The following is a 973535-nucleotide window of genomic DNA, read 5'->3' as shown; positions in this document are numbered from 1 at the left end:
GGGGGAGTCGTTCCTGTGTGATGCTAACAGGCTGTACAGTAAAATCCTAATAAAATTGATTACCCACACAAGTCTGCAAGTTACAACCACCCCCTCCTCTTTCACATGCTGAAAAGAGAGTATGTGCATTGCTGAGCGGAAGCAAATCGATGTTTCCTAGTCCTGGGCCAGACCCAGGAGATGCCGCCGCGGTGCTCCCTGAGGACTTGGGTGCTGGGCCTGGCCGCCCGTGCGTTACGCTGGTGGTGCAATTCCTGACTCACACCTGTACAAATGGACTGTGGTGAATGAAGCTTAGTCACGTACTTCCGCCAGAGAAAAATGCCTAATCGCTCTGAGAAAAGCAAAACCTTGGTGTCACAGGTCTGAATTAATGCAGTTCTGTGCAGTGGAAAAATATTACTAACTCCTCTAGCAGTCAATCAGAGAATTTAATAAGCCCAAATAGATTATTTTAAATTAAAGAAAAGCAAACCCAAAACAAAGGGACAGTGGAACTGAAACACAACCTTCAGGTTTATTAACTCACAATATTTTGTCTGGGGCAAATTACAGATCTCTGAAGGTCAGTGGATAAAATGAAGAAGTCCTGAACTCAGTGACTCCCAGAATAATTTTAGCAAGTTTTTCCTTTAATACAGTAAGATTTTGCAACTGAAGCAAAAAAACAGAATATCTAAGGTATAGTATCCTTTTTATTGAATGAGTGCTTGGTGTCTTTTTAATGTCAGTCCCCCAAAGCATTACTAAATAGTACTAAAATGAAGACATACGTTGGGTTTTGTGGTTTTAAAATTTTCATTAAATTTGTTTTCCGGTGAGCTTAAGCATTTAAACATGATTTGCACTAGAGTGAAAATCGTGTTTCTCTTGGTTTATTTTTAAGAAGAGAAACTAAGATACAGAGCATTGACAGCTGTTTGTCGCCATGTGGTTTTTAAAAAGCTTTTTTACTTCATAGTCGTCGTATACCAAATCTGACAATGCCAAATACAGCTTTGGTGCCAGGGGTTTACTATTTCTCATTTAGCATGTAAATGATTGGTTAGTATTTATAAAACTAGCAATAACATCTGCAAAGTGTTAAAAGAGTTTTCCCAACACCCATTGATACAGCCCCTGCCTGAGGAATTCTCTCAGACAGCAAGCAGCAGAAAAAAGATAGAGGGATAAAGTTATATATACAGAGAGGGAGCATACAGACGTGAACATGCAGAAAATATCTGTTGACCTGACACTAGTCAACTGTGCCAGATAATTACAGTTTCTTACTGATTTCTTATTCCAAGAGGAATGTCTGGGAAGGGGATCTGGATTTTATGGAAAGTTTCTTGCTGAAAGGCTGATGACAAATCAGTAGCTGGTATACCTGGCAGGGCAGAGAAGATGGGATGTGACTTGATCATGTCATCTGCCTTCCTTGCCTCACTGTCTCTTCTAGGGTTTTACTAGGCCTTACCTTTGCTATTTTTATCTTCCCATATAAATAGATGACAGGGCCTCCAACAGGGTATAGCAGCTCAGCGACCATTTGGGGAAGTCCCGTTTAATGGGACAGAATAAACTAATGCTGAAGAGACTATCAGAACTGACTGTACCTTGAAGCAGGAAAATTTTGGTTCTAGGGCATTTCAGTTCTCCTCTGTCAGAGAGAAGGATCTTCAGCCTGGAATAGAAGGGGTGAAAGTAACTATTGTTCATTATGAAAATGCAATGAATGGGAGTTAGTAAAAATACATCATTTCAGTCAGAGGTTTTCAGCTGACAGTTGAAAGAGGAACAAATCTATCAGAAGAATAATTAGCTTTTCATTTTGAACCTTTTTGAAGAAGTGGTATATAAAGGTTGTACCACCTTCACATCAAACATTCATAAACTAAAGAAATTCCACTCTGAAGCAAAAGCCTTACAACAGATTGTATAGAAAGTAGCCCCTGTAGACAGATTGCAAAGCAATTTCAGATACTGCACTTTGTGCTGAACAAAGTGCTTTTCAAAAATACCTCTATAGACATTCAAAGGAAAAGCAGTATTGAAAGCAGTTAATATTCCTTCCTGTTCAGGAGGTGGCAGTGGAGACCCAGCAGTGGAGAGATGTCAGCTGGAATTTAAGTGGTGTCTCAGAGAAGGATAAAAATTCAGGAGATATTCAATGGCCATGACCAGCTTGTGTAGTGCAAACAAAGCAACAGCCCCTCTAGAAATGGCCATTTTTAAGGTGGGAATAATCTAACGGAGAAGAATCAAATTAGAGAAATTTAGTCTTTAGAAAACTGGGAGGGAAACTCATTTGAGTGTAGTTACAGCTACTTCTGCTGTCATCCCTTATGATATTTACTGTTGTTTATATGAGGTATTTCCTTGTTTAATTAGACTTTACAACACCAAATGTATGCACAACTTGAGGAGGGAGTAACACACAATGCAGCCATGTTTTAGATTGCTTTGCATAGCAGAATACATTACAATTCAGTGTAATTATCCTGGTGGGACACATTTGTGCATGTATGAAAAACTACATTCCAAACACTTGCTTCAAAATGCAATTTTGTATAGTCCCTCTTTCAAATGCTTTACAACAGTAGGTGATCCATCCTCACAGCAGCTATTCAGGAGATGTAAATCTCATTTAGTTTCCTCATTGTTCGGGTACAAAATTTAAAGTAGGGGTTGCCCAAAGCCTCAGAAAGACTCAGCAGCAGAGCCAAAAATTTCTACCTTTCAGTACTTCCAGTACTGTGCTTGCTTTCTCTTAATTAAAGATGTATTTGGTTTGTTTTTCCTCCCTCTAGTTAGCATCAGAGGGTGATTGAATAGTAGTTGTGCTTTGCCTTTAGTTGTTTATGGATTAGTTTGGTTTTTATACTGATGCAGAGAATTCCGTACATTCCCTCGATTGGGTTGTACCAGCTGTAGCTTTCTTGGGAGCTCAGGGACAGGGTAATGACAATACTGTCTGTTTGTAAGGGACTGAACTGAACGGGCATGGAAAAAACACCAGGAGCATTTCTAAGATATATCAGGGAAAATAAATTATTAATTTCACAAATCACTATAACTACTGATCAAGGGAGCCAATGTCCTAGATTGTTGTGGCATAAGTAAATTCAAAGAGATATTAGGAACTTGGATGGGTGGATCAGCAGGAAGGCAAAGCAAGAACCCACTGACAGTAGTATTTCTACCCCATTAGAGTTTATTTTTGAAAAGGATAATTTTAAAATAGATTTTTTTTTTCTAGATTGTGCAGTAGAATAGGAAAATACAAATATTCAGTCAGGTCAAAAAGAACAAGATACAGTTATGGCTCAGGGACACATTTTCCTTGTTAATGAGTTGTTAGAATTTTTCTTAGAAAAGCAGTGACCCAGAAACTTTCTGTGAGCATGGACACTTGTGTTCATTCACATGTGCATTGGTGAAAAGACGTGGCCAAATAATACGATGGTTCTCTGAGCTGTGACCGGTGGCAGATTGGAACAGCCTACACTGCCCTCAGCATGTTCATACATTGTATTAAGGTGTTAAGGGTAATTGAAACACCATGCCTTAAATGGCTGGCAGATTGCCATTCAGGCAAGATGTTTTCTCTCCAGTACTTAGACTGGTTTTTACTTTGGTAATGTACGGTGTGATTATCCAGCTGTAAGAACGCTGTGCTGAGAAAGGCGGTTCTAGATCACACTTCTGCAAGCTCTGGAGTCAGGGACGCTGCTTAGATCAAGCAGAAGTCCTCACTTGGTAACAGCAGGCAGAACCAGGCTGTGCTGAATAGAAGTAACACAGAAGCAATGTGGTGCAGATGCCTGATGTTACATCAAGGAAACTCCACCACTTACACCTACGAGTTTCACCTCTAAGCCTCTTTATTTAAAAGAATTTTGAGCTACTTGAAGCAGGGATGTCTTTTCTGCATATGATTACTGAAATGGCTCCCTCATCTCAGTAGAAGCTCTCAGTTTACTACAATACAAATAATAGAACCCCACATTTAAACATCAGTTGTACCACAGAATTTTATAGGAACAGACTAAAAATACTCGGGCCCAGTCCCAACTTTTTCCTCTCATTGTGATGAATTTTTGAGTCTATGACTCCTATTTGGGAAAATATTATAGGAACTAAGAGATTTTGTCTCTTTTTCCTTGCAGTGTACCATGCAGTGCAATGTTTGAATGTGTGAGGATGAAGAGAGAAGCAATAAACTGGAAACAAGAGGAAGAGCAGAAACCACAGGTACTTTTGTGCCTACAGGCATATTCATGAATTGCCGTGCAGTCAGAGATATCTTTGTATTTTTGGGGTTTCAAAGCATCCCAAATTTCTCTACAACCTATTCTGTACATTTGTTGTTGCTGAAATCTCTACTACAAATAAAGCTGAAGAACAAAATCCACACAGCTGAGCCTTTTTTTTTAATTATTATTCTTATTTGACACTCACATTACAAAATTTAGAAACCATAGACAGTTCAGGCAAACTGTTAAAACACAGTATAAATTAGGGGGGTTTAATATATAAATTCTATACATAGGTAAGTTAGCTCGAACATGACTGACAAAAGGATTTCATAACAATCTTACCACAACTGTATAAAAAGGCATGGGAATAGGATGGGCACTATAATCATGAATGCAGGTTAAGACATTTTCCACAACAGCTATAAAGCGTAACAATGACCATGCTATTCTTGCAGTGTTTGTGTGGGGTACGGTATGCATATTACCATTAACATTTTGCAAGATCTATGTACAGTCACAAAATCATAACAGCCACTTTCAAGTAACTTTACTGTTTCCTGCCTGTGCAATTAATAAAGTGTCGATATTTGTTCTGAGGACTTCTAACAAAGCTACATGGTTTGAGTATTATGGATGGTAGACAGATTTCAATTTGACCTGAAAATGCTAATTATAACAAGAAATTATTCAATTTAAATAAAAAGTTACAGAAAAAGCACAGCTCCTCATTACTATCACTCACATGATCAGTATATACCAGTCATTTAATCCATATTTATTTCCTAGCTTGATTCTTTTTAAAAGCTAAAATGAAAATTTACTTCCCATTTTTCAAAGCACAGTTGTAAAAAGGAGTTACACCAGAAGAAATGTAAAACTAAAATTTGGATATCTTTATGGGGTAATTTTTTTGAAAAGACGTGCTTCCCAGGCAACCCTGGACGTGTCATTCAACCTTTGAATTTCTCAATCTCAAAATAAGGACTGTTCTGCTTACACGGTTTAACTCTGGGCTTTTAGGTCTGTGACTAAATGTTGTACGATAGTATGTTCTTGAAGTTTAGGTTTAAGACAGCTGGTACCGTCACTGTGACTAAAAGTGAAAAAATCTTAAAATCTGATTTCTCACCTTTGTAAGCTGATGAACACTTGCTAAGCGTTCCGAAACCCAGAAGATAATTTATTTTCCATCTGTGTTGTGTACTAGCAATGGTCTTTTTACAGACAGACTCCTAAGGGAAGTACTTGTACATTTGTAAGAATCCTATCTTGAAACACTTGAATTTAATAGCTCTATGTGTGCATCTTTCACTAAGTTTTAGTAGTTAGGAGGATTCTATTGGAACAATTTCTTCTAGTTCAAGACGAGGATAGACTGTTAATGATAACCCAGCTTGGGCCGTTACGGAAATACATACGATGTCAACCGTCAAGACTACAGCCCCCGTTTTCTCAACTGTTTACGCACGGGCCAAACATCAAGAAACCGTATGTTTAGTTGTTTCAAAAAGACTGGGATTTTAGAACCACAATGAAAGCAGTGATGTAGTACTGACCAGTAAGTTCACCGAGGAAGTCACATTTCTCTGAAAGGTAGCTGGACTATGGAATTTTCTGGTCAAAAGTCCATTAAATGGGCTTTGCACATTTTAGAAGGAAGCTTCCTGTACAGGTATTTAACTTACAGGACTCATGAGGTCTGAACTCTAAGTCTTCTGCATTCAAGAAGGCTTGGGAACATTGCTGTACTGCAGTATTAGTCTGGGTTGGCAGTTTTAGGGCCACAGGGATGAAGGGAGAAGGACTCCTATTCTATTATGGCAGTTCTAGAGTATCCCTTGTATGGCAGACAACTAGAAAAATGTTCCTATGGCATTTTGCAAGAGCTGTTTATGGAGCAAAATACCGCTTTTGTGGAGGGAAAGGCATCAAGGGAAGAGCTAGCAGTATGAGCCACTCTGAATTTACAGTGTTGCAGTCTGCATCTGACCACAATGCAAGGCAGGGGGGGTCTGGAGAGGAGTCACTCATACTTAGCTTTTTGCTGTAGCTGAGGTTATAGCCCGAGTTTCAGTGTCTTGCACCCATGCACAGTGTAGGAAATACCACCCATACAAGCTATTAGCTTCGTATCTACATCTTGCGTTATGTAAAAATGCAGGATGTTATGCCTTGTATGAGGATTAGCTTAATGTATTTAGCATTTTTTGCCTATCTCAAAATATGCAAAAAGAATTGTAAAAGAAATTAATACAAAAGAGATTAGCCTCCAGATCTGTTCCATGAAAACAGCAATTTGTTTGGTGCCTCCTCTGCTCAGCTCAGAGTTCAGCAGCTCCACAGAGCAGCTAATAGTGGTTGCAGGGAAAGCGATATGCTCTAAGGCAGTGTGCTTTCTTTCTGACATACTCAACATTAAAACAAAAGTATTGGTACAGCTTTCTGCATCAGTATTTCACTCTATTCTCTCCTGCCCTAGCCTGCCCAACTGCCATAGATATTAATAGGAAGATATGCACAGATACCTTGTTTTACTCTGCTGCCATGCTGTGAAATATGAAAGTTAACAACCATCAAGGTACTTCTCATAATTCTGAAAAGTATTTATTTTTCCACGTTGCTTAGATCTTAAAGTCTCTGCCAACTAGGTAACAAATTCTTCACTGTTTTAAGTCCTCTAGAGGAACCTCTTTTAGTTCAAAGAATTTTCTTGTGATCATTCTGTTGGATGGATAAGGAAATAGGCTTTGCCTCAGATGAACTTCCAAGAATTTCTTACCTGTCAAAAGGAATATGTCCCAGCATCAGAAACCTAAGAGTGCAGGCTCAGATATGAATTTGCATGTCAGCTTTATACAGGATCATCTAATCACCTCTGCATCCCACTGTTAGCATATGTGCTGCCATACGGACACCAGACAGGTGTGTGCTGTTCCCCAGCCACAGTTCAATAATGCCCTGCACCAACTACTGAGGTAATTTCACTCAACAGATAATGTTAAAAAGGACAAAAGAAAAGAAAGTCTTTGGCCCACAGTTGAGCCTCTGAGCAGTGACAAAGCTTTTCCTTGTTTCCTTGTCACTCCCTAATCCCATTCTGCAATTACAACAATGTAAATAATCTGTTCACAATAAAAGGGGTTTTTATTTCCAATGAGAGAGACACCTGAGACAGTAAGGCTAATTTCTACCAGTCTAAAAAGAAAAAAGGGTTCTTCAAGCCAGAAAGTCAAATTTTGCTCTCAGACGTGAATGAATTCATTGGATCAGATTAGTCCTTGAATTTGCTGCTGAAACTTCAATGTCAAAGAAAACTTTTGCTGAGGCTGGATTTTCACCCTATTAGGTGCAACCTGCCCATCTGAGAGTTGCACCTGGCTCAAAAGAAAGGCCAGGGACTATGCCAGTTGTCAGTGTAATTTAATCCCTATGAGTAACTTAAAACTGTATTATAGTTAATAATGGCAGGACTGCTCCAAAGCCCATCAAAATCAATTGGAATTTTTCCTCTGGCACGTCATTCTGCTTGGGATCAGTCTCATTCCACGGAACACAGTCATTGTTAGGCCAGATACTGTTAACTGTGTAACATTTTTACACTGATATGCCTAACAATATCTTTTCTACTAACATGTCTTCTTTTTGATAACTCCAATTACATATTCAGTAATCTGAGCTCTGTTCTAAGCTGGATTTACAGTCATGTGCAAACCAGTGCTCATGTGCTTTAATAAAAGGTGCATAAACTATTGCAATAAAACGACGAAGTAACCAAGGTATCAGTAAGGGACTGGCTTGATTTTAAGTGAGTGATTATCTTATCACCACTGACCACATCATAAAATATTATCAAGATAAGAAAAATATCTCTACACTTGTTTCTTTTTTTGAAGTGCTTTAGCAGCTGTGTCCACACTGTGTTGAAGTGCCATCTCAGCAGTGGCTGGGATCACAATTTGCATATCTGCATGTCCCCTATCCACAAGGGGAGGTTCCAGCCAGCTGTATGACAGGATTGTGTTAACTGCCTGACAGAGGAAATGACAATATGTTAAACACAGTGTACTCTGGTGCACAGGGTTCTTGTGTGCTAGACTCATTTCAAGAGGTTTTTGCCCTCAAAATTCAGTCATGCCCAGCAGACCTACATCCATCCAACCTTTATTTAGGTAATGTGATTGATGCTGATGTGAAATTGAGGGCAAGATTGCACGATTAAGTGTCTTTTGAAAGGCATTGAGCAAGCTTATCTACTGACTTCAACGCAAGCTGAAGGCACACAATTCCCTCATTGTTTTTCACTGGACTTTTTATCTAGCTCCGCATTGCTGAATGGCACTCTCAAGAAATGAAAAAATAGAACTTTTGCTACCACTCTGATTACACTAGAAGAGGTGCAGAAGTGATTTAATGCATTTGGGTCTTTTAAAATATTGCTGTATACGCAGAAGTTAAGTTAATGCTTCTGAAAGACTGTATCATATATTCACATCTCACTAGCTTAGGGTTTTGATACTAACACTACAGACCTATCGCTCTAGTTTTGCTCTGTTCTCTGTGTAGCATTAGTTCAAGCACCTGTCAGGGAGGCTAATCCACTGAAAAAAGTAGAATTAGAAAGCCATAACATTACTACTAGTAACTTGTCTAGATATTAGTCTAATGACTACATGCCGTATAGGGGCTTAGTGCTTGCTGTTAAGTGATACCACTTTCTTTTCAACATGGTAGGAGTTCTTTACACGTTTACAGCAAGAAAACATTAATTATTGGAGGTGTTTTTTCTCATTTTCATGTAATGTTAATTTTTGGAAGAAATCTATTCCCCAAATTATTTTCAATTGTACTCGTGCTTTGTAAAACCTGTTGGCGCAGCAAGGCTCTCACCACTCTCCTGTATGGAGTTGTACACACTAGTTAGGCCAAATATGAATTACAAATGCAACTGACAGCTGTAGCTTAAGGCTTTACATTGTTTCTATTTAAATCAATAGGATTTTAGCCACGAAATTATGTGAAGACAAGCTAGGATTCCTAAAGCCTGTTTTTTAAAAGTGCTGTCTTCTCATTTTAAGTTGCCGTGTACTCCCATCTCCAAGTCGTTTCGCAAAGAGGCCAGCGTCTCTGGAGATCAAATACTATGGATCAATACGCCATGCACCTCTATAAAGCAATTATTGTCTCAGTGCTCACACAGAGATAAGAATGTTTAGCACCTCTGAAAAGACCTTTTAAATGTGTGACTACATAAAGGCTTAAAGATAATTTGATGCTTCTGAAAGTCCCACTAAGCCCTTAATACCTACCTAAATCTGACCTTTATGCATCCATTTTAAGCACTGAGGTTTGAAAGTTTTGAACTATGAAAGTGGTTTAGTTTGCAACAGTGATACACTTTATGAGATCTAATTTAACTCATACTTACAAAATTGCCTGAATTCATGGAAGGTGCCCAAGAATATAAAGTATTATCATGAGAAATCACATTTTGATTCATCGTCAGGGTGTTACAATCTCAGCTGTACCAGCCTCTATTGGCTCATTAGAAAGGGAGTGAGGATTTGCATTTTAAAAAGCAGGTTTAAAGAAAGGGCCCGTACACCTACATTGCGTTGCAGATAAATAAAACGTTTCCGCTATGAAGTCACACTGTGCCTGTTAAAAAGATGCAGACATTAAGAAAAAAAGACCATTTAGCAAACACACTTAAGCATTAGCATTGTTGTAGATATGTTTATGGTTATTGCTCTGGATTTGGTTGGATTGTAACAGGCTTTTAATGGCATCATTTTGGAAATGGTTCTGCTTGTGTACGTTTCTCTGTATAGCTCTCAGCTCATGTACAAAAATTAACAAACAGCATATTAACAGCATCACCACAATAGTGATCATTCCCTGGCTGGAATGATGTTGTACCATCCTTACACTTGGTTCTTCCATACAAAGCTTGGGTAAACACATGACGTTTTTATGTTCCTCCTGCTTGAATTCATGCGCTGATAGACCTATACAAAAAGAACTGAAGTTCTGCCTCAAGCCCCTATGTATGCAAATCTAGAAGAAGCTGTTCTGCTCATCTCAGCAACTGCAAGAGCAGTGGAGTCCAGGTGGCCATGATCCAGACTGCACAGGTTTTCACAGATCATAACCCAATGTAAGAACTGCACTGCAGACCCTACAAAGCTTTAGTATATCATATAGAGCATGTCTCAGACTGCCGTCCTCCTGATCATCTTAATTGTCAGAGCTGCCCTCAAACACTAGCTCAACCAAAGCCTCACATTTCAACAGCTCACTGAGGCATGGATAGCTTTTGAGGCCTGGCAGAGGGCAGGAACAGTTCCAGTCTTCTGGCTAAATGCATAGGCCAGCACAGCCAGGTTCTGTGATTAGGCTAATTTTCCAAAACACTACAGCCACTTGGAATCACTCTGTATCAAAATAAAACCATTACTATCTCAAAGAAAGGGTTACATCCTTCTGTTTTAGACAGAGAAAGACTGGAACATCTGAAAAGGCCAGTATCAAGTCAGTAATAAAATGCAAAGTTCAATATCATATGGCATTTAGGTATCATTTAAGTTTTTTGAGGCCTTTTGTGGGGCAGGTAGGAACATTCCTTCCACATACAAACAATTAATCTACTGTTAGGGCTTAGTTTTGAATCTAATATCCATATAATTCATTATCATTTAATATATGTGTTACAGTAGCACCATGATTATTATACAGCTTTAAACACAACACATAGCCCCTACTTCATATTATCTGTAAGGAAATGGTGAACATGGTTTAGATCCTAAAAATAAAGAGAAAAATGGTTATCTGCTCATGAGTTCTTCAGTGCATTCATTCTAGCCTGAAACCCTTTCTTTTTAAAGCATACCATTTAGTTCCCAAATTCAGAGCAATTACTCACCCCCCCATCCTCTTAGTATCATGTTGCAAAATAAACAGTAGTATTAATTGGAACCTGATAGATTTTTTTCAAACGGTAATACAGTATCTTTTTTCTTTAAGTGTGATAAAACCCTCTAAAAGATGCAACTCAGCATCAACAAAATTAGGGAATACACTACATACATTAAACAGAGGTAAGTTGAGTCCAGAATCATTTGCTGCTTCAGTTCAACTTTAGATGTGGTGGTGGTGGGGTCTTTAAGCAATACCATCTAACTCTGTGCCCTCCTCAGATCTGCCAAGATTCACAGTAAGAAAAGCAACAACAGCGGTGGGAAGAATAACTAAGCAATAGTCATACTTCAGATTGTTCTCTGTAAAAATTCATGGGGTTTGTAGGACTGTCCCATGCTGATGTGGTCTATATGTGACATACATGTATACATATGAGTGAGCGATGTCGGTTTTCATCTGCTGGAAGCTTATACCTGTAGCAGTCAGTGCTTTGTTCAACAAGGCTGGGGGACTGCTCACGTAAGATTAAGTTCTTCTTTCTTCATTCAGCAATTAACCAGATTGCTGCCGTGTCTGATTTAATTTTACAATCCTCAGAGGGTTTAAAGAGCTGCTGAAGCACCTGCTTCTGAAATAATCCTGTGTATTTTTTGCTTTCCTTTTCTTATACTTTTCCATTCTCCTTTGCAGTACCACGGTTCTCCATGCTTGTGATTTTCTTATGTTTTCCTTCAGAGGCAACAGCTACAGCGATCCTGACACAGTTTGGGCACAGCCACAAATAGTCTGTTTGCCCTTCCCCTCTCTGTCTCATAGTTAGAAAAGCATCATTGTGCACACAGTTCTGTTGATTTCAGTGGATGAATCCAGTTCATCCGTCATGTTAGGCAGTCAAAAAACCCAACAAAAAAACTCAAACAAAAGAAATTGTCTAAATCCCAAACAGGCATCTTTGGAATCAGTAGTGCAAAATGTTTGCGGATTTCTTTTCCTTGACCTACTGCAATAATCTCTTAATCTTCAAGTCTTTCCTAGAATAGTGGATCTGTAAATTTAAAACATAAGAACAATGAAAAAAAGCAAATATAAAGGTGTGGGGTTTGGGTTTTTTTTTTTTTTTTAAATCAGTCTCTTCAGATTCTCACACCAAACCATTATACATCTCAAGACGGATGTAAACTGTAGGAAGAACCAGTTAACGTAGGACATTTTTCATCTCACCAGGCCTCTTTTGCATGGGTACAGCACTGTATAAATTTATAAGTGGAGAGTATTCTTTAAATGTTGGATACTTTGAGATTACAATTAGCTTTTATCAGTGCAGCCTAAGCTCTGTAGATTAGTCTTAAATGGAAAAGACCTCCATCAGAGGCCACATTTTAAATGCCAGCACTTTATCAGCTGACTATCAGTGACTATCAGTGCAACACTTTGGAGGTACTTTAGAAATGAGCTGATAAAATGAGTGGTTACCTCAAGGATTTCCACCTGTCTTTTTCTGTCTGGTTTTCTGGACTTTCACTCTCATAGGAAGCCAGATACAAACCTGGAAAAGGTAAATATGTGTTATTTCAACAGCATCAGTAACCCCCTATCTCTCTGCATTCTTGTATGTCCTATATTGTACCGCACAACAAGAGAAACTTTTTAAAACTTCATGGTCCATCAGGTGGCTGGTAGGACACTGATGCTCAGCTCACATGTCTACCTTTGGAAAGCTGTTAGGTTAATTTTGATGGAACAGTAAAGGAGCCCAGAGTTAAAATATGTTATCATGACTTTCTTGTAACAATATTAAACAGTTAAATGTTTTCCATATAGAGATCTGGGCCTATTTACTCCAGCACAGCACTGCTACCAAAGTGTTATATGAACATTAAAAAAGAGAGACAGCGAGAGGTAACAGCTATACAAATACACTTTTTAAAATCAAGACTATTCCCATCACTTAACACAACTTTATCTTCCTCAATCTTTTTAAAGCTTATGGGGACATGGTATCTTAAATGAATACAAAACACCTTCAAGGTAAGAATGAGTTATAGAAGAAGGAACACAGTAGAAGAAAATAAACAAGTCTTTTTTCTGCAAAACTTTGCATCATAGGATGCATTTACCAAAATGTGTCTAGGCTGTTGAGTCTCCTCTGCAAAAGCTGGTGGTGCATTAATATCTCACTGTCGTGTCAGAATTTAAGTAGGCTGTGACTTGTGTTCACACACATTTCCTCATTTGACTGTTCAGCAATGCTTTGTTCTTTAATGCTGGCACTATCTCAGTATTCAAGTCTGTGCTACAATTCAGTTGCATCTGAATGTTCAAGCGTTTCCTCCACACTGTGACAAGCAGCATACAGTTGCATTCCACATACCACCGCTACATCTCTCCAATATATTCTCCCACCTTTTACTCAGGGCAGGTCTTTCGGCTCTGCGCTTCCCCTGGGTAACAGAAGAGACCTGCCATGGCTTCTGCAAAGGGCATCTCATGCAAGCAGTATGGATATAGGGGAGGGCACGAGAGAGAGAATCTGCAATTAGTAAGTTGAGGTTGCCCTTTTTTGGTCCATCAGCCTGAAAACTGTACTTTTAAATGTCACTTCTGAGATACCCCTGACTTTCACTTTCTGTCCCTTTAGAGCCTGAAAAACAGACCAAATGTCTCCATCCTATCTCCTTGCAAAACGCATCACATTAATTATTCTATTTTGGCATTGATTCTTCTTAGGATTTAGGCAGGATTTTTGAAGCCGGATTTTGCGTTCTGAAGTAGTCTGTGAAATAAAAACTGTCTGGTCTGATTAACTTGGATTAGTACAGAAAACTGCCTATAGAATCAAGAAAAAAAATAAACCCAACACCAGTCAGTATAGGTTATGGGAACATAGCTATAGACAATTCTGTGCGTGACAACGTACAAAGAGACAATTGACACAAATGAATATGAAATGACACAGTCTGACATGCTGGATACCAAATTGAAGAGGACAGATAAGTATAAAAAGACAATCAGAGAAATAATTTTAGAACAGGGCTTTCACAGCTACAGCTTAAATTAATTACTAGAAAAGATTTTTCCTAAAAATTTTTTTCTGTAGATATGTATTTCTTTGCTGCAGTGGAGGAGGTCAGCTGGACTACCATCGCCCTGGGCTGTGTTCACTGAAGAGATCACAGTGTTGGTTTGCAGAAGAGATTAGTTCTGGCTCCATCATTCACGGAATGAGTGGCTAAGGGACAGCTGACATTCATCGCAGTCCACAACACAGTTGTGTGGCCTCTTTTCTCGGTTACAAAAATAGGGCCACACTGGCAACTTCCTAGACAGTGAAGTCTAGACTTTCTTCTCTTCCTTACAGAGAAGCTATGGACAAAAGAAAAGCCATCAGGCAGCAGCTTCATGAGCTAGGTTATATTTGCAAAAACATGTTGATAGACTGGGGATAAACAAGCTGCATGACAGGAAAGCTAGGAAAGAACCAAGATTGGTCAGTGAGAGAGATCACCTAAGTATGGATCAGGGTGTTAATTAGTACTGATGAAGAGACACATTTTCAGTGATTAGAGATTGTACAGAGTCTTACCGTCTTCAGTAAAAATGGGAGCAGTATGCAAGTAGTGGATGATGTTAGGATCTTGTTCAAAGGGACATTCCACCTGCTTCCATGTTATAAATTCTCCTACTTGCTTAGCCAGTTCCAGAAATTTCTGTAAACATAAAACCATTCCACTAAGATACGGCAAGATTATCTCACGAAAACAACCACATCCAAGCAGAAGACTGGGATCCAGGATCCCTTGTGCCAACCACAAGGATATTGGGAGAAAAGAGCCTTGTCTGTTTTAGATGGGTACATCTTCAGAGTTCGTTTACAGGGGGAAGGGAGAGGAAAGGGTGCACTATGTTCCTTCTTACAAGCTGACTCAGTTTGTACTTAAATGAAAAGGTATCCATGAACAAAGTTATGGGTTACATATATGTACTTAAGAATAGAGGACAAACTTTGGTGGAACAGGAGAGAGCAGAATTAGATATAAATTACATAAAGTGGAGTGACTCTAACGCCTCACAACTCTGTAGACCTTGTAACAGTTCTGATATAATTTAAGGCAATGCCAGGCTCGGTATTTTATGCATTAGTCACCATCTCACAACGCCAATAACTGAAGGAGAAATTTAATCCAACCAAAGCGATGCTGAAGTGATTTGCAAAGAATTTGAGAGCTCCAGAACTATTTTCTCATCAACACTGGGCAGTTCTTTCGGAAGCACCCCACCTCTGCCCTCCACCAGCATACAAGAACGCAGCCATCGCAACATGCAGCCCAGTGCAGAACACCCGAGTGCCTGCACACTGCCATGAGCAACAAGTTGTACTAGTGTAAAACCATCTGCTCCAGCGCAGAACTGGGATTGCTCAGGACATGTGACTAACACTACCTAGTGCCTACGAATAGAAATCCTTCTACTGCATATAATAGAAAGTTTTCTGTGTAAAACCTACAGGCAGGAGATAACACATTCAAGTCCTTATATCAGTGGCATGACAGGTACTTCATGGACACAGTGACTCTGTATGTAATTCTGCTTGTATTCTAATTTTTCTCTAATGACCACAAGTAATTTATGTCTGTCTTTGCCAAACTTCTTTATTAAAAATGAGAAAGGGCTAAAAAGGCAGATAAAATAAAATATAAAGCATTTTATACTGGCTTGTTTCTCTGTGCGTGTGTGTACAGGAAAAGTAGTTTTCCATGTTTTCTGAGAAAGTAATCTTCCCCTCCAAGCCAAAAGTATAATCATTTATACTACTGACACTATATTTCTAGCAGCCAACCAACATCAAGCAAGTTAGGATGATCTGCTTGTAATGTTTATATAAAATATACATATTGATTCTTTTAAAAAACATCCTGGGATTGGTTTAACCTTCACACAGTCACTTGAGATCATCCCTTTTGGCATATTCAGTCTTTATTGGTCTGCACTGAAATTGCAGGCAAACAGTCTCGGATAGTGCTATCAGAACGGGATGGATAAACACATTTTTCAGATCTTACTTCAAAGTTGACATGTCCATTTGGAAGGCGATTAGCACATCCTTCATTCAAAAAATAAATGTCTTTGATCAATAGGCTGAAGAAGGGGATCACAATCTGTGAAGAGAAATGACACAACTATTATCTTTCCAGTTCAGTATTTTCTCTGCATAAAATAAGAACTCAATCAGGAGAGAGGAGAAAAAAGAAATATTAACTTTTCAGTGAGCTGTGTACTTAAAAAGCAGTACAGCGACAGGCAAGTATGAGGGCAGTAGGGTATAGATACACCTTCAGCCATCAGGAGGATGTGTGCTGAAAGGAGTATCAACTGATCACAATGTTCACTGAGCAGAATAACATGACTAAGAAATGCTAATAACTCAGTTTATTATCAACAGCATCACCGTTTGACAACAAGATCAGACAGCAAAGAGCAAAATAAAATTGCAGAACTCCTCCCTGTTGGGTCTTTATAAGCAAAGAGGTTGAATACACAAATTGAGCAATTTAAAGACAGCTGCAAACCAAAGAACCAGTATTGTGCCTGAACAAGGAAAGACAGAATAAAATTTGATGACCAAGGACTTGTCTACAAACAGTTAATCAGGAGCTGTTTCATTTACAACAGCTCCATGCATAGCTGCCTCTAGAGGCATGTAATTTCCTTCCTGGTGCCTGATTAGTACAACCTGCTTCTCCAAATTAACCTGCAGACAGTAGGATTGAAAATATTAAGTCAGTTGACAGAAAACTGCCAACAGTAGCCAGAGAGATCATGGTAGCACTGAAAATAAGCCCATGGCATCATCCAGGGCAAAGTGGCATATAGCAGTGATCCAACTTCTCTCTAACCCATCAGAGTCAGGTCATCATTTGCTATAGAAAAAGTCTACTTCTAGGTAAGACTCTTGAAATTAACGGAATTACAGCAGGGATAAATTTGATGCCAGATGTTCTACAGCAGAAAGCAGCACCAGTGCTCCTGAAGTGCATCCCCAGCACTTCCACAGCAGAATTCCTCTGGGTGCTCTGGTGTCAAAACTCAAAAAAAAGGAAAAGGAAGATAACACAAAGGACAGTCCATGACAAAGCTGACCCCCAGGGCTCTGGGATTTGATTTCAAATCTGAGTCCACCCACCTCTCCACTGCGTTAGAGAAAGGCCACTTGGAGGGTTTGAGCTATAAGGTCAGAAGCCACCTCTGTGAGAATTTTCCTGTGCCAGCAACATCTGTCTTTTAAGCCACTAAGTATAAACTTAATCACCAAGAACTTAAAGGAAAGCACATCGCATGGTAGAGTGTCCAACTGTTTCCACTGTTCTATTTGTAAATTAACTGAACTGTGGCTTAAGTGTACACCAAAGTTAAAGTGCCTTCACGGCACGCAAGACCAGCCAAGGGAGCAATCCTTTAGTGAAGTATTTAATGTTGTACTGTTATTCCATCTCATGCTGTACGTCAGCTGTAACGGGATACGAAACGGACCTAGAACAGGATTGGCAGCTGTTATTTTCCAGTCTACAGCCTTTACAATGCAACAGTGAGTGCGAGCAAGTCATAGATGCAAAAACACTGAGGCAAGGAGTCTACAAGTCACTACCAACTCTTGCTGTGAAAATGGAAGCCAATTTCTGTTTCAGCTAAAATACCACACTGCATCTCTGCTGGCTTTTTTATTTGACAGCCATAGATAAACTCTGTAATGTCAATGCAATAGCCATAAAAAAGCCTGGACTGACACTCCAAGAGCCACTGGCATTATGCTGATACATCCCACTGATATAATACAGGAATGAAAACAAACCACAGCCTAACCCCCCCAAAATCCTGAGCCCTCCTATCAGGGTGAGGTAGAGCAACTTCTAGTCAAACTGAGCTATGTGTGTTTCAGGATTCATTTTGATATCATCCAAACTAGGTCAATCAACCTGAAGTAAAAAATACAATTCATTCTATGATGTGGTTTGTTTGCTACCAAAAATGATGATAACTCTGTAACCAGTGTGGTCTTATAAAGTGGAAAGATACAGAGAGCTGGAGCCAGACACTGATCCCCAGCTAGAAATTACTGCCAGGTTCTGTCCACATATTTTTTGCCGGCAGATGCGAGCTTGTTCTGCTATGTTCCACACTGCCTGGGAGCTAGGTCACCATCATTAGTGGTGCTAAACATAAGCGAAAAGCCTTGCTGAGACGGAAGGTATACAAATGTGGGCTCAATGCCATGCTAACCCAGCTACGAAGCCACCAGTCAGCTCCAAGCATGGGTAGAGCTTGTTCTCATCTGCATCCAAAAGGCATCAAAGACATACCCTAGGATACCAGTTCTCTACACATTTTCAGGGGATTTCTGTCTTTAGGTCACCATTCACTTCCCCAGTAAAAATGTTACCCTGTATGTTTTGTTTTCCAAATTTCTGTCCGAAAAACAACAAAAGTGGATATAGTTACACTCTAATGTTGGCTTCAATCCAGGCCCTTTGCTAGCATAAAATCTGGGTTAGTGCCAGAAACTCGTATTTCGGTCCCTTTTGATCCCCCCCTGTGCCATCCAACCCAGCCACATGCTGAAGGACAATTGCCTCCTGCAGAAAGAGGACAGCTAATGAGATCAGGCATGTTCGTCCTCCCTTGTATCAAGCGGCAACAACACACAGTACCGCACTGTACACACTCCCAACGTTTCAAAGGCAGAGAAATGTCATTAGCACAATGCAGGGTTCCCCAGTGGAATGACTTAATTTTGGAGATGGTGTAGGTCAGCTGACTGCATAGATAAAACCAGACTTAGTTCCTAACAAGTGTACCCCTCTGAATCCTGCATGAAACATCAGCTCTTCATTTACAGCTCTCTCACCCAGCACTTTGGCAGGTTTATTTCTGCCGCTGTATTGCACCTCTCAACTTTGAGAGCTGCCTTGCCATGCCTTTTTACAGCCTGCTCCTGAACAAGTAACGAGTAGTTACAACTATGCCGTTATACACCAAGAGCCAGGCTGGGTTAGAACAGCGAGGACTGAGGGCGAGGTGCGCACAGAGTAGGAGAAGGGAGGGTGTCCCAGGTCACTGGCTCACCCTGTCTCCCTCTCAGGATATAATTTAGCCCTTGAGCTGTGCTTCTGTTCAAGTGCTGTGCAAAACTCAGCAGCCAAGGCACCAGCACTGAGGAGAGAAGACAGTAACATTTCTGGTGAGTCCACCAGTTAAATATTAGCTCCTCTGAGCCTACAGGCAGTTTTTCTTCCTGCGAGGCATAACCCACTGCTTAGTGTGTTGGTCTGCGACAGCAGTGCTCCCTGCAGAGCACCTTCCTTCTCAAGCAGGTGGATGGAGGCCTGAAGCCTCATCTGTGCATCTGGGGTGGCCGCTTGTCGAGAAGAGGGGTGGAGGAGATTGGGATCTCAAAATCTTGTAAGCACGATTCAATTTGAAGATAAAAACTGCCTTCAAAGTGAGTTTTGCTACGAGTTTGCCAAGAAACAACATAACATTTTCTATCAAAAAAGAGATGGTGTTCTTTCAATTTTATGCAAACTCATTTAAATAAATAATAAATGATAATCTTGCTTATAAAAAGAAACAAAATTCCTTCATTCCTACAGCAAGACTTACACGACCTGCTGTATCTGACACTGTAAAATACCCAGTGTGAGTAGCTACCAAATCCCATGCTTGAGCCTTTTCTTGAACTGATGTATCTACACAAGGGAAACAGAATATGGGCTTTTTCTTACGTAAAATAGATTCCTTTCCATCTAATAACCTCTCTGCCCTCAGTCTTAACCAGCTGGGGGTAGAGATATGATGGAGATCGCTAACCTCCCAGAAAATTAAGTCAAATAATAAAGCAACTGGTTTGAATATATATGATGGTTGCAGAAGAACTGAACTGCAAAAGCATCTCAGACAGGTCCTTGCTGTGTGAGAGTTAAAAGAATTTCTCTGCCAGTCACACACATCCAAAGCCATTGTCTCTTCTCTGCACACAGAAGTGCTTCTCAGAACAACTCGGTGTACTCCCATTGCAGCTGAGTCAGCCTGCGACCAGATGCTGATCTCATTTCACTGTAAATGCTGTGAGATTCCATTAGCTTCAGCAGATTTACAGGGATGCGAGATTAGCATCTGGCCTGGCTCCTGTAGTGAATGAATACTAAATTCCATATTATGCTTGTTCACGCAGTATCTACTTTACCTTGGCCATGCCCTGTGCAGAGATTACCCATTTATGACTATGTGCAATTGCAATGTTAAAAACAAACCCCTCTTTCGTAAAACAAAAAAAGAGAGAATTGAATGGAGAAATAAGAATATTAACAAGAAACACACTAGGACACAAAACAGGAGGATCCTGCACTAAGATCTCGTCAATCTGATTTTTGCAGCATCAGTGACATCCGAGAGAGCTACGTATCTGCCACAAACACTGATAAAACACTTCAATTCTTGCTCACTGAGATGGCAGCAACAACCAAATGAAATGAAAATTCATGGGGACAGAATTTCACCCCAAATTTGCTGCAATGGATTCAGACCAGACTTCTTTGCAGGACTTGTGGTAAGTCATCTTTCCCTAATGTAAATGGAGAACGATTTCATCTCTGAGTGCTGTGCCCTGTGCTCGCTATCTTGAATCACACACACTACACAACAGGGGCTTCTCTGCGCAGAGGCCTGGCTGGACAACTCTAACAAGAGCTGGAATCAGGTTTATCAATCCAGACAATGTGAATTGTCCAGGGACATAGAGATGCTTGCAACAAAGTCCTCCATGTTGTGTGTCCTGCCCTCTCTAACTCCCCCATGTCTGAGAGCAAGTCCACAAAAGCCCTGAGATCCGTTTCAGACTCCTTTCCACAGACTTACATTCCAATCGCACTTAGTGGCACACGAGCCTTGCGCTGGTGCCCTGCGGAAGGGAGGAGAGCACTTGCATCAAGTCTTTGAGCCACTGACTCTGCAGCAAAGCACACCATCCCTTTGGAGATAAATGGGATGTGGTCACACCTACCTTCTCCCTGTTGCTGTGTGCAGTGAGTGATCTGTGAGCAGCCCCCCGCAATGCTGTTCGGTAGTTATAGAAGTTCCCAGTAGGGTCCATCTGGTGCTAGATACACAAAAGACAACACACTGGTGAGAAAGCGACCTGATTCTTCTGAAGACAACTTTACCCTCACTTGCAGCAAACGCTCAACAGAGCCTAGCCTACATCTTAAAAAAGATGTAAAAACATTTACTTCTTAAAAATCCACATACCCGCAAAACCCCATGAACCAAAGATACAATAAGAGATGTACAGGTCATGGCTGTTTGTACCTTTGATTCTTCTAGTAACAGCTTACTGAGCTTTTATGTGAAAAATAAGGACTGCACATTTTATATATGCCAAATCCTGGTTTTCTCAATACAAAAACCAACTTTGAGCCTTGTTCACTTGACATCCAATGTATAGCTTGGGAGCTTTACACTCAGCATTGTGTCTGTGGCCAAACAAGACTGGCATCAGTGGAAGCACTATGGCTTGCATATAGGCTCATATTTTGTTTTTTTCTTTTTCCTCCTCTTATTTGAGTGCTCTGATTCACCTCTACATATCAGCAGCTTCCCACCTTCCTCACTACACCTGGGAAACTTCAGCAGAATCTGGCTCTCTGCCTGTGAAACATGTCTACAAATATCTCATACCTGGATAAAAATGTGAAAATTCACAACAAAAAAATCCAGAATATAATTCCAGCAGTGTATAGGCACTCTTTTTTTTTTTTTTTTTTTTTTTTTACATCAAGAATGAAAAATTTGGCTGTTTTCACTTTTGACCAAGTCTTTTTTAGCCTGGAAACTGGACTCATGTTCATTCCAGCTATAAGAGAGAAAGAAGAAAAGAAAGCCATGGATGAGAGTCAGGTTTTCTCATTTCATCCGTGACAGCTGATGGAGAGACCTGCTTAGAAGCTATACTTACAAATGATTGCCATCAGCGAATTAAAATTCCCTATGTTAAAGCACTCTCGGGCAACGTCAATGAAGAATTCGATGACTTGCGCTCGCTGTTTCTTTTTTGCAGGCTGCAAATTAAAATAAACGGGTATCTGTAAATAAGCACATGCAGAATTGGAGGGCGTCTTATGTATTTGTTACATACATAGCGGGGCTCCATGCACAGCTTGGGTCACCTGCTGTCAGTCACTGTTCCAGCAATCCAGTGGATGCTGGTGACTGGCAGTCTCTAAAATCAAAGCTTTCATTGCAGTGACACAGAAGAAATTCACGGCAATTCCCAGGCTTGCCACAGTTAATGCCTTAGTGCTGGAACAGGCAGCCCAACGGCCTGAACAGTACCTCAGCTCCCTGCTGGCCTCCCTCCAGTCAGTGGGCACATCAGCATCTTTGTCCCCAAAAGGTTTTGTTTCGCTGTATTAATCCCTTTCCCCTCTTCTGGCCCTTTTGGCAATATGGCCAGGGGAAAGGGCAGCTTGCATTTTAAATACACATTTTAACTGGATGGGAATCACCCCACCTTTTCCAAAGATGATCTTCAAATGGTAATGCTTTTGAGCATTCCTCCTTCCCATATCCTTTTCAAAGGAGAAAACATTCATTTTTATTTTTATTTTGACAGGGCCAAGTTAAACAAAATAAAACCACCACCAAGTTAAAAAACCACTAGTCATGGCTACAGTAATGGGCAGCGGGACAAAGTGCCACGCAATGGGAATTCACAAGCCCAATAGAGCTTTAGGATGACAGATAACAAGTATTGTTCCACTAGAATCTTTTCCAGCAGAAATCTCACAGGATAATTCAAGGCATATTTTCCTCTCTTTTTCCCTGCAGGGTTCATTATTCCACACTGTGCTCCTACTACATCAAGAGAACAGCGTATCCCCCGTGTGTCGCCAGCACTGGTTTGCAATATGTTCGTCATTTATCAGGTCACTTCTGCGAGTGCAATATTACTAAAACTTACCGTCAGATGCTTAGCTAGGTCGTAAGAAATAAATCCCCAGGTTTGCTTATTAATGTACAGTCTCAAGCTGGCACTTCACACTTTTCTCTTACCATGCAAATTTCTGTTGCTACAAGATAGCAGAGTCGATTGAACCATTTCACATAGGCCTCAAGGTTACTCGTCTTCTTCTGTTCACTGAAACAAGTCTGGGGAGAAAAAAGCACAGGAAGACAGGTAATTGTGTTTCAGCTAGCAGCCCAAGTGCTAAGATAAATACCACACAAAGGTAATTATTGGCCACATCTCTCTCATGCACATGGAAGACCGTGCATCAAGGGCCCCTTCCAAAAAGTCAGTGGGTAGGTGGGTGGCTGGCAGATGCACAGTGTCTAGCTGACTGCGTCACTGCACAATTCACACCAGCGTATAGAAAATAGCCCCATTTTGCCTGAGCAGGTGTTCACTGACACAGTTTGCACTGACCCTTGTTCACTGGGATATTACCGCTGGGGCATTGCAGGATTCAGCCAGCAACACCGATACACAGAAAAAGTAAGACAAGCACAGTCTTCCAGAGCACACACAGTTTGTGCCTTTGATTCCAGAAATTCCTTCACTTCAGTAAATGCAATCACCCACAGCCCTTTTCTGGAGAGGATAAACCATAATTTAGTGAAGTGAACAACAGATAAGCAAGAGAAAACACAGTTCAGTTACCTCTTTATGGAAAAAAATATTTCCTTTATTGAGTTAATTGAGCCTATTGATAATAGGCTCTCTAGTGACCAGCTCTGTCTTGATGGCTGCTCTTGAACAGGTCTCTTACATGCCAGAGATACTTCATTGATAAGAGCCATTACAGGAAGCACATTTTTCACTTTTTTTTTATATGAAACTTAACATAAATTCCCATAGCTGATACAGGCTGTGGGAGTAGATACTTGGCTGAACTCTTCCAGTTCCTTTGACATCAACAGACAATTTGACTTCAGTGGAGTGCTAGGGCAAGTTCACACAGCCTGAAGATGTTGCTTTGGATTATAAGAACTTAAGTCCTTTTCCCAGCCCTAAACTCTTAGGCTGTCCATCTAGGACACACTGCTCTCTAGAGTTCACGTGATTTATTTGAACATTCATTAACATCCACTAGAGGGTATCAGAGAATACCGATTTTTTTGTTTATTAAGATGATCACTTCCCAGACGTACCATAAATACATGCCACTAAGAAGAAAATCACAATGCATAAACACAGATCCATTAATGTCAATGGGATTACCCATATTACGTGAGTTAAACAAGTGACTAAAACACCTTAAGAAACAGGGCTTAGCAAGATTCCCAAGCTAATTCAAAGTAAGAAAATATTCACCTGTGATTCGGTATACAGGTGTGTTTAGTAACAGAAATCACAGTACCATGCTGTGGAACAAATCTTAACAAGCCTGAAATTCCTAGTCACTTTATGAGTAGACCACACATGTGATAAAAAAATGTATTTTAAAAGCATCGCTAAATTCAATGTCAGCAAGGAGCCTGTAAATATCAAAACAAAGGAAATCCAAAGTAGCCCCAGTCTATCCATAGCAGCTGCTTTTCATGCACTCTGTGGTATTTCTTGTTCCCTGTTACAGCAAAAAGTACACAAAACCTAGGTTTTGTTCTGCATATGGTATTTCCATCTCAACACTGTTGTCCTGTGCCAGGGCATAAGAACCACAGCTAGTACCACAAAACTTGTGAAAAACGTGCAACAGTTAAAGTTGAAACAGACTGCTTTTTAAAGGTTAAGCTTTATAAATGGCAACAATATTTAGCACCTCCTTAGCATCTTCCATCTGCAACTCAAAGTGCTTGATAAACATTCCTAAGTGAAGCCTTCTGAAGCCCTCATGCAAGAAAGATGTTCAATATGATCTCCAGCTGGAGGGAATTCAGACCAGAACCAATTCCCTGTGGTTAACAGGGGTGGTCTCCACAGGTCGGGGAGCAATATGTCGCTCACATAAGGTTTGTGTTGCTATGTACAGTATTCTGCCACGACCCCTCGTCTATACCTTACCCTGGTGTGGAGGCTCTTCTAAATCCTCGTTGGCACTTTTGGTCAGCTCAGGGAAACAGTGGAGAAAAGTTGCAGACTACCTCTACTTTCATCAGCCTTGTGAACATGAAGCCCAATAATTGTGAGAAAATGTTACGGCAGTTTTGCTTTAACTAAGTAGATCCTCCTGGGGGAAGGCATTGCCTTGAACTCTAAAGGCAATGCAGTGGCACATCCTTGCTTTGTGCCTGTTACTCTCTCTGTTATTATGCACTTTAGTGAAGTCACAGAACTGTTACTGGGCAGCACCTCAGCGTTCAGATTAGCATTTGAATAACATGGGTAACTGTCAAATAGCTTGTAATAGTCTGTAAAGATGATTTGCTCAGATTTCCCATCCCACCATTATTTTCAGGCTATACACCTCTCATTCTAATCCTTCTCATCCACCTTAGCTGATGTTTCCTTACATTTACCTTGTAACCACAATTTCTCTTCACATCTTGGTGGTATTCTGTGCTGGCCCTGCATTTGAAATTTCAGATACAGCTACAGCCGTTATGTGTACATTAGTTGATTACTTCTTCCTCTTAGCATCCCTTCCCCTGTACGGCTTTATGTAATTTGATTTCACTCACTGCTGCCTCCCTCCCATTCTTCCAAAATTCACTCAAATTTAATGCCCTCATTTGATCTCTTTCATTTTACTTCACAACAGATACGACCACTGTTCATTTTCAGTTTTGTCTCTCGTGTTTGCAACAGTTCGCTGAAATCTCACTGTGGCTGGTTTCGTATTTCATGTTTCTGATATATCTTTGCTAGCTTGGGGTTCCTTCCCAAAGGATGCGATCGATGCTCAGAATATTTGAAACGCCATCTCTGCCCACTCCCCTCTCCCTGAAACCAACTGCAGAATCTCCGTAACTCCAACAAAAGGAGGAAAGAGCCCAGAGTTGCACTTTTCATCCATCCATCCACCCACCCACCCATCTTTTCACCATTAGAAGCTGTTCTGGTGCTCTTTGGGCAGCACTATAAACAGAGGTCTTCCTGTTATGTTCAGCATCCAATGATGAAATTCTGCCATTGATGTATGATCTCAGTAGGAGCCCATATGCAGTTCTGGGGAAGAATTTTCCACCCTCCTCCTTTTCTGGCATTATGTGAAATCTCCAACTCTCTCTCTCCAGCCAGGAAGTCTCTTTCCTTATCGAGGCACTCACTGAAATGCTGCTTCAAACCCCAGTGGAATCAGTGGAAAGACTCCAACTGGCTTCCACAGACTTTGGATGAAGCCCTGATCAAGAACTCCATTCCCTGCGGTGCCTTGGGTTATAAACTATTGTGCAGAGAGAGAAGAGTATGTTGATTCATGACGCACTGACTCATTACTGTGGTGTCTGGGCACACACTATGGGCATTACATCACGTCCAGAGTCTTTACGCCTTCAACGCTGGGAACAGACATTCCCTGGTTGCATACAGCTGCAAACCATCTGCCCTGGTCAAAGCAGGTTAGGAGGAGCAAGCCAGAAAGCAGAACATCAGTGTGCTGGCCAATCTTGGGCTTGGACATACTCTCACCAGGAAGGAATGGCAATGACCAGCCAGTATGAGCTCTACCAAAAGGTCTCATTCTCGTCGTGAGAACACAGGTCATCAGTTGGCCTGGCCATGGTCAGCACACGCTCCAGTCCCTGCTCTTATAGATCTCATCACATCAGTTCATCTAGAACAAACAGTGATCGCAGCAGACACATTGCATGCGGACAAATCATACCTTGGTGCCATCCAGGGGGTCTTTATGTACAAATGCCTGCACAAATTCCTCAGGTCCAATGTGACTTAGCCTTTCCTATGAGAGGGGGGAAAAAGACAGAGGAGAAGAAATAAGAAAGCACCCCAGAATCTCTTCTGTTTCTCCTGGTAAGAGATCCCCATTATCTGCCAGCTCTGAATGGTGTTACTGAACTGGTAGACAGCCAACTAGCACCAGACATGAAAATTCATAAGAACAATTCGAGTTATTTCAGCAGAAAGAAGAAAATGAGAATAAATGTGTTTCATTACTGACAAGCCACAGTAAGAGCCCTCTCCACTGTGCAGAGTGAAAGGTGCTGGATGTACAAGGCCCGGTCTGGGAGCCAGCAGACCTCAGTTCTGTGCCTGGTGTTGTCACAGAGCTGCTGTGGTCCAGCATTACTCAATAGCCTTGTTTCCCAACTGCTGAAATGGTGATGCTGTGATCTGGTAACCATAGCAATCCACTGCTCATCTGCACACCCAGTGCTCTGACCCTACCTCCCCACCCAGTGAAGCTCAGGTGATGCCCCAGGGTGGTGGCTCTGTGCCACTGGGGAAGGAAGGCATTGAAGATGCTTGTGCTTACATTAAAGGCATTGCTTATGCCGCAGAATGTTACAGGTATTAACCAAAACAAGAGTAAATAAAACATCCAGATCTCTGTTAGTAAAAGACAGGCCATCTCCACCAGCCCCTGAACAAACCTGGCAGTTCCAGCCACACCACTGACCTTCTTAATAGGCTTTTCAATTCCCTTAAACACGTTTATCAGAAAAAAATATTTTCAGTAGGTTGTAGGTCACAAAGGTGTTTCAGAGAAGGTATTTTGGTACCCCTACAGTCCACCCTACAGACACTCAAGCAACAATAAAATCAACAGTAGTTTTGCTTAAGTGAAAGTTTTATGGCTACTCCCATACTATTTCTCTTGGCTTCTCACCTTGCCTCTGATAACTGTACAGGACTCTTACTAACAAATATCTGTTATTAAATAATAAGTAAATAATTCTTACTAACAAATATGCATAGAACAGTTTTAGTGCGGAGTGGTTGGTGTACCAGATGCAGTCAGTGAAAGAGACCACTGATTACAGTGAAGTGGAATAAAAAACCTTGGGCTGCATCAGTCTTATAAGTGCAGTAGTGCCCTGGTTACAGGGAATCTCCCCTTGGAAGAAAAGCAAGAGAAACACTCCAGGCAAAAGGACTTCTGTTCTCTGGCTTAAGCTATAAAAAGCAAAAAGAGCCAAAGCTGCACATTCTGAAAACCAACCAAGGTGAGATGATGATCCTAAATTTGGTGTTTCTGAACTATTCACTTCTTGACAAATAGAACGTTAACTACCTTCAGAATTCCCAAGGCTAATTCCATGATATTCACTCCAATCCACAGTCCATTTCATGGTTTGTTTTTCCAGCCTTCCTCTCAAGGATGAACACTGACTACAGGAGGACAGGCAGCAGGGAGTCATTACAGCACCAAGAGATCTGCAGATGGCAGCAATGTTTTATGTTCTTCTGTGAACATCCAGGAGGTCTCCACGGAGGACCTGAACTGGGAGAGGGGTGTGCAACACAACAGTCTGTCCAATATCTTGGTACTGCAATTGGAGCAATTACCATCAAAAGCCTGTTTGAGAGTGGACTGCAGGACTTCGTGTGGATGGTTTTTGGACACTCTGGTATGTCCATGCACAAAGTCCCAAAAGGAAGAATGAAAAACACATCAGACAACTCAGATGCTTTGTGTATCTGTTGGAAGGGATTTGAACTGTTCAAATTTCTTCCAAATTAATAAAAGGGCTAATGACCAGCCATTTTGATAGCACCTTCCGGTTGCGGGGCTCACAGCACTTTACAGAGTGATAACCCCTTGGCCTTCCTGGGACTATGACTTGCATTTCACAAATAAGCAAGCTGAAAAGGTAAAGTGACCCACCCCAAGATCCGCAGGAACACTCTGATATATAGCTTGCTTCCCAAGCATCTCTCAACCTGTCAAACCCTGCCTCCTGCTGCAGTGCTGATAGAGCGCGGGATGTGCTGCAGCAGTGCAGACATTTTTTGGTTATGTCTGGAATACTTAGCAGCTGATGCCTTAAAAGAATATCTCTGATTGCAGAAGTTGGGAACCATTCCCACTCACCAGCTCCACATGTGTCAGCTGCTGAGCCAGAGTGTAAGGGTCACTGCAGACACTCAAGATTTCTCTCTGAATTGATGGAGGTTTACTTTTAAAGGCAACCAGCTTATCAGAGACAGCAGCACTGATCTTGACGATCCCTTCTTGCCCATGGCTGAGGGTTGCAAGCTTCTGATTCAGGGTTTGCAAAAGCTGATTCATCTTTTTCCAGTAGGCCTGGAGAGACAGGGAGAGAAAGAAACATAAACCACCCACAGAACTTGACAGAGGAGGGGTTTTATGCTGAATTTTCCCTTCTGCAAAATACTCCTAAGCCAGCAACAGGTTACCATTTTATTTTCAACAAGCCTATTTCAGAATAACCAGTTCACTTAATTACAGTTCTGTGCTCTGGACCACAGAAACAAACTGCAGTCAAGAGAAGAGGCAGGCAGGACTGGTGGGTTGGGCTGGCACTGATACTCACATATTCCTGCCAACATCAGGATCAGAGGAGAGGTAATGCTACAACATGAGTTAGTGCAGCTTTCTGGAACACAGCATTCAGTACCAACCCTTTATGTCAGCTACGTGTTGGCTGAGAACGCTACCTGTTAGCAGTGCCTGGTCAAATCTTATTTATTAGGAATAAGAAACGTTTCTAATGCTATTCTCTCCATCCTTTTGAGCTGAGAGCAGCAGAAGCTGCTACCCAGTTGGAGTGGTCTGAGCATCATGTAGCTTCGAGTACTTAATATCCAAAATGTTAACTGCTACTGAAGGAAGCTCGTATTGTATTCCAAGCACAGCCATGTGCTCAGCACGATGATCATTACTAAGTTGCTCAGATTATTCTCAGAGCTGGAGCAACTCTTTACAGACAATGAGTGGAGCTGCTGGCCACGGAGGATTGGCAGAATGAAATGCCTTCAACTCTTCATGACTGACAGATGCAGACATCATAAAACTGAGATAACTGAGACGACTGGTGGATGGGCTCTGAAGACAAGGATTAATTGGAAGTGTCCTTGGGCAAAAGGCTCACGTGGAACATGGGGTGTACCCAGCTGAGGAACACAGCCTCATGGGCTTTCCCAGCCAGAAAAAGGAACATCAGGGATGGGTGCAATGGGTGCTTGCTCAATGTCGAAGAGCACAGTCACTTGGGAAGTTTACAGGCTGGTCTACTACCAGCTCCTCTTCCAGCACAAAGACACACAGTGGAGAGATCCTCTGGCTGCTCACAAGTGGAATAATGCCTCACTCCCCATCCAAACAGAATTTAGTAACATCAAGTTGCCAGTAACATCAGTTTGTAATCTGTCAGTGTGAACCAGAGCTGGCACAAAGCCTTCTTCTGTTACATCTGTACTGTGCAGCAGATGTACACCCTGGCACCCTCCACGCAGTCCTCATCATCACAACAGGGACTTGGCTGGAGCGTGCCTTCCATGAAGGCCAACACACACCAGTGGTTTTAGCTGTTCCTGATGTATACTAGCTCCAAGAAAGAGACTACTGGCCTTCTTCATGTAAAACCTCATTCAAACAGGTAGTCACACAACTAAGACTTTACAAAGACTGTCCTGGACCCAAACCACTGAACACCATCTAAATATTTCTCTGCTTTACATCCAGATGTGTTTGTAAATCTCAGCACAGCTTATCAAGCTCTATGAACAGAATGTTATATTTTAGTGGAAACTCAAATAGTGATGTATTTGGTATTTTGTGAACATATTTTGCAAACAGGGGAAATAATTCCAGGGTGGGGGGCAGGCACGGCACTGAAATCCATGTCTTCTACAGAAGATAAAACATTTGGCAAAAAATGTAAAAAACTTCTAGCTGAAAACAGTTCTCTTTCAAAAAGGAGTTTGGATGAGAAATCTTGAACCAGCTATATCTGTGCAGTATCAAATGCTTCACTGTTTGGATGAAAAGCCAAAAAGCAGCATAATATTGCTTGAAAGACATGCATATTAGCCAGTCTTTCAATAAATCCTTATCAAGAGATCTAGTTTCACCTAGTTTTGTAGGGAATAGGGCATAATAATATAGAAATAGACAACAGTAAACTAAGATTCAGGTAAGCCAACCACCTAGTAAAGAATGAAATAAGAGAGACAATGGACACAAAAAAGATTACTCAGAAATCAGAGCTCTTTAAGAGACTCATTGAAAATCAGTTGGGTACACCCTTGCCTAGAAAGCTTTTGTGTGCATGTTGGGGGAGAAACTAGGAAAAAAACCTGGCTTTGCCCTTTTAAAAGCATTTCCTGCCTTCTTTAAACTATGTTCACTAAGTGAAAACAACATTGTTCATTATCTTCAACATGCTGGTAATTACCTTGCCACAAAGTGACCCCCCATTGTACAGGGGCTGCATGCTGGACTCTATCAACCGATTTCACTTCATTGCCACATTAACAGTCAAAAGAAGCATACTACTGTTTAATATTTAAAGAAAATGTTTCGTTCTTAACTGGGAAAGTTCCTCTGAAGACAGCATGCCTCAGCAGGTGGCTTAGGAGCTCAAATTTTAATTAAAATTTCTAGCTCTAAATGCAAATCACAGCACTTACTAAGAAATGCTTCTCAGCATGGACACCTTTATAAGCACATCACAGAGCCTTTAGAAAGTGGACTCTACAAAGGACAGGAGCATACACTGCAGGGGAAAATCCTGCGTTAACCTACACGGACTAGATGACCTCACGAATCTTTCAATCTTTAATTTCTATGATCCACAACTGGAACAACTTTCTTCCAAGTAACTAATAGGCACCATCACTCTTTTGTGCTGTCCCTTAAAAAAAGGAAATTTGCATTTGCAGGATATGAGCTGTTTCTTAAATTAATTATTGATTTTGCTCAGACATAATCGCTTGCAATTGTAGTGCCTAGTAATATTTGAAAAACAATTATTTGCCCCCCGCCCCGGGCACCCACAAGCACTGGTACACAGCTATGCCCACTCAAGAGTGAAGGTGTGCAGCACTTGCTCCGATTAGGCAAATAAACTATTGCTTTGTATGCAAAAAGTTGATTTTTAGCATTTATGGCTCTTCACCGGGGCTGCTTTTAAAAAGCACCCATTAAAGAGCCCTGTTCTCCACCCTTTTGGCTGGTTCTTTCTTTCCAGTGGACATGGTTTTGGTGAGTCTGTATAGGTTTCTCTCACCTTATATGCTGAAGGGCTGCAAGGCACCTTTCTTGGTGGCTGGCAGGAACAAGTTCATTGCCTCTTCCACTTGAGGAAGAAGTTTTACTGCTCTGGTCAATGGAACTGAGGCCACTTTGGCTCCTTCTGAAAGTCCTTTATGTTCCCTTCACCTCCATCGAAGCATCATGCAGCTTCCCCTTCCCACCTCTTCACTCCCACGGGCTGGCCAGCCCAGCCAGCCAAACCATGCCAGCCTACAGCCACCCAAAAGTGCCAGCTGCAATGCCAGCCCAGCCCAAGAGCAGCTGTTTCCATTTCTCTCATGATTTGTGTGGGTAGGAGGGTCCAATTTCATTTCCATTGTGCTGCAACCCTGCTAATTCCTTCTCTCATCTCTCCACCCCTCTCTTTCTTGGACTCATGGGTATGCACTTTTTGTTCTACTCAATTGCACCCATCTGTGACCTGAAGCCAGGCCTTGATGTAGCCAATGGAACTGAATTCTTCCACATCCCATGGTTAACCTAGAAGTAATTAGAGACTGTCTATGTACTGTTTGTTCTTATCCTTATTATTTTCATGGATTTTGTGGTATTTTTAATGTTTCTGAATTAATTTATGGGATTCACCCACCTGAATTTGCAAGCAGGTCTCCCAGAGACTCTATTCACTGTGTCCTACTCTGCAACACACGTGGCTCGCATTTGAACACCAAGACCATACAGCCATCTAGACTGAGTTTTGCCCAGCAGGCCACACACAGCTGTCTTCTGCCACTTTCATGCTCCTAGAGAAGCTACATGTCCATAAACATTTGTATTTTCTTTACATGTAAGGACTGTCCCTTGCTATCTCACCATATCAGCCAAACAGGCTGGATTCAACAGGAGCTACCTCTTGGCCCATAGATCCTGTGAACTTTGATGGGGATTCCAGTGGCATCAGTCAAACTGTGATCAGAGTCTGCCGCTCTGTGCCCGCTCGCCTCCTGCCTCAGTCCCTGCTTTACAATATCAACCAGCCTGTGAAGTCTTACACAGGACAGGAAGGTGTAAGCCAAACCCTTGTTAGATTCACTAATGAAAAAGATGACAAAATGCTAAGATTGTTTTAAAAAAAGTTACCGGACTGAAGACATGTAAAGGAATGCAAAATTAGATTTCAGCACAGGTGATCAAGGGCATAAGCAAATGGACAAGGTGAGACAAAAAGGACCATAAGTGCCCTTTGGTGGTTACTCTTTTGCAACACTCATTTTCTTAAAGAAAGGAACCCTTCATCAGGTCCCTTCAGGCAACTGATGATCTTTTTTAGCTCCCCAATGCAATCACTTGATTACTAGCTGCTTGCTTCACTCCTCATTCACTAAACTAAACATCCTGGAGCGCTCCCTGAGCCACTGCTTGGCCAGGATGGTTGGTCTCAGGTCGCAATACTTCACTCCTCTGCTAGACTGTAAGTCAGGAGATCACAGCTCTGTTGCTATCTGAATTGTGACCACTACATTTAGTCTATGCTATGCCTCAGATCTTCCATCTGTAAAATGGGAATGTTATTCTCCTACAATTCAATGTGCAGTAGCTAAATTCCACTGATTACTCCAATGTGTCCCCATGTCTCTGCCACAGGGGTACCTAAACTGAGCGATGTGGCTTTCAGGGAAGCTACTACAGGTTTTAACCGTTAGACGAGAACAAAACTGTGAGAGTTCCCAGGAAGAGGCAAAAGGAGGAATGGAACAGAATGTGGCAAAAGGAGGAAAAGGAGGAACTAAGTGAAAAAATGAACATAACATCTCCACATAACGTCCCAGGTCAGACATCCTCACCTCATCACATGGAGCTATCCTGTGAATCATGTCTTTCAGATGGCCAATCATCCGCTCTTCCTGAAAGTCATACGGGAATGTCTCCGTCCACTCTGTCAGCAACTGTAAGATTTTGGGTCCAAATTTTCTGATCCGTGCCTGAAATAGAAACCAGAATGGAAAACCAGGATTGAAAATGTGTTTGCTCATTAAAGTCTCCCAGCAAATATGTATGTCACTGAAGTGGGGCCAGACTTTCAAAGAAGGAACTGACGGTTGCACCTGCAAATTCTGCACACATGCAAACAGTGTGGTGCACAAATTATATATTTTGGCATGCAAAATATACCAGTACTTAGATGCATGCACAACTATCTGGTTTACATGCAGATTTAAATATTCTGCACATGCAATTGGCCAGTTTATGGCTGGATGGACATTTTGTTGGTGCAACCTTTATACCTTTTTTAAAAACATCTGGCCTTTTTGCTCATTTGAACCACACGTCCTTTGCTTTTGTACTTACAACCCTCATACGTTTTCATCCTTTCCTGAAAAATTGATTGCAATGTATTTCTTGACCAACAGAGAGGTGAGTTTTGCTTTCTGGTCATATGAAAAAACTGCTTAGTGATCACTGGCAGATGTAACATGAGGAAGAAAAGTTGGACAAAACACCAGCGCTTTAGTAACTTTACCTGGGCAACTGATAATGTTGCTCTCTTCCCACATGAGCTCAAGGTCGTGATAAGACAAGGACACCCACTCCCTAACACACAGCTGATGCACACTTTACTTTTGGTATAGATTTATCTGAGGATGCAGCAGTGGGGACACTCAGGAAGATATGAGGCAAGGAGGGAAATGTGGGGAACAGCAGAATTGGTGCATTAGTGTTATCTCACAAGATGGCCAGTGTGGCTACTTCCAAAGCTTCCAGCCTCCGTTATCCAAGGACACGCGAAAAGGAAATTACATTAAACAACAAACTGCATTTTTATTTACAGAAAACACAGACTAAACCAAACAGCCGCCTTCTGCATCCTACGTACTGTATCTAAAGTGTACCCTGTAATCAGGAAAAATTATACTCTTGAGCTCCAGAGCTCTCTACTTTTCAACCAAGGTGGTTAAAATGCGTATTTCAGCTTTCCACCAACAACAGGTTTCAATGAACCACATCTCTAAAAATAACTGCTGTCAGCTAGCATTAAGCTCATGCTCAAAGACCAGCAGGTGGCTGCTAAAGGGAAAGCTTCATTGGAAACTGCAGAGGTCTGGGGAGACATTTGCTCCAGCTGTGTAAACTGCTATTAGGAATTGAAGGAGAAGACTTAGTGCAAGTCACAGGACACAGGGGATGGGAGGTCGCTTGTGTGCAAAGTTCTAAAGTCAGCCTCACTCTAAGGAACACAAAATCAGCTGTGTTCTACCAACTCTGCATTACTACAGGCGAGTTCAAAATGCAGACTCGCCTCAGGCAGATTAGGAGATTTTCATAATAAGATAATGTTTCTCATTTCTTGCAAAGTTTAATGAGCAGCAAAACTTTGCAGTGCTCACATTTTTATCCTCCTTAATTTGCATCTGCCATAGCATTGGAGAACAGAACCCATCACACCTCAGAAAAATTGTTTTGGATGCTGCACCTCGTACAGATATTTCTGTTAACATGGACCGTATGGGCAACCCAAGTATCAGATTTCTACGTAGCCTGGCTGATTGCTCTCCATAGTGAGGGCAGAGCTCCTGTTACTCATGCAACCAGTTGCCTGGGCAAAAACAAGCACACATGTTCACATGTTGGTGATTCAGTATTTGATGCCAAAAATACTGTTTCAAAGCTGGAAAGGCTAATCTTGTGAATCATTTCAGAATTCTGGGGGTTTTGGAAAGTTGCAACTAATGCACGTTCTTCTTCCCTCCACTGCACTGAAGAGGTATCTCCTACTCCAGGTAATGTACTGGATAAGTCTTCCTCAATGCACCAAGGAGGGCTTGGGTACAATCCAGTAGGATCCATCTCCACCGTAGCGTCTGTGGGACTGCCAGGGGATGCACGTGTGTTGTTACACACTGTATCAGTCTGCACAGTCCCTAGGGCAAAACAGGAGGAGTGACGACGCAGCAAGCTCAGATTTTCTCATTCTGTTAGCTTGTCACAGCCTCACTGCTGCTTCAACTCGTTCCTGGTGTGCCAGACAGCGCCGCTCTGCAGCACGGCTGTGCGGACAATCTGTCAGTGCCAGCAACAGGAGGTTAGTGGGTAGCTGCATGCTGTTACATAGCGTTCAAAGTGACAGGTAAGGCCAAGAGGAAATACTACTGTACCAGAAGCAAGAAAGCAAAAGGGCAGACGCATTAAGTAAAAATGGGAAAGAGTGGTATGTCAACATCTGCAATTGACAGTGTGTGAGGTTTACATCCTACCTCCTTGCATCCCGCAGGCTTCATCAGAGCCTTAAAGAAGTTAAGAAGAAAAGTCACCTGGGGAGACTGAGACAGGGGGAAAGGGAAAATTAGAAGAAGATTTGAAGTGACTAGTGCCTGGAGCTCTGCTCTTGGACATGGATACTAGGATGTCTCAACGTCAGGATCTCAGCGGCAACCGTCATCCTTTATGTGAAAGTTTCATTCAGTCCAAAGGGAGGCAAAGTACATGCACCAGAGCCCCAGAATTCTCTGCCCATTGAAAATAGCTGACATTTTTCTGCTGTAAAGATAAACTAACCTTGTCCAGCACGGGGTCGTCCAGCCGCTGCTGCTCAATGCACTTGTGACAAACTCGGGACAAAAGCTCATGGGGTTCAATGAAGAGTCTGGAACTTAGCAGGAATGTAAAGATATAGGCTTTCTGTGGGAGAAAGAAAAGCAGACCTGCTGTAAACAGCTGCACAGTGGGCACTATTAGCCATAAAAGCCCTGAACTCCATAGTTTTTGCATTTCCACTGGGACAGACCTTCGTGTCTAAAAGACATAAGGATTCCTGACCCTGAAAATGGAACTGGTTACAGTGGGCGCAGGAGGCAGTGGCATCTCCTTCCTCCACAGCATCCACTTCCAGCCTTCGGTTGCCCAAACCCTGTCAAACATCCAGCGAAGACAGCACGTGGGTCACTGCACAGGAGCGAGCCCAGGTATAAGAGACAGCACAGCCAGGGATGCATGGAGTGAAAGCTAAATGTGTAGACACTCAGGCACTCTGTGCGGTACTGTTGTGAGCTGCGGACACCCCCAGATTAGTCACATCTTGCTATTGCCCTGCAGGTCTCACCCAGCCTGCTTTAAGGAAAATTTCATTTATTCTACTAACTCCCCAAAATTAATTTCTACCAGCCAAGCCATATCATATGCTGTCCCAGATCTGTGAAGCTGTGGGAAGCAGGCCTGTTGGATAAATCGTTGGATTATTTAAAGTATTCCAGCAGTGAATTTAAAATATATGCATGAATCCTCAGTTGTTTGCATCCTGACCCCTCCCAGCGCCTGAATTATCTTCTTTCCCCCAGACTTAGCCATGCTCCTGAGGAGCAGGTATAACATTACATATCACACATTGCTTAATGAAAATCTCAAGCCTAATCTGTCCATTACCTATTTTTATTGCCTGTTTTTTTTTTTAATTGATATGCTTCTTTATTACTTATTTTTAACTGGTTGGAAACTGAGCTGTGGGTAATTTAAAACATGCAGTCTGCTCTGCATTGATAATTTTTGTGGTCTTTGAAACTGCCCAGAAGTCAATGCTGCTCTATGCTTTGAAATACAAGCCTTTCCACAGAGATATATTAGCACTTAAAAGTCTTCCAGTCAAACTCCATCCTGAATTCTACTGAGAATGTGCAAAATCCAGTGAAGTCAATGGCTTGCAAGACCATAAACCTGCTTCCAGTTTAGATGCTCACACTGTTGGTGAAAAAACACTGATTATTCACTGATGGAGCAAGGATTAGGATCTGGACTGTGCTGTCCAGTGACTACAAAGTTGGCGTGAATATAACCTGAGGTAAATTACGAACCCAGCAGAAGGAGCGTCTCTGTTGTCACTGAGACAATGCTTTGTACATACAAACAAACCTGGATGATTTCAGCCGCTACTGAAATTCAGCTAATTTAATGCCAGTTTAGACTTGAAGCTTTTTGCTTTGGTTTTCATCTAAACATCTCTGGGATGCACTGCTATTTTTTCAGTGCTCCAACTGCTATATCACTAATTCATCACCACCACAGCTTACTCCCCTCCCCTCCCATTCTCTTATTTAAAGGCAGTATCAACTTTGGGATCTGCTTTTTCATGGGAACAATTACAGAGCAGTGAAACAGCATTTAAAGCAATGCATCAATTTATGACGCCTTAATTGTATGCATCTTTTAAATTAGCCCTCTTAATTCAAAATTTAACACATTTGCACTTTTGCATAAAATGCTGCCCCAATTCATCAAAATTAAACTGTTTATTATACTGTGAAGTGCTTACTTCAGGGTAGTAATCAGTGGTAGGTATCAGATGCTGGATTAGAGCATCTAGAGATGCTGAGGTAAGGTTTCCATCCTGGAAGATCAGTCCTCCTTGTTCATCTTCCTTCGAAGTATGTAGATGAGGGCTGAAGCCACATGGAGTAAACATACTGGTAGAACTCAGTGTTTGGGGCATGCCTTCCTACAACAGACAGAAACTCACGTCAGGGACAAGATCCATCAGATTCACAGCCACATCTGTCTTCTGGTTGATTTGAAAAACACAAGCCACTAATGAGAGTTTCCTGTTCGCAAAATTAACATCATCCCTTCATTATAACCTCTTTTACTGTTGTCGTTGGCAGATCATGCCTGCAATGGGAAATACACAGGAAAATGGGACATTTTGATTTATGCTTTTGGGCCAGAAAGGGACAGCAGCTGCTTTGGGCTCCCACTCCAATTGAGAGCACTTTGGTGATCCCCTTTTGGTGACCAGCCCTGGTCAGTCCCATGTAGGAGAGGTGAGATGCTCGGGACTTCAATTTAGCAGGTTCCTGAGCAGAACAGAGCTGTTTGTTTAAACCTCTGTCCCCCTGACAACAAGGCAGGGAGAATTTAGGGTGAGAGAAGGAGAGAAAAGGGGTGCCACCTAAGATTTGCTCAGGATGGACCTTGAGACATGCTCTGTGGCTCCCATGGCACAGGAGAGGCGTCGGAGCGAGCAAGGAGTCAACTGGAGGAGGAGGATGAAAAAGTGAAAGGAGTTGGAGGGAACGGAGAACGTGGGAGCTGAAGAGATTAAAGAGCAAGGAAGAGAGAAATGAGGAAGAGGGAGAGCGCAGACACCTGCACTATTTTTGGAGCCTGAAGTTAGTCAGTCCTAGATCTATACTTAGGCACTAAATAAATGTTTCAAAAAGATCTTCAGCACTCATTGACTTTGCTAGAGATGCAGAGTCCTCAGCACCTTTGAAAAGGAGGACAGGCAAACTCGGAGTGTGTAGCCCAGTTTCAAGCTCCCTGTATTTCAGTTCTCTGGGCTCTCCAGGTTGCATTCTAGGCTCCATCTCAATTTTGTGGCTTACAATCACCTTTTAGTGTTTCTTCTGCTGAGCAAAGTTGTTTCATTCCTGAATTGGTGCAGGGGGATGACAGATTTTGCCGTGAGAGTTTTAAAGCATCTCCATCTCCGAAATCCCCCCCTAGAAGCTGCTCCGCTCTCAAGAGGTGGCATTATAGGATGTACACTGGGAAAAGGATAGTGTATACTCACTCCCCGGACAGCCAATACATCATCCAGAGCAAGGGACCCCTCTGTGACCTGACAATTTGCTTCTAAATTTGATTTTACTTGGTGCAAGGGGGGATGGGGAAGAGATGAAGGATGGGAAGAGTCCCAGAGCTAGCCTCTACTCCCTTGAGCAGCTACAAAACATCTCCCAGGACTCCAGCTCTCCCTCCTGAACACAACCTCTGTCTGCTGGAAGAGCAAGATCTGCACCCTGCGGCCTGCTGAGCCAGCACCAGCCTCCCACGTAGGAAGGCACAGGGCTGACAGTGCCTCAGCCTGCTGGTGCTCAGTCACAGGCAGTCAGCAGGTATACCTTATTTTTCCATATATTTCTCTGCCCTTTTCTGTATCCTGCTCTGCTTTTCTGCCTCTTTGCCATCCCATACAACTTCAAAAGCTGCCTCATGGATTTGGCTTAAAAATTTGAGTTTTGCGTTTCTCCCTCACATAGATTGGTAGATGTGCTGTGACCCAGACAGCTCAGCTTTAGTTACACGTACAGTGTGTTGTATTTACTCCTGCAAAAGCATCTCTCTGCCTGGCACAACCCATCTACTCCCCCAAGCTCAGGCTGCTGCAACTTGCCAACTCAGAGCAACCTTGGGCCATGGAGGATGAGAAGGGCAGCGTGCCTGGAAGCCAGGCAGGGTGTGAAGCCCTGGGAGAGGCTGGGAGCTGGGTCCCAGCTCTGTGGGAGATCAGGCTTTACGAGCAAAACTTGGGTGACTTCATCCTTCAAAGGAGGGACCGTTCCCCGGGAGTCAGCGGTTCGGTTACTGCGTCTTATCTCCTTCTGGGAGGCTCACGTGGGCTGGGAGCACGGGCTGCCTCTGGGATTTGCAATCAAACATTTGCAAATGTCAAACCCAACAAATTCCTGCCTTGACTGAAAAACAAAATAGATGTCAGGGATTTTAGTTTAATTTAAAGACCAGAATATCTGAATGTCATCCCAGCCAGAATGGAAGTTGAAGTATCCAGCTTTAATGAATGTGCAGATGTGCCTGTTAATAAGGCTCCGAGAGTAAGTAATTGCTGCTTTTTGTACACAGCTCAGACACTGTGTAGTAAATGGGAAAGACTGCCAAATCCCATTTGTAACTTCTAACATGCTCTATGTTACATCTTGTTTCTATGGCAATAATCCCAAGAAGGACCGCATGTCCATATAGATCAAGAAATAGATCTTATGGACATACAGCTGTCTAGATGAGAAAAAGAAAAAGTTCAAACAGCTGTGAACTTACAGGACACATCCTGGCTTCAGTGTAAAACAGAACTCAAAAGTATAATTTATTCAGTGCAATCCCTCACTGCCAATGCCAATTTTATTATCAAATAGAAAAGTATCTAAACAGGATATTGCCTCAACTTCTGCAAATCATTACATGAGAAATCTTGCCGAAATACATAGTAGTGCTTCTTAAGAAAAAGTTACTTTTTAAGAAAAAAAACCTGAATAAACCCAGCTGTACAACTGTCACTGAGACACCCGTCTTGGGTATTGTTAAGAAATTAAATTTGACTTTTTATTATGAAGTTCCTGGTCTGATCTCAAATTTTCAGGCAAGGCCTGTGTCATATCTGTGCTGGTGCCTGGTTGCCACCTTACTTGCCACTGAAGATGACCTGAAGTTTTTAATTTTATGCCTTTTTGCTCACTGTTGACTGATACTGTTATGTTCACAGCAGGATGAACACCAACTGTACATAGACTAAAAACCTCTTGCACTACTAACCTTGATAATAACTAATGTTAGTATTTGGCAGGCAGGAATTTAGGACAGGGAATTCTCTGCTCACACCACCTCATTTCTTTTTGTGTTCATGCAGTTTCCAAAGTACTCTTTTCAAAGGCACTAAATAGAAACAAGATCTTGCTTTGAAAGAGCCCAAATATGTGATTGCCTGCAGTAGGCAGAAGATGAGGTTATGCTGTCAATCACTCGCAGGATACACAAACAACAAGGGAAGCACTGAGAGAGGAAAACAACCAACCTCAGGGAGATTTGTCTTACTGTACTGATGGTGGTTTGGATGATGGAAAAGGTAGGTGGTGTAGACAGAGCCAGACACTTCTCAGAAGAGCACAGCGACACAATGAGAGGCAACACCCCCAGACTGCAGAAGGGAAATTCCAGTGGAACAGAAGAGGAAATCCTCCCCTGAGCACCACACGAAATTGGAAGAGGGACCTGGAAAGAAAGTTCAATCTCCATCCTGGGAGATTTTCAAAACTCAACTAGACAAGGCCCTGAGCAACCCGAGCAAACCTTGACATCAGACCTGCTTCAAACAGGAGGTTGGACCAACAACCACGAGATGCCCCTTCTGATTAACTTTTCTGTGATTCTAATACATGTTTTTCTTAAACTGTTGCACAGTGTTACCCCATTTCTGGGTTTTTTAATATTAACTATGGCAAGTAAAAAAACAAGTCCAGATCATTAGATATTTATAAAGAAGTCCACGTTGGGTGTAAAAACTTTTTCCACTTTTCCTGGAAACAACAGCCAGCAGATGGTAAAAATGACCCAAAACTTCACTTGAAGACCACTTGGACTTAAACTGAAGTCAATGAGATTTAAGCATGTGAAAATTCAGCAGGTAAGTGCTTCCCTGAACTTTAGTCCAATTCAACACACGTTTTGCTGTTCCTCTCATTTCAGAAGGAAATCAGATGCCAATTTCAGCCAAAATTTGCAGGATGATACAGAGATCTCAAAAGCATCTGAGTTCCTCCATGTGCCATAAAGCTGAGCAGCTGGGTAGAGGAGAAAGACCCAAATTAGTGATCTTCTGGGCAGAATGCAGCAATGTGAGCTGATCTGTTGCTGGACTCAAGACGACCTGTATGGAGGTGAGACACCTTATGAACACACCAGCTGAAGGACCAGCACCCACCAACCTTGCTAAGAACAGGGAAATGCAAGAAAAAGCCAAACCCTCAAGTTTCACAAGTTTTGCTGCTCTTATCTGTACTTATTAAGACCTGGAAATTTCCAGCAGTAGATGTACTGGAGGACTGGCGCCCTGACTTTGGAAAGATATACTGCTATACCCTGGTCCTGGCCCCAGACTTAATGCTTGTGGGTTCAGAAGGAGCAGAGATGCTTTGCTAACAGCACACAGGCTCTGGTGGAAGTGACAAGGGTAAAGGACAAAGTGTGCCTTGAAGGACTGCTTTGATAAATGGTGCTCTTGAGGGAGTGCTGCTGGTGGGGGGATCTTGGAGAAGGGCAGACTTCCCCACCCTGCCACCCAAAATGACTGATGATACAGGTGGCTACACACATACAGCATTTAAAATATCCGTGTGCTCTAAGGTATTGAGACCTGGAGATGTGAAAATATCTATGAATTGGTTTTAAAAGAAAAAAAAAAAAAAGAAAATGCAAGGGATGGGAGACTGTTGTAGGGACTGGTCTCCATTACACAGGACCTCCCACGTGGGAGAAGGCAGGACAGGTAGCTCCTTTTTTGCCTACAGAAAACCAAGGTTATAAAGTGGAGAAAAGCAGGTTGGACTCTGCACCGACATCTGCACAAAGGCTACTGAGCCGGTACGGTAGCATTTTGCATTAATTTTACCCAAATGTTATGACCACCGGTAGTGGCAATAACCAGTAATCCCAGGTCTATGCAGGTGCTGAGCAGGGCGGCACAAGAAGGGTTCCTCCTCACTTGTTGGGGCATGTTGCAATAAGGTGTGCCGGCGACCCTCTGTCCCCAGGTACAAGGAGGACAATGGCATCACAGTGGATCACAGTGGGCTCCTCAATGTTCTCCCTGATGTTGGGGTTTTGTGTTCAGCCAAAGATTATCTGATAGGGAAATGCAACAGCTCAGGTAACAGCTTGTTCAACTGTGGCTTTTTTAGATGATAAAGTGAGGTTTGCTGGAAGTGAGCCCATTGCCACTGGAGAGGAAATGCACTTCTGGAGTGTTACGGTAATAACCGGAACAGGGAACCTTCTCCTGTATTTATTTCTACCACTACTCTTGTTTTGCTGTTCTTCTGTTTCATCATTCTTGGCTTTTACTGGCTATTACAAAGTGCCTTTTCTTTACATTCTTTTAATATATTTCATATGTTAAGATTAGAAATTAAAAAATAATGGCAATATACTGCTTTTTAATCTTTCTCCACTGGCTAGGACAGCTCAGTATTCCAACACAGTGATGAAAAATAAACAATCCATAGACACTTCTCACTACAAATTATGCTGCTTACACAAAAAATATTTAAGAACTTGATTCACTGAGCCAAAGCACAAAACCAAACGATTGGGAGAAAAGCCACCCACAGACTCTGCACCTCTCTACATCTGCAAGTGCCTTAAAACCTCTGGAAAACCAGTGCGCAAACCTGGAAAATTGAGCAGGGCATGACTTAAGGAAAGGACTGCCTAACGATGAACACAACACGTGCCCACCAATCTGCAGCAAGAGAAGTTCAATGTGCTAGAGGACGGCTAAGAGGCTGCCAGCTCTGCCCTCCTGGTGCAGCCAGGTTACCTGTGGCAGAGCCACAAGGGTAAATGCCCCACCAGCATGCCCCAACTCCACCACCTGCTGTTACAAATGTCCCCATGGGAAGTACAGTTAATGCTTACGTGGACACAAAACATTCAGGAAACATTTAATGTGTTTTTCAGCAGCTTTGATGTGATAAGTGTTTTATCCTTTTATCAAAAACTTAATCACACTGTTTACTTTTGATCTTCATTTCATCTCTGCCTTCCATCTGCTCTGCCTCTCTCAAGGGGAAACAAGAGCTGGTACCATGTGACAAATGGAGCGGGGCTGCAGACTTATCTTCCCACCCACTTAACTTCCAGATTAACAAAATAAATAAAACCCTTCCCACTTCAGAGATGAAAGGCACAAGCTTTTGACAATCTCCCACCAGAATTACAGGAGCTAGAGAGGATGGTAAGGGAAGGTGTGGAGGCTTGGGTGTCCATCTGTGCCATGAGGGAGGCTCCAGTTTCGTTCGCGATCCTGACTATGATGGTGGGCTCCTCCTTGCAAGAACTCAGGACATGCAAGTCAGTGTTCAGCGAGCACGAGCAGGGGATAAATCAAGGGCATGGGAGACAAAGTCAAGCATAATTTGGCAAGGCAGAGACTTTAACAAATAACCCTAATCTAGAATGAGTTGGACTGGTTCTTACTCCCATCTGGGAACAGAGGTGAGAGATGTCTCTCACCCCATCCCGTCTCAGTCCTGCAATAGTCTTTATTGATCAAACTTTCACCAAAATCAGAGAGTTCAAAGAAATGAAGAAGGTTAACACTAAAACATTTTGGAAAAACATAATCTTGGAGAATCCTTTACCAGTTTTAGTAACCAAACTTATTATCCAACCATCGCTAATCTCTCTAATGTAACATTGGAAGACCTTTGCTGAAGGATTTGCTCTGCTCCAAAAGCATCAGGAACTAAGGGATAGAATAGCAGGAAAAGAGAATCACAAACAACCAACATCTTCTCTAGACGGATGTTGGCTCAAACGATCTAACAGACTGCACAGGCCTGCAATGCAGAGCAGACATACAGATCTCTTCTCCTTCAACGTTTAGTTGCAATACCACCAACACCAAGGCCTTGTTTGTTCTAATTCACATACAGGTGAATCCTGCCCCAAACAAAAGTGATGGACAAACAATAGGATAGGAAACTGGTTCGAGTTTCGAACCCTCCCCACCTACAACTTCACAGACAGAACACACAAACCAGAGCCAGAAGGATTTAGCTGTTGGTAGATACGTTATTTGGCATGAAGACACTTTCATCAGTGATGCTTCTCATCTCTGCCACACGGTCCCTGCAGGTTAGGACATGGTGTGTGTCCTTCAGCTGTTCCCCATAAAGCACTCTCTCTCTGTCCCACCCCCGCAATACAAACCCTGCTCCACATTCTCAGCCAGGACAGCATAGGACACAGCCAGGTCTCATCCGCCTCGGTACCTGCCCACCAATGTCATATGAGCCCTAAATACCAGCGGGCTCAGCAGAAACCTCCATAACAGATGTTAATTTTTCTTTACATTACTTTCAATAATTTTCCAGCTATTCATCTTTGCAGACAAAAAAAAAAACTTCAGAAGATAATCATAATGAGTTAAAATTCAGATTTTTTTCTCTACTTCTTTTGAATAGCAGAGGAGAGGAAGAATTCTAATGTTTTGGAAAACAAAAGGAAAACCACTGCAAAGTTATTGCTTCCAGTTATCAAGGCCATGGTTATAAACGGTTTTTTAAGCAAAAGTACCTGGCATTAACAAACTCATAATGTATTTGATGCTGATGTAATTAGGAAACTGGTAGCAGATGTAACTTTCTTTTCACTTTTTCAACAGGCCATAAAACATTCAATTTACAGTCCGTGAAGTTGTAAGATTGCAGAAAACTCAACCTGTCAATCCCAATACTGTTGGAAATGGTTAAATGAGCAATATAATGAAGCTATACAACTTAGAAACACAAAAGAATCACAGGGGAAAAGAACCACGGGACGGGAAAGGTGGGGAAAATCACTTAACTGTAATATTCTCCAACTCAATAACAATGATTACATCTTGACGTGGGCTGGCTCCCTCCCCTTTCCTACCCATTCCTTGCAGCAGCTGAGGCACTTTACTGAGATTCACACAAATAAAGATTGCAAGAGTAGCAACTGAATTTAAGGGGTTTGGGTATCTAATCAGAATTAGATGACAATTCCATTTCCTTTGATCCCACCTAGTTCTCATGTCTTGCTCATGCCTCCTCCCAAATCACTTCTCTGAAGAATTCTCCCCCACAGTCCTCTCGTGCAGAGCCTCCTTTGGGTGTTGCAGATCAGAAGGGGGAGGAAAACTCCTGCTGGACCTAAACCAGCAACCATAAAAAGCAACCTTGGGTAAAGTAAGGGAAAGGAGATCAGAGCAGTGGAGAGCGAGACTACAGCTCTACAATGTGTTGTGGCACACAATGCCCCAGAGCAGCGGAGGGATGCGGACCAGGAGCTTCAGGGTGCCTGGAAAACTTTTTCTTGTGTAAAATTTATTTTGAGGGTGTTGAAATTCCATTATACACCTAGTCTGGCCCAAACTGAAGTGCTTCAAACTGTTCCAGGAGTTGCTGGAGCCTGAAGTTCAGGTGAGTTCTGCTGCCTATCCCCATTCCTGGGGAGGGGGGACAGGGCATGGTGAAGCCTCAGCACAAGGTGGGGAAGGGGATGTGCTGGGGAGCTCTGACCAGGGGAGAGCAGACTGCAAGGGCAACCGAGCTGCAGTTCCCATGGGGAACTGGGGAAGCACCTAAAGCACAGACCCTCTTCATCCAGTTTTTCAAGGAAACACCCAAACCAAAGTGACCCTTGCTGTAAAAAGCAACTACAAACTCCCACCCTAAGCAATTCTTGGTGGGCTTCCAACTTCCCCATGAAAATGCATTCTAATCCAAAAGAGTAACTGCAAAGATTCAGACCACAAACTAGACCCAGCACCTCCAAACCAGCATTTATATTGCCCCAGAACGTGCAGAGAAGCCATCAGGTCTCCATCCTCTCCCTCCTAGCACTTGGGCAAGTCACAGAGCAAAGGCTGAGCTTCACAGCAGGCACAAAAAGGAACCTGGCTTTTTCCTTTGCGGCAAACCTCCAAACCAGAATGGCCTGGCACAAGCGGCACCTGCAGCATAACTTCGTTACCCTGTAGACATTGCGATGTGACAGGAAAAAGAGTCGACTCACCCCACAGAAATTACTGGGCTCTGCATCTCACATATTTACTCCGGGCTAGAACAAGAGCTTTTATTCTCCGAGATATGCACATAGCTGCATTCAAAGCCAGCCAACGGGAGAGGCATGCGTACATCTACCAGCTGAATTTTTTCCATCGTGTCAGTGAGAATGATCACAGCTACTCTTGTACTAGAGATTTATGAGAAATATCTTGCAGTCAAAATACTACAGTGAAAAAACAACTACGCCAACCGATTACCTTGAAATCTGATGGACATGCCTCAGAAAGAGGCCCAATTTATAGGTAAGGAGGCATTAAATCAATTACCAGCACGGTGCAAGCAAGAACAAGGTCACCTTGCTGAAGGAATATTTCTGTTTATGTTCATGTTGGAGTATTTTGTTCGATAGAGAAAAATGAAAACCTGATTATCATGAATTTGGTAGACTGGTCTGAAGTAGAATGTAAATCAGAAACGAGAAGATTTATGGCCAATTAAATTGAACTCCAATCAAAATCCCATTCACGCAGCCGTTCCCTGGGGGCTTCAATTTGTTAGTGCCACATTTTTTTAATAACTTTCTTTTTCATGTAACATCAGCAATAATAAAAGCCCTTCAATAACAAGCAGAGCCGTGAACACGTTATTTATCTTAGAATGCCATCATTGCCTGGAATCAGAAAGCATTGAAAGGACGCACCATAATCGCTCAGGAACAACCCCCCATAAAACTACGATGAGTGTAAAGCTTTTCTTAGTCTCACAACAATTTCTCTTTTCATTAATCTGGTTCAAGTCTGAAGTATTTCTCCTGAGTGAGTTGGCATTGACCCTGGCATGAGACTGAAGGCAGCCTTTGATGTCTCAAGACACTTTCCCAATATTGTGCGTGCATCTGAAGGACAAGGCTGGTGGCATATCTGTGCCTCATCATTATCAGATTTTTAGTATTATTAAAAGGAGAATGCCTACCAATATATTCCAGATGCCCTTGACAGTATTCAAATGTATGCTAAAGGCAGCAGTCTGGATTTCTCTCACTTTAGGCTAGGAAATCTATTTTCTGCTCTAATGTGCCTCTCTCCCCTTACGCCTCCCCCTTCCTACCGAGTTCCTGGTAAAACCCTTAGATGATATAAAAACTACCCTGGTGTATAAAATTTTTTATTTGATTCTTTTTCTAATAAGAAAATTATCCTTTTTCTTTCGTCAAGAAAAAGGATAAATAGAAAGTAAACAGAACAAGGAAATTGTGGGAATTAATTACTGCACCTTTTGTTAAACACAGAATTGCAAAATTTGCCCCGAGTGAAGTCAGAGTTCAACCAGGCATGGACAGAGAGGGAAATCCCGGAACAAAACCATGCAGGCAGCGTTCCCAGAAACCACTGACATCAACAGGAGCCTTTTGGCTCAGTTCAGTCGCTGACGGGCCACCACTGTGACTGCCTGGAAATCAGTCAACACTTGGATTTTCTTGCTTCGACAGTAGTGAGGAGAGGAAGTTATATAAGGATAACTAACAGTTGTCAATCTGAAGGGCTGTGCAGTTTTGTAGGGCAGTCTGGACTGCAGCACCATCCACTCACACTTATAAAAGAGAAAGCTGCTGTCAGAATTCTATTAAATATCTAAACACACAGGCATGACATCACGACCACCTTCGGACCTCAGCAGCTGCCTCCTCTCAAAGAACAGCTTCTTCCAGGCCGAACCTGGAAGAATCGGAGCAGCTTAAAAGCAGCATGGCAGAATCTGGTCCCTGCAACACCGACAGCTTTGCATGAGCAAGGACGCCTCTCCCCATCTAAATGAATGCCGTCTCCACCGCGTGCTGTCAGAATTACAATGGAAAGCCCGTAAATAAAACAAAAATGCAGACCTCAGTCCTCCTCTCATGACATCTTGGTGAGAACAAGCCCTGACAGGAATAAAAAAACCTCCCACACTAAGCAAAGCAATTCTGCTATTTATGCAGAAGGAAGAAGGAAAGCTGTATATCAAACAAATAATTACAAGAGCAGCTTTATCAGTCCTTGCTGATTACTCTCAGCTCGGTTTGATGATTCTGCCAGCTCTCCGCAGGTTGTTCAGAGAGGTGCATGTCACAACATTTCACTCGCAGTTCTTTCATTTATTAGCACCTACTGCTACCTGTCTCTTAGTCAAAAATCTTGGCATACATTTAGAAATTGGTTTCCTGAAGTCTGTCAGGGAGGTTTAAAAACCTATAAATCATATTTTTATATATACACATACATCCTCAGACAGACTCACACACGAATATGAATGCATAATGACGTATTTTGGGCATTTTATATATATATCTGCAATTATACAGAGGCACACACATTTTTATATAAGTGCACCCCCCTACCCAATACGTAAATACAGCCATTCAAGTAACTTGCCTATCACTGCTCCAGTTTGGGCGGGATAATGTTTCATTGGACTTTTTTTTCTTCCCACATTTGCTAAAATATTAAATGGAAGAGAGTCTACTCTATCTCAGAAAACATCAATGCCTTCTGAAGAGCAACATAAGCTCTGTCACCAATGCCAATTTGTCATCCCTGTTAATTACACTGTACTTCAGCAATGCTCAGTTACCAGATTAGCGCAAATGTCTCAGATTTTTGCTCAATTGCCATGGTCCGCAGGCATCCCTGAGATTTATGCCCCACTGCAAGGCATCCTTTGTGACGAGCACCTCTGCACTTCAGTGTGGAGCGCCCAGCCGAAGGGATGGACAACTGAGCACCTGATTTATGGTGCTCACATCCCCTATCCTTGACACATCTTCGAGAGCTGTGCACAGGACTGTGGAAAACTGAGCGGTCAGAGCTGAGCCTGTCAGTGACAGGTCCGGCCATGCTGGCTCCCAAGCTAACTCCTCCCAAATATCCCCTCAGCCCTGGGCTGGAGAGGCATTGATGATCACACTCAAACACTGGACTTCACTCCCTACCAGGGAAGATGGACAGAGCACAGGGGCTGCATCAGTGCAGCCAGCATCAGGCTCCGGTCTTCGCTATAGATTTGGGTTATCTCATCCTAGCACCCCCAGAAAGCTTCAGACTGACAAGCAGGCTCTTGTGCTCTATGGATGGCATATGGACGTGTCTCCCTAAAAGAAACGAGCTCATGAGCTTCTGGATTTCCCCTTCTGGAGCACCATCTGCGCCTGCTCCCAGTCCCACCACCCGCTACCACAGCATGACCTGAGGCAGCCGGGTACGCGCTGGCACTGGGGCGCTCGCCAGCCCCGCGCTTCTCGCACGAGGCAAGAAAGCGGCAACATCATCTGTAGCTACCCCCAAATTTAAACACATTCATGCTGGAATATGTTCAGCCCACGCAAGTTCAACCTTTGTTTGGGCAGGCAAGGAGTCTTCTGCTGGCAGATTTTTCTTTGGCTGCATTAAGTATTTTGGGAAAAAAAAAAAAGAAAAAAGAAAAAAAGAAAAAAAGAAGAGACTCTGCTGACATTTAGGATCACAGCAAGTCTGTAGCTAGAAAATAAATCCCTCAACTTCAGAAAGAAGAAATTTCAGCTGCAGCCCAAGTTGTGCTGCTGCCTCTTCTCCAAGGCACCGTGGGTGAGGGTGCTGCACCCATGAGGGTCCTGCCGGGGCTCCTGCACCCCAGGGAAGCGCCATGCTCAGCCCTGACCACCTCTTCCCCAGCGGGCAAAGGGCAGGGGGAGTCACTGCCAAGCTGACTAGCTGCTCATTAGCCAAAATTAACTCTGCGAGACACTTCTGTGATCACTGTCAAAAGTCTGTCATTAAAAGGGACTGCAGACATTAGTTCTTCGCTTTCTATCCAAGCACCAGTTAGGTGATGCTCTGGCTTTGGGATCAGCAATCTGCTCTCGGAGAAACACGGGAATCACCTGTGCCGAGCTGCCTGCGGTCCATCCGGCTCACCCGCCTGCCTCTCACGCTGCCCACCATCGGATACATCGCAGAAAGGGGTGAGAGTGCTGGGGGGGGGGGGGGGGGGGGGGGGGGGGGGTAGAAACGCAATGGTTTGCTCGCTACAGCAGCCTCTTTCTGCTCTCGAGTACTTAGAGACTAGTTCATACCCTGAAGCACAGGATTTAATATCTATCCAAAACCTGCTATTGTTAGTTATTCTCAGTGCCCATATAAATTATAAGCTTCAGGAACCAGCAAGCAGAAGCCTTCCCAGAGTTACAGTAGGGAGCTCAGTGAAATACACATGTGCTTGAGAATCTGACTTTAAATATCAGGGCATGAATTTTTTTCTTGGCATCATTCCAGTGATTTTTGTGGTATAAAAACCAGGGGTGAATATGGTCCAAGATATACACAAAATGAGCTAAATTCTGAACTGCACTTGCTGACCTCATAACTCTTCAGCAGTTGAAATGTGGGTTACAAAGCCAATTTCCATAAAGGACATGTTCAGTTAACAGTGGGAGACTGTGCTTACTCGAGTTGTGTGAGCACACTACTGAGATATTTCCCACATAATCTACATTCATTCCATACTTTTTGGAAGTGCTCCTCAAAAGATGGTGTCAAGGGTGCAAATCCTATAGATCAGAAAGATATGTGACCCGTCAGAAAGCACTGAGCTTTTAAACTCATTATTCTGGTGCTCCAAGAAGCCACAACCAACCAACACGCGTGGATTTTCTTCCCCCGACGCCCCGAGGCTGCAGGGTAGCAGTTTGCTTAGCGTATAGGCAGCCCAGATGGGGACGTACGCACAGCCCTCCGTAGTGTTTAAAGCAGAACATGCTATACAGGGACATAGGGAAAATCCCAAGTTTCTGGGATACAGCCCAGCATAAAAAGCTATATTCGTTTGTTCATTTTGTATATTGCTCGAGCAACAGCAAGGTTTTTAAAGCAGCAACTACCATTGTTGTTGCTTTACGAAATCGTTGTATTATTAAAATAGTACAATTTCGTAATGTACAAACTACCTGATACGAAATTTGAATGTACACCAGAGTTGTTACCCTGGGGCTAAATGTCTCACCCTTACTTAATCTTCTGAGGCTCCAGACCGGCACAGAGACATACACAACAGGACTTTAAACACTGTAGGGGAATTTCTGGTAAAATTATTTATGTACAGATATGCAAATATGTAGGATTTGCAAAAGGAAGAGTCTAATGTCACCTGTAATCTCTCAAGCCCATAGATTTATACACGCAATTGAAGAAAACCTTGACTTTCCACTCCGCATGGGAAATTGGATGAATCACATGCTCACATTAGGTCTGGCATCGCCACATAGCTGGGGCCATATTCTAACCATCTTATTTCTGTTCAGTGGCCACAAATTCAACAAGCTCTTGAAATCCGTGTGACTATTCAAAAAAGTATGCTTCTGCTTCATGCGGATAAGGGGAGTCACCTCTGCTCCCCAGATACAACTGATTGCTCAGGTAAATATTTACAGCAACAAGGTTAGATATCACATTTAAAAATTCAGTCTCTGGTACTTGCAAGTTTTCCAGGAGTGCTAATACCAAAACCAGAAACATGCAACTTGTCTTGAAAGTTATAGTCAGCTAAATAATCATTTCAGTTTGAATAATTCTAAAGGAGCTGAGCCAGCAACCTGTTTCAAACAAAGAACATTGACGGGAACAAGCAAACGCCAGTTTATGCTCAATTTAAGGCAATAACTAGAAGAAACATACAGCCCATTGTCAGCTGAATATAAAACAAGTAGGAATACGTGATGGGAGACAGAAGCCTCAAAGGCTATTTTAGTACTATTTAGAATTTAAATAATAATAGAGATTAGTGGTCAAGACATCAGCAGTATGTTCAAAGCTTGCACGGATGGGTTCCCAGTGCAAAATGCCCTGCACAGACCCAGTCTTTGGGAATAGGACTTGGGTTGTACTCACACAAACATTTATTGTCGGAGGAGTTTGCAGAAGGATGGACACAGGACAGATGAAGATTTCATTGCCAAATGCTTTGCCAGGATGTCCCCAGCCCAGGGTACGAGAAGCTTGTTAAGAAACAATCTGAACTCCATAAAGGAAAAACTGTGGAAATGAGGACCATAATGAAGTGCGCAGCATTCAATGCAAGCAAAACATGGGTTTGAACGTTGGTTTGTAAACAATACTAATTAGACCAGAAAAATATAAGAATGGCAGAGAATATACACAAGCCTTCGTCAAAGTTTTCAGTGGTACAGCCGAGCAGTCAAAATGCCATATACAAACAGTGATGCCCCTTCTCCTGGTGCACTACGACACTCCACTTTAGACATGGCGTATGGTTATTCAGGTCTTTGGGATAGTGCTTTAAGATCCAGGATGCTTTCCTTGCATTTCAAATTTTCAAATCCCCATTTCATCAGTCCCTGCTGTACTTTTAGATGGTGCTGAAATTTCACAGTATTTCCTTAGTGACACGCATAAGTACTGAGAGAATCCATTTAGGAGGGAACCAGGGAGGTAACCAGCTGGAAACCCATGATGAAGGAAAGACTACTTGTTACCACCCCGAGGGAGACAGGGGAGAGTAAAAGTTAATGGAAGGATAATCAGGAACTCTTCAGGGATATCAGTTTATAGGCCAGGAGCATATATAACTGAGACTTGTTTGCATATCAAGAGACTACAGGAGAAGGTGTGACAGCCAAATGCAGCTTATGAAAATATGGCTATCTGTAAAGCCGATAGCTGCTTCGCATGTGAAAACACAATCCTAGCGCTCAACTTGGCAAGCGAAGGCTAAATAACATCAATGTGTCTGTTTTGGGCAGCCTGTACAGTGAGATTTACAGTGTTTTCAGCAGACATGCCTGGGACTCGGAGAAACAAGCTGGGGGGGGGGGGGGGTAGGGATTTCAAGGATCCCTGCTTAAAATATCTACAAAAATGAAAAACTCAAGCTTTAAAACAACATAGTGGAATAGGGTGCTTTTTAATGGTCAGTGAAGAAAAAAACCAACTGGGAGATTGCTCAAACACACCAGGTAATGCTACAAGAACAGGACGAGATATAATTCAGCTTTAGGCAGAGCTCCAAGTATTTAAGTTCTTCAAAGAGTTTTAGCAGATTAAACTGCAGAGAAGCTGCAGTGTCCAAAAGCACAGCTGGAACAGCCATTTACATACTCTGCAAACTCCAAAAGCAATGTGTGTCTACAGCCACATCACTCACCTGGAGACCTCCCTGGACCTCAGCAGGGCCGAGGGTCCCTGTCAATACCAGCATGGGAGCCCTTTTGGGAAATATGAGGAGTTGGTCCATATCCAAATTCCTCCTGTACTGTAATAAGCGTTTTGTTCAAGTATTATCTTGAAGATCCCCCCCTCACACCAATACTCCCATTCATTTCCATTCTGCACATTTAATAATCACCCCAGCTGGTCCCTGCAAGTGCCACCACGCTTCGGCCAGATCCGTGCCCCAACCTTCTTGCCAAGGCCAGCACAAAACTCTCCTTCCCTTCCTGCTCTGGACTGGTTGGCAATATTGCTACAGCCTATTAAACTGTATGAAAAGGAAAGATTACTAAAAGCCTTTCATTGGGTTAAGCAATCAAAAGCAGGATTTTATTATTAGAATCTGTTTTGTCAAAAAGGAGGCTATTGGCCAAGATTATCTCAGTCTGTTTTGTGATCATTTCAGTGAAATCTTTCATGTTGGCCAAATCCAGAATGTGTGGGAAATTAAGTTATTTAGCCCATTATGTCTCTTTTACCATACTAATGACCAATATTCGTCTTTATTGTCCAGGGCATTTTTAAGTGTGTACCTGTCTTTCATAAATATGTAATTGCTTTCCTGTTTATAATTTTTATTAACATAGTGAATATTTAGATGGGAGAAAAAAATTCTATCTTATATATGGTACAAATCACCAACATTTTCCAGGACTGTAGTCCATTTTACTAGCCAAGTCATTTCTCAGTGGGAACTTAATTCTGAAATTCCCAAATCCTTCACTTTTAAAACATCCCTTTTCACGTTACATCAGCTCTTCATTCTGCTCCACTGCCACACCACACAGCACATGAAGCCAGAGTTAAGAGGTTATCCTGGAGCTCGGTCCATTGTTATTCAATGCCCATTTCTACAAAAGCCTCCAGGAGTTTCCAATTTTCAAATGACCCTCCCACAAGGAAAAGTTTTGTTCCAGCACCATGTCTCCATCCTCTCTAGCATCCTATGATTTTTTTTTTCCTCTCTCTCTCACATCTGCAAATCTTGGGTCATTTTCACCTTCTCTAGGCAGTCCAGTGACACTTTTGATTTGCAAGTGAGTTCAGGCAGGAATTTTACTGGGTGAGTAGCTTCGCTATCTGCATGCACTTCACTATCACGTCAATACTGGCTTTCTTCCAACCAGGAGACTTAGAAGAATCCTGAAGAGGTCTTTGTATTCAGACCAAGCCTTCTGTTGAGCTGTGGGCACTATCTGTAAAGTGACTCTATGAAAATGACATCATTGTGGGGCAAATGTGTTCTTCCTACAGTAAATTTGGTTGGCATGCGAAGTCAAAACCAAGCTTTTTCAAACCGTCAGCATCTTGAGCTCAGTCTTGCAGCTAAATACCACATTGTGTTCCTTCTATTTCATGTCTCGCACATCAGCAACAACACAAACTCGGCAATCCAACCTGAGCTGGTGTTTTTTGTGATGACTCACGGAGCTGATTAAAATACAATTGCTCTCCCAGATCTGGGTTGGCTCAAAACAGCAGCAAACGTATCAAAGAGGTGTCTCTTAATTCCCCACCCTTTGTTCAGAAAATTAAACACACACACAGAAGAGACAGATGCAGTAATGGAGTGTGCATTTTACCCTCATTTGTAACCGGTCCAACTCTTAACTAATGGGGCTTAATGTCATCGTACATTATGATTTCAGATGGGTGTTTTTACTCACGCTGAGTTATGCGCTCCACGAGTAGCAGTAACAAAACCGCGCACTCACCAACTGAAATACTGAGAAACAAGGCTAGAGACTCTAAGTTAAAATGACATTTAGTAGCATAACAGCCACATAACCTGGAGATAGAGGCTCTTAACCCATAGCAGGCTTATTTCTAATGCTGCGTTTGTCACAGGTGACATGAAGTTACGTGCTCCCCAGACAGCAGTGACACACAATAGAGAATCCTTCAGTCTCTCTGAAGACAAAAATATTTGTCCTTGTCACCCAGCAAGAGATGGCAACGCCAGCCCAGTGCATGCTGTAATCACACCAGCACAGCAAGCCCAGGGGGAGGAAAATTAAAGCAGCAAAGAGGTAGTGCCTACCTTTTGAATCAATTTATCTTAGGGCATGCCTGTAGCCCTCCTCTGTGAGACACTGCTGCTGTGCGCTGGCAACATCTCTAAAGTAGTCAACAAATATCGACCTCTAAAACGCCAGCCAGGCTTTTCTGTATGAACCTTGGATGTGACTCAGCGTGGGAATACATCTTCAAAAGCAAGAGTTTCAGACAGCATTCTCTTAAAAAAACCTCCCAAACAAACAGCTCATTTCAAATTGCTCTTCCTTCTTCCTCTTGTTTTTGTTTTTAATTGCACCAAGAATGAGCTTTTTTGGGCTACTATTTTAAAAGTCCAGGCCTAGGAGAAGTTCTGCCAAGTCCCAGCAAAACACAATGTAATTTTAAAATTACAGTCTCAAACTGCTGCTTTGAGAGAATGATCATCTTCCAAATGACTGGGCAGGCTGTCTCAAATCGCTGCTTTACATGAGCTAGAGAAGGGGCCGCAAGAACACGCAGCGGTCACTGCTCTAACTCCGTGCAGGCCCCAGACTTCAAAGGCATCTGAACATCACCGCGTTGCTAATGAAAATCCCAGGGAATTGCTCTGCACCATCCTTTCTTGGCCTGAATTTGCTTACTGTGCTGAAACGTCAGGATGGTACAAAGGCAAGTCTGTTCCTGTCTTGTTACAATTTCAGATTTGATACCACACAGGTCCATCAAATAACAATAAATCATATGTCTCAGATACGAATAAATCCCTTTGTGTTATTTAAGTCTGAGCTGGACTGAGCACTAAAGAATACTACACAGAGACTGGGCACGCAGGGAACAGCAGCGATCACCTGAATGAACCTGATGCTCTAGACAACACTCCAGATTCAAGCTGGAGGTGGGACTGAAAAAAGCAGTGATGGATGATCTCTGGGTCTCACCAGAGATAAGAGAATCATCTATTTTCATTCCTCCAAACCCCTCTGCAGCTTTCAGACCTGCTCCCAGCAGGAGCAAAGTAGTCCAGGATAACCTTGCAACATAGCTCTTCCCAATAAATTGGAGCAACGGGCAATGGCACCTCCACTATCAAGCCCTCCTCTGGAATCCCACTGACCACCTGTGGGACTCCAACATGCAGAGAGGATTCGAGAAGCTATCAAAGGGCAGAGAAGACACAGTGCTGCCTGCCCTTTCCTCTACACAGCCATATTGCAGGTACCAAGATGATGCATTGCACAGGACAGGACGCTAAAGGGCCAGGAAGCAGCTGGCTGAAACTGAACCCAAACTTCAGAGACATGATGCTACTCAGCAAAGTGGTTTGGAGACAATTCCAGCCACAATGCTGTCTTTTAGCCCAAAATGAGCCTGTGCCCTGCAGTCATCCATCTGGGGTCCAGGCTGAGGGACAGCGTGTGACATGCTAGCCACACTGCTGGCAGCCTCGCTGGCAGGCAATGAACAGCTTTTTGTTGCTGGATGTGAACCCACGTCCTTCATCTGACTTCCCAGAGGCCATCAGACCTTGAACCTGCATTACCATGTTCCTACGGCCAAGGCCAGTGCAAACCACCCACAGTGCCACCTCCCAAGGTGCAGGGTCTCCGAGAGCCAACGCCAGCAGCACAACCTGGGGCCACCAGCACCACAGCTGCTGCCTCCAAACAAGCAGGGTGAGAGGGCGAAAGCAAGAAGAATAGGAGTTGTCTGGTGATCTTCAATCATGGCACAAGCTGATTTATCCAGCGTGGAATTCACCCCTGAATTTGCCCTTCCCCCTAGAGCAAATTCACTTTTAATAGTTTATATACTTGAAAAAAATCAGAGTAAGACACTGCAGCCCAAAGCAGGCACATGACCCCCGTCTTCCAGCTTTAGCAATCTACAGCGCGCTACTTGCTGCTGGCTGTAACCTAAAGCATTAACACTGTACAAGATTTATGTTTAAAGCATATTAGTAACACTTTTTAATGATGGAGGCATTTTAGCTAACAGTAAATTCTGCAGAAGCTGTGTTTGGCAGAGTTATCAATAATCCTATTAATGACAAGGTGCAATTTACAGCAAACTGGCAGTGGAAAGGAGATACAGGACTTATGTGAAACAAAAAGATAATACAATATTATTCCATTGACTGTGCTTTCTCTTAATTGCCTTGTTATGTACGCTCCGGGCACACAATCTATCACGGATGAAGTTGTTTGTTCATAAAGCAGCACGCAAGAGGTTTTTAATCCAAGATCCCTCTAGCTGCATTTCAGGATTTATTTCAAAGTTGTCTTCAATTTTTCTATTTTGTGTAAGTTTATCCTAATATTAGCAAGCACTCCTCTGAAAAGAAACTGCTGTGCTCAATTGTGCTACTTGTACTGGATTACGTGACTGCTTACTAAGGCTTTACTCAGACTGCACAAAAAGGCATGATTTGCAAAACAGACTGCAGATCTCACGTCATTCTTCCCTGTCCTCAGGTTTGCAGAAGGGCTGCTGGCCCTCAGGACAGAATCCAAGCAATATTCATTTGTGCATGTCCAAGTGACCCACGTTCAACATGCCAGGTTCAATGCACGTGTTATAATCAAGACATCAAGACTACCCTTTGCACAATTATGAAGCAACTCTACCAAACTCAATGTCATAATTTCAACATAACAAGAAACTTGACCCCTAAGAATGTATCTATCCTATTAACACATGAAAAAACACACTGGAAACTTTCAAGATTGCAGAAAGATGCATTTGAGCCTTGAAAAATATTTAAATGATTTGTTTTCTTTTCAGCATTAACTCATCTTCAGGTGTCTGTGTGGGAGGGCAGACAGATGGTTACTCAGCAGAGGAACTTGAGGCTGTTCTGTCTTTGTAAAATGGTAACAACAAGCAGTTTGGAAAGAAGATGAGCTTCAGACCGGGCCAAAGTCCAAATACAGGAGAAGAGACTGTGCAAATATGATTTAAGGGAACTGCTCAGATCTAGCTTTTGTGTGGTTTTGCTTCAGCTTCGATTCCCAAGGCTCTTACAGATGGATTTGGTCATTACACCATGAAAAGCTAAAAAGCCCAAGGTGCACATTTTTATACCATATATAGTGCTCAGAACATATGCTACGCTGCAAATGATGATGATGAATTAATTTATTTTATTTGTAGTTTTAATTATCAGATAAATTCCATTTACCACCTAGAACGTGAATGTGTTTTATTACAATAATATTCCTCCGGCATGAAGCCAAGACAGAGCTTCCAACCAAGGGGGTGGGGGCATTAAATTGTGCTGGCTGGTGTTGAAAGCACTTGACATTTCTCCATTTCATTTCCTAGGTGCCACATCATAAATAAGCTCAGTAAACTGTTGCTTACAGCCCTAGCCAATGTGAAACCCTACCTGATAGATTTATTTCAAGTATACCCTGTCCTCCAAAGCTGCTGGGAAACAACAACTTATCACTGCCAACCTGTTATTTCTAGATCCGACATTGTCTGTAGCATCAGCAAAGCCATTTCCAGTGCTTTTTTGCCAAGCTGCTGAAAGTGACTGGAAGCTGATGGTTGCCTGCACTCATTGCTGAAGACACAGGAGATAAGCCGAGTGGCATGTAGCTGTTCTACTTCACTGACACTGCCAAAAACAGAGACCACAAAAATGCAGAAATAGATTTAGATTTTTTTAATTCATATTCCACAGCTTAGGAGAACTAGAGAATTATTCCTTCCTTAAGATTATAACATTGCTCAATCTTTTTCTATAGCTCTACTCGCACAGCAACCAAGTTGGCTTGCACCAAAATAATTCAAAGTTTCTCAGAACTGTCTCCTATAAAAGCCATCAGTTTGGCATTACCCACCTCTGGCAAACACACGGCCAATGTCAGCTGAGGGTGTTTCCCCAGGTGTGCACTTGTTAAAATACGTGCATGTGGCTGGCATCCTCTATGCAGATGACTGATGTTAAGAGGACTGGGACTTGGACTTTCCAATTTGTGGAGAGCTTTACCTTAAAACAAACTGCAAGTGAGAGAGTCATGGTCTGCTCTATTAGTTCAGGTACATGGTGAAATTAGTGAAACCAGTTGAATTCTGGGATTTGACGTCTTAGTGACAAGCAGTGCAATTGCTTTGTACAGCTGATGCGAGCTGGGAGCTCACACCACAAGAAGCATTTGCAATGCACACCTATCTTTCTAGTCAGAGAACCGAAAGCTATTTCATACTCACGCTGTTATGCTGCTCTAGCTGATATTTCAGCTTGCAAATCAAACCCTACCCTGTTCATCCCTTGACAAGGCCATTTGCCACTCACCACCCCCTGCCTGCCCAGAGCCCTACAGCAGCATTTCCCCCTCACACATTCAATGCAGCAGTTTGGTCTCTGATACCAGCTGGAGCTGCCAGGCAGAGGGAGACAGTCCAAGAGATTTCCACATTATCATGGCTCTCCATGAATGACTTCAAAGGAACGCACAGATCCTATCTTCAGGAGATTAGCTGGAAGTGTACTGCCTGCATAGGCAAGCTTGTTCCAGTCTTTTATCCTGTAACTTGCAGGATCTCCATACAGCAGAGACAATTCAAGACCAGATTTGCCAAAGCCTCCCACACTGAGTCTGCACGATGGTCATTTCCAGCTGCCAGAGCTATAAGAGAGGACGGGACAACACTTACAGCCTCTCCCATAGGACAGAGAGGTGTTTATTTCCAAGGTACACAGCAACTACCATTGTTTTGGTTAATAAGTATTCAAATCTTGTCCTGTTTTGACTTCCAGAATTACTTTTACTAGCTAGTTTACACAACACACATAATTACATTTCCATGAATACAGACCCCATTTCCTGTCTTGCCTTTACATTCAAATAAACAGCTCAGCGATACATAAATGCATGTCTGAAGTATAGCAAATCCCTGGGAGCTTTGAGTGGGGAACAGAGTGGGGAACAGGAGCTGCACCTGCCATGAACAGTAACCAGCGCTATCTTGAAAAAGTATGTGTGGGTTCCTGTGTGCAGCTGCGAAGCCCAAGGGGAAGCTCCATATGCTGTTAAGATTTCTACTTAGCGCTGTCAGACAGAAGCTGCTTGGGCTCTGCACAAGCTGCCGTGGATGGGGCCAGGACAATCCCTGCTCACAGCTCTGAGGGAACACAAGTGCTCTGCCACAAGGCAGATCTCCAGCAGCATTATGGCTGCAGTAACCACCAGGTAATGCTACCCACACCACTGCTCTCAGATGCACTTGTGAATTTTCGCAAGTGTCTCCATGTTTGACAGATTCTCTGGATTCCCAGACATTCTACCAGGACAGCACTGGAGAACCAGGGACAGAGAAAAGGCACTTTCTCCATGGCTGAAATGTATCAGAGATATATCAGTGAAGCAAACATAAGGTGAGCTTTACCTCCATGTCCTGCTCATGCCAGCTGGAAGAGGAAGGATAGGGCAGAGAGAGAACAAAATCACATGGTTGTGGCTTCTCCCAAGAGTTTCACCTCAGTGTACTGGCAGACTCCATGCCGGGGTGCTGACTGGCACCCCAGCTCCAAGAGCCAAACCCCTTTGCTCGTCCCAGCCCCTGCACGCTCTGGGCACCTGGCAAGGCCTGCCTGCAGGGTGTTTATCTTTCCTCATTGCAAACCGAAATGCAAATGAACCTCAAAGTTACAGGGCAGCAAAGATAAAGATGGTGCAAGTTTCCCTGCCCTGGATGAAACCTTGGGTCGTGCCAACCAGTGCTGCATTATGCACATCTCATACCGCTTCAGCTCCACATTAGCATTCTGGAGCACAGCTTTATCCTCCTGCCTCAGAGACCAGCCCCTGCTTTACATAAATCTTTAATGAAATGCTCTGCCTCAAGCACCGATGCCTACGCACAAAAGGCAGAGTTGAAGGAAAACATGGTTTTACCTCCAAAAAACAGAGCAGTCCTACAGATAGCACATGGAAATTATGCTTGCTACACCTCTCTAAGATCCCTGGAGCACCACTAAAGAGAGGGTAGAGCATCAAGACAAGTGAGAAGCTGGGAACAATTGTTAAGTAGTTTCCAGAAAGGCAGGGAGGAGAGTCATTCAACAGTGGTACACGTTAAACCACAGCAGGACAGATCCAGTCTCCCGACATGCCTGTCTGGTTGATGCACATGCAGGAGGTCGTAAGGCTGCGTGTGCTGGGTCGCCAGCATCAAATGCTCCACAGCAACGAAACTGGCTTCCCACCGACAGGGAGACTGATGTTAAAACCTCGAGATTTAAAAACACATGCACAAGTCTATCAACTTTATATTCCCTCTGGGATTCCAAGCGCTTATGGTTAATGCTGTCAAGTGTTTCAAGTACTTCTTTCATGAATTTAAAGGCTGTAAATGTCCACTTCTCCCTGCAACACGTGCTAAGTAGAAATAAGAATAGAAACTGAGACTGTGCTGTTGTGAATCAGGATTAGGAACTGTGATTTTAAGATAAAACTAAATACCATGAAACTAAAGATAAAATTGCAGGGACCGGCAGCCCAGTGCAACAAGGACGGTTACAGTCTTGATGGAAAACAGTGACCAGGAGATGTTACAAGATCTGCAGAGCTGAGACCGCAGACTGCGATGCAAAGACAAGGAGCATTTAGGACTTCATACGATAACATTTGATGTTTTTCAAAGCAGTTTTCCATTAATCTTAGTGGAAAATGCTTGTTTAATCCCAAAGATTGCCTTGAAAAAGAAGTAGTATTTCAGCTTCACAATCTGGATTGGATGCGTAAATTTTCATTTTTAATATTCACATCTGCATGTAGGCCCCAGGTCAGTAAATCATTTAAACCTGTGTTGCAACATGCAACAGCCAATAAGGCTACTCATGTGCTTAAAATTAAGTAAACATATAAACATCCCATCCAGCAGAGACGGGGTTGCTCACATGGTTTTCTGTGTTTTGCTGAACTGCTGCCTAAAGCCTGGAGTGTGGTTGCCATAAGGAAGTTACTATTTTGCCAACAAATACTACACTGTTACCACGCTTATTCTTATAAATGAAGACAAAAGGCAATGTCAGAGACATGCTCCAAGACAGACTGCTGTCTTGGAGACATTGGTTACTTGTTCATCTTGGCCTTCTCATACATATTTTGGGCTACCAAATCAGAGATCTGAACAAAGTTGAAAAACTGGACCCAACTGAACATTTTTCAAATAGGCCTTTAGTTTTTCTGAGCAGCAAGAGTCCTGGACTAGATTTTCTGTATCACATAAGCAGCTATTGTCAGGATTAAAAATAAAGCAAGAAAACTCTCCAAACAGTAACATGGAGTAGAACAAACCCTCCTCCCCACCTAGATTTCAAATATACAAAATACAGAGGGCTTTGGCAATTCAAAACACCTTCAGCTTTGGCTCTCCTTACCTCTGCAGGACAGCACAGGATGCACTGAGACAGGAACTAAACTCAAGAACTTGAGCAGAGTGCCCAAAGGCAGGGGGTTGTTATGCCCTTTGGAATGAGGCATTTTGGGAAGGATCACCATGAACATTTGGACCTAATTTCCGACTTGGTAACCGAGGTCTCTGAAAGCGTGGAAGTATTTGGATCTCATCATCTGATTCTTGCTTACCCCAATCAACATAAGAGTCTGACAATAAATTAATGACTTAACACATGCAACATTTTAGCTTTTTAAAGCCAAACAGCTATTTCTGGTTGCATTTTGAAACTCAGAACCCAACAATAATCATATAAAAGCTCAGCAGTTTCCATTTGCAGGCACAAGGTAAGCAGTAAGACAGCAGTTGGATGTTAAACTTAACCTGGTGCAACCATGCGCAGCATGAAGGAGAGATCCTGCTCTCCCACCACTGCCTGTTGCTTCCCTTGCAACAGAGGCAGCAACTGGCAGACAAGCAGGGTGAGTCTGTTCAATCTGCTGATCTAGCAGAAAACTAACACACCAAGAAGTAAAAAAAAAAACCCTCCAGGGACTGCTCTGCCCCTTATCAACACTGAAAATTGCCCACAGGATGAGCCCGGGGAGTCCGCTCCTGTCAGCCACACGACCTGCAAACCTGAGGCAAGGGAGAGGGAGGAGATGCCCAACTGCAAAAGAGGAAAGAGACTGTCCCTTTTGGCATAAGTTCATGGGCAGGGTAAAACCTTCAAGCCGTGCTCTTGGTGAGCATGTGGCATCCAGCACACACGGGGGAGGAGACAAAGTTGTGGGTTTTTGGGGCTAGCCAGCAGACAGAGGCAGGTTTGCAGAATAATAGATGATCAGCGCAGAGACACGCACATAAAAAAATCACAGCACGCGGCTGGCAATCTGCACAACACTTTCCCACAGCTGTGCCGAGAGGCACACTCAAATGGAGGGCACACATTTGGCCTCCCCTCCATACAGCTGTAAGCCTGGATGAAGTCCTGCCAAGCACAGAGGAGTGCCATTTTTCATACCAAATCCCTCCTCCCTCCCTGAAATCCTCTATGCATTTTTGTTATTTGGAAGGAAGAGCACATGTGAGAGAGGCAAGAGGACTTGCCTACCCAACACACGTTCACATTTAGGTGCTGAAGGTATGCAGACCATTTGCACGGGGGCAGCAAGCTCATGCCAGCAGGTACCAGCCACAGCAGCTCACTGCTGGACAACTGCACAAGCTTCCACTGCCTTCCTCAGGTGGCTATCACAGTCTAAGCTGTGCCCACGTTGTCCTAGACAGACACTCAGCTAAACCCAACTGAAACAATCTTTTACTCATTGCACTGGTACTGCCAGCAGGGAGAAAGCTAGCTGCAGTGCTTCCTGCAGCCCTTTATTCATATTCTCTCTGGGAAGGTTATTACCCTGGCTCTTCTGCAGGCCAACCCCTTTGGGACCCGCATCTTCCCAAACATACACAGACCCCTACCCCTACATTACAGCAAGACAAGGACTTATGCGAACAGGTACTCGGAGTCACAGCATATCCAACATAAAGAATGGGGTTTCCTTGAACTCATTTCTGTGTGAATGACAGCATCATTTTCAGAAAAAGCAGCTCATTTTGATCCTTCTGAGTAATTCCACTGATTGGAGCCACCGGTAGATTGCTCTGTGGCTCATTGATTACGCTCAATGTGCATAATTGCATTACTAAAATAGACTGGCTCAGGCACCACTGAAGACAAGTCAGAGCAGCCAGGGATGGCAGAAGCAGTGCACCCCCCTCTACAGGGGCCACCCAAGCACCCTGACTCCAGGAGGACAGTCGGAGCTGCTTGTGTGGCTGCAGAGAACTGACCTCTAGAAGGTCTGCAGCTCGTCTGTTCTTCCCTATGGCTGCATCTTGCTCCCATGTGGACAGGCCGCTTCACGCCGTGGTCCCAGACGTGCATTTAGTATGCATGACGGTGTTCCTGAGGGCAGCGCCTACATGAAGCAATGCTAAACATGCTGACAAAGGCAAGGGAAGTGACCTGGAAATGACAAAGTGAAGCAAGGCAAGGAGCAAAGATGAGGTGGCCAAGGAGAAATATTTGCACAGTTCTATTGATAAAGCCCACCAAGGAAAGGCGATGAGTTTTGTTTGATACAGTTGGTGCAGTGCAGGCGTTGCTAGGTGTCTGTGGTTTGGGCAAAAGCTCTGTAGATTGGCAGCCAGAAGATTAATCTTGCACCGCCCAGAAGTGGTGGGGGCTACACACAGAAGAAGAAAAAAAAAAAAGCTACTTTATTTTTTCATCACGTAGAATATTACATCAAACAGCAGAGACGCACTGTCCTGAGCACAGTAACAGCTTCCTGGCAGCAAGCAGAGAGCTGCCACACTATTCTGAGCAGCTTAAACTGTAATTCTCAAAGCTGAGGTCCCTTTTTCATAACAAGATGTAGCAGAAAAAATTACTTTTAATATGCAGACGGTGGAATCACTTCTAAAATCAAAGATCAATTCTTAAAACCTGAAGAGCTACTTTTCATTACAGATGATGTTTTAAACACCACAAGAGAGAAGAAACTTCCCTTAAATAGGTTAATTAATGAGATTTGGTAAATGAGTGTATTTCCTGCGCAACAAACTACAGACTTCCAAAGTACATTATGTTAAATTGGACAAAGACCCATTATTCTGGAATAAAAGATTGCCCACTGGAGGGTTCGTACTAAAATAAGTGTTCCAGGAATATCTTCATCCAGGAATACAACCAGTGTATTTGCAAGTGGAGTCCAAGCAACCCTTACGTATACTATCTCCTAAAGGAATTAGTACAATCAAAGATCAAGCTTCTAGTAGCCAAAGAACACACAGTAGCTGGGCCTATTGGTTTATACAAAAGCTCAGGAGACAGAGGGATGAGCTGCCTCTTGTGAATATAAGACCCTTGGGGCACATGTATGCTCTGTAGTATAAAGTCATGAACTGACTCTGTACCCTGCTCTAAACCACGCAGACATCACGTCTCAGCCTGTCTCAGTGCCCAGGAACCACAGTGTACTAAACAGTGAACTACAGCATGAGCTGGTTTGTCTGGAGTTAGCTTAACCATTCGGGCATCGTGCTGCACTGCAGGGTATGGACAGGACAGGGTGAGCATCCTTAACACTATGCAGAAGTCCATGGTGGAGTTGGGCATTATCATCAAGTGGGTGACTGCAGGGCTTGAGTGCAAGATAGTGGTGGAGACCACAAATGGGATACATGCTTCCCCTTCACACTGAGGGACACAGACACAGCAGCTTTCCATCGCAGTCCCCAGTGTCCAACACCCTACACCCACTGAGAGCCAGCAAGGGTGCCACTAACAAAGTTGACAGAAGAGAGATCAGTCAGAAGATCAGTGTGGTTTATCAGGACTCTCCCCAGCTCAACCTGTAGCACTCCCAAAGCCACCTCTTCCAAATTCCTCGCCTACATAAAAGCTTTACACCAGCACAGCTCTCAGCCCAGATGAAGGGATGCTCACCAGTGATGCAGACAGTCAGCTCCTACGCAGGTGAGTCATTTGGGATAGACATCATCTTGATCACACACACCGGGTGTCCGTTCCCTGGGTCAGAGGTTGATAATCCTTAGCAGACTATGTGCTACTGATACAGAAAGACTAGTTATTCTCTGGAATAATAAGCATCAACCTTACCTCCTCAGGAACATCTCTGAGCTCTCACTGTGAACAGCCAAAGTCAACTCACCAGGATGCCAAACTCTTGACTTTCATTATGGTAAATTACTCACAGCAGAAGTGTCACTTTAACAGTGTAAAATTCCTTGCCATTATAAATATTTTCAAATCGCTTATACGTGTGGAGTCTTAGACCACACTGGTTTCTTCACCTTTAAATTGTGCATAGCTGTTCCCACACAGAAGACAGTCCACAACTTACTGGAACACAGAGAAAAACTCACAAGGACCCTCTCTAGACCTTCAGAAAGAAGCATTAACATTAATTTCTTACAGCACTTTCCGTGATTTTTCCCATTTTCCAAAAAAAAAATTTCCCCTTCCTATCAAAGGCCCAACTATGCACACACTCTACCTTCAGTATAATCAATATATTGATACAGAAGTGAATGCCTTGCAGTACATCTTTTTACTGCTTTAATATCCTGACTATTCCCTATGGCTGTTTGAACTAAATCCATCCTAAATCTTAACTGTATTTCTGCACCAATCATTTCCAATTCAAAGGCTTTGCATTGCCAGTTATACACATGCACACACGTACCTACGTGTGCATCTTCTGTTAATACTTTAAGCTGTACTTGAATCCTTTAAGATTCTCTTCAAGGCCTTTTACTATTTTCCCACAATGCTATCTAGACCACTGATTAAGCCCCCAAAACATCACTGCTGCCCAATGCTCTTACAACAGTGGTCAGAGACAGGACCATGTCACAGAACCATACAGTCATCTTCTATCCAGATATGAAGACCTGGTTTGCCTATAACCATGTTTTTGCTAACTTACCTAGGGATGAAAACACTTAGTATTAGTTCCCAACTCCATTTATCCATGTCTGTTTTGGTAGTTCAGAGCAGGAGTGCTGAGCCATGCTATGAGAGTCATCACCTTTTCTCCAGTGATCTGTTTGGCAAGGCCAGTGCTATCAGCTAACACAGATTTTGCAGGCTAACAGAATGACTAGCACTACAGCAGCAGGAGAGCAGACAGAGGTGCTATAGCAGCTGGGACACATCATGCCCCTGATCTCCTACAACACACCACCCCCGAAATGGTAGCAGGAAGGAGCTCTACTTTGCATTTCCAGGCCTGGTTTTATGCTGTCAGCCACCTTGCGGTGCAGACATGGGCAGCAGATTAACCTGTTACAGACAGGATATGGCTGCAAGTCTACAAAAAGCTTATCCTTCCCGCAGCTCGTGCCAAAATAGCTGGGGAACCAAGTGGAGACCCAAGGTCTGGGTGCTCCCTGGAACCTGAATTTAGTCAACCTTCCAAGAAGTTACTTAGATATCTATGAAATCTTCAGGCCCATACTGGTCCTTACCTGTAGGTGGAAAAAAGGAAAATAAGAGCAGAAGTAGTCCCTTCCACAAGCCCTGGTGCCCATGTATCATGCTAGTAGCAAATGTATGATTTCTCAGTGTGGATGGTTTTTAAATTGAAATCACCTGCAGTATCCTGTTTGGGAAAGCATTTCCTAACACACTTTTGTCCATTGATATAAATGCATATTTCTGTGCTCTGGTTAAAAATTGAAACTTTTTCCTGATCAAAGGAACTGGAACTTCTATGTTGCATAAAACACTACAGAAATGAAAATACACTTTTCCTATTATGTGCATGAAAAAAGAAAAAGACCTTCCTACAGAAGCATGACAGAAAAGACACTCAAGCTGCATACTAAGCATTTTACAGTGGTTTGGGAAAGAAAAATACAAAATTTGAAGTTAATATTCCTCATGCAATGAGATTAGAGATATTTATTTTACGCCCTACTTGAACCATCATAGTAATTTTCATCTGCACTAATAAAAATAAATCAGAAGCTGATCTTCCATGCATTAAAATTACCATCTCATGCAACAGTCACAATGTTTCTGAGACGTATGTGCCCTTTGGAACTCCTGCCACAAACAGAGCTGAATTTAGGGACTGCTGCGTGCACAAATTTATTACATCGATTCTCTCCAAAGGAGGATATTGTCACGTACAAAATGCAGTGTAGGCAGCTAGACAAAAGCATCCAGCACCAAGTAAAGACTCTTAGCTTTCAAAAGAAAAATAATTAGAACCTAACAACTCAAAAAAAAAAAATTATCATCTTGCATGACACCAACTGTTGGGTGACCAGCAGAGCCCTGTTCAGAGCACGCTCATCACCCAGACATGAATTAATGACGTCGCAAGCAGTCCTCCTCTCTGCAGCTCAGCCTCTCACAAAGATGCTCATTTATAGAGCAGGATACAACTTGCTGTTAGACAGGAGAAGTTCAATATTCATTAGCCAAAAGACCCCCCACTTTGCGCTGCTGCCTGCAGCACAAATCATCTGCCCATGGGTTTTGTCAAGCCCATCACCGGCTGTTTCATGAATGCTGTACCTGAAGATACCGTGCAATGCATCACTCTCAGCCCTGAGCCGGGGCTTTTTCATAGCCAGAGTCCAAAGCTGGGAAACCACAACCGTTTTTTGAGCGATGCAAATAGAAAACACTGGAAAGACAAAAGGTTTCATCTCAGATTTGCATACAGCAACTTTGTCTCGCAACAGAAAAAACAGCTACATGAAAAGGAAGAATTGAACTGGGCAGTTGCATGTTGGGAGATGTTTTCCAAATCCACCCAGGGAGCCTGTGGCAGGCTTGCAAGTGCATGCTTTTCTTCTGCAACTCAGGACAGTAATACATTCAACTGTTCTAAAGCAAAATTGTCAGGCACACAGATTTAAGGAGATAATACAGTGAAGGCTCAGGGACTAGATATAATCATAAAAAGATGCAGGCAGAAGCTGCTGCTTCCTTGCTCTCTATTGTCAGTTGTCCCCATTGTTGTATTGGATGGGGAAGGCATAGCATAGCTGCTTCAGAGGAAAGGGTGGTTGGGGTAATCTCGTCCTCAGCCACTCACTGCATAGTCCCACAACCCAAACCAGCTTGCCTCTGATCACCCTTGCTCTTTTGACTCAGAAAAACCCAGCTCTGGTCACCAATGCCAATGCTGCATTCAGGTGTGTGAGGCACCAGGTGTACAAGGGTTCGATCTGATCACACTGTCAGGTGAAAACTTAAGTTGCTTAAGAGATCAAAGACAACCTTTCTTAGATTTTTCTGTGTCTACATTTCTACTCCTGAGCTCCACAATAAGTCTTGGCAACAGACAGATAATCAGAGAAGCTCAGTAAAGCCATGGATGGGAAGTACCTAGGTATGGTAGAGACCCAATACTACAAGCTGTCAAAAAACTTGCTTTCAAATCTCTGGAAGCCATGCAGAAAAGATCTTCATAGCCATCTGCTTGGCCTCTGTATGCATTCGGTCCCAGCAGAGGCACAGGTCATGCTGGAAAACAAATCCAGCAAACTGGAAAGCCCCACAGCCATCTTCTTAGTAGCACATGGGCTGAAGTCTGCTACCCCAGTGCTGGAGACGCTTGGTCACGCACGTTTTTCTCTCTCCACTGTATGCTTGAAAATGCTCTGTTTAAGACACAGCTATGTCAAATAGTCTTGTCACCATCTTCCAAATAACTCATATGAATGCCTCGCATTTTTCAAGTGGTGTCATAAAACGTGGGGCTGCACATGCCAAACACTGACATATTTCACTAATACAACCCAGTAGCAGCATATGGAGAATATTTATACAGCTCTTCATTATTTTTTATGAAAGGTAAACGACCCTTTTGGTGAAACTGTGACTTGTGCTGACAGCATCTTTGTTTTTATGAAAAAAATACCAATGGCAAGAGGGTCAGAGGGTTTGCCAATCTAACTCATGGGCACCAATTCCTCGTCCCGTTGTACGAAAAAAAACCCACCAAACATTCTTCTCTTCCCTTTTAAGCTAGTCTTGCTAGACTAGTTACTTGACACAGTAATAAGATACATATAAATAAAATCCAGATATCGATTGAGTCTTGAAACACAAGCTTCCATGATTTAAAAAAATCACCTCCTTAATATACTGTCATATCTTAAGGTCAAGTACTTTTAAATGAGGGAACAAGGGATTCTGCTCATCAGTGCAAGGCTAACTAAGCAAAGTTAGCTCCATGTGCTGGTCTGCTACAGCATTCCCAGACCCAGGAAGCAGTAAGATTTCAGATGCTTGAGTCTAATTAAGTCTTCTTAATTGTTGTTTTACTAATTGGGGTGGAGCAGTTATGATTTTAGTTGTTGACAAATTCCTTCTTGCTTTACTGAGGAAAGCCAACACACGTTCAAATTCAAGTGAGAAAAACCAAAACAATGAGAGCAATGCGATATTAGCACATGTTGTCTCACCAGGTGGAAAGCCAAGAAACCAGCACCAGCTCCCTGCAGTGCCAACAGCAAGGACCACCACAGCACTCCCAGCCCAAGCTGGTAAGATACCAAAACCTCAAGTCTTTGCACTTGTGCTTTGCCCCAACAGCAATAATGCCCTTTGAAGACCATTCCAAGGTGACTCTTTGTCAAATTACTTTTTTTTTTTCCTCCTCCTTTTCTTATATTTTCCAATATTCTCCCTTTGCTTTATAATATTCTAGACTAAAGACTGTTTGCATTCCTAATGATATTTCATATTAGCTCATATCTCTTCCATTTCTAGTAATGAACCTAGCAGCCTTCTACTCTACTAGGAAAATACTTTTCAATATTTTAAGCACTCAGAATGCAGAAGGACCTACAGATAGTCTCTTGTGAATCAAATAGTGCGCATTCACAGCGGGGAGATAAGCCATTGTAAAAGCTGATGGGTTTTGGTTTTTTTTTTTTAAAGCTGGCCTATTGATAAAGGAAGACCTCGGCCTCACCCCCTGCTGTCACAAACCCATATGGGGAACTGTGGGATGAGCCATGCCTTGGACCCACAGCATTCATTTTGCTGGCACAGAAAGGGAACGGGCCATCTGTGGTTTCATCACATGGGCAGGACCATTCTCCAGCCCATGTCAGCCCAGCTCTGCTTTGGGACTTTGGCCCCAGGTGTGAGCAGGAGGTGTTTTCCCATTGAATTGGCCAGGCAGGTGCAGCATCTGCATTCAGGGCTCCGGTGCTGTGGAAACTGGGAACTATCTGTAGTAATCGGGAAAGAAATTGGGCAAACCCATTCCCCTTCTCGGCTCCAAGACACAGTGGGGACTTCAGCCAAAGCCATGTGAACGACCCAAGTGAAACACCTTTCCCCTGGGAGGCAGTTTAAGAACAAGACCTGCTAATTTGAAACAGTCAGTTTTCACTACTTTCCCTACAATTTGTTTTGGTTCCCCTTTCCATCCCTCTAGGACACTCCTGCCTTCAGTCCAGATGCGTTTTTCCAAGTGACATCAGTGCAAGCTTGTGCAAGGTGACATGTGAACTGCACCTAGACAGAAATGAACACCAGGATCCTAACTGCGCTCTTTATTCAGACACTGGAAAACCATTCGCACACATATGCTCGTTGGCTTTCTCAAGCCTTTGCAACAGAGGACTGAGATTTGTCTTCAAGCTCCACAGGAAGGCCTGCACTGGGGGAGAGTTTCTGCAGTCACCATGATGGAAGATGGGGAGCAGATCTCTTCTTCCCTTTGCAACTGAATGGCATCTGCTCCCCAGATCACAAAGCACCCCAGGGTGCCAATGGGACAGGTCAGCACCCTCCCTTCCCTGCCTTTGGAGCCTGGTGCAGGGAACACTGCCAGACTCGTGCGGTAAGTGTTTGCCCTCCCAAGGAAGGGAAAAGGCACAATATAGCCCACAGGAAGAGCAATGCAAGACTCAGGGGACCAGTTCAGCTTTTAGGGTGCCAGCACTTAACTCTTGTGCTCTGCTACATCACACAGCAGCCTCTAGACAAGTCCCATAATCTCACTGTCCCTCTGTTTCCGTCTATCAAAAGTGGATAACAGCCTGTCTCTAACATGGAAGGGCGCCTTGATAAATGCACTAATTATCACCAGACACCCCACCCAGCAAGTGAGAAAATAAAGGCCATTTATTCACCTAAAAATCTTCTTGTTATAAAACCACTACCAGAAAACTACAAATCAAGACCCTGGAACCTGATTTAATCAAATCAATGAGAATTATATCATTAATTTATAAGAAAGCTCAAACCTAACAGGAAATTGTTTATATTGACCAGCATACAAAATCCTTTCATCTGCTGCGAGCAAATGTGTTTTTATTATTCTTAGCACTGCAGAAGACTCATCGAGCTGCTCAGTGGTACCTCTGCTATCAAAGAGCCCATGCAGCCCAGCTGCACCTCCGCTGCTCCATTTGTCATCTCAATGCACCATTTGTTCCTCAGAACACAGATTGTCTTACACAAAGCAGTTGTCGTGCGTCTTCCCAGTCCCTACCATCTCAAGCACTTTACACATTCCTCTCCACACATGCTCATAAAAATCACTTGCCGTAAGAGTTTTTTAAATGGGGCTTGTCAAAACCTCGAGATAGAAGGTGTGCACGACAGAACCTCAGATTTCTTATACTACTTACTGAAACACCCACACACACAGCCTTGTGCAATAGGCTTTGCTTTCCACAACATACCACTGAGGTATTTGTGAAGGAGAACCACCCTGTCAGGAGGGGAGGCAAGAGAGACACAACAATCTTAAAAGGAAACTTCACGTATATAAAAGCCTACGAAAAGTAAAACCTGATTATCTGTAACAGAAACAATTAGGAAGTGATTTAAAGTAGCATGCAAACAGTTTCAGTGGTTGGTTGAACACCTCCTTTAAAATACAAACATTTGGCAGGCTATTTATAGCCCGTGGGGAAAAAGCTCCTGACATCCCCTTCGGAAGCACAGCAGGCCATAGCCTATTTGCAGTGAAGAACCTAAATTTTGAGCAACTCCAATGGACATGAACAAGTCACTGGATTTATCTCAATTTAACTGGTTTCAGAAAACTTAAAGAAGCGATACTGAAGACAAGCGCTCTCAAAGCCACTCAAACCCTTACTAGACTGGCTATCGTGTAGATAGCAATTGCCAATTTATTGACTGAAAAACGCTGTGGATCAAGCCTTAGTATTTCCTAATATCTCTGCTGAAATTGGCCTTTAATGGTCCAATCCAAGTCCCATTAATGAGAAAGGAACAACATCTATTTCCTTTAATGGAGCTGAATGAAGTGGTAGCGGTTAGCATCTGATCAGGAAAAAGAAAACATTTGGACCAATTAGTCTTACTGGCTGCATTTCAGCCAATATGAAAACTACAAATCTAGGACTACAACAGAGAATTCCAATTCTATTGCTGATTCCAAACTAAAAAAGAAAAAAGAAAGGGGGTGGGGGTGTGTGTTTGTGAAATGAAAACCCACCTCTCATTCACCTGGGTGTAATTCAGAAGTAACCTTGGCAAAGCCAGGGCAGCTCCAGGAACGTAAATACGAAGTGACAGGGAAATCCAGCCTACTATTCACATCACACATTTCATGCTTCTTTCTATTTCACAGTAATACACCAAGTTAAGCCGCTTATTAGATGGGCACATTCTCCTAACCACAGCCAGACTTGTATTTTATGTTGGGCTCACCATCAGTACTGACTGCCCTTTAATCATAATTCTGCTGTCATTTGTGGTTCCACTTCGGAAGATACTTGCTCTAATACACAAACTGGATAGCTGTTAGCACTGCTGTACCCCAGAAGAGAGAGGCATATGTGTAATGCCAAGAGAGGGACTTCCCTATTTATACAAACCTCTTGCACATTTTCCTAACAATCTATACTCTTAAATACTTCTCTTGGCCTACATGACATTGTGGCACATGCTTCCAAGCCCCACAGCACACCAATTTGCAAATAATGACCTTCCTGAAATGACCTAATAACAGCTAGTAACTGTACCATAAAGAACAAAAATCCTGTTGCACAGAAAGTCTTTCACGGAATGAAAAAAACCACGAAGCTTTTATTAGCGGAATCACTAATGGCCACATGGTCCTCAAGTGATCCATTTATTTTTAAGAAATGCCTATTTTCAGTTAATGAAATTATCCTAGAAAACAAAAACAAACCCCAAACAGCAATTTTAAAACACACACTGCAGTCTGGCAGCTTATGAATGAAATGCTCCGTAGGTGTTTGTGTACATTTATAATTTACCACACCACATTAAGAAATGAGACAACTGCAAATGACAAGCTGATGCTTTCCCAGCTGTGTACACTGTGTAATGATAACTTCCATCAGGGCTTAGCCAGCCTCCTGACCAACTTCTCACTTGGGAGACAGACAGAAGGATCCAAAGGATCCAAATCATCTCCAACAACTGAGTTACAAACAGCAGTAACTCTTTTTATAAAGTCTGTATTGTGGGTGTTTTAAAGCAATACACACTGAACATCTGAAATGCTGTTTAACATACGCACACACCAGGAACAAGAGCACAAATCCTGTCCCTGACACACAGAATGAGTGTACAAGGTTTGCGCTAGCAGTCTCCACAGAGGCAGAGAGGGTCAGAAGTCTCTCCTCCAGGTCTTGGCAAAGCAGCAGCCATGAGAGAGGCTCCTAACCTTGTCCTCCAGCAGCACTCGGGGAGCACTCATTGCACCTCTCACTCCATCTCCTCTCCTTGGAGCAGGACAGAAAGATGCTAGGGGACACTGCTCCTTAGCAGGACAATACCATGGCCTATTGCTTGGTTCTCACCTCTTGCATGTTGCATGCACGAGGCATGAGTGGTACACTTACGCCTAAGCTCTCCCCCGTGTCCTGAAAGAGAAGGGTCCCATCTCACCTTGCTCTACTCCAGACCTTGCTTTCAAGCTGTGTCCCAAATGTGTATAAAATCACTGCTAATCTCACAAAGAGGCAGACATCCATATCTGACACCTCATGTAGGACCAAAGAGCCAAGTACCTGACATGGCAGTAAGAAAAGGTCTCTTCCCTAAACAGCCAACAGCCCGTGGCCGTCACCTGCAAATGTCCAGGCTCAGATACTGTCCCTACTGACTTCTGAAGAACTGCTCACACACCCCAAATTGTTCAACTATTTAAAATGTCTGCAAGATTACAGGTTTAATATACATGTCAATTTGTCATGGCAATGTATTTAAAAGAGACCAAAGTGAAGAGTGTTCAAGCCCTGATCTTCCAAACCTTGCTTGTTTCCCGACTTGTGTTGGATGTGATTGATGCAGTAACTATTATTAAAATAACAAACAGATTTAAAAAAAAAACAACCAACCAACCAAATCCAAAACAACCTCAAACAAAAACAAACCCTACTTCAGCACAGAACTACTTGATTCTGTCAGATCAGGCCTCTGACCCAGTGCCATGACCCAAAATAAGCCAAATTAACTCCTCCACCTGCCTTTCACTTTGCTTCCCCCTCCTGCCCCTTTTTTCTGCTAATAGGTATTGTACCTTACCCCGACCTTTGAGAAAAACACACAAGATCTCACTATGTCTGTGACTGGGTGACAGCTGGGGTCATGTTAGAGACCTCCAAACATCTCCAACTATTAAAAGCACTGGACTTGCAGCAGCTCCAGCTGTTAGATAGCATGAAGGGAAACAGGAACAAGCCACAAAAGTAAAAAGCACAACCAGCCTGTAAGCACATAGTCAACACAAAGATTTTAAGGCTTCGTACCCCAAACCTGCTTGGGTGCTGTTTTCTGAAGAGGTGAAAGCTGGAACCACAGACATCGGGACTGCAGGGTCAGCCCCACTGGAACACGGCACCAGACTCAGCCAGCCACGTACTCAGTTTTAAACATGCTCCTAGCCCAGGAAGGAGCCTCTAGATGCAGTTTTAAGCACGTAACTAATCCTATGAAACTTAGCAAGTTCTTTACGTCCTCACCAGAAGTAGACTCAATTTAACTGTGCACAGAAGTACCTCACTGATTCAGGCGTCACACAGTGACAGGATAATTTATACAACTTTCACATGTTTCTTGATCTTTCAAACTGAATTTCTCTGTTGCATCCACTGTTTGCAGTTGCACCTGTAACCTCAGTGAATTATTTCATACTGTGTCATCCTAATGGCCGAATCATAAGTGACCCACATAATTGTAATCCCAAGCTCCTTTCTGTGCACGTGGATGGATAAGGAAGCTCTGCAGAGTTTCAGTTCCATGAACAAGATGACAGATTTGAATGAAGTGATGAAAAAACCCCCGATCTCAACAGCCATCTTTGTTCTCCTCAGACCCATCGAGTGCACGTAGCATCTTGCCTGTGTTCCTGCTTCAGTACAGCTAAAGTCCTTGGCAACAATGCTGGGATGGCCACTGAGCCCTGGTGCTTTCAGTGGGCACCTTCTCCAGTCCACAGGGCAGAGCAAGGGGTTGTGTGAAGATGTTCTTTGCCTGAAGGCTGCTCTCTTGCCCACCTTCTATACCTCTGCATGATCCTCCTTCCCACACACTCTCCTGAGCTCCCGCCCTGCAGAAAGCATCAGGCATTTACCAGCGCCAGTGTGGAACATTGCAGCTTCTTGCACTTGTAGCTTTCTCTTCCATCTGCTTTGATTTGTGGAAATTAAAGTCTCTGAAACGTAAGCCCCAAGCCCGGGTGACTGGGCCGTACATGGTATATGGTGTTTATACACAAGCATTGGAACAGACTATACATACACATTCAAAATAGCTGTAATCAGGAAATGAGCCATGAAATGTGTAAGCAACGGCACATTAATAATCTGTTTTATAGCTTAAATGAGAATCTTCGGAATTTCACAGCCAGAGACTTTTAAATAGGTCAAAAAATGTGGTAATCACACTTAATGATCGCACTATGATGTACACTGCATCACAGCTAGGAGTGAGGAAACCTGAGCAGAATGGATATGAACTACTGGCACATGCAAAAAAGCATTTAACAAATCTCAAGTAATTTTTATACCAAGAGCAAAACACATAGCCCAAGCCAGAAGGGTTTTTTTTTGCTTCTGGTTCTGCTCTTCAGAAATGAGCTGCGACATTGCATATGGTCACAGAGATCAAATGCTGTGCCTCTATATCTTCCTTTTAGTTGGCACTGCAGATTAGCAAATCTCCAGATTTGACCACCTGTAAGTGGTGAGCATTTAGTGGTGAAAAGAGAGCCTTCCCCAACTGAGGAACATGTTTATTTAATGTACTTGCCCATGCACATTTCACCCCAGGTAGGCAGAGTTAAAACACATTCCTGGGTATCAGCATTTTGAGTTCTTTTAAAGAAAAGAGTAAGAATCCACAGACCAATTGCAGTAATCTTCTAGGCTGCCAATCAGGGAAACCCTTCACAATTTTTCTAAGTTTAGACACGTGCTTATGTTCTCTTTACACCAACCTGACTTTAGGTACAACAAACCTGATGGAAAAATTGTGGAAAGAATGAGAATTTCAGCAAAATAGACAGTCACTGCTAATTAATCCTGTCCTGCCAAGCTGCTGAGGCATAACCAGAAAGGTAAACCAAGAGAAAAATAAACCAGCTATATTCTGTGGAAACAAAGTCAATGTTTGTATACTGTGAAAGTACAAAGTCAGCAGGGGAGATTGCTTGGAAGCTTATAAGAAAGCAGGAGAGAAATGTTTTTTTGTTTTCTTTTTTCCTCCAGTCAAACTTGGCTTCTTCTAAAAAACAAAGCAAGGCAAAAGATGAAAGGCCTTCTTTTCTGAAGCCAAAGATGAAGAATACAAAGAATATTAATGACTAACAAGTCTGTCTGTAAATGCCATGAGCTTAGCTGTAGTAGGGACAAAAAGGAAGAACAGCACTGCTATTAACTAATGAAGTTTCTGATCTAACAAGCAGTGATGAAGGCTGATTGGGTCATTTATGGCAGGGAGCGTTAGTTCGAAAGAACAGAGGTTTCATATGGAGGATAAAAGGAAGGAGGGAAAGATGCTGTTATATACATGCAAAAGCTCAGGATGGTTGTGGTTCCTTCACAAAGCACATAAAGGTAGTAAATTCCCACTTAGGGCTTGTCTGTCCCTTACGCATGTTTCTACGCGCATTACACCAGACGGCCAATCTGCAGGAAACCCGAGAATTGTTGCAAATTTGTCACTTGCCTTATATCACACAACATTGTATTTTGATGAATCACATTGCCTAAAGCAAAACTTCAAAACACGTGGAAGCTTGCCTTTGTCACCGTCATTTGATCTGGCATAAGCGTGCCCGGCCACTGCAGCTTCCCAGGACCCCCGCACGCCCCCAGCAGTCCAGGAGGGTCTTACTGGGAGGGAGGCACCAGCCTCTCGCCTCCGCACTGCCCTGCACGAGCGCAGCCACGCAAAACCAGTGCAAAACACATTCCTCCGTGTTTGAAGTTTGTCCGTTCTCTTTTGAGAGATTCTTCTAACTTAAGGAAATGAAGCCCAATAAAACCAAGAGGAAAAAAACAACCCCAAACCAAAAACCCAAGTCAGAGTCAAAGGTGACATGACGCAAACTTCAGATTTGGAAACTGATTCATCTGCCAGCTCATAGGCATACACACCTAGCGTGTCTATATTTATATGCGTGGACTCAGGCTCTTTGCTGTGTAGATGCATTCTGAGTATTTTTAAATCATCAAGAAATCAAGAATCACTGCACTTACAGGAGAGAAGATTGAAAAATCCCCTTTCTGTAAGCTGAGACCATTCAGGTTAGAGGACTCTTGACACAGCAGCTCTCCTTGCACCACCCAGCAAGACTGAGAGCCAGGACACGTATGAAATTCTCTGAGATTCTTGACACACCGCTGCTCACTCCTGCAGACAGATTGTATTTTCAATTGGAGTTTGATCCAGTAGATGATATGAGAAGCCTTTGTGTTGGGATGGAAATCTGCAGAGCGTTCTGATCCTCTGAAAGATGGCAATGTTTAACCAAATACTGCCGGAGAGCTATGCTGCTGCCCCTGCCTTACCGGCCTGAGAATTAAAGGCTGCTAGTTCAATGCCCAGCTTTGTCCATAACCCACAGTGGTCCCAGAAGATCACCAAACTCTCTCAGCATCTCCTTCTGGAAAATGGGGATAACAACACGTCTCAGCAGCATCACTAAGGTTTGTTAATGCTCGTAAGCACTTTGTAGATAAGGAACATCAAGACAGCAGTTAGCAGAGGGATTTGCGGCACAGACAGACATAAATCCAAAGTACTCATATCATATACTCTTTTCAGACAAGCTTAGCAGCACATCTCCCTGCATTTAGCGGTTGTGGGCTCCATCCTCTCAACATACTGAGCACTCTGCCTTTGATCCAAAAAATGAGTCCGGGGAGAATATTCACATGTTTAATGTTAATCATATGCTTAAATCCTCTGAATCTATAAAGAGAGTAAAAGAGAAAAATGTTCCCCAGCTCCAAAACAAACACAAAGTCCCAGAAGTTATATTTAGGACATGAGCAAACATTTGACCAGCAGAGGAAAGGCCTTTGCTACACACCTGATAAGCTTCTGCATCCCTGAAGAAACCTGCAGGTGGGAAAAGTATCTGGAGTGAGTTTGCTTAGACCAAACATTTCTAACATAACCAATGTGATGCTATCAGAAAGAAGAACCCCAGAGTATTTGAACTACCATTCCAAAGGGAGACCAGATCTTGAGCAAGGAAATGAGAAAAAAGAATAAAGTTTACTCATCACACATTTGAACTCATGATTATGAATTCATTTGCTACTATTAATTCCTTCATTTATAAAAACTTTCTACTGTGAGGGAACAGGTCTTCCTCAGCAGACAGGCACTGCCACTCAGACTGCACAAACACCCTGTGCCTTGCAGCAGCACCTAGAAAGCATCTTCTCCTAACTATCTGCATCAGAAAGCAACTTAAACACCAACCAAAACACTTTAAACTCCGCCCTTAAAGCCTTGTTCATATTAAGCACACATTGCGCGCTCTCATTTTTGTTACCCAAAACATCTTATTTTTTACATCCTGCTGAACTCCTGGCCTAGCTGATAGCTTGGGGTGACAAGTCTCCTACGCTCACTGGCTGGAGTGTCCAGAAGTCTCTGCTCTTGCACGAACCCCACCTTGACTCGTTTCCTGCAAGCCCATCAGGTCAGCAGAGCGAGGACACAGTGCTCCTTTTGCACAGGTGAGCTGAGCACGGCAAGAGCAGGTACCTGCAGCATTAGGGTGCACTGAGCTCCACGTGGTTACAGACACGGTCCTGCAGAGCGGAGCACTACATCCATGGACATAACCCCAACCAGATCAGCATCTGCAGCATAACTGGCTTCCAGAGATGATTGTCAAAACCCTGTTAAACCATCATGTATAGCAAGAAAAGCCTCAGGCAATTAAAGGACCACTATCCAGAGCTTGATTGCTTTAGCAGATCCGTAAACATTATCCAGCTTACAGCAACATCACGCTTCGCCAGTGATGTGAAAAGGACAAATCACTCTCACCAGTGTAAATCACCCAAGATGTTAAATAAGGCTGCTAATTATTTCAAAGGATTTTAAAAGAATCCTTTAAGATTACTGTCCCCAAATTTGACTAAATAACACTTCAAATCCTTTCAACTGAACATCATTAGGTGAAGTTGACTTGATGGTATAATAGAAACGTTCTCTCCTCAACTAATGGCTTTTTAAGAAGTGTGCTGTATTTTAACAGTACACACCACTTCTAACTTAGTAAACCAGAGGGAGCTGTATCAGTCACACCTTACAAAGTGCTAACAAGGTTATTATCTTCCTTGGTTGGCTATACAAAATGCCGTGCCTCAGAAGAGGCAGATGCATATTCCTACCTTTACCCGCCGTAAACCAAGAACCACGAGGGGATAGAATTACGCTGGGTGAGGCTGTAAGCAGTCCAAGGGAAGTTAACATAGCAGTACAAGCGCTGGTCTTCTCAACCTCCTTTGCAAAACACTTTGTTGTCCCAACATTTGTAGGTACTACAGAGCACCACAAAGTTCACTGCTATTGCAGCTCATTAGCATGAGCTGCCAGACCCTGCCCCTGGGGAAACCCTCCGGAGAGGGCTGAATGCCCCAGGTGGGACCACTGAGACTTTCTCATCATTTTCCTGGAGGACGAAGCACTGTCTCTCATGATGGGGTAAACTACAAGGCATAACTGCAAGCCTGTGCAGCCTCTGACACTAAGATAAGACCTCTTAGAGAGGTCTTAGTTAATGCTTTGTTCTGTGCCTCCACTAATATCACCCAGGAGGGCAGCTCTAACAGACCTCATTGCCAGGCACTTTCCCCTAGCTAGAGCCTTGACTCCTCCTTTGCTCTATCATTTCTTTGTCGTAATCTATAAAGAGCCGGAGAGAAACAAATGAACGCGCTCCCCATCCTCACCCCTTTACCCAGCCATCCTTCCCCATCCTACACATGCAGTTCACTCCTCCTCCCATCCCTAAAACAGTAAGCGAGATTTAAAGAGTCCTGGAAAGCAGAACACCAGCAAAGTGCATCTTTCAACACCGAGGAGGGCAGAGACACCTCCAGGCAGGTGCCATGGGCTGCACCACAGAGCACAGGTATTCCACAGCAGGAGCTGAACCTGGGTAAGGACTGCTGGAATACACCTTTTGTGCTATATTGGCTTGAGAGCGATAATTAAATTCCAGTCTAATTTCCTTTTGATCTACAGCTCTAACTCCTGAATGACTCCCGTTAAGTCAATTACCAATGCGGTATCACGCTGGATTTTTGCCTTAAATAAGGAACCCATGAAGATACCAAAACAATGACAATCTTTTTCTCTATGAAATACCTGCCCAGGAAATTTATTCTGTGGAATATAAGTGTCACTATTGTAGGTTTCAGCAACAACACAAGATGTGCCACCAGCACCCTACTTGGAAAACACAGGGGCAGGGAACTGTATTAAAGGACCATCAAGTCTAGAAAATACAATCTGAGCAAAAGTGGTTCCTCCTCTGCCCTTCTCTTCTCTCTCATCTCCCAGTGCTTCATGCTGTGCCAGAGCATCGCTGAGGGACCAGTGCCCAGTGTGGGTCCTCACACAAGCCACCAAAACACCCCCCAAGCCATACGGTGTCACCCAGGAATACCCTGGGTATTAAAGCCATCACTGACGGGGTCTGTGCAGCTGCTCCTACGTCCTGTTAATTAGGTACTATGGACATGCTCATGCTGTAAGCGCATCTTTGACATAACGTAGCATGACAATTTCTTCAGAGTCACAGAAATGCAGAGCATACAAATAAACCTGAATGCTGAAACCATTTCATTGTTCACAAAAATATGCACGTTGCACCTGTTACAACCAAGGGCACTGCCTGTGCCTTGGAGCTGATTATTTCAGCCTCTAACAAGCCTGTCTGTCTTGGAGGACTGTTAAATTCCAGGAGTAAATAAAGCACAACAGAATTATCTTACAAAAAGAAATCATTACCAAATATACAGAGAAAGATCTTTAAACCCAAGGGAAGGAAAACAATCCTCAAACTGACATTTTTCCCCTGAGCTTCTTTCAACCGCTGAGTCAGTTTAAATTAAATTTAGCCAAAAGAAAATAACTCCAGGATTGATATTGCTAAAGTCCGACCCCGAAACAAATGTTTGGGAGTCCAACTGCAACCCGCCCTGCCCAGGGCTCCTAACGAGAGGCAGGCAAGACGCTCGTCGCGGCACGACCAGGGAGCGCTCTCCCAAACCCCATCCCGCAGGAGGGGCCAGCCCGCAGAGCCGACGCTCCCGCAGCCCCTGATGGGAGCCGGAGCCACGCCGCAGGGAGCAGGTGGCAGAACCGGGCGGCGAGCCGGTCCCTGCAGCCCAGCCCCGGCGCCGCCAGCCAGCCGGGCCCCCGCCGCCAACACGCGTGGGGCGCCGGGGAAGGGGAGTGATTTTTACGCGGAGAGAGGGAAACGGAGGAGCGCGGGAGAAGGAGGCAGCATCCCCGGCTGCGGCAGCGCGATGCGGGCTGCCGGTGGGCAGGGTGCTGGGGGAGGGAACGGGAACGGGACCGGGACCGGTCGCGGCGGGACTCACCGAGCTACGCGCGCCTGCTGCCCCCGCTGCCGTCCATGGGGGCGGCGGGGGAACGGGAGCCCGCTGCGGGCGAGAGCCGCCCCAGGATCCGCCGCATCTGCCCGTCCGCCGCCGCGGAGGAGGAGGAGGAAGAGGAGATCGCGCCGCACCGCCCCGGAGCCCCAGCGCAGCCCGGCCGCAGAGCGCCGCCTGCCCGCCGTGCCCGGGATGGGACCGGCTGCGGCGGGAGGGGCGGCCCGGCCGCGGGGGCAGGTGCAGCCACCCGGGCGGGGGGTGGTGGGAGAGAAGCGGCGCGACAGGGCCGGGAGCCGGGCGCGGCCCCAGGGCGGCGCAGCTGCCGGAGCGGGACCGGCTGCGCCCGGGGCGGTGGCGCCGGCGGCCGTGCGCGGTAAAGGGGGGCAAGGAGCGGCTGGAAGCGCCTGTGCATAACGTGGTCGGGCGTGAATCCGCCCCGCGAGGGCTTTTAATGAAGTACAGATGTTCCCTAATATAATTATATCGTCCTCTTCCTGATAATTGGCTTTGGCAGTCGTGCTGATCGAAATCCCCCCGCGCGGCTGCCGTGCGGCCCCTCCCTCCCTCCCGCTCGCTCCGCGGCAGCGGGGAGCTGGGCCCCCCCCCCGCAACCCACAGCCTGTCGGAGAGACCCCCACCTCCCCAGGTCCCTCGCTCCTGTGAACCCCACGTTTAGAGACCTGTCATTTCAATGGAAGCTTTTGGCTCACAGCGGGAGAAAATAAGGGGCAACGTTTATTTACTTATTTCTTAAAGTGCGTGTCTTTAGAAAGCAAAATGATTGGGCCACTTGTAGGGACAGAGCACAAAACATGTCCATTTTTCAAGTAAAAGGTTACAGCAAATGTTGGGGAAGGGCCATCTTATTGAACAGGAGCACAGCACCACTTTAGGCTGGCACCAGAGGATGTCCTGGCTGGATGAGCAGGACCAGCACCCCCCTCTGCTGCTCCTTTGCTCTACCTGTGCTCTCAATAGGCCAGGTGAGCCGCAGCTGGTTAAAACACTCCAGTTCTCCCCAGCTCGGTTCATCTTTAGAGAAACTGCCCCATGAGGACACGCTAATACAAGCCAGATGCGTGGGCGTTTTATGCATCTATGTGGGGAAAATGGATCAAACCCACAAATTCATCTTGCAGAGGACAAGCAGCCAACTCAAGGTAATGATTTCTAGTCGCTACAGGCCCCAGACCAGACTTCTTTCACCCAATGACTCAAAGCGGAAACATGGCCGTGCCATGCCTGCTGACACTTGGTCACTATGAGGAGTGTAAATACTTCAGATAAGCAGGACTAGGGAATTCTCCTAGTCCAGGGTTGCAGAGGGGAGCAGCAGACAGCTGGCGCATCTGTACCTCTCTCCATACATCAGCCCAGGCAGTGTCTAAGGGGTTAGGCATTCCTGGGTGTTAACACAAAATGCAGGTTGCTCTCCCAAAAGAGAATACATCCTGCCCCCTCCTCTTGTGCAGTCCAGGTTCTCGGTCGTCACCTTCTATCAGCTTCTTTCTGTTTTAAGAGAAGGCAAGTGACTACTTCCAAGCAAAGGCCAACTTCTCAGCCCAAGCACACAGTAAGTCACGCTCCCATTTTATATCTACCACTGGGTACCAAGGTGACCCCTGTGGACTAAGGATCATTTTGCACCTATGCAGAGGGGTAAAATGGTAGCTCTACCCAGGGACTGGGGCTACATCAGCATTAATTCTGGCCTCAAGCCCATGCTCCCAGCTCCCAGAAGCTTGAACCAGAGGACAGGCAGCCTGACAGTCTGACTCTGCAATTTCTCTCTGAAGGTCTTTTCTCCAAATGTTAAGTATTTTATTTTAAAGACCCATCATAATTACTGGCTCTCACTCAGACTTCCCAATCTTCCTCTAAAACCAACATAGAAAGAACTTCAGAGAATTACCTAATTTAGTTTTCCCTCAAAGACAGATGCAGGAGAACATTCACCCTAAAATGGGGGAGGTCCTCCAGTTTGTGAGTTCTTGAGTGAAGACACAAGGAGGCTCACACATTTACCTTATTGACAACATCCTTGTTTTCCTTATGCTTCAGAGACCTTTCAGCAGGAGTCCTCTCCACAGATCAGTAGTTTTCAGCTGTCTCTCATTGACTCAGTTTTTCTACCATCTTTCCAGGTGTTAAACTGCTAAGTGTGATTTCCGAGGATCAGCTTTGTCAAAAAGAGGAAGAACAGTATACTTACTCTTCTCTGATCTCTGTTATATTTCCTGTCCTCCAACTGTTATTAAAGGTAGATCGTTCAGAGCTGGCTTCAACTTGTTTCTTAGATACTCCAGAGTAATCTTCTTCAGGCTTTGCCCATTTCGGTTTACCTTTTGTTTCTGTGCCCCTCTGCAAGTGGGTACATGTTGTTTCCTGAAGCTGTTCTGCAAGCAGAAAACAGGGAGGCTTACTGTAGGATTCAACTAATAACAGGCCAATCATTTATTTTGTTCATTATTTGATTCCATTTTAAGAATAAATGCTTTCTTAAAAAATCAAGGTAATGTAACTGATCCTGAACAAATAAGAACAATGTCTTTTTTCCCCCTGGTATAAGGCACCTGTCCAACATTGTATTAACTTTGCTAATTGCATTAAGCATCCTGCAGTGCTGAACAATCCTGAGCTGCTAATTCCCAGATAACTATAGTTTAGTTGACTGTTAAATGAGAAAAATTCATAGCAGGGAAAGAAAAAAAAAAAAAAAAAAGACATTTTAGACCCACATTGGCAACCAAGTGATCATACAGTTCTGAATTCTGATCAGCTCCTAGCAGTGATCATGTTTTATGAAATACTAGAAGATGATGTTAGGAGTCACACAATAAATATGACACACTTCTGAGCTGTATGGGTACAAGTGAGATTGATTGATAGATCTTACATGTTCAGGCATTTATACAAACAAGAAAAATTAGGTTTCCATATGTGAATATTTTATGCAGATTTTTATGCAGATAATTTGTATCTGCTCTTTCATTTTGTTACCTGCAGTATTACATGTGAACATAATAATAATCTGAATTTACATACACAAATTACTGGAAGATCTGGATCTGGCACATTGGGGAGTAATTTCTGGATGGAAACATTAGCAGTGTGATAACTATTTAGACAACTATATGAAATAAGCACTTGTCAAAGGAAAAATGCATTGTTATGAAAACTGGAATTGGTATAGTCGCAAATAAAAATGTAGCCTGTGAAAAAGAGTTAATCAGAAATTCTCTCCCGCCACTCTCCTGCCTTACTGCTGTTCCTGTTTCTTTCGCCCTTTTCCTGGGGTAAAATCCCACCACCCAGAAGCAGAGAGCTGAGGAGGCAGAAGCAGCTGTACCATGCTGCACACATGGAAAAGCAGTAAATCGCCACTCGAAGCAGAGGGGTGGCAGGCTCCCTGCAGTCCAGGCTGGTGGCTCTGCCTGCAGGGATCAGACGTGCATCTGCCCAAGAGGGACCCCGTCCGGGATGTGGGTGCACCACACGCAGGGACTGGTTTGGGTTTGACATGGGAAATGTTGGGACTTCATAATTTTGGTCCTGACAGTAGTCAAGACATGAATTGTGCTCGAGAAGTACCAGGTGAAGCCGCAAGGTTAAAGAGAACGTATGGAAGAAGCTGCAACTGTCCTGCAACCCCTGTCAGGCAGGCAGTGGTTTCCAGATGACATGTATCCACACTTTCCATTTTCAAGAAGCACCAGGACCTTTTGACTGTGCTTTTCTGAAAGGAATATTATTTCTGCCTTTTCTTATTTGATCACCAGGGAACCCATTCTACAGCCAACCAGAAGAAAACTATATGGAAAGAAGGAGGAAAAAAAAAAATTAAAGAAAAAAAAAAGCCAGTCAAGCTACTGCTAATCATATTAATTTATATATGTTGTTTATAATTAGCCTGTTTAAACATTAATTTCCTTTCTTCGATAAAGACCATATCTCTCTAGGACCCTTACCATGTCCATTGTCTTTGTGACAGACAGTAGAGATAGGTACCAATTACTCAGCTGTTATTTACAAAGTACCCTGAAGTGCTTTGATGAAGCAGCATTGCAAATTCTTAGTAAATTCATTTTTAATGAAACACCTGGGAGAATGAAGAAACATCACAAAACCACAAAAACCCAAGAATATTTTTGAGTTGGTCTCCCAGTCCCTCCTCACTTCTGCCTTCCTGACAAAGGACTTTTTGGTATTTGCACACCAAGGTGCAGACCCAGATGTATGACAGCATCGTTCTCTGCCACATCATAACCCATCTCCCACAGGCAAGGGAAAACAATGGTAGAATCTATAAAACACCATGGAAGGAATCCAGAGAGAAGAGGCCTCTGGTCCTTGGACATTCCACATCTCCATCACTTCTGTCTCTCTAGGCAGCCAAGCCACATTTCCTATGTTGCCAGCATACTGTAGCAGAAAGGATAGGGTTGTCACTCCTCATCATTTGACATGTAGATGTGATTCTCAGATATGAAGAAAAAAGGTTGGCAAAGGAGTGTATTTTCTTCATCAGTCACTGATTCACTCCATATTTTTTGGTGAAAGTAAGGAAAGGTGTCCTCTGACAGTCACCAGCTTGGTTTCCTTAGTTAAGATAGATATGCAGCATCTTGATTCTCACTCACGCTGCTTAGTATTATACTCTGTGCTAACTTCGACATACACGTTTTATTGGCTCAACAGGGAGGTTAATTCCAGTAAGACAGAACTGGCCAAATCTCTATCAGCAGTTTGGCTTCAGGGAGTCATTGACACAGCATCCCGTCGGTCTGTGCTGCTGTAATGGCTGGAGAAGAAAGGAGCATGGTCCAAGGCAGCCGTTAACCAAGTCACACAAGGAGCTCATAGATCAAACCCAGCACTGCTAATTGCACCCAGGAGAAAGAGCACTAGACATTGAGGAATAGATGTGGTATGTTCTCAGTCTAATTAGGAAGGTACCTATGGTGACACATTGCCTATGTTTTCACTGAGGGATTTATCAAAAATTGAAAGGCACACCCAGTAAGCCCTGTGATTTCACTGAAATATTTCCCTCTTAATTTTGGTAAATATCTATGCTCTTTTGTTAGCATTGTGATAATTGTTATCAGGTGAGGCCTGTCAAGAGTCATAGGGCAGGTGCAGCTGGTCCACAGCCACCACAGGAATTATCATCCCAGGAGCAGCATCCTCAACTCGCCCTCAGGGACAATAGCTGGAGCCCTCAAGGTGGGGCTAAGCCCCATCCTTGCCCCTCATTTTATGTGGCAATCTCTGTCTTTAGCTCTAGCATCTTAATGAGAATCTGACAAGTAGTCAGGTCTATAGGAAGACCCACAAGTTTCAGTAGTAGCTTGAAAGTAGCTGTAGATGCTGTCTTACACAGAGCTATGGCTGTGTACTCACAGCTCACAGATGTGCACCTCCGGTTAGTGCTGGCCTGCCCAGATGCCCTAGGCTGCAGTCACTAACTGGTTTCAGCTGGGGAGAACTCAGGTCCAAGCTCAGTATCTTTGATGCCTAACAGTGTAATACATTTAATACCATTAGTATGCCAACAGACTGGCTGGTGCTTTTGTATGTATTTTAGCTGCTTAATTCAGAAAGGAGCTTTGCACATTTGGAGTACTGAGACAAGGGGCTTGTTGATTCCAGCAGAAGAGCTCTTGAGCCTGTGGTGCGGCCATGGTAGAGTACCTAGCACAAACACTCAAGAGTTTTATCCTGCTCAGTTGCAAAACTCCCCTTCAATTTTGCTGCTTCTGGGAAATGCCTAAGCATGAGGTGAGCTGGCTCCTTCCACAGAAAGCTGCAAAACTGCTGAATTTGTTTGAAGCAAGGGGCTGAAGGTCATGTTGCAACCATAGGGTCAAGGGGGGCGTCACTTTTGGGAAATGAGCATTGATGTATTGAATCTACTATTACAGGAAAAAAAACCCTAAAATCCCACAGCATTTAAGAGTCTTTTGTTGATGTAGATGATTTTGACAAGACCTCCAGGAAACTTCCTTTCTCACTGCAACCCCATTTTCACGCTATTTTTGCCCTTACTGTATTTTGTCTCTTTTTCTAAGATGAATTTTTTTCACCACAGATGAGATCCCAATTTCTTTCCAGACTTGGACAATGGTGCAGTTGAGGAGGGTGACAACAACAAGCTTCTTCTCAAGCTACTGCACAAAAGACTTCAGTCAGGATATTTACAATAAATACAGACACCAAGTATGAGGGCTCCCATTTCCTGGCAGCGTTGCTTTACGCAGTGTTTTCTCTGGAAGGAATCTATTACATCAGTGGCCTCGGGAATGTATATTGAGATGGTTTAATCAGAGTCAAAAATCACAGTACAGAAAGGGGCTTCAGTTCTTCTGGCTGGACACAACGTACCCAATTTGGGAGCCACTGAGGAATTTCACTGATATCAGACACATTCTTTAGCTCATCTCCGTCCAGTGCTAATGAGGCTGGTGGCAGCATTATGGCCCTGATTCAGCAAAGCACTGTAGCACATGCTAAACTTTAATTTCTTCAATTAGACTTAAATATGTGCTTTGGGCTGAGGATATGCCACAATACCCGCAGAAATCACAGTGCTGTTCAACAGGTAATTTGTTTTGGCCGGTGAATCCCTCTGTAGAAAAAGGTTTTGTCAAGTTTCCCCTACTCCTGTCTCTTGCTTGGATCTTCCTGTTGACTTTATTCTTACATTGCTAGGCAGTCTTTCAGGACACACCACTTCCTCCTCATTATATATTTGTACAACAAGAAGTACAAATAAGGATGTTGTTTCTATAGCTCTCGTAACACCAATAATTACAACAGGAATGGATTTAAACACAGGCTTTATTGTCCTCCTAAATGGAGGCTTATATTTAGAGTCCTTATCTCTCTTGTGTTTTCCTCCATGTGTGAAATGGGTCTTTACTCAGCCCAGCTTGCTTTAGCTCCTCATGGGGCAAATTGTCCATGGGTGAAATGACATCTGTTTGAAGGGAACAATATTAAGTGAGGAGTAAAGAGACTGGAAAACTTCTAAGACTTCAGCTGACATGTTGAGTAATGCCAAGGTTGCAGTGCAAGATGACAGAAGCCATGTTCCTCTGTGGCTTGGAAGCTATGGAAATACAGAATGTTTCTGCACTAAGTTAATCTGCTGATAAGAACTTAAAGCAGCAGTTAATTAGAGAGCAGGTTCAAGGGGAAACTCAGCTGAGCCTACAAAGTTATTGCATCAATGATACAGCAGGAGGCTTGAAAGGAAGTACGGTACGTAGGCAGGTAACCTGCAAGAATGGGCCCAAGCCCCCTCTGCTCCACCAGTGTAAAAGTGATTGTCAGCAGGAGCAGATACAGGCTGATAATTGTCAGTACGTTTCAGTGAACGCTGGAATCAGCTGCTTTATTGCGTGAGAGTTGCAAGAGAATGATAAAGGTGGATCTCACTCATTATCCAGGGGCAAGTTCTAACACTGCTGGACAAACATTTTGCTGAAGGGTCTTTCTTAGGTATTAGGTTTTTATCTGAATTCTATCAACTGCATTCCTAGGAGAAGGAAAAAAGCCTGCAAGAGCAAACCCTCCCCAAGAGAAAAATAGTATGTGTTTGATTGACAGTCATGTACTCTTTGTTTTAAATTAGATTTTTCAAAGGGGTACAGTCACAGACTTTCTATTGCAGAAGATCAAAGGTCACATCCTTTGCTCGTCTAAAACAACTTGGCTTCATTGACTCCTCTGTTGATTTGTTGCAGCTGAGTGTCTCTACCAAAAATACAGACCAGACACAGAATCAGCAGCACACCCATGCCTGCTCTCCAGTCATGAAATAAAGCATGATTCATACCCCAGGCACAAGAGAAGTGGAATGCAAAAAGCAAACAGAAGACAAGGTGAAAAGTAATTACATTCCCTTAATTGCAGATTAAAAGAAAGAGTGTAACACCAAAAATTGTTCATTAGATTCTTTGTCTTTAAAAACCTGTAAAACACGAAGGCAGGCTCTTTATTGAATCCCATTTTTTGGCAGAAAAATAAATATTGTTGTAGGAATTATTGGAACATACATCCAATTAATATCTTCAAACAGAAATACACTATTAATGTAAGAGCTATTAAGCTGGGCTGAAATATATAGATCATATTTAAACTGAAAGGAGGTAAATAATTCATTGCTCTTCTGTGATTGCCATTGGCAGAAAAGGAAATAACGTGGAATTACGATAAATGGTGCAGCCAATAATGGAAGCTGTGGCTAGCGTCCCCTAAGGAGACACCACCCAGAGGTGGTGAGTAACGAAAGTAGTAAAGTAAATGAATTAGTGGCAAAACTGAAAGTACAGAATCGATTTCATAAACCACAGGTTTGAATGTGGAGGCAGTTCTGTTCTGATGTCTGAAATTGTAGCATGTAGGAGCACCGGGATAGCAAAGCTTTGGCTAACTGGACATTGTGATTTGTTGCCATTTAATCCTGCTGTGTGAAAGGCAGGTGGGTGTATGTGTGTATGTATTGGGGCATGGACTGTTCTCCATTTCAGCCCAACCTGGAAGGTGATGCTTTACTTTAATTAGTTTTAACTGGTTCAAATTATGTAAACATTAATTTCACACTTACAGGCTGAGATAATAGATACTGTCAAAAGAAAAATTAAAAGAAAAACGTGTGCACAAGAGTAGGAAGGGCTCAGCAGCACAGAGGAGAAGAAAACTCTCTGCAGAGCTCTATAAGATGAACAGAGCAGCCACCTTGACCAGGTATTACCCTGTAGGAGCAAAATATTTTCTTAGCAAGAACAGAAAGTGATTTTTATTTTTGCCACAGAAGACATTTAGGTTCACTGTCTGTGATGGAGTCTGTGTGACTTGAGAACCAGGAGAGCAATACTGTGTGTGTCCAATATCATGTTGCAAAACACAATTTATTTGCCTTTTCCATCAGAACACATTCTGTTCCTAGAGGGACATAATTTTAAATTCCAAATCTCATGCTGGCTCTGAAAGCTTCTATTAAGACAGAAATCTCCCAGATAATAGAAAACTGTCTTAGGCCCATTCTCTTGCATCTCAGGCTCTGTCTGTCCATTCAGGAGTTTATAGCTAGCTCATCTTTGCAATAATAGAGAGGATTTAGAGGAGGTCTTAAAAGGCCAACAATTTCTAACACTATCCCTGTCTCCCTCCACTGTTGTCTCTTTTTTCTCCCTCACTTGTTATAGTCAGTCATCACTGCAGGTCAGCTCTGGCAAAGAGAGAGATCTCGCACTGAGTGTAGAAGGTGTCAGGATTTGATATAATTTTGACCTCTTGTGGCAACATGTCCTGCAGCCAGAGAGTCCCTGCCTGGCAAACTCTATTCTGAATTGGCATCCCACTGACACAGTCTGTAACACCACGTAGGTTAGTGGTAACGGTTGGTCTTGAATGTAAAGTTAGTTCCTGAGACACCTCCCCAGAACACTGCATCACCACACCAGGACTCCCTGCAAGAGCAGCCGCTGCGATTCCCGTCTCTCAGCCGGGTGGCCGTGCTGTGCCTGCTGCAGGCTGTCCTGCCGGGGCCTGCAGCCGCTTCTGGCTGCACAACGGGGAACCCAACGCAGCAGACCTGAGCTGCTCGTAACAACCTCTTTGCTGTTTCACGCCCCCATTATGAGCCCACTTTGGGTAACATTTTTACCTAAAATGACATTCCAGAGATTCAGACAACAGTGAAGAGGCTAAACTAGGTGTCCTGAACCAAACCTACTCCACCACTGAAGCTGAAATCCCCTGGCAGCAGTGGTCTGTGCCCCCACATTTCCCCAGCTGCAGCAGGGCAGCCAGGCTTTCCCCAGAGGGGAACCTACTCCTGCTTTTCCCATAGGGAGGGATCCCAGACCCTAGGCTCTTTTACAGGAAGATGAATAAATAAAGGACAAAAGAGAAATACAGCAGGCAGCTGCATTTCATTACTTTCTGATTTAGTCATCCACAGAGTTATACTTACAGAGTCATAGTAAACATTGTTATCTCCATGTACTAGGTGGGTGTGAAATACAACTTGAAGGACACACTAAGCTATTATTGGCTTCCTTTACGCTGTAGACTTTTCTAATAGAGCTGAATTAACTTCTCTGTACTGTATCACAGAAGGAGATGGGGTTTATTAAATATCCAAAGATGCTGGCCCAGACAGGTGGCAACACAGCCCTCCATCAGCAGATGGAGAGGAAAAATACAGCCCAGTTCTTTAATATATTTGTTTCAACATTTTTCATTCCCAGAATTCAATTAGTCAGCAAGGTTAATCTTTAGCTAGAGCTCATGGAAAGGACTGTGTTTCTTTCCTCCTTCCTGCTGGAGTTCCCTGTGCGTGGAGCCTCAAGTTTGAACATCCACAAAGGTGGGGACTGACCTGGGGAAAATGCAAAATTGTCCCTTTGTTCCCCAAATTCTACCCGGCTGAGCAGGCAACATGAAACTACATTAGTACATCCCCTCTCTTGCTGTGTTTCCCACTGACCTAAGCCCAGTCCAAAACAACAACAGCCCCAGCCAAACCACCAAGGATGTTGTATTTGCTCTCAAATGTCAAGCTGAGGAATTCGCTCCAGTCATGTCACTTCCTGTGCCGAAATCCTATTTCAGCGGCCGCATTGTCCGCACCAGTCAGGACTAGCTCTCCTTGCATTTCTGAGCAGGTTTATTGCAGCTCAAAGCTGTTGGGAGAAGCAGAGCAGAGACGCTTCAGGGAAAAAAAAATAAAAATAAACAGCAGTCATACTTCACACATGAACTCATTTTTTCTGAAGAAGAAAAAATTGTTAGACCTCAGAAGAAAAACTCCAGATTGTGAACTTTAAATCTCTTTCCAGCAGCGTACCCTTATCTTGTCCCAGACAAATGCAGGCGTGAGAGCACAGGACAGCTGAGATGTAATCACTCCTTTTCCTTTTGTTATGCGGAAGTTATGGGAAGACCAAGCCAGGACAGATGATTTGTCTGTGCATTAGTCAGCCAAAGAACTTGTACTCTTGCAAAACAAAACCACTACCAACAATAATTCAGGATCTCCAAGGAACACGTCAGGGAACATAAAAACTGGAGACCGAAAGACAAGTCGGAAGGAGGGGGAATACTTGCCTCCCTTTGACACAAGCGAAATATTCGTGTCAGTCATACCCAATGGCACGCCACATCGAGGTCCACGAGCGAGCTCTGAGCAAGTCCATGCTGAGCACAGCCCCGGCTGGATGGCAGGCAAAAGCACCTCTTGTTTGTGGAGCTACCTCAACCAAAATTAGGTGAGATAACATCACACTCGATAGCACAGTGTAGACTCACACCTTTGTATCTCAGAAATACATTTGGGGATTTATCTTCCTTCAGAAAAATAAGCTCTGCAAGGCATTGTTAGTTACATACAAATGCAAAACCTCAAGCAATGGGAGAGGATTTTAAAAGAGCTTTTTACAAGAATTTGTTATAGGCCCTCTAAGCAAGGAGAATAACTGGACTATGAAGTGACTGGTCAATACAAAAGGATACAGAGAGGCCAAAATCCTAATAAGAGATTTTATCTGTCCAGACAAACTAAAAAACACCATCAGGGAAAATTAGATTGGAAATCTGTTTAGTTTTGGTGCCGGATTGTGTTTTTAGAGCTGAAGTGCATCTGACAGGGAATGAAGTTGTACAAAATTGACTAAGCAATGAAGGGGCTAGTCTGAAGTTGGGCAGAAGGGGCAGAACAAAGCGCAGGCTAGAGAGATTTTAAAGACGAAGTGCACCATCGGAGAGAACCAAACCTCTCTGAATGGCAGGCAAGATAATTTTCCAGAGTACATTATTCTGATTAGATGATAAGTCTAGGCATTATGTTATTTATTCCTGACAACATCCAAAACTTTTGTCTATGTTATTTACAAAGTCCACAGCTATTTGGCAAACAGGACAGAAGAAGCGTCAGCTGTAAGGGTCTCCTGCTTTGAAGACAAATAGACAAGCAGACAAAGAGTCAAGGAAAGGCTCTAGTGTTTCAGCTGCGTGGCCGAGAGCCACTTCTTTGTAGCATATGGCATACACTAACAGGTTTATTTTCCATGAGGAGGATGTATAAACTGTCTGCAACTGCTCTTCACACTTGTCACTCTAAGTCAGAAAATTTTTCCAAGGCATCCTGCAAAAACAGCCCCCCATTTGAAACCGAACAAAGAATTTGTAGGTGCCTTGCAGGTCGCTTGGGGAGTGAAGGGCTAGTTTGCACAACCAGAGCATGGTAAAGCACACAGGGAAGCACGTCAGAGAAGCTGACAAAGGCGGATGGACGCAATATGAAATTAGAGCAATTAAATGAGGAGGGGCAGGGCTTGAGGGGGGCACTGCTGGGAGATGGAGTTAAATTCAGGTCAGGAAGAGAATCAGCAAGTGCTGGCGCGTCTCTGCAGCTGTCCCGGCCGTGCCCAGCGAGGTCTCATCTGCGCCAGCGGCCCTCGGGCTCTCCCCCCGCACCAGGCAGTGCCCAGTGGGTGCGAAGGCTGGCCGGCCCCTGCTGCTGGCCCCACCAAGCTGCAACCTGCCCCAAGGCCCGTTAGACACCGTGATTAATATGCAGAGACCAAAGTGACTGGCAAAGATAATTACACAGCGAGTCAATTGGCTGGCAAAGTTAATTATGCAGGGAGTCAAATGAGTGGCAAACCAAGTGACTGAGGCAGAATAAAGAAACATTTGGCAGTGACAAATGGCAAAACAAGTTACTCAGATGGGGGTCAAGCGGGCTGGACACTGGATGCATTTTCCGGCAGCAGAATGCTGGCACGGTGTCAGTGAGAGCTCCCTGCCTGGCGGCACTGCTCCCGGCATCGCTCCCTGGGCAGGGCAGGAGCACTCGTGGGGCAGCCCTGGCTCCAGTGCACCTCAATCTGCCTTTGCTTCAATTACTCCATAACCTCAAGTCATTTAACTTCCCTCCGCCTCCAGACTGCTCGCTGTCCCCATTGCACCACATGAGGAAGTATTTTGCATTCTCTTCAGCCGAATATAAAGGAGACATATCGATCTGAAAGAGGAAAATATTAACTAACCCAGAAGTGAATTGTGTGTGTGCCCTTGCATGCATTCTCAGTGCCACCATCAGCAATTACCTCCCAGCACACTCGGGAACTAAAAGGAAAGTAACCGGTTTTCTTCTGCCACTAGCAGTCCAAAGGGGAAAAAAACGCACAGGCTCAGACAGAGGTTTTTACCAACACGTACTAACAGGCCACATCTTAACTGGAAACCAGCTAGATTTATTTGTCCTGACTATGAGCAATGGCACTTTTTTCAAGGACTTAGTGAAAGAAGACAGCACAGAGCTGTAAGATCCTTTTGGGAAGGTTTACATATTTTATTTCCATATATATCATCATAGAAATAATAAGAGCCCTAAAATGACCTGCAGAGGATTAAAGAGAAGTAACTGTGACCTTTTTGTGCTTTACAAGGTACAACCAAACCCAGAAGTGTTGAGATTCTCAAGTGTTTGGTTTTGTTTCTTGCTTGGTTCTATATTCGATATCTCACATAATGTCAGAGCTAGAGTCCCTCAAAACTTGTTATGCCTAGAAATTACAGAAACAAAATTGAGCAATCGAAAAAAGAATGTTTAATCCTGCTATCTGCAGTAGTTTTGAGTTTGTTAGTATTTACCTAATTCTGCTGGCCAGTTGGCATGGTTGGACAGTGAGACCACATTTGATGAGAAAGCTCAGGTATCTACAACACAAATGGGCACACAAGTTCTCCAGGAAAATAAAAGAAATGAAAGTCAACTTTTCTTAATTGCCTACAAAGATATTTTTTCCAAACTATACCTGGCATTTGCCAGATCAACTCCATTCTTTACATGCAACATTTTTATATCTTACTTGAACATTTTATTTGAAAGCAACATATTTTTTGGGGGGTGAATTATGCTACTATGGTCATGAGATTTAAAAAAAAGGAGGAAAGAAAAAGAAGGAAAGGCAACCACACAACACTAGACAGTTTAAAACAAAGAAGAACAAATAACAATAGCAGAGAATCAATGTGGTACACGAAAAATAAATCCTTTCTAGGTCACGCTTAAATTTGCATTAATGGCCTTCTTGTCAAATTATCTCAGGGGAACTTCAGGATTAGCATGCAAAAGAAGCATGATACAAACTAGAGCAGTAATACTTATTTTATTTACTAGACCATTTTCTCCAAAGGAACTAAATATGAGAATTTTGAGGGATCTGACTTTCATCTTTTATAAAGAAAGCACAGTCAGGAAGAACTCACTGTAATTAGCAGCTAGTCAAATAACATCTAATTCCTCCCTATGTTTACTCAGCAGTGTGTACTTTAATCATGGAAAGCATTAAACTGACCCTAGCCATCTCCTATAGACCAGATCAGGAGCTCATTTGTGCAGTTCTTGGATCAGCTCTTGAGAAAACAAATCTTACCAAGCATGCTTAAAAGTAAACACAGGGTATTCCCAAATCTGCATCTGAAAACATGTTGTGTAAGAGAGATGAGGTCACCTAAGGTTTGTTACTGCTGTTTTGGAGTAGCAGGGTGGTGTATTGACAAGATTTGGGAATTAATAGAGATCCTGGGTTTTATTGTCAGCTGGAGTCCGAGTGCGTGGTGAGGAACTGGGTGTTCCTGCTGCTTCAGCAGATCGTGTGGGATACCCACCACATTGGGGTTTTGATCTACACACTCTAATCAGCATGAAATGAGACCTCTAATCCTCATCTTTTCTTCTTAGCACACAGCTGCACAGAAAGCATTTATTGAGGATGCTCCACTTTTCAGGTGTTGTTAGTAGGTGGACTCTGGAGGTGGTTTTACACTGCTGCTTCTCACCTGGCAGATCATGGTACAACCCGTCAACTACATTTTTATTTAGCAAATCTGTTAAGGTTTACTACATAACCAACCTACTGCTCGCACAAAGAGAACCTGGGAGGTAACAAATGGACTTCTGCACCCAACTCTGAAGGGCGTGTGAGCACACAGATATAAAGGCTAACCTACAAAGGGAGTATCATTTGTGCCATCAAGTCTGTGCCATCAGAGCAGGGAACTACACCAGGAAGACTTTTCTCAAATGCTAAAATCTCACCACTGTCCCAGCAACATACCAGATACAAGAACACTGCCATTATTATTACTTCAGGCTGAGAAAATTGAAACAAATCCTTTGAATTAACAGTCATCTTTAAAAACAGTTGAGAGCTGCTGAGTTCTTGGACTTTCTTGAAACTCTTCTGAATTTTAAAGCTAGTTAAGACTTTGCAGCTGGAGCGGGAGTAGATAATCCAGCCCAGACACTGCTATGGGAAAGGGACCCAACAGGGCAAGAAAACAGACAAAAAACACCGTGGCTGGTGGAAACTATGTAAACCTGCTTTATGGAGTCACCAGTTTTTACAGGTACTCCTGTAACAGGGACAGGCGACAACAGGCAGTGGAAAAATCATGCCCAGAGAAAATTTAAGGCAGCCAGGGCAGGATACAAGAAAGCTGCTAAAAACTTGTTTTTAAAGGTTTGGCACCTACAGTGAATACACAGTTACCTGTTTTCATCCTGGTATTCAAATGCTGATTTTCAGAAATGTAATTCCCATATATTAACGTGGTTTGATCAGCAGTTTTACACTGCTCAGCCATGGCTGCTTTCATTATCTGCCACCCATCTGTACTGTTGGTGTGCTTGGCTCTTTTACAGTGTTGATCATGTCTAATTTAACATGCCAGGTTACATTAACAGCTCTGAAACCCAAATGGCCACACAAGTCCTGAAAAAGCAGTTGGGCTGCTTTGCTGTTGTTACACATTATATTCCCCTCCTCATTGTCACTAAATCCAACCCGAGAAACACTTGTAGGGGGAGACCATTAGCCACCACACACCCCAGGGCATCACAGCAGCCCATAAAGCTGATACTTTCTGCCAGCCGACCAGCAGCTCTAAAATGCACAGAGCTTGTAAGGTTTCTGGGCACTCCTCCTCCCCCCAATTAGTCATATCAGTGACTTCTCGGTACGAGGAATTAGGAAGAGGAAAAAATTAGCTTTTCCTCTGGCTTCCTATTTAATGAAAGGCTTTAAAGTTCAGTGAATTCAGAGAATGTAACCTTTGGGGCTCTCATGAAGAACAATGAAAATAATAAGAAAATCTAATGTTTCTCATAGACGTATATCCCTTAAAACTGTTAGAAATCTTAACTTTTTTTGGGAGAAACTTAAACCAGAAGCAGCTCAGAGTCTTGTCAGACTGCTATAAGATTAAATAGTCTATTAATCAGAAATCAGATTAACAAGACTTTGTTAAAGCTAATTACGTGAGGAAAGCCAGCCTCTTGTTGCGTTGCCAAAATATTGGATATAATTTTTTTTTTTCCTTCTTATTCATTGCACTATTTTAGACCAAATGTTTTGGCAGCTTAATTAGAGGCAGGTGGTGCCGTTGCCATAATTACATAGAAGTCCTCATATTTTGTCATCATGCTTAATTAGAGCCGTTGATTCAGCATGAAAGGGAAGCATCGTGGCCAACCAAATATTGAGCAGTCTTTATGGGAATCGCAATGCACCTTTAGATGAGAGCTGCCTGATTTAGAAAATATCAAATATTTATTTCAGGTTTGGGACAGTATTGTTTTCTCTAGTAGGAAATAGTTAAATTAAACTGAAAGCTCTCAACCGCAAACACAACTCAAAGCCACTGCAGTCAATGGCAACATTCCCATTGACTTCATTGGGACCAAAACCTAGCTGGCTTTCCTGAGCAGGGTAGGACTGATTTATTTAGGACAAATATGGGACAACTCCACAAATATAACTGAGATCAGAATTTGGCTCATTAATCTCACAGGAGTTGGGCTAGCTGTGGCCAGGGAAAGCAGAGCTGGATTTGGCTTGCATGACACCTCAGGATCACAACCCTCAGCTTGCTCTGCTCCAAAAGGGGATAACACTTTTCTCATCAGGTCCCGTTAAGACTTACGCTGAGGCAGTAAAGAGAGAGAGTGGTCATCTTCAGTTCAAGGTCATAAACAGAGCCTATAATTCATTTACCTAGAAGTCTGAAAAAAATGATAAAGCTTCAACTGCTATTGCCACCTTCACAGATCTCTCCAGTTAAAACAGTCCTGAAACTTGCATCACACCAGCTGGTACAAATGGGAAATTCATGTCTCATGCCAGCCAAGCGGCTGATTTTTTAGAGTAACAGAGCAAGTGTAGATGGCAAAGTTACAGTCTGTACACCCCTAGGAATCAAATAACCTCTCGGCTTCAGATGGTCCTTCTGGGCTAGGGAAATTGTGCCATGGCATGCAAAGGAGTGGCTCAATCTGCATCATGTCACAGTCACAATTTTCAGCACCCAAGGCTCAACTCCCCATTCAGACGTACCAGGGTAACAACCCAGAATAGCACCTCTGAACACACAGCACGCACCATGGCTGATCCTAACTGAAACAGATTTAATAGACAGTAGATACTTGCATTTTTACACCTTTGCCCTCTTTCCCATTTCTGCCATTGCATTTTTTTCACAACCACACGAATCATGGTTGCCAACGCTCCACAGACTGAGCTCTGGGGGCCCTGTATAACTCCAGTGCGTGGCACTCCCCCTCATCTAGATATGGTGCTTCTAGCATTAGAGCGCTATTAATCAAAATCAGTGCTACAGAATGTAAGTAATAAAGTCCTTTAAGCACCACATTTCCCTTAAGCCTTTGTATTTATCCCCAAGATCTTACACTGCCTGTTCAAAGTTTGTGACATGACTCAGTTTCCCATCTGTGCTTGCTAATTTCTTGCTGATCTTAGAGGTTTTAGACCATTCAATCCAGATAGCTCACCTATGAGGAACGGGGCCAAGCTTACACATCTCAAAGAGCAGACCAGGAAAATCACTGGGGAAAAATTTCCAAACCCCCATAACTCCTTGGTCATTTGGGAAACAGTTTGTGGAAATTAGTGCTAAACTTCCCTCTGCTTCTTAGAATTTGGAGCCCATCTCCCACTTAGACAAGAGAGGCAGATTGGCTATCAACCTAAGTGATATTTTGATCTCCCTGTTTTGGGCCACATCTGTGAGTCTGGTTCTGTTGGTGCAAAACCGATGGGAGCTCAGCTTCTTATCAGCAAAGAGATCAGGGTTTTACCAGTTCCTCTGGGCACAGTGCTCGCTCTTAAAGAACAGTGTATCAATTCCAGCATAATCAATGATACATTTTATCCCATTTCTAATGTATGCAACAATTTTAATTCCTTGTGGCTACTATTATATTTAAAGCCAATAGCTTAACAATAATCTTATTATAGTTGTAGCTTCAATGAAGTGCTTAAGATGTAGGATGTCACAAAGCCTTGTAAAGTGCAATTAACTCAACAGCCTGAATAAAGATATTGCAGATTATCAGATTTTCAGGCTGTTTTCCATATACACAGCTAATAAATCCTGAAAGGTATTAAAAAAGCACAACAACAAATAAAGATTATAAAGCTATAAAAGACAATACTTAAGATATTTTTGTACCTAAAAAACCCCAACAAGCAACCTGGCCCTTTGTGTAAACTCTGAAGCCTGCAGTAAAAAAAAAACCTGGACTTTTGAGTTTTCAATAAATAGAACAAGCTTGTCTGACAGCATCTACCTGAAACGAGTGCTCAGCCATAAAGAAAAGCAAGACCAAAGGCTTAAGATCAAAACTTGCCTTGTTTTTTGTACAGGGAAAAGGGACAGGAGGACAGAATTGAGCGGTTGTCAGAATCACAGCTTGATCTGTATTTGTGCATTTCTGTTTTGGACAAACTCCAAGCTCCAAATGAAAATGCTCTGCCCTATACTACAAATGAGTTTTAATCCACCCCAAATTTAGCAGCAGCAGCATCCCTTCCCCCATGGCAGTGAGAATTTAACAGAGCACTACTGCAGTCATTTCCCTCTTTTCCAAATCCACTGCTACAGAGAAAATCTCCATGTTTCATTTTTATTATTTTCCAAATGAAATGGCAGAGAAGTTTCCCCAAGGGAAAACACACTGCTCAGTCCTACAAGCTGGCTGGTTCAGCATGCAGCTGAGTAGCAGCAAAAACCCAGTGAAGACTCCAGGAGGAATAGCAATGCCTTTGGAAGGCTCAACCTGTGCTCCCAGACACACTGGCACAAATCCACTCGGTCGGGTATTGTGCTGAGGCCAGGCTAGTTCAGGTGCTGTTGTCCATGAATACATCCCAGACAGCCAAACGCTTCCCGCTATACACACATACAGCTGAACGCCTGCAGCCAGTAGCAGTAATGGTGGTAAATGGGTAAAGCGAGCTTTGGGAACCCTAACTGAGTTGAAACTCCTTTAATTTCTTCGGAGCAGAAAAAGGAAACGTTGGTACTTTGCACAATCACAGCCGGATGGCGTGTTCCTCACTACAGTATTTTGCTTGCTTTAATTACCCAGACTTTTTCTATTTAAATTAACGGTGTTTCCTGGAAATGGAGGAACTGCAGACATAACACAAGATTTGTCTGTAGATTTTAAGATGATACTTATGACAGTCATAGCCAACCTAGTGTAACAGGTTAGAGACACTCCACATAAACCTCTCAGCTTGTTTGGACAACTGTACATTTGTGATATTGTAGATCTATCTGTAACTGATGGAGAATCCAGCCTCTCCAGAGTCTCTGATCAGCCTATCTGGAAGAGCATATCTCTACATTCTCACATGAGAAACTTCCCAGATAAGTAACTTTTGCTCAACAGGCACATGGAAGCTCAGCCAGCAATAGGGCTGATTTTCTTCATGGAAGAGTCAGAAGCAAAAGCAAACACTGCTTAGCTCCATGAAGCACCCAAGTGGAGCAGTATGCTCATTATACCTCTGTCCATTGAAGTTTGGAATATGGTACTTCCTGAAAAGCCCTAATTCACATCTCAGCAAAAGTTACTGATTCTAAATCCATTAATTACTTGAAATGAGAAGATGCCAATAAAGAATAATTTTGGATGAAAACCAATTATCTTTGGTTTGGGTTTTCATGGTTTAAGCAAATCAAAATCAGTTTCAATTTTAGCACCTCCTGCAATGGTCTACAAAATGTATGCTTTTCCCTGGCCATTATAATACCTATGCTATGTAAGGTTTGGTGGAAAGTGGTTTTATCTGAAAACCACTCAAAGTGCTCCCTATCAGTTTTATTTACTCCATGTTTTATAGGAAGAGAGAGTACAAAGTGTGCATTGTGTTGGCAATTCTTATTTCTCCCTTGCTAGCTTGAAGAAAATTGATCGTTGCCACTACACAGACATAATGTGGGTAGGGCATGATTAGAATACCTTTGCTGGTATAGAAGAGATATCCCATGACTTAATATTCTTATCATTAGTATTCACCCTTTGATCATGCACTATTAGCTTTTACACTGGTTGATTCATGCCCTGAAGAAGTAACAATAAAGAGGGCTTAGTTCAGCACATGCGTTTCTTTTATGAAGGCTTTGCAGCAATGGTGGCTATTTGATCATTGTTACCCAATGCTGGTGTCACTAGAAACTTTTGGGAGGATGTAGCAGCTGTCTCCCTTTCTGTTGCAACACGTTGTCTCCAAGAAAGGCCAGGTGAAGTTGTTGCACAGTGCACAGTTCTGATTCCCAATGAAAGGTATTTCTGACCACACTGCTATGTGGTGCTTGAAACAGGCACGAAGGGGCTAAGATCTCCCCAGCACACTTAGTCCTGGTGTTTCCCTGCGCTGCTCAAATGAAAATGAGTTAGGGCTATGCTTGATGGTCCATGGGGTTTTTGTCTAACAATTTCCAGTGCTGCTATCCTGGTCCAATGTTCCTTGACACAGGTAATAAAAATTCACAGGACAAAAAAGCCCATGGAACAGGAGGGGCTTAGAGGTGTCTGCTTGTCAGATAACTATCACAGACCTGACCATGTCAGCACAAGCACCTTTCCACAACAAGCTGGTGTGGGGAGATGGGAAAGCTCCAGAGCTTTCTGAGTTTTCTGAACAAGGCTGTTACTCAGCAGCCCCATCAAATTTCAGCTATGGACACCAGTCCCGCAGTCACAAGCTTGAGGAAGTGTGGGATCACTTTTGACAGGGACTGCAGTCCTGAACGTGAGAAACTGGGTGTCCCATTACCAGTCCCCCAAGCCCTGTCTCTGCCTTTTTTTATACTTTGATGCTTTCTGCTGTACTTCAAAGTCTTTGACCCCACCTTAATCAAGGAAATCAAAAGGAATTTCAGTAGATTAAATCAAAAGCAGATTTACAAGATTAAAGACTGTAGACTCAGGAATTCAGGTTGAAAAGGAGAAACTCTGAAGTGCTCAGTGTAAAGAAATATAGTTTTCCTTATGTGTCTGGGATGGGGATTTCCAAGTAGGTGTGATGCAGGAAGGCACCCAGATCCCACTGAAATTCCTGGGAGCCTGGCACCTAATTGCATTAGGGCACTTTAAAAATCTCAGTCATGCTTATTAATTGTCTGTGATAAATTTTAAGTGATGTATTTGCCCTTCTGTTTTACAAGGCAATAACCCAATTAATGTGTGGATAAACTAGGAGGCCAAAGGGAATTGGATTATGTCTGAGGAAAACAGAGGAGCAATTAAAGTATCGCTATTATAGGAGAGATTGAATTAACATAGTAATGAAAACATTCCTCCCTCTTTGGGAAATGGGGGCTAGGTCTCCAGTTTGTGTCCGAGGATTATGAGCAGCGAGAGCACCTTGTAATACTCTATCAGTTGACATCAGAGCCATCATTTCATTGCACATGAGGTGGCTGTACAGGGAGACTGAAAAAGTAGGGATTAAAAGAGTAAAGGTTCATGCACCTTTTTCTGCCCCAAAGCTCCACTTTCCTGCCAACTTCAGCCTCCCTCTCGCTTCCACACCAAGGAGCTGCTGCTCTCCTGCTTCCAAACCGTACTTTAAGTTTGAGTCCAAACGAATGTTTTAATTAACAGAGAGCAACTTCTACCTGGAGCAATCTCATTAAACAGACAAATCCAACATTGGTCATGATTTGCCCTTAAAATTAAAAGGGTGCCTCTAGGAAAGTATAAGACTGTCTTACAAACCCACAGAAAACTATAACCATAAACCTAAATGCCTTAGAGTAACAGAACAGCCACAACCTTATTTTGCCCAGACTGCCAAGCCTAGGGCAGGATGGTAATTCTAGTAAAGCTAAACAGGCCCCTGGACTAAGTATAATAGTCATGAGTGGTGAAAAAAGTGTACACAATGGTTATTGCTAGTTTATGGCTTTTCTCCCCCTGTTGTGGAAAAGCCAGGGTCTAGCTTATAGCTCAGACAGTAATATCGGTGTGCACAATGGTGGAAAATGAATTATTACGTGGTGTAACAGAATGGCTTCTGAAATCATAACGGTAATGCTTAATCACGTACTTTGCAGACTATATTCCCCAGAGTCATAAGCATGCAAAACAGTGCTGGAAAGACATTAGCAAGAGAAAGGAGGACTTCCACCTCTTATGGCTTTGTTAAAACCCTGCATTTTGTATTGTCCTTTCTGGGGATGTGAGTTTAGTCCTGGGAATATTTAACAAACTGACAAGCTAATGAGTTTTACCAATGAATAGGCTTTCAAATTTAAGGCTAGGGTTTTAACTGTGGAGTACTGCATCCAGCTCTGGGGTCCCCTGTACAAGACAGACATGGACCTGTTGGAACAAGTCCAAAGGAGGGCCATGAAGATGATTAGAGGGCTGGAGCACCTCTCCTATGAAGACAGGCTGAGAGAGTTGGGGTTCTTCAGCCTGGAGAAGACAAGGCTCTGGGGAGACCTTAGAGCAGCCTTCTAGTACCTAAAAGGGCCTGCAGTACAGCTAGAGAGGGACTGGTGACAAGGGCGTGGAGTGATAGGACAAGGGGGAATGGCTTTAACCTGAAAGAGGGGAGATTTAGATTAGATATTAGGAAGAAATTCTTCCCTGTGAGGGTGGTGAGGCACTGGAACAGACTGCCCAGAGAAGTTGTGGATGCCCCATCCCTGGAAGTGTTTAAGGCCAGGTTGGATGGGGCTTTGGGCAACCTGGGCTAGTGGAGGGAGTCCCTGCCTATGGCAGGACCTAGATGATCTTTAAGGTCCCATCCAACCCAAACCATTCCATGATAACTGAGAATTTTGATAAAGCCATTTTCAGTTGTGTGCTAAAAAGTACTTGCTCACATATCAACATGGATTATTTTAATACTCAACCAGAAAAGTAGTAGTAGCAGGAAATTACTGCTCCTAATCCACATGCTTGTGTTAGTAACGCTATAGCAACTGCATCGAGACTAGCTGAGATTATGTGTAAACAAGCTAGCAATATGGTTGGTTGTGGTTTGTTGTTTGTTTGAGAACACATTGTAGTCAAGTTTCAAGCCAGGACACCTATATGCCCTACTTGGGCAATCCAACTTCTCAGTTTCCAGGCTAAATTTAGCACATTAGGCTGAACATCAAAGACAATTTTATGGAAGAGATTATTCAAACTTGCCAATGTGATTTAGAGGCATCAGTGCCATTACACACACTTTTAAGACTAAGGACAATTTGCAGGTGAACAGCCCGTTTGGGGGATGTGACAGATTGGTCCTTTTATCTAAAAGATATATTTTATCTCAATTAAGATGTAAGGCAGGAAAACTCTATAATGTTATACAAGTAGGGCTGGATGATTTAAATTGTTTAATTCACTCCTTAAAATATACAGCTATGGTTTTCAAAATTAGCAACACTAATCCATACCAGGCTATTGTTTAATTCCCTGGATTTCTGGAAATCTGCCTACCAAGGTGCACATCAACCAAGCAGTGAGGGTTTTGCAGAGTTTTGTTAAGAGTTCAGGGTATCTTCATTTGAGGGCCTGGAATCAAAGCCATTACCAAAATGTCTCCTTTGACTAGCTAAGCAGGGTCACAGCAGTGGGCCACCTCAGCACAGTTCGGTGCATCCATATGGGGTATGTTTGCACTGGATGGGACGGGAGCTCAGCTCAGTCCCTGTCCTGCTGCATCCCTATATCCTGTGCCGGACTTCAGTGGCATTAGCTCAATTTGTATTAGCACTCGTACAAGTAAACCTGGAATTTCAAACAAGAATAGAATTGAGGCAAATTTCTTGCTTAAAATCCAAGCTAAACCAGAACTATATCTGAATAATACTGAAAGTCCAAGGCAAACATTCCCACTAAGTCCCTTCCACAGAATATGACACATCTGTAAACAGACCTTCCCCATCTGTATGCTGTTGTGAAATGAAACATGGGCTTTTCAGGATCCCAAAGGCTTATAGCTGAATGGACAGCTAAGTCTATACTTTACAAATATTTTTAAGCCCCCTTCAGTGTTAAACTCTTAAACCTATCCTCCTAATCCACACTGATTACCAGCAAAAAGTGTCTTTAATCACATGTAATCTAATTGAATGCTTTCAATATCCATGTCTGTAAATTATGAAACAAACTAACATTGCACATACATTAATCCAGTTTTTCAAAAATAAGAGGTATATTACCACGCTTCCAGGAGTCAGGATAGAGCTGCTCACAGTGCAGGATATCTGCTCCACAGATTGTCCCGTTAACCTGTAATAAACTCACAAAACCTAAGATACTTCACAGTAACTGAATCTTCTTTGTCAACTCTACTTCCCAGAGCAGGCAACAACTGCTACAGGTGGAGTTACACAGCACAGCAAGATGCCAGCACCAAAGTCAGAAGTCCTGTTCTCCGCCTTGCTTCAGCTCTGACATTCATTGGAGCCAAGTCAGTGTGTCAATTCAGCAAAAGTAGTCATTTTGGATTTGGGATGTCAATCTTCTGCTGGATTAATAAATGGTCTCAGCTCCATGAAGGGCCCAAGAAGCATCAGATCCAATGTAACATGGGTAGAGAGAGCAGAAGGGAATAGGGGAGAGGCCAAGCAGCCCTTTCCTATTTGGCACCAGTGGGTTGGACCCATGCAGAACATACCCCAATCCTTTCATACGTGACAAACGCACACAGAGACATTGTAGTCACTTGCCCTTGTGTTAGTCTTGGTAGACAAACATAAACTGCTTCTCATTTGAGATGACCAGCAGTGAAGGCCTGCAGCTGATGTCTGTCCTCACCCCTACAGTTACTGTGATGTGCCAACTGCAGGCTTCGTTTCTGTGCTCTGCTTCACCCTGGGGCTGTGCCCTGCAGAGCGTGGCTGTGTGCTCCTAGACATAGGTGTGGTATTAACTCACCCCCTACCCAAGCCAGCAAGCACCATGGCAAAGATACTGCTCTTGCTTTAGAGCTGACTTTGCCCTTCTTATTTAAAGTCGATTTGATCCCATAGGTTACAGCATTTGAGAAGACTGCAGAGGATACATGGTATTAAAAAACAGAAGCACTAGGAAAAGCCAGCCCTGAAGATACCTAACTGGAGCTGAGCAATGACTGTTGAACAATAAATAGAGAAGTTGATGAATTACTGAGGAAAGAGAAGCCTTTTTCATGTAAAATGTCCTTATCAAAATTGGATGAATCACCAACTGCAAACTAGATATTTGAACACTTTATCCTGGTTTTAGCCAATCCCAGTCCCTATAAGTGCATCCATTATTCCTAAATATCTATCAAATTTTGGATCCAGTTGCTGCAGTGGGACCATTACCAGTGCAATTAGCCTGGGCACATGCACACCAGGTCCAATGTCTTGATGCAGACATAAAAGACCAATGCTCATAGAAGCAGCCAAACAAATTTTCTGGCTCATTTGATTTTAAAGTGTCTAACAGGAAGATCTGAAAAGACAGTTATTTTTCCTCAAATTGAAATGCTTTTAATCTTCCTTGGAAAGGAAGTTTCTTCAGATTCCTTCCTTACTTTCTTCTTTGCCTCTCCTCAAACAGCAGCCCCTCTGCTATTTTAACAAGCTCTCAGTCTCTTAACACTTCATTGCATTCAAACATTTCTTTACAAGTGCCTAGAGAGGGAACAGGAAGAAGGAAAATTATTATTTTCAATCCATTCCCTAGTCAAAGTCTTACATTTTAACTGCACTTAAGCTGAAATTCATTAGCAAATTATAGGTAAAGGATTCAGAGTAAGAGTCAAAGCAGCTTTCTCAGAGATGATTCCCTGTAGTCTGGTTATTGAATGGCTAGGGGAAAAAAAATCCACATGAATATAAACATTTGTCCTTTGAAAACACTTTTAAAAAAGCTCTTCTTCTAAAATAGTCACATTTTTCTTTAAATGGTTAATAATTCACTAGTACTGAAGCAATTCCAGCATTTTGTTTCATTTTTTGAGCTAGAGCTTTGCTTTTATTGTCAGAGGTTTAAGTCAGCTAGCATATAAGTAAGATTATGTTAACATAACAAGACAAAGATGATTCTGTGGTTAAGACCCTACTAATATTCAGGAGCTGCAAGTTCAATTCATCTTTTGCTCTGGAGTACGTGTGGGACCCCAGGGAAGTCATTTAGTCAGTTTGCTCTCAAAGGTGTATTTCCTCCATCTTTTCTATTAGACAATAAATGGAGCTTTATAATAAACCAGACTTTGATTTCAGAAAAAAAAAAAAAAGGCAAATTTTTCAGGATAATTTTTGGTCAAGACATGCAGCCTTTTCATGGAATTGAAACCCTATACTGTTTATTCAATTCACATGGGATTTTGGAAAGGCTGGGGCTTCTAGGTAAGTAGGAGATAGTGGCCATTCAGACATGCATATGCTCTGACAGAACTCTGGGAAGTCAGCTCATTTCCACAAAACCACTCAGATTTGACAACTGGAAAATTCCCATTCAAGAAGTTTCCTATAAGTCTTGTGTACAAACTCCAAGTGTAAGTTCTTCAGGATAGAGATAAGCTCTAATTACCCAAACATATAGATATTAGCAACAGAGGATACCTGCCATTGATTGATACCTCCATGTGCTAAATTATAGCGTGTGCCTAACAAGGGACAACTTCTTTAATATGCAAGATTTGCATTATGAAAGTAGGAGGAGCCTTTTGACAACAGCCATTTTCAAATGTCTCATTTACACTGTAAAATCTGCTGCTTCCTGTAATAATTGGGAGGGAGAGGAGGCGAACCACAGGTAAGCTGATCTGCTCCCCCAGGTGCCTGTGCTCACAGCTCCTGCCAGATCAAAGCGGAGCCGCGCACCGAGGGCGAGGGGAGAACTTGGCCCCTGGCACTTTACAGAGAAATACGCCGGAACATGCCTTGCATGTAGTCAGGACCCGGCATGTATCTTTGATGTGTGATAACACCGAGGCAGGTAAAGGCATAAGGGGAGGCCTAACAAGTTACAGCTTAGGTGGGAAATGCAGTTACAAGCCCAGGGTAAGTTGAATGAAATAATGTGTGCTTTTCTAGGATAGCCAGGACATCTCTCTCAGCCATCAAATGATCCAGACAAAGGCAGAAAAGCAAAAGATCCAGAAACCTGCGGACAGTTAATAAACTTAGAGGTAAGATGAATGACCTGAGAACTGATACACCTGCAATTGGTATGGGGGATCAGGAAGAGGTGGTTGAACTGCAGGTGAAAAAACACCCCACGTTTCACTTAGATTTTTTGAGGCAGTTTCTTTTTGGAAACAGCCACAGAAACCACACAGGTTGAACCTAACCATCATCAACATTGCAGATCATGTCTGAACTTTGGAGATTTCAGGCAGTCCTGTGTAGCCCATCTTTTCTCTCTCCTTAATTTCACGTATCTTTGTCCTACTCAGGAATTAACAAAGACAAGAAACAATTCCTGCTACCAAAGTTATAAGATATCATTTAAATAATCTTTATTAATCTTGGAGGAAGGGAACCTTTCTACCTGGTTAACCATATTTGAAGTCTGGGGTGCTTCAATGTGTAACGTTCATACATGTTTTCCACTTGCAGGTCTACAGCACAAAGATTTCAGAAAGAAATGGTCACTGGATAAGTTAAGTCAGTTTTCTGCTCTCCATTTCACATTGATTGTTCTTTAAAGAAAAAACCCTCATTGAATTTTTAAACAAGGCTTAAATAAGTACAGTTAAGATTGTGCAGGGAAGTCATGTTTGTGCATGCTTCACATGTTTGAATAGCAAAAATAATCTACTATGTAGAAATAATGACGTTGTTACACACCTAACAGAAAGCAAAAAAACCAAGTTGGCCTGATTTGACTGGTTTTACTTTTGTAAGATGCCTTCAGCAAGCTTTTGTTCACCTTTGACTTTATATGGAAACAAGTGCAAAAAGACTGGAAGATGTTCCTTTGAAGCTTTCCTGTGTAAGGGAAAGAGAGACTTTAAATTCCCTAAAAAGTTTAGGCTGTTTGTGAAGATTCTTATTTCCTAGATGAATTATTTTCTTCTCCTCTTAAAGATGCAATTGATTTGATAGTCAAAGAATATGACTAATGAATGCACTTGCTAACAGCTAAGAATCATCAGCCTTCAGTGAGTGACCAAATGTAGGTTTCACCTTCTTAATCCTATGAACCCCACCAGCAGGTCTCATGATTTTGGCCATCTGCATCACCCCCAAGAGAAGAGGGAGGAAGAACTCTTGACAAGGTGGATGGTAAATAGTGGCACCAGATCATCTCTGCCTTAGATACCAGCAACCCCTGGTACAACTGAAATTGCCATTTAGAGTGGATGGCAATTTTTTTTTTTTTTTTCCAATTGTGATATTCTGACAAATTTCAATTTCAGGCTCAGAGTTCTTTTACAGAATAGTTCTAGAAGATTATTCTGCATAAGTATAAATCTAATTGTATCCTTGGCCTTGTCCAATTAGCTTTTAAACCACAGAATAAATTTGTTTGAAAGGAAAAGGATTTTTTTAAATAACAAGATGTCTATCATACAGTTTTAACAAACTTCACACAAGAGCATGCCAACAATTTTCTGAGCCATATGTGGATTTCTGTTGTCAGTTAAAAATCTTGAATACCCCATGCAGGAACTACTGAATAAAGCTGTTTATATTATAGAAGTAAACAGAAAAAAAATGGATTATTCTTTGTATTACCAACTTAAGGCACTTTCAAACACATTAAAGTTTGTATTGTTCAAAAACCATCAAGTTTTAAGAACAGAAACAGACATTGCATTTAATATGAGCCAGAACAGCTGTAGCTGACTACAGAGCCAATGCTCTTCAAGCCAAGAGCCATCTTTTTGCATTGTGATTATGCAGTGCCTCACATCAGAAGTTTACCCTTAAACCAGTAACTTCTTTGGTAAAGGTTTACCCTTTAGGATCAACCTGACACAGGACTGAGCAGCCCCATTTTCCACTGAAGCAAGTTCTTGTGACTTGTCCCCTAGGAAAACCAAGGATTCAAAACTACACAAAAAGCTACCACAGAAAAATCCAGGAAGTGAGAAACTCCAGGGTGTCTGTTCCCTGTTCTATCTCCATCATCATAAAAACACAAGAGCAAGGGCCAACACCACAGCTCGCTCACACTGAGAGCTGAAAGCCACGATCCAGCTGCTTTGGCTGGTGCAGCCCTTTAATATCTCTGGAATTCCCCAGGCACTGCTCACTTTGCAGCAGGATGAGCCTGAGCAGCTTGTTTGTACGCAGCATAACGCTCAGCACACAGCGTCCTCAGCATGGATAGAGCCATCTCAGCTGTGATTAAAATCCATCAAGAATGGCAAACTGAAGAAATACTCCCCCTCCCCCCCTTCAGTTCATCATCTGCGCTTCTCTGTTTTCCTGGGACTGTTCAGCTAATCTATAGGAGGCCACTGCGGGTACACCCAGAGCACTAGCGCAGATGGCACTGTTAGCTACAACGATGGCACGTTAAGTCAAAATTCTGGCAGCATTAGGAACAACTGCCCCTACACTGATGAACTTTCCAAACATGAGAGGTTTTAGAGCTAGTGTGAGGTTTTTAGCAGAAGCCACTCCTTTGAGTCAGTGCTCACCTCAGCTGTGGGGGCACAGTTCTGCTTGAGCAGACAAGTCTGAGGTTAAGCAGAGTTGTTAAAGATCTCAGCTCATATTTGTAAAATGAGAATACTGGGATTAGCATCCTGGTTTATACCTGGCTCTGCCACCAGTGGTTTTTCCTCTTACCTGTTCTAACTATGCCCTGTGGTTTCTGGGGATGTGAATGGGTCTTTCCTGTGGTAGGTAGTGGTTATCTCAGCTCTGGTCCAAGCTACAGAAAGGACTGCTCCTGGTTACCTTCTTGGGCTGGGTCTAATGTTCTGAGATGCAGCTGAAATGCAGATACTCTCAAAAGAGGAGCACCCAAGCAGCCACTTCCAGGTCTCCCACTGATATTTGTTGATGTTCTGGGTCACATAGCCTTCTCCCTCTGCCACAGACCTCCTCTTCCTCCAGGGCCCAGCTCAATGCTTTGCCACAAGACTACGCTCCCTTGCCTCCCCAGCACGCCTTCTCCTCCATCCTCAGAAACATGGCTACTATGAATTTCCATCTCTGTGTGGACTGTATGCATCCCTAAGCATCTTTTAAATGCTAGCAATATACCAAGGGTTTTGCACTATACAGTGGATGCTGCAGCAGAAAGTTACACGTCACTGTTTCAAATTCGTCTCTTGAACTATTAAAATCAGTCTGGATTTTTCTTTTTTAAAGAATTTGCACTGACAACAGCCTCCCCCATTTAAAAAAGAATATAAAATTTAATCAAAACCTACTAAAATGCAGATCATTGAATCTTTGCTATTTTGGAGAATGATAGTTATGAGTTGACAAACAGTCTACTCACCATCTGAGAGAGCTTGTCACAACACACATAAATTAACCCTCCCCCACACACAAAGTACGGTAATCTAAAAAAATGGCTTTTTCTTTTCTTTTACCACAGCCCACGGAGAATTATCTTCTTTGCAGAGCTTCTTGTGATGTATTGCTGCTCAATCATGCATGCACCTTTGAAACAGCATCACAAGTTCTTCCTGACAGAAAGGAATGTGTTCCTACTCCAAGGTTACCTTTGTTCAAAATATACAATAGAAACTAGATGCTAATGAGAAAATAAATGCACAGCGCAGTCTTTGGAAAAGGCACTGCTGAAGCTATCACCTTGCCTGAAGCAATAAATTCCAGGCGAGCACAGACTGTATTTTTAAAATTTATCACCTCACAGACTAACAAGCATTGATTATATGTTTTTCTTTGAGTAATTGCCAATATCATTAATATGTTCAAAATTATACTTAAGAAGAAAACAGATTCTGTACTCTTCTACAAAGGAGAATATGTATGAAGAACAAAGACTAAAATTCTCTGCCAGAGGAGAATCCTGACAAGCCCCCAACTTCGGTTAACTGAGACAAGCTCAGTAAGGAGGTAAGATAGTCCTGGAGATTAAGAGCAGCAAGAGATCGGGGAGAAGTCCTTAGCTGCCCACAGCTGGGCCACCCATCACCCTCACTGGGACCCAAGCCCCCCTCAGTGGTCCCAGACAGCAGCCCCTGTTCAGGGCCTCATGAAGAAACAGAATTCAGAAGCTTTGCAAGTATTTCCAAAGCAGGAGATGGTCTAGCTCCCACTGTTCCTTCACCTCCAAGTTGAAGAAAGTTGTGTTTTTCTATGGCAATTTAATTTACATCCAGTTAGCTTAACCAAAAGTTATTTTGGGGGCTTCCTTCCCCTTCATTTGGTACAGAAAAGGCAGAGTAAAACCCTCTGTCAGAATTGTTCCTACATGTTAATAGCAATCCTTGACCATGAGCATTTAAGCACTTGTGTCAGCACAGTCTTCCATTGAAAGCCAAGCCAAGGGCAGAGCATAGCAGTGGCGCAGTTCCCAGGTGCTACCAGGAACACCAGAGAAAAAGAGAGTAAAGAGAGGAAAGCATCTTATTTTCTCACTGCATTTCAGTGACGTTCCCTGGACTCTGCTACACCAAGGCATATCTGTACGTGACAACCATGTGCCTCATTCTGGCTGTCAAAAAACTGGCTCTTAAATACTACAGAAAGTACTAGTTAAAATACTGTATTGAAGCAGGCTCCTCTGGGAGAATTGAATTAACAGTATTTCCCAGATGAAGGGCTTGTCCTACCCTCTTTAGGAAGTTCTGGTAGTACCGTTGGGTTGGTGAGACAGATGCAGAAGCAGAGAGGAAGCCTATGTGGAAGCCCAACTCTATAGCTCTGCTCTTCCATGCGGTAAACTGAAGGGCTCTCTCACAGTCCTTCACATCCCCTGCCCTCTCACCAGGGCTTTCAAAATCAAAATGAGACCTGGATTAGCATGTGTTACACCTATCTATGTCATATTTCTCGCATTGCCACTGCATGTTTCAGCCAAGATGCTGAAATCCTATCTCAAAGAGGCAGCAGGAAAAGCAAAGCTCTGGATAAGGAATGATACATTTTTCCCTAAACAACATTATAGATAAGAAATAAGCTGCTCATTTATCAGTTGTCACCATTCTAACAATGCTAAAAACTCTTTTATTTCTGAATATCATCCTTAAACGCATCCTGAACAATTAACTAGTGTAAAAAGAACAAAATAACCAGAGCCTAGTCCAGATAAGAGAAATATCTTTGTGGAAGAGAAGCCTTAAGAAATCTAGCGAACATTAGATATATATCACACACATTCTAAATTTAAGATCAAGGGTAATTATTTTAATGTGGAACTTTCAATCACTGCTCACCCTACAGAGCTTCCCCATGGATCTGAATTTGAGTAATGTAGTAATGACAACATTACCACTTGTAATAGAAAGAATCATTACAGCATCATTATCAAGGAATTACTTTTGCAATTAGTAATAATTCCCACATTCACAGTCAAATAAGTAACATTTTCCCCATTAATTTCATTTTCTCTGTAAGGCTAGGGTAAGCAACTATTCTTATCGCTGTGTTTCAATACACCTGTCTGCCTTTGTCTAAATAGTTCCTATTCCTCTGCTTTTGAAGAGCACTGTGTCTAGTCAGATAATTTCGCAAGGATCAAACTAGATGATCTGTCAGGTTACCAGGCAGGTAAAAAATGAATTCCTCATGTTTGACCTGTTTTACAATGTACTCTAAATGGAAATCACGCCCTTCAGATGCATTTACAACAAGAGAAGAACGATATCTGAGGACAGTGTGAAACATTATCCCGTGTTATCCAGTTGTTTGCAATGGCTCCCTAACTACTACTGGTAAGCAGTAGCTCACAAGATTATTGCTGTGTAATTACTGGGAATACATGCCCATGGGTTGATCCAAAGCCCATTCAAGCTATCAAAGAGAGCAGACCAAGTTCAGAGTTCGGGCCCACGCAATACGTTTGCTGGTTCTGAGTACACATGCTCCTCCAGGGAGGCTCAGGTAGTGAGGTCTTCCATCCTTCATTAGCTTCTATTTTATCAGCCTTTTTATCACAGCCTGCCCCTTCAGATGGGATTTCAGGGAAGAATTTAGATCTGCAATTTTATAATGTGTGCATGAAGTATTATTGTGTCACCATGAACCATATATATTGAGGCTCTGGAGGATTTCCTTTCTTAAGGCAAGAAATCTCCCTCTTACCCATACAGAGCAAGGATGAAATGCAGTGCAGAGAAAGGATGAGGATTTTTCCTGGTACTTCCAGTGATGCTACTGGGAGAGGTTAACTTAGAGAAATATTCTAGTGTTCTCTGGTTATTTATCCTGGGCAAAAGTTTGGCAATTCACTCAAACTTTTTTTCGTGCTAAATTGTCCTGCATCATGCCATCCCACATCCAGTCCTATTGAAGAAACTGCTGCAGAATTCAAAACACTCCACTCCGTGTACTGTAACTCCCCAAAATGCCTGCAGCCAGTCACCCTCCCACTGCAGGCATCGGGGAGCTAGGAACGCATCAGCACTCATCTGCACTCCGTTCCTCTTGGCTGACTGTGACAAATGGCTTTTCTCCGTGGCAGACCTAAGGAGGAACTGCCGAGCACAGTGCTCCATTTGAGACCCTGGCTCCTTTTGTAAAGTGCTTAAGTGAGAGCCAAAATCTTACCCTAGGCTTGGACACTGAACTTCTGAAATCCTTTTGTAAGTTCTAAGCATGCAGAGAGAGAGAACAAAACTAAGAACCTTATGACACAGCCTACGTAGTACATTAGATGGATGTGCCAATCTTATGTATAATTCTGTTACATTCTCCTTCATCCCCCAACTTAACTCTTCACAGAAGCCCTCCTCAGTGAGATCTTACAGCTGCTTTATATGAAAGCTGATGAATACATTCATTGTTCTAACACAACTCCAAGGCATATAGTTTCTTAGTAAATCAGACATTCAATACACAGATGAAAACACTGTAAAATAGTACAAGATACAGTAAGCTTTACTTGGATTCCTATCAATAATTAAATAGAAATCATTGGATAGTAAATCTGCTGATGTTCCTCATGCAGATTTTTCCCACTTTGCTGATGTTACACAGTCTCTTTAATTCAGCTCACGTTCCCTTAGGACTGCAGAGAATCTCTTAAGCCATCACAACAATTCTGCTATCACGTGCCCCCATGTCATGCAATCCTTCAGATACTAATCAAATGCCAATTTATGGCTACTTCAGGTGCCTCGCCTACATTGTATTTACTGTGAACCTTTTCTAGATCCCTGCAGCTCTCATACTTGGAAACCTCCTCACACTCAAACTAAGTTTATTCTCAACTACAGTCTAAGTGTTCCACTCTAGCAGCAAGCATAGAAGTACCATAACTGTTATGGTCTAAGACTAGAAGAAAAGCAAAGTCTACAGGGAGAGGCAACATCTTTCATTACATCAATTTATACAGTGGGAAAGCACTGGGCAAATTTACAGATGCACAGGCCAACTACCGAGCTCTTCTTCCTGCTGTCTACTCCTCTTGTATTTATAGTCAGCAATCACATTCTCTCCTTAGTTTTCATTTCATGAGGCAGTAGAAGCCAGGCTGTTTCTCCTATGAGAGCCTCAACCTACTGTCTTAAGATCAGACATTCCTTGTTCTTCATAGCAAGACCATCAGCCATCATATACTCCTCCCAGCCTGGGATGGCAGTCTGCCACCCCACCCTTTCAACCAGTGGCCTGGGGCCCGCCAGAAGAATTCTGCCTGGAGGAACCAGAATTTCAAGCATCCTCTGAAATTATTTTTTTTTCTTTTTATTTGCACAGTCTTATCAGAAAGGAAAACCATGACATGTTTACATTAACAATTCTAATATCAGTAACAGATGCGTGTTGTCTGAGCCTGATGATGATTTCCATTGTTTGATACTTAAACCAACCCTGGGTGCTTTGCTTCTGCTCCCTAACAGTATGCATAATTAGAGAACCAATTCTTGTCTCTCTCATTGTGAAAAACCATGTTTCCCAGCTTTAGCATTGATGGGAAGTATTAGTGAAGGGCCTATCACAGAAATGATTAATGCTAGAAGTAGGAATTCTGTCCCCACATCACTTGTACAAATCAATATGTAGTTTGCTTCATAGGAAGGTCTCGTTCTTGGATGATTGTGACTCATTGTGCTTTGTAAAGCCCTGAGGTCAGATAAGTTTTTTGCTAGAGTGAATGAAAAAAACTTGGCATTCCTCCAATCATAGTAAAATGAAAAACACCGAGATCTCTCAGAGCAATTTGTTCTAGTAGAGTGCTCAGGCTATGGGACTTGAGCATGATCCTGCAAGTCAAAGCTCTACAAACAAAGCCCTGTATTTATAGCAGATCTCCTCCTCCTAATGTTGGGATTTCAGCTTGAAAGTGCCATACGAGGACCCGACTCAGCTCTGAGATACCCCTGTTTTCTATTCCCGCGCAGGGCAGTAGTGTTCAGGGCAACGCTCTACCCAGAATCCTGGAGCCCAGGTGGAAGGAAGACGATGGAAACTGCACTTTGGATCAGGTTTCTCTCCTTAAAAAAAAAAAAAAAAAAAAAAAGGAAAGTAATTCCACCCAAGGGAGTGTGAAACAGTGGCCTCTATGGCCTTTGATTTTGGCTCCAGAACAAGAAGTTGAACTTGCCTGACCCTAAACCCAAGCTAATAAATCCTATTAGAAAGCAGCTATATTGTTTGCAACCATAAGAAACCATCACTTCTCTGCTCTGACTGCTGTGTACAGCACCTAGCACAATGGGGGGTGGAAGGGGTAAGAAGGGTTGGAGACAGTTTGTCGTCTTATTTGTGTTGCAAGTATTTTGTTTACAGAGGCAATCACTATGCTTAGCAGACTGAGTGCTGCATAAAGATCATAAAAAGAATTTGCCATGAATTAAAAATGAACAATACTTAAAATTCCCATTTTCCTATTCTCTCAGCAGCATGCAGCACAGCAAGGTAACTTTTCAAAGAAAGCCTCATTAGTTCTGACACTTTATAAAATGCAGAGCCTGACCTGTTCAGCATTTACATACTTCACTGATCAATTAGGATGCAGCACTAAACACCAGTGCTCAGGACACAGATATTTCTCCACCTTGGCCCTCTTTGACCTCCCCACATAGTAATGAATTTTTTTCCTGCTTGCCCTGCAGAATGGATCAACCTTAATTATCCCACAAAAGACCAGGGTTGACCCAAATTTATTAGAAAATTGAGGCACCATCGTATTAAACTAAAAGTCTGATGTCACATCAAAGTTAACTCAGCACCATTATATAGCTCTGCAGCCAGGACTGCAGCACAAGTCAACAACAGTACCAGCCTGCAAGTTAGCGCTCTCACACTGAAATGCATGGCAACCTCACAGGGAATCAACAGTCCACAGTTGGACAGTCAGCATTTTCCATTCTCCTCTGCTGCGGTGTCATAGCATCCTCCAAAGTCAAGTCAGATCTGAGGTCTCACTAGAGTTGCCAAGTGTCACGAAGCTGGAAAACAGCAGCCACAAAGCCAACCTGCCTGGGCAACAGGATGTATCCACAGGCACGGTGCACCCAGCCCAGGAAGACAGGAGTCTGAGGACCACAGCACTGATTTGGTATTGGGAGATCAGGGCTCAGAAGAGACCCTGAACAAGCCATTCACCTCCTTTGTAACACAAAAGCTGAGATCTTCCTCACTAACTGCACTGTTAGAGGATCTAACCCTTTATTAATTAAAGCTTATGCCTACAAGGTATTTCCATGCACAACTTCCCCCAGAGTGAATGTGTTAGGCCTAGATTGTAAGGATCTATTAAGTATATAGGCAGGCTCCAGAAAAGAGAAGTTAATTAAAACCCAATCATAAATCATTGTAACTAGAAATAAAATAAATGTGAGAAGTAGCCATAACAGGAGAGCTCTTCATGAATACAGGAGAGACAAATCATGCAATCGGGTGCCAGTGCAGAAAGATCGCACACTACCCTATGAAGCACATTTCCCAATACCTAAGTTACAGTTGAGGTATTTGCAAGCAGAAAAGCTTCTCTGACAGTTCCTTTCATTTTTTCGGTGCCATGTCTGTCCTCGTACATGCCCAGAGCAATGGCACCTTATAAATATAATTGGTATGGATTGATGTACATACAACTGTTCTATTTTAAGTATTACATTTTCTGAGGCACTTGCTGGGACTGAGAGCTGAGCTGGAGGACAGAGGCAGCTGCACAGTAGATCTATAGTAAGCCAGAACTTCTTGCTGGGAAAATCCTTGGTTTTTTAAATATGAAAATGAGACTACAGCTGGAATATCAACTACACACAATAAACCCAGCTTACTGACCAAGGGAAGTACCATTGCTTCAGCACTGTTCTCCCATGCGAGTAGAGGTGCCTTCACTGAGCAGCGTTTTTTCTGGGAATTGATGGGAAATCATGCTGTTCAATGCATGAAAGAATCTTTGCATAGAGGGTCATTCAAGTCAAAGGTGCCAATTTTATCCAAATTACAAACAGTAATTACAAATCCTGTCTGCCAGACATTTTTATTTTTCCTTCAGGGAACAAACACTCTGCATATTGAACCACAAGCATTAATGAGTCTGACAGTGAATGAGGTCCTGAGCTACCCCAAACCTCTTCTCCTGCTGAACCCAAGAAGCAGCTCAGACTCCAGCAGGTTACATTTCAAATGACACCCAAGCACCCAACGAGGTCACACAACCCAATACAGCTTTAGAGCTGGGGGAAGTCCAGGCCAGAATAATTACAACTTAACACCGCTGAATGCCCAGCTCTATGAGCCAAACACCCGTCCTATGAAACAGTCAACAGGAAATCCCTTGCCCCAGAGAATTAGCACAGTAGGACTCAGACTGTACTGCACAATCTCCTAAATGGCTTTTAAACAGCAACATTTGGAAGATTTATTATTTATACTGTGGCAGTACCCAAAGACTTCAGTTAGGAGTGGAATCCTACAGTGGTAGATACTGTATAAACACACAAAAAAATTATTCTCCTCTTCCCCAAGGACTTGCAGTTTTACTGGAGATGAAGCTTGGAAAATACTAGCAACTGCCCTAATGGGAACTCATAGACAGAATGCAGCAATGCAGATGTATAGCCCAACAGCTCTGAAATGCTGACAGTTTTAAAGCAACTATATAGTATGTATCAGCAATCCCTGCAGATCTATGAACTATCAGACAAGGAACCAGTTTGACTCAAACTGCATAAAATTCAAAGGCATTTTATTCAAACTCTAATTCATAGTCTTCATTAGTAGTTGTTTTACAGTGGAAGTAATGGAGCAGGAAAATGATGTACTTAATATACCAAGTAGCTAACTTAAAGCAGCTATTTAAATTAATGTACTGCTCAGCTTCAACTCCAATGGAAGTTGCTTTTTCTATTTTTCTCAGCTTCTTTGCTGGTGTGTAACGTCCAGGGAGTGATACCCACTTCCATGAGATAAGAACATTTCGTGATATTATCTGCCTGTCCAGAGAAGCTGGCTAAAAATCTGACTCCCATGGGTCATTCCAGTCTGGAAAAATAATTAATGGTGGAGTTTGATATCTTTGACATAATCCTGTTTGCTTTCAAATTATGTACAAAGCCTTGTTTCCCCTCACACACCAGGAACGAAGCAGCAGGAGAGAGCTCCAAGTCCCTTTTTAGCCAGCAAAAAGCTGCACTCAGCATTTTCTCAAGATTGTGCTGCCAGCACTTTCTCTTCTCTGGCTGCTTACGCAGATGATCTGATGCCGTTCTCCCAGGGCCACAGAACAGCACCTTGTGACGCCTTTACAATTCCTCTGACTGGTGACTTCAGTTTGTGTTGTTGGTGGATGCTTTGACATACAGAGGGGGAGATCAGCTAGCTGCTGTATTTTTCCAAAATGAAGAGGCAGCCATTAACACAAAGGTTTACTGTGACTAAGCAGTTACCAGATTTCATGCAACTCAGTGATACAAATTCTACTTTCTATATAGCCAAAGAACATGCAGAGTTACAATCCTGGGTGGCTTTCTGGTCACTGAAGTGCTTTGGGATGTGGGCAAGTATGAAGCATGTTGGTCTAATACTAAGATGAGGCCTGTCTCTGCAGCCCAGATCTGATCCCAGCTACTTCTGCAGCTTCTCCTTTTGCCTGGGTCTGACCCTGGACTAGGGAGTTTCACTGCAGCCCTTTTAGCTAAAAAGCCAATATTTTGGCTGACTGAGGCTACACACACACAGACTCAAGGCACCCAGCTGCCTGGCACCAATATACAGGCAACTCAAAAGCACAGCATGGCATGTACTACTACTTTGTGTTCTGCTCTGCTCTCAAAGTGGAATTCTTCAAGGTTGAAACCTTGTCGCTAGCTTTATTTTTATATTTTTTTATCATCATGTATTGTCACTATGTCACCATCCTAGTTCCATTTTAACCCACATGCTGAGGCAGCATCCTACTGTTTTGCTGCTTGTTCCCAGACTGTGGACTGCATCTCTAAACCACACGCATGCAGTAGCACAAAAGCCAGCCCTGCACGAGTCTGCGCTGCCCCTTGCAAGTTTGTTCAGTACCATATATATATTCCCCACCACCACACACAACTGTATTTGCACATGAGAGACATTTGCATTCAGACAAGTCTTTAAAAGCCTTTTTGCATTTGTTACAGAAGCCATCATCAGAAGGGTGGTGTAAATCAATGTACTAAGGGTGAGAAATATTGATTTCCCTCTGAGGTTTATTTGCAGTATGGCTGAAAGACTTAATATTAAGAGACAACAAATCGAGCCACCTCGCTACTCATGGGTAGTTTGGAGAAGGTTATGTGGGTGCAGGGGAAGCACAACAAAACAGGCATAGCATTACCTGTGGCCAGGGCGTGAGAGAAACACCCCCAAAATATGGGCAGTGCCAGAGGCAGGAACACCTCCACACAGCAATTCAGAGCCTACCTGCCATGTCTGATGCTCTTCTCATACATAAAGGGTGGCCACGGGTGATTTCTCAGCACCTTGAGCTCCGGGTGTTCTCCAGCAGCCATCTGACAGCCTCTTCTCTCCCGGCACCCTACAAGGGGCTGCTGTGGAGAGCTGGGCTCACCCTCTTGTCCCTACTAGGAGCCAGGGCCTGGGCACAGGAGTACATGCATGGACTAAACACCCTGAGGAAACAATGTGTTTGTTTGTTTGTTTTTTTAAATACAAGGTTTTCCTTGTTATGTTTGCATCATGGAGAAGAGCTTCTTCATAGCTACTCCAGCTGCCCTGCTGCTGCTGGCCCTGCTCACAGCTCCCAGGCCCATGGCACATCCCCATGCAGGGAGCAGCAAAGAGGACGGGTGCAGCTCTGCTCAGCGTTCACAGCCTGAGAGCAAGAGGGTTCTGGAAGCATGGCAGGGACTGAGGGCAGGACATGGCACCTAACCCTGCCAAAGCGGTCCTGCCATGCAAAGGGCACATCTCCTCCTGGTCCCCAGGTAGGGGGGAAGCCATTTTGAGGGAGGCAGGTGAGGACAGCCATTGTCTAGTCCCCCAGAGGCAGCTCCCCATGCAGGAAAAAACACCTTTTCCCCATTTCTTGGGCCCTTTTTCCTTTTCTCAGGAGTAAGCTGGTGCCTTCCTCCTGAGGGCAGCAGATAACAAGACTGACCAGAAACAGCAATATGGGAGTTACCTCAGGTAAAGCCAGTGGCGCCTTATCTCTGAGGACACACAGAGCTCTCCTCCCTCTTGGAGGGCTGTTCCTCCCTCACAGGTTCAGCCACATCAGCCTCCTTAGCTCTGAGGATGTCTCCCGCCAATTCAGGGACCCTTTCCAAGCATAGCAGCCCAATCTGCACACACGAGGGAAGAACGTCCACCAGTAGAGACATACCAGAAGCTCCAGCACAGGCCAGTAGCAGGACTAGGGGCACACCCATCTCCTAGTCCTTTTGACAGGGCAGTCCTGTTTCTTGTACAGCCCTGCTTTTTAAAGGGGATATGGGATATAGCTTTATTTGCTTACCTCTGGAGGAAGGGCTCACAGGGACATCTCAGTGCTAAGATGGATGTGCCATGCCCTTTCAGTGAGCCACAAAAGCAAAGAGCACTGGCTCTGAGATCGGCACAGGAGGAACACTTCAGCTGCTTGCAGCCCATGAAGGGGGCAGAAACACTGCCAGGCTGAAATGTATTAAGCGTGCAAGCACAGGTTTTAGTCTGTTACTTTGGGAAATTAATTTCTGCCAAGTTTTGCAGTTTCCCCTCCTGCTCCATGGGCCCTGTGATGGTCATTTGTCACTGCTGCTCAGAAGAAAGGCAATTTTCAGGAAGGCAATGAGGCATTCGACAAGCTTTCCAGTTAAGTGTGGAAACATCATGCACTGTCATATAATAGCATTGTAAGCAGCGACGCCTCTCAGACCAGTTGTATGGTTACCTCTCTAGGTAGTGATGAAAGCTCCTTTTGTTAGGTTAAAGAAAAAGCTCAGGGAGGATATGCTCCAGAGCAGGGAAAAGTATGAATAAGCAGGAGATGATTAGATGCTCAGTCGCACAGACATCATGCAAATAAATTGGTATGGAAATCAGAAACCCCTTAATAGAGTGAGTCAAATTTTGCAGTCCTCACTCAGCCCAGCCTCCCTGCAATGGTTCAGCCTTAGCTCACTTGCTAGTAATATTATTACTTTGCTAGTTTGATAAGCCTCCTCCACACATATTCTGATTTACATAAGCATATAGACAAACCCTACCAATGACAGTTGCTACAAAATTTCCCAAAAGCTATTGAATTAGCTTTTCTCCCCAGGCAGTCCAGGCCCCTCTGTTGAAATCCTGCAGCTTTCCTCACAGAGCAGCCGAGTCCTGGATGACATAACCTGCACGTGTTTATTTAGTGCAAGAAATAGGCTGCAATGGAAACGGCACCCTTTTGACCTTGTTGAGTACAGGGATTGCAGAGACTTTCTAAGTACTCTTTATTTCAGGGGCCATTAATTGAATAGTGAGCAGTGTCCTTGCCAGTTAAAAAGAATAAGACTTTTTCTCTCAGCAGCACAGGAACATGCCTACCTTGTCCTGTCAACCTCATGACCTTCTGAAGTCTGCTGCTCTCCCATTTTCCCAGCTAAATTCCTCCATCACAAACAAGATTGAATTCATAGTCTGGATACCAGGCAGAGGTCAGTGGGAAGATACAAAGCAGGATATGTTACAGTAGGAATGAATAAGTTTAACACCTTGGCTTCCAGAGTGAAACGTAAAAGGATGTGCAGCCTACTCAGTCAACACTTGTCACCACTTCTTGTCTTTCTAGATACATCCTGCTCTTCACACAGAAAATACTCTTGCTCAAGTAGAGTGAGCCAGCTCTGTGGTTATGCGTGAGTAATTATAATATATGTGGGTGTCCACCAAACGACAACAAAACTGGTTTAACTAGCATACTAGGGGTCTGAAAGAAGGTGCCAGTGACACTAGTTTTGGCTTAGTTCTGAAGTTAAAGTTGTGTCATTTCCATCACAGTTTACTAAGAGATATGTATGTTTTTACTCTAGCTAGCCAACTCTCCAGTTCTGATTCTGAATGGATAAAATATAGGGCTTATTTCCATGTTGCCTTGTGCAGGTCAAGATCCCATTTTACAGAGCTCACAAGTTACAGCCATTTTCCTTTCACGTTTACCTTGCTCTCACATCTGCATCACACTGGTAAAAGGCTAAAGTCCAAGGCAAAGTTTGAAGTTTGTGATAAACAGTGAGACACTGACCTTGGACGTCAGAATTGTTTTCTCCAGTAGCTAAAGACCATCACAAACCTCCCTATCTCCTAACCAAATTACCAGCTGTGTGTTTCTTCAGGTTGACTTCAGGAGCATCCAAAGCAAATCCTGTTTGTAGCACAGATGAGAAGAGATGCAGGGAGACACAATGAGTCTCTCATGCCAGCCGGTAGATTATTTGTTTAATGGTTACAGGAAGACGCTTTGATACTCTGTTAATAGTGGTTTTGTAAGAGCCTACACAGATGAACATAGGAAGAGGGAGATTCAGTGCTCATAACAATGTGATTACTTTTTCCCTGTTTAATTTGGCACATATATTAATTGTTTTTTGCAGTAAATTTTGGACATTCTATATATTGGAGTGTAAAAGCCACCTGAGGGCAGCCAGTATTTTACAGGGCTGCTCCTGATTCTGGTTGTCTCTACAAGGGTCCTGCAGTACATAAAAGTATTGTGCATTGGGGGGTTCAGCCTTTATTCTGGATCCTTACAACAAATGAGAACCTGACAAAATGAAAGGCAGGAACAGAACTTGTTAGGCTTGCTCCTATTCATAGCAATTTGGTTTAGCTCCATTCATTTTGGCAAAAGCTGGATAAGGTTCAGAAGCACCAGTTCAAACTGGGGCAGTGCTTATGCATGTACCAGCTTCATTGGAGTTGATACAGCGGAAAGCATCAGACTTGCAGCTGAACACATCCTTAAGTGTGACTGCAAGGTGAATAGCATTATAGAAATCAATGAGAAGGGAATCCATTCCTCTAATCTCAGGCATCTGCAGAAGTGCCACCATTTTTGCCCAGGGCAATATTATGGGTTGTCTCAATTTTATCTGTTTGCACTCTAAGTGAGGTTTGTCACATTTCCAGCTGTTTAGAACGTCATGTCTCACACTGAAATAGCCATGAAACAAGACAGCGTTTGTAATAATATAAAGCAGTCACTTACCCCTAAGCAAGTCATTTATCTCAGACAAGAACACCAGAGTAATAACTAGGATTAAAGATAGAGCAGTCAAGACAAAAAAAAGGTAAATCAATCACTACATTAGGATATTTGAAGAATCATTTGCATGTACTCAGAAAGTATGATACTTGCTATTAAGCCCAGCTGTAGCAGAGTCCCAAATTCATAAATATTCATCAAATAACCTTTTAGCAAAACTCAGTGACTATGATGGTGGCCAGCTACTGAATTCCATCTAATTGAAAACCTGAGAAATAATGAAATGATTGCATGTCTGTCTCTTCATTAAATCAGTGTGCAAATTTGCATAGATTAATTTGCGTCAAATTAATAGCTCCACTCTTGGCTTACAGCCAAGAGGACTTATGATCAATCTATAGTTTTAATTCAATTCTGCACTCCCAAAATGTTGTGTGTTTTTTTGCTATTTTAGAGACAGAAAATCAGACCTGAATATGATTTTCACCACTTCTGTCATTTTTCCCCATTTCTTATGTTATGATGATTAATTATAATAAAACATGCACATGATTAAAAAGCAAAAAAGAATCAGAATGGAGAACTGAGGTCTGGTTTCCTTCTCTGGAAATCAAGTCACATTGGAAGGCTTGAATCCTCAGCTACATTGAATCGAACCCAGGGTGGGGTATGTCTGGGGTTGGACAATTTGTAGGGCTGTTCCATGGCCCATAGCAGTTCCCTGGACTGGTGGGGCCCCGGCTATTTTAGGACAAGTTTGCTTGTGATTCATCTGGTTCCCAGCCCATCATGCTCAGCCTTTCCAGAGGATGCAGAATTTGCTGTACCTATGCAACTGCTTGATCCCCGCAACATCTAAAATAGTATTTAAACCCTCTAATGTTTGATGTGCAGAGCTCTGTCAGGAAAACAGTGATCCCTTCGGCCATTTGAAGTTAACAATAGGGATAGACAGTGCACTCATTTACATTGTCAGCTTGCTTTTGTTTTTTAACCTACTTTTTTTTAAAAAAAACAATCAGGCTTTAATTCAGGACATTTGATTAATCAAACTCAGACCATCTGCTGCAGTCCTGTCTCCTGCTGATCTGCATTGCCTGAAGTCAGTGACATGTTTCAGGGCTGCAGTCTCACACTGTCTCTTCCTCTGTCAGCTGTTTCACTGCAAATCTGCTCCTTTCACCCAACATACAGTGACTGGCCTTTGTTTACTGTGATGACCATTTACAATTGCATTGGCATTACAATGGCATTACAATTGCTAGACAATTCGTTTCAAAATACAGGACATATGCAAAAGCCAGTTATATGGCAAACATATCAGTGTGAAAATACCGTGAACCAAAGAAATCACGGCAGTCCTAAGAAACTCTTCACTAAAAAGAACTCCTCACAATTCAAATACTTCTAGTAGCAACAAGCGATTTTACCTTTCTCATAGGTTACACTTTCTAGCAATAATGGGTATTCTGCCTCTGAGTGCTCCCCACCCCCCACCCCCCCCCATGTTCAGAAATGTACTCAAACTCAGAGCGAAGAACCAGCCACAGAAGAACTTGCACAGCTTGGGGATTTTCATGGGATTAAACCAGTTTTAGTCTAGCAGAGCATGCCCTAGTACTGCCATGTAGCATGGCTAAGAGCTGCTACTGCCTCATGTGTTTGTGGGTGTAAACGCTGCACTGGCCAGATACATTTGGAAGGAGAGAGGAAATATGGCCCTTCAACATCTCTACCATCCGGCAGATCCATAGCAGCTTTCAGGGTCATGTGGTGATAAGTAGTATGGTTAGATGGCAGTAAGGGACAGGGTAAGGTTCAGTCACAATACAAGGCCTAGTTTTTGGTGATGTACAGGCCTTCTACAGATGGATGAATATACTCTCTGTTGACATCAGATACTGGAGTCCATCTCAAGTCAAGTAGGAACAGCACCTTGAGAGAATCAGCCCTCACTTAGTCATCAAAACCAGCAGGCAGATTGTCAGAAGACATCAGTACCTTAGATATTGAAAATGTGATTATCTAGGTTCCGGTGGTAATTGCTGAATGACAAAGCATCAAAACATTAGTTTCCAAAAAGCCAACCTAGTTTTTGTTCTTGTCTTGCTGGTTACCTCTGAGATATTTGAATCTGCTGCGTTCCTGAATGTCTGAAGATGGGACTCAGCACACATAATTGTCAGGACAGGAAACTCTCCAAGAGATTTATTGCTGCATTACCAAAGGATCAGGGCTCTGCTGTGCTGAACACAGCATGGAAGAACAGAGCCATGCCTTGCTCTAAGAGCATATAGGCTAAATACGTTGAGGGAGGAGAACAGGAGCCCAGACAGGTGAAGGCTACAAGGGGAGTGATAGCATTCATGTCTTCTAAGGCAGGAATTGGTGTCTCAACACATTACACCCAGTTGTTTCCTTAGAAGCTCTTTTACCAACAGCATCTGCCGTAAGGAAAAGGACAGAAGTCTACATCACACAGACTAAATAAGGAAAGCATGAGAAGGGTTTGTCACCCTGAGTAGTGAAAAAAAAAAAGTTTAAAAAATGCAACGCTATTTGCCATGATACTCATCGGCACAGAATATGGATCTCTCTGTACCTCCATAGCATTTTGCCAGCCAGAAGGCACAAGAGGCAAGCAAAGTGCATGATTTCCAAACTGGGTTTTGGTCTCAGACAAAACCATCCAGATAAACTAACTTCTACCAGCGGTCAGTTATGACCATAGGTGGGGCACAGCTCTGCACATCCCTGGGTTTGAGCCAGCCCTTGCTGGTCTCTGTAAAGCCCCTTAAGGAACTGAACACACTGTGGTCTTTGCGGGAACGGGACAATAGCTATGTGAGTGCCTTCGATAACAAGCATCCTCCAGCTACTGAGGCTAATGCAATAAAGTGAATTTCATTTTGGCATAAGAAAAAACCAAAGGAACAACATGATGTATTGGCAAAATTTTAATTATGTGAGGCCAAAGAGGTGGCTTAAAAGAGTTGGGCCTTTATTAATCAGGTAACAGTGATGCTGCATTTCAAAACAGGCTTAACACCTCCTAATTTCATTTCAGTGCTGGTGAAGCTGAGTCAGTTAACAAAGCCTCTTCTGGCTCAGGCACGTTCAGAGCAAAGATATTCCTTGCCTTCATGAAAATGTTTTCCTCCCTTTAGTAAGGGCACTAAGGGGGAAAGGGGGAGAACGGACAACCCCTTCTCTCCTTTAAGCCTGCCAATACCCTGTACAGCTAGAGCTAAGGGTAAAGAGGATAAGAAGCATCATAGTATTCAAGGGAATCCCTTAGATAAGGGCTACTGTATTTGCAACACTGGTGGAGGCAAAGGAGTATTTCCCTTCCCCTTATAAATGGAGATTTGAAACAGAGCAAGCTTCCCAGAGTCAGAGTAGGTCAGTGTGACTAGGAATGGACCTAGTCGCTGGTCCTTGCCATTGCAGCAGACCACAGACTCATCCTCCCATTACCCTGTACCCCCTGCTAACTGATCATCTCCTCCTTGTTTCTCCAAGTACCTTTGCCCTGCCCTTTACTTTAGGGAGGACAGAAATGATCTCTGGATTGCTGCAGTGAAAGCAAGCTCCTGCTACCAAGGCAACTGCCCTAGAAACAGAGTGAAAACTGGCATGTAAACTAAGCAGTGCCAAAGAGTCCCAACCACTTCTTCCACATCCCAAAATCAGCTCAGGAAGGCAGTCATTCCAGTCAGACTGGGCAGCCCTGGGCAACAAAGACGGTTCCTTTCTTTCTCGTGAATGAACCAGTGAACGTGAACTGAAAGTTCCATTCATCGTAAGCTCTGATTTTACTGGAAACCCAAGTAGCCCAGCACCCAAGAAAGTTCATCCGGGCAAAAGTTTGTTTTCCTATCCATTTTGCACATACCTACTTCTCAATCACATTTCTTCCATGTTCTTCACACAGCATGTGCTACTGTACATGCACACCATACAACACTATCAACACTATTATCCTGGGGTGCATTATGTGACCTGAGGAATAACCATGGCCCAGATGCAGAGCCAGCCTGGACCTGCCTGGGCTCATTAGCAGATGTGCAGTATTGCTGGAACGTGACTATATTGTTGGCTTCACAAGACCATCCTGGCTCTGAAAGCAGCTCAATAACTTCTGCTTCCTACTGAGAAGCCGTTCTGTATTAGTTCTGCTACTTGCAGAGTATCTTGTTTCAGTTGCCCATGTTTATGAAAAGTTAAGGTTTCAGTAACTTGACAGAGGACTTGAGGCAGATTCTACAATAAACGGACTGTGGTAGGCCAAGTTCTTTATTTTTATACTGCTTTCATTCTGTTTGGAGACAATTTTAGCCCCAAGGCTAATGATGAGAACAGAGTCAGATTTTTATAGTAGAAGTAATTCTGCATCCTCAACTACAACATTTTCTATCCATGCAAACTATAATGCTAAACCTATGTAATAGCTCCATAGTTGATAATAGAGCATACACCTCATTTTCCATGACAAAAAGGTATAGTGATAGCAAGAAGCACTGCAAACCAACCGTAATATACTGAAACAGGACTCACTTTACCAGGATTGACACTTAGTACAGGCTTATATGGTTCATTCGCACGGTACAAAAGATAATTGTGAAATGACTGGAAATGTAATATGGAAGAACATAATTGGGCTTGCTGGAGATAGGCGGTCATTTATGAAAAGTAACCAACAGAAACAAAGGTTGGATTGTCTTCTTGGTTTCACCAAGGTAAAGCAGCATGATTATGAGAGCAAAGAAATCACCAGGTATTTACTGTCCAAAGGTCTCAGGCTGATTTAAAGCAAGTGCTTCAAGAGGTAGCTTTTTTTTGGATCCTGCCACAGTCCTTGCTGGTCAGCTGGAATTTTAATATTCTCGTGTCTAACTGAGGTCCAGAATTTTCAGAAAGTAACTGATCCTGATGAATTACTTGTGTTTTTCCAGCCAATAATTTTGGTAATTATCACACATTACTTTGTTCTTCAAAAACAGATTTCTGCTGTCCTAAATAGAGAAACTGACTGAACTTGTCATATCAGGTCCATTTCTAGCATCAAAATAAGAAACTTTAAGGGTCTAGGCAGACATCTCAATTTTTTTTTCTTTCTGATGCCATTTTATTAAAATAAATTAAGTGACAATCCTCCACCCTTGCAAGAATCCCCAGCTTACACCTCTGTAAGGCACAGAGCCCAAGGCAGTCTACCTGGCTGCCATATGCCTGGAATATGCAGATAAGACACACTGGGGAAAAAAAGTAATTTCTTTGTAACAAGACACTGAGTCCTTTGTTATGGGGCTTGCAGATGCTCTGCTATCAACCAGAGGTCCTAAGCTAGGAAAGAATAGTTACAGCAGATATATTAGGTCACCTAAAACACAGTAGCTGCTATAGACCAAGCAACACTTCACTGCCAATTCTGCCTCCCCTCACCCCCAAGAGAGTCTTACACAGTCAAAACAAATCTGGGAAAAAGTTTACTACTTCTCCCCAGTCTTTTTTCCTCCCTGAAGTCCTGGTTCTATATGTTATCTGTTCTTTTACCAGCATAAACCACCACAAACTACTGTGAACTCCACCAAGAGAAGACTGTCATAAATAAAAGGAAGACCTGAATAGCTTAGAAGTCCAGACTATTGGGAAAGAAGCCGCAAGAAACCCCTTTCTTATTCCAGGTGTGAAACAGGTCCTTCATAAACGTGTTGTGTTGCCCACTGCAGTGAGAGCCAGCTTACTGTGACAGGAGGATGCAGCAGACATGAGAGGTCAAACACTTTCCATACCTCAGGATCAAACATCTTTCATCCTCTGTTCAACATTTTACATTTGCAGAGCTCACAGTACAATAGGTGTTGAACTCTTCTGAACCACTAGGTACCTGTCCACCAAGAGCTGCTAAGTACTTTTCTAAGTTCACCTGCTTCCAGAGCAATCAGTATTTCATAAACAGTGTATCGAAGTTCAAGTATAAAAATTGTGGGCAAAAAGCCAGTAGAAGCATAACAAAAAAATTCCAGTAATACATGCATTAACTTGACCATATATCACTAAACTTCTTTATATGTCCTAACAACCCACAAACTAACTGTGGTTAGTTTTACAGAGAATGATATGCAATCATAACAAAGAAGAAGCATACAAGTCTCATATTTTTAGCAATTCATGAAGAACAGGAGAACCTCAGCCCACCTTTACCTTTCCTGGGAAACAGACCTCCTTCCCTGGCAGAGTATCCCAGGGCACTCACATAAGCCTAGAAGCAAAGTGTGAGAAAACAACCCACTTGATCTCATCCACTTCAAAATCCACAGACATGAAACACTTCTTCAAGTGAAAACACTCAGCACCAAATTAGCCCAGGGACTGCTGCTTACCTGTGACTGAAGAACCACTCATGTTGCGAGAGAGCATCAAAAAATGCATAGTACAGTAATAAGGGGGGGAAAAATCCCCCTCAAACACACCATAGAGTAGCTACACCCCCTTAACTGAGTGTTCATTAGAGCATGGCTATAAAACATCTGGGAGGAGTGGTTGCAGGATGGAGGGGGCAGTGCACAGCTGTCAGTGATTCTGGGCTCTTCATCAGCTAAAAGGATGGTCCCCCTCCACCAACAGCTGCTGGGGAAAGATGGAGTGAGCCATGTGAGGAGCTGTTTGCACCTGGAATAACTGACCAAATGAATAGCTCTAAGCAGCAAAATAGAACCCCTCTTTAGATCTAGCAATATGGGGGGTTGGGGGGGGTGTCTTGGGGTGTGTCTTTCACTGTGATATAGAGTAATTAGAACAGCTAAAACTGAGACACAATTGCTGACCTTATTTCCAATACTAGCTTGATCTTTGGTATTTTATTACCAGCAGTGCGCCAGCCTGAGCTGCAGGACAGCACAGATGAGGTGCAGAAATAAAACACAAGTGCTATAGCAGCCACATACATTCCTTTGGGAGATTTTCCTTCAGTCTCTGTAAGAACAGATGAGATGTGAACATGAACGAGTCTCCCTTCAATATGGCAGATCTGCCTGGGAGCAGAGAATTCCTGGAAGAAGAAAGCTGATCTCTCTAGGGGAAGATTTCTTTTTTCAAATGACATTTAAAGACCACATGGCCCCTTTCTATTTTAGATACAATAGCTAAGCAATAATATTAATGCTTTGAATTTGCACTTCCCACCAGCAGTCCTAGCATGCCTGACAAACATTTAAAGTGGGCTTTTCCAGAGCATCTGTAGGAATTAGAAGTGTAAATCACAGAATCTGTAATGCTTTAAAAGAAATTGCACTCTTAATGTTAACTTCCTCCTTGTGGTGCTTCTGTGCCTTTGATGTCATCAGGGCCAGGGTTCTCAATGTTGTAAAAATGTGTGCCTAAAATTGGGAACCAGATTTAGGCACCTAAATAAATACCTAATTCAATAAAAGTAACCTGTTTTTTTGAGGACTTTTTTCATGCTGTTGTTGTGTCCCAAGGAGAAATCCCTCTCTTTACAAGGTGACTTAAAGTCTGCATCTTTTCAAGCCTCAGGGTGAACTTTATCCATCAGCTGTATGAACATCCCTAAATAAATTTGCTTTTTTATTTTCAGAGTTATTCAAGGACATTTCATGCCTCGACCAGCCTGTTCGCACTAACCGTCACAGCTCTAAAATTAAAAGCACGAGTGGGGAGGTGAAGCTGGGTGCAGAAACCTGGAGCAAACCCAGCTGGGGCAGCAGCGTACAATGCAGCAGGTTGCATTTTAACCAGGTGGCTGTGCATTGAAAACTAAATCTAAGAAAAGGTGACAGGTTGAGCCCTGAGTCTTGCAGGCTGCCATTTGGGAAAGCGCTAAGCAAGCACTAAAAATGCCTTAGCTTGCACCAGGTTGTCTCCCTTACCCACTGGGTCTAGGACACTGAATGCCTCCGTAAGAGAAGAGTGCTGGTACAGGGGCATGGAGACGTTCCTTCCTCAGTGTTCCTTCCTAGAAAGTGCTGTCTTTCTCTGCCATTGCCCTGAGGGGTGACTCTGCTCCTTCGCTTCCCACTGACCGAATAGCTAAGACCACCGTGGGGATTTCTCAGCCACCACTGTAGCAGCCAGGCACAGAGCAATGCTAATTTATCACTGAAGGTAGAGGCAGTGAGCTGCTGGCTTCCCTGCAGTCCTCATTGTGATGACCACAGGTACAATCTTTGCTAGAAAAATGATGATTCACCATGTATCAGAGGCAGTGGCTTCGTCTGCTCTGCTGGATCAGAGCTCTGCGCTAAGCTGGGAGCTCTGGTGGGACCCAGACCTTTGCCAGGCTAATTTATATATTTTGTCAGCATGCTGGAAAGGAGCCTTTGGATATATTTTCAGCTCATGTCAAAACACCACACACGTTATTCTGATCCCAGCACTTACATTCTAAAATGCTTTAAATCTGCTTTCATATTTGATATTTTTAAATAAAGAGTGTTTACATATACAGTACCATGGCAACAGGAAAATAAAAATAAAGACAAGAGAAAAAATCCACTAGTACATCAAACTCTATTTAGAATACATACATCATTAACATATCTAAATTAATCAGTAGGGTCCGGATGTCTTGTGACTACCATTTCAATCAATAACAGAATAGGTATGATGATAAATTCCCATTACAAATACCTTATAGATTTTAAGGTCTCTGCCCAGTTCATCAACATCTGCCATATAATTAACCCCAGAGAATGTGAATCAATCTCTTCTTCCGGCACCATCCAACATCATCCCACCGGGATGAGCCCCCACTCTCTGACCACGGCTGTTATGACGCAAACTAGAGCCCACATGAGGTGATGATGCTTTCTCATGACTTGCTGTTGAGACCATTGAGGCATCCTGACCTGCCGGCTGGCCCCACTTTGCTGGCTGTTGCCGTTACCGTCTTTGTTGACGTCTCTCAGACCTCAGGCAGGAGTAGGCTCAGGTCCAGATAAACCACTGCAGCAACCCTGGTCCCCTTTCTTGAAGAACTCTTGACCATGCTTTCACGCGAGTGGAGCTCTTGGTACTCTAGTAACACAAACAACACAAGTACATGCATTTTATAATATGAACATTCGCAAAACATAAATAAATATCCTTAAGAATTTCCCAGCATTGAAGCAAAAACTTACTTTCAGGAGAGTTCTATTTTAAAAGATGAGAAACCCAGGGAAAAAAAATAATTTAAAAAAAGCACTGCTCCATGAAGACATTTTTTACTGAGCTCTGAAAGCAAATTGACTGCACCTGCAGACAATACTTATTAAAGTCTGGTAACAGGATCGAGAACGCAACACTCATCTTCCTCCCACTGCCATTTATTATGGGGTTGCAAACTACAGTTCTACTACTCAGATCTTAGCTATTGAAGTCAGAACCCCTGAGGGCTGTAAAAAGTTGCCGCTGTCATATATAAATCAGTCTTCATAAAAATGACATGGTTTGACATGTAGGGATAATATTATAAGGTAACTACCATGGAGGTTTCATGCTTGGATATGTTCAAAAAGATGTTTCTCTTTATCCCTGGCCACAAATAGTTGTTGATGGTTTCTTGTCAGCTGTTTGAAAGCCTTAAAGAACTGCTATCTCTGCTGGGGTCTGCTCCTTGGCTGAACTTTTCATTAACCTTTGATCGTTCTCTGGAGCATTTTTTTACTGAGCAACTGAAGAAGTTCAAGTGCTACAATGCATTCGTATGTGGGGGGGGGGGGGGGGGGAGAAGAAGAGGAGGTGAAGATTTTTATAGACGTACATCTTGTACAAATATACACCCAAGTCCTTAACTCTGAACAGGGCTAGAGAAAACACAAATGGGATCTTCTATTTTTAAGATTTTTGCAAAATCAGATATGAGAATAAAGAGGATTTATTGTCCCCAGTTAACTTACCTCTCATCCAGCCTCTTCACCCCAGGGAAAGGAACAGGAATGGTTTAAAAGGACTTGACATCCCTATACTCAGGGCAGCGTGGAGGTCTCCTGTGCAGGCACCCTGGAGACAGCCCGGCTTCCCCACAGAGGTGCACACTGGGGTTTGGACAGAGCCTGGTACAGGAAGGTGGAGGTGCTGGAAGATTTCAAGCACTGCTGCAGTCTTTGGGAGCATTGGGGGTCCACCAGTCCACAGATCAGTTCAAAAGGGCATGGAGATTCCAAAATCCAGCATGCTCCCCTGCCCCCTTTGGTTCCAAGGTATGGTGTGGTTTCTCCCCCCCCTCACCATGGCAAGGTGGTTTTAATCCATGTCTTGTCTCAGGCTGCATGCCTGCCTCACCTCCAGCAAAAGCCTGTCCTGTCCTTGCTGGGCTAAGCAGACAGAGAAGCTCAGGAAACACGGTGGGTTTGATGCTGCTGCTCTCCAGCCCTAGCTGAACTTTGCAGATGCAACTGGTAATGCAAATATTAATTATTTAACCCAGGCCCTTGTTCTCTGCTGAGGTGATAAGCACCAGCAAGTCTTTGTCTCCACAAAATCTCAGGTTTGCAAAAAGCTAAAGTTTCATACACACATAAATAGCAACCATCTACAGCAGACAGTTTGGAAATGATGGGCGAGATGCCTGCTCCCCTCCTGGGACACTCGCTGTGCCCCGTGGTGGCAGCTGGTTGGCAAGATTGGCCATGAGTTTGCCAGCAACGCTGCCTGAAGGCAGCGGGACAAAACCCCTATGGAGGGGTCTGCACATGTGTCACAGAGCTGCAGCTTTTTGGCATTATCCCCAAAACACTGGACACGTGTTCATTCATTAGGTGGAACAGCTCATTAGAGTGCTGTGGATGCAAATACCCATTGTGATACATTTCATCTTTTGTTCTGCTCCTTTGCAAGTTTAACTTACAGGATTTTCTACAAAGCAAGCACACTCAACTGGCATTTGTTCACAGAGGTGCTTTTTTGCATTTAATTCTGTTCCTGTGATATCACAGTATTCACCAAGCTCTCCACAAGTCATTTTTAGCATCCCTTTTCCTCCCAACAACCATGCCAAACAGCTTGCAAATTCTCACTAGTTTGAAGTGCGGGGTAAACTTGCAAGCTGGCAGCTACACCAAATTTTCAAGAATATGGAGCAGCTATGACCATGATTCTTCCCGCTCGCTCCTGTTTTGCCAAAGCAGGTTAATTGCTTCTTCATGCAAGCTGTCACCCTGGTGCCAGAAATGCCATGGGGTTCGGTGCATGCTGGGAGCTGTAGTCTTTTGGGAGATTTCTGTTTGCAAGGAGGACATGAGACTGCAGTTCAGCTTTGAAGGCTCACCCTGATTTGTATTTTAGATGCTTGTGTTTTGTTTCAGTAAATGGGTTTCTCTGTACCAAGGATATAAATCTCCATATGTATCTGTGAGTACAGGAGTGTAATGAATTTGAAATACGTGAAAATAAACATGGCTCTTCTGTGCAGAGCAGCTCTGCTGTTTCCAAAGAGGATTAAATAAATAGCAGCATGTTACTTAATCATAGCAAAATGTAGAAGCTGAATTGATTTGGGGATTTAAGGGTGTTAATTTTGTTGGGGGAAATGCCTAAAGAGAGTGCCCTTAAAGATAAATAAATGGTTCTGGTCTCTAGCTGGCTGCTTGAGAAATATATAAAGGTTTCAGGTCAGGTTTTTCACTGCTCACAGTCGTTGCTTTGGGCAGTACCCATGAGCAGCAGCAATGGCCATCAGCGGCGTCTGAAGACGTGGTTACAAGGGTGCGTTCCCCATCTCCGTGCCGGAGGCATGTGTTTTTAGAGCCCTGGTTTTAATCCCCATGGATCGAATTCATGGGGCAGCCCCACACACAGGCACACGTGAGGGGATGGAAACTGTATGTGTGGGCAGAAACAGGTCAGGAAGGTGGGAATGTCTTAGATTGGCTTGGCTGCTAGAGAAAATGCTTGAGTAACTGCACCCACAGCTTATTTCTGAGGGGGAGAAAGGATCTATTTTAATGATGTATTTGATATGAAAGGGCATGGTGCTTCAGTGCGTAGCTTGCAATAAGAGGAAAGCAGATATGACAGCTGAGGCTTCGCAATGTTAGAAATAGGCCTTTCAGACTCTAAGACAAGAAAAACAAACACTGGAGGACAAATTTATGGCTAGAATAAATAGGTTTGGGGGGACATGCTTGAAACAAGCTTCCCTTGACAGCTTCTATATTTGTCTTGCGCTGCCTAACTTCCATGCAGCGTCCCCACCCCCACAAACTCCTCAGCTCTAGGTAGAGCTGGAGGTTTAACTAGTTCCTCAAAGCGCAGCTAAACTGTCTCGGGAATTATCATCGCAAGTGCATACGCCATGCTGCAGAGCATGAGACAACCACTTCAATACAACTTGGGTTTGCTGTGGTATGGAGAAGGGCTTGTGGGATGCTTGGGATGTTATCGGTTAAGGACCAGAACTAAAATACACAGAAAATCATTCAAACAAGGTAGCAAAGTATTTATTTGGTCACTGACAAAAAAAGTCAGCTTGTATTCAGGGAGTCATGGAAATGGGAAACCAGTTTCAGGACCTGAGCTGGGTATATCAGGACACTGTTACCTATATTTATATATGGGAGCGAGAGGGAGAGATATTATATATATATGTATGTATATTTGGAGTTGCTTGGTTACTCAGGCAGTTTGACAGTCAGGCACAGCTTGGCATTTTGTGCCTTTGGGAGCTGGGTAGGACGTGGGAAGCTGAACAAGTGTTTGGTGGCAACGGGAGAGGAGGATTTCATCCCCACTGCCCTTCCCTGTCAGGAGCTCTTCTCTTCCACTGGTTCCCCCCAAACACATGTTGTGTTGCTCTGCGTTACCATTAACCCCAGAAATTAATTGATGGTAGCTCTTTCTAGTACATTCAATATTCTATTTTCTTTGGTTATGTTTCTCTCTTCGTTTTATCCCATCGAACTCTGGGGACATAGTGCTCAAAGTTACTTAACCTTCCCTGTCTTAAACATGACCTATCTCTATCTGAACACTCTCTTTTACACACACTGGCCAGTCTTGCACTTTTAACCGCCTTCTAAAACACATTAGAAGAAATTACACCAGTATGGATTTCTTGCACTAAGCTTTTGGTTTCTTCCCAAATTATTTTCTCTCCAAGAATTGTATATCTGCCTTTACTTGCCAAACCCTTAGTTTCAGGTTACTGGCTTTCTAGGCACATCTCTTGATGAAATAAAATTGATTTAGTTTCTGCTAAATGTTCTAGTATTAAATAGAATATCATTCCAATTTTAAACATTCCAACAAATTCCTTGCATGTTGTGGCCTTTTTAAGTAACAAACAGTTGTATTTCCGTATTACCATGCCATGCTTTGTAAAGAAACTGTTTCATTTTCTACAATTTCACAAAGTTGAAGGGGTAGAAAAACTACCAGGATGACTGCTGAATAAATGATGGTACAAATAAAACAGCTCAAGCATACCACACACTCAACTTTCATATTCTCCTGGTATTTGATAGACAGATTTCCATTTATATTTCTTTAGTATCTGGACCCACCATAAAATTTTCTGTTACCCTTGCTCAGTTTTTGGTTGTTTCTACAAAAGAGGGGCACAAGATTTTCAGAGAATGTTACCATATTTCTTCTCCTGCAAAGACTCACACATGTATTTAATCCAGATACTGTGAGACCTCTAACTGGTTCTCATTTTCAGGATTGGGGCCTAAGTATTTCAGGCTGTTTCTTTTGTCTAACAGATAGATCAGAATACAACAGAACTCCTCCAAAAATGAAAAAATCCTCCATCATAGCTGGAATTACTGAAGGTTTGCTTTCATTTCCTAGACTTCTTGGGGATCCAAAGCCAGCGAGTCCACTGTTCTTCCAGTTTTCCCCCTTGCCGTTATAACTGGTTTTCAGTAATAAGCGCACTGTTTCTAACAAAAGGGTTTACTGCAGTAGTGGCTATTTACAGCCAGGGGAATATATTTGGCTGCTCTTTCTTCTACCCTCTCTGGCTTCCTGCGACTCCAAAGAGACTGTCCATATCGTGTTGTCAAAGCAGAAACAGTGTTTGTGCACAGGCAGTCAAACTACTTCAGGTTCATTTTAGTCTTCCCGGTTTCTAGGATTACCTGTACGCTCGTGATGAGTTTCTCTGTTGGACAAACCTGAACATGATGCTGCAGACTGTGGCAGGAGGGAGAAGCCCAGAAACTGCCCGAGACACCGGTGCCCTTTACCGACAGCACACCTAGCAGGGAGCTGGGCCCCCTGCGTTACTTTCCCAAGCAAAGAACCGTATGTACGAGAGGCCACTTTGCTTTGGCAGTATTTAATTTGGGGTTTCACTCCTACTGTGTACGCTGCTCCGTTTTCACGTTAGAAATGAGTTAGTGCAATGGGCTCTGCTTCCAGAGCTGAGCCAAGGAGATCTAAGCTGATGCCCCCATTCCAGGGGGGCACAACCAGCCCCTGGGGATATCTCACCCATGTGGTGGGAAGTCTGACTGTGCCTGAGGACAGGTGGTGTCAGCTGTAATCTTTACAGCAGAGTTTTCAGTCATATCTTCCTTAAAACCAGCCTAGGATGTAAGCTTTTTAAGATGAGGTTTAGATAAGAGACCAATACATTAAAGGCTTGACGATGCAGGACTATTTCAGTATACTTTCATGTCAGGAAACCCTGAAAATATCTTGTCTTTTTTTATAAAAACCTCTGTCTTACATAACTCCCTCTCCAAAAATATACTTAAGCCTTTCAGTAACAGCAACCAAAAGCTAATAGAAAGTGAGTGCATCAGCTAATCTACTGTTGTGTTAGGTAATTTTATATATTGGCTTGCTAAATAATAAAGTAAAATAAATAATTTCCTATCAAATGTTTCCTGAATGCATTTCAGCCAGAGTTTATTGTTATTTATTCATCTGTTGGATTGCATCTGTAAAAGCCAAAGCTGTTTCGAGAGCGTATGTGACTGGAATAGTCTAAATGGAGAAACCGTGAGTTGGGAACGAAGCCAGCAAGTCATTAATTAAGGAGCTGAACAGTTTGCAGTCAGACTTGTGTATCATGAAAACCGCCTAAAATCAGTTACTGTCTTCTTCCCGTTGCAGAGGTGTCACCGTTTGCATGTCACCAGATTAGCGCAGCACTCGGAGCAGAGGATCGTCGACCACGGTGCTTTGGGCAGGCAACCGCTGCGGTGGACGTGCAGCTCTTTGTGCTCGAGGTGTAGGAGTCAGAACACCACCACGGCCGCTGAGCAACACGGTGTGTGTGCAGAAATGCCGTGACACAGAAGTGTCGTGTTCAGGACTGCCTGCAGGATTTGATCTCACGTGTGGTCTCAACTTCTCCCATCCCATCTCACGAGGCTGTGCAGGGCTCAGAGGACAGCTGCAGTGCAAAGTATCAGGTTTCTGCTTCTTGCCTGATGTGGCTTTATCTCTCTATAAGGTATACAGTGTTCTTTGCATCCTATCCACGGTGCCAAGTCTGCATTTCTAGCCACATCTAATGGCCCCCATTGCAGAAATAGCTGAGGTGGAGAAGGGAAAGCGAATGGCGTAGCAGCTGTACTTTAAAACTACAACCATTTCAGGTCCTCCAGGTTACTTTTCTGGCCTCTCTCAAAGAGCCTTGTGTAATGCAGTCAAGAGAAATGTGCCTGGCTAGCACAACTGGCTTTTTCTGTGTCACTACACTTGTAACCCTTTTGACTGCACTATCAAAGTGTGGCTCATACCATTTCAACAGCAATAGAATTATGTATTTAAATTATACTTTACCTTTAATTATCATTTGAAATACGTACAGTTACTTAGCCAATTTGCATTTGAAAATGATGAAGTGGAAGATTCACTGGAGAACAACAGCTGCTCAAAAAGAATGAAAAGCATTTTCTTCTTTTATTTACCCTGGAACAATAAGTGTGGATATAGCATCTGGTCCTCCACAAGGTCTTTGCTTCTTACCCAACTTCCAGCTGGAATGACTGAGAATCAATGGGATCTGCTGACCTTCCTCAAGGTCTCCAGTGATGCCACCCAAAGCAGAACAAAGCATCCTAGCTGGATGCCTTTTATGCTAATCCCTGAATCGATACATTTCCAAGATCATTATTGGGCTTTCATGCGCTGCCAAAAGATTGTGTTCCAGCGATTCTCTCATTCCCTGTGTTGGATATCCTTTGGAGCGTTCTATGTTATAAATCATTTTAACTTTCATTGTATATCATGCTCCTCCTGTGTAATAATCAGGAATGTGGGAAACCATTTCTTCATATCTTCCCAAACAAAGACTGGAAAGCTCTAAGATAAAGAAAGATGGAAGATGAAGTTGCAGCTAAAGTCCTTTTGAGGCCTCGAAGTGAAGGCAGTGTGTTTGAAGGATGCTACCGTGGCCTTAGCTCCTGCAGCATTCCTGTCTGGAAAAGCAAGGTTTCTTTGGTTGCCTGACATAAAGGCACCTGAATGACAACTTCCCATGGCTATTTATTTTGTGTTAAAAAAACCGAATGACATGCTAAGACTTCAGCGTCTTGCAGGAAAGGAGCACGTTGCAAATCTTCATCTGTTCACAGAATGGACAAATCCTCCACCGACAGCTCTGAACCTGCACCCTCGAGGCGCTGGCTCCTGGCAAAAGACCCGTGGGAGGTACAATCCCATCATCTCCTGGGACATCGTGGAAAACAAACTGCCTGTTATTGTGAGCGAGAACAAAGTATGGGAGAGCAGCAGGCACCTTTGTCTTCTAATTAGCACCAATGGCTAAAGCTCTTTAGAGAAGGGACTTTCCCACTGTGTGTTTGCACAGAGTGAGTTGATCCGATGAGGGCAGCTGAATGCTGCGGTATAAATAATGAACTACACAATAAACACTATGAGACTGGTTCAGTTGAGGGAGAAAAATAAACACAGCAAACAAAGAAACATCATGTTAGTTAGAAATCCCATGTCAAGACCCAGCAGAGATTCTTACCAACTTCCTCAAAGAGTCCAGACGGCAAACATTATTCCATAAGTATAAAAAAATACTTTGCAAACCAAACTTTGCAATGTCTAACATCTGCCCAAAGGGCAGAATGAGTGCAGATTTCCTTTTCTATCTGTATTCACAGTGTCTAATGTAAGCCTGACCTTTTGAAGAACCGGCTTTGCATATTCTTTCCCAGTGGCAGTGAAGAGTTACTGCTCAATCTCTCCTCTAGCAAGAAAAAATTAACAAAATATTTATTTCTGCAATGGTTGTATATTAGCCAACCAGGGAACCTGGTTGTGCAGGGAAAATATTTGTGTAATAAACCATGATAAGGGCTGTGAATACTGCCAGTGCTGCAGTGCTCTGGGCTCAGAGCCACTCTCCTGACTTTGGATGTTGCTATCGATCTAATCTGTAGTGAGATGATCACAGGAGACGCTCCTTACGTTATTTAGCTTGGAGTTGGGGTTGGATGGGGATTTTTATTTTTTTTTTAGCTTTCTTCTTTATTCTTCATTTCTGTTATTATTAATACACATGCTGTTAACAAATTTCACAGGCAAATGGCTCGCCTCTCGTGACACATTATTAATCAAGAGCGATGAAGATGCTGCATTCCTCATACGCTCAAGCTACATGACCAAACTCAAGTTTGCAAACTACCTGCAGTGTAATGCAGAGATTAACCACAGCAGCTCACAGGCGACGAGGGCACGCAGGAACATTTTGCGGGGCAGGCAGCAGTGCAAGCAGGGTCCCCCGATTCCTACATAGCTCTGAGCTGAGCAGGAGCCAGCGGGTCTACTTTATGCAGACATATAGAGAAGCTAGCGCCAGGGAGGATACAAGAGATGCCAGCCTTTCAAGAGATTGATATCTGACAGGGGGGAAAAAAAAAACCCCAACACCCAGCAGAAAAAGATCTGGCATTATGATGCCCTGGTTTGCACAGAAAAGTGATACTGGCTGGCTGTTCATCTGCACATGGGTGCTTACCAGTTCTGAACTGGTGAGTCTTGGCATGCTGAACCCATTTGGGTCTGGCATTCCTGCCTCTGCTGCCCTCCAGCCCAATTCACTCAGTTTAGGCATCTCAAGCAAGATTTTGATGACAGTTGCAATTGTAGCATCAGAGATGTAGGGAATAAACAGACCAACTCTCAATGGCTATACCAGGGGTTTTTTGTATTTTCCAAACAAGCATTTTTCACTGGGACTCATCCTGGAAGCAAGAAAATCCACAAGGAGATTTTCAGGAGCAAAGGATGAAGTTCAGGCTCCAAGGAGGTCCCTCCTGACTGGGTTGCTGAGCCAGCAGGCAGCCCACAGCCCAGGTCCGTGGAGATGGCAGGCTTCGTTTTCCCATCTGCTCCTAGGTAAAAGCGGGTGTTGAGCAAGAATAAGATGCACAACTGAGTTATCACAGTTTAATGACCTCTCACACTTCATCTGTTGGCTTTTTGGAGGAGTTTCATGTCATTAGGGGCATACAGCATCTAGCTTAATAGGACTCTGGACATAGCAGTTAATCTGCGATACCAGCTGTATGGAGGGCACACGGGGCACCCCACCTTCAGTGCTTTCTCCTTTTGTGCTTATTTCCCCCTTTATCCAAACTAAAAGTTGTTCCAAATGAAAATACCTATTTGTTCTTTGTCTATGGAAGGCCCCAACAGATACCTGTGCTGCCATGTGACCTCCCCTGCACACACACATCCAAAATGTCAAACTCATCTCCCGAGGCTGTCAGAAATAGTTATCATTGTAGCCTGAGCTTTTGAGATTGCTGAACCATCCAAACAGGAGATGTCATCCTGTCACTGTGAATGACAGACGATTATGGCTCTTTCTAGATGCCTGTAATTAATGTTGCTTTTTAACTTTGACGTGAACATCCAGAAGCCCAGTAAATGGGGAAATCCTTCGGAAGCTTTGGCTTTCTTTTCTTCTCCCTGCTTCGTTACCCTACAGGTCTTTAAATAAATGAAAGAAATCACCAGCTGTTCCCCATAAAACATTCCAGAAGGGAAGCTGAAATGCAGAGCCCCAGATAAATACACGGATAAACATCACAGCTAAGGCTGAAGTCAGGCATCAAGCACACACCAGCCTTCCCTGTCAATGTTCAAACATGAACAACATGGAGAGTGGTGCCTCAGAGTGATGTCGTTATCTTGAAAATCAGGATTGACTGCCACCCATCTCTCTCTTTGCCCTGTGCCTCCTAATTTCCTCTGCCATTTCTGTCTTTTATCACCTTTTTGCATCTATTTGTTAACATTTTTGCTCCCAACCTGTGGTGGTAGGTTTTCTTAGGGCAATACAATTTAGTATGTGGTGGATGTACTATGTCAGCAGTGGGCTCAGGTACCTGAAGAGCGTGGTTAAGAATAATAACTCCGTGCTGCATATCCTGTATTGCTGTTTAGCTACGTGACGCCGAACATCAATCAAAGAAGTATTAGACTCTCCTGCTAATAGATAAACAGCAAAGTGAACAAGATCATCTAAGCTCTTCAAACAAAATGATGTATTTTTAGTCTATGGAAATTCAGACCAAGACTCAGCCAGAGAACAGGAAAAAGCAAAACAAAGATTATTGAAAGCTTATGTTTAAACAGTTTCAGCCCAAATATTTACTGATGACACAAAAAAGAAATGATCCTATGTTTTGCAATGAAGAGCTAGACCCTTTAATTGCATAGGAAGCCAGGCTTGAAGAATCAAAAGAGAAAATAAACATGCCCCCTGTAGAATTCACTGTAGAACCTTTACATTTATTTACATTCTCATTTCTCTTTAACCTACATTCCCCCTGACAGAGGGGTTGTTTTGGGTAATAATCCTTTTCATGTGGGCCAAGTCTACAAGAAACTATTTGCAATTCATTTAAAATATGGATTTTGGAATCTACTGTAAATCTCTTTTGCTAAGATAAAAAAGCACAGAAAAGAAATAACATGCTGTTTAATCTTTGGGCTCATCAAGTCCTGGAAGATTATTTTGACAGTTAATTTGATGTATTTAACTAAGCTTCCAGTCTACACTGCTTGAAGAAAGCCATCATTTATGACTTGCTGTTGTGTAGGAGCATCCCAGATAGCTGCAGTGTCTTTTGAAGAAATATTTACAAGGGGAAAGAGCATATATTAATGTTTCCTTGCTGTTCAAGCTCAGTCCTTCCAAAATCCTCGGTACATCCCGTGTGCCTTTTCCCTGGCTCGTAACAGCTGTGTCTGCCCCGGGGGAATGGCAGCCCGGGGCTGTAGGTGGGCGGCCAGCCTGGGGTACAGCCCGCAGAAGTGGTGGCAGAGCAGCTTCTGCACTGCCTTTCACCCCTTGTTTCTTTAACCGAAACATTGCCACATAAAGTGATGCTGCTTCGGGCCTGAGAGAAGTCCCCTGCCCTGCAGTGGTTTAACTGTCCTCGTCCTTACAGACAGGTAGAGGCTGCGGGTGCACAAAGTACGATTTTGCAGAATTTCTTGCTGCAGGTTTGCTCATTCAGGCTTTAGGAGTGGAAAGGCAGCAGCCCTCATGCCCTGACAGCTCTGACCACAGGAGGAACGGAACGGCTCTGAGCTCGGGTGCAAGGAGGGGAAGGTCGGAGCAGCAAGACTGGGGACACATCCTGGTCACCCCAAAAACTGCCTTCCTTCCCTGGGGAGCAGCTTTTCTAAGGTGAAGCTCATTGCTGTGTGAGATCCCAGGACTCTTTCCTGGAGCCCACGAAGGCTCCCGGGCACTGAGCACTCCTGCAAGCTCACTGCAGGTCAGAAAACAAGGGAGACTTTTGTGTTACAAATAACAAGAAGTAGGTCAGATCCCACAAATGCAGACAGGGAGGAAGGCGCTTGTGGTTCATTTACACTCATCTTTGGGAACAGCTTCGTTAAGAAGGACCAAAAGCCCTCGAAGGACTGTGCCGAAGCGTGATTAGCTGGTCCCTGCTGGAGTGCTCGCAGCCAGACATCGCTTGCAACCAGCACGGTCTCCTTGCACGTACAGACTGCTCCAGAGCAGGAAGCCCACTGCCACACTTGTGTGATAAACTCCAAAAATAAACCGCATTGGACTGCAGGAGCTGAGGTCAGACCCTTCGCTTGGTTTAACAGAGCTCCCTGCTCACAGGTGATGCTCTGTGGACCAGCCCGTTGAACACCCTCACTGAGAGAAACATTTCTAGGCATACAGAAACAGGCCAGGGTCAATTTGTGGCTCATTAGTATTTTTAAAATCCAGCCAATGAAGCCTTGTTATTCCCTTTATCTCCTTGGTCTTGAGGCCTGAGGAAAGCAGGGGATTGCCCTGCGATTTAACTAACGCCGTTTGGGTTGTGCCTGGCACGGCTGTGGGGAGGGGACACGATTGCACCGGCCCAGGCCGGTGACTGGAAGCGACCATGTCCCCCTGCTCCCTGCAGGCTCAGACTCGTTCATTTGCCATTTATACCCCTATAACACCCGTTTCAGACAAACTCATCCCATAGTCTCAAGGTGCAGGCAGTGCTGCCCCGGGAAGCGAGGATCCACAGGGGAGGAAGGCAATATCGGCTGCCTTCTGCAGCTCTGCACTTTGCAAACCAGCCTTCATTCATTTTCTCTCTTCACGGACAGAGAAAAGGGGATGCAGAGAGCAGGGGAGACTTGGGCAAATGCCCAGCAGCAGAACGGAGGTGGTTCTCCTAAAACCCAGTCAAATGCTTTATCCCCTGACTGCATTTTTGGGTATTTTTGGCCAGCAACCCAAATTTTTATCTGTGCATGCTCTTGTCCTTCCCTTTCTAATGTATGATTTAGAGTAAATAAGCCAACAATTTTCCTAGGCAAGGTTAAAACTGTAACACCATTTAATTAAGCTGTTATTTTAAATATGCTCTGGTGTTTTACCAGCCTGTTGAAGACCTCAGAGCTGATAAATACTTGTCCGCAACCTCTTTCTATATCACAAGAGCACGCTTTAATTACCCTCTATCCCATTTGCAGCCAGACAGTTTACAAGCTTTCTGCAGTGATGCAGATGAACAACAGTACTTTTTACCCTCCAGATGATGCCAGGCACTCGCCCAGGACGCGGGCTGAACAAAGGCAGCTCCTGGAGAGAAATAATTGGGGGCACGAAACAATTTATAGGACAGCATCCCACAGCTTGTCTGTTCACGACAGAATAAACCCATAAATGGGCCAGTTCTTCCTATACAGGGAACTAGCTTGGTTGTATTGAGCTACGATAATAAATAGGAGACAAGTAACTGTGTGTTAATCGCATCCCCAAGATTCTTCTGTCTCAAAAGCTCGGGGTCAAATGGTTTTGCTGCCAGACTTTGACCTCCTGTCCCCAAATCACAGCAAAGCTTGAAGCACAATCAGCTGCAAGTTGCAGAAACAAACCTGGAGGCTCCCAGGAGCGTACCTCATATGTGCACGTTTTTCCTCCAAGCGCCGGAGTGTCAAACAGCTAAAGAGCTGGCACTAGGTACTGCAGTACGTGAACAAGTTGTACAGCAGCTATTCAGCCTGGCTACAGCTTTCCTCAATAGGAATATCCCCATTCCTCAAGCCTGGTTACAAATCAGTAACTGCAGAGAGAAGCTGAAATTTCCAAGGCAGCAAGGCAGCTTTCTCCAGAGCCTGGCTGGGATCAGTGAGGTTTGGCATGTTCAACCCTCAGCACTTGCCTCCAGTTTGCACCTGCACGAACAGGAAGGGCTGACACCCGCTCACCCCGCGGCATGGAGGTTTACGGGCTTTTTGGGTCCACTCGAATCCACAGCACTCTGCAAAAGGGGTAAGATCCTGAGTCTGGGAATGGCAGTACAATTACGCTCGCTTTTTACTAGCCTGAGATCAGAGTAAGGCTTTTGATTTACTGGTTGACTGAGGACTAGCTAACATACCATGGCACTGAGAGGCAACCAAGAAACTTTCATTTGCCAGCTGATCCAGGCTGGGTTTGGGTTTGCATCTCCAGACTGTAAGCAGGGCTGTGAATCCAGGGAGGGACAGGTAATCTGCTGTAAATGATCTCCTCTTCCCCACCAGCATCAGCTGAGTGACCCACGGTATTCCCAATCAGAGAGTTACCAAATTCTTACCATAACAGAAGTGTGTAGTATTAAAAAATAATTGGATTTTTCTCATTATTCTTTATGACTTAACAACTACTTGTCTGCAGCTTGACTATTATAAAACTACATTAGTGAATGGGAGCTCATTTGCTGCAGTTAACTCCTTTTGTGCCTGATCTAAGCCCACTAAAACATCTTTCTGCCATCTTGAGAATATTTTGGACCCAGCTCTGCTGGTACCAAGCACATTTGAAGCGAGGCAGTGTTGCCTGGCTGAAGAAAATCCCTTCCTAGTGAGTATGCAAAGGACAAAATCATGCTTGACACAATTCTACCAGTGTTCAAAGGATAATGCCAGGAAAGGATTGGGCCTCTTCAGTTTAACCTTCACTGTGCACGTCCTTGGAAAGTACCAAATTGGTTAATCACAGAAGCAGCAAGGAAAAAAAATATCTCATTATAAATATTCACAAGATCACATACAATCCAGCAAATCCTGTCTAAATGAAGGAAAATAAATTAGGAGAGTATACTGGCCTGCTGATTAAAACTTAACCCACACTCCCCATGATGGGCTGACATTTGCCTGCTCTTCAGATACTGCAATCACACAGACAGCCCCTCTGGCTGCCAGTGACATTAAAGGATGCAGCTGCCTTGATTTTAGGAGGAACAGGTATGATGGGACTGATGCTCCCTGGTGTTTAGCTCCATGTAAGGGAGAAGCCTTTGCCGTGCAGCGACTACCCAGCGCCCCTTGCCCCCCTCCTCGTCCCTGGGGACAAGCTCTGCTGGCACCCTTGCCACGGAGGGATGTAGTTATAGGAGCACAAAGCACCTCACTCCCGTTTCAAACCAGGGGAGAGTCTCAATTCACTTTGCCTTTTTTTAAGCTTCCTCCGTGCACGCTGCTGAGCCCTGCCTAGGAAGGGTGGAAAGCCCAAATCCTGCCTGCTCTGCCTGTACCAGGGCAGAGCACCAGGGCAAGGGAAAACCTGCAGGCATGGGCATGGCCGTAGGCACCGGCAGGGCAGGCAACAGCTCAGGGTTGCTTTGCTGAAACCAGAGCCCCAGAGACCTGCGCCGTCCAGTTAGTGGACTTGCTCCTGACATTCGTACCTGGGAAATCTCTTTACATATCAATGATTCCTGGGCTTTAAAAACCTGATTCCCCTTGAAATCGCCCAGCCCCTTTGGTATATGCCGATAGCTTTTTCTTATTGTTAATAAAAGCAAACCTGTTGACAATTGCATCACTAGACCCAAATTTGCTTCAAAGATAATAAAATAGGAGGAAAAGGAGTACCCCTTGCACTCCTTACCAAGCCCTGATTAATTTTTCATTTACAATTATTTTCTGTGCAGCACTTGAGAGTTCAGGTAGTAACATTAAAAATTCCCTGTGCCCTCAGCTTTCCCTAATTAAAATTGACAACCCTCATTTTGAACCACAAACATAATTACCCAGTCCTCCTCACTGACTTGATAGCTGAGGTTGTTTGTTGATAATTTATGAGCACCGGGGAAGATGAATAACAAAGCCAAGGCTCTGAGAAACCTCTCAGTTCTTGCCTTTGAAGTCATGAACACGCCAGACGAGGCTGCTCGGAGGAGGCTGTGCGTATTGTCCCTTCCTGAGGCTGTGCTGTGCCTCTTGCCCATGACAGTGACATCCATGGGACTCGTGGTTGCACTCCACGTGTTGGCAGCAATCGGTCTGAATTGCTTTTCCGAAGGGTTTACAGAAACATTAGGGCAAATCCTCAACCCCACCTGCTTTGGGGCATGAAAACTGACCCAGAGGATGGTTCTGGACATCCTGGGAGAAGGAGACATCACTTCTGTGGGTACTTCAGTGTTTCCCTGTGCCTATTTGAGAAGCCCCTTGCCATCACCCCAAGCCAGAAGCCCAGCTGAGCCTGGCTTGCTTTAACAGCCCCATGCAACACACACCAAGCAACTCTTCCCAAGAACAGCGTGAAAAATTGTTTCCCCACACTAGAACATAATAAAACCCATTTTTTCCTCAGTTCTCCAACATTTCCTTACCACCTACAAAACCTCCATGTCTTGGCCCTTGTACAAAATCCTGGCTATAATAAATAATTTTCTGCACTTAGCATTGCGTATCCAAAGACCTCTGCGCACACTAGAGGCTCTCACCAGTGCCCACAGCAGCGTGAAGCCTGTTTGCAGCCAGGAGATGGGAGCACAACGCAGGCAAGGAGCTGCCTCCAGCCAGGAAGGACAACAGTGAGGGGGACAAACATCACACACAAGTGACATTAACACCTGGGCTGAGCAGCCACAGGGCCAAGCACAGTGCCCCAAACACTGGATATTAAGAGCATCTCTGCTTAGGTGCATTAATCTTGAATACAGACACTGAAATCAGTCGTTTCTTCTTCCCGTAGGAACAGACTATGTTGAAGACCTCTTGCCCCCACACCAAGGTAGGAGGACAGCAGGGACATGCTGGGGAAATCTCTTGCCCGTGCCCGAGCAGCTCTTTGTCCACGGGCTGCACTCCCTCCGGCAGCCCTGGCTTCAACCAGCTGACAGAGCTCCAGCTAGTGAGCAGCAGCCGTGCTGTGATGGACATCACTTAATCACACCTCATTAAGCAGCAATGTGCATCAAATCTCCCCCATGTCTGCCTGATTGCCTGTACCTGCCTCACCGAGGTCTGGGATGGGACATCAGGGAAGGATCCCACGCCTGTGGACTTGCTCGGTCCAACTCCAGCAGCACCAAATTTGCTTTGTTAATAGGACAAAGCAAACATTGGGGTGAATCTTTTGATGACAGCATGCAACAGATGCTAGCGAGCACACACTAGCTGTGGTAGCTTCAGGGAAGCTGATAGCTGCAAGGGGCCCTGTAAAACCAGCCCCATGCAACCCATTCATCCCTCATAGTCTGGATTTTGGGGAGTCTGAGTTTCCCCCTGCCCAGGGACACAGGTATGCCCAGGGCACAGCGATGCCACTGTCGTTCCTGGAGCTGCAGGCAGAAAATAGGGGTAATGAGTCCAGCGGGTGCGAGGAGTGTTAATCACACATGTGATGTAGGTGGCTGGCACCAGGTGTCGGCCAAATTACTATTTACATCAGAGGTGAGGGGAAGGGAAGCAGTGAAAAGAAGAGCGATGTATTTCAATGACTATTTGCTGTTGGGGCTATTTAAAGAAAGCTTTTCCCAGCCTTATCTTAGGGAGAAGGGTAGAATCTAATTTTTGGGATGTGAAACTCAAATGCTACTTAGAGCAGAGTGGTAAATCCTTTTCTCCAAGAAAATCCTCTATCTTTCCTGTGTTTAAAGATGGTGAGAACATGGGGTTGTTTTGTCTATCAGCTCTTGGACAGCCCGACCTACTGCAACTGCCAGGAATGCGGCGACTGGGGGGAAAAAAGAGAAAAACAGAGAAGAGACTGAAGCACAGAGAGAGGATTATTAGAAATGCATGTATAAATGAAATAGCGTGCTGAGAGCTAGGCAACGTCACTGAGCAATGCAAAGTGCAAACAGACAGAGCAAAGCTATACTATTCCCTTTAAGGTCAAAGCTTTCTATACATTCACAGCAAAAGCAATTCAAGTGCACTCTGTTCTCCCCTGGACTTTCCCAAGACCAAAGGCTGTTGTATATCTGCATCTTTAAAGAAGCTGCAACTCTGTCTGTAAAGGGCAAAAGAATCCAACATGATTTATTTGGTTCTTTCTGCTGCTTATAGGAAATTTTAATACATTTCATTGAATACGTGTACTTGCTCATTGCTCCTCTCTGAACTGCGTATAGCATGCAGAGTGCCACTGCTATAAAAAAAGAGCATCGCCTCTTTACTGGTTATTCTCCCTGCTAAATTACAGGAGTTAATAAATGGACACCTACCCAGGTAATTTAGACTCCCCTCCCCAGAGCTGGCCCAAGATGATCATAACGATGTTTGGTGGGATTCAGCACAGACCAAAGTATCATCATTTTTCATCTAAGCTCTGTCCACGCTCAAGGGTCCGTTGGGTTCAACATCAATAAATTCGCTATTGCTACTGCAACAGAGGACTTGTCCCCAGCAGGGAAAATAATTGCATGATTATTATAATTCACTTGCAATCCCCAAAAAGAAAGCAAATGTGCTGAAAGAAAAAGGCAGAAGAGAAGTTGCAAAACTTTCAGGAATCAAACACAACAGTCCTCTCTGTTTAGGCTAAAAGTATTTTGCTCTGCTCTCAATTTGGGGTTTTATGAGGTTTGGGTTTTTTCCCCAAAAATTCTTGAGTTTCAAAATGAAAGAAATGTAAAGTGAGAGATTTGAAGAAGAAAAAAAAAAAATCAAAAAGTGGCTCATTTTGGAAGTGTTAAAATAATGTTTTGACTATCAGAAGAAATTTTTATATGAGCAGCTTGGTGAGGCCAAGAAGAATTCCTGAAACATTTGGATATTGGCAAATCTACTGGAAAAATTTCAGCTTAAAATGCAGCCTATTTCTGCCTCCAGCCAATATGAGGGTTTTCCTCTGACTTCAGGTTTTTCCTGACCTCTGTTTCTCTTCTGCTGTTTTCTCTCAGGTTACTGCTATTTCATCAATAACCTACATGAAAAATGACAAACTGCTGGAGAGCAATTAATATCTATCCATTTCCTTCTGCATTAACAAAATGCTCCATTTACAAAGCAGCTCTGCATGCTAAAATCTAGACACGTGCCATGATTGCGCCCATTTGTCACCAACCCAACCCAATGCCTGCTCAGAGAGGGAGCGGGGATGGTGCCAAGCCCCAGGGGCCTAATCCTGAACCAGAATGGGAAGCTCAGCCCCCAGAAAAGCCCATGGAAAGAAATAACAGTAAGATTAGGGGAGATCAGCATCACCCCAAATGTGGTCTGGATAAATCGGGATTGGTATTTTCTCTGGAGGCTTGTGAAGAGCGTAGGTTTGTGCAAGCATCAGGGTATAGCTCAATGCCCGACTTATCCACGTATTGATCCTGTGCAGGAGAAACTACCGAAATCTGTGTGTATCAGAGCTGCAGAGGAGAGATTTTCCTTCTCAGGCAAAAATTAGGACAGGTAGAAGGTCAACAGAGATGCTTTGCTTTTCCCACCAGAGCAGGAGAGGTACAATGGGAGTTGCAGAGGTCTACAAGGTGGGCACAGACGGGTCCTGAGAGAGTTTTGGGAAAGTGGGCTTTTCTTTGTGATCACACGCCTGCATTGAACTGAAAAGCACACAAGTCACTGTGTGTGCAGCTGCTGGCACCAGCACTTATCACGGGTTTGCCATCAGCACAAACCTCAGCTTTTAAGAACCTCTCATTAAGAACAACATGGGCCAGGATTTCCCCAGTCCACACTAACAAGTGATACATCTCAGCTCCTACCGTGCGTATGAACAAAAGAGCTCCTTTCTGGGATTGCGCTGCTACTCAAATGTATATTAATATAGTTTTTTTTAAAAATAAAACCCCTGAACTTAGAGCACAGTGAGGGCAGTAGACAGCTGGGCTGCAGAAATTCCCACCAAGATGTTCCCTCATTCACGCTGTGGTCCAGGCAGCTCCTGCCGTTCTGGGGACCAAGCCACACGCTGCCAGTCCTATCATTTCGTCACACAGAACTCGAAATAATTAGTCAAAGTTTTATCACTTGTACAGTTGTCAGAAATTTCTTTTATTTTTAATTTGCCCTGTACAGCATCTTAATTGTGCAAGCTCCAAGCTACTGCTGTCACCAGTCCTCAGGGGATTTGGTGAGGAGGTCTCAAGGAGAACGAGGCCGCTGCCACTGAGGCAGAAGTGAAACCTCAGTATCTGTTGCTTACGGATGGAAATAAGTGGGTTTGTGCTAATTAAATATATGTATTTTATTTTGTTGCAGAAGCTTAGCTGTTAGTGATTTTAGACTATGTTCCCTAGTCAGCTGAAGTTTACTTTATGCTAGTGAGATGGGAGAAAATGCACTTGTTAGTTTTGATGTAGTATTTACACTGCTCTTACTGTTTAAGCGGAGCGCCTTACAGTTACCAATTATTTCTGTCTTTCCAGCCTCAGCACGAAGTAGGAAATCCCTGTCTCCGATGAAGGGTGGTGAACTGAAGCAGTGGACAAACTCAGCAGTTTGCAGAGCTAGGGGACTGCGGGCAGTGCTGCGGGGGGGGAGCCAGGACCAGAACCAAAACCCATGAGTTTTGGTGGTGTGGTGACCCCTTCATTCCTGCCTGGCACCATTCCTGAGCCTCCCGTGCCACTGACAGCATAAGCCCTTGTGAAGTAGCTCCTGAATCACAGTTTATAGCCCATTATTTATGAAATAAACTGGCAGCAATTTTGCATTTGCAGGGGCGTGAACCGCATTTTCATTACACAAGACTTGAGTGACTGGTGAGTCGGTGAAATGGTCGCAAACACCCCTCAGCCCTTCTCAGGGCTGCAGATGAGCAAGATGTGGAGAATTTGGGGCAGATCCATCTCTTGCTCTGCCCCTTCCCAGCTGGGACTTTTTTGGTGCTCCTTCCTGGACAAACCTGTTTGAGCAACACGTTCCCCCGAGGGCACGTTGGGCAACCTCCTCCTGACTCACAGTGTGTAGGAGTGCCCCCAACAGCAATCACTCCTGTCCAAGTGAAACACTTCAGTGACACATCTGGAAAATTCACCTACCACCAAGGAGCTCCCCAGTCCTTCTCCTGAGCTGGGAAGACCAGAACAGGTTCTCCCAACCACAGACCACATCATGGTGTTTGCACAGCAGCCGCAGATACAGAGCTGAGTGTTTTAACCCAGCTTGGTTTCATCACTAATTGGTGATGATGAACCGATCTTTCCATTTCTAATGGTCCTATTCCTGTCCCTCCTGGGGAACCAAGCCTGGGGCCAGCAACCCTGCTCAGACCTCAGCTTGAGAAACCATCAGTGAACCAGACCTTGCTGCCCAAAGCAAAGCAACTCAACCCTCAGAAGTTTGCTTAGAGCCCCAAGTTCATTCAATTTGCATCTCCCAAGGATGCCAACCTCAGTGAAAGACTCCCACATTGCTCCTCGCACCCTTGCAGTCTCCATGGGCTTTGTGTTGGGGGAGGAAAGCCCCGCAGCACATTGGTGCTCATGCTCCACCAAGGGACAAGTGGAACAAGCCAACACATGGGGCTTTTGGAGAGCAAATGGCTGTTGTAAATAGCTGGCATGAAGTTTAAGGGAAGGAAAAAAAAAAAGAAAAAAGAAAACAAAGAGCCCTAAAGCCACCCATCCCATCCCCACTAGGACCCCTTACCATGGGCCAGCTGATCAGCCAAAGCCCGTACATCAACACATCCCAAGCTGGGGATTTTATAAGTCAGGAGAAAAATGGAAGTTGCTAAAACTTTTATAATCCCATTTTACAACACCTAGGACTGACATGGGTGGTTTTCACTGAAGGGTAAGTGACCTCCCAACTCCTGCCCAGGGCAGGGGGACATCTCATGTCTCCCTCCAGTGGGGGACATGTCACAGCCAGCCCAGTGCTGGGGACTGGCGAGTGTGGTGGTGAGGAGATTAGAGCAATTTGGACCTGTCACTTTGATGCACAGAGTTTTGCTTTGTGGTCACAGGCCTGTCTTTCAGTAAATAAATAAAATCGGAGATGGTTTCCTTTACCCAATGGGATTTCTTGGGCTACAATTAGCAGCAGAGAAGATTTTAAAATGCTGGAGTATAAATTTATAGACATAGCTGTCAGAAAGGGAAAAAACCCCCTCAGCCCTTAAATTACCAGCATCTTTGGCTGTTCAGTGCTGATACGAAACCACAGAAGACACCACACTGACAGTGCTGTTGTCTGTGTCCTCATAACAACTAAAATAGGATAATATACGTAATACAAATAAAACTGAACATAATGTAATCTTCACAGTTGTAATTTCCTTTAAGATCTACACAGGTTAGACTTTCTATATAATTAAATCTATAGATTGCCTTTGAATGCTTAGCTTGCAATTCCTTGAGCTCTGATGAAAAGTATGCTGTTCGCAATGACAAGATTTATTGCATCTAGCACTCTATATTATGGCTGCTCTGCTAACCACAATAAACAAGATATGAAAAGCAATCATACAGATAATGCCATGGAGGAACAAGCACCAGCTTTGTCTTTAACCCTTTCACCTGCCTTCACACTGGAAATGCCGGTCCACGTTGCTGCAGCATCATCCAACGCCAGTGGATTAAGGATTTTGTTTCTATAGTAATAGACTCGGGGCTTGGGTTTCTCTTCCCCCATTTCTAAAGCTCCAGCATTGTTGGGAGAGCCGAGTTTATCTCTGTTGCTATCAAAAGGTACAGCCCATGGCTGGAGGAAAAGCAAATAAGGAGAGTCAGGCCAGCTGCCGCGGTGGGTGCTAGTTAGCAGGAGTGACGGGGCAGGGCCGTGGCTGTCCCCATGGGAATTAAGCTTTGCAGTGCTTCAACCCACGCTTAAAACCTGATCATTTCTGGATTTAAACCCTCTTCCCAAAGGCTGGAGGTGGGTCCCAAGCAGGGCTGGGACATCCCGTTGCTGCTCTGGGCTCAGCCTCGCTGCCCAGCAAGGTGTTGTCAGCTCAGGACACAGTAATTTCATTAGTAATGTTTTGCATCACAGAAGCCTGGATTTGACCCTAGAGACTTAGAAACGTTATTTAAAGGGCAGATTTCCACATGAAGGTCAAGTGGAGTTGTATGAGCTTAATCAAGTCACAGCTCACAAATGGAATAGGTCCCTCCCTGCCTACACGCCTGAGTTATTTCCTCAAGCACCCCTCCTTCCCCTTCCGCTTTAAATCTTCACCAGATCCAGAAAGAAACATTCCAGAGGCCAGAGTAGCAACCAAAGACAAGCATAGCAATGACAAAAATCTATTTCTTGCCATTCCCGTTCATGCAATGTCAACAATGAGCACATATTCCTCGCACCTAATCAAATAAATAAAGCCTGGCTAAATATTAGCACACAGGGGGACGAGGAAGCAAGCAGTCACTTGTTTTCTGCCTTACACATGGGAACCATTGGCCATTTCAACCCAGAGGGATGAGAAATGCTCCACAGGCAAGAATTCTCAGCTCTATTACAATATTTTCTGCCCCAAAACTCAGTTAACCATTTACAAACAGGATAGAGACTACAGAGGTGCTTTATTACTCCTTTGTGTAGGGACAGCTGATTTCCTTTCTTTCCTGCCCACTTTTTTTCCAGTTTCAAGTCTGTCTCCAGCCAGCCAGAAGCTAGCACAGTCCTTGTCCACACAGAAGTACCCCAGGATAATAAAGTCCTTGTAAGCGATGCCGAAATCGGGCAACAGCAGGAGAGGGGGCAGCAAGGTCTTGGGTTTAAGAACAGACCAAATTGTTCTATCCAGGGTAGAAAAATTAAAATATGCTGGAAATAAATGTAAAAATAGACTGGGGTCTGCAGTCCAAACAGAGCATATATTTAGTAGTTGTGAATGGGAAAGAGAACATTCCTGGAAAATATTCAAAAAAACATCCAAGGAAGATTAAAAGATTTTCAAAATGATTTGTTTTAAGGCAGGTTGCTATGGATGCTGGGAAGGGTGTTAATCTCTGACCCTCATAACAAACTATGTTCCCCAACAGCCATTTTTTCCAGAAACTGTAAGGAGGACTTTAGTTCTGGAAACCTCCAAGAAACAAGTAGTTTGGTACACAGCACCCTGACATAACACAGAACCTTCAGCATGGTGACAGATAACCCTGGGAAGGGCCAGGAGAAGTGACCTAACCCTTTCCTCGGCCTGTCAGTCAGGGAAAACACATTGACAATCCTTATCCAGGCTGTTCTTTTCTCAAGATGGGGACTGTCCCATCTGCATCCCCAAAGCAATCCAGTCCCTGGCCACACGTCTTCTAATGCCCAAGATGTGCCCTGCTTGCTGCAGCTTGACTCTACTGTTCCCTGCCCCATCCACCAGATAGGAAAAAAAACCCCCAACATCCATATAAGTATATCAAAGAAACTTTTTCAGGATTGGGTCTTTCAGTGCGATACAGAGACAGCAGGAGACTATAATCTTCTATGAAAATGACACTAATAAGGATCATCATTTCCTTGCAAATTTTTCCCATGTTGTGTCTCTCAAGAAAATAAACCTTTGTGGCATCTGCTGCTTTTATAGCTCATCAGCATGGTACATCTGCTAGAGACAGGACATGTAAGAGAAGGTGAAAGGCATAGCAGGTCTCCAAGCCCATCAAAAGCTGTCGGTGCCCAAACTTTTGCATTTACAGACACAATTCCCCATGATATAAATTAGTCCTGTTGATTTTTGCCCCAGCTGAGAAGCAGCCCAAGATCTGCATGCAAAAATTCAATATTCTGATATTAAAAGAGGAATGACGAAGAGTTGATTGCAGGCCATGTGTGGCTTTGGGCTGCTCAGGGACAATAAATGCATAGTACGTCTGATGTTTCATCTCAATGATATCACGTGCTGCAGAGGTGTTTGAGCTGTTCACCCATCCCTACCCTGTCGTGGCAGAAGACTCCAAGCTTGGATCTGAGATAAAACTTGTGTGATAAGAAAAAGCCTATGCTGCAGCCAAGGAAAGTCAGAGACTCAGGACATCCCGCTTGGGGAGGGACCCTGAATTTATCTGCAGGAAGGTGACCCTCTGTGGTAAATATTTGCTTGAATGGGTTTACCAAAGTTACTCTAAATACTCCAGAAAGCAGCTGATTTCTCAGAATAGGCAGAAGCAAAATAAAGTTTTGTTCTTATAGCCCAAGGAATGAAAAAAAATCAGCCACTGCAGGAAACAGCAGTGAAGCCAATATTTGCAGAAGAAGTGCACGTGCCTTTTTAACCAAAGTGCTCCCACAAGCATCTATCCGGGACACAAAAGTAACAATCACTGTCACCAGGTATAGGGTTTTAGTCTATTTGTAATTTAATAGAAGAATTTCACAGAGATTTCTGCCTTATTGATTTTGCCTAATGGAACAAGCTCATTTCCTAGGGGCACTATGTACTGCAGTCTGTGCAACACGTAGAAAGGGCAGGAGAGATCCTCCGCTCCTATTGCGGTACACTGTCAGCATTTAATTAATCCGGGAGCTGCAGGGCAGATTCTTAGTGCAACCAAAAAAAGCTAAAGACAAAACATCAATTTATGCTCTGAATGCCCCAGTGCATTATCATCGTACTCTTAGAGTGTATGAACTGGAGGCTACGAGGCTGGACTGCTAGTAGCGGTTGAACGCCTGTCAGATTTTCCCCCTTTAAGGCCCCTGCCAGATACTCTTTATTCTTTATAACATCAAATGCTTTCAGTAGGAGGTTCTCTTTGATGCTGATTTTCTCTTTGATTCTCCAGGCATCGATAAATGAAGATTTCCTTTATATTTGGAAGTGTAATGAAACTACATGGCATTTCATTATCTGCAATCACGCACAGCACAACGGAGCTGGGCAGGTTCTTTGGGAGCATCCCATCGCACACCAGTGGATCGTTCCTGGTTGTTACCAGCTTCTCTGTCATTCCTGAATGCCACCACCAGGTGTACAATACCTGTGTCATCCCTGAGCCCCAGTAAAGCCTACATGGGTGATGGGGTGCAGAATAGCATGAAGCCTTTTTGTTTTTTTTTTTGGCTCCACACACATTTTTTCACTGCCTTTGACATTGCAGACCATTACATTCCCCACCTTCTTTTAGCAACTTTAGAGCTAAATTTAGAATGCTAACCTTTAAAAAAAATTACTTTTGTTTTGGTTATAGGTTTCGCTCCCTGTCAAGCTACACACTGTCAACTGCTTTGCCACTGCAGTCTCTCAGCTTCTCTTCCCACCTCTGTAAATACATCCTGTCCACATGGATGTTGCCACTAAACATCAACTGGTTTGGTTCACTGCAGGTCAACCAGCTAAAACTCAATATTTTAAAGAAAATATATTATAAGTTGTAACAGCTTATGCATGCCAGAACAAAGCTAACACCTCCATATGCCATCAGGGAACCAGGCAGAAGATCAGGTCAATATTCTGAGAACGATCCAGTAATTCAAAGTCCCCGGGAACTCCCTTCCCGGATGCACAGGGCTCTTAGCAAGCAGCATTGGCCAACAGAAGTGGAAGCAAAAACCTTGACAGGGCCACTGTGTCACCCAAATCTCCTGTTTCTCTGTCGGTCTGAGCACAGCGTATATGGAAAATAGTACCTTTGAAGAGGAATTAACCAAAAGAGGAGAAAAGCCTGATCAGAGTACAACTTTGGTTTGAGTGTCCCAGACTTGACAGGGAATATATAATTTAGGGCCATGTCCAGGAAACAAATGATTTTGCAGCCTGACATGGCATGCTCCCCATTTAAGTGACAACAACCCTTTTTTCTGGCACAAGATGCAGACCAGAATTTGACACTAGTAGTTGATTTGCTGTGAAAAATGAGTGTTGATTGACTTGGCTTCTTCCAAACACATTGCTACCCAGAGATTAAAGACCACATGGTGAGGATGTACGAAACTGCTGAATTTTACGGAAGCATCTCTCAGCTGCCAAGCAACAAAGAAAGTCAGTCACTGCCTTCAGTGTTTTCAGACTTGTTTGCCCCTTTCTAGGTTTGCAGAATTGTGAGGTTGGGAGGGATTTTCTTCTTTTTTGACCTTTTTAAAAGTGTAATAGCACAACCTATCCCTACACTGCTGAAGGGAGCTCAGAAGAGGATTGTTTTGGTATCTGCAGTTCTCCCTTGTCTGGGGCTTTGTCATCACTACATGCTCCCCAACAGAGAGTCTTCACCCTTCCTTGGTATCGGGAGAAATGGGGCAGAATAAGGGACCCGCATACAGGAAAAAGCAGAAAAACAGCACACAATTACAGTCTGTGTCATCAAGAGAGTTCTTTGGTTCAAGACTAGGGTTTGCTTTCCTTCCCATTTCAGGAGAAGCTTGATGGGAGCGTAAGGGTCCTACTTGTGCTAAAAAATTAGCCTAAATGGTGATTTATGTACAGTAAGGGAAACCATGCTAAGGCTACCAATTGTACATAAGAGTTCCTCCATTGGGGTTCAAGGAGGGTTGAACAACTCCTTCAATAGCTCATTCAAGTTGTACTTTCTTGAATGCTTTTGGAGACAAAACAACCTGTAGCTGCACCTAAGAGCTCTTGGCCAAGAAGCGGCACACATCTTGGGCATCATGGGAGCATGAGCCTTAAGCAACCAGATCTTTGTCTCCAGGCCGTTGGCTTGGGACAAGCCACTTTGTTTTATGCTCTGTAAGATGAAGACAGCAAGCACCAAGATGCTTCAGAGAAGCAGGCAAGCAACTGAGACCTCTGTCAGAACAGACATGATGCCCAAAAGGGCTGCCACCATCCCAGCTAAAATATCATGAAACAACAAGGAGTTCCTGGTACATTAAAAAAATAACTCCTGCTGTCCACCACCAGTACTGGTGGAATGAATAATGGTTAAAACAGAGTATTGGGTAAAGATCTTTAGTTCTTACACTAAGAGCAGATGCAGCAACTGGGGAAGTGCGTAGGAAGGTGCCCTACCCCTTAGCAAATTCTTGCCATCCATCTGCCTTCCCACGTGCTAAATGCTGGAGACACCACTGGCGTGCAGATAACTGGATATTGGATTGCAGCCAGCCCTGCACAAGTAAAGGCACATTCAGGCCCAAGATGTTTTCTGGCATCAGTATCAAGCTTCCTTTCTAGCAACTAAAGAGGCTTAAAGGGTATTATAATAGCTGCTTGAATATCAGAGACACTCCCATTACTGTTTGATTTCTTCGTGCAATAACGCATGGTCAGATTCACACAAGGTTTGCAAAGGATCAAATCTGTTCTTTTCAGAGACAGCTGGGAATACCCCTGGAAAAATGTGAAAAACAGCATGTGTTGGGACCGGTGCCTCTCCCTCATTATTCCATGTAAATACAAGCAATCTGACCCCTCCAAAGAGACTTTGCATTTCTCAGAAAATGACCATCTGTCAGGCAACAAGGGGCGCTCATTATTTAAATTAAGAATCTATTCCCTGCTGCCATTTTCGCTCACGTCTCGTTATAGCAGAGTCTCTCAAACACCCCATTCCCTTAGCACGATGAGCTGAGATCACAACTCACCCCTCACCTTTCCCAGCATCTCTCACCCATAAACACCCAACTAAAGGATGCCACAATTTGTGGGCCAAGAGAGCTCCAGACTTGCGATCCAGGGGAGTCACGCAAATCAGAAGATATACATAAATGGCCCCATAAATTGTTGGCTGTGTAATAGTGACTTTTAAGCATCTTACTATGAAATCTAAGTTTTTTTGAGGAGCATAGATATGAGTGGTGGGGCCACACAGTGGTCCAGCTACAGGCTGGGGCTGGCAGGCGCTGCTCTTGCACGCTCTGCTGGCTGCTTCTCTACATTTCCAAATAACCTGCACTGTGCTGGGGGAAAGGGGGTGAGACCACCCAGATATTGCAAGTCATCATCTGTGAATCACAGCAACACCTTATATGCAGTTGCAGAAACATAGGGGTGGAGGAAACTCAGCAGAGCCTCAACTTCCTCATGCAGCTCTATTGCTTTTGCAAGTATTTGCTGCTAAAGAAGAGAGATCTGGGATAGTTTTCCTTGCTAGTTCTTCTTCTTAATCAAGAGTCTTCCCCCCCCTCCCCATCAGGCCAAAAGAATCATAACAAATCCTCAGCTTGATGTGATTTGCTAAATATCACTTGTCACAGGGCTGCACAGCTCAGGGAAATGTGAGCGAGAAACCAGAGCAGGGACCGGGCCATGATGCTAGCAGACCTCCATGGCTTTGTGGCTCTGCCCCCAGCTCTCTACAGGCAGCCCACCCCCCCACCCCCCCATCTCCAGGGCTCAATTCCCAGCTAGACAAGAGGCAATATGGAAAAAACCCTATATTTCTCATGGTCTGGGGGGAGGTAAGTAAATTAAAGGTCCTAACATACCCTTCAGTGTGTAAACACACACCACTTCAGTGGTGTAAATAAGTGAGGCTGGTCTTAGAAATACCCGGTTTCTGCTTAGCTGGTGGAGTAGGTCCAGCTTTTAACAGGCTGCTGTCTCTATCACAAAACACCCAGAGATTTAGCAGGTATGAAAACGTCTGACTTCCCTGCGGCTTGAAAGACAGCAGGGGAAAGCTCGTGCCAACCGCGATTAGAAAGCGCTGGGGTTTGGGTTGACAATTGCACATCGTCTAGAGGCACTATGCGAGTTAAGAACTCTCTTTGCTAGAGGCAAGTTGCATGGCCAGACACCGGAAAGGATTGTGAAGTATTCATATTCCCTGCTGGAAAGAGCCTTGGGAGTGCAAACTATTTATTAAACAACAAAAAACCCCCTCAAACTCCTTTTAATATTTTATGTGAGGGGAAATACATTGATTTCTATTATTTTTAATAAGGCAAGTTTTAAACATCTTTGAAGGAACAGGAAAGGGATCTATTCAACGTAAGCATAGATTCTCCACAAGCAATCCCAGGCTGTGTTTATTATGGATATTGTCACATTGCAAGATGCAAAAATAAGAATCACAAAGCACAGCCTGTTGTGTTGAATTGCCTTCTACTCTAAAAAAAGCCAAAAGGGAGGGGGAGCTTTAGGAATGCTGAAATGACATCAGCTCTTCTCTTGATCAAAATCAGGACTGAACAAATAGAAAGAAGTACGTGATCTTGGCCAAGTGCCGAATGCCAAGTGACCCCATACCAGGGAATTCTGAGAGCTGCATTATAGATCGAGCCTGACATTTATTACGGAGAAGCAAAGAAACATATAGTGAATGTATGGGGGTTGGCTGGAGCTGGCAAAAGGTGACTGTGAAGATTGGTCAAACGCTAGCATAGCTGTGCGGCTCAAGAACATGAGAAGAAATCTCATTAAATGTGACTAATCAAAGATTTGGAGGTGAATGGTCTAATAATGCCTGCTGTTTGCCTCTGTGGCATGGCTTTTTCATGCTGCTGAATATTTTTTTGAAGCTCTGCATCCTGGTCATTTGTATGTTTGGTGTCTGGCCACAAAAGCACCCTCTGCTTGAGCTTGTTCCTGCTGCTGCCAGCTACGTTCTGGGGGAAAACAAGCAAGCAAACAGAAAAATCTCTGGTGCAAATTTAGGAAAGCTGGACAAAATAAATCAGAGCTCATCTCTGAGCACTCTTCAAAAGAAATTAGTTGAAAGTAAATCAAAGGCTGTCATCCAAGAACAGCAATGGAAAAATATCGTAGAGACACCAGTTCAAGCAGTCACTTCAAGAGATGGGCAAGCATTGATAGGAGAATATGGCACTTTGTGCCTTCCCTCTGGAAGTCTTTATTTCTATCACAAGATGCTTTGCCCCAGGCCCTGCCTCTAGGAACAGGCTGTGCAGGGCACCAAAACGCCCCAGAGCTGCAGATGCAAACAGGGAATTAGTTGCTTCTCGATGGCCCAGATTGCCCGCACAAGCAAAAATCACAGGATGAAGCCCTGCTGAAAATCAGTGCTTTCTATTGCACAAACAGGAACATAACCCTAGAAAAAGGGATCTTCCCTCTCTGTTTTGCACTGGAAGAGCCCCACCTTAATTACTGTGTCGAGCTGGGCGTTGCACAGCAAAGCCAACCGCAACAGGTCCATAGGAAAACAAAATCAGCCTGGGAAACTGGTGCAAAGAGACTGAACTGGGACTATTTAGCTGGAAAAAAAGAGAAAGACAGGAATGCGATGAGCTCAAATGCATAGAGGGCTTCCCTACTAAGATGGAAGATGGGACCTGATTGCCATGCTTCTGATGGATCAGGTGGGAATAAATGAGCTTCACCCAGAGCAAAGAGGATACAGAGTGGATATCAGGGGAGAAGGTCTTCCTGCAGCTAAGGAGAGCAAAGCATGGATTAGCTTAGAAGATTGTGAGGTGGTGGTGTGGTTCAAGCCCAGCCAGCAACTAAGCTCCACACAGATGCTTGCTCATTTCCCCCAGTTGGGATAGGGGAGAGAATTGGAAGGGTAAGAGTGATAAAACTCATGGGTTGAGATAAAGACAGTTAATTAGGTAAAGCAAGAGACACGCACACGAGCAAAGCAAAACAAGGACTTTTCAGTCTCCTGTACTGCGCCACCAGCAAGGAGTACCCACCCCTCAGTACCAGCATCGCTCTTAACAGCCCAGCTCTGCAAATAGGAACAAGTGAGCATTGACATCTCACAGCACGAGAGCCGCATCCACACATCTCACAGCCACCGCCTGCTGGGTACGGCTCCCATGTTTCCATGGGACTGGAGGGTCAATCCATACCTGACTCGCAGCTCTGTGAGTCTCTTCTGCTTTGGGTTCACATTTAGAGAGGCAACATTTTACATCTCCCAGCCAGCACAGCGACTTTATTACCAAATTGCTGGTTAAATGAGAATTCAAAGGAACATTTAGAAATTTCATCAATGCCACTTGGACATATGCCTTTGGGCTGTTTATCTTTAAATGAGATGTCACATGTAATTTAGTGGCTATATTAAGTATTGTTTTTCACTTTTGGCTGCATTGCTGTGGGCAGCCCTGTATCAGTGCACACCTTCATTCTTCATTAGGAGAGATAAATGAAAATGGCACCATTTTTCTGAATTAAAGTCCAAATATCTGACATGTCAATACCACCTAATGGAACAAAGCACTACAGATTCCTAGAGCAGGTGTTTAATTTGCATGTTATTACTGACAAGCAAGATTAATGCTTTGCTAAATACTTATATTGCAATAACGAGAAAAGCAGAGGGGGGTTATTCTTAAAATGGCAAACAAGGACAAAATATTTTAAGTTCCTTTTGCTCCTCAAGTGGCTCTGTCTTTAACAGAACTAAAATTTTATAGTTTTGGTATTTCTTTTTACATTGGCTTTTTTTTTTCCCCTTTGAAAAGGCAGCCTGTGGTATAAGGTCCTCAGATTGGAGAAATTTATATTTTAATAGTAACAAGGAGGTGATGTACTAGGTACACTCTGCCCTGATTCTTAGGGGGTGCAGTGGCTCTCCCTATGTCTGCTGCCAAACAAGCTTGGAGAAAGATTTCTCCTCTGTGCCTCAGCTTTTCTAGCTGTAAACTGGGAGCAGTGATGCCAACCTTCTTTTCTAAAGCCCTTTAAAATACAATGTGAAAGTGCTACATACAAATCAAGAGTTTTCCCATAGATTTTCATAACAGGACATTGCTTCTTTTTTATTGCAAACTGCTGGGAAATTTTTGCTTTCAGATTTCACAGGCAGTTGGACTTCTCCCTCAGAAAGCACCAAGTTGAACAGCAGAAGAGGTAAACCAGAGAGCCCTGAGCAGCAGGGAGCTTTGGGAAGGCTGAACCCCGCATTGCCCAGCCAGGCACCAGAACTGGGGAGCCCCAGCAGCACAAGCCGCTCCAACCCCAGCTCATGGGCTGCCAGCACAGTGCAGAGCCCCGAAACCAGCCCAACATTACATCCACCGCTGGTGCTTAGGGCCTCAACAGCATGAAATAAAAATGTACATCATCTTTCCCATCACCTGCTCCTATGCTGCAAAGATACAAGCCTCAGAAAAGCCCTCTTCATCATCTGCAACACCTTAAACACACCAGACAGGCCCATCACCATTTAGGGTAGCCACACTGATGTTTTGTGCCTCAGTTTCCCTATTTCATGGCAATGCAAACATCCTCCTCTCTCCAGCAGAGCAGCGAGCCAGCAGTGCAGCCATCTCTGGCAGCCCCCGCACAGCTGAACGTCCCTCAGTTTTCTCCAGCTTGCAACTACCCTGCACTATCTGCAGGAAGAAGAATATCTGAATTTCCTGAAATTTGTTTTCATTAACAAGGATGCTTCTGTGGCTGGTCTTCACCAGGGGTCGATAGCACTTAGGCCATTTACTGTTTAAGGTCTATTATGGGAGAGATGTAAAAGTTAATTAGACAAGGAATTTCTCAGTCATTAGGACGGGTTTCTTTGCAATGCAGAGGGCTGTCAGAGAGGGCAGGACGACAGCAGAGATGGTATCCTAAACACACGGGATGGGTCTGCAGCCACCCAGGGCAGCTGGCTGCTCCAGGCCCCTCACCAGCATGGGCAGCGGGGGGGATACTGCTCCCAGCCCTTCCCCAGACCCCTCCCGGGGGCAGCTCAGGGTAGCACTGCTGGCATGGCCACCAGGGAGAGCAGGGGGCTCTGGGGGGGTTAAAAAGCAGTGGGTATGGAAAGGTCTTGTTTCCACCCCCATGCTGCATCTTGCACACTTCGGGGTCATGCCACCCTGAAATCCCACAAATTGTCCCTAAAGCCAAAGCTGCGGGGCAGCAGCGATGCTCTGGGTGGGAGCAGGGATGGTACCTGCTGCTCCACGGCCTCAGCCCTTCCTTCAGTGGGGAGGAAACAAGGTTTAAACCTCATCCCCGAGGCATTCTGCCCCTCAGGAAGTTTCTTTCTACATCATAAGCTGTCTCTCACCAGATGGTTTCTTACCTATACATGTAACAGCAGAATATCACGGGAATCCAAACTGCTTCTGGAATAATAATAAAAAACAGAAAGGCAATTAAATTACAGCTCAGGGGCCTTTGGTTTACAGGAACTCTTTGCTCTGCAAAGACTTGCTGGAAAAATTCAGCAAGATCATCCTGTTCTCAGCACCACCACGTGAACTCGGAGCGTCCATCCCAGCTTCAGGAGAGCTCCTCTGGATTTGTCCAAGCACCATCATTTTGACAAGCTCAGTGGGAAACACACTTGTTTTCAATTCGCACAGCTGTATGAATTTGTACACATTGGGTATCCAGCTCCTGTTCTCCACCACTGACCAGGCTAGAAGACTTGTGTGTCATCAGATGTAGGGAAAGCTATAGGACAGTGCTTGTGTAGAAAATCTGCCATTTTAAAGCGAACGCATTTGTCAACCAAACCACGCGAAGCCCCCCAGCAAGTCACTCCCCCTTTCTTTGCATACGTGCTCATAAGCACCGACCCAGCTGCATCCTACCCCAGAGCAAACCAAAATCAGTAGGTCAGACCTTGCCTTGGCACAGACCAGCAAAGCTCCGTTGTATTTGAGCTAGCTAAGGACAACAAAGCCGGGAACAGATCTGGCCCGAGGAGCTGCACAGGGGTAAAACCAGGAGCCACAAGGGCAGGCTGCCAGCGGGGTACACGTTGTAACAGTTCTGGTTTATCACAAACGCGCAGCACCTTTATAGATCAAAGCTTAGGTGCAAACCAGCCTGGAGAAAGGCAAGCATCATTTCAGGGCAGCTCACCGGCCACACCTGGACACTTCTGGCAGCAGCACGGGCGAGCGGAGCACTCCTGCTCCGTGGGACACGTTTGCTGGGACGAGGCGCTGCCCCGTGCAAACGGCTCCTCTGCCCTTCTGCTGAGGCACCCGCGCTGCCACGGCCGTGTTTCCCCTTCGCCCACAGCCCTGTTCCTCTGTGGCTCACCCCATCACTCGTTCAATGTGCTGTGGTTGCCTGTTGTTCAGTTGCCCTTGAACTATGGTTTTAATAATTCGGGCTTTTGTTTTTTCCCTGGTACCTGTGTGGATAACATCAGAGTGATGTGATCAAGAGGGGGATGGGGGCTTTTCAGTGCCTTTAAGATTTTCATAACCTGATCATCCATTCATTTTCCACAGAAGGACTTTTATTGTTTTGGAGACAACAAAATAAAGGCTACTATTCACTGGCTGTCAGGTTAATGATTCAGAACGTGCCTGCGTGCATTGAGGAAAACAAGAGTTCAAGGAGGAAAACCAGCATTAATTGCTAATAAAAAGTGAGAGTGATGTTCCCATTCATTAGCTGTCCTGTCCACAGTGCAGTGATGCTTCAGCATAGCGGGGAACCGTCACCTCTGCCAAGCCAGCACCCTCAAACCAAGCGAGTCCAGCCCAGCAGGTTGGCAGGCAGCACATCTGTGTGGTTGGGGCTCCCAGAGGGACAGAGCCCAAACCCCAGCTCATAAACCAGATGCAAGGGAACAAAGCTGCAGGGACTGACAAACCTCAGGACAGAGGGGGAGGCTCAGAGTCACCACCTGCAAAGTCCCTCCAAGGCTTTTGAAAGTCTCTGGCTCTCCATTTGGGAGCAACAGCATCATTTGGCCATTCCCACCCTTTCCCATGCCAAATGCTTCCAAAAAAACCCAACCCCTCAGCTCCATGGTGTTTAAAGACAGTTTTAGGGAGGGTTCCTCACTTGCAGGAGATGCTCACGATGGCACCTGCAGCCAGCACCTTCCCCACCCCTGAAGCCAGTCCCACCAGAGCAGACACTTGTGGCCTTTTTGCAGAGTAAACCATCCATAATTAACCCTCCAACAGCTCTCCTTGAAGGCACAGGATGACAAGGTGTCCATCAGGGATGGCTATTGCTGCTCAGGGACACTGGTGCAGGGAAGAGGAGCAGCCAAGGACATCACTCCTTACAGCAGTGCTAAGGGACGTACCCTGAGATCACACACAGCAGGGTCTGCACACCCCCACGCCAATCACTTCCCATGTGGCCACCAAACCAGGGAGACATCCTGCCTCCACCACCCACCTGGGTCACCAGTCACACAAGGCAGATGCTCACCCCACACACCACCCATTATAAGTCCAGCACCAGATTTCCAAGTGCCTGGTGAGGCATTTAAACACACCAAGCTCTCCTGTAGTTCCTTACATTGAAAAACTTGGTTTTTAAGAAACACTTCTCACCTGGTATCTCTTTTGGTCAGCTGAAGGGTACAACTCTGCAGCTCCACAGCCACTTCTGCCCTTCAAAACTTGCAATCCAGACAAAAAAACCTTTAAGATAATCCCCCAGCACAGACTCAGCCTGCCTCCAACCTCAGCCACCCTGGGTAACCCTGATTTTGGGGACTGCCCCTCATTTATACCTGCCCCAGGACCGTTAGGTGGAGGGTCAATCTCTGCAAGGCGTCCATCCCTCCTGGGCAGCTAACGGCAAATTGGGCACCAGCTTTGGGGGATTATTGGCCCTGCAGTGATCAATGCAGCTGGGGGCCCCCCAGGCCAGGGCTGTGGGGAGGATCTACTCCACAACAAGCCTTTCCCTCCCCGAGATGTCTCAGGAAAGGTTCCTCCAGGGCAGCTGGGCCTGATTAGCAGCACCTTACCCCATCGTTAACATTTGCTTTACGAAAAGCCAGCCTCATATTCCTGGGGAGGAAACTCGGTTAATAAACAGCTCCTTCCACTGCTCCTCTGCGACAGCCGGTGCATTGCAGCCCCCCGCCTGGCAGGGAACTGTTGCGTTCAGAGTCATTAAATAAAAACCTGTGTTGTTGGGCTCCTGCTGCATTGCCTGTCATAGAAAAAATGAAGAAAAAACCCCCCATTAATTACTATTGATTTAAATAAATGTGTTCATGTTATCAGATGGCAGCAAGAAATGGCCAGCAAGGGGGAAGCCACTTCTCAGACACTGCACGAGCAGCTGGCTACGAGCGGGGCTTTACTGGAGGCTCAGCGGAAACGCGGAGACAAATGGGGACGTTTCAGTCTCTTAGTCCTAATGAAAACAGAGCTCGTTAATGTGATGAAAAGCTTCAGTGTCTCCAACCTGTTTCCATCTTGAATGTGTGCTTTCAGCAATTGCTTTAATGTTTGGGAAGGTAAAAATTATTTTACCAAAAGCCCTCCTGAGCTGCAGCGCTGATCGGAGCCTCTTCACCATCTCCCATCCAGCCCCGAGCCACACGCAGTGCACAAATCCTGCTGCACCAGGGAAGTCACATTCATCCCCAGGTCCACCTCGTCCTCCCGAGCCGGGAGGTGGCCAGAAGTCACGAATCTAAATGCCCCGTTGCCAAATGTGGCCAATTTGTCTGGAGCTAATTGGGTTCCTTCCCATCTGGAGCTTGCTGTTGCTGCCGTGTTTTGAAATCCTGACGCTAAAGGAGCCCTTTTGGGGGATGAGGCTCCTGGCATCCCTGCAGGGGTGGTGGGTGGCAATTTGTCATCTCCAGGTGGGGGAAAGGACAGACCCACCACATATTCCTGCGAGCAAATGGGCTGATCTCCACTGATGATGGACAAGATGAAGCTCAAGGCGCTGAGATAGGCTTTGCTCTGCTGGTGAGCCACAGAAATTGGAGAAATTACCCAGCGTGATGAATTGCACCATAATGTTGTGGCCACAAGTACCACAAATGTGCTAGTCTGAGAGATGTGCCACCTTCACACTCCAACCCTCAGCCAACCCAGTTGTGCTTGGGTCAGGTTGGCTACAGATCCTCAACTCTGGTACAGATTTGCCAAAAGATAAAAAAAAAAAAAGAAAAAAAAAAAAGGCTATTTTGAGGCATCTCCTTCAGGAACCACACACAGCGGGGAAAATTTTACAGGCCCAGGGGTGTCTGGGTCAATGGTTGGGATGTTTTCAGCAGAACACCTGGCAATGATGGTCAGTGGTTTGTACACAGCAAGACTCTTGAACACGGGGTCAGATTTTTGTAAGTGTCTTCCTCTTAAACTGGCAACGTGGAACCAGGCTTTGGCTCTACTATGCCTCTTCCCTCCCAGCAGTAACTTACTACCATGGAAATCCTGAAATATCCACAGCAGCTTTAGAAAGTATTTGTAAATACCATGGCCGCAGTCAACACTTGTGTTTTCAACAGACTTTAACTCCTGGCCAAGTTTGATATGTGGCTGCCTTGGGTCCTTCTTTCAGCACTGTTACAGAAATATGAGCCACGCATCTTTAAATAGCCTGATAAGAGCCTGATCCAGGCACAATTTATGTTGCCCAAACGCTGGAGTTCCTTCCAGATAACGTGTGGTTTCTCCTCTGAGCGCAAGCCGATCGCTCCCGGCACGGTGATTTACACCGCCGGGTTTCTCCCCGGAGCTCTGATGTCAGGGCGCTGGTGGCTGCAGGAGGCGCTTCAGTTGCCATCAGTCATTTGCACTATTTTATTATCCTGGAGGAGCAAAAATAGCACGGTAATTAATTCCGCAGCTTCGGTTGTGGTTTTACTTTTATTTTATTTATTAGTAAATATGGACTGAGAAAAATGAAAGATAGTGCGTGGGCCCTATCTAAATAACTCCTCTGCCCACCACTGCACCCGTGCTATAATCTGCAGGGCTGTCTGCACTCTCAGAGTAAACTCTTTAAAGATTTAATCAAACAAATTAATCCCTTAACTCGCCTGTTCCCTCATAGCTGTCATTCAGGAAGCATCATATTTTCTGATTTCTAAGAAGAGCCTGATTTCTGCCGAGTGCAATTTTAAATAAAACAGTCCTTAAAAACCGCCCAGATAAAAGATTTGCTCCAACTCCCCCAGTTTATATCCCAGTGTTTGCTGTGTATGAAATTGAGATCCATTTAAATTCAACACCACGCCATCGAGCTCTGCTTGAAGGCAGGGGCTGCTCGGAGCTGTTAGAGGAAGCGATGGGATTTGGCAGGACGGGACTCTCCTCCCAGCCCCACCGCTGCCTGCTCTGACCTTGGCCAAGCCATTTAAACACTCTACGCTGTTTAGTCATCTGTAAAATTAGTATATTACTATTTACCTACCTTCAAGAGATATAGCGAAGGTCACCATTTGCGAAATACTTGGAGACCTTCGGGAGGAACCGACCTTACGTCATGTCCGCTGGTTTCCAAACAGCACCCTGAGCCGGACCCAGCAAATCCCTGTCTTAAACTGAGCCTGGAGGAAGAGACCTCGGTGCCACGGGCTGAGCTGCTTCCGGACCAGGGCTAGCAGCTGAGATGGGTATTTTTCAGGTCTAGTAACAAACTACTGTATCTTGGAAACTAAGCTGAATCACCTCTGCAAACAGTTCTGTGGTTTAAATTGCAATTTAACCTAATTTTTCACGTGAAATAACAAAATAAATAGCCTGGTGACTGCCAAAACTCTCCGCCATGTTCATCTTTTAAATGCGAATGAAACTGAAAAACCTTTAATTGGTCCTGCCAGCCATGTCCCCTGGAAACACGCGCTGTCCTACAGACTGCACGAGCTCTGCTTGAATCGCTGATGAAAACGCCCTTGCAATCTGATGTATACACAGCTATTGAGCCATGTCATAGCTCTTACTTTTTACCCAGATGTTTAGGCTCTCCTCTGCTAAGAGATGCTAATACCTGCTAGTAGGCAGAAGTGACTAAAAAAAGAAAAACATGAAATTTAAATTATTGTGCTTCAGGACCTTTCAGCCTGTTCATTACAGCTGCACCAGAAAGTGATGCCGAAAGAGATAACCGGAGGCAGATGCCTCAGGTCTAACGCTGTGCCCAGTTCAGCCCTCTCACCCAGCCTTTTGCCAGCACCAAAGCAGTCGAGGGACCCGGTGCACCGTAAGCAAAGGCTCGTCTGGGTCAGATTTAGGGGCTGAAGCAACTAAAACACCTTAATGCTGCAAAGATGGGGAGTGCTCGGCACTGCGCTGAGCCCAGCCTGCTGAGCGCTCTCATTTGTCTCCAGCGTGCTTGCATAGAACACAGGCTGCTGGAGAAGCGAGTTAATAGAGCCACTGCTATACTCTCGTTTATCGCCCCTTCTCCTATGCGTTAAAGGCAGTTGTCACCATTCTGAAATCCTGAGGGTTACTGCTGGGAGAGCGTTACACCAATACAGTGTGTTTTCCACCCAGCTTCTCCAGAGTGTGGGCAAGAATGAGAAGACTTTCTAAGTGCACAAGTCCTGAGAAAATGGTTAAAACCAAGTACAGCGACACCGGCACGCGCCCACACACGCCTCTCCATCACCTGGAGAAGGACCGGTACACTTTGGTGTACCAAAACCCCTCAGCCCAAAGAACCGTGATGCATTTAAGACCTAACCCCACAAACAGCAAAGCAGTGCCAATACAAGCAGGGCTAAAGCTACTGCCCGAAACCTCAGGGTCCTGTGACGGGGTGAAGGGGGGACCAAGGCACAGGGGAGACCCTCAGCCCCCCCTGCCCCCCCCCCGCCCTGCCCGCCACCCACTGTGCTGGGTCTGCAAGGGGGGGCTGCTGGGTGGGTGCTGGCAGCATCACCAGGTCCCAGCGTGGGCACCCCCCTAGTCCCACACTCCCCCCAGGACCGTGTCCAGCTCCGTGGGGCTGTTTGCAGGAGCTGCTTTATCGGCGGCACTGAGCTTCCCGCAGAAATCACTGTATCATTAACCTGAGCTTGGCTTTGAACCAGGGCTTTAAGAGTTTATACAAGTAGTAGCTAAAAGGCATTTAATAGCACAGTGTAGCCAATAAGCAATGAATTATTTAGAATATTTTACTAAGAATAATTGCTGGTTTTAAAGAGATCCTCCCTGGGGCCTGTAAATGATTGCACGGTAGTAATAGCAAGTAAGAAAAAAAACCCCAAAATACAAAGCCACCTCATAGCGGCTGCTTGGGATCAGCTAAATCATGATGCAGAGGAGAAACAGTATCTCAAATGTGGTTTCAGCGTATGTTTATTAATTGAAGTAAATACACAACCGCAGACAATAAAGCAAATGCACCGTCAAGAGCCAGGTTCACAGCCCAGCTAGTCCAGGCAGGACCGTGCATGCTCTCACACTTTTTAGATTTATTGTAACTGCTCCAAAATGCTAAAACCCGCTGTTGCTTCGGGCCCTGACCCCACGCCTGAGACCACCGCGTGCTGCCCGACACGATGCCGTGCGCAGGGCCACCACGGCACAGCCCCTGCCCGGCCCCGGCCGCAACGCCAGCAGAGCTGCGGCACACAGCTGTCCCTAAAAACATCTCACTGCATTTGTCTTCCTTTTGGCTCATGGAACTGTCACAAAAATAAGCAAAAGCATTATTTTTTTGCAATTATTTGCATACCTTTTTTTCCTCCCCCTGCTGTATAACTGATGTTTGCGGGTGGGTGGGCTGGAAGCTCTGGCTGAATTTCGGCACAGAGCCATTTCCCAGTGGTCGGGGATGAGCAGCCAAAGGCCACGGCACAAACCCTCCCCTTCCACGGTGCCACGAGCTGGGGGTGGCGGGATGCCATGGCCCGGGCACAGCTGAGGGGCAGCCAGGCTTTTTCCCTGAGGTTGGATGCGAGTCACTCGATTTGGATAACAGTGAAGGGTGATGTTCAACCCACCCAGTCCCAGTCCTGGTCCTGGTCCTGGTCCCGGTCCTGGTCCCGCTCAGGCCAGGGCTGAGGCTTCCAGCAGCATTCAGAGGATGCTCTGCCTGCCGAGAGCCCCCTCTCCTGGAAATGTGGCAGCTGCTGTTTGCAAAAACAGGAAAATATGTTTCTTATTTATGTGCTATTTCAGGCTGTGAGCACTGCTGGGGGGGACGGGTATGAGGGAGGAGGGATCAGAGATTTACTGCCCAAAGATTTAAGAGCGGGGTTAAACTCGAGCAGGGCTGCCCCTGGCTATTGCTCACAAGTTTTGAAAATTCATCCTTTCCCAAAATCCCACGTGAGAAACCTCCCCTTCTCTTCAAAACACAGGTGTGAAGGAGATGCTTCACTCGGGACACAGAGGAGTCTGGAAGAGTAAGGGAAAATAAACCCACCTCCAAAAATTCTGCTAAAAAAAGAAAGTATTTTCCAGCTGCCAGTCACTTCCCCTGGATTGCAAATGTTTCCTCTAATTAATAGTACTCTGCTCCTTGAGTGTCTACTAATGATATGCTCTGGGCAAAAGATCTAGAGCAGGGAGCTCTCTATTGATTCCTGTATTGATTTTTTATCTTTTGCCCTGTTGTTATTGCACATGCAAATGGCTGGTAATGACTCAACATTACAACCACTCTCTTCGAGTGACATTTAGGAAAAAGTGATTTACTCGGAGGTCCTAACATGGCTGTTTTCCCTCTCAAGTCCCCCGTGCTCGGCTGGGGTGACCCCATGGCGCTGGCCTTGCCTGAGCCCCCTCCTCCCCGGGAGCATCCGAATGGGACAGGGTTCACACCGTTTCACTTATTATCCCCCAAATCCTGCCTGAGTGTGGGCTGAACCGGGTACCCCGGGGGGGTCTGTGCATGTCCCCACGTAATGCATAAACCCCTAAAGCTGTCGCTTCATTTTTAATATGCATTTTTCTAATCAGTCTGAATAAGAACATGGATTTATTCCTTCCACTGAGTTTACTGCTATCAGCTTGATTCACCTAGATAAAATAACTTGTTAAGTGACATCTCCTTTCCTCCCTCTTTCTTTAGTATTTTTGCTTGGGACTGGTGAATTTTGTGCTGTATTTGCCCAAAATACTAGCAGAGGAGTGCTACTTTTGCACAAGCCTCGCCATTTTCTCACTGCTTTCCCCTCGCAACACACAAACAACGCAGCCACGTACCAGCCCAACGCACTCCCCAACACGATTGTGTCAATGCAAACCCAGAAGCATCGAGTAAATTTTTTTTGAATGTGGTTTTAAAAAAAAAAACCAAAGAAAAAAAAAGAGCCCTGTAAGAAATGAGCAGTCTCAGTGATGGAGGAGGGGGAGAGGCAGGACACCCACGAGCGCTGGTGCTCCTCCATCCCAGCCAATTCCGGACAGTTCAGCTGGAAAATCAAAACCTACAGATTTTATTAGGAAATTCCTGACATTATCTCCTTCTGGATGGGCCAGAAGACATCATGAGAGCAATCTTTCCCCTGGTGTTTTGGTATTTCTTTTCTGGGAACCTCCTCCGTGCAGGCAGGCAGAGCCAAGGCTTCCCCATGGCATCACGCACGGCTCAGCCGGCCACGAGGGATGACACGAAACCCGCTTCAATCCCCAGCTTTGCAAACCAAGCAAGTAACGTAACTTGCTAAATAGCAAGGATTGGGGTTTTGGGGGTTTTTTTGCCATTTTTTTTAACGTTTTACAAATTGACTCCTGCAGCTGGGAGATTTTTTTTTATCTTGCCCGGCCCAAGAGGCGATGGCTACGCTCCACCCAGAGAGAAATGGTCCCCGGCCGAACGAGCTGCTGCATCTCAGGGTGCCCCGGTACAGCCGCTAACGGAGCGGATGGGAGGGTGGCTGGGGGAAGCGTTCGGTCAGATGTGAAGCGGGATCAGACCTCAGTGCCGTCCCATCTCCACCCCCCCGAGAAGAGGCCAGGGAAGGGGACAGTGAAGCCATCCAGCCTCCCGTTAGAGCCCATCCAAGCTCCCACAGCCTCAGCCCGTCTCACAGCCACAGGCACTGCCACCTTGCAACCGGGCTGGATGCTTGGCCAAAATGAAGCAACCACATCCCTGCCCCAGAGAGCGTGCAAAAAAGCTGCGGGGTTTCTGAGCAAAGGGGCGGGTGAGGTTCCTGACAGTAAACGGGGGTCATCGGCGCGTGCTTTAAGTTGTGATTCATAGAAAAGGTGACCCGTGATACGTACGCCCACATTTGAGAGGAGGAAAAGAAATAAATAACAAGTAGGACAAAGAAGGAGCCCTGGAGGAAAGTTCACTTTCCCCTGCTCTCCTTAAGAAATGTAGAGCTGTAAACGCCAAACGTACATCACATTAATCTGATGACTCTCCTAGATGTCTAGACAATTGTTGGAGCTGATAGGAAGCTGGCATCATCCGAGCCCTTTGAGCCTTTCTTGCCTTTTTTTTTTTTTAATGGGTAATAAGATTCTTTTCACATTATGCACTGCTGGAAAGTCCCGTTTGCATGCAGACAGCTGCCCTGTTTACAGACACCATCCAAAATGCAGCTAAATACGACAGCTCGCTTTAAGCAGAGCAGCAGACATTTGTTAAAATGATCATTTCCAGAGGGATTGCAGGAGCTCTCAACTGGTTTTTTGCTATTTTAAAGTCAAAGCCTTGTCCTTATGCAAAGACCAAAGTCCCATATGGAAACACACCTTGGGAAGACCCTGAAAGAAAAAAAAAAAAAGAAATCCTTAAAACTGATTGACAGCCTGAAAAATCAGCAGCTCTCATTAATGTTAACCAGAAATACAAATGCTGAACTAAAGAGGCCATTCCCTGTGAGTGGTTGAGGATCATTTTAAAAGGCTGAGAAAGCCACCGTGCCTGCAGCACTGAACAAACCGAATCCTTGAAATCCTGCCTTTGCAGATCTGCAGAGTTAAAATAAAAATGAAGTAGGGAACTGCATCAAAACTGCCTCCAATTAAAAACAAAGTCAATGAGAAAGGTAGTTTGGGAGGGTTCCTTCTAAGCAGTTTTCCCCCATTATATCATGGCAGAGTTATTGTACAGAAGAAAATGGATGAAAAAGTTTATTTGAATATGCGTTTTAAATAAAACACCATTCGCCCCCCAGATGGAAATCCTACACTTACAGCAAACAGGTAAACTACGTTTAAGACACAAAATACAGCTGGCAAGGGAGAAAAAATTGGTTTAGATTAAAGCTATCTGCGTGTATTTAGTGAAGATGCTTTTGTTGAAGAGCGGTGCAGATGCTGCCCATGCTGCGGCCCCAGTTCGTCCCTCCCTGCGCTTGCTCTGCCTTCGCCCCAGCCCTTTCCATCCCCCTACGACCCAGCACATTGTACAAAACAACATTTTCCATTCAAACCCAGCGTGCTGTGGGAAGAGGAGCAGGGAGCAGCTCCGAGCTCACAAGCTCTTTCCTCGGGAGCTTTTTTCCACGGCACGGGGTTGGTATCACACCGCAGGGGCAGCGGGGTGGCCGCTCTGCACGGCCTCCCACCTAAAATAAACTCATCCCAAATGCACAGTCCCTTGGATATAGCAAAGTACACAGTGCCCTCTCCTGCCAGGAGCCTGTTTGGTTGGGGTTTTTTTAAATATTTCCCCTCGTTGGTCTTCTTGCTGTTGTTGAAGTAATGAAAATTAATTTACGGCTTGCTTTTATAAGATGTCGGTCACAAATTGCCAATGAGCTTGAGAAAATTGTGCGATTTTTCCTGGCCAGGCGTTTGGGCTCAGACTGCGCCAGCCCCAGCAGCACAAATCCAGACCCAACCGTGACATCTAGTGGGTAAGCGGCTGAATGCTTGTCATCTCCTCTGGGGGGAAAAGAAAAAAGGTCATTTTTCCCTTCCCACCCGTTCCTGCGCTCTGGCAGCAGCAGCCCCTCACATTTGACAGCATCTCCCATGGGGAAGGACTCCAAAGCCCGGAGCGTTACAGCTGGGCAGCGGCTGTTTGCAGAGACATAACCCAGCTCCGGCGGGGAAGAGGGCAATACCGCAGTCAGCTGAGCCCTGCGATGAGCAAAAAAAAAAACCAAAAAACCAAAAACAACAACAAAAAAACCTAAAAAAATGCTGCCAGCTCTGTGCTGGGGTCATGGTAAGGAGACTCCAGCTCTATTTTTCAAGCTGCCCAAAGGTGAGCACCATCCTTTTCTGTGATGCTATCTGGCTGCAGACCTCTGTGTTTATGCACAAAAACATTAGGGGCAACGTGCAATATTCCTGACAAGCTCCGAAGCCTGAAAAGCTCAGATTCTTACAGCATCGAGCTGTATGTGCCTCTTCCTCCTCTACTGGGATGTGGCAACACCTTTGTAGAAGAACAAGCGTCGTAAGAAGGCAAACAACAATTAAACATTTAATTAGCTTTCAAAATCAAGTTATGAAAGTTTGCTTTTTATTATATTGTTTCTACTTCTCTTCGCAAACAGATGGCTATCAAACAGTACAGGACTGCTGCCAGAAGTTTCAAAGAGCTCAGGCTCCTGAAGTTGGTGAGCACCTGGAACCAGAGTCTGTCCCAGCCGAGAGGGATTTGTCCTGAGCCTCCTTCTGCAGGTGCAGAGAGAACATTTTCTTTGTTTCCATTTATTGACCACATTTAGCCCATTAAGTAGTTCATTCAGAGCTTAAAAAGACCAAAGAAGATTTGGGGGGGGGAAGCACAGGAAACTGATTTTATTTTTAATTCAACTGCAAGAGGAAAACAAGAGATGAGACTATGGGAGTGACTGTTCTAACATCATGGAAGTCCAGGCTGAAAAAAAAACAGCAAGAACAAAACTTCCAATTCATTAACGGCAAACCAAGACAGAATTAAAGTCAATTTTAGATACAAATTATGTTGACTACAGGTAGTTTCATTTAATACAAAAATCAGTTAATGAGGCTTTTTTGGGTTCTAGTTTCCAAACATAGCTCAAGACAAATCATTCTGTAAAGAGTCAGTCCACGAGAACTGTTTCTTTCCTTACAACACAGAGAGGGAGCGGACGTTCAGTCTGAATAAATGTGCGCAAGTAAACAACTCAAATGTATGGGTCTAACCCAGCTCCAAACTGTAAAACATATCAAGTTTAGCCGAAATGCTTCAGGGCGAGTGTGTGATTGTTACCAAAGAGAATTATTTTCCCAAAGAATGTCTGAAATTACTGAACTTCAGACCCATCCATCCTGGCGTCACACAGCCAGCTCCGACTGCATCCGCTGAAGAGGGCAGTGCCCTCCCGGCGATGCTTCCCCAGAGCAGGACACCTTCTCCAGCCCGACGGCACGAGGGGCCCATCGACAGCGGGGTGACTCAGGAGCACAGTGCCGGATTTTAGGCATCACCTTGCCCAACCATTCTGGTCTACGCCTGGTAGCACGTTTTGAGAAGCACTGGGCTGCCTGCACGCACTTTAACACTCTGAAACGGTTGAGGCTGGCATAAGGAGATGCTCCACAAGCTGCGTGCAGGTGAGTCTGGTTTCTCCCTCCTAGCAACTGAGCTCATCTCTACCACCAGGTTGAAGAGGAGAAAGTGCTGATAAACCTGGCTTACAAACACCGAGTCCAGTCATCATCAGCTTTTGTGTAAAAGAAGTTTTGCGCTTTTATCTTTGCAGTAACCTCAAACACGCACGGCCCCGGGCAAGCTGACATCCTTTTTGGAACAGCCGCATCTCAGCTGTCCACAGTGGGAACGATACCCTACAAAAGGCGAAACGAGAGTACTCCGGCCTCTCTTGTAGAGCTCAGAGGCGATGCAGGGGAACAGGCAGCTGGCACAGGACCAGAACTGAGGGAGGCTGAATCCCACAGCTCGCCTGGAGGAACTATTTCAAGCATGTTAAATTTTAACCACACATGGCAGCATCTCTGCGCTCCAGGGAGAGGTCAGCGCAGAGAATCACAAGCTCCATCCCGAGTCAGTCCAAAATAAGAAACAATTTTTCAAAACATCCCAGCGCCCTGCAAGCTGAAAGTCTGGAACAGAGCTCTTCCCTTGCCCCTGGGCAAAAAAAAAAAAAATAAAAAAAAATACACAGCTCTCTTCATTGCTGACCTTTAAATTGTCAGGAAAGTAATAGAAGCAATCTTCCCTGAGAAGCCATGGGGAAGGTGAAAGGAGAATGTGGCATATGAATAAATGTAAATCCAGAGGGGTGTGTAGGGGGAAATCAATGTTACGTGGTGCTATGCCTGATCAAGGCTATAATTAGGAGAGGAAGCACAGAGTAGATGAGATTCCAGGTGTCATACCCCGTCGATGTTGCTGTGATGCACTGCGAGTTCCTAACCCGGAGCCTGGCAGCCGCCCTGCCATAGAGGTGTCACGGGACTGTCTAAGAATCACAGGGATGCCATTTCTGAGAAATAGTCGTGGTCAGTACCGGCACACGGCACAGAAAGCAGAGATGCACAAACCCTTCCGTACCCTGGGTCTGTCACCTGACTGCAGGACACGCAGCAGAGTCTCCTGCTTGAGGAAACCGCGGTGCGTGGCAGGACCCTCTGCATCGCTCCCTCACCTTCATCCCACCCTCGAAGCTGGTCCCCGCGCAGCAACCTTCACTGCAACATTTCCTTCACTCCTCTTCCTCTTTCCCCTCTGACGCTGCCAGCTCAGCTCATGCATGAACAACTCGTCACGGAGGAGCTGTCAGCGGTTCCTGCTACAAAGCCCCGCTGCCAGCACTGACCTCCAGGAGAAAGCGGAGAAGCCGCACGCTTCCCAGCCCCCGTTCGTTATTGCATCACTGCTGACGTGTTTCACGTTGCTCTGAAGCTGCACCGGCACTAGAAGTGTGCATGTGTGAGGGGCAGCTGGGAAGGGGACTCCGTTCATCTATCCTTGCCTTTTCTTTGCACATCAGCTCCAAGATAACGTCGAGGTGAGTAATTACCAAAATCCCCAAATAAAGAGCTCTCCAGAGGGGTATGAGCTAACGCAGGTGCCCCAGTCAGTGCTAAGCGGTGTGAGGAAGGCAAAGCGGAGGAGCACTGCACGCTACCCCTTCACGTGGTTTTCCCAGTCCCCTTATCACACGGTTGGCTCCACATCTGAGTGGTGGGTTTACACTTTCCTTGAGCGGCCAAGTGGCAAGAGAAGGGACTGGTCGCTGTCTCAGTGCCAACACACGGCTCTGGCGTTAGAGGCACGGGACTACGGGTGCCTGCCCCATGTGCTGCTGCCTCCAAAGGGTCTCCCACGTGAGCCACTCAAACCAGTTCCAGCTCTACACTGGCTTGGTGACCATGACCAGAGGTGACATACCTTAAGCACAACTCTCCAAATTTCCTCTATCCCGTTGACCTCCTTAATTTCACCCACATCCTGTTGGCACAGCACTGCAACCGCAAAGGGGACCATGAAGGTCGGATTCCTCCCAGTCCATCCGCTGTCAAACAGGGACCCCTTGGCTGTCCCACTTCTCCATCCTGACTTAGCAGAGAAGACGGACCGGCTCCCCACCAGCATCCCAACGGGCAGCAATGCCGGGATCGCTTCCTCGCCGGGCGAGCGGAGGTGCCTGCGGAAATCAGGTTTGTGCAATAGCAGCTGCTGGTCGGCACAGCTGCTGCCTCTCTCCTTTGGGGTGGGGAGAAAGCAGATTAATCAATGAAACCAAATCCAATTCATCAGAAACTACAACCACCTGTTAGCTTATTAATAGACACAGAACTCATGTAAAGTGCTGGCATTAATACTCCAGGAATATCTTTTTCTGGAGGAAAAGTTTAGGTTAGCAGCAACTGCAGCGTTGGGTGGGGAGAGGGGGTGCTGATGGTGGTGTTCAAATCAGTTTATTATTGTACTTCTGCAAAGTCAAATTAGTGGATTTCTCCCCACCTTCCTCCAGTACAGCATCTCACCCTCAGAAAGCTAAAGCCTTACTTGCTTTGCGTGTGTGTGTGTGTATATATATATATATAAAATCCTCACTCCAGGCCTTCTTTAGATTCCTAAAACATTCGCCTACCTGCCTGCTCATTTCCAAGGACTCTTCAACTCTTCCTACTGAAGGGAATGCAGGTTAAAGTGGGAAAGTGTCTCAATAACCTCCCAACTTCTGCAAGGAACACGTCACAGCCTTGTCAGGTGCGCGGAGTGAAAGCCAGGAGTGGTTTTCACATTGAAGACCAGTAAAACACTTACAGAAATACAACAGCACTTAAACCAGCTCATTTTCACTTCTTGCACCACAAGACTGAACAGGTGGGGGTCAGGGAGAGGAAACAACTCTCCAGGTTATTTTAAACCATCTCTGTTATTTTTAAGATATGAATTTAAACTACATCCATAGTTTGCTCTTCCTTTAGTTATAGTCAAGTTATTTCTGTGCTTGATTCTCTTGTGAGAACAGGCAGCTAAAATAAACACCCTATTTATTCACATCAAATAGTTTTTCCAAGAAGAACTGAAAAATAACCGATGTGGCCTATTTTTCCTTAACCTCCGACTTCTTGTCCTTGGAACATCATGACCGGAGGAACCAGCCTCCCTGCTCGCACCACTGATTTGCTCTCTCCGAAGCGGACACAGCAGATGCACCAGGGACGAGGCGGCACAGCGAGCCACTTTACATCCCTGCAATTTTTCTCACGCCTGACCAGGTAGATACAGCGCAGCCAAAACAGATGTAACACATCTCTTTCCTAACGCGTGCAGAGGGGCAGACATGGAGCCCCGTCCTTGCTGCCTGCAAAGCGGGGACCCTGCTCCCCCTGCGCGGGACCGGGCTGGTGCTGCAGAATTCACCTCCCCACCCCAGGAGGGAAACCAGTCAAGGGTGGGCAGCTATCAAATGGGCCACCTACAGATGTCAGACAAACTACACCCAACAGATCGAGGGTAGAGAAGCAGTAGTTCCTGGAGATGAGAATAAACCAGCCGTGACAATAAAGGTGAGCGGGCAGCAGTCGGGCGCAGCAGCTCAAGACCTCAACCCATTGCGTACAAAAAGCAAAGCTGGAGCCTGAAATAAGATCCAGGCTCCAGCAAAATGGACTATTTCCAAGTATTTGAAAAGCTTCAAACAGCTGTGGGGAAGAAGAAAACTCTCACAGCCTGTGACAAGGCAGAGCGAGACAGACGGGAAAACAAGGTCTCCGTTAACACAGAAGAGGCATTGAGTCTTTGACAGCGCCCAGAGGGCACGGGTGGTGCTGGCCGGGCACGCTCGGCAGGCGCCCGCTGGCCAGCCATGTTTGAGGAAAATCCTCCTTCAAGATATTTCACAAGACTTGCTCACCCAGAAGACTCCCAAGAAACCAGCACAGCTGTAAGTCATGTTTTGCAGGATCAGGAAAACACAGGACACGTCCCAGCGGACAACAGCGGCAGCCTTGCTTCCTCCGGTGACTTGCCAGCAAACCCAACCTCCCCGCAGAACCACCTGGCGAATCTGAAGCTGCTGATGGCCAGGCAGAAGGCAGAGTACGAATCTAAAATCGCAAGGTAAAGGATTTTAAAAACCATGAGGCTTCAGGGAAGGCATCTCTTCCTGCTGCATGAACTATTGCAGGGTCCTCATCTGCGAGTAGGGTCTATGGATGCTGCTGCACGTACCACTGTGTCACCCAGGAGCCAGCATGACAGGATTAGGTTAGCAATTATTGAGAGTTATTTGAATTCATTTTCACATGAGGTGCTTGAGAAACTCCAGAGCATCTCTAAGATTTTTTTTTCTCCAGGGCTGTGCAGAGCTCTTGAAAAGCCTCCAGTCTCTTGTGTATTTTTCTCTTCTGCCTTAATCCAATATTAAGTTTTTCTCTAGGGAAAAACGTGCAGGCTTCTCAGCAGTTTTAGCAGTAAGTCATTCTTTACAAATTGGAAGTCATGAATTTTAACAACTCAGAGGAAACTGTTCATAAGCATTTTCCCAATTTCTAATCTTTGAAATTGAATAGAGACTTAGCCATAGCTTGTTATCAAGGAGGGGCGGGGGGCAACCAACACGGAAACACTTCCAGGCTCTACTTTCCAAATAGTACTGCTTTTCTATTGTGTAGTTAAAGGGAATGAACATTTAAAATACAACATTACTCATTAGTTATGTTACAGGTATGTTTTGCAAATTGACTTTGATTAACTCATAAAATACCTCAACATGCATCATTGCAACAGCCAGCCAGTGGGTAATGTTGAATTATACTTTGCCTTGAACATTGTGTAGAGAAAAAAAAATCCATTTAATCTTTAATTTCTTGAAATTTCTTAGTAAAAGGAGCTATTCCTTTTTGGCAACTTTTTTGGAAAAAAAAAAAATCTCTTTGCTGTATTCTGCTTATGTTTTCCCTTCAAGTTCAAGGGAACTGCAATATAAACAGAATCCTCAGGGTTTCCTATAATATGTTGCATTGCCATTTGTGGTCAGTCCACTGTAGTACTCCATTACAAAACACCAAAACTGACTCCTTTGGCTATATAGTTATTTATACTTATTGTAAATGAGGATAAGTAAAAACTGCAGCTTTTATTTTAATATATAACACCACAAATTGGAAAAGTATTGGGGATGCTAACACTTGTATTTATGGGAACATAAGTTAAAAAGGCTAGCTTTTACAAAAGCCTCTAGCTTTATTAAGAAAGGGGGGGGGGGGGGGGAATATCTGTAATTTACAGCGTCTGTGTCTCCAACAGCCTGGAGCAGCAGAACAGAGAGCTGCAGTCCGAGATTAAGGGCATGCATTCGAAACTGGGACAGCAACGTAAGTGGTACAGTCTGGTGGAGATGAAAATGCGAAATGCAGAGAGAGCAAAGGAAGATGCAGAGAAAAGAAATGAAATGCTCCAAAAAGAAATGGAAGAGTTTTTTGAAACCTTCAGGGGAATTAACAGATGGAAATAAACAGGAGCTTGCTCAGTTTGAAATTGATCTAAACTGTAGGAGAGAGAAAGGCCACATCCCGATTTCAGCACCTACTCCTATTTTAGAGGTGAAATAGGAAACTCATCGGTAAAACCTAGGCTGTCGATTGTAACGGGAGCAGTTGATACAAACTCGTTGGGATCCCTGAACTCCAGGAGCTCTGCACCACCCTCTAATGCCAGGGATGCTTCCTCCTTCCACTGCACAGATCTTCCAGACGCTTTGCATACCGAGTGCCGAGCCAATCCACGCAGCGTGCCGGCAAAGTGCTGGTGCGTTCTGGCTAGCCGCGAGTCTTGCACGGATGCACTAAATGCCTAAGTGGCTGCACGGTTTTAATCAAGGGATGTCATGCTTGCTGGAGTGCGTTTTACCAGCTACCCCAGAAGTCACGTAGGTATGACGTGGTTTTAGAGAGTGCTGAGCTCATACCTGCATCCCAAAGTCAGCTGTTTCCGAGACCAAAACAGAGAAACGAACACAACACACTTGCATCATCCCGAGTTCCCCACCAGCAGTCACACAGCCCTGTGCCTGGGCAATTCCTGCCCTCCCACTGAAGGGATATTCCTTCACGGAGGTGGAGGAGGTCTCTTACAAAGCCATTTGCTCCGCTGGGTTATAATTAGCCTCCCTACAGCACTCCTGTAAGAACACATTAGTCTCGAGACCATCACTGGTAGACTCCCTCACTCACATCTCTTCAGAATTACCTCTCTCCACACGAGAAATGCGTTAACTATTTTGATACCAGCATTAATGACACATATATTGTTAAATATCAAGAAAGTAACTGTTCTTTTAACCCACTGCAGAACTTTAACATGAACAATGGCATCTGTATACTTAAAACTTGTACTGAATTTAAAATTACACTTTATATGAGAAGAACATGTGGCTCATTATTTGCTCTGCACCAGGATTAACTGTAAGAGTGACCACCTACTTGGTAACTCGGCATCTCACTAAAGCAGCTCACGATGTGTAAGCAGAAACTTGCACAGATGGTTTTCTTCTTCCCCAGAGAAGAGCAGGCTGCTTGGTTTAAGATCACATACGAGTGAACCAGAAAACCAGAGCGCCCTCCCCGAGGTTCGAGGGGAGCAGCCCTGCCCTATTCCCCCCCAGGGCAATGCCATGGCCCTTTATTCCCAAGCGCAGCCTGGCCAACCCCTTCGCCCGTTGCCTGGTCCCCTTTAGCGCGTCATTGACCATAACTTGTTTCCTTGCCACCTTACCTTCACACCAAGTAATCATGAACTGAGCGGTTTAATTTGAATTTCACACACATTCTTCTTGTTTCTTTTTTCCACTTTTTTTTTTTTTAATCTCTTGAGACCTCATTACTATAAAAACCCCCGACTTCTGAAGTCCCACTTTCCTCCAAAATTATTTGGGTCTTGTTTAATCAGTTCCCTCGTTCCTTCCCTTTCTAGAACTGTCTTGCCAACTTCAAGAACTTTCAGGAAACACAAAGAAAAGGTATGGCATAAGGCAAGGCACATACTTGGGGAATGCTTTGTAAAGCACTTCCCTGCACGCACGTCATCATCCTGCTTAGGTTTTTTGTTTGTTCTCTATTTAATGAATTAGTTCTTCCTCTGTAGCTGAAGAAGAAACCTGAAAAATATCCTGTCATCAAACACAGGGGAGCCTGGGGATCTACTGAGCATCCCTGCTTTACCCAGATACTCTGTGGCAATGCCCTGTAGAGAACAGAGAAAACTTCAAGTTCTCCATGCAAGAAATAGCAATGTTGCTGTAAAAATAATTTCAGCCTGTCACAGGTGAAGCTTTTACAATGCCAAAGTCTGGCTGAGCGCCCCAGCCACATATCTAGGAAGGCAGCTCTGTTAACCCTTTGGGTAATATTAGAAAACCTTCAGGAAAAGCAAGTAGATCAAAGCAGCAGTTAAGTTTTACGCTTCACCTTCCTCAGAGTTAGAGCAGACGACTTTGCAAAGGGCCTGGAAACCTCATCACTGTCTTTGCAAGAATACTTACCTCTTCCTCAAAATAAATACAACGGAGCTATTTTTTCAGGCTAGCTGTACCTCCATCTTGTTCAGTGAGAACAAGACGAAACATTGTTTGAGCACAAGGTGAGGAAACTCTTCCAAAGTCCTTTTACATATGTACATATATACACACACAGAACTTGCAAGTAAGTCTGATAATCTGATTACAATACTGTTTAAGCAAATGGATGGGAATACAGATCTGTCAGTATTACCAGGCAAGCTTCTCCAATAAAAACAAACCAAAAAAACCACCCCACACAACAAAATTTCAAAATAGACTTGGCAGTAAAAGCAAGTGCTGTTAACGTGTCCAAATGTTCCAGTTGATGAGGAGAAAGCAGCTCCAGCCAATCTCTTAAAGCTGTTCTTTATTCATTTTTCATACCAACACTTACTTGTTGGTTAACTGGAAACTAAAGTGGAAACCGAAACTTTATGTTTTAAGATAGCTAAGAGCATGCATCATTTGGTTACATAAAACATTCCACTTCAACGCAGGAATAATTAAGAAAAAGAAAACATTGCTATAGTAAATAAGACAGACTGCTCAAATATTTTAAGTATACATATTTATTTGTAATTTTACAGTGGCTTTAGTACTGTTTTATGATAAAGTTTTTGGAGAGAAAAAACCCAAAAAGCTTCAGAACGAGGCTTTAACTAGCAGTTCAGAACTAGTTATTGACAGTTTTCCTTATGAAATTCTAGTTTCCTTAAAGAAAATCAATCCAAAAAACAAGGAAGCATGACTGCTGTCCATAAAAAACCCAACTTTCTATTCATCCTGAAAACAAAGTCCAGCATCAGACAAAATAGCCACTGCATCGAAAGGAACATGTTCCTATTGCACAAGCATCAAGAATGAGATATGACAATCAAAGCCTAATTTCATAGGCAGAAGAGGCCACATGTATCTGTATAATTAGACTTCAAAGCACATCTTTCTTCTGAAATTATATACCATACTGAAATGAATATTAAGGCCATAAAATCAGAACACTAACAAGTGATGGGGCTTGATGCTACTTTTTGTGACATTCGGTAAACAGAAGGTAGGAAAGAGGGCCAAAACAAGCCACACAAAGCATTCTGAAGAGAGTCAGAACTTGAAGGCATTTCAAAAGAAATTCTCAAAGAACTAATTTTTTGGAGGAGGTTTCTTTTGAGTCATTAGATAAAAGTGGATGTCATAAATCACTCAAGGAGCCTATTATACTCTTTAATAGCATGTGTTCTGGAGTACACTATAGAATATATTCTCTGGCATTAACATTTGAATTTGTATGAAAACTGTTAATTATTTCTATTTGTTATTCCCTCTTTAAAATAGATGAAGATTTGTATAATCTTTATAAATTATCTTAACAACCAGGTAAGGCTTCACTGTACTGAGTTAACTGCACACAGGTATCTGATTTGCTCTTAATTAGGTATCTTGGTTACACTAAACTGCTAAAACCACCTGGGGAACCCAACATGTCATGTAATTTAAAGAAAGGGATAGTAATGTATTGCTATCTTTTCTAATTGTGTTCATTTTATTAATTAGTGTATAAAACACCGTAAAGTAATAGCTCCAAAGAAGCCGTAACTACCATTGAAGTTTAAACATTTCACTTTAGGAAAATCTGGGAATCTGATGAAGCTGAAAATGCACATTATAAAGTTTGGCTTGCCACCATTTAAGAAAATATAGGTATCAAAAACAGACAAATACACTGCTAACCATCTGTTACATTTTCTTTTAAAAAATTAGCACCAATTTAAGCATCTGAATTCATAGAAAAGCTAGTGACACACTTGGTTTTTCAAAAAAGTTTTCCCCCATTAGAAGACAATACAATAGCATACGCTCATGGGTATTAAATTACCTTTGTTATCAGTAACAAATATGACTACTGTTTCAGGTAGTGAACATAAAATGTCATTCTTACCCAATTCCTCTCTCCTCTGCATTTGTTATCCTAAGAAACTAGGGAGCGCTGAACTACAGACCCAGCCTGGGAAACACACACATGTGTATTTGGTTAAATACACATGGAAGTCTCAGGGTTTCGGACCGGTATTTTAGAGCAGGGACAGTGTCTTGCTGGGGTATTCATAGAGCATCTACTGCACCGGAGTCCCAATAAGCAGATGTTCTCGCCTTACCATAACATACACAACTACCTTATGACACGTAGCCAAGAGTTAATAAAAAGGTTTTTTGTTTAAGAAAAAGGATGGTAGTGCTCATAGCTAGCTGATCTTGCTATAGGAACAAACATCGTTGTATCTTTGTTGTTATCTTTATATAATAGATGGCTAGGTAGTCACATTGCTATCCAAGTCAGCCTACAGGCATTTGAGTACAAGATGTTTCTCAAATGATCTCTTACTATGTGTTAAATTTCAGCCCATAAAAACATTTCTAATTTAAAAATCTCTGAAAACAGGTTTATATTTAAAGGAACATGCTGATCAAATCTATCAGAATAGCAAAGGTTGCAACCAAAATTTAAACACGTTAAACATTTTTTTATGTCATTCTTTTTTACACCATCTACCGGTTGTATTTAGAAGAATCCTAAAGTGCTTCAAACCCAGCAATTAATAAAGTTGATTTCTTCTGTGCAAAACTGCAAGCACCTTTTAAAAAAATAAGCAGCAGCATCAAAGAATAAAAACTTAAATAGTTAAATGTATTTTCTCTATTTTGTTTTGAATTCTTGGACCAAAATAATTTGCCATGTTTTCAATAACAAATTGCAGAAGAGTGCATTTTATTAGTTTAATTTTATACTGGACTTGTTATACATACTGTTTGAAATAGCGGACCCAGGTAAATTTATATCCACAAAGCAACACTGTGGGATTGAAATCCAACAACTAAAATTTTAGCTACAAAAATAGTTATTTTATAGAACACAAACAGAAATGATGGTTATCTCTCCACTTTCCTCCAACACTAATATGAGAAAAGATGGTTTACCTAAAACATTAGTTTAGCTCCAGACATTTTTAGCATGCAGAGCAGGCAAAAAATAAAACTGATTTGATAAGCTGTGTAATAAGCTTTTAGAACATCACTATCACTCATGTAATAGACAATCTAAAATATATATATGTAAAATAATGAGCCAGAATACATTTTCTCTGTCATATTTCAACATGTTAAAAAAAAATAATCAAAGACACTCTGGAAAAGCAAAGAAGATACTAGATTCATCTATAGGAACTCAAGTTCGAATTCTGCATCTGGGTGCAGGTGTTCCTGGATCAAAACCAGTTTTGAGCAGGAATTACACAATACACATCCCAGGAAAGAATTTTGGTTCCCAATATATGGTATCACTAAGTTTAGCATCAAGCCCTGATAGAATCCATATGGCATATAGAATATACAGACAAAGGCTGTTCAGCATTTACCCCCCACCGTGCTTAAAGTACTTCCACTTCAAGGGTCACAATTCAAATGAAACACTCCACACAAACTGTATTGCTGCAAGACTGAACCCGTACTCCAAAATGGCATTACGGTCAGTAAAGATTTGTCTGCACTTTAACATCTGAATTTCCAGCACACACCAAACTACAGGACTGCGCTTCTGCCAAAAGAAGGGTCATCCACTCAGTTCTTGGAGACTTGAGATGTCTGCTGTATTTTGAATGTCTAAATCCTACTTCATTCATAAAATTACAATTTTAAGCCAAATACAATCAGATCTAAAAAGGAAACTGATTTCCTTCCTTTAGGAAAGAAAAATTAAACATATGGAATAACTTTTTTTTTTAATTAACTTTGAACAAACACATATGCTCTGTTCAGACTTTAAAAAGACACAAAAAACCTCAAGAGCCCTCTGGTTCCTAACAGTTTTTGAAACTTCCCAACCAACTAGTTAATTTCTAGTTAAGGTCGAGTTTCATTTTCATTATTTTGACAAAAAAAATGTAAACCCTTACTGGAAACGTTACAAAGCTTCAAAGGCTGCTTGCAAACACTAGTTTCCAGTCATTAGCCTAGTTTATTTTGTATGATCCATGCAGACAAAGCCTTAATTTTGACATTCATTTCTCATCTTTTTCAATAAAAAAACCTAGACTTGTCATATCACAATATTTCCTCAAAGCGCACTTACAGGCTTGCTTATCCAGATTTCCAAAGGCCAAGCTTCTCTAAGTTATTTGTTGTTTGGTTTTGGGGTGGTTTTTTGAGGAAAAATGATATGAGCGCAGATGAAATGAACTGTTTAAAACATACTCCATTTCTGCAATGCCATTCAGCTACTCAGTGTTCATATATTTAACATAATGTTTCTGGTAAATAATCTGATTGATAGCCATAGATCCCTCTTTTTTTCAGGTGAGCAGTTAAGATTACAGATTGTATCTATGTTGACCACCACTTATTTTTAGTTGTATTTCATATATTGTTTATGTATACTGCAGTAGTGTTAACACTATACAAAGTCTCTCAAAGAAAAATAACATTCACGTTTACAAAACTGAGCAGGTTTCTTAATATATATATGTATACACAACCCCACTTATTCTTAATCTTTAAATACATATAAATATTTATAAATGCCAAAGTGCAAAAAAAAAATGGTCAACTGCATCACTTTACATACATGATTTTAGTATTAGGAATAAAAGTGATTATATTGCACACCAAACTCTCTCAACTTTTAAACCCCTGTCAAGTTACATGTGCATTTTGTTTTCCATCAGTGATGAGGTTCTCACAGCATTGACAACCATTTCACAAATGTGGCGCTGAACTTAATCATCAGTCAGGAATATAACTATATGTATATAACCTGCATGCAGCACATTTATAGTCTATATGCACACACTGAAATAGCATGGGAACTTTAGCATGCGTCTATTCAGCATGCGTTTTTCTGAATGTAAGCTGCGTATGTGTCTTCTTGAGATCATTCAGGTTATTAGCAATTTGGTTTTGAATTGTACTGGAATCAAAATCCGCAATATTCACAGACATTTCATACATGCTCCGAAGGCAGCAACATTTCTGTAAAATTTTGAAGCTTCAGTGTATGTCGTAATAAGAAGACATTAAAGAAAATAAGGTATGAGACAACTTTTCCTACAACAGTTAGTTTCAGGGTTTTTTTTGCTCTAAGAGTACATATTCAAGTTAGCAGTATATACTAGGAGAAGGTCAGATATCAGTTCAAATCATGGAGATAGGGCAGTTGTGCTAAGAGACATTAAAAGACAAATTTGAATCATAGAATAATTTAGGTTGGAAGAGACCTGGAGTTCATCTGGTCCAACCCCCTGTGTTCTGAGCAGCCCAAGTCCAATAGGAAAAAATTCAGCTGTGAATATCCAAAACACATTAAAAAAAGAAACCCTTTGTTGTGTTAAGTCTTCTAAAGCAGTATCTGTTAAAATGAAAATAGCACAGTGCAACTCCAGTTGAATAAGATAAAAATGTTGAAAAATGAAATCCAGTAGATTCCATAGTGAATCACTAATGTTCATTTTGATTAGGTGTCTTTAGTAACTTTAACTTACACAAATAACAAGGATTAATAAAATGCCAAAGAACAGCAACCTGTACTGTTCTACTACACAGTAAATAGGTATTTTTAAATGTTTTTTCCAGTGGCAAAAATGCACTAAAAATATTTCACATATACTGTCAGTATCCAAAGATAAACTAAGGTATCCGTAGGTTTAAAACCAAATGACAAGAAAAAACCCAAAGCCCCAATATCCTGCAATTCAGTTGAACAGAATTTTAAAAAGCCAAGGTTCCAGATGACAATTCTGAAGTTAACATTAAGTACTTTTTTTTTTTTTTAAACCTTCTGGGACAGTAAAACTCTCATATTTTTGCTACAACAAATTAAGCAATTAAAAAGGGGTATAATTTTAATATAAAATCAATGTTTACATAAAGAGAAATTGCTGCTTTTCAAATCGTAAGGTCAGAAACAATAAACAATTGTCTTTTACAAGAGAAATATGTCAGTAATGCAGTGGCTGGCTGGGCCAGTATATTTTATAAGTTCTATTTATATATTCAAGTCAAGAGTATCTGCATCAACAGCTAAATATAGTGCCTTTAAGGAAGTGGTGTTTCACCTCATCTTGTACATCTGTTACTCTTATAGTTATACAGTTTAATCTCACACGCATGCACACACAAGATCCTTTAGCAAAATTTCACACCTGTGCACTCCAAAGTGAACGTGCACAAATTCACAAGTGTGTAGTATAAAGCAATTTAAGCCCTACTCTACTGAAAAGGCATTTTCTAATTCAACATTTTGTGCAATGTATTATCTGATTCTGAAAACTGTATTGATAAGCCTGTATTGAAACAGCAAATAATCGCCTCCTCCTTTCTGACACTGTATTTAGAAAATATGTATTAAATAGGTCTTCCTCCCCAGCACAAGTAGAGAGGTTTTCCTAAGGCAGGAATAGAGCTAAGCTCTGTTGACTAAATACTTAATTTACAAGTGACTCAAACCTACTGTATTTTTATTTAATTACTTGCTAGATAGAATGGACCCATTAAAAAATGGAAAACATTTCTGCAACTCTCCCCAATTTATCTGTCCTTTTATCAGAGTTTACAGTGAATAAAGAGCATCACACACAATTTCCTTTTCTGTTTGTTTTTGTTAAAGGACCAATATCACAAGCTAGAAAATACAGAACATTTTAGCACTCTCTCCTCTTCTAAACAGGCACTGCTTCACAGATAAATCACTCATCCTTCCTTAAGATTTAATTAAGCCACTGTATCTTCCATCCACATTTAAAAAAACTGAAAAATTAGAGACACATACTCATAGGTGAAATATGAAGTAACGGCTCTATTCTTTAAACTTCATGTTTATCTCTTCTACAAGATAGAATTGTTGGAAAGTGAAGATAGAAAGGGCTCAATTAAAAAAAGTGCTATGTGGAAGAATAACTGCCCTTTAAACATAGTACTGAGAGCGTTTAATATGTGAGTTCACATTTACGTACAACACTCCAGTCGTTAAATAAAGCAAACTGCCACAGTCACACGTTAAAACGAACTTCATAGAGACTATACATTCAAAAAACCTACTAATGAGCAATACTGTACTAAAATGTAAACAACCATTGTGTCACAGAAGCCTGCCAGTTGGGACTGAAGATTCATGAACCCACTTAAGAGGAGTTATTGGCTAAAAGTCTATTATAACTGCTCACCTGAAATAGGCCGAAACAAAGAAAAGCCTATAACAGTGTCTAAATTTAATTTTTTTTTTCTTTAGACATTGATTTGCTTTCATTCTACAACATTAAGCAGGCAATTTCATAACAACTGAGTAAAAAAAAACAGGCATTACTTTAGCAGAACATGCAGAACATGGAGTTTTTCTACTTGGTTCCATTAACTTACAAGCAATTCAGGCCCAATGGAAGCAAGAGCTCTTTTCCAAAGTCACGTCTGCAATCCTGGCTGATCATCGACATCCTTCAAGGGGTCCTGTCAAGGCATCGAGGCTGCTGTCTGTATCTGAGGCCAATGTTTGCTCTGTTGACATGGATGAAATGTCATTGATAGATGATGACTGGGAAGGACTGGTGTTGCTATTCACTGCTGCATCTGTGCTAAGTAAACCAAACATAATAAAATCTGAGGCGAGACAATATTGCAAGTACAAATAACCACACTTCTAGGTTCTGAGCATCGCTTTCCCCACAGAAATCTTTAGAAAATAAATAAATTAATAAATACTAGAAAAGCAAGCACTAAGTTCCTTAGCACTCAAATCCTGAGGTGAGCATTAAGAGATTTTTTTCTTCCCTCTCCGGAGAGGAACAAAGTAGAATAAAAATGTATAATGTGAATAGTGACCCAAGTATCAGGAGATCTAATAGATATAGTTAATGAAAGACAGCACAATATTCCAATTACTGAACCAAGAGAACAGTAGCAAACATCAAGGATTCAATCATGGGCATAAATACTTTGCACTATTAACTATTTTAAAACAAGACACCCTAACAATGTTGAACCCTGCATGAAAGGAACTCATTCATACAGAGCCCCAGAATAAGCATTCAGCATAAAAGATATCTAAGCAACAGCTGATATAACATGGTATCAATTATTTCATTTGATGACTGAGCCCTTTGGGTAGAAGGCAGCTCAGGGTGTTGGACACACAAGACTTCTTAAGTTTTCCTGCAACTTACTTCATAACAATGTAAAACTACTGTGCATGGATCTCCAAAGGCTGACCAGAATCAGGAGTCTTGAACAACAAAACTTTTGCCTACCTGGATTATTAAGCAGGATTTCCTCATTCACTAGTGCAACAGATCAGCACTATGCATCATAGAGAACTACTGAAACAATGACTAACCTGAGGGCTGATCTTTTACCACACCATTCTTGCTCCTTTCTTCCCAATCCATTACTTCTTTGTATATTAATTCTTCATAGAGAAGAGTAGGAGGAATGAGAGAAGAGACAGAAAAAACCCATTAAGATGACAGAGGATTTGTATACAATTTCCACATGCATAAAGGTACAATGAAATTGTTAAAGGTCAGTCTGGAAGCACAACTATACAGGGGTTTTAGGAGGAGTTTTGGGGGTTTGGCTGGTTTGGGTTTTTTTGGGGGTTTGGGGGGTTTTTTTAAGGCCTATGACAATGATTACAGATGTACTGGATTTGTGTGGCAAGGTTTTGGTGGCAGGGGGTGCTACAGGAGTGGCTTCTGCGAGAAGCTGCTAGAAGCTTCCCCCCATGTCTGACAGAGCCAATGCCAGCTGGCTCCAAGACAGACCTGCTGCTGGCCAAGGCTGAGCCCATCAGTGACGGTGGTAGCATCTCTGGGATAACAGACTTAACAAGGGGAAAAAAAACCATGCGCAACACCAAGAGCAATTGCAGCCAGAGAGAGGAGTGAGAATATGTGAGAGGAACAACTCTGCAGACACCCAGGTCAGAGGAGGGGTGGGGGGAGGCGCTCCAGGTGCTGGAGCAGAGATTCCCCTGCAGCCCATGGAAACCACAGTGAGGCAGGCGGTCCTCCTGCAGCCCATGGAGGACCTCACACGAGAGCACGTAGATGCCCAAAATAGGCTGTGGTCCTGTGGGAAGCCAGCCCTGGAGCAGGCTCCTGGTAGGACCTGTGGCCCCATGGAGAGAAGAGCCTACAGTGGAACAGGTTTGCTGGCAGGACTTGTGACCCTGTGGGGGACCCATGCTGGAGCAGTCTGGTCCTGAAGGAATACTCAGGAAAACCAATGAAAACCATGGCATTTTGTTGAACAGACTTTAGAATGTTACATATATATATATATATATATGTACTTATATGGATGTGTGTGTATATATGTTTACATATTCACTCCAAACAGAACTTTTTTCCATTATTGATTTCTTTTCATATTGCCACAAGCAGTACTGCATAACCACAATAGGGGGTTCTGGTCAGTTACACAATCCAGCACACATGGACTGCAAGTCACACAATACTAATAAAAGTTATTACTATAAATGTCATTTGTCATGCTCAGTTTTTACCTTTCCATTCTTCAATTGCATGTTCTCTTTCTTCCAATTGTGCATCATAGATCTGAGGTGGAGGCTACAAAAAAAAAGAAAGTCTATAGCGTATCTACTACATCAGGTTAACATAAGCAATCACAACTAAAAAAAGCCTAAAAATGACTTTTTTTTTTTAGCATTTTGTTACCTTTATCTTTGGCATTCTAGTCCCTATACCTCAAAATTACATTCATTTCACAACTCTAGAATCTGCTTTTAAGTCTTATGTCCCACTGAAAGGCTGTTTAAAAGCGTCAACTAAAATTAAACTCATCCTAAGGCTTTATGGGGCCTTAGAGAAGTCCCCTTTTCAAAAAGCCCTAGATTACCATCGCACAGGCAACTTTCCATAAAGGGAACTATCAACAACTACATTGAAAATTGTATCACTTCCACTCCAGCAGCTGTTCTTCAGGCAATTTTGCCCCTAATGTTGATCTGAAGGCTTTATCTGTGACTTTTGCTAACCAAACAATGAATTCAAAGCATGCTCTTGACTAAAACAAAGTTATTAAACTGGTATCTTAAAATTTATTTTAAAGGCAAACTTACAGCTTCTGCTTCAGCTGGATCATACCAGACAGTAATATAAGGATGACGTAAGGCTTCATCTACAGAAATTCTCTTGTCTGGATCTACTACAAGCATTTTTGATAATAAATCTCTAGCTTGACTGGCTAGAAAGTAAAAATGAAAAGAACATGTAAAAGAGCTGTAGAATTTCATGTCTGACACACTGCAACAGATTTCTTAAGCATCTATGCTTTTCAACAAGTTTTACTGGTGACACAAGAATACTTAACTTTTAATCCTATACGGTTAGATAAATCTCACTATGTACCGATTTAAAATAAACTGTAGTACCAGATCTCCACATCTTGCCATATACACAGAGGCATTCGCATGCACTGTCAGAACAGGCCCAGAGATGCAAGCTTTCCTAGGCTGTTACTTTTTTTTTTTTTAAAGTGAGGTCACAAATCCTTCACTGTAAATGTTATTTACTCTTATCCAAAACATAAACCTTGCAGCTGACACCAATCGACCTCAATTTTGAACAGTTACATTGTCACACAGGACACAGTTTATTCAACACTAACTATTGAACACAGAACACACCAAACATTTATAATAAACTTTAAAAAAATACATCTGGTACAGTAATGATCTAATTTCTCTAATATCAAATTAGTTTTTCTTTTAAAGGTGTTACTGCACAGTAACTGGCTGCTCATTGTTGCAGTGGCACTTTACTGACATTTTTTTGTCTGAACAATCATTGTAATAATAAAATGCTCAAATTTATTAATTTGTTACATGAATTAACTTGTTATAGCCTATCTAGAGAACATAATAAGGGTTGGGTTTTTGTTTTTTTTTTTTCATTTTATCGGTAATTATCTAAAGTCAAAGTATAGCCAAAATGAATTGTATGCACACATCAACTAGAAAAAGATAATTGCAAAAACCCTCCATAACAAGTATTACTTTCAGAGAACATTCAAGAGAGACACATTATTCAATGGGTTAGTATTCAGAGAATTAAACAGAATACTAGGAACAAGGAATAGTTCTGTATTTAATGACAACTACTACTAAGATTTCAGGACATATCAAATGAAAGACACAGTACGCAACTTCTAATGTTGACACCTATTGCAATAAACATTTTATATTAGGGTTTTTTAATTAAGTGTATTGCAGACATTTTAAATTAACATCTTTAAAAAGAAGAAAAAAAACCCCTTGCCTTACTTTTTAACTTGTCACGATCAGATTCTGATGGAAATATCCAGTCTGGGAAGAGCTCTTCAAATTTAATACCAGGGTATTTTGGCCTGTTTTCTACATAATTCCTCACTGTAGGCTGTAGTTTCTTCATGAAGTCTGCTGATGGTGTTCCTAATTGTTCAATAACTTTATTCCATTGATCAATATCTGCACCATATCTTTAGGAAAATCAGCTGAAGAATTTGAAGTCTGCACTATACAAAAATATCACTTACAGAAATCTGAAAAGTTAATGAAAACTTGAACAAAGGACATAAATACGAACTTAATTCTACCATCAACAGTATCCTGAGCTACCATGCAAAAAGCTAGATCAACATAAAAATAAGATTCAGATTTTGTAATCTTAAGGACAGGCTAGAAGTGCTGCACAATGCATTATTCTTAAATATCTTTTGTTAATTATCTTCTCTTGGCTAGTATTGAAAGCAATACTTTTTTGGAGTTCAAAAGAAGCTTTATTTGGCAATAGTATCCATAGCAAAACAACTGTAAGGACAGAAGAGAAAAGCTGCTGTTGAATCTTCTGAAGTACAACATAATACCATCTATACTGAAGATTCTTGAAGGTAGGGGAAAAACACATGAAAAAACCTAAAGCACAATTACATCCTGTTCAAAGTAAGGAATTTTGTACCTGTCTCCTAAGGAAATCAGGCTTTGGGCTGTAGGGGTTTTTTTTCTGTGGGGGGTGGTGGTCAACTGAATGGTTGGGCTTTTGGGGGTTTTTTTGTTTGTTTTTTTTTTTAAATTTTCAACTTCAGAAAAGGCTCAAAGGAGTTTGGAACAATGAATCCAGATTCCTGTAGGTTTTCAGCAGGCTCTTTAAGTGTATCAACCGTGGTAATGCTCAAAAACTGCTCTGTTCTTAAATTCAGAATTTAAATATTTTAGAGGAATTGCATTTATAAGCCACAAGTCGAAATTGTGCCTCGTGTTTCTTCTGGACCGTCCCATCTCCCTGTTTCAAGTGAAGGCATTTCCCCTAGACATGGTGACACTTGTTAAGAGTTACCAGAGTCTGCTCCAAATGAGCCTGGTCAGGCTAACAAAGCTCATTTATCACACTGAGAAGACACTCCATTAGTATTCCTGATATTTAAGTTTGCTCAGATTTACACTTTACAGTTTTTCCAATAAAAAGAATGTGCAATTCCAGCAGAGTCTAACCATCTAAATTCATAACCTACCACTTCAACCTATCCATTCTGATAGACAGATTTTGTAACAAAACAAATTTGCTGCACTTTGAATTAAGATGTATTTAAAAAGCACTGGGATGCTTTTATTCCAGTTAGTGTGCCAGGAATACAACTAGAAATATATGCATAGTCACTGCTTCATGCTAAGATTTTAGACTTCTGACACAAAGATTGAAAATTGTATTTGCTTATTGAATATATTCCAATGGAAAAACTATATTAAAACCAAAATTAAGAAGTCAATATTGTTAACTGTCATGCTAAAACAAAGCACATACAAAGAAAATTTTAACAACCATGAGGAAATTTTGTTCCTAGCTGGAAAACTGATTTCTGTGATATCTCCACCAATCTAGATTCAAGATGCTGATTTTTCTTTGAGTAACAGCAGTCTGGTTAGTCAACTAATCAAATTAGAGTCTAGTCTATTGTGGTCTCAGAGCACTGGGAGGAAGGCAGAAAAACTTAATGACCTATCCCACTTTAGTAATAAAAACTGAAAAAAAAAAAAGTCTCAGTTGGATGGCTTCAAAGTGCTTTACAGATACTGAAAGTTGGAGAAAAAAAAATTTCCCAATACAGGGTTGGACCTGAAATAGAAACTAAGCCTTTTGTCAGAAACTCAAAAGGGAGAAAACCTTAATTTCAACGTAAAGCACGCAGGGCATGCTATGCGAATAACCCTGCAATCTGCAGACAAAACTGTCCTTCCTGTTCTAGTGACCTCAAGGTCAAAAGTAACCAGAAGTTTAGCCCATGCCAAGTATATCTGCCTACTTTCTGGGACTCTGGAAGAAGAGAAGTTGAAAAGAGAGTCCTTATTACAATCACAATAAAGCATGCTTTTTCCCAAGAAAGCATGAATAACCCCTGATGCTTTCTGCATCAGTCAGGCAATTATTTTCCTTCACCTGGGCAGAAAGAGCATTAAAAATACACTGGTGCTGCTACTAAGCTTTCCATTATTTCATCTCTAGGTACCTATGTTGCCTGTTTTTTCTACATTTCTCATTGCCATTGCAACAGCAACTGCCAGTAACTCAGGCCAGTAACTGGAAGATCCTGTTCATCCTCCATAGCACCAGTCAGGAGCAGGCTCAGTGCATCCACCGCCCTGGCAACGCAGAGCATCTCAGTCCACCTAAAGCACGGCTGCAAGGCACCGGGCAATCCCCGTCAACCATACGGGAAAATACAAACTACTGAGTCTAAGAGTAGGTTTTCTGGAAGATAGTCAAGGGTATATCATTAGGAAACATGCTGAACTTGGTTCCCTGTTCTAAATCCCCAAATACTAAGATATTTTAAAATGTAGGTAATTAAAAAAAACAACCCACAAAAAAAACAGAAAGCTTCATGGCCATGCACACCAGCATCCCCCATAAACCACTCTCAAAACAATCCTGCAGCTGAAGGTAAAAGAAAACAACAATCTGACAGAAGCAATTATCAGTCAGGAAAAGTTTCAACACTACAAACAGTTATCAGTATTACACATTAAAGAGAACTGCCAGTCTTGGCAAGAGGGGAAAAAAAACAACCCTATAAGCATAGCTGTGCGCTCTGATAAAATACTGGGGGAGGAGACTCCTTGAAACATAGACTGGTGGAGCTTCAGTGACCTCCAGAGAACAAGTGATAACTTGCATATTCAACAAGTATGGACAAAATTTCCTTCATTTATTCATGAATAAAATAAAATAGCCCATGCTAACATGCAGGTGAAAGACATGTAACATACATGAAGAATTGTGTTAGGTTGGTCTGAAGGCTTCAAAAGGTAAAACAATAAGTATAGAAAGGAAGAAAGGTGGAAAACAAAAAGACTTATTTAACAATTAATCATTTGCAGTACTAAATAATGCACGATCAACTGCTCAAGATTAGTGTCATGAAATTTAGCATTAAAATTGAAAGTCCCCTTCTATAAGATATATAGGTATCGGTGAACGTGTACTTGATACTTTTAGTGGTAGACTCAACTCTTCCTTGGTGACAAGCAAAAATAATATGCTTTCTTCAAAATCTTGGACCACAAATAGCTATAGCTTCTTATGACATACAGCCATACCTGGTTTAATTACGTCATCTGGATTCTACTTATTTACTGATCAATTCTGAATGTCTAGTCCTACAACACTACTACTTTGTAAGATGTTATTTATAAAGGATGAAATCGGTTTCGCTCCATTTTTTTTTATAATTGGAACTTGGTAATGAGTGAAGTGGTTTTTAAATTTTGTTTATAGGGAAAGATTTTGAAATACATCAAAGTCTTCAAAGAACACTTACTTTATTGAATGATCACTTCTGTTCACTTAATACAGTGTAAGGACTTGTTTGTGATCCAGTGATGTATTACTGAGATTTCCAATCTCTAAGGCATGAAAACATATAGATGAGGGGTTTGTTTGTTTTAATACAGTAAAATTTCCTACAATTAATATCGTACAAGAAAGCAGAATTTTATAAAGACAAATCTGGGTCAAAAATACTGGAGGGAGGAATGGAGGAATAACAATCATATAGAAAAAGTAAGCCCAAAATAAAATTTTCATAGAATGAAAAAAACTCCAAAAAGAAAATGTTTTTTCTTTTTATAATAAATAATAATAATAAAAAAATATTTCTCATGCAGTGTGTTTGCAATTAGGACACTGCTGTCCAGCAAGTGCTAATAAGCAAGAAAAAAATCTGATTGAAACTCAAAAAATTGTACAATAAAAAGAGTCTACTGTTCAAACAAATAGTAAGCAAAATCCATGCATAATAAAAAGTAACTTTGTAGGCTTTTGCTTATAACACTTATCTACAAAGAACAAGAGTATGAAAATATACTTACTGCTTTTTATTTTTTAAACCTAACAGTACCCTTTTTTAAGCTACAAAAGCTGAAGCTCTTCATATAAATTCCATGAATTCAACCAGTACATGTTACATTAAATATAGTCTACTAAGAAAATAAAATGGAAAGCTCAACAATTTGGTTAATGACACTAATTTCAAATAGTTCAGTAGATCTATTAAAACATCTTATTGAAAATATTGCTTATGCTTTTATACTTATACAGATCAAAATAATTGTGTTTCTGTTGGAAGTGGAATGGGATTCAAGGATGACTAGGGAAGGATACGATCAGTGCCTTGGAATATCACACAACCTTTCACCAATTCTCCCATGATGCACCCAACTGACCAGATATCAACTGAAAGTAAAAATGAAATGATCAAATTATGAAGTATCATGAACAAAAGTGAGGAAAACAAACAAAAACATCTAGCATCTACAATAAAACACAACAATGTGGAAAACCAAACTGCTAACATGAATTTTCAATCATATCAACACCAACTGACTGTTGCTAAATTTTGTTATTAGCATTTTGTAAAATATAATTAGTGTTTGCATTTCTGAAACAACCGTGAAGAAGGATACAATCTCTTCCTGGGAACAGGACTTTATGGAGGACCATTTCTGCCATAATGCACCCAACAGACCAGATATCCACTATCATATGTTAGGTGCAACAAGGACAAAAGATTAAAGAGGTTTTTTAAATACCATAATTATATATTTGTACACTCACACTGTATTCCTACAGTCCTTCAGATAATTTACTTTTTGTCTCATCCATAACAGCCTCTACTCAAGTTCTGATCCACATCAGCACTTGCTGTATGACAAGCTGCTCGCGCATTAATGAAAGGTTTTTTTCATTATCAGTGGCAGAGCAAGGCCCTGTGAGTCCCTTGTTTTACAAAGTTACATGTATACAAAAAGCATGGTATCCCCAAGCCTCTGTGATAAAGCAAAAAGATGTACTAGCATAGAAGTCCAGAGAAGGCAGCACATTACTCCACAGCTAATAAAAATCAGCAGGTAAATCCCCCCAATAATGCAAGTCAAGGACAACTTCCTTGCCAGCCATTTTGTTGGCTGAACGTTCAACGTATTATAGCTGTGTTGTTTTTAATAATATAACACCCAGCATCTCTGAGTGCTATGCAGATTTAAGAAAGTGTAAGACATGGTTTATCATAGGGATCTGAAACCAATTTTAATAATCGGAGATGCAAAAGACAATGCTTCAGAATAAAAATCACACTAATAAAAGGGTTTATTATTTATAGATTGATGATTGTTAATTTATTTTTTTTAACATCATCCAGCGTAAGCGTCTCAGGTTTTTTTGCAGGATAAAAAAAATGGCAACAACACAACAGGACAACACATGAAAAAAATAACAATAGCAGGGGAGAGGGAGCTGTATACGTTAAATGGAGATAGGCACGCAGAGCAGAAAACTATTACATTCTCCAAAATTATTAAGTGTAATTTTGTTATTTCCAATCCTATGATTAACATACTTTAACAACAGACATGACAGGGGGAAAACAGCCCTCCCCCCCATCTTTTAAAGCTGTTATGTTCTGAGGTAGATATGCTTTAGACAAAAGATTTAAAAGCATTGCTCCAGCAACTTACCATTCTCTTTATATCCCATTCCAAGGATAACCTCTGGTGCTCTGTAATACCGCGTTACTACATATGGAGTCATCATAAAGTTAGTACATGCTGTTCTTGCCAGTCCAAAATCAAGAATTTTGAGCGTACAATCTGATTTTACTACTATGTTGCTGGGTTTCAGATCCTAACAAGAAATAACTTCAGTTAAGGAAGGATCAACATACATAATAATATACATCCCTTCTTCACAGTCAATATATGCCACCAGTTCACATTAACAACTGCATATTCCTGCTCCGACGTATCTGCTTATTTATACACAGATTAGAGATAAGTTAAATGCTGCACAGCTAAGTACTCAAAAAATTCCAGGAAAATGAGAATCAAATTTGTCTGCAGTGTCTTAATTTACCCAGTTGTGCACTCACAGTACACTCAGTTACATAATGGTCTGTATATATGCACAATGTGTACCTGTATCTGCTTCCTTTAGCACATTAAGTGCACTTATTTTGGATATGAATAGTGATATGATTCATATTTGGATATGAATGCATGGTGAAGGAGACTGTTCCAAACACTGTCATCACTAGGACACAGATCCTAAAGACAACATCACAAATTACGAAAGCATCTGTACGAAAAGGAGTGTCCCAACACACAAAGAATTAATTTGTTAATGACAGATAAACAACCTGCGTTATAGCGATTAGTAAATTTCACAGCATTAGGATGTAGTGAAAACACCAAGTTACCAAATGAGTGAGGAGAAGAATAAAATACTTTAGGCAATACGCCTCATGGGAACAGTGATTACTGCACCAAAAGAATACACACTTAGGGAAAACTAGAATAATTGGGTTTTATTCACAAAGTATCAGAAGTAAACGAATTACACATGTACTAGTACATTTAATTCTGCTAGCGTTTGACTTAGTTTCAACCACACAAACCATGTTCTCAGGTACAGAACTTCCTTTTCTTAAAGGAGATGGGGACATGCAAATAGTTCATGTGTGTTTGATGCAGAACGCTATTGAATTTACTCTGTTTCGTCACAGACTCTGACTGATTTCTAGATATAATTCCTACTATTCTATTCCTTCTGAACTATGCCAGCTCTGTTCCTTTCCTAGCCTCGTTTCTTTTCAAAACCAAATCTCTCAATCTGTTGAGAGCTTCCACTCCAGAAAGGTCATTTTGGTTTGGTCCCAAACTAACCCAAACTAATGCTCACCACTTTAGCTTCTCCACTCAAATAAACTTCACACCTCTGTTTAGCTATTCACAGTGCAGTTCCTCTTATTGCCCATTTTCTTGTTCAACCAGTATCAGTTCTGTCTGATCACTGTTCTCCTATGAGCTCAAATTTCTCAGCAAATATTGTGTCTCCCCTTTAAGCTCCAAATCACAGCCAACACATCAGGTGGAGTTCAGCTGGAGTTCCAGCCCTCCTCACTTCAGTCTCTTACACACCTCACTCCATAATTTTAGGAAAGTCCAGTTCCAAGACTATCCGGACACAGACTTAACTATACATAACTTCCTTGCTAATACCATAGGATTTTAATGGTAGATTTTTTTTCAGCAAAGGATGGAAATCTGTTGTAATTCATACAGCTTCTCAATTATGTTTATGGATTGAACACATTAAACTAGAACTAGATAGAGTTTTCAGCCACCAGGCCAAAAAAAAAAAAATAAAAAGCAAGTCTGTCTAGGAAGTAGGGGAAGAAAAGGAACAGAAAACAAGTAGATCTGTCAAACAGACTAGTCATGAAATAAAAAAATAAAAAAATTTAAAAAGAGCAGCAGCAGAACAACAGAAGCAGAGAGATATATGAAGTCTGCACAGGACTCTGAAACTCTGATAATTTACAAACTTTACTTTTCAGAGTCACAGAATGGTTGAGGTTGGAAAGGACATTTGCAGGTCATCTGCTTCAAGCAGGGCCATCTACAGCCAGTTGCCCAGGACCATGTCCAGATGGCTTTTGAATATCTCCAAGGATAGAGATATTTAAGAGGTAAATATTACATTTTAAAGACTAATTTTTTAGTAATTTGAAAGGTTTGAATACTCATGTTTTAATCTGTTCAGCATTACTTAAATCCACAGAACTAAACCAAATTAAGATCTATTTACAATATAGTCTTTATCTCTGAACTAGAAACAATCTTCAGGTTTAATAATATTCTTATGAATGAAATACAAACTTATGAAATAACAACCCTCTGCCTTCCCCCTCCGTTTCATAAGAACATCTGTGTTGATAAAAAGTATTGTTAATGATCTAATACTACCTACTCTGTGGATGATACCAGCTGAGTGGAGATGTTTGATACCGCATAGCATTTGGTAAAGAAGATAAGACATTCTTTCATGATCCAATTCCATATGAATAACCTGGCACAAATTTGCATCCATCAGCTCCATAACCAAATATCTAAAGCACAAAAAAGAAAGCATTAAGAAAACTCGAGTCTTACTTTACCTATCAGGTTTAAGCTTAGCATAAGAGATATTTAATAAAAGTCAACTACTTTGCTAACATAAGTGTCAAAAACCTTATGATTAAAAAAAAAGACCAGTGTCAAAATTAAATTATCTATTCAAATAGTCTTACTATTAAAACTTAAGTGTTCAATAGTCCAGAGATTAGAATTCCACTAGTTTTATGAACAGTAAGAGGAATAATTCTGAATTTATGCAGCGTGAAAAACTAAGACTGGCTGAAGCTGATGCAGATATTGCAATGTATCAAAAAAATGATGCTTCCTTTCACTCTATTTTAATGTTAGAAAAATTAAGAATATTAAGAGGACTACAGTAAGAACCAAGAAGGAATGATTAATTTTCAAGTTACAATATCTTACCCCCTCCAGACACACACACTCCCCCATTTACCCAAGAAGCCCATTAACAAACCACAACAGATATTCACTGGAACCTAAGAATACTGCACCAATTACATCACCATGAATCCTTTCTAGACCAACTGATGTAGCAGGCATAAAAAAGAAATATATTCAGTTCTTAATTGAGGCCAAAAATACTGTTGTGCTGATGTGACTGCTATGGCAAGAAAATGGTATCAGGTTATCCAGACCAAGTTATTATTCTGAGGTGACCCATTTAGCTAAGGGTCATTGCACGCAAACCAGATGTATATGCAAGCAGGAAAGCATGACAGACAGATGAATAAAAAGTAAATAACCTTTTTTTTTTATTTCCCACTTCCATCATACACATGTAGTGAAACAACATTACTGCTCCTTCTTAAAGAAACCTAGATACAAAGACTAATCAAAGGCTAAATTCAGCCCTTAGGTACACTCTGTTTTCAAAGTGCAAAGCCTGTAAGTTACAGGAAATACAGCTCCAGGGCTTAGGCTAGTATTTGTCAGGAAGACTAAAACAAAAATCTAATACTTACACATCTTGAAATTCTTCTAGTGACTTCTGTGGTGTAAATACATTTAATAAACTAATTATCTATAAAATAAAAATAAACATTAGAAGAAACTTCAACTTTAATTCACATACATATCCACTATTGCAGAAGTTACTATTCAAAGTCAAATGCACGCTATTACTATACACAATTTGAATGTTACTTGGCTTCACTTAATCCATATGCACTGAAAAACTGCCGATTCAGAAATAGTTCAAATCTGCAGCATGTATGCCAAAGGAACTAAGGCAGGACAAAGCTCTTCTTTTTAAAGTTATACGACACCTTCTATCTCCCCACCCAGTGTCTGAAATACATCCCATTTTTTCCCATAAATAGTCAATGTGGTTTAAAATAAGAGACCATTAAAGAACTTTAACCAGGGGTGTCCAACAACACAGGTGTGAGGTACCTCACACTATCCCAATAAACTTAAGATTATGATGCACCATTTCTAGAAGAACTGCTAAAATTACTGTACTGCCATCGTTAATAACCACCTTGCTTTTGCTCTGCTACTTCTGGACTTCACCAAAAGCTTACTTCAAAAAAACCCCCAAAAAACAAAAAACAAAACAAAACCAATTCTAAAAGGTTAATCAACTCCAGGAAGTTTAAGACCCAAGTGCAGAACTTCAATAATCAGTAACGTTTCTAGTTCATGTTACTATCGGAACATAACAGTCACATAAACCTTATATTCTTGTACTTGAACAATGAAATATTAACATTAAGGTTTGTTATTTTAGAAGGTTCAAAGATTTTAAAATGTCTTGCCCATAGTATTTAACTTCTGCTTACCAATAACGCACTAGACAGTGGTACACCCCTGCAAACCCCACCAGTTAAACACTGTATTTAATAAAAACGTTGCCTAAGCTCAGAAGATTTAACTACAATGCAGTTACAACAGCCAAACTCACAAACAAACCCACTGCCAAACAGGCTTTGCTGCAGTATGACTTAAAAGGGCAAATGCAATACAAGGCCAGCTCTATAAAGCTGACACTAACGGTAAACCTATACCAACAACATTGCAAAAACCTCCTCCTTTTGGCACTTCATACTCCGAACAGTTCATGCAAGAATGTAACTACACATTGTGAAGAACTGCATCACCCTTAGCAAATCTTTCCAGTCTTTCACTATTTCTTCTATTACTTTGGTTACATACAGCAAGTAAGAGAGAAAATCCTGAGGTTTTTTTAGACAACTTACAGTAATGAGGGAGAAAAACATAAAGCCAAACTTACATTTTTGTGATTGACACATTTTAAAAGAACAAGCTCTCTGTAAGCTCTTTTTGCGTGGGTTTGATTCTGAAAAGGGCGACTCAGCTTCTTTACAGCAACATTTATTCCAAGGACTGTATCAAACGCAGCACTAAAAGTTTTCAAAGACAAACAACTTAAGTTGAAGTCTGTTTGACGGGAAGGAGGGAGCAAAAGGGAGATAGGAGTAAGGAAAGAAATCAAGACTTGAGACAAAGCAGATCCACTGCGCTGTTTATACTAAACTTCAAGTAATTTTCATTCAGAAAACATCCTTTAAAATCTACGCATCATTTAATAAATACAAATAGGTTGAAAAGAAGCCACTGACACTCATCAGAAGTCTTCCTGCCTTCCTTTCTGTCTTAAGACCAAATCTGCTAACTCAAGACTCATATTTAAAACTGCAAGATCTAAAAATATTTTAAGCTTATTTGAAATCAAGAAGCATTTCAGTTGTCTAATCTGTATATCTGGAGTATTATTTTTTTTGGACACTCTTGCTGACTGACAATCATTTAATATTTGCAATAGAAATTTTTCTTTCCTAAAGGAGAGTCACAGCCATGTCTCTGATCTGTTCTGCAGGCATCAATACTCTTCTATACGTGGACAGTTGACAATTATAAAAATTTTAGTGCCTAGCAGAAAATTACACTCATCATCTAGTTTTGGGAAAAAAAAGAATCCATAGAATTGAGTAATATGGAAAACTCAGACTTGCAGGGAGCAAGACAAGAATTTAAAAGCAAACACGACCATTAATTTTATCTTCTTTTTCAGCTGTGCTTGTTCCTGCCTTCTGCAGTTTGAGGTACAGGTGTAAGCTTGCTTTAATAGCTGTAAATCTAAAGCTAAATTATCTGTATATTCAGAACAAGACTGAAGTAGAAATATTCTTCATTATTAACACGCAGACTATTCGGCAAAATACACATAAATTCATACCACAAACTCCTCAAGAGTTCCAATCTTTAAATAGTTCCAGTTTTGAATAAGGATTCCCACATTACTCTATTTCCATTTAATGTTACTTTCATAGGGTAGGAAAGAATTCTCATTCACATATATTTTCCAAGCACAATTAAGCTCTTTGTGAGTAACTTTCCTATCTCATCAAGATATGTACAATACCAGGCTTAAAAGGACCATCACATTATAGTACTCTTACAAAAAGTACAGCTCCTCTGTGATAACAATACTCAAATGATATGAGGTTTACCAGCACCAAGTCACTGCTTTCCCTGCCAGAAAAAACAATACTACCACAAACCAGGGCTCATCCATGAGATGATGTGTTTTCTTGGAATCACATTCCAAATTACATGTCCCACATTCTATGTCCCAAATTTAATCAATGAGCCATTTGCACTAAAGGCTTGCTAGCATTTATTTCAACTAACTTCTGTGAAATACCTAAGCCATTATTCAATGGCACAATCACTTTCAGATTTAAAGCCTCTACGTCTATGCAAAACAAAACACTAAATGGGAGGAAGGCAACTGCCCAGACAACTGGAGAAGTTATTTTCCTCCCAAATATGAAAGCACTGATGTTTCAGTATTCACTTCACCTAGAAGACATTATACAAAAAGCAAAAGGTTTTGCCTGTGTTAATGACTTTAACCACACCTGGGAATTAGTATAAAATCAGTAACCAACAGGGTCTGCATGAATTAGCTGTTCTCAAGTTAATCACAGGTCAGCAGTGGACAAAGGAGCAATTTTAGAGGAAGTGTCCCTTTGTGATCTGACAAATCAGATATATGTCAAGGCTCAGCCTGCGCACATATGAAGAACTCCACCTGAATCTTTGCTCATCTACATGGGAGTGACTGACATTGCATCTCAAAAAAAAAAAAAAAAAAAAAAAAGCTGCCTGCTACCTACACCATCCAAAGGGAAGAATTAAAAACAGACTCGTAGAAGAAAAAAAAATGGTCAAAAATTGTGTGAGCATGTATTTCTTTAATTTACCAAGACAAGAGACAGAATATAACCCCTACTACCACCAAGACCACACTTGTAGATATCATGTAATTTTACATAAAAAAAACCCCCATGGACATAATTGGTATTAAATTTCTTTCCTCATCCCTGCTCATTTGAATTCAAAAGATACTTTTTCATCATGGCAACTGTTTCAGACACAGATTTGAAAAAAGTGGATTTGCCAGAGGCTACCCAGTTATCACCTTGGCTACTAACAGAAGGTCTATGAATTACTTCATTTACCATCACGGAAGAATCTCAATGTCTATCCCCCCATACAACAGATTCCAATTTGATGATGAGTTGTAGTAGGGCCTTCACTGCATTTGTGATAGTTTTGCATTTTAAGCATTTAAGAGTAGTGAAGCCACATACACAATGAAATCATTAATAAAACATTATGACCTCAATTATAGAAGGAAATCGCACCACTTCTGTAGGCCAATGACCTTTGCTTTGAACTGTAGTATGCTACTACTACAGATTCTTCCTCTGCCTGTTCCATGTCACTCTTTCTCTACTGTCTAAATTGGAGTTTGCAAATAATAATAAACTTATCCTGACTGTTTCTTCATTTGCAACTGTAAGTAAAATTATCACCACGGTCAAGGCTGTGCTATTTATAAAATCATGGTTTTGCTGCATTGCAGGACAAAAGAAATTCGCTAGGTCAGAAAACTCAGATTCACTAGAAAATTTAGGAAATCAGGGGCAAGAAAGGGAAAAAGATGTCAGGAAGTCAAAGACAAAAATTATTTCAAAAGAATGATTTTGTGCAAGTGATTACTCAGTCCTAAATAGATTATAACACTTCAAATGTATTAATACTTAGGAACAAAAAAGTGTGGAAAGTCACGTATAGAAGTGTACTTTGTATATAAAATACAAAAGGTATGTCCAATTTCTCTCCTAGTCTGTTTGTGGTGTGAGCTAGAAATACCCTCTATATGACCCCTGAGATCCTTTTTCATCTTCCTCGAGCTCTCATTTATCACTTTTCCTAAGTATGTATTTTTAAAACTACTTCTTTTCCTAAATTTTAATATCAAAGGGAAAAAAAAAAAAAGCAGAAGCAATACCAATGGAGTTTCACATTAATATTTTGAGGGGAAAAAAACCAGCAAAATTCAGGACCTCTCCCAGCTGAAGTGACACACATGGTATTAAAAAAATTTGAATAAAATCCACACACAAAACTGCAGAAATACTTTTCCTAATTTTTATGTTAAACATTGGATGATAAAAAAAAAAGCATCACATCTGTGTATCACACTACTGACTTGACAATTTTTCCAGCCAAACATGACGGGACAGCACTCATTTTACCCTGAGTTTTTTTTACATTCCAGTATTTTGTATCCTTCCTTTGTGTCCTGTGAGGAATTTTAGGAGAAGTTAAGATTCTGCAGCTTCTTCACCTTGGACACAGTTTTCAGATGTTTCACATGAAGGTGAAAATTTATGCAATGTTTCACTCTGTTGTTCCATAAATCAAGCATTCTCAAAACAAGTCAATAAATCAGATCGTTCCTCCTTCTTCCCAAAATGTTGACCTTAACACTAACTTCATTTTGAAGCAGACATCTAGTTTAAGTGACAGAGTTTAGAAATGCACTACTTCTTGCACTAAGGAGGAACGCTTAAAACCACCCTAAATTCCTGCATGCCATCTAGAAGAAGCATAACTTTAAGAATATTTCTAGCTGGAAAATGTTAGCACTATACTAAATCTTACCCAAGCACTAATAATCAAGATCTAATATGCCTATCCTCTCATCACTCAACTCACTAAAGAATCAAATCTGGTGTTCTCATTTTACTTATTTTTCACCTAGGACAATAGGGGTATCTAAATAATTTATAAATAAAGGCATGTTCTCACAAAAATGCACTTTTTTCCTACATATATAACTCATTACAGTTATGAAAAGGTCAAAAAGACATGGGCAGGTGCTGCATAAGGAGTTGCTCACAATATATGACTCATCACACTTATTCTGCAGAATTTACAGATGAAGAGAAACAGCAGACTGCATTTGAAGCATGAACAGCCCACCATGTGTTGTGATTAAATCTAATATTAGAGAGTTCCTGAGCATATCTGTTTGCTCCCCTGTGTACTGAATTGTAAAATCGCATCAATAAACATTTCTGTTGTTACCAAGTAAGTTTCGCCCAACAAAATATGGGCTGGCACTAAGTCCTGTAGAACGGATTGCTGCAGTCTAAAAAACATTTGAAAGTGTTTACCTTTAGCTGGCCCAGAGGTGTGGTGCCATACAAGAGACTAAGGTTCAGGATCAGACTAACGACTCTCACGTCCTGGGCCAGTGGAGGCTGGACACATAGCTGAGGTGACACACCAAGGAAGAGCCGGCCAGCCCAACCCCTCACACAGCATCCCTTTCTGGTTAATCCATGGAGTGACAATGACACTGATTTGCCTCATCCTGCCAGTTAATGGCAAGGCACTGCATTGATGGCTCCTAGAAATGGACAGGAGTGATCGGGAATAAAAGGGGGGGAAGAAAGGGGGCCATGATGAAGAAACGAGTAAAACCCAGAATCTCTCACCATTGCATTGTCATACCTTACACTGCAATAGCATAACTACACAGGGAATGTGAGAACTAGAAACAGAAATAAAGTGGTTAGTGAGAAGGAAATTTGTTGACCATTTTATTTTATGCTGTTATCCAAGTATTAATTTTCCCCTAAAAACAAAATAAAGAGTTTTGCACATGAACTAAAGAAAGCAGGTGGTTTAGAATTTATTTAGCCCATAACCCTGTAGCAAGAGATAGAAATTATCATCAGTATTTGACATCCTGGCATCCCTATCAGGAATACATTAAAATTTTGTTTTATATTTATAGCTTTTGATATTTAAATAAAGTGTTTATTACTCACCAAACAATGCCCTGCGCCCCTGATCCTATGGGCTTCAGTTGCTGGTAACGTTTTAGTACAGTGAACGTTGAATCTGCAACTTGAACACTGTAAAACTGACTATCACATTTACTGTCACTCATGGTGTAGTGTCATGTAGTTTTCTCTCTCAAGGACCTGGTACAGTTTTTGAGATCTTCAAGAAAAAGAAAGAAAACAAACGTTCAATCTCTTATTAATTCCAGGCAGACAAGTTGGAAAATATATTTTATATATTTAAATACATATGAATTTTTCAATAACATACCATTAAATAAGCATTCTTTCAACTCTGTGTATTACCACTGCTAATGAAAAATGCTTGCAGACAGACAGCAAATAATTATAACCTTCACAGCTTTAAGTTAACACATGTTTCTATTCCAATCCCTAAAACAAAAAGCAGCTAAGTAAACAACTGTAAAAATAAACAAAAACACTTAAATCCAACAACTCTCTACTCCTTGAAGGATACTCCCTAACTTAGAATTACTACTGTGTGCTAGGACTGTATTACAGGGGAGAAAAAAAGAAGTCATAAACAATGTGTTTCAAACACTGATAATGCAAATAAAAGCAACAGCATAAACACATGGAGTCAACATACATAGAAATAAACAGGGTCTTAATACAAGACCTTATTACAACTGCAAAAGAGGTTTGAAACAACTGTCCCCAAAATCCCCATGGCTGCTGCAGTTTCTCCAACAGTCCCTCTCAACCTAGTTCAGTAGGAAATCTCAAGCAGGGCTGTCTCCTCCTGCCAGGCAACCCTTCCCTGATCCATATCTATCACAACCCACTCTCCCTCCCATTTTAAACACACCATTACATCCTATGCTATCAGTTAGTGTACTTATAGTCCTACAAGAATTAGAGTTTTGTGCGATAGTTTGAAAGAGACTTTCATGCCATAATAGAGAATAAGTTATGTCCATCTGTCAAGAATGAATTAGAGGTAGATAATTACATCAAAGAGCAAGGTAATGGACTAAACCTCTTTAGCTCTGAAGTGCTACAGTAACCAGAGTACAGATCTCCAGTTCTCCTGGTCCTCCATCCCTCTTCCAAACCTTACAAGAGAATTACCTCAGTAATTACTGAAGAGGTCTCTAATAAATTCTCCCATTTTTAATTTCACATCCACTATGACAGATAGCGTCATTATAGCCCAGAGTAAGTTGCACAGTCAAATGTTCCTTGAAACAGGAAATGAAAGCAGATCACCTTCCCCTGGAGCAGCTGTCCTAACCACAGGCCTGTACAACGTCTGTTTTAGCTAAAGAAAGAGCAGCTAGTCTGTCTGTCTCTCTCTTCGTTGGCCTACAGAATATTTGTGAGCCAATGCAAAGCAGAAAAGCCTCAAGAGCAACCCAGAAGCCCATCCTAGAAGGGCATACTGCCACACAAATGGCTTTAGGCTGCTTCAGGAATTAGAATTTGGACCTCTCTCTTCATAGGTGCACGTAGGAGGGAAAAGCATCTTTTCCATGGCTTAAGCCAGCAGATGAACTCCAAGAAATCTGCAAGTACAACAGGCAGAAGACCTACAAATCCCAATAAAACTGAGTTTAAACTGAACTGGTAACGGCTAGTGTTAAGGGATTCTCAAGAAGTGTCTAGAGTGTCTTTTACCTTCTAGTTTCTCAAAATTTAAGCAGCATTTTAAGAAGTAGCTATTCAACTTGGTCATCTCTGGCAGCAATTTAGACAGTAAGTTTACTTACTTCCTCTTAGAAGCTTAAAGAAAAAGCACAGGAGAAAGGATCAGCAAAGGGAAAATGTGAGCTACCAACTTTCTGCCTCTGCCACAGCAGTAATGGGAGAATTACATCTCCTATACAACAGTTTTAGGGGCAGTCAGATGCAGTTCCACAATCAGGTCACACTAATGTTAGACCAAAATGGTGCCTTAACAGGCACGCTCAACATTTCCTACTACATCCCTGGCACAACGCCAAAGCTGGACTCTGGGGTACCAAATTTTTTGATTGACAGTCCCTGAGCAGTCATAGTATTTTCAGTGAATCTTCATACAGTGGAAGAAAGGTACGGCTGGAAGGTCAAGATCCTATCTCTGAAAAGGACTTACAAAACAAAAACAGTATAGATTTTGCATAAGCTAGGTATCAAGTTAAAGACCTGTTAGTTACACAAGAACTATGCTGTACCTCTTCACGGGTTAATGAAACACTTTTCTGTAACAGAGATGAAGAAGTAGGGGAAAAGGAAGTTATCCTAAACCAGAGAAACCCTCCCTTTAAGGAACCTTGTATGCACAAAAGCCATAGAGATCAGGATAAGCTCTTTAGACAAGACCCAAAGAGGGAATTAGGCATCACAATACACAAGTTTTATGTATTCTGACATCCTTTGCAATTCGCTATGCTAAGTACCCAGTCTCTCCATAACCTGAACCCTAATTTTTACTTGGGCTGCAAGCTGCTTGGGTACATCAGGACATACACTATTTCAGACGTACACATTAATTTAAAATTAGGTGCCTAGGGATTTTAGCTGTTCACAGGACTTCAGACAGACAATCTATTTGGGGGGCAACATCCCTCAAATTAAAAGATTTCCCACTGCTCAAGAGAAAAGCATTTCTGGCAAATAAGTGTCTTAATCTTGAGCTGTCACTCTCATACCTGAAATAATTTGATTCATCACTCCAGCCAAGATACTCCACACTTAAATAATGCTTACTTCCAAAAAACTCCTGTATAGAAATTTCTGAAATAGAAGTTTTCATTTATGGCTTCCTAGCTGCAGCTGCACCAAAGACAACCAGCAGCAATTTGTTTTATTTAATATGACTTGCTTGTACAATTGGGGAAATTTAAGAATCACATAACTAGAAAAATAACCAACACATCAAATCTACCACCAGTAGGCTCATGAGTTGTTAATATGGAATCCCACTCAGAAATTTTTAGAAGATGAAAGCAACTGCACTATAGCATACATCCTGTATTAAACAGTCACTTCCCCAAAAGACATTTATTAAAATGGCAACTTATTATTAACCAGATCTGTCCTCTGGATATCTTCAAGTCAAAAGCTTCTGCAACAAACAGATTGTAGCAGTTGGCAATGCATTCCCAGGGTTGTTTTGGTTACAGAAATGTTATTACTGACAATGAAGCATAAGAACATCAAGAAATTTAGCTTGATTTTTAAACCTCAAACTAAAATTCTACTACTGACAGAGTAAATTGACAATAAGCATATATATATTTTTAAGAAAATATATGGAAAGTCTGTGTAGACAATCTCCTCCCACTGTCTTATTCACTTCAAATTCTGGTGTGCCCTTTTAAGGACTATTATCCAACAACACTGGAGGGTTTTTTTTAATCTTTACAGCAATATATAACAACAGGTATGAGTCCAACTACAAAATCACAGTTGAGTTACTTCCTACCCCTCTACTCACAACCGCTGAACAGTCTGTTACAAAAAGCAAGCGTAGCAAAGCAGCAGCTGAGCAAAGTCCATTGGTTACAACAGAGTTTAGAGGTAGTCTGTACCTGTTTAGCTCTTTGAGAGGTCAACCTTTTTCTTTAAGCAACCTAAACTAAACTATTACTGACCAAAGATTTTACCAACTACCTGTTACAGTATCATTCAACTGTTAAACATATATCCAGTGTTTGTCTGCAGCGCATCTTTCTAGGGCAAGTTGATGGAAAGAGGGAAAAAGTTTAAACGTGCATCTGCTGTAACCAATTACGCTGTTGTAGAATTACGTAACAGCCATATAACTGAACAAGAGCATTTCTTACATCTCTTCTAAAACTTTTCCTGAGAAATTCCTTCGGCTCAAGAGAAAGCTCAGGTTGGGTCTCGTTGCAGCGAGAGGGACGCGCAGCACGGGCCTTTCCCTCGGCTCGCCCGCACTCCCTTCGCCCCGCTCGGGACGGAGGGGCTTCCAGGGGACGCCAGGGCTTCCAGGGGACGCCGAGCGCCGTCCCGGCCGCACACCCCGGCACCAGCGGGGCACAGCGACGCGGCACCCAGCCGCTCGGCGACTCGGAGCGCTGCCCTGGCCGGCGGGCGCGGGGCAGGGGGCGATCCCGCCCCGGGCCGGACACGAAGCTAGAGGGGAGAAGGCAGAGGACAGGCAGCGCCCCGCCGCAGCGGAGCGGGCGCGGCTCCCGCCGGGAGCGGAGCGGTACGGGGCCGGTGGCGGCACTGCGGCACGGGGAAGGGCGGGGGGCTCGGCCAGGGCAGCTCTGCAGGAGAGGCGCGGAGGGGGACGGAAAGGGGCCCCAACCTTGCTGCGTCGCCCTCCCCGCCTCTCTCCCGCTCCCGGGCCCGGGGCAGCGGCACGCGGGGAACACCGGCTCTGCCCGCGCCTCGGCGGGCGGGGCCCTCGGGAGAAGCCGGGGACTCCGGTCACCACAGGGCCGGCTCCGCGGCCGAGAGTTCGCCCCGCTCCAGCTCCGGCCCCGCCGCCCACAGGGCCCCCCTCGCGGCAGCCTCCCTCACCGTCTCCTCCCTCGGTCGGGCTTCAGCGGGACGGGGCGCGGCGCTCGCGGGCCGCTGCCACCTCCTCCTCCGACGCGCAGAGCTACCCCAACCACAATGGCCTCCCGGTGCTCCACACAGGCCGCGCCAGGCCTGCGCCCGCTGACAGCCAGCCATTCAGCCCAATCGTAGCCCTCTGCCGGCGCCACTCGGCCAATCGAGCTCCAGAGGCGGGACCTATTAGCCGCTATATAAGGGAGGGCGGTGAAGGACTGCAGTGGAGACAGGGATGTTTAGGCCAATGTGGGTGCAGCCCCCGCCCCTTGCTGTGATGCCATCATCGTACGTCAATCTGTCACCATATTTATGATGTCACCTCGCAGCAGTGACTAGTCATGAGTTGCAGCGGCACCCTCGTGGGTGGTGCTGTCGGTTCCTCACTGCCCCTCTGCTCTATCAAGCAGGACAGGTGCTGTGAGGTAAACACCTCCCACATATAGGAACCCCTCACAGTGCCACACCAAAATGACATCACACATCAGCAGCCAGTCACAGTGCCACAACATGGTGTGGTCACCTCACATCCATGCTTTGGGATGACAACAGAGTGCCCGGTCCCACAGTGCAGGATCATGCAGCTGCAAGCCCTGACCTGCTGGGTCTGCGATGGCCCTGAGCAAGGGAGCATGATGTCCACACGGCTTTTCCAGGGAGGATGGTTCAGAAGGGAAGGGGTTTATTCCCTCCCCAGGTAGCCCAGTTATTTTTGACCCCACTCAAAATCATAAGCCTTCTCTATGTTAACATACCATCTGCCTTGACGTTAGGACTGCTTGTTCTTTAAAACAGGTGCTGACTAAAAATAAAGTCAATATATTTTTCCACCTCTCCTAGGACTAACGAGCTTTCTTATCTGTGATTTCTATTCTTACAGAAGATTTTAGAAAAACACACCTGTAATTTTTTTTCATAAATCAATTTAATGTATCATATAGACTAGATGACCTCAGTTCCCTTTAATAGTTCCACTTTTTAATTTGAAGAGGATACTAATTCTAGATAAACAGTAAAAGGAGCCTTTGCATCATTTACCAAAACATGTTGGATACCAAGTTACGTATTCTTGGCATCTAGGTCAGATTATTGCTATGGTTTTTGTCATGATTTGGGTTCTTTTATGTGGTTATAAAAAGTACTAGAGTAGCTTCCAGTAAGAAGCTACTGTAACACTTCAAAGCTATTAACCTACATAAGCATTCAGCCATCTCCATTTAGAAGCAACCCTGCAGAGGAATAGCATAAAGAAAGCTTTACTAGTTAAGGCTTTAGTTACTAAAATACAGAAATTAAATATTATGATTTCTGACTGTTCCAAAATAACAAATAAGCAGAGGACTTCATGTGTTTATCCGCTATCTATAAACCTCAAAGAAATCGGGTGAAGTGTCCTTTTACAAGTACATACACTGATAAAACAGGGCTTTAGTCCTAGCTTTCAGATGTACTTAATATTCTCTTATTTGCTGGTATAAGGTGTAGGGGTTTTTTATATATATACATTCCAGTATCTGTGGTTTAGATACTATATTAAATGCAAGTTTATGGCAATTTTTTTCTTAGCCAAGGAGACAACTTTGTGGCCATAAACAGCACATGTAAAAATACAGACACAGCTGCTATTTTCACCTGCAGGAAATTTCTTCCCACATTCACCTACCTCAGCAGAAGGTAAAATACAAAGGTTTAATCAATAGTTGGTGTGAACTACAGTAGGAGCTACAATCAGAGATTACGCTGCTGTATCAGTTCGTGTCTGGCAAAACATTGTGATGAACAGTCACCAAATTCAATTATCCTGTACTCATGTGCGTCAGAACGATAGTGATATGGAGCAAACTACTCAAACCTGACACATTATTTTGAAACACAGCTGCTGGATAAGTACAGATGTGCCTATCTGGGAGACCTGTGTGACACAAAGAACTAACCCAAGGAACAGACGAAAGAACTCTGATACCAGGATTTAGGCAAGACAGAAGACACTATCTCTTCTACTTCTATCAGAGTACTGCAGTGTTGTACTTGTGTTCACCCTGGGATAAGAGTCTCGAGTTAAAAAACAACCAACCAAAACAAACCACAAAATAAAAAGAATTATATAATCTTTTAATTGCATTGTAATTTCATTGTACACTCTTCGAACAGAAATATCACTTGAAAGACATCCAGTTCCCTTATTTTGTTGCACTGTACATGTTATGCAAATAAGAGATGTGGTGGCATTCAAAACAAAAAAGTTGCTCTGACTTTTCAAATAATTAGTTGAAAGAAACAAATTTAAAACATAGCTGGAAATTTACAGCAACAGAAGAGCTTTGCAAAAGACTGGTTAAATACAAAACACAGATGCAAAGAGGGGAGGGGAAGCTGGGGAGGAAGAGGGAAAAGAGATTCCCAGTTTGAGGCTGAAGTAGGAAAAAAAAAAACCCTAACAACTGTACACAAGTATCAACATGCTCAGTATTTACACTCTGAGCATTAACAATGCTACAAATAAGCAATGTACTAAAAAATAACTTAAAAAAGCTATACAATTGTAGTTATAAATACTATATCTTTAAAACTAGTTAAGTAGTGTAGGCTAAAAAAATGTTCACAGTTACTCTGAAGAGAGCTGTATATATATATTGCACAGTAGAAAAGTTCATTCAGTATACCATGTGTAAACAATTTTCATCTTCTTTGACAATTTCAGGACTTAAGAGGAATATTTGCTGTGAGCAAAAGCACTTGGGTACAAGGCACATCAAAAGCTTTTAAAGCTGCAAGATAAATCCTTCTGACACTTTCCAGTTAGCACTGTCATTCTCTTTAGAAAAATGTGTACCTACCAATTCAGAACAACACATTTCTACAAGTGTAACTCAGAGGTCTGGTGACAAAAGCATTGGCTGTTCTTGGCTGTTATTCTACAGTAACAGATTTGGCCAAATTTCTTGGAAAGTCCACCTAGAATGAAGAGACAGACTTTCAGTATGACAGAGTAATACTGACATTCTGCATTTGACAGTTCATTTAGTGTGCTTTTTTTAGGCTTCCTAATGAGTTCTGCTTTATTCTAGACACATTAACACACACAAGAGACCATAGATCTGTAGATAATCATTCACTGTTGAATTCATCCTTGCTTCCAAAACCCTCCTAACAAATACATATTTGTTTTGCCCAGGGTACCTTTCCAAAGCAGTCATCATTATCAAACTGACACACCTAGCATCAATAAGCTAAGTTGTACAAAGCAGTGAACTATTTTAGGTTAAAATGCAATATCACATTTTAAGATTTAGTTCTCTGAAAAAGTCCTATCTGCACTTTAACTAATCAAACTAGGCAAATTTTTTTTTTTTTGGAAGGATACCAATTAAAAATATAAAGCTGAAGAATTGGCACTGAAATGCCACCTCTACTACCACAGTCACTATAAGCTCCACTAACTATTATCATAGTTCTTTGTTAGATATGCCACATAACACTGGTAGGAGGAAGTTCAAAACTGTACTAACTGGAGTGCTAAATATGTAAAGCACTTACATCATATCCTCTGAGAACAGCCAGGTGGAATGAAAGCAACTGGAGAGGAATAACACTCAAGACTCCTTGAAGGCAGTCAACTGTATGAGGCAGCTCAATGGTTTTGTAGGCAAATTTTGAGCTTTCTGTGTCTTCTTTAGAACACAGAATGATTGGACGACCCTGAAAATAAAATTTTGCAGTGTTACGTTAAGAGCTGGCTTAGAACTGCTTTGAAGTATTGGTTCACAGCATGCCTGTAGTATGCTTGAAGATGCTCAGGTAGCTAACAAAGACACTGCCAGTCTTGCTTAAGACTTTTGTCGTTCACTGTTTTGTGAGACTTGAATGCTTTCACCCTGTGGAGTTGTAACTTTATTCTATTTGCATCAAAACAAACAAACAAAAAATCCAAACAACCCACATGCAGTAAGTTTTCACTACTGGTGTTAACCTGTAATGAGAACCTACAATGCACATATAGCATCTTATTTATAACTTAATAATTAGGAAAAAACCCCAAACAACCAAAACCAACAAACCACCCTTCACCAATACATCCTTTTTTCTGAGGCACAGTCAGCAGCAATACAACATGCACAATCTCTTTCCCTATGACATCGTACTAGTTAAACAGCTTACCTGTCGAGCAGTGACCTGTTGCAGAGCATTCTGGCACTTGGTGAAACAAGGATCCTTCATTATCACCATGATAACGGGCATTTGTTTATCTACTAGGGCTAGCGGTCCGTGTTTCAGTTCACCAGCCAGGATGCCTTCAGAGTGCATATAGGTGATTTCTTTTATTTTCTAAAAAAAGCAAATGCCATCAAGTTACTAGTAAATCAGATGAGAAATAAAAGCCACAAGAAGCAGAACACCAAGGCTGTACATCTGCCACTTAAATAGAGACATATGGCATCAAATTGGTATTTTCAAAGATCAGTTAATCGTAAAAACAGATGAGCTTGTCTGCTGGGATTTCTAGCAGGCTGCTGCTGGAAGCAGCAAATGCCCATGCATTTGCAGACAGAGAAATGGAGTAATCAACAGGAACCTTAAGAAATGAACTCCCAGCATAACTGTGGTTAATGCAGTTTATGTTTAACACTTCAAACCTCTGTGAGAAATGGATATGTGTCTACTAGGACGTTCATAACATAATTTATGCGTTTCCTACACAGACATCTCATCTGAATATCAGCACACTGTGTTTTTCTGATGTTATTTTCAAGTGGGTCAGCATTTTAAGTTGTTTGGGCTTTTTTAAAATACTCATTAAACACTGCGTTTACTATGCAAAAGAAACAACAAATTGATATCATATCCAGATTCACCTTATGTGTGTGTTCAATTCAACAGTACTAAGTGTTCTCCCTTACACGTAGCAGTTTTACTGCAGCAGAATTAAGTTGTAATGAAATATTAGAAATAAACTATATTGCAGATGCCACAAAAGTTCATTTTAAATAACATCCAACAATATTGAGAGGTTCCTACCAGAGCTCCTTCCAGACAAGTGGCATAATTATATCCACGACCCATAACCAGCAGTGATCTTTGTTTGTACAGTTCAAGAGCCAAATCATGTATCTTCTCATCCAAAGACAAGACTTCTTTAATCATCTCTATCGGGGCACAAAAAAAAAAAAAGCATGTATAATTTTTTTTTTTAATTGGAAAAAAGTTTGCTTGTAGTAGGATGTTCTAATGATCTATTACAACAAATAGGCTTCACATAATTCAACTGTTAACTTTGCATCTTTGCAACTTTGACTACAGTTTAAGGATGTTTTCTCCAGCCTTATTTACAGTAACAATTTTAAGCAACTATTGGTTTAAGCACCATTCATACACCTCATTTGTATTTCTAAAGGAAGTTGTGAACATCCGTTTTAAAGTCACCTTGAATTAGTTCCTTTTCTCTATCCTGTTTTAAAGGGAAAGGCTTTAAAAATTTCAAGTCATCATTTTAGGAGATCAAGTAATATTTCTCATACAAAACTACCTTACTGTAATTAGAAAACCCAACCCATGAAAATTCTGATCTTCCTGCCAAGTTGCTTGAAAGGGTACTTGCAAAATTGGCAATTATTGTAGAAACGAATAGTCCACTTTTCTCATATTGTCTACCTTTCAGGAGGAGGGGAGGGAGTGAAACTTAAATAAGGAAGAAACATCCTCGAGTAGTATTTTATATTGCCCATTAAACCACATCCTCTATCCCTCCTCAAACCCAAAATGTCAATATACCTGGCAATGATTTTAGTCCACTAATGATTTCCTGTCTCCTTTTCTGCAAGGAAATTCTGTCTTCAGACATCATTAGGCCAAACATTACAAGAGACACAAACTGGCTGGTATAAGCCTGCAGACAAAACAAAATATTTAGCATCTAAGTCTGCAGAGAGTTAGTATGATCTCAGCTTGAAGTGCTACAATTAAAATTTTAATTGGATTCCACAGGGGTGAAGTATGAAAAGTCAAACACTGAAGAGCAATTACCTTTGTGCTTGCCACACCTATCTCAGGTCCTGCATTGATGTGTACACCACAATCAGTCTCCCTGGATATCGAGCTTCCAACTGTGTTTGTGATGCCAACTGTTAGAGCACGACGTTCTTTACAATACCTCAAGGCCATAAGCGTATCTGCAGTTTCACCTGGAAAACATTTACATCTTGACTTCAGGTTGACAGAGGATAGTAATGATTCCTGAAAAGCATAAAATTCTACACAAGTGTGTTCTAAATAATTGCATCCACACCTACACAATGCAAAATGCAACTGAAAACAATCTTTCAGCACTCATTGTCTATATATTTGAAGCGAGTCTGAAAGAAACTCTCATTCAAGACAAATCTGGCCCAACAGCCATCCTCCTCCTCCTCTACAACATGCACAAAGTAGTAAATCATTGGCTTTTAAAAAGTTTTCTAGTTTTCACTCAACTGAAGACAAACAGTAAATCAGTAAATACATCTCACCTGACTGACTTATAAAAAAGCACACGTCATCTCTGAATACAGGTGTGTTTCTATCCAGGAAGTCACTAGCAAGTTCCACCATCACTGGTAGTTCAGTTAATTCTTCCAATACTTGTCGAGTCTATAATCAAGCAGCACACAATATTTGTTAATATTTCCACCCATAAAAGTATTTACAGCTTAGGAGTCAGATATAATCTAAACGGATTCTTGTCACAAACTTTGATAATTACAGCTCACAAGAGCTTCAAAAGCCAAGGTGAAAAAAGTTAATTTCTGGCATGGTAGGTAACAGCAGTAAAGTATTAATAAAGAATGCAGCACAAAGGAAAACTAAATAAAAGGGTGAGACCCCTCATGAAAAGCAAAGTTTGAGGTATAGAAGGAAAAGCAGATGAAGAGTTGTTATCTAAAAATCCAGCAACTAGGAGCTATATATGCATTTCAGCTAAGGCCGAACATACAGCTACTGCGGCATGATAACTGGTCCCACAGCCAATAATGATCAGTCTTCGGCATCTTCTGATTTCCTTCAAGTGATCCTTCAAGCCCCCCAGCAGAACTGTAAACAAACAATCAGGCATATATCAATGGTGTATTTTATTTTCTAGTTAACATGTTCAAAATTTGCATGCTTAGTGCAGCTTGCACGCCTGTTCTGAATTACCTGTGCTGCTCTCAAAATTCACCCTGCCTCTCATCGTATTGACAACTGATTCCGGTTGTTCAAAAATTTCCTTTTGCATGAATGCACTGAAGTTACCTGTTTAGAAAAACATTACACGGTAATGCTTAGGTTTGTTATTTGAAGTCTGTTACAGTTACAAAGAGATGACTTTTAAGACGACCTGTGGTAGCAAGCTAATTTGACTGTGTTAGCTTAAACAAAAGCTTAGGAAGAAAGGAGGGATTGGTAGCTCGCTCTATTAGGTTGGCTTCGTTTCCCAACACTGACAAGGTAACCAAATTCCTTTTTAAGGAAACTTCTGTATTCCATTTCAGTTCTTAGCTCACAGTCACGAGAAGTTTGCCAACAGCTACAACAACATGTTAACATTAATTATATATTCACTCAATACTGAGATGAATAGAAGTATCTAGGACTTTTCCAAGGCTTTAAGACCTTCCCTTGGTCTTTAAGCTTGGAATTGTCAGCTCCCAGTATAAACAGCCTAAATATCAGGTCATTTTCACAACAAATTAGCAGTTTCCTGCCTTAGTTACTGACTGTGTAGTAGATATCCATCTTTGATGATACTCAATTACAGATGTTTCAACCCACCCTTCATGATTTGCTGCAATTCCATCTGCAAGGTTTGGATGGCCCGGGAAGGATCATCACTAGCTGAACGCTCGAGACGGTGAATTGAAAGCTTTCCATCAGTTACTGCTGCAATGTCATCATCTTCTAAGAAAATTACTCTGTTGGTGTGCTCAATGATAGCACTACAGAAAAAAGAAAAGAAAGACAAACCTGACATGTCAGTAAAAGTTGGAGCAGCACTCCTCAAAACAATTAAATACGCCACACTGCACTTCTAGCCTCACTTCTATTTTCCTTTTAGATATAACTACAGACAGAGCCATCTTAAAGGAAATGGCTCCATCTGCTGCTCCTCCTGCACTTTAACAGGAACTCGGAGCAGAAGGCTCAGGAACCACAGCACCTCGCATCAGCAAGTTTCTGCTGATCTGACCTTGCCTTCCAGGGTCTCTGATGGACCCCTAAGGTCAGGATCTTGCTTCTCAGAGAGACAAATGCGTACCTGATGTCCAGGTTCCTGCTAAGTTTGGAACACGACCACTATTTCCTCCTCTGATAGCTAGATTAAAATGCCAGAACACAGACTAACCTATAGTCTGTCTGCTCCAATACTTGGTTATTTGTACCAAACTTCCCCTCCTATACAGGATTTATTTTACATAGAGCGTGGTAATTGGCAGATATTTACAGTTCAAGCCTCCATTTTTTTCCAAGTACCTCAGCCTGTGGGCTTTATGAAGCTACCTGGATTAGAAACTATCCCATCAGAAAACAATGGTAGAGCAGCAAGATAGCATAAGATTTCCAGAACTATCTCACTTCTAAACAAAAACAGTATTTTGAGAAGCGTTAAGTACTTTTACTACCTTGCATCTGAAGCAAAGAAAAATTCTACTGCCTTATCCCCAACAGCATGAAGGCAGGTAGAGCTGTCCAGTCTTTTCATCCGTGAACTGTGTATTTTCTTCACGTTCTCAATGTTGCCTATTAAAGAAATGCAACACTTTATAAATGCAAAACCAGATCTGTTCAAGTTAGAGATTACAGACTATACAGGTTCAAGGTATCACAGTTACACAAATATTTTAGGGTCATGGAACTTTTATACAAACTACGCATTGAGTAGTATAAAAATAGAATATACTCAGCTAAGAAGCTATTTGAGGCAGCAGCTGGTAGTTTTATAGTACAAAGACCAATTAACCTAATTTCTATTCATAAAGTAACAATAATTTTAGCTCTTAAAAATAATGTAATTGGATTTATCAACTCACATGTTCTATATAGAACAGGAATTTGTTCAGTGGAGAGCTTGTACTTGCTTCTAACCCCAATGAGCAAAGGACTCCCTCTCCTACAAAGGAAAAACACACAAGTTTATAAAGAAAAAGGTGCATACAAAGAAGTCAAAGGAGATCCGTGCAGTTGAAAGACAACATCCCTTCTAGCTTCCTCAGTAGGAACATCCTCTTCAACCTTGATCCTAAAGCCATTACATGGCAGGAGTTATACAAACTTTGTTTGTTTCTGTAAGATTTGTTAAATATCATTATATGAATAAGCACCATACGCCTTGGTGATTCTTTCCCCATGAACTACACCCAGGTAGAGGAAAATATATATGAACTAGTTGTTTTCCTTCCAGTAATCACAAAACAGCTTAGCACAGGCACCAGTTTGAATATTGTTCTTAAACAAAACTTACTTTGCCTCTGAAGTGAGCCAGCAATAAGCTTTAGCTCTCTTTACTATTGAAATACTGTTCCACCCTTTAGCCTTTTAAACTCAGAAGTGTCAACTGCACCTCTGAAACTATAGAATATTAAGATCATTTTTTAATTATATGGGTCACAGGCCATCATATTGAAGAGTTTATTAATACATCTCTCTCTCACACAGGAATAAGAGAGTAGTTTACCCCCCCAACACCTCAGATTACAAGTTTAGCTTCTCTTAATCCCCTCACTCCTAAAAACCCAAACCTGAACCACATATAGAATAGTTCATTTCAGCAGATGTTCTCCAGTTACAGTTGACGTTTTCACAATTTTAACATAGTCCCATTTCAGACCACAGAAGCAATGGGCTTTTTGGTTGTAGTATAAAACGGTCTTTATTCCCACTGCTACTTCACTTGCTACTTTAATATCTATTTCCTGAAAGTTGTTTTCCGAGTCATAAATAAATGTAGAACTTATACAGAAAAAAACCTTCATAAATGCTATGACAGCTATAGAAGACTATTTGTATAACCTATTAGTATGATGGCATTTTAGCCAACCTGAACATATTTCTCTCAGTCTTTATTCAATGTGAAGTAAAATTGAACCATACCCTTTCCTCCCCTTTTCGATACAGGAGAAATGTTAGCACACTCTTAATACAACTTTAGAAACAGAAGATGCACAGAGATTCTTTATTGACACACTGTAACAGAGAAAAGGACAGACTAGGGGGATGAGTTTGTCCGTGGGTACATTCTCCTGAGTGTGTCATTTAGACAATCTCCAACCAAAAGCGTATTTGCATGAAGCAAGAAAACATCATCTGATTACTCTTCACTACTGTCTTTGCATCTTCAAAAAGTAGTCACAGCTGATTTATTAAATAAAAATCAGGATTATAGAGAATCAACACAAGTCTCTGGAAATTCTGTGACCTGCAGTCAGTACAGCTCAAATTAAGTTACATTTAATAGTCAGTTGAAGAGATGTTCAGCAGAGTTTTGCTGCACTTCACAAGGATTTCACTAGTGCAGCTATCTACTTTCTGAGTTTTGGTTAATTAAGCACTATAAACATCAGTATTCTAGTAGCCTTTTTTAAAAGGGATGTTGGCATTTATTTTAACCTAAAAAAGCATGAATTATGTATAAAATGGACTTTTACTAACCTGGTAGCAACAGCTTCACCTGGGTAATGGATGCTCTTAAAAACCAATGCAAAAGCACCTTCCTGGAAACCATGCAAACAGAAGAGGAAAAAAAAAATCCTAAACAACTTATCTCAATTAGATGCACCTCATTAAACTGAGGCCCCTCTTCCTGAGGAGGCTGTGAAGGGAAGCTCTTTACTATTATCAGGAATCCCCTCCTGGAGGGCAGACTGCACCTTTAAAGGAATTGGTCAGGAGCAGAACAAGCTAACATGGTCATGGAGCAGAACAAGCTAACAGGCACGTAACAGTGCAACAGCTGAAGGATCAGGAAGTGAGCACTTAGCCTCTCTTTATAAAGGCTCTTCTAATGCAAGGGTTAAGAACATCTCTGAGATGTTACTCGTAATCAACATGAAAACCGTTAGACATTTACTTTAGAAGACTTTTAATAAGAATGTGCATGTAGCTCCGTTTTATCACACATTTTCAGTTAAAATTTTGGAGTTACAGCTTCTAGTTTTAGCAGCAAATTCTCACTCATGTATTTTAAAAGAAAAACACCTTCCACCAAAAAAAAGCCCCAAACAACAAAACAAAAAACCCCACAACACAAGAACAAAACCAAGAACACACAATCCACCACTCTATACTATTAGCGCAGCTTGCAAACTTGAGGAGTATTCTAAAAGCAGGAGCAAAAGGCCCCCCGCTTTGCAAACAGAAGAGAGATGGTCACATTCCCTACTCTCACAGGAACTCTGCTGAGACTGCTCCACTCTTGTTCTCTGGTGGGGTGAAATCACCCTTGCCCTCAACAAGGTGGCTGCACCACTATTCCCTCTTGACCCATACAGGCCATTAATTTGTGTGTATTCCAGCCCTGCTCTAGGGAAATCCCACAGAGCTGCTTTAGAGAGAACAGGGAGGTGAAAAAAGTGTAAGAAATTGCAGGAAGAGGAGGGAAAACATCTGCCCGGAGACTGGGGGAGGAAACAAAGCAAGCTTTCTCCAAGTTTGAAATGCATCTGTCGAAGTTTTTATGCATTCACATACTAAGTAACAGTAGATCCCCACTTCACAGTTTAGGATACGTCATGAACCAGTACACCTTGTTAGATCTATTTCCAAATACGGGAGCCAAGGCATACTATTAGACAAACTTGAATCACAGCAGTGTTTTAACATGATCAGAATAGCCTTTGAGAACACACTGCCCTTTGAGAGATTTCAACCCCCAGAGTCCTACAATTTATTTTTTTTAATTAAGCTGCTTCACAAAAAAAAAACCAAACCCCACCCTGTGATAACCTCTTCCTTTAATAAAAAGAAAAAAAAAAAAAAAAAAGAATCCAAACTCCAGTGCTAATGCAATTTAAAGATTTACTTTTGAAAAGACTTTGAAGTTTCCAAACTTTTAATCTAATTTCTTGGTCTATTAAGCATTGTTTAGAGGCCAAAAAGTGTTATTTGCAGCACATTTTAAAGACTCCTACAGAGGATCTAAATGCATAAATGCAGACTACTAAGGAACCTCACAAATAACTTATACCGTAGGACAGGAAAAAAGGAACTTCCCACTTACCAACTGTTGAATAACTCTTTCCACCAAGGCTGAAAAACTGGTGTCCTCACTCTCTCTGTTGTCATACATGTATTTGATCAATTTGGGGATTGTTTCTGTATCTGTTTCAGATTCAAATTCATAGCCTTTGCTCTCCTGAAATATCATATAGAAGAGTAGAAAGTTTTCATCCTCAGGCAAGAAACTGCAAAGAGCCTTTAAGCTGTCTCCCACCAGAAACTGCACAGTAAGACAGACTGCTTGGAGTCTTACACCAGACTAGTGCATATATATCACTATATAAGGACTCAGCCTCTCATAGCTTACTCTTCCAGAAATACTGTAATAAGACATGTAGTAAGACATGCTTAGCATCTGTCAAACAACAAGAGACAGGATGGAGCCCACTCCATGCACCCTCTCAACAATTTCAGCACAAATTGCTACTCTACTCATAAGTACTTTGCATTTAGGATTACAAGAACATACTGCTCTTCACCGGCTCCCACATGTCTTTATTAGGCAGACTCCTTCATACTACTATTTTATAGATGATATCAAGAAACTTGAATTCAGATTCCAACATAGTCATGAAAGACCTGACAGTAGTCGGTGGGGTCATTTACTTTCTCGTTTTAGAATCAAGTTGCCACAGACTCACCAGAAATTTTCTCAGGTCCTTATAATTTGTGATGATTCCATTATGGATAACAACGAATTCTAAAACGGAAAAAAAAAAAATCCATCAGTAATGGAAAATTAAGATATTTAACTCAGAATACAAAATTAGAAGGAAAAGTTTAGAAGTACACTAGAAACTACCTACTATAGCTTTCAGACTTACAGTTTATCACAACACAGACAACAGAAAGCAGAATCTTGCAAATTCTGAAGGCGCGCGAAGGTTGTTCCAAATCGTCAAGACAATTTTAATAGTACCAAGCCATCTCAAGTGAAAAACCATATGAAATCTCCCTTTTCCAGTCCAGATAATATTAATGCACTTACATTTTAAAACAAGAATGCTGTCCTTTGACTAACTTCCATCAATTTTCGGAAAACAGATCTCATTAATCTTTTACAGTGGCTATTTATCTAACCTAGATAGACTGGCAACAGCTTAGCCCTAATACAAAATAGATACCATAACACTAGTAAGAGAGTACGTATGTACTATGTGGGTTCAACCATTTCAGACTCATACAAGTTCCAGAGTGCTGTAGAGATTACGTACCATTCCTTTTATCCGACCTCTGAGGGTGACTGTTTATTGCACTTGGTACTCCATGGGTCGCCCAGCGAGTATGAGCAATTCCAAAATGCGTTTCAAAATCTGCTTTTGAATCCAGGTCATCTTGTTCTATACACAAAAAATTCAATTTACTGAATATTTAAAGTTGAGTCTCTCTCTCACACATACACCACTAGTAAAACACTAAGAGAATTCCTACAGGCAAAAATCTAAGTTATATTCTCACTTTCTTTTAAGCCATTTGCTTTCTTGGCATTATACTTTAGATAGTTCAAACTACTGTGATTAAAACTTTGTTTGCCAAGACTCGAGCATTTTCGGCCAATACTAACATCTAGACTAAAAGACCACATAACTACAAATTATAACGTAAATGTATTAAAACACTACTTCAGTTCTTCACAGATGGAAGCACTGCATAAAAGCAGATTGTGATGACAGCCAGATGCTTAAATGCTTGTAAATTCTGTCAGAGTCCATGTTCTGATGTTTCAGCTCCCAAGCACAGAAATCATCCGAGTAAAGCACCAAGGGACCCCAGGTCTTCAACAAAGAAGCAATTAAAAGAGGGGAGAGTAGACTGATAATTTCACAGCACTATACCTAAAGATCAGCTTACTTTTCAAGTGCAGATTTGGGGGGCACAAACAATTTAAATGCTGTTGGATTACACAATGCAGTTTTTTGTGGTACAAAATCATAACTGTAATCTCATGGTCTGACTTTCTGCTGAGATGCAGATATTATCTGACTGGGAGGCCAAAGTGAAGGGGTAATTTTTACGACACTTACTGTACAACTCTTCTTCCAGGGCCTTTACTTTTCCTCTTTTCTTAACTAGTTTGATGAACCTTTCTTTATCTTCATTATTATTTCCATCAATTGCCACTCCTATAGTACAGGACAGAGTCACAAGTGTTATTTAAAGCATGAAATACACTGGATAAAAAAAGGCTAAGAAAATATAGACAATCACACACTAGTGAAACAATTATTTTTAAATGATCCTTCAAAGTGATATACTTGAAGTCTGTCGCTAGAGCTGTGTATGTTCAAAGCAAACTAGATTAAGTCTCTATCTACTGCACAGATGAAAATATACATGAGCCATCTCAAATTTTGCTTGAGGACAGCCTGATATATTTTGCTCAATTAAATTAGTCAACTCACATTTAAAGACAAGTTTAATCTTCCTCATCCTTTCACCAGGACTCACATGCACAAAGAAGGTTAAGGCACAAGCTACATGACTGTCTGGAGGTTGTCTTCCTCACACCTTGCTTGCTTTTCTTATGTGTACTAAACCTCAACCACCATCTGATTACAGAGCTAAACACCCAATTTAAAGCCCTGAGAAAAGTTGAAGAAACTCTTATAATCAAGGTAATTAGTTCTGATCTTTCAATCTGCAGGATTAAAAAAAAAAAAAGAAAAATCCAACACAGAGAAGTTGAAAGCACCCAAAAAGTCACATAGGTAGCTACTGGTAGCTGAAATTAATTTGGTGAGTTAGTTTACATACCTGCAGAGTCATATCCTCTGTATTCCAGTCTCTGTAATCCTTTTATCAGCGTTTCAAATATTTCCTTTCGAGTCCGAGGCACTCTGTAGTTTAGATAAGCAAAAATTCCTGTTTAAAGAGAAAAGGGGAAGGGTGAAAACAAGAAGCAAAGATTTTTTATTTTTTTTAGAGTTTGCATCCCTTCACACTCAGTTTAAAACCAGTATCACAGAGAGGTCCTAGGGAGACCCAACCTCCCATTTAGTACAATTCTGGGTTTTTAGATGGAAAGAGTTCAAATGCAATAAAGGAATCAGGACCCTCATTTTCAGCACACAACACACATGATTTCCTGGACAGTTTTGCTCTCCTCATATTACCCACCAAGAGTTAAACAGTTGAGAGAGCTTAAAAAAATTCTACTTTTCATGAAAACCACAGCTGAAAATGGGAACATTGTGATCTATTTCATATCCACGTCTAAAACTAGACATTCAAAGAAGGAATATATTCACCAGTACTAACACAAGGAGACTTTTGTAATCAAAGTCATGGCCTTAAATACCCACGGGTAGGTACTAGGCACAACATCTACTTCTGAAAGGCTCTAGCTTAATCCCGTATACAACAGTCACTTCAGCAGGAAGAGAACAGAGAAGAACACACAAAGAAAGGGCAGAAGTCAAAAGGATAGGACAACAAAGGAAAGAAACAGAAGATACAAAAACAGGGTCACCCAAAAAACAAGCATTCACCCTTTGCGCTGCCTCCACACAATGCTGCCTGCCAAACCCAACTCAACAGAGACATAAGATCCGTTTGCTTGCCCCGTGTTACTCAGGTCAACTGTTACAGAGAGATCATAGGAAAGACATGAACTCACTCCTTGCCTACTCGGCAAACAGAGCCTGGAAGAGTCTGCAAGTCTGATTCCTCTTCTCTTGAATAGGGCAGTCATCAACCAAGAAGCAGCTTTTGGGGGTTCTGGGTTGACAAACCCTTCTTTTTTTTTTTTTTTTTTTTTTTTTTTTTTTTTTGAATGCAAGATTACACAAGCATTTTTTCATTAAAAGGAGTTTGGGGGATGTTACTTTCTCTTTCGAAAATGTATAATAGAAGGGTCATCTGCAAAGGAAAACACAACCATTCTTTTTGTCTGCCTACTGCTCTTCCTGGGACTTCTGCATTTATAAGGTTAGGTTAGGCCCTTTTATTAAGTCTCCCAAATCTGTTCCCCAACAAAACATTAACGCCTAATTTCATTGCTTCAACAGTTCCTCCATGCAACAAGTCAGGACTGGAGACTACAGTTAGCAAAACCCAGACTTTTAAGAGCTCACAGATAAGCAGTTCAGACAAGCAAGTGTTTTAAATAGAGAAAGCCTTTGTTTGAAATTTAACACCCTCTTCCCCCTTCAATTAAGGCTTTTGAACTGTAAATGGCTGTAGTGAAGAAGCTGTTATAATGATACACCAATAAATCTCCCTTATAAATATTGTTGTGAATTCGGTTATTCCATTGGTTTTAAGCCATTAATACTGTTGATTTGACAGGGAGACTAAAAGACTATTACATTGGTCTCTAAATTTAGATTGGAAGGATTAAAGCGTGAAAAATGCTTTTCTGCTACCAAAGTGAGATGTATGAGGAGTCCAGGCTAATTATTTCTAGAGTGTCCAACATCAGTGGAGGTATTAAGACAATAGTTGCATTTCAAGAAGTATTCTGGAATTTGAACAGCTAAATACTGTTTTTCATGGACTCTTTGAAAAATAATGCCTCTGGTTATATACAGTCACCTTAGACTGAGAGCTTGTTGCTCATTTTTCCAGACAGATATTTACCGTTCTCTGGCTCTATCTACAAACCTCAAGAGCAGCATTCTTCAATTTCTTCAACACAAATTTCTCAACATCATTCCGAAACATTGCTACACACCTCGTTTCAGATTCAGCTCTACTTTCTAGGCCAGATTTCACAATATATAAGACACATCAGCCTTGTATGTTCCATGTGGCATCTTTGACTACAGAGAGCTCCAAGAAAAACCTTCCTTCGGGACCATCCCTACAATGCTACCAGTGTGCTGCAATTGTTAAAAAGATCCTTGTTTCCAGGGAACTGTAGCTGTGCTTCCACACACGTGGATTAGAAGATGCAGAAGTCACCAGAGGCCATTTATGATGAAAGCAATAGCTGCAGCCTGACTTCTCAAAGAATATATTATAAACTTTTTCAGTTAAAAGAAATAAATCTTACTCTCAGCACTGTTTCTCTAGTACTCTTCTATTTCATCATTTACCCACTTGCATATTTTCTTCCCTATTCAGTCATCATTTTGGCTAGATTTAAAGCACATTGCTCAACTCATGTAGAAAATTTTTGATAAAGACTTCTTGTAGCTTAATTCCTTCTGGAAGCAAACCAATAGGACTGAATCTTTGTTGAATCATACTCATGATAAGAGAGTTTTGTGATGCTCGCAAGTTACTTTATAATGGCCTCCCCAAGCTATTAGATGCCATTTCCAGAGCTTGCATCTCTCCTCCCCAAGAAAGACTCGAGTACTCTTTAAGCCAATGCAATACTGAAGTGATATGTACCAAGTAAGGTAATATTTATTTGACAGCACAACATAAGCAATGAAATACTTTCTTAAGTCATACATACATTGCTCTCTTGACTTGAATGCTAAACCTAGTCTGTAACTTTCCATAATTACAGAGTTTGAATAGAAGAATGAACTTGGTCAATCATGTATGGCTTACCTTTAGAACCAGGTACTCAGAAACAGAAGGTTGTTACAACATTACTAAAACCAGCTTCAATCAAGCACAGACACTGAAAGCAAGGCTCTTCCTTCACATGCATATCGAGACTTTAGCCCCTTTCAGGATCGCAAGCAGAGTATCAAGAAGAGGAAAAATTCACTGAGTATTTTTTGGTAGGAAAAACCCACAAGAACTCTTGCCATTGCAAGAATTCACCAAAAATCTTCTTACATGTGAGTGTGGTAACATCTTAACTTTGTTTCCTAAAGAGCATGTTTATGGCAGTATTTAATGACCTATGTATTTTCAAAACAGAAAACAATGGGTTTAAATCTTCATGTACTACTTGAAGCCAGAGAAAACACAACAGGACATATTTTCAACACTTAAACCTGGAAAGATATGCAAAAATAAAAACAACAACAAAAGTAATTTAGAAACTGTTAGTTGCAGCCTAAAGCAATCCTGCATTTCCTACAGAAGATCAGCATAGCAAGGAAGATATGGGACATCTTTCATAACAAATGTCACATCTCCAAATGTCGATGGGAAGAAAACTAGCACTACTTTCACTGCACTTCATGAATTGCTGCTCTTTGCCATTTCATACTGAGTCAGTTACTCCACCCCAAGCCAGATGTTTTACCAAACTCAGTTAACACTGTTAACACCCTCATTTCCCAATCAATATACAGCCCAGATATGCTAAGTTTTTGATATTACCATGACAAGTCTCACTGCTTAGTGCTTGCCACCAACACCTTTGGTTTGCTTAGGCACTGAGGCAAGTCTCTCACCTGACAGGGTTTTGTTTAGAAGACACTGAGTTTGTCTCATTGATAGCAACCTGAGAGTCACGTAGGAGCTCAAACAATATCACCTCCTGTTTCCGTTCAAGTGGAAGAGGCTTACTGGACTCCTTGCTCTTTCTGAGATTACAATTAAAGAGGATGTGGAGGCAGGGAAAAGATATCTAGCTCAGAAAGTACATTTTGGGGAGCAGTAACTCAACTCGCTTTCAGTCTGTGCCTCACAAAAGAGGTTTTGTTCATGATGGCTAAGAAATACAAGCACGATTTTTCCTGCTTTCAACAGAAGTATCCTTCCAGACCTGAGAGGAGGTTTCAGTGAAGGGATAGGTAAAGTTTCAGTAAAATTTCCTCCATACATTGCATTAGCAGCTTCTGAACCTTTTAAAAGCACTTTGCTTTTAATCAGATCCAAAGCGTATCTAAACAATTGTACACACGATGTAGGCATTATCTTCACCATCTCATCTTTATTAGATAAAGAAGGTGAATAAACTCACATCGGCTAAGAATTAAGCTCCTTCACAGCCTTTGTTTGAAACCCACAAACTCTTCCTATCGCCACGGTTGGCAAGCGAGTCACAACTAAACCCTAGTCCTGGATTAGGAAAGACCGAGCCAAGCGCATCAAGAAGCCTGTGCATCAGCCAAGGCAGCGATGCACTGAGGCATCTGGACCAGGAGGAGCAAAGGTTAACAACGCCGCCGGGACACCCCCAGAGCAGCCGGGCGGTGGGAACGGGACGGTTTTCGATCCCAAGACCTAGGGACAAGCCGCCGGACACGGAGAACAGAGAGAGGCGAGGCGGCGGGGAACACAAAGGCCATCTCCTTTTCCTTGGAAGGAGGGGAAAGACGGAGGAACTTCACCTTTACCTGCTATCACCGCAAGAACCGGTCATTCCCCCTTCCCACCCCACAAAATGGATGCAGCGGAGACAGTCCCGAACGACCCCGCCGCGGGGGGCAGCGACGGCGGGTTTCTGCACCCCGGGACCCGCTGGAACAGCGGGGCAGCCCCACACCCTCACTCGGGGGACAAAGCAATCCTTGTCCCGCACCCCGGCAGAAGAGGCGGCCGGACGCGGGCACAGCCCGCTTTGTCCGCGGGCACCTCTCTCCCACCAGCGACCCCCGCCGAGGCCGGCGGAAGCCCCCAGCTCCGTCCCGCCCGGAGGGCGAAGGGCTGCGGCGGGCTCGGGCTGCCCCCGGGCCCTGACGGCCGGCGAGGGGCGGCAGCCGCGGCCCCGTCACTCACCGCACATGGTGGCAACCACACGGTCCTTCCCGCTGACAAGAAACGCGACACACGCCCGACGGTCTCGCTCGGGGGACGGCCCGGCTCTTATAAGTGCGGCCGGCTCTGCCCCTACCTCCCTGCTCATTGGCCGCGGAGCGGGCGCTAGGGCCGCTCCGCCCGGGGCTCCGAGCGGCTCCTGAGCCGCGCCGCGGAGGCGGCCGGGGGGCGGGGGGGCCGCGGCAGTTCGCGCCCTGCCCTCGGCCCAGCCCAGACCCGGGAGCCGCCCACGTCTGCCCGCTTCGATTCTTCCAGGGGCCGCGGAGGGCTGTGGTGAGTGGGGGGGTTTCTAGGGCTCCACACATGGAGAAGCCCGGAGGGGAGGCGAAGCAGTCCGTCCTGTCAGGGAAACATGGCCGGGCTTGAGGCGGAGGGGCCGAACTTGGCAAGGGAAGGTGCCCCCGGTTTTCCAGCCTTTTCGGCCACAAGCATTTAGAAACAGACACTCAGCAGCTGACTTCCTCTGCACAGGCAGGACAGAGAGCACCTGCGTTCGTGCTCAGCTGAACGAGGGCCAAAAGCAAGGGCCACCGGCCGCTGCCTGAGGGAGAGCCTTTCCCTGCAGTAGCAGGCTAAACTCCTGGTCACTCTGTGTGGTCTGTTCCATTTACTTGGCAAGAAAGAAACTGCAGATCGGCTCCAGGAGCCTCCTCCAGCCTCTTCTTCCCGGGCTGGGCTCTCTTCTGGGGGCAGAGGCTGTGAGGGTGAGGAAGGCCACAGGCCCTGGCCTGGCAGCATCACCTGCAGGACGCACCTCAGTGCCAGTTCAGTCCTGCAGACGTGACCCATGCAGCAGGCTCGAGCTTTATCTTCTAAAGAAACTTGTGATCTCTTATCTCAGGGAGCCTCCTCTGAGCAAAGGGAACGGTCACTTTTAAAGTCTAGGACTGCAGGGGCTCACAGAAGTAGCTCAAGCCACTATTTGAACAAACAGTTTTTAAAAATACATAGTTTCATGATGATTCAGCCTTCTTATAGTTTCTTCTTCCTTATTAACAAGTACAAAAATATTTCATAGAGATGATCCTAATTAGCTCATACGTAGAGTTATTGAAACTCAAGCGCAAGGCATCTTATTTAAGCTGAAACTTAAAGGCTCATTTTCTCTTGCATTTCTTTTTGTAGTTCATTTTTTACATAAAGTAGTGGTTCCTTCAAACTTTGTGACTTCCTCTCTTGATGGAGAGGTTGAATGAAGGATAAAGATTGGAACATCAATATTTCAACTAAAAATAAATTTTTTTTAAGTTTGTGCCGCTTTGAGAAAGGGAAATTATGTCTCAATTTTAAGGCAAAACCCTAGATTTAGAGTCTTTTCAAGTCATAAAATTAAAGAAAATAGTGTTAGAAATTCTGCTTTAGTTTATAAGAAGGGATAAATGAAGTGTATTTTTTACTGCCAGTGTGAAACAGCTATGCAACCATGCTCACTAAAAAACGCTTTTGTTTTCTTCTCCCCCATCCCCCAGAAGACGACCAAACAGGCCCATGATTTGTCACCATTGTAGTCCCAGTTCTGTCACTGACCTGCCATGTGACATCAGACAAGTCATTTTGACACTCCATTCCTGTTTGTCTTGTCTGTTTAGGTTACTTTGCTCTTCCTCTGAAGCAACCTCTGATGTTGTTTCCCCCAGTCCAGCCCAAACGAAAGAGAAGATTCCTAATCGCAGGTATACAAGTTGAGTAGCATTGCTATTTATGTTAAGTGATATGCAATAAAGATAAATTTTTTTGCTCTCTGTGCAACATGTATTTTAACTAATGAGTGGTGCAGACAGTAGGAAAGAAATTTTTTTTAATTTATTTTAACATCACTGCCATACTAATTACCAGAAATCACAAGTCAGACCCCAAAATTTCACTCATGCAAGACATTTAATGTTTCCATGTGACATTCCCAGGGAGAAAACTAAGCAAAAATGAGACTCAACTGCAAGTATGAACTGCATTAATTAGTGGTTAACGTGTCACTTTGATAACTTATCAGTCAACACTTCCCAGACTCATCTGTCTGATCCCTTTTGGCTTTTTGCTGACTTTTTGGAAGTGCATGAGAGAATACACTAATTATATTTACTGGTGGATTTGTTTGGCTTGAAGGGACAGATCTTACAGCACTCACATAAGATGATCAAACTGATCCCACCTCACCTTAAAACTTTTTAAAGTCTAAAAGCCAAAATACATGAAAGTTCTGGAAAAGTGTTCTTCTCAGGCGACCATTAAAAAAAAAAAAGTTTGTAAATTGAAGGTTGCCATTTTCATGCTATAAGAGACAGACATCTGAGAAGCAACAAGGAGGTCAACTGATGCAACTTCCCATGAAAGCCTGAACATAAATCTGGAGGTTTTGCCCAGCTGCGTCTTTCTTTTTTCTGTCTTCGCACAAGTGATCAAAAATAGAAGTAGGCAATAGTAGGGTACAGTGTGGAGAATATTGTATCGCTGTTTTAGGGTCAGGTAACAAGGAAGTTGCCTGGGGCACCATTAGGCAGAGGCAAGGAGCAATGAAAATCATTCAGGATGTGGTTGGAAAGAAGAGGGATTTATGCTTAGCCTCTCTCTCAGAGAGAGTTCTTACAGCATTTATGCCCTGAAAAGCAACCAGCAGCATTTTAAGGACAGACATTTCAAACCCTATTTGCATATTCAAGAGATTGAGATACCTATCTAAAGACCTTGTTCTATTCCATCCTAGACACCAAAGGGGACTGAATTTCCTACTGAGAGGTTTCAGTAAATTCACTTGTCCCAGGGAGTAAAAGGACAAAAACACTCTCATTAGTAAACAGGGGCAGGAAAAATAGTAGTGGATGTGAACTGCAAAAAGGAAGAACTGTGATAAATATCAGGAAAAAGGAGGAGCAGGTGGCAGAGGCTGGTTTATGGCCCTTTCCCTGGTGACGCTGCTGGAGCAGACCCTGTCCTATGAGGCAGCACTAAAGTGAGTGATCTGTGTACAATGTGAAGGATGGTGGGTGACCAAATGGAGGTCCCTCCAGCACTTCTGTGATTATAGCTGGCTTATAAAACTCCTTTTAAATTACCCTTTTTGGACTGCTGAAGGAGTGGCTACTACATTTTCTGAGAACTAATAGCCTGTTACTAGATTCATGCTAGAATACACAGCACAAGTTCTTATCTTAACAATGACAACTCATTATTTTAGTTTTATATGTGTATAAAAGAAAGAAATAACAAACTGGAGAAAAGGAACACTAGGAAGGATTCCCTTGAAGAGTTTTTCTTGCTTCAAAATGTGGCAGTTGAGACACTGAAATCAGCCATTGTACATTACAGATCATCATCCTCCTCAACTAGACTCCTGCACTTCTGCAATTTTTATGTATTCCTCCCAATAAAAATCTTTAAAACACTGAGAAAAGCTGAGCACTCCCACCACCATCACTTAAATTTTAGCAAAATGGGACAGTGTTATTCCCTACCAAGGCTCTCTATTTGGGCTGCCAGCTTGATCTGGATTTCTCTCTGATACTGGTGACTGCTGTTAACCAGGAGTCACTCCAGCAAAGCTGAATTTCACGTGTAGATAAAACAAATGTAAGGGGCTGACCTTGCCGGCATTCGAAGGAGGTCAGGCTGTGCAGGGCATAGTGCCTGTGTGCTTCAGGACAGGACACAGCTACGTAGCAAAAGCCGGCCACCCTCTGCATCCATCTCAGCTCCACAGCAAGGCTCGAAGATAGTGGGCAAGTGCCTTGGAAGTGAAGACAGCACCACCTTTCTTCTGCTGAGAAGTTCAAAGGAGAGGAAAAGATGTTTGTTTTATTGATGGTTCTCTTAGTGGAGGTGTCAACTAGCTGTTCACCTATGATCTGTCTGGGGCTAAGGAGTTGGTATTTTCAATTTAAAAGCTCATAATAGTAATTAACAGCTTTTCATTTGAGAAGAGGGGAGAGTTAATCATCATTCATTACTGTCAGACAGCTGTCTTTGAAATGCTAAAAGTTATGTGTGTTAGGAGGAGTTAATGTGAATATATGGTCATACCTATGATTGAGAACTAAGTAACCATGATTTAATTCAATGATGGCTTTTCAGCAGGATTGTTGCGATGAGCATGTGTGATGTAAAACCAACCTGGCTAATTAATCATATTTTTAAATACTTTAAAAACACGAAGGTACATTTAGTAATAATTCATCTAAAGCATTATGTTTTAAACAGCATTAAGTGGTTTCCTGAGTTTTTGATGTAAATTCCTCATAACAGGAGCTGCAAATAAGTTAATGGCAAGCGTCAAGGAGAAAAAGAAACATTTGGAAAAGTCTGTGGATTTTTCAAGCAAGCTAGCTTTTGGTGCTGGATTAATTTTCTCAGCCTGTTGTATGGTCCTTCAGGTCAAGAGTGAGAAATGCTAACAGAGCAATACAGATATGTGTATACTTGCCCTCCCCCGCCCCATTTCTGGAGATCAGGACCATCCACGCAGTATTTTTTGTAAATACAGGATTCTCACAGATTACGTGGGGTTGGAGGAAGCAAAGCAAGCTGCTTACAATAGCTGGGGAAGGCAAGCCCATGTAAGAAGTCAAAAAGCTTAAATTCCAAAGATAAAGCATTAAAAGAAATCCTTAATTCTTTCCACTATACACCAAATCATGGCTTCACTGAAAGTGTTTGAACAAGGAGCTCACTGTAAAATCCAAAAGGTACCGCAGCTACTCCATATGGCTCACGCAGCTAAATCATACCACGGGACCAGCTGCAGCATCACCTCTTGCTTCTCCACTCAAGGCAAGCCTTGCACTCCCTCCCCAGTTCCTGTAGATCCCTCCTGGCAGCAACCACCCTCCAAGTGCAATAAATAATTCTGCACTTCCCAAGCTGCGCTGGCTCACTTAACACCACGGAGCAGGGTGAATTGCAACTTCTACTCTGCTCTGGTGCATTTTATTTCTAAGCATATGAACCTGGCTTGCTATTTTAGTAAGAACAATTTCATTCCATTCTTCTCTTGATTTGTTTTCACAGCTTTAATACTTCAAGGATTTAAACTGGCCTTTCAAAGGAACACCTTTGAAGCTAGAAAATAGTTTTGCTGCTGGCTGCCCTCCGGTTTGCCCTTTAGACAGTTCTCTGGCAAAAAGCTTCTGATTTTGCAAATCAAAACCTGCTGTTTTCCAGAACACATACCTTGCACAAAGCAAGGCAAGGGGATGCTAAAGAACAGTCCACTTTCCTCCACCCTGTCACCTCCAACATTGCTTCTGCCACTGCTGCCCAGCAAGAAGTTGCTACAGCAGCAACTAGAAGGAGCAGGAGGGAAGCAAGGTGCTGGGAGTGCAAGTTACTTCCATACAGCTCCAGTTATCAGCAGTTCTAGACTAAAAGAAAACAAATCCAATTTTCTAAAAGCAGCCTGTATAATGAGATGCATCTGGCTTTACCTCACACATTCAAATCTGCTGTCCCTATCACTTCCTTCTACAATCAAGATAGGCATCAAAAGATTACATACAGGGAACTTAAACACTACCCCTCTTGCCCTTTTTCTTCTATTTGTGATTAAAATAAATAAATGGGGGGGAGCCAGATTCCAGGCACAGCAGTAATTTTTAGGACTGTTCTATTTAACATTGCAGCTGCTGTGTTATTTAAAAAGAGGCTGAAAGTAAAGTCCCTTATGCCCAAATACGACTAAATGCCCACAGATGACCAGAGATTCCCCACCTTTAATAAATATGTTAACAGTTATGATAGATATGTGATGCCATTGTTTAGCAACTAATTAAGGATTGAAGAAAACTCATCTCACAGGTGGGTTATTTTCAGTCTTGGAGTCACAGCTATTGCACTACTATCTGTTGTTGCCTACAGTTTCTCTATTTTTCCTTTTTGAATGCTTGACACAAATCACAGCTACAGCATCTCTAAGTTGTTTTTGTAACAGCTTATGATTTTGTTCTTTTGGCAGCTTATTCAAAGAAAAATGGCATAAACTACGATGAAATAGAAGCATTCATTTTCGTACACTGCCAATTAATGACCCCTCTATATCTCTGTTTCTAGAGTTTTGGGGTTATTAACTCTGCCATAATCTACCACTTGTCAAAATCAGCTTTGGGTACATTTGCAGTGGTAGAAATAAATGCATTGCACACAGGGGATTTCAAAATAAGCTCTTCCATCACCAGCCATACACAAAACCAGCTCAGTTCTTGTGCAGTTCCTCTGTACTAGGGATTAGGAAGCACCTAAGAAATAATGCAGGGCATCAATTTGTTCACTACATACATAGCATTGTTATAGGATGGGGTAATAGAGACTGCTGAGTTACACGTTAATAAATTAACAGAAGCAGTGCTGTACAACCTATGTCAAGTGTGCAGGATGTTATTGTAAAGATAGCAGGAAATGGAGGAAAAGTTGTACAGCGATATTGCAGCCCCCCCACCGCGTCATGCAGAGTGCGTGTCCCACACCAGCCCACCTCTGCCGCTACCACCCCTCGGTCAGGCTCACGTCCAACCGTAAATCTGTCCCCTGACAACTTCTGCAAACTACACGGTTAAACAACTGCTACAACCAAGCTGTGAATTGCACTGTTTTATTGACAGTAAAAATTCCTTGTATTTTTCCTTAATTTGTTTTTTGTTTTTGTTTTTTTTTTTAAATATTGTGTTCCCTCCTATTCAGCATAAGATTTTTATGTTACAGTAAAATTAAAAATTTCTTTTTGGGTTCTCACATGGACTCTAGCTACTCCTAATAGCTCCAACTACTAACTGGATTTAGAGCCTCATGTTTAGAGTATCCCATGAGATGCATGAAAGAATGACATCCCTGTGGGGATGTTTATGCTGTTGCACTGTAAAGTTGCCTTTGGCACCCAAAGTTGCCTGTGGTGGTGTCATTTAGGCTATGATTATTTTGGTGTGAGCACACCAGATGAGGTAAGCTGTAGGTTGACTGAAAGCAGGAAATTCAGTTTTGAAACAAAACATTGTCCCCAGCTTGCCCCATCATTGTATCTAGGCAGGTGTGAGACAAGATGATGGTCACTATAACCTGGATAAAATTTAGGGAAAAATTTGGGGGGCTGAGGGGAGGACAGACTTGCCAGAAAAACCAAAGAGGAATACATATTTATGTTTTCTGTGTTTTAGTTACATTTTAAAATGAAGTGGTTTTACCCTTAAAAGAAAATTGTCCTCCAATCATAACATTTCATTTCAAATCAGATCCAAAACCTTTTATTTCAGCTGTACATTTTGACAGCAAACACAGGCGGTTTTCAATTCAGTTAACCAAAACTGGCTGGCAAAGTTGAAACCAAAACAGCTAAATCCTTTATTTGCACAGCTGCTTGCACCAGACTCTCCTCCACCCCCCATAAATGATTGTGCTGCAGGACATCAACTCTATGTCAAGGCAGCTAGCGCCAGGTCCTGCAGCAGGCAGGATGATCACAAGTCTCTTTTATAAAATAGAATGATTCTATATTTTCTGAGTTCATTTACAACAAGCAGCACTGAAAGGAGGCAGAAGGAACAGCCTCGCAGTCTGTCTTGCATCTGCCGCTGGAGCTGGAACAGGAATTTCCATGCTGGGAACCAAAGGCAACGCTCTTTAGGGAAGACTGTCAGTTCATCAAGCAAGCACCAGCACCCTTGGCACTAAGGACCAGCAATTTGCTACTTTAGCTTTGCAGTGATTTCTATGAAGTGTCATTTGTTTTTTGAACTGGGTCATGCTAAGGAAATCCCAGCTAAGAGTCTTTGCCTTTTCCAAGAAGTGAAGGATTATTGTCTGCTACAATTACACATTCCAGTTTACAGAAAAAAAAATCCCAATTTCATTTTCTCTTAGTCACATTGTTTACTGGTTGCCTTAGAGCAAGGAGCACAGATGTCAAGTAACATGGCACAGCACCCTCTCTACACTATAGGTCAGAGATGAGGGCTGCTGAGGGGTTAACTTGTCCTTAGCTCCGCCTGCCAAGATGACTCATGCTGTCCAGACATGGGCAAAGCTTCCCTATGACTTCTGCTTCAAGGCCTCTGTGACACATTGAATCTGCTCCCGTCATGTCTCCGTAGGAGGATAAAACCTAACTCGGAAATCCATGAGGACTACGAATGAGAAGCAGAAACAGGGATTTTTTTTTTTTTTCTTCCAAGGAATCGAGTCTCCCAATCCCAAAGAAGTTTACCTAACACTTTTAAAGTCCCAGGCAAAGTAGTTTTGTTAGGATGTATTTACATAAGGCTTAAAAGATTTCCCAGACTGTAGGTGTGTGTAAACCACCCTGGCACTCACAAGCAATACACCTTCCAGAAGCTCACGTTGAAGTATCCTTTGTGGCAGATCAACAACATGTGCTGAAATATTTCAGCAGGAGAGGTTTCACATGCGTGTTTTATGCATGTTTTCTCCCTCCACCACCCCTTCACTTATTGAAAAGGCGGGTCTCCAAAGTGTCACTTGTCAGAAAGCCCTTGGCCCCGGACCAGAGCCCAGCCTCTCCTGCAGCTCAGCATCAGAGGAGTGTAGCAAGTTAGGAAATACTTGTTGTCATAAGGATACTGGGATGTAACGTGGCAGGGAAGGGTGGCTCCTGGGGTAGGCTTGGGGCACAGGACCTCAAGGAAAATGCTCTAGAAATGAGTTACCAGGGGCTGGGACAATGCCCATTGCCCCCCCAGATAGGGGGAGCCTGGACCAACCAAGCTAAATGGTGGGAACAGATGAAAATCCTACAAAGTGGAAGAAACAGATATGAGACTCTGAGGAGGGAGAGCTCAAAGCAGAACCTGGCTAAGAGCTCTGTGCCAGGGCAGCAGCAGGACTGGTGCTCAGCTCAGGAGGGCTGCAGCACTCCTGTACTTATACAAAGAATTTTTCATTCCCCCCAAAATAATTCCACCTCCAGCTTCTTCCAGGCAGTCACATTACTGAAATGCTGCAGTCTGCTCTTGTTAAGTGCCTCAAGCTCACCCAATAAAAAGTGCAAGCACAAAACTCCACCTTTCCAAGATACAGCACCACATTATCAAAGAGCTGTACTCCTGTCTCGAGTCAGGATGTCACAGGTTAACATTCACTGTGCAGTTTTTATTTCTGTGCAGGGTTCCTGTGTAGGAAAAAGTGCATGGTTTGAACTCTACAGTGAATAAATTAACATAACTTCTCCCATCTCCTCCCCTTCCCTTTACAAGGTTAGCACAACTGCAGTCTTTAGTAGCAAGTATCAGTTGGTGTTCTCCAAATAAACCTGAATTCCAGAGCAGCCCTTAAGAGCTGCTCTTCTCAGAAAAGGTTTGCTCTCACAGATAAAGCAAACCAGAAAAAAGAAATAAGTGTTTGATTTTTCTGACCAGTCATTTCTTTGGTGAAGACAGCACACCCCTCACTATGAATTTTCAGCTCTGTTTGCTTTGACTTCTTGTAGCTAAGCCAAGGAATTAAAAAAAAACCCAACCAAAAACCCAAAACCAAACAACCCACGTCTGAAAATTTCCACTAATGAATTCCAGACTTCTGGACTGCAAAACCATCTGCTTTCTCCCAAGTCATGTTGTCAACAACTGAGCACAGCTGTATGAAGAGCAACAAAATATTATACAGTTACTTGTGTTTCTTCACTCCCAAATTTGCAGGCTTATTGAAGTACATTAAAGAAACCCACTAGGTACAATGCAAGGTTTTATTGCTACCTTTACCTGTGCAATATTATCCTGATCACACTGGGCAAACAGGTAACAGAGGTGGCCCATCTTCATTGTTTTTGCAAAATCTTATAATGAGGAGCCAGTGGACGGGCAAAGTGCACTACCAGAGCTTTTATCACCCGACCTAGGAGGCAGGAGTTGGGATGCTGCACATTAATGATGTTAGTTAAATAGCTCAGGGTCTCCCCTGTTGTACCAGGCAGCCCAGCGACTCTCAAGGAGGCAGTATGCATGTAAACAAGAAGGTCCATTGAACTTATGGTGTTTCTCAAACCAAATGATTGCATTAACATCACAAACAACCAGACAAATTCTTTTGTCCAGCTCTGAGGCTATCAGAGACATCCATCTACAAATCTGCTAATGACTGCCTGCAGGGTAATGGCAATAGCTTGGTTTACTACCTCAATGTGCTGCTGATACCATGGAGCAAGAACAGCAACCATCATCCCCCATCAGACTCATTTGGTGGAAAGAACCCGATTAAAGCACCAGCAGTACTTTTCTCTATTTGAAAATTAGTACAGGATCTTCAGTGACTGAGAGAATCAGGACCACCTTTCTATGCCCTACCTGCAGACACCAGCTCCAGCAGCACAGGGCTTCTGGTCGCATGCTGGGCGTTGTTTCAAGGCAAGGGCATCACCGCTGAGACTCGACAGCGAAGGCACCACGCTGAGCCAGTCTGCTGTCAGTAACACACCGCTTCCCACGACAAATCACACCAGGCAGCCTGACACTCTTGTTGAATGGGGCAGAGCTTTTATCTTTTACCTCTGGAAGGTGGTTTCTAAGTAAACTTTCTTTAGACACATACAGTTGAAGTGATTTCTTCTTACCTTTAGCCCAGTAAACACATCCCCATCCACTGCAGAGAGTCAGACACACAATGAGAGAGCTTCATCCCGAGGCAAATAAAGTTTTCACTAAGTTTAATTCTGGTATCTTTGAGAGGTCTCTCCCTAAGTGCAACTTCTTCCTTAAAAAGTCCTAGATGCATTTCCAATTTATAAAGAAATACAAACTAATTAATCAATAGAATTAACACAGCAGTTTCAATGCACTAAGACAGCAAGGAAAGCTGATACTATAGAAGGCTTCCTACATGCTGCTCTGTTCTCTGGGCAAACCCCTAGAATGTTTTTAACTTTCAGGGTTCCTCATTTCCTTTCTTACAGCCTTTCTTTTAATAAGGTGCAGGGGAAAGAGGCTTTCAGATAGACATTTAGAAACTAAACCCACATACTTAACATAGAGCCTGTCAAATATTTCAAGTCAGAAATACCCAGCAGCACATAAATAGCTTGTGCTTCAATTCTTACAGCTTACCTGAATATACATTTTCCAGATAGGCTAGGAAAAAGCACAACTTGGAGCTCATTTTTCCTTCCAGGGACAGAGCTCCTATAAACTTCCATGAACAGACATAAATGCTATTTCAGCATTACAAGATCCAAATCCCAATCCCCCTCTCCCTACTCTGTTAATGGTGCAAACCACAGCTTATTCATTGCTTTGAGCCTCGTAGATCCCCATTTAGCTGCTAATACCGAACCAACTTAAGCTTCCTCCTTCTGCTTTAAATTGATAGACCTAAACATACCAAAAAATAAAATAAAAATAACTTTTCCTTCATAGACATAACCCATCAGATACAATTTGGGGGAGAGGAGAGGCAAAGACCACAGCCATTAAATATAGCCAGGCGTCACCCACGAGTAAAAGAAGTTCAGCTACACAACAGTTTCATTTACCTGATTGTCACCAGTAGAGAGCAGATGCATTAATTCACAGATGGAGAGTATAAGCTTTTCAAGGCAAAAACCCAAACACCCAGCTGCTTTGGGAACCTTAATTCCATTTCCCATACAGATGGCTTAAGGAGCTAGGATGGGATCTAAGCTTTTTGGAAGCATGAGTTACATTTGTGAATGTTGCATCAAAATCTGTTCTTCTGTAAACTGGCTCAAAATTGAGCAGCTCCCACAGAAATGCTCAAGACAAGCAGTGGCCTATGTTGCACGCTGCCGCACCAGCCACCTGGTTTTGCCTTGCAGCCAGTGGAACCTTGTCCCCAGGGTTATCTTGTGTCTCATTTCGTGAGTTAAAATAGGCGAGAATGAAGCTGGAGGCTGTTTCTTCCTTTCTTGTTTAGACTGGTGGTTTTTTGGGTATTGTTGCTTCTTACCAGCTCCTGGCCAGGTGATCACTTATATTCCCAAGGCTAACTGTTGGCCTCAGGGAGTCCCTTCGTGATGATGTGCATCCAGTCCCTGTGTGTCTGCTTACGCTCATGTCTGTCCACTTTCCTTAGATGGGCAATCAGCTCCTAGGAAAATTCCTAAGAAAGCATGTCTTTATGGCTAGATGTTTCAAAGCACAGAAGTATAATGCTGGGGGCAGTATGTACATTTTGTACGGTGTGGCAAGGGCTGTCTTTTATAGGCTGTGGTCTCAGATTTGTGCACCTGGCTTTTAATGAGCACAGATAGATGTAGGAGGGGTTATTCACAGCACCTACATTTCAACATTTGTATTTGGTTTTAACAGAGCAAATCTGCAGAGGAGATAAATAAAGTGATAAATATTCTTATTCCTGCTGATGGAGTAAAGGACTAAGGGCCCCAAAAAATGCCAGAGGCAGTGCGTGATGCTGAGCTTGGAGCCCTTGTAGTGTCTCTGTCCCAACAACAAGCCCATCTCTCACTTCTCAGCTCACACCTGAAAACAAAACGTGATGAAATATTTCACTTTTTCATACAAGAGGTCTCCCAGATGATCCAGACAGGTAGTACCTGCCCTTTACAAATTTAGCTTCTGAAGATTCTCAACTCTTCTTACTTTGCAATTCTTACTCTACTGTTGTGTTACTCGGCACTTGAGAAAACAAGTATCCCAGAGGAGATTGAATGCTTTTTTTGCAGCCAACAAAAATAAAGGACCAATTCCAGTACCCTTCTCCTCTTTACTTCTTCTTACCCCTGTGATATATATGGCTAGTGAAACAATACCAAAATGGAATACAAACTTTTCCTTCTTTGGTAACCTCTTGGCAAAAGAATGAACTAAGAAGTATCCCGTGAATGAGCTACATCCAGTTCTCGTTTCCCTTTTATTAAAGGATCACCTCTAATAAATAGCTTTTGTTTCTCACTTCAGTGACAACTTTGAGGAGGTTTCAGTAATTGACTGTCTTATAACGGATCTGAGCTCAGTTCACAGGGCAGAAAATTAAAAGGCATGCCTGCAAAATTAACGGGAAATACATAATTTTCTGGCATGCAAAAATACAATTCCTTTCTACCAAATTTGGCTTAGATTTAACAAAACATGTTACACAGATGGAGATTCTTTCAAAACCAAATTAGCTGTCCTAAGCTAACCAAGCTTTAATGGTGCCGATAAGACAGTGAGATGATACAAAATAAACTGTCCAGCAATATTAGTTATATTTTCCCAACCAGGACACTGTTGATGTGTTGCTTGGCAGTTGATTGTGTTTAGTGTGGACATAATTGTTAGAGTAATAAGTTCAGCCTATGAGTTTCTGAAAATTTTCATTTCCACTATTTGCAGTACAATATTTGGGGCAAATGGCTTCTATGCTATGCTTTTTGAATAAATTTCAAAGTGTTAGAATACAGAAACAGTGAATTAGAATATGCTTTTTGCCTATGGGAATTTTCTGATGAAATATTGTTTCTAACTCTTTGAGGAATCATAAACTTTTTCCAGAAATCAATGCTCAGCCATTCCAGTATTCAGCTGATTTATGTTCTTAGTCATGCTAATAGCAACCGAGTGAATTAATCTTTTCTGTTTGATAAGATTTTGTTATGTTAATTCAGCTCTAGCCTTATGGGTATGGAAATAGTTAGGTTCCTCTGCTTTCCTTATTTTGATTCAGGAAAAGAAAGAAGCTGGTCTTTTGATCCTGTACTGCTCAAAATGGAACTAAACCCACAGAACATTTTGCCAGATCTTTTGTGGTAAAGCAGTATCCTAACTGTTTGCAACAAGCCTTTCTGCTTCCTTCCACAAAGTGAGACATCGGAAGAATGCCGTTGGAAAAGGAAGGTAACAAAAGGAAGGCATCTTCAGTGAAAATTATTTCCTTTTTCAGACTGTATTTAGATATCTAAAAAGTTTCTGAGAAAATGGCTTAGCACATGCATTATATTCCCCAGCACCCCTGCTGGTAGCAGCTGGATGCAGTGTTTCAGCAGTTGCTCTTGTAGGAAATATAACAGCAATTTGCAATAATAGACAATAAATATCCATGGATGTAGACTGGGAGCCTAATTTTGCAATATAGCCCCCCACATACATGAATTCCCTTTGAAGCACAATCCCACTAGTCTGCAGAGTGTTCAGAACAGGCTGTGAGCAGCTGATTTCCTGACCCTCAGAAAGTGCTATGAAAGCAGAATGTACCCCTTAAGGGACATGACATACCTATCAAGTCTGCTTTCTACTTAGAGGTGTCTCCAAGGTGAACCCTAGAACTAAGCTTGTGGCATTTTCCTTTAGCTCTAAAGCACCAGTGAGACCAGGGGAAGATGGTTTAGGGGTTAAATGGGCTTTAGCAGGTCCTATTTCAATCCCACGCTCCACCACTGTTTTGGAGGGGTTTTTATATAAATGTAGGTACGACACTTAAATCTGGACCATTAAAAATACCTGGGTGCTGCTTTGCTTGGTATCATAATGCCTTGTGCCTGGGCAACTTGGGAATTTAAGTCCTGAGCCTCTAAAAGCTATTCAGTAGCACTTCCAGCCCTCAGCAGCCATGCTTTCAAATTACGCATGGGAAAAGAACAGGTAAGGAGGGAAGGATGTCCTTGGGGAACTGAGAAATAAACCCCACTGAAACATCAAAGCTACCCGCGAATGACCTCATATCAAAGATGTTCAGGTGATAAAGCAGCTGCCCGATACATCTGTCTGACCTGATGTGTGTATCTGACAGAAGGAAGAGCCAGTTCCCTTTGCCAGAATAGCTGTGAACCCTCTCCTGGCCGCCTGCGTGTACGTACCATAACCCATCCCCAACCAGGCAAACCCATCTTGTGTTTATGCCCCGCCGTAGTGCCCCCAGGGTGCCTCCAGCTCTTCCTTGTGTGAGTGCTCTGTGTTACCCCTTCTCAATGTAGAAGAACAGATTCAACTTTCTGATCCCCGCCAGTGACTATTTCCCTGACACACTCTGCACGAGCCATGAGAGTTCAGATAATGAGGATCCATCTGTACAAAATGTGTTGGGCTTTATTCTACTCTCGCTGGAGTTTCTTCAGCTCTAAAGCAAGGCTGAATTAACCTGTTCCTCACAAAATCATCTAAATATTAAGTTTATGTCCCTAACTTTTTTTGAAGTCTTTTGATGAAATCTAGTCTGGAAAACACTTCACATGACTATGCCAATAACGTCTCTAAACTTTCTCTCTAGTGAAAGGACTAACAGAAAAAATCTAATTCCTTCCTAACTACTCACTCGGCTGTCTGCCTTTCCCCTTGTGCGTAGAAACACAGTCAAGTGATGGGATCATGTCCGCCTTAGTGACACATACAACTGAGCTAATGCAGGAAGAGGTTGTATTCAAGATGGAAATGACCCATTGAAGTTGTAGCGTCAGGTCTTGCACTGTTGGGAATTACATCTCATAGTCTTCTACAATAAATATAAGCTCAAGAGTGAAGTTAGCTAAGCAAGAGGTAGGGAAAAAATGGCCTATAGAAAGTCCAAACCATCTTCTAGCTAACTAATTTACATTTGAAGAGAAAGACAGAAATACAAGTATGTAGCTACCAAAGACCTGTAACAGAACCACAGAAATATGCAGTCTCTTCTGTGTGTTTGCTGGAAAGTTAGTTGTAGCTGTGTTGCTGAATTGCCTATAGATCCTTAGGGTAGAATCCAGCTGATTACACACAGAGGATGAGCTATCTGGTGGCATCTTCCTGACTTCTAGTGGCCACGACTTTGTGCTGTCTACAACCATACTTTGGATAACCTGGCTCATATTCTGAGTCCTCCTTTTACTGGGCTATAAACCTGTCTAAACAGACAAACTATAGATGTAGCTGGGCTAGACTAGCAGCATAGATTCAGCTTTGTATTTAAAGGAAGGGCCTGCAAGGAAAAGCATTGAGTAGCACAGTTTGGGAAAGAGCTAAAGCTGAACATTGTGGTTTGTTCTTTGTGTTCCCAATGAAGAGCAATAGTAGAAGAGTTATAATTGTTTGTACCATCTCTGTAGGGAATGATGGGCAGTTTTAGGATTCTGCAGCAGAAATGGATCCTAGAGCATAGCTGGAGAGGTGATTTCAAGTATCATCATTTTTAGATACTCAGTTTGAATCACTATCCAGAGGAAAACACCTCTGTAACTTCTGGTGTTTAGTTGTAACACCAGCTCTCTAAGATCATCACTGCCTTTGCAGAAAAAGGTCTTTAAGATAACAGTGAGGATCAACTTTTTAAACAAGATAGCAGACAATAGCACTACATCTGAAAAGCTTCTCATACAGACACCAGGTTTACAGCAGGGCGAGCCATCTTACTAGACACTAATTGTGGCAGATAATGACTTCTTCAGTGACATACAGAGCTAGATTTTGGGGGCTGTATTCTGACAGCTCAATTGCCTTAATTTGCAATGCAAAATCTATCAGAATTGGTTTTTTATTCTGTCACTGCAGATTACACAGCAGTTTTGACCCTCATAAAAAAGGATTTCTTCTTGATCTTCACCATTCAACTGAGCCAGTCTTAAACTTTCCCAGCAGGGCACACTGATGGAAACAGGATACGATAGTAGGTTCTGCTTTCTGTACAAATCCAGACTTGCACATTAGCTAAACCATGTTTGCTGCAGGGGAAGAATTGTTGATTTTTTTTTTTCTTCTTTCCCATCTGTTTTTTCTTTTCTCTGGGGCATCCATTCTACTATCTAATCCTAATACTCTGAGCAACAACATCAGTGCGTGCATGATGCCAGTAGTGAGGTAGGATACTTATCAGGAACATCAGCAGCAGCCAGAACTTCAGCCTCTGAGCAAAGTTACTCAGTGGCTATCTGAACATTTACACTGAATATTTTCTTTTTTGACTTCCACCAAAGGGTGTTTGTTTTTATCCGCTCCTTTTACGTCCTCAGTAGCAGCAGAGACGTTTTGAATAAAGCAAGGGGGATACTTCTGATTGTTTGGATTCTGTTCAAGAAGGACAGATTTATATGTTTACCCTGGAAATGACTTACTGAATCATACTTGTGAGCAGAGCCAGGGAGCCCCCGTGCCTCCACCTCCCCCAGCCAGTCCTCAGGGCTCTGCCACAATGTGGTTTTCATTATAAGCAGGAGCTGCTGCAGCATTTTCTTCCTTACTACAGTATTTTTCGTTATGCAGGCAGCAGAACAACTAGAAAAATCAACCTCTGTTAAGGAAAGAATTGATTAAATCTATTGGGGGACAAAAGTGCTTTTAGACTCATATGTGTGTAGTTATGTTAAAGATGTGATGATGGAGGGCGAGTGGAGCCTTACTCTGTGTGTATAGTGCAGCGACATGATAGAATAAGGATTCATTGACAACAGACCTCAAGGCTCAGTTTGGGTCTTTGGTGTGCCCCAGGTTATTGCCAGCAGTTCAGGCATATTTATTTGATTTGGTTATTCTGGTGGTGATCCTACCAAGGAACGCTTCTGTTTGCCAGCTCACCACCTCTGAGCAAAAACAATAAACTGCTTCTAGAAAGATTAAGATGTTGAAGAAATTCCTCTTCAGTTTCAGCTTTCCTCGGGCTTTATTTTTTCATGCCTTTAGTACATAAGGGTTAATAAAATCCAAGATGTCTCTCTTGTTTCTGTCATGCCATTATAATGCACTTTGGAGGAATACCAGAACATAAACGTTCACTCTGTTGCCTGGAAGACAGAGATCCCATGCATGAAGAAATAATTGCCACTTTTTGGTGACAAAAAATATTAATCCCAGTAACAGGCGGAGTGACTGTGCTTTTGCAAGGCTTTTTTGCCAGCTTCATTCATGTCACATTTGCTCTGCCATGAGGGATTGCAGCTCAACTGCTTCTTCAGCAAATCATTCCTTTAGTCACATTATCTATAAAAAGAGCCGTGACACCAACAGAGAGATCAGTCTTGTGGATGTCAGCCCTGTTCACCCCAGGTCCCATCCGTGCTTGGCACAACATTGGCCAGGCAAAGGAGACTGCTTGCTGCAGACCTCGGGGGTCTGTGGGTTGCTGTGAGCATTTCAGCACTGTCTTTTGCCCCATGGAATTGTCCTAATAAAGCCCCAAAATAGTATCAAAGCTTGGAGGGATTTCTACCTCCACAGCCCCTTGATATATTTCAGTTTGAGAGGCTGATATATATTGAATTACTGACGTTAGCATCATGGTAGAAGAGAAATTTCACTAGGTGACAGAAACATCTCCTGTTACCCTCTTAAGGGGAGAAAAAGTGAAGGGCTGTAGGGCAGAACTGCTCTTTGACATGTCAAGTTACAGCCACAAGAGGTTATCTAAAACATCTGCTGTTGATTTGCATGACCCTGGAAGTGGACACATTTCACAAGCAGCTTTGCATCTACCTTTCTTCAGCTTTCTCCTTTTCTTTTTCATCTCTCACTCCTTCAGTATGAGTTAATTTAGAGGAAGCTTTACTGAGCGATATCCTGTTTTATATGATATTTTTACTTTAATGAGGATGAGAGACGATGAAGCTGAGCAGTGAACAAGTCTAGCTGAACTTTTGAAGTTTCCATGGGAATTCCCAGTCCAGGGTTCACAGACCCTTCCCACAGCAGTCAGTCATGAGACATGAGATAGTCTTTGATGCATGAGACATGACAGAGTCACCTTTCCACAAAAAGAGACATTCCCAAATTCATATATTTCCTCTTCTGATATTTCCTTTTCAGCTGTGGTTTTGCATGAGATAACCCAGTCCTGTTTGTTTTTAAAGAAAACACAAAAACTAGCAGATACATAATGACTTGGGATATTGAGCAAGGAACCATTTACCCAATTGTAACCACTTGAATCATTCTCCAGATGTACCTATAGCATCCCTATCACGTTATATGAAAATTCTGGGGCAGAGGAGACCAGAAGCTCTTCTAGAGACACATTTTCAGTCTAATAGCAAAGCTTGGAGCAGCGTGACATTTCTTGCATTGGGTGGGACGAATGATATTTCATTAATCACTGCTTGTTTTGGAGTTACATCACTGTCTATGAAATGGAAAAACAGTATGTTGTGTAGTTTCAATAGGTTTGACCATCAAATTACGCAAGTCATCAGTATTAAGGGAGTGGAACAGGCCACTTTCATGGGTTATAATGCCCAGTGTGTTATAAAAAGCAAATTGCATTATAAAACATAACGTCCTTTATAACATAACACAATTATGTTGTCCAGTGCAACATAACCTAATGTCTTTTTCATCTGAAAGTGGCCACGTCTAAGTCACACCAAAAATGACACAACTGAAAAATTGTGTCATCAACTTCAGCTTTACCAATGATGATGTTGAATATGCAGTCTGTCCCAGCAAAAAGACTTCTATTTCTCATGTGTTAAAAATTAGACATAGAACTGGTAGAGTGGGGCCTGTTAAAATTTGTCAGTGATATTTTCAGTAACTGACATTAGGGATTTTTGAAACTTGCTGTATTTGTGAATGGGAAATACATAACCCACACCATGCAAATTGCCATCACCTTTCAGTGTTACAAGGCAAGACGGGCCATTTTCAATTCTGATGTTTGCCCACACTTGTATATTGCTCAAGTACAGTAAAATTAAAACAAAAAAATGGATGAATTCTTTGAGGGATCCAAGCTATGCACTGCCGGGTACCCAGATCCAGCCGGCTGCCCTTGGCAGCAGGGGTTCGTGGTAGATGTGGGTATTGTGGAAGGAGCAATTCTGTAGACGCAGCAGAAGAGAGGATCCTGCAGCAAATGCTGGAAGTTTCTTGCCAACCCTTAGCCTGGAGAGGCTGGCTGAGCACTTGGAGATTTGGCCAGTTCTTGTTCCTGTTAAAGTTAATAGATTTTGGCATCATTCTCGATTGGCAGCGTAATCAATCTTCCAGGGGGTTTTCTCCCACATGTGTGATTAAGTCTGTGTACAAGCTCCTGACTCAGTATTTCATCGGTCATTCCTTTAATTGAGTTTGTACTTTTCAGACATACAAAATAAACATTGATTTCCTTTGTTAAATGGAGAGCATTAAACTGGGGTTGCATACTTTTATTATCAGGAAATAGTATAATTCTCAAAAGTCAAAAGCATGCAGTTTAGTATGCTGTACATCTAACCCTGGGATGAAAACATCCCATTATTGATATCAGAAAAAGACTTTGCACAATAGTATTCATTTACATATGTATTTACATTCATACATGAAGCAAGATGTGGCTAGCCCATAAAAATGCAGAGAATGATAGAGCAAGAGAAACAATATATAAAATGATAATCTTCTCCATCTACAATGTTCAGCTACATCTGTGTTGGATCAGAGTTTGGCTGCTGAGAATGAACTTTCAGAATATGTTGTTCCCATTTTTGGTTCTTTGGGGAATTGTGGAGCTTTTCCTCTGCATTTTCATGAGTTCTTCATTTTATATTACAGAGCTGAGCAATTACAGAGTTATAATGCGGTAGATATTTAGGCAGAAGAAAATGCTATATAGCATTTTCTTTTTCACATATTTGTAAACTTCATGTGCCCACAGAGACTTGGGCAGAAAGCTCCTCAGCACATAACCATTAGATGGCTGGGAGGCAGATTCCCTCCCATCTCTAAAGTGGAAGAAGTCAAGAGTTAGAGCCCGGTATGTCATTGCAGTGGCCAAAATCATCATTAATGAATAGTTCCAACCCTGAGACTCCAGTATCCAAACATAGACAGTCGGGAGACTTTACTGTCACGCCAGGAATGGAGCTGGGCAGTGCCTCTACTAGCTTTCAGCAGCAACGTCTATCAAGAGGCAAGGGTTGAAGTAATTATAGAAAATATAAAAAGCGAAGAGTACAAAGAGATGGCTACATTTTGAGATTTTAAGACCCAAGACTCAGAATACGTTGTTGTATAATGCTTCATAATGAATTTCTGTATAGTCCAGTTCTTACCCCGCTTCGAAGAGCAATCATTTACCAGGTACAGTGTCAAAGAGCTCATTCACTGGCATTTGTTTTCCATTGACACGACTTCATGGCCAAAAGCCGACCACGTCCACTCAAGCCTTTCAAAGAACGATCCTGTAATTGAGAGATGGCCAATTTCTGTGTGCTCGAGGGCCCGCTTCATTTCTAATCACATATTCACATGGCAGTTCGTGTAACCCAGTAACCCCTGCCCAAATCTGCAGCAGGCTATGTTCCCAGTGGCCAAAATAAAAGCCATGGGGTTTTTAATTCCAGATCTAGCTCCTTCTCCTAAACCATAACTATATGGTTGATTAGAAACATGGATTTTTGTAATTGAGGTGGTGCACTGCAGACCATATCTAGCAGACCTCACTTCGTATGGTGTAATCAGCCTGCAGCAAGCACAAGTTCACAGTAGAGATGCTGGAAGTATCTGCAGTGCCACTAGTGACGGTGTCAGAGTGGAAGTGTAATCAGTAAATGTTTTCATCGTAACTCCGTGGGATTCTAGATCTGCAGCCCAGGTAGTGCTGTCTGCCCTGTCCTTTCCTCCCCCTATGATTTTTAATTCTTTTGCTCCTGTGGGAGGTCTTGCTGCGAGGTTCCTGATTTGGAGATTGGTGCCGTGCATCATTTCCCTTCTACACCAGATTTGCTCTCTCTGTTGTGGTAAGCAGTGAGACATTTCAGTACTTCATATTTGTTTAGGTTTGTGGATTTTTTTTTTGATGGTAACTACTTACACATCCCCTTTTTGTAGCAGATGTTTTTCTGTAACTTGCATCTGTGGCATGTTTTTGAGGCCAGGAGATAACAGATTTGTTGCTGAATGTAGACATAATGTATGTTGTCAAGACTCATACGCAGTGAAAATCTGCACCCCTTCAGAATGCACCAGGGTTTATTTGTTTTCTCAGTTTAAACATCCCTCACTGATCACTTGCTGGCTGGAGTTTGGCCCAAGTTCTGTGGCAGGATCAAGGGAGCTGATAGCTCAGGAATATCTGAATCACTAAGTCGGTTTTGGGGTTCGGCAAGGGCATTTTACTCCTACAACTTGTGCTTTTTTAAGGCAGTAAAGTAAAAAATTGTAATGGGCTGCTATTCAGTTTCTTATGGCACTTAAATCTATCCTGGTAAACTGCAGCACAGTTCTACCCATGAACCAGGGGTCAGGATATACTCATACGGCAAAGCCAGAGGACAAGCAGCCAGATTCAGACCTCACTTCAGAACTGCCTTCCCTGCATCTCTGAAAGAGTGACATTCAGCCCTGCCACCCTGTCCCTGCTCTTCATTAGTCACAGGAGGAGAGCAGTATGCAAGGGGACGCGCGAGCTGAGCAGACCTTGGTTTGTATCTACAGAGAAAGCTGTTTGGGTTTCCTGTGCCAGTCACCTTCCGTGGGGCCGGCACACTGTGCTCCAGGTTGCTTGCTTTAGAGATGTCCAAAGTGGCGGGCACAGAAAGCAGCATGCAAGAGAAAGAGAATTTATAATATTTGACCTACTATGAGCTTAGACATCCACATTGGCAAAACTGTGCTGAGCTCTTGAAGTCCCACATCGAACCCAACGTGGTTCCTGGAGGCTTGGATCTGAATCTCTCCCGTCTCTTTGGCACAAGGTGGCTCCGATCAGGGATGGGCAGATCAAGTCCCTTGCACCCCCAAAAGGCTCATCATACATGAGCAGAGCCTCCTGCTGCTTATTTTAGTGTTTTGAAATAAGAGCATTCATGTTTTTCATTGCAGAAGTCTTCCTTGCTATCCACCAGCTGCCAAACCCTCCAGCTTGGCAGCTTACAAGAGAGGGGGAGGAGAGTTGACCAGAAAGTATGAGATAATGAAATAATGTATTTTAGGGGAGGGTCTCCTTCACTAGATCTACAGTTTCATCTATCCTGTCAAGACCCAGAGTCTTCCAAGTGTCATGCATCAAAAGGAAACCTACAAGGAGAAACACTGATTTTTTTTTTTTTTGTTTGGGATGGAGGATTTTCTTAAATTTAACAACGTGCAGCATTTTGATTTTGCTTCAAACCTAATTTCCTGATGTTTTATCTCTCTTCTGGAAGGTGATCGTATCTGTTTCCTTCAAATCTCTCCTTTAACTTTAATCACTGCATTTCATACATGAAATAACCATTATGCCACCTGAAGTCTCATTCCATATTCAGATGTAGAAAAACAGGATAAACCCATATTGCAAGTTATCAAAGGTAACACTGGTTACACAAAAAGAATCTTTCATTGATATGTGATGTTCTAAACAACAGGAATGTGATAGATCTCAGCCACCAGGACTTCAGTAAAGCCTTTGGTTAGGTATCACCAGGAAAATCAAATAAATTGGAGGAAATGGGTATTAATAAGTAACTGTTGATTAAGTAATTTCCCCAGCTAAAGAGAAAACACTGATTTTGCATTGAAAAGGGAAATACCAAACCAGCAGCAGCAAAAGGAACTACTGACTGCCCACGTCACATGGGGAGTTCCTCAAAGACAGATTTTGAGAAATTACATCTTCAGTCTACACGAGTGAGAATGGACACTGATTGCTTTCTATAAATACTTGGAAAGATAATGCCTGTGAGAGGGAAGAGCTATTTAAGAGCAATTTTGGCAGGGGAACAGATGAGGTTAACTGACCACAGACCAGTTCAGGCCAGGAATCAGGGGCTTTCTCACCATCTGAGCAGTGCAGTTCTGGAATAGCCTCTAACAGGCGAAAACCCCAACTAACCGCACCACATATTGTGGCATTACCCAGGAGAGGGCTGGCCATAGGGTGAATTATTTATTTCCAGATTTGTGCCACTGTAAATGCTTGCAGCATACGCCGCAAAGGTGGCAGCTGTTCTTTAGCCCTACAAGTATCACAGACTGAGCCATAGCAGGGTGATGCTCCAGCTCCTCTCCCAGTGCCCCGTTGTGTGCACCATCCTCCAGGCACAGCCGCTAAATCCACCCTCTGGCTCCTTCCTCCTGCAGCACAGACACATCATGTTGCAGCCTCTAAAAACCTCAGAGAGAAACTTCTCTCTAAAATAGAGCAAAACTGAGCTCAGCAATGCTAAAGGGCTAAAAATCCTTGTGTGCTGCTGGCATTCTGGAGGCAGCCGAGGGTTTGCATGGTCCCCAGTGTAACCAAGAGCAGTCCCACGCCTGCTTCCTGAGGATCTGCATGACAGCAGCCCACCATCCACCCTTTCTACCTTCTTCCTCCCTCTGCTCTCCATCATTCTTCCCGGTGGGTATTCACCCAAGGGGACAAGGAGACAGACAGCACAAGGGTGATGCCTGTCATGGAGACAGATGTGGGATTCTGGAGGGGCTGTTTTCAGCCTCCTTTGTGGTCTTTTCACCGCTATGTGAGTGGTGCAAAGAGGTGAAATGCAGCTCCACATCCTTCCCTGACAGCGTGGAGGTAGGGCCAGCATCTCCCAGGCCGGCTTTTTGTGGGTACTCTGTGCCTGGGAATGGCGGGTGCTTTTTGAAAGGGCAGGAGGAGGGAGCTTTCCCCGGCTCCTGTGCAAGGGTCACAATTTGACCCTTAAAACCGAAGAATGTATAGTCAACTTGTGAGGATTAGAGATGTTGGGAGTTGGATTTTTTTGAGTTTGCTTTGCGCTTTAAAAATCCCGCAAGCATGGAGGAAAAAAAAAATGCATCCATGCAGTGTGAAGCTCTTTTGGCTTCCAGCTCAGCTCAGGACGACTGTGGCACAATCGATTCCAGATGCTGAATTTCCGGCAGTGGCTGACGCACACATGCACACACACACACACATACACACAATTCCTCAGCTCCGCAGGCTCAGACATAATCCCAGACAACTACAGACGGCAGAGACTGGCAGGGTGAGAGAGACATTACCAACTCCCAAACTCATTCCCCCTGGACCTGACTAGCTCACAGACGAGTGAATATTTTGGGTATTTTTATGAGCACATTAGAGGGATGATGTCCCCTGCCTGTGGTAGCCGTGAAGGAGCCCAGCACATTGCGCCAGGAGCACCAGTTCACAGAGTTTGGAGCAATGTCATTTCTAGCCCCATGGGATTGCAAACAGGATCAGGATCAGGCCCCCAGAGGTGTAGTTCAGTGATAAAAGTGGCTGGTTAACCTGTTGCTGGTTGGAGGCAGATAATTAATGATCTGATTCCGATTCTAAATATTCCAGAGAGGGCTAATGATGATTAATCCGTTGTTACAGAGTTGGTTTTTTATGACTTGTTATTTATTGCTCATATGACTGTCCTCACTCGTGACACCTGTTCCTGATGGAAACATCTATCACCTATTAAATCTTTATAAGTAATTTAGTAGGCTAACCATCATGTATAAATAATACTTATGTCACTTTTTAATATGATGAATGACACTAAAGATCAATTGACAATGCATAACCAGAATTTACTGGATCAAAAACCCCAGATACATTTTACATGTTGCATTTTGTAAGGCTGCTGCCCAGTATCAGTAACAAGAAGCAAGTAAACCATAGCGTGTCTCTGGCATGTTGAGGGAGACCGTCTCCACTCCTCCCGTGCCACACAAATCAGAGCCTCTGCTGCAGACAATAGACTCCAGGAATACCCACAGGCAAGGGCTCGAGCTGGGACTCAGCACAAGGTCAGACGAAAGCTAATTTTATGAAGAATTTTTACTATGAAGATATAAACATGCAATAAAATGTTGGCAACTGCTTTAGGCTAGGATTTTTCAGAAACCGAAGGGGCAATAGGTCCCCAAATCCCACCAACCTGGTACCCAGTTCTTACAAGCTTCTCTGAACAGTGCAACCTTCACTCTGACTCATTACCCATTCCACTGCCATTATGTCTTCATAAGCTTTTGTTTAAGTTATTGTGCTCTTAATTTCCTGTTTCACAATCCTTTAGTGATGCCAGCAAAATATATTAATTCAGATTTCTGGATTTGCATTTGAACATTTAAAGGATTAAAATTAATCACAGCTTCTCATTGGCTCAAGGCGATCAAAGGTTTAGTATACGCATTTCAGATTAATATTTCTCCTGACTGTCATTTGCCAAACCCCAAGTGAAAAAAAAAAAAAAAAGCAACTGGATCTTTACCAGGCACGTAAATACTGGGGCAAATCCAAGTCTAGCGCAAACAGGTGAACCTCCATTAACTGCAGTGAAGATACGCCAGTTGCATGGTTGTTCAGCTTGATCCTAAGCAAGGAAGTGTACCAACAAAAGTGAGGCTGAACTCATCATGAGTAATGAGCTCCCGCAGCTCAGGTTTCTGACTAAGGGCTGCTTCACCGGCACTGTCATTATTTCATCATCTATGAACTCTTTTTTTCAGCAAGAAACCATTTCTCCCAATAGATGTATAAAAGCAGTTTAAGTGGGCGTAAAACTGGGCACAAGTGAAAGATCTATCAGCAGAAGTATCAGGTTTGTGGGAAAGGCTTGGAGACACTCTGACATCAGGATTTACTTCTGACTTGACTGTGCCTCCAGAGTCTCTGTTATCCAAGATTTCTCTATGGAGTGCCCAGGAGTGTGAAGGGAAAAAACCAAACCCAATAGCTGTGAAGCATCTGGACTGCCAGGAACATCTAATTGCACTAATTCAGGTGCCTCCGATGAGCCACACAGAACAAAGGTGACTTGCCCAGATCACCCAGTGGGCCCATGGCCAAACTAGAGCGAGGATCGAGCCTCCTGAGCCCCAGCCAGCTGAGTGTATCTCCAGCTGAAAGATTGCTGTGGCAAGATGGATTTACCTAGAGCTCTTCAAACAGATTTTTGCCCCTGATTTATGCACAGCCCGCCCTCACCAGTTTAGCAAAGGATTCTGGCCCTTTCAGTCTCATTTCCATTGCAGATTAGCAAACATCTTAGAAAAGAGTCTGGTGTCAAGATGTTTGTTGGGGTTGGTGGTTTGGTCAGATGGGAATAAGGGAAGTTAATTCTCACGAGGGGGATGTGTGTAGTCCTAATTCTTTCTTCTAACCATGTGTCCGGCCAGACAAATCCACAAATATGCAAGATGGTAACAACTGCAGCCAAAAGAATTTTTCTAATTATTTTTCTGTGCACAAGATCTAGTGGTTTTGTACCCCAGATTCCATCCCAAGTGTGTTTAAGTTGATTCAAAGACTCCCGTTGGCTGCAGCAGGGTCTGGGTCAGGGCCCTGGGGCAAGAGGCAGAGCAGTGGCTCCATTTACTTCAGAAATTCCACCCTGAGTGCAATGCTTGTTGGAGGAGTCCCGTTCCCGCAACGTGAAACAGCTCTCAGTGCTCTGTTCTGTTGTTCCAGTCAGTGCTCCAGCCAGTGACATTTTGGGTACATAAATAATCACCCTTTAGGCTTTGGAGGCATTGCTGTACCTGCCAGCCATCTCCTGCCCCCTTCCCTCGTGTCTAGCACCGGTCTCTAGACCTTGTGTGAGCCTCAGGTGTGAAAACAGGCCAGTTCCAAGGCCTGAAGTGGAAACTGGAAAACAAACCAAGCTAGATTAAACACCCAAGCCAGGCATTTTGTGTGTATGTAACAGCATATGCTGTTATCCAGAAAGTATGAAGTCTCTCCTAGACACTAGGCGATAAGCGTCTTTACTGATCATGGGAGTCACTCGAGTCGTTTTCTGTTGCTGTACCCAGCACTGAAGAACAGGGATCAAACGCAAAAGAACCACTTGTTTTCCAACCCTGACAATATTTATAACCTCTGTTTTCTTATTGATCGTGCATGTCTTTTTCTCCACTTTAGGTCATTCCCTGGAAGGTGGTGACTGTTGAGTTCCAGAAGAGGGGAAAGAGCTCTTTCTAACTACTGCAGTTTGATAAAACCGGCATCACTGGAAGCTATGAGTAAGTCCAAGATGGATAGTTAATATCTATCAAGCTTATACTGGGCAGCATCCACTATAGATAGTCCAGGCAGCTCGGGATGAGTCAGCTCTTGTACTGGAACCAGTCAGCTGTAGGGGAGAAGGATGGGATGGAGGAACCGAGGCAGGGAGAGGGGGAGGCCGTGCCACTGCCAAGGGATGGGGGAACACATCCTGCACCAGCTGATGCTGTAGTACAGCTTAAGTCCTCCTGCCCACCTCCATAAATTGGTGGGTGTGATACTGCCAAGCTGCAGGCAGCCTAATTTATATTGCTTAGACACTAAAATGGTGATGCTGATCTCTGCACGGTGCAGATGTAGCCTCAGACCCGAGACCTGCCTGCATTTAATCTGGCTGCAGCCCAGGCAGGTGGCCTGGAGACTGCTTTGGTTTGTGCTTGCCTTCCAGCAAAGCAACAGTGGGTGGTGTTGGTGCAGGTTTGGGGAGGCTGAAAAACCTGTGGATGGAAAGGAAGGGATGGCCTGGCCAGCCTGGTTTGGGTCCAGGTGGCAGCAGGGGACAGATATCATCCCCATGTCAGGGAAAGAAATGATAGCTGGAAGTATACAGAAGGGAAAAGCTGACTCCAGCAAAACTTCCAGAGACCGCACTGCATTTCATAAAAATTTCACTGCATTTCATAAAGATTTCTCTTCCTTGGCTTACATCCATGGTTATTAAAAGCCAGGTGTACTGCTCATTTTGAATAAAATGTGGTGGATATTTAAATTGATACAATTTGTTGCATTTATAGTATTAATAAAGCTAAAGCCTATAAAAAAGAGGCATTTTGGGGAAATAAAATCCTTCTGAAAATTTAGTTAACACAGGACAGATGTTTCTTCTCCTACTGACAGTCAGCAGTTCATAATAAAGGAATTTGCCCCTTTTTTAATTAGAAAGGCTAGTGTTCATTGAAAGGTGAGTAAGAATAGATGTTTGGCAAAGGACTTAAAGTATATTTTGAAAGAGGTCTGTTTCATTTCCACTCTCACAGCTGCTCATAAGTCTAAATCTCTGAACTGACTCAGCTGCTTTCGTAATTAAATACGATATATCCCCTTATCTTCTCACTCTGGAAATCGCTCGGTGTTGAACGCTCCATTATGCAACTTCATCTGCTCACGGATGGGTGAATATGGGTAACACGGGCTGGTTTGGGTCGGATTCATATCACTTGCTGGAAAGCAACTGGAAACAATTTTCTATTAGAGTGCTACGCTTTGTCATTTGACATCAGGCAGAACCATACGACTTTCTCTTCAAAACGTCATACAGCACATGAGACCGATGCTTTCTGGCTTCAGACTGAAAGAGTCTATTCAGTGCCTCCTTCCCTGGCAAATCTGCCTCCTCTGGAAGGAGTCAAGGCTGTTCCTCAATGTGTGGTCACCTTTCTCATGCGCTGGAGCAGAAGGAGCATCTCAGAAGTTTGGGGGGAAAAAAAAAAGGCATGGAGAGACTTGGCCATTAACTGCTCAGAAAACCAAGGAGGAACCAGTCGCTTGACATAGACCACAGGAGCTGAAGGGTTTGCTGAAGGGACAGGCACTTGGCCAGGGACTGAAAGTCTGAATTATTGGTTGGATAAAGGGAAGAGATCCAGGGCTGACAGGCCTCCCATCAAGTTTTCCTGGAGAGGAAAAAAATCCCTCCAGAAATCCTGCCCTAACCTTTCCCCATGCTGCTGCGCCTGCCTGGAGCACACTGGTCTCTTACCCAGGTCAGGAAGGATTTTCCTTGGCACCCAGGATTAAATCACATTAGGTTTTGGGTTTGGGGGGCTTTTTTAGATTTAGGGTTGGCTAGAAGAAAGCATTGTGTTTAATAAAAAATGGAGTTTTCAAATTTATTTTCTTTCAGCTTAGAAATGAAATTGAAACCATTCAAGAAAATTAGCTCCCCCCCAAATCACCCTGATAAATCTTCCAGCCAACTGGAGCCGAGGGGTTTTGTTTGCTTGCTTGCTTTTGGTTTTGTTTGGTTTTTTTAGCAAAAAGCATAATCACAAAAATCCCAATCTTCTTTCTTTTATGGGGGTAGAGGGGAAAAGAGACTGAATGGGTGTTTTCAAACTTTTTAAACCACCTCTAAAGAATTCAGAGGTCTGGAAGTTAACACATTTCCTTGGTGAGGGTCAGCTTTCACCCCAGCCGGAACCAGCTGTGACTGCAGTTAGAGGCAACAGATTGTGATAGAAATGCCCGTGACAGATGGCCCATATAAATATATATATATATATACACACACACATATGTATGTATGTATACATACCAACTCTTACATTCATCCACCTTTGCAAAATGTTTTGTGACCTTCAGATGACCGCTGATGTTTTAAGAGCAAAACATTATTATTGCTTCATTGTGGCAGGAAAACAGCTTTCCATCTTGAGAGCTTTATTAGCTAATGTGGAACAAAAATAATTTAACTGCTTGCTAGAAATACAGAAATTAATGACATTCGATTTCATCGAATTCCTAGGGAAAAAAATATTTCGGTATTTTAACAGCTTTTAAATAAATGGACTGCCAACTGCAAACAGCTGAGCTCTGGAACACAGGGCTTGGCTCGCAGTGGGAATCAGCCCAGGGCTAACTGCTAACGTGGCTTTTATTCACTGCTTTTTTCCAGGTATGGCTGTCATCCAGGAAGATGATAAACTCCAACACCTTATAATTATTTCAGCAAAAACAACTTGGAACAATGCATCTGAAATTAAAGGGTACCGAAAAAATGGAAAGTGTGGTGAATGCACTTTCAATACTTCTTTCTGTTGTTCTTTGAGGATAAAATTCTCTCTTCTCTACAGTTTATATGAAGAGAGAGCAAATCTGACAACTCTCACCACTACCGGATGCCCCATGTGTCAGCAGTCACTTTGGCTGGGATGTGCAGAACAGACTCTGAACCATTCCTCCCCCAGACTTATTGCTGGAGCAGGGCAAGCTCTCCAAAAAATATTCTATTTACACTTCAATCCTCAACTGCACATCAGAGAGCCTCTCACAAGGTCTGGGGTGTTCCAGCAACTGCGGTCCATCAAATGCATTTAAGAATGTAAAAAAAAGATAAGGAAAGCTGTGGATGAGATGCTGGGCTGGGAGTCGGGAGGCTTTGGTGCTGCTCCAGCGCAGGCAGAGACCTGCCAGGCGGGGTGGGGAAGCTCTCGTTCCCACTGCCCCACACTGCCCTTCCACTCTTTGCTTCATCTGTGTAAAAGCTTGAAACCTTTTGGGAAAGCTGTGTGTCTGCGAGGCGGTACGCAGTACGGAGCACTAAGCAGCTACACTCTCATACTGAGCTTTTAGGCACCACTGAAATATCAACAAGAATAAATTGGCTTAGACAGCAACCCTCCCTTCCTCTTCATCGCCGCTAGCCATGTAGCAAATGCAACCTAAAATCTCTGCAGCACCTTCCCAGACCCAAAAGTCCCCCTGAGCTGCCCTGAGCCCCACGGGAGCTGGCTGGGGCAGAAGGGCTCTGCAGCTGCGCTGGGAAGGTCAACAAATTCTGACAACAAATTTGTTCAAATAAAGGCTCAAATTAATTTGACTGCTGTTGTCTCTTATGGCTTCCTGAAATTGGGGTGGGGGGGGGGGGTGGGGGGTGTACGTCTATGTGCGCGCGTGTGTGTCCGTGAAAACACACCGGTAGAAGGCCATATAGCATGCTTGCGTTGGGCAGCAGGGGTATTTAGCATAAGTATTCTTCCTCGAGGGGCTGCAGCCTGCGGAGAGCAAGGGATTGAGACAGAGGAATTTAAGAGATACCTCTATTCATTTCTGAAAGAGGAAAGGAACTAGGATACAAAATGAAAGCTGAAGACAGGATTACAGCAGATGGAAATAAAGGGCAGGCATGTTGAGTCAAGTGCCTTATTCCTAAAATCTTCTCCAATATTTTTAAAACAAAGTTAATGAAAATTTTTGCAGCCATAATTCTCTTCAGATCCATATTTACTTCTCGCATGAGTTGTGGCGTGTCTCATGGCAGACCTTGTTATTTTTGAGAAATGTGAAGGCAAAGGGATATATGTGCATTAGGAGCACTAAACCTCAAACCTTTACAGGCCTTTTCTTGTAGAACCTCAGAACATCTGTTTATTTTATCACATGCAATTGCCATGGAGATGTGAACACCCTGTGTTATTCACAGGAAGATGACATAGCTATTCTTCTGCAAAACAGAAATTGCTTTTTAAGTATTTCCAATCATAAATCAGGAAAACACCCAAAAATCCACATTCCACCCATGGCCCAAAATACAACACCCTATTCTGTCAATTTAAAATAAATGCCTGTGATAAACTTAAGCTCGATTTGGACATGTCCTGCACTGAGAACATCGGCAGGGCAGCTTGCCCTCAGAGCTCCGTTGCTGCCACAACCTTTCTCTGATTAATGAAAGGATTTGCATGGGCAGCCGGGCTGCGGAGGCAACGCTCATCCTGGCAGGACGCATTTCTCCGCCTGAATTTCAGCTATCAACTGTTCGCAGTGAATACGCCAGAGTGGCCCACCAGACCGTGACTCTTCTTGGACAACCTGTCTGGGAGACAATTCATGGGTTTTAAGGAAGATGATGATTATGATTGCTCTCCAAGCAGAAAGCTGCTAATGGAACAAAATATATGCCTTTATATGAGCCACTCTCTAGGCTCTACCCTGCATTAAATCTTTCAAGTCTGTCACCGACTGATTATTTTAGCCATATGTCATGTTAAATACCAGATGCCCTGAGATTTTAGCCCTGCAGTGCAGTCAATGAGCAACCCCAGCGCAGACCTGCCCGTGTGCTGCCGTCCTGCGGTTTCCCTTTCCTTTTCCATCTACTTACCAGCAACCCTTCTCTGCATTTTCACTCCGCCTTGCTGGCAGGAATATGAGTTCCTCTGACACCTCTGTGTGTGCATCGAACACCAATAAGCCAGACAACCTGCTCACAGGTGTGCTCTGCCTTCTGCCCTGGACTGCTACTCACAGGAGCAAGAGAGGTGAAAGAAAGAAAACTGAAACACCATCAGCAAGTGACAGATAAACCCTCAGATCATCAACTATCATCTTCGTTCTTTTGGGAATGTGCGTCCTTCAAAATACACGGAAAATTGTCTAGAGATTTCAAGCTCCTCTGCGGAAACCTCTTTTTTTTGTCTCCTTTTGTAGCCCACTCTCCATTATCTCAGCATGAGTTATGTTTTCCTACTTGCATTATCAAATTAATGGATCTCCCATTTTTATTTAAAAGCAACAAAACCAAGGGGCACTTAGTATGCCATTGAGGTATGAGATTATGTCGACTGAGGTACCACCAGTGGTGGCTGCACACACAACGGCCTCTCCGGGAACGCCGAGGTACTGCTTTGAAGTGGCTGTGCGAGCTTTAGTGCGGGATGTGTCGCTGCTGGGTCCCCCGATCTATTTGGATAATTAGAACTCAGCTGTATTGGGAATTAATTCAACGCCTCTGGCTCTTGCAACATTACAAGGACAGTTGCCAGGCACAAGGTTTTCCTTTATAAAACATAGCTTTAGTGTCATAATCCCAGCCTGATATTTCACCCTCCAACTATTTCCCACATTTTATGATTAAAGTAGGCTTTCAATTAACTTGTTTTATGGATCAGATGCCACCTGCAGATACAAATACAAACATAAAAAATGAAAAGTTGCTCACAAGCTGGAGAAAAATCCTGCACTTTATCACTTGTTTAAATCCAGCCACCTTGATAGAGAATGGAGGCTGTCGCTGAAGGCTCTGGAGGTGATGTGTAGTTCTCTGTGCATCCACCATTTAGCACATCTTCCATAAGCACCGGCACTGCTGAGTTCTATAGCACTATGGGACACAAAACGGGTCATCCTATAGACAAGTGACTTGTTTAATGGAAGAAGACTATGAGGATGTATGATTATTCCTTCTAAAAGTATTTTAATAAATAACTTCAAATCTCTTTCGGGTTACTCTTCTGCAGGATCTTTGCAAGCATGGACCTTCTTGTGCTGTGCTCCCTTCTCGTACACGTTGATGAGTGAGAGGGAACTCCACTCTCCTGCACCTTCACACCATTGGGAAAGCAACCGTGAAAATCTAAAATCAAACCACGCGTTGCAGGAATTCCAGCTGATATGAAATGAAGCTGATTTATCTCACTGCAATTTCCACTGGGGGAACCGCAGTGAGATGCAGTGGGGTTTGCACAGCATTAGCTCTTCCTCTGGCAGACTCGGCCGGGGGCATTGCCAGCTGAGCTCCTTGGGGTCCTTAGCGGCGATGCAGAAGAAGAATTGCATAAGTCTATGAGATAACTTGTCTGTTCTTCTGGGATGGAGAGCAGGAAGGTTTTAGAGGACTTCCAACATGTAATGTAATATTTTCTAGTGGAGTTCAATCAGTGGCTTACAAATAATGTTATATAGACTATTAAGTGGTCTAGAACACATAGTTTTAAATGTCTGTGTTCTCTTTTGCAATCTACGTATGCAAAATTTGTCTAATTTGTATTTCCACTAGAAAAATTTTAGGGACTCACTAAGTTAAAAAGGGTTGAAACCCATCCATCCGTGCCTTAACTGCAGGTTACCACCGCGATGTAAAGGAGCACAGGGATTTTAGCCCCTGTCTGCAGCTGTGCCGAGTAACCTGCCATGCAAAAACGACTTCAGTCAAATGAGGTACCTGCGCATGAGGGAGTGTTAAGGTGAATCCCAACAGGATTCTTAAAGTAGAGAAATACCCTAATTACCCCAGAACAACCTTCACACGCAAGGTTTAGAGGTATTTATAACAGAGTTGAGCCTTTTTTCCTGTAATGTTCTGGCAGAGGCTGCAGGAGAGCATCAAGTAATTTGCCTTTAAGACAAATGTGTGGACGATTTTCGTGCCTTTGCTTTGCTTGCCAAGACTCCCAAGAAGCAGCAAAAAGAGAAGACGGGTGATGTGAAGGGGCAGCTCAGCCTTGCCGAGCCCTGCACCGCTCCGGCCAGGCTGCTGTTGGCACAGGAACTGGCCACCCTGGGACATCTCCAGGGCCACCTGAGGAACCTTCACCTGCTCGTGTCCACAGGGACCCGGGTGAGGCTTTGCCTGATACAAAAATGGATTTGCAGGTGACAGGACTGCCTGCCAGCCTCTAGTGGCACCGCTGGGTCCCTGCAGAGCTTTGCTTGGCTTAGTCACGAGTTTAACCCAGCAAAATTTGGCCTTCTCAGCTCTCAAAGTTTTGCAGCGAAGCAGGTTTAGTGCCTGTGCGTCCCTGCCCTCCCTTCGCAGGTAAATCAGGGTCTCGCACAACGTGGGACGGGGAGGTGACGGCTGCCAGATAATCCGGTTACTCCTCTTAGGCTCACTTACACTTGCTGCTGCGTGCACGTGCAGAGTTTGTTTATAAACAGCGTATTCAGGCCCAGCAGTCACAATTAGGATGAAATCAGGATCCCGCTGTGCTAAGGAGTGTATTTGTCTGGAGAGCTCTAAATTTATAAATGATGAGAGCCAGGAGGATGGACAGCCTACAACATAACAACATTTTTCAAACATCCAGCATTTATGGGGTGGGTTTTTTCCCAAATTAATACTAGCTCTCCTTCTTTGGCTTTTTGCTAGACAACCATTATCTAGTCAGTTAAGTGACATCACAGCGAAAATAAAAATCAAAGTGGGACCTGAGGGTAAGGAGTCCTGGTCTGCTGAGTGAAGTCGGGGCAGGGGATCGACATACAAGGTCGGGAGAGAGGCAGGGAAGGAGCTGCCACATCGATTTCCCTGTATCGCTTTGGGAGCAGGCACGGTGCAGGGCAGGAGGAGGTACAAGAGGACGGCGACAGAAGAAGGAGATGCTGGGTTACAAAAACTCTGGCAGGTGGGTTTGCACGTGCATGAATCAAAACACCTCCAAGGATTTATTAAGAATCCAAGGAAAGACTGTAGGTTGAAAAGTAGGTATTTATCCCCAAATCATCTTACTTCAAATGAGATGGAAACAAAAGAAGAATGACTATTAAGCAATAAAATGCTTGGGTCGTAAAGAGGGTCATAAAATCCACGCAGTTTGCCTACCAAGGCAGCTGTGATAACAGAGCTGCTTTTTCTTTCTATTTCTTAGAAGCGACTGAACGACTGTAGGAAACCGAGTGCTCTGTGTAACGCTCCGCTTCATGGTTGGCACAGTTGAGCTGAACTTTTTAAGGAGCCTAATGTCATCTGTGGGGAAGCTCTGCAATGCCTCGCTGCGAGTAGAGCCAAACCGCAGGGCACGCCGGCCTGCCTCCTTCCTGCTGGCGATGGTTATTGGAAATGAGCACCAATATCTTCAGGATACTGCACGAAATATCACTCCGGGCGTCTATCCTGTGCCACTTCGCAAAAGGCGCAGGCAACCTGGTCTCTAAAATGTAAACAGTGCAAATAGTTTTATACCATTTCTTTTTAAATTGCTTGTTCTCCGATTCAGCTTCTCTGCTGTCTTCCAGAGATGAGTGTCGGGGATACTTTCTTGTAGATGCTTGGAAGTGAGGAGTAGTCCCTTGGAATTACTCTAGCTATCTCGGGGAGTGCTGCCAAAGAGAGACAGCACATTACAGAGCCCTTCCTGATATTGTTAAGTGCACAAGGACCACCTGTGACAGGGTTATCACCGGTTCAATCAATTGAAATGATGCTATAAAGGCAGCTATCGATTAGAGGGAAGAAACAGGCTTAAATGAGCAAAGGCAAAACCAGTGACGACTTTGAGCTGGCATCCAGTGCGGGTCTTTGTTCAAGCTAGACCACTACCCCTCCTGGGAGCAGCCAACCCTCCTATTTTCTGGGTGCACTTATCCCTTCTGAAGCTCACATATCTCTACCCCACAGCTGGGAGCTGGACTAGAGCATCTGGGCTGCTGCAGAATTCTCTTGCTGAATTCTGTGGTTTGAGTTACAAAGCAGGCAAAAATGACAATTGCTTAGTTCCCTGTAACATTTTCAAATCAACTTTCTATATATTATTAAGCCACATATGAGGCAACCAATCAGTTCTGACTGGGAAAGGCTGGGATTTGTGTGTTCAGCTGTTACTGGTGATGTAGGAAGGAAAACATCTGCATCGATTCAGTCACGTCCGTGAGCAACAGCGTAGATCGGACACTACGGAGCGGGCAGAACTTTTATTAAAGATCTGAGGATTAGGTCATATCTTATACAATCTTTTAAATCTTTTAGTAGATTTAAAAATATGAAGCAATCCTTTTAATCATTAATCTTCCAGAAATAAACAAACAAAAGCAAGTCTTTCATATCTGCCTATACTTGTAATCAGTTAGACCTAAAACCAGAAATGCGTTGGTTTTTTTCTTCCAACTTGGTTATATGGAACATAAATGGAACATCACTTTTCCTGTGCATAGCAGTACAGCAATTGAAAAAGAAAGGTCTTTTATGGATAAGCTACAGACCCTTCAAAATACTGTCAAACATTTCTCCTGCCAAATGAGAACAATTTTACATCGTATAATATAGTGCAATACACCCAACACACCCTATGACACATCAAGTAATACTGCGTCACTAACAAAGTTACTGGAAGCGATGCTTAAAGAAGTAATTTCTTTTAAAAATATGCTCTTTTACCCTGCATTATCTGCTTTTTTTATCTGGCCTGAAGAGGTGGCCTGATAAGTCTCATTTGAATTCAGCCAGGCCAGCACGAAGGAGGAGTTTCTTTTTTAGAAGCACTTGAATGTTTCCATTAAATCATTTTTTTCTTTCCTAGAGGCCTTTGTAACCACGCAAAGCACTCCAACACCTAATTGTAAATACACCAGCAATTTCAATGAGATCAATGAACTTATTCACATTGCATAAGCACTGAAATGCTTTGTAGGGCCACGATGAGCAGCTACAAAGTAAGTATGAACCAGATCCTTTGATCTGAACCTACACATCCTCACACTTGAAGAAAGCAGGATTGAAGCTGCAGTCTGGTTTTCAGCGATAACTGACAGAATTCCTGAAATCTCCCATCAAAAAAAAAAAGAAGGGTATTTTTGCAGCTTGACTTTATTACTGCTGGGATCTGGAGCAGATCTGCCCTCTGCATTCCTGCATGCTAATCGCCTCCGCTCCCCCCTAATGCTGCAGCCCGGGCTGCTCCTCCTTCGCTTCCAACTCTTTCGAGGTGTTGAGCCCGGAGGTTACTTCACCTGCTGCATTGTATTACCATTTTCTTTGTTCAGTTCTGCAGTGGTGAGATACAGTTTGCAGCAGGGCCAGTTGTCTTCCTTAGTGGCTGTACAAGCCTACAGGGATGTACACTAGAAAAATGCACAGAATAAAATCCCCTGAACCATTCTGACCTCCACAAGCATCACCTAAGCACCACAAACACTTAAATGAAAGCTATTTAATATGAGAAAAACACAGACATGGCCTGAATCTCTTCTCTGGCTGAGAAGCTTTTTTCTGACAAAGCAAGACTTACGGATTTGGCCCCTTGGGGTAACCAGCAACAGAATCCTCTCGTAGAAAGGAAAGCCTTTTCCTTCTGGCTGGACCATACTAACCCCACAAATCTATAGCAAAAGCTTTAAATATATTTTCAGCTTGCCCTCCTTCAGATCCACTTGGGAACACAGCAGATTTACCGTTTCCTTAGGTTAAACATTTTTCAGCTGAAACCTGCAGGCATCAAATGATGATGGATTGTTATCAGGTTTACAGTTTTCCATGGGAATTTCCCAGCAGGGTACTGTATCTCCACCATATAGGGTGGAGTTGCTCTGATTACTAATGTTCTCCTTAGCCCCCATCTATATCTAATAGCAGGACACCGTATGTGAGATGTCGGCTGCCTTGGCCAACAGCCAGAGAACTGAACCCGTGACATCCCCAGCAAAAAGCTGGAGCCAGTGGAGCCAGAGCTGACGTTCAGCTTTGCTAAGCTAGCGAAGGAGACAGTCTTTAACCTGCTCACCCATCAGTAATGATATGAGCACCATGTTCTTTGCCAAAATGAATTGAAGCATCCCTTTAGTCTCCAGGCATGCACAGTTCTTCACTTTGGCAAGAAAACAACATCAAACGTTGTGTCAAGGGACACGATGAAGTATTGCACCGTGTGAACCATCACCAAGGGCGTTCAAACGGTGGAGCTTCCCAAATCAGAGAAAAACAGGTATGAGCTCCATCAGACTTTCAGACCGAAGTGCCTCTGTTCCTGCTTGAGGCCCTGTGACTTGTCTCTGAGCAATTCTACTCTTCTTTTTTTTAAAAAAAACCCCATAGCTTAGAAACAAAGTTAAAATCATTTACAGCCTAACACAAAACCAGAAAGATTGTCCCAGTCCCACCTGCATGCTAGTGTTTATTCACAACTCAAGTCCTTCTTTTGCAAGCCTTAAAAGACACCCCGCAAGGGAAGGAATCTGTTTGGAAGACCCTGGTCCAGCCCCCAGTGCCATCAGCCCCAGGTATGAGAAGATGGAGGGGAGATTCAGGTTTTAGGTCCTGTTTGCAGAGCTGGACACCATCCTGCACATCCACTTTCCATTTACGATTAATAGCATATTCCTTCTTGTACCGAAATTAAGTAAGAAAGAGCTCACCAGCCTGTCAGGGACATCTCTAATAGCGTGAGCCATCTGCACTCCTACGACGGGTGGTTCCTCCCACGTCACCGCAGTGAAGGATACTGGCAGGACACACAGTTTACGTTAGGACTTGTTCCCAGAGCTTTCCTATCATCCTGTCCTGAAGGGAATTTTACTTAGAAGCATTGATATTTCTGCAAGCACCACCCTTCAGAAGCAGCATGCTGCAATCACAGGTCAGAATCTGGCTAAGCTATCAGTTGCTACTTCTACATACACTAAGTCATCACTAGCAATCCCCCTTCTCCTCCACTTAAATCTTGTCTTTCATAGGATAGTTTACTAGCTAGTCTTTTTTTTTTTTTTTCTGTAAACTTTATAAAAAAACTTAGAAACATGCAACCTCACTGAGGAACCATTCCTGCTATTAACATTTACCATGTGATTTACCAGCTGACTGGGACACAAAATTAATATCCACTCTTTTGGAAAAGCTGGGGTTTAGCTCGACTCTTACTCTGGGAAACAGGAGAACTGCAGTGAGAATTCATCTTCTAGATTACTCAGATGAGAATTAATGAGGTTTTACTGGTAAAAGTTTAATGAAAGAAAAGGTAATATTGCCACGTATGGTAATAAGCACCTGCCTGAGACAGGTCTGCACCAAAAAACAGATGACACAGTGACTACAGTGTATCGAGAACCAATTTAAACTACACAGAACAAACCTCTGGAAGATTTGGAAGTCTGGCCAGTTCCTTGGAGAACTGTTATTTTTCCTACCTTTAAGTTGTTTTACTTTTTCTACATGTAAGTTGGGAACGGGATCGTAGTCTGCTGCTGAAGAACAGAAGTTCTGGCTTGTCAGAAACGAGACATAAAACCTCAAACACAATTTAATTACAGTAGGCTTATAGTTCAGTCCTGAAAAAACCCAAACGGTTCAGAATAAGCAGAGCCAAGTTGGATCAACATATTCTTGTGACAGCATCCATTTCCTCTAGCATAAAATGCTGGCATTTGTGCTCTCACAACTATAAATAGATACAGACAAATATCAGAGATTAGATGTATAGTATTTTTTACACGACCAGCTACACCTGAAAATACATGCCATGTCGGAGGGTGAAGTCTCCTGGTACACATCAGCTGTGCTCCGGCCCAGGTCTGACAAGGCAAGAACTCAGTTGTTATCCCAGTGGCCAAACTGCAGATGTTGCTGTCCAGATGTGGGCGCTTTTAAGGGCAGTCTGAAAGCAATTATAAACCCAGTCAAATGAGAAACCTGAGGTTAGATCGCTTTAATTTCATTTAAGAATATTTCATTGAAGCTCTGCTTTTCAGGCCAGAGCAGACTGTCACAACACGTAAGTTAATTATGGAAGTCCACTTATTAAAAAAAAAAAAGTGTGCAGCTTTATGGGAGCTGAAATATTTCCAAAGTGAGCAGTAAACAAAGTATCTGTACTAAATAAATCAGGGCATGAATACGTTATTGACATATGGATTAACTGGGCTGGATGCTTCGAAACCACATCTGCATCTTTCTCTAGTCCTGTACAGACGTTCGCACCAGGCCAACACAAAGCACCATCTCATCACAAAACTTCCAGCAATATTTGTCCAAAATAATTTACATTGCTCCTGTCGATGTACAGCTCGTAGGGAAGAGAGCTCTGTACGTTTTATCTGCCAGCTGGAAGGCAGACTCCACCAAATGGCTATCGTCACAACTCTCGTGAGCACTTTGGGCTAGAAGGGACTCTTTACTTTCAGCAGCACTGCTAGCTGATGCAATTGGCAATTTTAATTTGGCGTTCCTGTGCAGGTACACACAGTCTGTCTGAGCTCGCTGCTTTTCCCAGCCCCAGTGCTCTGCTTGCTCAGCACTACTTGCGTGCTTCTGCAGCAAAATTATCCCGCACGGTATTAGAGTCAAGCCAAGACAAGCTCTTTGGGTTACACGGCGAAGGAGCTCACGGAGGAAAAGCGTCTCTAGAAATGTCAGAGTAGAAGGGAAGGGCTTTAGTTTCGTGGAAAAACAGAACAACTTGGAAGGAAGCCCCTTACCCTTTTCTGTAAAGTAAGACGAAGCTTTGCAAAGCCTAATTCTTTACCAAAAAAAAAAAAAAAAAAAAAAAAAAAAAAGGAATGAACGTGTGCTACCACCTGCTGTCCGTTGTTTGCAAGAGCAGCCTCCCCAGCGCAGCCTGGCACCGGGGGGTCGCAGCCTGGTGTCCCACTCCAGCCCCATCAGGGGCAGCTTCAGTCTGTGTGGGGACAGCCTCGGGGCCAGGGTTTGAGATTTTGTTGAATTATGTTCAATAAAGAGCAGCATCGAGAACAGAATTAGGAGACGAGGTCAAAGGGAAGGTCAGAAGGGTGTCCAGGCTGGAGCAGTTTGATGAGAACGTCAGATCCATGGACGAACATGGAGGTACCGAGATGGAGAAAACGGCAACGGTGGCTCCACACCCCCATGTCCTGGGCGCTCTCCTGGGGCCTGTCATCACCCGCTGGCACATCACACAAACAGCCATTATGGTAAACAACAGCAAAAGATTGACCGAATAAACACGAATTTAAATAAACGACTTGCTGTACGGGTCACTTCACTTCCACACATCCCCACGTGGCCATCGACTTTGAACTAGCAACGCAGATCTGAAGCAACAGAACACCTAAGGCTGGCAAGAATAACAGCCCACAGCTCACAAATACAAAGAATGTATTTAATCTTTTTCTGTTGCTGTGGTGAGCAGAGCATGCCTGGCACATTAGGCAGCAAAGGTCCAGGCTCTTCTTGCGTTAATGTATTATCCACAATTATTTGTAAAATAAAATGGAGACCAGTGGAGTCAGTCTCATTTTTTTTATTTTTTGTTTTCTCTTTGGCTTTGCTTTTTTCTTCTCTTTACAGACAAAAATTTTATCAGATAGAGTTTTTTGGATTTTATAGAACAGTTTGGGTTGGAAGGGACCTTAAAGATTGTGTAGTTCCAACCACCCTCTTCCAGCTTAAGACCATCACGCCTTGTCCTGTCACTCCACGCCCTTGTCACCAGTCCCTCTCCAGCTGTACTGCAGGCCCCTTCAGGGACTGGAAGGTGCTATAAGGTCTCCCTGGAGCCTTCTCTTCTCCAGGCTGAACAACCCCAACTCTCTCAGCCTGTCTTCATAGGAGAGGTGCTCCAGCCCTCAGATCATCTTTGTGGCCTCCTCTGGACTCACTCCAATAGATCCATGTACTTCTTGTCCTGGGGACCCCAGAGCTGGAGCAGTACTGCAGGGGGGGTCTCACAAAAGGGGGTGTAGAGGGGGAGAATCCCCTCCCTCGACCTGCTGGTCACGCTGCTTTGGATTTCGCCCAGGATACAGTTGGCTTTCTGGGCTGCAAGCGCACAGTTCTGGGTCATGTTGAGCTTCTCAACATGTCTAGGTACTTACCGTTCACTGCAACCAAAGGACTCCCAAGAGTTGTTATCCTCCCAAATTCTTGATGAATATGGAATTAAAGGAGAAAAAAAGATCTGGCTCCAACTATTGTAACCAGAGCCACATATGTCCTGAACCCATAGTTACATGTGAGATCTTACAGGAGAAAAAGAATGGAAAAAACTTCTGGACATGTCAAATATCCACCTTTATCTTTCTCAGCCTATGCAGAGGCTTTTGTGTTTGCAAGGGCCGCGGGAATCAAAGTTAGACATCTCAAAGTTCTTACGTCTGCTTCTTTTGCAACATGTCACTGGTGCCACTGGTCCATGGTGGCTCTCATCCAACACCCACAAAACACATCTACAACTAATTAATCACGCACACTGTTTTACAAAGTAAAACACATACAAGATTATATAGCTGAGCAGCAAACTTCTAACACCAGCTCAGTGCAGAACAGGTTACGGATTTGTCTCAAACAGCCGATGCGCTCAGCTGTGCTGGCAGAGATCATGCATTGAATGTTTATGATCAAGAAATTGGGAATGATGTTACCTCTTCCAAACACATGCATGAAAATCAAGCGTAGCTAAATTTAATTAATAAATTACTCAGATATAATATTTTGATCAACTGCAACAGAAGGTTTGACTGCAGCAGAGATTTCTTCAGTAACCTCCCCAGCCTTCCCAAGCCTGTTGCAGTTTGCTCTGAAGGCAAACCTCTACTAGAGTGGTTTGGAAGTGACCATTTCTATACGCACGTTTACCCCAGTTCTATCTGAAACCGTTTTGGTTCAGCCAACGTGCTGGAGCTGTAACTACCAAGGAATAAAAAGGCCAATCCAGCATCGGTGTAAAGTAGAAAGGCAAAAGGTGTTCAGAGAAAAGGCAAAAAAGGGGAATAAGTTAATGGTAATTCAGGCTTTACAAGTATGTTCCAAGGGCTCTTCTCTTACTTTCCATCGGCCATAAAGACAAGAAAGAAACAATTTACGGTGAAATAAAAATGAGCAAAGGAAGAAAATAACATGTGTTCTAACCCCCTTTTTTTTCCCCGAAACCTCGATGGCATTTCTCTCCCGCAGCACTCCACATCTATCCGTAGGCTTGAGCCAGCGAGCGGATGCTGGGTTACTTCACTCTCATAGCATGAACTCGTACTCCTTGCTATTCTCAATCTGTCACATTCAACAATCACATGCGAAAATGACTCAGGCTGCCGGTTGTCTCCGTGTTGTGCTCGTTGAGCATTTGCCAGTTCCTCAGGAGTAGGCTTTCGATTGAAAGCCACACTTTTGGAAATGTGATTTAGCCTGAGGCTGCTGCATTAGGCTCATACATTTTGATTTTTGTCCTACATCTTTTTATCCTTTTTTTTAATCTCAGCCCAACAATTCTGGACACAGAGGAAACAACGGCAGGTCGGATGGGTGGCTCGTTCAACCTGGCATTTCGCCCCACCTGAAGGCATTTATTCAAAGCGCCTAACATTTTGGAAGGAGCGGAGAAACCCTTAATGTACCACACCAATCACCAGCTGTAAACGTTGGACAAATTTTCTGTTTGTCACCTGCAATGATCACCTGAGAAGCAGGCAATGATTTTTTCCTGAGCAAAAGCCATTTCGTGGTGCAGCCTTTTAGCCAGCATGGCTATAGACACGGAGACAACCCCCCGTCTTTGCAGCAGTGAATAAATACCCTGCGTTCGCCCAGCTAACCAAGGTCTCCCAGTGCTTGGAAACAAACCTCTTCCAGTTTCATAATCTCAGCTCCAATGCCTGCCTTCAAAGCCTTCAAAAAGAAATGTCAGCCCCAAGGATGCATCCTGTAGCCTCCACTGGCTATAGGGGCAGCCTACAGCCAGCAGCTCACAGACACGTGCAATATATGTCCCTGTGTATTTAGGTGAATCCTACCCCGGGGTGTCACAGAGCAGCGGACGCGGCTCTGCAGCAGGGAAACAATCTAACGAGTAGCTTCAGGAAAGCTGCCATGTTTTAGTATTTAATTATTTTGGCTGTGTTGTTGTTTCACCCAATATTATGTTGTCCTCCCCCTCTACAAACCCAGTGTCCTAAGGAAAGTACTTTGTCAATGCAGATAATATAGAAATATCCACATTTAATACTAGCTAAATTTATTCAGTCATTTTGTATTTTTTAGTCACTACCAATGGAAAAAAAAAAAAAAAGAATATTAGTGCCTGTCATAGCCTCATGATTAAAATGTTCTTTATAAATTCAGTGGAGGTTTTTTGTCCCCGCTAGAGACTGTCCTTAGCCAAAACTCTTCAGATAAATAATGATCTCCTTCACAAAACATTCAGCAATGAGGACATTTAACATCTTGGAAATGTGTAACAGGTAGCAAAAGGAAGACCATGTATAACTGTAATTGGCAATTGTATGAAGTCATTTACTGTTATGTAAGTACAATTTGTGCCTAAGGTTTGATGCAAGAAATAAGAAAATTATAGAGATTGATTCTAAAAGCTTCATGCAACCATTTTCTTGTTATTCAAAGTAATTAAACTGAATTACTAATTTACAAAAAGTAAACAATAAATCACTCATTCTGTCTCACAAATATCAAAAGTATAGTCATGGGAATGATAAACGAAGTTTGCAACGTCTTCTAATAATGTAGCAAATGGACTTTATATTCAAGAAGCCTCCATAACTTCCCCCGATTACATACATAGCTGTCTGAAACCATACGGTTTGTGTAAAGACTGCATGTACCATATGCACACATCGCTTCACTTGCCACTGAAACAGTTGTGTCATGGGTGGAATGTGGCAACTCTACCCACACACAGTAATGTGATACAACAGATGAAGATAGTGGAAAGCCGTGAAACTGCATGGAGAAATTTAAGTAGATTGAGTCCATCTCTACTTCAATGGGAATTAGATCAGGCCCCAAATGAGAATTTATGCATGACAGCTGGATTAACATATATATTTCCTCAAAGATAGCACCTTTATAAGCTGAAGAGTTCCATAGTGTCACACTGGAGCATTGGTTCTATTTTTATTAGGAGAGAAACCATCATTTTGTAATTCATGGTAATTTCCTCCAGGACATAGGTCTCCTTAGTTACCTCTTCTGAGTCCTGATCCTACTTAATGTGTAAGCTATGAGACTGCAACAGGGACAGCTTAGTGTATATTTGAGTTATAGTCCCCATATATTCTGGTTCATGAGCAGAAAACCGTGCAAGTGTAAGAGATCCAATTAAGTTCAGCAATCTTCCATTTCAGTGAACTATCAGGTGTCAAATGATTATACTATTATTGCATTTTCTTACATAAAAAAACCTGCACACTCTTTTTTTAAAAAAAAAAAAAACACAACCATGCCCAAGCAGCAGTTTCCTGCCTTTCTGATCGGTGGTGTGAATTCCTGGCACTCCCAAAGGTTGGAGCTTCCTCGCAGTCGTACGAAAACTAAATCAGACGTGCAGTGCCACGGCAGGGGGAAGCTTTACAACGCAGGAGCACAGATGGGATCAGCTTGCAAGTAAATATGTTTCTGTTGCTAGAGAAAAGCGTAGAAAGCAACAATGAATAAAGATGAAAAATAAGATGCTGACAGAAGAAGGGAAAAAACCCGCCAAAAGGGGTACAAAGAGAAGACGATATGGTAGAAAGGACCAAAAAGCTGGATGGGTAGTTTGAGCAGCTGGCTTTCACTAATGAGAATCCTTCCATCTTACATCAATAATGCCATTATTTGGCATTTAACCTCCCAGTTGTGACTCCATAACTGGGCATTCCAGTATTTCAGAGCAATTTTCACTATTCGCTCACGTACATGAAAGCTCTTCCCGTGAAAGCCAAAGCCTTGTGCTCCTTTTGTGGTGCTTTGAATGCAACCAGGAGCTCTGCCCGCATAATGAATGCGTGCAGGTCACACCTTTTACTTTTTCTTTTATATCATCATCTTAGTTTTAATATGAAAACATGGTCATTGTCTTGCAGAAAAGTAACAAAGAGTTGGAGAAGCGATTCTAGAGACAAACAATTGTAAGAATCAGCATGTACCTAAAACATGACAATGAGGAAAACAACATCATGGTTCATAATTCCATCTTCTTAACTTTAATATTTGATTAGGACAAGTAAGAATTATGGTAGTCTTAGATCTGTTATTTTACTACTACAGTACAGCACAAATGCACACGCTAGAAAATACTAATGACTAAATGCTCCATAGACCTGCGAGCTTGAGGGAGAGAACAAGATTTAATACACATTTTAAACTGTTACAATCCTGATGACAGATCAAATATCTAAATACTGATAATAGCCATCTAAACATGGCAGACAAGCATCTCAGGCAGTGGCACAGTTAAGTAGTAGTATCCATAACTGGCAAAAAGGAGTTAGAATTTCTTATCTCGCTGTGGAAGTCTTCATACTAAATGCAGGTAGTTCCAGAAAGAAATATTTGAAAGCTTTTAATCATATTTCACTTATTTTTTAAGTACTTAGACCATTTTTGCATAAAAAATGCATATTGCAGTAATGCTAAGGCTGCAAAGCCCTTACCTACAAATTGTGCCATTCCGGGATTAAAATTCCTTAATTCAGCTCCGTTGTGGATATGCATAAGGGGAGTTTTCAATAATCTTTTTACATACAAGTCTTCTGGAAACCACTGAACTGCATTCCATGCAGAAGAAAGCAGGAATATTAATTGCCTCAATGCTTTTTGTATGGGGCTTTCACTGTAGTTTTAATGCTCAATAAACATCAAAGATTTATCTTTACTATCCAACTGTGACAGAAGATGTTCTTACATTCACTCGATAGATGGAGAACAGGCCATAAAACTAAGGCTGAAATCATTAAGCATGCAATGATTTTAGATGTACTATATGAGTGCTCCAAGTCCTCATTTTTCAGAGTACCTGTCATTTTAGGAACGTCCCGTGTTCAGAGCAGTGTCCCCACTGATCTCAATAGCCACAGAAGCTATCCTGCAGTGCAGATCCCTGTCTCTACGAAAATGTAGAGCATGAGCTCTGCCCTCCTATTTGGGATCCCTCTCCTCCTCCCAGTTACTCCCTTCTTTCCTCCTCATTATCTCCCCTGCTTCGCCGTAACTCTGCTCTCCTCCTCTGCTTCATTTCTTGCTTCCAGTTACACTGTTTTTTTCACATTTCCTGGGCACAGAAAGTGGGCGAGCGGTGAGCACTGAGGTTTTCCTTGTTCACCTCTTCCGTAACCCCAGACACGAGAGCTTTCACAAGCCATGACAGCTCTGTACTGGCTCTCTCTCAGGATGGGGTGATGTCTCTTCTGCTCACCCATCACGTATGGATGCAGGATGAAGGATGTATCTTTTACTACAAAAAATTTAGAAGTCAAACAAGTCTCGACTGTTCAACCGTACACAGGTATTTCAAAAGAGCATAGCTTCACCAAATTTGGTGATTTAAACAAAGCAACAAGCACAATACCTCAGCCATCAAGACAACTCTCTGCCACAAGTTTCACATCCCCCTGTCAGTGCACGGAGACAACAGGACCTCGAACCAGCTGTAAATGTTGGTAAGATGGGCCAAGTAGCACTCCCCGAGTCCTCCCAGGCACACTCCCAGCTCCTGCCTTGGATGCGTGCATGAAGAGGGGAGAAGACGGGGGTGCTAAGAGTTTTTAAACTACTCACAGCAAATATTTCTGGCTCCGGGTATAAGGTCAGAAAGGTTGTAGGACATTCACCTTCGTTTTGTGGGACACGTCATTGTGTGTCACAAACAAGACTTGGCCCAACTGAATGAAGCCTTACTTCACAGCGCAAAAAGGTATTTTTGTTTTAGGGCTAATGAATGAAAGTTTAAGCTCAGAGTACGGTAAATTTAACATTGTGTATTAAAAAGTGACTAATTTCTGCTCTAATCAGATTATCTTTAACAGCAGTACTATCCCAAACTTGGGACAACTGCACTCCACGTGACACGGCAGCTCCTGAGACGTATGGAAACTGTCACGGGCAGGTAAAAGATTAATGGGAAGGGCTCTCTTTTGATTGATGAATCTGTGACCTTGAGCAACAAGAGCACTTGCACGAAGTATATCTGCCATACGAGACAGACAAAATGAAAGAAGCTCGTATTACACTCTCAGATCTCATTAAGCACCCAAACCAGAAACACCGATACCGGCACTGGCCATCTGCTCCAGTGTTTGCCTGGTTACAGGTCTGATAACACTTACAAGAGCAAAAGTTAATCATACGTATAGATGAGCAACAGCACTTCTGCACAGGAAATTCAGTGGAGCGTAACGGTTTCTAAAAAAACCCCAAACAAACCAACAAACCCACGTACCTGTTTTTACTTCGTTCTGTTGTTTCAAACCACCCAGGCAAGCTGGCAGTTCAAAGAACAATTATTGACATAAAAGGCCATAACTTTAGACCCTTCAAATATTGCTGGGTTATATTATAAATAACCTGTAAAATTATCAGAAAGTTAATTAACGTGGAATTTGCCAAATTGCTGCGATCTCCTGTTATATAATGGCCAATGATACAGAATTATTTTGTAATTGCTTTTAAATTATTTCCTCTAATACTCTTTTTTGCTTATCTCAATTATTTGAGAATTATTAGTATTTTCTGCCACTTGCGGCGATGAAGGCCCTCACCAGCCGACCTTTCCAAAACTACTGTAATATTACCCCAGCACCCATCCCCGAGGAATGAAGTTTCCCTGCAAGCATTTTTCAAGAGACTTATGATCAGCTGAATTTTCTTTGCTGAGCAGCAATTCCTGGAAAATCCTGCAACGTATTCAAAGACTTTCGTACTGCTTTTGGAGAATTAGCTCTGGGCAAAATGATATAGTCTATTGAGGCCATATCTGACCTAGAAAGTATTAACTGAAGAATGTGCGAGACAGCTGGTTATCAGAAAGAAAAGACACGTAGTGCAGGAGAATGACATGTAGAGCTACTCGAGTTAGTTCTGAATGACTGTCAGCTCTCCAGAGCCAGCCAAGCCCGGGAAGCAGATACGGCACTTCTGCCAGAGCCCGTGCCGCATCCCGTAACAGAGCTAGCTCAGATATCTCCAGCACAGGACTGCGCCATGCAACAAGGAGATAGTTTATCATCCGAGAGCATGTCAGATAAGTAATATGATAAGGCTGAACAGAAATCTGAAGTATAGCAGGATTATTTCCCAATGAAGTACCAAAGGGCTCAGCCTTTCAATGGAGGACGTTCTGCGACCGGGTTTGGTATGCAGTGTGCCAGGGTCATGTTTTTCAGAGCACTGCTCTCAACGGTTGTTGGTGGTGTTCCTCAGAAGCATGACTAGGTACTGTCCTCCCTTAATCATGCTACAAGAGAATGCCTTGCTGCACAACGGTGTGAGTGCCATTTATTTCCAGCTACATATCCAGTTATACCTAAACAGATGAGGCTTCAACTGTTATTTAGCCTTTCCAGTTCAGACGCAGGGTTGTCTATCTGGGATAATGTTTCTTTACCATTCCTTTTGATCAGGTGGTTCATACCAAGTGCACGTTTGCTGCCACATCACCAATGCTTGAACATTTCAACTCTCTGAAAATCAGAGGAAATCTTTCATTTGCAAGTCAAGAAAGCTGGAGAGGAACTGTTTGCAAGGCCATGGAGTGACAGGACAAGGGGGAATGGCTTTAAGCTGAAGGAGGGGAGATTTACATTAGATATTAGGAAGAAATTCTTCCCTGTGAGGGTGGTGAGGCCCTGGAACAGACTGCCCAGAGAAGCTGTGGATGCCCCATCTCTGGAAGTGTTCAAGGCCAGGTTGGATGGGGGTTTGGGCAACCTGGGCTAGTGGAGGGTGTCCCTGCCCACGGCAGGGGGGTTGGAACAGGATGGTCTTTAAGATCCCTTCCAACCCAAACCATTCTGTGATTCCATGATTACTTACAATTTTGGCCAGTACTACACCATGGATGGCGCTTCCCCACCATCACTTTACCTAGCATCTCTCATCTTACTGCAAAGTCCTGTTGCACAGGGGCAATAATAACAACACTTAACCAGAATGTCTTTTATTTTTTCAAATATCTTGGTATGCATTCATTAATCATTCAAAGGAGAAAATGACGTGAACCATAACCTGAGTTTCACAAAGGTGCTGATGGCAATTCTGGTGGCCATTTCGCAGTAGACGCTGTTTGTGCAAATGTCACAGCCAAGGATCTGGGGGGTATTTTGCTTTTAAAGACACAAACATATAAAAGATACCCTCTTTCCTAACAAGCGTTCAGCACACCATCCATGTTTTGCTTGAGTGCATCGACTGCAAGTTTGAGTTCCTGATTTGGACTTTTGCAGGAGAACGTAAAGTTCTTTTTCAAACAAGTGGCTATTTTAATTAGGCTTCCTGGACTCCTGCTAGAAACTGTTTCCCTGCGATATACCATTTGTATATCACTGGTTTCCTGTTTTAAGCTACAGCTGACACCTTACTTTCACCCACTTTTCTGCCTCCCCCTTCCCTCCTCGGCCGCATCCCCCCGATTCCTACGGCGGTACCCCAAAACACCCCTCCAAACGCCTTCCCCCACCGTATCGCCCCCACGGCCCCCCCACCCCTTCCCCAGCTCCGCCGCAGCCCCCCCGGTCCTCCCACCCGCGGGTACCCCCGAGCTCGCCCCGGCCTCCTGCCCCCCCCCCCCCCGTACCCCTCCGCGGCCGCGGAGCGTGCGCGGAGTGCGGGCGGCCTGGGCAGGCGGGGCGGAGGGAAAGGAGGAGGAGGGAGAGGGAGGAGGAGGAGGGCCGGCCCGCCCGCAGCAGCCGCCGCCGCCGCCAGCGCCGCCATGATGCTTGTTTGCTTTCAATGAGTGTAAGGAGGAGGCGGGGGGGAGCTGCTCTCCCGTCCGGCCCGCGGCAGGAAACAAAGAGCCAGGCAGGCGGCGGAGCGAGGGCGGCGGGGGGACGGGGATGCTGCAGCCACAGGTAGGGGCTGCCCCCCGCCGCGGGGGGTGTCCGCGGCGCCTGGCCTGGAGGGGGGGGCTCCCGCCCGGGGGGGCAATAGTTGGGGGGGGGGGGTACTGCTTCGGGGGAGGGGAGCAGCGTTATTACGGGGGGGGGGGGGACGACGGGGACCTCCCGCAGAGTTTGGCTGGAGGGGGCTCCCCCCGCGCTGTGTCGTTTGGGGGTGTCATGGGGGGGCGAGGCCCCTCTGGGCGTGAGGGGGCTCTGGGGAGTGGAGGGGGGGGGGTGGCGGCGCTGCAGGAAGCGCTGGGCCCCGGGCGGTTGTTGCTGCGGGGACGCCCGGGGGAGGCTCTGCGGCCCGGGGAGCGGGGGGGGGAATGTCTGGTCTCAAAGCGGGGAGCGGCGGGGAAGGGGGGCTCCGCCGCCGGGAACTTGCCCGGCCGCGCACCCCCGGCCGGAGACCAGTAAACACCCGCCCGGCGAGCGGGAGGGAGCCGGGTCGGGCGGCGCCTCGCAGGGAGCCCGGGTTTATTTGCATCGGGAAGGCAATTAAGAGAAATTAGTATAATGGCATCTGGAAGCCTGAAGTTTTTTTGTTGTTGTTGTTGGTTTTTTGTTGTTTTTTTTCCTCACTGTGCAATTGAGTTTAAAATAATTAAACAAAGGCAGAGGGAAATGACATCAATCTGGTAATTGCCCGTTCACCCTCAGCGCACGGCTTCCCCGTGCCTCTGCCTCCCCGGAGGCCGCTTTGCCTCACTGAGCGCACACCGAGGACTGTCAGCCGAGCGCCTCTCCTGCTCCGGAAGGAGCTGCCGGCAGCTGCCCGCCCCGCCAGCAGCGGGAGCCGAGGCCTCGCTGGCGCCGGGGCCCGGAGCGGCCCTTGCTCGTTCCGGCGGAGGGAAACGGCGAGGCAGGCGCGGGGCGTGATTGTCAGCCCCGACGGCCAATGGGAGAGCGCGGGAGGCGGGCCGAGCGCTGGCACGTGAGGCCGCGGGACAGACGCATGCAGGGATAAACAGAGGGGAATTGGGGCGGGGGGGGGGGGGGGGCTGCGTGGGGCGATGGCACCCGTGGCCGTGGGGGCGGAGAGACTCGGCGGGGCCGGACCTCTGAACGGCAATTGCTTTTGAATTGAGCTGATTAGGAGGCGATTTTTTTTTTAAATTTTTTTTTTTTTAATTGCGTTCGTTCGACTGTGGGACAGGGACGGAACGCCTGACCTGGGTGTGAAACTCCCGCGTCGTGGTCACCCGTCAGGCGTGGAGCAGTGGGGGAGCAGCTCCTGGACCCCGCGATCTGCGTCACGCTTAACAGGGCAGCTTTGCTCATTTGTCATTTTATAGAGGATTTTAAGCCTGGGATCAGACAAGGCTTTAAAAGACTACATCTCTATACACCTGTCTCTATCTTTACATATATATATATATAGTGAACACATGTTTTATCAGCTATCTTCCCACAAACGTTAAAAATTCATATGAAACCTACTTTGCTTTGTGTAATATAAGAAATATATTCAGAACAAAACCAGTAAAACAGGGGGTTTGGTGTGGCTTTTGGTTTTAATACAGATATCTGTATTTCCACAAATGCACAGAAAATTGTATTACTGAAAATATGACTCCACAGACTTTGCTTTGTAACTAGAGTTGCAGGTCTTCAGGTTTTTTGTTTGATTTCTGGGAGTTATTTTCTTAATCTAGATTTCACCACAATGGCTAACTAATTCAAAATCCAAGGGATTAAAAAATACCTGTGGTATTTGTCTGGCTTAAATACAAAGATGTGCAAGCGTTGACTGGTAATTGTATTGTATCTTGCTTTTTTTTTTTTTTTTTTCCCATTCTAGAGCAGGTCTCGTAATGGGGAATTTATCAACATTTCCACTGGGGTAATTTTACAGGATTATCCGTCCTCTGTTCTTCCTGCTGGTTCATCTGGACTCTGTGGAGTTTGCTGCTAGCAATGAAGCCTTCTGTTGGGGTTTATTCATGCTATTACTGAAATGGAGCCCTTCGCATTTGGATTAACTCTTTATTTACTTTTCACCTGAATCGCTCGGATCAGTCCATTTATAAAAAGGATACTACCATGCATCTCTTTTCTGTTTGCATTTTGAAGTTGAACTCTGAATACAGTCTTGATGTGTTCAGGCTGTTTGCTTTGCTTGAATTTTAGAGGAAGAACTGAAATATAAAGATAGATGAGACTATAATACTGCATGGGCAGGTAAATACTTTTGACATTTTATATATGAAGACTTGAAAACTTGTCACAAAGGGTCACACATTGAATGAGGTAAAATCAAGGTAAAAATCATTAAGATCAGGCTCTACTAGATATTAGGAAGATGTTCTTCTAAGCAAATGCAATGTTTGTGATAGAAACCAGTCTTTAAAATGAGGTTGAATGCTCCCAAGATTGAGCAAACAAAATTATTTCCCAACTGAAGAACAAAAGTATTTATTTTTTTTAAAAGCATGGCAGTGTAAATAAAAATGGTCCTGTTAATTGACCACCAAAAAGCTAAGTATTTTTATTTGTAGTGCAGTGTGTCTTATTTTTTGGATTACCACTGTGCCTAGGAGACCGAGTGGTGAACCAGAATTCTTCCTTCCAGTTGTGCAGCACCTGCTACAACAGGCAGTCCCTTCTGCAGAGGCCCCAGTTCTGTTTGCTAACAGAATATTGAGGTTTAAAATGATTTTCTGGTTTTGTCATCTAATTTTGTCTGTACACATGTGTATGTGCAGAGTGTAACATTACATCCCTGACCCAAATGGGACTGCATTAAGTGGAAGATTATATGCAGACCATATTCTTATGCATGAAGATGCCTTTCAATCTTCAGAATTGCAAGAATATACAGGAATTGTCACTTATTCCTATAGGGTTTTTTGCTAGGAAAAATGTGTAGTATTCAAAGGTTTCAGTTGTGTATGAGCAGCTTGAAAAACTACCACTGACCTTAAACCCCCCCCCCAAGAATAATCTCCACAGACCCTACAGCTAGATTTTAGACCTAGTTGCATGAAACAGGTTAACCCCTTGCCCCATTGCATACAGTGTACCTGGGTTGTCTTTTTTCTGTCTGTATATTGAGATTTTCCACTGCTTTTGGTGTCAAAATACTGATATTATGAATCCAGTCTAAATTTAGACTACTTCATGGTGTAATTTTGAAAGCTTTATACATAAATTGCTCAAACTGAGTCACTGCAGGGTTTCATCTGTTTTGTATTCCCTCTTCAGTGTTGGTGCTTCACTTGGAAGTGTGATTATTGTACAATATCCTGCAAGATTATTAGCATTGTATTAAGTAACATAATTTATGCTCCTACACTGAAATTGGGTTGTAGAAGTCCACTCAACAGGGAGGCTTGGCATAAGCTTGGGGACCTGCGCTCGCAATTTCTGCATTGAGCAATTTCTGCAGTTCAACTCTTGGAAGAGTTTACAAATGCTTAGGCAGGTCCCATAGAAAAAGCTGTTTAAATGCTTAACGTGTACTTTTGAGCTACTAATTACACTTCCAAGATGGTGCTTACTTAAAAAAAAAATTGGCAACAAGTCAATTTTCTCTTTTGTAAGACTGCAACATGAATCCTTTTGTTAATGCCTCAGAGGGCTTTTTTTAAGTGAAGGAATCAAGGAGGGACTAGGAGCAGAAAATACATACATAGTTGTTTACTTTAGAACTAAAATACTTGCTGTTAGTATTCCAATTTATGCTATAATGGACCTCTGCAGGAAGACATTTATTTATTTTTTTAGACTGGGAAAGCCGTTAGCAGTGTTATGGAGGCTGCCAGCCAGACATGATCACAGCCTGGATATTGCGATGGCTCTTTTTTGTGTCCGAGTTCATTTTCCTGATACGCAACCTTTACTTCGCAAGTTAAGCAGCTTCCTACCTTAAGCCTCTCCTAAAGATGTTGTACCATTTTATAATACCAGAATCTCCAAGGCTTCCTTCAGCTCTTTGAGCTTCCCACTTTCCTCGCAAGGCAGTAGTTTCAGTCTGAAAACTGGAGATTTCTCGAACATGCTGAAGCAATCTGAGTGATAGTTCGTGTCATTAGGGTACAGCATCTTGCCATAGTTAGGAGACCATGAAGTGCACCATAAGTTAGTATATGCGTATTGCAAATAATCTGTGCAGCTTTACTGGTTGAGCTGTTTTGGAGTATATTGGTGAGTGAGGTGTGGCTCCTCCAAGTTGATCAGACTTAAATGGCATTCCACAAAAGTATCTCTCTGCGTAGATCTGTTTGCAGAATCAGGGATCAGGAAAAAAAAAAAGAAACTTTTAAGCACTAGCTGTGATTCACAGACACATCCTTTCATGTGCTTTTTGGAAGAAAAAGAACACATTGAACTGACACCTACAAAGACAGGAAGGCTTGAAACTAAAACACAGCTAGGTTTGAGCATGCACAGTCTGATGTGTATCACCTGTCAGCACAAGGAGACAGCATTGTAATGGCTAAATAATGACACATATTAAGATGTTTTATGCCAAACTGACAATTAACACTTTTTAATATTCTTTTAAAGAAGTTTTAATGGTTGTCCACCCAACAGAAGAGCTTCACCTGACAAAGCAAAGGTCCTGTGGACTCAGAGCTGAGTTTAGCGCTGCCTTAATCACAATTTGTCTGTAAATAGATGAATACTTTCAGGGACAAGTTTTTAGGAACAAGTGATCTGTGTGAAGAATAATTAAAACCAGAAAGGAATCATTGCGTTGCTGAGGAATGTGAAAGATCCACCTCCGGAGGCTTGAGAACCAATTTTACAATAATTGTGGGTCATGGCATAGGTGCTTTCTGCATGGGGAGCAATGGGCTAGATCACCCCATGGTTTCTTCTGGTGTGGTACATCAGGACTTTTCTGCAGTGGCAGAACTTGGAAAGCTGCTATGTTGGTTGCTCATTAACTTAACTCCACATAATCTACGTCAGTACAACCGTTATTGGAGTAATACTGAAAACCAATCAGTGACATGGCTGGAGCGGTACTTTTTTTTTAAAAAAAAAAACCCCAACCCCAATAAACCCACGTTCTAGCAGGGTATCATTGTTGGTTTTCGGCATTGTCTCACAAACAGCTGCACCAACACAACAGAGGGGGGTGATGAGGCAGAACACGGGGACAGGAAAGAAATCTTGAGTTGGCTTTACTGCGTAAAATGTTCTCAGGCTCGTTGGTTTAATTTGAAGTAAAAACAATCTATGAATAGTCTGGTTGCTTTATCAGGATGTGGCTAAGATGCGTATGAACTGCATGAACGAGTTCTGTAATATCCTGAACTTCAGTTAGTTTAGCAGCTCTAATATTAACAAGCATTTAAATATCTAGACACTGTTTTTTAGGAAGGCAAAGATTTTTGGATCTAGATAACAGTATCTCTTGTCAAGCTCTCGTTCAGATCTATAGCGGGAATGCTGAAAGTGAGCTCACGTCCAAACTTCATTTAAAATAGCTAGGTTGTCTCTTCTCCTAAGTTCTATTGCAAGGCTAAGAAAGAGAATAATGTTTTGGGCAGTGACTTCATGTTTTCACCCACAAAACAACAGAAGCGTGGTAATTATTCTGCAGATACATAAAGGAAAATGTGGTAAGGTACATTGCGGTATACGTGCCAGTATTTAGAATAGCTTACTGAGTTGGACAGAGATAAGAAATTGTGCAGTAGCTACTGGAAACAAGAATTAATGTTCCATGTATTGCAAAGAATCATGATTAATTGTCAAATGTAATTGTCTGGATACAGCCAGGGGAGTAAGAGTTGGTATTGTATTAATGTGTTGGAGTGTAAGACCACTCTTATTAGCTTTCTGAAGATACTTTCAAGTGAAGCCTTCATCTTGCTGTATTTGCATTTTTAAAACTTGCAGCTAAATGTTTTAAGACAGAGCTCTTCCTTTTAAAGTTGATCTTAAGTTCTACTCTATTCATACAGGATATGATTATATAATGCAAGTAAATTCTTAATTAGTGAACCTGACTGATCTTTTAATGTATTGGCAGAATACACTAAAGTAGAAAATACAAAAATCTGACTGTTGTCTAGTACACATTAGATAGCCAAAGTGTTTCTAGGAATTCCAGTTAAAGATCAGCCTTTCCTTTGCAATTTGGTTTTGTGTTCATGTTTGTATACAGCAGCCTTTTACTGTAGGCATAATTACATACCATTGCTAATAATTAAGAACTATTCTAATCATCTGGACTATGTCTATACTATACTGAGAACACTTGGACATAGTATTTCTAATCATTAGATGTCGTGTGGCATAAGAGGTGGGAATTTGAGTTCTTTATCACGAGTCAGATAAAATAGATCTGTCTTGTAGGTCTGTCTGGAAGATGGAGCAGTCAGGATCCTCTGTGCTGAATTGTGCCTTTTGTATTCTGACCATTTTAGAATTCTCTTTTGAACCCAAACTGATCTTTATAGCAACTGAACATGGAAGTGAAAATTGCTTCTTTGCACTAGTGAAACTATGCTAAATAAGTTTTTCACGCCTTCCAAGGTTTAGGGGGTTACATGTACACCATTAAAATATTGGGCTGCAGGTTGCTCATCTTATAGGAAATGGTGATTGCAAGTGGAGGGAGGGGCAGGAGAGGTAGAGGGTTGGAAAATGGCAACCTCCTACTCCTGCCACGTACCCTGTAACCAGACAGGTTGCATTTTTATAAACAATTAGTTAAGGATAAAGAAACTTTTAAATTTAAAATACCTGGAGGTCAAAACTTAGTAGGGTGGTCTTAAAAATATGAGTTGACTGATTCTTGGACTTGAAATTTAAAGCCTGATCTAGTCAGTGCTACATAGCTCTATAGTCTAATCAAGTCTTCCTGATTTGAAAACAGCAAATATATCCTTTGACCTTTGTGGCCCAGTTGATCTGAACTGGGATGCTTTGCTTTTCTTAAGTTTCAGGATGTTTCATTTTTGTCGGCTTCAGTTAGATAAAGAGTTTTGCAGAACTCTTACAGCTTTATAGACATTTTTGAAACATTATTAAAATTTTGTCAGCTTCCAAGTTTTCTGTAGTAGAACTTACATATGCAAAAATCAAATAACTCATCTGATTAGTCATATTCCAGATACTCACATGAACTAATGTGTATATTGACTTAATCAGTATCTCATATTTATTATTATATAGTTATAATGCATGTTCACATCCTACTGCATTATCTACGTCTCAAAAAGAGGAAGGGTTACTTGTGGTTTTGTATTGGCAGTCATGTAAAATTCTAGTTTTAGAAGTCCTCAAAATATGAAGCAGCAGCATGACTTCCCTGATGAAGTCATTAAATCTTAATATGCTAACAGCCCCTAAAATGTGATCCTACCAAGTAAAAAAGCTCTTGGAATGAATCAATTGACTTTGTGTCGGGTACTCAACAGCATTTTTTTTTTTTTTAATTTAAATTATTCCAACATTAAGCTACAAATTGGGTTAAAGGGATCTTGACACTTTCCTGCGTGTTACAGTTGAGTCTCTTGGGGGTGGGGAGCATTTCAGGAGTCATTCTTGGGCTGCTCCAGTTCTGCCTGTGCACACAGCTGTTATGCGCCATCCCTCCCCGCACTGGGTAAAAGGAAATTTTTAATTCACAGCATGTATTCTGAAAGATTCAGGCATTACCCTTTAGCCAATTCCCAGTCTGATTTTTCCTAGTCTTATTCTTTTTCAATAAGATATACTTACTGTAAAAAAAAAAAAAAAAAGAATTACTTGAACAGCCTGTTTAAAATAAAAGGCCAAGAGTGTTTGCACTAGTCAACAAATAATAGGTGTTTACACAGCAGACTTGATATTTACCTAAAAGTAGCATACTAGTAGGAAAAAAAATAATCTGTTTTCTTGCAACACTGATGTTTTCATTGTGTATATTCAATAGAGCAATCTTGTTCACTCCTACAAAGTTAAATGTAAGGTGGTATTTCAGTAGATAGGCAAGTCCTCAAATTTCTGCTTATTCAGCATCACAATATTTGTAATTTTAGTTCTAATGTGCTTTAGTATGGATTCTTCTAAATTGAGGAAGCTTTAATTCTTTCTTTTTTTTTTTTTTTTCTTCTAGGTGGTAGCTTACACCTACATTTCTGAACTTTGGTTTATCTACTTGCTTAGTTGTGTATCATAGCAAAATAGAACCAGAAGCTATATTTCATAGCAGGATGCAAGTATTCTTCCATACTATAACGTATAGCTGCTAGTAGTTGGGAAATCCAAAACTGGAGGTATATGTTAAGATTTATTTTTTTTAAAAAAAGTTTCAGTTTAGTATGATCTGAACAAGATATTGACAGAAGCAAGACTGATGCAAAGTTTAGGAAGCTTTGTAGGAACAGTATCAGGCATACAGAAAAAGCATTTAATTTTCTAGTTTTAAGTTTTATGTCTCAGGGGTGGGTGGGTTGTCCCCAAATAATTTTAAATAAGAGTCTAGCTGAAGTATATCAAATTTACTTCACATGACACTTGAAGTTTAGCTGGGATGCATGGTTACTTGCTGTCTTCCTTTCCTCATTGTAGTATCTTGTTTACAAATATTTTTTCCATCATTTTTCACTATTAAGATCACTATCTAGCTTGTTGCCCATGCATGGTGTAGACCAAGGATCAATACAGTCATTGACTCAGCTCACCAATCCAAGTGTGTAAATTCTGTAGGGACTGACCTTTATTGTAAGCCCGTTCAAGCTCCTGTTGTTTTTCTGTGAGCAGACAGACGTTGCACCTTGTCATCCCAGGAAGGGACAGCATCTGTTTCCCAGGGTTGTTGCTTCATTTGCCTGTACTTTAAGCTGAAATGTAATTAAGTTCCTGTAGAAATTTGTAACTTGCTGAGTAAAGTGCCTCCTGTGACAGGAAGGGGAAACCAGTAAGCTTGATCCATTTTGGAAGAGCACTTGTTTAAAGAATGGGTAGTGGGTCTTTGAGTGGAAACGAGCAAATCTTAAGTTTTATGGTAAAAACTGAAATACAACACTATGAAATGACCTTAAAGGTTTTTTTTCCAAAGCATATTAGTTATATTTTAGATGTACTTCCCCTCCCTTTGAAGAGGGTCACTGTTTGGAATTTAAAGCAGTAATTTCTGTTCATTCTAATAAAGCCCAACAGTAGAGATTAATCCTTTAAGTACAGGTTAACATTTCTGATTAGCCTATACATTGCTAGAACTGCTACAACTTTATAAAGTTATCTAAAAAGCAGTGTACTTTGCCTTCAGTTAGGATTTCAGACTTTGTTCAGTGTTACTATTTAACTGATGCTGGGGTGAGGGTAGTTGGAACAAGATTTTGCTTCCTGCTGTGTGCAAAGAGATTTCAGGTGGCCAGAAAGACAATTATATTGTTGTCCTGGTTTCAATCCTGCAAACAGCTGTGCTACAAATCCACACATACATTACTGCTATACAGGAATAATAATACAGAAAGCTAGGGTCCCTCAAATTTTTTTTTCCTTCTCCCTCTTAGCTTTTGGGCAGTTTAATTCTCTTAACCAGCTCCTTTTGTTATCAGACAAAAGTCAATGCTGATGCAAGAGTGAAGTGGAAATACACAGTCCCAGGGAGGAAGGAACTGCAGCAGGACCAGCTTAGTTCTGCTTCAGTTGTTGTAAAACCACAGTGCATATGGCTAGTTTGGAGAGGTAGGGAGGATCCTAAATTAACTTTGAATGCAAGACATATCAGTCAATTTAAGAAACATATTTATGGGGAAGTCATTGCAACCCATTTTCAAATAAAGCTTTGGATTGCATGGAAGGGAGTTTCAAGGTTACAAATGAACTATCTGGGATGAACTTCCAGTGTTAGGGTTTGGAGAAAGAAAGAAAGATATCTCCCATCACTTTTTTTACAAAATCTTTGAGCAACTTAATGGTTTATAATTAATAGGAAGTACTATAGATTGCATTCTATCCTGCTGTTTTTCAGCAGTGCTAAAGTCATTTATTTGGTAATCAATACTGTCCTGCATTGATAAATGGAAAACTACTTAAATTATCTTGTTACTTCCAAGTTTGTTAGATCTAGATTTGTACAGTTTATTCACTGCTTTTAATTAAAGTAGCAAGAATTTTGAGTAATTCTGCATTTGATCAAGTGTGGTGCTGCTTTGTTTACTCCCTCTTCCTGGCTGTCTTCTGATCTACATCAGCATATTAGTGATAAGTAATATCAAGTAAGGGGGGGAGGAAGTCAAGAGAAGGCATTAACATGTGTCAAGAAATTTCAGAAGCAGAGTTGTAATGCTTCAGCATAGTGATCTTCAGGTATTTCTGATAGTGCTTAGTAAATATTGAAATAGTTATTTCAGAATAGTTGATCAGATACAACTTTTTCTGAACATTAATCCAAGCTGCTCTCACTTGTTCTGTGTTCTCTATGAAGTTTTAGAAGTCAGGTTTTTCTTTGCCTAATTTAAGTTTTGATGTGGACGAAGCTGATGTTTCTAGGAGAGTTTTTGAGGCAAACCTGGTATCTACACTTACAGTAAAGCTAAAATTATAAAGGTACTTAGCCTACAGGAGTTATCTAATGCATTCAGTTTTGAAATAGAGTTGGTATATCTGTGGTATTATAGAAAACATTTCAGGAAATGAACAACTGCTGTAGTATTTTCTGTTGTGGCTTTTTAAAAAGAGTTACTGCTTACTCAGAAAACCTGCTCACCTACTTGTTTTGATTAAATCCTTCTCCCCACTATCTTCTCATTTCACCAAAGTGACAAAAGGGAAGGATGGGGGGAAAAAAGTCACCATCTTTCCTACCCTGTCACTCAAAGCAGTTTCCCCAGACTATCATCTCTCCGTTAACTACCTCATAGCCCAGATTCTACATGCCTGTAGCTTAGGAGACTTACCACTTCAGAAGCTTTGTCAGGCAATGGTCTGAACTCTTCTCATTCTTCTACAGCTAGCAGTGTAGCTACAACAGCTTGGCCCTCAGGTAACTCCTCCTTTTCTAGGCCACCAACTCCTGACACTATACCCTTGATGGTGCTGGTGCTGCAGCTGTAGGAGCTCCTCAGGAGCCGAGCAGCAGCTGTTTCGTGGCCCAGCACACCCACTTGCGTGGCTGCTGGCAATCACGCCATGGTTTGCCTAGGACAGTTCTCTGAAACAAGGCAGACCTGGCTGTTCACCTGACTGCACTCATGGCTTTAATTTGGGGAGACAGGCAGCAGTCGGTACAGGTGCACCTCAACCTATGAACGTTTGGGCTGTTCCTGAGCAAAGCCAGAGCGTGTGCTCCATCATCTACCTGCTGTACTGGGCAACTTTTCTTCTAACAGCTTGCCCTCCCTTGACTTAGCAATGTTCAGGTTTTTTTCTTCTTCCCCCTCTGATCCTCATCATCCTCTCCCTGCACCTTTCCCTGAAGGGTCTTGTCTGCCACTGCTCTCCCTTGCCCTGTCCTCCTGCCTTTCTCTCAGTACCCCTATGCAAACGAGGGCTTAAAACTCCATCTACGCTGAAGACTTGAGGTCTGATTCCCTGTGTCAGACCCTTTGCACTGTTGACCTCATAGGCCTCATTTAGCACAGTTTCTTTGGAGTAGGGGGTTGTTAGTTCTGTGTTGGGACTGAGTAACTCGGAGTTGGAAGGGGCAGCCGTGCTCCTCTTGAAGTCTCCAACTCTTCTGTTTTTACAACTATTTAAATAACAATTTTAATAACCTGGTACAAGATAGAAAACATACTTCATTTGCATTCAAACATATTTAAATATACTCTTCATTAAATTTATATAATCTGGGGTGTGTTCTGGGCATCCACATCATATCTTTGGTTGGTAAAGAATTTCTCCTTTACGAACTAACTTGCCATATGTGGTAACAGCCTGAAGTTCGGTGGTGCTTTCAGTGGTGCTTTCCACCATCTGTGTTGGTGCAACTGAAAATTACAGGTGGTGTAAGCGCAAGCTTTTGAAAGTGATCGTCTTGGTGGTATAAAGCTGCAGTTATCAACAGCTCTGAGGTTGTTCAGCACCATTTTATGGGTCTTACTAAAAATTGCTTTAGTCTGACAAAGCTGTACAATTTAATTTGATGATTACCTCGGCTTGTATGTTTAACTGTAGCAGCTCAGCAGGCTCTCAGTTTGGATTTGGGGAGGTGGAGAAATGATAAGAGACAGTGGTTTGTAAAAGAGACTGATTTTCTTGAACTACTCCATGCTGTGAAGTTTTGAAATACAATTCAAGGTATTGCTCTCGTGTTTTACGATGTCCTGTGAAATACGACCCAAATTTAGCCTTGCTGTCAAGTCCTGAGAAATCTTGAACTCTACATGATGGATAAAGATGTGCTAATGCTTGGTGTGACAGTATCCTTGGTGTTCTGGTGTGGCCCATGTCAGTGATGCTGTCGGTCGACAGCAGCTCTTTCAGCTAAGAGGCTCTTGAGCATTTGCTGCTTTTTCTGCTCCTGGTGACCCTAAACAGCAGAGGATCATCCACCGTGAAATGCAGCAGTGAGAATGGGAAAACCATCAAGAGCAGGAACTTTAATGAGAGGGAAAGTAGTGCCATGGATAGACCGGGAGCGCGGGATCACCAGGATCTAGTGTTAAAACCTCAAATTCTCAAATCTCTAATTGTTTTAGCACACATTAACAAAACCCACTGAAAAAGTATGTCATCTTCTTCTGGTAGTGAGGAGCGATATGCTGCTGGTACCAAAAAGGCTGTTAATTAGTGCGTGTGATTGAACGTGCTCTGGGGAATGTTCATGTTTCTGTGCTGAATGAGATTTCTGTCTCTACTACACCTGCTTCATTTCTTGAAGAATTGGAACATATTTATTAATTCAGGGAGCTGCAGGAAGAGAAAGCGTCAAATGACCAAGGAAGGTAAATGTTTCCTGACAAACTGGAGCATTCCTACATGGCTTCGGTCTTTATGAATTATATAGAATTACATATAGTGATTTCAGAAGAGATGTACTGTACATTACTTTGCCATATATTATTGTGCTAGTTGTATAGTTATTGCAGGGAGAAGTTATGCTTTTACATTTCCACTGGTTACAATCCAGTCTTATCTCCTTTAATTAGCTTAGTTTGAAGAAGTGTTACACTTGGTGATTCCAGTACCCTGGGTACTCAAGTGTCTTCATTCTTTAAGGAGCTCCACCCAGCTGCTATTTATAATCTCATCCTTTTACCCACAATTCACTTTTTAAAGGGGAATTTCTTTTCACTACAGAAATCTGGTTTTGACCAGTAGTGGGAGTGGGAAAGACAAGGAGGAGTGGGAATTAGTGAAAGAGCTGTTGTATTAAAGTAAGCGTGTGGTGCCTAAAAGCTTTATTTTAATTAAGATGTATAATTAGTTGAAAGTTTGGGGGGGTGGGGGTGTTCTGCTTGGTTGGGGTTTTTTTAACATGTGTAGTAAACGTTTTCTAGTCAATTCAATAAATAGATAAGAAGTCTGGCTCATAGTTTAGTCTGTTGCGAGTTATTCCTTCTTTATTCACTATATAATTACAAAGCTTTTCTGATGTATTCGCGTTGTCTGGGATATGAAAAAAATTAGATAAACCTTAAAAGACTTAGTAGGTAGATAGGTGTGCTTATGATTTTGACCAGTATAGTTTCTTCTTTATTGAGCGGTTTTGGGTAGTATTATAATATTGCTGTAATGCATTTTGCTTAATAATCACATAATACTGCTTGTAATGGGTTTGTAAATGTAATTTGAGCCAGTATTGTTTAATTTCTCTATTTCATATAAATAATGTTATAGCTTGTTGCTTTTACCTTTCTGTATGTATTTTGGATGTGGAAGCTTAAGATGGTGAAATCTTTGCTGTAAAAGCTCTTAGGTATATGTAGGGCCGTGCAAAAGCATTACTCTTATTTGTGATAAATGTGATTTATATCAGAAGTCCTATGTAACTTGAAAACCTGGAGCTAATTTGTAAATTAATATAGTATTGATCTACTTATTTAAAATATATGTAAGCTGTTTTTTCTCGTAAAGAACTAAAACCTAGACGTATTTCTCTTGGGGGAGAGGAGAGCTAGCTAATGGTAGGTACAGTGAGGGTTATGGTACTGGGCTTTAGTATGGAGCCAGGAATACCTTGGGGTTTTTTTTTTTTTCCTTCCTCCTCTTTGCAGTGAAACAGCACAAGTTTGTAGAGGTACAGGAAAGCTGGAAAGAGGGGGGTTTTTTTGGAGAGGAATTTTTGCCACTTCTCTTTCATGGTCCATGATTGGGTATGGTAAAAAGAGATAAGAAATTAAAAAACATTTCTGGTGAAGTTATTAGGAATGATGTGAAAGAAAGAAATGGAGTTACAATTGTGTTAAACACCTGGCTGAAGAAAGTGATAGAAATGTCTACCTTGGGTACAACATTTACAGATTGAAAAGAGTAGGATAAGGGTTGAATTAAAAGCTAACGTTTTCCAAACTTAAAGAATTGAGGATCTTTTTGAAACCTTAATTCTTTTCTTAAATGCTGAATTGTGTGAAGAGTTGAGAATTGCCATAAACCTGGAACTGATAGATAGTCAAGGTTATTAGCAAATGTTTTCTTTATAATTTGTATGAGGGAGAATCTGGTGGTGGTGATCATCACTCTTTGAAGTTTCATTGTTGAAGAACCAAGAGGATGCATTGATTTTGAAGGACACAGGGATGTACCCATGAAAGGTGCCAGGACACGGTGTTTATGTTCGTTTGCAGATTTTGTTAAATTATTTGGATGGGGGGTTAGGCTGTCGTCTGCCATTCCAGGAGTATCGGGAATCTGCAGTCTTTCCCACTCAGTGAAGTTTGTAAATGGGCACAGGTTATCTTTATCTGAAGTTTTGAAAAGTATTTGGAGTGAACATCCATAGGAAATTTAACTGAAGTGGAAGTTACCTTTTAAAGAATTCTCAGTATACAATGTCTTAATTAATTGTCTTTTTGTCTTGACAGGAATGCCCAAGGAAAAGTACGATCCACCTGATCCACGGAGGATGTACACAATTATGTCCTCAGAGGAAGCAGCCAACGGAAAGAAATCACACTGGGCAGAGTTGGAAATAAGTGGTAAGAAACTGAGGAGTGGTCCTGAGTTATGAACTTCTTGCAAGTTAAGAGTAGCCTATGTAGTCTGGGCTTGGACAAGAAGTCTGGAGTGGAGTTACCTACCATGAAGTGAGCCAGCACACCAACATAGCAGCTGCCAACCTTTGGGTGCCTCAAGGGAAGAGGTTGGGTTGGGATAATGTAGGGAGCTGTAGGAGAGGTAAGTTGAGGCAGATGGGGAATCGTAATGTGTAGGAAAGTTGGGCATATGAGGGATGTGAGCTCTTTGTGTTCTAAGAAGATGGGATGGGTGTAAGATCTAATTTGTCAGAGAAGAGGGTGAAGTTGGGGATGACATGTAGACATGTGCTGTTACTGTAAGCGATGTAACCGCAATGTTGTATTAATCCATGACAGCATAGTTTCTATCGAAGCGGAAGTTTTCAGTTTAAAAGCAGTTGCAAATCTTTGTTCTGTTCTTGAGATAAAAAAAAAAAAAAAGATGAAAGAGATCCTCCAAGAGCTGTGCTAGCTTTGAGATACTGTTTGACTTTTTGATCTTTCTTGAAAATAAGATAATGCTCAGAATTCATAAACATGAATTCCAACTGGCATGAGACACCAATCTCTTGATTTGTTGAGTAAATTCTGATTTTGCTACGTAGTATGTTTACAAGGAAATTCAAGCAAGTATTTTAAGAATTTAAAAATTATCTTGTGATGTAAACTTAAGCTAAAATTTTGCTTAAATATGGAGGCTCTTTTAAGAGACTGCAAAGATTGTCACGTGGCATTTCTAAATGACTGCCCAATAGAGCAATTCCTGGAAGGAGGGATACAAACAGTGTTCTTTGAATTGTGAAGAGTCTTTCCACCCAGATCATTGAATCTGTGTCTTGCTTCAAGTGCCGTGTGCCTTAACATGTGAATAACACTTTTTACTTGAAGGTTACAGATGCAGAAACCTAGTTAAATGCTGCTTCAGGAATCAGCATTACATATCGGCATTAGGCTTGGATATCCACTTGCACATCTGCTGCCTCTGCATGGGAAATGCATTAAGTGATGGCTCTTTCCTTTCATGCCTGGCAATCTCACTGTAGGCTGATTCCAGCTAAGAGAGGAGTAGGGAGCAGAGAGTGTGGATCAGTGGTGTTGATTGGAAATCCTTCCCACTACAAGGGTTTCTTTGATCACAGTCACCCATTTGCATTGTGGAGGGGTGAAGAGGTGTTAATTAAATTTTAAAAATACAAAGAATTACTGATTTGTATTTGAAAAAACCTTTAAAAATATTTCTTAATGAGCATTACAGTAGCATGAATCCTTTGAGAACTGTATTCCTTTGCCTTGCAAAATAAAATGTGACAATGTTTTTGCTTTATAAACGTTTGCGTTAATAAAGTGTTAGGTATTTTCCTTGCAAAATACTTTATTATCTAATACAGAAAGCCACAAATGTTTTAACTGCTCTCACTTAAATTGCTGAGCTTTTTCACTGCAGGCTTTATTTATGCCACTTGCTTTCTTACAGCTCACTGGAAATGATACCTGTATTAAACCTTTTGTTACCAGGGACCGAGTCCCAGATACACGTGTATCAGTGTAGCTTTCCCCAGGCACTAAATGTGACTTCTTTTATTTTGAAGAAAATCATTTAAGGAAAGGAATTTTAATGTGTGCATGTTGGTATAATATTAACCTTACTGCTCTTAATATTGGTGAGTCATGGTGTAGTTTTTAAAGGCTGTCGCAGGTAACTTTTTGCCTTGGAGAAACTGGTGTTGGTACTCTTCTTCTAATGCTTTCAGTACAGTGATATGACTTCTGTAAATGAAAAGGATCCACTCTGGTGTGGGGGTAGTGGCAGAAATCTTGAAGAGAAGAAATGTTTTGAGACCTTCTGATGATATCTCACATTCCTTGCATGCGGCAGTGTAAAAATCTTGATTCTGTCACACAAATCCATGTTTCCACCCTTCAGTTTATATAAAAATCATACCATTTTTTTAAATATCTGGCAATAGTCTATGCAGCTTTTAGTTGAATGCCAGTTGGAAATCCATGTTCTCAACTAAGCATTTTAGTCAACCTAAATATAGTGCTTCTATCTGTTCTTGGTTGGATTAATGCCATAGAATATAGATTTTTGGTTTTGGAGATGTTGCACAGAAGTAAGAGGCAAATAAGAAAGCGTCTTTCATCCCAAATATAAACTGTAATTGAAAAAAAAATCTATTTCTTACACCTACGTTAATTATTGAATTCATGGTCAGTTAGTAAGTATGTCTTGGTTTTTATGGAACTTGAGAAAGATGTTTAAACCTGAAGTATGGATTGGAGAAAAACAACCTAAGCATCCCCGGTAACACCTTACATTATCTTATGCATTGCCAATTTTTTTTTTTTATCTATAGAATCAGCAATTAATAGAATTTTCATTGAATAAAACAATAATATTAACTCCTCCCCTCTCACTGCCCCATACATACTTGCAAAGTGTGCAATTATTGCTAAACCTATATATTTTAAATGTTCTGTTTTCTTTTGTATCTTCCTCCCACAGGGAAAGTGAGAAGCTTAAGTTCATCATTGTGGACACTGACCCATTTGACAGCTTTGCATCTCAGTGACAATTCCTTATCCCGTATTCCTTCAGACATTGCCAAGCTTCACAATCTGGTATATCTGGACCTGTCCTCTAATAAAATTCGCAGTTTACCAGCAGAGCTCGGAAACATGGTGTCACTCAGGTATGTAAGCTTTAACAGGAGTTAAGATTGTTCTCTTATTTTTGTAGCAGCAGTTTAAATTTCAGCATAGTTTTTATGTTCTAGTAAATGAAAAGCATAAATGAATTCCTCCTTCCTCACTTCTTTGTCTCTGTGTGCCTGAATACTTGGTATGGTCTGTGCAACTGTAGCAATGCTGGCTTTTCTGTGATCTGTTCCGATGTATGACAGTACGGAATGAGCTTCAGAAGTGCTCAGTTTGATAGCAATCACCCATTTTATATTTTTCCACATCAGGTTTCCTCTCTCATGCATCTCTTTGCAGACTCTTACAAATCTTGATGTGGCATTTTTCTCTAAGAAACACTGATGCACAAAAAATTTGCTTTTAACTCATAATAAGGTAGGAAAAAGGTCAGATTAAACATTCATAATGATGCTAACTGCATTTTTTTTCTCTTTATTCATCTTTAGTAATTATTCTTAACAGTAGTTCTTACTCTGTTTATTTTATAACAACTACAACTTGTCTAATAGCATCTCCTTTCCACCTTTGGTATCTTGTAACTGCATTCCTGTGCAAACTGGGGAGGAGACAAAAGTGTTCCAAGCACACCTTTCTTCCACACATCCCCCCAACCCCGCAATTTTACAGTGCCAAGATGTGTAAAGTTTGCATGGAATTATACCTCCTTTCGGAAATGAAACATGAATAGTGATGCCTTTTTAGATTATAATTAAGGCTGCAGCATTTCACTTTGTAAAAACACTGTTATGTAAATATATAAATGATTTATATAAGAGTAAATATGTACAGGCAACATTCTTTTGCCCTTGACCCAAAGGAAGAGCCTTATCTTAGGTTTATTAGACAGTCACCAGGAATCGCCTTCGTTGCTTTTAATTTTGAAGACATTTATGGGCAGCTTTCTCTAATCCAGAAAACACTGAGTCTAAAAGTAATGAGAATGTTATTAGAAGTAAAGAAGACAATAGAGAAATGGACTGCCAGCACAGCTTTAATGAAACTGGAAGCAAAGCTAGTTTTCACATAGAAATATCAGTCATTGCATTTCCTTCTGCTTCAGAAAAGTCCACACTGTTGGGGAGGATTAAACTAGCTGATTAAATTGGTACTAAAAGCTTGAATTCCAAAGCAGTTAAAGTCTCAACCTTGGAGGCTGAGCAAAGTGACGTTGGTTTTTAGAGCATAATTGGCAGCTCTGTTTCGTAGTGTGTTATACAGTTGTTTTCAGCTTTGAAGCAGTCTGTTCCAAAGAAAGCTTTGTGTTACTATTTCAGTTAAAAACAGTTATTAGTAACAGGTTTCTTCCCTCCTTTATCCATTTCTACTGGAATATTCTCAAATTCATCTTTTTACTTCATTAGCATCCTTTTATTTTCATCAGTCTTTTTCCTTTTAAAATATTGCTGTGAACATAATACTCAGGATATGGAGTTAGCTTAGCACTGTGTAGTCATCAGTACTGTCAAAAGATATTACGCCTTCTTCCTAACACTTTTGCCAATTTATTCTGGCTGATTCTATGAAGCTTCAGCTCTTGCAAGTCCTAAGTCTCTTCAGAGTAGAGAAGGCTAAATCTTGTGAATGTGAAATGGTCTAGGATCACACTAGTTTTCTATTTCTGACCTAAACACAGTGCTTGAATCCAGATCTCCAGACGTGAAAAGCTAGTGCATGAATCCACTGTGTGCTCTCTGTCCTCGGCAATTGCAGCCAATCCATGAGGTGAAAGTGAAGAAAAAGCCGTATCGTCCTATGTGATAGCACTCTGTAGGTCTCAGCTGTGCTGGAGGTTTAGGTTTCAGGCTGGCTCTTACTGCAGACACTTTCCGTAGCTTTTGGGAAGTTGTTCAAGCTGCCAGTAATTCAACACTGGGCAATATCCTGAGCCACAGAAATCGTTTGTGCTCTCACACTTGAGAATTGATAACAGGTCTTCCAGCTCCCACATCTGGAGCTCTGGGTTTGGTCTGTACTGCAAAGCTCGCCTAAGGCTCCTCACATCTCCCTTTTTACTGCAGGTACTTGAAGAAAGAGGTGTCAGAGCAGTAAGATTTCTGATCTTTGTGGAAAGAGGAGAAAAAATAAACACTATAAGATGTTATCTTGGAAAGCTTGGCTGTAAAACAGATTCCTTTGATATGCTTGAAAGAACTAGTGGGATTTGCTGTGATCCCCTTTGCTGTGTAGAGGGGGCGGGTTCTGCGGAGGCAAGGATCATTAGAGAAAATATTTCTTTCATCCAAGAGAGAAAGTGTAATGATACCTACTACTGAGCCATTCTTCCAGCTCAGTGTTTTTTCCTCCAGAAAAATTTAGTACCTTTATTTTTGTAATTTATACATAACTTCTTTTAGACTTCAGCAGTGCTTTGAAAAACTCTTAGAGGAAAATGTAGCTTTCTAAAGAATAAACTAGTAGCTTTACAATTTCATATAGAATATCATCCCTAAAAATAATAGGCATTTAAATCTCAAGTGTCTATGGAAGTGCTGAGGAACTAGTGGAGACGCTGAATTTTTTAAACTCCCCGTCCTCTTTTCTACCTGCTGTGTGCCTCATTCGTACTTAGAAACCGGAGAAGACACTGTGGCCTTCTGAGTTTCTCTCTAAAATACGTGCTTTTGTCTATGGGATTTCCTATTGGGGAAAAAGGCAAACAACCCCTGTTGGCTAGGTGTGTTGTAGTCTACCAATCAGCTGAGCAATGACTTGGCATTTCTAGATAACCCAGTGAAATAAAAAGAAAGTCCCCTCCTGTATCTTCTTTCAGTATTACACACCCCAGAGTGTCTCTAAAACAAGCCACTTTACTTTTACCCAGGTTTCTAAATACATGGTGAAACGGAGAGAATTTCTCAGGAAGCCCTTGTTAGGGAAGGACCGGGCAGAGTTTACTTTTGAAATGCGAGGCTAGAAGAGTTGTGTCTCTTTGCTTCAAATGCTGTCTTGTAGCAATCTAAAAGAGCTAAGGTAACTCTTGGCATCCAGGTTCCCTTTTTTCTTTTTCTTTTTTTTTTATTTTTCCCTTTTTTGTTGCCCAAAAGTATTTTTCAAGTCTCTAGGCACCAAGTTGTAAACACTTTGAAGTAGCAACTTGATATCAAATATGGTGAGGAAAGTCTTCACTGCTTAGATGGGAATGTGTTTAAGAAAGTAAAAAGCTCCTAACAAGTCCATTTTCTCTGTCCAGTTTGTTGGGATGTCAGAATTCAGGACATGAATTCTGTTCCTGTATGCATATTGGGTTTTGTAAGTCAAAAAGCATGTATTTTGTCTTAACACTAAAATTATGAAAACAAACAATAGAAAATGACTATTGTAAATGACTATTACATGGTAATGTGATAGCTCTAATTGTAGTACCATGATTGTGGAATTTTTATTTGTTTTCTGGGATATAATTTCCTTTTTTTTGGCCTTTAATCAGAGCCAAACTGTTTCATGATCTGGTTTGTCAGAACTGTTACTGCTTCATCACTTGTAGTTATTAAAGTACCTAATTGTTGCTAATGTTTACAAAAATTCTGACTTTTAAAGACGAACGTGCCAAACAGCTGCTTTCCTCTGTACTTCAACATAATACCTATTTTGTCTATGTGTGTGTGTTTGAGTACAGCAGGATTTCCCTACCTATTGCTGTTTAGTCTTTGAGTTTTTCAGTACTGTGGTTTGCTAGTATATTGTTTCTCTTTTAGTTAAACTTCTTGTACTACACTGCTGAAGACTGGTTTGTTTTCAGCCCTATGATTCTTGCTCTGTCTACAGGGAACTACATTTAAATAACAACCTGTTACGAGTTTTACCTTTTGAGCTGGGAAAACTGTTCCAGTTACAGACTTTGGGTCTGAAAGGTATTACTGCTTTTTCTTGGTATCGGTGCTTTGTTTAATGAGATCGCTTCTGAGATATGATAGCTGTAAGACTGCTAGTTCATAAAATGTTACTGAGCAGCAATTGCAGATGTAGCTACTTACTCCACATTTATAAATACTGTTATTTAGGGATTATTTACAAAAAGAAAAAGAACTAGTTTGGTGAAGCACTCCACGTATGAAGAGGTTTGCTTCTCTTTCTGCAAAGCGAGCAGAAGCTTTCCGTTGCTTGCAGAGGGGTTGGATACAGTGCTGCTTTAACTAAGAAATGCTCTGCAGTTAACTGTAGTTATTCAACTCCATCCAAGAAGGGAATGTGCTTTGTACTGCTCTAGGGTACTGTGCTGTTTATGCAAGCAGCAATTTAAATCTTTTTTTTTTTCTTTTTTCTCTGAACCATATGGATTCTAGCTTTAAAATTTCTGGCCTCAGGGGAACTTGTATCACAATCAGGAGCACTGAGTGATGCAAGATCTCTAAACACTGTTAAGTCTCAAAAGTCTGTTTTTTCTCCCCCTTAAAACTGGATAATTGCAATGTGCGTTGTCCATGAAAACTCTTAAAATCCACTTACGCATTTGGGAGATGGTAGACTCTCTACTCAGATATGACTGGCAAATAAACCGATGGTGGATGTCTCTCTTGCGTTGAGCAAAGTGAGCAGAGGTGGCTGTGTGTTGTACTATGCCAGTTCTTCACTGTTATCCAACGACCGCCTTTGGGGTGGTCGATCAGAAGACAGACGCAGGAGGGAATGCAGTTAACTTCACTAGGGCTGTTAGCACAGCTACTGTTTGTGGGATTGAAGATCTGAGATTTGAAAGCTCATAGTTCATAGTATTCTCAGAGATGCCAGCTTTAAACACTGATACATAAGTTAATAATGGTTCTGTTTATTCAGTATTTCTGTAAATGTGTTTGCAGGAAATCCACTTACACAGGATATTCTGAACCTTTATCAGGAACCAGATGGGACACGAAGGCTACTGAACTATTTGCTTGATAATTTGGCAGGTACTGCAAAAAGAAGTAAGTGATCATTCTTAAAACATTTATTTCTGCTGTGTAAAATAAATGTGATTATCACTTGTATCTCTAAAATGTTCCCATAGTTTCAACAGAACAACCACCTCCAAGATCTTGGATTATGTTGCAAGAACCAGACCGTACAAGACCAACAGGTGATGTAGTGCTTTTTTTTCTTTTTTCCCTGTTATAAAAGCTGTGCATCTTTACTGTCTGTTAAAAATTTTTGACGCTTAAATTAACCAGTCATCTGTGCAGTGCTAACCAGTCAGCTGAAGTAGTTCTATCTCAATTGGAACACCTGTTCCGGATTTATCTGTCTTCTACTGTAAAGTAATTTCTTTTTAATTAATGTCCTTCTCACAGGAGTTGAAACTGTTGTCCACAATTAGTTAAATAGATGAATTATAACAGGCTTAATAGAACATTTGTTGAAGAATTAAAAAAATGGAAGAACATGAGCATAACTTCCAAAAAATGTAAATTTTTTTTTCTTTTAAATAACCAGTGTATCATCTTTGTCTCAGCACTTTTCTTGCTGTTGGGATTCAGGTCGTAGTTTAATTGTTTACTCTTTTTTGGTGCATGAATTGTCTAAAATATAGCCTTTTCTACTTACCTGAACACCAAAAATCTTACTGTATTTCTCAATTACTGCAGTCTCCTCTTTTAGGACTGATGTGCATTACTTTCCCCTATTGATTTTATTAAAGCGGTTGCTTCAAAGGTCATGATGTTAATGCAGCTTGTCTCTTGCTGTCACCTATTTATTTTCAAAATGCTGGGCTTTGACCCTTAATCAGCCCGAGATTGTTGCCTCAGTTTTCTAAATCTTCAAACAGCTGTCTTGTTTCTTTTTCCCGAGTTGTTTGCAGTTTTGAGAGGAGCTCCCTATATGCTTCCAAGTATCTCATTATTGTCCTGCAGATTCCTTAGTGCTTTATAAAATCAAAGAAGAAACTCCAACAAAACAAAACCAGAAATCCATGCTGCTGGATTGCCTGTCAAATTTCCCCAAACTATCATCATTCCTGTTCGAAATGAATACAAAGTAGATGTGTTTTGCCTTTACACCTGAATTGTGAGCTTTTTGAGGTTGGAAACAATTGGGGGTTTATTTTGCCTGTACTTTTTCATTGTGCAAAGGGATCCTTACCCTGCCTATGGATCTGTACAGTTCATGGTGGTAATAATTAAGGTAGACTTTAAATAATCTATTTGAAGAGCTTGCAAACCTTGGTATAGTAGCAGTGTAAGTGTTCAGATGCACTTACCTTGGTTTAGGCTTTTCACAGTAGACCACCCCTTGGCATACGGAACATTTGTCTGAGGTTTGGGTTTTGTTTTCTAATTAGATGCTAGAAGACAGCTGACATAAGTCCAAACTTGTAATTTATCTTCTTAGGACTAACAATTTATTATTTTCTTTTTAGTATATATACACAAGCTGTGTTTTGATAGAAGCAAATGAAGCATGAATTGATAAATTTGCAGGAGACAAAAGTGAAGAACATAATTGTATATAAATTTTTTTGTTGTTAAATATATCATTGTATAAGTAAAATTATTGTTCTGCAGCCTTGTTTTCTGTCATGTGTTACAACGTACTCTGTGATAAATATGCTACCCGGCAGCTGTATGGCTATTGTCCATCTTGGGCATTGAACTGGGAATACAGAAAAAAAGCCATTATGCAGGAAATCCTGAGCTGCAATGCTGACATCATAAGTCTTCAGGTAAAAGATACACTATTACTTCTTTTCCTTTTCTATTCCCGTGTGCTGGTTTCTCTATATTAAATGTATTTACAGTAAATGGTCTGTTTTCAAAACCTTCTGAAAACAAAAGAAAAAAGAAGTGGTGTTTAGAACATTATTTGTTGCTTGACATCAAAAGAATGCTTTTCAGCCCACACAGTTGGAATGTGAACCAGCAGCTGCTGATCAAAGAAATGTATGTGGGGGTGTCTTTGTGCCTGCATGTGTATGTATTTTCAAATAAAAGGCTGAGATAATCATAACTCTGGGGATTGCAGAAATTCATTTATATTTTCTTAAAATAGAGATACTGCTCTCAAATTTGCATTCTCTGATGTACTTAATTCTTAACCATTTTTTTTCTCTTAAATCTAATTTGAAAGTGATTTACACTTCTGAAGAGTCTAAATAATGTCAGTCTTCTGTATTTTGCTAATAGTACATTCATGCTGTGCTGTCTTACAACTTTATAGGAGGTTGAAACAGAACAGTACTACAGTTTTTTCCTGGTAGAATTGAAAGAACGTGGCTACAATGGATTCTTCAGTCCAAAATCTAGAGCTAGGACAATGTCAGAACAGGAAAGAAAACACGTCGATGGTTGTGCAATATTTTTCAAAACAGAAAAGTAAGTGATGTGTTTCGTGAAGCCTTCTATTGTGTCTTGCTTTCTTTCACATAATTTCTCAGGTCAGTCTGTAGCTCAAAAGTTGCCCTTTTTATAGCCGTTCAGTGTTTCTTATCGAGCATTCCTATCGTTAGAAAGAGTGGCCTGTAGGAGAGAAAACTTCAGGGTGAAATTTTTCTATTGCTAGTTACACACAGAATGATTTCAGTTGAAATTTCATTGTGTTAGAGCAAGGCGTTAGGAGTTCACTAAACTATACTTCAGTTGTTGAGTGTGTGTGTGTCCCAAACATTAGGTGTCAATAATGAAAAACAAAGGAAATGTCTTATTTTCTTGCTTTTTTTGAGTAAAGGAATTGATAATCCCCAGAATTGCTGAAATAAGACCTCAGGTGATGTTGACTTTTTGATACATTAGCCTTCTGATAAAGCAAAAGACAAGGCACTTAATATCACTGCTCGCTTCTGGAAAAAAGCTATTATTGAAGAGCTGCAGCACTTACTGATTGTGTCATATTGTACTTGTACAACTGTTTCGATATGAGGGTAATAACTTCCCTTCCTTTGTGTCCACAAGTAAATGTAGGTGCCAGGTTTGATATCATACAGGTTGGAAAAAATATTTAGTCCCTCTATTAAACCTGTATCTTGGAACTAGAGACTGGTGCAGAATTTGAAACAAGCACTCCTTTTCTGTAGAGTCTGTCTGTCTCTCTAATCTTTTAATTGAAACTAAGTATAAAATACGTAAAAATTGGTAGGAAAACTGTCCTTTGAGTTCAGCTTATGATTTTATGAAATTACGTGATTGAGACTTTCACGTCATAAATGTGTTCTGAGCTTTAATTAAAAGGAGAATTATCTATAACATTTCCTTTTGTATCTGGCTGTTGAAAAAAACCCCAACCATACCATGTTTCACTTTCAGATTTACTTTGGTTCAAAAACACACTGTTGAATTCAATCAGCTAGCTATGGCAAACTCAGAAGGTTCAGAAGCTATGCTGAACAGAGTTATGACAAAAGATAACATTGGAGTTGCTGTATTGTTAGAGCTGCGAAAGGAATTGATAGAAATGTCATGTAAGTCCTATTTAGTTTATTTGTTTAATAGATTGTATTTTGTAAGTGAAAAAAAAATTGACTTTTGTTATAGTGAACCAGAGAAACTAGCTTCTACAGATGAGCAAAACTTTGCCTATTGTATGTTCAGACAAATTTAGTTCCAAAGAGGATTTGGGGAAAAGTCATATTGCTTAAATGATGAAGATTTTTTTTTCCCCTTTCTGCTTAAAAAATACAAAGACTTGAGTGATTTTTTTTTTTTTTTTTTCTTGGAGTTATGTACAGGTATCAAAGAGTTGGCGTTAGTCACGTGTTTCTGGGTCGTACATCTGCATCATTTTAGCTTGTTATTTTCTTCACTGTCATGCTAACACAACCTTGTTCTGCCCTGTCATTCTTAATTTAGGAAATGTAAATTTGCTTTATAAGTATCACAGTGGGTACCTACTCAGCCTGTGTTATGTTTATCCAAATGATATTTTATTAATTCAGATTCTAACAAACAAGCCTTTTAAGAAGCACTTCTAGCAAGAGAGGTAACTTATAATGTGGATAGCTTAAACTTCAGAGCTCATTGCCTAATAAGATGTGAGTAGTGCTTATCATCACAACCTGAAGAAAACTGTTCTAATTTAAATTTAGAACTATGCTATTTGCCTGTCATTAGTATTATCTGTTATTTATGGTAATTCACAGTATTCTTAAATATGTAAGCATTAACTGTAACAGGATAGTCTGTCTGTTAGTGGTTTTAGATGTGAAACACAATTATTCCTAATGCTTTATATCAACTAAAATACTTTAGCAGGTGTAAGAGGTGTTGTATGACCCCTTTAAACTAAATGGTGTTAACCCCCTTCAAGTTATACTGGTATCTTATTTTATTTTTTCCTCCCCTCAAACATCTTGTTTAGAAATCAATAATAATGGTTTTTGTTGCTGACCATGTAAGATAAAGAATTGATTTTAAATTTTAGCTGGAAAGCCACATCTTGGGATGGAAAAGCAGCTGGTTCTTGTAGCTAATGCACATATGCATTGGGACCCAGATTATTCTGATGTGAAGCTGGTTCAGACTATGATGTTCCTGTCCGAGGTAAAGAACATTATTGATAAAGCTTCTCGTAGTCTCAAACCTGGTGTTTCGGGAGAACTTGGAACCATTCCACTTGTACTGTGTGCAGATCTCAATTCTCTACCAGACTCTGGTAAGAGTTCTATTTTTTTTATTTTTTTATTTTTTTTTAGACTGTTTCAAGTGTGTAACAATTTAAATTGTTAAGGTCTCACTTTTTTAAAGGAGTTTTCAACTTAGGGAAGACATTGCTTGATATTAAAAGCCCTAAAGGTACTAAGAAAATGGAAGAGAGAAAAGATAGAACTGTTTCTTTTGTGAGTGACCCTATTGCCTATGCAGTAATAGAGCTATGCTGGTCTTTCAGAAGCGTTTTCATTGTTACCTTACAATACAGGAATGGAAAAGAAGATAGTGTCTTTCAGAAATAAATAGAAACATGAGTATGTTGCTGATAATCGTTTTTTCTTAATTTTAAGTGTGAGAAGATAAGTCCTCTTTATAGTTGCCGCCATACAGTCATTTTCTGCAGCTCAAGTGTTTTAGGACTTCTAAAATTCAATACATCCCCTACCAGAAAGGGATTCTTCAGAGCTCTTCACAAACATGCAACTTTTTTTTACTTGGTCCACTTTATAAATTGCAAGAAAAGAACAGATTCAGTGACTCCCCCCTTGGCTTTCTCAGGTAGCCAGCTGAAGTACTGAACTCAAGAGCCATCTTTCCTTCTTGTTGCTAGTTAGTCAGTCTAATAACCTACATTCCTGGTCCCTCTTCCTTCTGGCCTCTGCTTGGAAACTCCTAAAAAATGTTAGGACTGATAGGAGCAGTTACTGCTCAGCAGTACTGGAAATGTGATTCTTTATGATCCCAGGAAGGCAAGTATCGGTAGTGGCTGTTGCAGTAGCCAGTTCATGTGTCCAGTTGTGTCTTCAGAACAACTAATCATTTCTTTTACCTTCCAGAACCTCAACACAGCTGTTCTGAAATAGAGGCAAGATTATACTTTTCCAAGACACAAATCGTATCAATTTGGCTTTGCAGCCTCTTTAAAGTTAATTTTATCTGAAGCAGTGTTAGAAAAGCTGGGTTTTTTCCAGCATTTTCGCTGAAGAACACTGAAAGCTGAGACTTGAGCATAGAGATGAGGAGAGGAGGAAGCTGCCTACCTAGCACCTATAGTGTTTCACTTTTCTTTTTTTCATCTTTCTCCCAGTCTGTGCCTTATTAACCTTCTCATTTTTTCTAATCAAAGCATATCTCTTTGTTCTAGATGACATTTGCTCTTGACATACATGTACATTGTCTTGCAGTATAAGAACTACTGCTGATTGCATTGTATATGTGTTAAGGTTTTGCTTATATAAAGCATAAAGTTGCATGTATGCCTTGAAGTACCTACACACTCTTACTTGCTGAATGCTTGTTAATACGTTCTTGTGGGTATTTGTCTCTCCTAATAGGTGTTGTTGAGTACTTGAGCACTGGTGGAGTGGAAACAAACCACAAAGATTTTAAGGAACTGAGATACAATGAAAGTCTTACTAACTTCAGCTGTAATGGAAAAAATGGGACAACAAATGGAAGAATTACACATGGTTTCAAGTTAAAGAGTGCCTATGAGAATGGTCTAATGCCTTATACAAATTACACATTTGACTTCAAGGTAAAGACTTTGCTGATATTTTGGAAACATTTTCAGTTTTGAAGCTTAACTAATGTGATTTGCTGTATGAAACTGTTAAATTAATCTGTTTGGGTAGCTAACAGTAAATTCGCCAAGCTTATATTGAAAACATAGCAAACTAGAGTGCGTAACACTTCAGGCTCCTAGAAACCAAATTTTTGTTTTTCTTATTAGTAACTTGTAATAGATTTGCAAGAGTTGGGATGCTGTTAGCCTTCCCCGTAAATAGGAAGATTTTGTATTTTAAAACTCCAAGCTAAACGAAATAGTACAACAGGGGCACTTAAGCTGTCAACTACAAGGAAATAATCTGCGTTGCTATTGGCAAACTCTGAGTGCTCCTTTGCCCTGGGGAAGCAAAGATGGTTCTTTTTCCCTTCAAAATCAGAGGAATGTGATTTTGAGCTTTGTAGGAGGTTGGAAATTACAACCCATAAAAGCAGAGCAGAAATGATACTTTTTCTTTTGTTTTCCTAATCTATATTGAGCAACCCATGGGATATAGGAAGCAGAAGTCTCCTAAGTTGATGATGTGCTGTGGAGAAGGAATGGCAGCATTTCAGTTACTTGTAATACTGAGCTCATCTTTTGTTTGGAACAGTAACTTGAGTCAAGAATACGTACTAATAATAGATTTTCTTTCTCTTCTTGTTTTAGGGTATTATTGACTACATCTTCTACTCTAAACCTCAGCTAAACATACTTGGCATTCTTGGACCTTTGGATCATCATTGGTTAATAGAGAACAATATAAGTGGCTGTCCACATCCACTCATCCCTTCTGACCACTTCTCACTTTTTGCACAACTGGAGCTTTTGCTGCCTTTCCTGCCTCCTGTAAATGGAATCCATCTCCCTGGCAGGAGGTAGTTAAGTACATTTTAGAGGGCAACCTCAATCTAACTTGTACAATTGTAAAATCTGAATATAGAGGAGTGAGGTATGGCCAACAGGGATTTTTTTTCTTAATAATCTTAATCTTAAATCTAATTATTTGCTAAAGACATAGTAAAAGCCAGGTGCTATCAACAGACACAATTCTGAGCCCAATATACTTTGTATACTGTTCGACAGCGATTGGTGCGTTTGCACCTTTCTTTAATACGTTACAATTAACCTTCCTGTTTCTTTTATCCAACGTGACATTTTCATGCCTTGAAATAGGGAATTGTTATACAGTATATTCTCTTTGCACAGTTATCTGTAGCACTACTTTTTTGAGGCCAGTAGGAACATCTACAGAACATTCTTCCGTACTTCACTCCCTCCTTTTTCAGACTTGTTTGTAAAATATAGAATTTGAATTTAGCCTTTATTGATTGTATATGAACAACAGAAAACCTGATTTATGAGATTTTGTACTTTAAAAAAAGAAAAATCAGATTTGGAAAATGATTGTATTGTAAACTAAGGCTAAATTTTTATCTGTTTTCATGTGTTATAAAGGCCAGCTTGTAAAAGAGGTTGTCACAGGTTTTCTCTGCTAATGATTTGCACTGTTAGGGTTTTGTTAGCCCTTTTGTACTACTTTTTATGTTCAATTGAGAACGTTGCTTTTTAAATCCAAACCTATAAAATCGTAATATCTTCCAGAGATAACTAAATACATTCTGTTTATTTCTGATTTAAAATAAAAAAAAAAAAAAAAGAGAAAAGCACGGAGTTCTCACAGAACAGGTAAGCTAAGCAGTGAATATAAGTAGACCTGTATGGATTGAAAGTTATTGCTGAAGTGTATACACTCAGATATTTTTCTCATCTCTAACTTTGGAAGTAAAATTTAGGGATACTTGTGTACAGCTTCTTCATTTCTGTTTTAAATACTTGTCCTATCTCCACTGTGCCTGCTTAAATTTGTTCTCAACTAGCACTGCCTGTGCATGCAGAGAGATCCTGTGCATCCTCTTTTATTTTTTTTAAATAATGTTAACACTTGTGAAAATTTTATGAAGATACTTTTGTATAAGCTGTGGTATCTTTTTTTCCTTTGTGAAGCATTGAATATCACACTTCTTGAACATGTTCAGGTTATGGGTACACAGTTTCTAGCTTCTAATACCCATGCACTGCTTCTTTCAGTGTCATTGCACAGTGCCGTTTTTCCCACTAAGAATTACTATCATGTGAATTCTCTTTCGTTTTAGTGTGTTCCTCAGTTTCAGAAAGTATAATTCCTTGAAGAAAAAAAAATATCCAACCCTACATCTTCTATTGATGAAGCAGTGTAAAATAAATGCATTTTCAATACAGGTCCCAAAGACAATTCTTCAGATCATTTTTTTAAAGTGACCAAGTCTTATTTTAAAGTGTCAAGCAAGACTAAAGTTATAGTGTACCCTCAGTGCCATTTGTGTCATGAAGCCAAGTATATAACAGCTTACAAATTTAACTTGTCTATTTGTATTCTAAAAGGGAGAATTTATCATCTCCTTAAACTAATACAACTTGAATAATCAATGTAAAGAAAAAAAAATGGAGATAGAGAGCTTGGTCTTAAACAGCTTTTGTTTCAGCTGCGGGCAGGGAAGCAAAAGGACACTGAGCATTAAGAGAAAACTTTCTAAATATTTTGAATTTTTATATATAAGAGAGTGGATTGGTAATAATGATTCAAAATTTTATTGAAAAGTAGTCAGCACGTAAGTGTGCTCAAACCATTCTGTTTTAAGCTGAAAGTAAAAATTGCAAACAGTTTGGATATGTAAAATGTACATTTTTAGAATTTCAATAGGAGAAATTTTGATCTTGAATCCTTGTCTGGGACCTGATCTCTTGGGGTTATTTTGTTTCGGTTTTAGTTGTGAAAACACCAAACATGTCCAGTTTATAATCAGTACATTGAAATGCTGGTAGTATTGCTGTAGTAGACTTAATGCGTAGTGTTATTTTTTTCTGTTTGTTTTTTTGGGTTTTTTTGTAAAGTGTGAATAAAAGGTGTTTTACTCATGTTTCCTTAATGATGTCTTGGTAATGTACATCATGACAATTTCCAGTGATGATGAGGCAATTTAGCTTGTCAAACTGAGCAAACTATTTTTCTTTTCTGATTATCTGGATTGTGTAATGAGTCCAGAAAGCTTTACAGAAGGGGAAGGGAAGCACTTACTCATTTTGTATTTCTTAGAGGGGGATAATTTACTTTAATAGATGCTGGAGCTTGAGTGCACTTGTTAGATTCTAAAGGTTTGAGCTTTATCCAATATGTGTTCTCCTGTATTGCTTAGTCTTAAAAAAATATTTGAATTTATGACAGCATGTTAAAATATGGCCCCTTGTGCTTTTGGAGACACAACTGTTCCTGCTTAGTCACCTTACAGTCTAAGGGTCCATGTAAGTAACCGTTTCCTCCAGCTTTTATGCTAGTCCATCAGGTCCCAATCGAAAACCCACTGAATATACCTTGAAGACACTCCTTTGACTTCACTGGGTTTTAACTGGACTGCAGCTGTGACTCGGGGGTTGAAGAAGTAGAAATATTTTGAACATAGGGAAAGACCAGATGGGACCAAAACAGGGCTGGGATAAACTTTGTCAAACAATCTTTCAAAGAAAATAGATTCCGGTGTCAAATCTAACTCAAAAGTCTCAATTTCCAGCTATAACATAGAATAAGGCAATAAACTGCGTCTTCACAAAATCAAAATGTTTGCTTCATAGTTTTTAACATAAAATGGTTATTTTTATTCAAGGTGGTTTTGGGTGTTGCCATAACGTACCTTCAGTGTTCTCGTTGTAAAAGCACATACAGCAAAAGTCACAGAACATCCTTGGGGTTGAAAGGATTTATTTAGGTTAGACCAGGCTTTTTTCCACTTCAAGTACAGTCAGCCATATCTTGTCTAGTTTCATTTACATTTACCAAGAATTCTGGGTGTCAAAGTGTAAATTGAAATATACCTTTAACTAAAAGAATTTATTAGAGTACAAAACTAATACCATGAGTTCCTGCTTTTAACATAACACGAGTTGGGGGGGGGGGGAGAGCATATAAGTCAGTGCGTGTTGTAATTATTTTGTCCTTTTAGCAGCTTTAAAAAAAAAATACTGAATTTGGCTAGCATTTGACAAACCTGCCTTTAGGAACATTGTATGTACGCATCTTTGATGTAACTTTAGCAAATCTCTCAAGTCTTTTTTAGAGCAGACTTAGAAAATAGTGTACGGTTTGCTTTTTCAACCACACAAAACCTGTATGAAAGACAAAATAATTACAATACCATTGGAGGGGGAAAAAAACCCAACTATTATTTACACTGTAAAACTTTTTTAAAATTCAGTTAACCGCTTAAGTAGCAAGCCTTTTTCATCCAGCCGGACACAGTATTTTTTTAGTATGTTAACTGCTATTCTTTTCTTTTTGGTTGCATAAATTTGTAACACTTAAGTGTCTTGGTATGTTTAAGTAGTGTCTAAAATAGAGTATCTTAGTCTTTATTCACAGTACTTCTGTATAATGTGTAATGCACTGGACTAACTCTTGTTTACCATTCATGTAACAAAAACCAGCACATTATCTGCACTAAGCTCAAAGAATGTTGCATTTGTCTATAGGCAGCTCTTCAATAAGATAAATGGGAAATTGAATATGGTCTGATGGTAAACAAGGGCTTTTACTGTTCTCTTCAGTGGAACTTTCTTCTTGGTCAAATTTTAACTAGTTAGTATTATATTTATATACAGGGTCTTCTTTTTCTTTACCAATGTATTTTCCTACTCATAGCTGACCAATAAATCCAATATCTGTTTCAAACCTTCTTGACGTCTAATTCATATTTTAACTTAATTCCTAAAGCTTTTCCTGAGGAGTTGCACATACAGCCAGAGTGACTGAAGTGCGTTAAAGCGTGAAACGGAAGCACGTTAAGAAACTTGATAACCCCAGAAAGGCTTTCCTGTACTCTCTGTAACTTTATAGACCTGCAGACCAGAAAGCTGTTTGAATCAGTTGGGTTTGGATTGCAAAGTGAAGACCTGGTTAGGAATGCCTCCAGAGTTTGTGGAAAACCTGGGTCCAAACCTACTCAGATCTCAACCCCATGTCTTCATATCTGTCATCTTCTGACCTTCCCACGTCAGCCAGTAAGGTCAGTTCTGCAGTGTAGGGTCCGCAGGTTTTGTCTGTGTCCAGTAGACCCTGCTCTTTCCTTCCTCTTCCCTCCTCACCCCAGAGACCCTAAAGTAGACTTGGAATCTGGCAGTGGGATGGGATGCAAAGATTCCATTAATTCACCATGGGGAACAAAGTGAAGATTACTTGCTTTTTTTTTTTTGCCCTTTTTTTTTTTAAATTTCCCCCCCTCAGGGAAGAGATTCAACTAAGTCTTGTCCTTAGTTTATTTTAATATCATGTTCTTTCTGTTTTGTTTTTTTTTTCCCTTGGGTTTTTTTCTTTCACATCAGAGTGTGTGCATAACACTGCAGACTATTATGTTTTATATGATGTTTCCATCACTAGTAGCTGAAAACATAAAATATCTGAGCAGACGTGCTGTCTTGCGTGCTTCAGTGCTTCACGCATCTCACTGGCACCCCTGCGTCTCTTCAGAACTCACATTCAGTGTGTTGGCACTGCTTGGTTTGCAATAAATGATCTAGTCCAGTGTTTCCATGAATACCACACGCCCAGAGTGCTCAGCTTGTTAGTAGTTTTAAAATTTGCTGTCTTGAAGCAGCTCTAAGTCCCTAACCGAGTGAGGAGTACATTCCAGACATCAACAATGATTTGCTTCTGTCTCATGGGTGAGAGATGAACTCCCACCATCGCATTTGCAGTCTGGCCACTAGATGGTGTGTGTAGCACAGGCTTCGTGTGCACAGATAAGTGTGAACATGTTTCAGAGTGCCACCCAGAACAGCAGGCCTTGTAGAATTATTCTTAAGAGTATTTGTAGGAATTCAGGCCCAGGAAAGAACCTTTTCTGTTGGTGGCAGCTGGCTTGGTAACATCCATGTCAATTAAATATTGGCTTTATAAATTCAGCTGTCAGAATGGGAATGAAAATTATCTTCTTGGTCCTCTGGTAAAATCATTTTAAGGCCTTCACTTGCTGCGTTTAGTCTATTTAATGTTATGTTTTCAGATGAGTACAGTTGTTATGTGGTTCTAAACTGGAGGTTTTGAGCTGTTAAAATAACATCCGCTAACCTGGCATGTAAGCACTGGGATATTAATCTGTGGGGAAACTGCCAAAATTCATGGAGAGCCTGGCGAGAGAGAGCATACGGACAACAGCATCTCTCACTCCAAGACAAAGATGTGAGTTGAGCTTGTGTCCTGTGGTCCTAAGCCAGGTAAGATAAAATCTGTCTTTCCTTAACTTGCAGTAAAATAACTCCAGCTGTTTTAATATAATTGAATACGAAATCTCTCTGGCCAGTGTTCCTTCATACCCCGGCGTCCGCTGGCTCCTCAGTGGCAGAGCAGAGTTGGCTTTGTGCCTCAGAGGGTGGGAATGTCCCAAACTGGTGCAGGTGACTGCATGGCATTTCTTCTCTGCTGACACAGGTAGAGCAGAGGAGCACTAACACAACCGGAATTGAATCCGGAGAGAGAGAGAGGGAAGGAGGAGAAACTGAGGAAGAGGTAAGCGGAAAGGGCAAGAATATGCAAGGTACATCAGGTGATGTTTTGGGAGAAGCTGTACCTCATTAAAGGTGAGTGTCCTCGTTACTTTCTTGCTTTTCATCTTCCCCTCCTAACCTAGAGGCACTAATTGTTTGTTCTATAAATGTTCGCTTATTCTGTTTGCATGGAAAACAATAAAGCTAATTAAGCTATAGGGACCTTAGGGACCTTTGGAGCATTTGAATCTTTTCTTATTCCAAAATAAGCCTGCTATTCTCACAGATTATCAATTTTTAAAAGATGGGAAGGTATGTTCTGATTAAATCTTCATGGTGTGTGAGTAGACAGTATTAATTTATTTTAAAAACGCTAAAGGTTTATTGTAAAAAATACTCATTACAGAAAACAAAACCATAGATACACTTCTGCTAGATTTTAACGGCCACAAAGATTTAAGCTTCAGCTAGTTGTTCATAGCACACTTTTTTTTCTAGTTAGCTAATTCAGTTTAGTTTTTCCTGGGTTTATTTTCTAGGCTTGGTTGGGGTTTTTTTCTAGCACAAACTGCTCCCTTCAGGTATCAATAGTGAATTAGTGGCAGTTTCTCCACTGTGGCTAACAGTATTGATAGCTCTTCAGAGGATGGATTTATTGATTTTATTTCCCTTCTTCCTTTTCAAAAACCAGCATATCAGTTAATAGTCTGCTTTTTGGCCAAGAGGGCCAAGACCTGTTTTATCTGAAGACCTGAACTACGCCGTGTGCTGGTTTTGCTGACCCTGGCAGCAAGACACCACCAAGGAAAAGCCTGGAGATGCACAAGGATTTCTTTTAACCATCTCCTCCCTTCTCACCTCTCCCAGATAAACCAGTGGGAGAGGAGAACATTAGGAATCGCATACGGGTTGCATGGGGCGAAGTGAAGCATCCTCCCTGATGTCCTGTCTGGCAATGTGGTATCTCCTGGGACACGGCTGCTGCTTCTAACGCATCAGTCACTTGATGAGGCTACACCTTTTGTTGTTGTTGTTGATGTCTATTTGTTCTCTGTGGTTGTCTGGGTTCTGTGGGGACATGAGCCAGGCTCCAGGGGCACGCGAGAGTGCTTCACCAGTCAACGTGGTTGTGTGGTGTTGGGATGCTACCAACCCGGTTCTTGTTAGTGGGACCCGTGGACTCGTGCAGGTCGTGGGGCATATGCTGCCATCTGTGGAAGAGCTGCTGCTGAAATCTCAGAAACAGGAATGACAGGTTACCATGCAAAGGAAGCGAGCAGAGATACTTAATATCTGTCTTGGTTAACATCTCTGAAGATTGAGCTTCCTTTGTCTTGGTGTGGTTGTGAATTTTCCAGTAAATAAGAGCAACTATATTCAGTAAAAAGTCTAGGTGCATTGCCCTGAGACAAAGCAGCAAGCCAAACATGCTTATCGTTCAAATTGCATTTTCATTTTCTCCGTTCATGAGTTTATGTATTTTCATTTGTTTTGCAATGTTTTAAGACTGTGTGTGAAAGCTGAAGGTTTATACTTCCTCAGCTGCTCTCAGAGAGGCTGTACCCCTGTGTTAGTGTGGGCTATTCCTGCAAACACTTGCACATATTAAACTAGAAGTATTTCTGGTGTAAGTTTAGTTAATAGACTACAATAAGGTCTGGGATTACTCTGGGTAACATTTTCTCCCTTAGGTGGAATCCTTCATCCAGGGATCAGTGAGGGAGGAGGGAGAAGGGAGATGAACAAAAGGTAGAAATGTGGGTCTTGGCCCAAGATGGCCAATGGGAAATTTTCCATTAACTCAGCTGGGCTTCCACTGGGAAAACATATTCCAGGAATACGAAAACTGAAGTTACCACCTGTGCACGTAGAACAGACTGTCTTCCCTGACATCTGCCCTAAGCCACAGAAATGCCGCAGGCGGGGAGGGCGAGTGGCTGACCTGCAGCACAAACACAGGAATTCACGTTCCGCTCAACTGGGTTTACATTGCTGGGTCTGGTCCTGACTCTTTGGTATGGCTGTACAATTTAATTAAGCTTTCACATTTGATGGTGTGAAAACTACGGTTTCATCTAGTTACATCATCTTCAGTAAACAGCCAGCCTTGTCGTTACGTTTGTCTTTGTATTACTCATGTCCTATAGGAACTATTGAAATGAATAAAGAACCCACCCAGCACTGCAGCACGTGCTCCTCTCTTACCACTGCGATTCTTTGCTGGCTATGAAAAATCTGTGTCTATATAATTATTTTTTCTTATAGGTTTGGCTGATCTTACAAATCCTCCTTCTTCCCCTGAGTAAGAATTACTCCTGTTCTACAGGAAGCAAAAGTAACTCTGCAAAAAGTCATTCTGCACCTGGGAAGGGGCAACCCTGGCTATACATACAGACTGGGCGATGAGATGCTGGAGACCAGCCATGCTGAAAGGGACTTGGGGGTCTTGCTCGACAGCAAGTGGAACATGAGTCAACAGTGTGCCCAGGCTGCCAGGAAGGCCAACCGTACCCTGGGGTGCATCAAGCACGGCATTGCTAGTCGGCCTAGGGAAGGGATTGTCCCACTCTACACTGCACTGGTGCGGCCTCACCTCGAGTACTGCGGGCAGTTTTGGGCACCACAGTATAAAAAGGACATAAAACTATTGGAGAGTGTCCAGAGGAGGGTAACAAAGATGGTGAAGGGTCTAGAGGGGAAGACGTATGAGGAGAGGCTGAAGTCCCTTGGTTTGTTCAGCCTCGAGAAGAGGAGACTGAGGGGAGGCCTCATCACGGCCTACAGCTTCCTCACGACGGGGAGTGAAGGGGCTGGCGCTGATCTCCTCCCTCTGGTGAGCAGTGATAGAACCCGAGGGAACGGCATGAAACTGCAACAGGGGAGGTTTAGGTCGGATATCAGGAAAAGGTTCTTCACTGAGAGGGTGGTCAGGCACTGGAACAGGCTCCCCGGGGAAGTGGTCACAGCACCGAGCTTGACTGAGTTCAAGAAGCATCTGGACAACGCTCTCAGTCATATGCTCTGATTCGGCTGGTCCTGTGTGGACCCAGGAGTTGGACTCGATGATCCTTATGGGTCCCTTCCAACTCAGGATATTCTATGATTCTATTATAACTCAGAAGGCCAGCAGTGTGCTGAAGGTCCTGGATGTCAGGTCTGCGGAGCAGATCATGCCTGCGGTTCCCAGCTTAGACTCCTTGGTCATTTCTGCTCCATCGTGCCCTGCTGGTGAGCATCAGCTCCCGTGAGCTGAAGAGCACAGAGGGAACATCACGAGGGTGCCATTGCCCTGCATCGATCAAAGGGTATGGGAAGAGTACAGAGCCGTGGCCATGTCATGCCCGGAGTACCTCTCCACAGCAGGTTGAGCAATGTGCCTTCAGTCTGTCAGACAGGTTCATTCCCTCCTCTGTCCCCGGTGGGAGAAATATGTGCAGTGCAGCATTTCATTTTCATAGTGATTTTAAAAATAAATGGAATATGGAACACTCTGTGCAAGGCACTCATAGCAGTGGCTCCTTAAATATGTCTGCCAAGGCCCCGATCCATAAATATGTCTGCGTGGTCAGTTGAAGTACGATGGATCAGAGTAACTTAGGAGCTAGTGTGGGTCAGGATGTGAGGGCTTGTACCAGGAGCAGTAAAATCTTACAGACCAACTGTTTTATTATGAGCCAAGCAAAAAATACTTCTCCAGGGGAAAAAAAAAAAAAAGATATGTGGGACAAACTGCCGTGTAAATGCAGCCCTTGATACTGTTAACGAGAAAGGAAAGAATTCTAATAAATCCTAATTAGAGCGCTGTCTGATAGCTGGGTCCTCGCGGCCCCGCCATGTCTCAGAGTCTGACAAAGCTGTCACGGATCATATTAAGCGTTGCTATTCCCGGAAGAGCAGGCAGTAAGGAAAATGGAAAACACAATACAATTTTGCAAAACAGTTTGAACTTCATTTTGAAATGGAATTGCTAGAATTGACTAAATGGCATAGGATGCAACAGAATTTGGTGGGGAGGTTTGGGGAGGATTTGTTTCCTTGGCAATTTTGGCAGCAGTTGTTTTCATCCTTATTTTCAAATACCAAAACTTTGAAGGCAATGGGCATCCCAAATTTCTGCCAAGCCCAATGGGATGATATTTCAATGTTGACATGTTTTTCCTTCTCTCCTGTATCGTTCGCAATGGACGGTAGAAAGAAGGTTTTGTCTTTGGGCACAGAATCCAAAGATTTTCACTGCTGGACTGAGATTACCAGGTAATTTTCTTTTGCCAGTATTAGGCTTAGTGAGACATCTCTCTCAGACTCCTTTTGTTGCAGACAGTGAAATTTAATGAAGTGAATTGATGAGCTTAGAGCGGGGTGTACTACCCTTGCTGTCACACACAATACGCTGTGCCTGCTGGCAAATTCTGCCAGGAGCATTTTTACGGTGTCAGAAAAATGTGCAAAGACTATAGATTTTTGTCAGGATATTTCTAATGAAAACGAAAATTTTGGAAAAGATTATACTAGGCGCTCCAGCTGCCAGCTACTACCTCCGTGGAGCAGCTAGTGTGTATTTGCCCACCTGAAGAGTGAAGTCTGTGTTTCACTGGGGCTTTTACTTCTTTGCTTAACTGCAGCAAGAGCCAATTTCTTCTCCTCTCTTTGGTGGTGGAAACCATCACTCCCATTAGCACCCTGACACTTCCCTACGATGCTGCTGGTGTTGGCTTTTGGATTCAGCTCTTACCCCTGCATGTTTCTCTGGTTGATGCCATCATATAGTTAAATAATTTGGTTAATTATGCTTAGAAAAGGGTTTCAGGGTGGAGACCCAACTGGCTCATCCACATCTGGTTTATGGTGCAGCTCATTCTCCTCTTGATAAATTATTTGATCTGAAGGATAGAGGCAGCAGAGAAGGTAAAACTTCCATTTCCTGCCATTAAAATTACAAGGGGAGGGTTTCACCACACGCTGTAGCATGGGCCAGGCGTCACTGTGGTTCTTGGGGACTTCCTAGAGCAGGCGATGCTTTATTATTCTAAGGAAAAAGAGACTTTGCACTAAATCCTGCTATTTGCTTGTTGCTATAAAAAGCTTGGGAAGGGGAGGTGGGGAGAAATGTGTTTTAAATCCAGCTGGTACCAGCTCAGCCCTTCAGGGAAGCACAACACAATTTCTCTTGTATTTCTTTGACCCAGTTAGCATTGCACCAATGTTCCTGATCACAGGACTGTCTAATCCTCTCTTGAATCCTGCTAAATTTTATCTCGTTGATACTCTGCAGCAATTAATTCCAGGAGCTGACCCTGCACAGCAAGAAGCCCTGATGCTTTCTCTCTGAATCATCTATTTTCCATTTTCCCTCCATGTACCCTTGTTCCAACAAACCGCTTTTGAGCAGAGGAAGCGTTGAGCGCGTACGCAGCACCCAGCGTCCCAGCCCGGAGAGGCAGGTCGTGCGGCCATCCCTCCAGGGCTGGGGGTGCCTCGCACCCAGCTGCACGGGGAGGAAAACTGCAGCTTTCTGAGCAGCTTCGAACAGCTCGGTGCCTTGGCCGTGCTGCGTGTCACCTCGTAGCACCTGGCAGAAGTGGCGCTGCGGACGGTTCAGGGAGTGCTGGGGCTGGGCCAGCCTGGGAACAGCAACAGAGATGCTGCAGCTTCTCCAGCTCATTTGTACCCGCTCTTCCTGGGCAGGAGCACGATCTTGTTTTGCCATCGCTACCGAACTGCTGCTAACTGCAGTGTCAGCTGCTCAGACACCCACCTGTCCTTAAACTGGGGTCCTGAGCAGGACCTGGATGTTTCTGGATTCAAAACTGGGCATGACCGAGCCTGTGCTTATATTTGCTTGTCCTAAAGACTGGGAATATTTCTGACTGACAGCACTGGCTCTGCTGTGAGCAAGGGCTGTGCACAGGTTCCTTTGCTCTTCGTGCAAATCAGCCTTAATCTGAAGCCCCCAGCTAATCTCACTAATGAGGTTTGAGTGGCTCATAGGCTCAGCAAGTCTCGCCATGCATTCGTACAGCACCCAGCAGAACAGGACCTGGTGGGTAGTTGGCAATACGAACCCACGAAAGCCATCTGTGAGCAAACGTCGCTATTTTTTCTGTGCAGTTTGATGCCTCTATAGCATGAGCTGAGGGGGAACGTGAAGAGCATCTCGAGGAAAGTTGGTATTTCTCATGTAACTGCTTTGGAATCTGGACACTTGGGATGTGGCATCTCCCTTTTCTGAAGCTGAGCCACAAGCCAGGAAAGCTCCATCGAGGGAGCTGGAAAGATATGAAACTTGCACTGCTGGTATAAACTAGAAGCCATTTTCTCTCCTATATACTTGTGACCAAGGGAAAAATAACAAAACATTCAGCTAAACTCAACTGACTTGTCATATTCCACCATCAGATGAGATGTGGCAGTCTCCCTGCTGGCTAGTTCTGCTTTCACCGTGCGTGACGACCCCACTTTGGAGACCAGAGACTTGCTGATCACAGAGGGGAAAAGTCACTGCAAGTCATGTGAAGTGCGGGCAGATAAAACATTGTGGATAACACACAGTTTTTGCTAAGCTCACAGCAGGCTGATGGGCTTTCAGCTAGATTAATTTAAAAGCAAAGACAAGAAATGGTTGACAAAAAGCTCATACATGCAAATAAATAAACTAATAATTTGATTTCCCTCATCAGCTGCTATTAGAAGTCTGTGCTTTAAATGCAGCAGAAAATTATTCCCATTACAAGTCCATTCCAAAGCACTTAGGGGCTCCCTTTGATTTTAAATGGCATTTGGTCAAACATTATGTAGCAACTAGATGGTATTCCAGAAATGCCCAGTTTTTCTACAGCTCCTCGCAACAGTCCTCGGAAGCGTTGCCTCCAGGCGCATTAATTCCAGGAAGGCTGCGATTGCCAGGAACATTATATCTGTATTTACACAACATGTATTTTGCATCAGTTCTAGCTCGTGCCAGGCAAATTAAGTTATACTTGAGAATCCCCGAGCATGGGAAAAGGCCACGACCCCAAGATGTGGTGCTTCAGGAGTCATCGCTGCTGTCAACTGTGGCCCACATAAGTGGCGCCAGCCACAAAAACACACGTGGGCTCTGGTGAGCAAGGCAGAGAGCTGTGCTTGACTGATCTGACTCTTCAAATACAAGCAGAAAAGCTTTCAGCCATCATTTTGGATCTCTCTTCTGCCTGTGGTTACAGCTGCAAATGCAAAACACTTTGCCATTAATCATGTTGCTGATGGGACAGATGAGGTTTTCATTCAAAGCTAAGGGATTCCTGCTCAGTCACTAAATGCAGTTTAACTTCATTGTACATCATTTATCATTACTCTCCACCTAGGAAGGCTCAAAGTTAATTAAAATATGCCCTCAATGAGCAATTAAGCCCAATTGCAGGCACTTTAGGGCATGGGGAAATCCTGATGCGCTATCAGCAAAGCCTCTGCTTTAAGCAGAGGGACCCTGTGTTCTGCCTTGGGCTTGGCTCTGATCCCCGTAAATTACGGACCGTGTTTTCTCTTGGAGCTTTAAGAATTGGATTTTTTTTTCCTTAACACAAAAATAACTGCTTTTGTCCTAACTTGAGAGCTTACATTTAAAGACCTTTTCAGAAACTGGTTTTTCTAATCTCACTCACACACCTCCTGCATCTCCCTGTTTGCGCGCAGCCCTTAAATCTGCTCCGGCTTGTCTCTGGTCATTCTGTTCCCTCATTGAGAGAGACCCGTTCGTGACCTACCCCTGTCTGTAATCACATTGCAGTGGCCCATATTCTCTTTTCTGATCAACGTCTGTCTGCCTGGCTGTCTGTGTTGGCACAGAAAGGCTCCTCCTGGGCTGGGTGAGGGTCTCTGCGTGCTGTGGCTGCTGTAGGAGTTTCTGAGCTGCTTCTGCGTTGTCCAGGTCTGGTCACCAGATCCCACTAGCCAGGCTCACCAGCTGCCATTGCTTCCTCACCTTTGGTTTGAGCTGATCAGTACCTTTCTTTGTCATTTAAAAGACAAGGATTTGAGGAAAGAATGCAACAGTGTTTCTGCCTCGCCATCTCTGGTTTGTAAGTTCCGGTCATGATTTTCTGTGTCCAAATGCATTTACTGGTTGCAGCAGTAAAAGGCTGCGTGATCATGCAAACAAAATTGCATGTTAGCCTGTAGATTGCATGTGAACTGGTTGTGAAGGCTGAGACCGAAAACTGCCGGTGGGATTTGGATACCAATTCCCCATTCAAATTAATCCAAATCCCTTTGGCAGTTCTGATGATCTCAATAAATGAGATTTTTCTGCCGGTGACTTCAAATGCAGAGGCTGCCATGAGATTGGCCATGGAAGCAGCACGGCTTTTATCTCACTTCATGACCTAAATTCCTAGATAAGGTTTTCTTTCTTGTCTGGCAGTACTTCTGAACAGGCTGCGACTTGTACAGGTTTATCCCGACTGGTGATTCCTCAGCCGCTCTTTTGTATAGAGGAAAGGAGGGAGAGCATTTCCCAATGGCCCAGGGGTGCGTCCGTGGGGCCGTACAGTCACCGAAGGGGGCAACAGGGAGACAAAGGCTGTATAGCCACATGCCGTGTCATCCCACCCACGTGCATCCCATTTATTTTCCTCTGGCAGGACCGCAGGTTCCCTCAGCAGCTCTCAGTCACCTTCTGGGGAGCCCTGGGTGGCCGGGGAGCTGCAGGGCCGTTACAGCAGCCGACACCGGCAGCGGTGGGGTGAAGGGGCTGCCCCACACCCCGGCTCCTCGCTGAGCCAGCCTGGCGCGTGTCCGTGGGAGGTGGGTGATGTTGTACGGCTGCAAAACTGCCTTATCCAGGGAACTGTTGTGGTATTTAATTGCCCGGTGATTTCACAGGGGACAATGTGCTCATTTCCAACAGTGGTGATGAAGAAGGTGAGGGCTGTGCTTTTCAAAACAGGATTTACCTGGACCTGAAGGGTGGCCGAAGCTAATAGAAACAACTCACCCTATCTGCTCTCTCTGTCCTATGTAAACCAGGTTTGCCTTTCTCACCTCTGTCACAGCCTTTACTGCACAGCTGGAATCACCCCAGCCCGGGGTCCCCGGCCCCCCCAGCATCCCCCTCCCGCTGGGAGCTGCCCCACTCGCAGGCACCACCGGCCTCGCGTTTTCTTCCTCTCACCCTGCTGCCTTGTCACTCCTGTGACTAATTTGCCTGTGCCTCTCTGCGTCTCCCTCTTTGCTGCATCTCAGCAGCTTTGGCTCCTCTTGCAGAACCTGGCTGCTTGAGATGAACCACAATTTTTTTTCCCTAAAAACATCTATGATCCAGAAAAAAACAATTCACTCCAAAGCTTCATTTCTCCAAGCCTTGCTGCACCTAACACCAAACACCTAGGGTTCAACGGGCACGTAGCAGCCTGCTGCTGAGCAAACCTGGACCCCGCACCGTGTTTACAAATGCCCCCCAGTGCCAAGCCCAGCCCTGCTGCTCACCGCAGCCCCGCAGCCCTCGACATTGCTCCCTGTCCTGTGTAAGAGGAGCTGGGGGCTTTTCCCAGGGCGTCCTGAGTTGCAGCTCTACCCCGCTCCTGCACCTCTTTGCTCTGGGTATTGAAATATTTGCAGAGCCAGGGGCAGGAGGAGTGGGTGAGTTGTGAGCCCCATGGCTGGGCTCTCCTCCGGACACGGCACGTTGGTGCTCTGGTCCCTGCTCGCAGGTTTTAGGTCTCTAGGGAGCTCTGCCGGAACAGTTGATGGGTTTCAGGGTTTTAGAGACTCGTGGGATTATGTGGCAGCTGAGAAGGAATCACAATGTTGGGCATCGGCTGCCAAAGGGGTGAGGTGCGAAGGCCCTTGCGTGTCTCTGCCATGAGGATGAATATTTTAGCTACAGTGCTTGTCCCAGAGGAACCTGCTGGTGCACAGCTTGCCTGGTTTTAAGAGAAGATATTGCCTGAGTCCTGGGCACAGAAGACTTGACCCTGACAAGGCAGAAAAGCTTTGCAAGGCATTGAATGTGTGGGGAAAGAGCCCGGGAGCTGGTTCTGTCAGAGACGTGGTGGGGGAAGAGGGAGTATGGGTGGCAACTCATAAGCTCATGAGCTGTGGACCGGCCCTGTGCTGAAAGTAATCACCCGTGGTTCTGCAGTAATGGAAACAGCAGTTCGATGTAACGGTTTTATTTGTTTTCTCTGTCAAAAGCAGTGATACATGCAATTGGCACAAGACTTGCTAGGTAGTAGTGTCATAAATATTCACATGGAGAGAAATTAAAATGTCAGCAGGGCAATGAGGACAAGCATCACTTAAATCCCAGCGTTAACCTGAGAAGGAAGGGAAAGATGTGGAGGAGGTGGAGGGGGCTGGCACCTTCTTTGATTCAATTCTCTCCATCAGCTCTAATAAATGCTGGAGCCGCCTTCACTTTTGTTCTCGCTGTGCGGTTAGTTCAAAAACGAAGATGAGAAGCACTTCAGCTCCATAGTGCTAATGAGTTTCAACAGAAGAAAAAATATTTGAGGTAAGACATGTGAGAATGAGAAGCTCAAATATGCTCACCTTTTGATCCTTGAGCATATTTACACTTATGTTGGTGCTAAGTAGAAGTTGCCTTCTGATTTAATCTGTTCAAGGGTGGTTTAGAAATCACTTGTGAGCATTCTTATAATTGCAGCTTTCCAAAGGTATGTCCCATCTTAGCTGCAGTCGAACAAACAGCTTGGTCCCTCTGCTCTCCTCTGTGCCACCAAAAGATTTATTCCTAGTAGTAATAATAATTATGCTAGTATTGCTTTGCAGTTTTCTCACCTACTTCTCTCAGCTGGCTACAGAGACTGCTGTACCAAATGCAGGTACGTGGGATTGCTCTGACTGCAGGAGAAAGCCCTGATGAGAGACGGTTTCTCTGGCCGGAGATGTCTCCGTGCAGCAGCGAGGGATGACCTGGGCGCGTGCTCACCACACCACGCCGGGATCTCACAGCGAGGCAGGAACGCTTCTCTTCCTACAGACACCCCATGCAGCACTAACATCAACTGGATTGTTTTATGTACGTTATGTGCTGGATGGTCATACTATGCTCTTATGCTGCGGGTTTTTTTCATGTTTTGGTCTCACAGCACCAGGCGCAGGACGCTCAGCATCGTTAGTGTGGTCAGGTAGGTGAGAGCACAGAAGCACAGATATGAAAGGAAACCCAGAAATTATTATTTTACATTCAGGTCCCATGAACGCCAGCCCAGCAGCCCCAGGCTGTCCCTCAGCCAAAACTACTGCTCTTGTCGTGCCGCTGAGCCCGCAGAGCTGCGTGGGAGCTCGCGGGGCTCCTGCACCGGAGCAGCAAACCCTGCGGGTGCCTGTGGTGTGCAGCCTGGCTGGCGGGGGTGTGACAGTGCAGGGCCCGCCGTGATACCTGGGGTTTTCCAGCTGGCATCACGGGCTGTCACAGCTCCAGCACAGCCGCAGCACTGGCACGGCAATGCCCGCCCTGGGCTCCTCCTGCCAAGGGTAAATCAAGGAGTAAAGGTAACAGAGTTGTGCCAGGGTAAGCAAGAGAAAAATCCCCACCCAGAGGAGTTCTAATAGTCTCCATGTTGCCCTCTAGCAAATCCTCATAAAAGACTTCTTATAATTTTTAAAAAATATATCTTTATGGTACTGCACTACCAGGTGACCTATCCTGTGGTATTCTGGTGCTGATGCAGTGATCGATAATGGGTTTCCTGTGAAGTGTATATGTGAGAGAGAGCACATTTAGTGCTGTCCAAGCATCGGTCAAAACGTTCCTTTCAGAATAACTGTACCTGGGTGGGAGCAACATCTGGCTGTTTGGCATTTGCTGGAAAACACCAGTAATTTGATGTTGCGGCAGATCTCTCCTCCTCCAGAACAGATGAGGTTGGTATTCTCTCCAGTTTTTCTCCGTGCTCGGGGCAGTCTGAGGCAATAGGTGGGGGGAGATGCTTTATGAACTGTTGCCTTTCCAAAATGAGAATTAGTTGCTGTTTCCTTAGTGGATGAGACTGAATTGTCCCATTGCCCACTGAGGAGGGATATGATAGATGACAAAGGTCTGCCTGACTTGCATGCACATTCAAGCCGTGTTTTCTGTGTAAGGATTCCAGGGAGAGCTTCTAGAGCACAGGGTGGTTATTTCTTGTGAATAAAATTATTCTGAGCAGCTACTTCTTCACACTTCAGCAATGGCTGGGAGCAAACAAGCTTTTACCTTTGCTTCTTTCCAGATGCATCTGTGCTCCGAAATCCAGTTATGGATCATGGCTTTTTTAGGTACCTGGAAACACTCGGAGTATCTCTGCTTAGTGGGGACATCACCCCTTATATTTTTGTCGCAGTGAGAAGTTTCTTTCCCTTTTTTTTCATCGGGGTGCGCTGTATTGAGCAAACAACTCTGCCTTCTTACAGAGCAGCACAATTCCGGGTTTCCCAGCAGCTTCCGTCTGGCTGAGCATGGCAATAGCTCTTCACCAGTAACAAACACGGGGCTGTTTTCTTTCTGACTGTGGTTACTCCCTAAAACTGCTCCCTCATCTCTTCTGACATCCTTCAGCTCTGAGCAGACCACTTCTTTCTGCACCGGTCTTGGGGAGGGAAGCCTTGGAAAACTGAATACTCGCGGCAGATTTGGTTTCCCTGTGGCTTTTTCTTTCGTGGTTGGGGGATGAAGGTCACCGTTTGGGAGGGAAGAGTTGCACTGTGAGTAACCAGTGCTGGAGCTTTTGCCGTAGGAAGAGGCCTTGGAGGAGCAGAGCTTTCCTGTGTGGGTGTAAATCTGTGCCAGGGGGTCCTCTCTGGACCAGAAGTCAACTTCTGCAGGCGTGACTTTTCCCAATGGCACCACATTTGAGATTAAATGGGTCAATTTACATTTTGATGTTTCCTGCCGTGCCCCCCCAAGGGACGGGGGCCATGACATGTCTTCAAGGGTCTTCAGGGTCTTTCTGTCCTGAACCTTACGGCTGCTTTCAGGAAGGCCCGGGAAAGTGGGTCTGGCGAGGTGACAGATGGATTGAATGTAATCGTCGCTGGAGTACGAGTCTGGGCTGGCTGCAGTGCTTCCAGTGCGCTTCGAGTTGCTGGTTGAATCTTCCATCGCTTCCTCGTGGGTTTCGCATATGGTTGGGAGAGGCTTTGAAAGACTCAGTCTTATCCGGGGTGCCATGGCTGCAAAGAACAGACCAGACATGATCAGTATGTGAAAGCCAGGTAAAGAAATTCTGGGCTCGTTCCTGTAAAGTTCATGCTACCTGAGCCACCTTGCGTTTTCTTGTGGCAAACAGTGTTGTTTTTTAAAAGTTTGCTGGCAGTACTTCTATATCCATGGCTTCGTAAAGAGCCCATATCTACAAAAGAAGCCAAATGGTACGTGCAGTAGAAAATAAAAGGTTCATTAAAGATATTGGTACTGGTGGTCCCTTCTGAAGCAACGCGAGGGGTGGGCAGCTGGAGCAGTGTGGTGCAGGTGCACTACCTCCGCTCACTGTCCGCGTGGCAGCAGCAAGGGACAAACTGCTCTCATTTAATCCTCCGCTGGTCTGTTCACTGGAACGGGGCTCTGACTTCACCTTGCATCCAAAGAGCTGATCTCAACAGGAGAGGAGCTGACCTACCCCCATGGGGAGCCACAGGGAAATGAAGTGACATTAAAGCTGTTCTCTTCTAGAAGCCATAGGTGATAATGTGCAAACATGTTCATGGTCGTCTCTGCCAGCAGTTCATAAATGTAGTTATGGAGTGGTAGATCCTTCCCTGAATGCTTATGTAGAGTCAAAGGGATTTAATTCATGATCTTTATACTCAGTCACCCTCAACTCTTTTTAGGATGGATTTTCATCAAACTGCTCCCACTAGTCACGTAAACGTTTTTTACAAATGTTTCATATTGCAGTGTTTGTAACTGTACTGATTTTAAATTTTTTTTTTTCCCCCTCAGAATGCTCTCCTCTGTGCTTTGCTTATCTCCCCTTCTGGCAGAAATGACCACATAGCCCAGACCCTTTTTTCTTTTTTTTTTTTTTTTAACTATTCCCCCACTGGAATTTGTATGTGAATAGTCTGCCGACACAATATAGCTCTGTTGTGTGATCAAGCACAAAAGTGCTTTGCTGGCTATTTTAATGCCTTGCTTGTCATTGCTGGAAATAAATCTGGCTTTGTTGAACCTCTCTGCAAAGCTGCAGATCACATACAGAGTGCAAGTGAGCAGCTTATGCCGAGCCCAGCGTAGAGCTCGTGGGGTGTCCATCCCTCCCCCGGCTACTGCTGGCTTTTACTGGTTTTCATCTCAGGTGCTACTGGTAAAGTCAGCCAAGGTGGGATTTGCTGAACTAAGAGCAGGAGATACTTGTCTTAAACCTTACGGCCTTTTTACTTCCCTTTCTTTATTCTATCTGCTCCTTTCTTCTCATTTCTTTCAGCATTAAGAAGGCGGCTTGCTCCTCCGCCTTTGCTCCCATCCCCTCGCCCGAGCTCAGCAGCGTTGGGATCCAGGCCTGCTCTGACCCCGGCGTCGAGGAGGGCAGCAGATGCTCCAGATAATGGGCATGGGCATGAGTTAACTTATGATAGCGCTAATCGTTAACTAAGTCCTGTTAACATGCCCTTCCTCCGGACGGAAATTAAATTACCTATTTACAGTAAAACCCTTCCAATGGGGTGGATCGGTTCCAGCACGGATGTGATCCCCTTCATCCCGGGCACCGCACCAGCATGGCCCCCCTCCATGCCAAGGTCACCTTCCCGCCCACCCACCAGCACCCAGTAGCCCCTGGAGAGCCTGAACCCCCCCTTCCCTGCGAATCCCCCTCCCAGCCACGCCTGGAGCATCACCGGCTGCGGCCACCCCGGGTCCTTCCCAGCAACACCAGGACCCAGCCCGCATCCGCACCCCAGCTTTCCCGACGCCCTCCCCTTACCTGCACCGCTGCCTGGTGCGGAGCGACGGGCGGCTTTCAGCTCCCTGGCTCCCACGTCTCTCCCTCCTTGTTTTCAGTACGGAATATGTACTGTCTAAAACTAACCCGTGCATCAGGCTCCCTGCCTCCAGTCAGCTGATTCGGCTGCCTGTTTTGTTGCTGTTGCTAAATATAGCCCGCTGGCTGCCTGCCCTGCCTGAGAGCCCGCGTCTGACAAACGTCGTGTGGCATCGGGGCAGCAAATGGGCACCAGGGAGGCAGGGCCATCCTGTCCCCAACGGAACAGTCCGCGACAAATCCCTGCTGCTCCGCTGCCTGATTATATTTCCCCGTGTGCAATGTGAGCGCGGTGCCGTGGTCGTGCTGCAGGAGGGGCTGCCTGTGCTCTGAGTTGGGGGGGTGTGAAAAGAGGAGCCGTAGTACCATCATATTTCATTGCTGAACGGTGAATCCTTAGATTTTGAGCTGCTTTTGCTCCTTGTCTGCCTTATTTCACCAGCAAATTCATGCCACTTGGCCAGGTTTGCCCAGGAGAGCTGGGGGGGGGTGTGTGCTTGCAGCATCATGATCGCTGCTCTCCTCCCTCCCAGGTTTGTGCTAAGCCGTGCATCCACTGTGGAGGCACAGCAGCAGCCGGCCCCGCCGCGGCACTGGCGGCCGTGTCCCTCCCCAGGCTCCCCTCCTCTAACCCCCCTCTCCCCGCTGCCCCCAGCATCGCCCCCGTTTGTGGTTTGTGTTTCGCTGAGCTGGCGCCCGCCAGACCACACAAGTGCATTACGGCAAATTGCTTTGCCGGGAGGAGCGGCCGCGTCCAGCCTTGCGGCTGTCTGGGCAGCAGGGATTTGTCTTTGTTTTCTGGCTTATTAACGTGCTGCAAACTGATTGCAATTCTAGTATAACTCCAGTGTCCCTCTCATCGCCTCTCTTGCAGCATCACGTTGGGTGGGGAGGTGAATAGTTATTTTGCAGCAGAATCTTCCTTCTGCTTTTATTTCCCAATAGTGTCCTCAGAGGGAGCCTCGATAGCTGCTGTCCGTTACCAGGCAATAGCCACGCTGCACAGCATCCCTCTGTGAGCAAGGCCAGAGAGCGTGACTGCAGTTCTGAACCTATACCACCTGTCCTGAGCTGCTGGGAGGGATGGAGAGAAAAGCAGAAATCCTAGATTAAAAATCACTACTTTAGTTTTAATGCAAATATTCGCAGTGTTACCAGCATTCAGGCTGGAATTGGCTTTGACTGCTGATTTGGTCGCCCAAGCCCACGCTCATCATCCAGGTTCTTTATCTCCAGTGGAAAGAAATAAGCTGCTCAAAAGGCTTGTGCATCCCTCAGGATATCGTTCAAAGCAGAGATTATTTGCTTTCTGGAAATAGCCATTGCTTAGCATTTAAATATGGAAGGTGTGCAAGCTTAAGCTGTTTGTCTGGACCTCTGATGCCAAACAGCTGAAGTTAGCTGAAATGACCCTCAACCTTCATGCATTAAGTTTGCTAACAACAATGATCAGCTGGGATCATGCTCTAGTAATGATTTACAGCTTTGCTCCTTCTTGCTTGCAGGCACCATAATTGCCATGAAATGGAAAAAGCCCTCAGGCCCCAGCTAGTCTAAGCCGCTGCAGGGTAAAGCTTGGGAAAGCCATTTCACGAGGAAAAGCACTGAGCTGGGGAAAAAATTCCGTATGTACAGATGCGCATGGATACATTCTCTTTATAAAACTCTTCAAGAGCATTCCCCTCCCCTGGAAAGTCCCTTCTCCTGGCTGGGGGTGTCTCCTTCTCAAAGGCTGCGTGGTTTGATGGAGCGAGTAGAACCGGGGCTGTGCAAGGTGCCAGGCTGGCCGTGGCCACCCCACCTGCGATGGCAGCCGCTCCAAGAGCAGCTGAATTAGGAAAACATCATCTCCAGGGGAATTTCAGGCTCAGGGCTGGGTTATCAGATGTCTAACAAGGCCAAGGCCCCTCCTAAAGCTTTTCCATACCATCAGCCCAGTGTGTGGTTTTGGTGGCATCTGGCCGGAAGCAGCAGCCTCCCCTGGGATGACAGGACAGGGCTGCAGACACATCGTGCCCGGCGCCAAGAAGCTGCCCAAGAGCCTCTAAAGTGATCAGGGTCCTCACCAAATGTGGTTAGGTAAGATGTTTCTTTATGAAACTACACTAAAAATATGGGTTTGCACTAAAAATCCCTTCTATCTATTGAAATTACTTCCTTCCAGGCATCTGGTGTTACAAAAATCACATTTAATCAAATCACTGTTACTGGAATTACTCAGATAACCCCAGTATAAATGATTTGTTCTCTATCATATTTTTAATATTCTTGATGATATGAAGATTAAAATATAAATTTAAAAATACCAGATACAGCTTAAAAGTAGCTATCATTAACCAATTATAATTTACAGCAATGCCTCTCTTTTTTTTGTTACCTCAAAGCAAGCCGGTCGGTTTTCTCTTTCATCTAGTAGTTGCTCAAAAAAATGTTAATTAAAAAAGAAAAGATGCACCTTTGAACGCTTGTTTGTCTCCTTGCAAAACTGCCGTAGGTTTCTTCCAAGCACTTCTGAGGATTTCTCTGCTTAAACCAACCCGGTCTCCTGTACTTATCCTCCCCTGAGAGAGCACGGTGAATCAGCATTCCTGAGTGCACAAAAACCGTAACCAAATGGGATTAATCACAAAAAAAACCCCAAACCCCAGCAACAGCAGTGGTGCCCAAGCTTCTGAGGAAAACATGAGTTATTAGTTCTGCAAGGCTTGGTTGAATGTCTGAGATCTAAATGCTGTAGGGTTATTTTTTGTTTGATTTTTCTCTTTGGTAGATTTTTTTTTATATTTTTGAATGCTTCCAGGTTGGGGGGAAGCCTTGCATTCAAACAGTTCAGCAGTCACACAAGTGTAACAGGCAGCTCTCCTTTGGGCATTTTTTGAAGCTTGCTGATGTTCGGATAAACAAACCAATTAATCTTTGGGAGCTCTAAATGGATACCAAAGTCAATTCCCATTTTGGGTATTCTCAGAAAAAACACTCTTGATGCCAAACGGGGGCTCTGGGACGGTGCCAATGCTGCTGGCAAAAGCCACCGTCAACCCGATGGGGCACCAGCGCTGCCAAGGCTGCTTTGTAACTAACTTTTGCTTTGGAATATTGCAAAGAATATTTCCTAGGGGGATGGGGGGAAATCACCTTATGTTTTCCCAAGTAATCCATCCATCCAGAAAAGGTAAAAGAGGAAACACGCCTCCAGCCCGGTCTGGCAAACCGATACCCCCGCGGGAGCCAGGGACCCGCGTTGACCTGACCGGCTGGCTGAGGTCAGCCCCGGTGGCACCGATATCCCGGCTCAGCGATGGCACGTTGCTGCTCTGCAGCCTGCGGTGACACAGCGGAGCCCTGGGCGTTGGGATGCAGGCATCACTGCCCCGGGCTGCAGTAGCAAAATCCCAGTTGGAAAGAAATCCCAGTTGGAAAGAAATCCCACTTTTCGAGGTTCCACGGCGTGAGGCTGCGCCTGCTGCCAAAACCGGGTCAAAAAGCCCACTAAACTGGAGGTCCATTCCCTTCACTGTCTGACTTCAAGGTCTCCAAAGGGACATTCAGGGTGCCAGTTTCAAGCTTTCCCAGTAACCGCGAGAACTGTAAATTCACTTTGTCATTTTTTTTTTCTTTTTATTAAGCAGTTTTTACCCTACTTGGCGTCTCTCTGCCTCTGCTCATCTCTGCCCTCTCTTCCTCCCAGAGCAGCCGCAGCACCCAAAGGCACCGGCATCGCAAAGGGACGGCCATCAGCCCGCGCACGCGGTCCTGCCGCCCTCCCGCCTGCAGAAACGAGGCTTTGGGGTAAACTGGCAAATATTGTGACTGGTGCATGATTGGAAAATGCTGCCACGTTGCTCCTGTGCTGCAAGACAGCATCTAAAAACGTGTCAGAGAGTGTGAGGAAGGGAGCGGCGTTAATGCCGGGCTTGCTGTAGCGTTAGCACTTGCCAGGGACTGGGTACGAGGTTAGCGTGACCCTGAGCGTCTCCAGCCTCGGTGCAGCAAGCTGCTTCTCTCTTGCGTGTTTGTCATTAAAAGTTCAGGAAAGGAAAATGGTTTGACCCAATTTGTGCCGGATTCCAGATGATCTGTGTTCTCTAATTATATCCCCCAGCCCGTTAACCTCCCGTGCGTTACAGCAAGCAGCCGCTACGGTACGCAGCGAAGATATTCCCATGAAACATTAATGAGCTCGTTTCGTATTAACTAGACGGAGCTGGGTTAGAAATGTCGCACCCACAGCTGTTGCCTTGACTGCAGCTCACGTGGTAACTGGTGGTGGCTACTTGCACAAACATTATGACTGATGCACAGAGATTTTCTGGAAATTACCAGGTATTTCTTGCTCTTTTGGAAGTGAGGACCCGGTTGCTGCGAGGGCTGGGTCGCTGCAGCCCATCGCCATTTAGCCCACGGCTGGTTTGCAGGAGCTGAGCTCTCCGGCCAGCTGGGAGCACAGGTGGAATTCTTTTGGGAGGCTTTGAAAAGGCTCGGAATGATTTAGGCGCTCAGTTTCCTTCGGATTTCAATTAAGCTCGGAAAATGACTCCGAGGAGCCTTCGCTAGGCTGTGCCGGTGTCACGGCTTCGCCCGCCCGGCTCTCGGCGGTGCTGGCAGGGAGCTCGGGGCCGGCGCAGACTGGTTTTAAAGTACTTTGAAGTTTTGGAAAGTGCAAACTGTGGTGGCTGCTTGCTGGCAACTTCTCCTGGGAATCCAGCCCAGGATGTTTATTTGAAATAATAGAAATATTTTTTTATTTATATTATTACTGGGCTGCATAAGGTTACGTTGTATCTTTGTAGGCATGCATTTTTCCATACATCATTTTCGATTACGGAAACGCAGATCTAGGCTCCAACAGAATACCTGACCACCCCACTGAACACTGATGCAGATTTGTCCCTTTTCGGACGTGTCCCACGAGGAGACTGGAAGTCTGAGCTCTGTGGGTCGTGGCAGGGCTCGGTGAGGACGCTGCTGCCGTCACTTCCCAGCTCGCTTCTGCCCGCTGGCCCGTGAAACCCCTGTGCCGCCAGCACCCCGGGGTGCCGAGTCGCTCGCAGCGGCTGCCTGAAGCTGAAACCCGGCGGGATGGCCCAGGGACGCCAGAGGTGGCTGGAAAATCTGAGAAATCTGTACCAAGGGAAGCAGCGAGCCGTGCAAACACCATAACTTTTTACAAGCAACAAGCTGTTTCCTGCTGGTCAGGCCCTGCATAGCTCCTGCATAGCTCCTGTCCAAACCCCCTCTGGCAGTGCTGGCAGGGAAAAGGGGTCTAAACGTGCCATGCTACTGATTCTCATCTCCTCGTGCTAAAAATAAACCCGGCTGGACCACGGTTAGAGTACCAACGCACGGGGCAGAAGAGTGGGTGGCTGCTCAGCCCCCGGGAAAGCCGCGTGTGCTTCCCTCTGCTCTGAAGACCTCAACTGCACAGGAGTCTGGCTTGCATGTTTCAGGTGCTGGGATCTCCATCCTTTAAATATGGAGATTAATTTTATTTTGGAAGCTGGCCCCGTCAGTCCTGCAGACCCCCCAGCACAGCTCACAAAGGACCCACACAATCCAGGGGAACCTGCTGTAAACCACTTTTGTGGCGTGAGAGATTCTTCAATCACAAACAACTGCAGGAACATCCCGGTCACAAACAGAAACAGATCCCTTTTCACCATATAAATGATTTGTTACAAGCTGGTCAGCACTTGGCTGTTAATCCAAGCTTCTGGCTCACCCAAGACAGCTTCATCTTCCCATAGCTGTTGCATTTCTTTAATAAAAGAGCTTTGCCTGATTAAAAAAATTGCTAGACCAGTTAATGTTAACCATCGGTGGAAAACCCTGCTATGTTACTATCCTCTAAACTTTCTGTCATCAGCTGGAGCTGGGCTGTGTTTAGATGCCCAGAGAAATAGCACTCCCTGAAAAATAACTCCTGAACTGTTTTCTGTGATTTGGGTGGCAGGGCTGATCACAGCTCTGGTTCTCCACTGCGGCTGCTCTCTGTGTTTCTTTCCCTCAGGCTTCTCACTTGCTCTTCAGCCCCCAGCTGCTGGTAAGGCATGGACAGCACTATGACAGCATCTTCCAGTCCATCCACGCCGCGGTGGGGACTGAGCTGAGCAGGTTTTACTCTGTCTGGCCCTTCCTGCAACGCCAGGGTGCAAAGAGCTGTTCTCAACCGATCTAGAGGTTTTTCACCCCGTACCAAAGGCCAGCGGCTGTTTCATAACCCTACTTCTTGTGCCGTGCCACCATCTAGTGGTAACTCAACTAGAAACTGCATCAGGAGAAGCAAAGCTGCGTGTGCTGGTCCTCCGTCGCCGGCCTGCCGGGAACCCAAGCTCTGCTCGGGGCAGCACGGATGCAAAGTGCAATTTCATCGTGTCAGGCTGGTGGGAGCACTCTGCTGATGAAGCATAAAAACCAGCAGATTAACTACGATGAGGTTTCTCCCACACGTGTCATCCTGCTCTGCTCCTCGCTGTAATGAGGTTTTAGACGTTCGCTTGCACTTGATGTGGTTCCGTGGCTCCGTCGCTTCGGTCCTGCTCGGCTCTGGAGAGCTGCTAATGAAGGAGGGGTGGTGGGAGGGGTGCAGGGGGAGAGAGCACAGGAGAGCCATGCAAACACAACACATCCACACGCGCACACACGTGCAGCTCCTGTTTCCAGGCATTCAGCCCCAGAAAGGCTCTGCATTGCTTTTTAAGCCCCTAAGAACAAAGCAACCCGTGGGTGGGTGGCTGGAAATCATGCTGTGCCCCCCCGTGCTGTGTGATGAGACAGTCAAATTTGCACTTTGAAGGCGCTACGTTCTGCCTGGTGTAATTGAGAATAACCTGAATAACTGCTTTCCTGGCCTGGAATTGCTCCTTGAACTGCCTTTTTGTTTTGTTTTGTTTTGTTTCAGAGACTGCCCAGCAGAGCCAGCCGTGGGATTCCCCGACTCTGTTTGCCCATTTCTGCACCACCAAGCTGTAAGTCCTTCTTCCAAGACATGAATATTTGCTCAGGGAGGCTCTAGTTTACCACTACAGGCTCCTTGCTCTGCCCAAGTTACCTCTCACTGGTGTTAGTGGGATTGCAAGTGGATTTGGAGGATCTGTGCTGGGAAACTTGCTTTTGTGAGGTGCACGCAGCCAGGTATTGCTTTGTGCTCAGTATTTGGTGTTTGTGGATGCTGCGGGAGCAGGATACTGTATGGACATCATCTGTGTGAACAAGATAGGCCATTCCTCCCTGCAGCTTCTCTCTTTTAGGATAATGTTTCCTTTCCTTCCACTGCCAGAGACCTTCTGCTTGAAGGCACACGCTGCATCGAGGTGGGTAAACGAATCCCAGCTAGCGATGCTCTCAGTGGTGTTCAACCCGCTGTGACCCTGCACTCCCTGCAGCACCAGGCTTCCTGAAGGATGTTGTTATCATCTGCAACGAGACCCGAGCTGGGCCGCTCAGTGTTGGGGGCATGAGCATAACACCTTCAACTGGATGATGCTCCCAGAGCAAACCCTCACGGTGCCGTTCCCAAAGCAAGGCTTCCCAGGCTCATCCAGCCCCACGGCAGGTACCTGCTTCCATCTTCAAAGATGCTTGGACAAAGAGGTGTTAAGCTGCCATGGGCTTTCCGAAGCAGTGACAGTGCCCCAGCAGGGCCCAGGGGACACCCACAATATTTCCCCTTAGAGATGAGGTAGATTTTTAAGTTAAAAAAATTCTGTCGCTTCCCTTTGTGTTTGGCATGGAGCCCACGGCCGGGCAATGATGCTCAGGAGCTCTGGCTCCTGGAGGGGGCAGAGCCGCCCCCACGGGGCCGTGTGTACGTGTGTGTATGTGCGTACATGTGTGTACGTCTGCCCGAGCTCCCACAGGGCACCAGGAGTTGCCCAAGTCTGAAGAATAGATGCAAAGGGGCTAAAAAGCTGATGTAGGCCAGGAGAGGAAGAGATGGCCTCCTCTAATTGTCATCTATAGGCATTTCAGATGTAGCAAGGAAGACCGGGTGGGAAAAGGGATGTTGGATGTGTTTGACCCCCACCATGGGTGTTTCTCATGTCTGAGGTATGGACGTGAGACCCTTTCCCATGGCCACTCTAAAAAATCTCAGAATCTTTAGACTGGGAAAGCAAAAGCCAATATAACCCTTGTCCCAGCTGTAAATTAGATACTCTGTGAATTGTCACAGTAAATGAAACCCAGGTTTTGGCTGGGCTGCTGTTTTTTCAGTGCATTTAAGTAAGTAAATGTCTTTTCTGTATTGAAAATGCTGAGGTGGTTCATTACATGATTAAAGAATATGTTGGACTTGAATGCACTGCGTGGTGCTAACTGAATAATCAAGGCAAGCGGGGATCTTTCAAATCCTCAAGCAGCAAGCTTCAATGACACGGGAGAGATGCAATTATGCTTTAAAAGGAACCTGGCTATGAGCATGCAGGATATGGCAGGAAACTTTATGCAAAAGAATTTCATGGAAAGGAGCAATTATTTTATCAATAGGACATGTGAAGTGAAATTTGCTCATCAGTCCTGATTTGAAGCCCAAATAACTGAGGCTCTTAAGGAGATGATACCCGGACCAGGATGGATTTCAGCCAACTGTAAGGGCTGAGAGCCTCGAGCGGGTTTAAGTGAGTTTGATTGATTTCTGTGCAGTTATCAACTGAGGTTTCAGTCCAGTGACTTCATGATATTTGGCCTTGGATAATGGATGTTGTAACAAGGATGTACGATTTTGGTGGCAAGTGTACCCCAGTCCCACTTCATCAAGGTAAAGTTTCAGAAATTGAATTGGTTTGGAGTCTGAAGACGCTGGGTCTTCCTCCCCCAGCATCTCTGCATCATGTTACTTCAATGAAAAAAGCACAGGGAAAAGTCAAACACTTTGCAAAAGAACACAGACATTTGAATTTAATAAATTATAAAATTAAAGATTCTAATTTGTATATACATTTTTAATATACAAGAAATGGCTATTTCTTGCAATTTCTGTTAAGGCATATGTAAGTGAATGGAAGTTGCATATAGATATTCAGATGATCATAGCTAATATTGTGCATTGTAGGTGAGTAAATAAGATATTAAATGCATTACGTAATAAAATAAAACATAAAACCCTTTGAGTACTGGTAAAGCACCATTTCTAGAATTCTCAAAATATCTGAAAGCATTCTATGGAGATGTTGTGAGACTCTAAATATTGAATGGATATATGAATATAAAAAGTGATGCATTCATAACAGATTACAAAATTTTTTAAAGGAATGTTGATGAAAAAAATGGCAATAGATTGGAGCCAAAGGAACCAGAACTGGTTTGGGATCTTGGTTTTTGTTTTTTTTTTTTTCATGAGAGGCTGTCACTTGGATTTTAAGTTTAGACCAAGAGAAAAATGACAATTCAGAAAGCTGTGTACTTGCATGGTTAGGTCACAAAATGCACTGCTGAACGGGAGCACATTGCTGAGCTCGCAGATCTCTGAGATGGTCTCTGCAGGAATATACTTACTTATAAATCTGCTTTAGTTTCTGGGGATTAGGTTACATTAAAATGCCATTCCCTGCTCATCATGTCTCGAAATGCAGTACCTGGGCAACAACAAAACGGTTACAGAAGACACACTATGATGATGCTCTTGCCCAATTACAGCATTGTAGAAAAGAGGAAACCATTGTCCTAGTTCAACCAACACAAAAATGACCCAAGTTTCCACTGGAATCCTGACATGCAATGAAGATCAGCTGAGAGCAAAACCCTACTTATTGACTTCAGCTGCTTTTTCTTTATGAATAGAGCTCTGCTTTGTGTTTTCCAGTAGAAGTGAGGTACATGTTCTTAGGAAATGACCATCAGGGGGAACTGCTGAAAAAACCACCTTCTGAAAAACTCATGCCAGCTGGAAAAGAAGGCATCTTTCCTGGTCTGAAAAGACTTTTTTCTGCCCCTCATACAGCAAGACTGTAAAAAGAAGGCAGCTGGTGGCTCTGCTCCATAAGGAGATTGATCAGTCTGTGTCCATCAGCATCTCACTGTCTTGAGCAATCTAGGCTGAAGCTAATCCTTCAAATATAATTTCAGCATTCTCCAAATAACAGCTAGAGAAATCTTCAGTAGAATTAAAACCAGTGAGAAATAAATCAAATTAAATCTCCCAAAAGGTGAGACTGAGAAGGGAGCAAGCCCTTCCCAAAGGCAGATGCTGCTAGGCATTGCATCAGGTCCCTCATGAACACCAGACCTAGTGTAGCACCACACCTCTTCTGGAGGCTGCTCCGGCTCCAAGATGCAGCAGAAATTTCCACCTTACCTGGAAAAATGCTTTTGGTCTTTTTTTGATTGTGAACTGACTTACTCTGGAGAAAGAACAAAGCAGTCAAGCTTCTGAACTTTGAACCAGCGTTGGCAGTTCAGCCAGGGTGTCCATGCTGCGTGTGAGCGAACCCTTGCCAATCGACCTTGCCCAGGCTGGAGCAGTCCTGGCTGCAGGGAGACACAGCTGGAAACGCTCAGCACGGAACCGCCGAGACCTTTTTAAACGTCGGGCCTCCGCACTGGACCGGGCCTTTCCTCGTGCTGCTTGCAGAAAGGTCACTTGAAGTTGCACCAAATCGACTCCTGCCCCACTTGCTATTGGGACACAACTTAGAAGCCCTTTGGACCAAAGAGGCTATTTGTAAGACAGCATTTGAGCTGCAGCACTTCCTCCTGTGGCATTTCTTCACACTGCCTGGTTGACTAAACCTATTCCTGATGCTAAGGAAGAACTGAAGCTATTAGACGGGTTATCTCAGGCTTCTGGAGGTCAGAGAAATCAGTCTCCACAAAGTCCCACGGAGTAAAACTGGTACTAACCAGGCAGCAAACTTCTACCTCCCCACCTGCGTAATGTCCAGCCCCAACCCCTCTCTGCCCTCGGGTTTGTGAGGGTTTTTCCTAAGTTCATCATATGCTTGGATGTGATTCTAGGCTATGAAAAAGCTGGGGATTGTGGTTTATTTTTATTGTCCACAGAGCTAAAAGCAGGATAATAACTTGAAGGGGAAAAGATGAGTTTCACACTGACCACATCTGTGGAAAGGAAATGTGGAAGGGAAGAAATACTCACTGTGTCTACAGGCTGGGAGCCCAGCTACAGCTTGTGTCTCCCATGGCACACCAGCTGGGATGATGTCAATTTAGACACGTCCTCCTTGCTTATAAATAGCATGGTGGGGGTTTTTTCCCTTCAGTACTCATTACTACATTGCTCTGTTTTGCACAGATGTGACCCGACCCCAGGCTGTTAATAAAACTTGTCCTCTCCGTAGGCAGCCACAAATCCCATGGCACAGGGCTCCTGGGGCCAGTGCCGGGCTTGCCCGTGCATCGTGGCTCTGTAACGGCAGGCAGGCCACGAGCGGGGCCGGGGTGAGCAAAGGCGACCATGTGGGCAACTGAAAATAAGTCACCTTCGACTGCAGGAAAATGCTCCGCGTGTCGTGAGTTAAAGCGTGAAGTGAGACTGCTGCCCCTGCCCCGCCGCTGCTCGGTGCTGCCAAACTGCGGAGCTTTAGTTCTGCTTTTCAAAACCAGAACAGATGACTGCGTTGCTTGCGCTGGCTGCTGCTTTCACATCTGCAGCCACGTCTGTTTGGCCCAGATGTTCCCCAGTGCTCTGGACTTTTACCAGGTTCGTTATGCTTCCCGGTCTTCATGGTCTTCAGTGTAACTCCCACCCCTCTACCAGCTGAGCTGCTCCTAAACACTCACTCCAGTGTATCACCCTGGTCCTCTGTACGAAGGGACGCTTGATGCCATCACACCAGCTGAAAACATTCTGCTTTGGCTAGTCTCTCTGTAAAGTATTTTTCTTAAATCAGCTCTTGTCCTTCAACGACTTCTGGCCACAGTTCAGGCCAGAACAGTTCAACATCTGAGTGTCGCAAAGACTGCTGTTCCTGCCGGCTCTCGCCGCCTTCCCAGCAGGACTGGCTTGTTCTGAAGAGCAGACTGGGCAGCTCATGGTGGTTGCGGGCAGAAGGCAAGGTCGCAGGAAGCCACATGTGGTTCACCTTGCAATACTCCTGAAGCTCTTTACCAGCCGCTGGGCCACAGAAGAGCTTACACGTTGCTGGAAACTCAGCACATTTCCAATAATTCTGTGACTATATACAGGCTTATTACTGGCTCTGCTTCAAACTAAGACCAGCTCAGGCTGGAGGATGAGATCTTACTCTCAGACTGGAAAATATGAACTAGGAGCCATCAGACCTACCTAGTGGTACAAGGAGGATTTCAGGGAAGCCCTGGGCTCTGCAGGAGGTTTACCAGCAAAGAGGAAACAAATGGAAGAGTCCAAGCCAGAACACAGGAGAAAAACTGCTCAGATGCCACCCATGGCAGGAACCAGTCCACGCTTGTGGATTCTGCGGTGTTAGAGCCAGGCTGAATTCATCTTCTGATCTCCAACGAGGAATTCAAAATGACCTATGAAAACCATGATGACCCTGAGGGGAAAATGAGTACTCAAAGGGTTGTCAGGTTACACATCTTAAAGTTTCTAGCAGACCTGGTACTGTGAGTGTGTGTGTGTGTGTGTGGATGTACGTGTGTATGTCAGGGCACAGCAAACAGTTGTTCACTTCTGCACCAATAAAGCTGTCCTAAGGAAAGGAAGGTAATACAAAATTATTTCCTCCAAAATAACCTCATGCTATGGGAGGAAAAAAAAATGTTTTCTTAACAAAGCACCAAAGAAAAGGCAACAAGAATCCAGTCATCTTTAAGTTAAACAGCATGTGGGTAGAAAACAAATCAGACCAATAAAAAAAGCACCAACCAACAAAGATCACTGAGGCTGTTGCATTACAGGAACTTAAAGGCTATCAAAAATATGGATAATTGTAAACAGAAGGATCAGGATGTTGTCAGTCCAAGTTTGCTGGATCTACCCTACTAAATGTCTTGCATGTATTCAAAAGTTTAGGAGAATTCTTTGAAATTTTTTATGGAAATATGTAAACTACTGTTTGCCAGTTTTTAATTTACACATAAATATATGGCTACAGAATTTTCTATATATTTTCTTACACAGTCTCGGTTAAGAAAGATGTTTAAGCACATGCCTAGCTGTAACCACACGAGCAGCTCTACCAAAGTCAGCTAAACTTAGTCTGGCATGTCCTTAAGCACCTTCCTGAACCAGGGGCTGAGTTAGTGCCCGGTTTATGCAATGCACAGAAGCATCACAGGATTGCTGACCACCTGCTTGTCAGTCTTAAAGGGATTTAGTATGTCTTGGGACTGTTTTCCTCCATCCTAAGTGTAACTCCCATTACTATTCCCAAGCAGTTTTACACTGGCATAGAAGACTTAAAAGAGCCCATAGACAAGAAACCTGCTAACCTGGCCTAGGTAGTACGGTTTGTTTGGATTCAGTGAGACGCTGTAACGATATTGCACTAATACTCTACCGTACCCTGTAGACCTAGCCATCAAAGTGTTCAGATTAGCACTTATGAAACAATCTGTCATTTCCATTTATAGTAGGCGTTAGAATTTGGCATCTCTGCCATAGCACCGCTTTGATTTTTCCCCATTTTTAGTCTCTACAACATGGGCAATACTATGCTGTTGGTAACATCTCTATAAGAGAAAAATGTTGTTTGTGCCGTATTTCCATTTTAGTTTATTTTCCTAAGAGTCTCTTTCTTCCTTTTCTCAGCAATCAGCTCCTGAATTCTTTGATTCCTTGTCCTTTCGTAAGGTATCCTCCTCCGTGTAATGATGTTGTGCTGTGACACTTCGTTATCCAACCCATCGATTTTATAGGGAACATCCACCGCGTTGATTTCTGGGTGCTCCTCAGTTGCATTGGAAGGAGATGCACGCGTTTTGGAAACAAGAGGAGGGCTGGTGGCAGACTGTGTGGTGGACACTCCTGTGGGAGGGCTGAGGGTGGTCAGGAGCTCCTCCTCAATGACATTATTCTTATTTATGTTAGAATCAGTTACATTGCCGTCCTCTGTTATATTGCTGTACATATTACAGGACTTGCAACACAGCTTATTGTAACCGGGAATCGAGCAGTAACGAGAGAGAACCTCCATGCGACAAAACATTGACTTGTCTCCTTGACAATGATCTTCTGAAAGAGAAAAAGGGAACAGATAAATAAAGAGCATCTTCACATTAATCAGAAAAAGAAACACAGCTGAAGCTTTGGCAGTGGGCAGAGGGTTTGGTATTTAAAGTGGGATGGGAAACTGGCAAATGAGCCTTCTACAAGCAGAAGCAGGCTTAATATTAAACCTGAACCTCAACTCACTTCAAGGGATGCAAAAGCTGCTCTGAACTCTTCGTGCCAGCCCCATCCATGCTGTAGACCATAACACTGATTTTTGGTTTCACATTCTGCAAGCGCTACCCTGAAGACCGTGCAGCCATGCTGATGTGCGTTCCCGCCTGGGCTGAATGTTCCAAACACACCAATAGTGCTGTGTTGTGCTAATGCTACGTTAAACCCCGGAAGGTCATCAAGGTTTACACTGAGAAATCTTCCCCCCCCTTCACTCCTTTTAACGCTTTTCTGCAATCTAACAGGGACTAACCACAGTCAGGGGGAATTTATATTTATCTATATCTGGACCGTCTCAAGAAAGTCAAGTCTTGTTTCTATGCATACCGTGTAACTCTCAGAATTAATCCATCTCCCATTGGAGTGGTTTTTTTTCGCTAGGTACCTCTGTTCTGAAAACAGCAGCATTGCCTGAGCATGTCCCTTGCTCGAGAGAAAAGTGGTGCATTTAGCATAAGACTTTTCTCCTCCTCCTAGAAGGGAGCTGATATTTTCAGAACAACAAACTCCAGTGGGGATGGAGCCAAGTGAGTCCATTAATGACTGGCAGACCCAGTAACAAGTCCTGATTTTTGTGTCACTGATTGGAAAACTGTAATAAAAGAGACAGAACGATAATTGATAGGTTTTAAGCTGTTGATAGCTGTTATGACAATCTGCACTAGGATACAGGTGTTACGGCAGATCCTGATCTTGCTGAAATACAGGTGGCAAAATGTAGGCTAAGGCGTTAAAGGGGCACTGCTCAAACTATTTTACTGTCTGAGAAACACTAACAGACTGCTCAGAGATTACTCAAGCCCTTGTGATTTCTGCTCAGAGGAGGCAGAGGACCATACGACTTGGCAGCAGATGGATGGTGAGGGGTTAGCAGGCTCCTTGGAGAGAAAGCTACCTGTCCTCCGTCCTACATACATGCTCTACAGCTCCTGTGCCTCCGGGCTGAAGTGATGGAGCCAGGAACTACCCGGAACTGCAGTGAAGGAAAAATCCCAACATGCAGCCCATGCTGAAAGAAAGAAGAGTCAGAGGCCTTGCAGGAGAGGAGAGGGTTGAGGAGAAAGGCAGACTGACCTACGCTTGGCATAAGCAGTAACAAAATATTTTCTCTGTGACCAGAGTGCTGAGACAGAGATGAAATCACTTCTGCCACTCTCCCTGCTCTTACTACATCTCCACCTACTCTTACAGTAAAGGATGAGTAACTCCAATTACTCGCCTTTATTTAGAGCGTACCCGAGGGCAGACAGCGTGCTCAAGTCAGCGTGTAACTGGCGCTCGTATTTCACCACCCTGTACGAACACTGACTTACCCTGTCAGCAACCTTACAGCAAAGTAGAGAACCAGAGCAGATTCAGAGATACCAAGTGAACTCAGAAAGCGTAGGTGTCGCCTCTTCACTCATCCTCAGTTAACAAAATAGGGCATTATAGGTGTTTAATTGGCAAACATAGCAGTCTAAAATAAACTAATAACTGTTGCTGCTGCCTTAAAGAGCTAGAGCTGGCTGAGGAAGGTGGAAACACCTTCCTTGCGGTGTACTTATGCCCCCATCGTTGCATTTGTTGCAGAAAAGCAAAATTCTGGTTCCTATTTTCAACTGTGTCAGTTCATTTCCATATTTTTCAAATGCTAAACTGAGACGCTGCTGGAAACAAAGAACAACTCCTTCCCTAGAAACCTAAGAATAGTACCTTGGGTTTGGAGACATTTCAAACCAGTCTAAGAGCTGGAACTGTTCATATCTGCATGCACGACTCTATACAAAGAGCTGCATGTGCCTATACAGCTTTATATATTTTTTACATCCCACGTAGAGTCCCCTTTGGACATTTTGCCCTGTGTTGCATGACCTCAATGCAAGCTTCTCGAAATGGCTTGCAAAATAAAAGCCAACATATAGATGTAGCTTCAACACGGCAGATCTGTTCTTGGCTACAAGAACAAGAATCACTACAAGCACCTTTAGAAAAATGCCTTTTTTTCCTATCAAAAATATGTAATGTCGAGCTTAAAAATACATGAAAATAAAAGTGCATTATGTAATATATTTAGTGACATCTGATAAGCTATATAAATAAACTCTGTAACTTATGAATGTCAGAATGAATTTTTTATCCTCTATCCAAACCAAAATATCCAGATTTGCTGAACTTTTATTTATTTTTACTTGCAGTATGCATGACAGACTGGAAGTATATCTTCAAAACATCAGTAAGAAAAAAATAAATCAGTTTCACAGTCACTTTGGTACACATTAGTCTCATAAAAAAATATTGAAAAGCAAACTGAATTGGCACATCTTTAATATTATGTTAAATACATACAAAACACTAATAAAATATCCCTGATAAACCAAAGTGCATATAGACATAGTGCACAATGCCCAGATACCTTATTGCACCATTCTCTATAGCCACCCATCTCTTGAAACATCACTAAACATCGTCTATTTAAAGGTAACAGTCATGAATATATTTATACAGTTAAACACCAATTATTTTACATAACAGTATTCAGTGCCAGATACGTGTCTTTGCTTTTTCACCTTGTCATGTAAATTGTTAACATGTTTCAGGAAATTATCATATTAACAGCAAAATTTAAATATGTGATCACATGATAATGACAAGTTTGAAGTGCTACACTGTTGAAGACCCAAAGATTCAAAAATGCCACTTTTCCAAAGAATATGATCAATGCAATAAGGTAGTAATTTGCTCCAAGACTGCGGTTTTAAAGTTGATACACTTCTACTATTGGTACTGACTGTCACAAACAGGTTTATGACTTTTGAATTCCAAATCTTCAACACAAACACGGAAGGTGAAGCAAGAATGCCAGTTAATTTTCAGTAAGTCAGGTCACAATCCTGTCTTGATGAAGATATGGATATGCACTGTGCAAATTAACCTCGGATTAAATTTACTGCCTTCTAATAGTTATCATTCAAGTAAAAACACTCCTTATGAAGATTAACTCAAGGTACCAGTGTACTGTTTATAGTTAAAGCTGGATCTGGTAAATCAATGCCATTTACATTTCAACATTAAGGCATTTTTCTAAAATTCTTCTTCTAAGCAAAAAAAAGCAATAAAAATTGAGGTAATTCTGTAGTAGTTCACACTGTTATGTTTGCCAGTTGACACATCTATAGAGCATACACACACACGCACACGTACAACCGTACCAGTCAAGTCAGACATGCACATGGTGAAAAAAGACCAAAGATGTAATGAGTATAAACAGCTCCGTGCTGAGCAGCTGGAGACATCGTAGTCGATGAAAACATCATATTGCCTCCGCCAGGTTAAGAAAAACACCACCACGCAACCTTCAACATGGCCCATGCCTGTTCTGCTTCGGGTTTGTTTCTAAAGTGAAAATACGCAAAGCTGGCAAAAACTGTGCGATGGGAAAAATGAATGCAGCTTTTCTCAGGGAAAAATACTTCAATCCACCACCAGGAGTTTGGTGAGAGCGGACGGCATCGTAGCAGCACGGAAAGTACCGACAGAAACTGAGCTTCTGCTTCCCGGTGAGCCCTCCGCGGGTTCCAAAAGCAAATGTGAGGGTCAGGAATAAAACATAAGCAGCAAGGGTGAATAAAGCAATGGCACCGCAAGGGAAAATGGAATGAAAAAATTCTTTCACTCATCAGACTACCCTGTCAGCGAACTGAAACTAGAGAGTTATGAGATTTAGGGTTTCTAGATAAAGGAGAACTTTAGCACTACAAGGTGTCATTATTGTGATGTGATCACATTCACAATAAGTCCTCAGTTTTGCTATCAAACTGAACATCATGAACCATTAAGAGCCTTTTTTCACCATCACCAAGCAACAAGCAAACCGATCCCAGCTCCCTTTCAGAGGACTGCAACATACTGTGGAGATCCAACTTCACACATCCAACACTTCAAGACCTCCACCACTTGTGCTACGCAAGCTCCAGAGAAGAAAGACACCGAGCACCAAGTGCCTGGTGTGAAAAAAAGATTCAGCCCAAGATTTAAACTTGGCAGAGTCAAGGGAACTTTCCGCATAGAGAGAAGAAGAGAGCAAAAGGCAAAGTCCACATTCGATGTGGCATGCATTTAAGGGCAAAGGCAGAGTTATAAATGGGTCTTTTACTTGAAGAGATTTTCTGGATGGGATAGTCTGGATCAGGTCTTGACAGCCATTGTATCATGTAGGTTTTCTTTGAAGGATCAGAAACATTTCCTTGAATAAAGGAGAAAAAAAAAAAGATGTAACACAAGATATATTAGTATTAAGCAGCTGACCTGTCGTTAGTGGATGAGCTAAGAGACTGAGTGGGCTCCGATGGTGAAGGAGCCCAAGGAAGGATTGCGACCAGGCTGTGTAGCGTTGGGCAGAGGGTGCTGTTTTGCCAGTTTGCTACAACTTGTGCCCAGCACTTGACAGCCAAACTGAAGACAGCCTGAAGGCCAATTTTCCAGCAGTACTCTCACAGCAGCAGTCCTACAATACATCCAGTCTCGTTTAGTTACACTGTCTTTTTTAAATTGTTGTATTGGAGACCGTAATTGACAGCTGGTTCTAATTAATTAGGAATCAAAAGTTACCCTGAGAAATACATCAGGAATAAAAGAAAAATATGAATTACTTAATAATAGGAATACGTGAAATGATCTCGCAAGTATCATTTCCAAACAGCTGAAAAGCTAACAATGATAAAGGCATTACTGTCCTGGATTCGGTAGAAACAAATTTATTATAGCTTAAAACAACTAAGTTAGATAAGCCCTGAAGACTACTTGCTCTTGACAATGGAAACGAAGCCTGGGATTGTCAGTGGAGGTGGAGAAAGCAAAGAGACATCTTTATAGACGATGCCTTCAATTAGCCACAACCCACCAGCCTCTTGCCAAGCCCAGCACGTCTCGGGGGCGCAGGGCTGGATTCAGGCAACGTTTCTCACCCAGGGGAGCTGTCATCTGCTGGCTGGTTCCAGCCACCACCGCTGTGCTGAGGTCTGCCCCAGCCTCTCATGCCATCCTGGGGCAAGCAGTGAGAACAACCACGTGCCCAAGGCGGCCAGCGGCCACACAACAGCTCTGCATTTGGAAAGTCTGCTCAAAACCAGGGCTATGGAGAACTGCCAGCCCAGGTAGACATAGCACACAAGTACAAATTCGATGAAGGCATTTCAAATAAATGCAATCAATGTAATTTTTTTCAGCAAGTAATATACGCTAGAGAAGACAAGCACTTACTTGGACACGGAGGTAGTCTGCAAACCCTTACAGTCTCTGGTTTATTTTCCTTACAGAGGCCAATAGCATTGTCCCTGGTCCGGCACAGGACCGGGCGATCCTGTGTGCCGTTGCCGCAGCTGACAGAGCACTGAAAGGAGATGCACCAGTTAAACCCCCAGTCACCCTTTGGAAACAACAGATTAGAAATTATTTTTTACATTTTAAACCACTGCCCTTGATTTGAGCCAACATGGTACATGATTTGAACCACCACAGCACCTACAGAAAACTAAATGAGCACCACTGCTTTCTGTGATATATCAATGATTGTGAATCATTCCAAGAAAGAGTTTATTGCAAACGGGAGGCATTTATTCACAGGGTGCACCAGGGATGGCATCGCTTGTGATACCTATTCAACCCAGTGAGGATCAAAATTGTTTGTGCTTATTTGCACGGCACAGTTCCAAAATTAAATGTATCTCCAAAGGCAGCCATGGTTTTTAAACAATTTAACGGAGAAATGCTGTGATGAACTGCAAGGATCCTACGTATCAAAACTGTAAGAACAATTCAATGTTGCAATATGCTACTCACATTTTTTGCCTTTTTATGACTGCAAAGGCTTGCAAATATGAATGCAGGGAGCTGCTTAGTGCTCTAGTAAATACTTTAGCAAGAAACAGTCAGTGCAGAGTGACATTACATTTCTTGCTCACACAGTGAGTAGCCAAAGAGCCAGGGATGGAAAGCACAAACTGCCCAGCTCCTGACTGTTGTTATGGGAGTGACTGAATCCTGTTTTGCCCACAGCAATGGCAAACAAAAAAGGTTTCCACAGTAAACTAGGCAAAAAACTCTGTCCTTTCACTTATGGACAGAACCTTTTGAGACTGAGCAGCTAAACCAGCTGAAGGGCTTTACATCAAAGATACTCGCACCTTTGGATCTCCACGAGTGTTGGTGCCTAACTTCCTTAGGTGCCCTTAATCACCGTGTCTGAAGACTTTAAAGTCTTCTTTACTTGAAAGAAAACAGTGATCAAAGAATTAATTGCCCTTCTCTCAGCTTAAGTCAACAGGTAATTGACTGTGAGCACAATAAAGAGCAGGTAGAAGTCAGCTTTCCTGATGCCGACATCTTAGAGGGGTGGCTCACGAGGTCTGGCTCACCCAGCACCACCACGGGATGGCTTTATGGGCTGTTTCACTGCCACCACCTCTTCATCGGACTCACTTTCTGTGGCGTTAGCAGCAGTGGAAGCAACACGTCCTCTGTGTAGGTATTAGTTTATTGTGTCAATGCATTTGAACAGAAAGCACAGAACAAACTCCAAGATTTTCTCCCCTGCATTGTAAGAAATTAGTTGCTTAAGACCTCCAGAAAGAGACTGACCTGTGACCAGGGTCCTATTCTCCACTGCGCTGGGCAAAGCTCCCGGTTGCAAGGCCTCCTGCCTTCTGGACGGTCGTTGTTGCAGTACTTGGTATGAACAGACCGATTTGTATTATCGTGTAGGGGTTGGATACATCGGACAGATCGCACTTGATATCCTGTTTTCCCACAACTTTTGCTGCAAGGCTCCCATTCTCCTGTAACCCAGCTGGGTTAGTGAAAAGAGAATAAGGTGAGTAAAATTCTCTCTCCCCTGAATCAGGTGAGTTCAAACTGTCTGTTGAACTGTAACTCTTAAACATAGGTTTAACAGGATGTTAATATTGCTTCTGATATGGAAAAAGAAGATATGAAAAACCATAAGCAGTTATGGCGAGGGTTATTTGACCATATCCCTGAAAAATCAGTAATAAGACCCAGATCCTTAGAGTGACTCTTTCTCATTATCCCCGAGATAAGCATTATTCTTACTTTGCTCCGTTTGCTTTGATATTAAGCTAGCCCTTCCAAGACTGCACATAAAAATCTGGTAGTTTTTATGTCAAAAGCAGCCACCCAAGGGTGCTGCTGAGCTTCCCACGTCTTGGTGCATGAGCTGTGCCTTGTCTCATAATGTAGGCAGACCTCAGCATGCAGCAGCCATCCCCACAGCTGGTTCCCACTGGAGTGAATCCAAAACATCTGGGCTAGAAATGTTGCTCCAGCCTGGCCCATATCTGGATACTCCATGGACCACATCCCTGGTCATGCTAGACACCATCTGCTGAAGCACCAGGAAACCCAGCTACAGCGTCAGTGCTGAGCGTGCGTGCTGAGCTCGGGCAAATCGGGGTCCTCAGCATCATAAATGTCTGATTTGGGGGGAAGGCAACACTCTGCTGAAAATCAGAAGGTCTTAGTTCGTAAATCGATTTGGCCAGTGAAAAACGTCACCTACGGTTTGTAATGTGGCACAGCTGAAAACTTTGCTGATGATTCAAACTGGTTCAAGAATTACAGCTACAAATGGTAAGGGACTTAGAGAAGAGCAACAAGGACAGACAAGACCAGAGGAAATTTATGTAGACTACTGAAAGCTTGGTTATAATCAAGTAAGTGAAGTCTATAAATATTTAGAGAATGCAGAGATCTGCAAGAAGGAAATATTGTTCAATGTAAACAGTAGTCATGAGATAAACTTAACCAAAAAATATATAGTCTGAAGAAATATCCTGAGTTTGAAGCAACTGTCCTAAAGTATGCATAAAATCCTTGTTTTAGAAATAATCAAGAAATAGCAAGGGCACAAGGCGATGCACTAAATGCCCGAGTTACACAAAAAGTAAAGTGGCAATTTCACCCAACTTTGTCTTTGCAGCCTATTGAAATTACACAGCTGTGGAGGAAGGCGAGTGCTGTGCAGCACAAAGCCATGAATCCTAAGGTGATTTCTGAGACCAAGATGATTTTTTCCCAGCCCTGAAGAAGCAGCATATCAGTGTAGTGGGTATCACAGAGCTTCATAAAGTCTCTGAAATCATTGCCTCTCCTATGCAGAAGTGCAAAATGCTCTGATGTCATTCTGTGGAAACAGAGGTGACCGAAACATTCCGGAATCCAAGTGCAATTTTGGATCCTATTGAGTCTTTGTGGTACCTGGGTCCAATTATATTTGCAGCTGAAAGAAGAATACAGTCCTTTCCAGAGAGCCTGAGATACAGTTAGGTAATTACTTCAGTTCCAATAAATAAATGTTAAACCCTGACCCATGCTGAGTTTATGGGGAACAGTTTCTTGACTTTTCTCTCTTTCAAATCCTTTTTGAAAGGAAGTTAGGAAATATTGTGTGGTATGTTCTACTTATTCGCTGTGCTTCCTGGAATCTAGACTTGGTCCCCAGAGATCAGAGCTGGGATCAACATACTCCTTTCTTGTTGCAGTAGCAACATGAGGAATATATGAGTCCCACATGTGGCACGACTAACCTGCTGCCAGTCAAAAAAAGAGTCTGTAAAATGTGAATTAAAATATTTACAACACTTTACTATATATAGCAAAGATGAAGATACAATAGGCACACCATGCTGTACGAGGGCAGCCAGAAAAATCTCACAGGTTGTCCTGGTTTCAGCAGGGATAGAGTTAATTTTCTTCCTAGCAGCTGGTATAGTGCTGTGTTTTGGAGTTAGGATGAGAATAATGTTGATAACACACTAATATTTTAGTTGTTGCCAAGCAGTCAAGGAATTGCCCTGCCAACAAGAAGGCGGGGGGTGCACAAGAAGCTGGGAGGGGCCGCAGCTGGGACTGCTGACCCAAACTGACCAAAGGGATATTCCATACCGTATGACATCACGCTCAGTGTATAACTGGCGGTTGGCCAGGAGGCACGCGGCTCAGGAACTAGCTGAGCATTAGCTTCAGGTGGTGAGCAACTGTGCTGTGCATCACTTGTTTTGTATATTCTATTATTATTATTATTACTACTACTATTATTATTATCATCATCATTATGATCATCATCATCACCATCATCATCTTCCTTTTCTGTCCCATTAAACCGTCGTTATCTCAACCACAAGTTTTAACGTTTTCTTTTCAATTCTCTCGCCCATCCCACTGGGGACAGGGAGTAAGCAAATGCTGTTTTAGCTGCCTGCCGGGTTAAACCACAACACAGGTCAAATATTTTTCCCTGTGTTTGAATGCCCAAAAATATGCTGTGAACATCAGGAAGATTTGGATTTGAGAGGCTGTATGACATTGGTTTTCTTATGTAGCACTCTAAATTTCTTCTTACATAGTTAATTCACAATGTGTAAAATCAACTGGTATAAATTGAATTTATGTCTATTTTTTATTACCTCAAGATTGTCTGAACACAAGTGTCTGGATCAAGACAGGACTTCTTTTCTAATCCAACTTATTTCAGAAGGAATGGGAACCAGCAGTCCCAGAAATAGTTTTTCTACAAGCAGAATATAGCATCACATCCTCACAGTCCTGGGTCTCTGTAATGAGGTGAAGCTTAAGTCACCTTCTTTGAGGTGACGAGTGCTAGCTGGGCATAATGCCACCGAGCAGTGCTGGTGGGCAGTGATGCTTACATGGGCTGGGAGCACTCCTGGAGGTTGCACACCCTGCGAATGGGCTTAGGCTTTTGGATCAACTCGCAGTAACTCCGATGAACCATCTTGTGGTCTGTCTTCCTCCGGCAGCCGTATTTTGTGAATTGGTAGCCTGAAGAAAGACACTCCTCTTATTTTCAGCACTGGTAGATCTTACATAGGACTCAGGTTTCAAACAAACTGCACATACACTGTCAGAGGTTGCAGCTGGAACAGGTGAACATGCTACAAAAGGAACTGTAAATCACACTGAATAAACACTTACTCATGTAGATTTAGCACCTAGAATTGCTCATCGCCTTTATTTTTGACTACAGGCTATAATGAGAAAAACAACATCTAGCATTTCAAAAATGTTCTGCAAACCTCCACAGCCACGTTCAGGGGCTGAAACCTGCCCATCAGCCTGGTGAACAGCATCAGGGTCTACATCTGGCCCAAGCAGGAGTCTTCCCATTGCAAGGTCCACATCACAGGATGCAGATTTATTAAGGGGTGCCCCGTGGCACCTTGAGGTTTGGCACCCTCACAGCTTGGAGACCCTCATCCAAATCTTGCATATTTGTACAACTTTTCAGTTTCATAAACATAAATCAGAAATGAGCCACCCCAGATCTGCACTTAAAACCATTTAAGTCAGATTTTTAACTCCATTTTCTATTTATTTATCTATTTCTTAACTTAAATAAAACCCTCCCATACTCCTGGTCTCCCTAATGTCTTGTGGCAATGAATTCCACACATGGTGTTCGTTCTTTCAGTTTTCTCTTAATCAGTGCTGAATGCTTTGGGGTTTTGTTTTTACCTCCTCCACAAGGTCTTGAACATTGGGACCATTTCTTCAAAGCCCATTCATATGACACCGAGTCCTCTTCCAAAACATTATTGTTATCTACGTTCAAGGAATCTTCATGGATCATGTACTTGTAAGTCAAAGATATCTTGGCACCACCGTGAGGAATCACCTAGTAAGCAAAACAGATGTAGGGAAAAAAGATTTGAAAGACTGATATCAGAAGCTATGCGAGATGATGTAAAATAGCAATCATCGTGGCTCAGATATAAAAACACTCCCGGAGGGATTTAAACCTTTTAGCTGCACTCAACACTTTTTTTTTTTTTTTTTTTCCTGATGAAAAAATATCTCTATCCTTATGACACAGAGTTTCTAAACTGCATATTAAGAAAGCCTGTTGTTGATTTAGACTGATTTTTCTTGCCAGCATTGGACTGACTTCATGATACTAAATTTTTTCCATATCCCATAATAAAGGAAGGAAATGTTGTACTAAAATGACACTAAAAGACAAGGCAATTCAAATGCACAGATAACCGACAGCAGTGAAGAAAATTGCTTATATTTCTGATAAAACACAACTATTCTAATGATAATCCAGGGAATTCTGTGAAGCCTGTTACTTAATCCTGACAGAAATATAAACTATTCAGAGTTTTCACTATCACACTGCACTGAGACAAATGCAAGAAAACAGAACTCAATGTGAATAAAGTGCAAAATATTGGTCCTTTGAAAACAGAGTATTTATTCCTCCTCTGACATTCAGCTGGTGTAGACCAACACACTACAGCTGCCTGCAGAAGGATTCTGAATCAACCTACCCCTACTCATTGTAGTCTGTTGTTTGCTGCTTTGCAATGAAAAAAGAATATAGTCGGGTGGGTTTGGGAGCTGCAGATCTGGCTGTGCCCCGACAAAGCGAGCCTGAGAGCACAAGAATCCTGCATCTGCCTTTGCAGGATACATTTTCAAAACATGGACGGGAGGAGGAGCTATTAGATCTCTTTGGTACAAACCATTTTGACCTTTTTTTTAACTAGTGCTGACATGTCAGATACGATACGTAAGCTGGAGAGTCTTTACGCAGTGGCCACTCGCTAGGCTCTCCACAGGTAATAATCAGGAGAGTTGGTTGCTCAACATATAAGCCTGAGTTATAACAACTCTTGTACGGAGCAATGAATTAGCAAAAAAGAATTAAAATACATCTTCTATTGTCTTCTAATTGAAGCAGATGTCTTCTTGTAACTCACAAGAGGGATCTAAAATATATTATAGCATGTTATGGCTCTGTAACCCTGACATTGTGTTCCGTGGAAGATGGTTTTCATTTGACTTACCAGAATAACTATTCCATTACGCAGCGGCCCCATGGTCTGCACGGTTTCTCTATCATCGTCATTCCGATATTCCCACTCCACACCCATGTCAATAAATACTTTAGAGTCTGGCACATAGTTGTCTTCGCTTAGAATGAATTTCCCTGTTTCACGATTTTTAATTGCTAGGAACAACACAAGAAAAGTGAATATGAGAGGTTCACCTCTGCATTTTGTTCTGCTCTTGTCCCAGTGGCAGAAGCAGAAAAGGCCAGTGTGCATTTCCCCTCTGTTCCCTCACAGGTTTGGAAAGACTTTTTCAGGTGCTTCACTCAACTGCCAACTCTTTCCTGCTCAGCTCCAGAAACATTAATCGTCCTTTTATTTTCTTTTTCATAGCCTGCCTTGCCAGAGAAATGAGGCCAACGCGACTGCACTGCGTGCGTCCGTCTGCCTGCTCCTGACTAACAACTTCTGAATCCACTGGCCAAATCCAAGCCAATTTGACAGCCGGTGGGGGTCCCAGGGCTTCTCGGCTCTTTGACACGTTGTAAGGCAGCTCAGGGGGCTATTACTGCTCCATGAGAGAAAGGCTACTGGGCTAACCCCCAGCGGGTCCCCACAGCGAGAGAGAGACGCTAGAAACTGTATTCCTTCTCCTGCTCAGATCCAGCCCTGTCACCGACACAGCCCTGCTTAAGCTCCTGCTGCTTTGCAGGCGCCTGCCACTGCGCACAGCGCCTGGTTCCTCTGGTGCAGCTGCAGTCAGTGCCCCATCCCTCACCCGGAGAGACTTCAGCCACCTTTGTATTAGGACCGTTGGTTTTCTCCCAAGAAAAAAAAAAAACACATTGGTTTTTCTCTCCTCTTTAGAAGAAGCAGGGACTATTTGTTATTTACCACCAAATTTTAACTCCCTTCTCTCTCTAGTAGCTACCTGAGCATCCTGCTCCCTCAGCGCTGGCCTCGGCAGAGACCAAGCTGTTCGTGTCCCCTGTGTATCGCTTACCCCCCACCGAAAGAAGAACCTCGTCTGAGTCAGCGAGCGATCGCTCTCCTGGTCCACGGGGCAAGGCTGCACTGAGCAGCCAGGGAAGCGTTTGCTGGTGAGAAGTTGGGATGACTCACGATACAATTAACAGGCCATTCGCTGTGAATCTACTTCCAATTAATAACAGCCTACTAGACACTGCTTCGCATTGATTACTGGGCACCGCGAGGAGCGGATTTCAATTACTCTCCAAGCTGCGTGATTGATTGGGCAGCCTTGCGTCAATACTGTTAGCAACGGGGCAGAACCTGAAACGGATTTGGATGTAGCTGGGAAATGACCGAGGATGGGAAGCATGTTACGAAAGATGCACACGAAGATAATGCATCGCATCCCATAATGTAATTCAGGTCCTCTCTCAGCAGCTTTCACACACGCACATGCCAATGCAGGGATCTTTTGGCTAGGACACGAGGGAACACGGCACGGGGAAATCAAATTGCCAACAAAGTTTCCTAATTTCACGTACTTAACAGAGGTATGTGGTGTGGGAGGATAATGGGTAAACAAACGCATAAACACACTGTCAGGCTCCAGAGACAAAAATAAACAGCAGAAAAGAATATTCTGACTGAAAATTTTCCTACTTGTTACATACTTACCAAGATTATGACTGGTGGCGTCTGTTTCCTGTATAAGTAAATGTCTCGCACCAACAGGAATTTCAAACATCTTAATGTGCCCTTTATTGTAGTATTTGAAGAGATAGTAACTGGTTAGTAGGCCACAAACAGGAAGAGTCTGTCTTAGTTTTTAAAATAAATCTTATTTTCTAAAAGCAGTGTGTATTACAGCAATCTGAACCTAATCCAGTATCATTCCCATCCCTATTTCTGTGCGAGGTGATGGAACACAACAGGGACAAAGGGCTTTGGGTCAGAAGAAAAATGCCTTAAGTACCATCAACAGACTTTGCTTCAGAATAAAATGGGCTTTGAGTGCCATACACACCCACAGAGAGAGACCATCCAAGCTCCCGTCTGACGGTGAGTGATGATGACTTATTATTGCAGGACTCCAGTGACTCTGAGTGACATCAGCAGCACAAATCAGCCCAGAGCTCTTCAACAAGGAGCACTGAAGGCCTCCTCTAGGCATGCACAAGCTCTGATATCAGCAGTATTAACTGACCGCTGGACAAAAGTCTTATTTTCAAATTCTAGACACATCTCATGTGAAGTCCAGAGAGTTTACTGGAATTAGTGATGCTGTAAATGATTTGTGATTGCTCTAGTACTTTCCATGAAACAGAAGAGGTCAAACAAAAATACCCTGAATTCCCCAGGATAAAACACACTGACCTTGTTTCTTTGGTACTCTTGAAAATGTTCCTTTCACCACTTTGCAGTGGGAATTATCTCCTCCACAAACACCACACTTATCTTCCTGCTTCGTGGAACCTATGACCCTGTCGCACCCAACTTTCTGTGCACAAAAGAGAAACACAGTCATCCTTATTTATCCACGCTTCAATTCAAATGAGCCTTCACTTCAGATATCAAAACCAGAATTGTGCTTCAGCAAAGAAGTACAGATTATAATATTTTCTGGAAGATCAACATCTAAACAGATTTTAATACTTCCAGTCCCTGTAACAGCCGTCAATCTGGTGATTATATTTTTATATTATGCTTCACAGTGGTCCTCTTACTGAAGGAAAGCAGCACGGTTAAAGAAAAGCTCTTAAACCTCAGCTTATCTTAAAGCAGGTGCTTAAATTCCAGGAGAATCAAGGCATCTATGTGAGGATAAGCACCTCCACCAGTGCTTTGCTAAGTCAGAGCCTCTAATTCTGTCGAAAGATGACCCGTGGCAGATCCCAACTTACAGGAACTGTCATTGATTTTTTAAAAATAGCATGATCAAATACAGAGAGAATGCACATCAGCCGTATCTTAACACCACTTTCCTTGAAAGCTGCTGCATGTTCCTATTTCATTGTACATTCCACCCCCACTAAACCTCAGCAGGAAAAGCTTTCGTTGAAAGCTAATTGTAATAGTTCATCTTAAAATACTGCATTAAATATTACTTGTGTAGGTAGGCGCTGTTGGAATTGAGTCACATGCAATGTGAAGGCAACTGTGAATATCACACATAATATTGTGACAATAATCCTAATGAAATCTCCTTATTGCCCAAAGTGTTATTATACTTACTGAAACAGTCATTCTTGGAGAGAAAAGCAAGCTACCATTTTAATTGTTTTCACAACACTAAGCTCTGGAACGAGCCTTCACAAGCTTACCAAGCATTCTCCCCGCACGCAGATGCTGTAAGCGTCTTTGTAGGAGCAGCGGGTCCCATCATGTACCATCCTTTTCATGTACACCACATCCCCTGTTTCCTTTGATTCGCAATACAGGTGGCACCTTTCCTTAGCTGGAAAATAAAATGACCCAAATTGTGCGTGTTCAGCTCTAACAGTTTAGTTGCTGACTTTGTGAATAGCACTTTCAATCGCGTTAGCAATCCCTTCACCCTTGCATACATCACGGAACACAATATGGTACCCATAAATCATTGGTGCTTATCCCCTTTCAAAGGCTGTGTGATCATTTGGGAACTGCTGAATCATAAAGCACCCATGTGTCATCATTAGGAGACAGTCTTAAAAATAACAGATCATTTACTTTGATGGGGGGCACCTATTTAATCCTTTGTCGGATGATGCAATCTGGCAGAGGTTTCTGCAGTCTGCTACAGGACTACCTGTGAGAGATGCAGGTTTCTGCATCGGTTTCTCCTGCACTGCACTTAAATCTGAAAAAAGGAAAAGTCACTTTGTCATTAAAAGCAGCTGGAGCGAATCTGGCGTCCAAAATGCCTTCAGAGACAGCTGGGCCATACTGTTTCCTCCTAAACATAAAGTTAATTCTCCTTCATTGTTGTATTTATGATAGTTTAAACCATTAAACAAGATGAGATGTCAAAGGGATTCAGAAAAAAACATTTTTTACTGCTAGCACATGCACAAACAGCCAGACAAGCGTACCTCTTTCTCCTAATCTGTTCCAATGAGCTAAGAACAAAAAATAAAGCTGAAATGACTAGACAGTGGCTGAATAAAGTTGTATTCCACCAATGTATTTCATTTTGCCCATATCTCTTGCTGTCCCCAGCCCTATAATAGGGGCTATGCTTTCCTTGGCAGTGAAGAGCAGATGGCCTTTCTGTTAGATGAAACAAATAAAGATTCTGCTATTTCAACATGATTAAAAGCCGGGACTCTTTTCCCACCATTTAAACCAAAAACGACCTTTCCGTTATAGCAGTTCAATTAAAATAAATCTTCACAGGCCCTTTGCGTTCTTCCCCTGTACAGTTCCATGGCCTCTGCCCTCTTTTAATAAAGTCCTTGTTATTGCTATTGATGTCCTCATGGCCTCATTGGGTACTGGTACATCAGAGACCTTTGTTACTGCTCCTGAACAATGCAGACATCTCATGCTAGAAATGTGGGGTCTAGACTATTAAAACAGGTACTTTACTTTCTTATGCAGATTCTTAATAGGGGACTATTAAGATCATCATAATCATGGACCTAATGGATTTGCATGTAGTAGAAACATTAAACTAAGCACAAGACATAGGTGTGTACATGCACATGCCTGGCATGTACCCACACCCACCCCACGCATACCATACATTCACTGCACGCGATTAAATGAAAATATCAGGTCTGACTGGCTGCCAACAACTCCATACAAGGGCTTTAATTTAGACAGTGTTCTCTTCCCATTGCTCCATGGGAACAGTAAATTTGCAAGTGCCATTAAATTGGACCCTGTTAATTGCAAAGAATTATTTTCTTTCTATTCACTGGTGTTGGGAATAGTAGAGGTGCAGGAGCATGGACCATGTGCCTGTTCGTTCCCTACTCCCCATGTGTTTCCTTCTCATTTAACTGGCGCCAGGAGCTAATAGCCAATGTCACTCTACACCGCCCTGGTAGATGCAGGACACAGGGGTGGCTGGGAGACGGGGGGCTCAGGGGACTCGGGGCTGGAGAGAGGTCATGGCACGGTGCAGCACTGGGGTGCTCAAGCTTGTGTACCCCAGCTTGATGGCTTTTCTCTGGCCATGGGATGAGATGTTCCTCTCTGTCCCCATCACATACACAATGTGCCAGACACGTCCAGCTGAGCTGCGTGTGAAGTGTATGGATTTATGTCGCTTTTGAGCCATGACTGCATTATCTGCACAAAGTATGCCACTGATATGCCTCATCTTTACAAAAGGGAGTTTAAAATCTATTAGAGTTCAAGCATAAGCCACCCTCTGGCCTTGTTTTCACACAAAAGCTGTTCCCTCTAATAACCCTGCACAGGTAAATGTAACATTAAAGGTGGCTGCAGTTATGCCATAGTTATACAGGAAACCAGCGGTGCCCAGCGATCAGTGCTCAGACATCAGTGAGCTGGTTTTTGACCCAGAAGCCATTGAATTTAATAGAAAAACATCTGATTGGTTTCAGTCGTCTTTGCAGCAGAGTGCTCCAAGGGCTAAAGCAGAAGCAAAGGTCTGCGGGCCACAGTGTTCGCCCCCTCTCTCTGTGCCAGCAAAGCTATTTCACAAAATTAAGCTGTGAGGCTGTGTCTGCGCCTCTGAAAATCCCAGATTGCACAAGATGGCATGAAAAGAATGAGGGAACTCTGAGAACTGTTTGGGAAGAAATTCAGGCAAATTAATTACAAGGAATTTGCTATTAACTTCTGGCAGTGTATCCTCTCACTGGAATGCAAAATGATTCACCCAAAGTGACCCTTCTCCTCCCAGAGATGGGTGCCTGGCTGAGGACAACTCGGGTGCCCGGTACCTGCCCCCTGCCATGCCAACCCTGCCCTGGAGCACCCACCATTCAAATGAAGTCACCAGGTTTAAACACAGCGAGCCGCCTGCTCTCCTCGCCCAACAAATTGAGAATTATTGCCGCTCGCTTTTTGGTTTGGTAAAACCTCTTCTCGGCATGTTTTCAACACAACATGGCAACAGCACGGCAACAGCCTTCGTGGCCCAAATCAACCAGCTGCACTTTCGTTGACAGTTAAGCAGAGGCGTTTACAGGAAAATGAACATTTTTGTTCTGGGAGGTGATCTCTGCTGAGATGCCAGAACATCAGACTGACCGTGCCGGTTCAGACCCAGCACCCGTCCAACCCAACACCTACCAGCAGTGTTTGCAGGAAGATGTAAGAACCTGATACTTTTTTCAGAATATTCTCCGAGTTCCTTGTAAACTGCAGCTTGGGGACTTCCTAAGTCATGGCTGGAACTTGGTGTTTAATAGCTCTTAATGGATTATAGAACTTTCAGGAATTTCTCTACATCACTTTGAAAACTTTCTGGCATCTGCAACTTCCCATGGCAATAAATTCCAGTTTAATTATATGCCGCGTGGAAAAGTACTTCCTTTTATTTGTTTTAAATCTGGCACCTGGTAATTTTATTTGATGTTCCCAGGCTTGTGTTATGAGAAACGGTGAATAATCATTGCATGTTCAGTCTCTTCATGCCACTCACAATTCTGTAACTCTGTCTTTTTATTCTAAATCATCACTTTTTCAGGGTGAAAAGTCCTAGTTTATCTAAACTCTCCTTATTCAGAAGTCACTGCTTGTGTTTGCTTTATTTGGGCCTTTCTGAGTTCAGCTGTGGGTTTTTTAGCAATGGGGGCAGCAGCGAGATGGGCACAACCTGAGCTATATTGCCCGAGTGTTTAAAATGCAGACATGGCACGCAGGTATTCCGAGGCGGATCAGTGCTCTCCATCCCTCTCTAGACAGTCCCTGAACTGCTATTTTTCTAAAGTTATCCCCAGCTCCCACACCTTTCTCTTCAAAGCCCACCTTGTGTACAGACCCATACACATATACACATTTACCATTTTTTATCCCCATATCCATTATTGGCATTTCTCAATGCCAAACTTCTTGTGCCACATTCAGTCACTCGGTGTCACAAGGTCCTTCCGCAGCTCTCGCTGTGGGCCTTCTTATTTTAATTGGTCTGAGTAATTTTGTACCCTGAGCAGATTCTGTCACCTTGTTTACTCCCTCTCCCAGCACCCTGCCACATGTCCTCAGCACCCATCCTTGTGAGACACACAGCCCCATGCAAGACCGGTCCCCTTTATCTCACGATAACGCAGATTAAGAGCAGTTATTGGGGAACAGGGTCCAAAGTTTTTTGGAAATCCAAGTACATTATATGAATTGGATCACTCATATACAGATACTCACCGATCCCTCCCAAAAACTCGTAACAGATTTGTCAGGCATGACTTCCCTAGAAGAAGCTTTACCCCTCCTTATATAATTTTTACTTTTCACAGGAAAAAAGGACCGCTTACCATCGACATGTTCATAGGGCAGCCAGTGGTGTTTCGCGTTCTGGTACTCGAAGTAAGGATCCCACTGCTGGCACTGCTCCTCTCTGAAATCTTCAAAGTCCTTAGGACAGTCCTGAGTGTTGCACAGCTGGAACTCGTAGCTCGGCCCCACGCACGTGCGGCCTCCGTTGGCAGGACTGCGGGGAGGACAGAAAGCCATGGTTAGTTTTGCCACTAATGCACGAATCAAGCGCCTATCAAATCCTTTGAGGAGTAATTTAGTTCCCAGTCGTGTCAGTACGCACTTGATGAAGCCACCGATGTATTTCTGGTGTGGAAAATATGTATATTTCCTTTAAAAACCCGCTGTCACTATTCAGCTCTTAACAAGCAATTTCTGCAAGAAAAGCCTCAAACCACTTGACAAAGGCAAGAAAAGCCATTTTCTTGGTACAGCCCAGGAAAGCAAAGCACGAGCAGATGAAGCGACTCTTTCACATTCACCCCTAAGGCAGCAGCAGATCCAGAAACAGCCCAGCTGAGTGCTGCATCCCCCAGGCAGACCTGCATCGGGCCACCGCTGGATCTGGCAACGCAGAGCTCAGGAGGTGTAGCGGGGTTTACACCCTCTTCCAGGAAACACAGAAAACATTTGAAATAATAGTGCATTAGGCTTTTCCTACATGAAAACAGATTTTACAACTAAAACTGCGGCCACAATCAAAAAGGTCACTTTCGTGTTGCCAATGTAATAAAGGCTGAAATGAGAACTGGTAAATTTTTTCTTAGCAGAACAATTTCCATCAGAAAATGCTGTTTCATAAGACTTGCGGGTTTTTTTTAATCAATGACAACTAGTCAAGTTCAATCACTTTATCAGCACAAACTGAGAAAGTCAATGTTAAAAATATTCTGTCTGGTAAAATAATTTAATTCTGACTATTGTTTCAGTTCTTGCTGTTCAGATCTTGACATTTTATGACATTGCAATACGATAGCAATAATTATACATTTCATATCACTTGTACATACCAATATATATTAAATATATTATACTTCCAGTGTTACTGAAATTAAGTCATTCTACATTATCTAGTGAGCCATGTATGCTGTCAAAGCAAAACAATTCAATATTACTAAAATTAACTTGGGGAAGGTTCTGATCTCTGGAGCTTTGTTCCAGCTTGGAATGAAACCAGTTTGAATAGTTCTTGTTGAACTATCCAAAAAAGATGGATTAAAAAAAATAATTATAAAGGTATATGAATTTAAAAAAAAATCTAGGAAAACATTGCCTGTATTTCATACTCACATACTAAAATAAGACATAAATAGGGCCCTAAACCTTTATTTATGCCTTATGCAATAATGTAATTGCACTTGCAATATCCTTGTAACTGTATAACCAGCTTAATGGATGGATAAACTGAGAAATAAAGATTCATCACTTGCTAAGGGCCAAAAGTAGAATTTCTGACAACATATACTATAGGCCAGATTTAACAATTGCCACTCAACACCCTTTACTGCATTACTGCACTAGTAATTTAGCAAGGATTCTCACCATTCGTTCCCTCCACATCAGAAAACCATACAGATGGATGTATACTTACTGTGGATTGTCACACTGCCGTGTCCTGTACTTCACCCCGGTGCCACAGGTGCGAGAACAAGAGCCAAACTTACTCCATGCCCCCCAGTGTCCATCCTGCTTCAGGATGTCTGGTGTTAGCCAGATGCAGTGACCTTTAAAGCAATGCTAAAAGACAAAATTAGATGTCAAAACGATGAGATGATTAAATAATATCACATGAGGAGGAGCGGTACAACAGATTTCATTTTAGGCACAAATTCTGGATTTTTTTTTTCATCTCTCCAATAGTGATGCATGTTCAGAGCATGCCCATGACCCCAAACTCACTCAGATTTTATGAACTTACACGTTAAATACACGCGTATATGCCGGATTCAAGCCTACCAAGTATGTTAAACTGCTCTCAGCATTACATGCCTTCACCACGTGTCTGCAGCGGTGATTTCAACATAACTAACACAGATTCACTTGAGGGAAAAGGACAGAGTACCAAATCCTGGAGGCTAAAGGTAAAATTCTGCCTCTGCCATTGCAGGCAGCCGCTGCAGGCAGCGGTGGTGAGAGCTTCCATCGCAGCAGCATCCTCCCCAGCAGCTCCTAACGCGGCACACATATTCCTGCAACAAATGCGATCAGCGAAGTGGCATGAAATTAAAGCCAACTCATATTTGAGACATTATTGCTATTAAATAAAGAACTCTTGCAGTCTCCCTGGAGATCTGGTACTAAACGTGACCCAAACACCAGGAAGCATTCATCAGGCAGCAGCCCTGGACAGTCCCGCTCTGCGCAATGAATCATGCCCTACTAGGCTTTCTCTTTTCTTTTACCTGATTTTTAATACAGTCATTCTACAGAGGCTGAAACACACAATTTGCCACATTCTCCAAACCTATAAGGTATTTACACATTTTTTAAAGAGTCTTCATAGCTTCACCTCTGATACTCTCTACTGTCTACTCTCATTAAAGAAACCTGCCAATGCCTTTCCACCAATTCCTTCAGTCCCTAATCAAGGAATTTTTTCTTAGCTGAAGTCAGTATGAATTCTTCTCAAGGCTCACAGATTCAGGCCCTTCCTGGTACTATTTCTGCTTTTATAAAATTCTACCGATGAAGCGCGGGTGCTGGAAAATATTTCCAGCCCAACAAATGACTTTGCATTAGACTGTCGCAGTTTGCCTTAACGGTTACTGTCGGGATAAGAGCTCTGGCTCAGGCGCACAGATGGCTGTAACAACAAGTGCAATCAGTCACTTACTTTCCTTAACATTCAAGTCAACAACAACATTTTACACAGCTTAACAAGCCCTGGAACGCAGGAATTTGGCAGGCAGCACAAGCTGAGCATATGGCTAAATGCATGCTGCCAGCAAAAACAAAATCAGAAGATATATAACAGGAGAGCGTTCTTAAGCATAGAGCGATTAGTGATCTGGAAGAAATATTTAAAAGTGATGGATAATCATTAATAATGCTGAATTTAAAGAGAGAATCATTAGTAAAATGGTGACAAGACACAGTTTACTGACTGGCTAATCTGTTCAATGACTGGCTCTTTATTCATGTAATTTATTTTGGTGCTGATTTGGTTGGACAAGGAGTAGAAAAGACAGTAGAAATTAGGTTTCAAGTATTCATTCTTTCTCATGACTTCAAATATTCAAAGTCAAAATCTATGAAATAGATGAGTTACCACAAAGCCAATTATACCAATCCTGCTCCGGAGCTGTAATGGGCAGATTTTTCTTAGCTGTTTGACAGATCAAGGGATAATTCAGCAAGGCATGAAAGAAATGCAAAATGCTAATATGTCCTTTGCCTTCTTCAGTTTTGAAGCTCAGCGCTGTACCCTTCAGGGACTGTTTACTGATGGCTTTAGAGAGGTTTGTTTGAACGAACAGTTTGAGTCGTCAGGCCCCGTGTGGCAATGGGACCGCTCAGAGAGACGCAGGGGAAGCTGGCAATGCATCAGCTTGTCAATACAAATTTCAGCTGGGCTTGGAAGCAGATGAGATGTGACAGCTCCTGATCTGTTCTTGCTTAAACATCCTTTTATCAGGTTTCTGCATCCCTCAGGTGTAAGTTCCACAGCAATCACTGAATTTGTTTCAAGAGCCACATAGCGTATGTTCATTATGCGATGATCCAGGATCCAGTGCTTGGACTCCGCAGAGGAGAGAGACATGTGATGTTGTGTTTTCCAATCTCTTTTCCCCCAATTCTCTTTAGCCAGGAATAGGGGGATGTGGGTTTGTAACAACCACTAATAAACCACCTATTTGACACTAGGACTGGTCAAAGTTTACTTTCCTAAACTGGAAAGTAAACATGGAAAAGTGTTATTGACTTTGCTGTGTAAAGGAAAGAGCAGCACTGATTTTTACTGGAGAAGCTGGTCATACGCCGATTGTCGGGAAGCTGAGGCAGAGCTACTAGGAGACAGGCATTTGTGTAACATGAGTCATCCCCAGCTCTGCCTTTTTGGTTGCGGATTAAAAGACAGGAGCCTACATAAAACAAAATTATTGAAAATGGAGTCTTCTCTGTGCAGACCCATGCAAGAAAATGTGTGAGGAGGAAAAACCAGAGATGGAGCAATCTCCAGTGTAATAAAGGAAGCTAGAGCCAACCCTCCCTATTGCTACTACATTAACTACATAATGAGGTGGAAAAGAGCCAATTTCAACCACTATTCCCTTTATAAACAGGGGGTTTCATTTAAAGAGTGAAGCATATTAAAGCAATATTTTATATTTTTTGTAATGAGGAAAAAAAAAAAAAAGCCCTGGGTAAATGCAAATTGTTTTCTTAGTGGAAGACAAGATGACTTCTTGCAGTCTCGCCTATTTTTCTGGCAAACAGGACAGTCCAAAACAAGTGCAATTTCCAGGAGAGGAAGCTTAAATCTCTTGCAGTAAAACATTCCACTGCTGTTTTCAGCAGTTCTTTGAAACAACTGCTGCAGACGCCAAAAAAAGAGCCAGTGTGTTCCTGTGGGCTTAATGCATCTGCAAGTTAATTCTTCAAGAAAAGACTTGCAGATCTTCTGTGGGTATCATCTCTACCTATTTTATATCCGACAGGAACTGGCACCTCCCCTATCTCCTCGCTTGACATTCCAGGTATCTGCCAGCTAGCCCCTCGTGCTGCATCACGGCTGGTGGTCTCAGCCCTCCCCCCTGCTCTGAGATCGTATCAGGAGAGGGTTACTTATTTATTTGTATTTCCCATCACACACAGGCTGGCCCACTCTGCTCCATCTGTTTGAGAATAATTAGTTGTAAGGGATAAACTGAAAGCTCTAACACTAAAGTGTAGCCTGAGCCAGTAAAAGTTTCTTCAGTGGAGAATCAAGTATTCTCACTGTTTCTGTAGTGACTAACACAGCACACACTTCCCCATCTGTCTCCTGTCTCTGAGAGAAGCTGAGGTCAGCTTTCTCAGTGGGAAATTATCTGGATTGCTTTGAGTACACATTAGTGTTTTCAGAAACCTTTTTTCTTGGTCCATTTTTCTTCTCAATAATATCTATTTGTGTCAATATTTAATCATTCCCTTCCTTTCCTGACAGACTAAAAAACCATTCCAAGTTTGACTCAGATCGTCTCATTAGCATGGTGCAAGCAAAGAGGAGACCTGCTTGGTTTGTGCTGGATCCTTGGTACACAAGCCAAATCCAAGAGCAACATCGGCTCGGCTGGCAGGGGCAGGTACCAGGCTCTGACCTCTCTCCAGGAAACAAAACACGAGAGACTCAGGTGGTGCAAACCTTGTGGTACTCACTGCAGCAAGCAGATGGACTCGAGCATGCGATCTCCTTGCATGAATGACTTTGGGGTTCATTTCCGTCCTGTGGAGAGCAGTTAGCTACTTCAGCTGATATAAATGTCTCCCCAGAAGAGTAATAGTTGAAAAAAACGGAACAACAAAAAACCCGATGATCTATTTCTGAAGGTTGCCTGGCTTCAGAAGCCTGAGGCTAACGGTGGAGCTGACAGAATTGTATACAAGTAAATAAATTATCAGCTGAAAGCATACGTTTCTTTTAATCCACAGAATGCTATGCAGAGTTAGGCTTTGCACAGTTCTGCCTCATCTGCGTAGTTTACTGTAGCGATTTATGGAGTGTCTTTGACTTCAAATTAAGGCTCTGACCCTCCACGTGCTTAACTTTACACACTGGAGTTATTGCATGGAAGTTAATGTGACCATTCTGACACAGAAGTAATTGCAAGTTGCTGCATCATCAAAGCTTCGCAAAACTGACAGAATCTTCCCTCTTGCTATTGAAAACTCCATCTAGTTTTAAAAAAATAAGGCTGGGAGCAATATAAAATATTCTATTTCCTTTAGGATTCTGCCAAAATAGTATTTTTCTTCTCTGGCTGGGATGCTCCAAGAGAATATTTTATTTTTCTATCCCCAAATGCAGCAAATGATTAGTTTGCTGCCAATTAACATAATGGTTGTTCAATGTCTCCATTTGCACAAGGAGACTTATTAAAAAGTTTTTGAAATTGCAGAATCTCGCTCTCTTGGCAGCTTATTTCAAATAACCACACGCACAGAAGAACTTACATATATTTACATATATTTACTTAAATATACATCTATATGTATGCATACATCCGTTAGGAAGTGTAACCTTCCTTTCATTTCTACGGGTCAGTGCCTAGGTCCGAGACAGAGCCTGGGTGTGCAGAGACACGGCCCTTATCAGCGTGTTTGCTGAAAACGTGCTAAAATGTGCTACGGATCTCACGTCTCCCATAGGTGTTCTCGCCCCTTGATCGTCAGTTAGGAAGGAGGCAGCTGGACTGGATTCTCCGCAATAGCGTCTGCTAAGTTTGGGAACGCAGAGAGACCAGTTATCAGTTATCTGAACAGCACGCTTAGGTGAGAACATCCACACACCATACGCCGTGTTAGCCTCCCGAACATCGCTTTCATTTCTGGCTTTCGGTCCGCTCAGCTGCTGCAAAGCCAGGATGTTTCTTTGACACATCAGCAGTGTTGTGATTGGTTTGAGCTTAAAATAGGCCCTGGGAATTAGCGGGATGAAATCATGAAAACTGCGAGTCTCTAAAGTGGGAAACAAATGGATCTTTTTGAATCAACATTTTAATTGCTTATGTTTCTGTTCTTTGCTTTTCTGGCATTATTCCAAAGAAAATAGTAGATCAAGTTTGAAGTTATTTTCCTCTTCGTCATATGCTGATGAAGCACCATGGGAGATGTATCTTAAAGGAGGCTGCCACACTGCAACCGAGTCCCAGCTTTGGGCGATGTATGCATTTAACAGTCCTCATCCTTCAGGGAAGTGTCTCTGGTATTGTCCAAATCGACGAAGAGAGTGAACAGGGAAAGGCCAAATCAAAGGCAGGGATGAAAAGGAAAGGAACAGATGGAAAAGGACTGATCTGATGTGCCTATATTAAAACCACCAACAACTAATAAATACACTGGTCAAATGCTGAGCTCAGATATACAAAGTCAGTAGTACAACCTTCATAACTCATGCTATTTAAAAAAAAAATGTTTAGCTCAGACTGCTGAGCCTTATCTAACAAAATGGTTTTCATTTTATATCATTTTCTCAGGTTCTCCTGGAAGGCTGCAATAAGTTTATTTATCAAAAAACTGGGACAGCTCCTCTGGGAATAAAACAGTCATAGTCCTATCATCTACTGAAACTTCAGAATGTGCACATACTCTCTTGCATCTCCCCTGAAGTAAAAAGCCTGGCTGTCTGCTCAGTTTGCTGAAGCCTTAGATCCCAAGTTCCAGTCCAGAGAAAATTTTTACAGCTGAGTTGCATAATATCCTGACAAACTGTTTATAATGGAAGCAGTGACAGATCCTTAACTGTATGGTTACAAGTTCTTTTTTTCTTCTCGTTTCTGTTCAAATACCAATATGAATGAATGGCTTGGGGAAGAGGGTGATGCAACAAAATAGAATATAACTGTATTTTTCTGGGAGTTTCATGAATATTTGTAATGCAAAAATCAAGATATAGAAAAGTGAATCTAAAGAAATGGTTTAAGATTTTGGACTGTAATTTAAAAAAAAAAAATCTTTTTTTTTTTAAACAAGAAACAAAGCTGTTAGAACAGGAATAATCTAAAGATGAGAAAATCAGAAGGGAAGGGTTTATATAGAGCATGACTTGCTAGGGTATTAATTTAGCATTACGTTTTCATAAAAAAGACATTTCAAACCATAACAGCAGCTGCTAATACAGTTCATTTATCACATAAATGATGTCGTCCATTGGGTTTTACAAAACAACTTTCCAAGTAGCGACATCTTCCTCTCCCTCTCAGTCACTGCATCCAAAGCCCAGAGAAGCCAGACTTTTTCAGCAGACTTCAAAGGACTTGGAGTTCAGATCCGCTATGAGCACAGCGTGACCTCCATAGAAGGGTAACTGAGACCTGGAGCAGGTCCAGCATGGTGGCTGAGGGGTCGGAGCTGTCTGAGCCCTTGCCATCTCACACCTTCCCTCCACTGTTCCTTATGTCTCCCTTGACTCTCATCAAGCCAGCAAATCCACCCCTGCAAATCTGCCCTTCTCTTTTCATAGTCCCTCTCTGCCGTCATGTTGGCTCTCTCTAGCTGGCACTCAACTCCCACATCCATCCTGTCCCTCGGGGCAGCCACAGCGGCCTCAGCTTGGCTGTCTTCTCCAGGACCTCACTGCTGTCTGCACCCCCAGCCCCAGGGAAGCCAGTCAGCATCACTACAACATCACCGATACAAACACAACCCCCCCGACCTCACACAAGCTGTGGGCAAGGGGAAATTTCCCCATTTTTGGCTCTGCCGCAAAGACTTTCCAAGAAGTACAGGGCAACCTGCAGACACTTCCGTGACTTGCGTCAGGACAGGGTTCGACGGTCACAGAGCTGCCAGGTAGGACACACCAGTCCTGGCCCCTGCCTCCTCGCCTCATCCTGCTCAACAGCCTTACTTGCACTCATGTGTTTGCCCCACATCTTAGTGGACTTCAAGTCCTCAAGATAGGTTCTTCTCTTGTTCCTCTTGATTTTAAGGAGAACATCCCCAGCTGCACACAAACACACATGAACGCATGTGACCGTGCAGGTACACACAGCACCCGCTCTCACCTTTCCTGGTGCACACATGGTCCCGTCCAGCGGAGGCCCTTTCTTTGTCTTGCAGAAGTAGGGGTTCTCGGGGTGGCTACACCACAGCTGCTTGCAGGGGTCAAATGTACGGAACTGAAACACAAGAAAAATCAGAGTGGACAACGTTTCGAGAGAGTTCCCACTGGAAACTGCAATAGAAGCTGCAGCATTGTGGGGTTTTTCCTTTCTTAGCTGAAAGGAAACCACCAGCTGTTATCACCGATTCCTGAGGAACACGGTGTCTGTGGACTGAGGATCTCTGCACTTCTGTGCAAAATCATCAGCAACTCTGAAGTGAGATCCCACTCACTTCTGATGGAATAAGGTCGGGCAAAAATACTTTTACACTAGTGACCAAAGGCAGACTGGGCAAGGGGGAACCGTGTTCCTCCAGACAGTAAGACACACGCTGCCTTTTCTTACAGTTCCTCCAAATGGAGCAGCTTCATTTGGCAGACAAAAAAATCCTCGAGTACTCATGGGAGAGGGAAACAAGCTGCTCAGACTGTAGCTCAGCTGTTGCAATCACCTTCTTAGGAGGATGGAAATCTGAGCTCAGGACCCCGATCCAATTAATAAATCAGCATTTTACCTAAAATGCAAGAGCTTGTATAGGAAAGGATGAGAACCACCCACCACATAATATACTAAAACGTGATGTCTGGACATGCTTTTGGTTATTCTGAACAAAGAAGAATAGAAAGTCCCTGTCTCCCAGGCTCTGGAGAATGGCTGTAAGAAAAGACTCTCTTTGGCTGGGACATTCTCCCAAGGCAGCATCAGTGGGAACTGTGCCAAGACACAATAAATACTACAGCTGATGCTTTAAAGGTTCTCATCCATTATCTAGAGACACCACTCAGCACACATATTCCTGCAGATGGGAATCAAAGCAGAAATGTTATCTGCTAACAGCTGCCACACCAGCTGAAAACATCTCTTTCCATTTAATATTTTGTCCCACTTGAGGAGCTGGAGGTGGGAGGCACAGCCCTGCTGCAGAAGACTCTGCTTTCTGAGGCCAATCCACTGAGAATTGCACTAATCTTGCCTTGCTTTAAATTTAAACTTTGCCTCTTGTTTTCCTGGTACAAGAGATCCAACCATGTCATTAAGAGTCCTTGCAAGTTGCTCTACTCACTGTAACACTTATTTTCTGATGCTAGGCATCAAAATGCATCACGCTTTCCATAAAATTGGATCATGAAAGCATACTGCCCTGTGTCATTACTGCAAGATGTGCCACCAAATCTCTCTCCTTCGTATCTCGGTAGGAGTTTTGTAGCAAAATAACTAGCTGCCAACAATAGGAGGCTCAATAATGCAGCAAGCTTGTTTGCTTGAAGTCTACAGCTATTTATGAAACTACAGAATAATTATTTCTGTAACTCCAATTCAAAAAAGAAAGACAGAGATACTTAAAATAACATATTTGTCAACATTCAGTTGTTATTCCTTGCTCCTAGCTAAATGGGCACAGCATCTTTCCTTGTGGGTTTCACTACACTGTCCCTATTAAAGATATTTCAGAGACACTTACAACACTCCTGGATGAGAAATAGCAGAAGCCAAACTTAAGTACTCACAGCTGTGCACATCATGTAGCCCAAACCAAAATCAAAACGGCACTGCTCATTCATGGAGTAGTGAATTCCTGGCAGCTGTGGAAGGGAAGGCCAGTCATGTTCGAAGGGATCATCACGCAGACAATCATAGGAACTGCAACAGGCAAAAATTACAGTAACAGATGGGGCTGTGAGTCTTTCACAGTGTTTGTGGTTTCATTGCCTTTTTATTCCAAACAAAACAGAGCCTACGATTTCTCAGGCGCTGGTCATGAAGAGCAGCTAATATTGCAATTATGCTCACATTAACTTTATCATGTTGTATCCACCTTTAATGGATTATATATATATCTATATTTTTTATTTTTTTTCTAAAGTCCTTCCATTATAATTTCTATTTAGCTTCCAGGTAAATTCCTATCAGTCTCCAGGCTCCCTATGTGAAAGGAATCAAAGGAAGAATCCACATGAGACCAAGAAGAAATGAAAGTTTAATTAATTTTCCATTTGTGGAATTTCTTGCTGCGTGCAACTGTCACTCAAGTGAAGTTTAGAAGCAGAAGCCAGGGTAACCATCCGAGATTACCACTTCCCGTGTCCTTGCTGAGAAGCAGCAACTCATTTACAAGCATTCGTACTTTTCTGCCTGCACTAAATGCTCAGGTTTGTTCCCTCTCTGATTGTGCTGATAGCTCTCAGCTCCATCCATAATTTGTACAAAGTTTCCTTTCTGTGTGATGAACTCGGGAGTTTCTCCTCTTGTCCTAAATCGTGAGGACATCCTGTAATGCACTAGAATCATGTTTGATTTTGACTTTTGTACTAGAATCAGGTTTGAATCAAGTCATGTGGAGAATAGGGGACTGATGCTAGTATTTACTGAATGGTTAACATGGTATAATCACTGGTTAATTCACAAGACCAACATCATCAACAGTATCTCTGAAATGTCTCCGAGTTATTCAACGGACATGAGGACACCATACACGAGTCTATTCTGGCAATCATTCAGGTTGCCTTGAAGATACCAAGAGTTGAAAGCATAATTTTGATGTTAGATTTACTTCAAAGCAAACCATCATTCCACTTTGTTATAAGATATTTTAAAATAGCTGTATTTAAAAGAATGTAAAACAGCCCTCCAGGCCAGATGATTTTTATTTAATGGTTAATGCTCTTAAGGATCTTGCTAAGTGAAACTATCACACTTCTCTCACAATATTTTTATTCCTTATTGCCATACCTAAGATATCTAAGATAATAAAAATATTGACAAAAAAGACTGACTCATGTTTACTTCATGTATTTTGCTGCATTTTTTCCTACTCATTTTCAGTTTTTGCTAGGTATCCTAGTAGTTTCCCCATATTTTTCCATACAACTTGCACATAACAACAAGGGGAAGAGCAAAACCATGGTCATAAACTCCAGTTTGTCAGGGGACCCCAGCGCAGGTCTAGTGCCCGAAGTGTCAGGTTCAAAGGGAAGGCAAGGGACATGGATGGAGCTGTTTAAACAGCTTTTGCAGGAAGTAACAAAGGAAAACTAACAACTGAAGAACTAATTCTAGAGCCATGCTCTTTCTTTAGATATCTGTTAAAGTAAAAAAAAGCCCTGAGCACTTCCAGGGCAGAATTTCCTCTTTAGGCAGCACCATCTTATCACTGACAAGTATCATAAGCAACAAATGGCCCTTGAAAATTTGGTGTCTGTGAGATAGACACCACGCTGCTGGGTAGCATAGGCACTCCTCCAGCTAGCGGTTACATTAGGGAGGGAGGAAAGGTAGCAACGAGATTAGTAATAGTGTCTTCTCATAACCCCCCAGAGGACAGCGTATATACTATCAATGTCCAGAAAATGAATAGATGTAAATGAAATGAGAACAATTTAAAATGGACTGAAATCAAACTAATTGAGAACTTGCATTATTATTTGCAACTGATGGGAAAGTATCTTGTTCCATGGTGGGGAGGGGTTGTTTCTTTGTTTTACTGAACCTCATTTGAGTACCTAACAAAAGGATAAGGCAAATATGCTAAACGCAGAATTGTTCTTACATGCTTCCCAATCAAAGGAGAGAGGCTGCTTAACAGCTACTCACTGGAGGTATCGATTCAGCTCTTGCTGACTGCAACGAGACCAGTGGAAGCGATGAAACGCGGCTTGCACGAGTGGGGCCATGATGCTCCCCAGGCGGACTTCGTCCCCACATCTGTTCCCTTGGCCATCGTGCTCCATGCCTAAACTGCCGTGCAGAGGAGAGAGCCAGCACAGTCACGTTGCAGGTGAAGTCTGAGTGCCCAAGTGTTTCCACATCCCAAATGTCACCAGTGGCTGACTGTAACAAGGTTAAGTCCTATGGCCCTTGTCTACATGAGCAAAGTCGTGAGAAATAAGACAGGGTGATACTGAAGCTATAGAACTAGTCTGTAGTAGCTCCCACATAGAAGCATTGAACCTGGAGAGTACTTTCGTATGATTAGCTTAATCCACCTTCAAAATAGATTAAAAGTGCCTTCTTTGGGCTTCTGTGCACATCCACATTTGTGAGCAACTACAGCTAAATGAATCCATTTCTGGATTAAGGATCTAGTCCACCCTCCAGAAGTATTAACAGAAATTTATCATACTCCAATCTGGAGCTATTCAGGAGTTTACCTAACTTTTAAATATCACACCTTGGCTTGATTTGAAGTAATTTGCAATTGTAGACAAGTCCTTTGCATGGAAAAAAAAAAAAAAGACACCAAACTGAAAGCTAGTTTAGAGTAGCTGCTGCTATTGCCCAGTAGCAATTCCACACTGTTTAAATGTGAAACAGCCTGGAAAGTGTTGGGCGCTTTCTAGAAACTTACCCCAAGTTACAGATATTTTAAATTTTCTTTTTGGCTTTATTATGCATATATTTTCTCCTTCCCTTTGTTAGGCTCTTATATTGCATTTTTTCTATGAGCACTGTTTGACTAACATGGGCAATTATCTGTCCATAACTTAAACCAAATTAACAGATTGGGGCTGAATGTGATTTGAGGGATTACAAACATTCGTCAGTGATATCTCTTTTAAAGCTCACCGTGTATTCTTTTAATTCCTAATTCAAAAATCCTGGAATCAAATACCATCTGGGTATCAATTCTATATCCCTGTCTAATTAAGATATGTTTACAGTGAGATTCAATAAAGTTTGGCAATTTTTTGTTGAAAGCCCTTAATAATTCTGAGGCAACAAAGAGAAAACGCCCTGCAGGTTTTCTTAGGGAAAACAGAATAGATTGAAACTGTTCAGAAAAGGCCTTCTGGGAACTGTTGTCCTACCAAAGAGAAAATGGGAAATCAGTGGGTGTTCTCTCCAAACACAGAAACTAAAATGCTCTGGGAGAAACCAGAGCTCTCACAACTGCTGCCCAGTCATTGGTTGTAATCACATCAATAAGTGACGGCATTTTTTACATGAAATACATAGAACAGTTGTAACCTTGGTGCTTGGCATCTTGTTTCGATACACTATCGTATCCTTCACCAGCAGTAACATATAGACATGATGTGCTTATTTAATATGGATTGTTTTCAAGAATTTTGTATTCCACCGACTCAATTAATTCATATTTCATCATTATGAGAACTTTACATTTCCACCAGGAGACTATCATACATCATTCAATCTACTCTCACAGCATCCCTGGAATGTATTTTGGTATTAGTTCCTTTTTCCATTTGAAAGTACCAAAATATAAAGCTTACTCAAGATCATAAAGAAAGCCTTGAGAGAGCTGACACCTGAAGCCAGCGCTAACCCTGAATATTGTTTCTTAACATAAACTGCATCTTTCCGATGTCATCGGTATTTGTCAGTACCAAAGACATTTTAAGGTAGGACACCGGATGTCCACACTTCTACTTACACATGTCCAGTTTCATGAGCCACCACAAATGCAGATGAAAAACCATCTTCATGGTTGAGAGTGCAGCTTCGAACAGGATGACACATTCCAGTGACTGGAGCGTAGCCTGTGAGAAATACCAAGTATTCCAGAAAATGAACAAGTATGGAAAGACAATGTGGTGAGAAGCTCTAGGACAAACATGTGTCTTCTGTTGTGACACAAATATAGCTGAAACAGTCCTCTCAAGAGACCTCTGCCCTCAAACATTTAATAATGTGCTCCCTCATCTACGAAACAGATGAAACCAGCCTGTTGAACAAACTAAAACTATACTCCTGGCTCACCAAGAAAACTGTTGTGACCAGTCTCTAGGACCATCCTGCAATTGCCTTCCCCAAGTGCATGAGGCAACAGGGGAAAAGGACACCACATGCTGCTGCGTTACAGCTCACGAGGAACCTGAAGCAGTTCCAGCCCTCGGGGAACGTGTGAGCAAAACCCCAAAGCTCTGTGCTGAGAGCAGATCTGGCCAACCCAAAAGGAATGGGAAAGCTCTGAGATTTATCCCCTCCAGGGAACAAACCTGTTCTCACAGGAGGCAGAGCCCTGAATAAAGGAAAAAGTAGACAGCACTTGGCCCTACTGTTCCACACCTCTCTGTAACAATATTTCTTGGGAATCCTGCCAGAACACACCAACAGCTTTGGAGAATTTTTAAACATAAATTCTTTAATCTTTGGGCATTTTCAGGACTTTTACATAGGGATCCCATTTGCTCAGCTTCAGCAAGAGCAAAGAAATGATCCAATAAATAATCCCACCAGTGAGAAAAGATAAAATAACAAATGAAACAGTTTTAACTGAAAATGGCCCTATGCAGAGCTCTTGGGGAAAGAAAACGTTGACCAAAACTAAGCAAAAGATACACAATTAAACTTTGCATGACTGGTCTTGCTAAGTGATAAACACAAATGCAAAACAAAACCTGATGTACATCTTACCTTGCATGCCAGAGGGACCAAAATCCTGCCTTGTGAGAAAGATAGCATGGTCGTGATATTCTGCGTGCCCAGTGTCAGGTTTCTGTTGCAAGTAGGCCCAGCGACACACATTTTCCAGACTTTGTGAAGGGTTCCCAATCTCTATCAGACTCATAGACTGTACATGCATGGGAAAAAAAAGACGCCAAGAGTTATTTATTAAAAGCTTGGGCAATTTTTTTGCCAACTTGTTCAGGCACTTGACTAAACATCCCATTTCCCTTAAAAGTCTGTTCTTATTAAAGAGACAATTACACTTCAGAAACAAATTTTACTGGATCAAGAAAGTAAGAAAACAGCTAAAGTTCATGGTTAGATTAAATGCGATTTCTGCATTTAATGAGGTCTAAGATACACCAAAAGAAAAATAAAAAGATACAACAGAAGAAAATTTCTAATTAGAAAACCGATATTGTATTGTGCACTGTGCATTATTATTTCTATGCCACCCTGGCACCAGCTTGCAGCACCATTCCAGCCTGGATATAGAGTTTCCGATGGAGCCCCTTTCCCTGCTGGGACTGCAGGGGCTGTTGGCCAGGGGGGACAAGGTGACGCCGCATGGCCAAGGGAAGCAAACGGCAGCAAGGGCAGACGGCCAGCACCCTGCCCCGGTTCATCAGCTGCTTTTGTCGTGAAACCAAGCCGTTAGGGCTGTTTTGTCAGACCTTTGAACACTCCTGGATATTCTATTAACCATAAAAACTAAGTGTACATTTTTCAGCTGTGTACTTTCAGAAACTGACTTTCCCATTGACTGTCTTTTAAAGTGAATGTTTATTAACCCATTCCATATCTGAAGATCCTTCCGAAGGTAGCACGTGTGGTACCCCATTTTCCCTACAAACGGTGCATTACAGGGCTGGTGCGCTGACACAGCTTAGCCGACTCGAATGAGCTAACGTGTTAGGTGCCGTGCAAAGGACAATTCTCTTGAACAAGAAGGAGAAAGGTATTTTAAAATCCACTACTACATTTGCCTTTTTACAAAATAGTACTCTCTTAAGAATTCCCAGCTAATTCTACTTAATACTGTGCATCACTAAGACTTAAGAAAGCTTATTGTATGTGGGATGCTATAAAATGTATGACTAATTGACCCATACTAGGCCTTCCAGGATTTGTAAGAACTACATATGTGAACCCTGGCTTCTCATTTGCAAAAATTGTATTACCATGACAACGCTGTAATCATAACACACAAACCACTACAATTTAGATGCTATACTGTACTGTAAGCATTTGTCATTCCAAAATACTTAATGTAAAGCAAAACCTAGTCTGGACCAAAAATAAGAGAGAAGTAATATAGTTCGTGTTTAAATACAGATGTATTTGACGTGTCCTTTAATTGACTGCATGATGGAGTACACAGAGTATTGACTACACGAAGAAGAAAATCCTCAAAGGGTTGTGGAAGAACAACTGGAATTGATAAAAGAAAAGTCTGCCAAACTGAGGTCTGATTTTGGCAAAACTGGGATATTACAATTCTGCAAATGTTCAGAAAAACAAATTAATAAACCAAATAGAGGCACAGTTTGGATTCTGATACCATTGTGGAATGAAACAGTTTTAATATAATCCCACACTGGATCATACTGCTTCCAGCCATAATTCCCTTGGAAATTGAACTAATAACAGTATTAAAATGGTGGGACAGTTGTGGTGCCGTTATTGCATCTTCGTATATTTATAAGAACAAACTTAAACAAACTTTGAGTGACTATTACAGGGTAAAATCCTGGCTCTTCAAGCAAAAGTCCTCTTCAGTTTAACAAGGTTTGACTGTTGTTGAAGTCTTTAATAACATCCATCAGTGGTAAAATAAAAATAATCAAACAAACAAACAATCTACTTAATTCCCACCTTCTCATTTCTCCAATGCTTCACAAGAGAAATCAATCCCTTCAAGGAGCTCAGTGAGAAATCTTACTGCCAGATTGAAAAAGCGAAGAATGTTGTAAAATGAAGTTGAAAAATCTCAAGTCATTTGTATAGTTTACTAATATTTCTTTGTCTCATAATGACCTCCTTCTGTACATTCTATCAAATGAAAATCATCACATTTTATAAGATGCATCAATCAGAAAACAAACAAAAAACTCGCACTATCAACATGTGCTTTAAGGGTATCCAAATATTTGCAAAAAAAAAAATCTCTGCATGATGAGCAAACAAACACAGAATATAAAAAACCCCCAATAAATTCTAAATAATCACTGTTTTATAGCTTTCCTCTGTCATATGTCACATCTTCCCTATGGGGTCCACCTTTGCAACGGACTCCGGCACAAAAGCAAAAGACTAGTCTCTGGACAAACTGATACAGCAGCTTGCAGCACTGTTCTGATGAACGTTGAGTCTGTCAGAGTCCAGATCAATCTGCCGCAGCGTACCCAGCAGTTCCCACAGTTTGGGCACTGCGTTGGCATCTGGCGTGAGTCGAGAACTGTTTTAATTGTACACTGAAGTCCACTTGAGCAAAACTACTGGTTCAGTCCAAGAGCATCTCAATGCCTATGTATCAAAACAGTGATTTCAGAGCTTGTCTTCAAGCAAACAAAAGGAAAACCAACTCCTTAATATGGAGCGTTGGCAAGGGTGGGGGTGATGCATCCAACATACTGGGGAAAATTAAGAAAATCCCTTTGGCGTAAGAAGGGAAACTGAGAACACACAAGTCTATAAAACATGTTTCAGCTGATGGCCCAACTTCTTTGCCAATGATACAATTTTACATCAGAAATGTGACACATGCACAATTGAGCCTTACTGCTCTTTAAATTGGGAAACGAGGCATCCAGTAGGAAGTCAATTATTTTAAGCGTCCATGTGCTATAGGTATAAATAGCAAGTCGAGGTTCTGTGTCAATGAGGAGGACTTCCAAAGAGTAAGAGGGAAAACTCACTCTACCTGCTGAGTACTCAAAGCCCACCAAGCAGTCAAAACATCTGGCCGCTAATCCCTTGTCTGTCTTCACTGCAATGTAGCAGCCTGCAAAGAGAAACCCCCTTGATTCCTAGCAGATTTTCACCCAAACTCCCACTTTCTGCAATTTGTCAAGGACTTGCAAATCAGAAAGGCTCCAACAGTACCGACAGAGAATACTGCGTGGCCAGGGAACTGCCGACCTGGGGTCCGAATCAACCCCGCTATGCTATGCAATTGGACTGGGTCAGACCAAGGGACCACGTAAGCCACGGTCATCTCCTGATAGTAGGCAATGGGATGCCCAGGGAAGGGAATTAGAAGAGTGCAAGTATAGTGTAGTATTTGCCTCCAATAACCTCCAAGGCTCCAGTTGTCTTTGGATCAAAGATGTCCTGAGCCAGACATGTCTTTATATTGCATTTTTATTCACTTTTTCAGCTGCCTCACCTTTAAAGATAAATGCTGTTGTCCTGCACAAAAGGAACTTAGGAAATCATGGGACCAGGCACAGCTTGTTACTAGACAGGGCAGATGTCATGTTTTGGAGGGATGTTGACCAAAAATTTACTCTTGTAGAGATATCAGATAACACTTCATAATATTTTCTGTTGGAAGTCAACAGGGAGCTTTCATCAGACTCAGAAAAGCCCAGGCCCTTATTAAATGGACAAAGTGAAAGAAGAAAGAGGAAAAGAGATGAGCCGTGCACGGTAATAAAGACTGGAAGTAAAGGTAAAATCCCTCTTTGTCAGACTGCAGAGAAAGTTTGGTGGCTAGCAGGCTGCATATGGAGAAGAGGTATAGGTGTTACTGTTGGCCAGCAAAGGGCCCACACTGCCAGGAACATGCAGGTCCTGCAGCTGGCTGGGAGCTCAGACCTGGCTGGGAAGGACCTCTTTCCAAACAAGACAGCAGGCCTGTGGAGAGCATTACTCAGCTGATCAGCAGGAAAATTGCCAATGGAAAGAGAAACTTTCCTTCTCACAGCAAGAAAAGCAAAAAATCTGTGGGCATTTCAGAGAACTGCTGATGGAAACAGATGGAGATGTTGGCCAAGAAGTGAAAAGGCCTCAGCTGGGAGAACATCCCCCATGCGAGGAGACATCACAGAGAGTTATGAGGACAGTCTGCCCTAGGGAACCAGCCGAGATCCTTGCTCTGGGAAACTCAACATCTACTAATGCCTTCCATTTTTCTTCTTTTTTGATTCTGCCTTCATTTCTTCTCTACTCCCTTCCTTCTTAGGAAAAAATAATTTAAAAAAAAAAAAAAAAGATGACAACTGAGTTGCAACTACCATTCATACAAAGAGGCAAAGCAGGGCAATAAGAAATGGTTGAAAGTTGTTACTACATAGATCCAGAAGCCTTTGAGCCTTCTTTGCTACCTGTCTTGGTGTTTGGGAAGTTATCATTATGATGATCAGTTCTCTTACAAAGACACTCAAGAACAAGTAATTTATGAAGCTGACTGGAAGGTCCTTCAAATACTTGCGTAAATTGTTGGGAAGGTAAGAAACATGTCAAATTTTTTCTCATTAACAATTTCAAATACAAAGTTATCTTAGAAGAACAACTGCAAAGTCTACCCAAACTTTTAAAGAAAGTGCAAGTTGCCAGCACTGGTATCACACATAGAATGGCAGCTTTCCTTAACCAACTGTTTTCTTTATCTGCCATTTAGCATAACTGGGTACAATTTTACAATGGTGTGGATGAGCAGAACACAAGAAATTTAGGCTGGTCAGAAGTTTGCCGGAAAAGGACCTTTCCTAACTCATCCATTAGGTGGTGCTCCAAGAGTACCAACCGAGAAGGCTTTGCGGCTCTTCAGTAGCTCCAGAAGGAGCAGAAACACACTTAACTTGATAGGCTTCAAACTATGGTAGCAAAAGTTGGACCACAGCGTTGCACACATTAGGGAAACAATTTAAGGTACGACTCCCTCCTTGAATGTGTAAAGTCTCTGCAAAACACACTGTTTACATTGCTTCTACTTGGCACTTCTATTGTTCATTGTATATTGGATTAGATCTTCTATATTCTTTTCTCATCCTGAACAAGACAAGCAATAAATAAATACATACAATTATCTAGTGTCCATGGTAACCAAACTAACAAAAATAGCTCATTCAGCAAATTGTCATTTTGCATTCAAAGGATTTGTAAAGCTTTCTTATGGCAGCAGTTTGTAAACATTTTTCAGTCTCTAATTCTGTATAAATGTAAGCAGATCAGGACTGTTTATGCTATCAGCCAGCTCTACACTTTTCAAGGTCCCAACAAAACACACTGGGAAATTACAAGCTATGAGTCTAATACATAAATAAGGCAATTCAACTATTTACCCAGATAAAAAAATAAGAGGGACAATATCTCCTCTTCTCTTTACCCCCACCCTAAACATACAAACACAATGCAAAAATATGAACGGCAGCCAAAATCCTAAATAATATGTAGGTTCTGGCCTTGCAACTCAGCCTGTGCAGAACTGGTTACTGGAGATGCCAAAGGCTGGGATCAGGAACTCCATCTTCAGACATGTTTGTGTAGCACGTTGCAAGATCAGGGCTTGATTCCTGGTGATACTTTTGGGTCTTCTGCATCTACCAATGTCACTGGAAAACTAAGACACTCAACTCACATTAGTGACCTTCTAGTACAAGGAGAGGCTGGAGAAGAGGAGGCTCGGGGGGATGTCGTCAATGTATGTAAATACCTATTGGGAGGGGAGTAAAGACGACTGAGCCAGATTCTTCTCTGTGGTATTCAGAGAAAGAACAAAAGGCACAAACTGAAATATAAGAAATTCCATTTAAGTGCAAGAAAAAACCTGGAAGAGTGTTACTGTAGTTTTACCATTAGAGTGATCAAGGATTGGGAAAGGTTGCCCAGAGAGGTTGTGGAGTCTCTGTCTTTGGAGATACTCAAAACCCAGCTGGACAAGGTCCCGAGCACCCTGCTCTAGGTGACCCTGCTTTGAGCAGGGGGTTGGACTAGATGATGTCCAGAGGTCCCTTCCAAGCACAGCTGTTCTGGGACCCTAATGTACAGCTAACAACCCTCTTGCCTTGCCAGGCACAACTGATCTCAGCCAGAGTCTTCGCCTCTTCCCAGGACAAGCAGAAATGAGGGGAGCACTCACCCCTTTCCCTCCGACCAGGGTCAACAGCAAAATGGTAAGGATGAACACTTGATTTAGAGGATAAACGTGGCTTGTCCTTGCATCTCAGCTATGTCACCTGTGCCACCCTCTGGGAAACAGAGAGAAGAACCTAGCTCAGAATGAACCACCGCTTTCCATCCTGGCTGCACCGAGAACATCTTCCCTGCTTGCATCAAGCTTAGACATGAAAAGGTCAGATGGCAGAAATAGGGAGCACCATTTTATGAAAAGATCGAAGGTAAAAATCTTGTCCCAAATGAAGGCAGCAGGAGCTCTGCTAACATCTCAGACATACACAATTGAAAAATCCTTCTCAGTTGAACAGTCCTGTCCTCTGATATTGTTGGCATCCACTACCTTCTTCCTGAACTGCCATCTCAAAGCCATTTGGGTTTTCTCCGCTCCCTTAGTCTTTTTGAAAGGCTGTCTGCCTTGGTGGTCAGGTTCCTCTTTCAATTTGACCAAGTTAACACATGGCCAGAGCACAACCCAACATTGGTTTATAGCTAACATGGGTTTTCTCTCCCTACTGATTGCCATCCCAGATGTGTCCAGAGCAGACACAGCATCCCTCAGCCTATCCCACCCTGTTCCAGTCTGAATACGGGTGACTCAAGCTGTGCACGTTGCTCCAAAGGAGAGTTCAGGGGTGTCCTGCACTGCCACGTTCACATTTCCCCAGAAATAACCCTCATAAATCCTCAGGTGGCTGCATTTATTGAAACACTTGCAGTTCCTGCAGAACTCTTTCTGACTTTTTTTTCCATTAATAACTGTCTTAATTACACCCATCCCAGCTAATGTGTGTGCTTTCCTCTGCCGCTGTGCAGGGGCAGCTCATCTGCACACAAAGTCACCATTGTCGAAGGACAGAGCGTGGGGCTGGAGCCAGGAATTTATGAGGTCTTAGCCCCAGCCTGCCAGTGGCCTTCCGTGTGGCCTTGGAAAATAACACTTAACATCTTTGGTTTTTTAGCTGTAAAATGGGAATAATAATCTTTATTCATTCACCTCAAAGAGGCGATGAGAGGATTTTATGCAGTGCTTAGGATTTAAATGTTTCCAAACAAATTTTATAATAACTAGTCAGGGTTTTTAAATCCATTCTCAGCTCATCTCTTGCCACCTCCTCTGCACTTGGTGATAGTGGTTGTTTTGCTTATTCCCCTGAGTATTCTAGAGCTAACTGGATTACAGGGCCGTTACAACCAAAATAGGTCTAAATGGAATAATTTGCCCAAACGTTGAATTCTATTCATCTCAAATGTATCCACAGTTTCCAAAATTTGGAACCAATCTTCCTACTACCGAAGTCAAGAAGGCAGAAGTGAGCCAGCTCATCTTTTTCCCATTTGAAGAAAAATGCACCACACATACCCTGTTTACTTCTTTGCAGCATTCCACCACATCAAAAAAGCCTGTGACTTTGGGAGTCACAGTAAAGAAAATGCAGAGAAACATGTTAATTCAGTAAAACAGTGTCAGATCTTCTGAATTTGCCCCTGAAGTAATTTCAACATGTGATCACCAAGGAACATCTTCCATTTTCTCATCTTACCAGGGCAACTAATGCAATTACTGAAATTATTGAAACTTTTCAATGTACAGTTGCCTATGTTTGAAAATATTAAAAAATAAGTACATTTCAAGGAATGGAGTACCTTCAAGCAAGAACCACTGAAAAGCTGGTTGCTATGCAACTCAAGTATTGTCCATATTATTCTTATCAACAAATGACATATTGTATAAAATAATATAATCCTCTTTAAAAAAAACCAACACACAATACAGTAAAAGGCTGTTCAGGGGTGGAGAACTGGCAATAGCTCAGAGGGCTGTCATAAACCTGACTCTGATGGTACATACTTCATCAATTACAGAGCCATAATGTAATTATTATGATTATTTAAATGGCACCCTTGATAATATAATAAATTGCCTACAATGAAGCAAATGAATCTGAAGATATCAGCTACATGCTTTCAGAAGAAATGCTTACTCAAACAAGACTGGGACAATATTTTCATGTTGTGAACTCAACCCAGTTGCTTCATTCATGCACTGCCTTGACTTGTACACGTGCCCTTCCTTTTATGATGTACTTTGAATGTATCTTCCTAAAAATTGTTAGTGCTGATGTGTTTTAGTGGGATAGTAACATATCGAAGGCTTTGTTCTAATTCCTCAGAACAGGTTCAGAAAGTAAGAACTATACACCTTTCCTCTCAGCATTTCCACAGCTAAATAATCCCAACCCTTCGAAGAGAAACCTCCTCACCTTCTACTCCCTGGTACTAGTCATCCGATCAGAAGCTTTAAAAATATGAACATAAAAAATTGTATTCTCAAAAAGCCAGGGCATGCAGGCCCCCACACCATCAGGTGGACGAGCTCTGAAATGACTGATACCTTTCACATTCACTTTTTTCAGAAAGCCATAAATTGTCTTTCATGTATATAAGGATCAGATACAGAAATGTAAGAAAAATTATCTTCATGGTTATTTAGGGCAAGCTTGTGATTTTAGAATTATTCCATTTTATGCCCTGCTGAAAGCAGCAGGATAACTCAGGAACTACAACATCGTCCACTGCAGATTATGGATCTAGAATCCAGCAGTAGACTATCCACAAGCAGATGACATAGTGCTACCTGCACAGCTATTTTTGTGATGTGGCCAAAGACCCACCAAGAAGTGAAGGTTTTTGCACTCCACCCCACTCTTCTCTCTAAAGAAGATTAATATGAAACTGATAACTTTCAAATTATCAATAGACAATGCTTTATTCTTCACAAGGAAATAAAGATTCTTAAGGTGAAATGAGGTCTGCTGTATGTATTGTCTGATGGCACATCAGAAAAAGAGCAGAAGTTATCAGAGTTCAGACTACTGGTGCAGATCTATAGAGCTAAAGATGGACAAGAATAACAATTATGAAATACTTATGAAGAAAGGACAGCTAAGAAGTGACTAGCCCATGTGCTAATTCTGTTGGCTTCTACCACTACTGCAATATCAGAATTTTTTGAGAATTATTAGTCAATCTGCAATCCCTCAAATTGCTGTCATTACAGCAATCACAAGGATATTTCATTTATTTTGTAACTTAATGTTAACTATATACACCATGAACTTTCGATCACAAAATGGCAAATGTGACCTTTTTAACCTTTTATTTTAGGACATGCATCTGATTAAGCTTATCCAAAACACTTAACTACATCATCATCTACCTCACTGCAGGAAAAGCAGAGACGGATCGGTGTGTTTAGTTCAGATGGGGAAGCTCAAACAGAACAATTTATCCCAAATTCAGGTAACTGGTCTCCAGCAGAGTCCAGACTAAAACTCAGAGCTCCCTCACTTGTACAAGGGAGGAAAATTCTTAGGTGGTGTCGAGCCAGGTAAACTGGTGAATGTCAGTGGAGCTTCACCGCTGGCACCGTCTGCGCTGGCTCTTCACTGACATTTCACTGCATTTCAGCAGCTTGCATACAGCTTGCATGCACGGAGCCTTCCAGAACCCAGGTTTATTACGTGGACATGCAAATGCCAGCAACTCTGGTCACAGAAATGTATATTAGATTTCAACGCTCTGCTCTGAGCAGCTGGGCATGCTCAAAGAGAGCACTAAAATCGCATGTCATTAACCAAAGCATTCATCAACATACTTGAAACGCCCTGTTCCTGTTTCCATGGAATTTGATGTTGATTTGGCAAAAATAGGACACAGGTACTGAACAGTTCAATACTTTTGAAAACCATTTACCATTTAATTCCTCTTTACTGGAGTTTTGCCTGTAGAGTAACCCCTTCCATAGAAACAGCAAGAGAGAAAGAACACTTGGTATTCTTAATTACAGATTTGATCTGCAGAGCTCTTGTCTTCTGGCCCCTGTCCCACAGAACTCGCACTTAACTTTAAGCACATGTGTAGTCCCACTAATGTTAAGCACAAGTTTAAATGAGTTCTTGGAATGAGGCCGTAGCCCTGAGCATCTTGCAGAACTGATCTTGTGTTTATTGTTACTTACATACAGCTCTATCACAACACCTCGTGTTTTCTTTAGGAACTAAAATGTTCACTACCTTTCATGGATTATTTCAAACACATCTGAAAAGATAGACTGCCAGAGCTAAGCAGCAACTTAAAATAACACAGGGAAAACCTGGAAGAAATTGAAATTATTTCAAATGTGAAGTTCAAGTGATAAATAAATATATATAAACATAAAAGTTGTTTATATTCATAGACTGGTAAGGACAATGTCTGAATTAAAATACAAAACCGATACATGTCACGAGTAACTACATTGTTCATAAAAGAATGAAGTTCAGAGATATTGATATCCTCCACTTAAATTAACCTTTACTTACCTTGCCGTAGCTGAGCAGGATTATCCTCACCAAGACAACGTTAATGTGAGCACCCAGAGACTCATCATGATAAATTTCGTTAACCTGCAAAAGAGTTCAGCACTTTAACCACGGTATTGGCAACAAGTAACTATGAAAGCAGTGATACAGCAGTACCTTTTATGCACTGTCATTAAGCCAAAGATCACTTTGTGATCATATATAATAGGGGGAAAATTCCACCAATGCAAAAGGGAATGTTTTCATTCTAAACTCTGTTGTAGCCTCCCAACAGGCCATAATTCAGGAAATCATTTAAAATCAACACATCCTCAGAGACTTCATATTAACAGGTACTTAAGTGCCAGCCTAAATGGGCTTACACGTATCATGGTGTACCTCCGTGGTGCAGCTGAGCTCATCTAACAGCTACTGTTGCTAAGAAGAAAGATTCCCTGCGCCTCCCTACCTCATCCCAGCTGTGTGTGCCTGCTCTAATCCAAGCAAAATCCTGAATAGCTCTCTGCCGGGCAAGTGGGGAAGGGGACGAGTGAGCAGAAGGACAGGACACCTCTCTCCTGCGAGCCATTTGCTGGACCGGCTCAGCTGCACCCCGTAACTCTTCCATCTGGGACCCATCACATCACACTCTGACAGGAGGATATACCTCCCTCAAAAAGCATGGTCGGCCACACGGGCTGGCTTTATTGTGTGTCAGAACTAATCAATGTTAAACTTTGCAAGCAGAACAAAAGCTACAAAACGCCAGCAAATTAAAAACCGTCTTTTTTAATACTAGAGCTACATAACTGAACGTGCTTACAGGGAAATCACCCTAGGAACACTGAAAAATGAACTGTAAATATTTAGAGTGGAGAATTAAATGTGGATGTGTAAAGATTACTTAGGAAACACTGCTACAAGCAAGCTACGCAAACATTAACTGTTAAGGAGGCTGATTTAGGTATTCTGTGATGAAGACTACATAAGACTCAGCCAAATGGCAAGGGTTTAGCTTTACAAATTAGAAAAGGCAGATGAGATTCCCCGCAAGGCGAGTGTCTTTCCTAACGCCTCCTTCCCTTGGTAAAGGTTGCACCAAACTGGACTGCTTTGCTGGCTGACTGGACTGCTTTGCTGGCTGGACCTAAATTTCATTTATTCCTTCAAAATAGATTAATTACTACAAGCTAATAAGTAACTTTCAGAAAACCTTTCATTAGAAACATAGTAAATAACGTCCTGTTTCTTCAATCAGCCCTAGTTTTAATGGCCCATCTTTTATCTCTGTAAAAATCATTAAAACTAAATACATCAGCATAGATTTTGCTAAGCAATCCCCACTGACATTTTAAAGTGAATTTTAATTCATTTTATCAGTATTTTTTGATATAAGAGCCTAATTTTATGCCTGGTAAAAGTCCAAGTTTTCAAAAGTCCTGAGCATCCTGTGCTGATGGTTGGGAGACGGTGTGGCTGAACCGCGGCTCCAGAGCAAACTCAGACCCCGCAGGGCGTCTGCCCAGGCACCTGGGGAATGTCCCCTGGGATGCTCGGGATCCAGGCTCTCTGATCTTTCGCTGGAAGATGGTGGGTGAGCAGCCACGAGCTTTATTACAGTGTAAAGTAGATCTGTTCAGATCTGCTTGGTAAACAATACCTCTGGAAATTAGATCGTTTATTTACACGTCTAAATAAGATTTTAGAAAACTAACTTTATGTTCCTGCATTTAAAAAAATCTTTTACTTCTGCTTTGAGGACCATTACTGAACACAGATTATAAAGAGGTAAGATATAAACACACATTTTGCTTTACAAAAATTCTTTCACCCAGGAAAAAGACCCTTGCATGTTGTCAAGGGAGGCAGGGATATTAATTTGCCTCACTCTTTGTGCAGTGGGAAGAGGATGCATCGAGGATAGGAGGCTGAAATAAGCTGTAAATTACCTATACGTGAAATGAGTACTGAACAAAACCTCCTGCGTATAGAGGACAGTAAACACAGCATATAAATAAGTATTTAATTAGTTCATAAAGCATAATCCAAATTGCTGCACACCGCTCTCTCATTAACTTCCAGAATTTAACCTAAGCCTCTTTTTACAATAGTTGAGTAACAGAACAACCCTATCACTGTTGCGTGCCAAAATGAAACTTGGCTCGAAAACGTTGATGGAACAGAATGGAAACACTGTTTGACTGTTCATGCAAATGACATCTAACAAACAAACTGTGAATGAACAGAAAGCATGAGCACTGTAAAAAGCTGCTCGGTTCTCTTGGGATACTGGATTTTCTGCAAGACAGTGGGTCAATTCAAAGCTCTGGGTCTTGGTTTCATTAATAAGGATGAGTCCAACCCCTCTTCACACAGCAGCTGAACTGAACCCTCTGCACCTTTCTCTAAGCTAAACTGTGCCTTTACTAGTAGTGTCTCACTGCACATAGATAATACGCTGAAAGAGATGCTCTTCTTTTTTTCAGCATGGCCTAAATTGCACCTGTTTGTTTCAGGAAGTTATTAAAGATACGAGATTCAAGTGACTGAATGTCCTGCTCTCAAACGTTCAGGAAAAGTGCACACACCGAAAGGGCCTCCACAATCCCTAGCTCAGGTTCTCCAAATTTCCACCTGCCATTTCAACAGGAAAGCAGAATTAAGCTACTGCAGTTTGATGTATAGGGCATATACATGTATGTTCAGAAGTCTGTAATAAATACACACGGGCGTGAACATGATTTCATAGTACTTTCACAGCACTGCATCTCCAGGTACTTCAAGTAGGACATCCTGGTTCGTATCAACACAAGAAAAATCAGAGTCCATCTCCTGCTGTTCTTAGATCAGTAAGTCTAAAATTATGTTGCTGTGTAGAAAAAGGAAGTACACAGAGACCATCCCAAAATGACAGCTCCGGAACTGAAGGCAGTGAATGCATTAAATCTTCTTAGATGTCCTGCAGTGATTCAGCATTTATAGACGGTGATGAAGAAGGCTGGGTAAATCTAAGGAATTCAAAGCATGGCGGAATACTATAAAGAGACTTTCATCAAGCTATTGTAGGTCACAAACTATTTTGGGATAACTTTGGTTTATTTTTCAGGGATATTTCAATCAAAGCAAAATATGCATTTCTGTTTAAAGTTTCTGTTTAGAAATCAGGCTGGCACAGATTGGTTCTACATAAGAAAAATAAAGACTTTTTTTTTTTTTTTCTGTCCCCTCTCTGCTTATTTTCTAATTCTTCTGCCCTGAACGAGTTTCAAGCCAGCACAGTAAGCACGTAGAATACATCAAAAAACCCAACTAAAGACAAGCTAAGCATCTGTGAGATGCATCATGCCTTGTAAAAGAAGCACTACAAAGTTTTTATCATTGAGCAAAGCAGGGCCCAATCCTAAAAGGGAATTTTGACAACTGCTGTAACACAAATAGTAATAACAGCCTGCAGTTTTGCTAGTCTTGGTGCAGAGCAGCTTACCTGCTGATCTGGCTGGCAGGATTTATAGGGAAAGTCAGGTGGTTCCCTGAAGCTCTAATTAAACCAATGCGCAATAGGAGAAAGAATGATCTGCATATTTTGGCAAACCATGGGCAATCTCGGTCATGCAGTTTGAAGGAGTTCCCAGCCTTGCAAAGTTTGTTAGTATCTGCTCTGCAAATGACAGCCCACTTCATCACATCACGGGTCCATCCCGCTGAACCAGAAATCATCGTGGCTGAGTTCATCCCGAGGCGCACCCTCTGCGGCTCCACGCGCTGCACCATACGGTTGGGTAAGCACCACTTCCTCAGGCTCCCGGAGCACACACCCCTGATGGACATCTAATAGCTTCAACCTCTGGCTACCATCAACCTCAAACAGATCTGACCCAGCTACAGCGGCCATCAGAGGGACATATCTAACCCTTTGGAGAGGGCACAATACAAGATGCAGTTTATGCATCTGGCTTTTCAGCCACCACAAATTGCTTATCCATCCAACCCCATTAGGCTGCTCTTTGATCACCCAACATCCTTATGTAACTACTGTTGCACAAACTACCGATGGGTACGTGCTCTCGGGCAGAGCGGGGACCACGTGTGGATCTCTGCCAGAGTGATACGGAGGAGCTGGAGAGCATCAGCGCTTTCCCCGTGGGATGGCAGAGCTCCTGGCAAGCCATTGTTTCAGCCCAGGCCGAGATGCAGCTCATTCATCAGATCATAATTATCTGCAGCAAAGCTTTGGTGCCTGGTGGGCATCCAGTGATTGTCTATTTCTGTAAGGAGTGGCTGGTTTGAATTACAGAATAGGAACCAGAAATGTCATGGTGGATACTGAGCACAAACTTTTGTAATCTGACCCTCCCAAAAGCGTTCCCCTCTCACTTTATTTTTCTGTGTTCCCACTTCAAACACCACTATTCTCTTCTATTTTCATCACCTCCTTTATGCTTTTGAAGATCCCAAACTAACATTTCTAGCATTCCCAAAGCTCCATCTTAATCCCACAGGAATAACATTACATCAATTCCTCGGGTGGATAAACTATGGTCACATAGAAAGTCATCAGGCAAAATCCAGGGCTCCCAGTCTCCCTTTCTAGTCCTTACAAGGTATTTCCTCATTTCCTCAGAGAGGAACTCTTTTTTTCTGAAATCTTGGTGGAGCATCACAAGATAAAAAGAATAAAGAAAGCACACAACACACATGAAACTTAAAGGTCAAACTGTGATCTCAGATTTGGAAAACATCTATCATTCTGCTCAAAACCACAGTCAACAGGCAGTTTTAGAAGAGCTTGGCAATGTCCATTTCGAAACAGAGATAAGAATCTGGCATTTTGTATGCAAATACGAGCCTGAGTCCTGATTTACCTTCCCTGGTGTGAGAATCAGTAGATGTTACCAAATCCAAGTTAGCTGCTTCTGATCAAAATGAAAAACATTCCTCAGAGCAGATGTGTTGGCAAGGCACTAGGTAGCTTCATGTTACGGGTCTCTATCTCATCTTCAACTGTAACATTGGCTTTACAAAGGTCATAGACTTTGTTTTCTGACTTCATGACTAATTTATTTTCCTTAGTTCCTCCCTCAGGCTCTTGGAACTCCTCATTCTTGCCCACAAACCACTGCTCTGAGAAGTTTCTCTAAACACTATAAATTACCTTTGCCCCGAAAGACTTAGTATTTGCTGAATTAATGTCTCAAGATCACTTTAATAAAATCAACGATAGTATCATAAAATAATTAAGCAGATTCATTTATTCTGTTAATACAAGAGACAGGGGTGTGGTGTCAATGCGATAAATACGGTGACCTCTTCAAATCTAAGTGGTTTGGTTAAGAAAAGCATCCAACATTTGAAAGCTGATACTAATTATCCATACTCCATCACACAAACCACACTGTCACAACTCAAAAAGTCCCTGACGGCAACATCTATGGCTAAAGTTCATGTTGGTATCTGGAGTAAAGGAAAAATCTTTCATTTATTTGTAATTACCCTCTACCTCAAGGATAGTACCAAAACCAGTGTGATGCTCTGTGCTACGTCCAACGGGGCAGCAAGGCACGTTCCAGTTAATAATAACGAGCAATGCTCCCCCAATTGACACCGGCAATAATACTCCGGTGAAAATGAATAAAACCTGTAAGAGTTCAGAGACGGTATTTCCTGCGGGATCTCCTGAATGCCCAATCACAAGTATAACTTCCACTGTAGTGTGACAATCAAGATAATGAACAAAAATAATCTCCTGAGGCCTCGTCAGAAACTGTTCTTCTCACTAGTCACAGCTACTGGTTTATAATGAACAGTCTAAACGTGGAGTTAACTCACATACATACATTTAAATTTTCAAACAAGCTGTAATTCAACTACTGACAGCTGAAGTCCCTCAGATGAATAGAGCTGGACTTGCATTTCTTAGTTGTGGAACTTCTTAGAGTTAGTTCAGATCTGAAGTGTACATATTGAAATAAACTGATTTGAAATAATGAGTATTGGTGCTTATGAATTATTTAATTTTAAAAAATCCAGTCAATTCTATACTACGGAAATATCCTTCCCATCTAAAAAAAAAAAGTGCTTTTTAGTTTAAAAAGCACAATTCTGAATACAGGGTGCCCCATTATTTCAAAGTATTCAATCATCACTTTCTTTTTAACAGCTTGAATTAGACATGCTTTCAGGTTTTCATCCAACTGCCAGTTAGAAACCGAAGGCATTTCTGCCCTTTCCTCTCATTAAGGACTTGCTGTTCTGTACCCGCAAATCTTCATCCCTCATCAGCCAGAGATATGAAAGCAGAAATCTCAGCTATAAGAGTAGTATCATGTACATCCTATTAAAGAGGACGGATAACACATTCAAAAGTGCCTCAGGGCCACAATTTCAGAGACGTGTAGTGTTGAAAGATGAAGGTGAAAGACTTTGGGGACTTTCCAAAGCCCCCCAGCTGCAAAACTCTCATTGATTTCAGCTATTTAAATGAAAAGTTGTTTAATGTATTTGTTCTGGAGCTGAAGTTTCACTTAAAGTCTGGGAGAGACATAATCCCATGGGCTAATTTTAAAAACTGATTCTCACTGATTTCAAAGGCAGGTAAATACTTGGATAAATCTAGCCCAGAGTGAGGGATAAATCCTATTTAGGGTCTATTTCTCTTTGAAATAATGGCAGTTAGGCACCCACCTACTTTGAGAAGATGGGTTTTAGTATCGCAAGCATTTTGGCCATACATCCATTACAAAGATGTAACAAAGGCTAATCCCTAAATATTGCAGTATCACATCTTTTACATAAAGGATTGGAAATTAAAGAGTTTTGCCCCGAAAAATTGTCCAAAATCAAAAAATGTACATACTTTGTAGGCAAATTCTTCCAAAAATATAAAAGGATGACAACTGTCAGCATTAGAAAATGAGGTAGTTGAGAAATTGAAGAACATTGTGGAGGAAGAAGGACAAAGGATACAAGAAAAAGCTAAAAGAGGGCCTTGCTGGGAAAAAACCCACAATTTGAAGAGGGGCATGAAAGTTGAAGACTTAAAGTCAAGACAGATGGAACCAATACATTCAAAACCATTTGCAACTGAGCTTATTTCATGAGACTTTGCTATTTGGAATGGCCGAAATATTGTAAGATCACATATTCTACCTCTGCCTGTTTAGGAAGTCTGTTTTGGAGATATCCGTCCTGGATGTGGCTAAAAACACAGGACTGTAGAGGCTGAAATATTCATTCTAGTCAATACTGCAGGCCCAGCCAGGTAAATGTACTGGTGAGTCCCAGGTCTGCTGCTCTTCCATAGCAGGCAGCAAATGTCCCACTTAATCCCAAAAACTATTTTAAAGAGGGTTATGAAACCATCAGAGGATTTCAGCCCCAGGGCTGGCTGCCACCAATACCCACTTTAGCTCCCTAACGCCCGTTCAGCACTCTGCTCCTCCTCCCAAAGCATCCTGCAGTGAAATCCTTTTGTTTCCCAAGGAACAAGATAATTGTCCAACACCGCTTCTACCCTTGTGCTTTTCTAATATTTCCCAAACACTTGTACGAGCAGATAAAATCCCTGGGATTTTTAGCCGCCTTCTTGCTGAAATTAAATTACCTTCCACGTTCTTGAGTAAACTGCAAGATACCGCCCAAATATCTCTCCACTGTTGCAATGCTCCTGCATGCTATAAATACAAAGTTAATTTGTGCAATGTGTGGGCTCACGCTTGGAAATGCAGAGGACTGTGCAAGCTAATATCCTTCCCAGGAAAAAACACAGCATGATGTACGAAAGAAAATGGTGCAAGCAAGAAGCAGCCAAGGGTCTCTAAAGAGAAAACAATGGTATATTTTCCAAAGATGGACTGAATGTCCCGATGGTGCTGAGCAGAGAAAAGAGGGGATGTCAAGGGAAACCAGAGTTTTTGTATGAGGAAATGACTGGAGGATGAAAAGGAGGTGGCAAGAGGCCGAGCTCACTGCAGTGAAATGGCTGGCGTACAGTCAGGCGATACGTGGCTGCAGCCCAAAGCGTTAAAAATCCTCTGGCGTCTATCACCATTTGTTTGGGACTGACTTCACTTCCAAACTTTGGGATAAATATTAGCACAACTATTGAAGATAGCCAGGACGCCCGGCCCCTGTTTCTTCTCACTGTATGGCTTTTAGGTGTGGACTCTAACACAGCACTTAAGCAGCACAAAACAGATTTACTAAGTCATTGCACTGGGCTTGAAAAAAATACATTGTTTTGATTGGGTTGATGGTAGGGTTCCACCCAAGATGCCTGGGAAAAGTTAATTAAGGACAACTGCTCATGTCATCACACACAGTGAAATCAAGCAAAGTGGGGAGAAACAGCCATGCTGGGAGTTGCTTCTGGAAAAGTGATGTCACACCTCCAGGAGCTTGGGCATAAGGGAGGATTCACCTGGGATTTATTTCATTCTTGGAACACAGAAATTCAACTATTTGATCACTCTCTTACCTCCAGTAAATACTTCCACTATCATTTTATTTACTTACTATGCATTCTTTGATTTTATCCTTATTACCTTGTTACCCTATGAAGATAATTGATTTTATGCTTAATGCCTTGTTACTGTATGAAGCTAATTGATTACATCCATAAAACCAGCAGGGTACGCACAATCTGATGGTTATGGTAGGATCTTCCACCAGATTTAAAAAGACAGCTGGAATTTTTTGTAGCTGTCTCTTCTTTTTCAGCTACCCTTGGACCTACGCATCTCGATAGAAACATACTGCATACGTGTAACCCCTAACAGCAAGAAACCTTGAGGCTTTTTATATTGGGACCATTTTCTACCAAAAAAACCCCCACCCCAACAACCAGCTACTCAAGGAGGTAGAAGAGAGGACATCGGGGGAGTCGCTGTGTGAATTTCAGCAAAGGAGACCAAAGCAATGGTCTCCACAGACATATGGCTTGCATCCATCTAGTGATGAGGGCAAGAGCTGGAGGAGCTGCCAGCTGGAGTTACACCACCAAGGGGAAGGAGAAGTTCTGCGTTGTGATGTCTCTCAGTACACTGCGGGTCCCCAGCACCTCCTGGTATCTGCAGTAATAAACCCCTCTCACCTCTGGGACAACTCTTGGATGGCTGGAGAAAGAACTGGTTCCCATCACCCATCCCTCTGCTAAAATACAGACTCCAGAAACCAGCTGAGTTTTGAAGAAGGAAAGAACAGGACAACACTGATGACTGCCAAAGACTATCCAGAGCCTCCTCGAGTGGCTTTGTGGACTTCAAACAGCTCCTCGTATTTGGACACAAGGCAAAGGACACATCCTCAGTCCCCAAAAGACATGTTTCCACCTCAGATCTGCCAACAGAACAACTACTGCCTATGCCAGGAGCTGCTACAGCCCTGTGGGTATGGTTACACAGGCTGCACTTTCTAAACCACTTGCAGAGACAGCAAGCTTAAGAGTTGTTATTTCTTACAATTTGTGTGTTGGATGGTTTGCTAAAATTAGGAAAAAGTATATTCCAGAGCTGGAACATTTATGGCTTCTTTACCATTACTGTATATTTTAATTCTTAAAAATAGATTTAAGTGACATGATCAGTAAAGAGTCCTGTTTAATCTGTCTCAGCCTGTTTGCCACACTCTTGGTTTGTCCTGTTTGGCTTGTTAATTTAGAGATGTATAAAACCATCTGTTTCACTGTAGACTTTGTTTTAAGCCTCAGAGGAAACAAACCACACAAATAAATGAAATTCACTATGTCATTTCTGTTAGAATATATGTATTTACAGCCATCAGAGCAGACACTAAGTACCCTGTAACTCTAATGTTAGTGCAGATTTTTAATTGTTTACAATACAGTTATAGAAAGTCAGTGCAACTGAATTTATATCGCACAAGGGATTTTCTTAAATTGTATTCTGCCTCTCATTTAAAGTGAAAAACAGTGACATTCTACACATGGTTAAAAGAATGTAATAAAGAAAGAGAAAAACAAGCTTTGTAGTTAAAAAAATGTATCTTGGAAGAAATACATCCCAGGGAAATGTACCTAACACCCTGGATTGATGTCCATATATCTGCCTCTATGGTGTGTTATGCCAAGAAGTCACCTACAGACACTCATCCTCTCGACATGACTGTAAACTTCAGCAGTCACACTCTTTATGTCAAAACCAGAGCAGACCTACCATGTTTTACTCAACAATATTTCCCTAAGAACACACAATCACTGAACCTAAAGATTTTACAGAAGTATGTTTTATCGAGAAGAGACTCCTGTTCCAGATGAGAATGAGAAGGAAGAAAGTCATCCCCAGATGAGTTGCCTGTGAGGGGGGTTGCCACTCACTTCCATTTTTTGGCCAGAAGAATAAAATGTATTTTGATTTTGAACTATAATAGAGATGATTTTTCAAAACTTGATCCTTTTCCCACAAAATAGAGTCCTTGCTTACTGACTGGGGTACTAGAGGGCTGCTGTGTCTGCTGCACTGCTATTTAGAAAGAAAAAATGGTTCTTTCAAATCTAATATTCTCTAGCATTTCCTTTCATCACTACTACATTATATAGTCTGTTGCACAGACAATGGTTCTGAAGATTAAATATTTGACTAAGGAAACCTAAAGATGTCAGTCATGGAGTAAATACTAAATCAATTTAGGAAAGTTCAGCGATATACTGCATAACATTTTACTAGGGGTGAACAAGGAGTAGGTAGGTGGCCTGGGACCTAAAGTGGTTGTCGAGGAATCAAAGAGTTTAACTGAGTAGTTTTAAAAATGTATAAGCCAATCGAAGTTTCTAATAGAACCTTATTTGAAGACAGCTCTCCAAACCACGTTTTTCAGCAGGGAGCTTAGGTTAAGGGAATGTACATCTAAAACGTAATGACTTCCAAGAACCTAGCCCCTGACCCTGTGCCCCCAGCCACGGAAGCACATAAGCAGGACTTTGAACATTTTAACAGCCCCACAGTCAGCTTCTTCCTTGGCCCTTTTTTCTTCTTTTCCTTCTCTCCTTTTGGTTTTTCTGAAAGTGGCCTGGATTTTCCTCCTAGAATTATTTTATCTCCTGCCATATGAAACATCTGTTATGTCTTATTCCAAAGGCTACACCAACCCACATTCACTGTCCTTTCAGTGCCTTCCTGCAGCGCAGTTACCGGGGTTGTACTCACAATGTTCATCAGGGTCAGCAAGTACTTCTGAACATGTTCTTTTCCATGGAACTGAACAACTGAATCATCAACCCCCAGAAGGACTTCAATGTTGTAATCATCGTCCGTCGCATGCCTCCGATAGCGCTGCGTCGATCTATGCACCCGGTCTTCAATAAAGCTCAATGCGCCGTCGAGACTATCCAAATTCGTGAGGTTAGCCACTGAAATCAGAGAGACAAATGAGTTATCAACCAAGAGAGGTTCAGGCTCAGGTCTCGGCTAAGCTGGTATAAATTTGAAGTAGCAGTGTTTGTTATGTTCTGTGTGTTATATAACAGCTTTAGTTTCACTTAATGTCAATTAAAAATGACCTAAATGAGAGAGAAATCTGACCCAAAAGATTTTTACTTTGCAAAGTAAAAGCCATATTTTCTACGGTTAATATTACTTTCTACAAGTAATATTGTGTAATAGACACAAGGCCAAAAGGAGAGCATGTCATATTGATGTCTTGATGAGAAGAATGGAGCTGTTTGCAGTAAAATACTTGTTGCTTAAAAGTCCTTGTAACAAAAATACACTGTTCAGGGGTCTTGTACTACCAAGGATATCCTCCATTTCAGAACCAAAATTAAAGACAGACACCACACTTCAAAATCTGATCTTACTCTCCACAGAATCCTATTTCAAGGCAAGTGCAGTTGCCAGTATAGACTTCTTATATCCAGGGAGGTAGTAACAAACCGATCCCTCCCGCTTCAACACATTAGCCCCTTTCCTAGATACACACATGTAATTCAATAGTAGTGACATGGATCTTCTTTATCGCTACAACTCAGGAACACATTTTAGATATGAAATTAATTAATTTATAGCTACATTCACAATTTTTTTAACAGTTTTTCATCCTTCATTCCCAGTTTGCCATGTCACTTTGCATTATTGTATGTCAAAGACCAGTCCATCCGGCACAACAGTAGCCAACTTTGTTACTAACGATTTGTAATAGTCCCTGTGATACGCAAAGCACGTTCTCTGACAGGATGGGATACAGCTAATGTAGCACCTACATACTAAAAATTAACATGAAGACATGGAATCTTGACATTTCACCCTATAGAACAATGATTAGCATTAATATCACTATTATAATTTGCATTACAAGAGCCCTGGAAGCCTCAGTGAGAACCTCTTGATTTCAGAGAATGTCAGGAAAAGACTTCCTCGGAGACGTGCAGAAAGGCGGCGAGAGCGCTGCAGATTGATTAAAGGCTCCCAGTGCTTAGTTCAGAGAAATATAATAGGAAGCAAAGGGAGGAAGCTAAAGCCATCACTTTCAAAGCAGAAATAAGAAACAAGTCTTGGAAATGTTACAAAAGTGGATTCTCCATCTTCATTTATTGAAGTTTTCACATCAAAACTGGCTGCTTGGGAAGGGACAAATGAGTCATCAGATCACTGGGCTCATTACAAGAACATCTGTGCTCTTACCTTAAGACCACTGCCTTGGGCTGCCGTTTCAGCAGGTCCTGGGCAATGTGCAGCCTGAGCAGAGCCCCCCGCAGCTCCCCGCCACGGTGACAACAACGTACTGACCACTACAGCCTCCGGCTGCCAAAAGAGACGCACACCCGGCCTCCCCGGCCCCCACCACAGCACCCCTCACTGCCCCGTGTTTCAGGCTGTGCCTTGTGCGTGCAAGGCCCCGGTGGTGAGATGCCTGTCTCTGAGCCTCCTAGAAGAGACCTCCAGTCAAAGCACAGTCCCTGAAAGACACATTTGCCTGGGCAGCTTTTTAACATTTCTCCACCAAGCTCCAAGGCCACGCTTGTCACAAGACCCAGAGCTGCAGGCCACTGCACTGCGCTGGCAGAGCTCCCCTCACTCACTGGACAGACAGAAGGTCCCACACGGTGGTCCTACGTTCCCATGGAACCACAACATCCATCTCCCGGGAGGGCAGCGTTTAATGCAACTAATAAGCACAACCACCACGCTCACGTTGCCAGCCTCAAGGTTCCCAGCAGCTTCTGCTCCTGGGGCTGCAAGTTTTTAAAATTAGTCTGGTCAGAATCCATGATTCAGCATGAAAATTCACTCTTCACGCAGAGCCCAGCTGTCACTCCCAGGTTTACTGTGGAGGGGGAACAGGTCTGGCCTTGCAGTGATGGAGACAGCTCTTTATCAGGGCTCCAAACCTGCCAAGCAGCCAGCTCCAGCCCTACCTCATGGTTTGCTCCACTGGGAAAACTTCAGTGTTAATCCTCGTTAGTGCCCAGAAGTAACGACCCAACTATCACAGCAGTCTCGGGGGATTCACTGTGGGACCGTGAGGCAATCACAAGTTCATGATCTATAAGGCAAATCACAATTACTGTAAAATTTGACCATAAATCTTAAAAGCTCTCTGGAAAAGTAAGACCAGGCTGGCAGGGGCTGCAGGTCACGTCCTCTCACTGCTGCTCACAAACCCCACAGTAATCAGCAGCAAGGCCAAAGCTATCAGACCTGCTACCGCAGAGCTGCGGCCGCAGACGGGCGGCTCTGCTGGCTGGGGGTGCTGTTATTTTGGTGGAGGGTTGGCTGTCAAGGTATCTAGAGCTTTTGTGCTTTCATTTCTTTCCCTTATGTGTCAAAGTCAAACTAACTCCTAGTGCAGTATCTTTATTCCTGCTGTGAATAAATCAGCCAGAGGCAAAAGGTGATGCTACCATTCTGCGTTTACCATCCTGCAGTGAAAACTGCCTGTCCTCCATCTCTGCTTCTCACTTCATCACTGTCACACTACAGCCCTCACAGTCCTGCCAGCTCCTGAGAAAACTTATCAGGAGGTTCCCTGGGAGTCATCTCGCTGCCAGTGGGTGCCAACCAACTACTGTAAATTTTGTTTGGAGCATAAAAATTCCCCGCACCCACATTTACCTTCACCCCTCAGGTGTCACCCCCTTGAGACAACATGCCCAGTGGGCACCAGTACCTCTGAGGCACCGACCCGATGTGCTTCCCAGCAGAGAGCGAGCCACATCAGCTCCAGCTGGTGCTGGAATCATCCCAAGACCAGCAGCAGAGCTCAAAACATTTACAACAGGAGCTGCAAGACTTTTGATTCATATCCCGACTTCCCGCCAAGTGTCCTTTCCCAGGAGGCTCTCCTGGGACCAGCAGGGATGCCTCCACACACGGCCTGACCACACATCGCACGGACTCCGCTGCCGGCGCTGCTCTGCCTCTCCGTCTCTTGGGCGATGACTTGCTGGGTTTGCTGGCCCATGCTGTGTTAAACCCCTGCTGGGTTTGCTCCTAACTGACAGCTACATCCAAATGAAATTAATACCTGGATCTTACCAAAGAGGAAGCCAAACAAAGTTGCATCTGTAGTAAATGAGAAATTTGTCATGTTTTGGCATCTCAACTTCCCTTAGTTAACATCAGTAACTTTGTTGTATCATCGTACTGCTAACAATATGCTAGAAAAGCTCGAGAGAAAAACTCCAAGAACTAAATAAAACACTAATCTCCTCCTTCACATTTTCCACGTTACATTCCTTCTGATCACCCCTGCACTTTGCACAATAACATCCCAAAAGTCATCTCAAACTGCACTGTGTTTTACTAAATCATCCCAAGACCTCTCCATCAGATGTTCACTTTTCAGCAACTTTTGTCAAATCAGTGCATCAGCCACTAATTGTTGGTGCCAACTTTGTTCTCCATCTCCCAAGAGCAGACATTTGGCATTTGCAGGAACTAACAATAGCCTGTGTTGAAACCTTCTTCCTCCCGCTAGGAAAAATTCACATTTGTGAAAATTAACCACTGAGAGACAAGGTTGTATTTTTCTCTTGTGCTGCTCATCCAAAATAAATCAAAAGGACAGGAGCACTGTAACAGTTCACCCAAAAATCCCTCAAGAAACCCTCTTTTTTTCTAAAGCCAGCTAGAAACTCATTGATATTTCACTGATTTTCTCCTAACACTGCAGACCGTCTTCCCATGAAGGAATAAAAAGTGCCCGAGTTGCTGATGGAAGGGAAACCTGTGCTTCTGGCTTAAGCATGAAATCAGGAGCCAGGCAGCCTGGCTTGTGCTCCTGCCTCTGACACAGACTTTCCCCGCCGTGCTGGGAAATGCAGAAGGCAGCCGAGGGCTGGGCAGCAAAACCGCCGAGGGAAAAGCGTGTGCACAGTCCCGCTCGATGCTGCAGCCTGGGTGGGTTTTTTGGGGTGTCCTCCATTTTTGCTTGCAGTTAACTCAGGCAAGTGATCCTAACTGCTCCTAGGCAGCAAAGTCCTAGTCGTTTGCTGATTCAAGAACCAGACAATGTCCCCAGCTGTGACAGTCCCAATGATGCATCAATATATGCAGAGTACATCGTAACCGAGAGAGGAAAGGTCTTTACACCGTGCAGGTGCAAACTGCTTACAGCATTATACATCATACAACATCCCTCTGCTCCCTTCTCCTGAGCAATGTGCAATATCCCAACCTTTTCTCTAAGCTGTTCCACTCTTCAATCTGGTATTTTACTTCCTGGTTTTGGGCTCTACCCGAGCTCCCCAGCTTCACTGGGACTGGAGGTCTGCACACCCCGCACCACGGCAGCATTATGCAGCCTGGCTCCGATCCCCATCTCTGACAGGGAAAATCCACGTTGACACAAACATCAGTTTTGCCTTTGCAGGTCTTCAGAAGAATTCTCCATCTGTGACAGTTTGGGATGTCTGACAACACCTTCTTTTCTGGTAATTTTTGCCTTGCTCATTAATCTTTGATACAATGTGCTTTACAGAAACCTAATTACATGACACCTCCTGATTCTGCCTTACCCATCGTGGCAGGCAAAGCTCAAACAGATGCTGTGAGTTGCTGAAGCATGAACACGCTGCCTGCCACGAAAACCGCCTCTCCCTGTGTTTTCTGTCACTCCCTTTAGGACATCCACCAAAAGCACAGTTGCTGGCTTGTGATCTTGTTTTGTTTTTTCATGACCCCTTTCAAAAAGGCTTAGGGAAATACTGCTGCACCTACAGTTCTTAAAGAGTCCCTTATGAAGTTACGCACTTTAATAGTACCAGCTTTAGGGTTCCCCAATCTCACTGCAGCAATATTGTCCTAATAAAGCAGTTTCTTATTTTTAATCTCCTCTTTCTGCAAGCCCAGAGCAGAGACCAGGACAGGCAGCTGGGAGACTGAACTGCATGTCATGTTCACAGCCATCATCTGTGGCTTGTCAGCACAGCAACTCACTGGAATTTCTTTTCAAATATGAGTGTGCAGCATTCAGACCGGGCAGCCACCATCTCAAATGCAGCTTGTTTGCTTTTGCAGACACTTCATCTGTCACGGCAGGAGCAGACAAACACCTGAGCTGACTACTGAGCACCTTCTCCGCAGCCTCCCAAGGATGAGCGCTTTCTGACTAGCTGGTTTGTTGCTGATCTCCATTCTTGGGACCCACTCCTGAACGGCTTCCCATCCCTTCATGTAGCTTGCTACAAACCAACAGCTTTTTTGTTGTTTGGGGTTGGTTTTTTCTTTCTGTTTAACCCCAGTGACTACGACTGAACGCCAGTGAAGTACAGCTGGAGCCCGTTCTCTTGCGGTGGCAAGCATATCCTCGCGTGCAGCGCTGCGACGGCGCAGAAGCACGGGGCACCCATCCCTGCTCAGCTGCAGTGCAGCTGGTGGCAATGCCACTCCGAGCCTGGGACTTGCGATCACAGCGTAGGCGTGAGGCCATCCATCACTTGGTGCCGCAAACGCAGGAGGAACAGGCTGTGTGGTAGGGAAGCAGAAGGAAGCAGGGTGGACTTGCTTTAGCTCTCAGCTTCCCACTGCTTCAGTACATCTGCACCTCTGGAAAAGTACCAAACGCCCTCGACAGCTTGACAAAGAACTGCTCTTTTGGGAATTGCAGTTTAAATCACAAGTCATCTTTCTGCAATGCTCCGTGCCACTCGTATGCTGTACTCTTCTGTCGTGTCTGTCCTCTGTGATCAGCTGACTCCCCAATTAGCCCCCAATTAGCCTGTTTGTGTATTCTACCAAAATCCTCATTTGTCTTCCATGGTAAATTGAAGCCAAATCCATGAAGGTCAGAGGCAACAATGAACAGTCAACAAATCTTGCTCTTTATCCCCTGGCAATTTTTTCTCCCATTTTTAAGTTTCCCAGTTTGGAGTTTTGTTATTCACTCCAGTTGCACACAATCGTGATGTATTTTGTCCATTTGCTAATCAATAGTTTCTCTGATTTTTTTAGTTTTTTAAAAAACTTATTTCTGCCAGTTTTATAGCCCTGCTCACCTTCCTCTTTGCTTTCTGTTTTGTTTTCCAAATGCCCTCTATTCGCCTTTCTTCTCTCCCTTAACCATCCTGCTCAGCTACATTGGTCTTTCATAATTTATAAATCCCTTTCCCATATTACGGTCTGCATTTGGACCCTTCTGTTATAGATCATTCATAAGAAAACTAGGTAAATCCAGCAAGGTGAATTAAAACGGAAGAGAGCTCCTGTGAGGTGAAAGCAAATTGAAAATGGTCTAAACAAGAGAAGCAAATCACACACAGTGCATTGGGTGCATGATACGAAGTTAGCCCTGTTTAAAAAGCAACCCCAGGAGGACACTGTCTCAACACACTTTTAGCCTGGAGCTCGGTTTTCATAGGATCCTTGTGATTTCTGGGATCACAGGTTAACACGGCGGCTGCTAGTTGATAAATCCTTAACTAAGAGCAATTAGTGCAGCAGAAATCTCTTTGGGTGTGTGTTCAATGTTCAAATTCCTTCTCTTCCACTTTTTTTATATAAACCAAAAGCAAGACCACACTAGTAGTCTAAAGACCAGCCATGCACCCGGCATCCTCACTGAGGTTATGAATCCTCGTCCTGCCCTTATCTGCAAAGAAGCGGTAATTTAAAAGGAAACTTTTGGGCTGCATGCCTTGCTAACCGTATGATCTCATTACGAGCTCCCTGCCTCTTGATTTACGGTAATGTCGTTTCTAGCCAAATCACATTTTAACACAGAGCCTGCTCCACCTTTCATCTGTCCGGGGGGAAGTTTGCCATGGGTGTCGGAGTGAGCTGGGTTGGGCTCTCAAAAATCGGTCTCCAACTCCAGCTGTGAGGCGGCCAGCAGATACGGCAGCTGAACTCCTGCTGGAACGATCTGGTCGTGGCATTTGAGATCAGGAGGAGTTCAAAGTATTTAACAGTATTTCAAATAGTGTATATTTGGGCCTTTATAGAGCAATTCTTGTAAACTTCTTGGGGCAGGACGATTGCCCCATATTTGTAGAATGACTGCACATTCTCGCAAACCCCCAGGCACAATCACCGTTCCTTTCTTGTCACCTATGCAACAGCACAGTGACTTTAAATCTCAGGACAGGCTCAAGTGCCTGCCTGAATCAGACTTATAAAGAATAACGAAGCTGAAACCTACCGAAGTGGCAAAATAGAGGAGAACTTTCGAAACTGGAAAAAAAAAAAAAAAATTGTCTTTTCCGAAGGATAAACCAATTAGCGCCGTGACAATGGCCAGGTGGACACTGTGGCAAACGGCCAGGCGAGAGGCACTAAAATAACCACGGCTAGATGTTGCCAAGGAGATATTTTCTGGCATGTCACAACAAAGAGAAAAGGTATTACAATACTAAAAAGAAAAGTTGAAAACTAAATTGATCTCATCAGGGCCACAGTCACACGATGAATAACATAAAGATGAGAGATAATTGCACTGTTAAAAAGATTAAGTGAGAGCAAGGTAATAGAATACCCCAGGCTAAAACTTTTTTTTTTTTTCCCCAAAATGGTGAAACATATTGTGTTACAATTTTAACTTTCATATTACAACATAATAGTCAAAAAAGGGAAATGAAAGGAATGGCAAACCAGCCAGGCAAACCAATCTGGTGATCTGGTTGAAATGGAGCTCTTTGAGAATTGAACAGAAAGTTTTTCCAACAGCAAAACTTATCCTTTGGAGAACTGTCAGCTATCAACCTTACTAATGCAAACACAGGTTCCACAATTCGGCGCCAAATAACGAATGAGCAAGATGTTTCTAACTCAGTGCCTAAAAGTAAACTCAAAAAGGGGCAAAAAAAGCTATTCTGTAGAAAATTAATTTATGGGCCAACTTCTAAGTTTCACTGACTTGACTGCATCTGGGAAATGCCTATCTTGCAAGTATTTTGGCAAGTCATTGTAAACTGGCCTGTATTGCAGAGCCTGTGACTTGCAAAACACACTGCCGGATTTACCACATCCTACCCGTTCGGAGAGCCCAGAGCTGCCCCAGGAACAGGGCTCCATCCCTCGCAAGCCCTCAAGCGCACGTGCGCGCCTGTGCAAAGCGAACTTTGTTTTACATGTCTCACGTAGAGCTACAAAGGGAGCTCGATGCTCTCCATCTCATTTGTAGTTAATGCATAATTCATTAAACCGCAGAGTTCGGCCACGTCTCCACACAGGCGCTCGGCGTAGAGCCCCAGAGATCCCGCCTGAAGTCCCAAACGCGGAGCCTTCTTGCTTCCCTTTGAGCAAAGGATCAGGATCTAACCCACAACTTATTTTTCCCCCACCGGGCTTTAACAAAGCGTTTATGGGCTGTTTGAGTCCAAGTTTGTCACTGAGATACTCGAACGTTCAATCCATATGCCAAGCATGATTAAATTACAGCAAATTAGCACAGTAAGTAAGCTGCCTAGCTGACCCCCTGGCTTTGTAGGTGACATGTCTAACAATCCCACTTGCATTTTTAACAGAACGAAATGCCAAACCATGGTACAGGACCCGAATAACAACAGGTTACAGGGGGTGGCAGTTGTCTTTCCATAAGCCAACTACTCTGCAAGAAAGGGAAGTCAAGTTTAATTACAGTTTAACAAACAAACATTAAAAACCACGCAGGTTAAAAAAAAAAAAAGGCAAATTCCTAGCCACGACAGGAGGGTGAAAAGAGGGAGAAAAGACAAAGAAATACATAAAATAACTATACATCATTGCAAATACGACGAAAATAACAGCTGAAACAAATATGCATCTTTCCAATGCTTTTTAGCCATAACTGCAGAACAACAAATCTTGCCTTTTGGTAACATTTCAAAGCCGAATTATACAATCTTTTTCAAAGGGGAGCTCTTTTGTCAGACATAAAGTCCAACGAAGTTGTAAATGATCCAATTAAATGTTTTCAATGTCAAGTATAACGAACATAGTATAAAACTCATCAGTGTAAATAATGTATCACACAAATGACAATGCAAACAGCTCCTGTTCTTCTATGTAATCATAATGATCTTTTAATTAGACAAAGTAAACAGTCTGCTTGGTTCACCTTGTAAAGAAAAGCACAGGAAGAACGTTTTCCAAATTCTAAAGTGAAAAATATGTGCAACTTGAACTACCTTTAAGTTCAACCAACTTCTTTTACATCTCAGCATATTACGCCAGAAACCAGCAGCCAGTCAGGGAAAAAAAAAAAAAAAAAAAAAAGGTTAATTTGAGTTTCACAAGAAGAAAACATCATCCGGGTAGCCTGAGCAAAGGCAATGCGATGTATGATGCCTTGGCTACTTACACTGGCAGGATTTGAATCAGAGCAAGAAGGAGGTGTAATTTTACCTATGTTTTGAAAATATCCTTGTTGCTAAATCTGCTTGGACTTTCTGCAATAACAAACCAGCTGCAACTGATTAGAGACTGTAAGAAAGACAAAGCTAATTTGGAGGATGCAGGAATTTCTTAAACTTCAAAATGACAGTAAAAAACCCTGAAAGAGAGAACCAGTCTCCGCTCGTGAAAGTGCACGGGTTTGTTCCCAAGGCATTTCAAAAATCAAGGGCAAAGGCTTCTTTTGTCATTTGTACAAGAGTTCTGAACCTGTCAGGCCCTACAGAAGGCAAACTGCTAACCACCACCCTTCCTGCTCCAGCGTGCGGCTGGGAGACGGGGTCCCAACGACAACGGCTGAGAAGAGACGCTTCCGAAATCAGCACTCTTCATGAACATGTACCAGGGATGGAGAGAGGGGGAAGGAAGGAAGGGAGGAAGGAAAGAAGCTGGATGGATGCACAGATACCAAAACCCTTTGGGAAGAAGGCAAATCAAGAGGCAGAAGTTGGAACAACACAAATGCAAAAGAGGAAAGTGAAAAGAAATCACGGCTGGTCTTCCTGCTGCAGTTCCCCACCGCCCCTAGCAAGGCAAAGCCAGGGCTTGCTCCTACCTCCCGCTCCCCAGCCCTGAGAGCTGCGGCCTTGGACAGCTTTCGAGCTTCAGGGAGCGCAGGGATGAGAGCCGAGGTTTGCAGGGCAATCCATCTCCCCAGCGCACGTGGGCAGGGCTTCAGTGTTTCATTTTCAAGATAAATTTAGCACCATTATCTGTGGGCTTTAGAGGGATTAAAGGCAGGTCATCATGTAGTTGTTTAGTTTTCTGGCAGGTCCAAGATATTTTTAATTTCTTTTGGGTCAAATGGACTTGACTACTGAAAATTTTTTAAAGTGAAGAAACAAACAAATCATTTCAGTTCATCTGAAATCATGTTTTACTCAGCTGATATGAAATCAAGCACTTCAAGTCTCCATTTAGAGACTCATTTAAAAATATAAGACATTTCAGGTGAAAGAAGGGAAATAGTTTGTTTCAAACCCACTGCCATGAAATCCTTCAACATTTTCAGGCTTTTTCTTTATCTATGTGAAGTTCAGTGAAAATTCAGTATCTTTTATCACCAATACAAATTCACCCAACTCAGCTGGAAGCGCCAGGCTGCTTGCCTCTTTCTACCACCTACCCCCTTCCCGCAGAGGAACGATCATCGTTTCAGGACCTCTGTATTTCTGTCGGGTTATTCACGTATTAGTGATACGCAAGCTGTACTCAGTGCTGTCTGACTTGTCCTTCAGATTGGCTTCCAGCCTAATCAAACTGAGGTTGTTTGTCTATTAAATGAGATGTCGCTCGTAGGATGTGATGCTCCTTGGCAGGCGTTAGAGAACTCTCCTATAGGGACAGATCAGACCCACCGCATCTCAAAATAAAAGCCTTTCAAGAATTATGTAGCAAGGAATTTATCTCCTGAATTAAAGACAGTATCATCTTTGTGTAAATAAGGCTTAAAGTGCTCAGAAATTGCATTTGTATTAACTTCGCAGAGTGTTACAAAATTGCTTTAGTATTAATGACTTACTCCACTTTTACTACAGAGAATGAAATCAGACTTTGGAAAGCAAATGTGCAATGTCCATTAAGAAGGGCTGGGAAGCTTCTTACATATATATATATGTAAACACACATATAGGTACACACACATAATAATAAAATGAAAGAACTCTGTATTCTAACAAGGTATAATGGTCGGAGGGTTGGAGGACAACTCACTTGTTAGCTAACATTTCTATTAGAAATGTTTTTAAAAGGAGTCAAACACATTGGAAAACTATAAGGAGAACAGCAAATTGAGATATTCAATTTTTAAAAATTCATTTGAATTCTCTTTAAATGGTGTTAACCCAAACTGATGGTAAAAAGGCTAGACAAGTCAATGGCTGTTAGAGAAACAGTAGTAGCTGTTAAGGGTAAAACCAGACAGTTCCTCCAAAGCTTTGAGTAGTTTCTGCCTCTTGAACTGGAACAGTGTATAAAGACCATTTAGCCTCTAACCTGTTACTTCTGCAGAGTAAACGGGAAATGTCAAAGCCAACACCAAAAATCCTTTCAAAGTGCCTTACAAAGCAGTTGCTAGAGTAATCAAGAAGTTAACCAAGAGCTCTGCTGACATAAGTAGTAAAGGCTACCAGTAATTAACACAGTCTGTCTAAAACTGGTGAAAACAAAGTCACTCAACATCTGAGTTTCTGCAATGAGTTACGGGCTTTATCCAGATACTGGACTTGGATTAGTTGAATTGCACCATCTGTTTCTACCTAGTTAAGAATTAGCTAACCAAGCTGCTCATAGTTTACTTGATTCTACAAAAGCCTGTTAAACAATGACCATAGGAAGAGATGGAACAAATACCAAAATGTGCAAATCATCGGCTAAAACACCATAGTTTATGTTTCATTTTAAGAACCAAAAGATAAAAAGCTATCCATGAGTATATCCATCTTCTTTGTTCTCCCAAAAACCTAAATGTTTAGATAAAAATACTGATGATACAAACACTGAAAATACTAATTATTAATGAATAATGTGCTAACAGAAGTAGTAACATGGTCCTCTCATCTGAAGTCAGAACAGACTCTATCCTCTTTCAGTTCTTGCTGAGCGAGAGAATATTATTCTTTCAGTTGTTCAACAGAAAAATTCTTTGTGTTTTCCCATTACCCCAAAAAGAAAAGTCTACAAAGCTAAACAGCAAAGCTCAACACTAACTGGACTAACTTTAAAGAAATTAAGTGACATTTTATAGCATGGGGGCAGCAAGGCTCGAGGGAAAAGTAGTATCTTTTGGTAGCTGAAGAAGGCACACTTTGGTTGTCAGGGTCTCTTCAACAGATTATTGTATAGCTTCCTACCTGTCTCCTCAGCAACACGAGTACCACAAACACTGTCTCCTTCAGTCCACCTAGAGGATCTGTTCACGCAGATCTGAGACCATAAATCAGTGCTGAAAATTAATGTTTTTGAAAGTCAGACAAAACAGTATTTTCTTGGTCAACAACAGTTCTACTGAATTATGAAATAAAAAAAGGCATGGAAGTACCACAGGCAATAAAGACTCCGCTTGGCTTTGGTGCCCTGGAAGCCCCCACAAGTCCCAAACAATTATTTTAGACTTGCAGGACTCTGCATGACCTTCTGCAGTGTGGGAGCTGGACATATATTTATTGAAGCAGACACTAATCCATACCCATCACTTTCTTACTGGCTTCAACTTTATTAGAAAAATGATACCAACAGCTGCTACTGTCTGACTGAGCTTCAAAAGAAAGCTGGTGGTGGTATCTAGGTGTTCTCACTGCTTGGTTCTCCAGCTTATCTTCACCCGAGCTCCAGGCTGCATTCAGTGCAAAGTTTTCCATTTGACCTTTCCTATACTTCTCTTGGGATCGGAGAATTTTAATTTATTACTTTTTCACTCTTTCCAATCCATTTCTGGCTAATCTTCTCCAAAATTTCTGAAGCATTCAGAAAGGTTTCTTACATTCTGGTTTCAGTCCAAGGTGCCTTAGTCTGAACTACTGCAGTGCAGCTGGGCAACTCTGACAGTTGCTGAGTAACTGGTTCACCAAACCCAAGTTTTGATTGTTTTGAAATGATTTTCAGATTGAAGCGCAGGCTTTTTGAGGGGTAAAAAAAAATAAATCCAAAACCCAACAAAAAACAGAGCAAGGACTCATGTTTCATTTCAGTGAACATATACTTCACAATACAAAAGTGCCCAACCATCTCATGCTACAGCAAAGAGGAGAGGAGGACGTGCAACCATGCAAGCACCTGGGGGTGTTCATCTTCAGGTGACAGAAGCCAGCTCTAGCTTTCTGCAGCGACTGTCTAGCTTTAAGCTATTACCTACTTCTTGACCCAAAAAGCCATTTGAATGGGAGATTGTTATCCAAGTCTTTAGCAACATTTCTCAGCCTTGCTAAAAATCGAGAAATACTGATTCTGAGCAGCCAGCTGTACTGGGGGGGGGACCCCACACCAAAAAATCCCCACCACAATGGGGAAAAAAAAAAAATCACAATATGAGAAGAAGGGAAGCAAAGCAGTTGGCAAAGGGAAAAACCTTTTAAAGGTGAAACCACAAAGCTGAAGTGTCAAACTGCGGTATGAAATCAGTGCAGCAACCATTACACATCGCCGACCCAGCCACAGCTGTGGGCACCAACTGGGGTTTCTGTATTTGGGGGTGCTAAATATTTGCAGAAAAAATTCCACTAAATTGTGTTTAAAAAGCTTGTCTAGAAATCCAAGTAATGCTCTGGGAGACAAAAGAGAACACCAGTATTTGGATCACCTAAAGTAGGAGGAAAGTCAGTGAAGAACAGAATGTCTGAAGCATTAAACTGCCAGGATTATTTCTTAACGTCACAAATTTCAGGTCCATTTGAAGTCTCACAACAGAGAAACTAAGGCAACCGATTGAACTTCCTTGTGAAAAGATTAAAAAGAATCCTATAGAGTACAGCATGTGGTCTTGCAGATATGTCCTGAATTCACCCAGGGAGACTGACGCCAGTTGCAGAAACCCTCTGTCACCATTAGCCAAGGCAAAGAGAGGGTAAAAATGTACTTTCTGGTCCAGCTGTAAATGCAACTCTTCTCTGTTTCCCAGTCTTCCAGGCCTGGATCTAGCTTAATCCAGACATTAGCTACAGCTACTTCAACGAGGCCAAAAACATGTCCGGCAGCATGGGAGCAATACCCTGCCCCACTAGTATCAGCGGCTTAACTTCAACAGAGCCACCCTTCCACCTTCTCCTTGCGACTCGGAATAATCTCCAGAAAACCAACACCCCTCCCCAAAGACAAGTGATGGAAAAACCCCAGCGGGTTCTGTAGCAAGGAAAGGGTTCATGCCAAAATGCATGTGTGAGGGGGAAGAGGGTTGTTTGGGTTTGGGGAGAAGAGCTGTTCCATTTGGCAGTTACACGTAGAATATGATGATGGGCTTTGGCAAGAGACATTCGATGTGCTTCTAAGTGCTGGACTATGGATGGAAACGCTGGTGAAGAACTGCAAGAACTCCTGCACACGCAGCTCATCTTTTGCAGGCTCTGGGTAAAGCTCTGTTCAAACCTACTGAACATCTGCAAGGGATGAAAATTTCCTCTAGGAAAACTAAGCAGTGAGTGGATTGGCAGGTAACTGTAAAGGAAGGAGCAGCATTAAACCTTGGAGTTTAACACTGAGTAACCAGGAGGTGCTTCCAGTCCTGGCTGGCCTTTAGGTATAATCGGCATGCAAGCAGCTGATAGCAACGAGCCTTTCTTCCTCTAGAGCCAACCATTTCCTCAAACTTCTGCAAATCTCTGCCTCCTAACATGAAGTTAGCACGGCTCTGTAATTATGGATGTAGCATAAGGAGCAGACAAGCTGAATTAGGCTTCCGATTGCATGTCTAATTTATGTACAACTGCAGCAATTACAGATGCAAATTAAATAACTGTGCAGAAAATGGGTTTTATTAGCCATAACTAAAACCCAATAAAACTCAGTAGCTCATGCACATCTCTGCACTGAATGTGCCTCTTTAGAATGTCAATTAGAAATGTGAGAAACGACCGGCATTTTCTAATCTGAAAAAAAAAAAAAAAAAAGGATAAGCTGTCAGAGCACATGTCTTCCACAACAAAACAAACAGGAACTCTAATTGGCAATTTCAGAGCAACACATTGTTTTACAGACAGTAGTTATATGCAGCTTTTAAACACATTATACTCAGTCTTTCATGCCTGACATGGCTGAGGAAAGTCTCATCTAATAAAACCATATGCTAAATGTAATTCAGCTTCAGAAAAGGCCCACTCTGACTTCCTGGCAGGTTGGGATTTAAAAGTTTAAACTCAAAGCTGAGGAACACTGTGCTTAACTTCACAGCCCTTCTGAGATCTGGGAAGTTGGGGGCTTCTTAGCATCATGTCAACTGAGTCCAGGGCTGTGAAAAGCCTCTCTGGATGTTTTAACGCTGAAACCACTCAAATCTTCTGTCATTCAGACTTAGCATGACTGCTGCCATGTCTAAGGAGCCAGCGCTAACCTGTCAATTTGTTTAAAAGCAATAAAAAAATTGTTCCCATTAAATCAAGGTTAATCCTCCTGCATAGTTCTTATACAATTCCCTGCTACGTGTGATTAAACCTACTCCAAATATATGTAGCACAAACACCTGGATAAAAAGTTTATATATACCCCGGTGTGACTACACTGTCCATTTGCTTCCTTCCTTGTTTTGCAAGGGAGAGGGGATTCTCCTGGCTGGCTGCATTACACACGCGTGAGTTAATCACTCTGGCGTGTTCCTGTACAGCCACCTATCCGCAGCAGGGCAGACATACCACCGATGCACAGCACAGAGACAAGCCAGGATTTCCACCTATGCTATAGAGAATTCCCACTATACATCACACATCCTTCCTTCCCCACCCAGCAGCAGGCAGAGGCACAGGAGTTCCTCCCCGGCCAACTGCTCCAGGCAGGGTGGGACTGCCCAGGTCCCTTCCCCGGGGGCTCTGGCAGCCGTGGAGCAGGGCCAGCCCCTGGGCACCAGGATGAGACAGAAACACTCAGCTTCTCACGTGGGGCAGGCAGCAGATGCCAGAAAGGGAGCAGGCAGCATGCCATGGTTAGCAGGTCCCCATGTCTCCAGGCTTCCTTGAACGCGCCTTCCGCTGGTGCCTTTTTCTCCCACTGACGTCCATGGATGCTCTCCGCTTCCTCAGCTGCCCCACTTCATGATGCATTACTTCCAATAGAGCACCTTCCCCAATGCACGCAGCAATACAGGTGGGACTTAGCACATAAGACTAGTGGGATCATGGCTCTTCGCATGCCGCTGCGCAGTGGCCCTGGTGCTGCATGTGATGCGCTCCCTGCCGCTGCCCTGCGCTTCTCCTGCCAGGCCACAGCATGGACACGCGTTCTGGATGGATGCAGAAACTTCCTTCAAAATTTAACTATACCACATCCACCGAGTTCCCCTTACCTCTTGTGGCAGTTATATCATCAAACAACTCCAGCAAATTACTTAAGCATGACCTCCTTGCCTGAATGTCTGCCAGGTAGTCTTAATTAAACTGTGCGTTCCCACATACACTCTCCACAACACCCTGAGGAGAGGTTTCCAAGATTTCCTCATTTTGTGTATTCCCTTGGATCATCTATCATTAAACGGCAATAATGATAAGCAAAATGAAAAAGACAAGAATAGTTTTGTATCTGCAGAAAGACAGCACGCAAAAAATAAATCAGTTATTAGACCAGCCATCGCGCCTCTCCCCAAACAGAGATCCTGAGATGTTGAGCACTTCACTACAGCTGCTGAAGTAGATGATTTTCAAACACTGTGGTGATGAACATCTGAGTAAAATCTAAAGATGTGTTCAGAACAGGTCCATCATAGGAAGGATTATTTAAATTGCTAAAAGGGAAGGTGGCCCAGAAATACTAATTCTGCTTACGACTGAAATAATAGGAGCATGTATATGGAATCATTTCCAGATTTCATAACTAAGGGACTCATATCAAAGGTATTATAATTTGATTTTTTTTTTTTTATGCTGCAGTTCTAGATTCAATGTTCCAGATTCCATATAAAGCTTTAAAAAAACCCCAATGCTCAATGAGCCCACTCCCCTCCCCAAACTGGTCCCCTCCTCTTAAATCAATGTTAGATCTACCGCCAGTCTGAGCGGGTGGAGGAGCATCCTGCAGCCACCAATTGCACCCAGCTCCGCAAAGGCAGAGGGGCAGGCAGAGCTCAGCAGAGACTGCCTCAGCATTTGAAGGAAACACCTTCTCTCAGAGGTGAACTGCTCTGGAAATGGTGATTTTGTAACACTGGGAATAGTCAAAGGACAGGGACTGAACCACACTCCTCAAACCTCCAGCCGACAGTCACATCCCGGGGCTGTAACACAACAGCAGCAGTATCCTTGGCCCCAGGAGCCTGCCACAGAGCATGTAACATCCAGAGAAGGTGAGCAAGATAATGTAAAGCACACATTTATTAATCCTTTCAAAAAAAAAAATTAATTAAGGAGATTTAGGATTTACACTTATCCTGTGCCTGATTTAAAAAGACATTTTAAGTCATGCCTTTGTTTCTAGTTGCATTCTGTAGTTAACTTATTTCTGTTCATAATTAACACTGGGGCTTTGTTTTACTCCAGGATCAAAATAGCTACAGAAAATGATCTGGGTTGTATTTGGATGGATGCAACAAGGTTGTTAGCTAAATTCTGAGGACAAGACTCTCTTGTTGCTGATGAGTGAGCAGGAGAGAAATCAACTTGATTTTGTGATCCGAGCTCAACTTTGCATAGCTCAGCACTCAAAAAATGTTCTATTTCTACCAGCGCAATGAAATCTGGCAGCATTTCCACAGCAATGCATATGGAAGTCCACAACGTCATCTCTGCAAAGTCATTTTTCACAGAAGTACACCCACAACTGAACTACGCCATCAAAAAATTCCTTCACTGCAACCTAGCCCAGGGAATGTCAGGCAAATAAAAACCCAGCAGGTCACACCACAGCTATCCCATTTGTGTGACACAGGAGTAGCTGAAGAGAAAAAAAATTGCTTTTAATTAAAACTAATGTATTAATAATTCAATAAACTACTTGCACACTACTATCTGCTCTTAACGCCTGCTGTTGGTGTTTGGTTGCCTAAGGACACCAATGTGGGGCAGAGGGTTAGGACGCTAGGGGAGGAGAGGAGAGAGAAATGATGGGAAAATGGGATGAGGAGAGATATACACTTTGCCTCCTTAAAATAGATTAAAAAAAATCAGGGGATAATATTTTATGGAGCAATAGATCTAATAAGAGGACAGTTATAGTCATTCACGGTGGTCTAGAGAACAGGAAACTCTATGTGAGATAAATGAATTACACCACAGTAAATGCACGGGTACATCCATTTTGGATTTGGACCTTGTACGTGCAACTGGTGTGAAACCACAGACAAGGCTTGGTATTGACATCTGTGGTTTGTGGGCAGCACTTCCATTACACAGGCAGGATACAGACTCCCTGCAGCCAGAAGACCTATTGAGATCGTCTAGCTAGAAGACATCGTTTTCTTACAGTGCATACAGTGCATCTATGTTAAAAATTAATGAAGACTCGGGTACAGATATCAATAAAGATGGACAAAAGTGACTACTATGTGCAAGAGGTTTCTGTGCACCGGAGGAAAAGAATCACTTTCAGTGTTCCAAGCGGAATACCACACACGGTTACTTTGCTAGTGCTGCATCCCCAAAAGTCAGCGCATCACCAGATGCCACCGATCCGTGCCAGGTTATGCAAGGTCCAGAGCACACTTCCTACAGAAACTCATCAAAACAGAAATCCTTTTAGTACTTAACTTGAGATTTTGTTAAGATTCACTTAATCTGACTTCTTAAAGTACATTTTCAAAAGCAAAAATGATCAATAACTCCACCATTAAATTGCATTACTTTGCATAAGTAATTTGGGACAATACATTAAATAAATGAATGAATAATCCTTGAAATCTACATACAGTAGGACAACAGCAAACCTCTGCTGGAAGGAAAACCAGCAATTCAGATGCCTCATTCGATCTGTGAGGCAACTTATGAAAACCAGAAAACAATTGGTTTCATACTGGAAGCAAGTGGATTAACTTTAAAAGACACCCATGTAGCAATTTATAGCTATTACAATGTTTTTGACAACATAAATTTCCAATTTCAGCAGCCAGAGTAGGTGAAGCTTTAAGCACAAAGAGCTCATTGATTCAATATGTCTGTACAGTTTAATTCTGAAAAATCGATCACTGTGCATTTCCTCCAACACTTTTTTTGTAGCCTCCTCCTCTACAATTTATTATTATTGCTTATTGCTAAAATAGAAACGGTGATTCCACCACTCTCAGCCCCACTAAATCAGTATTTAATGCTGCATGGCTGCCCTCCTTGTATAAAGAGATAGCTTTATTATGAAGAACATTATTATTAAACATTTCTTGGTTATTTTTATAGTTGGTGGCTATTATTTGAAGAATTCTCTGTTTTCTTTAAGTAATTTCCCTTGCCCCACTTACGTCGTGCCGAGCTCTTGGAATCACCTCTAAGGGAAAGGGTCACTTTTGGCTTATGAAGCATCCCCAGGCAAAAGCCAGAAGCTATAAACATGAATTTTTCATTATATTAATTGTCCTAGTTTAACTATGCAACATGACTCTTCAGGATAACTGATACAGAATTTTAATTGTGTGTGAAATACTCAGTCCTTATAAGCCCCCTTCCTAACCTTTTTTATACTGGAGGGAGCTTCTGCCAACAAACACTGCCTCTTAGCTAATGTTCAACTTTCTCTGTAATTCACTTTCCTGACCTTTTATTTTGACATTTTCACCTCATATATTAATTTCTGCCTGCACTGAATACTGCAACATTATAATTACTTACATATAAACCTTTCATCACATCTTTCTTTGGACTTAGTTAGAAGATGCTGTATATCAAATAACAGCAAATTTCACATTAATCAGCTGGCCTTTCAGAGGAACAGGCTGCCAGCAGCCGGGAGATGATCACACCTAGAGCCTCTGTGCTGCCGAGAACGGGTCAGGGGAGCCTTCTGCTTGAGAAAGCAGCACGGGGCACCCCAAAGAGAGAAACCAGCCTTCCCAGACCTCCCACAGCACTTGTGGATGTGTCCCCAGCCTTGTCCTCGCCCAGCTTCGGGGCAACAATAAATTAAGCAGGACACCGAGCACCCTCCCTGCACATCCCAGGAGCCCCGCCACCCCAACAAGCCTTCAGACAGGCTTGAGCCTTACCTTTCTCATCCTGCTTTCTGCATTAATGGATATTACGGGTAATTCAAACCACTTTTTCCAGTGAATTTATTACCCATATCAAGAAAAAACCCACATAAATCATGCAGGTTTTATTGTATATTTTTATCACGCACAAGCTATTGTGTGGGTAAGATGCAGTGACGCACTGAAGCAGTCACATTCAATACATGTTTTTCTCATCTGGTTTCCACACTAGAAACAAGGAATGAAAACTGCACAAGGTTTAATTCAGGTGATCAGCTCTAGTAAGGTGGTGTCCGTTGGACCTGACACCTCCTAAAACCAGCCCAGCGATCCACCTGAGGACCTGCCACAGTAGGGCGGCATACATACACACACAAGCAAATGGTGCTTAGTGCATCGCTGTATGCACCAAATCGCCACGCCAGAGTCTGACCTGCCTCAGCAGACGGCAAGGAGACCTGTCCAGTTGGTAACAAGCACCCAGTTCAGCAGCTGTTCTTCATGGTGTTTCTGCTTCTTTGGGATAGAGATGAAAGTCTCCAAACTGCCCAAGTGAGTGCAATACCCCGCGGTGACTTCCATACGCCAGCGTGGACTGCAGCCCTCCTCTGCCTTGCTGGCTCCTCTTCCCACAGCACAGCAGTGTTTAAAGCAGCATCTTTCCAGGGACAGGCAGGTGTTGGGATGACAACCCATGGCAAGCAAGCGAGAGATTTAACGTCTCTAAATCCCAGCCTAACTTCTTTCTAGTCCTGTTCCATCAGATATCATAAAAAGCACTTAAATTTTTTCCACAGCAGCCGCCTTCAGAAAGTCTCTTGGATGTGATTTCTCTAAATACAATTCCAGCCTTTTTGGGGTTTTAATCTTTTAGTTGCACTGAAGGAATTGTAGGACCTTCACAGCTGTCACAAATTTTTGATACCTAGACAGAAGAGACTTTCAAATGTGTGCAAGCAGCACAGATGTTTTTGCATTGTTCTTCCAGCTCCCATTTGGCCAAGACCCTTAGTTCTGTTATTTACCATGGAGACCAGCAAAAAACTAATCCAAATATGTGGGTGAATTGAAGTAACCTTGTCAATAGTTCTGAGAAGTGGGTATGTGCTCAGTGGAGCAAGAGAGACAGAAAAACACACCAAAGCTATTTCAAACGTCATACAGTGTGAGCTGCAGTCACACTGAAACTATGTGTCAGTGGAAAATATCCACAATTCTGTTATCCATCCTTTTATGTTACTAGCTAATAAAGATATAACTCAATTGTCTGCAGGCAGACACAGCTGAGTATTCTTCATGTAGTGATCTAAGTCACCATCTAGTATCCTGAACATTAAACAGACCGAGATTCTGGAGCGATGCTTGGCATGCAGGATAAAATTGCACAAGAGAGAAAAAGTTGCAACAGCTGATTATGTACATGCTGCCATATATCAAATACATTTTCTGCAGTAGAAAAGTATATACAGACAACATCACAGAGATGTTCATGGGTTGCTCAGCCTTTCCAGTTCCCATAAGGCATTTCACATTTCTCTTCCTTCCTCTTGACAAGGTCCTGTCTTGCCAGTCCTTAAACAAAATCTCCGCTCCAAAATTTACAAGCACATTTTCAACTCCTGACACTAACAAGAGATTTTCCCACTAACTTAGAAAGCCACAGTTTCATCTTAATCTTTGCAAAATAACTGAAATGCAACTAAGAGCATAAGCATTACTAAGCAGACATCATCTGTGCCAGAGATAATCCTGTCGCTGAGAGGGCTGCGAGGTATTTATCCCGTATTTTTGCTTTCCAAGACCACTAGAATAGTGTTTTGTTAGTACACTTAGAGATATCATTAGCTGAACCGACATGCTATTTTATTGGTCTCAAATTCAAAAGACAAGTCAGCTCAAAACTCCAACCAATATCTACTTCTAACTTGCTAAGAAGCAGCAGAGAGCTGACAATCAATGTCCCACTATTTTTTAAACACCATTTCAAATCTCTCTGAGCAGATTATTCAAAGCTTGATTCCAGCTCACCGCAGAGTGATGCTCTTGTGGAAGTCCCGGTAATGGGAAAAGAGCAAGCAACACAATGGCTATTTATCAGAGCACATTGTAGGAGAGAACTTTGTGCCCATAAAAGAACAGCCAGGCCCCTTGGGTCTGTCCAGACACCAGCACTGCTATTTAACCGCTGGAAGCTGGAGGAACATTCAGAATCCTGGAATGCAAGTCAGTAAATTAAACGAGTGAAGCTTCTCTCTTCTTTAACCGTTACGAGGAATTTTCAGCAAAATTCTGAAACCCAGGCAATATGGATGCTTTATTCCCAGCACAAGAAAATGGTAAGAAACTTTCCCAGGCTTGGCAAAGGGCGAGTGAATTAATCATTTTGGGGTTTGCTATGTGCGTTCAGTGCATACCTGCACAGTCTGGGGGACGTTTCACAAGTCACAGCTGCGATTCCACACATTAGGCTGAGCCAAGTCTGGAATTCGGAGCGAAGCTCCAGCCATCTTCGTATGAAGGATATAGTATGTCATGCCCAAAGTTACAGAACTTCATCTCTAAGAATAGCACCCTGCCCTGAGAATGTAGAAGCAAATCTACTTTTTAACTTACAACTTTAAATTAATCAAAAATTTGCCCTCTCAGATCCTTGGCACCATGTACGGCACCAGATATTTGTTCTTTCTCACTAAACAATTGAGCTGGTCTCTTCAGCCTTCCCACTTACACAGAGCTTGCATCTTATGCCATTTTTTATTACTTTGTTTAATGAATACAAAGGGACATTGGCCTCTGTTATTCTTCACAGACAGAAGTCTCCTCGCAGAAGAACTAAAGCGAACACTTCTAATCACACCGACCTCCTTTATATGGCAGTTCAACACAGACTGATGTGCAGCACTGCGGGTATCATCGCTGCTGCTGCAGGCAATTCCAAGGCAAACCCACATCCTCAGGAAAGGCTGTGTTCCCCTATGGCTGTATGGGGCAGGTGGCGCCTCGCAACAGAAATCTCGGCTGTCTTGTCCAAGTACTGTTCCAAGGGAAAAGACATGTTTTATGCTTCCTTTTCTGTGTCGTCTTGCTTGGATTTCTTTGAGTTTAATCTCTTTATCAGATATACCTCACTTTTGTTACTCCTAATATAGGGGTAATTGCACCACCTCTAAGCTATATTATCTTTTTAGATGACTCCCAATTGTAATTTCAATATACATAGTCATTTTTGGCAACATGTTATTGCCAATCAAAAATTACTCTGATTTTTTTTCTACCAGAGTTGATAGTAACTGAAGTCAGTTAAACTGGTGCTAGGGAAAACCAAGGTTAAACTTATCTAAGCTGAAACGCAGAAAGATGCTGTCTGCGTGGCTAATGAGACACTATTTAAATCCAGGAATATATCCTGTGCTATCCCAACCCCACATATTAACTAAAAGTTGGCTCAGTAATAGCGTAAGCATTTTGTTTTGTTTAGTGTAGGAATGGTCTACAGTTAAGTGCAGTAACAGGGATTGTATTCTGCACAGAGGGTAACGAGCCCTGGGAGAGGCATACACACAGCCATCGCCATAAAGCAGAACTGTCTGCACGAAAGTTTGTTAATCTCTGCTATGAGACATTTCCATTAAAACATGTTTCATAAAGCCACAGGTTCATTCTGCCAAAACCAGGCAGCTAGACCGTCAGCAAGCAAAGCCGTGGAAGACCTCAGTCTCTGTTTAATGACCATTTCAACAAAAACCTGCATTTACCCAAAGACCAACAGCAAATCCTGTTCTGCGCCGTTCCCCAAGCTAGATCCCTGAATCTGAACCTATGTGCCCATAGACTTTTCTCTATTTTGCTATGGAAGCAGGGGATAAATTCTTCTAAGACCTGAACACTCGTGTATCAGTTAGAAAGAGCACTCCAAAAGCAACTGACTTTTATATTCATCATAATGTTCAACAAGATCCTTAACACTGACTTTACAGTAGGACATAGTATAAATTTAAGAGATTGAATTAAGATAAGGAATAAATAAGACAGAAGAGAAGGCTAAAGCCATTTATTACAAATACACAAAAGAAATATTACTACAACTTCTAGAAATGATAGATTACTTTTTTTTTCAACAGGCCCCGAAGGTGAGTCAATTTGAATGACTTTGGAAAAAGGGAACACGTTAAGTCTGAAGCTGAAAATGCACCGCAGAGAACGTCTAGACAGCGAGTCTTAAATCTCACTCCTAAATCAACTGAGTTGCAGCTCAGCCGTCCCTGCCATGTCGTCATGCTGGGTGAGAGACAAGTCTCGGCGAGGAGGAGTCCCCAAACATCGCCGCAAAGATGAGCTCTGAGCACCTGGGGTGACAGCCTGTCCCACCCTGCAGCAGAGATGCCCTGTATAAATGGTACTGTGTCAGGTTTTTTTCCCAAAGAGCCAGTAATGTTCTGCCTGAGCTTCCAGGTGGATTTAACAAGCACATCTGCTGCAGCAGCGAAAGCAGAAGCAGCAGCCAACCTTTTAATCTACAGATCTCAAAATACTTACAAAAGAGACTTTTATCATTACACCACGGTACAGAGAGAGAAAATGGGGCCCTGGGAGGGAAGGTGACCGAATGGAGAGCAGGCATCCCAGCCCAGTGCCACAACATCCCCACCTCCACCACTGCATGTTCTCTGAAGGTGCCAACTAGCTATTCTCCTCCTTTAATAACAGCAGATCTTCCAGGTGTCATTTGTTTCAGGTGTAGTCTGAACACAGGCATAAGAAAACTCAACATCATCAAACGTGTAGTGTCTTTTTTTCCCCACACAGAAAGGAATATAAAACTCCTTTTACCAATTTCTGATTCTGCTGGCTTCCCAGACCTCCTTCACAGCCTCGGATACAAAGTCATGTTGTATTTTGTACACCAGAGGGTAAAAGCTGTAAATTGTATCACTTTGGGTGCTGTCTTCTTCAACTGTGATTTATCAGACCCAGCTCACCGTGAGGAGTATTATGCAGGGGAAGAAGAGTGATAAATGCCATTAATGACTGGCCTGAGACCACGCAGGACAAAACAGCAGGATAATGAATAGTGTGGGACTCCTACCTCCTGGTCATGGCTGTAGACCATTAGACAAAGATATTGGTTTATGCTTACAACAAGTTCAGACACACTTCATTCTTTTGTTTAATCCATGAAAAATAGATTTAGCGGAGAAATAGACATGCCGTAACTCAAAAATAACAGAAAAGCTTTTCCTTTTCCCTCCTTTTTCTTTTTTTTTTTTTTTGTTTTTCAATTTCTCCCTTTCATCCATCCCTTTACTTGTTCTTCCCCCTCTCCCCGCCAAACACATCCTTTTGGTGTTGGGTTTTTTCCCCCCAGAAAAAGACAGGAAGAAATCATACCGTTATTACTGAACCTTAATCTTTGCCAGTCCTTGGTTTGACTCTCTCTAATTTCAGAAAAGATCCCGAAGCTAATAAACAATTAAACCACAGAGGAAAGCCACCTGGAAGATGTATTGCAGACAGAATTAAACAGCGATTTACTTTTTTTTTTGGCTAAGCAGCCAGAAAATGCAAAAATATTCTGAGCAAGCTGACGGCTTTGGGATTCATGGGGTGAGATTCATGAATTTGGTAGTAACTGTATGCAAATATCAATAATTTCACATAGCTGTTCCAGTGAGTAGAAAAATATATAAATAATAATAAAAACACCTTAAAGAATAAATGGGGAGAGAAAGAAACTAAGGGGTGGTGCAGAAATCGAAATGTCAGAGAATGTCGCAGGCAGAGGGTAGGTATGGGAATAACAGATCCAGAGCAAATCTGCTGGAGATGTTAAGCGCTGGCAAAAGATCAAAGCGATAAGAAGCAGGAATGGAAATAACCTTTAATTCTGTGCCTATAAGAGGACGTGAAAAAAACGCTGCAAAGGCCAGCCAAGGTAACATGGAAAGGGGCCTAGTCATGCGCTGGGAGCTCTCCTCATCTCAATCCAAACCTAAGGCTTTTGTCCTACTTTAAAGAGCACTCTGCTAAAAACATAGCACAGAAAAGCTCTGAAACAAAGCTGGAATACTTTGGGGTTTTTTTTAGTAAGCCAAGGCCTTAATTGCAGTTTTCTAACTCTTCAGACATCCCAGCCTCTGTGAAGATGTGTTTTCACTCCTCTTCTAGATATGGAGGCAAGCCTGCTCACACTGTCCGTAAGAAATGCTATTTATGGCACCGTGTTTAATTAGATGACACAGTAGAGACAAATGACCAAACCCTGCCACTCCTCCCAGCACCCTGTTCCACCACTGAAGACATTCAGAAAGCAGTTATCAGATGCCCAATACCCACTGTTACTGAGAAGTTCTACACAGCCCTGACTAACCACTATTTGCTTACTAAGATGACAAGCAACAAGTAGATTGTCTTTTCATTTGAAATCTAGTCATTATTGCTTTGCTACAGAGCAGGTATCAAGCTGCCCAGGTGCTCCACCAGTGCAGGTCCTCCAGCCCAAGTCCTCTTCTTGGAGTGCACACAAGCTCAGCCAAACCCTTATCGACTTGTCTTCAAAGCAGAGGAATGCAGCTTTGCTGGAGCACGGGCAAACGGTGATCTTCTCTAAACTTGAGCTAGGGTTTGCCTGAATTCAGAAGAGTGTACGGAGCTGTTAAAGAATATAATCTCTGATCCAAACATGTTTCTGTTTCTACCTTCCTCATCCCCATCCCAAAGTGCCAAAACACTGCTAGGGAATGGTTGAGGATTTTACAGCTTGGTCCCAATCTAGAAATCCCAGAAAAACCTTAACTTTACTAGAGTAACAAATCCAGTTTTGCAAAACTTAAGATGCTTCCATAAACTTGGCTAAAACCTGGAGAATTGCTGAGCTTTTGAGCAGTATCCGAACTGAACCACAGGGAAAAACTGAGGTTCGTTCATCACTAATTAAGGGCTTAACTGACATTACCAATGCTTAGCATATGTTCTTCCCTATTAGCTTCCAAGAACAACAACAGTCCCACAAGATTATTTTGAGCATGAGTTGAAATAAGGTGAACCATACCTTAGGCCAACAAAGTTTTCCAGAAGGAACAAACACTTTGTTTACTCTGAAGTCAATGCTAAGGCACAAAGTGTTTACCCAACTCCAGCACACACAGCCACTGAGCAGCCACATTTCCAGCAAACTGAGTTCAGCTTTATTCCTACTTCTTCACTTCAGAAATTTCAATTTGCTCATATAAATCTGAACTGTGATACAAGATATTACAATAACGTCCATTCCAGTTTTTCCACAAGATAGTTGTACAGTACTCTGCTGGTTACAATAGGGCTGATAACCTGTGTACCTGCACAATGTTTTCTCTAATGCACATAGATGCGATATACAATATCCAATACAATATATGCAATATATATCTGTGATGGGAACTACCTACACCAAGCCCTATCAAAGACCTCAAAAAGGCTAAAATGAGCTTCTGTGGAGCACAGAACTTGCTCCACAGGAAAAAGTTAATCCTAAAGTGGATTTCTTGCCACATTATGGTCTAAAACTACACAGTGCTTACTAACGTCCTTATCTGTAGGCACATATGGAGTTCCAGAGAACTTGCTATGATGCTTTTATACTTAAAGGTTTATACGGTCAGAGGCTTAGATGTCATTATTCATGAGCAAATAAAATTTAAGAACTGCAAGGCACTATGGAAAATGTCAAATGCAGTTCATCTCATTTTCACATAAGTTTTTATCATCATCATTTCATCAACACCATTTAATGTTATTCTTTGTTGTACAGGAAAAAATATAACTCCTGTTTTTTTAAAATGGAACACTCAGTTAATAAAGCAGGATATTTATTTATGAAGTTTTAAAAATCAATCTGGTTCCTACTAAAGCCAACAGAAAATTTCATTGATTCCACTGGGAAATAGGTCGAGTCTTCAAATATAGGCCAAGAAAGTAAGGTTTCCTACAAATGTAGCATAGGTATACTGCTGAAAGGCCCAAAGCCACCAAGTGCCAGCTCTCCTGCAGATACTGGGTGGTGGGACGGGAGGTCTCTCCTGTCTGGTTCAGGATCACCCAACTCCAGTGCAAGGGGAAGGGCTCAGCCACTTCTGTAACGCAGCCAGGATTTGGTACATGCACCTGAACTGAAAGTAAGCAAAAATCTTGTAATTTTCCTCAGGGACCAAAAATTTCATCACTGAAAGGTGCTGCCATTTATTTTGTAATGTCCTGCCACATCCCAGGTTAATATGCTTATGGCTGAAATCCTGCCAGCCCTTCCTACCACCGTCTTTTGCTAGAAAACCAGTATGGCTGGCACAAATAAATAGTTGGCACCAGGCAGATCTCCATCCACTGTGAAAAGGTCAGACACATCCCAGACTATTTCTAGTACATATTTAGGGCCCATTCAGGCTTGATTTATACCTCCTTTTAATTCAGAGAGTTAAGAATAGCATAAAGTTACAGTACTTTAAAACTCATTTAGAAAACATCTAAATGGAAAACCTAATGACCTTCCAGTGACCCAAGACAGATTAGTAAGTGTGATTAGTAACAGAAATGAAAATTCATTTTCTTGTGATAAAGGACAGTCAGCTTCATAATGATGATGTTATAATTTAGTCTTAAACCAACTATATTTATAGCCTTGCTGGTGTCTTGAGCCATGTCTGGTGAAATAGTTTTTTCTATCAAAATCCAAACACAGCCTCAGTAGCTAGGATCTTCTCAGGCAGTAAGTGCTTTTTGGTGCCTGAAATCTCTTCAGTAAGCCTGACTTCTCAAGCAAGTATGGCTCAGCAGTTTTTGAAAATGAGGCCTTTGCAAAAGTATTAAAAATTCTAACTTACAAGCTACCTTCAAAAATGTAGGCCACCTGTTACATTCAGTGGAAAAATAATCAGGATGCTTGTTCTCGAATCTTCAAGCAAGCCAAACTGGCTACGAAATATGATTTCCCTTCCACAGACTGCCAAAGTCAACTGTCTGGTGTAAGATATGCTCGGTTTGGAAGTTGCTTCCTTGAGGGAAGATTATGTGCTAAGAACAGCTTGAGGGGACTCAACCACAAGTACATCCCAGGACGCAATCCTTCGCGAGGGAGAAAGACGCGCTGCCATGTTGCTTTGCCTGAATTCAGATTTGAAGAGGCATTCAGCATTATTTCAGGGGTTGAAGGGAGAAAGAGGGGAAAAAGGTTCGTTAAGTGATGCGGTTTGGCATTTTGTGGTGACAGGTGAAATAGAAAATGCAGGATCTCAATAAAGCTTTGAGATACTGTAATTAAATCCTGCACACATAATCCAAAATCTTGGTTGTCTACCCCAGTGTTAGCAGTCTGAGACAGACTTCAGGAGCCCTGTACTCTGGGGCTGTTCCATAGCAGCACAGGGGAACCCTAGTTGGACTCGACGGTCTTAAAGGTCTTTTCCAACCTAAATGATTCTATGGCTATCCTACAGTGTTTGCAGCTTGGCTCATGTTTTATGTATAGGAGACGTAGGCTGTCAAGCTGAAGAGCGGTGTACACAGCCAAAAACGTCCTGCAGCTCATCAGTGCCTGAAAGATCAACTACAGAACCTCTTCTTCTATCGAGGCATAAGAAAGTTGCCATTCCCATCAAACATATTTCAAAGTGATTCTAATGTAGAACAGGAAAAAAATCTCAGTAGTCGTACTCTGCAGTGGGAAAAGTGGGGAAAGATTAGAAGAATCCAGGTTTAGTCCTTGAATCTTGGAACTATCACACTGAAAAGTTAGCACTCACAAGTGGCCATAATAAAGGGAGCCAATGCAGTTATTTACCTCTTCTCCTGGTAGTCAATTTGTGCATTTACTTCTCTCTGAAGAGGTTATCTTTATTTTTTATATATATGAATATATATATATAATATATATATATGTCCAGGGAAGTGTCTTTCACCTATCCAGAGCAACAAATGCCAAAAACCTAAAAATCTGCCACGGGAGACTTTACCTGTCTCCCAGAAACTGTAATTGCCTTCTTGGTATCGCTAATGAACTGAAACTCTGTAACCTACATTCAAGCTGTCAAATCTTGCGGCATACTAATATTCACAAACCCAAACATATCTCTTTTCTCTCCATACAACATACACTATTTTCACTAATTAAACTATAGAAAATAGAGGCATTTTAACTGTCTTTTCATTTCTTAGACACATGTTGCTTTACTTGAAGAAAATATTTTTTATCTGCAAAACCAAGATTAACTTCAAGAAAATGACTGCGGAAAGCAGGTTGGCAAATTTATATGATGGAATACAGACAAGACATTTATTAAAAATGGCATTTCTAGCCATGAACCCCCAAAATGTTTAATATTAAATTTTGTTCTCACATATCCACAGGAAATATAGCTGTACTGCCATCCCACACTCCCAAACATCCTCCTGCTACTTGCAACATGTGAGTCAAAATACTTCACTGAAATTCATGGCAAAACAAGCAAGCAGAACACTACTGCCCATTTGGACACCTGAATGGACAGGTTATTGGTTCACCAAGTTCTCACACACACACAGAAGGATTCTGGTGATCTAACAATGTGCACTCCACTTTCCAAACTAGTGGCCTGATGGGCTCAGAAATCCCCTGCATCTCCCAAAGCAGAGGTTAAGTAGAGAGAAAAATAAAGCCAAAGAAACGGATTTCTGGCAAAATGAAATGGAAGGCAAAGGCTTAGCTGGCTCTGCTCTTTGTCAACTGGTTGTTTCACTAGACGCACGCAAGAGAACAGATCTGTAAAATTAATTGGCTGGCATTGCAGGTGAGCTATGCGTTGTGTAGGTCTTTAAAAGCAACCTAGAGCCTCCTCTCTTCCTCTTCCCTTCAACTCACGGTTGCACATTGCATAACTAGATAGACAATAGATACTCGCCAATTAGCATTTTAATAGCTCTTTACAGGTAACTATGACAAGCATTTCGGAAGCTACCTTCTTGGCTATGTAAGCTTTCATAATTCAGCAATATTACCTGTGCGGAATATGAAAGAGAAGCTGCAGGTTTTTAACTCAGAAAATGAGATGGGGTGGTTTGCCTTTATTCCTTTCTGGAGACTAGTCATTTCTGCCTGATTTCTCTGTCTTTTTAGTAATACTCCATCAATGGTCTTTGCTCAGCAGTTCCAGGAAACTGGCCTTTGGGTTGAAATCCTGCACAAACTTCAGGTACCCACCCCCGTAACAAACCCTTTCAATGTCTCTGGGTTTGTATATTTGTTGCACAACCCACGCTTAAGGACTGTCTACCCACGACATCCAGGAGGAAGGTCAAGTCAGTCAAGTACAATTTATGAGACCTTAGCTTTCATAAGCTCCTTTCCATCCTGGAACCTGTCACACAAAAGGTTTGTCCTATAAAACCACTACGTAGATATAGTAGAATTTCCCTGACACACCCAGCTCTACTGCTGTCGTTATCCTTACAACACTCCTACATCTCTCACACAGCTTCCCCTGCAGACAGCCCAAACTAGGTCACTATCCACGGACTGAGTCATCATGCCTAACTTTAGCATCTGATGCAGCTAGCTGTTTAGGAAACTACTCACCTTAGACCCTATAAATAGTCAGCAAAGGAAAAAAGGCATCTCCAGACAGTGATTCAGAACCAGACATCAACCAAGATGCTCTGAGTCCTTTTCCAGAGGAATTTCTCTGTATCTGCTGACTGCATAGGGTGGAAGCCAAGGGACACAGGGTGGGCGGCTGTGTGTCAGAGCTGGATGCTAGGCAGAGCGCTTTCACATTATAGCGATAGCAAAACCTGATATTAACCTCCATTTTAAACTCTCGGGGACAGGCGTAGAAGGACTATTTTCCTGTAAACCAAAACTCAGTAATAACCGTGCTTGCATGTTTGCGCTTCTTCCAGCATCCACACCGCTGGCTGATGCTGCCGCCCGCTCCTCGGCTGCCACAGCGGCTGGGGCTGTGCTGGAACCTCACCCCGGCACCACTTTGGGCAAAACAGATTCCCACCACCCCGAATTACAGCCTCAACAGCTTCCCCTACACAGGAGAAGTTCCTCCAACGCCCTCTTGTAGCCCCAAAGCTTCACTTAATAGCGTTATTTTCTCGGTGAATAACTAAGCCCACTTCTGTGTAAGCACTAGACCACCTAACAGTTGCCCAGTTTTTACAAGCAACAAAACAGGAGGTAGAAGGAAATAAAACCGAACAGACAATCTCTATCCAGCCCATGTTTGTTTTCACTGGATAGATGTTAGTACTTTGCAATTGTTTTCATTCACAAGTGTGAGTGGGGGCCCTAACCGGTGTGTTTGGTTGTAGCATGTTATATTACGAAAGCAAAACAACAACCTGCACCATTTAAGTATATTTTCAAAAACCAGAATATTCAGAACAATTCATTTATCTCTTCTTTTCAACCAGGATTTGTGTTTCTACTCAGCGATGTTTCCATAATCTCAACTCCAGAAAATTTTTACAGCCACTGCTGTAAAACCCTCCTGATTGAAACTACTGGTTAGTTAGTGATGTGCCACTTAGCTAACGACTGTATGCTAACGCGCCTCACTCTGTCCAGCACAGCAGACATGATTTATTTTTTCAGTACATTTTCATCACACCACTCAAAATGCAGGCTGTGGAGAGTGAGTTCTGTCTTCTAACCTCTCTTAAAATCGTGGAAATTTCATGTAAATTTGTGTAATTCAAATTCCAGAAGACAAGTATCTGCCTCCCTTCCCCCCCTGGACTGTAGCAATGATTGTCATCAAAATTTCTAGAAACTTATCAGAGCAAAGAAAAACCTCAATGACCAAATATTTTACTGCATAGTGTCTCGATATTGCCTTTTAAATAGCTACATTTCTTGAAAGAAGGAAAATGAGTCAAAGAGCCTTAGACTGCCATTTATTAGATACCACTTCTCCATAGCACAGATATATTTAGGCCTTCTCCAGTATTTATTAGATACCACTTACCCATAGCATTGATAGAGATTATTTAGATCTTCTCCAGCAGTGTAGTGCTAGAGAATAGAGTGAAATCACTGAGCTTTGGATTTACTGTCACTGAAAGTATTTCAGGAATCAATCACTGCCCAAGTATCCATCAGAAAACACTTCAGTTCCTATCAAGTCCAGTAGGAAACAGCAATAAGAACAGATTGTCCTGCAACTCTCTAATACAGAAAAATAGAAAACCCACGTTTAAATAGCATTTCTAAAGCAGCAGTGTCAAAAGTTGTCTCAGCTACAAAGATTGCTTACTGCAAACGCTTTAATTAATGCTTGTGCAACCTTAACCCTGGTTCCCAGTGCCTATGTATTATGACACAGCTTTTAATGAGACGCTCACGTACTCTTTTTTTCCACTGAACCCCTGACCACACAAACTATAAGCACGTGTAGATGTGATTCAGAAGAGGGTAGTGAATAATTTTCTGTGAAATTTCTTTTATCACATGTCGCAAAAGATGAGAAGCATATTGAAAAGTGTCTAGGGAAGGAATATAAAGTGATGTGCTGGAGAACTGAACTCCACTCTATCACACACACCACAAAGATTTTCCTTTGCAGGTACCACTAATATATGCTCTTCATTTAATAGCTATCTGGCTTGAAATATCAGCCTTTGATTTTCAAAAGCCTCAAGCGCTTCTATCTGCAACTGGGCATTACAGCTGCTCAGTGTGTTTTGAATAGTTAAATCACTTTAAAAAAGGTGCCTCAAATGGGCCAGCCAGAATACAAGGAAAGTTTAAGTTCTAACCACTGGTTACTCAGTTCCCTCCTCTGTGGGATGTGGGAAAACCACCCTCTGCTCACAGAGGGCTATGAAAACAGATGCATTAATGGCTCTGAAACGCTCAGGCAGAGCAGTGATTAGCATCAGGGATAAACCATGGAGGAAGTTCAGTCATCAGAGCCAGGTCTGAGAAGGGATCAGGACTGAAGGCATGAAGGGACACCCTGGACAGCAAAAAGAAAATAAAATCCCGAGCAGATGCTCTCCTGTAGAGCCTTCATCTCTGTTCATCAAGTAGGACCTGAATAGCATTGCCAAAAGCCAATCTGGCTGAGGTCTCCACTGTGACTTGGCCCTGGCAAACACCTGACACAAAAAACTTCAGCCCAAAGCAGTAAAGTTTGGCAAATTTTTAGCAAGATTAAATCAGAGTTCAATAATAGGAAGCATCACATAAACTCAATGATAGCTGGTACTACCCACTCTGCTTACAACTCTGCCATCTCTCCAGATAAACCGCTAGCTTCAAATTGCCCACACAGAGATTCATTGAGACGCCCGGAGGAAAGTGCTGCGTTGCTTTGTTCGGGGGAAAAGTGCGAAATTTATCATATGCCTTTTTTTTTTTTTTTTTTTTTTTTGCTTTCCCTTTTTCCCCTTACTTCAGACTGACAAGTGCAAATTAAAATTTCACACCCAGCCTCAAGCAAGGAGCCTGAAATTCTGATTTGGGGGATTTGGGTAGATTTCTCCAGGATTACACGGATAGCAGCTGCCCCAGACAGCGCTACACGAGCCTGCCCTGCCCTCGGGCAAAAACTTCTGGGTGCAAACGTTTAACAGGGAGAAAATGTAGATGTAGCACTAACAGCATTATTGCACATTCAGATTTTTGTTTTTAATATTGATAATAATGATAATAAGACATATTGATACTGTAAAGTACCCTCAGATCATTTCATTCGAGGCCACAGAGGCTACACAAACGGATGGTTCGTTCTCAATGTCAGTGCAATAGGGCCACTTACGGGGCACACAGAGATAACCAGGAGGAACTTACATTGAAACACCTAAAACCTAATACATGAACAGTACTGAGCAGAAATTTTTATTGGGTGATTTCCAGAAACAAGAAAGGGTTTGTAACTTTGGACCATTTTTTAGATATTTGGCCCATTTTTTGGATATTCCCTGGCAATAGAAACCTATTGCTATTTCTCTCTCTGTGGAGGCCCTGCTGCCCATGTTCTAGGAATGGCTGAGGACAGCAGAACTATTGCTGAGATGCTGACCTAGATCTCTTGGGCGTGGTTATTCCATGCCAACCTCAAGAACACTTCTGGTATTGCTAAAGATGAGACGTGGAAAAGGAGTAATAGGAGACAGAAACAAAAAAGATTGAGAAATTTTGGTATTGTGAGGTACCGAGCATCTTCAACTCCTTTGTTATCCTTTGCCCTTCCCTGTTCCCTTAGCCCTCAGAGACCTCCGAGACGCACAGTGAACCCACCTCCATTAGTGTCTTCTATTGCCTTCACAATTTTCTTGGACAATTCACTGGTCCTTGAGAAGTCTTGTCTCTTGTTGCCACCCAGCATCACTTCAGTAACACCAAAGAGCAGCAAATGATGGAATAGCTTTGCAAAGTTCATGAGACACACTTTTACATACCAAAAGCATAACATAACGCTCTACCAAATGGGAGTCCCTGGGAAAGCTCCCAGTAAGTTCACAGGAGCCACAACTTCACCCAGGTTTAATTGTCCCAGATTCACTAATATCTCTTGGGTAGAAGGCTGCGTTTGGCACGATGGCATTTCTGATTGTCAATTTTTGACTTGCCAATTATTTTAGTAAGCAAGAAGTGATTACCAAAGCACTTGGGTGAATAAAATTAATGCTCTGAACTTCACACAGATTCAGTGTTATCCCCATTACCAAAGTGCTGCAACACAGCAGTGCTGGATGAAAGAACACGTGTGGATGTTAGCAAGTGCCACTCACTTCTGGATTTTTCATTACCTTGAACAGCAGAGTTCCATTTTTATAACGTTAAATTCCCACCAGTTCCTGCTGACATTCATGATTTAACTGGCAAGGACCGCAGTGAACTGCTGAGCGATCCATTTAAAGAAATAGGTTGGATATATTAGCTAGGAATTTTCTGGCACTGGTTCCTATGTTTTGGTTAGTATATACCGCAGCACAGATATTCAATGATCTATTTTCCTCTTTGCAGAGAACAACATTCCCCCCATTTTTGGAAAACATCTAGCACACGGAAAATAAAAAGGTGGGACTAGAGTCAACTCTCAGTTGTGCTGGTAGATATTTAGTGTAATCTCAATGAAGTCAATAGCTTTGGAGAGTTTTGGACCATCACCAGTGTAGCTGAGAGAAGTTATTGACTCAGTAACTCTTAAAAAGCCTCCACATGACACAGACCTAGGAATCCAACACTTGCTTTATTAAGGTTTTTGTTTGTGATTATATTTGATTTCTTTGAAACCTTTTTTAATTCAAAGTCAGGATGTGATGCCATTCCAACACCACACAGCCTCACCACATCTGGAAAAGCATCCCTTAAAATAACTACATCAAAGTCAGGACAGCACTGCAGGATTAACAACGTCCTCCACATTTCCCTGTTGCTTGGTCCCAGTTCTGAATCTATAAAAACCACCCTTGCTCAGTCAGGATGTTTTAATCACCGAGACTTACTCAGGAATACAAATGTACGAGTAAGAATCATTCCTCCTTCCAAACACCACCAAACCACAGCAGAACATGAACTCTGCTCAAGGACACACATTTACTCAGCTGATGACTATGTTGCCAAGCTGCCTACCCATTTGCTTTATTTTTCTTTTTTAAGGGTGCGGAAATCTTTGTTCACTTAAAGGCATCCTTCTGGTTTATTGTCCTAGATCACTTACCTTCTGGAAGATGATTGTCAGTACAAGCAACAGTCTGGGTACTGGGATAAAGAAAGGTGCCTTATCCCAAGCAGAATTTGTCTTCCCACAGAACTAAGTTACACAACGACACAAGTGAAGTTGCATCATTTTAACTACAGGAGGTTACATTAGTATGATTTTTGTATTTACATAAAGATGAAGGCGAGGAAAAAAAATAATCATCTACAGGAACTAAAAAGTCCATCTTGATTGAAAGATGGCTGAGACAACCTGATAACAGCTTATGTGTCTAGAAAACACTGGCACATGGAAGGGAAGGGATTTTTTTTTTAAGAAGAAAGTGGGGGAGGGTTAGCTACAAAGGATAGATTGTGAAAAATTATTAAACCTAGACCCAAGAAAACATTTTAAAGCAGTGAGATCATTTAGACTAGAATGTAGGTTCCAAGAGCAAATTGTTGAATTTCTTTCTCTGGAATTCTTTTAAATAAGCCTGAACAATGCACAGGAGGGAGTGGTGGTACACGGGCTCGGGGCACACCGAAGGACCAAAGAGACCATTTCCATAGCAGACAGATGATGGTGATACCGCCATACAAGTGACCTCAAAGATCTGGAGCATTTGTCTTCTGAATCATAAGGAACAATAAACATCTCACATTCAAATCACATTTCTAAGGTTTTGCTTACACTGAAAAATACATCAGATGGTACGCAGAGCGGCGTGAGGCAGAGAGACAGATGCGAAGAGAGAGGAATCATTTGTAACCGTTGCGAAGCGTCCCTCCGCGGGGAATCCTGCATTTCTCCAGGTTACACAGAAATTATTAAGTACATTTCCTGCCCATTTGGTCAGAGGGAGGGAATATACAGAATGGAAAGTAACAGCCTCTCAAGGCGAATAAAATTTGAGAATATCAACAGTCAAGAAACAGATTGGAAATACCAAGTCAAAACAGGACTCCCATTTTAATTCAGCAAACCATTATTAAGCACTCAAAGCTAGGAGATAAATAGCCAAAACCAACTAATAGCAAAGAAAATGCGTACAACCAAACGGTCTGACTGAATGTTTCTCCACACTCACATAGAGAAAGGCTGGCATGTACGAGTCTGATCAAGAACTTAGAGCCTTGGTGATAAATCATTTGCACCAAATTTTCAACTTCATTTTTAATTCTTTTTTTTTCCTTCAGCTAATTATACATTACTTGGAAAATTCAAACTACATTTCACTTGTGCTTTGACAAGAATGGTTATAAAATCAAAATACGCTCTGATTTTGGCCAAAATTTGTTGTATTTTTCCAGAGGGGAAAAAAACAAAACCAGAAACAGAAAAAAAAAGATATACCTTTGTGGGTGGCCTCCTGCAAAACTGGCAAAAGAAACCCACTGCTTTCCAGTTTCACTTCTATATTCAGACATGTTTGCATAACTTTTGCATTTGGAAAGGATCTTTCATATTTCAGGGGAAGATGGTTCTAGTAAGAAAAAATTCTTTACCCAATAACAAGTTCCTTTTGTATTCTTCATTTTTAGTTTAGCAAAGAAAGCTTCATCTTGTTCAATCCAAAAACCACTGAAACTCAACTCTTATCAAACACAATCCTAACAAAGCTCTTGAGAACAGTACATCCTTGAGACTAAGGTTTTGACATTAGTTTGTTCATCCAGGCTTCCTCCTACTTCTGCCCTTTATCTCCCCAGAAGTTTTGCCCAGGTGGAATTAGAGAACACTGGCTGTTTGTCTCACATTTCTAGATGTCCAGATGTCTGACCAAGCTACTGGTGTTTTGGACCATTCCTCCATGGAAGAGCACTGGTCATGAGGTAACCAGCTCCATCAGTGCAGTAAATCTAGTGCAGCTGCAGTGTACTGGAACGAGTGAGCCACACACATACCCAGTAAATTTGAGACATCCTTCAGCACTGTCTTACACGTGCAAAGCATGCTCTAGAATTTCATGAGCACACGCAGCAAGCAGGACGCAACTGGTATGTACTGGGTTTACAGTGTGTAGGCGGACCGTGATGCAGGACACGCGCACAGAGTCCCACACATCTTGCATATTAAGTCCCACACAACTTGGACATTGCAGATGCTGTCTGGTCAAAGCACACACAGGTCCTTGTTTGGAAAATTCTGGACAGAGTCATGACACCCAGAGCCTAACAGATTTGTCCATGTCCTATTAAAATCCATCAAAAATCAGGTGGCACTGAAATTCTTCATGAAACTTGATCATTTAGCCATAAGGATATCTACTTCTTGCAGGATACAGCTAAATCAGCAAAGAACAACACTTCAGATTGGAAGGCAGATTGGAAGAATCGAGTTTTTTGACACTGCTTAATTAAGCTATGCTGCTTTTCACACCAGGACTGCCAGCAGAAGGAAAAACATATTGCAAGCATACAGTTCTCTCCACAACCAGACACTAAATGGCACTCCTTCGCTTCCTCACTTTGCTACGTGCCGTTCCACCTTGCCTACCAACCATCCTGGCAGGGAACCATCACGCACTGAGCGTGCACCAGAGCTGCTCTTCCCCAGGAATAAGGTGAGTTGTGCTGCTGTCCTCACCCAGTCTGCCCAGGAGCCAAGGGAGCCCGTCAGCCGGCGGGGACAGGGCAGTATGTGTCTATAAGTACAGAAGTTTTTTCCTGGCAAAGGACAAGAGCACCGAGCAATGAAAGCACCTGCAGCAGTCATGTGTGTCTTTGGACCCCTCTGCAAAGGGAGAGCAGATCCCAGCCTGGATTTGCACAGCAGCCCCCTCTTCCAGCCTGAGCTCAGCACTTCCAAGGGAAGGAAATTCACCCCGAGCTCTTGGCAGCGTTTCTGAAACATCCTGTTAATCACTTTGCGGTTTTTAAGAGCAAAAAGTGAAATGAAATGAAGTCCAAGGGCTTACCCTGACTTTGTCATTAAGGCGATTGTGAGGGGGAGAAACAAGAGGAGAGCAGCTAACGCATATACAGAGGTCAGACCAGGAGCTTCAAAGTGTGTAGGTACCTTATTGATTCTCCTTCAGATCTTGAAACCAATAAAATTACCTTCTTGAGATCCTTTCTATAGAGGCTGAAGACAGTAATTTCTCCTGGGCATCTAAAGAACTTGCAACTTTGCATGTGACAACGACTTCTACCAGAATAGGGAGAGATCGATACTGCGAGACACTTTTGGTCTTAGTGCACAGCGCACAGGGAAGTGCATTTCTATCCTTTTCAGCTATAACAGAACTGAGAGGCACTTTGCTTGGATTTAACGGATATTTTAGGATTTAGGGAGCAAGGACTGCCTTTTGGGTTTGTGTTTTGAGCCAAATTTGCCCATGAATGAGAAATTCTCCTAACTGCTACCACAATAATATCAAATTCTTCCAACAATTTCACTATAAATTGGAAGAAAATAAAATGAGAGCAGCAAAGGCCTCATGTAACATGACATCTTGGTATACAGTGGTCAAAATATTGAGGGGGTATGACTGGTTCCTTGAAAAATGTGGATGAGAAGCCTGAAAGATACTATGATATCTGGGCCAGATGGAAATCACCGAGACATCTCCTGGAGAACTAAATTAGACCAATTAACTGTTGTTTAAAAAAAAAAAAAAAAAAGTGTCTCAGCTGGATAAGACAAAATGAGAGGAACTGGAAGAATAAACAAGTAACAACAGAGCTGAAGAGTAAAAATTTTAGACTTCTTACGCTGTAGAATTAAAATAGTTTTGGTGAACTGAAGAAACATACAGAACAGCCCAATGCTCATTCAATCAAGTATTGAAATCAGTTGAGCAGTTTTCAGAAAACTGGAGCAGAGGTATGAGAAGAAGGTACTGCCACATGAACACAAAGCAGTGATTATGGGCAAGGAAGGCACTGTGTACGTCCTGCAAATTGGATTAAAACCAAAGTATGAATGGAGTAATGAGATTAAGCACACTGAAGTGCATATCCCAAAAGAGGGCTGTACAAAGAAAATTTGGAATATTATTTAATCAGAAAGCACCAGAAGGAATGGAGGTGCAATTATTACTGACAGAGCTTAACAAAATTACATCCCAGCTCTGAATGCATCTGTAACAAACACTGGAGGAAGGCGTACCTGACCAGCTGATAGGAAGAAAGACTGCACTCATTAAAAAGAAAAAGGAGCAGCTTGCACTGAAATCCCAAGACATATAACTTGGTCACTTATGATCTGGAAGCTTCTTATCAGATTCATTAACGACAAATTGGTTGAACTGGTTGAAACTAATGATGTGTTTCTTGACATGAGGAAGGGTATCGACAAAGCATAAGTGAGGAGAAAAAAAAAAAGTCATCTCATGGTGGCCGAGCTGCTGAAAGCAGAAAAAGGCTCTGCCTGAATTCTGAGCAAATTACGTGAATGTCAATGACACTGTCACAAGTCTGTGTGCTAAGTGGTGAAACCACATCTGTTGCAACTGTAAAATAGCACATAAAAGCATACAATCTATGCAAGAAATACAGTGGAAAAACAGTAAAAAAAAAAAAAAAAAAAAGTACTTTCCAAGGGGCTCTGGTAATTTTTCAGGAACAAAGAAAGATGTTGCTGTCCCTTGACAGATGTAAAAGTCGTATCAGGGACTGAGGAACCGTGTGCTACGGCTTTGTTAGGAATACCTGGCTCCATTCCCTCATGTCCATAGATACCTGTGTATTCCTAATGATGGAGTGTCATATTCTTAATGTTCAATTCTTAACATAACTTCAAGTTACAGATTAGTTTCAATGTGTTCAAATTAATCTCGAAGTAAATCATGAAACTCAAAAGCTATGAAATTATTCAAAACAGAAGCAGACAAGGACACTTTGCGATTCAGGCAAATTCAGCCAGCCAGTTTCCCACAGCCTTGCACTGAGTCTGCCCCCACTAAACTCACTGGGAACTCTTCCATTAAAACCAGTGTGAATGGGATCAAGTGCATGGCTTGGCTGAACCCTATCCACTTGCCAACCAGTAATTTATTATTACAAAGGCAGTTTCCAGAAAATGCATTTGTATAAGGTCTGTGAGAATTAGCTATCACATAACATGCATTGCCTACGGGGATTTTGAAAGAGACACTGTAATTTATTTGGTGGGAGTACAGTTCCATCTCACATTGCAAAGACTCCGAGCTCTCTTTTAAAAACTTTAAAAATTTGAAAAGAAACAATCTAAAGGAAAAAACGTGGCCTCTTCTTTTTTTCTCCCAGAGATTCCTGGAAATGTCCCCACCATCACTTCAGAGACAATCAGGCTCTGACCTGAGACCCATAAGGACTGTAAATCCTACGAGTGTAATCAATCTTACCTGCTGCAAATCTTCAGAGCTTAGATGCACCAGCTTTCTTGCAAGGAACACTCTGCCTTTTGCCTGTGCTTTCCACCAGGGTTTCAGCAGCACACAAGACCATTTAATTCTCCAGGAGGACATCTGATAAAAGGGTCCCAAATGGAACAGCAGACGAGCAGTTATTATGGACCAATAAACATCTCCACGTAGACCTAAGGCTTAACTAATTCGGGCTGCGCGTCCTTCCCAGCCACATTCTACCATCATCGCCAACGGGCAGTGTAACAGCAGCATGAAGGCAGCCAGGTGAGGCTCTCCTGAAGTCTGTCAGCACCTCTAATAAAAGCGTAACAGGAGCTGCTACAACATTTTTACAATCATCCTACCTCTATCACACATCCAGCCACAAATACTAACCAGATTCACAGCCAAAAAATGGCAGAAACTAACCCCTCAGGGCTGTCACTTTTGATGTTACTCACCGTCAGCGGAGTTTTAAACAAAACTTCCACTTAACTTTCAGCCCAGACTGCGTTTTCTAATCTGCATTTTGTTGCTATGCTGTTGCCCATACATTTTGCAGCAGACTGATAGATTTTGCCAGTCTCCCAAAAAATATTCTGCTTCAGTCATTTATGACCTGCAGGTCAATATCTGAAACGCTACAATGGGTTGCCATGGAAATGTCAATACCATCCATTTGTCTGCACACAGGTAATTGGGATATCCAAGAAAAATACCTGGAAATTTAGAAATTATATTCAAGTCATCTTACATTGACTCAAAATCAGATTTTCCCCCTTTGTTTTATTTTACACTGGAGATTGAGCAGCGTTTTAGGGCTGCCTAGGACATTTAATACCCCTAGCTAGAGCCTTTGGGCTGCCTTTTTCTAACCATTTCATAAGTTAACAAGTCTCCAGAGGCTCTGCTTAAAGAAAAACAAAGGAAAAAATACTTCAACTCACAAGTAGAATATAAAGTTAAAATGTATGATTTTTGGCCTACTCTTTAGTCAGCACTTTCTTAAGAGGGATTGGGAAAAGGCTAAGTCAAACTGCCAGGAAGAATGGTCAGCAAGCCGGTGAACAAGGATTCAAGCCCAGATGTAATCTATGCCTTTAGACAATATATCATGTTAAGCTCAGGTCCTTGAAAGAACTGATTCCCCAGTCCCTATGAAATTCATTTTTTGATGTATTGGGGGGAAAAAAAAAAATCTGCTTTAAAAGCTACCTAACAAATATATTCAAGCCCCAAATATCTAGGGTTTGGCATACCCAGCTTCAACATGAATAAATGCATATGACAGCACTGAGACACAGAGATGTCTGTAAAATGGGAACCAAACTTCTGCCCTACTCCACAGGGAGAAAGACACGTACGACTGTGGTGTGTTCGTTACTATATATAACAGCGTCTCTCTAAAAAAGGAAAACTCTAGAAAGAAAGAAGTTCAGTAGGATGAATGAACTCTGAACATGATGATACAGTGAAGTTCAATTAGACAAACAGGATTGCTGCCGACTCGCCAACAACAAAACAGCTCCTAAGATGCAATTCTCAGTGCCGTTAATTTCATATACATTAATAGTCAGTCAAAGGCGATTTCTCATGTCACTACTGCGTTACTGTTGCTGCCAGTCATACCAGATGCCTTCCCATGAAGCGACCTGGGTTTGCTGACCTATAGAAGAATGTTGTTTCCAAAATGCCACCACTTCCCACGTCCAAAGACCCATTCAAATCCTCACGTCACTTAAACCTCACTGCCGATTTATTCCGAAGATACTTCACAAAAAAAAGAAAGAGATCAGAGAAAACAAAACAAATGGTTCATATTTCTTTAAAAGTTTTAAAAAAAAAAATCCAAGGTAAACTTTCTGTGCTGCCTTCCCTGCTACGCGTGCGAGGTGGTTTTTGAAGGGAGGCGCAGGGATGGGTGTTTCGGAGGCATCTGCTTCAGGCATAAAAGATTTCTCAGTGTCTCTCATCAGTCAGTCAGCAAGTACCTCCAACAACTGTAATATGCCTCCACATGTACAACAGGAAAAAAGATCTTCTTGACAGGCAAACAGACGTGGTCACAAAGTGCACAGATACCTGATGACAAGATTATAAATTTTAAAAAAATTCCCACAGGTGGCAGTTCACAGAAACCACTATTAGGCTTTTCTTTTCAGGTTACTTTTAGGACTGAGCATGTCTTATGTGTGATTTGTTCTTTGGATAAAAGAATTCTTCCTCAAATGTTCTGTAAAACATTTAAAAAGCTACGATTGTTGAATCAATGTTAAAATATTAGGATTACCAGCAGAAAGAAAAATAGTCCATGTCTCTTTTAAAATTGACAGTCTGTAGTGGCCAAACCCTGCAAAATGGAGCAAAGCCCAGGGAAATGAATTTTGTTCCAAGGACAACTGTCTGAAGCCCAGCAGTGCTAAAGAAAGCGATCCTTAGCACAGCGAGGCTCCTGCAGCACGACAGCCACCGAGCGGGCCAGCAGCGAGGGACTGCGGAGGCTGAGCCACCAAGGACTGCTGCTCCTGACTCCTCTCGGATGCTTGGTCCTTCGGGATTTCTGAGCACCTTTCCTCGCACACCCATCAGGCAGTACTGCAAAGGGCTGCTGAGAAACCTTCTCTGAAGAACCACCTACCTGTGGAACTGTCAGCTCTGGAGTTGAAATAAAACCAGTCCCTAACCGTCTCACCATCCAGATTGTGATTAATAATTTTTCCCCTTGAAAGCACTACACATTGCCGGGCAGGCGAGCTGTGCCAGATGGTCCGTGCACACACAGAGAGCTGGAACAAGTAAGTGACTGCACAAAAACTCAGAGATGAAAGGAAGAGCAAAGATGCATACCAGGCTTTTAATCAAAGGAAAATAAAGTACACAGTATTTAACCCATTAACAAGCACTGCAGTTCCAAAAGCTGTGCAACATCACCTCTTGGTCTGCAAGAGACTTCACCCTTTGCATGGGGATGGGACAAGTGGACAATGGAACCAGGGGCCACTCCCTGTGAGGGTCTCTTTCGAGACACGCAACCATCAGAGAGCAGGGTCTCCATGGGCATTGGGGAAAGCAATGCAATGATTCAGTTGCCTGCCTTGGCGTTGGACCACCCCATAGCCTCCAGCTGGTGACCACGTCCCTTCCAGCAATGTGGCTCAGATAGCAACAGCTGGCAGAGGTTCTGTGTGGCGGCGAGCGAGCGAAAGACTAGTCTGTTATTAGCACAGAGCTAGACTGGTTTAAACTCATTACCAAACCATGCCCTTGTTCTTATTACGATAGTCGAGTTTCAGCAATAGATGCAGGTCTGTGCAGGCAGTGTTGCAGGATTTGAACTAGGAAGGAGCATCACACCACATCTGGGATGTGATGGCAAGTCAGTGGAGCAGCTAGCGGCTACCAGAAACGGTTCAAATCCAAGAAGGCACCTCTGTATTAATGAAATAATCATTGTTTGGCTTAAGAGTACATCATGGTCCAAGTCAGTCCTGCAGACAGACCGCTTGAAATCCAATATGCAGATGTTAGGTAACACGACTCCTGAGGTTTATATTCAAATGAGGAAAGACAATTCAATTCAAACTATTACCAGCAAATACGCGTGTGGGACTTTGTGCCATACACGGTTTGCGATGAAATATTTTGAAAAATAATTATAAATCATTTGTAACATGATCATTTAGAAAAAACAGAGTTTGTGCCTATAGTTTGCAGTAACATAGTTTCTGCTGCTGCTTTATCCCATTTATCCCCCTGTTCCAAGCAGTGTTTCTGCTCTATAGAAAAGCACAAATTTTCAAGAAGAAATTAATTTGCTACTGTACCAAAGTGCAGATTCAAAGCAACTGAAATCAGAAATTTTACTGGTTTTTTTTTCCTGGGCTAAGATCCTCTTGCCTTTTATAATTTCAGGAAAGCACAGAGGAAAGGAGACTTGCACTAGCAGAAATGAAACTTAGCACTGCTCTTGCTTGCTTTTCAAGTGAAAGCTATTTTTACCCAAAAAGTCCAGGCAGCCCCAAGCATTGCTTAGGGAATTCAAAACACAAATAACAAATAAGTAAGCAAGAGTTACAAAACGGCTACAGAAAGTTATTACCCAACACAGGCTCTAGCTATAAACCAAGGCTCTGTAGACCAGGCACCTAATTCCTACCAACCACCAGGTTACTCCCCAGAGCGTAACACATACTTTGCTAAAGCATGAGCATCAAAGCAGCATGTGTTTCCCTGCTCATCGCTGCACCTGCACACACCAGGGGAAGAATCAGGCCCAAAGAGCTGCATCCCCCTCTCACCCTACCAACAAAAGGCAGGTGAAATGCCCCGTGCCCTCTCCCTCTGGCCAGTTCACCCAGCAGGTAGTAGTGGCGAGCAGTAGTTGTCTGCGCTGCTAAGGCCCCCCAGCACTGCTGCGTCTCACTGAGCCGCATGGGACCTGGGAACGCGATGGGGAAGGGAGGCAGGACAAGCAGTCGTGGCTATACTGGGAGACGGGTTTAGGGCACTGGAAAGAAGAGCCTTTGAAAGGGAACAGAGCACAACACAGTGATTGAATGCATTATCTCATCACCTCAGCTAAAGAAAACCATCCCTTAGGTCAGGCATTAGGTACCTGGGCTTTCACCTTGAACGTGCCCAACAACAACCATCTACACAGCACCAGCTCTGCGGCACTGAAGTACTCTCCCTTTAACCGGCATTGAGCTTACCAGCAGCACAGCATTTGCTTGTAGGGATGTGCTTGGTGTAGAGGAGCCACTATGAATTAAATTAGTGCAGAGAAAGACCAAGCGATTTGTTTCTCATTCCCCAGCTGGGTCTTGCACTGCTGTACATACAGTCACCCTTCCAGTGCCCCTTCTGCAAGCACCGACATACCAGCAGCACACAGACTTCTTCAGTAGCTGCCCACCAAAGAGCAGATTTCACACAGCTGAGAACAGTCAGAACCAGCTGGAATACATTTTTAATCCTTGCACCACTTCACAAGGCCTCACATGTGGCTCTTCTGTTGCAAGAAATGACAGAAATTTAGATGTTTGAAGGATATCCATCTCCCTTGCAACTCTGGGCTTGCCCGTTGCTTTCATTTGATGATGCCTGGAGCTTTCAGCCTGATCAAACCACTTCACCACCATTATCATGGACAGCAGACAAGATTTATGCCACTTTTAGTCAGAAAACATTTTAAACAGAAAATGTTTATCGGCATTTTCTACTAGAGCTTATTTTAGTGACGCATACCAGATGCTATTTGCGTATTGTTATTAAACACAGAGTTTGAATCCCCTGGTACAAAACAGCAAACACTACATGCTACCCATATTTTTGAATTCTCAGTTCCAGAATCCATTTCCTAAATGGAGATATGGGTTGCAGAACACTTTCAGTTTGTCAGGACAGAATATTACAGTCTTTCTGCGAACAAGTTTCTCCCCCTTTGTGCCTGGCAGAGACATCAGAACCCGCTGGATCACTGCCATCCTCTGTCTTTCTCAGCAGGTTGGACAACATGAACACAGCTTGTAAATAAACAAACCCCAATAGGATGACACTCCGCGGAAAAACTCACCAGTAAATGTGAAATCGCAAGAACCGTGTGGGTGTGCACATACATTTTCATAAGCAAAACCTCCTCACGTGCCTGGGGGCGGCTGCACACACTCACACACGCAAGCGTGCCTGGGCTCCGAAGGCAAGGGCTGACTTAGGAACTGCTGCTCCCACGAACTCTGCTCTTACACCGGGCTATTACCAGCAAGAAACAGGATCGGCTTTCAGTAAAAACAAGGTTTGTGTTACTCTTGTCCAAAAGGCAAATATTTTCTTCCCTCTTTCCTCCCAGGAGACCGAGAGGCTAAATTCATTAAGGATTGTGAGATCAATGGATATTATAAGGAAGAATAAAAATGAACCTTAATGAAATGTGTTGTAAAATGTTTGGTCTCTATAAACGTATCTATAAACAAACAAGTGTTGACTAAATGCAAACATAAACAAACAAGTGATTAATCAAGCTTAGTTTCACACACCGCTTGTGCTGAATTAATTGACAGAAAAATGTGAAAAACCGAGCACTTTCTCCATGCTTTCATCAGAGCTTCTCACAAAAATTTTGCAGGAGTATTTGTATGGAACTGGAAACTGTTGTTTTATAGACCAATATCAGCTTTATTATCATTTTGTTATATTTAGCAACATTTGGTAATATTCAACTCCAGCTGTAAGCTGCTCACAACAATCACTTAGGAGAGCCTTATTGTAGTGCTTGAATTTAGTAGAGAGGCTAAAATGAACTCACCAGTTGAGAATGAAATTAATTTTATTTTTACCTTAGCTAATGATATGAGCAAATCAGTGATATTCAAATAAGCACAAATAATGAAGTTGTTTATGCATATCTGAATGGAAGGTAACTTGCCTCAGAACCAAAACAGGAACCGCCTCCATTTAGAATAACAAATATTTAGCCTAAGGTACATATCTGAATCCCACTGAAATCAATTTGACTTAAATACCTGCTCAAGTTAAGCATGCGCTTAAGCCTACGTGGATCTCAAACTACCTAATGAGAAAGGCAGGAACAAATATAAAAACTGAGTTTCTTAACGTACTATTATTATGTTCCTGTATTGCACGTTTAGGGACAGTTTGTTACAGGAACGACTGCAGTTTTGTGGGTGTATGGGAGGGGGAGATGACAGCTCAGCGCCAGGCAAGCGGAGCAGAGCTGGCCCATGCGGCAGGTCTCCGCTCCAGCCTCTCCCTGCTCCCCGTCCCAGCCGCAGCATGGCCGTAGCACGGAGCTCTGCACGGCTCCCTGCTGCCCCACCGATTTTACTTATCTACAAGAGGATTTCTGTTACCGGCGAAACAAAACGGTGCTGCAGCGACTACAGCATTTGGTGTCATAAAGAAATAATAATGAGAAAGTATTTAATGCACGTTCAAAGGTTCTGAAAGCAATTTTTAGCATCTGGGAAAAGGAGATGGTTTTTAATTAAAAGCAAAAATCCTTTGAAGATGCAATATACTTTCCAAAGCACTCGAAAATTCAGAGAAGCCCACTGTAAAAGTAGCCCACACAGCTTTACTGTGGTCCTGATATGCATGCGCATCACCACGCATCTGTAGTTACATGAGCACTCCCCCCCCCCCCCAAAAAAACAACTGCAAAATCGCTAGTAGTAATTACAAAAAAGTTCAATTATCTTCATTATAAATTTATTTCTAGGCAAAAGAAAACTGACTGTCCCAGAAGCACGGGACAGGTTGACTTTTTACCTGAGACCATTCTGTGGCCCAGCTAAAGCCACTCGCTGGGGAGGTCTAAGGTAGAAAATTCCACCATCTCTGGAAAAGTGAGGCTATTCCTTGTATTTCACACCAAGCATATGTATGAGCATTGTTCATCAGCATTCACCTAATCATCCCAGATGATTTATTGCACTGTTATAAAAATAGAGACCTTTGGATTTATCCTAAAGTTTCATATTAAAATTGCTGCAAGTCTTATTTGCCTGTGCTAGCAAAGAACTGCTTCATCAGCTGCGCCTATGGTTGGGAAGGGTGACATCCAATGGCCTAACGCCACTCTCTGGAGACTTGTTTTTTCATGAGTGCATAACCTTGCTGCTTATTCAAAACCTGAATTGCAACAGAATTCTCAATCTTTCTCTTCCCAGAAAAGCCCCATGAATCTGCAATGTGAAATCCAGAGAAAACCCAAGACAGATGTATTTATCATGCACAGATGATGTAGGAAGGAGACAAAAAATATTGTCATCAGTTCCTTACTGACTGCAAAATAAGGGAGCAGTAATTAATCAGCAGGAGTACACGCTGAGAGGAAATATTGATTGAATTTGGAGAAACTTTAGTTTCCTGAAGGAACCGTTCCCCTGCAAAGGTAACCAGGAAAGTTTCTGTAAATTAGAATGGCAACCAGCCAGCCTGCAGCCAATCTGAGTGTCATTTCAGACAATCCAGAAAAATATACACCAGATGTGTGTTGGTTTCTAAAAAGTAATTTAAATACATTAGTAAATCAATGGCATTGACAGTTTGATGGACTATGATAGACGAGTCTTCCTCTGAAATATCATCTTTAAAACCTGCAAAGCTCTGGCAACTGAGTTGTTACAACTTTATCTTATTTTTAACTTTTTCATCTTTCCCAACATCTCCTACTGTTTGGTTATTTCAGCTTAAATTGATGTGGATGTCTCTCCTGCTGAATTGCACCCCAGCCCCTTGGGACTCCCTAACGTCTCATCAGTGTGAGGAAGAAGAAAGGTTTTCTTCCTTTTGCATCGTGGAGGGGCAGGAGATGTCAGTAACAGGACTGAGGACTAGCTCTGGTCTGACCATGTTTGGGTATCTGTCAGAAAGGAGCTGGTTGCCTCTACTGAGTAGAAGCAACAACTTATTATTTCTGTCCCTTTACCTGACTGGTGTGTGTTTATGGCCAGAGGGATGTTAGCCACCCTTGACATAAAAAAAAAGGGAACAGTAGTAGACATTAAAAAACATAAAGGACATTTTTTGCCCCCAAAAGTACATCACAGTGTCACACAAAATGATCACTTCTTTCAGTGCCAAGCCACCACCCCTCTGAAGGTTTGACCGCAAGCAAACCCAAGTATTGCCCTGGGAAGGGGTCACGCATCTCCAGCAGAGGCTGTGGCTCCGTCCATCCCGCCAGCCCAGAGTACATCTGTGATGGGACTCATGTCAGATTGGGTTTAGCCATTCCAAAGGATTTAATTAGCAGTTAAAGAAACAACAGTCTGCCTGGTTTAGGCACATTTGGAGAGTTACCTTGTTGTCTTCCTCAGTAATAAACTGTTTTTGGTGAAGGTCATCTTTCATCTGCACAGTAAATAAAACTGTCAACTAAAGCCGAGTTTCTGTTTTTCATCAGTCAAGCAATACAATAAAACTCAGAGCAGCGTATTTAGACAATGATTTTGAGAGAGAAGGCAAACCTTAAGGAAGTTTTAGTATAATCATTTCCCCTCAGTTGATCAACGTAACAGACATGGTAATTTAGCTGGGGAAATGTGATATAAAGCTTACAAGCCTGATAATCAGATTGTCTTTAGAGACAAAAATCAAGCTGGTTTTCCAGACCTCACCATAACCATTAATTAAATACTTACCATCTCTTCACTTAACATCTAAAGAACATTTAAGCAAAAAGCCATCAGTTTCAAGGAAAAAACCAACCTCCTCTAGCTTGCCTATTTAATTCTGGTTCTATCGTGTAGGAAGTTTTACTGCTGTCAAGCAACATTTCTCATCTTTGTAAGAAGGAATTCAACTGGAAATATTAAAATATTTTCAACAGGCTGCTTATTTTTATCTAGAGGAAGATAAATTATTATATCCATGCAAGTAGTAAAAGCAGTTGCCAGAAAAAATAGGGTTTATTCCCACCATACCTGCAATACGTTAACCACTACATGAAAATATTTCTCTTTCCAAAACAATTAGCCTGATTTGTAGTGACGTCACACAGACTTTCACAGTACTACTCTGCTGCAGATTATTACTTGCCTAAAATATGATGCTTACATTTTTCCAGTACATTAATAAATAGTATTGTTTGAGAGGGGAAAACCAGGTAGAAATACCCTTTAGTCTGTGATTCTCGCAAACACCGGATAATCCTACACCAGTCAAAACACAATGATTCAGGCTGCCAAAACAAGTATTTACTTTTCCCAATATTCTGATAGCGTTTTATGTAAACGCAAAAGCAAACCTGATACGGTCTGAAATCAGACTACAGCTCTGCCACTTGTTTCATGCCTGTTCTCTCCCAGCACATTCCATTTCTGAAAATGCAGCACGTCAGCAGAGCCTTCATAAAAGAAGATGCATACCTTGATCTCTCCAGGGCTTAGGAGGTTGTGGGATTTGTTTGTTTATGTTTTTTAAACAGATGGAATAAAAATCTCAATTTCTCTTACTGTAATATAAGAGAGAGATACTAGCATATGGAAAATGCTAGAAAAACCCTGCTGTCAGGTCCACCTCACTGTACCTGTTAGCATATCTACAATTTACTTCCACAGTTGGGAAAATGCCTTTTTTTCTTCTCTTATGCATGAATCCACCCTCAGAACCAGTTGATGGATCTTCCGCTAGTCCTAGTTGTCATTTCAGGAAGATCAGCTGCCCACCAGGTTCAGGGACCTCTCTCCTCCTGTCCTGCAGCTCCGTGTTGGAGCTCTCTGCCTGGGCAGCTGCACACCGACTTGGGGTACCGAGATCTCCAACAAACCACCATCCAGAAGAACTGCATTTAGGAGACTATGTCCCCGCACAGATTCATTATGAGAACAACTAAAGTTAGAGCAAGTTTGCCCCCAAAGTCTCAGGTGACTAAACAAGACCACCTGCCCAGGCAGCACGTGGGGCACGAAGAGCTCTTCACTCCTGTGTGGAGATGGGGGGCATGAAGAGCCCCCCCAGCACTGCACAACCCCATGCCCTGCACTGCAGGAGGTCCCCTGTGCCCAGCTGGGATCTTCTGCTCCACAGACCCAGCCCCGCTTCTGCAAGCAAGAGCCTGGGGAGTTTCCCTGACAGCAGCATCCTGTCAGACCTACCGACTGTGGGACTAAATCCCAAAGCACTTGCACCATGTAAGGTCCAGCACGACCACTGCCCAGCACAAGCCCCAAGTCCTCGGAACGACGACTGACCCACCCAACTCCAAGTTCATGGACCTTTCAGTTCCTTCATCTCCTGTTTCACTGGGAAGAGAACAGCTTGTCCTATTTCTTGTGAAAAGAGTGCCAGAGATAGGAATATTTAGAAGGAATTCATATCTATCTATCCAAACCCAAACATTCAAAAATCATGACTCACAATCCCCTCCCAAATCATGGGATTAAATTAACATATCATGGGATTTTGAAAGATGCTGTCTTCAAAATTATGGAATACTATATACTTTGTGTTACTCATTACTTGACAATATTTACACAGTCAAAAACTACAAAGTTTTTATCAACAGTTAAAAGAGCCAGAAGCTCACCTAGAGAAAAAAAGAAAGTCATCACATATTCATAAGATTCCTGGAGGCTGGACCTTTAAAAATAGTCCAAGTGTTACAATTCATCACATGTAAATTTATGGGACTTGGCAACAATGCAGTTGTCTCTAGGGATGGTGGAAGAGGGGGAGTGCTCTTCGTTAACCTCTTTTTTTTTTTCTTTTTTTTTTTTTTTTAAATAGATACAACATGCTGAAAGTGCCCTACAAAGTATTTCCTAAATAAGCCCATTGATTAATTCAGAGCACTATGGAAACATGCAGCACAGCGTGTTTATCAACCCCCAGTCACTAAATATTTTGACATTTGTTAACCAAAACTGGATGCATTCTGGAAAAAGACAAACTGGAAAATAAAATTACAATTTCTGAAAACATGTCCTTTCCAAGCCTGTTGCCTAGAGCAAATCAGGAGTGGGAAGCCAGGTTTAATAAAAAGTAGAGGAGAACAGATCAGTTTTGTAGTGGCCATTCAATTTCTTTGTTAAAAACAAAAAGAATTTCATGGCAAAAAATCCTGTACAGTTCAGTGGAGTTTTTTTTCAAAATAAAACCTAACCTTTAGTCAATATTAAAAATAAAAAGAGGGTGGATGGAGGGGAAGATTACTACTCTTAGTATTTTTCCTTATTTTAAAATTTGAAATATGAAAAATCACAACTATTCCTACCTATCACCGACACAGCCAGGGCTACACCTCAGCCTGGCGTGCAGGAGCTCAGCCTCGCTTTTGCTTTTTAATCCCATAGTGTTGGCTGATGGCTATTATCACTGCGTGCCTTTGTAGCAGAGCCTACAAACTTCAGTCTTTACGCAAGCGCACAGCACAGGTGAGGGGACACAGACGCAGAAGTCGGTGGCATCGCGCACCACATGTGGCTTTGCTGCCAGTCACGGCGGGCAGCCCACGAGCAGCCCCGCTGTCGGCCCCACGAGAAGCCAGGCAGCACGGCGCTGCGTTTCAGAGAGGTGTTTTCAGATGCTGCTGTCAGAGCCTTCCTCTAGCAGGTACCTCATGCCAATAACTGGAGCTGATCTACAATTTATGCTTATTCTGTGTACCAAACTCCTACTCCTGAGGAATATTTACTATCCAAACTGCCATAAGGTGTGAATAAAACCAAGTCTCTTTTGTTTAAGAGGAAACACAGTGACTGGCTGATATTTTCCAACACTGCAATAATTTTATAAACATCTACTAACAGAGCAACTTCCATCCTAACGATTCTGGGATTGTGGCAGTCAGACTCCTGCATCCCCCAGCTCTGCACCAGAATGAGTACAAAGGCAACCAGAACAGCCTAACACAGCACTGCGTCACTCAAAAATTCATGGGTCATTTTGATGGCCAAAGTGGAAAAAAAGAGCTAGTTGAGTGCTATCGTTTGCTTCCTTTTTTTCCCCCGGTTCCAACTTGAACATTGAGAAATTTATATTATTCACTTGGCCCTAATTTCAGTGCCCCATCTCTGTGACTATCTGCTCCTCCGAGTCATTTCTGGACGTTATTAGATGCAAGAGTGATGGTAGAGTTTTTACAACAGGTACCATACTCTTTGTCTTTTGAAAATGATTAAGGTAGCATAGGAGAGGGATGGGGATTGCTGGGAAGATTTCTACAAAGGAAAATCTAACACACTGTTTTATACTTAAAAACGTATTTTACTGCAATAAGATAATACTAGGGTATGAGTGGGAAATAACTCTGCAGTTTGGTACACACACTTGGAACAAAAATGTAGCTGTTTTGTCGTTTCCACTCAAATGACCCAGTTAATCTGTGTTAACGTCAGCTGTCAAAACATCCACTTACTAGATTTACTTCCTTTATTTGTTCAGCAAAAAAAGGTACAACATCCAAGCAGTTACCAGAGAAAGAGAAACTACTACATAGACCTGTTGTTTATGTTTAGCTCCTGTTATTCCATCATCGTCTATCACATACATAGTGCGTTGAATTCCACACTTAGTAACACATAAATAAACCAAGAAAGTTTGTGTTCGTATCTGAAGATACCATTATTGCCCCATTGGGATTAAATCCAGCCCAGCAAAGACACCATCAATGAGAAGCCCATGTACCATGTCAGCCTTGGTGTGCCCTTGCTGCAGCCTTCCAACACGGCCTTTGCAAAGCCAGCACTGCTACTGGTCCCCAGCGCGCACAGGCGCCTCTGCACCGCTGCTCCAGCCACCATCCCCTTCCTCTGCTCTGACTCAGGGACTCAGTGGGACACACGGCTTTATGCTGGCTATCTCCGGAGCCAAACTCTTTAAAGCACAGTTCCACCATCCTAGAGATGGTTTTGGCTGCTGCAGTGCTTGCTTATCCCAGGCAAAGCGTTCAACTCTTCCCTATCTTTTCATCCACAGAGGGAGAACACATTTCCATTTTGAAGGATAAAAAAGGCAGAGATCGCAGATCACATTGGCTTCATGCCTTCAGCTACACTTCATACATCAGCTGGCATTAACAACTCTGCCTTACCTTGATACAGGGTATCCGCGTTCTCGGTAGGAAGCTGCTTCTTAGCAGCAGCTCTGCGATAGACCACGTGCGTTCTGCCTCCTCCCTCCTCCTCCTCCTGGGCCCCCTTCTCCAGAGGTTCAATGAAGAACTCGTCCTTGTCTGTGCGAATCATGCCAGCCTGCAGCGACAGGGCAGAGATCGAACATTTTGCGTTACTGTACATACAGCAGACGTTGTGAGTAAACAGTTACAATATGCTTAAGCACACTTTAGTGCTCTCTGGAGAGCAATTAGGATGCAGAGAGGAAACCAGGTGAATTCTTTATTAGAGCAAAATGAAGCATCTTTCCCCAACTTGACAAGAAAGGACAAAAGGTACAAACCTGAACCAGAAGGACTTCTCCTCAAACCACATGAGCAAAGTACAGGTCTAAGAATCTGTCTAGGAAATACACCCTCCATTAGAAACCAGCTACAATGACAGTTACTACGACCTTAGCTATCTGTCAGTGCCAGACCGCTCCAGTGTTTACTATCTCTGCTAAATAAAGGATCGGTTCAGTGCCAAAAGCTGGTCCTGATGTGCAGTTCAATAGTCAAAAAACGTAGAGTCATCCTTTCTGTTCAGAAGCAAGACGGAAAAGTACTACGTCTTCCATGCAGGCAACTAAGCTTTGTGATTATTTCCCCCTTGACACAAAGGGTTCCACTGACAAAATACTCTTTCAAGAATTAGCCACAACCAGTTTAAAAAAGGTGTCAGTAGTGCATTGCTAAGAGATAAAAACTTATTCAGACTGGACCAGATACCCTGGTATGAAATAAAGAGAAATCTGCACTTCCACAGAGCCACTCAAAGGAACATCTCACCCAAGTGATTCTCACTGTGTTCAGGGAAACCCTCATAAAGACTGAAAACTTCAAAAAGAAAAAGTCTTTTCATCATCTTCATGCAGGTGAAACAAGTTGGGCACTTGGATCACCTGTATTTATCTCCTCTTGCAGTCCTGCCCTACTGCAGAAGGTCACGGCAGCCGGTAGCTGGCTTGCAGAGATGGTTGGCTTGAATCAATTTTTCTGCATATGTTTGCATATCTGTGTTTGAGAACTTACAAATTCTTAGCTTATAAACAGAAAGTCTTACCATTAATGTGAAAGAAAATGCTTAGAATATTGACAGAAGCCCCAGATCTAACCTTCAGAAGCTCCTTCATCATGGTCTTTCCCACTCTGCCCACTGATGGCCCTGGAGTCACCAGACTTTCAGATTGGGCACAGGAGAACACTGTGATACACTTCACCCTGGTATCTGAGCTTCTGGGAGCCTAAATCCTCTGCTGGGTGAAGCCCTACCTCAAGTTTCCAGGAAAACCAGTTTGGCTTCTTTGAACCCAGTATTCTCACCTGAAACAAGTATCATCTAAACACTCTTCTCATGTCCCAGCACTAAAGTTCTCATACAACACATATTTTTCTTCTACAAGCAGCAAACTATATTTCTACTGCTATAAATACAGTATGTTCTTTGGTTCCCTCCTTGGAAAAATGTCAAGTTCATTTGTCATGTCTTAACTTACATTAGGCAAGATTTCCAGTCCCAGATTTCATATATATAATGTATACAAAAACAGATTGAAGGGGAAGGATTAAAGAAGCAAAATTATATCGAAGCAATTTAAACTGATGCCATCCTGCCTGTATAGAGGAAACTGAATTTGAAATCCTGTCCTGTTTCTTCTTATCTAATTTAGATTCTACATCAGACACAAAAAAGGTGAGACAGGCTCAGCAGCTCAAGGAAGCAAAGACAACCAAGAAAATAAGTGCTGAACCCAGAGAGACAGCAACTGATCTTTTACTGCAAAAAGGAATACATGAAAAATTCAGAATTGATGTTATTCTCCGTTTAATGTATATTTTAATTGTATACAGACACACTTCTTCTCGATATTAAATATTATACATCCAGAAATTTTGAAGTCTTTTTATGAGAAATGCACAATTAAAGAACAAGAAGAAACAAGCATTTGCATGCTCAACTGCACTGAATACGATGCGCACACCATACATATGCCCAGGAGAAATACACAGAGAGATTGACTGCCATGTGAAAAAAATGTGATTTTGCTTTTTGCAAGTAAGCTATATGGTGGCACATATGTTCATACGTATTTCTAGATTTATTAAACCGACTATTAACTAAGCAGCTAATGCCAGACTTAGTTTAAAATGCAGACTGTACTTCAGGATCCTGGAGGAACCGCTGCTGTACGCTGTACACAGAGGGGTTACTGATGGGAGTTTGGAGGAATTTAGATCTTCTAAGATATTTAACAGATAGGCAACTTCTACAATCAGTAGCTGAACTGATTAGACAGCAGAACAACTTTTATAGGTGAACTTTAGCTTCCAGGGTATGGTGGCCTTTGGAAAACAAAACATCTGTTCAGAGTGAAGATTCTTCCTGAGAAGACGAAGGTGACACCCTGGGACAGACTGTAAGACTAAACCGAAGAGATATTTGAATGTCGGTTCCCAAGATATAAAACCAGTGGTCAAACGCCGACATTTCCTGCGGATCATTGTGCCTGCTCTGGCTCTTTTGAATACAGGGGGATTCATGTGGCACCAAATACTGCTAAATAGCAGGCCATCTATCAGGTGCTCTTCTTTCCCACTTTGCTTTTCAGATAGACATGACACCACTCTGTACATCCCCATGGCAGTATCCTCCCTAATGCTGTTGGAGTGTAGAAAGGAAGGAATTTAACCTTTAAACATGGCTGAAAATTTCTTTTCTTTTTTTTTTTTTTTTTTTTTTCATTTTAATCTTGGACTAAAATAACTTTGTCTCTTACACTGGAATTTTTCTTTTTCTTTAGTCCTGAGAAACACATCGATTATTTTTGGTCGGAAGTATTAGGAAAGAATTACTGTGTCTTTGAATAGGAAAAGAATTATATATTTTTATATATTGTATATCCTACACAGTCTTTGAAATAGCCAACATATTCTCATGAAATAAAAATAAGAAAATATGGCTGTTTAAGACTTTAAGAATAAAATTCATTTAGACTGCAAGCCAGAGTTCCTACAGCAATCCACAGTTCAAGCCATCTGCCTAATAATATACCCACAGTTATAAATGATTCATTAAGAAATACGTGGGGCTCCTGAATGTCTCCACCACACATTTCCTTGCTGCTTTGAGCAAGACATTTAACCTCTTTACTTCCATTTCTCCACCTCTGCACCAGCCTAACAACAGTCTTGCAGGATAATTACAAGGACTGATTTGTTATTTTTTTGCCAAGTGCTTTGAACGTGAAAAGCTCAAGATAAATTGCCTAATGTATTTTTTCTGATACTAATCAGAACACCCTCAAAAAGCCACCGTGAAAGGGAGATTGCTTTTAGTCATCTACTCAACACCAGTGTTGCATACAGCCAAACAAGCGGTGTCAAGGCACCGCTCTGGCAGCATGGGTTTGCCTGTGCCCTTCACCCATCAGTCCTGTTCTTATCCATGGATGCTGTCACCCTCGCGCAAGCTTGGCATGCCAACGCGACTGTCAGACAACCACCAAGTTCGTGATGACAACAGAGAGCGTTAAAGTTGCTGCAATTTCCTGCAGAATGCCTCTGGATGCCAGAGAATTTGCGTCTTCCCTTCAACGTAGTTTAGACTAGAAGGACTTCAGAAAATTCTTGGGCCATCTTCTGGACATTTACTCCAGGGGATGTGAAAGCAGAATTAAGTCGTTCAATTATCAGTTTCCCCAAGTTCTGAACAGAGGAACAGTAGGCACTTTCAGGAAATAAGAGCTTAAAAGTAATGGCTCACAACAGTGTTTTTTTCCGTCCTATACTGCTTATTGCCCATCCTGGGACTGCGGGACTTCCAGGAGTTACAGATTAGCAGTGCCTCCCCTCCACTACCATCCTGCAGCCACACATGTGCTGTGAAATTCAGAACGAGCATCTGCCATGGAAAGCACCTCCAATTCTGGAAAACATGCTGAGCTAACTATTACCTCTTCCCCTCCTCTTCTGGGACTTCAAATGTGAAACTGAAGTGAATACAGGAATATTGCTAAATAATGATGGCAGTGACTGTGTCCTGTGACTAATAAAAATATAAATTAATTGAAAAAGTGTTTGCCTTTGGAATGCACCAAACTGTAGTAAAAAGCCTACAATATCCCACTATTTCCCAAAGCGGGACATCCCCAGGCCTTCCTTCCAGGGGTTTTTAGATCCCATCTGCAAATTACTCAAGTCAAGCACAGCTTAGGAGTCATTAATATGCATTAAAGACTAGAGCAGAAGATACTTAATCAAAAGGAAACTGCAGTTCAGAGAATCAAAACCTCTGCTAAGGTTAGCAAGGTGGTTATTTAGAAGTGAAAGCCACAGAGGAAAAATTCAGAAGGCAGGCAGAGAGTGACTATCCTGTTTAATTAAGACAAGAATTGCATTGATAAGCCACAAATTAGTCCATTGCAACATACCGGGGTTTACGGCTCCACTAATCTCTTTTGGGGTAACAGGGCTCCTGTGCATCCCCGAAGACCTGCCAGGCTTTCAGGGCCCACAGGATCTACAGATACTGGCACTGGTCTCTTCTTCAGTCTCCTCAACATCCCCAACCCCTCTTGCATTTCTAAAGGCATTCTTTAAAAGTCTAATTTGACAGAAAAACTGCCAGGCATATTTAGCTCTACAGAAAACTCCAGGTTTTAGAGTGTTAGCTCCTGTGGATAATTAAATGTCTCGCTGGCTCTGCACTTGGTGAGTGACTTAATTGTCTCCTCATTCCCATTCCCATCACAGCTCCCTGTTCTAGGCTGTAATGAAGTAACCCATCTAGCTGTTGCTTCAGGAGTCCAAAGCCTCAGCCCATCCTGTAAGTGCAAGTTTAATTAATGTTCATTTTCTTCCTCATTAGTACAGCTTTACAAAGTTTCTCATTGCCATATAAAGGCAGATTTACTTCCCAATCTCCAAGCACATGATACAGACAGGAAGCTAAAATTAAATGTGAACAAACCTGAAATTAATATAAAAAATCCAAATGGCTGCTTAGTTAATTAAAGCAGTAACCTACAAAAACAGAGTGTTTCAGAAACTCTTAGAAACAGTATTTCTGTAAACAGAGCTCTATTTTTTTGAGTATTTGATTCTGAAAAGGTAACCAGCCACATGAGATACCTGTGCATGAACAAATCCTAAATACAGTCCTGAATTTCAGGTGATTTTATTGAGACCAAAAGGAGGTTCAAACTGTCTGATATTTAACCTCAGTGCCTGGGTAAGGAGCCTGCATTGCCTGCGATGTCAATGAAGCCTCCAGAGGGGAATTTGCAATATGGGATCCTCCCAACAATCAATTCACAGAGAAGCAGAGAGAGGAGATTTGCATTTCACTGTATAGTTGCCAAAAATACTCTGTAGATGACTTGAAAGAAAAAATTATATTTGTAGGACAGCATATTGGACAAGGTCTTATTCTATTTTTATATCAATGTGCCTGTACTCTAAATACACGACTGCTATGCATTTGACCAAAACTAGCACTAGTATAGCACTTTCAGCAGTGAACTTGAAAGCAAATTCCAATAGTTATTTTTATTATGATCCTTCTCTAGGTCTTAGAACCACAGGAACATGCTTTTTCCAAACAGCAACAGATCTGTCCTCCCAACACTGAAGTCAAGTACGGAAATATTATTAGTTCAATTACATTAGAATGGATCTGATGCTCCAGGAGCTCCGACGACTGGAGCAAGATCACCCAGAAAGTCTGCAGCAGAAGGATATAACACAGACCTTCCAAACTCATCCCTGCCCATGTGAGATCTCTCAACATTTTCAGTTCTGCAGTGTATTCATTCCCAATCATACAGTATATTGACTCAGGAACAGATGTGCTTGGTGTTTTATTTCCATTTAGCTTCATTCATCTAGATAACAATGCAAAAAAAAAAAAGCTTCTTATGTCATATTTGCATTTGATCCTTTGAGAACACGCCTCGAACTACTGAAGCATTGCAGAGGAGGCATTGTGCAATGCTGCAAATACATCTTTCTTTACAGCGAATGGAGGTACTGAAGGAATTGTAGCAAACATTTGGAACATCTTGCCACTCACTGTGCTGTATGCTGCTGCCCTAAAGCTACACTGATTTATTCAGTCCCAGGCGGGATGGGGAAGGGGAGAAAAAGAAAGTTTTTAACTGAGCACATATATTTTCATCACTGTTAGTCTAAAGGAGTATTTTTCAGCTTTTTTTCAACTCAGTTGGCAATTTAGTTGCTTTATTTTCACATATCCTCAAAAAATTAAGAGGGGGAAATAATTATGTATACACATAGGAATTACATAGACAGACTGACAGAGAGGCACAGCCTGCTTGGTAACCCTATGGAAGTTGCACATTACTTAGGCCCCCCATTTATCCTCTGCAGAACGGGGATAAGGTCACATTTTAATGCACTTTGAGATCGACTAATGAAAAGCACCATACAAGAGCTATTCGTACTAAGAGTGCTTTCATGACAGGCTGCTTTCGTACAGTCCTTGTAGCTCAAGGGAGGATGGATATCCTTCCATTCATGCATCTATATGCTTCCACTGCTACCAAAAATAAAGATTTGTCCCTGGAGCCCAGCTTAGTCACTACACAATTGCAGGTGCGATTAATAATAGCAGTGGGACAAATCTGCAGCCGATATAACCTGAAGTTAAGAGAGCTGCATTAGTTTATAGCAGATGGGAATCTGGACCTAAATCTTGTGTTTGTATGGTATAACTCATTTCAGAATCTCAAAAGGGGTTTTTTGTGGTTTTTAAGAGACACAATAGTGAGACAGACTGTGTCTCATTCTCACTAAACCATCAAGAAAACAGACACAATTAAAGTGATTTCACAAAGCCATGCCAGCAGATTTCAAGACAAACGTCCTGGCCACAGTGCCTGGCTTTTACCAGTGGACACCACTAAAAACATTGCTTCCAACTGCTCTGCCTTTACAAGAAAATTACCAAATTCTCACCCCCGGCACTCAGTGCCTGCCTAGGGCCGGCAGCAGTGCAGGAGGCCAGGGCCATTACCTGAGCACCACTTCTCTTCAGGAAATCTCCTGCCTCTGCCCCCCCACAACCTGCCCCATCCTAGCAGCCGCTCATCCCTGAACCCTGGCAGGTCACAAGAGGTAAATCTCATTTTCACAAGGTTTAGGTAACATACAAAAACGTGGCTTTCTGCAAAATGAATATCTGCGGGAAACACAGATTACAGCCTGTAAAGTATAACTGTCTTGGGAGCCGGCAAATTCAGAGCAGACTTCCCTGCAGCTGCTAAACTGGGACACAGCATCGCACCTTTGCCAGGTTGGCTTCCACCTTTCAGATGCCTCCACCACCAGCTGCAGGAACTTCGTTTCCAAAGAGTTCAGCTGCGAGAACTGTTACAATTCTGTAGCTTTCTAAACAGAGACCAGCAGTTATTTTACCTAAAATAATGCATAAGCAAAAAACATTTTGGAAAGTCTCTAGGCTTGATGTCCACAGGTATGTGTAATTCCAAAGAGGAAAGAGGTGAGTTATTAAATAGCTGTTAAGAATGAAAATGATAAATGCAGCAGATCTTGCAGACTCAGGGGATTGTAAACTTGACTGCTGTTGTTGCAAGCAGGGAATAGTAATTGCAGTGCCCTGCAACAGAGTTTCTCAATTTTAATCTTTTAGGGAGGAAAAGCATGAACATCAAGTCCATGAATTTGCTAACAGCAAGATCCAAAAGGATTAACTTTCCCAATTTTAACACAAGGAACCATTTGAAATAAAGCATTTCTGAGGTCACTTTGACAAAATGCATAGTTGAGTCCTACCCTCAGCAATAAAAACAAACTGACATTCTGCAAGAAAACAAAACCAGTCTGACTGGAAAGCTCTTCAGCTCAAACTCTCTCAAAATGGGACAGTTGCTACACAAGTTTCTTCTCAAAAATATATTTGCTTAAGGCACAAATCACCACCCACTGAAGTCAACGGGTGTCACATTCATAAATCTCAAGGCCAGGATTCATAAATGGATTCATAAATATTAAAGCAGTTTAGTCTGACCTTCTATATAAGACAGGCCAAAGACTTTTGCCAAAGCATCGCTGCAGCCTCCCAAAAACAGTCTTCATCCTGAATGCAGCAGGGTTGGCTCAGATCCATAAATGGGTAGGAAACAGAGTCTACGTCTTTGCTATGGTAAACAAGATAAAAGGATGCAGACCATAAACTGGAGAAAAAGGTTTACTATATTAAAAGAGGTTTAATATATTAAATTCATCTGAGTTGAAACTTAGCACTTGAAGTAATTTAAAATTACATTGTAGAAATCCTGAATCTTCCCTTTGGAAGATGTCACTGCAGCAACATTTCATATTCCAAAGGAGTGCGTGAGCTGCAGAGTGCAAGCTGCAGGGCAGCAGGAGCCAGCTCTGGCCTGGACCATTCCCATCTCCTCCTCCTCCACCATGCTCTACCACCCCTTCTCAGACAGCAGCCCCAGTGCCCACACAACCCCACAGTAAGCAGGTTCAGGAAGCTTACCCCAAAATCATCATCCTAGAAAGACGTGCACCTTGGTGGAACCAGGTCTCCCTGGTCCACAGCTTCTGACATTACCTCCTCCAGTAAAAGCAAGACCCCCAGCAGGTAGAAATTCCCACCTGGGAAAGAGAATCTCACACCCCCTTCACACTGTTCCATGCAACAACTCAAAACCCAAATCTGGCCACAGGTCCAGGTGTGACCAACGCAGCTACTCATAGCTTGCAAATCAGATAGGGTCCTTCTCTGCTAAATGCAAGTTTTACTTAAACCGGATGCCTGTAAGGGTGAAGGGAAAGAAAAGCACCAAAAGTTTCCTACCGCTGAGACTTGTTTTCCTTTCCACATCCTACAGACAGGCTTATTTTAACCTTCTTTCTCTTACCCCATATTGGAGGAATGAACCTGGAAAGGGGTTATCCAAATGAGAGCATGGAAAACTAATGAGAGATGAGCTTTCAATTTGATACAGCACTCAGTTGTAGGCTCCCAGTACAAGATGTCAACAAAGTGCAAGATTCAGTACAGAAACTAAAATAATTAATCCCTGGAGGAACAGGCTTATTAAGAAGGATTAAATCAAAGAATTAATGTGCACTATTTGTCTATATGACAAAGAGGAAGGGAGGCATATGATAACTCTCCAAGACTTGAAAGTATAGAGAGAATAAGAATTACTGATGAGAAAAGCTTGGACATACCAAGAAACAAACAAAAAAAGAAACTCCAATAGAAATTTTAGCCTGCAATGTTATAGGCAGTCTTATGCCGCTTAAAAAAAACAAACCCTCAAAAGCTTGTCCTTAAAGATCTTTAAATTAACATTTCTTATTCTTTACATTGCACTAGTACCTACAGTTCAAGGAACAAGGTTTAGGCATTGTACAATACAAATTTTAGCAGACTTCTGCAGAGGAGGGAATAAAGAACTGACAAGCCAAACAAGGCTCAGGGAATTCAGCAGTAGCTGGTGACCTATGTCCTTGGAAAAGTAAAATCAAACACGTGCTGGGCCTCTTTTGCGAGCCCCTTGCTTGAGCGAAGGGAGCCCAGCCTGTCCCAAGGCTCTGCCCTGTCCTGACAGAGGGGAATTTCAGGGCAGGAGGAGCTTGGTTGTAGCTGGAAACAAGCTGGAGGCTCTCCATCCCTAACTTCACAGGCCAGCCACAAAAACAGAAGCCAGACAGACCACCCAGAGACACCTGAAGCAACAGCCTCACCGCTATAAGTGAAATAAAGTGCACTCTCAAATAAATGAATACCGTTCCTTAAGGGCAATGTATATGCATCCATATGGCAACCTGACTGCTAGAGCACGTCTAGAGGTCTCTTAGGAAGCACTGGGGAGCAGTTGGTGCTCATGGACATCGTGGGCATGAGGACAGAGGTTCTGAATTTCAAGTTGCAAGTTGAAACCAGGAGTTTCATCATGGGATTGTTTTAATGTTCCCAGTCTGATGAAAGGGCAAGTTAGAAACACAGTGCATGGCTGAGGAAAATGAGCTGTGGATTCAGTGGATATGGAAACAGGAGTTTGGATTCACCAGGCATTGGGAAAAACTCTGGAATGAATAAAGTATGTACAGGAGAGATCAGTTTCTCCTGCATCATCACCATATTGTGTGCTGGAAAGTCTCTAAAGAGTACTTTAAATAAAAGGAGAGGAGAGTACAGAAGGGCAAGTTTGATGTGTACTGATAGAGCACATCAGACACTCAGTGAAAAGAAGACAGTCTGGGGACACTGTAACAGCGGGATAGGAAGCACACAGGAACACATCAGCCTGCCAGTGGAGAAGAGAGTCTAGAATTAACTCAGATTAATCATTTAACCATGTCAAAGAAGAATCCAGAATCCCTCTAGATTAAATTTCTAGTTGTACATAGGAAAAGAACAGTATAGAGTGATACTGTCAACTGCTTGACCAGGACAGCAACAGCAACGGAGATACGCTGAGGGAGAACAGAAGCACTACAGGGCGGGAAGGACATAGTAATGGAAGGTGTCTACAACCTCTATGGAGACCGGGCAAATACCCTCTTGGGCAGTAGTAGTGCTGGGGATGGATTTTTAGGTATCATTAATGATTGCTTCATGAAGCTCTTGAGACCAAGCCCTGCAAAGGGGATGCAGCGCTCGACTGCGTGAGTAGTGCAGTTAATGGCTGCTGTTGAAGAACACTCAGTAGCACTGACCACATCTAGTTTGTGTTTGATAACCTGGCAAGAGCAACAAAATCTGCAATATTTCTGCTGCAATGTTCACTTCCAGAAAGGATAATTATGTAAGAATAAAGAAACTTGTTAAAGAAGAGTAAAATGGGTGCCTAAAAGAGAACCTCATTGCAGGTAGCATTGAATTGAAGGCCCAGAGCAAGTGGACATACCATCCGCCAAACAAATTCAGAAAGAGCAAATGAAAGTCAGCATTGCTAACCAGCAAGGCAAGGGAGGGTTATTGGAAGCATACAGGCATCCTACCAAAAAAAAAAAAAAAAAAAAAAAGCCCAAATTAGGAAGGTAGGAAGATTGAAAGGGTCATAAACTGGCAGATTAAAGGTAAAATCGCAGTAAGGCAAGCCAAAAGAGAGTCTGAGGAATAACTTGCAAGAAGCATAAAATCTAATCATAAAACCATTCTGAAATACATCAGGAGCTGAAAAATCATCAGGGTATCTGTAAGGCAAACAGATTATCCAGGTTTAAAGGAGCACTCAGAGACAGTACCATAACAGCAAAATTAAATGAGGTTCTTCAAAACATGGTCACCTTGGAGAACCTGGAGGAGGCCCCTATGCAGGAGCTCTGCCAATCTAAGGTTGAACTGAAAAGATCTGCCTCAAACTGAGAAATCAGAAGAGGAGGTTATAGAATAAAATCTACAATAAAGAGGTCACAGGACTTCATCCTGACAAAACTAAGAAATGAAACAGTCTAGCTACTGTGCGTGTCATGGTTTGCTTGAAACAGCTTCAGAACTAGAGGACTGAGTGCAAATGAAAATACAAAGCCAGGTTCTAAGAAGAGTTCCTAAAGAGAACTTGGGTACAAAGACCAATAAGCCTGACAGATGATGGTACGGCTTCATATAACACACATTTCAGTTTTGGAACCCCTTGCCACAGGAAGTGTCTACTAAGAAAACAGAAGGCTACTAATGCTAAGACACCAAAGACAATCACTCACTACTGGCCAGATTTGAAGGCAAGGTAAGGACTTACATGGACCTCTGGTCCAACACGGTATGGTTCATGTGATTTTGTCCTTCCCTCATCTCAAGGACCTCCAGTTTTTTGGTTTTTGCAGTTTGTACTTTTCCTGATATTTTTCTCCTCCACTCCCTCCAAGGCTGCAGCTAATAATAAAACAAGTTAATATTGTCTGAATTGAAGAACAAGAATGTTCCCTCTGCTTGTTCCTTGCACTATGGCTCCAATAACCATAAACTTTTCACCAAACTCCAAGCAGCACAAAAGAACTTAAAATACTCACATGCACAAAACTCTAAAGGATACAACCACAGCTAGATAATAACTACAGAAGCATGAAAAATTAGCAAGTGTTGAAATAGAAGGCAGACTGTTAATAATATTTTACTTTGGAAAACAAACGTACCTACACTCTTAGGCAAAAGTTAAAAGAAAAGTTCCTGTTTTCTCAAAAAAAAAAAAAAAGAAATGAAGCTCTGACCTTTTTGCAGCAACTAGCAACTAGATAGTCAGAAGTTGGACACAACATACACTGGATCAAATGGAGCCTATAAAGGATACAGTCTCTGAAAACAAGAGAGTATGGAAAATAAATGCAAAGAAAGAAGCATAAATCAGCCTGTATATCTTTCAGAACTACTAGAAATAAAACTACATACCATACATCAGTGGGCTGGTATATTCACATCAGTAGAGCTGGGTTAGGGCCACCACACCTTCTGGTAAGTTTACAAGTGGCATGTGTTTATTTGGACAATACTACTACCACAAAAGATATTAAGGAAATATTTCAAGAGGTGGTTTCCATACTTTACATGTCTTCTATAAAACAATGTGTCTTTCTTATTTAAAGTTGCCTGTAAATCTCATGATACTGCTTTATAATTAAACAGACATTATTAATTTAGACTACTAGGCAGAGAGAAAAAAACAACATTTGCAGCTCTTGAGCCAACAACAATGCTTACAAACTTCTCAAAGTCAATTGTCCAAATATAGTCAGAAGAATTACAAGCCAGGAATCTGGATCAGAGGATATATTATTGCAAGAAAGCCAGTTATGTCCCCTTATAAATGCAAAAAAAATGTTAGTTTTCAAAAGAAATTATCAGATCATCTGTATCAGCTCCACCACTCAAAGCAATGTCGGTTATTGCAATCATCTCTCTAAGTCCTGCCTAGAGGAGTAACAAATATCCAGCACAGGGCAAAACCTAGCTGCTCTGTGTTTCTTGAGGGCATCCAGAATGTTGATGAGGATACCCATCAGCGACGTGGGGGCATCTAGGGCCTGACAGTGAAACATCCCTCATCCAGAAAATAGGGGTTCCAATCAACTCATGTGCATCCCAGACCACCCAGATGAAAACACTGGTGGTAAGACATGGCCATATGAGCAGTGAGCCACAGAGCTTCACAATGAACTCCTAACATTTCTGAAAAATCACAAAGGAGATCAACAAAATCCTTACTTTTCCACTTTAAATTTGCTGCTAACTACACAATTCAGGTTAGAGACAGCACTATGAGGAACCCAAGAGACAATCCAGGAAGATCAGGGAATGAACACACAGGAAGCCATCAAATGGAAACTAACACTGACAAAAAACTAAAATGCTTTGGCAGGAGCATTTAACCAACCTACACATCTTAAAAAATCCTAAATTAGCTACTTCCAACTCAGGTGAGGGATGGATGACTATTGCAACAAGTTCAATGAAGATTTTCTCTCACTCTACAGTCAAAGTCAACCAGCATCAAAAAACAAAAAAAAAAAACCAAAAACCAAACAAAAAACACCAACCAAAAAAGGGGAAAAAAAGGATGTTTAAATATGAGATAAAAAAAGACAAGACAGATGGCATTATTATTCTGTTACACAAGTCAGTGGCATAGCTGCATTGAAAACACTGGATTCAGGATGCCTGCAAATACAACCAAACTGAAACGTTTCCAAAGAAGTTGAATGGGAATGACCAGGACCTCAAAACCACTCTTATTTCAGCAGGGAGACTGAAGACATTCAATATTTGTTTTAGTATGAATGAGAAAGAGGAAAACAATTAATGGTGCAATATGGAATACCTGAAAGTCTTCTCTTCATTCCACAATAAAGAGTAAGAGTATCCATTAAATTAAAACATGATTTCCCCTGCCTCCCTCTGCCTACAACAAATCACAGGGTAACTCCACGGTTTTCATTCTCCAGCTGACATCTTATAGCAAATTAAAGACCTTTAATACAAACAGTGAGGAGCCTCAGAAGCTCCAGGGTGCCCCAGAAAGAACAGAAGCAGGTCTGGACTTCTTGGTCTTGGACTCCTGCCAGACCAAAAGACTTTATCAACTGAAAATGTCCAGAGGATCCTAAAGAGAAAAATCTCTTGTAGTTTATTTTTTTAACTAGTGATATTACTTCATATTTACAGGTTGAGTTTGTACTGGTAGCTTTTTGTTTTTACAAGTCTATGTTCCAGCTGACCCCGGTTTCACAGTACTTACACCTACTGTGACAGTTTTACAACCTGTTGTAGCTGCCCCACGCAACACAGCCAAAACTGAGCTGTTCTTTTGGTAACACTGTTGGGTTTCATAGCTCTCCTTCAACAGGTTTCAAATTCTATTTAGGTACCTCATCTCTATGGTAACTGCCAGCCCTACGGAGCCTCACAGCACCGTGCCGGAGGAAAGCAATCCCCCATCCCTCGCTAGGGAAACGGGATGTGGGAAAACTGGATAACTTGCCCAAGGACACGCAGGAACTTTGTGGCAGAGATGGGAAAAATGATGTCGTGAAGGCTAAGTCCAGAGCGTGAACAAGAAGAAACCCTTTCCTCTCCTACCAGCAAAACCTCACGCTCCAAGCGGCTCTCAGCATCAGAGTCACTTCCAACCATATCGCGGTTCTCAGTTTACAAAGCAGGAGCCTTAAGGGATACGTCATTATATGCTCCATCCCTTTGCTACTCTGCTGCAGAGTCGGTCAACGAACAACCCTCTCTTCCAGCTGCTCGCCGCCAGCACGGCCACCAGCCCGCACCGGTCGCTGCAGTGCAACGAGGAGCTTAACGCAATTAGACTTTCATGGGATTGATCTGAGCTCTGGGGAAGCAGGAATTTCACAAAGCTATAAAGGTTGTTTTAAAAAGTTTTCCAGATTTTATCATTTTTCACACAGTCTGCAGTTCGCCTTCCTGGCTTTTGAAAAACGACACACAGCTGTGCTTTGGATCACAGCTGTGCCTTTTGGCAGCAGGCGGAGGAGGCCCGATGCTAGGCTGGGGTAGTCAGCATCACCCCGCGCTGCTCGGCCTTTCTCATCAGCGAGGAGGGACCGGTCCCCCTCACCAGCATGGCAGGGTGCAGCGTTGCGGGCTCCTGCTATATCACAGCATTTCTGAACTATTAAATACCAATTTGGATCTGCTCTCCTGGGTAGAATCGATGTGAAAAAATGAATACAGGCATGAAAGGCAGTGGGATATAGGAGAAAAATCTAATGAGGGTTGGATTTCCCCCCATTTTAAGGCAGTTTTCTTTCTTGTATTTTCTACTTCAAGTTTTTGTTTTGTTATTTTTGGCCTGTTCTGGTGTCATCCAGGCTCCTACCAATTCTCAGCATCTTATTTTCACATCCATCTTTTCCCCAGATTCTGAACATATTTTCTGCCTTTTCCAAAGAGCTCACTGGGTTTCATGTAGTTGCAGAACAGATGGCACAACACTTAGATTTGCTTTAGTAAACGGACAAATGTGATTGCTTTTCATCTTCCCTCGCATCTGTGCTCGGTGGAGAAGCCTGCCTCTGCGAGCCAGGTGGCCGAGGACAGCGAAGCAGCGATGCTGCGGCCATCAGCCGGCAGCGGGGCAGGACCAGGCACTCGCTTCATCTCCTGGAGCCGAACCAGCTCTTGGGCAGCATGGGTGGGCACAGACGCGGCATCTCCCAGTCGGCAGCACGAGAACCAAACGCAAACAGCCACCTTCCCCCCAGGGCTACAGGAATAACAAACCTTGGGAAAACATTAAAGCACAAGGGGAGATAGGGAGAATGAGGAGCACAAAAGAACGAGATACACTGCCTCTCCCAGAAGAGCCTGAGGACAAGTACTGTCATTTTTAGCCATATTTCAACCTCTTCAGCAGCCTTCCATCAATCAGAATTACAGTATGTGGAAAGTCTTGGAAAGTCAGAGGCCACTCAGTCTCATGACAGCAGACTGTTTCGGACCCAGCTTCTTGCAGTGAGAATTAACCCCTGGCCTGCCGAGCACTCTCCTGTGGTGGCAGACACACGTAGCAAGGCATCTCTGAAAGTTTTGACTGGTGATGGATGAAACAATCAATGTCTTCTTTGAAAATCCAGGTATGGCTATGTCACATCATGCTTATATTATATAGAGGACCCCACTCATTCTTCACGTGGGCTCTCATGAATCCACGAAGCACAAGCAGATAGAGCCCACAGTGGCATCTCCAGGGGTGTCCCTCAGTTAGGTGCCCAGAAGAAATCTGGATGAAAGTGCCTCATGAGAGAGCAGGTGATGATGAGTTTGTATTTCCAACTGGTCACACCAGCAACCAGATGTGTGTTTGAAATAGGTCTGGGCTATGAGAACATTTTCAGGTCACCCATGCTTTGTCTTCCTAAAAATGCTTAAAATTAAATGCAATCCTTCTAACCCTCAGATGTGACACTTGCCTTCCTTTTACTCTGGGTTATCAGCTTTTCTTCCTTCTCCACAAAATCACCAGCCCATTCCAGAGGCACCAGAGGGAAGTACTTCAGCCCACTTCAATTCATTAAGGAATTTTCAGATACCCATTTTTGGTTTCCATTTGGGCTAATACCCATTTAGAAATACGTTAAATTACCATGAGAAGGAGATGTCATTTTTCAACCCCTGGGGATAACCTCAGAGGGAAGAGGGGAAGTATAAGGAAAGTTAATTAGTCCTGAGGTCCTGCTTTGGAAAAAAACAGCATGTGAAGAAAGGGATTATTTAAACACTTGTGTGCTCCCAGAGCTCAGGCTTCTGGTTTTACACTGGGCTTATGATCCTTGACACACTACGCTTGGGATGTCTTCGCTTTATCAGCCAACATTAACACAGACAAAATTTTAAATGTACTAACGCATCCTTGGATATAAATGCATCAGTGCGTTCATGGGCACCAAATGATTTTGTCATGAACCAACTTGTTCATCCACTCACTAACTTCTACATTCACAAGCGTGTTGTATTTGTAAAACTAGTCACTACAGGTAGCAACACTTAACCACAGCTCCAACAGAAACAATCTTGGTAGCTACTTCCTACCTTGGGCAAAGAGGAGGAAGAAAATATAGCAGAGTAGTGAAGGTCAATATTTTTCTATCAAATTTTTTAAGGGTTTTCTTACAGAGTTTCCACTGAATTTTTATAGTTTATTGGAGGAAAAGTAATTTTAGTTGAATCTCACAGGAATTGAAAACTCCTTTTTTTTTTTTAATTTGACTCTCTCGAAGTCCCTTTATGCATCTCTCAAGAGTGAACAAAATTTTGCTTTTTTCCACATCTTGCAGAGATTTTTAAAAATTAGCATAATGCTTTAAAATTAATTGCTTTTTTTAAATAAGAATACCTTCAGCTTTCCTGCAGGCAGCTACTGAAGTGAATCACATGATTATGCAAACCACAACCAATATTTTGGTGCCAAAAATACAGTTCAGCAGAGAGATGTATAAATACTGGCCAAACCTTGGAAAATAAGGGTTACAGAAGTAGATAACAGAACTCTCCTTTCAGCAGCTATTCAAATTTCCTTCCTTTTTAACTTCCTTGGAAAGGAATCAATGAAGAAACAAACACTTCTTCAGCTTCTGCACCATCCTTTTTTATTGCTTCTGTCTCATGGGGGAAACTAAATCACACCTTAAAAATTCTCCTAACGTTTCCTTTCGGAAAGCAAAGTCACTCGCTACGGCCAGAGCTCTCAGTGCTCAGCTCCTGTGCCTGAACAGTCATGGGGCTACAAATGCAAAACCTCAAGAATGACAAGATTCAGGTAGCAGCAACTGGACTTTGGGGCTCTGTTCTTCTCCGAGACTTACGTGTGACTCTGTGTAAGGCCCTGACAACAAGCGAATGTCACAAACACCTGTCTTGACATGGACAGGGATGGGCTGATGATGACGAGGGAGTGTTGACCGAGAACGGAGCCTGCAGAGGCAGGATAACGTCTTGTGAGACCACTCCTCTATTCCTGAAACACATAAACAATGACCATCTGCACCCTGTGCGCCATGTGCCTGTGACGGATCACCACGCACTTGGTCAGCCCTGAAGGGGGGAGGGGGCTGTGAGGGGCAGTGAGACCCCCAGGACCCACAACCCACCGACTCATTTCTAGAACATTTCTGAATATTCCTGAGCACATACTGCACCTGCTCAGTGATGACAGACCCCCGCCTATGGGGCGGGCACTTTGGGTTCTAAAAAGGGAAAACATAAGTTTTCGGTGCGTGCCCACCACCTGAAGACTACAACTACGAGCAGAGAACATCGCTGGATCCAAGGGTGGTGATATCTTTTTCTCTCTCTCTCTGTGTCTCTCTTTTCTTTCCCTCTTTCTTCTCCTCTCTACCACTCTGTCTCTAACTTAATTTTCGGCACATTAGGGTAATATCGTCACACGTTTTGCTAAACTCTTACCTTTCATAGTTCTGCTAAATTTTGAGCATTGTTGTGACTTTTGCCAAGCCTCTATCTTTTGTAGTTTAAGTAAATTTATGATTGGTTTGAACCTCTAAAGTAATTGTCGTTACTTCTGATTACCGTGCAGAGAATTAAAAAGTTAAGCTCACCCTAACCCACCGAGTGGGACAGGACACTCTGCAGCAATCAAGACACTTGGCACAAGTGAAAGATGTGCCCAAACAGAGGGTTTTCCTATTTTACCAGTGATACATATGGGGCAAAATTGCCGAAAGATCCATCTGCTTTCAAATTCCTTTTTGCACTCTGCCAAGGTAAACTTGGGCATTTGTACATTTCTGTTCAGTACTTGTACAAATTTTATAGAGGGCTAAAATTAACATGCAGGGACTCTTAATTACACCTCATTAAAAAAGAGCTAAAATGTAATTAAGTGTTTGTACACTGCTTTTCAAACCTGGACCTAATCTTTCCTCGGTGAAGCATACCTGCAAAGAACTGCCAGATATCTGGCACGTGCAGGTACTTCTAAAACGACCGCCGGGGTCTGATATTAGGAGGCCTCTGTGAAATTAATGGGAAAAAATAAATCATTGAAGTACAATATCGGTACCACAGACCAACTTTGCAGTGCAAATACATATACAGATCAGCACAGACCATGTGATCACAGTAACTAATGTGACTACCATGTTTTTTCAAAGCATGTGATTCATAGGGAAAACATGTGGCTAGAGAAGCCTAGAAAGAGACTCCCCCACTTGCCACCTTCTCCTCCAGTAACTCCTGTCCCACTCACTAGTCACGCTAAGCCTGCAACTCTTCTTAGCAAGGAAAGGATTAACCATACTCTTAATTCCTGCTGGAAATGCCTAAACCAGAAGAGTCAACATCGTTAATATCAAGATATGTGGCTGTAACAAAGACCTTGGACACTGCACTTAAAAAAGCATGTCCCTTCATGCAGTACACACCTATGGGTGTCCAATCTCATTCTACTACTATACGGAAGATGAGTGAGTAAATTGGCTGAATTTTTTCCATTTGTTCTCCACCAATCTGTTTTGCATCTTTTTAGGTGAGCGATATAGATAAGATCTAGGTCCTCTTGAGTGAGCTAATGCTCGTTAATAATACACATAGGTTTACTGGAATTTGTTCTTCCTTTTTCCTTTGACCCAAGTGTAAAGAACTGTGCACTGAAAAATGCACAGGGATATGAATCTTTTTGTCTTTTCATGCATTTCAGACACCGCAGTGTGCCTCCTCTACACACCCCATTTAAGGATGTATAATGTCAAATCAAAACAGGTTATGTTCATCTCGTCTATTATTAACCAAGAATCTTCTGTACAGATTTGAGTATATGTTTACTCTGTGAAAACCTACATATTGCAATCTACAGTTAAGAGCAATACTAGACACCTACATAAACAGAGAAAAAGCAGTAAGAATTCTGCAAAGCAAATGAGCAAATGCTAAATAGATCCTATTATATTGCTCTGACTCTATTGCAGTGGAAAAGGGAGAATAAATATTAAACATGCAGCATTATCATTTATTTTTGCTGAAGGAGCTCAGGAGTAAAGAGTTGGGCATCACATAAATATGCAATTTGCCTACGCAAACTGCTGATGATCAAACTACAACCCTGCACCTAAGGACTAGATACAAAAAACAAACCAGGAGTGGGGTAAACATCAGGTAATCAGAAAGAATGACGATCTGCCAATACGCAGCAGCTGGAGAAGTTGTGCTTGCATAAGGCAAGTCTAGCTATGCAGGTGCACGTGGCAGAGACCGCACCGCTCAGCTATGCGCTGCTACGCAGCCCAGGACACTGCAGCTCAGGCACCTGCCGCTTGCCTGCTGCAGTTTGCATATAGAATCGTAGAATTGTAGAATCATTTAGGTTGGAAAAGACCTTTAAAATCATCGAGTCCAACAGTAATATGCACAGTCCGGGGCACAGAGCCCTGGAGGCTCACTCCATATGGGAGGCACATGTCAGGCTGAGGGCATAACCGTGCAAGAAATGATGAAAAAGCAACACGGGTTACAACAGATTGCCAGTTATCAATTCAAATGCGACAAACGATCCCTGTGGGCAATTCTATTTCAAGAAGTGTCTACCTGGCAGGGCAGCAGCTGGGTCCGGGCTGCCAGTCTGTGCCTTCCTGAAGTTGCGCTTTCAGTGCTCATCCAACAACACAAAATACAGTTGGGGTAAATTACACACATTTCTTCAAGTTCTTAGGGGATTTAAAATTGCATTTATAAGTACAACTTGATCACTGAGACAGACTAGAAAGAGAGGCAACAGAATAGGGTGTTTCATAAGCTCAGCGTTGCTTCCCAGCTTGCTGGAGTCCCCAACCTCAGCGCAGAGTAATAAAGAGCGTGCAGCCAGAGCGATTACAGCCAGCAAACCTGGCATAAGCAATATGCAGCACCTTGTCAAATAAGCAGCAGTATACATGTCTAATGCCTTTAATTTTGTATATTGCAATCTGGTGCATTAATAAAACCCATTATAATGGGCAAAAGAAAGATTGGAGCAATTTCTACAGATCAGTGTGCTTGAAATTATTACATTAGCTTCCAGTTTTGAAAAAGTGCAAAGATGTATGGTTCTCATTAGCTGACAAGTTTTGTGAAAATTACAGAAAAGATATTTGAGTGGTAACTAATTCTGGCTACTGTGTGACTGAGTCAACATTGTTTAAAACAAAACAAACAAATAAACAAACAAAATAAACAAAAAAACTCCCAAAGAACCCACAAACCAGCAATCTACTTATAGAAAATTTGATAATCTGGGCCTGACATGGACTTGTTCTGACCCATTATTAGGAAGAGAGAAAAGGAGAAAAAAAGTCAGAGTTCCTCTTCATTCACTCTGCAAACTTAGGCCTGAAAGAAGTCAACACTAGAGTCTGGCAACATTGCCATGATAGAGGTGGCCTTTGCGTATTGCTTACTATGAAAATCAGAAGTTAAGTTTCAGACTAGGTAGAAGACAGGAAGAAATTTGACAGTTTATATTTGTTAATGAAATTGCTTCATCTGCCTTCTAATGAAATAATGTTTTGGCAGAACAGGGGGCCAGAACAGGAAATTCTGGCAAATATTGCAATATTCTTATACGCTCATAAATCAAAATACTCTGGAATCTGAGTCAAATCTTTCAACAAAGCAAAAATCAGCACGTTACAGTAATAAAAAAAAAAAAAGTAAAAATAAATCCTGGAATTTCTGTGCCCAGTGTAACAGCTGAGCTTCTGAACATCAACTGCTCACAACAAATCACTTGTGAATGAGCTACAAAGTAAGGATTGCCGACAAATTATTTGGTGCATAATTTTAATTAACAACTAAATTCAAGCAAGTCATGCTTTATTCCCAAGCAATTCACAAATAGAAAAAAGGTGACATTCATAAAATAAATTACTCTTTATGAATTATTCACCCAGTTCTAATATCTTTTTTAGAATTTCCAATCAGTTCACTAAACCCTACTTTGAAAAGTTCAATACCATATTCATTAAAATAAATTTAACATAACTAAACCCTGAAGGAAAGCATACAGGGATCAGTCATTACAACCAACTGTTCTGCATCTGAAATTCCTGGTTTACACAAATGCAGAACGTGGTATCTTACCTGCAGTTTAAAAGACCTATCAACACCTGGATTATAAGTGCTATTCTTCAAAAGAAACTAAAGATATCTGGGCGTGACCTACTGACCTACTTCAAGACAATCACTGGCAGACTTAAAAGACATCGCCTCTCTCCTGACAGTGGCTGTCATAAATCTCAGGATGAAGCCCTGATCATAGACCTTTTCCCTTGCCATGTGAAAGAACATGCCTAAGGTAAGGTGAGTCACAGAATAAGGGAGTAAACTTTCCATGTCCGGACCTCATTCTTGCACTAAACCACCACCTAGGTCCATCCTCCAAGAAGAACAGGAAAGAGGTGTACAGGCTCCTGAAACAGCAACTGTCTCGATCCACACTACCAGGATGCAATCACAGACCTTCCAGTAATTCATGAACATAAATCCTACAACAGAGGCAAGCAAACCAAATATATTCAAGTGACCTTTGCTTGGGGAAAGCAGTATAGGGATGAATGAAGAGGAACTGGAGCTGCCGCTATCTGCATTACTCACCATGGAGAGTTCACTTCTCCCCCATTAGTAAATACAAAAATATGTAGTTTTATTGGCAGTCAAATAGCCAGGCTGTGGTCCTCAGAGGATAATCTGGCAGTCATTGCTGCAAAGTTTCTCCGTTTGGTTTGATATTAAGTTAAATAAGATGTCTCAGATCTCTCTCATAACAGTCATCTGGTGTGTTATCTCCCATGTATATTAGGAGGGCTGTTTTCCCAAAACCTAATGTATCATTGTAACTAGCATATGTCAGGGAATTGCAAATCAGCACATTACAGAGCATTGCTGTAGTCCCAGCCCTGAGAACAAAATACTATGCCAGAGGACAGGATTGTACGTCAGCAGAGAAGCTTCTGCTCTGCTGGGAAGCGGAGTGTGTGCTGCTGTGGGCACGTCGCGGTCCCAACGGTCAGGCAGCACTGGAGTAAGGAGACTCATGATGCAAATCTAATATTTTTATTCTTTCCCAGAATCTAAGCCAGATTCTCAATGGTTTGTTGGTAGTTCAAGGAAATCCATGGAAGTATATAAAAGCAGGAAAAGAAACATGATTCTGCATTACCTGAGAATAAACAAGAGGCCCCAGGACAAGTAGTGATGTACCTCAGACAGACTTCTGTCCATCCAGGTCACCATGACGGAGGGGGAAGCCTGTGCTCACAGAGAAGAGATGAGTGATGTTGCTGTGCTTGGTGCTTCTACGCATACATGATGCAGAAACAGAGCAGAGAGGAAGGGTGGCTCTTTGAAAGGCTGGAAAGGGGCTCCCTGAGAAATATGTGAGCACAAATAAATTAGCTCTATTCTCAATTAAATAAAATTATTTTCAATGTCTGAGTTCTCTAGAAATCTGAAAAAAGTTGCTGTTTCTCATTTTTTAAGGAAAATCTAAATTTTACACAGACATTTCTAAGAAAATTTACAGTTTGTGGGGGGAAAAAGTGTTCTTTTTCTGGAGGAAAATGGACCCAAAACTTCCAACTAACCCTAATGGATCTACAGCTGTGTTCCCTCTGCTACGTCACTGCCCCGACTCTACGCAGCACCAGCCTGCGGTTTGCATCCAACAAACATGACTAATGTGCTGGAGGAGTAATCTGATAACTCCAAACTCTGGACAGTGACCTCTCAGGAGAGCATGCTATAGCCTGCCCGCAGCATATGCTCTGAGCTACCAGCAGCTCATACATCTCTTGAACAAGGACAAGCTGCAGAGGAAGGTAGTGGAGCAAAAGGAAAACAGGCCTCCTAAGTTGCTGACCTAGTCCCCGTTGCTCTGTTGACTCCGTGCCAGCCTAACACCCCAGAAAACATTTTCCTTGGAATCTCAGCAAACCTGCAGCTGAAAAGCGCTTAAGATAACTCCTCTATTTGCTGTGAGAAGGAAGTTGGAACAGGAAGGCCCATGACTCAAAACACCAAGGGGAGGAAAGACAAGAGAAGAGATGGCAAAGGCAGAATGGGAGAGAAAAAAGAACCTACAGTAAGAAGCAAAAAGGTCCAATAGGAGCAAAAAGGTCCAACAGAAAAAGATCAAGTGATGAGGAGAACAGGGTTTCAACTGAAAAGTCACAAGTGGTTTGCTATCCAGCTGCCACCAATGATTTTTTAGAAACAAGAAATTTATATCACAGGAAATATAAGGTGATGAAAAATGACAAAGCAAAGAACATAATTCAAAGTTTCTTCCTCATCACATATATGCCTGTAATTACTTCTTACTATTCTTGCTTTTTTTAAAGGAGAGGGAAAGAGAACCAAGCCCATCGCACTGTTCTCCAAGACCATTGCCTGGGTGCAGCAGTACAACACATCCAGCAAGAATGACCCGCGGCAAGTGAACACTCATGTGCAGTTCAACAGCTGCACATCGTTTTAAAGATGAACAGAAACAGACAAAATACATTTTGTGTTATTTTAATATCTACATATATAAATATATCTAGTAGGTAAAGGAAATCGAAATCCAAAGCGCTAGCAGACTGCCAAGAGCAAAAAACCATGGTATTGCAGTCGGGTCCAAAGAAAACGGTTTGTCTACCTTTTTCCAGGAACTTTAAAAGATAGTGATGGAAAGCAAAAGGAGAGGAGAAAAAAAATATATATAAAAAGAAGAAAATTACCATGTAAATTGAAACCACAGACAGGATCCCATATGCATATCACATACTCCAGCTCATGGGATGTATCGGCCCTGTAACTCACAACTTCAGGTCAAAACTCTCCACTGTCACCATTCTCTCTCTCACACACATCTGTTCTGGGCATTATTACACTCTACAGCTTATTTGTTCACGTAGAGACAGCGCAAAGGACCATCTGTAAGTAACAGTCAACTTACGTTATTAACAATACAAAACGAGTTTTCCTGGAAGGCTTCACAGATCAGAGATGGAGTTCTTACCTCCTCTCTGGTAATGACTTCTGCACAACCTGAAGGAGCAGGTGGGAAGGCTTCTAACCTCTCACTTGTGATCACAGGAGCAGAGAGGTGAAAGGCTGACGTGACTCCATTCACAGCCATCAGCCACATCTGAGCCAGCACATTTTTGTAACCAGATTATTTAGAAAAAAGTAAAATTGTTTGTTCTGATTTGTGATTGAGCCATGCCTCCTTCCCCGAGGCTCTGAGCCTCAACAGCCCAGCAGAAGGGAGACAGTGGGCACTGGGCAGTGCAGAGGCATTGCAAGACGACCACATGTAGATGTTGCTGCAACTGGTTTAAAAACAGGGCTGTGGGCACCGATCATGAAAGGAGATCTCAAAATATGTGTAAGGGGAAAACTTAGGTGAGAGATGTTTCAGGTGCTTGGAAGAGTTTGGAAAAAAGTCATAGCTTAACAGGCTTCCTAGCAGATAAGGAGGCATCACAATCCAAAGCTAGAGGGGTGAGCGGAATAAGCAGAGGTAAATGCATCAACTAGTGCCACAAAGTTGATGCAAATAAATTAAAGCTCATTAAGCCCTGGGGAATATGTTCATCTGGAACAGGCATTTGTTCGTCATAACTTAATCCTACCCAGAAGATCGTCCAGCAACTACACTCACTTTATAGCCAGACAAGACCATTCTGGCAGAGGCTTGATATGCTCTAGCTAAGCCCCAGTAACTTCACAATTTTAATGTTTGGATCAAATTTTTTGGTTCTTCAAATAAACAACCCTCAAATATTGTTAAAGAAATCATAAGGTTACTACACCAAGTAAATAAATCAACATGTTTCAGGGCAAAAAGCAACCACTCAAAACTTCAAATTGGGCTGACTTTATGCTTGCTATTAACTTTCATGTACCTACGGCTGGGAAATTCGGCTTTGGCCATTTTGGGGCAGAAAAACTGATTAATGGGAAAACAGATGTAAAGTGATATGATAAAGCACTTATTCCTGACATGCAGAAAGTCCCTCTGCCATCCGCAGAAATGCAGCACAATCACAGCTCCTGCTCCACAGCTGTGTTTCCTCAAGGAAGAGGAGAAGGATCAAGAATGCAAACCCGCAGAATTCCTGTTGGTAGAGAGGCAACAAAAACAAGATCGTACAGTCTGTGAATTCAGACTGATAATCTAAGTGTTTGCCACCACTTTTCCTCTCATTGCACCACCGAAATTAAATGAACCTGGAGCCAGTTATAAATTGGCCTTTATAAAACCGTGATTTGTTTTCTTTAAATGCACAGAGCTCTACCATCCTGCGAAACATGAAATCTGCAGCCTTTGCACTTTAAGGGACATTAATTCAAATGAATACAGTAGCATACCACTACCATATATTACACTTTGTTTTTACAGATGTCCATAGTTTTCAAATTGAAAGATAAAATATTGCAAACCTAGGCAGAAGAATTAGGCATGCAGGCAAAGTCAATGTACAGGTATGAAATACAAAGTAGGACTGGCGTGCTGACAGGACTTTGCTATTCTCTAGGGAAAACCAGCATTATAAGAGCGTAGAATGTGCAGCTTGAGAACATCTGAATGGCTGAACACAGTTTCCTGTTTACATAAATTAATAGAAGATTAGTCTTTTCCAAGGCTTGAGTTCAGCAAGTGACGTGTAAATTCCATGTGACTCACAAATCCTTTGCATATGACCCAAGCGCATAGGATTTTCCATCCCGGATCAGAACTTCGGGTCGAGCATTTTCCTGTAATGGCGATTTCCGGGAAGGGGGATAGAAACTCTGAGACATGGCAAACTTTTTTTTCAATTCACCCTTCTAAACACATGTGGGACTGGCCTGCCTTGGTAACTTTGTTTTGCAGGAGTAAGCCTGGGAAAAATGCAGACCAGATGGAAATACATAGCTATTATGAACCATCGTAAGAAACACGCAGCATCTCCTCAGTCTGAGGCCAATGTCCCTGCAACATAGCACTTGGTATTTCTCCCGCAGAATGGTGAAAGATCTTATCCACTCCATTCCCAAAGTAGGGGTTAGAATAAAAGTGGGAGGACTCCTCTACAGATGGCAAATAGTCTATGTTGTAACCACAAGATGGTAAGAAAGATGGGAAGCAAACTCTTACCATGTTGGGAATTGCACCTAGGGCCTGTATTCCTTGAGGAAATATTTATATACACCTCCACTAAATTTTCAAGCCTCATGCAAGCCACGAGAAATGGGTAAGATTAGAAAACCCTGATGGCTTCATTTTCCACTGAGGCCAAGTGCTATTTACTACGACCAGGGACTCTTTGATGATTGCCCCACTGCCAGAGTGGAAAAGGCACGCTCCCAGCAAGGACAGGCATCCCACTCGCTATACGCTAATTGGAGGAATCGTCTGCGGGCTGTTTTAGCTGGCTTTGCAACCTCTTCACACACAGTCCAAACACTCCTCACGGGAAAGCTGGCAAAAGCCCCAGAGAAGTACAAAATGATGAATTTTGCTTGGATAAGAGAGATTGCCAGAGTTAATTATGAACCATTATTTAGACATATTGGTGAGGAAGACATAACAATCCTCAATACTCAGACTTATTATCAGGCCTGCCAAATTCATGCTTCTGGGTACAACACTGCACGTAGACCAAGAATTTTCTTCAGAAATTGGCATTGATGAAATTTTATGAATAAGCAAAACATCCCATTAGCAAGGGGTCTCTGAACATCCATTAGTCAGAGCAGCAATAAAAGCACAGGATGGAGCAGCCTACATAGTCACTTCTTGCCCTGTCCCAATGACACGGATCGTGAGAAACAGATTTCCAGCCACAAAAAGACCCAGGAATGTTGATAGCTTGGGAATAGGCTGAAATTTTGCACTGTTAACTAGAGGGACCAGGGAAATGAATCTGCACATTGCCAAGAAATTAAACCAAATTTAATTTCCCATCTTGGGCTTTTTTGTGTCTTCTCAACATCTTGCAAATCAGTCATTATGCCAAGAAAATATCTTAAAAATATCACAACGAACACAAACCCCATACTGCTAAAGCAAATGGTGAGTTAGAAAAAGAAAACATTTTCTCCAATGTCTGAAAAGCTTTGATGCCAGCTAACAGAAGATGGGAGAAGTAGTATAATAAGAAACTAAAAAAGGTTAATTCATGGAGACTGATGGGATATTTGGACAATATAATACAGGAAAGCTACTGAGAACGGCATTAACAGCAAAGCTCCAAGCCACTCCTAACAGCAATAATGGGGGACTATGGAGAAATATGTTATTTTTTTTCATAATATATGATGATCAAGATCAAACGTCTGTGCTTACTGGGCTAAAGACAGACACAGAGTTTGCAAGTATTTCTGTCTAAATAGAGGATGCTAGAGAAAGATATGACAGCAGCGTCTGTGAGCCTACCGATCGCCTGCGAAGCCCCAAGGTTCCCCAGTCACAATAACATAAGAACAAATATTCTTGGTACTCTGAGACTGCAAGATAAAAGCTCAATATCCAAAGGTGTCCTATAACTGCTTCCTAAGAAACTATGTAAGGGTAAGGCAAGCAAGTAGCGATGTTCTCCAGAATATACTCCGTACTTCCAGCGAAGTGCTAGTCAGGGATTCCCTGAAGCGGCGCTGGTGACTGGATACTTGTCAGCCCTTAATCAATTTTTCTTCCATGAATCTCTGATGACTTTTTGAACTCATGCAACACTTTACCATCCACGGTATCACTCAGCAAGTCATTCTATGGCTTTATTGTGTTCTGAGTCGCCTTCCTTGTATTTGTCTGAAACTGCTTTCTGTAAGTTCATTTTATGTCCCTTAATTCTTATACAGAAAGAGATATGGGACAGTGATTACCTATTTACCTTCTTCTGCCCACTCACAACTTTATAGACCTCAGTACCTCAATATCTCTTTCCATCTCCCCTCCCCTGGATTTGTTCTCCCCTTTGCAGCATTCCTCAACTGCCCCAGAAGGAGACAGGTACGTGGCAGTCCCCATTCCACCCCCAGGGTCCAAGAGCACAGTTTCACTTAGTTCCCATTCTGCCGTACAAAAGTAGTATACGGACAAACAGTCTGACCTTCCAGAGGTTCGGATATGAGGAAGACTTCTGTGGAAATGCTACATATTATCACTGCGACCCACTAGCTGTTCCTCTCTATGTGCTAAGTTCTGTAATACCACTGCATTTCATAGCTGTGTTTTGTATTATTTGGTATTACACACCATACCTCCTGCAAACTCACTGTAAAGATCTCATGTACTTGTTTAGTCTCAATTCTAGGTTAAACTCCAATCTGAATACAAGATTTGGAAGTTGTAATTCAAGGTGACAGAACACTATAGTTGATGAAAAGTGACAGCAAAATTAGTGGTTTATGCTACACAACCACAGTCTCTTCTAGCCCAGTGACATCTTTTTTCTACCACTGTAAAGTTCAAGCAATTCATGCTTAGAGGAAAGAACTCATTTCACAATTTTATCACTGTTGTTATGATACCAGCAGGGGTTTCTTTTAAAGCCTACTCTGGCAGGAGCATAACTCCCTGTGATTCTCTCCCTGCATTTAAAACAAAACAGCTCTAGCTGTTGTGGTTGCAAAGAAATGCTTGAACTTTAATGCAATCTTAGAAGCTCAGAGGAGGCGGCAGATATAAACCCAAACATCATGATAAATTAAACAACAAATCTGAAGATCTTTAACCAAATCTCATTTTCTGAGCAATTGGATTTAGTGCATGAACCTCCCTCTACACTCTATGGATTGTCTGTCTACTTCCTAAGGTTGTGCCTACAGCGCATGCAGGCTAAGACTGAGTAAGTTTAAAACAGGCTCCTTGGGTATTCATTTCACCATGAAGCTCAGCTCAGGCTTATCATCCTTTTTGGGAGGAGGGAGGTTGCAGTTACAGGTTGTTCTGGGGGGTTGCAGCCTTTCCCTCAAGCTCTTGCTGCCTCAGCAGTACTATTGCCAGTACTCAACTCAGTTATTTTGAAGCTAGTGTATGTAGCCTACACAAACTGCAATCATACCTTTGACTCGAGGGCGATACACTGAAATTGAGTTTAGGAGGACTCCAGGTTGGATTTAGCAGCTCAGAGCTTCCCTCCGCTGCTGTCTGCGGTTCAGAGTACAACTGAAGCATCTTTTTCATTCTGTACATCGAACCAAGTTACAAAATAAATTCACATGGACTCTGAAATTCATGTTGTAGTTTGTATCCAACTTCCATGTATTCATGCCTGTGTATATGAAATCATTGTATATTTTAAGGCTTTACATAAGATGGGAACCTAGAAATGGTAAGAGCTGCTCTAGGAAATTGGTATTCACTTACACTTTGTTTACATTTGATTCAGAACTTTTCAAAAGCTTCTCTGAATTATTATTAGCAGCTTTTATACAATGTTGAAAACATACAGATCATTTTACAAATATGAAGAGCATTCTCTGTCCTGAAAAATTAATCATGGACTGAGTTAAGTTGGAGTCAGATTTCACAATCATCTTCTCAATTTGAGAATATAAATGGCAACATGCACTCATTTGAACAAAATGGCCTAGAAGTCAGCTAAATACATGTTTAGCTGAATGAAGCAGGAATTTATCTGACAATCTTGGCATGTATAAAACTTATTTACAGCAAATTAAATGAAACATGGAGTCTGAAGATAAAAAGATTCAAACATTCAGTGTTATAATATCATTCCACAATCGTTCTCAGCAAGACTGGCACATTCACCAGCTACGTTTCGCGCCCAGCTCTGGGAACTGACCCTACCCATCTCTCTTAATTTGTTTTTGGCTTATGACTTGGCAAACTCTTAGCCCATTGCTTACTTTCACAAGCACCGACATGCTTCCCCCAGCGCCACATTCAGGCCTCAGCGGTTTTCAGCCACGTCTGAACACATTCACAAACACTACTGGGAAATTCCCTCGGATGTTTCAAGGTAGCTCTCTGACAAACTACTCCAGCTGGGAGATAGTAATTTTTCTTTTTTTTTTTTTTTTTTATTTTTAAATACAAATGACATTACATTGCTCTCACATTGTTTATTATAATTGTCTCCCTTCTCTGGATACACTGTGACTTGGCAGAAGACAATTCTGCCTGGCTCCTATTCTCATGCCAGGCTTTTACATTCTATATGTTCCACTAAAAACAAAGGCTTTTTTTGTTCCCCTCACTTTTGTTCCCCTCATCATGTGTTTGAACAGACATCAGTGCCTTCTCACTGACCAGAGAGCCTAGACTCAAGAAAGCCACGATGGAATCACAGGCTACAACCGGGTCTTTAAGCTGTGCAGAAAATCTGCAGCTCACCAGGAAAAGCCACAAATGTTCAGCAGTTAAAACTGCATTACAAAAATCCACTCTTTATGAAGCCTTTCCACTATTTGATGGAGACCGCTTTATTTTTGTAATATAATGTAAAGAAAGTCTTTAGGTATATATACATACAGGTAGGATGTTGAAATAAAAGCTGGATTGGCAGCTGACCATAACTCCTCCAGGAAAAGAAAAAATTGAATGAAATACCATTAAAGCAAGTGAGCTGACGAGTGGATGCTGTGAGTCAGAGGCTACACTAAATGCAATTTCCACTAATTGTTAAAATTTGGTTCTTCATAAAGTAAGGTCACAGACAGTACACCACCAGCCTTAATCGGGTCCTGTGATTGCTGGAGAATCACATGTGCTTCTAAAGGTACAGGAGAACGGGACCTCAGCGGAACTGACCACCTTCAAGGAAACAGGACTACCAAACCACCTGAACTGAATATAAATATGCCATCCTTCATAGAAGGAAAAGATCCTCAGTCCGACATACCATGCCCAAACTCATGCCATCACAGACTTTTGAAAAGTATAAAAGGCTACGTCACACAACATGTATTCAGGCAAATACATTTCATTTGGATATTTCTCAGCAGACAAGGGGAGCATTCAGCATTTCACAACTGCTCTCTGCATCCACACCCAGAGCCCAGAGTTCACATGAAGGTGTTTCCATGGGATGTCAAGTGGAAAGGGAAGTCTACTCTCCAATTTTACCATTTTAAAGCCTGTTTGGTCCTTCTGAAGGAGAATGTCATGTTCGTGGAGTTGCTGGATAGGAGAGGATAAGGAAAGGAATGTCTTTTCCTGAAGATCTTCTGGTATGCCTTTCTGGAGGCACCAGAGGAAGAGTTCTCCCATCCTTCTTCCACAAATGTCAGTGCTGACACTCCCTACGGGTTACTGCCTTGGTTTAAGTGTCAGTATCATCACCTGGAAGCTCTTAGCAGCCACATGAGCTGCAGTCAAAGCAATCTAGACAGTGGCCAGATATGACTCATGATCCCTGACAGTTTCTATTCATTTACATGGAAGTCTGTAAGTAGAAAAGAAAGAGAAAAACCCCAAACCCCCATACATGCATATGCCTCAAGAACCAGCCAGAAAACCAAGACAGGCAGTACCCCATTTATCTGGACGATCTGACAACTCCTGACATGTAAAGCTGGACCTTCTAATCTTGCCAATTTGTAAAACTACAGGAATTCATTCCAATGCTCCACTGCAAGCACAATCTAGCAGAAAATCAATTCCAATGAGCAAAGGACTGTGGAAAGCACAGAATACTTATTTTAGTGTTCGCTGAAGGCTGAGGTGATTATTAATTTTTGTTTTGCCATTATTATCAATATATTTTCTGATGCACGCATCTAACAAATTTCCAGTGAAACAGGGGGTCGGATGACACAGAAATAACCTTCCTGCTCATAGGTTTGCTGGTTTTAGTATCTTTGTGAACCTCTTCAAAACAGGTCACAGATCCCAATGGATGATGGACTGCAGAGAGAAGACCACATCTGCAGAGCATTCACAAAACCATGCAATTTTTCTAGACACAGAGCCTAGCTCTCAATTACCCTACAGCTCCTTTCTATGTAGTCTAAATGTTTTTTATACTGGCCACACTTATTGGTATTTTAAAAAAACCCCATGCTTTCTAGTTCTCATTTATGGGACAGATTGAAGTATGAAGCTCTTCCTTTCCCCCACCATTAAGTCAGGTTTTTATGCTTAATGCACCACTACTTCCAAGCAGCTCAAATTTTATAAGGAAATCTTAGGCTTAAAACAGGACAGATCAGAATCTGAGATCCTCAATTCCCAGATCATGAAGGCAATCAATATCCTAAGGCAGACTGGACTCTCACCTTGAGCTCACAATGTAAATGGCAACACTTATATTCAAAAGCAGACAGTTTTTTCTACCTCATTAAATATTTAAACAATATATTGTCATGGGACATCTTGTGTATTGTCCATCCACAGCAAACAAATGAGAACTCGTGGAAAAATCCTACGACATGCCAAATACTTCCTGCCAGGCTGAGAAGCGCCACTGTCCATCGATGGGCTCTTAAACAGCACACCTCTGGGTTGTTTGACAGATGGCTATGTCAGGGAGAAACTCCTGCTGCAAGGACCTTCCCTGCAGGGTCGAGCACTGAGCAGCGCTGAGCCGTGTCTGGCAGCCTGTGGCGGGAGCACACCCTGGAGATCAAGTTGAAGGAACTCTTCTACAGCCCCTACTGATTATTCAAATTACAGCAGTATTTTGAGGAACTGAGTATCAACCAGAGGGCTTGCTCCTCCTGTTCCCAGTGGGACCAGGATATGGTACAGAAGGAATCTAATAGACTCCCAGGCCTAAAATCAATTTCTAATTATTGAAGTATTATTTGACATCTATTGTTTTTTTAATTGTAAGGAACTGTACGTTTACTCTCCTGGTTTTATCAGAAGCCTCATAGGATCAAGTTTCAGTTCCTGTCTTTAAACATACATGATCATATTCATTCACTGGGCTTTTAAGAAAAATTTAAGCAAAAAACCACCAAATTGAAAATACAACAGAAGAAGTATGCTCAGGGTCAAGAAACAAAAAGAGAATGTGAATAATTTTTTTTTTCTTTTTTTTTTTTTTTTCTGCACCTGTAATTGAGGGGTAGGAGAGCAGGACTAAGCCAGAATGCTTTAAGTTGGCTTTACTGCAACACATCTCCAGGAGAATTTAAACAAGGCAAATGAGAGCAGAAGCCTTGGTGCTCAGCCCAAGAACTGTCTGGATCAAAGGTTACAGAAGGCATCATGAGGCTACATGTACTTTGATGTGCAGGACCTCTCCTACACCAGCTTCTGCCCAAAGTCTCTGCAAAATAACTGTTAACAGCAACGATATCTATAAAACGTGTTCATAATGCAATAATATGACAGGTTTTTTGAGTTCCTCAAAGGGATTAGTGAATTTCACACTGTGCCAGAAAAGCAGAGAAATCTTAATCTTTCCATTTGTTTTGCAACCAAATAATGACTGTTTAAGCATATTTCTTCCTTTATGCTTTGCTTGAGTACTGGAATATCTTATGCACATGTAATTTGCTCCTGTCTATGACCCCTGTTACCCTATGCAAACTGCATACATTAAAAGAATATTTAATAATTGGCCAATAATACCAGCATGCCACGATGAGCTTATTTCACAACACCCATTAGTGTTGCAATTGTGATTAGTTATTTTTCACACTTGCTTGGTGATAAGGTTACAACACAAACAACTCCATCAAATATACGGGCCAAGGCACAACAAACTGCAAGCAGTGAGAACAACACTAAACATCCCGTTTATAGCGCTAAGTATATATGTTTAAAGGAGCCTGAATGGCAAAGTATCATGTCTCCCACATCCTTCACCATAAAGTCAGGTGAGCGTTGGGAGCAGCTTGCTTGTCTGGAAGTGGAACACACGTTTTTCTATGGCAGCTTATCTTAAATTCAAGCTTTCAACCTTAAGGGGTAAATAGTGGATTTAAGAATAAATCTCAGTGAAACACATGGAAGATTTACTAGAGACTATTTGAAAAAGTAAGAGGAAAGAAGCACTCTGACAGAAAATTATTTAGGTCACTGGGATAATTCATTGTATATGCCCTAGAATTTACAATGCCATTCGCTTACTATACTATATGTATACATTAACAGGTATATTTTACTCTTACATCATAATTCTGACATATGTACTTCACAAACAGTTTTATATTCAATAAATATCTTTATACTGACACAACCACATTTATTTTTTACCCTCTCAGCATGACTGTTTTTCAGGAAGGTTGTCCCTAATTCTCATCCTAAATCTGAAATAAATTCCCATACCCTTCATTTTATATATTGTTTTTGCTGAGCTGGAACAGTTGTGTGTTATACAGCCAGCCTCTTGTGATTTTTTAATGTTGTTTTGTTAGCCCTCGAGAGTTCCTCAGCAGCATTTAAGAGAAAATGGAAAGCCTATATACTAGCCTATATACTATTTTATAAACTATTTGGATATGCTCAGAAATGCAAGCTCAGACCGCAGTTAAACAGCAGTGAGAAAGCCACATCACAACGCTGCACTTCAAGAATATGTTATTTTTTTAAAACTGAGACATACTGGAAATGCCTGATTGTGAGGGACTGTGAGTCAGGTACTGACCAGATCTCAGCACACTTCTGATAGAAAGACGTGTCTGGAGGGTTTCATTCTAAGACTAAAATAGCAGGAAATGATCCAAACTCTGACATTTACAATATACAACAAAGATTTTCAATGGACTTACTGTCCCAGAGGGACATAAAACAAAACACAATTGGCAAATCAGATCATGGAAAAGAGCTCAAAAGATGCAGTTTCTGTGGCACACTGTGCTCAGTCTTGTAGCTGAGAGAAAGTCTACCTTGACATACACTCTTGACAGGGCACGCACAGATTTGATCTGGAGTTCACATATGACCAGGGAGATGTCTCTTCATGGAGGCACAGCCGACAGGATCACCCTCACTAGTCAAACCAAACCCAGCATACTGCAAACACAGCTATGAATTATCTGGAAAGCCCGTGCTGGCTACAAAAGCCAAGATGACCAACCATAGACACAACTGCACTTCTAAACCTGTATGGCTGATTCAAAGTCTCATCCTGCCGTTAATCTGGTTACTAGATCCAAATCCCATCAGTTACATTAGTGACTAACTAGAGTTAAACCAGGCTAAAAGAAGACATCCTTTCCTGTGGTTTTAAGGGCCAGAAAACTTGTCTCTTTTTTCCCACGTCATCTCTAGTACTGATGAATAAAACCACAGGAGTTTTGAACCACTCTGTAAAATTACCTGCATAACCCTTCCACAAAGAAGAGGGCAAACACCCTCCAGAGTTTTTAATTCTCCTCATATCTCCTACCTGCTGACCACACAAAACACTCCCATTCCTCAGTACCACTTCCATCTTATCCAAGTGGATTTTAAGACCAATGGTTTTTATCACATCTTTACATTGATATGAGGGGAACAAGAGGACTGTGTCACAGTGCCACCTGAAAAGGCATCTTACTGTTAATATGAGAATACTGGAAAAATAACAAACTCCCCTCTGCCTCCCAGTCCCCTTCGAATCACCTCCACATGCCTCTAGCAGAGAGAGACCAACTGCAGGAAAAGAAGAAATTTTGTTCCATATTTTTTTCCATTAACATCCATAGATTTCAGAATGCTTCACACTTCCTAAAATCAGATCCAATGTCAACATTCATACCTTTGGAGACTAAGGATTCCTCTGGCCTGCTCCATGCTACTCAAGTGTTGTGCTGAGAGGTTAGCAATCCTCTTAAAGTCACAAATCAGGGTGATAACCCTTCAGGAGCTCTACCAATAGTTTTGACTGCTGTTAAAAGAGCGTATACATGCTGGTAAACTAGCTGCAAAAAAGAAGTTGATCCGAAAAATTACTTACTAAATGCTTTGCAAAAAATTATTATTATTTTCAGCTCTTTTCCAAAAGCTCTAGTAATGAACAAATGAACTACAAAAGATTCTTATCTCCCCCTTCTTTTACACTTAAATTTGCTAATTATTCCCAGCCCAAGAGGCAGCCTCCTAATAAGAAGTAAATCTCTTGGCTGGAAAGGACACCAGCCAGTAACGATTCCTGCGTGTTCATTTTCATTCTCTGCAGCTTTCCATGATGTTTGTCAACACTTCCTTTGCCTTTGGATATTTATTTCTTGCTATTTTCTCAATGATGAGTTACCTGTAAGGACAATGGATGCCACTTTTATTTAATCTTCTCTTTCTGTTAGACTCTTGCAATGCAGAGTCTGCAAAATCAGCACAGGGCTGGAAGCAGCAGGTTTCAGTTACTGAAGTTTCTGAATGAGCAGGAAACTCATAATGACTTGTGGCTTCACATCTACGAGACAGAACTCTATCCTCCAGCTCACCAGGCTTCCTAAATAGACACAAGATCGTAAAATTGGCCCTTAGGCTCTTTATGTTCATGTAACAATTTCACTGACCACAGTGGAGTTACTGCCTGTTTTCATTAGTGCATGGCAGGGATTTGAACCTTCTAATGTCTTCATCCTAAAATACTGAAGACCGTTTTCAGATTAAAATTGTTTAAGACAAATCTAAGTATCAAAAAGTTAATTTCAGTTTAATTATTCCATTTGCTTTAGAAATTTACAGTAAGAAATATGATTGGCAAAATTAAATCCCATGCATTTGTAAATTCCACAGTCAAAATACATTTGATTACAGAAACTGGCAGAACTACGGAGACTTCTACACTTCGTGAATATTCTGTTTAGAGGGCAGCGTAATGTAACTGCAACACAAAACCTTGGCTTTGTCCTAGCCCTGCCACTGACCCTTCCACGTAATTGCCACGGATTGCTGGTTTGTGAAATGGAGATGACAAAAGGGACAACCTCGCATGGGTGCTGCGAGGAAAGAGATTGTGTAACACGACTGCCCGCACCAGTGGCAGAAGGCAGGCAGCAGGTTTCTTCCATTCCATGTTCTTAAAAAAAATTAATTCATGTAAAGTTCTTTGGCTTCCTTAAATGAAAAACATTATATAATTGAAGCTCCTTTTATAGGGCATTTTGCATCCTCTCCCTTTGGGGCATAAAAGGGAAGGAAATAATTTTCTGAAACATTAATAAGAATATAATCTGACTAATGTACTCACTATTTTAACTTTATCCAGCTTTACCTTGTTCAAAGCAGACCAATAAAATTTTTATTCTATTGCAGTGGAAAAGTGTAGGCATACAAAATAAACTGTAACTACAAAGTTCTAAAAAAACCCAAACCCCTCAAACCCAAGATGGATATATCTGCAGCCTATCATTACTCAGGCGCCACTTCCAACCCATTCACAAGCCATTCCTAACATCATTACTTTGCAGTGAGGTTCCATCACAGTAAGCTGAGTTACGCAGAGAAGTTAAAATTTAGAGAAAGTGGTAAACATTGTCCTTCAGCTGCTTTCCTATAAAAGCCAGGGCCAGCTTCAGCTTTGGCTAATCCAGTTTCAGAAGTTCTTGCAGTTTACAAGGAAACTTCCTTTGTGCGGAGCAAAGCCGAGCTCTGTGCGTCACACTGGAGGATGACACCAAACGCAAGAGTACATTCTGTGCAGTGCGAGTAATCTGCACGGGCTGGATGTCAGCGTTGTGATATGCAGTAGTTGGCCATAACAGCAGTTATTTCAAAATTCAGAAGCGAAGGAAAGTATCTTGAGATGAAAGCCTTAGCAGGTACAATAAAACAGGTAATGCTGGAGGTTGTGAAATTTCAGTTTGTGATTCTTCCGGACAGATTAAGTTCTTAGAATTGGATTAGGAATAAGCATTAAAAAAAAATGGGCGGCTTTTTTTTTTTTTTTTGCTTTTGGAGGAGGATCAAAGGAGGAGGAACTGGGATGAGAAACTGCCTGCAAATCTCAGTGCAACACGAAAGAAAAAAAAGAAACTCACACAGAAAGCCAAGAAACAAATGGATAACTGGAGAGAAAAGAATCCCTCCCTATTTCATCATCTTCTCCTAAATTTCAGGCAGACTTTCTCTTAAATTGTAGGCTGGGAGCAGTGAAGAAAGAGATGGTGCATTTGTAATCATGCTGGAAGCAACAGAATATATCAAAACAGCTCTAGGCACAAATGCATTAGCTGGGACAGCAAGCCCACTGCCTAAGCCTACTACTGCATCTCCCTGCCCTAGCCATAAATTAGCCTTAACATAATGGGCTTTCAGTTCCCGTGCTCCACCCATGCTCCTGGGTGTCCCTTTTTTTTTAATACGTATCTGCAGGGTATGCAAATACATTTAAGGAGCAAATGGCTCTCATCTGCTCGTGGCTTTGACAGTGGGAGGCATCATCATCATAAAGAAGTAGACTTTGCCTCTGGGAGCCAAATGGCAAAATACACCAAGAGAAGAGAGGAGAAGAAATTCCAGCATGGATCTCCAGCGATGCTCTGCTGCCGGTGCCTCCCGTGTGGGTCGCTGAGCTGGGGCTCTCCTGCTCCTTGTGCTAATATAATAGTACAGATGCTCCATGCAGCCCCAGGCAACGGGAGGGACACACGGACTTGGCAGTGCCTCACTGTGGTCTTTTTAATATTGTTTCTTTAAAGTCTTTCTGAAATCTTCTTTCAAACTATAGCAGAGCAAGGGATGGGTAATTAAAAATAAAAGGAAGTTTTCATCTGTTTCATCATGATCAAAGGAGAAGGTAAAGGAGCATGCGAGTCCTGAGGGACCCATGTTCCCCACCATTGCACAGTCAGCTATTGTCATAAAACACGGATCTGTATTTTATTCAGGCAGTTTTGTTTAACAGGATATTCTAAGATGCAACATCTCATTTTCATGAGAGGCCTCAGGGGAGAGAGTAAAAACACCCATCCTGACCAAGTAAGAGCATTTAAATATCAAAGTAAGAGGAGACAAAGAGGTAAAGCAGAAAGCTTTGTCCAGCTACGGAGACTAATGAACAATGACCCAGGTTCACTTACCATCAGCTAACTGAACTTGCTTAGTGTAAGCAGGGCTTGGGATAAATTGAGACATTTATTCCAGATGACAGGACTAGAGTAAACAAATAGATGCTTTTTAATTTCCCCTTTTACTTAGGGGGCCATAGCAATTTGATGACAAAGAACTGCACAGGGGAAGAAATAGAAGATCTAGATTAGCACGAGAAATATAACATCGCCATCTGAGCAAAGGTTTGCCTTAAGAAACAAAATGGAGTCTTTTAAGTCCAGAAGGGCCCGTGCTTAGAGACAAGGACAAAGACTTTTAGCCTGAACATTACCCTTGTACACATCCCTGCTCATCTCTCTTTCCTGCCGGCGTGCCAGTGTCCTGAGCACCCCGTACCTTCCTCTCTTCACAAAAGTAGCAATGATTTAAAATCTTCCCGCATCTTGCAAGGAAAACAAAACAAACACCTTCACCTCTAGTTAAACTAAAAGTGGACTATTCAATTGCGTGTGTGTAAATTCGGCTCTTCAAATCCCTATTTGAGCATTTAAAAATGAGTTAATTTTAAAAGCTGCTTGAATACCCAACTTGCTTTCATTCCATTGAAACTGTGGAGCTGGATTACCCAGTACATTGACTGCAGCTACCTGTATCATCAGCCCAAGGAGATGACAGCCCTGGTGTCCCATCTGAAGCAGCACTTTTCATTCAAAGACAATTAAAGAAGGGATTAAGAATACCGTGGATACTTTATCCCTGAGTAAACTAACACCACCCTATCACACTCAGCAAAGCATACACCAAGCAAAACCAGTTATTGGTATGCAATGCATGAGTACGTCTTCTAAGTAGGACCACCAGGGTATCACAGAAAGCTCTACCCCATCATCATTTAAGAACAAGAAAATTAAGCAATGTGGTGACATCTCTGTAACAAGGACTTTACACTGAGCATCAAGCTGTGCTATCCATAGGAACTGTGTCCCTTATTAAGGATAATGCCTTGTTTAGTGCATGGTTCTCAAGAATTATATCAAGTTTTTATAAAGTTTTATCTTACTTTTTATTGCTGTTGTTTAAGCCTTAGTTTTTCCAAAGGTTTTCCCTAACCCAGAAAAAAGCCGAAAGCCTTAGGAGTCTACTGTACACTATATTTTCCTTGCAGCTATCTCTTTTGAAGGTTTTTTTAATTACAAAAGGAAAATGGCTTTTGGAAGGCACAGGAGAGGTTCAGCAAATTACTGCCTAGAGCACAGCATAAAACCCAATGCCAACATGGGGGCATGTTCAGAATTTAGGTCTTAAAGGTCAGAAATACCAACTGTAATGAAAAATGGTTTGATTTCAAAGTGCCAAGCGATGGCTGTGGTCCAGAGCTTTTAGTCAGATGTGCAGGAAGACAGACTCCAAAAGAGGAGAAATTGGTGTATGCACATCTGGTAGAACAGCATCCAGTAATTTACTGAGGGCATAATAGGGCCTTAGCTTTTAAGGCAATATAATTGGACATATTTGGCCATGGTTTTAAAAGGCAGCTTTCAAAAATGCACACAGAAGAGGTATCATACATATGAAACCTCTATATAAGTGGTTAAGAAATTCACTGTCTTGTTTTTGGATCTGGTCCAAAACCTAGAGATGATGGTGGAAAACCTCACTTGACATCAGCGATCAAGGTCTGAAGAGCTACAGTATAGTGAGAGAGAAGAACAGGAACTCTGCGTGGAGCAATGTTTCAGATACAGAGATTTAAATTTCATTTTTCTTATGGGTGGAGGGGGATGAACTCTATCACTCTGGAAGAACTTGAGCCAAAGATAGATACTATTATTAAGAGTAACACTAATGCATATGATTGATCCTGCAGAATTCTAGTCATCACAAAAATAAGAAAAAAAGACAGTGGAGACTCTGGAACTTAACAGTATAACTCTTGCTTTTCAGATTTTTTTTGCTGATCGCTTCTGATGATGACCAGATGTACGAAGCACCCCTGATAAATGCAAAGCAATTTTTTCAAATTAAAAGTAATGTTTCTGTTCTAGATCCAATTCAGCATACATTTTGTGTTAAGAAATGCTGCCAAATTTCATAACTTAATTTGAAAAAATGATCTTTTTTCTTAGTGTACAAATTGCTACATTCCAAGCACATCCTACACAGCCTAGCCAAATTAACATAGTCTAATAAAGCTTAGCAGACACCATTTTCACTTGTCCTGGCAAGTCAATATGACAAGGATGAATGTTGCCTATGATGCTATTTGAAATATTTAGAAATGAAGGTACAAAACATGGACATGAATAATTCCGTGTAGGTAAACTCAATAGTATAGGAAGTGTCTATTTTTTCTTCCCCAAATTTATATTCTTAGCCATCGTTCTTTAACGTCAGAGTCTACTGTCCGACAGATCACCAGTAATTTTGGCCTTTTAATTGCAAGCTCATTTCTTGCATTTTAAGTCCATACTATTTCAGGGCATTCTGCTCCAGTCTTTCCTCATCCCAGTTTACACACTTGCATAATGCAACCTTATTAAAGATTACAATCTGCTGTAAAAGGCTTTCTTCTGCCTGGAACTACAGACAGAACTGAACTAAGGCTGGCATCATTTCAGCAATAAGTCAGACTATTTCCAACAAGGCAAACTGAATAATTTTCTGTCCTAATTACTTTGGATAATCTTGAATTTAGCCTTATGCCATCTCTCTATGTAGTATTTAGCCATGAACTGAAGACTTGCTAACGCACCCTGACCTGCTTAATTGGAAGCTGAATCATAATTGATATCAAAACAGATATCAGAGGAAAACGTTAGCCAGTTCACCAAATTTCCCATCCCTTCCCAGGCCTGAAAAAACTTCAACTGACTCATTAAGAAATTATTTCAAGAAATGAGATATGGAAGAGCAGAGACATCCTAATTAACAGAACAGGAAACACATAATCAGAGGGAGAACCATTTTGTGCATTGGGTGCACTGTCACATTTTTCAAGCAAACCAGGCAAAGGCTGTGTTTGTACTCGTGTTTCCCTGCATTGATGGTACAGTTTTCCCAATACCACATACTACTGTGAGTTTAAATAAACCTGCCCAATACTCAAGCCTACCAAAGGTAGATCAGCTTAAAAAATGTTCAAAATCATCTCATAATCTCATCTCTTGAGATTATAACCTCCTCCTGTCTGTTTCAGGGGTGGTTTCTTTTTTAAATATTTTTCTCCATCACAGAAGAATGTATTTTAACCAGAAATAGGCCAAGACTAAAACATTTCTTCCAAGTCCTTAACAATTCAGGTGGGGCGCCCATCCAAATCTGCTTTGGATGGAAGTCAGATCCAAAGCTTGAGAAAAACTGTTTTCTTGTTCCAGTTCAAATATGGACAAAATCTCAAAATCTCTCTTGAGACAATGAACATACGCCTCAGATGAAACATGATTAAAAATAATGTTCTCCCTTCATCTCTTGCTTTAATTCTGAGTAGATGGTCCCACTTTGCCCTCTTGTAGCATCACACCCAGCTCTGCTGTTACTCCACGTGAGGTTGAAGCAAAGCAATCTCCTTTTGCCAGCTACAGACTTTCCACCACTTTCTCCTGTTCCAACCCAGATTTAACACTTTAACGAAATACAGCTTAGCCCTTTCCCTTTCCAGAGTAGATTCCCACAGATTAAGGCACATGGGTTTATGAATCAACACATAGGAGATTTAACATGAGAAGTTCCTCCTTCTGCCCTCTCTTTCTGTAACTGCACTCCATACTCTCAGCTACAGGAACTACACTAGAATAGTTATTTCCAAATTCATTAATTAACACCTTAATCCATCCCACAGGAAACTAGCAGAGGATTCTTTTCTGCAAAACTCTGCTGGTAAGGAAAGCTGATCTACACTTACCACATGTTTGAAATCAGCACCTTTTCCTCCTCCTTTACCCCTCATTCTTTTTCACTTCTACCTCATAAATACAGCTTTCAAAAAACAAAAACATAAAATTTGTTTTAAAAAAAAAGCAAATCTGACTTGCACAGGGTTTCTTACAGGGTGATCACCTTTCTTACCCCAGCAGCTGTCTCTCAAAGCCCTAGCAGACCAGATCACACATGGATGACATCAGACACCTCCCTGCATCCTGCAGCGAGCCCTTCCAACCCAACTGAGCCAGGTTCTGGGAATGGGACCAGGTAAAGAGGCACTGACCAAAGTTATTCTTCACCCAAATATATGTGCTGTACTCAGAGACACCAGTAAGCAACTTGTTATTTGGGTGGTAACTACCTTCTCCTTTAATCTTATAGGGAAAATGGGTTAGCGCAATTCCTTAGAAGCTTAAGAGTTCAGCATAACATATAAGAAACACTTTTTTTCCTACAACAATCTGCTCTTTGGCACAGCCTCAGAATACTTTACTGCCACGTCTTACTTTGAAATGGGAGGATGCCAAGAATGAGATAAGTGCAGACATCCATGACTGGGAAACACAAGTAAAAGGCCTTCTCCAGAGCCAATTACAGCCTTCAGCAGACAAGCGCTTAAAAAAAAAAAAAACCCAACCCAAAACTAAACAAACAAAGAAAAAGCAACAGTAAATTTGTCTCTCTGTATTCAAGTAGAAACACAGCACTTACTTATTTCTTTAGATTAAAAGGCTCTTTTTTTGAAAAAATTAAAATCTCCAAAATATCCAGCCATATTGAAATAAAGCCTTTGTTTCTTCAGAACGTGAGTCTGAATTCTCAAAAAAATATGAATGCCCACATTATTACATTAAAGAAGAGATCATTCTTTACTTGCTATTACCCATTCAATGAATGGAAACCTAGATTACAGCAGAGACTTGCCATGAGATATAAATGCTTTAGTGGCCAGATTTGTCTCCTGGCAGCTCCATTTAGCTTTTGTCTTCCTGAAAAGTCTGATAGCATTTTATCATGTAGATTTGTCAGCAGTTTTTCCATTACTAAATGTTGTAATCAAGATGAGGCAAAATTGCCAATGTAACTACAGTCTTCATTTGAAACCATATAGTTTGGCCTATTTCCTTTTGGAAAAGGAAGAGTTAACTTAAGTCAATTATGCAAAACATGGTATGAATACATTATAAACCATCAGGAGAGAAAAAATTGAGTGAAATTTAATAAGCCACAGCAAGTAATTGACTATTTAGATTCAGCTTCATACACACTTAAGCCTGTCAAGGATCCCAAACTGATCCATTCTGCATCCACCATTCTTGCCTGGTTAGAAAAATCCATGTGTGTAAAGCCAGCATCTTGCCAAGAAAAGCCAAAATAAAGGTAAAGGCCAAAAGGTAAACTGCAAAAGGGATTCATTTTGATGATACAGGATCATTTTGAACCTCTATGGAAGGTAGAATCATAGCATCATGGAATCATTTTGGTTGGAAAAGACATTTAAGATCATCAAGTCCAACCGTTGACCTAGCACTGTGAAGTCCAACCACTAAACCATGTCCCTAAGATCTCAGAGAAGCAAGCAGGGCAAGGTCTGTGTAACAGAAAGACAACACCAAGGTATCAAGTCACTCAAAACCGCAACTGAAAACTGCTCTGAAATCCTAACCTCAAGGAAGTTCACAAGTGAATGTGTTTCAACCAAGTCAGTCCTAATGAAACTGAAAATTCCCTTCAAACAGCACTAAAAATGAGCTTTAGCTCCTTTTCAATTGCCTGACCTGTTCATGTTGCCTCATGCAAGAGTTCTGGCCACTTCAAAGTCCTTGGCTGCACTTCTCCTTCTTTGCTAGAACAGTGATGCTCATCACTGCTATTGCACAGGGGAGATAGATAGAAATATTTTTTTAAAAAAGCATTAAAACAACTCCAAAGCATTTTGAAAGGAGTTGGAACCAAATTCAGAAGATGACAGTGAAGTTCAGCACACCTCCACTTCTTCAGGAGTCTACAAAGTAGATCCAACAAAAGCCAACAGCTCACAGTTCAGAAACTCAGTTGTGTGGGGTGACATATCCAAAGGTATTTATGTACCAAAGAGGCAGTTAGTGGGATATGCAATGCTTCCCAGTCCCAGTGAGCTGGATACTTTAAACTCACTGGAGGCCAAGCAAGTTAAGACCATAGCTTAGGTGCATGTGGAAGTTTCACTAGATGCCACGTATCTTTTTTAGTTCCTTACATAACTCTACTAAAATTTGCACTTAGGGCTGAATTATGGAGAGGGTAGGTATATATATGGAGTAGTTCAGAAAATGCCTTTGGTAGCAGTGGAAGTTTCAAAATCCTATTTTTCTGAGGTTGTTTTGAGTCTCACTTTATTAGGCTAGCTACAGGCACAACTACAGGAGATTTTGCGGTTTGTCTCGTACAAGAGATCAATCATCAGCGTCATAAATGTTCTTGTTGATATTAAAAATAAAAGGCAAAGGACTGTTTTTGTGAACATGTGCAAAAACATTCATTGCTAACAATTCAAAACTACTGAACTAACTTCAGCCGATCACCATGAACACCAAAGAAAAAGCTAACGTTCACCAGACCTCGCTCAGCTGTTGTGCCGTTCACACAGCGGTGGTAAAGTGGCAGGAGCACCGATGAGAGGGAGAATTCAAAAAATTATTGAATCGGTTTTGTTGAAAGTTTCCACACAGAGGAGAATTTACCTTTGGCCTAAGACCAGGAATGAAAAACTCTCAGTCCAAAAAGAATGCTTTGGCCAAGGCCGCGTACAGCTTGAAAAGGGGGCTTCTCGTGAGAGCCTGAGTACTGTGGTTAGTCTGGCATCTGCCATCACATGTTTTACATTTTCCTTTCTTAATGTTATTATGCTCCCTGTAAGTACTGAAAATAAGAAAGATTTACTTATTTTACCCATTTTTCCCATATGCTCTAGAGGTGCATTAGCACCATTTGCCAATTTATTCCATTTTTTAAGTATTTTGGAGATTTTGAATATACAATACTCTAAACTATTCAGCCCAAATTTCATTTAATCAGTATTTTATGTTCAGTTTCTGTGAGTTCCACAAAAAGGATCAACTGTCTTTTGCAAAAGGTGCTACTTGGACTATCCTGAAAATGCAATATAATGTTACAAGTATAGTGAAATATAATGATATACACACACTACTCCAGGAAACCTCTCTTTTCCAGTAGTTTCCATAAATCTTAATCCAGAAACTAAAAAAGATTATTTTTTCCAAAGAAAAGAGCAATATGTACTTGGTAAGGTAACTATTCAGAGGATTAAAATAAAGGATGCATGCAAATACATTGCTGAATCGGAGCTTTTATGCTCTCTTAAGCCCTTCTCGGTCTCTGTTAAAGTGAAATTATTCCAATAGCAGTCTCTAAAAACCAGCTGAGTAGTAGTGACCCAAGGCAACCACAAATACAGAAAATTAAAACATGAACTAACACTTGATAAAAAGAAAATTATTGTTACATTAATTTCATCTGTTAGTTTTTAATTGTGCTGGCGCAAATAATTGACCAATTCTCAATTTGAGAATTGATGCAACTGCTTTTTTATGTAATTAAAATAATACTATGGTCACTTATTGCTGAACTCAGCCAGGTTAACCTCTTTTGGGCCAGCACTGCATTGCCACTTCAACTGATTTTCTACAAATGGGAAAGGGAGAGATACGTTACCTACCTCTTCCTCAAACAGCTCAGATCAACGGTCTGGGGAAGCTTAAAAGAGGGAGATAAAACACTGGCACTGGGGGAGGAGGGTGTGTATGCTGCATTTGGAGCACTCACCCTTTGCAACCCAATAATTCCCGCCCCAACATCCCCAGTTTTACCCCCTCGTTATGGGGAGAGCTGAACCAACGCCTTGCAAGGAACTGCCGTGCAGTGCTGCTGGTTGGGAAGAAGGAACCTGGGGAACTGCAGCTCATCAGCAGCTCAGAGGGTGACAGTACCAGGAAGAAAGAAGGGTAAACAGACACGCAATAACAGACACAAATGCTGGGACACGTAAGTCCTTTGGAAGAGGCGGTCTGATTTCCCTCACTCGGAAGCAGTGAATGTAGTGGGTAACGCTATATTTAGTTTGGGACTCAATATGCAGAAGAGGCATAAATGAAATAAGGAAATAAATCAAAGAAGGGGCAAACACTTTAGAAGAGTTCATGTAAGGACAACACTGGAGAATAGGCAACATTTCTTACAAACCAGGGGCAAAAAAAGCAAATACTGAAACTCAGTAATTCCCTCAGCAACAACAGAACAGAACTTTCCCGGTCCTCCAAAGAGGATTTAAAGGTGGTATTTATTGGGTTACAGTTCAGTGAGCAAAAGATGCAGAAAACTAACAGAAGAGAGCAATACGTGTATTTACACACCTAGAATTTCAAGAGAACCAGCTGTATTTTGAAAGGAAGGAAAGGCCACTCTCTTGTCTAAAACCGGATTTAAGGAACACAGAAAACACAAAGCTTTATGTTATTTGTATTGAATGTTTGGTTGGTTCAGAAGCAAAATAGAAATTCTTTATCTGAAAATTAATGTCTGCAAAGTGACCAGAAGGCTTTTTTTTTTTTTCCCAAAAAGACACTTTTTATATTAATTATCTCATTTCCTGATTAGCAAACTAAAAGTATGAAATTATTTTCCCCTTGGCTATATCCCAGCTGGATCAAAGCACTGGCCCAAGAACATACTGTACCAGTTTAGTTATTGAGAAAGTCCAGGAGAAATTCAAGTATCTACTTCTCATCTCTCCTGATAAAGTTATCATCAACCCCGGAATGTAAACACAGGCCCGGATATGTAATATATGGCCAGATACTTGTCCAAATAGTTTTGTACCTGTTTTTTGTTGCAGTTACTCCAGCACAAACAGTACCTGCTCTGCTTTTGGAGCAGAGCACGTGTCCAGCCCTAGACGACAAATAACCAAAGTTCATCACGCTATCACGTCTCTTCCCAGGTCACATGGGGAAAGGTTTGTTCCATATCTGGAAATACCGTCACCTCTGATGAGGACTGGAGGGCTACAGCTCACACAGGAGCTGTGTGTGCGTGTGGGCCAGTGGGCCAGCGGGCCAGCTTATAGCCCAGGGACAGCCTGTAAGGAGCAGTGTATAGGTGGGTGCTGGAGCCCAATTCCTAACAGTTAAACATCACTATGATATCTATTTTCAGTAAATACAGAGGAAAGAATCCACACCCACATCTTCTAAATGCACAGGGTCATCCATGAAAGAAGTCTCTTGCTCCAAGCCATGAAGTCACAAATCAAGACAAAACAAGCCGTTAACCTGTTTTTATTTTAATGTGGAGATATACCATTGGAGTAAGGATTTAAAGCCATGACAAGTACTTCTGGGTAAATCAGCTCTCTCCTATGTAACCATGTGAAAGATAAATCCAAAGACATGCTGACAGCCAAAATAGGAGAGCAGTATTCCTCTCTGTTGGAACAAATAGGGCTATCCTTCAGGAAGGTGTCTGTATAAATATTACAATAAGTGAGAACTGCTTACTATCTTCCAAAGAAGAGCAATGTTAACATAGGCTTTAAAAAGAGATCAATAGGCATTTTTTATTAGTCACATTATTGGCAGCTTGCCCATATCTGCAAATATATATATATATATATATATATAAAAGAAGCTCAAATCAGCAGCCAAATCATGCTACATACAGAAAGACAGCAAAAGCACATCTCATAGAATTATATCCGTGCTCCCTCCTACCTACAAGAGAAAGTTTTATAATTATGTTTGGCCATTAAAACGAATTCCTTTTTACTGCTCACTGGAATACCATCCCTTGTATTCCTGACTAGGTCTTTTCCGTTCCCCTTCCTCATTGTTTTATTTCGTAAATGTTTTGCAAATACATTGTCAGTTGGATTAGACTGCACTTAACCTGAACAGGGGTTCACCACTCACTGGGTTTAAAACACGAAGCAACACAGCAGCAGAGAGAGGTCTGGTGTACATCACTGTCCAAAGCCTATGTGCGTCCATGGTCAGGAACAACTCTGCTGAACACGGCACAGCTTGAGAAACAGGCGCACCTGAGGAAAGTCAGGGAGACAGCCCAAAAACCCTCAGTGCAGAGAATCAGACACAGAACCCACAGACAAGCAGCCCTAAGAAAAAAACTAGGCTTTGAGTTAGTTGTTGGGTGAACCAGCCTTTGAGCTGGGAGCAGGAATCTGTGTCCTGTTCCTTGATTTATTTTGAGTTCAGTGAAACAGGACTTGTTATATTCTTTGTAAACAAAGAAGGATATCTGACTCCATCACCTTTCCCTAACTTCAACTATCTGCAAGAACCCAGTTTTTGGCAAGTCTCACTCACGTCCAAAGAGGTAGCAGTGTGTGTAAATGCTTTATAGTTTAAAATGTCATATGTTGATGCTGACAAGTTCAAGACACAAGAAGAGGTTGCTATGGAAACACACGCTGTATTGCCTGGAACATAAGGCAACATTTTACATTAAAAAAGGAAAATAAAACTTGGACCAACAGTTGCCAACTTAGATTTTGGGTGGGGAAAAATTAATTTGTCATTTGTTCTTAGATAGAAATATTTCAATTTAGAAACAATGAAGCTAAATACAATGAAAGCATTTACATTATATTTTGGATTGTTTCCCTCGCCTCAGAACAAAAAGTAATTTTATATAGACTTTCTTTTTCAGTCCATATACAGCAAATCCATCCCTATATTCCCATGTGCTGGAGTCTCCATCTAATTTTCCTTTTATAATTAATGAAATCACTTTAACAGACTTTAATCCTGTAACTCTTCTACAACCTCACTTACCTGTGTACCCACGTTGGCCAACAGAACTAATCTATGAATAGAAGTGATCAGAAACATGCAGAATTCCATCCTTGAACAGTCAAGCGGCGCTTAGTTGCTTTATGAGCCCCCCTCCCTTTTATAACCTGTCATCGTGACAAGGTGACGCCTGCCCTTCGGGGGTATCGCTGTGCATCCTTCACTGACAGTCTCTTCTGCTTCACTCCCCTGCCCTCGCAACAAGCACAAGAACAATTTTAAATTCCCCAAACAACAGTTTCACTCTGCAGGGTCCATCAAAAGCCCGATTCTAAGACACAATTCCCACACACCCATTTCCTCAAAAGAAAAAAATTCTTTCCAATTAATCTTTCTCACATAAAACATATGTCCAGAAGAATTTTATTTCTGGAAACTTTCTGTTAAGTAACCACTGGATTTCAAAGGGAAGATTTAAAAAAAGGGGAGGTGGGGTCCTACTTCAGACACTTTATTTTTGGAAGCACAGGAGAAAGTTTGTGTTGTTAGGCCTGAGACTGATTCTTTCGTCCTTTCCTATATTGAGTATTCTAAGAAATTTCATTTTACTAGGGCATTTATTTGTTTTGGATTTTTGGCTATCACAGAAGTGACAAATCTATAACTCAAATTTATCTCCAATCCGCAGCTGCAGCTGATGAGACCTTCATGATTTTTGCAAAGATACGGAAGGCCAAGATATGCTTACAAACACAGAAGATGGCACCATAGTATCATTGCGTCACGATCAACATTTTGCTTGATAACTTTAATAAAAATCTAAAACAAATTGCAGACATTATTTCTTCATAAATACCTGAGGAGCAAAGGTGGGAAAACCTCTTTTTTGCTAAGTTTAAGAGCGAGGATGTTCAGTAGACGCTAGCAAGCCTGAAGACAAACATCTGAAATGGAAATAACCTTGGAACCGGCATGAGAGCACAACCTGTCATTGTAAATGCATCAGCAGGCAAACAATGCCAGAAAGACGGTTTTAGAAAATATCTCATTTAGGGTTGTATTTTCAAAGACGTCTGAGGAGAACTGACCTCCAAACACAGATGGGCACCTAGTCTCCTCAAAACTTCAGCTTACATGGTTACAGCTGAATTCCAACACCTCCGACTTGTTTTTTTCCAACCATCCCACTGTCATAAGGAAACTCCTGCAAATGCTTTTTCTGGTTGCTGACCTCAGTGTCTCAACAGAGCTGTAGGCTACTGAATTCAAGGGCTACTGCTGCCACCCAGGCAAAATGGGTCACAGCAAAAGGAATGAGGAACAGCATTTCTGGGTTTTAAATGCCACATCATTTTTGAATCTATCCAGCAGCACATTTAAATTCATTTATTACTGTATTTTTAATTTGTCTGTACATGACTGATTCTGCGGCTAGTTCCATAACAGCCTTTTAAAAATTTTTATTGTTGTTATTGTTATTGTTATTATTATTATTATTAAAAAATGTAACCCACTTTTTATGTAGACCTTCCAGATGTGTAATAGATGAACTTTCCCCTTACCTTCTACTACTAGCATCAGTAACACTGAAAAACTCTTTTTTTTTCTTTGGAATCTAGAAACTCTGTGTACCTTAAAAACCTTACAAGAATCTTCAAGCAAAGTAAGTATAAATTATTAGTACTTGACTGCAATATTGTTTAAAGCCTATCTTTTTCTTCTGTCACACCTCACTTCCCATTTTTTTCTTATTACTGCCTTCATTGAATAAATGTGTCTACAGAAACTTGTAAATAGGCAGGATAAATGTAAGGATCTTTATAAATTCCATTCTCTTAAAAATCCACAGTTGTATCTATTTCAAAAGGAAATATGGAAAAGCTCATCTGTGAAGATATTGGGACTTTGGCTGCAGTTCACTCAACTTCACAGGGTTCATCACAACAGTATTTGGCTCCCCTCTCTTCTGTTTTCTTCACTGCTAATGGATACTTTACTATTTAATTAGTGCAGCATGATCCAAATCCCATCAAAGTCAATAAAACTCTTTTCATTTATGTTAATGGGCTTTGGACCAATGCCTGAATTAGTACCATAATCAAATAAACACCCTTAGGAAAAGAATAGATACACCAAGCTTACACTTTAAAGTACAATCTTAAAACTTTCCTAAGGTTTTTACTTGCCTTGAAGTAAATCTCATTATTGAACATCTCACAAAACCAGCTGGACAGCCCTTTTTTGCCAGTCTGATTAAAGTGTCAGAAGGAATCTCAATGTATGCATCGCTTCTCTGTGAAAAACCTTCCCACGATTAGGATGGAAAAAGGTTACATCTTCGCAAAGCCATTCCTGTGGCTCCTACACTGTGCGAGTACCGTGAGGGTTCACCCTGCGGGAAGATAGATTTGGCAACCGTGTTTAAAAAGTCCTGCCCCCGGAGGAGAATAACACTTGTTATTTCTCTGGCACAGCCTTAGCCGTGCCAACACAGCTATCTGTTGGGCTGAAGAAAACTTCACCAATGTGATTATCACATGAAGGCTGTTTGGCCAGGCAACGTCCAAACCTGACCGAACGGCATTAAGACAGTCAATGCCTGACTGAGGAAGGCTGTGTTCAGCGGAGCAGGCAGTATTATATGTAACACTGCTGAACTTCCATAATCACTTTAATCAAATTAGCAGGAGAGAGCATCAGCTATTTTTATCGTACAGAGAGAAAGGAAGCTTTCTGCTCTTAGACTATACTCCAATCACTGCAGAAATTAATGAACCACAAAGCAGGGAAAATGATACTATGTAAACAGGGATATTAAACCTTCTTCTGATACTTTTGACCCATTTTGGCAATACCAACCAAGCTGCACAAAGCCACTGCATCATTTCTTACATAGCAGCACGCTTTAATTGACCAGCATATTAAACATCAAAGCTTTTTGCAAAATTTGACCACAGAAATCATATTCAGAAATCACAACCCACCAGTGCTGACTCAGTGGCAGAGCCACAAAATACTTTTTTAAATTCCCAAAAGCCCAAACAAAAGAACCAAACCTGTGCTGTTGGTTTGGATGAGGGTTTTTTTATTTCACACTAGCCCACCCTGGCAGCACAGTAGACTGGGAGACAACTTTCCTTGAAAACAGCTTTGGCAGAACGTTAATAGAGAAGGAAGAAAATTTAGGATGAGAGGTGGTTCAGTCCCTTCTGGGCTGGAGCTGTGAACCCTTCCCATGGAATCAATCACAGCAGCTCTGGAGGGGACTGTCCTGCAGCGCACGGGACGTGTTGGTGACGTGCGTACGTGTCTCCAGCTCCCTGCTCCCATCTGCCCACTGCCCCTGGGCAGCCCTGACTCACCTCGCACCGTCACATGTACTTGTTTGTGAGTGCACGAAGTTCAGGTTGCTCTCAAATGGAGTCAGCGTTCCAGCCCTGCCCTGCAGACTGGCACTGAGGATAAATGGGGACATCGTTTTTTGCTTCATTCTCCCTTCTGGAGGTACTTGTTAAAGGAGAACATTCACTGAACAAGGATTTTGTTGTCAATAGCCAAGAAATACAGTGTTTTCTGCTCACTCCTGCTGCATGGGCTACTCATAAGCTATTCTCATCACCTCAGCAGCCCAATGCCAGAGCTCAGCATCTTGCCCTGTGACATTGATCAGATGTCTCTAACTGCTCTTTCCTTTGGCCTTTTTTTCTGACCCATCCCTTCCTCTCCCCCAAAACATACACAGAGACAGTCATCTCACTGCTCTGAACACTACGCTCCTCCACAGGAACCACAGTGCATTTTTCTCCAGTGAAGGAAGTGTTTCCAGCTCGTGAAAAGGAGAGCGGTACTGCCCACCAGCCCAGAAGCAGCCTGTGGGGAGGTAGACTTTCAGACAATCTGTGTAGCTTTGGAATTCAAGCACGTTAACTGTGGCGGAGCCCATTAACCACCTCTTGGCAGCAATTTCAAAGATGGCCATTTGCTCCACATTCCTTGGCAAAGGAGCAGTGCTGAGAAGGTCCCTGGCTCTGTGAAGGCAAGGAGTGAGAACCCACAGGCTCGGCCATCACCTAGAACCAGCTGTGGGGAGGACATCATCAGCTGCATCCGCAGACTAGAAAACATGAATATTAGGGCTGGTGTAGCCAGTGCACCGTGCTGCCCTGTGGCACTGCCTAGTGCTTTCACATTTCAAGAAGCACCAAAAGGTTTGCAGCAAAGGTAGCTGCCTGCCCACTTTTGTCTCTCTGCTTTGCCACCACTTTACAAGGCTGGGAAACACAGACAAGGCCAACTCGCATGGATGCTAAAGAAGCTTATGGAGACCAGCCACTGAATAGCAACAGGACTCTGTATCAAACTTCAGGCAACCTGCACTCCTCCTACAGCCAATACCAGTGGTGATGGATATTATTCTGATCAGTAGGACGGAATGCCCCTGGCAATGTTCACTAGGTGGCTCACCAAGTGACCCTGAAGTTTAAGAGGACTTTGTTTAGTGCTTTTTTAAAAGGCTGGACAAAAGGCAGGCAAAGTAGCACAGAGCCAAATGGGCAGCTTTAGGACACAATGCTCAATGTGTGTTTCTGTCACTGTGTTCTGCTCCCTCGTGACCCTGCAGCATCACAGCGAAGCTGTAAGGTCACTTCTACTGATTAGAAATAGTCAAAAGTGCAATTCCACTGAAGCATCTCAATGCAATTTCAAAACTTCTCTGAGTTTCCAGCTTCGTAAATGTTCCAGCACTTTCTAATCCATGTTCAGTTGCCCTCTTTGAGTGCTAACAACTCCTCCATAAAGCAGCCTACAAAAGATCAGAACTTCCTCAGGGTGTCAGAGTATCTTCATCATTCTTTCAAAGGATACTTTAAAGCATCTCACGATTTGTCACCAATAAGTCACTAAGCAGCCTCAGTATATGACGTTCTGCCTGTGACTCTGCCTTTTTTAGTTAAGAATGTGATGTCCTAACAACAAAATAAAATTTAAACTTAAGGATTTAAACTTAAGGATTTAAACTTAAGGACTCCTTCCAAATATCTACATTGTATTAAGTCAAAGCAATGGACTCAGTGGTGCGGAAGAGATATATAGAGGATTAAATTTGACCTGATAGGTCTCCGACATCAGTGAAAAGTGGTCTTGATATAAACAAATATAAAATTAAAAGAGAAAAGCCCAACAGTTTCCCACAGTGGGATAGCTAGAACATACTATAGGACTTGCAAGCAGCGACTCCATATTCCAAAACTGTATCCTTGGGTTAAAGACCACATGGACTTCATTCTGGAAGTGCACTATAAAAATGTAACCTAGTCACAAACATTTCTTAAATCCACAAGTCGAAGCAAACACCTCTTTCAATCATTCCAAAAGAACACAAAATTGCCAAAAGCAGATAAACCCTTCAAAGACCTAAGTACATCCATCACGGATTAATTTCACATTACTAACATCGTATTTATTCAACAGTTTTGCCAGTGGTGTCATGATTTCTACAGGCTTGCATAATAACACGAAAATGTCACAAAAATTACGTCAGAATGGTAATTCAGAGACAGGAAGCCATGAGGCCTTCAGTGAGCCCAAACTTTTGCGTGAGAACAAGCAGCACTCACAGCTGTGTCTTTAACCCGTCTGCCCATTCATGACCAAGAAGTCTGAGAACCTTCACAGATGCCAGGATCCCTGGTCTCCTCTTCCAATGCATTTCACTATTTCCGAGTATGTAAACAAATCCTGAATACATTACTTAACAAAATCTCATGTTAATAGTGCATACACATTCACAGATCTTGTGTGTCCTGCTGCCTCCCAAGAATGAGTGTATCCCTTTTTGCCAACCATGGTAGCCTCCAATCCAGACTGTCGGAGGAGGGCATGTCACCAGAAGAGTGTGAAAATATCTAATTACATAAGGCCAGGTCCTCAGCTAATGCAAAGTGACAGAGCTCCAAGAAATCCATGGAGACACGATGATGCAGATTAGCAGAGGTTTGGCTCACTATAATTGAATAGACCCAACTTCTAATTTTCCCATCTAGTGACAGATTGTTGGAAACCTGACCACCAGAACGTCAGAGTGCAACCGGGAGTTGTGAAAGGAGATTGCATCAGAGAAAGTAAACTCCAGTTTGGCTAGAAGCATATTTACAATCCAGGAGTTTCAATTAGCTATTGCTGAGTTATCACAAAAGTCTGTTGAACAGATGTGCAATTAGAGTTTTTCTCATGTTGCTGTCTCTCATGATTTTGGGGTTTTTTTTTTGGTTGGGGGGTTGGATTTGGCACTTTGGGGGTTTTTTGCAAGCGATGCTAGTTTTACTGAGGTCAGAGCTAATAATCACAGATAGGCAGAGAAAGCTCTTCCCGCCATCACATCTCCAGCAGTGCAGAAGCAAAGAGGGGCAACCTCAGTAAGCAGAAAAATCATTCTCCTTTCCAGCCCCATCTTCACAGGAAGACAGAAGAGCTGTCAGAATGAGCCTGCAAATTCAAGGCAGCTGGAATTGCCTCATCCTCCTGGCATGGACAAGAGGAGGGTTTCTCCTGATCCCTCCCCCTTGCTTAATGCATCACCTCTTCTGTGGTGGGGATGTGGTGTGAGGCAGAAAGGGAAGAAGGTTTAGCTGAGCTATTTCAGTTTTAGAAGCATGCAGTTCTGTCCTGTTCCATCCAGCATACGGGATATAAACAGCAATGGGAAAATCTGCACTTGAGCCTCTCGTACTCGCCTCCCTCATCACCACCACCGCACCAGGGGACAGAGAACAAGGTGAAAGACAAGGTTATGATGTGGAATACTCCAAGGCATGCTTTTTGTTCCAAATTCTTTGCTAATCAACCTGCCCATACAAAGCCAAATGAATCCAGTGAAACTAAACACACTCACTTCAACAGCTTTGGAACAAACCCAAAGATCAGCTACTTGGCATGGGACCTCCCAGGGCTTCATGCAAAATGATGCTGGACCATAACATAAAAATTGACATAGACCTATTTTTTCTGTATAATTCTCCATTTTGATAAATGCAAGATTATACTATGTTTTCATAGGTTCAGCATTTTCATTCTATTTTTAAGATGCATATGATTATTTTTGGCCTTAATTTGACTGCAGTGAACTAACAACTTTATTTTCATAGTAAATTCATTACCCTTTCCTACTGAGGAGTTTAAATTAATTCAAAACATCTTGGAAATGGTCTTGTCTTTCTTTGCTTGCCTATTACTTATCTAGACTGAGTTTCATATTCCTTTTTCAGAGCGGTAAATCATCCTTTGATTAATCACATTTTTACACTTGCTGCTTATGTCAGCCTTAATGTGCCGTAACTTTGCACACAAATGTAATATTGACAGACACCTCTAGCATTTACTTGGGGATTAAATATTTTGGTTTACTGATGAATGGTGGATATGCCATTTTCACAATGAAACCTAAAACTATTAGGAAACTCTGATTTCAAGCTTTGTTATAAATCTGAAATTAATCCAAATTCATCCCTAAAACTTCTTCATCCCTAAGCTCTTTATTGGTTTTGAATTGAGATGGTGTAAAATTTGTGCTCCTGGGGTTTAGGGGTTATTTTGTTCCCAACAGGTAAAAGATTGTGACCTTAGGTAGGTTCCCACTGTTCTACAGAGAGGTGTTTTGAAAAGTTTCAAAGCCATATTTTTATCTACCTATTACTTACTTTGTTTAAGTATATGAAAATTTCTAGACGTTTTCAGCCTTGCAAGCTTCAAAGCCTGCCAGCGTCCAATTTAACTTCTGTCACGTGAGAGACTGTTGGCACGTGAAAGACTCTTGGCCCAGCTCAGCTGTCTTCATCATCAGGTAGTGATTTATTTCTCAAAGACTGTTTTTTAAATACATTCTGGTTTGCAGAATGCTGTCCAAACATCTCTCACATTCCTTCCACAGCTCCTCTGCTTGAGGAAAGAAATAAGCCTAGCAATTTTAACGCTCAAAAGAATCAAGTATATCCTTCTGCATATGAGTTGGATGAACATGATTTACCCAAAAGCCATGATTTAAAACAAATAAAACCACTATTAACATAGTAACCACAGCCTGTGCTGCCACCTATCCTTAGTTAAGCTCCGAATTTTCCGCAGGCTCTTTTTATAGCTCCGAACTAGGGGCTCTGTCCTGCCAACAGGTCTCCCATTCAACTGATGTAATGGCCACGGACACTGGCCCTTGGACCAGCCTTGGGAGCCACACACTAGACCATGGGAGAACATGCGAGATGTATCTGCTTTGGGCAGGTATTGGATCTTAGTTCTGTCTGTTGCACGTGGGGGAAATATCAACAAAATTAGCAACTCTTTGGAGTAAAACCTGTGCTTTCCCCTCTTCCCTTATAAATTCTATCATTTTACTGTATTTGTATTAAAATTTAAATGGGTTATTACTATGTTTAGCTCTTGAAATATTTTGACTCCCAAGATAATAAGTCTTTTCTTTCCTGTTGGACTTGCCATACAACTTTGACTTTCTCCATCCTATACTGTACAATATTCATTATATCATGCCAAAAAGCACATGTTCAGAAGCACAACTTGAAAAAGAAACTCCTTCGACAGGCCAAATTGTGCAAGCGTAGCAATGAATCTGCAGTCCCTGTCCTTCTGGGCATGCAGTGTAAAGGTGCCTGGGGATGGGTTTGCCTAAGGGGGCTAATACATGCCCAGAGCTCCACTGGACATGCTGGAAGCTGCTGCTGCAGCCCACAGAGCACACAGGGAGGAGACAGGCATGAAAGAGGGACTACCCAGCAGCAGAGGGAAGCAGGCACAACAGCAGGCCTGTAGAGAGATCTGCACTCGGGGCTCCTGTAGAAACATGCTGTATTGGATACTAAATTCAGTCACTCCTGCCATTACATGGACTGCTTCTTCTAAGTCCTGCAAGTGATGGGGTTAAAGAAAAGAGGTCAGGAAGAGCTGCTGGCCAGCCTGCTAGTTAGCCATGCAGCTTCCTCTCCTCCACACATCAACTTCATTACTCTTACAGTGATAATAAATCAGAAAACACATTAATAAGGGCTTAAAGACTCAGGGCCTACATCAAGATGTGGCACTGTGCTGCCCTAAAACCTCAGAAAGAGATTTTGCTTTTATGTCTTTTTAAGGCCAGTTTAAACATTGACCAGGTACTTCCTTCTAGTTTTCTTGCTTCAAAAATCTTGTGGAAATAGTTCACCTTCATTAAAGGGCAACAACAGCAGCTACCTATAGTCAATAAACCTAAAGTCAGTAATGTAAATGCATTAAATTAGCATCTAGTTACAGGTAGAAGGAGCTCTTCTCATCCACAAAGATACCAATGATGTTCAGTGACTCTTTCTCATTACAGGATTAGAAGGTTTCATGCTTAATTTCAGTAGAAAATAGATTGTAATCTGTCCCCTGAGGTCCACTGGGCTAGAGGTCAAATGCTGGGAAAAAGTGATCTGACCATGTAATGAAATTCAAACACAGAGGTGGCAACTACAGGAAAAGTTAAAGGGAATGACAGTAGGAAGTTAAAGTGGCTTTATTTACAGCTTACCACATCAAAAGAAAAGTGATAACATTGTATTTTGCAGGTGTAAGAGTCAGAAAGTACCACTGACCCCAGGCAATTTCAACCTCTGAATTCTCCATGGAAAGACGCACAAGTGAAGAATTAATTGTATTTATTTATTTTGAAGATAAAGGTCACAAGTGCAGCAATAAAGAGACAAAACATTACATTTGATTTAAACCAATATAAAGGGAATAAGACACAATATAAACCTGAAGGGAACATTGATAAACTGTAACACACTTAGGATGCCAAGACCAAAGAGTAACAGCAAGTTACTCTTGCAAATGGGACTTAAACCTTAGCAAGGCAAACTTTGGGAAAACAAATAGATTAGCAGATACAGTCCTAGAAGGGGCATGAAGCAAGGGGGGAAAAAAAAAAAAAAAAAAAGGCAAGTATATAAATTAGTGGTCAGGGCAGGATCTCTCTGTGGCACCAGAGAGGCGAAAATGATACAGAAGTTACCACGTTCAGTGACTCAGTCTCCCCCCGTTGAGGCGCAGCCAGCCCAGGTAACACATGCCAGTGGACAAACTCTTTCAGAAGTACACACAATCAGGAGAGATCCCTGTCTCTTGCTTCATTTTACCATTCAGCAACTTGCCTTTCCCTTCTCACTGCTTCTCCCCCCCTCCCCTCCACCATCAGAATGACCCTTCTCCCCACAGCAGCAAACTCTACTCCTTTCTCTGATCCCATAACACTCCCTTCCAACGGAGGTGGAATTTTATTGCAAAGTACCAAAAAAAAAAAAAAAAAAAAAAAATCAAGCAGAGCTACAAAGTAGAAAGACATCATCCACAGAGCAGAATAATTTGTTTGTCCAAAGCTGCAGTTCCAACTTCTGATGCTCAAAGGCACAAGTCAAACTCCTTTCAAAATCATGAGAATAAGGACATGGTTTTACAATACAGCTTGAGTCTATCCATTACCAGAGGAGCAATCTCACTCTCCTTGTGCCCAGCTGAGGGCATTCCCACTCCCATCCCTCTACCTATACAAATGTCCATCTCACCCCACAGTTGAACTCACCAGTTCAAGCAGCTAAACCGGAAGGCAGCGATTCACTGGTTTGGCCACTCACACGCTGGGTGGAGTAAGAGGAGCGAGGGTGCTGGAGCAGGGCAGGAACAGGAGCACAGGACGGGAACAGCCAAGGGAACAGGATTACCCCTCTCCACAGCAATGAGGTGTTAAGAGATACTCATCTGTTCTGTAAAATGACACCTTCAAAACAACATACTTGGGATGATTTTCACTGGCCTGGTGATTTTTGAGACTTCAAAAAACATAACTTGCATCTCTCTCTCTTTTCCTTGAGGGAAACTCTTACTTAAAAATACTTACTTTCAACAGATAATAGTTAATTAGAAGAAAAAGTAAAAAAATTAATGCTGAGATTCCCATTTATGACTCCAGGAACTCCAGATTTGAGGAAAGTACCAGACATTTTGAGACTTGGGAATAATTCAGAAGACCTATAGCGGAGACTGTGATTTAGATATGAGGAAGCAACATGCTCTTGAGCACTTGAAGAGGACACTCTTCTTTTCAATGTTACAGTTTAATAGAACGGTGCTGAAAATAGTGTGTGAAATGTGGGCCTTTCATTTTGCAGACTATTAAAACTGGGAACCCGCTGTGTCAAGACTCTGCAAACAAAGATGAATTTAAAATACACACAGATAAAGGGGCTAAAGAAATCAGATGTGATGTGTTAAAGAACTTGCTGAAACTTTGGAAGAAGGAAAGCAATAAAGGGAGAAGGTGATCTGAAAAAGAGGGTGTGCACATCAGAGCTATTCACAGGAAGCAAATGCAAAGTTGTGCAACCCCCTACAAGAGACTGAAGACCTCCTCCCTGATCCTCTGTTTTAATCAGACCCAGTATGAGAAATGTCCTAGTGTGCAATTAAGTAATGGCATGACCTGCTTACAAAGCAACAGTCACCATTAATAAAAAGTGCTCAGAAATAGGTCGAATAAAATACTAGTGTGATCTGTGGAGAAAAGGTCCTGCTCCATGCAACTGCTGGAATTCTGGTTGATCCAAAAAAATATTTTCCAATCTTCTGTAGCAAAAAGTAAACATGTAATTAACTCAAAATGTGGGAATGTCTTGCCATTTGCAGGAATCTGTACTATTAAATTCTCAGAGAATACCTTGCAGCACCATGAGAAAGCAGTGAGCTGGTAGCTAACTAAGCTAATAGCATTTTTTGAGGGACACACCTCTGGAAGCTGAAGAGGGACAGACTTCTCAAAATAGATGTTCTGCATACCCCAGAAAGTAATTAGGACTTATCAAAATCAGTTACAATATTTGGATCTTTCGAGATGGAAAGTAGAAGGAGCCATCAGGCACATTTTTTCGGATGTACGTGGTTTAATATTCTGGTTGGAAAATTAGTTCTTGTGTCATCAAAGACAAGAGTACAGCTGAGATACTACTACTACAATGAGGACAATGCAACACAAGGTCAAATAGGACATAAGGAAATATCTATCTTTTATCCAAAGTCCTACAACATACCACAAAGATACCGGTTTTGATTGCCTGAGGATATTGTGTCCAGATGGTGTCCACCTGTATGATCTAAGAAATGACTTACTTTGCTCTCAGATAAAATGTAGGTGAGATGATCCATGCACAGAAGATGCAAAGAAAAAAAAATAGTACTTACTGATGACAGTGTCTTTTAAGGACAGCAAAATGAGGATAATTTACTCCAGTTAGAGGCTGAATCATAGTGTTTACACTCTCTGTGTTTCAGACTATAACTTTTAAAAGGGAAAGTCTCTGCAATTTACACAGCAGAAAGGGCTGTCCAACTAGGCTAGTATTGGCCAGGGACACGAACAGCAGAAACCCAGTGAATGGGTTATGAAGCAAAGTCTCTGTCCTGTGAAAATGCATGGATATGCTTGAGTGTTAGGCATCAAAATAGCTCCATTGTTTTCTGTCTTTTACATCATGCGTGTGGATGTGGATGTGGATGTGGATGTGGATGTGGATGTGGATGTGGATGTGGATGTGCAGTCAGGCTCTGGCTGTGCTAAAATTTACACACACATTTGGCTTAAACATGTAGAGACCCCAGCTGAATTCAAAAGACCATGTGGGTTAATGGACATCCCCCTCTAATCATCTGCAGAGGAAAGGCTGATGTTTTCTTAAAGAGAATGGCTTTTAAATTTTGCGTTATACTGTGTCACAGGAATTATTTGCATTTCTTCTGCCACTGTATTATAGTTCTACTTGTCCAAAAAGCAAAAAGCCCACAGTGGACTTTGCTGTTACTCAAAAACCAGATGGCAACTTTGGTTTGATTTTGGTTTAATTTGAAGAGAAAATGCTCCCAAATGAAGAGATTATATATGCCAAATTTTAATCCACTAAAAATGGATGCAACCCGATCATAACATAAATGCTAAGAACTCGGCATACAAAAAAGAATTACTGGAATTATTTGCAGCAGGCATCTGTTTTAACTGTCAGGCACTCGACCTGACCAGACTTTGAAGACAATATTGTGCTACCTTGAGTTCTGCTTTTTTGCTACATCACAAACCAGTGTAATCCAAAAAACAGATAAAACAGAAACAAAACTAAATTGTAAATCCATATGAAAGCGGGAGATGGATGTCTAAAAGGAAAAATAACACAGTTATATAAGCATGTTTGTCTTCTCCTGGTCTATTCATTGTGAGCAGATCCTTCACCCTCTTATGCAGGTAAATAACATGATCCGCCTGAGTTAGATTCAACTTCAGTTCTGTGGCAAGTTCCAAGCAAGCATCCCTGTTGGAAGGTATTTAAGAATATAACCTTAAAATTCACTTACTTCAAACAGCTCAAGCTCATGCTCAAGGTGAAGCAGGATTATACTAAACAAGGATAGATTTCACAAGGTGTTTAAATGTCTGCAGTAATGCAGGGAACATGGCAGGAGGGAGGGGGGGAGTATTCTCCCAGGAAGGAGAAAAGTGGGTATTTCACACGGGTCATTGGAATTGCTCTTGGGAGACACCCTTGACTGAATCTGGAACCTGAGCTACTACATTTACAATTTACAAATTAGGTTATATGAATACACCCCTGTAAAATAAAGACTGCAAAAAGTAAAAATATTCCATTATCTGATTTTAAAACAGTAAAGGCAATACTAATAGTACAAATAACACATAACAAAGTCTCAGGACAACTGAGAGATATGTGCTTACATTGACGGCAGCCGAAGCACCCGTCAGTTCCTGAAGATTCATGACTGGCTAGTAAAGCGAATGGATCACCACAAACCCACCCAGGTCAGCCCAGTACTACAGGTACTATTAGTATTGGGCACAAGTCTAAAAAGCACTGCTGGCGTCCCAAGCATTTCTAGAAGAAATAGCATCTGGGCAAGCAGCCAGCCACCAGCCTGCTCTCAAACAGTTTGCGAGGGTTATTACAGCATACAGTAAAGACTGAAATGTTGTAGAGCAAACCCTGCCTATTTCCTCACATAAGAGGAAATGCTTATGTCCATTATACCAGTAAGGTGACTATGGCTTGGTACCCCAAGACATGTAGCGCTTACAGTTCCATAAGAAAACGTACAATCATAGATGTCCTGAATAGCTTACTTTCTGTATGTCTACTTCTAATAACTTCCTATTTTAATGGCAATATAGTGAAACTTTTGGACAGCTTATATTTTAACTTTTAAAATAGGAAGGGGATTACATTAATAAAGCAGAGCTGAGACATCATGTTGTGTTTCTGAAACTGATGTTCCTCTATTTGCTTCAGTGGGTGCTAGATCATACTGAATATTCAACATGAAGCTGTGATCCTCAGTCTTTTAGGATCTTGTCAGTAAGTTTGACTCTGCACAGCAGCCTAGTTTAATCATGTGCTCATTAGCCATACCAGATGTGGTGTTGATGTTATGTTTCTCCTGTATCTGCTTGTGTTTAAGCACACATTCTAGACCATAGACTACGAATGTTATGAGGATACTGGGATAGAGTTTACGTCTCTGAAGTTCCACAAGCAAATACTGCCATCCTATCAACCTGAAGAAGACATTTTTGGCACATCTGCCTCAAGCACTGCAGAAGTATTTATCAAAATGAGAAATTCAGATGCATAAAGAGTTCTACAATGGCAGGTTCATCTGCTGGGGTGAAGAAAGGGAGTTCCAATAGTTGAGGAAATAATCTGGGAGGACTACCATGATCCTAACTCTTTATTGGTTTATGGCATTTTTACAGCCTCCAGCCTCTAACCACTCTCCTTCACAACTAACCCTTGGAGAGGACAGCCAGCTCTCTCATCCTCCAGCTGCATCCACAAGTAAGGATCTGGCCCAGGACCAAGAACGTACTCCAAATGCAGTATCTTCTGCAACAGTCTGCAGGCCACTGACAGCTGACCACGTTGGTTCTGCCCACTCAGTGGAAAATTAGTTTGAAATGCTATCATGCCAACCAAGATGATACCAAGTTGTCCAGAGTGTTTTTATCTTAAGTGGGAAAGCTTTCACAAAACTTTTTCTTTTTATATGGTAAAAATCACATCCATAATTCAGAGAGCTGTTAAAAAAGCTATTGATTAGCTTTTACTTTCCAGTTATTTGTAAAGACCCATTTCAGTTCTGAAAACACACCTAGATTGCATTCTTCAGAGGTTCTCATCATCTGTCTCTGATTTGATTTTTAGGTCAATAAAACTAATTTTGTAATTGACTTCTGTTACAGAAAACTGGGAGTGCCCACACTAACTGTGCCCTCCTCAGTCATCAGGGCAGCAGATAATTCTGTATATGCATTCACTGTACCTTTTTGTTTTTTAGAATTATTGCAGATTTAAAACCTTCATCATTTATAGTACAGTTCAAAAATCCATTTGCAGATCTACTATTTTCATGTAAATGCCTTCCAACAACTTCTCATTTTGGCAATACCAACACCACCAGACAGACTCTTCTCAGACAATAATTGGAAAATAAGACACAGTTGGCAGTAAAGTGCAAACCAAAGGAGATGTTCAGAGGAAATAACATCAGAAGTTGGCAAGGTGGCAGATGCATTCACTGACTTGAACCAGATTCAGTCAACAAAAGTTTGAAATGTAAAGATCAAACTATGAAACTTCGATTCAAATATTATTTCAGCCCTAATGTATGGATGCAAAAGCTGGAAGCCCACCAGAAGCATAGACAGATGTCAAACCACCTTCAAAAGCAAGCACTTCAAGAAAATACTAGGAATTAAATGAAGCAAGTTTATAACAAACAACTCTAACACTTGTCAGTTGACAGCTCAGTTGTCAGAGAGCTCCACCATCCCAGTCTCCAGAGGAATCCAGAAAAGGAGGTGGAAATACTTGGGGTATGATAGGAACATTGGCCATGGTGTGCATATTGTAAGGCAACTGAAAGAAAATCCATGATACTATAGAATTTCTCCATTGTAGTAAAGTAGGTGTGAAGGAAAAATATGGACATAGAAAAGCTGCTGAGAAAAGCCTTGTCCGTATCTTCACTGACATCTGAAATACCAATAAACCTGAGAATAACATACAGCCCAGTGGTCTCTGAGAATGTCTTGCAATACACTGCGCCAGAGACTCTGCAATACTCCTTGCAAACACAAGAAATAAAAAGGTAAACTGAGAGACAGTTAAGTGCAGTATCAACTTCAGTGCGTTAGTTGCTCATTATTGCTGTCCATGGATCAGGGGCTTTTGGGGAACCACTGGTATCATTTCTTGGAGTTTGTGTAATTCTATTGATATCTGTTTTAAACTCTGTCCCCACAAGAAAGAAAGAAACTGAGATGGAGGGAATGGGTACATTTGGAACATAGTACCCAAGGGACTGGAGTTCAATTTGTTGTTCCACAACAGATTTACTGCACAATCTCAGGGAAATCATTACGGCCCGATGCTTAAAGGTATTGAGGTAATGCTTCCTGCAGGAAGGCTTCAGTGACCTGGGCAAAACCAAACATGGTCCCTGCCCTGCAACATTTACAATGTAGGTACGCACTGGAGGAAACAGTAAGTCATTGCCAAATGTATTAGCAGAATCACAGAAGTTGTAGTGCCATGCAAGAACCAACGTGGCATCCAGATTAGCATGTGGCAGCTCCTGCGCTAGACCAATTCTACTGCTTCTTCTGATGAAAACAAGACTGTTGGAAAGAGGCAGGCACACAAGTTGTGGTTACAGGTTAAAAATGAAAATTCTTTTGGTAGCTTTCCGGATTCTAGCCATTTATGAGTGCCATTGAATCGAGGCCTGGCTTCATTCCTTTGCATTTGAGAAGTTACAAATGCAAAAAGAGCAGAATTTTATAAACGCTTTGTCATTTACACATGCGACATGAGGCCTTGGACCTTTAGAGTCTTATCCACACTTTGGCTTTAACTCCTGTTATATTTTATCATGACTCTTGTCTCCAAATATAAGGAGTCCACACTCTGGCTAACACTGGGACAAAAAAGGAACAAGCCCCCCCCCCACTGCCCTTACAGTCAACACCTGTGCTGATGAGAAGAGCACACGGCAAGCAGCAGCCATCAACAGGATCTTCCTCCACCTTTCAGCACAGATGGACAAGGATGAAGAGCTTTGGCTCCACCCTAGTTCTGCAATGCCCAGAGCAAGGAAATTTTGCCTTACATAAAATGATCTGTGCTAGGCCAGGTATGGGGAGAGCAAAAAATTTCTGGTTCCCCCCCCAAGAGGCAGGCTTGCAGGCTCATACTCTGTTTTCTGAATTGCTCTTCTTGTTCAGTCCTGGTGCTCCTCTTGCCCTCAGCCAGCTGTCCACATCACACAACTGCAACATTAAAACCTGTTTCTCAAAACAGGAATGCACATGGCTAGGAGAAACCACAGGAAAGGAAAGAGTAAGGGGAAAAGTATTTGATTCCCTTCCATTCTCACATAGCCAACGTACTATCTCCATACATGTTATCTTCTAGGCACAGCAAGTGAGCAACTTTCTATGATTAAATAAACAGAAATGCAAATGACTCAAACTGGTTTTCTATACAGAGAACAGAATGCCTTAAAATTAACTAATCTCAAAATTATGAACTCTAAAGGGTATAGCAAGAAAATATTGGCTGGATAAACTGTTCATTATCAAAAATATAGCCCTTTTCTCACTAAACAAATTGTTATGCAGTAATTACTGTTCAAATGATAGTATGACAGCTTAGGATGTCAGGGACAAACAGTCATAATTTGACTGCTGAACATGCACTCCAGAACAGAAAGCTGCAGCAAGTTTTAAAACACACAGCCTTGCAAAATGTATCAAAGGGAGCTGTTTTGCTTGTAAAACTCAAACTCTTTTGTGACTTTCCATCAATTATTTGATTAGGCAATGAAAATCACCGAGTGAAAGATCCATGAAAACAGACTCTGAATAAATTAACATATTCCAGGGCAAAGACATATTTCACATATCAAAATTGTTTCCAGGGCAGTCCAGCCCATTATTTGGGCAGAGTGGAAGTGAAAAGTGGAAGAGGATGCTCAGAATGTGCCATTTCATCCTCTGTTTCAAAGCATCAGAAACCTCAAGCAACTTTACCACAAATCAACATAAATCCTGGGTTCAGCCGCTCTGTTCCAGAGTAGCTACCACCAAGCATGTGCTCAAACTTCTAGTGCCACTGTCTGTAAAGAAGTGCCTAGTGCAGCGCAGCTATTCCCACACAAGGGAACATTAGTTAATTTGCATTCACAGTTACCATATGAGGTGTGAGTTTCTGACAGTCCACACATTTTATATTTAAAGACTGTAGGAAATTAATGTAATTATCTTCGATATAATAACAAAAGTAACTTACCAGCCCATCGCAATTGCTGATAGCAACTGAGGCATTTGGCAAATCAGTGATATCCCCAACATAGAGGCAATTTCCATAGAGAGGTTCAATGTGAGTTTCATCAGAGTCCTCCTGCCATTCAACTGTTGCTCCAGGGGCCACAAGCCGGGAGTTTGGCCGCAACCTGAAGTGGAACTCTCTTCCAAAAACAGTGACATTGTAAAATATTTGCTCATTTGCTGCTTCATGTTGCAAGTCCTCTGCAGCTCTCCTGAAGCGGGCTTTTGGCGGTCCAGACACCAAGTGGGATAGGAACCTGCCCTCTGAATCGGTGCTGGTGGGGATGACGAGGCTGTACTCCTCTATATTCCTCAGAATTGGATCTTTACAGGGCGAAAGCAAGAGAGGAGAGAGATACTAGAAATAAACACATCCTGATGCCGTGGGATTTATATTCCATTATTCATTAGCACAGCAGACACTTACATAAGGCAGATGGACACTGCACTCTGTACAGGCACTTCATTCACTGGCATGAAGTGTGCAGAGTTCATTCAAACTTGCCTTTTGCTCCCCAAAACACCACAGCAGCATGAGCCTCCCCACCCACCAGAGACCCCACACTCCTGCCCATGCAGCAGGGTCCCGCCACCCTTTGCCCACCCAGCCGGGACGCTGCACCCTTGTCCACCCGGCCGGTACCCGGGTCGCCTTGGGGACTTTTAGGCTACCCGGGTGGCTAGCGATGATGAGAGGGAGCTGATCCACTTCGGGACTGCTCGCAGGGGTAGGGGCTCGTTTTGCAGGTGGCAAGCCCCCAAGGGAAAGGCACGTCCCTCAAACTACCCCCGTGTGGCGGGGATGAGTCGACTGGTGATGGGCACGCAGTCGGCAGCGGTGTCAGCGGGAGCCCCGGCAGTTTTGGACGGCGGCGATGGCCGGGGCACAGGAGGAGGAGGCAGACAAGCTGCCATGTGCTTCATCCCGCACGGAGAACTCCAGGCACCGAGCCCTGCCCGCCGCCCCGCCGGGGCTCGCCCCCTCCTTGGGGCAGGCAGCGGGCGGCTGCGGGCACCGGCGCAGCGCTGTCACCGCCGGCGGTGCTCCCGCGTCCCTTCCCCACCGGCGGCGCGGGTGCCCCTGTCCCCGTCCCCGCCTGCCGCTTGCAGGAAACAACTGGAAACCCGGCAAAAGTAGCCGCAGAAGAAGTTCAAGGGGAGCGGAAAGCCGCGGGGCGACGAGCCGCGACTTCAGACGGGCGGGCTGCAAGGCACCGACCGCCGCCGGCGGGGCAAAGAGAGCAGTCCAAAGGCGGCGGGGCGGCCGCGGCGTCTCGGCGGAGACCTACCTCTGTCCCCGGGGCGCCGCAGGGCGCCGGCGGGCAGGGAGAGAGCGCAGCAGAGCAGGACGCAGGCGATGCCCGCGGGAGGGTCCATCGCGGCGGCCCCGGCCCGACGCGGGGGCCAGCGCCCGGGCTGCCCGCAGCCGGCCGAGCGCCGCGCCGCCCGCAGCCGGGGCGGGCCAGGCGGCAGCCCCGCTCCGCGCCTCTCCGCGCCGCTCCGCGCCTCTCCGCGCTGCCCCGCGCCCCGCCGCCCGCGCATTCGCCCAGCCGCAGCCGCAGCGGCAGTGGCGGCCGCGCTCCCGGCTCGCAGCGAAGCAGAGACACCAGGAGGCGGCGGGGGTATAATACTGGAAACACAGGGCGTGCAGGAGTGAAGTCAGGCTGATTGACAGAGGCGCTGCCACACGGCGCAGCCGGGCCGAGGGGAGCGGGGACTGCCCGCCCCGCCGCCCCGCCGGGCAGCCCCGAGCACCGCGCCGCCCCCGGGGACCGCCCGGTCCCGCTCCGCGCCCCGCCGCCGGGCTTCCCCAGCCGGGACCCACCCGCTCCCGGGGGCGCTCCCCCGCGCCGGGACGGGTTCTGGGAGCGGGGCTGGGAGTTGTCAAAAACGATCTGCAGCAAAAAAAGCAACACCCCTCCCCGCCGGGCTCGGGAGGCCCCGGGGCGCTGGGGCAGTGCCCTGCTCTCGGGGCCGCGCGGTCCCGGCTCCGGTCTGTGAATTCACATGGAAACCGGTGGCCAAAGAAAACCAGAGCCAGACTGGGCAAACTTAAGGCACCTCGGCGTGAGTTTTGTTGGAGTCTTCGGTCTCCCTTTGCAAGCAAGGACTCAAATGGAAAAAGTGCCACCAACACAGGCAAACAATGGTCAGAAATCTTCATCTGATCGAATAAATTACTCTAAGCAGCCATTTCACAGGAAAAAATTGTTTGGACTATTTGCTAATAAGCCTGAAATTACTTGCTGCAAAGCCATCTTATATTAAATATCTGCAAATGCAGAGATAGACCCTGAAAGCATTCAGCAATACTATAAATACGATACATCATAGAAGAAGATTTTTTAAAATAATTAAATAATCAAGAGTGGCCTTTATGGAAAAAAACCAAGTTATATTTGTTTCCATATGGCCAGGATAAATGCCATACCGCTTAATCCTTTCAGATAATGTATATATTTACTCAGCTGTTGCATTATTGGGATCATTAGCTGTTTCCACCACTTTACTATTTAACCTTGCAGAATCCTAATAGCCCTTGTGCTCTCGCTGTCCTCACCACGTCCCTTACCTCCCGCAGACTGACTCGCACTGTATCTGCAGGTATTATACCCCTCTGGAAATTTGCATGCAATGGCTTCCTCTAGGAAGCTGGTCCTCTGCCAAGGAATTTTCCTGGGTATCCTTGACTATTCTTGTTCCTGTATAACTAATTACCACCTTCCACCCCTAGATTATGGACACAAGTGAAGGCTACAGAAGAAAACCAACAGCTCATACTGCTCCATGCCAGTGACTAGGTTTTATGGACCCCAGGCCTGATCGGTTATGGCAGTACATGATTTTCTGCTTGCTTGGTTTGTTGTTCTGGTTTGGTTTTCACATTTTTTAGGTTAAGGATAAAAAAGGAAAGATTATTCTGAATAATGGAGTAAATCAATTTGTACATCCCATTCAAACATCCCTTGACTTAGCTTTTCAAATGACCTCTGCTTGGGATTGCTGTCTGCACCAGGCTTCTCCCAGTTCTTCCTTTTGGTTTGTTTTTCTGTTGGCTCATTTTTTGTTTTGTTTGTGAGTCCATATTGAGCAGCTTCTCTTACTTAAAATCTCATATACTTTCATCAGTACACAGCTGGTAAAGTTCCAACTTCATTTTTATTGGACTTGTATTTTAAGCTGATGATGTGGCTTTTTTATGTTCCATCCATCCCATCCTGCTCAAATTGAAATAACTTCTGCTCATAAACTTGAAAGGGAGAGGGATTTGCCCTATATTTGAAATCAAAGTTCTTATTTCTATATGATGCATCCAGAAAAAACTAAGGAGACAGAGTATATTATAGAAATACAAAACAACCCAGCCAATAGTTCTACTAATTAAGATGGGGGTTTTTTTCCTTAAAAAAATTGGAGGTTAGAAAATATGCTTTAATATGGATAACAGCTGTACTGCAGAATAATGATATAAACAAAAAGAATCAGTAACCACCTTCACATAATTTATTTCTATATAGAAACCAAGTTCTATGTGCACATGTTATTATCTTATCACATGGGGCCAAGACCCAAAACCTCCATGGGTTCCAGGGGTTGGTGGAGCTGTTTTACAACCTCCTTTAAAAGTTTCTCTTAAACAAAACCAAAGTGAGAACAAGTGTCAAACAATGGAGCCAGATCTGCAGTGGTAAAAACTGTGCTTCCACTGAACTCTCTGCAGTAAATCCTGATCTCCCACTGAAGTCAGTGACAGTTTTGCCACTGACTTCAACAGAGCCAAGATTTTCTGCCATAGATTCACAATGCCAATTTAGACCAACTGAGGATGTGCCACATGGCACAGCAACAGGCCCATTATCCTTCCAGAGAAAAAATGGATCCGTGTTTGACCCTGAGAGGATGGTCCAAAGCATGCCAACCACCACAGAGCCTGAATGAGGGGAATTCAGGAAGAGAAGTTCTTATATCCCTGCTCTTACATCACTATAGCAGAGAAATTCAGGGGAATACGCTCCTCAAAACATAGTTCTTCCCCATTTCCTAAACTATTTGCCCAGGATTCTTGACACGGGCAGCCGAGGTCACTGCCCGGGTTTCCATGGCAGAGCTTTGCCATGGCTGTGTATCCAGCCATGAAGTATCCAGCTGCCATGAGGTATCCAGCAGGATACTTCAAATTTTTTTAGAATGAACTAGAAAAACTCAATATGAAATGTATGTACTGCTGCATTACTCATAGTCCACAAACCTCTAAGTTAATTGGTGTGAATGAAGTCACACCATGTTTATTTTACTGGAATAAAGGGAGGAGGACTAGACAATGCAACTGTGCTCCGGTAGTTTATCTGAGGGTATGCCTATGCTGCTGCCAAACATGACTACAATCACACAGATGTTTGCCTTTGCTGGAGACAGGCACACAGAAAGGAGAAAATGATGCTCTGAGTCCTGAAAGAACACGCAGCCTGAAGGAAAGGTGTTCTAGGGGCTTATGCTGAAATACCCAAAGTAGCTTTAAGGAAGCTAGCTAGGCTACAAACAGCACTGTAACTGAACCAATATGGAGTTCAGCACAGGATGCCTGAGTATTTACTTGGATTTCCAGATCTTTTTGTCCGCAGCAAGTTTGTGCTATCAGTTCCTGTTCTAGCTAGGGTACATCTGTACAAACGGCAGTCAGACCTTCCCTGTGGAGCTGTTCTCTCAACGTTTAATTTTGCTTAGTAAAATGAAAAGATCCTAAGCTTAAATCACCAACTACTGCTATGAAAGTGTTCAAAACACATATAACTGCACATTGCAAAGAGAAACCTTGTATCTGAGATTTCTAAGATCTCTTGCTGTTTTCAAGGGAAAATCAATCTTTTCCCTGTTAGCTAGGCTGTGAGAGGAGATGCGGGACTGCAGCACTCTGCCTTCTCCAAAGCGCACACCATCACCTGAGCAGGTAACTTACAGTCCACTTACAGCCCTCATGTTCCAAAGTGCTCCACGCTCTTACGTGAGAGCCTCTCCAGAAAGGAGAGTTCTCATTTCTGACCTCCTTACGGGGAACATGATACCTTTCCGCAAAAGGACTTTACATCACCTGCATTGTTTCTTATGCAGATCATTGTCTTTGCTTTCACCCTTAACGGGTATGCATACTTTGTGGCTATGCAACATTATAAAGCTTAATAAAAAAGAAGAAAAATTAAAATAGCATGCCAGTTCATTTCCTCCGTGCTTGACATTTCCAGGCTCCGTATTGTTTGAGCCCTTTTGCCATTACGTGGCTGTATTATATACTACCTAGAAAAAAAGCATGTATTTAATGCTGATTTTGAAGCAGTGTATGCTAAAGAGCAGTAACTAAATCTGGAACAGTCGTGCCTCCCCCCCCTCCACCTTTACCTGTATCTATGCTTATTGATAGCAGAAGTTCAAATTCCTTCTGCACATGGCCCAGAGCTCCTGCCTTGCAGCTGGACTGTACACACACGCGAGTCTGCACTCAGGGAAGGAAGTAACAGAACTAGGGGGATGGATCCAAGCTTCCTTCACCTTCTGTATTTGGTTCAGCCACTTTGTCCTGACTTTGTGCTCACAGTAAATGTTCCGTTTTAATTCACCTTTACATTTTCTCTGTCAGCATAACACACAAAATTTCATTATTACCACTTCTTTCACTAACCATCTGTATTTAACTGCTAGTATAATTGTCTTTTGATAAATAGTACAATCCCTCCCCTATGTTTTCACCTTGATTCTTTCTGTGCAGATTTATTGCCTCGCTATTAATATTCCAGCCATGTGATTTATCCCAGCATGTTCCCAGAATACTTGCCTTCCCTATATAAATATTTGAATGATCTTAATTTCAACTAATTAGTACTGGGACATTTGATTTCCCTCTTGAAGAACTCTCATTTGTTACTAACCAGTTCCTTTCCAGTTTATGAGATATCTATTTTGACGGGAGAAAACACAGTCACTGAATGAACCAAACACTTTTTCAATACTGCTCTACCCCTCTTCCTATTGTTCATGTGAATCTGGTGCCGAAATAACTCTTCTAGGTCTGAAATCTCAGAAACATCAAATGCAGAGGCAGCAACAATAAAGCATTCCTATGCTGCCTATCAACATGCTTCGGTCCTTACAGAAAGCCAGACCTTATTTAACATCATATTATGCCACAAATTTGGGCCAGTCACCAAGTTCAGATTTGTGCAAGTTCTGGGAGACAGAACAAAAGTTAGATGGCCCTAAGATCTGTCACCCTCTGAGGCACCAGTTTCCCTGTCAGCTTCACCTATAAAAGAAGCTTAGGGTAACTAGGCCCCAGTCAAGGGTTTGGGGTTTTTTTCCCCAGTGTAAATCTAGCTGTACATAATTTTCCCTGAAAAACATTCAGCAAATTTGGCCGAAATATTTTGGCTTTGTGCATCGTGACTTTTTAAAAAGAGAAGAATCAACATCTTCCAGAAGAAACATTTCTGGAGGAAAAACATGTTTCTAGTCAACATACTAATTTATTGTTGAGAAATAATTTTGATGGAGCAGTTTCAACCAGCCATACTTACAAATTGTTGTGCTAGAAAGAAATCGTCTCAGAAGCATTTCAGCCATGCAGATTTCTTCACCTTCCAGAAAAACCACACCACTCATTTTCACTGACTGACCCACTGCTGACAACATTAATCGGTTGCTCAGTCTAGGCATTGTTTTAGTGAGTGAAGATACACATAAAGAGTATATATTAAGAAACTAAGCAAAAGTATTATTTAAAACTACTAGAAAATGCCTCTGAAATATTTATTTATAAATCTAATTGAGTACAGACAAAAAGCAGGATTTCCCCAAAAATAGAGGAGATAAGAAACATGACAAGTTTTTAAAATTAAGCCTTTTCAAGATCTTCACATTCAATTCGCTCTTCAAATAAAACAAATTCTACTTTCCAGTTGCCTGTTTCACAGCTGCAACTCTGATAATAGGACATCTTAGTAATTTATATCTTCACTAAAAACAAATACCCATTTAAAATAGATCGGGAAATTTTCCAGCCTCAGAATCATTATTTGTATATTTGTATTGAAGTAATGCCTAGAAGGCCCAGTGGAGACTGAAGTCTATTGAGTTAGTAAGACAGTGAAGAAAGTGACCTGCCTAAGTACAAAGTTCAGCAAAGCAGTTCAATGAAACAAGTAGAAAAATAAGGATTTCCATCCCAAAATCCTGAGAGGGGGTATAATCTTTCAAAAAGTCATTCCTGCAATCCTTATCTATTACTTGGAGATACGCTTTTCAAATAGTACTTATTCTTTACATTTACGAACAATTTATCTGAATAATTATTTCCTTTAACAACAGAAGTCTTAAGCTATTTCCCTTCTCCCTTCTCACCGCCTACACTACCACCTCAAGAGATGCTGCGCATTTGCAACTTAGGGTTTTTTTTTTCCTTAATCATGCTTTCTGGGAGCCATAAAGCTGAAAGGGAGAAAACCGTAAAGAATTGCATCTTCAGAGAAGAGTTTAAGCTTTAAGCAGTGGCAGAAATACTGAGTTCATATGCTAGAACCGCACTTGATCAGAAAAGTCCTTACAAATTAGGTTAAGGAAAATTTACTACTATCCAGGATCCTGTATTTTAAGAGGTTTTTCATCAGCCACAGAAATTATATGATTTCTGTAGCTGCCATTTAAGTATATAAGTAACACAGAAGGAAAAGCACAGCAGATTACTGGGATCGTGTCCAATACAGAATATCTGCAGCCTCAAGTCAAATAAGCTCAGAAGGTTCATGGAATTTGACTCAGTGAGAACTGCCAACTCAGGGGGAAGGTCACAATCACAGTGCCTAAAAGATAAAGGAAAACACTTCTGAGGCAGTCAGGAGATGCAAAACTTCGGGGAATATGTATTTTCCACCTTATAAAAGGATATTTTTGTTGAACTTGTGAATTGCATGTTTCCTATAGCTCCAGCCTCCAAACCTGCCAAATTGCCCATGGAAGCTCTACCTAATCCTTCATCCATTCAGATGAAGGAATGAGGGCAGAGATTCTTTAGAAATATTTGAAAGCAAGCCTCTTGCATCATTTGTCACTAAGAAAAACTCAAGACAAGGACTAGGACTAGAATAATTCCTATTCACCTTTGTAGCATAGAAATCGAATCCCATCCCTGCTTTCTTTTTAACCCCAGAACAGTACTTGAGTGTGAGCTGGCACTCCTAGAGTGTACTATAAATTGTGTCACACTAGCATCAAAGGAAAATAGATGGAAAATCTCTAGTAAGCCCAGGGCTATTATTGAAACACATGCAGTAAAACAACCAAATGTTTCTGGCTGTTCTTCAGCTTATTCTTCAAATGACATGTTAGGGTCTAGTCCGTAACATGAATTGCTCTAACTTGGGTAAGCACGCTGTATGTTTGCCTTATAAACTAATAAAACCTGGGTTATATAAAAAAAATTGTTGCAGCTTAAGGAAGTCCAGTTTCATGGAAATAAATAAAGGAAGTTCATAGAAATGGAAATTTAAGGAAATACATTCAGAAAGCATAATAAGAAACAATTTTCACCTGAAAATTCAAAGCTGTAGAAAGCTGGCTTGGTGTAGCAAATGCAAATCACGCATTAGGCATTTCAGTGCTCTGAGGGAACAAAGGGAAAATCTGGATGTTTCTAATGACCTTCTTCATTTCACAAATGTAATAAAATAACTTTCAAACAGATATCTAATGTTTAGCAAATTTATAGCTGGGTTTTGCTCCACTTTCAACCAATGGCTGACAAGTAGACTGCAGCGCTCAGTCCATGACCTGAAAGCTTGTTAGCAGCCTTCCTTGTTCTTTGGTTCTTTGTATTGATTTCAGAGTATCGCAGGGAGTATCTTATGATTGTTCCTGTCCTTTATAGACATATAAATCAAGAGTAAATTCACTGAACTCAGAGCTGTGACCCTCATGTGAAATGGATGTTAATACAATCAGAATCACCTACTGGCAACACGTTTTTGAATTATTTCAGCCCGCTGTGCTTATAGTGTCCCAGCCTCTACCATGTAATTTTTTACAATTATTTAAACTGGTTTTCATAGTCAGACAGTAAAAACTCCCTAAACACAGAAGCAGGTGAAAAACATGAACCATGTCTACTAAATCTGTTACCCTATAGTTTATTTCCTCTGTCATCATGTGGTAATCTGGGGGCTTTGGGGCTGCTTGAGTTTCAAAATAGTTAACCAACTGCAGTGTAGTATTTTATGGATCTGTTTTCATGCTCACAGTAATGATATGATACTACATAAGGGATACTGTATCAGTGATCAAAGTATTTTGCATTCCCTGACAACCTTTTCCACCTATAACTTTTGGGTTCTGTCTTCTTTAGACAGTGCTATACATGAATTACTGAACTTCAAAAGCCGTCCATGTGCCTTGTCTATGTCAAAGATGAATTCTTTAAAAGCAGGAACAACTCCTTAGTTTCTGATCTGTCTGTGTTCACGAGTGTGAGGCCTGTTCATTTCTCCAAAGCAATTCTGAAAGCAGCATGGCAGACCTGCAGGACTCCCTGCAGCTTTCTCCAGCTAGAAGGCATGTTTTGGTTGAGTGGACAGAGCCATCAGCCACCAGAAATAGCTGCGCCTTTCACTTTGCATATTTGCTCCCAGCATTCCTGTTTACAAATGTTGAAGATGATTGTTGCACGCAGCTCTGCTAGGGCACTGCCTGAGTACAAAGATGTTCAAACTCTTCCAATGAACCAGTAGGTAAAATGACATCTGCCTCTTAATTACAACTGATGCAATTCTTGATAGAACATGTCTACTTAATGTTTTACAGTTTAATAAAACTGTGTAAAATATTCACCATCATTAGATGGTGTATTACAAAAGGATTTAAATAGGACCAAATTACAAATAATTGCTCTATACTGAGCTGCAGGCAAGTTCTGTAGAGACTGAGAACACAACTTCCATTGAATAGAATACAGAATAACACATCTCCTGCCTAAATATGGTCGGTCTCTCACTGCTGGTCAGACTGAAGACACCAAAATAGGTTTATGCATCAGTCAGACTCTATCAGTTCTGTAGACTCCAGGCTTCTGGCCCTCTCTGGAAACATTCCATTCACTACAGAAGAGAATTAAGTTGTTTTTCTTTTTAAATCAAACCTACACAGGCTCGTAATCCATCAGGCAACTTCACAGCATATACACATCTGCATAATCCTCCTGAAGTTGCGTAACTCTCCAGCTGTCCTCGTAAGAGGGATTTCATTCTGTGCCTGGCAGGTTTTGCAAGAAGTACATGTTCTGTAGAATATGCATGTACCAATGTGCGTGATACTGGGGAAGATTCTTAAAACTAATCAGTTTTTAATCTCTGTACCTTCCTTTTGTAAAACCTGCCTTCACTGCAGTTCTGTACACACAAATACAGATGCACAAACTAAGGAACAGACAGCAACTCCTCTGGTTCTGAAAGTGACTCCAGTTAAATATTTTAACAAGATCCAAATATTCTTCTGAATTGTATCCTCTCTTAGACGTAAGCTTGAAATATTCTATAGATATGTCATCTTTACCATGTCAACTGGCAGCATTTCATTACTTAGTATGATGGTAATCGTGGGACTTCTCATATACATATAGAGTACTAAAATGTATGTAGGATCTTTATAGTTTTCAGTATTATAGCCATTTCCTAATAAAGGTAAAACCCAAACTATTCTATTTTACAGAAGTTATTCAAAAGCACACACTTTCAAAAAATCTTCTCCCTGGTTTATTGTAGTTCAGGGATCTTACAGACCATTCAGGCACTACCACTAGTAGCAATTCTTTTCTTAACCCTTGACTGTTGTTGTAACAAGAAATAACTCTGACTGCAAATTATGCTGATAGTGAAACACGTTACATCAAGAGCAAAAGTGGAAATGCAGCTGTACCACAAGCCATACACAAATCTGACTTTGTCCACATGGAAAAAAAAAAATCTTCCTAGAGAGCTGCAAATACCATCTCCATAACTCCTTCATTTCTTCACTCTAAATCATTACTTGAACATCATCTGCTGCTGGATATGTATGTATCAGAAATATGAGCAATGCTGGTTTTGAGGGACAAGGGAAAAAGAGTTGGGTTTTTTAGCATGTTCAAGAAATCTACAGTATTTCTTCCTTCAGTTGGCACTGTGTCATAGCTAGTAGCTGCCATGTTCCATGGGAGAAGAGAGAAATGCCCCTTATGACCATACTAAGTACTTCTAAAATGCTATCTTTTCCAAGGTTACTAAGACAAAGAGTTGCTTCATTCCTTTCCAAGTTTGTTGAGAAATTTCCTTATTCCAATGTTACGCCTGTCTTGCTTACTGACGGTATTCCACCTGGCTTCATCTTTTATATGCAATTTTAGCACAGATATCACTATGATATCATACAAACTCCAAGCTTCTCATGAAGTTGATATTCTCCTATTTTTAACTGGACATTGCAAGCAGGATGGGAAAAGAGAAATGATCTTCAAAACAAAATGCAAATCTGATGGAAACTAAAGGGTGGGTGATATCTGGCAAGTTCTTAAAAATTCTGCCCTCAAACTGAAGGGAGGACTCAAGCGCAACCTGAGCTACTGGTGACCAGTGTTACTAAATAAACTGATATTCCCATTCCTCTGACCTTTACTACGGCCTAAACCAAATAGTTCTCAAACCTCTCTGAGGCCATTAAATAACTAGATTTGAATTTTGCAGTTCAACCTCTTACAACTTTAATATCATTATGACAGTATCAGTATAATAGAGGATTAATGTACAGATTCTCTAAAGAAAATGTGCCATTGGTGACTGCAGTGAATTAAGAGCCATGATTATAAGTCATTGTTTGAATCACTGTAATGCCAAGCAGATTCAAACAAGACCGGATCATATTGTGCTAAATCCTATTAAGAACAGTAAATGACTCACTCTTTTGTAAACATCTTAGTGTTTACATAAACAAGACATGCTAAGCATGGTAAGAAAATCACTGTTGGGGAGTAAGGGTATAACTTCATACAGCAGGTCAGTTGAAAAATCAAGAATAGAACCCAGATCTCAACGGACCATGTAATCATTACCTCAGAACATAATCTAACATCACCATAATGAATCTGCATTACACTTGGATAAACATTTGTTCACTGTTACAAGGTTCAGTAATTTGGTACATCAGAACAGTGAAAGAACACGCAACTTACATTAAACATCTGCATTCAATCCTTTCTTAGATATTACTTCATGTTAGATGTTGATCAAACAGTATTTTAAATGATGCAAGAAATGAAAAAGGGAAAACGCGCCCTTCGTATGCTAAATACTTATACACTGAGAAAAGCAAAAAAAATATTGATTCTTGTTTCAAGGTCAACCATGTGCATGTCTTCACTCTAATAGGGCTAATTATGAAATAAAAAAGTTGGTCCCTGCTGTTACAATCATTAAATGCTGCTTAGACAAACTGCCACTTATGTCATAATGAAAAGAAAGTATTTTGCTTAGTTTTATATTTAAGTTATGCCAAAATATCCAAATACTACCCCTTGATGTACCAATGCTCCTGCATGTTACATGGTCTTTCTCTTCAAAACAAAATAAGAGTTGAGCTCCATGGACCTGCACTCAGAAACTACAGGGTCTCACATCATGCTAACTTGACACAAGATTTCAAGGCAAAGGTTGTGTCCTCCTCAGCACCATCTCCATCTCATTCAACAGGTTTCTGAATCCTCAGTTTCAGTCTTCTTCCTAGGTACTCCCTTTAGCTGTGTAGTGATTAATATTTTTTCATTCCTGACATGACATTTTAAATTGTTTAAACTGAGGGACCAGAGAGATTGTCATTGTAACCAATCTGCAGATATCGAGACCTCTCACATACAGACTGCAGGGCTGCTTGGAACATCATGGCAACAACAGTAATAGAAGGCTGGATAATACTAATGAAAAAAAAGCCTGCGTATTTGTTTTAAAATATAGCATCAAGGGAAATTAAAATTGAGCTGAAAGTTCAGCAATCAATTTGGTTTTGAATACAGGGTTGTTTGGAGGCTCATCCACTTTTTACTCTGCAAGCTGATCGTGCATCTGTCTGTTTTCTCTCTGCACACACTGTTACAGCTATTGAGACAAAGATACAGCTTACTGTGAGCAACAGTCTATGATGTGCACTCCTCTCCAAAAGAACTGGAAGAAAATGTTGGGGTTTTTATAAATTAAGACAGAGGAGCAGACATTTCCGACAGAGACACAGCAGATGGCTGCCAGAAAATGGTAAAGAATTCAGGAAGATGAAGGGCGAGGCAGCCTGTGGGCTTTGGAAAAGAGACAAGCAGCCAAGAGCAAATAAAGTGCTGTGTATATGTGGGGCAGAAAGGTTTTGAGTGGCAAAAGTGTGTAGGAGTCTGCCTTCATGCGCTTTTGCTGGCATCCTTTTGGTCCTGCTGCAGTAAGCTTCCCATTGCAAATTCAATTCTAAACACAAGTGCTGCACGTCAGCAATAATTTAGCATTCCACATATGACAAGGAAATGTGTCTATAAGTGCTCTGCTCTGGCCTTTTTGGCCTTTTTTCAATACAACTGTAACTGGAGCTGTATTTCCTGGGAAAGGTGGCCTTATTCTGGTACAGCAGCTCTGCAAATACTTTTCTTAATATTGAAAACAGTTAGCATTGGAAGGGTTTAGACAATTCCACAGGAAACCCATCTAGCTGTGGAGCTTAAGAAACATTTTATTAGCGGTACTAACAACCTTTATAATAATAATAGGCAAAGTCAGTATTTCCGTTCATTTATGTTAGGAGGTGTTGATACAGATGCTGTCTTTTGCAATATATGTTATTGTAATGATCACATTTCAGGAGGGTGGGAGAGGAATTTCTTCTGTAACTAACTAAAAAAAAAATTTGAGATATCCCCGATACAAGCATTTTTAGCTTCTCATTCTGAACTGTTCTGCAATTGCTTATCTGAAGCCTCGGAATAAAATGTAATCAGATGCAGTAGCTCAGGACCGCACATAACAGTTCAAAAGTGTATTACTTGGTCATGGCTGGGGTTCAGTGTGTTGTGATTAGAATGTGTCCCCATTCTGGGGACTTTTTGGCACTGATTTCTAGGAGTTCATAGCATCTACATAGGGAGCTAGATTTTCAGCATAGCTCAGCTCCTGTTTCAGAGTCTCAGTGTAACAAACAGCCATGTTTTCTGAATTGTCCAGCACCGTGACGTTCTCAGCCTTCTCCAAGGCAATGGCAAGCTACTCTATAATCCAATTCCTTTTCATCAAAACAAACAAATCCAGGCATTGCTGACTACAGCCTCCAAACAATCCCTTCCAGTAAAAATACCCATTCAAAGGATTTGATTGTATGAAAAGCAATTGTTTCCTCCCTAATCCATTTGAGTATCTAAGGTGATTATCTCAAAATTAAGAAGAAATGCTATGAATGCAAAACACAAAATTCAACAGCTCTGTGAGCTGTTTATTAAACAAGTCCCAAACTTACCATACACCAAATGTAAAGAATAGTTATTGCGAGGGAGAATATTCACCACTTATGAAAATAAAAAGACATGAGGTTTCACAGTCTTCCTCATGGACCACAAGGTCTCATCAGTATTTACTTTCCCGTTTAAGGTAATTTTGTGCATCTCTCTTGGCACACACACACAAATAAAAACATCTTCTATACATCTTCAGAATGTAATTTAGTAGCTGAAACTGTATCATATGGTCAGTCAGCTCTTTGAAGGTAGTTTATTTGTATGTACTGCATTGATCCTCTTCAAGACCCCATACACGAGATGATAGGTTAAGGGTAAGTCAGTGGTGTGCCTGCTTTTGCATATTAACGAGAGGAAGTTCTCCTTTGGCTCAAGAGAGACACACACATGGTTGGAGGATAAGAACAGCCACTTTCACCATCAATTGTGAGCAATGGCATTCAACCAAGTGGTGATTCTTAAATCTCAGTATTGGCCATAGTGCAATATTTACAAAACCAATTTGTTCATAGAGTCTCTACTGTTTCGTGGAAGCTATTGTAAAAATTATGCTACTGGGAAGGTTGCTAGATATCCTTTATAATACAGAGCATCCCACATTACAATCCCAAATCCTATGTTCCTTATTAAAAGCAAACAATATTACTTTCCCCCTATTTTCTCACCTGCAAGTGGCTGCTCAAGGCCTTCAGAACATTATTGTCAAGCTGATCTACATATGTGCATTAAAAGAAAGGGAGATCCAGGTGAGGACTAGCTAAAAACGTGCACACACCCTTGAGGTTGATTTTCTTTTTAGTTGCATTTCATTTCTATACAGTTTCTTCCTTCTGCACTAAAACATTTCATTTTATCTAGCAGAAGTGCACTACTGTCAGGAAAGCAAGAGAGGGAACCTAAAACTCATGTAAAGGTAAAGAGGATCACAAACAGCAGGAATCAACTGTTCGGCAAGCCTGTGCTTCATTTTACTGGAGGCTAGTGGAACAACAGCATGAGACACACAGCTCTTACCAACTTCATAGAATAACATGGAAAAAACTTCCACAAAGACACTCTGGTTCTACCTCCTACTGTTGTAGGAACAGTCTGAATCTGGACTCTTGTTTTTATTGGCATCTTGATTAATTCTATAGAGCAATCAAAGTAATTTGTTCCAACTGTTTTCTTCCAAAACAACTCACATTCAGTACCACACCTCTGACAAAATACCAAATTGTTAACAAATGGCTGAGGTCTCAGTCACAATTAAAACAACAATTGTGAATCGGAAATAATAAGAACACAAACACAGCCCCTTCCAATTCTGGCTGGGGTAAGTTATTCCTGCAGAGACATGGAATTGTAACCCAAGGGTATGCAATGATGTTTTGTCATTTGGCTCAGTGATTTCCAGCAAATGAAGTAGTATTACTGCAAAGTAGTGCTGCTGGGATTTATTAGCAACAACGCCCTCTAATAGCTGGTGTACAGATGGAGTGAGGGGTATAGTACTTTTCCTGAGGAGTTCTACCTTAAAAACACAAGCTTTTCCTGTTCAATTGAAAGCATGTATGACATACAGTAACTGCTTATCTTGACTGCAACATATGGTCATGGGTGAGCACTTCCCAACAGCTGGCATGATCAACTTGTGGCAAAAGATTTTAAATCAGACATGCCCATGTTTCAAATACTTGTGTGCACTTACTTCTCAAAAGATGTCATTTGCATCATCCACACTGACACACAGCCAAGCATCAAACAAAAAGTTTGGGAATAAACAAACTGTCTTTCTGACAATATGAGATTAGCTGCCATTCTGTTCACCTACAGAACAGATGTTCAGCTTCCTAGTCACCTAAAATCATCCTCCAGGAATGCATAATTTATATCTAGATGCCTGTATTTAAAAGATGTTGTATGGACAGTGGAATCATTAACAGATTCAAATAGTTCACAACACGCAAGATGGCAATTGTTACTTTTGTATCTATGTGCTTAGTAAAGAAATTGTTGAAAAGTGTATTGAATTGCTGATGATTTTAATGACAAGGGACAAATGTCAAGAACAAAGTATATAATCATAGTAAAATAAAATATACATATAATTCTGAATTATATGCACTTGATACTGAAAAATACACTGAAAGTGCCATTATAAATGAATATTCAAAATGAAATACCTTGCAAGGTTCAGGTGTCCTGGAAAATGTAACCTTTCAATTCACCAAGTTTTTGGCTTGAATTACACAATGACCATGGCAGATAAATTTTCTACTGCACATAAGCAATTTTAAAATATAGAGAATTACTCAATATACAAGATTATGGAAATGTTTATTGTAATAATTTTTATTAAACATTTTATAAATATAGTCTAACTTTAATATGAAAGATAGGAATTAATTTATGTAAGTTTTAATCTGAGATCAAATATAAACACAGTAATCTCTTTAGGCCATTTCACGTACAAGCAATACCTTACGATCAAAGTCAAGCAAACATATGCCATTTTAATCACATGTGCAAGAGAACCTTCTACCTTCTGTTTCAAACCCCCACACTTCCCTCACATTCTTTTACCTGAGTACTTACAATTCTTTATCTCCTCCAGCCATTAGAAACAAAGTCAATTCTAGTTAATAAACACACAAGCACCCCAAACATCTATGGAATAAGAAATTAGAGATAAAATGCTCTAGTTTTCTTTCAAGACTGTCCTGAAGCCAATGCAGACTTGTGCAGGAAATACTGTGTTTCCCATGGTTTCCTGCACAGTTCCTATCTTTCAGCCTTCTTTCCCTTTGGGTTGTCCTCATTAACTGTTCATCTGAACACTAATTATATTATTTATTGGACTGAGAATAGGAACAGATTCTGGAATACCATGATCCCCTAACGTTAGCAGAGTAAGGGCTTCAGGACTGCCCACTTGGTGCTATTCATTTTTCTGCAGAAGCTACTCTGTCTTGCCTCTTAATCATTTTTGCTGGTCAACAAAAATTCCTTTCACATTTCTGCTATTGAGCTGGCCAGAACTGAATTTATTATTTCCTCCAGATATATTAGCTTGCACTTCTCCAGCTTGAATCTCATTTTGCTTCCTGCACGTATTTCTGAGCTCTTTAGATCCCCTTTTATTATTTCTCCTTGCTCACTTACGTTTGCAACACCTGTCAGTTCAGAGTATGATTGCACCATTAGAAAGCAGGGCAGCTGCAGGGCAGGCAATGCCACAGTGCCCTAGGGAAACTCCAAGCAACACTGGGTCTTAAACTTTTGGAATTTTACCCATGGCAGAGAGGAAGAATTTGGAACAGGTGTAGCTGAGCTGGTGCTTAAAATAATCTGCCTGCAAATGAAGGGCATACAGTACTGCTTCAGAGATAGAGAGTGTCTGATGCCATCATTTTGTCTGAAGTAGCTGCTGTTGCCTGAGTATGATTTTACCTGGGTGTGAGGGATCTGAAGCCTCTTATTACTCAGGGAACACTGCCAGGTGTTGGCATATGCACATAACATAGGTGTGCCTCTGCATCCTCCCACTGCCTGCTCTTCAGGGAGCACTGACCTACAAGACACTTCCTTGAAGCCATGATTCAAACACACTTTTTTTTTTTTCTCTGTAGACGTTAAAACATTTTAGGACACTTAGGACTTAAAAAATTGGAACAGCCTGTAAGTTTGGTATTGATAGTCTGAATCCCAGTGCTATTTAACTCTGAAATGGAAGCACAGGGATTAAAAATTTGGGAGATTATGTTCACACTGACTACAGACATTCCTTTCACTTTGTGAATTTTTAACTTTTATCTGGAGCCTGATGTTCAGTTTGGCCATGATATTTTACATAGAATTAACTATTCTCCTCATGTCTTATTACTTCCCATGGCAGATCCCAGGGTGATTAAATTGTAATACTGACAGCTACCTCCAGGGAGAACCGAGTTTCTATACATGTGACTAACTGGGTACTTTATCTAACTGGCTGCAAGCAGCAGCCCACCTGGCAGTGTAGTGATTTTGCTTACCTTTGAGGAAAATTAGAGCATTTAAAATGCCCATTAGCTCTCTCTGAAGAGAAGTGGCTTTTCAGTGAATTCATGACACTGCCTTGAACAAATGTCTCCTCAAAAACTTACATTTGTCCATTTTATTCAGAATATGATCAGTTCGGTTTTATGTCACTTTTCTGTATCTTACTAATCCAAACAAGAAAATGAATTACTGAATCAGTTTTCTAATCAATTGTCATTTCAGCTGCCATCTCTTCTGTAATAAAATCTTAGATTTATACAAAGCAAACTTCAGTGTAGGAATTTGCTGTAAGTAATGCCTGTCAGGAGCTTTTTTGTGAACCATGCAATTGTGACAGACAAGCCTGCACCCTGCCCTTTCTCAGCCCCGCAAGTTATGGTCTGAGTAAATTAGTCAAAGATGTTGATCCATTGACAACAATAAGTTTAGAATCAGACTGCTAAAGAACTACATGTAAAATATCCCCTTTAATGACAAAATAGAGGAAATTATACCATTCCCTTAACAGCAGAGTCCTCATTCAAAAAATAGAGCATTTAAAGAATAGCTTAAAAAAGCTCTAATTGTTCGTGTCTTTCTTTTTTCACAGTTTGGGTAACAGCTTTTATAAATAAATTATCTGACTGATTACTTAACTGTATCACCTACCCTAATTAAAGTACAGTACATGGTATGGCATACCTATAGATAAAGATGGTGAATAGACCTCAACTCCTAAACTGATCCATCTGTAACAACTGTATCTATTTCTATATTAGAATAAATATCTTTGTAGTATTAAAAGGGGTTTCCCAGAGGTTTTTTTCACATCATTTTTATTCAATAATTTGCTATGGTAATTCTGTTTAGCTTGAAATGAATTGTTCTCTAATCAGTATTAAGCTAAAAGAATATTTACTTAATAAAGACGGCTCTTACTTTTAATTGATTTTTAGCCTGATTTCACAAAGAGACATTTAACAAATTCTTTTAGTTCTTAAAAACTATTAATGATTTTCTTTTATTTTTTAGTGAGTGTGGCAGATAAGGCAGGCCCTCCAAAACCTGCTGAGTAAAACCTATTTCATCTCTTTTCCCTTCTGCCTCACTTTTCTTCAGAGACCCAGATAACAGCTCCCACATTTCCAATGATTCTTCATGTTAGGCAACTAACACTAGGCAGCCTCGGTAGTATGTACACCCAATATAGTCAGTTCAGAGCATCCTTACCACTTAACTCTGCAGTATAACTTCCCGATTCTATAGAGACTCAGAGGTCCTATTGCAGGCTACTAAATTAAATATCTAAATTCAGATGGTATGGGTAGGTTAACTTTAACCCCTTGTTTTTGCCATATAGAAATCTGAAGGAGACATGCATTTTACTGTAAAATTGGGGTCTTCATAAAACCAGAAATGCTTAACAATCTGTAACTGAAAAAATATGTCTTAATTCGGAGGAAATATGATGTGTTTAAGAGAGTCAGGAGAGCTGATTTAAATTCCTGCTCTGCCACAGATTTCCCCTGTGACGTTAGGCAAGTCACTCAGGGCAAGATTTTTATGGGCATCTGGACATCTGACTCCAGGGGATTTTAACTAAGTAACTTTGCAAATCTAGCCATTGAGCTCTATTCTTTCATTTTCCATTTGCAAAATGTAGATAGTGTTATTTCCTCTCGCACCTTTTACCTACAAAAGCTTTGAGGTGGAATTCTCTGTTAAAAGAACAATGTAAGGCTGAGAGACTACGCACCATGGTAAAAAATTCCACTGCTCAAAAATATTCTCTAAATAGATTATGACTCTCTCTAATCCATTATTTGTAAGTTTTGGGGACCATTCTTCAGATTCCAAATAGATGAATAATTGAAGTTTCTTCACAAGCATTTGCTGCCTCCATCTGAAAAGGACAACAGCCATCACTAAAGCAGTCAGGTAAAGTTATACACTATTGTTTCAATTCCCAAAATAGAGTGCAAATATTTGCAATTCAAGTATCTGCCCATTTAAATTTAAAATATCATTTCCAAGATCTGCCAGCTAATCTAAATTGAGTGTAAGCCTCACACCAAGATTCTCCCACAGCTAGGGCAACTCCAAGCGATGGTGCTGCAGGCTTCTCTCCTGTTCTCTGACCCCAGGTATCCCATACCTGCCAGCCACATTTGGGTCCAGCATCACAGGACATGGAAGGGGACACAGCACTGAACCTGGCACTGCAGCTTCTATAGGAACAACTTCTCCAAATGGTCTTGCTCGATAGCACAGAGAAGTTGTACCGCAGCATTACATCCACTCCTATGTGATGTACGATGACAAATCTGATATGCTTCCCTTGACATGGCTCAAGGCTGCACTGTTTCAGAAGCCATAGCAAAGGAAACTCAGAAGGTTTCCATGAATGCTTGCCTATACCACTTTGATTCACTTTCTGCAGAAATTTTGCCAATAAAACACAACGCAAGCCAGATTTCCTCTTCCCATACTTTCTAACAAGCAGATGACTTGTGGATATGTCATTCAGCTGGGTTTTCACCTGAAGAAAGCAGCATACTGCCTACACTGAAGTGACTTGCTACTAGCTTTAACTGGCACATACTTCTTTTTTGCATCATTCTGTGCTCATAGGCACGTCTTGGCTGAATCTGATGGAATATATTTTACATGTATTAGCACTTCCAACATACTGAAAGCTTGCAATACATATGCTGGGCATCACTCCAAATATATATGACCTCATAAGATTTCTTGAATTTTGGACATTAACTTGGTTTGCAGTTATTCTTAGTGTCTAGAAATGGAATGTTTGAATAAGAGTACCTACGCTAGCTAAGCTATAGCTATATTTATATGTATATTTGTAATACACCAAGGGGCTCATAGAAACTCTACATGAGTGAAGCTTGAAAACCAGAATGATTTCAAGTAAATGCATGTAAAATGACATTTTATTCACTAAGTTATTTGTCATCAACACTTGCACAAGTTAAACAGTCCCCCAGAAACAGTTTCTAATGTATTTTAGCAAGCTACTGCATTATGGTGAGCAGTACCTTGCCCTTTGAATAATCCTATTGATTTTAGTTCAGAGCAAGGTTGGCAGAATGGGAACTTAGCAACTGCAGATGGACAGCAATTCCTTTCTTAATTTATATTCACTGGGTCTTGTTTGACAATTATTTTTTTTTTAAAAAGAGGATCCGTCTTCTGTCAGAGCAAATGTAAATCTCATCAGTGCAACCTAATCTGGACATCTCTCCTAGTTATTTCCCACTGACTTCCATTGGAAGATGTTGATCCCACTCAATCAGTGGCAAAAGTCATTGGTTTCCATTGGTTTTGCCCTTAGTCTCTGAGTATTATTGCCTACTACAGTAATCTTTGGCATATTTCACGATTTCTCTGCCCCAGACTTCATTAATGCAATATTTCCTTCTAGTAAAGCTCTGCAGTATAAAACACGGCATGTTTCCAGGGCACATTTCTTCTTTTCCAAGTTCAACTTTTTGGCAGCATACTCCTCACTTTCATTTTTGTTTTAATCCCAAATCTAATGCTGCTATGATCCTTGCTTTAATGATTGCCCTATTATATAGTCAATTGTACCTCCAATATTACTCAATACCATATCTAGAAGTATACTTATCTTTGTCATCTGATGCACAGATTAATTTGGGAAGCAATTTTAAATGAGTTTCAGTGTCACATCCTTGATTACCAATATTAATTACATAGTTCAATGTATACCTCTTACATACTACTATAAACATAAACACTGTCCAGATCATCTGACCACAGCAACGAGTTACAGCAGCCAGCTTACCCCATACTACCTCATCATTCTCAGAAGACAAAACCCAACAGCGTACCTGTTTGACAGCACACAAAGGAAGCCATGGTATATTTAAATTGCTCTAACATATTGCTTCCCATGTGAAGGTTCTCAGCTCTTTTACTGTAATATCCACCACTGAAAAAGGAACGTTTCGTTCACTAAGTACTAAAAAAACCCAACCAAACAAAAAAAAACCAACCCAGGAAGAAAGTCTCTGTAACGTCCTAGGTCAGTTTGTCCCTTGGAAGATAGAAAAGCTTTTTCTCTTTGGAATGGATATCTAAAATTAAAGTTCATCCTTCCTACAGTTCTCTGCTGGTTTTATTCAAATGCAGCAACAAATGTATTGACTTCTAGGTTTCACATACTCCCTGTAGATCCTACATTAGTTGGGGGACATGAGAGGAAAACTGTAAAAAGTTATTTGCCATTTTCTGTTGGGTTCTGCCATTGAGGAATATGTATTAAAGGTTTCCCTTGGTGTCCAGCCTGTAGAGAATATAAATCCTACAACCTCATGCAGGGCGTTTTAGTCTTTTAGGCAAATTTATCTAGTTTTTTCACTCTGGAGGACCTTGATTTAGTCCACAGCAAGATGCCAGCCATGGTATACATATTTATTACAAGAGAAAACTCTTGTCTTCTTTATTTCCTACTATCTTCTTTTAGTTAGTCTATGTTTATTTTTTTTGTCCTTCTACTACATCACAGCCCACTAAAAGGGTACATCATTACCCAAAATAAGCAGAGAAAATATAAAATCACTAGTTAGATAGTTCTCTTACTCTCAGAAAATGTTTTTTCTTCCCTAATATTCTGGCACTGATATAATTTTTCATTTGAAATCTCACTTCATTGTGCTTTGACCACACTAAATTCCCAATGACAGCCAAGCACTTCCTTCCTCAAACAGCCTATTGATAGACTGCTACAACAAGTACATATCAATAAAAAAACAAGGAAATCTTGTTAAAAACAAAAGGGAACATCACCATTTCCACATGCGACTTCCACCTGCCACGTTTTACTTCTGCCTCTCACTCTCAGTTTCCCAGCAACAACATGTTCACTCAATCCCCCAGTCAATAAACAGCACTGAGCCCAGCAAGGAATTACTTCAGATGCTTCAACCAAAAGTCTCTAGAAAATAGAAGAGCTATTGAAGTGACAACTATCACTTTTATAAAATAACAACCCCCTTGTATAGGATTGCATGTTAGAAAGCTTTGATACCACAAATGACTTCCTGTCCTTTTGTGTGTGTGTGCTAAGCATATTTGACAGAGTTTCATACCACGTAATTATGCCAGAGATCAAGCTGATCCATGACTATTTTTACAGAAAGTATCACAGCAGAGATAACAGTCACACTCAGGTGTAACTGTGTTTTGCCCCTGGACAAAAACAAAATAAATGAGATGATAACTTTTAATCACATTTTTGAAGTGTCTCTTAGAATAGATTTTTACTGCCTGATTTTCAAAGCTCCAGTATAACACAGCCTGGTTTTATATATTTTATATTTTATTATATTCCTTTTCAGTTAGGACACCTGGTTGTGCAGACACATTTCATTGCTTCAGTTCTGGGCAAATCAACATCTATCAAATCTGGAGAAGTGCTGCAAAATTCTACTTCCATGCTGGCATCTCCAGCCTTAGCAATGGAAAGCTATATGAATAGAAATAAATTTTCCATAAGAAAATCTAAGAATTTAAATAGTTGGATCAGAACCTATGATCCAGGAGACCTGAAATGGCCAGTGAAACATTTCAGAAGAACACATCAAAACACTAAATTAGATATGTCAGGAGTAGGGTCTAGCTCCTACAGAAGAAAGATCAGTTTATATGTGTGCTTTAAAGACTGGAGTAGTAGCTTTCAAAGCTACTTGAAGCCTGCAGTCTGACAGCACCCATAAGAGAGAGCCTTTAGAATTTCATGCTATTATTCCTGCCTTGGAGCTCAACAATTTCTGTTACAGGTTGCAGCTACCAGAAGGATGACCAGCACTGCAAAACAGTTTTGCTCTGTTAATTGAGCATCCAAAGATTTCCAAGTAGGATGAAACAGCAAGGTTCCATGGAAATTTTACTGGGCTCTGTACAACATATTTGGAGAACTATTGATTTTACCAGAGAATTCTACATTTGTAGTCAGCCTTTGAACTTCTCTATGGAATTTCATAGGGATATAATTCCTCACTAAAATTTATAAAATGTTTCAAAAACCTTACAAGATTAGCTTTTCACTTGAGGTTGTAAAATGGTGCCATAAGGAAAGAGATGAGATACAGGAAGTTTTTCATTTAAGCCAGCTATATTTCAGAGCCTGGTTTTCTGTCACCAGTGTATTTTAAGCAGTATAAACATCCTCCCAAAGGCACATCTACTGAAGTGTTTTGTGATACCCAGATGAAACACTATGTTTTTATAAGGCCAGATCCAAAATTTAATGAAAGTCAACTGAAAGACTCCTATTATTTGCTTGGTTTAGTGAGCAGTGACAGAATTCCTATTGAATTAGTGTTGTCCTCGTATTTTCTTCTTAAATCCACTCAATTTCCCAGTTTCTGGGAATCTTGCTGACCATGGCCAGTGACTTGTACCTCCAGCCTCCAAGGTGTGATGGGATCAGCAGAAGGGCTTTCTTATTTCTGTGGCACTTCCTCTTCTAGAGAGGGCTTGAATTGCACTGGCAAATGTATTGAAAATGTTTCATTTCAGTACATTACTTTTTTTTCTTTACTAACTTCACAAGGGATAAAAAGGAGAGCTGGGTTCCGATGGATTCAATGTGCTTTGTGAAGTCCAATGAAAATGAACATTGCTCACTTGTTCCTGGTCGGAGCAAGTCACAACCCTATCTTGGATAGCATCTTCGATCCATTTAAAAGAACTCTGTTTTGTCCCATCCCACTGCAATAATCACTATTTTTATTTTAGTTTCTACTCATTTTACCTCAGATTTTAATCTGGTATTAGTGAATCTCAGTCAGGGGGATGTTTCTAGTGAGAAATATAAATTTAAAAGTGTCTTTATTATGCCCACAAAAAGTCTTCAACTTTATTATATTTGTGTAGAGTGACTATGACTTTTATCATCTTATGTAAAACCTTAATCAGGTCTGAGTGTAAAATGAGATCAGACAGAGTTTTACTCTATGCCTTTTTTCCTTTTCTTTTTCTGACCAGAGTAGACCTGATAGATACAGAATACAGATTTAGCTGTTACCTTTCTTTTTATTTTATTGAAACATCTCTGCAGGGACAAACAGATCCTTCTGGAGCTTTTTTTTTTTAAATTAAAAGTGAATAATAAAGTAGAATGATCTGATAATGATATGGACATAAATTCACACTCCTCTGAAATTTATATGAAGTTATGTAACAGTAGAGTTTTATGAAGTCCAGCATATTCTTCCATCTTTCTGCTTTCAGTCAGTATGAATCCTGCACCACTACAGTCATTCCTTTTAACTACATTTTTTTCTCTTTCTTTATTCTCTGGAGTATTAGAACCTTTCTTCATTATTATTGTTAAAATACATATGATAGCAGTAGTTGGAGTGCAAGGAAAGATTACCCCTGTGCTATGCAAACACAGAATAAAAACCAGTCTTGCCTCAAAAGGTTTTAGTGTCAAGCGAGGTGTGAACAGAGAAGCAGGTACAAGGTGATAGCATGCAGGCAAATGAACAGCATGAAAAGTTAGAGTATTTTGTAAGAAGCACGCTTCTTGTTCTGTTTGGTTTTGTTTCCTTAATAGGTATGTATTACAAATAGCTGGCATGGAGAATTAGGTGATAGTATGAGGTAAAAGTAAAAGAAGGCAAAGAATGAATAGCACAGTCAAAGCTCACCAGCTGGCTCTAGATGCCCAGAAGATACATCAAGGTTGAAAAGAATCTTTGAGAAATTTAAGAGAGGTAAGATGGCAGCTATAATGGTGTGGCTTTGGTTTTTATAGTAAGATTTTTTAAAAATGCGTAGGCATGTGAGAGAATGCAAGAAGGTATTTTTTAAAAGAACATTGCCTACTACATCACATACTCTAACATGGGGAGAAAATCTTTGTAAGATTCAGGTATCTAAGTTCAAAACAGAGAAACCCTTCTGGCTTTTCCACACTGTTTAAAATCTTGTCTGCATATTGACCAGGATAACCACAGACAAACAAATATCAGACCCTAAGTATTGTCATGTATCTCCTTTCTGCAGACATTCTATTTTAGAACAAAGGATTTAAAGTATTATTCTGGAACTGAGCATTCCCACAGGAAAGCAGAGGCACACTGGCATCATTACAGAGGAATAATAACACCCTGTAAACATGACCTATGTTTTACCCCACCTTATGTCAAGGCATTCAAAATCCCTGTAGAAACATTCAGGTGCTCAGCAGCCAAGCAATTATACTCTTGATCTCTGCAGTGCCCTGTTCTTTAGGAAGGTCTCTCTTGCTGCAGTGAAGTGCTATACTCTCTGGAACTCAGTGAAGAAAATCATGTTTATAGCCAGAATCCCCATCAGCTGACTGATTCTCAGGCTATGCACAGAATAAGATGGGACAATAAAATGCATGGCGCAAACAAGGAAAAGTGAGAAAAGTCAACTGAGAACTGCTTCAAAGCTGCGCAAACCAGCTTCAGCAAAATTGTTACGGTAAACAGTTCTCGAATAGTAACTGGATTTTGCACAGCCACCTTAAATGCACTAAGAACCCCATCTTTCAAATGGAACAAGGTATTTCTAGGCTGTACTTCTGTTTAAATTCAGTTCTTGAGATTCCCCACTGCTGTTATACTGCAAGTCTTCAATCTGACATATGACTTACCATGTCCCACCAAACACACCAAAGCATCATATTGGAAACAATGAAAACTTGATGCTGCTACATGCTTTTTTTTAAAATCTGAATCACTACAGCTTCACTGGAGTTATTCTGATTGACACCCATGCGAGAGAAGAATTAGGTGTTTATGCCTGTAGAAAGAGTTTTCAGTTCATTCATGGTCAGTTCTGGTCTTTAAAGTCAAGTTGACATTCGGCAATTTGCTACTTGTGTTTCACTTTTATCATCCATAATTCTACTAGAGAAAACCACGTGCAGTGGAAAAAACTATCACAGGCAGGACAACCGGTCAAGTCATAAAACAAGACCTTTTATCCCTCCCTCTATGCAAAAAGAACACTATGTACGGACTGAGTCCCAAATCATAAAGCCCTAAATTCTATAAATCTTCCGAAATAGAATTAAAAGTGATGAATTTATTATGTAACTCAGATGATATATCTGCCACTGTGGCTAGGGACCAGCCTATTTGAGTCCAAAGCAAAAATAACCACATACCACTCTGAGGAATTGTCAGTGCCCACTTTCCCTTTTAGATTAATCTTCATACAGTGTAATTTGCAAAAAAGATCACAGTCAACTAGACTGTCTGAAGGAAAAGTCTGACTGACCACTTGTAAACTGGCAATTCTTCAAAACCATACAGAAACTTAACAATAATGAGGAGTATTTGTGTGTACTGAAAATGCAGACACCAAAATGAGCAAAAAAAAAATTGAAAGAAAATTGTATCCACAGATGGAAAAACTTCGAAGTAATTAGGGATTCTGTGAGGGAACTTACACATATTAATCTGAGTGAGAAGTTGAAAGAAAAGGATTACTTGAGGTTAAACTTACTTTTTCCTCGTCAGATATTGGGGTCTTGTGGGTAAAAGACAAGTTTTATTATACATCTGTACTGCCCAGGGTGTTAGGAATGTTGCTGCAACTGTACTACAGTGAATGGTAGATTGCAGGACATGGAAAGACACACACTAGAGCAGACTGAAATTTGGTATCTTTATTGAATAAAATAATTTGCTCATTCATATGACAGTGCAATAAATCACTTTATACATCACTATTATACTGTCATTGATGTGTAGGGATGTGGTTTCGTAATCAATTTAAGCCAATCTAAAACTGCATTGTCACTGAAAAGGGCTGTCCCACCTTCTGCCCTGGGCTGGCTGAACAGTAAGACAGATCAGTGGCAATTCATCGTAGATCACCTCAATCTGATCATGAAAATGTATCCTGAGTAAAACGTCAGATCCACGAGTATCAGCAGCAAACACTAACTTCAATGGGTCCTAGATCACCCTGTTAACTTGTTGTATTGTGATCTGTACTTTTATGATCTGTACTTTTATGACATTGGTCATAAAATATGTGTTTGCATGGATATGGATACAGACAAAGTTTCTGAACCACCTGTGGGTGATCAGTCACAGTTTATAACATCACTGACCAACTGTTTATCCTGGTTTTCTCTATGAATCAGCAGCCTTGATCTCTGGTGCTACGAACCTGATACTGTCACAGGCGATGCTTAATAACACTCAACTAATTTTATATTCCTGGGTACAGAGGTGGTTTAGGAAAATGATGCTGCTGTCTCAGCATGTCTTTTAGAAAATATATGAACACCATAGATTCACCATAAATAAGCACAGACTAGAGAAAGAACATCTTTTCCCAGACTCACTCTGCCTGATTGTATGCTTGGGATGTTCCCAAGCTGCCATGTACTATTTTAATTTGTCCATGGTGAGTTTTGAACAGTAATTTGCATACAGAAACCAAAAATAGTGGTTTGGGGATACAACACAGCTAATTTCTGTCAAAAGTGCTATCCAGGGGTTTAGCTGTAAAATTTTCAGCAGTAGTTGGATATTGTAATACTTCATTCCCTAGTCTGTATTTATTACAGTAGGAATCAGCATATAAAAGGAAGTGCTATTCTTTACTCACTCTCCTGTATGGCGTGCTTTTAAAGTACAGCTGTCTACCAGATGCAAGAAAATTAAGACATTTAATTTCCTCTCTCTGTGCATACCTCCCATTAATGTTAATGGCAGCTAAGTATGAAAGTAGGAAGTGAGCTACTGTGAACAGACGGAATATGATAGCTCACCCATTTCAAAGGAATCCGGTTGTTTCAAGAAGGAAGGCAGAAAAACAGTCACGTCACATCGCACTTATCCATCAGCATGAGACCTACAAATTCATACTTGATTAACTTCAGAGCTACAGTGGACATTATGTGCTGATATCCCTTAAATGCATCATCTCCAAATTCAATACAATTTTAAAGTTAAGGTATATAAAAATGCAATTCTTGACTGCAGCTCCTATGATGGTTTCCTGGAAATAATTTAAAAAGAAAAAAATCTTTTCCCTGTTTTGTCAATTGTAGTTTTTAATCTACTTGGATTACTAGGTGTTCTGTTATCTTTGTTTTGTCAAGGGGGCTTTCAGACATACTAATAGATGGGGCAGATTAGAAGCAGACTAGTGCACTCAGAGTTTGCTGTACACCTATGCTTTTTATTAAAAGGCGTAATTTGCCAACCGTGGGTGTAACTCCACCGGTTCAGCCAGTTGAGGGAACTGGTAGAGAAGTTTTGCCATGCACAGAATGCCATTATATTTGTACTCAGGTTGCAACACTTCAGATTGCCTTATCTGAACTACACAGCTTGATTCCAGAAATGCACAGTAAGACTGTTTGGGACATCTCTAGCAGCACTTTATTTCAGGCAAAATCATATTAATGCCTCTATTTTATATTGTCCTTTGTGTTTTACACTTACTTCATGCTAGGTGGCATCTAGACGTCATTAATGAAAAAATGTAAACTTTGTCCTGTTAGTCTCATTATTCTCTGCACACTTCTATAAAACAAACTTTTAAATTACAGAATGGGAACAATGAGAAAGACCTTTCTGAATGTCCTCAGTCATCATTCCTGAATTTCTTTTACTATGAGGAACAAAAAAATGATTGGCTCCTTTGCATATCACTGCTAATTTCCTGAGTAATGACTGAAGTGGGGACAATGTACATGTATAACTATTCCAGGATAGAGCAAATCAAGTTCCTTTTTCAGTTCCAATTGACATTCTGAAGCATGTAGCAATAAAAAAGAAAAATTAAAATCTGTCTCAAAGTGCTTTTGACAAATTTAACAGTTCTTCCAATCCATCAGTGACTCATAATAATCAGCTATTATGATACTTTCCTTTTGTTCCATACACTGTTTACAGTTAAGTAAAAAGTGTTTCTAAATAATATATACTTGTCAAACAAGACATTTATGTCCATCTTATTTAATACGGGTTTTGAACAGATTAAGAATTTCTTGGGGATCATTTACTATGACCTAGAGATTCAAGCTTGTGACACAGAGGAATTACAGGATTAAAATTCCCGTTACAGATACACTAAGAATCCAACTCATTGCTATGCTGAAATCTCCTATTCTTTTGTGCAATGCACTATATTGCTTGTTCATGGTTGATTGAGATATAAAACCGATTAATCTGCAGTTCTACAGAGGCAGATTTTTAAGGTTAATTGCAGAATTTCATTGTATCTAGACTGTTTAAGCCTCCAAGTGGTTAGTGCCCTAAATTTGAACTCTGTTTCCTTTCACATAAAAAAGTATCTGCTGTCCTCAGAATCTGTGGTTCAAGGTATAAGCCACACAAAAGTTTTATCACAGATGAATTTTTTCTGTCTTTTAAACAGTGCATATCCATGTTTACAATATAGAAGACTTTCAAATTCAAGAACTTAAAAGCTGAAGTCATGTTGCCTAAATAATCTTGTGTGACTGATTTGTGTCTTTGAGTGTTGTGTAATTCAGTGGCTACAAATACACTTTTAAAATCACAACATTTCTGAGTGATTATTAAAGCTTTCTTTTAGAAGATGCCTTCTGTAAAAATTCAAGTTCCACATTATAAAAACTTTATAGATCATCATCTATCACAAAATCAAGGATATGTGTAGAAGTTCTTTTAGCATTAATAGAACAAATGCAGGAGACTTTGCTTCCTCTTCTAAGTTTCCTCATAACAAAGATTTAAAAAAATCAAATACCACTGTCTGCAACAAATGTTCACGAGGGCTTTAATTTTCAAAACAGACTAAAGAAAAGTTTGGTTTGAAGGATTCCTCTGGATTCAGTGGAATTAGGCACTCAGTTGACCAAACCACCTACAAGCCTACCCAGAAGAAACATGCTTAAGCCCTGTGCCACAGAAAGACCTTTCTGAGAAGACTGTAGCCAGGGCTGCGAATTAGCCAACCCTACAAACTCCGTATGAAAATCTTCATATGGCTGATCTTAGGTAATGAAGAAAGAAGTGACAGGAGTTGGACATGCAGCTAGCTCTGAAGAAGACCTGGTACTGTCAGTATCCTCGGCCACCTAACTGCCGGTTTGCTCCCACAGCCAGATGAGGGTTACACAGCACAACCTACATCAGCACAGCTCCACTGCTTGTTCCTGAACACAGCTTCAGTATGGCAACCACCCATGACCCGCTCTCCAGCCACACACACACCAAGCTCTGAAGAACGGGCCACCCATGAGACATGACAATCATTAATATCGAAGTGACCACAAAACCAAAACAAGGAAGTAGCTTTCCTGGAGTACACACACTCTAACAGGCCACATCTCCACGTGTGGAAAGAAAACTGTGTGCTCATGTTACTACAGTGGACACAGGAGGATATCCTGGGTATAGTGTCCCCAGAGTGAAGGGCCACCATATGTTACTTCAGTGCTCTTATTCAGGTAATACCAGGTAGTAAATTCATCTGTGGAAACCGTCCTAGATAGTCCCAGCTTTGTGTGGTGTGAGAATAAATGGGACCTGCGGGTCACACACTTAACACCGGGGCTATGCTCCACCATTCTACCCAAAGTGTTCCACCCTGTGGCACAGGGATGTATGAAACTGGGACCAGGAGTGCACCAGGGTTTTAGCTAGCTTTCTGGATAGGCTGCTGCGGATATAACATAGACTCTGTTTCCACCTCACTGGGATGAGTGGCAGCTCCTGAAAATGGCTTTTGAAAACTAGCTAGCTTCTGAAAGTTCAGAGCCATTTAAAGCTCTCATTAATTGCATCTGTTAAGCGGGTAGGTTTTTTTGTTTTCCAGGTTCTGAGCTTCCACAGAACAAGGCTTGCAGCACCACAGTGACAGGATACAAGGAGCCAGCTATTTTCCATACAGCCTTTCAAATATGTACTGATGCATCTGTATCTAGATCTATGATAACGCTTTCCTGTTTGCTCCTCCCATTGCCCACTTTTAAGCTGGATCGATACAGTCATACCAGAAATTCTAATAATCCACCACAGTTAGTGTATAATTGCATCTCACTGGTCAGGTCACTTAAGATATTTGTAATATTCTTGTATTTTAGTTTTTACAGGCTAATATTTGGCAGTTTCTTATCTTTTCATTGTGCCATTGCCAAGCACACACATCGGTGTCCCCCAAAGTGATTGCAAAGAAGCCCATGGGTACTTTATAAATCCCTAAATCATTATGAAGTTCCAAATACACTACACAGTTACTAGCTTCAGATTGTTCATTGATTGCCATTTCATAACATAGATGAAATGCGTTATTACGGTATTATTAGCTGTTTATAACTTGATAAAACATAATCATTTCTAATTTGCAGAGATGTGAAAACACAAATCTGGACTATATATTTGTATATGTCCATCTAAAAACCCCTTTTAGATGAATCAAAATTAGACTTTTTTAAATTAAACTATTATTTTCCATATCACTAAGTATCATATAGCATTTTAAAGGCAATGCAAAAATAGTCCATTCCAGCAAGTACTTTTAAAGACCACCCTTTATTTAGACCAGAAAGCAGAAAATATTAAATATGAACTGACAGAAACAGCACCATAGAAATACATGTATTACTTTCCAATATTCCTATATTCTATTACATTTTATTTATATCTAATACTCATACTACATAAAAGGATGGAAACCTGCAAGTAAGAAAGAGTAGAAAATTATAAGGAACTGCAATAGTAAATATTTCTGTCTTCTTTTACTGACTATACAAGAGCACTCAATGTAATTGCTCACGGTAAAGTTGAAACTCCACTTAACTCTCTGACAACCTAACCTTTTGCAATTTTTTTACAGGATTATGAAACAGTAATTGGATTTTTTTAATATTGGGGAATTGTGACAAAGTGTTTATTGGTTAAATTAAGTCTTACAGTAGTTTTCAGGAAAAAATATATCTGTGAGACTTAATTATTATATTCAATAACTTTAGTTCTATCCCAAAATGATCCAGTTAATGTAGATTATAAAACTCACAGAGATAATCACTCTAGTTTAACATGCTTATACCAATGACAAGGAAGGCCCATATAGGACTGCTTGTGCTTAACTTAAATCTCAGTTTATAATGTTAGCCTGAAGTAGGATGTAGTCTGATTGCAATTTTGACAAAAAGAAATATTCCAGCTAACCAGGAAAGAATAATAAAATATTTTTTTCATTATCTCTATCACAGGTAATTCAGCAATTGCTCTGAACTCTACTGAAACAGTTTAAAAATGTGGGTTTATCCATCCCTTTTGGTCCAATATCCAACACTCAACATACTTATAATCTATTCTCTGCCACCATACGAATCTTAAAATATTTCACCTTCTGGCTTCACCAAGAAATACCTTTAGGAAGTCATAAACTCTGCTACCGTCTCCTTTGGCTGCTGTTACTAAGTCAGCTACAGTTCTGCAGAATACATCAGTTTAAAACTGTATGAACTAATTCTTAAACAAACATTGCTTCCAAAAACACCACCCAACAAAAATTTATTTGCAGATGGTTCATTTCCTTTACATTTTCCAGTAATACAAGATCTATTTTATTAGCTAATTTGTTGTATGCTATGTTCCTATCACAGAAGATTTTTAATAACTTTACTAAACATGAAAAATAACATAATTGTTATCAGATGATTTTTAAATGTAAGAGCTGTTAATCTGTAAGAAATACTCTAAATGCAGGAACTTTAAATCACCATCCCTTTGCAGAACATTATGGCACCAGGAAGTTTTACATCTACGAATACCCTGAAGGTACAATTATTCAAACAGTTTTAAAGCCTGTGGCAGTGGAGGCACCATGAAAACATATGAACACAAAACACAAACAATTAGGAAAACAGAGAGAAAAATCACATTTAGCAGGTCAAACATAAGAAATTATTTTAGAGTCGCAGTGTCTTCGTATCCTTAATCTCAGACAGAAAAGTTCAGGAGAAAAAGGGGTGAGGCTCAGAGTGCTTTGAAAGAAATCAAACAATAGTAATCCAAAATCAGCAGTAAGAAGGTACTGAAACTCCATGAAATGTCCATGGTCAGGACATTTAGGAGAGGCTGGCTATGCATCCAGACTCCTCCGAACTGGAACAGTTAGACTGCTTAAATATGAACTTAACCACATTTCAGTACCATTCCTTCAGAATCTCACACCACACTTGTTATTCCTTTTTAATCAAGCTAAACAAACTAATTCTAATCTGGAATGCCACAGATTATTTCACATAATTTCGTCTCTTCTTATTCGTAGGTGCCATCAACCTATAACACTTTTATTGTTACTGCAGGGGAAAAAAAAATCCACACCACTCTAGAACTGATTATCAGTTCTTAATGCATCTAGATTCCTTATTTATATTTAAAACATCAACTCAAATTTTACTGCAACCATTTGACTTGTTCCCAATGGCTTAACCACACAGTGATGTGCAGGAAACAGCCTGTTCTTTGAGATCCATTTTTAAATTAAGGTTCAAATCACAGATTTTTTCATAAGATTTTGACTCAGAATGCTAGAAATCTTCAACATCAAGTATTTCAAAAGAATTTTGAGTAATAAACCCTTTCTGACTTTAGCACAGAATCAATTATTCAGGGATAGATTTGAGATTTTAGGACTGACTTTGAAAATCTCACTGCTGAAATCAGAAAGTGTCAACACTGATATTCTTGTCACAATTGCCTTCCTGGTATTAAATAAAAGCAAAACAGATGCTAATACTATGAAAATAAACTTTAAAAAATAAAAAACAAACCCTGAAACAGACAAAATCACAGTAATATTGGAAATAAGTGTGGAAAAAAAACCCATGAGTTCCCAGGAGCCTTCAAAATTTGCAGCCTATATCTGTGTAATACACCAAGCGGCAAAATAAAATCTCTACCAGCTGTAAGAATAATCAAAATTGCAGCAAAAAATAAAAGAAGAAATTCCTGAGAGACAGTGTAAGTTTCACCAAAGAAATTGAAGAGCAAAGCAGCCCTGTTCAGGGTGTTCTGGGAAATTTCCTGGCCAAACCATTTCCAGTTTCCCACACAGCTAAAAGTGAAAAATTCAAATTCTGTTGCCCAGAAAGCTAAGGATTACATTGGGGAAGTAATGTGCTAGTTTACTTTGATCTGATTCCACCTTAACAAATGTTTCTCATCTTGACCTGATGATTATACCCCGCAAGTCCAAAGCAGACACGATGTTAGTGTTGGCACTGCTGAATACTGTCTGCACCAGGTTGCAATTGGTGCTGAAAGATCCATATGTAGTACATCTGTACGTGATCTACCATAACAGCACTATCCCAATTCAAATAGCAATTGATAACTTTGCCGTATTATCTAGTACTATGAAGACTAAAGGGAAATATTATATATAAGTTCAAAATTGTCACCAAGTTATCATTTCTATACATTAGATTCATAGTTGAATTTGTGTTAGTAAACATTTTTGCATAGAGAAGGGTAAAAGTTTTGTCATATTTATCCAGACCAAAGAGGAAGGCTATCAGAGCTCTATTTCCCAACTTGGCTCTCTCTGGCATCAAGCAGATCAATGTCTGTCTCACATTTCCCAGCTGCACTCTAGACAGTACCTGTAAAACGGTACTGTAAAAAAAAAAAAAACCAACCAGTTCCTGTAAAATGCTTGCAATGCCTCTTTAGTAAAGGCAAAACTGGCCCAGGGCTTCTCAGCCCAGCAATAGAAGCCAGAAATTCTGGCATCTGAAGGGGGAGTGACCAGGTCACACCTTTCCCAGGAAGCGGAAGAAAGGAGGGAAAGACTGGCCAGAGATCTGGAAAGGGAGCAAAACTTGGCTGCTTCTCAAACTGTTCAAAGAGATGAGATGATATAACATGGGGTGACAGATTTTTCAAAGGGGTTTCCTGCACTCACACCTGAAGTCACATTTATATACATATTTTAAATATATATTTTATGCCTCTCCTTAGGCAGCAGGATGAGACAGCTGGTCAGCACTCAGGAGCTGGTTTTTGCTGCCCCTGTCTTGCTCTGCCTGTGCCTACTGTGGGCCCTGAAGAAAAGTACAGAAAATCCAGTTTCATTACAATTACAAGGAGAAAAGTCTTAACAATTCATCATGTGAGTTGCTTATTTACCATTAGAGGTCACTGTCCTGCTTATGACATGAGCATTAGCTACATTTCATTTTATGTGTAGGCATTTTAAAGCCTAATAAACAGTAAGGATACAAGCCATTATTTAAATCAACATTTTAAAAATTTTGTTGATAAACAAGTCCTGTAGAAAATTGAAAAATAATTAAAAAAAATAAAGAATATCTATTAGAATATGACAATTACCAGTTCTTAAAGGTTCAGTAAGATATTGAGTAGATGGCCTTACAAGTATTAGAAAACTACTTAGCCAAAGATGTATTGCCTTTAAAGTGCTTCTCTTTTTAACACTGAATTTTAGTTCTTGAAGAATTATCAATTCTCTTCAATGAAATCATCTTTTTCCCAGCGATCCCATACCACGATCCCCCTGAAACACAAAAGCAGGCTTGTATGAACTGGCAGTTTGAGAACTAAGAGGCAGTAATTAAGACGGAAATCAGTGAGCTGATGAGTGGTTTTGTTGTGGTTTAACCCCAGCGGGCAACTAAGCACCACACAGCTGCTCACTCGCTCCCCGCCTTCTTTCTTCTTCCCCCAGCCTTATATACTAAGCATGACATCATAAGGTATGCAATATCCCTGTGGTAAACTGGGGTCGGCCAGCCTGGCTCTGTCCCCTGCCAACTCCTTGTGCACCCCCCCCCCCCACTTGCTGGTGGGGTGGTGTGAGGAGCAGAAAAGGCCTTGACCTTGTGTAAGCACTGCTCAGCAATAACGAAAACATCCCTGTGTTATCAACACTGTTTTCAGCACAAATCCAAAACATAGCCCCATACCAGCTACTATGAAGAAAATTAACTCTTTCCCAGCCAAAACCAGCACAGTTTTGCAGCTTTGGAAGACAGATCTTGTGTGAGAGATCTGAATCTGATAGCAATGCCTTAAATGGCTACAGGAGAAATAACAAAAATGAAGATGTGAAGTGTTGTGTCCCCATCCAGTAAGAGCCACCATGAAACTGGAAATATGAAGCCAATTTCAAACCAAACAGGACAGCAATGATTACTGCATTCAGTCATCTGCACTGAAGACAGAGGGGCAAGGACATTCTCCTTCTGGAAAGGCCTCAATATGGAATTTCCTGTAAGTCATTCCTCTTGGGGGAAAGAGTAAAATTTGATCTGTTTAGGATGATAGTACTGTCATACGGTGTCCTGTGCCCTCCTCTGGCCCCTTTAGTCTCTCTAAAAATTGCTGCTGTTGTGCTTAGTTCCACTGCACCTCACTTCAAAACATATCGATCACCGAGAAATGTTGAATGAGCACCCTTTTTCTCCACTTGAGATCAAATCACAAAGCACTGCAACAGCAATCTCTGCTTCCTTTTACATCTGGCCAGTAAAACTCTGTCACCATGCTGCTCCTGCGATGTCACAGAAGTAAATTATGTTTCTGTGAGATCATAAGAAGCTGGAAACACACCAGAGGAGATGGTAACTTTCACATCTCGATATTGACTTCTCTTATGAACAGAGAGCAATCAGACTAAGAAAAACAGATGAAGATGTGTGATCACTAATTCTCTGTTTAGTTCTCTCTAATGCCTTGAGAAAAGGATGCTGTAGTTACTGTGGTTTGTATGCAGTATCTCACATGTACAACAACATGGAGAAAATTCACTATTTGTTAGTATGAAAAAAGCATTTAATGCTTTATGATACTCTTTGGATTAAAGAGCAAAGTTACTGAAAGGAGTTTTCTGAAATTCATTATAACCTACCGTAAAATACTGTCATGGGTTTATAATCCAATGATTACCATTTCTGCCATTTAAGTTACGTGGTCCTTAATGAACTTTATTGAAGCATAAATGCACGCCATATAGGTTAAGAGCATGAGAACATGACGATGGCAAAGACGGCATTCACTTGCTTCTCAGTTTTAATTAGGCCAACTGGGAGTATTTTAGCATAACATATTTCAGCTGTAAAAAATACCACCTTTAGAGATGTATATTCCCTGCTAGGTATTTGCAATATTTTACCATCATGCTCAGGATTGTTTCTCAGCAATGAATACTTCATCACTAGAAAGAAACCCAGTAACATTTTTTGAAGCAAAGGTCATGAGCCCTGCGCAGTAAGTCGTTATTACAGGCTGATGATCTTTGTAAAACTATAGTCACTCTCGTTCCAGTAAGGAGTGAAATCTAGAGAAGGAGCTATCTCCTGTGCATGTAAGAGCCCTCTCTTCTGTTAATACTCTGATGCCTCATCATATTCTGTATAATTCACTATCTAAAGTACACTTCCATCATGTCTGCACAGATGCTGGGCTGGTCACAGTAAAGGACATTCATGTTATATAATGACACAATTTCTTCCATAACTTTTCAGAAAGTTATGTCAACTAATGGTACTTTCCTTGGGAAAAGAAAATCAAGAACTGCCATAATGGTCCTGATTAAGTGTTCTTGGAATATGGAGACGGCAATTCTAGGAAGATTATAAAGTTAATGTTTTCATTAGTCTTCAAGCCCTACTGCTGAATTCATCCTCACATACTTATTAAATAATACTTATATCGTATTGCAATAATGAAAATAAATTACAATAAAGAAATGTAACTCCGACTACTTAATCCACTACTCTCCCCCTGTAATGGAGACAGAGCTATAAAGAGGTTGGCAAACTTGCTATAGAACTTCCAGAGATACTTTAATCACAGTTACATACAATAGATTTTTTCCAGGACATTTTGGGTGGACCTGGGTATTAATCACACATTTCCATTAAACATCTCTATTTTGAAGATCTGTTCAAAAGCCTGTCATAAATGAACACTAAGGTGATTCTGCAGAGACTTCAAGAAGCCAAAAATAAATATTACTGTCACATTAACAAGTCCCTAAAAATGAGGAGAGAGGATAGATGTAACTTTCTTCTTCTTTGACGTTGTTCTTTGTATTAAATTACAGAATCTTTCAGGAGAAAGAGGAAAAAAAACCCCAAACCTTTGGAAGTTGCATCCTTTATTTATCTTTTTTACAATGTAACAAATACTTGCCAGGCTTTAGCCTGATTACTCATACTAGGAGGAATTCAAAATGTCATTCAAGTTTGAAACAACTTTGAAAAATGAGAGCCTTTTGAGGATACACCAAAGCATTTAGATAAGTCAAGTATGTAAAGATCATACATTTTTTCAATCGCTAATGGATTTTTTGATGTTTTTAAAAAGTATTTAATAAGTGACTAGGAAATCTGAGGCCCAATTCTGCTAAGGGAATTTTGCCACTGAAGATAGCGGGTAAAGTCTGCTCCAGGAAAAGTATCTCCGCCATGTAATTTTGATCCTCTGCATGTTAAAAATTGTGTGCATCAATGTGCTAGGAATTTTATCTTCCATTTACTCCACCAGGAGTAAAGGACATGCAGCAACCAAACAGACAAGTTTATACTTTTCCCACAGTTTAAAATCCCTCTTTCTTTATGAGGGAAATGTGATTAACAGGCATACTTTAAATGACAATTAGAAGGTCTAAAACTAACAAAGGTCTCACCATTTCTGAAGATAAGCAACAGAAAATAAGGGACAGAATCTGGAAGCCTTCCTGAGGACAATATTTACTTTGCCAATTTCAGCTGAATTGCTGTATCAGTGAGGACTCTTCCCAAATAAGAGTATGAGGATTTTGGGCCCTGAAATTTAACTCTGAGCCTTTAAGCATTCAGTGCAATGCTAAGTAATGATGAGCTGACTCACTTGCAAGAACTCGCACTGTGAAGGAGCACTGTTAGTACAGGTTTACTACTAAGCAGTTACTGACACATGTGGACAAATACACACACATCCCAGGCAGGGCAATGAAATGGTGATGTTGCTGAGGAACATCTCAAAGCTAAAGCAAAAGCAGAAGGCAGACAGAATACATTTGTCCTAACAGTTTTGTCTACAAGAATTGTACGCCTTGTTTTAAAAAATTCCTTGTTCAGTGTTAGCAGAAAGAAGCTCTCTGTATGTGCTTCATTATTACGAAAGGAAATGTAGAAGTAGTACCTGAGCTTAATGAGATTTTGGAAAATAAATATACATCTTGAGTTGTCTGTGTGGTGGTGCTTTTTAATGAGTTTAACTTTTGGTGTATAAATAAATATTCTTTTAGATACCATCTGAATAATGTGCAAATTAAAAGAGGCATAGGGTAAGTGCTTCAGTGTAAAATTCCATTCTTTCTACAGTACATTATTTGTTGTTTGTTATCTTCTGTAGGCAGCAACTGATCATTATTTCCAGGATGTGCTCAGGGAAATCGTGAAGTGTTTGTTTTAGATAATGATGTGCAGCATTCATAGCTACTTGTGACTTTCAAAAAACGAAATTAAAGATTCTGAAATATCAAGCATATCATTAAAAAATCCTTCATTGCTCAAGACTTTGGCTAGCTTCGTTTTCATGTAATTGGGAAAAAATGTTTTCTTGAATGCTTTGCAATATGATTTAAGTTAAGCATAAATTCACTTAGCTGAGTGGATACAATTTGATTTCATAAGAGTTGAAGCACACTAGACAAAACTAGTGACCTACTCTTCTGACCTGCTGAAGGTTGTGCATCAATATTCCAGAAGCTTCAAATCCCTTTAACAACTGAGTAAAGAACAGCCGCCTCATTTATCAAAAAAATTTTTCTTCCTTTCTCAGTTAACTCTTCCAGTTACTAAATTGCTAATTAACTGGCCATGGTCTTTCTTCAAGACTTTGTATGCTGATAATGTGAAAATGTAAACAAATGACACCAAGAAAATTGTCAGCTTTTGAAAGGTGCTGACTGAGATTTTGCGCATATGCAAGTACCTTCAATGCTCTAGTAAGGAGGAAACTACATACAAGCTGGCTTGTAAACAGTTTTTTAGAATCTAGAGAGCATATTAAACTTTGTCTTTCATCCTGAAGGAACATGGCCAATGTCACTTCTCAGGTCCACTGCATGGATTTATGCTTTTTTTTTCTTTCATGCTTCATGATTCAGCAAAGCATGTAGCATTTGCGTATTTTTAATATCTTATAAAAAGATTGACTTAAAAAAATCTTGGATTTTTTTTCAGTAATAAACATTGAGTTATTTTCATTTGCTTTAATGTTTTCTGAGTCTTTATGGTTCACTTTTTAGCCTACTTCTCCAACTAGCCTGTTTGATAAATTGGGTCGGGGAGGGTCAGGAGTCCAAAGGAGCCAAACTTAGCCCAGAAATGGCAGCAGAAATTCACTGTAATGGGCACAGGTTAGAGGTCAGAAGGCTCTGAAGCCTGGCAGAGTTTAGCGATATTTGAATGACATTATCCTGATTGTGACATAAAGTAGGATTCTTAGCCAAGGGCTAGGACCCAGCCACGTGATGTGTGTAGCAACACAGAATCAAGAAATGGTCTCTGTCCAGAGAGAGCTTACCATCCTTGCAAAGAGACAGGAGACAGGTGAATACAAATAACCACAAGCAAACCACAGTGAAGCAAGCACATACAGATACTACCTCTTAGTGTCACAAACTGTGGTGTAAGTACACCAACAACCTAATTGCAGCCAATTTTTTTTACAAGCATCACTGGAAATGAGATTCTTAAAGAGAAATACAAAGTTGTATTTGAGGACATCCTTCTGAGACCTGATTAATAAAAAGACTTTTCCCAGCTATATTAGAATTACAGAATTTAAAATGCTTTTTTTTTTTTTTCTCCTTGGAGAGCTTTCAAAGTACTATTCAAAAGCAGGCTCACTTCCCATAAATTCATAAAGGAACATCTGGACTTAAAATACTCTTTCATCCTTTGCACATTGTTATAACACTTTCCCCTGATACTATTTTAGTCTTCCTTGTTGTATTTATTAGCTCCAAAGTAATTACCTTTTGTTTCTCTTAGGTGTAATCATTGCTTGGGTCAACATTTTCAAGGAGCTCTCACAACTTTAAAAATGTGGTAATCAACATTTTTTGACAATTATTTGCTGTGCTCTTCTTCCTTGTCTCCTCTGCAATGACTGCCAAAGCATTTATTCTAGCTTTCCATGTTCTGCAGGTGCATTCAACTACTTCCTTCTTTTCATCTTCCAGGGGTTGAATATTCTCTCCTTTTAATTTAAAACCAATCTCTAATCGTTATATTGACTTGAGCATGCAAGAAGAGAGTCAATAAGAAGGAAGCTGTGATGGAGAATAGGCAAGATTCTTCCACTTACACATGCAGCTGATGGCTATACTGTTGGTTTATGCAAAGATATCTCCCCAGAACTCTCTCTTCTTTATCATACAAACAATGAAAAAGTCCCATAAACCTCCAGAAGTTCACACACAAGGTTCTTGCAGCAGTATTCCTTTGCAAAGCAGGTATTGACAAGCTTTGAAGAAAAGCACAGAGAGCAACTGTAAAACCCTTTAGCTATCCTATGAGCTCTGTGGCCATGGTTACACAGCTGCTTTAATCCAGCATAAATCCAGCCTGCCCGTGAAATGGGGTACTTCTAAATTCCCCTCTCTATGAAATTACTCTTTCTCATTGCCTCTCTAATGCTGGCTTTAGCTCTCCTAAGGTTGCACAGTGAGTCTGACAACGGAACTGATGCAACTGCAAACTAACCCAGCAAAAAACATCAAATATTCATTTTTAGTCAAATTAGCTCGCTGATCCAACTCATTGCATAGCTCTACAAGCACTAACACTGGAGAACAGTGGAGATATGCAGCTCAGGGTGAAGTGCAGAGGCTAAAGATACTGCTCTGTTTAGTGACAGTGAGCTGAAAATCAACTGCAACTATGAAGCTGCAGCCCAGTCTCTTCTTTTCTGTGCCTGAAAGTGCAGCTCCATTTCCAAGTTTACTGTCACTGGTTTGTTCTCTCAACTCCTTGTACTAACAGTCTGAACTCATGCTAACACTACTTCCTGCTGAACACAGGGAAGAACATGCTTCAAATAGGCTCAGCTCCTGATAAACAGCTCTCTAGCAATGTTCAAACATGGCAGACTGCTCAAGACTCATCTCTCAAAGCATTCCCATGTACTCAGTCACGTAAGAGGAGCAGGAAGGCGCTCATAGCCCTCCACTGTAGCTGAGGTTTGTAATTTTCACTTAGATTCCACCATGTAGGCAAGACTTCAGCCTCTCTCCTGCTTTCCAACCCCACAAGCCAGATGCAAGTCCTGAGTCAGGTCAAGCAGATCCAATCTGCCATACAGAACCATGACCATGCCTCACTGTTGGTTGAGATACAAAACCAGATGCAAGATGGCATAAGGAGAGAGTCAAGCCACGTGCCTCACGGTACACAGGGCTCAACAGGTTTGGCACAGTCTCAACAGATGGCTAGTTAAGACATTTGCATTAAATTAATTTGCTAGATTATGGCCATATTATTCACAGGATCACTTCAGTAAAGTATTGCAAGTGAAAGTTTTTGCTAGTGTCATTAAAAATTGACACTGAAATATAAACCATTTGGGATTTACATGGTCCTATGGTCAATGTTTAAAGTTACAGTCCATGTTGAAATAGTTAACAGCACTTAATCTATAGGAAAATAATTCCTACAGCACTCAATTATAAGGTCAAAAGAAACATTTTGCCAACTTTTATGATATTTAGACAGTTGAGGGTTAGGAGGGTTAAGGAGAAGGGTGAATCATCTTAAAGCTCCAACTATACAGAATTCACACTCATACACCATTCAGAAAGCAGAAATATATATGTTTTAGGAAAAAAAATCAATTAAAAAACTCTAGTAAGAACTTTCCTAAATACATGTATGTTTTAATTTTTCTTTCTTCTTGCACCTATGTATAAGGAGTTAATATGTTATACAAGTATAGTTATATAATTACAAAAATCCACATAGCAGAATTAAAAAAAAATGTGAAACTGTATTACTTTAAAATGTATAGCCACATAGTTATGTCTGATGGTCCAAATACAAGAAATATTAATAAACAGTGTGAACAAAAAATACTCATATTTCTGAAGCATTAAGATATACTACTGCTTCCCTGCTGCACCAACTCACAAAGCTGGCTAAAGAAACCTGGATAATTTTAAAGAGCAAATCTGGTGTTGCTCAGCAACAGCACACCCTGATAGAAAGGATGCAGGATGTTGGAAGATTTAATATTAGGGAACTGTGCTTGCAAAGGGAAGAAGAAGAACAAATACAATTTATTCATACAACATCCATAAAATTGGGAGAGCTTAAAAAATAATAATCAGATGAAGTGATCATGCTAATATTAATCTTTGTATAGTAGAGCTAAGTAAAAAGTTATTGCCTGGAACCAATGAGCTGGCATCACAGTTCATTAAATGGCATTGATGTTTGCACTGTCTTGATATGATATGATGAGAGAGAAAAAAGCAGTGCATGTTATGAGAATTTGAGAGCAATCTCACAGCTGAAGACTTTACTTGTGGCACTAGCTTGGATGAGTATTTGCCAAAGTGAGGACTGAATAAGAACCCAGACCTCTGCACTTTCTCTTGGATCGGAGGAAATCCAATGCTCTCAAAGGAGAAAATGTCTTAGACAATACATGCTTCACCTTTGCTTTGGTCCCACAGAAGCATCTCTCCTATTCGGTTATTTCTCATCAGAGTAGCAAGCCCTTTTTTTTCTTAAAAGACATGTACTGTGATTTTTCATTTTGAAGTGACTCTGGCTAAGTGTTCCATAGTGTTCTTTCTTACTGAACATAAAAACATTCCACAGAAAATTAATTTTTTATCTCTCTTTAGTCAGCCATCCCTTCTACTACCATTGGATATTAGTGAGAAGAACTGCAAGAGAGACTGAGACTGCTCAAATGGTAGAAGGCATGACAGGGTCTAAGGAGCAGCAAAGATAGATATATGACAGAATCAGACTTCATGCTTTGCAAACCAAGCAGCTAGACTTGTATGAAGGAGAGAGAGTGCCACACACTAGAACTCACTTATAAGGCTGCTTATAAAAAAAACCCATATTTTGGAAATGGTGCCATTTTATGCCAGCAGTTCTGAGGACATGTTACTACAAACACATACTGTAGTCCCCACGTATGATAGACTACTAGTGCATCACCATTGATTACACCAACTCAAAACATACAACTTGTGATCCATTACGATGCGGAGAGAAATTCTCTGCCTTGGTCAGTTTTAACGCTAATTATTTTTTATGGCAAAATACAGGACAAACAGTGTAAAGTTGCTCAAATCCTGAGGACGGAACTCTTCGCCTCAGTCTTCCCTGCCAAGTGCTTGAGCCACACTGCCCAGGTCACAGAAGGCAAAAGCAGGGACTGGGAGAATGAAGAACCACCCACTGTAGGAGAAGATCAGGTTCAAGAATATCTAAGGAACTTGAAGGTGCACAAGTCCATGGGACCTGATGAGATGCATCCGTGGGTCCTGAGGGAATTGGCGGATGAAGTGGCCAGGCCACTCTCCATCATATTCGAGAAGTCCTGGCAGTCCGGCGAAGTTCCCACTGACTGGAAAAGGGGAAACATAACCCCCATTTTTAAGAAGGGTAAAAAGGAGGACCCAGGGAACTACAGGCCAGTCAGTCTCACCTCCATGCCTGATAAGATTATGGAGCAGATCCTCCTGGAGACTATGCTCAGAAACATGAAAAATAAGGAGGTGATTGGTGACAGCCAGCATGGCTTCACTAAGGGCAAATCGTGCCTGACAAATCTGGTGACCTTCTATGATGGGGCTACAGCATTGGTCGACAAAGGAAACACAACAGATGTCATCTACCTGGACTTGTGCAAAGCACCTGACACTGTCCTGCACGACATCCTTGTCTCTAAATTGGAGAGACATGGATTCGATGGATGGACCACTCGGTGGATAAGAAATTGGCTGGATGGTCACACTCAAAGAGTTGTGGTCAACGGCTCAATGTCCAAGTGGAGAACAGTGACAAGTGGCGTTCCTCAGGGGTTGGTACTGGGACTGGCACTGTTTCACATTTTTGTTGGTGACATGGACAGTGGGATCGAGTGGACCCTCAGCAAGTTTGCCAACGACACAAAACTGTGTGGTGTGGTCAACATGCTGGAGGGAAGGGATGCCATCCAGAGGGACCCTGACAGGCTTCAGAGGTGGGCCCGTGCGAACCACATGAAGTTCAACAAGGCCAAGTGCAAGGTCCTGCACGTAGGTCAGTGCAATCCCAAGCACAACTACAAGGTGGGCAAGGAATGGATTGAAAGCAGCCCTGAGGAGAAGGACTTGGGGTATTGATTGATGAAAAGCTCAGCATGAGCCAGCAGTGTGCACTTGCAGCCCAGAAAGCCAACCATGTCCTGGGCTGCATCAAAAGAAGTATGACCAGCAGGTCGAGGGAGGTGATTCTGCCCCTCTACTCAGCTCTTGTGAGACCCCACCTGCAGTACTGCGTCCAGCTCTGGGGGCCCCAGTACAAGAAAGACATGGAGCTGTTGGAGCGAGTCCAGAGGAGGGCCACGAAGTTGATCAGAGGGATGGAGCACCTCTCCTGTGAGGACAGGCTGAGAGAGTTGGGATTGTTCAGTCTGGAAAAAAGAAGGCTCTGGGGAGATCTAATTGCAGCCTTCCAGTACCTGAAGGGGGCCTGCAGGAAAGATGGAGAGGGACTGTTTGTGAGGGAGTGTAGTGACAGGACAAGGGGTAATGGGTTTAAGCTGAAGGAGGGGAGATTTAGATTAGATGTTTGTCAGAAAGAAATTCTTTACTGTTAGAGTGGTGAGGCACTGGAACAGGTTGCCCAGAGAAGCTGTGGATGCCCCATCCCTGGAAGTGTTTAAGGCCAGGTTGGATGAGGCTTTGGGCAACCCGGGCTAGTGGAGGGTGTCCCTGCCCATGGCAGGGGGGTTGGAACTAGATTATCTTTGAGGTCCCTTCCAACCCAAACCATTCTATGATTCTATGAACTCAAGATGTGGTGCTGGCTACAAGACCTCAGTCTTCCCATCAGCTGGCCTGAAAGAGACTGTCTTTACTCATTTGCCTTACTGCCTTCTACATAAAACCCCTCCTTGCGCCTCCTAGACATATGATTAAGTGGATACATAAAATGGGCTATAAAGTCATAACTGCCTGAAATTTGATCAGCCTACTCAGAAAAAAGAGAGACCTTCTCAGGAATAACCTCTGCAGGACTTTAAAAGGTACACCTGAACAGAAGGGCACTAGCTTCTGCTCATCAACATGCTGTTGAAACAGAATTATTAGGACTGAGCAAAAAACTTGTTGCTATAATGTTTGATTCTTAGGCACCTGGTGATAACACAGACATTAGGCAACTGCATTACTCTTCTCTCTGTCCTAAAAGTAAACGACAAATACTGCAAGATACTTCATTGCTTCTCTGATATAAAACTCATTTTATTAAACAGGAGTGATAACATCTTGCCTACTAAATGATTGGCTGCATGGGAAATGAGTCTGACAGCACTTCTCAGAAAAACTGTCCTCTGGGTGACTACCTTTGGTATGACCCAGCTATACCCTTAGCTTGTCAGAAGCTATTTACATCAAATAACATCAAACTTTCATTGAAAATACAGAACAAAAGCCCTTCAAGCACCTGCTGTCCCAAAATGACAAAGAAAAATGTAGACCAGAATGAAAAAGGATAAATATTTCATAAAAATAAGCATTTCATTAAAATTTCATACTTATAATTTCCCTTCCATTCTAGAAAAGGCATTTTAATTAAGATCTACAAGGCACAAGTGTAAGGTGAACGGCAGAACTAATATCCTCAGGAGAAAAAAAAATAGAAGGAAGAAATAATTTCCTAGGGAAAAATCTATGATCAAAGTAATACCATGTTGAAGATTTAACCCCTCAGATTTCCTCACTGATGACATTCCCACTTTTGAAGGCACGAATATCTCAGCACATTCCTCTAAGTGATACCAGAATTTTCAAAATGTTGGGATGTGTTTGCTACAATCTTCAAAGCAGCTTGAAGGTGTTTTTGTATCAGAGCAATGCAGGCCCAAGATTGAGCCCTTAGCAACATATGTCAAGAACAAATCACACTTTACTGAATGGTAATCAGTGTTGATATTTATGAAAGCAGTTGTGAGAATATGGAGTTATGTTATAACTCAGAAGAAAATTGTTGAGATTAAGTGGGAGAACTACAAACTAACAATGCTGGAAAATAAGTAAGCTACTGTAAGTAGAGTTCTTCTTTCTATCCTTTTCTTAGCCCTGACTTTGCAGTGTATTTTTATTTAGTAGAAATGTATTAAAAGGAACATTTATTCTGCAAATTCTTGTTATGCTTCTCAGATATGCAGTTCTGGAAAGGTAATTGTGTGGTGCCTTTATGACCATGTTTTCCTGACCTGTGTTTCGCCAAGTTCAGAGAAACGGTTAAGAGTTGAGATGAAGGCACTGAGGAGGATGTGTGGTTGTTTCACAGATGCTACCTTGTTAATTTCCAGTGGTTCAGAGTTTAGAGCTGGCTCTTATGTAAAACACACACTTTCATTTTTGGAAGAGAAAAATCTTCTCCGAAAATGTAGAACAGAGTTTGTGCAGATTATATAAACCACAAGATAAACAAATGGCCTAAGCCTATTCCATAACTGTATTTTTTGCTAGAAAGCTTTTGAACAATCATAATCTCTTTGAAAATATCACTAAACCAAAGACTTGGAAGTCTATCCATGACCAAGTATTTTAACCAGTAGCACATGGATTACAGTTTAGAAATTCATACAATAATAATCAGCTATAAAATCTTCCAAATTCATTTTAGCTGTAAAGGTGGAATATAGCTCATATCTTGTATGCAATAAAAAGAAAGGAAAAAGATTAGATGTGTTCTATAACAGATTCATCAGAAAAGTAGAAACAGTAAATCTAACATCACTTCCTTGAAGAGAGAAAAAGGTTTGGGATGGAAATGGACTAAAAAAAAGTATCTGTGAAACAGATGTGGCAGATTTCCATGAAAAGAAATTAAAAAGCACTAGGAAGTTCTGTTTCAAAGTAATTATTACAGAATGTATCAAACCTGCAGATATTTCATTGTGCAGCATCCTTAAAAAAAGGCTGGATTTCAAACTTGATTTTGCAATTTTTTTCTTATACCTTGGACACAGACATATAAAAAGTAATGGAGTCAATTATGACTTGTCAATACTTCCTTCAAATTTTACACCAGTAATAATTTCATAGCCCATCATGAGACAAGGGATTCAGAATTTGAGTATGTCCTTCAATGCTAAATCATGATTAATAGATGTTTCTCATGTTCATATCCTTCAACCATGCAGTGGATTAACATATCAGAACATGAGACTAACTTCTGTCAGGTGAAATATAATTCATGTTCCCACAGAAAGTTACTGATACAATTATCTGCTCCAAGAGCCCATCTTCATAATTGTACAACTGAATCCAGCAAGATCTTTCAAGATAGTGAGCCAAAATGCATCCTAAAAAGTCAGCAAGTGTTCCCCTAACAGAGTAACTTGCATTCTTCAGATCGTTCAGTGGGGACTAAAGGATGTTTTACCTTCACTTCTGAACACATTCTAAACTGTAATCTGTTTTGGAGAGATCTGTGTCTGATGAAAAAGGAGCTTGTTGCCCTTTCAGTTTATAATGTCACCAGAAATTAAGTCTATTTAACAGATGTGGAATTCATCATTTCAGCTTTTAACTTGCATTAGAAAGTCACCTTTTTGATAACTGATCCCACTGTGTATTGTATATACTGCAAGTATCAAAGGAATTCACATAAACTCAAGTTTTCTTCAAACAAAAAAGATGCACTTTCTCTATATTATAACTAAAGAACCACGTCTCCTAACACCACATTTCTAAGCAGTTTGTCAAAGTAAAATCCTTGCAACAAAAGAAAGTGAAATAAAAAATAGTTGCACTTTAAAACCTGGATCTTCAGCTGATCATAGTAACTATTTTATCTGACCCATCATAGCTCTCTAGAGTTAACAGTAATCAGCCACCTCTCATAACCCAACATCATTTCAAGAGCCCATTTAAACATTTTAACAGAGATGCCTAATAAATATTTAAGTCTTTTTCTCAGTATTCAAATTACTTTTAGTCAGAAATTGCACACTAGATGACTTAACAAAAGAAACTTGAACTCACAGTTTCCTGATAAGCAGGTACATCACGAAGTCCTGTCATTTCTCTGCCTCAGTTTCCCTCCCGTGAATTAGGAAAAAATAGGAAGGAAACAGATTGATTATGTACAGTATTCTCAAATATTCAGGACCTTCATCCATGTAAACATAATTATTTTCATTAAAAATATATTTGATACATTTTTAATACATAGAGCTGGTCTCTATGAAGAGTATCAATCTTACTCAAACCTGCTATCACTACTACTGAATTTGGTAAGATTGCAGGTAGTTTCCCTCTTTTAAATTGACGCAAATACAAATGCAGTGTTGCCTCATGAATACTCTCTGTTCACTGTTTCTTGCTATTTATCCCAATGGAAGAACTGTTGAAAATTCTTTAAGAAGACCTAAATGTTTCTCTGCAGGCAAAGGAAGGTCTAGATTAGACAATAAACCAAATTTTCTTGCAGAGAGGAGTCTTAAAACATCCAGTCATCACTCATTGACAACAAGGACAATTATTTCTCTAGATTCTTTAAAAATAAGGTAGACTCATGTTACACCTCTTGTAACAGAAAATAGTCCAGTAACATATAAGGCGACTGTGATTAAATTAATGTTGGTGTTCCAAATCAATTTCCCTTACACAAATTTACAATACAAGAATTCATTAAGACAAGGAGGAAGCAGGTCTGATATATGAAATAATATTTACCTAGAAGCCTTAGCCAAGATAAATTATCCTCAAATTCCAACAGCAAATTAGTTCCTTTCTCCTACTTCACTGCGTTTCATTTACATATATACCAGGCCCTTTCATAATAATCATAATAATCATAATAATTCCCTTAGCTTACTGAAATAAACATTAATTCAAAAGAAATACATCAACATGCAGATCCTCAAACTTAACAGGGGAAAGAACAAAAATTACTGCACATCAATTCCCATACACTTACAAATTTTCGTATTTGTGAAATTGTGATTAGTCACGAAAATAAACTAAAAATAAAAATTTTAGGGTTTTGTAACAAACCAGGAGGCAATTCCAAAAAAATACTCATGACTTTTCCAGACAAATGAGAATACTACTTGATTCTTCACCATTCCCTTTTTTATTTTTTTCTTTTCTAGTAAAAGGAAACACAAACACAAAAAAGGCTTGATCCTACTTTCATTTACATTAGTTTTAGAGTACTGTGACAACTATCTTCAGTGCTGGGACTTTAGCAGCATCACATTACTATGGCACATGTCTAACTCAGCTTCAGTCAGATTGTTCACTTCTTCAAGTTAGGGACAAATTTAAGAGCTGGGGATCTACAGTAAGGAGAAAGTGAGACTTAGTTCTAAACCTAAAGATCAGTTCATCTTAACGAAACCCCACGACAGTCATCAACATGTCAAGCTCATAATTTTTTTTCTTCTGTGTCCTGTGATCTATTTTTTTTAACAAATTTGAAAGAAATAGTAGGAGGAGCTAGGCAACTCTCCACCTGGAGTAAGTTGGACAGCTCCACTGAAATCAGTGGATTAGACCTGCAGCTAACATAAATCCCTCTGGGACCACTGAAGTTACTTGTGAGATCACTGGCTGGAGTAAATTCATATACTCGACTAAAATCAGTGTCGCTACTTTGATTTACAGCCACTGAAGAAGTGGTGCCATGTTATATACCAAATAAAAGTATATAAATATACTTCTATAAAATAGAAAAATTGGATATATTTGCAAGAAATTGTTGGGAGGGGAGTCATAGGACTTTATTTTTTAACATGGAGAGTTTGAAACTGCTGTTAAGCTGTTTGAAATACAGGGTGGGCTTGATTCTGACTCTGTCCTTTTCCAGGCTCAAGGACCATTGAAATGATGGGGCTTTTTGCCTTAAAACTGTCTCCAAAGTCAAAGTTTGCATAACGTAAAGATAGGCATTATATATAGGCATTCACATCAGCTCTGTACTAAGCTAGGAGGTCAGTCTTTACAGGACACCTCTGCAGTTAGGAGAGCACAAAATCCTGAGGGCAGTTCAGGAGTCTGGTGCTAACTAGGCTTTAACCCTCTGGAGGAGGAAATGCCCCTCTCTTGCCCTGCTCCCTTTTCCTTTATGACTGTGAGATTGTAAAAAGGTGTGAAAGCCACTCCTAAGCTTTTGGGTGTACGCTTCTGTGCCCTTTCTAGTTACCCAATCCTCCTGTAAGGAGTTATTCAAGATGTTAGTGACAAGGACTCTACCGTACCAGCCTAAAGCAGGCATTAGAGGGTTTATGATTTTTCATAGCCTATTAATTTAGTATAGACAGGAAACTGAGTGTTGCAGCTGTACACAAAAGGAAACGCAAATATGATACCTCCTCAGGCTCTTTCATTACTTGGCCCAGTTTTTCCCAGCTCAATCAAAACCACACCATTCTTCCCATTGCCTACCTGTCTTAATCATCTTTGCCTCACCCCTTTACTTTCTCCAAAGTAGCAAAGGGAGAAAAGAGTACAGTTGCTTTTAGCAGTGATACTACTCCTTCTTCTCATTCCAGTTGGGCCATTCTGTACCTGCTGCCATGCCTGTTGCTCTGACTTCTTTGTGCCTAGCACAGAAATTTTGTTATAATCCTGTAAGATGTGCCTTTCCTCAAGGTTTTTCATCTTCTGATTTACAGGAGTATTTTCAGACTCCCAGAAATTGTTATAATGATTGGAATCCCTGGCAAAGATCCAATATTTCCTCAACAATTTATCTTTTATATCTTTTGCTCTTTACTTCTCTGGAAACAGAAGAAAGTATGATTGCTGTTCCAGTTACCAATTAGTTAATAATTGTCACTTTTCTTCTCAGACAAGTTAAATGTGAAAACATCTCTTCTTATAAAAATCAAGCTCTACTTGAATCATTTTTCCAGAATAACAGTGAGGTTTGTATATACACATTACTGTAATAATGTCAAAGTTCAATCATACGCAGAGTTTATTAGATTTTGTTTTATTCTTTTCCTTGAATTATTCATTGACTATCTATAATTTCCCAAAGAATAATTTCATAAAGTGCTGCAGCAATAAAACTCTCCATATATAGCACACCAATGTGGATGGTATTTATGATGTACTCAAAGAAAGATCAGCCTGTTACATTAATCATGTAAAAGTATTGAAAAATTATATTTAATCATTTCTATTTGAAAATAAAACCTGCTCAGAGCTTTAAAACCTGCATGAAACCTAGAATTAAATTTCATACAACATTTCCTGCAACAATATACATAATTATTCAATACTTCCAGGTTTGTCTGGTGTGCAGTAATCTCTCATCTCATTTTCTCTGAATTGTAAGTTGTATTTAATCTTTTTTATTTAGTAGTTTTTGCTTAGAACATTCCAGATTTAATAAGGAGAAACAGTAAGATATATAAAGCCCTATGCTTTGGTCAAGACAAGCTGAACAGCAAGATGTCTCCTTCCCGAAACCCAGTTCTGATTCTGAGGACCACCAGCACACTAACCCAGCTTTAAGCACCTTCTGTGCTTATCCCAGGCCCTGCAACCAGAAGAGGTACCCTTGCAGCATTTGTGCTGGCATGCTAGGCTGGGAACACAGCCTGTTCTCACAGAGTACCACACATTTCCTTCAGGACCATGTGTAGGGATGACTGCCCATTCGGCGCCGGGATGAAGGAAGCAAAGATATGGCCTACTAGAGTTTATCACTACATGTGTAGTGACACTGGAATTGTGAGCATCATCAGTAAGATTAGTAAATTCTTTTGAATGCCATCTAGTTACAGAATTAATTTTTCCCTATATTTGACTTCTGAGAGCGCTGAACCACACTGTATTTCAATTTGATCTGACAATTAAACTTTCCAGGCTTGGCTATACTCTGCCTGTACAAAGTCAAGAGAAAGTCAAGTCTGAAGACACAACCTGCTCTTCAGTAGGCCAAAAAGCAGAAGTTCTGCCTAGTACTTCTGGCAGGTTCACATGCACTGTAAGCCAAATCATGCTAACATCTTTCAGATGTTTGAAAAGCTAAATATGGTATACCAATATGCCTAGTTTGTGGCATATGAAATCAAATGGAAAATGAGTGAGCATGATTTCTAAGGAATCAGAATATAATGTCATGGAGCTTTACCTGTGTCAGGACTGCAGGAACATTCCATAAAGTCAATTCTTGAAAAGCTGGAATCTGCAAATAAACAAACATGTACTTAATTAGAAAATAAATCTATGAAACTATAACAATGCCTTTATGAACTCTAACAAGCAAAGTGCGTCTCTGTGTGTGTATAGAATATATAAACCTATATATATAAATGAAAGCTTTTTTTCAGAATTTTAGGGTCCCTGCAAAAGAAGCAAAGAATAAGCAATTGGTATAAAATTAACAAGCTCAGCTTTTAACTTTGAACATTAATAACTTATTTGAAATCACTCAGCCTCCTGTATAGGAGCCACCCTGTAGTGTTTCAGCTGATTTTGATTCTCTTCGTGCAGAAACCTTTTAGCTAATCATTTTCATCTCTGTGTGTCAATAAATCTTGCATCTCTAGGGCAATGACTTTTACTCAGCAAATGTTAAGCAGAAATAAAACCGCCCAGAACAGTCTAAGCATGAGAATTTCAATAAGAATTTAGCAATATATTGATCCACTTCTCCCTCTTTTGACTTTTCCTTACTATGTCACTTTCACCTCCTGAATTCAATAAGATAAAAAGCTAAAATAGCACGTGACTTAGAGACTTTAGCCAACCCTACTAAAATTATTTTTGAATGGCTTCTCCACCAACAGCAAACTCAAAAAAAGGTTTTATAATACTAAAGGTACCAGAAAATGGTCAATAATCTATTCTTGAAGGGAAGAGTTGGCACTCACAGGCTGCAAGTGAATGACCTCTTCTATAAACAGAATAAAAAGCAGAAATTAGAAGATAAAAAATTAATATATGCAATAGTAGGAAAACAAAGCCTGTAATGAAAAGCCACGTTTCTATGGATTTCTAAATGTAACGTATTATTACATGCCCTACATTTCCTCTTCCTTGGAAGCTAGTTGACAAAGTATTTACATTTTACACTGTTCCTTAAATAAAGTAAAATAAAGTTAATGTAACTCTTGTGTAATAATTTATAAGCATCTACCACCTAAGAGCCACTTGGATGTGCCAAATCACACTTCCTGCACACCAGTTGAACAAATATTATATGCATTCCCCTAATAAAACTGAATTTAATTAAAGTGAAAAAAAAAATTTAGATTTAGATTAGATATAAGGAAGAACTTCTTCCCTGTGAGGGTGGTGAGGCACTGGAACAGGTTGCCCAGAGAAGCTGTGGCTGCCCCTGGATTCCTGAAAGTGTTTAAGGCCAGGTTGGATGGGGCTTTGGGCAACCTGGTCTAGTGGAGGGTGTCCCTGCCCATGGCAGTGGGGTTGGAACTAGATGGGCTTTACGGTCCCTTCCAACCCAAACCATTCTATGACAATATTTATCCATGAGAACCAGAAGATAATCAATAGTCACACAAAAAATTGATTGAAAACCCATCCTACCATTAAAAACGGTCATTCAAAAATTTCTCACTGAACTTACTTTCAAAGTTTGAATTCTAGCACAAACAGATGGTAGAGATACTATGCCTCTTCTGTCCTAACATACGAGTATGATGAACAGTGATGAACATCAAATCTTTAAGTTCACAACATAGATAATCATCTACCTCTTGGTCATTATGACAACTGATCAATGTCCATCAACATTTCATAGACATTTATTCTTACAGCACCCTGTGAGAGGCTGAGACACAGATCAGTGAATAAATGTGCCAGTATGTTTGGGAAAATCACCATGCATACAATACTACGCTCTCATCAAAATGTATTGAGTACAGTTGAATTCATGTACAGTTGTATTAACAGTGACTGCCAGAGGAATTACAGTATTTACTGTATAGTGCCACAGAATAAGCTGTTAAAAATCTTTAAATAATGTTTACTGATAAAAATGTATTATAAATTAATGTGAATCATTGCCTTAGGAAAAAAAAAAAATCACAGAAGTCAGCACATCTAGCTTCTTTTTTCTTCTTGTTTCTATTTCCCACCATTAAAATAAGTCACATTATCCAACTACATAAGAAGCATTTAAGAAAGGAATTATTTTCTTTTTTAAAAATCATATAAAATCATTTTAATCTATGTAAGCACATGAAGTCTGATCCAGACAAACAGAAGTTAAAGACTACAAGATTGACAATCTTTTTTAACCTCTCAAGTAGAAACCCGTAATCTAAGCAAGGTGGTGTCTTTTAACATCTATTTTTGGCCTATAACTACCTCTGGTTTACAACCAATTTTCTTTTGTCAAAACTGTTATTCAAACTACATAAGCCTCAAAATTAACAGTGAAGTGCATGCAATATTTCTTTATCAAACACATAGTACAGCCAACCAAATATTACACACATAATTGTATCTAATGTATTGGTTAACTCACTGCTTGTGGCTTATAAGATTGCAATCTTGCAGTCTGATGTGGTTAATGTTAAAGCACTGTACCATTTTGCTGCCACTGTGAAAAGGAAGCGCAGCGACAACAGATAGTTAATAAAGCCACACACAAGGGCCACTCTATAGCTGATGCAACCACTGGTTCTAGGGAAGTCAGTGGAATCAGGCTGGCTGAGTTGAACTGAAGATCTGTCCCAAGGCACATGCTATCAGTTTCAGTGGAATGACATCAACTGGCATTAACTGGAATCTGATCACAAGAATCCAATGCAGTCATTAGTTTAATTAAGTTTAAATTCTGTAAATCTAAGAAGTTGCATTCTTTTACCACAGTGTTACACTGTCCATAATCCTGTTGCATTAACTTTCTCTGAACTGCCTCTATTGCATTCTCCTGATTACTTCCATAGAACAGGGATTGCTGATGATGCATATCAATAGCGTATTAGAGAAAAACATATAGAAAAATCTATTTCAGTTCTACCAAGTATCAATAAAATAGGCAGCTTTCCCGCAAATATCTGTTTGGAAAGCATAGTACCAATTCTAGCTATATTATGACTGACAGCAAGAACAGACTGCTTGAAGAAAATGAAAATATCTTGGTATTTACCAAAGTCAATCGGGAGTAATCTATACTGTTAAGTATTGGTGTTTAATCCTCATGAAAGATTCATTTTTAGATGATGAAAATGTCTAAGGGTCCATTCTTTACTAATTCTATAGAAACAAACAGTTGTTTGCAACCATCTGCAATTAAGAAAAGCATGACTAAGGACTGCAGTGAGACCTTCATACCGCTCAAGTAGCCATAAATACAGATATACATTCTCCTTTGATAACCACCCTCAATTACGCTTCTGATTTACATAGTTCAAAGGTATCTTGGAAAATTTGTTCAGGAATTCTTGCAAAATTCAAGTGCAAACAGCTACTTTAATAATCTAAGAAAATTAAACATTGTACTGGTGTTGGCTCAGGTGTATTTCTAACCCCTCTGTGAGCTCACTCAGTTCAGCCAGTGGCAGAAAACTAAGCCAGTCAAAAAAAACAGGCAGTAGTCAAAGCCAGCAGTAAGGACAGCAGCATGAAATTCCATGAGGTGCTAAGAGCCACGATTTCTGCTGAAGGACATTTGAACAGCTGCTTGATCGCACAGAATATCACATATAGGGTATTAACTTTCAGACTAAAATTCAAAATACTCTGTTTATTTGGCTGAAAATATATTTAAATTCCAAAGAGTTCTGGAACACACCTGGCATCCTCCTGTTGTTCATCCTCCCTTTATCATCTTAAGTCATCTGGTCCTGCCATATCTATCAAAGGCTTTTTTTAAAAAAAAAACCAACAATTTAGACTAAAACCAACAGAGCAAGGTTAGAGAGTTACTATATATGCTATTGAGATACATGAACTCTTCCTTTGGGCTTTTCTCAGATTTGAACTATCAGCTCCTTGTCAAGCTTGTTCCTAGCTTTCTTTTCTGTGTACCTGTCCTTTTCTCATCTCTCTTGTTATCTCATACAGGCACCCCTCCTTCCAACCCTTCCTTCCCACTAATAACACTCCAATAGCGATTTGCTGTAATGGTTTTCAGCTTTTTTCTATATATAGAAACATTTCACAATGGAGGTGTAGGCTCCGTAGAAGAAGTTTCAGCATAGCTACAACCGGTTGTTTTCGTTGATTCTTAGACTAGTCCACAGAAAACTAAGAGTCCATGCACCACCAAGTGAAACTACTAAGCTATAACATTGACACAGAGCTACAAAACCACAAAAAGTGTTTATCACACAATTTCATTTTCTGATCCAGAACCAATTATCTTCTCTGGCTATCTTCTCTTCTTTCCCCTCCCCCTGCCAATGGAAATGGCTGAGGTCTGCAAACACAAGAGTATGATTTCTTACCTTTTTTCAGAATCTCCTGGAATCAGTTAACAGGAAAACAATTAACAAAGCTTTCTGTAAGTCATTAACAGTTATGTTACACTTCTCTAGAGGTCTTTGGAGTTGTTTGCTCTGAGTGAAATGCAAATCATTAGTACTTATTTCTACTTGCTCTGCCACAGTTATTCAAACCACAAGGGCTTCAAGACATGTCCAAGTTACTGAAGAGCTACACATGACAATGTATCAGAAAAATACTAGGGGGAGCAGCTTCTAGCAGGTTTTGCAGACACACAGCTGGGCCTAGACAGAAACTGATAACCTACAAATCCAGCTAAGCTATAACAGGAACAGTGTGACCGACCATTCTCTGTCAAACTGATGCCACAGCACAACTTCACAAAGAAATGATAAGTTTTAGGACAATGCCTATTTTCTTTCAGTTTTAGAGCAGACCTACCGGAGGGGGGTCATGATCCAAGATTTACACTCCCACATGTTCTTCCTGCAAATGTTGAAAAAATGGTACTGAATGTAATATATATTCTATGACAATAGTATTACTTTGTTTCCCAAAGGACAGAGGACATATAATTACGTACCTGAAGGTGCCCAGAATATATCAGAATGAAGTCTTACATAGTAAAGCAGCCATTGGAAAAATTATGTTGTGCTATCATAGACAATTTTTCTCAGCAATGTGTCAGTTTAAACAAAGCTGCATTAAGAACTTGCTTTTGCAAGTGCATTGCTCCCTCTCCTGAGATGAAAACAAACCATACAATTCAGAACTTCCTAAAGACTGAAAATCACAGGTTTGTATCAGCTCCATTCTGCATTAAAATGCCAATTCAGCACTGACTGAAATCTCCTACACCTGTTCCTGCATCATGATAAACATAAGCTTCAGTAACACAAATCAATCAAGTTTTGAATGCTACAGCCAACCGAAAACTTAACTAACCAACTTTATAATAAGTTGATCGCACCCTCTCCAAGCATCACTTTCAGCATCCAATGAACGTTAATCACGTTTGTCCTGGCACAACACAACATTTCAACAGAATGCATACCAACAGGGTCTTTATGTAAATATTCAGAAAGGTTCCCTGGGACATTTTTTCTGCAGCACTTCATGCAAACCTGTATACTAGTTCATTGATTTTGGTAGATACCTGCCTAGAAAATACCAGGAATGGTTTTTACTTGTTCAAGGTAGAAATGAGAAATGGGCTTCAAGTTGCTTTGTGCTTAAATAGGTAGAAATGGGCTTCAAGTTGCTTTGTGCTTGAATAGGAACATGAGCATATTTTCCAACTTCTCTGATATGAGAATTCAGTTTTGGATTTCATAACACTGTAAGTATCAGGAAGAAAGAAACAAATTCTGGTATCCCAATAATTTTTTTGTAACACCGGTGATATGGTGCCAATAAAATTACAACATAAGTATGTGATAACATTTAACATGGCTGTCTCAAATAAAACCTAAACTCATCTCAGAGTTCTGAGTGCCTTAAGCATTTTTCAAGGTCACAATGTAAATTCATAAACTTTACCATTAAAAAAGTCCAAATAATTTTTTAGTTTGATGCAGAGTCTTTCACAGATTGCTCCCATAATGTCCTCCTATAACAAAGGGAAAATGTATAATTAATTGTGACGATTGACTTCTTAAAAATTTAAAGTTAGCTACGGTTTCAGCAAGACACTCTGCACTTTATTAGCTGTAGTTCAGATGCATGAGCTGCTTGTTCACTCACTGTGTGTGTCTCTTCTAAGATTAGGAAAAGGAACAATCTAATTAGAAATAATCCTGCCAAGAACAAATACCAAAAATGAAAAGCTAGAAGAAAAAAGACTATTTTTTTTCCCCAGTTGCCCGGTGAGTCCCTTAACTCTGATGTGGATTGTGGTCTTATCTCAAGCAAAGGATAATGCATTAGTCCATTTCACAACTATTTGTTTATTATGTCATTTAAAAGTATTGTGATATTTTCTAAACATAATGGGGCCTGCACAAAACCTGCTGATTGTTAAAAAAACCAGGTTACAGTTTCAATGCACAGAATATATTTAACACTAAGTAAACTGAGCTGCAGAGAAGAAACAAGCTTTGGTTTATGCAATGTTGTTGCCTAATCTAACTCTCATAATGGGAAATAAAGTCCCTTTTATGAGGTTCTAGTCCCTCCAGAGTTATTTGGTAATAATGACTTAACAGGCAAAGTTTGAAAGTAAAACCAATTTTTAAGCAAGCCAGAATCACAGCTCTTTGGAGATTATCTCTGGAGATCAAAGTCAGCAACAAATACCCAGAGCCGAACAGAGAATGTCAGGGTTGTTTTCTTAGTTCATAGAAGCTTCTGAGTTTTATATGGTCTCCTTGCTAATTAAGATTCAATATGCCAGTTAGCTGTGATCTTTGGTGTCTTCCACACCTGAATAATATTTTCTGACATTTAAGTCAAGCTAAATCTGAGTGTCTTAGTGACAGTAATGAACTGTATACTCAGAACTACATTAAAATAAGGTTTACTAGGTTGGGTTTCCGAAGTTTCTTTGCAAATGTGAAAGCAGTAGCAGACTGAGGTCTTTTTAAGATAATCCCATGCCTTGTTACAACATTTCAAAATTAAGATAAAAATTGAATGTATCAGGGTAAACAGTAATATAAAACCTTATAAAATCTGTATTTTATTTCCTATTTTACAATGTAGTGTTTCTGCAAGTAGTACAAAATAAATATTGCCCTTTTTAAGGCTGAAAGGTCGGGAATTTTGAGAGACAAAAATTCAGTCCAGCAAAAACTGCTACTTCTATAAAGGCATAGTTCCTATTTCCTAATATTTCCTATTATCATAATCAAAAAACCCATAACATCACTTTTTTTTCTTTTGACCTTTATAATTCAGTGTATTAGAAATACCTCAGAGAAACAGGTGCAGGAGAGATTCTCAGGTATTGAAAAAGACACCACTGCTTTTAAATTCTTATGTTAGGCTGGTACTAAAGCAACAGAAAGATGATGGGTAGGAGAAATGTGGCAAGTTAAAAGAAGCTACAAGAACTATCACATCACTACATTAATTTTTCCAACAAAATATAAGCCATTGAATTGCAAACTCAGGAATAACAGCTTACTCAGCAAATGCATAGGGCTACCTGCCAGCTATTGAGTCATAGCAGAGTGTTGGTGCCACATGTTTCTCACAGCAGCTGAATTTTCATCAAACTGCAGTATAGCAGGTAGGAAACTATCACAGTCAAAGGAGAAAGACAAGTTGTCTGTGTAGACAGTGATATGCAAATCAGACTGTTCATTAACAGGTCTAAACCAGCTAAGTAGAATGAGAACTAATCAAAAACTGGCAACATTGCATTTCTGCAGATGCCTAATTTTTTGTGTAATCAAGGATCAAATTCTGCGTATTGTATTCTTAAGCAAGATCACTCAAGTCAACGAAATTAAGCATATGTTATAGTGAAGTATCTTGTTAAGATACAGAACTCTGCTTTCTCAAACTGAAGCAAATACAGAAGATGGGCTTGCCAGCTTGCATGATTCACAAAGATTAGATTACTGTATTGATGGTCTTCTAAAAACAGAGAATAAAAATGTAAAATTCCAACTAATTAATTTGACATGTTTTAAAAATAATGCATATGGGAAAATTAAAAAGTTTTTTAAATTGTGAGAGGGACAGACTTACTAAAAAATAAAAAGGATTGCACTTAGATTTTTAATTTAACAATAAGAATTCCTGGCTTGCAACTGAAATGATTTGTAATTTCCTATGGAGAGAAAAGGTCCTTCACCCAATTACATGTTTTCACCCTTGCACCAACTCTGCCACCCATTTGATTCTCAGTGAGTTCATTCAACTCTCCAAACTAACAGAAAAATACTAAGGGGTTTTTTTTGCTTGGGTTTTGGGTTGGGTTTGTTGGGGGGTTTTTTTTGGGGGGAGGGGGTGTTAGTTTTCTGCTCATTTGATCAGATATATCAGCTCATGGTAGCGTCAGATGAGTACCTGAGCCAACAGAAGGAAGATGAGGGAAGGAGCATGCTGCTGCAAATGAGGGGAAAAAAAGGACTAAGAAGAGACATTGCCCTCTTGGAGGTCGTGAGCTACTGCACTGACTCGCACATAATGCGAGATTTAATACAAAAGATGAACTCCCATAAACCTATGCAGGAAAACACCTGAGGATTTTTTGTTTCTTACAATTGGTTATCAGCCTCAACTCCATCTCTGCTTCCTATGGTCCCTAAGAACGGCACATGTTATATTTGATCACATTCCACTTTTACACTACTAGCATCTATGTGCTCCACATCTGCCCTGGACAACAAAGGTTTTCTGGAATAAAGGTTTTCTGTTTTTTTGAATAAGAGTAACAATAAGCCTCAGAATTATGATCATGAAGAAGGTCTCTATCCTGAGGAAACTTCCCAAAGCAAATTCTTACCAGCTTTCTGTGGCTTCAGTCGTGTTCATGAATATAAATTCATGTTACTTCAGAGATTCAGATCTCTTATCAATTATTCACTGCAGAGATTGAAACTTTGATTAGCAAGACCTAAAATCCCTTGGTCACATTACATATTTTTGTTTCCTTCTCGAAAAGCAGGGATCGTATCTGACATTAATGCCAGTGAAGTTCATGAAGCAATATAAATTTTAGCTAAGCAAGCAATGTGATCATGAGACCGTCAACTCCCTCACTTAGGGAACATAAAGGAGGAAAATAGATAGAAAAAGCTGAATTGAGAACAGAGTACTCTGAGGCCCAAAGTTCAGATCTAGGCACTACCTCCAGTCTATTACAAGATTGGTTTTAATAAATTTCAGAGACACTTTAGCCACCCAGCAAGTATTTTCCTTTGGAACTCTGTGCTCACTGCATCCCAAGAGCTGCTCTAGAAGTAAAACTTTACATAATGAGTAAAATCAGAAATCAAACAGCTCACTGCTCTGATTCTGACCTGAAATTGAATTTTAAAGGAGGCTGGCTAATTAGCAAGGTCTACAGAGTGTCACAGTCAAATGAAAAGAGATCTGTATCAGAAATTATTTTTAAAAATAGTTAACTTGCCACCTAGATCCATAGTTCCATTACTTTTTGTATCTACACTAACCAGAGACTAGCCTGAAAAAAAGCTGGGTTTATGCTAAAATTGTGGCAATGCCTATATTAGGAATCAAACTGTTTTTTCTTTAATGGGGTTTTATAAAATATGGGCACAATGGCGAGAAAACATAGCAAGTCAGTCATATAAGGAAAAAAGATTAGAGCTTTCTTCTATTACCATACAGTCCTAGTCCTCTACAAATGCACATATGCAAAAAGTTGAAATATGTTCAAAATCCTCTCTCACATCCAGTTTGTTCAGGGCAAAATTTTGCTGTTTTTCCTTTCCTTCCTCTTTGTTATTTTGGGATCCGTCATTCCTACATAATTTCTCAAGCACATATGGATTTTGCAGTTCAGCCTCTACAAATAACAGAGATACTTTACTTTCAAAGACATGTCATGAGCTGAAGTTAGAAGCCTGTGGCAAATTTAGTTGGTTTTGTTAATGAAAATTTATAGCTTTCACTGTGAAACATTTTCTTTATGACCAGACATAAACGTAACCTTAACTGGAAGCACTCCAACAGCAGCACTTTATAATTTTTTTTTTAACAGTAGCATTAAATATGTATCTACTTACCCAAATCACATTAGCTCTGATTGTGTCAGGCATGATATATGCATTTAGTAAAACAATAAGAAATCTCCATTCCAAACAGCCTGCAGTCTAAGTAGACAAAATGAAGGAAGATGGTAACTATTTTATAGAAAGAAAACTAAGGCAAAGTTCTGAATCATAAACAATATAAGCATTAGGACATAAATAAACTACCACAAATCTGGGAACAGAACAAAGATCTTCTAAGTCCCTCTCCAGTGTCTTAGTCATAAGCTTCTCTTTATGAGTAAAATGCAGTTTGACTTAGTATTGAACTGTTAAGTATTTGTAGTATTTGTCTTACATATAAGCATAACATTTTCTTCAAAAAGCAAAACCAACTATTTTTCTGACACCATGCAACTCTTTAATGACTTTTCAATTTACAATTAAAATGCAACCAGCTGTGACTGCTTTTATATCCCATTTACTCATCTTTTTCAGCAGCATATCCAGATTTTCTCCTTTACCTGAAACTACTTGTGGATTTTCCAGAAACAAAGAAAACATTAATAGTAAAAGTGATTTGCTTATCCTGGGAGTGGATGCCTGACTGACAAGAACCATCGTATTTGGAACATTTGGAGATGCTCCTGAAATGCCATCCTTTTTGAAGAGTTCCAAGACAGCAGTGGTAACACACCAATACAATACTGTGAAACAAAAGAGATCTTTTCCTTCATTATTAGCAGACTGCATATGGCAACCCTGAAATGGTTAAAGACCAAAGTAGGACCTCAGTATTAGGTGAAATTTAGCGCCTTGGGTGGCCTTATGCCCTAAACCATTGACTCCAGGGAGACCAATACCAACATATCCTGGGAGTACTGGAGTTTGGAGCTTATGAAATCTGACAAGATCACAGTCTGAAATGGTAATTGGCAGAGAATTACAGGATTTTTTTATTGCTCTATTATACTTAAAAAATAAACATGTTTGGTTTACATTTATTGGAAAAACAACAAACCTGTTTAACTTCAGCCTTTATTACTATTTTAGGGCCTCGCATTTTTCTTCCTCGCTTCAGTCAATAAGGCCATTTTCAGATGAGGGTTTGGGGGTTTTGTTTTGTTTTTTAAAAGGGGAAGATTATTCAAATGCAGCACTAGAAAATTTTGCTACAGTTACTAATACCATATTTCTAAGCAGCAGTCAGTGCAATGTGTAATATCTTCTGGAATTAATAGAACAAAGAGGAAAAGGAAAGATGGCAAGACACTATCTTAACAGCTGGATGCCAATTATTACTCTCTGTTAACAAAACACAGCCATCTACCAGAGGTGTCTTTGTCTCCCCACTTGCACGAAGTGGCAATTCAATTAGAGGTCTCTTCCTTTCACTCAGCTCAAAATTTTAAAGAAGTTTCACCTAAAAAGATTAATGTTCTTCCTTTCATTGAAGTCATTATTATGCTTCTTCATTGCCACCCTAGTTATTATAAATGATGGCTCTTTCACCATTTGATAAATTCTGTAACTTTCATCTTTGTGTGCTTTTAAAGTTCACCCCTAAGAAGATCTTCTGTACAGAAAGGAATTTTCTTGATCATGTGAGATAGTTACATGAGGTGAGGTGTCAACAGAAATTTGCCATGGTATTAACTTCTATTAAATGCCACCTGTAGCACATTAACTGTATTTGGAATTATCAGGCCCTTCTTTTTTTTTTTTTTCTAGCTGAAAAATTTGTAATGCATCTGTGGTTGCTCTGTTTCCCAGGATTTACGGAAGGATGTTACATATGCCAATATCGCCAGCATTCAAGGTTAAAAGTGTAAATCAGGAACAGGATGAATTGAGGATCTAAATAGAACAAATTTGAAAGAATAATCATTTGAAGGCTTCTGGGAAGGTTTTGCTTTTGGGCAGGTTTTGCTTTCAGGCATACAAGCCTTCAGTCTACACTCAGATCATGTTTTCTCTTTATTCTCTTTATCTAAAGATGGCTACTTCAGATGCAACTCCTAATCACAAGATCCCTAATCCATTGGTTACTAGAAGCTTTTGGCATTTACCAAGGCAATGATTCCTCTTTCTAATTCTGGTCTTTTTTTTCCTATGCATTTACTGCTGGTATGATGGCAGGAGCCCCTATGACTGACAAAAGATGGAAAGAAGGATGTTTAAGATAAAGCACTCCAGTAGTAAGTCTGTCATCTGTTTTGCTAATCTGCCATGTAAAGTCTCTGCAAAGAACTCAGGGCATGCAGAAAACTGAGGGCTGAACAGGACACCCCTACAGTGAGCAATTCTTCCAACACACAATTTGGAAAATATGAGCGTTTCAGTGCTTTAAATCAGCAGAAAAACTATTCACTTTTGTTCTATTAGTTTTCTGCCAACTCAGTGCACTGAAACGGCTCAGCAACCCAAGGGAGTCAGGGAAAGGGTTTGGCCAGAGGCAAGAGATAGCAACAAGGCAGGCAGCAGTTAGATTGCCTTAGGCTGCTAGAGAGGTACAGCCTTCATTTCCTGTCATTTTTTTACCTTTGATTGGCTTATCAAGAGGTCAGATGGGGAGCAGTGCTGTTGTACAGAAATGGGAACACACAGCTGGAAGAAAAGGAGAACAGCAGCACTCCAGTGGCCCAGCTTAAATTAGTTTAAACCACTTGAGTCACTAGTGTCCTACGTTTTTCAGTTGTTTCCAAAGGTGAAATGCTTCCATATGATTAATTCCCTCAAATGGAGTAGTGAAGATATTTCTAAAGGATTGTTGGTGTAAGATTGCTAAGCAATCTCACTGCTAACATCCAACCTGCTACTCAAGTTTCCATCTTACTCTTAAAGCATGGAAAGGCCTTAAGAGAAATTAGCCTAACTTGTAATGTGAAGGGAACTGATAACAGAGAAACAGTGAAGCTAACTGAGCTCCACACTTGCATTATCCAAAAGCTTAGGTTTCCCTTTGATTCTGTCAATAACTACACTGCTTTTGCACATCCGTAAAACACCCAGTTCATTTTCTCCCTTTTCTCCCCATGAAAATTGCTACTGAATCAAAGGGTCTGGGAGTTACCCTTAAGTGTGGCAAACCAATTATTGGTTACAGCTCTTCCAGGATAAAAGCTCTGAGGAAAGAAAGGAAAGAGAGAAGATATTGTTTCTATTTAAAAGAAAACAAAAAAATCTAGCTAAAGATTTATTGACTTCACTTTCAGTTTAAGCTTTCTAGATATCTTACTAATTAGTATGCAGTGTCATTCACAAAACAATCAGAAAACTGAGAAAATCAAAGGCAACTAAAATTTGTCTTTTTTGGCAGGTGAGGAATTGCACTTCTCACACTACCTGTTGCAACTGTTTGTTTACTGCATCTTACAGATGTGACTCAGTTATAAGACTTCAATTATTTGTGGAGAAGACTTAGCCAGTTTATGCTACATTCTGCCCTCAGCTGCGCAAGCACAGTGTCACCACAATTGTATGCAAGCACTTAATGTTCTTTAGTATCTTAAATGAAAAAAAGATTCTTTTAATATTCCTATTGAAGAAGAAACTTACCACTTAAATATGTTGTAGGAAACTTAATATCCTTCGCCTAATGTACCTTTTTTCCTTTTCTACTGGAGCAGCAAAACACTTTATCTGATACGTGTGATACTTGGCAAGAATTCAAACTCCTCTAGAACTCTGCCATTCTTATAGTATCATTATTTAGTAACTTTAAAAGCATTTTGCATGCATTTCTATTACGTCCAGTGAACTTATAAATTTACAAAGCTTTTTGGAAAATGACTATGTAGTCAAGAACAACCAGCTGCGGCTGAACAGGAAGGGAAGGAGAGGAACCTGGAAGTGTAGCTGTATGCCAAAAGGGTACTTGGCAGAAAAAAATACTGGGAACCACTCACCAAACATAGAGTGATTCTTTCATGATTTTTTTGTAGTCATGATATAGCAAATCATGTTGTGTTATTGGAGGGGGGGGAAATTATCTCTTAAGTAGAAGTCTGATTTTTTTTCTACCTTCATCCATAATAGATTAAATTTTTAATGAACTTCCAATATTTTCTTTTAAAATATATGACTAAAATAACTAGCCCTGGTTTTGTGTAGCAAAAAGGTGTTTTTCTAGACTTGTCTAGCAACTATATAGTGTATTTCATTGGCTTATCATAGAAAACCCAACAATGTTTTCTTCTGCGATTTGCAACATTTCTATTACACTAATAGAATGATATGAGCCCATTTCTTCAGCTAATTAAGTCACATACAAGTATCCTCATGTGTGTTAGTTGGAAACTGCACTAAGTAACAAAAATGTCAGCACATTTTGAAGATACTGTATTAATTTCTTACTAGGATTCAGCCTGTAATCACATTTATAATTCCTTTGACCCTATGTCCCTCAGTCCAGTCAATTTACAACACTTTTATAAAACCTTCAAAATTATACTTGTCAAAATTGCCTGTATGCAACAGTACCAAAAAGCCAAACTAGTAAGACCAAAGGAAAAAAAAAATCAAAACAGATAAGGCATGAAAAATGTACCCCAAAACCACACAGGTCACAAAGTCTATAAATTACAATTTATATATATAAAAATTACTTCTATTCAAACAGACATGCTCTGATTTGGTCTGTAGACTAGACTAAATTATACCATTTATCCCAACTTCCCAACTCTTGTAAAGTGTTTAGAACATATTGTAATAACTTCTAACAGATCAAAATCTTTTGTAAAAGTCTAACCATTTCATAATCCCATGTGAAACTCTAGAACTGGAAGATGATCCTGAATTCATTAACAGCTAGGATTACATTAGAGAATATTCCTGGACACATATTCAACAGTCATAAACTGAACCTCCTATAAAAGCTAGCCAAGGAACTACTTCCTTTTCCCCCAAATGGTCTCTATTAGCACAGATTATATCACAGAGCACTACAATTCAGGAGTTGCTCAGGTAAGCATCTTGGCATGTTTCTTTTTGTATCCTAAAAACTTTGTTCTGAGAAAGTAAAGCTTTTAAAGAGGCATTGTCCTGTTGCTCAGTTCTGTTCCCAATAGAAGACCACTTGAAGATCTTCTCTAAAATCCATGTGGTCTTTTAAGGCTAGCACAAAAATCTGGTATTTACAGCACCTGCTGGGAAGGTGACACCTTATGAGCTATTTGTTTTTTCCCAGGTAGCTTCACAACATGATATTTGCTCTCAGTATGTCCTTGCTGTATGTTAGATACTGCTGTGCATAAAGTAGTGCTGTAGTGTCATCTAGTGGGAAGTTCTGCTTGCTACCTCTCTTTTTACAGTACCAACAAATAACATGTTAAATAACAAAAAGGAAAACCGGTGTGTTGTTTTTACCTACTTTCTGATTGTTGTGGTTTAACCCAGTGGGTGGCTAAAACAACCACAGAGATGTTTGCTCACTCCCCCCTGCCCAGCTGGGATGGGGGAGAGAATAGGGGTGAAAAAAGGTAAAATTTGTAGATTGAGATAAAGATAGTTTAATAGGATGGAAAAGGAAGATAATAATAATACTAGAATATACAAAACATGTGATGCACAGCACAATTGCTCACCACCCACTGATGCCCAGCTAATTCCCAAGCTGTGGTCTAAACCCTTGGCCAGCTTCACCCAAGTTATATACTGAGCATGACATCACATGGCATGGAATATCCCTTTGGCCAGTTTGGGTCAGCTGTCCTGGCCATGTCCCTGCCTAGCTTCTCGCTGACAGGACAGTATGAGAAGCTGAAAAGTCCTTGACTTGGTGTAAACATTGCCTAGTAACAACTAAAACATCAGTGTGTTATCAACATTATTTTCATCCTAAATCCAAAACACAGCACTATACCCACTACTAGGAAGAAAATTAACTCTGTCCCAGCTGAAAACAGGACACTGATATTCCACATCCCAGTCTACTACAATCCTATTAAAAGCTTTTTTTTTTTTTTCTAAAAAGCAGGCAATAGTTCAGAGTAAAACAATACATACATTACACTTTTCCTCAGACTGTTGTTTAATATAAATATGGTGATTGTTTGGTCTTAACTGGCTGATTTAAATATACACTGAGTTCTGTTGCTGTTTTTTTGATTCCACACCAATATCTTAATGCAAGTTTCTCTTCAACATTCTACTCTATCTTTTCCTTTATTTACTACAATGACACACATTTCCACCTAATACTATTTCCATTTCCTCTCAGGGATTCTAATGATCTTTGAAATGAGTTTCAAACAGCTGATTCTTTCAGTAGTAATGAGCATTTTTTTCCAAGGATGGCATTAGCTGGTACATTAGGATCAGGGAGCATAGAGTTGTGGGTTTAAAAAAAAAAAAAAAAAAAAAAAAAAGTATTGATTGCTTTGACTCAATACAGGTGTGATGACACAACTGGAAATAATCTTGTTTTTTAAAAACCACTCTTTGATTAGAAGCGATTGGAAAAGATGTTAGCCAATTAGCTGCACTAGAGGTAGAACAACAGCTAAAACTTGTTTCTAACAACTTAATCACTGTTATAATGGGCCAATTCATTCACTGCTATGGAATTTTTTGAGGGGTTGGTTTTGGTTTAGGGTGGGGTTTTTTATTACTTCCTAAAGGAAACATGTTATCATTTCCTAATACTGTTTTTCCTCAACTAGCATTCACTTACCCCAGTGCACATAGGGAAGAATGATTTAGTGGTTTGAGGAATGAGGAGGCAGGGAATAGTACAATGCAAGCAGGGAACATTTTGTTGGTATTTGATGCCACTGTAATCACTGGAAGATGACTTTTGATAGCTGTACTACATATGTGTATAAGCTTATCACCATCATGCCAGCAAAAAGCAGTTGGTCAGAACTTGGTGGATCCAGCTCTACTCAGCAATCACTGAATTTTTCTTGCTAAATACTGCGACTTCTTTTGCTCTGTGCAATTTCTATAACATGCTGTTAAACACACAACACACTAGGGTGGTGTTTTTATGTTATTCCAACTACAGCTACATTTGGTATCTATTACTATAGCCTTTTAAAGGTCAAAAACTTGACTAGCTCATTTGTAAGGTAACCTATGTTTTACTGATAGAAGAATTTACAGGAATACAAGGTATAACTGACAGCTAATCATAAAAGTTCACCCTTTAGCATACAGTGGCATTTTTGCTGATTTTAAATATGTGATTTACTTAAAACGTTAAATGGCAAAAATGTTTCTTAAAACATTACCCCAAAACCCCAATAAATCTGAGATAAAGAGGAAGTAACCAAATAAACTGTCTTGCTAAGTATCATTGTATGAAAATTAATATTCCTTTCAATATCACTGAATGCAAACAATATAGCTTTTCCTAATCTAAAAGAAATTATCTGCCGTTTTGGCTAGCCAGACTTTTGTCTTAAATGTACAGTTTCCTGAATTAACCAGGAAATCTCCAGGAATAATCTATTTCTCTACTTTGAATTCATCATTATTTAAATATTTCAAATGTGATTTTTTTTTCCCCCCTCTCTTAAGAAGATGGGGGGAAGGGGGGAAGATGGTAAAATCAAACAAGGCCATGCAAGGTGCAAGATCTGCATGAAAAAGGAACTGAATTTCACTTAGCTCAGCTTCATAATGATACTTTTTCTTTAGAAGCATCTTGTTGATTTCTATGGTTAGGGAAAGTAAAAAAAATAGTAAGCGGGTCATTTAGTTTCCTGACTAACTTTTCAGTGATCCTTAACATTTTTAAGTCTCAAAAATTCTGCTTTTGTGATTACACAGAACTGACATTTATGTACTCTGGCAGACCTAAGCAAGCCACGTAATGGGCTTTCAAAAGAAAACACAGCTCATCTTCACATGAATAGCAAAAGCTATTACAGACTAGTGGTCTGTAAAGAGACTACAGTGGTAAAATATCACCTGCAGAAGACAGACATAAAAATGAGCCCACTCTGAGCTAAAAATGAATAGTGTTATTCATGCATAGTGCCCCTCCTTGATAAATCTGTGAATCAAAACCAACGTAATATGACTTTCTTTCTTTTTTTTTCTTTTCTTTTTTTTTTTTTAATATGTGCTTAAAGCTGTGTCTTGTATAAACTACATCCTCCTTGGCTGCCCCAAATGACTCCTGAGGAAATTGTACTTTGCAAACAAAACAAACCTCTTTAACTTAGGGCTCACTTACAATGTTACAGAACCTCTTGCTTGCTTTAAAATATAAATAAATGTGAGGAAAGAGGGCATTTAACACATTCAGCAGCTAAGAGGCATTTAATACATTCAGCAACTGACTTCATAACATTTAAGTAATTTTGACCAAATAGTAATAAGCAAAGACTGATTAAATCAGATGGCTGTGTAGCAAAAAAATTTTAGCAAATCTCTTATGCACAGTATAAAGTTTCCTATTTGATCTCAGCCAACACCTGAAATAAAATGATCAAATGTTTCTTTCATAGCAACATAAGGAAAGATTATCACAGACTATGTGGTAGTTTCACTTAATATTTTTACAAAGTAGCTAAGTGTAAGGCTGTACAGAGGAGTCTGATGCTTTGTTACCTGACAGGAGCAACATACTGAGAGATAAATAGAGTCTTGTTTTGCTCTTATTTTCACAGTCACAAAACTTTCATGCCCTATTTTTCAGATGTATTGAAAAAGAAAAGTTATTTCAATGCTTAGAATTCTGCTTTGCTTCTCTAGCCAAATATTGTCCTGACTCTAATATTGGGTGGATAGTAAAAGGCAGAAAATCAATGTCAAGTCTTACTCAAGGCAAACAGAGGTATAGTCGACCGCAAGATAGCAGCCTACAAAGCTACTAGATACTACTTCCTTATAAACACAGCCAAATACTGCTGGATTCCACAAGATGGAGTAACATTTACCTCTATAACCTTTTAGCAAATGTAGCTTAAAGCCTATACTAAACTCATATGAATCATGGGTGAGTAAGAGGCTGCTGATTTCTGAATTCTCAACAAATATGTAAGAGCTTCCCTGTGCTTTGTGGAACAAAAGTTGTTAAATTTTCAGTGTCTGAGAAGACAAGAGGATAGAATCAATCAGTAGCTTATAATAGGAGAACAAATAAGATACAGACCTGAAGATTTATTTTGCTGCAAGACTACTGAAAAGCACTTTTCGTAACACTGAAACTGTCATACCAATTCACCATTTTAATCAAGTTACAATGACTTGACTAACATATAACAGCAGGTTCAAAACGTGCCCGAACACGATCCTGTACAACCTGCTCTAAGTGATCCTGCTTTAGCAGGGGGGTTAGACTAGACCATCTCCAGAGGTCCCTTCCAACCCCCACCGTTCTGTGATTCTGTGACTTGAATTATAGGCAGTGTAATAAAGATCTCTTTAAGTTGTCACAACTGCATAAATCTGGGATGTCAAAAGATACTATAAATTTTCTAATTGAAAATGATGTTTGGGAACAGATACAGCAATAAAACCCTGTAAAGCGTATTTTTGTTACTTTCATAACTTGTTTAAAAGTAAACTCTTTGCCTTCCACGTCACTCTTCCCCCACCCCCCCTTCCGAGTCTTTAACTGAAAACATCAAGCAAACTGCTCAGTTCTGCACAGACTTGTCTTATAGTCCTGTTGGTGCGTGCAGCCGCTTTAAAACCGCGCAGCCGGCTCTCCGGTACCTGCCTTCCAACCGGCAGGCGGGCGGCAGGCCGGGCCTGGGGCCGCCGGCTCGATTGCTCATGACTAGTGTCATATGACACGTTAAAGATGGCTGAAGGGGAGAGTTACACCGCGTCTGTCGCGGAAATAAAAGAAGACTTTGAGATTATTGACAAAAAACAGATTCCTAATATGACTGAGTTGAAAAACGAGGAAAAAGAGAAAACGGAAGAAGCGAGGTGGTCTGCTCCTATCTTGTCGCTGGCCAAGAAAGCCTCGGAAAACTTAGCGCTGAGCTATGGCAACACTCTGAAGTCTGCATCTTTGGTAGGACTCATATCCAAACCAGTCAGCAATGACAGCACAGCAAAAACAAGTATGGCTATGTTTATTTAGTAAACTTGCTTTTATGGTGCGCAAATAAGTTTGCTCCCGTAAGTGCTGTTGATAAGTGTCAGTGATGCATGATTATTGCTTTGCATTTATTTTTAAAAATCTAACGCTGCAGGTTTTTTATTTAAACAAAATTATACTAACACCACAGATGTAGAACTTAACAAAATGTATTGTAATCGGAAGAATCCTAAACTCTTAATGAATTTGGGAAAATGGACTTTAGTTTTATGCAGTAAGCTTTTATTTGATTCCTTTTCTCCCTCTCCCTTAAAGTTCACCTCAGCAGCCTGTCTGCACTCATAACTGATCCAGTTTGTCAATTTGTTATCCTTCCTTGGTATGCTGGTTCAGAGAAGGAACTATACTTCTGTATAGCTTTCATGTCAGAAAGTGGACAAGTGAACTAAGATACAGATTTGTTATAAATTACTTTTTAACTATGCTAAAAATGCCTTCTATTTAACCACAGCTTGCTTTATTAGATATCTGTATTCATGGATATAGCAATCATACAGACTTATAGAACAGGTCTCTTAGAAATGAATTAAAAGGGCTTTAATTGAATTCATATGGAAATTAAATCTCAGCAATATTCGTAACATGGAAACACCACGATTCAAATGTAGCAGTAATTGGGCCTGGAGCCTGGTACTTAATGGTTTTGGAGCAATGGAGCTCAGTTCTGCTAACTGGTGCTGACCTTTTGTGTTTTAGTGATATTAAGTATTCAAGCTGGAGTTCTGTGGGGACGAATTGTGATTGCATGGTGAAATAAGTTACTGCTGCTGGACTCTTTAATTTTTTTTGTGACAATTCCTCAGTGTTCCATACTTAAAGATTATTTCTGTCCTGAAAAAACTAGATTCTTGTCTTTCCCAGCACTTTAAGTCTCACACCAAAATTCTCACAGATTTGTTTTCTGAATGCTCATCTTGAGCACCTGGGATCTAACCTGACAAAGGGCAGAATATCCTATTTTCTTCAGTTACATTTGGAACAATACTGTAAATAGATGTAATTCAAAACATTACACAGCATTTGGCAAGGGATGGGGAATAAAATGTTCTCTTGCCTGAAATGGAGCTCATACACTTGATGGAACTTTTACCATAATCTTTCAGCTTCTTATCTGTAAAGTAAGGGAATACAACGCTACTTCCCCAAATTGTTCTAAGTATTCGGGTAATATGTTGATGAGTTTTACGGAAAATTCCGTAAGAAAAATCTGTTCATAACTTAGATACGAAATGTGAACGGGCACTAAATCACCTATTCTGCCTATTCACAACCCATTCGTTACTACCTTTGCCCAAGCACTATAAATTAAATTGAAAGCAGGTATTTTTAAGAAATAACCTGAGGCCTTCAAGACCTCTTGTGGAAAACTAGCAACTTGTTCCCTGCTGCCATTTTTTTCCAGAGATCTTAAAACCTCCACCTGCTATTTCAGATCTGTTGATCACATGTAAACTGTGCTGCACACTATGCAGTTAGCTGGACACATAGAAAGAGAAAAGCACATCATAAAACCAGTGTCTACCATTGAAGAAACTATACCCTGCCTGGCAGAGAAGGACAGGAACTACAAATCTGAAGAATACAAATCAAGACAGACTTGCAGTCTTAAAGACTTAGTTTTAAAGATGGAGAACTGTGAGCTTTTCTTCACGCTTCCATGTTCTCTGACTTCAAAGTGTGCTGAATAATTACAGTAAACAAGGCATAGGGCTTCAAAAAGATGTTAAAACGCATCTGTTGAATGAGATACAAGACTGTGTGACCACATTCTTAAAGATTGCGGCATAATGCCTGTGATCTTTTGCACTTAGGTAACCTGATTCCTAATCTTTGAGGCCTGGCTTTTGTAATGTGTCTAATACCTATCTGTTTTGCATGTACCAACTTGTACACAGTTTTGCAAAAGATGTACTTGACTGTGTAAATTTGCAAGTCTAAAAAATATTGTTAAATTATTTAGCTTAATACAAACCCTTATTAAGACACCATTTAATTTAAATCTGTGTTCACAAAGAACACTTCATTCACAGTATTTACATGTATCTTGAGCAAAGCTTACAAGCAAAATATTCCTGATAAAGTAAAAACTCAAATTCAGAAAACCATCAAACTAAGTTCGTGAGTTCCTACTGAAACAGCCCAATACATGAAATCACTGATTTTCTGTTTCTGCAGTTGACTTTTTTCCTGCTTCTGATCTGTAACCTGACAATATTGAAATCAAAATTCAAAATATTACAGCTTTTAATCCTCAGTCTCATCTTGACATTATATGCAATTTTGAGGCTACATTAGTACATTGACTATAGTAATTGGTACAGTAGGCTACTGAGCAGACAGGACTTTGTGTGCTTTGTGATTATTAAGATCAATTTGATTAGAACGACTCCCTGTTTTCACTCTTCTGATATGGGAAGTTTTGCTTGTTTTTAATCCTAAAACAACATTATGTGCACAAAAAGGAAGGTAATAATGAAAATTAGTACCCGAAGAGACTTTTGCATGGTGTTAGGAATAGTGTTAACAATCTTGCATGTGACTGACACGGGCTCTACCTGTTAGACTCGGTCTTCTGCAACTATTTCTGCAAGAAAGTATGACCGTGTTTGATCCACAGGTGACAGCAGGATTCTCCTAACGCAACTGCGTTGGCTCAGATGATTTAGATGACCATTGGTCTGCGGTTGGCAGCCTCTGTCAGAACCTGTTGTTGACTGGAGAAAAAGCGGTAGCTGGCAGCCTGGTTTTGTCTCGCTTTTCCTCAGGTTTCGGGGAGGAGCAGCAATACCTGCCTGGCGGGGAGGCGCTGACGAGAGGCGCTCGGCTCCCCAGCAGCGCCACGCAGCAGACACTCTTTCTAAAATGGCGCCTGGCGCGACGCACCGCCCGCCCTCGCCACGCTCGGTGTCGCGAGAGTTGCCGGGGGTGGTGCGTGTGCTGTTGCCGTGGTAACGCGGGCGGGGAGGGGTCGCCTCAGCCCGCGGTGGGGGGCTGCCCTCCGGTGCCGCGCCGAGGTAGGGGCCCCCCCCCGGCCACTGAGGCGGTGCTCGGCCCGGGGCGGGGGGGAGCGAAGGTGCCGTGTCGTTCCCCCCCCGGGGGGGCCGTGGGTGCTGGGAGCGGCAAGGCCGGGGCAACGGCCCCGCTCCCCGCGGTGTCAGTTCTCGATCCGCGCGTACAGCGTGTTGGAGGTGGGGGGATTCACCCGTGGTTTATACCCAGCTCTTCTCAAGCCGTTCACCTCGGCAAGATGGAGACCGAGGCGGGCAGGCACCGCTCATGTCAGCGCTGTGAAGGGTCAGGAGTGCATTTCTAAAAGCAGCTTTTCTTTCTCTGCCCACCTCTCCCAACCCAGGTGCGCGATACCACGCCATGGAGGAGCGTGCCAACCTCATGAACATGATGAAGCTCAGTATCAAAATCCTGATCCAGTCAGCCCTGAGCCTAGGCCGGACCCTGGACTCCGACTTCCCTCCCTTGCAGCAATTCTTCGTGGTGCTGGAGCACTGCCTGAAGCACGGACTGAAAGGTGGGCACCCGCTCCCCGCGGCTGGTCCAGCTGCCATGCTGAGGAGAGGCAGATAAATGAGAACGTGTCGTGTCCACTCTGTCACCAGTTTGACTTCTGTATGACATTAATATTAATCGTGTACACTGCGTGATGTTAACAGGTATTACAGGTATAAGTCGGTTACCCAGAGAGGTTGTGGATGCCCCTGGATCCCTGGCAGTGTTCAAGGCCAGGTTGGATGGGGCTTTGGGCAACCTGGGCTAGTGGAGGGTGTCCCTGCCCATGGTGAGGGATTGGAACTAGATCTTTTAGGTCTCTTTCAACCCAAACCATTCTATAAACTATGCAGTTATCTTCTGATACACCCTGTATTTTGTGCCTTCTAAACTGTCAAGGTATTTTTAATGCCCCCTTTTTGATGACATATTAGGAGCTGGTAAGACAAAGTAAAATGTAGACTAAAATTTGTGATTCTGGAGTTGGAAGCATGTCAGTTTTCCGCACAAACTTCTCTGTATATTCCCTTTAGTGAAGAAGACTTTTATTGGACAGAACAAATCGTTTTTTGGTCCTTTGGAGCTAGTGGAAAAACTTTGTCCTGAAGCATCAGATATAGCAACTAGTGTTAAAAATCTGCCAGAGTTGAAGTAAGTTGGTTGTTGGGGACGATGCATTTCATTTTTACTGCTGGGAAAAACAATCCTTCGAGTAGACTCTCGCCTTCCTTAATGAGATCTTGTTCCCAAAGAGAAAAATAGGGAACGTAGGAGGCAAGAGATAAGGAGGACGTCTCAAAATACTCTGTGTTTCTGATTCAAACAATGCTGTCACGTTAAAAAACAGCATTTGGAAATTTCTGTAAGCTTGCTAAAAATAACTGTAGAGTCTTCCCCAATATTTTCTTTCCCTCACTTTTATAGTTTTGTCTAATTTTGTGCATGTGCTAGTAGTATTTCATTTGGGTAATTCCGGATGATGAAAAGAGACTAGTTTTAATGCTAGGATGCATCAATAGTTGGGTTATGGTGGTAGTTGAAAATATGTATGTCTTTCCAAGTTAGAAAGATTTTACAATATACTTTCTGTTCACTGAAGCAATGGGATTTACTCAAATGCTTCTGTGTTCTGGAGAGAACATTTTGTAAAGGGAGAACTGTGAACTGTATAAACTAGTTAATAAACCATTTTAGTTTTACCAAAACATGCAACTTTTTATTTTAGGACTGCTGTAGGACGAGGAAGGGCTTGGCTTTATCTAGCACTCATGCAAAAGAAACTGGCAGATTATCTCAAAGTACTCTTGGACCATAAGCATCTATTAAGGTAACAGATATACAGATAAATGTAGATTGTATTCATTGAACCACCAAAACCTTGCATTGCTGCAGTAAAAATTCATTAATTGGCCAGTTTTAAGTTTTCTTGCAACTTGCTGAGGAGCAAGTCATTCATTGTTTTTTGCAGAGGAACAGTAGAGTATTTTCTGTGAGAGTTCTGCATCTTCGACCTTTGCAATGAATTAGCAAAGAGGGAGCTTGATAAGGACTACATTACTGTAGTAATATAGTCCTTATTTATATTATTTATATTATTTCAGTGACAGAAGCACCACTGTAATTGTTACAATGTGCAGTGATGCCTTATATTATTTCTTCTAGTGAATTTTATGAACCTGATGCAGTGATGATGGAGGAGGAAGGAGCAGTCATTGTGGGTCTGCTAGTTGGACTGAATGTTATTGATGCAAACCTTTGCTTGAAAGGAGAAGACCTGGACTCCCAGGTGAAGCTTAAAGCTTAAATAAGATCAGTCTGTATAAGATTCCAGTAGAATTAAGCACATCCATAAATACTTTATTGGGTCCAGAATTATTAAATGTGGTATTCAGCCAGGGTTTGCCATTGTTTTCATAAGCAGGCATCTGAATATCTTATGATAAATCAAAAATTGGGTGGACTGAGCTAATTACAAGAGATGTTGTCGAGATCAATCTGCTAGGGACTTATGGGAGCTCTTGATTTGAGGGGGAATGGCAGTTTCCTTTTGGCTTTGGCGGGGGGGGGGGGGGGGGGGGCAGTGATGTCACATACCTCTGCTGTTTTAATGAAACAGCCCGGGAGTGTAAGGAATGTTTTGAGATATTTGTGGTCTAAACAAATGCTTTGCATGAATCTGTGCTTAACTTACTGTGAGTATCTTGTAATTTGAAACCATATCCTCTTTCGGCCAATCTGTTTTGCTTTTTGAATTAGATAAACTTAGACAAAATGGGTCAATAGCATTGCAGAAGTCTAATTCTCTAAGCTGTAAATTAAAAATATATGTTACCATAATTTTATTCTTATTAACCTTTTTATTCTTTAAAAGATACTGTTGCAGAAAATAATGTTGAAATCTTCCTGCCTGTTGTAAAATTGTGAAAATGGCTAACTATTAATGTCTTTATAAGAACTCAAAGAATTGCTTAAATGTCATATCTCCATAAGATACTGTGTTTGTTTTTAGAAAGCACGATTTAAGTTTGGGGGTTTTTTTTTGGTGGGGTTTGTTTGGGGTTTTTTTTGAGGGGGGCAGGAATGTCATATGTGGAAGCTTGTCATGTTTCCCATGTTGAATCCAAAAAAAATACATAATTATCCATCTCTTTAAGTAGCAGTTTATGGAACTGCTGTCAAAACTAATAACTGCTAGAAACTGGGCACACTGACTATATTATTTTGATGCTTTTATGACAAACACTAGCTTCTACGTTTGCTTCAGCTGGGAAGAATATAGGTATTATCTGTCTTTCTAAACTTAAACTTCAGATGTTTACCTTTTGCTAAATATAAAGTAATGCCTGCCGCTATGCAGAATTGCACTGTGAAGGTGTGTTTATGTCTTAAATATATTTTTTCAGGTTGGAGTGATTGATTTTTCCTTGTACCTTAAGGAAACCCAGGACAGTGATGGCAAGCAGTACGTATGGTGAATTAGTGATTCTAAATTGTTGTTTTTTGTAGAACAAACCTGTCAAACAGTCTGTGGGAGCACATGAGTGCTAGAGATCTTAAACTCTTTTAATCATCTGAAAAAATGAATCCAAAATAGATTTTGTTAGCTAAACAAAAGTACTAACTTTCAAAGGCTGAGCTCATGGTTTTAACAACAATACAGTGTGGAGAGTTTGTGTCTTGAGCTGGGACCAAATTAAAAGCACCCAAAATTTTAGGTTGTGTTTTAACGGGTTTTAGGAGATATGATCTACCAGGTCACCCACTACTAAATCACTGCTTTGTTTTTAAGCACCGTTTCAGAAACACTCTCAATTAAGTAGCTGTCTTTGCGGGACAGATCAGTTATGAAGGAAAAAAAGTACTTTTAGGTGAAATGTTAGGTGAATTCAAGACTACAACTGTTAGCAGCACTGTACCTAGAAGACCTGTAGTGAATGGAGGGGACTTTGTGTGCTTCCTGCGCTTCAGAGCACTTTACTGTTTAGCTACTGAGGAGAAGCAGCTAAACAGCTGCTTCATCTCCCTAGTGCTTCTGGTCTAGCTCAGGCACAAGTATTTTTATAAGAAAAGGAGAAAAGGTTTCAACTCAGTTTGCAAGTCTATGCTGAAAACTCTAATACAAACTAACACTTTAGAATGAAGGAGTTTCTTCTCAATCAATAAATTCTCACTTTTACAACTAGAGATGGAGGGATTACAGCTGTCCTTGACCAGAAGCATTATGTGGAAGAACTTAACCGACATCTAAGGTGGGATTTTCATCTATTCTAATGTATAACACTTGGCCTCTTTAGCTTTTCCAGTATGACTTTGAATGTCTCTGCTGTCCATCTTGTAGAATTTGTCTGATATTGAAATGCCTTTTCTGATTGGTTCCCAAAATCTTAGTTTCATTTTGTAATCTTCTGATGGCATATGTAATGTAGAAAACAAGTCTGTGTAATAATAGTTGACTTTATTGAGACTTATTGGTGATTAACAGAAGATTTTGGAGCTACGTTTTCAAGATAAAACTCTTACAGTGCATCTGGAAATTCATTCTTTAGAGGAAGAGTCTCTATTCTTCCCCCATAGGTTGCTCAGCAGGAGGAACAGGCCTCACTTTACTCTCTTGAACATCAAGAGGTGTTAAGACTGTAAAAGCTAAGCCCAAACAGCCCTGCCAACTGTAGGGAAATGTATGGTCCTCTCAGAGCTTGAGAGGGACAATTGTCCTTTCTCTGGCTTTTTTGAAGCTCATAACAGTATTTCATTGTTAACAAATGCATGATGGTCAAAGTATGATTGAGGATAGGAATAAATTTTGAACACTGGCACTTCTTTTATTGTTTTTATACATCTTTTTTTCCTTGCTGCAGTTGCACGGTTGCAGATCTTCAGAACAAAATAGACTGTTTAGAAAAGACCAATTCAAAACTCCAGGAAGAGGTTTGTGTCTGGTCTGTTAAGTATTTCTCATAGCTGTTTTCCATCAGAGGCAAAACTCCGTAAGAATATACCTTAGACCTAATATTTGAGTCAATACTAATGAAGTATGGGGGATTGGTAGGACTGGCATGAGTTGGCACATGGGGAAAGCTCTGTGGAAAGCGTCTACGTTATGTTAGTTGTTAAAATGCTTTTGGGCACCTATGTTACAGGGGTTTCCTTAATCAAGTTTTTTATCTTGCAATGGTGTCTCCACCCAAAGGTAATCATACCACTATAAGGAACGTGATTTGTCTCTCTTCCTTCTGCACATACACCTGTGTATGTTGTCATGTGAGTTAAACAGAACTCAGAAGGAAAAGAATCACCCTTCAATTAGGCAATCTTTCCTAGCTGGAAACTGAAATAGAATCCAGCAGCATTCATGGTAATGGTTGTTTTTTTGTGGTGGTGTTTTACTGTTTATATATATTATTATATATATGAGTTCCGAGTGTGTCTGTATAGTCCAATTTCCAATACTTTTTGGGGTATCTCCACTTAAAAATGCCATAAGGTTCCACCAGTGAATGTCAGCCCTGACTTGCTATATGACTTCTAGTTCATACCAGAATCAATACCACAGATCACAGATCTGTGCTGGATTTTAGCCTTTTACACTAGGATGCATTTCTTTGCACAGTTAATACTTAAAAATAATTGACGGTGTGAAGCAGAAGTCAAGCAAACAAGTGCTGGTGGGCTTATTAATTTAGGCTGTACAGTGTGTATGGCTGCAAAAGGGTCAGGCAGCTTCTGGGGAGAATGAAAGGGCCAAAAGGGGAAGCGAGCAGCGCACCTGCTACAAAGGCTGAGCTACTAACTTTAGAATTCCTCCAGATGTTGCATGCCTGTACAGTGATTAAATATAGATATGTTCTCTTTGTAAACAGCTTGCAGCAGCAACTGACCGAATTGGATCACTTCAGGAAGAGCAGCAGCAGCTAAAACAACAAAATGAATTAATTCGTGAACGGAGTGAAAAAAGTGTAGAGGTGGGATGCCTATTTGATGACGATCCTTAAAATTAGTGATCTCTTTTGGTCAGCTGTAGTTAGTGCTCTCAAAAGCACTTTGAACTGGGATGCTAAGCACAGTTTAGTGTGGTATTATGTAGATTGCTGGTTTTGTGTATAGTATGCACAGGCATTAAGTTTTGTTGTTCTCTACTACACGCTTAAAGATGTACTTGCAGAAGGGAGGGAGCATTAAAAGTGTTAGAGTGGTTTCTTTTTAGTCTGTTCTTTGACATTTCAGCTTATGTTTACCAGCTTATTTGTAAAATAGTGGGGTTTTGCTTGAAATTCCCTCAAATCCTCAAGTGCTTACTTTCAATACTTAACTTTGTGGTATTATGTGGCTTTTTTGGCTAATCTTTCTTACAGGTAACAAAAGAGGATACAAAAGTAGAATTGGATACTTACAAGCAATCACGCCAGGGTCTTGATGAAATGTACAGTGATGTTTGGAAGCAGTTGAAAGAAGAAAAAAAAATTAGGCTGGTAAGGAAATTAACTGTAAAAAGTGAAATGAAAGATACAGAATTCTGCCTACTTTAAGGTAGCATTACAAGTATAAGATATATGCTGTGCATTTTTTGCAACTTCATAATGGATTTGCAAGCAAGATGCTGGACATTTGTTATTTATAGTGTCTGTAAAGAACTGGAAATTGGGGCTTTTGGAATGCTGACAATAGAAAGTCTTTCCCTGTTTAAGAAACTACCAAGATTATAGCAGAGACTAAGATAAAAACACAAAGAAAGGAGGCAAATATGGTATATGCACAACAGTCACTTCCTCAATGAACTGCTAGTTAGTGACTAGTGAAGAGGCTGCCCGGGCTTGCTGAAGCCTATGGCTCTTAAGTCAACTGAACTCCAGCTGTCAAGAGGAATAGTTAATTTGACAGGCTGCTAAGTTATGCCCTGAGCTCTGCACTTCAGGGCAAGGGCGCAGATCTTCTGGCGTGATCTGGAGAGCTGAAATAGTATTTTGGTCTTGCTAACTTACAGTATTATTTGAGACTTAGCTCTGTTGTAAAATCATAGCTCAGTACTATGTTGGAGTAATACATAGTTTTGGGGGGTGTGGTTATATGGATTTCGGAAATACTTATCCTTGATTTATGACTACATAGCAGTAACTAGGAAATCCCTTTGTAAGGAACTAGAGAAAGAGTTGGAGCTACAGATTGGAATGAAAACAGAAATGGAAATTGCCATGAAACTTCTGGAAAAAGATACTCATGAAAAACAGGACACTTTGGTTGCACTTCGCCAACAGTTAGAAGAAGTGAAGGCCATTAACTTGCAGATGTTTCACAAATCTCAGGTATGTACCTAGGGGTGAATAGAAAGAGCAGCTGTGGTGGTGATCGTGACACGTTAATCATGCTCTGGGGATGCATGTGCCCTTATATACATCTGAAGTAATACTTAGATGCAACAATTTTCTGAAGAATATTTTTAGAGTGTAGAAGGAATTGTTTTTTTTTTTTATCATGCTTCATTATTGATGACAGATTGGATAAGTTTGGAAAGAATGGGGGTTTCTTTGAGTAGGCTGCATAGTGTGCCAGAGGATCATCCAGCAAGTGCTGAGCCAAATGGAGACCTCTCACAGGGGAGAAGGTGGTTGCAAGGGTCCTTTATTCTAACCACTGAGTGGTTAGTCTTTAAAAAATTACTTACTGCAGCCAAGAACTGTCTTCTCATTCCCATCTGTGTTGTCCTGCCTCTTTTACCCCACATTTAACGCTGTTTACCATAGAAACCAACAATAAGCCTCTCCAAACCAATAGAAAACTATCATTTATTTTTGTCTATTTTCTGCAGACTGTACCCAAATGGTCAGCTGAGTGCAGTAGCCAGTGGAAAGGCAACACTGGATTTGGGGAGGGGGGAGCTCTGCGGTCAGGCTGACCCTTGGAGCAACCAAAAATCTCTTGGATAGTTTTAGGTATTTTGTTATACCCTCTTTAGCATAAGACCTGGCTCTCCAGAAGAAAGATGGTTAAAGAAGTAAAATGAAAACCATTTTGCTTTCTGGGCGTGTCTCCCTTTCTCAGTCTCTTCCTTAGCCTGACAGTTTTCAGAGTTTACTTCCCCCATCTTTTGTGTCATATATATTGCAGGGGTTTGGGGATGTTTTTGTGGTTGATTTTGTTGTTTGAGTAGGTTGTGGTGTTCTGTCTTGTTTGGGTTTTGAGTTTTTTCAGTTGGACAAAAAAAATATACTGAGAGGCATTTCTGCAAGGAAATGATGGGGTAGTAGTGTTCACACAAAATGCACAGAGCTTGTTGCCATTAATGACATAGGACTTTAACTAGACTGCCCCTCCCGTATCCCAGATCCAGAGGGGATTTCTCTCAATTTTTATGGATTCTTCCCTGATGCCTGTTCAGGCTTTACCCAGGACTTTGCCTCCATCTCAGATGCACAGAAACTTGCAAGGCAATGGCCAGTGAAACCCCCGTGTTGAGACATGCCTTTGCTTTCAAAAGCAGTATTTGTTTGGGGGCTTTTTTTGGCTTCCTGGTTCCCTGCTCACTGGGAGCAGTTGTTACATTCAAATCATAATAGTAACATAATTGATCTTCTTATCCTGTCAGTTTAATCTGATAATTTCTTTCTTCAAGCTTGTTTCTGAAGAGAAGGTTTTTGGCTTGTAGCTGATCTCGCAGGTCAAAATGTAGTACAGTTAAGAGGTTGAGCAGTGTCTGCTCTGGCATTATCAGCATTTTGTTTGTACGTTCCAGTTAGACCCAGGCACAGCCTGTAACAAGCTAAACATTCTTTATCTAGTGGCAGAATTCCATTAAGTACTAACATTTCATGCTTTAGAAAACTAAAATGTATTACCTGGAATATCTTTTCCCTTATTCCTACAGAATGCAGAGTGTTCGTTACAGCAGAAAACAGAAGTAATATCCTCTTTCGAAGGAAAAACAAATGAGATGATGTCCTCTATGAAACAAATGGAAGAGAGGTAATAATTACAAGCTCAGAAAGTGACCACTGAAGTCAGTAGGACGTTTCCAACCGAAACCTTTATAGGAATACCTGTCATACACCTCCTATAGGCACTTGGGCATACATGCAAGCATGATATTCTTCTTTCTCTTTCTCCTCCTTATCACCCTCTGTGCTTGCCTGTTCTCTTTTCCCAGGCCAACATGCCCATAATTAACTCATTTGAAAACCCTAGCTCTTTCCATAGCAGGCTGTTTAAAAACATGCTGACTTTAGTTTATGAACAGGTATGACTCGCTTTGGGGTTTTTGCAGAAACAATTGCTTTCAAAAGTAATTTTTTTTTCTCTGCTAGCATTTTCAGTTCAAGATTTCTATAAAGATCTGTATAGTCAATCTAAAAGACCAAAATGAGAGGGTGTAGGTAAGGAGTGTGTGAATTTACAACAAATGTATGTGTTCCTTACTTTGTAGATTACAGCATGCGGAAAAGGCAAGGCAGGCTGCAGAAGAGAGGTGCAACAAGATGAAGCAAGAGCTTGCTGGCAGGCTTGACACTTGTCGGCAACAGATATCCCAGCTGGATAGCAAATGGTATTTAAACTGATCAGACTTTTTTCCTTCCCTTCTGCCATTTCTTTAAGTGCTTTCTACTATTTCTGTGCTAAGGCCTAAAGAGGGGTGGGTTTGAATCACATTGGGTTCAGCGAGTATTGACAGAAGTACGCAAGATATAGGAAAGCACAGCACCTCTGTATAGTGAACAGTTAGCATGAGGATTTTGAAATGCTTTTTCCAGAAAATCCAATTTAGGGCACAGTGCCGGTAGAAATCTGGTCATTGTGACAAGCAATGGAGCTTTCGGTGGTTTTTTAACTAACTCAGGAGATAGAGACAGTCATGCTTGTATGCTGAGCGTGTAAGTGACTGTCATCCAAAAGGACTGGGGGTTTTGGGAGCTGGGAGCATCCTGGTGTTCTTAGAGAATGTTAATCCTCTAAAGATTTCTAGCATCTATAGAAAATGCTTCTTTGACAGTTAAGACTTCAGGGTAGAGTGTCATTTTCAAACACGGCTGTTTAAACACAGGTAGTCAAATATGTACTTGTGGGGATTGGGTTTTTTTCTTGTTTTTCTTTTTTTCTTCTAGCTGTTCATTGCTGCTTGTTTTCTGTGACCTGAAAATGCTGCTAATACAGTTTTTGATGTCTGCTACCATAACATCCCTGTTCTTTCCTTTCCCAGAACACCACTCTAGTTTTTGCCCTCTTTTGGACAAGGTTTCTTCTTCTCATACTGTTGCTATCCTTAAGCACTATAGGATATTTTTCTGCTATTAGGGTTTCTTAGAATGAATTATTTTTAAATAGCTCAACTCTGGAAAAGGAGTTAAAATCTGAAAAGGAACAGAGACAAACTTTGCAAAGAGAACTACACCAAGAGAAGGATGCCACTGCTCTGCTTAAAACAGAATTGCAACAAATGGAAGGACTGAAAAAGGTACACACTGTGCAAATGTGCCCAGCGTTCAGGATTAAAGCTGACTTAGAATCAGTGCAATGTTTGCATCTGTAATAGAGGAATTTCTTCTATATCACTCTCCTCTGAGGGGTTTCAAAAGCTTGGCTGACATAATGTAAGTCTGCACGTGAAATGCCAAGAGAAAAGGAACTAGGAGCAATACAGGGCTCGGGCAAGGAAAGCAGCTTGGCTAGAGGTGCCTGAGGAGGCTTTCTCTGCCCTGCCTCAGCTGCACAAGTGTCTGAGTCACTCGTCAGCCAGCAGCTGAGGTGGGATAGCTGGGGACAAAAAGCTCATCAGCTGTCCTGTGATGAGATACATACCCCTGCCCAGGTAGGAAAGGACAAGTTCACTGTTTCCAGTGACACTCTGGGGTCTTCCAACTCTATGTAATAAAATGAGAACACATTTTCTAGCATTTGAAACCATGGAATGCAATTTATTTTTTTTTAAGTGTGAACATTCTAGTTAACCTGAAGAGAATTTGATCCTGTGTGTCTAGCAGTTTAGATTTTGAAGACACAATTGTACACCAGTATCTGCCCACACACGAGTGTGTGGGCATAGGATGGCTCCATTCTACCTATGCTTAAGGATGTTTAAAGCCTGAAAAATCTTCCTTTTTCTGGTAAATACAGTTAAATGATCGCATTTGTGCAGAACCCATGGGTAGTTCACCCATGTAATCCTAAAAATCAAGCCTTGGAAACAGGTAGCTTTGTAAAGGAGCTTATTCTTGTGAACTGCTTGGGTAGTTTGGTAGACTGATCTAGGTTATAGGTCAAACTTAGCACACAAAGAACTTGATTTTGTGCTTGATTTGGTAGGAACTGAGAAAACTGCAAGATGAGAAGCAGCAGTTAGAGAAAGTCTGTGAGGAGCAGGAGCAAGCTCTTCAAGAAATGGGACTTCATCTCAGCCAGTAAGTTCTAGAAATTAGAAAACTATCTCAGCCCAACCCAGCACAGCTCCTCTAAGGGATGTAACCTGGAGGATGGAGTATCAAACTAATACAAATAATTTTAAAACCCATCCAATTATAAAAATCAGTAATTGCAAGAATTTTAGGAGGCATGGGAAACTAAACAGCCATAAAATAAAAGTGAGGGAAGATCCTTGCACGAGTAAGATGGCTGAGATGGAAAACAATACAGTAAATGCTTCATTCTTACAGTGGAACTCTGCTTTTCCCACCTTCTGAATATACTGAAAAGGGGGCCAACCCCAAGGTGACAAAGTTTCCTGGTGATGGTGAGGGGTTTGGAGTTTTAACAAGGAGCTGACTGAAGAATTAGATTGAGGGGCTAGACAGTGGAGTGGCAAATTGAACACAAGTGAATGTAAAGTCATGCAGAAAGAATATATTTTTTTTTCCAGATCAAAGTTGAAGATGGAAGATATTAAAGAAGTAAATAAAGCACTAAAGGTAATCTACATCTCATGGATGTTTTGACTAAACATATGCATTTCATTCCATACCTTCAAATTTCACCACAGTTATCCAACTTTAGAAGACAGCTTTTGAAAAATACCAACAATGTTGGTGAACTGCCTTTTGAATCTTATTTTATAAATTTATCTACAGTAAGGTTTTCATTCCAATTTTCCAGGGTCATACCTGGCTGAAGGATGATGAAGCAACACACTGCAAGCAATGTGAAAAGGAATTCTCTATCTCAAGAAGAAAGGTAGTGGTGTTCAGTGGATTATTTTTTTTTCCTTTTATCATAGAAAAGAAAAATAGTGCTGTTTCCTAGTTTGCAAGGGAAGACTGACACTGCTTCAGTTCCCGATCTTGTTGGCAAGATAACTACATAGAAAAGTAATTTGGTATTTCCCATCCTAAAACCAATGTTGTTCTGCTTGGGCCCTGTCCTGGGTAGGGAGCTGTTACAGGCTCAGCTCTCTTGCGATGCAGTTCATCTCCCGTCCCTGTTGCACTGCCTAACAAGGACTGGATGCTGACAGGCCCTCCTCGGTGGCACGCAGTGGCAGGGGGACTGCTGCTGGGGTCCCGTCTGTGCTTTGGGGCAGCTCTTTGTGCCTGCATGGGTGCCTGGCAGCCCAGGCACCAGGTTTCCTCTGCCTAGAACTGGGCCTGTGCGTGCTTTCCCGAAAGCCTGGGCCTGGCCGCATGGTGACCTGCATGGGCTCTGCCGGGCAGCTGCGACATGGCAGCAGGGTGGCTCCTCCAGCCCTGGCCAGGCCTGCTGTGCCTGTGAGCTGGGGGTGAGCAAGCGGCTCCTGGGCCTGAGGGGAAGCTGGGCTGGCAGGAAGCCCACCGCTTCGCCTTTGGTCTCTGCCTAGGGGCAAGGGCTGCTGGGGGGGCTGGGCCTGTTGGGAAGTGGAGGGTGACAGCAGTAGACTCCCAAAGCTTTTACAAGGTCTGAATTATCTTCTCATGATCCTCAGTTTTTTGGCAGCTGTGCTTATTCTAACTCTCTGTCTGTAGCATCACTGCAGAAACTGTGGGGACATCTTCTGCAACACTTGTTCCAGTAATGAACTTGCACTGCCATCGTATCCTAAACCTGTCCGTGTTTGTGATACTTGTCACACGTTACTCCTTCAGCGGTGTTCGTCTAATTCCTCCTAAAGCTTTTGTGACCTCAACAGGACCATTATAATATTGGAAGAGTAGCCATTATTTTTTTAATTCTGAATTCCAGGCATCCTCTGTGTGGCAGACTGTCTGGTCTCTAATATTTTCCACTGTAAGGCAGAACAGTGTAAAATAATTTGTAGGGATTATTATGCAACCTAATATTTCTCCAACTGGAATAATTAAGAAAATTACATAAACTGTAATTTCCCTTAAAGTTCTATTTGAAATTAAAATGCAAATTCACTTTTCTGATTTTTTTATAGATATTTGTATTAAAATTTGTATATGGCATTTCTGCATTTATTTAATCCCTCTGGACATCACTGTCTTCCTGCACATTAACTTCACTTCCTCTGTATCTTCATGGTAGGTGCTCCTGTGCATTTCACTGGCTTGTGTACAGTTTTGTATTTGCTCTAAGAAAAGTCAGTTATGAATTGTCTATAGGAAGAGCTTTATGATGAGTGTCAATGAATGTGCCTTCAGTTCACTGCAGAGTCAAAAACTACACCTTGTATTTGTTCTGAAAGTTGTTGTAACCACAGCAGTTACGCAATAAACCCTTTTGCAAAAACTAAAAGCCAGAGTGAAGTTCTGACTTTTAACAGCTGTCAGTTATGGATCCCAGAAGAGGATGTTCCTGTGCAGCTGTGCATGTTGAAGGCTGAAGGTAGAGCTTCAAAGGTGCATCTGGTGTGGCTGACACACGCACGCTCATGGTGCTCTCTAGAAGGTGCCAGGTAGAGGCAGTGCCCTGCAGGGGTGACTGTGCCCAGCCTTCCCCAGGGAACCGTGGGCAGTGCCTCCAGCTTGCTGTGACAGCAGCTCCAGTAGCTGCTGCCTCCAGCAGAAGTTACCAATTGCTGCTTGGCTCTTGCTAATGATGGCATTTTTCTCAAGCCTGAGCAAGGCTGCCCTAGGCCAATGCAGGAGTTTTTTCATGGATGCCCAGCTCTGCTGTGCATCAGGGAAAGTGAGCTTAAAAGTCACACCTGTAACAACACTGGAGAAGCCCAGGTGAAGGCAGCCACGTCCCCAACAGCACCCACACTGCTCAGCCAGTGTCACACAATGCCACACAGCCCCGGCTGAAGCAAGCACACCCTTGCATACAGGCTCTTTCTTTCTGAGGCTTCACCAACACCAGCACAAACCACAGCCGAACTCTGCCCCAGGCTGTTTTGGCCCTTCAGTTCCCCCCCAAGCTCTGCTGAAGCTCAGCAGGACACAAGTGCATTGAGCTGGGCTGTAGCACCTACCCTGCTACAGCATAATCTATGGCTGCCATCAGCTGCCAGGTTTTGAACACTGCAAGGACAACGACTTGTTTTATCAAATGTCAGGAGTTTGAGCCTTCCTAGCTCCACTGTAGCAGAAGGTGACAGGGTTTCTTCACTGGAAAAAGGGATCCCAGATTTCTAACCCCTGGGGGAAGAAGGGGTAATTAGAAAGGGCAACTAATACATTTTCAAACTTCCTACAGCAAACGCATAAGAAGCAGATTCCATATTACTTCAGAGGGAAGTTCCAGTGCTCAAAAGCTGTTAAACCACCTTGAACCACAGCATGTGACAAGCTGCATTTATTGAAACATGGTTGCACTGAGCTGCAAAGGCCATTGCAGCTCCACAGAGATGCCCCCAAGTATAGAACTGCCCCTTGGCCACTGGTGGCAGCTTTGCAGCTGTGGTCACTGCACATTCTGTGACACTTGAACCAACGCTCCCCTTGTCACCTGAGCACACACACACACACCCCCCCCAGCACATCAGGAATAGACACAGTGCTCACAGGAGACACATATTCCAGTACTACAGTCACCCAGGACACAACAATGCTTCTGCAGGTGTAGCTACACCACAGAAGCCAGAGGTCAAGAAGGAGTAAGTTCCAGTTTTTAAAAGGAAGATTTATTTAACAAGTTTCACTTAGCGCAATACACCTAAAAAGGAAATCACAATACAATGAAAGATTAAATCAAGGCCTCAGAATTTTATACGAACACCAAGACCAAAATCCTAAAGTAGCCGTATTGCGTCTCAACATGTTTCCCCCATTAACTTAAAAAAAAAGCTTTAACGTGCCTTACAGGATATTAAAAGAAATAAACTAGAACTAACATGCCAAATGTTCACTTTGAATTTCAGACACAGCTCCTATATTGTTTCTTTACAAAAAAGCATGTCTCTTTCAACATGTATTCAAAACAGTGTCAGATGTAATATGGTATAAGAGCAACATTTAACATAATTCAAACAGCTTTAACCTAAATACGCTTACTGCTTAAATACACTCCTACAACAAAACTAACTTGAGAAACGCTCAAAATTGTTTAACAGTTATAGTCTTTACTCAACTTGGTTATTACATCCTAGATGAATGTTCATTTCGGTATGTTCAAAAATACTGAACCTGAAAGGTTTTAAAATAACAATCCTGAATTCACTTACAGTAAAGCATAAATCACAAGCTTGTATTGCAAAACTGTTAAACTTAGTTTTTTGTTTTTTTGTTTTTTAAAAAAGATGTGACCAAAAGTCAGCAATTGGTTACATTCCCCAGCCACCACTCATGTTGGACATGTTCGACATGCCGCCCATGCCGTTCACTCCCATGGACGCGCGGTTCCCGCTGCTGTAGTAACTGCTGTTCATGGCGCCCTGGCTCCCGGGGTCTGAGGGGGAAAACCGACAGCAGGTTCACAGCTGGTTCAGGCCGATTCGAAGCATCATTCCCCCAACGCCTGTCCGTGCTGGGCCACCTCGTAAACACCATCCACTGTGCCCAATACTGCAAAGTGTCAGTTTACAGCTCCAGACCCAGAATCAAGTTTATTGGTTGTTAAAAGAAAGAGCCAGCGCTGTCTCGCCCTCCTTTTGAATTCAGTGCTTTCTCTCGCGGTTCCATGGAAGCAGAGAGCACCCAGCCTCCCACACACCTTCCCACATTTGTACTCATGTACTTAAACCAGGGTGGTCTCCAGATTCCACACCAAGACAGTACAAAGTCAGAGTAATGGAAGTCTGGAGACCGACATTTCCTACCCCCTTCAGAATCATTCCCACACTCCCCCCCTCAGCTCCATTCCCAGCTGTGAACCCATTCCCCCTCCAGCTCTCCATTAGCTCTGAAATCCACAACACCCAAGTCCTCAATGCTCAGGGCTTGTACCGCCCAGTCTGTACACAGCTCTTCAACAGCAGGAAGAGCCCCTTACAGCATGCTAAGCCACTGTGCTTGCCCCGCCTAAAACCAGTGAAGAAAAGCTCTTACCATATCCACTCATGCTGCTTTGGCCACCGTATCCTCCTCCATAACCCCCACTCAACTGCTGGTTCGCTGGACCACCGTAACTGGATTGGCTTCCTTTCAAGTTAAAGACAAAAACGTTAAGAACTTGCCTGTCAAACAGTCCACTCATTATCAACCAACCCACCCTTTGCCTAACTCTCAGCCCCTGTGCTCTGGCTCTAGTGCTCTCTCACCTAGGTAACTTCCTTCCCAAGTGTGTGAGGTACAAGCTCCAAGTGATGGGGTTTCTAAAGACATTCCTACAATCAAGCAGCAACAAAAATTAAGAATTACAGCAAGTGCTTGTGATTCTCAAGCCCTTGCTGTAAGAGTTTACTTTTGCAGTTTCTACGGACTATACCTAGCAGGATCAATCTGCTATTGTATTTAATACACATCTCAAGGGACTTAAGCTTGGCTTTAAGTGACCTCACACAAAGCGCTGCCTGTGAAAGCACCCAGCCCTTCAGAAGACATGCGGACTCATTAATCATTCATTTGTGCACAGCCCTGACAGACTTATTGCTGCTCCAGACTGGTTGCACATCACAGCAGCACTACAGCAGACCTCTACTATAGCTTACTAACTACTGCTCTTCGCCTCATCACTGGTCTATACTCCCACAAAGCTTTTCTGCAGTGGAAGTATCAGCACTAGACTTCAAACATTTTGTAATCAAACTACTATAAAAGCATCTACACATGCATACCCCCCCCCCCCCTCCAAAAAGCAATCCCCAAAACCAACCACCACCTTCATCTCTAAGAAACCAGCCTAGCCAGGCAGCAAGAAGGATATCTGCTCTATAGACACAACACAGGCTTTAGACTTGTGTTGCAAACACACATTTTAGATTTTCAAACAATTCTGGAGTTTGCTACAGCAATTCAGTTTCTCCCAAATAGGTTTTCCCTCACCATCAAGACCAGGCTTGAACAGCAGGTCACATGCAGATACATTGTCCATCACCAGACTACGCTCTGGTCTCCAAATAAAGGGAGGGGGGAAGAGAAGAGAAGGACAAGCATCTCCCACTTCACTCCCGCATCACCACACACACACACACGCCACGCTCAGCGCCACAAACATTCCCAAAAGGTTTATGTACCTGGCAACGTGCTAGTGTTCCAATCTTGGACTACCCCTTCCGATTCTTTGACTGCAGGATTAAGACAGAAGGTTGAATTTCAGTTTTTAGGCCAGGCATGGAACAAGCAGGAGCTATATAACATTAGCCAGCTTTGTTAAATATCAAGTGTTGCTTAGAAGCGCAGTACACATACCCATTGCTCCCATCATTTGACTGCCATAGGCACCACCACTTCCTCCTGCTGTAGAATTCAAGAAGAGTTCTACGTATCTGTGTTCTGGAAGAAAAAAATTTGCCATGAGAGCGTTTCACACCAGACCCACACCTCACTTGCCTCACTGCAAGCAAGGATGCAATAAAACCTGCTGCAGCGCTGCATCTTCCCTAAAGTCACTTATTCAGAGCAGTTGCACTTACGCATATTTGCTTTGTCTTTGGACATAGCAGCCACTGCATCCTCATGAGTAGCAAATTCCACGTCTGCCTCTCCAGTTACTCTGCCGTCTGGTCCGATTTCAATGTGTACTCTTACAGGGTTCAGAGGTGAAAAGAACTACGTACAAAACAGTCACACAGATTAAAACGCACCAATGCAACAGATCGGTTTTACAGCAAGCCGTTTTCTCTAAAGGAATGCTCGTGAACTGCGGTGCAGTTCACAAGTCCAATAATGACACTTAAAGCCACGCACTTAAGGAGAAGGGCAGATTTGGAACTCACATTATAGATGTCGTTCTCCGTAGCTCTGTAAGGCAGACCTCTCATGTGGACGCAGTGGCCAGTCGTGCTCTGGAAGGTGGATCCCCCGTCGCCGTATCTGTGGTCCGACATTCCTGCAGAGAAAAGAGTCCATTCTAGGTCTTTCAGATGTATTTTAGTTTCTTTTGAGACATATTGTAAGTTCAGTTACTATTCCTATTAGAGAAATCTTACCTCTTCCAAATCTATCAGAACCAAAACCATAGCCATCATTATACCCATTGTAGTCATCATAACCTCCATAACCTATAAACAGATCGGACAACATGTTCATTTCAACTACAGAAAGATCCCAACAGACACGAACACACTGCAGACAACCAGCATTAGAACCTTCCATTTTGACACATACAAACCAGTAGTTACAAAGCAGGGAAGACATTACCAGGTCCAAGTGTTGCTGCTTCTCAGATGAGCAGCTCCCTCTTGGACTCCGTATACTTACCTCCTCCATAAGCTCCACGCCTCATTCTTTCCAAGCTACTTCCTCTACCAAGACTGTTATATCCCCGCGTAAGACCAGGTCTGTCGTAAGGACCGGGTCTCTGCATTGCCAACAGCTTGCGTGGAGGGTCGTAGTGAGTGCGCACTTCCGCTCGACTACTCTTGAAGATCTCAATGTACCTAGAAGTGTTTCCACAGAAAGAAGTCAGCATGTAATTCCTTCCACAAACGCCTCGTATCTTTACATTAAAACAAGCCATTTAGTCATAGCCCGGAAACTGGCAGTATATTTTACGCCAGATTTACATTATGTAGGCAATGACATACTATAAGCACTACATTACTTCCAAATCAGTGTATTTTCAAGAAATTACAATTACTGAAGGGTTTACATGCTCCTCATACTTCACAGTATCCCAGCCTTAAGGGTGGGGGAGCAGTATCAATTCCCCACCCTCCTCCCCCCAATTTAAAGTGTTAGTTAAAAAACATAGGAGGGACTGATGTCCGCTCAACTCAGCACCGTTTTGCTCACGTGGCAACATAAACAGAGGGTTAAAAACCCGGTCTCCACCAAGATTTTAACCCATCAGGATGCTACAAAAAGCTCTGCATGTGCTAGTGAACCCAGCCTATGCTTCAGTGATTCAGCGTAGGCAAAAAGTGCATGCTTCAATGAAAAATAGTCACAAGTAAAATAGAATAAAAACCCTTTGTGACAATTTCTTGAAAGCTATGCTTATTACATTGAAGATTAATACAGTAAGAAAATTTGTTACATTTCAACTTATAAAACAAGTTTAGAAAGTATCACATTTTCTTATGGTAATAAGAGTACTGTGCATGTCTTTAGCGCTAAAGGCATAATTGGTGCTATTTGAGAAGTTAAAGCCATAGTCTCTCAACTTTGTTGCTTTCAAGCTATCAGTTTTGCACTCCTCCAGTATTACCAAGTTCCCAAAGCACACTTAAGCTTAGCCCAATTTTATCTTTCATTTTGGGAAGATCCAAACAGTGTGACATACACACAATTAGCAATACCTTTACTTATCACTGAGTTAGAGACCAAAATACCGTTCCTATTCAGATGTTAACACTTTCAGAAGAGAGAATATGGATTTAATTGTTTACCATAAGAAAAGTGACATAGCCAACCAACCATCCATCCCCACCTGTGCCCTATTCTTTCCTTGTGTTTCTTTAGAGCCTTTTCAGCTATTTCCTGTGAAGCAAACTGCACGAAGGCCTCCCCCGTACTCCTCCCCTGGAAGTCCACCGGCAATGTTATCCCATTTGGCACGATTTCCAACCCTTCAACCCAAGGACAAATAACCCCAGTAGGGGGGCAATATTAACATCACAAGCCCAGTCATGAGTTTTTCTTATAGCTTTAAATAAACCAGAATTTTAACACTTGTAAGCGAATGGTATGTTGATTCTAGAACACTAGAAGAAAGAGCATGTCAACAAAAAGAGATCCACATCACATACCATTCCATTTACGTTCTTAACCCACCCTGCAGAGCACAAACATTCTGAGTGTCAGACGACTCCTCAGACAAAGCATCTAATGCAGGGTACATTAAGAACCTCATATATTATTACAAACCTCTTCAATTCTGTGAAAGTATTTAAGATGAGTTTTTTTAAGATACTTAAATTCAAACACAGCAAGTTAAACAGCTTTATATATAACAAGTACTTTTACTAGTAGAAGTCACTCAGGTAAAATAATTAGTCTTAGGCAAACATCAAGTTTCAGCATTAATTTTTTTCTTTAGGAGTGCTTAATTAAGAAAAAATCATGAAGTAATTTCAAATGTATTAGTTTCTGAACAGAAGAAGCACATTTTGTATACTAAGCACATTAACAGTTTTTAAAGCTTGAATCACTTAACCATGTAAGAAAAACAACTTAAAATGCATATGCTTAGGAATTGCTCTTGTTCACAACATATTACTGATTCAGAAAACAAAACAAGTTCTGAAGTTGTAAAATTGGAAATATTTCTATTGTATTTTAAAGCAAAACAGTAAGCTCAATCATATCTTGTTATAGCAAAACATTCCAGCTAATTTTAACACTCATATTTAGAAATCTACTACTTTGAAAATACTACTGAATTAAACCCTAGATAAATCAACAGATTTCATTCTTAGGCATTTATAATAGTATTCCAGTTCCTAAAACATACAACAGCTGCAAAAAAGTGAGAATGAGTCAATACATTATTTCTTCATCCATAAAAACTTTAAGATAGACAATGTCAAGGGGTTGGGTTGTTGGTCTTTTTCCCCTTCCTAGAAAGGGGAGTGGGGAGGGGGCAAATCTGTAGTTGGGCAGAGCTCAACAGGCTGGTTTTTATTCTGGAATCTTATTCAATACTAAATCTACATTTATGAGAAATCACAGGCACGATGCATGCCCTTTCCTCAGATCCTGCTCCTTGTACTGAGCCCGGCAGTGAGGGTGTTCTACATCCTTCACTGAACAGCATGAACTAGCTAAGACTAGGTGGAAATATTCTCCCAGCCGAATTGTTCACTTTTCATTTAAAAAGCAAGACACTGGTTTTCTGCTATCCTTACTTGGAACAGTATGTCCCACTAAGTTTAAATTAGAGCAGCTTTCTGGAGTTCTCTTAATTATTTAATAAGCAAGTATTTTAAGAATTGATCCCTCACACCCAGATAACTAATGAAGATGCTTATTTACTTTTAATACCCATCAGTATACTGTCAGAAGAACTACTGGGCCATCCGTGGTGGTTTTTGTTTTGTTTTTTTTTAAGCATAAACCAATAGTGCTACAGCTACTACTTTTACCCCACATACCTGAGAAAAACTGTACAATTTCTTCTTTACTACAGCCAAATGGGAGTCCTCTAAGACGTACAAAACCATCATTAGCCGTATCAGGGCTGTTGGGACCAGTATGCTTCAGAACCCAATCCATTTCAACGTTGTTTGACTTGAAAACTGTAAAAGGCACTTAGAATTAATGCATTCTGAAATACACAACAGCTTTAAAAAACCATTTGGCTTGAAACTAGTCAACTTATGATACACAAGTCCATTTGTCCTTTCACATGCATTTTAAAGACACAGAAAAACAATTAACCAAAAAAAAGCCATCAAGCACAAACACATTTAGTCAGTTACTAGACCAACTGAGTCAAACCTTCAACATATCTGTGTCCCATTGTTTCTCTGTCTTTTTTCAGTGCCAATTTCACATCCTCCTCTGATTCAAGTTCAGCAAATGCTTCTCCGCTTGGCCTGCCCTCTCTGGTGTAGATGAAACGGATACCCAAAGCCCCATTTAGAATTTTGCAGTCTGAAAATGAAATAGGGAACCCAGAATTAATTTAATTATTACAGGAACACTGTGACTTTAAAAGTTTCAGATATTCTAAAAGGAGAAAGAACAACATCTATCAAGTTATATCAAGACAACAAAACCAGCAGTTTCTTGTTATAACTTTTATAGTGAGCAATAGACAACTATGGGACTAACTAAAATCAAATTAACATTCTTCTCCCTTCTAGTCTGAAGATTAGCAAAATATTAAGAATAAATGCAAATTAGCTATCTATTTTCAAAGCTTTGCTGCCTCAAGTTCAATGTGCTGTCTACTTTTGATGATAACTTAAAGACTCTCATCAGCATGAAGCTAAATCACGTAAATCAGCGTAGCCATAATGAACTAAATCAGAAGCAAGTCCAATATGTTAAACTCCTGAAGCAGCTTTAAAATCTCCAGTCACTGAAGAAAGCATGTATTTATTGCCACTATTTATTACTACAGGAGAGTAGTAATTTGGGGGAAAGGACACAACACTAAACACTTGGCACAAGAGAGCCAATCAGAACAGCACCAAGAACTAAACTGATTCAGTTTAACCTGAAGCAAGAATTCTTAAGTTTTCTTTAAAAGAGATGCTTATCTCTGCTGGCTGCTCCAAGAAGCTAAGACAGCTGTGGCTATCCCAGCTGTGTCTGGTTCCTGCTAGCATAAACACAGCTTTCCACACAGCGTCCTAGCTGAGGCACTTGTTGCATTACAAGCCTCCCTACCTACTGCAGTGCCCTGACCCCTTTCTGCAACTGCTCACTGCAGCATGCCCACTGCCATAGTGCCCCCAGGAGGAACTCAGAACTGACAACAGAGCCCAAGCCCTCCCTCTCCCCCCCCCCAGTTCTGCTTACCAGAGAAAAACCTCTGCACCTCCTCTGTGGAGCAGGACCAAGGCAGACCCCTGACTTTCACCACATATCCCTCGCTGCTCTCCGTGTTGAGCATCACATTGGGGGTGAGGCTCGGCTCCGTCTCGGCTTCTGTGGTTGCTGGAGAAGACCAAAGCAGGCCCTTTGAGATGCTGCACAGCACGGCCGCCACCCGCACCCCCTCAGAGCGCCCGGCGGCCCCCTTGGCCTGCGTCCACCCACCCCCGAGCCTCCTCTACCTCGGACCGCTGCCCGCCTCACACACACAGAGCCGCTCCCGCCCGGCGCCCCCCCGGCCCGCGCCCAGCCCCGATCCCCGCACGCACACATGGTGGGGCTCCGCGGTGGTTCTAGGGCTCCGAGCCTGATCCGCTGTCCGGAGAGCGCCTAGTCCCAGTCAGGCGGCAGCGAGCGGGCGAGCCTGTGGCGAGAGCGCGCTAGGAAATGGCGGCGGGTGCTCCCGCTTCCGCTGGGCCGGGCCTTCCGCCGCACAAAGAACCCCGGCCCCAGACACCGCCCTGGTGGGCCCGACGACTTGCAGGGAACGCGTACAGCATCCGTGGCCGGCCGGAGCGCGGCGTGTGGCGGAGCGGCCGTCAATGAGCGCGGGCTGCCCGCGCCCTCACCGGCTGCCAGGAGGGGCTGCGGCGTGGCTGTGAGTAAGGCGCGGGGCGCATGCGCATAAACCCCCGGAGGGCTACTGCCCCGCCCCCGCAGGACCCACCTGCGCATGCTTCGTAGTACCACTGCGCTCCGCCGCCCCGGGACACACACCCGCAACGCAAACGTTCCCCGCGCCTCTCCCGCCAGGTTGCGCATGCGTCCTCGCTAGTCTAGGTTCCTCCACCGCCCCCGCCCCCGGTGGTTTGTGCGCATGCGTCGCCTGCCTACCCCCTCTGAACAAAGCCACGGCGCTGACTCCCGCGCAGAGCGCGGGGCGGGCCTGCGCGCATGCGCCTCTCAGCGCCGCTCTCCAGACTGCGCATGCCCCGGAGGCCGCGGGCTGCTCCCCCCTCCGTCCTCCCTCCGGCGCCCTGCCCGGGGGAAGGGGGGGGCCGGTCCCCGCTACCGACACTCGCCACCGCCGCCGCCCCCCCCCCCCCCGCCGCCGCCGCCCCGGCATGGCACGCGTTGCACGGTGAGCGAGAAGTCTAGCTGTACAAAGAGGTGTGTGGGAACTAGCACTTACCAGCTTCAAATGCTGACGCTACCCCACGTGAAACAATCTGCTCGCTTCGGTCACTGAAGCCTGGTGTGTTTGTAGGAGATGGGGAAAGAAGAGACATGGGTCACAATTATCATAAAAGAAAGGAAAATACTACTCCCTCCCATCTCCTCCAAACACACCAGACCTAGCTAGATTTCACCCTGAATCTCATTATTATAGAGGCAACAGGAAGTAATAACTACGGTAACACAGCCTCATATTTGCACCCCTAAAGTATTTAACTACCATCTAAGGATCCTACACCCCCTTTCTGTACACTGGAAAGAACAAGCAGTTCATGTCTCAACTTGCCCACCCAGGGAACCCATGCCAGGAGTTAAGCAAATTGTCAAGCCCCGGGCATGCCAACACTGACACAGGAATTTTGGAGAAGCTGCTCAGAGCAGCATCTAACCCTTCATCCATGTGTGTTTCCTTCCCAGTCGATACCAACACTGACAGCCCCAGGCTAGCCCATTTCCCTGCCTGCAAATCTACATGGCCTCATTTCTCACATAGTTATGTAAAATATTTAACAGATACCAACCCAGACTGCTAACAACTACCTTCCCTCCCAAAGCTTTTTTCAAAAAAAAAAAGGGGGGGGGGGGGGAGATAAAAATGCTCTTAAAGTTTATGCCTGTAAATCAAGCAAACAGGGAGAACTCGTTTATGTTAATGCAAATCGAATCAGTAAGTGGAACCGCTTTAGGGTAGCTTCCTGAACAAAACAGCTCCGCTTCATTTCACTCGCTGAACACCGTATTTAAACGGCCCTGACGGCAGCAGCTTGGCAGCGGCGGCCGCGCTCCCCGGCCGGGCAGGAGCAGCCGAAGGAGCGGCCTGCAGCCCCGCTGCGGCGAGGAGGGGGAAGCGCCTCCGCCTCCTCCCGGGGAGTGGTGGCGGGAGGCGGGCATCCCGCCCACCGGCTGGCGGGAGACTTAAAGTGAGCCGGAGCAGCCGGGAGCCCCGTGTGCTCCCGCTCGGCACCGCCATGTCTACCCCTGCGAAGCGGCACTGCCACAGCCCTGCCAGCTCCCTCGACTCCAGCTTCCAGAAGCGCCTCCGGAAGATCTCCATCGAGGGGAACATCGGTGAGCACGGCGGCGGGGGAGGGAAGCCGGGGCTCGCGCCCGTGGCGGTTGGGGCCTCAGGACAGGAGCGCTGAGGTGCCGCAGATGGCAGAGGATTCGCTTCGGGAGAGGGGCGGCCGAGGCGCTTTTTCCACCCACCTCTGCAGGAAGGCGGCGGGAACTCGAGGGAGAAGCGCAGCCGGCGTTCACCCGCTGCCGCCAGGCCAGGACGCGCGGCCGGCCATCCTCAGAAATTGGCGCCATGGCCCGGGGCGGGGGGAGGGGGGAAGGGGAACCCCGCCACCCACAGCCACCGCCCTGCCCGGGCCGGACGCACCATGTGTCCGTTACAGGGAGGACACGGCGTCCTCGTTCGCGGCTAACCGCTGTGTGGGTGGGCGTTAAGCGAATTAAACGTCCGGGGCTCAGGAGAGCCTCCCCCGCCCGCTCGAGGGCCCGGGGCAGCGCCTGGGGCAGCGCGAGGCCGCCTCCCGCGCGCTCCACACGTACGCGGCGCTCCAGCCCGCAACTGCGTCACTCGCCCGCCCGCGCCAACTCGTCTCCGGCGCCGCGCATGCGCGGCAGCCTCCCTCTGCTCCGCCGGCTCCTAAACAATGCCGCGCTAAGCCCCGCCCCCGGCTCAGCCTGCTCCTAAAATGGAGGCGCAGCCTCTGCCGAGACCGCGGCCTCTTATCGGCTGCCCGGCCTAGGCTCGGCCTTCTGGCGCCGGAGATTAGAGCCCTTTTCTCTGAAGCTGCACCAGCACGGTGCAGGCGGCTCCGCCAGCCCTTCCCCAGCAGCCCAAAGCCCGCCTGGGGTCCCGTGCGGCTCTGCGCCTCACACACTGCAGCGACACTGCCTGCAGCCTCTTAAGTAACCTCACAACTGCCACTCTATCAGTAAGACCAGTCTAATCTACCCCCTCAGTGAACTTTTCAAATCTTTTCCAGCTGCAGGGAAGTCAACATTTGTCAGGCTACTAGAGCAGCACAGCGATGAGTGGGAGATCATCCCTGAACCCATCGCCAAGTGGTGCAACATCCAGACAGCTGAAGATGAAGACCAGGTAGGTGTGCTGGCTGTCAGAATCTTGGTGAGATGGGTCACACAAGAAACCAGTGGTTGGCCAGGGAGCCATTCCAAAGTTCAGCTGTACTGAGTCTAGAGCATCCCAAGCCATCCCCACTATCACACCAGTTGGTCAGGCACTCAGAAGATTGAAGACACTACTGAATGCATATTCCACACAACCACCCCTACTCCACAAGAATCATGTTGAAGTCTGGAACTCAGTGAAACAGCCTGTTCTAAAGCAGCTGTTGTCATAAAGACTACCATCAGCTGAGAAATAAATCTATTCCTATGCCTAAGCATTTTCCTAAAAAAAAAAAAACCAAAAACAAAAAAGAGAATACAAGGCCAGGAATTCTTACTTGAACATACCTGAATTCTGGATTAAGAAAAAGAAATAAAATCCTGCAAATATGCTGGTATTAAGTTTTCTCTCTTGTCCCCTAGGAACTTTCAACATCTCAGAAGAGTGGAGGAAACCTACTTCAAATGCTGTATGATAAACCCACAAGATGGGCTTATACATTTCAGACCTATGCTTGCTTGAGCCGAGTCAGAGCACAATTAAAACCTGTCTCAGCCAAGCTACATGAAGCAGAACATCCAGTGCAGTTTTTTGAGAGATCCGTGTACAGTGACAGGTAATTACTCTCACAACACAAGAACAGTTCAGATTAACAGCTCTCCAGGTGTCTTTACGCTCAAAGACACTAGTTTAATGTCCAGTGTTTTCCAAGCTCTGTATCTGCAACAAGCAGGTTTGATTCAACAGGTGAAAGTTGGATGGTATCAGAGTACAGCATGGATTTAATAGCAGGCAGCTATTTTTCAGTACCACGATTCTGATTCTAACAAGAAGTGGTTTAGTTCACTCTGGTCATTCCTGGCACAAGACTAATGTTTCTCATTGCAGATATGTATTCGCTTCTAACCTGTTCGAGTCTGGAAGCATTAATGAAACAGAGTGGGCTATTTATCAAGACTGGCACACATGGCTTTTGAATCAGTTTGAATCAGATATAGAACTGGATGGCATCATCTACCTAAGAACCACACCTCAGGTATGTTCACTGAAAGTGAAACTATTACAGCTCCAACTTCAGTTTCCATGAGCTTAAGAGGGTACAAATACCTAAGAACAAGTGACATTTAACTCAAGTGGCTCAAGTTGTGGGGTTTTTTTTTATAGAAAAGTTATCCTAGATTTAACTAATTTATGTTCAGCCAAGCATTTAGAATTAATGCTCACTCGTGTCTAGCATTAGTCCTTCTGATTTAAGGACCATTTGATCTCTTTAGCTGATTTAGCCTTCAACACATGATTAACATCCAGGCTTGTACTTTCTCAGAAATGCATGGAAAGGCTACAGATGAGGGGAAGAGAAGAGGAGCAAGGAATTGAGCTTGAGTACTTGGAAAACCTCCACTATAAACATGAAACCTGGCTTCATGAAAGGACTATGAGGTACAAACCCATTTTCTGTAGACAAGTTTCAATTTACAGGCAAGGCTCTTTCCTATCTTATGCTGTAGTTGATTAGGGATAAAACTAAGGTTTAAATCTAGCTTCACTCAGGCACAGTTGGAAGAACTTATCTTTAGATTCACTCCAGGTTTCTTGGCACAGAGATGATTACTCTAGGTTACATGCAGAGGGAAGGTCAGCTCTTGGCAGGGAAATAAAAATTGCCAGGACATGGAACTTCATCTAATTTAAAGCCTTTGTTAAGCATTGGCTTCAACTAAAAAGCTATGTAGTTTTAACTCAAACAAGAATATGAATTTTATTAACTGAAGTACACAGGAATAGAACAGAGTTGAAGTGGTGTTCGGTGGCCAATCACCTAAGTTACCTACTAAGCAGCTTCCAGATCCAGTGAAAGGAGGGCAAGGTCCCAACTACCTTTAAACTAGGATGACTACATTTCAGTACGGTTTAAATATTAATTCTACCTTCACAATAAACAATAATCAGAAAGGCTTTTAGTAGGCACTGTTATACACAAGAAACCCAGTCAACAACTAAGTGATCTCTGCCTATTTTCCCCCCAACTTCCTTACTGACTCTTAGTAGCTTTCCCATCTAAGGCGTCTCTAAATGTGAAAGCAGACCTTAGATTTTCCCCTCCAGGAGCCTGAAATACTCTGAATGGGAAGCAAAACAATTCCAGGAAAGCACATTATCAGTAACATCTACTTTCCTAAGTTTCACATAGGATGACCCAAACACTTAGGAGACAAGAAAGCACTGCATGTTGTGGAATTTTGGGAACATCTACACTGTTTACTCATTCCAAACTTGTGAGCAAGCATTTCCTGTATTTTTCATAGGGACACTTAAGCCTGCAACACAAGTTACAATGTTCTTCAGCACATTTACTGCATTTTAGAAATGCCTTTCACACATCAGGAGGGAACTATTACTTTAAGAGAACTATACATTCAGTTGCACAACTGTTACTCCTATCTGCTCCTAACCCATAGCCAAAATGGTCTTGCTTATCTCCAAGCCATTTTAAATACCAGTCCTAAAACCTGCTAAAGAGGTCACTCCCACCAAAGGAAGCTTTAAAACTGCACAATTAGCAGTTAACTATAAAAGGGGTGGGGGAGACAGAGGGCAAGTGATATTTTAAAAAATACTTCCTCTTACCAGAATCACATTCCTGATAAGTGATTCCATAACAAAAAGTGTGAGGTAAATTAAGGTAAAAATCATAAACGATCTCCCCCACCACCACTTGTACAATAAAAATAGATGTTAAAAGGCTAGATTTGTGAAATACATTAAAGTTATGGTGATATAATGTTGACCAGGTTATACAAGAGCAATTAAGGACAGACTTGACTTGGGCTCTATACTTAAGTCATGGGCATCAGCATTAACATCTCAGGCACATGTGGTAATCTGAGTAATGCCTTAGGATGACTTGGAAAGCAACTGAAGGGCTAGATTGTTTTATACACAGCACTTTCTACCGTTTTTACTAGCATTACGTTCTTCCATTTAACAGAGTTGATTTTGAGAACCTTAAAGACATTCCTATTCTAGTTTTGGATGTTAATGAAGATTTTAAGAATGATAAGATTAAACAGGAGTATCTGATTGATAAGGTAAGTATTAAAAGTTTCCTCATACCTGCTTTTCTTCTGCAGGAATAGCTATTAAGTTATCAATTTACATTCTAAGAATTTGTGATGAAGTGCTTGTTTGGGGCTAGTACAGTCAGTCTCCTTCATAGACTTAAAGCCTCAAGGCTGTAGAAAAGGCTTTTTGCTTTCCTTGAAGAAAATCTTTTAACCCCACCTCCTTATTCTCACAATTAAAGGGAAAACGGGGTGTTTTTAAGGAGGGGCAATTTGGGGGGATGCAAGCACATAGCAGCTGGAGTAGTCAGACTACTCTCTGCCAAGTCTGCACTACCATCCTGTTCATTAAACAGTTCAGAATGATGCTGTCCAATTCACGTCAGCCATGATGCCCTTAGAAAAATCCTGCAGTCAGCTTAGAGCTATTTATGCCCCCTCGCATTCTAGGCTCTTCCTGGACAGAGCACAACACATCTGACCAATGCAGAGATACCTGAACCTTGTACGTAGTTCTAAATGCATGAAGCGACACTTTGGAATTGGGAGAGTCAACAGCAGTTTGAGGCAACAAGGTGGTAATAAATAGGGCGCTTGAGTCAAAACAGTGTTTGCTAATTCCAAGCAAAGGCAAGACTTAGGAAATAAATGCCCAAAGAAATCTTTCTGCTGGAGCCATGTGCTGTGTGCCCAGTCCACAGCAAAAAAACCCACCCTTCTAATACAGTAAGGCATGGGGCTCATATCCCCAACCCTCTGAGCAGAGCTGTAACATTACTTAGTTCACTCCCCGGACACTTTAACCTTCATTTCCCCCACTGCCCCAACCAGACTATTCTTTCAAGATGGAAAGAAATGCTTTTAACTTGCCCCACTGAGAGGTCACCAGTATTGTCTGCAAACTCCCTTCACCACCAGCATATGAAAAGACTGGCTCTACTTTCACAGCTTGGGGTAGGGGGTACAGCACCACACAAAGCGCCATCAGACCTTTGGTGTAGTTTTCAGACAATCCCTCCCTTCCTAGGGAAGAGCTACCTAACAAAGGGAAATTCCTTTTTCTTAATGCAGTAATATTCTGTGAAGTATTCCAACAGCTACCTTTCGTAAGTACTTGCTATATTTTAGTATTGTTATGCAATTCTACCTAGTACTAACTTCCAAGTCTTGGATTCACAGCCATCTGCCACACTAAAAGCATTTCAGGTCATGAATTATATGTAGAGGCAGAACAGCACTGGAAGCTGTACAGCAACAAGCCTTTTCTTCCCCAGGAAAGAAAAGGGAAAAGCCTAATTTAGCTTTTCTTTTAATGCATCAAATATCTATGGTTTTTTCCACAGGTCAAGTATTTCCTGACTTCTTAAGAAGATGAAAATTAATTTGAACACCAAGTCCCTGAAGTTCAAGAGTTAAACTGGACAATTTTACTTGAACTGAATTTACTACTTACATGGCTTATTTTAAGGCAAGATTGAAATGCAAAATATGGTTTGGAGTTGGGTTTTTTTGCTTGTCTGACCTGTGTGGGTTTTGATAGAATTTTCTGTATAGTTAAAACAAACAAATATGGGGTGCTTTGATAATGTACTTTGTGTATATGCTCTGCTGTTTAATAAAGATTTTAAAATAATATTGACTAATAACTGGCTTTAACAAGGGAGGAGTTAACTGGTTATCAACGGCTGACAGCCCAGTACATAGAGCTGGCAGGCGCTGGGGCAGGGTTGTTTTGCAATAACTGGCATAGTTCACCATTTTAAGACGAGACTGTTATGGCGTCCAGAAACCTTTACTTTCAACTTCTGCTTTATTGAATGGCTGTTTTCACAGGATTTACGCTACTTAAGGATGGACGTTACTGCAGTCGCAAGGGTTACACCTGTAATAAACTGTAGTTTAAGCGTATCTTGTTTCTGACCCCCCCCCCCGAGGAAATGAATCCCCCCCCCAACACGGCAGGGTGGGGGGGAGGGAGGGAACCGCCAGCGCTTGCCCCGAGGCCGGACAGTAACCCCGCACCGCTCCCCCCGGAGCGCAGACCCGCCCCGAGGCCCCGCCGAGCGCCGCGGCTGCCACGACGCACGCGGCAGCGGATAGGTGGGGGGAGGGGAGCGGCGCACGCGGCCGTGCCGCGAGGCCGCCACCCGGCCCGGCAGCCGCCGCCGCCAAGGCCGCCCTCGCCCGGGGCCGCGCCGGTAGCGCGATGCGCGGCCCCCGCCGCCAGCAGGCGCCAAGGCGGGGGCTCAGCGGCGCCCCGGATCGGGCGGGACCGACCGGCCGCCCCGCCCCCCCCCCCAGCGGCCGGGCCGCCCCCCCCCCACTCCGTTCCCCCCCCCCCCCACCGCCCCCCACCCCCGGGCCTTACCCAAGCCGGGGATCTCGCCCTCGGTCTCCTCGGTGTGACAAGGGTCCATCTTGGCCGCGCCTTCCCCGCAGGGACCGGGAGAAGACAAAGCTCGGTGGGGGCGCTCGGGCGCTGCGCAAACGGAAACAAAAGCTCAGCGGCCGCCGAAGGGACGCTCCGGCGAAGGCCGATCGGGGCTTTTCGGTCGCTTTTTCCCTTGCTCCCACGGGGATGAGGCGCGATGAAGCCGGCGGCCTTCCGGGCCCGACCCGCCTGCTCGCTCCTTCTGCGCAGCGCCCCTCCGCGCCTATAAATAGCGGCCGGCCGCGCTGCGCAGCGCCTTGACGTCACGCCCCGCCCGCCCCTGCGCCTTCACCGGCCGCCAGCCAATGGCAGCGTGACAAATTAAACCAACCAGTCACGTCCGGCGGCCCTGCGCGCGGGGGGGGGGCTCAGGCCGGGGGGGGGGGGGTGAGGAGCGCGGCCGCCCCCGGGGGGTCCCGCAACGGCCGCGATGGGCGGTTGGGGGCGGCGAACCCTCGTGCACCCCGCTACCGCCTGCGCACCAACCCGGCGGGCCGGGTTCGACACCCCCACCCCCCCCCGCTCGAGGGCCCGGCTCGGCTGTTTGTTCTACCCGAACCGCAAACATGGCGGCGGCTTTGTCCCTCCCCGCCCGCCGCGTCGCGTCGATCGCTTTCCCTCCCCTCTTGCCCCCCCCCCCCCCCCAGCACCCCCGCTCACGGCGGGTTGCGGCCGCGGAGCTCCGGTAGCCAGCGGAGATCGGCGGCTCCGCGCACTGCAGCAGCGCCTGCCGCCGTCAGGTGGGCTGGGCTCCGCCTCCCGCCCCCGGGGGGGGCACACACGACAGGACGGGGCGCGGGCCCCCTCCCGCCAGGGAGCAGGCCGCAGGCCGCTCTGCCGGGAGGGTGGAGGGGCGGGGGGCGGTCAGGCCGTGCTGTCGGCCCCGGAGGCGGCGGGGGAAGGAGCGAGGGGCCGCCACACGGCCGGACTGGGCGAGTCGCGGCCTGCGGGAGGCCCCTGCGCCGAGATGGCGTCCGGGCAGGCCGAGGCGTGGGCTGTGAGGAAGGCCTTCCTCGAGCCGCCCTCACACCGTTTAATGACGCTGTTTGCAAGCGGTGGCATGGAAATGTTAACAATGGGGATAGTAACCGCAGCGGCTGAAAATCTGCCAACCCTAACCTTTCCAGGTCGTGCTTTCAGAGTGACTTTGTTTGCTTGGGCTTAGATGCAGGCACGTTTATTTGCTGGATGTCCAACTGGAAATCACCGAGCGCCCTGGCAGGGTGATACCAATGGCCGCTCTCCCGCAAGCCCTCTGCACCCTGCCGTCCCTGCGCCCAACCAGACCAATCCTCTCTGCAAAATAGTGTTAGAAAGAATCGTTAGCCAAAACAACTTTAGATTAAAATAGCTATGCGGGAGCCTGTGCGATTGAAGAGATAAGCGGTGACCTTAGGAGGGTGGAGGTGTGGCATCTATTCACAGCTTTGTTTCTGACTGAGCAGTTAGTGTAAAGCAAATCCCTTTGCTAATCCCTGTTGAAGTCTTGGCGTTTGTAACAGTGAGTTAATGATAATTTTTGTCTTCTTATAATGTATATTAATAATCATGCACTGGGGTACGTTTACTGTGCATCATTTTATTAGTCTGATTGGTCTTTTTGGTTCTCATTATTGTATTTGAATAATGAGGGAAAATGGGTTCCCTGTTGTTTACACACCATGATCCACGTGACTCCATGACTTTGAAGTGGGCTGTACTGGCTGATGTCTTGCTATCTAATTTTTAGTGACAAATAAAGCCTGGTTTGCCCCAAATTTTCTTGATCATATGTTTATTGTAGTCAAACGGCATTCTGACGTAAGTTTTCTCTTTAGAGGTCTCTTAGGAAATTAGAATCATCCTGTGTTCGCACCAGGAAGAAGTTCTGCTGCATGCATATTCTTCCAGTGTTAGAAGAAAGGTCATATGACTTTTTTTGCAAATATGTAATGGCTATTAAGTGTAGGCAAAATACCTGCCTGCCTTGAAACTTGACACATCCAACAGGAAATTGAGTACAGCCACTTCCAGGGGAAGAATGTGACTGTGAACAGCAGAAGAAAAGACATAAATAGGTATCAGAAGAGTTATAAATAGCCAGTGTATACGTGGTGGTTGAAAGATGAAAATAATTAACAATTTGAGTGGAGTTATCGTTAACACAGCAGCCCTTTTCCTGAGAGGCCACCTCTGGTAAGTGCTTTTGCAAGTAAGGGTAGTCCCATTCTTGGAAAGAATGAGGGGATAAAAATCTTGCTGGAAACATCTGATGCAGGGTTTTATTAGGTTTCTTGAGCACGGAAACAACTATGTATGTATTTTACACGTGTAAACTTCCAGGTCTTGCTTTCGTTATTGCATCTAGGACTCGGGCATCATCAGTTTACCTGGCTTTTTTGTTTTATGGTGCCAGCCTGACATCTGTACCTTCCTTTCTAGCAGACACAGATGAACTGTAATGTGTCTGTCAGCATGTCTGTCAGCAACTCACACTGCAGCTTCAGGTACTTGTTTTTCTCTGAAAGGGCTTTGTTCTACTTCAGAATTTCACTGTTCCTGCAAAGGGAAAAGGCACACCCGCCATCCAGCATGCTAGGGAGAGGAGCTGCTCTCATTTTCCCACTTGCATTCCCAGAAGATAAATTTCACCTCTTTCAAGTCAGCCTGAGGAGGGCTGTAACCTAAGGCGAGCTCAGCCTGCTGGGTTTTGTAGTCCATCTGGTAGAAAATGGGCAAAGAGGTGGCCTCTTGGGTAGAAGTCTGCTGGAGAAATGATCTATCAGATAGTCACACAGCCCATGTGCAACATCCCTAATTCCCTCAAAGTTCATGGTGAGCGGGGCAGCATGAGCACCGGTCCAACATGCAGAGACATGCATAAAGCTGAGTAGACATGTTAAGTGTTAAGCTGGACCAAAGTAAAGCTCTTCCTTGAAGCTACCTGCTCAGGACATTTCTGTTTGGTGCCAGTCATAAAGCTCTATTTGTTGCTTGCTGAATTTTCTTTCCTGGGCAGGAGAATAATGGAGAAAATCTGCAGCTCTGGTTCAAGGGTTTTGTAGGCATCTAAGCATATGGAGACACTGGAAGCAATGCAGATGCTGATTCAGAAATGGCTTCAGTAGGTTTTGGAGATATTATTGCAATGCAAAAAATAATTACCAATATGGGTCAGCATTTTCCATTTCAGTGAGAACAGTGATCGGAGTTTAAATACCTGCTCTGAAAAGATGACAGAACTCATTATTCATCATCCTGACCCCATCGCTGTATGCTCCTTCCCTTTCTCTCTTTCCCAGCTAGATGTTAGCCATTTGTTCTTCTGCCTCCATCATAAGCTTCATCCCTCGTGTCTCAGCTACGTGTTGCATGTTCCTCATGTTTGCATATAAGCATGTATAATTCAGGATCTTACAGTTAATCTGCAAACCTGATTAACTCTCAACAAATACTGCTAGCAGCTGACTTACTTTATCATCTGAGGCCTGCAAACAGGGAATGCATGGAAATCTCATACTTACCGACTCTGTAGGCTTCTCTGTATGTGTGACCTCCAGTCAAAAACCCTAGAATTCAACTATAACCTTTCTCTTGCTACCCATGGCTTTAGAAACAGCCTCTAGCTGTGGTGCTGTGACAAATACAAGCTAAACAATGCTATTAAATATGCATGATGTGTGTTCTACCATATTAAATAACACAGCCACGTTCATCATCTGCTAATGCTGCCAATTCACAGCTTTGCTAATGCAGCCTCCCTCTTGCTTCTGCTTTGAGCAATTTAAGAGGCTTTTTGGTTACATTTCGCCTTTTTCCTTTTCACCTTTTTTATCTTTATTTGTTACTCTGGTGGTCTGCGGCAGAGACTGAGCAGAGCTCTGTTTCCCAGCTTTCCTAAGCTGTAGCTCACTAAGAAACCAAGCCGGTCTGGAAACCAATTGGAGAAGTTGATAGGCACTGCTTTAGTGAAAAGCAGATCCTCAAGTCCCTCCTCTCTGAGGCCACTGCTGTACTGTTTAAATCTATCACCCTTCCCTTTATACCACCAGCTTATCCACAGCTTGTGTTCAGCATTGTTTGTCAAAAGGAAATGGAAGAATTGCCTCCATTCTGCTCCCTCGGTGAGCACATCCTCTCGGGGCTCAGCTGGGAGTTCACCTGCCTGACGCTTTTCTGTTCATTAGTGTAACTCAGGCCTGTTACTGGTTTGGTTTTGTAGCATTATAATTACAGCAGTTGGCAGAATACCTTTTGCTTTTTACTGATATGGCTAGCTACCTGGCTGTGAATGCAGTTCCAGCAGTAGAAGAGGTGTCTTCTGCCAGCATACTTTAGGTAGCTGCATGTTTTGCCTGACTGAGCTAGGTGGGCATGAGTCAGCTCTGATCCAGAAGCCACTGGCCATGCAGTGCTGTACTGAGCTCATCGGGCTGCTCTCCGAGAAGGTTTCTTCACTCAGGCAGAACATTTACAGCTCTTTGGCAGTTCAGCCTTGCACCAGCCAGGAGGGAGGTGGGCAAGCGTCCATTTGCATCCGTTGCAACAAGGCTCGTCTGCATTTCCTTACGCCCTCCCAGGAGGAGAATGAGCTGTAAAGCTGGAAATACAGTGAGGTGATTGAGTCCAGTCTTGGGAGAGTGTGCTGCGGTACCCGTATCAGGACAGCTAACGCAGTGCCTGAGCTCTTGCTGTTCCAGCCCCCTGTGTTCATGAAACGGAGCCTGTTTTAGCCACTCACCAACTGCAGGCTCAGGACCAGTGACCACGGCAGCTCACTGCTTTCATCTTAGCTGGCAGGATGCTCTCTGACTTCCACTCCTTGCAGGTTCCGTTGCCTTAGCTGTTTGGCATCACCCAGCTTTCCCTTGTCAAGTAGTGCAACGTCAAAGCAACAGACCTGATGCACATGCTGCTGGCACAGATCCTCTTTTATTCTCTCACTCTGTGAGTCCTCCTGAGTGCTGACCCTACTTCTGTTCTTTCTAACTTTTACCTGTAGCTCTTAGACCCTGGAAATCCCTGAACACAGAGTTGGGCATGGCATCGGTGAGGGCTGGAGCAGGGCACGCTCTTTCCTAAGCTACCATGGCAAATGTCTGAGTTTTCCTTTGAAGGGAGGGCATTCACAAAAGGGCACGTTAAGCCCTGTCCACCTTGTATATACTGTGGCTCTGCCCTCACCAGGGGAAAGATGAATTCTTGGTCCTCTCTTGCAAGTGATAATTGCTGGGAGGTATAAAACCGATGAAGATGAGGCAAATTGTAACCTTAGAGTGTGGATTTTCCTGGCATCCCTTGTCTTGACCTGAACATACAAAGTGGCAGATAGCTTTGTTTCTGCTTGGATTTTATCCCACTGTCTCACCCAGGAATGGTTTTTACTGCATAGCGCTGTGGCCTGTGGTAATAGAAAGGCAGTATTTGCCTGCGGGCAAGGGCCCTGCCTGTCTGAAACACCTCACACCTCCATCCACAGCTGCGTCTCTTCTGTGATGGCGCCGTGTTGAACCCAAACACGGTGCTCTCAAACCACAGGTATGACACGGGTCAGCCACAGTCACACTCTTCACCCCAGCCCTTCTCAGCCTCTCCAGTGAGGGTTGTGCTCTTGCACCTACACCCTCCTACCCACCCCCCCAAGCAAAGCACTCCTCCTTCCTCTCATCTTGCTCTGTTCTGCATCCAGCGGATCTATGTGTCCATACGTATACTTGGATCAAAAGGTTTCTGGGTTTTATTGCCCACAATGTTCTTCTCAGTTTTGGCATCGATGGATACATATTTCAAAACGACCGTACGGCACGCAGGCGAGCACCAAGACGCTGTTATGTTGACAGCGAGGCCTCTGCAGACTCAGCACATAAAATGGGTCACTACCGTGGTTATTTCAGTTACACAACTCCAGTGTGCCTGCCTTTATTTTTCCTTGCCCTTGAAATCACTTGAATGTAATGTAAACAAGTAAAACTAAGACAAGGGGGTAACAAAATCAGGATGAGGAATGGTGAGGGGAAAGGAAAGCGTCCCACAGTACTGGTCTGGAGACTAGCGTACCCACAGCTCCAGCCGGCTGGTTCCCCAGAGCTCTGATCCCCAGAGCTGCTGCAGAAATAAAGACCCATTGAGAAGTCTGGCTCCACATTAGCATTTGAATTCCCTTGTAGTCTGTTGTCAGATGGGCAGGAGGTGGGTGCTAGCCTCGGTCTCTCAGTACTGATACACAAAGGTGGCTTTAATAGGTCTTTATTTTCTGAGGGAAAGAAATGCATTGCTCAAACTATGGACACTTTGTGTTTTCCTTTTTTTTCTTTTTTTTTTTTCCTTCTCTTTCCACTCTCCTTTTCTCCTCTATTTCACCCCCTTTCCTGGATCAGGCTGAGCCATAGATAGACACGTCTGGGTATTGTTAGCCCAGTCTGACCTACTTCTTCCCCCCCCCCTTGGCCCCAAGTTATGGATGCTGGTGCTATGGAAACCTGGGTGACATGCCAGTGCCACAAAGCCAGGGCCACCAGCTACACCCTCCTCTCCCAGCCCCATAGGAGCTTCCTTCCCAAACACACCCCCAAAGAAAGTTAGCAGTGCTGCTTCCCTGGGAAATTCAGGGGGAATTTCTCTGTCTGTCCCACCAAGCCGTGCTCCAGAGTGACCGGGGTGCTCTTCCATGGGCTTGGGTGCACGGGTGCATTTTTTCCCTGGTCCCAGGGTACAGCATTTTGGTTCTGGGGGCCACGTGTAAACCTGCTGGTGCCTGCGCACCAGACTTGTCGATGCACGTATCCTGCATGGGCTGTCACATGATGGGTAGGAAAGTACATATGGGCGCCCTTGAAGTTTTCAAGATAAAAATAAGGTACAAACTTCTGCAAAACGGTACAAAAGCCTACAGGAATTAGGTTCCTGCAAACACAGAAATGGCAACACACGTGGATGGCAGTTGCTTCTTCAGGGGGACAGAGCTGTGCAGTTTCATCTTCACTTCTTTGCTCCCGAGGGAACAAGCCCCACTGGGGGACTGAGGCTTGTTTACAAGTTCAGTCCGTGCGTTTCTTGCGATAAAAAAGTTCTTGCTGGTTCTGCCAGTTTCCTTTGCTCTCTGCTGGCCTCCACCCCAGCTGGCTGCTTCGCCTGGGAGGCTGTGGCTGTATCAGAGTGGATTTGCTTCCAAATATCTCACGCCAAACCTTTTCCTCCCCATTGCTGACACTGAACTGGCAGCCATAAGGGGAGGAAGCCCGGGAATCCACAAAATGCTTGCAGGGGGCTCTTATGTCTGTTGTAAGCCGTCTCCAGGGGGTTTCAGCGAGGCTCTAAGGACTCCTCCACCCATATAACCTTAATACCAGGGCCTGGCCCAGCACAGCCAAAACTTGAAGCAGGAGGGTTCGTGCACAAGTGCCGCCGTGGCCGGGGCTCTGCCTGCAGCCGGCAGCCTGCGTGACCGCTGCTCTGGGCGCCTCTCGGGGTGCAGCCGGGATTGTCCTGGGCGTCTCTCGGGGTGCACTGACCGACGCCTCTGCCGCAGGCTGCCGGTCCGGGAGCAGCTGCCTGCAGGCCCACACACCCCCCCCCCCCGGTCCCCCCGGCCCGTCTGCCGCCAGCCCGCCCAGCCCGGCGGCCGCAGCCGCGTCGCACCAGCGCCCTCTCCCGAGCGGCGGCAGCCGGAGCCCGGGGAGGAAAGCGGCAGGAGGCGGGCAGGGCCTGAGGGGGCCGGGGAAGGGCCTGAGGGACGCCCCGGCGGGCTCGGGCACAGCCTGGGGTTCCTCAGCCCCCGTAAGCTGCGGGCGCAGCAGCCCGGCCTCAGCTCCGCTGCCAGCGCAGCCGTGCCCCCTCACCCGGCGCTTCGGCGGACCAGAGGAAAATTAAATCCCCAGGCGGGAGGGAGCTGAGCTGGCTTCGTGGGTCAGCACCCCTCACCCCCCCCATCACGGCTCCCAGGAGGCCGGGCAGGAGCGAGTGCGGGAGGGGGCGGCGGGGACGGGGGCAGCAGCGAAGGAACTTCACCCTCCCCGCAGTGGAAGCTGCGGTTCTGCCCTCGGCCCTGCAGCAGCGCCAGCAGCTGGGTTGCCGTTAAACTGGGCCTCCCGGGACGGCCTGTGCACCAGCTGGATGGTGACCCCGGAGCCACGTAACCTTGGGGTGGCACGGACAGACCCTGGCCCACCCAGCACACACCCCGCCAGACCAAACCTGGCTCCTCAGCATCTCTGCAGCAGATGAAGGTGGGCAGAGTAGTTTCATACAGCACCAGAGCTACGTGCCATGCGGTATTTGAATTGGGTAAATCCTGAAACCATTGGGTGCATCCTTGAACCATGGTCCGGTGCAAAGTGATTTTGTTTGATGATAGTTATGAAGTAGCAGAGTGATGACAGCATCCCTGGGTGGAGGGGAGGAGCTTTCCTTCTGCTAGAGGCACCTGAAACGACCCCTCTGACCATTATTTGCAGGGGATGATGTGCTGGGCAGTTTTTCGGTGGCGGAGCTAGCAACGGCGGGCAGCTGGGGCCAGACTGTGGCTGTGCTGCGCCAGGATTTTCAATGGTCTTCTGTGCATCCAGCGGGAGAAAGCCGGCTTGCCACAGCCTCGCTGCTGAATCATTAACTTCCCTCCTCTGAGTCATTCTGCAGCCCTGTCACACGCAGAGCCCAGAGAAGCGGGGCTGAGGTGGGTAGTGGCTCCGGGCTGATACGGCGGGGTTAGAAAACTGATTGCAGGGTGAAAGGTGGAGGTGTGTTTGCAGAACCAGCGAACACCCACTTGGACTAACCGGAGATAGCGGGGGTTTTGACACAGAGCTTGCACCCGCACAGGCAGCTGGGGCTGGTCCTTTTGTATTAACCCGCTGGGAGGTGACTGGTTACGCTGGTGAAAAGGTGAGGACTGAGAAGTAACTTCAGGAGATGGTGAGAAGTGTTAATGTAAAGGCTAAGTAAAATCTCACTGGGGGCAGGTGGCGTGTCTCTTCCTCCCTGGCCTTGCTAAGGCACAGCCAGCGTTAAATGATGCTCAGCCTTTTCCAACGTGTATTACCAAAGCTGCTAGGAAAAAAGTTATTCTGTTGTTGTTTATCTTGCTGTGACACTGGGGGTTCCTGTGAAGATGGGGCCCTGCAGCACTGAAAACTTTGCAGAGGCAAGTGCTGTACAGTTATTTTTGTTTGGATTTAAGCCTTCCCCTGCAGTGTTTGCCAACTTCAACACAGCAGCACGACTCCAAGGCAGGAGAGCCTGAAAGAGAAATGGACTGGGGGCTTTGCTGGATAAGTCAATTTAAAACGAAGGGAAGGAAATGAAACAATGTGAAAAATGAATCACTTCTTCCAAAAACCCCCTGCCTTTTGTTCTTAATCTAGATGTACAAACTGCTGGGAAAAGGAGGGGAGGATGGTGGGCTTTAAAATGTGGTTAGACTGGCAGCACATTAATGCAGTTATGTTTGGCATGAAGTCTCCCCGTGATGATGGCATGGAGCAGTGCTGGTGTTTTCAGAGTTGTGTTGCTAACATGAGCAGACCGATGGCCAAAAGCATCAGCATTGTGAACGCTGAGCTCCCGTGAAAATCCAGCTCTTCCTGCCGCAGGGGGCCAAGCCCGGAGGGGAACCCGAGCACCCACCAAACCATCCGGGAGGGACCACTGTTTGGTGCTGAGCAGCTCAGCCCCCAATCCGGGACCTCGGCACCTCTGAAAGTCAGCTTCTCCCTGCTCAGAGCTCTCTCCCCGTGGGATGTAAGGTCACAGGCTGCATTGCACTGCACGGCAGGGAAACCAAGGCAGCTGCCTTGCACTCAAACACCCAGGTTTTTGTTCTCTGCTAGTCGCAGACCCACAAAGAGACACCCAGCACAGCAAGCTCACTGCCTTTTTATTTGTGCACGTTGTCTCTCGGCAGTATTCAAAGTTGTATATGCAGTAGAGGTTATGAATTTGGTCTGATTTACAGTATTGCCCACGGGCAATGGCTAGTAACCATTACGAGGGCACTAACAGACTTTCGCACAACATGGTGGTGGTTGCTCCTGTTTATCCCTCGCCTCTTTTGCTATGCCTCAGCCCACACTTGTTTTCAAATAAATGCCTTTCTTAGGTGTGGGCCTTCGAAAACTGGCATGAACCCATGGATAGTGCCTGGGCTGAAAGCAGAATCATAGGAGGAAGGGGAACGCACGGTGATTCCATTGAGCAGCCCCCTGGGAAGCTCAGGCTGAGATGGGTTTGCTTTTACGTGTCTGGTTTTCCTAAAATCCTCCTTGTTTTGGAGCGTTGTTGTTTCCGCATCAGGCATGGCACAGCTGTCTGATACGGAGCACTTGGCACACAGAGTGCTGTGGGGAAAAAATACCTCTTGAAGAGCTCAGTGGTTTCTGCCGGCGCTGGGCAGTGGGGAGGGAGGTGTTAAAAACTCAGGTGAGGGTGGATTTGTTGCTGAGAGCTGTATTAGTTACAGCCAGTCTGTTACTGCGGCAGGAGGGAGCAGGACTTGAAGGCGAGGACACAGATGAGGGACAGAGGAGTGGGTCACGCTGTGAGAAGCTGCAGGAGGTTCAGCCCCACGTAGTGAGAGAGGAAGAAATGCAAGATGCCCAGCACTGACGCTGCAACGAGAATCCAGAGAACTCCGGTGCCAAAGTATATCGGGGCAAGCCTGGTGGGAGAGAGGGAGCCTGCTGAGACGGAGCATTGCCGCTCTCACCCGGGAACAGTCCCTTCCTCTCTGCAGAAGAGGGGTGGAAAGGCAGCCCCTGGCTGTCCCCTGCCTGCTGCATGGGGTCCCGTGCCCTGGTCCTGCCTCGAGGGAGCGCACAGACACACATGCAAGGGCTCGGGGCAGCTCCAGCCTTGCACCTATCCGTATCTCTGGCCCCAGCCCTGTACCCGTGCCCACGTTGTGCCCTGGGGACTGCTCAGCAAGGCTGAGTCATGCGGGGACCCCAAAGCAGCCAGAGGTAGTCCCAAGCTTCCCTGAAACACATTATGTTCCCAAATGCAAACCCCCAGGGGTTACCACGCGCTCCAGGCTGGCAGAGCCATTTACCTTTCCGAGGACGATGCTTTGTATCCCATAAAATAGCAGTAGCGGGCGTAGAGATAGAGCAGACCCAAGGCTGCAGCCAGACCTGCAGTTGAAAAGACCACAGTGACCTTCTCCAAAGGCTTCTTAGAGCTACTTTGAGCTAAGCAGGTAGCCCAAAGTGGAGGAAGAGAGGCTCTGTGTCGTCTGGCTCTATCCTCCCATCAGAGACAGAGTTACTGCCTCGTTTATTGTTCAGAAGGTGAGCAGAACCTGAGGACTGAGCCAGCACTCAAGGTAACAAATCCAGTGACAAACCAGGTAACGAGCTGTTCTCACCTTGATGAAAGAAGAGTCCAGCCTGCCACAGAAGTGCCAGGAAGATGGGAAAATATTCAGAGCAGTTCACCCTGGCAGGAAAGAGGAAGGTCATAAACAAGAGAAAGGAAGAAGATCTTCCTTTTTTACTTCCCTTAGCAGTTTCCAGAGGCTGGAGGCTGTTGCTTTTTAGAGCGAGCATCACCATAAAAAGCCTCCAGGCTTTCCCCGCAGTTTCTGTCCCGCCTTTAGTCACAGGAATTAACACTCTGGGGCACGAGAAATTTAGTAAAAGATGCCCAGGTCAGACCATGCACAGAAAGGCTCCGTGAACCACCCCCACTGCCCCTTCCTGAGTGCTGCAGCTTACACCCTGCTGTAAAAGCCCCAAAGCTGCAATGAGGGTCTGCCCCAGCAGGCTGCAGACACGTTGAGGATGAAGTGCGTCTTCAGCAGATAGGGCTAGAGCAGCTTGGGCTTCATGCAGGAGCAGGAGGGAGCACTCAGCTGTTTGGGCTCTCTGTACAGCCCTGTCCCCCCTCCAAAGGCAAAGGAATAGGACCAAGAGATGCTGGATGAGGCTGAGTCTAGACTGGCAAAGGAGCAGAGAAGGGGATGGCTGAGGGGATCCTGCTCCTGCTGCCCAGTTGGGGTTTTTTTCAGTGCTCAGCTAAAAAAAAAAGTTGAAACTTCTCCCTCTCTGCTTCCCTTCCCACTGCAGCCCTAGCACAGGAGTCATGGCAGAGATGCTGGATTGTGGCTATCCCCATCCCAGCCCTGGCTGCGAGCTCTCTGGGAGCTTGTCTTCTGCAGCAGGTGGGGTTCACAGCAGGGCTGAAGCTGCCTGAGGCTTTGACACCGCTTGGCTAAAACGAGCCTAAGACTCGGGCACCCACAACTTTGTCTTTAGCAGCCATAAACCCTGTGTGGTTTCTATCAGCAATGGCTGGTGTGTTTAGGACTCATGAGCCAATGCAGTCTGGATACTGACTCTTAAATCCACGAACTTAACCCCAAGGGAGGTGGGTAACTGTTGAATTACTCTGGGGGTCCCAAGAAATGAATGGCAAAGCAGAGGAGGGGCAGTGCCATTAGACCTGATGTCTGGAAAGCATATTATATGAGGAGTTTCTTACTGTGCTCGAAAGATCCTCTCAAATTCAGGTGGGCCTGAGATCTTTGGAGGAGAAATGCCAAATGCCCTCCTGGCATAGATCACCTGGAGGAAGAAGTAGGCTGCAGCAAAAGAGAGAAAAGTAGCAGTGGTCAGTCCTCTGGCTGGGCACGGTGGGGCTAGGAGACTGCCAGAGGTAAGGGCAAAAGCTCTGCAGTCTCCTCCTAACCTTGCACCCCTGCATAGCAGAGAAAGCTGGACAGAAATCCCACATACCTTTCAGACAAGGAAAAGGAATGACCTGTTGCAACTGTGAAGCAAGGAGTATGCAGTCACATAGCACCAGCAGATATCTGCTTTCTCTCTTGTGTAATTAACAAATCATCAACCATCTATAGAAATTGTTACACAGTTCAGATGCACTTTGCTACTGCCAATTTTAAGGTTCTTTCAATCTTTAATTTTTTCCCTTTCTAAAACCTGATAGGTGAGTAGGGATGGAACTGATGCCACAGATAAGCCACCCAGACATTGAGTTAAATTGTCATGCAATGTGGAACCATGGCTGGGAGACATTCTGCATGACCCACCCCAGCCCATTCTTCCATTTTTCTGCACTGAAGTGCTCTTTGTATGCTAACGTCTACACGGACCTCAGGAACTGCTGTAAACCCATTTTTCAAAGAAAGAAATTCTACAGATTTGCAGAGGAGATCTACCAAGAAATACCTGAACTGAGGAGGTAGGTCGGTTCAGAGGAAGGGCTTCCCGGGCACTCGTTTTGTTGAATACATTTCAAAACACAGACAAGGTATCAGTCCACTGTCTGAAAAGCAGGAAAGTGCCAGTGCAACGGCAGAAATGAAATAGGGAAGTGAAAGGAAATCAGCGGAGGTGCAGTAGACTGACCCAGCGAGTACTTGGGCATGTGCATCCGATGGTCCCTACCTTGCTCCAGGACTCCCAGGACTGTCACGGCAGCCAGCAGATGAATCCGATCCAACATATTGACTCTTCCGGACCCTAGAAAATCTGATTTCTTGATCAGAAGTTCCTCTGGACAGCTTTAGTCCTTGTTGATGTGGCAGACAGCTGTGGTAGCTGATCGTGTAGGTTTGGTCTAACTGGACAGGGAAGATTTCTATGTGGTGCTTAAACCAAGGAGGAGTCTGGCTTGTCCATTACCATATGCACTGTGGAAATGTAAATTGGCAGAGAGATGTTTAATGGAGTATTTCCGTTCCCACCCTCCCTTTTCCAGGAATAAGTTATGAGGAAATGGGAAAGGCAGCACAGACAAAATATGTGAGAGATAAGAGAGGAACTGGGAGCTGAATGGAAGTACAAATCTCAACAGATCTGCCCAGCAATCCACTCCCCCTGGGGCATCTGGTTTAAAACCATTCCTAACAAAGGCTGAGGCACATCCTTCTTGCTGGTGTTGCATGAGAAACCGCAGCCCTGCTTGGGTTGCTCTGCACCACTCGAGCATCAGGACAGGCAGTGTTTCATGGTACGCACCATCGCATGCACAGGCTCTGGAGAGCACGCATTGGGCACAGAGCACAACTCACGGCCACAACACCGAGACAGCATCGAATAAAGCCCGCGAGTGAAAAACCCACTGCAACAGTAAGACAGGATGTGATAAAGTGTAAAAGGTCCAGATCTGTCTTGCACGGTGATCTTTATTTGAGGATGGGTCCTGCAGAGTGACTGTCAGACACCAAAAGGGTTTCAGAGCCAGCCCTCGTACTGGAAAGGCTGGGAGCTGTGCTTTTAAGGCTTCTGATCAGTCCTCAGCCAAATTAACTCTCATTGTAAACACCAGAGAGAGTTCTGCACAATTCATCAGGATATAGCAAAAGGAAAATGATGTTTTCGCATGTCGGGAGAGACCCACTCAGCTAGTTCCTTTCTAACAGTGCAAAGCTGGCACGGCTGCGAGCTGCTGAGACTGCTAGCTTTGTTTCCTTCTTCTCCCTTCATTCGAAGAATCTTCCCGTTAGACCAGGGAAAAAGAAAAGCAGGTTAAGACAAAGGATCATTAAACATCACTATTTCAGAAAGTAAGATCAGATTAAAGCAGTTTACAGAAATTGCATTGTATGCCTGATGTTCTTGACAGACATTCTAAGAAGCAATAAGCTGGTTCTGGTTTTCTGACTCTCTCTAAGGGGTAAAGGCACCCAAAGAGGCTATAACAATGTCCCAGCTTAGTGTTTCTCCAAATCAAACACAGACACCACCGTTTTTCAAGCACCACCTGTAAGATTAATTCTTTCATCTCAGAATCGATGATTTTTCATTCCGGTGACTGTTTAGAAATACAAGCAACATTGTGTTTTGTTTTCTCCCATTTAGCTGTCAAAGAAATGAAGGACTTCCCTGTGCCAGCTCAAAAAGGGCAGAGGTCTCGTGGTGCTTAATGACGTTTGATTTCCCTCTGCTCCTGTTTGATTACAGCTCGCTAGCAAAGAAAATACAGAGCAAAACAACAGAACAAAAAAGATCCGAGCTTACACCTCCGTCAGATGACAGTGCAGCGTAACCTGCATCAAAAGCGTCAAATATGTGTAAGGAAACCTGGGCCAGGAGGAGCTGTAAAGGCTGCCATAGAGCATGCCTGCTCCCTAGATCATCATTAGATGCAAAATACTTCTACTAACATCTAGCAGAGTCTAAATATAATAAAGGCTAGTAGAAACATGAATGAATAAACAAGCACAGATGTTTCTCCCCTCCTCCTCCATCCTCCCTAAGCATAATTTTTCAAGCTGTCTTTACGCCCTGAAGGGCACAGCATTTTTCTTGTCCCTGTTGTCACCATCAGAACTCATCCTATTTTCTGTTCTCACTTGGTGTTTGCAAGGCATAGACACTATTACCCTCCTCCCAACATGAAATGCCCGTCCATGATGGGACTATCCCCAGTGGACAGCCTCAGCATCCTGCAGAAAACAGTTGCCACCTGCATCCCTGTGTAGGGGATGCCATTCCCCTTTGCCACCCCAGCCTCTGCCACTTTCCTGCCGTTTGCATCCGCCTAACGACTACGCAACCGTGTGGTTACTCAGATCATGCCGTTGATCAGACAGAAAACTCTCCAGGCTGAAAGCAAAGGGAGATCGGTTCGCGGGCAGCTCAGCAAGCCCAGCTGGCTGCATGGCCACCGCATCCCAAGGCTCCACGAAGGAGAGGGGCAGGAGCGGCAGCCGCGGTGGGGAGATGGGGACAAGGCATCGCTGCTGTCATCATCCGCCTGCAATGACACTGAAATAAGCATGTTGCAAAACCTCACCCTCTGAGGCTGACACGGCTGAATATCCTCCTAAGCAGAGCCAAGTCCTGTGGTCCCAGGTGCACCTCGGGATGGATTTGCTGTCGGGAGCTAGCGAAACGCCGTCCTCCTCTCCCAGTCCCCGGCGTGTACTATGTTCTCCAGGTTACACCGTATGAATGTGGCCCTGCATCATGGGGCAGCTGGACCTGGCACGGTCCAAACTCCTCGCACCTCCCACTGAGTCATCGCCAGAGGCATTTCTCTGTGCCCACTGTTGCTTCTGCCACCTCTTCCTGCAGCCATTAATCCTTTCTGCCTCCTAAGTACCACCGTAGGGCTGCACTGTGAGCTGGACTGCAACACCAATCAGTATTAAAAATAATCTTGGGAAGAAAAATAATCAGCACAAAAGACTTGGAGGAGTTTTAAGCAGCTGCAGAGTTTGCAGTATCTATTACTCCCCAGGAGCAGTGGGGCAAGGAGAAGCCAGCAGCTCTGAGTCCAGCAGCATTACAGGCAATAACACCCCCCTAGAAATGTGTTTCATGAGAGTACAACGGGCCAAGAGTTTTCTGTTAGTGGAAGAGGGAACATTTTGCAGCTCAGCAACTCACCCTTCAGCTGTGAAGCATGGAGGCACCTCATCCTTTCAATCGTATTTTAAAAATATGGAAGTATTTTTTAATCTAGTTGGCACTTGTGCTTCCTTTCCCTTCGAATTCTTTTGCAGCCACTGAGCACATCCAAACCCGTGGAACTGCTTGCGAGAACAGTTAGCGTCTTTCTATCAGCTGCATAGACAAAAAGAGGGCGTTTCGTTCAAGAGAATTAAAAGCCACACAGAGAAAAAAGAATTGTTCTAGTTCAAAAGAATGAAAGAAAAGAGAAAGGGAGAGAAAGAAAGAGAAAGAAGAAAGCAAGTGAGCTCAGCCCTGAGCACCTCGGTCTGTTCAGCTGGCAGCTCCCTGGGGCAGGGAGGTGGGGTGGCAACACGCCTTCCTGACCTCCCATGCCTTCTGTTAACTCCGACCAAACTGAGATTTTCCTGCAATTCTTGGATTTTGCAGCTTTAAGAGGAAGGACAAGCTAAAAACATGGCAAGAAAAGGCCAACTGACAATTTCATCCCTTATGAAGATGCAGTTGGCCACGTGTGTCCCTTCCTAGGAAGCGGGGACAGCTGCAAACAATTTCTGCTTGCGGTTCGCACCAGGGCTCCCGGCAAGGCACAGGCGGGCTCAGATCTCCTGAGCATTTTGAAATACGTGCTGGGTTCTGCATTTTGCAATAACCATAAAAACTTTGCATGACAAGAATTACCAAGTCTTCCTAAAATGTGCATCTATACGGAGGCTCCTCCTTTCAGTAAAATAGTAGGTGGTTGGTTTTGCCAGCAACATCCGAGCTGGCATTGTGCGAAGCATCCCTTGGAGTACAAACTCAATACATAGTGGAGATGTTCATTAGCCTGTTCATCTACATGGATTTCAGTCGGATATTCCTGAGATTTCCATATCTGTGGCATGTCAAAGAGGTCATGTAAATGTTCTCAAATGATTAGAACTTCTTATCTCATTAAAGGTGAAGGGCTTCACCTCGAAGATTAAACAGGGAAAACATTCAAAGCCATTTTCTAAAAAGCAAGATGGAAAGCCGAGTCTTTGGGAAACTACATAAATGAGTACATACACTCATTTAGTTAGGGATGATGTGGAGAAATTTTTTTTAGATCTTTCTTCTAAAGAAGTTTGGTGAGCTTTATCTGTACGCACATTAAATCTGACTAGAGGGCCCATCGGTATAAAAGCAATGCCAAAATTCTCCCCTTAACTCATCATCAAAAGGCACTGATACATGCAAATGAGTAAACCCCATTCTTTTGTAGTCAACATCTGTTAAAAATAACAGGCGAATTAAATCCCTGTCTTGTCCTGCCTTGTCTTGTGTTATTGTCACACGAGGAAACTCCTTTCCATGTGTTGTGCCAATTTTTCTACTTCCTTTTCAGTAGAATGTCAGAAATAGCAAATAACCAAAAAAGAACAATGCCAGAAAGGCAACTGCACTTCTGGATAGCTCGAAGAAGAATTAATTTCTGGAGCGGTAAGTGTATATGGCAGGGAGGGGGAGGATTTCCCTTTGCAGAGGGACAGACAAGCCTTTCAGACATCTTTGGCAGCTCTTATGTTAACACACACTTAGTATTATCCTATGATGATGCGGGGGAAAAAATTGCAAGGCTACAGGGCACATCGACATACATCAAAGGCTGAAGAGTGGTCATGGAGTGCAGCTTCCCTTTTTGTAAATTACAGGGGTGAAGAAATAGAGCTATTTAGCTTTTCTATCTTGTTTGCAGCAGAAAGCTGGATGCCGGCCAGCCCTGCCTGGTTATGAGATAGAGCTGGGCTCTATCGGTGAGGGGCTGAGCGAAGGCAGCTCTGGGAAGACATTTTTTAGGGAGGAGATTGGCATTCCTGATAGGTCTCCTGCGAAGGAGAGACCTTTGGCTTGCCAGGCACGGGGGAAGAGTGGGGGGAATTTGCCTGAACTGGGGAGATGTTGCTGCGTAGGGTCGTGTGTGCCGAGATGGGGCAGTCAGGAGGGCAGCGGTCCCTCTGCCGTTACAGTGACTTTTCACATCAAAGTCCTCTCAAAGGAGGAGTCTTCAGGGGGATGAAGGAGGTGGTTTGGGGGGAGATCTGCAGGAGGCAGAGTGTGATGTGGACAGAGATGCAGGCTGGGCTGCCCGCACTTGAGGCCGGCTCTGTAAGCGGGGACCGTGCTGCTGGGAAGAGACCTGTGAGCTGCAAAAAACCTCCGTGGCGACTCCCTGGTTCGGTCGGGAGCTGCATTTAACCTCAAGCCCTCGTACTCGGATTTTACCAGGGCCACACGCATCCGGTTATTTGCCTCAGCCCTGAGCTTGTCTTCCTCAGATGCCACTCATTGCGATGGGCTGGTGTGGCCATCTCTGGGCTGTGCCTGTCCCCGTCACCCTCACCGGAGCTGCTCTGCTCTCCCTGCTGGGTGCTGCAGGACTGCGCCTGGTGGGACCCGCGTCCTGCCGAGCATCCTGCCTTGTGTCACCCCGTCCATCGCCCCAGGCCACAGCTGAGCTGGACGAACATGAAGGGTGGGACCACAGTCTCCAGCCATCGGCATGGGACAAGGGACAAGGCCCGTGGAGGAGCTCATGCCAGCGCAGAAGGTGCTGGGGCAGCGCAGCTGGATGCAATAGGAGACGGATGTTTCTGTAAAGCTCTGACGTCAGAGGTGTTAAAAGGTTTTGAAATATTTCTTTGGAAGGAACTAAAGGGAGATACTGGGTCACCGTTAGGTCTGTTGTTCTTTGAACTCTTCCATTCTTGTGCCCCCAGAAGATGCCCTGAGCGATGTGCCTGAAGGGACGGGGCAGCCGGGCAGGGAACGGAGCCCGGGTAGTGGGTGGGCTGCCGCAGCGAGGGGCACACACACCACGCTGCGGCTGCGAGGCTGCCAAGGCAGTGCAAGCAGTGTGAAGAGGCTGCCCAGGTCACGTAAACAGCTGAGCCCAGCGGAACGCGAATGGACTCTGTCCCTTCTCCCGTCTCCGAACAGGACTGTCCCTGGAACGGGACCAGGGAGCCGGTGGCAGCCATGGGTCATGGGGGCAAGACGCGAGTCTGGGAGCGGACGGGTTTCTGGTTGCTGGCTGGAACTTCTTGGAGCCTTTGTGTGTTGTATCTGGCCGAGGCCGAGCTGACCTGCACGTACTCGGTGGTGGCAGCCGTGGGGAGAGCGGGGCTGGGGACAGTCCCTGGGGAGAGGTGCCATGCGAGCACAACTCCTCCGGCCTCACGTGGAGCCCAGATGCTGCACAAGGGCTGACCAGCTCTGCTGTCCACCAGACAACTCCTACCCCTGGCAGCTCAAGTTGGGGGGGACCATTTAAAGTACCAGAAGTGGAGGCTCCTTCTGAGCCTTTCCCTGTCTGTCCCCACTCCTGGTGTGCAGACCCGGAGGTGCCACTGGGACCAGGCACCCATCCTGGCACTGCTCTTCTTCCAGCACCTTCTGAGCAACTTCAGCCTCTCCAGCTACGGGGGTGCTGGCCCGCAGAGGCAGGCAGGTAGGGGCTGTGTCATGGGAAGCCAGGACAGACAGACACACAGACAGGGGCTCTAAGTTAGAAAATCCTGCTCTTCCCAGAGGCCTTTGAGAAGAAGAGAGCCGTCAAGAACAGGGAGCTTTTGCAAAACGTGAGAAACTGCCTCTCAGTAGTCACAACGCAGTAAGCAATCCCACACTGGGACAAAGGAATTGTTTTAAAACCAGCTCGGATTATTTTTAGGGTGTGAAATAGTTGCATGATGCAATTGTGTAAAAGAACAGAATGACCAGAAACAGTGCTAAATACCAAACTTGCCTGCACACCCTTGCTTTTAACCACTGGGAGGCTGAAATGGCAATTGAAGTGATGTTACTTTGCAGACTATCTGCCTCCCAAAACCTGGAGGCGGGATGGATGGTGTCTGTAAGTGCTCCGTCAAGAAGACGATTCATCGAGTGACACCAGGCAGTTATTGAGCTCCTGGTCAGAGCTGTACTGCCAGTACCCTGGAGCTCTGCTGGGGAAAAAGGCAGAGAGAACATGCCGTAATTTGAGGATTTCTTGTAGCCCTTACACAAGAAATATTCCACTGCTTCCAGTTTCCTGACATAATTCCACTGCCCTCTTACAGCAAGGTGCATTCAATGTTTGTTTTAAGGAAAACTTGCTTTCTTAGTGATACAAATCCCTCACAAGCCATCATGCTTTCAATACATGGTCTGCAAACCATGTAGACATGCTTCTTTTGACTTGTGCCTGCGATGGCAATAAGCAAGATGGACAGTACTGGGACGTTGATCCTGCTGCCCGTTGCATCACACTTAAGGAAACCCATTTTCCAGGATCCTTCTATGCTCCACACCGCACAGGACTGGGATGCTGCCCAATAACTTTGCGTGTCTCGATTGTAGCCGCTTCCATTAAGAAAATGCTCGATGCCCAAGTCCGTGCTCGACGCCTCCTGGCTACGCAGGCTTCTGTCTGCAGGACAGCATTCCTCCCCTACCTCTGCACGAGCAGAGCAGGTTTTTATCGGGGGTCTGACATGGCAAAGCAGAGTTGAACACAGCACACATAAGCTTGGTCTTTGGTATTTGAAAGCCCTGACATCGTTGCTGGTCATCGCAGTTTTACATCTCAATTTAGTCCTTTTATTTAGCACCTGCAGAGATCCCAAACGGATGCTATGCCCTGTACAGTTTCAGTGATTACATGTAACAGCTTGTGCACTTTATTCACTGTCTTGGTCTTCTCCTCCTGAATACCTCTCTTAAATTTTTGGCCGTTGCTATAGTTCTGCAAATACCAAAGAATAATTTGCCTTGCCCTTTGAGTGGACAAAAGAGCTCTGGTATCTGTATCACAGCTGAGCTTTTGGCAGCAGGAATAACAGCACTAGAAATTAAAAAAATAAAAGCAGATTATACAAGAAAGGGATTTAAGGGAGCTCAGTCTCAAATTCCTGCAATTGCCCAAGAGGAGCACTGGTGTCTCACAATCTGTTTAAAAGATCTTTCAGTAAGCTATGTGCCACAGAAAGAGAATTAGCAATAACCTGTGTGACTGCTCAACATTTGCTGATACAATCCAATGCTATAGAGATACTGCCTGGGCCAAGGCAGCCAAATAGGATTTTAATGCATTGACATCACCAAACCAGTAATTGCTTGTTGTTTACTACTGTCTGTCTGCCAGACTTTCTGGTGCAGGCAAGACTAGAAGTGACAGTTATGAAGCAACCAGAGAGCTTCTGGGACTGGCTACAGCCAACCAGGCAAGGAAAATCCCTTCCGAGCTAGTTACCTGTAGCAGGGAGGATGGGCAAGAGAACTGGGACTGCAGCTTGAAGCTCCATTTGGAAACGTGTATCTGGAGGAGAACATGGATGCTCACCTCCAATGGCATTTATTGTGTGCTAACTTTAAGGGTCAGACTCACCTTTTCCACAAAGAAATGCCAACAGACTATGTTGCAAGGAAAAAAAATCTTTTAATTTGTCTGATAAATAGCTGGGTGGATGTCAAGCAGACAATAAGGTCCTTAATTCAAGTTTTTGTGGGAGGTTTTGTTAGGACACTACTATAATCTAAAATTTTTAACTTCTGTTGAAGAAGGATGTGGTTATTCGGGAATATACAACCCAGTCTGTTGGTACAGGACTTATCAGGGAGCAGTGCTTAGGTTATTACTAAAGCAAACAGAAAAATCTCCACCTATAATTTCCAGAGGTTCAATATTTACAATAGATTAACGTGGTCAACTGCTATCTGCAGAACACTTTTTTTTACTCCAGTGAAAATGCGTTCAAATTCCTCCCAAAGTCCTCCAATGATCTGCCCTTTCAGTATTAAACATTTCTTGTACCAGTGATCTTCTTAACCCTAAATATAGGGTTTCTTAACCAGATAGATACATATAGATTTTTATTATGTATATTTTTATTACATACAGATTTTTATTATACATATAATTTACATATATTTTTATATATATACACACACGTGTGTGTATATATATAAAAGAAATCTATGAAGAGCTGTAAAGCAGACCCTGGTTTAGTAATCAGTTAAAAAAAAAAAAATCAGTAAACAATTAGAAACAAGTTTCATGTTAAATTTAATTTGGGGATTTTTCTGAGTTTGCCTCAGATCTACATCTTTATACTCATAAAGGGAAGAGGATCTCTCTGATTCTTTTTTGCTGCTTTGTAAAATGGTATCACAAAACAACCTCTGACAAAAGCCTATCTGGGGTTACAGAAAGCTTGCACCTCGTATCTTGGATAGGAGATGTCCAGCAGGAACAAAAGGAAAGACTTTTGTCACTGAGTTGACGAACAGATTAAAAATGTACCTGTTTGCAGGATAAAGTCTTAGATTAAAACATCCCAAAATAACAATGGCAGCTAATGATGTGCTTTTATAAAGTAAGTCAGCGACTGATTCCAGTTCCACATATAGACACTTGGAAAAAAAAAAAAAATCTAATGGGGGAAACATTTAGAATAAATGAAAGAACTGACCTGGAAATGTAAAACCAAAATAGTGAGCTTGTCTGACATGCACCGGATAGTTAGAGTCCACAATTTCTATGAAGGCCAAGGAGGGGGCAGCTCAGCTGCAAGCCTCTTCATCTCGGTGGGGTTAGCACACTCTGAAAGAATTCAAGCTCTTTCCTAGCCCAGTTCCTTGGTGGAAAACTAAAGCACTATATTTTTGACTCAGGAATTTGTGTTTGAGAACAGCAACATTCCCTGAGGCACAGCTGATATTTTTATTAGTCTTAATCAGATGTATCTCTTCATTCCTCCCCATTCTTGCGAGTTTCCATTGAGCTTGGTAGCAGCTTGCCTTTATAATTTGATCTGTTTCTTTCAGTTATAATACTCACCCCATGATTAATTCAAGTATTGAGTGATAAGATCTAACTCTAAGCTATTTGACTTGAAAATGAGAGCAAAGCTTGTCATGTTTCACTTGTGTAACCTTAACCATTCCTTTCATTCTCGTGCCAAGCGGACATTTTCTGTGACTGACTCTAGACTACCTTCATTTTCCTATCAGCCCGTATATCAAAAGAAGCCTCTCATCCCCCAACTTCTGTTTGATTTTTTAATAGCCATCCAGTTCTGAAATAAATCCCCACCTCCACGCTCTCTGGGGTTTCTACATTAGAAAGCTTCTGCATCTTCTAACTCTGCAGAGAATACTACACTGCTTGTTGCACTTGCACACAGACTCAGTGCTGCTTTTCAATCCGTGACTCACCATTTTCCCTGGAAACATTACTAGAATAGCCATGGTTAGGGTTTTTTAACTATTTCCAGCTTTTCAGCTGGCTCCACTGAAAACTGGGGTGAATCTAAGCTCAGGACAATAAAGAACTGCAAGAACATCACATCTTTAGGGTCACACTAATCACTTTCCTTACTCCAAGCCATAAGAAAACCCAGTGGATTCCAGATTCTCACATCTTCTTTGGTTGACATGCTCTTGCCTAGATCTGCTTTAAAACAGGTTCTTTGATTTCTGAAATAACACTAAGCATCGTTTCCTTTCATTCCCCCAGAATCAAACAGCAGTGGCAGCACGACCCACACTCGGTAGGTAAGCCTAGAGGACAGGCTTTACTATCACCTTGGTTTGAGTCAGGATGGGCAGAAATGTTTGGTGTTAATACAAGGAGAAACACAGGCATCAGGTCCCTCTTCTCCACTTTGTCTTGCACAAGCAGCTCCAAAGCAGGGCCGTCAGGCTGACGCCGGGGAGGGCTGCAGAGCCCTCATGGGCACTTGCCGGTGATGTGGACAGCCTTGGCTTCCCACCCAACAGGTATTCAGATGTCTACAAAGACAGTATGGACACCACAGGTTGTGTCTCAGGTTGACCCTACACTTCAGGGAGCTCCTGGGAGCAGTTGGCTCAGGTACAATATAAACACAGATACTCTCATGAAAGAAACCTCCAGTACCTCGCCATAGTGCACAGCTTTTGCCCATTACCAGATGCTTTCAGGAAAGAGTTCAGACTGACGAGAACAAGCGAATGAAAGGAAATTCTCCTCTATAACCATTCAAATGAGGGAGGGAATGCACACAGTACCGTAACTTTATCTGGATTTTGTCAGCCACAGCAATGCGAGGAAATGCAGCGTGTTCCCACAGAAAATTCTGGCAGACCACCAGGTTAGACCTGCCAAGGTTGCCTCCGCCGCACACAACCCCACGCAATGGGCTGGAAGCAGGGGTTAGCCGTGGTCTTCCTCTTCGTCCTGCTGTCGCATCTGTGCTGACTGCCCAGCTGTCCCCAGTTACAGCACGGCTTGGCAGCTGGTCGCTCCGGCGGTGACAAAGTCCTTAGCATGCCCTTTGTTCCTGCTGGACTTCAGAGGCCGGGCAGGCGTGGGACCACCTCCGGACCCAGCAGCTAATCCCTTCCTAGGAGATGACTACCACAAATACAAGCAGCAGCAAATCCTATAAACCCTTCACTCCCGGCTGCTTTGCGCCTGGCAACCGGGGATGGAAATCCATTCACCATTCCCAACCAGCTAACGCTGGGCAGCCGGAGCAAGAGAGAGCCTCCGAGGTGCCTGCACTTTTGGGGGATGTTGGCAAAGGGCTGCCAGGAGCTGAGAGCCCCCGGGAGGCAGAGAAATCTTGGAGACATGTCTCATCCCTGGAGGCAGAATCGGACCCTTAGAAACACAGTGTTTGGTTATTCCCCACCTTCTTTTCTGGCACAGAATGGAGCCTTTTTCTGCAGGAAAGACGAGGAATTTCAGAACGACTTTGCAGGGAGGGGAGGCCAGGCGACGCCAGGAAGGGTGTGAGACGGGGCCTCAAACCACACGCCCAGCGCAAGTGTTTGGCGCTGGCTTGGGAGGAGAAGCCCGGGCTGAGAGGGAGATTTTAATGCATTTTTGCCACCAGAAGGCAGTGGGGAGCTGCAGATGTGAACAGGGTGCTCAAGCAGAACCTTCCCCTGGGAGAAACAGCAGCAGGAGACTCTCCCTCTGCTGTGCCTAGTTATAGTCCTCCTGTTCAGCTCCCTTTGCTGTCCTTAGGAAAGCAGCTTACAAAGAGAGTCTCATTATCATTTTCTTTGGAAAATAAATGTGCATCAGCCTTTTTTCTGAGTAATAGCTGTAGGAGACAGGAAAATAAAACCATCAGAATGGGAAGGTGGGGATGGTTTCCTGGGATGCAGGAGCAGCCACAGGGCAGCAAACGCGTTGGCAGTGCTTTAGCTGGGAGTGTTGCAGCCCCCCCCCCCCCCCGCCCGGCACAGCAAGCGGTGTCCTGCCTGCAAAGGGAAGGATCCCAGCCTGGGATGAACGTGCCGGAGATCTTCCGGCTGCTCCTTGGGGCAGAACATCTCTGTGGCTGCACAGGTCACCATCCCGCCAGGCATGGTTAGGTCAGGGAACACCCTGAGTAGTGGAAGGAAATGCAGACACCATGTGTGGTTCAGGGATTTGAAACCCGTCCTGGCAAGGCAGCTGGGAGGGAGCATCACTGGCCAGGCCAAGGGGAGGTGCAAGGACCAGAGCTGCCCGAGACACCAGCTTCTGCAAATTTAAGCTCGAACTAAGAAATGGACATAAATTCTCAGCACAGAGTTACCTTGTCCCTCCGTCTGCTGAAACCTTCCTGGGGTGAGCACAGGCATGGACCACCCCTGGCATGGACCACTCTCTTGAGCCGAGATTCTCCAGCACTGATGCTATTTTTGGAGGGGGAGCTAAATGTGCGAAATCACTCTGCCCTGCAGCTCCAATGTACGACCGACTGTTTTTTAGGGATACACTGAGTGCACATGAAATCCTTGTTGGCCGCTTGCAGCCACCGTGGCTGCAGTGCAGCAGCGCTGTGACCCTCCCTGTGGGCACACGCTCTTCCTCCCATCTCACGCATGGCGGGGAAGGAGCTGTTTCTAGGAACAGTTTTGCCCTGGGAGGGTTGTTTCTCACAAGCAAGTGCCTCCTGCACATTGCTGACTTACAGAGCTCTTGATGGCAATTTAAGAGGTTGCCAAGCTCAGTTTTCCACCTGGGCCATCCACTAGAGGATGTTGCAAGGCCAACTGAATAGGATGTACATCCCACCTCAGCCATTCTGAGTGATAATGGGGTATTTCAGCACAAACCTACCATCATCAGCAATTACATTGGGTGTTAGAGATTCAATTTCACAAGTCCTTCAAGCATACCGACATCTGTGCTGCTCCTAAAAAGGCCAATCCTGCTAATCCAGCTGAGATCAAACTATATGTCTTTTAGCCGATTGCTTTCAGCCAGGACAGGTGCCTTGAATTCAGCCACAGCGCAGCCACACGAGCACAAAGGAAGAAGCCACACGGAAGGTGGCACACCGATAATATAAAGAGAAACAGGCTCTGTGTGAAACCATGTGTGATATTTAAGTGAAAGCAGTACAGAAGTATTAAAAAAATAAGGCTCAAAAGCCAATGTGCAGAGTACCAACCACATCTGGGTTTCTGTCTTCCTTAAAAGAAGAGAGTGATGAGGGTTTTTTGGTCAGACACAAAGACCCACCAAAATGACCAAAATATTTGTCTCCTGTGATCCAGCCTCTTCAGCTCCAGGAGCTGATGGTTGCAAGTGGGAGAGTGGTGCATCCAGAGAGGTCAGTGAGTTAAGTGCTGCTAATTCCCCATTTACTGACTTCAGCAAGTTGGGATTAGGATGGGTGCGAGGTGGCCTTGTGCTATTTACACGGCATGTCAGGAATGCAGCTGCTCTACCACGATTTTTGCCTGGTTTTTAAGAAGAGGATGTGGTGGGGAATGCAGTTGGCTGCTGAGGGGGAGCACTGTGCTGAGGCCAGCTCAGTTACCCCAGGGTTACCTTTGGCTCTCGATGCTTGGCTGCTTGTGCAGGGCCGGAGGCGTTCATGTCCCCCGAAGCCAAGGGGTGAGCAGGGTGTGGGTGGGGGCATCCTGGCCGCGGGACCTCGCCGTGTCCTGGAGCAATCACATGTTGGCATGGGAGAAGAGGAGGTTTCCTGCCTTCCTTCCCTCCTTCATAGAGTCAGTCTAGACGTTGTCCTGCCCCTCTGCCCCCTAAAAAAACCCAACCCATTTACCTCTTTCCTTTCTCCCTGTGATATTCTACATTTCCATTGCCATTAATTTCACCCAATCAGTCTGTCAAAACTTGAGACATTTGGAAACTTGACCATTGAGAATTGAAAATGTTTTTTGTTTTCCAAAACAAACAAGAGCTTCCTTGGCAAAACAACTGCTTCCAAACAAACAAACCAACCAACAACAAGCCCTGAACCACTCAGCCCTCTAGCCGGCCACAAGCAAAGTGGTACTGACTCCTGGGGGGGGCTGCGTGCTGCCGTACGGACACCAGCCATGGAAGAATTAGCACAGAGCCATGAGCAGCTGGGGGAGAGCAGCTTTTGTCAGTCACTATCAGGCCCCGGCTGATCTGAAACACATGAGCTAAAGTGGAAAGACTTTCTGTTTCAGCACAGCATTCTCTCTTTTGGCCGCATTGCTATTAATGCTCACAGCCCCTCTCTGTGCCCTGGCTCTCAGCGAGCTGTGTAGAACAAGCATTTGGTCCTTTGCAAAAAATTTCGGGTGTTGCTGATGCACTCAGCCACTAATGTGGTGGGAGCCTGTTGCTATTGCTGGCAGGCTTTAGCTGGTTGGGGGATGCTGGGTTTGCATCGGAAGGGTAATTCGCATTTTCCCAGTGAGGGGAAACTCCTGTCGCATGCGTTGCGGCCATGCTCAGATAAAAATGCCTCAAGTGTGAGACCCTCAGGGAGGACAAAATTCTGGGGATATTTAGAGGCCACTCTCAAGCAAACCTGGTCTGTGAAAGAACTGGTGGAAAGGGGCACAGTGGGAACCAAACGGTGCCCAGCAAACTGGTGCGATGCCTGAGGGAGCCACAAAAGCTGTGTACAACCCATGGAAACCATCAGGATTTCCCTAGCAAGTTTCCCAGACGAAACTTGCGCCTCTTGTCTTGGGTAACTGAGCTTCTGGGTCACAGAAGTTTTCTGTAAAGTTCCTGTTCCCAGGGGCACTTCCTAGCTTGTGCGAATGGTATCAGGTGGATGGGTTATCTGTCCCCTGTCTCCTCCTATCCATCTGCTAGTGCTCTGCTTCTGGTTCTCTGTTGCTTTTTCCTTTTTCTACTTATTGGCCTCCTCTTATCACAATTAATTTATAACATTTCTTACATTCAAATTTTTATTAGCTTTGAAAATGTATTATTTCCTTTAGACACTTAAACCTCCCTCCCCCTGTTTTGATAATGTCAGTGTATCTTTTCCCATCCTTTTCTCAGGCATGCTCTCCAGAGATGTCATTGTAAAGAAATGTGTTTTCCATGAAAGGCATACCAGGGCACATGGACATTGCCCCATGCAGAGATACGAGCTTGTCTTCCCTCCTGCAGTTCAAAGTTTGAAAAAGCAAAAGTCAGCCTTCTCCCACTGGTCATCTGCCGTGACTGCCTGCTCTCTGTCAGTGTGGTGTCACTAATGTCCCATAACTCTGAGCTGCTTCATTTTCCACTCACTTCTTGCCAGTTATCCAGAGGAGAACGAGTCTGAAAAGATCTACTACTAATGTTTGAAATGCAAGGAGAGTGCTAGTGATGTGGCAATGCCCTGCAGGAATTAAAGAAGGAGGAATGCTTTGGAGATCGAGGTTAGAGGGAATTAAGAATGGAAAGTACCAGCTGAAAGCACAGGAGGTTTCTCTGTCTGGTAACAGTCAGGGCAAGAAAAGTTTCCAAAAATACAATTATGCAAAGCTGTGGTTCAGTTATAAACTGAGGATTGCCTCTCACCTCTGAGTTCTGCATGTTCAGGCTCTGCCAGTCTCACCACGCTGCATGTTTTCTGCCTTTCCAAATTTACTGCCAGAATCTGAGAACAGCATGCTCCCCAAGCGTTTATCAGTGGAACGAGGTGAATCTGTGGCAAATGCCTGAACACACCTAAATGGTTTTCTTTGACCATGTCATGTTTGCCGTGCGGTATCTGCCATACCTCTTTCTTTCATCGCCCTTGCCCTGGCACTCCATAGTCTGGTCTAAAAATATCACCTTCTCAGCTGCCAAAGCAGTTAAATCTCTGTGCATGTTTCTTCTGTTCCCTTTATCCCTCCCCCTTTTTTTTTTCTTTCTGGATTGTCTATCTCCCTTGTTTTGATTTTGTATTCCTTTTATTCAAGTTCAAACATTTCAAAAATCACAGCGTAGGATATGCTTTTAGCAGCTTCTATTTTTTTAAACTTAACACTGTTCTGTTCCCCTCGATGACAAAGCAGCATGGGCAGGAGCAGGCTTCAGAGCTGCCTGCCTCTGCCATGATTCAGCAGGTTGTAAAAGGAAGGAATGTCTTCTTTTTTGGGAAAGGGTGGGAGAGAAAGGGGAAGCATGTGTGAGGCATGCGTGTGTATATTTGACTTCCCAGTGCTTGTCTGATTGCAGCAGTAGTATCGCACTGTCCTGCAAGTTACGTTGGAGTTAGTAACTTGCTTCCAAAGAGGGTCTTGAAAAATAGTTGGTGGAAAACTGGATTTTGCCTAGATCGGGGAGGGAGCCTGCTAAACTATACTGCTTTGTAACCCTTTAAATTATTTCTCCGTGATGTTTTTAGTTTCTTATTTAAAGTACTTGGTATCTCCTGCGCTGCCAGTTGTTTGTTTCTCTGCCTGTCTGCATCTTCTGTTCAGTCTCTGAGCGTAGCTCAATCAACAGGGAAGCTTAGGAGCCAGCTTGGTGGCTTTCTGGAAAAATGTGAGCGTTTGATTCCAAACTTCAGTGTAAACAGGGATTTGCTGATTTCATTTACGCTAAGCCTTATTTCTGAATGCCGGGGCCCTGCTTGCATTGTCCTAACGTGGTGGAATTTTCTCTGTGGGGAGACTTATGTTGCTGACTCATTGCATCAACTCAAAACAGATTTATGTTTACAAAAAACACCCAAAACTCTTCTTTCTTCTTTCTTCCTGCCTCTCCTAGCAATATTGAATTTGATATTCCTGCGGAATACTTCCCATCTGCTGGAACAGGCTGCAGCCCACAGACCACACAGGAACTTGCTTTAAACCGGGTAGTTCAGGTACAGCTTTCCATTTAATTGTTCTCAGCTGGAGCAGCTCAGATACAACTTAAAAGTGATATTATTGACAGGTTAACAAGAGTCTGCTTTCTTCAGCGTAAGGCCTCGTTTGTTGCCATCCCACGCTGCCGTACATACGCAGCAGGAGACAGGGACTTAGTTTAATCTTGCTCTGACAGTTCCTCGCGTGGTCCCATGCAAACCAGTTACCTCCTTCGGGCTCTCCTTCCCGGCAGTACAGCAGGGACAGTTATTTCTGCATTTCCCTGTGCTTCTGTACTCATTCAGATGTATGAATGTTGAGTATTTACACTTTTTCACCTCTACAGAAATCATTATGTTAAATTTGGAAATATAGCATGGCTTAACGGTTCTGATATTACACAAGGCCTTTAAAGAAAGAGGCTGCCTGAGCAGCGCTGCTGTGTTCTACGTGCACTGGAGTGTGTGTCACCTTCTGTGGTTTTCTTAAACCCTCAGCTTGTAATTGAGCAAAAAATACTACACATACTCAATTTTCTGAATAGGCAGGAAAACGTAAAAGCCCTTTCTAAAGGGCTAAGGAATGAAAATACAGAAGGGGACTTTGTTCTTCAATACCACGGTGCTCACGCACTGGGACGGGCAGTGACCTCCTGCTCCTCCCCCGCCGCCCCCGGCATCTCCAGCTGCACAGGCAGACCCAGGGCTCCTCCGCTGCGCGGGGTGAAGCAAACCCGGCCGCTGGGGTCTCGCCTCAGGCCCTGCAGCAGCAGCGGGGCACAGGCCCCCCTCAGTCCTCATCCGCAACCGGGCCGCTTGGGGCGCCACCGTCCCCACGGCGGGGAGAGGCATGAGGAGGCCGGGTGCTGCCTCAGCCCCCTCCCGCCGGGCGGCCCGCCGCTACCACAGCTGGCTGCTGCTGCCACAGCCCGCTCCCGCTGGGCGATCCACCGCTGCCACGGCCGCCTCCCGCCGGGCGGCTGCCACCCGCATCGTCCTGTCAGCCACCGCAGCGACCCTGGACGGAGATCCGTTGAATCCCCACCCGCATTTCAACTGCCTCCCTTCAACCAGCCAATCACCCAACACTTCCTGCAACCCCATGAACCAATAACAGCGCTCCACGAAGGGCAGAGCCGTTGGGGCGTGTTTTGAGGCGGGCAGGCCGTTGAGCGGCGGCACTGCTAGCCAATAGAAATGCCAGGCTGGCGGCGGGGCGGGCGGACAGCCGCGCTCTCCGCCAATGGGAGAGGCGAAGTGAGGTGGGCCGGGGGCGGGGCTGGCGCGCGGTAGATAGGCGGGCGGCAGCGGTGCTAGGCGTGCGGGCACGTGACGGAGGTGAGGGCCGCGGAGGGAGGGGAGGCTGGGGGCGGTGGCGGCGGACAGGGGTGCGCGGCGCTGCGGGGGGTGAGTGCGCATTTCCCCCTTCCCTGCCCCAACTGCCACGGCTGGGGCAGCTCCGCCATCGTTGGGGTGGGGGAGCGAGGAGCGGGCCCGCCCGCGGGGCATGCCGGGGGATTGGCGGGGTAAGGTGGCGGGGCAGCCCGGGGGAGCTGGGCCTGCCGGAGGGGTGTGTGACTGGCGGGGCCCGGCGGGGTGCTGCTGGGCCTTGGGTGTGGTGGGCGGCGGGGGGGCCCGGGCGTGCGCCGTGGGGCGGGGAGGGCGGTGGGTCCCCTGGGGGTGGGGGGAGGCGGGGACCCTGCGGAGCTGGGGCGAGAGAGGCGGCCTTGCCGGGGGAGACCCTGCGGTTGGGGGCGGGCACGGGGCTGCTGCAGGCGCCTGCTCGGCCTCCGTAGGCCTCTCAGAGGCCTGGCGGGGAGCGGCGGGTCTTCTGGTAAGTTCTGGGACCTCTGGGATGGGGAGCGCCCGGTGGCAGGGCCGCGGCTGGAGCGGGGCCGATGGGGTGCTTGGTTGGGTCCCCCCCACCGACGGGATGGGACGGGGATCGGCTTCTGAGGGGGGCAAGTGGGGGTTGGAGGTGGATGTGGGCTTGTGAGGTTGGCGTGTGGTTTGGGTTTTATCTGGCTTCTTGTTCTAATGTCGGTCGGTCACGCGTGGGAATAGTCTCGATCTCCCTAAAACTGCTCACCATAAGTAGGAAGCCCCGCAGAGGTAGAAGGGGAGGTGGGTGCGGAGCACAGCCTGTGGCCTGGTTCAGGCTCTGCCGGGGGAAGTAGAAGTCTCTGGAAAGGGGGAGTTCAAGGCCCAGAACTGGAGGCCCAACAGGTGGGGAAGATGTGGTAATCAAACAGCCAGGGAGGCCGAAGGTGAAGTATGGATGAAGAGACTGCAGCAGCAAGGCTTGAGCATTTGGGGGGAGTTAAAATGCATGCTTTGATTTTTACTGCCTGAATATAATTTGTATTGGGTATCTTCAAAATAATGTATAAATAAGATCTTAGGTCTCATTTTTGGCTGAGGATTGTATTGTGTGCTTTTTAAAACAAAAAACCCCACACCTTTGAATTAAAGCATGCATAGTTTACTGCTTTCTTGTTGGTACTGATTCTGAAGAGTGAACTTTCACATGCAGTTCTGTGGTTAAGAACTTTCTAGGCTGTAGAAAGAGAAATGCTGCAGATGATTTGGTTGTGAAGGGAAACAAACATGTAGTAGTAGTAGTAATGGTAAAGGTCCAGACTTTATTATTTTTAGTGTTAACATAATTAACGTTGCAGCACTCCTGCAGAGCATTGTGGAAAACTCTTTCTGGAACTTACTTAGAGTGTGTTAGATGCCTGAAAACTAGTCTCTATGAATGTAATATTTTCCTAAATGCAGTATGTTTACTTAACATTGTCAAATAAATATAGCTAACACACAGGTTTTATGGGATACTTTGCCCACTGTGGTGTGGGTTGTTGCTAAAATGTTGCAAGGAAATAGTGGGGCTATAATAATGTATGAGATAATACAGGTAAAATACTGGTTAAATACAGGTTAAAATATGTTACTGTAGGTTCACTCTGATGCACTTGAAATGACTTTAAAAAAAACCCTTACTGTTGTTCTGGTCATATTACATAAGCTTATCCAAAACACTTAACTAGGAAAAGCTTTGAGTTAAACTTTGTGTTTGTCTTAAGTCTCAGTATTTCTAGTTTAAAAAAAAATACATTATGAAGGGAATACTTATACTAAGCTTGTGATGTTGTCTGTGAACTGTACAAGATGTAAACTGCTTCCTGGTATCAGCTGCTCCCCTAGGAAGGGAAGCCCAATGCAAAACAGTGAGAAAGCTTGCTGCTTCTGTTAGATTGCCCTCTCATTTGATGTGCTGCAGCACTTCCCCCTAATAAATCCTTTACCGAGAAGACACTGTGACTTGTACTTAGCCCTGCATTTTACTTCCTTTTCTGGCCTTTCATTTTTCTGCTTCTAGTAGTGATTGCAATGGCAGCCTGTTCTTGCTGGAACCAATTCTGTAGCAGGGCAAACTGGAATTGATTTCTAGGCATGGTGGTCTGAAAGATCTTGGTGCACCTCCAGATCTCCCCCCGCCTAATGCAATTTCCTTAGTAGCCCATCTGTTTTATGGTCAAAAAGCCTTGCAGTTCTGTCTCTGCCCTCCAAGGACTTCCAGTTCTGTGGGAATGATCTCTTTGCTGACAAAACGGTACATGGTGTTTTCTCCCTTACTGTATCTGCACTGTTGTACGTTATTTTTAGAAACTGGCGTATTTGAAATTCTTATTAAAAGCAAGCTTTGTTGCTGTCGCCTTTCACACCTAATGTCTTGCCTAGTTTGTGCTCTGTACAACCCAAACAGAAGGCAGTTTTTTCTGTGGGGCTATCAAGCTCTCCAGGAGAGGTTTGGCTAATCCTTTCCAGGAGACTTTCCTCAAACCTTCTGTAGCAGTGTATCCTAGCTACCCTCTATTGGGGGGAAGGGGGGAAGAGGGAGGGGGAACCACCCCCACACAGAGCTCTGGCCTCTTGCAAGCAAGGCAGCTTTAGTTTAGCCTTGTCTGCTGCTCATTGAGTTATGATGTTAAAGGCAGAATCTTCACAACGTTCAAAGTTGCCTAGCTGCAAAACTAAGCATTTAAGGGGGGGGGAAAAACAGTGTTGTCTGCATCATAGAAATTGCTGCATATATAATTTTCTTTATCCATTTGAGGAGTGATGAGGTAATGCACTGGTTGTTGAAATCATAGTGTTTGGCCACATGGTTAGTTAACTCAGTTTTGCCACAGAGTGGGAATCTCCCAAATCTGCCTGAAGACAGGTCTGTCTTAGACAAGTGCGGATGACAGAACTGCACATGAAACTATGGCATTAAGCTGACTCTGCTGCTAACAGCTTAATTTCCTTTATCCTTGGCTACTTACTTTATCTCACAGTACTTTCCCTTGTCCTGCTACAATTCTTTTTGCCTTTGCCTGCTGGATTGGACTGGGGTATTGATTCAGGGTTAAAATAACATGACAGAAGGACTTCAAGCCATCTTAAACCAGCTGCTAGTTCATCATGAGGCTGTGTAAACAGTTACCGTGGCACCGCAGAGGAGCCAGGATGTGGAAGGTGGGGGGATTGTGAGATGTGGAAGAGATTTCCTCTGCTCTTCAGTAGTTCTGATTTTTAAGAAACTAGTGGATTACCAAGTAGGGTAGCCAAGCCTTTGCTCAGAAACAATAAAAGTCTCATTTGAGAGGGAAAATTAGTATCTATGTCTCAACCTTTCTGTTCTTGTCTCCTTGCATTTTTTGTGTTGTGATGACTTTCTTTGCCTTTGTGCCTTTAAATTTTTCTTCTATAATTCTTGCTTTGTATGAGGATGCATTGTGTTTTGATTTTGGTTTTTTAACTGGTGTGCTTCCACTGTGAATACCATATTGAAACCCAGTATTTGAAACACAGGACTTTGCTAGGAAATTTTGCTATTCCTATAGAAGTCATTCACCTGTCACTTCAGATGCTGCTAAAATAGAAAACACTGATGCTCTCCCAAATTGCTGAGGTGTAATTCATAGTAAGTGACTTATTAAAAATAAGACCCATTTCATCTGCCTGTTAACTTTTTTTTTAGAAAAATTTAGTAGTAAACCAGATAGCCAGTAGCAATTCAAATGTAGTTATATATTCTGAAATATGCAGTGTTAAGAACTGGCTTGATGAACCACTCAAATAGATTAGTATCCAAGGAGATGATTAAACTGGTTTTGCAGGCTCTGTTTGACCTGACAGGGAAGTTACTTTCCAAATAGTATGTTCTGGAAGTATGATAGCGAAGGACTTAAACATCCTTTGTGTGCGTCCTTTCACAGCCCTTCCCCAGGACATGTATGTTAGAGTGGTGACAACTGTCTGCTGTGTGGGTCAGGTGTTGCCAGTGTCATGCCAATAATTAAGAACTTCCCCTTTATGCCCAGTGAAAGGGGAATTGTAAAGAAAAATAAATCTCTGAAGTCGCATGACTTCCTTGGAAGCTTTTAAATCTGAAGGTAGCAGTCATTTAGCCCTACATTTTAAGAGTGCTACTTCTATCCTGATCCTCTCTGAATTTCAATCCAATTTTGTTTAGTTTTTGCTTTGCAAAAAGTCAAGTCTGTGTAGCGTGGCTGTTCCAGGTGTCTGTTCTCAGTACTCTGCTATAGCTCCCATAAATGCCAGGGGAAACTGCTTCGGTCTTTTGACAATCAGGAGTTGTTGAACAGGGCTTAAATGTCACCTGCTTTTTCTAGTGTAGAAGCTGGCTGTGGATGGACACACAGACATAGAACAAATGATTTGTGAGCCCTGGCAGTCTTGAACTATCTCCCTAGTTAGTACTCTGGTATTATATGGCAGTATTTTCCCTCCGATCCAAGTGGTGTGCCAATGTCTAAGTGTCTGAAGACCTTGTTAAAAAAGTAGATGAAGTTTTAGTCATCTCTGACTTGTAGCAGTGTTATGGCGAAAATGAGGGTTGCAGTGAAGTAGAACGGAGATGTCAGAAGCTCTTGCTTATTACGAAAGGGTTCCTTTGTTAAAGGCTTTTGGTAGTTGCATGATCAGAAATACACTAACCTTCAGAAATATTACATGTTTAAACCTAAAGGGAAGTGCAGGCAGAGTAAAAAATGGCTAATGATGATAATTGCTTGGAAATTGGACACTTCTTCAAGGGAGAAATGTGATCATAATAGAGTAGGTGGCTGTGTGTCTGAAGGTTAGATTACACCTTAGGTGACTAATTGAACACCTGTAGCTGCTAAGCAACTTAAAGCTCCACTGAAAAAATGGTTTATGCCTGTTTTGTATAAAGCCTGAGTTTCTTCTCTCACCCTCTCCCTTTCTATCTTCTATTTAGGAATAACCTAATTTACTAGGGCATGTTGTGCCCCTAAGGATTGTGTGAAGTGAAGTTGAAATTTTCTCTTGTAGCAGTGTATCTGTTACGGATAGAATAGCTTTTTAAATATCAAAAATGTGTGCTTCACTTAAATTGCTCTTCTGAGAACATAGTGTCTTTTATTTCTTTATAATTTAGTTTGTATATTGTTGCAGATCAACAGAATAAGGTGCTTGGCATGACAACTGGCATTTGCAGGAGATGATACCGATCTGTACTCAAGGTGTATGAATGGCAGCTTATGTTGAATTTGGGACTGATTTAATACGTAGGAGGTGTCCTAAACAGCTTTCTGTAGGGATATAAATGTGTGAATAATGTTTGCCAATGATTATAAAGAGGCAAGGACATGAAACTGGATTAGCTTCTCTTCATGCTTTACCTTTTTTTTTTTTTGAGAGGAAAAACATCTTGCTTGGGTAAGCTTGAACAGATAGTACTTCTACCTTGAAATGAGGTTCAATGAGGCCTCCCATTCAGATGGAGCATTAACTGATAAATGCAGACCAACAGGGTGGATGCCGATGGTTGTATCAGGAGCACAGATGTGCAGTGGCATAGCTTCTGCCCTTGCTGTATGGGTCACTGGTAGAGTTGTCTGGTTTCACTAGGACGCTTTGACACTTTGACACAAGAATTTCTGCAGTAACCTTGCCTGCAATATGAGGCTATGCAGCTTTGCAACTTAGCTAAGCAAGAAGTGCTAGCATTTACCAAAGTGCATTTGCTGCTGACAAATATTTCCCAAGGGTTGTAGTTGGGGGTGGGATTGTGAAGGAGGTAATTATTATGTATGGACTCAGTGACTGGCATGAAAGTTGGGGAAGTTATTTAATTCTTTCACCAAAACTGTATTGCTGGTTGGCTAGTGGTGAGATTACTTAAGGAATTACTTGCATGCTAAATCATTAATATCCTTTGCACAGGCTTGGGAGGCAGTGTGCAGAAACTCCTTCCTCTTAGGGGAGGAAGGTATTGGCTTATCTTTAACCTTGCTGTATTTTTAAGATTAATTTCCTCGTATCACTTTCCAAAGTGTGAAGTGGTCATTCTATCTGCATAATATAATTTGAAAGCAGTTGTAAAACTTGTTGTAAATTCTTCCTGAATTTAGCTCTGATAAAAATGTATTTGGTAAGGCCCTGTTGGGAAGACAAAATCCAGGCCTTCCCTTGGAAAGGTGTCCTTGTGCCATCTCACTTTTGGTTGTTCAGTCACACAGGACACATCCAAGGCTCTAAAGATTACTGTTTCAGACTTGTTTTTTTGTACTGTTTTTGTGCTGGCAGGCATGAGTGAGTTTAGAGAACATGCTATCTATGCAAGAGGTACTTGAGCTTCCAAGAGTACGGATGTTTGCTCGACTGTTTTCATTCCTTGGTTTTGTATTGTGATTTCCACATTAGTAGTAAGATCTGTGAGTTCTATAACCAATTCTGGCTATACGCTAAGCAAACAAGCTTTGCTTGTATGTAGCAACACTTAAAAAATTGTCAGCTGTTCATGCTGTGAATGGTGTCCTTTTGGCTCAGAGGTGTTTCTGTGCAATTGCCTGAACTGTGAGGGGGAGGGTTGTGACCATGCATTTAGACCGTAATCCTGAAGGCCATCACTATTGTTAAAAACTGGCTGCAATTGCATGTTGCTGTAGTGACAAACTGGATGTGACCTCAGCACAAGTCTAAAATACAGTTTTGTTGCAGTTATAAAACATCCCCTCTGTCATGAGAAGTAAGTTAAAGAATAATCTAAGAGTGGTAGATCTGGTATGCAGCGTAGTTTTGGAGTATTGGATAGTGCTGATAAGCCTTTAAGTCTGTAGATTCTTTTAGTTGCCTAACCATGCTTTGGAAAGTTGGAAGTTTGTTTTCTAGCGCAGATTTATGTCCCTGCAGGCACTATTAACTCTGCTTGAGTTATGTTTGTAAGTCTACAGGGCTACAGCCTGAGGCAGGAGTGTAAGGGAAGGAGGGGATGTTTGGTTTTATACTTTAAAAAAAAAAAAAAGTATTAGTCTCATTACAACTCTGGTTTTGGAAGACAAATTTGGAATGTGATTCAAAGGAGAAAAGGTGAGCAAGACACAGGTGTTTTTTCTGGGGGTTTTTTGGTAATATAATGCTGAGCAGGGTGCTAGGAGTGTTGCCTAACGGTGCAGTGATCTTGTAGCTTTTCTAGCAAGAAAGTAAAATTGAAACTCTTTACTTTCAAGATCTTTTGAGCTACTGCTTGCCGAGGTCTGCCATATTTTAGGTGTGCCAACGTGCTGGGCACCTTCTAAATTAGTTGAAATGTGATATTTTAATTCTGTAAAGCCTCTGTTAACAGATACTCTTCCTCTTTGGTCGTCCTGTTAAATTAGAGATCAAAAGAGGTGAATAAAATCAACTGTCTGTTAAATAGTAAGAAATTTTTCTCCTGGGTCTGCCTCAGTAGCCTCAACTGCTTATAGATATCTGCCAGTAGTATCAATGACTGTTGGCAGTAATTCCAGAATAAAATGTGGAGAAAGGGACTGATGAAAATGCCAATGTCCCACAGTTGAAAGGACAAAAAAAAATTGAACAGGAGATAGGCAATTGATTACTCCATAGATTTCCCTCTGCTTGAAAGAGCTAGCTAAATGTATTTCAATTCCTGAACTGAATGGAGATTTTTGGTTTCTGCATGATGCATTTAAAGTCCTTAATAAGCAAGAAATACGTTTTCTGTTCAGGCTTTTGCAGTTAGCTAGGTTGGGGTGTTGTGTACACGTCTGCTGTTCTGCTCATGAACTGTGGCAGTGTAAGAGCAAAATTATGACACTTTTGCAGAACTTGCAGAACATGGTCCTCAGTTAATGTCTGTTTTGTATTAAATACTTTAGCTTTATGTTCTATTCTTCTTCAGTTTGTAGAGTTGTCTCAGCCATCCAGATGCAGTAAATAACAGCTAAAAAGATAAGTTTGCACTTTTTTTCAGTTGTATGACTAGGCACTTTACCTTTTGTCTTGGATGCTTAGTTTTGTACCGAGAAGCAATGCTTTGCCCTTGCATGCAGTGCTGGTTTGACCTCTTTGCCTTGTCTTACTTATTCAGATCATGGAGCTGAAATGGCTACTGTATGCGACCCTGCTAGCTCTCGGGACTCTTGCTGTCCAGGCACATGATATGGATGGTGACAATGATGGTGACGATGTGGTTGATATTGAGGATGACTTGGGCGATGGCATTGAGGAGGTTGAAGAGTCAAAACCTGAAACGAGCTCTCCTCCTCCAACTCCAAAGGTTTGGCATGGAACTTCTTTTAAAAATTGATTTACCACTTGGGTTGTGGTTGTGGTTAATGTAAGTCTGATCAGAGTTGTCTTTACTTAGTAACAGCGCAACATATTAAATGTTAGCAAAAGATGTTATCTGGGAGTAGGGCTTGGACTTAAGCCTAGCTGCTTCATTCCTGTTCTCATGTCCCCCATGTTCTTCCTGAAAACTGAGATCCACCCTTGCAATCTGTGATGCGATTATCATGAGTGTTTACATGTTTACTAATGTTTTCAGCTAGGTATATACTTTAGTTTTAGTTGTAGACAAGAGCACAATGGCTTGGCACAAGTAGCAATATTTACGTAACTTCTGTATTTATGCTGCGAGGGTGTTCCAGGTAAGCTGTACTTGAGCGTAGAGAGGGAATGTGAGTTGTATATGCCTATATTTCTTTACAGTTGAGAATGTGCCTTGAAAGGTGCATGAATGCCTCTCTTCTCCAATAGGTTACCTACAGGCCCCCAGTCCCAACTGGCGAGGTGTATTTTGCAGAGTCCTTTGATAAAGGAACTCTGGATGGGTGAGTATGATCCGAAAGATGATTCAGCATAGCAAATAACTAAAAATTTTGGTGAAAGGCAATGAAACCCTCTCTAGAGCCTGTGTTAGTCAAAATTGAATCAAAAGATAGTGGTTGGTGAGGGTTACAGCAGTGACTCTATGAGGCTGGCTGTTAAAGTACTAAGCTAAACTAGTATTTCCTTAAGCCCTAGTAACAAGGGGGAGGTGAGCCATACATGTGTAATGTTTTCATCCTCATCTGACTTTTTACTTTCCTCAGGTAATGTGAGCATGATGAGGTTCTACTTTTTTTTTTTCTTTTTACAAGGACAGTACCAAGGCCATGATCCTATTTTGGGGTTGGGAAGTGGCAAATGCAGAAAACTTTGCAGGCTTGGGGATAGAACCCCTCAGGGGATCAAGACACTGGGGTGTAGTCATAGGATAGCAAGGGCTGCCTTATCTTAAGGGCAGGATTTTTAGTGGGGAAAGAATATAGTTACTGACCATTGGATGTCTGTCTTCTAGATGGATTCTTTCCAGAGCTAAAAAAGATGATACGGATGATGAGATTGCCAAATATGATGGTGAGTCCAACCCAGGTTTTGGATAATGTTTCTGATGTCTTTTGTCATATCTGAAGAAGAGGTCCAAGTCTCTGTTTTCTGTTTCCCAGTTAAAATTATATTCACTGAAGAAATCAGGAGGGTTTATATACCTGGCTAAGAATACAAAGTGTAGTTCTGATTTAGACAAAATAATCACTTGGAGATTTTAAAATAATTTTTAGTGAAGATGTTATGCTAATAACCTGGTAAGGTACCTCATAGGGTGTTATTGCAGAATGCTGACGATCTTGTTCAAAATTGAGCTAAACAAAGACTGTCTTGAACAAGTTTTGATTGTGTTTGGTTAATTCCTCTCCAGGTAAATGGGAAGTCCAAGACATGAAGGACACTAAGCTTCCAGGAGACAAAGGGCTTGTACTGGTAACCCGAGCCAAGCATCATGCAATTTCATCCAAACTTTCAAAACCTTTTGTGTTTGATACCAAACCCCTTATTATACAGTAAGTGAAGGGTAACGTAGTGTTCTGTTATTTCAAGGGTGACATGATAGCAGGCTGAGGTTAATTCCATAACTGAGCTTTTGTTGACTGGGGGTCTAGATGACACAAGATACTGTAAACTAGTAAAGTATTTGGGTAAGAGTAAAATAGCAACCCAGATTACCAAAGTGGTAAGTTAGGAACAGCATGGATCCCTCTGAAGCCTGAAAAGGAAAGACGTCAATGAAAACTAGACTTGGTAATCTGTCTCAGGACTTCAATTAACTTGATTTAATTGTAGTAACAAGGTCAGGCAACTGACTTTTTACTGCTAATTGTGAAAGTCTTTGTCCTTTTGGACAAAAGCTGGTCTTGTATGTAGGTCAGGGCACTTCCTTATGCAGTAAATTGTCCCCTGTTCCCAAGGTGGAGTGGACAGAGTGGTAAAGATGCACTCATTTCCTCCTTCCTTTGTCTTAGTTCATCTGTCATGGAAGATGAACAGCTTGCCTAGCTCTGGCCATGACTGGTGTAGAAGAATCTACTTGCATGCATGTTAGACTAGCAAGGAGGGGAAAAAATAATTTGGTGAGAACAATTGAACTGTGGATTATTACCTATTTCATCAGTTTTAAACAGAGCAAGCAAATTCACATTTGCACAGGATAATAATTGGTCACTCTGCATGACAGTTTAGTTTTGGCTCAAAATACAGGACTAAAAATAAGTCCCAGTGGTCACCACTCCAGCTGCTGGTGTCGAGAGATCAAGCATACTTGGCCTATTCCTGACAGAGATGTTTTGCCTTTTTTCAGACTCCTTGACATCCCTAAATACACTGTTGTATCCTTATAACCCTAAAGGGGCTTCTCCTAGGATCTAATTGTTGTTGCTTTGGTAGTCTTGCAAATTGAGTTGTCTGTCTGCCATGATAGTTGTGGGTAAAATAATTGGCTTGCCTTAATCTCTGTTGTGTGTCTTACACATTGGAAGGCTTTTTCTTCCTTCTCTCTGCTTCTAGATCATAATCTTCTAGACCAGCACTGAATTCCTTTAAACTTTTCTGCCAGGTTAAGTCTTCCACATCCTCAATTTCTCTTGTTTCTCAGGCCCTTAAGAATATTTGCTTAGGCCTTAGGGTGCAGTGTGTATTTTTAATATTCACTGGACATGTGATATAAAACAAACAACAAAACACTCTTAATTTGTACTTGAAAATTGTAATTGTGTACTACAGAAGTAATTTTTCCTCATGTATAACATGTTCTCCCCTTTTCTGTCCAAAACTTAAAATTAGGTATGAAGTAAACTTCCAAAATGGAATTGAGTGTGGTGGGGCCTATGTGAAATTGCTTTCAAAAACACCTGAATTGAACCTGGTGAGTAATGCTGCTACTTTGAGTATTAGCCATGAAAAAACTTTTTCATTTTGCTGCTTCCTGAAGGAAGCCCCTTCAGTAAAGGCAGTGGTGGGGCATGTTTAGGGCCTGATCTCCAAAGTCCTTTGCACTCAGTGGTTTCCCACTGTTTTCAGTTGGAAAGGATAAATATTCAAATATTCTGGCCTCTTGAGTGGAAACTTGAGAACAGTTCTAGATCCTTGCTAAAGTCTGCAATACCTCCCCTTCAGTCCTAGAGAAATCTGAAGTATCTTATGAGAGTAGCCAGTGTAGGAGGAGTAACCTTCTCAGGAAGCTGTTGCCCAGAAGGAAGATTCAATATTTCATCTTCTAAAACAGACTAATGCAAATAACTGAAATTCTACCTTGCATTTATTGCTCTGTCTCTGATATGTGAACCCATTTGTGACTTACTGGGTATACTTAAAAAAAAGAGTCTTGAGAGGTTGGACTGGATACAACGTTCTGTGTACATATGTGTACCTTATTAGCACATGCTAACTATATAGAACCGTTTGCTTCATAAGAGCTTTGAATGCATTGGCTTAAAAGTGTGGTCGGTGGAAAAGTCCATGCTACAACTCCTAAAGATTAAGAATCATTTTCTCTCCTCTCAATCACATACCTACCTAAAGTGGTTTAGCCTATTCAGACAAAGCTTAACTGCTGGGTCACCTTGCACAGGCTTTTGTAGCCTGTGGATTTTCTTCAGCTGTCTTCCTAGACTTTATAGGAAGTACCTTTTATGACTTGTTACTGATCCTTCTCCTTTCCTTTTGCAATCTCATTGGAGTGGTAGTATTAATACAGATTCCAAAGTATTAAAAAAAAGACACCCAAAAAATTACTTGGCTGTCTAACCAGTGTCATATGTGCATTGAATTTTAAGATAACATTAGCAGGAACAGGCAGACTTGCTTGCAGTGCTCTCGGATTGAGACAGTACACTGGTTTCTAAGTGTGTAAACTAAATGCAACTTGGCTTCACTTTTAATGCTACTTACCACTTCGTGTGACAGAAACTCACTGGACTAGCTAGTCATTCATTATTACCGGTAACTGATACTTCTGTATGGATAGCTTTTAAACTCCTTTATTGTAATGTAGAGATAGACTTAAACATTGTGGTTGTTGCTTGCACTTACCTTTTTGCTAACACTTGAATAGCTCTTGTTTTCCACCTGGAAAGTAGAGACCAAAGGTACAAAATCAAGTAGCTGGGATAATTCTGGTGTTTTTTCTCAAGGCTTGTATTCCTCATACAAGGGTACTTCACTGGTTTGATATCCTAGTTGCAGAACAATTTCTAATGAATTGGGAGTTCTTATGCCAGGCAGTGACTTCAGTTGTATTTCAAATTGATGGAATGAAGTTTTGCATTGTTTTTAAAGGATCAGTTCCATGACAAAACTCCGTATACAATCATGTTTGGCCCTGACAAATGTGGAGAGGACTATAAATTGCACTTCATCTTCCGGCACAAAAACCCAAAGACTGGCAAATATGAGGAGAAGCATGCAAAGCGTCCAGATGCAGACCTGAAGACTTACTTTACTGATAAGAAGACGCATCTTTATACTCTGGGTATGATGCCTGTTAATAACTACTACGTTTCCTGAATCAAAAGCTCATAAAATGAGCCAGAAGAACAACTGACTGTTTGCATCAACACATCATACAACTAAAAACCACTTGAAAGCCTCTGAATGCAAAACTTAGTCATCTTGCACAAAGGCTTATTTTTTCCTTGCAAGAAGTTTTGATTCATGTAAGAAAGGTCATGAGACCTTGAACTTAATAGTTAAGAGAACTGAATTTCAGAGCAGTCATGAGTAACTTGAGATGCTAAGTATATCCAAAATAATTATCAACGTTTATAAACTGCTTGAATGCTGCCCCCTAGTAATTTGGAGTATACTAGGATTTAGATTTAGAGGAATAGTCTTTTTTTCTTGCTGCTTTCATTGTACCAAACTCAGTGGTTCTTGAAGTGTAGTGTCTGGTATATCAGCTATGACTAAAACTTTTCAGGGAGTACTCAGGAGGATGTCTGTTGCTTTTTCCTACTACAGAGGCAGCAATGGATAAAGGAGTGAGATTAAAATCCTGTGAGTTGGTAGTAGGGAGTCTTATTCTTGAGTAGAATGTGAATACGTACATTCTTGGTACTAAAGCAATAGTTACTGTGCCAAAGGCACAGTACCGCTTTCTGTGGTAACTGGTAAATCTCTCTACAAGCTGCTTTGTGCTTTTAGCATATTTAAATTAGGACTCCTGCAATGAGTAGTCTTTTTTCACAAGATGTGGTACATCATCAGTAGCTATACTTTGACATAAGGAAAAAGGTTCTTAGCAATTCTTTAAAACAGTTGCTGCGTAGGTGGTAGCTTGGATTGCTGAAGTTATAGTTGTACATTGGGGATGAGTGATGCTTTGTGATGCATGCTTTGCATCATATATGTAATGGCTACATCAACTTTCTTCCTTACAGTCTTGAATCCTGACAATAGTTTTGAAATATTGGTTGATCAAACGGTTGTCAATAGTGGGAATTTGCTAAATGATATGTCTCCTCCTGTGAATCCACCCCGAGAGATTGAGGACCCGAATGACCAGAAGCCTGAGGACTGGGATGAGAGACCAAAAATCCCAGATCCAGATGCTGTTAAACCAGATGACTGGTAAGCTGTCAAAGGGGTGGAATTGAGGGAGACCTTGGCCTGATAACTTGGTCCTGATCAAAAAGTCTTTCTCAGATGGCTTATAGACAGTTTTGAGTCTCACCCTTGGAATCAAAACACAATCAGTTTAAGCATCTGAGCAGCAGTTTGGTAGACGAAGGCAGACAGGATCCATATGCTCTGGGAATTACTGTTTAGTGCTTCTGTTATTCTGCTGGCCACAAATAAAGGTTTTACTGAAACAGCTACACTAGCTTATGCTTTCATCCTTGATGAGATCAAAAGATGAACTGCAGAATGTATAACTGTAGGATGTTTGTAGTTGTTTGTGTAATGCATAGTTAAAGTGACTGAAATAGTATGTCGTGTCCTAAATCAGAAACTGATCTGTCTTTGAACCTATGGTTTGTGAAGCATAGGCTTGATTTCAAGCTCAAATGCATGTTTGCAGCAACCACTAAGATACAGGATTTGTTGTAATATGCCCTCTCTAGGTTGGTTTTAAAAAATAAGTAGCATTACCTTACAGTTGGCACCGTGACTGTGCCATGAAGCACATGTATAGGTAACAGATTGCAAGGCAATTCCATTCTGAAATCATGGTGGTGTGCTTACCTTATCAGAAGTGAAGCTGTCTGGTTGTCTACATCAGTGGGCTTGTTCACAATCTGTAGAATCATGCCTTGAGGTTAAGAACTTTTGTGTTGTGTGTGTTAATACATAATATTCTGCTCTCAAGGGATGAGGATGCTCCTGCAAAGATAGCAGATGAAAATGCTGTGAAACCAGAGGGCTGGCTGGATGATGAGCCAGAATATGTAGCGGACCCTGATGCTGAGAAGCCTGAAGATTGGTATGTTTACTGCCTGTTGCAAATGACAGCAAATATTTCATGGCTTTGTTATGCGCCTTTACAAGTATAAGAATAGCTAGTCCATTGTTGCTCGCTAACAAAGTTGTCGATTCAGGCTATCTTTCTTCAAAAGGAGAAGGCAGAGTTGGTCTGAGGAGTCTTGTTTTCTTGTGTTTGTCTGCACACTTTTCAACTCTTCCATGATTGCAAGCTGAACAGGGCAGGGATGGTCATCTTGCAGTTGTACCCTGCTTGGAAGGGGTCGGGGGGGGGAGGTTGTGCTCAGGAGCTGGCTTTTGTTGATTTTCTGTGCTTCCAAGCTATTACTTGAAATCCTTATTCCTTCTGCAGTGTCTTTATTTACAGACCTATGCTATACAAAGCTTCAATATATCTATTTTATGGTGGGAATTTTAATTTTCCCAGAAATCAGACATTGTCTAAGTGTTATTCTGTGTAAAGGCAAGGGGCGGACTTCAAAACTGAATTTTCCCTTTTCAGGGATGAGGATATGGACGGTGAATGGGAGGCACCTCAGATCGCAAATCCTAAATGTGAGACAGCCCCTGGCTGTGGTACCTGGCAGCGACCAATGATTGACAATCCAAACTACAAAGGCAAATGGAAGCCTCCTATGATTGATAATGTGAACTATCAGGTTGGTGTTTCCTGGTGCTTAAACTGCTGGCTATTGCAGCACTTCTCTTACAAAAACCAGACTGATTTAGATTCAGCAGGTGTAATTTAAGAGTACAAATACTGTCATGATTGTACTGTGTTTCAAGTGGACAGGTTCAAAGTGATTTCTTACTTGGCTTCACTTCTTTGTAGCACAAATGAAAATTGATTCCTAAAACCTGCTGAGTTGCATCCACAGACATTGTAATTAAGTGCAATGGATTGGTCTTTCTCTCAGTTCAAAATGGGCTGAAAACTAAAAATTGTATTATAGCAGGTGAGGTGCAATGACTTTGTCTTTCCTAGGGTATATGGAAACCCAGGAAGATCCCAAACCCAGATTTCTTTGAAGACTTGCAGCCTTTCAAGATGACTCCCTTCAGTGCTGTGGGACTTGAGCTGTGGTCAATGACTTCTGACATATTTTTTGACAATTTTATCATCTGTACTGAAAGAGCTGTGGCTGATGATTGGGCCAGTGATGGATGGGGACTGAAAAAGGCAGCTGATGGTGCCGCAGAGGTGAGAAATAAAGGTTGTAATAAGCCAGACTGGAAGCTCAGTTCCTAATTATAATATGGTAATGGTTGCTCTAAGTAGCTATAAGTGACAGTTGGACTGTTGACTTTAGCCTAATTCTTAATTTGTAAACCATGGAAAAAGTACTTGTGCAGGTTAGCTTTAATATTTTGAGGTATGAAATATAGTGTTCAAATTTACAAAAAGTGTATTTGATAATTCTATAGCTTAATCTTAACTGCTACAACTTGCTGTATGGGATGAAATTTGACAGTTCTTTTTATCTTACAGCCTGGTGTTGTGGGCCAGATGATGGCAGCTGCTGAAGAGCGTCCCTGGCTTTGGGTAGTATACATCCTCACTGTGGCTTTGCCAGTGTTCCTTGTTGTCCTTTTCTGCTGTTCTGGGAAGGTATGCATTTTGTCTGATAATAAGTAGTATAATTTCAAAAGATTCAGCAAAATGTGCCTTAATGTCACAGATAACTGCCTGGTTTTGACAATATTTTTTTTTCTAGAAACAGCCAAATGCTGCAGAATACAAGAAGACTGATGCTCCTCAGCCTGATGTGATGGACGAGGAGAAAGAGGAAGAAAAAGACAAAGGGGACAAGGAAGAAGAGGAGGAGGAAGCAAATGAGGAAAAGCTGGGTATGTAAACTAGATAATCTTGAAACAGTTTGAGTTTTCTCTCTGATAGAATAAAATAGCAGCATTGGTAGACATGGAGTAAAGCCACTGGTGAACTGAAGATAAGTCAGAAACAAGAATGACTTTTTTTTTCTATTTCTCTTAGAAGAGAAGCAGAAAAGTGATGCTGATATAGGAAGTGCTAGTCAAGAGGAGGAGGAAGAGGAGGAGGAAGAGGACAGGAAACCTGCATCAGAGGTAAGAATGCTTAATCTTTGAGGGAAGTCTTGTGCATTTTTTTTTTTCCTTGAGTCATGTAGAACAAGCCTTACTGAAGTGTTAAGGGTTAACGTGGCTCATGTGATACTCCTCGGTGTCAGAATTTTGCAGAACTTATTCACCCTGCAGAACAGGAATTGCTGTGGCCAACTTCAGCAGAGCTGGGCACCTTGCTAAAGGCACTGCCATAGACCCTGCGTTGTGAGAGGAGTGGGATTGTGTTGAATGCATCTTTTTGAGGCAAAAGGCTTATTCAGTTTTGTACGCAGTCAGGATACCTCTGAAGTGCTGCACACTGATGTAATGGCTGACTTAAAAATGGGTGGAGTGTTGCTTGAAGTTAAAGGGATTCTTACAGCAGCAGAAGCTGTTGTGTACTCTCAGCAAATAAATGCAAAGCCACTGTGAAAACAAGAGGATTTGTGTGTTTGCCATGTATAGAAAGAAAGGGTAGTAACACCAATAGGTCCTTCAAAAATTGAACCCTACTGTGGAACTGAAAGTAGATTATTCTTTGTAGATTTTGTCAATGTTTTTTAAGGGTATTCTTAGATTTTTATTTCCTTGATGTTTACACAAATTACTTTCTTGCAGGAGGAGGAAACTGTGAATAGATCACCCAGAAACAGAAAGCCAAGGAAAGATTGAAAAAAGTCATAAGAACTTGATCTGTAATTTTTTTTTTTTTCAAACATGGTTCTGGGAGAGGACCTTGGACACCGTACATTGAAACTTGGACAAACCTCAAGATTTCACCATCCACAGGTTCCAGTCACTATCCAATGTAATGGAGTGTCTCGCAGTAAAATAATTGCAATCATCTGTTTTAAAGAACATAATTCCGCTAGAAAGAATGCATTTAATATAATGGGCTGTGGATTTTGGAATGTAACATAACTAACCTTTTCTTTTTTGGTTTTAAATATTCTTTTCTGTTTTTAAGTAGATTGGTAGAATTTTTCCGGTCTCAAACCTTGGCTTAATTTAATATATTAATTAGTGAAAAATAACAGTGAATCTTGAAAGTGCTAGGTGATAAAAAAAAGCAGTTTTATAACTAGGTTTTTTTTTACAAATATGTAAATTCCTAAATACAACAATGTCTTTATATCCCTTAATTTGATAATTGTTTAAAAAAAGTTGTCAGTGTATTTGACAACTCCTCTTCCCTCAAAAGAAAACAAAACTGGGGGGGGGGGGGGGGAATGTATGGGGAAATCAGTAGTGAAACTCTCTAATCAATCAACCTTATTCTTTTGGGGGGAGGGAAAGAAGAAGGGATGGAAGAAAGGGGTTAGTCAGTCTGTAGAATATACATACTGTGCATGGCTAAAGCCCTGTTAAGTGTTGACAAACGATCTGGGATTTGGAGTGGGTCATCTTAATGTGGCATTTAATCCTGCGGACCTTGCAGATAATGGATTTTGTTTGTTCTTGAACTCTTTTTGTAAAGCTGATGGGTTGTTGGGGGGGCTGTAGGACTACTTCCCCCTTTCCCTGCTGTTCAGCCACTGATGCTTTTCTTTCTCTGTGACTATCCAGCTTTTTGAGTGCAGCTCTGCCTCAGTTGCTGAAGTGCTTCGTGTTCAGCTCATCATTGAACTCTATTTTTATAGCTAGGCCTACTCCTTTCCAGGGTCCAAACACTGGATAGGACAGTGTCCCATATCCTCTCACTGTTATCACTGTATGTCTACTCCTGTAGAAAGGGGGGAGGTAGTCAGGTAGACAAGTTGAACTAAGTATTTGTTTAAAAAAAAAAAAAAAACCACATAAAAAAACCAAAAACAACCAACCAAGATGTCAGTATTGTAGATGGGGAAGGAGCATGTGGAATATCTTAACTGGTATGTGAACCTGTTTAAGTCTTTTATCAGCTCTTCATGTAACAAATGCATCCTAAATTATATTGTGAATGTTAGGGAGTTCCAATTCCAGCTGAATAAATTTTTTTAAAGCGTTGAGTCTACCATATTATACTGTTGCAAACACTTTTTTTTTTTGTGGAATGCAGGTGATCACTACAAGAGCATACCTCTGAGGGTGAAATCTATGTAACTTCATGACACTGTACCAAATATGTTGGTGTTTGGATGTCTATATAGATAAACTTTGCCTTTGTTTAGAGTGAAATTAAATGTCCTAAAATTACTCTTCTTGCACTGAATTTAAACACTCCAGTGTTGTTTGGTCATAGCATAGGTATAGTGGGGGGAATAATTCCCAGGGGTTGGGGAGGGAAGAGTGTTCCAATTACCTTGCAAACAATCTAACCAATTACTAAAAGACTCTCTTGTTTTTTGGTTTGGGTTTTTTTTTTGTAAAAACACCTTTTGCTGCCTGTCCTTATGTTGTATCCCTTGGTTGTTGTGTTTGAAATATTAGTGATCACAAATGCATAGCAGGATTTCCTGATCTTTCTGCAATGTGCAAATAAACTATTGTAAGCAAGATACTGGAAGTAATTTCAGACTTCTGATGGGAGCTATTGCATGTTTAGAATGCCTTTGCCTGTCGAACACCTGGTAAATACTGCTCCTTATTGCAAAAATAGCTTATACTCTGACATGGAAGATGTCATAGCTTAAGCATTGCTACTAGCTTGTTCTCAGGACTGTATTTTTATCAAGGAGCAGCTGCTATTTATGACTCTCAGTCCTTTGAGATGAAGTATATGTAAATCGTTTCAATTCAGCTAACATCTTGAGCACAACATAAAAATTAATCCAATGTTTTTTTATCCTAATATGCAAATTGCCTTAAATTCTTGAAGAATTCATGTGCATACATGTTCTTTCAAAGCATCAAAAAGTGAACTTGAGATCTGCTTTCAGCTTTTAAATAGTATTATATTAAAACTAATTGTAAATCTACATTTGCTTCTGCTAAATCTCCTGAAAAGGTCTCCTGTCTGCATGTTATGGCTTTTTTGATACCATAGTGTATGCTTCGTAAATAATCACTGCAATAAATGAAGACTTTCCAAAATGGATAGACAACTCCAAAGGTACTTTTTATCCTGCTTTCTGACTTGGGTGACTCAGTTTAACCTCAGACTTTTTTTTTTTTTAAGGCTTGGAGGGCAAAATTAGCTGAGTACTTCTACACCATAGCTGTGTTTTCACAGTACTGAAGCTCTGCTTGGTTGTGACCTGGGAAGTAGGTTTGGAACCATTACAAATACTTGAGGGTGAATTTGTGTGGGACCCGAGAGTAGCAGCTTCCACAAAGGATGCTCTACTTCTGTGTCTGAAGATGGGGGGGTTAGACTGAGATGGTAAATCACAACCCTGGGGAGTAGGTGCAGGCAAGGTCTGAAATACAAGAGTAGAAATGCTGAAAACTTTTTTTTTCCCCCCTTCCCTGTTGGTGCTCAGTAAAGGGAATTGATAAAGATCTAGCTAGCTAACCTGCTGTGAATCAGCCTTTCTGGGTCTGGCTAATACTGAATTACCACAAAATACATTGCAAATGTCTGTTTTTAAGATTGAGGGATTTTTGCAAGTGCTGATTGCTAATAGAGGTACATCTCTGCTTGTGTCTTGCTTTCCTTACTCCTTCCTCAAAAGCAGTGCTCTGCTTTGGCTGTGGTTGTCTGTGGGGCTTGTGACTGCTCTCCTTCCCTACCTGTTCCTTGGTTAGTACCAGTATTGTCTCATGGTTTCAAAAAGGGTTTGGTTTATTTTTTTTTTTAGTGTTGCTGAACAAGGACTGGGATTTCTTTTACAGAAAAGACCTGTCCATTTCAAAAAGGTACCTATAGATTCAACTGAAAAAAAAAATATGTAAAAACTAATCAATAAAGAAACTTGAATCTGTTTGGCTTGCTTTGTCTAATTAGCAAAACTGCCTAACTATTCATCCCTTGTGGTTGACTCAGGATTAGGACCTAGCTTCAGCAAGTGGTGACGAACAGGGAAGAAGAGGTGAACGGGAGTCCTGGCCCCGTGAGCTGGTAAGTAATTCTCTGTGCTACAGGACCGTTTTCCCCGCTCCTCCCAGCCGGGTGGTCGGGGAGCCCACAGGTCTGCCCCCGCCGAGCAGCGCCGGGCTGAGGGCCGGGCCCGAGGCCGCAGGTGAGCCGGGCCGGGCTCTGCTCTGGCGCCTGCGGGCGGGGCTGCCGCCGATGCCCAGCCCTCCCTGTCAATCACCTCTGGCTCCGCCTTCTGGCGCGTGTGAATGGCTGAGCCTGCCCTCCCGCCCCCTCTCTGCCCGTGCCTTTTAAACGCGCCGAAGGCCGCCCCCAGAGAGCCGCCCAGGCAGTTGCTGCCTAACTTGCGCTTCCGCGTCTTCCTATTGGCTCGGAGAGATGTCCCTCACGGCTCGTGACGCAGCCCACCACCCAGGAAGCTCCGCCTATTTAGTCTCGACTCTTGAGGGGAAAAACAATTTCAAGATGGCGGCGGCGCGGATAACAATGGGGAGTCGGGGGTTCGGGCCGGCCCGTGCCTGAGAGCGGCGGCCGCCGGGCCGCGCCGCGCCGGGGGCGAGCGGAGCGGGCTCCGGCCGGGCCCCGGGGGGGGGTGGGCAGCGGCCGTCGGGCAGGGCTGAGGGAGAGGGGGGGGAGCGAAGCGGTACCGGCCTCGGGGGAGAAGGAGGAAGTGGGGGAGAGGAGCGGGCGCCGGGCCGGGCCGGGGGGAGGAACCGGAGTGGGGGCGAGCCCGGCGCGGAGCCCAGGTAAGGCCGGCGGGAGGGGGAGGAGCAGCGGAGGCCAGGGAAGGCCCGAGGAGGAGGGTGGTGGGGGGGTAGTCCCCGCCATGGCGGGGTCCGGTGTGAGGAGCCGGTGAACGGCGGCGGCCGCCCCCCTCGCTCTCCGGTCCATGGTGCTGCCCCCCTGCCCCATGGCGGAGTTCGTGGTGCCGCGGCACAGCGCGGTGATGGAGCGGCTCCGCCGGCGCATCGAGCTCTGCCGGCGGCACCACAGCGCCTGCGAGTCCCGCTACCAGGCCGTGTCCCCGGAGCGCCTGGAGCTGGAGCGCCAGCAAACCTTCGCCCTGCACCAGCGCTGCCTGCAGGCCAAGGCCAAGCGGGCCGGCAAGCACCGGCAGCCACCCCCGGCGCCGCCGCCGCCCGCGCCCCCTCCGCCGGCCGCCGCTGTCGCGGGAAACGCCGACAGGACCGGAGCCAACGGCCTGGACGCCGAGGCGGCGAGCGGCGAGCAGCACGGCCGCAGCAGCACGTTGATCGCGGTAAGGGGCCGGCCCGTTCCCCGTCGGGGTCTGGGGTGGTCGGGGCCGTGGAGGGAGCCGGCAGTCGGCGTGGTTGCGCCCGCCTGGCACCGTGACCTCTCTTCTGGAGCTGGCACCGGATGGAGGAAGGAAAACAAGCTCACACAGTTGGTGTGATGGCTTGTGGTGGGAGGGCTGAGGTCGGTGTCGCTTTGCGGAGTACTTGTCTGCTCTGTTACAGCTTTGCAGCTGATAAGAGCTGTTTTATTTTCTTTCTTGCACCTTTGGGTGCTAGAAGAGTACATAAAAATTGCTGCCTGTTGAGGTAGGAGTAGGGGGTGGCCTGTGCGGGCTACAGTCATTCAGAGGAGCGTTTTGTGAATTATGTTTCTGGCTAATTCATGTAAAATATCCCTGCAGAAACTGTCAGGAGAGCATTAATACTGCGGTGGCTTTGGATTTTTGTGTTTGATTGTTCGTGCCTTTAATTTAGGCTGTCAGGATTTAGTGGAGTCACTTGATAAGGATATGCTTATTACCGCAGGGGAATTATTAAGATAAATAATGTATTAATTCTGGTACATATTGGAAAGAATTTCAGTGGAAAAGTAGCTGCTTATTTGCCACTCACTCTAGTGGGTGTGAACACTATGGGAATCCCACTCCACCCATTAAAAACTGGCTTAGCTCAAAATCTTAATGTTTCTCTGGCTTCTCTAGCATTTCTGGTTGTCAGGATATATTCATACAGCCCTGTTTGTATATCAAGATAGCTGTTGCTTAACTTATTCTGAGCCCTTTAAGATACTGCTATGCACTAATGCGTCAGTAATGTAGGTTAGTAGGATAACCTCTTAAAGGCTGCCTGTCTTAATACCTGTCTTTCTTAAAAACCAGATATTTCTAGATGGTGGTGTGCATGAAAATGATACAGTACCGTTCTGAGTGTCTTTAAAAGGAGATACTGAATTCACCTGAGACATTTCCATGTTAATATATAGATTAAATCATATTTTTAAGATGGTCTGTGTGTTTGATCAGATTAGAAGGGAAGGAGGATACGATTCTCTGCTTTCTTGGACATCATTTAGTTACAGAATTTAAAATAGAATCATGATGGAGCTTACTGTATACTTGAGTATGACTGGGTATGATGTGAAATACTGAAATGCGGGGTGCATCGATGTCCTCTTTGATGTAACTAGCACTGGGCAGCATGTGTGCACTTTGTAGTATTTACAAGATGAACTGAAAATGTTACTCAGCTGAATTGTTTCTATTCTTGCCAACATACATATGAGAATCTAGGACTTGCTGACTTTTCTGAAGACTATGATACTTGTGACTCAATTAGAGCACTTCAGATGGTTGTTAAAGAAGAGTACTTAAGGAAGAGAGGAAGCCTCTTGCATTCCTGACAGTGATTCTATAAAACTTTCTGGGTAGCTGTTGTTTAGTAAACTGATCTTGAATGTAAACTTGTGTCAGAACAAAAATGACTCAAACTTGTATTTTATTATCTAGAAACTTGGTGGGATTTCTATTTATTTCCTGTCTGGGCTCTAGGATGTTTTGCATATGGGGCTCTATCCGTTAATAATGCATATTTTTTGTTACACGCAGAGCTCTTTAGCACGTCAAATCCTGTTACTTAAACTGCCACTACACGTCTTCATATTGGTCTTCTAAGAGAGAGATGTCTTTAATTGGTATTTTTTCTTTTAAATTGCTTTGGATGTGGATTTGATCTAATTAGCATCCATTATAATGAGGGCTCTCAACAGCAGTGAGGTTCTGAAATACACTGCACATCTGGGGAAGCCCTTCTTCTACAGGAAGCTGCTGCCAGTGGCCAATTTACACAACAGAAGAGGGTTTTAGTGTATGAATGATTCTTCCTTGTGCTGGCCTGCTGTTTCCTTCCTAGGATATATGACTGTAAGCTTAATTGCAGCTGCTGATTCATCACCTCGTTACTAGGGTATAAAGTTGGTTTGCTTAGTAAGTCAAGTTTTGAAAAACAAAAACAACAACAAAAAAACCCCTTTGCTGCTAATTTCATTCTTTTGGTGTAAAAGGTACCTCTCTGGGTTGGTATTTTACCTCTAGCAATTATGTAGCTGCTATCAAGACCAAGCATGTGCCCTGTATGGGAAGGACTTGGGTTTGGTTTACAATATTCAATAAACTTTGGATTAACACCAAAATTATCTTGTTTTAAAATGTTCTGGACACATTCCTTTTAAAAGAATGCTGCTAGATCAGTGAAATGTGCATTATCAGCTATCACTGCTGTTACAATGCAGAGTTTTCCATGAAGCTGCATGTGAATCTTCTCTTGGAAACTGGTACTTTGTGTTGAAAGTTAATGGTCCTTGAAAGAGAAAGCAACTCATGTAAAGGGTCTGTGATCTAGCATCTCAGGGCTTGTAGTAGAAGGACATGAAGCTGCACTGCCACAAGTGTATATGGACAATGTTTGTGCTCCCAGATGCTGTACTTCACAGCATCTTCTGCAAATTCAGAAAAGTCACAGGCAACAGGATAGCACCACCACTTCCTTCTTAACTTCTTGTATGATTTTTCACGTGGCCAAAATCACGTATTTTTTCTCACATTAGTCTTTTCTCTGTTTTAGATCTTGAAGTTAGATGGATCTTGTTTACAGGCAGAAGTAAGGGATAGATTCTTCCTTTGTTTTCTTGCTAAGCAGCTCTAAAATTTGAGCAACAGAAACCAAGAGAATGCAGAATTGATATAGAAATACCTTGGATGATTTGTGCACCATGTAGGCCTGTCCTTCATTTGAGGAAAAAGATGAAAAACTTCCTAACTTCCTTTTTTTTTTTTAAATTTTGAGACCATTTATTTAATGAGAAATTGAAATGTTGACATTTACTTCACATTTCTGTTGTTTAAGATGACATTATTAAGGCTACGTTCAAAGTAGAAGGTGCTTAGTGTTTGGATAATGTAGTCTGTTGTGTTAATCTTATGTTTTTGAGAAATATGGCAGTTGGGAAGAGACAGGACTTGTCCCCTAGAACGTTTTCTCCTCTTTGCCAAGTTCTGATTGGAAAAGTTCATTCTAATAACACTGTTTGAATTCCCTGCAGTAGAAAGGTTGACTTCCTTGTGTTTCTCTGATAGGCTATAACGTAGCATATTGCTGAGCTGAACAGAAAGTATTTCATTGACATGGGAATGAGGAGAATGGCAAGATCTGGATTTTCACCTCCACTCCTTGTTTTATCGTATGGTCTCTTGGAGGGAGACCTGCTCCCTGTTTCTTACTGGTTTTTTTACCCACGTGAGAACAGTTGTTGTGTAGATGGCTTGCTTTGTCTAGGACTGCTGCAAAACCGCAGAGAGTATTTCTAGAATGGGCAGAGAAGGTCTAGTCAGTGGCCTGCCTTGGGAATGCTTTGTGTTAAAGCTGAAGAGCAGACCAGCATTTATTTGGGAGTGATAGTTTTTACGTTAATAATAGGTAAGTTCTAATTTAAGCAAAGGCACTAAATAAAAAGTTTTAAAAGAAATTCAAGTATGAGGAGAGCAATGCAATGTTTCTTGGTTGAGAAGACCTAAAATAATAAATTAAAGGGAATAAATTGCCTGGATTGTACTGACAAACATTAATAGCATTCCACTAATGAAGCTCAGGCTGGTACACTAACAATTCAGAAAGACCTCATTTTTGTGTAAGCTGTGGTATAGGGGTGTTAAATTGTGAAATTATGTTTTACCACAAAAATAGCAAATTATTTCCACATTATTTATACATAACTATAGAGCAGTGTAGTCTTGCCACCAGTGTTTGTTTTTGCTGACAAGTCTGATAGTTTGTTGCCCAACAACTCAGACAGGTTTTTCTTTGTCTCCTTTTAATTCTGCGTGAGGTATTGTTGTACGTTTGAAACGTTTCCCGTACTAGATTAGTTAGATATGCAGAGATGCTTCCTAAATTGTAAGGATCTGGGAGTGACTGATCTGCTGCTCCTGTTTAAGTTCAAGTGAGGTGGAGGATCCGGCATTGCAGCTGAAGGCACAGCAGTTTTTTTTTGATTCAGCAGAACAATTCCTGTAGCAGAAGCTGCCCCTTGTGACTAATGCAGGCTTGAGATATTTATAGACGTGCATATCCACAGCCCTTCTTCACTCCAGCAGGCAGTCACCCAAATACAAAAGTCTTCTGGAATTAAAGTAAAAGTCAAAATTAAAATTAGTCCAGCAGTTTGGTTCTGACAACACAGTGGAATGCAGGAACACATTGGGTAATAAAATGCTTTCATTGCAGGGAGAGTACAACTTTGGAAGCTGTGGGTAGGTGTTCAGTAAACGGGAAGTTCTTAGTACGTCGTGTAGTCAAAATGCTATGTTTTCTATCCAGAATTCATACGCTACAATTTCTGATATTTGCATTGTTGTTTCAGCTTAAGAGGTTGTCATCTTCGTTGCTCCTGTCCTTGGCCTGGCAGGAGAGGAGAATCTGTTACTATAGAGGACCTACTGTAAGCTCTGGTTCATGGGAGCTTATATGTGCTGCAATCCTACCGCTTCCATGGCAGAAAACCGGATAAATTCTATTGTGGTTTCCCCTTCTACGTGAGAAGGCTGGTATCTAGCTAGGAGGCATATTGGAACTAGATTTTTATTATGTTTCTAGAATAATACAGTATCTCTTCTTTGAAAATGACCAGCGTTATATTTTTCTTGCTGGTATTTCATGACAAATCCTTGTAGACCTAATTCTGAGACTGAGATGGTAAACTTATTCCAAATAAAAAAAGTAAAGCTCTATTGAATCCTGTAAGAATGTTTTAATCTCTGTAACAGATGCTTTAAAAAACTGAACAAGAACATTATGTGGAGCCTAAAAGGCACAGTATAAGAACTGCATTTTTTTAAAGTTTTGTTTCTGCTATGTTCAGTAGGTGTTTGTTCAGAAAAAAATGAAACTTGCATACAGTTTCTATTTCTTTTATATATATGTTTACTGTCTTCAGTTACAGGACTTAAAGTATGACAAATTACCAGATTTTTACAAAAGTAATTTAATTGACTGTCCTCAGTTTAAAAATTATGCATTGTGAAGGATTTCCTGCTTTCAAGTGAGCAATGTGAACAAAACTTTCATGCTTAAAAGTTCTAACGCATTGAAATGTCATTGGTTTGAGATTATTATCTGAAACTGGTTTCAGGTATTGACTGTTTCACACTGATGGTTTGATTCCTGGAATAATAGTTTTCTTTTAAAAAAAACCCCACGCAACCCAACACCAACAAACCAGAACAAATTTGTGCCCCTGTTCTGATCAGCGATTCATGCCCTTTTCCCACCAAGGTAGTAAGAGAGCACTGCACTGGACTCTGAAGTTTTGAACTCTGCTAGTGCTAACAGAAAAGCTGTAGATGAAATTTTAAAGCTTTTCAATTTCTTCTTGTTGGGCTTCTGTGGTAGTTTGTGGACAGCTTTTATGAAGTCTGCCAACTCGCCCCTGCAATATGGCTGAGCATTGTTGTGGTAGCACTAGTGGGTTTAAGACAGAGATTGAGTATATCTTATCAAAATTATTTGTGTGCTGTCTGTTTTCTGATGGAAGCCTTGTCATTTGACTGGGCATGCATCCATCTCTGGCATTGTGGTCCTGCGTCCTAGTCCAGTATAGCGCTGTGTACTGTGAATGATATGGTCAGAGGCTGCTTGTGTTGGACACCCCTTTTGTTGTGATGGATGACACCGGGGTTTTATCAGTTGGTGTTCCTCACATGAGGAATCCTCAGTTACGTTCTGACTTGCATGTGTGTGCCTGCCAAGTAAGTGTATTTATTATTATATTGAGGACTGTCTTGTTTTGCTTACGTGAATAAAATGCAGTGCTGATGATATGATGCAGAGGAGGTGCAGCCTGTGGCCCTTTCAGTGCCTCTTTGAGAAACTCTATGCCCTGCCTTGGGCCAAAGGACTGAGGTCTGCTTACATCTCTTCTTTGCACTGTTCCTACATTGGTTAAGTCCTTTGGATAAATGCTTTTGGGGTAATAGTTTTAGGCAAAGCTAAATAGCAGAGATCTTGGAGGTTATCTTTTGTTGGGAAGTTGAGTAGGCTGAGAAAACGGGAATACATTTCTGTATCTGATCTTGTGACAATGGAAAGGATTGGCTCATGTGTTATAAATAAGTGATTGATTCTGCTAAGGAAACCCTGGACAGTATACCAGTGGGCCACTGTGCCTTACAGAATGATAGCTGTGCCAAAACCAGCACATAGTAGACAATAAAGCTAAAGGGATTTTCTTAGTGAGTAGCAAGCTATGCTTTACTTTGTCAGTGTGGGTTTCTCTTTTCTCTCTTCTCTCCTTTTCTCTCTTCTCTCCTTTTCTCTCTTCTCTCCTTTTCTCTCTTCTCTCCTTTCAGAAGAGAACAGGTTTTTCTTGCCTTGAGAGCTCATTTTGGAACAGCTTGATATGTAGATAGCTTGCAGTCTGACTTATATCTCACATGCTCCTTGTTATTTTTTCCCCCTAAACCAGATTATTTGGATAGATGCAGAGAAATAGAGGAAGAACTGAATTTAATATTTCTTTTTCTGTTAGGAAATAAAGAGCTGAGATAGTATGCAAGAAATGCACATAAGAAAGGAATTTCACAAGAGAAAGCTGCATTATTTGCAGAGTAGTTATATGAATGTATTTGGTGTGAGAATTTCAGGTTCTGTTACTCAAAATTAAACATGGGTAAATAGAAGGTGTGAGGATATATTTCTTATGGCAGAGGAGAAGGACCCTGTAACTTTTGGCTCCCACAAATTTTTATAGCACTGTCTTTTCTTGAGAGAAGAAAGGAGGTAGAAAATGGAACACTGTTACTATGTTAGTTTTAAGCTGGTTAGCTTAAAAAACTTTGTAGCTGGTTAAACCGGCTGTATTGTAGATAGCTAACTACAGTAGCATAAATCTCAGTGTAGACTTATTTCCACAATATCCAAGTACGCTTTTGACACTTTTTAATGTGAAAAGTGAACTAGAATGGAAGTGCAGTTGGTGAATAGCTTCTAAAACTCAGAAGTTAAGTGTCCTGGTTACAAACTGGGCTCAATCTTTTCTGATACGGATAGAAGATAAGCAGATTTTCTGGTTTCCTATGTGTCTATTGGCTGTCATGTACAGGTAGGATATCTTTCAAATAACCTTAGATTTTGCTGAGGTGAAGCAAGGCTGGAAGCAGTCACCCCAAATTTTAATTCATTAGTGAATTTATTAAAGTTATTTTTTCTTTACTCTCCTTTTTTGACAAAGGAATATAATTTTAGGTGACAGGACAACTTTGTCTAGAGCAGCTAAAGTCAAGATGTCACCAAGAATCAGATATCTGAGTATTACGACTGTTAAAATCCATGGAGATATGGAAACTCCTATGTGTTTTTATTGACGGAAAGAAAACCTATGATGGACAGTTAGGAGTCTGTATCTTCTAGACTATAGTAAGTGTAGCTTATAAGCATGGATGATTTAGTCTTAGACTAGTTAGGTGCATATATTGGAAATGGTGTAGTACAGTAGCAAAGACCTTAGGACAGATTAACTCCTGGAGTATTTGTCGAGCAACCTAGATGGGTTTTGCAGCCTGTGAAGAGCTGTGTGCAGTTACAGCAGTGACCCCAAAGGGCTTATGTTCTGTTCTAATACAGAAATTTGCTTTAACCATGAGTATATGTTCAGTGTACAAAACTAAGTTATTACTTGTATGTCAGTTTTCAGGGAGTGTGTTTTTCCCTAATGATTTAGAATTAAGGAGGATCCATTCCCAAACTTTGAGTGATTGACTCATCATATGACCTTGGGCAAGTTACTCATCCACCTTGAGCTTCAGTTTTCTCAGTTGGAGTATTAAGTAAACAATGGGGAACTCACTGAAAGCCAAATGTTGTGATTGAGTTGCGGCTTCCTTGCTTTCTGTTGTTTTGCCTTTTTACAAAAAAGTAAATTTCCATTATTCTTTCAAGTTGGTATTTGAAAAATTCACTCTAGATCTGCTGCTCCAACCTGTAGACCTGATGTTCAAATTAAGTTAAAGTTACAGCCTCCTCTCCAAATGCACACCTCGCCTTATCTTACTAGGTCTTCTGCTGATCTCACTACTCTGCTGTTATTTCCATGAACCATCCAGAAGATCATAGTCTCCTGAGAAGCTGCAGTCTGTCCCTCAGATAAAAATAAAATTTTGCAGCTGCCTATACAAGCATTAAACAAGTAGTGGGGTTTTTTTTTTTCTGAAGATCAGCTACCTGTAGACAGTTTTCAGAAAAATTACAACAACTAACTGTGAACCAGTCCTTCTGTCCTTAAATCAAAGAATGCTGTTGCCCAGGCAAGTGCTGTAAAATTCTTCTGATAATTTATGCTGGCTCTGCGTACAATGTCTTGCTTGAGTGCTGAGATCTTGAGGTTTACCCTGTTTGTTCTTGGATGAGACAGTTTTCCCCAAGGGTTAGTGGACTGCATTGTGGAGACTGTAATATTAAAATAAGCATACTTGTCTTGAGGTTTGTTTAATGAGCTGCTTTTCTGCCATCTGAGAGAACTGTTGTTCAGTGAACCACACTTCACCTGGGTGGCTTTTTGTGGGGATTCTTCTCGTGTGTCCTGACGAGATGTACAAAGTTATGTTGTGCGGGTTAGGGGAGCTGATGGGAGCTTTCCGTCTGGAAGCTAACTGCTCTGAGCAGTGGATCTGCCCTGCAGGTTTGTCTGTGTGTTGGCGTAGTGATTCCAGCACAAGCAAAGCACAACTTTTTTTTTTTTATTAATAGAATGCACCTGAGGGAAGGAAAAGTTTATAGTCATATTTGATGTGTGCATGAATTCCTTTTTCAGATGTTTTTGAGGTCACTGGAAATAACTTTATATTTGAAAGAATGCTACCAGGAAAGAGACGTTGAACAAAGGCTCTCAAAACTCTGCTTGTAAAACTGTTGCTATACCCTCTGGTTGCTTCTAGGTGGCACTACAAGAAAAAGAATATGTGCATTCACTAGCTATGCGAAGCCAACTGTTGAGCTGGTTGGTGCTCTGGTGGTCATAGTGCAGAGAGGAGCAACTGGCAAATACTCTAGGAGAAAGGAAGAAAGGAATAAACTCCCTCTCTGTGATAGAATTGACTGAACTCTGGATTGCATTTTACAGAAGTGTGCAACAGTGGTCACTTACTGACAAACTGGTTTAGCTTTAGTGCCAAAAATGCGATTGTGTACAAAATTTGTATACATAGGTCTTCTCTAAAAATTATAATCACAAGAGAAATGTTCTCTTTTTCTCTAAATATTGAAATGTAAGACATCTTTATAAAGCAGTCTTACAGAACAATTATACTGTATGTATATGGGCCAAATAAAATACAGGGGTTTATTCTCATCTGAAATGTACATCTTAACATTCTTCAATTTTTTTTTTTATTTTGAAGCAGAAAAATCATAATATATTCCAGTTCACAGCCACTTCTTAGCTTTTGTTGTTGTCAAAGTATATGGCAGCTTTTGGTTTTGTTTGAAGGAGGGGCGTCTGTTTGATGTAGTACATGCTTTTGAAAGTTTACCGTAAGATTATAGTAAGGAAGTTGTCTTATGTGATGACTTGTAAGACAAATCTTATCAAAGCAAAGATGTAGCCTTTTTTCTCTAAAATATTTTATTCAGAGCTAGACAATGTTCTGGTAAGAAGTAAAAATCCTAATTTATGAAACATTAAATAACTAAAAACCTTCTTTTTTTCAGCAGCTTCATGAGACTGTGAAAAGAAAGCTTGATAGTGCTGCTTCCCCTCAGAATGGAGACCAGCAGAATGGCTATGGTGATGTATTTTCTGTGTCCAAGAAACTGCGTCGCGATGATGGTCTTGGTGGAGTCAGTGGTTCTTCCAATGGAATGCCCCCCGTGTCTCCACTCCATCATCTTGACAAGAAATCTGGCAGTGGAGATACCTTACAACTTAATGGAAAACATCCGATGGGGCTAGATGGCATCAGCAAGAAGTGTCTTCCAGATTCCAACCTGCAAATGAACGGAGGTGGTGATGCTGATGACTCATTTCCTCTGAGTTTGAACAAAGAGCTGAAGCAGGAGCCGGTAGATGATCTTCCATGTATGATTGCTGGAGCAGGGGGTTCTATATCTCAGAATAACTTGATGCCTGATCTTAATCTTAACGAGCAAGAATGGAAGGAACTTATTGAGGAGCTTAATAGATCAGTGCCTGACGAAGACATGAAGGATCTCTTTAATGAAGACTTTGAAGAGAAAAAAGATGCAGATTCTTCAAATTCAGCTGCGCAGACTCCATTGCCACAAGATATTAACATAAAGACTGAGTTTTCCCCAGCGCCGTTTGAACAGGAACAGATGGGATCTCCCCAGATTAGATCCACTTCTTCAGGTCCAGCATTTATTGGTGCTGCTTCTGTACCTGTAAGTGCTGCTTCTCCAGCAGTTGGTAGTTCTCAGGCTATGTTTCAGCCTTCCAGTCAGTCAATGACTGAAAATCCTAATCAACCCATGATGCAGGCATCAAACCACTCTCAGAACGTCCAGAGGCCTCTCCCTAATGTGTTGTTACCTGGGAAGGGTGCAGGAAGTGCCAAAGAAATGTCTTCTGCTCATCAACTTCAGCAGATTGCTGCCAAGCAGAAGAGGGACCAGATGTTGCAGAACCAGCAACAAGCTTCACAAGTCCACCAAACGAATCAGATGTCTACGTGGCAGCAGTCTGGGCCTTCTCACAGTCCGCTGGCTGTCCCGTATACCATGGAAAATCCCACCAGCCCATCAGTTTACCAGTCAGACTTCAACAATCAGAAACTCATGATACCTAATATGGGAAATAAAAGCTCACCAAGAGCTGGAGGCAATTACCATGTGAACATTTTGGGTCATCAGCAAAACAGCTTGAACCAGAACCCTGTGAATAGTCAAGGCTCTATGCTGGACTATGGGAACACCAAACCTCTTTCACATTACAAAGCGGAATGTGATCAGGGGGTTACAGTACCTGGTCAGAACAAGACTCCCATGTTGGCATACATACAACAGCGCCAGCAGGCACCGCTGTCTCATGTGAGCGATGACCAAAATGGGATGATCCTATTGAAACCCAAGTCTGGAAACATTGCCTACCGACTACCACACAGTCAGGTGAATGTCCTGGGTTTTGTTACCTTTGTTTAGTACCAGATTTAAGATTTTGCAAGAGGGTGTTAGATAAGTAAGACTAGAGTACAGATTACTTGGTATTGTTTCAAAATGGTTGCCACATGATTTTGAAGAAGAAAGTGATAATATGCAATAAGCTGAGACAAGAATCAAGAACTCTCTTTTCTGCTGGGGACAGTTTTTAGTACTTGGTTCTAGGTCATGTGATAACGTGTGATTGCCAGTTTAATATACTTTGTGGGCAACAAATTATGTCACGCTTCATAGAAGCTTCTACTTACAAAGATAAATAGATGCTTTGTAAACTTTTGCCTAAAATAACTCCTATAAAACTGTAGTGTTAAACAGTGTTCTCAAAGAAGCTTTGATTTCTTTACCTTGTTTTTAGTCCCTACTCGTGTCAGAGTTGGCTTACTATAAAAAGACATGCCTTCAGTTGCTGCTTTTTTTGAAGAGAGGTGGAAGTAGGGGCTGCATTCCTGATTTCTTGGGTGTTCTTGGGGCTTCTCAAATCTAAGAATTTGTTATTGGTTAAGTCCCTGAGGATTGGGGAAGCATGGGATAGGAGGGAAATACATCTTTAAGAATGAATAATAGTAATATTTGTCTGTTTGAAGCAGTATGCTTCAGGTTTTCCTGTAAAGGAAAATGCCAGATGGTGCTTCTTTGCCTTATATATAACTGATACTACAGTATGCTACAGGTGAAAATTTATGTAGTGGATGGAGGTATAGACTTGTTGGGGTTCTGTAACATGTGCCTGCAATGCACATACTAGAGGGCTTGTTGAGAAAAAAGGTCCTTTGTTATAAGGATTAAAGTTCCTCTAGCAAAAGCTGTTGGAGATCCAACTCTAGTCATGTGTTCCATCAACAAAACAAAAAAAACTGTGAAAAAGATCTGATTAGTCTGTGATAAAGACCACACTGATGTACAAATAAAAATTTGAGGTCAATTAATCTCTTTAAAAGTTAGCAGAAGTAACAATCTAACAATGTTTTAATGGAAGAAGAAGGAAAAGGGTAGAGATCATTGTGTACGTCGCATCTCCCCCTCACTGGAAAACATGAGTGATGCTTGCGCTGAATTAACAGAAATACTGATGAACGCTTCCGGAGGATTTCTCAAAAGCTTGCATATAGAACAACTTAGCACAGCATTACTTGTATTTGGCTCATGATTTCTTATGAAACTGCAGAAGGCAAGAACCAACAGCCAAACACATAAACTTAAAAGTCATATCTGTTTGCATAATTAAGGATGAGGCTGAACTGTGCTTATGGATTTGCTGGTACAAAGACGACAGTATCAGATCTTGAATGATAATCATTCCATGTTACTTTTGCTTATCCCACGTTTGAATCTCCCAAGAAAGCAGAGTTATGAAAAATTAATAATAAAAGGCTTATCTGTTTTTCTCTGTGGAATATGGTGATGGTTGGATTGCTGGAAAAAATACTTCAAGACTCGTTTTGATTAGTGATAGCCTGCTTCCTCTTCACCTGCAAATAGTAAATACTGTGACACCAAAAAACCCCAAACTTTAGGAGCAGAGGAGTAAACATTTGCTGAATTAAATGTTGACAGAGAGGCAGGATTTAAATAAATGTTCTGTATAATGAAAATTGAAAAATTTAGTGTTTGAAAATCTGCTACCAAAATTAACTGAAACTGATGAGTTTGAAGTGCTGTTTGTAACTGGTGCCGTTTCTCTGGCTGAGCAGAAGCACACAGTTATACTCACCTGTTTGAGCTGGACTTTGGGACAGAAGTTAAAGCCTCTATTCCTGAATCTTGTAGAGCTTCTGACCTTAACGCTGAACTCTCACTTCTGTGTCTGGCACTTTATAGATGGGGTTTTTTTTTTTTGCTGTCTTTAATTAGCTGAACTGGAAACTGCGTTACACTTTGCCTTTTCTGTTAGAAGCTTCACAAGTGAAGAAGCTATTGCATAAAGATGAGAAAATACAAGGAACTGATCTTATTTTTCTGAAGTAGTAAGTGCACAAATAAGCAATAATTGACAATTTGTTTTTCAGAGATGTGTTATGATTACCCTTCCTGTGTAGATTTTGTTTATAAAGTCTCTCTCCTTTATCTTGTAAAATGATAAAAATAGTACAAATTGTGGTCACCACCATGAAAGTGCCTTTCCTCATTTGTGAAACTACATACAGTTTCTAAATTCCGGAGGGCTAACCTCTTTCTCTTTTTCTATATTCTGCAGGATCAAAACCCTTCTCCTAATGTTCCTCGTGTTCCTGTTTCTGTCCCTGGCCCTGGCGTGGGTGCCCAGGCTCCCAACGTCTCCATGGCAGGTAACCACAGCAACCCACCTTATCTCAGCAATCAGCAGCAAGCAGCAGTGATGAAGCAACACCAAATGCTGATGGACCAGCAGAAGCAGAGGGAGCAGCAACAAAAGCATTTGCTCATGGAGCAACAGAAGCAGCAATTCCTAATGGAGCAGAGGCAGCAACATCTTCTGGCTGAGCAGGTGAGAGGGGCCAGCAGTCTTTTTTTCTTTGCACTGATTTGCTTTGGACTGAAACAGCATTTGAGATCTTGTTGAATAGTTATCACATTACAAAATAAGGAATGTAAGCTGCAAGGTGCTTTGGTATATAATTGCTGTTTTATGTTTCTGTAAAAGTAACCCAAACACAGCACTTGAGTGCCAAGGCTTATTTTTTCTATTGTTACAAGGCATTGCAGTGAATGAAAAGAATAAAACAGGTAGAATTGAGTAGTATGAAAATGCAAGACAATACAATCCCTACATGGAGAGAAGGTATCATACCAGTGATGCTGTGATTCTTTGCAAAAGAAGAAAAGCAAATGAAATCAGAGCAAAAATAAAAAGATAAGGTTGGGATACAGTTGATGTGTTTTGTAGAGCTTTAGAAATGGAAGTAATGAGCAAGGGACTCTGTAAGCTTACTGTGCCTTCTGCCTTTCTTCCCTGTGAGATCCACAGCAGTTCATGTTTCAAATTTTAGAACATCTTCCACTTGTTTATTTGGGGAAGATAGTTAGCATCCAACTTGCATCTTATCCTGCCAAAGGAATTTAACTCTGCTGTCCATCAGACTGCAGAAAGCTGCTTTAACCTCTCTCAGGGAAACGGGCTCCTTGTGTGTTTTTTCCTAAACTTTAAAACTTCCACAAGTCTTTCAGCTGGGAATCAGCCCAGAGAGCATTATTCCTGTCATTGGTGCTTTTTTGCATTTTTAAAAGTCCTTGCAGTTCTAGGCACTGGCACTGCGCTCACAGAGAAATTATCAGTATCTGGTATGGAGGAAGGGGAAGATGAATTTTCAGAGAAGGTTTTTGAGACCCAGGGACAATCTGGTATTCAGATCTTCTGGAGAATGTAATGGTCTGTACTGCTGAAAAGTTTTGTCTTTGAAGAGGATGGGAAGAGCCATGGAAAGTGTTGTCTTTGAGAATAATGGGAGGGAAACAAAAAAAACCAGTGGTTTAGTGGGAGGAAAAGAAAAGTGAACTGCATTTTTCCCTGAGAATTAAAAAAAATATAGTTGGGAATGTGTAATTTCTTTAATTTTCAGCACTGTTAAAAGGTAATAAATCTCAATGCTCTCAACTCTAAAGTTGGGAGTTGTTATCCTGGTAGATAGGATTTTTCACTGTAATAATAGTTTGGAAAATAGAGATGGTGAGAGAAGGTCAGGTAATGGTTGGGGCAGAGGACACGCACCTTGACTTTTATTGCAGCAACTGTCCATCAGAAGCTTTATTTAAGAAAGAAGAAAATTATAGAGTCTCATCTGAAAATATGTGAAATCTTGGTTGGGGAGCTCATTTTGAGGGGAAGAGGGTAGTAGGATCTGCAGTATTGTGGAGCTACGGCTGTGCCAAGATCTAGCGAATGGGGTTTTTTGATCACTTAGAGACTTCTTTTAAAATTCAGAATTAGACTGAGGTGACAGAAAAGCCCCTTCACTTCTTGACCCAGTGTAGATAAAACATAAGAATGTGGTTGACAATGTTTTAAAGAAAATGGTATGAACATTGGCAAAGCTATTTGTTATTTGGGTAAAAATATAATTTGGGCTGAGGGAATATCATGGTGGAAATATTGTTTATGTTGGTAAATATACTATCAAAGACTGAATATAAAGAATGCCCAGATCTTCAATAAACCAATATTTTTCTGTATGACTTCTGTGTTCTATAAACTTTATATACATAAATACTTTTTAGTAAATTATTTAGTTTTTTGATGCCTTGTATGTTAATACCAAATGTCAAAAATTACTAATTGTTACTCTTCCAAAACATTAACAAACAGGTACTCTCTGAAAGAAGGTGGGGAGAAAGGAAATTGGAGGTGTTGGTGTCCTGTTTGTACTTTTGCACCTCTGATGAACGCACATTACTAGAGCTCTGAAAACTGTGGCTCAGTAGGTTTCCTTAGCTAAGTGATGGACCTAATCGATGTCAGACCTCTCTGAACAGAGCGATAAGCAGCATATCTCAAACAATGTTGAAATATTTTTTGCCTACCTATTTGCTTCTGCTTAGCCAGCACATGGTGCTGAAGTAAATGTTAATATTATGAAAATATTTGATTCCTGTCCTAGATGCGTTAACTAGAACCACAACTAACTTCTACATTTTGCATCTTTGTATAGTGATAATGGACTCTCATCCCAAATAAGGAGCAGCTTTGCTTTGGAGCTGAACAGACTTAGATATTGCATAGCTTTGTGCTGCCCAGTCAAGCTCGATCTTGTTAGCGTTCTAACTTGATATTTATTTCTTTGGATACACATCTATTACCGGATGTAGTTTTACAAAAAAGATTTCTGAATCAGTTGATCTCTATTTTGCAGGAGAATTATAGTTTCAGTGCCATTCCCTGCTACTCTAAAGGTTTTGTTTCTTTGCATTTGGTATCCTGCATCTTTTTTTGTTGTGGTGGTGGGGTTTTTTTTGGGTTTTTGGTTTTTTTTTTTGGTGGGTTGGGGGTGTGTGTGTTTTTGTTTTCCCTGAGCCAGGTTCTGCAGCTCTTGGTTTCTCTCAGAACTATGGCATCTCTCCTTGGCTTCTGTGGTCAGCCCCTTTCAGGTTTGACTGGTCCTGCAAGTAGCAGGTCCTTTCTGTCAAGCAGCCTGCCCTTTTCATTCCTCTGCATGTCTCAACAGCTTCTTAGTTGTAGACATTTCAAAAGGATGGTAGTAATGTGTATCTGCCTATTTGTTACATTGCACTAGGCCCTATTGCTTGTGTCTTTATCCAAGTGCTCTTGGAAGGGAATTTCTGTCCCTTTCTGTGTTCTGGGTAACTTGTCAGATAAGTAGGTAGTTGTGCGTTGTATCACCACTTAGTTCTCCCAGAATTTTGGTCTGGTTGAAGATATCTGTGGAAGAAGAGCCAGAAATACTATGTCTGTTGCTTCATATTGTAAAAGCAGCCTGTTGGCTGTTATGCTGTCAGAATCTCCAAGTGTACTATTAGTGCATGTACGTACCCTCTCGACATTCCTCTCAAGGCTTTAGATTTTGTTTTCCCCAAAAGTTTCCTAATAGAAAAATTGCTTGTTTTATTTTTCAAATGGTTTTGTCATAGAGTAGGTAGGCTTTTAAAGGTTATTTTGAATCATTAGTAGGGTTTGTTTCCACTGATTGGAGTATTGTTAAGAAAATGGTTTTGAACAATGATTACAAAACTTCTGTAGCTTCTGTTACAAATGTAGTTCTGCGCATACAACCTGTGGTATATAAAAATTTGGATTTGTGTATATTTTTTCATTTTTGAAAACAAGGGCTAGAAAATATTTACATGGTCAGTTTTTCCTTTTCTGTGTAACATAACTTTGTTTATATTTATGACTTGTACTTTAATTTTTAAAGAGAGATCTAAAATAAATTGATTTGGGGGTAAAGAGGAAAAAAAAGTACGTGTGAATTTTTTTTATACATGCTCGCTTTTGCTCTTTTTGTACCTGTGAGTGTCTTTAGACTATTGCTAAAAATGCCTGTTGATTATGTTAGTGATTAAAAGACTAACATCTGAGATTTTCAGTGTTTTAAAGGCTTCAGACATGCATTGCAGTAACTCCTGTAATGTGTGCTGTTGTCCTGTTGTCTCTGAGTTCCTAGTCTTGTCACTCATCAAATTAAACTGATTGTGTTTGAACCTTGAGAACAAAGGTCTGAAGTGACTTTAAGGCTGCAGAAGCCCCTTTAATTACCAGCTCCACATGAAAGTATGCAGATGACTTGTTTTTATCCAAGATAGCCACCCTTGGAAAAAGTTTGACTTATTTTCTAATTGTCTTGCATTGGACCTTTCCTAGGAGAAACAGCGGCAGCAACAAGAGCAACAACTGCAGCGGCATCTGACTCGACCACCTCCCCAGTATCAGGATCAGCCGCAGAATCCATACCAGCAACAGGTTGGACAGTTCACAGGTAAGTAAAATGGCATTTGAAATAATGGCAGAAAAATATCAGGAGTAAAAAACAAGGTGTCTTCAAATTTCCTGCATTGGATAGCTTTTAATTAAATGTATTACATCTTCCCACGTCACTGTGCCTTCAAGCTTTTAGATCTATACTCTGATTCAGTTGCAAATTAATAGCTTCCCCTGTCCCAGATATCTGGGACAAATTAAGCTTCTGATTCTTAATATTGCTTTGGAAGTGTGTAGAATTCTTAAGTAACTTCATTGTTCTAAAGGCCTTTTTATACTACCATATCCCTTTACAGGTTGTGAATTCTCCTTAACTTTCATATATTAGGATTCAGGTTTTTTTCTCTCATCTGCTAGGATGAGTTTAAAATTCTTCAATGTTCTTATCCCTGCTACCTTTAGAAGGGAATGCAATTTGAATTCTCTTCATTACATGTTAGTGTCCTGCATGTTTTTGTTTTCATAGGAGAGGCAGCTTGGTATGTCTTCAGTGTGTTAATGCTGATAAATAAAAGATGTTGTTACCGTTAAGCTGGAATAGTTTCATGAATGTGGAAGAACTAGAGAACAGTAAAAACTCATCTCCTTACCTGAAAAATCCTTACTTAACAGGGCATCAAGAAGCCACTTGTCTTTTTTCATAAACTTAGAGTACAAAAAAGTGTTTATTCCCTTTGTTTTGTTTCCTTACTCTCTATGTTCCCACAGAAATAAATCCTGAAGGGAAAAGATGCAAATAGAAATGTAATACCTTCATTCTGACAGTGTTCATGACTATGCAGTGTCTAGTAGAGCTGTGATGGGGTTTTGTTACTTAACTGAAAAAACTTGATACAAATACAAAAGGATTGTGTGTTAACACAGTGATCAGTAGCATCCTTCAAAAGCTGTGCAAATGTTGCACTGAAACATTTTTTTTGTCCTGCCACTTTTCTACAGAAATACAGTAGTACACCTGTTAGAGTATGTTTTGCTGTAATGAGCATCAGTATTATTAAAACTACTTTTTCCTTGTTACAATGATTGTAACTGTTTTTTACATCTTAAATCCTGGTATGTGTGCTACGTCTTCACTGTAGTGTTCCAGTAAAACTCTTCCCCGACCCATCCACCCCCCTGTAACATTGGTGGTTTTATAGTGTGCTTGGTTGATAATTAATTCAATGTAATTTGAATTATATTTGAATATATTTGAATAAAAGTTGGATTAATAATAATGGAGAGCCAATATTCTTCAGCTGTCTTAAAATATGAAAAAATCATGCAGCTTTTTGGTTTGAAAGTAGAGTAAATACTAGTTTAGGTAGGTTTCCCTTGGTTGACTGTAAGAGGTGGGGGGTATATGCATTACACTTCACAGTGCTTTTCTATTTTTTTTTTTTTTTTTTTTTTTTTTTTTTGCTTTAAGTAGGGGGCTGTTTCTTCTACAGGAAGAAACTTTACTCAGAATTTACAATAACAAAGGACTTTTTGGTTTGCTGAGAAGACTTATTTTTGCAAATCATCTTGCTTGGTTATCAGCATTGCATATTAACATAGCTAATATTTCATTGTAGAAACCCAAAAGATACTTGACCAAAAAAAATACTGAAAGTTATATAAAACAGAAGAGATTTCTCAAATTGGGAAAACACAGGACTGGAAACCCTACAGTTGTACAATAAGAGATACACAGTGTATGCACAGAATAACTGACAATGTGTGCACTGAGTGATATTTTTTTAACATCCTAGCAAATTGTGCATACACTTCAAAGTATGTGTGCATACCTTTGTTCACAAAGAAATATCAGAGTCCTGCCTTTAAAGTCTAATTATTTTTTTTTTAACTGATGATGCTGAATTCTTAGAAGTAGTATTCAGATTTTTTATGACATTGACATATCTGTGGTTGACATCAAGGAGGCGGTGCTAACTGGTGCAAAAATTCACACCCTTTAAGAGTACTGCTGTCTCTGTGTTGGTTGTGTAGGTTGGTTTATACAAAGGCAACTGCACTTCTGTTCTGGATTATAGTGTCTACAAGCCTAGCTTGGCTCTGGTGGAACCAAGGTATTTAATGTACAAAATATTTCTTTGTATTTCAGGGTCATCTTCAGCTATGCCTGGAGTCAGTAATTTAGGACAGTCCAACTCCAGTAGTCCACGGATGTTTCCTCAGACCCAGAACATGATTCAGATGGGACCTGGACACAGTTCTGTTCCTCCACTCCAGTCAGGCTCCAGTCAGCAGGATCGGGGGGTGACTCAGTACACCAATATGCAAAACATTCAGCGAGGGGGATTGTACAACTTGGCGTCTGGTATGACCCAGATGGTTCCCCAGCATGCAACTCAAAGTGCCAATGGACAGCCGCCGATGCAGAGACAGGGCAGCTTGGGCCAGGGTGCTGCCATTCCTGCTGGGTATGGGCAGAACACCTTAGCAAACTCAAGTATTTCTCAGCAGCACAATAAGGGTGCACTGAATCCAACCTTATCTAAGCCACAGATGGCAAGAGTACCAGCTGCTATGGGGGCTCAAAATCCATCTTGGCAACACCAAGGTATCCCTAATATTAACAACCAGACACAAGCAAACAGTGGCCTAGGACCATTTACTGCCAGCTCCTCTTTCCACATGCAGCAAACTCATCTAAAGATGGCCAACCAACAGTTTGCCCAAGGAATGCCTCAGGTAAGCCTAAGCACCAGCAGACCGATGACCTCTATGAATGCTGCTGTCTCTGGGCAGATGTTGTCGTCATCTTTAGGTGCGCAGCAGCGGACAAATCCACCTACACAACAGCAGGTACCCTCGCAGCAAGTCTTGCCTGGCATGAACCAGACTGTTCCAGATCTGAATGCTTTCAACCAGAATCCGAATCAGCAAATGCCCAACAGAGGTAATCTGCACTGTAGTCAAGGGTACCCTGTGAGGACAACCAGTCAAGAGCTGCCTTTTGCCTACAGCGGCCAGTCAGGCAATAATGGACTTCAGAACTTAACTGGTGACACAGATCTGATAGACTCTTTGCTGAAAAACAGGACTTCAGAGGAGTGGATGAATGATTTGGATGAGTTATTAGGAACTCATTAAAATTGGGGTGGGGGCTCTACTTTTTTAATTATTTCATGAAATATAAACAACACTTGGACCAAAAAAACCTGTGGCATTGAGGAGACTTGCAGGCATTAGAGGTAAATGGTTGGGAAAGGGACTGGAGCTGCTGCTCAATGAGTGTTAATACATGGTGATGGTGCACCAGGCAGGTCTGCAGGAACAGTGTGCTTCACCTTGGTGTCTCTAAGGAGTCACACGCTTGAACAGGTCAAAAATAAAATTGTGCGTGTCCTAGCCAGCCTTTCAGAAATCTCACTTGCAGTGTTCTAAAATTGAATTTTTTAATTATTTAAAAAATAAAAACAAAAATCCACAGAAATAGTGCAGAAAGAAAGCAAATAGTTGCACAAATTGTGTTTAGGGCTTAGTCTCCTGCAGCTATTACTTGCAATCATTATTTGTTCATAGCTTGACATGCTGTTATAGTACTGTCCATCAAACTTCTGATTTTTTATTTGAGAAGAGGCTGTATGCACCTGAGTATGCTTGCAAAATGTTTTGAATTGTTTCTTTTCCCCATCGCTGAAGCATGTGCCTGTACTCTCAATAAGCAAGTGATATTTCACAGTAAATATTTCTAGATGCTGGTGATAGATGAAAGAAAGTATTAAAACCTGGCCAGTTAGTCTAGGTAGTCGTCTTAATAGATTGTAGTCTTTTAAGCTGCAGTTTGCACTCTGTTGTAGAGAGGCACAGTTCTTGGCTTATACCTTGCTGTGTTTAAAGGGGGAATTTCTTATGGGAGAACTTTTAAACTATAGTAGGTTTAACGTGAATTGTAAAGCCATTTACTTTGCACCTGTTTCTTCATAACTTATTTCCAAAGGTAGTTCTATTTAAATGAAGGCTTTGCTTCATGACAGCTCATCTAGTTTTCTTTGCTGTAAAAAGTAAAACTAATTTTGGAGAGCAGTTCATTCCCCAAAGTTAGTGGTGATGCAATGAGCACAAGACTTTGTCACTTCAGGATAAAAACAAGGAAAAAAATAATTTGTCTGAGAGGTGAAAAGTCCTTATCAGCAATAATAGCACAGGCAGCCTGGGAGAATACTTGTATCAGGGTTGCTCCAATATGGAACTCTCCCCCTTTAAATACTTTTTTTTTTTTTTTTAAATACTGGGTTACGAGTTTGATAATCTTTCTATAGACTGGTGGATTTACTTCTTTATCTCTTGAAGCAGATGCTGGTTCTTCAGCTCAGCCCAAGGAGACCTCTTATCCATACATTGGGGTCAGTCCCAGAAGGGACAAAAACCACAATGGGAACAGTCAGTGTTCCAAAGTCCTTACTTTCTACCAAAAAAAATCCCCTATCCACCAACAAACCACCTTGCCTTAACCTTTATTTTAAAATGAAAATAAAGTTGAAAGCTTTTGTTTTAAATGCACAAATACCTCTTCCCTTTTAAATCCACTTTTTTGGAAAACTCCTTTAAACTTTCTAACCAAACCCAGCATTGTGATTTAAAAGCAATTTTCTTCAACACAGACTGGCTTCTTCGGGAGTCTTCTGCACTGCAGAGATGCGTGAGAGAGAGTTTTTTTTCCAGAGTGGGTGAAGGGAAGTGAAGGATAACATTGATTTCAAAGAAGGAAAAGATTTTACTGTATCTGCAGCTCCTTTATGAGACAATTTGCACTTTTAAAAACTGCTTTTTAACACTAATACTTTAACCCTTTCCAAATATGCATGGAACATGGTTTGTCCAGCACACTTACCTAGTGTGGATGAATTACGCTCTGTGAACAGATTTGATATTGTATCATGTTGAACTGTTGGTGAAAGATGTGCATTGATCAGTGGATCCCACCGTTGAATAGTGGATAAAACTTCACTGAAGCAGACTTAATCCCTCATAGAGCTTTTGAAAAGATAACATAAAGATCATCTTTGGATGGGAAGATGAAGGTGTTAGTGACTTTGGTTGCTGACACTTCTGATATTTTCTAGGATAAGTAGTTGAGATGCAAATAACTGATGCTAACTTTTCTTATACTGGCAATCTAAGAAAAGAGCTAGTGATTTTGGTTTACTATTAAGTTAAACCAAAAACTGGTCCAAGGTAAGTGTCATTAGAAGAGTATAGATATAAACTAGCAGTGGCAGAGGAAGGAGTGTTTGCTGTCTTTTTATTTTTATGGGTTAACTTTGCACCATTGTGCCTTCCCTTCCTGTTGGGGGTGCTTGGGACCTCATAATTTCAAGTGACATCCTTCAATGTCACTAGTTTTTTCTCCCCCTTACAAACACTTGAGAGAAATAACAGGGTAGTAGGATTCAGCTTTTCTTTCTTCCCTGTGTAGGTTGTGGTGAAATCTGCTGTGTTTTTCCAGTAGATTTTGCACACAGACTTTCTTCTGAATAAGTCAAAATACAATCCATCCAGTTGTGATTTCTTAATTGGAGAAGAGAACGTCTGCTGTTTGCATTATTACTACCAAAAAGGCAATCCAGCTAAGTGTCCAGGAAAATGCAGATGTACTCTTTCCTCCACTGTTTCTGGAAGAGAAGGTGGATATTGCCCTGCTTGACCAGAGGGCTTGTTCAGGAAGGTATCTAGATTTGATGACGGGCTTTTCATGGTACTGTTGAACTAAAATTAAGCGTGATTCGAGGCAAACTGGCTTATAATGCCCATCGGTCTTCATATGTGAACAGGATCCAAACAGCATTTAACCTGGTAAGAAAAACAGCTCTCGCTTCTGGTTTTGGTCCCTGTCCACATAATGTGATCAGACTGTTGAAAATTTGGTATCACTGTAACAAAGTTGAAACAGTTCAATGGAAATGAAAATATGGTTTAGATGTACATAGGTGCATGGGTAGGGCTGGGCTTTGCCTTTATGCCCTTTAACGTGTAGCTGTCTATATATGCACTTGGGCTTTCCATTTGCTGCAGCTTCAGAGCAATAAAATGTATCTCCCCTGAACTGTACCTAGCCAGCCGCCCATGGCTTTATTTATAAACTGCGGTTTTGGTTGGGTAGGAAAGGTGAGAGCGTCACTGTGCAACATCCACTGCCTTCCAAAAACCACGATTCAATTGAAAAGGGTGCTCAAAATTTTGTTATACACATTTCCTTTGTGTAAATAAATGTTTACAATTTTATATTAAAGATTTGAATAAGAGTTAGATCTTCTGACTGTATATTTTTTACTTTTTATAGATTTTAAAACTATAATTCTTTATATATGTGTTTGGGGGGTATTATGGTAAGTTTTATGCTTGTAAATGGAGAACAGTTGAATTTGATGCTAACCTTTATGAATTTTTGTCATTGAAATGTATAAAGAGTCCATTAATCCCCTTATTCTTTTACTACAATTACTGGTGCACACCAAAAAGAAATCCTTCACTTCTGTTTTATCATTATAAAATAAATATTTTGCTAGTGTATTAAACATACATGGAGTGACTTTATACATTTGTGTGAGCTGAGCAGAGTGTTCAGTGTTGTTGTTCCTAGTGAGATGGTTCCCTTCATCCCAGCACACGATTTTGGTCGGCCTGCTACTAAGGCTCAAATTCTTCTGCTGTGTCTTACCAAGTCTTATGGTTTCAGAAAGTCCATATAAATAGGCCAGAATTGCATAAAGAGGCCTTAGAAAACTTTCCTTTGAAAACAAGGCTTTACGGTACACCCACTTTTCTGGACTTTATTTTTTTTTAATGCAGTTGTAGGCCTTCAGCTAGGAAATACAACTGCAGAGTTGTTAGTGAAAAAGATGTTAATAACTGCTCACGTGTGCAAAATTGTAGAGTTCTAAAAATATGCTCAAATTTTCTCAAAATAACAGGTCTTAGAGATTCAAATTGGTTTCCTTCAGACTTGTAAAAAGACAAAGATCATGTTTGTTTGATGTAGGCAGATTGCACAAAAAGCCCCAAACTGGGAAATGAGGAACACGTACTGCAAGCATGAGTTAGTATTTCTGAACAAGGAACAAAACGCTGGCAACGAGTTGTGTGAAGATTTTGGCTTAACACTGGTAAGGTCACTAAGTGGCCCCATGGAGCTGGCTGGATGAAGAGCCTGTGGGAAATAACGGCAAAATGGGTGATTCAGACCCGGCAGGTCGTCTTACAGCGGACACCTACGTGTGTGTTGGTTAGAAGTAAAGCAATGCTCTGTGGCTCTGTCCATGCCCAACGGAGCCTGGTGGTGTGTGTTTGGATGTTAATATGTTCTTGTTAACGAGTTGTTACTTGACGAATTACTCCAAATCGAATGTTTCACAGCAGTTCTCTTAGTGAATCATACCACTTGCAGCAGACTCAGGAATTCAGTTATTTATGTAGGATTTCCTGTTTGTCGAGTGTGCCTTTTAACTGATGATATCTAGTCTTCAGTTCTAAACTAACATCTCAAATCTCCTCAACCACAGATTTAGCAGTAGTGATAAAGAAGAAATTGCAAAGTATGACACATGCATTTCTTGCTAAGACTCTATTCATCTTGGATGTTACTGTAATTTCAAGCATCCCCCTGTGTAATAAGGATTTTAATCAGCTTCAAACATTGAAAGATTGTTCTCCAAGCTCTGAAGTTGGTGTCTTCTTAGATAGCTGTTGTGTTTTAAGGCCCCAGCTTGGAGCCTGCAGATTTCCTTCCAAAGTGCATCCTGACTTACCTGAGTGAATTTTGAGTATATTCCTACTCTACAAGTCTTGAGTTGTGTTTTTGGGGAGGAGGGGACCCGTAACATCAGCAGCTTATAAAGAACCAAATGTAATAATGAGTAACAATACCAGGATGAGCTGTTTGTAGCCTGTGGGGAACTGTGAAGTTACTACTTCATTAACTTTTGCTTTATCACCCCCTTAAAAGTGCTGCATTGTATTTAATGTCAAGTAAACCAGAAATTTCTCAGACTGTCTCTCATTGAAGTGATGTGCACGTGCATGTTTTTCCAAAGATTTTAAGGAGTGGCAGCTTGTGGCCAACCTCTGCTCAGAAATGGATTTTTTTTTTTTCTTGATGCTAGTGTTTTTCCCAAGGCTAACGTAAATCTGTAAGGGAACTGTTTTCTAAATGGTATAAGCAGAAGTAGACTCCCGGTGACATTTCCCCCTCTGACTTGTGTGTTAGATGCCCCAGACGAAATCTCGGATCGCTGCTAGATTCTGTTAAGGTTAATTGGTTTATTTCTATTTCAATCTGGGTCTGCTAGCAGCTTGGAGGGTCTAAAGTCACATCATATGGGTGTTCTGCAGAGAAAGGGGGTGGTTGTGGTTTTCTACATGCATCTGTTTTTGAATAGTGTATTTGAATTAACTTAAGTTTTCAACTTGAGAAGCTGTCACAATGGGATTTTGAGGCAATGAAGAGCGAAACCAGAAGAAACTTGCTGCTTCCGCTCAGGCGAAACTGTAGGTCTGGTCACTTCTTGGTGGTGGTGGTGTGCCCAAATTCTGTGCTGAGGCTTTGTGTGTGACTCCACGGGGAGAGATGCCAGGGCTCAACCATCTCCTGATCCTTCTCTTCATCAAAATTGAGGGAAAACCTTAGTTGATAATGAATTATACTTTTTTTTTCCTCCTTTTTGATTTTAAAATCTTTAAAGTCAGTAGTCTTTTATCCATATCCTGTGTTTTGGAGCAACTTTATAACTTTCTGAACTGATGCATATTTTGCTTTTGTGGACTGGGGAGAAAAGTTATTCAGGGCTAAAATATTGCTGGTTTTCATACTTCACATTTCAGAGTTATAATTCTGATGTCAGTGTAAAGTTTCTGAGGGTTTGCATGTTTCTATGTCCTATGCTGCCTTCCTTTCAGAACTGAGAACTTTTAATTTGTATGTTAGCCAGAAAAAGGGTTGTACTGCAGAATTTAAAAAAACCCAGAAAACTACAAAAAGTGACGAAGCGCTAGAAAAGGACTGTACTCTTGTTTGGTAAACTTACAGTATTAATTAATAGGAAAAAATACCTGAATGCTCTTCAAAAATTCAGAAGTAAGTTTTTCCAGCTGAAGCCTAGAAAAATCTTTCACGTGGTCAACTCCACTACTCGGAATAAGAGCAGAAGGTCAAGTAATTAATTTGTTAATGCTTGTTAATAACTTTTTACAACCTCACACATAACTTAGATGCTTTACAGCTGATAAAAACTAGCAATAAAAGGGCTGGAAAAAAATCCTATCATCTTTCAGTTGCTGGCAATATATAATTCAATCATGGTAGAAAATCTGTAAATAGAATTGCAAGAATTTCAGTTTGCACATGCAAAACTTTTGCTGTTACGTAGTTCAGCAAAAGGCATTTGTCTAGATTGGACATTTTCTGATGGCTGGCTGCTTTGGAAAACTGTGTGGCGTGGGGAGAGTTAATGTGTGGTGGAGGAAACACGTGTTGCTGCAGAGCGGTAAGAAGGCTCTGGTGAAGAGCGTGCGGTAGTGGGAGGGTGGGAGAGGGCTGGAGAGCAGCCGTCCTCATCGCACCTGGCTAGGGTTTTGGTGCCCACTCAGCAGCATGAGAAATCAGATAGACCTGCTGGCCACTGTCACGGTTTTGGGAGTCCTGGAGCAAGGTAAATGTCCTTTCTGTAATGCTAGGTAGTATTTAGCTAATTATATTGAACTTTGTGGAACTTGGTTCCTGTATTTTGCTTGGAGTCTCCATGGAATGAAAGTTGCTGTTTTCCAACGTGATAAAATGATGTTTGGCTGTTCACAGTGGAAGTGTCGTATCTGAGGAGGTTCATTATTTAATAGGGACTAAAGTGATTCGCAAACCTCAAAGCCAGCATCCTAGAAGGAAATGAAATTTAAGTTTTACTTTGAAACTTAAAACAATTTTAACAATCAAATGTCTTTAAAACATTTTCTGGGTTGAAATTTTAGCAGATAATTTGTAACTTGGAGTGGCTGGAGGTAGCCAGAATAAAGGCAGGTTAATAAATAGGCTGACGAAGAGGTCAGTCTACAAACATATATTGTATGTATATGGAAAAGAGCATCACATACGTGCGTATCTCCTCTGTGACCAATGTTGTTATGCGTTTGATTCCTAAAGCTTTGCTGCACGGAGGAGGTGACAAAATGAGTTGATAGCACACAGTAATTTGGAAACTAATGCAAGTCCTGCTGGTCAGAAATAGACACATCTTCAGAGAAACTTGGCAACTTCTTGTAATTTAAAAAGATGGGTTTGGTTTAGACCGTTCAGAAAGCAGCAGCGCTGCCGAGCTGTCTGCCTCTTGGGTTTCGCTGTGGGTCCTTTGGGCAAAGGCTTCTCCCCCCTTGGGCTTCAGGAGGGTGGTGGAAGGCGATGGTCCCCCTGCCCGGGGTGGGGACAGCCTCCATTTTATTAAAATCTTCATATTTCTGTAAGGGAGGGTTGGTTTGTGGGTTTTTGTTGTTTGGTGGTTTTGTTTTTTTTTTTCTTAATTCACCATAGAGCTATCACAGCTCTGCTTACAAGTGGATGTGACACCCTGAGCAGCTTGATGTATTTTTAGCCATCAGATGATAAATCTTTTAATATAAGCATTATTTAATCCACAAATATGCTACTTGAAGAAGAGTTCAAGATTTCTGGATTATCAGTAATTTCCCCTCAAACAATTTACAGAGAAATATCTGCAACTACCAATGGAAGATACTTTTATCTTATGATTTTATTTTTTTTTAAATTAAACTAAGTGGGGATGGAGGGAGCATTTAGTGTGCGAAGAGAAGACATGAAGAAAACTTGAGTTATGGAAACATTGCTAAGCCCCTCCATTGGGAAACCCTCAGTAGTACATCCTTAGCTGTTTTGTCTTAAATATATATTTTTATGAGAACTTAAAGGTTGGTTTGGTTTTTTTTAAAGTTGCAGCCTTAGGCATTTTACGCTATGCAAGCCCTACGTAGGTGTGAAGCCAGCCGATACATAGCAAGCATTGGCACCCTCTTATCTACGTTACATCAGGCAAAGTAGTCTCATTTTGTGGTCTCTGCATGGAAAGGCAAGGAGCGTTTCCTTTCTACTAGTAGGAAATACATGTGCTAATGTCACCTTGATCCAGAGCTGTGCAGTAGCTTTTCTTGCATATTTTGAAAGGACATTCTGCAGGCGAGTTACAGATCTAAGATTCGTTCTGAGAAGGCAGCACTGAAACATGGATGCGCGCTGTACGTACAAATACTCTTCCATCACATCCTGATGTAGGAGACGTAATGTAATGGCTGAGCTTAGTACAGTGTTGGTTGATTTTTATTTTCTTAATTTTCTGGAAGCCCACAGTTTCCGTATTCTTTCAAGTAACTTTCCCCTTTCAAATTTAGTTACACTCAGTTTGGTAAAGCTCAGAGCTTAGTGCTCTGCAGATAACGTGCCCCAGCCCTGTGCTGGATGCTGTACCAGAGAGCAGAACAATGCTACCATAGTTATTCCCCACCACCACCACCCTTTTAATGGCTTAAAAGGAAATAAAGCTTATGCGATGGCACCGTCAGTCTCCACAGAGCTTGTTTGCCAGGTTCACTCAAGTGTGGCAGATATCAGCTACAATATGGTTTCACAAGTTTGTGGACATAACCAAATAGAGAATGAAGGTCTGGCTGGTACTTCCACCGAGGAGCAAAGTGCAGGGAGAGCTCAGCCCCTACGGACCGTGTGGGAATCCACACAGCCACTTAACCTCGAGACATGAATCACAAAAAACTAATTTGAGAGGTTCTGCAGAGTAGATTGAACTCTTTTCCCTAAAAGCCCATGCTGAGAAGGCTTATGCAGTTTTTTAACACATTCAGAGAAGTGCTTTTGGAAAGTGATTCTCCATCCTTAATGCTTCACCTGTACACCAGGTTTGGAGGACAGCTAGCCGTCCTCCACAAGGCTCTTGCTCCTCTTGGGCGGTTGTTTTATTTATTATCCATCCTTAAATGTAAAGGATCTGTTGCAGGACTTGTCTGAATATTTGCCCTTGTATACAAGCAAGACAGTAAGCATAGCGTTGATGGAGAGGCTGGGTCTGAAATTATTCTTGCGGTACCCATCAGCCTCAAGAATGCTACGGCAGGAAGGGTGCAGATGGCACGAAGCAGGGTGAAGACCGTTGCCCGGCACGGTCAGGCTTATGCCATGATCCCGAGCTGCACAGCATGCAGTAACCTCAGCTCCGTCCATGTCTTGAGCGGTGGCTGGGATGAGACCCTGAGGGTATTAAATAGTTGTGTAGAAGAGATGTGTGTATCTGACGTGAAGAGGAGATACCAGGATGGGTCCCGCTTTCATCATCTTTTTCCCAGCCGCTGAATTGCTGGTTGTGCGTTACTGCAGCCCCAGCTCTCTGGTTTCACGGAGGGGACGCTGTGTTGCATCCTGCTGGATCTCAGGGGCAGGACGACCGCAATCAATGTGCTACACATGAATTTGGGGGGAAAAAGAAAACTTGTTCCTCTCCACTTCTCTCTCCCAGCATCTCTTGTTTAGGGCTGGATCACTGCGCACACTGTGGAAGACACTAGAACACGCAGATGTTTTCCTAAATGAATGTCTATGTGTATTTAAATGGATAATATGTTGTGTAATGCACAGGTCACACAGCATCAGATTATTTACATTCCTAATTCCCTTTTCTTCTACGTATGTTCTAATGCTTTTCTGCAGGCACGCATGGATCTATCTTGTCTTTAATCCTGCAACATCTGTCCCTACTTTCCCTTCTCCTGCTGTTCTGCTTTTATCTCATTTGTTAGAATGATACAGTCCACAAAGCAGTCCTTGCAGCCTGGCTCCTTCTCTCTCTGTTTAATGCTCTGGAAACGTTGGTACGTTAGGACCTTGCTAATCTGAGGGACTCGCTTAGCAGCACGCTGCCACAGCCACCAAAATAATTGTTTATCTAACTTAGTTTTCTCCTATATGAAAACTTTAATTTCCAATAAAGGCAGCAATGTAGTGGTGCACCTACATCTAAACACTTGAAACACCAGCAGTCATCCGTGGGAGTAAGAATGTTCATCAAATAGTGAAACAGTCCAAGTTTTCATCGTTTTGAAGTGACTTTCCGTGTCCCTCACCAACGTACAGAGCAGCGATGTAGCAGACCCCAAGGTAGTACCCGGGCCCAAACTTAGCACAGGCTGATAGTCACTGGCAGCACGTCTGCTCCTTGAACTGCTCTGCTCGAGCCTTGGGGCTACCCTGCGGGAATGAAATGGAAGAAATAATCACCCCCTTCCCCACTTCCTTCTATTGCCACGATTACCAGCATCTCTGTTCACTTAACCATGATATCCCAGTGCTTCACAGTTTGGATGCTGCTCGGTGACATGGCGCCATCCTCGCACAAAAGCTTTGTGCCCGCTGGGTATAGCGGGAGGTGTTCTACATCGTTCCCGTCAGACTGGCTGAGGGTGTGATAATACTCTAAATCCGAACCATAAGACAAAAAAAAAAAGAATAATAATTCTGCGATGGGGTGTGGACTCGGTGCTCGCCTTCCTGCAGGACCAGCGCGCGTTTCATCAGCTGGGGAGCAGCACCGAGGGCTCCGCTGCTGCGCTGGGCATGAGACTATGCAAAGTCTGCGGCGCGTGTGCTCTGCTGGGATAACCAAATCTGAATTTAAAATACAGGCATGAAATAAATGGCACATTTATTCTCGGTCGTGTGTGACAGCCCTGGACTATGAACCCAGGCAGCATCAGCTCTTTTCCTCTAACCACTTGCTTGATTCCAAGCTAGATAAAGCTTGGCTAAATAAAACACTGCTGCACTGTTACTGTTCCTGTGTTCTTCTTTTAGCCTATTTTGCGCTGCAGGTGATCTATGCCCGGCGGAAGTACAAGATCTCCCCTCCTGAGACAGCAGGTCACCCTGAATTTGAGCGGATCTTCCGAGCTCAGTAAGACTTTGACTTTTTGTGGTGACTCCATCTAGATATGAGTTAAGTATCACTACCAGGAAAGACTGAAGTCACCCTCAAGTCACCTTTTCACTTATTGCTACTGATACTAGATCGGGTTTTTTAATGCTTTGCATGCAGAGGTCTGATTTGGAGCATTTTGCTCTGGCTGGAGTGTTTCTGTCCATCCACGATAATCCTCCTTCTAGCATCGTGAGAGGCAGCCAAATTACAAATTAGTGGCTGTATGGAAGAGGTGCTGAGCATTAATGCATTATCACCATTAAATTTAATATTAATGTTGGCTCCAAATTGCAAGAGTAGCTGAAGCTATGTTAATAACCTAATATTTGCTTGTAAGTTTTTGCTGTTGAATGGAAGCAAAGGGCCTTGCTGGCAGAACCAGCTATGAGGAGGTTTTAATTTTTTTCTTTTTTTTTTTTTTAAGCTATTGTACTCTCAAAGTTGGTACTCATGGGCCCATGCCGAGGGCTGTTTCTTTTTGCTCTGTTCCTATGGAGAGAGCAACGCTGTAGCTAAACTGGAAATGCTCACGGATCCCTTCAGCTTCCAGCAAGCACCAGATTCCGTCTTTCATCTCAGCCGCGTTGTTTCGTAAGCGATTGAAAGGAATTGGCCAGGGCTGGTTTGAAGGGTAGTTTGAACACAGCGCTAAATCCTGAACAAAGCAGCTGCGTTTCCTTGCCAGCGTGCAGGAAACATTTGTGGAGTGACAAAACCACCCGCTTCAGTCCTTTTGCGATGCAGTGGAAGGCCAGCCTGCATGGGAGGCATCAGCCTTTGGTAGCTGGGCAGCTGCTGCTGAGGCTTTTAATTAAATCCTGGGCTGTGCGTTAACTGCGTTGTGCTGTGGGCTGCGGCGTGCTGGGAAACCCTCGGCTATATTCTGCAGAGGAGGCGACCTCAGGGAACTTGGGTTTGAGAAGGTATTTCTTTATTGTGGGCTTTTTCCTCCCTTTATTCTTATCCATTTGTATCCTTTTCCACAGGGAAAAATTGGTTTGATACATTAAAAAAAAAAGGGCGGGGGGGAGGGTATTGATTTATTACTCGTGGAAACCTGGCAGCCTTCCCTTGCTGAGGCTCAAACTGCATTTGCAGCAAAGGTTCTTCAGACTTTTTTTCCAGCTCCCGGTCTGGCTCCGTTCCCTGAGGCTTGGTAAATTTTTGGCCAATTTCAAGATTAAATTGCCTGGGGAATGGTAAAATATAGGAGAAATTGAGAAATAAAACCATTGTCTTTAATAGCACGGCTCCCACCATCCTTTCTTGCAGAACATCTGTATTTTTGTCAGTAAAAGAAAAAAGGAGGAAAACCTGGCTGCAGATCTGATCATCTTCTGCTGAATTTGATCTGGGAGAAGGCTCCTTCTTGGAGCATGACTTGTGTGACACCCAGATTTGGGCTGTGCTCACCCAAAGGGAAGAGAATGCTCCTTAAATAATGACAAGGAACCTCTTCCCGTGCAGCTTTTAAGCTGTAGCTGCACTAGATGTCTGTGAAGGCACCGCGCGTGGGGCCAAGGACGGAGCCTGTTGATGGTCCAGCAGAGACAAATCTCCATCTTGGCCACAGCTTATCGTTGCAGGGTCCACATGAACGTGGGTGAGGTGAATGCTGTGTTGTTTGGGTGCTTTTCTTCTCTAATGTAGAGATATTGGGTGTCCTTCGTCGCAGAGAAGGCCCTTTCTCCCCAGCACAGCACACCAACATCTCCTATCGGCCCTTTCAGTTTGCTCCAACGTGCATTTCCAGCTCACCTCTCTGGTCTCAGTTAACCGGTTTCTGATGTACGAGGATGCGGTTTTAACGCTCATCTCTGGTTCTCACCAGGGCGAATTGCTCAGAGTACTTCCCGATCTTCATCTCGCTCCTCTGGGTTGCTGGAATCTTCTTTCATCAAGGTAAGGGACATGGGGGGAAACTCCAACCCAAACCACGAGGACAAACAAAAAAAACCCCAATTTAAATCTAGTTGCGATTCAAGCACATCCTCTCTATACCCGTGAGGCTGTTACTCGAGGAAAGCAACGTTCCCCTGTGGCTGGACGGGCCGAGGAGCCCCCCAACTCCAGCCTGCGTGAAGCTGCTGGTAGCAGCCGAGCTGGTCTCCTCCCCAGAGGAGAGGTTTGGTGGCATTGACAGCCCTCGCTCCTTCACCGGAGCCCGGCTGTTCGCCAGCGCTGCTTCTCTTAGATGAGGTCAGGCTGGTGTGAGGTGCCAGGGCAGCAGCAAGCTGAAGCAGAGCTGCAGTGCGGTACCCAAATCGCTAGGTCAGAACAAGAAACCATAACCCGAACAATCCATCATCCACCATCCATCCTGTACCAAGTGGGTTCAGGGGATTCGGCTGCCACCACGGGGAAGATGTGAGGAAGGATTATGGAAGGAAGCTTTGCAAACCCAAGTCCCAGGGCAACTTTGGGGGACAGAGAAGTTCATCGCCCACAAAAAAGGAAGGAAGAAAACCCATTTGACTTCCCAAAGCGTTTTAAAGCCGAGTCCTTCTGCGTTCGGTTCTCGTGGCCGTGCCCCATCTGCAGGGGGAAGTGGGGGCATGGGTGGCTGAGCTGGGCAGCATCCGGGGACCCCCGGCAGCATCCGGGGACCCCCGGCCCCATCAGGACTCAGCTCCCCTATACTCCGCAGGTGTGGCCGCGGCATGCGGGCTGCTGTACCTCTACACCCGCTTCAAGTACTTCCAGGGATACACCGTGGCTGCGCAGGGACGGTTAGTACCCAGCTGGGGCTGTGGGCACCCCCAAACCAACCCAGGGAGGCTGAGTGCAGGATGTGTCCCCTGGGGCAGGTTTCCTTCCCGTGGGTAGGACTGATGGCAGGTTTGCCTCATCTCCTTGTCCTCCCCTCGTGGCCCCACCAGCTCTTCCCCAGCACAGTCTTGGAGGAGGACAGGGGACGCCAAGCCCCCGCCAGCATGCTTCGTGCCCTGGGTCGGCTGACGGTGTTTTCTCCCCACGCAGATTGGGGCCGATGTACGCCAGCGCCCAGCTGCTCTGGCTGCTGATGGGGCTGGCGGTGGCCGGGCTCCTGGCACACTTCCTGCTGCCCCGCTCCTCCGCATGGACGGCAGCGCTGGCACGGCCCTTCCAGCTGCTCGGCGCCTGGTGAGCGGGGCCGTGGCTCTCCCAAAACCACTGCTCGCCCTCGGTGGAGGGGAGGGAGTTGCATGGCGTGGTCGGTGACCGAGTACCTCACCAGCTCTGTGCTTACTTCTGACGGGACGTGGATGCTGGCGCTCCTCTGCTTGCAAAGCTTCAGAGCTAATGTCCCTTCTAGAAAGCAAACGCTGCCCAAGCCTCTGCCCCTGCCGACAGGCTTCACAGCACCGTCTGCTCTGAAACCTCCAACGCCTTCGGCTCTGCCCCGTGGAGCATGGGTCAACCCATATGCTGTCATCACGCCTTACTGCTGTAATGATCTATGTTGAAGGACCACACCACGGGTACACAAAAAAATAAATTATTTTTCTCCATAGAAATAACCTGTGATTTTTTCAAAGGTGCTTGGGGACCGGGTGTGAGCGCATCCGAGGGTTAGGGAACTGGGTTGCATGGGAAAAGCTCCTGCAATTAAAACTAACTTGAAAGGAGGTGAGGACGGGTAACCTTGTCTAAAATGTTATTCAAATTTTGGGAAAAAAGCCTGACTTTAGTCCAAATGCTAGTATCTGTGTTTGGCATTGACTTGAATGATCTTCACGTGGCCCCAGGGTTACTTATCACCAACCCAACAGTAGGACTTCGCCCTTTCTCTGGATTTCAACCTCTGCTGCTATCTCAGGGTTTGCAGGTATCACCCAGGCAGCTCTTTGTGAAGTTGTACGTGGAAGTAAATAAAGCAACATATTTTTCTAAGAGACCTGTTCACAAATGCATCCTTGGCTGTATGAGTGCCCAAACACCTTCCTTGCTCCCAGCAAGGAAAGAGCTGACCAACCTTTCTTTTTTTTAATAACTGATGAAGATTCCTGTGCTGCTGGGGCAAAAATACCAGTCTCCCACCAGGCTGCTCTAAGTGCTTTCCCCAGCATGAGCAATGTTTTGGGCATATTGGGTATTTCATAGAATCACAGAATCACTTTGGTTGGAAAAGGCCTTTAAGACATGAAGGCCAACCATTAACTGGTACGTGTGAGTGCAGAGGAATTTCTGTTTTGGGTGTAGGGGCTCCAGCTGGTCTCCCTGCCACAAGTGACTCTGCTGCAGCAAAGGTTTAAATTTAGCTTTTATTACAGTGCACATTATTTTATATATTTATATAGAGAGATGTACTTGAAAAATCAAATGTATCCAATAATAAAAAATACAGCACGTTAAAGTAGTATAATGCATTCCAGTGTATAGCTGAAGAGACATTGGGATTTACACTAATCCCTACTATGTTTGAACTGGGCTACTTGTGCTTTTTTCCCCCCCAAAAAAAATTCACACCAATCAGTAACTCAAATAGTTATTTAAAAAGATGGTTTCTGCACTCAATCTCAAGGCATGAAGACACTGGAGACTTCACTGTGAGTTAAGGGGCTGTGTTCAATGCTGGCAGGCACAGTGTGGCTTTTGTTTTGTTTTGTTTTTTGTTTTCCCTGCCATACTCATAGCTCCAACCCCTTTGGATTTGTTCCTCCTCCGCCGAAGGAGGGTCAGTCTTCACCCTTGCTTAATCCTCAGCTGTGGCCAGAACCATTGCCCGAGCGAAGGCAAGGCAGACCTCGGTCCCTGGCCGTCTCCATCCCAGCACTCCTGCGGGGTCAGCCAGCAGGACTCAACGTGACCGAGCCCCGGCTCTGTCCCCAAATACAGCCAGCGATTGCCCTGTCCTGGGCTGAAGGTGCTTTTAGTCCCCACACTTGCTAAAGCTCATCCCGACCCCAAACCGTCCCCCGTGTCGGTGCGGCCTGAGGGGCACGCACAGCAGCCATGCACCTGAGCCTGGCCCAGGGAGCAAAGCCAGCCCCCTGCACGGGATATTGGTTTTTGCTTTTTGCTCTTCTTCCAGAGAAGATGGCGTCCTGGCCCCGTAGCACCGGCTGGGGATGGTGGTGCCGGCCTGGCAGCTGGTTTGCTGAGGCCCGTCGGCACATGCCGCCTCGCCTGCGTGGCCGTCCTCGTGCCCGGGCGAGGCGCCGCGGGGAGGAGGGAGCGGGAGGGGAGGGAGCAGGACCGGGGATCCATATGTGTGTCCACCCTTCCTCACGCCCACGTCACTCTGCCTTTTTGATAAAAATCTGAAAGGAGAGAGGGCCGGGATCAGAGAGAAGCGAGGGGAGGTGGCGGGGAGCCCCAAGCCAAGAGCTGGGCAGGGCTGGCCCTCCGCCGCCAAAGCAAGCTCAGCTTACCTCGCTCAGGATGATCCACACAGGGGAGTCGGTCTGGATGGACAGCCTGATGGCCTCCAGCGGCCCGAAGGACGGGTCCACCTCGCCTTCCGCCACGCCCTTGGAGAAGGAGCCTGGCAGGAAGAGCACAGGGGTGATGTGGGGACGGTGCCCTGGCAGCCAGCCCCCCGCCGGGAACCACAAGTGGCCATGGCAGCCCCCGACACAGGAGGGACAGGCTGAAAACCGGCACTGTGGACATCAATACAGTGCAAAATGCTACACTGAGGGGGGACAAAAAAAAAAAAAAAAAAAATCAGCTGAACAAAACAAAATGGGGAGTGTTTGGCTACACATCACTGCTGTGCAAAAGGGGAGCAGAGCAGTCTGACGGCAGCACTGTCCTGTAAAGAGACAAACGTCGGTTCAGGATCCACGCCATGGAGGCAAGTCTTACATCCATAGTGCTCGCAAGGTCTCAGCCTCTTGCTATGTCCCACTTTTTGGTGTGGTTTGGGGTTGTGGGTTTTTTTTGTTGTTGAAAATGCAACTGGGAGAAACCAGATAAATGGCAAAAAAATGGTAAAAAGCTATACATGCCAGGTTTTTCTTTTACTTGTCTATTTAAAAAAAAAAAAAAGTCTTAGCAGGGAGACCAGGGCTTTACCACGCACCAGCAGGTTCCCGTAGGTTGCAATCACTTTTTCTTGTCCCAAGGGCAGGACAAGCACTAAAACAAGCTTAGGTGGCAGGAGACAAAGTCCAAGCTGCAGGTGGTGTGTCCCGAGACAGGCGGTGGAGGGAGAGCGCAAAATCGTCCACAGTGGAGGTTTTGAAGACCAGGTTAGACAAATGGATAATCTGAATAATTTGGTCCCAGCTCTGAGCAGAGGCAGGCAGAAACACAGGACTGAAAATTACATGAAGAGGACAACTAGTCTAAGAGGGGAGGGAGGGCGGTGGAGGAGAGGAGACAGAGACAATTAAATCCTGTTCCAAGCTGGCTCCTAGCAGGTAGAAATTACTCTTTGCCAAGCAAACAGCAGTACAGGTCTCGGTTTACTTGAAGGGCAGGATATGGGCTGTGTTATCAAACCCAGCGGGCAGTTTACCACCCCGCTGTACCTATCTGGATGTAGCCATCTGGCATCCTGCGATACTTGACAGCTGTGCCTCTTCCCTCCTGCAAGGCTTCCTTATCTGACTGCAGGCTCTGCAGGAAGGAGAGGAGCTCTGCATAAGGCCAGTGGTAAGAGCCACCCAAAAGCCCCAGGCAACAGCAGCAACCCCGGAGCTGCCCTCACCGGCAGCTCTTGGCATCCCATCTGGCACCCCAAAGCCTCATGCCCCAAAACGAGAGGACATTTGCTGCCCTCATGCTGCTGCTTCCACTGCACCATCCTGGCTCCATCCCCTTCTCTGCAGCCATCCCACCCTCCTGAGCATCCCCTCTGCAGGCACGCATAGCTCCACAGCGACTGCTCAGGGCAGCATCCCCGCTCCCAAGGTGGTACCACACCAGGTGTGACCCCCCCAGCTCCCAGCCAGCACCTCTCAAAGGCACTCGAGTCTTGTAACAATCTTCCTGACAGCTTTAAGCAGTTCCCTTCTCTCAAACCTCTTTTACTTCCCACTCCACCCCCACCTCAACTCTCAACAAAACACTTACGTCAAACGGCAAAACCTCCACAGTCGTATTGAAGAGTTTGTCTTCTGGGTGCTCGATGTTCCCGCTGCGGAAGAAGAACCTGTGACAGAGACCAAAGCCATGGAAACCCACACTGAGCGAGGGGGAGGTCACAATGGCTTTCACCCCAACTGAACCACCAAACAGCTCAACCTAAAAGACACCTTCCCAAAAAGCCCATGGGCATGTGGTTTGGAAGGAAACCTGCACCAGATTAACTAAATTGTGGATTGCTCCCAGGTGCAGGAAAGTAAAGGGCTCTGGCAAATGTGGCCCCACCAAAAAAAGGGTCAAGTTATCCTCCTCCTGGAAGAGCACCACTCCCTCCTCCTGCGCAGCCAAGCAGGAAACCGGCAAGAAATTCAGTATGAGCCAGAAGAGCAAAAGGAAATTGTCTCTGCATGCTCCAGGCTGTCCCCAAGTCCCGCCCCCCGCTGACCCTCCCCAAGCACTGGCCTTTCGATGCGGAGCGGTTTGAAGAATCTGAATCTGATGAAGTCTCCGGCAGTGGGGGTGAAGGCCCAGAAGAAGTCCTCCCGCAGGTAAGCCTTCTCCAAGGTGAAGTGCTGGTAGGTTTTCAGGCTGGTGCTCACCTCCGCAGGAGGGTTGACGTGCTCTTTCCGCAGGGCCTGCTTGCCAAAGTCCTTGTCCTTGGTGGGTGAAAGCAAAAGGGCAGAAAAGGATCATGAGCTCCTCTCACCTGTGAGGAACAGGGGTGCCAACAACGAGGTTCCGCAAATTGACAGCTCTAAATTTGCACAGCATGGAAGGATGAGGGACGGGAGTGACCTGGGGAAGGCACCAGGCGGGGCAATGCACGGCTGGATCCCAGGACACAACTTCAGTGGCGGCACAGAGACGCACCACTGCTCTGCACTCTGATCCAGAACCAAAGAGCCTTTCATTGTCCAAGCATCCCTGAATGCACGTCCCTGCCCCAGGAGCTCTGCAAACAGTCCTTACGCCTGAGGAGAAGGTGGCTGGGAGGTTGATAATAGCATAAAATGGCTGGATTACACGGCCTGACAGGCGCTGCGCTGCGATACAAACTGGATTACACCATCCATTTACCTGGGGACTGGACAGACAAGGACCGAGCACAGCCCAGGGGTGCGTGTCCGTGGGTCCTGTGCATAGAGCTGTGGGAAGCCTGATTTTGTTGATGTTTAAATACACACAAACAATTTAAGCTCTTAGACAGCAAGCTCCAGTTTACCTATCAGCAATCCCAGGAATAAGGAGTGGGGTGGGCAGGAAGTCAGCCCAACCCAGGAGTCATCTCTCCAGGGTTTTTCAGTAGATCTCATCTTTGAAATCACTTGCCCGGACTGTGGTTTGGCACTCAGGATGGGTGCCCAGGACCAGTACCAAGGCTTAAAAGCTTGCAGCGACTCTTGGTACATGTCACTGCCATTCTGAGAAGCAGGAGCCACGTGAGCTCACTGTAATTCAGAACAAAACACAACCACTGCGCAGAAATCCAGCTGCCACCATCCCACCAGTTGCTGTCACTGATGTCCCCACCCCAATGGCAGCCGGGGCCCATGTGCCTGCAGGCCAGGCCTGGCAGGAAGGCTGCCTGCGGCTTGGACAGGTGGCTGGCACCCACCTTCAGCTTCTGTATCTTCCCAGCCAAGGAGGAGTGGGTTCCCACGTGCTGGAAGAGCGAGGGCTTGAAGCGGATCCTCAGGTTTGCCTTTTGCCTGTCGCAGTGTTTCTGAAACGAGACAATCCCGCAGTACCCCATGCTTAAACCTCCGCGGTCAACTGTGAGACGAGCAGACAAGGGCATGAGGAGTGATAAAGATCTCCATGCCTTTCTGTGTTATTTTGGCTTTTATTTGACAAGAGGGCTTTTAACCGCGCTCTGTAGGAACGTGACCGTGGCTCTTGGCCGGTCACCCACCGGGCTCTGCTGGGCAGCCAGGGTGCCCAGGTGTAAGCGTCAAATGTCTCCTTGCTTAGCACACGCTGAGCAAATCTCCTCTGGGTGCTGTCAGATAATTGTTTCTTTTTTCCTTGGCTTATCGGGAAAGCCTTTTTTCCTACAGCTCAGAGCTGGGGATCGCAGATGTCTGAAGGTACAGTAAGTCCTGGGATGATTCAGAGCCTAAGCCTACAGGTAGCAATTGCGGGCTCTTTTCAGACAGGCAGTTTCCAGGTTGTTGGTGGATTTTGTTAGGCAGATGGATGGCACGTGCTGCCGTCTGAGCTGGTTGACAGTTTCACACCCATCCCACCACATAAATAAACTTGGAGATACTACTCTGATCCAGCCAGTGATTTTCCATGCGGTGGAGGGAGAGAGATGATGGAGAAGGAATAAAGGACAAAGGGGAAAAACACTGAGAGTGTGGAGACAAGAACTCACGTTTAAAATCAGTTAATTTCTCTCAGTTTGGGGGAGCAGGACAAATATATAGGGTTAAAAAACAGAGGGAGAGGTCATTTGTTTTTCAAATTTTGCTTTTTCCAAGAAAAGAACCATGCGCACACCCCTGCCACCAGCTGCTCTTGCAACCTCCCACCCAAGAGCATCCCCAGCAGAAGTCCCGCTGCCGGGCGCTGCGTCACCGGCTGCCTGACACCAGGCAGGGCACAGCGGGGAAAGCCGGCCGCACCGAGCCCCCGCGATGGGCTGCTCACACAGACCACTGCCACCCTGCTGGGAGCTGGGAGATTCCAGGCATGACCCCTGCGAGCTGCAGAGGAGATAATCCTCTAATCCAGCTCGCGTTACATTAGAAAATTAAAACTAGCCATGCTAATGGGAGAGATCTCATTGCCAGCAACCCCATCAGGTCTGCTCGTATGCTGGATGGGGAGAGGAGGAGGAAGGGGAACAGAGGGAGCTACAGCATCTCCTGATTTCTCTTTCTCCCCTTTTTCCCTTCTGCTAAAGAAGCATTTGCTGAAAGCAGCGTTGTCTCAGTCAAGCCAGGAGGGGGAATAGCTCAGTTGGTGGTAAGAAGGTCATCCTTTCACACAGCTCTACCCCAGGTAAATCTAAAATTAGTTAAAAAAGAAAGAGCAGAATATATCCAGAGCAGGCAAAGCACTTGCCAAAAGCTCAGGTCAAACAAACTTTCAATCAAAAAGACAAATCCTCCCCGCTATCAATTTGATTCTGCACAGTGGGATTTACAAGGGAAAGTCATGTTTGAAAGGGCGCTGCGCAGAGTTAATCATGCAAACAGTGGGGGAAAGGAGCCAGAAATCCACATGGAAAGTAGGTTAATTTTTAAAAAGGCAACACATTTAAGAGGTTTGCAGTTTCCCCTGGGAGAACCTTGGCTCTACCAGGTAGGAGAAGATGAGCGAAGATGAGCTAAGGAGAAGATGATCCTGCATAGCAGGATGTACATTTAATCAATGCTCAAGCTGAAGATTTGGGGGGGGGGGGGGGGGGGCACAGATGGCAGCATCGTTCCCAGCTCCATCCCAGCATCCTGCCATTCCAGCTTCATCTATGGCTGTGAGGACCCTGGGGGCTGCTGGACAGGCCCGGGGACTGCTCTGTCCCACCTGAGCACATGGTTTGAACTGCCAGGAGGACACGATGGACATCATCTGAGACTGGTCCTGCTGCACATGGGGGACTGGAGCCGCCATCACGGCCTCTGCCAGGGATCAGGCCAAATTAAACCACATCCTTGCCCCAATTCTGCAGAGCCCTGGGGATGCCCTGTCCACCCCCAACACATAAATACAGTATTTATCCCCAGAGTGACCACTTGTTCTGGTATTTGCCACCACAAAGTAGTTGTGGCCGTGATGTCTGTCCTAAGCGACTGGCTTCAAGCTCTGCACGGGGACTCCGCTGCTCATTCTCTGCTGGGGGAGCATATGAGTAAATACAGTATGTTCAGACAGGAGTCAGGAGAGTATCTGGTGGTGAGCTCATCTTACATTTACTGTCACACACACTCCTCCTCTGCCCTTCCCACTTGCTTTAGCCCCTCGCTGCCGCTGCCGATGGGAGGTCAAACACAACCTCCGCAGGGCACGGAGGCTTCATGCAGACACGGCTCCGCAAACGAGACAGCAGCATGAAAACGGAGCCCATTTCACCTCTCTGCACCCTCCTAGAAATCCTGACAAGAGCTTTGCGTGCTCTGGCTTTATTTTGGCACGCTACGCACAGTGGGCTTGCTCTTGGGTCATCTGGGGTGAGCTCTCTGGGCAGACTGCATGTGTGCTCCAGGCAGGCACGGCACACGAGCCCAGAGCCAACGGGTTATTCTGGGGTTATGGTCAGCGAGCGGGGAATGGCTGCAGGGAGAGAAGCACACTGGAATGAAAAACAACACAGAAAAATGGGGAACAGCGACTCTCCTCGAGGACTGGAGGAGGAATACCCTGTTAGTGCTTAGATGCAGAAATAATGCTTTTTCTGGCAGCTGCAGACTACAAAAGCCTGAACTCCCAGGTCTTCGCTTACACAATCCGCAAGGACACCCCGCGGCGCGCTCCACAGGGACGGCACAGTTCGGTGCAAAGTCAGTTAGCACCAGAGCTCACAGAAAAGATCCTCTGGAGACACAGACCAAGAGCACATTTGCCCACACACCCCAGAGGTTGTTTACGTACTGCATCTTTCTCAGGGTTGCAGACTTTCACCCAAAGGATGTGATCCAGCAGCCAGTCAATGGGCTTGTCCTTATAGAACATCAGGATGAACTCCACGATCAAGCTCAGATCCAGAGACTTGAACATTTTTCCTACAGCACAAAGAGAGAAGAGAGGGCAGCTACAGTATGAAACGGTCAAGAATCAGAGCTGGGAAGAAAAAACTTGGGAGACTGGGCTGTGGAGACTGATGTGTCCATCTCTCTACGTAAAGGAAATAGCATGTAGCTCTGTTTTATGTAGCAGAACTGCTGGCATTGCTAATACAGTTCCGGATTTAATATTCATCACAGAATTAGAAAGCATTAGTGTCTCATAGGTCACAACACTATCAAAAGGTCTAAAACTCTTCCATCCAGCAGGGAAAAATAAGGATGAAAAACATTCAGCCAGCTGCAGGACAGACCATTTCCTGCCCCAAAACCGACAAGTTTTAAGCCAGTCAAACCAGTATCCAAAATAACAGATCAAGCTGCTACTGCAGCCATGTACTGCTGTTCCCAAAATAGTTCCGTGCTGATGTAAACTTCCTTTTACACACTCTTAGGCAACTCCAGATCCCATCCAGCCGAAAAGCTACTGGTCACGTCTAAGCTGTTCGGCTGTCAGCTGGGCCACCGACCAGGTTTATTTTTATTACAAGTGAGTATCAGCAGTACCAGCTGTGAGGATCTTTCTCCCCTGTGCAAATACAACGGTCATTGCAAAAATAGGGAGGGATTGAGTCCAAGTATTTTACCATCTCGTGGGGACAACTTGTTGACCCAAGAGCGTAAGTGCTTGCAAAAACCAGTAGGCACTTGCACCCGTGCCTGATGGGACTGGGGTGAGCAGGGGAGAACGTTACCAATAAAACCCAGCTGAGAAAACTCCAGGATCATCCACTCCTCGGAGGGCTGCTGCAAGGCAAAGTTCTTCATTGTGCTGAGATAGTTTGGTTTGGCCACAATATCATCCTCCAGCTGCAAAAGGAAAGGACACTCAGTGCCAATGACCCATCCAGGTTCCAGTAAGAGCCTCTCTGTGCGGACCAATCATGTCATAGAGTGGAGGAAAGCTTTGGCACAGACCTAGTTTATTTTGGAAGATGCTCCAAACAGATTTTTCTCACCCAATCTAACAGGTAAACGAAACAAGGATTCCTGCCCTCCCTAGGCAGGAGGTCTCCAAGTCTAAAACATCTTAGAAGCCTAGCTTTTGAACCTATCTGGTTAAAACCTGCTCCCGCTCTGCTCCATCATACAACTGGACATGCTCTTTGCCCTCTCTCAGGTGGGTACGAGCCACAGTGAACTCACAGGTACACCCACCTCCCCTCCACCCCTGGCACCAAACCCACCTGCACGTAATATATGCCTTTGGACTGGGCATACATCATCAAAAAGCAGTAGTCGAGGTTCTGCTTCGTCCTCCACCTGCAAAAGACAAACACAGTGGGAGCGCCAATCTCTCCTGGGATACCGGGCTGCTCGGGGGAGCTGGGTTTAAGCTGGGAAGGTGACGCAACTCTTGGAGGAGCGGATGGCATATGGCCTCTCCTTTTTGGTTTCAAACTGGTCAGTGAAAAGTTACTGGAAAACTGAGGGACTTCCAAAATGAACATGGTCTGGGTTAAAATGACCCCCTCGCTCGGTGAGGGGAACACGGCAGCGCAAGGCAAGCCCTGCAACGCTGGGGCCAGTTCGTACCCCCCCACACCACATCCCTCCAGCTCCTGTGTAAGGCAAGTCTAGGGGCCTTGCCTGGCCCTGCAGAAGAGCCTTCCCTGCTGCAGTTACTTAATTCAGGGCTTGCTTGGTTTTAAGCTCGTTGATTCTTACCTGACTCTTTCCTTGGGGTCCCCAAAGGATTCCCGCAGGTGTGAGAAATCAGGATAGAAATGCGGAGACGGGGAAATTACCTCCAGGAGACCTGAGTGTATTTCCTTTGGGAATCTGAGGGAGAAAAGCAGCAGTAAACAAATACCTCCATGTCTGACACACCATTTCAAAGACCAAATCGCTGGGTAAACACTGAGCTGCAGAACCAAACAAAAAAATACAGCCTCTAAGATAAAACTTCCCCAGCAGCTAGTGCACTTCCAGGCCTCACCAAAGAACATCAGCAGGGACTGCCACGGAGTTTGAAAGCTGCTCTCTCCCTCCCACGGTCTCTAATAGTCCCATGTTTGTGTGCTCCCCCCTGCCAGCATCCCTCCTCCCTTTCCCCGCACCCCCCCACCCCCGGGTCAGCTCTGAAGACCAGCTGGGAGCACCTCGTACTCCCTACAGGATTAAACGGACCTGCAGACTGACACGCCAAAGAAAGGACTTGCTGGCAATACTGGCACTTAGAGATATTCCAAATGCATCAGTAATTAAAAGTCATTTTGCAGAGATTATGTTATGCATTTCTGATAAGTCACTTAAAACATTGCTGTGCTGTAGTTAGGACAGCCAGCAGGAATTGCACCTAGTTTCCTTATGCTGATAAAATCAGCATCTATTTTCCCTATAATGCAGTTAAAGAACCCTTTAAAGAGTCAACCATCTCAAACAGAAAAAAAATGTCACTCTTCTGAAAAATATGTACCTACAACAGCCTTGCAAGCAATACCCAGAGATTATTGTAACTGCAAGAGATAAGCGGGAAAACCAGTTATTTTAACACTGCCCTTTTTGAGAACATTTGGTGCAAGCTTGATTTCCTTTGTTTGTGCAGAGCCAGGAGGACGTGAGATGGGGCAGAGGGAGATAAAGCAGTGAGAATGCCAAAAACTTCTCAGTTATTTTTCCTTTCCTTATTCCCTCCTTGCGACTGGCAAGATTTTCAGCTAACATTTTCAAATCTTCCCCTCCTCAGGCAGCAGTGAAACAGAAGCTTCTCATTCAGCTGACAAAACCTGTACCGAAGCAACAACAGCTTTCTCCCTCCTGCCATATGATCTCAGCCTGCCCTGGCCCCACATCACCTCAATTTAATTTGGAAGAAAAATAATTTCAGTGAATCAGGGAAGGGCAGGAGGCATTGGGGGGGAGGACAGCGAGAAATCAAATCATTAAGTCAATTAAAGTTTCAGGCCTTCTATGCAGAAGCACCCTCTGCAGCAGCGCCCAGTAATTTCATCAGGATCCGTCGGACAATCAGTCCATTATTCCTCGATAAGTGCGTCCTCCTGCCAGCAGGCAGCGGGAGGGGAGCTCTGCCAGCTCCTGCACAGCAAGATGGAGGGCTCTGTTTCAGCTCTTCTGCAAGTGCCCGGGAACACAACCTTCCCCGCACACGTCCCAGCCCCTCTCCCATCATTGGCTCGGGGACGCGGGGTGCCGGGAGGATGCACTGCCCTTTTGCGTCTCCTTCTTATGGCGACTGCAATCCTTTCGAAAAATGCAATTGCAGGAGCCTGGACCGGTTCACGGTTAATAATCCGTCACCGGCTTCTGCCTAAACAGCCACAGATAAAGCTGCAAAAGCCACTAAAACTCCAGGACATAAATAGCAGCTAGCATGAGAGACAAATGTAACTAGCGCCTAGAACAAGGGAAAAACAAACAGGCTGGAGCGGGAGGAAAAATGGATGATGGATTTTAAAGCAAAATAAGGCAGGAGCATCAGGGTGTGCTTACCACACTGCCCAGTTGCTCTGACTCGGCAGAGCAGGTAGAGGGCTGCACTAGACACAGAAACAATTGCCAGGATCACTGGAGATCTAAATAATCCATCTTCTCGCAATGCCACAGGACAGAAAGCAAAATGAAATAGCATGACTGCGTCTGTTAAATACTGAAAGCACAAAGCAGCCTAATGGAAGAACAAGCAGAAAGCGGAAGCAACAATAGCAAAGACAGCCCAGAGTTTAAGAACAGGAAAAAAACCCCAAACAACAAAAAAAATACAAAAGGGAAGCATAAAAGCATGTATTTTCTCCTTAATGAAGCCGTTCCCTGGCCTCGCTACAGGCACAGACCGTACCGCTGTAGTCATTTGGAAGTGCTTACAAGTTTTTTATATTTTCTGCCACTCCGGCTGTGTATTGCGGATCCGTCTGAAAACAAAAGATAAGCAGTGTTAGATCCTTCAGCCTCAGCCTGTGCCCCCCCGGCTCAGAAATCACCTTCAGCACACCCCAGGAGTACTGTCAGCACCTCTGTACCATCCTCGTGTCTCCTACCCAGTTTAACCGCTCTCCCCATGCTGATGGTCTCCTAGGAGCCCTCCTTTGCAGCCAGTGTTAACCAAAGGCATCACACCCCAAAAACCACCCCAAAGGCTGCACATCTTCCCCACGTGCTCTCCTGGCACTTCTGCCCCTGCCAGCACCACGTGGCTGCACAAAGTGTTAACTTCTGGGCTATTTATTTTTTTCCCCTATACACGCTGGCTTTCATCCAAGTGAATACTCTTGGTGGAAAAGGATCTCCACCCCTTTTCAGAAAAAGAGGGGTCTATTTATAAGCATGCATTTTTCATTTCAGGTTCATTTTGATGCTTTTCTTCCTAAAAACAACAGTTTGTTCCCACAATCAACCTGGCAACCTGTAAGAGATGGGAGGCAAAGGTCAGCAGCGCCGCACGCCGCTATCTGCAGACGAGATAAGTGCAAACACAGGGACAGGCACCGGACAGAAACCATCTGCACAGTGACTGGGAAAACAAAATCCAAGAACAAAGGGCAGGAGACCCAGGAGCAAACACTGCGCCTGTTTCCTGGTGGCTGTATTGTTTTGGCAGGTTGTACGGATCACGGGACTGTGCGTCCCAGGCGGAGCTGCAGACGCAGCATCACAGAAGCAGGGACCGGCTGCCGCTGCGCTCGGCGCCGGGCGGAGGTGAGGAGTGAGACGCTGGGGATGTGTGTCACAAGCTGAAGACAGCGCTTCCACACTGGAATGGTGACAAGGGAGGGTTTTCTCAAGAGGAAGAAGGTCCCTTTCCCAAACAGGGCTCAGGCTCCCAGAGCTGGACCGATTTCTTACCCCAGCGCTGCCAAGAAAACAGCAATGGGAAAAACAAAGGCAGGAAAGCTGCTCCTGGTTTTGGGAGCAAACATGCAGCCTGGCTGCCACCAAACCAGCAGGCTGGCAACAGCCAAGCCCGCCAGCTCGCCCCGGGGCTCCCGGCTCCCCCAAGCAGCCCAGCCGCTGTGGATGACACCGGCGGTGGTTAGTGGTGGCACTTGGAATGAGAAATCCCCATCCCAAAAATAACATTCAGTTGCTCCACTTGTTGTCCTCCAAACTACCCAGAGTCTGCTCCAGGTTCCTACCACCCTCTCCGCTATTTACTCCTTATCCTGTGCCTGAGGAGCCCCAGCGAGCAACGCCAAGTGCAGGTTCATCGAGAAACACTTGGTCTGGGAAGAGGCAGAGCAGGCACGGCGGTGGTTGACGCTTGCACGGAAGGAGGATGTTGTGTCAGCAAGAAAGAACAGTGACAGTGGTGATCTGCAACAACCACCATCGCTGTTACTGCGATATGATGCGTGTGCTCCTGCACTTCACGGGATCAGAATTAATTTCTCTGCTGTTCACTTCCCTTGTCACAGGTAACACAGAAAGTCAGGTGCTGCCGTCACAGCGTGCACCCTGTTTTCAAGTCAACTAAAACCAAAATAAATTACTGCAGTCCTAAACAGGAGATGTTTTTGGTGAAGTTGCTTAAAACCTCTCACGGTTTAACTCACCCACTGTCAAAACAGTCATCAAACCTGTCCTGGCTCAAAGGGAAACGACAGCCAGGACTGAATCTTGTCCCGGGCACTTTGGGCTGCACCCATCTGTGCACACCTTCTTGTACGAAATACCAGCCAGAGACCCGAAGTCCAAATGCTACTCAAAATATCAAATTATGGGTAAACAGGCAGCAAACCCAGACATTTATCTTTGTTCCGCTCCCAGTAACATGCCACCAAGGTTTATCTTTCTCACCAGATTTCTAGAAATTAAGACAAATGCACTTCAAGCTCAAGAAAATAATCCTGAGGGGAAAGCCATGGAGAAAAATAACCATCTAAACCCATAGATAAAAGCAGCTCTTGCGGATTAATGTATCAAGGCTTTTTAGCCCCTGGATTCAGCAACTGATTCTGGGCTCCAGACACCAGTACGAAGAGGCATCATATTAGCCTCAGCCCCAAATCAGCAGGGTCTTGGGTTTGGAGAAGGGTTCAGAGCTGTCTTATGGGTACGCGGAGAAACCAAGCTGCTTCAGGAGCGGGTCAGGGAGCTGCCCCAGATGTGACCATGGGGCTGCTCCAGCACGTTTTGGGAACAACCACTCAAGCGCCCTGCAAGCGCCATCACGATTGAGACCAGCAAGACAAAAGCACGTGCTGCGCTGGCAGCTGCTGCTGTTTGCCTGCTCGCGTCCTGACCCTCTCTGCCCCCATCGGTGCTTCGCTTTGGGCAGGACGCACCCAATGATCCTGGTCGGACGGCAGCCCAAGGCTGGGCTTATCTGCCCAGAGACAAGTTTGGCAGACAGTGGGATGGGAGTCAGGGAAATGGGATGAACAGGGAAATCAGATAAACAGGCAAAGCTCTGTCTTACCTCGGCGATGAGGACGACGATGACGGAGTCCTCCTTCTCCTGCTGAGTGAGCTCTGAGATGAGGGAGTTGAGGGTATCGGTGAGGTAGGAATGCACCTCCCGCTTCACGCTGGGGATACCCATCACAACGGACACTGCCCAGGGCCAAGGAGAGATTTTAGAGAGGGGGATGTGCTGGGACAAGACACTTCACTCCCATGACCGCCTCATGGTTCATCTGCTCCGTGCCACGCTCCGTCATTAAAAACCAGCAGTGATCAGCAGGTTGGCAGGTTCCTGGGCTACGTAGGGCTCCCATACTCCTGTCCCCCAGCCCAGTACCGACCAGCAGCACCCCAGTGCACCAGGCTGGCAGGGCACCCATGGCCATCAGGTAGACTAACTCTTTTCTTCCTGAAAGACTGATGCCTATGGAAACATCCAAACTCCCTCCTAGGGGCCTTTTCAGCCTGTGAACATAAACTACAAGAGCACCCTTGTTCTCCAAACCCCTCCCATGGCCACAAGTACATCAGTTTAGGAGGGATAAGTCAGGTCTTTCGCTTTGGGTTGGGACATGGGAGCAGGGGAGAATCATCTAGTACCCAAAGTCCTACTCCAGATGGGTTTTGTCCCCTAAGACCAGTACAGAGCCTTCGTGAAGTACCCTGCAAACTGTGCTTTCATCTGACCACCTTCCAGGCAAAGCCTAGAGTACTCTGGAGATGGAAAGCAGCAAAAAACATCTGGCAGAAGCATCAAGAACATTTTAGTGCCAGTCAAGAGCACAGACAGCACTCCCCCAGACTCGCAGATGTGACAAGGCTTACCCACCCCGCGTGCCACGATACCAAGGAAGCTTGCATGATGCATGCAGCCGTTCCTCCAGTTCTGCTCATCTCCATACCACAGCCAGGCCCAAAGGAAAGGGGAGGGACAGGCACTAAGGTGAGGAAGAGCACCAGAAGCAGCACTAATTCCCATTTACCTCCAGTGCGCCCCTGTCCCACATGCACGGCTGGCTGCAGACTGTTCTCCTTTGACAGCAAATGTGGCAAATGATGGAAGATGGTGGGAAGGTGCAGCACATTCTTGTTGGTGATATTCCACAGTTTTAACTTGGTTTCGTCTTAAAAAGGAAAAGGGAATCAATTGCAAGGAACGGTAGGTAGGAAGAGACTGCAAGGCGAAAAGCCTTTTTAGAGCAGCCTGGCCACCCGAGACTACTGCTGGGTTATAAAAAAGCGGGCCAACCTTTAACATGCTACCACAAACCCAATTAAAGTTCAGCAGGAGCCATGAGGGCCTTAAAGAAGTCCCAAAATATTTGGGAAGGAGGGGGGGGAGTATGAAGATAACATGGAGGTCAAATCGGATCTTTCTGTAGAGATCCAATTTTCTTCAACTGAGCAACTTAAAAAAAAAAAGAACAAATAAATTGGTGAGGGGTGCTCAGCCAACCTAACTCCTTCCTCCCCCTCTCTCTAGATACCCATTTTCCATATGGATTCAATACAGCCATAGGAAACGGCATGTATGACTTGCAAGAAAAAAAAAAAAAGCAGTTTGTAAGCAAGCAAATTGGCAAATATCTGCGGCAGAGGCAAATCTCAGCGTTTAATGATGCATGTGCACCTCTAATTAAACAGGAGTTTAAGAGTTCCCAAGTCCCTCTGAACTCCACAATTTCCTCAGGCTGGGGGAGAGAAGAGCACGTCCTGTCCGCAGCCCTGCGTACACGCACACACACGCACACCTCTCTACCTCCTCATTAGCAACAGCTTCAAAACAGCCCGAGATCCTCAACTTCTCTGTTTATTCACCAGATAAGCTGCTCCAGGTCCGGTTTATATCCCGCAGGGCCTGCTTCTCCGAGATCGCTCTCTTGATCTCCTCCAGGACCAGGTTGAGTTCCTTCGAGCGCTTCAAGCTCTCCTGCTCGGCTGCATGCAGTCGGTCTCGGAGAGCGAGAAATTCCCGCTGGTAGATGTCCACAACGTCACCTGAGGATGGAAAAGAGAGAGAAGCTTTCTCCTCCGCGCTCTGAAGGGTTTTAAGTCGCAAAAGCAATGCCCATGACTTGTAACTCTGCAATCCTTAAAACGTAGATTTAGGGAGCTGCGGTCCAGCACGCACCCATCAGTTGTGTTGGAGAGAGGGCAGTTCAAGTTGCAGAACTACAATTAAAAAGCTCCTTTCATTTTTCTCTTTAACTTGGGTTTTCAGGTCATGTAGAAATATGACCTCGTTTTCTGTGCAAAAAATAAGTTGCATGGTAGTTCTTCTTCACTACATACTTAGAAAAGGGGAGTCTGTTGTTGGCATTAATTTTATAAGCAATATTCTGCATCTCTCTGCAGCTCCAGAACTTTGAGCGCGTGAGACAGCAACTGCTGGAGCAAGCAGCAAGGAACCAGAGTCAAGTGAAAAAGAACTGAAAGCACTGATGGTGATGGCCTGTTAAAGCCATGACAAGCCCAAGGAATATCAATATTTCTAAGTGTCTTGCTCCTTGCTTTGGTTCCTCTATGGCACACAAAGGAAAGAGTCTTAAGAGCACAGGTGGAAGGGTGTTTGAGTGGGTAATTTGGGAGAACCCCCAGATAGCACCTCGAAGGCTTTCTCCAGATGGCAGGGGGCATCTCCCAGATGACCCTGAGTGATGGAAAACGAGATGCTGGCAAGGCGGACACCACCCTGCAGCGAGACAAGAGCGGGCACGGCACCTCCTCCAGCTTCGGAAGAGAGTCCCCAACGACCAAAAGGGATTTGGGGAATCTAAGCTCTCCGAAACAAGGCAGGATAAAGAATATCACATGGCAATAGCTGCCTGAATGCTTATATAAATGCAAGTGTTTGGATACACACCTAAGGATGCATCATAAATGTAATATATTAAAAAGAAACTTTTGATAGGGTAATAATGCTTTTTATTTTGAAACAATATCACCATGCCCTTTTTAAGCAACAAAACTACGGAGAGTTGTCAGCTGGAACTAACTATACAATAGCTGGGAGTGGAATCGGTTATCCATTAATGAACTTTCCTGGGTAATTTTTTACGCCATTATTAATGAAACTACTAATTAAAAATACACTTTTACCTGTGGTCACTGAGTGTGTTTTCAGTAAGGCTATAACCCACAGGACTACACCCAAACCAGGTTTATCCACTGAACAGTAGACACTTAGCCCAAACACAACCAGGAGAGCTAATGACCAAAAATACTGCACTGGAACTTCCCAACACAGGGCTAAATATAAATCAGAGCCATTGAAAAAAGATACACTGACTGCATCGACAACTTCTAATTTGGGGTCCATAAAGAAAAAGGAATTTTGAAGATCAGACATACCCAGCTCCAAAGCACAGAGTTTCCAAGACAACAGTGCTTCCCAGTGCAGCTCCCATCAATGCTTTTGCCTAGGAAAAGTTTCCCCCATGGGGTCTCTTCTCCCCAGAAAAACGTTCTTAAGGACTCACTGCTTCAACACAAGGGACCCCCCCCCCACCCCCGAGGCAGTCTGACTCCTATTAACCTTTCAGCATTATTTTCAAAGCCACTGGCACATGGGGAGGGAGCAGAGGAAGTTACACCCACTTGATTACTCCATCCATCTGACAACACGTTATTCTGAGAAAGTCAAGGCAAAGACATAAACAACACCAGTCCTTCCTTTTTCCTGTGTGGTGCTGCTCACTTTCCACTCCCATCGAGAAAACATTTAAAAATTTGCAGAAAAACAGGTTAACACCCAGCTTAGGGAGCTGCCATGGGAATTCACAGGAGGATATCAGGCTTCAGATTGACTCCATGATGAGCTAGGCCTTTACCTGCTGGTACCTCTCAGACATAAGAATATACCTTTCAGCTTCCCAGTACTCCAGATTATAGGTTTTCCTACTTGTACCTTTTACCAGCTGCATCTGTGAACACCAGGAAGGAACAAGTCTCACTTTCTGTTTTTTGCACGACGCGATGGCAGGAACCGTGCTTGTGCAAGGCTGGAAGCATTTGGCTCTCGGCATAGCGGGGGGTTGCTATCCCGTGGATGCTATCAAAGCCCAATCGTGGCTAAAGGCTGCCGTTAGGTCTTGTTCTGCAACACCTGGAGCAGAGTAAAGGCAAGGCTTTGCACTTAATGGCTTTTTCCAGAGCACTGCACTTCGTTTGTGTCAGATTTAGAAGGGAAATGTCACTGATTATTCAGTCACTAATGACCTGCCCGCTGAAGCCAAGAGCTGTACTTTTCATTAGACTGCAATGGTGATGTGCAGTCAACCATTTGCTGCTTTTCTGGCTAATGGTTGGAAGTGAAATTGTGTTTGTTTCCAGTGCTCTTGTCCTATGATGTCTTTGTAGGCTTTCCATTCTTTAATTAAAATTTCATGAAATTTAAAAGCTGATCGATCGTGACAGGTTCCGGTGACAGCTTGAACCATCCGAGACAAAGCCCAGGATGGGCGTACAGTTTCCCATGAATCTCCAGCAATGCCATTTTGCGCTCCTCGGTCTGCAATGACACATGGATGCAGAGCTGCCGTCCTCGCAGCAGCCCTCAGCTGCCCAGCCGGGGGGGCTCTGAAAAGCCACGAAGGGCAGCAGGGGATAAGGGACGGGGGGTGTGTGTGTGTGTGCAGAAATTGGCTCCCACCTCTACAAGCAAGGTTGGACACAGAAGTGATTTGCTGCTAATTAGGCTGAACAAATTTTTCAGCTAGCGTCAGTTCAGCACAGACCCTTTACTTACCTTTCAAAGCAGCAGCACTCCCTATCTACATATTTATTGTATTCCCTCCCAGCAGAAGATAGCGGAGCTCTTAAAATATCCCCAGACTCAAGCATTGACAAAAACTCCTAGCTGTAACTATATTAAAAAAAGACTCAGCTTACTTTTTCTTGAGATATAACACATTGCTTTGGGCTTAAAATACACTGGTTTAATAAAGAAAGAAAGTCGGTGTTAGGTGACGGTTTGCAGGACAGATGTGGGAGACCAAAAACCTCTCAAATGAGACTTGCAGTACTTGCAGCACACGTTGTGCATACCCAGCGCCCTGCAAACAGCACGTTTCACACCTTGACATGCCTAATATTTGCACTCAACGGTCTTTTGCAAGCTGTCTTTAGAAACAGGCTGGCTTTAAGGCTCCAAGCGTGCAGCGAGCAGCTTCATGCGAGCCGGGTCTCTGCAGGCCAGAGAAGGCAGCGCTGGGCACAGCTGAGCGCCGGCTGCCATCTGTCCATCCCGGCGCTCACCGGAGCAGATCTGGGGGGGGGGGGGGGGCGCATCCCTGGAGGGGGGAGCAGCCTGCGGCAGAGGGTCAGCGACCGTAGGAAGCATCCGGCTGAGCATCGCTCACCGACCAACGGCTCGCCCTGCTCCCCTCTCTCGCCCCGGCTGCGCCTGGCCGCAGCTGCCAAGCTTCATTTTTTTTAGCTGGGGGCCTCCAGCTGAGATCCCCGCGCTGGGTTTGCTGAGTGACGTCGTGAACTGCTGGTGAAGCAGCAGGCAGGGCCGGCTTGACCGGGCTCTATTCCCGGCAGCGGGGATGCAGTGGCGCACAGCAGATGGGCACACGCTGGCGGGGCTCACGGGCTGCACCCCAGGAGCCTTACGTGGGGTCCGCAGCGCTGATCTTCTGCAGCATTCCCAAAGGTTTTCGTCCATCCGAGGCAGCATCCGTTTAATAAAAACTATTTCCCCGTGATGCAGAATTCTGTGGCTTCGTTCTTATTTAAGTGACTATTAAGTGCAGCCCATGTTTGTTAGCACAGGTGAGGGCTGGGACATCTGCATCCACTCTCCTTACCCATTTTTAGTTTTTGAGTGAAAGCAAAATGCCTAATCTGATCCTAAAACAGCAGACGGGCACAAAAGCAGACGAGTGTCGATAAACCCCCCACCTTGAAATCTCACACAGACACACACACACGTATGCACACCCACACACTCTTTCTCTCTGTCTCTCAGAAAGTTATAATTCTGTATTCTGCAAAAGTCTTTCAAATCGTACTCCAACCTCCCAGAGAGCCTGTGGTGCATTTTAAACATGTCCGTATTTCAGGACCGATTACTTTTGGTTTTGTTCTCCGCAGATAACCTTTCCCAGCAGAGTGGACCCATGGCCAAAGCCAGAGATTTCCCTCCAATTCAATCTTTTCAAAAGCAAATGCAAAGTCTTTGCTAGCTGGATTTGCCTCTCATTAGGAAGACTTTCGAGAGACTTTGTTTAAAATCTAAAAACAACCCCAAACCTCTAGACCATTTATCTTTATAAAATCTTGGCTTCAAGAGCACAACTGCACCTTTTTTTGCTGCAAGAGTTCCCAGGGCCAAACCAGTCGAAATAAAGTGTAGTCAGTCCCCAGTTCACAACACAGATGGACTTGGAGTAGAAAACTAAACTGCTTACAGAAAATTTATCTGCAATGACTGTTCTCCTTCATTTTATTTAAAGCACCCCTTTAATTAATAACCGCTCCTCCTCTAGGACTTGCAAGGGCCTGGGGGGACTCCAGGGCACACAAACCACCCCCTCCCCATGCTACAGCATCCACGTTATCCAAAAATGCAACCAGTGAAGCTCAGGGAACCAAGCTGGTGAGCCATCCCACCCCAGCTCGCCACCGTCCCCGTTGTCCACACCTGGCTTCGTCCCCAGCCATTTACAGGCGCTCTTGGAGTTAGAAGATAATTAGGGATTTTTTTTTTTAATGTTTTGATGTTTAATGATTTATATAATGCTGGCATCGCTCCACACATTACACTCTAGATTGCCCTGATTGAATCGCAACATTCATTAGGTATTTTGCTAACAGAATTTCACCAGACCATTGAAATGGATATAAGGAGTTACCGCACCGTATCAGTGAATTAAATTCAGTTCCTGAGATGTGAAAAAGGATAGTCCTGCTTTACACGGAAATCTGATGGCTGGTGGAGCACAAGACGGTAGACGCTTTACACACAGGTACACAGGGATCAGCAATAACTCCACAATAAGCATTTTATACCATTAAAAGGAAAATATTGCCCTTTGCTTATCTGGCTGTAGAAGGACGAGATCAGCTTTAGAGACTCACCATAAACAAAACCCCAAAGCATCCCCCAAAAAGCCTCAGGATAGCGACTCCGCTGGGACATGTGGAGCTACAGGTAAGTTGTGACAGTAAAAATATTGGCTTAAGTAGCAGAAAGAAAAAGAGAGGCTAGTTCAGCATCCAAAATACCCCCCCCCCAAAAGGCAGGATGAAGATTGAGCAGGTCTTTTCCTTCAAATCTAAAGGAACACTAACAGTGCTCCTGTAAGATGAGCAAGGCAAGAGATACATCGTCTCCCCTTCCTGAGCCAGCAGACCATTGTTCCCAGTCTTGGACTCATCTTTTAAAATCATAAATATTTTGGCAGTTTAGGATATACACAGCTACTGAGAACTTGGTTTGCCTTAAGGAATTGAGCACCAAGACACGCCGAGCAACAAATCAAACACAGTCAAGGCCAGATTTCAGGGACTGGACATGATCTGGCAGGGTGGACCTCCCGAAAGGCTCCAGCAGTTGCAACTACCCTGCTGGGGGCTGACTCATCCCCATCCAAAGAGCGAGCATGTCAGCAGTGCCATCGCCACACAGCAAACACGGATGCTTTATTCAGAAAACATTATGCGACATTTACAGCTCCACTGTGTCCCAAACCACTCGGATACTGAGTCAAAACAGATATTTTTCTAGCCGCTGCTTATAAAAATACACCTGGAGTTTCTTTACACTTTTTTTAAAGAAAAAAGTTTTAAAGGAAAAAAAGTTTTTAAAGAAACTTTTTCAAGTTTTTTTATTATTTTAGGTTATAACTTGAGTTTAACACCGAGACAGAAAGTAACATGAGAAGTAGAGTCTTTAGTAGCACTAGAAAGCTCATTGTTACTGGGAAAAGAGCCGTAGGTGCAGAGAGCGGGAGGGAGGGCAGGGAACAGGGAAGGAAGGAGGCGGCACGTGGGTTTCCCAGCTCAAAGCAAAGGGCTGTGTTAGGATGGTGCTGGCACTGGCACTGATGGGACGAGCCCCAGAGTCACCGTAACAGCCACGGGCGGCCAAAGCAGCCATCAAAAATAGCGGCTATGGTTTAGCTCCTTCCTCTTCCATCCTCTGCACTTTGTTTCAGTTCAACCACTACCTATGGTGTGTGCTATCCTCCATCGGGGCTGAATAATGTATTTCGATGCCACCACCACCCTGATGCACATCTTAGTCCCATCGCTACACCCCAACTTAGAGCCTGTGCTCAAGCACCATCCTGAGAACAGGCAGCGCTGTTCTGCTGCACCAGGGTCCATGGCAATGTTACAAAAACCAGTACCCAACCTCCGTCCCCAGTAAAAGGCACTGGCTGCCCGGGTGGGTGGTGAGAGCGGGAGCGATCCTTCGCAGCCAGCAGCCGCTCAGCCCGGCGCCGCACAGGCTCTCGCGCTGCCCCCGGGTCGGCTCCTGGGTTTGAGCATCCCACTCCACCACCATCACGCTGAGCCAGCACATCAGCCGGCACAAGAGGCTTATTAAAAGTCAGCCTGTCTGAAAAAAATGATCCTCAAATAAAGAAAGTGCTTCCACCGGCTGCAATCTGGTGTGTGTGTGTGTGTATTGTTTTGGGTTTTTTTAATATAGACATTTAATAAGAGCCTGTGGTATATTTAACAGCATTTCAACCTTCAACAGCTCTGCGTAATGAGATAGAAATGCAATGCATCTCTCCACTGATGGTTTCTACCCAGGGAACGCAGGCACCCTTAAGTCACCATTTCTTCTTTTTGCAGCAGTAGGTTTTGATCATATTCCTGTTGCACGTCTCCTCGCTGAAGTTTAATGTTGTCTCAGCACATATGTCCTCAGAAGAACAGAGGAAAATACATATCCCCTGCGCCTTATTATTCCAAAGTAGGAGCAACTGTTTGCATTTGAGATCCAGTTCAGAAAACATTCAACTTTTTTTTTTCTTCTCTCTTTTAAAGTCCTAAGTAGTAAGTTTTCAGGGATGGGGATGGGTAGATTTCCCATTACAGGGAACCACAACACAGATGGTGAACATTATAATTCCCCTTCTAAGGGGGAAAGCGAGTTGCAGGGCTGCCTGTGCCTGGACCCAAAAAGCTCCCCAGGAAGGATGCAGGCTCCAAAGCAAGGATGTAGAAACTCAGAAATTAGGAAAGCAAACAGTGATGCCCATCATCTACACCTAAAATGTCTTGGATCAGGGCAGAGGAGGCAGCAGAAGCTGTGACACTGCTCTCGGGTACCTGCAGAGCAGGTCTGGGATCTCTTTCTGCAGTCCGTTCAGTGAATCACACTGAACGATACAAAGAGCTCCGAGACCACTACGAATCCCCTGGGTTTTACCGTGCCGCAAAAAAAAGCACTAGCTGGCGAGGAAATTCCTGGTAGGTACAAACCACCATCAGCTTCTGCAAAAGGAAATAGTCCTTCTGATTTTTCCTGGGGTTTTATCAACCCGTTCAAGGGATTTAACAAGACAGAGAAATCGGATGGCAATTCATTTTGCTGCAAAACAGCTAAGTAGGAGAAGGGAAGAGGGCAAATACTGCCATTGATCAAAAGAGAAAGAAGATGGAATTAAACAGTGAATTTTCATCATGGCAAAAGGTTAACTATCAAGAGGAAGCCATATGGATTGGTATTAAACTCACCGTCTAATAGATTTAGTGAGGAGCTGGATGAGGAGATGAATTTGTGAAGTAGCCAAATACAGAGCTGACGTGGAAATAAGTTCGTCAAAGCCAGAAAAGAAGCAAATGACCAGGAGAAAAGGCAACAAAATGGCAAATTAATGCCAAAGCTGATAGATGCAAATTAACTGGGGGGGAAATCAAGGTATTTTTCACACGGTTCTTAATTAACAATATTAACTAGGAAGGAGACCAGAGCATCAGAGTGTCTTGATGCTGCTCTGCAGGCAGCAGCAGTCCAGGGAAAAAAAGGCGGATGGAGTGAGAGGCAAACAAGATGTTAGTCTGCTTAGTGAACGGGATAGGGAGTAATAGTGTGAAGATTATAACATTATTAAAATGATGCTGCCTAATCCCAGAATAGTTTTCACCTCATCTGAAAAAGAGTATTATTACAGACTTAAAAGGGGCTTTAGAAGAGGGTGATGAGAATGATCAAAGGCCTGGAAAAAAAACCCTGCTCTGTGAAAAAAGAAAAAAATATATGAGATTATTCATCTTAGGATGGGCATAATAATAGGGCTCATGATGAAAAGCATATAAAATAGAGTGATATAATGAAAATATATCACAGACTTCCATTCTCCTTGTCTCAAAATACAGGAGTAAGTAACCATTCAATTCAAATATTAATTTGAAACTGATAAAAGGAAATGTGTTGCACAGAGAAAGTATATTATTTCTCTGAATTCACTGCCATGGAAAAAGACTAAAATGAGGAATTTAAACAATGTCAAAGAGCTGGAAGTTGCTGCAAGCACAGAGGCACCACGAGATGGGGATGAGACCAAGGTGGGGTAAATCACCACCCCGCCGGCGGTCCAAGGCCTTGGCCGGCTCGGCGGTCCCCTTTTCCCCCATTTCTTGGGAGAAAGACCCCAAATTCCTGCGTCTCTCCTCAGAACTTAATTAGGAACACTGCAGCTTTCGTCTTCAAAGCAAAGCTAATTCATTAGCAATCTAATTATTTACCTGTGTAGCAGGAATACAGCTTTCGAAGCATTTTTCTCTCAAATGGAAAGCAAGGCTTTGTTCTTGGTGGGGTTTTTAATACTCTTTATTTGATTGGGGAATAAAAACATGCTGAAAGTGAATAAAATAAAGCATTACAGAAGTCATGGGTCATTAAACCTCAAAATAATTGCAGCTCTACAGGATTTGTAAGTGAGAACATCACACAGGCAAACCTGGGCAAGGGGTGGAAAGAAAGGGGGGAAAAAGGGGAATCAGAAAGGCTGGCACATGTGGTCAGTCCTGACCGAGCAAACCTGTGCGTGGTTTAAAAGAAGATGCATTTGCCTAATGCACTGTCCTTCCCCGGCACGGGCAGGGAAAATGCTCTTGGATGCAGCTAAGGGCAGCGGGAACAGACCTGCAGCAGAAAGCATGTTGCTCTCCTGTGTTGAAAATGCACTTGCAGGAACCTGCAGCAACCTCGTCCACGTATTGTCGAGGTCCGGGCACATCGGTCTCGGCGCTGGCCGTGCAGTGGGTTGTTTTACTCGTCACTTGTGATGGTCAGCTTCATACTGGACTGCAAACCATCACACGCAGTAAAAACCCAAATGGCATTTCTTGGTGCTCTGCAAACCTCTAGACTGGATTTCTTGCCCTTTTGCCTTGTTCCCACAATGACTACCAAAGCTAGTGAGTAAAATCTCATGAACCGAAACAACCCTGAAGAAAGCATCGCTGTCTGGAGCGCGCAGGACCACGTTCCCATGGGTGCTGGTAAGGCCCAACTCTGGAGCTTTAAAGAAGCAGAAAATCCTGAAGCGGAGCAAATACCTCGCAGTCTAACAGGAAACCCCTTTTTATTACAACCTAATTATGTCAATAATGAAACAGAGACCTTGTTCCACCAAACCCCAAAGCACCCACGCATCCCGCTCTGTGCCATAGTGCTAACGGCTCACAAGTCCATCCGAAAGGAATCCCTCCAAGAAGGAAAGCCGATCTTTGCAAAGGTCACTGTGTTAATCATCACGGCCTTTCTCTAGCAGCAGCTGTCGCTAATTGCCTGTGAAGGAGTCGAAATGAAATTCTTGTTAATCCTCCTCCAAACATTACTAAAATCCAACATCATCATCATCCCCCCCACAAATGACCGTGAACCACTGGCACTTTGCAGCTGACGGACGAGCTCAGCCCATCTCAGGAGAGATGCGGCAGTGGCGGGTGGAAAAAGCACTTCCAATTTGTAAATTGAAGGGGAGCTTATTGATTAGCAGCAATATGTGCCGGGACGTTGTATGTCCCCACCTCCTTGTACGACTGACCATTGCATTCATCATTCCACTGAAGTTACCACCAGACTCGGAACAGCCGAAATCCTGGAACAGAGGGAATTTGTTTAATCAATAACAGATGAAGCTTTTGGCACGGCTGAGCGTATGAAAGAATTTTACAACAGCAAAATAAAGTAGTGCTGTGTTATAAATCAGAGAACACATATGGAAAAGTTAAAGAGATGTACTAAGTCACAGGGATATCAAGGAAATCACAGAAGTTCTGGCTGGAGTCCCTGGCTCCGCTGATGTTAATAGCTGAGAACTTCAATGCAAGTCAGGTTTGACTTCTTTTTCTAAAAGAGTAACTCATTTGCAATGCACGCAACTGCATTAGAGTGAAAGGATATTTAAAGTGTTCCCTTCGCTCCACTGTCTATGTAAATTGTACATCTTGTCTACCTACAGATCCGCAGCAGCAAACAGTTTACAATTTCCCTATCGTACCAATGTCCGATCGGATGCACGACTGTGCTGGTGGGTAGAAGCAGATTTTTAAATCACTACATACTGATGACGGGATGAGCTGATCTGAATTGCATTTTGTTTTAGTAGTCTTAAATAATTTGCAGAATGCTTGAAATAAAATGCATACAGAACCTTTTAAAAATTACTCAGCATTAATATTTGAAATATTTATCCCCCAGGGTGCAGGCTTGTAACATGAGCACTTAATGGGGTACATTTTCTTCTCTCCAGAGAAAAAACAAGGCATTGCCATTAAATAGCACACTTAGATCAACTATAAGTGTTGATGCTATCTGAGGGCTCTTGTTTCATTTTATATGCTAGGATAATTCCTGGGAAGAAAAACATAGCGCTAAAAGGGCAGGAAGACCTGCTTCTCCCTTTTCTCATTCAGCAGCCAAGAAAACATGAGAAAGGGTTATCAAATAAAGCTGGTGCCCCCTCCCACAAAACCACACTAGCCTGCCTTAGAGGGAAAAAAAAATCCCCCCCTTATTTCTTGCCCTTGCAGAAAACATGCCACTGAAGTACAAAGATGGAGTTCCCGACTTGCCAGCAACGGCAACCTGGGGTAATTTAACTTTTCCCTATTTAAAAACGCAGGGGCTAACCCAGAGCCAGGAGGCCTTGGTTCCACATCCGACAACAGTTCAGCTGCGGAGCTGCCTGCCAGCCCCGTGCCAGCAGCAGCAGCAGCAGCAGCAGCGTTATTCCAGCAGATCGGCTCTGCTGCGAGGCAACACAGATGCTGGCGATGGCACAGCACAAGGTGGGGGTTGCAGGACATTTCAAGGGTAGAAAATAAACAGCTGGGGGAGGAGGAGGATGCTGACTCCATGGGTGTGCTACTGCTAAGACCTTTGGTTGCTTATTAAATGAAGCCTGAAAGCTTCCCAACAAGTTGCTGCTCTGCAGTGTTACTGGCATCTCCCACTCCCCCGTGCTGAGCTCCGGGCAGGGTGTCACGACCGGCTTTCGGCATCTCAAGCCAGGCGTGCTGAAATGGGCTGGGTGCTCCTTGGGCTGTGTGCCCCTTTGGACGGCACCAACACCTATGTAGCCCCATGGTCCACCACATCCATGAACTGATCCAGCTGGAAAATCAAGCATCCTCATTACGAGCTTAATTTTCGGCCAGACCATCTTGCTGACCGAGCCAGTGGTGCAAAGGAAGCACGTGGGAACTAAGATGCCATTTTGGACAACAGCCCAAATGGAGAGCAGTTTAAATGGCTTCTGAAACCACATCCTTAGAGGTTTTGCTTTCTCGCAATGTCAGCTTTACCTCATGTCTTAAAGAGAATGCACTGAGCCCTACAGTATGCTGCTTACCACCTCCAAAAATAGGTACGCTTCCTGTAGCCCGGGACCACAAGACCATGGTACTTATGCTGAATTTCACGACTATTCCTTAAGTGCTGTTTAGTCCTGGCAGAGGACACTTCACACTCCCTGCGAGCGGATGCGCAGTTCACGCCTTTCGTTTCCTTCGAACATGTCTATTTAAATGCATTTGGGTTTTCAGGACTTCACACACCGTTACCTTTACTGGTGGCATACATAAGGTAATGCTAATTGCTGTGTGGGCTGCTGTTGCTCAGTTTTCCAGACTTTCCACCCAGAGAGAAGCTATGTTACAGAAAGATTCAATCATCTGACATGTTTAGGTGCTGCAAGGAGAATGGAAGACGGACGGGCTGCCTGCTGCACGAAGAGCCCCCATCTCCTCGCAGGAACCCATGCGCTGCACCCAGCAAATGGTGTCAGAGCCTGCGGAGAGAGTTTTCCACGACAAAACAGTTGTATCTTACACGGCCCAGAAAGCACCAGCCCAGCCACACGTCCTCACAGAAACATGCACAGGACGACGCTGAATTGGGCAAAGTGCTGCAGCATCCAGCCATGGGTCCCCCGGCAGCACCCCGCCATCCCCAGCCACTCCTTAGGATGAAATCAATCGATTAATTGGTTTTATACCCAGGACAGGAGGATTTACTGAGATGCTCAAACCAAGAGCCCAGACATTGTTAAACTTGGGGAAGCGTGAGGGGAAGACAAGAGAGAGCATAGAGCCCCGGGGGGACCACGGCTGCTTGGCAAAGCTGCAAGAGCGAGAAGGGTTTTGCACAAGATGAACCCCGAGCACAGCCGAGCAGAGCCACAGCTCGTACTGAGGGAGTTACGCTGCACAAAATCACAGCAAACTACACCAGTGGGAGCGACAGAGTGCAGCGCCTGACCCCGCTCGCTGCAGCCCGGCTGTCCCAGGAGGTCAAAACCCGGGGAAAATCCCACCGCAGGGAGCGCGGCTCAGCACGGCACAGGGAAAACAAGCAGCGTGACTCACCGTGATGGAAACTGCCCTTAAAACTTGCAGCATGAGTATTCAGAGCTGAATTTAAGCCCCTGTTCCCTCTGTACGAAGAGGTTTACTGTTGGACTGCAGTGCCCAGGGAGGCCGTTTCTGTACTCGGGTGCTTTAGGTACCCCCGATGCATTCGGACACCACTTTGGAAATGGTCTCTCACCGGCCACTCGGGCTGCTCAGCACCTCTTTGAGGACTAAAAGCTGTCACCGAGCACATGAAGAAATGTTTAGTGATCGGTTCATCCTTTGGAATGCCTTTATGAGATGTCCATAAAGCGAATCACCCTGGGTGAGTCCCCTGTTCATAACTTACCCTCGTACCCAGCCCCCCCCAAGCTTCCCATGCATAGATCAGCTTTGTCACCTAGGATCACCGCTGTGCGTTGCTGTGAAAAAGCTAATCCAATTTTCTTCTTCTTTAGGGATAAAACATCAAGAGAGGGCAGCCAGTCTGTCAAATACAGTAGCAATGTGGAAGAAGTGGGGGCAGAGCTGTGTCATCGTCTCCAGCAAACCCATGTCTGAACAGGAGCGATGCTGTCAGGTGAGCCCCAACTCTGTCATGGGCTGGGAGGAGTGGTTCAAGATACACAGCCTCTTTTGGGGAACTCATTATTTAGTTTTATGGCCATGGAAAAAAAATAAAATGTATGAACTATAAGATCGTGACTCCATATTTATGACTCCCATGGCCATGTCCAAAGTCTGGTGAGAGCAGGGGCATTCTGACAGCCTTATAAATCAGTTCACTGGAAGAAATATATTAAGTTGTCCATAACAAACCAGGGTAAGCCCTGCTAGTGCAAAGATACCGAAGGGATCCTGGTCTCTGTCAGTGTGGGTTGCGTGTTTATTAGCCCTACGCTGGTGCAGACCGGGGCAGCCCCAAGCAGAGCCGCGCGGCGCTCTGCACCACCTCCCCGGCGCTGTGGGCTTCACCCGGGTGCATATCCTTGGGCACTGCCAAACCGCTTCAAAAGCCAAAGCGGGGTCAGGATGCCACAGAGCGCTGCTTCGGCATCGCCGTGCCCCAGCAATGTCCCCTCTCGGGAGCAAAACGCGCCCTCTGCCAAACCACCTCTGCAGCTCTGGCACCACTCATTTGCAACCCAGCCAGTGCACGTTATTGCGGCTAATTCCCTGTACATGTTTTCCCAAGGACAAGCCCAGCAGCAGTGTGTGTGCGTAGCATATCAGATTTTGGGGAGGTGGCGATTCTACACCCCTTCCCCAGCACAGATTTGGAAGGTGTCAGGCACGCAGCGTGCAAGCACCCAGGAACGGGCAGGACGTGAGTGCTAAACCAGCCTTGCACACCTGCAAAGACAAATAAATTCTTTAACATCAGACAGTAGACTATAAAACAAAGCTATAAGAGCAGATTACTGCACATGAAGGGAAATTCATTCTGCTGCTAATGCCCATAACTTCCCTACTGAGAGTAATGGATATCAACAGGAGAACAGACATCTGAGTGCTAAAACGTGCACTGGTTTTTCCTAAGCTTGTGCTGGGCACACTACTTGAAATACAGAATCACCGAGTTCTTTCTCCCCAGCCCTCAAGCTGACGTAAAATGCTCACATTTTAATAGTAAGTGTGATTAACCATTAGCATAAATTACCAGGGTTATAATGAATTCTCAGAAAAAAACTTGATTGTTTCTTCAGAGCTATGTTCCAGTTATACACCAAGTTACATTTCAGTTTAAATAAAAAAGCAACTCCTATGGTGGGTATCAGATAAGAAGTCAGACTAAATGATGCTGGAGGTCCTTTCCACCTTTGAAATACATAAACATATGTGTTATTTACGATCAGCATACTATGGGGACTGGCTAATCCTCTGGAGCTGGAGGAAGAGCCAGATGATCTTCCAAAGGTGAAGGGAGAGGAGAAAAACCAGTTGTTTCCCAGCCAGGGCAACGATTTACGGATAAGAGTATTTTCTAACTTCAACTTCTTCAGCAAGAAGATCGTACACACACGTCTTGCTGTTCAAAGGACATCTTGTGCGTATGAGCAAATTTGTCCAAATCCTTTTGGCTCCGGCTGCGGTAGTATGCTTAGTACACCATTTCCAGATGTGTTTTGTATCCCCGTCAGTCCAGCTGCTGCCTCGAGCCAAGAGAGTTATATAAGCTGAAAAGCTTAATTGGATTATTTAGCCCAAATCGTTGGCCGAGAAGCAGCGGGGCCGGGGAACTGGCCGGGCAGCCTGGAGAGGACCTGCACCACCACCAGCCTGGGGGGGAAAGGGAGGGAGCATGAGCCAGCAAGTAAATTAATAAGTTCATAAAGCAAGACTGGCCTCCCCATCTCCCTCCAATGTTTTCTCATGCCTCCCATCCATTTAACAGAGGGTGTATTAGCTGTATTTTATTAGAGGTAAGTTTTCCTATTTTAACAACAATTAAAAAAAGAATGCAACAAGCATTTAGAAGACACGAGCATTTCCTCTCCACACTAACAAGCATTTCCTGACCGTGCAGCTCCGCAGCAACTTAGTTTTCCCACAATAATATTTTTTTCCCAAACTTTGGCTGTTGCGGTGGCTTATTTGCCATTTAAGGGCATAATCCTGCTTGTAGGAAAACCCATCCCAGCAGATCTTCACAGATGTAATTATGAGGGCAAAGTCCTAAAAAAGAAAAGTGTTGCAACTATTCTTGGGAAGAAATCAGGAAAAAGAGAGAGAAGCTGAAGAGTTTCCAAATGCTGTAGCTATCAAAGCGTGCCAGAATGATTTTGTTCCTTTTATTTTTAATAAAACTGGGTAGTTAAGTCAGAAGTTAACACAAGCATGTAAACTCACACTCAACTTCGAGCAGGTTGTGTACTCCATTGCTTAAACAAAGGATACGTGCGTGCTTGAGAGCTACTTAAACCCTTGCCATGAGGCCCTGGATGGCCTTTGTATGGCTTCACTACAAATAATAATAATAAAAAAAAAAGCTGCCTGGCATCCTTCTCTGCCACTGCTGACAACATTCCCTCCACTCTCCACCAGGCAAAGTGCCACCGATGAATTCAACAGATTAAAACAACCAGCACAGTACAAGAGGCAGGGCTGTGCTCAGTTCTGCTGGAAACGGCTCCACGAACACTGCAAATCACACACAGCGCGCCGAGAGAGAAGATGCCTCTTGCCCGCCCCAGCTCTGGTCCCCAAAGCATCGTGCACACAACAAAACCCCGAAATCCGGGGCTGCGAAGCTCCACCGCCTGCATCCGTGCTGCAATTCATTAGGAATGTTCCCGTGAATGAGGAGCTTCGATTACCGTGCTGCACAGAGTAATAGTAAACAGCAGCGGTGACCAAAAAAAGCTATTTACAGAAGGGCTCTCTGCCACGATCCCATGATTACTAGTTATGGAAAATTTTCAAAAAAGGAATACAAAGAGAGATTCCCACAGGGCACAGCGAGCCATACAATTTGTGCTGTGCTTGGACTTCATAAATAAAAATCCAAGCGATGTTTACAGCGCTCTAGTTGTTCCTTAAACTTTATTTTTCTTTACTGCGTGCGTTTTATGCCCTCGGTGAGCTGCAGTGTAAAGCTCTCTGCATGACTGATGGAAAGCAGAAAGTTGGCACAGCCTGATTGGGCAAACCCGCCTCACCTCCCCGTTATCTGCATTAAGACCTTCAACAAATTTGTGTAATACCCAGCATTATAAAAATGGATTTCCAACCAGAAGAGCAGTTGGCAGGATTAAACAAGTAGAAAAGCACACACACATAAAAAATCGGGAGGTCTGCACACGAGCTAATGGAGCAAGCAGAAAATAACTGGGCATGCTCCCTGGGCTCGGGGACCGCTTCCTTTACGACAGACAGTAATATCTCATTACGGGAGAAACAAATACAATAAAGATGAATATTTCATCTTCCCCTGGCTGTATTTTAAGTGTGAAGCCAATACAAATTCTCCGCTTATATTTCACAAAAATAGCTACTCAAAAAAAACCCTTGCTGGCAGCGCAGCAAAGCAAATTTCATTTGAAAGATAAATCCTACATTCTTCATAGGCAGATGTGAAAATATATCAGGTTTTATCATAACAGCCCCTCCCAGGACCAAAAGAAGCCACGGAATAAATTTCCAACAAAAAAGTTGTTTCTTTTGCCCTTCTTCCCCTATATTGCTTAACTCAATACAGATAAAATTACTAGCAAACCAGCAGTTACTGCATCTTGTAAATAGATGCTACACACCTTCCCAGCGCCGCGGTGCTCTGCAAAGTCAATATGGAATCAGCCCAGCACTTGGGATCATCAGTAAAACACTTGGATGGTGAAACTACACGGATGCTGCAATTACTGTCATCACAAAATGACCATTCAGTTCCACTTCTCCACCGAGGCAAGACCGTACCAACCCTCCGCTAACAAACACAGCCTTGTCGGGGTGTCTGGGCACGAAGGCGCCTGACACCAGCCGGTGCCTGCCAGGAGAAGGTTGCTGGCAATTTAAGGACCTGCTTAACGCTGAGCTGGACCAGACCATTGCAGCACCTCTTTTTCTAGCTGATAAAGAGCAAGCTCAATTTACCTCCAGAGTTTCATGAAAACTACTACCAGCTGACACATGAAATGATCTTAAAGCTGCCCTTCGGTGCAGGGTTATAAATCTGGATCACTGTCGTCTTCCACAGCAAGAACAGGGGGAAGAGCCAGGCCATCGCACTGAAGGGCAATCATCCATCTCTTACCAGGATGGGGCAGGGAGCAAAGGAGGAAGCACCTTTAATCAATTAAATCCCAGCTTGCTCAGAGCTAGCCCATCCTTGCAAAGAACATCCCTTCGTCGCTTCCCCAAACCAAACGAACCCCCCTGTGCGTACAGGAGGTGTTGGAAACGGAGCGCAGAGACACGCACCGTACCCAGGAGTGTGCTGGATGCTTAAACGTTAAAACCCGTGGCTCCATTCAGTTCTGCACCTGCAGTTCTCACCTGCCCCCGCAGCTGGGAAGGGGATGGATTCGGGGAGGGGACCGCGATGACAGCGGCTGGAATTGTCCCAGGCAGCGGCAGCACTGCCCGTGTGAGGGGACTGCGGGTGGCTTCCAGTCTTGTGCCTCTTGCAATCTCAAGACCTTTCTGGATGCAAAATATTTTTAATTAGGACTAAATCATTAATTATGATTAGTAATTTTGGCTTTAAAAAAAAAGTATGAAGCAGCCAATCACTTTCACCCCACTATAACTAGAAAATAAAAATAATTTTAAAGGAAACCTTTGCTTGGCAAAGTTTTCCTGCTGCCTAAACCAAGGCAGGAATAAGCTCAGTGATGACCTGAGGTGCCACAGAGTTGTGCAAAGGTGGCAGCTCCTGAGAGTTGTAACTTTGGCCAAATCCTGACTGCAAACTCTAGGAATCCTGCTGGCCCACAGTCCCTCGGGCCAGTCCCCCGAGGCAAACCTGCACCAAGAAGCAGCTGTTTCTATGGATCGTAGCTTGAAGGACAGCTTAGGCTTTTGGATTTGCTTATCTTTTTAAAGTTGGTTTACCACATATTTACTCCATCTATAATCTCCCCTTGCCTTGCATCTCCATTTTTAGTTATTTATCATCAGGTATCACATTCATTTGCATACTTTATGAGGTGCAAAATAAATGACAAGTCATTACATATTAGACTTTCCCAAACCATCTGTGCCAGGCTCTGCAGCAGTTTTGTTTTGGTTTTTTCTCTAATACTTGGGAGGGGAAAAAAAAATCCAAGAGGAGAACTGGATTTGCTGGAAACAAAGAGTAAAATAGTCCACATGCTTGCTGATAGCAAACGTTTATTACTCTGTTATAGCCGTGCTCCACAAGGAACACGCAGACTATCATCTTTGATGTAATTTAACTGGTGATACAAATTGCAAGCAGTATTATTTCAAAGACCTTTATTTATTGATTAGAAACAAAGTCCTTATCCTCTTCCTGCTCCCTCCTTGAGTCGTGCTGATTGCACACAATAGAGAGCTATCACTTAAAGAGCCAATTAAGTCAACTTCTGAAAGGTAATTGAATAGCTGAAATTCTTAGTGCAATATTGTACTGCATTATCTTGATTGCAACAAAGAAAAACAAAGCAGTTGGAGCAACGAAAATTAGAGAATGAGGCCTTAGCCATAGGTGGGAATGCCAGAATGGATGGAGCTGTTACCAAAAAACAAAAAAAAAGCCCTATTATTTTCTTTCTGTGGTTACATCTAGCCCTTGCTAGAGGTACGAGAAGGAAAAAACAGCCTTGGTCTTGTTTATTTTCTGCACTAGGCAGGACTTCATGAGGGATCAGCTGAGCTGTTGACTGGGCACAGAGAACAGTGGTGGCCACAGCCACAGCACCACATCCCTCCCGGGAAGGAGCCCAACATCTGGGCATCCCATACTCAACCAAAAGCTTTGATAAAATCATTTCTTGTGGCTGGGGCTTTATGAAGATAACACATTCTGTACGGATTCACCCACGCCTGACAGAGGAGTTCATACTATTCTCCAGCAGAGCCACCTACAGACCTTCTTTTTCTTCTGCCCCCCTGGCTACCTTCAAAAGTACCTGGAGGATTTTAGATCACCTCTGGGATTTCCATACCATGGCCCAATTGGGCTAAAGCAAGACTAGAAGTTTGAAACCTGTTGGGAAGAAGGACATAGCTTTAGTCCCTTAGAAAAACTAAGCTTAAACAAAAAAAAGGAGAAAAAGATGGTAAGCCTGCCAATACTCAGAAGTTATATAAAATCAATCATTTAAATGCAGGAAAAAAACCACATCGCAAACTGAGAGCAAAATCCTCAGGAACTTGAAGGCACCAGCTGTACATGGTCAAAATTCACCATCAATTTCCAAGGAACTACTCAAAGTCACAGCCCTCGGGCTATAAAGCATTCACACAGGCACATAAAAAGAAAGCTTTTTCCAAGTAGGAAAAGAGGCACCACAAAACATAAAAATCTCCCTCTTCCTTCCGCACTGACAGCCGACTCTGGTGTGACCTACCACCCCTGTCCTCCTGCCCCTTCATCCACTTGGGCTTCCACAGCAGCAGAATCAATCCACCCAACCTTAGAGCAAATTAATGGCCAACTGCTGCTTTCCCGGAGCTGCTTTGGCACCGTCCATCTCCCCACACATGTATTTTGTCTGGCACAAGGAGTCTTGCTGAAGAACATGCAGCTGGGCAGGGCAAGATGCTGCAGCATTTCAGCCCCATGTACTTGGATGCTTTCTCCAGCTGTCCTGCCAGCAGCTATCGCAGCGCTCGAGGTCCCTGCCCTGAGCCCCGCAGACTTTCCAACACTGTACAAGCATAGACCTCCCAGAGCAACCCAAAACCCATCATTTCTCTGCCAAATGTGCCAGCAGAGAAATGCAAACCCATCCTTCTGTAGACATGATTTCTGTGTTTGAGGGGCTGCAAAAAGGATGGTCAGAGGGAGATTTCAAAGGGATTTATGGACCTCACAGGTTGGGAACCCCTCCTGTGCCTTGATTTCCCACCTGTGAAATGGGCTGAATGATACCCAGCCAACTTTGTAGAGGGCTTTGCTTTTCATCAATCCATTTCCACACCTAGGAGTCCAGTGCCACCACCCTCACCTTCCTGCTCTGGGGCCTCAGGAGCTGTCGGGCTGAACCAAAACATCCATTAATCCATCAGGAATTTGGCAGTATCACGTCACTACCCTCTGAAATACATGTGGTACCAACATTTGCCACTATGCACCAGAAATACGGCACTAGCACATACCACCGAGTCCTGCTCAGACTTCTGCCTTATTCATTTTTGTCAGTCGCTCCTCAGTTTATTTTGCAATTATCTCTGCAATTCCCACCGAAAGACAGCACACAATTTAAAGAACTTGAACAATTTTTTCAAACTTGAATGGTCTTTACCCAAAAGAAGCCAGAAGGAAGCCTAGGCACTCAAATGCACTGCAAGAGTCCCAGTCCTCAGACAATACTCCATAAAATGGGAGCTTTAGTTTTTCCGTAATTCAGCAGACTGAAAGCTCATCAAACACAGCAAAGCACCAGCCCCTCCCTGGTCGGTCTATACTTGAAACTCATTCTATCTTTTCAAAAGCTCTTTTGAGTTAGACAGTCAAAAAAAAAAAAAAATCTGTAAGGACTACATCTAGAACAGCTCTAAAAATTGTCCGTGCTTTCCCTGAGAGCTTACGTCAACTCATTGGATGGAGGAGCCAAGAGGAGAACAAATATTTCACAAAGTAGTCATTGAACATAAATATCACCCCCCGACACGCATGCACCGCGAATACAATTACGTCCTCACATCAATTACTAGTACACTCCAGAAATACTGTTGGTAGAAGACAAATAAATAAACAAACAAAACATAAGCTTGAAATAAGGAACTATTTGTCATTCTAGCAAGCTGCTTCATCTTATAATCATTATTTCCTGAGACACGTTGTGCTGGTTCGTATTCCAATAACACATTTGTGTAACCGCACAGGTACAAGGGAAGCGTACAAATCATGTCTCGCAAAACAACTGTTGGCGAAGAGCAGGATTTGTGTATTCATTGCTCACCGCTGAACACTTACATACATTTTAATTCCGACCTCAAACACAATTTGGACTACGGCAGATGTTTCCTATAGCGCAGGCTTCCTTCGGATGAGAGTTAATTCAGTTTGAACATGGCAGCAATGAAGAAAGGGATTTAAACAAGTATTTTCTGCTTCCTCTCTAAGCTTAATACTGCAGAGGTAAAAATGAGGGAGTAATAAATTGAACAGCTCAACCTTCCTGCTCCTGGAATTCAGACCAGCCCAGTAAGCCTGCGGTTCCCTGCCACCAAGGACTCCCCTCTCTGTGACACCAGCCTGCGCTGAAAAGAAATTAAATTATTTTAATGAGGTTCTTCCGGATGCACACTGATGTAACCGAGAGGAGAATATGCCTCTTGTTTTAGGCTGCTTAAATTTCACCAAGAAAAGGGGGCAAGCTCCTCTGCAAAACTCTTCCTCCTCTCCTCTCGTTACCCTCAGTTCCTCCTGTTACTCTGCATTAATAAGCAGATCGTTATTTCACCAGCCGCAATCAAAACCTTCCGTAAGATAAGATCCAGTGGCAATTTTACATTCACATAGTTGCCGGTACAGAAGAGCCCTGAAATGCTCTTAACGAGTTGTGTGCACGGGGATCCTCTCTTCACCTACCAGCAGAATGGGCTTGGGAAGCGACAGCTGCTTAAATAGCGCACACGCAGCGGAGCAGTTTAAGGGGAAAAGAAATACTATAAATAATTGAAATCCCAGCAAGAAATGTAGGCAGAGCAGAGGGAAAGAGGGCAACTCAGAGGAAGCTGGCAGCAGGAGAAGAGATAAGGGCTTCTCCTGGAAGCCAAACAAGAGTGCACCCACACACAAATAAATCCACATCTCCTCACCTGTGCGCTACGCCACACACCAGCAGACAAAAGAAGTTCTTGACCTTTTCTGCTCTGTTTGGCAATCTGAATTTTACCCACCTACGAGCCCTCTCTTGTCAACACCTTCCCCTTTCATCCTCACCACCGAATCTGTAAGTCTGATGCAAACGACCCCCGTGCTCGTCCCCGGCGCTACAGCAATCTTGGTCACCAAATGATGCTGATGAGTAGATCTGGATTTTAAATGGCGAATCCTGGCATTGATGACTGCCTCACCTACACAGACCCACTTCTCCTAGCCCAGCCTTTCATGGGGAAGCTATGTGGAAGGCTTTCCCGTGCACCCAGCATGTTCAGGGCACACCAGAGAGGATCCTGCTCTCAGCTGGGGCTTCTGAGCACCATGGGGTCACCATCAGGAGTAGGTGCAGAAATGACCACCTTTGGTTTGAAGGCTCTAAGAGTACCAGCACTCTGGAACAACAAGTGAGTGCTTGAAGTTTCAATCCCAGCAGTAAAACGCCTCCTTTGGTGCTCACAGTTGCTATGCAGGGCCAAATGTTGTCATTTTGCCTGACCTTTAACTATTACAGCACTACTTCTCGACCTGCATTTTAGAAATTATGAACCACAGCCCAGACAACAGCACTCAGGTTAAGCAGTCTGCCACTGTCTTGACAGATTTCTAGAGAGATGTGAAATATGTGCCTTTCTCAGGTGGCTTGAACTACACACATGCAGAGCTCTGCAGACCGACTGTTTCTCCCTGGGTACAACTCACCCAAGCAGGAGATGGCAGGAGATAGTTCATGATGCTCTACGGAGGTAACACTTGGCACAACAGCTCCAGGTACCACTTCATCACTGCACAGGGTTGAGAAAAGGAGACTTCAACTAGCAACTCAGCTAACCAGACACCTTTAACGAGGAGCAAGTAATGAGACTTCTTAGCGAGTGGTTCATTCAAAGGGCATGCAGTGATATCAAGAACCAGGTAAAATCCCCATTAAGATCTTTGTGAAAGTCAAGAGCACGTAGGAGGGCTGGTGTTCTCAGAGATAAGATGGATATCTTGCCTTACACAGCAGTCGATCGATACTTAGGGGTCAACCGCCAAACCTCACCAGACTTCTCTTGCAGAACGTTGGCAGTTTTAGGGCAAAAGCCTACACCAGGCACCGTTGTTAAAGTTCAGCCCTGCTCCTAGAGCCACAGGGCTAGTAACCGTGACCAGGAGGTGAAAAAACCTTGATACCGACTCTTCTGTGTGAGCAATTCAGTTTAAGAGCTGCTGTTCAAGAAGCATGTCACCGAGATGAAAGGTGAACGCATTTCTTAATTAGTTTCTTAAAGAGCCTTCCACAGGCAGCAAGGATCCCACATTCCCTCTTCTCTATACACAGCCCTACTAATCAAGTGCCTTATCTTAATGTGCCTAATTGCATATCGGACCCTCTTGCAGGCTACCTGTCCCAAATCCAAGCCTAGTATGGGAGGGCTGAGCTTCACATGACTCTAAGGACATCCTCCGGTTGGGACAGGCAAGTGACAGCTCATGGTGGTGTGAATGGCAAATCTAGTTTCAAGAGCAACTTCCAGTCCACAGCAAAAATAGACATACCAACTACTTGGATTCCTGCGCAAGATTGGCCCTTGTAACCTCTTCCGTGCCACATGAAGGAGACTGGAAACCCAAGTCCACCTTGGACAGGACAGCATTTCTTGTTTGGCTTCCCATTAAAAGCAAGGAAGCCCTTCTATACTTCCAAAAGACATCTGAACCTTAACTGTACTGCCGTGCCAGCAAGAAAAGATGGGAACCTTGTGACTCGAGAGGGTCTACTGCTGAGAAACTACATTTGGGCACTCTCCTCACGGTGAACGATGGAGGCTTTCCCCAACAAGAGCCATGCACAGCATCTGTCTTCCAGCCTGCAAATGGATGATGCTGACTGCCCATTCTCCTCTTCCAGCTGGAGGACATCTCGTGGGCAGCCGTCTCAGCTGAAGTCCCCAGACGTGGCTCCCGTTGTCGGATGCACAGCCTGGCTCACCGAAGGATGCTGCAGCCGGTTCAGGCATGCTTCAGTTTGCTTAGTGTGAGGCTGGAGAGAAACGATTCTCTGAGAGCTGGAAAATGCAGCTGCCTGGAGCTGATGGGGGATAACAAAGAACCAGCCGCTTCTTCGAAGTGCATTTCTGTCATCACCCATACCTCCAAACAGCAGATTTCCTCTGACCACGGGGTCGTAGAGAACAGAGATCCCAAAGCACAGATCTTTGAACGCTGCTAACTGATCTGACCCCATCCAAATGTCACGGTTGCTGTCAATACAAAACTGTTCCTTTCTCTTCCTGCCATCCTCCACTTCATCCATGGGGCACCCATTCGGTTCAAACACAAAGGCAGCACAGAGCCTACAACAAGAGCCTCATTAACTGATTGTACAACTGGATTTGTTTTGGAGCACAGTGCCGTCCCCCGCACTGCAAGGCAGAGCTCTTGCTGGGGGAAAAAAAAATGGAGCGAGTTAAAAAATATCTTGCATACCTTAATATTGCAAGCAACTCTTCCGTCAGAGTTAAAACAACAGCATTACCAGCTCTAAAAGGGGAAAAAAAACCCCAGGAAGTCTTCCAAAACAGTGGACCAAATGAAAAAAAGAGAAGGATAAAGGAGGTTTCAAATCTGCCCTGGAGAGAATGTGTGTCACAGCTTTAACCTGCTGCAGGGAGGGGGAAAAAAGGAATCAGGACACCAGAGACCAGAAATCAGATTTATTAGGACCAACCAGTAGATAAAAGGTATATGATCACCAAGCAATGATGGCTACTGTGGAATCAGCTAACTTCTGAAAATCTCTAGTCAGCTTTAGCATTTCATACACATGAAATTAGTGTCCACACAAGAGCACTCTCCAGAAAGGACAGGATTTAATGCAGCCGAGATAATTATCTAGATCCTTCTTTATCCCATTAGTGCTTTTCATTCGTATCCTGGAACACCATAAACGGATTGTTCAAGAATTATTTGCCATCCGCTGTTTCAATCCTGATTGGAATTATCTTTATACCTCGGTACGAAGAAAAGAGATTACATCCCTGTCAGGGCTTGCAATGCCCTCTTTCCTGAGTCTCCTTTTATTATTTTCATTCTATAAGGCGATGAAAAGAATCAGAAAACAATTGTCACGGACATGATTTTGCCCTCTCCTCCTCTTCCTTTCCCCACACGTGTGCTTGGGAGGAGGAGGAGGACACGCTCGTCCCACCGCATGCCCTGCAGGAGATGCACCACTGCACCTGCACAGAGATGCGGCTCTACAGGACTTAGCCATCAAATTACCCAGGACAAGATCCAAAAACGCTCCCGGCTTCCTTTTGCGCCACGATCCACTAATGAAAGAACAAGGATGAAACTGTTAAAACCAATTAAACAAATCGCTTGATGCAAGAGAAAGAAGTGGGATTCACTGCACTAGAGATCCCAGGGGCGTATGCTAAACGTCGCGTTTCGTGCTCTCTAGTAATATATGTCACTATGCAAGCTCCGATGGAGATAAAGCCAACATCATTCAAACAGCCAACACAATCCCTTGCTTCAAGGCCTAAAACAACAAGACGACAAAATTCCCCTCTCAGCCACTCTAACCGCCTGCCCGGTTTTGTGTTAATGGAAGAATTACATCTCCTTCCAGGTATGGCAAGGACACAGCTCGTTTCCCCACGGGCATCCACAAGGATGCCTGGACGACACAAAAACTATCCCTCCTCCTTACAGAAACATCAGGAGGTAGGTATTCAGACCTGACATCAACAGCAATGCATGTATTTTTAAAAAAAGCATACTTTACGGCTGTGTAATGAGATCTGTAGGAGAGTTATCTTTATAAACAAGTTATTAAAAGGGGGAGGAGGGACACAATAATAGCAGGTGCCAATTACTCAGCTCCCAGCAGAGACTTTCCAATTTCTCACCTTCCCCCAAAGCAAGATGTCCCGCTGTATGGCAGCACGTTTACTTGCAAGCGTAGCACCCTTTGGGAGTATTGCTCCTCTCCCTCAAAGCAACGCGGCGTTGCTGCTGTGCCGCCGCTGAGAGGGGCAGCCCGTTTCCACACCAGCCCTGCACCAGAGTTCAGACCAATACAGCATTAAATTCATTTGGAAAGAGTGAAACAGTCAAAAGTAAATATAATTATCTTTTTATTTGACTCCAAAATTTGGCCGTTCCTCCCGCCAACAGGAACAGCAAATTTGTGAGCTAATTGCGACTGCCAGGTTTGTGTCTCCGCAAATATCTGCTTCGTTTCAGGAACAAAATGCCAGTAACGATTTTGTTATTTTAAGACGGTGGCATAGTTTCAGACAGTAAATGTCCACGTTGCAAGTGGAGCTGTCAGAGAGATCCCATCCTTTGAGGCAAGCACGCCAAGGTAATGATTAATATTACAGAAGTAATCTGAGCCTTTAAAATCATTATTTCCAAAATCAGCAAATAATTACCAAGGCCTTCAGCAATCAATACCCAAGATAAATAGACAATTAAATTGAAAAAGAAACAGAAGAAAGTAGTTGATATTTGCCAAACACACTTTTTCATGGTAACCAAATACTTCCAGTAAATAGATATTTTAGCTCACTGGAGAGGCACTTTCAGAAAGTAATAAATTAATCTAATAAAACAGACAGACAGGGTGGAACCAGACATTAACGAAACACAAACTGATCTATACGGAGCCAACCCACAATCCATGTCCTAATTATGCTCATCCACCATTCTGGGTACTTACCTCCCCCTCCCAGGTCAGCTCTTTAGCTCAGGGAAAATACAAGTTTCAGGCAGATTCACTGGCATGGCAAAGCAGGGAATTTCAGCCATCAAATGATGAAGTTTGGGCTCAGCTAGAATTTGCATTTCCAATTTTTTTTCTAAATACCTCTCGCTCCTCAAAGTCAGCCGATTAATCTGCTTTTAAACACGATTCCTACTTTGCCTTCAATTTAGTTTAGGCTCCATCCGCGAGGTGCGGGATGAGCTCTCGCCGCCCGGCAGTGCCAGCAGCGCACGCGCGATGCCCCTGCGAGCGTCCCCACGGAACGTCCCCACGCTGAACTGGGAGGGTTTGTCCTGGGGATCTGCACCCTGCCTTGCCATCGCTCCTGGGACCCGGCGGGACTCAGAGGAACCTCTGACACCCGGTGCAAGGACCAACACCAGCCTCTACTCAAAATCATTGCTTGGAGTTAACGAAGCCACACGATTAGGTGAGCATATGGTAAAGTTCCTCAAATGATGAATAACTTGAACTGGACAAGATTAAGAGAGGGAGAGGTGCGTGGGAAGACGTCCATCCTGGTCATTCTCTGCAACAAGAAAGGAAGAAGGAAAGGAGGAAACCAAGGGAAATGGAAGACAAAGAGAAAAGATATCAAAGTCAGCTCCAGAGAGAGCGCAATGAGAGATGGCACGAAAAAGGAATAGTTAAAACACGAAAGGCAAGATCAAATAAAAGCAAAAGATCACAGTCTGGGTGCAGAGAGGAGGGAGGGGAGACCACCACACCGCTTTCGCCAGCTTTAACTGAATAATTCATTTGACAGGTACTTGTCTGTGGCAGTGGTTGAGTCCGAGAGTCCAACACCATCCAGGTCCATCCATCCACCAGGCAACCCATACGGTCAAATATTGTTCTGGCTCCTCACATCCAGCATTTGGACACATATGTGCTCTCAGGCAGTCTTGAAAACGTGATCGAGATGGTCTAAAAATTCTTTGAGGAATAGGTGTGGACCAGGTAGCCATGCTGACACAAGCCAACGCCGCGATCTTCCCCCAGTTCAGCATCCCTCCCACTGCCAACAAGTCCCAAACCACCAGTGCGACAATTATAGTTACAAGTAAACGGAAGCTCCAACTCAACAAAACTCATAATGAAAATAAAAGACAGGCGGAGATTAATTTTTGCACAGAAGCTTCTTTAAAGCCTAACGATTTACATTTTAATGTTACTGCTGTCCACTTTAATAGAAGCAGAAATGAAAACATCTTGCACAAACGTGTCTGGTCACTTCAAAATACCTTTACCTTTAGGTAAGTATTTATGCCGTACGTAGCGCAAGAGAGCAGGAATATTTAAATATTAGGGGAGTCACTCCAAGGCAGGGGCAGGCAGGAGGGAAGATGGAGTTACAGAGCTGTCTCTGTGCATCAGGCATGCGCCCATGCTAATGCACGGATTCTGGAGACTCAAATGTGACTTGACACCGGGACAAAAACAGACGGAGAAGCAGCCAGAGCCACAATTAACACAGAAAGAGATGATTTAAAACAGAAACCTGCCCCTCCCAGATTTTCTTTCTTTGCAAGAGAAGCCTGATGTGAGCTCACAAACAAGCCCGAGAAGGGCATCGCTGAAAAAAAAGCCCCCTACACTTCAATTCAAATTAAAAAAAAAAAAAGGCAGAAAAAAATGCATTTCCCTCCGTCAGAGACAACAATCGCCTCCCCGAATCGGGAAGCTGTTAAGCAGATGCTTGATCAGCACTCCCTGAAAAGCCTCTCCTCCTAACCGCATTAACCTGCCAGCCCCCGCTGAAGCCCTTTGTGTTTTTTTTTTTGTTTCTATAATCCTTTAATTTGACCAGTGACTTCTGCTGCCGCGACAGCCCTCTTCACCCACCGAGCCCTGCCGATCGCTTGGGCTTTGTCTCGTGAAAAATTAAAAAGTCAACATTAGAACTGGCACGATAACGATATGGAAAATCTTCACGTGAAACTTAAAGCTTCGTCTCCAAATACTTTTAGGCAGGTGGGTCGGCCCCACCTTTGCAAAATGCCGGGTGGCTGTGGATGCCTGTCCCGAGCCAGGTGCCTCAGGATGGATATTTGTTCATGTTTCTTTACACCATGAAGTGGGAAATCGGTACTTTGGTGATTGGTTTGGGTTTTGTGAGCAGATAAGCCAAGCCTACCTGCAGTAGCCTGCTAGCAGCCTTGCCCAATCTATTGCTAAAGCAATTTCTCTATCACTTAGCAGGCTTCAAAGCTTTCTGGAGATGACTGGCAGCTTCACGTAGACTAGCCAGCTATAGATGTGTTTTACATTAAACACTAAGTGCATAATCAATGAACATTCAGGATATAAGCACAAATCAATGAATTGTTTTAGATGAATCAAAGGGAATCGCAAATGAGAAAGGGTTTTGTTCTGTAACAGAAGTAAACCAAGAGAAGTACTTGATGTAACTGGGTGTGTGTGTGTTAACCTCCTCTGTCTGCTCCTCTCCTATGCACTGACACAGTCCCCACTGTCACAGAAGCGTGGCTGTGTCCTCCAAACCCCTGTGACAAGAGATGTCACTGTCCCCAGAGAGCAGATGGGAACTAAGGCATGAAACCAGCCAATTGACTTTCCCAAGATTGGGAGGGATACGGCATAGCAAGGACCCGAACCAAAGCCTCCTACATCAGGGAACACTGTCTGGGTTAGGAGAAAGCCCTCTTCCTCTTCCAGTAACTTCAACTCCATCGCACAACTGCAGCTCTTACTGCTGGAGCAGCAATGGGACACGGACAAGTGCACGTGCAAAACAAGCCAAGAGCCCAGCTTAAAGACCTAACAAAGCCAGCAAAGAAATAAAAACAGAAATACAGGTGGCTCTAGACAATAAAGATTTATTTCGATAAATGCGTATCAACAGATTGCATGGTGGGATGAATCTGGTCAAATCATATGCAGGATAATTTTGCAAACGGTGCTGCATTCCAGCTACAATTCCGCACATCTGCTGAGCACCGCAGAGGCCAAGTAAAGGCGCTCAGAAATGCTCCCGCGCATCTTTTTATCTGCCATGCATTTTAATGACAGATCTCTAAACTCTACGGTTCCTCAACCGGGTCCCTGCGTGCACCTCCTCAGCCATCAGAAGCACACGCTGGCTCTGCTGCTGGTGTCTCTCCTCCTGGTAAACGCTTCCAAGGGTTGCAGTGAAACAAGCCCAGCTCAGATCAAGGCTTTCACTCGCACCCGTCCAGCTGCAGCCTGTGCCCAAGACCTCAAAGAAACTACAAAAACCTGAAGTCAAGCTGGTGCAGGTAACAGAAATGAAAAAGCAGCGGGAACCCCCGCACGCTGCAGGACACGGCTCATATTTAGCAATATCATAAGCTTTGACTCTGCTGTCTCTAGAGCGGATTAGCGTTCACGGCTTTTATGCATTATATAAGAAGACTTTGTAAACACACCCAGAGGAATTTCCCTCTGGGACAAAGTCTGCTTCCCACAAAGGACAACCCGAGCGAGCAGAGCATCCCACTGTGCACGGCACCGAACAAGCAATATTTCTTTATGGAGATGCTGCCTGAGCCTGCCCTGCGGCAACAGGCACCGGAGCAACATCCATCACCAACACCCCAGCGTCCTGCTCCCCACCACGTTCACAAGTCAAGGAAGAGACCCCGTGCTCAGACCTGCACTGGGACACCCACCCGGGATGCGAGCGGCGAGTCCTTCAAGGAGTCGTGCGCATCTATTCCGAGGCGCTTTCACAACACCCACGGCAAGAACAGTTCCCACGGGATAAGCATCCGAAATACCACACAATCAAAACTGATCCTAGGGGTGTGAAGCCACTACGCAAAGAGCAACCCCACTTTGCAGGCAAATCTACAGGTACGGAGGTGCCTGCAGTTGTGGTTTTACAATGGAAACCTGGAGCTGGCTGGTACTGGGTAACCATAAATCATTAAAATTTGAGGGGGAAAAACCCTGCACAGGCAGCACGGGTACAGAGCCCACCCTGAGCTACGCAGCTGTACCCTGGAGGTGCAATCCCAACCTCAAAACGCAGCATTTTCAAGGGGCAGCATGTTGGGAGTCTCCTAAAAGGTTCACACAAGGTTTAGAATTTCCTGTTCAATTAAAAAAAACCCCAACAACCAAACACTTAAAACCCAAATATCCTGCAGCATTTACGGATCGGGGGTAGGCTAAGAGAAGGGCTGGAAAGTCAGTATATGTCCGGTCAGTCAGTCAAGATGAGAACAAACATTATGGATGAGAACTGAACAGTTTTCATCATTGGAAGGAAATAAACCACAACAATTTAATTGCAGGTAGGTTAAATCGTTTGCCTCTGTGCCATCTGCACCTGTGACTTATCCAAACGGAATCCCCACGTCGGGCACGCTAGTGCTCGAGCCTGCCCGTGCCTTCCCAAAAGCTTGATCCTCCAACTGCACATCACTCTCCACAGTTAAACCCTATGGGTCCACCTGATGACAAGAGGTTACAGAAGAGCTTCTTCCAAAGCAGCTGTTGGGTTTTGAAAGTTAAATAGTACTTAAACCTAAAATCAGCAAAGAGAGAGTATCAAACTTTGGCCAAGCCACGCACCACCACGATGCACAGCATGTGGTCCCGCTCTGCACCACCCCGTGATGCCGGGTGACTGGTTGTGCTATTTGAGGCTGCCCTTCTCTTCCTACTCCAGCAGACTATTTCAAATCTCGTTTATAATTGGAAAGAGGCAGCATCTGTTTTTGCAGACCACGAGGTCAAAACTTTACTAATAACCACAGCATGGCAAAACACCGTTAGCGGGTAAACAAAGCCTGCATCGTTCACAGAAAAGCAGTTCCAGAGCTGGTTTGACCTGGTCTATTATCTTTCAACTAATTGTTTTGTCCTCCAAACACAAAGCGGGAAGACAAGCAGGCTCTGCGACGTTCGACTTGTCTTTTAATATCGTTTTATTCCCCATTGGAGGCTACATGAACACCTTGCCAGCCTTCCCCAGAACGCAATGACACGAGCAGCTCAGGATCACCGGGAATTGTCTCCAGCCACTCATGGGGGGTGGCAGATTTTACGGAGGACTGGCAAATGTGAAGCCTGTTTTTGAAAAATAAGGGGATGGGGATAAAGAGGATCCAGGAAATTATGGAATAATCACCTTAACTTCAGTTAAAGTACTTAGAAGACAGGGAGGACTTGAGCAAGAGCTAACCGCTGTTTATCAAGAACAAATCATACCAAACCTATCATATTTCTTTCTGCAACAGGGTACCAGGACCTGTAGGAAGGGAAGAAGAAACAAAGATTACAGAGAGACCTCTGATAGTGTCTCACGGGACATCCCCATAGCACAGCTAGGGATGCAGGGGCTGGACTGAGCCACCTGAAGGTGGGTGCACCGCTCCTGAGAAGACCACCAGTGAACTGGCTGTTGCTCTTTGAGCACAGACTGGGAGGACCTCACCTAAGTGGGTTCCAGGAGAACCCATCCCAGATCTGATACAGCTCGGTGTTTTCATGCACGGCTCGGCTGATGGCAGAGAAAACATGCTGATTGCCTTTGAAGGCTACACCAAGCTGAGAGGGACTGCAAGCACGCAGGAGGACAAGATCAGAATTCAAAACAAACCTGACACTTTAGAAGAAGCAGTCTGAAAGAAAAAAAAAAAAAAAAAAGGATGCAGTTCAACAAGGACAAGCGTGAGGTAATGCAATTTGGTAAGAACAATTTACCAGGCAAATACCAGATGAGGAGTGAAAAGCAGGAAAAGTTCTGGAGAAGAATGAATGAAGGGTCAATGGGATTAAAAAACCTAAACACAAGTCATCTGTGGCAAAAGTAAAAAGCAAACACACTGGGATGTATAAACAGGATCATTGTATGTAAAAGACCTGAAGTAATCTCTTATTCTCCTGAGCAAAAGCAAGGCAGTGACTTCAGTCCTGTATCGCAGGTGAAGCATCACCCCTCACAAAGGATGACGGTCCAGAAGAGAGTAACAAGAACAACTGCAGACCAAGAAAACATGACCTAAAAAGAATGATCAAAGGAACTACCATGGTTTAATCTATACTAGAAGGGACTAAGGGGAGACACTTTAGCAACTTCCAAATATCTAACAGGCTCCTGCAAAGAAGGAAGGAAGGAACTTTTCTGCTTATGCCCAATAAATGGAAAAAAAAAGAGCAATCACAAAACCAAACTGAAGGAAAAGACATTTCTGTTCAGATCATAAGAAAAATCTAATGGCAGGGCTGCTAAGTGTCAAACAGATTGTCCGGGGAGCTTAGGCATCTTTGTCATCAGAGGTTTTTAAGAATGAACACAATAAACATCTGTCAGGAAGGGGCTGGTTATCATCGATCCTGCGTAGGGGCAGGAGATGGACTGAATGACCTCTCAAGGTCTTCTCCAGCTCTGTATTGAATAACAGCCTGATACGTAAATGACCATAATAGCCGGAAACCTGTTGTGCTGACACAGCCTGACCCACGTTATTTGCGACCTCTCGTAGGGATCGCTGTTTGCAAGTGACAATCTGTTGCTGTCAGAGGAAAACGCGTACTCCAGGGAGGGTCCTGCCAAGAAGGACAGGGACGGTGGTACCCAAGGTTATTATTTTGGCACTTGAATGAGCAATGGGGAAAAGCTACTTGTTAAAAAATAAAAGTGAGTCAAAGGACGACACAGTCCAGACAGCACAGACTACCTAGCGCGGTTGGTCACCCTGCTTCAGAAACCAGAAGCAACTGCTCGGAGCTCGTGCAGCACCGCACGCTGGTTTCACTTCATTTACCGGAGGGAGCTACGAGCAAAGCAACTGCTCAGCAGTAATCGCAAGAAAGCGGCTCTCGGAGCGTTCCTTTGCCCCTGCAAAACTTACCACAGTCTAGCATTTCTGGCTGAAAGCACATACAACACCACCTGGTTGTGCAAATATTTTGTCCGGTTAAAAATCTCACCAGCAGAAGCTAACCGATCCACCGGCGGTACCCTTGCATTACAAACGCCCGTCACCCAAACCTCTGCGGGGAGGCAGCTCTGGTTGGGATTTAAACCACATCAGCAGCACGACAGGAGAGCCCTTCAGCTGATGACGGAGGCAGAGGAGCCCAGGCAGCCACCCGTCAGGTACCCGCAGCTGCCAGGAGAAGATGGCACGTCCCAGGCGCTCCCGCTCTGCTGCCAGGGAAGGGGCTGGGCTGGACGGGCACCTACAGGGGCTTGTGTCATCCTGCCCATCGGAGCCAAAATAACCTCCCCAGTCCCCAGAGGCCCCAGCCCCGACGCCAGCCTTGCACCACACACAAGCTGCACGTTGTGATCGCGCATGGCGTGCCGCGGGACTGCAAAGCCATCAAGTCACGTCTTGCGCTCAGCAAAAGCTGCTTCTCACCTGTAGCGGGGAGAGATGCTTATACGGTGAGCGGGAAGAGAGGGTCAAGGGCTGGACGGCTGCACCGCCCGCCTTTAGTGACCTCTATAATTGCAGGAACTGGAAGAGCTGAGTGACTAGCATGGTCATGAGAGGTTGCGGATTCCCCTGCAGCCTCGACAGGACGCGGCCCCGCGCCCCTGCCTTGCAGCCACCTACTCGGTGCAAAACCAGCACCGACACCGAAGTGCTGAAGCTGCAGCCCTCGCACCCGTCCCACACGCACTTCAGTTACTGGGCTCAGCATCGAGCCGCATGGGGAGGGCAGGGCTGCTCACATCTCCCCTTGCCTCCAGTTTGCCCAGAGACCCCTCAGCACCCGAGGGCTCCCCCCAATTGCTGGCGTCACCACCTCCCCACGAGGATTTAACCCGTGTGGTTCCCATCGCCCGCGACGGTTTTTGCCATAAACGTGCGGGTGCAAAGAAGCGCATCACCGAAGCGAAACCCAACGCACCCCGACCCGGACGACAGCCCGCCCCGTCACCCCGCAGCCCCACGATCCTCTGTGGGCGCCCCTGGCCGCAGCGCGCCCCGCGGACGAGCAGCGACCCGCGGTCCTGGCACCTCCCGCCCTGCTGGGCACGGCACGGCCGCACCGGGGGTCCCACGAGCCACGGTCCCGCGGGGGCTGGGCGGTACAGGATCCCGCCGGGTCCCGAGCGCAGAGGCTCCAGCAGGATCCTGCCGGTCAGGATCCCCCCGGGTCCCGCAGGGTCTCCCCCCCACCCCCGGCTCCGGATCCCACCGGATCCCCCCCTGGGTCCAGCCGGGCCCGGTTCCCGGAGGCCTCCCCCCGCCTCCAGCCCCGGCAGCAGGGCTACGGCGGAGGCAGCCCAGCCCCCTTACCTTTGTGCCCGCCGAAGGCGCCGTACCAGGAGAGCGAGAGCAGGGCGCAGAGGCAGCCGAGCAGCAGCGTGAGCGCCGTGCCGTTGCGGAGCCTCATCGCCTCCTCGCCGGCGGGGGCGGCCGCATGTCCCGGGCGCGGCGCGGCCTCGGCGGCCCCGGGGGCCCCGGCGAGCGCGGAGCGGAGCGGAGCGGAGCGGGCTGCACCGCCCGCCCGCCCGCATGCAGCGCCCGCGCCGGGCCGCGCCGCGCCGGGCCGGGCCGGGCCGCGCCGGGGCGGGCGGGCGGGGCGGGGCAGGGCGGGGCCAAGTGGGCGTGGCCAAAGGGGCGGGACCAATGGGCGGGGCGGCAACGGGCGGAGGGCGCCCCCGTGCGGGGGACTGCGGGGCCGCCGCGGGGCGGGGGGGGGTGAGAGTGAGAGTGAGAGTGAGAGTGAGAGTGAGAGTGTGGGTGTCTGTGGGTGTCTGTGGGTGTCTGGCCATGGGTGCACGTTCATGGGTTACATATATACCTGTACATACCTATATATTTGGCTTATTCCTATAGATACATGCACGCTTGTGCACATGCATACAGCCGTACAAAGATACATATATGTCTACGGGTGCCTGCATGGCTCTATGCACGTGCGTGCGTGTGTGCGCGCACGCCTGGCTCCATATGTCTGTGGGTGGGTGTGTCTGGGTCCATATGTCTCTGTGTGTGTGTGCGCACACACCTGGATCCATATGTCTGTGGGTGCGTGCGCATGCACCCGTATCTATGCGTGGGGAGCACACGTCTCTGGGCATGGGGGTGTGTGCATGGACGCTCGCACAGGGTGTGTGCGTGGACCCACATATTTGCATCTCTGTGCACCGGGCTGTGTGGAAATGACTCTCAACGCCCGGGGGGTGCGTGAGTGCCTATGGAGGGAGGTGTGTGCTCAGCCCTGCGCACAGGGGTGTGCCCGTGGCCCTACGTACGGGGGGTGTGCACGGCTGTGGAGGGGGCGGGTGTGCAGGACAAAGTCTGGGGGCAGCAGCCCCCGTAGCCGTGCAGTGAGTATTCGCTGCCGTTTCTGCAGAAGCGATTCATCTTGGTTAAGGAAACCACATCTAATGTTTATTGAGGGAAAATCAATGCCAGATGAATATCACAAATGGAAGCTGCTGCCTGGAAGGACATCATCGCTCTTCTGAAGGACCTGGCATTCAGGGGTTATGGCCTCAAGCTGCTTGCCCAGATGAAGGACAGAAGAAATCAGATTTAAAAATTATTTTGCTTGTGTTTCCTTCTGTTAACTGCTCCTGCTTTATTTCATTGTAGACCAGGAGGAGCTTTACAGTGAGGTGAGGTTCAAAATGCTGAGTTTACATACTTCCATTGCCTGAACTTCTGCGGCTGTTTGTGGGGTCAAACAGGAGATGGCAGCTCGTGTGCAGGTAGAGAATTCCTCTGGCGAAAGTTGCCATCTTCCATTCCCCGGAGCTATTTCAGGGAGTAAATATTTCTCAGATTGTAAATATTGTAGGACTGGCTTCCAGCGATCAAAGTGTGTTGTTTGAAATGTTTGAATCAATGGGAGAGCAATGTAAAGCGAAGCGCACGCCCGTGCCGGAGGCAGAAGCAGTGACGCAGGCGCTCGGCGATGCTCGGCCGCAGCCTCGGAGCCGGCCCAGGCGGCAGGCAGGGATGCGCTGGGGGCGAGCCGGGCTCCGTGGGCACGTCTCCTCCCAGCAGTGCTCCAGCCGATGTGGGAATCCTCCTGAAAGAGGAAAAACCCACAAAATCCTTAGGTCTCTGCCCTGTTTCCTTCTGGAAAGGCGAGGGGCGAAGGTTGCTCAGCACGCAGGAGGGGCGGGTGCAGGGGCTGCCTCGGGGTGCTCCAGGCACTGTATGTGCCTTGTTGGAAGCCATACGCACGTCTGAGGAAAAGCACGGATCGCCCATTTCTGTAGGAGATGCGCTTGTCCCTACCTGCGTCCTTAGACTCTATAAAATAAACCATGTTTTTCAAATCTTGAAATGGCCTCTCCCAGTGATGAGAAAATCTGGGGAGGATATCGGTAGAGGGAGTCCTTCAGATGGCACCAAAAATTTCTGCACCCGCTGCCAGAAGCAGCGAGGAGCTGCGGGGCCCCAGCACAGACCGTTCCTCACACCGGGCACATCCCTGAGTAGGGAAATGCACGGAACATCACTCTTGGGAATATTGAAAAAAAAACCCCAAGGGAGGTTGGATCCATTCTTCCTCATCTGGATTCTGCAAAGCATTGCCCGAGCGACCATCACCTGCAGAACATGAGCCAGCAGCACGTCCCACGTCTCAGAGCAGTCCAGCAACTGAGTTCTTGAGCGGCTCCTTGGAGAGCAGCCACGTCCCCAGGCTCAGACCCCCAACCCAGCAAACCCACCCCGTACCTCGCTCCTCCGCTGGCAGGTAAAGCCTCAATCACACCAGCAACAGCATTTTCACCATCGGAGCAAAGAAAACAAGGCCCAGAACCTCTGTCCCACCCAGCCTGCCCGCTTTCTTGCCTTAAATCTACGTGTTAAACCCAGGAGCCAACAGAGGGTTCACAGAAGTTAATGGCAAAAACCCTCCCGAGGTGGCAGACAAGTAAAAGCTGCTTGTGGGAAAGGCGTGTAAAATCCTACTGCCGTTAAAGAGTGAGGGAAATAACATGACACGTTTTAGTACATTAGATGTTGGGTGTTTATTTTCAGATGTGCAAAATGCCCCTCTCACTCAGGAAATGTGGTGTGTCTGCAGCGGAAGTGAACAGAATAACATTGATAATTTCGCCGAGACAATTAATTAAACTCTTTTCCAAGGATAAAGCTTAATCTAATTTCTTCTGTTATACTTTGTCTTCATAGAAGTCTGAAGAAATGAATGAGCTTTATACCACCCTCACATGACAAAAACCTTGAGCTCTCTTGGCAAAAATGAGGGACGAAGCAAAATTGCCAGCACTTGCGATTTTCATATCAGACCTGCAAAGTTCCCTTTTATTCTTGAAGTCCCTCCCTCTTATCCCAGTTTTGGCTTTTATTCTGTTTTTAACAAGCAAGTTTTGAGCCTTGGTCCTTTTGCAGAGCAAAGTTTAAAATAGGAACTCCAGAGACTCAATCCCCCAGCTGCAAATAAACAGAGTGAAGATGTTTTTTTAAGGAGATCTCATGATCTTTGAACAGTTGATGTTGGCAATACTGAGCACGCTGCAGAAACGAGGGCCTTCCATGGAATGCACTCTGATAGCAATCCACAGGTCCTGAGGCCATTACAAAAATTAGAAAGAGAAAACATTTATTAGGTCTAGATAGAAAAAGTAATCCAGATTTATAGCTGATTTTATCTAGCTCTCTAAAGAGCTTGGCTCTGGAGTTTGGCCCATCTGTGAGCAGGTCAGGCTCGGTCCTTCTTGCTCTGCTTTAAGCAAAGAGCACTTGCTGTTTTTTCATAAACCAAAATATCTTCATTTTCTGTGTTGTTTTATAGGCTGCTGTGTTCAAACATCACCAGGACTTGTTTCACCACAATACAGATCTCTCCGAATGCTCCTTAGCCATGAGAGATGACTATCACAACAGGGTGCTCACCCTCAATGTGTTGACACCTTGTTGTTTTAATTCAGGGCAAAAGCTACAAGACAGGTTCTCAAAGCAATACTCACACCAAGCAACTTGTGTAGGCGGCAAAAAGCTCCTTCTCACCTTCAGGAACACGAAATCCTTACGTATTTCCACGACACTCATAGCGTACTTGTACTTTGTGCGTGCTCTCCACCCGTATTCCCTATCTGCTCCTCTATCTCAATGAAAAAACTGTCCCAGAGTTTCCTGCCCTTAAAAGTTTCACGTCACACCAATGAGCAACGGTGCTGAGCCTGTGTAAACACCTGACACAGCAGAGTTACCCTTCAGGAAAACTCAACCTCAAAAACGAGACAGCAAAAAAACCCAACCTGCTCAGTTTTGCCTTCTGCCTGCGCTGTTGCGGAAGCTTTGAAGGTGATGAACAGCGTTTTTGTGGGGCTGGAGGAGGAGGGAAGCCATCATGGGACTGGGCTGACTCACCAGCATCTGACCCAATGCGTCCAGAGGATCCTGCACCTCTCCAGAAGCCTCTGGAAGGAACGTGTGGCACTGGGCGGAGTGTGGACCATGGCACCCGGTCCAGCCCAGTGAGCACCTGCCCGCTGCGGCTCTGCACCATCCCTCCATCACCGCACACCGTCCTGCCGGAGCCGGGGGGGGTACACGGGGGCCAAACCCCCTCACCCAGGAGTGAGGGCCAGTGATGGGGGCCTCAGGCTGGAGTGATGATTTGGGGAAAAATTCCCTCTGGAAAATCAGCAGCAGCCTCTGTTGTGGTTTGCAAGCAAGGAAAAGACTGGATCTCCCCTCCTGCTTCATCCCGCCAGGATTTTACTGCGAACCAGGAAAGTTTGGACATAAGGAGTATTTCTGGCAATTGTGCCTTTGGAGCAAGAATCTTACCAAATATTTTTAAACACTTCCCAGCAGAAAGTGGGTGTAGAGAGAAAGCAGAGCACTGCAGGGATGCTAATTGCTCTTTTTTGAGCCTTTCCTCTGTAATCTTGAAATTTTAAACTTGAACAGCTTTTTTTCCCATCTCCTTTTGCTGTTCCTTTGCTACATCCATCTGCGAAGCTGGCTGCTCAGCAGCTAGGGCTGACAAACCACTTTTTGGGCAGGGCTCGCTGTGATGCTATGGGATTCCTAAAGAACCATAAGAAAACATCCACGCAGCCGTGCTTCGTGCTGAGAATGCCAAAACTCGGATCTTCCAGCAAACAGAGGAAAAAACATTTCAAGTTAATATATGTGGGAATACAGCACATAGCCTCTCCAGGGGGCTGAGAAACCGCCCGGAGGCACATCCCAGGGCTGGGGGGCAAGACGAAATGCTGTGTAATCGAGGTCTGGTCTGAGGTCTGTGCTGGAGAAAGGCTTGCTGGGAGGAAATCCCCAACCTCGAGGAGGAAGAGGAGGAGGAGACGACTCACTGAGTCACCCCTGTCCCGTGATCGGTGAGCTAAGCTAACAGAAGGCTCATGAAAGCCTTGTTTTCCTTATGTTTTGTGAAAGGGCATGATGTCATGACCAGAAAGCTGAGGGTGACTCAGCATGTCCCACTAGGAGAAGGGAAATTCCCTCTGGCTTTTGGCCCCTTCCATAATTGCCAATTGGATTAAAGTTCACACAGAGGAAAACTTAGATTTCTGGTTTTAATTTGGTGCATTGCCTGATAATTATAAATAGATCAATTAATCTGGAGACACAACTGGCTTCAAAAGACCCAGCAACTTGAGGACAACCCACTGTGCCTCAAACACCCAGGTAGTGATGGAGAGGGGAGTAAGAAATCGGTCCTGTCTGGGATGGCAGCAACTTGGTACCTAAGGAATTAATCTGCTGGGGCTGGGTCTCAAAATACAAGTCTCTGGCTCTATAAATGAGACCAAAAGTTGCTGTCAGGGTCCTCAGAAATAGGACACGAGATGGATGTGCTGGAGGTGCCGCTTGGCAAGGCAGAGACAACACTGGCAGGGTGTCCTTGTTCTGCATGTCCCTCTTCTGATTTTAGGGAGAAAAAAAAAATACCCCAATGATGTCAAGCCAGCAACTTTCACCGACATTTTCAAAAATAAGGATACACACAGCAAAGAGGCAAAAGGGAAGGTGAGCGCAATATGCCTTTGCTGCACCCAAACCTTTTGGTATCTCGTGCTGTAAAACCTGGTGAATCATTCCCTGTGCAGCATCATTAATGCTTAAACCTGAATCTGCTTATGTTTAAAGTTTAACTCATCACTTCGTGCTGGAATATTGACCATGTCATACCTAGATATTGAAATTCCTAGAAAAGTTTTTAAGTTAAAAAGGGCAACCCTTTTCACAGGAAATACTATTTTCCAGAAAAATATCATAATTTCAAAATGGCCACATGTATGACAAAAATTTATCTATATGGAAGGCCAAGTGTTTTAACATATATACTTCAGGTCAAGAAATAAACTGCCTCCCCATGATGGAAATTAAAACATATCCTTCTCGATTGCAGGAGATGGTAAATCACGACAAGAGTTTCTCCTAAGTTTTTATTATCTTAAACCAAGAAGTATGTCACTAAGAGTCAGACTGGCCAGGCCCTTGGGTGAAAGGAAATTAACACCAATGAGGAACCTAATAATCATTGATCCATCTTCATTCAATCACACTTGGACGGCACGGGCGATGTGTTCTGCCAGCTGCACTCTCCTGCGGCCAGATTAAGAGGCCCGTTGACTGTATCTGATCTGCAGAAAAATACCGCTGCCAACAACTTGGAAAGCCCAGAACATCCTCCTTAATGTCAGTTGTGTTTATACTAGTACCTTTATTTTTAGCCCCCCCTTTCCGAAACACCGGGGTCAGGGAAGAGCATTACCTGAAGGGTCGCGTATTCCGCCACGCTGAGCCTGCCAACCCCTCCGCCGGGCACCGCCGCCCTGACGGGAGCGGGGCAGGCGCACGGCTCCCCACCTCCGTCCTGCTGCCTGGGGTTGGCTTTGCTCGCCCCGACGCAGAAAACGGAGGAGGAGCAGGACCGGGACGGCGGCCCGATGCGGGGCACGGGGACGAACGGGACCCCGGCCCGTGGACCGGACCCGCGGCGGGCGGAGCCTGGCGCCCAGGAGGCGGGGCCTGGAACAGCGGGGTTACACGGGGCCCGGCACCCGGGGGCGGGGCGAGCGCGTTGCCGGCCGGGCGGCCCCGCCCCGGCGCTATAAGGTGGCGGCGCCCAGCCCGGCCGTCGTACCGCCCTCCCGCCGGCAATTCCTGCTGCGCCACAGCCATGGCGGCGCTGACGGTGAAAGCCTACCTGCTGGGCAAGGAGGAGGCGGCCCGCGAGATCCGCCGCTTCTCCCTGCTGCCGCCCGCCCGCTACCAGGCCATCTACGACCGCGTCGCCGAGCTCTTCCAGGGGCTGCTGCGGGCCGGGCCGCCGCCCGCCTTCCGCATGCACTACAAGGGTGAGCGGGAACGGCGGCCGTGGGGGGTGGGAAGGCCTAGGGGCTGCGCAGCGGCCGGGGGGGGGTCCCTGCTGCCCCTCAGGGTCCCGGCCATGGGCCGCGTCCTGTGACACCTGACCGGGCACCTAATCCTGTGCTTTACCCTTCCTAGATGAAGATGGGGACCTGATTGCTTTTTCCACCGATGAGGAGCTGGAGATGGCAATGCCCTACGTGCAGGATGGTGTCTTTCGTGTTTACATCAAAGGTAACGCCGTGCCATGCCAAAAGGCGGTAGCAGGTCACCGGCTTAGCACTGTGTGCTCGCTGGCAGGCCTCTGAAAATGGGAGAAGCCAGCCCTGGCCTTTCCCCTTGTCTTCAAGGGCCTGGTATAACCTGCAGCCTTTGGGGGGGGGGGAGGTTAAATAGAGGGCAGGGTGGTACACCAGGAGATGAATCCTCCCTGCTGAAGTGGGGTAAAGGGATCACAAGTTTCCTCTTAGCCCTGACATCTCAGCTGGCCCAGTGTGAGCCACTGTTGACATGCTGGCTCCCTGGAAACACCAGTCTGGCACCAGTATCTTTAATATTCACAATAATGTGTTAGGAAGCCTTAACTCCAGCTTATTCTTCAGTGCCATGATTTCTTCCTAGTCCCTTCTGTTCATGTAGATACCTGCAAAGCTTTATCTGCAGTCCATCTAATGAGTCACACAAGCCAGCACTGTTGTCCCTGCTCTCATCTGCTATGCCTCCTGGCATTTCTTCCTAACTCCCTCTCCAGAAACAGTTTGTTCTTGCAGTGCTTAGGGAGGTAGGACGAGAAGCCAAACAGGGTAGTGCAGTGCTAATCTAAAATAAACATGCCAAGAGGCCATTCAGGATAAGGCATGCTTGGTTTGAGGAGCAGGTATCTTTGCGAAGCCCCTTTGCACTTGGTTTAAGGTCTCTTACGTGCCCCCTGCTTGTGTTTGGCAGCCAGTGTAAAAATAAACTGACCTAGTAAGTCAATACTGCTCTGACAAGGGCTGTTTGTGCTTCCTTCTCCTCTGCCTCATTTCCAGCCTTTAAATAGTAACCTCGTTCTTGATGCAAAGTTTCCTTTCCTTAATAGAGAAAAAGGAGTGCAGGCGGGAACATCGCTCGCAGTGCAGCCAGGAGCCTCCCCGCAACATGGTGCACCCCAATGTGATCTGTGATGGCTGTGAAGGACCGGTAGTGGGTGCCAGGTTCAAGTGCACTGTCTGTCCAGACTATGACCTGTGCAGCACCTGTGAGGGTAAAGGCATCCACAAGGAGCACAACATGGTGATGTTTCAAAGTCCACTGCTAAATCCATTCGAGGTGAGCAAAACCTACGGAAAGGAACTAATGAACGGGATATTCCTCAAATTTAAGTCACAAGTTTCTGTTACTCAAAAACTGTGTGAACAGTCTCACGTGAACTCACATTACCCTTCACAGTGGCTTCCCCGAGGACGCTGGCTCCGTAAAATGCGGCATGGTGTTCCACCCTTCCCATGGATGCACTGCTGGGGATATCCCGGCCCTGCAGCTCCGTGCCAGAACTCCGAACAAGCGCAAGCTAGTGCTGCAGCCTCCAGTCCACCCACTGCAGAAGGTAAGAGGAGATGCTCTGGTAAACAAGGTGGTGGTGGAGCCAGAGTGGAGCTGAGGTTCTGCAGCATAGGGTGGAATCTGGGTGGAAAAATAGACATAGGAACTACTTAAAATAACTAGCACCTTTCAGTGCAGAGTGGGATTATTTGAAGGCATGCTTGGGCCCATGTAATAGATGAGGATGCAGGGAGAGCATCTGGAACCAAACAAAGCTGAGTTAAGTATGTCACTACTCCAGATCTGCCTTTCAGCATGGCTAATGAGCCTTAACAATGCTAATGCCACTGGTTTTCAGTTCCAGAGCTAGCTCTGAGTTTTTTGTCTCTATGCTGCCTTTGTTGTGCAGTGTGAGTGACAAGAAACAAGCACTGAGATCTCATGGGGATACATATGCTCTGTAGGTGCTCTTTCCCACTGAGCTGTGTGTGCTAACAGAAATTGTTTTTCTAGAAGCTTCTACTAACAGCCAGCCTCAGGACCCCAATGTCACCTTCTTAAAGAATGTTGGGGAGAGTGTTGCAGCTTTTCTGAGCCCCCTGGGTAAGTGACTTACGAGTTTGTTATCCCAATCCCTGAGACTGGCTTAAAGGTCCTTTTAACAGGAGCTTTTGTGGCTGGTACTGGAACTACCTCATGCTACTAAGCCTTGAAGGCTTAATTTATTCCTGGTACTAATAATGCCTATTTCTGGTACTAATAATGCCTAGGCTTAGAACAGCCACTCAGTACCTTTTCAGAGCCCTCCTTTGGAAGGAGATGAGGAAATATTTCTTTAACGTCACCACTGTAACACTTAAGTCAGTGGTGACTCAGGATTTTGCCTGGCTTACGCGGACATGGATAACTCCTGCCTTGATCCTCTAAATGTATTGCTTGTCTGTCCAGAGGAAGACGACTGTTTGTTTGGTGCTTAACCACTCTTTGTTTAAAGAATGCTTTGCGCTTCAATTCCTACATGTTAAATGGCAGACTACAGGATTACAGAAACCTTACAGCATTTAGACCAGGACTGATGCATACTCGTTTAGGACTGTGCTTTGGAAAAATCTGTGTAAGACTTTCTCCATCTCCAATGTATTTCTAGGTATTGAAGTTGATATCGATGTGGAACATGGAGGACAGAGAAGCAAAGTGACTCCTCCTCCCAATCAAGAGAACAACAATTCTGAGTCGAGCAGCAGTACTCTGAACCAGAACGTGCAGACCAAACCAGACTGGAATAACACAGATTCTGCTACAGAAGTAAATGCTGTTGCAGAGCAGATACAAGACATGGTGATAGACCCTGTGCCCACACAAATGGAAGATGGCAGCTTCCAGTCCCAGGTACAAGAACTATGACACTTAATATGCTTGCTGAGGCTTTACTAGAAAGGAAGATAATAATTTAGCATGCATTGTGGGACTGAATATTAAGATGTCAGCAGGTTAAGTGATGTACAGCACCTTTGCTTTACAGGTTTACAGCAAAGGTGGTGGGAGTTCTTGTGGATGTAATCCTTCATTTTAAAGGCAGATAGTGGGAGCGTATGTCCTACCTGGAAACCACTGCAGCACCCAGACTTTTTCTCTTTCCATTTCAGGAACACAGTGAGTCTAGCAGCTCATCAGGGGGTGATGAGGACTGGACTCACTTATCTTCCAAAGAAGTGGATCCTTCCACAGGTGAACTGCAGTCTCTGCAAATGCCAGAGACAGAGAGTCCCAACTCCCTGGATGTATCCCAGGATCCTCCCCAGCCAGGACCTACAGGACTGCGAGAAGCTGCACTCTACCCACATCTCCCACCAGGTACGAGAATTTGTGCAGGTCTTGTAACTGAGAGTAGTTTTCACTCAGGAACTGCCAGCTTGCCTGACATAAATCAGACCTGCTTTTAGAGATGGTAGAAACCAAGGTCACATAAGTTACAGCTAAACTTGTCCAGAACTTAGCAGGTAGGCAGCTCTTGCACCCTGTTAGACAGTCACATGGTTTTCTTCTTCAATGTTGGTAGTTAAGTCCTAACAAGACTTCTGACTTTAGACTAACAGACCATTCAAGCAACATGGAAAAAAAAGTGGTATCTTAAATCATGTCCTTGCTATGTACTCATCGAGAGCCATTTGGTGCAGACCAGTACATCCTTTGACTCAAGACAGCATTTTTTCTGGTGGGAGCCAGTAACTATGCCAGGCTGCTTACCTGAGAGCAGCAGCATGGAGCCCTACAGCAAGGCCGGCAGAGTCTGACTCCACAGTTTCCTTAGCTGGTTGTGTACCTTATCTCAGACATCTGCCCTGCTGGGAGCCAAAGGAGAGCATGTCTTCTAGCATTTAACCAGCTATCCTAGATTTACTAGGATTAGTGCCAACCTATGTACTCTGTTGTATTAGAGCCCTGGCTGGTTTGCCAATTACATAAAATATTTCAACTTCAAACTATTCTTCTCTTAACAGAAGCAGACCCTCGCCTCATTGAATCTCTGTCCCAGATGCTCTCTATGGGCTTCTCTGATGAGGGTGGATGGCTCACTCGACTCCTGCAGACAAAGAACTGTGACATTGGGGCAGCGCTAGATGCCATCCAGTATTCCAAGCAGCCACCTCATTTGTTGTAGTCTGTGTAACAAAAAGCACTTTGCTTCTAACTGAAAGCAAACAATGCAGTTAAACTTACTCAGTGGTTCATCTTTCTTCCTGCTATGGGTTTGTCTCATGTTCCCAAGTGCTTGTAGAATGGAGAAAAAATAAATACTACTACCTGTGATGAGTCTGTGTGAGTGTTTAAGTGTCACAACTGTATTAGTTAAGAAGGGAAGGACAGGGCTCAGAGCATGTGATTTCATCAGACAGCTCCTGGTGAAAGGGAGGCAGCCCAGGACCGTGGGCCTGCCTCTGCACATAGCCTGGTGTACCCTTAAGGCTATGCTTCTGAAGGGAAACAAAATGCTTTGCTGGCCTCAAAGCCTGCACTGCAGTTCTGGAAGAAAGGGGTTGTTATAGGAGATCTAAACAAAGAGGTAGCACAAGGGAAAAGAGGGGTAGTTTATGATAGATAAATTAATCATAGCTTCCCCCTCAAGCTGACCTACTTCCACTCTTACTTCTAACTGATGAGATTGCTAGACCACACTATGTAACCTTGGTACTTGCCCACTGCAACAGTCTTTTCCACCCTCATACCCTTCCCCCAAACACAGCCACAGAGCAAGTAATCTGCTTTAATTATGGAGTTCTGTAAGGCTTAGAGTAAATCTTGCCTCAGAACTCAACATACCAAATAATACATTATAGAGACAAAGAAGAAAGCAATGCCAAAGTTGCCTGAACTTCTCAGAGATCATCATCAAATTCCTCATCTGTGCAGAAGAGATGTTCACGAGAAACACTGCTGGGCTTTGGCCCAGTGTTACAGTTCACAAGGGCGTTTGGCCTCCTCACGCTCTCCAAAGAGCACCTTCTGGCACTGGTCTCTAAGACACCACATCCTGCCCTCATCAAGTGGTTTTGAGGTTCTTTGAACAACACATCCTCCATTGAGCAACTGGTGCTGGGCAGTTTCCAGACAAGCTGGTCAGTGCTAGCAACACAGTTTTTCAATTCAAAACCTGTACCTTGAGGTAGAGGAGTTCTGACTCTACCAGCATCTGCTGCAGTGGTGCTGTGTAGCCGCAACCTTCCACTGCCCTCCTGTGGTGACAAGGTGACCCTAGCAGCATTTTCGCTGTAACTGTCAGAACTTGAGAGAAATTTTTCCCACTTTGAAGGTTTGGTACAAGCAGCTGGGGTTTGTGTATTCTTCTCAGGCACAACACACTCACTGACAGCCAGAACCACGCTGTCTCCAGAAACAGCATCTCCATCAGGCACTAAACATTTCTTGCGCTGTAAGAAGAAAGGGAGCTTGGTTATAAATCCAGCACACACAGCCAAGCTGCACAGGCAAAGAAAGAGCACTCAGGTCTTTCAGATGCACCCAAATTCTCACCAGCCCTCTGAGGCAGAGCTGAGGCTGATGTGCTGGGTGGGCCAACTTCACTGGCACTGCAGGTAATCTAATCACAGTAGCTTTAATAACTGCATACAAAACAGGTGCTACTGCTCCCTAAGGCAAAGCAAGTTGCAAACTGTGCTGATAGAGGAATCCAGCTCAACCGCTCAGCTTACACAAGCTGCCATTGGTTTTGCCTGACTAAAATCTTTCAGAGAAGACTCCCGACACAATTTTCTTCCTCTCCTCCCCAGTCATGCAGACGTTAGAACAGAGGAAGACTCATAAAACTTCAAAATCATAATGACACAAAAGAGGTCAGGAGAACACTGTTTTGTTTTACAGGTAGGAAGCATCTTCTACAACTAAAATACCTCAGAGGTTTTAACCTTTTTGGCTCGGTAGGCAAGCTGGAAAACTCCATTTTCTTCTGCATACTCCTGAACGTCACTAGAGAGGAAGCTCTTCTGCTGTTTCCTGGGCAAGAACACCATTCACAAAGAGGGCAGATTAGCTCCACTGTAATTTTTTTTTCCTTTTTTCCACAAATTGCCAGAAATGTTCATAAAATGCAGGACTCTAGCACTAAGAGAAGTTTTACCCCCCAAATACCAAATCCCTGCTCAGCTCAGGTCATAGATTGCAACCTGTACTTTGTCCAGCTATCAGAGATGAGCTACCTCCCACACCTCCAAATCAAATGTCACCACTTGGGGGCAGAAATTACAAAAAAAAAAAAAAAAAGTTCTTTCTGTACCTTTGTTCTTCCACAGCATTCTTCCTCTGGGAACAGAACTGTTGCCTTTCTGTAACTGCCTCCTCCCCATCTTCCTGATCTTCACTGTCCTCGTCCAGATATTTACTCCAGCGACTGACTTCTTCCCTTCCCTCCTACAACATTGGAGAATTACTGAAAACAGCAAAATACAGGGTTCTCATTTCTGGCATTTGTTATGTATGTGCTGAATGCCTCAAATCACAAGTCAGTTTAGGACATGTTCCTGTATGGTGTTCTCGGGTTCGGTAGCCCAGTGGAGCAGAGAGTTTCTGTGTACATCTCACTCTCTTTGCTGGAGCCTCTCTGATTATATACACTATTTCAGCTGTCTCAACCTATATCAAGGGATCACTGACTTCACTTTGATTCACCTAGATTAGTATGGGTCGTTACTTACTTCGGCTTTGTAGGTAGGTATCTTACCTGCTGGACCAAACTGTCTTCACGTTGGGCTGCTATATTTTTGCTGTCAGTTACAGATTCTTCTACGCACCTAAAACAGATGTTTAAGCTAGAGTTTCTAGAACATACTTCTGCCTGTTGATTTATAATATTCAAATCACCTAGTCATAGCACAAGGGATTGGATAGAAAGCATGGACATGAACACCGGGTAGGCAGCATGTCAGAAAAAAAAAAAAAAGGATCTATAGAAAAGCAGATGTCAAATGAAGGATTTGCAAGATATATTGCCCAAATACTTGATAAAATCTAGAAGGTAACCCTTGTTCTTTCTATACAAAGAGTAGCAAGTTTGATCTAAAGCTGCTAATCATGAAACAATAAATTCTAACTGATCATAATTAGGGATATAACAGTGTGTCTTTCGGGACAACAGCTTAAATCCACTAATTACAGAATCACAGAATGGTTTGGGTTGGAAGGGACCTTAAAGCCCATCTAGTTCCAACCCCACTGCCATGGGCAGGGATACCGTCCACCAGGCAAGGTTGCCCAAAGCCCCATCCAACCTGGCCTTGAACACTTCCAGGGATCCAGGGGCAGCCACAGCTTCTCTGGGCAACCTGTTCCAGTGCCTCACCACCCTCATAGGGAAGAATTTTTTTCTTATATCTAATCTAAATCTACCCTCTTTTAGTTTAAGGCCATTATATCCCAAGCAACCAAGGAAAAAGGGAAGTTATTTCACAATATTTTGAATTTCACAATGTTTTGAGAACAGAAATAGCAACCCTTTTTGATAAAGTCAACAATGAGTTTTCTTCCCAAACCTTAACCCTGAACCACTGCATATACACAACTAAGTTATCTAACTAGTTTTGACTGATTTCTGAAAACAACCTTGACTAAAAAGGAAGCTGGACCAGTTCAAGACCAGTTCAAGATTAGGCAATTTGTAAACAAATTCAGAAATGAAATAAACAGGAAAGCGCTACTCAGATTTTCCAGCCCAGCAGGAATTACACCCTAATGTTCGCACTAAACAAGTCTTTTTATCCATAGCAGCAGCAATTACTCAACAGATTCACAGTGTGAAACCTCTGAATGCCAACAGTTAGGTAGCAGCAGCTTAGAGTGGAGGATATTTTCTGTCTGAGGATGCAGCTCTGCACTGTTTGTCAGTCCATAAGGTGGACACCTCCACAGTCAGCTCATCAAACAGTTAATAAGAAAGACCAATTAAAAAAACAAACACAAACCCTATCGCATATATATTTTAATGGGTAAAAGCTTGACCAACACACACTATCAATCAAGTAAACTTATCTGAAAAAATTCCCTGTCAAAAGACACATGCCAGGACACTAAACCCAATAAACAGCTTGTTCCTATGAAGTGATGACAAAACTAGCTTTACAACAGGACAGAAAACCCTCCTGGGAGCTCAAATTGGGTAAAAGGCACCCAGTGCGTGAAGACATGCATCAACTGTAGCACATCAAAAGAAACAAGCTCATAAAGATTAAACACACTACCGGGGTGTCCGACCAATTGCTTCCTCTGCCTCACCCTGCAGCAAGTTTAATTTCTGGACATGGTGCCTACAGTCCAGGCCAGACCCTTGGCCGTAAACCTACAAAAAAAAGAAGTAATAAAAACAAGGCTTAAGGAGCAGCCAGAAGGAAACAGCACAAAGTGAGGCTCCACCCCAGGTAATACTGAAGTGCTAACTAAACTTAGCACATACGGCTGAGTGCGTGATGTCCTGTGTAGGGGTAACAGCCACGCTGGGCTCCCCACGGCGCAGGGCTCCCCACGGCCCGGCCCGGCCCGGCAGCGTGTCCGAGGCACCGCGGCTCGCCCCGGGCCCTCACCTTCTGCACGGCCTGCCGCTGGCCGCACACGCTGCAGCTCCACTTCCCGCTCCGCTTGGCCTAGGAGGGCGCAGAGGGGGTCAGTCACGGCCCACGGCCCGCAGCCCGCTCCCCGGCCCGGCCCGGCCCGGCCCGCACCCACCTGCTGCACCTGGAAGAGGCGGCAGGAGCAGCACCGCAGCACCCAGAACCGCGGCGCCATCCCACCGCCCGCCCGTCGCCATGGCAACGCGCGCCTTCCGGCCACGTGACTCCCCCGCTACCAGCGAGTCTCCCGCTCTGCCCCCCCCCCCCCCCCGAGTCCGCCGCCCCGGCTCCCCCCCCCCCACCCCCGCTCCGGGACACGGTCGCTCCGGCTGCTCTACAAGCAGTCTCTTACCCTCTCTTAAAAGAGACAACCAACCGATTAACTGGCCTGAGCTGTATTCAAAGGGGAAGGCTTAATGCAGCGCCGGGCAGTGACAGGACGAGCTTGCGAAGGCACCTGGGATGTGTGGGACAGAAGCGACCTTCTTCCAGGAGGAAAAACGTTTTGTCGTCAAGAAGCGTGCTTGCACCTACCTGGAGCTGCGGAACTCTGTGTTAGATAGGAAGTAAAGGTACAGAGTAATAATAATAATAAAAAAAGGCAAAAGAAAAGAGAACAAAAAAGAGAACAAAAAGATCCCCCCCAACCAACAAAAACCCTAAAAAAGGCAAAAAACTCCGAGGGGAAAAAAAAAAAGGCAAAAAACCCCCTCAAAAATATAGAAAAACAACCGAAAAAAATCCCCCCAAAACAACAAAAAACCCCAACAGGCAAAAACTAAAAAAGCAAAAAACCCAAAGCGCCCTAAAGGCAAAAAAAAAACCACCAATGACAAGAAAAAAAAAAAAGCAAAAAAACCCCCACCAAAACCCCAAAAAGCAAAAAAAAAAAAGCACAAAGAAAACCCTGAAGAAAAAAAGGAAAATCTGGAAAAACAAAAACTCCCAGAGAAACAGAAAAAAAACAGAACAGCAAAAAAGACACCACCACCATCACCACCCCCAAAAAAAAGATAAAAAAGAGACAGAGACAAAAAAAAAAAAAGACAAAAATGGGACAAAAAACCCAAAGTCAGACTCTGGCCACACCAAGCCTGCTCTTTCAGGTAACTGCCACGTACAAAGAACAAGCAATATTCCACGACGTCAGAGAAATAAAAGGCTGTCCAGGTAGCCTGTAGGATTCTGGTTCATTTATTGAGTACATGACAGATAAGACAGACAGACAGTGTAAAATCACATGTATTATTTGTACTTTTAAAAAATTACAATAAATTACTGAATAATTAGTAAAAGCAGTTTTACTAACGGCTGCTCTCCAGCGATACAGGACAGAGGAGGCAGAGAAATAAGAAATATGTACCAGCTGTGAATACATACAGAGAATGTCACACAGAGGAATTAACACTGAGTAGCACACCAAGTAGTGTTACATGGGAACATCCAGCCGTTTGTGTCCTTCCCGTCCTTTACATCCGAACGCCAGCCAAAAGCTGCAGCAAACCTTGCCTTCAGTGCAGGGTCTGCTCTCGCCGAGCAGCATCATCTCTCGCTCTGGCCCTACACGGCAGATGCCTGCGTACTGAGATGAATTTATCTGTAGGAACAGCATTAATTCTCCTTCCTTGGAGCGCATGCCCTACGACCAGAAGGCTCTTTGTTTCTTCTGGTTTTAACTGATTTAAAAGAGCAGTCACTTAGTCTCCCAGTTATTTTGTCTCTAACTGGAAAGAGATCTAGTCTATTGAGGTTTCCCATAATGCGCTGATGGCAGAGGGCAACACTGCTTTGAATTCGTCCTCTTTAGGTATAAATGCGCTTTGATGCGTAGTAGTTTCGAAGAACATGTCCATTGCTAGACTTTTTGTAGAAGAGATGTTCAGAAAGGACACACTGAGCAGCTTGCAGGTGGCACAACACTCCTGCACATCTTCCTGCCTGAAGCATTTGTGAGGGCTGACTGATCAAAGTATTCTTAGGGGGGTCCTAAAATTGGACCCATCGCTAGCTAGTGAAAGTGGAGAATCAGCAAGAAACAACGAATGTTTTCTATACCAACAGGGAAAGTCCAGCAGACCAGCATGCTGCTGCCCTGTAACACCAAGGCTGATTCACCAATTTATAATTTAGGAAAATATTCCCTCATTATTACCATCATGAGCCTGTTGATTGACTTAATGTTACTTCTGCACTGAAGTCAAGGAGCTTGTGGCTTTCCAGACAAACTAAAACCAATGGCTTTCAAAGAATTAGAAAAGCAAATGCTAGAAAACTGGGTTTGTCTGAAAACGCCTAAATGCTGAAGGAGAAAGTGATCATACACTATGAAAATGCCAAATCACATCTGAAAGAAACCTACAGATCTGTGAAATGTCTGTGTTTAGACCTTGGGGTGCTGGGAGCAGTGGGGCGCATTTGCATTATAGCTGCTGAGTCACAGAACAGCACTGAAGAACTTACAAGACTATTTATAGGTCAGGGTCCTATAGCACTGGACTACACTGCGTTAGCTCTCAGAGCGGCAGCCAGAGGTGAACACAGTTTCAAGCCAGGCTGCATCTGCTGTACGAGTTACCCAGGAACCTACAGCAAACAAGGGCAGGCAAGGAGCAGTTACTGTCTGAAATAAAACTTCATTAAAGTAAAAGATAGCAAAAGGCAGACATGCATAATTTATGGTGGTAATTCTGTATGTCAGGGGCTATTAGGTTCTAATGGCTCTTGAGAATGTAAATCTAATTCTGTCAGCCAGAGTAGCCAAAGAAGCACCTACACAAAACAGTCACTGTCAGAAGTCCCTTATCGATTGGAATCTATTGTAATTGTGTAGTTACTGGTCTCTGATTAAACAAAACGAAACAAAACAACCCCAAACACAAAATACCAAACCATCCTGCCATCTGCCACATTATCTCCCTGTTTCATCTCCCAAAGACAATTCCTGCTTTCTGGAGTTCACCCTGACACAGAGGAAAGTTCGTAGTCACTGGATGAACTGAACTGCCTCTCTACCTTCTTCTGATCTTTGATCTTTTGCAGAATGTTGACCTTTTTTTCAAAGTAGTTTACAAGGGCTGTCTCCGTCAGCATGGAAGCCAAGATCTGCTCAAAGGAGATAGACCAGTCCGTATCGATGGTACTACCATACCTGGCAGCTGAACTACTGCCTTCACAACCAACCAGGACCGTGTCGTCTGCAATGTCTTCACACTGCAGGGAGCCTGTGCTGACCATTGAGTAGGAAGACATGGACATATCATCTTTGGTTTCATCATCTGATAGCAGCTGTAAAGGAGAGCCTTGTCCTTCCCCTGACCCGTCTCCTAGAGTTTGGTTCTCCTGCTGTGTTTTTTCAGGCTGAGCATCTCCGCAGGTTTTGTCCTCATGGTCAGTTTGGGGTTGCTGCTCCACTGCTGAATTCTGACTGTGTTCAGATGTTGGTGACTCCTCTTCACTCACGGGATCTTGAGTATTGTTTGCTTTGCAGTCCTCAGACTTCCTCATGGGCCGAGTGGAGAATTTTTTTCCAACCTCTCCAATTCGCAGGAGGAGACTGGCTACAGTAGCAATTGCATGGTACAGCTCTTGCTCCACCGGGTCCTCACTGAACATGTTGTAAAGAGTCTTGCATAACTCTATGAATTGTTCCTTTAAAAGACAAAAAAAAAAAAAAATCATACTTCAGGCTGAAAAATGTTGACAGTGGCAGATGAAGCAACAGGCACCATCTTCACTGACTCCTTATTTATTTGCCTCCCCACCAAGTGGCAACTTACTGTACCGATTCAGAACAGTCCAACACAGGCAAACTCTGCTGCAGTGGCTAAATTGAGACACAGCTAGTAATTTAGTATCGATGGGGTTTTTTTTTGCTAAAGATGAACAGAGTACTCACATGTTCACATCTGACAAAACCTGAAAATTTTACTTCTGTCTTGTTACTCTTCTGTGGTCAGCTTTTAAGCATTTCCAAACCGGTTTAAGTAGCACCCATCAAGGAAATCAAAGACAGAAAAGATCACACCAGTCATCAGACTCTCTTTCCTGTAACCACATTCTTTGCTCTCCACCAAGCAGCTGTAACTCAAGGCAATGCAAAACCAGAAAAGCCAAACAAGTTTATATGACTGATGGCATATTTGAAACATACTGCTCTGGAGGGAAAACATAGATTGCAGTTCTTATAGGAATAATTGATCTGGGAGGCAGAAAGAATCAAATACATTCGATTGGTGGTAACAAAGCAGTTTGTCCATGTTCACTGAGGAATTCAACACAAATGTGTGGAATTAGAAGCCTCTAAAGCTCACCAGGCCCGAACAGCAGGGCAATCTACAGGCAAGGACTGAGTATGTTGGCAAAATGGCTGCACATACTGCTGAATTCCCCACTAAGCTGTCAGTCATTTAACTGGAAACCTTCACATTCACTTCTTACCTGGCTCATTTTGGGGAGATCTTTAATGGTTTCTTTCTTGGACTCTTTTTCCTTGGCCCACATTCTTAGGTAGTATCTATAGTCCTGTGGACTGGTACCTTTCTCCTCTGCAAGGCAAGACCAAGCCGCTATTGTCAGGTGGTTAATGGTTTCAGGTTTAAAAAGTGAACGCTGTGTCAGCAAAAATCATGCTGAAAGCAGGTTTTACTGACAGTTCAGGAAAGCATCGACCAGGAAGGCTGCAGTGTTTTCTGCTGGTTTATGTGATCCAGCTCAGTAGAGCAAAAATTTTAACACTGCTGCATCAGCTTGACTTCTCGTAAATGAACTCCATGAGTTGACGACTTACCAAACATGATTTACAAATGTTATGATCTTGGTATGTAAAACAGTCAGAGCAGTACGACATAGGAGAGATTTATTTCCCAGCTCACATCCCACTTTACCTGTGTCCACGAGGGACACTTTGAAAGGTCTCCTTGATGCAGAAACAGACAATGAACAGTTCATAATATGAGAGAGACAAGACTAAAGTGTGGTCTATTTGTGATGAAATTACCTTTTTCTGGACCATTCTCATTTGTCCTTCCTTTATCTTCTGGGGTTTCTAAAAAGTTATGGAATTATAAAAGAATGATTAATAGCTGATTTTCAGCAATACATGAAGAACATATACAAATTAAAATCATACAAGAATATATTTAATAGAATATATTTAATAGAAGTTAGATCTCACACTCCCACATCATGTTTGGAGGAGCGAGCAGAACAGGATGGAAGCAAGAGGCTGACGAGATGAACTGGGTAAAGAGACACACTGAAAAGGTGGGTTGAAGAGCTGAGGTAGAGGGTAGAACTCTTAGCAGAAAGGGTGAAACACAGGTATGAAAGACAGCTAAGCAATGTGACGGTTTAAAGACAAAGAAGTTCAGTTATCCAAAGCAAGATAACGAATGGAAAAAACCCAAACCACTACTGAGCACATGTGACTAATATCTACACTCCCCATTATTCACTGACTGAACTGACACTTTGAGAGTAATTCGCAGAGTCTGACTTCATAAACTTCGCTCCTGGTTCCCTATATTGTCACTAGCTATATAGGAAGTCTTGGCTCAATTCTGACTCTTAAGTTAACCACCTAGCACCAAACTACCCCTTGTACTTAGTCAGATTTTTTTTTTTTGAGGATTATTACATTTTGGTAAACATTTAGCACAACTGCCATACTTTGACTCCCTATTTGACAATCCCTAAAATTGTATTTTAAGAAATACAGTAAATTAGTCTAATAATTTTACTATTTGATGGCATGCATCCTTACTGCTTTAAATTAGAAGACCGTGGAGGAGGCACAGGTGACATCTACCCAGGCCAGCAAGCCTAGCACCCCCCATGCTCCGTTCTGAGCATATTTCCCCTCTGCCAGTTTCTAGGGTGAAATAAATTCCACTGAAAAAAGCCAGACAAAACTTATTTTGACCAAGGCTGAAACTCAATAGGTAAAATATACTGAAAGATCTCTAATTACTTATAGCACTTTATTCATAGTGGGAGTGTCACAAGAGAGGAACAGCAGCAACAACTTCTGAGTCTTGAAAATAGCACATGGGTGCTGGCAGATGATATCAGCATTATAGCCATGCTCAATGCATGCACATAATCCATGGACTGACCTTGAGACTCACAGTGCAGGCAGAAATCCAGCTCTGAGACAAAAGGAGATACTTGAGCAGCAGAAAGAGGGGTTGAGGGGACAATATCCCACATAAAACAAGAAGAAAAGGCCAGACATAGACAGACACAGAGAAGGAAACAAAAACAAGAAGAGAGACAATGAGACTTGCATGAAAAACCTAAGTCATGGTGGGAGACAGGGGCTGGTAAAAGCACACTGCTCCTCCTCAGCAGTCTATCCATGGTTGTGCTTCAGAGCATGCTGTGTCCTGCATGAAATGGCCGCTGAGGAGTTTAAACTCCAAACTTCTTTCCCATCATGCAACAAAGACCGCGAACTCAAACACACTGGCAACCTTACCATCCTGCCAGCGTGAGACCATGCCTTGCAAAAAATCACCATTCATAGCACATGGATTTATGCTACAACTCCTGCCTAAACTGAGGTAAAGGCAGCAAGTTTTGCATTACCTTCTGTTGTAACGTCCTCTGTGAAATAACTCGTAGCCTCCAAAGCAGACTCTGTCTCCTCTGGATTCAGAGCTGTATTTACAGAGAAGGAAATGTTAATATCTCTAAGCTAACTGAACAGCAGTATCACCTACTTCATTAGCAAAATCCATGAGGCATCCCTTTTCAACTGCATGTCAGAACAGACCATGCTCAACAGTAGCAATATATGAAAGCAATCACTCACCGGGAGGCAGATGCAGTTTGTAAAGTACTTTGAGTTTTTCAGTGAGGTCACCATGGTACATCCCACCTGTGAGGAGAAAAAAAAACGGTTCAGAAAAATAGCGCTTAGGATAAAGAATCACCGTCTGCTCACAGGCTTAAACCAGAATGAGTTCACATGCAATGAGGAAACGCTAACTGCACAAAGCCCTGTGCAAAACCAGTAAAGAAATCCACAGCAAAGTTGCATCTTGCTGGTTTGCCACCTATCGTTTCCTAAAACAGGAGACTGACTAGCAGCAAAAAGGCATCTTTTGTTCTGCCTGAGGCTTCTAGTAAGGGACATAGCACCCTCCCCTCACGACAACGCAAACATCACTATCTTCTTTCAGTTTTCCACTTGGAAAAGGACAGAAGCATTTTTTGCAATATTCCATCATCTCCAAAAACACCACTTACTCATTCCTGTCACAAACTCCTTGAAGTTAATGAGAGAATCCCTGTTCTCATCCAGAAGCCGGAACAAACGCCCTGCTAGCACAGGCGTATGTGCACCACAGGACCAGGGGGTCAAACTGATGAACAGCTCTTTGAACTGCTCCATGTCTATGCGATACTGCTCCAGGTAAGGTAAACTCTGATCTCGGCGGGCAGCTGCAGCACGATTATTTCCCCAGTAACAGCTCATCAGATACTTTGCCTTTGGAGGGAAAGGATTAATAGATCAGATTATACTACACTACAAAAATCCACAAGAATGGAGACTTTGTTACAGCTCAAGAATAGCATCAAGTAAGCAGAGACATTTCGGGACACGCTGTTTATCCCCCCCATTACTCCTAGCATTACTTCACTACAAAATAATATGAAAGGAAGGAAGAGACAGGGATTTCACAGAAAGCACAAAGAATATTTTTAAGGGAAAAATACAAAAAACATGATTTCAGGTTTGAATGAAATGACACTCAGGCTTTACTTACAAAGGGAACATGCAGTTTTTAGAACTAAGCCTCTCCTTCTGAGTCTAGAGCACAGTGCAACTGAGTTTGCAGTGACTTTGGTAAATGCAGTTGGGTAATATCACTCTTTTAAAAACACATATATTGACAATTGGAGGCAAAGCACTGCAGTAATTTTGTCACAATTACAGAGCAAGTCAATGGAAAACTTGACAATAAAAATTGAGGTACAGTCAATCTTAGCTCCCCATTCTAAGTGTTATGTGACATTCCTTTCCATTGACTCCACAATCTCTTTCTGCGTAAGTATTATTCAAATACCGTGAATGTGTTTTGGACATCTTTGGGGGAAAAAAAAAACCAACCCAAAAAAACCCAAAACCAAACAATCAGATAGTAATAGGGCCAGTCTCACTGGCACCATGTATAACAGAATGCCGCATCTGTTTCTGATAGGATGGATTAAGAATCAAAGCAAAGTCACTGCTTCCCTTTCAACTTATTTTGATATTTGTTCTCTCTGCGTCAGAACATTCTTCCTCACTCCAGCTTCTTACCTTGAACACTACATACAGCTCTTCTAGTTCTTCAATAGAGAAACCAATGTCACTAGACACAGCTCGGACCTATAGTTCGGGAGAAAATAAGAGTGAACAATTTATTTCAAAGCTAGAAAAATTAAATATGACTCACTGAAAAATCTGTGTAACAAAAGAGAAGAAAACAAGTGCAAGAAGATATGACACAGGACAGGAGGGGAAGCCTAACCATTCTAATACCTCCCATGGCTATGGATTATAGGTCAGGAAGACAGTTTCTGGTCAAGCAAAAACTGCTGACATTTTGAGCAGCTAGAAAAAATTGCTGCGCTTATTTCCTGTTTGTGCAGACCTGACTGTGCAGACTGTGTTGCCCCTCTCTCTTGTTGTTATCTTCAGATATTTGACTCAGATGCATTGAAAAACAACAGTGAACGAAACATGTGGATGAGGTTCTCCACCTAGGACATGGGAGATAATTGCAATAGATATGGATATTCCCCTTTGGCCATGAACTCTTCTGTAAAATTCCCTAATGCACTAGCATACTCTCTAAATGGCAGGAAAATAATTATCTGCTGGCTAGCTTGTTTCAAAGATTCCAGGCAAGCAGTAAAACAGCCAGCACTAAGCAGTGGAGACAATCACAAGGCTTGCAAGTGGTTTTTACCTCCCTCCATGCCAAATACCTCGTTCAATCATGCTCTAGCACTTCAATCCATTTTATTAGATTAACTAGAACCATGTGAAGAAGAAAACTGAAAATCCATTAATCCAGTCAGTAAATTCATTTTTCACATGAAGTGCAATTCTTTAAGTCACTTAAAACTGGGTATGCTACAGCACAAACTTTCTAGATGCTCACAGCAAAACACATTCTGTTAACATGCCATTTGGTAGCTCATTCAATCTGGGAGTCACATACCACACTCTTCTTGGCTGTATCCTCCAGAGACTGGATCACTTTCAGCCTTTGTTTAAAACGCATTTGTTCAATGTCATCTGCCTTCAGATTGCTAAATTTCTACAAGAAAGGAAGCAGACCAGGTCAGCATCATCTCCTAAAGAAAGAACAACCCCTGTTCAATTATATGTTCTTTAACATATAATTATATGTCCCCTCGGAGATGATCTAAAACCCCTAGAAGCCTTTTGCCAGCAGCAAGATGACAAGAAAAAACTTGAGCTCTATTCCCTATTCACCCCTGTCCTGCAAGAGAAGTCATTCAGAATTCGTGAGAAATCCAACATCAGAGGTTTCTAAAGAAGAGCTGAAAAAGCATCTGTCAGGACTGATGGAAATACAGATCCTGTGCTGTGGCAGGAATAAGAGAATAGGCAGGTTGTCACTCCTCCCAGCCCTGTTTTTTTCTAGGACCTATATGAGATTCAGCTAGAAACACTAAAGTCGACAAGCTTTTCTACTGACTAGGTCAGGCAACTAAGGTGAATTTGGTGACACCCTTTTATAAAAGAAACTGAGAACAAATAGAGATGGCAGATTTGAAGAAACAAACAAAAAAATCAGCAAAATGATAGCTGCCTGACTGCCAGCAGCTACAAGGGCACAGGATGAACAACAGGAGATAAAAAGGGAAATGAATCCACATTTACCACAACACAGCAGAGAAGAACTGTCAAACACCAGCTCTGCTGCCTGTGTTCTTTCCATCATTCAGATACAAATTTCTTATGAGTTTGTTCTCAGTATGAATAACGAGGTACACCTCCACCAGTACAAAGGTATTCCAACAGCACTGGCACCATTCTCGGGTCACTTTCCTATTACTATAATGTGGATCCCAGAACAGGATTCCAGTGCACCTGAACTGGGATGCTTCTGTGTTTCTGCAGTATGCCTCACAATTTTAACCCTGAATGTCCTTCCCCAACTCCCTAGCACTGAGAATCCTCACATACAAGTACGAATGGAGACTTTTTCTTCCTGCTTTGCCAAAAAAAATCTCTGGTCTATAATTTTTATTTATTTGCAGTCTTTGTCTTAGTCTCCACTGGTGTTGGGGAGACTCTTTGCAATCCACAATAATCAACAGCGTTAGGCTCTACTCATACCAAAACAGGAGGATTAATGGCTTGGGCTTGCACTCCTTGAGTACCTCAAGCTACGAACACTGGTCAAATTCTGGCTGCACAAAGTATAAGACTAGATGTTAGCAGAGAAAAATTTCTTGGGGAAAAAAACTAATCCAGAACCTTACCTCGTAGGATGTTTTGATGAGCTCAAAGATGTCGATTTCAAGTGGCGGGTCATCTCCACTTGTCAGTAAGGCATGCAAGTGGGGAATAGGGGGAGAGACACTCTGTCTGTTAACTACATTGTCCAAATACCTGTGGGGAAAAAACAGATGTAAGACTCCAGGATTAGTGACCAGAAAAAGAAGTAATATCCTAAACGCATCATTCCCAACTTGTTTGTATCATTAATCTAAATATGTAGGAAAACGTAATTTTTCCCAGCTAACCTGCAATACTACCTGCAATGTAGCTGAAGTAAAGTTGATTCTCACCCTATTTTTGGCGTATGTCCTCTTTTTAAAGTGGGCTTCAAGTAGTAAGCTGAAGATCTTGCTGCACATAGAACTGTAGCAAGCAGATATCTCCCAAGTCTAGTAAATGTAAGATTTTTCTATGTTTCTAGAATGCAATTCCTGCCAGATCTGATCTTAATAGTAGATCAGAATTCTTCAGTGAATTTTGGACAACCAATCCTTTGGAGTTTAAATTCAAACTGAGATGGAGGAATGCATTATGCTGCAAAGCACACAATTCTAGTAATATGGGATTCCTCCATATTTGAGCCAAAAATTCATTTCAGTTGTTGTAGAAAGCAATAGCAAACCTCTCTGGTGCTCAAGTTGCATCCTAGAGTGTTTGTTATCTGTGACCTGCTATGTAGTGGAATTAGGTAGAAAGAGATGATGACTAAAAGGGAACTGTTACTAATCAGTTACAAATAAGAGCAATGAATGGTACCTGCCCAGAATAGTCATGGCTTCACCTTCATCACAGCACTGTAACAACTTCTCCATGTTGGCATCGAGTATGGCCAATGACATCTGCAAGATAAACTTGATTCCCTCATAGAAAAAACAGTCAACAATGACCACAGCACTCTCAAAGGGCATGACACTGAGAAAAAGAGTGAGAAACCAGGAAAGGGATATGGTGGAAATCACTCCCAGGTCCTGCATCTTTTCTGACAGCTGTGGAAGATACTCGCGTGTAAGTTCTTCAAAGATGCCTTGGTCCACCAATGCACCTGGGAAAAAAAAACCCTAATGGTAGAACTCAAACTGGTGGTATCATGGTGCTATATCCTGGTGGTATCATGGTACTATATACCCAAGCTAATAAATTATTAAACAAAACAGTGTAAGTTCATTTTCATTTCATATAAGCCTCTTAACATCCGAACTAAAATTAACACATTTATTTAGATTTGTTCCCTGTTTTCAATAACACCAACATATTTAGATAGAGACTATTCCCACATTGCAGAGCATGTAGAAACAGAATCTCTCTTTGATCTATGCATTTTTCCTGAAGGAATGATTACTGATATTATGGTATTTACATCAAACTACACTCTTTTACACAGACCAACTTTAACAGCCTACAAAGTGGTGCTTTCACTAACCTTTCCTGGGAGCCTATTCCAAAGATTTAATATATCATTCAGATGGGTAAAAAAATAACCCAATAATTTTCTTCTAGATATGCCTCCTTATATGACTGTTAATGGTCCCTCCTGATACCAATTTCTAGTGACTTCATCTTCCTTGTTACTACAAGGTAGTACTACTAACTTGGTAGCCTGTAGTGTCTCTTCCTATGTCTCCATCACACACCTGCAACTTTAAAGGGAACAGGGTTGTGCTTCATCATCTTTAAAATGCATCACATTTAATTCATTCTGAAAAATAAAATGTTCCTGAGAGATGCTGGTGCAACTGTAGCTGAAAATCCAGGCTCCAGCATGAATTTGACAAAGACTCACCCACTACTCTCGTGTTGTAGTAATCTGGCAACATCCGCTCACATAAAGCCACTAGGAGCCAGAAAGCCTCTTCCTCATTGCAGTATAGCAACAGTACTGATGTAACAATGTTCATGGCCTACGGGCCGGCAGAGTTAAATATGTAGATATAGGAGAGAAACATGAAGATGTTTCATGAAAGCTCTGTCATAACAGACCAGCTAAACATAAAAAGCATGAATACAGCAAAACTGGCACTAAGAGTCACATCTATTTCCAGCTTTTACTGGTATCTAAGTCAATAGATGACCTTCAGCCAATTTATGTTCCTGTTTCAGTTCCTTTGGTTGTGAGGCAGTGAATACAACTATTTTGTCAAGCACTTTCATTAATCAATGTGACTAAGCATAGTTTTCAAAGTTTTCATAAAAAGTTCCGTAACAATTTGGTCGTAACAGAGTAACATAATGAGAACCTCTAATACAAGAGCAATACACAAAATGAATCTGAATTTCCACTGAGTTGTTTCACAAACCAGCACCTGGCTTTGTTTTCAATATACTGCCCATGTGCATCATCACTTATTCGATTTAATTGCTCTTTTCAATGAAACCAGAAGATGTTTTTGCTGAACTAGGGAAATGTCTAGCAGGAAAACTAGTCAAAGACTGTCATTAGACCTAACAGAAATATGCAAAGTCTATTTAAATGCTGTATCCAAAGGAGAGTTAAGAGATCTTGCAACACCACCACTTCTTTGCTATCACAGCACCACATGGGCAGCATGAAGAAAAAACCTGAAACTGAACAAAAAGCTGCAGAAAACGTCCAAGTCTGCTGTGGTCATTGCATAGGGCTAACAAGTCTAAGTCTTTCTTACCTGACAGTACCCAATTGTTGGATTTCTGAATGCATAAGCTGTTAAGACTCTCCGGAGGGCAGCAATTCCCAGTTCATTCTGGAAGGCAGGATGTTCTGGCATAGAACGGTGCAGATCTCTCTCAATTTCCTCTGTAGCAAGATTGTATTTTCCCATTGACTGCTCCACAAGATCTGCATAGTAACCAGGATGAGTCACCATCTCATTCCAAGCCCCTGTAACGACAAACAAATACTGCTTCGCCTCTTGAGTTCTGGAATACAGATTTTTATGCCCACAGTTTCAGAGAAGCAGCAGCCAGGAAGCACTACACGAACTCATCAACTACAAATAGATATGAAAGTATAGTAACAAACTCCTTGTTAAATATAATGTTAAGAGTCTAGGTCCCAACACTGAAATGCAGACAGAGGAGGCTACAAAGAAAATCATCTCAGGAATGCGATCACCAACATTTTTGGCAAAAACACCACGAAGTATCATTCAGGTGGAGTTAACTTGTGATTAACTTCTGAAAGATTTATACCTTTTCCTTTGAGATGTGCAGAAAGCTTAATCCTGCTAGCTGTCAAAGTATTCAGCACAACCTCCTACCTGAGAAAAGGAGCCACAGCTCTCCACGAAGATTCTCTGGGATTCCTTTTTGTACCAGCTCCCTAGTCTTGGCAGTGCGATACATACACATTCCTCGCCCATATTCAAAGAAATGAATGTTCCAAGACTCTTCCTTCATCTTCTCCTTTGCCTTCACAGGAATAAATATGGCCATTTTAGGAGATTAATATATTTTTATGTTCGTAGGACAGGTGATTTCTGAGTATACTCAGGCCTACACTTCACAAGAGAAATGCACTGTGACATTTAAAGCCTTCTTCCTGCTGAATAAAAGGGTATATGCTAATCTACACTGTTCTGAATTAGTTCAGAAAGTCAAGTCTTTACAATGCTACCATGGGCTGGGCAATGGCATTACATCTTGCAAACCTCTACATAAATGCAAGCAGAACCATGGTCTAAGACAATTAACAAGGAAGCAGAGATACCAGTTCTCTGGTTCCTTGATCTGAAGAAAAGTAGTTCTTCACAGACATGAACTTACATCCCAGACGCACCGTAACACTAATTTCTCAGCCTCTAGTCAAGTATCTCAGGTACCTCAGTACTGATAAAGTAAGCTGATGGTCAGGTTACATCTATGCAGCACTATCACTTTGACAGACACAGCAGTGATCCTGCAGGACTGACCACGGATAAAATGCATTTTCAGAGTCTTACAGCAGGACAGGAAATCTGCAATCTACTGCAAACTATTTGTAGTTAATTGTTTTACATGAAAATATTATTTACTCCTTTAGGTCCCAAGAGCTCCTCGGAATTTCTTCTGAAGAGTTTGAGTAGTCCCTGTGAGGCTGTTGGCACTTCCCCGGCAGAGAAGTTGACAGGTCGATTGCTCAGAGAACACGTGGGGCTAACTGCAAGAGGGCTGCTGGAAGGCAACTCTGGAACTTCCTAAACAAGACAAGATAAAGCATCTGAGCTCAGGCAGCCTCCCTCCTCTGCTAATTGTCTAACAAAGAGACATCATTTGCTGGTAAAGAGTACTGTTAACACACTGTAAGGAGCACTACTCTGAAAAGTTGACATATGCTCCTCCCAGCTATTTCCTTAATACCTCGCAACCAGGATCGCCCAAATTCCACTTCCATTCCCTGTCGCTGCTGCATGGTTTCTTGGATGGCGTTCTCTGCAAGAAGTCAGAGATTCTCTGTACCAAGAAATCTCGGTCTTTCAGATTGGCAAAGAAGAAGGTCATTTTACTTTTAGTGCTGATGGACAGAGGGCTGGGCAAGACACTGGAACTATCTGCTTTCTCAACTATTGTCACCTAGAAGACAAAGACAAGGGCCATTTGGATCTAGCAGATTCTCCTTTATCTGTAAAGTACTGCACAAAAGCTAGAAGCACACAAAAGACAAGGCCTGTAGTCTTAACACACAGCTAAGAAATCCCCACCTCCCTGAGTGGAATGATGAGATGACAGGCCTCCTCTGCCTTGCTGGCAAAACAGATATAATTGTTGGAAACAAACATCTGGCCAGGAATATGCATCTTGTTGAATGGTGTCCACAAGGTACAGTCTGTATGTCCATCCAGGCATTCATCCTTGGGCAACCGGAAAGTGGCACGGTAGCATTCATTTTTGGCTCGAGCATCCAGGTCTCTGGATGGGGAAAAATAAAGAGTAGTCCTCAGAGGTTTTTTCTCACTTGAAAAATCCACTCGAACACTAATGTTAAGTATTCATTCCAATCACAACCTTCAGACTGTGCTGTGTATTCTTAGCATTCACTTCTCTAACTGAGATGCCACCCCTTATCTGACTCCTCTTTCAGCCTTCAGATATGCTTCACTGACAAGGTATGTCCTGCAATACAAGATAAAATATGCAAGTGCATCTGCGAAACTTGAATGTTACATCAGATTCTGAAACTGCAGAGAAGAGTCCCCAGTGGAAGGATTTATTACAATACAAACGTATACTACTTTTTATAAATCTCCAATTTCAGACAAGGGGGCTGATGTAATTTTCTACTTTTTTTTTTTTTTTTTTAAATAGGATTTTCAACAGTTTCTAGCTGAAAATTCTGTGTGACAGTGCCTAGTCATGCATGAGAAAGACATGAGGGTGTGTGTGAACTCAGTACCAATTTGGGATGGAAAAAAAAAAAGAATAGGCAGAAGGCTAATGACTGAAATAAGTGATGCAGCAGTGAGAAAACCCCACTGGCACCTGGGAGCTACACAGTAATGCAGATTTATTATTACAATCCCCTGTTATCTGTCTTCTCTTCTCACTGCTGGAAACGTATACCTTTTTAATGCAGAGATGTTCTTAAGAGGCTTCCTGGGCTTTGGGAGGGACTTGTCCTGTAGGAAGCTCTCATTATCCAACAGCTGTCGCATAGCAATGTTAGCCAACTGCTCCATCAGTTTGAATGTCTCGTTGATGTTGAGAAACATGGAAAAATAAAGTTCATTGTCCCTCGTGCTTACTTTAATGCACTCAGGGAACAGCAGTGTAGCATTTTTTTCCAGCTGGGTTACATCCACCCACTGGATCACCAGTGTAACTGGGAAAAAAAGTTCAAAAAAACTACTATTACAATTCAAGGCAAAACAACAAACAATCAGAAATTAAGCTCTCAGTGTAGCAGCATTTTTCCCCTCTTACACATGGACAATTCTTTTCTTCATACTTTTACTGGGTTCTCCAAAAATACTTGGAAGTAACCTTTGGGATTAACTAGACTAGAAATAATGCAGTTCCAAAAGGACCATCTCCCATCCAGTGAATACCTTCAGCTACAATTACACAAGTTTTCAGTCTTTCTTTCCAGCAAATTAGCTTTGGACTCAGGAGTTCAAGCTTTGTAAATACTGGGTCCTGGCGGTGGTTCCAAATAAAACTCACCAAAGTCAACATATTGCTTGGTTCTCTAATCCAGTTGAAGTAAAACTTCAGGTGTACTTGTACAACTTAAGAAATGTCTTGACAAATGACTCAGACACTCGGTCTAAACATCACTGAAGTGCCTATGAGTGCAAGGATCTATGCATTGAGCTAGAGCTCAAAGGATTTCTAAAAGGAAAAAAACTGTCATCTAAAAAAAAGTTCACACAAAAGACCAATTGCATCAAAAAGATCATAGGAAACGACAGAAAAACAACTATGAGGCTTACAACTCACCCTCTTTGCCCAGCAGGAAGGAGTAGAAACAGAGGTGATTGACGGTGAGGTACAGCCAGCCCTGCCTGGGTACACGCCCCTTCCAATAGCTGCAGGAATAGTAATTGACCAACTTCTCCACCTCGGGCATCCCAAACTGTTTCCGCATCTTCAGTTCAGCCTCTTTGAATTTACCTGGATCCTCTTCACTCTGGGGCTGCTCATTCTTGTTCTCTTCAGCAATAATTCCCTGAACGGACATGGGAGGAAAGAGAGAAGAAATGGAAGGGAACATGTCTGCTGACAAACATAATATACAGCAAAAGGTCACAGCAGCAATCCCTAAGACAGAAAGAAGACACATGCCACAGCAGTTATCATTTCTCCTGTCATGTTAGAGAAATGGTAAAGACACGTAGAAAGAGCAGTCAGATAGTCAGGGAGTCTATGATGCGGGATCTACTCCTGAATGCACGCAACAAGGATCCACGTTTAACTTTTGACTGAGCTTCTCATGACTGGCCTGGTAACACTTTGAACACCCTGCAGGAGAACTGAAGTCTATTTTCACTTGCAAACATGCTTCTTCAAGAGGAAGAAGATCATCTGCCAGGAAGGGCTGAACTCTGCAGTCTGTCAGATCTTGACTGGCCAGAAGGAAAAACAAATGACCACAATCTCTCTCACAATCAGAGAAAATACAAAGAATCTGACTGGAGTACTGGAAAAGATTCAAATTGCTGCTGTTCAGTAAAAACCCTTGTATTTATAAGTTTCTACTCTGGAGAATTTGTGGGATTGGTATCTGAGGTGTGTTAACTGCACAACAAGCAGAGACACCTATCTGATTCAGAAGCCAGTGGAAGTTGGGGTGCAGCTCCTTCACAACCTAGATGCCTTTTACATCATTTTAACAGGACAAGTACATTGCTTGCAAATTAGAATTCTCTCTCCCGTATTTGTTGCTAGATGAACCCTCATTAAACACTCTCTCGGCATCAAAGATACAATCGGAAAGGATTTAAAAGACATATTATATTTTAATTAGTAGGAGCATCCTAAGCAGGCTGTTCTTGAGATCTACTGCTCATAACCTTCCCCCCCCCCCCCCCCCCCGGCAAATACATTTGTCCAGTGTTAAGACTGCAGCATGATCCTGATAATACTGTATGCATTCCATAACAATTCCAAATGTATGCATATCTCAAAAGGGAGCAGAGAGAAGTTTTGCGATGGAGCTCTTGCTCCCTCCCAAGGGTAAAAAATTCTTAAACCACCTCTCCATTCTTCAGGGAAACACATTGCTTACGTGTATCTTGCCCTTGACAAAGGTGGTGATATCTTCTTCATTATCAAAGATGGATAGAGTCTGCAGTAAGTTATTCTCCAGCCATTCCCAATGCTTTGTGATCTCTTTACGAGATGATCCTAATTGAAGGAGTGAAAGATGATGGGAAAACCAAATAAAAATAAATTAGAACAAGGTCTTTTATCCCCCAAGTTCACAGTAGGAAACTAATAATTACCAAACAGTGATCAGGACAAATCAAACACACCAACTGTATACATGTCAAGGGTATTTTATGTACACCAACGTTCTGTTTCTAATTAAATGTCTCCACTGACACCAAGGATAATCAGCACACTACCAATACATCATCCTATTTGCCAGTGCACACCAAACAGCTTTTTTTCCCCAGACAAGAATTACTCTTTTAATTCCTGGTATTCTAGAATAAAAATAATGAACTTTCAGAAGAACCTTGAAATTTCAGAACAACTGAAGTTTTGACGCCTACAAAGAGGTTCCATTTTCCATGGGCAACAGTCAGCAAAGAGCATACAACTCCAAAACAAAAAGCAACTAAAATACTCACATGCCAGAAAGTTCTTTGCTTTCTTAAATAAAAATCTCAGCAAAGCTTATATCAGTTAGTTGTCTTTAACTATACAGTCTATAACAGTACACAAAGGATAAGCTGCACTGTGTAACCAATTTAAAGAACTTTTCTATAGAAAGTTGCCTTAGTTAATTGCCATTAATTAAAAGATTTGTGTTTACTAAAAGGTTTCTTCCTCTCTATCAATGGCTATCACTATATGGTCTTGTACAGAAAAAAAATCAGAAGAAATAAAAACAGCAATTAATTTTTTTTAACAAGATAAGAAAGATCGTTAAATGCAGACAAAAAGAAATCTGTTTAAATGCAAATCAAAGACATTTGTAAGTTTCTCTCTGCCAAATTCCAGTAAATTTATCTTCTGAAGTTTCATACAAAAGCAGTGGGACATCTAAAAATGCTACCAGCATGATTCCCAGTACTCGATTTCTCTGTGAGTACATCACACCCCTCTGTGTGGTTAATGATGGAAAAGAAGAAAGCAGCACACAACACAAGCAGTTCCCTAAAGCTATTATTCTACCTGACTTTCTTTTTTTAGAGGTAGCTTCAGCAATGAAATAGTCTTCGTGTATTTGTAGTTGGACACCTAACCACAAAACCCAACACAAGCTAATCTGTGGTTTCATAAGCAAAAATAACTCCAGGACCTGAAACCAAAAGCTAGAAGCAAGTAAAGCTGTCTTGTCTCAAAGGAATGCAGGGCTATGAATTCGAGTTTGTGTGTACAGCCCCATAGATTAGGGGGGATTAGGATTAAAGAAAAATATTTTTTCTTTAGCCTCTGTGTATTGACATCTATCCTAGCCATCTGACCATGTTTCTAAAGCATAAATTATTTTGAGTAATATGAAATGGCTTATTTTAAAGGCACAGAATTATCAATTATAGGATACTTTGGCTGTGGGAAAAAACCACAGGTCCAGCAACAATGGCCTGGGAATAAAGTCTGCATTCTGTTTTCTTTCATGAGCTGCATCTCTCACCAAATGACAGCAGACAAATTGCTAAAATAAGCCAGGCCTCAGTAACTGACGTCTTTGTAAGAACAACATTAGAATGGCATACATGAAGGAGTAAAATTCTGCAATTCCTACAAAGAGAGTTGTAAGAAGAAAGCACTGAAAGGCCAAAGCTGGATACATGACCAGAATGCTGCCCACTAGTATTTACACATGAAAAATTGTAAGTAAAATAATACACATTTTTCAACTAGAAAACCATACACATTTTACAATTTAAGTGAATGCCAGTGTTCTTACTTCAATGGTAAAAGGAGAACCAGATATGATTAAAAAAATACTTTGGATGACGACAATGTATTTACTCCAGCATAATAATAATTTATCAAATTCCATTCAGTTCTTACATAGCCCATCTCATTTTACCGTGCTGCATTACTTAAAAGTAACTGAGATATAGAGGATATCAACTAAAGACTCCTGCAATTGTACAAAAAGAACACACTCATCGAGTGTCAAGATACTATAAAATTTCAGATTTGCACCATATGAGGCCACTAAATATTCTGCTTTTTACTAAGCAGTTTCTGGCCTGCCATTTTGTTTTCTGTCTTTCTTCCTCTCTGCCTTCTCAAAAGGGAAACTGAGTTTCTGTGAAACACAGCAACTTCTAAACCTCTCTTCTGCAAAATTTAAGTAGCTCTGCAAGGGAGAATATTGTGTCGGTTGCCTGGGGAGAAGATGGGAACAGGGAAAATGATGTCAGTGTCTGTGGGCTTAGCAAATGGTTACTTCATGCTTGGATTTTACATCTCAACCACCAAGTGAGAAGTGAAGATTCTTATTGTAAACAAAATCAGTCTAACAAATATATCTGAAGACATTTTCTCTTTAGCAACCAGTAGGACCTAAAGCCTTAATCAAAGTTCACCACCAGATATTAGAAGGTTGTACCATGAGAATATCTAATACAGCAGTTACATTTCTCAAGTAAAAGAGGTGAAGGATTCTTGATGCTTTAAAAAGATATAATTGTAATATATTTTACAGAGATAATATACCTACATATCTATCACAAGCCAGAAATAGCAGAAAAAAATAAATTGGATCAAGACAGTAAAGAGATTTTTTTTTTCTTTACATGTTCCTGGTAAACAGGTTTTGGCACAACACTCGTCATCCCACGGCAATCTTATCACCACAGTTTTATTCTCTGAACAATCTTACTATGACCTTGCAAATCTTGGAAGAAAGAAAATTCATAACATATGCAGAAACAGAAGTTTTTAGAGAGCCTTAAGTTCCTACACTACAGTTTAAACAACACTGAGAAGTTTTGCCATTCTGGCATATTCCACTACCCCACCAGAAGCTCTGGGAAGTTTCCTGAGCAGTCACAAAATACTCTTACATCGGATAACTGATCATCTGAACCAAACAGACAACAGAGTAACACAAATCCTGTCCCTGAGAAGAGTCCAATCAATACACACCACACGCCACTGCCCAATACACTTGAGAGTCCTGAGTCTGGTGCAGAATACGGTATGGGGCAACTCTGGCACTGGAATCCAAAACCACGTCTAATGTTCCCACAAGAAGACCTAGGAGGCAAAAGAGAGAGAAATTAAAGCAATGTAACACCAAAATGAAGAATTGGATTAAGTAAAAATACAGGATAAACACTACAGAAAAATGCTGATGTTCATATCATATATGCTGTGATGGAAGAGCAACGGTGCTGGGTCAAGACAACGAAAACATGCATCCAGTCACCGCAAGCAAATTACCTATAAACCAACTACAGCCAATCCCACTGGTAATGGATAAAGTTTAGATGGCAATTAAATGTCTACTAAACCTCATTATAATCCTCTGCCTTCCTAGGAGAGTTTTCTAATAAAAGTGAAATGTATTTCCTCTGTGGGGTTTCTGTTGCTAATAGTGATTTTTAAGCCTACTAAACTAAAACACAGAAGATTTTTCAATGCTGTATCTTTCAGCATCATCTATGGGAACAGTAGGTAGGGTAACTCATCCAGAATGGAATCAAATAGTTCTAGAAAAACTGGTATTCCCAGGTGGCAGTGATGTTTCTAGAAGTACTTTGATCATACAAAGAAAGAAGGCAGAGAATCAAAATTTGGTAATACAGAAGTTAAAATATTTTTGATATGATGTTAAATAAAAAAGTAGGCACTTCCAGAATAAATGCTGACAGCCACCAGACTTTGCAAAGCATATCCATTTATTTCAATTGAGTCTATATACTAGATAAATCAAATATCTAAGACAATACTTTGCTTTGTTATTTTAGATAATGTACTATGACCATCTTTAATGCAAATTAATTTTGCAACATCCTCTTGATTAAAAGTTTTCTAACATTAGAACTTGGAGAGGGAGCATGGTTGCTCCTCTGGACCTCTATTTGGGAGGCCTGGGCTCAACTCCCTGCCCTCCTCCCTACAGTTTAGGGAAGTCTGAGAAAATTGTACTCAACCGTATCTCATTCATTACCATGAAACATGCTACTTCCTCCCCTTTATCTCTCGTGGCTATCCAAAAGCAAGAAATAGATTATGAATATACTTCAAAAGAAGCGCTATCCATAGCAAGTTCATCTGGTAATCCTTAAAAGAAATATGTATGTATCCAGCACAGCAGGATCTCACTTCTGGCTCCAGGTTTCTTGTGTATAGTTTTAGGCAGAATACAGATTAAAAAGTCATTTTGAATACTTCCTATAACAATACTGAATGTGTCAAATATTGACATACGGACCAGTAACAAGACATGTTTAAGAACCTGAGTACGACAGGAACTCAAACACCTTTCCAGCTTGGCTAACTCCAAAATGTCAACTTGTAGTTGTACAGCTCCAGAAGGAGGACACGTGGCTTTTAACACGTAGGAGCTTTGAAGAAGACTCTCTCACTGAGCTAAATTAGCGCAAGAAGCAAAGTGGCTCAAAGTTTCAACCATTTAAGAACAGATTAGTTTAAATGTTTCCAGAATAACACCAGGTGTCATTTCTTCTTGTAAAAATCTGGGAAATTCCAGAATGCAACTATATGCCTACATGCAAAATTACACAAATAAGCTATGTTACATAAAACAGAGTAATTCAAAATCATTTTGAAAAGATGAAATATGCTAAGGATGTTTATCAGCTGCGTCATTTCTGTTGTTAGCATATTTGGTTAACAGGGCTAATACATGAAACTGGTTGTGCATAATTCACAAATGCAAAAAGCTCATTTTTGTTATTCACATAACTGTGTAAGCATTTTGCATGTAAATAGGCTGTTTTCAAAGCGAGGGGATTTTTTTGTTGTTGTTAACATTGTCCCTTGGTCACACTTACGTTTTTTTAACGGTTTCTGCCACCAAACATGGCTATCAGGCATATGCACACATGAGTTATCACTGGGCTGCACCCATACAACTTCATCCCCCGGCCCAATCACAGCACAATTTTCATACAGATATTCATTAAAAACGTCTTTCATCCTCTAAACCTTGAAAAAACCCACCAAAAAAAAAAAACCAAAACCCAAAGAAAACACCTCAATAATTCAAGGCAACATGAGTATGACACAGAAGCCATTTTTGACGAGGGAAGAAGATCATCCCAGCCACCCGTGGCAGTTACTTGTCCTCCCAGCGCAGCAGCACCGCGGCGGAGGCCTGACCACAAACACCCCCCGCAGTGCCAGGCGCTGCCCAGACCCAGCCGGGAGGCAGCAGGCACGGCCCACGGCTCCACGGCCCGCGGGGCCAAACGGGCGCCTGCCGGGAGGGCGGAGGGACGGGGCAAGGCGCGGACAGACCCACCTGCGGGTGCCGCTTGCCGCCAGCTGCCACAGCCACCCAGGGCGTCCCAGCGGCTGGGCGCTGACGGCGGGGGCTCTGCCGGGGTACACACGGCAAGAAGCCAGGGGAAAGGCGGAACGGGCTCATCCCAGCCGACGGGGCCTGCATCTCCCCCTCCCGGCTCCAGCCCCGCAGCCGTACCGAGGCGGGCGGCTCCCGCTCCGCCCTGACGGGACCCGACCCGCGGTTCTGGGGTGGCCCCTCAGCTCCCCCCCCTCCCCGCCCCGGGCCAGGCCAGGCCCTGCGGGGACAGGGCAGCGGGGCAGGAGCCCCCCCCTCCCCGTTAAGCGCCAGCCCCGAGGCGGCCGGGCCGGGCCGGAGCCTCCCCTCAGCCCCACCGCGCCTCACCCGTGAGGCCGCCCCCTTTGCCGTGTCCCCGCCGGCGCTGGAGCAAGAAGAAGGGGTTGGCCCGCTCCGTAACCCACAGCGCGCCGGCCAGCAGCACCTCCTCGGGCCCCAGCCACATCGCGGCGGGGCCGCCACGGCGGAGCGGCTCGGCGGGGCTGGGCTCGGCCCGGCCGGAGCGGGGAGGAGGCGCAGGGGGGAGCGGCCGGGCCGCGCCGACAGGTCACGGGGCCGCGCCGGCGGCCGCAGCTCCCTCTAGCGGCCCGGCCCCTTCACTGCAGCGGGGCGGTGCCAGGCTGCCGCCGTGGCGCGGGAGCCAGGGCCGCGGCTGCGTAGAGGCGAGATCGTGGGTTCGAGCCCCGCTCCTCGGAGTGCGGCCAGTGCCACCTCCCCGTCCCATCCTCGGTGGGCAGTTGGGGTTCACCTCCGCGCTCTGCAGAGCGGGTCCCCTCCTCTGCCTCTCGGTGGCACCCTGTACTGAAAAGAACTTTGCCAGGGCAGCTCGAATTTGATGAGGGTAATGTGCTCAAACAGCACACACAAATGAAAAATCTTCCTGTGCAGCCCCGTGGGACCCATTGAAGCTGCCATTACCTAAGACAAATTATTTAAATGCTCCCTCCCATTCTACATGCAGTAATTTGTTGACAGGGAGCTCCCGGTACAGCTTAGCAGGAGGCAACAGCCTCCTCCAAACCCTGCGGCCCCTGGCCCCCTGCACAGCAGGGAACCATCCAGCTCTCCTGCCCGGGCTGGCGATGCTTTCACCTCCCCTTTGGGGAGACGGGAATTCATTTACGCTTTTTGCTGCAAAGCACATGCACTGCCGGGCACCGCCAGCATCTCAGCCTCAGTAAGCCAGCCCGTGCCCCGCCGGGTCGGGGTGCTCAGCGTTCCCCTCCTGGCAGCCGGCTTCGTTTTGGTCCTCGTTTTGTGGCTCTGGGCACGTGGGGCTTGTGGTCAAGTCCAAGGACAGTCTTTGCAGCCAACAGGAGAGTGGGAGATGCAGTTCCTTCTCATTTCTTGGCCGCAGAGAAGCTTCCCGGTAATTTAGTGAACCTCTATTCTTGTTTTAACAACCATTAGAAAGTCTCCCTGCAAACTCTGAAAGCATTACAACAGCAGAAAACGTTGACATCTACTGTCTCTGTGCTTATTGCCCAGCTCCCAGGAAGGCGGGAATGCTGTGTTTTCTTTAGGCTATAAATCCTTTAACCCTGAGATGATCTATCTTCCGTGTTAGTGCAGTGCCCTAATCCCAGCTGGAGCCTTTGTACACTACTGTAATATAAATATTTATTAGCTGACTGAGCTTTCAAGGCTCTGCCTTCATCCTGATGGCACGGCTGTGTTCAGGAGCAGCACGGTGGCTCCTGAAGGCTGGTTGTGCTGCGGGAAGGGTTCGAGCGCTGGGAGAAGATGCTGAAGGATCCTTCTCTGTGTTACTATCTCTGTTCCTGCTCGCTGCGTGCCATCTTTCAGGTGGCAAACGCTGTGGGAAGGTGGATTAGTGTCTCCTTTATATTCACAAGCCACTTGGAACCATGTGGCCTTTAATGGCCTGAGATTTCTAGGCAATAGTATAGCAAAATAAAACAATATTTACCGCAGAGCGGGAAAAATCCTCTCTGAAAATGGGTCTTTTGACAATGTTGCTCCACACTGTCCTCTTAGAGAGAGAGAGAGAGAGAGAGAGAGATAAGATATACTGGATGGACTGGAGTCACTGGGCAATGCTCTCATCCTCCTGTATTTTGAGAGACACCAAACTCACAAAATCTGTATTTTTAAATTGCTTTTTATTGAAATGTAGTACATCATTAACAAACCCTAACTCACCGGTATACACTATTAACATATTGGCATATACCACGTAACTACAATACAGTGTTATACTTACATCAAAACATGTCAAGGAGTTCTGCTGCTGTCAAGCTACAATTTCACAAGGGCTGGAAAGATCTGATTGTCGGGAGGGCACTGCACCACCCACTGCGCCTGCGTCCCCGCAGCATCCCCGTCACTCGGCCAGACCCCTGGTAGCTGCTGGGTTTTTGAGGTGACGTGGTCACACCGGGGTGGGTCCACCTTGCAGCAAGCCAGTTGAAACAGACTTTTCATTTTACACACATGTGAATTGGGGTTTTTTTGTTGTTGTTTGCTGCAGTCTCCCAAGCCCAAAGGTCGGGGCGTCCCCTCTCTGTTGGGATAAAATGATCCCGTTTTGGTGGATTCTGTGCATAGTTAGCCATGGCCTCGAGCAGGTGATCCCACATAGGCACGGTCCTACAGAGAAGCTTTTAGTATTTAACATCTACTTGCAAACTGCAGCAGGGCTGACTGGACAAGCGGAAGAGCGATGCTATCACTCCGTTTGCTCAGAAAGGTAATTCCCCTTTATAGGACTAGTGTGACAGATCTTACCAGTGCTGGGAGTCAAGTCGAGACATATGGGGTGGAGAAAGTCTACCTGCTGATGTGGTGACAACCTAGAAGGCTTCTTTTTCATGTAGCACCTTGCAGTGCAAACACAAAGCGAGCCCTGCCAGGCGACAGGCTGGGACGCTGCCTTGCTGGCCGCAATGCAGGAACCACACAGATCTGCAAAGAGGAGCTTGGCTTTAACGGCCCCAAACGTCCTATTAAACTTTCCTGGCTTGAGAGCAGCAAAGAGCATCAACTTTATTTTCAAGCCCAGACTTTCCTGTGCTGGAGCATGGGAAGGTCGCTGAGCTGCGGAGCTGCTTTCTGCAAGACCCCCGGAGCGCAGCCCAGGTAGGTGCAAAGGCTGCGGGCAGATACAGCCTTTACTGCCTGAGACAGCCAGAGGGGGTTACAGACACGGCCATGGCAGATTCGGAGCAAATTTAGCCATCAGATGCTGTTACCACAACCCAGCAGAGCTGCTCTGTTGGGAATTAATGGCTCTTGTCACCCCCGAGGGGTTCGGGCAGCTGGAGACAAAGTCAGAGCCAAGCAAAGGCAAGCCCTGCGGCACATGGGAAGCAGCAAAAAAAAAAAAAAAAAAAAAAAAAAAAAAGCAAACGCGCACAGCTGGGCTAGGGGCAAAGATTAAAAAGCTTCTTGCCTCTGAGGGGCTCAGCCACAGTGAGCTGCGGCGGATGCAAGCGGAGAAGGGAATAGCCTGTGGCTGGCAGGAGCGAGGGAGCCTTCACATGCGTGTCCACATTTTTGGGCTGTGAAACCCCAGTCCCAGCTGTATGACACTAGCTCATGTTACACCTCAGCCTTGCAATGAAATCACTCTAAATAGCTTCAGCTTTCAACAAAACCCTGTGTACTTCTTACTTTGCAGGAATATTAATACTTAATTATTAACTCTTTAGGGAAGGGACTACTTTTGGGCAACGCTTTATACCACAGGGCCCCCATGCCCACAGACCCTGGCATTATTGCCATAAAAAAGAATAAATATCCAGACATTATTGCACAACCTACGCATCTATCTCTGTTCCTCTGGGCATCTCCATGAGGCTAGCGGGCTGAGGAGCGAAAGGATGCTCCATGCAGGGATCCACAGAACAAGCATCCCACAACAGCCCACATCCCACACAGCCTGCTTCGGCCAAGAAAAACCCACCAGGAACCTCCGTGCTCCCACGGACGACGCTGGTTTGGAGCAATGAAACCCCTTTGAGGGGCTGGCCAGCATGGTGACGGCACGGTGATGAAGAAGATGCTGGAGGCCGGGTGGATGGCAGTGCCTGCACAGCGGGGACCTTCACCCAGCTCTCGGGAGGGGAAAACCAGTAGTAATCGATGGGGTGGAAGGGCAGAGATTAATTAGGGAGAATTAAGAGTGTTTGGGAATGTTACAGACTTTTAAAAAGAGTAGGTGAATGAAGGGATCAAACAACTGACATAGATAAAAAGGTGTCGATTAGTGCTGCTTTGCAAAGGCTCTTGCGAGCAGCTTTCATCCCCCCAAAGCACTTCAGAAGCACCAGGCAAACCTGACGAGCCCCTGCGAGGTCGGGGTTTTGGCCAACAGGTCAGGACATCACTGCTTTGGGGTTATGCAGCAATGCAGCCCCGCGCCAGGAGCAAAATTCCGTCTGGAGCCCCACTCCTCTCGCTACATCCCACGAGGAAGGGGTGGGGGGGCACCACATTTTCTCTTAATTACTTCAAAGACATTGGAAACAAAGCAGAAATGAGCACCAACCTGCAGAAGTACAGTCTACCTTTCTCCTGATTTGCCCTCAATTTGGTTAACTGGAGTATCTTCCCCTCTCTCACCCCCTCCCCTGCTCAGCGGTTTCCACCCAGCGTGCCGGAGCAGAGGTTGCCCTTACGGCAGTACCCTGCGGTGCAGCAAGTCTAGCAGGGAAAGGGAAAAATGAAGCTATCTTTAAATATAACAACACATATGCAAGCTGTCATGGCACATCACGCGCTCTTCTGCACGGCTCGCGTTGGAAAATTAGATCACATGTGGATGTGTGACATGGGGTGAAAAAGGAGTGAAAGCTTCGCTTGTGAAGTTCAGGGTGTTTCCTGGGGTCCCTGCCCTGAGCCCTCCTGCCCTTCTCTCCCCACCCCGCAGGGCTGGCAGCAGCCCCGTGGCTTTTGCATTTGCCCCACCGTGCCTTGGCTTGTGCACTGCCGTGCCACTTGCTTTGTTGTAAAAACCAGATGACTATTAGCTAAGCAAAAAAATTACGTATTTTTAACAATTAAACTCAATCCCCAGTAATCAGGCTGCAGAGCTGCCTGAACTTCAGCTCAGCCCAGGTGCCTTCATCCTTCAGCTCGTGACCTATGACTGTGGCATTCTCTCAAACCTAAATTGGGCTAAACGAGTCCTGGAGCCTCAGCGTGACCCTCGCCTCCTGCAGCCCTCCCTTCCGATTTTCAGTAGCCGGTAAAGCTCTTGGCTCTCCCAAGGCTTTTGCACTGTTTTACATGAGCGTGTTTCAAGAAAACAGAAGATGTGTAAAAGTCTCATAACGTAGTCCTAAACACATTTATTTAACTATTTTTGGTCTTTCTTTGGCTTATGTAGGATATCTGGCTATTCCTATAGCATCCTCAGGTGCCAAGGCAAGCATCCTAGAAGCAAGGGGACAGTGCAAACAGATACCAACACATGAGCTCACTGGAGGGAGTAATTGTGTGTTGTTAAATAAATTTTAACATGCTTCAAATTTAATACTTAGTATTATAGGCAAAAAGCACACTTACAGTCTGTTGGGTTTTTTTTTTACTGGCAATTATCCTCTAAGAACACAAGCAAACCTTGATTTTACAAATGTCTTACGGGAACATGCAAACTTTCATAGAACAGGAGGCTGGGAAAGAGAAGGTGAAGTGCTAGGGTTTAAATAGTTTAGGGAAACACTTGGAGATAAAAGCTTTTTTTATATGTAGAAGTCATAAAATTAATGTTTTCTGTTAAAAAGCACTTTTTTTTTTTTTTTTAACCTTCAAAATGATTTTCCAAGTTTCTGGCACTTACAGTTCTTGGTAGATTGCAGTATATTTTACTTCTATGAAATGACTCAACCATACACAGCACCACTGCAGCAGAACAAGAACAACGATGCTCATCAAGCTTTTTTTATATACTGATTAATATTAAAAGGAAAACCTCAAACTTACCAGCACAGCCCAAAAAAAACCACCCATGTTGCTGTGGTGCCTCCTCCCCATCCTGAATATGACTAAGTAGAAGAACGCCTGCTACGGCATGTCCCAGCACGCATGTAAGGATCAATTGTTTGAACTAGCTTTTAATTTTTCCAGTGTTGCAAGATTTTCCAAATCCAGGATGTCAGTTATAATTGTCAGCTCCCTCATCCAAGATGCTACAGCACGGATCCATTTTTATATCGCTATGCCAGACCCTGATCTCCACAGAGGCAAACCTTCCCTCCCCCTGCTTAAAACCAAGCTGTTAGGTTAGAAATAAGGAGATTTAACAAAATACAAATGACATTATTTATTATTTTGTCTTTGGGGCCTGTGTACTGTCTAATGCTTCTTTTAATTTCCATGCCTCTTCTACCTTTTCTGTATACTCTGGTACACAGCTGCTGTAAACGGTCTCAGTTGGAGCTGAGAAACTATCAGTTTTGTTTTCGTGCCAAAACCGTGCCCCAGTGACATTCCCGGTGGCCTTGGGGCAAATCCGTGCATCGGGCTGAGACAGCCCCTACAAAGAGGATTTTCTTGGAGCATCCATACCCTGCGCAGCGCTACATCGGGCTCTCCTACCCAAAACCCCACTGGCGGGGCTCTGAACCGAGCTTGCGGTTTTGCCGCAGTGCTGGTGGCTGGGGCTTGCGGCACAGGGTAGGCTGTCGCGTGCTTATTGGAGACGCCCAAACATTTTTGTATTTAACCATGAACGCCCAGGTGTTTGTTGGTTTATTGTAACCTGACTGCCTACCATGGATAAAAACCAAGCCCTGTAACATCCTTGAGAGACGGTGAATTTTTTTCTCTCGGGCATTTGTTTTCGGAAGTCCCCCGCTCTTACGTGTCTGCCTGCTGTGATCTCGCAAACGTAATTACGAAAACAGGGGTTGCTCAATCAGCCCTTCTGCTGCCTCCGAGCCCCGTACACGCCTGAGCGCAGCTCAGCCAGGCTGGGCTTGGGAGCTCTGCCCGGGCTCGCTGGTGCTGTCGGGAGCTGCCCCCCCTTTGCACATCCGCAAGGAGAGGAAGGATGCTGACCACGACCTGCCACCGGCTGGCATTTTCTGCGACCTTCACTTCTGCTTTGTGAGAAAGTGGGTGTTAAAATTGTGCTCTTAAAAAGTTTCGGGTTTAAGCGTATTTCTAGAGTAAGCTGAATGACAATAAAAGTGCATTTGGTAAATATAAATGTAGGTATTATGAGAAAAACCTCCCTACACTTCACACCACCCACTCCTGAATTATCAGATTAAATAAAGCTGACACACAGCAACAAAAGTCAAAGCACGCTCGGCAAAGAGGATCATTTCCTCATTTTGTAGAGCTAAGTTTTTCTTCTTCTTCTCTTAAACATCCGTGTTAAAGACACAGCTGAACCACACTTCAGGTAAGGATATATGTCAAGCAGACCGCTATACAATTAAAAAACATAATAAAAGCGGGGAAATTCCCCTGCTTGTAGCAAAAGTGGATGAAATTAAAGTGTGGCAGGGTATGTCTTACCTTTCTTTTTGGCTTAACTGATTTCTCAAGATTCCTATACAGAGGGTGAAGCTTTGTTTCACATTACAAGGACACAAATGCGTTTCTACGCCTACAGTAACTTAGACTGCAATGGAGAAAAATCCGAACATTCATTAAACAGCTATGCATTGTCCGGTAGGAAAAGGCGGAGCAGAAGCGCTCGCTCCTCCACATCTGCTCATTTGAGGAACGCTGAGGATGATTTAACTCCAGAGGTTCCTCTCTCGCTCTCCATTTCTGCATTAGTCTTTCAGAAGCTTGCAAACAATATTCATTTCCCCACTGCTTTTGTCACACGCCGGTAAAAATTGATTTTTCCTGCAGAGTGTCAAAGTGGTTGGTGCTTTCCTTTCTTCTGCTGCTTTCTGCATTCCCATTATTGATGTCAGTGGGAAAGGGCACGGCTTAGAGAACATGTTTGTTATTTAACTGTTGCAGATCTCAATGGGAGAACGGGATAAGAAGCTTACCTCTTTTCTTCTCTGTGTAATGCCAACATGCTGGCTTTTAAAAAACTTCTGTGAAAAATTTGGTGGATTTTTTAAACCACACCCCCCCCCAAAAAAAAAGTTAAGTGAGAAAGAAAGCTAATTAGATTCCTGCATATTTCAAAAAGTCTAATGGTTTTCAGGTAGATCAAGTGCTGGTTCTGTGAATGTCCTCTCTGTAGAAAGAGACTCACTTGACTTGAGCACACGGAAGGACCAAAAGTATATTCAGTGTAGGCCATTTTGCTCCTGCTTCAATCGAATTGGAGTCATCAAGTTCCTTGAAATCTTTCTGCAAATGCAGGTCCTCTCTGCAGCTTTAACGTCAGACTGGCTTGCTATTGTCCAGGGTTACGTGGGTTGTAGGGAACTCAATGCACTTGTAAAGGTCCCTTTCAGAAGGGGCTATTTCACAGTAAGGTTATGGATTGACCAAGATATACGAGTGCTTTTACCAGTCACTGGCCATCTCCTCTACAACCAGTTCCCTTTCTGACATTGCCCAACCATCTGGACAATTAAAAAAATGGAAACAGCAGACGCCTGTGTAAGAGACGCATTTGCAGTACAACACAAACTCTTAGGACCACCATAAAACCTCTTCTGCATCGCCGCGGCTGGACTGACACGGCTCCCCATGCTGTTACTCAGCAACTTCCATCAGACAATCTTGCTTGCGCGCAACTCTTTGTCAAAGATGCCACCCTCAGAAACCACCACAGCTGGTCTTCGTCTTTGCAATCGAGAAGGCGGGTTCGTGTTCTGGAAAAAGCAGCTCTTCTTCAGACAAAGGAGATCCATGGAAAGAGTACACAACAATAGGAATGAGAAATGAAAAAAACGGAAAAAGGGTCAGGAAGGAGCATGGATTCCTTTCAGGTTTTGTTCTCGTCATACATGTCCAAGGCAGGCTCAATGGTTGAGAACTCGCTCTCGTAGACCAGGCTTCGAGGGGACAGAGAGTTACGATGAAAGAAGTGACTGCCTACAAGAGGGAGAACAAAACCTCATTAGGAACACACATGCACAATGTAAGAGCCGAGTAAAGCATCCTCGTACATCGTCGCTGACCGCAAACACAGTATGTATGGAAAACAGCCACTCTTTAATGCAAACCAATAACAGCATATGAAATGGTTCACCTCCGTTCCTGTGCTCCCCTGCCAACTCAAAGCAACTGCTTTCCATACGCATGAACGATCCCACCTCAAATGGTTCTTTCAGATAAAAGAGGTCAAGTCTGAGCAAGGCTGGGGCAGGCTGGAGTTTCGGACTCGGTGCTTGCTGTTGATTTACAGCCTCATAAACAGGCACGTGCTCCCTTGAGAAACCCATAACCCTTTGGTAGGTGCCCAGTTCCCTATGCTGTGCACCAGCACAAAGCGCAGGGTTGAAAGGAACGAGCAGGCTGAGCAAGGAGGTCACCAATGATCACCCAACCAATGCTGCTGAAAGCCTGACCTCCTCCAGAGCTCAGCAACCGCCATCCACCTGGAGTCACCTTCTAGAAACAGGCACCCACATATTTCCTTACCCAACCAAAGGAGACCCAACTCTCTTCAATGTTGGCGATAACCGAAACAAGCACCAAGTGGCTGTTGATAGAGTGGGGAATGGAAGTTCATTTTTTTCCTCGGCAGTCTGGTGTTCCCGTGGCTCTCCAAACCCACAGATGTGTTTTGCATGGAGCCCAGCCCTACTGCTGTACAAATGGTTCTCTCTGAAAGCATCTATCAGATCAGGCCCTTGGCCAAAACGTTTCATTACTCGGTTTCTGGATCCCGGGGGGGGGATTAGCTGGGAAGCAAGGTTGCTTGGATTACAATACACCAGGCAGCCACATGAGCCAAATTGGAGGCAACGGAAAAGCTTCCAAGTTCATCAAGAAGGCACTCAGCAAACCAAGGTGCTTCCACTTTCAGGCACCAGTGGAGCAAGATGCTTTGGGGATTGCAGTTTTAGTCCTGGCAGAATTTAGGTGCTTAAATCCTCCTTTCTTTGCCAAATTTTGAGTCCAGCCTGTGCCCTTCTGAAATAAAGAGCTTACAAAAGATAGAAGGGAAGAATTATTCAGCTGCTACTGTCTAAAACACCTTTTCTCCTTCCCCACTCACCCAAAAGACAGAGACTCAGAAAAAAAAAAAAAGTCCTTATTAGGATTGAAAAGAAAAAGCTAGGGTTATAATCTAATGCATAGAAATTTTGAAAGAGCAAAAGCGCACATGAATTTTGCACTTTTCAAAGCAGAGGCCTCATAACAGCACTGGCTGGAGGAGCCAGGGACACTGCAGACAGGCTCCATACAAACTCATTTTGCAAGCTGTGACAGCAAGCTGCATCCTGATTTGCAGCAAACTCTGGCCTGAGCTGCACAGCAACAATTGCGTGTCTGGGTCAAATCCTTGTTAAGGACAGCAGCAAATTGAAGCTGGGCAACATATCTGCCGGCAGTGTCCTGAGCCCCCTCCACACGTCTCATCACCAACAGCCAGTACACACGCTCACTCCACCATTCGCACCGAGAAGGGGAAGTTCTCAAAAGCAAGTTAATTTATTTTTGATTTTGTAGTTAGCTGAAACAAGTGAAATTAGTAGTTACACTGCATAGGAGTGAATTGCTCATTCTGCCAGGAGCATATATCCTGGTGTCTGGAAGAAGTGTACTGCGTTGGAATATACTTTGCAGAAGCAGTGGGTGTTCATCATCTACTCACTTTCTAGATCTGAACCCTCCCCCACATTTACAGTTTTCTAAAACCGCATAATGCTTAAAGTAAAAAATAATTTTAAAAGTTTGATATTTTCAGGGAACATGAACTTGGAACTATGACTTCCAGCTGATCATAGTCTGTCTTCAAACAAAAAGACTGAACCTACTTTGAAACTATACCAGATAAAACTGATTCCAAGATTCTTCTTGAAATGTGTTACAGGTCAGAATAATTTAATTTTTGATGACTGAGCCTCAGCTCGCCGTTGGAAATCAGTGATGAATATTGGACATTTCATGTCCCTTTCCCCCACCCGCTGCAATGTTACATACTGAACAGCCAACGCTGAAACGAAACAAAGGGGATTCTAAAAGCTTGGTGTTGCTTTTTGTTTTTATTACACCAAAATCAAACAAGGGATTAGGAAGCAAACAGCCCAGGCCGTCATTTCCTCTCTGTGTGCCCAGACTTCCAAGGGAGCGATTTAATCAACAGGCAGACAGGTCATCTGACAACAAATATTTTTAAATTCTGTGTATTCAATACCTCTAAAATTCTTTACTGTGATACATACTTCTTGGCAAAAGAAATTTAAGCCACCCAGTTCTGGGGAGGCTGGATGTTTCCGTACATATACAAATCTCTTGGTTTTCATACCACTTTTGGGACACATCATTCACTCTTTCCCCCAATATCTCTCTCCTTTATCATTTGGCACAGCCCGCCCAGTGCTGAAAATCCACATGCTGCTCCGTGCTTTTCAACACTCCATCCTCAGGTGCTCTAATAACCAGGTTGGTACAATTGCCCACAACTTATGGCCAGACAGTCAGCTGGGCACAGTGACCCAGAAACACTCATCTCAATGCCAAAAATTAATAGTGGTTGTTTAAAATTGTGGCATCAGCCCAGTTGCGAAATTTACTGAAGAAATGCATTTTAGGGGCAAGAAGAAACATCCAGAGTTCCAAATTCAGCTTATGAATCTGTTCTTCCTATTTTGCACTTACCAAGAAAGATCAAGATTTATCCCTTTGGTATGGAAAGCAAATGGGAAGTCTGCATTCAGTTTTAGTACATGAAAACAACTCCTTCAGTGCTTTCTGCCACTATTCTTCATTATATACTTACAAAGAACTTTTCAGATAACTTGTATTGAGTCTGAAAATAAACATATTACCCTGGAATTGATCTTTATACCTACCATAGGATGCTACAGAAGTGGGCACAACACCAAGGCCATTCAAGAGACCATTGCTGTAGCATTGGAGGTGCATCAGGAGTAAGTATCAGCCCTTCCACCTGAAAGTATTTTAATGCCCTCAGACATTATTTTAATACCCTCAGACATTATTTTAATACCCTCAGACATTAATCAGGACCACCTCCTGCCACAAACTGCAGTCCCTCCACAGCTCCTCCGGTACAATGACTTCTTAATGTGGAAACACAATCAGAGCACTCCTTATCTCAGCCAACCTGTTTTAGACGCCCTTCGGTTAAGGAACAGAAGAGCAGGATTATGTCATAAAGCACCCCTTCCTCGAAGTGAGCTGTTCAGCAAGGCACTGCTACTCCCTCTTGAACTCTACATAAACCCTACTTCTATCAGCTCAGTCCTGCCATCTTTGCAGCATCTGGAAAAGGGACCAGCTCTTCTCCTTTCCTCTCACTATGATTATGCCTGAGAGAGTAACATTACTCATTTTTTTATGTGTGGACATCTAAAAGCATGGCAGGCAATGAAAACTTTGGGAATTTATTGCTTGTGCCTATCCAGAGTCAAAAAATTGAGTTTCTGTGATGGCACAGAGTTCATCTTTCAATATATTTATTTCATTTACAGGATAAACTTGCATTGCTGGCCTGACCCATAATTAACCTAGCAGATACTGTCCGTATTTTTATCAACACTGAGACAACTGCTAGAGGCTCAAAAGAAAGATTAAAAACCATAGCCCTGGGTTATTTAAATCCTCTACAGAGGGAAGTGCCCTAGGAGGCCTGTCAACCATTTTGTTTCCAATATCACTCAACTTCTCCTTCTGCTGCTGTTCTGCAGAAGAAACACGAACTGGAACTGCTTGTGGTGCCTTCTGCGCCTGGGTCACCACGCTGTTCAGGCCGTCCCAGCGCATCCCTCCCGACTGCGTTAAAAAGCATTTAAGTGTTTTTGTTTCAGGAGACAAGCACAAACTTACCAAATTTACTATTGCTGTGGAGAGATGGGTTAAAAAAAATCATCTTTGTGTTTCATAGCCTGTGCCCTACATCACGTTCTAACCACATTCCTCCATTTTTGGCAACAACACTCAAGTGACAAACACTGTATTTTACATGGAGACATTCCTCAGGCACAGTATCTTTGAGGGGTTTTTTTTCCTCTTCGTAAGTCCAATGGGGTTTTCCAGTCTTTTAAAATGCTCTTAACTGCTCTATTGATTGTTTTCACATTTCTTTCAAAATTTCACAACGACATACTGAAAAACAATTCTATTAAATGTACTGAAGCTATCACATATTTCATGTCTTATTATAAAAGCTGTCTTCTCAGCTGAAGCCTACTGGACAGATAAGAATTAAGAAACTATTTTAATGTAGACTCTGGCTGTGTTCCTAAATTCTAAAAGTGCCTATACATAAAAAGAAAATAAAATTAAATTATCTATTTCCCAGTACATAAAAAAATTAAATCTTACAGTAAAATTGGTTCTCTCTGATCATTTAATTACATTAGAAAGCATTAAGTTTCAAACATCTACATCTTGATACGAGAACAACAAAAACAACCAAACTCAGAATAGGTTTTAACTTCTTTCAATTATATTTTCCTTACCAATTTGTTACCTTCACCTACCCATCTCATTAACTCAAGCATTAGCATTTGGCTGCAAATCAGATCTGCATGTTTTAACTGACTGTTGTGAAATTACTCATGCACTGCTTGCATAAGCAAACTCGTGTGAAACAGCCTGAGTGAGGACAGTGATGAGAGATGTTTTCCCTCTGCCTCCTCACCAATAAAAAAGCCCTGGCAAGAAGGGACATGTTTGCATAGAGTTTCTACATTACAGTAAAGATAATTATCAATTTTTCATGATCTGAATGTGAACAAAAACTAACCCTTGTCACAAATATGAATGGAGGCTTCACAGATGACAGTGGGGGAAAATACCACCTTTTCACTTGGTGTTAGGAAGGAAGAAGTGGTTCAGAGTAGCTTCACTTTTATCAGAAAGAAGGGTGGGGTGAAAGCAAAAGACAGAAAACATTTATGAGTTGTACATCGAGAAAACAGTGTTGCAAACCTTCAGCGAGTGACTGACCTAAAGACAAAAATCATATTGCAATCCTCACGGTGTGACACAGGAGTGTTACAGGACACCTGGAGAAAATGTTCTTATTTCAAATTAATTCTCAGCTGGAGTCAAGGTAAGCCCGTTATATACTAGAATGCTTAGCCCAGCTTTTTCCCCCTAACAAGCTGGTATGGAGCAATTGCTAATAATACTTTTGTTAGTCATTCCAGTGCTGCGTGGCATCGTAAGAATGGCACTGCGTGAGATTTCCACTTGAGAGCTTGTGTGTCCCAAAATAAAAGGAGAAGAATACCGATCTGCAAAGATGAAATCATTCAAAGGAAATGAAGCACCTTATAAAATTTACAAAAGGCCGTCAGATTAAAGTACTAACACAGGAAATCCAAGAAAAATACAATTGTCTCAGAGTAAGATTTAATAATTAAAGTTTTTTTTATTTCTTCACTTTTTCCTTAATACAAAGCTTTGGCATCAGCAAATTTTATGAAAAAATAGAATGTACTAAATAATTGCTTGTGCTGCATGATCGATAAATGATGCATAAAAAAATGGGTGTCTCTCTCCAAGGCAATCGGCCAGAAAGCATTTCTTCAATACCATTCTGCTCTGTGGGACAGAAAAAAGGAACAAAATATTTATATTAAAGTGAATACTGTCAATAACCCCCCCCAAAATCCTGTAAAAGTAAGTTAGTGAGAAATGACAAATTATACAAGGCCAGAGCATTAGAAGAGGTCTGTACGCCTTACAGCATTTCTACAGGACCAGTAAAACAGACAAGACAGCCACAGGTTTGGGCACTTCTAAACTTCCAAGGAAAATCCATCTGCTACTGAAAACTTTCTCTGAGTGGTGCTATCCAACATCTGGGCTTTTTGGACTTTAAAACCACAGTTATAGAGTAATTTCTGACCCTTCCTTAAGAAGTAAAGCAAGAAATGCTTCTTTTGTTCCTTTAAATCACTACCTAAATCATTTTTAAAAAGTGCATGAATATTATGAGACCAAGAGAAAGCAGCTGGTTCCTTATTTTCTTATCACTTAGACAATGTTTACTTTTATCAGGAACTATTTTAAAATGCATATGTGTGTATATATATGCACACAAACATATATATATACAGTTAGATATGTATATACACACACAACTCCAGAACTATTGTTCTAAACAAATATGTTTAAGCTGTGGGAAGGACACAAGAAAAAACCCAAAGAATCAGGACATGTTTTTAGGTGAGTTTTAATGCAGACTATTTGGCACCTTTTACTTGCATCAGCATATTATGTGGCCTCATTCTTGCTACTGTTGTTTTCTGATAAGAAAAAGCCCTCGGCTTCTTCCTGAAACACTACCATAATAAACGTAGCATATACCAGCATTGGTTTTTATATGGAGAACAGCACAAAACCCAGGTATGCTGTTATGACATTTAATGGAAATTGCAGCAAGAGGGAGCTGCCATATATTTGGCATGATACTCAGCACAGGAAATGCTTTGCCTGGCACTGGGGAACATAAGGTGTCAATGAAACAATAAATCTAAGCATTAGTGTCACACATAATGCATTTTAAACTGTCTAAAATGAGTAGTGGAACTTGTGGAGGCTGCTTAGATCCCAAAGGATTCAGTCGAATAGCTGTTGAGGTTAAAGGCTACAGCTAGGTACCTCAGTTACGCAGATAAGTGATTTTTTGACAGCTCTGGTTTCTGCTGTTAGTTTTCTTAAATCTGCCTCAAAGCATACACTTGCATATGGGGGCATTTTCATTCCTATCACTGAGGAAAGCAGCTCTCCTTACACCAGCCTGCCCTTTGTTTGTACTAAGGGAACATCCCTGTGAAAACACTTCACATTGGCAGAGAATTAGGGCCTCCAGAGAAGAAGGTTGCCCTTTCAGTAAAAATAGACCCAGATCTCACTGAGCAAAAGACAACAAAAAGAAGAGTTGCAAGGGAAAGCAGAAATACAACTGCTATCAGTGCCCACATCTGGATGATACTACTCAGGCTGCGTTCCTTTGTCTTCTTCCTAACGATGTGGAAATGCCCAGAAATGCAGACATTCCCGTTTTGCAACCCATCTTGCTCCATGCCTTCCCAAGCTATTTTTCAGTGCAGATTTACCACGTTCAGCTACAGCTATGTTGCCAAGATCCTGATTAATAGTTGCAATTTCAAGGTTTTGACAAATGGCGGGGGGGGGGGGAGTAATAATCAGGAGACTCGGTAGGGCTATTTGAAGTTCTAAATGTTTTCTTCATTAAGCCCTTTTGGAATTAGCCTCTGAAAAGAGGAGGAAAGGAAGATTTGCAGATTAGTGGTAATCGAAGGTTCCTGATGACCAAAACCTCTAAGGACTTATTATTGCCCCTCTTGAAGATTAGCTTGAGACTGTCTTAAAATTTTACGCTAGGGACTATTAGATATATTTCCATCTTATTGAGAAGGACACCTTATACTTTCCAGACAGCCATAAAAGTCAAAACCCCACTTATTTCTCTTATCTCAAAACAACAACAAAAAGGAAGTTATATTTATAAGGCTAGTTTCCAGGCTGCACAGGAGACTGCCTTCAAATCTCACCCCACTTTTGGTTAGAGATCACCATACTTAATGGAAACTCAGCTGTGTCAAGATGTTCAGAGACCAAAGATAGACATTGACACTTTGCCTCCCCAAATAAATTATGATTAAATATATATCATGAGCCCAGATGTTCCATACACCTAAAATGAAAATAGCTAGATGTACCTAGTTAATGTATCTCCAGAACAGATTTATACTCGCCCACACACAGAACTATAAAAAAAAGATTGAAATACACATGCTAGAGTCATTTCTTGTCCAGCCTGTCTGAAGGGAGGCATTGGAGATATCTATAAAAATTAAGAAAGCATGGATGTCTAAGCACTCCTGTGATTGCAATTCTCAAGCATACTAAAATGAGAGGTCAGAAGACTGGTCTGCTCTCTTCACTTGACAGAAAAACCAGTAGTGTATTCATTGCTTTCATCTCTCCCTTTAAGAGCAAAGGGATAGCTTTCTATTTAAATACCTTTTTTCTGAGCGGAAAGTGTGCCAACTAGGAATACAAATTATTATTATTATTATTTTTAATATGAAGTTTGACTAAGAAATTGAGGTGAAAACTGTCAAAAGGTAACTCATGATAATAATTTCTGGCTCTGCCAGATGAATTTTGAACATGGGGATTTAATGCCAGAAATTTAATGTTTACCTAGACCACTGATCAAAAACTGAATATAAATGTTCTCTCTTTTCCCCCTTCCATGTCTCCACTTGGCAAGGAGATTTCCTCAGACAATCCGGCTAAATATAAATTAAGAGAGACTTACCCTGGAACCTACTGCTAACAGACTTACATTTCAGAAAAGCAGAAAAGGCATTTGACACTTTGAAAACTCCATTTCCCCCCTTCTCAATTCTCTGTTTGCTCCCAGTGTTGTCCACGACACACACCCACCAGAAATATATAGAAACGTATCAAGATTTACTTACTCATTAGCATTCAAGCTAGCTGTGGCTTTGATGATCATGTAGCAGAGTGTAAGGGCACTGAGGAGGCCAAAACTGGCAATAATAAACCATTCTTCTGTTGACAAAGGAAAGGGAGGAAATCACTCGTGGGAGAAGGCTTATGTCAAAGCGATGCCAATATTTCCCTCAAACACCACTGGCGGAAGGCAAGAGGCTTCTAAGCCACGAGTGGCACCAGGAGGTGAAGCAGAAGGAGGTTAGCCACAGAGTTACTGACTGGAGAAGGCTAGCAAAGAAGAAGTGGAGAGAGGTGTGGAAAAAAAGCATGGCACAACAATATTTCCTGGCTGAGCCCAAGGGTTAGTGATAAGAAAGATTATTTAACAATGTAAGGTGAAATGCAGGAACGAGGGAAAATGTAATGAAAACTCTGTCCGCCCCCAAGACAGAAAAGGTTGTCAGGGTTGGTTTAGATTTGCTGAGATGCAGTTCTTCACGTAGGCATACCCAATACACTTTCACACAAATTTTGTCTTCGTCCCCTCCCTCCTGAATAAATGCTATAGCATTACTTTAAAAAAAACCAACAAAAAATAGGATAGCTTGTTCAACAGTAAAACATAACTAGTTTTCCACTTAGAGAGGAATACAACATGGAAAAATAATTTCAACATTAGAATATACATACAGGCACATTACAGAAAAGTAGTACAAAGAAGGCTATTAAAGAATGTTCACTATTCAAAGTCCTCCCTTCTCAAGATCAATTTGACACATAGTAATAGATTAGAATACAAACACTTTTGTTGAATATAGCTTTTGGTTTAACTCTCATGCATCAAAGAATGCATGTGTCATCCATGCAATCCAAACATTTGAACAGCCTTTTCTAAAGCTTTATTTTATAAACATTGTCAGAATGCACTGTTGCTGATTATTTCTTGTTTTACCCTGGCATCCCATCTGTGCAAGAGCAGTACTACAGTTGCGAACAGACAGTAAAAATACCTTCTGTAAAACCAAGTAGTGAAAAGTTCCAGTTAAACTACAGAGTTTTCCCACCCATGACAAGGAAAGCAGCACACCAACAGATTTGCTCTCTGTTCAGTAATGCTGAATTCAAGATGAATTAGGTGTTGAACACTGCATGACAAAGTGACTTACTGGCTTTGTAAAGAATCTAGATTTTTGTAAGTGGATTTTTCCTTCTCAGATCAGGACACTTCTGGATATGGACTATGTGTTTCATAAGCTGAGATTTTTTTTTTAAATGAGACATTTACTTTGCTACAGCATCTAAACACTCTAATGGAATGTATCAGTTTCACTGCCTCTTTTTTATAGATATCAGTACCACTGAGTTCAAAATCTAGATCATAGATGCACATAAGCAAAATACAAGGAGAAAATTAGACTGTCCTACTGCATGGGTTCTATTTTTGCAATTCTGCCAGAAAAACAACCATTCATGCATCAAATTGAGACTGTACAGCATATGGAAAAATGATGCTATTCCACATATTGTATTCATTATAGTGCTATTATACACTAAAAAGCCTAGGTAAAATCCAGTGAGTGGAAATTTCCCATGCTGTTCTTATGGATAAGAGCTTGCAAGCAGTGCAGGAACAGTTTTCTGATGTCATAAAACACTTGGACAATACTCAAATGTTGGTACATCAAACAGTGTTTCTTAATTGACAAATTTTGTAAGAAAAAACATCTGCTAAGAGACATCAGAATTCTAGTAGTAATGTTCTCTGGGGAAAAACATTTGCAGAAATAGCAATCAGCTAAAGTATTTATATTTGTATAAATTATTGCAGGTAAAGTATTCTGAAAGGGTAAATACTAGTTTTAGCAATCCAGCTTCTCATACTGGTTACCAAATTCAGAAGGGTTATTTCGTTGCCATTTTAGTTCATCCAGTGTTCTTTGCATGCAGATCTAAATGGATATACCATTAATAATGAAGGCGTTGGCACTGTCATACTGAGAGTGATTGGTTTCAATATGTAGTGTATGCCTCTTATGGAGACACCGAGGTCACCTTTGTCCCTGCAGGGAAATCTTTCACTGTGGCCCTGCAGCACAGAGCTACAGCTGAGCAAGCGCCACACACCAGGAAAACCGTAGAACCATACTGGAAGCCAAAAGAAAACTTACTTGTCACAGCAATGTTGATCTCTCCTGACCTTGGTGTCAACTCTCCATCCTGTGGAAGCTGTGACATCCCAGAGGTGCGCAGGGGCTCCAGGCTGAGAGAGCTGTCATTGGCAAAATCACCGAGTGCTGATCGCCTGCTAGCTGGCTGACCTCTGGTGAGCCTTTCCATGTCAAAGGCTACGTTATCTGTACATGGCACGTTTGGCTGGAAAAATAAACAATTCTACATTACAACAGTGAATATTCTACATGTAGCAAACCTTCAAGCCACGAGCTTGAAGAAAACACTCTGGCCTCAGCTAGGGCATGGCTTTTAACGTGTAAACCACACACACTATTCAACCACTATGGCTGTCCTCAGATCACACAGGAGATGCACACAAATTAGCAAGTTCTATCTGAAGTTGCTTCTTCAATCCATCTTAAAGAGGTGGAGGAAGAAGCAGAAAAAAGGATTAAGATTCAAGAAAGGGACTCAAATACGCTTGTATCACAGCCTATGCCATGAGCAATGACAACACAAATCTAATTCTACTGTATCCTCCTGTAAAAATCCAGGTATATTATTAATTGCAAACACAGATCATCCACAATACATTTGCAACTATTTCTTAGAAAACGTGCAAATTTGCAATTGACACAGCTACAAATGGAGGCCTGATGATTCTCACTGGCTTCATTCAAAAGCCGCTTTAAACAGTATCTTCATATGCTCTTCTCTTTCTTCCTTATTTCTTTTTTCTGAAAAGAGCATCACATCCCCCTTACAACTTCTTCCTCATATGGGAAAGACAGAAAAATCCTCTGAGGTTCTTCACTTCTATCCGTTTGTGAACTGGTCAACAAAAGCAGTCCCCTCAGGGGTCCCATAAGCCGTGAGCTTGAAGAAAACTTGCTGGCCTCAGCTAGGGCATGGCTTTTAACGTGTACACAAATTTAAGAGTGTCTATGGGAGACTGCAACAAGAACAAGAGATTTACAGAGTAAATTTAACAAAGAAGGGTTGAAAAGTTCAGAAAGGAAAGATTATAGAGAACCTAGTAAACATCCAGCAGATAAGAAATTGTTATAAGTAAAAAAATATAACAATATATTCCCAATGACCATCCAGGAAAAGGAATAACAACAACAACAAATCAGCTTTATTTAAATTGGTAAAAACACTCAAACACTTTCTGACTAAGGGTACTGGAACACCCTTCTCCCTTTTTCCCCTACAATTATTCTTCCTGTTCTGGGTCTCAGACACAGGAGGAAGAAGAGCTCACAGTGCAACTTACCACAATTCCCAGTGCCTTCAAAATGTTCAGTTTACACATTGGACATGTACAGTGCTCACTAAGCCATGGATCCACACAGGCTTTGTGGAAAACATGCCTAGAAGAACAGAGAAGGCACATATATGATTTGCGAACAATTCTATTTTTCTACAATGAGAACTACTTTAACAAACTTTTAGATAGTTTCTTTTTAATTAAGCCAGCAGAACCCATTCTAGAATTGCCAGTATTCTGTGCTGATTGCAATAAGGAAAAAAATACAATCAAAACCTCTTGCTTGTTTTTGCTGCCACCCTTTACTAATAGTTCAACTAGGAAGAAACACTTGAAGATTCCCCCCCGCCCTTTTATTGTGTATATGTGTGCGCACATGGGCAGAATAACTAGGGTAACAAAGTCCCCACCATAACCTTGCGTAACGTCTTGTCTCAATTTCTGTGTAGAACGTGGCCATAAATTGGGTAGGAAGAGCAACAACCCACCAGTAGTCAGTTTTATTCAAAAGTCAGTGCAACCAACCCAAATACGTTTATGTTTGATTTTGAAAGGGCTTTTATAAATATCACATCTAAGTAAAAAGAAGGCTTTTCCTACAATCAGTATTTCTTCATATCAGGAAGGAAAACAAGCCCATCATCATATGATGGTCATAAAAAAAAAAAGAACCTTTCAAAGATTAAAAGGCAAACTGGGTTTCTACTTGCACATCAAGGAACTCTACAATGGAGAACAGTCGGAATTACCACCTACACTGCATACAAAAATCTTAGTCATGTACATGAATATAAATGTAAATGTCGGGACTGAGGTAAACCAATGTAACGAGGAAGGACTACAAAGAGACTGAAACATATCTATTAAAGGAAATGTCCTCTTGGCTTTTCAAAAGGCAACGGACTTTTCAGAGAGTACTCACGGCAGAAATGGGTCTCGCTAGACTTTCTACACAATACAGCTTTAGCAAATACTCATAATAACCTAGTCTGAATAATTGCTTATGATAAGAATCCAGATCTTTCATTTCCAGTGGTACTGACTGCAGAGCAAAAAGCCAGTAAGAGCAGGCACACCCAAACATGACAGACTGGTGATCATGACAAGGATCAGCAATTACGAGGGCTGCTTAGCAAGCGAAGAGCTGTGCTCTAAAACCAGCAGGTGAAGGAGCAGTGGCAGAACAAGGAGTTCTTGCCATCTATTTGAGGCATCAGCACAGTGTAAGAGGTCACGCATGCCCCCAGGGCAGCATAAAGTTGCAATACTCTCTGTCCCCTCATTTCTCAGGTTATACTTGCTGCTCTGTGCCTCAGTAAACTCATCATAGGGTTTGGGACTTCTTTGCTCCCTATCCCTTGGGATTTACAACCTGAGACCAAATGAGGCACATTACCAGATAATTCTCTTTTAAACATCTGGAAAATGACCAGTGAAAAAGGCCTCATGAGTTTGTTAACAAACATAGAAAAAGATGGTATATATATGTTTTGTCTATGGCTACTAAGACTGATGGAAGGACTAAAGTGTATCAACATAATTAGGTTCCAGTCCACTACAACTATTTATCCTACCCGTACTAAAGATTCATAGACTTACAGAGTATAATATAGTCATCAGAAGATGGTCAGGGAGCAAAAGAACTTTGCTTATCTATATCCCAGATATTGTAGGAATAGAAACATACAGAATCTCAGCCAGTCACTTTGCCGAACTGAGGCTTTTAGCAATACAGCAGTCACAAAACCCAGGATATATACATTGTTTGCTATTCAAGTAATAGCACAAAATACAAACTCACTTCTATCGTTATTAGATCTGAACACATTTCCCTTATTACTCACAAAACTACAGGAATCAATGTTTAGAAATCCTGGGTGATAGAAAATAGTTTGAAATCTTCTGAAACATAGAGATATTATTTTTCTGTTAGGCAAATTATGGCTTTTAGTTACTTATGTTTCCTTTAAAGAGTCTGAAGTCTGTTTTTTTGAGGAGGCCAAACCTGAAAAATCTAATATTTTGGGAAACAACAGACATCAAGACTCCACAGAACTATGAAAACAGTTTTAATCTATCGTTATCGGCTAATCAGTGCTGTAGAAGCACTCAGATCAAGTGAAGCAGGCGACTGATATGGATGCCAACATGCATCTGCTAAATATTATGAATTATTTTAAAGAGTCATTAGTGGTTTGATATAGTTCAAAAGCACCAAAACAGCTCAACTATTTTTGTGACCTCTTAATTCTTTGCTTTTAGTTCCTAAACCTTCAAGGACATTTATCAATGTGTTTCAAAAAAGTGCAGTTCCCCAAAGGTTATTTATTGATTTAAGTCAGCATGGCTCTGCCTACTACTTATACAGTTTATCTACTCCTTAAAAAGCTTGCTGATACCATCATCGCGGCTCAGGCTCTGTCTGGATTTCTCTGCTTGTGCAAGAGTTAAAAAGCAGTTATACAGCAATAGTAAGCACATGAATTATTTTAAAAACTTCAGTCTGACACAGTAAGCCCTTTCATTTTCTGCTATCACAAACCTTCTCCATCTTCATATTTGTCACTTGTTCCCCAAGACCATAAATCTGAAGAGTTCTTAGCAAGTTGCTCTAGGTCACAGCAGCTGATGATGTTCCCTCAGGAGTCACACAGCGGGGAGTCAAGTGTGACACAGCTTTTGCCGCTTCTCCAGCCTCGGGGCTGGAGGAAGCACGGCCAGCAGCCAGGCTGGTAGCACTGAAGGAGTCTCCCATGTGGGCATAACTCCAAACAGGTGACCCGCAGGTATTTTTCCACTCTGTCAGCATACCCAAGCCAGTTGCCCTCCAGGTTGTCATAAACACCATAACGCCAGCTCTGTTGTACAACACAGCTCCTTTGCAGCATTTCACAGAGAAAAAGTGAGTTAGAAATCTCTTTCAGTGGTGTAATGCCTCTGAATTCGCATGTCACACAAGGAGAAGGGTTTGAACGAGTTTACAAGTGCTATTTCCCAAAAGCTCACTACACTTCCCTGCTTTCAGTGCACCATCGCAAAGGAACCTGGATCAACATTGTGCCTGCAAAGTAGCATCCTTGGCTACTGCTGGAGGCAGCTGCTCCCCTTGCCCCGGGGTGCAAACCTCCCAGCCAGGCAGGCAGCAGCACACAGGTCCTTCCTGCCCTGCTGCAGGCAGCCCATTGCAGCTAGCACAGCAGAGGAGGGAATGTCTGGCTTGCTGCGGTGGGGAGGAAGGCACCATGTCTCCAGCCCCAGCAGGCAGTTCCAGAGGAAAGCAGCCTCAGTACTTTCCACAAATACATAGTGCTGCTGGGGGAAAAGAGAGACTGCCTTTGCAAGCAGGTGGTGCAGAAGCATTACAGTAAGAGGAAAGGATGGCATTGAGATATTGTGTTACTTTACTCTTAAAAAAAAAAAGCTATTTGCAGCAGCACAGAATCAAACTAATGGAAGACTAGCTTAGTTGCTTTTGTCACTTTCCTCCTTCTTGCCCAGTACAGGAAATACTAAGAGTTTGACTCAAAAGCCATTTATTTTAACATATTCACTACTTAATTTCTCTTCCTACCTTGTAAATTCCTTCTTTCCCAGGCCATCTTTCTGCCCTTTCCAATGTCAGACCGTGCTTTTCTCTAACCCGTCACTTTGCTCTTCCCTTATCTCTCACTAGTCCTTCACACTACCCCCTCCTGATCACTTTTCACCCAGTGCCCCTTCATCTCCTAGATGCAGCACTGTGATGGTAAAGTAAAACTATCTGAATAAAGAAAATTGTCCATGAGGTTTGTCTTTTGCTAGAATCCTTCTGGCTTTTGCTTACAATATTTATTTTTCACTTACATAATGACATTCACAAAAGACAGACATTCCTTGGGCCTGTAAGCCTAGGACAGGTGGCTGCCTTATCCCTCTGTGCACTAAAAGCTATAGGTACGTCCACAGGCTGCTGGTGCTGAACATATTTCTCTCGGAAGCACAAAATGAATGATAGAAATTTGACTGTTTGTAATATTTTTCATTTTAGTTTATTTTTAAATTGGCCACAGGTTCCCGCCTGCCACAAAACTTCACATCACAAATATGCTCTTTTGCTACAGAATTTTAGGTGCAACTTGCTCAGCTAATGGTAGGTTTTGCCTGCTGTGTGTCTGCCAAGACCAGATTCCTCTCTACTGAGGCAAAGAGTGACAGATCACACTTATCTGCAGAGAACAATTGTGGTACCAAAGGGAAATGCTACTTTTAAATTGATGAAAGCAGCAGGGATGTCATATGTCAGTGATTCCTACTGTCTAATGATTATAGCTTCCTCAACAGACATGGTAAGAAAAACTTCTAGCCTTTCATTTGCTTCCTCTTGGTCAAGCCATTTTCTCCACAGTTTTCTTGCATTTTCTCATCTGGCTTAGAGACTGTCTTGTAAGGTGGTATGTGTGGTGTTTTTGTTGTTGACTTTTTTTTTTAAACTAACTTTGAATGTTGCACTAAAATGAGAGGTTGAAGTATCAGGAACTATAAAGGGATTAAACCTCCAAAACAAGATTTGGGAAGAAGCATCTCAGATGCTGAAGACTAAAAAGTCTTACATGCAATCTGAAATCTACCGATTGGTCCTTCATCTACAAATATAAAAATGTCTTGCAGAAGGCATTCATCCCAATGTTTCTGTCTAGCCAAGATGGTTTTGCACTGAACTCAAAGCTGAACTGCAGCAGATAAAAAGTGAGATTTAAAAAAGAGAAGTAGAAAGTGAACATAAAAGTTATCATACAGCCTTCGGCAGGAATGTAATCTGAGCCTCCACTGACCTTATACTCTTGTTGAAAACAGAACAGAAAAGGATCTACACAAGAGCTTTGATATCTCCTTTACAGGGGAGATTGCACTGGGGAGGTTGTGCTGAGATGGCAGCCAGGTGTGCCTTCATCCAGCTCCCTGAATGTGAAAATGACTGAACTGTAGAAAAGAAATACACACACACATCCACGTGACCGAAGGCTCCCAAATCTTTACAAATCCAAGACCAATCTCTTCTATTTCCAAATATTTTAATGGGTGTTTCTAAACAAACATTCGTAGGGTATATTAAGTAAACAACAACACTGAGAATCTACAACAGTTCATTGTTTATCACAGTCCAAGAGGTAAAGAACAGAGAAAAGTAAACTGAATTAAACTTCTGGCTTCAGAAGTAGAATGCACACCTATTTCAATCATTAAGATATAAAATAATACCATCTGACTTTTATGATGATAGAAATTCATTATGCATTAGAAGAAAAATATTCCAGCTATTCAGAGCAGCCTGCACTGCAGGAGGATTTGAGAAGACCGATAATGAGCTCTTATGCGCTGCTGCGTGACTGAAGCTCAACTCCAACACCATGACTTTGTTGCTTCTACAGTATCATACACTATTTATATACCAAATGCAGGCCAAATTACTGGATCTTGGCTGCATATATACAACATAACTTATACATGTATTTTTTTGTGTCTGGAGATAAGGAGAAAGCTTTGCATTTCAGAATACAAGGGAAAGATGTCCTTGGTAATGCTTAACACTACCAAAATGTACTGCTTCATCAAAACTAATCACCAGGTGGAAAAGCACTTAAAAGCATTTCTCAAAGAGCAAATATCCCAAAACAACTCAAGAATGGAAGTGAAATGGAAACAAACTGAAAACCTGTAAGTGTCAAGAGAACAGCATAAAAAGAGGAAGAAGTTACATTTTAAGTACCAACACAGAATATCCAGCAAGTACGAATCTTCAGGCGCAAGCCAAGAACACACTGCACTGGAGATACCCAAGACAGATGATAGCACTGTGGCTGATTGATGTCAGAGGAGGTATGAAGGTTGGAAAGATTGCATTTCTGTTTCCTACAGAAACCATCAGCCAACCTTGCCCATCTACTGTACAGAATGCTGCAGCTGTACCTGGTTCATTATACTTAAGTTTTTTTGTGTCCATCCACTGCTCAGTCCTCAAATCTGCACACACCCCCCTTAATCTTAATGGCTCCACTGCTGATATGCCCAAACCGCCCATCTTCAAGATCATAATCTTTTGTTTAATCTCTACTGTCATACCAGTGCCAGCACCCACCTTCACACCTTCTGGTATGATAGTCTAAATTAAAGTGCCTGTTATTAGGACTGGAAACATCTAACAAGTGTGTCTGAAAATTACAATGCACATATTATATGAAATGAAGCAAAGGAGCACAAAGAAAGAACAGTTTCCAAACAAAGCAACTTTACTAGCTTACTTGCATGGTAAAATGCGAACAACATCGTTCTGCTTGTAACTCTCAATGCAGACAGCACAATGATCAAAGTCTGGGTCTGTTTCCTAAAATGAATAAAATGAAAATTCAGGTCAAGAGTTGAGGCTATGACAAATGTAAAAGTAGTTGTGACTAGTACATGAACTGCATTGTGCCAAGTGGCTGTTACTAAGAAGATACAAAACCAATGACTGGGTTATTGTATTCCAACATGACTTGAGAAAGAAAAGTATCTCATACGTACAAAACCCTCCCCTCATTTGGAGCTAGTAAACGATAATTTGAAACATAGGTTAAAGCCTAAGATGTTTCTAATATTCCGTTGAATCACTATAAAATATAGTAGTGAATTTCCTAGTGACTTTACTTCAGCTTGGAGCTTTCTTCTTTCACGATAAGAATCATGGAATTCCCTTTTATAACCAGAACTAGCAATTTTTACTTATTTCAGAGTAGCCTCATATTTCTGACTGCTGCTTACTTGCTGCATTATCATCATTCTTATCCAGACCTGAAGCTGGGAATCACTGACTGGCTCCTCTCTTACTCTGTTTTCCAGAAGTTATGATTTTTTTTTTAAATTATTTTTAAACATAAGAATTTAAAGTTTCTAATGAAAAAAGGCTGACTTCATTTGGATGTAGCTATAGCATCAGCCATATATATTTAAAATATTTGGGCATGTGACATAAAACAGGCTGTGCCTTCTTCTCAGTTCAAGTTCATTAGCCTTTTCAATGCCATGAAGCTACTAACGAGACAGAGACAAGAACCACAAGAGCCACTCCCTGGTCAACACCAGCCAGTGCTGCACGCATAGAATCCCGATGGGCCGCTCTGATGAAGGACAGGTCTTCTCCCACCCTCTTGTTCACCTGTGTGTGCATCTCATGCTGTCTGTACTGCAACCTACGTGTCACTTGCCAGTTTTGAATTTATGCTGTCAAGATGACAGCATCTTTTCTTTTAATATGGAAAAGCTCCCATTATCTATATGTACTCCCATACTCACAGAAAAGATTTAGTGCAATGGGCTGTCTTGAAATAAAACTACATAGGGAGGAAGAAAGAGCAGAAGGACATTTTTTTCTGCCTTGTCTCTGGAAGCAAATTTTTCCATCATTTCCCAATCTTCTGTTGCTGATAGTGTTGATAAGATGAAAAGGAATCACAGTAAAAAGGCCCAAGGAAATAAATTTTCTCTTAAAAATCAAGTCATAGCCAGAATTCTCTTGCCTTTTGCAAGTTAAAGACCAAAAATTAAGCAAGATTAAGTGACTATTTTTTCCTTTCAGAATTAAAGACAAAGCTCATAAAAGTGGAAAACATTTAGGACTCAACACACCATAATATTTTAGTTTGTATACTGGCCAGAAATATTCTTGGAGTAACATTTACTATCTTTAAATACCTGTTTATACTCCACCTCAGATTACTGAATTTTCATATTTTACAGATGAGATTGTCCTTTATCACCTGTTTATTTTTACTTTACACAACTTACATATGCAATTATTCCAAGCTTACAGAATTCCACATAAACAAAAAAAGTTAGCCCTATGTACTCCTACCAGCAAAAAACCCCAGCCAGCTAGCACACAAAACCACTCTCAGCCACAGTTGCCAGATGAAGTTCAGGTAGTATTTAAGCAAGAAAAACTTCTTTCAAATGTACAGGCTTACAGCATACATTGATACCAAAAGCTACACAAAATAATGTGGCAAAGGACAAAGTAAGCCTCCAACAAGGAAGGCAAGGTCATAAATCACAAGGAGAAAGGAAAAACTGAGATTGTTTCCCCTGGCAAAAATTAAACATGATGCTCAAGTTTACAATGTTGAAATCTTATTATTATACCTTATCACCCTTCTTTACTGTCCTGGTTGTCAATTTACCGATGGCTTTCTTGGCAGCATCTCCAAGACGACGCTAATAAAGTGACAAAGAAAAGAACACAAATTAACCCTGATAATCCAGCTTCATTACTGTCCTTTATAATGACTTATTTGGGCTCAATACTAACATTGCAATACACACTATGGCAGTAGGCCAACACATAAGACAAAAAGCATATGCAGCAAAGCCCATAGTTAGAGATTTGTCAGGAAGGCAAAAAAACAACAGTTGAGCCCACAAATGTACTCAATAAGCATGGACCGTATAAAAGTCCACAAAAGTGATCCAACATTTGTGTGACAAAATTAATCAAACCCAGCCAGCAGGATAAAAGCTGAAGCAACATGCCCTCCTGATGATTTCCATTATATTCTGCTCATGTTGCTTTTTATTCTGTGTGCTATAATATACCCCTTGCTCTCGTAAGCTTGAATTATTATTTCGCCCCTCCAAGCAAGCTGATCTTATTCTGAGATGTAAGAGATCTTCTCAGTGTAACCTAGTTTCTCTCTTGCTATTACCTGAAGCCACCAGGACCTCAAAAAAAAAAAAATATAGGTCATGAAATCTAAATAAGCCAATACAGACTTAAATAAAGCTGAAATGAATAGTGGTTTGAAGATGAACCTCAATGTGAATGCAGAGGCCAAGCTATTTTTTTGTTGTTTATGCTGTTTTTATGACCGTTGGAAGGAAGGAGCCATTTCTACAATTCAAGTGCCGATTCCTACTGCAGTGCCCAGCTCCCAGCCAACAAAGAACGGCTGTTTGCCAGCTGGTCTGTGGGAGCCCAAAGATGGAGCATTGAGTGGAACAAAGCTTGTGCCTTCTTGTTTCAGGAACCTGAGACATCAGATTTAGTTTACATTGACTGGAAAAAGGGAAGGTCATGTATTTTATCCTTCACCTCCATCTTGTACTAAGTACTCTGCCTTTGAAAGAGATGGGCTGTTCTGAAGAATGTAATCAAAACCTCCCACAAATGTGTGGGTTTTGTGCCCACCTTTATACAGTTGAAAATCAAATCCTTCATAAGGAGTACCTCCACCCATATCATACACTTTCTCTACATACAAACTGAAACTAAGGCAGCTGGTTTTATTTGAGAAACACAAAGACCTCAGATGTCCACTGCAAGCAAGTGTTGTGTATCACCATTATTCTAGAATTTTTTTGGGGTGTGGTTTCCACAGAAGAACAGCTCTTATATTTTTTAGAGCATTAATTTTAAAACAACAACAAAGCAGATACTTAGTCTCAACTACTGAAGTATATCCACATGGGGAACGCAGCATCAGAAATAGAGCTGGGATTGGGAAATTACATGCTTCCTGAAGTCAGATATCTAATCCTAACTTCAACATGCGAGAAATTGGCCAATTTAAGCAAATCTAAATTACATGGCCTGGAACAAGCATATTGGCCTGAGAACTTAATGACACAGAACACACTGGCACACCACTGGAATAGATAATCATTGCATAACCAAAAGTGTGATTACTAAGAGAGGAACAAGGTTGAAAAGGATTTAACTTAAATGCTCAACACTCCAACAAAGTAATCGAGGGTAGTATTTATATTTAGTTGTAGCGCAAATACAATCACACGCAGTACAAGAAATTTTAAAGAAAGATTATTTTCTTATTGGAAGCATATTTCAGCAAAACTCTTCCAAAGGGTATACATGTTCTCTTACATAAATTTGCTGAATAATAACGTTCATGTCTCCCATTTAAGAGATCCATCTCTTTCATTTTCTAATTTTAAGAAATACTTTCTTATGCTAACATTGGAAATGCTCAGGATTTGCCATTTTGATAAGTTAGGGCATAGGTATACAGCATATGCTTGCTTTTAAACCCCAGAACTTTCTTGATGGAAAAAGGCCACCACCACACGCAAGTGTTTCATACCTCTGGCGGAAGTGCACAAAAGTAGAGATGTGAAATATCAGTATCTACTTGCACTATCTACAAAACACAGTATGTTTTTGATGTGTTTTGATTTGTTGTTTTTTTTTTTTTAAGGTGTGCCTCAACATAACTAAAAAACAAGATCATAGCCTAAACCAAGTTATTTCATCACTAACAGTACAGCTTTCTCTCTGTGAAAGCTCTCAAAGCTCTTTAAAAATAAGCTGTAGCTGTCGCCACCTTCTTATTAAAGTTTAATAAGCTCAGCTTTTTAAACCACATAAAATTTTCATCAAGTTTCTCCTGACCTTTGTGAAAATCTAAAGAAAGAAAAAAGGTCATAAGAGCCCTTTCCCCATGGAGCAACTGTTTTGAAACACGGACATTTGGAAGAAGCCTAGAACCATGTAGGGGATGCAGTAGGCACAATTTAGTATTCCGCAGACATTCATTGAATTACAGTTATATTTAAACTTTCCCCATCCCAAGGGACCACACTAAGTACCGGTTACAGTGTGGTCATTTAAGAATGACATCCTTAGGAAAAACTACAGGATGCCCATGGGACCTGCAGCATCAGATACTATTTATAGAAACTAAAAAGGAAATCCTTTGTCACAACTGAAGCTTTATAAGTTTGCATTTGTTTTAGGTTTGACAAAACACCAAAGCACTGCCTCAGAGTGAGCTCCTGTCTATTAGTCGTAATTTGGGGGAAAGGGGGGACAGTGAGTGGAGGTCAGCAGCTCTGTAAGTTAGCCTTGACAGAGAGATACAAAGGCAAAGAGAGCACAGCAGATTTCCTGAGGTTTACTGACCCTTCTCAGTAAAAGCCAAGGCATACTATGGAGGCAGTGAGTCATTAAGTCCACACTAGTAAAACATTTACTTCTAAAGTTTAATCCATATTTGAGTTGATGACTTGAATTAGTCAAGATCCGAGTATGACTATACTTAATTCAGTTTTACAACAAATTAAGAGTTGAAAAAAAAGAATGTAAGAAAGGCATATGGGACAAAGTTTTACAGAAAATATATGATCAGGAGAATTAGGCAGTCCATACCAAGTGTGATCTTGAATAAAGTTGAAAGTTAACACAGATCACTAAGCAGCTCTATACCTTAGTTTTCTTACCCTAATATTAATGACAGATTATAGTTTGCAAATACCTCTATACAACTTCTGAATTACCTTAACTATCACTGAAGCTATCCTTAAGAACATGGATAGAATTTATAACCTTATCTCTGTTCCCCTATACTACACAATTTCATTCACAATTTAACTTTCCTCCCCATTCCCAACGTATATACAGTATGTATTATTCAGCCAGCATAGACTCTATCTTCCTCTTGGACTTATACTTAAAAACCCAAATATTTTGCTTCAGTTCTGTGCTTTCCTGCCATGAAATAAGATCTTGTACTGGTGCTGCTCAGGATGAAAACACTTTGCTATATAAAAATCCTTGTCTGGCAACATGCTCTGCCTCAGAACAAAGAGATTCTGAACAGTAGTTTGATGGACATTCCTTAGAAATCATTTGTTCTCTGTTGACTGCTGTATACAGAAATATCACCTCTAGAACTTAAAAGAAAAAAAGGAGTCGCCTTACCTGATTCCTGTCACGTGCACTTGTGTACCTGATCTTCTGGATGAAGTAAAATATTAACCATGCTGAAGAAATTATCATCAAAACAATGAACGATATTGACACAAAGACTAGAGAGCCCCGACTGAAGTTTTTTGGAGGAACACGGGACCCCACTGCTATTGCCATCAGGACAGAGATATTCTTTTCCAAGTAATTCAGGATCTCCTTAACCTTTGATTCTGTAATCATGACAGCAACAATGTCTCCAGTTCCTATAAAAAGAGAAAAAATATTTAATTTACATTTAAAATTAACATGGCAGGCTGCTCACAAGATTTTCCAAATACAAAGCCATTTGACAACTGAGAGAATTTAATCTAAGCCATCTATGGCACATGGAACATGCTATTGGACAGTCAACTCATGGCTTGTCCTTCAAACCATGAAGATTTTCATGGTTTCAAATTAGGGCTTTAACCTGCAAACTGTCTGCAGCTCCACACAGAGCAACAGACCTCTACCAGTCGTTACACAGTACTTCCCACATTATAATTACTATGTGCAGTCTGAACTAGCTTTCAAAAGTACATTTGTTCCAGATTTGAAGCCATGAATACCTAAACAGGCAAATCACAGAAAACCATTTAGAAGATGAGTTCAATGCTATTGCTAGAGTGGTCTTAGTATACACAGTGCTGCGTACAAGTTGGTCTGGAAAGTTATGCAAGTTCTGCTGTGTGGTTCTGTGGCTTTCACAACCCACCAAGGTTGTCAGGGACCTGTAAATCACAATTACAGCACAGAAGCAACAAAGTCAAACCGTTACCTACATCACTTCAGACAGAAGTGAAAGTAAAGCGAGTAAGTCTGGCTGCAAAGTAGAAGAGAAACAAAAAAACATGGCAGAAGTTTGAGTGCTGATTTTATCCATACAAAGACACAAAGAGGCTGTCAGCTTCATCAGCTCCATTTTGTATGTGTAGCCCATCTGGTTTTCATAGCGTCTTCCTCTAGACTATCTGCTGTCCCAAAGGGAAAACTATTGGTACAAGGGTAATAAGAAAACGAAGTCACAAGACTTGCTGAAAAAGAATGAAATCACCTGCAGAGCAGAGAGCGCACCTATGTTTTAAAAGCAGAGGATCTTCAACTCAGGGCAATTTGAATCTAAGTTAAAAGAAAGCAAAGTTTATAGGAAAACCAGAGCCAGAAAGAAAAAAGCCTTATGAGTCCCATTATTATTCACCCAGATCTATTTGCTTCCTATACTAAAATCCCTTTCAAGGCCTATTTTCAAAATGCTTGCAAAGTCTGCTCATCTGTTTGCTCCATCTGCTTGCTCCAATTCACATTCCCTCAGAGAGGAACTGTATAATGCAAGCGACTTCAGCACTGAGATTCTGGATTTAGAGTGGATTTAAGTTACAGAGAACCTAGTGTGACAGTGAGAACATGAGGTCCTATTTTAACACAAGGAATTTGTTCAAAGTCTTAAAAATCAGATTTTGATTAAAAGAAGCTACTCTATCCACAAAATGATGTATAAGGCTCAAAAGAACAGCATCTTTGAAACCCAGGGCACAGTAAGTCAGGGTGACAGGCCCTGGGATAGCTACATAATTTTCCAAATTGGGGGCTTCAGAGTTGTGTAACAGTTTTAAATGTTATCTTATTACTCTTTTCATTCACCATGCCAAATAGTAATTTTTACAGTCGCTATCCTCAGTTTTCAAGCAAGTACCCTAATGTTGGTGCTGTGGATTGTACTGACAGAACTACTCAGAAGAATCAAAGCTGATAATGTAAGAAATTAAGAATTGCACAATAATGAAAAAAATATTCCACAGCACCAAAATTGTTTTTCCCCAAAAATTTCAACTTTTCTTTATTTAAAATTGAAATGATGAAGACATTCATGCCTTGTCCTAGTAACATGAGTCTAAATAGGAAAAGAATACTCAAGTGTTTCCTTCTGAAGGAGTATTTTTGAAACAAGAGTCACAGTAACTCAAAAGCTTTGAATAGCAAACAAAATCCAACACAATTTATGGACACAACTTACTTAATCGCTAATACCACAGATTCACACAAGGTCCACTTTAGTCCAGCTCTCCAGAGACACTTCAGTTTGAGACATACTGAGTTTGCTTTCATGCAAACTAACCAAAATATTTAACAAGCAGCAAAGCTCAGAAACAGAGTAAAAATCCATCACTTGATTTATTTTCAGAGGACATCTACTCCGATTCCTATTTGTCCAGTTGGGAAGAGCCCCTGTCCAGACTTGCAGCACTTAATGACAGGACAAGAGCCACCTTTCCTGCAAGATTCTGTATGTAGATGCAGCACATGCTCCTGCAACCCCAAAACCCTGCAGCTCAGATGGTGCAAGATCATTCAGAAACAGATAATTTATACTGTTTATATTTTTTCTAGGCTTCACGTCTAGTTCAGATAGCGAAGAAAGGCAGGGAAGGGTGCGGGGGGACCATATTCCCCAGAGCAGATGTTCTGCTAAGCTTCCCCAGTAGGTATTTATTTGCACCAAGGAATTACGTTAGTATCAAAATATCAGTCAGAAGCACTCAATGTAGCATTCTGACATGATTTACAGTTATCTGCAAAGCAAAGCTGACTAAGATCTTCTGATACTAATCCCGTTCTGTCTGAATCAAAAACTGAAGCCTTTACCTATTCCCTGCTGGCCAGGGAATGTGACAAAGCTGACAATCTGTCATGCGTTTTATATAAAGCCCAGCACAAAGGGGACCTCTGGCATCACTGCAAAGTGATTTGCATTCCAAATGACTCAACTGGGAACAGCCAAAGAGCTACTGCTGCTTCTGACCCTGTGAGAGCCAAGGAGAACTGCAGAAAAGAAAAAATAAATTGTGCCTGTTTAACACACTGAAGCTCAGTGGAAACTGGGACTTGGTTCATCCGTATTTTTGTCAGGAGCATCACCCTAAATAATTTTAGCAAGAGCTCCCTGTTTGAGAACAATTGGGGGCAGGAGACGACACCGATTCATTTATTTTAAGCACCTTGAAACCTTGCGTTTCTGAAACTTAAGCAGAAGAAAAATCCTCAGGTGAACACAGAAAGACTACCAGTGTTTGTAAAAGTTAGAATATGGTCTTACTACATAATCTTAAGAAAAGCAATGCTCTCCTCAGCCAAGAACACAATGTCCAGAGAAAAGAAGCTGGAATGCTAACTAAAGCCAATGAACTACACGCTCAACCATAGATGACAAGCCAGGACAGACGGTAGGCATAAGATAAATATTGACGCCCTTAAATGTAAATAATTTAATTGCTATCATCCAAGCCCAGGCAGCTCTTTCTAGCTTGCAATTTTACCATGTGCATGTTTAATTAGGATAGTTATACAATTCTACGTATGAAGTGGGATGAAGTTGCAATTAATCATTAAATTTGTGTAATATTACATTGGGAGATGAGAAGAGAGAAGGACCTAAAAGCTGAGAAGACACTAAAAATAAGAAGATGGGGCAAACAGCAACATCCAGAAGTTTCCTGTAGAGCTCCTAAGGAAACTGCTTTGCTCTCTCACTAATCTATCCATATCTCCTACCAATTCTAAAAGAGGACATTTAGAAAGTCAATAGAAAGTCATCTCAAAGATAGATTACTAGTCTCATCACAAGTAAATAATTGCTTTCTTTTGTGTTTGTTTTGTTGATTCTTGACTACCAAGCGTTTGTCTGAAGCTCAAAATATGGGCAACTATGGCCAGGCTACCAAGCTAAAGACAGGCATGGTTCAAAGAGCAGACTTCAGACACTTTCCATCCGTCTACCATCCCTTGGAGGATGCAGGCAATGGCAGCCTGGCATAATGCAACTGCCAAACAAGCTGATTTTCTTTTGTTTGTTTGTTTTTTCCCCTGGGCTTGTGGACAGCCCAAGCAGCTGTTTGGTCAATACTTCGGGAGAAGGACAGGTGAGACAATTCCTCCTGGGCATCTGAACAGCCTGGCACCAAACCACTGTTACTGCAATGCTTCAACCACCTTCTTGCAGATGAGGAGGACAAAACCTGAGATCCCATCTCAAGCACGGCAAATGTTGGAAGAGGCACTGAACTAATTTGATTTGATGTAACAAGATTTGCAGAGAACTGAGAATTAAGTCAGATGGTCATTACAAAGGTTAACACTTTTCTTATGGCTGATATTTTCAGCTAAAGTCCTTGTAATTTCCTAAGTCTTTGATAGTGCCTGCTGACGCTGCAGACACAGCATGAAGCAGATAGACTGCACTCATCTCACCCTTGTGAAAGAACATCGTTCTCTCTTCAAATAGCAGACAATATTTAATTGTAACTGAATCCTTTCATGACTTCATTCTGAAAAACCTAAACTTAACACACATTTATCTGAATAATTCTGCTGGTGGAAATTTCAGAGTACTTCCTCAAAAAAGCAAACAAAATCCCCACCTTCTTAATAAAGGTACAAGAATGGTGCAGACAGTCACTTGCAGGCTGGATTCAGGGCATCATTCACACATTGAAATGCCACAGCCTATTGGACTGCAACAATCCGAACATCATAATGATAATGTAATTGGAAATAAAACTGCCCATCTCTTCAAACATCAGACTTTCCTATTCTTCTATTAAAATCCCATAACTATGCTAAGCATTTCTGAACACATTATATCAGAAATAAAAATACAGCAACACACTACTCAGTACCCAGGAAAGGGATCAGTCCTATTACTGCGAGTGACAGATTTCTTGGAATAACATTAAGTAGCAGTGAAACCACTCCAACAGAATTTGGGAGCCCACAAAACAAGGAAAATAGGAAAACACAAATGATGTGCTATGGTTATATATGAAGTTTTGAGAGACCAATTGCAAGTTCTGTGAAAACACCAGGAATCACCCAAGCTGTAGGGGAGCAGAAGCAAGAATTATCTCTACAAGGTAAGGGATTTAGCCACAGAGGATGTAATTCATGGAACTCGCAAGGTGAGGTGAGGAAAGGGAAAAGTCATACTGAGCTGTATGCAAAGCTGCTAGAAAAGGTGGGCTTGGGGAGCACAGCTTTTACATATAAATTCCATAGTACTTAACGACATTGGGGAAAAATACACAAGTTATTCAGACACCTTAAAATTTTAGTCTGATGCCAAACAGAAAAATTCATCGTGAAGAATAAATCTTACATTCCAAAACAAGCTTTTGGAAAAGCAGACACCAAGAGGAAGAGCCTTGGCGTATCTTCAGAGTGATTAAAACAGGTCTAGCTGCACATATTTTTATTTTGATCTAATCAGAAAGTAAACAAGAGCACATCCAAGCTGTCAACACATAAGTGCAATCTCAAGAGTAAAATATGTTGCTTGAGATGTCCCAAATCAAATACTTCTGAAAACAGAAAAAAAACATAGTATTTGTCAGTTATTTAGTTCTAAGCAAGGCAAGAATTTAATGCCAAGAATATACATCAATTTTAAAATGAGACTGGATAGCATTTTAAAATATTTGTCTTCCTGTTGCCTTTATAATATTGAAAATGTGGAATGTTTATGTAAACATTTAGGATGCCTATTTTATGTATTGTCAGACACTAGAACATGTTATAACACTACCCTGAGAAAATCGTAAAGGACAGCAGTATATGAAACTGTTAACTAAAGGTTAGGCTGTCACAGGATGCAGCAGCTAAATACAACCAGTGGAACAACAAGCTATCTCAAAACATTGAGCAGATAGTTGCAGAAATCACAAGTCTCTGATACACAAAGAAACAAAACCTGAAAAAAGACCCCAAAACTTCTGAAGTTAAAACTTGAATTCTGACTGTCTATTTGAAAGGACAAAGTAGCAGATATTCAAGTTTAGTGAGGAACAGGCTTTTATGAACTGCAACTGAAATACAGTCAATTTATGTCTGAAGAACACTCAAAACTCTTCTTTGATTGCAGGAAAAAGAGCTTAAACAGATTTTACTGACAGGCTAAGAAAGGGCACTGCACTGTGTCCTCTAAATATGATTTCATACACTTCAGTATTTTGCAGTGTACCATGCATTGCTGTACTGCTAATAGATGCGTGATGGACCTTCACAAAGTTCTGCTCCTTTAAGAAAAACAGGCATATGATTGAGGCATATGATTACAAAACCAGAAGCAGCAAGAGTAGCTTTCCAAAGATAGGTGTGACAATTCAAAATAAGCATTAAAGCCTAATCAGATTCTTGTTGTGCTAGCCTGTAGCACATTAAATTAAGTCTATAGGTGATAAATAATGATCTTATAAGCAGAAATTATCTTTCCAATGCCCACTCTCCTTCATTAAACAAGAAACAATGCCTCAGTATAATGTTCTTGCCTTATTTTCCATCAGCTTTAAGATCTACTGTGACCAAGAGCTCCTAAAAGGAGAGCTAAATAGCAAAATCAGTTGAGGAAACTGTTGGGCCATATTTAGATTACAGCCGCTGACACATTATTTCATAACTCAATTGCTCTATTTGGACACTTAGCAAGACATTTCTTAAGGAGAAATCTGCATAAAGATCAAAACCGGTAGTTACAGCTAAATCCTCCTGCTTCATTCACAAGTCCAAACCACGCTGATACACACGAGATGGTGGAGCTATACCCCTGGACTTCCTCAAACTTGACAAGGTCCAGCTGCCTCTCTGCTACACCCAGTGTACCTCGCTCAAGAAAACCAACACTTACAGTCTCTCAAAGATACAATACAGTATTGGTATGTAGAAGAAAGGTGTTGGACTTCAGCTTCAGTGCAGATCATTTCCTCTCCATCAACCTCACCCAGAGAGCTCCTTTTTATCTTCTTTCGCAAGTCATATGACACTAAGCACTGTTAGAAAAATTAAGATCCTTCTATTAAGTTACAAGATGCACCCACCTCTTCTCTAAGTGTCCCACAAGTTCCTGAATCTCTGCCCCACCTTGACTTTTGAAAGCAAAACCACACTACTTCAATGCCTCTGATAGACACGGGGAGGGCAGATTCATGGCTGGGCTGAGAAGGGGTGAGCACCGGAAGAGAGAATTTATACATCCCCGGAACCACAACTGCCACAGAGTTCACTTAAAATGGTACAGACACTGGGGTTTGTTTTGTTCCTCCCCCACCCCACTTCTGACTGTTTTGACTGTTGTACTTATATTACATATTCCCTTTCTGTAGAAGGACTTTTATCTTCTGGGAATTACATTTATATATTATATATTTTTAATGCACATAACCTTTTGTGTTCTTTACACTAGGGAAAACCAAGCCTAGATAAGGGAAAACGAGACATGTGTTGCAATGATTTTACAGACATTTCACACAACGTTCTTCTCTTTTAGCAATGTTTCTTTGCATCTACTTGCACTACTTTTTTTTTTTTTAAAAGGAAACGGACATTCCACTTAATGCCGGAAGAATAAAAAAAACTGGTACAAAGGAATTTATCATTTTATCATCCCCTTTCCACAATCTGTGCACAGATTCTTTTTTTCTTTCACATAGCTTTACAAGGCATTTAACTATGTATTATGGTGAGTAAACTGCATTGGCAGTCCTAGTTAATGAATACTTTTACTGTTAAGGTATTAGCATGCTAACGAAGTAGACCAAATTTTATATTCAAACGTTGAACAAATGCAAATTAATAAAAAGCAGAAGAGTCACATTAAGTTTTGACTAGGGAAATGGTGTAATCCTAACATGATACATCACTGAAAAAAGGTTCATGTCACAATGTCACATATTTCCAAAATACGTCTTTCTGTCTTCAAAAGATCTTTCTGCTATTTGAGAACAACCTTTCTTCACGCATATTTCTGAACAGTGTCTAAACCCTGTTACCTTAGATCTGGATTTAACACCCAATCACTGATTACAGTGTCACATTATTCATTAATCAATAATACTAATGTAATGTAGACCTTACTGGTCCATTCATCAATTTACGACACTTGGTGCTTGATAACTAAAACTCTCCATAATCTTACATTCTGTAGTGTGACCAGGTGTTAGTAGGTGGCTCCCATTTTGCTATTTCTGGATAGCAGTTTGTATTCCACCTAATGGAAGTTGGAGCTGAAAAACCCAGGGATTTCTAAGAAGGGTAATCTGTCATGCTCATGTATTTTCTTCTACCTACAGACAACTTCCATACAGACCTATCAATCTGGACAGTCACTCCAAACAAATTCAGCAAAGCATGGAAGAGAAATGGCAAGGGCGCCTTACCCAAGGACACTACAAAATATATTTAGAGCTTCATAAATAACATTTCATAGATTAATATCATAAATGTGATTCCACCAAATCTATAGATTTTGGGAATTACTCTGCTGTTGGAGCTCAGACTTTGGATAAGAAAAAGAATGTAATTACTTACAGTCACTAACAGTCCCGTGGGCCTTTTCCCAGTCACAGAACTAATTACCCTTTCAGCTGGCTAAGGGAAAAAATGAGCCTAACTGCTGTTATTTCAGCTGTGGATGAGGCATATACCATGCAGAAACACTGCTAAGAAGTTCTGCAAGTCACTGCAGCTATGTTAGCTTTGTAAAGGAGTTTCCCTGGCTTATCTTGAAGAGACAAGTGCTTCCTTATGGTCCAGGATCTGTGCTTCAAACACACTCCTCTCCACATCTCGTTAAGTGTCAGACATCTCCATCTACTGTGTGACAGATTTTCCTGATGGATACACCTCCAAGAAAGGCAGTGGGAAAGAGCATTGACTATGATGCTGTTGACACTTGTTCCCCATATTTTCAGTTAGCAAATATAAACAATATAAAATGATCAAAGATATGTAAACTAAGGTTAGACTATTGATTGTTTTGCCTTTTTTAAAGCTTCAACTTTAATGACTCATCCTTCCTTCCTTTTCACTAGTATTCCAGGGTAAATTAATAATAATAAATTATAACAATATAGTAATATAAAATAAAATTAGTTTTGAGCTGTGGATTAAAAGCAGGTCTCTGCAATCCAGGGAAAGTTTTGCAGTGGATTTGATACAGAGCCGAAACATTCGTCATCGCACATTTGTGCGAAATAATCTGCAATGCACCCTGCCATAGCTTTCACGCATCAGTTCAGCTTACAGTTACATAAAAAGACATTTGTGAGAAAAAGGCAAGCAGCAGAGGAAGAGATGTACTGCATGCAGTGAGACTGCCACAACAGAGGAGAGTGGCATTTTGACTGCTGGACCTCTGCAGTATGTCCTCTGCGTGCTGAATTAGGGCAAGAATGAAGAATAGCCATTAGATGGCAACAACTCCAAACTACTTCCTGTCCCTCCTGCCTCTGACCCAGTGACCTAAAATAATCCACGTAAGATAGCAAGTACAGACCTTGCTTCCTGTGCTAGTGTGCTTTCAAGGAGAAAGCAGGGCCATCAGAAATCGTCCCCTTGAAAGGAAACTGTTTCTGGGAGCCCGTGATGGGCAGCTCTCCCACTGTACTACAGCAGGGGAACGTCACCTTCTGTGCACATCACGGAACAGAAACACCTTCTTGCAGAAAACGAGTGCATCGTTTCTTCAGAAGTGCAATGAAGATTGAGCCTGATGAGATGGCTGCAGCTTGTTCTAAAGACTTTAAAAGATTTACCTGTATCAGGTAAATTCTCTGAAAAAAGGTATTATATTAGAAGTTGTTTAGATACTTCAGGAAATTTCTTCAGCACTGGTAAACAGTAGTTTTGGAACCTAGCAACTTCATTTTGACACTCTCTTCTATATTTATTTTTTTCTGTTTATATTTGTTCCATAAATTCAGAGTATGAAAATTTAACTTTAGAGGCTTCTTTGGCTTATATTATTTTCTATAAATCCAAATAAAAGTCTAGATTTTAACAGAGAAGTTCAATATAAAATTCAACTATTTTGTACTTGACAGGACTGTCTCCACCACACACAAAGAATTAAAATGCTATTTTACCTGCATTTCCTTCCTATTCCAATAATTGATTGTAAAGGAGACAGCTACTACATATTTTCTCTACCACATAGGCTCTTTTTTTACATTAGACAATATTCGTTCTGCTTTAACAGAAGTAGCAAGCAAAACCACTCATAAAACTGCCTTCCTGCCAGTGATATCATAGTCTAACATAACCTATGCTGGGAAAGATGTCCTTCACTTAGGTTGATAGAGGACATCTGCAAGAATGTGCATTAAGTTTCTTTTACATGCACACTGGAAAACATACAAGGATACACACAGAGAAAAAGAAAATGTTGCAAATAACATTAACAGAAATAGATTTGTTTTAAAAAAAAGTTCAACTCCTTAAGGTCAATATCTACTTTAACACTCAACTTCAAGTTGAGGGAACAGAGACTTAGTGGACTATCACACAAGAAAAAGCAAAATCTGATATTAGCAATAGAAATTGTTCATTTGTCATGGTGATGACAGACTGATTCAAGAGTGACAGTTGTTATCTAGCCACCAGAATTAATTTACATTCTGCTAAGTAATATATTGTGTATGAACAAATTTCCATAAGATTAAAATTTTCAAATGTGTGTTCAAGCATAAAATAACTTGGGTAAAATATTAATCCCGTAGATGAGAACTGCTTACTGAGCTCTTTTCATAGGGAATCACCTTCCTGCAGGTGGGCAACATACATAAATCTATATAATACTTATTTTTAGCACAGACATTGCCTAAGCTGGTGATTGGAATTCATGCAAATATCAAAAAAATACCAAAGCGTGCAGTTCAGAGTGTGCATTATCAGCAGTTGCCACTTTTCCATCTCTTCACCAGGAAGACAGAACATTCCTAAGGTTTGGTATGCAGCAGTATAAAAATCATGTTACAGCGATATAAAGTGACACAAGGTCTATTTTTACCTGTCTACACAAAGAAAACGGAGAGCCATGAACCTGGTCATCATAATACAGCTGCAAAATTGTCTTGTGGTAGATGCATTTGCATAGAGGAATACTGCACAGCACTAGACATCATATGGAAACAAAACCAACGTGGTGGCTCACCTTCATTTTCACTTTATATCAACTTTATTTAACACATATTTAACTGAATCAGCAGCAGAACAGCTATTGAATACACAAGGTCAACTCCTCCCAACCTTTAGGGATAGAAAATACTAAAGTGAAGAAATGTAGCACACCAGAATATCTAATTAGTAGACGACATGGTGGTTCACCACCTAAAAAGCATACAAGCAGTGATATAGTGGAAAAGGAAGACCAGAGAGTGCCCTGAATGTGTGTAAGACTGCTTTACACAGAACATTTGTCTGAATATGCTCATCACATACATATAGGTTCATGAATCTGTATCTCACTTGGATTAATTCTCACCGATGGGAATGCTGGATCCCAAATCCTCCCTATGTTGAAGCTAACACCAAATGACTAGTCTACTTCTGTTACACACACTTGCAGTTCTTACATCAAGAAAACAGGAAGTTTTTTTATGGGAAGCTCTGCAAAGCACAGATTGGTAAGGAGATCCCTTACACGGCCATAATGCAATCAAAACAAAAGCTGTGGAGCGACATTCCTCTTCATTACAGTGTGGTGCTAAGGTGGATCTTCAGTTCTAGATAATTACTTTCAGTCTGTCACATAGTTTGAACACTTCAAGTCCAATACTGAGATAGTGCCTACAGTCCATATCAATAATAGAGATTCCAGTATATCAGGGACTGAAAACATGCAGCTAAAAAACCAATATCTCAAATACCCAAAGATAAAATATGCATCATCTCCAGTAATTACTTTTTTTTTACAGCTTGCCATGAGTAAGAATAAATATTTGGAAGTCAACATGCTGAAGACAGTATTAGTTTTTTTCCAAATATCAAGTATCCAAACAGTTGCCTGACTAGCTTACAAAACATCATTTTAACCACAGCAGCTCTCACATTTTATAACCTGAGACATTATTTCAACCTACCAGAACCACTGGACCTATTGATACAGTTTCAAAGGCAACACACAGGTCTTCAGAGCTGAAACACGGAGTGAGCTAGGATTTTTCCTAATAAGAGACAGACACCATCCCACTGCTATGAAAGCACCTGCCAAATCTAAGAGCATTACCAGAAAGAAGGTATTAAAATGAAAATCAAACCCATTGTATGATTTAACATGTATTAGAGCAAACAATGCTAGAGCTGTATTGTTATTGGTAGTCTTTTTTTTGTGCCACAATAAGACACTCCAGGCCACAGGCATCACAAATTGCTAAACAGCCTTCAGACCTTACAATCTTACAGGTACTTCAAAAAGAGACCAGAGCAGAAGGTTTAGGAGGGTATTACATCAGAGAGAGAAGTGGCAAAAAAAACCACAAAAGGAAGGTGGTAAAAAGTGTTTTACTAGAACATGGGACTTTTTGCCTGCAGATTACTTGCAAAAGTGTCTAAGGAAGGTACCTAAGATAAAAATGGATTGTCAACAGGCTTTGAATTGCAACACAGAGGTCAAAATCTCCCCAGAAATCTCCTGCGGTATACAGAAATGGGAAGGTCAAACCCCACTAAGCCAGGAGCAGCCACAAGTCATTTCCCTTGTAAAAACCGAAGAAGCAACCATAGCACTTCTTTAGTAAAAGAATTCAATTCTAATTGCGTGACAATATGCATATAAATAGTTAGGAAATTGCAGTTTCCAAGCAACCCCCTATGCTTAAAGAAAAAGGACTGAAAATATTCTAGGAAAAAAAAAAATCAGCTAGCAGTACAGACATCAAATATAGAAATAGGCCTTTTCTGATTAAGCTAAATAATTCCAAACTGAGAAAACCTTCTGGGAAATGGAAAAATGTAATTATCAGAGTTGTGAAAATAATTTTTAACCAAGGAAAACGTTTACGCATGAGGTTCCTGCTGGCTAAAGTAACTCACCAGTGACAGTGAAGTTTTGCACATAGATAGCCCTAAAAAAGTAGAAATCGGGAATTTCAGCATTATTCTAGACCAGCAAGAGTCTAATTCTAGAAAACTTAGAGGCAACTTCTCTCCGAATCACTAAGTTTTGTTGATTCCTGTATGGCACTCAAAGACACACTGTAGAAAGAGAACCCTCTGTAAAATGTCATTAAAAAGAGCATGCAAGCTCAGATCCTGATATAACTGTTAAGATTTGAAAGTCCCCAGAATAACAGCCAGTTGAAGACATGCTACCATAAAAATTCATTGGGTACAGATGCTTTATAAAATTCTAGACCTTCCGTTATATGTTATCTTTTCTTCTTTAGCAAGGTTTGAAACAGATTGCTCCGAAGACCTTACAGATATTTTCTCACTCCAAAACACTCATATTCCCACTGCAGTGGAAAAAGTTCCTCATTGGATAAGATATACACTACATGAAAATAACTTTTCAGAATGATTGGCTTATTTTGCTATATTGCATACATGTAAACATCATTAGAGAACAGGCTATTCCAAATAGCATCATCTGCGCACTGCCAAGAGCTCTTTACCAATAGTTTATACGGCAAAAGAGTACTTGGGCAAAGAAGAATTGTAGTAAAAGAGATTATATTTTATTTACCTTGATGAGTCATCGTGACAGGTTCTTCACTGGATATATTGTTGTAAATGACCACGGCTGTGGCATTATGTGAAGCTGCTCGCAGTATTTTCTCTCTAAACGTACAGTTTCCTCGCTGTAGTAAAGCGATCCACTGCTTGGTGTTTGGTGGAACTTGGAAACGTGTTCGAGGGTCACAGCCCAGACGATCTGCAACTGGAACAGGAAATACATTTACACAGATGACAATTTGTTCAAACAGGCAAAACACCCCCACCCTAACTCCAAGTTTTGCTGAATTAACTGTTATGCACTAGCAAGCCACTATCCTCTTGTTAATAAAGCCTAAAGACAACTGCATTCTTATGAAAAAAAGTCTTTAAAAAAAAACCATCTCACACAATGAAAGCTGTGACTATATGCCTGAGAATTAGGCTCACTAACACAAGCTATTTTTAACTCTAGTGCAGCTAGAACAATGAATTTACATTTGAATCAATACCTGCCTACAGGCTGAAAAACATTAGAATATGGTTCATATGCTGTAGGCATTTACGAAACAGCTGTTTATCAGTCATTCTGGGGAATATAACTTTTTTCTTTTCTAATGAAGTCACAAATATCACTGTAGTGGGAAGTATAGCTAAACAAAGGAGACTGTGAAAACAAGATTTCAGAGTTATCTGCCATGTGCAGGCTACTGTAAAAAAAAAAAAAAGGACTACATTAAAAGCTGATCTTGTAAAACCCCGGCAGCCAAGATCAGCTTTCATATATACACATTTTGTCTACGAGGAAGTGCATTCAAATTAAGAGGAAAAAAAAACGGTTTTGCAAACACGATGCACTCAAGTTGTCAGTTATTGATGGTATAAAGGAAGAGTAACAGAAATGGCAAATGCCGGATGTCTGAATTCAACAGCATGCAAAGCTCTTCTTTTGTCCTTTCTGATGCTGTAATGTATCCTGAACAACCCAAACCCGCACAAAGCCACATACAAAAGGCACAAAATGCAATGCAGAAGACAACTTCACTGTACAGCAGCTGAAACTGATGTAAGACATCTCTGTTTACACAATTGGAAACATACTGTTTAGCCTGATGGTCGTATCATTAAAGTATTTTAGAAATTTAGAGCCAACAGTAATAATACGAATATATTTACCCTTTCAAATGCCAAGAGTATAAGAATCTTTGGCTACTAAAAATGGTTGGAATAAACAGTGATTTTTCAAGACATAAACAAACAATTTATTTGCATAATAGCTCTGAAAACATTACAGATCCTAATAGCAATTCAAATGAAGTGTCCCATAAAATTTTCCTTTTAAAGAAGTGAGATCATTAGCACACACTATGGGATTTTGGCAAAAGGTGCACCACAAAAAAATTATCCAGTTTAACATATCAGCTGGAAACAAAAGATCTTTTTAAGCATTCTCAGCTTAACATATCTCAGGTTAAAAACCTATAACAAAGGAGATTCAAATAGCTAAAGGATCTTTTCTGAAACAAGAACGAAAAATCTTTTGTTTGCCTAATGAAAACTAGTGCAGAGGAATCTATATTGTGGCAGTCATACAGGAAGTCATTGCATCTCTTAATTTGGACAAGAAGTGCCTCTCCCTGTTCCCCTGGAAGGAGGGTGGGGAGCCAGATATAAGCACATCCTTTTCACAATTGTTTCTCAAGGCTGTATTAGACATTTCAGACATGCAGGGCTATTTGCTGTATTTTTGTATTTGTGTTTAGTTTTATACAGGGATCAGGGAAAATCAGAAATATAGATGCCTGAATGCTAGATTTTATTGAATATTTTCTTCCACTACACTGACATTATTACTTGAATCCCTTTGGAAATTGCTAGCTAGCGCTGATCCACGGACATCTTTTGGAGCACTGGTGACGGCCATCACAAACAGCAATGATCATAGGAGTGCACTTTCCTGTCGACTGCACTGTTGTAGCTTGTCTTTGTAGTCTTAAAGAGAACGATACATTTTTTTCAAAAAGAACTATAATTCCTTTAAAATGTGATACAACTATAACACAGCCCATGTGCAACCAATCCTGATGTTCTCTGTTAAGATAAAAGCAGTTTACTGTTTAATGCAAACTTCCCCCTTGTTCAGAATATTTCCACTTAAAAATGCAGGGGGTGAGAAGCAACAGCAAACTGATACGAAGTTTCTCAAGCCTTGAAAGCTAAAAATCCCATCTTTCTCCACTGAAATCAGATTCTTGAGTCTCAGGTGCGATACATCCCTTGGAAAATACCATTCAATAAGTGGCCACGATTCCGTAGAATCTCCTCAAACTGCTAAAACTAACTCTGAAAGTAGACACTCGGGCCAACAAATTTACTTAAAATATATGGGATGAAGAGCAGTAATCCTATGGATTATGTACAGTTTGCTTCAGTACAATCATGCTCAAAACTAAAATACTAAGTGAAAACAAAAATGGCCACATGTAATGGGGTTATTAGAGTGAAAAATCATAAAAGCAGTAAAAAGCAAAAGGCACCTTGAAAAGAGAAGCAGCATTCTCAAAAGTCTATTATACAGTTTAATTTTACTAAAATTTAAGTAGGTACCTTTGAATTTGTAAAGCTTGAAAATTTTAGCTTCAAAACTGTCAGAGAAAGTAGTAAGAGAAACTGCATCTGTGGGAAAAGTAGTACAAAATTTTCTACCACAGTAGAGATCAAAGTCTCTTTCAGCCGTGGACAGAGCTATGAAACGTTACTGGATAGAGCAACAGGATTAGGAAACAAGATATTAAGAGATAAAAGCTTTCCAGATATAGACCAACAAACACCACTCAAATGCATACAGCATGTTACTCCCGACAAGGTGGATTCAGTGTGTCCGGATGAAAAATTAACAGTCAACAATATTATTTTAGTGCTATTTAAGTAATACAAAAACATTAAGGAAAATCTGGTTGGTTTAGATAAACCTGAACTGAGTAACTGCCAGTCACTTCAGATTTAACAAAAAGTCACAACCCACTTTTCTTTACATTGCCATCCTATTTACACCACACAACTGCTAAGTAATCTTTTCACTTTTAACTAAATAAAATTCAGGAACAATAGTGAAAAGTGAGTTTTTTCTCCTGGGTTTTTCAATAGAATTAATACACTCTGAAAAAAGTGAAAGTCTTATAGTCATGGCCACCCTTTCTGGCATAGCAAACTGGCTAAAACAAAACGTCTGCTATACACCTAACGTACCAGGCACATCAGTTGGCTTTGTAGGGGACACAGATAAATGAACAGTGTCGGCAAGAAGCATCATCAATAGCTCTCCATTATCATGTCATCCATGCTCCATTGCCCAAAGTACAATTAGGATCTAAAAGACTAGGGCTTGCAAGTATTACCTGGATGATGTCCATGCCAGAATGAAAAGCAACTTCAAATTAAATTAAAAGTTATTCTAAAATAAATCACTTGCACATAAAAAGATATGATCAGAAGTCACTCATGTAATTTCATAATTTCAGAAGATATAAGCATACAGAAAGCCATCTACGTGTGTTTCCCTATAGGTGTGCTACTCTTCTGGCTTATTTGAAATGTAAGTTTACTCTGCCTTTCCTTTCTCCATGTCTACCTATGTACCACAAATGTGTTGGCAAAAACCCCAATTTTCTGTTAGAAGTGGCAGCCTGCTGAGTTAAAGAGCTACGTACAATGCTGCTGTAAACATCTCCCTTTCCTACTGTAAGCCCCAACACCACAGAAGAGCCTCTTTACAGAAGGATCAGCTGCAATTTAAGTATCTACAGTTAGGCTGCACGTTTGTTCTCAACGTTAGGAGACCTTCAGTTTCCTCTGCAGAACACAGGACTGCTCAACTTGCCTGTAACCATTTCTCCTTAAGCATTTTTTTTAAATTCAAGATGCCTTTCTCCTGAAGTATTAATGTTTGTGACAGCATTTTAGGGATTCATGTGAAAGAAATAGTTAATAAAGCAATAGATCCAGCCAAGCTTCCTCAACTACTGGAGAAGTATTGGCAAGCTGACGTTAGAACAGTAACAGTACTTTCCTCCTCATCTTTTCCAATTGTTTGACCAGGTCCTTTAGCCTTCCCCCTGTAACAGTGATAGCCATTTCACAGTCACAAAAATGAAATTAATAGGTTAACTGTCAGAGGCTTTGTCAGAAGTACACACTTGCCTGAATGCAGACTGGCTCCTCCTACTTCTGAACCGTGACTGGGTTTGCTTTCTCTCATATACTGGGTGTTTATGTTGCTCTTGCATTGCTTAGCACATAGCTGTGATGTCCCAATTCAGCCAAGGTTGCCACATTGAGTGTTATCAGACCTTGTCCCCTTTGCACAGAAAAAGGCCAGTGCCATGATCCCATACTCATGCATTAACTATTTTTTTTTTTTCTTTTTAAAAAGGTCAGATATCTTGATATTGATTGCATTTTAACTAATACTCTAGTCTCTGAGATCATCACCAGTTGCCAGAGCTGGTCTGTCTCAGTTACACATACAGAAATCATTTTAAAGTCTGCCCTTCAATCACTGTAATACAACAGGTGGAGACACACCATCAATATTTTGAAGGGAGCAAATCAAGAGACTTGATGGGAAAGAAAAGAGCACACGGAAAGATGCCGTCCCATGCAGCCTGTGCCCCAAAGCATTCCCTCTGCGCAGCAGGCGCTATGTAGCACACCTGACTGGCAGAACAGCCAGCCTTGTGCAACACATTAATTATAATCCTACGATAAAATTTCCAGAACAGGAATTCAGCTAGGAAATTTACAGAAGCAACGCAGCAGCACTGATTCTTATTTCAAGGAAGGGTACTAGCTACTTGTAATCCTATCAGGGTTTAACACACACAATATATATCTTTTCTTTCAATGCATTACTACTTGTGTTATTATCAACATAGTCCTTATTCAAGCCAGTTATAACTTCTGCTTTTTAGAAGTTGTATCAATGAGTTATATACAGCAACATTTTCTTTTCAAGAACTACTTCAGGTAATTGCTTTGACTAAAGCTGGCTTTAATGCTAAAAGAAACTCTTTGAACCAGAGGTAATCTTGTTTTAGGAAAGAAGTTAAACAAAAGAAAATCACTGAAGCTTAGAAGAGTCCTGTAATAGTTCAGATTTAATCTTGTTAGCTCAGTAAGTATACTACCAATTATGCTTATAAACTAATATATAACCTCCACTTTTGTTATCAATTAATGACTACTGATTAAGCTGGATACTGAGACCAATGGTAAAGGATGGATACATGCACAAGATTTTTCTTCCACTACTCTATATTTATTGATACTTCTGCTTGTTGCATTTTCCTAAAGCTTATTATTTTGGATTCTGGGCCAGAAAGAAACACAAAATTCTGTCTCAATGTTACCTAAAGCTCTGCAGTTACCAGGAAACTGTCATTTTAAGCCTTCTGCAGCTAAAACTTGTTCACACAAGGTGTTTATGAAGTGTCAGATGCTACAAAACATTACAGTATCATACACAATATACCTCCATTCCTAACATTGTGCCAATATTGTTTATTCTCTACTTCCACCTTTTTATAACATATGTTTTTCCTCAAATTTTCAGTCTGCTGAAGGGTTAGTAGGGTTGTGGCTGGGCAAGCAGAGATCTCCCCTTTCTACGAGTTCTTTCTCCAAGCAGCTTTTGTACAGCCATCGCCTCCCCAGAAGCCCTTTAGGCTCCAGTCCCCTTCCACCCCTCCTCACCTCCTCGTTCCTGACCTATTAACTCCACAAGTCTTAACGTTTTCAAGTTTGGCTTTAGGTCTGGTGCTGTTTCACTTCCTATCACTCTCCAGCCCTATTCACCCTGTCTGCTTCCCCACTACCCAAGGTGCACAGAAACTCGCCTCCCGGCAAGGCCCGACCCTCTGCGAGGGGGCTTGGAAAGCACACAGGACTGACATTTCCAGTCCTCAACTGTGTATCCAAACCCAGAATGACATGCAATAACCCAGATTCAACAGTTACAGGAGAGTCCCGTTCACCACAGAGAAGGTTTCTGAGGGAGCTAAGCCACAAAGCACTGCAGTTTCTACCAAGAATCGTTAAAGGGAGTTTTCAATGGCTTCCTGCTTGGTTAGTCATAGCAAGAGGAATATGCCTGACACCTAAAGATCAGCATCACAACTGGTGTCAGGCACCTAGTTCCAAAGATGCTCAAAAGCAGAGGTCACTAGTGGCACAGGGCTGAACACTTACACAGACACACCACGAGTACCTACTGTGAAAAGTCTGGGCTGCTGGTTCCAAAAAGTCAAAAATAACAGAGTAAGGCACTCAATGAGCAGTGCTCAGTAACCTTGCCGAAGACATAAACCCAAAATAAACTATCAGAAAAGCTGCATCAGGCTGTGAGGATGCATTTCATTCTTATCCTTCCATGCAGAACAAAAGGAACATTTTTTTTATAATCTGCAAGCATTCGTATCCAGAAGCTGTTTAAAATGCTCTTCTAATAAGAAATTATTTAAGTCATGACAAAAGATTAACACGTTAGAGGAAGTAAGAAAAGGAACTAGAAGTGGAAGAACCAAAGAGAGATTAACAGAGAAACTCTGCTGTTACCATGCATTTAATGCACTTGGAAAGATACGCGTACACAGGTGCTGTATTTACACCCAGCAGCCAACTGTGACCAACAACTTGCTGGAGCTACACTTTCACAAGTCACATTCACAAGCGGTCATGCGGATTACTGCCATATCACTTCCAGGGGAACATTGCTTTTGAAAACCAGTATCAATTTCATACAAGGGTCTATAAAAAGAACAGGGAAAGAGTTTTGATACATGCATTAACATGACAAGGTTGAATTTGATTAAAGAAATTCTGCTAAAGAAACAGAAGTGATTGAATATATCATTCTGCACTGAAATTTAAAGGATGGGTAATTACACAGGACTGGGACCTTCAAAAAGTAGTATATAAAATATTGGGCATATTCAAGAACATTTAAAATCACAGGCTGTGCTATTACAAATGGTGTATGTTCAGCAGCAGATCTTTAGCTAAATTCTGAATTAGTAAATTAATTTATTTCCCTGCAGGCAATGAGTAAGGGATCTTAACACAGCATTAAGGACATTTCACCTCTAAAACTTGCATGTCCCAGTCTACGCCATGAAGGTGCTAAGAGATCACCCATGTTTGTGGAAATTTCTAGGGACAGTCCATGAATGGGTGAATGCTTGACATCAAAGCAGTTTCAGAGTCAAGGTGTCTTCAAACATAGTTGCTAACAATTGTGGAGTCCTTTTCTTCTTAGGACACATGAGAACTGGGGTAGAACATTTACTACTTTAAAAGCAGAGGCTGGTGCTAGCTACTTGTGTTAAGAGCTATCAGAAAAAGATATTTTGCAAACAAGTTCTACAGCAATGTTAACAGGCTGATAAAAAGGCATTAGAGCAATTACTTTCAGCAAGACAGCATTGTCTTTTATCAATTCTAGATACAAAAAAAGCACAAGAATATAAACATAAGACTCTTAAGTGTTTGAGAACATCTTAACCAAAAGCATAAAATATTCCAGTCTTTCCTACTACATGAAATATTTTTAAGGCACATGAAGTGCACCTCAGCAAAATTCAGATAAAACGTATACTCTGAGAACCTACATAGAACCATTCAGAAGAACTTTAAAGGAAGACAACTGCTGCAGTGTTTGCTTGTAACAGTCTTCTGTTGACAAACAGAAGGACAAAACTGAAATCTTCCCAACAACTGATGGCAAAGTTTTAATGACTGCAGCATGTCAAAACTGCAGAAACGGAGGTCTGCAATTTCATGATTCCTGCTGTGCTTTCTCACTGAATATTACTAATCATAAAATAATTAACAGTAAGGTATAAAAATGTTGTTTATGGACTGCTCAGAATTTTATTTAGATCTTCTCTCACTATTAGCTTCCAGTGAAAATGCTGTCAGCCTCCCTCAGTGTTTTAATCACACTTTAGTGAAGACCCTATCAGAAGAAAGCAAAAGAAGTTAGATGCAGGTTAAAGAATAATTGATATCAAAAGTTTTTCTTGACAAATAATGCAGCTGCTAAACAAATAATGTGTTTTGATATCTTGCATATATTAAAAGGCAGCAGTTTTTAAACCCCTAAAAATACTACTTGCAATAACATGTTTACATGCCTAACACTTTCAGGACAGCCTCCGATTTCATATGGTTGGTTGAAGGGTGTATGTGTTTAAGTGAGGAATACCAGGAAGCAGGAGGAGGAAAGTCCAGGCATATTTGATGATAGCTGACTCAGAAAGCATGGTGAAGGTAGGATTTGATGTACAAATGAAAATCATTTTACAGCAGAGTTGCTGAACAATTTCTGCTTTCTCACCCTTCCACTCAAAAATATGCTGTATTAATATATTCTAGTTAACACTTTGTAAAGCTAATGAAACAGAGCTTCAATAAAACCGGCAAGCATCTGCTGATGCATAGTCTGCTTCACACATACTAGAAGCTTAGAGCAGGCTGCCTAGCAGAATGCGTTTTGTTCTGATGGAGCATCAAAGTATTTTCCTGATCTTAAGATCTGGTAAATTCTCAAGAAGCTTTTAATAATACAGTAGTTATGTGTTATCAATTCTTTTAAAAAACTCTTAATATTCACCACTTAGAGTCTAGTTTTAACCGACTACATTATTTCACTTAATGCATTATTGAGAGGTTTACTGTTCAGTAGACAGGTTGGGACCACTGTGGTCCATCAAGTGGTCCATTTCTTAAAGATAGCAGTCTAGATAATGTCAAGAGGGTTTTCTAAACAAGATACTACAAAAAACTACATCATTATGACTGAAGCAATTGGTTTCATTTTAGGCAAAAATAAAGATACTACTCTCACTTGTTTAAATTGGTGTTCTCTAACCAACGTTTGTCACCAAACAATCAGTGGACAACAGCTTCACTTATTAAAAAGAAAACTGACTTGGAAGTAGTGTTCACTACTGCAAACAAGCACATTTTGGACTGGCCATGAAGAATAACAGCTTGATGGCTTCAGTCCTTTTAAGTCTTGATGGACAGCTTAAACAGCATTTTTAATAAACGTACACTGAACAACCATGACTTCATGCAGCTGCAAAAGCCATCCAGATGCATATCTATCACAGTGAGATAGCTATGCAGCTGCTCTGAGATTCACAGAAACGCTGTAATCAAATACTGTTAACTATCGCTACCGACTCCCTGTAATTAGTTTAGAAATAACACCTTCATCACTCAATATGACTAGCCTACTGGGATCCATGCTGGAAAACACATTACGCTTTGCAGAACCGTTATTAAAGCCAGCACTTTCAGATCGTGGATTTTTTTTTTTTTTTTTAAATTTTCCTCTGGGCAAGTTCTTCCTCCTCTCTTGTCAGAGCTCTCTAGGAAAGTCTGCAAAGCTCAGACAAAGGCCAACCACCTTGCAAAGGGAGGCAGCCGGCAGCAAACGACCGACGGCTGCAAAGGAAGCCTTACCTCCGTTGATGGGGACGGGAGCCACCAGCAGGCCCTTGACCTCCACCTTGGGGGAATCCTGCCCGTAGCGGCCGCGGTCGATCCTCAGCAGCGTGGGGCCGCCCCGCTCGGGGCTCAGCACCGTCACGTTGATGAGGGCGGTGTAATACGCCTGGCTGGCGTTGTCGGCGCCGGACGGCCGGACCCAGCAGTGCCAGAGCAGCAACAGCAGCAGCAGCAGGACGGAGGAGCCGCCGTTCCGGTGCTGGCGAGCCCACCACCAGCTCATCTTCGACTCCGGGCGAACCGACGGCCGTCACCGGTTTGCCTCCGCCGCTGCGCCCGCGGCAGCGCCGAGCCCCACACGCCCGGGTGTATTTTATCCCATCTGACAGCCCAGGAGCGGAGAAAGACCAAAAGCAGGCGGAGGGGGGGAGGAGAGCACGGGCTCATGCCATGGGAGGAGCCAGGGGAGTCATGGCAGGTCCCAGCCGAGTCCGATCCGCCGGCCGCGGCCCCCGGGGGAGGCTGCTCGGGGCGACCCCCCGCTCCGCCGGCCCCTCAGGGCGCCACGCTCATGCCGGCCGCCCGCCCGCTGCCGCCGCGGAGGAGCCCCGGCCGCCCGCCTCTGCCCGTGCCGGGCGAGGGGAGGAGGCGGGGGCGGCGCCGCGGCCCCCCTCCCCGCACAGCCCCGCGCCGGCACCGAGGAGGCCGCCGGGAGGAGCCGCCGCTGCCGCCTCAGTCGCGCTCACACACGGCCGCGGGGCTCGCCTGGAGCTCGGCTCGCCGCACCGCCTCGCTTCGCCTCGGGGCTCGCCGCCGCCTTAGTGCGGCGGGCGGCGCATCCCGCTGCCCAGGCCGGCGGCCGCAGCCGGTGACCACCGCTCCATGTTCGGCTCGTCCCGTGGGCGGCGGGGCCCCCCGCACCTTCCCGCAGCCGCACCACGCTCTGTCGCCGGCTCCGCGCCCGGCGCCTCGACTGCAGCCCGGTGCTCCCCACACTGCGCAGGCGCGCCCCGCCCCGCCCAGCGCCACGAGGGCGAGAGGCGGGGCTAGGGTAAACGCCACACCCTCTGGGCGGGGCTAGATGAAGGGCGGGACTACGTCGGATGACGTCACCGGGCCCGTGGCGCTGCGGAGATGGGCCGCCATGGCGTGGTGGGGGCGAGGTGCTGCCCGGCCCGGAGCTTCACCGGCATCTGTAAGGAACGCTTGGCTCTAGCGACCTGCAGGTCTGCGAGGAATTAAGTGTAGGGACGCATACGGGCTGCCATGGCTCCTCAGCGTCATGAATTTCCAGATCAGGAGCGCTGACCGTCAAAAATAGGAGAGATGGTTCAAAAGTGTGTCTGAAATGGGGGGAAAAAGTGCTGTATGTGTGAAAGAGAGGTGGTGCATGTTCAGTGTGTCCGGTTAACACCGAAAGTGCTCTTGGGCCAGGAACAACACAGCCTCCATATCAGAATTTGGTCACTCTGACCTAATTTGGAGTTACTTCTGGCATACTAAAATGGGAACTCTTACAACCACTCAAATGTTGTTAATAAATTTTAATCCCATGAAATACTGTAAAACAGGACTTGATGAATTACTCTCTCTTTAACTAATGTCATAGTTTTAAGGATTTCAGCCTCTTCAGAGATGTAACAAAATGTAATGGCCTCAGATTTTGAAAGGCAAACTATCTGAAAATTACTTATGGCAAAGAGAACAAGTACTGCAAGGGCTGTGAGTTAGGATATTTTCTAAATTTCTGAACAAATACCTGTGCTGCTGTTGAGATATGGTCTCCTTGGTGACTTCCCCAGCTGTGCGGGAAGGCCCAGTGATAAGCCTAAGCATTTTATTAAACTGTTCCCTTTTGGATGGTTCTGTAGTTTATCTGTTTGTGATGTAGCTGGTGACATACGCATGTAAGATAACACCATCAAACTCTGTTTATTTTGTTGAGATGCAAGTGGGGGGTCTAATCCTGCCCTCAGAGAGACCCGTGCCGTTCCCAAGGAAAGCAGCCGGCTTGCAAGCTTCCGTCTCGGAGCAGAATGGACCTGTGGGCTTTGCTAAAGGCATGTCACTTATGGCTCTGTAAAATCCTCCGCGAAGCTGTTTACGAAAAGCTCTGTAGAAATGTCAGTACAACCCAGGAAATGTTTCTGAAGCAGCAGCTGAGTGTTCTGCTTCCACTGTTGGTTGTTGTGGTTTTGTTTTTTTTTTTTAAATTTTTGCCCCTCTTGGTGAATGCTGGAGGAGGAACCACATGCCATTTCTTGCTTTTCAATACTTCACCCAGACTTTCACCCCAGCTGGAGGGCGAGAGTTGTGGCAAACGCACCAATACAGCATTGTGCAGGACGTGTTTCAGAGTCGTCGTTCTTGCAGTGCAGACAGTAGTTTGATTTTTTTAACATTAAGAGCTCTGCATCATTTTGATGCAAAAAGGGGCCAGGGAATACTCGGAGCCTGAAGGATTCCTTGCTATTCCTGCATCGCCTTTCAGAGAAAGATTGCCAAGGACTTTTGAAAAGCATTGAGAATACATACGCTGGCCACGTCAGAAGCAAAACAAGCCGAAGGGCCCAACCAGCGACTTCCTAGTTCTCTTTTCTAACCACAGGAAAAGGCTGCTTTTCATTTTGCCCCATCCAGCTTCTTGTGGGTTGCATTTCTGCAGAAGATGGGCAGTCTGCCATCCAGCAAGGGCTTCCTGCTTGATGCCATCCTTATCCCTTCTCGTGCAGGAGGTTGTTTTGGGCCACGAGCGCTCGGACGCTCCTCTCCTGCCTCTGCCTCTCCAACGGACGGGCTGGGAGGCAGGAGACGAGTGTCTGAGCGCTCGTGGCCCCAGGAGAAGAGCAACTGAGGTGCGCAAAAATGGGGTATTTAAGCAAGAGCATCTTCAGTCTCCTCATTCCTCAGGTCCCTGGATGGGGAGAAGAGGGTTAAAAGGGCCTTTTGGCTGCTTTAATGGGTGGTGGAGCTGGATGAAGGGATGGCGGTGGAGAGGCTGCAGCTGAGGGGAATGTCCCCAGGTTTCCTGCACAGGGTAGCTGTACCTCTGCTGGCAGCCACTCGTCAGAGGACCGTTTCGTTGGGTTTTTTTTTTTGACAGGCAAATATCACTGAGGTCTTCACCTGTAACCACAGGGGTAAGGAGGGAGCCATGCTTCAGGTTTCACCCCGGCTCCTGGTGTTTTTTTTTTTTGGGGGGGGGGAAAGGTTATAAATCCATTTATGTTCCATTTCCAGCGGTCCCCTGGCGCGGAACATTTCCTTCAGCCTAGATCCCGCCCGTGACTCACCCCCACCCTTAAAAGCTTTCCTGTCAGCTTTTAATTGCCAAAAGCCCTCGGCACACCCCGCCGCCATCTTCCCGGCCGGGCTCTGCCCCGGGGCCTGCGGCCGCCGCCGAGGTGAGGGCGCCACCTGCGGGGCGGCGCCGTGCCTCCCTCCGCCCGCTGAGGGGGATCCTGGCGGGGGGGATCCGCCGCCGTTGGTCCCTCCCGGCGCCCGTCGGTGTGTGGTGAAGGAGGGGAAAGGGGAACCGTGGGGTCCCAGACTCCCGGGACGAGGCGGTGAGGAAGGGTCGCGGATCTGGCGGGAGGTGGCGGCGGGGCGAAGGGCTGGGAGCTGGGCTGCCGGCTCCTGTCAGCAAGCTTAACCAAAGCATATCCGGCTTCATCATGAGAAAAGACTGAGTTTCATCCTGGATGGAAATGCCACAAAGGCCAGCTGTTTCCTAGAGGATGCGGCGAAATGCAAAAGGACACAAAAGTAAAAATAATAAACCCAAAATGTGCTAATTGCTTGGGCCACAGTGGAGCTGCCTAGTGCTGCGTGGGCCATCGGGGGCAGAGGAGTGCTGCAGCACCGTGCACAGAGAGCGGCTGCCAGTTATGACTTTATTCGTTTTCACATTTAGATATTACAACAAAACTCTTAATGACAAAGGATAACAAGTACTATAGGAGGAGAGGAAAGAAAGCAGTGTTCTAACTGGTTTGATATATAACCGTGAACTTCCAGACACAAGACTCAACGTGAGTTATAAACACTCACATACGCTCACTGGTAGGAAAACTTCACACGTGCAAACACCCACTCACCCACGAAACACTCACTCACACACACAAACCACACTTTTGTACTCGCACATAACCCATGTTGTAACCTACTTGCTTCGAAGGCAGCCCACTGAAACATTGAATGCTGCTGTAGCAACCACAGGTACCAGGTTAAAATATTGCAATATAAATGAAGTGTTACTTGATACACAGGTTTTTCTTCAGAGACGCACGTGTATTTGCAAGTAGGGGACCCAACACTTTCTTTTCATGAGGGAGGAATGTCCTCCCAACACCAACACTTTGTAAGGAAAAACGAGACTGCACATAGACCGGGAATAGTCATTTTAAAGGAGGAGGATGATAAATAGCTTAGCTTTGATGTTGAGTTCCAGTTAAAAAGCCCAAACGAAACACAACAGAGTGCATTGTGAATGGAGCAGGCACAATTATCAAACCCTGGGTTTTAAAATTTGAAATTCTCCCTTGTCGCTGCGGAAAGACAGACAATGCTGTTGCCTCACATCTTAAAACCAAAACAGACCAGCTTCATTTCATGCTCATGCTTATCTGGAGACTGTAAAAAAAAAGAAAAAAAAAGAAAAAAAAAAAGCCAGAAATAATGCAAGAGTGTGGGGAAGGGTATCAGGTTCGTACACTCTAATTTTAGTATACTTTTAAGAGAGCGAAAGTATGATTGTCTCAACAGCTCTTCAATATTCCACACTACAATTGTTCTTCATCAGCAGGAGTGTCTGAAGAGGAGCCAATGTGTGCTCATATCATGGCTGCATTGTTCATGCAATGCTGTTGATGCAGACACAATAGGATCTGATTCCACACCCCCATCAAGATGGTGCGAAAGAGAGAAAATAAACTTCTGTGGAGCCGAATGATTTGAATGTTCAAAAATCAGATGTCGCACCAGTGCTTTGCCCAGAGTGAAGCCAGGGATCATTAACAATGGCTCTGATGAAGTAACCCTTCTCCACAAGGATGCTCGTGAGCAATTAACAGCTGAACCCAGAGACAAAGTGCCTGGCTGGTTGGGAGTGCTGACAGCCAGCCAGGGCGCTCTGATGCCTTTGTCCCCTTTCTGTTGAGGAATCCTGCCGGTGCCCTGCAAGCATCGGGCTTTGCTGGTACATTTCTATCCCTCACATATGGACAAAGACTTGCAGCTATTTTGGAATTCAGTTTTTCAACTATTATTTAATTTATAGGCCTCCTTCTTGGGCCGTCTCTCAGGTGGGGCTGTGCTTCCAGGCAGAGCACTGTTGTGAAGCGCTGGAAACGAGAGCCTGGGTCCTATGGGTGCACATCACCAAGCAAACAGTCTGAATTTAGCTCAGCCATCTATCACCTTCTACCCATATGAATGCCGGTGGAGACCCCCAGCAGCATGGGGCACATGAAGCCTTCCTTCTGTCAAGGGAACCACCAGTTCAAAAACCAGGGCAAGATGAGGGCAGGAGAATTTGGTCTGGCCTACACCCCGCTGGCTGTCCTACTTCCTTGGCCTGGCTCTCCACCATCTCCTGCCAGAGGATTCTTACTGACTCATAACAATTACTTAAAGATGCTTAAATTCCTGGCAACTTGAGGGGACACCAGTAGAAGTTAGGGAATTCATTGTTATATGCAATTTCCAATTTCACATTCCGAGCCAGTTTGGCTCAAGCTGGTCCAGTTTTGTGCCTCTTTTTGCCATGGAAATTGCAGCCATGTCATCCTGCTGACACGAAAAGGGAGGGGAACATCAAGCACTCTGCACAGGCTTAGAGAATCTGAATGACAGGCATGCTTTTCCCATGTGCTAAATAAATCTCCCCATTACACTTGTGCAGAGAACTATAATTAAGACTTGGGAAAGTCATCCATAAGGACTCACAGGCTCACGTCAGGAAACACATAAAACTCACTGCTGGAAAAGAAATACAGTTTGGGAAAGCAGTATGTCTGACAGGAAACATGATTTTAAAAGTCCAAACCAAACCCTCGGCTCTGTGCACAAAGGTGCAGCCTGCAAGCAGAAACTTCCCGGCGCTGAGATGCCCTGGTGCAAGGAGCTCTACCAGCAATGGGCACGTGGGAGAAGAGATGATGACAAGCTGTTCAGATGAGCCTCTTCACCCAGACTCCTCTGACGGTGACGTAACCGTGCTCTGTGGCTGAGCTCTCAGATTGTGAGCAGGATGGAAAGAAGTGGGTGGGAAGTGGTGAGGCAGCAGCACAGAAATCTGTAGAGAGGGGCTGCAGAGGTTCCCTAGAGCTCTGAATTCACGTGGTATCTTTCAGAGACAAATGACTCCAGTGATGAGGTGTTTCCTCAGCAAATAGATGTTTCTCAGTCCCCTAGAGATGGATACACTGTGCTGGCGGCTCTGCAACAAGACCTGAAGAGGAGCACATCGGGCAGAGAGTTCCTCCTTAGAGCCAGGGAACAAGGGCAACCGGAAAGGTCATGGTGCAGAACTGTCCATCCAGGAAGAACTGGGGCCTGAGCCCTGGGCAGGTGCTGCCCTCCATGTGCTCAGTGATGCCAACACACCAGGGGATGCCACCCAGGGCACCTCACTGCTGGAGCTCTGTTCCTTCCATTGTTTCCAAAACCCTTGCAGCAACTTGAAAATAAACATTTCACTCCCTACCACTTTGATCCTCTTCCTCCCAGCAAACAACCCATTTTCACTCTATGTTTAGAAGCCAGCTGAAATTAACACAGCTGTTGCTTTAATTTCTCACTTGAGCAACAAATGATCTCAGCACTGCTCTGGTAGAAGGGGAAGGTGAGAGCAGCAGCCCAGTGAGTAACCTGCTCTCAGCACAGATCATATAAACCCTGTTTTGCACAAGGCCTGCAAAAAGAGGTGCTATTTATCTCACTAGGAGGACTCTAGCCATCAGCTGATGGTCTGTTCAGCACTAGCTGTGTTGGGATGGCTAAAATAATCCTGGTGGTAAGGCAGATTGACAGGTTTCCCCCAGCAGAGATGAGAGGGATGTGGGTGTTGCTTGCAGCGGAGATGGAGAGGCTGGCACCTACCCAGAATGAACAGTGTGCGCGAACATTTACAAAGATCCCTTGGGATCTCTTCGTACACCTCTTTAAAATGTCCTGCTCTTGCTGTTAATACCACTAGGGATTTCTTCCCTTTGATTCTGCTCTGCAGCTCAGCAGCTGACATCATGAGGAGAGGAGGAGGAAGCAATCCAAGGAAAAACATTCAGGCTGCACACCAGGAAGAAACTTGAGACTAAGACAGATCTATTTATATCTGACCTGAAATGGGCTTTCTGAATGGGAAGCTGATCTGAGTGGAGGCTGGATGCTAGGCAGAAGGTGCTGTAGTGCTGAACACAGGCACCCACTTGCTGGCAGAATGCATCTGTCTGAGCCACAGGAAGAAAAGAAACACGAGGAATCAGCAAGGTGCTCTCTCCAGTCCCGGCATGGGGAAGCTGCAGCTGGAGGTGTTTTCTGGGCCATCGTGCTGCGGTTCCAAGGACATCGGTGTTCCCCATCTGTTCGGGGTAGGTTCCATGCTGGGGTTGGGCACAGGTTGAAGGAGAAGCTCTGAGTGACCCTGATGACGTGCCTGGAGGGGGAGAGGGGATGCCTTGGCAGGTGCCTCCAGGGCCTGATGCCATTAGTACTGCTCAGAGAAGAAGGAAGCATGGAGAGTGGGGGGACTGGCCCCCTCTCCAGGCGGGGTGCAGCTGCCATCCTCAGAGTGTTCTGACAGCTCCCCGTATTCACTGTTGTAAAAAGTCTGGCCTCCGATCTGGGACCCGTACGACGGCCGACATCTGCCCCGCAGGTCCGACTGTTCCCCTGGCAGCTCTGCAGTTCGGCTTGGTCCTTTACTGCTGTGAGAAAGAGAGACACAGAAGATCAATTTGAGCACTCCCGGAAAGCCTCTGTCCTGCTTAGAGAGATCCCAGCTTCAGGAAACATCATCTGCTAAAGCACGGGGCAGAGGCAAGGTGCCTCTGGACCTACACCTCCATTTCAAAGCACAGCACCAGGCCTTGCTCTAAACCTAAGCACGGCCCGTATGTTTTGTGAAAAATCTGCACGTAACTCGGCAACAGAGTTATTTCAGCTCTCCTAGATACCTTTGGGAAGCCCAGGGAAGGGTTGGGACCCCAATGAGCAGGGAGAGACAAGAGACATTGCCTCAATTGCTCCTAGACCTGGCAGGAGTAACAGAAGCTGATACAAACCAACAGCCAGGATGGGGGGAAAGGAAACGAATGAAGATGATGAAGAAGATGTGGGAGGAAATCAGCAACTCCATCTCAGCACCTGCCAATACCGGGTGACTAGCAAGAAGTCACAAAAGCGAGGGCAGGGACACAATCAAGGAGAGGTTTAAGGGCCCTGTTTTCCAGGAGATGGCACGCCAGGTAGCCCATGGTGTAGGAGACAACAGGAATGTGCCTTAGGGAAAAAAGGACAAGGACAAGAAGCAGGAGACAGTCTGATACAACAGCAGAGAGGCCACAGGGCTATGGCTCAGGGAAAAGACAATGACCAGTCTGATCTGATGTTGGGAGGCAGAGGCGAGGAAGAGGCTTGGGACTGGCCTCGTCTATGCATGAGCTGACAAGGTTCGCTCAACACACTGTCACGGAGACAAGGTCCCAGCCTGCTCTGGCACCAAGCAGAGAGGAGACAGACAGGTTCTTGCCCAGTTTCCAAGCCTGGGGCAAGGACATAACCATCCATGACATCCTCAGCCCCGAGAGTGCCAGCTCAACCTGCCAGGCTCAGTACTGGCATGTGGGAAGTCCTAAGGCCTGTCCCATCCCTGCAATGCCACATCGGGGCCAGGGCTGGGGGAGGGAGGTGGCAGCTGAATAGTTTCCATCCATTCCACCTGCCACTGTTTGAACAAGCCCTGACACATTTCACCAGAAAATGTCAATAAGCTTTAAGAGTCATCTGAACACCATCACTCCACTGTGCCTCATTATCTTAACGGACACACTCTCATTGAGTAGACACAGTTTATATTTTTAAACCCTAGAAAGAGCAGGCAGGTCTGTTCTTTGTGCTTTTTGCCTCTTGTTAATGTCTGCACGGACTTATCTGGCTCAGGGCCCATAGCCCTGCTGCTGCTGGGAGCGCCAAAGGTATACCCTATGGGGAGACACCAGGAGCTGCCTCCTGGTCTGCATTTGGCAGCAGGGAGGTCTGAGTGGCTAGACTTAAGGAGTACCTGAATCCACCTTCTTTTCTGTGTCGGTTTTCTATCCTCTCAAATTCCTCAGATGCCAGAACCATCCCACTGTCTGTCTGATTGTCCTGGAAGGAAGCAACAGGAGTTATCAGTAACATCCCTGTCAACTGATCAGAGTGGGAAGGGAGGAGGAATCATTCAGGACATGAGATCATGTATATCTGTGATGGGAAAAAAGGAGTAGGGGCACTTTACCAGCATTCTCCACGGTCTTGCTGGAACTGATTTTCTTAGGTGCCTTCTTAAAAGCAGTGCATACAAAGGTAGGATTTGTGTGTGCAGTTCAGTGCCACTTTTGGGAAAAAAAAAAAAAAAAAAAAAAAAGAGTGCTCCCTGCCTGGAACACGTATTACCATTAAATCTGTGAGAGATTCCTCTGAGACTAAGGGTATGACTTGAGTTTTGCTACTACAGAAGGTACAAGTACCAGCCCAGTTCAGAGAGGCCAGGAGGGCCCCCACTGCACACTGCTGTGTGGGTCAGGAGAGGGGAGCTCCAGACAAACATTCTGGATTTATCTAGTCCTGGCTGGATTTCAGTACAGTTAACCAGGCCATATTCATAGATTTCAGAAGAGTGAAGAGCAGGCTCTTCTCTGAGGTCCTTTATAATCCTTGCTTCTAGATCTAACTTCCCTATTTCACACTTAGGCAGTACAAGCTGCGCTGCAGAGAAACCCCTATGTGCCAGGTGGAGAAATGAATGTGCATAGCACTGGACGGACTCAACAGAAATGACACAGACAGACTGACATTAGATAGGAGCGATTTTCCTTCCATGGTCTTAACAGCAAAGGTGTCAGGAAACAGCTGAACATTTCTTTGCCCCTTGCTCAACCCCACTCAGGTGCTACTCACCGGGTGTGCCTTGTACATTGTATGTGTCATGGGAAACTCTTCAAATGTCTTTATCCTGGATGGACACCTGATCTGATTTCCTCCCGTCAAACAACCAGGGAACGAGACACAGTTGTAGTATCTGCCAACAGAAGCATACTGTATTCAGTAAAACCAACAGAGTCAATGTCCTGAATAAACAGGATCTGAACCCGACCTCCTCTCTGTGCAACCAAAGTCTGCAGGGAGGTGGATGACCCAAACGATGGATTTTGGGAGAGGAATAGGGTCACCTTAGGCCTCTGAACCCTGTATTTCTTCTGCAGTGGGGAGCACCCAGACTTCCTGATTGAATCAGGGCCTGGTTACCTCTCTACTCTGCATAAGCAGAGTAATGTCATATAGGTCCCAGGCATCACACTATCACAGCTCCCCGGAGACGAGAAGCCTAAGCCTAATTGCTTGGGTTAGGAATAAATAGGATGAAGCTCCTGAGCTATCAGAAGGGCAGCTGACACCTTCTTTCCTCATCTACCTGACAAGCCATGATGCCTTTAGTGGGACGTGGTGCTCTGGCAATGTAGCTGGAGGCAGAAGAAGGAATGCCATAGGCTTACACATCAAGGGCTCTTTCTCATCAGCAAAGGAAAGTGAGTTTGCTTTTATAAGCAAGATGCTGTGGCCTAAATGCTTGGATCACACCTCATCACCTGGGATTTTTCCAACCTCTTGCTACAGGTTCTCCCCATATCCCCCAGGCTCCCTTACAGCTCAGGCTGCTGGCTGCCTGCTGGGCTCTCTCTGCCCTTTTAAGAGGGGATTCACCTTGCTGCTAGGCTGTGGCAGCGTATCCTCATGTCAAAGTCCTCTTCATCTGAGTTTTGCTGGGCAGAGGAAGGCACCTGGGAGAAACCATCATCTTCTGAGCTGTGAGAGTCATTCAGTGGGATGTAATCCTTCCCTTCCTGGTAAGAACAACAGTGAGTGGCCTTAGAAGAAGGGGAGAGCTTTCCCACAAGAAAGGGCTCTACAAGCAGAAGCTGGCAGAGAGGGGGAGGAAAATTTTTAGTTTGTCTTTTGTTTCTCTGGGACAAAATATCTGGCTGGAGGATTTCTGCGCCCTCTGCATGAAGTAGCTGTTACTGTTGCAGGTACATGGAGGCGTGTGTGAGCAGGAAAACAACCCAATCCTATGGCACCTGCAGTTCTCTAGCCTACACGGACAGAGCACTGTGGCTCCAGGGTCACATTGTTCTAGCTTAGTCATGCCTGTGCTGGGATCCAGTGCTGAAAGGTTAAAATCAGGGACATCAGGATGTGACAGTACTTGTATTTACGTATTTAGCCATTGTCTTATGAAATGGAACATCAAGAGAATGTTAAAATCAGAGCTGCACGCTCATCGCATTTAAAAGTCCTAGTGAGTTCCTGCATGGCAGTGATTAGTAATAGTTTCAGAAAAATTTGTGTATCTGACTGCTGTAACGGAACAGTTGTTTGGTTCACATGCCCCTGACATTTAGATCTGAGGATAGAGTTTCAGAAACCCTGGTGAAGTCCTGGTTTTCATTATGCAGGCGTGTGGGAGGCAGGAGTGCCAGGGCCTTGACTCAGCTGAAAAATTTCATATAATCATCTGGGGATTAGGATGGAAATACTGGAATGACGACTGAGAGGGTACTCGCCCTGCAAGAAGTGGAGCTATATTAGGATGCAGCAAGAAGGCTAACGCAGAAATGAGCTCTCTGGTAGTTCTGGGAAACAGATCCCCCTGATCCAGGAAACCCTGTGTTATCCCTTGGCGTATGCAAAGGTATTGCATCGGCCAGGGAGTCAGAGGAGGGCACAGCAAGGGAGCTATTGGTGGGAGAAGAAAGAGCTCTCTGGAGCTTAGCAGGGACACAGGTTTTCACCTGCTGGACGTTTTCCTGAAGAAGGTTCCCCAGTATCTCCACCAGGTCAGAGAAGGTTGGTCTCTCCTTGGGATCACCATGCCAGCAGGTCAGCATTATACGGTAACTGCCAAGAAGAGATACTGGTTTTATGCCACAGAATCCCCCTCCTACCCCACTCTGCATCTCCCACCCACATGGTGCCTGCTGGGACAGCATGTACCTGCACTGTGAAGGAAAGCTTGGCACCCCCCAGCGCAATGGCCGTGTGGACCTACTGGAAGGGGGTTGGTTCATTATGCACTGAACATAACAGTGCACAAGGAGCTAATTTGGACACCTCCGACACCCTTTAGAGCAGGAAAGCACATTGCCCACCTACAGACCTATCCCAGTGTGGGTAGGCAAAGGTGGGTACCTAGAGAGCTCTGGTTTGAATCCATCTGGCTTGCCCTCCAGGCAGCTGCTTGGAGCAAAGGATGTGTTGGGGGTGGGCTTATCCCCCACCCTGGCTGAAAGGTCTTTGCATCCCATAGAGGGGCCTGTCCTGCCCTGGAATCTGGGAGGTTTCTACCGTTCCACAGACTGCTGTGCTCTCACCAATGCTGGGCTCTGTAAGGTTTCTGACTCACATTTCTGCTGTGGCGTACTCTGGGGCTCTCATCCTGGTACCATCTTTGAGCCTCTGACAGAACTCCTCGTTGATCTGGACTCCAGGGTATGGAGATGCCCCTAAAGGAGGTTCGAAGAGGGGTGGGAATGTGAAATATGCCATCAGAAAGCAATCCTCTGAGACTGCCCTTCCTCCCAAAACACTGGGAGATGTGGTAACTTCTCATACACAGCCCAAGTCCTTGGTGTTGCCCAAGACAGGCCCCTCTGCCTCAGTGAGCTGGAGACCACCTCTGCATGCCTGTCTCCCCATCACCCTGTTCATGGGTGGATATGGCAGCCATATTTTTTTTCGCCTACACCAATGTCTCTTTGCATCACTCCTTAGACATTCTTCAGAGTGTCAGGGCCTCCTGCAGACTCACTCACCAAGCTGCTATGTGGGAAGAGAGGTCTCCCACAGCAGCATGTGACTCTCACTAGCACTCACCTAGTGAGAAGATTTCCCAGAGGAGGACTCCAAAGGACCAGACATCACTCTGGGTAGTGTACACCTTGTCAAAGATGCTCTCTGGAGCCATCCACTTCAGTGGGAGACGGGCCTGTAGGAGGGAGAGGCAAGGCATAAACATTCAGTCAGGGATGTGTCCCAGGACAGCCCTTCTTGTAGCAATGGGATGAAAGGGATGAAAGTAAACCAGAGCCAATAGCCCTGCTCCTCTCTCCGTGGAGAAATGGAGGTTTGGTTAGGCCAGAGGGAGGGAAGGAGACACTGAAAGCAGGAGGAAAGAGTACAAAGAAAGAAGAGTAAATTAATGACAGGCTGAAGGGCAGAAGGAAGGAGACAGAGGTCTGCTGGAGGAGGAGGAGGACAGCACATACATCATTGGGCTAAAGGTTCCTGGTCCCAGCCACACAAGTGGTTCCAGTCCTTTTTCATATTTTCCTCAGTTTATTCCATCCCTGTAGTAGTTTATGAACACCTCAAGGGGAGCTAATCTGTGTAGAGTCTGAGAAGATGGCACTCACACTGCCTTTCCTGACATAGTCGGGGTCCTTGTAGATGTCCCGGGCCAGGCCGAAGTCACAGATCTTTACCACATTGTTCTCCGACAGCAGGATATTGCGAGCCGCCAGGTCTCTGTGGATGCACTGATGGCACATGAAGAGGAAGGGGCAAGATCAGAGGGTCAGGAACCACCATCAGAAAGTGCAAAGCACCCCTCTCCCCTTGCACAGGAAAGGGTGAACTCACCTTTCGGGATGCCAGGAACTCCATGCCACGTGCTACCTGGAAGCTGTAGCAGATCAGGTCTTCCATTGTCAAGGGACTTTGCCACAAGTCATCCACTGTCCAGGAGTACAAGAAAATTATTAGACCATGAGCGGTCTCTTATCCTCCTTGCCTCTCTCTAGGACTGCAGTATACAACCAGCCTCTTGGTGAGATACAGCTGGTCCTCAGTGCTAACTGAGGCAACCACCTCCCCTCTGGGATTTTCTGCTTAGGTGGCAGAAAGCACACAGCAGGAACCTACTCGTGTGAGGAGAATGAGTCCAGCCTCCAGCACACATCAGTCAGACAGAGTTGTGAGGAACAGGACTGGAAGGGACTTGGAAGGTCAGCTCATCCTTCCTGTCCTAGGGAGGACTCACTGAGATCCCCCTCAATTCTCCTTTCTTTAGGCTAAAAGAATCCAAAGGGACTGAATCCTCCCTTCTGGGTTTCAAGAGTCTATTACAAGAGACAACAGGGTGACTGTAATAGCCCTGTGCAGGGAATTGCCATGCAACAGTGAAGTGATCAGCTCCAAGGCTGGATCCCAGCTCCCCACTGGCATTCCCTACCCATTCCCGAGTTAGCCAAGTCTGGCATTTTTTTGGTGGCCAGGTGAGAAGCCACTGCTAAGGCTGGAGTATTACCTTCCTGGATGGGCTGCGCTATCCGGCTCTTGTGCATCAGAAAACGGTTGAAGATAGCGCTGTCGCTAGTCCCAGAACGACTCCTCCTGTCTGCTCTCACTGCCTCCACAATGGACTGGACCTGAATACGCAGCCTGGGAGACTTCTCCTGGCAAAGAGACCAAACCAAAAACCTCAGTAGGCAACACACATTGCAACCCCTGCACCCATGAGCTACACAGCCTTGCCCTGCTCTTAGACTGTAATTCTGGCCTGGAAGCACCTATCCCCCACTACAGAAATAAATTATTTCCCTGATGTGCACATGAATCAAGATCACTGTGTAAAGTTGACCTGCTGCTAGACAGAGGGTGTCTTTGTCCCATTGTCAGATCATGTTCAGGCTACACCTTCCTTCCCTAGCCATGGGACAGGTCCCTAGGGGCAAAGGAGGCTACTTACCCTGTAAGGACTGAATCCTTCCCGTTTGGTCCGCAGGTAGTTGGAGAGGTTTCCATATTTGCAGAACTCAACAATTACCATGAGTGGACCTGGTGAGAAGAAACCAAAGGTCGGGGAGGAGATAAGAGCTTGGGATGGTCAGAATTTGCCCCAACTCATGTTACGTGCAGCCCCACTGAGCTGTGGCACCTGCCCTAAGTGCACACAGACACACCATCAACAACCCCACATGTCCCTGCAGTCACACACGTGGCCAGCAGAAAGGACACAGGGGGCAAGCACTAATCTCTGGGAGCAGGCACAGCCTGTTGCCCTGCGATATTTACCATTGGGTTTGGTACAGGCACCCAGCAAATTCACCACATTGAGGTGATTCCCGATGTGAATGAGGATCTTCAGCTCTGACATCAGTGCCTTGTGCTCACTTGCCGTAGCTCCCTCTGGAAACACACAGACCATGTCATGACGCCTCCTCACAGCTTTTCACTCCCCCTCGCCACCCTTCTCTTAGCAGAGTGTTAATGTGAGTCTTGCTGAAGATGCTGTGACCCCAAAGCCTTGGTACATTTTGTTATTGCATGTTTCCACATAAAATGTCAGAGCCTTGTCTGGAGCTCCCAGGATCCCTGCTGTAACGCGTGGGGTGCTCCCTGCAGGTGCAGGGACCCAGAGCAAAGGACAACACAACCTGTGCCCAACAGATTTTTCCTTATGATAGTTGTGCAGGCAAAAAGATCACTTGAGGCTTACATAGACATTTGAATCTCTGCCCTTTCGGCCTCCAAACAGAGATAACAAGCCATAAAACAATTTGAAGGAAATTTAGAAACAAAAGGCATCTGAGTCTTTTGATCATGATTGAAGACAGGAGCTGTCTCAGCTCAAACCCAGAACATCTTTTTATGATTCCTCTCCAACAGCAAACACAGAGTTGTGCCCTTGCCAGCTCTCTGTACAGCATTTTCTCTCTGAGTGCCTAATTCACACCAATTCTTGATCCTCCGTTTTACCCTCAGGGTTTGTTCTCTGGTTTTGTGTGCCCTTTTCATACTTCTCTGCTTCCCCATACGCATTTTGCCTTACTTGGGAGTTTATAAATTTAGCCTGAGAGAGAGAAGCATCCTCTTGAACTGCAGCTGATGGGCCAGGTGAGAGCCATACCTCAAAGGACTGTAAAGCAACCTTGCACAGCCAGGCTTCTCTCTGCAATTGCTGTGCAGATCATCTGTACACTTGCAGTGGTAAGTACTGCTGAGATGAGCTGTGACTCAGTTTCCACGTACAGGCCACTGCTGGCCAGAGACTGCCTCGGTATTTCGTTGGATGACAAATTACAGAATAATGTTCTGGATGCCTGTTTGAAAGTGTGGCTATAAAAGCTTAAAATCTCACTCTGGATTGACCAGGCTTTGGGTGCAAAGCCAATTTAGCCCTCAGAGCTGGTAAGAGCTGCAACCTGCTTCCTTGCCCAGCTCTGAACCTGGCCCATAAACATGAAATACAGGCACATTTGGAAGAAGGCAATTGGGACCAACACTTTCTTCAGTGACCTGCCAAAGAGGGGCTTCTTGTTGGTCCTTTGAGACAGATTTCATTCTTTGCCTTTGCAGACAGTTAAATTTCCTTGAAAGCTGAGTTCCCCAAATCCCTGCTGTCTGTTCTGCCACTTGCCTCCCAGTGCAGCTGAATGGGGCTGAAGCATCCACAAGGGGAGGCCAAGAAGCCATAAATTAAAAAGCTGGCTCCAGCTCCTCTTCCCCTAGTGCAGGGCTGGCTCAAACAGAAGCACCCAGGAGGGCTTGTGGGAGATAAAACATTTTGCTGGGCCTTAACAAAAGCCTTATGCAAAAGACAGGCATTTACAGGGTGGATGTTCCCTGGCAGATGCCTCATTCTTTGCTGTCCACACAGAGTGCATATTCTGCTTCGCTGTTCACATACCTTTCAGCATTTTGACTGCTACGGTCTCACAGCTATTACTTTTATTGATTCCAAACGCTGATGCTTCCACCACCTTCCCAAAGGCACCGTGACCCAGGACTTTACCTATGGGCAAAGGAGAGAGGCAGTGTGAAGGAAGGCAGGTGCAGCACAGGCAGAATGGAATGAGAAAACAAAAATCCCAACAGGAAACCAGGGGGAGAAGAAAGAAAAAACATCATAAAGGAAAAGGAAGGAGTGGAACGTGTGCCCTTCCCAGGTGGCTGCTTGCTCTGTCGGTAAGAATAAGAGAAAGGATGATGGGAGGAACTGAGACAGCTGGCATGGACAAAGCAGAGGAAGGAAATGGCCCTGCAGAAGTGAGGGGCTGTTTGTTGCCCTCGGGCACAGTGTGTGGGAAAGGTAAATGTGACACCTTGCAGCAGAGCAGCCAGGGCTAATGTCACTGCTCTGTGCTCAAAGGTAGTCTGCAGCCCTCTGAACCCTCCCAACAGAGGGAAGAGACTGCAGGTGGGTGTCTCAGCAAGAGGAGAATAATGGATGCAATCCTGGTCCTGAACTCAGGGTACCTGCTGTGGACTGGGCTGTTCTGTCCAGATTGCCACTTGAAGAATATGGGGATGTGGTTTAAAGCATGCCCAGAGGTCTTCTGGTCTCAGTGACGCCTGTGTCGGCACACTGGGAGAGTCTGGGCTTACAGGTGGCTCAGACCTGCCCGCAGTCAGACCTAAAGACTTGGATTTCCCAGGCACAGCCTGGGCTTTAGGGGCAGTCTGGGGAAGAAGATGGGAAGCTTGAGGCAGACAGAAGGCATTCAATACACAGAGGTGTGTGAGAAACCTGGAAGGTGAGTTTGAAGGGCTGGCGGGAAGCCTTGGCTGCAGCGCGCAGTGGCAGGGAGGGGGCCCAGCTCACCTAGGCGCAGGCGGTCCCGTGGGAACTCCCACTTGCTGGAATCATAGGGCAGGTACTCGCACTGCTCCTCCAAGGGCACCTCGCCAGGGTCCATGATGATGGAGAGGTAGCCCGTCTTGATGTCTGCGTGGGCAGGCTGCAGGAATCAGCCAACACAAAGGGTGAGGAGATGCCCTCCCTGCACTGGGTGCTGACTCCCAGAGGGGATTTGGTTCCTTTGCCTGCCTTGACCTGCTTCCCCCTGGCAAAGGCCATTCCCTGTTACCTCCTTTACTGCAGCCCTTATGCACCTTGTCCTTGGCAGTGAGAGCAGGTGAAGCAACACTCAATGACCTCCTTTTAGCAGATACTAAAGCCCCACATCACACCAATGGTGTTGCCCCAAGCTTGCTAAGCCACCTCCCCTGCCCTGGGACAGACACAGTCACATACCCTTTTGATGTTACAGAAGATGAGGATAAGGAGGATCCAGAAGAAAACGGCGATAACCCCAGTCCCAATCAGGATGACAATCTCCACATTGGTCCTGTCATCAGAGCCTGTGGGATGGAAGGGAAACTGCATCTTCAGAGATTCCCATTCTGTGCCCCAGCTTAGCCGTCCCTTGCAGCCTGCTTCAGGATGAGGGGAGACTGGGGAGGTGTGTTTGCCCAAGCTAAGCACACTCTGGACTACAGATCCTACTGCGAGACCACCATGCCACCAGCAAGACTGAGGGGCTTTCATTGGCTCCTGCTGCCTGGTGTCACAGGAAAGAAGCATGGGACCTTGGCCACACTCCTACTCCCTCCGCCCCCTTCATCCCCAGGGGTGTTGTGGCTGCTGGTACCTTCCACAGAGACGCTGGCCGAGGAGTTCACACATCCCTTAGCATTGCAGACGCTGCACAGGTAGAGCCCAGCGTCCTCCTCCCTCACCCTCTGAATGCTCAGCTTCTGGTTGAAGTCTGCCAGGTCGATTCCTGTAAGGCACAGAGTGGTCACTCATGGGGAGGGGGGATTAATATACTGAACTCATTCAGGCTCAAAATAAGGGTCCTATTTTTTGGCTGGTTCATTTTAGATGGCAGAATGAAATTGCACCAGCTAGTAGAGGCTCTCTTCTGTGGTCTGATGGCCTCAGAAATACTCTGCAGGGGCCCTCCCCAGGCAGTGTATGGAGGGGGATGAAACCCCCACAGACAATGCTGGATGGGGATGGTGCCCAGGCAGTCCAGCTGGTGTGTCAAGCTCTGCTTCAGGTCCAGGACCTGTTCCTTTCCCTCTGCAATGTGCCTGGATCCTTCCCATGTTCCTTGCATGGGATCTGGGTTGGTCCCTGCATGAGCAGAGGTGCCAGTCACTGGGCTGGAGTAAGAAGATGAATGATTTATCTCTTTCTCAGCTCTCCAGCTGAATGTGCACATGCGCAGACAGTGCTGATCCAGGCCCTAGGGCAGACTTGGCTGGTGAGACTGCATCAAACTGGGACAGAACATTATTAAAACCAGAGTTCAGCCAGTTCAGAGAATGGGTGCCTTTGCCTGGGCAGAGCAACTCCCAGAACCCAGGAGAGTTGAGCTCTCTAGCCGTCAGACACAATGTCCTGCCTTTGATTCACTCCCAGCCTACTGTACCTGACACTTCTTCCACCAGTTTCTCGTCTTTGTACCAGCTGATTTCAGGAACGTGGTTGCCGTCCACCTTACAGCGCATCTCTATGGAGTCACTGACGTTCACCCAAATGTCTGTCAGGTTCTGCTTGAGGCGGGGGATCTCCAGGGCTGGAGGAGCAGCACAAAGAGGAGGAGGGGAAAACGAGAAACTGATTGATCAAAAGAATATCTGTGTTCCTGGGGGGCTTTGGGTCTCTGACCCCTGCTGAAGGGTGTCTTGAGAACCCAGTTGCCCTGCCTTTGCCACCTGGAGTTTAGCTCGCTTGCATGGCTTCTCCTGGGGAGAGACTGGGAAGCTGATGACAGCAAAAGCACCAGCTCTCCTCCGTCACTCCCGCCTGCCCTGCGGACCCTCACCCTGCACAGAGATGTACTTCTTGTGGCAGTGTTTCTCCCGGGTCTTCCGGTTCTGCACCTCACAGACGTAGTCTCCCTCCTCGCCCAGAGAGATGTTTGGGATGGTGAGCAGCAAGGTCGCATCGTTGGAGTCAGGCTGGAAGCGCAGCTCCCCCTGCATTTTGGTGGCATAGTGGTGGACGTTCTTGCAGTCCAGCACAAGGGGGTTGCCCTCCTCGTCATGGAGCTTGGAGAGGTTCAGCCGATACCACTGCAGGTTCTCATAGGTGTAGTTGTCTGCATTGCAGCTCAGCTGTAGGTCCTGCCCCTCTATGGGCTCTTCTGAGGGCTGGGTCTCAATCTCGAACCCATCTGGAATGGCTTTCAGGAAGGAAATGCACATGTGAAGGAATTTTTATGGCTGAACTGCCAGACACAATGAAATTGTCTACTTGGGTTCAGCTCTCTGAGACCTCCCTGTCCTCAGCCAGGGTAAAGGAAACCAATCTAGAGCAGAACTGTGACATGCAAACTTCTAGGAACCAACAGCTTAAGCCCAGTGAGTGCTAAGGGATATGCTGAAGTCCCAGGGACAAATTAAGATGAGGTCACAAGTGAAACAAGTCTGGGAGGTCTGAATTAGGCTGTTACTGCTCTCAGCTCAGCTGCAGCATTCTGGATTGCACACATACCTGCTTTTATACGTGCAGGCAGTTACACAGCCAGGCTGGACAACTGCACATGCAGAGCATTACTGGAGCACTGACTGAAGATGTTCATCTACCTCCACAAAAGCTGGTGGCTCTGACAGCACAGGTACTACCTGTGAGAGCCATAAGCCCAGGCTTCTGGGCTCTGTCCAGAGGGGCATGAAGAGAGGCCTCTGCTGTGCCCTTGCCAGGCTCCCTGTCCCCAGCAGACAGGGACAGACTCCCGCCAGCACGGGGTACCGCTGGCAGGAAGCTTATGCAGCCCCGTAGGGGCCACAACTCCAGCCCACACTGCCAGGCTCTCGGCTTCCTCCCACCACCAAAATCCCGTGGGGACCCTGGGGTGGGGGGGGGCAGGCAGTGCCGCTAGAGGATGCTCTTGGACCAGACACGTCCAAAGCCCAGGGAGCTGCCTGGGCCTCAGCCAGCACGACGTCCCCAGCCCAGGACCTGCCAGGGCTGCTCCAGGACCTGGCCATAGGCAGCGCCGGCTCATCCCCGGGTCTGCCTGCCAAACTCTGCCCGCGCTATCTGCTGCCAGGGCTCCAAGGCTGTTGCCACTCAGCAGAGCTCTGGGGTAGCCCTGCTTTCCTGCTGACCTCCTGGTCACTGTTGAAGGCGCTAACTGTGAATGAGAGGACCCGGCAGGTCTAGGGACCTGCCTATTTCAAGCAGAGAGCTTGGCTGATGCGGGTGGAGGGGACGTCTGCAGTACTCACTGGTCACGTAGAAGTAGATCAGCCGCTCATCTCGACCCACTTTATTAGAGGCAATACACTTGTACATGACTGAGACGTTGGCCTCCTGGATGGCCAGTTTGCTGACTGTCTGATGGGGGAAGAGAGCATAAGAAGGAGTTAGGAAGAGCAAGAGGGAAGAGAAACAGGATCAGTGCTGTTCTCTGGCAGACAGCAAAGCACCACAGCAAGCCTGGCCGCCCGCAGCAGCTGTACCTGGGAAAGGGTTATGCAAAAATATCCCCTTATTCAATAGCCCTTTGTGCATTCAAGCCCCATCTGCTGGCTCTAGCAACAGCAATGTGGTTTTATTTCTGATCTCCTTTTTACGGAGCCCAGCCAACATAGATGCCTCTCCACGGGAGCAAACTTCTTGCTAAGCCCCTCAGGTCACCATGGGGACAGGCCGGTGCCCAGCAAGGGGGACATGAACACGATGCAGGGCTGAGGGGATGGCTAAGCTCCTGCCAAGCTTTATAACAGTGGGGAGAAAGGAAAAGGACACCAAGGCTTTGATTCCCTGAGCTCTCTGCAGTTAAGTGACTACTTAGTGTCCCACAGAGTTCAGTGGAGTTTACAGGTACTTACAGACCTGCAAGCACTCCTTTTATCCATAAGGGGAAATCAAACCTGTGAAAAGCATCCCAGCTCTCACCTTTTCAGGAAAAGCTGTCATCTTCTCCCTTTAAATTCCAAGTGTACATAGACATGGTCCTAAAAGCTTCCTCCTCCCTCCTTCCAGCAAGTCCTGACTGAGAGTGGGCAAACAGCCAGGCTGCTGTCCTGGGAGCATGGGCCCAGGAGATGCTGCCTCCAAACAAGCCAGGAAAGGCAGCTGGGGAGTACAGGCTGCTCTCCTCCTCCCTGCTCACGCTGCACATGTGTGAGCTGCCAAATGTGTTACAAGCACTCCCCTTAGAGGAGATCTGCAGTTTGAAGCACAGGTTTCTCCTCCCTCCCAGTTTAAATGACAAGTTAATCGCATGCAAAAATCCCTATAATGAGACAATGTTTAAAATGCAAAAAAATTGTGTTCCTACTGGGAAATTACTTTGCCTTTACTATTCGTCCCATAGACTTTGGGAGGCATTTCCGTTCTAAGTGGCAATGCATTAGCTTGTGTTAATCAGAAGCAACAGTCATTCATTCAGTGCATATTCAATGCAGCTGAAGTGACCTTATTACTAGTACTTTTGTACATTGCCTTTTCCGTTTCTTGGGGTTATTCAATACAGCTGAAGTGACCCTATTGCTGGCACTTTTGTGTGCTGCCTTTCCTGTTTCTTGTGGATTTTCCTTCTAATTTGCATCATTACGTTTGAGTTGGGATTTGACATCATCCCGCTGTCTGCAATGCATGGCTGTGCACTGCACACCCTGTGGCTCATTCTGGCCTTTCTGGACAGAATAAAGACCAGAGGAGCATTGTAAGAGAAGGCACGCAGAAAGGAGAAGAGGGAGAGGAAGCGAATTTGAGGACATAGCATCCCACTGCAAGTGGAAGAGCTCTCTTCTCCCAGAGCTCTTGCACATCCCTGGACTGCACAACCTAAGTTGGACCTCCAGGACAGTTACAACCAAATAGATGGAATGAGAAGGACACAGCTGAGGAATAGGAGGAAGAAAAGAGGGACAAGGAATGAGGAAAAAAGGGAAAGATCAAAAGGGACCAAGGTGAGAGTCACATCTGGAGGGGGACACAAGGGCTTCTCACCCAGGAGCTCCCACCACCCCTGCTCACCTCCCCAGGGGGCACTGATCTCTGCCTCTCCATTCGGCACTCTGGGAGGAGCAGCATCTGCCCCTGCCACCCTTCTGGCAGAGTGACGAACTCCCGGCCAGGCCAGGGAACGGGAAGTGCCTTTGGAGGTGTGTAGGAAAACAGGAAGTGACTTTCGGAAATGGGGGCCCATTTGTTTGTTCTGCATCCCTCTGCGGGCGGCTAGTGCCTGACACCAGCGGGAACAGGAACCCCGTCATGGCGCAGACCTGACACTTGTGGCTACCAGAGAGACGGCAAGAAACAGGCAGCAAGCAGTGTCCGGCTGCAGGTCACACGCTGCAATGAGGGAGAAATGTTCCTTCCAGAGAGGAAATGCTGTGATGGAGCAGTGGGCTCTGTGGGGTACACGTGCTCTCACTCACAAACCTGCAGCGGATGGACACCAGCATCTCCATACCACCCTTGCCCCCACTGGGATGGGGACAGCTGGATGAAATGTCCCGCTACACACATGCACGTTCCCAAAGCCAGAGATTTCCTGGTCAGTCTGTGATTCCTGCTCTCCTTTCCCAGCTGCCCAGGCTGCTCTGTGGGGTTTGGCTTTCCCAAAACAGCTCAAGCAGGAGTGCTCAGAAGTGGCCCCGGGAGTGCCCATGGCACACGTCCCCCATGCCCTCCCTAGCTGGGTGCCCTGCGTTCACAGCGATCAGTGTAAACCCTCCTGCGCAGTCAGCCCCAGTGGGAGCCTCTCTGGACACGGGGTAATTTCTCAAAGATGACAGCTCTCCCTCGCCCTGGGGCTGCCTGGTACTGCGGAGCCCCAGAGCTGGGGGCGGCCGCTGATGGTTTACTTTAGAAGCAGAGGTGTGAAGCCCTCCCCAAATCTGGCTCTGCCAGGCTCGTTTCCAGGCCACTTTTGCTGGCTGATCGCAAAGGACGCCTCTGAGGGTGCCTGTCTCCAGCTTCCCACTCTGGGATCTGGGATGGGTTTGGGCTACACCCTCACCTTGTTCCGCCCCTCCACGAACTCCACCCAGGTGTCAATGCTCTCGATGGGGTTCACCGCGTCCTGCTGTGACACATCTTTCCAGTCCTTGCACTCGGGCATCCGGTCCCGCTGATGGCGCCTTGCTGCCCGGTGCCTGCTATTGCTAATCCAGCAGCCATGGAGCAGGAGGAAGAAGAGAGAGATGGAGAGAGGGTCAGTGGGAAAAAGGCAGCAAAAATAGCATTGTGTCTGAGAACTGATGCCCCTGTCCTCTGATTCTGCAAAATTTCCTGGGTCTCTTGGTTATACAGTTCCAATGTGTTTTATAAGGGTGCTCTGCAATCACTACTAAGGCAATCATTATCTATGGATTTGAAAATTGAGGCAGGGAATGGATACTGGTGTCCTAGGCAGTATCTTCACCCCCAGGTCTGTGGTTTCATCCTTCCTTGCTAGGGGTGGAGAAAGGCAGGGGTGAAATCCATTCATGTGTGCCTGGGGCAGTTCTTGATGCTACTTTGCTCAGCAACAAGGCCTTAAACCCCTGCTGGGACTGTGAGTCAGGGATGTCACAGTCTGGATGCTGGCCTGGAAAGCAGAGGGTGCAGCACCCAAGGGTGCTCCTTCTGCCCCTGGTTCAACAAGGAGGGAAATATCCCAAGTAGAGATGTTGCTGGTGTCTTATAGCCGCAGGGTGGTACCTCTTCGGGCTGAGACAGGTGAGCGGGGAGAAGTGCCCAAATCTGTCAGGGAGCCAGGATGCTGCAGCCTGCAGGGTGCTTCTGAAACGCAGGAGGGGCAGGGAGATGGGACAGTCTGCCCAAAATCCAAGGCAGGAGGTGTGGAGAGAGAGGGCTTATGGTGGCAGGGAAGCAGGGGGGAGCTGAGTGCCCAAGAGCAGTGGCAAGGGGCAGAGCACTCAGCAGGGCAAGCACATCATTGAGCTGTGTAAACAACAGGAAGCTCGAAAGAAGCCTCCTGCATCCTCTGGAGCTATGCTAGGCAGAAATATGGTGGCCTTGGGAGACAGTGCTCATAATTCATGGGCCCCTCTGCTTCCTGACAGGGCCACAGCGTAGTTGCATGTGAGGGAGAGTGTCCCTGGCTTGGCAGCAGCCTGCACAGGGCTGCGGGACCTGGCTTCCTCCAGGCACCCTGATGTCCTCTGCCCTGACTGCTCTGGCTACAACTCTTCAGCATCCCTTTTCCTTCTTCCTGTGAGACTGCTGCTAAAAAATGCCACTGCAGCCCTGCCTGGTGCTGCCCCAGCTTCCCAGGGCATGGGCAGTGGGCACGCACCCTTCCTGCCTACATATTGGTGCTGCCTGCACAAACACCCTCCTGGCAAACCATCCTGGCAGCTGCAGAGATCCTGTGCTTTCCCTGGATTCAGCAACTCTTCCCTGCACACAGCAGCTCTGCTCCCCTGCCTGTGAGCACTTTTGGTTCCATCATTATCCAGCAGAAGACAAAGGACTAAAAAAACCACAGGGACCTTAAGGGCAGGAATGGGATGAGCCCCAGCTGCTGTCTCAGGATCTCACCAAGAGGCTGTGACAATTTCTCCTGCAATCTGCCTCAGTTTCCCCATTAGATTAGCACATGCTCAGCGGTTTTATTGCAGGTGCTGTGAGGTGTGGCCAGGCCACAGACATCCCCTGCCAGATGCAGATGGCCGAGGACATAGGGGAAGCTGTGGAAGCCCTTGGTGGCTGGGACCAGCCAGGCTGGGCAAAACTCCCACATGAAGGACAAGTATCTCTGGTGGGCTCCACTCTGCCTCTCCACAGAGTGAGTGGGTATACAGTGCTCCGAGCTGTCAGTTGGCGCTGTGCTTCTCTTGCCACATCGTGGCTGGGAGAGCAAAAGTGAGATGGGATCTGGGACACAGCCACAGTCACAAGGAGCCCATAATGCCGCACTGGTGGCCTGATAAGACAGGAGTGTTGGAAGAAACTGCACTTACAGACTGCGTCGGGAGAACATCCGACAGGGCATCCATGGCCTCCACTGCCACTGGATCACCTCAGGTGCCGGGATGCCATAGACCGTGCAGGTGAGGGCCTGGGGGCTCCTCCGGGAGTAGATGCTTGGGGAAGATGCTTCCTTCTCATGGATGCGCGGAGGAACTGCAAGGATCAGAGTGACACCATGAGCGGCCACGGGCTCAGCTGCTGCATCCCCAGGCCAGGCACAGCCCGTCTTTAGAGACACCGGGCACTAAAGCACTAGGGCTCTCAGGGCAGCTCCTGGGGAGCTCAGGCCTGCAAGGCAGAGCAGGTTATACTTAGGCAGATTCAAGTGAGGTCATTTCTCCTTCATCTGCAGGGTGTGACTGTCTGGATGCTGCAGGGCTCAAAGCACGGCCTGGCATCCCCAGGCACAGGGCTACAGAACCTGCTGGACACAAATCTCCAAGCAGCAGTGCCCTTCCAGCATTTCCGTGCTGGCACCTGGTTCCTGCACAACAGGGACCAGTTTCTGCTGGGGGAAAATTCCCTGGGAGCTTCCAGTCCAGAGGAACTGCTCCAGCTCCAGGCTCAATGTGTGCTGCAGCTGCCCTGCCCTCAAGTCCACATCAGTCAGGGTCACCCTCAGCAGCCTCTCTAACTGCAGCTGGGAAACAGCCCCTGAGCAAGGACATATCCTACCCAGAGTGATGGAGCCAGGAACAAAACTGTGCTGTATCGCCCTGGCCACAAGGGAACAGCCTCACTGTAACCAGAGCATCCCTCAGCGATGCAGGAGGAAGAGACGACGTGGGTACCAACTGCTTTAGAACAGCAGTGGGGACTTGTTCTCGGAGCAGCTCAAAGGCTGGGGCCATGGGCTCAGCGCTCTCCCCCCAGCCCCAGCCCTGGTCCCCTCCCTTACCATTGACAATTAACTGGAGGCTGATGTGCTTCTCCAGCCCCGCCAGCCTGTTCCGCAGAACCAGCGTGTATGTCCCAGCGTGCTGCTCTGACACATCCTTGATCTGCATTGAAGATTGAGATTGCTTGGGAATTAGCTTCCCGTCCTTGTACCTGCAGGGAGGCAGAGAGAAAATGCAGCCATGGGGAGGAAGTGTCCCACTGGCAGATGGGCAGGGGTTTGCTGCTCCCCACTCCAGCGCAGTCAGAATGCCCCTTGCTAGTGCTGGGAGAGACTCTCTGGAGAGACCTCTGGGCTTTCCCTGGACCTGACGGGTCCGTGCATTGTCTCATATGGATGTGTGTGTGGGGTTGGGGATGTTGTAGGTCTGCCCTGAGCAGTATGTAGGTGCAAAGCTCCCAGCCAGCTCTGGTGGAAGTGCAGCATGATGCGGTGCACAACCTGGCCCACTCTCTTGCTCCTCTGAGCAACTGTGATCCTCACTACAGGGGGATGAGGGGCAGCTCCTGTGGGAGCTCCACTTGTCCCCTCCAGATAGTGCAGAGCTGCCAAGTCAGGCCAGGACCTTTGCTGCTTCTCCCCCAGATCTCCCCTCTTCCCATCCCAAGCTGTGCAGCTGACAGGTGGGAGAAATGACCCCCATGGGTGGACAAAAGTGACATTTGGGACAATCTTGGCCACAGAGGGACCTAGCAAGAAGGCCCAGGCTAGGCTTCTCTACTTGGCAGAGGTAAGGAGGAGAGGAGAGGGTGGCTCAGGCTAAGAAAGGTGCGTTACCACTGGAAGTCTGGTGGAGGGTAAGCCACGACTTTCACCGGCAGCTTCACAGCTTCATCTCCTGCGGTGGCTTCTATCACGGGGCCCTTCCTCCATTCCACATTGATGAAGGGCTTTTCTGCAAGAAAAAAGGTGAGCATGGAGGAAAGGAGAGCACGAAGGCTCTCACCAAGAGCACAGGCTATCACCAAGCTCTGCTGCTCCCCACAGGGCCCGACAGCAAGGACGAAGGACAAGCAGGGTGTTGTGGCAGTGCAGTTGAAAATCACAACTACTCTGCAAGACTGAAGTCAAAATAACCAAAATTCACTATTGTCGCATCTACCCATATGACCCCTGGCACCTCTTCCACATCCCTGTTCCCAGGGAGGGGTCCCTGGAGAGGAGGGAGTGGGTGCTCGGCAGGGCCAGGCAGGCCAGCACAGCACTGAGACTCTGGCAGCTGAAGACCTGCCTCTGCCTTGCCGCTGGGAGCCATCGGGGCCGCAGGGAGGCTGTGCTGCCCCGTGACTTTCTGCTGCCAGGGAATGGCTGCCCAGTGCCGACGGTGCCTTGTGCGTCTGCCAGGGGCACCGCATCTGCTGCAGGGCCATGAGACCTGTGTGTCCTGGCATCCCACTGACATCTGGGTCGATTTGGTGTTTTCTCTCTGTTGTCATCTTGGCACCTTCCTGAATGTGATTGTGCTCCCAGTGTGGTGCTGGGGTGCAGAAGGGCTGAGGGACTGGAGGAAGGCTGGGTCTCACTAAAGCAGAGTGGGATGGAGGTACAGGAGCCCCTCTACTGAACCTTGGACCAAGCACTGCCTACGCAGTCTGGGGATTGCTCTGCTTGCAGCTCGGCTCTGGCTGTGGCTCTGCAAGGGAGCAGAAGGTGCCATACCGTGCACAATGACATCGATGCTCTCCTCCAGCATCTGGGCGCCGTTGGTGGCAGTGCACGTGTACTTGCCCAGGTCCTGCTGGCTGACGTTGTGCAGGGTCAGGATACTAGAGAGCTCTGTGTGCGTCTGCAGGGACCGGCGCTCGGGCTCCATCACTGCCCTCTGTGTCTGAGACAGCAAAGAGAAGGGGATGAAAGACATCAACGGGATGGGGCTATGCAGATGAGCTTCTCACATCTGCACTTCTCGCTGTCCAGTGCTTGCCTCTACACAGACAGGCATCTCTGCCACCGGCTACCATCCTCACGGATGGAAAGGCAACGAGCCCTGTGTGACTGACCGCCTGAGGCTGGGGCCAAAGTTTAGCATACGGTTTGCACTGATCTGCAGCCCAGTATCTGGGCTGAGAGCCCTATAGGTACGTGAACAGAGTGATGTCCTCAGGGGATCCCCCGTCTGACTCTTCAAAGAGCCAGAGTCTACCACAGGGGGAAAACACAGCAGGGAAGGGACCCCCTCACAGGCTCTTGGTAACCAGGGCTGTGTGGCTAGAATAGCTCCTTTTAAGCCAGCGATGTTTGCTCTGGATTTGCACTGGTGGAAGTGAAGCCAGTGTTTGCCCAGGAGAGCCCCAGCGCAATAACACCTCAGAAAGGAGGGTGTTTGCTGCCAGGGAAAAGGTTTTAATCTCTGCCTGCCTTCTGCTGCAGGAGAGAAAAAATGGGAAACAGTCTGACCAAGATGTCCAGGGCACAGCATGGTTAGGATCATTGGCCCTGCTAGCGATGCCAAGAACAGTGAAGGGGCAGAAGATGACGACTCAAAGGAAAGTGTTTCAGTGCACGAGGAGCCGCTCTGTTTGCTGGTACCTGTTTGCCAGGGTAAGTCCACTGGAAGCGGACGCCGGAGTTGAACTCAGCCCACACTGTGCAGTTCAAGACCAGCTTCTCTCCCACTAGCAGCTCCATGGCTTTCTTAGGATATAGCTGGATGTCGTACAGCTCGCTCCCTGATGTGGAAGAGGCAACAAAAAAGACATTTCTGAACTACTAACTCTTTGAGGCAGACTATGCAGTTACAGGAGGCTTGGGTATGACCTCCTGCTGCTTGGTGTATCTCTGCCTGGCATACAGTAGAGGAGATATAAGCACCATGCAGAGTCTATGTGGCTAGAGAGGACCATAACAAACCCATAAGCCACACTGATGGACTTCAGAGCCATCCAAACTGCCCCCCCAGCCCCTTCCCAAATCTTCACCTGCTATATGGATGATGAAGAAATTGGATTTGAAGACCTTCTTGTCAATCACAGTCTCACACTGGACGAACAAGGAGTCCCTGATCAAGTGTGTGGGTACCTGCACCCCCTTCTTGTTGTCCCATAAAGTGCTTTTCCCGTCTGGGTGGATGAGGGAATTTTGCTGGAAAAATCAACATTTTGCCAACTGATATAAAAAGGTAACAACATTCCCACCCCACCCCTTCCAGGCTTTACGCTAGCTAGCACATCCCTTTTGTGGGAAGAAACGATGCAGCATCATGCTGTGCTGGCCTCCCGCCCTCTCCCCACGAGGGTTTGTCATCTAGGAATCGCAGCCTCCCCTATACCCCGAGCAGTCGAGCAGCCGTATCCTGCACCACGAGCCTCCCCGTCTGCAGAGTGGGCCAGAGACTTCCAGGAATGGAAACTTATAGTGATAGCTAAGGAAACTGATGCTGATGTCCCAAACATCAGCCCCACTGGGATGAGTGCTGACCTTGGGTAGTGTCCTTCCCGGGCAAGGGAAAGGCCCCCCAGCCCCCAGAGTGTCCCTGGAGGCCTTTGTACAATAGTAACACTCATCCTGGAAGGATGTATTTGCATTGTAAAAAAAAAAAAAAAAAAGTACAAGCAAACTGATAACAGAGTTGTTTTTAGTCATCAGCCCCAGGGCTGCAGCCTCCTCCCTCGTGGGGATGCCGACCACCTAGAGGGTTTGTAGATCACAGAGACCAGAGAAAACAGGGGATGCTGTGGGGAAATGGGATTAAAACAAAGTCTTGTTTTGTTTCATAGAGCTCCAGGGAAGAGAAGCAAGGTTGGCAGGAAACCCGTGGGGTCTGCCCAAGGGAACTGGACAGCACAGCTTCAACCAGCAAATAAAACGAGGAAGCCAGTGGCTTGTACTTTCCATGGAAAATGTATCCCATGCATTTTCCATTCCTGGCAGTGCCTGTCCCACTTCCACTGAGGCAATTACAAATGCAGAACAAATGCAATACATCTCGGTCCAGAGTCTCCCACTGGCCGAGCTGAGCTCTCACCGAGATCAGTGTGACGTTAAGATCAGGGATGGACACGAGGCATGGTACCCAAGTGTTCTCCTTCTTGCTGATGAGGAGGGTCTCTGGCTTGTTGATAAATGGCTGTTCAAAATCTGAAGAAGAGATATAAGGAGAAGAACAACTGACAGAGGCAAGAAAAGAACTGGGAAGAGGGAGCAATCAGAAGAAAAGGAGGCTTTCTGGCTTTCTTTAACACAGCACGAGCTTGCCAGAAGGAGAGGTGTTGAGCTGGACAGCCCCATCTGCAATGTGTGACAGTCAGAGGAGACACCTGGAGCTCAGGAATGCAAAGGGAGCAGCTGAGGTGGGTGCCTGGGCCAGCCGGCTCCTCCACACCAAACACCATACCGGTGGAGTGGCACTTGTGTGACATTTGGGCAGTGCTGGAAGTGACCTCCCCTTTCCTGGCCCCCTCGAGGTCTCTGTCTGGGTCTGACCCTTTGTGAAACCAGTGGGTCTTGTCCTGGGCTCAGCGCCTGCCCAGCTGGTGCCTGCACGTGGCCCCATGGCAGGGACGGCGCGGGGCTGTGCCGCCCTGGTGCAGCGGCAGGCAGCGCGACCTTCCAGGGCGAGGAAGTGATCCGCAGCGGAATGGTATGCAGATGTCATCCTGCAGCCATCCCGGCCGGCAGATAAACAGATGAGCTGAGCTTTCCAGGGCTACCACCCCACTGCCTCCCAACTGCTGCAAACACAAATATTGACAGGAAGAGCAAAACCACCCAAAATTAATCAGTGAAACGACTCAGCAAGGTCAGGACTCTTACACTAAAGTCCATGTGGAGCCAGCATCAAGAAGCAGTGTGTCTACAGAAGGGGCTGTCCCGTCCTGCTCAGTATGTTGCCTGTGTCAAATGAGACAAGCCCAAGCGGGACCCCACGGTGGGAGAGAATTGATGGCAGCATATACAGGAGATGTGCCAAGGCCCTACCCCATCCTGCCAGGCACCATCCAGACACAGAGCACGAAGTCCAACCCGATCCTAAAGAGACGGCAAGCTAACAGGGCACCATGGATCTCATTTCTGGTTCTTTCTCAGATACAGTGGAAGGAGCTGGTGAGACCAAGATGCAAAATACACACGTATTGCAAGCCATGGGTGGCCAGAGGGTAGGAAGGGTGAGGTTTGTCTTGCAGTGCCCTCATGCCAGCTGCTGCTGAGGCACCTGCTCACCTGTCTGCTTGGCAGCGCTTTTTCTTAAAACTAATATTTCAGTTTGAATGTTTTTTTCTACTCTTTGGATGCACCCCAGCAGGACGCCCAGGTTGACTAAATGGGATGAAGACAAAATTAGAAGAAGAGACAACTAATTAAGAGGTTGCTTGGTGTCTTCTGTCAATGCCTCACTGATGGATGATTTCTGAAATATCAGCCCCTGCCTGCCCATTCCCACAGGGACACATACCTCACAGGATGCTCTGAATACAGACTGGTCCCTAGTGTCCCTGATGCTTGCTGTTGCCAGTGTCTTTCTTCTGTAAAAGACTTGCCTCTGGGAATGTCCACCCAGCACATGCTCATGATTGGCTTTATTAATGGAAACTGTCCCCTGGGTGAAGGGGGCTCCATAAGGACGTGGTGAGACTGCCCCAGGGACCAGCTACGGGAGATCTTATGGCTTCTGGTGTACTGGAATCAGAGAAAATGATCCCAGTGGCCTTAAAGGTTACTCCTTATTCACCTGAATTGCAGCTAAACCATTGATTTACAAGGACTGTAGCATGAGAACATCTGTTTGTCCAGCCTGAGACTCTTTTTCCTTTGCTACCCAACCTCTAAAGCTGCCCATCTGACAAGCAGATGCCCAAATGACAAGATGTAAGTGGTAATGATCACCATTTGGGGATCTTGCCATTCGAATCACATCGGGCCCAACCCAATCCAACCCAGTGCTCACAGTGTTAAGTGCGTAAGGGAATTCCTTTAATTTTTGGTCTATAAAGCTGTTACTTCAGTGATAGTCATGCTGCAGACCTACTTTGAGTGAAGCACCTTTTTCCTACAGCTTAGGTGAAACAAGCCATGCACAGGAAACGTGTTGGTCAGCTCTTATGAAAACACAGATTGCCCAGAGAATTCTTATCTTTATTTCCTGGGGTTTTGCGCTGCCACGGGATTGCTGTCTTCTGAAATCACAGATTTGTTTCTGAGTGTGAACATGTTCCTCATTCCTATCCCGAGTCCAGGGCACGTGAGAGGGAGGAGGCACACAACTGCCAGAGGTAAGAGACTGTGAGGTCCCCTCCAAGCTCAGATGGCAGCCAAGAACTAACTGATTTACTGGGCTGGTCCTGCTGCCAATGAGCTTGCGATTCATGCACTAACTCCCCTCTCTGACCACATCACATATTTTCTGTAAGGCTGTCTTAATGGGTCGGATGGGAATAATTTAGCATCTTCTTCATCAATATATGCTAAGCTTTATGAGATGGGGGCTGTACATATCTTATTCCACCCTGATGAAGCATTCTGCATGTTTACAGCACTATCTGTAGCTGTAATAAAATACACACCCAACCAGACACATGGGAAATGAGACATATGCATGGAGAGTTCATTTGAGAACTGAGCTGCAGGTAAAATACAGAAGAACCCATTTTCCCAGCCAAGCACAGAGATATTTTGTTCCTGACAATTCCACCAAGCTCTTAACATGAGAAATGAGGTTGATGGATAAATCTGTGGTCTGATCATGCAGTCTCCAAACATCCCTGACACTTACATCAGCGCTTCCAAGCTCTCCAGGGACAGTTTCACATTGCAGCCCAGTTCAGCAGGAACAGGCAGGGCTTTATCTGGAAGTTCTGCAATGGCTATGGTTACTGTATGCCTGGGTTTTCCTGACATGTCCCTTCTCCTGCCTGAAAGCCTGTCCTGTCTGGAAAGGCGGATTCTGAGGTTTCCTGCATGTTTGATAGCCATAACAGGGCACAGCCTGATTGGAACGAGTACGAACATGTGCTGTGTAGCCATGTGCACAGCAACGCTGCGAGGTGTTGGCTGGATCTGTTGCACACACGCCGTCCACAGGCACTGAGAGTCCCATGGGCCCTGACAGCGTGGGATTTATTGCCCCTAAGCTACACCGCATGTGCACACTTGCTGCTTTCTGGTAGACTGGAGAGCCATTACTGAGCTGTAGATGAGGCTGGAGGTGAGAGAAGGTGGACAAGGGGGCAAAGGAAGTGGCATTTGCTGGATCACAAAGAAAATCAGCGTCTTGCAAAAGCACTCCCTGCATGTAAGCCTCTTTGTACTTATTTTCAGAGTAAGATCTCTGCCTCCACCCTGATACAATAAGAGTGTCTGAACACCTCCGTCCAACTCACAGATGTCTCACAACACGTCTGGGATCCAGGAAAGCTCTGTCCTGTTTTTAGATGGGCAACAGAGCCCACGGAAAGAGGAGGCAATTGCCCAAACAGACCCCAATTCCTCTTCAGCAGCTGCCCTGCTTTTCTGATTTGCCCCTGCATTTTTCTCTGCATAGCTGCAGAGGCAAATTTGGCTTTGTCCTGGGACTTCTGAAAAATGCATCTTGTATGTCATGACCTGCCTGGCTTGTGACAACTGCACCAACTAATAAATGGGGGTGGAAAGAGAAATAGCTCAGCCAGCTGTTTCCAGGGGACAGCGCTCGTTTATCTTGCTGGAGCATGCTACGAGCAGTAGGGGAGACAGCAGAGGAGGAGCCCCTGGGGCACGGGGAAGCTGAGTATTGGCCCCGCAGCCACTTGCTCCAAGCAAGTTCTAGCTCCAAGCCTGGTGGACAGCCCTCCTCCTCCAAAACACATCTCGTAACCCTGCCTGCGTGGGCAGCCCCTGCACAGACTGTGGAGAGGAACATCTGGGTCTGTCACAGTGGAGCAGCTCCAGGGCCGTCCAGCCTGGGGACAGGAGGAGGCTGCACATGGCATGTATGTACCACTCCACCTCTCCCTCTCTCAGTCTCAGCTTTATGGAACATTATCATCCCTAGCTGCTAGCATCTCGGAGAGCCCCCAGCTGCCCAGAAGCTAACTCTTGTGCTTTTTTTAGCAGTGGAGCGTCTCTGAGGCCCAGCTCTCACTCCTTAAATTCCTGCATTCCAGCCTGGCTGGAGCAATGCCCTCGGGCCGGGACGTAATTGAATCTCAGGCGCTGCTGCTATCCCCCAGAAGTGGACGGATATTGGTTCCCTCCAAGTGCAGGGAGCCAGCCCTTGGCCCCCTGAGCCTGCACCAGCCACACTCTGCTTTGGGAAGCCAGGGGGCACGTCAGGCTTTTTAATCTTTCTGATATTATGCTGGTGCATAGGCTGCCCCTGAGCTCCCCTGGCCTGAAGGCGCACACCGCCGGATGGCTCTTACCTCTCACAAACACATAGGTGCTGACTGCTGTGGTGCCCTCAATTTTGGCATCAATGTACTTGTAATAGCAGCGGTAGTAACCCGTGTCATTCGCCTGCGTCTCCGTCAGCACCACGACTTTGCAGTAGGGCTTTGTGCCGGTCCCCTCACAGTCTTCTTCTCGGATTGCCCGGCCGCTGCTGGGGGCTGCTGAGACCTCCAACTCGGTTTCCTTCTCCTTCCCGGCAGGGTCCACCTTGCCCCCGGGCCACGACCACTCCAAGGGGTGCTGGCCTCTAGACATGGGCAAAGAGGAGAGTTAGCTTTGGGCTAAGCAGGGTGAACGTGGTGTGGATTTAACCCTGCCGTGTGACCGCGCACATCTGTACATGGCCCAGCCAGCCACTGCCCTCAGGCTGCGCCATGGAGGAACGGCCATCCTCCAAGGAAAAAAACAGGCATGAGGAGATGGCAAGCAGCTTCACTAATTGCTGGGCAAGCACAGGCTCGTTCCCTTCCCTGGGCCACATCTCCGGCCACACTAGGCTGTAAGATATCAACCCACTCACAAGCACGTCTCCCCCTCCCATGACTTTGTCCTACTGGTATTGATGCCAGGACAGGGAGCCACATAGGGGAAGGCTCCATTTATTCTCTATTCCCTTTCATTATTAAAAGGGTCCAGAGCTATTAACAAAACACATGGATGTGATGGGTTCCCTTGGCTCAGTGCAGCTGCTGGCTGGGGCTTGTGGTGTGATGAATGGAGTGGGAAGGAGAATGAGGGAAGGAAAGCACACTGGAAAGAAAACGAGAAAGAGAAAAGCAGGAGGGAGTAAGGGATAAAAGAAGGCGAGGAGAAAACAAGTGGAGACTCAGCTGATCACCTTCTGTCCAGCTGCCAGCTACATTTCCTTCCCCACTGCTGTAGGAGGGGGTTTCCCTGCTCTGCAAAGCATTCTGCAGCCCCTTCAAGCCCCCAGCACGCTCCCCTGGCTGGCCCAGGGCTGCTGCCCCTTCCCACCTCTGCAGAGACACTGAGCTACAGACACCCCTCCAGGGGCACGACTGCAGAGCCTGTTCACCAGCAGCCCAGAGACAAACAGAAAAGTCCAGGAACTGCAAGAAACCCCCAGATAGAGCGTGCACGTGTGTATTTATATATAGCAGAGGATCTCCAGAGCAGGAGGCTTGCATATGCATATGTACGCACGCGTGCACACACCACCATAGCTTGCTATAGCTGCACTTGTTTACTACAAACAAAACAAGCTTTTATTCCATGCTGGAAGTTTCCTTCTGTGAAATCAGAGCCCCTTTCAGAGGAAGGCCTAGTCCCCACTTGACAGTTTGCCAGCGTAGCTGAAAGTCACTTAAGAACGTGCAAAAAAAAAAAGAAATGGGAGGAAAAAAAAAAGACATCACAAGAGACAGCTGTGGGGGTAAAAATGGCTTTTTGTCACCACTGTTTGCTCTATTAGGGGAAACTGGGTTCATCTATTATGCAAGTTGGGAATAGGCATGTTGGCACACGCAGCTCCTCTGCCAGGGCCCTGCCAGGGCAGCTCTGGGGGCAGATTCTTTTAAGCACAGCCAGACCGTGACCGTCACCGATAGCTGGATCCAGACAGCAAGGGACAGCGAGGAGGAAGCAAGATAAGGTGCCATCAGAGGGCACAATGGCTCAGACGCAATGAGGACAGGATTTCTGTCCAAGTGCGAGGGAAAGACCTGCCTCTTTGTGTTTGTCTTCAGCAGCTGATTTGTCTTCCTGCAGACTTTGCTCTCTTCCAGCTCCTGCTGCCCAGCTCACCATGGATGAGTTCAGAGGCTGTGTGCTGCACTCTCAAGCACAAGGGCTCTGGAGGTAGTGATGTGCCCTTTAGGACAGCCATGCAGCCCCTCTGACCCAGCATTCACTAAAAATGCCACCAGTGCCTGAGGCCAGACTGGAAGTACAGCTCCAGCGACTTGTGTGCATGAATCCCAGCAGGCTTTTCCAAAGGATCAGAGTCTCGCAAACACTTGAATAAAAATAAGACTCTTGAATTTTGAGTTTTTCCCATCCTATGCATGCACAGGGAAAATAATAATAAATCTGATCATGAAACTGGTAACGTTCAGCAGCCTCTACCATGCCCATTGCTGCTGCACCCATAGCACTGCTGCACCAGGCGCAGACCGTGGGGCTGCCCCTGCTCTCAACCCAGAGCCAAGAGCTTCAGACCCCGATTGCACAAAGGAGCCCCAAAGCTCTTTGCCTTTGCTCAGGCATTTTTGGCGCTCCACGTGGAACAGGGTAATTGCACAAGTCTCCAGTGTTTCCGCTTTCTGTTTGTTTACCCACTGGGATTTTCACGCATTATCAGATCCACTTGTTTTATTAACCATCAAGGCTAGCAGTAGCTGAGTGACACATATTTATATAAACACGGATGGACCAGTACAAACAGACCTGCTGACCAGCCTGTGGGCAGCTCTAAAGTAAAGCATTCCTTGCATCATGCGTTGCTCGACCAGATTCAGTGGGGACACAGAAGGTGTAGGCATTAGTGCGAGTCCCAGCCAGCATTGTGGTGTGTTAAGAGGACCAGAAGAAGGCAGGGATGAGGGCAGGCCAGGCTCACTTGGGTTTACTTTTGAATCTACCCTCTTCATTTGGGGAAAAGTCCAGGCAGCAGTTTTGGATGGTTCCCTCCCTCCTATCTGTCACCTCCGAAGATTTGTTCCCAAGTTGTTTTCTTTCAGCTCTGTGATAATGTGCCTCTGGGCGATGGAGCCTGCTGATGCCAGCTGGAAACAGATGCACTGCAGACTTCTCCACAGCTGTTTTCCTAAATCTTTTCAGGACAGATGCTCTTCAAGGGAGACATTGCAATTGGCACCATTTTCTTCAATCCTCTTTGAAGCTCCTAAGTGTGGTATGATGGGCAAAGTTGGCTGTGGCTTTGTGGCTTAGCTGGGATAAGACAGACTCCCTCCCAGCACCACAGAGGATGTTCACAGCAGTCACACACGTATAGGAAAGAGCAGCAGGTGTTGTGTGTCCCCAGACACTGCTCTGGAGCAGCCATGGTGGGGCACTGCCTTGTCCTTGGGCTCCTTCAGCCCTGCCACAGCGCTCATTTCCTCTGTGGCAGCCAAGAGGGCTCCAGGGTCAAATACGTCCTCTGCCAGAGGAGGGTTTGTACAGCCTCAAGCACCTGTGAGTCAGCTCTATTAACAAGTCACTGGGCAGCAAGGGCATCCTGTCCCTTCTTTTTCTAAATACAACGGCTGGGTGACACCTGAATGCCCAGTACCTGCAGGATGGGATGGGATGGCACGGGATGGGATGGCACAGCCAGGATCGAGTTGATCCCTCTGGAGGTTTCTGCTGTTGTACAGCCGGCTCCTGTGGGCTCTGCTCCAATATTCATGAGCCAGAACAGCACAAGCTCTCTGCTTTTCCCCAGCGCAGGCTACCGAGGGCATGAATGCAGAGATTCACAATATTCTTTCCTTCCTTCTTGGGATGGGAGCTAATAAAAGATACACTGTCCATGTGGGCACCAGCCCTTTTGCGCTGCTCTGCCACATGCTTAGATCAAAACATCACTGGGGCGCTCAGCCAGGCCTGACATGATCTATATTTTGGGGAATGCTCCTACACTGGTCCCTTGCTCTGTCTGGACCTCTCAAGGGTGCATTGTGCTGGGTGACAGGGGAACATGCCCATATGTGATGCCATTTGCAGCACCTGGTGGCTCCTTGCAAGCGTCTCTGTTAAGCATGCCCAGCTCCAGAGGGATCACTTATTCTATGGCCTGGCACAGACTCTGGTCACTGATGAGGCTGGGCAGGCTGCAGAGCAGGAGGTGAGCTGCAGAGCTGCAGGTATGTGAGATCCAGTCTGCTGCAAGGGAGCCTGAGAGTGCAGCCGGCTGTGGGACTCTCACGCTCAGTGGGTGAAGCTTGAAAGGTCTCCAGGGAGTGTCACGGGAGGGTTGTGAGCTCAGCTTTCTGCTGCAGCACTGCTTCAAGCAGACCCATACTCCTGGCTCCAAGGCAGCTTGAAGAGCAGCCAGAGGACATTGTTCTCAAGGGAAGACCAGGGTCAAACTGAAGCCACCTCCAACACAATGCTCAGCAGGGAATCCCTGGATCCTGGATTTGATTTCATATTTGTTTCTGCCCTACCCTGCCCCATCACCCTCTTCTTTGCCTGTTCTCTTGGTGGTCTGCGTGTTTTTCCCTTCAGCTCCCATCAACACAAGCCAGGTCTTCCCAGGGTGGGCCACGGTCCAGAGAAGAGGTTGGAGAAGCAGCTGGGTGTAATTAGAGATCCAGGGACCAGGAAAGATTAACTTTTCATTCAAGTGAAGTAATAGTGTCCCACAGTCAAAATCCTCTCCTCATTAGACAAACACAGACTTGAGAGCTCAGAGGAAGAAGGGGAACCTCTGAGCCATGCAGGACTTGCTGAGACTTATCTACCTGTGGGTGGTACGAAGGACAGTGTACAGCCCCTGAGGGGCACATCTGGGATAGCAGGATGCAGAGGAAGGGAGCAGCCAGGGAGCAACACAGGCAGAGGGTGCACGGGTTTTAGTACTGTTTGCAGATGGCCCTGCTGCTCTTTAGCTCGCCAGTTCAGTCCTGCACGGTGCCTGGGAGCCAGGAGTAGGGATGTTCCTTATCTCAGCTGTGTCCACACCAGCACACTGTATATGGATGCTGCCTAGTGAGCCTGAAAGACAAGCCTTGGCACTGCAGCCAAGGAACTTGCTGCCACTTGGAGACACTCTGTAGCTTGTATGATGCTCTCTGCAAGGGCAGGCCATGCAGAGTGTGCACTGGAAATAAGAATATTTTTTCCCTACTTCATGTGATTTTCCTTTGTATCAGTCAATACATAACAAATGCACAAGGAAAGGGCGATCTTGTCCTTCCCAGTCCAGGAGAGTTACCTGAAAAGAAAGGCTTTCTGCTTCACAGTGTTAAGCAGGTATGTTCATGCTTGACTGCAGAGGACACTTTCTTTAACCACACCTCTAACTTCAGTGTATCCTTTAGCCTTGGCTTACTCTGCAAGCAACAGTCTTGAAACCACTTTCTGTGTCCCTCCCTGGACCACTGCTGAGAAAGGGTCTAGCCTGACTATAAGCTCATTTGGAATAATCTCACTGAATCTCTCCTCTTCCAAGGTTTTAAAAGAGAGTGACAGCTCCCACATCCCTCTGGAGTTGTGGAGACAACTACCACAGCAGAGACTGGAGTCCCCAGACTTCCCCCTGTTCCTCTATGGCCCCCACAGCAGCTATATGGCTGACCACAGTCCTCCAACTCACACATATCCTACAACCTAGCACATACGATGGCTTCTCGGGTCACCGTATGAACAAGCCCACAACCACTTAGCTTCCCAGACTGAGTGAAATCAGTTACTGTGGCCATCAACAACCTCTCCTCTGTCCCTATCCCCTGGCTATGAACTGATTCACAGAGTAAAAGCAATGCCACCTGTTCCAGGAAAAGTTAAATATGTTTGTGACAAGACATGAACACAATGCCAGCCAAGTGTTTGCAGTAATTGCTCCACGGTTATATATAACACCGAGAAACACCCATTTGAGGCCCACGCTGAATTCATGCCCCATTGGGCCCTAGCACTCAGATCCCAAGCACGGATCTGCTTTCAGCTATGGAAGGGAAACTCCAGCTTTGTCAGGAAAATTGACCTTGGTAATTCTCCCACTTTTTTTTTCCTTTTTTTTCCAGGATAGGGGGTAGTACAGAGAACACATACAGCCAAGTGCCCCAGCATGGGACAAATCAGTTCAGGCACACCACCTTCTCAGAGCCAGAGTCTCCAAACCAACCAGAGATTCTCCAGTTCCTCTCACAGAGTTACTCACCTGGCCTGGCTGAGGCTTCTCTTCACCCCCACATGCACAAGGCAAAGCATTAAATCCCAGCTTCCTAGAAAAACTGGAAGCCTCTCCCAGCCACCAGTAAGTGCAGCCTTGCCTTCTCCCATGGATATTTTTCAATGTCCCCCAAAATGACCTGCCAGATTTAGAAACCAGAGCTACAACACTAGCAGCCCCTGATGAGGTGAGAATAAGCAACGTCAGAGAAACACAAGGAGAGTTAGGAAAGCCAGTTTCCCTAAAGAGTTTACAAAGAAGCTATCAGATCACGCAAATATTTCTCTATCTTCTTTCTGCCTGCAAGACTACAGCAGAGGTTATCACCATCTCCTCTGAGATGTCTTCAGCTTCTTTTTCAATTAATTAATTAGATGAATTTACACTGTGGAAGATTTCTAGTCAGCTGTGCTAATTTGCAGGTGTGCCACAGCCAAGACCTCCCTGGTGGGCCATCCTTGCCTGGTCATCCAACACTTAACAGGTAAGAGCAGTCTAGGCAGAGCCATGCGCCTTACCTGCAGGTGATGGTCAGTGTATCCTTGGCGTTGATGATGTGTTCCTCCTCGGTGATGCTAAGAGTAGGGGGGGTCATAGAATAGCTGCTCACCAGATCTGTGGAGAGAAAGGAGAGGAGCTGATGCAGACATCTGCTAGTCTGGACCCACTGTTGTGGTCAGCAGCTAGTTTGGCATCACAAGCCTGGAGAGGGGCAAAGCCTCTTGAAGGAAAGATCTTGTAGGAGTCTGCTCCTACAAAACAGTTTAATGCTGCTTCACTAGGACACAAGTGATTAATTTGCAGCCCTCCTGGCTCTAGTGAGCTGCTGCTCTTCAACAACAGCTCTAGGACTGGGGCCAGACAGCCCCTGGGCTCAGACAGGCAGCCTAGCACAGCTGAGGGTTGGAAAAAGAATGGAAGATCAGAAATCAGGGAATACAGGTGTGGCCATTCCTCACCAGGTGACTGAGCTCACTTGGACTACTGCTTTGAAATGATCTTATCTGATAACTAGAGGGAGTCTGGCAGGAGATTTTTCTAAACCCATGTAGTTTTCTGTAATCAGGGGGACAGGTCAGGGGTGCCCAGATACCACAAATGCAAAACTCTTGCATTTGTACAGAGATGCTCTCAGGAGCCAGCAGGCATTCACTGAATGCCCTCTTGCCAGGCATTCCTGGGACAGGCAGTCACCCAAACAGGACCAAACCTGTGGGGATTACAGCAGCCTCCTTTCCCTGCACCGCAGCTGGACAGGCATCCCAGGAGTGAAAATATCCAGGCTCAAGGATGGGCAGTTAAACACATTATCACACACTTCTTCTCCCAGCTTTTGTCTGGGAGGGTCTCACTTCTCGTGCGCTTGCATCTCCGGCATGCCAGACGCACCCTAAGCAAGCTCCTCATGGGCAAAACATCTCGAAGTACCGGTTACCCTCAGAGACGTACCAGTTGTTTTTCATTAGCACGGTGTTGCTGACTGTCATTACTTCATGATCTTTATCGTAAAACTCCAGCTTCTGGAGACACAAGATAATTCAAAAGAAAAGCCTTGGTGACTGCAAAAACAAGCAAGCAAACTAACCAGAAATAGAAGAAAAAAGAAAAACAAAGTTGCAAAATGTGAAGCTGTGACTCAGGTAGATGCTAAATGTTAAGGAAGAAAAGAATGCAAAAATATGTCGCTAGCTTGATTTTCTGCAGAAACGTGAGGTTTTTGCAACCGCATTCTGTGCACGTCTGTCTCCTTCCCTCATAACATTCAAACCCATTTATCAGTTTCAGAGAGATCTGGCAGAGAGGGAGAGGTCTTGAGGACATGGCGTTTCCACAAGTTTCACAAGCAACAGGAACGCCATATGCCACCTCTCCTCCAAAACCATGGCCTGAGGACTGCAGGCCTTGGAAGCCCTGTGGCAGAGCCATGCGATGAATGCTTCTCTGGGGAAACCTGCCCATATAGATTTCATGTCGCCAATGCAGGAGACATCAAATGGCTGCCAGCCCCTCTGACACAAGACCTCTGAGGGACAGCATGAGGAGCCAGGCCCATGGAGAAGCTGGGGTGCCCAGGGTCCACCGCCACCAGGAGAGGCTGCCGAGGGGGATGTGGCGGTAGAGGGACGTGCTGAGCAGCACTGCCGGCACGGGCAGGCCAGGGCCGCCGGCCTTGTTCTCCCTGATTGTTCTCCACTTCCTTCCCGCCTGCGCACGGCTCCAAGGTGGTGTCCCCGTGGCTGCCCCCATGGCAACAGCGAGGCGCCGGCCATCTCCCACCACCACCTCCCACCTCTTCTTCCCTCGCCTGCCTGAGGCGGTGTCAGCCCAGGGGCCGCCCCAGCTCATCTCCACCTGCGCGGGGGTCCCGCTCCCCAAGGCCCGTCCTACAGACACCCCTCTCTCAACGACAACAACAACAACAGCAGCAGCAGCAGCCATCGTTCATCATTCAGCACACGGGTCGGCGTCACCGCGGCCCCTGGGACCAGGTGGTTCTTGGCCCCCATGGAGGACACCCTGCCTCGTGCACCCAACGTCCTCTTCCCCAAGGGAGGGGACATCAGATGTCACACACAAAAATCTGCCCTGGGGCTGTGAAAATAAATGACTGCATTTTTTGTAAAATCCCTTCAAAATGTAACAAGGTTTATTAAAAAAAAAAGGGGAGGAGAGGAATCTGACCACTAAGCTGCGTTTCCTATTAATGCTGGACATGCTTATCCCAGTGCAAACACTGCTCTCCAGATGGCCACAGCCTGCCAGTCCATCACCCCGGCAAGCGGCCGGGGGTGCCCACCATGGCCACGGTGCTCAGCCCAAAATGTGAAAAATACAGCTCACCACAGGGCTGGCTGGGGACCGCAAACCTTCTCATCCTGCTGGTGCCCTGGGCAGCGAGCAGAAAGCTAATCCTCAAAACCCTGGCACAGCAATCCCCAGGGCTGGCTACGACAGGCACCGAATTTCCTCTCAAAACTGGAGCGGTCCCCCTTGCTTGAACCACTAAACGTGATCCAAGGTGGCAGGAGGCTCTCGGCCAATGCTGTGCACTGCATCTGCCCCACTGCTGGGCTTGGGGGGAGCAGGATGGCTGCAGAAATAGCCCTCTGCCTCTCTTCACGTGCCGCCTGGTGACCTGTTAGCAAACAACACTGGGGGGTGGAGGGGAAGAAAGAAAAAGTACGATCTGTGCAGGTTGAGGCTGTGGGATTCCTGCAGATGCATCCTGTCCGTGGCCCTCCGCGAGTACAACAGGAAAAGGAACCACTGCTCCCTCCGAAAGCACCGCGGCGCGGGGCTGGGGACGCTCCCGCTGCTGGCAGCCAGCACCAGGCCAGCTCTCGCAGCCGTCCAGCCTCCTCACCGGTCCTGAACTGCCAGGAACTTCAAGGACTCCCTGCATCAGGCACTGGATCACGCTGGGGATCTACTGCTCGCCCTGAAGCCCCATTCCAGGGTCCTGGTGCCCACAGCCACCTGTAGCATCGAGGACAGGCAAAGGGATGCACAGAGCCATTCCCAGCCTGCAAAAGCATCTTCAAGGCCATCAACTTTCCCCCCAAAAATTCTCCATCCCTCTCTATGCTTGTCAGCCAGATCCACCCCAGTGCTGCCCCTGCCCTTTCCCTCCCTGAGGGAGCATGTGCCTTGCTATGGTTCTCTCCTGTGTCTCGCTCTCCCCAGCACTGAACTTGGTGCTGGGTTTGGCCATTAAATCTCCGCTAACCGACATACAGATGGTTTGTGTCTCTGGCAAATCCCAGGGTGCAAGGGAGATGTCTCCAGAGCATGAAGCGTCTCCTCTCCTCCGAGTTTCTCCTTCCCCACCTCCAACCCCGGCAACGCTTTATCTCCTCGGCCCTCCAAGCAGACCCCGTTCTCTCTTGCACACCAAATCGCGCCTTTGCACGGGGAGAGCATTAATGTAATTAAAAAGGCATGCGGCAGCCCCGGCAAGCTTTGTTTTTTCAAGATGGTTTCCAAGCAAGTTGGCAGCGGGATATTAAAATAAACAGAGGGGGATTGATGGGATGCGGGGAGAGGAAGCAGGATCCCACAACCACTCACACCTTGTCTATTTTCAGAGAAGTGCGTTTCCCAGCGGTTTTCCTAGCCTTGATCTCTCAGCGCGTAGCTCTGAAAGGAGCCAGGCTGCACCGAGGGCCTTCTGCTTATCACCGGCAGCTCCTTCATTTTCTCCAGCCCCCTTCGCCTCTTTCTGCACCCTGAAATCAGCGCTGCTCTCAGCACGGCAGGGCTGCCCGCTGGGTTCCTGCATCCCAGGGCTCTCCCTGCCTGGTGGGGAAGCCATGCTTGCCCTGGAAAGTGCTACCTCCTCCAGCATATCTTGCAGAGACCGAGCAGCCTGCAGGCTCCAGCTTTGTGCCTGACCTTGAGCACATTGTGGGAAAGCCTTGCCAGGGGCCTGGTTTTCCCTTGTGATGGCTGCAGACTGCTAAATCACTGCAGAGCAACACCTGCACCAGAGGCAGCACCACCACAGCGAGTGATGGCTTTGGAAACCCGCACAAAGGCTGCGCATGGGTGGAGGTGCAGGCATGGCACAGCATGGTATGGCACGACATGGCTCCCGCTCTCCCTCTGCTTCCAGTTGCAGGAAGCCCTGCACCGGATCCTCCCTTTGAGCCCCCCCACACCACCTCAGCCCCTCTCCGCTTCCCCTTCCCTCCCTCTCTGCTGAGTCGGCCCTGCTGACTGATTAACAGGGCACCTTTCCGGAGAGGGATTTTGTTCACACTCTGTCCTTCTTGCTGACTTCCTTCCCCGGCGCTGGACTGGATCGCCCTGGCCACAGCCACCGTGTGTCCCCAGCTAACCGGCACAGCTCACGCTCCTGCCACCAAACTTATTGCTTTGGGGTTTTGTGACCAGACCTGCAAAATAACACGTATGGAGCAAAGTTGGTCCAGATAAGGCTGCGTGCTCCTGCTTGTCTCCCTGCACTTTGCATACTCAGCTTAACCCAGCCTGCCCACACCAGTGCTGTACTGGGGCAAAAGATAGGCTGGAAGGGGAAAAAAAGAGTGTCGTTCCCCCAGCAAAGCTACCCTGACCCTGCTACTGCCTCCCAAAAGACTTTGCTGTATTCAGGCAAAAATTCCCAGTCAATGTGCATCCCAACAAAGCAAGGCAGAAACTTGAGATCTACAGAAGGTATTTCTGACAGATTTGTATCGAGCAACCAAATCCCCAGACCAAGGCTCCAGGATGGAGCCCCTGAATTTACCCACATCCTGCATCTGCAACACAAAATACCATGGACAAGCCTCTTCTGACTCTCTGGGCTCAGTCAGCTGCTCTGGTTTATCCCTGGCTGGGACTCAACAGCACTCTGAACGCCCTGGGATTGCTTAGTGCCCAGTGCTACCAGATAGCTTGATGTGGCTCCTTTTGCAAAGCATCTCTCATTTCCCTTGGGTTTTTCCACCAGCCTGAAACCTTGGCTGCCCTGAGCTGCCCCTGCAGGCTGCAAATCTAGTTGGTGGAGCTCCTCCCTTGCAAGCAGGGCAAGACATGCACTTAGACATGCAATCACACACCACGATTACTATGTGAGCAAAGACCTGCTCCTGGAAAGACAACAATAAAATTCTGGTACCTTGCTGGCAATTGGGGAAACGGGGACTGAATGACCCTTTTTGATGCAGAAGAATGGCAATAGCTGACTTAGTGGGGAGAGAGGGAGGAGAAAACTTGCTCTGCCCTTTCTGCAGATCTCTCCTCCAGGTTTCCAGGCTGGGCTTGTCCGAATTAGCAGCATTTGCTGGCAAAAATGCATGTGCACCATTTCCCCTTGCCTGTAGGACCTAACCCCAGCACCGCAGGTGCTGTTTTCCCCCTCTGCTCCAGTTACCTCTTCCCCACCTGCCCCATGCTGGTATAACTGACTGCCCTGGTGCCTGGTGCTGGAGGACCTGCAGCCGCCCACAGACACATGGGAAGCCCGTGTGCCGGAGGCAGAGCCGAGCCAACTTCCCACCTATGGGGCTGAAGTTCCCCCAAGGAACGATTCCTCCTCACGCACAGGGCAAACGTCCAGCTGTGGGTTGGAGTGGCAAAGCGTGAGAGTCACGTCACGCAAGGAGCAGGCAGCTGGCAGAGCAGCAGGGGGAATTTGGATGTAGGGCTGTCAGCTCCTCCTCTTCCTCCTCCTGGTGCTCACGAGCACGGAGGAAGGCTTGTTTTGCAGAGAGGTGAGATATCGCATGAGGCTGAGAAATGAATGGCAGGCTCCAGCCAATGTGGGGATGAAACACCAGGTGTTTTCTCTCCAGCCTCACAGTGGGCAAGGCGAGCCCCAAACCACGGCAGGACTTCACACCAAAATGGAGCAGGTTCTGCCCAGCAGCCTGTGCCCGGGGGCTGCGAGGGCAGGGTGACAGCCAGCCATGCCCATGGTGAGGCTGGGGGAAAAAACGGAGAGGTGGCATGCTACAGGGCTCTGTGGGCAAGATGGAAACAGGCTGAGGTGTAAGCAATAAATAAATTTTAAACGATAATGATAGAAAACTGGAAATGCCCACAAAACTATGTATTTACACAAGAGCAAAGGAAGCACATCCCTTCTTTTATGGGGTTTATGAAAGATGTTCATTTTTCTGCAACCTAGGGCTGACCATCACTTCAAACGCATCCCAGGAGGAGTTAAACACAGGGGCTGTGCTCCTCTGTGCAGGATCAGCCCCTCTGTGCCCTGCATTGTGCTATGGCAGCATCATTGTCCCAGCCACACAACTGACCCCCACGCACCAAGAGCTCATTCAGGTCTGGGGCAACACCTTTCCCATTTGGGCAATGCCGCTGGCGAGACAACACTCCTCTGGTCTAGAGATGTTCATCCATGGACCTCAAAACCCTGAAATGTCACCAAATCACAGTGCGGTGGATCTGTCTCCTCACCATTCTGTGGATATTCCCAAAGCATCAGATGTTCCCTTGCTCCAACCAGGGCAGGCGGTCCCCTTTCAGGGGACACAAGGGACTACTAATTATAGGAAGTCAGTCGATACTCACAAACACAGAGGTGATCATCATTATGGGGTATCTGATCCCCCCGTCCAACAGTAAAAGCATAACGAGACATTAACTTTGCCCCAAGCCACCTGTGGGTAAGTTGGTGTATGGAGGCAGGAGCCCCCTGAGCAGGGACCAATACAAGGGCTGAGGAAGGGGCCACCAGAGCTGGTGGAAATGCTTTTTTCTTGGCACCAGCCTCAGAGACACCCCAAGCACCACAGGTCTGCAGTGATGCCAGGTGAGGAGGAGGGATGTGTGTCCAAACAGACAGGGCATTTGGGGAGTGCAAAAAATTAGGGCTCTCCTCCAGCTCAGCACCTGCAGCCAGGGGAGCTCCCAGCCAAAGCATCCCCCTGCCTGCCAGCCAAGAAGGGAGTGGGATGAGGTGGGCAGACACATGAGCAGCACATCACATGATGGCAGCATGGTTCCAACACAAGCAGAAGTAGTCACTGCCAGACCAGCAGCACTGCGAGGCCGGGTGTTCTGCCCTGGTCCCCCAGCCCCTGGCACTCCATGGCACCATGGCCATGCATCCAGCGCCCATGGGTCCAGCCAAACAGCCCCATGGCCTCAGTCCAAAAGGCTGCTCTGGCCTCAATGCATGCAACCCAACAGGGCTGTTTAGCCTCTCAGTGCTCAGAAATTTTAATTAACTGGTTCTCTTCTGGCAAGGCACAAAAATCTCATAACCACCCGCACTGATGTGGAATGAAGCAAAGAAAGTCAGGAGCTCTCTGGGCTTCTTCGGCTTTTGGACTTGCAAGCCAGCAGCTGCATCAGGGGACACAAACGGAGGAGTTTGAAAGCAGGAACCACTTTTGCGAGAGCTGGGTTGTCCTGAGGAACAAAGTGACCCTTATGTCCTCCAGTCCCAGTCCCTTGGTGCCTCCAGGTAGGGATTTAAATCAGGATATTTTGCAAGCCAGCTGCCCCAAGGCAGCAGAGCACGGCTACACCCAGTGCCCAACCATGCTGCCACCTGCTTTCAGGACTCTGGTCTGCACCAGGCACAGCCACCCATGCCCTTGGGACCTGCCACCATACCATCCCAAAGCATCCCAAAGAGAGGTCGACGAGTGCCCGTCTGGGGGCATTTATCTGTCTGCCTTTCTCCCTCCGCAGGAAGCACTATCTCACCATCGCCCTGCCTCACTCCAGCCTGGTTTCCTGCTCCATCCTGCCAGGTTTACCCTGCTTTTTCCTCCTCCCCTCCCCCTGCCCCACGCTGTCAGGCCATGTTTGCATTTCTGTCTCCTGCTGTCTTTCCTCTCCCTACACCCCCCCGCGCTCGCTCCCTACTCCATCCTCCCCAAGAGGCTACGTCCTGAGCCAAAGTTAGCCTCTGTCAGGTAGCCACATGTCCGGCCTGGGGCAGCAGGTCAGCCGGGGCCACCCTGCAGACCTCCTCCAGGATCTCTGCTGTCAGCAGCCTCCCCAGGCCCCGGGGGAGCCGGCTGTTTGCTGCTCTCGCTTGGGTGAGGGATGCTCCTGCACATCAGAGAGCTCGTTTCCCCTCGGCGGGCCGCCGGCCCACCCTTTCTGCTGTTGTGGCCAGGGGCTGGGCAGACGCCGCTTTGTTTGGTCCCCCATTCCCTGAATCACTCCGGGTTTGTTGGCTGCCTGCTCCTGCCCGGAGAATCCTTTTCCTGCCTTTGAGATAGAGGATGCTCAAGCCATCTGTGCTTTTTATTTCCTTGTAGAAACTAACAAGCCAAGGATTGCTTCCTCTCCCTGACATTTCGGATGGTAGCTCTGGCTCAGCGGGATGCGTAGGGAGGGGACCCCAGCACCTTCATACAGGAACAGGACCTATTCTGTCCACAGGATTCACTCCCCAAAGGGCAGAAATCCTCAGACCTGCCAGAATGCCAGTGGCAGCTCCCACTCAGCCATTGCCGTGGCTCTGCAGGAGCCCAGGGCGAGCTGCCCTGCTTAGCATACACAGCCACCCCTCTTCCAGTGGCCCCTATTAACTGCATGGCTAAACCCTTGCAAAACTCAATTAAAATTATCCTCCCACATCTTAAAGACTGTCAGGTTGCTTCTCTTCCCGTTTTAATTTACTTGTTTCAAAATCTTGCCCTGCTCACATTCTCTGCCCCCGCAGGACGTGATTAATGTGACGTAGAAAGAGCAGAGGGATCGTATGGCTTTAGGGGACTGGTAACAGAAATTAGCACCGTTCATTACATCTCTAACCTGAAACCAATGCAATGGATGGTCCACAGCTCGTGTGAAATCAGTGTTGGTCCAAATCTGGTACCTGGCACACAGGTGTTGCCAGCACAAACGGATGGCCAGGATGGGCCAGGGACATCCCCTTGTGGGCCCTGGGGGGTCTGGGATCTCTGGGCAGGTGGCTCTGGAAAAGCTTGTAGTGCTGCTACCTCCAGTTAACCCATTTGTGACCACTCAGGAGTTGCCTGACCATTGCAGGATTCAGAGTTTAATTCCACGCTGCGTCTATCCAGGTGTAACCCCAGGAGCTTTACTGGGCTGAAGTACATCTGGCAGCAGTGGGTACAAGCCCACGGGACACTAAAGAGATTTTTGGGCCACTGAGAAGAAATGAGAGCCTACGCAGTGACACAAGGTAAACCACTAAAGGAAATCGTTATTCACTGCTGCTCATGCTGTACCTAACAAAGTTACGAGGCAAACAACGAAGTACCTTTTCATGCAGCTCAGCTAAACTGTGAATTTTGCCACTGCGAGATACCCACTGAGAGATTCACAGAGAGATGCATAAATTCCTGAGGCCAGGTCAGCACCAGCTCTTACACACAGTGATCCAGGTGAGACATCCAGGTCTAGGAGTCCCTAAAGCGCTCATTGCCCAAACAGAGTGGGTGCATCAGGGCAGGACCCCCTGCACACGCCAGGGCATCATCCCCTTTCCCGGAGCCCCAGCTGCCCACGCCAAGGTCAGTAACAGCTCAGGCAGAGCCAGGTCCAGCCCCCGTGCCTATGCAGGGGCTTCCACCTGCAGCCCTGGAGCTTTGCTGCATGGACACAGAGGAAGGGAAATGCCTGAGAAGCAGCGGAAAGGAGACCCTCAGTTTGGACATCATTAACTACAGCTCCACCACGAGCCGTTCCCAGAGGCTGTGCTCAGGTGAAGCTCCTGTCAAAGCAAGCCACAGATGCGCCGTTGGGGGAAGATGGAGTTCTAGCTAAGCAAGGCCTCGGCAGCTGACTCTTGCTGGGAGACGAGGAGGCAGAGGCAGCTGACCGGGAAGTCAGATAGAGCCTGAGGGTCAGCACTGAGCATGGAGAGAAAAGGGCAGCAGCATTTGGAAAGAAAAAAGCAAGTCACAGGTTTGCTCTTTCCTTGATGTGTGTGGGCTTAATTGCTAGCCTTTGAAGTTTAGCTCTTCCCAAGACTGTTGGCTTACAGACAGGCTGAAAAAATCCCTGTGCCCCACTCAGGGCAGGTTTCCCCCACATGAACAAAGCCTGTGGACCCTGCCTGCCTCCCGCCCAGGCTGCTGCAGCCAGGCTGACGATGCCAGGCTTTTTCAGGGGTCTGCAAGCCATGCAGCTGGACTGGGGAGCACCACGCCAAGCAAAAAAAAACCTGCTCCTCCATCTTCATGTCCCTAGAGTTTGCATCCAGATGTTTGCTACTTAGCTGTGAACTGAAATCAACTCAAGTCCTCAAACCAAACAGCTACCCTGGAGCTGGCAGCGCCTGTTCTCCGCAGCACAACCCATGCTCAAGTTGATCTCCAGCTGCTGAGTGCAAGAGAAGCTGATGAACAGGGTGAGGAAAACAGTTTTGCAATTAGATGATTATTTTGGCCTTGGAAAACCTGGATTCAATTCCCCATCTGCTCCAGGCACCCTGCAAGCCCATCACACAGCCTATTTGTACCTCCATCCCTGCCTGAGCCACAGAGGGTAGGGCAGCAGGAGCTGGGCTGCTTTGGCCTGGGAAAAAAAAACACTCAAGTGAGAAAGGAGGAATCCTTATTCCTTCTAATGAAGGATAACTGAGAACAAAGAAAACAGATTTATCCCAGAGCCAACATGACATGAAAAAGCTACATTACATGAGGATGGGTCCAGAAAGTCGGAAGCACAAGCGAAATGCAGGAGGAATTTAAACTTCCTGATCATCAAAGCAGGGTTTTCAAGCATCAAGTATAATCTAAAAATAATAATAATAAAAAAGCAAAGGGAAGAGTTGTCACAGGCATGAGAGAGCGCTGCTGCCTGGGGAGCGGGAGAGCACGGACCCTCCTGCACGGCACAGCTTCTCGCATGCGCACCCGCACGTGCACACAGGCGCATCTGCATGACCCTTTCTGCTGCCTCTGACGGGGTGGGCACGAGGAGAGGCAGGAAGATCACAGGCACATGCTCTTCAAAGGGGAATTAATCATCAGAGGTGGCGGCAGAGGAAGGAAACCTCAGGTACGAGGTCGGACGTGACAAGCAGAGAGGGTTGCTGGAAGAGCTCCGAGTGCTCGCGCAGATCTGAGAGCCCTCCTGGCATCCATGTGAGCAGGACAGGAGGTGCAATTCCCTGGAGTAAATGCACCTACAGCAATGTAGGAGATAAGACATTTCAGTCCTCCTGGAAAATACTGCACAGCTCGGCTTTCTGCCATCCTTGAAAGCAGCGGGAGCTGGCCAATGCTGCAGCCTTCCCTGATGTGGTTAATAAAAATCTTACTCTGCTCTCTGCAGGATCCCCAAGATCGTCCCAAGAGGGACGAGCTCTAGAGAGCACAGCAAAGCTCTCCCCCCACATAGGGCTTTGCTGGGTTGCTCCTCACCCCTGGGTCAGTGATCCCATCTGCTCCCTGCTGGGCAAAGAGACTTGAAGATGGAGAGACTCAGGGCACTGGGGGGAAAGCCGGCCCCACGGGGCTGCCCGGGGCATTGATGGCAAGTTACAAACGCGCGTGCTCTCGGTTTCTCTTGGCACAGAGCTGCGACCGCAAGCCAGAACCCGCTGCAGCAGCAGATGATCATCATCATCTCCAAGAGCCAAAGTGTATTGGGGCATTTGCATCACTTGAGATTAGCTGGCTGTTTTAACATCTGCACAGATTTCTCTCTCCACCTCCACATAGCACCCTTCACGTAGCTATGAAATTCATTTAGTTCCCTTCCAAGAAAGGCTGAGTTGGAAATGTCACACTTTGTATATCATAGCACAATTCCTATGATGAAACACCCAGCCTAAATGGCAGTATTGGACTTTGGTGCTATTTGAAGGCCAGTAAGCTAAAACACCTTATGCTGCTTTTTAAAAATAGCTTACAAGAGGGTTACCAAGTTTCATAAACACCCAGTTACCGTCTTGTTAATACTCAGAGGTTGACTGTTGTTTTCCCGTTCAAAGGTGCTTCCCTTTGCCACGCAGCTCAGCAGGGAGAGCACGCAAGCCGACGCAATGGGAAGGAAGCGTTTACATATGCTAATGACTTCCACTGAAGGAGCACAAGTACTAACGGGGAAATTGTGCTAAAGAGACAACACGCCACTTCCTCGGCTGTTCCTATTTGGTCACTGCAAGGTACTTGGTGCTCAGAGCCGTGGGGTGAGGCTGGGGATAGCCTTCCCAGCCCCACGGGAAAGCCAAGGCGTGAACGAAGGGAAGACACTTGGCTTGGACCCCAAAGGCAGGAGAAGCCGTTTGGCAGTGGGGCTGTTTCAGTTCCACACTGGACCAAGGGGCTGAGGACGGACACGAGCCCTTTCACATTCCCAGCAATGTGGGTCCGGGGACCAGAGCCCTTCCAGGTGCTGTTGAGGCCATTTCACCATGTGCATCTCTCTGCATGCCAGCACAGGTTTCCTAAGTTCACAGGGGGCCCTGTTTATTTTTCTTTTCTTTTTTTTTTTTTTTAAATCTACTATTGTATTAAGAAGTGTTTTTCTTTTTGGCAAAGGTTACTGCGGGGCCAATGCCGTGTGGAGTCTCCTGCCTTCCATCACCGCTATAACCTCTGAGCAGGAGCTTAGCTCGGCCAACGCCGCTTATCTTCAATGAAGGCAGGCTTGTATTTCCACCACCATATAAAAGATAGATCCCGGCGCTCCCCCTCTCCCCCAGTGCATTCTTTGAAATGCCACCCAGGCCTTGTTATTGCTGGGAGGCTGGAGAGCCAGGGATTAACTGCCTTGGGCTGCATTAGGCTTTATTTGTCTAAGCAGCCAAGGGTGAGGAGTGGCCATAAATATTGTGAAATGCTGAGCGTTGTGGAGGGGCAACGTTGGGCAATGCAGGCACCATGGCAGCAGGCATCGCGTCTTGGCCTGGGCACAATTCTGGTGTGACCGATGTCGTTGGACAGGTTCCTGCCTCCCTACAACACAGGAGGTTTGGGGGACATCAAAACCCATCCTCAGGTGTTCAAACTGGGGGCACTGCACTACCATCTATGCCTTCTGCTTGCCTCTGTTAGTCCTTGTAGCACATAAGCAAGCAAATCCCGACCAAGTGGGAAAATGCCATCGCAACGCTGTCACCCAAGGGGACATGCACTGGGGTCCAAGCCTGTCTGCCCAGAACGGGGCAGTACAGGGTGTGCTGTGGTTCCCCTTCACTGGCACACTGGGACATCACGGTACAGAGAGGAGATGAAGAACAGGGTACGCCCCGATCCCGTCCCAGCACCGGTGGTACTGCCACAGCCAGCAATTACAGAATCTGATAGTTTGGGAATAACCAACAAACTGAATGAGGAGTCATCAGGCCCAGATGCACACTACATTAGCTAAATTGCTTTACAAAGGCATTGCTGGGTAACTCCGCTTGCAGGCAAGGTGGTTGCTTCCCCCCGTGTTTCATCCCAGCACAAGGACCACACGCTGCCCGCCCAGCGGCACGGGGAGTTTCTTGGTATGAATGCATGTTTCTCCCACGGGAGCATCCTGCATCACAGCTGGCCGCCGTTTCAGGACATGCCATTAAACTTCTGCCCTTTGCTTCCCGAGGGCTGAGCATTGCAGCATGATGAAGGGATGATGGCCACTTAGACCAAATTACACCTCACTGGGGACTCTGCTCAGGCTGGGACAACCCAATGCGCGAGTGATGGATTGCTATGGGCACTGGATGCCGTCACCTCTCCTGGATGTGATTTTACTTGCTGCCGTCACTCTGAGCTGGCAGTTTCCAAATCTGAGTATAAACCACAATTCGTGCCCAACCTTCTGGCCTCAGTAAATATAAAGATTTACTGTTGTCCATGGAAACTATTGACTTGACCCTCACTTTTGTCAGTATTTATTTTTTTAGGTCACTATATTGAACATCCATCTCAGCAGACACCAGTATTTCAGAAACGGGGAAAACAAGTCAGAGACAGAGAACCAAGCCCGGAGCCAAACCTCACTGTCAGCACACACGCACGTGTCTGCACAGACATGTACATGCTTCCCCCAGCCAACATGGGACCTTCCACATGCGGGGAAACCAATGGAGGGTTTTCCAGGCTCCGCTACTCAGCCCTACACTTTTTGTAGCTTTTTGGGGAGAACACATGAAACCAGTAAACATTTTACAGATTTCCCTGCTGCACGAAGAGCCCACGTGCCTCCGTAACTCAGAAAGCTGATGGAGGACCCCAAAACCCTCTGCGGGTCTTGTGAACATGCAGATGGACCTTCACAAACCTCTGGAGCCGCTACCCAACCCGGGGCACCTGGCTAGGCCCCACAGCATCTGCCGAGCCCCATTAAGCTCTGCCAGCGGCTGAAATGGTGAACCCACTGGAGGATGGGTGCTTTGCGTCCCCAGAGAGGAAGGGGACGGTGACCCAGGTGGGAGGCCTGGCTGCCATGGGTGCTGCTCACTGGCTAGTGCTGGCTGCTTAGGAAAGCCATCGTGAGCTTGCAAATTCTTTATAAGCTTCCCACATGACACAATTACCCCGGGGCCAGATCCTGAAGCCCTTTCTTCTCTCTTTACTCAGCCCAGTCTCCACTGAAGTCATTGAGGCATTGGCCTAAATACAACTGAAGGACTTCAGGATTTGGCCCAGTAATAAAAACTTCCTTCCTTTGTCTACTGCTCACTCCACATGATCCCACTACCTCCTCTCCCGAGACTGGGGCCATCAGTTGTTTGGTTGATGCTGCTCTTCCGTTTTACCCTCCGCCAGACCGTGCCTGTCCCCTCGTGCAGCTGCAAGCTGCTGAGGTGGAGAGAGCCGGGGTGGCCGGCGAGGAAGAGGGTGAAATGCAGCCTGGCAGAGGGGCAGTGCTGGTCCTGGGACACGCATGTGTGCGGACACCACACAGGCTCGGAACAGTCTCAGCCATCACCTCCCCAAAGGCAATTCCTTCAACACCTCTTTGAGGATGGGATGGAGTGTCCTCCAAAAAAGCCTTTTCCCCCGCCACTGACTGTCGAGCAAGTGCCTTAGGCTATACACTAAACTTTTATGTGATGGGGACTGGGTGAGATGATTCCTGTCCAGGAAGATATAGCAGGAAGTTAACTCATCTCGCTGCAATAGCGACTATGCATCACACTAGGAAGTGACACCTTAAGAAACACGTACGATTTTAAACAAATAACTTGCACTATGAATTTTGCTGCTGCTTCTGCCTCAGAATAGCCAGGAGGATGCAAAGCCCTGTTATTCCACACGGGTACCTCATCGCCAGCATGGCCATCCAAAACGTGCACTGGGATTTGGAGCAGGAGCTCCTGCTTCCTTCCCATGTCTACCAGCCTTGCACACACCTGTGGCACTGATAGAGCAATATATGAACACAAATGGACTGATACAGCAATTCCCTTTGCACCAATCTCCCTGCCTATGCCGCTTGATGACAGAAAGCGAACACAAAAGGAATTTGAACTTAGCTGAAATAAGAAGCATTTGGTCTTGAGGTACCAGCATAGCTTGATGGCCTAAACTTCAATCCTGTAACTCACAGATGCTCAGGTAGGTGACCCGGTCATAGAGCAGATTGCTCAGAGAGCACAGCAACAACTCCTGTGAGTTCCTGCTGAGGTCTTCAGTCTTGCAGCGAGATTTTTAATATTGCTCAGCTAAAACTGAAATGGTCAGACACGCACCATGGAGCGTGCAGCTCTAACCACCCCAGGGAACCCAAAATTCTTTGAGCAGCAGAGGACTTGTGATCTCAGGGCTGCGGGGCTGTAGCGGGACCTTTGCACAGGTCTGAGTGAGCCCCATGCCACCCAGCCCAGCTGAGCTGGCTCACCATGCCCTGTATCCCAACGCGGAGCACAGCAACGCCAATCTGTGCATTCCACAGACTAAGAGACCAATGTCCAGTCCAGCAGCAAGGGCTGCCTTGCTCTTTAAAAAAATACAGTCTCGCTGTACATTCTGCCCTTTTTAATTACATTAATTGCCATGGAAACAATGCTCTTATTGGTATTGGAGCAGCCTGGTGGCCTCCACAGATGCAAGATTAAAATCAATGGATACATTGAAATACAGGCTGTATTTCAGGACCTTTTGTGGTTTTGGGGCTGGTCACCATGGGTGCACGTGAGAGAGTGGCTCAGACACTAGCAAGATGCCATCTTCTATGAAGAGAAAGCTGGGGACAATAAAACATGCAGTAACATCCCCTTTATAGTGTTTATCAGTTTGGTCAGAGCATCCTTACATGGGAGCCGGTCCCAGTACTGATGCATGTGCTCAGCTCACTCCCAGCACTGGTCATCACTCCCAGCTCCTGCTGAAGCACCTCAGCCCTGGCTGCCCTTCACGTCCTCATTGCCGGTCAGTGGAAAGCCTCACCTGGTCTCCAGCCTCATCAGGGTGGCTTCGCTCCATGCCTCCCCTGTCCCCATCCCTGGCCCTTTCCACCAGCTCAGATGACTCACCAAAACTAAGAATAAAATGCCAATAAAATATATATACGCCATCACTTCTTGGCCTTGAGAGTCTTTTAAATAGCACTGAGGGGGTTTGTACACAAACCAGCACAAAGGGAAGGGCACTGGCAGCCCTTCCCTCGCTACCCACGGCCGCCTCCGAAAAGCCGGTGCAAAGGGCAGCCCCGGCTGCCCGGCTCTCCCCTCCCGGCAAGGAGGAGCGCTGCCCTGTTCCCTGCCGTGCCGCCCATCATAAAGGGGTCCCTGAGCTGTTATCAGGCAGTGACAGTTTCCGCCATCAGATTCCTCCTGTCCGTCAGGAAAGCTAAATAAGGAACGTCGTTCAGGCGGCTGCAGGAAGAGGGGAAATGCAGGGACATCCGGCCCAGCTGCCAATTTTTCCTTTCCCATGAACCACCGCTGACCTCCGCCAAGGGAGAACCTGGACACCCAGCCTGGCATCGGCACCACTTGTCTTCACTTAACCCTTCCCCAGGGGGATGCCCTGGCCCTCGGGGCCTGCCCAGGCGGGTGGCCTCACCACGCTGTGCAGTGTAGCCGGGGTGGGATGGTGCACGGGCGCTGCGTCACCGACGCTAGCACCGCAGACGGAGGCGGGCAGACTCGGCGCACCGGCTGGCATTTGCCCAGCCAACTGGAGACACAGCCAGGAGAAGACTTAACCCCTCCACGCCTGCACATGAGTGGGTGGCTACACCTCGCACGGCAGCAACACGTCCCAAAAGCATCGTTGAGCTACACTGATTGCTTCCCTCTTTGCATGCGCTGAGATCAGGACCAGGGTTGGACTTACTCTCTCGCTTATCTCTCAGCAACCAAACGGGGGTTTTCCAGGCTCTGCTGAGAGCTGTAACCAGCTCTGGACTGGCTGCTGCAGACAGGTAAAATCTCATCTCCTCACTCAAGGGCTCTGCCCATCAAAAACAGGGACCAGGACAGTCTGCAACGCACTCAGCCCTTTCTCATGGCCCTTCCTGGGGATAGCCCTGGGGTCCTCACTGCCTTTCGCTGCAAAGAAGCGGAGCAGGGGAGCGGCAGCCGCCTACTCAGAGAAGGGGAGACCACAGCACTTGCTCGAAGTATCCCTTGCCTTTCCCCACCACCCCGTTCTCTGTGTTTCCCCAGTCTGGAGTCTTTCCTGACCCCCTAAACCGATCCTCCCTCATTAGCAAATGACGTCCATCCCACGGCACCTCCAGGTTTGGCCAGCAAAGCCTGCGCTGGAGATCCTTGCCCTGGAAGGAGGGGGCAGAAACGCAGCAAGAAAAACAATTCACACGTGGGAGAAGTTGTAAGGTGAAATACAAGTCACTGGCTGAAACCTGTTTCTGCTACCTCAGCAGGGAAACAACTCCAGGAGAGACTCCCCACTTAATATCCTCAGCTTATAAAACTTAGTGGGAGTTTCACCACTGGCTGCCGTGGGGCCAGGTTTTCACCCTCCTCCTGCTGAACTTGCACCTAGAGATGGAGCGATTTGCCCGCAGCCTCTCAACAAAACGAGCGGTCACGCTGGGCTCAAGGGCTCGTGCCTCCTCGCCGACTTGACCACAGGCCATCTCCACTTCCACTATTTTGTGTTAACAATGAGGCACCGCAGATGGGCAATAATACTGTGTGCCGAAAACATCAGAACTATTTTGACCAGAGAGAAAAAGCCCCCCTGGGACCCGGCTAACCCTCTCTTTTAACAACGTGAAACAAGAAACAAAGGTCTGGGATAGCCAGAGGCAATAAAAACCCTGGAATTAATTTAACCAGTCACTAGATGCCAGTGCAGCTGCAGCAGTATTTCTTTTCCTAATGAAGGACAAAAGATAATTCCAGCTCTGGCCCAGGGCAAGGCTCAGTGTTGGTTTCCCCAGCAGACACTGGCATGCACCAGGCGGTCGCGGTCCCCTCCATGGCACCCAGCCGGCGTGGAACCCTCTCAGGGCCTCGTGCCCGGCTCCCTGCTGCCCTGTGCCCAGGTGGAAGTTTGCAGGAGCTGCTTGCGGCAGGTCAAGGCAAAAAGCGGTGCTGGGCACCTCTGGCTCACAGTCTGGGGCAGGAAAGAGGACCTTTAAGTAACCACCTGTGGATTTTTTTCCTTGCAAACCCATTTATTTTTCCATGCATGACTACCTTTGGATCCAGGCAAACGTCTAACAGCCACAAGGCCCCACAGCGATGAGCTCCACTGCTGCATGGTGGTGTGCAACAAGCCACTGGCCCCCCACCGTACTCCTCATCCTCCCAGCACAGGAACCCGCCAGGAACTGCCTTCTCCAGGCAAGCCATGATTTTGCAGCCCTCTGTCGCAATGCTCCAGCCAGTCTTTCCCAGCGGAAGAGCCCTGCGACGTTTAGTCATTCCTCACACGGAAACCACCATGACCACGGCTCCTCTGCTCCGGCTCCCCACCCTCCGTGGGCAGCGCAGTCTGCGGGGTCCGGCCATCACAGGGCTTTCTGCTTCTCCCCACACCTGCAGACACCCCCGGGATCCCCATCACCCCCAGCTTACTGCAGCTTTCTCCTTCCTCTGGGTTTAAATACACAGCCCCCCCAAAATGGGGGTGAGGGAACCCCCCATCTGACCCCCATTGCTTGGGGCTGTTTGAGTCCAGCAGGCTGAATGCAAAGGTGCCACGTTCATTTAGAAATGCCTCTGCTGTGCCAGCTTGAGCGGTTGGGGAGAAGGTGGGCGAGATGGGTGCTACGTCCAGGGCTCCTGTTGTCCTTCAAAGCTGCCGAGAGCTGGGCAGACCAGAGGAACCATCAAGAGCCCCCTTCTGCTCAGCAGCTGCTCTGCAAAGCGACCTCCTGAGTGCCGTGGATGCCCCGTACAGCATTGGAGAAAGCACTGCCTGGCCACGGCCCCCTCCTGCTGCCGTTCCCGTGGGATCCCGCTCTCCCTTTCCCTCCCCAGGAACTGCTGCGGGACGCTGGGAACAGCCTGTTCCCTCCTGGCCGGCCAGGAGCACCTGCCCTTCCCACGCCTGCCCTGGAAAACATTGCACCAGCCTGGGGCCAAGAGACACCCTGGGGAAAACGATCCCGCATGGAGCAAGCCCACAGGAGAGAGGCAGAGGAGTGGGATGGGACACCCCAGAGGAAGCCCCCTTCTACTCCGCCTGCACTGGTTGGGGACATCGTGCTGCTGGGGGAGCGTCCCCCCAGTCAGACGTCAAATTGAGCTCAGCAACACACACCCGCGCGACTGTGTGCGCCGGCAGCGAGCCGCAGGCTCTCGCATGCCCAAACCAAATCCCAGGGTGGTAGTTGCAGCCCATTCATCCAAAATCATCCCTGAGCAGACTGCGGGCACGAGGGCCGTGGCTGCTCCCTCCCCGGCAGCCCCGGGGACCACGGGCTGCATCCCTCCCAACACCCACCTCCGCTTTGGAGGCCCCGGCTCTGCTTCATCACTAGCAAGCGACTGGGTTAAGCCAGAGCGGGGTTTGTTCTGTACTCGTGGGCTTTTGCATGAAAGGGTGTTGCTGAAACAGCCCATGTTTATTACTTGCAATAAAGCAACTGCTTCAAATCCCAGCTGCAAAGGCGAATGTTGCTGCTGGCACGGTCAGCGCAGAGCTGTCTGAGCACCCGGCCGGGGAGGTCTGCGTGATCTTAGAGGAGGGCAGGCAGCAGCAGCCAATGTAATCGGCTCAGGTCCTACACAAGCACGGGCCCTTCCCTCACGCAAAGGGCATCTGCACTTGAAAGCGGCAAGCTGGAGTCCCCGACGGGCTGTGGGGTGGCCAGCTCTGCTCTGACCACATCACAGCCCAGGGAACACACGCTGTCATCGCCATCCACAGAGGGTACCCTGAGACGCCCTGGGATGCTGGAGCTGAACCTCTACCTGTTCCCCCCATCCCACCACCTGCAAAGGGCAGCTTCCCAACTCCACTCCATCCTTGAGAGCACTGCAGAGCTGGGACACAGGGAGAGCCTGTGTGCTCTCACACACAGCATGCCCTCCTAGCACTGGCCCATTTAACCAGGTACCAGGGTGCAGGAACGAGCAGGACACAGAGCCAGAACAGACATTTCATGATCTTGAGATGAATTTTTCACCCTTCCCAGGTGGAGCAGTCTCACACCCCCATATCTGCTTCCAAGGGGAGCAAATATTTGCATCCAGTTGGGATTATGGTTAGTGAGGAATTTGTGGGTCCTTTACGCACTGACAAATTGGTCTCAGGTAGAAAAGGCAGCAAATCCCCAGGGTTCGGTTCCCCACTTGAGCTCCACATTGCCCTTCGTCGCTGCACTAATCAGGCAGCACTGGAGAGCTTCAAAGCTCTGCGCAGCCCTGCGCTGACGAGGCCCACACATCACGCAGCCGCGCTGGCCACAGCCTCCCAGGCACTGCTCCCCACACCTCCGGGAGATGAAAGAACCTGAGAAGAGCTACATGATGCTTTACAAATTGCTAACAAGAGAGATTTGAACAGCTGCAGCTCCCACCGCGATGCCACCAGCAGCAAGTCCCATTCTGCCCTGCCTCCCGGAGCAGCCCCGGAGCTCTGGCAGCCCGGTGGGTCCTTCAGCCCTGTAGCACCAGAGCCGTCAGCAGCATTTTGGGCAGAGCAGGCTCACAGTGCCGCTGCTGGCGATGCTGCCTGTACCGCACCACCGCGGACAGACCTGCAGCCCTCCCGTGAGCTCACTTCAACAACGGCAGGAAATGCCGCCGGTGACAGTGAGTCACTGAGATGAGGCTACAGAAAATTCTATTTATGCTCCCAAAATTCATCTCCCCACATTGCAAGCTTCCAGCATTACTAACTTTCTGTCGGTTTCGCTCTTATCCGGGCTATAAATGCTTTACTCGTGCAAACAGGAGCTTCCCTGGGGGAAGCTGGTGGGGCTTGTGCCCCGTCCCTACTGCCCTGTGACAGTGCCCACCCAGCTCTGCGCTGCCCCACGGCCTCTGCTGTCCGGAAGGGTGTTGCAGCCCCATCTCTGCCATGGTCCCACATCCACCTGACCGAAGCTGCAGCTAGGGGTTTGACTGGCTGCCCAACAGCCTTTTGCCCCAGAAGTGCTATGGGAAGGAAAAGCATTTCACCAGGATCTGCCTTGGGTGACTTCCCAGGTGGACCTGAGCTGTCAGCGACCGGCTCAGAGAGGCAGGCTGGACGGCATAGCACGGACCACTGCCTCCTCACGCCTTCCTCCCCAACACGTTGCCCGACGCTCACAAATTAATGACTGTGCATGAAAAAATAAATAAACAGAGCAGGGAGCCGGCCTCCAGCCTGCCCTCCCGGCCAGGCACTTCCCCACGCAGTGAAATCCCTCCTGCAAGAGTCCAACGCGGTTTCTCCCTGCTTGCAGCGAGTACACCCGTGGCACGGGCACAGCGTGGGCTAACCCACGGCCCCGGACCCCACAGGGACAGCAGCAGGGTCCTCCCGTCCCGTCCTCTCGCTGCGGGGACGCTGTCACAGCCGTCGGGGACACCCGGGAGGGCACCGCAGCGCGTCCCCGTCGGGGCTGGGGGACCCAAGGGCTGGCTGTGTCGGTCCCCGTCGGGGATGGGGGAGCCCGGGGCGGGCAGCGCCGGTCCCCGTCGGGGATGGGGGACGCCGCGGCAGGCAGTGCGGGTCCCCGCGGGGTCTGGGGAACATGCGGGTGGCAGCGCCGGGTCCCGTCCCGCCGGGGCAGCCCCCATCCCCAGCGCGCCCGCAGGTGCGGGGCGGGCGGCAGAGCGGGCAGCCCGCAACCCCGGCCGGGCAGGGCAGCCCACAGCTCTCACCTGCCTCCGAGACAATACCGAGCCAGAGCCAGAGGGGCAGCGTGCAAACTCTCTTCATCTCCGGGGCTGCGGGCAGGTCCGTGCGGGGCGGCGCGGAGCGATGCGGAGCGATGCGGAGCGCCCCGCGCCCGAGCTCTGCTCCCGCCGCGCCCCAGCTGTGGCGACGCACGGCGGCAGGCGGGGAGCACCGGGGCCGCTTCCTTTTCCTCCGCCCGCCCGGGCCGCCCGCCGCCCTCCGCCGAGCCCGCGGGGCGCCGGGCGGGCGGCGGGGCGGGGCGGGCAGGGGTGGGCGGGCGGGGCGGAGGGCGGGGGGGCGCACCTGCGGCTCCGGGCACCGGCGGGGTGTCTGCACCCCACCCCCGCACCTGTGTGCATGAGTGTCCCGCACCTGTGTGCATGGGTGTGCATCGCCCTGCAGCTGGGTGCGAGCGTGCTCCACACCTGTGTGCATGCGTGTGCGTCACCCCTGCCCCACGTACGCATGAGCACCCCCACACCTGTGTGTGTATTCATGTGAACAGATGCCCCGCACGCCTGCGTGCACCCCTGTACATCCCACCCACATCTGTGTGCACCCACATCACCTTGCACCTGTGTCCAAATGCCAACACATCTCCTCCTGTCTTGTGTGCTTCTGGGTGCACATCTCGACCTCTCAGACCAGAGGCAATGCACACATACCCTCTCACACCAGTGTGCACACACCTCATGAACTTACACATCTCATATCTGCTCGCACACACGCCTTCATGCCTGCATGCACCCCCCCAAAGCCCACACCTCACGCCTGTATGCACACAGCCCTGCACGCACCCCTGAAGCCCCACTCCTCCTGCATGCAAAGATGCACATGCACTTCACTTTCTCACACCTGTGTGCACACAATTGCACCCCTACTCATTTGGGGGTGCACTAGGGGTCCCCACTCATGCCATCCATCCTGTGCACACTGCCAGCGGTGTGGGGCAGCCACGTTGCCCCCCGGCACCATTACATGTGGCACACGCACCCCTCCCTGGCAGGTGTACACCGAAACCCACGCACACGACCGTGGCGTTGGCAGCAGGATGGCGATGCTGCTCCACACGTGCCAGTGGCACTGCCCCCACACCGCTGCCACTGCCAGCGACAGCGGCTCTGGCTCAGGGTGAACCGGCTGCGAACACGCTGCAGACGGAGGCGATGGCAGAGCTTTGGGAGTGTGATGGCACAGCGGGCACAGCCCCAGCCGGCTGCCTGCACACCCAATGAGCACTGCATAGATAAATTAACATGGCCCTACACTGCACCCCGGAGGGTTATTAATTATGCACACTTGCAGACAGCGAAGAAAGAGCCTGAATGAGAACCATGTGCTCTTTGAAAAGGCACGAAAACTTCTTGTGTGCTCAGCTGCTCTTGTTGCCAAACCCGTGGAAGATATCACCCTGTCCCTCTCCCGGAGCCGTCAGAGGGGCTCCAAGCCACAGAAGTTATTTTACCAACTCCCCCGGCCCAATTAGTGAGTTTTTAACCCTGAGAGCACCGGCTGCACCGCTTTCCATCACACTCACCTTGGACCACCTCCCTCCGCCATCCCCAAGGAGCAGAAAGCAGTGCTGTCCCTCCATCCCAGGTGAGTGTTCAAATCCCTGCAAGTTTCAAGAGAGAGATTTTTAAAACTTGCCATGATGATGGGATGATGAGGCAGAGCTGGGGACAGCACAGAGGGACAGCACTACCCACTGATTGTGGGATCAGACCCCTCCTTGGTGCTGGGAGCCATGATCAGAGGTGGGGCAGCCACGGGAGTCCCAGTGCACCCGTGCTAGGGACCACTGTGAGCATCAGGGGTCATCGTGCACCTGAGAGATGAGCGGCGAGGTGGTGATGTGATGGAGGGATGAATCACATTGCACTGCTGAGGTGCTGGAGAAAATGCAAGACTAAATGCTTGCAGAGGCTGAATGTGAGAAGAGCAGAGGGTCTGACCTGGGGTGTGTAGGGGGATCCTCTGGCACCCCAAAAATCAAGGACTTTTGACATCTTCCATGCATTGCAGTCCAAATGTGGCACCATGCAGGCGGTGGTGGCTGGGACCAGCCCGTCCATGCTGCCATCTAACGGCAGGACGCTGGGGAGGGCTCGCCCTGCCACGACGGGGAATTTTCCATCACAAACACAGAGCAACTGTGGGATCGATGGGACCTTTCCATTGTTGTTGCCCTGGGAAACAAAAGGATCTTATTTTAAAATCTTTTCCCCCCTTCCAGCACGTGGGGGGACCCGAGGAAGCAAGGGCTTTCCCAGAGCACAAGATAAAGGCACAGACTTGTTCCAGCAAGGGACCAGGGCAGGAGCTGCCAGACACTGTGCAGACCGGGGTGTGGCTATGGGAAAGGCACACTGGGGTGGCTCTGTGGACACCCAGGGACAAAAGGACAAGGTAACCTCCAGGGAAAATACAGCCGGGTCTTGGGGGCAGATGGGAAGCGCCAGCCCTGGCAGCGGCAGAGCCCAGATGCCGGAGCAGAGAGGGGTGCTTCAACCCCGTGGTGCCCACTTGCCCCTCTCTGTCCCCTCCTGCCCAAACCCAGGGCCAGGCGCAGCTGGTCATTGCATTCACACGGCGCCCACAGTTTCTACTCCACGGTGCTACAGTTTATCGGTGAAATGCATTTTTCAGACAGCATTTAACGGCAGGCAGTATTTCCTCACCGGGCTAACACTGCACGTACAGCAGGTCAGAGCAATGTTTTCCACGCATGTAGGAGCTGCTGTACGTGCTGCGTGCAGGGCAGGGGCTCTGCCTGCCCCAGCCTTCCTACCAGACCCCTTCTCTGCCCGCAGGGCCACACAAGGATGTTATACCCCAAAACGTGGCTCTGCCTGGGAGCGGTACACTGCGACCACCGCACGCAGCCCGGCAGGAGGAAGAGGAGGAAAGATGGGCTTTCTTGGGAGCCTGCTCAGCCCAGGGATTTGGGACAAGCAGGTTTCGCTGCTCTCCAGCTCTTCCTTTGGCAAGGGAAAGGCGTAGGAGGTGGCAGCGATGGCACTGGCACACGTCGCAGAGAGCTGCTTGCAGCCCGTGCCACCACACCAGCCCACGCGGCACACGGCAGCGGTGGGCAGTGGGAGCTGGCAGCAGCCCTCCTCCCTGTCGGCAGCCGCCGAAGCCCGGCTGTGCTCACCGTCTGCCAGTGCATGGCGGATCCGCTCCCCCTCGTGCTTCAGGGACGGCTGCCTGCTGCTGCCCAGCCTTACGTGCCTGTGGTTTCAGGGCAGGTCTGGGAGGCGATGGGTTTCAGCCCCCCCAGCTGCAGCAGCTCCCTGCTGCGATCAAACCAGCCTCACCTTCCCGCAGAGGCTCCCAGCCCTTGCGGAGGGGGATGGCAGCCCTGCTCACAAGCAGCATTTCCAAGCCAACAGCTCGCTCTTCTCCGCTCTTATTTCAGCTGAGGCTGGTGGGGGCAGCGAGAGGATGAGGCAGGAGTCTGGAGAAGAGGCTGAGTCGAGCCCAGGGGCTCAGCAGGGAGGGAGCAGAAACCCCTGACAGCCCCTCTGAGCACACCCAACTCCTGAGCAAGGCTGCACAGCACAGCAGCTTTCCCTGAGTCCCCTCTGCACCCAACTCCACCCCATGCCCACAGAGCCCTGGGCTGCTCAGTGCTCCTGCACAGGAGGGCAGCTCCACCTGTGTCTTGCACAGGTCATCCTCCTCTCCAGCTTAGCAGAGTGTTCTCTCCTGCCCCTGGACAAGTATTAGGCAACCCCAAAACCAGGTGCTGCAGCAGAGCCCAGCCCTGGCACACTGCAGTGGTGGTGCACAGGAAGGGGGATTGTCCCTTGTGGCACCGTGGGAGGACAGGGTCCTCTGTCCCATCCCTGCTGGGCAAGGGGATGACCAGCTTTGACAACTGTCCCTGCACCCAGCTGCAGGAGCTGGCAAGCCTTTGTGCCTGGCCATTCCCTCATTACAAGTCGAGCCTCCGCAGAGAAGGAATTTGCAGACCCCAGCAAGCACTGGGGGCTACACAGGATCAGGGCAGCTCTGGGCTCTGCTTTGACCCTGGAGTGGACTTGAGTGGGATAAACGTGACAATCCCACCCACTGCCATCCTCCCTCCCACCAGCCAGGTTCAGACCCATCCCAGCACCTCCTGCCTCAAGCCGACTCCACTGAGTCATGAGCAAGGCCAAGTGAGCCAGGGACACTGCCAGCACCCCCTGGGCATGAACCACAGCAGCCAAACTCACTCCATTTCCCCCCCGGAGCCCCAGGCCACCCTCCGGCAGAGGTGATGCTGCCAGTGGGGCTGCTTAGGGCTGACGGGCAAAGAGCCATGTTCGGACCGCCTGCTCCTGGCCACAAAGGCTGCCTGGGCTTTCGTGAAGTTGGCCTCAAATGGGACTTCGTATTTTTCACATATACAAATCCTTAAGACCCAGCCAGGGGAGAACAAATCTTAAAACCCAGGAGCCTAAGGCCAGGGCTGGGCTCAAACAAGCATCCCCACCCCCTGGGGCTGCCAAACCCCACCTTGCTCCCAAGCAGGCTGGCACAGGGGTGAGGAAGAAACCAAGAGCCACCGCAAGATGTGCGGGGAAGGGCTGAGTGAGGACGCCAGCTCTTTTGTGCCTCCTGTGCTGCAGGTGGAAGGAATGAGCCCAGGCTGGAGCAGGGGTCAGAGGGCTGCCCTGCACCCCCACACTGTGCTACACCCCAGTGCAATAGATCCCCCTCCCACCAGCAAGCCAGGAGCAGGTCCAACAGGCAGTGGTCTAGTGAGCTTTAATGGTGACTGAGTAGAAGGGAGGCAGCAACGCAGTCCCTGGGCTGCAGTAGGACCCATACCATGCACCAAGTTCCCTCTGTCACTGGCCCGGAGCCCTTCCCCATAAAGCTCTTTGAGCACAGAAAGCCCACCGCAAGACCCAGATGTGTCAAGAGGCACCTGGGACTGCTGCCCTCCTCCTCTCCTGGGTAGGAGCGCAGAGGGACAAGAGGTGCAAGCAGCCTGCAGCCACCTCCGCTGGAGCCCTGTGGCTGCAGTTACTGAACGTGCAATGCTCTGGCAGGGAAGGTTGTTCTTCAAGGGCTGCCAGGCACCTCTGGGACTGCAGTGCAGCGCCCACAGCACAGAAAGGGGACGACAGACAGGAGCTGGGAAGAGACTCATCCCTCTCCTTCCCCCCCAAAACTGAAACCAAAACCAGCCACTCCAACACCCACCAGGTCCATGCATGCAGGACTAGCCTCCAGCAGGGCCCCAGGTAGCCCACCAGCAGCACGGCAGGGAGAGCCATGAAGCCAGGCTGGTGTCCCCAAAGTGCCCTGCTCCTCCCCATCCCTCACAGGGCCAGGTGGCAGAGGCGCATGGGCTCCACATTGTCCCTCCCATCGCTGAAGCAGGTGCTGAAGAAGGGGCAGTATCTCTCCGCAGAGACCTGGTGGAAGGTGAAGAGGTGGGACATGTCCCCGGCATCGAAGAAGGTAACAGTGCCCTCCTGGCAGTCCAGGAAGACCCCCACTTTCCGGAGGGGCCGGGAGGGAGTCAGGCGCACCCAGGGGGTGGCGGTGGCCCAGTACTCCCTCCTGTTCCGCAGGCGAAGTGTCCAGTAGCCATTCTCTGGGCACAGCTTGACCTTTGCTGCTCGGTCCACAGCCTCGGCGGCCACCCCTAGGTCCCACTTGGTTTTGCTGCCCACCCAGACCTCCCAGTAGTGCTGGCCGCTGTCGAAGGTCTGTGCGCCCAGGACATTGACGCACTGACGGAAGCGCCGGGGGCTGCTGGGGACAGGTGGGGCTCGATTCCTCTCTGTCACTGCTGTCAGGTCTCTGGAGAAGACCAGGTTGGGGTGAGCTGACTCAGGGTCGAAGGTGAGTGGGGCAGGAGCTGTGTAGACACGGAGCATGGCATTGTACTGGTTGCATATTCCCTCTGCAGAGCACCCCATGTCCCACCACCATCCAGCACATCCATCCCTCACACCTATCTGCTCACCAGGGCAGATGGACTGCAGCATCTGTCTCCAGAAGATGTACTGCAAGGGGCCGCCGCGGCTGTCCCTGTAGTGCTCCAGGTCGAAGGCAGGCTGGGTCTCAACACGCACAGAGGGCCTGGGGCAGAGAGAGCAGCAGTTAACCCTTCTGCTGTGCTGCTAGTGAGGCACGCGGGAAGAGCACAGACAGGAGTGCAGCACGCTACCGCATGCGATGGATTTGGTAAAGATGGGCACAAACCTCCTTGGCAGCTGCTTGTTCCCCTGATAAGGCACTACCCCCAGTGTGGCACTTGGCTCGGGACAGATGTTGTGGACCGAGACAGATCCAGCAGCACCGCTCACAGAGCGGTGACTCACAACAGACCAGTACCCGGCACACCCAAGCAGGACTCCTGAGCGGGTGAACAGGCCAGGCCTGCAGAGCCAGGCTGCATCCTACTGCAGCCCCCAGGGAGGGAGGGGACAGGGACACATTCCCCTATGGCAGTTCTGGCCCTCAGCTACTCACAGCCTCAGACAAACCTGCACCTTGTGGTCAGTTTTGCAGCCTCATGAGTTGTAAGCAGCTAAGGGCAGGGAGAAGCCAAAGCACCCAAAGTCTGTGGCATCAGCCTTGCTCCCGCTTGCAGCATGCATGGCTCTGGCACCCATTCCAAACCAGCATGTCACCTCCACCTGCTCTTCCAACCCAGCTGTCTCGACACACATGCTCCCTGGGGAGAGTATCCAACATGTGCTGGGGACCAGCCCCCACTGAGCACAGCACCAGCAATTGCTCGCTGAGCAATTTGTGATGCTTTTAAAACCTGAGATAAGATCCTTCCCCATGTGGTCCCAGCCAGGGACAGAGATAAGCTCCTGAAAAGGGAATCGGCTTCTTTCATGCCAGACACGTACCTGATATCCAGGCTCTCCACCTGCAGTGAGGAGCAGAGAGAATTAGCAGTCACTGTCTGTAATTCATGCAGCTGCACAAATAATCTCCCTGTCCTGCCTTCTGCTGCCACAAAGCACAGAGACGAAACCAATCTGCCAGGACCCCAACCCAGGGGGAAACTGCCTGAGCACTGCCCAGGTAATTTCACAAGGGTGACAGAGGAGGAAGGCGGCTCCTGAGACCCACCACGTTGGAAAGATCACCATATCCCTTGTGGCTAAAGCCTCCAGACTCCAAGGGAATGGGTAGATAATCCAGAGGGTTAGCAGTGAGAATGACTTCCAGGTATAGTCTGCTGCTGTCACTTAGGACTCTCCCCATCCCAAATTCAGATCCTGAAACATCCTCAGCCTCCTGCCAGGGTCAGCCAAGCATGCTCACCTCCAGCAATGACACCTCTTCCATCTTGCTCAGGGTCTGCTCTATGCGGTCTATGTCCCTCTGCAGCACCGACATTCCCTCTTCCAGCCGGTGGACGTCTCCGTGCAGCTGTGCCAGCAACTGCTCTTCCTTTTCACCCAGCTCTGCCAGCACAGCTCTCTCCTTTTCCTCCAAGATCTGATGAAGGCGGGTAAACTCCGCACGGATCTTGAAGTTCAGCTCTCCAGAAACCTTCTGAGCAGAGGGAAAAGGCAGAAGATGAGTCTGTCTGGCAGCTAAAACATGGCTGGGCCTGTTAATCTGCATACAGAGTCCTTGAAATCAGTCTCAGACATACCCACAACTTTTTGGATGGAGAACAAGACACAAGGACAACTTTCAAGGCTGCAGAACTGAAGGGGGAGAAAACCCAAACCAACCAAAACCCAAGGTTTACCAATGACTCGGTCACCTTAACTAGAAATCCTTGCACCCAGCCACAGTGGGAGCCCACAGCCCTCTCCCACACCACCAGGAATTTGCTTGTGTGCAAGACTGGAGCTCTTTTGCTTTTCTGGAGCTGCAGACTCAGCTGTTCAGGTTAGTTAGGTTTTATTTCACATTGTGCCAGACCCTGGGCATAGCTGCCTGACATTGGTAACTTGTTTTTTTTTTCTCCAGTGCCTCTGTCCCTCAGGGCTCCTGTTTGTATGGGAGAGACAGAGGAGCTGCACAAGCTGATCTCTAGTTAAGGCTGATAAAATCCCATTCAGCTCTTTTCAGAGGTCACTTTTTTCCAGTTGTTTAGTCGGCCAGCCAGCCAACCTTGTGGGGCTCTCACTGCCTTCCTGCCTGTTTGCAAGAGACAGCCAATGACTTTTTATTTTCCCAATCTTTAAGCTTTTAATCTCTAAGTGCAACCTTAGCCCTCGTTATTTTCTTGATAAGCACTTCCCGAAATGCACATCCCTTTATACCAGCAGGAAACCCATCTTCCCCAGAGTACCTCTGAAGCTTCACCAGCCAGCACAGCACCCCAGCCTCTCTTTGCTCTCGCAGGTGCTTGTGCTGACACACCAGAACCACAGAGGACATGCATGTTCAGATCAGCAATTTGCTCCTTTACTCTTGAAACACCTCTTAGTCAGGCCTTCCGCTGCAACGGGACATCAGCCGCATGTGCTTATTTGCTAAAACGTCTTCATTAACCTCAAAGGTCTATTCCAAATCTGGCAGTGGGATAGAGGTATGGAACAGTGCAGGCAGGGGGATGAGAGACTTCAGCTGGAAGACAGTCTCCCCTAAGTTTTATCTTACCTCTGAATGACTTCTCTTTTCCTTAAACTCTCCTTCTTTGGCTTTTAAGACTTTTATGTCACTCAAGAAGGAAGAAGCACAGTCAGCCTGTGGCTGTTGTTGCTTCATTGACAAGTAGGCAGCCTGGTGCCACTCGAGCCCGGAAAGAGCACTCAGGCTCCTCGCGTTGTCTCAGAGCTTCAGTCAATCTAAACACGGTCCTTGTGACAAGGTCATTGCTCTCTGCAGTGCCAACATTGCCGCTGCTGACCCAGCTTCTTCAGCTCTGCTGCCACCCCTTCAGACACACAAGAGGATTTCAGAGCTTCCAAGAATTAACCCTCTCCTAAAGTGGGAGCGCTGCAGGGACAGAACAGGCTGCTCAGCTGGCAGCTCTCACCACTCACCCCGTCTTGGCTCTGCTGCATCAATGCACCTTGTTAATGCAGCATTTACAAGTGCTTAATGCCTCTTCCCAAAGCCTCCACTGTGTGATGGGCTTTGGCATATATCTGGGGGAGTTTGTTCAGATGCCTACATAGTTATTCATCTAGGTTTTTACAGGAAACCGAGCTGAATCTCGGCTGAAGTGATACACAGATCCTCTATGAGCATTAACCCAGAGGCTGTACAAAAAGCAGCTATCACAGGGCATTACCGTCAGGCCACAGATATCTTCCTGTGCCGTGCGCTTCCTCTGCAAGAAGTTTTCCATCTCCTTCTGACGAGCTTGTAAAGCATCTTCCAGGTGCTTCTGCAAGAACAAGGAAAAAAAGGTGAGGAGACCATTTCACTACTCTGCTGTGATTCAGGAGTAACCCCAATTCCTGATGCCAGCATTAGAGGGAGGCTGCAACAGGATTTCTTATAAAGGCAGTAAGGAGAAGAAAGCACCTGATACACAGGCTTGAGAACTATATACGTGTGCACATAATGAAACAAATTTCTTTTTAAGACTGGGAGCTCCAGCCTGGGATATCTGTTTGCAGAAGGTTTAAAACCTGGGTGCTGTTAACTGACTTATGCAGGAACTGGCCCCTCAAGCAGCACACGTGGCACAAGCAGCCCCCACCCCCGGCTGTGTGGTACCTACATAAGGCACAACCAGGCTGCAATGGAAGTTGGGGACTACAGTAAGGGAAACAAATGCAAGAAAAGAAAGTGTCCCAAAGACAGCCAGCTAGAAGGAAATAGGGAGAGGGAACGAATCAGGAAGAGACACAAATGTCATTGCAGTAGGGTCAAGTGAGGCACACACTGGGCTCCCTGGCAGGGGAACCGACTGTGGGATGAGGGGTTGGCGGGCTTGCCCTGGCTGCACAGGGCTCAGGCAGCTCCCTATCCTTTCCCCCCAGCCAGGCAGAAGCCACTCACCTGCATTTTGTGCCGATGCTCCTCAGAGCCACAGCGCCGCACCTTCTCCACCAGCCCTGACAGCAGATAGTGGGTGCGGAAAGCCCGGTTGGGGAACTCACGGCGGCACTGGGGGCAGGAGGGGACGCGGGCACAGCTCTCCCAGTAGCCCTGGATACAGGCCTTGCAGAAGTGGTGCATGCAGTCCAGCATGACGGGCTCACTGAAGAGGTCGCAGCAGATGACACATGTCAGCTCCTCCCGCAGGCTCCGGTCCTGGCTCCTGCCGGCCATCCCTGCTGGAACACGGATCCCACCCTGAGTTTCCTGCCACCGCCATCCCAAAATCCCCTTCCCTTGGGGCTAGGGCAGACTTCCGCCGCTCCTCAGGCTGGGCTCTGCCGGGTGCTCCGGGGCAGGGTTTGGTTGCCAGACCTCGGCCAGGAGGCACAGGACCTGCCCAGGTGCCACACAGACGTATCCAGCCCTGGAAAGCCCCAAACAGCGGGAACTACAGTGAAGTCCCAGGAAAGGGTCGGTCCCTTTGCAAAATAACAACTCTGTTTGCCACCCCTCCAGGAAAACTACCCCCAGGGCCCAAGAGGGGTGGGCCGTGTGTCCCTGACAGGGCCCCACGGAAGGGGTACGGCCCTCCTACAGCTTGGGGAGCCCGGCAGCCCCCCCCAGCTGCTTGAGGGCCCAGCTCCGGGCTGCAAGAGCCCGCTGCACCCCGCTGGGGCCCGAGCCTTGGGGTGCGCACCCCGGCCTGCGCTGTGCAACCCCCGCCCCGCTCCCCTGGCTACAGCCCCGGCCACCCCGCGATCCCGGGGGACCCACCGCGCTCGCAACTCCTCAGTCCCCCCCAGCACCCTCATGCCCCTCCAGCCGGCCATGCACCGCACCGCACCACCGCACCGCGCAGCCTGCTCCCTCCGAACTTGGAGCCTTCACCCCGCCCCGCCCGCGGACTGACGCACGCCTCGACCAATCGCCTTGCGGAAGCACCGCCCGCCCATCTGCTCATTGGATGGAAGCTGCGGACTCGGGGGGTCGGGCGGGGCTCCGGCATGTGACGTGGTCACGTGTGCGTGGGGCCGGGACAGCTGCTGGGGCCTCGCGCGGCGCCCGTGGGAGGGCGCGTGCTGCGCAGCACGGCACGGCACGGCACGGCACGGCACGGCACGGCACGGCACGCATCGCTTTGCATTGCATTGCATTGCATTGTATCGCCCCTGTCCTGCGCTGCTCCTGCACCGCCCCGCTGCTGCATTCAGCAATGACAGCGTGGAAATGAGCCCCGGGGAACCGCCTTCCCCTCTCTTCCCCGGTTTCCCTTCGCCAAGGGTCTGAAGCTTGTTCTGCACGTCACGGGACCTTCAGAGAGCAACTCTGACCAACGCTTTGGGGTCACAGCTTCAGGTTTCGCTCAGTAATCACAAGGGCTTGCGAGCAAAAGAAAGAAGGGTTTTTCACCCTGGTGTGGTCACCCGATGGTGGGCCCTGGGACGTTGTGTGAAGCAGCAAACGCTGGAGGACATGTGAGAAAAATCACAAGAGCTGTTGATACTGGAAGTAAAAGCATAGAAAAGTAAAAGGAGGGAACACACAGGGACAAGCAGCTGTTGCAGAGGCCATCTCTCTCCTAACTGCTGTTAGAGCTTCCCCCCAAAAGAGAGGCGTGCTGCGCAGTGTCCATCTACCGCCCTCTTCCTGCTGCTCCACGTTTTCTCACCATTAGAGCAGTGCAATTCAGAAAATGTTTCCACTCATCTTCGTTTGCTTGTCTGAGGGATTTTCCCAGGCTTTCGCTTGCCCTGTGCGTGCTTGCTCACTGGCATGTAGCCCTGTTTGCAGACCATCAGCCTCTCCCTTGTCTCCGCCAGCCCCTCGGGGTCATACGCTCACCCACAGCCCCACGCCGATGTTTGAGCATCACCAGCTGCATGAGGAGCAATCGGTCCGGGGGGCCGCTAGCCATGGGCGGGTGAGATGCACCCCGGACAGCCTCCTGCAACCACCTGGGTACAAAGCAGCGATGAGCTGAAGCTCCTTATCGCTCACCATTGCTCTGCAAGAGCCCTGGCGTAGGCAGCACGAACGCTGGAGTGTGTGTGGCGGGGTGGGATGAGGGTGTCCGGGGGAAAGCAGTGAGCTCCAGGAGGTGCTGTGAACAAGGGGGGAGGATGTGGGCTGCTGTGAAAGTGCTCTGAGGCCTCTGGGCGGCCAAAGAAGTGTCATCCATGGACACCAACAAGGTCAGGCCATGCCCAAATATGCTGCCAGCCCCAAGGCAGTTATTGTGGGGGCTGCTCCAGCTGGTTAAGCAAGGCAGGGGTTGGCTGCACCCTCCTGCTCCAGTCCCAGTGGTGGCAGTGGGACAGGGATGCTCAGCCCCCGCTGTTTGCCAGGTGCTGGGGGATAGGAAGCACTCGCTGGGCAGGAATTGTTTCCAATAGGCTGAACCTGCTCCCGTTGCTGTCTTTTTCCCCTCTCCACTGCACAACTCAGCGGGGTCCTCATGGCAATGTCACTAGGATGGTGACATCGGGACCCAGGGATGACACAGGGATCCAGGGATGACCGAACAATCTCCGCTTAGCTGTGACTTAATGCACCAAAACCTCACTCCCCGCATCTATGGAGTTTTCTGCTTCTGGTAGGCTGAATCGGACCATGCGAACGGGCTGGGGCTTGCCGGGAGCAGATTGCTGCCAGCCCAGCGTGCTGCAGCCGCTGTGCGAGTGGGTAGCGTCTGCGCAGTGGGAGAGCGGCTGGAGTTACGTGTCATCGTCCCGCCACGTGCCAGCAATCCCCGAGAAATAGCTGGCTTTGAACTGGTGGATTTTGGATGGGAGCTGAATCATCTGCTTAGGTGCATCCTTTTGAGAGGGAAACGGCTTCATCAGCTGATCATCAGATGATCTTCTGGCTTTGCCATCGTTTCTCCAGCATTACAGACTATACACAGACACACACATATACACATGCAGAAACCAGCAGACGAGGCGCCCAGTCCAGGACGTGCAGCCCAGGGTGAGCCAGGATGCTGTTCCCTGACCTGTTGCAGCTTGCAGAGACACGATCCATTATTTGTACAGCTCTGCACAGAGGTAAAAGCATCAATAATTGCTTTTCAGCAGAGATCTGGAATGTGCTGCCAAAGGTTATGTTCCCCTGGCAGCCTGAGCCATCAGTGCTGGGAGATGTCCCCATGAATCAGCGTCTGTGGTATGTTTGGAGAGCTCATCCCTCCCCACGGGGCTGGTAACAGAGCCCAGGGAGGTGACAGCCCTCAGCCTGCACCTCCACGCACCCTGGGGCAGCTCCAGGCCTGCTGTTTGGAGAAGGTGAGTCCCTCTGCACTCAAATAACTGAAGCTTCACCCTTAAACAGCAGAATTCGGGATAGCCTAGCTGATGTTGAGCTCCCCTGTCAACTTCCCTGTTAGCACCAGCTGGAGCCTGGTCCTGGGCACTCTGTGCAGTGGGAGCAGCAGGAGCATCCCCCCCCGCTGCGGCACCAGGCTGGGGCCATGCCAGTGCATTCCCTGCCTCCAGGGCTGGCATGGGGCTGTGGGATGCTGCTCTCATGGGAGCGATGCTCTGCACTAGGGCATGGCACTGCCAGCTAGGTCCAGGTGCTGCAGGATGCCCCACAGCACCCCAGGGAGTCCTGGATCCCCTGATGTCTTGACTCGATTTTCCCAAATAACTCCCCTTGCTGCCGACAGGACCGATTGCCCATGTAAAATTGCTCATCTCCATCTTTGCAGGTTTGAGCTGCAAATGCAGATTTCGGAGCAAAGGAGGAGCAGCACCATTTTACCATGAACTGCACTAATCCATCAATCCCAGAAGAAAGTCCTAATACAGGCAGGGATGTCCTCATCATGGCCATTTAACTTTCTGGGACATCAGCTATGAGATCTAAAGCTAACAGTGAGTGGCAGCCATTTCCCAATGAACGCGTCTCCTGTCTGTGGATTGAAAACACACACCCAAGCGTCCCCTGGTCTCGAATTCTTGTTTAAGTGCTCCTGGCATCTCCTTCCTTTCAGCACTCGCTTCAGTTGGCAATGTAATGTTTTTCTTTCTTTTTTTAGCATATTCCTCTTGGGAGGCTCCAAGCTGGGACCTGAGAACGCTGTGTTTGGAGAGCCTGATTATGCACTGGGGAGATGAAGGATAACGTGGATCGGGAAGGGTCTGACTGAAAGCTCATGGATTGGGTCCAAGACCCTTCACGGTTCTCCGCTCCGTGCAGTAAACATGTATTCTTGGAGACGGGTGTCAGAGGCACAGTTTGGCCTTACAGAAGGAGGAGGATGAAGTGGGAAGTGTGGTGGGTTCGACTGCCGGAGCGCTTCACTGGGCTCCCAGCGATACGAGTAGAAGGGCAAGAAACTGCTGATCCGCAGCATCAGTCCCTCGTGCCAGCTCTCCAAGTGCAGGCAGGAAAGCTCAACAGGGGTTGAGAAGGTTTGCATTTTGATTTCCCTGTTTCACTTTGGTTTAAGTACACAAACACATTGAGGACTTTGATTCCTCTGGATCCCGCTCTCCCCCACGGCTCTGCGGGGCAGGGGAGGGGGCAGAGGGGTAAATTGGGGCTGGAGCTCTCGAGTCCTGCAACGGGGAGGTGCTGGGCAGCCCCTCAGCGGGTGACTCCTGTGCTTGCTGGTCTGCACCCCCCTGCACCCACCAGCCTGTCCCCTGCAGAGTGGAAACCCAGAGGCAGGGGGTCCTCCAGCCACGGACATCGGGGCGAGAAGGTGGGTTTTGTGCGGCTGTAAGGGAACGATGAGCAGCAGCACTTGGCAACTCCCAGCTCGGCTGCCGACTGGGGTTTGAAAGCCCACATGTGGGAGTTTGTTTTAAACACAGTTGAAAGACTTAGTCCTATCCTCTGTCCTTAGCCTGGGACCCTTCAGCCGTCCTTATTTCCACATTTCGGACACTGAATTGAATTAAATCTGGTCTTTTCCACATGCTGATCGGGAGAAGCCCCAGAGGAAGGACTCTATGGGGGGTGAGGATGGGGCAGCCTGGAGCCAGCCCTTCCCGATGCCCATGGCATCCCTGGCCGGGAGGGAGTGTGGTGCTGCTGATCCAGGAGAAATCCCAGACTCCTGACGTCCCCAAAAGCAGGCTGGTCCCCGTAAGGCTCCACTTCGGTGGGCTCCTGCCAGCTCTCTCCTGCTCTGAGACCAGGAGGGAGGAAGAAATGGAAAGGGAAAGCAACAAACAAAGAAAAAAGTGAAAGAAGAAGGGATGAGTTGAATCAAGGTAACAGCTGCATCACCGTTAATGAGTATTATGCATCCCTCTGTGACCTCAGCTGCAGGGACATGATTTACAGGCCTTGGTTAGAAAAATGAGCAGGAAATGAAGCAATGCTCTGAGATATGATATCTTTGGATAAATAGCTGGAGGAGGAGGGTGACCAAAGGGTAGGCCATTATTTGCCAATATTTTCTTCCCAGGCCCAAATGACACTGCTGTTTTGCTAAGGCCAGAGCCTTGTGCTCTGAAGGCACCCGACTGGCCCCAAGTACCCCCATGAACTGGCAACCATGGTCCAGATAAGAGCCCGATGGAGATGGTGAGAGGTGTTGAGCTGGATCAAACCATCCCAAACATGCCATGAAAAGACCCAGGTCAAGTAAGGCCAGTGGTCTCAAGGTTTGTGTCATTTTGTCCCTCGTGCGTCGAGGAATTCATGGAGAAGGGTTGAGGATCAGCATGCCCAAATCCATCTCCTATGGCATGGAGGGAGGGAGTTTGCACCGTGGGACTGGGTCTCTTTTGAGCCCTTGGGTGCTGCATGGCTCTGGGGGCACTGTGGCTGTGGGAGGGTTTAACCCACAGCCCATGGGTGATGGCATGTAGGGAACAGGTCCTGGAACAGGCACAGGAGGATGAACGCCAACTAATCACGGCTTTTTTTTTTTTCTGGGGATGCTCAAATAGCTCAGTTCCTAGGGACCAGATTCATATGGCTGTTGAACTCCTCAGCCCAGTCTCCCTCCCCAGGACTCCTCGTGTAAACCATCAGGACCGGCCTGCCAGGTGGTCTGACGTGCTGGGTTGTGAGATTCCCCATACCGCTCCTCCAGGCAGCCAGGAATCCACGTTTGCATTCCACCAGCGTCCTTCAGCTCCCCACACCCAGGCGCCAAAACCAAGAGATCTCTGCAAATATTAACATTTCTGGCTGCTGCTTGTTTGCCTGTTTATTCTGAGCTATTCATGAAACCCCTCTGATACTCCACACACAGCACAGGGCTTGGCCAAAACAGCTTTGTCCTCTCAGCCTTCCCCATGATGGGTCATGCTTGAGCTTCCCAGCCAGCCCGTTACCTGGTCCCCGGGTGAAGGATGCCCCATAACACTCTTCTCCTGCACTTGGATGCCTGGTTCATGGTGAGGCTGCTGAGCATTCACAGATGTGTTGAGCTGCCTCTGCAGGGCCTGAAGCAAGTGGATTTTTTTGTTTGTTTTTTTGAGGTTTCTGACCTCAGCTCTGTACAGCAGGGATGTGGGAAAGGTCTTCATGAGCTCACCCTACAAAAATGGGCTGAACAGGCTAGGCCGCTCAAGGTACTCAAGCCTTTTGTGGGTTATCGTCCATATTCCATGGTCAGGACACAGCAGCTGCGAAATCCAGTCCTGTGGGTACATCACATCCCCAGATTACTTTCCCCTGGCTGGTCTGAGGCTGTTTGCTCTGTTCATTACTTGCATTAAAGACAGCCACAGAGCCCAGTTCTCTACAGCACCCCCAACTGTCATATACGAAAATCTTCAGCCTGTTCAGTAGAGATGGAGATAATTCATTTACTATATATCATGCAGCCTTCAAAAGCCAAGGGATGTTTCTGTAGAAGACCCTGCAAGAAGAACAAGACCTCTCAGTGCAGCATTTCCTGCAAAGCACAGGTTATTGGCATAAATGTTCCCCCTTGCTATTTTCCTTGGGCTTTGCTATCCGAGAAAGATGCAGACGTGCTCCAAAATGTCACTCATTTTGTAGAAACTTAGACCACCACCTGCACCTCGGCCGCCTCAGCCTGGAGGGACCCTCCTCTGACCCCAGGCAGGACTTAAAAACAGCTCTTCAGACTTGGCTCTACCTTCCCCCCTTCCATTTTCTTCCTGCCACACCATGAAAGCCAGAGCCTGAGCATTACCAAAGTGGTTGCCAGAAACAAAATGAAAGATGTTCAGTTGCCATTGAGCGAGATAACCATCTCCTTTAAGGAAAATAATTAAAGTGGCTATATCTTTGTTAAAAAATCTGGAAGATCCTCAAAAAGATTTTCTTTCTGGAGTTGTCGCCATAACAACAAATATTTGCAAAAGATGCAATGGGAGGGAACGGGAAGAGATGTGCCCTCTGTAAGCACACGGTGCCATGCCTGGCCGCGCAGCCGATGGCCACGGGCAATGCCGAGGATGAGGGGGAGGCCAGCTGAGGAGGAGGGATGCACGGGCATGCTGCTGTTGATGGGGAGGAGTACGGGAGGAGGAGTCCTTTGGTCCTGAGTCGGGGAAAGGATGGGTGGTCCTGGGAATATTGCACAAACCTTCTGGCCCTTTCCTGGTGTCTGTACCAGCGAGGCGGCGGCAGCACTCGGCCGGGCAGCTCGCTGCCACCCAGGCCCTGTGCCAGAGCCGTCCCGAACAGCCCCGGGGCCAGGACCACCGCAGCAGACGCCCAGGCTGAAGCCGAGGCCAGAGGCAGGTGGTGGCCTTCGGGAGGCTGCATTTTCTGCCTCCGGTTTTGACAGCACAGTAAACACCGAGAGTGATGATCTTACCATGGGGATGAATTGATCTTTTTCAGAGCCCTGCTCTTTGCTCCCCATTCAAAGTTCACAGACTAATTTATTTGTAATAGGAGCTTAGCAGGCTCCCTCCCCCTCCTTTTCCAGGGGAATAACCCGGGGCACTGCCTTGCCCAGGACAGCTGTGAAAACAGGGAATAAACCACCCCGGAGACACGGCGCCGGGGCCCCTGCCACCCTTCCCCTTTCTCTGGCTACCAGGGCTGGCTGCGCTCCTCTGCTGTGCTCTGCAAAAATGACGATGCACAGTGCTCTGGTTCTCGAACAAGGGTGTCATGGGAGGCTGCGCATCTTCTGCCCAGAGCGAATGTCACCCTGAAGGAACGTGGTTTTCCCTGTGGGAAGCTGAGCACCACATGCTGCAGCATTTGGAAGCCCTGAGCACTCACAGAGGTAATGCTGTGCAAAGCCGTATTTCCCCTGGCACCTTAAATACCTTTAACGCCTGGGGAGAAATAAGTCTCTTCTCCCTCCAGCATGAAATGGCTTTCGAAGTGGATTTGCAGGCTCCAGACTCACCTCCCTCATGTGTCTGGTCTGAGCATTTCAGTGGAGGCAGAGAGGAAACACTGCTCATCGAATAATAAATTGCAGGCACGCGCTCCCCTGAGCAGTTGTTTGGAAAGTGTCCCATACTCCTCGTGCCAAATTTGCTGGCCAGGGAAGCTCAGTGGTATTAGCATGTTCCAGTTAATTAGGGTTGTGAGCCATCCTTTTCATCGCCTGGAAGAGCTGAAAGGACAAACTCAGAGCACTGCCTTTATAAGGCTTTGTGCTTTCCAGCACGGTCTCTGCTCCGCTTGCGTGTGCTCTGCTCGTACCCTGGGGACGCTGCTCCTTCTCCTGGGAGGCTTTGTGTCATACCTATCTCTCGGTGTCAGATGGTGGCTTCTGAGTCACGTTTCTGGGGAATACGGAGCCAAACGGAATCCCAGCCAAATCTCTGGGTTTGTATCAGGAGTGGATCTGACCCCTCTGCCCCGCGGTGAAGAGCCACCAGCCCGACACCGCAGAGCTGAGCGTGGCATGGATAAGCTGCTCCTTGCTGACAGATAATGTCCCCACAGGACTAGATAAGACAGAGCAAGGTAGCAAAGCAGCAAACGCGATCCTGCTGGCTCTACGGGGGTGTTGAGCACCGAATCTCAGCTCCTGGAAGCCTGGTGCCTTTCAGCAGCACCAAGCCCATAGAAAACACGCCCTGCCCTCAGTTTTCCCCGGGCATTTGCGTTGCCTTCAGTCTTGATGCTTAGGTAAAGTTTAGGCTGGGGCTCTGCCTGCTCTTATCACCACAACCCAAAATTTATAGCGCTGTTTGTCATCTTGAGAGTGACGGACTGACCACAGATTTGTAACTTCATCCTGGGATTGTGGGATTTGTAACTTCATCGTCAAGCAGGATTATCCAGCCTGGGAAAGCAAGACCCTGTGATTGCACAACACGCTGCCTAAGTGAGATGGGCAACTTAGAAAGAAATCCCACGGGACAAAAGTGTCACCCCTCAGCTGTCCTAGCAGGGCTGCCACTGCCGCATGTCCAAGTGCCTGGTCCCCCGTAGTGCACGGAGCCTGCTGCTCCGTGTGTGTGTGCCAGGGCAAAGCGTTTTTACCACCTCTTTCACTTACAGGGAACTGAGACACATCAATTGATTTGCCCAAAGTCAGACAGGGAGTCTGTGACAGACCGGGAAACATACTCCTACCCAAAAACTCAGCCAGATTTCTAGTTCATCCGGACAACTGCTGGTGTACAATATAGCGTATTTTTGCGATCCCGGCTCTGAAGAGCTTATCTGACTGCAATTATCCTCTTCTGCAGAAGCTGTTTTCTAGCTGGCTCGGTACACAAACAACAAGCAACAACCCTCTAATAAATTAGCAAAGCTTTGAGTGCGGTGACTTGCAGAAACGGCAGCTAAATGCAGGGGCCGGTTCTGGGCTCAGAGGTGCTGGTGTCTGCCCGGAGGGACCCTGCCAAGCTGCCCTGAGTCCTTCTGCCTTGATGTGAGGATGATCAAGGGGATTTTGTGTGCTGGAGGAAGATCCGACGGTGGGAAGGGAGTGGAAAGGGTAAACCCTCCTCAGTGTTAATCAACTTAATGAAATGAGCCCTGTGGGTTTGCCCCGAGTGGAGCCCTGTCCCTGTCTGCTTCCGGCTCTGCCAGGAGCTGAAGCGTGGTGATGTGCATCCTCTTTGGTGGGACACAAACCCCATTAATCTCTTTCCGTACGATCTCCTCTTTCCTGGCTCACCGACCCTCATCCTGAAGACACACTCCATGTCCCCATCTTCTGTGTGCCCTGAAGGACAGCAGAGCTGCAGCAGTCCCAGGCCACCCCACACAGCTCGTCCCTCCTCCTGCTTCTCCGGTGCCTCTCATTGCAGTATCAGATTGCTCAGGTATTTCAGCAAAACCTTGTCCCTGATGCTACCTCTGCTCCTCCACTAACTCCAGAAATGTTCATATGGGGACAAAAAGCAGTTATGAAATGAGAACCTGCTTTTAAATTCAGAGAGGGTGCAGACAGCTTTCTATTCTCCCTCCCACCTCTGAGCAGCGTTGTGGCTAATTTAGTTCCCAAATGCATCACAGACTCCCAAATCCACTGCATCCGTGAACTCCGGGGCTCAAATGGAAAAGGGGCTTTTGTGTTACCACAACATGCTGATGCTTCTGAGGTTGCTCAGCAAAACACAGGCTGGCCCCGCAGGAAGGAGCAGTGGAAATATTTTGGTTACATGCAGGTGGAATTAAACAGATGTTTGAAAAATGAAAAGCTGCTTTTTAAAGTATGTCAGTGTTGCTGCTCCAGATGAAGCAGGATGAACCAGAGCATCTGGAAGCCTTGGTAACAGATTTCTTAGACATTTCTCCCAGGGAGCGATCAGATAATATGCCTTTCTTTTATGACAGAACTTGAGCTACAGAGCATAGCTTGCAGCTGCAAGGTGTTCAGACCGAGGACCTGCCTGCTCTCTGAGACAGAGCATATTATGGGCCGATGAAAAGTCAGCCCTCTCCTCTGCCCCATTTCTCAGCTTTTTTACATCATTTTTGCTCCCTAGAGCATAAAATTCATTGTTGTATTCTCAGAAGAGCGGGTGAAAGGACTCGCTTTTGCCTAATCAAAGCCCAACAACCGGGAAAGGCTTTTGGGCTGCAAAGATCCTTTGAATGATCCCATCGTGTCTGAAAGGACACGAGGCTCCCGGGACACCCGTGCAGGCGCTTGTGTGTAGCCAGCGTGCGTGTGCAAATACCCCAGGGTTTGAGGGTCCTGGCACCTCTGCTCAGGGCTGTGGGAGCCTTCCACACCCCAGGACGATCCAAGGGACCATCTTTGTGTTTCCCCATCCTCGTACTTCAGGCCATAGTTGCTGGTGGAGGCTGGGAAGACCCTCAGCTGCTTTGGGATCTGTTAGCTGCGTGGGGAGGTCTTTTTGCACCTTGGTGTTCAGGCTGCCACAGCCAGCCTCTGCCACGGCTGCTCCTCTTGACCCACCAAGAGGGTGAGGGGCTCTGGCACAGCAGACCCCGGGTGTCCCTTAGCCTCTGAGAAGCTGGGGGCCGGACAGTACTGGGGTTATGCTGCATGTGCTCGCTGCCAGCAGTAATTATGTTGTAGCTGGGTGAAATTAGGCAGGCTGGCAGGCAGCCCGCATCTGCGGTGCCGTGAGAAGAGCCTGGCTTGCGGGGAGAGAGCTGGGGAGCACGGAGGTAGCTGGGGCCAAACCCCAGCTTGGTCACTGCCAGTTGGATGGACACCCCAGGTGTGCTGAGAGCTTGACCTTCCCTTACTGCTCTGCTCCATGTCGCAGGAGGACGGCTTGCGGGGACTGATTTGTGACCGCGTGCATCACCATGGATCATGGGCAGCTCTGTCTTCCCAGGCTCTATCTGTTCTGCCAAGCACGCAGGGGCTCTTCAGCTAAGTTATCTGGTTGAAGAGGTGAGTTGATGTTTGGGAGCATCACAGGTTTTGGTGCTAACCTCTCCACTGGACCCCTGAGACCGTGGGAGAGGACGGTTCTGGGGACTTACGCTGACTAATCCATGATTTAAAAGTTTGGATTTGCTGTCATCCAGCACGCACCATGTGCCAAAAATGACTGGAATTCACCCCATGGTCCTGATGAAGGTTCATAGCTTCAGGCCGCAGTGAGTTTCTCTCCTGTCAATCACTGTCTTTTCCCCAGGCACCTTATTCCAGCCCTAGGGAAGAGAAGAGTGGGGAGCTGTAGCAAAGGAATCTGGGGAATGGGCAAGAAAAATCTTATCCTAGAAGAGAAAGGAGGAAAAAATCTCTCAGGCAGAAATCAACCATGCACTGCTGAGGACCCTGGAGAGAAGTGTCCATCCACCAGGAACAAGGGGAATAGCATGCACTTCCCATTAGCTGCTCTTTGCCTCTCCCTACGGACTGCAGGGAGACAGCAACGACCCCTTCGGAGCAGGTTTGTCTTGTCCTGCCCCCCTCCACTCTCAGCTTTCCAGAACAGCTAAATCAACAGCCTCAGGGAAAATGAAGGCAGAGAAGACACAAAACTCCCACAAAAACCCAGCTAGTGCAGCTGTTGGATTTGCCTGGCTGTCAGCACCGGTGTGTCAAGCCCTTTCCTTCCTGAAGGGGAAATGGGGAGAAGAAGGGGAAGGATGGGACTCACGAGGACCCTCGCCTGAGTCTTGGGTTCAAGCGCCACTTTCTGTGTGACTTACTTCAGGAATGTACTCACTCTCCTTTCTCTGCCGAGCCATTGGAGCGTTTTCTTTTTTCCTGGTGTTTCATGACTTTTGCGGCACAGAAAGTTGGTTGAAAACCCTCCCCGTTTCCGTTCTCACAAAGAAAAGGAAACCAAAGTCCACTGTGGGGGTGAAGAGCAAGACTCCTCTGATAAACTTCTAGCTGTAGGTACTCGAAGCCAAGGAGAAGTGTCCTCCTCCCTAACCTCTGGGAGCATCTCCTAGCCCAGGTGAGCTGCAAGCTCACACATTGCCTGTGGTGGAAATCCTATTCTGGGAACACATCTGAGTTCTCTTTGAAGGCAAAACTTTTGGCCAGGTAGGGAGCTGTGCTTCTCCTGCTTCCCTGTGCTGCCCGCAGGGTGCTTTCCTGGGCTCCCGTGAGCTTGGATTTTGCAGATTTGGACATGAGGCTGCTGCTTTTGTGCCTTTCCCTCTCTCCTGCCCCAGATGTGTGGGCAGTGCTGAGCACCCTAAAATAGAAACTCACTCAGGTTCCAAGCTCCGCACTGAATCTGACTCTGGAACAGAGCAAGCCATTGCCAAGTGGCTAAAACTTCTCACCATTACTTTTATTTGCATCCCAAGAGCACCTGAAGGCCTGTCCCCCAGCAGCAGCCTGCTCTGTGCAGAGTGCTGTACAAGCACCCAGGCAGAGGAGGATGGGGGGAGATCCGTGAAGGCTCTGTTGGGTTACAGGACCTGCAGACCTCTTGCTGCAGGGGTGATCCACCCCTGGGCAAGACCGTGCCAGTCCCAAACGTGTTTAAAGCCTGAGCAGATGGGAGAGCTGCGGAGTGAGGGCGGATGGACACTCGCCCAGGTCAGTGGCATGGATGAGCAGCCTGCCGACCTCCAGCTCCCACCACTTCTCCCTGGAGAGGGAACTGGATGTGGTGGAAAAGCTTCTCTCTCCTCGATGCAAGAAGCCCCTCAGTGGCTGAACACTGTATAAACAGCAGCAGCAGG

General features: G+C 43.7%; 20 protein-coding genes and 2 long non-coding RNA genes across 104 annotated transcripts; 9 read left to right on the top strand and 13 right to left on the bottom strand.

The window, feature by feature from the left end:
* Positions 1-4397: 4397 nt before the first annotated feature.
* RASGEF1C (RasGEF domain family member 1C) lies at positions 4398-85064 on the bottom strand. Of its 3 annotated transcripts, XM_075766308.1 has the most exons (15): positions 84867-84970; positions 41861-42606; positions 38568-38750; positions 36821-36943; positions 34111-34248; positions 29141-29353; positions 26972-27046; positions 23259-23354; positions 22162-22264; positions 21980-22059; positions 21211-21306; positions 16217-16312; positions 14740-14863; positions 12630-12702; positions 4398-12201 (listed from the first exon to the last, which is right to left on the bottom strand). In XM_075766308.1, the coding sequence occupies exons 2-15, from the start codon at positions 42059-42061 to the stop codon at positions 12177-12179; spliced, it is 1626 nt and encodes a 541-aa protein (XP_075622423.1). In that variant the 5' UTR covers positions 42062-42606; positions 84867-84970; the 3' UTR covers positions 4398-12176. The 3 variants fall into 3 exon arrangements, with proteins under 3 accessions (XP_075622423.1, XP_075622424.1, XP_075622426.1); XM_075766309.1 differs by lacking the exon at positions 41861-42606 and having other exon boundaries at positions 84867-85064; XM_075766311.1 differs by lacking the exon at positions 41861-42606 and having other exon boundaries at positions 38568-38746.
* A 111058-nt stretch (positions 85065-196122) lies between these two features.
* MAPK9 (mitogen-activated protein kinase 9) lies at positions 196123-223231 on the bottom strand. Of its 3 annotated transcripts, none has more exons than XM_075766834.1 (12): positions 223101-223231; positions 218592-218766; positions 213671-213800; positions 212400-212458; positions 211271-211409; positions 208981-209146; positions 207629-207700; positions 203257-203439; positions 202054-202178; positions 201478-201541; positions 200308-200379; positions 196123-199549 (listed from the first exon to the last, which is right to left on the bottom strand). In XM_075766834.1, exons 2-12 carry the CDS (start codon positions 218711-218713, stop codon positions 199533-199535), a joined length of 1149 nt encoding a protein of 382 aa, XP_075622949.1. In that variant the 5' UTR covers positions 218714-218766; positions 223101-223231; the 3' UTR covers positions 196123-199532. The 3 variants fall into 3 exon arrangements, with proteins under 3 accessions (XP_075622949.1, XP_075622947.1, XP_075622948.1); XM_075766832.1 differs by having other exon boundaries at positions 196123-199544; XM_075766833.1 differs by having other exon boundaries at positions 196351-199472.
* Positions 223232-225224: 1993 nt separating this feature from the next.
* GFPT2 (glutamine-fructose-6-phosphate transaminase 2) lies at positions 225225-243106 on the bottom strand. Its single transcript, XM_075766940.1, has 19 exons — positions 242931-243106; positions 238113-238220; positions 237383-237481; positions 236573-236698; positions 236000-236058; positions 235360-235494; positions 233793-233854; positions 232175-232254; positions 231767-231884; positions 230919-231082; positions 230304-230399; positions 230101-230198; positions 229637-229757; positions 229155-229312; positions 228903-229017; positions 228150-228277; positions 227292-227459; positions 226671-226832; positions 225225-226088 (listed from the first exon to the last, which is right to left on the bottom strand). The coding sequence occupies exons 1-19, from the start codon at positions 243055-243057 to the stop codon at positions 226044-226046; spliced, it is 2169 nt and encodes a 722-aa protein (XP_075623055.1). The 5' UTR covers positions 243058-243106; the 3' UTR covers positions 225225-226043.
* LOC142603922 (uncharacterized) lies at positions 243055-274276 on the top strand. Of its 4 annotated transcripts, none has more exons than XR_012837806.1 (5): positions 243055-243242; positions 244559-244642; positions 256575-256758; positions 270600-270700; positions 273358-274276. It is a non-coding gene; the product is annotated as an uncharacterized LOC142603922 (long non-coding RNA). The 4 variants fall into 4 exon arrangements; XR_012837807.1 differs by having other exon boundaries at positions 244559-244650; positions 256575-256744; XR_012837804.1 differs by having other exon boundaries at positions 243059-243242; positions 256575-256744.
* Positions 274277-294528: 20252 nt separating this feature from the next.
* On the top strand, positions 294529-328362 carry CNOT6 (CCR4-NOT transcription complex subunit 6). 4 transcript variants are annotated; one of them, XM_075766954.1, is made up of 13 exons: positions 294534-294698; positions 296530-296909; positions 309647-309760; positions 312306-312492; positions 316265-316350; positions 317296-317385; positions 317484-317552; positions 318976-319133; positions 319628-319782; positions 320710-320864; positions 321824-322054; positions 323385-323587; positions 324266-328362. In XM_075766954.1, exons 3-13 carry the CDS (start codon positions 309649-309651, stop codon positions 324476-324478), a joined length of 1659 nt encoding a protein of 552 aa, XP_075623069.1. In that variant the 5' UTR covers positions 294534-294698; positions 296530-296909; positions 309647-309648; the 3' UTR covers positions 324479-328362. The 4 variants fall into 4 exon arrangements, with proteins under 4 accessions (XP_075623065.1, XP_075623069.1, XP_075623067.1 ...); XM_075766952.1 differs by having other exon boundaries at positions 294535-294698; positions 317296-317400; XM_075766950.1 differs by lacking the exon at positions 296530-296909 and having other exon boundaries at positions 294529-294698; positions 317296-317400.
* Positions 328363-330163: 1801 nt separating this feature from the next.
* Positions 330164-371806, top strand: LOC142603923 (uncharacterized). Its single transcript, XR_012837808.1, has 3 exons — positions 330164-330191; positions 352028-352094; positions 371692-371806. It is a non-coding gene; the product is annotated as an uncharacterized LOC142603923 (long non-coding RNA).
* Positions 340305-345632, bottom strand: LOC142603861 (uncharacterized). The gene is made up of 2 exons (XM_075766572.1): positions 345073-345632; positions 340305-343321 (listed from the first exon to the last, which is right to left on the bottom strand). Exon 2 carries the CDS (start codon positions 343317-343319, stop codon positions 342327-342329), a length of 993 nt encoding a protein of 330 aa, XP_075622687.1. The 5' UTR covers positions 343320-343321; positions 345073-345632; the 3' UTR covers positions 340305-342326.
* HNRNPH1 (heterogeneous nuclear ribonucleoprotein H1) lies at positions 349532-651173 on the bottom strand. 49 transcript variants are annotated; one of them, XM_075766977.1, is made up of 17 exons: positions 651033-651109; positions 650310-650420; positions 642693-642752; positions 641830-641924; positions 641486-641623; positions 640457-640612; positions 640111-640254; positions 638448-638586; positions 637277-637455; positions 637006-637077; positions 636793-636932; positions 636490-636625; positions 636266-636349; positions 636091-636141; positions 635176-635241; positions 634964-635056; positions 633579-634364 (listed from the first exon to the last, which is right to left on the bottom strand). In XM_075766977.1, the coding sequence occupies exons 4-17, from the start codon at positions 641831-641833 to the stop codon at positions 634240-634242; spliced, it is 1527 nt and encodes a 508-aa protein (XP_075623092.1). In that variant the 5' UTR covers positions 641834-641924; positions 642693-642752; positions 650310-650420; positions 651033-651109; the 3' UTR covers positions 633579-634239. The 49 variants fall into 49 exon arrangements, with proteins under 49 accessions (XP_075623123.1, XP_075623092.1, XP_075623071.1 ...); XM_075766956.1 differs by lacking the exon at positions 641830-641924 and having other exon boundaries at positions 651033-651173; XM_075766971.1 differs by lacking the exon at positions 641830-641924 and having other exon boundaries at positions 633579-634480; positions 636793-636905; positions 651033-651172.
* ADAMTS2 (ADAM metallopeptidase with thrombospondin type 1 motif 2) lies at positions 353995-618471 on the bottom strand. Of its 4 annotated transcripts, none has more exons than XM_075766937.1 (23): positions 618176-618471; positions 605594-605680; positions 595609-595662; positions 471540-471699; positions 415531-415733; positions 404393-404476; positions 393876-394032; positions 392893-392998; positions 391092-391235; positions 389009-389141; positions 387402-387515; positions 380288-380433; positions 378696-378871; positions 374592-374725; positions 373645-373768; positions 372946-373026; positions 371314-371477; positions 369980-370139; positions 369154-369286; positions 366068-366275; positions 364691-364820; positions 363585-363674; positions 353995-359239 (listed from the first exon to the last, which is right to left on the bottom strand). In XM_075766937.1, exons 2-23 carry the CDS (start codon positions 605624-605626, stop codon positions 358776-358778), a joined length of 3198 nt encoding a protein of 1065 aa, XP_075623052.1. In that variant the 5' UTR covers positions 605627-605680; positions 618176-618471; the 3' UTR covers positions 353995-358775. The 4 variants fall into 4 exon arrangements, with proteins under 4 accessions (XP_075623052.1, XP_075623051.1, XP_075623053.1 ...); XM_075766936.1 differs by lacking the exon at positions 605594-605680 and adding an exon at positions 540639-541000; XM_075766938.1 differs by lacking the exon at positions 605594-605680 and having other exon boundaries at positions 618176-618470.
* Positions 615280-632270, top strand: RUFY1 (RUN and FYVE domain containing 1). 3 transcript variants are annotated; one of them, XM_075766941.1, is made up of 18 exons: positions 615280-615582; positions 618973-619146; positions 619658-619775; positions 620350-620451; positions 620787-620910; positions 622028-622086; positions 622808-622873; positions 623483-623552; positions 624485-624586; positions 624977-625093; positions 625757-625924; positions 627484-627581; positions 628039-628158; positions 628935-629064; positions 629913-630007; positions 630463-630511; positions 630696-630773; positions 631538-632270. In XM_075766941.1, exons 1-18 carry the CDS (start codon positions 615315-615317, stop codon positions 631679-631681), a joined length of 2082 nt encoding a protein of 693 aa, XP_075623056.1. In that variant the 5' UTR covers positions 615280-615314; the 3' UTR covers positions 631682-632270. The 3 variants fall into 3 exon arrangements, with proteins under 3 accessions (XP_075623056.1, XP_075623057.1, XP_075623058.1); XM_075766942.1 differs by having other exon boundaries at positions 615291-615533; XM_075766943.1 differs by lacking the exon at positions 615280-615582 and adding an exon at positions 618567-618634.
* LOC104633735 (deoxycytidine kinase 2) lies at positions 643555-649574 on the top strand. The gene is made up of 7 exons (XM_075767012.1): positions 643555-643804; positions 644734-644849; positions 645302-645495; positions 645768-645915; positions 646204-646319; positions 647869-647968; positions 649285-649574. The coding sequence occupies exons 1-7, from the start codon at positions 643705-643707 to the stop codon at positions 649306-649308; spliced, it is 798 nt and encodes a 265-aa protein (XP_075623127.1). The 5' UTR covers positions 643555-643704; the 3' UTR covers positions 649309-649574.
* A 9032-nt stretch (positions 651174-660205) lies between the features above and the next one.
* LOC104638529 (leukotriene C4 synthase) lies at positions 660206-679643 on the bottom strand. 7 transcript variants are annotated; one of them, XM_075766400.1, is made up of 8 exons: positions 674777-675376; positions 670487-670689; positions 666698-666863; positions 663749-663993; positions 662823-662922; positions 661708-661778; positions 661393-661474; positions 660206-660682 (listed from the first exon to the last, which is right to left on the bottom strand). In XM_075766400.1, the coding sequence occupies exons 4-8, from the start codon at positions 663804-663806 to the stop codon at positions 660424-660426; spliced, it is 570 nt and encodes a 189-aa protein (XP_075622515.1). In that variant the 5' UTR covers positions 663807-663993; positions 666698-666863; positions 670487-670689; positions 674777-675376; the 3' UTR covers positions 660206-660423. The 7 variants fall into 7 exon arrangements, with proteins under 7 accessions (XP_075622515.1, XP_075622516.1, XP_075622519.1 ...); XM_075766401.1 differs by lacking the exon at positions 670487-670689 and having other exon boundaries at positions 666698-666867; XM_075766404.1 differs by lacking the exon at positions 670487-670689 and having other exon boundaries at positions 660206-661002; positions 666698-666867; positions 674777-675372.
* Positions 679644-682039: 2396 nt separating this feature from the next.
* Positions 682040-701988, top strand: CANX (calnexin). 5 transcript variants are annotated; one of them, XM_075766946.1, is made up of 15 exons: positions 682040-682113; positions 690188-690376; positions 690859-690932; positions 691442-691500; positions 691841-691982; positions 693259-693340; positions 694753-694945; positions 695853-696042; positions 696782-696895; positions 697397-697553; positions 697880-698095; positions 698384-698503; positions 698610-698742; positions 698888-698979; positions 699595-701988. In XM_075766946.1, the coding sequence occupies exons 2-15, from the start codon at positions 690191-690193 to the stop codon at positions 699646-699648; spliced, it is 1812 nt and encodes a 603-aa protein (XP_075623061.1). In that variant the 5' UTR covers positions 682040-682113; positions 690188-690190; the 3' UTR covers positions 699649-701988. The 5 variants fall into 5 exon arrangements, with proteins under 5 accessions (XP_075623061.1, XP_075623060.1, XP_075623062.1 ...); XM_075766945.1 differs by having other exon boundaries at positions 682060-682182; XM_075766947.1 differs by lacking the exon at positions 682040-682113 and adding an exon at positions 682213-682301.
* Positions 701989-703697: 1709 nt separating this feature from the next.
* Positions 703698-728320, top strand: MAML1 (mastermind like transcriptional coactivator 1). Of its 2 annotated transcripts, none has more exons than XM_075766628.1 (5): positions 703698-704189; positions 713944-715353; positions 717599-717868; positions 721694-721808; positions 723897-728320. In XM_075766628.1, exons 1-5 carry the CDS (start codon positions 703821-703823, stop codon positions 724886-724888), a joined length of 3156 nt encoding a protein of 1051 aa, XP_075622743.1. In that variant the 5' UTR covers positions 703698-703820; the 3' UTR covers positions 724889-728320. The 2 variants fall into 2 exon arrangements, with proteins under 2 accessions (XP_075622743.1, XP_075622742.1); XM_075766627.1 differs by having other exon boundaries at positions 713941-715353.
* Positions 728321-730900: 2580 nt separating this feature from the next.
* LOC104637945 (leukotriene C4 synthase) lies at positions 730901-739535 on the top strand. Its single transcript, XM_010305602.2, has 5 exons — positions 730901-731445; positions 735654-735753; positions 737609-737679; positions 738425-738506; positions 738757-739535. Exons 1-5 carry the CDS (start codon positions 731388-731390, stop codon positions 738902-738904), a joined length of 459 nt encoding a protein of 152 aa, XP_010303904.2. The 5' UTR covers positions 730901-731387; the 3' UTR covers positions 738905-739535.
* A 472-nt stretch (positions 739536-740007) lies between these two features.
* On the bottom strand, positions 740008-791551 carry MGAT4B (alpha-1,3-mannosyl-glycoprotein 4-beta-N-acetylglucosaminyltransferase B). Its single transcript, XM_075766629.1, has 15 exons — positions 791281-791551; positions 755757-755936; positions 754922-755062; positions 753955-754088; positions 751404-751450; positions 749247-749360; positions 748766-748841; positions 748274-748388; positions 747388-747518; positions 744407-744514; positions 743254-743447; positions 742780-742858; positions 742236-742323; positions 741132-741244; positions 740008-741020 (listed from the first exon to the last, which is right to left on the bottom strand). Exons 1-15 carry the CDS (start codon positions 791375-791377, stop codon positions 740997-740999), a joined length of 1641 nt encoding a protein of 546 aa, XP_075622744.1. The 5' UTR covers positions 791378-791551; the 3' UTR covers positions 740008-740996.
* A 6425-nt stretch (positions 791552-797976) lies between these two features.
* Positions 797977-802648, top strand: SQSTM1 (sequestosome 1). 3 transcript variants are annotated; one of them, XM_075766193.1, is made up of 8 exons: positions 797977-798302; positions 798454-798549; positions 799397-799626; positions 799747-799903; positions 800353-800442; positions 800987-801228; positions 801486-801693; positions 802341-802648. In XM_075766193.1, exons 1-8 carry the CDS (start codon positions 798125-798127, stop codon positions 802499-802501), a joined length of 1362 nt encoding a protein of 453 aa, XP_075622308.1. In that variant the 5' UTR covers positions 797977-798124; the 3' UTR covers positions 802502-802648. The 3 variants fall into 3 exon arrangements, with proteins under 3 accessions (XP_075622308.1, XP_075622310.1, XP_075622309.1); XM_075766194.1 differs by having other exon boundaries at positions 798066-798302; positions 800356-800442; XM_075766195.1 differs by lacking the exon at positions 800353-800442 and having other exon boundaries at positions 798040-798302.
* Positions 802649-803088: 440 nt separating this feature from the next.
* MRNIP (MRN complex interacting protein) lies at positions 803089-807166 on the bottom strand. Of its 3 annotated transcripts, none has more exons than XM_075766521.1 (7): positions 807070-807166; positions 806928-806987; positions 806589-806686; positions 805076-805145; positions 804632-804765; positions 804249-804351; positions 803089-803768 (listed from the first exon to the last, which is right to left on the bottom strand). In XM_075766521.1, exons 1-7 carry the CDS (start codon positions 807127-807129, stop codon positions 803217-803219), a joined length of 1077 nt encoding a protein of 358 aa, XP_075622636.1. In that variant the 5' UTR covers positions 807130-807166; the 3' UTR covers positions 803089-803216. The 3 variants fall into 3 exon arrangements, with proteins under 3 accessions (XP_075622636.1, XP_075622638.1, XP_075622637.1); XM_075766523.1 differs by having other exon boundaries at positions 804264-804351; XM_075766522.1 differs by having other exon boundaries at positions 807079-807137.
* A 966-nt stretch (positions 807167-808132) lies between these two features.
* On the bottom strand, positions 808133-831174 carry TBC1D9B (TBC1 domain family member 9B). Of its 2 annotated transcripts, XM_075766823.1 has the most exons (22): positions 830933-831149; positions 828202-828312; positions 825155-825273; positions 823867-824095; positions 822991-823249; positions 822132-822339; positions 821791-822003; positions 821466-821627; positions 820713-820863; positions 820119-820333; positions 819260-819377; positions 818236-818521; positions 817461-817590; positions 816167-816265; positions 815260-815328; positions 814203-814443; positions 813766-813831; positions 813540-813611; positions 813068-813118; positions 811951-811998; positions 811392-811498; positions 808133-810602 (listed from the first exon to the last, which is right to left on the bottom strand). In XM_075766823.1, the coding sequence occupies exons 1-22, from the start codon at positions 831048-831050 to the stop codon at positions 809910-809912; spliced, it is 3765 nt and encodes a 1254-aa protein (XP_075622938.1). In that variant the 5' UTR covers positions 831051-831149; the 3' UTR covers positions 808133-809909. The 2 variants fall into 2 exon arrangements, with proteins under 2 accessions (XP_075622938.1, XP_075622939.1); XM_075766824.1 differs by lacking the exon at positions 813068-813118 and having other exon boundaries at positions 830933-831174.
* Positions 831175-838801: 7627 nt separating this feature from the next.
* RNF130 (ring finger protein 130) lies at positions 838802-886747 on the bottom strand. 2 transcript variants are annotated; one of them, XM_010302493.2, is made up of 9 exons: positions 886324-886726; positions 876830-877024; positions 863296-863546; positions 859728-859799; positions 857852-857934; positions 851580-851676; positions 850300-850504; positions 848155-848248; positions 845042-845239 (listed from the first exon to the last, which is right to left on the bottom strand). In XM_010302493.2, exons 1-9 carry the CDS (start codon positions 886589-886591, stop codon positions 845224-845226), a joined length of 1281 nt encoding a protein of 426 aa, XP_010300795.2. In that variant the 5' UTR covers positions 886592-886726; the 3' UTR covers positions 845042-845223. The 2 variants fall into 2 exon arrangements, with proteins under 2 accessions (XP_075623128.1, XP_010300795.2); XM_075767013.1 differs by lacking the exons at positions 845042-845239; positions 848155-848248 and adding an exon at positions 838802-839587 and having other exon boundaries at positions 886324-886747.
* A 3440-nt stretch (positions 886748-890187) lies between these two features.
* On the bottom strand, positions 890188-950283 carry FLT4 (fms related receptor tyrosine kinase 4). 3 transcript variants are annotated; one of them, XM_075766342.1, is made up of 30 exons: positions 950045-950283; positions 927933-928029; positions 921527-921801; positions 917155-917267; positions 916109-916271; positions 915720-915859; positions 914850-915018; positions 913968-914085; positions 913191-913342; positions 912283-912445; positions 910335-910479; positions 907588-907696; positions 906180-906539; positions 905784-905930; positions 904998-905129; positions 904601-904707; positions 904169-904304; positions 903254-903358; positions 901639-901752; positions 901313-901401; positions 900872-901019; positions 900205-900299; positions 899979-900101; positions 899440-899551; positions 898970-899069; positions 898359-898464; positions 897271-897410; positions 896467-896587; positions 895589-895674; positions 890188-894233 (listed from the first exon to the last, which is right to left on the bottom strand). In XM_075766342.1, the coding sequence occupies exons 1-30, from the start codon at positions 950100-950102 to the stop codon at positions 894014-894016; spliced, it is 4143 nt and encodes a 1380-aa protein (XP_075622457.1). In that variant the 5' UTR covers positions 950103-950283; the 3' UTR covers positions 890188-894013. The 3 variants fall into 3 exon arrangements, with proteins under 3 accessions (XP_075622457.1, XP_075622456.1, XP_075622458.1); XM_075766341.1 differs by lacking the exon at positions 895589-895674 and having other exon boundaries at positions 950045-950246; XM_075766343.1 differs by lacking the exon at positions 916109-916271 and having other exon boundaries at positions 950045-950201.
* Positions 950284-954802: 4519 nt separating this feature from the next.
* Positions 954803-960489, bottom strand: LOC104637648 (zinc-binding protein A33-like). Its single transcript, XM_010305226.2, has 6 exons — positions 960000-960489; positions 959284-959379; positions 957351-957584; positions 956930-956949; positions 956032-956147; positions 954803-955923 (listed from the first exon to the last, which is right to left on the bottom strand). Exons 1-6 carry the CDS (start codon positions 960270-960272, stop codon positions 955379-955381), a joined length of 1284 nt encoding a protein of 427 aa, XP_010303528.2. The 5' UTR covers positions 960273-960489; the 3' UTR covers positions 954803-955378.
* Between the last annotated feature and the right edge of the window lie 13046 nt (positions 960490-973535).

Source organism: Balearica regulorum, chromosome 14 (genome assembly GCF_011004875.1).
Source record: "Balearica regulorum gibbericeps isolate bBalReg1 chromosome 14, bBalReg1.pri, whole genome shotgun sequence".
Lineage (NCBI taxonomy): Eukaryota > Metazoa > Chordata > Aves > Gruiformes > Gruidae > Balearica > Balearica regulorum.
The sequence above is the reverse complement of the archived record's forward strand: the minus strand, read 5'-3'. Positions and strand labels throughout refer to the sequence as shown.

Excerpts from the sequence above, each read along its gene's own strand:
- MAPK9 (XM_075766832.1), bottom strand. The coding sequence starts at position 218,713 with ATGAGTGACAGTAAATGTGATAGTCAGTTTTACAGTGTTCAAGTTGCA. Across the intron at positions 207,701-208,980 it reads AATGGGATATAAAGAGAATG|TTGATATCTGGTCAGTTGGG; the intron begins GTAAGTTGCTGG and ends TTTTACTTTCAG. Across the intron at positions 202,179-203,256 it reads TGATCGTGACAAGTTAAAAA|CCAGTCAAGCTAGAGATTTA; the intron begins GTAAGGCAAGGG and ends TTTACTTTCTAG.
- HNRNPH1 (XM_075766956.1), bottom strand. The coding sequence starts at position 650,358 with ATGGACCCTTGTCACACCGAGGAGACCGAGGGCGAGATCCCCGGCTTG. Across the intron at positions 637,456-638,447 it reads AAGGAAAGAATAGGGCACAG|GTACATTGAGATCTTCAAGA; the intron begins GTGGGGATGGAT and ends AAACACTTCTAG. Across the intron at positions 634,365-634,963 it reads AAGCAGCATGAGTGGATATG|ACCCCGGGAGCCAGGGCGCC; the intron begins GTAAGAGCTTTT and ends TTTCCCCCTCAG.
- MAML1 (XM_075766627.1), top strand. The coding sequence starts at position 703,821 with ATGGTGCTGCCCCCCTGCCCCATGGCGGAGTTCGTGGTGCCGCGGCAC. Across the intron at positions 715,354-717,598 it reads ACCGACTACCACACAGTCAG|GATCAAAACCCTTCTCCTAA; the intron begins GTGAATGTCCTG and ends TATATTCTGCAG. Across the intron at positions 717,869-721,693 it reads AACATCTTCTGGCTGAGCAG|GAGAAACAGCGGCAGCAACA; the intron begins GTGAGAGGGGCC and ends GACCTTTCCTAG.
- MRNIP (XM_075766521.1), bottom strand. The coding sequence starts at position 807,129 with ATGGCGCCGCGGTTCTGGGTGCTGCGGTGCTGCTCCTGCCGCCTCTTC. Across the intron at positions 806,988-807,069 it reads GCCTCTTCCAGGTGCAGCAG|GCCAAGCGGAGCGGGAAGTG; the intron begins GTGGGTGCGGGC and ends GCGCCCTCCTAG. Across the intron at positions 804,766-805,075 it reads AAGACAGTTTGGTCCAGCAG|GAGGGAAGGGAAGAAGTCAG; the intron begins GTAAGATACCTA and ends CCAATGTTGTAG.
- RUFY1 (XM_075766941.1), top strand. The coding sequence starts at position 615,315 with ATGGCTGAAGGGGAGAGTTACACCGCGTCTGTCGCGGAAATAAAAGAA. Across the intron at positions 615,583-618,972 it reads TGACAGCACAGCAAAAACAA|GTGCGCGATACCACGCCATG; the intron begins GTATGGCTATGT and ends CTCCCAACCCAG. Across the intron at positions 620,911-622,027 it reads GAGAAGACCTGGACTCCCAG|GTTGGAGTGATTGATTTTTC; the intron begins GTGAAGCTTAAA and ends ATATTTTTTCAG.
- RNF130 (XM_075767013.1), bottom strand. The coding sequence starts at position 886,591 with ATGAGCTGGTGGTGGGCTCGCCAGCACCGGAACGGCGGCTCCTCCGTC. Across the intron at positions 859,800-863,295 it reads GTGCACGTGACAGGAATCAG|CGTCGTCTTGGAGATGCTGC; the intron begins GTAAGGCGACTC and ends TCACTTTATTAG. Across the intron at positions 857,935-859,727 it reads CAGTAAAGAAGGGTGATAAG|GAAACAGACCCAGACTTTGA; the intron begins GTATAATAATAA and ends TATTCATTTTAG.
- LOC104638529 (XM_075766399.1), bottom strand. The coding sequence starts at position 663,806 with ATGTTGGATCGGATTCATCTGCTGGCTGCCGTGACAGTCCTGGGAGTC. Across the intron at positions 661,475-661,707 it reads TGGACTCTTCTTTCATCAAG|GTCTGGCTGCAGCCTTGGGT; the intron begins GTGAGAACAGCT and ends TTTCAACTGCAG. Across the intron at positions 660,683-661,392 it reads AAAGCATCGTCCTCGGAAAG|CACTCTGTGTGCCAAGTGCT; the intron begins GTAAATGGCTCT and ends TTTTCCCCACAG.
- MGAT4B (XM_075766629.1), bottom strand. The coding sequence starts at position 791,377 with ATGAGGCTCCGCAACGGCACGGCGCTCACGCTGCTGCTCGGCTGCCTC. Across the intron at positions 755,937-791,280 it reads CGCCTTCGGCGGGCACAAAG|GTGACGTTGTGGACATCTAC; the intron begins GTAAGGGGGCTG and ends TTCCATCCTCAG. Across the intron at positions 748,389-748,765 it reads AAGGCATATATTACGTGCAG|CTGGAGGATGATATTGTGGC; the intron begins GTGGGTTTGGTG and ends TTCCTTTTGCAG.
- TBC1D9B (XM_075766823.1), bottom strand. The coding sequence starts at position 831,050 with ATGTGGCTGGGGCCCGAGGAGGTGCTGCTGGCCGGCGCGCTGTGGGTT. Across the intron at positions 824,096-825,154 it reads TTGTCAAGGGCAAGATACAC|GGAATTATTGCTGAAGAGAA; the intron begins GTAAGCAATGTG and ends ATGTCCGTTCAG. Across the intron at positions 815,329-816,166 it reads ATACAGCCAAGAAGAGTGTG|GTCCGAGCTGTGTCTAGTGA; the intron begins GTATGTGACTCC and ends CCCGAACTATAG.
- LOC104637945 (XM_010305602.2), top strand. The coding sequence starts at position 731,388 with ATGAGAAATCAGATAGACCTGCTGGCCACTGTCACGGTTTTGGGAGTC. Across the intron at positions 731,446-735,653 it reads TTTGGGAGTCCTGGAGCAAG|CCTATTTTGCGCTGCAGGTG; the intron begins GTAAATGTCCTT and ends TTCTTCTTTTAG. Across the intron at positions 737,680-738,424 it reads TGGAATCTTCTTTCATCAAG|GTGTGGCCGCGGCATGCGGG; the intron begins GTAAGGGACATG and ends TATACTCCGCAG.
- GFPT2 (XM_075766940.1), bottom strand. The coding sequence starts at position 243,057 with ATGAGCAGGGAGGTAGGGGCAGAGCCGGCCGCACTTATAAGAGCCGGG. Across the intron at positions 235,495-235,999 it reads AGGACCTGAGAAAATTTCTG|GAGAGCAAAGGCTATGAATT; the intron begins GTGAGTCTGTGG and ends ATGATATTTCAG. Across the intron at positions 233,855-235,359 it reads AAAGAGTTATTCAACAGTTG|GAAGGTGCTTTTGCATTGGT; the intron begins GTAAGTGGGAAG and ends CATGGTTTCCAG.
- SQSTM1 (XM_075766193.1), top strand. The coding sequence starts at position 798,125 with ATGGCGGCGCTGACGGTGAAAGCCTACCTGCTGGGCAAGGAGGAGGCG. Across the intron at positions 799,904-800,352 it reads CAGTCCACCCACTGCAGAAG|AAGCTTCTACTAACAGCCAG; the intron begins GTAAGAGGAGAT and ends TTGTTTTTCTAG. Across the intron at positions 801,694-802,340 it reads CTACCCACATCTCCCACCAG|AAGCAGACCCTCGCCTCATT; the intron begins GTACGAGAATTT and ends TTCTCTTAACAG.
- CANX (XM_075766946.1), top strand. The coding sequence starts at position 690,191 with ATGGAGCTGAAATGGCTACTGTATGCGACCCTGCTAGCTCTCGGGACT. Across the intron at positions 694,946-695,852 it reads GACGCATCTTTATACTCTGG|TCTTGAATCCTGACAATAGT; the intron begins GTATGATGCCTG and ends TCTTCCTTACAG. Across the intron at positions 698,743-698,887 it reads AGCAAATGAGGAAAAGCTGG|AAGAGAAGCAGAAAAGTGAT; the intron begins GTATGTAAACTA and ends TATTTCTCTTAG.
- LOC142603861 (XM_075766572.1), bottom strand. The coding sequence starts at position 343,319 with ATGGCACCCCGGATAAGACTGAGTCTTTCAAAGCCTCTCCCAACCATA.
- FLT4 (XM_075766342.1), bottom strand. The coding sequence starts at position 950,102 with ATGAAGAGAGTTTGCACGCTGCCCCTCTGGCTCTGGCTCGGTATTGTC. Across the intron at positions 915,019-915,719 it reads GGACTTACCCTGGCAAACAG|ACACAGAGGGCAGTGATGGA; the intron begins GTACCAGCAAAC and ends TTGCTGTCTCAG. Across the intron at positions 895,675-896,466 it reads CAATGTACAAGGCACACCCG|GACAATCAGACAGACAGTGG; the intron begins GTGAGTAGCACC and ends GCTTCCTTCCAG.
- RASGEF1C (XM_075766308.1), bottom strand. The coding sequence starts at position 42,061 with ATGGAGATTGAACTTTCTTTCCAGGTCCCTCTTCCAATTTCGTGTGGT. Across the intron at positions 27,047-29,140 it reads AGCTGACACATGTGGAGCTG|GAAAGGCTAAGTCACATTGG; the intron begins GTGAGTGGGAAT and ends CCCCTCTCATAG. Across the intron at positions 12,703-14,739 it reads TCCCATTTTTACTGAAGACG|GTTTGTATCTGGCTTCCTAT; the intron begins GTAAGACTCTGT and ends TACCTTTTCCAG.
- ADAMTS2 (XM_075766935.1), bottom strand. The coding sequence starts at position 542,218 with ATGCGCGGGCGGCGGGGCGCGGGGCAGCGCGGAGAGGCGCGGAGCGGC. Across the intron at positions 387,516-389,008 it reads GCTACATGATGTGCACAGCT|TTCCGTACATTTGACCCCTG; the intron begins GTGAGTACTTAA and ends CTTGTGTTTCAG. Across the intron at positions 366,276-369,153 it reads CAGGAGTGCTCCCAGCCCAT|CTGGGTTACAGGAGAATGGG; the intron begins GTAAGCATCACT and ends TCACTAACCCAG.
- LOC104633735 (XM_075767012.1), top strand. The coding sequence starts at position 643,705 with ATGTCTACCCCTGCGAAGCGGCACTGCCACAGCCCTGCCAGCTCCCTC. Across the intron at positions 646,320-647,868 it reads CTTCATGAAAGGACTATGAG|AGTTGATTTTGAGAACCTTA; the intron begins GTACAAACCCAT and ends TCCATTTAACAG. Across the intron at positions 647,969-649,284 it reads AGGAGTATCTGATTGATAAG|GTCAAGTATTTCCTGACTTC; the intron begins GTAAGTATTAAA and ends TTTTTTCCACAG.
- CNOT6 (XM_075766950.1), top strand. The coding sequence starts at position 309,649 with ATGCCCAAGGAAAAGTACGATCCACCTGATCCACGGAGGATGTACACA. Across the intron at positions 319,783-320,709 it reads ATATTTTTCAAAACAGAAAA|ATTTACTTTGGTTCAAAAAC; the intron begins GTAAGTGATGTG and ends TTTCACTTTCAG. Across the intron at positions 323,588-324,265 it reads ATTACACATTTGACTTCAAG|GGTATTATTGACTACATCTT; the intron begins GTAAAGACTTTG and ends TTCTTGTTTTAG.
- LOC104637648 (XM_010305226.2), bottom strand. The coding sequence starts at position 960,272 with ATGGCCGGCAGGAGCCAGGACCGGAGCCTGCGGGAGGAGCTGACATGT. Across the intron at positions 956,148-956,929 it reads GTGGAGAGCCTGGATATCAG|GCCCTCTGTGCGTGTTGAGA; the intron begins GTACGTGTCTGG and ends TCTCTGCCCCAG. Across the intron at positions 955,924-956,031 it reads GCTGCAGTCCATCTGCCCTG|CTCCTGCCCCACTCACCTTC; the intron begins GTGAGCAGATAG and ends GTGTCTACACAG.